At 43.1% G+C, this 1,153,433-nt stretch overlaps 1 protein-coding gene and 2 pseudogenes across 1 annotated transcript; 1 reads left to right on the forward strand and 2 right to left on the reverse strand.

Moving 5' to 3' along the window:
• Nucleotides 1-52,044: 52,044 nt before the first annotated feature.
• LOC124555979 (inactive phospholipase C-like protein 1) lies at nucleotides 52,045-703,607 on the reverse strand. Its single transcript, XM_047130024.1, has 19 exons — nucleotides 703,492-703,607; nucleotides 559,870-560,048; nucleotides 520,422-520,534; nucleotides 447,567-447,630; nucleotides 382,690-382,783; nucleotides 270,968-271,171; nucleotides 240,259-240,376; nucleotides 217,537-217,708; nucleotides 202,811-202,985; nucleotides 195,122-195,289; nucleotides 151,444-151,622; nucleotides 139,734-139,842; nucleotides 131,265-131,441; nucleotides 126,825-126,922; nucleotides 100,837-100,929; nucleotides 79,838-79,924; nucleotides 67,274-67,459; nucleotides 56,624-56,938; nucleotides 52,045-52,521 (listed from the first exon to the last, which is right to left on the reverse strand). The coding sequence occupies exons 1-19, from the start codon at nucleotides 703,592-703,594 to the stop codon at nucleotides 52,210-52,212; spliced, it is 2,946 nt and encodes a 981-aa protein (XP_046985980.1). The 5' UTR covers nucleotides 703,595-703,607; the 3' UTR covers nucleotides 52,045-52,209.
• A 147,867-nt stretch (nucleotides 703,608-851,474) lies between these two features.
• On the forward strand, nucleotides 851,475-851,591 carry LOC124556926 (annotated as a pseudogene).
• A 256,217-nt stretch (nucleotides 851,592-1,107,808) lies between these two features.
• Nucleotides 1,107,809-1,107,926, reverse strand: LOC124557316 (annotated as a pseudogene).
• Nucleotides 1,107,927-1,153,433: the final 45,507 nt, after the last annotated feature.

A 1,153,433-nucleotide genomic window follows, 5' to 3' on the forward strand; every position in this document is an offset into this window, starting at 1 on the left:
AATACTGCAGTCGAGGCTTGTTTAACAATAGTATTGTTTAATTTAGTCTGAAATACTTTTGCAAAGGAGTCATGTACCTTTACAATACAATTCAATGCCAGCACTGCATATGTGAATTAAAAAATGTAGTTATATGTTGCTAAAGCATGATACTGCTTCTTTGCAGACTCATTTTTCTTTGAAGGGATGGATGATTTTCTTTGTCAGTCCTCCAGTTGGTGCAATGGAAATGAGGATATGCTAAAAAGGAGGCACTAAATATCCTTGAATTAGGGTTGTTCACAGTTACTTCACTGCCAGAGAAAAATTGCATTATGGGATTACTGTCAGACCTCCCACTGGCATTGTGCACAAAATTGCTACCATAGTCGATAGTGACCATAGCAGCTTACTTTAAAAACTGTGACCATCTTGAAATCTTTAGTTATGTGTTATACTGCTACCAGCATTTTTCAACAAAAATAACACGAATATATTTTGTCTGGTAGCAGGACAAATAAATAACGATTCTTATTATAAGTTTCGAGACGGCATTCAGGTGTTAATTAGATTTGGTCTTCATCGAGCTAGTGCATATGGCATCCACGTGCCCTGTAACTTGTCATTCTGTTTATTAGTCACATATAAAACTCTTACAACTCTCAAATTTTCAGAAATTTTGGGAAAATTAGAAGGATTTCATCTAAGCTTTCTGTAAGCAGAAATACAGAACGAATTTGCCATGTCTACTGTGTCTCCGCCATTGTAAAAAACTTCATTCAGTAAAGCTCTGCTGAGGAATTACCAATCCTCAACACACCATTTCCACAATACGAATGCAGGAATGATGTATTATTACTTATATGTTTACAACTTATAATTTACAACACTTTTCTTAACAACTTTAGATTGTATCTGAGATATGTGATAGTAAACCAAAAATTGTAATATCGCTGTTTGTTAAGCATAACTACATATCTTACACATACAACAGTCCAACAAGCAATGCAGCCAACCTCAGTTTCGGTGTCCATGTATTGCACCATTTTCAGTGCAATAATGCAATATCTGTTACATTCATTGTTGCATTATTTACTCAATTAAAACTGCAATAGGAGCCATTTTTCCAATAAAAGTATAAACAGGAAAGAATCTACTTCAGCTAAAATGTATAAAGGGAAGTCACACAAACTGTAACTTTTTGAATCAGAGGTTTATTCATCTGGGAAAGAAAAGAGAAGACTGGGAATTAATTAGAATCCTAAGTAAGGAAAGAAACCACAGGACAGTTTGTTGCAAAAATTGGCAATGGAAGGCAAAGGAACATGTTAGAACGAATATGTATTATTATTTCCTACACCTGCATAAACATTTCTAATAAAACACAATTAAAGTGATCATCTCTGACACCAGTTCCTCCAAGATGTGTTATTATATATTAACTCTCCCTTCCATTTCACACTTGAGACGTTTCTCTCTTGTTTCCCTCTCCTTGTGGTCTTCTCTTGACATGTTGTCAAGCACCATTTCTTGTACCAGATTACAGCAGTTATTCTGCTGTCACAGAAAGGTGTCTTTGTTAGATTCTTCATGTTACCAAAGCACTGTTAAATAAAATTTTTACACTAAGCTGCAAAGACTGTAGCATCGTTCACTGTGGTCTGTTCATAGTTTGTAGCATCATTGTTTCCTGAAGTTAGTAATAAGCGGCCTTCCCCTGTACATATCTTTTTGTATAGTCAGTTTTACAAAATATTTTTCAGAAATGATAAACATATTTCAGTAGCATATGCAGCCTATAATTTTTATTTATTTTTCTGCTAAAAGGTTAGTCATCACCTACTTCAACTGTACACGTGGTATCACTTTCATTCCTTTACTTTAGTGATACCTACACCCGCTTTCACTACTCATGTAATACAACCAGTAATACTGTGAATTAAGTACGACTTCCACGTTAATTTTGTAAGAATTACTTCTGAGGTTATTCATTACACAACGTTATGAGCTGTATAACAATTTCTATATTAAATTATATGTGTCATGCACTTCCCATTTCTTATTAACACAGATGAAAACATAATTTTCATACCCATTTATATGCTTCAATTTCACTTTTTTTGCTGAAATGAATCCATGTAAATTTGTACACCAAAGATTAGTATTGATGATAGTGTATATATTATGGTAAAAAAGTATTTATTAAATACGTTCAGCATTTTGCATATTTTTTACTTTGTATTCAAATTAATTTCCTAATGTAGCATGTCAAGTTATCTAAGAATTTTAATGTGTATGAAATTGTGATAAAAATGTAAAGAAATATCAATTTTTATGTAATACCACATGAGGTTGCTGTTATTGTAACACTATCATTCATGCATAATGAACTACATAATGAATCAGTAGCTAGTATATATATTGCAATTTAGGACTTCATTGATCATATATAATAATCTCTGTTTTAATTGAGGTTACAAAATCTACATATAAAAGCATTTACATTACTCCATAAATATATACAGAATAAATAAATACACAGTTTTGCCTCTACATCATATGATCCATTTTGCGAAAACAGCCATAATTCTGATAATGCTTTTAGACAAGAAATCAATTTCTCTTGGTTTATGTGTGAGAATAACTCTTGTCATAAAAGGAAGTAGTTTTTCTATCATTTAAAAATATTTGCCTTCCATTTAAAGCAAACAGTTTTTAGTATGTTGTTCTTAAGTAAGACAATAATCCTTTTGAAGATCTATTAGATCATATGAGTTCTTTGCTATTGTGAGATTAAAACAATTTGCTGCTTTCGATGGTCTTACATGCAAACAGTGCATGGAGACACTGTTACCACCTTGAACTGAAGGAAGCACACTTATTTTCACAGTCTAGTATTTAACAGGCCATCATTGAAACTAAATTAATTAATAAATAAAGAACAGTCTTGGCAGTTCACTTAAGTCAATGACTACTTTATAAATATAATTATGATATAAATAGCTCAAGTAAAGGTATAACCATTGCTGTCCTCTTTCTTTGACACAGAACTAGTCCTGGGGCTGATATATCATCTCTCTAACTTTTTCTTCCAGCAGTTCTTCATGGATCCTCGTTTTTCCAAATACCTTGTTGTATGGCTAACAGCTCAAGACTACTCCTGTGGGTAACATTCACTATAACTTTTTTTAGTCTGCATCTTCACCTCACTGGACCTGGTAGCATTGCCTTTTGAGCTTTCACAGTATTTATTAATTCTGAATTATTCATTCTTGGTGCAACTTTCTCTGATAGAATATTTCTCTCTAACCACGAAAAAAATCTGCTTTCTTCCACTGCACTGTTGGAGCTATGTGTAACACAACACAGTGGTATGGCACATCATCAGTCACTATTGCTGATTTCTTGGGGGAATTCTTTAACAGCAAACTGGAAAATATTTGCAAGAAAATTGTAGTGCTCATCACCTCATGATAGTCCCTTTGCTTTCGAGGACTAATCAGCAATTAGCTGTTCTGTCCACCACTCTTGAAACATTTACAACACGACCCCCAATATTACAACACAGTTCAAAGTACTGATGCACAGAGCATACAAATTTGTGACCTTGTCCATTGATTGGAACTTTCCTTCCTGCCTTTAATACCTTTGAATCCAGCGAACGTGTTCTTGGGGCACATATTGTATGATAAACCTCGCCTTGATGTACATCACACTGCTACTAAATCGATTCTGATACTATAATACTAGTTCACAGTAACACCTGAATAGTGCAGAACAATACAATGCTTGTAAAAATACTACATTTCACAAAGAAAACAGAGGAACACAGCAGCAACGGATGCTCGCTAGTATGTAGTGTCATATTACATTTTACTGATGAGGTAGCGACAGGGTGAGCTACAGCTGCCGACTAGTTTGAGACCAGTTATGTGGACAACAGCGTCATGTCCTACCAGTGTGCCGAAGTGTCAAATGTCACAATTTATTTTAAATGCACAACAGGGAAGGTGCCATTTGATATGATACGATTTTTGTCTTTCTCCACCCAGAGCTCCAGACACAAGGTTGGTAGGTTACCATAACATGGCGTAAAAACGATTGTAAACTTGGTGCTTTTCATTCATTCAAAGCTTTTATGAAGTTAGTCATATGAGGCACCAAAAAATACTGGCACCAAGTGAGATCTGATCCTCATACCCATTCTGAGATTTAATCTTTATAGATTTTTCATGTTTATTCTGGGAAGTCTTTTGCATTACTTAATTTTAGACATAAGATATGCTGTACATAACAGAAAAAAATAAATTTTCTCTTTCTGTTTGGACGGTCAATAAACTGGACCTGTGAAACTGTGAGCTCCTCCAGAGTAAGGGCAGTATGCCCTACCAGTCAGAAATACGAAAAGTCAGTCAGTCACAAATGATATGAAATTAATATGTACTGTCTGTGGCAAATTCGTTATTTTTTTGGCAAAAATAAATGTACTCAGGCAATAATTTTCGGATAAAATCTTTGAAATGACAAAACAAATTACAATGAAATCAGCTACAGTAAGGGAAGAAACTGTACAGGGAACACTAGACAGTTGATATAGTTAAATCGCTGAATCTAAAGTCAACTGTAGCGTCATAAGCATTTTAATCAATAAGAAAACAAGTAGCGTGAAGGAATGCACCATCAAGGGAAACCTTAAAGTGAATTAGCTACATAATTCTGCAATGACGACATAATCTAGTTTGAAATGTTCTACACTAGATAATTAGAGTTCATTGCAACCAGTCTTGCGTAACAATATGACTATGTCTGATGTTTTTCCATTCATTTCTGAGTCTTGTCAACAGCAGTAATACGCAGTTAACTGGCTCTTCTTAGGCATCCTGAACACTCAATGTGTTCAAAATCTGAACTCAGATATCCCTTTTTTTTGTCTCAAGTTCTTCAATAGTTTTTCTGCATACCCTAGCAGGTGTATTTTATTTGGTCAGTTTTTTCTAAATCTTTCTCTTCTTTCTTTTCCTTCCTCCCTTGCATTCTTATGGGCTCTACTTCACTTGCTCACTATCTTTCTACTCATAACTCCCATATCCTTTAGTGCTATTATTCTAGCCACAAATGTGCAGGAAATTTTACATGCTCACGATTTAATTTTCTTTTCTCTACATACTGTCCATAACTTTAAATGAAGAATATCAATATTAATTCTAGTCAATATCAATCATCACTTTTTTGGTGATTCTGATAATGTTTCTGTTACAAAAGGACTGTGTATTTACCATAAGTTGAAACTGCAGCGGAGCTGACTAGTACTCAATTTATGCTTCGAAATGTAATTTTCTTTCATACTCCCTCTAGGGGTTACAGGCTACCACACACTCATCTTCTGTCATAAATATCGCCCATGTACTCATCTGTGCCCTGTCCTTTATCTTGAGAATTATTACAGATTTATTCAAGTAATGTCCTCCTGTACTACTCCTTACCTCATCCTAAAATTCTTAATCCATTTGTTTTATCAAGCGGTACTAGTGCAAGTATCCTTTTCTCCTTGTCTAGTTTGACGCAACACATGCCTGAAGGCTCCAGAAGCATGTAAAATGAAAATATCATTTCACTGTGCAATTTGTCTGTCATTAGGTTACTGCCTTAGCTATCTATGATGTTTGTTGTGTTTTTCTGTAGGGATTTTCATATTGAGTGCAGTAGTCGTAAATAACAGTATAGTGTGACTTGATTAGCAGTTACAGCTATAACAAAAGTTTTAATACATAGTCAAATAAAGTCTAGTTTCTCTCCGGCACTAGTATGTACTTTTCACAGTCAAGTGTTTCAAGTGCACTTTTATGACTAAGATGTTTTTTTATAAATATGGTTCTTTACAGAATCGGTTATAGAATATGTTATAAAACTCATAGAGACATTATAACATCATGATGAAGTAACTAGATAACGCAAAAATGAAACTTGTAACATAGAATGACCTGTACATCGGTTTCCCAGTACACAAAATGATGAGAGAGGATAATTGAAAATGTATGAAATATTCATTAAAATTTAATCTTGATTACTTACATAACCTTCAACAGTGCATTTAAAATTAACACCGCAAACATAATGGTAAGTGTTCTAGTACATTGATTTTTCACATAGTTGCAGTAATGCTATCAGCTCTTCAAACCACACATACAAAGCTGCATGGATATTCATCTTGTGAGAGTAGCCTTCAAGGTCAGACATGCAATCTATACCTGTACAAAAAATAAGTAAGCTGTACATAGATGGTTTTAAAGTGATGTCACTGACAAGCAAATTTATCAAAAAATGATTATTGTGGAGCGAAATACAACTAGTGACTGTGCATGTAATCCAGAAATTCTCAAACTAAAGCATTTGATGGAATTAATAGGATAATGTATACCTGTTGGTGTGACATCATTAACAGTATAACTAGTCTGGCCTTGCATGGAACTATGTTTTTGGCCAAGATTCTGGAATGCCTACATCACATCCTTCCTCTGATGTGATCTTACTTTTTAGATGACCTTTCATCTTTAATTTCTGTTAGCACTTAAAAACTAGAGGTGATGATAAATATCTTCTCTGTTCTTTAGCACAGATTTTAGTCATTTCTTTCTTTGTTGGACTACGCATTGTAATGATACTCTTTGTAACTCTTTTACCGGGGTACTTTAAAACATTTTAAGACCAACACTTTCACAGTGAGTTAAGTTTCCTGTCTCACGATTATACTGCAAAATCTGTTAACAATAGTAGTTTAAATAGAGATACACTTTTTAAAAATTTTTAATAAACAAATATCCACCCATTGCACAAGGTTTCCAAACAATGACATTTTATTCAAACATTTTCAGTAAATAAAGATTACAATGGTGATAGCCCCAAATTTTTCATGCTAATATCACTGCTGCAGATTTTCAAAACTCTGTTAATATGTACTATCATTGCTTCATTATGTAAATCTTCTGAATGGTGATGCTCATCTTGTCACCAGGTACATGGTGAGGAATATTGTTGAAAGGAGACTAATTTCAGAAACCTCTCACTGGAATTTTTCAAATCATGTTTCTCTCTTCTGAGCAAACATCTACAGCTATAAGATATCTAAAAAGATAAATACGTGTTTCTAATTTTATATTTTCCATCTTTAAGAAAATCTTCACAGATGTATACATAAGCCATATTTTAATCAGAATCATATACCACTCACATTTACTCATTATTTCATGTTTGCCTTTATTCCTAAAATCAATAGGTTCATATACCTGTATGCTGTGCAATGTTTGATGAAGCTATAAAATCTCCATTTTTTCTTTCCATTTCATAACATCATTTAGGAATGAATTTGATATAAATGAGTCATGGCCAAGTTAATCTTGGTGAACCTAAGTCCTGTCAGTATCAAAAATTCAATGACAGTTGCTTTCGCAGAATCACTTATACCAACCCACATGTGTTCACTAATCTCATCTATAATTCTTAGAGTTTTATGATAATATTTAGAACACTTTACATCATATTCATTACCAATAGTATCACCCCATAATTCATTGTACTTTAAATTGAACCAAGTTAGCAATATATATGTTATATTGCTATACTAATTAACAAACCTATCAAATTAAGAAACAGCTATGTCCTACAAATGATCACAATTTTGAGATGATCTTTATTACCATCTTTATAATAGAGAGAACCGTTTTGGAACAAATTAACAATGTTGCATCAACTACCATTTCACATACTGGTAGTGATTAATAAATTATAAATCTTTTAATTCTTGTATCAAATTGTTCTGCATCACAAAACTTAATGCCTCACATGGCATAATTACTGGAAAAAAGTAGATTATAAATGTTACATAGATATTACACCATTCTCAAAACTTTCTTCCACGTCATGAATTTAGCCTTATTTCTGCATCGTCTGCATAAATGAAATATTGTTGGCACACTAGTGTCAACAATAAACTCTTGTACAGAAATGTGTATTTTAAAACTCTAATATGAAATTATGTTGTCACTACATACTGGCTCATCTCTACTTTACCATTTAATTATCTGTCACAGAGACTGATGACTCTGTTGTCAACCAATATTTAGTTGTAGCTTGGTTAACCCCATATCTCTGATTTTTGAATGCCATCCATATCATTCTGCCTGACAACTCATTTCTTAATGCCAGTTTGTGAATGTAAAGAAATCTGAATCATTACTTATTTGTTTATCCATCAAATAAGCAACTGTGTTAATCAATACCTTGCTCTTACAAAATATCTAAAACCGTTTTTCTCCTCTTTACATCAGGTATTTTCTGTATCACAGTGCTTTAAGAAAATAGAAGTTTGTGCCGTGAAACAGTGTTCTGATTTCTGAAAAAACTTCAAAATATTCATACATGTGTGAAGACTCTTTTAGAAAGCCTTGTCTGGTAGATCCCTAATATATGACTACTATGTGCTTGTTCAAAGTATGTTGAACACCTTAAGTCAAATAAAATTATTTTTCTACATCTTTATGGCAAATACTAATGAAAGACTTGGGATGCTGTTTTCCACAGTACTGTTACAAACAGGCTTACCTCAAATATGAAGAGAACAGTAGGGTTACTGCACTCTGTCTGATTCATTTTAAATATTTGAGAAAGAACTTAGCCACATGGAGGCTGAAAAAGTACTGACTGTATTTATGTGCTCTAGCATCCACTTGTAATTGCTATTTTAGAGCAAGACATGATCTATTTTTCCTAAACATCCATACTATTTTTATGTACTTACGAATAACAGCCACCTCATAAGGCCAGAATCATTAAAGAAAAACCATATGTTTAAGCCATAGCATTTAAATTTAACATGTCAAATGATGTTTGGTCATTATATATTTATTTTGAATTAATCTGCAGTAAGTTATGGAACTTATTGTGACCATAATGTATGTATTCAACAAAATTATAACTAAGGCGCCAGAACATGCCACTTGTGTGTATATAATATTTTAAATTTTGAATAAACTGTAAATTAATCAGTACGTTTTAGTACCTGTAAAAAGGTTACTACATAGCTACTAAAATACCTGTTATAGTGTTATATTAACTCTGTGCATTACAGATACAGTGAACTGCTCTGAACTGAATGGCAGTGAGCTTCATTTATACTCTTTGAACTTCAAGCAGTGTACAACAGCGTCTGAAAAAAAAAAACAATTACTCCTATCTCGTGACATTACTTTTGAATACAAGAATCACTACTGAGTACGTAACTGAAAGAAGATATATTCACCATATGACACAGTTGCTTGACTGGGGTCATAACTGAGACTGTAGCCCAGACCTACCATTTTACTGATCAGTGTCAGTGAGTGTATTGTGTTTAATATTGTGAAACCATGATTATCAGACACTGCTTAGGAAAGTGCAATTTTTCTTAACAAGGACATCACTAGCTGCATAGTGTTATACTGTTGAATTTTATGTGTACATTCATGACATAGTGGAACAGTGTGACCCACAGTGTACATTATTGTAAATAAAAGTAGAAATATATTGCTCAACAGGCAGTGTGCTAAAGTGGAAATACGCATAAATATTCTAAACATATAGTAGCACTGCATGATGGGAAAACAAATATTTTTGTCAGTTTCAACTGGTAACATGTGTGAAATGAATAGTCTGTAAATAGTTCTCTCTATAGTTCTCAGTCATAGCAATATAATTGTCATAAGTGCAAATAATGTATAAATTCAAAAGCATTTTTTCTGACATCCATGTTTCTTGTATATAGCTATTTAAACGGAATGGAGAATAAATGAGGAAACACAAATTTGATATCTATATACACCAGTATTGCGTGTGAAAGAGAGAGAGAGAGAGAGAGAGAGAGAGAGAGAGAGAGAGAGAGATTCTTCCGTGAGGAACATTGTATGTCACAGATGCACATTTCCAAACATATATCCTATTTGTTATGTGACATGCTATGGTTTCATTATGTTAGCCTCTAAAACAAATTTATCTATAGTAGCAAATATTTATATGTGTAACATGTTCCTTGACATCATTCATTTGTACATTTACAAAATGTATGATGTGATACATATGAGTAATGTAACCTTATTTTACTCTTATCTTTTTAAGTACACACTCAAGCTCACATGGGGCTTAAGAAACTCTAATGTTATATGCTCATAAATAAAGATATGAAAAAGTCAGAGTAAAATTACATACACAAGTTAAACTACAATACTCATTTCTTTCTTAAGTAAACGGTCTTACTGAAAACTGTTTAAATGCAATTTCTATAAATACACTGGAGACACCAAATAAATAAATTTTTGTATATTATATCCATTTTAAAAGTTTGGAATACTTATTGTAGTCAAATTATTATGTGAAAATAGTTATTCTCATTCATTATGTCAAATAGTATTAAGGTGTTCATATTCAGTAACTTACATGCTTGAATAAGCCAAAATTTTTAAAATAAAGTTGCTTACAACTTGTTTTTCAGAATTACTTTAGTGTTTTATCAACAACAATATCAAAATAAAATCCTATTTCCATCTCCTCAAAATAAACTTCATAATTTTTTATCAGCACTAACAGGAAGACATACATGTATCTAGAGAATGCAATAACTCAGAAAGCTTTTGCAAAATTCACATTTTAAGCAGTATGTACAGTCATAGAGAAATGAAACCTGGCCACCAGTCGTCCACTGTAGAGACTAAGTCTGCATGTTCCCTTACTGGGGCCAATAAGTCTGGGTGCCCCTCAGAATTAGATGTGACCATATGCATGATGTGTCAAAAATGTGTCAAAAATGTAGGGTGCAGAAATGTGTGGAGGCAATGTTGTGTTCTTCTCTAACAATTATCGTGCTGCATATCAGCTTGTTGTCTAGTACTAACGTCGCACAGTTTAGGTACAAAACTGCAATTTCGAGTCCATTCCTTCTTCTATTTTTTGAACCGCATTTCGGCTATCTGCTATAATTATGCCTGACGAAACTTCAATGGTAATTCTCCTATCTTTCTAACCAAACAGTAATACCTAAAACTTCCAGAAACAATTCCACATGACAACTCGCAGCTGCATTAAGAACAGAAAAGAATGAAACTTGCACTCAGCAACGGAGTGTTCACTGATATGAAACTTCCCGATAGATTGAAACTTTGTGCTGGACCGAGCCTCGAACTCGGAAGCTTTGGCTACTGTGAGCAATTGCTCTACTAACTGAGCTACCCAAACACGAGTCACGACAGTTCCTCACAGCCTTACTTCCGCCAATACCTCGTCTCCCACCTCAAATTTCACACAAGCGCTATTGGGAATCTTACAAAACTAGCAATTCTGGGAGAATATCCTTTCTTCCAGACTTATTCTTAAGATCTTATGAACTTAGATATTTACCTTTCTCACTCCTTAGACAACACTCACCAAGAAAATCTCTTCCTGCACGAAAATGCACTTCAAATCTAACTTGACGACGTCCTTTATTCAGAATTGGTAGATTACAACAGGCTAGAAATCGGAAAACAACTTGAACATTGTCCGATTATTTTAGATAATTTGAGGTAACTGCTGTGTTCAGGGAACAAATGGAAAACATTATGAACATATTCTATGTACTAATAAAATGAAATAGAACTTAAAACGGTAACCTTACAACGAAAAACTATTTCAACAAGACACAAAATACCTTTAACGGCAGTGTGCCTAGTCGGCACGAATTGGTAAAATATTACTCACTTTGGACTTCGAAAGGGGCTGCATTTACTTTCCGTCCTATGTCATACTGAAACAGTACGAAAATGTGCATTTCATAAATATATTTATGTATTCACACAAAACAAACATTATACCAGCAGAAGTGGCAAGAGGCATTGTGCAGTAACATACGGTTTTCACTCTTACAATATGAGATGCTGGATGTAGCAAGACTACTTATATGGAGTTTTCTTAAGATATCCTTATTGATTTTCGATATGGCTGCTTGTTGCTCTGTGACAGAATGACTAAAAATATGGCTGTCGGTAAGACTGGACCATAAATTGATAACTTGACGCCACACCTCAAGTGACAATCAAAAAGATTATTCACTGGAAATGACACAAAATTCAAGAGAATTTAGCAGGATGATTCTGAGCCATCCAGGAAGTAGGTCGTCCGCCATAGAGTTACCATACCTACTCTGCTTTGTTGTCAAGATTGATTTATACTGCCAGCATGACGAATAACAACCGATGTGTGCCTTGAGTGGGCTGAGTAGTGACTAGTGACTACAGCTTGGGTATCAAAGATGCAGCTGCTGAGGGTTGGAATACCAAAAGCTTGTGTCATTGACTCTTATTCCAGTTTGTAGAACTAGTTTTAGGGACTGGAATATAGTTATTAATAGCATTCAAATCCACCGACTGCAAAATAAATACTATAAAACAATAACTGTAACTATTACTTTTGTTTTTCTATTTCTAGAATACTGAAAAATTAAATTCTCATTCACCATATGGTACTCACATTTTTAGGACTTTTCAGCTGTCATACTGTAAACAGTATGGGTATGCAGTTATAATTTTGATCATTACAGGATTTGAAAATACTTTTGCTAAGAAGGCTGTCATTGTCACTATCTCCAAAACAGAGAAATACAAATGAATACGTAACAACACAGCATTGATTGGAAAACGAATAACACAAAGTTCTAAATCAACAAAGTCTACTGTGCACAGAAACCATACGCCATGACCCAAAAAAACGGGTTCAAAGAGGAGTGGAGAGTACCAAACCAGTGAACAGGAAAGGAGAAGCAGTTTAATCAGAACATGGAACGAGGAACACACTCGCTGACAGTAAGATGTAGAATAAGTAATCCTCAAACAAAATTGTCTTTCAGTATATAAATTCTGAAAAAACATCAAATATTATCTACTTGTAATGTTACCTTACTACCACTTCTCATGCTCTGTCAATAACAGCGGAAAACGTCTGTATTAAAGAAATAGTCAATTTACAGAACGCTTAAGACAGAGAATCAAGCTGAACGTGTTGCTAATTTTCTATGCAGCACTTCACAACCGGCGCAGAGTTTGGTTAATTTAGTTCCTGACAGTTTCATACCAACGATGTCTCGAGGTTATCATTATATTCATTTGAGAATCATTCAGGCGTAACGTGACTGCTGTGGTAGTAGGTGGTTCTCTCTCATGATCCTGGTGGGAGCAGGATCATCTCACGAAATAAGGACCCTACCCTGTATGAACAGTTGTTCTGCCTCCTGTTCAAATCCGAGGGGTACATGCACTAAAATATTATCTGTAGAAATCTCTACTAATACCTATACAACCCTCGGCCTCTTCGGAACTCACACTGGACAAGCATGAGAAGATCTGGTCTATACTTTCGCTGCACGAAAATGTTGAACTTGAAAATTGTACTGAAATGCAGGAGGATCTGCAGCGAATTGACGCATGGTGCAGCGAATGGCAATTGAATCTCAATGTAGACAAATGTAATGTACTGCTAATTCATAGAAAGAAAGACTCCATATCAGTTAGCTACAATATAGCAGGTCAGCAGCTGGAAGCAGTTAATTCCACAAATTATTTGGGAGTACGCATTAGGAGTGATTTAAAATGGAGTGCTCATATAAGGTTGATCGTCTTTAAAGCAGATGCCAGACTGAGATTCATTGGAAGAATCCTAAGGAAATGCAATCCGAAAACAGAGGAAGTAGGTTAGTGTACGCTTGTTCGCCCACTGCTTGGATGCTGTTCGGCAGTGTGGGATCCGTACCAGATCGGGTTGGTAAAAGAGATAGAGCAGATCCAATGGAGAGCAGCGCGCTTCGTTACAGGATCATTTAGCAATCGCAAAAGCGTTACGGAGATGATAGATAAACTCCAGTGGAAGACTCTGCATGAGAGACGCTAAGTAGCTCAGTACGGGCTATTGTTGAAGTTTCGAGGACATACCTTCACCGAGGAGTCAAGCTCAAGCAGTATATTGCTCCCTCCTACGTATATCTCGCAAAGAGACCATGAGGATAAAATCAGAGAGATTAGAGCCCACACAGAGGCATACCGACAATCTTCCTTTCCACAAACAATACGAGACTGGAATAGAAGGGAGAACCGATAGAGGTACTCAAGGTACCCTCCGCCACACACCGTCAGGTGGCTTGCGGACTATGAAAAAAAATACAAGCACACCCCAGGAATATTGAGCTGGAGGCATGGAATCTCACACTCAAGTGTCAGCCTGAGCTATGAATTTTTTAGGTGGGGAAATGGGAGAATGAAAAATTCAATATCAAATTAGGCAACAAAATAAACATAAAATAAATAGGAATAAGTTAAACAAAACTCTCTGTAGCATGTAAATCGCACAATGAGACCTCAAGAACATTTCGGATGTTTAGAACATAACTTGCACAACATCACACGGGACACACTCTGAAGCAGTTAGGCGATGCTCATGTCTGGGCACCTGCTGTTCCACAATAATTCGAACGTAGAGAAGCACATTGGCGGTGTAACTCTGTTTATTCACAACAGGAGGGAACCACTTATTACCAAAACCGTGTTCACTTCAGACAGTGTGTTTTATGAGATGATTTAGCTGAATGACTAGAGTAGCATCCTCATCATTTGTGATTACGCACCTACATGAACCTCAAATGATCAAGAAATAGAAATAGTTGTGTGAAGATCCGACAAGAGCAAAAAAAATTCAGACAAAACCACATTTTCCTCAGTACTTGGCGATTTTAATACCAAGATAGGAGTAAAGTCCACAAAGACCATCCTTTCATTGGGAATATTGGATTACAACTAAAAACCAGGGAGGATAAATGATGATGAGTATTTTTAACAAAGAACGCTTATACTGCATGAACACATTTTACAAGAAAAATCCGAAAATGAAGTAGAGCTGGAGAAGCAATGATGGTACATTTAAGAACGAAATAGATTACATACTCACAATACTCATACAGAACAATCGATTGTTAGACTTAACTTGTTTCAGTACAGGTACCGACCACGGGCTAGTTAAAGCCAAGATGCATACATTGCCACCAGTACACTGACAGCAGTAACAGAAATCAGAACACTCCTAAAAGAGAAGAATCCGAGACTCAGCTTTGAAACAGGAAAACAAATAGAAGAAAGTCAAAAAACTGACAGGGACACAATGAAATATAAAAACCTCCACAAAACATAAAGCAGGCGATCAGAAGGGATCGTGGCCGCAAAACAAAAGACTGATCGAGGAGACCATTGAAATTAATGTGAATATGCGTGTCCATCATTCCCGTCAGTCAAAAGAGAATCTTGTCATCTAGAACTTTCGGAATGGCCGAGGAGAAATTGTTACTAAAAGAGGTAAAATTATTATAGCTGTCGCGGACTTTCATTAAAATTATTAAAACTGTCGAGGACTTTCATCACAAGCTCTACAGTCAGTCACTGATAACCCAAAGATTACATGAAGAACCACGAAAAGTAATTATGAACGTGATGCCAGATGAAAGTGAATCGATCGATAACAATAAAGTGGAAAAAGTTCTGAAACAACTCAAGAATTGTAAGGCGCAAAGAGAAGATTAGATCACAAGTGAGGGACAAACGACTCCTAGTTCAATTAAATAAATGTCTCGAGGAAGGATAAATTCCAGGGTCATAGAAAAAATCATATGTCCTTCTCCTCTTCAAGAAAGGTGACAATATGAATATCCAGAATTACAGGCTTATCATTCTTTTATCTATATTTTACAAGCTCCTATCAAAAATCGTTAAGAACCGCCAAAGTCAGAATTTTTAGTTTTGTCAGCCATCGTAACAGGTAGGATTTAGAAAAGGATTCAGTACTATTGCCGATATCCAAGCAATAAGGACACTGACAGAGAAATATAAAGAGTAGAATGTAGCACGTCAGGCCTTCATAGACTACCAGAAGGCCTGTGACACGTCGAAATCTGGGCATTATTGAGGATGATGAACTGAGCCAGCATTGACTAACCTGGATGGCTTCCGGTAAACGTAGTTACGTTCTCTGTAAACCGACTACACCCACAAATTTACAATGGAATGTTTATGACAAAAGCATCCTGCCAGTAACAACATATGGACTCGAAACTGCGACACAGTAAGCAGCGCAAATCGTCTCTGAGTCTGTAAAAGGGCAATGCTTGGAGTGAGTCCGAGCGACTTGATCAAGAACGAGGAGTTAATGAGAAGAACATGGATCTGTCTTGCAGACAACGCTACTGGAACGGCGTTGCACAGGAAATGTGACCAGAAACATATTCAAGTGGAACAAAACGCTGATGCAGAGACGTTCGAGGAATCCCAAGAGATGTTTGCCAAAATTCAGTAATTATTACTTTATTATTATTTATTCACAAAGTAAACTTTCGGACGCAAAGATGAACCAAAGGACTCCTACTGTATGCCAACAGTTGTGAAAAAACCTATCTACATCCATTCATGGAAGTATACATCGAAAACATTCCGTTTTCGTGATGGTAAACACAAACTAGCAGAACAGAAGTAGGAGTCTATGTACCGGGTGAAAGTGTGTGATGACAAATGGAATGAGTTCTTATCAACCCTGTTGAGACATTTTAACAACTGCAACCCAGTCACAGAACAAAGAAGGTATTTACACATTGTCGAAATGGAAGTAATCGTAGAATGGATCTCCCACCTAGTCTGATTAGTCTTAAGTTGAATACACATGATATAAACCTACTCTACAAATATTTAAGGAAACATACAATCTTGTGAAGGAAACTTTTAAAAATGAAATTGCTAACCTTCGGAACTGGTATTAACAACAAAGCAGTAGAACAGTCTGATAATATAAATAAAGCTTAGTGGGAGTTCTCCATTAAATTTCGGCCATGCAGCAACGCAAATAAATTTTATTTGCGCGGCAGCATACCCGAAATTTAATGGACTAGTCATTAGACCTCGAGAAGTTGAAAATTAACTTCCTGGGAGTTAACTGACAAATACCGTTAGGGTCGCAGTATGGTCATGGAAGCATTCAGCGTAAGACATTATGGTAACATAGCGAAAAGTCTAAACACTAAACGCAATATTTTAATAACTATTTTACTATTCCTACTGACTAACCAACACAGATTTTCGATGCACAGGGTGAGACCCCACACCACTTCAATCAATGTACCGAGTGTGAAAATACGCAGGTGAATAAGCAGGAAATATGCAGGTTAATATGCACACTGACGAAAAAATTTTCATCAGGATGGGATGCCATATCCAGCGAATCTGTTAACATGTCCTTAAAAGAAATCTCTTAAATACATGACTGACAGCAGCTTTAGAGAAAACAAGTACCCAGCTGCTCCAAAAACGAGTACTATGAAGCCAGTGTTTAAAAATGGAAGGAAGGAACCTTTCTATAACTACACATTGATATCACTAACTCCTATCTTAATAACATATACGAAAGTGTTATTCTGTCCTAGCTTAGAGCCTTGTTCACAAAACACAAACTGCTTATAGATTCGAAGCATGGCTTTAGGAAAGGTCTAAACACAATCACAGTTGTTATTGTTTCATTTATCTACCAACAGTTTATAGTATTTTCAGTGGTTTCTTGTGTTTATTTTCTTTGAGATTATTTATTTTTTCAAGACTTCGAACTCACGTTGTTTTGTCTTCCCAATCTTTGTTGACACCACCCCACATAATGTAAATATTCAGTATAAGTCTCCTTGATACATCCCTCTATAGTAATGAAACCCATATTGCTGCTGCTTTGACTCGGACTGTGTTTGGTGTGCTCCCTGTGCACTAATGCTTCCTCCAGGTTTCAAGCCAGTCCTTTCCATTCCAGTCATTGCTGACTTTTGTTTTATTCCCCTCAGAACCTTCCTGATGATCTTCCATCATATTTAACTCATGAAATATTTGTAAACCTTGTACACAGTATGAAATTTCTGAGTCATGAAATTGTTACATTTCTGAGTAGGTTAAATCTGACAGTTGTGCCTCACCTGCCCAAGCAGGTGGGCCTATTGGCAGATTTCGTCTACTACTGCCGATTTTTATGCTCCCTCCAAACCAATATACTTCATTTATATAACCATGTATAACAAAACTGAAAACATCAGATGGATTTATATATTTTAACATCCAAAACATCTCATGCATGGAAAGTTTTTCTAAAAATTAGAAAACTATAAAAGGTTGAAAAATTTTAAAATTTATTGCTAAAATAAATTATACATTAAAAAAATTAAAAACACTAAAATTAAAACAATAAATATAAAAAATTGAAATTATAAAACTGAAAGAATTTTAGAAATATAAAAGTTAAAAATTATTAAAATTTGAAAACTTGTGAAATTAAAAAGATAAAACAGTTAAAAATTTAAAAAAAATACAAATAAAAAATTAAAAGTTTTAAAGATTTACATAGGAAAAAATAAAAATGAAAAAATATGAAAATTTAAAAATTGAAAGAATAATTTTCCCCATAAATGGATACAAAAAGCTTAAAAACTTGTATTTTTTCTTATATTTCTTAGAAGTCGATTCATCATAAACGATCTCTGAGCATATTGCAAAAGGGAAAATCTGAGATGATATTATAAAATTAATAGAAAATATCTAATTCATTTTATGGTTAGACACTTAACCTTAAGAAGAAGAAAAATGGGAAACAATTACTTTTTTATGAAATTGAATATGGTGATAAAATTTTTAAAAATAATGAAGGTAAGCCATTCGAAAAATTATTTCCTTTATCTACTAACGTATTTGTGAAACAAGAGGAAAAGCCATTAAAAGAAATACTACCATTTTCTACTAATATGTTTGCAAAACTAAAAAATTATGAAGATATTCCATTTCACAAATATTTCCATTTTCTACCAATGTCACTGGGTACCAACAATTAGGAATAATGTTAATAAATATGTAGTTGGAAAAGTATTTAAAAAAGATAACAAACTATAAATTTCGAAACCATTATAAACTTGACTTATCCTATTCATTTCTTGAATGTGGTATGAGCAAAAACTGTGAAATTAGTTAAAGAAAATATTAAATTATTTAATGGATTAAAAATAAATTTTAATTTTTTTGCAAGAAAGCAATGAACACAAACAAAAGTGAAGTATTGACATCATACTCAAAATTATAGTACTCTTACAGAAAGAGACATAATAAAAAATTTTGTAAGGCAAAAAATAAAATTTGGCAAAAATCATGGATTTTCAAACATGAGGAACTGAATGAACATTAAATAGAATTATTGGATTACAATTAAAAAGTAGTAGATATATTCATTTAAGGGATTAATCTTACATGGAATTACGAGAGAAAACTTAAAAAAAACGCATGTATTTATACAAAAAATTACGATCAAAAATGTTTTCTATGGTCTGTGGATTCAGCACGAAATTCAGTAGATAGAAAAAAACGTAAAGATTCAGACAAGTAATTATAAAGAATTAGATAGCTATCATGAGGAAAATATTTCTGAATATTTTTCTGTTCTACTTGAAGATATTCCAATACTTGAGACTAAAATAAATGATATTTTTCAAAATAAGCCTAAAATTTATGACATTCTAAAAATTGAGCATAAAATTAATGTATTTACTAGCGTTTATTGCTATGAAGAAAGAAATTCGAAATGTCATAAATTAATTGCAAAATCAAATTTTAAAAATAGTTCAATATGAATGTTAACTAGCACCTACCCATAAGAATAACACTACAATTTCATTCAACAAACCAAATTATGCTCGCATAGCCATGCTTGATATTTCGAGGGAAATAATGTATAATTTTTCCTACAGTGTTATGAAACGAAAATATGGAAAAAACATCGAACTTTGTTATCAAGATACTACAACCTATAACATAAAAATTGAATATTATTGTGAAAATGGAAGAATATTGAAAATTTGATAATAGTGACTATCCATAAAATAATATTTACAATATTCCTGTAGATAATAAATAGTAGACGAAAAATAATGGAAAAATTTTTTGCTTAATAGCAAATATGTAATGTTGCAAAGTTGATGATGAGGATACTTAAAAATCAAAAGAAGTAAATAAGTTTGTTGTTAAAAATAAAAAAGGTTTAGAAGATTATAAAGATTATTTGTTTAACAGTAAAGATGAACTAAAAGCATGAATTTAATATGAAGTGAGTGCATATTGTTGTGGTGAACAAAAATGTATTATGTCCCCCATTATAATAAAAGGAATATTTTAGAAAATTAAATAGATATGTCACGATAGGGACAATTTTTAATTAAGAAAGCAGATGAGAAATGATTAAATAATTATATACAATTAAATAATTTTTATTATTGATTTTTAATTTTTCTAATAATTTTTAAATAAATTTAAGTTAAAGTTTGTAATAAGTTTGCGATTGAGAAATCGGCTGATTAATTTACTTCATAAAATTTTTCAACTTTGCAAAGAATGTCAAGAAAAATACATAATAAAAAACACAACTAAATGTTATTTTAAAGGGCATTTGAAACACATTACAAGTGAAGAAGATACAAAAATTTTACTATTGATTAAAACTCACAGAAAAATAAATAATAATGATGATGAAAATACATTTTAAGGAAATGTTCAAATTACCAAGACTTTAAAGACATAAACTCTTTTCATAAGAAATGAACTTCTAGGGACAAATATTCAAATAAATGTAAAAAATATGCAAATAAACAAAAATTAAGAAATAATTCTATATAGACAGATCTTTTGAAAGTTTTAAAAGAGATTGAAAATTATAACAGAAAATATATTTAAAAGGAAATATCACATGTGTTATTTAATGTATCTATGAATATGTTAGTTATAATATACCCAATCAACACTGACAATTATGAAAAACATGTTTTTCAAATGATGGTCATGATGGTGGGGCATACAGCTTAGGAAAACATAAATATATGTAATGTAGGTTTTATAACTTTGGTCTTAAAAACAAAAATCATACAAATAATGAAAGTAAAGATTTTGATGACTGTGATGAAAAAAGAATCCATGGTTAAAGGCAAAAAATGATTCTGGCATTTTGGAATTTAATCAACTATAAAAGGCACTGAAACATGTTGATGATGAAGATATAGAGATTTTAGAAAGTCTTGAGCCCTTGAATTAGTTTGGATGAAAAGAAATAAAAAATCATCTATATTTAGTAAAGGATTGGGATTATATTCTTTAATTTTATTGTCTTAAATAGAAGATGTAATTAATTTAAGATGTGAGTATTGTAAGCAGTTTTGCTGTTCATAAGAATATATGTACAATATAAAATTGGAAATAAAATGATTAATCAAATAGAACTCAAAAATTATTGTACAATACAACTGCAAATTAAATTTCAAAAGAGAAGAAGTAATACATTTGGAGAAGAAAAAATATAAAAATGTAAAAGCGTTTATACACGAAAAATGAATACAGTATTACCACATTCCCTACCTCAAACAAATAATGAGGATTTAAGATTAATATTTAATATTTTAAGACTATTTGATGACAGTTTAAAATATAATTGTTATGTGATTAGAACAGAAAGAAAAAGTTTACTGAAGAAAATAAATTAAATTAGAAATACACATCTAAATTGTGAAGAAATGTTAAGACTTTGTTAACATCCAAATTCAATATATTTATATCAAAGAATTTAAAAAAAATAATAACTGAATACCACTGTAATTATTTTAATATATTTGATATGTGAGAACGCTTTGTTAATGATATAATATATAGAGTTCTATAATTCATTTCTATAGGAACTCTTACATTAGCACCATCAAAATGAATTAAATTATTATTATCATCAACAATATTTTAGTCGAAATCCTGAATTCTTTTTTCATAGATAAGAAACATGAAGGATATTTCAGTTAACTAATTATTGAAGTACCAAATTCTTAATTAGTTTTAAAATAAACAATAATATTACTTTCCTGATGAAAACATTTATCTTTTTCTACAGACATTCCACAAGTTAAATTAAATTTTTTTAATTTGTTAGTTGAAAAGCAATAACTTTCGGTAAACTGGTAATAATAAATTTTTCTTTAGATGAAATAATTTGATTATTAAATCCTTACACTTTTCCAGTACTATGGTCTCTATGCTGATACACTTTAACATCACTCTTAATAATAACACTATTTAAGATTACATCTTCTGCAATGTCAATATTTTTCGTGTGAACAACTTTTCCTACATTTTTAAAATTATGTTGAAAAACAGGAATTACTACTGGTTTCCCATTGCAACATAATTTATTATTTCTTGAGGAAATAGATGGAGCTAAAGAATCTATATAAAAATCTACTACTGTGAAATTTTTATCAGCATCACTTAGAAGAACAGATAAACTATTTTTGGAAGTGATGAAATACCACTTGAAAAGATGACTAATTTCTTATTAATAAAATTTTATGTACTATAATGATAGATACAGATCAAAAACAAGAACTTCAGAGAATAAAATAAAAAATCATTGTATTCATTTATGACCCACAATATACATGTGCAACGCAGTGTGACTGCAAATAACTAACAAAAAAGAATGGGCCTGAATTAGAAGAAATCTTAACAATAACCTACACTTTTTCATGACTCACCTCACAGAAAATCTTCATGACACAAACTACAGCAAATACAGCAAGCATACAGCCAGCTAAACAAAAAGATTCTAACCACTATATACCGAGCGAGGTGGCGCAGTGGTTAGCACACTGGACTCGCATTCGGGAGGACGACGGTTCAATCCCGTCTCCGGCCATCCTGATTTAGGTTTTCCGTGATTTCCCTAAATCGCTTCAGGCAAATGCCGGGATGGTTCCTTTGAAAGGGCACGGCCGAATTCCTTCCCCATCCTTCCCTCACCCGAGCTTGCGCTCCATCTCTAATGACCTCGTTGTCGACGGGACGTTAAACACTAATCTCCTCCTCCTCTAACCACTATAGGCTCTAACTACTAATAGGCATGTGGTTAGCAAAGGAAAGATTTTGCTGCAGAGCAAACAATGTATTTAGCAGATTTTACCTTAATCGTGTGACATCCAGCTCCAAAAATTATATAATCGTCAATAATTCCATTATCCAAGCATTAGCAAATACATCAATCGTCATTTTATAGTCTATGTCCAATCACTACTAAATCTCCATGACGGACACACGTTCAGACTGCTCACTCGCCCTAACACTTCTAACCTTCAACACTGCTAATTATTAACTTCTTACTCCAAGTCCATCCTGCCACAGAGTCTCTTAAAGAGGGCACAGAGCGCTGGCAGCGATATTCATGTAGTCTATAGTGGTGCCAACATACAAAGATATAAATGGGCTACTTACAAGTATAACTTCAGATCTTAAGAGATTCCGCTATTTCCCTGAAAAACTAACTGCCATTGACCTCCCAAGAAGAGCGTGAGTAATTCTAAACCAAGTTAGAACGAAAGACGGCAATCGTGCGGACACATTGTACAAATAGGAACTAACCATGTATATGGAGTACAGCTGTGGAGCAGAAATCTGGACAATTCAGCATATCGTGCAGACATGTTCGTTGGAGTATACTTGGGACAATTTAAAAACTTCCTGAGTAAATCTGATAGTTCAGTTAGCTGTATCTGAAAACAAGATGCTTCTTTATAAATGGTATTCTCAGACTATGTTTATTAATGCGACTTATGATAATGGTATGCGATGGATGGACATAGTGATGTGCTTTTAGTGGAATATTCCAGACTTTCTAGCACATAAACATACACATGCATATGGCGAAAAACTTCTAAAATTGTTCCATTCGTTCCAGCTGGAACTGGTGCCCAAAAGTCTTAAGAGATTTCCCCACAAACAGGAAACCTGGAAAACCCCAAACAGACTTCTTGAAGAATTCCAAATAGACCATCTAGTGGTGTCCAAGAAAATGAGAAGGAAACCATGTATGTGAAGGTTAAGAGAGGGATAAACCTCGAAACAGACCACTGTCTAACATTTATCAAGATGAAGTTCATCTAACGAAGTTGGTTCAATGGTCAGCAGAAATTGACAGCTAGATTTCATTTAGAGTACGTAACAAAAATGAAGAACTAAATTTAAAACTCTGAGACACTGGTGGCAAAACACTGGAAGAGAAAATGAATAATATGAACAAGGCTGCTGAGAAAACCGCTTTGACAAAGAGAACTGTTGAGACCCATTGATCCAGACTCACATTGTGAGCAGGTGGCTCGGCACAGAGTGTGGATGACTGCTGCAAGTTATCCCCACAGGCATCGGTGACACAGTGGTGTCTGCTGTAACACTTACTTCTTGTGTTTAGTTGACAGCGTTATAAAGTATCTTCAGGGTGTTGGTCGGCGGTTGGGTGTAAGCACTTGCTGCCAAGGGAGCACTGATGCCCCATCAGAGAGTCCTAACGTCACCGATACAGGTCAGAGAGCGAGAACCCCATGCTGTGCTGGCAGCAGTGTGGGAACGAGAAAGTGTCACCTGCCCAGATGTTCTGTGGTATAGTGGGTCTCCCACCTCTTCACACCCTAACGGAGCATGTCACACTCTCCGGTGAAGACAGCCAGCTGTGGTACAGGATGTCGGTTGTCACGAAGACCAGACCCTGGCCATCCACCATGAATCGACCAAGCTGTTGTTCACGAGTCGGCGAAGGGGTTGTGTGAACGCGCCAGGCCCAGTCGGCGTGGAGATTACAGCTTGCAGATCATCCACAATTATCTATAGTGGAGGAGGACTGGCCACATACCAGTCCTCTCCTCATCCGAAATGTGTCAGTATCAAAACAGCAGACCACAGCTGTAGTATACATCAGGTTGGTTGTATTTCGGTATTGAAGTCTGCAAGCAGACAGCAGGCACACCGTCATCGAACAGCTTGTTGTGGTTTCACTGGATGTGACCGTCACTTTGTCTGGTTCTAGTGGCACAGACAGAATGGGAGCACGAGTGAGTGTGTTTTTGAAATCTGAACGCCTCACTGTTTTAAGAGACGAGGCCCACCTGTAAAGTGCCAGCTCTGGGTGTATAATTGCTTTTGCCCTCGTTTATTGGTCTTGTCGGCGCTCCTTTCCTCACTGTGGTAATTCAGTAATTATTCTGGGTCGCTGGGCTCGGATCTTTCTGGAACGTTTGAGCATTACAGTGGCCTCTGGCGCTGAAGTTACGAAGTGTTACTCCACTCTGCCTTGTCATGTAGCACTGTCACAACTGCGTTTCTGCTTTCCTCACGCGGAGACTGCGTGGCAGTGCTCGCCTGCTGCCTTGACGCCCATTACATCGGCGATACGTATTGTTGACATTCCATTTGGTACGCTGGTCCAGATCTAGCCTTCTGCGTACAGAGCTCACCTGGTAGAGCATTAGAAAGCGGTGTACCGTAGGTCTCTAGAAGAGCGTAGCGTTCCAAAGCATTGGAAAAGGGCACAAGTCATCCCCGTTTTCAAGAAGGGACGTTCGTACAGATGTGCAGAACTATAGACCTATATCTCTAACGTCGATCAGTTGTAGAATTTTGGAACACGTATCACGTTCGAGTATAATGACTTGTCTGGAGACTAGAAATCTACTCTGTAGGAATCAGCATGGGTTTCGAAAAAGACGGTCGTGTGAAACCCAGCTCGTACTATTCGTCCACGAGACTCAGAGGGCCATAGACACGGGTTCACAGGTAGATGCCGTGTTTCTTGACTTCTGCAAGGCGTTCGGTACAGTTCCGCACAGTCGTTTAATGAACAAAGTAAGAGCATATGGACTATCAGACCAATTGGGTGATTGGATTGAAGAGTTCCTAGATAACAGAACGCAGCATGTCATTCTCAATGGAGAGAAGTCTTCCGAAGTAGAGTGATTTCAGGTGTGCCGCAGGGGAGTGTCATAGGACCGTTGCTATTCACAATATACATAAATGACCTTGTGGATGACATCGGAAGTTCACTGAGGCTTTTTGCAGATGATGCTGGGGTGTATCGAGAGGTTGTAACAATGGAAAATTGTACTGAAATGCAGGAGGATCTGCAGCGAATTGAAGCATGGTTCAGGGAATGGCAATTGAATCTCAATGTAGACAAGTGTAATGTGCTGCGAATACATAGAAAGATAGATCCCTTATCATTTAGCTACAAAATAGCAGGTAGCAACTGGAAGCAGTTATTTCCATAAATTATCTGGGTGTACGCATTAGGAGTAATTTAAAATGGAATGGTCATATGAAGTTGATTGTCGGTAAAGCAGATGCCAGACTGAGATTCATTGGAAGAATCCTAAGGAAATGCAATCCGAAAACAAAGGAAGTAGGTTACAGTACGCTTGTTCGCTCACTGCTTGAATACTGCTCAGCAGTGTGGGATCCATACCAGATAGGGTTGATAGAAGAGATAGAGAAGATCCAACGGAGAGCAGCGCGCTTCGTTACAGGATCATTTAGTAATCGCGAAAGCGTTACGGAGATGATAGATAAACTCCAGTGGAAGACTCTGCAGGAGAGACGCTCAGTAGCTCGGTACGGGCTTTTGTTAAAGTTTCGAGAACATACTTTCACCGAAGAGTCAAGCAGTATATTGCTCCCTCCTACGTATATCTCGCGAAGAGACCATGAGGATAAAATCAGAGAGATTAGAGCTCATACAGAAGCATACCGACAATTCTTCTTTCCACGAACAATACAAGACTGGAATAGAAGGCAGAACCGATAGAGGTACTCAAGGTACCCTCCGCCACACACCGTCAGGTGGCTTGCGGAGTATGGATGTAGATGTAGATAAAATATTGTGCTGCACAACTCTCCTCCAGTGCTCCAAAAATTTCCTTTGATTAACTTCTGCAACAGTCTTACATATTTACTTAGATCATTGTACGTCGTGCCCATTGCACCGCCGTTTTTTCTCGTGAGAACTGACTCACAGGGATTTTCTGTTTGTTTCCTAATTGTATACCATTATTCTTAACTTTTGGTTTGCTGGACCCTTTTCACAGTTATGCTACATATTCTTATTTTCGTCCCTACAAGTTATAATAATTTTGCGGTTATCTTAGTCCAGATTTCTCATGATAGGTTAGTTTAGCTCTCGACAGATATCTGATGTGTCGGTGGGTCTGGAGAATAAATACATCTGTCTGAGACAAAAGTAAAGTACGCAAACTGCTATCAGAGACATGGCAAGACTAGTGGTCGTAATGCTTATGGCCGCCACAGTTCACCATTGGATCTCTTGAAGTTGCTAAATACGTTGCAGTACTTGCCCCAAGGAAGTTTTGCCTTGTTGAGATGCTATTAGAGTGTGTAAAAAGTATATGATATGAAGATTCAGGGTGTTGTTGAGGTAGGTTAGATTTTGCGATGGTAGTTGTAGTGAACCCGTGATACTGTTCGTAGCATCGTATAACATGAAAACTACCAAAGAGATCGCCCCACATTGGGACCAACAATTAGTTGATATCAATAATTAAATGGAACCAAACACAAAAGTTAATGGGATTAAGGGGTTAATGTATGAATGGAACAGATTGCTTAGATGATTAAAATACAAATAAAATGTGTTTATTTTAGTACCGATTGCACAAACCAAAACAAAATTACAAATCTCAGGGACGATTTCACTGGGTATGGACACGACTCAGATCTTAGGGAGACGAAGGGAGGACGAATCGTCTCACCATCGTTCGTGATTATTCATCGTAAAGTGCCATCGGCGACAGGTGCTGCGACGGTACGACACGTCACCTCGCAGAGCTGCAGAGCAAGTCGGCTGCTCTCATCGGCAATCGCGGCTTTGCGGAGAGGTCCAGGTACGATCTCTGCGTTGTCTGTCCGTTGTGGGGGCTCCGTGGCCAAAGCCACCATATCATCGTGTCAGAAGGCGGATGTTGGCCATCGATGGAAGAGCCCTAATGTCCTCTTACTTCCGCGCTGACTCGCCGACTGCCCGCTTCATTCCTCATCCACCTCTCAGCCCAACGATTTCTTGCAATTTTCTCCTCTCGATGGTGCTATTTTCATTCCAGCCCAATGACTATCCCCCTTTCATGAACACGCCTCCCAGTGCAGGGTGGAAACGCTTAGTCTTGCGGGTGTGTGACTCGGTAATTGGCCTCTTTCTCACGATTTCACATTCTTCTGATGTTTTTCGGCATTCCGAAGTTGTGGGAGCAGCCACACAACACTTCTTCGTAACAACTATCTCTGCGTGAGGTCTGGACAGATTCTTGTTTGGGCTTTGTCTCAGAATTTGTTGGTATCTGTGATTTATAAGGAATGTTCTTACTCTCCAGAAAGCATCTTTTTAAGAAGACTGACTTCTTTCAGACGCCTCCTTGAGCGAATTCTTCGCGCTTTGTCTACGCCCCCCCCCCCCCTCCCAGTGTCTGTGCAGTGCTGGAATTGTCGACGCGTTCTTGCTTTCTAGGATAGCTAAAACGACTGCTACCAGGCCATAACAGTTCACATGTTTCCGCATGATGCATTCTTGACATTCCATCGTAATGGCTGCAGGAGTCCATCAGTTTTCAGCATGCAACTCATTGTCCACTGGGCTCTTCGCCACGTGTCTATTCTTAAGCGAGGTGAGGGCGTCCGCTGACTACTCCCTCTCCCCTCTGCGGTTGAAGAATGCCTCGGGTGCCGTTTCTCGACGCTCGTCGCATAGGATCCAGCCTTCCTTCTCCTGGGCCGCTGGCAGTGTGGGTCGACAGAGACCCAGGAGGAGGTACCACATAGTACTTCCAGCGGCTTCTCTGGTCAGTGTAAAGCAATGAGTTAGCTGCCCTTGAGTCGTAGTAAAGTTAGCTTTGAAAAGCGCGCCGCAGCGCGTAGCGTGAAGCAGTCGCCCTCCGTTTTCTGCCAGTGGCGCCTTTGTCGCAATTGTAGGTTTCGATGACTCCCTCTAGCGGGAAAGGGGAAAAGTGGGCTGTTCGCGTGGGTTTAAGAAGTGGCTGTATGGGCTGAGTTGGCAGTCGGGGCATCAAGAAGCGACTTCTCTGCCGGTGCTAGAGGGACAGCACGCAGACGGCGGCATCAGCGTAAGCGATCCGAGCAGCGGCTCGGTGGTATGGTATGGAGCGTTAACTGTTCGTCGCGCGCCTTCCTGCGTCCGTTGAAACGGCTGGCAGCGGGCGGCTCGGCAGAGCATTGGGAGGTGCTGCGTTGGTTCAGTCCTGGGAGTCGTAAAGCACCAGAAGTTGAGTATTGACTGTTAACAGATTTTATGAAGTTTAATTGAATTCAATTTACTTTTTCTTGTTAATTATAACAGCCGTATTTTTTTGGTGTTTCCCGTCGTTCATTCTCGTCTGCCCACCGGCGGGGAGGTGGTAATATTAGAAAGGGTGGTCCGTTTGTCCCCTTTTGAGGACGAAAGGGGGGGAGTCAGAGTTAATCTGTGGTTCGGATTGCTTCTTTCCCCTCCCAGCTTACCTACGGGTTTATTCGACTGTTAGCCTCTGCCATGTCTGTGAAAGTCTAAGGCACCAATGACCGTACTGTTTTAAAATGCAAGGCACTAAGACCTGATCCATTCTCTCGCGTGCCATAACTAGCATTACTAGACTCACGTGTAAATGCTACTCTAAGAAAGAAGAAAAATTCCTTTTGCTTCGTGGTAAGAACTAGTCAATTGCATAACGAATTGCCCCTCATGTCGAAGCTATAACTTACGTAAATGTGTGTTTACGTATATTTGGCTATAATATGCAAGGTTGTTAATGTACGCCGTAGTGGATTTTTTATATTGTTTCTAGTCAGCAAAAACTGTTGTGTGTTTTTCCAATTCAATACCTTTTAAGGCTTTTACTCAGCGTGCTATGTGCTCTATACAGGTAGTTGGAAAATTTTGAAGTGGAAAGACACAATCCAAGCAGAAGTTATCAGGGCATACCTAGGAAATGTTTTCGAAGTGGTGCTATTACGCATTTAGTTAAGGGTTGTCCGGTTTCACGTGTCGTACGAAATACTGAATGACGTAAGGGCAGACGGCACGTTTCCGGTAGTAGCTTATTGTTTAGTGAGGGGCGTGCCGTAGTTGCCGATTCCCGGTTACGCCTACCTTATACTCGTCTTAATTTGAATCAGGAACCTCTGCGCGCCTTTTTAGATACGGGTAGCACATATTCCTTGCTTAATGAGGCTTGGTTTGTGGAATTTGGCAATCTTACCAAACTAATACCTGAAAAAATCCGGCTTCGGAGATGTCGTGTGGCCAATGGTCAGATGTTGCCTCTGGCGGGGTGGGTTAAGGGTAGTGTTTCGGTAGGACAGTTTTCGTGGCCAATGACCTTTTCTATCGTTGCTAGCTTGCCGGTAAATATGGTGCTGGGTTGTGATTTCATTTCTAAAACTCAACTCGTTTTGGATTATTCCGAGGATAAGTTTTCATTTGAGTTTGTGCCAAATCAGAAGTTCGGATTTTGTGAATGTCGAGCGGCGTTAACATCCACGCCTCCTTCCTTGTCAATCACTCCTATTAATGATATTGATCTCTGTCATCTTTCTTCGCAACAGGGCCAACTGGTCCATGAGTTGTAGAATGCGTTTCCTGGCCTATTTTGTGATAAACTTGGAGTAACGAATAAATTAGAATATTATATGCTTTTGACTGGACTGACAATATTCCGGTTAGACAGTCCCCATATCGTCTCTCACCACCTAAGATGAAAATATTGCGGGAAAAGGTACAGATGATGTAACATCAAGAGGTTATCCGTCCCTCGACTTCTCCGTATGCCTCTCCAATATTCTTGGTACTGAAGGATCGAGGTAGTGATTTAAGGGCGGTGGTAGATTACCGTCGTTTAAATGAAAAGGTGATTTTGAAATCAGTCCCATTGCCTGATCTAAACAATTCCTTTACTTGGTTTTCAGGCCCGTCTTGGTTCACAGTTCTTGACTTAAATCAGGCTTATTACCAGATCCCGTTGACAGAGGAGTGTAAACATGTCACAGCGTTTTGCACCGGTTGGAACCTATTTGAGTTCAACCGGGTGCCCTATGGCCTGGTCACCGGAGCTGCTGTTTTGACTCGTTTATTAGATAGTATACTGGGTGAATTTAAACTGCGCTTTGTCTGTAATTATCTGGATAACCTTGTGGTATACAGTAAATCGTTTGAAGGGCATTTGAGTCATTTGCACCAAGTATTTACTAAGCTTCAGCACGCTGGTTTAACCGTTCAATTCTCGAAGGTCACACTTGCCAGACCCCAAATTTCTTTCTTGGGCCATTTTGTTTCAGGCGATGCGGTTCGGATCGATCAAGATCGTACTAGAGCCTTGCGCGCGCTCCCACCCTCGACTGATAAGCGGGGAGTCGCTAAGTTCATTGGAATAGTGAATTATTTTAGGCGGTTCGTTCCGAATTTTGCGGCCTTAGCTGCCCACTAGAATCAACTCCATAAAAAGGGGGTTAAATTTACTTGGGGTCCTACTCAGCAGGCGGCTTTCGAACAGATCAAAATGGCGATTGCTAATCCACCGGTGCTTGGTGTGCCCGATTTTAATAAGCCCTTTGTGGTTTAGACGGACGTGTCAGGTGCGGGATTGTCAGCCGTTTTCTTACAAGAATGGCAAGGCCAGATGCAAACTTTGGCCTATGCCTCGCGCCATTTGCATGACTCTGAGGCGAAATACTCAGTTTACGAATGTGAGGCCTTGACGGTTCTCTTTTTATTAGATAAATTCCGATTTTACCTTGAACATGAACCTTATTTGCTGGAGACTGATAACCAAGCCTTGGGTCTTGTCTAGGCCACGCAAGACCGGTCGGATCACTCGTTGGGCCGTCAGAATCTCAGCCTTTAAATATAAGGTTAGGCATATCAAGGGTTCCGAGAATGTGGTCGCTGATGCCCTCAGCCGGATGTTTGATCCACCATTCGATTGTTCGGAGGAGCACCACCAGGGTCCACTTTAGGGCCAGCATTTGGTTTTGGGGGAAGTACCCCAACTGTTTAGTAATCTCGAAGAGAACCAGGAACAGGATGTCGAATTGGGTTCCATCAAACAACGGATTAGGTCGGATGAGGTAGTCGGAGGTTACAGCTTGAGGAAAGGTATTCTGTGTAAGGCAGTGGGTCGAGAGCGCCACATCCGAATTTGTCTGCCACAAACATTAATCCAGCCAATATTCCAGTATTATCATTGCTCTTCGGTGGGAGGTCACTTAGGCACATATAAAACGATTCAGAAAATTAAGCAGTATGTGACCTGGCCTCATCTTGAGCGTGACATTAAGAATAATGCCGGTTGTCATTTGTTTCGGGCCGCGAACCCTAGCAATGCCCTACAGCAAGGTCTATTATCTTCGGAACGTGAAAATTGTCCGATGGATCGTCTTTATATCGATTATGTGGGTCCGTTGCCACGTTCCAGTAGAGGGAATACGTATATTTTGGCGGTAATTGATGCCTTTTCTCGATTTACTTGGCTTTTTCCCAGCGGTTCGGATCGATTCAAGATCGTACTAGAGCCTTGCGTGCACTCCTAAGAGCTTGGTCAGTGATAATGCTCCTACCCTTGTGTCGAATAAGTTTAAAGCTATTTGTTTCGGGAATGCCATTAAGCTTATAAATACAACACCATATTGTTCTCAGGGGTCCCTTGCTGAACGCGTGAATCGCAATTTAAAATCAGCTCTAATAGTTTCGCATCAAGTTAAACCGAGTAGGTGGGATGCTAATTTGCCTTGGATTAATTTTGCGTTTAACACTGCAGTCCATGAGGCACTGAAGGCTACTTCGACTTCTCTCTTATTTGCCTATCCTATCAATTCGCCTTTGCCTAATTTATGACACGCCCAAGATTTGCTTGCTGAGCGGGCACGTCACAATGTAGCGACTACTCATTGTCGCCAGGCCGTGCGATACAACAGCAATAGGCGCCTCTATCAAGGAAAACCGGGTGATCAGGTTTATATTAAGAATTTTCAGGGCAGAGGAAGGATTGGAGGCCGAGTAGGGAAGTTTACACCCCGCTTTGTAGGTCCATGCACGGTGCTCCGTGTGTTGGGGCCAGTTAACCTGTTAGTGAGACACGATCAGACTGGGAGGGAATATCGAGTCCACTTGAGCCATCTTAAGTCTGGCTGAAGTGCCTTCTAGTTCAGGCGTCTGTTCTAGTTTGAGGGGAGGAGGTTGAGTCGTAGAAAATTTAGCTATGAAAAGCGCGCCGCAGTGCGTAACGTGAAGCAGACCAATTTTCTTAGTTAGATGGATATTTTCCATGGATGGATATTTTCCTTCAAGAGGTCGACATTTTTGGGAGGTCGACATTTTTGGGAGGTCGACATTTTTGGGAGGTCGACATTTTTGGGAGGTCGGCGTTTTTCGGGGGGGCCGGCGTTTTTCTGGGGGGGGTCGGCGTTTTTCTGGGGGGGGTCGGCGTTTTTCTGGGGGGGGTCGGCGTTTTTCTGGGGGGGGTCGGCGTTTTTCTGGGGGGGGGTCGGCGTTTTTCTGGGGGGGGTCGGCGTTTTTCTGGGGGGGGTCGGCGTTTTTCTGGGGGGGGTCGGCGTTTTTCTGGGGGGGGTCGGCGTTTTTCTGGGGGGGGTCGGCGTTTTTCTGGGGGGGGTCGGCGTTTTTCTGGGGGGGGTCGGCGTTTTTCTGGGGGGGGTCGGCGTTTTTCTGGGGGGGGTCGGCGTTTTTCTGGGGGGGGTCGGCGTTTTTCTGGGGGGGGTCGGCGTTTTTCTGGGGGGGGTCGGCGTTTTTCTGGGGGGGGTCGGCGTTTTTCTGGGGGGGGTCGGCGTTTTTCTGGGGGGGGTCGGCGTTTTTCTGGGGGGGGTCGGCGTTTTTCTGGGGGGGGTCGGCGTTTTTCTGGGGGGGGTCGGCGTTTTTCTGGGGGGGGTCGGCGTTTTTCTGGGGGGGGTCGGCGTTTTTCTGGGGGGGGTCGGCGTTTTTCTGGGGGGGGTCGGCGTTTTTCTGGGGGGGGTCGGCGTTTTTCTGGGGGGGGGTCGGCGTTTTTCTGGGGGGGGTCGGCGTTTTTCTGGGGGGGGTCGGCGTTTTTCTGGGGGGGGTCGGCGTTTTTCTGGGGGGGGTCGGCGTTTTTCTGGGGGGGGTCGGCGTTTTTCTGGGGGGGGTCGGCGTTTTTCTGGGGGGGGTCGGCGTTTTTCTGGGGGGGGTCGGCGTTTTTCTGGGGGGGGTCGGCGTTTTTCTGGGGGGGGTCGGCGTTTTTCTGGGGGGGGTCGGCGTTTTTCTGGGGGGGGTCGGCGTTTTTCTGGGGGGGGTCGGCGTTTTTCTGGGGGGGGTCGGCGTTTTTCTGGGGGGGGTCGGCGTTTTTCTGGGGGGGGGTCGGCGTTTTTCTGGGGGGGGTCGGCGTTTTTCTGGGGGGGGTCGGCGTTTTTCTGGGGGGGGTCGGCGTTTTTCTGGGGGGGGTCGGCGTTTTTCTGGGGGGGGTCGGCGTTTTTCTGGGGGGGGGTCGGCGTTTTTCTGGGGGGGGGTCGGCGTTTTTCTGGGGGGGGGTCGGCGTTTTTCTGGGGGGGGGTCGGCGTTTTTCTGGGGGGGGGTCGGCGTTTTTCTGGGGGGGGGTCGGCGTTTTTCTGGGGGGGGGTCGGCGTTTTTCTGGGGGGGGGTCGGCGTTTTTCTGGGGGGGGGTCGGCGTTTTTCTGGGGGGGGGTCCGGCGTTTTTCTGGGGGGGGGTCGGCGTTTTTCTGGGGGGGGGTCGGCGTTTTTCTGGGGGGGGGTCGGCGTTTTTCTGGGGGGGGGTCGGCGTTTTTCTGGGGGGGGGTCGGCGTTTTTCTGGGGGGGGTCGGCGTTTTTCTGGGGGGGGGTCGGCGTTTTTCTGGGGGGGGGTCGGCGTTTTTCTGGGGGGGGGTCGGCGTTTTTCTGGGGGGGGGTCGGCGTTTTTCTGGGGGGGGGTCGGCGTTTTTCTGGGGGGGGGTCGGCGTTTTTCTGGGGGGGGGGTCGGCGTTTTTCTGGGGGGGGGTCGGCGTTTTTCTGGGGGGGGGTCGGCGTTTTTCTGGGGGGGGGGTCGGCGTTTTTCTGGGGGGGGGTCGGCGTTTTTCTGGGGGGGGGTCGGCGTTTTTCTGGGGGGGGGTCGGCGTTTTTCTGGGGGGGGGTCGGCGTTTTTCTGGGGGGGGGGTCGGCGTTTTTCTGGGGGGGGGGTCGGCGTTTTTCTGGGGGGGGGGTCGGCGTTTTCCTGGGGGGGGGTCGGCGTTTTCCTGGGGGGGGGTCGGCGTTTTCCTGGGGGGGGGTCGGCGTTTTCCTGGGGGGGGGTCGGCGTTTTTCTGGGGGGGGGTCGGCGTTTTTCTGGGGGGGGGTCGGCGTTTTTCTGGGGGGGGGTCGGCGTTTTTCTGGGGGGGGGTCGGCGTTTTTCTGGGGGGGGGTCGGCGTTTTTCTGGGGGGGGGTCGGCGTTTTTCTGGGGGGGGGTCGGCGTTTTTCTGGGGGGGGGTCGGCGTTTTTCTGGGGGGGGGGTCGGCACTTTGCGGGGGGGTGGTCGCACTTTGCGGGGGGGTGGTCGGCACTTTGCGGGGGGGTGGTCGGCACTTTGCGGGGGGGTGGTCGGCACTTTGCGGGGGGGTGGTCGGCACTTTGCGGGGGGGTGGTCGGCACTTTGCGGGGGGGTGGTCGGCACTTTGCGGGGGGGTGGTCGGCACTTTGCGGGGGGGGTGGTCGGCACTTTGCGGGGGGGTGGTCGGCACTTTGTGGGGGGGTGGTCGGCACTTTGTGGGGGGGTGGTCGGCACTTTGTGGGGGGGTGGTCGGCACTTTGTGGGGGGGTGGTCGGCACTTTGTGGGGGGGTGGTCGGCACTTTGTGGGGGGGTGGTCGGCACTTTGTGGGGGGGGTGGTCGGCACTTTGTGGGGGGGTGGTCGGCACTTTGTGGGGGGGTGGTCGGCACTTTGTGGGGGGGTGGTCGGCACTTTGTGGGGGGGTGGTCGGCACTTTGTGGGGGGGTGGTCGGCACTTTGTGGGGGGGTGGTCGGCACTTTGTGGGGGGGGTGGTCGGCACTTTGTGGGGGGGTGGTCGGCACTTTGTGGGGGGGTGGTCGGCACTTTGTGGGGGGGTGGTCGGCACTTTGTGGGGGGGTGGTCGGCACTTTGTGGGGGGGTGGTCGGCACTTTGTGGGGGGGTGGTCGGCACTTTGTGGGGGGGTGGTCGGCACTTTGTGGGGGGGTGGTCGGCACTTTGTGGGGGGGGTGGTCGGCACTTTGTGGGGGGAGTGTCGGCACTTTGTGGGGGGGTGGTCGGCACTTTGTGGGGGGGTGGTCGGCACTTTGTGGGGGGGTGGTCGGCACTTTGTGGGGGGGTGGTCGGCACTTTGTGGGGGGGTGGTCGGCACTTTACTGGCGGGGTGGTCGGCACTTTACTGGCGGGGTGGTCGGCACTTTGTGGGGGGGTGGTCGGCACTTTACTGGCGGGGTGGTCGGCACTTTGTGGGGGGGTGGTCGGCACTTTACTGGCGGGGTGGTCGGCACTTTACTGGCGGGGTGGTCGGCACTTTACAGGGGGGGGGGGTTCGGCACTTTACAGGGGGGTCGGCACTTTACGGGGGGTCGACGTTTTACGAGAGGTCGACGCTTTCGATGTGACGCCGCTTTTAGAGTGGTCGGCATTTTTCGGGAGATCGGCGCGTTTCGGGAGATCGGCGCGTTTCGGGAGATCGGCGAATTAAGCGAGATCGGTCCATTACGCGAGATCGGTGTATTTGGAGAGATCGGTGTATTTGGAGAGATCGTTATAATTTGTGACGTCGACATTTTTCGTCAGGTCGATTTTTTCAGATATACCGAATTTTTTTCGATGGGTCGGTTGTTTTCGTGTTATTGATTGTTTTCTCGAGAACGACGTTTTCGAGACACTGACATTTTTAGAGTGGTCGACAAATTTGGGGAGGTCTACATTTATCAAGATACCTTTCCAGATACCGGTATTTCTGGAGATACCGATATTTTTCGAGTGATAGATATTTTTAGAGATATCGGTTGTCTCGAATGATCTGTATCTCGAGGGATCGGCATTTTCCAGTGATCGGTGTTTTTCGAGTGATCGGTATTTTCCAGAGTTCAATATTTATCGATTGATAGGTTTTTTGGATAGTTGTATATTTCGATAGATCTATAGTTATTATGACCGATATTTTTCGAGTTATTGGTATTTTCCTGACATCTACGGTTTTTGGAGATGTTGGCATTTTTCAAGATACAGAGATTTTCAAGATGTAGAGATGTCGATCTTTTTCTACAACTCTAGTTTTGGGGATATCGCAGTTTTACGTGAGACCGATATTTCTCGAGGATCGTTTTTTTTTTTAGGTATAGATATTTTTCGGTAGATTGACGTTTCCCGAGCGATCGATCTTTTAGGGATCGAATTTTCTGAGAAGTCGATATCATTCGAGTAGCTGATGTTTATCGAAAGATGGATATTTTTCGAGACATAGGTGTTTTGCTAGAGTTCGGTATTCTCCGAGTATTCGGTATTTTTCGAGAGATGGATATTTTTCGAGAGATGGATATTTTACGAGAGATGGATATTTTTCGAGAGATGGATATTTTTCGAGAGATGGATGTTTTTCGAGAGATGGATGTTTTTCGAGAGATGGATGTTTTTCGAGAGATGGATGTTTTTCGAGAGATGGATGTTTTTCGAGAGATGGATGTTTTTCCGGACATGGATGTGATTTCCGAGATGTGGGCGTGGTTTCCGAGATGTGGGCGTGGTTTCCGAGAGGTTTTCTTTTTTTTCCGAGAGGTGGATGTTTTTTTTTCCGTGAGGTGGATGTTTTTTTTTTTTTTTTTTTTTTTCGGGTGATGGATTTTTTTTTTCGAGAGAGGTATGTGTTTTTATCGGGTGACGGATGTTCTTTTTTTTCTGGTGACGGATGTTCTTTTTTATCTGGTGACGGATGTTCTTTTTCGGGAGATACATAATTTTTCGAGTGTCAGTATTTTGCCAGAGTTCGATTTTGGTATTTTCTGAGGCATCGACATATTTTGGGGATGTCGATCTTTTTCAAAATATCATTATTTTTCGATACATCTCTATTTTTGGAGATTTCGCTATTTTAAGTCAGCGATGTATCTCGATGGATCGACATTTCTCGATGGATCGACATTCCTCAAGCGATCGGTTCCTTCGATGTACCTATATTTTTCGAGGGATCGTCATTTTCCGAGGGATCTATATTTTTCTAGGGATACATATTCTCTGTTATATCGAAGTTTTTTGAGAGATCGATATTTTACGAGGAATCGATATTTTCAGAGACATTGCAGTGTTATGAGAGATCGTTATTTTCCGGGAGATCGTTATTTTCCGGGAGATCGATATTTTCCGGGAGATCGATATTTTCCGGGAGATCGATACTTTCCGGGAGATCGATACTTTCCGGGAGATCGATACTTTCCGGTAGGCCGATACTTTCCGGTAGGCCGATACTTTCCGGTAGGCCGATACTTTCCGGTAGGCCGATACTTTCCGGTAGGCCGATACTTTCCGGTAGGCCGATACTTTCCGGTAGGCCGATACTTTCCGGTAGGCCGATACTTTCCGGTAGGCCGATACTTTCCGGTAGGCCGATACTTTCCGGTAGGCCGATACTTTCCGGTAGGCCGATACTTTCCGGTAGGCCGATACTTTCCGGTAGGCCGATACTTTCCGGTAGGCCGATACTTTCCGGTAGGCCGATACTTTCCGGTAGGCCGATACTTTCCGGTAGGCCGATACTTTCCGGTAGGCCGATACTTTCCGGTAGGCCGATACTTTCCGGTAGGCCGATACTTTCCGGTAGGCCGATACTTTCCGGTAGGCCGATACTTTCCGGTAGGCCGATACTTTCCGGTAGGCCGATACTTTCCGGTAGGCCGATACTTTCCGGTAGGCCGATACTTTCCGGTAGGCCGATACTTTCCGGTAGGCCGATACTTTCCGGTAGGCCGATACTTTCCGGTAGGCCGATACTTTCCGGTAGGCCGATACTTTCCGGTAGGCCGATACTTTCCGGTAGGCCGATACTTTCCGGTAGGCCGATACTTTCCGGTAGGCCGATACTTTCCGGTAGGCCGATACTTTCCGGTAGGCCGATACTTTCCGGTAGGCCGATACTTTCCGGTAGGCCGATACTTTCCGGTAGGCCGATACTTTCCGGTAGGCCGATACTTTCCGGTAGGCCGATACTTTCCGGTAGGCCGATACTTTCCGGTAGGCCGATACTTTCCGGTAGGCCGATACTTTCCGGTAGGCCGATACTTTCCGGTAGGCCGATACTTTCCGGTAGGCCGATACTTTCCGGTAGGCCGATACTTTCCGGTAGGCCGATACTTTCCGGTAGGCCGATACTTTCCGGTAGGCCGATACTTTCCGGTAGGCCGATACTTTCCGGTAGGCCGATACTTTCCGGTAGGCCGATACTTTCCGGTAGGCCGATACTTTCCGGTAGGCCGATACTTTCCGGTAGGCCGATACTTTCCGGTAGGCCGATACTTTCCGGTAGGCCGATACTTTCCGGTAGGCCGATACTTTCCGGTAGGCCGATACTTTCCGGTAGGCCGATACTTTCCGGTAGGCCGATACTTTCCGGTAGGCCGATACTTTCCGGTAGGCCGATACTTTCCGGTAGGCCGATACTTTCCGGTAGGCCGATACTTTCCGGTAGGCCGATACTTTCCGGTAGGCCGATACTTTCCGGTAGGCCGATACTTTCCGGTAGGCCGATACTTTCCGGTAGGCCGATACTTTCCGGTAGGCCGATACTTTCCGGTAGGCCGATACTTTCCGGTAGGCCGATACTTTCCGGTAGGCCGATACTTTCCGGTAGGCCGATACTTTCCGGTAGGCCGATACTTTCCGGTAGGCCGATACTTTCCGGTAGGCCGATGTTTTCCGAGAGATCGACTATTCCGAGACGTCGGCGATTTCCGAGAGATCGATATTTAGAGTCATCGATATATCACGAGATAGATATTTTTCGATCGAACGTTCTTTTTTAAGAGAGATCTAAATCTTCCGAGGAATCGACATTTCTCGAGCGCTGACATTTTCCGGGGGGCCGGCATCTTCCCGGGGGGGGGGGGGGGTGGTCGGCATCTTCCCGGGGGGGGGGGGGGGTGGCCGGCATCTTCCCGGGGGGGGGCATCTTCCCGGGGGGGGGGGGGGCATCTTCCCGGGGGGGGGGGCGGCATCTTCCCGGGGCGGGGGCGGCATCTTCCCGGGGGGGAATGGAAAATTATCCAACTATTGCAAAGAAACGATATCGAGAGTAAGATGGACCTCTGGAAAAATATAGATCTATTGAACAGTATCGACCTCTCGGAGGGTACTCACTTCCGAAATGTATAAAACACTCGAAAATAAACGATCTCGCGAAAATAGCCGATACCGATTTAAAGGAACCGAAAGATATCGAACTCTCGAAAATATACATATCACGAAAAATACTGATCCTTCGAAAAATATCGATCTAACAAAAATATGTATCCTAGAAAAATATAGATCGCTCGGAAAATGTCAAATCACGGAAAAATATCGGCCCCCCGATGGACGTCGACCCCCCGCTTTTCGATATCTCCTGCTACATTCCCAACCTTGATAGTTCTTCTGATTCAAGCTCGCCTCAAAATCTTTACTAGTTCTAAGTTTCTCTGTAACATATTTCACATTATGGGTAGTGTATTTTTTCGAGTCTAAATTTGTACACCTGAGGACTTTGATATTTTTAATTTCCTTGTGTGCATGCCTTGGTTTCCTTGGAAGGCGTTTAAATGCTGTTGATTTCATTATCAGATCAAAGGCCTTACAAATATCCATTAGTCATTCGGCATTTTGATTAGTCCTGTTGTGGGCTGGATAGTTCTCAGTTATGATTCTGAACCTCCTCTCTTTCCCTAGCTGAGCATTGAAGTCACCAATTAGCATGATAACATTATAGTTGGAATCTTTGATAGTGTTTCCTCCAGGTCTTCCTAGAATTCTTTTACTTTCTCTGGTTCAGTTCTATTAGTCTCATTTGTGGAAGCATGTACATTGACCAGTGTTTTGCTCCCCTAAAGGTAATTGTGGACCTAAAGGTAAGTGTGGAAAGTCTACTGTTTCTGGAGATGAAGTCAGTGATGGCTCCCAAATTTTGTTAATTGATTATAAAGCCTGTGCCCAGTTGAGGTACATTCTTCATTACCCTCTTGCCAGGTTTTCCCTTTATAATGTGGTGGTGGTGGTGGTTAGTGTTTAACGTCCCGTCGACAACGAGGTCATTAGAGACGGAGCGCAAGCTCGGGTTATGGAAGGATTGGGAAGGAAATCGGCCGTGCCCTTTCAAAGGAACCATCTCGGTATTCGCCTGAAACGATTTAGGGAAATCACGGAAAACCTAAATCAGGATGGCCGGAGACGGGATTGAACCGTCGTCCTCCCGAATGCGAGTCCAGTGTGCTAACCACTGCGCCACCTCGCTCGGTCTTTATAATGTGATGTCCTTCAGATTCAAATGCTGATTCAGCTGTATATCTTGTTTCTTGTAATGCAATTACAATGATTTTTTGCTTGGCCAAAGTATCAGTAAGATGTTTCAGTTTTCCAGTTTTGAGGTGTGAGTTAACATTGAAGGTAGCAAAGTTACTTTCTTACTTTTTGATGTCTTGCATGTTGGTGTGAGCTCACCAGAATCTGTTGTCTCACTAATGTTGTCATTGACAACGGTGGATTGGTTACCACCTGGGGTAGTGCTTTCTATAAGCGAACTTGCCATCATGCTTAATGGAATGATTTATGTTGGGGTCAACACCTGGGTATTGACAGGGCTACAACTGGGGTAGTGAGCCTCAGAGGTGCCTTGAGATGTGACCTGGCTTCTCTTTTACGGCTTATTTGGGTGCCAGCCCTCCTCCTTTATCCAGGCTTGGGACCGACAGCAGCACTTTCAGGTTACTCAGTCCACCCATTAGTACTGCAGGTGGAGTTTGTTGGCTCCTATGTAGTAATGCCATTGATCTGGAAGTGCAAATATCTGGTCAGTCATCTGTTATTAGTTCACACACATATCTCCCTCATTTGAAATCAAAGAAACTTTGATTTGAGGAGGTAACTTTTTGCCATATCACTGACAATGCATCGTCAGACATAAGAGTAGTGTCCGTGGCTGAGGTTGCCAGAATTGGGAAGGTGTTCTGCCATTTAACTTTTTTGTATAATCTGCCTGATGAATTTGTTGCTCTGGCAATTTGGAGAACCTTTGCAGGAAGGCTATACCTTTGCAGTTTCAAACTTCGAGATGATCAGAGGCCATTGCATGACATCACTGATGATATATGCATAGTCAGCAGTATTGCACAACAAAGCAGGAAATTTTGATGTGTTATCAACAACACTGTGAGTAATCAGAACAGTCTCTGCAATGGCAAACCATGGTGTAGGAACATCACCAAAATTGTGTTCATATGGCAGGAATGTGGCATTGTGCATTACCAATGTACTGGTAATTCAGTGTGCTCGTCATGCATTACCAGTGTTAGAAATTGCATGTGGATAAGTAGTCATGAACTGTGCTGTATTGAAATGAAACCCCCACAGAAGCATAGCTGTCAGTCTCCAAAAAATACACATGAGCTTCTTATTGGCTCAGTTCTATTGCCATAACTTCAATGACAACAATGATGTCTGTATGAATAACTCCAGCTGATGCCATATTGGTAAACAGTGGCACTAAATTTTTTTCAGGAGCTTTTGGGAACAACAGCACATGGCATCAATAACATCAATACCATATCAGTGGCCATGCCACTTGTTGTGGCATTGCTGTTGTTACATGTGGAAACCCAGCTTAGCTGTAGCTAGGCTCTAATGTACCTAATTATGTAGCTACTATAATGTTATGCAAATGTGTTCACTCTGCCATTGTGCTTCCCAAAGGCCTTTTAAACAACTTTAGTACTGCTTGCCACACACAGTCAGAATGAGTGTACTCAAAACTTTTCTACGAGAGCTATTACAGGGTCATTAAGTGATCTACCATTTGCATTCCATGAATGGCAGGTGTTTGTGTATTATACCAACTCTATTTAGTCTTCACAGTACTATAATGATACCAAGTTCATTTATTGTCCTACAGATATTAGTGTACTCAATGCCAAATTCAGGTAGGTATTTGCAGACCTAGAAAGTGCCTATGAATCAGTTTTTACCTATTTGTGTTGTGGCAACAATGAATTTTCAGTGGAGATGGTGTTAGTCTTCTGGGTCTGTTTTTCTGTGTCATTATTTTGAATTTTGCCCTCTTCAGTATTAGTTGGTCATATCACAAAGGTCAGTGATATGATTCACTGCCTGACAAAGGAAATGAAGCAGCAGCAAGACACGATCATCTGTCATCGCAATTTTGTACATGCACACACCATTAGTGGGTATGAAATGATCAGAGTTGGCATCCTTCATGACAGAATGATAACTAGAGTACATTACTGTTGTTCATGTTTAGTGTTGTTACTAGACCTGATAGGGTCTATAAGGGGAGAGAACTGCATCAGATGTTGTGTGATCACTGTGAAGGGCATGAGAATGCCACATGCTTGTGCAAGACAGTGGTATCAGCAACTGACACAGTTTCAAAGCAGGCTCATTGTGGGGTCTCCATTAGGCAAATTGGTCAAATAAAGCAATATCCAAATTTGTGGGGTATTTGGATGTGACAGTGGCTCAGTGTTGGACTGCACAGAAGTGTGAGGCAGGCATAAGCATCATCAAGGTTTTGGTTGACCACGTCTGACCACCATAAGGGAGGATCTCTGTATTGTGCACTAAGCACATCATAACTCCTTCACATTTGTGCCTGTCATCAGGGAACAAGTTATGGACTCAATACAATATTCTGTGTTATTCTATGCCGTTGGTTGGAGACTGGGAGCAGCCGGACAAGGGAAACACCATTCCGTGCACAGGCTGCTGTTAACAACACAACAAATCTGGGAGTTTGGAGTGGTGCCATCACTGGTAAGCATAGTTTGCTGATGAATGTCACTGCACTGTGTTCAGTGATGAATCGTGCTTCTGCACTACCCAGGATGACCATCACCAACAGTCAGAGTGGTGACCTGAAGACAGGTCCAATTCTTCCATTGTTTTGGAGAGGCACAGTGATGTTACTCCTGGTGTCATGGCACGGGTAGCCATCACGTATGACTTCAGGTCATGGCTGGTAGTAACTGATGGAAGTCTGGTGGTGCAACAGTCAGTCACAGACATGCTGTGTCTTCATGTGCTACTTCTCATATGACAGTGTCATGGTGCCATTTTTCATCAGAACAATGCTTGACCACACATGGCAGACGTCTCTATGAACTGTCTGCATGACATGTGTGGGACCAATTTGGATGTCAAATCCCTCCTAGTGCCAGTATCCAGGATATCAGGGACCAGATACAACAGGCAGCTTGCCTCAGCTGATGATCACTGGTTTTATGAAACCCTTCCCAGTCATTGCATACATCCAGGCAAGAGTCACTGCAGTATCATACTGATGGACTGATACTGCCAAGTTCTTTGTAAATTCAACTCAACTTTGTAATCAATGAAATAACATTACCTACCTTCTCAACCTGTGAAGCTTCATTTTGTTTCCTTTCTACTCTTCTGTATGCTTCACTTTTTTTGTGAGGCTGTGTATGGAGATGTACTGGCCTGTACAGACAACCTTACATGTAGTAGTTCCACAAAAACTTTAGACCCTAATGAATGTAGAAATGAAAGTAGTGTATTGATAGTGGTCATGAAAGCAGTACTACAAATAGTAGTACTAGTAGTAGTTGGTTAATTGGTTAGTAGGTCAATAACAGTTTTTGCAGTAGTGGAAATTATTTTTTCTTTTTCTGTTCCTTTTTCGTGGTATTATTAATATTAATTATTTAATTACAGTTCTAATATACACAAATACGTGGGTTGTGAAGTCTATTTCAGCTGTCCAGTTAACAAGCAGTAATTTTCAGTAAGTAAGAAAGAAATGGTCTGGACTTCTCACAGGCTGATGATTAACCACATCAAATGTCTTTGGGAAGAACCAGAACCTGGACTGTATGCCAGATCAATCTGCTTGTCAAAATGTAATATACTTACAGAAAAATATGTCGACACCAAAAAGGAGTTGTGTGACATAAACAAAAGCTGGTAGGCATGTTTCTACATCTAGGAGATGATATATATTCAGATTTCATGCCAGTTCCACTAGTGTGTTGCTGGCGGTATCACTATGAGGATACAAATCAGGTTTGATTTAAATATACGCTGTAATGGTCATGAGTGTTACTTACCTTTGAGATTGGATGCGGTAGGTTTATGTTAGTCAAGAATGCTCTTAGGGTGACAGACACCATTATCAACACCTCACTGGGTTTGAATGAGGTCATATAATAGGGCTTCAAGAAGCTGGATGATCCCTCTCCAATACTGCAGAAAGACTTGGCAGGAATGTAGGCATTATACATGACTGCTGGAAGCAGATGTCACGATAATGGAAGCTTGCAAGAAAACCAGGCTTTGGGTGGCCATGTGGCATTAACTCGAAGGGGAAGATCGTCATGTTTGGTGTATGGCTCTGGCACATGGTACTGCATCTGCAGCAGCAATTTGAGCAGCAGCTGGTGGCACAGTGACATGATGAATGGTTACAGTTCAGTTACTTCGAGGACATCTCCAAGCTAGACACCCTGTAGCATGCATTTCACTGATCTCAAACCATTGTCGTTTGTGACTTCAGTGGTATCGAGTGAGAGCTGTTATGGGGACAGGGTGGAGGTCTGTTGTATTTTCTGATGAAAGGTGGTTCTGCCTTGGTGCCAGCGATGGTTATGCGTTTGTTAGGAGGAGTTCAGTTGAGGGCCGGCAACTGAGCTGTCTGTGTGCTAGACACACTGGACCTACGCCTGAAGTTATGGCCTAGCATATGATTTCATATGACAGCAGGAGCACTCCTGCAGTTATCCTGGGCACCCTGACTGCAAATTTGTATGTCAGTCTGGTGGTTTGACTTGTTGTGCTGCCAATCATGAACATCATTCCTGGGGGTGTTTTCCAACAGGATAAAGCTCACCCACACACTGCTTTTGTAAACTAAGATGCTCTACAGAGTGTTGACAGGTTGCCTTGGCCTGCTCAGTCACCACATCTGGCCCCATTCCATCACATACATGACATCATTTGATGACAACTTCAGCATCAGTCACATGCAGCATTAATCATCCCTGTATTGACTGACCAAGTGCAACAGCCATGGAAATCCATCCCACAAACTGACATACAGCAACTGTACAACACAAAGCATGCAAGTTTGCATTCAATATTTTGGCAGTTACACTGGTATTAATGCACCAGCATTTCACATTTGCAATGGTTTATGTCACACTTACATTAACCTGTCATTTTACAAGGTTAATCACTGAAATGTGTTACCTACATAAATGTTTTCCTGAAAATTCATTACACTACCTTAATCATTTTTGATGTTGGAATTTTTTCCTTTAGTGTATTTGATCATTTTAATGGTATTTTTGATATTTTCTTGTCTGTTTCATATTTTTATACTTTTCCATTACATTTAGTGGTTATTACATTGGAGAGTTACCTATACACTAAATTTCCAATAGTCATTATCCAGGTCTGACTTGTTTACGTACTGAACTCACTCTCATAATGAACCGTGCATGTCCACACACAGTTTTACACATACCTTTTGACGTAAATAGCACTCGAGTGTCTTTTTCTCTTCACACTAGTGATGATTTGGCACCTTGACATTATTTTCAGAAAATATGTTTGGTATGACTTGTATCTGACATTTTGTTTACATATGTATTTGTTGATGATAGCAACATCATAGTCAGTGACAAAACACCAGAATCAAATGAAAATCTCAGATATCTGCAGTTAGGAAATATGCAATAAATTAACACTGAATATTAAGAAAACATGCAATATCCACTTCAGCATAAAGGGGGAATACAACTCTGTAACATTACACATAGATGATGACCCTATCGATTGTGTGACAAATGCAGAGTTTTTTTGGGATGAATGTTAACTGTCATTTAACCTGGAATGAGCAAACAAAGGTTATAGCAAAAAGAATGCCATTAGGATGTTGTGCTCTTGGGGTTCCATGACCAGTTTGTAACAGCCAGTGTCTTATGTACTAACAGCTTAGCTATGGGATTCTTTTCCAGAAATTAAAGGCACAAATCATTGACAAAATCCTCAAGCAGAAGAAAATGGTAATGCAAATAATAACTAGAAATAGTATTCAGGCTCACTCTAAAGAACTGTTTAAAAGACTGGGTGTTCTTACTGCACCAACCGAGTGCATTTCACAATCTATTATGCAAATTAGGAAAAAACTTTACCATCACTAATAGTTCTCCTTATACCATGGAACAAGAGCCAGTGTACAATACACTGGCCAAAGATGAAAAAGACTACAAATACAGGTCTTTTTAAAAATGCAGCTAAAATATTCTTTATAACACACACTATAGAATTATACATTATGTAGAGGACGCAGAATAGTGAACAATTTACAATACTGTAACACAGTGTAATACTTTCACAAGAAAATCAAGAGCCATGTGCACAATGGAAATGTCTTGTCATTCTCTCAAGTACAACATTTCACTCATTTTGGGAGGGGGGAGGGGGGGGGGGGATATGCTGACTCAATATTTCAGGTGGACAGAGAGGAGGACATGAAGATGAGCATGGGACATATTTGCATGCTTATGCACCTGCAGACAGTTTTGTAAACAGATTGAAGTTAGTGCAAAGGACGTAGCAAGATGTTGATGGTTCAGGAGCCACCAGTGGGTGATTGAGAACAAAACTGTGCTTCATATTTTGTATAATACATTACCTGTAGCAAACTGTGTGTAAATTGAAGAAAATTAAACAATAGGGACCAAATGAATGAGGTAGTGCAGATAGTAAGACATTGACCTGATAATTGGATGGATCGGGTTTCTCTGTCTTGCGAATCTGATTTAGTATTCTGTGGTTCTCCTATTTTTTTTTTTTTACACAAAAATGCAGGGATGACTTCTTCATCAAAGCCATTGCTGACCACGTGTCCTATCCTCATAAAACCATACTTGTATATTCTATGAGGATATATATTTTTGAGCTATTTATCTTCATTGTATTATGATGACATATCCTAAAAAAGTAAAGCAGTCATAAATATTATGATAGTTTTGAACACTTCTGTGCTTTACTAGGCATGGTATTGTTGGAGGTGGTATGCTATTGCCTTCCCTCAACCTTTGAACTGATTTATCAAGCCAGTTACTGGATAACCTAAAGTTTAACATGGATTCTGAATCACGGTGCAACTCAGTATTTTTAACACCAACAAGTATTCCATGGGTGAAAGAAATAAGTAGAAAATAAAAATCTAGTACTCACTGTGGAATGAACACAAGACCTTTAGATGTGTTGTCTGACACTTTACCACATTTTTTTTAAAATCTCATTTTGTTCATTATTGTTGTTGTTGTATTTGTTTGAGGTGGACATAACATGAGCTTGTTCAGGTTCATCATTGATCCATCCACTTTTTTTTTTCCTCCCAAGTAGGGTGATATCTACCACTGAGCCACAAATCCTACATCATTACAAAATCATCCATGGATGAATAAATAAATAAATAAATAAAAATAAAACTTTGCAAAACTAATCACTGTGCCTCATGAAGCAAAGCGAAAAACGTTTCCCAGGATATGAACTAAAGAAGAGTATCAAAAGGAGGTTCAGCAAATTTTTAGTTACTTGGTTGACTTTCTTGGAATAATTGACAGTCAGAGACTATCTACATTCTACAATTTTTTTTAGAGTAGTAACCATGTGATAACAGTGACATCAATTTCTACGGCTTACTTTTGTTAGAACCATATAGTGATGGCATTAATATGCAAAAAATATAAATTACAACAACATACTGTATAAAAGCTATCCAAAAACAGATTACTTCTTCAGACTTTATTACTAAAAGATTTTCCAACAGTGTTGTGAATTGTGTATGATATTTCTGCACGTAATTATATTTTGTGACACTGAAAAGAAAGCACTAGTGCCATGTTGTGGATATAATATAAAGAGAAGTGTGACTTTTTCAGAAAAATGCACACAATGTCTCAATGTATTATGCCATTTTGACAACAACATTTTGGGGCTAGGTATAAATAAAATTTATGAAAGTTATGAAACAACTTGCTGTTATTTTAAATTTCAAATAAACAGTTACATGTTCATTACAATTTTGTAAATGGTGCACTCTTTTCTGTGCATTTCCATTCTTTGTTAAGAACATTTTTGATACTTATCTCCAGCTCACACACTTTACAACATCGTAAAGAATTTTATTACATATTTACACAGTGGAAAAATATACGTTATGTACAAGATTGAAGAGAATTCTCAAGCCATACAAGAAAAAAGTTTCACACACCGAATGCTGATTATTCACTCATTGCTGCACCCAATACTCTCAACCTTTTGATTACATGTTTTTCACAGAACACTTACTTCGTATAAACAAAACTTTTAAACACAGTTTACCTTCTGTACATGCTAGCAGTAAAACAGATAGTATGAAAAAATGCTGTATGATGTTTATTTAGAAATCAAATATCTTCACATACTGGACCCTGTACTTCTTAAATTTTTACCATGGCATATTTTTACAGTATCAAGATTTTAGGTTACTAGGGATCAATAAACAGTTTAGATTTTTGACACTATTTTCGTTATGGATTTTATGTATCTTGAAAATAGTATTTTTACATGTGGTACCATTACTGGATCCATACAGTGTAAGAAAATATTTTATCAGATTACAGGCCTAAATTATTTAGACCATTATTTGGCATCCCTGACAGTGTCTTCTGTAAGAAAATGTTAAATATAATAATACACTATTGTGAAGAAGAGACTGTCAAAGCATAAGGAAATCAGTCATTAGTAAATACCTGATGTTATATACTTAGTGAGACCCAAAAATTATCACAGCAAAGAATTCGATGGTAGTAGATTTTGTAACTTTCACAATGACTTCACTCAAATACATTAAAGAACTGTACCTGCCAATACCTTACATTGTTTAAGGGGATGGCAAATTGTACAAAAGAGTGAAATTATATGCTGCACAGGATATTTAAATAAGACACAAGAGTCTCAGAAAAATTCTCCTTTTTCTTTTTTTAAAAAAAAACACTTTTTAAAAAAAAAAAAATTATTTTAAACAAGGAACTACAGAGTTTAAAATGCTGCATAGTACATAAATGATTCAAGTGCTAATATTTTAACAAATTACACCATACTTCTTTCAACAAATTATTATAAATATAGCTTTTTACGGAAGTAACAACCAACAAATTAACAACATTGATTCCACAAATAGTGAACACAGGCATGTGTAAAATATCAGTTTATACTTATTTTCACTCAAAATTTCCACTATAACAACAGAACATTGTTAGAAGCTATGTAGATATGTATTAGTTGCTTAATAAAGTCTCACTATTCCACAGCCAATAATTTCATTTCATTTTGGTCTGTTTTGTGAACATACTAACTGTTAACTATAAGAATGAAACTAAAATGTTCTAAACTTTAATATCCAGGAAAGAACACAAATAAAACAGCTAAAATAGTCCAATGCTGCTTCTACACAAGAAAGACTTCCTTCTGCTATGCTGTCTATAGATGTGCAATCACATAACATCAGTTAAAGATCATTAAAATATGTACATATGAAAATACTGTTCTGGAAGCTCATCATTTTGTTATTATTTTAAGTAAGGTTAAGAAAGATAGGTTATAAAATTTAAAATCTTATTCTCAAATGAAAATATTTGATATTTCACTACATATTCAGGATATTTCACTGAGAATCCCTAAAAGAGCAGTAAAATGAGTAAAAATGTTAGAAACAAATATTTATTTGTTGGAGTCTGGGAATGGAGAATAATTCTTTGGAGTGGAGAAAAAAACTGAAATTTCTGACAATGCATACGTCTACAGTGACTGAACATTCCTGTAAACATCTGAAAATCTATTATTTCATTCAGGTTATTAGTCTGTTACTGGATCAAAAATCTATAAATAATTGACTTGGTCGTACCATGATTCAGATTTCCCTGAAATGTTGAAAGAAATGTTCCTTTTTATTTTCAACTCAATTTTGTACGTACTAAAAATTCACATTTTCTGTTTATCAAAAGCAGAGACTTATGCAATGTTTATTGCCTTTCCCAATAACACCTCACTGCTTTAACTTTCTAACAATAAGTAGATTGTTTTTAACCTTTTTAAATTTCTTAGTTGCAGCTCACATTGTCAGACTTTTAGTCACAGTAAAATTAAACATGTTATTGTTATTTATTCTGAACATAAATAATTTATAATCTATCTTAAGCAAATGTCAACTTTTGCACAATTCTTTTGTGTACTGGTGATTAACTGATATGAGAAGGTTGTGGTACAATAAGTGAGAAATAGCTAGCTTACTCCTAGTTTCATAAATGTCTGCAGTATGCAATTGCTGTTCTTTTAGAAGCAGTAGATAATATTCCACAAGGCAATAGCTATGCAAGGTGTAATGTATGTGCACAGAAGTGTTTTTATGCCATTACAAATAATTTTAATATGCAGCTGATGAAACAATGTACACTGTATTTATTAATGTACCTGTAACTTTCAAGTTCTTAAAATAGTTTGGCACCATATAAAAATAAAAAACAAAAATAAATTTATAATTTCAACATCAGCATGAATCGCACATGTACACAAGGCATTTCACTTATGGCCTTATATATTGCATTCATATTAAATGAGTTCTGTCTCTCATACAATAACAAAAGCATGCAAGAAGCGCAGCTCAGTTTACTGTGCCTTAATAATATTTTACATGTTTTTAATAATATAGTAATCCTTACATACACACATTATCCTAGAAATTCTTGAATGAACACCAAACACTGTGGAAAAATTAGTGTAATTCATTACACACACACACACACACACACACACACACACACACACACACACAGACACACACACAGACACACACACACACACACACACACACACACACACACACACACACAGACACAGACACAGACACAGACACAGACCTGTGACAGGAGAAAAACACACAATTGTTTATCTCCTTCCTTTGGCAACGATTTCATTACTTTGAATTAATAGACCGCCTATACAGAGGTAACACATCTCTACATCCATGTCCCTGTAGCACTGTTCGTTGTTACGTTGTTACCAAAGTATGCCTCTTCACAGTCCACACTTTCATGTTGATTGTTATTAGTTGGTCTCTTCAAAATACTCTTTAGTTTTATTTCACCAGATGAAGATCCTGATGAGCTAGGTTGTGCAGTAGATGCGATACTGGAATCTGAATGTAGCTTTGAGGACTGTTTTTCCACAGATAAATTCTTGTTTATTTTCACTTTGGAAACATTAGTTGAAGTATGCAGTTGCTTTTTCCCAATGTTTAATCTCTCCATGACAGCTGCAGCATCAGAAATCTGCAAGGAAAATATTGGATATTAATTTTGTTGCCTGTCATAAGCTACATATAATGTAGGAAACAATTAATCACTTGAATAAGATTAAGAAAAACTGTCTTGGTTTCAGGGGGAACAATACTTTTATTGAGGCATTTCTCCCTTCAGGGGCATCATTAGAAAAAGCAGTGATGGCATAGAACCACACTTACAAGTTTTGAAACCCTATAACACAATCTGTACACTAAGCAATGATCCGTTCCAATCAAAGTTACAAGTTTTTATGTGTTCGTTTTTAGTGAGACTCAACATAGCTTCAAATGACTATATTGCGAAGGTTTCACTAATTAATTCTTTGATAATAATACAAGATAAGCCTGGTACCATACTATACATTACAATCATTACCTTCACCTTCATTCAACAGATACACACAACTATCACACATATCATGAGGAAAGTCTGATTGAAATGAGTTATTGCTTAGTGTACAGACTGTGCTGCATGGTTTCAGAACCTGTAAGTGTGGTCCTCTGCCAGCACTGCTTTTTCAACTGACCCTGGTGTGTTTAAGGTACACACAATGGTCTCCAGAGATGTGGTAAACACAAATTTTGCAATATATTAAAATTTTCTAACCATACCTGAGAAGGCCAAACACATCAATAAAATTATTATTTCCCCTTCAACCAAGACTGTTCTTCTTTCAAAATACTACCCACAATTGCTATACCAGATGTCATAAACTGGGAAGAACTTTCCTACACAAGTACTGCAATCTGAGTGATATCATGGCTAACGTGGGTGAAAGAAAGAGATGTTCAGAAAGAGAATAACAGTCAGGGACAGGGTTAGGAAAGATGATGTGAAACATGCAAGTGCATGCAAAAAAACTCGAGGAACACATCTGGAAGCCACAAGGGGAAATGTATTGACAAGTACAAGGCTGAGATAAAGGATCACAATTGAGAGAAAGATGTAAAGGAAGAAAAATATGAATAAGCCAGAGTTTAATAGGAAAGTAACAGTGGAGAGAGAGACTGGCCTGGAGACAGGAGGGAGGAAACAGGTGGAAATGGGAGAAGATTAGAGGCAGATGGAGGACATTGAAGTTACAGGCCTGAGGGATCTGTTACACAGAGGATTTCTATCTGCAGAATAAAGAAAAGCTGACTTTAGGTGAAGAGGTTTGTAAAGCAGCCTTTTAAGTTAACTACATTTTATTGAGCAGAATGTTTTGTAACCAGGTGGTCCAGTTGGTGCTCATGATTTAGTGGTGCTTATTCATCAAAGTTTTTTTTGTGTTCTTACTTTGTTGCAAGGAGGCTAATACATCATGCAGATGCTTTACAGGTGGGCCTGCCTCTGAGGGGGAGTGGGTAAAAAAAATGCAACAGGAGGCCATAGGCAGATTCTTGGGACCCTCAGGTTAGGGTTAGAGGATTGAGAGCAAAAGGATCACAGGGATGGACAAGAAGAATATGTTGGTAGAGTGCCTGGTGGCACACTGTTTAGGAAGTGATGGAAGGATAAACTACGCTCATTCAAATGGTTCATTTGCCTTTACAGGAAACCCTTTCTATCAAGACAAATTGATAATGTTCAAATGACATGTGATTACAAAAATGTAGTGAACTAATAACTGTTTATTCACAAGAAGATATATCCCATTTGATAGCCCCAATTTCATACTTTCCATTAACCAGTTTATTTAATCTAAAAAGCCATTAACTCAAAAACTATTCATAACTGAAGTTTTAAACCAACCAACAGTACTTTTTTTTATTTGAAATTTTAAGATCTGATGCTATACTTTTATTGCCCTAATTATGCTGAACCAGATAATAAATTTGATTACCTGAGCAAAGTGCTCATTAAGAAATTAAGAAAATTGGGGAGTTGTGAAATTTACATGAAACTATTAAACCACTACATTGTATCATCCAAACAGTACATAAATCTTTATTATTTTTACAGCTGTCTAATATACAGTAAAACAAAACTCTTACTTGATTCAAGAGAATGACACCACTACTAAATTTGATCATTATATCATTATAAAGCAAAATGTAATTACTGGTTTTGTTACTTATCCTTATGCTTATCTATGGACATACCTCCGTCAGACAATAAATTGACAGTGTGTGCCTAAGCCATCACCTGGTTCATATCTCTGTCTCAAAGTCTCCAAGTAGCACTCAATATGAAACCATCATGTAGCAACTTGTGTTATATTTTTTGTCAGCTTATTCTGAGTTTATGCCTAAGAATCACTCTGTCAACAGATCTGTATCAAAATCTGCATATCAATGGAAAATTTTGCAGTTAAATTTCATTATCATGTAAATTTCTGAGTGTAAAAACAGCCTGGCTGCAGAAGTCAATGTAGCTTTTTGTGTTGATATACTAGTGATGACCCAGTGACTGACTCCAAGAAATGTTTGTAATTATCTGACTCCTTTCTCCTAGTTATTGGTAAAGACTTTTCAGAGGTTATGGGAAGATAAGAGAGGACTTCAATATGGGACTGTGTTTTGAACAAACTGCCACTGTCTAGAACTTATTATGCGCACTTACTAAAGTGGTTCGTTGGCGTTATTTTCTTTGAGAAAACTGAACTGATCAGATGAGAATTATTAATGATTTTCTTGTTGATCAACTGTTAGTAATCCGTAAAGAATAAGAGTTAGCTGGTCATCACCAAAGTGAGTCTTAATATAAATAACAAACCTATATGAGTAGTGTTGCATCAGTTACTGAACTTTGAGACCATAAAATAAAACGGTTCCAGAGTACAAGACTTCAATTCATCATGTGCCACTGAAGACTTGCTGTGAGACTACCAGGTTAATACCATATTATGCTGTTCTTGTAGACCTATCATACAGCAGCCTTCCTCAGTTGATGGTGGAACTACTGATTTTTCAATGATAATACAATTTTTAATGTCCTCCATATGCTGTCAAGTTGTTTATACAAGATAAACTTTATTGCATTGTGTAACACATTACATTACTAGCCTGTGGCTATTTTGAAATGTAGTTATGTCAGTGATATGTGTTTCATATTCAAAAACTGTTTAATGTTATGTAGGAACAGAGACTTGTTCTCACACACACATGTCTGAAATCTGCATATGTAGTCTTGCACATCATGTACTGCATGCAGGAACACAATTTGTAACATGTCATTGCGTAACTAAATTGCTGTTAACAAATAGCTTCTAATTCCTTGCATAATGTATTTATGTCTTTGTAAGCTAAAGGGCTTATTGTGCTGCTAAATACATTAAGTAAGGACTTAGAAGCCACTTGTTAACAGCAATTTAGTCATATGATGTGTTTCAAAATATGCCCCCATATGCAGTATTTGATGTACAAGACTATAGACATCCAGATTTTCAACATGTGTGAGTGGGAACACATCTCTGTTCCCATGTAGAACTAAGTGGTTTTTAAATATAGCACACACATCACTGACACAACTGCCCTTGAAAATGGCCACAGCATAAAACTGGCTAGTAATATAACACATTACATGATGCAATAAAGGTCATGTTGTACATAGAATTTAACAGCCTATGGTACACATTTAAAATGATTTTATCATTCAGAAATCATGTAGAGACTGTTGAGTTAGAAATGAAGAGACTAATGGAACTAGTAATTACTCTTCATATTTTAATGGTTTTATCCTTAAGAATCCGTGAACAGAATATTTTGCTAGAATTATCTGAAGCCAATTTATCAATTTCATACACACACTTCAAACAACATTTTGGTTTTTATGAGAGTCACTGACATTTGCACGAACTACACACACACACACACACACACACACACACACACACACACACACACACACACACACACAATTTTCCAGAATACTGCTGAACAGATGTGTAACAGCTCTAAGAGCAATACCTGGTATTTAATTAAGACAGTTAATGTGTTAGTAACATCACATTTATGAGGGGAAATAAGTAACAGTCACTGATAATTGAAATATATTATCATAACACCATATAAATTTCAGACAGTTAATCTAAGCTGAAACAGTTTTTCCACAGATTTCACAGTTGATTGCACAGATGTTAAGAACAATAAATTACAGCTGGAATTACCTGTGTTAAAAAGAGTTGGGAGTCTTCTTTACATGTCTTTAGTAGGTCAATTTGCCCCTTCAGTCTCCGCACATTCACAACAAAATATTCCACAAAAGTATTTAGTCTCTTTCCTGTGGCACCAACCGACACTGCTAACTGTGGGAAATCCTCATAATCTACTTGAATGACATCCAATTTCCTCTCAAGTTCAGCTACCAGGTTATCACTATGCTCTAAAATGTACTGTGAACTTTTAAGTGCTTTCTCCAAAATTACCAGACTTCGGTCAACAAATTCTGGTATGTCCGACCCTTGAACTCTCACCATTTGTAGCTGCAGAAACAAAGAACAATTTTTTAAGTTTCTGGCGTATTTAGCATACCATGTTCTATAATAGTTTCAAATAATAACAATAACAATAATTTATTCTGCATCAACCCCAAAATGATACAATTTCAAGATACAGTGCAAATCATTCTTCCAAATTGGTCAGTAATGACTGTTTATAGAGCTTACTTTCATAAATATGCAAATATAGTATAGTTGCAGGTTTCAGTGCCATTCATATCTCTTTAACATACAAGAAGTACTTAGCAATTTATGAGTTTTTAATATTTTGAATTTTCTGTAGGTTAGAAAAAAACTCGCTTTGAAACTATTTCTCCAAAAAAACAACAATGATATTACAATAGCTTTTAGGATACATGCAAGCTTCTAATTGCTTTAAGTTGAGGAACTAGGCTACTCTAGTGAATAAAGTGGGTCTGAATCACCACTTTTAAAGTTCGTCTTTTAATTTCATTGTAACAACATAGCACGAATTTTGGAGACAATGAGTAGTGCCCACCCACAGTCAAGACCATATCTTCACAAAAAAGTCAACTGAAACAGCAAATGAAAAAGTGTTGCATTAATTTTGAAATGAAAAATGAAATCAACACACACACACAAACACACAGACAGAGAGAGAGAGAGAGAGAGAGAGAGAGAGAGAGAGAGAGAGAGAGAGAGAGAGAGAGAGAGATCATTATTCCTTTAATGAAATACTCCCCTACTCTGTCAGCTGATTTGAGCCACTTTTAATGTCCAGTACTATTTCCATCTGTATCCAAATGTGTGAGATACCTTCATGGATTCTGAGGTTAATTCTCAGGAAACAGAGCACTTCCTTACAAGAACATACACACATATGTTGTTTATGTGACATTCAAATAGTGACTCAGGTTTTTGCTAGGAAATAGTCACAAACTGTGACTGTTTGATGGTAATAAGCTCATTTATTATTTTTCAAAGTCACATTTTGTGACTTTTTCACAGCAGTAAGCTTAGTTTTTATCCCAGTGTTCTCTAGCAAACGTGTGTGTGTGTTACGTTTTGTCTACAATAACTGAATACAAAAACACACAATTTACTGCTAAATTAACCTTCAACTCTTATATATACTGATAGCTCATATGTCTTCGGGCAGATGCTCTTGATGTTTGGGCATTATGTGCATATTCTTGATAGACATTGTAACAGTCAGTTACAGATGATACAAAAAATTGATGTTAAAATTGGCAAGTAATTTGTTTCCAAATAGTTCATGAAGCTTTTTCACAGTTGCTGATTTAAATTGTAGCTCATACTTACAATGCTGTTATTTAACTTCTGATTCCTTTGTTGTCAATGTTTTCTCATAACAGCTTTGCTGCAGAGAGAATAAAATGGGTCTTATCTGTGTAGGATCTCATTCCTGCACTCTAATCAAATAAAAAAAGGTGGGCACTATATTGAAAATAACTTTTCACAATGCATTGAAAAATACTGAGTACTACATCTACATTTATACTCTGCAAGCCACCCAACGGTGTGTGGCGGAGGGCACTTTATGCGCCACTGTCATTACCTCCCTTTCCTGTTCCAGTTGCGTATGGTTCGCGGGAAGAACGACTGTCTGAAAGCCTCCGTGCACGCTCTAATCTCTCTAATTTTACATTTGTGATCTCCTCGGGAGGTATAAGTAGGGGGAAGCAATATATTCGATACCTCATCCAGAAACGCACCCTCTCGAAACCTGGCGAGCAAGCTACACCGCGATGCAGAGCGCCTCTGTTGCAGAGTCTGCCACTTGAGTTTGTTAAACATCTCCGTAACCCTATCGCGGTTACCAAATAACCCTGTGACGAAACGCGCCGCTCTTCTTTGGATCTTCTCTATCGCCTCCGTCAACCCGATCTAGTGCGGATCCCACACTGACGAGCAATACTCAAGTATAGGTCGAACGAGTGTTTTGTAAGCCACCTCCTTTGTTCATGGACTACATTTTCTAAGGACTCTCCCAATGAATCTCAACCCAGTACCCGCCTTACCAACAATTAATTTTATATGATCATTTCACTTCAAATCGTTCTGCACGCATACTCCCAGATATTTTACAGAAGTAACTGCTACCAGTGTTTGTTCCGCTATCATATAATCATACAATAAAGGATCCTTCTTTCTATGTAATCGCAATACATTACATTTGTCATAGTTAGGGGTCAGTTGCCACTCCCTGCACCAAGTGCCTCTCCGCTGCAGATCTTCCTGCATTTCGCTACAATTTTCTAATGCTGCAACTTCTCTGTATACTATAGCATTATCCGCGAAAAGCCGCATGGAACTTCCAACACTATCTACTAGGTCATTTATATATATTGTGAAAAGCAATGGTCCCATAACACTCCCCTGTGGCACGCCAGAGGTTAATTTAATGTCTGTAGATGTCTCTCCATTGATAACAACATGCTGTGTTCTGTTTGCTAAAAACTCTTCAATCCAGCCACACAGCTGGTCTGATATTCCGTAGGCTCTTACTTTGTTTATCAGGCGACAGTGCGGAACTGTATCGAACGCCTTCCAGAAGTCAAGAAAAATAGCATCTACCTGGGAGCCTGTATCTAATATTTTCTGGGTCTCATGAACAAGTAATGCGAGTTGGGTCTCACACGATCGCTGTTTCTGGAATCCATGTTGATTCCTACATAGTAGATTCTGGGTTTCCAAAAACGACATTATACTCGAGCAAAAAACATGTTCTAAAATTCTACAACAGATCGACGTCAGAGATATAGGTCTATAGTTTTGCGCATCTGCTCGACGACCCTTCTTGAAGACTGGGACTACCTGTGCTCTTTTCCAATCATTTGGAACCTTCCGTTCCTCTAGAGACTTGCGGTACATGGCTGTTAGAAGGGGGGCAAGTTCTTTTGCATACTCTGTGTAGAATCGAATTGGTATCCCATCAGGTCCAGTGGACTTTCCTCTGTTGAGTGATTACAGTTGCTTTTCTATTCCTTGGCCACTTATTTCGATGTCAGCCATTTTTTCGTTTGTGCGAGGATTTAGAGAAGGAACTGCAGTGCGGTCTTTCTCTGTGAAACAGCTTTGGAAAAAGGTGTTTAGCATTTCAGCTTTACGCGTGTCATCCTCTGTTTCAATGCCATCATCATCCCGGAGTGTCTGGACATGCTGTTTCAAGCCACTTACTGATTTAACGTAAGACCAGAACTTCCTAGGATTTTCTGTCAAGTCGGTACATAGAATTTTACTTTCGAATTCACTGAACGCTTCACGCATAGCCCTCCTTACGCTAACTTTGACATCGTTTAGCTTCTGTTTGTCTGAGAGGTTTTGGCTGCGTTTAAACTTGGAGTGAAGCTCTCTTTGCTTTCGCAGTATTTTCCTAACTTTGTTGTTGTACCACGGTGGGTTTTTCCCGTCCCTCACAGTTTTACTCGACACGTACCTGTCTAAAACGCATTTTACGATTGCCTTGAACTTTTTCCATAAACACTCAACATTGTCAGTGTTGGAACAGAAATTTTCGTTTTGACCTGTTAGGTAGTCTGAAATCTGCCTTCTATTACTCTTGCTAAACAGATAAACCTTCCTCCCTTTTATTTATATTCCTATTAACTTCCATATTCAGGGATGCTGGAACGGCCTTATGATCACTGATTCCCTGTTCTGCACATACAGAGTCGAAACGTTCGGGTCTGTTTGTTATCAGTAGGTCCAAGATGTTATCTCCATGAGTCGGTTCTCTGTTTAATTGCTCGAGGTAATTTTCGGATAGTGCATTCAGTATAATGTCACTCGATGCTCTGTCCCTACCACCCATCCTAAACATCTGAGTTTCCCAGTCTATATCTGGTAAATTGAAATCTCCACCTAAGACTATAACATGCTGAGGAAATTTATGTGAAATGTATTCCAGATTTTCCCTCAGCTGTTCTGTCACTAATGCTGCTGAGTCGGGAGGTCGGTAAAAGGAGCCAATTATTAACCTAGCTCAGTTGTTGAGTATTACCTCCACCCACAATAATTCACAGGAACTATCCACCTCTACTTCACTACAGGATAAACTACTACTAACAGCGACAAACACGCCACCACCGGTTGCATGCAATCTATCCTTTCTAAACACCGTCTGTACCTTTGTAAAAATTTCGGCAGAATTTATCTCTGGCTTCAGCCAGCTTTCTGTACCTATAACGATTTCAGCTTCAGTGCTTTCTATCAGCGCTTGAAGTTCCGGTACTTTACCAACGCAGCTTCAACAGTTTACAATTACAATACCGATTGCTGCTTGGTCCCCGCATGTCCTGACTTTGCCCCACACCCGTTGAGGCTGTTGCCCTTTCTGTACTTGCTCAAGGCCATCTAACCTAAAAAACCCCCAGCCCATGCCACACAACCCCTGCTACCCGTGTAGCCGCTTGTTGCGTGTAGTGGACTCCTGACCTATCCAGCGGAACCCGAAACCCCACCACCCCATGGCGCAAGTCGAGGAATCTGCAGCCCACACGGTTGCAGAACCGTCTCAGCCTCTGATTCAGACCCTCCACTCGGCTCTGTACCAAAGGTCCACAGTCAGTCCTGTCGACGATGCTGCAGATGGTGAGCTCTGCTTTCATCCCACTAGCGAGACTGGCAGTCTTCACCAAATCAGATAGCCGCCGGAAGCCAGAGAGGATTTCCTCCAATCCATAGTGACACACATCATTGGTGCTGACATGAGCGACCACCTGCAGATGGGTGCACCCTGTACCCTTCATGGCATCCGGAAGGACCCTTTCCACATCTGGAATGACTCCCCCTGGTATGCACACGGAGTGCACATTGGTTTTCTTCCCCTCTCTTGCTGCCATATCCCTAAGGGGCCCCATTACGCGCCTGACGTTGGAGCTCCCAACTACCAGTAAGCCCACCATCTGCAACCGCCCGGATCTTGCAGACTGAGGGGGCAACCTCTGGAACAGGACAAGCAGCCATGTCAGGCCGAAGATCAGTATCAGCCTGAGACAGAGCCTGAAACCGGTTCGTCAGACAAACTGGAGAGGCCTTCCGTTCAGCCCTCCGGAATGTCTTTCGCCCCCTGCCACACCTTGAGACGACCTCCCACTCTACTACAGGTGAGGGATCAGCCTCACTGCGGGCAGTATCCCGGGCAACCAGAGTCGTAGTCCGATCGGGGGATGTGTGGGATGAGCTGGCCGTCCCCGACAAACCCCCATCCGGACCCCCACAGTGATGCCCATTGACAACTGCCTCAAGCTGTGTGACCGAAGCCAACACTGCCTGAAGCTGGGAGCGAAGGGATGCCAACTCAGCCTGCATCCGAACACAGCAGTTGCAGTCCCTATCCATGCTAAAAACTGTTGTGCAAAGAACGTCTGAACTAATCTACAGAGAGCGCAAACAAATCGACACAAAATTTAAACGGTTATTAAAATACAAGATTGCCCAGTAAATGCAGTAATGCTGCTACTTGCGCACTGCTGACACACTGCTCGGCGGCAGAAGGAGACTACGCGATTTTACACTATTCAGGTACTAAAACGCGATGCTACAACTCTCAAATACTATAATACGCCCGAAATTTATGAATTAGACAATGAAAGTACCAAAAACACGCAAAGAAATTAAGAATTAAACTATGTAACAAATGAGTGAGCTAGGAGTATATGACTTGCTGCTGCAGCTGCTTATCCAACGGCGGCAGGGAGCACTGACTGACTGACCTATGACAAAATACACTGACTTTTAACTTACAAATGCTGACAGCTTTGAATCACAAGCATTTCATTTTTGTATGACATTATTAACATGATTTAGGAAACAGACTTATCATTTAAATTTATGATTCTGTAGGAGTCCAGATATGCTGTTTTGCTTTTCAAAATGTATTGGCATGTTTCATGTAAACAAAATTGCAATAGAAGTACATTTATAGTGAAAATTTGATGATATGTCCCAAACAGACCCACGTCCCAGTAAAATTAAGAATGGAAAAGTTAACAGTAACTGGAAAACATTTGAGCTCTCTGCCGCAATTGGATAAGCAGCAACCAGCAGCAAGTCGTACTCTTAGCTCACTTATTTGTGTCATAGTTCAATTCTTAATTTCTTTGCAAGTTTTTGGGTACTTCCATAGTTTAAGGCTCAAATTTCGGGTGTATTATAGTATTTGAGAGATGTAGCATCGCATTTTAGTACCTGTATACTGTAAATTTGCATAGTCGTCAGTCATCTGTTTGTTTTGAACAACATGTGAGATAAAAGAGAGGGGGAAAAAATTGTTAGGGATGGATAGGGACTATGCCTGTTGTGTACGGCTTCAGGGGAAATTGGTCACCATCCGTAAACAGCTGGAAGCTGTGTTGGCCATCGTCGACAGGCTCCAGGCTGTTGCCCTGGGCCATGGTGACAACGGGACACCTGAGGCGAGTGCTTTGGCGCCTCTGGAACCTGTAGCATGAGCTGGGATCTCTGATGCCACTGTGCCCTCGAATTTGGACGTCCCTGCCAGTTGACATTTTCCTGACAGTGATTGGCGAACCATGGCAGGGTCACAAATCCCTCGGCAGAAGGCAAAAGTTGGTGCTGGCCACAAGGCAATACCCATATGCCTCCATAACAGGTTTGAGGTACTGCCCACTGCTGAAAGTACTTCTGAGCCAGCAAGGGTGGCCTCAACTGTTGTGCAGTGGCCGGTCTTCCTGAGAGGCCGCGACAAGCGCAGAGGGTGGGATTGATTGTTATTGGTAGCTCCAATGTTAGGCAGCTGATGGAGCCCCTTAGGGATGTGGCAGCTAAAGACGGGAAGAAAGCCAATGTGCACTCCTTGTGCATATCGGAGGGAGTCATCCAAGATGTGGAAAGGGTCCTTCCGGATGCCATGAAGCGTACAGATTGCAGCCAACTGCAGGTGGTGGCTCATGTCGGCACTAATGACATGTGTCGCTATGGATCGGAAGAGATTCCTCTGGTTTCTGGCAGCTATCTGAGTTGGTGAAGACTGCCAGTCTTGCTAGCACGACGAAGGCAGATTTCACCATCTGCAGCATCGTCGACAGGACCGATTGCGGACCTTTGGTACAGAGCTGAGTGGAGGGTCTGAATCAGAGGCTCAGGCAGTTCTGTGACTGTGTAGGCTGCAGATTCCTTGACTTACTCCATAGGGTGGTGGGGTTTTGGGTTACGCTAAATAGATCAGGTGTCCACTACACACAGGAGGCAGCTACACAGTAGCAGGAGCTGTGTGGTGTGGACTGGACGTTTTTCTTAGGTTAGACAGTCTTGGGAAAGATCAAAAAGGGCTCCAGTCTCAAAGGGTACAGGGAAAATAAACAACGCGAATTGACCAAGCCACAGTCGGTATTGTAGTTATGAATTGTCGTAGCTGTGTTGGGAAAGTACCAGAGCTTCAAGCACTGATAGAAAGCACTGAAGCTGAAATTGTTATAGGAACAGAAAGCTGGCTAAAGATGGAGATAAATTCTGCTTAAATTTTTACAGAGGCACAAACCGTTTTCAGAAAGGATAGATTAAATAAAGTAGGTGGTGGTGTGTTTGTGGCTGTTAGTAGTAGTTTATCTTGTAGTGAAATAGTTAGTTCCTACAAATTACTATGGGTAGATGTTATACTTAACAGCCGTACCAAAATAATAATTGGCTAATAGCTGAACAGTTCAAAGAAAACTTGAATCTCATTACAAATAAGTACCCCACTCATACAGTTATAATTGGTGGAGACTTCAATCTACCCTCAATTTGTTGGCGAAAATACATGTTCAAAGCCGGTGATAGACAGAAAACATCTTCCAAAATTGTACTAAATGCTTTCTCTGAGAATTACTTTGAGCAATTATTTCATGAGCCCACACAAATTGTAAATGGTTGTGAAAACACACTTGACCTCTTAGCCACAAATAATCCTGATCTAATAGAGAGTGTCATGACGGATACAGGGATTAGTGGACACAAGGTCATTGTAGCGAGGCTCAAAACCATATCAACCAAATCCACTAAAAATAAATGCAGATTAAAATTGGCTTGATGCCTTCCTAAGAGTGTGTTGCCATTCCTTCCGAGCTAATTATGTAAGTGTAGACCAAATATGGCTCAAATTCAAAGATATAGTATCGACAGCAATAGATTAATTCATACTGCAAAAGTTAATAAGAGACGGGACTGATCCACCATGGTACACAAAACACGTCAGAACACTGTTGCAGAAACAACAAAAAAAGCATGCCAAATTCAGAAGAACGCAAAATCCCCAAGACTGGCTAAGCTTCACAGAAGCTCGAAATTTGGTGTGGACATCAATGCAAGATGCTTTTAATAGTTTCCACGATGAAACATTGTCTCAAAATATGACAGAAAATCCAAAGACATTCTGGTTATATGCAAAGTAAACCAGTGGCAAAAACACTCAATACCATCACTGTGCGATAGTGATGGAAATGTTACTGATGAAGGTGCCACTAAAGTGGTGTTACTAAATACAGTTTTCCATAATTCCTTCACGAAAGAAGATGAAGTAAATATTCCAGAATTCAAAACCAGAACAGCTGTTAGCATGAGTGACATAAAAGTAGATATCTTAGGTGTTGCGAAACAACTCAAATCACTTAAGAAAGGCAAGTCTTCTGGTCCAGATGGTATACCAACCAGGTTCCTTTCAGAGTATGCAGACACAATAGCGCCTTTCTTAGCAGTCATATACAACCGCTCACTTGACAAAAGGTCTGCTCCTAAAGACTGGAAAGTAGCACAGGTCACACCAATATTCAAGAAAGGAAATAGGAGTAACCCATTGAATTACAGAACCATGTCACTGACCTCAATTTGCAGTAGGATTTTGGAGCATGTACTGTACTCAGACATTATGAATCACCTTGAGAAAATGACTTTTTGATACATAACCAACAGGGATTCAGAAAATATCATTCTTGTGCAACACAGCTAGCTCTTTATTCCCCTGAAGTAATGAGTGCTGTCGACAAGGGATTTCAGATCGATTCCATATTCCTAAATTTCCAGAAGGCTTTTGATACCATTCCTCATAAGTGACTATTAATCAAATTGTGTATATATGGAGTATTATCTCCGTTGTGTGACTGGATTTGTGATTTCCTCTCAGAGAGAGATCACAGTTCGTAGTGATAGATGGTAAATCATTGAGTAAAACAGAAGTGATATATGGTGTTCCACAAGGTAGTGTCATAAGCCCTCTGCTGTTCCTGGTTTACATAAATGATGTAGGTGATAATCTGAGCAGCCCCCTTAGATTGTTTGCAAATGATGCTGTAATTTACCGGCTAGTAAAATCATCAGATGATCAATTCCAATTACAAAATGATCTAGAAAGAATTTCTGTATGGTGCGAAAAGTGGCAACTGGCACTAAACAAAGAAAAGTGTGAGGTCATCCACATGGGTGCTAAAAGAAATCTGATAAACTTTGGGTGTAGGATAAATCACACAACTCTAAGGGCTGTCAATTCGACTAAATACCTAGAAATTACAATTATGAGCAACTTAAATTGGAAAGACCACATAGATAATATTGTGGGGAAGGCAAAACAAAGACTGTGCTTTGTTGGCAGAACACTTAGAAGGTGTAACAAACCCACTAAAGAGACAGCCTACATTACACTTGTCCATCCACTGCTGGAATATTGCTGCACAGTGTGAGATCCTTACCAGGTAGGATTGACGGAGGACATCGAAAAGGTGCAAAGAAGGGCAGCTCGTTTCATGTTATCGTACAATAGGGGTGAGAGTGTCACTGATATGTTATGTGAGTTGGGGTGGCAGTCACTGAAACAAAGGCGGTTTTCTTTGCTGTGAGATCTATTTATGAAGTTTCAATCACCAACTTTCTCTTCCAAATGCAAAAATATTTTGTTGCCACCCACCTACATAGGGAGAAATGATCATCATAATAAAATAAGAGAAATCAGAGCTTGAATGGAAAGATTTAGTTGTTCCTTTTTCCCACGCGCCATTCGAGAGTAGAATGGTAGAGAAGAAGTATGAAAATGGTTTGATGAACCCTCTGCCAGGCACTTAAGTGTGAATTGCAGAGTAACCATGTAGATGTAGATGTAAATATGGATCTGGATATACATCAGTCTCCATAGGAATCACTTCATTATATGTAGTATTTCTTTGTCTGCCGCATTACAGTATACACACACATATCACTTGAAAATTTCTGATAGTGTATGGCAAGTGGAGGTCTAAATCATTAATGCAGGTAATAAGGGGACAATGACTTCAGTTTACAACATCATAAATCTATATTTAATTAAAACTGAAATGCTTTAAAAAATGAAATTGTTTTAACACTCACCCCATTCTGAGATGTAATTGACACATTAGTTATTTGTGGGGTTGCTTCATATCGTTGTAACAGTACTTTCAAACAGTGACTCATATTTGCTGTTTCATCTACACCACATTCATAGCGTAACTCGTCCATCGCCATCTCTGCTTCAGTGCGTAGCCGCAGAGCATCTTCCATATCTGGAATTACATCCTATCACAGAAGAAAAAAAGCATGTATTTTGTTGGAAAATATCACTGAAAAGTTTTATTTATGGAAATGGCACCAATAAGAGAAATATCAGCTACCTTGTGAACAAATTTAAATGGACTGGTACTATGATTAATGATAAATGCTCTGGATGCTCATTAAAACCTATCTCATGGCACGTTTCTCACGTGAAACACTGAAAGCTTTGAATCAAGGCAGTCAGGTAGACGCAATATTTCTTGATTTCCAAAGAAATTTGACTTCTACACTTATTATCAGAAGTACCATTATATGGAGTATGAAGCAAAATATATGACTTGACTGAGGATTATTTTGTAGGGACAATGCAGCAACCTATCTTGGATGGAGAGTCATCAACACATGTAGAAGTAAATTGAGGTATGCCCCACAGAAGTGTGTTGGGACCCTTGCTATTCATATTAATGACCTCGCAGACAATATTAATAGTAACCTCAGACTTTTTGCAGATGATACAGCCAACTGTAATAAAGTACTGCCTGGAAGAAGGTGAATAAATATTTAGCCATATCCTGATAATATTTCAAAGTCGTGCAAACATTGGCAACTTCCTTTAAATGTTCAGAAATGTAAAATTGTATATTTCATAAAATAAATAAAAATGCATAGTAGCCTATGACTACAGTATCAGTGAGGCATGGCTGGAATGCGTCAGCTCATACAAACACCTGAGTGTAAAGCTTTGTTAGGAAGGAGAGGCACACAGCAATCAGTCCCAATCCCATTACTTCTTATTATTCTTGCAAATCTAGAGTTTTTCCTTCTGCCTATATACCTGTAAGAACATACAGTGACATGCACTGTCACTTGTTGAATTGTAACTGAGATACACTGACTATGGCTATTTATAGTTTAAATCTATATTTGCAAGATCTGTACCTACAGATTGGAAAATTGCGCAGGTCGCACCAGTGTTTAAGAAGGGTAGTAGGAGTAATCCATTGAACTACAGACCTATATCATTGACGTCGGTTTGCAGTAGGGTTTTGGAACATATACTGTATTCAAACATTATGAATCACCTTGAAGGGAACGATCTATTGATACGTAATCAGCATGGTTTCAGAAAACATTGTTCTTGTGCAATGCAGCTAGCTCTTTATTTGCACGAAGTAATGGCCGCTATCGACAGGTGATCTCAAGTTGATTCTGTATTTCTAGATTCCCGGAAAGCTTTTGACACAGTTCCTCACAAGCGACTTCTAATCACGCTGCGGGCCTACTGGGTATCGTCTCAGTTGTGCAACTGGATTTGTGATTTCCTGTCAGGAAGGTCACAGTTCATAGTAATACATGGCAAATCATCGAGTAAAACTGAAGTGATATCAGGTGTTCCCCAGGGAAGTGTCCTGGGACCTCTGCTGTTCCTGATCTATATAAATGATCTGGGTGGCAATCTGAGCAGTTCTCTTAGGTTGTTCGCAGATGATGCTGTAATTTACCGTCTAGTAAGGTCATCCGAAGACCAGTATCAGTTGCAAAGCAATTTAGAAAAGATTGCTGTATGGTGTGGCAGGTGGCAGTTGACGCTAAATAACGAAAAGTGTGAGGTGATCCACATGAGTTCCAAAAGAAATCCGTTGGAATTCGATTACTCTATAAATAGTACAATTCTCAAGGCTGTCAATTCAACTAACTACCTGGGTGTTAAAATTACGAACAACTTCAGTTGGAAAGACCACATAGATAATACTGTGGGGAAGGCGAGCCAAAGGTTGCGTTTCATTGGCAGGACACTTAGAAGATGCAACAAGTCCACTAAAGAGATAGCTTACACTACACTCGTTCGTTCTCTGTTAGAATATTGCTGCGCGGTGTGGGATCCTTACCAGGTGGGATTGATGGAGGACATCGAAAGGGTGCAAAAAAGGGCAGCTCGTTTTGTATTATCACGTAATAGGGGAGAGAGTGTGGCAGATATGATACGCGAGTTGGGATGGAAGTTATTAAAGCAAAGACGTTTCTCGTCGTGGCGAGATCTATTTATGAATGCGAAAATATTTTGTTGAGCCCAACCTACATAGGTAGGAATGATCATCAAAATAAAATAAGAGAAATCAGAGCTTGAACAGAAAGGTTTAGGTGTTCGTTTTTCCCGCGCGCTGTTCGGGAGTGGAATGGTAGAGAGATAGTATGATTGTGGTTCGATGAACCCTCTGCCAAGCACTTAAATGTGAATTGCCGAGTAGTCATGTAGATGTAGATGAATAAAAAATAATGTTATTGCAACTGATTGCTGTGTGCCTCTCCTTCCTTTTAGTCTATGGTCACTGTGCACAATGGTTCCTTATGGAATTGAAGTTGACTTTATAAGAATTTGAAATGGAATGATCATATAGGCTCAGTCATGGATAAAGCAGGCGGTAGACTTTAGTTTATTGATAGAATACTGGATAAATATAATAAATCTACAAAAGAAATTACTTACAAATCACTCATACAGTCCATCCTAGAATATTGCTCAAGTGTGTGGGGCCTGTGCCAAATAGGACTCACTGTCCCAAGAAAGCTTACTTATGAAGTTTCAAGAACCAGCTTTATTTGATGATTCTAGGAATGTGCTACAACCTCCTATGAGTCACTCCCATAGAAATCATGAGAACAAGATTAGGTTAATTATGACACATATGAAGGCATTTAAACAAGCATTCTTCTTGTGCTCCATACATGAATGGAATGGGAAAAAACCTATAACAGATACAGTGGGACATACCCTCTGCCACGCACTTCACAGTGCTTTTCAGAGTACAGATGTAGATGTGGACACAAATCACAACACACACACAGGATGTCCCAGGAGGAATGGTAAGTATCAGGAGCATGACGGAAATGATCATTCGAATCAAAAAAGACTAGTAAACATGGGCTTTAAAGTGCATATCTTGAGACCTATGAGCACTTGTTCATCTTCACTACTGTGAAACATATTTCTTATACTAAACAAGTACTCACAGCTCTTAAGATATGCATTTCAAAGCCAGTGTTTACTAAACAATGTTATTCTTGTTTTAATCTATATTGCATTTGCCTAAAATATGGAAAGCAAAGAGCTTGTAGTAGAAGAGATAATTTTCAAAGTATTTAAGATGAAGAAGCTCTTAAGTTACGAATTTTAGAGCCCATGTTTACTAGACAAAACACCTTTCTCTTCATTTCCATGAATATTGGTCATTCCTCCTAAGACATCCTGTATAAGAAACATTGATACGCCTGAGTTTTTTCTGTTTACTGTTTTGGTAAAGGTAAATTAATCCTATCTCTTGTTCCATGGAAGAAGATAGAAGTATTATGATCATATTTACTGATGTTTTTTCCTAATATAACTGATTGGTGCGTATACTTCCATGATGCAGCTACAATGCCCAAGTTGTTAAACATACTTTCACAAAGAACCAGATTATTAGTTTTAATTATTATTTTTCTAACACTTTTTCTGTAGTTCCATAATTATGTCTATATTTAGCATATTTTCATAGCAAAAGATTGAGTGTAATTTGAAATATTGTTTAACTATGAGGCACTTGTCCTGCCTGTTACACAGTAGTGAAGAGCATCTAATGGCATAAAACAGAGATGACATTCTCTCTGCTGATATGTTTGTGTGCTGATAACTCTTAATGTACATCAAATATTCAGCATAAAAAATATGTTTCTTACACATTCTACACAATTATGGTTTATATTTCATTTGACAGTATACTTGTCCTCCTTTAGCCTCAGGTTCTAGATGTTCCTTTCAATTTTCCTTATTTAACCTCAAATTCAAGATGCTTTTTTATTTATGTTGAGTTTTGTTCACTGATTATTACATAACTGTAAATGTCTTCCTTTTTCCATGGGTAATTATGGTATTGATATTATTGAGAGCCATGGAGAGAGAATTCTCCAACATACAAGGCTCACTGGGGTTACCTTAGTCTTAAGAGATGGACAGAATGCATAATTACCTCCTAATAGCCAGTCAGAGATAGTCTTTAAAAGGATTCTTTATAATGACTGGCAGTTTTGAAGTCATACTTCCTGGTATAATGACTCAGTATGTCTCCAATGCAGTAACTTTCATATCTATTTCAGGTGTGATGTGACCTTTAAAGGCATCCAATGCTGGCATAGGTATCTTACTAAGCATTACATCAGATTTCCAGCTCAAGACAGCAATTCATCATTAGCTCTGTTTTGCCATCTAGCTGTTATCTTGGCAACACATCACTAACCCATTTGTTAAGTATTCCTTGGCAAAAGTTTTACAGTTCAAAATAATATTCGGGAAGGGGGCAGAGGCAGCTTTCCACCTCTAAAGTACAAGGGCATGCTAAAAAGTAATGCCTCCAAAAATTTTGTGTGTAAATTCTTCAAGCTTTTTAAATAAAATAAATGTTATTAATATTTTATGTCTTTATTCTTCATGTCTACATATTTGCAGCCTTCTGTAACTAGACAGCTCCAAATTGTCGCATGTAATTTGGCAGTGTGTAACATAACTATGTTAGTGTGTGAGAAAGAGTGTGCTGTAATCAAATTTTGAATCTGAAGTGCTGTGACACCTGCAACAATCCGATGCCTTGGGTTCATTATCATTCCATATAATCCTGACTTGGCACCATCCAAGTTTCATTTGTATCCAATACTTAGAGAAAACCTTCGATGACTTCAGTTTGGTAATGATGAAACGTTGTATGCAGAGCTGAGGTTGTGGCTCCATCAGCAAAGTCAAACATTCTACAGTGACAGTATCAAAAAAATGGTCTCCCACTGTAAAAATGTGTTAGTTGCCAGGATCACTACATTGAGAAATAAATATGTAAACATGAAGAATAAAGATGCAAAATGTTAGTAACATTTGTTTTCTTTTGAAAGCTTTAAGAGTTTTCACAAAAAAAAAAAAAAAAAAAAAATTCAGGGACATTACTTTTCAGCATACCCTCATAACTGCTAATATCATGCTGATTTGTTTTTCTTTTCCAGCTGTTTTTAATGAGATACTTTTCATCCCTTTACGGCCCACTGGCATATTGTTCCAGATATCCTAAAAGGTAGATGCTTCATTGGTGACGTCAATCTGGTGTAAATGGTCAGAGTGCTGTTGCCATGATCACATTTAGATTATTTGCCTCTGGAAGTTGACTAGTATCTCAGTAAACTCTTATGGCAGTCTCTATGGTAATAATGTTCTTCACTGGGCAGAAAGATCATTTCATCTGTGGCACCAACTGATAGTCTCAAGGAATTGTGTCTGTAATATGTTTAAAGTCTTCACAACTTCCAAGGCCTTCAACTGGATTATTTGTCAATAGACAGGTATCCCATCTTCTTTTCTCTTCTACAGAAAAAGGAACCCTAGCTTCATGATATTTTGCAGATTTTGGCCCTCAGTATGGTTTCCTTGGTAACATGATGAATTGCAGCTTATTCCCCAATGCTGCACATTTTAGTGATACAAACCATACTTTTTATCACCATCTGTATAGCCCGGTCCACACGCAACGATCTGTCTGCCCAGACATCGGTGCAGATGTCTGTACATGCAAAAGATCGCTGCAAATGTGGTGTGTTCACACGACACAAACCCCAATCTACTACTCGCCCGCCATCTGTCTGTGTGGAAAAGAAATATCAGTGGCAAGCGACTACGCTCCCGGTAAACGTAAAACATTTAATACAGTTATTTTGAAATATAGAAATGGAGGAAGTTCTGTTGTGGTCTGTGTTCGCAACTTGTGTTGCAAAAAGCATTCGGACCAACCGCAGGAAACAGAGAAAGCGGGCAAAATGGTGTAGACAGTGGCTGCTAAAGCGAAAGCAGTTTTCTCACGTAAATCTACTGAGAGAGTTGCAGGACAAACCTAACGACTGGCGAAATTATTTGCGGATGGATGTTGAAACTTATAATTATCTCTTAAAGCTTGTAACCCTTCATATTATGAGAAAAAATACTTGTATAAGAAGGGCAATTTCTCCTCATGAATGGCTGGCGGTAACATTGACACTCCAATTTCATCTTCAATTGTACTCCTGCTTGGTCTTGGCGTTTCTTGATCACCAAGAAAGCCAAGCAGATCAAAATACCATAACGTTGGCTGGTATACTTGATCTACTCCTATACCAGATCTAGATTTCTGAACTTTGGATAACTCAATTAGAGCATTGTATGCTGCAGTCTTTTTGTCTCGGTCACTATATTCTTTACTTTTAATCTTCCACAAACATGGGTGGTTTCTACATATTTCAATGAATTCACTTACAAACTCTTGAGAACACTGACGAGTATCAGCCAATTTAATGCCCTGTGCACACAAACACTAGACTGAGCAAACAGCTGTTTCGCGCCAGATTTGCGGCGATCTCCTGTCCACACGCTCCAACTTGTCTGCGCAGATGTGGTTTGAACCCACAGATTTGAGAGGTTTCGCTCAAACCTCCAACTCCAACTTCCAGGTTTGCACACACCTCAGGTTGGTGCAAATCTTCTGTCCACACGCAACGATCTGTCTGCGCATATGTGATGTGTGCAGACATTTACGCAGACAGATCGTAACGTGTGGATGGGCCTTAAGAGATGTATTCTTCACATAATAAATAACTATGAGTTTAAAATTTGCATCATAACTGCCCTGAATTCCAAAGATTGCTGATAATTTTTTTCACTTTACCATGTGATAGTTAAATTTTACTCTTTACTTAGGGAAAAGTGTACCTGTCCTGTCACGAAAAGTAATGGAACTTTGAGCACAATAATAGTCACATCACTTCAAACTAAGGAATGAGCACTAAAGTTGAAGATTTTACAATCTGAAAATATACCAGTACATTTAGGGCTGTGCAGATAAGTGACATCCTAATTTTTTGTGTCCAAGTTTTAGGGAAATAGTACAGCTTATATTTAGGACAATATAGTGTTTCAGATCTGATAAATATTTTATTAAGTCTTAGTCAGCAACAGATAATGCCAAAGATGAGGGATAGAGAGAAACATAAAAATGTTATAGAATTACAAAGATTGTTTTGCTGAACTATCTAGATATGGAACACTGTATGAAAGATGAGTAAACCGACATCCTGTGAGTCAATTTGACCTATGGGGTTTCCAATGCAAAAGAACTAGCTAGAAAATACCTACTCAGCTAATCAAGAGAAATACAGTATAGCAGTGAAGTGCAGTTATCAGCAATGGAGGCACATACAGTTAACTGCTCATACGGCTCATGTTCTGTGAGAATAAATCAACAGAGGATCAAAACTAGGATGGCTAGGTACAAACAATACCCTCAGGTGCATGCACCATGATTTTTTTTAATTGCAAACAGGGGTTCCTGAATGATGCTGCAGGAGATCTGTCATTCATTTTTTTTTCCCTTGGAGTGCTCTGGATAGCACTTCTGCAGTGACATTACTGCAACTAGGCTCCACTGACTTTTGAGATATCTGCTACATAAACCGGTTCATTGCAACAGTTCTTTATAGTCAACTCAGTACCAGAAAATGTCAAGGCAATTATTAAAGTAGGAACATGTAAACAGTATACACAGGAAGTAAACATCTCTAGGACTCAAGATGCACTCAGATTGGATGAAGACAGTGGGAACAGTACAGAGAACAACTGCATATAGTGGTTGGTTCTTCATATTCTGCAACAGAATATACTATGCTACTTGACAAAATCAATAGTTTTCAACTGAATGTCTACATAGTCACTTCTCATTTCTCTGTCACTATTTGCAATCTTACAACTTACTTTTCACAAATAATGTGGTTCAGTTTTATTGTTCTGAGAGACCTGTAGGTATGAAGGTATGATTCTTGTCACTACTCGAAGATTGCTTTGACCACCACAGTGCTTCTCTAGGCGTTGTGTTACTGAAAGGGGTACACACTTGCTTTCCTCCAACCTAAGAATCTATCAATCCAGTGAGTTATAGACAGACTTCTACTTCAATGTACAATATGACATACACTCCTGGAAATGGAAAAAAGAACACATTGACACTGGTGTGTCAGACCCACCATACTTGCTCCGGACACTGCGAGAGGGCTGTACAAGCAATGATCACACGCACGGCACAGCGGACACACCAGGAACCACGGTGTTGGCCGTCGAATGGCACTAGCTGCGCAGCATTTGTGCACCGCCGCCGTCAGTGTCAGCCAGTTTGCCGTGGCATACGGAGCTCCATCGCAGTCTTTAACACTGGTAGCATGCCGCGACAGCGTGGACGTGAACCGTATGTGCAGTTGACGGACTTTGAGCGAGGGCGTATAGTGGGCATGCGGGAGGCCGGGTGGACGTACCGCCGAATTGCTCAACACGTGGGGCGTGAGGTCTCCACAGTACATCGATGTTGTCGCCAGTGGTCGGCGGAAGGTGCACGTGCCCGTCGACCTGGGACCGGACCGCAGCGACGCACGGATGCACGCCAAGACCGTAGGATCCTACGCAGTGCCGTAGGGGACCGCACCGCCACTTCCCAGCAAATTAGGGACACTGTTGCTCCTGGGGTATCGGCGAGGACCATTCGCAACCATCTCCATGAAGCTGGGCTACGGTCCCGCACACCGTTAGGCCGTCTCCCGCTCACGCCCCAACATCGTGCAGCCCGCCTCCAGTGGTGTCGCGACAGGCGTGAATGGAGGGACGAATGGAGATGTGTCGTCTTCAGCGATGAGAGTCGCTTCTGCCTTGGTGCCAATGATGGTCGTATGCGTGTTTGGCGCCGTGCAGGTGAGCGCCACAATCAGGACTGCATACGACCGAGGCACACAGGGCCAACACCCGGCATCATGGTGTGGGGAGCGATCTCCTACACTGGCCGTACACCACTGGTGATCGTCAAGGGGACACTGAATAGTGCACGGTACATCCAAACCGTCATCGAACCCATCGTTCTACCATTCCTAGACCGGCAAGGGAAGTTGCTGTTCCAACAGGACAATGCACGTCCGCATGTATCCCGTGCCACCCAACGTGCTCTAGAAGGTGTAAGTCAACTACCCTGGCCAGCAAGATCTCCGGATCTGTCCCCCATTGAGCATGTTTGGGACTGGATGAAGCGTCGTCTCACGCAGTCTGCACGTCCAGCACGAACGCTGGTCCAACTGAGGCGCCAGGTGGAAATGGCATGGCAAGCCGTTCCACAGGACTACATCCAGCATCTCTACGATCGTCTCCATGGGAGAATAGCAGCCTGCATTGCTGCGAAAGGTGGGTATACACTGTACTAGTGCCGACATTGTGCATGCTCTGTTGCCTGTGTCTATGTGCCTGTGGTTCTGTCAGTGTGATCATGTGATGTATCTGACCCCAGGAATGTGTCAATAAAGTTTCCCCTTCCTGGGACAATGAATTCACGGTGTTCTTATTTCAATTTCCAGGAGTGTATTTAACATACTTAAAGCACTGACTTAGGAGAAGATTATGTTACATGGCAATAGACAGTCCAAGATTAATTAGAAATCAAAGCCTGACTCTTCCAAGTTTGCTATATTAAACTTAGCTCTTGAACACCTAGTCATGCTAGATTAGTAATACCATTTAATAGCAATAATAACAATTACAACAATGAAATTGCAAGTTACTGTACATAAAACCAAGGAAACTAAAGTTTAATGAAAGTAAAGTATGAAAAATGAAAATCTGAAATATATTTCAGATGAATTTGATGTTTATTGTGATTAATGTATGAATGTAGAGTTCCACAGTGGTAATATTGAATAAAATGTTCTCGAGCTTCCAGCTATGCCAAGTGGTTAAAATTGAATGAAATATTGACCATGGACTCCTTGGCCATTGTCAAGTGAGATGACAGCTGACGGGCTGCTTGTAGGCCCTTATATACTCTAGCTACTGGCTATGATGTCACTGGTGCTCATCCCATTGTCACATTTAGGCACATGTTGACTTGGTGTCCAATGCACCTGCTTCAACCTCACTATTACAAGGTACCAAGCTGTGCTGAGCTGCAGGCCACCATATCTATCAAAGTTGTTGTCACTCATTTTTATTTCAATGGCTTCCTTAATTAAAAAGTCCCAGAAACCATTAGTGTGTGCCATGACAGAGGTTTCATCAAATTTGTTCCAGTGATAATTTTCAATAGCTTCCTCAACTAAAGTGGATTTTTTGGGGTAGCATATGTCATAAAACCTCTTCTGCTCCTCCTGTCATTGTTCTACAGTGTACACTCTATGTCTAACATAAGACTGGCCAAACTGACAAGGTATGGATTTTTGTTGAAGGCCTGGAGTTCAATTTGATTTTGTGCCTTTTCAGCAGGCAGTTTATCTTGCCAAACATGGAGCTACAGAATAGCAAAAAAGCAAGTCTTTTATCCTGCTTCTCATCGGTGGTCTCAGCATGATTCTTATTTGAGATCAATTTATTTATTTGGTTATTGTTGTAGCCACTGCTCCTGAAGACCTCAGACAGATGGCTCAGCTCAGAGCTGATGGTGTGTGAATACAGGTTTGTGTGCACATGAGTTCTGTTGACATTGTGACCAAGGCATTCATTTAATTTGAAATGGCAGTGCATCATCTTTTTCTGCTTCCACAGTGTACTGTATTTTGTTGTTGATGCTGCTGAGATACTCCAAGAATTCATCAAATTTTTTCAAGTCCATGGGGCCAATGATCAATGTGTTGTTAAAATATCAGAAGCAACAACTAGGCTTTAATGAGGCCATGTCTAAGAAAATGTCCTCAAAATTCTCCATAAAAATTTTTGTAACACCTGAAGCTAATGTGCCTCCCTTCGCAATGTCAACCATCTGATCACAATACAGTTGGACACAAAATAAGATGACATAAGAGTGTGTCTAAAGAGCTTGACAACATTACTATCAAACAACTGGGATACTAGATCCAAAGAGTCTTTCATAGGCACATTCGTAAACAGTGCTACCATATCAAAAGTGCCCATAATGTCACTAAGTCAAAGACAGTTAATTTGGCTGATTCTCAGGAAAACAATGCTATGAGCAGTCACAGTGACCAGGACTGAGTACAATGGCTGCATGCACTATGCAATGATGCAAGAATTGAGATTCTTCCCGCTGACATGTTGTAATTATGGAACACACAGACTATGATACAAAGAGCATGAAAAGAAACTTGATTTTTTGCCATTCTATGGTTCTGTTTCAGGCACGGTAAACTACCTGCTAAAAAGACACAAAACCAAATCAATCTACAGGCCTCTGTCAAAAATCAAGCAACTACTGAGTCTAGTTTCAGACAAGTCCCAGAATGCTTGGGGCCTACAAGATACCTTGGCAGTGTGATCAATCTTAAAACAGACAGTGTGCTCTGTAGGACAAAGCAGAAAGGAGAATGATAGGTTTTATCACTGGCAATATCCTGAAAAATCCACTATAGCTGAACACATTCTAGAAAAGTCACCAGATCAAATTTGACAAAATGTCTGTGGTGGCTCTCACTAATGGCTCCTGGGATTGTGTAATTACATAATCCATTGAAATAAGAATCAGTGGCAACATCCTTAATAGAGATGGCAGCCTGCAGCTCAGAGCAGTGTGGGATCCAAGGACAGTGAGGCTGAAGCAGGCACCTTGAACATGGAGTCAATGTATACCAATATATGTTGGTGCCATGAGCACCAATGACATCATAGCTGGCAGCTAAAGTATATAAGAGCATACAAGCAGTCCAACAACAGCCATTCCACATGAAAATGGCCTGGGAGTGCTTGGTTGAAAGCTCATGGTGTTTAAACCACTTGATGTAGCTGAAAACCAGAGAACATTTTATTCATATTAATAGCTGCTTCATCACAAGGAAAATCAAACTACAGCAGTATTTTGATCACATGTCAACTGGAGGAAATAGTGGATAAAATAAAGAACATTAGGCTCTGAGAATCAAAAGAGACAAAACAGCTATAGATGTTAGTCTACAAGTGTGTTCAGTAGTTTGGTTTACAGTTAGTAATGTGATTCTTCATAGGTATAAAGAAGGTGATCTTTAGAAAGTCAAAGGAGTTGGAATTGATACGTGATCTAGTGACATGAGATGCTTTCCACTAACGTTGCATGCTCTTGTTTCTGGGATTGCATTAAGCAAGAGTAATGATATAATCATTGTAAATCCTATATTAAGGAAAAGAGGTTGAGTTTACTAGAAGATTATTAGTGGTAATGAGAAATCCGTGTCCAAAATATGATTTTCTGAGACAGTCATACTAATAAATTCATGGTAAATATATATCTCAAGCAAAAGCATTAAAAACACTTTTATTTGATAAACTATGTGTTATGGGTTACCAGTTTGCATACTGAAAATATTCAGTGATAAAAGGCTTTTTATCTTTGAATAACATGGTAACATGCTTACCTTGAATATGTCATCCAAGTTTTTTATTCCAAACTTCAGTATGGTGGCAAGAGTTCTGGCATATCGTGCTCTTTTCTTCATTTCCTTCTAAAATTTAAAAGCAGAGTATTATTTCTCACATAACAACTGACATAGTTCTAATGTAACATTTCTTCATTTTATGATACTTTTTCTATACATACATTTCTGGCACACGTTGACAAATGTCTCAGCACACAGCACAACTATAAGTGTAAACAATAACCCAAATCAACTTTCATCTTTAAATGATACTATGCTTTACTGTGAAATGTCAAAAAATTCTTTCATCTTAAAGTCTCATTGCAGAATTTTCTCTATTTTTGGTCAAACACCTTCCCACATAATGGAGGCAGTAGCCTTATGTTATTCTTAAAGTTTCCATAATAGTCATATACTAAGCTGACACTTGTAGTGACTACAATTCTGAAATTAATCCACTAATTTTTGTCAGCACTAATACATTACACAATATATGCTCTGATATTAAGCTTGAGAAAATAAGGATACTGCTACTTATGCACAAAAATAAGAGTGTTAAAAGTGAGGAAGCCAGGCTGCACTATATAACCCTTAAGAAGTTGGACCAATATGAAATAAAATCAGCTAAATCTAAAGTAAATGATGAAGATATCATAGGATCAAAAAACAGTTGTCAAATAGTTTGGAATACTGTAAAAAGTGAGATTAATATGGGCAAAGGGCAAACCGCAGTCCTAATAGACTGCAATACCCTTAACAAATACTCTATAGACTGTGCCAGCTCCCATTCTTCATTTAATACATATAATTATATTACTCGTTCAGCAGCTGTGTCTTTGCTTAAGCAACCAAAATCAGTAACCAAAAAATAACTTAAAAACATATAAACAGAGGATTGCTATGGGGATAGTAACAGTATTATTAAATATGTAGCCTCAGCAATTATGAATCCACTAACATACCTGGCAAATCATATTCTCAATGAAGGTGTCTTCCCAAATGTCTGAAAATGACAATTACACTCCCAGTCTATAAGAAAGATGAAAGAAAAATGCCAAACAACTGTAGACCCATATCAACAGTTCCCATTATATCAAGTCATAGAAAACAGTATAAAAATGCAAATTTACAATTATTTTGAAAGTAATAAATCAGTGAGTAATAGCCAGTTTGGCTTTTGATCTCAGCTACCAACAAAAAATGCAGTCGAGTGTCTCCTCAGTAACATAGATGAAGGATTTGAGAACAAGAAACTCACTTGTGCAACAGTGTTAGACATAACTAAAGAATCTGAATCTGTCACAATTGACATAATGATATAAAATCTGGAACATTATGGTGTTGTAGATAAGCCATTAGAACTATTTCAGTCATACCTAGGCAACAGGATACAATTAGTAAAAGCAAACAACAAAATGTCAACAACAATGAAAACAAGGAGAGGAATCCCATGGATCACTGCTTGGTCCTTTCCTGTTCATTGTGTATAACAATGACTTCCCAAATTACATTCCTTGTGACAATTTATTGTATGCCGATGCCATGACACTAATTACATATGAAGAAAATCTGCCAGATGACTCAGAATACAACAAAGTAGTAACTGAAATGAGCAGTGACTAGTGCAGGGCCGGTCTTTTATCTACAAATAAAATAAAAACTGAGGAAATTTACATTGCCATGAAGACATTTAAACAAGTTACAAAAAGCATTAAATTATTCTGATTGGATTTAGATCAAAAACTCACATGGGTAAGTATATAAAGTATCTATGTGACAAACTAGCTCATACACTCTTCCTACTGCAGAAGCTGGGACACACTGTTAGTAAAAATTTACTAATTTAAGCATACTTTTCTTTATTTCAGTCACAACTGCAATATGAAGTACTACTTTGGGGTAACTCAGTGAGTTCAAGTACCATTTTCAACTAGCAGGCCGGCCGGGGTGGCCAAGTGGTTCTAGGTGCTACAGTCTGGAATCGCGCGACCGCTACGGTCGCAGGTTCGAATCCTGCCTCGGGCATGGATGTGTGTGCTGTCCTTAGGTTAGTTAGGTTTAAGTAGTTCTAAGTTCTTGGGGACTGATGACCTTAGAAGTTAAGTCTCATAGTGCTCAGAGCCATTTGAACCATTTTTTTCAACTAGCAGAAAAAGTCAGTTAGATGCATATATGAGATCTAGCACCAAGACGAAGCTGCAAAAAACACTGTAAAGAAATCAAAATAATGACACTGCCTAGTATTTATATCTACAACTGTTTAACATATGCTAAAGAAAACATGAGCAGTTTTAACTTAAGATCCTAAGTTCACATCCACAATACCTGAAACAATAGTAACCTAGATCTTCCATATTCAAGACTGACACTAACGAATAAGAACCATAAGTAACTATGTTCAAAACTCTACAAAAAACTCCTAAAGACAGTGAGAGATTTACCAATGAATATTTTTAAGCATATCTTAGAAGTGTAGTCAAGTGCATGCCATATTACATTATGAAGTATGCCTATATGTATGTGACAATAATTTACATTTTTTCAACATGGCACTAATTATTATTATTATTATTATTATTATTACTGTTGTTATTACATTAACACTGTATAGTACCACTGTGTTGATGATTATTGTATTATCACAATTATTGTAGCATATTTATCTATTTGTCCTGCACATGTACTATTCAACACAATGACTGAAAGACAAATAAAGATTCTAGAATGAGATTTTCACTCTGAAGCGGAGTGTGTGCTGATATGAAACTTCCTGGCAGATTAAAACTGTGTGCCTGACCGAGACTCGAACTCGGGACCTTTGCCTTTCACGGGCAAGTGCTCTACTTGCCCGCAAAAGGCAAAGGTCCGGAGTTCGAGTCTCGGTCGGGCACACAGTTTTAATCTGCCAGGAAGTTTCAAATAAAGATTCTATTCTAGTCTAAAACTTATGATGATAAAATGGTAGCTTGAAGAGCACATTTTTCCCGTATACAAACTGTAAGATTTATTATATTCTTTCAGTTCTACAAATGAATGAATAACAGAAATAAAATACAAAGACAGTGAAATGCAACACATTTCTAGTCTTTGCAGCAGTGAGCTAGTATGTTCTACCACAAGGCTCTGTTCTGGGACGTGCCCTATTTCTGCTTTATGTATGTGACTTGGCTGATAAAATACATGGTGAAACCACAGTACTCTTTGCAGATAACAGTAATATTCTAATTATATCACACAGTGAGGGAAAGTCTGCAGGAAACATCAGTTATGCACAGCTTAGTACAGTGGTTCAGGACCTCATCATAAATTCTTAAAAAACTGTGGCAGTTAATTTTCATGCCATGCAAAACCTCCATCCTGCAAACCCTGTTTTTACCATTGAAGGAAAAAAAGGTCTCAAAAGTCAGTAATTTTGAGGCATACCCTTTCAGAAGGATCTGAAGTGGGAGATGCATCTTACCTATCTAAATAAATAACTGAATACACAAATGTATGCACCTAGGATTCACACTCAAAATACAAGCTGCTCATCAATGTACCTTTGTAATATATAGTCACTACTGATGTATGGAATAATTTTTTGTGGGAATTCCTCATTTAAACACACACATACATTATCAGGTTGATAATGAAAGCTAAATGCAGTGATTCTTGGAGATTCATTTCTAAAAGCCTGCAAAGACTGTCTCTTCCTTGTTTATGTATTTATGAAATACTAATTTTTACAAAAGGGACCATCTTAAAAAAAAGAAAACTTATTCAAACATGACTATGATAAACATGCATATGAAACAAAGCAGAAGCTGAACTTTCGCATAAGCACAGTTAAGTACAAACTTATCCAAAAGAGGAGTGTATCATACTGGAGTTATGTTACATGAGGGCTGTTCGGAAAGTAAGGTTCGATTGGTTGCAAAATGGAAATCACTGTGAAAATCAAAAATATTTTATTTGCAACAGTTATCTACACCTTCCAGTTACTTCTCTACATAGTCACTGCTCTGCCTTAGACATCTGTTGTAGCATTGTACCAACTTTCAAATACCCTTGTCACAGAAGGCAGCCCCCAGTGCTTTCCACTAAATCTCTATAATAGTCTATAGCTTGTTGTTTGTGCCAAAATGTTGTCTTCATAGCCAGCAGTTCCTGTGAGCAGAAATGATACTCAGAGGGAGCAAACTGGGCACTTTATTGTGGGAGATCAAACATTCCCATTGAAAATGCTTCTGGAGCTTCTTCAAAATTTGGTTTGAAATAATTTTAAAAATACTATTGATGCAATTTCCACTCACAAATAAAAGATTTCAATTAGATCTGGCAGATAAATTCAGTGGCAAGATTCTCTGGTATTACAGCAGTCCAAAATACCCAAGGATGGGTCACTATTCTGAGAAAACTACCTTCACAAATAATTGTAGCAAAATCAAAATCAGGAACAATATACCACATTCCAGAAATTATCATATACCTTCTTGTGAAAATGAAAGTTGCTACTCACCATATAGTGGAGATGCTGAGTGGCAGATAGGCACAAGAAAAAGATTCTCACAATTAACGCTTTCACCCATTAAGGCCTTCACCGACAATAGACAACAGAGGGACAGAGGTAGTGTTTGAACACAACCTTTCCCAATGCTCGACATATTCCAAACCAACAACAATCTTCCTAGTCACCATGACCCACTATACCCTCACCCACAATTACTTCTCCTTTGGAGGCATTACTTACAAACAAATCTGCGGTAAGGCTACGGGCATCCAAATGGTACCATCCAATGCCAACCTATTCATGGGCGATCTAGAGGAATCCTTCCTAAAAACCCAGAATCCTAAATGCCTCACCTGGTTCAGAATCACTAATGACATCTTTGCTATCTGGATTGAACGTGAGGACACCCTATCCACATTCCTCCAAAACCTCAAATACTTCTCCCCCAGTTGCTTCACACACAGCAAGGATTTCTGTCATTCTGACCTTTTCCCCTTGTTTCATATTTTTAATTTTCAGCTGTAATATGGCTGTAACATTAGGTAGTTTCATATTTAAAATATTTTGTATTATTCTGTGGAAGTGTACACAGGAGGATTTTAATGAAACATGCAAGTATTTCAGCTTTACAGCACAATGAAAGAGCAATCACAAAAATATGTAAGTTTATAGTACACATGAGGGAGAATAAAAGAGGCTAATTTTAATAAATTGAAAGTGAATGCATGGGCATGGATCCTGCAGTGTCCTCATGAGATCTGTGTGAGGAAATATTATCAGCAAACTGTATAAAGTGATGACTATGTAATGGTGACATCAGAGGACACAATATAAAAAAATTATAATCTGAAAGGAAATGAATGGCCATCCTACATATAGAACATACCACAACACTGCTGCCATCACTGAAATTAACTGAAATGAAATGTGTGTACAAAAGCAGCATGCAGAAGAACTATATACACATCAAAGTTCTGTAGATTATCAGCAAATCATCCAGCACAAATGTAATCTGTATCATGATTGTGACAAATTTTGCACCTTTTTCTCAAATTCTAGGACAAAATAAGACATCATATGTTTTCTTGGTGAACTGAATCTCTACACCTCTCACTGAAACTAGTGCAGAAACATAAATACATGTGCACTGAGGACAGGTTGTGCTTTGTTAAGACCTATCTCGAGCTGAATACCACAAATGATCCAACATACACAATATTGTTCTTAACGCCATGCTACAGCAAAATTTTGCAGTGTTGACTAAGATGAGTAGTTAATCAGTCAGTAGTCACACTTCATGGAAAAGGCCAAAGTTATATGTTTCCTACAGTAATTTCAGTTTCAGACAACAGTTGATCATACGTTTTTGAAATTTCGTAATTCAGTACATGATGAATGACTGCAATTGTCATTTATTCAGCTTTGAATATATGTCAACATTTAGTAATAACTAATTAATTAAAGTAGGAGAGATAAGTTCTATAAAAAATTATAATCTTATCTAACTCATATTAAACTAAAGCTGATTTAATATATGTGTTTTGTTGTGATAAACAGCTGTTTACTTGACATTATTAATGATAATCTACATTCTATTCAAATCATCATTATATCTTTCATAAACTCTTCCACAAAACTCTACGTCAGAGTGTCATATAGTTATTTTTTTTCCAGTGGGCCTAGCTCATGTGCAGAATATTCTCACACTTTTGTTTGTTGTAAATTATCATTCCCATATATTGTGTAGTCTGGACCCATAATGTCAGTCAGTGATAAAATGCACAAAACTACCCAGTTTATGGTATTGTAAGCACAATTTCCTTGAATGATTTCAAATTGATACACAAAAAATTACAGTTTCAAGTATCTATAGGGATTACAATTGTTGCAGTTTTCTAAATAATGGGGGTCATTGGCTAACTCAGAAGCAGAGTACACATGTTCCTGATTACTTCTAGTGGCACCATGACACATAATATGCTACTTCGGATTCACCAGATAATAATACCATATTTATAACATATTGAAACTCACTATGGCATGTAGTTTTGCCTGTGTTTTTGCCAGCAGCATTGGATAATGAATGCAATGCAAATGAAAAACTGCATAATTTATTTTCTAGATACCCAACATGTGAATGGACAAAGGGAGAAAGGAAATGGGAAGCAAGAGGGAGTAGGCACGTGGGATATGAATTCAGGAGGGAGACTCAGCACATGCATGGGATAGGCTAGCAGATTTCTGCTAGTGCCTAGCCATTATCAAGGCATTGTTGTTTTTTTTTTTTTTTTTTTTTTTTTTTTTTTTTTTTTTTTTTTTTTTTTTTTTTTTTTTTATGCATGTTAGTTCCCTGTTGTTTGGGCCTCAGTCACAGTTACTAGAATACTACAGTAGTATTCTAGAAACTGTGACTGACACCTGAACAACAGGGAACTAACATGCATCGAAATTAAGAAATAGTGCATTGATAATGGCTAGGTACTAGCCAAAATCTGGATTTGTGTAATGAAACCAGCAAAAAGGATTTGCTGCACTCTATCATTTATAAATATAGGAGTAGTTGCTTTGCAAGAAGACAGAAAATGGTGTATGACTCCAGATTGATATTCAATCGTTTCTAGTCGCTACCAATACATTCAATACAGGATGCTAGTACACTGGCATTGTAGTAGCCACATTGTTCCTGTGTTAATGTCACCTGTGATTATAATCTTATATAGAGGATATCCACTTTCCAGTATTTGAAAGTAATACTATAGTTTTGTTTAGGTGTATGCAGGTGCAATAAGTACAGCGGCATCTGCTAGCCAAAGTTGACTAGGTTGGCTGTGTCAAGAGAGCAGTAGGTATTTACTGGTGCCATTCCACTTCTACAGAAACATTTATCCCAATTATCCACTGTGACAAGAATCTTCTTACTGTGAACTGTTAGTCCTTCAACTACAGAAAACAGAAGGTTACTTTAACAAACAAAACTATGGGATTATAACTAAATTAAGTGTAGTGGAATGAAAACTTTTGTCCTGGAAGACTTGGAATTTGGCACACTCCTTTCCTTCACCTACATAAATGATTCATCAAAAAAATTCAAGGTCTCTTCACAAATTTTGATGTTTGCTGATTATAAACATACAGAAATAAAAGGCACAAACACACCTACATGAGACGCAGCCAAGAGAAAAGTAGGACAGGGCAACAACCAGTTCTAGAGGAAACATCTTAAGTTTGAATGATAAGTTTTCAGACAAAAGACCAGATAGTCCTGGCAAACATGCACAATATTTCACCAATAGACTGAGTTGTTTATCATCATATGATGACAACTTGGTCTGTTGTTGAAGTATTATGCAGTTTGCCATGAGTTCTGTCTATTCCCCTCAGAACTTTTCATTCATTGTACATGCTAGAAAAAACTTATTAATTGCAGCTCAAATCTTAATCTAGCAAAAACTAAATATATGCAATTCAAGGAATATAAAAAAAGACCTATTGGTACCAGATGAATAGATAAATCCACACGCAGTAAATGAAATACTGTGTCTCATTCCTAGACACCCAGAAGGGTAACAAACTGAGGTTCACAAGCATGTGCACAAGTCAACCAAAAAGCTGAACTTTGTTTGCCGTACACTTATAAATCTTTCTCACTGTGTTCACTTTTAGCTGGTATTCCTAGTGCACTTTGCATACTTTCACTCAGTAGTGTGGTACAGTATAAATTTTTGGGGCTATGCAGCTAAGGTGAAAGAAATATTTAACTTACAGAAACTAGTAGTAAGAATGCCAGTCTTCACCAAAAATATTGCAGAAACCTCTTCAAGAAGCTAGAATTATTACACTTTTGTGCCAATACAATTACTCCCTAAAAGTGTTAATGCTTAACAATAAGAGTGAATTTAGGATGAAAAATGCACCTCATGGCCACATTACTATGAGTAAAAGTAATCTGTATGTAGACTTCACATCTCTGCCTAGAATCCAAAGTAGTTTTTTACAGCCTGGTGTAAAAGTCTTGAACAGTTTGCCAGTAGACATGAGAGAGGATATGGATACTCCTAAATATTAAGGCATAAAGTAAAAGAATATTTAAATTAGCCATTCCTCCAATAATTTATTAGAATGTTTAGACTTGGGTACCAGTATGTATACCACAGTTAGCATTAATGTGCATAATAAACGTACTATAATGTCTTGATAATATAGAAATCAGGGTTTAACCTCCTATGGACAATGAGGCATTAGAGATGGAATACACACTCAGATTCAGGATGGAAATTGGTCATGCCCTTTTTCAGTGAATGAAGTATTTGTCTTAACCAAATAAGAGAAACCATGAAACACTTAAATCTTGATGACTAGGCCAGGAAATGAACCCTTGTCCTCCCAGATGTATATTCAATGTCTTAAGCACTGTGCCACCTTGGTGGTCTGAGCACATAAAATAAGTAAAGTAACATAAACGCTTAGTGTGAAACAGAAGAGGAAAAGAAAAGCTGAGGGGTGTAGGAGAAAGTGCAGTGGATGTTATGAAAGTAGCTGCTTTTGTAGTAATGTACATAATATCCTTATTTTAAAATACACTAAAATAATTAATTGTAATTAACAATGTAAGTAGATTACACTAGCTATAACTGATTGTTAATATATTTCACAAATGCAGTCTACAATGGCTGCTTCTGCATCTTAACTGGATTTATTGTATGTTCCTGAAAGCTTTCCTCCTTGATGGAGTTTATGGGACATAATGTGAGGATGAATGGTTGAAATGAACTTATTGGCTGTCATTAGTGTGATCTTGACATGTGCAAGAAAAAATTCCTAGGAATTCTCTCAGATTTCCTCAAGGTTAAAACACCTATCATAAAATCTAACTGCCTACTTGTTTATCAACAATATCACCTTATTGTCAAATTACTAAAGCACTGATAAGATACAAACACACCTCTCACAAGAAACTGTTGAAACCTGACAAATGTATTCTGAGAAAAATTTCAAATGGAATATGTATTCTCCAGATGAAATAGGTATCTTCCAAGAAATGTAGAAAAAAGAAGATAAATAATTAGATTAAGTCTAAGTCCAAATTTTAAAAATGTCAGACACCCTGCAAGATTAAAATTAAATAAATAAAATCTACTGAGACATAGAAAAAAGTAAAACAAAACATCTGAGGAAGACAGGAGCTATTGTATTCACCTCAGGTACATGAACAATTATAGTTTGACCACACCCACATCTACATCTATACTCTGCAAACCAAAATGAAGTGTATGGCAGAAGCCAGTTGTTACGGCTTTTTCTCATTCCAGTCACAAATGGAATGTGGGAAGGATGATTGTTTAAATGCATCTGTGTGCCGTAATTAATCTAGCCTTGTCCTTATGATCCTCATGGGAGCAATGTGTAGGAGGTGGTTGTGAACCCCTGAGTCATTATTTAAAGCCAGTTCCTGAAACTGCCAGTCCAGTTGATTTGACATCTCTGTCACACTCTCCTGCAGGTGAAACAACCTGTGACCATTCATGCTGCCCTTCTCTAGATGTGTTCAATATCCCCTGTTAGTACTATCTGGGATGGGTCCTATGCTCTTGAGCAATATTCTAGGATGCATTACATGAGTGCTTTGTAAGCAGTTTCTTTTGTAGACTGACTGCATTTCCTCAGTATTCTACTATTAAACTAAAGTCTGCTACCTTCTTTTCCCATGACTGAGCATATGTGATTGTTCCATTTCATGTCCCTACTAAGTGCTACCCCAGGTATTTGTGAAAGTTTACCAATTCCAGTTGTGTGTCATTGATATTATACTCATGGAGTACCATTTTTTTTTCATTTTCTAAAGTGCACAATTTTACATTTTGGAGTGTTTAAAGCTAGGTGCCGGTTTTTGCACCACTTTGAAATATTATCAAGGCCTGACTGAATGTTTGTCCAGCTACATTCAAACTTTACTTCATTGTAGATTACTGCATCATCTGCAAAATATCTGAGAATACTATTAATATTGTCTGCAAGGTCATTAATATGCAACATGAACAGCAACAGACTCAAACATGCTTCTCAGGGTCACACCCAAACTTGCTTCTACATCTGTCGATGACACTTCAAGATAACATGCTGCAGCCTTCCTACCAAGAAATCCTCAATCCAGTCACAAATTTCATGTGATACCCCACATGATCATACCTTGGATAATAAGCTTACATGTAGTACTGAGTTAAATGCTTTTCAGAAATGTAGAATTAATGCATCTACCTGACCACTTTGATACATGGATTTAAGGACTTCATGAAAGGAAAGTGTGAGTTGGGTTTTACATAATCTATGTTTTCAAAATCAATGCTGCCTGGCATGAGAGAGGTTGTTCTGTTTGAGTTGCCTCATTATGTTTGATCTCAAAATGTGTTCTATGGTTCTGCAACAGATGGATGTCAAGGATACTGGACGGCAGTTTTGTGGATCACTTCTGCTACCCTTCTCGCAGGCAGGTGTGACCTTTTGATGCAATTCTTCAGACTTTCCCAGCTAGCTGTTGACATCTTGAGGTGTCATGTATTCTGCCCAATATCAGTGTCATTCTTCAACAATATTTCAACAATGTGACTCATCTTCATCAGGTGATACCTCAGACTGCTCGTTGAGTGGAACAGGACCAGTATTTATGCCTACACTCCTCACCTCTCCATGGTGGGCTTCTGGTGATCTGTCTGTGGTCTGCTCCCACTAGCAGCATCGTTAGGCATTCCCTCTTTGGTCCAAAGTGCCTATCTGTGGGTTGTCATTCCATTTTCAGTCCACTGAAGTTACAGATGTTCTTTCTGTGACCCGCACCCACTAGAAATGTTCTTAAGCATTCCATCTTTGGTCTGCTGAGCCAGCCTGAGCATTGGTGTTTTGTTTTCGCTCCCATGCACCCCTCTGGGTGCTGGTGTTCTGTTTTGAGTCTGGTGTGGTTCTAAGTGTTCCCTTACAGTCTGATCCTGCTAGAACCATCCTGTGACATTCCATCTTTGGTCCGGTGCACCTTGTGCTCTAGCTGAGCAGCTCTTGGCTGGTACACATTTATAGAGCAGAAAGTTGAATATTTATCGTTTCCTGTGTTTTCCTCAAAGTATATTTCTAAAATTTTGTGCATGTTTTTCTTTTTAAGAGGTTTAATCTCATGTCTTGTAACTGTAAATTCATTCACTCTGTAGCACAGTATGTACTTTTTTTAAAGACAAGCATTGTTTATCATAAGGTCAGATTGCAGTTGTGTACTTGTTTACATTTTAACACAGTTAACTGAGTGAATCCTACTTAATTGTTCTGTTTTCTTTCCATCAGTTTAATTGAGTGTGTCCATTCATTATTAAGTTCATATTTTCGAAAAGTAGGACAAGTCTTAAGTTGCTTGATTTAGAATCTTTCACACTAATCATATGTTTACATGCAGTTTTTGTACATTAAAGTTACATATTGTTGTGATTAAAATAATTAATGGATATTGTAACTAAGCAAGTGCTAAGTTCCTGTTGTAAGCAGAAGTAAATAACTTTTTATGTTATATCCTAGTTCTGAAGCATTAAACTACAGGTTTAATTTTTGCTGCTCATAAACAACAAAAATTCATCTAGGGTAAAGTGTGTTAAGTGATTAGTTCTATTTTTAAGTGTGTAATCTTTGTTGCAATGTGTGATAAGTTTGGATGCTGCCATAGGATACTCGAAGAGTTAGTAAGTAGTATATGTTGGCTATGGGTTGGAATTTCATTGGGCTGACTGTAGTGAGGAGCTGAATGAGGAACTCAGCGAGGCTCTCCCATGAAACTGTAAGCTTTGAAGAAGAAGAAGAAGAAGAAGAAGAAAACAAGAGCATTGCTGAGCAGGAGACAAAGATTTGTGCCCTTCAGGTTGAATTAGATAACACAAAATTTTAACTAGGTAGGTTGAAGGAGAAAATAGATCTTTGGAACTGCATAAAGGTAATAAGCAATGGGTGAAAGGGGAACAGCTCTTCAACTTCATCTACACTTGAGCTAACAGTACTGAATGAATTTGATTTGTCATCTGAAGTAGCAGGGGATGAGCCTCATCCACCTGTAGGTCACAGCAGGGTGCGGCAAACTTCTGGCAAAGAAGCCAATTTCGATCCATACCAAAAGAGAGCACGAAGAAAAGAATCCTGAGGAACAGGATACCAGGTCACAAGTACTCTGAAGGCAAGTGGCAGAGGAGAGAATGTTTTTGTGCAAAGATTTTGGCAAAGGTTATTATAGTTAATGGAGCAGTGAACAGCCTGGCTAAGAACAGTAATTACAGGATTAGGGGTGATGTGGATGAACTAGGAGTAGAAACTAGACACAGAAAAGCAATTTTTGTGGAGGTCCTCCAGTGCCATGACCAGCCCTGTGTGAACGCCACTGTGAGCCATGTGAATACTCAGTTGAGCAGACTACTGCTGACTGAAATTAAATTTTGTATGAATGCAGTTCCTGTTGCTACAATTGGGAGATGGTGATATACTAGATATGGCCTACACCTGAATAGGAGAGGGAATGATAGGTTGGGTGAACTTCTAGCAGCTGATATATGGGGAGCTACTGTCATGTATATAGCAAGATCCCTGTGGTTACTGGTGTCAGAGGTGCACTCTTTTTACATTAGAATCAGTTTTCAGTCACCCTGTTTTGAAAGAAGTGAAAATAACAGAAGAGCCCCACAAAATGCTTAAGAATTCACAGAAAAGAAAGGTTAGCTCATTTCATCAAAATATTAGAGGACAGAGTAATAAAGTAGAAGAGCTTCTAAACTTTTTGGAACATTTAGAGAGCTCTGCAATGATAGACATCTGTTGCCTGTCTGAGCACTACATAACCCTTGGGTTAGATAAGTTACATATAAAGGATTACACTATAGCAGCTTACTTGTGCAGAACTAATATGGGAAAAAGAAGAGTTTTTGCACTTATTAAGACAGAACACAAGTTCAGAAATACTGAGACAAGCAGATTTTGTAGTGGTAAGCACATAGAAGTATGTGCTTGTGAAACGATACTGAAACATAGTTCACTTTTAATTCTAACTGTATACAGATCCCCACTGGGAAATTTTGCACTGTTTATGAGGAATCTGGATTCTTTACTGTGCTATCTGTCAGGCAGCAGCAAATAAAAATCTGTGGTGACTTCAATATAGATTTTCTGGAGGGTTTCAATATGAAAAATGATCTGGAAACCTTATTTGGATCCTATAATTTGATTTCAGTAATTAACTTTGAAATACTGGTCAATAAAATCTGTAGGACCCTAACTGATAATGTTTTCTTTGGTGAAGCTCAAAGTAGCAAAATAACTGTTTACCCAGCAACAAATGCTTTCTCTGATTGTGATACACAGTTAGGATACATAACATAGTGCCTTAGACTCCTCAGTGTATCTAAGTTAGAATAATTAATGACTCCAGCACAAATGTTTTTAAGAATAGTTTGCAGGGGATGACCTGAGATGAAATTTATAGTTAACCAAATGCTAACATAAAATTTTATCTATTCCACGATAAATTAATATTTGAAAATTGCTTTCTGCATAAGCTAATCAAAAAGGACGTTAAACAGCCATGTAAAAACCATGGATCACTATTGGAATTAAAAGTATCTTGTGGAAAGAAAAAGGAAATTTGCCAAGAACAAGTACAAATCCTGCAGTAGTCATACACTACAAAAACTAATAATATGGAATGATGTTCTGGGTAGCTAACTCATATTTAAGAAAGTCTTTATTGCACAAAAACATGCCATAAGAATAATATGTGGTGCTCAACCATGACCATCTTGTTGACATCTCTTTAAGGAGTTGGACATTCTGACTACTGCTTCACAGAGTATTTATTCCCTCCTGAAGTTTTTTGTAAATAATCCACTACAGTTGAAAAGGAACCATGATCTACATAATTACAATACCAGAAGGAAAAATGATATTCATTATTAAACATTTAGGTTGCCTTTAACACAAAAAGGGGTGCACAATGCTGCAACAAAAGTTTTTGATTACTTACCAGTAATATTGAATGTCTGACAGACAGCAAAGTAAAATTTTAAAACAAACAGAGAGTTTATCCTTGACAACATCTTCTATTCTGTAGAAGAATTTCTTTTACTGTAATGTGTAAAAGTTGGTGGGTAGGACTTATTAACTCATAACAACTGTATACATTTTTTCTTTCTGGAAAGAAACTTAGAAATGTCCAGAATGTAATCATATTTACAAATTAATTTGTGATGTGAATTAAAATGACTGATTTCACATCATTACAATATATCGGGCAAAATTATCCTTGGAACATGAAATTAACTAACTAACTCTCCCATGTCTACAGCCTCAGTTCTTCTTTTTGTCGAGCTCTGATGCTGACTTCATTGAGTTTTCAGCAAATCCAGTGCAGGTCCCCAGGCTCTACTGAGTTGGTACCCACTGTCATGATTCATGAGGCTCCCTGTCACCTTTACCTCTATAGACTATCTTGTAACAATGCCCCAGTACCTGGGGGTCTGTGCCAGAAGCCTCATTTCATAACAGTTCATGGAATGACTGAGTTCCAGACAGTGCTCAGCAATGGCTGATTTCGTTGCCTACCTTAGTCAGGTGTGTCTCCGATGTTCTTTGCATATGATATCCACTGTCTTAGATGTTTGGCCAATGTATAACATGCCATGTTGGCAAGGTATATTATAAACTCCTGGTTTTCATAGTCCTAAGTGATGTGTCTTAAGTTCACTGACAAGAATTCTTTAAGTGATCATGTAAATCACCAAGACTCAAAACCTACATAATCATACAGTTCAATGGAAGGTACAAAAATGTCTTCCACCTGCAAAGTAAGAAAAGGTTCAGTGACATTTAATGTATGATATATCCATTAAAAGCCAGTTTTTTAAGGATCCATCTTAAAACAGTTAATACTATTTTCATGGACCTTTTTTGTCCATTGAACAGTGATGTGTAGAAGATGTCAGTAGCCAGTATTTGCTGCTGGTTATGTATATGTACTGCATGCTAAAATACCTCCTAATTGTGCCTCTATAAATCTCCAATTCATACTCTAATTTTAATTTGTATTTCCAGGTGGTCAAGTACGAAACTCATGACAAACTGCAGGCCATTGAGGAGTGCAGTGCGTACTGTGGGTAACAGACATTTTGTGCCTCTACCTTATCTGATCCTCCAAGTGACCTGAGAATTGACCATGCCAAAGCCTTGGGACTACAGTGGGAAGTTTTTCGCACCATTACTGCTTTGGCACTCTCTCATGGCGTATCTCAGATGTGCAGGCTATTCCCAGATACTGAACAATTACTACTGCCCATCTCTTTTTCCAGAACAGATTCTGAATGAATGCCCATGGAGTGAGTAACAAATCTGGGAAAGTGGTGTCACAGCAGATTTTGTATTTGTTTGTTTATGAAAATTTTCAAAAACCATGGTATGTAGAGAGACATTTGGCAGAAAAATGTTGTACATAGAAAATATGCTTTAGGTATTTTTATATCGTATGAAGCAAATGCACGAACATATCAAATAAATTTAATTATTTAAAAATTATAGGGTCCTACCAAATATCACCAAGGGGGAGAGTGGTTCAAATGTGGAAAAAAAAAAGAAAAAAAAAAGAAAAAAAAAATCCCTCACATATATAATGTACATCCCCCAAAGGTAATCTATAAGGTCTAGCTGCTCAAAACACAAAGAAAGAAAAAACAAGAAAGCATGAACCCACAATACCCTTCAGTATGTAGTAAAAGGATGTGGTTATCAAAGAACATAAAACTGGGAAATTAGCAGGCCAGGATGATAGTCAATCGGAATAAATTATGAACTTTGAACTTAAGGGCAAAGAATGGTATCCACAACAGTTCAAGACCTGCTTGGACAGATCTCAGATCCAAAGTGATGGTACTGATAGGTCCTAAGAAAGAAGGAAAGGGTTCAAAAGATTTCAGACCTATTGAAATTTTGTGCCACCTCCACAAAATACTGGAAAGACTGATACTGAATCAAATTCTACATGTGATTGGCTCACTGCATACATAAGAGCAAGCTCAGTTTCATCTCCTGACAAAAGCTACAGTGGACAATTGCTGAAATGAATGCAGATTGTAGAGAGTAGTTTTGAGTTTCACAAGGTGTGGGTTTTAAGAATCTGTCAAGATTTAAGTTTTGCAAGATGTGGGTTCCGTGGACCTGTGAGCAATGTATGAGACTGTTAAGCATGAACTACTACTTGAAAAGGTGCATAATTTAATAAAGGATAGTGGATTAACTACGCTCCTTTGCTACACTTCTCCAGAATTGTAAATTTTTCTCTATCTTCAAAGGACAAAATAGCTGGTGGAAGATACAGAAAAACAGTCTTCTCCAGAGAAGCATATTAGCTCAAACCCTTGCCAGTATCTACACAAACAGGCAGGAAGTATTCTCAGACACCATAAGAATCTTGTCCACTGATGACATTACTGTAGCCACATGAAGTTTGAAGTAGTGCAAAGAAGTCTGTCTACTGCCCATGAATACCATGAATCACTAAGGCCAATTCTGCAAAGACTCAAGTTTATGCCTCTCATCTGAGAAATGAGAAACCTCATAAGGAAGGAAGATTATGGTTTAACATACTGTTGACATAAAAATTGTTAGAGATGGAACACAAGTTTGGAATGAGGATGAAATCTGTCTGTGCATTTTTCAAAGGAGGCATCTCAGAATTTGCCTTTAGAGACGTCAGGGGAACCACAGAAAGCATAAATCTGGATGGTCATAGGAGGAACTGCATCACAAGTATCCCAAATACCAGGCAAATGTCCTTCCACAGTGTTAGCATGCCTACTGAGAAAGCCCATTGCAAGCTGAAAGCAACATGAATATTTATCAACTACAGATCTGTGACACTCTGAAATATTTGTGAGTAATGCTTGACAATGTCCTTAGTCTTAGAAAGCACTGGATGTGCTTAAAGGTTTCACACAAATCATCTTCCTGTGCAAACTGGCCAGTACATTAACAAACATAGTGGTCTCTTCAGTACAGGATTTAAAGATAGAGGATATCAATCAGTTAATTTCTTACTTTCAAAATGAGGCATCATACAGAACAGTTTGTGATTTTCACAATATGAGGTATCAGTTAGTTCACTTATAACTTTCATGAGGTGAGGTACTGTGTCCCTTACAGCTGAGTATAGCTCTCTCAAATCTTATTCAGTTTTGTAATAATAAAGTTTTCAATTAAAATTGTAATTTTTTCTACATTTGATTCAAAACAAAAAAAATTAAATGAACTAATTTGCTTTGCAGTATAAAATATTTTATTTCAATGAAAAATTGATTATGCTGAAGTTCAAAACGTATTTTGTGGACCAATTTTGCTGGTAAATATTTAACTGTAGGCCAGTTATGTGTTAGAACTATTCTCAAGAGGAAGTGGTATACAAGAGCTCATGGAAAGTGGGTGTAATCTGCAGGTGATGAAAATTCATGAATAAAATGAGTTCATTCAAAAAACTGTGGTTCAAAGATAGTTATTTATTGAATTTCTACTGATTAGTGATCAAATTAAAAAGGTGTTTATCATGTAGATGAGGCTGAATTAGAATGGAAATAACAATTTACGTGTTATGGTGTGTCTACAAAAGGTAGGTATTTATGCAGTACTTCATTTAATTAATTTATTTCATATAATGTGCTACATATCTATCGCACTTCTGGATACAGCAAAAAACTATGATTAATGAGCTGTTACAATGCAAACAGGGAAGTTAATCTGCTACCTGCTACTCTGTCACAGAATATACACACCCAGTTTCTAGTCATCATTGCATGCTAACCAAATGGACATATTGCTCAATGAGACCTGTTGACTAGTGGCAGGCTGTTTAAAGTTCATTCCAAGTGACAGTCCACATCAGCTTGCAGGGATAGCCCCACCTAGTACTCACAGTAAAAATAGCTGTAAATAAGGAGAGGATGAGATTAGAATATGTAAATACCTATCCGCTGTATGTTAATGTACCTCCAGTTCAGAGACCAAATTGTGGTTACAGCCTGCTGAAAACAACACAATAACTAATTGTGTCACCTGAAGTGAAAAACAGACAGCTGTGTTAAGTCAAGGTCCCTAACATTCCACGACAGATGGTAGTTATGGAAGTGTTGCTGCCTCACTGCAATGGAAATTATGTAACACGACATCCTTAGACAGACAAATGGCAGGAGTGGACATGTCCAAAGACAACCTATAAATGGCAGAGCAGAACTAATGCAAATGTGGTAAAGACTAAACCATGAAACATATCTTCCAGTGTTCAGCTTATCCATTTTTGGCATTAAAGATGAACTTTTTCAGTCAATGCAGAATGCAGATGATGTTAAAAAGTATTAGTTTAGAATGTTGCAATATGCTCAGTGTTTAACAGTGATAAAATGTCTTTCTGAAATAAGAACAATAAGAAAATATATTATTTTAACTATTTGCCAGCAGTTATAACTGAAATTTAGTATAATTGTGATTATGCGGTACTCTATTATGGAAGCCAAATAAGGATGACAAACAATGAGGTGAAATTAATTCCTGTTAAAAATTGCTGTTAGGGACAAGATACATTACAATGTGTTAGCAACAGCTTAGAGTTTTAAAATAAACGTCACATAAAATATGACCTCAGAAAATGGGATGGTTATATAAATAGAATGTGAAACACCAGAATAAATGTCCACCTCCATAGCTGAGTGGCCAGCACGGCAGAATGCAATGCAAGGGGCCTGTATTTGATTGCCAGCTGGATCAGAGAATTTCTCTGCTCGGGGACTGGGTGTTGTGTTATCTTCTTCATCCTATCATCCTTATCGACATGCAAGTCACCAAAGTGGCTTCAACTTAAAAGACTTGCACCAGGCGAATGGTCTACTTGACAGGAGGCTGTTGCCACACAACATTTCACTTTATTTCACCAGAGTAAACAACTTAGTTTCTCTAAAGATAAAACAGTAGACAAAGAAAATATTTCAGTATATGATAGTAGCTCGAATATATGAGATTGTCTAAAAACCTTTGAAAGGGAGGAGTGCAAGGAGGAAGATGGTGAGGATGATGAATGAATACAGTGCCAACCTCACACACTTTACATTCATCACTTTCTTTTTCTTTGATGGACAGTTGTATTATATTACTGTGATTGATGACATTTCTTTGACATTGTACAAATCTAACACAAAATAGGAGGGTGAAATACCAATAATATGCTTTCTTCATATGGAGATACTGGCAACACAGTGCAGGAATTGTATTATTTGTAAACAGCACTACCTGACATGTACTAACAACAAGTATTACAGCACTTAAACATTACTATGTATTGAGCATCTCCCTGGGATGGAATTAAAAAATTATACTTGAATATGCAGAATAACAATCTTTAGAAACTTTCCTACAAGGAAACATAGTTCTTATACACAGTCAGTCTATAAAACTGATTTACATTTTGCACTGTTAATATTTACATTTTTTTTTCAGTAATAGATTTAGGTTTTTAAATTTTAAGAGTCCTCAAACACATTTTGGCAACATTATACTAAAAGGAAGCAGAAACAGAAAGCCTAAATTTTGGTGATGGCATTACAGGCAAGTGTCACGAGGAATATACGATCGAAATGACAGTAGTTATTTTGATAGCATAACAGATTTTTGTCAGTATTTATGGTTGTTGGTCACATTACACAAATGACACCAGTTTGACACAGAAGAGGAGCTTTTTTTTATCGGCTGCTAAACCAAGAATAAATGGAGCCATGCTAACAGACACATACAATTATTTCAGTTTTTCTATAACCAGGAGACAAGAAAGGATTAGAGATAGCAAAAAGGAAGGACGTGCTGCATAGTTGTTGGGATGAAGGTAAAGTTGTTCATAACTACACATCAAAAAAGGCACAGGGTGCTTGTTCCGTGTACCAGAACACTCATGAGAGATGAACGCAAAGAACAAGTTTAAGATAACAATGAAAATGATATTCACTACTACTTTTACCTCCCTTGCTGTTCCTTGTTTCTGCATGGACAAATGTTTTGGAACAGTTTAACCTACTCCAGCAATTAGTTTTCCTGTTTCATCAATGTCATTTGTTCCTGACAAAATAAGTATTCAAAGGTTTACAAAGTCAGAGATTCAATCATATTCTCCAATTTGTGTGTCTGTATGTGTCTGTGGGCTGTTGCTCCTGTTTTATCATCTATTAAGCAGAAGCTTCTCTTATGACACAAATATTATTAATATTCAGCTTTCAAAATGCTTCTAATACCGTTACATTAATTCCTCGGATTTCATTTTTATGTAATGTTCAAAGTAGCAAATATATGCAAGAGTAATAGAGCGACATACGGCTTTTTCCATAAAGCAGCATATTTAGCATGGTAATACTGAGCTACCAAAGCAAAGGATACTCTGGGGTTTTAAGGGTACTGTGGCACAAAACCATTCAGTACATACCACTGCTCTCCCTGGTGGCCACTTTGTGACAGACAGTTTAAAATGCTTGTCTCTGCAGCCACAACATCCATTTTTTGTTGGTTTTTCACCCTCCTATGTAGGAAACTGAGATAAATCATCATGTATTTAACAAATTCAATTCAGAATGTACTCTTCTGCTCTGATTATAAATAGATATGGTTCTGCAGTATGAATATAGTAATGCTTAGTGAGAACTTTAATTGCAATGTCTTTTAAGTGGATTTTATTTACATTGAGAATGAATAAATCTTAATACATTTAGGAATTTGAGCAAAATATTATTTATAAATTTAATCAAACCCTTTTGGCAAAGTTCTCCACTATGAAGGTGACACAAAATAACTTAACATTTTATTGTTACATACTTTGTGTCCTATTTGCAATGTTTTTCTTATGTTGCAGTCAGTGACAGTACAATCTTAGGTATGAAAGAGCCTCACCTACTATGACTAGAGTGTTGTAGATGAACTGTTAGAGAATAGAAGATAATTTTCCTTGAAATATCTGAGAAAGTGATCCCAAAAGCAAACTGTCCCATGTCAGAAAGAATAACATGGACTAATTAGTATGAGGACATTAAGAGTCAGATGAGAATGAAGAGATTATTCCACACTTCTGCTCTTCAATTTACTTAACTTGATTCAGCATCCAGTATAGAAAGTGTATACCAATATAAGGCTTTCTGTTTTATTATTTATCCCATCTTATTAAGTGAAGTCAATAATCAAAATAAATGATAAGAAATTGTAATACTGTTGTCACTCAGTGGTAATGCCTGTACTTTAAGTGGGGCCATAATTTAAAACTAGCAGAGAAATATAATAGAAATGCATCTAATCAACTTCTTTATGTACGTGTCTGCAGATGAAGGTTAAACATATGGTTCTGCTTTATTGGAAGACTAGCCAGCTATGGCCAGTTGGCCATTATCATGTGGTTCCAAGTTGCCACTAAATACAGCTGTCACAATCATAGGAAACAGGCACAGCTCATATTTCCAACATGTACTGGAGACATGTGCTATGTCTTGTTTCCCAAAATTATAAAATCTGATGCATTTGACAAACTTAAACATTATGTTGGCACACATGCTGTGTCCAGTTTCCTAAAATTATAACAGCATACATCTTTAGTAGATCCTTGACATCACATGGAAACAGTTTGTAAAGCCAAAACTGGCCAGTCACAAAATATCAATAAATTTTAATTTTTGACAAAAGCATACAGCCTTGGCAGAACAATGGTTAACTTTGTTAATATATTGTTCATTGGAAACTACTGCAACCAAGATATGTAGAGTTTCTTACTTGTATACTGTGCTCAACGCTGTATGAATTAACTAACACTTTAAGCAGATAGTACAACTGTGTTGTTTACAAGTCATTGAATTCTGACATTTACTTTATATCACACACACTTATATGTTTCTGAAATATTATGTTGTTATAATAATTTTATGGAAACGAAAGCTCAGTGAACTATACCTACTTATTCAAATGTTCACACTGAACTATTACGGGGCAAGTGTAAGGGTGCATGTGAGCTCAGATTGGTGTGGGCAAGAGGAATGTATATTAAAATAAATTTCCAGGTGTCAAGCTTTACACCAATGGCCCCAAGAAATGATAAACAAATTATACAAATAATAAAACAGATAATTAAGTTCCTGCCATTCTGTTGCACAATTTGTTCTGAAAACAGTGTTGTTTCTTTCCAGTGACAGAACAGATCACCATAGCAATTTTGGTGCCAAAGTTTAGAAAACCATTTGTATTTTCATGGTGCCTAAGAGAAACATTATAGAGATAAATGGTTGTGATCTCACAGCCTGAAAAAACTTTTTTTGAGACTTTTTGTGGGAACTTTTATGCGCAAAGATGAATCACAAGTTCCTCCTTCCACACTACTATACATATATCTGCTTGTGAAATGTACAATTGCTTCACCCCACAAAATAAAAATACTTTGGCCTCTTCTGCTATTGTAAGTTGCACAGAGTGTGTACACCATTATAGACAATGAAATGCTGTGTCCAATTAATTTTATGAAAGGAAAATTCATTTGAGGAAACTTATAATTTATGATACACAACTGCTGCCCACTACATACCTTCAGGAGGGAAAATGTGTAGTTCTGCCAACAAACACATACGAAAGTAAATGTGATACACTTCCTGTCTTTTGGAACTAACAGTTCCTTCACTGTGGACGAGAAAGGGATAGGTTGGGGGTTTCCTACCCTCATTCTTACTACATCCTGGGTTCTAAAATTTTTATACAAGTTCCAGTATCTGAGAAAGTTTCCAAAGATATCAGTAATGCTACAAGTAGAAAAGAGGAGTATCATCTTTTTTCTTTTTTTTTTTTTTTTTTTTTTTTTTAAGATTACTTATAGTTCCATGTAGAAGTGAATGAAATCATATTATTAGTACATGTAGAATATAACCCTCAACACAACTCCATTACTTAAATCAGTTCCATTATGAAGTAAATGATTGGAAACTTATGTTTTTAATTATTTTCCAATCTATAACCTTGTATCTCAGTAACTTTAAAAAAATGTCCTTTACCCAGATCATGAAAGATGATCCTGCAAATGTGAGAATGTGTGGAAGTGTCAGTATAGTTAAAATCTGTTTGTGTCTTAAGACCAATAAAGCCAGATATTACAAGGCCCCTAGTGAATAATGGGATTGTTGTAGTCAAGTGTACTAGCCAATAACTCATTGGATGTAGTACAGAAAATAGAATAAAACAAAATATCATACTACTCTAGCCTCTCACAACCTTAAAGTTCTTTTGAAGCACATGTGTAAGCTTATGCTTTCTTTCTAGCAATTTTTCCAGTCCTACAATTTTGTCTCTGTAAATGTAAATGGTCAGACAGTTATCTGTTTAATAAAACTTAATTTTGTAGTTGTGTTCTCCTTATAAAGGCTTACCATTCTTGTAGTACTTTTTCTAATAAACTCAACACTTACAGCTGACTCAACAATAAATATCAATGCATTTTTTCCTTGCTTATTTGGTGTGGCAAGAATAGCAGAACATAATTAACTGAAATTGTCTTTGAAATGTTACATAGGTGTAACAGATGTTCACTAAAGTATTGGAATAAGAATTTTACTTAACTAGCAGATGATGCAAGTAACTTATTAAAGCATTTGACTAAGAATTTTATTTAACATTTTAGCTCAATGGGACCTACACATCCACACACAATCATCTAGTGACTTTACAAGATGGTAAATGATAGCATCATCTACAAATAATCTAAGAGGGCTACTCAGAATGTATCCTAAATTGTTTATATAGATCAGGAACAGCAGAGGGCTTATAACACTTCCTTGGGAAATGCCAGATATTACTTGATGACTTTACATCAGTTAATATGAAAAGTAACCTTTCTGAAAGGAAATTTTGAATCCAGTCACACAACTGAAATGATACCCTCCATGCAAGAAATTTGATCAGAAGTCACTTGTGAAGAATGTGGCAAAAGCCTTCTGAACATCTAAAAATATGGAAGCAATTTGACATCCCTCATCAATAGCACTCACTGCTTTGTGAGAATAAAGAGCTAGTTGAATTTCACAAGAATAACATTTTCTGAATCCATGCTTCTTATTTGCCAATAAATTGTTTTTTTTTTTTTTTTTTTTTTTTTGAGGTAATGTTTGAACACAGTGTGTGCTCCAAAATCCTACTGCAAACTGATGCTGGTGATATGGGTCTGTAATTCAGCAGATTACTGCTATTTCATCTCTTGGGCACTGATGTGATCTGTGCAACTTTCCAGTCCATAGATACAGATCTTTCAACAAGTGAGCAGTTATATATAATTGCTAAGTCAGGAGCTGGTGTATCAGCATACTTTGAAAGGAACCTAACTAGAATACAAACTAGACCAGCACTCTTGCTTTTATTAAGTGATTTAAGCTGCTTTCCTATGCTGAGGATATCTACTTCTCAATTACTCAGGTCGACAGCTGTTCTTGATTAAAATTCTAGAATATTTACTTTATTTCTGTGGAGAAGGACCTTCAGAAAACCATGTTTACTAACACTGCTTCAGTGGCACTGTCATCAGTAACATTACCATTGCTATTGTGCAGGTATTGACTCTGTCTTGGTGCTGGTGTACTTTACATACAACCAGAGTCTCTCTGGGTTTTCTGCCAGATTTTGAGACAGAGTTTCTGCAAAACTTTGTCAATCTTAGCAATTTTGCATTCTTTAAAATTTGGCATACTTTTTCTGTTGCTTGTGTAATTGTATTCTGACTTGTCTTGTGTACCATGGGTGATCAGTACTATTTCTTATTACTTTATATCATACATATCTCTCAATTACCACTGTTATTATTTCTCTATATTTAAACCATACCTGGTTTATACTTACACAGTCAGATCAGAAGAAGTGGAGACTGTCTCTTAGGATGGTGTCAATTTTTATCTGCTTTTTAAATTGATATATTTTGCATTTATTTTTGGTAAATCTGGATGTTACGGATTTCAGTTATGCTACAACAACCTTGTGGTCTCTAATCCCTGTATCCATCATGAAGCTCCATATTTTCTCAGGATTATTTGTTGCAAAAAGGTCAAATATGTTTATGCAACCATTTACACTTCGAGTGGGCTCCTGAACTAATTGTTCAAAATAATTTTCGAAGAAAGCATTCAGTGCAATTTTGGATGATGTTCTTTGTCTGCCATTGACTACTTTAAACATGTATTTTCACCTACATATTGAGGATGGATTGAAATCATCACCAACTGTAATTGTAAGAGTGGGGTACCTATTTGTAACAAGACTCAAGTTTTCTTTTAAGTGTTCAGAAACTGTATCATCAGGTTGAGGGTTAGTAAAAGAAACCAATTATTTATTTATTGTGGTTGTCCAGTATTACCTCTAACCACACTAACTTACAGGAACTATCTACTTCAGTTTCACTAGAAGGTAAAATACTTCTGACAGAAATAAACATTCTGCACAGATTACCATTTGTATTATCTGTGTTTGTGACTTTATTAAAATTAATATCTTGCTAAATACTAAAATGACAAGAAGACTGCCTACCAGAAGTTGCAATGGATCTGTAGGTTATGAGGTTAAGACAGTAACAACTATTGTCACACCAGCGGCATGAGCATTGACTACACAAGAAACTGAGGCAAAAAATTAAATTAAACACATCAGGAAATTGCCCTGCCATGAAGCAACAGTCTACTGTATGCACTAACATAGCATACAGTAGTCTATATGGTGCTGCCACCACCCAGATTTCCATTATTTGATATGCTGTCATAAAATTAGGATGTTTACCAGTATTAGCATAATAGCCATTTCCAGATGCATACAATGAGTTGACAAATACCTCCCAATATCACGTCAGACCTCCTTTTGCCTGGTGTACTGCAGTTAACTCAATGTGGTATGGACTCAACAAGTCATTGGAAGCCCTCTGCAGAAATATTGTCCCATTCTGACAATACACCGATCCATAATCATGAATGTTTTTCTGGTGCAGGATTTTGGGCACAAATTGACCTTTCAATTACATCCCATAAATGCTCAATGGGATTCATGTTGGGTGATCTGGGTGGCCAAACAATTCAATTGAATTGTTCACCATGTTCTTCAAATCAATTGCAAACAATTGTGGCCTGGTGACATGGTGCATTGTCATCCATAAAAATTCCATTGTTATTTGGGAACTTGACATCCATGAATGGTTCCAAGTGTTTTCCAAGTAGCTAAACATCCAGAGGACCCAGTCCATTCCATGTTGACACAGCTCACACCATAATGGAGCCACCACCAGCTAACACATGGGTCCATGGCTTCTAAGGGTCAGTGCCACGCTCAAACCATACCATCAGCTCTTTCCTACTGAAATCTGACAAAGCCACATTTTTCCAGTCATCTAGGGTCCAACAAATATGATTACAATCAGAGGAGTCATGCTGTAGGTGGTGTGTGGCATTAGGAAAGGCTCTCATGTCAGTCATCTGCTGCCACAGCCCATTAAGGCCAAATTTCACTGCACTGTCTGAACAGATATTTTTGTCGTATGTCCTTCATTGATTTCTGTGGTTATTTCATGCAATGTTGCCTGTATGTTAGCACTGGCAGCTCTTTCCAAATGCCACTGCTCTCAGTCACTAAGTAAAGGCCGTCAGCCACAGGGTTGTCCATGGGGGAAGTAATGCCTGAAATGTAGTATTCCCAGAACACACTTGACACTGTGGATTACCTAACGATTTCTGAAATATATCTAGCTCCATCCACCATCCTGTGTTCAATGTCTGTTAATTCCCTTCGTGCAACCATAATGACATCAGAGGTCTTTTCACATGAATCACATGAGTAGAAATGACAGCTCTGCCAATCCACTACCATTTTATATCTTGTGTACATGATACTACCCCAACCCATACATGTGCACATCACATCACTGTCCCATGACTTTTGTCACCTCAGTGCAAAGTATACTGGAATGCAGAGTTTGAAAGTCTGTTCAATGTCTTTCATCAAATGTACACCTATTCCATTTTATTGTTCGTTTGTTACCTGCTATAGTAGTACCAGAAATATTTGAATCAAGGACATTAGGGAATAACTTTTCATCAGCTTCTTTGGTTAGATGTCTACATTTCCCACATTCTTTGGCAGGCCTCAAATTTCCTGGTCAGCTTCTCTGATGGTACCAGAGGAAGTGCATTTGTTAAAAACTCTGATTTCTTCATCAATTAATCATTCCTGGACAGCTCTATAACTACCAGCAGCTGTAGAGACAGATCAGCTAAATCAAATTTGGGAAGGCTGCTACAGACCAGGCACCATCTACATTTTTCTCCCACAGTGCTCACTGAGTAGTGTAATGGTACCACCTAATCTCAATATGGAAACTGAGTAGCTGGCACAGCATTACTATTGAATGGCACTATCAAGATGACATGTGTCATCATGAGCACCCTCTGATGAGACCACACCAGACTCCTAATAGAAGCCAGCCCACCAGGGCTGGTCTAATTCATTTGTAGTTCAGTCAGTGAAATACACACCGGGTAGCATACTATCTTCGTTTATGGTGTTTGTATTTCACATTCTGGTTATTCTTGGCAAATCACTGATATTGTATGAACTAGATTTGGATTGGACTGCTTATTCTAAGACAGTTTGTACTGCTCCGAAGTCTTCTGCAATATGTCTCAAATTTTCAAACAAATTGGAGTTTGTTTCCATTAACTTCACCTGCCAAATACACTCCTGGAAATTGAAATAAGAACACCGTGAATTCATAATCCCAGGAAGGGGAAACTTTATTGACACATTCCTGGGGTCAGATACATCACATGATCACACTGACAGAACCACAGGCACATAGACACAGGCAACAGAGCATGCACAATGTCGGCACTAGTACAGTGTATATCCACCTTTCACAGCAATGCAGGCTGCTATTCTCCCATGGAGACGATCGTAGAGATGCTGGATGTAGTCCTGTGGAACGGCTTGCCATGCCATTTCCACCTGGCGCCTCAGTTGGACCAGCGTTCGTGCTGGACGTGCAGACCGCGTGAGACGACGCTTCATCCAGTCCCAAACATGCTCAATGGGGGACAGATCCGGAGATCTTGCTGGCCAGGGTAGTTGACTTACACCTTCTAGAGCACGTTGGGTGGCACGGGATACATGCGGACGTGCATTGTCCTGTTGGAACAGCAAGTTCCCTTGCCGGTCTAGGAATGGTAGAACGATGGGTTCGATGACGGTTTGGATGTACCGTGCACTATTCAGTGTCCCCTCGACGATCACCAGTGGTGTACGGCCAGTGTAGGAGATCGCTCCCCACGCCATGATGCCGGGTGTTGGCCCTGTGTGCCTCGGTCGTATGCAGTCCTGATTGTGGCGCTCACCTGCACGGCGCCAAACACGCATACGACCATCATTGGCACCAAGGCAGAAGCGACTCTCATCGCTGAAGACGACACGTCTCCATTCGTCCCTCCATTCACGCCTGTCGCGACACCACTGGAGGCGGGCTGCACGATGTTGGGGCGTGAGCGGAAGACGGCCTAACGGTGTGCGGGACCGTAGCCCAGCTTCATGGAGACTGTTGCGAATGGTCCTCGCCGATACCCCAGGAGCAACAGTGTCCCTAATTTGCTGAGAAGTGGCGGTGCGGTCCCCTACGGCACTGCGTAGGATCCTACGGTCTTGGCGTGCATCCGTGCGTCGCTGCGGTCCGGTCCCAGGTCGACGGGCACGTGCACCTTCCGCCGACCACTGGCGACACCATCGATGTACTGTGGAGACCTCACGCCCCACGTGTTGAGCAATTCGGCGGTACGTCCACCCGGCCTCCCGCATGCCCACTATACGCCCTCACTCAAAGTCCGTCAACTGCACATACGGTTCACGTCCACGCTGTCGCGGCATGCTACCAGTGTTAAAGACTGCGATGGAGCTCCGTATGCCACGGCAAACTGGCTGACACTGACGGCGGCGGTGCACAAATGCTGCGCAGCTGGCGCCATTCGACGGCCAACACCGCGGTTCCTGGTGTGTCCGCTGTGCCGTGCGTGTGATCATTGCTTGTACAGCCCTCTCGCAGTGTCCGGAGCAAGTATGGTGGGTCTGACACACCGGTGTCAATGTGTTCTTTTTTCCATTTCCAGGAGTGTACTTATAAAAAAGTAACTAAATTATAACCACGTAGTTAATACATTTTCACAGTTATAACTGCCACATTAGACTCCTGAAATTACTTTATTTATATACTCCATGACTGCCACCTCAGCCTTTGTGCCATTTTTAGGACACACAATTATGTACTCATAACAAGTAAAAGAAATTTGAAATGTACTAGAGCACAAAATTGTTCCACTTTACACAAATATTGGAATTGTGGAGTTTGCAAAGAAAAGTAATTTTGACAGTTGAAAGTAAGAGCAACGTCCTCTAAAAATTTTTCTATTACTGTAAACAACACACATGAAAAGGTTATGTAATTACCTATGTAATAATTTGAACAGAATTTGTTGTTGCCCATGTAAAAATTTATTTTTGGAGGCAGTATTAGACATGGACAACTATAATCTGTGCTCTGCAGTGTTCAGTGCATATACAGACACAGTGGATGTAGTAAATGTTTGGATGTATTGTTTCATGCAATCACACAAGTGCCTAAGGCTTTGTCACAGAAACAGACAAACACACAAGGAAGTAGATTGTATAACAAACTACTGGTAAAGATAAAAGAAATAAAAAATTGTCTTCATTTAAAGAAGCAGAATTCAAATTTTTAATGGCCAACTGCTATTATAGTGTAAATGAATACCTGGAATAGCTTCATGCAAAACTATTAGATTTATGTACTCTGTGCCAATAGTAATTTTTATCTTACTGTTGCTATGATCTAAATAAATAATATGTACAAAAGTGTTAGAATTATTATATGTTATATCTAAATATCAACTGTGTATTCCACGTAAAAAGTCTCTCTCATACATTAATGTAATTAATCAAAGTTGTACATGCTGTTTCAATGCGGTCTGATGTTGTGTAGTCTATTATGCACATTTGTATTGTGTAGAGTGTTGTTCACCCTTTATATATGTACATTGTCTCTGGATGAATAAACTACTACTACTACTACTACTAACAGGACTAAGTTTTGCAACCTTTAGAGGCCATTCAACCTGACAAAACTTAACACTATCTAACTTGGATCATTTTCCAAAGCGTGTGCATGATATCTAAGAGTATAACACTCTGTTTACAAGCCTTCACTGTTGGAAAATTGCAATATGGGTAATCATTTATGTTCCCTCATAGACGGCCAAAGTAATGTCATGTACGCACTTCCAAAACCATGAAACCACTGTCACTAGTACATTCAGCTGGTTGATGAATTCATAGCCTCAAGGGCTTGATGCTAAACATACGCATGTTCATTCACAGAGTGAATTGAAAATTTGGACACAAGGGCCCAAGAATATATTTCAAGCCACTGACCATTGGTCTGGGACATGAATTATATTGTATGAATCATTTTCACTTATGAACACACATGAGGTACATTAGAAGCAGTGGGAACATGTTACAATGGTCTGTATGAGAGTATGTGCAGAATGGATCTGTTAGCAGGTGGGCTACTGTTCTGTTGGTTGGCAAGATCCTCAAATGTGCATGATAGTACTGTAACTGTTGTAGCTTTCAAACATTCAATAACAAATAAAACTAGTTGAAACTTCATGGTAAATTAAAACTATGTGCTGGACCAGGACTCAAACATGGAACACTGCATTTCACTGGCAGTGCTCTTACTTACTGAGTATCCAGGCATCATTCACAACCCATTTTCACAGTTTCACTTGTGTCAGTACCTCTCTCCCATTTTCCAAGTTTCAATGTGAGAACACGTCACACATTGTGCCTGGACAGCTCAGTTGGTTTTGAGTTTGAGTCCCATTCTGGCACACAGCTTTAAGCCAGGAAACAGTAAACAGTCTGCTGCAGAGTGAAAGATTAATTCTGGAAGTAAGACTGGTGTCTGTCGCAGGATGCTTGCTGTGTGTTAAGTACTCTTTTTGGGACTCTTTTCAAATGAACCGTAGTGTGAGGGGCATTCGAGAAGTAATGCAAAAGTTTTTTTTTTCTGAATTGTGGTCGGCTTTATTCACGATTCCAATACACAGTATTAATCCCCACTCTTTTTGTTACAAAACCCTATTTTTGAACATAATCTCAATTCAATGTGATGGCCTTATGCCACCTTACTGAGAGGGCCTGTACGCTCACACGATACTGCTCTACTGGTCGACATCAGAGCCAACATCTTGCTGCAGCAATAGCTTCCCCATGGGCTGTAGGATGGATGAGGAAGAACAGTCCAACGAGTTTTGTGAGCTCCCCTCGGGTACGCAGACTCGTGTGAGTCCTCGTGTATTAATGGAGAAAGAGAAGTTCATTTGCATTTCCATGGTGACGAAACATTGAAATTGTTTCTTCAATTTTCTCAGCATAGCATAATACACTTGCGAGTTGATTATTGCACACTGATGGAGGATACCAAATAGAATATCCCCTTCAGAGTCCCAGAAAACCATCACACTGAGTGTGCAGCTTTGAACTTCTTTTTCAAGAGGAGAGATGCTGCGCTGCCACTCCATGGACTACCATTTGGTTTCTGGTTCAAAGTGATGAACACCTTCCATCATCTGTGATGATATCCAACAAAAAATTGTCACCATCAGCCTCATAACATGCAAGCAATTTCACACAGATAATCATACATTGTTCTTTATGGTCTTCTGTTAGGTGGCGAGGGATCCAGTGTGCACACACCTTTGAGTACCTCATCCGTTGGACGAGTGTGTCAGCTCTTCCAACACAGACATTCAGTTAAGCAGCAAGGTTTTTGATTTTGATATGTTGATCACCTTGAAGGAGAATGTCTGCAGATTCTAACATTACAAGAATCATAGCTGTGTGCAACCTGCCAGCATGGATAGGCCTGTGTGACCTTGCTACAGTGATGAAAGAATGCCTTGCCCAAAGACTCATCATGCTTTTGCCTGGGTGTTAAAATTACAAACAACTTCAGTTGGAAAGACCACACAGATAATATTGTGGGGAAGGTGAGCCAAAGGTTGCGTTTCATTGGCAGGACACTTAGAAGATGCAACAAGTCCACTAAAGAGACAGCTTACACTACACTCGTTCGTCCTCTGTTAGAATATTGCTGCGCGGTGTGGGATCCTTACCAGGTGGGATTGACGGAGGACATCGAAAGGGTGCAAAAAAGGGCAGCTCGTTTTGTATTACCACGTAGTAGGGGAGAGAGTGTGGCAGATATGATACGCGAATTGGGATGGAAGCCATTACAGCAAAGATGTTTTTCGTCGCGGCGAGATCTATTTACGAAATTTCAGTCACCAATTTTCTCTTCCGAATGCGAAAATATTTTGTTGAGCCCAATCTACATAGGTAGGAATGATCATCAAAATAAAATAAGAGAAATCAGAGCTCGAACAGAAAGGTTTAGGCGTTCGTTTTTTCCGCGCGCTGTTTGGGAGTGGAATGGTAGAGAGATAGTATGATTGTGGTTCGACGAACCCTCTGCCTAGCACTTAAATGTGAATTGCAGAGTAGTCATGTAGATGTAGATGTAGATGCTCACTGCCAGGTCTCTGTAGACATTCTTCAAGCACCTATGAATATCTGCAATGTTCTGGTCCCCCCCCCCCCCCAAAAAAAAAGAAAAAAAGCTCTCGATTCAGAACACACCTCCACTACAGACGCCATTTTGAAAGCTATGTATGACGCTGCCACTTACTGGCACTTCATGAAACAATAGGGGCAGAAGTGGGAATATTCCATGATGTCCCACAACAAATTCTGAATTTTTCAAATGAAATTGGTGGAAAAAAAGTGTTGCATTACTTATTGAATACCCCTCATAAGTCATTTCCCATTCCCAGTTCATGCAACACATGAACCTTACACCATGCACTGCTTTCAACAGACGTTACATGGCCAGTGAGTGATATCAACGAGTCATACAATTTATCTTATGTTATAGCCAAATATGTGACGTTATAGCCAAATAGCATAAGAGTTTTTTTATCTGTGTATATGTAAAGCACTAAGCAGCACAGGCAGTGTATACAACAAAATAACTTCAGAATGTGGAACAACCCCTACAGGTGTACCACAGATATTGGTGCTGGGTCTACTCTTGTTCTGATTATTTATAAAAGATTTTCCATCATACATTGCCTGACAAAAATGTGAAGCACTCAGAAAATAAGACCAGGTGTGAGGATGTCAACGTAACATTGTACATGTACACAGCACAGTGGGTACACAAATAATTAGAGTTACCACTCTCTGCGACAGACAGAATGGCCACCAACACACATTAGTGCTCTTACTAGACCTGATGTGGTATATAACGGGCATTGGCAGCATCCAGTGTTGATTGATCATTGTGAAAGACACGGAGATGCCACATACTTGTGTGTGAGAGAGTTATGAGCACCTGCCAGTGTTTGAAGGGAGTCTCATTGTGTGTCTCCATTTGACCATGTGGTTGAATTGTGCAATACCCAGATATGTAGAACATTTGGATGTTGGATGTTGGACTATATTGGCATGTGGAGATGGGTATGCTCATTGTCAAGGTTCTGGTTGACCACAACTGATCACCACACTAGAGGATCTTCATACCACACACCAAGCACACCATAACCCCTTAATATCAAAGCCTGCCTTCCAAGAACAAGTAACAGACTCCCTACAACTTTCTGTGTCATCCTGCAGCATTGGCCAGAGACTAGCAGCAGCTGGACTAGAGAATTACTGTCCCACACATAGGTTGTAGTTAGCATCACAACACAAATGGCTATGTTTTGAATGGTGCAATGACCAGGAATCATGGACTGCTGACAAATGGTGTTGCATTGTGTTCAGTGGTGAATTGTGGTGAGTATGATGGCAGCCTGGTGAGAGACTCAATTCTAACATTTTAGAGGTGCACAGTAGTGTTACTCCTGGCATCACGGTGTTGGGAGCCATTGGGGTTGACTTCAAGTCATAGCTGGTAGTGACTGAGGGAACTGACATTACAGCAATAAGTTAGAGATATCCTGCATTGTCTTGTGTTATCTCTCATGGAACAGTACTGTGGTGGCGTTTTTCAACCAGGCAGTGCTCGTCTGCACATGACATGTGTCTCTATGAACATTCTGCATAATGCTCAGGTATTTCCCACTGCCAGCAACACCCTCAGATCTGTCCTGATAAAACACATGTGGGAGCAGCTCCATCCAAGTGCCAGTTCCAGGATATCATGGACTAGATAAACAGTTATGGGCCAGCTGGCCTCAGCAAAGGATACCATGGCTCTAGGACATGCTTCCCAAGTAAATCAATACATGCATCCAAATAAGGGGGTGTGCAACATCATACTGGCAAGTCCTTTGTAAAGTGGACTCTATTTTGGAATCACTGAAATAACATTACATTCTCTCTCATAGATTCATTTTCACCCTATTCCCCCTCTGGGTGCTTCACTTTTTTTTTGTCAGACATTGTCTATTGAAGAAGCAGAATATTTCTCTTTAATAATGATGCAAGCATTATGAGCAAGCCTAATGGTGAACTTCTACACTTCTTTTTCTTGTGTCTTTGTCCCACATCCTATATGGGGTCAACATGATTACTCTTGGATTTGGCATGTTTAATTGAACAGGTAGCCGGATGCCCTCCCTGCTGCCACCTCATTACACCCCCCCCCCCCCCTGCCCCAGAGGGAATATGTGTACACCAAATGTCTGGGTGTAGTGTTATCCATGTGAAAGAGAGTAAACATTTTCTAAATGTTTGCAAATAATGTAATTGAGATGGGACTTGGGTACCAGCACAGTATTCACCTAATCAGATGTAAGAAATCACCTATAAATCATATCCAAGTTGGCAGGCACACTGGCTGTCATCATTAATCCACTAGGCGGTTTTGATCTGGGGCCAACGCACCTGTCTGAATCCCAGAAGCAGTGTTACACTCGGCTATCTGGATGATGTGTAATTTCTACACTTGAAAATGTAAAAAAAAAAAAAAAATGTTTTCATGAAAATAATTAATGATTGGATCTCTGCAGACAGATGATCACTGTGTTTACATAAAACACAATACAAGCAATCCAGTACAGCACAAGATCTGACAACTTCATTAGAAATAATGCAGGAATTTAAATAAATAAAACAAATAGAATATTCGAAGTTCTTAGGTGTTTATACTGACAAGAATCCAAACTAGAAGTCACATGTTATAGATCGCCTTAAAATATCTATACATGGATCAGGTATTGATGCCCTGTTACTTTTTCGTTACACATATCATTGTATTTTGGACATCAAAATATTGCAAATTTAACCTACCTTTTCTATTTTCATTCACTTACATCTTGAGCATCATCAGGGATACCCAGTCATCAACAAAAAAATGTGTGTTGTATAGAAGAATTTGTTGTGTGGAAGTGTGTAAGGTGTACATGGTGTCCACTCTAGAACTTCCTGAAAACTGCTCTTTAAACTTGAGGATACACTGATAACAGCCTTACGATACACTTACTTTCTTGGGCTGTTTGTTGTCAACAATCAGTCAGTCAAAATTTGAGAACAGTAGCAAATTTCATAAATATAATATTAGAAAGAGAAATGAATTACACTATCCGTCAATGAGCTTTAGTGTAGTACAGAATGAAATGAGCTATTCAGCTACAAAAATCTTTGACCAGCTATGAAATGTTGTAAAGAATTTAAAAGTGTTTTTAAATGTATTATTTTTAAATTTGTTTAAAATCATTTTGAAATATGAACTGAAAACATATCTCCTTGATAACTCCTTCTACTCCACAGAAGAGTTTCAGGATGTGCATAGTATGGTGTGTGTGTGCGTGTGTGTGTGTGTGTGTGTGTGTGTGTGTGTGTGTGTGTGTGTGTGTTTTAAGATATAAGCTGGTGCTTCAAGATATACACTGAGGTGACAGAAGTCGTGGGATATCTGCTAATATCATGTCGGACCTCCTTTTGCCTTGCATAGTACTGTAACTCAATGTGGCATACACTCAAAAAGTCACTGGAAGTCCCCTGCAGAAACATTGAGCCATGCTGTCTCTATAGTCTTCCATAATTGTGAAAATGTTGCTGGTGCAGGATGTTGTGCACAAACTGACATTTCAAGTATGTCCCATAAATATTTTCTGGGATTCATGTCAGGCAACCTGGGTGGCCAAATCATTTGCTTGAATAGTCCAAGCTGTTCTTCAAACCAGTCGTGAACAACTGTGGCCCGGTGACATGACGCAGCATCATGGCAACATGAAGTCTATGAAGCCTGAAAATTGTCTCCAGGTAGCTGAAAATAACCATTTCCAGTCAATGATTGGTTCAGTTGAAACAGAGGACACAATCCATTCTGTGCAAATACAGCCCACGCCATTATGGAGCCATCATCAGCTTGCACAGTTTCTCCTTGACAAAATGGGTCCACGGCTTCATGGGGACTGTGCCATATTTGGACACTAACATCAGCTCTTAACAACTGAAATCAGCACTCATTTGACCAGTCCATGGTTTTCCAGTCGTCTTGGGCCCTACTGATATTGTCATGAGCCCAGGAGAGGTGCTATGGGCAACATCGTGCTGTTAGGAAAGGCTTTCACATCAGTCGTCTGCTGCGTAGTCTATTAACGCCAAATTCTGCCACACAGTCCTAACCGATACATTTGCTGTACTTCCCACAATTATTTTGGGGGCTATTTCACACAGTGTTGCTTGTCTGTTAACACTGACAACTCTACACAAATGACACCGCTCTTAGTCATCGACTGAAGGCCGTCGAACACTGCATTGTCTACGGTGAGAGGTAAAGCCTGAAATTTGGTATTCTCAGCACATTCTTGAGCTGTGGATCTCAGAATACTGAATTCCCCGAAGATTTCCAAAATGGAACGTCCCATGCATCTAGTTACAATTACCATTCTACATTCAAAGTCTGTTGATTCTCGACATGGGCCGTAATTACATCAGAAACCTTTTGACATGAATCACCTGAGTACAAATGACAGCTCTGCCAATGCATAGCCATTTTATACGTTGTGTATATGACACTACCGGCTATATCCACACTGTAGTGAGAAATCACAATTTTGATCCACAGAACATGCAAATAACTAATAATTAATTACATTTTCTGATAGGTACTGTGAGCCACAATAAACGGTCAAGAATGCCCATTTTTGGGCCTTTCTGGAGTATACATTTTCCCGATCATATGTACTTACATGTGATATTTACAGAGAATGACAATAAAAACTGTCTCATTACCCTTACAGAAGGTACACTCAACAATGGGTGTGTTTCTAGTTCTATGTTATTCCAAAGAAGGAGAGAAGGAAGATTAGGGTTTAATGCCCCATTTACATCTAGGTTGTTAGTGGCAGGTAATCTATAGAAACAGGTTGTGGGTATATTAGCTTAATGGAATGTCTTAAGATGAACAATGAAAGCTAGGAAAATGCCATACCAGATTGTTCTGTGATATTCACTGGGTAATGTTTGACCATCAAATTATATAGGTTAGGAATGTTATGTCATTAATTAGTCAAGCTGCACTACAGATATATCATTGCAATGCAAATGTACAATGTTGTTAATAATGAAATCTTACAACAATGTGTTCCAAGTTTTTGCTAATATATGAATAAAAAAATAAAATTTAATAAATACATAAATAATTCTAAACTAAGACATAACTGAAAAATTTAACAGGTTCTAAATATCATTTGCTTTCTCAGGTGACAGAAGACTTGGAAGGCCACTCTATGATGTAATGCACCTAATTCGCCTAAACTCAGGCATTTTTGTAAGATGTCACCTGACTGCCTGAGGGCAACATGGTAGGTCAATACGCTGTTGAAACAACACTGTTTTGCATTGAATGTGGAGAAGAACACTCTACAGTGGTATGGGAAATTCCACTTGCAAATATTGTAAATAATGCTTTCCATTTAACCAGGGATGTGGTGCAGAATGTTCAGTCAGTTTTGCACCAATGATTCCTATCCAGACATTTACAACAAATCTTTCCTGGTGACCACACACTTATGATATGGAAAGTAATCTAGCATGGTTAGCACTTCTAAAATGATGACAGATTTTTGAAAGTACCTTATAAACCAATGATTAGGAACTGGAAAACTTCACATATTGCAATAAATGCAAAAAGGATGGGAATTATGCCTCAAAATGTTAAATTATTTGATAGATACTATTTAATAGTGAACTGTATCCAGATGAAATATTTTATTAGAGACAATATGAAATAGCTTTATTTTCTGGCTACAAATACAAAACATTTTACCAGTTTTCAGTTACTGGTATTGCACATCATCTGGTGAAGCCCAGTTTGGTAGATAATGTCTCTAAGAGTACAACCACAATGATGTGTCAATGTGCTCAATGATATGGAGCCACGCCAACTGTGGGAAGTTGAATAGTCTGCTTAATGCTAACACTTTTAATGTGGTAAATTAGGTGGCAGATGTTTTAAACTGTAGTTGCACCTTATAATGCCAGAGGTCAGGCCTGAACTACATTGTCAACAATACTCTGTGAGCTTCAACAAGCACTTGCATGGTAGCCATCCCCAGATGCTTTGTGTTGTGCATTGCTCATTGTCTTCTTTTCTTATTTTGAAACAAACAAAGTGACTAATCCTGGTCCATCACGAATTTTGATTATGACCACTGCAACACCAGAAGAGAGTCGTGATCCCTGAGACAATGCATAATTTCTGCTGTAAGCTGCTGTGCTGCAAAAGGGACAGGGGGTTTGTTTCCCAGCACCGCTTCTCTCTCCTCTGGCGCTCAAAATTGTAGTTTCTTTACGCTTGCAGCCATATACCACTATATCCTACAGTGCCCACATTCTGTGCTATAGTGATTGGAAAACAAAATCTATAACATTTCTTGACTGCACCAAAATTTTTCTCCAAAAGTCCAAAGAGAGTTACTATACATTCAGTTCTACTTCTACGCTAAGTGCCTTGTCAGTTCTGTCTGTAGCCATTGGCAAGCATGAGTTGCACAGCTATGAATGCCTTTGAAAGGTCAAAATTAAAAGTCTGCAGATTTTGTATTTATAGAAAAGGCAGCAAGACACAATGTCCAGAAACACCTTAAACTGGAGATGCATTCAGTTCACCAGTGGGAAAATGCTGCTGCTTTTCAACAGAACAATCATTTTGGAAGTTTAAATACAGCCAAACAAAGAAAATAAATGTCATTTTGGTGGAAAATGGTGTTGAAGTTTTTGTGAAAGTGAACATTCCAGTTAAAAAGTTCCCAATCAGAACTTTTCTTTAATAGTCAGTTTCAAAGAACTAAGATTTTGTTCGTCTTCACTCATGTAGTGCTATGATCTTTTAAATTTGTGTGTCTAATCACTCAAACAAATCACAAATTTCAATGGAAATAGATGCAAACTTTGAAAAAAATAAATGCAAATTTTGCTAAAAATAGATGCTACAGTTTCTGGTCCCCGCTCATAAAATATGATCATATGTATTCTAGAAAGCTCTGCTTGCAAGACTCTATTTGCAATTCTTTTTAGAAAGTGTTTGATTTACCCAGTCGTCCACATATCTTGGATGATTCAGAGCAGCAGTAACATGTGAGAAATAGCAAGCAGGAAGCATGCTGATTCTGTTGAATGTTTGTTGTAATTCATAAGAGGAAAGCCCCCATGTTCAGGAAACTAGTGGTCATAACTTACTTTCTGACAGTTTTAATGCCTATTTTTATATGTTCCAGCTTTTATCATCCAGTTACCTAATATTGAGGCTCCATAACTTTAAACTACTGCAGTAACTGTTGTCCGAGAGCTTTAATGAATTCTTAAAAAACTAATCAATCTGATGGAGGGATAGGAGGTAGTTGAAGTGAATGAGAATTATTCTGTGAAAAATGACATACTTGTGCATTCTGAATATGATAACAGATATTGTGGTTAGTTTACTTTAAAATTCATCATGTAACCATACAACTTACCAATTGAAGATCTCTAACAACATTAATACAACTAGTAATGATGCAGTGTATCTGTGCAGTCATTTTTCTATTGCACTATTTGCAAGTGTAACAGGAAAGGAAATGACTATTTGTGATACAGGTTACCCTCCGCCATGCACTGTACAGTGGCTTGCAGAGTACGTACGCAGATGTAAATGTAGATATAGATCTACTAATAATTGTGTCACCACTGGTTGTCATTATGCAACTAGCTAGCATTCATGTTTGTATATTTCAATGAGCCATCCTTTCTATGACTGCAAACACATTGTCTAAGCAATTAATTTTGAATATCCTACCAAGTCTGCCTGAAAATTTTTTCCCAGGGATGGTAAATGTAAGACATATACATATCCACCATGGCTGGATATAAATTTGTGTTTATGGTAGAAGCATTGACTTTCACACACACACAAAACCATGCACAGATACATTGTATCAGCTAATTACATAGTACCAACAGTGCATCTCATCTCTGGAGTGGGGTTGTGTTGGCTGGAATTGGTGAGTTGAGATAGGAGGCAGGGAGGGGGAGGGCGAGTTGGAGGGAATGGTAGCTGACAGCTGGGAGAAAGAGACAGGACAGGGGCAGGCTAGCAATGTGGTACCCATGAGCTTACTCTGGCACTGTTAGGGGGAGTTGTGTGTGGCACACAGTGAAGTGGAGGAGTGAGTTGGGAGAGTAGGGATAGAACAGAGGAAGAGGGAGGGGGAGAGTGTGACTAGAATGAGGGAGGTGGAGCCACAGGGGTAGTAATGAGATGCGAGTGTGACAGGAGCTGGTGGAGATAGAGACCAGGAGGATTGCAGGGTCAAAGCATGGGTTGGAAGGACATTTCCCATCTACATAATTCAGAGAAGCTAGTGTTAAGAGTGAGAAACTTGAAAGAATAGGCGATGAAGCAGCCTTTGAAGTTGAGTATCTTGTGCTCAGCAGCATGTTCTGTCATTGGGCATTCAGCTTCATCTTGGTCACAGTTCGGCAATGGTCATTTAGGTGGACGGCAATTGGTACTGCACACGAATATGTGCCATATAGCAAGGGGTTGCGAGTAGGTGCAGCAGATATGCCCTGTCTGTTCCCCAATACCTGTGCCTATGGCAGCACGTTCCAGGTTCTAGCTTTCAGGTCTCTCAAGTGTGGTAACCATAATAATTTGGAGTCCGAAATGATGCCCAGAAACCTCACAGAGTTTTTAAAATGTAGAACGGTGCCCCTAATATGCAAGGCAGGTAAATCAAAAATATGATAAGAATGATTAAAATGATCTGCAGAAAACTGAAAACCCATGACTGGAAAGGCTGTGATGTTATCTGCAGTTGGGAGGCATTTAAATAATTGAAGAGCTGCACACCTGTCCCAGATTGCTGAACAGCACTGATCAGGACACCAAGGTATGGGTCACCTCCTAAGATGACCTGAAGACTTTGGGATGGATAAGTCAGCAGTATGATGGATTACTCATTTGATGTGGTGCACCCATTCTTGGATGTTGGTGTGGTGTTTGAACACAGCCAGCTGGCTGAACAATGTCCAGTTAGCCCTGCTGACCATCTATTTGAGTGGCTTCTGTTCAAGCAATCCCCCAATCAGTATGTGAATGTGGAGTGGGGAGTGGTCACTGGAATGAAGGTTGTCAATAACTTCCCACTGAACAGAGTATGCAAGGGCTGGAGAGCAGAGAAACAGGTCGATGACTGAGAATGACCCATTAGCAGCACAGAAATGAGTGGGAGTACAAGCTTTTAGGCTGCACAGTTACTGAGGTGTCATGAGGCTCCCCTAAAACCTGACACCAAGGGCTAGTGGAAGTCAAGCCCCACAAGACATGATAAGCACTGAAGTGTCCCAGTCAGAGAAATAGGCGAGAGAGTTGTTCCGTAAGGTCTACGAGAGCCCCAGAGTCTACTCCATGAGACAGAGATAAATACAGTGAGCTAACTGTGAAACACAGCAACCCCTCCCTTGGCCCTTTCCCCAGTCGAATCCTTATTGTGACAGAGTATAGCCCCATAGGATAGAGGCATCAGGTGTTTTAAAATGTGTTTCCTGCAAACACATGTACACTGGGTGCTCCTGTGTTAGGTGCTTCAGGTCCTCCACATGTGTTGTGACTCCAATAATATTCCACTGGAGGATGGGAGCCATTTATCACAGAGGTTTCACTTTCACCCTATCTTTCCACCTGAGCGGGGGAACCTACCATATGTGGAGGCTCAACTTTGGTGTGAGTGATTGCCCCAGTCCGACATCAAGGTCCATTAGCTCAGAAGAAGAATCAAGAGATATGTCAGACAGGATGAGTTTGACATTGTTGGACAGTTGACTTCCCAGCTCTGTCAGTGGTTGATGCTTTGTCTTGGATTTTTTGCCCTGAGTGGGCTTAGGAACCACAACCAGGGCTATGGTAGTAGCAGCACTGGATAGTGGACCAGGTTGATCCTTTCAAGGGGCAGGGAGCTCCGCAACAGCAAGAACCATAGCCTTGTCCATTGTTCTGGGTGGAGGTATGGGCTTCAAAATAACTGCAGCAGAACAAGTGCACTGGCAGATGCAGGTACTAGTGTTGACACTAGCAACCTCAATTTGAGTAGCAGCATTGGGTTTATGGACTGGCTATTTAAGAACAGACGCAAAGGAGGTAGTGAATGTCAAGGGCTGCGTGGCCTTATAGATCTTTTTGGTCTCTGCATATGAGGTATTTTTAGTGGGTTTGATCTCCCGTACCTCCCTTTCATCAAGAAAGACACTGCAGTTCCTACTCCAGACGAGGTGAGGCCCAGAGCAGTTTATACACTTCACAGGAGATGAACAACCAACTCTTTCATGGGCAACCTTCCTATATATGCCACAAGTGGCTTTCCCTTACATTTGACAGTAGTGTGCCCAGAGTGCTGGCACTTAAAACAGCACATTTGGTTTGGAAAATAAGGCCACATGCTGAGGCAAAGGAAATCTGCTTTGACATGCTCTAGAAGTTATGTGCTGCTGGAACTAAGTATAAAGAGTCTGATTTCACTAGATTGTCATCCATCCTTTTCATTATGTTTTCTAAGTCTACAATGCCTTTTTGGGTCCACTCATTTTCCAGTTCTTCTCTGGAAATGTCAATGAGATCCCTTTAAGTCACAACACCGTTTCTGTAGTTCTGCAGTTCTGTCTCTATTGCATACTCCCCAAGACATCTAGCTGTTTGGAGGTTAGCTGCTTGTGGAGAATTAGAAGTTTCCACTAACAATGTTCCATTTTGCAAATGTTTGACTAACTTTACAGAGCCACAGATTCCCTCTAAGCTAGTTTTGATATAGAAGGGTGAAACCCTCTCAAAAGTTTCTTTTTCTCTTTACTATGAGAAACACATTCTGGCCAGTGGCATGTGTTCTGTTACTGTAAATACCACCACTCTAAATAAGCCCAGAATCAGGTGGACTTGGTACGCAAGCCCTATTGTTTGATTGGATGTTGGTACCTACCAGCAGTCTCTACTGGGAGGAGGAAAAGAAAATTTCAAAGGAACCATCTCAATGTGGGAAGCTGGGGAATTAGAAGTACATCTAGATAAGAGCCCCATGTGCCTAAGTAAACCTTATACAACTGAGGTGCAGCAGGTTCCCCAGAGGTTGCTCACTAATGACTATTCCTCCTAAACAGCCATGCATCTCATTGGTGCACAGGACACCTTAAGACTGAGGGTTTTTTTTATAGAGCCTTTTACCATCTTCACGATCCAGGTGGTCAAACCAAGATCCCCATGGCACATGGGGCTCTTATCTAGATGTACTTCTAATTCCCCAGCTTCCCATATTGAGATGGTTCCTTTGAAATTTTCTCTTCCTCCTCCCAGCAGGGACTGCTGGTAGATACCAACATCCAATCAAACAATAGGACTTGTGTAGCAAGTCCACCTGATTCTGGGCTTATTTAGAGTGGTGGTATTTACAGTAACAGAATACATGCCACTGGCCAGAATGTGTTTCTCATAGTCAAACAGAAAAAGAAAGTTGAGAGGGTTTCACCCTTCTATATCAAAACTAGCTTGGAAGGAATCTATGGCTCTGTAAAGTTAGTCAAACATTTGCATAATGGAACATTGTTAGTGGAAACTTCTAATTCCCCACAAGCAGTTAACCTCCAAACAGCTAGATGTCTTGGGGAGTATGCAATAGAGACAGAACTACAGAAACGGTGTTGTGACTTAAAGGGATCTCATTGACATTCCCAGAGAAGAACTGGAAAATGAGTGGACCCAAAAAGGCATTGTAGACTTACAAAACAAAATGTACTTATATATGAATGTTTAATGTGAATGTAAAATGACTCATGCCACATAATTATCATTAATTGTACATGTTATCCATGAAACATGAAACAAGCTAACTAATTAACTGTCTCACATGAGAGCGTAGGATCTCCGTGTCCTACATAGTGATCATTCAAATAGACGATGCTGTTAGTGCACCTTATATATGATACCAGGCCTGGTCACGATGCTAAACATAACCAACACTAATGCACTCTAGTGACTGTTCTGTCACAAGAATTGCAACTGTTAATCATTTACATACCCACCCATGGTATATGTTTATACGAAGTTACATTGACATCTGGCAGTTCATTATGGGTGCTTAACTTTTTTGTCAGGCAGTGAATTTATACGATATTTTTTTGTATCTCTGAAGAATATTTGTGAATATTTTTGAGTGTATGGGATTCTATTTCTTTTGTTTTCTTTTCATGTTAGCAGTCTCATTTTCATTCAGCTACACATAAAAAAAGGTTTCCATTTCCAGGGACATTCAAGATAGATGTGCTGCTCAGGTATTCCAGTTTTATGTCTGTTTATAGAATGATGTACCTGTGAGTGCAGTTTTCCTAAATTATGAATTATTGGATGTGAGAGAGCATCACTCTGTTTTTGGACTAAAAACTGGGCCTGCTTTGGCATGCACCAGCATGCAATGAGTGTCATGCATTAGTATGTGTGAGAGTTGAGTCAGTGCATGGATGCCTATTTAGCAAGCAACACAAGTCTGGAGCATTTTTTTTTTTTGAGTAGTACGATTTATGTTACGTGTAATACAGTCTGTATGATAGTGGTGCATGGTCATTAAGAAAATTAATAACTGTTATGATGGATGTCCTGGGGAACTGATAAAATAAATGTTGTCTTTGTTCAGAGTTTGTTAATGTATGTATTAACCTGCAACCATCAAGATCTTTCCTGAATCTGGCAGTACAGGATCCTATCAATTACATTTCTGAGCTCACTCACTACTCAGCCTGCTTGTCAGGAAGAAGATCAAGTGAGAGAACAATAAGTGAGTAGCTTACAGAATGTCTACTGTGCTAGTGTCAACGTTTTCATTCTGGGACTCAGTTGTGGAGGAAGCTGGGGAAATTGGATGCCAAAGGAATCAATTAATGGAGGTAGAAGTTTCAGCCTGGAGAAAGCCTGGAATATGGCACATTATTTGATCACCTCGCAAAAAAGTTGCTACAGTGCAGCTCATACTGATACATAGATAACTCAGCATCAATTAAGCATCTAACCACAGATTCAGTTCACACAAAACTCTTTGTCGCTAAACATCTCTGGCCCTTGTGTATTCTGTGGCTGGTGTAGTTTTGTGGATCTCATGTTTATAATGACAAATGTGAATGCCCTAGCTTCAGTGTGTCAGCTCACTCAGATGATGGCCAAATTGTATGTAACTGAAACATCATTTAAAGAAATGGATTTTCCACAGCTGGATGCTTGAAATCTAATGTATCAGTCAATTATTGGGCTGACTAGAGATGTGCACTTGAGATCATTATTTAAATAATTGTGTGGTGGCAACATCGATGGCAGAAATCTTGGTAGATGTTATTCAAGCATGTTTTGTTGTACTGAACACAACTAAAAAATAATTTTTCTTTGTTATTCAAACTACAGTATCATCTCAGACATCAAATTAAGCCATGGCCCTATAACTCTGGAAACAATGAATTCAACAAATATAAGCCTATCTTCAGCAGTTGTGGACTTGCGTATCTACTAATGGGGGTTGAATAAATGTCAGAAAATACATATAAGTAGGTCTCCAAGTCATATACTGGCTAAAGTGGGAACAACTAGATATGATCAAGTTTTATGTTCACACTTCTTCACTGAAGTTACTTGAACATTAAATATTCCATCATTGAGTACTACACAAATATCTTCTTACTTTAATGAAGTTAACAAGTCTGAAGAAACCAGAGAACAATAAACAAACATGTTCTATGGGAAGACTGAAATTCACTCATTGTAGTTAAAAGATGTAACACTGTACTTACCCTAAAACATCTTTTATAAGTCACTGAGATGTGGACAAACAGGAGTGCATTTGGTATCAGTTCCCCATTTGAGGCCATCAAACGAATATGACGATACCCTGTTGAAAGACCATTATAGATTGACTTTACACGATGATGATGCTACATGACATGCTGTAGGAAACATAATGGCTGCAGATTATGTAATACTACCTCGATACAAAAGTAATTAATTTATTCACACTGCTATGAACTATTTGTTGTGGCATACTAGTTCATGGTTCTTCTTCAGCCTGGATCTTTGTACTTACATTCTGAAGAATTTCATTAAAACTGAGCCAGTCTTGGTCAGTTGGTGATAAGTTTGCTACAGGTGTCTTTTTGTGCTCCTCCAGAAGTAAAAAACTGCAGAGCCCTTGAATAGCCTTACAGAAACTGATATGCAAACGTGTTTTGGCAGTAGGGGGAGTCACTGTGAATGTATGCAGAACTTAGATGGATCCTGATTTGAAAGCAACCACCAGTAACTCAGCATATTTGTTAAGTGCACAAATTTTCAGCATTAATTTAATTTCTTTTCTCACAGTAGTGAAAAAGGTAGCCGTGTTCATTCCATGAAAAATGCTGATTTCACTTCTCTCTAGGTGCTGTCTCACCCAAATAGTAACTACTTGTACTAGAAAATATAGTAGACATGGTTCTGGCATAATGATTCATAGTGATGCTGCCACAGCTGTTAAGGTTGGCATTTTGAAAGATAAGAATGATGAACAGAGTACATCTAGAATCCATGGCGACTCTCATGTAAATAATGCTGAATTGAAAATGCACAAGTTAAAATGTGGTGTAATTTAGGTAAAAGATGTTTTCTCAGTAATTTGATTGTCAGTACAGGGGTTAAACCTCAGGATGGAACAAAGTGTGAAATAGTTAATACCAATATTGGAACTCTTCCAAGGTATGGACAGTAAAATGTTCTTTGGGAGATTACTCGTCCATCTTCATATGCAAAGAGATATGTCATCAGTGATTTTCCCTTGAGTGCTTGTCATCTGTTTATGGACAAACCTCTTCTCACATTCTAAAATGCATTGGAACGAGGCATGTAGAGTGTGGGAAGCTGAAGAGTAATCATTATTGTTAGAAGAGCTAGATGCATATTATGCTATTTTGTATGTCACGAATGCCATTGAATCCAAAGGAAGAAGTGGACTTTCTTTGATCAGATAAATGTGGAATACAGTTTTATAAGTCTGTGATGTGGTGTAATTACTTCAGGAAGATCATGACACTCCTCAGATTTCATTTGAAGTCAACACAGCTGGAGGAACTAAAAAAAAAGTGACACATTTTCTCTCATGTATGACATGAGTGCAAGATTCATAGCTAATTGTCAGAGCTTGTGTATTCCTGGCCCATATATTTGTGTTGATGTGCTCTTATTCCTATCCAAGTGTATATGTTGGTTCATTCAGTTCATGGTTTCAAAACCTGAATACTATAGGCAGAAATATTGTTAATAAGGGTTGCAAATATATGCTAAATGCTTTCCCATATCATGGTAAAGATGAGTTTCATCTTGGTGGTGAATCACAGTGACTTTGTAGTGAAGAAGCTTATAGGTTCATACTTGAATAAAGGAAAGAATGTTACAGATGACAACTTCTTCACACTGCCTTCACAATCATAGCATCTGGAACAACCAAACTGAACAAGCTGACTTTGTACAACATGCAAAATTAGAAGGGAGTGCCTGAGTGCATTAAGAAAGCTTGTAAGGGCCTATACAAGACTTTAGTTTTTGAAAATGATGATGTGATCCTTACAGTGTGTCAATGAACGCCAGAATAGATAGAGGTTGTTAGCATGATGGTCTATAGGTGCTCAGTGAAAGCTGGTGAAAGAATGTGGTCTGTTGATACTTTTTTGTAATTTTCTGGATTCAGAAGGTGTCAGTAATTTGGTAACCTACAGAGAAGCAACAAACATCTAAATAACAAGATGAATTTTCTTCTATAGATCAAAGAGGAACTTGCCAAAGATTACGCAGAAGCCAGAGTCACAGCTCTAGATATTCATATTGAATCATTAGATGTAGGTGGAAGCTACCACCTCTGCCAGGTGCAAAAAATTTGCAAATTAGGGAAGAGTTCATACAAATGTGTAACAAATCAGTTTGCAAGAAATGTGTTGCTAAAATTTCTTGTGGTTCTGCAGATGCAAAGCTTGGTCTACAGACAACAATGATCTTTAGATATCTAAACAGAACACACTTACTTACACAGACTGTAAAGTTTACCTTTGGAGAATGTGTGTTAAAGTGAAGACCTATATTAGACTATGGCAACATACTGAATGTATATTATCTGTTCTTACTTACAGAAAACATCATATTGCACACAAAGCTTTTTGATTTTGCTATATTTCTATAAAAAGACAAGATTCTGTCATGACATTATGAGTAATTTTCAAGTATTTGCATATTTAAATTGATGTAGACAAAAACTGTGAAAATATTCTGTTTCCATTCTGATATTTGAATACAGTTTAAAATAAATTGTTAATATCTACCATGAATGTTCTTAATATTTGAACTAAAACAACATAACAGATCATTAGAGTTACTATTTGTTACAGGAAAACACATCCCCTAAAATAAGAACAAGTTTTAAATGCATCAAGTCAACATGGAACAGTAGTGTACCCATAATTATACTTTGGTTATTTAGGTTTATTTATTTTCATTCTGTGGGGCATTATAGCTGGAGAACATCAGTACGAGAATATTGTTAAAATAATATGTTACGTATATGTGCGTGAGGTTGACATACTACACACGCATATTACTTACTATTACTTAAGAACATTTTATAGGACTTAGTATCAATTTTAGAGTTATAATTTGCGAAACTGCTGCTGGTGTAAAATCCACTTTACCAGTTACAATGCCTTATCTGATAAAAGAAAATGTTATGTAATAATTGAAGGAATAAGACTGGTAGCCTGAAAACAAAAAGTGAAAGGAGAGTGTTCCTTTCCCATGTGAGTCTATGAACAACTCAAAACCATTGACACATTGAAAAACATACGAAAACTCTGGCTAAATTAATAGAAAATTCAGGATGGAGTAGAATTATTTGTAAGTGATAACTTACTACTTACAAAATAGAAATCGTGAGATGGAAACCTCAGCAAATCGACCTCATACTTTAAAGATACAAGCACGCTTGGAAGATATCAGCCACAGCAACGGATCCCGTGCGAAAATTTGGGCCAAACTTGTAACAGTACGCACTTATGACCAAAACGTGCAATTTTAAACTTCGCGCGCACCGGATGTTTATCGCTTGCTTCGCCCCACTGCAGCCGCCTAATGGCCGAGCGCGAAGTACCGTACAGCGGAATGAAGATCATAGCCCTCCTATTCGCAGGATGTTCATGGCGAAGGAAGAGGAGGGGAGAGGTCGATACTTCTCCGGAACGTGTTCGAAAACTTGTTGGAGAACTGTCATATTATTTTACGCGTAAAATAGTAAGTAATATGCGTGTGTAATGTGTCAACCTCACGCACATACACGTAACGTATTATTTTAACAATATTCTCGTACTGATGTTCTACAGCTATATATACGCCCCAGAATCAAAATAAATAAACCTAAATAACCAATGTATAATTATGGAATCAAGTTAATGATTTTCGATTAACAATTTAATCGTACCAATCACGCTGAAGAATAGTGCATTTCTTGCAAAGGTACTTCACTTTAATAGTGCCAGCTTTAAAGTCCGAAGAACTTAACGCACAGTAGCGATGCCAATAAGTAAATAGCGCTATGCTACTTATTTAATGACACTACAATTCATTTCGTTCATTTACACGATATTTGTGAATCGCAACATCAAAATATTCAACACAAAGAGACCTCTGGCACCTGCTAGAAACCGCACACTATGACACAATGAAGAAAACATGTTACCAATATGAAAACAGTATTTCATAAACCCCATTCTCACTTCGCGCTCGGACATTTGGAGCTTGCAGTGGGGCGGTGCGAGTGTCAAATAAACGGTGCGCGCGAAAGTTTAAAAGCTGTAACCTACTATCAAAAGGTCATAAATGCATACTATCAGAATAGTGGCCCAAATTTTCGTTTTTCACACGGGATCGATTGCTGAGGCTAGTATCTTGCAACTGTGGTTTTTTTCTCGTTAAAATATGGGGACGAGTAGGCGATGTTTCCTTGTGAATGGCAGACAGGCACACAGGAAAGGATCCTACAAATTTAGTCAGTAGATAGAGACTGGAGGTGTGTGTGTGTGTGTGTGTGTGTGTGTGTGTGTGTGTGTGTGTGTGTGTGTGTGTGTGTGTGTGTGTCATATATTGAACAATCTAGTTAACTATCAATGTTCAGTAAATACTGTTAAAACATTTACTTTAAGGCATTATTGATTAGTCCTCACCTGGTTGTAAACATGTAAAAGGAACTGTATATTGTCCAATAAAATCATCACCAATGAACTCATCATCAAGAACTATAAATCTCACTAGTGCTGCTTCTGGCAGAGCCAAGTAAAAAGTAAAACTTTCTTCAAATACTGGAGATTCACCTTCATTTGTAAGAGTTTTAGTCCTCTTTACTGCAAAGCAAATCATAAATAATATTTGTTATTTATTTCACAATATAAAAATAAAATGTTAAAATCCAAATGAGCAGTTGATGTTGAAATTAATAATAATTAGTTTTCTACAAGGAACATTTTGAGAATAGAAATTAATAATAATTAGTTTTCTACAAGGAACATTTTGAGAATAGCTTAAGTGTTTTCAGAGTGATAAAAAGATGTTAAGAAAGATCCAGGGGAAAAAAAACAGTCCAATGTCAAAAATGAGTACCTTAGTGGAGAATGATCACCTTAAAGTAATTGTTACACATGAATGAATTTTTATGCTAATAATATTACAGCTGTACAGTGCATTGTCCTGGACAACAATTTTTGTTTCTCTTATAGCCTCCTTCGGCAACAAGCAATCCTGCAGTCACACACAATGTCAACCATATAGGTTTCAGATGTCCTCCTGGAAAATAGTGATCCCCACCTCTTTTATCTGGTCAAGGAATGGTAATGCATATGACTTTAGACACAGTCCCATAATATCACAGGCTCAATACTCAAGTGTTCTGGTGATTTTGCTGACCTTGGGAGCTGATTACTAAACTCAGATGGCATATTAAGTAATGTGAGAGGGGTGTGCATGTGCTCTGCTGTGCTGAAAGAGCACATCTCCATGATATTTTATGAAATGGCAACAAAGCATATATGATATACTGGATATTTCTAGCACTGTTCAGAATTACTACAACAAATTCTGGAGTAGTACAGTCATTGTAGACAGTGGTTGCACCTACTGTGAAATTTTAAACTGTAATCTTTCTGCCTTCTAGCACCCGCTGTGACACTGCAACTGATTCTTATTGACACTACCTGATACACTCCAGTAGTTTCCACTCAAATAGTTGACAGTGGACTCAGATATTAGTCATTTGTTGCTTCCATCAAATGTCTCCCAGTGTGCAACATTAGTATGAATTTGTAATTTGTGTTGTGATTACAGAAATGTAGGGCTCAAAGTTAATCTATATGTTGCTGCCTTTTAGAAAATGAATAATAAACATGTGCATCCTCTTTACACCACCAATAACAACACTGATAGATAAATTGCAGCCCACATTCAATAACTTGGGCAATTCTTCAGAACAATAATCCAGCCTCCTATGTCCTCATAATATGCTCATAGTAAAATTCAGTTAATAGCATAAATTGAACTCACTGACATTGCCTTGACATGTAACTCAGTTCAAAACAGGAGAGCACATTTGCACCAAGTCAAGTGCTTAGCACTTTAATACTTTGAGTGTGGTTTCTACTCGACTCACAGCTTAGAAATGTAAATTTTTGCCTTTACCACCAGGTACTAGTGCCCCATGCAAGTATGAAATAACTACACCAGTCCTACAAATGTTACTTTTCCACTAGTGTATTTACTTAAAGATACAGAATAAGAACAGATCTGCATTCATGGGAACCTACACGATAGATGAGGGCCTTTTCGACATTGATACAAAGACTTACTGTTGACTTGCAATTACTATTATACTTCGGTGATCCCTTGTACATGTATGAAAGTCTTACGCTCATTATACGAGAAGTGGCTGTTACTGTGTGGCTTTAACTTGGAGGCCAGTGGAGTGAATTTATACTGTTTGTAAAAAGCAAGTGAGTGTAAGAAATGCAGTATTTCTCATCCATGAGGATGCAGAGGACAAATATATCATATATGAACTTGTGAAAAATTAAGGAATTGACCAATAATTTATGTTGTACCTAACATGGCACACAAGTGACATCTGCTGTCTCTGGGAGGTAAACACAGTGTTGTGAACACAACTTCAGCAGTGTCTGCACAATACACTTGATGTGATTATGATGAGATACTTCATATCACATGGTATATTTCAAAGTATTATTTTCCAACTTTACATCTACACTTAATGGTTATGAAACTGTACTATATTACAGGAGATAATAATGGTCAAAACTGAAAAGTCATAAAACATCAGTCCAAAAATAAAAAAGAACACTTATTGAGCTGTGAGAAATTTTACTCGCAGTGAGAACACTGAGAAATTTTACTAGTAGTGAGAACAGTCAGTTCTGAGTGGTGTACAACGTCTTCTTGCTGATGTGCATTGTCTATTTGTTATAGATTTTGTTATTCTCTATGCTTAGCCATCTGAACATGACACTGTTATCAGACAAGGCACTTACAACAGTCTCCTCTATAATTCATTGTATACGTACCATGTGGATGTTGTGTAGGTACCACAACTAGATGAATGCCTCTGACTCAATGTATTATGAACAACATTAATAGTGAAATGAACTATTATTCCATGTGAGAAATGGCAGATATGGTGTTATGTTCTGGTTTAGCTAACAGTGTTGACCCACATTAATGTGTAATGTTTGTTATGATATTTAGTCCAAAGACTGGTTTGATGCAGCTCTCCACACTATTCTACCCTGCATAAGCCACTTCATCTCTGCATAACTACTTCAACCTACACCCATTTCAATGTATTAATGGTAGTCAACCTTTAGTCACCCTCTACAATTTTTATCGCATACCCTTCCATTCATTACCAAATTACTATTTATTGATGCCTTATGATGTCTGTTATCAACTGAACCCATCTTTTAGTCAAGCTGCACCATAAAATTCTCTTATCCCCTGTTCAGTTCAATACCTATTCATGAATTATCCATTCTTCCCATCTACTTTTCGACACTCTTCTGTAGCACTGCGTTCCAAAATTTGATATTGTCTTTCTTTTCTAAGCTGTTTATTGACAATATTTCACTTTCATACAAGGTTCAATATTTTCAGAAAAGATTTCCTAACACTTAAATTTATATTAAATGTTAATAAATTCATCTTTGTCTGAAATGCTTTCCTTGTTATCGGAGTCTTCAATGTATATACTCGCTACTTCAGCCATCATTTTTTTTTTATGACAACATACTAAAACTCACTCTTAGTGTCCCATTTCCTTATTTAATTCACTCGGCAATGCCTGATTTGATTCAACTATGTTCCATTACTCTTTTTTTACCTTTGTTGACGTGCACCTTACAACTTCTTTTCAAGACGCCATCCATTCAGTTCAGCTGCTCTTCCAGATCCTTGGCAATCTCCAACAGAATTACAATATCTTCAGCAAACTTCAGAATTTTTATTTATCCTGCCAGAAATGTAATTCCTTGCATAAACATCTCCCCAGTGTCCCTTACTGCTTGGCCAATGCATAGATTAAACAACACTGAGGAGAGGTTGCAAACCTGTCTCATTCCCTTCTCAACTACTGCTTCCTTTGCATGCCCTTCAACACTTACAACTACAGTCTACTTCCATACAAATTGAAGATAATCATTTGCTCCCTGTATTTTATCTCTGCTATCTTCTGAATTTCAAGGAGTATGTTCTAGCCTACATCGTAAACAGCTTACTCTAACCCTGCAAAGGCTGTAAGTTTAGACTTGCCTTTCTTCACTTACATATAACACAAACTAATCTTCCCTGAGGTAGGTTTCTGCAAGTTTTTCTATTCTCCTGAAATAACCCATGTCATTATCCTGCAACTGGAAATTACTAAACTGATGGCTCTGTGGCATTCATACTTCCTGGCATTTGCGTTCTTTGGAACCGGAATTAAACACCATTCTTGAAGTATGGGGTTTTTTCATCTGTTTCATATACTTGCATACTGGATAGGTCACTGATGTCCTCTCTGTTTGGCACCCTAAAACATTAATCATCAGTGACGTCATCATTGTTGTTATCATCGTCAGTAGTTTTGTCATGGGTAGCATTTCCAAAGTTATCAATAATCTTGATGGAATCTCGTCCACTCCAGGTGCACTGTTTTGAATTTTGACTTAGGTGCCTCAGTGCTCTGTCAAATTTTTCTTGCAGCATCACATCTCCCAACTCATCATCTTCTTCCTCATCCCTAGTTTCAATTTTGGTTCCCTCGTGTAGCCCTTTTATATATTCCTTGCACATTCCTGCTTTCCCTTCTTTGTTTAGATTGGCTTACCATCTGAACTCTTAATAGGCCCTATTCATGTAGGTGCTTCTCTTTTCTTCAAAGGTATCATTAATTTTCCTGTATGTGGCATGTATCTTTCCCATTGTTATGCATGCTTCTACAGCTAACAATTCCTGTTTTGGTATTTTACACTTCCAGTCAATCGTATTTTTCAATGTCTGTATCCTGTTTTCCCTGTTTCATTAGCTGCATTTTATATTACCTTCTTTCATAAATTAAATTCACTATCTCCTGTGTTATTTTAGGATTTCTACTGGACATGCCCTTTTTCCTCTTTGACCATCTGCTGCCTTCAGATTTCATCTCTCGAAGCTACTCATTACAACCAGGTTTTTTTTTTTTTTTTTTTTTTTTTTTTTTTTTTTTTTTTTTTTTTTTTTTTCAACTAATTACCTACTTTACTGTATAATGCTATCTTTGCAGGAAGTCATTTGGTGTGGTACCACCCAGTTTCTGTGCCTCACACAGCTGCACCTAACGCAAATGTGTAAAGTGCAATAGATTGGTTGATGAGGTCCAATAGCATAGCTTCTCCAATCACCTGATCGTAATACTCTTTGTTTCTGGCTGTAGACACACTGAAAAGGCATTGGTGCAGGTCACACCATCAGCAGTGTGTACATGTTAGGGAAGCATGGGTCTTGCACATGTGATGAAATCTGTGGAAAGTCAGGTGTGTTTGCACAAGTTCATAATTCTTTCAGAATGAGAGCTTCAGGGTGTGTAAGAATGTACAGTAGCCACATTGCACATGGCCATCATAAAGATACATAGGAGGTTGTAGTTTACTCCCAGACTCCTCATCTAATACTGTTTCTTAACATTTTGTAAGTGGCTTTTGATAGGATTGTTTGTCTATATCTTAAAGGGTCTGCCAGTTCAGGTTTTTAAGCATCTACGTGACATTCTCCTGTGGTTCAGTTAAACCTGTGACAATCTATGCTCCCCTTCTTTTTATACATTCAATAGCCCATGTTAGTCCTGTTTTATATCGCTTACACCCACTTGAGAAATATTCTGTGATGGGATGGGTTGTGTAAGTGTTCTGTAGCAGTATCCTTTATAGGCTGCTGCACCTATGACAAGGCCTATGTGACATTTATACTTTATGTTCCCGTACGTTGTGACACCCACTTATTCATAAAAGCCGACTAATTCCAGTCATGACTCGCTGATATTGTAATCGTAGAATACTATCATTTTTGCATTTTGAGGACAGAGTTTAACATTTTTGAACATTTAGAGCAATTTGTTGACCTTTGCATCACTTTAAAACCTCATGCCATGTGAGAAAAGCATGAGGTAGGTTACACAGGCAGATTTTGGAATCCATGCTGGTTAGCATGGAGACGTCATTCTGTTTTGGGTCCCTCATTATGTTTGAGCTAAGAATATGTTTTAAGGTTCTACAGTACAACAGATGGATGTCAGTAACAATGGGCAGTAGTTTTGTGGATCACATCTCCTACCCTTATTGTACATGGGTGTGACTAGTGCATTCTCTGGATAAAGAGCAGAATGGAATGGAAATAGCAAATTGAGTACACTATATGCAATTTAAACCTTAGACAGATAGTAAGAGGAGTATGGCATAAAAGGAAACAACAAGAAATAGATGAGAAGGTGAGACTCTGGGAAAAGAAGAAATAAGTTAGAACAGAAACAAAAGACTGGTGAAGATGGAAAAGGAAGTAGTAGAGCAAAGTGTGAAATTTGTGAGAGATACTGGTACTAAAGCAGTAAGGACACAAAATGCAAAGAGAAGAGCAAAAGGATAAACCATGAAAAACTTTGTAGAATACTAAACACAACAGTAGTAGAAATCAAAAATAGGAAGGGACTGAGACAATGGAATAAGAAAGTAGTGGGGATAATAAAGGAAAAATATTGGGAAGGATGAAGCTAAACACCAAGTCCTGTTGTAGTAATAAGAGGGAAGGAGGATATATTTCACAACCAGTACAACCGGTGTTCATTTGCATATAAATATATTTGCAGTTTCCATTCAACTTTCTCTTCTGAGAGTAAAAATGAGTGGTCATACACAGAAACTGTATACCAATAACATACGATACCATATGTAGAGCAGACCTAGCAGTAATGTATCAGGAAGCTGGACGATTGTTCCATCAGGTAATATGCTTATGAGATCACATGAAGCTTACACTTATTGGTCTATAACATTAACATAATCTTTGGGACCAACTCCAGTGCAAAATGTACCACTAGCAAAACACTGTCTAAAGTTTAACTGGATAAAAGATGATACACAGAAATGGTGTGTAAGGAATGAGATATCTATTATTTGAAACTAATTTCACCTGTATGTTAACAACTCTGTAAGTGGTGTCCACATTGGCATATGATTGGCATGAATATTAATTATTTGGTACTGTTAGTTTACAGCTTGGCTAATTGCCCATCGTATCACCAATCCATTAACTTCTAAGACGGAATGTGTGTACCCCAATTGTCTGGTCATGGTGTTATTTATGTGAAAGTGAGCAAGAGTTTTCTAAATGTTTGCAAACCTTGTAGCTGAGGTGTAACTTGGGTATCAGCCCAGTATTCACTGAATGGGATGTGAAAAATGATCTATAAATCACATCTAGGCTGGCTGGCACACTGCCCCTCATCATTAATCTGCCAGGCAGATGTGATGCGGGGCTGGCAGGCACACTTCCCCATCTCAGAAGGAGTGCTCTTAACACACGTGGCTATGTGGTCTATAAGTGATGTGTAATATGTACATTGTTGTCCATTTAAGAATAATGAAATTATTGGTATTACAGAGGGGAAAAGTAAATAACAATACAGTTAATAACTGTCTGATGGTAAGTTTTGCATTGCATGTATCATGGCAAGGCAAAACAACAAATGTGAAAATGTTGGAGAGGGGGAAGTGACATTCACAAAAGATTTACGTAACACAATGAAAGCTACCCTTAGTTTAAAATGTATGCATTATGTAATAGGCAGAAAGGGAGAGGGAGAGGGGGAGGGGGGAGGAGGGAGGGAGAGAGAGAGAGAGAGAGAGAGAGAGAGAGAGATCACGGGGGGGGGGGGGGGGGGGGGAAAGGAGAGACAGAGGAAGGAGGTGGAAATGAAGAGTGATGTTCCTGAATTGGGTGGGGGGGGGGGGGAAAGAAGGAAAAAGAATGGACAGTTGTAGTTTAACATCCAATTTACTACACGGTCGCTGGTGAAGAAGCACAAGGTCAGAAAAGATGAGGATGGACAACGAAATCAGCTGTGTTATTGTACTGGTATTCTCATTAATCAACTTTCAGGCAGCACAGAACACCTAAATCTAGACAGCCACATAGGGTTTTGGACACTAATGTCCCTGGACATGGCACACTTCACTCAGTGTGAGAGGAACAGTTGTAGGGAATGATTACACAATTTTGTGCTCTTTTGTGAGTAGGTTTTTGAATACATGTATCTCAAAAATCAACAATAGTACTGCAGCAGTTTGCATTTGAAGTTCTTGTAATTCACTTTTGGATAACTGAATGGAACTTAAGCAATGTAAAGAACAGATTAGTTGCAAAGATAAACAAATAGCTGACAATAATTAAGGAGCTTACAGAGAAAGAAACAAATGAGATGTTTGCTTTGCCATGTGTATTTCTTGACAGTCAATGCATGATGAGCTGCTGTATAAACATAGTCCACAAGCAATAGGAGAAATAACTAAATAAAAGTTATTTCCCCTGTTCACTGCAACGCAGTATTCTCTCATGATTATAAGTTTCAATAAAAACATTGGCAGTAAAACGAAATTGTTCCAAGATGGGAAGTGAAAGTATTCACTAATAATCGAACATATTACCAATAACGTAAACTATAGTGAAATCAGAAAGCAAACTATTCCTCATACAAGGATGTGTGAGTGAAATGGGCAATACTCTGCATTAGTCATATGCAACAGTCAACTGTGAAGAGTAAAAGTAGTGTGTATACATCACTCTGAGAAATGGGATTTCTATCTGTAGCATCATACACACACACACACACACACACACACACACACACACACACACACACACACAAAATCTCTCTCTCTCTCTCTCTCTCTCTCTCTCTCTCTCTCTCTCTCTCTCCCCCCCCCCCCCCCCCCCCTCCCTCTCTAGCTCTCTCTGGTGACTTATAATAATCACATATCTTACAAATTCACAATGATTAGAGCAGTTAAATCATTAACATGATTAACTACATAATGGAAATATGAATGAAACATAATAAATATTCTTCTTACAAGCACAGTCTGATGGCGTTCCGTGTACTTGAACGATGACATATGGATCTATAACATCACCCTTCGCTGAAGATCTTCGAGGCCTTGGTAAATGTTGTGCACTTATAATCTAGAGGAAACATCATGAAGTGTTAATATTACTCAAAACTACAGGAATCCATGTCAATTCATGGTAATCTACATACAATCTGGTAATCTACATACAATCTGTTTATGTAATATTATAGCTGACTTAAGTATGTAGTTGGTAACAACTTATATCTCTTGATTGAATGCTTTGTTTTTTCACTGACTTTCATTTTACAGCATCCACGTAGTTGCACACATAGAGCACTACTATACAGAGATCTAATTAAATATGTAATAATTATATAGGACACACAATGAAAGAACAAAACTAGACAGATTATTCATGATTTTATGAATATGTAGGCTGAACAGTATGATGAACCATGGAATAGAGGTTATGAGTAGATTAACAGAAACACTTACTTTCATTCCTTTTTCCATTCATTCATAAAGATGTTCACATCTGCTGAACTGGTGGCCAACAAAGACAGTACTAAATACTGTATCACAACAATTGGAAATACAGTCTCCTTACTAATAGATCTTTCAAAACAAATAGCCCTTGTAATAAATGGTAAAATTTAAAAGCTTCGTACAGCATATGTTTTTGATGAGGCCAGGCATGTTGTCTTTCAGAGATACAGAAACTGTTAATGACTTAAAACTAATTATTTATTTCTGTCACAGTTCTGAAGTGATTCACGGAATCATGACTGATATAAAGTGCCCATCATAAAAGCATAAAAAGCCAGGAGGGAGGGGGGGGGGGGATTGCATCCAGGGGAGGTAAGTACCTAAGTTAATAACTAGCCAGTACTGAATATAGAGAACATTTATTACATACAGACTCACTAATTCAATGTTAAAAATACCCTTTTTTAATAGTATGATAAAACAAAAATTCCAACAATGTGTAGCAGCCTCACATAAATTAACAAATAACAGATTAATTATGATGATGCTGTAATGCGGAAGAACCATCACTCACATATTATGTCCTCCATGAGCCACAATCATTGAATGCAAAGCACATCACAATGAAACAAACAAGTAATATAGGGTGTAACATACAAGCAGATCACTCAAGGAATTTATCAGTATCCTTGAAATCGGTGTGATGGATATATTTGTTTTACTTGTTCAACACAATATCCCTGCATTCAAAGTATAAGTTTTAGGTGCCCCCATGAAATTCTTCCATGTGCTGATAAATGCTATCAGTATAGTGCATTCATGTCTGAAGGAAACATCAGAGGGAGTTTTTATAGCTTCTTGATTGAGTATATTCTTTGAAGTGTATCTGTCAATTCCTACCTGCCTGCCCCACATCTATATTTTACATCAACCACAATATGCTGCACATATCAGAGTGAGTGAATTTTGCTTTAATGTTGTTAGCTTTATGCCTAAACTTGTATCTTACTACACTGTTCATCTACAACTAAGTTTTGCTTTTGAATTCTTAAAACATAGCGTCATCTTGTGAGAAACATTACCGTCATATTTTAGTGTGTTATATCAAATTCTGTTTTGTTTTTATTTTTGCACTACCAAGGTGCTACTCACATTTTTTTCCATGACACATTCATTGTTAAGTGTTTTATATAACTCAGTTATATTGCCATTTCATGATTTGTTACTTGGTGCTTTCCATTTGCTCTTTACTTAATTTCTATCCAAAGAGATTCTCAAAGGTCTTTAAATGATACAACAGAAAAGGTTTGCTTGTGATGTGGTGAATGACATGATTTCTCATTCACAGTTTCTGAACAAAGGAGTTTCCATTATTCTGTGTTACGTGTATGTCCAAAAAATACTGTGAATTGTTGTTTTCGTGTTTCAGAGTAAATTCTATCTTAGGGTGTATGACAGTCACTTAATTAAAGATTTTATTAATTACATTCTTTCTCTCACTAAACACCATGATAGCACAACATATTTATTGTACTCATAGTTATCAGTTAAATAATGATAAGCAAATTATTTTTATTTATAAATAAGTAATAATGATTTCTGCTATGATATCAGTCAAACAGTTTCTCATAGCTAAAGAAGGCACTAACATGGCAGGAGTTGAATTATAATGATCCCATTAACATATACTGAAATGAATACTTATTTTAGTATAGGTTATGTAGAAAAATGTTTCCAAAATCATCCAAATTGTACTAAGTTAATGAAGGCCCCAAAACAATCATTTTTGTTTTTTAGTTTTCATACTATTCTGACTGGGTATTTTTATATAGAGCTAGCCACTTTTCATGCAGTAAAAGGTTCCTTACATATAATTCGTATTCGCTAATCATAAACTCTTCTCTCTTTTCAGGCACCAACAGTGGGTCAACAATGACCAACAATGGGAACTGATAGAGGTGGAACCATTTGCACCCTTTAAGGCTGTAAGCTTCTCACCTCCACCCGGTCCTCCTCTCCGTTAAATGCTTATTTAGATGTCTATATGATTACCTTCCTGGACGTTTTCCTGCCCAGTATTTTAATGTTAAGGCAGACATTAATGATAATGAATGTAGCTTGTAACACTGTAGCCAGTGAATGTAGGTTACCTTTTAATTTCTGAAAGAAGGAAAGCCTTAGCACATTGTGCAGACTTCATTTGACTGTTTCAGTGTTGTTGTCAGGTCATTTATGATTTTCTCCTTGAACACTATGATCCCAGCTATTCCTTTATTTATTCATTTATTTATATTTAGATTTAAAACTATCTCACTTCCTCCTATGCTGCAGTTTCAGTTATCAAAGATTACTTTATTATCTTATAAAGGGCAGTGAAATGAAAATGATACAGATGGAAAAAAGTAAGTAAACTGTTCACTATTTCAAAGGTAATCACCATAACTGTCAATGCATTTATCCCACTCTGAGACAAGATGGTCAACGCCGTCATGTAAAAATGTTTGCGGCTGCATATGGAACCATGATTGTACCCAGGCATGCATCTATTCATCTGAAGTAAACCAACAACCACATTGTTTTTCTTTGGGGCTCCAATAATCTTGAAATCATATGGGAAGAAATCAGGACTGTATGGAAGATGTGTAAGGTCTTGCATAAATAGCTGTACTCTCTGTTCAGAATTACTATTCTGTTCGGCTCTGGCTGTTAGTTGGTGTTTGTAATAAACATGCTTTCAGTACTAAATATGGTACTTCAGTGATGATGATGATGCTTTCATATTTTGACTTGATTCTGTCTAAGACATTACAGTATCTCTCTCTCTCTCTCTCTCTCTCTCTCTCTCTCTCTCTCTCTCTCTCTCTCTCTCTCTCTCTCTCTCTCAATAGTGAAGTTAGTGCAAAGGCTTTAGAGTAATTTGTTCCAGCCCTACATGATGTGCTAAACACTGACAAAGCTCAAGAATTAAAAGCAGCAGCACAAGCTATGTTTAATGGTACAGTCAACTGATGACAACTAGTCAATGTTATCATCTGATTTTCTAAGTACCTGACCATCTAGCAGACTTAAAAAGTGGGATTCAGTAGTTACAAATCCACCACTATCTTCATTGGTAGACACGCACAAAAAGAAGTGCTTTGTTCACTGTAGGTATGTCCCAAAGAGAGCGGAAGCTCATAAAAAAAGTATCCTCCATGAGATTGTCTAAGAGTCCCAGGATATCAAATGAAGTCCACATTACAGGCAAAGGCATTGAGGATGTCATGACTGTTCCGTGGCGTCACCTGTTTTGCATGCCACAAACTGGGGCATCTAACAAGTGTCTGTTTTGGCCAGTGAAAGATAGCGACAATAGCTGCCAGTGTACACTATATCTTGCCAATGCCAACAGCAATACAAATAGGGTGCAGAAGCTCAAGATGCTGTTTTTGCTGGCTGCTGGAAATAAATGGAGCAGACTTTGCGTAATGAAGGCAATAGTATGGTGTCGTGGGTACTGCCCTGATGTTGAGGCTGCAATGGAATATGTGGTCTGGAGCTGCCAGGCTTTCACCCACAATCCATCACCCTGGAGCAGCATTTGAACCCTTGGCTCCACCCTCACCACCTTTGGCAGAGACTACATATTTATATTGCTGGAACATTTTGAGGAGTGATGTGGTAGCTAACTGTTGACATCCTCTCTAACTCTCCATATGTAGCACAGAGTGCTACCACTACCACAGCAGTTATCACCCATGCCCTCTCCACCGTATTTTCAATTGAGGTGGCACCTTCTCGGGTATCCCAGCTCGATGAGTTGGAAAGCCTATCGGAATGCATGGACCTAGACAACAGCTTCTAATATTTGCGAGTGTTGCTGTCACTGCCTCAGCGCTTGGCCTGGTCCACAACCCATGTACCAGACTAATGTTGCCTGTGGCTGCTCTATAAAGCTAGCAATGCAGGAGCATGGACCTTGGCCGTGTTCTGACTGTGCTCTTGTACTGTTCCTAGTATTCAGTGTTGCTTGGTTCTTGATATTGATGTGTCTTGGCTCAAAATTTAGTTTACACCCGGGGCTTGTCATTCTGTCATGTTGTCTTGCTCTTTGTCCATCGCTGTTTCTTTGTTTTAGGCTTTTGTGGTTTTTGGCAACTTACCATTGATGCCCAGTAGGCCAGCATCTCCTGGCCATGTCCAGTTCTGGCTACTATATCTTCCACCATGGTTTGTGACAGTGGCCTTCATTTTGTGGCATGTTTGTTTCAGGATTTTTGTATTTGCAATGGTATTGAGCACCTGACCACTGCCCCATTCAATACAGCATCTGATTCTGAAGCTGAGCAAATGGTCAGGACCTTCAAAATGCATACATGCCAGATGATGACAACAGACAACCCTAAGAAAGCACTCACTCACCACCCTCCTTGCAACCTATGGGTCCATTCACATAAACACGGACATAGTGATCGACGGCACCTGACTCAGTGAACCATCACCCATGCACACAGTCTTATTACCACATGGGCTCCAATGTATGGACCCAAGGTGTCACCATCAGCAACAAGGTAGCAAATGTTTGAGGTTGTGCCCAGCCAGGAGTAGATAGACAGGCATGAAAATCAGCTCCAGCCACAATGAGACATAGTGTGGCCCCTCCCCCTCAGCAGCTGACAGGCCATGACTTGACACAACCATGCCTGGGACAAACATACCCAACAGCTTGCCTGCCACCACTACAATTTCTGCTCTCTTTTCGGGCACCAACAGGGAGAGGGAGATGGGGGATAATGACCAGCAATGGGAACCAATAGAGGTGAACCACTTTCACCCATTAAGGTACGTAAGGCTCCCCCTAGCACCAGAGATGGCTCACCAAACAATTGGCAGAGGTTGGGCTCCCAGATTGAGATGCCCACATAGGCCAAGTGGTTGTTCCTACCTGAACAATGGCTGACACACATTCCCCTGCAGGCAGGACAGAGCAGTACCCCAGAAACCGTCAATCTGCTGACAATTCCACAAACAGAATTGACATCCAACCTGGCTGATCACGATGACAAAATGCTGTGGGAGCCACTTTCTCCTCATCCTTCGATTACACGATAAGTCACACAAATCTGAAGGCTGTAAATTCAACTAAATAGTTAGGGATTACAATTACAGATACCCTAAACTGGAATGATTGCATAGATAATGTTGTGGGTTGAGCCAACCAAAGATTGCAATTCATTGTCATAACACTTAGAAGGTGCAACAGGTCTACTAAAGAGACTGCTCACACCACGCTTGTCTGCCATATTCTGGAGTACTGCTGTGTGGTGTGGGATGCGCATCAGATGGGACTGATAGATGACATCGTAAAGGTACAAAGAGGGGCAGCGCGTTCTGTATTATCATGAAGTAGGGTAGATAGTGCCACAGACATAATAAGTGAATTGGAGTGGCTATCATTAAAACAAAGGCATTTTTTGTTGTGACAGGATCTTGTCATGAAATTTCAAACACCAATTTTCTCCTTGAATTGCGAAAACATTCTGTTGGCGCTCACCTACATAGGGAGAAATGACCATCATGATAAAATAAGAGAAATCAGAGCTTGCACAGAAAAATTTAAGTTCTTGTTTTTCCCGCGTGCTGTTCGAGAGTGTAACAGTAGAGAGACAGCTTGAAGGTGGTTCATTGAACCCTCTGCGAGGCACTTTATTGTAAATGGCAGAGTAATCACGTAGATGTAGATGAAGTTCAAGTTAGCACAGGCCAGGCCATTTCCAGCCCAACATGCTTTTTAAAGAGCGAAGGAAGTAAGCATCTGACAACGATTTTGATTCCCCACCAAGCCTGAGTATCAACATGGAAGTAACATCAGATATACTCAGGCTTTGTAGCTTGGCTGAAACTTGCTCCCATGGATGGTGCCATCAGGGTCATGTCACATGGACCCATCCACTGACTCAAGAGTATGTGTTAATAATGTGACCCCACATTTGTCCAGCATTTCTTGCTATTCTCTGAAGCCTTTGATAAGTGCGATTTAATAGCAGAGTGATTGACCTTCCTGGGTTGATGTTTTTGATTCAGGTCCCTCTGGACTGTTTTTCACGCGCTTATGGTGACTCTCAATTTGCTCTGGACTTTGCTTCTGGCTAACTATTCACTTCATGAACTCCATGTGATTGACTAAAGGAAAGGCCTCTTTTTGCTACCAGTCTCTACATCAATGGCAGTGTGAGTGACCATAAACTGTGTTCTACATATGTGGAGTAGGACAGAAAATCAATAATTGTTACTGAAGTGAAATAATGTTGTTCTAGAATGAGATTTTCACTCTGCAGCGGAGTGTGCGCTGATATGAAACTTCCTGGCAGATTAAAACTGTGTGCCGGACCGAGACACGAACTCGGGACCTTTGCCTTGTCCTTTCTTTCAGGAGTGCTAGTTCTGCAAGGTTCGCAGGAGAGCTTCTGTAAAGTTTGGAAGGTAGGAGATGAGGTACTGGCAGAAGTAAAGCTGTGAGGATGGGGCGTGAGTCGTACTTGGGTAGCTCAGTTGGTAGAGCACTTGCAAGGGTCCCGAGTTTGAGTCTCGGTCTGGGACACAGTTTTAATCTGGCAGGAAGTTTCAATGTTGTTCTAGCTTCAGAATCATAAAATGACTGCATGTTGTATGATTGCAATCAGATGCAACATACCAAAAGTACAAGATAAGTTCAGCGACGTCACATTACAGAAACTGATGTAACTAAAAGCCTGTTTGCAATGTTCATTACCTGTAACAAAACAGAAATTCTTGTACCACAAAAAACTAACATGAATGAAACATCAAAAAGCCACATTGTTATGTATGCTAAAACCCAACTAAGTGAGAAGTTGACTGTTTTGACATTCCATTCAGTTCAGTTGGATCATTGCACAAGACTGTGAAATGGTACAGAAAGTTTATTTGTACTTTCTGAACATGTATGTTTTATTGCCTCACACTCTCTACAGGGTGCAAGCTGAATGCAGTATATCACTGGTGGGGTTTCATCAATTTCTGGTATGAGAACCTGTGGGAATTCTTGTAACAAAAACCAAGAAGTCTGGGAGAGCATTATGCTCTGACTGCAACAAACCTGTACTATTTACAGGGTGAAATTTTCAAATTCCATTGTAAGAGAGCACTCCAAGAATGGTATGCTAAAGCACAGATGACTGTTTCGCTTGAAACAGAAAGCGTGCCAAGAAACCAGATGTGAATGCAAAAAATGGACTGCACCATTTTTTTGAGATTTAATTTCACAAAGAATTATTAACGATGGGCTATTGCTCAGGAACAATTAAATGAAAGAAATGCTTCCCTAAACAATGTTTAACGGGAAACAACTTTATAAGGAACAAAAACAAAAGAAAAATATTTTTATGACTTTGTGAGTAGAGTTCTAAAGACCTGGGGAAAATAACTGGAAATGCAGTGTGATTAAGTTCTTCATTCATGGGGACACAGTCAACTTATTTGTTTTACAGTTATTAAAGGTGTTTAAAATCTATCTTTGCAATTACTGGTGTTGCAAAGATGGATTTTACATACCTATACACAGTATAATTGATCATATAACTAAAAAAAATCTGTCTTTTGTAAGAGAATGTTTTATTTTTGTATACCAAACATGTATCACCTATTCGTACTAGGCATCTTTACTGGTCTATAGTATAAAAGACAAACTTCCTGAACAGGCCTTGAAGGTCCAGTGGAACCAACTGACCACCGTATCATCCTCAGCCCTGAGACGTCACTGGATGCAGGTATGGAGATGCATAGGGTCACCACACAACTGTCGCAGCCATTGTTTTTTTTTTCGTGACTGGAGGTATTATTTCTCGGTCAAGAAGCTCTTCAATTGGCCTCATCAGGGCCTAGGGCACCCTGCTTGCCAACAGTACTCAACAGACCTGAACGGTCACCTATCCAAGTGTTAGCCAAGACCGAAAATGCTTAACTTCGGTGATCTGATGAGAACCAGTGCTACCACTGTTGCAAGTCCATTGGTGTATATAATATAAAGCAATTATTTAATTATACTTATTTTGATAGGAGATCCGTAGGGGAAGGAAAATTTCATGAAAATGATAACACAAATTGAGAAGTTTTTAGCAATATAATGCGAAATCAATGGTTTTGTGAGCAAAGGCAACACAGAATTTGTGAAAAGGACACTAAACTTGACAAAAAATAAGAGTGAATTTGAAAAAAAACAAGGAATTTGGCAACAAATAAACCAGGCTTTAGTGTAAAAGATATCACTGACTTTGGCAAAAAATAGGTACGTTAAAGGAAAGAAACAATTTGGCAAGAAATAACAGAATTGGCACAAATACAACTAATTTGGGAAAAATAACAGATCTGTCAATGAAATAATGAATATCTTGGCAAAAATACAACTAATTTGGTAAAAATAAAACTAATTTGGCAAAAAAGCATCAAATTTCACAAAAAGTAACACCAAATTTGGTCAAAATAGCACCAATTTTGGCCAAAAAACAAAAAGATTTTTTCTTGTCTGTAGGGATCTGTAGTGATTCTTTGATAAATGTGAAAAAGTATGTATAAAATTAAATTTTCTGACTCTGAACATTATCTCCAGATGAATTACTGAGCTGATAAATGGAAAAACTGGATGTGTCAGATATTGTAATATACGTTGTATATGAAGTACAAAAACTTAAAGACACAGCCTACCTTGTGTTAAATATTACCTTTCTGATACAGTATTATTTGGGCAGAAACAAGTTGTATTCTCAAATATTGTTTTCTTTTTTGGTCTTGAAGGCTGCTTAAGCACAGTTTATTAGGCTTATGAGCACAAAATGTAGTGGTACACTTCCAAAAATTTTATTCACAGTGAAGTATTGTTTCTGAAGATTGTCTAAGGAAGTGTTATTGTGCTTGCAGATAGGCAAGACAGGTTGGACATTTGAGAGTCTACAACATTCACTTTATAAATTAATAAAAGTACTGAAGTTAACCATCGTTCCATTAAAACTACACATTTGTGTATTTGAGGTCCACAAAAAATTGTTCTCAATTAAACATACATGTTGATATGATACCAACAAGATTGATGAAAGGTATGCTAGAGTTCCACTGCTCCATAGTGCAATAATGCATCATGTCTCTCTGACTCAGCAGTCAGTGTACAAAAGTCTAAGGAAACAATTGTACATGAAGTTCTCAAACAACTCTCATAAAATGGATTTGCTTAAAACAGAATGAATAGTTATTACAGTGGATCACAGTGGATGCTGAAGTTTCAGAATCAAATAATCATCCACAGTATGTGGCCCAAATGTGTGTGTTTAACTACTAACAGACTTTTTTTCATTTCTTGATTTAGTTTATTGACCAACACGTAGAGAACAGCATGTATTTTGTACATTTATTTAAGAAGAAACAGTGAACAACTGAGGTGAATCAGAAGTGATATATATCTTTTGTTGTTGAATATTAAAAACATCATTATTGAAAAAAGATGTAATTCTTGGTCAAGAAGCCATTGTAACATCTGTTTGGGTTTGCCAGTGTCATAAATCATTTCAGAGGAGCTTCAAAGTTAGGAATAAGTATCTGAATAATATACACCCACATTATTTATATATTATTTAACAGAAGGAGTCACCACTACCAGCATTCCAGAAAGCTTTCGGATGAGGATGAGACAGAAGATGCAGCTAAATGAACACCAAGTAATGGCCCAAATGTAAGACATTTGGCAAAAATAATAATGATAATGGACATCACACAGTGTGAACCAGACAGGTCTGAAGCACCATAGCACACCATTTTTAAGACAAAGCGAGTTTTGGTAGTGATTATGCTGGTCATTTCTGTCTCCATAAAGTGAATATATTCATAATAAGCAAAACTAAATCAACAGTAGGGAATTGTTTCAAATTTTACATAAATACAAGAATCTATGACACTGTGTCACAGTTTATGACAGCAACTGTTCTTCATTCAGTATAACTGCACCATTTGCTCATACTTTAATATGTATCATTTTGAATGGAAATCAATCATCAAGACTGTCTCATAAAATCTCATTGGCAACTGTTAACACAGATGTACCAGCTGAGTGGCACTGGGGTGCTAACAAACAGCATCAGCCTACAAAAAGAAAGAAAACAAAAACTGCGTAGGCTCTAATCTGATGAACACCTATACCAAATTCAAATTCTGTCTCCGACTAAGACTTGAGCCCAAAGCTTTCCCTTTTGCAAGCAGTATACTAAGATTTATGATTAAAAGGACAGGGCAGTAGGTGGCGGTAAAGACAGGAAAATATCATAATTTAATGCTTTTTGGCAGTTGAACAAAAACTGAGGGAAAGGAAAGGAAATAGTAAAAGAAATGGCAAAAGGAGGGGCTATTTGACAATCTTCAAGAGTTTCAGAACTCAAAGGCTATTTTCATGATACAAAAGTTTATGTTCTAAACAATATCATAACTCGAGCAATACTGTGCCAACATAGAACTACTAGCAGATTTAATCTACATTGTTCTACACTATTACAATTACACTTGTATAATTATTTACTGAACTATTATCAATTTACTTCCAGATACTGATTTATTTCATAACTGTAGAATTTTGCCATTGTCATCATGCAGGAAGAATCTATATGAAATGAGTACATCTCACAGTGCCTTTTAATCATTCTACCTTCACCCCACAGGTTTTGGTTAATAGAGAAGCCAGTTTTACAACAACATGATGTTTGTCGAATAAAACTCGTATACATTTCCATTCAGGGATACTTATACTTAAACCTCAAGTAATTTTGTGGTATCATAGCAATAGCAAGACAAGAAACCTATTTCAATTTACTACAGTATTTTAATCTTCAATTGTATCAATATTTCATATTCTTTTGTGATCTTCACAGCTACAAACAAGTAGTGGTACAAATCTTCGTTGCTCCTCTCTCGTGAACACTTTCCTTCCTCCATATAACAATGATGTCAAGTTGCCCAATGTGATTTGAAAGCTTCAGAAATATTTTATGATTAGACAAAACAGCAAATAAATGCTATACATTCAATAACTCCTGTACACAATTTTTAGAAAAATACTTGGATTGTTATCCTCTGTAAAGCATCCACGTCCTGTAGAAACAATCATTATACAAAACAAACTGTCCAGTATACTTCATGATGAGGTTTTTGGTAGAATCATTACGTAAAGTTTAGTTTTAACAAAGTACACCACCTTTATATGCAGTACTTGAGGTTTCACTCCAGGTATCCAGTCTTTCATATCAGATTTATATAAAGTGAAGTGATCTCGCATGATTTCTGGCTTTAAAACATATCCACATCCCCCATTTTCACGAAATCGTCCGTCATTTATGTCCATCAAATGGCCAGAGCCATGGTAGTTTAAGGCCACTACGAAATAAAAGTTAAACATTTAGAATGGTGTAGGACAGCATGCAGATGATAGACACTATGTTACTATAAAGAACATTTAATCTACATACTGGAGATCAGGTGTTCTCAAGCTGTACTAGTCATGATTTACTAATCTGTAGGACCAAGTGCAATTATTAGGAGAGAGTTTGACAGTAATTATATTCTCATTTGTAGTAAATCAACAGTAACAGTGGTGTTCTTGGTCATTTTCATTCCTTTTAGACTAGAACTGAAAATAAGTCATTTTAACTCTCAATCAATAACTAAATTTTTATTGTGTTTCTAGATATATTGGATTTATTTTGTAACTTTTAGCAAATCTTTTCATCTTATGCTTCCAGTTCCTTTACATGAGGGCGTTTTCCAATCTTTGCTGGCTCATATAGTAAGCATTATGCATACCTATCATTTCAGTTTCATTTTTTCCAGGCCAGAAAGGACTATCAACCTTGATACATCAACAGTTCACTAAAATCATTATAATTCCTAAATTATCCACACTAACTCATGTCATCTTACTCTTTTCTTCTGAATGTTAAACATATTAACATTGATTGTAATCTTACTTGTTTCTTCTCTTGCACCACTAATAACTCTCATACTTAAATTAGTTAAATTCTGTCAGATATACAGATTTTTTTAATAGCCCTAAACTATAAGCATTATAATTTAAAACCAATAGTTTAGTCTATAGGCACTGAATCTACATGAAATAACAATTTCCCTGAGTGTTTAACATATCACTGATATCTGTTGACAGTAAAATGAATTCCTATCTATATTCTGTCTCTTTTGTTTAAAAAAATCTGAAAGTTCTCTAGAATTGTAAAAAATGCTGTTTGAAAGGTCTAAAATTTTTATGCTCATTCCCAGATACATTTTTCTGATCTCTTACTAGAAATCACTGCATTTCTTCTAAATCTTCTTTGTTTAAAAATGACCTTTTATGTAATTTCTCCATAAACTAAAGGTAAAATAATAAATCTCTATTGTAGAGCTAGTACTCAATTTTTGTAACAATACAGCTGCTGTTGATTTTCTCTATGGAATACTTTATTTAAGGTGATCATGTACCACTGCTTAACCAATTTGTATACCTCTTATCATGCCATTTCTAAGAGCAGAATGTTGAGAGTTTCAAAAGTATCCCTCTATGGAGTCACTTCTTCACTATACTGAACATTATTTCTTGATACAACTATCTTTGCTTCATCTGCTTCACCTTTTATATCTTATCACTAGCTAAAATCTCACATCTTAGGAAATAAAATGTTCAGAGTCATTTTATTTATTGTTTGCACTATAAAGGTAACCATACCAAATTTGAACATATGACATGTGTGTTGATGTCTGCCTTTATATAGAGTGAGTCATGATCTCTGCAAAAAATATATCAGAATTGTAGATACTGCAAAGAGGATAACTTATTCTCAACAAAGTCACAATTCATTTAGAATGTGTGCACCCATGTATCATGGTATATTATGTTAATTTAGTTGTAATTAAGTTTGACTGAAGGAAAAAAGGCAGCAAGTACATATCAAATCTGATTGCTAAGAGGATCTTACGAGTCCACATTATGGCTTCTGTACAATGTAACAAATGGATGATACTGGAATAAGCATTCCAAACAACAAAACTATTCAATGGTACCTGGTCCTGAAGGAATGACAATTAGATTTTACATTGTAATAGCTGCAGGATTAGTTCTTTTCCAATCTCATATTTATCAATAGTATTTCACAAAGAAAACAGTCAAATGTGTCTGGCAAAAGAGCGGAGGTCCATCCTGTTTACAAGAAGTGGAAAATGTCAGATGACAGAGCTACAAAGCAAGATCAGCAACATCAGTCTGTTGCAGGGTTTTAAAGCATGTCCTAAAGCACATATATAATGAGCACAAATTCAAAAATACCATAATCTGGTCTTCCTATATTTTTCAGAGCCATTTGATACTGCGTGGCATTATTAAATGATAACCATGACATGACTGCATGGAGTATCTTCTCAGATATGAGGGTGGCATACTGAATTTTTGATTGATAGAAAACAATCTCTTATAGAAGAAGAGGAATGGTGGACAGAAATAATGTAAATCACATGGGGTGAGACCCAAATAAGTGAAATAGGAATGTTAAAGCTCTTAATATACATAAATGGCATGTCAGACAGGGTCAGCAGCACTTTCATATTGTTTGATGACAAATGTATTGTCTAAAGCAAAGCATCAGGTAGATTATTGTCAGGATATGCAAAATGATGTAATAATATTTCCACTTGGTGTATTCAATAGCAACTTCCTCAAAAGATGTATAAATGCAAAGTAATGCTACAGACAAGATAAAAAACCCAATAGTATAATATTGTTATACCATTTGTTATACCATGATATTGAATGAGATGAACATGCAAAATCGGTAGCAAGGAATACAAATGGAGGCCTTCTGAGAGAATGCATTGCATTTATTATGGTAACCACATACAAGACACTAGAATAAATTATTATAGAGTGCTGTTCCAGGGTTTGGGGTCCTCATTAAGTAGGCTGTACAGCAAATATAGTAGGTACTGAGAAAAACATATTTTGGATTTAAAAAAAAAATCAGCACAGGCCACGTGACACTGTAACAGAAATGTTCCAGGAACTTAAATTGGAATCTTCATAAGAAAGGTGGCATTGTTCTCACCAAACCCAGTATGGTGAATTTAGGTAACTGGTATTCAAGTAGAATGAATGTGTAATAATTCACTGCTTTAGTGGTATTCTTGGGAAGGGGTCATGAGAGTGAGATAAGATAGGTCAGAGCACATATGGAGACATGCAGATAGCTGTTTCTTCCTCACTTCATTTATAAATGGAATAGGATAGAGATTCATTAATGTCTGTACAAAGTACCTAGCACATTGCATTGTCAGTGGTTTGAGCAGTACATATTTAGGTACGTATAGATGTAGAGATAAGTCTGATTAATGAGAATGAAAAAATTGATATTATAACACAAAAACATTCTAGTTGATCATGTGACTATAAAAGAATGAGGCTGCCATTCTGCAACACAATAAAACTTCCAACCTTATGCTTATGCCGAAGTCCTTACAAAACACAAAATTTTGGAAGCTTTATCAAACTTGCCTTATCATCATATGAAATAAGAGGCAACTAAACTATTGTTGTCAAATACAAAATGGACTCCATTAAAATGTGACACACAAGCACCACATAGTGGAAGCTGCTCTTGCCTGAATGTGACTATTCACACACATTTTTGCAACCTTGCCACATCAGCATACCTGGTATGAGGTAAGTAAGGCTGAGGAGTTAGCTTCACAAACCACAATTGCTGTCCTTCACTATTAGCCACATTTCATCTCACAGTTATTTTAGATTCAACAGTGTGAAGACAACCTGAAGAAGAATGACACATTATTTTCCCTTCAGTTGCAGGACATGATGGTAGTCCCATATCATTTACTTCATTTTTCTCTGAAGGGTATGTTAGTGGCAGCTGTTGTAGTGTACTGACAGCAAGGGAATTGGAATAAATGCAGATGTTTCAGCCTTTGGAGCGTCATAGTGGGTCCAGTGCAACTGAATAAAACTTTAAATGTACGAAACTAGTTTCAAAGTGTTCAGGCAATCAAATGTCAGTAACCAATGAAGAGTGTCTTGTTAAAAAATAAATCTTACTCAGGAGACTCATATGATTCATGTCAAGCATATTCAGGAAAGGAAGAATGTATTTAGTGTAAATCTTTAACATCAAATTCATCCTACGAATATGTAAGGAAAGGTAACAGCCAAGAAATAAGCTACCTTTTTGAAAAACTTCTATCCAATCCTCATCCACAAAAGCACATTACAAGAAAGGAACTCCATTATTTCTCAGTGGCCAAAATGGAATTGCAAAATAGATCAACTAAATTCAATATCTAGGAAAAATAATCAAAAATTTGTATTTAAACCTTAAAACTAGTGAAAACACAGTAAGTGAATTACAAAAAGTCTGTGTCAAAATACATTCAACTAAGAAATGAGTAACTCAAAATGAAAACTAAGACATCAGGAAATAACATTATGTCTGAACCATTATTTCAATCAAAATTTTGATCAGTGGAGCCATATGACTAATTGAAGATGCAGAAGAATAAGACAAGGAGCTCCTAAGGAAAAATTCTGGCTCAGTTTGTACAAAGAGAATCAGTAGGGGAAGAAGATTTCATGAGGTGCATAACACCAGAACAACATGCCAGCAGGAAGAGGTTTCTTAACAACATATCCTCTTCATTATATTTACAATTCTTCGGAGTGTGTCAATGAGATCTTGACTCACCAAGCTTCCTTGAAAATCACTGTTTGATTTTTGTTTGTATTTCCTGGTAAGTTCGGTCGCTATTTACTTATTTTCTCACATTTTTATAAATAATGGCATCAACTCAAGAATAAATGATTCGTGTTTTTTAATTTTAATAGTATCTTGCAAGTGTTATCAGCATCAGAGTAAACTGCCATCAACCATTTCTTTGTGTACATTACTTCATATCCCTACACCTAATCCAAGGTGTACAGAAGAAATATGCAATAACACAGTATGTTGTGCAAAAGGCAAACTGATCATTTTGAAAGAGTGTGGGATTGTGGCAGGAGTCTGCAGGACTGAAAACACCATCTCACAAGCTGTACTCATGAGCAATTCTCCACTACTGGTGCCTCGACTTACTGCAGATGGAACTGATGTGGCTCTTATTCATGGACAAAACTCTAAATGTTACCACATGTTACTGTAACACTAATGCCACTTGGTGGGTACTGGAGGGCAGTTGATCTTTAATGTGTCAAAAAACTTCCTCCTCAAAGGCAACTGTTTGCATTGTGTGTGGATGCCAGCATGTACTTTTGACATCTAATACTGAACAGAAATGCAGAATATTTGATACAGTGTTCAGAAGGCTTGCCATATGCATAGCAAATTTCTCAACACCACATGGTACTGCTGTACACACGGTGAAACATAACAAGCATAATGTACACACTTATATGATACCTGAACTGGTCTGAATATCAAATGATGTGGAGTATTTCTGTTGGAACTGTACGCAATTGCACAGCAACTCTGACAGTTCCACAAACTTTGTCATTTGTAGCAGGATATTGGTCATTCTATTCTTTACTACTTGTACACGCTATACTGTTGTCACAAAAGTTGCGGTATTGTTTGTATCATTTTCTTTGCTAGTATGATGTTGACTTTTCTGCACTAACTCCAGTAATTTTTACATAGAAAAAAAAATATAAATTGTCTTCTGTTAGCCATATTATCTTTTAGTAATGACCGTACAGAAATCATTTATATCATAGGTATACGTGTGATTTTTTTAAAAATCTTATTTGTTTTTAGTACTTATACAATTCAAAAAGATGTTCAGCATTCCATACAACTAAAAATACTATCTTGTTTATTCTTTCATGATAGTCTTGTCTGTTTTGACCTAAACTGGTCTCCATAATATAGTCTATCCTTCCGTGACAATATTTGCGTTAAAATATTATACGTATTTCCAGCAAAAAAAAAAAAAAAAAAAAAGGATGCAATTCTGCCAAATTTGTTTGTCTTGTCTCTTTAAACACCAAATACTCCTGTTTCTACCCATCCCTTTCCCTTATCAGCATTCTTTTTGTCAAACCTGTCACTATTTTCTGTGTTCAAAATAAAACTTTTTGACCTCATAGCACAAGGGAACATATCATTCCTTTCTGTAATAGTTCTACTGTATTTAAGAGAATTCATACATCAACTTAAATGACACGCACTTCAGTGTTACTTTCAGTTTGTCCAGCTTTTTTACTAAGTGATTCTCTTGGACTATAAGTGGTGGTATTCAGAAAATATGAAACAATTTTTCTTAGCTAAAATGTGATTTCTAGCATGTTGTCAAATAATACTCAAAATATGCTGATTGTTTTTCAGTTTTCATTAGTTTCAGCACCAACTACTAAATTTTACCTCTTATTCATAAATTAACTTGCTTTAAATGCTTACTGCAATTCAGTAGTGGATGCCAGCATATTTTCTTATTGCAAGAAATAAGAATATTAACATTCAGCAGGGATAGTACCTGTAAACACTTAATATTTCTCAGCCATTACTGCTTATAATAAAACATAATGCATTATGTGAGACACTCGTATTCGTTAGTGGCTGAGAAGAGTTTCTAGGCTAATTACACTATCGAAAGATGTTGATAATTTTTATAATTATCTTGACTGAATACTAAAATGGTTTCTCAGTTACCACCTTGGCTTTTTCCTTCTTGAACATTAATGTAGCTAACTCAAAGATTCCCTGTAGATGGCATAATGGGCCACGTAACTTTAAAATTGCACAAAATATGACACACTTTTTCAGTATTTAAATCTCCTCCTTTTTTGTAATATTTATGAATACAGCAAAGTCACAGTGAAAATATGGCCTTTCTACCATCTTTCCAAGAATAGCTAATATCAAAGTTAACAGTAACAACATGAGTACTGATTAGGAAATATGAATGCAGAACCCTGTAAATTCTAGCAGATATAAGGTTGTCTTAAAAATGAGGCAGGTAAGTTTTAATGGTTGTGCCCATAAACAATATCACTCATGATGAATTAAGATCAATGACTGAATTCCTCATTTTAATAAAATACACCATGATTGGTGATAAAAATTAAGTTTTCTGTATCAGTGTGGAGTCAAAACAGCATTTAATGCTTTGGTGCCATTCAAATAAAAATCCAACACAATCTCCATGGAAAGCCATTGCAGTTGTGTTTCTGAACCAAAGTAGATGGTGGATTTCACAAACACTGGAACATCAATAACTTGTAAAATGCGTGGCAAAATACTTTCAAAACTGAGAGATGCTATTCAAAACTAACAATAAAGAAAATTGGCATCTGTAACTGTCTTGATTACTGACACTGTTTAATCACACACTACCATCCTCTTCATTTAGTCTGTTTAGATCTTATTGAAACCTTTTTGTATGTGAAAAATGGGGATTTGCAAAGTTAGGTGTCCACATTAAACTTTAGGTCCCCCTATAACTCACTGGCTAAAACAATACTAAGACTGAAGGAAGATGAGGACATACTATCTCAAACAGAACTGCATTCAGTAAAGCACTATGTTGTTCAAACCAATCTTCAGGTTGAGGACAGCTTGAACTTTACTTGTAGCTATAAATTAATCATTGATTCCTGAGTGTGACTTCTATTTTGACCATGAACATTGCATAAAAACATGCATGTTACAATTAAGAATACACCCATCATAGATTTGGCAGCTACATTTACAGTCACTCAATAAATAATACCCGATGTTCAACAACTACAAATGAGAGGCAAGGAAATGTACAAATAAACATTGTATTCTTCATTTGTGTTCCTCTCTCTTTGTAAGAACACCTTTCACTGCCACTGTACATGAAGTGATGAGCAATGAATAAAACACACTGAACAGAATGAATTGTTTAGTATAAACTATTTTTAAAAGCTGAAATAGTGAAATTAGTTGAAGGTATTACTGTAGGATGCAACTGAAGTCCTTTATTTACTTATCTTTGATAGATGTCAATATCCCATTCACAGCAGAGCGCTTAAAGATGTAAATTTTCCTACACCTGACAATGAATGATAAAATGACTATTCATGAACTTGTTTCAAATAATTGCTTTAGAATTTTTCGTGAGAGATTTCTTGTAATTAGGGAAAAACTGAACTAAAATTGTGTGATTATGGGTAAAATTGTATCCTCTTGATTGCAAGTTCAGGATTTCACCACTATTATCCCATTCTGCATGAAAATCTATGTGGTAAATATTTGTGAAGCTGTACCATAATTCTGAGTTTCTGCTTTTGACATGCTGATGCAGCAACATGTGCAAAGAGAGTAACAGAGAAATTGAATTAGTTTTCCTAATGGTTCAGTTACCTTGCTGGTTAAAGATGCAAGATGTTCTGAGGAGAAAGAAAGATGTACAGGCATGTTTTGAGAGATGAGGGGACAAGCTTAAAAAGGATGAGGGAATATAATATACTATAATTTAAATTGCAGGAAAACAGATGAAATGGTAAGAGTAGAAATGTATTGAGAAGTGGAAGCTAAGTAAGTTAATAATGTAAGCAGATGGGGGACAAAATTTGCGAACATAAAATTTGCAAATGATAGAAGACTGCCAGAAATTAGAGTAACACTAATTAAAATGTTGAAAAATTTTCATGAAAGGAGTTACAGTATTGCTTGAGAAAAAATTTGTTATGATATATGTACAAAAGTTGTCATTACCTGATATGCACTACAAAGAATTATCAGTAGTTTTAACTGCAAAATTTCAGTAGTTCTGAACAGGAAAGAATGCCTATTTGTTTCCATAAATGAATAAAAGGCAGTGTGCTTCACAAATAATTTATATTTAAACGAATTTGGTGAGGAGAACATTTGTAATCAGGTTGAAGCATACAACATCCACACAATAAACATGATGCATTTGCATTTAGAACACAATCAGCACAAAACTGTATGGAAACAATTTTGAAGAAGATACAAGTTCAGGCTAAGCTCAAAAAACCTTGCACAGGTCCTGAAATACTAGTTTGATGAATGTTAATATTTTTCTGTTCTCTAGCCCATATTGTGGTAATACAATAAATATATCATCTGAGACTACAGTACACATGTGGAAGAATGGAGTCTACTGTGAGATGATCTGTGTCAACTGAAATGACAAATTACTGACATGACTCCATTATTTGCAGTCATATCAGATTTTGATTTCCTCCTCACCACATTGAGACCAATTTTTTGGATGGCTATTGAGAGGAGGGCAAATGTTGCTGCTTCAGAAATAGGATAAATAAAGAAGGAAGATTCAAGAAGGTCATTGCATCTGAGACTGCACAAACCAAAAAGAATTTCTATGAGAAGAAGCAGCCACTACCATCCAAAATTATAGACCAATGGAAATTCGGAGTACAGTTCTGTATGGGTGTGAAACATGGACAATAGAGAAGAGAGAACTCGTGTGAGTAGGAGCCTTTCAAATGTGGTATTACAGGGGACTGTTGAAGATGGTTCAAATGGTTCTGAGCACTATGGGACTTAACAGCTATGGTCATCAGTCCCCTGTTGAAGATCGGTTTGACTGATTGATTAAGGAATGAAAATTTTCTGCAATGAGAAAAATGTATAACAAAGAGTGTAATGTAATGAAGAGATTCTAAAGTTGTGTAAATATCATGACACAGATAATTGCTGAAACAGGTAGTTAAAAGGATGGGAAGGGAAAGAATCATATGAGCATGCACTGATGTGAGTATCTATGGCTGTTTGTTATTGATTTGGGATGCAATGGTTACGCTGAAATGAAGACAACAGGTGACAGGAATGGAGAACTGCATCGACCTATCTTGGGGCTCATGACCAAAATAATAACCAGCACAAACAGAAATAACAACAGTTATTGTGATCAGAGATTTATATGGTAGAAAGTTTATCTATTTTGTCCAGTGTGTTCTGTTCATTGCTTGAGATATAATCCTTGAACCAATTACAGTATGGCTGCATTGTTATTATTGACTATTTGAACCAATTCTATTTTTGATATTCTTATTTTACAAAGATTTCATGTTGCATCACATATTTTCAAAAATATTTTGAACTCTTAAAAAACATCATAAAGTATTCTTCAGTGAAAGAATAACTGTTAACTGCAGAAGTCAGTGTTACAAGAAACAGTAATAAAAAATTTGACAAGTTTGCATTAAATAAAAATTTGATTAATCCTTCAGGTTGATTAAGTACACTTTCTGTCAACTTCATAATTCCATGCAACAAAGTGCAATTTGGGCTGCTCCCATCTTTATAATGAAATGTATTGCTTTTATACAAATCAGTGCTGTAATCCTACTACAATACTGTGCCTCATACACACAAAAAACTTCGTTTCAATAGTTATCCAATCTTTTTATTTCCAGTCTCTTTTCATTGATATTATTTGCTTCTCACATCTGTAGCTTGGCAGTAATGAACTCCATTATTTTATTACTTCAGTTATAAAAATTAAATAGCTACGATAATAACATATTTGTGTGGCAGATTTTTAGGGTCTTACTGTCACCAAACGGTTGCTTGCATAACTGCTACCTTTTTGTTACTGCTTTTGTGTTGACATTCCAGTAGTTCCATTGATATATCAAGATGCAAACTAAACAACACCAATGAGAGCCCATATTTTTTATTTCATTCATTTCTTTGTTGCACATGTATGTGTTAGATTTTTTTTACAGAGCTGTGGTTTCTAATTTTTATAAAGTGAATAATTTGTATAAAATGAATAATTTGTATATTATGACAGTTAAGAATTTGCAGTCATTCACTCAGGCCCAGATTTCTTGCTTTTTGTGAGTAGTTGGTTTAACAATTGGACATAGAGATGCCTTCTGGACTAATGTAAACATTCATTGGCACTGATTTTCTGCATATGATTTCCATAAGCTACTCCAGACCTCAAGTCTGTTGGTTAAGGTGAATGCTCCAGGTTCGTGTGTCAGTCTGGCACAAATTTTCTTTCTTCTCAACATATTTCTTACACTGTGAATGCATGCTGATCTGCACTGGCTTGTCATAGTAAATAGGTGCCAGTGGACTGGAATGCACAGCGCGCACCCGTGGAACCAACAATGACTCACTGCATAGTGTGCAGAGCCGTTCTTGTGCTTTTTTTCAGAAATCAGTCTTGTTATGGATGTTTTATGAAATATTTTTGTAGAAAATGCACACTTTGGAACACTACATTTAATTATTGCAACAAGATGGGACATATCAATGCTCATTGTTTTCAGGCTAAGAAGCATTCGTTATCATCTGAGGGAAAGACAGGTATAAATGTTGTGCAAATGGTTGGGAAATGGTGTCAACAAATTCAAGCGCAGAGTGAACCAGAGTGCAATGACAAGCTTGGCAAATGCTTGTGCAGAGCTCAGGCTACCCCCATGTGCCACATGAAAGATATAGCTTCCTCTCTCAGCCATTGAATAATGACATGTCACAAGGCTGTCACTCATGTTTGGTCTGTGTGGCTGAAACCATTACTGCAACACCAATCACAGAAAACAATGTTCTCGCATCAGAAGAAATTGTTCATCACACTGCAAATTAATGGTAAGGACATTGTCTTCCAGCTAGACATGAGAGCTGCAACAAACCTCTTAATGTGTAAATGTACCAGCTCATAGGTGCACCATTTTTGCAACCTTGGCAGGTTGAAGTGGTCGGATGCAACGATATGGTCAGGCCTATGAAAGGACTCTGCACTGTTCCTGCTACTTACACTGATCAGCCAGAACATTATGACCCTGTCCAGGTGACAGCAGAGTCACCTGGTGAGGAATGACTGACAGTCAGACACCCTGTCCGTGTGTAGAATGGGGAAGACGTGTGATCTATCTGTTTTTGACAGAGGGCAGACTGTGACGGCCTGGAACCTCGGCATGAGTATTTTGGAAACTGCACGACTTGTCAGCTGTTCGAAGAGTGCTGTGGTGAGTGTCTTCAACATGTGCCAAAACCAAGGTGAAACAATGTCCAGACGTCATGGGGCTCTGCTACCACCCTTCATTACAGCTGTTGGACATCACAGGCTGGGCAGACTGGTAAAAGAGAACAGGCAGCAAACTGTGGCAGAACTAACATCAAACTTTAATGCTGGGCAGAGTACAAGTGTGCCTGAACTTACAGTGCACCAAACACTCCTTACAATGGGCCTCCACAGCTGAAAATCCGTGCATGTGCCAATGTTAACATCATGAGATCAGCAACTACAACTGAAATGGGCGTGTGACCATTGACACTGAATGTTGCTGCAGCATCAGAGCATTGCTGTATTTGGTGTTACAAATAGTTCACACAATTTAAAAATGGCCAGACAGAAGTTAAAGATAACCCACATTCAGGACACCCTTCGTCTACTGACGACACTCGTGTCAAGAACGTCAACGAAATTGTGTATGACAATCAAGGACAGATTGACTGACTGAGAGATTGCAGAAGAATGTAACATTTCAGTTGGATCATGTCAGGAAATCCTGACACAACATCCTGGAATGCATAGTGTTGTCACCAAGTTCGTCCCACGGCTCGTGAGTCGAGACTAGAAAGACATTTGCCTCACAATCTGTGAAGAGCTTTAGGATTGCGCAAATGAGAATGAGATGTTCCTCAAGAGGATCATAACTGGTGATGAAATGTGGGTCTATAGTTATGATGTTAAGACCAAGGTTCAATCTCTACAGTGGGTCAGGAAAGGCTCTCCAAGACAAAGAGTCGTCAGGTAGGGTCAAATGTTAAAGCCGTGCTGATAGTTTCCTTTGAGTTTGAAGGATTAATTCATCACAAATTTATGCCACAGGAACAACTGTTAATTGATGGTACTATTGGAATATGTTGTGACACCTGCGAGAAAATGTGAGAAGTAAATGGCCTGAAATGTGGCGCGACAATTCATGGCTCTTGCATCACGATAACGCACCTGCACATTCATCCCAATTGGTGTATGACTATTGCACAAAAAACGAAATCACTGTGCTTCCTCATTCTCCATACTCTCCAGAAGTGGACGTTGTGCACTTTTTTATTTCCAAAGTTGTGGACCCCTTTGAAAGAACAAAGATTTGCAACAATAAATGAGATAAAAGAAAATTTGCAGATGGCACTTTGTGCAATCCAGCAAGAGGTGTATCAAGACTACTTCCGGAGGTGGAAGCGGTGTATCAGTTGTGAAGGAGAGTATTTCGAAAAAGACTGTGCACAATAAGTAAGAGGTAAGTGCAGAAAAATTTTGTGGACAAAGTTTTTGTGAACAAATCTTATACTGTAGGATGGAGACAAGCTGGCTGTGACTCCATTATGCTCTGGGGTATGTTCACTTGGGCATCCATGGATGCAGTGGAGCTTGTGCAAGGTACCATGATGGCCAAGGAGTATCATATACTGGCTGCTGACCACGTACACCCCTTCATGACGATAATGTTTCCCAATGACAGTGGAAATTTTTCAACAAGGTAATGTGCCATGTAACAAGACAAGGAGTGTGATGGAGGGGTTCGAGGAACACAGCGGCAAGTTCCAGTTGATGTGCTAGTGCCCCCCCCCCCCTCCCCCTCCCCCAACTCGCCAGATCTGAAGCCAAAACCCAATCAAATGCATCTGGGATATGATTGAATGTGGCGTCAGAGCTCATCGTCCCCCTCCCTGTAATTTATGGGAATTACATGACTTGTGTGTCCAGATGTGGTGCCACCTCTCTCCAGCAACCTACGAAGGCCTGATTGCATCCGTGCCATGAAGTGTCGCCACTGTTACCCATGCCAAAGGTAGACATACTGGCTATTAGGTAGATGGACATGATGTTCTGCCTAATCAGTGTATAATCAGTTTCAGCAAGATCTGGAAGTGACAGTGGTCAATCAATTTGCCACACAGAACATCTCTGGAGTTTATGTGTTCCACACATTTGGGCTTACTGTTATGGATGCTGTGCACATTATATCTGATGCCATTCTGACCTAGGACATTGATTGTTTATGAGCTCAGTACAGGAATCTGGTTTTGGAGTGTTTAGGCCCTGTCAAGGATTTTCAAGCCCTCATCATGATTAAACAAAATGCTCAGCCTAAGTTCTGCAAAGCATGAAATGTGCCCTTTGCTCTGCAATGTGGTGTCAAAACTGAATTGTATTGATTTTGGATGGATTTTTGACATTACTTGATTCACTTTGATTTGCTGAGATAGCTAATGCTAGCTACTGACTCATCCCAGTAGAACATTGGCGCTATCTTATTGCACAGGTTTTACAGTCATGATAGGCCAACTGTGTTCGCCTGCAAGACGCTGCACCTGGGCCATATCAGTCATTGAACTGGTGACATCATGAAAGCACTCCAGCAATGACATTGTGTGATTCACTTTGATTTGATGAGACAGCTAATGCTAGCAATTGACTCATCCCGGTAGAGCGTCGGCATCATCTTATTGCATCAGATTTACAGTCTCCATAGGCTGACAGCATTTGCCTCCAAAATGCTGAACCTGACCCAGATCAATCACTTAACCAGTGACAAGTGAATGGTCCACTCCACTGGTGATTGTCCACAAGAAAAAATATGAAATCCATTTGTGTGGTGACTTTAAAGTCATAATCAATGTGGAAGCTATTACGTATACTTGTTCAGTACCAAAGCTTAAATAATTAGTGGCTATGCTGAGTGGGGGAAATATTTTTTGATACTGATCTCAAAGATGGATACCTCCAAACAGAGGTGGATGATGAGATGAAGCAGAAGCTAGTGATTAACACAGCACAGGAGTTATATACATACAATAGGTTGCCTTTCAGAGTTTCCTGAACCCCGGCAATATTTCAGTGATATCTTTAACATGCCACCAAGAAGGTTCCCTACTCCTGCAACTACTTGGACAACATTATTGTCTGGCAAGGCTCATCTGATCCCCCTGCTAATTTCCAGAAACTATTTCAGTTACTGCAAGATAGGTTTTAACTGCAACCACCAGTGTCAGCTTTCCAAGCCATGAATCAAATACCTGGGCCACATCATCGACTGTTATGGCATGCAGCCTCTCAACAAGCATCTTCAATCAATTAGAGCTTTAGCAATCTCCAATAACTTACAAGATCTTAAGGTTTTCTTGGGTAAAATCACTTATTACACATGGTATATTGCTAACACAGTGAAAATTGCTGTGCCTCTTAACAAATAGTAGTGCAAACACCAAAAATTCGTCTGAACACAGCAGTGCACACACGCTTATACTAAACTGAAGGAAGCACTCCTGCAATGACTGATTGATTCTTTGTGCTAGCAACTGATGCAGTCCAGAAGATCCTCATTGTCATCTTATTGCACAAGATTTACAGCCACAATTGGCTGACAGTGTTTGCCTCCAAGACTCTGAACCTAGCCCAGATCAAATACAGTCAGGTGGAAAAAGAGGCCCTAGCCATGCTAGCCTGCTCGCTGTCTATCCTTCTCATCAATATCTTTACAGCCACAAGTTCACTCTGATTACTGACCTCAAGTCACTTGTTGCATTGTTTGGACTCAATCGAATGATATCAGAAAGAATAGTGCACAAATTGCAGTGAAGAGCCTTGATTTTAAACAAGCATAATTATGATATCACGTATTGCCCTTCGATACAGCATGCCAAAGCAGACACGTTATCATGGTCACCAGTGGGACATGATAATGAATTTGACCACACTGAGCTCGAATGTCTTCATATTAAAACCATGTTCATGGTCAGTTGGACAATTTTCTGCTAGATGCTTCATTGGTGACATATACTGACGAGATGCTTTGATATGTCCGCCGCTATGTTTTGCCAGAATTGCCAGCCAGAAGTACCATCATTCCAGATGCCATTGTCAGAAGGTACTTCACTTTTCATTGTTCTTTATTGATTCATGATGGAGCGCTTCTGCTGCACACTTCACAGGACACACCTCATGTACTCATTCCTGCCTCACTGGAATGCTGAGTGTTAGAATTTCTTCACACATACTGAGAAGAGGCACGCACTAAGCAGCTAGCAAGAACGCATTGTTCATGGGTGGGCATGGGCTGTCAGAGTGAAGCAATGATGAGGAGCTGCTGTTTCTGTCAACAAACTCAGGCCATGCAACAACAGCAGCAGCAGCAGCAGTTCCTTTCATGGCTTAAGCCAGATGGACCATGGCAGAGGGTACACATTGATTGAGTGGGACCCTTTCTATATTCATACTGGTTGGTGGTTGTTGATGCATATTCAAAATTCCCATATGTTGTGCCAACGAAGTTGACTATTTCTTCTGCCACTCTCAGAATCATGGCACGGAGTTTTGCCATCAAAAGACTGCCGACCACCTTTGTATCAGACAATGGTCTACAATTTATGGTGACCATACCTTTCCATGGCTATCACTGAGCATTTGAGAGCTTAATTTTTGCATGGCTGGCAGCACATGGCATTACTTCATCTCTTGCACCTTTCACATCAGCAAAGAGCCCTTGGTAATCAATCTGAAGTTTACAATTGGCCAGCAGGTTTATTTTCACAATTTCTCTATGAAGTGGGACGTTGGCACTATAGTGCAAACACGGGAGTGTTCGACCTATCTTATCTTAGGTGCTTCTGGTCAGATGTTGTGGCACCAGTATTAAACAGTATTAAATCCATATGTTGTCCTCGCACTCCGATGCTGCTGCTCAGTTGCCTTTGCCTACAGGGTCACCTTGCTGAGGCCCACCTATCAGGCTTTGTATCCTGGGGCTATCAAGTGGCCACTGCTGCCTAGACAGCCACCCACTTCACTGCCATCACAGCTGCAGTCACCGCCACCACTGCAGCTGCAGTACCTGGTAGCTGAGTTCCTGTCACAGCTCAGGGCCATGGCTGCACCTGAAGTCATGATGGCATCATCACTGGAGACCCTGCCAGAATTGCAGCCACAGTCACAGTGGCATTTCAGGGTTTTCACTGCACCTGATGTCCCCCATCTACATCTCTGCCAGTGATTCGGCCTCTCTCATCACTACCACTGTCACCCATGTCACAGGTGTTCTAACCACCTGATGCCATCATGAGCCCCCGCCCAAGGCCACCACACCAGACCAGATTTCAAATCAGTGCTCAATCCCTGGTTGTAGTTGCTTTGTGACACTGATGTTCTTGTCTTGCCTCTTGAGTCACTCTTCACAACCATAGCTTAAAATGCTCCAGATAAATGTCTTGATTAATTTATTTCTTGTTTCTATATTTTGGTGAATGTTTGTTAATAAAATACTCTTTATTTGTGAAGGCTTTGTTGGTCACTGCAATTCTTCTTCTAATATCCATTACACTTATGTTTTTGTCTGTTATTGTACTTCCCAGGTAGCAAAATTCATTTACATGCATTAGTATTGTACTTTGTGTCATAATGTTTGTCATTAATTGTCTGCTCAAAGTATTTATCACAGTTATTTTTGCCTCCTTTTGGTTATTTCCATTTTGTGGTTGTCTAAGGCACAAGATAAAAATTTTAACATGTTGTTCAGCAAAGACTACTGAATCACAGGAAGATGAATAGAATGTATTTGTTACCACTAATTTGATGCCTTTAGTGGCACCTTTCATTGTTTGTATTGCACTTTCTTTATAAATAAATATGGAGAGAGAGGACAGCCTTGTCGGACACCTCTTCTTAATTTAGCCTCTTTCTTAATGCTGTTGATGTATACCTCTGTACTCTGGTTATTGTATAGATTGAGAAACAATCATTTATATCTTCAGCTTATTCCAATTTTATTCAGTTCTCCTCACATATGACAGTATTTCCTGGGATATTGTTGTAGATATGGTTCTAGGTGGATCTTGTTTTATTCTGTTTTGTTCATTGGACTGTGAGCCGATTCATTGCAGGATGTTGACTGACCTTCATGTATATAGTCAGTGTTTCTCTTGAAAGTTAACATGTAGAGCTCTACAGTTTCAATGACACGTATTCATAATGATTGCACCAATTCTCACATGAGAAACTTTTACCATACAATCAGGTCAGCATTCCTCTAACACTGTCATTCCAGAGGCAATTTGTTAATAAATTATTACAGCTGTAAGCTACTAGCACTCAGTTGTTGGTAAATCTGCTGAAGTCTTGGACAAGGAAGAAATTAATGGGTATTTCAGAAAGATATTTCTGGACATTTGGTATGTTTTCAAATAAATGTACTTCTTCCGTATAGATATTTCAAACCATAAGTGGACTAAGCTGTTTCTTTTTTCATCTCCAGCTACTGCAATTAACTTTTGGTCTTTAGGTATTGCATTAATCTGTTGTCAGTCTTGTTTCTACATTTGATCAAACTCCATTTGCTACTCCTTTGTTCAAATATTATCCTCATGTTTCTCCTTTCCTGCTATACTGTGATCATAGTGATATGTGAAGGTGGTCTGCAGAAATATTTGTGCCGCTATTAGTAATTTATATTTCAAGTCAGTGATGATCATTTATCAGTTATTGTTTGATACGTTAATACATTTTTTGTTTAATGTTTTATTATGTATTTTCCCATATATGCAAGCATTTCTAAAAATCACCCATAGACAACGACTTATTTCACTTTTAACAAAATATTTGTTTCTATTTTAATATTTTGTTATTATCACTTACATCATTTCCATATCACAGTACTGAAGATTCTCTTCACTGTTGTCACTGATCTTGGTTGCAAAAGGATGGGAACCATTCCATTTCAGCTGTTTTTGTGCTTCGTGGATGATAGTGATTTCCCTTGTTAATTTACTTGTTTGAATAGCCATTTATTTTGGAAGACTGTGTGTGTGTCAGTCACTTGTTTCTATATATGTTATGGCTCTGTTGGCATTTTGTAAATTCATAAGTATATAACCAGAGGGTGCTCAGTAGATGAGTTCTCTGAAAATATTCTTCACCCTTTCAGGTTATATCCAACTATACATCTCAGAAAGATAACCTACTTCACAATGTTCAGTGAGTAGCTCATGATCAATTTTAAATGTAATGAAGTTCTCAGGTTGAGAATGTTAACTAAAGTGGTCCGTGCAAATAAACAGCAAACAAATCAATAGTCCCCATGTTGCCATTTCCTTGTATATTGATCCTGGTTGATGCATGATATGCAGGAGATTGATTTAAATTAAGACACCTGTACTTAAACCAACAACTTACTATGTATGTAACAGAATTAAATTTCTCCTCTACATACCCCTTATGACATGCACAGCAGATATTTCGAAACTCTGGAAATGCTGGAAAAACTCTTGAAGAAAACATGATTTGTTTGCATCTGCAACTGTCCGGCCACTGGATTTTGTATCAACTTTGGATTTAAAATGGTTTCCTTCCAACAGCACTTTCAGTAGTTCAAGTGGATGGTAGAAATTGTAGAGCAGGTATGACTGTGCTGCAAAAAATATGAACTTCTGGATGGTTACTTCTGACTGAAGGGATAACATGTTTCTTGAGCAGACTTTTGTATGTAATACTGGGCACTCTTTCTTCCTTGCCCAATGGTGTTCCAAAATTAAAACACTTCCAATTAAAAAGAAAGTGAATGTAAGTTTCCTTGATGATGATTCAGGCAAACTTTTTTTATGTCTTAGTGGCTATTTCATTCTTCAGTTATTCTCTTGATTCCTGGTTCATCACTGTGTTCACAGACTTTGTCACCTGTGATGTTTCTCCTTATGAATCTCTTAACTGTGTCAGTATATGCAGCATTCATTGTGAAATCATTTTATGGAAGCACAGGATACTGCCAGAAATGTGATACCACATTCTCTTAAGTGTGGTGCAACCAATTTTTCACTGCATTTGTGAGTTTGTTTAGCATTTCAGCAACACATTTCCATTGGTCAGCCATTCACCAGACTGTTACAATCACCGTTGCCAACTTTAGGAGCTTGTGCTCCACTTTTAGCATTTTTAAACTTCAAATAAGATGTATAAATATTCAGGATAGATAACAATTTTCATGTTCTTGGATGACATATGCATCCCAAAAGTATTATGTTGTCTCTTCCTGATGACAGTTTCATTGACCATTTGGTTTTGTAGCACTCACTACACATCACAGGACATTTCTTTGGAGCAAATGATAGCTATGATATAAAATATTTTTCAAAAGTATTAGTTTAGCTTTTGTTGATCTATCTTCATCTGCTTATCCTAGTGGCTTGGTTACCTTCATAGATTTACAGAAACATTGTAGATATCCTGAGACTGTTAATCCAGTTCTATAATTTCTGTCATGATATGATTTACTTTAGTTTCTTCCAATAATTATCTTGATTCATTCACAGTCTGGCTCACAACATTTAAATTTAATGTGGGGCTGCTATTTAATGACACTGATCAAGATTCTAGAATGCAATAAAATCATACATGTGTGTCTCAAATTTTGCAATATTGGTTTTTCTTCTAGTAACTTTCCATATTCCTATAGTCAAAGTACTGAATATAAATGCATAATGTTTATACTACAGAGCTGAACTCTACTGAAACTGAACCTAAACACCTAACAACTGCTTCAGATTATATCCATTAACCTGGTGATGTAGTACTACTTCACCTTAAAATATTTTCATTGATTTCAGCCCATACACCAATTTTGTTGTATACGATATCACCTAGACAGCACATAGGACTCACCAGCAACACTGCAACTTCCCTTACTTGAAATGCACTACATTTACAAAGTATGTCGTTGCATTATGTGGTTCACTTATATCGTAAAGTGATGCTTCATTTAATTTAATTTTACTTACACTATATTCAGTGCATCAAAGCTGCCACTACCTTTTCAATCAGCACTAAACAATTTATATGCACTCAGATATCACCAAACTCTGCTGTAAGCTTTCACGATTCTCTGCTTTTAAATAGTGCATACACATGTAATCAAACACCCGACTTTAAGACATTGCAATGTGCTAACATTTAAAAGTCATAATAAGTAAAATTATTGTAATGTTTATCAAAGTTTTTACATTCAAATAGTTTCAGTTTCCAGAAGTATGTTAATTATTTCTTACTTTCTGAATGACCTTCATAGTATAAATTCTTTGGTACACTTTGTTTTGTGATCTCTAATTCAAACTATTCAAACTACCTTCCCACTGTTTCATTTGCCATTTCATGCTCTATGTAAGTTATAATTTTTAGATCTATCTTATTATAAGCATGTATTAGAACATAACATATCTGTCTTCTAGTTTGATTATAATCCTCCAACTGACTGAAATTACTGTATACCGTACAAAGTCTTCTCTCCATTAGAGTCTTTCTTGTGACAATTTTGAGTCTTTATCAATTCATTTGTGCTACAACAGCGTCATAGTTTGTAATGTATTTGATCATTTGAACCCCCATTTTTAGTATATAATTTACAAAGCATTTTAATTATGTATCTAAACTGCTCACTGCAATTTACTGAGAGCCTTTCTAAAATTTTTATGGTTGTATTCTTGGCTCCATGCTTATAATGTCTGTCCAATGAATTCATTTTAGTTTGTAAATGAGAAATAAAGAGGTTTTTTTAATTTGATTTTCCCCTTTTTACATATCTTAAAGCCCTTCCTTCATTATGTCGACCATTACAATTTGCATACATCTGTATCAGTAAATGATATATTTTCAGCCCAGCACCTTCCAATATGTATCACCTGGCAATATTTTATTACTCCAGAATTTTATTTTTTGCAATTTAAATGCACTTTCCTCAATAGACCTGTTTTTGCTGTTAATAACAATCATTTAAAAATATTTGTTATCAAATTTATCTTTGTCATGCAAAATTTTTAATCATAGAATTACTTACAAGGAATATGTTGTTAGCATACATAATTTTACATTACGTAAATGCCATTATCAAGTTACATGGTTTATAAATATTTTTGTGACTTACTCTGTACTCTACTTTGACATTATTTACACACAGTCTTCCTATTTTTTTTTAATGTAAGGCACTCATTTTTGTATCTGCTACCACTCCTCAGTTCTTCCCATCTATGTACAGCATACTGTCCCCAAGAACATATCCCATGTATAAAGGTTTTTCTTCACATGTAAATATAAATGACAAATTCAAAACCACATACTACTTGTTACAGTTAGTCTTTGTTGTTCTACGAGGGGTGTTTGAAAAGTCCGTGCATAGTCCAAGAGATGACACCACCGGCACATATCGAGGTCATTTTTAGTTAGTAGCATCTTTGGAAATAACACACACCAAGTTTCAGCCATATTGGTCTATTTCTTTGTGTTTGGCACTTGTGTAAATCAAGGAAGTAGAGTGATTATCAAAAATGCACAAAAACGAATTTCGTGTGGTGATTAAACATTACTTTATAAAAGGCAAAATGCCTCAGTAGACTAAAGAGAAGCTTGATAAACATTACGGTGACTCTGCACCTTAGATTAGAACAGTTTATAATTGGTTTCAAAATTTTTGGAGTGACCATATAGGCACAAGTGATGCTGAACATTCTGGATGCCCTGTGGAGGTTTCGACTCCAGAAATTGATAAAATCCATGATATGGTGATGGATGATAGAAGAGTTAAGGCATGTGAGATTGCTAGTGCTGTGAGCATCTTGAATGAATGGGTACATAATATTTTGCATAAGCATTTTGACATGAGAGAGCTATCCACAAGATGGGTTCCGTGATTGCTCATGCTTGACCAAAAACAGAATCATGTGAAGTGTTGCAAAGATGGTTTGCAGCTGTTCAGGAAGAATCCGCAAGACCTTAAGCATCGTTTTGTTACTGTGGATGGAACATGGATACATTACTATACTCCTGAGACCAAACAAAAATCTAAACAATGGGTTACCAAGGGAGAATCTGCACCAAAAAAGGCGAAGACCATTCCTTCGGGCGGAAAGGTTATGACTTTTGGGATTCGCAAGGGATAATCGCCATTGACTATCTGGGAAAGGGTATAACTGTTACTGGTGCATATTATTCATCGTTATTGGACCACTTGAAAACCGAGCCGCAAGTAAAATGCGGGTGATTGGAGCGCAAGAAAGTCCTTTTCCGTCATGACAGTGAATCAGCACACACCTCAGCAGCTGTGGCCGCAAAATTAATGGAAATAGGATTCCAACTCGTTTCACATCCCCCCTATTCTCCAGACTTGGCTTCCTTGGACTACTATTTGTTCCCCAGTTTGAAGAAATGGCTGGCGGGACAAAGATTTTATTCAAACGAGGTGGTGATTGCAGCAACTAATAGCTATGTTGCAGACTTGGACAATTCCTATTATTCGGAAGGGATGAACAAATTAGAACAGCATTGGACGAAGTCTAAAAGGAGACTATGTCAAAAAGTAAAAAAGGTTTACCCCAAAGACATTAACATTTTTTATTTTTGCACAGGCTTTTCAAATGCCCCTCATACTAACATTCATACACAGCAATGAATTTAAACTTTTTTGAACAAACATTTACCCCAACTAGTCAACTGCATTCATAAACAAAATTTTTATTCTTGACTTAGTTCAGAGCTACATTTTACCATTTTTCCATTTTATTTTGTTCCTCGCCTTGTACAATACTGGTTAAATATCCATTAATATTCCAGTATAGATCTGTTTGTACATCCTTTGGAAGTAAAACGTAAATATCGTGTGACTAGGGCCTCCCGTCAGGTAAACCGTTCGCGGGGTACAAATCTTTCAATATGACGCCACTTTGGCAACTTGCATGTCAATTTGGATGAAATGATGATGATTAAGACAACACAACACTCAGTCCCTCAGCGGAGAAAATCTCCGACCCAGCCGGGAATCGAACCCAGGCCCTTAGGATTGATATTCTGTCGCGCTGACCACTCAGCTACTGGGGGTGGACCTTTCGAAGTTAATGTGACATTTAAAATTTTTTCATGGTGTCTGTGATGATTTAGCAGGTATAGCACTAGACTCCAGCCCTAGAGGTCCCATGTTCAGTTCTGGGCAAGGATGGGGATTTTTCCTCATTCCAGACCCTCCAGGATGGCCCCAGATTGATATAGCCTCTATCAAATGAATACCAGGGACCTTTCCTGAGGGTAAAATGTAACCGTATCGATGTGCCCATCACCCTCCCCCTCCTAGTGCTGTGGTGAAGAAAGAATGCACCCTACCTGTTGTCACAACAATGGCCCATTCATAGGCTTGTGCCACAGACTTTGCCTTTTTTTTTAGATTTTTATATGACACTACAGAATTAGCAAAGTACTCAGAAACATGTGGTAAATTTAAACAACTAGTCAGCTTTGTTATGATTAAAACACACTCTGCTACTCAGCGTTGTTTTTTCTCATTTTTAGTAGATTCCTATTTTCTGCAGTACTGACACTTTAGAATGCATAGTTCTCCCTGAGCTCAGTGCTCCTATGTTTTCCTAGATTCCACCCATTGAGTTCAAACTAATGAACCACTCACACTCCCCACAAAAGCACTGGCATTTTAATAACTGTTGCAGATAGTTTGTGTGCATTCTGGTATATTTACTGCTGTTGTTATGTTTGTTGTTCCGTTGAATCCATTAACAAACACAGTTAAAATCACATTAATCAACTTTTTTTCATTGTTTGTATTATCAACTGCAAATAAAAACAACTCACAGCTAACATATAACACACAACTCACAACATTTTGACCTCTGAGAACATCAAAATAAAAAATAATCCATAACTTTGCAAGCATCATGATGTTCACCATATCTGAAGATTTTTTTTAAAGAGATGCTACAATAATTTCTCTTCTGTGTATCATGAGAAGTCTTCCCTTTTTTTTAAAAAAATATATATATATATATATATATATATATACAGTACAATTCAAGCATTATTTCAGAACATAGGTAGATGTGTCTCTGAGATACTTTTGTTCTGTTTATAAAACTGAAAACTGCTTAATGATGAACATTGTATTGAATTGAAACCATTATGGATCTCAATGTCCATTGTTACACTCAAGAGGTAAGTTCCATTTTAAAGTTTATTTTTTGCTTACATCAGAAAGCAACAACCTGCACATGTATATTGCCATGTGCTTCATAACTAAAAAAAATATATATGTCACCATTTGTCAGAGGAAAATCTCCTTCAGCAATGAACAGAGCACATTAAACATCACATATGTCTGTGTTATATATTTTGGATAAGCTGATTTTATTTTCACAAGCAGATGGAGATTTGTAGATGAGTGACAAATGGTGAAGGAAACCTGAGTTGATGAAAGAAGAGCTAAGGATAAGCTAAAGGAATACAGGAAAAGGGAGTGGGAGTGGTTCTGCATTTGCTAGATATTCAGAAATAATTACCAGTATTGAATGTAACATGAGATGAGTAGAAAAGGTGTGATGGAAGGGAGAACTCACATAAAAATAGAAGCACTGAGAAAAATAAAAATAAGTGAGAAGTAAGGATAAACGGATGAGGATGAGCAGGAGAATAAAAGAGCCAATGTAACATGCTTATTCAAATGTGAGCACAAAGTGGAAAGTTCTTGATCTGACACAGTGATGACAATCATGTTAATGAAACTTTGTTTTTGCCACATCTTGTGCAGTAACGTAAAACATGTCTCATTAAATACCATGCCATCATTAAATTTATTGGTTTGGACTGTTCACCAAGAACATAAATTCATCCAATGTTTGTGAAGATTCGTAATAAATCTATGCCTTTCTTTTCACTGCATAATAAATAGGCAGGTGGTTAACAATGTTGCTTGACCTCTCATGAAGGTGAACCACAGAAAGGACATCCAAAAATTAAAACTGTTGATAAATACTTCAATGAAGACCATGGGACAACTGTGCTTTACAGATGCATGAAATAGCCAATGCGATAAGTACATCAGAAGAAGAATATGGTAGATTGTAGATCAACAATTCACTGTGAAAATGCTTTGTGCAACATGGATGCTGCATTTGTCGAATTCTGATCTTGAGCTTAAATGATTTTGTGCAGTGAGTTGTTACTGTGGATGATACATGAGTCCATTTTAGTTAAAGAAACAAACCACTACCAGAGCACTAGATGGCCTTTCAACAAAAATGAGGAAATCAGTTTTGTCTGATAGAAGGGTTATTAGGATAACTCTTAGGGATGCAAGAGAGATCCCTTTTATAGAGTACATTGAAAAAAGTAAAACAATAACTACCAAAATCAGTGCAAATCATATTTTAGAAAACTGAAAAATAAGAAGTATACCACAGGATAATGGCTACTCAATCAATTTATTAAAAATGATACTTTTGAATTGACATTAAATTTCTTATCAGCCACCAGGAAAAGGCTCCTGAAAACACTGAAGAATCACAAAACAAGAGAATGTCAGCAAAATGATTCTGTATGCCTTTCTCATGACACTACTACATCAGTGCAGAGCAAGCTATGCTTTAGTCAACCATCAACATGCCGAAACGACCAGATAATTGCCAAAGTGAATACTGATGATGCAGGACTGTCATGTGACTATCAGAGAAATTGCAGGTGAGGTGGGTATCAGAACTTTTTTGGCACATTCCATGCTCCAGCATGGCCATGAAGAGAGTGTCAGCAAAATTCATGTTGAAGCTGCTGACAGCTGAGCAAAAGCAACTTCGTGTTGAAGTCCCACAGGATATCTGGACCCCACAAACAGTGACCCTCACTTTGTGAACACCATAATCACTGGTGATGAGTACTGGGTGTATGGGTATGTTCTGGAAGCCAAATCCCAGTCATCACAGTGGAAGCATTCTTTGTCACCAAGACCACAGAAGGCCTGGCAAGTGCAAAGCAATGTCAAAGTGATGCCGACTGCTTTCTTTGACTCCCACAATGTAGTACACCATGAGTATGCACCACAGGGTCAAAAATCACCAAAAAGTACTCCAGGAATGTCCTCAATTGCCTATTTGATGCTGTGCAAAACAAGAGACAGGACCTATGGTCAACAGGAAATTGGTGCCGCCTTCATGGCAGTGCTCCAGCATATGATGAAAAACCAGATTCCTGTGCTTCAACAGGCTCCTTACTTACTCTCCTGATTTGGTCCCCTATGATTTCTGGCTGTCCCCCAAACTCAAGAGGCCATTGAAAGGAATGTAATTTCAGACAAGAGAAGACATTATGGCAGCAACAACAGCTGAGCTAAACTCCATTTTAAAAGTGGCCTTTTCAGCATGCTTCCAACAATGGTGGCACAGCTGGGAGAAGTGTGCAGAATCCCTAGGGAACTACTTTGAGGATGATTAGGTGTCCAATGCTGCAGGTAAGCCAGTTTTTTTTCTGGTCAATGGTCAGATACTTTTCTAACAGACCCCACAACAGCTCTTGGAGAAGCAGATTACTACTGAATTTTTTGATGTTAAGGAAATGGGTGTCTCACAGTGTCAAATCCGGAGCAGAGATAGAATTGAAAATATTGGGAATCAGGAGCCAGGTTATAAAATATAATGGAAATGCCGTGTGGCAAGGGCCTCCCGTCGGGTAGACCATTCGCCTAGTGCAAGTCTTTCGAGTTGAAGCTACGTCTGTGACTTGTATGTCAATGGGGAGGAAATGATGATGATAAGGACAACACAGCACCCAGTCCCTGAGCAGAGCAAATCTCTGACCCAGCCGTGAATTGAACCCGGGCCATTAGGTATGACAGGCCTTCGTACTGACCACTCAGCTATCTGGGGCGGACAGGTTATAAAATGAATGTGAGTCAGATATGTAATAATATGAGCATAAGACACAGTGTTTCTTATATACTATGAAAGAAATTCAACATCAGAATTAATTAAAAACTGAAAGGTTAACACAAGAAAATTATATTTTATGACTGTCTTTCAATGCAAGTAATAATCCTGTTAATAACATATTTGTTCAGTCTAAAATATTTCAACTACACAGATAAATTTTACCCTGCAGTTTTGGCTGCTTTGTAGTTGGAGAAGGGGACAATATCGTTTAATAAATATCATCTGTCAAATTTACCAATTCACATGCTAGTGAAGTGGTTTACTTGCAGAGAAACCTAGTGTAATTTGAAAAGAAGTTTTTGGTAAAAGTTTTGTGGAAATAAGTCAGCAAATTGTTTCTGAGTGAACTACTGTGCACAAGAGTGTGTCCGATGTGAAGATATGTCAAAGAATTTTTTCATCAGTGTGTATCAGTAATAAATACTTAGATGATAAGCTAAGCAATGAAAGTATGATTATAATGTTGAGAGAGAAGATTTTTTTAGGTTTTGTGTAATAATTCTACACAGTTTCGATAGCGTTAAAGCTCCAAAGAAAACTGGTATTAGGGAAAAACAGATGACTTACGAGGTTGTAGCAGAGGTCAGTTACAGAAGAGTAGCAGTAAAAGTTACCATGAGGAATTAATATACAGAGTACAAAATAAAACAAATAAGTGACTAAGAACTCTAGCGTATGGGGTATTTCACTGTATATGAGCACATGCATGGTGTGTGTGTGTGTGTGTGTGTGTATGTATACCTCTAGCTACTTGTAGTATTTTTCCTTATTCTATTCTTTGTGTTAGATTTTTCTCCTCTTACTCTTTTAATTTCCTTTTCACTTGTTTTACCACCTTTCCCAATGTACTCACAAGTGAATTTTAGGACAAATTTTTACTTTTCTTTCCGTTGCAATCTGATTTGAATGATGAGAAAGTGAAAATTTATTTGTAACTTTTTATGTTATATTCATTCATAATGAAAACAAAAAGCATTCTGGACCATTGATTTAACATTGTGAATGGTGATAAGGCAACAATAGATGAGTTTATCTTGTAGCTGTGAAGTAAGTAATTGGTTTGCTCAAGCAGTAAGTCAGTGAATGAAGTGACGTGATGAAGATCAACCCAGTTTTGTTAACACGCATAAAGTAAAGTCTGTAATTTGGACAGACAACAAGTGTTCATTTATCTGAAAATGAATGTATGTCTGTGTGTGTGTGTGTGTGTGTGTGTGTGTGTGTGTGTGTGTGTGTGTGTGTGTATTCCTTTAGTTAGATTATGATGAAATAATATTTAAGGGTGAAAAAACTATGATGAATAGTAAATTACATTACAGGAATATGATGCATGTTAGTGAACATAGGGAAATATCAATACAGCATAAATGATGTAATATGATTTCTTAAGGAATAGATAGAATGAAGTGAGACACAGGAATGCATTTTGCATAATTTTGATTCAATTAATGACTTGTGCATTGGGTAAGCTAATTTAGAAAAGTATATGTGTATATATTAATGAGATCTAACAGGAACTCAGGAAAAGTAATTACTCATGTTGTCTGTAGTGAATAATAATTACCTTTAGCAAAAAATTGTAATAAATAACCATATAACATATGATCTATAGTTAGACATGCTTAGAAACATTACTAACATGTGCTTCGTTTAGTAAAACAATTGGCTTCAGATTTCTAAATGCGACTAGTGCCAACACTTTTATTCCAGCTTTGCTGGATGCCTGATTCTGGGTAGAAGGAGAAAGGAGTAAAACTAGGAAGTTATTTATGGTTATCATGCAGTTTAATTATCGAGAACAGATTTTCTGTATCATTCCATTCCTTCTTGTTTTTAGTATTTCTCATATTCATTGAAAAAAAGAGCCTAATAAAAATGAACTAAAATTACTTCTTTTAACAAGCCAGCAACATTTGCCTGTATTTAACGTAAGTAATATAATACTACAAGAGTAATGATGAACAACAGAAAGCATAAAAGTGCAACTGTCTTAAACATATGAAAAGATTGACAGTACTCAAGTGTGTGAAGAAAGGTAGTGAAACTGAGTGACATGTGATTGTATCACAAGAAGGATGGCAGAATGCTACAATTCTATGTTAGTAGCTGAACATTGTTTTCTTATACTACTTCCAGCTAGATCTGAAAAAGACTATAGACAGTAAAAGGCAGGTATTATAGACCTTATTCTAAACACTTCAATAGTATATTGATTACTTGCATAAGGTAGTATACTTTTTCATTTGATTTTTGTCTTTGTTTTAGTATCGTCAGAAAGACTGACTCTTCCAGAATCAGTTGAAGTTTAGATGTATGTAATCATTTAATGATTTGTCTTTGAAATACAGTAATTTGGATGTTAAGTCCCTGCTTAAGTTGTTAATATTTAGTTATCTTGTTGTCACTAGGATGATGATGCTGACATTTGAGGTATTGCTGTGATGTTACAGCTGTATAAGAGAGAGAATTTGGTGCAACCTGTGTGGAGGACAATGCGATTTGATTACCAGGGCCAATTATAGAAGCAGGTGAAATTATTCACACTTCTCTGACATCTTAAATAAAAATGTATTTTGGACAAATTTATAGACGACTGATGATGATTATTTAAATTTTTTACAATATAAAATGTTTTATTGACACTTTTCTTTTTTTCATGGTATTTCATAGAGGGGCTGTGATGAGCTATTGCTCGACTGTAACAGGCACTGATCAGTGCATATGCAAATTATTACACAGAGTGGCAGTTATACGGAAGGAAAGGGGTTAGGTATAGCATAATGTACCTACTGAACAACATGAATATTTTTACTTTTATCATAAATAGAGATGAAAAAAATCCAGTGGCAGAATGTAAAATTTATCATGATTTAACATATTTTCCAAATATAAAGCCAAGTAAACTCATTTCCTCTATTTTAGTTTTATTATTTATTTATCCCTTCCTGCATCCCTGTTTTTAATTTCAAGTATTAATTTTTTGCTTAAAAGTTCTTCAAAATTACAAAATACTGTTTGTTGATGTGTATGGTTTGTAGGTTCTTTAGCCAGATTTCAGGATTGCAGCCAGATGATGATCTTGCCACAATATATTGAGTGACAACCATTCATCTTTCTGAAATTGTAACATGGCAGGAAGGGTGAAGAGGGAGAGAGGGGAGCAAATGTAAATATCATAGAAATATGTTGATGATCCACCCGAAATCCAGAAATCTCATCAAATAAGGCTAATCCTATTTAGGTGGTCTTTAATTTTTACAGGAGCTTCCATTATTTAGGGTTCTATTACTAAACGCAAGTGAGAAATGAATGAATGAAAAAAATGGGGTGTAAAATGAAAGTTTTTAAGATAAATTAGATTCAAATTAGACACATTAGAGAAACATAAGCTTGGATGGAGATGTATTTTCTACACAGCATTTAGAGAAATTACAGAAAAGGAGGAAAGACATCTGGTAAAATTTGAGGTACAGTGATGGAGCATGTTTAGCGATTAGGTTGTCAATTCCAGACATAGACACTGTATAGTGAAGAGTATTACATTCAGTAGGAAGTTTTTCCATTGCCATAAGTTCGAAAAATACATGGTGGTGTTTACAATAATGGTAACATAAAGTTATCAAATCCAAACTATTTGGTACTAGTGTTCTACAGAGCATTGTCCTCCTGACTTGCTGATTTTCAACCTTTGCCTATAGAGTCATTCAATAACTGGATATATTGTAAACATAATGCAAGCCCAGCTGTTAACATCAGCTTTTGGAAGCAGAGTTAATATTTCTATTTAAAGCCGCTCCTGAGTTGTCTTCAAGGGATTTAGTGAACAATGTACTAGTCTTCTCACCAAGAAAAAATCCCTGGCAGTAATGGAGATTGATCTTGTATCCTCCATGTGGTAGTTGCAGAAGATGAAGGTACAGATTCAGAGGTGTTTCAAGTTTATATATACTGTGGATAAGGATTTAGTTGTAAGATGTATGAGGATTTGCTGCATTTTCCATGTAAGGTGCTCCTAAGAAGCCTAAGATGTCACAGATACCCCGTGAATTTTAGAATATTTGTCTGGGTGAATATGAAATAGAATTTCAGGTGAAGTACCTATAACTCACGACATGCCCTGGTCAGAATGTGGATGTGTTGTTTAATAATTGGTACTGACAACTTTTCTTGTCTGATATTGCTGATTATAAATGTGAGACATTTGAGAAAGAAATTACTGGAAACTGACTGATTCATCAGTTAATTATTTATATTTACTGAGGGCATTTGGTTGAATCCATAACATTTCGTATCAGAAACTGCATGGTAGACGTGACTGAGAAATATAATTGCTGTGTGTGAAAGGAATAGAACTTTTTAAATGAACATATATTTTATCAGTAAACAGTCTGATGTGTATGGAGGTAACTGAGGTACAAAAGTTTAATTTTAATAAGCAGGTTGCTGCACACAAAAGAAATATCTTTGTAAGCATTTCTGATGTTGTTGAAGATTGAGGGGAATTTTACCTCTGCATTCTCCTAGATCATAAAAATGCAATTATAGAAGTAACACGACATTATTATCGTGTGATTTTTTGCCGTTATCATTTGTGCTACAAGATACAAATAACATTTTCACAAACACTTTGCACTCTTATTAATGGATCGACTATTCTATGATATGAAAACTTAATATCCTGTAATCATATATTGTATGAAATAAACAATATAACCATTATATTAATGAATATGAAAATGAAAAAAATGGCTTTTGTTCATTAGTTACTTTCTTAAGCTGATTTTTTAAAGCTGAAAATTAATATCAGCACAATCAAAAGGCTATTTTATTCATTATAATTTAACTTATTACCCTTAAAGCATAATTTATGTACCTGTATACAAATAAATTTACTTGGTGGAAAGGTAAAATTGTGGTAAAGCTACAAACAGTAACTGATTCGCATACAATTTATATTAAGGAAGGAATATGAAATATATATTAAAAGTGAACTACAAAGAGATGAATTTCAAGCTTATCTCTTGTAGGAGGGAACACTGTACCTCAGTACACTGTTCAGAATTTTGTCTCTAGCAAGCACTGTAATAAAAGTTTAATATATTTCCCTATTACATTTGTAAATGATGGCATTCACTTTTTACATGCTATGGCCTTTGTCTGTAATCACAAAAATTAGTTTGAAAAATTAAGATCTCTTTCCAAATGTGAAAACAAGCTCCGAGGTACAATATGGTGATATACCTTGAATAAATATTTGATTGAATTTTAAAAACATTGCAATCAAGAAAATATTGTTAACACTGTATTTAATAGTCAATCTGTTACATTATTACTCCACTACACACCAATAAATCAGTAAGTAAAATCAAATGAAGCAGAAGCATTAGCAAAAACCAGTTACAAGTTAAATACATTTTGAATTAGAAGCTACTGGAAACTAACATAAATTTCCATTTTCAAGACAGATAAATTTGTTAAGGCATTCATTTGCAAGTATCACACATTCCACAGTAAAAGACCTTTTGTTTCAAGGCACAAGATGGAAAATGAACAACAAAGCATGACAGCTGTCCATGTGTTATATAAATAGTTCTAAAATGTACAGCATTTTACTCACCATAAAATTCTGTACCTAAAGAATTAACAATATATTCTAAATAGCTTTAATATATTGTACAGCACTTAAATGTGTAGAATGCAAAATATTTACAAATGTTGCATGAGAAACAACCTCACATCTAACAATAACAAAAACTGTAGAAAATAGCAGGGAGTGCTTATGGCAGTCTAGTGTGCATTCCTTCATGTGATTCTAAATTCAGTCACTAGACTGAAGTACTAACCAAGAAACACTGTGTGTTCCTTGGTACACTCTTCTCTAGGTACAACTTTTTCACCTACCACATAGTGTGAACACTATTTTCCTTCTTTTAATTTGATCTCCTAATTTTGGAGTTCTCCTCTTGTAATTATTCCCTATTCCATATCGACTGAATTGTTAATCCTTGTCATTCCTGTTTCTAAGAGAAGCAACACTCATTTAGTTCAGTCGAATACTTAGTATGTACCATCATCCTGTAATCTCAGTCAATCTAACTGCAGCTCCACCTCTCAAAGTTACATTTTTCTTGCTTATTTTTAGTACTGTTAAATACTTAGCATTGTAATTTTAGTGTAAAAGAAGCATTAGATTTTTAAAGCAGCTAAAACCCAGTTCTTCTTTAAGTATGTGTTGCTCTGCAAGTATATAGGGTAAAGTGAGGTTAACTGGCCATGGAGGTTAACTGAACCAACTTTATTAAAAATGAATAACTAGGGAAATTTTTGTCTTTATAAAATCTAGTTATGTTAATTTGGCAGTCCATCATATCACCTGATGTTTTATTTTCAGTTAAAAAAGGTAACTCCTGTGTTACTAACCACTGTTGAGTTAACAACGTTGAAAGTAAACGTTTGCACTTTCTGTTTTTTTTTTTTTTTTTTTCTTTAATCATTTTTAGATTTATAGAATAAAAAATCCACTTCAGTTGCCAGTAATTTATTTATTACACAACCAGTTTCAAACCATAAAGCTTCATCTTCAGATGCCACCAAATAATTATGGGAACATAAATGTGTGGTGGTTGAGCCAGTCAGTAATTGGGGTCACACCCACGTCAAACGAACACATGGGAATGTAGGAACAGCAATCACAGCACCCATCTGGACAACACGACATGGAAGTGACTAGTGCAGATGGCCCAGAAGCCAGCTGACAGTGGTGGCATGTGTAATAATTAGGTATTTTGTGAATTACAGGGTCCGCAGAGCCACTAGTAAGACAGCAAACCACCAAGCATGATATTATCCTCTGGAACTGAGGAAAGACACTGTCAGTCAATATATCCATGAAAAAGCTTCTTTGTGGAAATTAGAAAGAAACTAAATTGTTTCTAAGAAACATTCCCATTAAAAAGTCTTGAAGAAGTTAGATTAACAGAAGAAAGGAAAATGAACAAATCTAATACTGTCAACTGTAACTACATTGACCCTTATGAGCCTACTTTGGCCCATGAAGGAAAAAACAAGTTATTGGTTTTCAGTATTTACAGGCAGTACCTATTCTCAATCATAGGTAGCAGCCCTACCAAGCCTCTGAGATACCACAGTGCAGTGCTAATGTTTTCGAACAACAAGGAAGAAGTATAATTTTTGTTACCTTCCTACTTTGTGTTGTATATTGACTAAAATAAACAGGAAAAAATTGGTAAGCTGGCTACAAACTACTTTGTCCCATGTCAAAGTAGCCTGTAGTAAATCAGCTGTAGGTTCAACTTAGCTTAATATGTCTATTTTTTTAAGTGTTTTTTCAGATAAAAAAGTCATTTGTGTATATAAAGGATGATTGGGGTAAGAAGTTACCACAACTATACAGAACAAGATCTTGAAAAGTGTTTAGAAGAAATTAGGTCAGACCAAAAAAGCCAGAGAGTTGCTTCAAATCTCTATGGAATTCCTAGAAGCACCTTAAAGAACAAACTGAAAGGGAAATTTGTGAAAAAGTATGGTCATCCAATAGTATTTAGCCCTGAAGAAGAGAAAATGTTTGTAAATCACATGATTAAAATGGCTGAATTTGACTTCCCACTTAAACAGATCTTAGTCTTTTAATTAAAGGCTATTTAGACCAAAAAGGTATTGTTATCAAGTGCTTCAAAGATAATCTGCCTGGCTACGAATTTATTAAATCATTCCATAGAAAGCAAAATAGACTACCCACATGATTTTGTAGCAATATCCTACAACACCTAACCCATAAAAGTGTAAAATGCCAGTTGAGAGGAGCAGACATAGGAAATTAAATGTCCCTACAGGGAAGAGTATAAGTCTGATAGACTTGAAGGATTCACCTGCATCTTCAAGCACCACTGCTTCTGTCTACAATGGTGATATTTCCGTTCCCAAAAAGAAGGGAAGACCCAGGAAAATACGAGATTTGTGACTCCTGAGACTAAGAAATTGATGCTGATAAGTGTTCATGATTCATCATGAGTTGGGGTTCTCTGCCTTGCTAAGGTCTTGCACGCCCTGAAAGTTGAAATCATGTCTTATAGTATACACAGCAGACTTGTGTGCCTTTCTATGAATATATTCAGTTTACTGTGTTCTTATACATAAACACAAAAACCTAAAAGTACTGCTACCTTCTGTCGCTATGTCACCATAATTCTTTATTAACAGAGGTATCTTTTGCTCAAGACAATTAAAATAGTCATTACATGGAAAAAAATTTCCCGTAACAATGTAACCCCACTCTAGTACCAAATTTGCCAACATTTTGGAAAAGTAAAATCATGTACCCAAAAATGCTGCAACAACCCCTAATGTCATGTAAGCATGGAGTAAAGTCCTGTTAACTAAAAAACAGTTTTTGTAACATAATTAGAGCAAATTCATTTGAAAAAATTAAGGACTAAAAATAACTCTGGACAAAGAATTGAGTTAAAGTAGCCAAGTTGAAGGCAGGCTTATAATAAAAACTCTAGAAATGAGAGGAATGAAAACTTAAAGAATAAGTTATTTTATTTGGAAGAATCCAAAGAGTTTGAAGACTGTTACTTATGCCAACTCGTCTTCAGCAGCAAATCTTTCTTCAGACAAAGATAACATGTTGTATTTATCAGGGAATTTTTATGAATGTGAAAATCTGTAACAAAGGCTTTACAGTTTTCATACATTATTTGCTAAGGTTTTGCACATCTTGAAAGATGGAACTCAAGTGTCATTTTACACAGGCATAACAGGAACAACAAAATTTGTGCCAACAAATGAAAAGTTTTTAACCAGAGACAGATGTTGTATTGAAATTACCTGATTCATTTTAATTAAGATTAGCCGAATATGCAAATATGTTATAGTGATTAAAATTCTTCTGGGTATTATGCCACGTCATTGCTAAAAACTAACAACAATAATAAACTAAAACCGATGTTTTGGCCGAATTGCAATGGCCTTCCTCAGGGCCTGAGGAAGGCCATTGCAATTCGGCCGAAATGTCAGTTTTAGTTTATTATTGTTGTTGTTAGTTTTTAGCAATGACACGGCATAATACCCAGAAGAATTTTAATCATTATGACACCGGCCGCGGAAGCCTACATTCTTATATGCAAATATGTTGTCTTAATTGTGATTTAAGTGACTTTAAGTTGTATTAGATATTTATTAGCTGTTGGTATGCTGTTGTGACTCTGTGATGACATACTACTATGCGTTTGTGCCCACCACCCATCTGCTCTAAGAGACAATCTCACACTGTAGCAGACAAATCATCACCAGGAAAAAAACCACATCATGAACTGGATACATCTGAGGACAAAAGTTTTCTCTATCATGCACTTCTTTGCTGCAGCAAGTGGGGTTGCCCCCTAAAGCATGCTGCAGGAAGTGTCCCCCCTGCACTGATGCTGAGCTGTGCACATGGTCAGCACAAAGAGTTAATGTTCCTTTGGTGTTAAGTTCATGTTCAAGTTGTCTCACTATCAGAACTTAATGGCTTGCCATAGTTCTACCAGATAGGTGCGTGACCCATGAATTCATCAACGGTGAGTTGGTTTTGAGTGTCTATAAAGCGAACAGCATTGCAAGCTACCACGATGCCCATGGAGAACTACCTAATAGGGGGGACTGATACCGTACTTCAGGGGAACATGTCTGCACCTGCCTCATGGTCTAATTTCATGAGGATGGAGTATCCACACCACAGAGTATGTTAAATTATAGTAAGAGTGGCAGCCGGCCGCAGTGGCCGAGCGGTTCTAGGCACTTCAGTCCGGAACCGCATGACTGCTACAGTCGCAGTTTCGAGTCCTGCCTCGGGCATGGATGTGTGTGATGTCCTTAGGTTGGTTAGATTTAAGTAGTTCTAAGTTCTAGGGGACTGATGACCTCAGATGTTAAGTCCCATAGTGCTCAGAGCCATTTGAACCATTTAGTAAGTGTGGCAAGATTTTTTTGGGAACTATATGCAAAACACTGCAGCACCATAATGTGGTCATTAAAGACTGAAATTCCCAACTGTGTTAGATTAGTTTCACCAACAGCACCTCTAGTTTGTTTATTTATATTTTGTATTTGTTTTGCTCACTGTGGTACATTAACTTCACTAATGGTACCTCACTTTAGTTTATTCGTATACTGTTTTCTTCTTTGATCACCGTGTTACATTAGCTTCACCCACACTACCTCAAATTCATTTATTTCTAATTGTATTTTGCTTTAATCACTGTGTTAGATTAGATAATCTTATGGTACCTCCAAGTTCATTTATTTCTATTTGCATATTACCTTGTCAGTGTGCTAGATTAGCCCCATTGACCGTACTTCAGGAGGATTAATTATGTTTCTCATCTTGCCTTAAAAGAACAGTGTAAACTGATTCCCCAGACATGGGCAGTGGGCACACCTCTTGTGTACTTGTCAGAGGTGTACACATTCCACTTTTAACCAGTCCATGCTTGCCTGTCAGCCAAGCAGGCTAGCTGCTGCACGTTACCAGCAAAACAGTCAGGCTGCTTCACTCCCTCCCAAGTCAAGATTTGCCCAACCCAAGCACGTTAAAGAAATCTTGCAAATTTCTACTGTGCTGTGCTACATAGCAGTTTATTCTGTATGCTTTCATTGTAATGTTATGAATAGGGTTTGTAAATTGATGAAAATCCTTTTATTACCTGAATAGCACAAGAAAAGGCTTAATGAAATATGTATTCATTTTGGGCCAGAATATGGTGGATTTTTTTTGACATATTTTTGGCTTATTTATTTTTTTGGTATTAACTGTTTTCCCTGTGGCTTTATCATCTTTCGATTAATACTTTACACTTAAGTAACTAATGACATCTATTATACTGCAACTGCAACACCAACTAAAGCAAGGTTTTAGAAGTCTAGTTTCTGTAGCTTTAGTGTGTTTCAGATAATTATGACCCTAGTTTTTTTTTGTCATTGGCCTTCTGACTGGTTTGATGTGTCCCACCACAAATTCCTCTGCTGTGACAACCTTTGCACTTCAGTTATACAAATGTAATTACTTTTTCTTTGATGTGTACTGCAGGTTCACTGAATTCATTTTAAGTGCCCAAAAAGTTTATTCTAAATTCCTCAAATGAATTTTGGCAAACACGAAGCTTGTTTTTGTATTATGTTACTCTAAAAAGTACATGTTTCTCTCACACTAAGCTTTCTTCACGCTATGTTGCATATCAACAGACTGTGGTTTTTAATATCCACTGATTCGTATTTTTTCTTGTTTCAATCAATTTTTCCCCTAATGTTAGAAAGCCTATATACTGCTAAATAGCCTTGAGTTTAGAACACATTCCCACACATTTGTCAGCCAGTAACTCTTTGTCATCTTTCAAAATATTTACCGAGTGAGAAAACTGCTGGACAAATTTACAAACATGCTGTAACATGCCCGAGGTCCCCAAATGAGGGTTTAGTAACTTTTTACACAATTTGCCTTGCGAGACACCTACTGAGTTATTTGGAGCTGTCTCATAAAACATGAAAACTTTCTCCCTGCTGGATTTCAGCTCTGTTTAAATACTTTCTTAGTTTCTCCTCAGCCTGTTTTAAGTTCAGTTTGTTCATTTTGCTGCACCAAATGTTATGATAAATGAGGTGCAGTGAAACTATCTATGCAAACATATACCTGGCTAATCACATTGGATTGATAGTGCAGCGCGTTGTCAAGTGCAGCAGGCTTAACGGTTCCATAAAGCTTGCCAGGCTTGTGAAAACCCAAGTTGACCTGCTTTAACCATTGTGCTTCAGTACAGCTGTACACAGGTGCTATTGACATTACATTCCCCACCATTCTATTCCACCTGGCTAGTGCTTGCCACACTGGTCTGAATGCATGTGTATCGGACAACTGCAAACATCACATTGCCCCACCACTTGGGTAGTGCTCACCACACCGGGCTACCCAGCCAGCAACTAAACCACCCATCACTCCTCCCGATCTACAAGTGCATATGGCTGAGTTTCACACTATCATCAGCTACTGTGTGCAGCTCACAGGGACCACCACTGTCCCGGCACATCCTCCTCCCCTTCCCCCTGTCCCATCCTCCAGCTGCCCCACACCATCTTCCACCTCCCACCTTTCAGCTCTCCTGACTCTTGGTTGTCGTTATCTTTTGCACAGCCAATATTTGCAGGCTCCTCGATCACCAGTCACTCCATACAATTTGCCCTAATGGTTGCGCAGTTTGAGTCTATGGTCAATGTGGAGGTGCACAACATCTTTGCAAGCTGGCCACAGTCTGACAGATTTGGTGTGCTGAAAGACTGGCAGATAGTGCAGTTTGCAGTGTTAGAAATGCAGTGCATGCACAGACTATTTTCACTGGAGGAATGCACAGGCATGGAGCCCCCATAACTCCTCCAGCCCCTCCATGCACTTGCAGAGTGTACGATGATTCTCAAAATGCTTCTGCTTGTGAATTGGCTCATGAATCTGCCTGCTGCAGTCTGCATGGTAGTAACTGCGCATGACTATACGAACGTTGAAATGGCAGCCATTGTTGTGGACAGGATCTTCGACTGCCTCAATTGCCCACACCATTGCCGAATGCAGCACCGCAATGGCTATTCGCACAGTCTCCTACATGTATAGCCCATATCATACTCTCCATGTCCCACAAACCCTCCACAGACATATACCACTTAATAACCCACTCGATCAGTGAGGTGGACAAGCTCACCTCTGCCCTAGAGTGCACGCACCATCCTGTGCTTGCCCATCCCTGCCCCCACGATGTCTGACTACCAGTGCACATACCCACACAGGTGCAACCCTCATCCCTCCCCCAACCAGCTAGTGGTAGCCACGGCATTCAGAGTGCTAGTGATGAGTGTTTTGGAAGCAACGCTGCAAACTGTCGGGTACCATGTGCATAGTCCTCAAACACTAGTGGCAGCTGGCAATAGGCTCGCCCACCATTTCTCGGCACCTGTTCATGCACAATCATCGGAACCCCTCCTCCTGAACAGCCTACCTGCTTGACACCAGCTCCAATCTCTCCATGTACCCTCACAAACTGTTACCCTCATCTGGCCCCCTCTTACCCCTCCTCCTCACCATGGTAAATGACTGTAATCAAAACCTACTTCTCCCACACCAGGTCCATCAACCTCAGACTCGTGTGGATTTTGCATGGACCTTTTCTGTGGCTGATGTTACAGACCCCAGCCTTGTCACAGACTTCACCCACACTATGGCCTCCTCATCAACCTAGCAAATCATCGATGACACATCCCTCTGTTCCATTGCTTGTATATCCTGCACTGCCACCAGTTTTGCCATCAAACAACTGTCATATTTCAGCCCCTTTTCTGACCTGAATTTTATCCCTTCATCCACCCTTTCAATGCCCCCAGGAGGTACACCATGATATGTTGTGCTACACTGCAACAACCCTGGCCCCATCCCATGCCCCCTGGTTTTTTGGCACCACCTTGCCTTCAGATGGGTAAGTGAAGAGACGCACATACCAAAATCGAGGCACTGATCATCCTTGTTGTGCTCAACCTCTCGAGGATCCCATATGCCTCTGCTCTACACCTCATCCCAACAAAGGTAGTATTTGGCACTGATGTGGTGACTTTTGGGTCCTCAATGCCTAGACAGTTGTCGATTACTATCCAGTGCCACTCTTGCATAGATACAATGAAGGTCTGTCCAGTGCAACCATCTTCATCAAGGTATACTGCACAAAAGCATTTATGAAAATTCTGGTCACACCAGAGGACATTGAGAAGATGGCCATAATCACCCACTCTGTTCTTTTCACAAATGTATTTACGGCCTTCGGGCTCCAGAGCACCACCAAGACCTGGCAGTATTTTCTCGACAATGTCCTATGCAGCATCTTGGGTTGTTCTGTGTACCTGGATGATATCCTATATCCACTGGTGCAATCTCATGGCACACTGCCAGCACCCCCAGGAGGTATTTTCCTACCTCAGGGAGGTGGCAGTTATCATCAACCTAGAGAAGTGTGTCTTCAGTGTTTTGGAGATTGACTTCCTCGGACACAGGGTGTCATCTGCACACTCCTGCCCACTGGACAAGAAGGACTGGGCTGTTGCCAAATTCCCATGCCCAATAACTTTCATAGAACTCTGCAGATTCCTCAGGATGGAAAATTTTTTCTGGTACTACCTGAAGAACACTACAAGTGTGCAAGCAGCAATCACTGCCACATCCCAGGGTGATAACACTAAAAGTAGCAGGCCCATTCCCTCTACAGTGCTAATGACAGAGTTTCAAACAAATGAAATGTGACCTCTCACATGCTGCCCTCCTGGTCCTGGCAGCCAAACAATGACTTCAACCTCAATCCACACACTTCCTGGTACAGACTTACATGTATGGTGTGACTTTAGCACAAGTTACAACCACTCAGGCAACTCCTCGAGGTGTATCTCTCCTACCTTACCCCCAACTTCCACAAGACAACATTCAAACACCTCCACAGCCTGTTTCACCCTAGTGACTGCACATCTGTGGTCCTCACGGAGGAGCATTTTGTCTGGCATGGTATCCAATGGGACTGCAGAAACTGGGCCTGCACCTGTCTCCCATGCCAGAGTTCCACGGTAGGCTGTCATGTGCATGCCCGTATCAATTCTTTCCCCCTAAATGATCATAGTTTTTCTCATTTCTGTATTGATACTTTAGGTCCTCTTCCATCATCAGACAACCACTGGTACATCCTCACCATCATCAAAAAGTTCACTCTGTGGCCAGAGGCTGTGCTGCTGGCTGACATCAAGGCAGATACTGTGGCCAAGGCTTTCATGGACACCTGGGTCTCAGGTTTTGGGTCTGGTTGCCTTACATGAGTAATGGGGATTACTGTACCAACTTGATTGGGATTTTTTGTTTATAAAATTTTTTGTGGGAACTTACCTTTGTAAATGCATTCTGCAATTAACTGTGCCTGTTAATGCTCCCATAAAGGAGCCATTTAATATTCAGCTGTCTTTTGTAACATTGTTCTCATGCTTTGCCCATCTGTTTTACCCTCCATGCCTAGCAAACCCACAGTATTCACCTGCCATAATCAGTGAGGAACACAATTCCCAAAATTCTATAACTTATTCTTTTTGTTTCATCATATTGTATTCCATAGGGTGCAGTAATTGGCTACAATGACGTGTATTATGTTTCTCAACGTATACCAGTTATGACAATGGTTTACTAAACCCCACTGCATGTTTCAGTTAATCTCTTACAGGGGGTTAAGTCAACCACTTGCTACTGTGTTACATTTTGGTCCCTTCTTTTACTAATATTTAGATTAGGCTCTTAATATTTTTCTAGACATTCATTATATACTGTATCAACTAAGACAATGATGTGCTGAACATTTACTTATTGTGAAAAATATAAATACAAAAAGAAATGTAAAAACTGGCCAAGTTAACATAACCTTACCCTACATATGACTGCTTACACGAAAAAGATTTCAGGGAGTTTGTGAACTGAAAAAAAAGCATTTTGTTCATGTGTGTTACATCACCTCACATCTGTTACAAATTACTTTAACTTAAGATAGCTCAATTCTTTTGTTGTGATTTGTATCTGTGACCATTTCATTTAATGTTACTTAAGCTACTGCATTGGTCTGAGATGTACAGACAGAATTTTCATTGTGTGTGTGTGTGTGTGTGTGTTTTTTCAATGATGTACACATTGGATCAATTATGTAAGCAACTCAGTTTCAATCTTAGAACCAGTGGAGGAAGAGATCTCTTAATCAAAACTGTTTCCATACTACACAACTCATTATACATGCAATAGTAATCAGAGCAACAAGCCCTCTCAAGAAACATAAGTTGTGTTAGTAATAATACAGTAACTGGTACTACATATAAATAATTTCTTAAATTTAACAGTTAGCCATGTTCCAATTGTATTTTATGTATGAAGTGCAACAGTACTGTTTGGCAATCCTTTCCATACACCAGACAGATTTCTGCAGCATAAAAAATGTAGTTGGAGTAGAATCACTGTGGATTACTTCCAGTTTGAGAATACCTGTCTCTCAGTAGTTTACCTGGAAGAACAGTTTAATACTTTACCCATTTGACAGCCAGAGCTCCAAGTATCCAATGGTTTGTTGTTTTGAGGCACATTTTTTGAATCACTGAAGATAATCTTAGTGAAGTACCTTTTATATTCATTTAAGAATGGTTCTAGGTAAGTGGATGTCATGTTCCCAGTGAATGTTTTAGAAACAACTTCCACTTCTGCAACAATAATTTCACATCACTATGGAAGATATTACTGTCAGGCAGCAGCTTACAGACTACACTTTCAAAGATCTAAACAAGTTCAAAAAATAATATTTCATTTCTACGCACAATGTAAAATGAATCTTAAGCCACTGAATAAACAGCAAATAACACATTTTCAAAAGAAAGTAATCTTAAGTTCTGCTCTCCCACCTATATAAAATTACCAGTTTACAGAATGTCACAAAAAAAGCTTTTGGCACATGTGTGTGTGTGTGTGTGTGTGTGTGTGTGTGTGTGTGTGTGAGAGAGAGAGAGAGAGAGAGAGAGAGAGAGAGAGAGAGAGAGAGAGAGAGAGAGACAGAGAGAGAGATCTATTTTTGACAAAGGTCTTGCTGGCCGAAATCTTTATTTGTGACAGTCTTCTTGTTATGCCTATTTGTGACTCAGCATCTCCGCTACATGATGAGTAGCAACTTTTCTTTTCATATACTGTTACATTCTATCCTGGATTTTCCACTGTTTGATTGACAGTTTACAGAGATACACCCCTGGCCATTGAAATATCAACACCAGTAATGATAGTAAATGTCAAAATTTTACACTGTTCACATGCAATATAACAGGAAGACTATATAATTACATTTGTTGACAGGTTTTGGGTATAAAAGGTGCAAAATTTAGTATATTGAGCTGCCACCTCTAAGAACAGTGTCATCTCAAACACAGCTGGGCATCAAGTCAAACTGAGCTCAGATGACACAGTCGGGGCTGTTATATGAAACAGCCTCAGATCTATGCCAGATTTCATCAATCATAGTGATCGGTGAGTGATGGCATGCCAATCTCTTGGCAACCTGTGACCAGATGTTTTCACTGGGTGAGGCATCTGGAGAACATGTTGGCCAAAGCTACAGTTGTACACCCTCTGTACCAAAGTAGTTCAGGACAGCAGAAGCTGTTAGAACTTCAAGTTTAACACATATATTTCGGAACGACACAACAACACATATAAGTCACAGAGTAAGTTCACAAGTAAGACATGTGTACACATTAGCATTCGAATGAGCACTGAGTCCCAGTCTAGTGGTCGCTGCTCAGCTGGCCGCTTAGGTGGCGCAGCTGCTGCATGGCTGGCAGACAGTGCCGCACGTAGAGGATGCGCGTAATTGCGCGGCGGCACTTTGAATGATAGGCGAGTCACAACAGAAGCAACATGCAGTCTTGTGTTATCTTGTTGAAATATAATGTAACATAGTCCAAGAAGACGGAGCACAGTTACTGGCCTCTATGCACTAGAAATATAATGGCTACTGTCTAAATTACTGGTTATGTGAATCGAAGGTGTCATGTTGTGCACCCAGTGGTACCCACACAATCATACCAGGTACTGGGCCCTTATGACAATCAGGAATACAATCTTTACAGTTTGTTCTCCTCAGAGCCTCCACACATGGATATATTCATCATGATACTGTGTGTAGAACTGGACTTTTCTGGAATGATGATGTGGTGCCGTTCCAGTGTCCAGTGTCATCATTGGGTGCACCACTGTTGGCACACCCCTCTCTGTTACACTGTCAAGGGAAGCTGCAACAACAGTTGCTGTACTGACAGTTCCTCGTGCTCCACATGTTAGCAACCTGTTTGTGTGGACACTTGTTTTGTAGCAAGCCCAGTTCCTGATTCAGTGTCAACATGGATGTATGATCCTATATGGTGGACTGAACAATAAGTCTGTCCCGTCAGGCACTAGTCATGCTGGTTTGCTGAGATTCTCCGTGGCATTGAAGATGGCTCTCCTGAATGCAACAATGCCACATTGACAAGGCTGTTGTGTGATTCTGACCAACATGAGCAGTAGTATCAGGTAATGACAAACCACAGTAATGATAGGTCATGATTCCACCACTATCACCATTATAACACTTGGTGGTGCTCCAGATGTCATTGCACTGTTTTTGTGGGCACTTGTGTTGCAAAATAGCAGATTTCCTGATTGAAAGAAAATGACATAGCTGCACGATCCTGTATGACACTGAATACGGCCCTCTTGAACTCAGCAATTCCAGATCAGCATGACAGTATTGAAAGACCACAATGCTGTCACTAATACTGTCTGCATGTTACATGAGGCATAAGTTGACCTTACAAAAAGTGGTGTGGTTTCAGAAGTTCCTTCATTCTCGGTTGGTTTTTCTTTGAGGAGACAACACCTCGTGACGCTGTTAGGAGTACAGTGACATCTGCACATTATAAGGACCTCCTCCTGCAACACACGATTCCAGCTTTACAGAACTACAACTGTGTCCACACCACTATTTTCATGCAAGGAGGGGTGACACCATTCCACCTATGCAAAATAGGAATAATTGGCCAAAGGAGTTTTCAGCTGCAATAAGATTGTACCAAAACACAATCTTAATTGCTGTTATGGGCTACAGGTCTAGCATTTGCCTGCATATAGCCAGGAAAGTACAACAGCACAGGCTCTACAGAGAGCACAGAGAAGTGTACTTACTTGTAACCTCTGGACCTAGTTGTAAGAAAGAGAGGTGCATAATATTGGCTCAAAAAGGGTGAATATAATAAGGTAAGAGAGATACTTGAGAATGTGGAGCAATTGGCATCTGGGACCACACGGTCTGGAAGTGGGCCATTAGACAAGATGTTACAGACCAGGAGAGGACAATCTTTGTTAATAAAAGAGTCTATAACAAAATATGGAATGAGGAACTGTGGCATAAGCTGAACTTGCTGACAGCTAAAATATTGGATTATGAACTGCAAGCTTACATAGTTGAGAGACAACAAAGAAGAAGCACACATCATAACAATGAGACACACAACCACAGAACATTCACCTACACTGGGGAAGATTTTCTGAGACCCTGACACTCATCTCTCAATCTCTGCACCAAGTTGGCACAGCAAGGCAGCCCCTGTGAGTCCTGAATTGTGCCTCAATATGCTGGGGGCTAATTATCAAGACAAATGAGGAATCTAGCTTGCTTCTGATTCCAAGTACAGTAGTGTAGTATAGTATAGTATAGTATTGTATAGTAGTGTAGTAAGAGTTATAAATTACCAAATTTGCAATCCAGCAATGCAGCTTAGTACAATAGACTAGTAGCATGTGCATTCTGGACTCCGGAAGAACACATACAGGGTGTACGTAAAGTCCGGGAACACTTTCAATTATTTATTGCACAAGAACTAAACATTGTACAGATGTCATACATAATGCATTTTCAAGAGAAACTCTGAAAGTTTTTTTTACAAATATTCGATATGTGAACCATGAATGACTCGGCAGATGTCAATACAGTAATCACATTCTTGCCATCCCCTCCCAGTGTGGCATCATTAACTGTGGAACTGCCTTCCTGTGTTCTCTGCCAGAGCTCTGCTACATCACGTGGTAGAGGCGGTACATACACCAGATCTTTAGTGTGTCCCCACAGAAAAAGTCACATGGAGTGAGATCTGGTGATCAGGGAGGCCATTTCATGAAACAGCTGTCGCCTTCTGTAGCATGGCCGATCCATTGATGCAGCGGCTCTGTGTTCAGGTACCTACAAACTTCACAACGAAAATTGGGTGGAACCTCATTCTGCTGAAAGATGAACGGAGAGTCCAATTGCATTTGAGGTTGCTGCAACATGTCCAAGTAGGAATATCCAGTGACAGCGCTCTCAGTGAGGAAGAATGGCCTGTACAGTTTTTGATGTGACAAGGCACAAAAACATTTACCTTTGGTGAATCACGCTCAAATTCAATGCATTTGTGTAAATGCCATCCCCATCCTCATTCAATTGTTGCAACAGCAAACAAAACTCAAAATGCTTCATTGAGCTTCTGCACTAGCTCCAATCTGAATGTTTTCATAGACATCTTGTGTTGCAGGATTTTCCACATGGTCACTGGAGCCATTTTGAGTTCACAGGATGCACAACGCACTGATTTCTTTGCACTGCTTATGAATGTCTCTTGTACGCACTCCAGATTCACTTCACTCACATTCTCTTAGCCGGGCACAAGCAACCCATCATAACGAATTTGTTGTGCCAGTGGTAAATGGCCTTCCTTGTTGGTGGCTTCTTACCATACTTGGTTCTCAACGTCCATTGAACAACTGTAGTGCACTTGTTTTTGTCAAATTCTAACACACAGAAAGCTCACTCTGCACCTGAACTCGCCATGGTTGCAACCAGTGCCAACTATTGTCAAATTACCAAACTTCGCTGTTGTGGTATATATGAAAAAAAACTTTCAGCGTTTCTCTTCAAAATGACATATGTATGATATCTGTACAGTGTTTGGGTCTTGTGCAATAAATAATTGAAATTGTTCCCGGACTTTATGTATACCCTGTATCTACACGCCAGGAGGCCAAAGAGTAGTATGTAATTTTTCTTTTATGTTATTATGATTTTTTTTTTTCAATTTCCTCGCATTAGTTACACTAACACATTTTAAATTATTTTAAAATATCATGCGCTGTATTCCTGCCAGTTCATGTGCAACATTTAGTTTGGTCTGTTGTTGTATCCAGATAAAGACTACAAGAAAATTGCAAATAAATAAATAAAATGTGGCTTTCTCCATTTGTTATAAAGAGAGAGTCTCTAAAATAGAAATACAGGGGACTGGCAATATATAAAGTTATTAGGAAATGGGTTTGGCAGTAGATTGTATTGGTACTCTCTTTGTTATTTTTATTATTCTTTTTTGCATGAGGAAATTTTTTCTGTTAATAACCCTCCATAAAGGTATGCATATGCTATTGTTGAATTCAGAAACTCATGATAAATGGGTTTTAGTGTGTTTATATCACATGATTGCCTGAGAATTCTGAAAGCAAGCTTGTTTAATGTTTTTGCCCTGTGGTGGTCCCACTGGAGAGAACTGTCAACCCAGACTCCCAAAAACTTTGTTTTTGTTACTAGTTCAATTTCTTTGCCATTGAACTGCATGGGTTCCATATAGGCAGGATGTTTTTGGGATGGGTAGAAGAGTATATGAGCTGTCTTGTTTGTGTGTAATAAGCCGGCACGGTAGCTCAGTGTGTTTGGTCAGAGAGCCGGTTGGCCTCTGTCATAAAAAAACTGAGTGGAAGGATCAACCATCGAACTTTAATAGGATATCTTGCGATGTCTGCAATGACCAAACAACGATCAATAACGAACAAACAAAAAACAGTAATTTATTGTGGTGGAGTCATGAGAGGAGTCTTTCAGCTGTGTCATTAAAGTTGAACTTCCATTGCAGAGCTAAGACTGACTGGAAAAGCAAGTGTGTGTCATCTGTAAAGGAGACTCACAGGAAGGTCACTGAAAAAAAGGCAGAAAGAGGAGAGGCTCCACTACCAAGCCTGGTGGGACTCCACATCTTATCAGGGCTTTGTCTGAATAAATTTGTATATATTCAGGGCTTGTGATTTCTACCACTTGCTTTTCACCAGTGAGCTAGGATTCAAACCAATTATTTGCTGTGCTTCTGATGATATATGTTTCTAGCTTCTGAAGAAACAGTAAATGATTAATGAGACCAAACCTGTACTAAGGTCAACAAGAAATCCAGTTGAAAATTCCTTTTGATTGAAGGCTTTAAGAATTTGGTCAGTGAAACCGAAGAGTGCATCATTCACAGTCCTGTCAGTAACTCACAACACATCACCCCTCAAGCCAGTCAACTTTTGCCAAAGTGGCTTTCTACTGGCCGTGTAAGGGTGGCACAAAACTCAACCCGAAACATAATCATCCAATACAGGCATGATTATTTTATTTATATTTACATACATACTCCATGAGCCATTTTACAATGCATGGCTGAGGGTACTTTTTGCCACTGCTAGTCATTCGTTTTCCTGATCAACTTGAAAATGGAGCATGGGAAGAATGATTGCCTTTATGCCTCTGTATGATCCTTAATATACCTTACTTTGTCCTTTCTGTCCTTCTGCAGCCTGTACACTGGCCAATATATTCAGTCTACAGGCTGTTGCAAATGATACTTCTCTAAACTTTCTCAGCAGTGTTTTGGAAAATCTCCTTCCTTCCAAGGATTCACATATAAACTTACAGAGTACTTAGATAACAGTTTTATACTGGCTGGACTCACTGATGATAAATCTAGTAACACATTTCTGAATTACTTTCGTGTTTTCTTTAAGGTGGCATAGTGGGGATCCAGGAAACTCAAGCAGTACTAAAGAATGGGCTGCACAAGCATTCTGCATGTGACCTCCTATATAGGTGTGCTACATTTTCACAGAATGCTCCCAGTATAGCACAAATGGTCATTCATGTTCCCTACAACTGAACTTATGTGTTTATCCTCAGTACATGTTATTTTGTAATGTTATGCCTAGATGTTTAACTGGTGTGACTGAGTGAGTAAGCAAACAGAAAGCTGCCATTTATTGCACCAAAAGAAATTGTGTCCAATTCATCCTGGACCCCCTAGAGTCTCTGACAACACTTTTCCACACGTAACAGCACTGTGTGAATAGTCTCAGACTGTAGAAAATTTATTTATGTAAAGAGTATCTGGGATGAGCGTAGAGATTTTGGTATGTGAACAACATGTTGGACTTGTACTTTGAGATGCCATTACATGGAAGAGTCAGAAAACAGAGGGAGGCCTTTTGCAGGTAATCACTACATTCGATCACATCAATATGAAGTCTTGTCTGTGGGGTGGATTACCCAGCTTGGATGTGTGTTGAGACAGAAAATGGACACTTTTTCAGCCATCATGAGATTGGCACACCTATGTGTAGGACACATTGAGGACTTTCATGTAAATATTCCCATAATAATGTACCTACTGCTTGATATATTGTCTTAGTGACTTGCAACTAAATAAAATGAAAATCCTTGTGTATATCACTCTCAAAACTTGCTAGAGTCTTATGAACAGGCACATCTCCCCATTATTTGTTCCACAAGCTTGTAATTAACAACTTTCAGCAGAAGAAGGAGCTTTAATCTACAATTTTGTTAAATTCCTTCCTCCTTTCCCTGGTAGTTCATTTTGTATGTGGTGACTAAAGATACTATACATGTTCATACCAGAAATACAGAACTGACTTTTAGATATGTGCAGGCAACAAACAAAACACTCATTTCACTTAACTATTTTATGAATGAACTTCATAACAAGTTATTCCCAGTATCAGTAATTTATTAAAAATGTGCCATGTGTACACACAATAAATAGTTCCACATTCAGAGTTAAATTCCACATTCACACAGTTAACTTCAATCATCTTAATTTATTAAGAGAAAACTGCAAAGCAGTACTTAGCATTTTGCATTTATTTCTGTTTGTAACATGTATTATGAGGATGAGATAACTATATGTACAAAATTCAATTATTTGTCAGTGTGTGTTAGTATCTGCATCTTTAAAATACAATACTGATAACTAATCATATAAGAACACACATTATTAGTTTCTATGATGTATGTCTCAGAACTAGTTTATCCTTTTGCAGAGAAATCTACAAAGAAATAATAATAGTTTACTTACCACTGGACACTGCAGAGTGAGGTTCATTCACCTGTATGCTTCCAAGTGATATTAAATCTGATAGCTCCCTACAAAGAAGATGAGTTTCTCCACCTATTACTGCACCATCATCATCGAGGAGCTCATCATGGACTTCTCCCACGTCCTCTTTGCAGTCTGGTGGCAACTTGTGTCCCTATGTAGAGAGAATTAATTCACTCTTAAAAATTAGCTTCACACATTATCAGCAACAAGATAATTTAGGTTGTGCCATATGAATAGCTGGGAATGTTTTAAGGGAGTAGATCCCCACACTTTTACATGGGTATCAGTGTAAACATAAATACAAGGAAAGTTCAGAAATGCTAAACAACTGTAACTGAGAATTAATACAAGCCATACAAAACATTGTTTTATAAATCTTAAACACATCTTCATCAAACTACACTGCCTGACAAAAAAGTGAAGCTGCCACAAGACATAGATATCAGTATAACAATGTACACAGACACACCATTGGCGAGTATGTACGATTTAGAGTTGCAATACCCCTTCACAGATAGACTGTCCATCAGAGCGCATTAATGTTGTTTGTGTATAGTTTTGTTACCAGGCCTTATAGGTTATGTAAGAGGTGTGACAGTTTCCAATGCTGAGTAATTACTAAGGGCACAGAAATTCCATCTACTAAAATGAAACAGCATTATTAGCACTTGACAGAGTTTGAAAAGTGGCTTCATTGTAGGTCTCCTTTGGTTGGCTGGCCAGACTGTGCAATATCCAGATTTGTGGGGCTTTCAGATGTGACAGTGGTCTGATGTTGGACTACATGAGAATGTGAGGACTGACAAATCCATCATCAAACTTCTGGTCAACCACATCTCGCCAACACAAAGCATGATCACAATACTGTACAAAAAGCTCATCAGAACCCCTACAAATCTGTGCCTGCTATCCAAGAACAAGTATTGGGCTCCCTGCAACATTCTGTGTCATCTCACACCATTGGTCTAAGACTAGCAGCAGCCGGACAAGAGAATTACTGCTCTGTGCATAGGCTTCTGTTAACACACAAACAGCTGCATTTAGAATGGTGCCATGACCATGAAGAATGGACAACTGATGAATGGCATCACTATGCCAGATTACCATCATTGGTGAGGAAGTCACTTGTAAAAAGGTCCTATTCTTCCAATGTTTTGGAGCTTTATTCATTGCACCACAGTGTAGGGAGTCATCATGCATCACTTCAGGTCATATCTGGTAATGATAGATGGAACTTTTCCAGCACAATGGTACGCCATGGATATTCTGCATCCTCATGTGTTACCTCTCACAGGACAGCACGGTGGAGCCATTTTTCAACATAACGTTGCTCGGCCACACATGGCACATGCCTCTATGAACAATCTGCATGATGTTGACGTACTGCTGCAGCCAGCAAGATCCCCACATCTGTCACCAGTAGAACATGTATGGGACCACCCTGGATGTCAGCTCCACCCTAGTGCCAGTATCCAGGGTATCAAGGACTAGTTAGAACAGTTATGGGGCCGGCTTGCCTCAGGAGAGAGTAAAATGGATTTATGGCAACTTTCCCAAATCAATCAGTGCTTGTATCCATGGCCAGAAGGGGTCAACATCAAACTGACAAGTGGGTGCATAATACCAAATTCTTTATAAATTTGACTGGATTTTGTAATCACTGAAATTACATTACATACCCTCTCAACCTTTGAAGTTTCATTTAATTTTATTTCCTTCTTCTCTTCTGACTGCTTGACTTTTTTGACAGGCAGTGTATTTTGATATACCATTAAAAAATAGCAAGCAATGTTTACCATGTTACTGATTCACACTGTAACTGTTTGATGATGCTAACTTTGAAATAAAGTTAGAGAAGAATTACAAAACAAGTAAATAAAGTAAGTAACTACTGTAAAAAATTTACAATTCTAAGACCAGAAGCTCATGATAAAGTTGTGGGCACCTCATAATTAACATAATACTCTCTGTTTCCTAACATGACACAAGGTTAAGAATAGAGACAAATGTAGAAAACAAAATTAGGAAAGAGTTTCAATTTAATGAGGCACAAAATTCTGCATCACACATTTTTGGTTGGTTGGTTGATTGATTTGGGGAGGGACCAAACAGCCACATCATCAGTCCCATCAGATTAGGAAAGGATGGGGAAGGAAGTTGGCTGTGCCCTTTCAAAGCAACCATCCTGGAGTTTGCCTGAAGTAATTTAGGGAAATCATGGAAAATCTAAATCAGGGTGGCTGGACATGGGTTATACATTTTTATGTTTCTAAAAAATTACAGTAAACCTCATCTCTTTTCATTTATTCACCTTTAATTGAAGGGGAATTGAATTAGTTAAATTGGAGTCATGCTATCACAGTGATTGTATTAGGTGATTTCATATCCTCTTCTTAACCTTTTGTAATCTGACATGGTACTGGGTATTTCAATTTGTTTTATGGGCAAGCTTTGGAAGTGAGAAGTGCTGTGAATAGGAGACAGGAGACGTTTAGTGAGGCCCAGCAAAACCAGCCACAGAGAACTGCGAGCACACTGACCTTCATGGAAACATAAAGAGTAAAAGTGGAGGTATAACATCCTTGCCATGTCAGGGGGCTGAAAGGGACATTGATGAACAGTGAGCAGGTGGAGAGGCCATTGTCTGGTTTATAGCATGGTTTGTAGGGTGACTGCGATAAATGCCTTTGTTCTACAAGACAGAACTCTCTCAGCAGGTGGTAGGTGCTAGGGACTCATTAAAAGAACTATGTGAGCAGATAAGCATCTCCTGGATTTCTTTAAAAAAAAAAATCTGTGACCTACTTAATGCTCAGAAGTTGCAGGAAAGTCAGAGAGTAGCCCTGGGGACAGTTTTTTTAACAGTTTCACAGGACAGGCTAGCTAGGCTAGCTGGTAGCTGAATGAGCACTGACTGGTCTGTTACAAGTGACTTAAGGAGGAGATAACACTTAGTTGAAAGTTTTTTAGAAAAGAGGGGAAGAAACTCAATTCATTGGCTTGTTGGCATTTTGCCGTTACTTTGCACAATATTTTGTCAAAGAAACAACTACCAGTATGCAATTGGTGGCCTGCAGTAGCTCTTGAAAGGATTGGTAGATACATTTTGTTGGTGCACAGAAATGAGCAAGCTGGATTTTGGAGACTTACAAAACATCTTTTAGAAAATATAAGATGCAGACAAGTCACAGACAGGAGATGGTAGCAAGATCTGTGGCTGTGCTCTCAAGTGGCAGAGTCATCTGAGGTCCGCTGTTCAAGTCCTCAGCTGCCAAATCATAATGCTGAACTTCAGACCAGCAAACGGTAGTGTCCCTACTCTACTCAAATTACATTGAAGATTAAGGTAAGCATCACTTACATCTCTGGCACATTAGAAGAAGAGAGAGTATTGTAGTTAAAATTCAATATAGGTTTCACTGTCTCATATTTGTCAGTGCTTCTTTGGGATTCTTCAGTTCTTGTTGCATACAGTCACTGTGATCACCATAATCAAGTTGCAAATCAGTTCATAGAATCAGATGCAAGATTATTAATCATCTCCCCATCATTTAGTAACTTTGCCAACCCTGAGCTTTAGTTTGCAATTCTCATCAGAAAGTTCAAATTGAGACAATTTTTTTTTTTTTTTTTTGTTTTTAAATGCTTCAAAAGGCCAACTGTCTTTTGTAATAAACTGTGAGAGTATGCTTAAATCTTGGGTTTATTATTACATTCAATCCCTTTCAATGATAAATATTATGTCAATTCCTCCATCTTCAGATTCACTGTTATGGCCTAAATAAATGATAACATTAGTAAATCTGTTGCATGCATTAAATTCTGCACAGATTCTCAAGGGTTTGGCTGATTCATGATTAATTCAGAGTCAGTTAAATATCACGTAACAGGGGGTTTGCAAAGTGAAACATTAAGAATTTTAAAAGTATGGCCAGTTACATTATGCTGTTTTTACAGAAATGTACAAAGATATGAGGTTTCATTCATCCTTTTATACTGAAATTAATTATGAAAATAGATATACTTAATCATGGTAGGCAGCACTGTAGCAGTTTTTGGAGAAGAGGAGGCAAGAAAATTGTGATTTAACATTGTGTCAGTGCTCAGGCCATTAAAAATGGAGCACAAGCGCTGATTTAGCAAGGACAGAGATGGAAATTGATTATGCCCTTTTCAATAGGAATCTCCCAGTATTTGTATTACATAACTTAAGGGAACTCTACATCTTGCTGACTAGAGAAGAATTTGAAGTCCACTTCTCCAGAATATGTGTTATGTACATTAACTAATGGAGAACCTCACTTGGTAGCGATGTTGGAAACATTCCTTGTCTCTATTCAAATAGATTTGTTGGATTTCTTTTCACATTATTCATGATTGTGAACACTGATAAGCTGGACTTTGTTTGAGGGATCTAAGAATTCTGCTACAGCAAATAATAAGTTTAAAATTTTTGCTGTTAACTTTTCACTGAATCAAGGTTTGTGCAAAAATGAGGCTTGTTATTGTCATAAGGTAAAGCTCTCTTAATGAAGCTGCATTGTCAGAAAACTGACTCTACAGAGAGCAGTTTCATGTTGCTATTATTCAGGAAGACTATTGTAACTGGAAAAAACTGGCAGGTTGCATGTCACTGAAAGCTGTGATGAAGTCTGAGGACACAGTCTGATGGAAGCACATGTGTGATAGTTAAAACATCTACTGAAGTTTTTTATGAAGTTGGATATGAGGCCAACACACAAGTGGCAGCTTCTGTACATATCATCTAGAAAGAAGATCTTCACAAACGCTAAACATACAGGAACTGAAACCATCAAGATATCTGAAATTCATAAAATAAATTTCCATAAATTTTTATTGGCTGTTAAACATTATTAGACATAAATTTTTCATTTAAATGCATACACGTCACATATAGGTAAAAAAAGAATTCACACACAGCTGTAGAAACGTTTCCCATCAGTCTATAGTGATTTCTTAGCACATGGTCATTGCATCTTTCACTACTAACAATTTTTTTTAATTTTTAGGAAGCTTGCAGCAATATGCTTCTAACTGTCAGAGACCATTATATAGCACTTTTAAAACACAACAGAATGCCCTCTTTACAAGAGAAACAGCTGTTCTCTAGTGTAACATTCAGCCAGCACAATGAGTATATTTGTCCAGCTACTGCTGGGGCTGCTCCAATTATAGTCATCTCTCCCTCCTTCCCATGTTCTCAAAATTTCTTGGGCAGGAACATACAACAGAATACTGAATCACCTTCCTGACAGTAAAATTTTACAAACATTGCCACTTAACTTCTGTAATGATTTTGCTAATATTTCTTGTCTTTAATGCATTTACTGTTTGTAAACTATCTCAAACAGTAATATTTGAACTATAATTTGTCAACCATCAGAAATAACAGAACAACATGTAAATTCGCCGGTGTTTTCACGTCTATGGCACGCTGCACTAGATGAACACCTGAAAATGTCTTTTTAACTCAAAACTAGTAGTGTAAGAAAGATAAACTCTTAATAAAAATTGCAGTCCAAGTGGAAAAATGTCAACTTCATTCAAAGGAGACACCAATGAAAAACATCATGAACTCAAATCTGTTAGAACAAACAAGAAAAATTACACTTTTGGCATTTTCAGTATCTTACAAAGACCTTTGTGTGGATCGCAAAATTCTACAAGGGCAAGTGTGATGGTATGTCATTCCCCTTGCATGGACAGAGTCTTATTTTAGCAATGGACAACTGAGGAACACAGTAACCAATGACCCAACAGGAATAAAAACAAACTTGGTATGGGGAAACATTGAATATTGTGTCCCACAATGTCCAGTGCTTGATCCGTGTCTGTTCTTGGCCTACATAAATGATTTACCTAGAACACGGAAGATTCTTCAAAACTTCTGAAGTTTTCTGATGACACTAGTTTACTGATAAAGGGCTGAAACATGTCCATACCAGATACAACCAGAGGACTGATGGAATAGGCTTGCAACTCGCTCACATCAAACAGATTAATTCTTGATCTTACAAAATCCCATATTGTTCAGTTCAAAACAAGGAAACAAGATACCAGAAGTTGAGACCAACGAGAACACACTGAATGGGGCTGCATGTGCATGTGTAAAGTTCCAGGGCAATGAGATGGATATTAAACTGAGGCAGGACTAGGTCATGGATCAGTTACCCATAATGCTCAGTTCTGCCTGCATTGCCCTTAGAAATGCCTCATTATGCTGCCATGAATGGTGGACTACTAGTATACATTGCATACTTTCACTCAATATTGACCTATGGCATAATGTTCTGGGGAAATGCAGCTAAGATAAAAAAAGTATTCTTCTATAGGACTGTTCAGTAAGAATATTATAAAAGTTGATAACTGAACATACTGCACAAGCTGTTTTAGGGACCTATCAATGTCTGCACTAGTATAACAATACATTTACTTCCTAATGACATATCTGATTAATTACAAGAGTAAATTTAAGATGAAATGTGCAACTGACCATGTTAACACTAGAAGTAAAAATAATTTTCATGTAGACTAAACATCCCTTTCAATGGTTCCAAATGGAGTTTTATATTTTGATGAATGATGTGTAACAGGTTGCAGGTATTAGCTACCTCTCCTACAATTCACCAATACATTTGGACTCAGGAATGTTAATTTCACATAACTCTAGGGTGCAGTTCTCACTGAGCTGATACAATATGACAAAACTACACTCCATCTGAACAAGTGTCTGAAGCCCAAACGGTTCCAACCAACTGCCATATCATCCTTAACCAATAGGCATCAGTGGATGCAGATACGGAGAGTCATGTGGTCTGCAGTCCACTCTCCGAAGTCATTTTCAGATTTTGTGACAGGAGCCTGTACTTCTCAGTCAAGTAGTTCCTCATTTGGTCTCACAGGGGCTGAGTGTAGCCTGCTTGCCCATAGACTAGGCAGACTCAGAAGGTCACCTGTCCAAGTGCTAGCCAAACATGACAGTGCTTAACTTCAGTGACCTAGTGGGAACCAGTGTTACCACTGCAACAAGGCTGTTGGCGGTATGCAAAATGACACATTGCAATAAATGTCACATTGTGTGACACTTATCAGTGTGACACTTACAGTCCCACAAGGATGATACAATATGTGATGCAGCTGTTGATGACAAAAAAAAGCAACATGACAGAATAAATCACTTTTTTGTTTGAGTTTCAGTTGCAACCACAAGCTCTTCTGAAGCTGACGTTATTGTCACTTATTATTTACAGTTCGAAAAACAAAAAAAGAAAAGGAAGTTCTGGGTGCACCCATACATTGATATAAATATGAAACATTGTTCAGCTGTGGTTTCTCATGAGGTCTCTCAACATGAACACAAATTCCATGAATTCTATAGAATGAGTCCAGACAATTTCCACTTTTGGGAATAACAGGTATCAGCTACTTTGACAATGCAGGACACAAATTTTTGACTAGCTATTTCTCCTGCTGAGAAGCTACTCATTCCAATTAGGCAAGTTGGTGAAAGAGTGTGAATGGCATTAAAATGCCACTATGAGAAGTTTATTTTTGTAAGAGCATCTGGTATGGTACTTTACATAATGTGGTACATATACAGGGCTATTACAAATGATTGAAGCAATTTCATAAATTCACTGTAGCTCCATTCATTGACATATGGTCACGACACACTACAGATACGTAGAAAAACTCATAAAGTTTTGTTCGGCTGAAGCCGCACTTCAGGTTTCTGACGCCAGAGTGCTCGAGAGCGCAGTGAGACAAAATGGTGACAGGAGCCGAGAAAGCATATGTCGTGCTTGAAATGCACTCACATCAGTCAGTCATAACAGTGCAACGACACTTCAGGACAAAGTTCAACAAAGATCCACCAACTGCTAACTCCATTCGGCAATGGTACGCGCAGTTTAAAGCTTCTGGATGCCTCTGTAAGGGGAAATCAACGGGACGGCCTGCAGTGAGCGTAGAAACAGTTGAACGCGTGCGGGCAAGTTTCACACGTAGCCCGCGGAAGTTGACGAATAAAGCAGGCAGGGAGCTAAACGTACCACAGCCGATGGTTTGGAAAATCTTACAGAAAAGGCTAAAGCAGAAGCCTTACCATTTACAATTGCTACAAGCCCTGACACCCGATGACAAAGTCAAACACTTTGAATTTTCGGCGCGGTTGCAACAGCTCATGGAAGAGGATGCGTTCAGTGCGAAACTTGTTTTCAGTGATGAAGCAACATTTTTTCTTAATGGTGAAGTGAACAGACACAATGTGCGAATCTGGGCGGTAGAGAATCCTCATGCATTTGTGCAGCAAATTCGCAATTCACCAAAAGCTAACGTGTTTTGTGCAATCTCACGGTTTAAAGTTTAAGGCCCCTTTTTCTTCTGCGAAAAAAACGTTACAGGACGTGTATCTGGACATGCTGGAAAATTGGCTCATGCCACAACTGGAGACCGACAGCGCCTACTTCATCTATCAACAGGATGGTGCTCCACCGCACTTCCATCATGATGTTTGGCATTTCTTAAACAGGAGGTTGGAAAACCGATGGATTGGTCGTGGTGGAGATCATTACATTTAATATTACAGAAAATACATTAAGTGTCATACAGGCATGGTAGGGTAAAAAAACTAATGACAGCTTTGGAAACATAGCAATGGGATGAGCTCATTGAAAATTAAACCATATTTGGAACATAAATGATTAAAAAAGAGATTAAAATTTACTACTAGTATTATTTTTTAAGACTGTAACAAATAAGCCCATTATGTAATTTACATTCTCAATACACCAAATGAACGTGGCTGATGCCAGCAATCGGATGAAGAGATCACTTTTCTAAGTAAATAATATATGCAAAATATTATAAAAAATTAGTTAATTTTACATAAATAATGCCATGACTGTGAAATGCTCCACAGATACACAAATGATATTATCAGCATGAGTATCACTTCAATAGTCCAACAATTTATGACATATTTATTTATATTTGTGAGCTATAAAATACGTAAAGTTAGTGTCTTGACTGTTTCCAGGTATGTCAAATTATATGTTTGGGATTAGTTTGAAATTCTTGTCACAATACCTTATATTTTATGAAGAGGTTGCAAACTAACTGCAAAGATTCACCAAATCTTTTATCGTATATATTTATGTGAAATTATTGTATAAATTCTTAATGATGGTCAGGGTGAAAGTATCTTCACTGAGTTGAGTAGTGGTCAAGTGACCAAGCCTTTAAATAAGCATGCACAGCACAGCACAGCACAACACAGCACAGCGTCTTTCATTATGTGTTTTTTGTCTGCAGTTGGTCGGAAGTGCGATAACATTCTGTGTGGTGTGTGTGCTACTTGCTTCACTCCGTGAGTGTGGAGACATGGAATTATTTCAAGGTTGCAAGTGAAAGTCTGTAAATATTTGTGGACTCTGATTTCAGGCAGGACATAGAATTTCTTGAGTCATTTCAGTGAATGACTAGCTTTCATATGTGCATTCTTTAATTATGCTTGGCAGGTGTGCTTCCATTATTTGTATTTGAGATGGACTTGGCTGAAAAGCGACACAATAGTATTGTGCACTGTTGAGTTTGGCTCCACTGAGGGTAACAGTGAGAGTTCACACTAATGAACATTAAGAAGTTGTTACAGTTATTCGTGAGTTAATGTGTAAAAATATTTAATTATCTAGAGCATGGTGTTGTTTGTAAATGCACTGCTTGCATGAAGTGATTATAAATTTCACACTGCTGATTTAGCAGCTACCAATTACATATGTTGTGCATGTCTGAAATAAATATTTGAAAACAGTCTGGCTTAGCCAACATTATTATCCTTCAGGATTTCATTTAAATACTTCATCCTTAATTCAATTACTGATTAACATTTATTTCACTAATTTGTTTCAATAATATTATAAGGTTTAGAATTAGCATTACTGTGTTGAATGATTCAGCTCTAGAGTGATTGTGTATGGCCACCCTCCCTATTGAAGACAGCCAGCCATGTTGAAAGTTATAGGTTGTATATCATCTGCACTTTTTTAGCACATTCTACAGCATCACAATTATTTATCTCAAGAAGGATATACTAGATGAGAGAGTAAACAAGTCCCATGGGTGAAATCATAGGCAGACAATGTATTTGAAGAAATGAAAGAAGCTCATGATGTTAAGCAAAATCCCAATGTCGCCTTCTCAGTTCTTTCTAGCTGCTCATTCAGAAGTAAAAGGAATTTAGCTTTAAGATCTATTTTATGCTTGTCATAAGGTTTGCTGAAATCAGGAACATAAACTGTAAAAAAGCAGTCAGCATTATCACTTGAGTCCCTGTGTCTCTTCTAATGGTACAAACAATTTCAATATGTTGGCTATATTTTGTATGCAGCAATGTATGACTTGAAACCCACCAAACATAAGCTGGCTACCAACTACACTCTTTGCTGTACACTTTCCAAACATAGCCAATTGTTTTCTTAGTAACTAAGTATCAGACAACTATGGGCAATAGCAAAAAGAAAACCAGTTCATTATCAGGCTATGATGTGAGATTACGGCATAAGAAAAAATATTTTTTAAAAAAAAATACTTAACAGTTTCCTTAGACTCAAATGAGAAAGCCTGCATAATGGAGAATACACGTGAATCTAAAAACCATGATTTTTAAATATTTACACAAAAATAAAAGCTTTCCTGAAAAACTAAGTAGAGAGACAGATGTAGCTCTGCTTCATTTACATAAAGCAATGTTTTAGGCACTTCTGATGACTTGAAATTTGTATCAAAACCGTCACCCCCGTGTGAACCAATTGTCACTTCAATTACTTTTCTATGCACTCCAGCAATGCAGGTTGCTTCTGTGTTATATTGTGAGCTGCATCGCATATGGTATTGCCTCGGTGAGAACCACAACTAGTATTTGTATTAAGTAGATATTAGCTTTGCCAGTACATGGACAGCTGATAGTGTTCTGTGTAAAGATGCATAAGATCTTTGTTTGAAGTGTTACACAAAGCACCAGCTGTGTAGTATAAGTGGAGAAGCAGTGAACTTTTTTCCCCAAAAACAGCTGTTTTCCTCCTAATATACATGAATGAAGAATCAAGGGGCAATTTCCTTAGTTATCAGTTTCAATAGATTAGTCCTAGTGATATTTTACACATGTAAAAGTGATACTTTACACAAGTAATTTGCTGTGGCAGCTTCTGGCTATTAATATATAACTTTACTTGTTCCACATACCTGGTGGGAGTCCATGATGAGACTTACATGACACAATGCAAGAATGAAAAATGACAATTGGAAATTACTGTGTTTTGAGCCACTGTCTCCACACATATGGCCTACAGTATTATCAGACAGTGTGTATTTTTACTATAGAAATACTTGACGTCTTGGGTGTACACTGTACAGGGATCATTCATTATTGATGACACATTGTTAAAAATGGTTTTTGGCCAATTTTTTCAAAATAAAAAGTAAAATTCTCATCTGTCTTAAACAGGACTGCATAATTAACACTCTCAGTACTATGCCTGTATGCCATACAGATGCACATGTATCCACTGTGAGGACAGCGCCAGCATCCCATACAGACACAGGTTTTCCATCCACTGAAATGTGTTTTACCATGTGCTACGTGACTGCTGGCTGTAGGACAGCCTTTGTAGTTTATATTTTGATCACTAGATGCAGCAGGAGTCAATTTATAACTGTGTCTTAAGTGAATGTGGTAATTGTCACAAAGAACCAAAAGGGCACACCAACAAGCTTCCAAGCTTCATGACAAGGAAGCTGAAGAAACATTTTTTATTTTTATTTTAATTAAGGTTGTTGTTGGGATGTTTAAGGGGGGACTAAACAGCTAAGGTCATCAGTCCCTTTAATTAAGGGTCCTATTCTAGTGCTCACTCTGGAAAATAGACTTTATGTGTATTGGCCCTCCACAAAACATCAGGCAACCACTGAAGGTGTTTCTGTATGTTCAGAAGGAGGTTTTATAACAACAATAAAGCCAAACAATGTTATAGATTACAATATGAACAACGCTGGTGTACACCACGTCAACAAGCTGTACAGCAGCTGCCCTTTCACATGAAAAACAATGAAGCGGTGAAACAAAATTTGCTTTCACTTTTTCCTAATGTTACTGTTTATGATTCTATTTTGTACAAAGATGTCACCAAGCAAAAGATATCTCTAGTGAAAAGCATAAAAAAGAAGTTAGAATGGACTTGGTAGTTGAAGGAAGTGACATTTCATCACTGGACGGAACACCAACCATTAACATTGATAGAACCTTTGGTCGACACTTTCCAGATAAGGTTCCATTTACTGCCAACAAAGTAAACACCATGTGCTATTGTAAAGTTTTTTCTGGCGATGGAAAGAAAGGGACTGGCAAGTGAATAAGAAAAGAAAGCAGATAGTGGTACAAACTCTGCAATGTTGGACTTTGTGTACCACAATGTTTTCAAGACTGCCATTTGGAAGTAAATTACGTACAAACTACATGTTATTTTTTGTTATAAAATATGAAATAAATACGCACTTACAGACAATTTAAAAACTGTAGCAACCAAAGCTAATATAGTTATACTTGACTTCTTGAAAATTCATACAGTGAATAGTTTTTAAAACACAGGTGTTAAAACTATTAAAATGAAACTGAATGAAATGTCCAATGGTCTTCTGTAGCTGGATTTGTTTAGGTCACTTGTAAGCCAACACAACTGGTAACACAACTTTTAAGTTGCATCTTCTGGTGCAAATATAAATGCTATGTCATAGGTTACCTGGAGGGTACCTGTTAATGTGAGCTAGGCTGAAAATTGTCTGCATAAAATTTAATGTATTCTGAAAAAAGTGATCAATCTGTGTAACTGCTAGGAAATCCAATTGAGACATTGCGAGCCACCTAGTGCAGTGTCTGAGGCAACAATTGTCACTACAGGGCCCAGTACTTCCAGAATAACATCTATGAAGGGCATTTTGCACTTGGCATGGGCCAACAAGAATATTTTTTTAATTGGAAAGTGTAAAGTTCGCATCTTAACACAGATATGACATTCATCATTGATGATGGCCTTTTTATCAATTGCCAATGAATTTTTATCAATTGAGGAGGGTTGAAAACTTTTGCTAGCCACGTCAATTGTCACTCTGTGGCATTTTGTAACCTATGACACAGCATTTATAATTGCATCAAAAGACGTTTTCTTTTTATTTTTGCTTGAAATGTTTGTGAGCCTAGGGAGGACATTTCTCATGTTTCTGGCAATGCTGATATACCAGTACTGATCCAAACACACGTATAACAAAGCATAATTCCTAATCTACAAAGTATCGAGTTTAAAATGATGTTAGATGTGTGTCTCTAAGATGCTTGACAATTGAGTAATTATTCTTTAAATTTACCAGAAAATCACCAGTTCACCTACACAATTGAAGAGAAGAGATAGCAGTGTTGAATGTGTTGATCCAAGGACTGTTCTGATGACTTATGTCTACACCAATGTCCTTTGTGGCCAGTACTACCCCACTATACAAACTGTTAATGCAAGCTAAATTGAAAACTGTCAGTATAAAATTTAATGTAATCTGAAAAAAATGTTATTAGTCTGTCTAACTGCTAGGAAATCCAATTGAGAGACTGCGAGCAACACAACGTAATGTCTGTGGCAATGTATCACATAAGCTGGCCACCTGGGCTAATGAAATGCCTGCCATAGCCTGCTGTAAGTTACTTCAGCATTTGCCTACAGTATGCCAGCATTCTGCAATGATCTCTGTGAGCCTTGTGTGATGAATGTTGTGAGTCTTATAATTTTTTGGTTTGGCATTTTGACTTTGCCTACATCTGTAGCTGTCAGACTCCTGCTTTGATGTATTGTTTTAAGAAATGCCCAAGGTTTTTCCACTTGCAGTTATAAGCAGCTAATGGAAATTATTTAAATGATTTACTTTTTCATTTTTCCTTTATTCGAATGTAATATACAGGATGTGCCAGGAGGAAACATCAGTATTCAGGGCTATGACATGAACGATCATTCACAGCAAAATAGTCTAGTAAACACGGGCTCTAAATGATTACATTAAGACAGATGAGCGCTCGTTCATCTTCACTATCATGAAAAACATCTATACTACTGAATAAGTGCTCATAGCTTCTAACGTATGCACTTTAGAGCCAATGTTTACTAGACTTTTTGCTTCGAATGACTGTTCCTGTCATATCTCTGAATATTGACCTTTCATCCTGGGGAACCTTGTATAAATGAGTTTTAACACAGAAAAGCACATAATTGGACAATATGGATGTATACACAATATTAAAATTTAGGGCAAAGATTTCCATTTGCTCAGCATTATGGAGGTAAGACATGCACAGTTAAAATCTGATGCTTTGAATAATTACTTGACTGAGTTACGAGTGGTGGCAGAAGTAGTTTTTTCCACAATTGATTTAAGATTAGAATTTGCATCTCTAATACAAACCAAACACATATTCAGGAACCAAAGCGGGATATGTATTAAACAATACACACATAAATGATATACAAGAGTACAGCAAAAGTCACAGTTTTACTTCAAAGTCAGCCTGGGACTGCAATAAATATTTTATTAAAAGGCAATATTTAAAAAGACAAAAAAAGACATTAAACAGAATATTTTCTACTCACCATAATCACTACTTTTCCTCGCAGATCTTCGAGAGTCATTTCACAAATATCTGTTTGGCTGTCTTCTGGATGCACATACAATGCATCACGTAACACATCTCTAATTGCAGATGCTAGTTTCCTCTGCTCATTTATGTCACAGTGATTTTGTAAGTGGACAAACAACGGATATCTTGAAAAGAAAATTATGTATTAAAAGGCAATAACAATAAATGCAAATTCAGAATGTTGAACTATAGAGATAGATATGGTGCACATAAAACTGGAAAAAGGTACCATTACAGAAATGAATATAGTAAAAATGGACAGAACAAGTAATTGAAGAAAAATACATAGACACATTTACAAATTGCAGAAGGATATTAGTAAATACACTCCTGGAAATTGAAATAAGAACACCGTGAATTCATTGTCCCAGGAAGGGGAAACTTTATTGACACATTCCTGGGGTCAGATACATCACATGATCACACTGACAGAACCACAGGCACATAGACACAGGCAACAGAGCATGCACAATGTCGGCACTAGTACAGTGTATATCCACCTTTCGCAGCAATGCAGGCTGCTATTCTCCCATGGACACGATCGTAGAGATGCTGGATGTAGTCCTGTGGAACGGCTTGCCATGCCATTTCCACCTGGCGCCTCAGTTGGACCAGCGTTCGTGCTGGACGTGCAGGCCGCGTGAGACGACGCTTCATCCAGTCCGAAACATGCTCAATGGGGGACAGATCCGGAGATCTTGCTGGCCAGGGTAGTTGACTTATACCTTCTAGAGCACGTTGGGTGGCACGGGGTACATGCGGATGTGCATTGTCCTGTTGGAACAGCAAGTTCCCTTGCCGGTCTAGGAATGGTAGAACGATGGGTTCGATGACGGTTTGGATGTACCGTGCACTATTCAGTGTCCCCTCGACGATCGCCAGTGGTGTACGGGCAGTGTAGGAGATCGCTCCCCACACCATGATGCCGGGTGTGGGCCCTGTGTGCCTCGGTCGTATGCAGTCCTGATTGTGGCGCTCACCTGCACGGCGCCAAACACGCATACGACCATCATTGGCACCAAGGCAGAAGCGACTCTCATCGCTGAAGACGACACGTCTCTATTCGTCCCTCCATTCACGCCTGTCGCGACACCACTGGAGGCGGGCTGCACGATGTTGGGGCGTGAGCGGAAGACGGCCTAACGGTGTGCGGGACCGTGGCCCAGCTTCACGGAGACAGTTGCGAATGGTCCTCGCCGATACCCCAGGAGCAACAGTGTCCCTAATTTGCTGGGAAGTGGCGGTGCGGTCCCCTACGGCACTGCGTAGGATCCTACGGTCTTGGCATGCATCCGTGCGTCGCTGCGGTCCGGTCCCAGGTCGACGGGCACGTGTACCTTCCGCCGACCACTGGCGACAACATCAATGTACTGTGGAGACCTCACGCCCCACATGTTGAGCAATTCGGCGGTACGTCCACCCGGCCTCCCGCATGCCCACTATACGCCCTCGCTCAAAGTCCGTCAACTGCACATACGGTTCACGTCCACGCTGTCGCGGCATGCTACCATTGTTAAAGACTGCAATGGAGCTCCGTATGCCACGGCAAACTGGCTGACACTGATGGCGGCGGTGCACAAATGCTGCGCAGCTAGCGCCATTCGACAGCCAACTCCGCGGTTCCTGGTGTGTCCGCTGTGCCGTGCGTGTGATCATTGCTTGTACAGCCCTCTCGCAGTTTCCGGAGCAAGTATGGTGGGTCTGACACACCGGTGTCAATGTGTTCTTTTTTCCATTTCCAGGAGTGTACATATGAATGGAGAATGTTGGGTCCTTAGAGTGAAAGTCAGTTGTTACCATTGGAATAGGGAATTAAACAATCATAGTTGAAAGATTTGTAACTTGCCCTATATCTTGCTCACAAAATGGTTCATGTGTTAGCATCTGCAATAGAATATGTAATATCTGTATTGTAGGATGATGGTAGTTATCATTATGTGGACTTCTTAGCTCTAAAAGGCTAGACAACTTAGGTATGATTTAGAACTCTTGCATAATGGGAGGAGGGGGAGAGAGAGAGAGTGAAACAGACCTATACCCTTGTGATGTCACTGTAGTGTTGATAATGACATTGCCGTGAGTAATGAATGTCACAATACATTTATTGTCCTGGTTATATTGTGTTACATTTTGAACTCATATTTTTCTCCTTGTGGATCTTTTTCAATATTTGACGACCTTTATTCTATGTTTCATGTTACGTTATATTCTTATCTTCTGAAAACCCATTACAATTTATTATTTCTAAAACTAAATGAATATTGAAATTTATCAAAATACAGTTATAATTTGATGTAAACTATTCTACATACATGGAATTTCTGTGAGTCAGTATCGATATGAATGTTACCGATTTTCCTGATTGTAAGACGAGGTTTTTCCCCAATTCGTCATTCGAAATATACAGGGTCGTCTTATATTCGCTGATTAAACTATAGTTCAATTCTTTTATCTTGGCGGCTCGCGCATGCCCGCCCAGACGCGGGGGGTAGCGTTCATCTCACTCTCGGTGAGGAGAGCTCTATGTCATTGTGACGTAGCACGCGTCATCATGAGTTTCACGAGTTGCCCTATCGACTGTTGTGTGTATTCTGTATATATCGACTGTTGTGTGCGTCTTGAAACTGCATTGTTATTTGTTTATGTGCTTTCATTGTCCTATTGTCCAGTGTTGCTAGCGTGTACGTCGTTCTGAACATGGGCTCTAACGGAGATGAGAGAACTTTCTAGCAGATTCATGACGATAGTCTGATAGATTTCACTATCTTTATTAGTTGATTTACAACACGAAGGCAAAATTAAATGGAACTAGATGGTTTAATGTTTCTAGCAACATTCGGAATTATCTTCAGAACCACTTCAATTTCTCAGTTTAACATTTCTGCCTACATGAATTATGTACAATCCATTGGATTTTATAAAAATACGAAACACTTTAATTTCTTCCTATTTCACATTTTTATCCACATGATTTATTCAATATTAATCGGATTGAAAACATGACTAGTTACTTTTTTAACTTTCGTTATGGTTATGATTCCTTCATTCAGATATTCGTTACGTTCATGAGACACACAATAACATCCCACATTCTCTGGATAGCAGCTTCATAATTAATTACTTCACTTTTCTGTCCACACGATTTATGCACGATTCATCGGATTTAAAAAGAATGACAAGCTTTTTTTTATTTCGTTATGGCTCCTTCGCTCAGACATTAATTATGTTAAAAAATACACAATTACATCGCAAATTGTTGGGATTACATTTAACAATTCATTCAGCTGGGATGAGCATATCACACAACTCCTACCACTTCGTTTTTACACATGTCTTTACATTTAGCTTTGACGTTATCGGTACAACTGCATAGATCGATATACGTACTCATTTAGTCGATTTAGGTTATTTACGTCACGATGACGTAGCATTACGTCATTATGACGTAGGGTTCTCGTCACCTAGCGTGAGATGAATGCTAACCAGACGCGGGAGATTGCTGTAGTGCGTTGCCAGTTGCAAACGATGCACGCGCCAGGAGGAGCAGCGCCATAGTATAGTATAGTATAGTATAGTATAGCTCGCAAACTTACGTTTAGGGGGGAGCGTGCAGTTTATGAAATAAAGCCACCACGGCTGCATTAACCCTTTCGCTGCTACAGAGACGTGCTCCCCGCATTCCACGCTGTGCGCGATTTTATCACTACACTGCTCGCCTGTGCAGACACACGGTGTTCCGACTGCTTTGACACACTCATCATTCGATTTCACAAAAACTATTTGGCCGAAAAATTTGATTTTTACACATCTTCTTGACTGACACCTTCCCCCCATAAATGACAAATTTGTTTCGATGTTCAACGCAGTTACTGTGCAGCATTAAATGTACTAAACCATTGCACGAAATTTTGAAGAGTTTGCAGAGGTAAAAGTCCATAGCGTATACTTTCCGTGTGGTCAATTTTAGTTGCCACAATGTTGAGAATGAAATGTGGGCAAGATACCTAAATTTCATATAAAATTTACTGTATAACAATATCTCATTTAATTTAAGTAGCAGATAGGTTTCGTATGTAATATTGAGAAATATTCCCTCTTTAGCGACTGTAATAAAACTTTTATTTATACCAGAGTCATTTCGCTTTTTTCTAAAACGTTTTGATTAAAAGAAAGTTGGCGAAGTACACAAAACTGAATTGTGAACGTAATAAAACATAGAAACAAATATAATGTCAGTGAGGCGCATTGCGCAAACAATTTGTGTTTATCACAACGGACAGCAAATACTTGCCAAAACATAGATCAGTCGACGAAAACATTGAATATGATGTTGCCAAAGCAGCGAAGCAAAGAAGTGTCCCAGACAATCAAGAAGCTCGGCAACGTACGAGCCGAAATTCTGCACTAAATAATACTTTTAATACTGTCACAAAAGAATATATCTCAATATGAATAGTAAAACAGCGACTGCGGAAGAGGAGATATACAAACAAAAGAGATAACATGAATATTATGTGTGCCTTTTCATTGTTTTTAATTGCTGTGAAAAGAAATATTGGAGGACAAAATTAGGAAAACCGAAAACTTCTGATTATGCTGAAGAGACAAAGCACTAGAAATTTCAAAAAATTACATTCGAACGAATAAAATTCATGAAGTAAGAAACTTCGATATTGTTTTTAAATTAAGAAAATATTACTCAACAATCAAGGTTTGCACTCACGTTTGCATTTCCCATAGCATCCATTCACCTTAACCATTACGCTAACGAAGCTGGTCATTACACAGTTCACCTGGAGGACTGTAACATATCACGCAAACTACTGACAAACACTTTTGCTATGACTATAAACTTCTCACGTTTCGTCGAAGTACAATACTGCTGTTCTTTACTGCGAAAAAGTGGTTCGTGAGAATGATACAAACACCTTTCCTTGCTGTCGCCTGAATTAGGAGGCTTATTGCTTGTTTGGTTAAATTAATTAATAGAATATGAAGCAATTGGTATAAAGAATGTTTTTTCCAAACTTTCTATAAAAGAAAGTCTGCTATCAAGACATTGCTTTTGTTCAGTTGCTTTATTTATGACTGAACGTTTCTAAAACTGAAGACATTCGTCCGTGCTCTGCACTGCAGTCGAGCTCTGGCAACGTCGTTCTCTGTTCATTGGCTGACTCTGTTTTGTGACGTCAGATGCGCAGAACGAACCTAAACTCGGCCGCTGTCGTAAATGACACACACTATAGTACTGTTGCTGAGGTTAACATTTTTACATTGTTTAATGAAGTATACAGATGTTGTCTTGCATTTGCAGATGAAGCTTTGGCTATTAAGGTCACATGTAGATTTATTTTGAAGAATTCGGGAGGGCGGGGATGAACAAATGGTATTCATCTTCAAAGGGGCACTTCCTGACTCGCCGAAACGCTCGACACAGTTTCATACTTGCTCGAAAAATCCCGTGACATCTGCCTTGCGCAGCGGTAGTGCAAGGTATAGCCTACGCGAGAAACTGTGAACTATGATAGTCTACTGCTCTGCTTAAAATTTATCAATTTTTTGAAGCACGAGAGGAAATAGCATCAAATTCTATCATCTTACAAACTCTTGTTGAACTGGAACATGTTTGAAACAGAAGTTCTCATACATGTACAGATACCGTGTACATATTTTGCTGCTTTTTAATTAAAGGTAACTTCAAAAGCAGAAAAGATGTCCTTCAAACAACACTACTTGATTCTGAACTCAGACAAATATTTTATTTGACTATGAGAGACTGTAGTGTTTTACTGAGTGGGTTGCAAATAAATTCGGTCACAGTTCACATATTAGAAGACTGGGTAAAAACGTCACCAGCTTTATATCAGCTAATGCTGACATTCAGATGAAACAAGAAGGAAAATTTATCGACAACGATATGTCTAACGAACGAAATAAATCGTATTAAACTGACTGTAATTGTTGTCGCGAGAATAAATACGGTGGCAAGAACTGTCGTGGATATGGAACCAACAGACGTCAGTAGATGGCGGGACGAGCGCAAGCTCGCGAATTGGTCTGAATCGTGATTGCGATCTGTTTATGTATTTGTTGCTGTTGTTAATATGATCCTGGAAGTTATTGCAGTCTGTGCTTCACAGTTGCTCAAGCATGGCACTACGAAAGGGCTGGAGGGGCAACAGTGATACCAGACTGACTGAGAACTAGATGAGGTGGGGTGGAGTAGTGACGGGCAGTAAATTAAGTAGTGTTGCCAACGATGAGAGTCTATACACAATATTTTGGCTTTTGAGGAACTTTTGCCACGTTTAAACTGCATTGTGACTGAATCCGTTTGTATCCGGGACTGAATTGACTTTAAAATTGGACAAATACTCAACACGAGTATTCACATCTACAGGAGACGGTGAAAGTCTCGATGTGTGAAAGTGGTAGGGGAGGGGGCAGTGGCGTACTTCAGTGTTTCGTGCTACAACATTGTCGGTGCTGAGCATGACTTGGTCGAGTACGAGATTGGGTGTATCAGCTGCTGGTTTTACGGAGCCAGTGAGAGCGACGGGAAGACGTCATGCTTGAAAGCGAGAGACACTTTAACATTCTCATGTCAGTATAGAAGCGAAATTTGACATGTACTTCGATAAAAACAGCTGTATTCTCAGGTCCCACGCTAACCTCAACCTCAGAAATCGCAACATATTCAGAAGAAACAGCCAAATATTTGTGACAATGAAGATTTAAATTTCACGGCTGTGCTTTAAGGATGATGGTGATTAAGCATAGTGATACCACAGATGACACGTTTAGTAAGCGAAAAATGTAGAAAAAAAGTTTTGCAAATTCACGTAAATAATTGTTTTGCTTATTTTATTTTATCTCAGTTATCAAAACGCAGACAATAAATTTCAGAACTTTAGAATAGGTAAAATGTTAACTTCTTAAGCAGGTACTTTACGTCAGTAAAACAGTTTGTAAATTTGATTAGTCACAATACGTTAAAAATATTTTTTTTTGCAACAAGTCTCTTAAAAAATAGGGGTCAACTTATAATGAGGGTCGTCTTATACTTGGGTAAATGCGATAATCAATTATTGAAAGAGTTTTAATATGTTTTTACTACATGCCTGCTACATGATGTATTCGTTCGTAAGAGTGTGTTTGGTCTTGTGTGGACGGACGTGAGGAGATGCGAGTTTACAAACCTCCATTGACTGACATAAAAACACATTCATGAAATTATGTTGTAGAAGAATAAGTACTGTCAGAAAAATGTGTTTTGTCTCGTGTGAGAAATATAAGGAATGTTTGATCTAAAAACTCATTCAGTACTACTATTTCAAAAAATGCGGTGGAGTTAATTATAATCTCATCATTTGAAGAATGCGCTACAACAGATTGCGAGCCTGAGAGATTAAGCAGTTCTTCCAAAACACGTAAAATCGAGGTCTCTACCAGCGAGATCATACCCTGTTTTAATTCAAGGATACAGAGCAGCAGCAGCAGCAGCAGCAGCAACTACGACGCCGACAACAAGGGACTGAAGATGAGTATCATTTAACTACTGACTTTTAAAGTGAAAAATGTTGATGCAACTGATCTGCTGCCTGTGTCCTGAATTTATCTAAACCAATTCTATGTCTAGTGTACTTTGACAGAATTGTTAATGAACCTTCAGTTTCGAAGGTTACTCAACAATAATTTTAATTAGACAGTGGGACAGGGTAGTTTAGAAGAGAGAATGAGAAACTACCTCAAAAGTTGGGATGAGTCATTCCATTCCTCTAAAACGCAAGACACAACATAACTATTTGTAGATGGCCAATCATTGAAGTTTTGAAATATCATCTTACTTTGGTTGTATGTATTGTATTACAATACTTTTCTTCTGTGTGTTGTCCATCACAGAGAAAAATCTGAAGGAATAGCGCTTACTAATAAACAACATAACAAGGAAAGTTGCAGATAAGTAAAGTGGCTCCCAAGATGACATTTTGACTTTTTCTGTATGTAATGTGTAAACATTGTATTAACACTCGAAAAATATGGAAGTATCTATGTGTAAAAGTGGTAATGGGATATGTGAGTGACTTTAAGACCTCTTAAGTCATAGAACCCAGCACGTTGTCCTGGACACCAAGTGTTCATCAGAGACGAAGATATCATCAAGAGTTCTCCAGGGAAGTGTCGTAAGACTGTTCTTGTTCTCGACACTCATAAATATTATGTCAGACATGGTGAGTCCCAATCTGCACCCGTCTGCTGCTGATGTTATGGTGTACGTACGGCTCATAGTTAAAAGCTCTGAGGTGGAGTCGCCCCAAAATATATATCACTATAAATTTCTCAATTAACCTAACCTAACCTAACCTAACCTAACCTAACCTAACCTAACCTAACCTAACCTAACCTAACCGTATTGCAGAATTTAAATTATCAGAACGCTTTTCCCATATTTCCCATACGGATTTAAATAATGCCGGTCAACGTTTTTGGAACTGATGGTAGGTGATAGCACGTGATGTTTTTCCAACAGGTAGTAGCTAGTCTTAAGGCTGCGCCTTGACATCCCGCTTAGCCCTATGTAGCGGAGGTTTGTGGGTGTGGTTTCCGCTGAGTACAGCTCTAATGGGCGTCCCGAAGGATCTGGTGTTTCAGCCTAAGGGTGTCCTACCAACTTGCACACAATTTTCACGTTCCACTGGTTACATCAAAAGGGAATGAACGGAAATGCTGAAACTTTGCCATGGAATCCCTGTCTCTGTATATCTCTATTATGTTTTGATACGTCTTTACTCGCCCTTTAGTATTGCTGTTTTTATAGTCCTTTCGACGGTTTTTTTTTTTTTTTTTTTTTTTTTTTTTTTGCCATTGACTATTCTGTCTAATGTTGGAATAAGTTCGCAAATTTCTCGCCAGAGTGCACTGGCAGCGGTAACATATAAAGCTCTATACAGAGCTTTAGTAACCACCTAGCAAGAGTTTCACGAATGATTAGAGGAAAAAGCGCGCGAAGTATGTCCTCTTACTTTAGTTTCCTTGCTCGCTGACTACAGATAACGCGAGTTATTAGCAAATTTCTCTTTGTGAGTGCATTATGCATGAGTTTCGTGGGTTTTACTTTCTTGCGAATAATAGCAGCATAACACGAGTCAGAAAACAACACAATATGAATCCAGAGTGCAATTTATCAGGTAAAATTTTGGAAAGTGCGGTAAGGACGAAAGTGAAGGAACTTGGTGCGCCCAGACTAGATGTAAACATGAATCAAGAACAAAACAGCGTAAATCCAGGCAGGAGTAAACAAGCAATTTTAACAGAGCAGTGTACAATGCAGCAGATTGGCTGTGTGTGTATTGTACCACTCAAAATGCATATTTTTGTAATACACAAGTGTAAATACACTACGTCATCTAAAGTATCTGAACACCCCCAAAATATATGTTTTTTATATTAGGTGCATTTTGCTGCCACCTTCTGCCAGGTACTTCATACTAGCGACCTCAGTAGTCATCAGACAGCGTGAGAGAACAGAACGGGGCGCTCCGCGGAACTCACGACTTCGAACGTGGTTAGGTGATTGGGTGTCATTTGTGTCATACGACTGTACGCGAGATTTCCACACTCCTAAACATCCCTAGGCCTACTGTTTCCGATGTGATAGTGAATCGGAAACGTGAAGGGACACGTATAGCACAAAAGCGTACAGGCCGAACTCGTCTGTTGACTGACAGAGACCACTGACAGTTGAAGAGGGTCGTAATGTGTAATAGGCAGACATCTATCCAGACCATCACAGAGGAATTCCAAACTACATCAGGATCCACTGCAAGTACTATGAAAGTTAGGCGGGAGGTGAGAAAACTTAGATTTAATGGTACAGCGGCTGCTCATAAGCCACACATCACGCTGGTAAATGCCGAACGACGCCTCGTTTGGTGTAAGGAGCGTAAAAATTGGACGATTGAACAATGGACAAACGTTGTGTGGAGTGACGAACCACGGTACACAATGTGGCGATCCGATGAAGGTGTGGGTATAGCGAATGCCCGGTGAGCGTCATCTGCCAGCGTGTGTAGTGTCAACAGTAAAATTCGGAGGCGGTGGTTTTATGGTGTGGTCGTGTTTTTCATGGAGGGGGCTTTCACCCCGCCGGCCGCTGTAGTCGAGCTGTTCAACAATGGGGAACAAGAAGGGGCTTAAAACATCAATGAAGGCCTATGCTGTGTCAATGGCACGAAAAACAACAAGGGGTGCAAGCTCAAATCATATAGCTCGAAGCACTATGGGACTTACCATCTGAGGTCATCAGTCCCCTAGACTTAGATCTACTTAAACCTAACTAACCTAAGGACATCACACACATCCACGCCCGAGGCGGAATTCGAACCTGCGACCGTAGCAGCCGCGTGGTTCCGGACTGAAGCGCCTAGAACCGCTCGGCCACAGAGGCCGGCGCGGAGTGGTTACACGACAATAACATCCCTGTAGTGGACTAGCCTGCACACAGTCCTGACCTGAATCCTATGGATCACCTTTGGGATGTTTTGGAACGCCGACTTTGTGTCGGGCCTCACTGACCGACATCGATACCTCTCGTCAGTGCAGCATTCCGTGAAGAATAGACTGCCATTCCTCAAGACACCTTCCAGCACTTGACTGAACGTATGCCTGTGAGAGTGCATGAAGGCTAAGGGTGGGCCAACACCCTATTGAATTCCAGCATTACCGATGGAGGGTGACACGAGCTTTTAAGTCATTTTCAGCCAGGTGTCCGGATACTTTTGATCACATAGTGTACGACAAATGCGGTCAGTACATTTCCATGGCGGTTGCTCAGGTTTCTCATGTCAATCAGTCACAGCACAAGATCCGTGGCGTCATGGAAACATCACCATTTCACGCGAACTCTTCAGCACCGCGGTTTGAGTGCACAAAACATTTAACGTCTGAGGTTTAGAAATGAAAATACCACAAACTATAAGCATGCAACTAAGCTAACAGACAGCACATTATAAATTTCCTCAAAACGCGTCTTTCAGTACGATCTGGTGTGCTAAATTGTCAGGAAATCTGACGTTGCGGGATGAAAAAGCTATCTATAGATTTTGTCTTGGAGTTAGCTGTTGATGTTATTTAGTAGTTGATTACGAAACAGGAGGAAGATACGGTATTTAAAGTTTCAAATGGCTCTGAGCACTATGGGACTTAACTACTGTGGTCATCAGTCCCCTAGAACTTAGAACTACTTAAACCTAACTAACCTAAGGACATCACACCCGAGGCAGGATTCGAACCTGCGACCGTAGCAGTCGCGCGGTTCCGGACTGCGCGCCTAGAACCGCTAGACCACCGCGGCCGGCATTTAAAGTTTGGCTGGAGTGTAATATTGCCCCCGCCCCCTTTCCTAAAATCTTGGTTATGGTGACAGACTGATCTGTAGCAAAACCTGAGGTCTAGGTTAGTTCAGATTGGTAAATGGGTCAGCGTACCCCAGTATGGAAGTCACGAGCCGCACCTGCGTAGTGTATGCGGAAGTTCTGTAATGTAGTGACTGTAGAAGGATACAGAATGACTTGGACAGAATTTCTATTTGGTGTGATGAATGGCAGCTTGCTTCAATGTGGAAAATTTAAGTTAATGCGGATGAGTAGGAAAAGAATCCTGAAATTTTCAAATTCTGCATTAGTGTTTTTCTGTTTGGCATTGACACACAGATTAAATATCCAAGCATAACGTAGCAAATCAACATGAAATGAGGCCAGCATGTAATGTCAGTTGTTAAAGAGGTAAATGTCCAGCTTTGGTTTGGTAGGAGAATTCTAGAAAAGTGTAGCTCATCTATAAGGGAACCCATTCTTGAATACTGCTCGTGTGGTTGGGATTCCTACCAGTTCAGATTAAAGGAAGACGTTGAAGCAATTCAGAGACTTGCTGCTAGATTTTTTATCGGTAGGTTCAAGCAACATGCAAGCATTACAAAAGTGCTCCGTGAATTGAAATGGGAATGCCTGGAAGGAAGAAGACGTTCTCACAAAACACAATTGAGGAAGTTTAGGCAAATGACATTAGGACAGACAGTCCGATGATTTTGCTGCCATCAATGTCCATGTTGCATAATAACTGCGAAGACAAGACGAGAGAAATTGGGGCTGACGTAAAAAGACATATATACAATCGTTTTTCCCTTGCTCCATTTGCAACTGGAACAGGAAACGGAAAGGTTAGCAGTGGTAAAAAGTTCACTCTGCCAAGTATCATGTAGATGCAGTAAGGACTGAGGATGAGACTGGTATTGGTAGAGGTGTCAGACAGGTGTATTTTTGCTGGCAACACTTTCAAGAAAATACGTGTGCTGAGAAAATACCAGGCAAGGCACTAGGAAAAGCAAGAACTTGCTACAAACAGATGTTAAAGATATTGGTCTAATTTTGCAGATCCATTCCTTTTACCTTCTTATGTACTTTTTTCCAGTCTCTTGGAATTTTTTTGCTGGTTGAGAGATTCCTCATAAGTGCAAGCTAAGTACGGGACCAATGCCGAAAAGTACCGTACTCTCTATAAAAAATAAACCGGGTTTCTATTTGAACCTGGTGTCTTATTTGCTTTCAACTCTTACATTTGCTACTCAGTGTCAGGAATGACTATTTCTGTGTCCTGAAAATGGGAATCTGGGTAACAGTCAAATGATGGTACGTCTGTGCGATCCTCCAGCGTCAATGATTCTTTGAAGGCAGAATTTAAAACTCCAAAATGGTTCAAATGGCTCTGAGCACTATGGGACTTAACAGCTGTGGTCATCAGTCCCCTAGAACTTAGAACGACTTAAACCTAACTAACCTAAGGACATCACACAACACCCAGTCATCATGAGGCAGAGAAAATCCCTGACCCAGCCGGGAATCGAACCCGGGAACCCGGGCGCGGGAAGCGAGAACGCTACCGCACGACCACGAGCTGCGGACTTTAAAACTCCATTTTTCCTTTTGCTGTCTTCTATTACCAAACTGGTTGCTGAGTGTCTGAATAGAACCTTTCTCCTCGCTCACAAGCAATCTCTTGAATGCGAGGTTGCAAGATCAATTTCAAATGAGGCTCATTTGAAGGAGACGAGTTAACAATTATGACAGGAAAAATATTAGCTGCTTAGCTGCTAATGACTCACCGTGTTCATCAGGAAAGCGACAGAAAATGAGTGTCCGGGAGGTACAGAGATCAATCTTCTTTGGGATGTATGTATTGCACTTCAGAAAATGAACGCCGTCGACATTCATTCAAGAAACGTTCAAAACAAACTAAAAACTTGCATCATGAACACCGAATGGAAAGTGGCGCGCCACAGTGATTACAAAAGTTCTCGCCATCAACATCGAAGGCGAACTCCTTGAGAGTTACGAATCGTGCAGGAATTTCAGCAAGGCATCCGCTCTTAAAGATTGCAAGTAGCAGTCTATTGGTGTAACGGGGTGATGAGAACTGATTGAATGTGACGACATGCAACTGAATGCGAAACAGTCTGTCGTGGAGCTTATCGTGAAACTGGCAATCCTTGAAGGTGTAGCTGCAGATAGTACAGGAGTATGTTTTACAGACACGGATAAAACAAAAATCCAGAGGCTGAATTTTTCCAATGGTTCCTGGTGGTATGAACTGCAATGTCACATACTTTTCAGGAGGGATAGTTTGCTCTAAAGGAGTAGGATTTTTATACACGGACCTAGAATAAAGCAAAAGCAAGTAATTTTGACCAGCTACTGGCCAAAGAACTGCTCATACCATAGCTGTCGCTCTCTTACACCCATCTCCACACGCTTGCTTGCTGTAAGGTAAATATTCCTTATTGTCCTTGCAAGATCACGCACACGAGAAAGAATCATAGAGGTAGAGCACCTCCACCATCCCGCAGCACAATAAATAAATTTCCAGCCAATTTACCATCGAGATTAACAGTCAGCATAACTGTATATGAATACGTTAAGGCATTTGTGTTAGTTTATCTTGATACAACTTTCTCAGTACCTCTAAATTCCAGGGTTCCTTTCATACGTAATTACTCTTCAAATCCCAATTGATCGGAGTTGAAAAGAAATTCCTTACTGAACGATGGTATAAGTTTGTCTATCACATCTACAAATTTTCTGGCCGACTCCTCAGTTTTCTGTGCATCATCAAGTTGACGCTTTGTTTGAAATTTTGTTACCTTACGTCTTCTAAGTGTGCAAAACTGTTTGAAGCTGTGCAGTCATATACCACTTTCCTTGAAATCACTGTAATCTACGTCGCGTGCAGTTTGGTGTGCATAACATAATAGGTTATTGTCACCCACATCCTATAAATTGAATCAAGCATCCCTGAAATGCACAAACACCAGTTTTTGTAACAAGTGCGCCTTGCCCTACCTTGGAAATTGTTAGTTTTTCTTATGCACTACACGGTCACATTGCTGCGGACTTATTCGAAATCTGTTCATAATTGCTTTTTTACTATGCTGCAGATGATCTTCCATGTATGAAATTATATTTAGTACCAGCTCATTGCCGGCCGAAGTGGCCGTGCGGTTAAAGGCGCTGCAGTCTGGAACCGCAAGACCGCTACGGTCGCAGGTTCGAATCCTGCCTCGGACATGGATGTTTGTGATGTCCTTAGGTTAGTTAGGTTTAACTAGTTCTAAGTTCTAGGGGACTAATGACCTCAGCAGTTGAGTCCCATAGTGCTCAGAGCCATTTGAACCAGCTCATTGGACAACGATTGTTCTTTACTTCTTTTCACTGGACACGGGATTTTTGGCTCCTTGTCAGACATGGATTATGAACTACATGGCTAGACACTTATCACTTTCACTTGTAGCGCGTAGTGTTATCATTGCATATCTCACGTGCATAGTCCATACAGTCGAGCGTATACGACACCACACATTCCACTGACTCATCTTGCAGAAACACTAATATTTCATCTGCCACTTCTTTCTCACTCTGTAAAATTCCTTGGGTTCCTTAAACAAAGCAAACATTGCATTATATCTACAACAACAGCTCCCAAAGTTGATTGATGAATCAACTTTGGGAGCTGTTGTTGTAGATATAATGCAATGTCTGCTTTGTTTATCGTTGCCATTGCTCAGCTTTGTATCAACACCACTAACACTGTAGCACTGCTGTGAGTTATTCGTTCACTAAGCAGTTCAACTACGCTCCATAGCCGCATGCTGTGTTCACCATTGGATGCCTCCAATCCCGGCCTCTATTGTCATTAGCAGTCAGTATTGTGGTTGCATGGTAGACAATATGTGGGGATTTGAATGCATCACTGGCCTTTTGCGACCTCGCACTCAAGGGGTTTCTTTTTAGTGGGTCACAAATTTCTCGGATTCACGGCAAGGCCTTTCTCTAACATGTAAGAGTGGAAATTGTTTCACACATCGATTATTTTATAGCTTCACGAATTTCTACCAACTTTTGTCTGTCAACATTTCTGCGCTATTTTTCGAACCAAGAATGCAACAATCCTTCTCAGAATTTCCAAATTTTCTTATTAAACTACGGTGGGTCTTTCTCGTCCTTAATCCATTGACTCAGCACATACACTGATGGGAAAAAAATCACAACATCAAAAAATAATTAATGTAGCGTAATGAAGTTCCACAAATACATTTGTCTGGGAAATATATTTACGTGACTAACATTACAAGATCACAGGTTAATGTAAATGCGAGATAAGCAACTGTGGTGCATTAATAACCTGTATAACTGCCAGAATATTGAATCCGCATTGTGTTGTACAGGTGACAGATGTCAGTTTGTGGGATGGAGTTCCATACCTGTTGCACTTGGCCGGCCAAGGAAACATGTTGACACTCCATAGAACGCATTGGGTTACAACAGTAGTATGCTGGCACCCTTATCTGTTGGAAAACACCCCCTGGAATGCTGTTCATGAATGGCAGCGCAGCAAGTCGAATCACCAGATTATGAACAAATTTGCAGTCGGGGTGCTTGGGATAACCTTGAGAGTGCTGCTGATGTCATATGAAATCGCACCCCAGATCATAACTCTAGTTATAGGCCCAGTGTGTCCATCAAGCAGACAAGTTGGCTGAGAGCCCTCAGCTAGCCTCCTCCTAACCAACTCACGGTCATCACTGGCACAGAGACTGAGCCAGCTCTCATCAGAGACCACAGCAGACTTTCACACTGTCCTCCAATGAGCTCTCGCCTGACACCAATGAAGTCATAAATGGCGGTGGTTTGGGGTCAGTGGAATGCTCGCAACAGGGCGCCTGGCTCGGAGCTGTTCTTGAAGTAATCAATTCGTACCACTTTGTTGTGTGACTGAGATGTAAACTGCTGCTCAAATTGCTGCTGCAGATGCAGTGCGATGCGCCAGAGCTATGCGCCGAACGTGATGGTCTCCCCCTCTCAGTGGTGCCACATGGCCATTTGGAGCCCTGTCTTCTTGCGGCTGTACTTTCCCAAGACCACCGCTGACAGAAATTATGTACAGTGGCTACATTCCTGCCAAGTCTTTCTGCAGCATCACAGAAGGAACATCGAGCTTCTCTTAGCTTTATTACATTGCCCCATTCAACCTTATTAAGGTGTTTATAATGGCGTCTATGTCGCCTGAAAGGCATTCTTGACTAACATTTCACAACGCCCAGTCTCAAATATAAGTAATGCTCAGGAGCGTCCCAGCATGTATTTGCAGCAAACCCGACTTGCATCATCCAGTGACGCTACTAGTATCACTTTTGTGCGACTGGTGCAAAATTTGAATGGACATCATCTTTCAGATGTAGAAACACGCCTACTAGCAGTCGTTTATGCATCGTGGCCGAGCAGTTCTGGGCACTTCAGTCCAGAACCGCGCTGCTGCTACGGTCGCAGGTTCGAATCCTGTCTCGGCCATGGATGTATGTGATGTCCTTAGTTTAATTAGGTTTAAGTAGTTATAAGTCTAGGGGACTGATGACCTCAGATGTTAAGTCCCTTAGTGCTCAGAGCCATTTGAACCATTTTGTCGTTTATGTAACACAGCTCCTTACTGGTACCTCGATTTCTTTTCCGTCAGTGTACTTCTTCAGATCCTGATTTACATTCAGTTTAAAATTTTCCCATAATTCCTCTATGTCCGTCGTATTGGAACTAAATGACGTCCATACATTGTCGAAGTAGGATGTTAGGAACAGCTTATCTGCCCTTTCTAGCATAAAAACTCTCCTAATCTTCTTGATGGACCTATTAACTTGTGTAATCATCATTACAGTGATGAATTCGTGATCAATAATCCCTGTCTCTATACTGACACTATCGATAAAGTCAGGCATGTTTCTAGCTGCAAGGTCTAAATTATCTCCATTGTGTTTAGGTTGTGCGAAGTAGCTGTTCAAAACTATTTTCTGTGAAAATGTCCAGAACTATTTCACAAGACTATCTGCCGATATCACCTGCAATGAATCTACAGGGTAGTCCATTGATCGTGACCGGGCCAAATATCTCACGAAATAAGCGTCATACGAAAAAACTACAAAGAACGAAACTTGTCTAGCTTGAAGGGGGAAACCACATGGCGTTATGGTTGGCCCGCTAGATGGTGCTGCCATAGGTCAAAAGGATATCAACTGCGTTTCTTAAAATAGGAACCCCCATTTTTATTACATATTCGTGTAATACGTAAAGAAATATGAATGTTTTAGTTGGACCGCTTTTCTCGCTTTGTGATAGATGGCCCTGTAGTAGTCACAAACATATGGCTGACAATTTTAGACGACCAGTCGGTAACAGGTAGGTTTTTTAAATTAAAATACAGAATGTAGGTACGTTTTAACATTTTATTTCGGTTGCTCTAATGTGATACATGTCCCTTTGTGAACTTATTTCTGAGAACGCATGCTGCTACAGCGTGATTACCTGTAAATACCACATTAATGCGATAAATGCTCAAAATGATGTCCGTCAACCTCAATGCATTTGGCAATACGTGTAACGACATTCCTCTCAACAGCGAGTAGTTCGCCTTCCGTAATGTTCTCACATGCATTTGGCAATACGTGTAACGACATTCCTCTCAACAGCGAGTAGTTCGCCTTCCGTAATGTTTCCACATGCATTGACAATGCGCTGACGCATGTTGTCAGGCGTTGTCGGTGGATCACGATAGCAAATATCCTTCAAATTTCCCCACAGAAAGAAACCCGAGGACGTCAGATCCGGGGAACGTGCGGGCCATGGTATGGTGCTTCGACGACCAAATCACCTGTCATGAAATATGCTATTCAGTACCGGTTCAACCGCACGTGAGCTATGGTGCCGGACATCCATCAAGTTGGAAGTACATCGCCATTCTGTCATGCAGTGACACATCTTGTAGTAACATCGGTAGAACATTACGTAGGAAATCAGCATACATTGCACCATTTAAATTGCCATCGATGAAATGGGGGCCAATTATCCTTCCTCCCATAATGCCGCACCATACATTAACCCGCCAAGGTCGCTGATGTTCCACTTGTCGCAGCCATCGTGGATTTTCCGTTGCCCAATAGTGCATATTATGCCGGTTTACGTTACCGCTGTTCGTGAATGACGCTTCGTCGCTAAATAGAATACGTGCAAAAAACCTGTCATCGTCCCGTAATTTCTCTTGTGCCCAGTGCAGAACTGTACACGACGTTCAAAGTCGTTGCCATGCAATTCCTCGTACATAGAAATATTGTACGGGTGCAATCGATGTTGATGTAGCATTCTCAACACCGACGTTTTTGAGATTCTCGATTCTCGCGCAGTTTGTCTGCTACTGATGTCCGGATTAGCCGCGACAGCAGCTAAAACACCTACTTGGGCATCATTTGTTGCAGGTCGTGGTTGACGTTTCACATGTGGCTGAACACTTTCTGCTTCCTTAAATAACGTAACTATCCAGCGAACGGTCCGGACACTTGGATGATGTCGTCCAGGATACCGAGCAGCATACATAGCATGCCCGTTGGGCATTTTGATCACAATAGCCATACATCAACACGATATCGACCTTCTCCGCAATTGATAAACGGTCGATTTTAACACGGGTAATGTATCACGCAGCGAATACAGTCCGCACTGGCGGAATTTTACGTGATACCACGTAATTATACGTTTGTGACTATTACAGCGCCATCTATCACAAAGCGAAAGAAGTGGTCCAACTAAAACATTCATATTTCTTTACGTACTACACGAATATGTAATAAAAAATGGGGGTTCCTATTCAAAGAAACGCAGTTGATATCCGTTTGACCTGTGGCAGCGCCATCTAGCGGGCCAACCACAGCGCCATCTGGTTTCTCCCTTCAAACTAGACGAGTTTCGTTCTTTGTAGGTTTTTCGTTTGATGCTTATTTCGTGAGATATTTGGCCCGGTCACTATCAATGGATCACACTGTATAGACGTTCCAGTCTATGTTAGATTAAAGTTACCTCCAACTAATATTGCACTATTGGGGTACTTCTGTGTTATTGAGCGTAGACGTTCTTTGAATGATTTTGCTACTATTATGACAGGAATGATTGGCCGGTAAAAGAATCCAATGAATAACCTGAGTTCACCTGGACCAGTTATTTATGCCGACATAACTTTGCAGTGAGGTTCAATTTTGACGTCGGTAGACATTTTTGTCAGTTACAATTAACACTCTCCATCCAGTGATCTCTAACCCGTGTCGTTGAATTATGTTCCATCACTCACTAAATATTTCAAAGCTTTCTACCTTAGGTTTCATCTAGGTCTTGGTTCCAAGGTTAACTTGAATGTGACAGCTTTCTCCTTCGGGATGGTAAAGCTAAAGCCCTGACAACTGAAGTGTCTTTACTAACAAGGGAGCCTCCCCATCGCACCCCCCCCCCCCCCCCCCCCTCAGATTTAGTTATAAGTTGGCACAGTGAATAGGCCTTGAAAAACTGAACACAGATCAATCGAGAAAACAGGAAGAAGTTATGTGGAACCGTGAAAAAAATTTGTAAAATATACAAACCGAGTAGTCCATATGCAAGATAGGCAACATCAAGGAGTGTGCGAGCTCAGTAGCGCCGTGGTCCCGTGGTTAGCGTAACTGCAGAACGTGAGGTCCTTGCTTCAAGTCTTCCCTCGACTTAAAATTTTACTTGCTTTATTTTCGCAAAGTTATGATCCGTCCGTTCGTTCATTGACGTTTCTGTTCACTGCAATAAGTTTAGTGTCTGTGTTTTGCGACCGCACCGCAAAACCGTGCGATTAGTAGACGAAAGGACGTGCCTCTCCAATGGGAACCGAAAACATTTGATCGAAAGGTCATAGGTCAACCGATTCCTCCACGGGAAAACACGTCTGATACATGCTACACGACACTGGTGACGGCATGTGCGTCACACGACAGGAATATGTTGTCGACCCACCTAACTTGTACACTTAGCGAATGGGTAAAAAGATTCTTCTACCTTGCCCGATTTAGGTTTTCTTGTAGATGTGATAATCACTCCCAAAATAGTGATGAAAACGTAAGAGTTTGTCACATAAACTGAAAATAAAAAATTAAAATTTTCACACGAAGGTAGACTTGAACCTAGGACCTCTCGTTCCGTAGCTGCTCTCGCTAACCACGGGACCACGGAGCAACTTGCATCTTAGTGCCCCTGATGTTACTCATCTTGGCATGGACTACTCAGTTTGTATATTTTAATCATTTTTTTCATAGTTACACACAACTTCTTCCTGTTTTCTCGATTGATCTGTGTTCAGTTTTTCAAGGTCTATCCACTGTGCCAACTTATAACTAAATCTGAGGGGGATGCGATGGGGAGGTTCCCTTGTAAGTACCCAATCAGATTTCACTCTCTGTGAATCGATTGATGTGCATTCATCAGAGGACCTCAGACTATCACCTAGCCTAAAAAACCTAATGCACTCTAAAAACACTCTGCTACCAGAGTACCTGCTTCCCTTATGTTCTGCACCCTTGACATATCAAAGGGAATCCTGAAGTTTTCCACACCATAACGCAGGTCCAGAAATATGCAGCCAAAACCGTCACAGAATCATCCAAAGGAACCCCATCAGTTCTGTGTATGATACTGTGAATTTTAGCCTCTGCTAGCAGCCCACAAGGAAGACCAGTAATTTCGCCACTTTCACCTGCTGCATTTATGAACTAAGGATGGTCTCAGAACCCAAGAGACAGACATCACTGGTACCAACATGAACCTGAACTTGCAGTCGATAGCACCCTCGAAGAGAAGACAAGGATGGGTTAGGGAAAGTTAAAAAGGAAGAGCACGTCATTCAGACCTGACTTAACATCTTTTTCATCCATAATCTGCGAGTTATCTGACAGGGTGTGGTGGAGGGTACTTTGTGTACCAGTTTTTGTCAAGTCAGTATAGGATTTTAATTTCTAATTCATTGAATGCATCCCTCAGGGCCTTCCTTATGCTAATTTTGGTTTCATTAACATTTGTTTATCTGTGAGGCTTTGGCTGCATTTAACTTGGCAGTGCAGCTATCTCTGCTTTGTTAGCAGCTTTTTAATATGGCTGTAAATTTTCGGTGGTTCTTTTACATAACTCACAACTTTGCTCGGCATATATCAGTCTAAAGCATATTGTACAATGCTCTTGAACTTTGTCCATTGATACTGAACATAGTCAGTGCTGGAGATGAAATTTTCGTGTAAACCTGTCTGGTACTCTGAAATACGTTTCTTGTTACACTTGCTATGCAGAGAGGTCTTCCTACCTTTCTTTTTGTTCCTATTCATGGCAATATTCTGTGATTCTGTAATGTCTCTATGATCACTGATTCCCTGTTCTACACGAAGTCAAAAAGTTTGTGTGTCTTTGCCATCACTTGGATGAGAAGAGCCCCACGAGGGGGATGAAGGTGTTTGTGTTTATTATTTTGATCCAGTTTGTGAATGGGGTAACCCTTCTCAATGGCAAACAATGAATTTTTCATCGATAAATAGCAGTACAGAGCATGTGGTAAATAATTAATAGTGAACAAATCTACGAGTGTATAGCTTTGCAGTTTCTGTGTTGCATATTTATCAGTAAAACTACAGCTTTACGGCTTCTGTGGTACATGTTCATCAGGATTAGTTCTCTCCCCATGTTGTCAAACCTTGTCAGTGGCAGAAGAAAACATTCAGTGGGTGTAAGTGTATGTAGATTACTATTTCTTAAGTACATATAGATCAATGTTGTTTTTAAGACGAATTATGAGATATGTGCTGAATTAAACATCTGCATAATATGATGTATCTACAATCTATTACACATAATGTGTCAACAGAGACACATGCTGTATTGTATGAGTTATCTGCAGTGTCCACATACAGAGTCATTATGTTTACATCCCTTTACATTTATCCCAAGCCTCACTCTATCCCCTGAAGAATCTCTCTCTCTCTCTCTCTCTCCCGTTTGTCATAAAAGTTTTATTCATATCCGCCTATTCTTACAGAATGAGTTTTATGCCTGTTTCCATTCACCTAGATTTTATGATACAGTGATTCTTATGAGATCCAGTGTTTTGTAAACAGACATTTTTCTGTGCTACGCTTGATACTTTCGAGAGTTTCTATGTAAACAAAAGTAATACTACAACTGTAAACAATTGGGAAATATAGGATATCAGAAACATAGATATTGTTCTAGAGATTATTTGGATCACTTACGGTGTTGAGAGAAAACCAAACTCTCTGAAGACTTCCAAACAATCTTGGAAGAGAACCTTTGTTTCTTCATAATTTTCTGGACTGGCAGTCTGTTCTAGTGAAGTATTCCAACAGTCAACTGTAAAGGTAATACGTTTTTAATTACATTCAAGTAAATATAAATATAATGTCTTAGAGCTATAAATGCAAGGAGAATTGACTTCTAAACATGTCTATAACTTCAGTGTATGCTGCTGTTACAGCAGATCTAGAATCTACAAAATACTTTTATAAATATAGAAACTACTTTTATACCATGAAGATTTTAGTAATTCACAACGAGATGATTTGTTATACAGTTACCTACCAAATGGAAATGAGTCATATGCATACATTACATAACAAAATGCTAATGCAAATATCTAAAATTTGTATAACAATCTTGCATATTTAAAACAAAAACCTTCCATAATAGATGAGCAGACGTTATCATTGTGCTTCATGGGGATTATACCTGGACTTAAAACAGACAGTATTTATATTGTGTGGATGGTGTGGACACGACAGTGGATTACTTTTGAATTACTGCTGGCATTAAGCTGGATTTCATGAACCTGTTAGATAGTTTGATTCACTAGATTAGATTAGTATTTATTTTTCATTCCAAAAATCCACAGTGAGGATGTTCTTAAGGCTGTAGAACACATCATGCAACAAGAAAACAATAAATAGAAAACGTTATAAATGTTTACATAGAAAAAAGATGTGCTAATATATCTTTCATAGATCCAAAGCGAAATGGTCCTCATGGAAATGGAATAAAAAGTGTCAAATGCATTTTCATTCAAAAGGCAAGAATAAATCTGTTAAAAACATGTAAAAGTACAATACACTGAGGTACACACGATAGTTCTTAGGCTATTGTAGCCACACATCATCAAAGAGAAAAAACAGATTACGCCACTTATTTACATTGATGACATTACTGCACAGAAAATGTACTGAAGTCAGATGTTTTGTAATACCCACATTGTCTGATACTATCAATAATATATACACATCAGCCAGTTCTACTAAGAAATTGATCAATGATATAGAAGGAGCTGGCTACCAATAAATAGTTTTGGCTGCTCTGAAACTGAACTGTATTAGTGGTTAATTTTATTATGGCTGTTGACAAGTTATTGGAAACGTGTGGTGTGTTCCAGAATAATGGACACCCTTCTGGACCAAAGTGAATGACTTTAAATGTTTTTGAACATTATTCTTATTTATAGTACTGATTCCATTAACTGCTCTGTTCGTTTGAGAAAGAGGTATAATGTAAATGACAAATTAAATTAACAAGTAAATACACTCTCCAAGCACATTAATGTGACCACCTGTCATTACCCTGAATAACCACCTTCTGCAGCATGAGACATGCAGGAAGAAAGTCAATGAGGTTCTGGAGGGTACCAACAGGGATGTGGAACCATGCCGATTACACTGCCATGGCCAGCTGTGTTAGGTTTCTCAGTTGAGGATCCATGCCTCGCACAGCCCAACCGAGGTGGCCCCACGGATTCTCGATTGAGTTTAAATCTGGGGAGTTTGGTGCCCAGGGGAATAGAATAAACTCATCCTAGGGCTCTTCGAACCAAAAATTACACCGTATGCTGTGTGATGTGTTCCACTGTCCTGCTAGTATATTCCATCGTGCCGAGGAAAAACAAACTGCTTGCAGGGGTGGAAATGGTCCCCAATGATAGATGCATACTTGTGTTGAATCATTATACAGTACAGAATAACTAGATCACCCAGGGAATGCCACGAAACATTATCCAGACTATAATGCTCCCTCAGCTTGCAGGGTGCTTGCAGTTAGACATACACTACTGGCCACTAAAATTGCTACACCAACAAGAAATGCAGATGATAAACGTCTATTCATTGGACAAATATATTATACTAGAAATGACATGTGATTATATTATCACGCAATTTGGGTGCATAGATCCTGAGAAATCAGTACCAAGAACAACCACCTCGTAATAACGACCTTGATACGCCTGGGCATTGAGTCAAACTAAGCTTGGATGGCGTGTACAGGTACAGTTGCCCATGCAGCTTCAACACGATACCACAGTTCATCAAGAGTAGTGACTGGCGTATTGTGACGAGCCAGTTGCTCGGCCACCATTGACCAGACGTTTTCAGTTGGTGAGAGACCTGGAGAATGTGCTGGCCAGGGCAGCAGTCGAACATTTTCTATATCCAGAAAAGCCCGTACAGGACCCGCAACATGCGGTCGTGCATTATCCTGCTGAAATGTAGGGTTTCGCAGGGATCGAATGAAGGGTAGAGCCACGGGTAGTAGCACATCTGAAATGTAACGTCCACTGTTGAAAGTGCCGTCAATGCGAACAAGAGGTGACCGAGACGTGTAACCAATGGCACCCCATACCATCACGCCGGGTGATATGCCAGTATAGCGATGACGAATACACGCTTCCAATGTGCTATCACCGCGATGTCGCCAAACACGGACGCGACCATCATGATGCTGTAAACAGAACCTGTATTCATCCGAAAAAATGACTTTTGCCACTGGTGCACCCAGGTTCGTCGTCGAGTACACCATCGCAGGCGCTCCTGTCTGTGATGCAGCGTCAAAGGTAACCGCAGCCACGTCTCCGAGCTGACAGTCCATGCTGCTGCAAACGTCGTCGAACTGTTCGTGTAGATGGTTGTTGTCTTGCAAACGTCCCCATCTGTTGGCTCGGGGATCGAGACGTGGCTGTACGATCCGTTACAGCCATGCGGATAAGATGCCTGTCATCTCGACTGGGATCCAGCACGGGGTTCCGTATTACCCTCCTAAACCCACCGATTCCATATTCTGCTAACAGTCATTGGATCTCGACCAGCGCGAGCAGCAGTGTCGCGATACGATAAACCGCAATCGCGATAGGCTACAATCCGGCCTTTATCAAAGTCGGAAGCGTGATGGTACGCACTTATCCTCCTTACACGAGGCATCACAACAACGTTTCACCAGGCAACGCCGGTCAACTGCTGTTTGTGTATGAGAAATCGGTTGGAAACTTTCCTCATGTCAGCACGTTGTAGGTGTCGCCACCGGCGCCAGACTTGTGTGAATGCTCTGAAAAGCTAATCATTTGCATATCACAGCAACTTCTTCCTGTCGTTTAAATTTCGCGTCTGTAGTAATTTTAATGGCCAGTAGTGTATCACGCTATACACGCCTATCTGTCCAGTGGAGCATAAAAGGTGATTCACCTGAAAAGGCCACTTGTTGGCACTCAGTGGACTTCCAGTTGTGGTTCTGACATGCAAATTTCTGCATTCTTTGCTGATGAACAGCAATTATCACGGATGCAGGAACCAGCAAAGTTTGCTGAGCAGTTATTAAGAAAATACTATTGGTAGCTCCTTAGCTCATCTAGGTGGTCAGTTATTCAACAGTTGCACGTATATCCACCCACACACATCTCCACAGCCGTCATTCATCCCTGTCATCTATGGCCCATGGTGCACCACAGTTGCCTCAGTACCAGTTTTGCATAGTGCCATTTTGCCATGCATGGTATAATATAACCATGGGAGCACACAAACTGTTTACAAACTTAGCCATTACTGAAATGTTCCAACCTTGGGCCGAAAGCCAATGATCATGCCAATTTAGACATCATATAAATTACTCTGTTTCTTTATTATAGCAATGCCTGCGCCGTTTTCCATGTCATCCCCATATGCTTTATACAGGGTGTTACAAAAAGACACGGCCAAACTTTCAGGAAACATTCCTCACTCACAAAGAAAGAAAATTTGTTACGTGGACATTTGTCCGGAAACGCTTACTTTCCATTTTAGAGCTCATTTTATTACTTCTCTTCAAATCACATTAATCACACAGCAACAGAACGTACCAGCGTGACTTCAAACACTTCGTTACAGGAAATGTTCAAAATGTCCTCTGTTAGCGAGGATACGTGCATCCACCCTCCGTCGCATGGAATCCCTGATGCGCTGACGCAGCCCTGGAGAATGGCGTATTGTATCACAGCCGTCCACAATACGAGCACGAAGAGTCTCTACATTTGGTACCGGGGTTGCGTAGACAAGAGCTTTCAAATGCTCCCACAAATGAAAGTCAAGAGGGTTGAGGTCAGGAGAGCGTGGAGGCCATGGAATTAGTCCGCCTCTACCAATCCATCGGTCACCGAATCTGTTGTTGAGAAGCGTACGAACACTTCGACTGAAATGTGCGGGAGCTCCATCGTGCATGAACCACATGTTGTGTCGTACTTGTAAAGGCACATGTTCTAGCAGCACAGGTAGAGTATCCCGAATGAAATCATGATAACGTGCTCCATTGAGCGTAGGTGGAAGAACGAAACTAAAATGAGCTCTAACATGGAAATTAATCGTTTCAGGACACATGTCTACATAACATCTTTTCTTTATTTGTGTGTGAGGAATGTTCCCTGAAAGTTTGGCCGTACCTTTTTGTAACACCCTGTATAACTCCACTGCTAGTGCTGCCACCTGTCATCCAAGTGGTTATTGCACATTGAGGCCGAACATAACCAATGGTCACATTAATGCGACTGGACCGTATGCATTGTGAAGTAGTAGTTTCCCCAGGCCACTGAGGAATTGCTTGTGTTCACGCCGCAAATAATTTGTGATAGTTATTTGGACTTTAAAAAGGTTCAGCTTGGTTTGATGAGGTACCACAAGTATCTAGTACGATATTATGGAACAGAAGTACGTGAACTATGTTAGCGTTATAATTTTTACATCACATATGTCTGACAGCATCCGCATTTCAAATAAAGATTTGTTTAGGTACTTTGGCATTTTTGTGGTAGCTCTTCCCAGTTGAATTTATTATCAAGCTGCAATATCAAGAATTTAACATGGTCAAACTCCTTTACTAGCATTTTATCATATTTTAGACATACACTGGGGGAGAAACCTCTTACAAGTTCAGAACTGCACATTGTGTGCTTTTTCGAAGTTTGGTGACAAAGAACTGGCTTGGAACAATTCATGGTGTTCATAAAAAAAAGCATTAACTGATTTTTACGAAAATATTCGATTTGCAATCGTTTCAATCCCTGTATCATCTTCAAACAAAACAAACTTAGCATCTGGTAATATTACTGATGATAAACAACAAAACTTAAGGGCTTTAAGATGGAATTATTTCCCAAATGAATGACCCCTGATTGCTTAACACAGCACTCCTTCCTACTGACACTCCTTGTTTCCTGTCAGAGAAGGACGATTTGAACCATACTGGAGTATTTACTGTTACCTCATAATATTCTAATTTACTTGAATGGACGTTGTGATTTACACAGTTAAATGCCATTGACAAATCACAAAATATATCAGTAGCCTGTAATTTACTATGCAGTAAATAAAATACATTCTTCTATATGTGTAAATAGCCTCCTCAATATCAGAACCCTTTAGAAATCCGAAATGTGATTTTGACTAGAAATTTTTTGTAGTCAGATGGTTAAGAAATTAACAGTACATTACATACTCTAAAATTTTCGAGAATGCCGAGACTGGACTGAAATTTGGTGGTAATTCTTTGTCTCCTTCCTTAAACAGAGGCTTAACTTCAGCGTACTTCAACCGTTCGGAAAATGTTACACTGATAAATGACTGATTAGACAAATAACTTAATATGTTGCTCAACTCAGAAGGGTACTCTTTAATTAAAGCCCACCCGGCTAGCCGCTCGGTCTAACGCGCTGCTTCCCGAGCGGGAAGGCGTGCTGGTACCCTGCACGAATTCGCCCGCGCAGATTGGTGTCGAGGTCCGGTATTTCGGCCAGCCTGTGGATGGTTTTTAAGGCGGTTTTCCATCTGCCTCGGCGAATGCGCGCTGGTAGCCCTTATTCTGCCTCAGTTACACTATGTCAGCGACTGCTGCGCAAACATTGTCTCCACGTACGCGTACACCATAATTACTCTAGCACGCAAACATTTGGGGCTTCACTCGTGTGGTATGAGACGTTCCGGGGTGGTGGGGGAGGGGGGGGGGGTCCTCTGGGGGCCGAACCGCACAATAAACCTGGGCTGGCTCGTTGTGGGACGGCGGCGGTGGGGTGGGTATACTGCTGTGGCCTGTTGTGGGGTTGTGAACCACTGAGGGCTATGGCGGGACGAAACCTCTCCGTCGTTTCTAGGTACGCGGTTGAATACACACACACTCTTTAATTACGTTAGTTGTGCGTCTTATGAATGTATCTTTTATTGTGTTCAGAGTTCGAACATTCACAATAACTCATATTGTCTTTGTTACCTGATGTGACAATACTTTTCTCACAATGCGTTTGATGTGATGCCTGTATTACTGTCTTCAGTATTTTCCAGTATGTCTTATGACATTACAGCATCAAAATCAGCGCTGTTTCTGACTGACAATTACAGTTTACTTTTTGTCTGACAGTAAACTTTAATTCCCTAAATAATCCATGGATTCCTTATAGACATTTGTCTATTCTATGTTATTTCGAGGAAGAAAACAGCTTTCAAGTAAGGTAAGGGCTTTGTTAACAAAAATGTTGCATTCTTGAGTTAAGCCATAAGCACTGTAAATATCACTGCAGTTCATTCCTTTGAGGAATTTTCTTAAATAATCACTTTTTGGCTTAGTGACTACCCTCTTGAATTCAGGTTTAGTTTATTTTATATCCTGATAAGTATTGAGATTTAATGATAGGATCTACAGTTCATGGCCACAGATGGTACTGGCTATTTTATTTGTAATATAATTTTGTCCATTAGACCTTGTGACAAAGCAGGCTGACTTCCACCATCCTACTTTGTATACACTCCTATTTCTTGTATTAAAGTCTGTATAACATTTTCACCAATTTTCATTTCAAAATTCCAATGTTAAAGTTCCTACATTAGGTTCATGTTACAGAAATTGTGAAAACTGTAGAAACAAATTCCCCCACAAAACTATGTTACTAAGATCATTCAATTTGTTGTCCTGTTTGCAATGAATAATTAATTTTGTCAGAAATGTTGGCCATCAAAGTTATTGCAATTATAAAATTTTATACACTTAACCACGAGGGAAATCCTATGAGCTAATAGGTAAATGCGAAACGATGATCACTTTCAAATTAAAGAGCCATTTTTCTCATTTTCGGTAACGTATTTATATTAGAATAAACTTAATTAATTTAAAAGATATTATTAATTGAATATTTCACCAGGCCTAAACTTTCACTACCAATTATAACAAACCAATGTAAATTCCGGTAACTGTTGATATACTTTTGATTGCCTGATTTTTCTCAGTCTGTTGAGTCCAATATCAATGAGCAAGAGTCCCTAACTAGAAATTATTAAATTTTCAATAACATAATTTTAACACACAAGATGGATCCCATCGGCATGAATCATAGGCATAAATCAGTACTGAATAATTTATTGGCTGCTGCTCATACCAAATAATATATAAACGAAATATTATAATAATCTATATAATAATGAAAGGCAAAAATTCTTACCTACAGAAGTACCTGGAGTAAGTCTTTACAAGACCAAAACAAGCCGTTTCAGTCATTCTGGTCCTTCTGCTCCTAGTCTTTGCCTACTATAGTTTCAGGCTAGCTAGTCTGCCATTTAGCCCAGCCTTGGGAATCATTTGTGTTGCCTCTCTGTTCATCTAATTCAGGCTGAGAGAACATAATTTACAGTTATGAGCAGTAGACATCAAAACGTGCAAGTTACTATTCAGTTGAATAATACTTGCAACTATAGTAACAGTTCTGTCATCTTTTCTCCTTAACTGCGTACGAAGCAACATGTGATCACCGAGCGATGTGGCACAGTGACTAGCACACTGGACTCGCATTCGGGAGGATGATGGTTCAATCCCGCGTCCGGCCATCCTGATTTAGGTTTTCCGTGATTTCCCTAAATCGCTCAAGGCAAATGCCTGGTTGGTGCCTTTGAAAGGGCACGGCCGACTTCCTTCCCCGTCCTTACCTAACCCGATGAGACCGATGACCTCACTGTTTGGTCTTCTCCCCCAAACAACCGAACCGAACATATGCTGTCTTCCTTTTTGAAGAAATGAGAACTATTAGGGAGCTCCACATATGTCTATAAACACTGTTAGAGACTGTAAGAGACCTGGGCATCACCGGTAGGATCTTAAGGATGTGATGAAATATTGGTGAACTTCCAGTTTTAAACTTAAAAAAAAAAAGCTTCTGGCTATACATTTAAAGGATAGTTCCTACATCAGCAGTTTCAGGTTCTGATCCAGCGAAACTGTGCTGGTACTGTAGGCTTATACCACAATGGGTAGATTTAGTTACGTGACAATCTTTGTATAAAGATGTCAAAGGCTGTTTTTGAGCAGTTAACTAACCTAGTAGGGAAGCTAACAGTATAAATTAAGTTGAATCATAACGGTACCGACTGCAATGAATTCTTACTGGAAGCGCCTTTTAGAAAAATCTAATATTTTGAATTTTGCTGTTAAATAGGCCAATAGAGCTTCGTGGTCATTTATGAGCAGATTACAATTACCCTCAGGGATTGGTATACATTTACTATCATCAGGGTTTATTATGAAGTTCTACTTTGGTCTTACATGCTTCCATATACTGCCCTAGCCAAAATTCGTAAATGTCTATGTTCTTAAATTTATGACAGTTCCTGATGGATGTTTCAACTCCTCTTTCTCCTCTCCTCTTTACTGCTCTACAAAAGTGAAGTGTTAACCTAAATCCTGTAACACTCAACACATCTGTTCCAGCAGTCACATATTCTGAGAGTGATTATGACAGCTAGGTTTTGTTACCAATTCATCAATGCAGAAAAGTAGTACTTTAAAATTACTTCTCACTCCTTAAATAAATACAAAATTTTTTTCCTTACATCCTTTTCTAAAAAGCCACTTGTACCACTTCATGAAATGTAGGCCCCCAACATTTTGCATAACTGAAAGTAATTTTTGGAAATGACATTTGATTCTAATTCGATACCGGGAAATAACACTGTTCGACATCGGTTCTATTTCTGATATTAAAGTATGTGCTTCTAGACCATTTTACCGTGGGAAATTCAAATATGTAAACAAAATATCGTTGTCAGGGATACTTTTTATGTAATATGCATATATATGTATATTCACAATTCATGGCAAACACAGAGATGTTATAGAGAAATACGGGTTTGGTGCCGCATCCAGTAGTGATAGAACGTGATAATTTCTTGTGCAACAACAGGTGGGAAGAATCAGACATCATTAGGTTATCCCCCGCCACACCTATGTCATTAAGACCACCTGAAACATCTCATTAACTCGAACGGCGACCGCCGGTCGCTGCCTCGGCAGTAAAGCTTCACGCCTCCTAGGGGCAGGTGCATCGAGTTTACAACAGTGGTGTTAGCCGCAATTTGTGTCAGTCTTAACGAGTGGGTGTTTTGGCTGACAAGTAACTGTCTGTCATATTTCCGAGCACGGTTGAATTTTTTAGTTCCTGTGTGTAAACTGATTGAGCCTGGTGCTGAAGGTAAAATGACTGCTTGTTTTTACACATCAGCGTTCCTCTAGTTCCCTTCTATTAATTTAATACAGGTGTATTACCAAAGTGGTATTTTTAAATTTGCAGAAATGCCATGTCGTCGTGGAGGTCGATATAAGCCGACAACTTCTGCTACATCTGTGGGAAGTTCACTTTTGCCAGAAATAGGAAGAGCATTTCTTCAGTCATAAAGAAAGCATACAAACATTACTTTGGAGTAGAGGTAGGAGACCAAGATAAAGAATGGGCACCACATTTCTGTTGTGCTACATGTTACTGTTAACTAATTCAGTGGTGGAAAGGTAAAGAGAATGTGGCGTTGTTTGCTGTTCCAATGGTGTGGAGGGAGCCTAAGGACCAAGTTACTGATTGTTATTTCTGTCTAACAAAAATTCAGGGTTTTACAAACAAAAAGTCAAAGAGGCACATTGTTTACCCAGATCTGCCTTCAGTGAGAATGCTAGTGCAGCATTCCGACAACCTTCCAGTGCCTTCAAGAGCTCGAGGTCAAATTCCAAGTGACAGTGAAATAAGTAGTACTGAAGAAATCACAGATGATGATTCTTTATATTACTGCACAAGTGAGTCATCACCACATTTGTTAACACAGGCAGATTTAAATGATTTAGTACGTGATCTAGGACTAAGTAAACAAAAGGTGCAGTTGCTTAGTTCAAGATTACAAGAGTGTAATCTGCTGCATCAACGTACTAAAATCAGTGTGTTCAGGCACAGAGAACATGCCTTTATTTCTTATTTTTCAACTGACAAAGCACTGACATTTTGCAATGACGTTGCTGGCCTGATGAAAATGCTGAACTTCACTTATATTTCACAGGAGTGGAGACTTTTCATAGATGCATCGAAAACAAGTCTGAAGGGTGTTTCGCTCCATAACGGAAATAAAATACCCTCTGTTCCAGTAGCTTTAATTACGAATTCGTACAAAGGATGCTAAATTCATTAAAAGACAATGAACACAAATGGAAAATATGTGCAGATTTCAAGGTAATTGCTATGGTACTGGGAACTCAACAAGGCTACACAAAGTATGCCTGTTTTCTTTGCGAGTGGGATAGTTGAGACCAAAATTCTCACTACGTGAAAAAGAAATGGCCTAGGTGAAGATGGAAAGTTGGCGAAAAGAATGTACAACGTGAAAGTCTGGTAGCTCCTGAATATAAACTACTTCCACCGCTTCACATCAAACTTGGCCTGATGAAACAATTCGTGAAGGCCATGGATCCAACAGGCTGTGGGTTTGCGTATCTAGCTACCAAATTCCCCCGTCTTTCAGCTGCAAAAATAAAGGAAGACGCATTTGTGGGCCCACAAATCAGGGAGCTGCAGAAAGGTGCAAATTTTGAAGCATGTTTAACTGATAAAGAAAAAACTGCATGGGACTGTTTCAAGATGGTGTCAGAAAACTTCCTCGGAAGAAGAAGAGCTACTAACTACAAAGCAATGGTGAAGGATATGATCAAAGCATATCAGGATTTGGGGTGCAATATGTCTTTGAAGGTACATATGATGGACTCTCATCTGTACTACTTCACAGAGAGTTGTAGTGACGTATTGGATGAACATGGGGAAAGATTCCATAAAGACATTTCTACGATAGAAAGGCGCTATGAAGGGAAGTGGGTACCTTCTATGTTAGCAGATTATTGCTGGAATATCATTCGGGAGAAGAAAGATTCACAATACAAGAGAAAAAAGTGATGTGCATTACAAGGCAGTGGCTCATTGTTTGTCAATTTTCTGTAATTTCTCATGTCAAATAAATGCTTCAAAGTGTATACACAAAGGTTACTGTGTTATATGTTAGATCCCACCCTCCATTAATGTGATGAACTTATAACATCATAAAGATGTGCATTTGTTAGTTTGAATTTCACCTCACGTTTGCTGCACTATATCAGAAACTGAAAAGAGAAATAAAATTGCGATTACTCATAAACTATCCCTGACAGAAAAAAACAAAAACAGTTTTCAATTCAGCACTCAAAATACAACTAGGATCACAATATTTTTTTTCAGAAATAGAAAAAAAGTTTTTTTGGTTGAACAGTGTAATCTGTACAGCCAATCTCAGATGTTTTGCTAGCCCAGTTATATAATCGTGCTGTAAAGCATAAAGAGGATTCGCTGCAATCACTAATAGGTTCTCTATTGAACCTGGTGTTATAGCCTACAGCAACGTATTTCTATGTGACTCACAGGGTTGTATGTTAAATACACTGCTTACAGACCCGAACATCCACAAAAACTCCGTTCTGACATTGTTATACCTCCTCAGTTTTGAGAACATAATATATGCGTGGAAATGAATGTCTGTACCAAATGAATACTTTCCCACAGCGAAACAATGCACCCGAATACTGAAGTTCTCTATGCAGCAGTCTATAAATCAGCATTTGCTGCCAATGGCGTAAGCATCAATTGTAATTACAAACTCACTTTCGAGTCTGTCATTGCTGCCAGCAACTTGCATTTACGCAGTATCCACATGATCGGTGGTGCCTACACCAGACAGCATTGGAACAGCACGAAGAGGTGGTTGTTATATTATGCGTTAAGTCTTAGTCACTGAATATTCTTTGTTATCATTCTTGGGCTCTGTTCCACTAACACATACACCCATATAAATGGATGGGGTTTCTTTAAACAACGTAATTTCACATTTACACTTCTTTTCAGTAGTTCTCTAATCAGCAACAGCACCAAAAGTTGTAGAGTTCTCAGATTTCAGCATTACCGTAAATATCAATTTCTAGTTTTGACCATATCGTTTCCAAAAAACTGGTATTGGCAGTAATATCAGAATATAAGAACTCTACTCCTGTTTGTGGTGTTGCTGATTACAGTACTGCCGGCCGAAGTGGCCGCGCGGTTCTGGCGCTGCAGTCTGGAACCGCGAGGCCGCTACGGTCGCAGGTTCGAATCCTGCCTCGGGCATGGATGTGTGTGACGTCCTTAGGTTAGTTAGGTTTAACTAGTTCTAAGTTCTAGGGGACTAATGACCTCAGCAGTTGAGTCCCATAGTGCTCAGAGCCATTTGAACCATTTTTGATTACAGTACTATTGAAGCGAAGTACAAATGCGAAAATACATTGTTTAAAGAAATGCCACCTATTGGCGCGTGTCAGAGCCAGCTTTAAGCATGTGAAAACGGTGCAACCGCACGGGATTCCGCGCTTCTTTGGACCTTACGCAATGACTTAGAAGGTAATTTTAATACTATCGCCTGAAATTATGGTATTACTGATAAATTGAAAAAATCAAGTAAGGTGTTTCTCAAACAAATTGTAATGTTTAATACGCATGTAATGTAATTCAAGTATATACCCATTGTGAAACGACTACAAGGCTACTGGGCCTCGCGGAGTGGCCGTGCGGTTTGAGGCGCCATGTCACGGATTGCGCGGCCACTTCCGTCGGAGGTTCGAGTCCTTCCCTGTGTGTGTGTGTGTGTGTGTGTGTGTGTGTGTTAGCGTAATTTAGTTTAAGTGGTGTGTAAGTCTAAGGACCGATGACCTCAGCAGTTAGGTCCCTTAGGAGTTCAAACACACACACACACACACACACACACACACACACACACACGCGCGCGCGCGCGCGCGCGCGCGCGCCACACGGTGTACATCACTGAAAACTACAGCTGCATCAGAGTCGATGGAATTAAGGACTATGATAGGGACGCGCAATGGTGGCATCTATTGTCGACAGATGGCTATTTCTCATCCTAAATTAAGGGATACGCGGCTCTCAGCGTCCCTTCACGCACTTGCAACTCATTGGAGTGGCTAACAACCAAGCATTACATTCATCAGCAAGCCATTGTCTCTCAAAGAATAATTTGTTTATTGTCGTGAGTTTAACTGTACGTTTCCAGTTCACACTGATTCATATGTTACGCGCGTGTTCCGAGTTAAAGTTTAAAACTTTTTCTGTGCTGTGAAGTTTAAAATACCGAAACGGAAATGTCTCGTGACAGGGACAAAGTTAGGGAATACGACTCAGGGGCTCAAAACAACAAGAAAAGCTATATGAAGAACCATTTTTGAAATCACAAAAAGGCTCTTTCGACAAGTTTCTTCAGCTAACATCTTCACGGATTAAAAATAAAACTGAAGTATGCTCCAATGGCGAAGGCATTAACAATAGCCTCTCATCATGTGGTGCTCTAGATAAAAATGAAAATATAGTATTGGAATGCGAACCTCTTGCTATCCCGGAATGAGGCAGGCCTGCTAGTAGCGATCGTGAAATAATCAAACATCCGAATCCAGGCACTTGGCCTAAGACGGTAGCATCCTCCATGATAGATGGAATTGTACAGAATGACGCTACTGAAGTTGTAAATTTTGATATTCCTTTAACCCTCGCATTACCAAGCAGGGTATTCTGACTACCCCAGGTTGATTTTTTTCCCTATAATAATGTTATCTGAAGGGCCACATGCCTGTGGTTTCATGACTTTGTATTAAAATGACTGACGTTGAATTCACACTCACGACTGTAATTTTTTTTTGGCTTTATCACTGTTATTCAAGTCATTTATTGGTATGAAATTTTCCAACCAAACTTTTTACTACTGTGCAAAACACTCATTACTCAGTAACTGCGCCAATACGAACACTGTTATATATGCATAAGATTTTAAAGTGGGTCAAGAGCAGTTTTAAATATCTAAAGCCACAAATAAATTTCCATTGTATCGTGATATTTACACTCAATGACTAAAAAAAAAATTATCGTCTCATATAGAAATTAAAATATCTTCAAAGTCTTGTCTGTTTTGCAGTAATATGAACCTCAACAATGTCACTCATTTACAATACTTTTTAATCCATTTCGTCACTTCAAACGATGATGTCTTTATTACAAGCAAGTGATTATAAAGAGTTGCTTAATACTAAGAAGTTGTTCCTGTCGCGTTGTTTAAGAACAGTTTGCCACTTTAGAACGTATTTATTTACGTAGTTGAAAACGGCCTATTATTCTGGTATTTTTGTTTTTGTTTTTGTTTTTTTGTTTTGGTTTTAGGGCGCAAAACTGCGATGGTCATTAGCGCCCGGTCCGTGACTTAGGAAACGGTAAAAAACCGAAAATGGAAACCAGCAGCAATGGGAACGAAACTCAAAAAATTGGAGAAACTAAAAGCAGAAGGAAGGCTTAAAAATCCACTATAGAAAGGGGTTGGTCGTCCCAAAAAAAAAAGCTTCAAATGACTGATGTCATTTCACTGGCACTAATAAACTCGAGAACGCGATCGGCCGAGCGCGTGTCATCTGCTAAAATTGATGATATATCAGGCGACAGCTGTAGACGGGCGCGTAACGGAGTAAAATAGGGGCACTCAATTAAAAGGTGTCTGACCGTCCACAGCTGAGAGCAGTGGGGACAGAGTGAGGGAGGATCGCCGCTTAAAAGATGTCGATGGCTAAAAAGACAGTGCCCTATCCGGAGTAGAGTTAAAATTACCTCCTCCTGACGACGCGTGCGGGAGGAAGAGGTCCAAGAGCTTTCACGTCCCTCAATTTATTATGGGGAAGTGTCGACCAATGTGCGTGCCATAAAAGAACAACACGACGACATAAAACGCTCCGTAGATCGGCGAAGGGAATCGATTGAATAGCTGGCCGAAGAAAGACTGCAGCCTTGGCCGCCATATCGGCCGCCTCATTTCCACATATACCAACGTGTCCCAGGAGCCAGAGGAACGCCACCGAGACGCCCCCCAGGTGGAGCAAGCGCAGACAGTCCTGAATCCGGTGGACCAGAGGGTGGACAGGGTAAAGAGCTTGGAGACTGAGGAGAGAGCTGAGAGAATTTGAGCAGATAATATACTGTATCCGCTGATGGCGGCGGATGTAGTGGACAGCCTGGAGAACAGCGTAAAGCTCCGCAGTATACACCGAACACAGGTCGGGAAGCCGAAATTGATTTGTGGTGTCGCCAACAATATAGGCACTCCCTACACCAAACAATGTTTTTGAGCCATCAGTGTAAATAAATGTGGCTTCCGTCATTTGTGCACATAGAGCAGAAAATGCCCGACGATAAACAAGTGAAGGGGTACCATCCTTGGGAAACTGACAAATGTCACGGACCAGGCAGATCCGGGGACGGAGCCAAGGCGGCGCTGTACCCCAAGTTGTCAAGAAGGTTTTAGGAAAGCGGAAGGAAAGAGAATGGAGCAGTTGACGGAGGTTCAGCAGTCTCAGCATAAAGGCTTTCCACAGGGCTGGTGTAAAAAGCTCCAGACACTAAACATAAGCCACGGTGGTGGATAGAGTCGAGACGCAGAAGAATAGACGGCCGAGCAGAGGAGTAAACTATGCTTCAATAGCCCAATTTCGAGCGCACTAAGGCGCGATAGAGGCGGAGAAGAACCACTCGGTCCGCTCCCCAGGAGGTACCATTCAGGACACGGAGGGTGTTGAGGGATCGCAGACAGCGAGCCGAAAGATAGGAAACGTGGGATGACCAGCACAGTTTTCTGTCAAACATAAGACCCAAGAATTTAGCGACGTCCGAAAACGGAAGGTTGACAGGTCCTAGATGTAAGGAGGGTGGAAGAAACTCCTTACGTCGACAAAAATTAACACAAACGGCCTTACTGGGAGAAAAACGGAAGCCGGTTTCGATGCTCCAAGAGTGGAGGCGATCGAGACATCCTTGAAGACGTCGTTCAAGAAGGCTGGTCCGTTGAGAGCTGTAGTAGATCACAAAATCCTCCACAAAGAGGGAGCCCGAGACATCAGGAAGAAGACAATCCATAATTGGATTTATGGCAATGGCAAACAGTACAACACTCAGCACGGAGCCCTGGGGTACCCCGTTTTCTTGGGAGAAAGTACGGGAGAGAGTAGTGTTCACCCGCACTTTAAATGTGCGCTCTGCCATAAATTCGCGAATAAATAGGGGCAGCCGACCTCGAAAGCCCCAAGAGAACAGTGTGCGGAGGATGCCTGTCCTCCAACAGGTATCGTATGCTCTCTCCAGATCAAAAAATATTGCTACTGTTTGGCGTTTCCGGAGAAAATTGTTCATGATATAAGTGGAGAGAGCAACAAGATGGTCAACTGCAGAACGATGCTTTCGAAATCCGCATTGGGCAGGTGTTAAAAGACTTCGGGACTCCAGCCACCAAGCTAAACGGCAATTCACCATACGCTCCAAAACCTTACATACACTACTCGTGAGAGAAATGGGGCGATGGCTAGAGGGGAGATGTTTGTCCTTTCCAGGTTTCGGAACAGGAACGACGATAGCTTCCCGCCATCGTCTGGGAAAAGTACTGTCAGTCCAAATTCGATTATAAAGGCGAAGGAGGTAACGCAGACTATGGGTTGGTAAATGCAGCAACATTTGGAAGTGGATACCATCCAGTCCTGGGGCGGAAGAGCGAGAAGAAGAGAGTGCATGTAGGAGTTCCCGCATGGAGAAAACAATATTGTAGCTTTCGCGAATTTGAGAGGAGAAAGCAAGAGGTCACACTTCCGCTGCACGTTTCTTCGGGAGAAACGCTGGCGGGTAATTTGAAGAGCTCGAAATCTCAGCAAAGTGCTGACCCAATGAGTTAGAAATTGCGACGGGGTCCACTAATGTATCATTTACGACAGTGAGCCCAGAGACCGGGGAGAAACTAGGCGCGCATGATAACCGTCGAAGCCGACTCCAAACTTCCGAGGAGGGAGTGAAGGTGTTAAATGAGCTAATAAAGAATTTCTAGCTTGCCCTCTTGCTATCGTGGATGACGCGACGGCATCGTGCACGGAACTGCTTATAGCGGATACAGTTGGCCAAAGTAGGATGGTGGCGGAAAACGCGAAGAGCACGTCGCCGCTGACGTATTGCGTCACGGCACGCCTCGTTCTACCAAGGAACTGGGGGGCGCCGGGGCAATGCGGAGGTGCGTGGTATTGAACGTTCCGCAGCTGTAAGAATAACGTCGGTAATACGTATGACCTCATCGTCGACGCTGGGAAAGTGACGGTCATCGAATGTCGCTAGAGACGAAAAATGTGTACAATCGGCTTGGGCAAACTTCCAGCGTCGCGGGCGCATATATGGCAGTTGAGGCTGCAGTCTAAGGACACATGGAAAGTGGTCACTCGAGTGTGTATCGTCAAGGGCGAACCATTCGAAGCGCCGAGCTAAATCCTCGCACAAACGAAAAAATGGCTGACATCGAAATAAGTGTCCAAGGAATAGAAAAGCAACTGGAATCACTCAATAGAGGAAAGTCCACTGGACCTGACGGGATACCAATTCGATTCTACACAGAGTACGCGAAAGAACTTGCCCCCCTTCTAACAGCCGTGTACCGCAAGTCTCTAGAGGAACGGAGGGTTTCAAATGATTGGAAAAGAGCACAAGTAGTCCCAGTCTTCAAGAAGGGTCGTCGAGCAGTTGCGCAAAACTATAGACCTATATCTCTGACGTCAATCTGTTGTAGAATTTTAGAACATGTTTTTTGCTAGAGTATCATGTCATTTCTGGAAACCCAGAATCTACTCTGTAGGAATCAACATGGATTCCGGAAACACAATCGTGTGAGACCCAACTCGCTTTATTTGTTCATGAGACCCAGAAAATATTTGATGCAGGCTCCCAGGTAGATGCCATTTTCCTTGACTTCCGGAAGGCGTTCGATACAGTTCCGCACTGTCGCCTCATAAACAAAGTAAGAGCCTACGGAATATCAGACCAGCTGTGTGGCTGGATTGAAGAGTTTTTAGCAAGCAGAACACAGCATGTTGTTCTCACTGGAGAGACGTCTACAGACGTTAAAGTAACCTCTGGCGTGCCATAGGGGAGTCTTATGGGACCATTGCTTTGCACAACATATATAAATGACCTAGTAGATAGTGTCGGAAGTTCCATGCGGCATTTCGCGGATGATGCTGTAGTATACAGAGAAGTTGCAGCATTAGAAAATTGCAGCCAAATGCAGGAAGATCTGCAGCGGATAGGCACTTGGTGCAGGGAGTGGCAACTGACCCTTAACATAGACAAATGTAATGTATTGCGAATACATGGGAAGAGGGATCATTTATTGTATGATTATATGACAGCGGAACAAACACTGGTAGCATTTACTGCCGTAAAATATCTGGGAATATGCGTGCGGGGCGATTTGAAGTGGAATGATCATATAAAATTAATTGTTGGTAAGGCGGGTACCAGGTTGAGATTCATTGGGAGAGTGCTTAGAAAATGTAGTCCATCAACAAAGGAGGTGGCTTACAAAACTCTCGTTCGACCTATACTTGAGTATTGCTCTTCAGTGTGGGATCCGTACCAGATCGGTTTGACGGAGGAGATAGAGAAGATCCAAAGAAGAGCGGCGCGATTCGTCACAGGGTTATTTGGTAACCGTGATAGCGTTACGGAGATGTTTAATAAACTCAAGTGGCAGACTCTGCAAGAGAGGCGCTCTGCATCGCGGTGTAGATTGCTCGCCAGGTTTCGAGAGGGTGCGTTTCTGGATCAGGTATCGAATATATTGCTTCCCCCTACTTATACCTCCCGAGGAGATCACGAATGTAAAATTAGAGAGATTAGAGCGCGCACGGAGGCTTTCAGACAGTCGTTCTTCCCGCGAACCATACGCGACTGGAACAGGAAAGGGAGGTAATGACAGTGGCACGTAAAATGCCCTCCGCCACACACCTTTGGGTGGCTTGCGGAGTATAAATGTAGATGTAGATGTAGATGTACCGACCGAAAGGTCCAAGTGAGAGAAATTTGTCGTGGAGGCAGACAAAAATGTAGGGACCCCAGTGTTGAGGCAAACTAGATCCGCCTGGTGGAAGACGTCTAGCAATAGTGAGCCACGTGGACAAGGATGTGGAGATCCCCGAAGCGGGTGGTGGGCATTGAAGTCCCCAACCAGCAAATAGGGGGGTGGAAGCTGATCAAGAAGATGAAGGAGATCAGCTCGTGCCATTAGTGTGGAAGATGGAATGTATACAGTACAAAGAGAAAAGGTATATCCAGAAAGGGAAAGACAGACAGCGACAGCTTGGAAGGAAGTGTTTAAGTGGATTGGGTGATAATGGAGAGTATCATGGAGAAGAATCATGAGTCCTCCATGGGCTGGAGTGCCTTCAACAGAAGGGAGATCAAATCAGACGGACTGAAAATGGGGGAGAACAAAGCGGTCATGGGGACGCAGCGTTGTTTCCTGAAGACAGAAGATGACCGGCGAGTAGGAACGTAAGAGGATCGACAATTCATCCCGATTGGCTCGAATGCCGCGGATATTCTAGTGGATAATGGACATAGGGTGAACAGAAAATGGAGGAAGGTGATCAAGGTTGCTGTCAACTCATCGACTGCTCAGAGCTTGCGACCGACAGCATGGAATGGCATTCAGCCGAAGGCAGAAGATCCTGATCCATAGGTTGTTCTGGAGCAGCTCCTGCCACCAGCGATCGGCCGGTTGATCGGCCACCAGCAGTGCGCCTCGGCGACACAGAAGACGGCCGAGGGCGATTTCCGCCAGGTGGTGCTGTAGATGGGACACGCCTTGGTGGAGAAGGAGATGAACAGGGTTTCTTAGTAGCCTTCTTGGAAGTATGATGTTTAGATGGAGGAGGAACCGATGGTTGTGAATTTGGGGTATGTAAAAAATCTTCACGAGTATGCTCTTTTTTCGAAACCTTGGTGTCTGACTTTTTGGCTCGAGATTTAGCAGAACCCGATGAAGGGTGAGCCATAGAGTGGGCAGGCGAAAGTGGTGAGGTTGAACGGGCGATCTTTGCGCTGGCCGATCTGACGACCGTGGCACTAAAGGTGAGGTCGCAAGTCTGCGTGGCCGCCTCCTTTGTTGGCCGAGGAGAAGCAAGGACAGTGCTGTATTTTCCTGTCTGACGCACAGTGGGCTGTCGACTGGCGAATAATTTTCGAGCAGCAAAGGTCGACACCTTTTCCTTCACTCTGATTTTCTGGATGAGCTTTTCGTCTTTAAAAACGGGGCAATCTCGAGAGGAAGCAGCGTGGTCACCCATACAGTTGATGCAGCGAGGGGATGGAGGTGGACAAGCACCCTCATGGGCATCCTTGCCACACGTAACACATTTGGCCGGATTGGAACAGGACTGGCTGGTGTGATTGAACCACTGACACCGATAGCAACGCGTAGGGTTTGGGACGTAAGGGCGAACGGAAATTATCTCATAGCCTGCTTTGATTTTCGATGGGAGTTGAACTTTGTCAAATGTCAAGAAGACAGTGCGGGTTGGAATGATGTTCGTGTCAACCCTTTTCATATCTCTATGAACAGCCGTTACGCCCTGTTCAGACAGGTAGTGCTGAATTTCTTCGTCAGACAATCCATCGAGGGAGCATGTATAAACGACTCCACGCGAGGAATTTAAACTGCGGTGCGCTTCAACCCGGACAGGGAAGGTGTGGAGCAGTGAAGTACGCAGCAATTTTTGTGCCTGGAGGGCACTGACTGTTTCTAACAACAAGGTGCCATTCCGTAATCTGGAACAAGACTTTACAGGACCTGCAATTGCGTCGACACCTTTCTGAATAATGAAAGGGTTGACCGTGGAGAAGTCGTGACCTTCGTCAGACCGAGAAACAACAAGGAACTGTGGCAACGATGGAAGAACTGTCTGTGGCTGAGACTCAGTGAACTTACGCTTGTGAGCAGACATTGTGGAAGGTGAGGAAACCATTGCGAAAGAATCCCCCATGATTACCGGCGTCTCCGATGGCGCGCTCCTCCCTTGTGGGGGCCCTCTCTGAGGGCACTCCCGCCTTAGGTGATTGTTCACACCTCAGGTCACACCTCCCGACAAACGGACGGAGGGACCAATCGGCACGTTCGGAAGGCATCAGCTCGGGTAATCACCCCTCCCTGGGCCTGGCCATTACCAGGGGTTACGTACGTGTCCTACCTGTCTACCCGGGGCGGGGTATTACGCGTTACCCCGTCACCGGCTAGGCATGGAAGTGCGTGGGTCGGCCTTCAGACACGTACAGGGAGGAAGAAAGAGAAAGGAAAAAACAAAGAAAGCGAAAGGAAAGAAGAGAGGTCTCAAATGCCGTAGCAGAGAAAAGGGTAAAGAGAAGAGGTAAGGAAAAGAGAAGGACAAAGGAAGGATGAAGACATACAAGCAGAGAAGGCGAAGAATGCGTTAAATTTACGTGCATCCGTCTCTGGACGTAGGCACAAACCATATTCCCAGAGGGGGAGAAAGGGAAGGAAAGAGCCAGAGGTGAGGGGAGGGGGGGGGGGGGGGCGAAGAAGGGGTATAGGGAAGGATGCGGAAAAGGAAGGTATGCAGCCCGGAAAGGAAGAAAAATGGTTCAAATGGCTCTGAGCACTATGGGACTTAACATCTATGGTCATCAGTCCCCTAGAACTTAGAACTACTTAAACCTAACTAACCTAAGGACAGCACACAACACCCAGCCATCACGAGGCAGAGAAAATCCCTGACCCCGCCGGGAATCGAACCCGGGAACCCGGGCGTGGGAAGCGAGAACGCTAGCGCACGACCACGAGATGCGGGCCCGGAAAGGAAGGAGGGCCACATTAGCTCGGGGTCCCGTGCTCGCTACGCACATATCCACAAAAGAGTTGTGGACCCCCTGGGGGGTTATTCTGGTATGACGTAAATAAACACACTATTCTAGATCTGTAATGTCCGACGAAACAGAGTAGAAAGGAGTAGATCCACCTATCGGCAGCTATTGAAGCTCATAGGCGATGGTAGGGGAAGCGACATGATGCAAGAAAGTAGAACGGCTTTCAACTTAGGTAACTTACGCGTACGTTGGCAGGACAGTGTGGAAGTTGGGTGTCTTATGTGTGGAAACACGAAAAAGTCGCACGGAGCCACGTAAGGCGAGTAAGGTACGTAGATCAGCGGAACCCCGCCATTTTTAGCCAAAAACTGTCTAACAGAGATGGCTGTGTGTGCAGGTGCGCTATTGTGGAAGAGTCAGTCTACTGTCTGCCACAAATCGGGTCTTTTTTCGACGAACACTGTTGCACACTCTTCTTAAAATTTGCAAACTTATCTCTCGAATTATTTCAATATCTTCGTCGATTCGGGCAGCTGATGGACGTCTAGAACGAGGTTTGCTATCACTCGACATGTTGCGTTTCTTAAATCGAGCAAACCACTCGTACACATGAGTTTTTCCCATAGCATCATCTTGGTAAGATGTTTTCAGCATCAAAACAGTTTAAGCAGCATTTTTACCAAGTAGAAAACTAAATTTCACAGCTGTCGTCGTTCACTTAAACTTGCCATCATAAAAAACGAAACAAGAACAAAACAAGAAGAAAACAGAGCTAGCAAAATCAGTCACTGCAGATGAACAGAACAAGCCAGGTCGACAACACAGGTGGCACTAAAGCTTGGGTAACCCTCGTAGACCTCTTGTACGGAAATAATGCTGAATAAAGAATGTTGATACTGAATGAGCTTTCCCAACTACGCGCTCGCTCCGGTGTAGGTAAAACGCAACCCACAGTTCCCACACATGTCATTCTGTGGCAGAAGCGGCGTTAATGGCTTCTGGTATCAATGTTGACTGCTGCTCAGCCGCGTATCGCTCAGAAGTGAGGCGCCACCACATTTTGATGCCAGGGAAGCGACTTGGGAGTTCTGATACCGTTACACGTAGTATAAACCTATCTACTGTCAGAATTCGTGATACTGCACAAGACATAAGCAGCCGTTTCAACCCCAAACCAGCTCTCCCGAGAGCAGGTTCGATATTCCTTGGTCACGGTGTCTCAGAACAGATGCGCCGGCCGAAGTGGCCGTGCGGTTAAAGGCGCTGCAGTCTGGAACCGCAAGACCGCTACGATCGCAGGTTCGAATCCTGCCTCGGGCATGGATGTTTGTGATGTCCTTAGGTTAGTTAGGTTTAACTAGTTCTGAGTTCTAGGGGACTAATGACCTCAGCAGTTGAGTCCCATAGTGCTCAGAGCCATTTGAACCATTAGAACAGATGCAATCTCAACATCTGTATGTGTTTATGCTGATTCAGTCTTTACCAGACCACACTCTAATTTGTACTGAACCCAGACCTCTGTCAGCACTACTGCCTGGCTCACCCATTGTAGCTACGATGACTTTCTTGGTGATATCTTTACAAAGTGAGCCTAAATCTTCTGCAACATGACCCAGAGAAGCATAAGCTTAAGAGTTGGTGACCTATATTCTGATCCTAGGACATCTTGCAAAAGTTGGTCCACACATCTAGCATGAGAACTATATAACAAAAATACACTGATGTGCAAAAATTCATGAGAAGGATACCTTCTACATGTTGTGTCACTGCCAACTGACATAACTCGATGAAACTTGGACCATAAATAGAAAGTTACCGCGATTTCTGATGGACTCAAGGACAATATAAAATGCGGAGAATGGTTCTTAATAGGGTATGTGATCATCAAGGATTGCAATATATGCTCTGCAACGTGCTCCGATGCCGCCCACAAGGTTGATAAGGAGTTCTTGTGGTAGGGCGTTCCATAAGCGCGGATGACAACTGCGGGATTGCTCGACGGTCGTCTCGATGGTATTTAACTCGGGGAAACGGACATGCCAGTCAATTCGTCGAATGTTCTCTAGTTACAAGACCTTCTCCGCCTGCACTGTTCGATGGGTCGCGCATTGTCATCCGTGGAAATTTAGGGCTGATTGCAAACGTGAAAAGATGCACATGAGGAAGCAGTACAGTGTGACTCTAACGTTGATCGGCAATGTACCGTGTTCAAAGATTTCGAGGTCAGTACGCGATTGCAACATTATACCACCTTAAAATTTTATTTTTGTGGGGAACTGTACCCTCTAAACGTTTAATAAAAGAAAACATGGTCCGTAGTAGGCTATAATATAGACGAGCTACATTTAAATCGCGCGATTAGCTGATTTAGATGACCTGTCATTTTCAAGAATCTTGGTATCACCTGCGTTTGCAGACACTTTTTACTGAACCATATATATTCGTTAAACTTCAGCATCTTTATCCAAGTACGTCAGTATTGAATTACAGTATCCCACGCCCTACTAGGAAAAGTCTTGTACCAAGGGACCGTAGTCCTTAATATTTGACACAAATCTCAATTTCATATCTCTACCCGTCCCTGTGAAAAAGGAGTCTGAACAGGTGGACAGACAGACGGACGACAAAGTGATTCGATAAGTTTGCATTTTTATCGGCTGAAGTATGGAACTTTAAAAAGGCCGACTAGTCCCAAATGTGTCAGTTTATATAAATCTTACCCTTGGACGCAAAGGAAGGAAGCGAGTACTAAAAAATTTACATACTTACGCAAGTACTACAAAAAGCACGGAAGAGTTCAATTACTTTGACAGAACGGCGAAATGGACAAACTAGATAATGGTCTCCACAGACGGCTAAACTAAGAAGGTAAAATTAGATTGTTATAAGGCTGTACCAACGTTCCACTGTAATGGCGGATATGGAAATGAGACTAGAGCAGTAGTCCTACAGACCAATTAAAGAAAGGCACACAACACTACTCTTCCAGACACTGAAAAACTGCTTGGAAAAATATCTGCCGATTCACTTTCAAGCGAGTATGTGGGACCAACCCAACAAATACCTGATTGATCGGATCAAAACATCTATGGAAGGAAGAAAGTTTGGAGTCTAACGTGTCATCGATAATGAGGTCATTACAGATGGAGCCCAGGTTCGGATTAGGGAAGGAAATCGGCCGTGCCCTTTTAAAAGGAGCCGGCCGGAGTGGCCGTGCGGTTCTAGGCGCTACAGTCTGGAACCGCGAGACCGCTACGGACGCAGGTTCGAATCCTGCCTCGGGCATGGATGTGTGTGATGTCCATAGGTTAGTTAGGTTTAAGTAGTTCTAAGTTCTAGGGGACTGATGACCTCAGAAGTTGAGTCCCATAGTGCTCAGATCCATTTGAACCATTTTTTTTTAAAGGAACCATACCGGCATTTGCATTAAGTGGCTTACATAAACCACGAAAAATCTAGATCTGGAGAGCCGGACGGGGATCTAAAACATCATCCAGAATGCGAGTCCAGTCTGCTAATCTTCACACCAAATCGCTCGGTAAAAACATCTATGGTTTTGGCTGCGCTGAGGATGAGTAACGACAACTCCGCAAGTAAATGCAAGTACACATCGGAATACGTGCTGCATCGGCTACTCCCCGTCGATGACCCAGCTACAGATTTACACGAACACACACAAATACAGACCACGTTAGACCAGAAGTACGACACTGACGCTGTTACTTATCAGTATGTGTAAGAAGAGGTTGTAGTGACGCCGGCCTCGTTAAAGAAAGAGAAAACACCTGAAAGCGAAGGTATTCTTGCAACTAGCGCCACAGATCGTACTCTTTAACATCTGCACTAAATGAAGCATTGCGACTAGGAAGGTTACTTGAATCACGGAAGACGATGGAAACAGCAATTTTCAAGAAATATGAAGACAAGATCCCTCGTAACGTAAGTAATACAGTCGTAGTAACCCTATAAGAACTTTGGTTGAGGTCCACGAGCGCCTCCTGTGTAATCAACTGCAGCTACGCAGGGAGCGTTATGGACGTACACAGCATCAGTCAAGTTTCAGAAAGGGCTTACACTGGGCGCTGATGACCACGCTGTTTAACGCCCGAAAACCTCAAACCACACACACAGAAAGAGCTTATCGACTGACGTCATAATAGAGGCACTCAAGATAGTAGGAATACTTGCGAGATTACCGCGCGGGAGGAGATGTGGAGTGGCCTATGGAATACCGACAGGTGATTAAACGAACAGCTGGGGGATGCCTGCAGGAATCCATTAGTGGACCTATCTTCTAGCATCTGACGATAGAACTAATACTCAGTCTGCCGCTCGGTGATATTTATGAGAAGAGTTCGTGGCGAACGCCAGCTATTTTCTAGCAGTAGTTCCTGCAATCTCGAGAGGCGCTTTGCAGAACAAATCCTACAGAGAGGTAATGAGGATGTGATGCAACAGAAAGAAACTGATTATAGCAGGGCACAAAACTATCTGCACTGCCTGGTAAAAGAAGTGAAGTACCCAGAAGGCTAGGAGGAAACGAAATGAAACTTAATGGGTTGAGAGGGTATGTTATTTCGGTGATAATACCGAATCCAGAATTACGAAGAACTTGGCAGTATGAGCCCAGTTATCAGTACGACGCTGCACTCCCTCTGGTCTATATGCATGCACTGATTCGGTTGGAAACGCAAAGCTACTGTGCGCTAAAGAAGTAAGGGATTCTGAAATTAAGCTTACTGTTATGAGCGTATAAGGGCAATTCAAGCAGCTCGTCCACTGGTTGGCATTATGATGTCCTTCGCATTCTTCCTTGTTTGATATTTCAGCATAAGGTAGTGGCTGGATTCAAGTGATATCTTAATAAGCTGAGTTTTGAAAGGGCAGTCCGCAGCGTACTGTCAGTCAGCGTTTTCTATTTCTTGATTAACAATGACCAGAGTCAGAGGAGATGGCTTACATCTGGATGCTTCTATCATTTCCTTGAAATCTTTAGGTGTTTTCACGGCCACCCACAGAGAATTTCATTTTGATCTTCTTCAGGCCACTAATTTGATTGATATTTACATAATTAAGGGAATAGTTCTTAGTATGACCACCAGCAGAATCACAAAATATACAGGGCCCAAGAGGAATACTCAGTATTCAGGGATACGAGCCGGCCGGTGGGGCCGAGCAGTTCTAGGCGCTTGAGTCTGGAGCCGCGCGATCGCTACAGTCGCAGGTTTGAATACTGCCTCGGACATGGATGTGTATGATGTCCTTAGGTTACTTAGCTTTAAGTAGTTCTAAGTTCTAGGGGGCTGATGACCTCTGATGTTAAGTCCCATAGTGCTCAGAGCCATTTGAGCCAAGGGATACGATAATAACGATATGGAAGCAAGAAAATCAGGTGATCAGAGCTATGAACACTTTTCACTTCGCTACTACGAAACACATCTTTTCTAAATCAAATGGCGCTGAGCACTATGGGACTTAACTTCTGGGGTCACCAGTCCCCTAGAACGTAGAACTATGCACTTAAACCTAACAGACCTAAGGACATCACACATACCCATTCGAACCTGCGATCGTAGCGGTCGCGCGGTTCCAGACTGTACCGCCTAGAACCGCTCGGCCACACGGCCGGCACATCTCTTCTACTGATGAAGTGCTGTTAGCACATAGTGTGCATTTTAGAGCCCATGTTTATTAGACTACTTGCTTCGAACGATCATACGTGTCATCATATAGCTGAAAAGTCACCATTCCTGGAACATCCTGTGAAGGGCTCTTCAGTGTCCTCATCCAAGGCAGTAATGAATTGAAAATAGAATGACGCCACTTCATTTGTGCTCTTTTGCACAATAAACATAAAAAATATTCGCTTCTCCCAAGAACATGCATGCTGAAAGAATACATAAAAAGTTACCACTTAAAGTAAACGTCATCGGTTGCTATATTTGGCAGGGATATATTTTTTGCAAAGTCTATGCAGATAGCCACATTCTTTTAGCTTTTACTTGCCTATAATTTACTGTTTGCTCTGCCCTCTCATGTGCGGATGTATTGCAATTGACCTTCCGGCTTCTTTCGCCTAAAAAAACCTGTTTTACATGGTTCCTAACCCTTACAGAAAAACTTTGAACGCTAATATCTGTGGAGTCGTTTGGTTATTCCCCAGTTTTAGTCTCTCAGCAAATGAGTATGGTCAGTCCGAGCCGAGCTGTAACAATAACTCAGTTTCGAATGAAAAGTGGCTCAAATGTTTCTTTTCCCCCTGACCATTTATGGTACGTGAAATTCAGAACTTAAATCAGTCTCACAAAGCGATTCTCAAAAACGCTCGAGAAAATTGAGTTGGAATTTTTCGAAAGTCTTTAATACCCTAAAGTATAGCCGATTTTATAAAATATCGATAATTAAGAATTTATATATAAAACTTTGAACATAGCTGCTAAGTTTCAGTGACCGTGTCAGAATTATATTAGAACAAATAAGCCCTCGGTCACAAACATTAAGTCAAAATTGACCAGGTTTCGACCCTACTATGAGCGTCGTCTTCAGAATTAGACTAACTGTTCTAAAACATATTAGGTATATAATACTTTAATAAAATTAAAGTTTGTACTGACTGGAAAAAGATGCAGTACTTACAAGTCACATATTAAAAAAGATCTAAACCGGAAAGGCGACGTCATGAATAGTTGTAAGTAAGGTGGCGAGCCGCTAAGGGCTGCTCGTACTTGAGTTAACAGGGGTTGCAATAAGACTCAGGTGCCCACGTTAGAAAGTGTGGGCAAGTAAACATGGTGTTGCTACGAGCGCCATCTAGTAGCCGCAGAAACAACTAGGCTACTGTACATTCAAAATTAGACACATGAAATTGTGATGCAGTTGATTCAGGCATAACGTAAGCACTAATGATAATGGGATGAAGTTACATATTTATCTGCTTTAAACAGATACATTTTGTAACGTAAAAAAACCGTTAGTTATCACAAGAAAACAGCTAAGATGTAACAGGAAAACAGCATTTCGGTAAACTGCATGAGGAAATCTGAATCAAAGATCAAGCAATGGCTTTATACAGTCGAAAAAGTTTTTATTTCGCAGCTGCAGCTGTTCGTTGAGAATGAGGCCATCATGACGAGAGAGATGTTTGAAAATCTCCAATTCCTCTAAAACATCTAACCTACGCCCCTTCTTTTCAGTATGCAGAATATTGTTATCGCCTATGGCTTTAGGCACGTGTCCAATAATTAAGAGATGAATTTAGGGGACTGGCGCCGTTCTTTCTCAAAAGATGTTCTTTATATCTGATGGTGAAAGCATCTCCAGTTTGCCCTATGTAATAGGAGGAGCAGGTATCGTAGATGATCTTATAAACGCCAGAACTTTCTGTAGGGGAGCGAATGGATTTCAAATTATGAATGAAGTTTCTCTTCAGATTATTATTAGTAGAGAAGGCAACATTGCAGTTGTATTTGTTCCGAAGCATGCGCTGAATCTGATAGGAAATGGTTCCTATGAAAGGAATAGAAAAACGTTTTTTTGGGTTAATTTCAGTGCATGAGGTGTTGAGCGTGGTAGTTCTTGCAGTTTTCTTTTTTAGGATGTCGTCCACTATGTTAGGCGTATATTCATTATTGACTGCTATGGTTTTAAGTAAATTAACCCCCTCATTAAACTTTTCTGTTGAAAGTGGTATAGAGGTGGCTCGGTGGACGGCAGAGTGAAAAAAAGGCCATTTTTTGAGACTGTGGATGAAAAGAGGAAGCAGGCACGATTTGGTCAGTATACGTTTCTTTTCGAAAAATATTGAAAGTGATGTTATTGTCTTCTATTGTAAACGTCAAGTCTAAATAATGTAATTGGCGGTTTTCGTTTTCGAGTTCAATAGTGAAAGAAATTTTTTCATGGAGGTCGTTAAAAAGTTTAAATATATGATCAATTCTGTCGGCGGGTCCGTTATAGATGACTAGAATATCATCAACGTATCTTGTGTAAGAAAGGATACCTAGTGAAGCGGCTGAGACACGGTTAAACAGCTTTTTTTCCAAGGAATTGATAAAGATGTCGGCAAGGATGCCGGCTAAAGAGTTGCCTGTAGCGAGCCCATCAGACTGCTGGTACAGTTTTCCGTTGAATTCAGAGTAGTTGTACTTGGCAACGACATTAATCAGATTCATAAAATCGGTAATTTGTTCATCTGACACATCTTTTCTAAATTGACGTAAATTTTCTTCCACAATGATGAGCGTCTCATGTACAAATTTTAATTTTGTTAATGTATTATATACCAAATATGTTTTAGGACAGTTAGTCTAATTCTGAAGACGACGCTCATACTAGCGTCGAAACCTGGTCAATTTTTACTTAATATTTGTAACCGAGGGCCTATTTGTTCTAATATAAGAATTTATATTTTCAATGAAGCAAAATTTTTGTGTGTGATACGTAATTAGAAATAAGAGGACGTAAATTTTTCATAAAACTACAATTACATGTGTGTTAATTAGTATATCTGATTAATTTTATATTTAAATGACGTAGGTACTCATACTTAACGGAAAAAATCTAAAACATAACGAGCGAAACAAAAAGCTTACTTCTGACAGATCGGCAGCCACTGCCGAGCGCCCGGATGATTCCCTCTACGCCCGTATCCCCTCTCAGCTGACCCTCTGAAAGGAATGAATTCTGGCAGCTGGAAATGTAGTAGTCAGTAATCGGTTTTGACATGTCCTGCCATAAAACGGCATGTGATGGAGCAAACACGTCGCATTCTTTCGATGTCAAATATCTTGCGAGACCTGAAACAAGAGCACAATTAGCAAAATTTGAACTTTTCTCATAAAAAACTGTACACAATAAAAATAATTCATAATAGCATTCAAGAAATGTATTCAAATTCTGAAAATAAAGACTGCAATAAGTACGCACTGAATGGGTCAAACTGCAACACTCACAAGTTTTGACGCTACAATATTGATCTTTGACACGCTAGAGTAGAGGGTGCCACATATAAAAGTCGACTTTCTTTTTTCATATGTGTGAGATCACGTATGTTAGGTAAATTCGCATCAAAAATTTAGATTCAAGCATTTTACCTATTAACTAATCATGCAGTTCTTGTCGTTTCTCTTTTATATTCTACTGATGGCATCAAAACTTATGCGTGTGATATATTGGGTATTTCGACTTTAAGCGCAGCTAAAAAGGTAATTAATACTATATAATCATTTGTACACCGCATTTGCGTCTTCTACAAACGTTGACTGTAATATCCTACCTAGGTCAGACAATCGCTTACCTTATTTCAGTGTAAATCTCCATGAATAAAGCGATATATATAAATTTAATTTTGTAAGTTGACGAGTGCCGTGCATAATGCCCTTTGTAGCAACTCGACAATTTTGAGCTATAGTTATGCATTCTACAAATTTTGCCAACTACATATGGTTTGGAAATCGTTTGCCTTTAAATGCAGTGTGATTACTTACATAATCAGTCGAATTTTTCTACCCTTTTCCCTTGTTGGCTGGTTTGGTCTAAGGATGTTTTTGAAAGTTTAACGTGAGCAATGTTCTTATGAAATCGACTACAATGGCGTAATAAAATTTTTGCGCATATTAAAACTGTCATATGTAGTAACATTTCGTTTCCCATTTCAACAACGGACAAAGTATGTTGGAGACTCGAAGTTCCGAGTAGCTATGGGTAATCAGAAAATTTTTTCACGGGTCTTTCGCTTGTTACAAAAGAAAGTCACTTGCTTGGGCATTATTCGCTGCAGTTCTTAGAGGGAACTTTTAATTCTTGTGGCATAAGAGTTTAACAGATCTATAAATTAGATGACAATCAGTAGGCTGGGTTTAAAGTTATTTATTTGCAGCTCAGAAAAATATTTCACCAATCACAATGGGCTACTGTGAATACTATTCTTTTTCAGTGGGTGAGTCAGTAATATTTAGTAAGCCGATGGAAACCGCCCTGAATGCTGTCAGACTATTGGAAGCTATTGCAAGGGGGTGTATTGCGTTAGCTACCAAGAGACACATACCAGAGATACCAATGGCACCTCAGGTACTTCCCTCTGCCGTAGATACCATCTATTCTCTAGAAAATGCAGGACCTATCATCACTCTCCGTCTTGACTGTGAGTGGTGTGTCAGTGGTACTTCTAGCTGCCAAGAGCAAGTGATGTGTCAGTGCAACGTCTAGGTACCCTGTACAATTAGCACAGGGACCAGCGAGACCCAGCCTCCTAACTAGTAAGTCTGGGGTTCTGTCGAACATTGTTTAACATTCCTTCCGTTGCTGTAGGTATGCTTGGACTGATTTCAATAGTGGTGTCATCTGAAAAAAAAACTAATCCTCTTTGTTGTTTGTAGGATGGAAGGTCGTTTACGTGTATGAGGAACAAAAGCGGACATAAAACTGAGCCTTGGGGAACGCCAGTCATGATTTCTCTCCAGCCATAATAATTCCTCAGACTACATTGGTCAAATTACGAAGTACAACTTTCTTCAATCGTGTGGTTAGACATGACGTTATCAGTTGGTTGGCTGTACCGTCAGTTCCATAAAACTTCTAATTACGAGTACACAGTAGAATACTTAGAGAAACTCTTCAGAAATCCAAACTGTGATATGCTGCGGAAATTGTTATTGCTCAGGTGAGGTACTATTTTTTTAAAATGGTGTCACTAGTTAAACAGACAGGTAGCTACTGACATCTCTCCTATCACCTTTCTTAAAGAGTAGTTTAACAACGGCAAATTTCAGTCCTTTTGGAAAAAGGCCTAGTGATGCATTACACATTTCAGATAAAACAGTATTTCATGTATGGGAACATATCTTTAGTATTTTGTGGGGACACAATCAAATGCAAAAAAAAAAAAAAATGGTTCAAATGACTCTGAGCACTATGGGACTTAACAGCTGTGGTCATCAGTCCCCTAGAACTTAGAACTACTTAAACCTAACTAACCTAAGGACATCACACACATCCATGCCCGAGGCAGGATTCGAACCTGTGACCGTAGCAGTCGCGCGGTTCCGGACTGAGCGCCTAGAACCGCTAGACCACAGCGGCCGGCAATCAAATGCAGATGAGCTTTTATTTTTGAGAGAATATACACTGAAGCGACAAAGAAACTGGTATAGGCGTGCGTATTCCAATACAGATATATGTAAACAGGCAGAATACGGCGCTGCGGTCGGCAACGCCTATGTAAGACAAGTGTCTGGCGCAGCTGATGGATCGGTTACTGCTGCTACAATGCCAGGTTATCAAGATTTGAATTTGAACGTGATGCTATACTCGGCGGACACAGCATCTCCGAGGTAGCTATGAAGGGGAATTTTCTCGTACGACCATTTCACTAGTGTACTATGAATATCAGGAATCCGCTAAAACATCAAATCTCCGATATCGCTACCGTCGGAAAAAGATGCTGCAAGAATAGAAGCTTTTGTAATGTGGTGTTGCAGATGAATTCTGAAGACCACATAACTAATGAGGAGGCACTGATGGAATTGGGGAGAGAATAAATGTATGTCACAACCTGACTAGGAGAAGAGATCGGTTGATAGGAGACATTCTGAGACATCAAGGAATCATCAGTTTAGTACTGGAGGGAAGCATTGGGGGTCAAAATCGTAGAGGGAGAGCAAGAGATGAATACAGTAAGCAGACTCAGAAGGATGTATGTTGCAGTAGTTATTCGGAGATGAGGAGACTAGAACGTGATAGAGTTACATTAAACCAGTCTTCGGACTGAAGATATAAGTCTTCCCACATTGGACAGACAGTGCGCACCATCGAAGATCGGTGCCGGGAACATCAGAGGCACACTCGACTTGGGTACCCCAACAAGTCGGCGGTCGCAGAGCACTGTTTGTCCGAAAATCACGAAATGGACTGCCAACATACCAGGGTATTGGCACAGACATCTAAATACTGGGACAGCGTCGTGAGAGAGGTTATCGAAATTTGTACCAGGGACGGAATCATCAACCGAGATTGGGGCTACAGCCTCAGCACAGAGTCTAATTAAAAAGACGCTCAGCAAAGGAAACGAACGGGCGACTAGGGCGGACGAGGCAATTACACCGACGCCACAACAGACGCCGACGGCAGCGTCTCACCGACATCTGACGTGCGGGCGCGGACCGCGGAGAGAACGCCTCGCGAGGGGAGGGGATTTAAGACGGCCGCCCGCCCTCAGGAGCTCAGTTCGTCAGCGCACCTGACGATGGCGACATGTCTGACCGCCGAAATATTGTGCCCGTTGGACACTATGGACCGGCAGTACACCCGTGGACTGTTCGAGTAGATAAATAAGTTGTAGCGTCGTATTTCAAGGAGGAACCCAAACATTAAAGTCTGGACAGGAGCATGTATGGCAATTTTGCCTCGAGTTTAGAATAATAGTTGACCTAGCACTAGATAGATATATACCTAATAGAACAGTTTGCAGGCACCCTCTATGGTATGCAGTCTCTGTAGAGCAACGTCTAAAGGAGCAGTGATTACTGTTCCATAGGTGTGAAACAAAGCAGACGGCTAAAGGTAGAAAGATTCTAAATTTAAACAGGTTAAGATGTCAAAAGAACAATTCGTAAAGCTTTCAGAAATCCTCTCGAATTATCACTCACAAAACCAAAGGAATTTTGGTCTTACGTAAAAGCTTCCAGTGCCACAAGAGTTTGTGTCCAGTGATGCATGATATAGGAACTGAAATTGAGGATAGCAAAGCAAAAGGAGAAATGTTCCTTGACAAAGGGAGATTCAGGAGTACTGCCCCGGTTTGAGTCCTGTACGACTTCAAATTTGAGTGATAGGGAAAAGTTGCATTAGTCGTACCACAGCCTAAGTCGTACTCAAGTAATATTTCATCCCACATTTATAAAATGCGATATGAAGTAGTGTAAAACTGAACTAAATAGTCGAGCGAGTAAGCAAACACAACTGAGCTGACCGCTGGCCATCGTGGACAGAAAAATAACTAACAAATCAAACTTCCTGGCAGATTAAAACTGTGTGCCCGACCGAGACTCGAACTCTCATTCTGGAAACTAACAAATCAGTTTCTATTACTGCGTTTATTATATTCTCTCACTGCTTTGCACTTAATATGATGATAAGGTAACTGTTTTGTGTCATATGTATTTCTTTGGCACTCTGTCATTCATTTAAACATAATCAAATAGCAAAAAACCTTGAGGTTCTGCGTGAGTTCGGGTTTGAAACGCTAGACGTCTCACTGACTCACTGCCTAAGTTGTACCTGTGGAGAATTCGTTAATCGTACCTGTCCGATTTAGGCGTTGATGAAAATTACGCACCGGCTAAAAACTGTTTCACCTGATACATATGATGAAGAGAGCTTACAATAAGTGGAAGCAACTTACAATAAGTGGGAGGCCGAAGTTGGATTGCCGGCCGAAGTGGCCGCGCGGTTCTAGCGCTGCAGTCTGGAACCGCGAGACCGCCACGGTCGCAGGTTCGGATCCTGCCTCGGGCATGGATGTGTGTGATGTCCTTAGGTTAGTTAGGTTTAACTAGTTCTCAGTTCTAGGGGACTAATGACCTCAGCAGTTGAGTCCCATAGTGCTCAGAGCCATTTGAACCATTTGAACCGAAGTTGGATTTAACGGAGCATGTGGAACATGTAATATACCAAGGCCTACTCCCACTCGTCAGACTTCAAATTTTGAAAGACCTAAAGGTGTGACAGCAGAGATGAAAAATGAATTAGCACAGTATATAATTAATTTGATGTCCAGTTCCTTAGGAGTAACTATTACTGAAGTAAGGAAATTGCTTAGGAACTTACTGAGAAATATCATCTACCGCATAGCTTCAATAAAGAAAAAAAGCAGGTAAAAATAGTATTACAGGTCTATGAAAGAACATTCCACTTCGTCCTTGCGAGTTCCCGAAGCAATATCGATGGCAAGAAGGAAGGGGTTTAATAAAGAGCGTGTTACTGAGTTCTTGATAAACACAAGGAAATAATGGATAAACATAAGTTTACTGCTGGCTAAATACGCCAAAGCGCCAGAGAAACTGGTATAAGCATGAGTTTTCAAATAAAGAGATTTGTAAACCGGCAGAACAAGACCACCAAACCCCCCAACCTTGCAACGTGCTGTTCAGAAGAGATCTCTACCCACTCGTGTTCTTACCGATTGATGGACAGCCCTCCAGGATTCATGGTGTCCGCTCTCAGCAACAGTACTTCTGGCATTAGTCGAGTCCGTGGCACGTCGTATTGTGGCACTTCTGCCTGCTCGCTAGGGCCCTACACGATATTAGGCAAGTGTACCAGTTTCTTTGGATCTTTAGTGTATATAGCGTAGATGAAATCGCATTATCCACATTTCACAAAACGTATAAAGTTATTGCCCGAGAAGGCAAACACAAAGTGGACGCAACCAGAAGCTGAGACAGGGGTCTTACAACGGCATGTGTATATGCATTGAATGCAACAGGCAAATTCATACCTCTGATGTTAATACTTAAGCGACAGATGGATGGATAACATCAGAATTGCTTGTCCTATGGCTAGAACATTTCATAAAATGTACAAAAGTAGAAAAAAAGGACCAGATACGAATTTTGATTTTACTGGATGGATATAGCATACACACCAAAAATTTAGAGGCAGTTCAGCTGACTCGTGATTATGGTATAATCATGCAGTCATTTCCTGCTCACACGAACACTAAAAATAGCTACAATGACGACGCACCGTCATGGCTACGTTCAAGTCGTGGCAGTGTCATAAAACAAGCTAATATTGCAGAACTCCTACGTAATGCATATCCCAGATTAGTTTGATTGGACATAGCACTAAACAGTTTTAAGGCAACAGGCTTGTGGCCATGTGACAGAAATGTCGTCAAAGAAGAGGACTTTGTAGTTACCACTGTTGATATTGTTGTTGAGTCAGACCAAGAGGCGGTCAATGAAACTGAAACAACAAAGCAGAATTCTGGGCCACCTAACGTTGCAACACCACTCAATGATCAGCGTGGACCTTCTACAGTATCTCAAGAATGTGGACCCGAAAACCATGCTGCAACAATTGTCACAATTAACAGCCGCCGGCTTATGTGGCCGAGCGGTTCTAGGCGCTTCAGTCTGGAACCGCGCTGCCGCTACGGTCGCAGGTTCGAATCCTGCCTCGGGCATGGATGTGTGTGATGTCCATAGGTTAGCTAGGTTTCAGTAGTTCTAAGTCTAGGGGACTGATGACCTCAGATGTTAAGTCCCATAGTGCTTGGAGCCATTTGAACCAATAACAGCCAATAAATTAAATCTTACTTGAACGTTTCATCTTCTATCAACAGTTATCAAGAAAAATACGAAAGGACCTAAATTAACAATAGAATTAACATCAGGTCCTTACAGATAGGAAATAGAAGCCAAAGGAAAGGCAAATAAAATGACCTAAAAAGGAAAGAGATATATGAAAACTTTAACAAGAATAAAAAGTAAAGGACAGAGTCTATCGGTTATGTTAGCTGTGTAAGGAAGATCGAGAAGTAACATGCATAAAAAATAAAAGACGGAGTCTGTTGCTCACGTCAGCTGTGTAAGGAAGGTCGAGAAGAAGAAATGATTCAGTGTACGAAATATGAAGTTTGGGTACATGACCTATGAGCTGGCGTGAAAAGTAAAAGTTATAAATATTTCTGTGATATTTTTGTTCAAACCAACTAATTTTCAATATGCCAATTTAAGTAGATTAATTTGCTAATAACAGTTTTTTGCGTCCTATGTGTCATTTCATTAAGTGTAACTATAGAACTAGCATTAACTTTGTAGTTTATAATTTATTATTGTGATGTTTTATTACAGTATTACATGCATGTACTGTGTTTTTGTTGACTTCTTATCCTAAGTACTACTAAGGCTATAGGGGATACGGATTAGGAAAACAGTCGCCTTCTCGTACCGAAGGTGCAGTTTTGGAAAAAGGCTGACCTAGCAGATATAATAACCTCACACTTTCCGCAGACGACTCAGTTACCTATACTGAAGTACTATTTAAAAATAAAAAAGTTGTACAAATGTCCTATCAGATCTTGATAAGATTTCAAAATTGCTTTAAATGTTCGGAAATGTAAAATTGTCCACTTCGCAAAACGCAAAACAGCAGCCAATGGCTACAGTATCAGTGACCCATAACTGGAATCAGCCAACTCGCACAAGTACCAGGGTGTAATAGTATGTGATGACATTAAATGGAATGATCATACAGGATCACTCGTAGGAAAGACAGGTGGAAAACTTCGGGTCGTTGGTGGATAGTGGGAAAATGCAATCAGCTTATAAGTGAGAGTACTTACAAAACAACGGTCCGAGCCATTCTAGAATATACTAAATATAACTTACAGGGTATAATGAAGATATAAAAAGAAGAGGCAGCATGAATAGTCACAGGTTTGCCGGACCCATGGGAAAGCGTTACTGAGATGCTGAAATGTCGGAACTGGCAGACACACAGAGATAGACGTCAACAGTAATATGAAAGTTTACTTACGAAGTTTCTGTAACCAGTATTAAGAGAAGAATCTAGGAGCATACCACAGACCCTTACTTATCGCTCCTACAGGAACCGCAAAAACAAGATAAGACTAAATACAACGCCCACAGAGCCATTTAAAGACTCATTTTTCCTGGGTTACACACGAGAATGGCACAGGAAATAACCCTTGCACGAGAAACACTGGTATATATTCTCTGCCATTCACTTCACAATGGTCTGCAGATTAATTAAGTAAATGTTTGCGTTTATGGCAGAATAGACCTCCTTAAGCAGGGAAAGAGACAGACAGATATATATATATATATATATATATATATATATATATATATATAGAGAGAGAGAGAGAGAGAGAGAGAGAGAGAGATAATGAGGCGAGGGGATTGTGAGGACTGCTTACTCACAAAGCAGAGACAGTCAGTCACCTTCGACGTTGCTAAGTTAGGAAGTGTTGCTGCGAGCAAAAATGGAGAAAATTGCATTCCCAAGTAAAAAATTGGCCATCAAAAGCATCGTCATTACATGTACAAACATAGGCCTCGCATACTCTATCTGCAAACATCACCTTCAACACCTCTGGGCCTCTACGTTTTGGCGTCAGATGTGAGATCCTTGTCTGAAGCTGTAACAGGATTCTACTCTCCAGGCGCAACTCGCGGCATCAACATGGAGTTGGGTGAGTGCGGTGATTTTTTGTGTGTTTTTGTTTTATTGCAAATATCGTGGCAAGTTCGTGGGTCTTTTACCAGAGGTTAAATTGCATTGTAGGTACAGTATGGAGCACGTCAACTCAGGCAAATGTGTATGTATAAATATAAGTGATAACTTTCGCTTGGATATTATGAGAAATACGTCTTATCATGAGAAGAGGGTATTTGGTTCATTGTATAGGAGTATACAAGGTGTTAACCACGTATAGCGATTCAAAAGGTGAACCTCAGAATTGTCGAGAATTAGGTATGATACCGTTACAATTAAGTGTCCTTCTATTTGATTTTATTTTTCCTGTTGTTGCTGTTTCGTTATATTGACTGAAAAGGGTTGTTACCACAACGCCAGAGTCTGACTTCTGAGTTCCACTTTTCACCATTTGGAATGGGCACTGTAGTTTGTTCTAAGAAAATGGCTTATTATATTTAAGCATATAATGTAGTTAGAGGTGTTGGGACGTTTAACTGCCCTTGTCGTGGTCTTGTTTTGTTCGAATCATTTGTTGGGTTTTATGCAGTCGGTAGAGGGTCAACCATGCCGTTTACAATATCACAGGGGCTAACCTGGACGAATTTCATCAGCTGAGGTAATTCATCTGCTAGACGACATTCATACATGTCTGAGGAAATAAAAGCTGAGGAAAGGAAAAGAGCTTTGCACCGAACAGTTACTCCAGAGTACACGGGGAGGAGAGACAAATAATTTTGCTGGTGGTTAGGTAAAATCGAGAACGATATTCCGGTCGGAAGGATTATGAGGACTTTGGAGGAGCTTGAAAGAAGGAAAAGGATAGTACTGGCGCGGATGCAGCAATTAGTGACGTTGTGGAAGATGAGGGGAATAATATAGATTGGTTGATTTGGGAGGGGGGACCAAACAGCGAGGTCATCGGTCACATCGGATTAGGGGAGGGTGGGGAAAGAAGTCGACTGTGCCCTTTTAAAGGAGCCATACCGGCATTTGCCTGAAGCGATTTAGGGAAATCACGGAAAACGTAAATGGTCTCTAGTGCTGTACCAGCTGGACGAAGTAACTGTGTACTGTACCGAAGTAAAGTACTGCGTAGATAGCAACATAAGTCATTTAAGTGTGTGGCTAGCAACATGGGTTATGTAGGTACAGTAGTACGTACCCCACTGACTGACAATGGATATTGTTTAGCGGTTGTGGAGTCTGGAATAGTTCTCAGAGAAATGCATGTGCCGAAGATTTTTGTGGCGTCTAGACAGCAACTGCAGACAGTAATTTTGTTGTAGATACTGTGGAGGATACATAGAAAGCTATCGATAATGTTTACTGAATTGCAGACGTCGTGGGTAACGAAGTGGTACAGACGCTATTATTTCAGAAGGACGCAGATTCGCCGCCAACTGTGTTGGTGCAGCCACTTCGGTAACGGGGAGGGGGTAGGAAAAGAAATAGGAAACTTGATTGCACGGTTAATGATCAGGTTTTCAAGGTTAAATCCCTACAGGACTGAACCCTTGAATATCGGGAGGTTCGCAAAAGTGATGACTCTTGCAATTTGGTATGTACTAGAGGTAAGACGTGGTGCCATGCAAAAACTGACCTTCGGCGATGCACAGTCGAACGTGGGGGAATATTGTTCCAGCTGGGGGGAGGGGGGAACTGTTGCCAGATACTGCCACAAGGTTCGTCTGTCATGAAGGGCAAACCGGTTAAACTGCGAACAAAATCGATAAGGTTTAATTCGCATGATATAGTGCCACAAGGCACAAGGAAGTTGCTTTGGTGAGCTGGGGTACATACAAGCCTAGCATTGCGAGTGCAATTCAGTCTCTGATTGGCACAACAGTGAGAAATCGTAAGCGGAACTACCTGTTAACTTACTGCGTAGTAGAAATGTTTCTGGGGTTCGTGTGAGCATAGTTTTAGAGGCGCGTTTTCTAGAGAATGTACCGGAACAGCGGGTTAAGAAACGACCGGATAGACAAAAAGAGATGCCGACCATGATAGATCAGTGGATTCGCACCAATTGCTGTTAAAGAAGATTCATGAACGATAACTTGTTAAGAAAGGCACTTTTTCAGTATTAGTTTTAGTTTGTTCCATATTTATTGGCGGTAGTATTTGGTGGGTATGGTTGGAATACGTTTTTCAATTACTAAGAATGAATGATGTGCTATAACACACTGATGAAATTTATGACGTGCCCTGAAGCAATTTTCTGTGTGGTGATAAATAAGAGATCGGAACGATTTACGGCTCCTTTGACATTTGCCAATGGTTACTCGAGTCGTTAGGACTCGGGGTTATAGGTGTATTCTGATTTGTGTAATTTTGTGGGTAATTGGTTAAGCCAATTTACTCTGTTAGTGTTACTCTTTCTTTCTTTCTTTCGCTGCTTGAGACATAGTCCCGCAGCGATCGCAGGGTCGGCGTGGTTACAACGGATTTTTTTTTTTTTTTTTTTTTTTTTTTTTTTTTAGGGATGGCCGGAGGCCGTTCCTGCTGCCACCCCGTACCCCCCAGGACGGAATCAGTGTACCCCATCTGTCTGGAAATCTGGAAATCGCGAAATAGTGCGGACGTGTTTCAAATGTCTGCGACACGTGTAACTGAGGCGGAACGTGGGGACCAGCCCGGTATTCACCTGGAGGGATGTGGAAAACCGCCTGAAAATCACATCCAGGCGGGCCCGCACACCGGCCCTCGGAGTTAATCCGTCGGGCGGATTCGATCCGGGGCCGGCGCGCCTACCCGAGTGCAGGAAGCAGCGCGTTAGCGCTCTCGGCTACCCTGGCGGGTTCTGTTAGCATTACTCTGTTAGTTCGTAAATGGACATTAGAAGATGTTATCGGCGATGGGAAAACGTACAGACTAATGGGCTAGTACTGTACGCTAAGTACGTAGTCAATAAACCTTGTGTGTTTGTGGGGAAAGGACCATAAAACTGTCTGTTGTGTGGCTGTAGTGGTAGCCCAGGGGTTGTTATTTCCAATGTTTTTTAAGTTAAGCATTTGGGACCGATATTGGCCGGTGAACTATTTTAGCAAAAGAAATTTTGCGCATGGGCTACTGGTCTTAAAAAAATTGTACTGTACACAATTATCAATTCGGGAATGTACACTGAGGTGAGAAAAGTCATGGGTTACCTCCTAATATCGTTGCGGATCTCCTTTTGCTCGGCGTAGCGCAGGAACTCGACGTCGCATCGACTCAACAAGTCCTTGGAAGCCCCTACAGAACTACTGAGCCTTGCCGCCGTTATAGCAGTGCATAATTGCGAAACTGCAAGATTTTTCGCACGAACTTTCCTCTCGATTATGTACCATAAATGTTCGATGGGATTCAGCTCAGACGATGTGGGGCCATATAATTCGCACCAACTGTCCAGAACGTTCTTCAAACCAGTCGCGAACAACTGAGGCCCAGTTACGTAGAGCATTGTCATCCATAAAGATTCCATCGCTGTTTGGGAACATGAGGTCTATGTGATGCGTGCCGCTGAGTTATTGGGCTATCGATTCTCATCAACGATAGTTTCAGCGCTAGTTGCGTGACAAGAGGGCGCGTTGAGGTCGCGAGGACGGGGTTTTGGCGGGCTTTCGGGACGCGTCAGTATACAATGCGATACACGCCGCAGCGGAGCCGGGTTGTGGGCTTGTTGAGGGCGGGAATGAACCAGCGTCGACATCAGCGGGGCCAGACAAAGTGCTGTCTAGTGAGGGAGAATCAATCCACTGCGGCTGGCGTCCCTAAGGTTTGGGGTTGCGGAGCGGGAACTACTACTACTGGTAACATCATAGTCAAGTATCGTTCCTGGAGAATTTGTCAGCTAATTTTCATAAAACTCACGTTGTCGTGTGCTGAAAGGTTGAGGTTGCGCGGGATCATGAGCGGGTTTGGTTAGAAACGTGTTAGTCATGGAGTATGCTCTTGAGTTGAGTCTTGGTGGACAAATGTAAAGCCTTATGACTAAAATTAACAGGTGTGCATCTGGGCTAATACTGTTTAGTACCGAGTAGCCATTTGCTATGTACTTAAACTCACGTGTGCTTAAAAACATCTAAAACGGAAGGCCCGTAAAACTGTCTGTTGTGTGGCTGTAGCGGTAGCCCAGTGTTTGTTATTTCCGATATTTTATAAGTTAAACGTTTGGGACCGACATAGGCCAGTGAACTATTTTAGTAACGGAAATTCTGCGTATGAGCTATTGCCGCCTAGTTGAAATATTCCCTGGTGGTGTTCTTCTTACGGCCATCATTAACACGTTCTTGCAGTACTGCCATATGCGTTGACTGACTGTAATTTGTCGCAGTAAAATAATTTGTCTAACGTCCACTCGCATCTCTGTTTAAGCTATTATCACTGACTACTTTTCAGAAATTTCACCTGTAATGCTGCAGAATTTTAGGAGTTATTCATTAAGAAGTCGTAACCTTACGTCTGATTTGCCCATATCATTTCATGTAACCGGCTGAGCTTACTTGTAACGGGGTGTGTTGTCAGCGCAAAGGCACTGGTTAATCGAAATATTTTTTTCATGTGCTATGAGGGTCGTCTTAAATATGGCCAAGGACCGGATCAAAAAAGTTTTGACGTATTCCTGAGGTTAAAACAGCTAGTGCAGATTCGAAATGGTAAATTCATTGGAGAATTTAAAGGTGGCTGAGAACGAAGTTAAACTTAAAATTTAATCTATTTCGCCGGCCGGTGTGGCCGAGCGGTTCTAGGCGCTTCAGTCTGGAACCACGCGACCGCTACGGTCGCAGGTTCGAATCCTGCCTCGGGCATGGATGTGTGTGATGTCCTTAGGTTAGTTAGATTTAAGAAGTTCTAAGTTTTAGGGGCTTATGACCTCAGATGTTAAGTCCTATAGTGCTCAGACCCATTTCAACCATTTTTTTAAATCTATTTGTGTAAGCTGTAAAAATGGTTCGCATCGTGGGCGTTTCACTATTTAACTGCTCGCGTAGTGTGAAAACAAACAGCTAGTGCCGATTACAATTTTGAATTCAAAGGCGGCTAAGGGCCAAGTTAAACTCCATGTTTTGTCTGTTTGCGCTTTCAGTAGACCACTGATAAATTTATATTATTTTATATTTATGCAGTTTGCAAAATGGCTCTAAGCACTAAGGGACTAAACATCTGAGGTCATCAGTCCCCTAGACTTAGAATTACTTAAACCTAACTAACCTAAGGACATCACAAACATCCATGCCCGAGGCAGGATTCGAACCTGCGACCGTAGCAGCCGCGTGGTTCCGGACTGAAGCGCCTAGAACCGCCCGGCCACCGCGGTCGGCTGTAGTTTGCAATTTAAATGGCTCCTGCCAGTTGAAGTAAGTAAGTCGTGTTAAGTGTTTTAATGTGGTTAAATGCCGATTAAAATTTAAATGTTCTGAGAGTCGTGTAATCATACGCAGACGGTTAGAGCCGTTGTTGATTTGAATGATTATATGGCTTATGTGGTTATTCCATTAGAGCGGCTGGTGCCAATTGGAACCGAGAATCATAAATGATCCTTTTAGGTGAGGCAGCTGAGAACCATAGGGAATATGAAAGTCTTACTGTCTTGCAATTATCAAGTAACCAATGGCCAGTTGAATCTGGATTATTTGTTAGCTTGTGCCTTTTATTTTAAAGGCGGTTTGGACTGGCTGAAATTTAAGAATTCTGATTGGTCGGGTTTTGTTGAATTAAAGTGAAAACTGGAATGTGTTATTATGTAGTGTGGCTAATGCCAGTTGTATGTTGTCTTTCTTAATAACTGTGCATTGTTCAAATGTCGAAGGATTTTGTCGAAGTAAATTTCATTTCTGTGCCTAGTACCGTCCTCTCAACGACCACTGCGTCCTAGGCACCCCCGCGCGAAAGGGTATCCCCATTCCTTATTTCCGTGTTAGAACAAAGGGCTAGGAGGGGGAGGGTTTACCATGTGTCCAGGTAGCCGAACATAAAAATTTCCAGTTAATGATAGCCTTAGTTGGAGCAGATGACCCAGTAGATTCAATGTAAACAAAGCACGCACCATTATGGAGCCACCACAAGCTCGCACAGCGCCTTGTTGACAGTTTGGGTCCATGGCTTCGTTGGGTCTGCGCCACACTTGAACCGCACCACCAGCTCTTACCAACTGAAATAGGCACTCATCTGACCAGGCCACGGTTTTCCAGACTTATATGGTCCAACCGATGCGGTACGAGTCCAGGAGAGGCGTTGTAGGCGATGTCGTGTTGTTACCAAAGGAATTCGCGTCGGATGTCTGCTGCTATGGTCCATTAACGTCTAATTTCGTCGCACTGTCCTCACGATACGTTCTTCGTACGTCCCACATTGATATATCTACATCTACATTTATACTCCGCAAACCACCCAACGGTGTGTGGTGGAGGGTACTTTAGGTGCCACTGTCATTACCTCCCTTTACTGTTCCAGTCGCGTATGGTTCACGGGAAGAACGACTGCTGGAAAGCCTCCGTGCGCGCTCGAATATCTCTAATTTTACATTCGTGATCTCCTCGGGAGGTGTAAGTAGGGGGAAGCAATATATTCGATACCTCATCCAGAAACGCGCCCTCTCGAAACCTGGACAGCAAGCTACACTGCGATGCAGAGCGCCTCTCTTGCAGAGTCTTCCACTTGAGTTTGCTAAACAGCTCCGTAACGCTATCACGCTTACCAAATAACCCTGTGACGAAACGCGCCGCTCTTCTTTGGATCTTCTCTCTCTCCTCTGTCAACCCGACCTGGTACGGATCCCACACTGATGAGCAATACTCAAATATAGGTCGAACGAGTGCTTCGTAAGCCACCTCCTTTGTTGATGGACTACATTTTCTAAGGACTCTCCCAGTGAATCTCAACCTGGCACCCGCTTTACGAACAACTAATTTTGTATGATCATTCCACTTCAAATCGTCCCGCACGCATATTCCCAGATATTTTACGGAAGTAAATGCTACAAGTGTTTGTTCCGCTATCATATAATCATACAATAAATGATCCCTCTTTCTATGTATTCGCAATACATTACATTTGTCTATGTTAAGGGTCAGTTGCCACTCCCTGCACCAAGTGCCTATCCGCTGCAGATCTTCCTGCATTTGGCTGCAATTTTCTAATGCTGCAACTTCTCTGTATACTACAGCATCATCCGCGAAAAGCCGCATGGAACTTCCGACACTATCTACTAGGTCATTTATATATGTTGTGCAAAGCAATGGTCCCATAAGACTCACCTATGTCACGCCAGAGGTTACTTTAACGTCTGTAGACGTCTCTCCAGTGAGAACAACATGCTGTGTTCTGCCTGATAAAAACTCTTCAATCCAGCCACACAGCTGGTCTGATATTCCGTAGGCTCTTACTTTGTTTATGAGGCGACAGTGCGGAACTGTATCGAACGCCTTCCGGAAGTCAAGGAAAATGGCATCTACCTGGGAGCCTGTATCTAATATTTTCTGGGTCTCATGAACAAATAAAGCGAGTTGGGTCTCACACGATTGTGTTTCCGGAATCCATGTTAATTCCTACAGAGTAGATTCTGGGTTTCCAGAAATGACATGATACTCGAGCAAAAAACATGTTCTAAAATTCTACAAAAACATGGCTCTGAGCACTATGGGACTTAACATCTGAGGTCATCAGTCGCCTAGAACTTAGAACTAATGAAACCTAACTAACCTAACGACATCACACACATCCATGCCCGAGGCAGGATTCGAACCTGCGACCGTAGCGGTCGCTCGGCTCCAGACTGTAGTGCCTAGAACCGCACGGCCACTCCGGCCGGCCGCTGCCACTATTTTTCGGATCTTCTATGTAAAACAGCGACGGTGTCACGACTTTTGCAAAAGGTCGTGGAGCTAACAAGCGTAAAGTGAACCAAAACATCGTTCCATCAGATGAAGCAACGCCACATGTCGATTTCTGCATGGTGGACTGAACCAGGAGCCAGCAACTCAATAATGTCGATACAGCAGAAAGGTAGGGCGACTGTGGTATATGCAGGCCTATTATTACACCTCCAAGGTATGGGCTTGCGTGGGCGTATGTAGTTGGAAGCGGTGGTTTGGCGAAACAAGTAGGACCCGAACCAGTATAAATACTAATCACTTTTAGCCCAAGGAATCGCAGTCTGGCAGCATCATCTACAAGGGAAAGGCTAAGCTGATCGACGGGGCGACACGGTTCTGCAAGCAGTCGCCGTGAGACTTGGTATCACCAGCTGCATGCCACTAAATCCACCACTGTGCACTTAGCTGGTGACCCACTTGCAGGTTCACTTCAGCCGCAGCCAACCTTCTGCCCTGGAGGGCAGCTGCTCAAGACCAGAGAGGTGCAACTGCTCAACTACCTACGTCTGGGTGTCATACTGACGCTGCCTTCCTCTGCAAAAGTCACAGCAAGTTTCTACGCCTATTGGTGTGCCCCTTCGTCATCCGCGAGCTATGTCCTGAGGGTTATCAACCCTCTGTAATGGAAAAAAAATACACTACTGGCCATTAAAATTGCTGCACCAAGAACAAATGCAGATGATAAACGGGTATTCATTGAACAAATATATTATACTAGAACTGACATGTGATTACATTTTCACGCAATTTCGGTGCATAGATCCTGAGAATTCAGTACCCATAACAACCACCTCTGGCCGTAATAACGGCCTTGATACGCCTGGGCATTAAGTCAAACAGAGATTGGATAGCGTGTACAGGTACAGCTGCGCATACAGATTCAACACGATACCACAGTTCACCAAGAGTAGTGACTGGCGTATTGTGACGAGCCAGTTGCTCGGCCACCATTGACCAGAGGTTTTCAATTCGTCAGAGATCTGGAGAATGTGCTGGCCAGGGCAGCAGTCGAACATTTTCTGTATCCAGAAAGGCCCGTACAGGACCTGCAAGATGCGGTCGTGCATTATCCTGCTGAAATGTAGGGTGTCGCAGGGATCGATTGAAGGGTAGAGACACGGGTCGTAACACACCTGAAATATAACATCCACTGTTCAATGTGCCGTGAATGAGAACAAGAGGTGACCGAGACATGTAACCAATGGCACCACGTACCATCATGTCGGGTGATACGCCAGTATGGCGATGACGAATACACGCTTCCAATGTGCGTTCACCGCGATGTCGCCAAACACGGATGCGACGATCATGATGCTGTAAACAGAACCTGGATTCATCCGAAAAAATAACGCTTAGCCATTCGTGCACCCAGGTTCCTTGTTGAGTACACCATCGCAGGCGCTCCTGTCTGTGACGCAGCGTCAAGGGTAACCGCAGCCATGGTCTCCGAGCTGATAGCCCATGCTGCTGCAAACGTCGTCGAACTGTTCGTGCAGACGGTTGTTGTCTTGCAAACGTCCCCATCTGTTGACTCAGGGATCGAGACGTGGCTGCACGATCCGTTACAGCCATGCGGATAAGATGCCTGTCATCCCGACTCCATACGAGTTTGGAGACAACCTCATGAATCCATGGATCCTGCATGTCAGCAGGGAACTGTTCAAGCTGTTGGGGGCTATGTAATGGTGTGGGGGAGTGTGCAGTTGGAGCGCTATGGGACCGCTGATACATGTAAATACGACTCTAACAGGTGACATGTACGTAAGCATCCTGTCTCATCAGCTGCATCCATTCATGTCCATTGTGCATTCCGCCGGGCTTAGGTAATTCCAGCAGGACAATGCAAGACCCCACACTCACAGGATTGCTACAGAGAGGCTCCAGGAACACTCTTCTGAGTTTAAACACTTCCGCTGGCTACCGAACTCCCCAGACATGAACGTTATTGAGCATATCTGGGATGCCTCGCAACGTTCTGTTCAGAAGAGAGCTCAACCCCCTCGTACTCTTGCGGATTTATGGACAGCCCTGCAGGAGTCATGGTGTCAGTTGCCTCCAGCACTACTTCAGACATTAGTCGAGTCTATGCCACGTCGTGTTGCGACACTTCTGCGTGCTCACGGGTGTCCTAGAAGATATTCGGCAGGTGTACTAGTTTCTTTGGCTCTTCAGCGTATTACCGCGAGGATTATCATTCACTACGGAAGAAGGTGTATCAGTTGAAATTTTATGACCAAAGCCCGCCAGTAGTGACCAGCCACCAACAACGTCACAACGTACAGACCACGCAAAGATAAGCTGTAATGCCAAACGCTCTCCCTGCAAAGACTTACTGCACCTCCTGTGGTTTCAATTTTAATTTCTTTCTCTTTTGTGATAAAATTTTCTCAGCATTGTTTCCTTTAAAAATAAATAAGTTTCTGTTAGGTGTGTTCGCAATCAGTGTTGATATTATTGAGTCCACCCTTAATGGCAGTTATTACATATAACTGATTCGTCTCGATGGGCCATGAATCCACAACTTTCAGCGTAGATGCACACTTACGTTCGACCTCCTGTTGGAATCTCAAAGTAGTGAGCATGGAGGACATGGACGAGGGCTGCTCTGTGTTGAGTGTGGGTCGGCCGGGAGCGTACCGCGATAGTCCGCTCAATTGCGCTAAACACTGTATCTACTCGTAGATCGCGCAGTGGGTAACGCAACTACCTAGAAAGTAGGAGATCCTTCGTTGGACTATCGGTCATGCACACATTTTCATTCGTCGCCGCTGATTCGGGGTAAAATCCTGATGCAGCTGACATCAATAATTCGTTTCCTTTCCTCCATCCCTCCCCCCTCCCCCGCCACCATCAGTTTACATAATACACTAATTTTGTTTTGTGTTTAAATTCACTAAGACGTATTACGACATACTCATAAACAAGTGTGCATTTATTTGGCTCTTACGGTTATAATTGAACAAAATTATAGCCATTTGCCTAAATTATTAACGAATATATTCACAGGAGTTTTCGTGTTCCATTTTCATGCAGTGTTTGTTGTTAAACTCTGATGTGGTTACTTTCGATAAGTTAGGAAGTAAAACAGGTTCTTTCGAGTTTAAGTAAACGAAATACTACCTCAAAATTACACAAAGGAGATCTCTGGGAACCGTTTTCCTCACATGTGACTCAGTTCATAACAGGACTACAGAAGAAAGTATGTTATTGCTTGAATTCGTTACACTGCTGAGTCATTTTCTTCTTACTATTCACAAAGGTCCAGTGCGAACTAACTATCGAATAGAAGCGAAAATTTGGTAGGTATTCTAATGAGTTAATGTGTAACCAATTTATGTTGGGAAAGAATAGTTCTAATGTTGGCCACCAGCTGCAAATCTGGAGCTGCACATCTCATCAACGTCTCTGATGAACAAATTATGCAAGTGGTGGTTCATACAACATCAACGTTATGCGTTTCTCCCTTTGCGTGAACTTTTCTGCCCACATCCCGATCCTAATCCATTACAAATGGAAACATTTCTATACGTCTTTCTTACATTCACAGCGCCAGATTTGCACCTAGTGGCCAGAATGGAAATTTGTTTTCTTACAGTGTAAATCGGTTCCGCATTAACTCATTGGAACATTTACCAAGTCTCGCCGTCATACAATAATTAACAGCCCACACAGGACCTCCGTCAGTAACTGCACGTTAATTATAACCACCCGGTACATGTGTTGCCGCGTCCTCCCCCTGCAAGCGTTCCCGAGCAACCGCTGACGTCATAACAGGCCAGTGGCCACCTGTTGCATCAGTGCCGCCACACTCGCTGCCTTCAGCACACGCCCAGGTGGTTGGGTGGTGGGAGGAGACAAGGGGGGGGGGTTGCTACTGCAAAGCACGGCTCGGAGTGATGTACTTCACTGCGCAATAAATTGTGTGACTAATTTGAGCGACCATTGGTCATCATCCTGACAACACCCCACTGCCTCAACTTAACCCGGCCACTGTAGAGGTCATTCACCTCAGGTCTCTGCAGTACATTTCCTGACGGATTGAAATGTGCAGCAGTAATACCCATTTATTAAAGTGGAGGTAAGCAAGTAACTTCTAAAGACTCATCTGCCTCCTTCATACAAAGGCGTGCTTTAAAGTAATACCTCCGAGTTTTCAGTGTGAAAACTCGTACAGATTTTTAAATAATCCAAAGTTTTTAGACATTCTACATCCTCATTCTTCAAGTCTACATATATGGAACCTTCTGCCGCTAGAGGGCTCCGAATTATAGCGTGTAACATTGCGGTGTGTAACGTCACTGGCAGGCCGGTGCGGCCGTGCGGTTCTAGGCGCTTCAGTCTGGAACCGCGTGACCGCTACGGTCGCAGGTTCGAATCCTGCCTCGGGCATGGATGTGTGTGATGTCCTTAAGGTAGTTAGGCTTAAGTAGTTCTGAGTTCTAGAGGACTGATGACCACAGATGTTAAGTCCCATAGTGCTCAGAGCCATTTGAACCATTTTTGTTAACTTCACTATGTTGTTGGGTGAGAAACACCGTGCTGTGATCGAGTTTCGAATTCGAAGAGTTCGTCCATGTATGAAACGTCCTGTTCTTCAGCATGACAATGCCGACCCATACACGAGCGTTGCGACATTTGGAAAAATCCGACGCTTTGGGTTCACTGTCATCGATCATCCTGCATACAGTCCCGACTTGGCGTCATATGATTTTCATCTGTTTCCAGAACCTATAGAACACCTTGGAGGACTTCACTCTGATAATGATTAAGCGGTGCAAGCAGAGAAGAAGTTTTGGCTCCGTCATCAAATTCTTCTATTCCTAACGTTTCGTCCAATGCTACGTTGGACATTTTCAGAGGTATGGCTGGTCCTGCTGAGTCCTTAGTCGGCAGGACTCACCAGGACCAGCCATACCTCTGAAGATGTCCAACGTAGTATTGGACGAAACGTTAGGAATAGAAGAATTCCATGGACCACGGCCATATAACCCGGAAGAATTATCAACAAGAGTACCATCCGGTCGTGAAAGCCTTCATTGTATGATCCGTCATCAAAGTTGAACATTCTACAGTTGCAGTGTCAACAAACTGGGCTCTCGCCGAGAGAAATGTGTTCATCCCCAAGGTGACTATGTTGACAAATACATATGTAGACACGTAGAATAATGGCGTAGATTGTTAATGAGGTTTGTTGTATTTAAAAATCTTTAAGGGTTTTCACACAAAAAATTTTGAGGCATTAATTTTTAGCACTCCGTCGTACATTTCCAAAAATTATGTTGATGTATCTTGTAACAGAATACTCCGTTGCCTTAATGACACTAACGTATTAACAAATTTTCAGTCTCTCTTCCAGTAAAGGTCTTCTATAGAGTTAGCAAAGTGTGACCTCGAAAACGTACTCCATAAAGCAATAAGACTAGAAAAATTGTTTTGTTGGCCTTTTATGTGAGTTTGCCAAGGCCATCTTTGCTCAGATCACACACTGTTTTAGGGAAACTAAAGTTTTGATATCAAGGCTTAACTTAACAACGGAAAACGGAGGGTTAGATTACCAAGTGATAACACAGCCATAAAATTAAATTCACCGTTGTTATCAGACACTAAAAGCAACTCCACGTTGATGTACCTATCCTACGTCTTTCGCTATCTTCAACATGTGGCTATAAATGCTGTATTCTGGGCCTGCCTGTTGAAATTTTTTCCGCTATTTTTCCTCTTAAGACATGGTTATGCAGGTGGTATGTCGACTTAATTAATTTAGTCTTCCTTCTCGTTATCATGTCAATCAACGTTCTTTACTCTTTAACTTCTTTTAGTATTTATTATATTTTCTTTCAGACCATCATACTTTTGTGACGTGTTAAATTTCTTTCTTGTTTTCATTTTAAGGCGGTTGTTTGCTAATAAATTACTCTTATTACTGAAAGTTTGTTTAGTCATTCTTTTTTTATACCCATTATACGTCTGTTGTCACATGTTGTTTTACTGCACAATTAGCAAATTTCGTTACTTGCCTTAGTAGCACACGACCACGATGTTACTGCAGCTGGCCTCCCGTGGCCGTTGTCGGAAATACTCGCTGAAGTTAGAGTAAAAAGCATAGTGCTGACTAAGGAAAATGCATCACTTTGTGAATTATTTCAAGACAGTTGTGCATCTTGAACCCTGGCAAGAACAGTGGCACAGCTTAAAAATGCAATACTTCAGAAAACTCGACTTAAAGAATTAATTCTGTAAAACTTAAACTGAAATAGTATAGGATTCCTTTAAATTTCAAGTAAGTATTGCTGGCAGTAAATTCCATTATATTTTTCTACATCCATACTCCGCAAGCCACATGACAGTGTGTGGCGGAGGGTATCTTGAGTACCTCTATCGGTTCTCTCTTCTATTCCAGTCTCGTATTGTTCGTGGAAAGAAAGACTGTCGGTATGCTCCTGTGTGGGCTTTAATGTCTGATTTTATCCTCATGGTCTCTTCGCGAGATATATGTAGGAGGGAGCAATATACTGCTTGACTTTTCGGTGAAGGTATATTCTCGAAACTTCAACAAAAGCCCTACCGAGCTACTGAGCGTCTCTCGTGCAGTGTCTTCCACTGGAGTTCATCTATCATCTCCGTAACGCTTTCGCGATTACTAAATGATCCTATAACGAAGCGCGCTGCTCTCCGTTGGATCTTCTCTATCTCTTCTATCAACCCTATCTGGTAAGGATCCCACACCGGTGAGCAGTACTGAAGCAGAGGGCGAACAAGTGTACTGTAACATACTTCCTTTGTTTTCGGACTGCGTTTCCTTAGAATTCTTCTAATGAATCTCAATCTGGCATCTGCTTTACCGACGATCAACTTTATATGATCATTCCACTTTAAATCACTCCTAATGCCTACTCACAGATGATTTATAGAATTAACTTCTTCCAGTTGTTGACCTGCTATATTGTAGCTAAATGATAAAGGATTTTTCTTTCTATGTATTCGCAATACATTACACTTGCCTACATTGAGATTCAATTGCCATTCCCTGCACCATGCGTCAATTCGTTGCATATCCTCCCGCATTTCAGTACAATTTTTCATTCTTACAACCTCTGGATATACTAAAGCATCATCCGCAAAAAGCCTCAGTGAACTTTCGATGTTGTCCACAAGGTCATTTATGTATATTGTGAATAGCAACGGACCTACGACATTCCCCTGTGGCAAACCTGAAATCACACTTACTTCGGAAGACTGCTCTCCATTGAGAATGACATGCTGCGTTCTGTTATCTAGGAACTCTTCAATCCAATCACACGATTGGTCTGATATTCCATATGCTCTTACTTTATATCTTAAACGACTGTGGGGAACTGTATCAAACGCCTTGTGTGCCGGCCGGGGTGGCCGAGCGGTTCTACGCGCTACAGTCTGGAACCGCGCGACCGCTACGGTCGTAGGTTCGAATCCTGCCTGGGGCATGTATGCGTGTGATGTCCTTAAGCTAGTTAGATTCAAGTAGTTCTAAGTTCTGGGGTGCTGATGACCTCAGAAGTTAAGTCCCATAGTGCTCAGAGCCATTTGAACCATTTGATGTTTTAAGCACCTTCTTGCTTTGCACTGTTGAACAGCAATTCGGGGATGGCGATTGCATCAACTTAACACAATCGAGCACCTGTTCTTAATGCACGGCCTGTGGCGGAGTGGTTACACATCAATAACATCACTGTAATGGACTGGCCTGTACAGAGTCCTGACGTGAAACCTATAGAACACCTTTGGGATGTTCTGGAACGCCGACTTTGTGCCAGGCCTCACCGACCGACATCGATACCTCTCCTCGGGGCAGCAATCCGTGAAGTATGGGCTGCCATTCGCCAAGAAACCTTCGAGCACCTGATTGAACGTTTGCCTCCGAGAGTGGAAACTGTCATCGAGGCTAAGAGTGGGCCAACACCATTCTGAATTCCAGTATTATCGATGGAGGGCGCCACGGACTTGTAAGTCATTTTCAGCCAGGTGTCCGTATACTTTTTATCGCATAGTGTAGATTCTCGGATTCATCTTGCAAAAGGGGTGATATTCCTGCTGCAAATTATCGATAGATTGCATACAGTCATTTTTTGGAGTTTTTCTTGCATTTCCTACGTTTCCGTGACCCGCTTGGATAGCCGCGCGCGTTAGCATGCCGCCTCCGGCTTCAAATGTGACAATTAGGCCCCGGGTCGAATCCGCCTGGTGGATCAGCGACAAGGGCCAAAATGCCAGCCAGCTTGGATGTGGTCCTTGGGTGGAAGGGGAAGGGACGCAGTTAGTCGGAAATCATGTGTACGTTGCCCACAGCTGTCATGGTACCTTCGATTACTACCACAGGTCCAATGGAAGCCCCCGAGAAAGTCCTCCATTGCATAATGTTGGTTCCACCAGCCTGCATACGTGGCCGCGATATATGGCAATATTATAACAAGTGTAAAAAAATTAATATATTTTCATGTGTCAAAACGTATATCATAATATTGGCAAATTTTTGAAAGGGAAAGTAACTAAAAAGGAGGATATTGGTAAGCTTGTGTAGGAGATCTTAGGTCATGGGTGGAAGTTTCATTTAAAATATGCCACAATGATTTAAATGTTGAATGGTCAAAAAATAGCGAACTCTTGGAGGACGAAGAGAAAAGGATCTTCTTTCTTTCCTGGCCTTATCCCTGCCGTCACGGGCTCGCTATGTTACTCTGGATTCGGCATTGTTGCTGGTAGAAGAGGATTTTCGGATGCCCTCCCTGTCGCCACCTCTTCCGCTCGGGATAGAATGTGTGTACCCCATCTGACTTTCATACCCCTTTCGTCTAGTGAATGTTTCAAAACGTTTTTGAAATGATTGCGAATCTTGTAATTGAGGAGGGGCATGAAAACTAGCCCGGTATTCACCTAATCGAATGTGGAAAACCACCTGAAAACAATATCCAGGTTGGCTGGCATACTGGCCCTCGTCGCTAATCCGCTGAATCGCCTCATCGAAACCTGGGGAACCAATTCAATGCGCGCGACTATCCAGGCTGGTGATGGAAGCAAAACATGTACAAGAAAAATTCTGAGAGGTAATTGTATGCAAATGTACCGAAAACTTGCAACAAGAAGTTCATACGTATGTGTACGTACATGACGTGCTAAATCATTATGTCCATTTGTTTAGTAACGTATTGGTCCAACTCGTGGACGCAGTAAAGCAGTGATTCTGCGTAACATGTGTTCGGAAAATACTCGGTAAATTTTTGGAGGTATATGTCACGAGATGTCTACGCACAGGTGACACAATTCCCGTAAATTACCAGCCGCTAGTTTGTGGGCATGGAGCTAGCGCATGGAAGCGTCAATTGCTTTCAGATAAGTTGAATTTGGGAACCAAGATATCAATGTCAGTTCACTGTCATGTTTCAAAAACAACTGCAACGACCTTCTTGCCTTGTGAAACTAGTAATTACTATGCTGGACAATATCACCGCCATTGGGGAAAGACACCAAGCACGAAGGGATGCAGTGAGTCCGCAATAATGTTCAAGTAGTCCATCGCTGCCATAGTGCCTTCGATTACTATCAGAAATCCCACGCAAGCTCAGGGAAAGTTCGCCAATGCATAACGTTGGCCCCACCAGCCTGCGTACGTGGCGCGATGCGGGTTTCGAGCGCCTTTCGCCTGGATGATGGCGTCTCCTGACACGACCATCCGACTGGTGTATAAAGAAACGTGATTTTTTGGACAAGGCGACATGTATTCATGGACCTACATTCAATCTCGATTATTCCCTGTCCAATGCAGTCGTAATTGACGATGTCGTTGGATCAAAAAGGGAACACGTAGGGGTCGCTTGCTGTGCAATACTATGTTCAACAACGTGTGTTAAACGACGTGGTTCGCAATTCTCGTGCCTGCACCGGCATTGCACTCTTTCGTCAGATCGTCACCTTTCCTGCATTACAGAGTGGACAAGACTATGGCCTCCATGTTGTTGTGTGGTGACTTGTGGATGTCCAACACCTTGTCTCTTACACGTGGTTTCGCCATCTTTCAACTGCTTTTCACAAATCGCCACGACAGTAGCGCGTGAACCTTCACCATTAGAAAGATTCTCATTCCCAAGCGTCAGGCCATAACACTCTGCCCCTTGTCAAAGTTGCTTATGTCGGTGGGCAACCCAGCTTGCGGCCCGGTTACATATTTTCCTACCGGCCGATGTGGCCGAGCGCTTCTAGGGGCTTCATTCTGGAACCGCGCGACCGCTACGGTCGCAGGTTTGAATCCTGCCTCTGGCATGGATGTGTCTGATGTCCTTAGGTTAGTTAGGTTTAAGTAGTTCTAAGTTCTAGGGAACTGATGACTTCAGATGTTAAGTTTCATAGTGCTCATAGCCATTTGAACCACTTTGAACATATTTTCTTTAGCGATGGCGCTCGAGAAAACGCAGGGGTACACACAATATAGCAAAGCGTGTCGGGGGAACACAGAAAACAGTGCAGTCATTGTCATAATCCAGCAACTGAGCCATTTATCTGATTTCCAAAAGGGCATAGTCGTTGACTTTCGGGCCAAGGTTGGAGGCGTTTCCGAAAGGGCTAAGTTTGTGAAACGTTCGCGTGCAACCAGAGTTAAAGTATACTTTGCATGGCCAAATGCCGCTGTCCAAAACAGGCACCTTGGCAACTGTGGTGCACCACGGACTAGAGATGACAGGGGTGAGCAACGGGCTGTGGAGATGTGTACGGGCGAACAGACGTGATGCTGTTGACCAAATGACAGCCGTGATGAAGCAAAGGGCTACCAACAGTATCACCTCAACGACCGTTCATCGAACGTTGCTGCTTATGGGCCTCAACAGCAGACTCCTGGTTCATGCACCCATGCTGACTGCTGATCATCGCCTGCGAAGGCTGCATTTTCTACGCCAGTACCGTAACTGGACGTTGGACGTCCACTGAGTAGCTACAAGTGGCCTTTTCAGAGGGATCACGTTGTATGCCCTACCGAACAGATGGCCGTTGGTGTGTATGGCGTGAAGCATCTAAAAGCGAACACTCTGCAACAGTCTTCGAAAGGGTGCAGGCTGGAGGAGGGAACGTTACGTTCTTGAAAATGGTTTCCCTGGCTGATCTCGTCATTCTGGAAGGCATAACACATCATCACTATCACAAGTATGCATCTATCCTTGGAGACCATGCCCACCCCCACATGCAGTTTTCTTCTTTCTCGGCAAAATGGCACGTACCAGCAGAACAACGCAGTGTGTCACACAGCTTGCATTGTACGTGGATGGTTCGAAGAGCACCAGGATGAGATGACCGTACTCTCCCAGATTTAAACCCAACTGTGAGTCTGTGAGACCACTCCGATCGGGCTACTGGCACCACTGGTCCTCATCTGAGAAAGCTGGTGCAGCTAGGCACAGCACTGGAGTCGGCATGATTCCACATCGCTGTCGCTACTTTCCAGAGGCTCATTTACCCTCTTCCTGCACGTCTCGCAGCGATCCATACTACAAAACGTGATTATGGTGGTTATTCAGGCCTTTGGCAGATGGTCGCAATAATGTGACTAGACATACACTGAAGAGCCAAAGAAACTGGTATAGGCATGTGTATTCAACTACAGAGATATGTAAATAGGCAGAATACGGCGCTGCGGTTAGCAATGCCTATATTAGACAACGAATGTCTGGCGCAGTTGTTAGATCGGTTACTGCTGCTGCAGTGACATGGTTATCATGATTAAAGTGAGTTTCAAGGTGGTGTTACAGACGGCGCCCAAGCGATGGAACACAGAATCTCCGAGGTAGCGATAAAGTGGGGATTTTCCCGTAGGACCATTTCACGAGTGTACCGTGAATATCAGGAATCCGGTAAAACATCAAATCTTCGACATCGTTACTGCCGGAGAAAGATCCTGCAAGAACAGGACCAACGACGAATGATGAGAATCGTTCAACTTGACACAAGTGCAACCCTTCCGCAAATTTCTGCAGATTTCAACGCTGGGCCATCAACAAGAGCCAGCGTGCGAACCGTTCACCAAAGCATCATCGATATGGGTTTTCGGAGCCGAAGGTCCACTCGTGTACCCTTGATGACTGCACGACACAAAACTTTTGCCTCGCCTGGGCCCGTCAGCACCGACACTGCACTGTAGATAACTGGAAACATGTTGTCTGGTCGGACGAGTTTCCTTTCAAATTGTATCGAGCAGATGGACGTATACGGGTTTGGAGACAACCTCATGGATCCATGGACCCTGCATGTCAGCAGGGGACTGTTCTAGCTAATGGAGGCTCTGTAATGATGTGGGGCGTGTGCAATTGGAGCGATATGGGACCCCTGATGCGTCTAGATACGACTCTGACAGGTGACACGTAAGTAAGCATGCTGTCTAATCACCTGCATCCATTAACGTCCATTGTGAATTCCGACGGAGTTGAACAATTGCAGCAGGACGATGTGACACCCCACAAGTCCAGAATTGCTACAGAGTGGCTCCAGGAACACTCTTCTCAGTTTAAACACTTCCGCTGGCCGCCAAACTCCCCAGACATTAACATTATTGAGCATATCTTGGATTCCTTGCAACGTGCTGTTCAGAAGAGATCTCGACCCTCTCGTACTCTTAGCGATTTATGGACAGCCCTGCAGGATTCATGGTGTCAATTCCGTCCAGCACTACTTCAGACATTAGTCGAGTCCGTGCCACGTCGTGTTGCGGCACTTCTGCGTGTTCGCGGGACGCTACACAATACTGTGTGTGTGTGTGTTCAAATGGCTTTGGGCACTATGGGACTTAAATCTGAGGTCATCAGTCCCCTAGAATTAGAACTACTTAAACCCAACCAAACTGAGAACAGCACACACATCCATGCCCGAAGCAGGATTCGAACCTGCGACCGTAGCAACAGCGCTGTTCCGGACTGAAGCACCTAGAACCGGTGGGCCACAACGGCCTGCCTGTGTGTGTGTGTGTGTGTGTGTGTGTGTGTGTGTGTGTGTGTGTGTGTGTGATGGTAAGTCAGGTAACAGTTCCTGAACCGTTTAAGACGTCGTAATTCTGTTTTACGTAAATCACCTTTAAAATGTTATCACGAAATGATGTATAGTCTTTTCATCATAGCTATATTAATTACAGAGGTAGCGGTATCAATTTCGCTTTTTGCAGTAGAGCAATAGTAATTTCTGCTGCTGGTATTGTAGCTACAAGAGAGATGAATTCAACGGCGTTTTACTCTTCAAAGTCCGATTATAGTTTCAGAGACATTACCGTAATTGTAACTTAAAAGATATCTGTTTTGAAGAAGAAATCGATTTCTGCGTCATGGAACTGTCGTTGTATGGAACTGTTGTGTCAGCTTGAAGCTTCTGTACTCCATGCGGCGGGAGAAGAGATCTGACGGCGGAAGTTGCCTTGGTGCACGTGCTTCGCTCGTCCACGACGGCCAATCAGATCGTAAGATTTTGTTACAGGTACTACTGTGTTGTTGCTGCAGTGCTAGACGACCCTTGTTTTCACTCACTGATGCCACGTACTTCGTTCAGGTTTGTGTATATACCTGTGTATTCCACTAAATCAGTGAGTTTCTTGTCGTGTGTGTGGAAAATGGCTTCCTGTAGCAGTTGGAAAAGGAGCTACGCTGAAATCTCAAAGAGGAGAATTTATATAGAAATTGCGAGTTTACTTTGAAAGCGAAAAGGACAATGGTAGGTCTTTGATACCAGTAAGTAAAGTGACTGACAAGGTGACAGAAGCAGTGAAGAGAGTCACAAATGATAAAGAGGCTGGTAGTTCAGCTGGAAGCCCTGTAATTGTGACGCCTGAAAAGTCAAAGGAGAGATCGTGCAACGCGTCTCAAACAGACAACGTGGACGAGAGTGCTATCAGGCAACATATATACGCGTACTACAACAGGAAGGAGTACCTCTCTTAAAAAGATGATATCACTGTCGGACAGTGGTTTGTTCACAGGCAGAACGACAAGACTTTCCATTGTTTTAAAAGTTTATTTACTGTGAATAATGTTCTCGGGAAGAAAGGATCTAATGGAACGCGAAGACATTGTGGCATGGAGATGTTTCCTGCGTGAGTTGCTACCAGTGAATCCAGAGAAAGTGATATGGACTGACGAGACATGGGTCAACGTGCGTCACGCACGCCCCTTCGCGTGGACAGATGACACATGCCACGGAATTGTGAGCGTGCTAATTGGTATGGGAGGGCGTCTAATTTTTGTCCCTGCTGGCTCTAAAAAATGGCTCTGAGCACTATGGGACTTAACATCTATGGTCATCAGTCCCCTAGAACTTAGAACTACTTAAACCTAACTAACCTAAGGACAGCACACAACACCCAGCCATCACGAGGCAGAGAAAATCCCTGACCCCGCCGGGAATCGAACCCGGGAACCCGGGCGTGGGAAGCGAGAACGCTACCGCACGACCCTGCTGGCTCTATCAACGCTCTTGTGCCCGGTGCTATGGCGATGTTTCAGTAAAAAAAACTGTCGATTACCAAGACAAAATGAATACAGATACATTTAAATACTGGTTGGTTACTCATTTGCTACCAAATGACAGATCTGGTAGTGTATTTCTAATGAACAACACACCGTCGCGTTCTGCACTATTAAACAACGCACCAACGGCTGCTGGAAAGAGGGACGACATAGTCTCAGCTAGTTGCAATGTAATGAAATGTACTTTGAACAGAATATGCGAAAAGCAGAACTTCTGGAATTAGTGAAACAATACAAGCCACAGAAGACACATTGCGTAACTGTTAAGTTAGCAGAGAATCACGGCCACGAAGTTATACGTCTTCCACCGTACCATGCCATTACAACGCCACCGAACTTGTCAGGGCTCAAATAAAAGCGGATGTCGCGGAGCGAAATAAAACCTTTACGTTGCGAGACACACAGAAGTTGCTAAATGAGGCTGTCACAGGAATAACTCCAGAAAACTGGAAGAACCTCGTGAAGCACGGGTGGGGAGGGATTACTACGTCGAACATAGAAGAAGGTGTAAGAGAAGAATCCATACAAAATACCGTAATTTCTTTATCAGACGATGAGGACAGCAGCGGCAAAGACACCGAAGCCTGTGTGGTCGCGACGAGAAACGATAGGTTAGATTACGATGACCTTCGGGTATCCGTTCTCCCGCACGAAAAATAAATGTAACGTCTTCATTTGTGCATTTTGCTGTACCTTGTTAAGGTAGAAAATGTGTGTGTGTGTGTGTGTGTGTGTGTGTGTGTGTGTGTGTGTGTGTCTGTAAGGATGCAAACACTGCTAGCACATGAGGAAAAAAAAAACATTTGATCAAGAAACACATCGCTCAGTAGAATGTTACCACGAAGAATGCTACAATGAATCGTGTGTAGAGTTGTAAAATTACCGTAGACTATCATAAGTAAGAGTAGACTACGGTAGTTTTCCTACAAGGCTAGGTCAGTTAAGATCGTATCCTTTACGTTAGGTATGTTACATACATATTGGGCGTTACCTCTTTTCAATCATTTTGTTTGCGTATGCGATCAGTGTCTTACTAAATTCCTCTTTAAGCTGGAGGCAGTGAACCATCTAGAAACTGCGTGAGGATATATGAAGGGCCGCATAACCTACGGAACATATTTGTTCAACCCTTTTTTTTTTAACTTATGAGACTTAACTGCTATGGTCATCAGTCCCTAAGCTTACACACTACTTAACCTAAATTATCCTAAGGACAAACACACACACCCATGCCCGTGGGAGGACTCGAACCTCCGCCGGGATCAGCCGCACAGTCCATGACTGCAGCGCCTTAGACCGCTCGGCTGTTCTACTTAGTTATCCTCATGTCAGTTACTTAAGAGTAAACAACATTTGTAGTAAAACAGAAATTGTCAATGTCGTATTTTCGGTTTTATTCGAAAATTGTTGATTTGCAACAATAAACAGAGGGATGACGTGGTAAAAATAAAACAAAACAAGAGAGATTTATCACATAGCACTAGAAAAAGATATTTCCTCAAAAAAGATAAACTTAAAAAAAAGACACAAAACAAAAGCATATCAAACACCGCTGCAGTAGTTAACCGAGCTTCTATAAAACATGTTTCTGGTTTTAATAAACAACTTTAAAACCAACAGGAGACTCTTGCTTTTGCATCAAAAGTATTTTTTTGCATAGAAGCACAGAAGCTACGCAATCAATTGTTATTAATAAAATAAAATGGATGTAAAATAGACAATGGACTAACACTGAACGACGTACGGTTCTGATTACGTGTAAAATAAACAAAAAACAAAGAGAAGTTGTCAGTTCCCAGTTTCATTCACACACTTTCATTTGTCTCTTTTCCTACCAATATTACCGCTAATCATACCATTTACTGCGTCGTTTATATACCGTACTAAAACTACCGAACCGTAGTTCTGGTAGAGCGCACCTGTATTCGTGCGGCATTGTTAGGATCTGTAACCCTGGCTGCCGGGGGACCGAAGTGTTGGAGTAGAAGGTTTGTCATCCAGCTCCCCGTCAGGCCAGTCGCTGACTCACTGCACTTCCGTTTCGAATAGTGACAACTGCACTGTCAGCTTCTCCTGCCATACGGACAAAAGCGGGTCGGTGGAAAATGGTTCAAATGGCTCTGAGCACTATGGGACTTAACATCTATGGTCATCAGTCCCCTAGAACTTAGAACTACTTAAACCTAACTAACCTAAGGACAGCACACAACACCCAGCCATCACGAGGCAGAGAAAATCCCTGACCCCGCCGGGAATCGAACCCGGGAACCCGGGCGTGGGAAGCGAGAACGCTACCGCACGACCACGAGATGCGGGCGCGGGTCGGTGGAGAAATGTTTAATTTAGAACTGCTACTAATAACAATTTTCTACTTACGGATGGACCGACACACCAACTGGACGGCAAAGGAAGTGTAATCCAAGAATGATTCATCAGTTAACTACGGTAACAGTTCTGCTCTTGTTTCTGCCAGAGCCGTGAGAGAACGATGCACGTAAAAAACTGAATTGATCTGTAGAACATGGCCGACCGAAGTGGCCGAGCGGTTCTAGGCGCTTCAGTCTGGAACCGCGCGAACGCTACGGTCGCAGGTTCGAATCCTGCCTCGGGCATGGATGTGTGTGATGTCCTTAGGTTAGTTAGGTTTAAGTAGTTCTTAGTTCCAGGGGACTGATGACCTCAGGTGATAAATCCCATAGTGCTCAGAGCCATTTGAACCATTTTTGTAGAACAGGGAATTGAGGTATAAAGACTGTTAAATAATAACGTCACATAATGTGATTAATGTCCAAAAAAATGTTAAAATGTGTGTGAAATCTTGTGGGACTTAACTGCTGAGGTCATCAGTCCCTAAACTTACGCACTAATTAACCTAAATTATCCTAAGGACAAACACACACACCCATGCCCGAGGGAGGACTCAAGCCTCCGCCGGGACCAGCAGCACAGTCCATGACTGCAGCGCCTGAGACCGCTCGGCTAATCCCGCGCTCTGATTAATATCGAGGCACATACTAATATTGGACAATTATATCTACAACATAAAGGGTATCACAAATAATGTGGTAATAACAGCTTTCTTAAAATGCCATGTGTCATCAAACGCCGGCCGGAGTGGCCGTGCGGTTCTAGGCGCTTCAGTCTGGAGCCGAGCGACCGCTACGGTCGCAGGGTCGAATCCTGCTTCGGGAATGGGTGTGTGTGATGTCCTTAGGTTAGTTAGGTTTAATTAGTTCTAAGTTCTAGGCGACTGCTGACCTCAGAAGTTAAGTCGCATAGTGCTCAGAGCCATTTGAACCATTTTGTCATCAAACGTTCGAAATGTCCACCGTCTACAGCAATACGCGTTTGCAGTCGCTGGTGCAAGGACTTTGGAACAGACTGAAGAGATTCATTCGATATCAATAAACATACAGGAACAATGTGATGTTTTAGAGGACAGAGATGGGATCAAACTGCTGAAGTCATCAGTTTACACACATTGCGGGGGTGATCTGCGGGCGGCTATCCCACGCGGCTGACACAGATAGAATGAAAGCTCTATTTTCTTTGTGCCTCCTACTACCAGTAGCGCGACGGTGCAATACTGTTTCTTCCTTATCGGACGTGAAGTATTTCCTTATTTGGGTATAATTCACGAATTTTTGCGTAAGACAGAAATCGACTTCGTTTTCAAAATGGATACATATTAAATACTAAATATTTTAATTTCTCCGGAACTACTTATCGGATTTTGAAGAGCGAAATGCCGTCGAATGCGTCTCCTTTAGAACTGTGATACTAGCTGCAGAAATTACTAGAGTTACGTTTGAAAGAGCGAAGTTGATACCGATATTTCGGTAATTAATACAGCTATGAAAAGAAAATGATGTCGTTTAATTAGGACTTTCTCACAATCCATCTGTGTGAAAATAGAATTACGATACCTTAAACGGTTCTCGAAATATTTGAGGCATACAGTTCAGAATTATATAGTGTTTAAGGAAATGAAAGGAAACGCTGTTTTCATGTGACATTACTTTCGCAGGAGCACCGTTTCCCCGCTAGAGGTCCACGAAGGTTTTGAAACGAAGGATGTTCAGAGATGGTGTTAAACTGCTGTGTAATGAATACTGTTTTAAAGATATTACTGAAATTGTTGTCCGTTTACGTTGCTGCACAACTGGCATCTGTGTGATAATGACTGTCTAAGAAGCTCAATATTGCTATAGGTGTTTTATGCATAACGGCTGCAGCTTCAGCCAAACGGGCAACCAGTTCTTCTGCAGTGTCTACTGGTACAGCCCACACAAAACGTCTTATCTCCCTCCACATATAGAAATCCACAAGAACAGGGCCAGAAGAACGTGGTGACTATGGTACCGACCCACACCTCCTAATCCAACAATTGGGGGAAACATTATCTAAATGTCCTCTGACATCAACAGCACAGCTGCAACCATAATCATTGTCTGATTGCTAGCGGGACAGTCTCCTGCATTGTCATTAGTACATCATGGAGGAAGATACGGTAATTTCCTTCACCGAGCGTATTAGGCTGAAGTTACGGCCCAGTCAGATCGTCGAGAACAATACCAGCTCACACGTTTGTGTTAAATCTCTGTTTATAGTGAAACAGATGCATTGCCTTAGGATTTGCCAACTCCCAGAAATGGCTACTCTGACTGTTGAATATTCCTTCCCTGTTAATATAGCCTCATCAGTAAATAAAACATAAATTTTGAAGTCAGGTATGTTTATAGTGTAGAGTAAATACCATTGGAAGAATTCCACGCACTGGGGAAAGTCATCAGCTGATAGGTCTCGTATCTTCTGATACTTGAATGGTTGCATGCTTATCCCGTGCAAGACGTTCCGCACAATGGCGTTAGCGGTATTTAGTTCCTTAGTTCCCTCAAACTGAACGGTTAAGACACTGCGAGGCCTACCAGTTTCCCGTCTGTCTGGTATAAGGGATCTTGTTTCACGAAGACGGCCAACAAGTCTTTTATATGTGATATTATTTGGCAAACCCTTCACTGGAAATCTTTGTGCATACAGGCCCCTTGCTGCACGATTGTTGTATCTTTCTCCCTGTAAAAGACATGCATGTCAGCCAATTTGGTTAGAGTGTAATCAGTCGTCAAGAACCTGTAAACATTAGTAGAACCTTTCAAGTAAACACAACGAAACACACAATAATAATGCAATTCTTTATCCAGAGACAAAGACACTGCTAGCAGAAATGGAAACTTATCCTTCCTAGTAGTAAGATGTAATTGCATTACAACTGAGATTAGACAGTTAGCGAGTTACACACAAAGCAGTTAAAATAACTGTAACTTGGCTCAAGAGAAATCCAACGTCAGAAACTTGACAGATTCTCACCGGAGTAACGTTGCGCCTGTGACATTTGTGTCTCACAACAACAAAATACATTCTTTTTAACACCTCTAAAATCTCGACAAATCGAATACGTAGCCTTTTAGACCATCTATGTGTATATATGTATTTCAACCGTAAAACCATTTCGTAGATCTTGCAAGTAATTATGCAACATACATCTAAAAGTAAGTTTTCCTGATGTTATTTTGGAGGATTTAATTACGCCCAGAATTTTACGCCGTTCTTAACAATAAAATGCTTCGTCGAAATGCGAGACACGCGACTAAATATACACTCCTGGAAATTGGAATAAGAACACCGTGAATTCATTGTCCCAGGAAGGGGAAACTTTATTGACACATTCCTGGGGTCAGATACATCACATGATCACACTGACAGAACCACAGGCACATAGACACAGGCAACAGAGCATGCACAATGTCGGCACTAGTACAGTGTATATCCACCTTTGGCAGCAATGCAGGCTGCTATTCTCCCATGGAGACGATCGTAGAGATGCTGGATGTAGTCCTGTGGAACGGCTTGCCATGCCATTTCCACCTGGCGCCTCAGTTGGACCAGCGTTCGTGCTGGACGTGCAGACCGCGTGAGACGACGCTTCATCCAGTCCCAAACATGCTCAATGGGGGACACATCCGGAGATCTTGCTGGCCAGGGTAGTTGACTTACACCTTCTAGAGCACGTTTGGTGGCACGGGATACATGCGGACGTGCATTGTCCTGTTGGAACAGCAAGTTCCCTTGCCGGTCTAGGAATGGTAGAACGATGGGTTCGATGACGGTTTGGATGTACCGTGCACTATTCAGTGTCCCCTCGACGATCACCAGTGGTGTACGGCCAGTGTAGGAGATCGCTCCCCACACCATGATGCCGGGTGTTGGCCCTGTGTGCCTCGGTCGTATGCAGTCCTGATTGTGGCGCTCACCTGCACGGCGCCAAACACGCATACGACCATCATTGGCACCAAGGCAGAAGCGACTCTCATAGCTGAAGACGACACGTCTCCATTCGTCCCTCCATTCACGCCTGTCGCGACACCACTGGAGGCGGGCTGCACGATGTTGGGGCGTGAGCGGAAGACGGCCCAACGGTGTGCGGGACCGTAGCCCAGCTTCATGGAGACGGTTGCGAAAGGTCCTCGCCGATACCCCAGGAGCAACAGTGTCCCTAATTTGCTGGGAAGCGGCGGTGCGGTCCCCTACGGCATTGCGTAGGATCCTACGGTCTTGGCGTGCATCCGTGCGTCGCTGCGGTCCGGTCCCAGGTCGACGGGCACGTGCACCTTCCGCCGACCACTGGCGACAACATCAATGTACTGTGGAGACCTCACGCCCCACGTGTTGAGCAATTCGGCGGTACGTCCACCCGGCCTCCCGCATGCCCACTATACGCCCTCGCTCAAAGTCCGTCAACTGCACATACGGTTCACGTCCACGCTGTCGCGGCATGCTACCAGTGTTAAAGACTGCGATGGAGCTCCGTATGCCACGGCAAACTGGCTGACACTGACGGCGGCGGTGCACAAATGCTGCGCAGCTAGCGCCATTCGACGGCCAACACCGCGGTTCCTGGTGTGTCCGCTGTGCCGTGCGTGTGATCATTGCTTGTACAGCCCTCTCGCAGTGTCCGGAGCAAGTATGGTGGGTCTGACACACCGGTGTTCTTTTTTCCATTTCCAGGAGTGTACATATAGCAGTTCTGAAGATTTGATTATACAGCAGTTATATCGAAGTCTGCTTGCATAAGGCGTACTGGAGCATATACTGACGTCTGTTCGTAAAATATTTAGTGTCATAAAGCGAGCTCCTCGTTCACACCGTGAAGGCAGACGGGATGTCTACCGGCAGCTGTGTCATCTTCTGCACTCCGGCGTCATGCGAATGCGGTATCGAGGAGCATACGGTCAGCGCACCGCTCTCATGGAGGTTTTACAAATTTTCCAGACCGCGGAGCCGCTACTACTCAGACAATGCTGAGTGCATCCCGTACCACATCTCCCACCAAGGATATATCCTTGTCAGTACCGGGAATCGAACCCGAGTCATTCACGTGGCACCCAACTATGCTGACTACTCAGCTACGGAAGCGGACATTTAGTGTCATAGCGTTATTAATTTGTAACTGTTTCGTCTACAATGTTTTTAGTAACGAATGGTTCAAATACCTCTCAGCACTATGGGACATAACATCTGAGGTCATCAGTCCCCTAGAACCTATAACTAAGTAAACCGAACTAACCTACGGACATCACACTCATCCACGCTCGAGGCAAGATTCGAACCTGCGACCGTAGCAGCAGCGTGGTTCAGGACTGAAGCGCCTAGAACCGCTCTGCCACAGCGGCCGGATAGTAACGAAGATTTGGCCGACAATGTGCAGTCTTATTGATCATACGAGGGTGTTGGATAAGTAATGTCACATTTTTTCCTGATACCGGCTATGTTTTTATTCAGGATTCTAGTACACCATATTATTACCCACTCATATCACTACAAAACCCTATTTTTCAACATAATCTCTGTTCACTGCCTCGGCCTTACTCCATCCTACTGGGAAACCTGTACGCCTACATGGTAACACTCTACCATTCGACGTCGGAACCAATGTCTTTCTGCATGAATAACCTCTCCACCATCCTCGTACTGCTTTTGTGATCTGTCGATCACCTCGAATGAGTGTGTCCGCACGTTCCAACATTGTAGGAGTCACAGCAGGTTTGCCCGGCCTTGTTGCCATGCTGACAGACGTCTACCCCAACGACTCACCGTGCTTTCGTTCACTAACAGGTCTTCGTAGACATTCTGCAAGAGCCTATTAATATCTGTGATGCTCTGGTTTTCCACCAAAAGAAATTCAGTGACAGCTCACTGCTTTGAACGCACCTCCGTTAAAGACGCCATTTTGAAGGCTACGTATAGCGCCACCTATTGGAAACGCATGAAACCATATGGGGTTAAGCGAGAATATCCCATGATGTCCCACAGCAAAATAAGCATTTTTTCAACCGAAATTGGTCAAGAAAAATTAATGTATTGTATTATTTAAGGAACTTCCGTTTTACATCAAGAGCAGAAGATCTGACGTAGCACTTCTATTCTGGAACCAACACACCGTAGAGGTTCATTAGAAAATACGAATTTGGTATCTTCCTTGGCTGTTAATAAGGTTAACACAACATGCTGAAGCTATTTTATGATGTCATAGTGACTGTTCGTCAAAGTTATATCAGCGTGAAACACGTTAACAAAAGGCTCTGAGCACTATGGGACTTTGTTGATGGAACGATAATTTCCAATTGAAAGCGGCTACGATTGTTGTAAATGAAACGGTAAGCTAGCTTGTAGCGTATCAGAAGGAGCATAGGAACACTATTTCAGTTGTGTGTACACTATCAAGGTTAAGTAAATAGCTTTTGTGGGATCAAGTTAGCCTGTATCTATGTTTATGACCGAGCGAGGTGGTGCAGTGATTAGCACCCTGGACTCGCATCTGTCCACCAATCCAAATTTAGATTTTCTGTTATTTCCCTAAATCGCTCCAGGCAAACGCCCGGATGGTTTCCTTCTCTATCCTTTCGTAATATAAGCTTGTGATTTGTCTCTGATGACCTCGCTGACGACGGGATGTTAAACTCAAATCTTCTTTTCTTCTATGACTATGAATCAAATGCAGTCTTTCGTCCATTAACTGATATGGCTTTTTAAGTACTGAGTTCAGGTACGCCTGTAACTTCTTCCACGAGCAACGGTCTTGGGTGGTATTAAGGAAGTTAACTCAAGTGATTTTCCACTGATCTTTGCCCCGTCTATCTGGCGGTCATCCTCGTGGTCTGTCTCTGTCTCTTTGACTATTCCCGCCCCGCCTTTGTCCATAGATCATCATTCTTCTGCAAACATGGCCGGCCAATTACTGTTTCATAGTGGATGTTCATGAATGAATAGATCTGATGTCATCTGCCCGTTCTTTGTCTTTCTTTGAAAATCCCAAAATAGACCTTTAATGCCTTGCTGTGCAGTTCTAAGTTTCCGTCTCGCATATTCATGAACTCTCCGGATCTCAAGGCCGTAAGTCAACACGAGGAAGACACACTGATAAAAAGACTTCTTTTGCCCCAGTTTTACTGCCAACTGAAGATAACTGAATATCTTCCAAACTCTTGCCAGTCTAACTACGTGCCTCGAAATATTTCGTATCTTATGTCTACAGTCTTATTTAAAAGCTGTCAAAAAAATAATATTTCCTGACATTGTTCAGTAGTGTATTTTTGAGTTGTACGTTTCCTACACCGTAACATTTATTGGAGACATATTTTTACTTAGAAAGGTTCCTGTTCAGTCCCACTGCCAGACATTCCGAGGCGAGATCAGATACCAACGTCTGTAGTTCATCAAAATCATTTGTCAATGGCACCATGTCATTTGCAGATCTCAAGTTGCTAAGTCTCTTCCGTTGACAATAATACCTTTTTTCTTACCAGTTAAATTTTGCCATTGCCAGTTCCAGGACGACAGGGAATAGCTTGGGAGAGATGGTGGCGCGTTGTGTCACTTCTCTGTGGATTGGAAACTCTTCAGTTGGTTCCGTGGCACCAACAAAAGCTGTAGATGTTTCATATATATGGAACAGGATTTTAATATAAGCCATGTCTAACGATTTCTCAACTAAGGCTTGAACGATAGCAGGAAGGTTAAATGAGCCAAAAGCCTGTTCAAAAACTACAAAAGATATACATGGAGGCATCCGGAATTCGTTTTCTCTGCTTATCACTTTGCGGATAACAATAATATGGTCTAGTGTGCTGAAGCGGCTACGGAATCCAGCCGGCTCAATGGGATGAGCTACGACCAGGATGCGACTGATATGATTTAACAATACCCTTGTGAAAACTTTGTACAAAACCTAGATTACACTTATGAGACAATTTTTATGTTATGAGTGCTTCCTTTCTTGCGGAGCAGTATTACCATTCCTTTGTTCTATAAGGCTGGGATGGACGCACAGGCAATACACAGGTTGTCCCACGTAAGAGTGATCAGGCGCATTTTCTCTGGTGTTTGGATAGATATTTGCAATTTTGTTTTTGCCATGTGTAGCCGCAGTCCACAAAAAAAAAAAAAAAAAAAAAAAAAAAAAAAAAAAAATAAAAAAAAAATTAAAAAAATACTCAGCACGGCATCCATGCGACGCTCAATATCGACGGAGGGCGTCCGTTTGTTTCCCGTTACAAACAAAATGAGTTTTAAAACGGAATGTGAAGTGCCCTTTAGATATAGCTGTGCCAAATTATTCTAATATGATACTTGTTTTATCGATATTTATTAACACGGGCACTAAAACACGAAAAATAACTACTACTCCAGAAGCGACTTAGCAATGTTTATACGAAATGGAGAATGGGGAAAGAAAGGGAAAGGATGGATCGGCATTTGTGACCTCCAGCCGCACAGGGCATTACGGTAATGCTGTGCCGAAAGATGAGAATCTGTGACGGACCGGGACTCGTATCTAGATCTAAATCTACATCCATACTCCGCAAGCCACCTGACGGTGTGTGGCGGAGGATACTTTGAGTACCTTTATCGGTTCTCCCTTCTATTCCAGTCTCGTATTGTTCGTGGAAAGAAGGATTGTCGGTATGCCCATGTGTGGGCTCTAATCTCTCTGATTTTATTCTCATCGTCTCTTCGCGAGATATACGTAGGAGGGAGCAATATACTGCTTGACTCCTCGGTGAAGGTATGTTCTCGAAACTTCGACAAAAGCCCGTACCGAGCTACTGAGCGTCTCTCCTGCAGAGTCTTCCACTGTAGTTTATCTATCATCTCCGTAACGCTTTCGCGATTACTAAATGATCCTGTAACGAAGCGCGCTGCTCTCTGTTGGATCTTCTCTATCTCTTCTATCAACACTATCTGATACGGATTCCACACTGGTGAGCAATATTCAAGCAGTGGGCGAACAAGTGTACTGTAACCTACTTCCTTTGTTTTCGGATTGCATTTCCTTAGAATTCTTCTAATGAATCTCAATCTGGAATCTGCTTTACCGACGATCAACATTATATGATCATTCCACTTTAAATCACTCCTAATCCCTACTCACAGATAATTCATAGAATTAACTTCTTCCAGTTGCTGACCTGCTATATTGTAGCTAAATGATAAAGGATCTTTCTTTCTATGTATTCGCAATACATTACACTTGCCTACATTGAGATTCAATTGCCATTCCCTGCACCATGCGTCGATTCGTTGCATATCCTCCCGCATTTCAGTACAATTTTTCATTCTTACAACCTCTGGATATACTAAAGCATCATCCGCAAAAAGCCTCAGTGAACTTCCGATGTCATCCACAAGGTCATTTATGTATATTGTGAATAGCAACGGGCCTACGACACTCCCCTGTGGCAAACCTGAAATCACTCTTACTTCGGAAGACTGCTCTCCACTGAGAATGACATGCTGCGTTCTGTTATCTAGGAACTCTTCAATCCAATCACACAATTGGTCTGATAGTCCATATGCTCTTACTTTGTTTCTCAAACGACTGTGAGGAACTGTATCGAACGCCTTGCGGAAGTCAAGAAACACGGCATCTACCTGTGAACCCGTGTCTATGGCCCTCTGAGTCTCGTGGACGAATAGCGTGAGCTGGGTTTCACACGATCGTCTTTTTCGAAACCCACGCTGATTCCTACCGAGTAAATTTCTAGTCTCCAGAAAAGTCAATATACTCTAACATAATAAGAGTTCCAAAATTCTACAACTGATCGACGTTAGAGATATAGGTCTATAGTTCTGCACATCTGTTCGACGTTCCTTCTCGAAAACGGGGATGACCTGTGCCCTTTTCCAATCCTTTGGAACGCTACGCTCTTCTAGAGACCTACAGTACACGGCCGCAAGAAGGGGGGCAAGTTCCTTCGCGTACAGTGTGTAAAATCGAACTGGTATCCCATCAGGTCCAGCGGCCTTTCCTCTTTTGAGCGATTTTAATTGTTTCTCTATCCCTCTGTCGTCTATTTCGTTCTTGCCATCGATATTGCTTCGGGAATTGTGAATAGCAACGGTCCTACGACACTCACCTGCGGCACACCTGAAATCACTCTTACTTCGGAAGACTGCTCTCCATTGAGAATGATATGCTGCGTTCTGTTATCTAGGAACTCTTCAATCCAATCACACAATTGGTCTGATATTCCATATGCTCTTACTTTGTTCGTTAAACGACTGTATCTGTGTTTACCGCTTCTCATGAGCGTCTGCCTTAACCACTTCGGCCATCCGGATACGTTCCAACTCAAATTTTCAACTTATCGCACGCTGCAATGCAGCGTCCCTTGTCCATTAGCCTCCTACGCGCAAATGATCGATTCCCGAAGTTCGGACGCTATTAGCGTATCCGCACAGAAAAACAAACCGTCAAGGGGCCGTAACGCTCTTACTGAAATATATATATTTGAGCGGTGTCCGTTCTGTCGGACATTCTCGACAGAACAGAAATCAGTCAAATATATGAATAACGTTGCTACATGGCGGTAGCGAGCAGCGTGTGCCAGGGTGGTGGTGCCGCTGTGGAGTACTGGTTATTCTTGGTGTTTTACTGTCCCTGTTATTACACATCGATAAAACGAATATCGCACAAGACTAATTTGGGACCACTCTATCGAATGGGCACGTGAAATTACGCTTTAAAAATCGTTCTGTTTGTAACAGGAAACAAGCCGACGCTTTTTGTCGATACTGGGCGTCGCATGAAAGACGAAACGGGCAGTATTTTTTTGGGCTGACTGCGGCTACGCACCGCTAAAACGAAATTACAGATATCTGCCGAAACAACAGAGAAAATACGCCTGGGGACGCTTGCGAAGGACACCCTTGTGCATGTACAGGGTACACTAAATTTCCCCTCACAGTCTTCTAGGACTCATAGGGGTGATTGAGTAGGTAATAGTTTGAATTGGAATCCACGTCCGCAAACGTACCATTTCCGTGCTACAACAATTTGAAAACATGCTGGTAAGCGACCACTTTTACGAGTAATTTGTTAGACATGACCCAGTACATCGTTTGTTTTACTGTTTGTAATTTTGGGATTTCCGTAGTATGAAAGCTGTGAGTACCCTTGGAAAGGCATTCACCTGTATGTATATTAAATGATCAACTTATGAGATGAGACCTATTCTTTGAAAGACATTTGTTTTATATAATTTACGTAACTGTAAAGATGCGCATCTAGCGCGGACGCTAATACATCGATTGCACAGGCAAAGAAACATTTTAACAGAAGCTGAACTGATCGTTCCGCTTCGATCTAAATAAAAGATGACAGTAAAAAACTTTTGTAGATCTTAAGATTTTATCGGACTTCTGCTTGTAATGTGAAAGCGTAAAGAAGGTCATCTTTAAGCCATAAAAGTGAGCGGTCTTGCCAGCGTGCAGACAACATTATTAATTAATAAAATTCGAGTAATTTATGTTCGATACTGTAAACCGGCAAGTTATTGTTATGAAGGTGTTGAACGGTGCAAGAATTGTCTTGAAGGAAGGAGAAAAGTAATGACTGTGAATTGTGACAAAAACGTGAACCAAGGAGCTAGCACAGGACAGGCTGAAATCTGATCGCTCCATAAAGTTAAAAAAGTACTTATGTAAGTTATACTGTTTATAAATAAGCCCTAATTGTTTGTGAGAATTGTTTGAATATATTTAGTGTTTACCAGATTTCATATTCTATGCTTTTCCTTTATATTTTTTTACCTCCATGTCATATTATTTTTGTAAATATCAAACAACCTTTACTACAGCAGAGAATACTGCGGCATCCTGGTAGTAGACAGAAGGCCGCTCCTTGTCTTCTAAACAACTCATAGCTGTCCCATTTATTAATGATTTCATTTGCAAATGCAATTTTTTTATTGTTCATTGTTGAAGGTCCCTTAGGTGATTATAAATTTCATACTGATTACGTAAAGAAACCCGGGTTGTTCTTTTCCAAATAATAGAAGCCTTTGCGTAATCAAAAACTAGCCTCCTTCTGACAACGATCAGGAGCCGACCAGAAGACGGACGTCTTCGACCGCTTTCGTGTTTCCTGTGACAAAGCTGTGCTAAACTGGGAACACGACATTCTAGTATGAAACAATATATATATATATATATATATATATATATATATATATATATATATATATATATATATATGTATATATAATTATCAGATTAAAATTAAAAAAAATTCAAGTATATTTAACTTATTTGTTTCTTTCTTTTATCATACTAGAAGTTCCACTCGTTAATAACCAAAGAAACAAAAGGAAAACTTAATCAATTTTCACGAACGCAGGTGATTAAAGTTAAACCGTTTTTGCCATATAGCTCCTCAGAATAATTTCTGAAGTGTTCTGGAAGGCTCACGTATCAGGGAAAAAAGTTTAACAAACGAGGGATTTCCTTGGTGGGATCCATCCGTATAAACAATGATGAAACTGTGATACGTGCTTAAAACGTAGGATAACAGAACTGTAAAAACGTAATGTGGCTTACAAGTTAAATAAAAATGGCTTTGGGCCTCTAAAGACACCGAGGCGGCAATTTGTTCCATTGCTAGTTATGTGTTCGAAGGTATGGTATATGCAGATCAGTGAGACAGTTGGTGGCTTGTACCTCGAATGGCTAGGTCCATAGAGCCGATTCCTGAACAGCCGCTCATAGTTGGGGTAGGTACCACACTAAATGCCGATGACAGAGACCACGCCCGTCGAGATAGTAGCAGGCGCCGCCGAATCTGGAGTGGTGGTTCAGCAGCCTCTGCACACAGACCCTGAACTGGGCTGATCTGAAAGGCTCCAGTCAACATCCAAATGCCCTCATAGTGGACAGGGTCTAACACTTTAAGCTAGGAAATGCAGGGATGTCCTTTGTTCGTGGATGTTTCAGCTGCGGGAGCCAGGTTAATTTTGAGTCAAATAGCAGACCCAAAAAACGCACGTGGTCCTTACAATTTAAAATAATGTCCCTCCCTCATAGTGAGCTCCATCAGTGAAAACTACGACGCGTACGGTTAAAGACGAGACGAGTAGTCTTCTCAAGTAAGAACTTAAAACTAGTGTCATTGGCCCAAGTTTCCAGCCTCCTTAGGTCAGGTGAAGTTGCCTCATCGTCGTCGTAACAACGGAGGAAAAGCAGAAGTTCTCGATGTCATCCAGAAAACAAACTACTGTTAACTGGTCTTGTAACTGCAGAGGAGATGCCACTGACAATAAGTGCGAACAGTGTGACACTGTACACAGTCTCAACAAAGAAGCCAGAAAAGGAATGACCAACGCGTTTGTGTGAACGTCTGTCGTTGAAAGACCGAGTAAGAAGCGACAGACGTCCACGTAATCCCCCTACATGAAGCTGGCGAAAGATGTGTCTCCAATTGGTGTTATAACCATTTTCAAGACAAAAAAAAAGAACACTGATTAAATGGTAGCGGCTTGAGGAAGACACCTATATCGCCGTCTCAAATAGAATTACGTCATCAGGGACGGAATGGTAGCTCCTGAATCCGGACTGGGAGCGGCACGCGTGGCTTTGTGATACGAGGAGCCAGACGAGGCGCGGGTTGACCATGCGCTCGAGAGCTCTTACCCAAACAGCTGGTAGTAAGGGTTACACTCCGCTATCTATTATTGCTGGTACGATCGTTGCCTTTTTTCGATATGGAATAAATGTTGCTCCCTTCGAAGTGACGGGGTACCATACATTAAAAGAGATAAGGTTGAAACAAGGTAGGAGATTGTCTGTGGATCCAGGGTCAGGTCGTCGTCGTCGTCGTCGTCTGAGGTAGTTTCTAGACTAGGGAATGGAATCGGCGGCAGCTCGTTGGATCACACAGCCGAAATTGCCCACCATCCCCTGGGCACATTCCTGTTGTTCGACGACGATCTGATGACTGTATACCAACTGGTTTGTCCTTTGAAGCCTTTATCTTTGCAGTCTCCTGTCGACTACCGTCCGATTCAGCAGGTGGATCCACATCGGAAAGTGATTACTGGAGTGCAAATCTATAACCACATCCCACTGAACTGAGTCTGTAATTGTTGGAGAACAAAGGGAAAAATGTCAAGCACTGAAGATGACCCTCTAGCTATAGAAAAGTGGGTCATCTGGCCAGATTTCAAACGACAGATTCACTGTAAATGGACGAAGTGGTCGATAGTTCGATCCCTGAATCAAGTGGTAGCCGAGCCACACAGCGCATTGTGTGCACTGATGTCACCCATGGGCAAGAATGAGCGGGAGAGTATCCAGAAGAGGTATGTCAGTGCATCTGGCTCCAACGGATAGTGAGGTGGAAGATATACAGAACTCACTGTGGTCTTAAACGGTGTGGGAACTCCACCGCAACTACTTGTATGGCCGTGGTAAGACGGACAGGAGGAGAGACGTCTGTCATCGACGAAAACAGCCACCTGATTGTCAGCTCCGTCTCCAGTAGGATAGTCGTTCTTGTAAGGTGGTAATCCCTTAACTCAGGTGCGTCAGTAACATTAAATTCTACTTCTTGTAAGCAGATGCAGAACGGTCTCACCTGGGCCAGAAGCCGTAATTCTTCCAAAAGCGGGCTGCTAGATTTGTTACCGGTAGCTTCGATCAACACGCGATTATTTCGGAGATGCTTCGTGAACTCAAGTGGGAATCCGTGGAGAGAAGACGACGTTCTGAGAAAATTTAGAAAAGCGGCATTTGGAGCTGACTGCCGATTTATTCTACTGCTGCCAACACACGTTTCACGCAAGGACCACGAAGATAAGAGAAATTTGGGCTCGCACGGAGGCATATAGGCATTCGTTTTTCCCTCGATCAATTTGCGGGTAGAACAGTAAAGAAAATGATTAGTATTGGTATAGTGTACCGTCCACCGCTCACTATACGGTGACTTTCGGAGTATGTATACAGATACACATGTAGAGGTACCCATCTAAGTTCTGCTACGGTACAGGAGTTCTTGTGGGAGCTTCTGATCAGTGATGGTTGTCGTTGTCCTTCTCCCTCGGCAGGATTGATTTACTCGAGAGGTCAGGGGGGGACATTAGACGCTGCCCAGTTCTCCGGTTCCTCCAAGTAAGTATCGGTGTCCTCGACCATAAAATACTTGTCAGAAAGGGAGAGTGCTCGCCGATCTAGTGTTTTTGATGCAACTTTCTTAGATTGGGAACGAATTTTGTGTGGCTTTCTCCTTTCTTATAACAGGAGTTGCTTGCATGGGTAGAAAGGACACCTTAGTGAGCCTATGATGGTGTGCAGTGGTTTGTGGCTGAGGTTCTAAGTCTGTTGTTGACGGTTGAAGAACGGTATAAATGGCTCTGAGCACTATGGGACTCAACTGCTGAGGTCATTAGTCCCCTAGAACTTAGAACTAGTTAAACCTAACTAACCTAAGGACATCACAAATATCCATGCCCGAGGCAGGATTCGAACCTGCGACCGTAGCGGTCTTGCGGTTCCAGACTGCAGCGCCTTTAACCGCACGGCCACTTCGGCCGGCTGAAGAACGGTATAGGGGTCATGTATAATGTGGTGTCACCGCCAGACACCACACTTGCTGGGTGGTAGTTTTAAATCGGCAGCGGTCCATTAGTACATGTCGGACCCGCGTGTCGTCACTGTGTGATAACAGACCGAGCGCCACCACAAGGCAGGTCTCGAGATACGGACTGGCACTCGCCCCAGTTGTACGGACGACGTAGCTAGCGATGAGCCTCGCTCATTTGCAGAGCAGATAGTTAGAATAGCCTCCAGCTAAGTCAATGGCTACGACCTAGCAAGGCGCCATTAGTAACATTGCATGTATCTAAAGAGTCTCACTTGTATCGCCACAATCTCCAGATGTACCAAAAGGATGGATTAAAGTTAAGTATTCCAGAAGCTACGTACTTTTCTTTATAGCATTCATTACGTATCCTGTTTCAGACCTCACGCCCATCTGCGTGAGCGTAGCGCGTGCTTTTCGGCTTCCTCGCATTGTGTCTAGGCTGTCTTGCCTAGACACAACATATAGCTTTTCCACCAGAGATACATTGACAAGTGCGTTTACATACACAGAGTGGTCCAAAAAAACGTTTACAAACTGACATAGCACATCGGGAATACAACAAGGATCAGTCGCAGCAACTGGGAGTCGCAAAGGCCATCCAGGGCAACTAATTGGCGTTGCCGTTATTTAGTCACACGCTGCAAATATACGCCCACTATAGAAGATGCTCGAAGTTTTGTCCAGCTGCATCGAGACAAGTCCGACATCGACGCTGCATTGAACGGCGTACCTTTTCAAAGATACCTGGTGTATCTCTAAGACGTACTGCTACCGCGACAATCCTGCTCACTAGGTCCTCCGGCGATGTAGCAGGTGTTTCATCCACAAGGCCCTTCAGATACGCCCACGGGAAAAAAGTCGGTTGGGGACAGATCAGATGATAGTGGTGGTCATAGGATTTGCCCGCCGTGACCGATCTAGCGGCCGGGAAAGTTTGCCCGTAGATGTGCCCTCACTTGTCAGCTGAAATGCATGGAGGCGCCGTTGTGCTGAAATCGAATGTCACGGCGAATCGGCATGGGAACATCATTCAGCATGTCCAGAAAAGTCTTTCGAAAGAATAGGAGATACGAGTGACCATCAAGTCTGTCCGGGAAAATGTACAGCCCAAGAAAACAGTCTCCCTCTCGTGACTGTAGCACCCCCTCGTGGCGTCTGCGACCAAGCTTTGTATATGATTACTGTTCCTTGTGTCCGCTCCCGGTAGCTGAGTGGTCAGTGCGACAGAATGTCAATCCTAAAGGCCCGGGTTCGATTCCCGGCTGGGTCGGAGATTTTCTCCGCTCCGGGACTGGGTGTTGTGTTGTCCTATCATCATCATTTCATCCCCATCGACGCGCAATTCGTCGAAGTGGCGTCAAATCAAAAGACGTGCACCCGGCGAACAGTCTACCCGACGGGAGGCCGTAGTCACACGACATTATTAGTGTTCCTTGTATGCACGATGTGCAATATCAATTCTTAAACGTTTTTTGTCCTCCTGTATATCTAGATCTATACTCCGTAAGCCATCTTAAAGTGTGTAGTGTAGGGTACTTTATGTACCAGTATCATTTCTCTCTTTTCCTGTTCAACTCACATACGGTTCGTGGGTAGAACGAACGACTGCTGGTAAGGCAGCTGCTTGTCCTGTTCCAGAGGTTGCCCCTCAGTCTGCAAGATCCGGGATGTCGCAGAGGGTGGGCTTACTGGTAGTTGGGAGCTCCAGCGTCAGACGCGTCATGGGGTCCCTTAGGGATATGGCTGCAAGGGAGGGGAAGAAAACCGATGTGCATACCGGGGGGAGTCATTCCAGATGTGGAAAGGGTCCTTCCGGATGCCACGAAGGGTACAGGGTGCACCCATCTGCAGGTGGTCGCTCATGTCGGCACTAATGATGTGTGTCGCTATGGATCGGAGGAAATCCTCTCTGGCTTCTGGCGGCTATCTGATTTGGTAAAGACTGCCAGTCTCGCTAGCGGGATGAAAGCAGAGCTCACCATCTGCAGCATCGTCGACAGGACTGACTGCGGACCTTTGGTACAGAGCCGAGTGGAGGGTCTGAATCAGAGGCTCAGACGGTTCTGTGATCGTGTGGGCTGCAGATTCCTCGACTTGCGCCATAGGGTGGTGGGGTTTCGGGTTCCGCTGGATAGGTCAGGAGTCCACTACACACAGCAGGCGGCTACACGGGTAGCAGTGGTTGTGGGGCGTGGACTGGGCGGTTTTTTAGGTTAGATGGCCTGGGGCAAGTACAGAAAGGGCAACAGCCTCAAAGGGTGCGAGGCAAAGTCAGGACATGCGGGGACCAAGCAGCAATCGGTATTGTAATTGTAAACTGTCGAAACTGCATTGGTAAAGTAACGGAACTTTAAGCGCTGATAGAAAGCACCGAAGCTGAAATCGTTACAGATACAGAAAGCTGGCTGAAGCCAGAGATAAATTCTGCTGAAATTTTTACAAAGGCACAGACGGTGTTTAGAAAGGATAGATTGCATGCCACCGGTGGTGGCGTGTTTGTCGCTGTTAGTAGTAGTTTATCCTGTAGTGAAATAGAAGTGGATAGTTCCTGTGAATTATTATGGGTGAAAGCTATACTCAATAACCGAGCTAGGTTAATAATTGGCTCCTTCTACCGACCTCCCGACTCAGCAGCATTAGTGCCACAAAAACTGAGAGAAAATCTGGAATACATTTCACATAAATTTCCTCAGCATGTTATAGTCTTAGGTGGAGATTTCAATTTACCAGATATAGACTGGGACACTCAGATGTTTAGGACGGGTGGTAGGGACAGAGCATCGAGTAACATTATACTGAGTGCACTATCCGAAAATTACCTCGAGCAATTAAACAGAGAACCGACTCATGGAGATAACATCTTGGACCTACTGATAACAAACAGACCCGAACTTTTCGACTCTGTAAGCGCAGAACAGGGAATCAGTTATCATACGGCCGTTGCAGCATCCCTGAATATGGAAGTAAATAGGAATATAAAAAAAGGGAGGAAGGTTTATCTGTTTAGCAAAAGTAATAGGAGGCAGATTTCAGACTACCTAACAGATCAAAAAGAAAATTTCTGTTCCGACACTGACAATGTTGAGTGTTTATGGAAAAAGTTCAAGGCAATCGTAAAATGAGTTTTAGACAGGTACTTGCCGAGTAAAACTGTGATGGACGGGAAAAACCCACCGTGGTTCAACAACAAAGTTAGGAAACTACTGCGAAAGCAAAGAGAGCGTTACTGCAAATTTAAACGCAGCCAGAACCTCTCAGACAGACAGAAGCTAAACGATGTCAAAGTTAGCGTAAGGAGGGCTGTGCGTGGAACGTTCAGTGAATTCGAAAGTAAAATTCTATGTACCGACTTGACAGAAAATCCTAGGAAGTTCTGGTCTTACGTTAAATCACTAAGTGGCTCGAAACAGCATATCCAGACACTCTGGGATGATAATGGCATTGAAACAGACGATGACAGGCGTAAAGCTGAAATACTAAGCACCTTTTTCCAAAGCTGTTTCACAGAGGAAGACCGCACTACAGTTCCTTCTCTAAATCCTCGCACAAACGAAAAAATGGCTGACACCGAAATAAGTGGCCAAAGCAACTGAAATCACTCAACAGAGGAAAGTCCACTGGACCTGACGGGATACCAATTCGATTCTACACAGAGTACAGCCGTGTACCGCAAGTCTCTAAAGGAACGGAAGGTTCCACATGATTGGAAAAGAGCACAGGTAGTTCCATTTTTCAAGAAGGGTCGTCGTGCAGATGCGCAACTCTAGAGGCCTATATCTCTGACATCGATCTGTTGTAGAATTTTAGAACATGTTTTTGCTCGCGTATCATGTCATTTCTGGAAACCCAGAATCTACTCTGTAGGAATCAACGTGGATTCCAGAAACACGATCGTGTGAGACCCAACTCGCTTTATTTGTTCATGAGACCCAGAAAATATAGATACAGTCTCCCAGGTAGATGCCATTTTCCTTGACTTCCGGAAGGCGTTCGATACAGTTCCGCACTGTCGCCTCATAAACAAACTAAGAGCCTACGGAATATCAGACCGACTGTGTGGCTGGATTGAAGACTTTTTAGCAAACAGAACACAGCATGTTGCTCTCAATGGAGAGACGTCTACAGACGTTAAAGTAACCTCTGGCGTGCCACAGTGGAGTGTTATGGGACCATTGGTTTTCACAATATATATAAATGACCTAGTAGATAGTGTCGGAGGTTCCATGCGGCTTTTCGCGGATGATGCTGTAGTATACAGAGAAGTTGCAGCATTAGAAAATTGCAGCGTAATGCAGGAAGATTTGCAGCGGATAGGCACTTGGTGCAGGGAGTGGCAACTGACCCTTAACATAGACAAATGTAATGTATTGCGAATACATAGAAAGAAGGATCCTTTATTGTATGATTATATGATAGCAGAACAAAGACGGGTGGCAGTTACTTCTGTAAAATATCTGGAAGTATGCGCACGGAACGATTTTAAAGTGGAATGATCATATAAAATTAATTGTTGGTAAGGCGGGTGCCAGGTTGAGATTCATTGGGAGAGTCCTTAGAAAATGCAGTCCATCAACAAAGGAGGTGGCTTACAAAACACTCGTTCGACCTATACTTGAGTATTATTCATCAGTGTGGGATCCGTACCACGTCGGGTTGACAGGGGAGATAGAGAAGATCCAAAGTAGAGCGGTGCGTTTCGTCACAGGGTTATTTGGTAACCGTGATAGCGTTACGGAGATGTTTAGCAAACTCAAGTGGCAGACTCTGCAAGAGAGGCGCTCTGCATCGCGGTGTAGCTTGCTGTCCAAGTTGCGAAAGGGTGCGTTTCTGGATGAGGTACCGAGTATATTGCTTCTCCCTACTTCTACCTCCCGAGGCGATCACGAATGTAAAATTAGAGAGATTCGAGCGCGCACGGAGGCTTTCCGGCAGTCGTTCTTCCTGCGAACCATACGCGACTGGATCAGGAAAGGGAGGTAATGACAGTGGCACGTAAAGTGCCATCCGCCACACACCGTTGGGTGGCTTGCGGAGTATAAGTGTAGATGTGGGTGTAGATGAAGCCTGCGTGTGGGCTCGAAACTTTCTAATTTCATCTTGATGATCTTTTTGCGAAATATACGTAAGAGAAACTAATTCACTGATCAGCCAGAACAATATGACCACCTACCTAATAGAAAGCATGTCCACGTTTCCCACTGATAACAGCGGCGACGCATCGTGGCATGGAATCAATGAGGCCTAGGTTGGTCGCTGCACACGCTAGTCACCTAATACCTGTAAATTTTGGGGAAGGGGCTATGAGCTCTGACGTCATGTCCAATCACATCCGTGATGTGTTTCATCGGGTTCAGATCTCGCACATCTATTGGAACTCGCGGCTGTGTTTCTAGAACCACTTCATCACACTCCTGGCGCATTATCTTGTTGAAAAATGGCACTGCAAACATGCTGGTCATGAAGGGGTGTAAGTGGTCTGCAAACCGGTATACGATACTCCTTGGCCGTCATGGCGTCTTGCAAGAGCTCCACTGGACCATGGATTCCCATGTGAAAGCTCCCAAGAGCACAATCGAGCCATCGCCACCCTGTCTCTGTCCCACGGTACAGGTGTCAAGGAACTATTCCCCTGGAAGGCGACGGTTTCGCGCCCTCCCATCGGAATGATGAAGGTATCGGTGTTCATCAGACCATGCAACTCTCTGCCAATGCACCAACGTGCAGTGCTGATGGTCAGGTGCCCATTACAGTCGTAGTTGCCAATGTCGTGATGTTAGGATTGACACGTTCATGAGTCGTCCGCTGCGGAAACCCATCGTTAGGAATGTTCGGTGCACTGTGTGTTCAAACTGTCCGCCCCCGGTAGCTGAGTGGTCAGCGCGACAGAATGTCAATCCAAAGGGCCCGGGTTCGATTCCTGGCTGGGTCGGAGATTTTCTCCGCTCAGGGACTGGGTGTTGTGTTGTCCTCATCTTTATCATTTCATCCCCATCGACACGCAAATCGAAAGACTTGCACGTGGCGAACGGTCTACCCGACGGGAGGCCCTCGTCGCACGACATTTTATTTATTTTTGTGTTCAGACACACTTGTACTCTGCCCAGCATTAAAGTCTGATCTTAGTTCCGCCAAGCTCACTACCTGTCCTGCTTTATCAGTGTACCCAGCCTACGACGTCCGACATCTGCAATGAGGAGTGGCCACCCAAGCCCTCGACGTCTGGACGTTGTTTCACCACGTGTTGAAGACACTCGCCACAGCACCCCTCGAACAGCAGGCAAGTCGTGCAGTTTCCGAAATGCTTGTGCCGAGTCTACGGGCCATCACAAGCTGCCCTTGATGAAACTCAGATAGATAGTGCCTTCCCCATTTTACACACAGGCAGCACGTTCGCTGATATTACATGCACAACACCTGTCTTCGCCAGGTGACGCTGCTATCACCTTGGTGGGTTTATATCGATAGTAGGTCGATGGCAATGTTTTTCTGGCTGATCAGTGTTCATTGTGTAGCTGAATCTGGGGTCGTGGTTTGTATGGAAGCATCAATCTTGGCGCTGGCTTCTTAGAGGCCGATGCAATAGAAATGGCAAACACTGGAGGTTGTATTGCTTGGAAAGCTTTTTTAGGTTCACCCACTGTTCCAGACATATTCTATAGGATTAATATTAGGTGATTTAGAGAGCGAGTCCAGAGGCTATAGGGAGACTGAGTGTTGATCAAACTATCAGTGTGTTCGTGCAGTACAGTAAACAAAGCTGTTATTATCTTGAGGAATGGGAATATCCACAGCGTACATATCATGATGATGTAGAAGAAACATTAACGCTTTGTTCCTTATACAGGTGCTCAACTGTCAGAAGGAATATTGAATGAATGCTGTCTATTTGTACGCCTGTCTGTTCTCTCGGTGCCTGAGACTGGGTTCAGGAACAAACGCAGATTGTGCAGCGATCACATTAATAGTACACCAGCTTGCCGCTTTTTTGCAGTCCGCCTTCTTGGAGGTCTAAATGCTTAGCTTACTACAGGTAAATTCCTACAGCGTTTACTCTTTGCTCGAAACAGCTGCATACATCGAAATGCTAAACAGAATTTTGGCCTGAAAGTGGGCTGATAAGCCTACCAGCAAGACTGTTCCGGCGTAAAAGTCAAGCGCCGGCGCGACGGTCAGGAACGGTCGAGCAGACAGGCTATGAAGACGTCAGCCAATAGTACGCTGACCAACCCCGCGCCACCTGGCCGCGGCCCAGCTGAAGACAAGCCGTTCTACGTGTTCTACAGCAGCGATTTAGGAACTGTATTGTTTCACTTGTATTAGGAGTTCTGTATACCGAAGAGATTTTCTTATTTTGTCTGTCGCCCATTGCTTGCGACACACCATTGTAAGTTCTCAAAGTTAAGAACTGTCATTTATCTTACTGTAATAAAAATTCATTAATACGATTTGCTTAAACTGTTGTCTAGCGATTCGAGAAAGCAAGTTTCCTACAACCCCCCCCCCCTCGAGTCCTTTTGCATTCCCCTCCTCTGCCTTTCCCCTCTCCCTCTCGCATCTGCCCAGCCCCCCCCCCCCCTCTTATGATTCCTCGTCCTCCGTCGGCTCGTTCCCCCCCCCCCTCCCCCCACTTAGTTTCTCCTCTCCTTCCCCCTTTTCTTTCCCATCATCTGTCGAGGTTCCCCCCCCCCCCCATCTGCCCTCGGCTGTGGTGTGTCATATCTGTGCCAACTTTTTAGTGCAGTGTTCAAGTGAGTGTTCAGTGTTGTGCGTCTTTTCCAAAGTGTTGCGAACAGAAATGATGCTGTCGCTGGGTGTGATTTTTATATTATTGCTAGCAGAAACCAGACTGTCGCAGTGTTTTTTAATTGTCTGTCTATTATTTTACCTGTCTGCTTCCTGTGTATTTTCTTAGCATCGCCAACCTTTTGTTTTATGTTTCAAGTTCAACAATTTCCCGCCATTTTACCATTTAAGTCACCGATTTCATCGCCTGCTTTTATTATTTACTACCTTAATTTTTTAACCCAAACTCTGTAGGCTGAAGAGTGGCTTACTAAGCTGCTGCCAGCCCGCCCCCTTCGGGGGGGGGGGATCAAATCTCAATAATGAAAAAAGAAAAAGAAACCACGTTTCCTAGACACCCCATGTTCGACGAGTAGGCAGAACACAACAGAAACAAATGTAGTACAAGAGACTTTATTATGAAGTTTCGGTAAAAGTTCTGCGTCTGGCCCTAGACAGGCCAGTACGTCCCGATTGACCGTCGGATGCGAGATGAAGGGGCATGTGGTCAGCACTAGAGCACTGCATGCACGTGGCAGATTTGGGTGAATAGCGCTTGTCTACATCACTAGCTATGCACACACACGCGGAAGCACGTGGCTGGCAGTGTACTCAATTGGTATCATTCGGCGCTCACTCACAGAGTGACGGTCGAGAGCCACTTCACTATTCCAAGTGGGTACGGAAACAGAATCTACCTATATAGCGTCGACACGATGTAGCGGCACTACTGGGGCAGGCAAGCTTTACAATCCAATTTGAATTAGAATTTCTATTTAGCTGTCAAATTTCCATGTTGTGTATAGAGAAGGTGTGTGCTGTATACCTGAGATTCAAGAAGCATTACCACAGTATAACAAAAATTAAAGTTATAACCGAATGAACCGAATATTGAATGTTATTGAAGGTCATTGTTTCAGTTGTCGAACTGTGTATTTCCGTGAAATAGCTGATGGATTAATTCACGCTTTCAGTTAGCTGCTAAAATCGGACTGACATTTAGAGATATTCAGAACAGAACAGATTAAAAAGATTTAGGCTGAGAGTGTGACAACAGACAGTAATTGTCAACTATGTTTCCAATTAACAAAAAGCTTCAATCTTGCAACACCGTAGGATTTCGTGCGTAAATGAACTAGTACGAGTCATTACATCTGATACTACGAACAGGAAGGGTATGGTGTAGTGGTGAAAAGAAATTCATATTATTCGAATAGATTTCTATCTGGATAATTCTTCGAGTAAGTAGATAGAGCAGACAAATTTATTCGCCAATAAATTATCTGTAAATTAAATAACATATAATTCTATTGTATTTTGTTTAGTTCTTGTACAGAATTAGTATTTGTTTCCTCGGCTCAGTGCAGTTACGGTTTCATAAATGACTTATTAATTGTTTGTCCAGAAATGTGCCTTTGTGGTTCAGTGGCGTAAGTTCCAGACTACAGAACTTAAGCTTAGGGTTCGATTCTGGGTTGGTCCTACAATTTCTCTGTTCGTATCGCTTCTTTCACTTATAACAATGACAATAACGCCAAGTCAAGTGGCACCGTATTTCGGAGTAGGTGTTGATCTGTAGCTCCTACTCTAACTGCCTGTATCTTCTCAGAGGTGGGAGGAAGTCGAGGGCACACAACCATTCCTAGTAAAGCACTGCAGTGCTGAAACCATCCTTCAAGCTAAGCAAAGCTTCACTTGATTTACAGTGTAACAAATGAAACATAATAATGCTTACAGAAATTCTTCAAATCCATATGTGGCATACAGCAAACAAGTGCTTAACAGTTTTCGTTAAAAACAGTCTTGGTTGCAATTTTAGTTTTTTATTTTTCAACGACGCGTTTCGCCTTATTTAGGTATCTTCAGGTTATCTTTTCCAGCTGGAAGCGATAGGCACCAAGACCTGCAAAACGCGTTCCCGTTCACAGGAGCGAGTAACAGAGTAAGATGGGGGCTTACTAACTGAGCCCCCATCTTACTCTGTTACTCGCTCCTGTGAACGGGAACGCGTTTTGCAGGTCTTGGTGCCTATCGCTTCCAGCTGGAAAAGATAACCTGAAGATGCCTAAATAAGGCGAAACTCGTCGTTGAAAAATAAAAAACTAAAATTACAACCAAGACTCTTTTTAACCGATATAATACTTATAGGCGGACGGCCTCAGTTTGGGCTATAAAGCACCAGGCAGCCGCAATGTCAAGCAGCCAATGTAGTCAGCCAGCTGACAGTCAGTCGTGACCGATCAGCCGAGCGACATGGATGTGAAATGTGTTAGGCTTTTTTCTCGTAGTAAACGTATAACAAACATACTTTACTATTAATATCAGTACTATTTTTCCGTCGTTTTACTTGCTTTGTGCGCTGCGGATTACAAGTTCACTTACATAGATGCCGGCCGGTGTGGCCGAGCGGTTCTAGGCGCTTCAGGTTGGAACCGCGCGACCGCTACGGTCGCAGGTTCGAATCCTGCCTCGGGCATGGATGTGTGTGATGTCTTTAGGTTAGTTGGGTTTAAGTAGTTCTAAGTTCTAGGGGACTGATGACCTCGTGTGTTAAATCCCATCGTGCTCAGAGCCATTTGAACCATTTGAGCTTGCATAGATGTTGGAGAATACTCATATACACTCCTGGAAATTGAAATAAGAACACCGTGAATTCATTGTCCCAGGAAGGGGAAACTTTATTGACACATTCCTGGGGTCAGATACATCACATGATCACACTGACAGAACCACAGGCACATAGACACAGGCAACAGAGCATGCACAATGTCGGCACTAGTACAGTGTATATCCACCTTTGGCAGCAATGCAGGCTGCTATTCTCCCATGGAGACGATCGTAGAGATGCTGGATGTAGTCCTGTGGAACGGCTTGCCATGCCATTTCCACCTGGCGCCTCAGTTGGACCAGCGTTCGTGCTGGACGTGCAGACCGCGTGAGACGACGCTTCATCCAGTCCCAAACATGCTCAATGGGGGACAGATCCGGAGATCTTGCTGGCCAGGGTAGTTGACTTACACCTTCTAGAGCACGTTGGGTGGCACGGGATACATGCGGACGTGCATTGTCCTGTTGGAACAGCAAGTTCCCTTGCCGGTTTAGGAATGGTAGAATGATGGGTTCGATGACGGTTTGGATGTACCGTGCACTATTCAGTGTCCCCTCGACGATCACCAGTGGTGTACAGCCAGTGTAGGAGATCGCTCCCCACACCATGATGCCGGGTGTTGGCCCTGTGTGCCTCGGTCGTATGCAGTCCTGATTGTGGCGCTCACCTGCACGGCGCCAAATACGCATACGACCATCATTGGCACCAAGGCAGAAGCGACTCTCATCGCTGAAGACGACACGTCTCCATTCGTCCCTCCATTCACGCCTGTCGCGACACCACTGGAGGCGGGCTGCACGATGTTGGGGCGTGAGCGGAAGACGGCCTAACGGTGTGCGGGACCGTAGCCCAGCTTCATGGAGACGGTTGCGAATGGTCCTCGCCGATACCCCAGGAGCAACAGTGTCCCTAATTTGCTGGGAAGTGGCGGTGCGGTCCCCTACGGCACTGCGTAGGATCCTACGGTCTTGGCGTGCATCCGTGCGTCGCTGCGGTCCGGTCCCAGGTCGACGGGCACGTGCACCTTCCGCCGACCACTGGCGACAACATCGATGTACTGTGGAGACCTCACGCCCCACGTGTTGAGCAATTCGGCGGTACGTCCACCCGGCCTCCCGCATGCGCACTATACGCCCTCGCTCAAAGTCCGTCAAGTGCACATACGGTTCACGTCCACGCTGTCGCGGCATGCTACCAGTGTTAAAGACTGCGATGGAGCTCCGTATGCCACGGCAAACTGGCTGACACTGACGGCGGCGGTGCACAAATGCTGCGCAGCTAGCGCCATTCGACGGCCAACACCGCGGTTCCTGGTGTGTCCGCTGTGCCGTGCGTGTGATCATTGCTTGTACAGCCCTCTCGCAGTGTCCGGAGCAAGTATGGTGGGTCTGACACACCGGTGTCAATGTGTTCTTTTTTCCATTTCCAGGAGTGTATTTTCATGCAATCAATTTTGCATGAAAATCTCGTTAGTAGAAATTTTTGAAATATCAGAGAAAAGTCCCACATCAAACAAGGAGTACCGATGCTGTGGGTCATTTTTGGAGACGAGGAATTGGGTATATTTGAAAAAGTAGCGCCTCATAATGCAGGAAGGAGTTTAAGAAACAATAAAAGAAACTAGTCTCGGACTAGGCGGTTTATAAAAAAAAAACATTCTTTCAAATAAATGGAGAACGAGAATTTGTCATCGCTCAATGGATGTTAGAGATGAATTTGTAGTAGTAATAAATGCATGTTGCGTTTTACAAAATAATGTGCCGGATGGAGACGGCTATAAATTTGAAGACATGCTGTACGTCCCTCCACAAGTGAAGATTTCCCCAAGTCCTGCAAGCTGTCGAAAGTCATCATAAAATTTGTTTGAGAATGCAGAGAAGGTCTGGCTGCTTCGACAAGTGCACGGACACTAATGGCAGGCACATAAATTCTCCAAGAGATGACTGCCAATAACTGGCAGCGTGAACCCAGCAGGCTGTCGCATCGTCCGAGTGTGCGGGCTACAATGCACGTTTTTTTTTTTATTAGTTGCTGCTGTCAGCCTGCCTACTGCGTTACAGCCCTACTTCACTACCGACTCGGCCCCCTTCATCTGTCTCTACACCTGTCAATACTTCTCCGCTCCTAACACGGTGTAAGAACTCTACGTAAGCAGCCAACGATTAGAATGAAGCCGACAAAAGCTCTCAGACTTCAAAACCTTCCTTAGATTGCTAACATTATCGGATATGCATGTTTTCGTAGCATAATAACGCAGTTCGTGGTTTTAGTGCTACAAAATGAGTGAACCAAACAAGAACTCACTGGTTCCTAACGATTAACATCACCAAACTTTTAATCTAAAATCCCCTTAAAACGTTTATGGAAAGCTGTTGGACGTCCACAGTCGTCCAAAGTGTCTTACGATTAATTATGTGTAAGCTTGCCGTTATAATATGGAATAGTTTTTCCATCCGACAGCCGTCTATGCAATTACGTAGAGCTTTGAGATTCAAAAATTTCGGGAGAGACACTGGGTATATAAAAGTGTCCGTAATATTGCAACACACCATCAACCTGTGTATCGTGTATGTGTCAAGAGACGATTGGAAGACATTTTATGTCTTTCTATACCAACTGCAAATATTGCAGCGAAGTCTAACCCACGATTTATAAACAAGTAGTTCACCTCTACTGTTGCCCATGACGAAATGAGACTGGCAACAAACTTCAGACACATATTAGCCAAAGAAACGTCAAAGAAATCGGGTCACGAGTTTCGAATGACATTATGACGTAAACAGAAGATTTTATTTGGAATGTAATTTGAGAAGTAAAGTTAAAGTGGAATCACAACGAATTATATGCCAAAAACTACAGTAGAACTGATATCTCAATTTTTGTTAAAGAAGATGAGCTGGAAGTCATACATCAAATTCATGATTAAAGACGGATTCAAGAGTGCGTTGCATATGTAGAACGTATTTCCTTTACTGTTATAACGGTAAATTTCCGTTACTCAAATAACGTTCCTGATGAGACATACAAAAAAAATAGGTTTTTCTGAAAGCTAATTTAAAAGAAACGAACTATACAGTTGTTTCTTAAACGACAAAGAACTGGAGCAATAAATGCAATTAGATTTCAAATTTATCTATTATTCTTACACTCTATATTCATAGATGACGAATAAGTGCTTTTATTCGTATAAGTGAATAATATTTATTATTCATGAATTCACATAAATTTCGCCTAAGTCTGGCGCTAAGCGAAGTGCACTGCGCATGCGCACACTGCAAATTCGTAGCCTGTATGCAACTGAGTGCAGGAGCGTGAAATACTCGTGGCTCAGGCGGCTGCCACGGACATGCGCTCAGGCGGCTGTCATTAGCATCGGTAATCTTCGGCAACTTCCGCCAACGGTCGCGAAGCGTACTAGCGCTATCGCTCGCACACCACAGGCGCGTGCGGGCCATGCGGAAAGGTTAGACGGTCGTTGTTAATACATACATCTCGGCCGAGCGCCTAGGTGTCACCTGTACAACAGCTCTGTCAGGCGGGTTCCGTATGTAATAAAATAGGGGCACGCCTGTCAGCGTTAAGCCGGAAACCGTCAGATACTTCAGTACAAGTCGCGACGTACCCTAACTAGTTTATTGCGCATAGACACGTGATTGAAAATAATGGAGAATTCTGTCGCGGGCATGCCGTTTAAGGCTGCGCACAGATAGCAGAAGGCAGTCTTCACAGAGTAAGCCGTGGTCCAGGCACCGAGCACAAAAGCTCTTCCACAATCAGGGGCTTACTGCGGTGCATCCTGGAAGACGTGTCGCAGTCCACCACCAACTGCACAGCCGAGTCATCCTCCAGGGGGAACTGCTAAATTCGGACCGTTCCTAGTCGACGTGAGGCCTGCGACACCGTATCAAGAGTTTGGACTTGTAATTAACACTGATTCTTAACATTAGCTACACCGAACTCTAAATCCTCTCACCCATTGTGGGCCTTAACCACTTCCGCCATCCGAGCACATCGGGCGAGGTGGCGCAGTGGTTGGCACACTAGACTCGCATTCGGGAGGACGACGGTTCACACCAGCGTCCAGCCATCTTGATTTAGATTTTCCGTGATTTCTCTAAATCGCTCCACGAAAATACCGGGATCGTTCCTTTGAAAGGACACGACCGACTTCCTTCTCCATCCTTCCCTGGTCCGATGGTACCGATGACCTCGCTGTTTGGTCCCCTCCCCCAAATCAACCAACCAACCATCCATCCGAGCACGCGCCACTGCCACATCGAAACTTCCATATATCGTAGTCCAGGTGTCACAACCTGGATTCAACCGTTATGTGTATTCCTGTCCGAGAAGGGCATATGTATTGAGTCAAGGACCTGGTATTGGCGAATAAATACGAAATAACAGCGCTTGTGTTACTAAGAAGTATGATGTAAAGTTCCTTCAGTCATGCATGCATGTCCGAAGGAACAGACACTGCAGAGACTACTGCAGTCATGAAATACAGAAAATGTATTTTGCTATTATGAACCATCTTCGGTTGTATATTGGAATGACGGCTACGAAAATTTGTGCTGGGCTGGAACTCGAACCTGGAGTTCCAGCTTTACGTGAGCGGTCGCCTTAACCGCTTCGGACATCCCAGCAAGAATCACGGCCAGACCCAAACCTCCATACGCATGCATGAATGTCCATAGGCACACTGCACTGTATTTCTTAATAACACAGGCACTGCTATTTCCTGTTCCTTCGCCAATACCAGGCCCTTGACTCACAATAAATATGTTCTTCATGGACGGGAATATACCGGGTGATCAAAAAGTCAGTATAAATCTGAAAACTGAATAAATCACAGAATAATGTAGATAGAGAGGTACAAATTGAAACACATGCTTGGAATGACCAAGAACCAAAAAAACACATAAGTTCAAAAAATGTCCGGCAGATGGCGCTTCATCTGATCAGAATAGCAATAATTAGCATAACAAAGTAAGACAAAGCAAATATGATGTTCTTTACAGGAAATGCCCAATATGTTCACCATCAGCCCTCAACAATAGCTGTAGTCAAGGAATAATGTTGTGAACAGCACTGTAAAGCGTGTCCGGAGTTATGGTGAGGCATTGGCGTTGGATGTTGTCTTTCAGCATCCCTAGAGATGTCGGTCGATCACGATACACTTGCGACTTCAGGTAATCCAAAAGCCAATAATCGCACGGACTGAGGTCCGGGGACCTGGGAGGCCAAGCATGACGAAAGTGGCGGCTGAGCACACGATCATCACCAAACGACGCGCGCAAGAGATCTTTCACGCGTCTAGCAATATGGGCTGGAGCGCCATCCTGCATAAACATTGTACGTTCCAGCAGGTGTTTATCAGCCAGGCTGGGGATGATGCGATTCTGTAACATATCGGCGTACCTCTCACCCGTCACGGTAGCAGTTACAATACCAGAATCACGCATTTCCTCGAAGAAAAAAGGCCAGATAACTTTTTTTTTGTTCTAATAAAACCCCATGTCATTCCAAGCATGTGCGTCAATTTTTACCTCTCTATCTACATTATTCCGTGGTTTATTAAGTTTTCAAATTTATACTGACTTTTTGATCACCCGGTACATAACGTAGGAGTCTAGGATGTGACACACGGTCAACAACGTATGGAAGTTTAGGTCTCGCCGTGATTCGGTGCTCGGATGGACGAATTGTAAAGCGGGATATCCGGGTTCAAGCAATAGTCGGGCACAAAGTTTCATTGTCATTTCAGTATACAGCCAAAGGTGGTGCATATTCGCAACTGTGAATACATTTCATGTAATTTCAGTTGGTTCAAGTACTTTCAATACCGGCCTTCCGCCAGAATTAATGTGTTGTTGTATGTACTGTGGTTCGTAATAGAATTGGGCTTCTGTCAAGAGTTATTTTGTTGCCTGAGTATTAAGCCAACAATAATTTTTTGTTGTTGTAATTCAGTCTTCAGCCCAATTACTTTTTCTTAAGTATGCCTTCAGCCCGCAGGTGATCGCCACGGGAAAGGAACATGTGTTTACGTGCAGAAAATAAACTTTATTTCTTTTCCGTTCTGAGAATCGTTCTTGTTCACTGACCACGGATATCACATTTGTCGCTGTTCTGGACCTTGAAACCACTACTAATTCGTCGAGTAGCTCCTCAGTTGACATCTCGAGGTGGAGTACACACAGTACCAGTCCTCCCACCAAGGAAAAATTCCTTGCAGTACCGGGAAGCGAACCTGGGTCCTCCACATGGCAGTCAGCAACACTGACCACTCAGATACGGAGACTGACATGAAAACTCGATGGCCTCTAAAAATTTTGCTCGACAAATGACATTACCACTTTGCAGTAGTATGTGCCTGGCACCACTTCGCAAGGCGTCTTCACAGAAAACCACAAAATCAGAACATGCCAATACTTCACACACATTCTACGTGAAGTCATGAAACCCCCGAAAATTGCATCTGTACAAGTAACGAGATCATAAGCTTATTTTTTATTAATGACACTCTGTACAGATAATTAAATTTTAGGAATTTCAACACTTTACCTACCACGAAAATGTTCACTGCACAACTTTACATAATGAGAATAATACAGTACTAAGCTTCCACAGGGCGCATTATACCGCCGCCATTAGGACACTAGCAGTGAAAATATTGACATTGAGAAACAAAAGGACGTAAGCCAACTTCAGGGCACAAACTTACATACCTTGCCTGACAAAAAAGTGAGACGCGCAGAAGACATAGTCGGGAGTTAATTTAAATTCATACAAGTACACACCATCAATGGGCATGTAAATGATTATAGTTGTAATTATCTGTGACATGTAGAAAAGACAGAGTGCATTAGTGTTGTCACCGGTCCAGGTAACGTATATAAATAGCTTGAACAGCGTCAGATGTTGAGTGATCATTGTGGAGACGGAGAACATAGAGACACCGAGTACAGTGTTAGACAGTGTTATCAGCACCTGACAGAGTTTGAAAAATGCCTCTTTGTGACTCTCGACCTGACTGGCTGGTCGAATTGTACAATATCCAGATTTGTGGGCATTTGGATGTGACCGCGGCCCGGTGTCAGATTGTATGGGAAAGAAGGAAAGGAACACTCGTAATCAAGGTTCCAGTGGATCGCGTCTGACCACTGCAAGGGAAGATCGCCGTATTGTGTATGAAGCATTCAGTTATCAACCCATGCGCATTGTCACGGTCAGTGCGGCTCCCCTCGTCGGAGGTTCGAGTCCTCCCTCTGGCATGGGTGTGTGTGTTGTCCATAGCGTACGTTAATTTAAGTTAGATTAAGTAGTGTGTAGGCTTACGGACCGATGACCTCAGCAGTTTGGTCCCATAATACCTTACCACAAACTTTTTTATCGTCCCATGCATAGGCTGCCGTTAACAAAAAAAAAACCAAAAAAACTACCGTCTGAATTTCGAGTGGTGTTGTGACCGGAAAGTCAGCGATGAACCGCCGTTTTGAACTACCCCGGATGACCATTGTCGGTGAGAATGGTGGCGACCTGGGGAGAGCTTCCACTCTTCCATTGCTTTGGAGAGGCACATGGCATCATGATGTGGGGAGTTACCGGGTGTGACTTGTGGTCATGGCTAGTAGTGATTGAGAGAACTCTGACAGCACAACAGAACGTCATGAGCTGCTGTTCAGTATTCTGTGTTGTTTGGCCCACTGAATGTGTGGTGGGCCTTTTGCCGCTGCGAGCGGTGGCCTTTTGTGTGGTACCTGATTCCAAATGCCTGTTGCGTGCAGTTCCCTCCGCGATATACGTTCTGATTCTGGCCAGATGTATCTCCATTGTCCTGCAGCAGCACCTGCTATCGCTTTTGAAACCAGTTGTCATTGAGATTCATTGGAAGAGTCCTTAGAAAATGTAGTCCATCAACAAAGGAGGTAGCTTACAAAGCACTCGTTCGACCTATACTTGAGTACTGCTCATCTGTGTGGGATCCGTACCAGGTCGGGTTGACAGAGGAGATAGAGAAGATCCAAAGAAGAACGGTGCGTTTCGTCACAGGGTTATTTGGTAAGCGTGATAGCGGTACGGAGATGTTTAGCAAACTCAAGTGACAGACTCTGCAAGAGAGGCGCTCTGCATCGCGGTGTAGCTTGCTGTCCAGATTTCGAGAGGATTGCGTTTCTGGATGAGGTATCGAATATATTGCTTCCCCCTACTTATACCTCCCGACAAGATCACGAATGTAAAATTAGAGAGATTCGAGCGCGCACGGAGGCCTTCCGGCAGTCATTCTTCCCGCGAACCATACGCAACAGAAACAGGAAAGGGAGGTAATGACAGTGGCACGTAAGGTGCCCTCCGCCACACACCGTTGGGTGGCTAGCGGAGTATAAATGTAGATGTAGATGAAATGCATGCTACTCGTCTCGGGTCTCTGTCGGCCAGAATTTCTTACGACCACTGTTCTTACGCTGTCTCATATGACTACCAGTGGTACAGGGTTAATTGCAGATATGTTCTTCAGAACATTTTGATACACCAAATCACTGAGCAACGTCGTTAACACTGAGGCCATGCATATATCCAAAGACCATTTTGTCACGTCTGCATACCCAAACTATCTGATTCCACTGAACCAAATGGCACATGCACACCAAATAACTGCCGTGGTGAAGTCAGCATTGGAGGGTCACATGACCATCAGATCCAGTTCTACATCATTTAGAGCGCCCCAAAGCAACCAGTGTGCTCTTTTAAGTCCGAGGGTCACTCCAAAAGAAATGCACACTATTTTTGTAAAAACACAATTTTCATTCTGCATGTGTGAAAGATTTAGAGTGTGTAGATACATCCTTCCTGCTTGGTTTCAAACTTAGTTCAACCTGTTCCCGTGAGTGGCGCTGTCACAGCATGTCTTCAAGATGGATGCTACACTTGACGTTCGTCAGAAGCGACGTGCTCTCATAGAATTCCTGTGCTGTGAAAACGAGACAGTGGGAAACATCCACAAGAGGTTGAAAAAGGTATATGGAGATGCTGCTGTCGATTGCAGTACAGTCAGTCGGTGGGCAAGCAGGTTACGTGATGAAAGCGGGCACGGCAATATTGAGGATTGTCTTAGCAGCGGCAGGCCTCGTACTGCACACACTCCAGACAATGTGCAGAGAGTTAATGAATTGGTGACTGCTGACAGACGCAACACAGTGAACGAATTGTCACGCTACGTTGGGATAGGGGAGGAAGTGTTTGCAGAATACTTAAAGTGTTGGCGTTGAAAAAGGTTCGTGCCAGGTGGGTTCCCAGGATGTTGACAATTGCTCACAAAGAAACAAGAAAAACGGTATGCAGCGAACTTTTGGAACAGTACGAGAATGGCAGAGATGAATTTCTTGGAAGAATTTTGACAGGTGATGAGACATGGCTCCATCATTTTTCACCAGAGACGAAGAGGCAGTCAATGGAGTGGCATCATGCAAATTCACCCAAAAAAAGAAATTCAAAACCACACCTTCTGCTGGAAAAGTTACGGCTACGGTGTTTTTCGATTACGAAGGACTCTTGCTTGTGGACATCATGCCAAGTGGAACCACCATAAATTCTGATGCATGTGTGACGACACTGAAGAAACTTCAAGCTCGACTGAGTTGTGTTCGACCACATCGGCAAAAGCAGGATGTTTCGCTGTTGCACGACAATGCACGGCAACATGTCAGTAGAAAAACCATGGAAGCGATCATAAAACTCCGATGGACAAGACTGAAACACCCGCCTTACAGTCCTGACCTAGCTCCATGTGACTATCATCTCTTTGGGAAACTGAAGGATTCTCTCCGTTGAAGAAGGTTTGAAGATGATGACTCCCTTGTGGATGCTGCCAAAGAATGGCTCCAACACGTTGGTCCCGAATTTTACCGTGCGGGTATACAGGCGCTGGTTCCAAGATGGCATAAGGCAGTTGAGAGGGATGGAAATTATGTGGAGAAATGAAAATATTATTCCTAAAGGATGTATCTACACACTGTAAAACTTTAAAACATGTAGAATAAAGATGGATTTTTTAAAAAAATAGTGTGCATTTCTTTCGGAGTGACCCTCGTAGATGTTTAATATTTGCTTCGGTGAGCTTATGAGGCGATGAATCTGCTCATTTGTATTTTGACAATTGTGACATCATTGCTGTTCTTGTATCACATGCCCCCGCTCCCATTTTGGCACATGATACACCAATAATGTGTTGAAAAAGTTTTACTGGTAACTTCATCAATTTATTGCTGACTTCTAAATGTACATCTACAACTACATAGATACTTCACAGGCCACTAAAGGCGCGTCGCGGAGGGTACCCTGTACCGCTACTAGTCGTCCCCTTTCCTGTTTCACTTGCTAACAGAGCGAGGGAAAAACAAATGTCTACATGCCTCCGTGCTAGCCCTAATTTCTCGTATCATCTTCGTGGTTCTTGTGCGCGGTGTATATTGGCAGTAGCACAATAGTTCGACGACCAGTTTCAAACACCGGTCCTCTAAGTTTTCTCAATAGTGTTCCTCGGAAAGAACGCTGCCTTCCCTCCAACAATGCCCATTTGAGTTCCTGAAGCATCTCTGTAACACGTACTTGTTGTTCGAAACTTCTGGTAACAAATCTAGCGGTCTACCTTTGAACTCTTTCGATGCCTTCCTTTAATCTGACATGGTATGGATCCCAAACACTCGAACAGTACAGAAAAATACACTATGTGATCAAAAGTATCAGGACACCACAAGAAACATACTTTTTTCTTATTAGGTGCCTAGTACTGCCACCTAATGCCAGGTACTGCGTATCAGGGACCTCAGTAGCCATTTGACATCGCGAGAGAGCAGAACGGGGCGCTCCGCGGAACTCACGACTTCGAACGCGGTCAGGTAATTGATTGGGTGTCAGTTGTGTCATACGTCTGTACGCGAGAGTTCCACTCTCCTAAACATTCCTACGTCTACTGTTTCCGATGTGATAGTGAAGTGGAAACGTTAAGGGTCACCTACAGCACAAAAATGTACAGCCTGCCTCGTATGTTGACTGAGAGACTGCCGACAGTTGAAGAGGGTCGTAATGTATAATAGGCAGACATGAATCCAGACCATCACACAGGAATTCCAAACTGCATCAGGATCCACTGCAAGTACTATGACAGTTAGGCGGGAGGTGAGAAAACTTGGATTTCATGGTCGAGCGGCTGCTCTTAAGCCACACATCACGCCGGTAAATGCCAAACAACGCCTCGCTTGGTGTAAGGAGCGTAAACATTGGACGATTGAATTGTGGAAAAACGTTGTGTAGAGTGACGAATCACGGTACACAATATGGAGATCCGATGGCACGGTGTGGGTATGGCGAATGCCCGGTGAACGTCATCTGCCAACGTGTATTGTGCCAACAGTAACATTCGAAGGCGATGGTGTTATGATGTGGTCGTGTTTTTCATTGACGGGGCTTGCACCATTCTTGTTTTCTGTGGCACTATCACAGCACAGGTCTAGATTTATGTTTTAAGCACCTTCGTGCTTGCCACTGTTGAAGAGTAATTCGGGGACGGCGACTGAATCTTTCAATACGATCGAGCGCCTGTTCATAATGCACGGCCTGTGGCGAAGTGGTTACACGACAATAACATCCCTGTAATGGACTGGCCTGCACAGAGGCCTGACCTGAATTCTATAGAACACCTTTGGGATGTTTTGGAACGCCAACTTCGTGCCAGGCCTCACCGACCGACATCGATACCTCCCCTCAGTGCAGCACTCCGTGAAGAATGGGCAGCCATTGCCCAAGAAACCTTCCAGCACCTGACTGAACGTATGCCTGCGAGAGTGCAAGCTGTTGTTAACGCTAAGAGTGGCCAACACCACAATGAATTCCAGCATTACCGATAGAGGTCGCCACGAACTTGTAAATCATTTTCAGCCAGGTGTCCCGATACTTTCGGTCACATAGTGTAGGCAACACTAGTGTCCTATATGTGATCTCCTTCATAGATGACTCGCACTTTCCTAAAATTCCCCCAATGAACCGAATCGACCATTCGCCTTCCCTACCACATCCCTCAAACGGTACATTCGAGACCCTTCAGCGACTTATGTTGATCCCTAGATTTGCAACTGTGATGCAATTGACTTTACTGTCCATGTCGCTGAATTTTATTAAACCTCAGAATGTTTCTATAATTTAATTGCAATATTCCTGAATTAATATTTGTATGAATACATAATTCTGAATGAAGTCCAACTGAATTTCGTTAACTTCCTCATCTGTGAATTTGACTATGAAATAGCCATTCATGAATTTTGTTGGCTGAAGGCCTGGCAAATGTTCTGTCAAATGTGAACTACACTATCTTCTCTCTATACTGAGGCTAATGGCCAACGCAGCAGCTTATGTAACGTTGATAATCTTGACACAGCACACCACAGAACAAGATATTTGTTAAAGTACCTTTGTAGGACGCAGCTCACTCCTATCGCTCCTTTGCGATGTATGAGCCCATGGAAACTGAACATCGCATAAACTCATCAGCATCCCACCAGAGCTGCAAGCAGACGACACTATGGAAACTGAGCGTCACATAAACATGTCGGCACCCCTCAGAGCCGCAAGCAGACCACAAGATCCTAGTAGAGGTGGCATGCCCTTGTCTTACTTCGACCTTTGAACTGGTTTACTCAGCAAGTTTAATATAGACTCCAAACCACATTGCAGTACGGAATTTTTCATATTAAGAAACCATGGCCAGTATTATAAAACAGCTCAGAAACAAACTGGGATCTAAATCAAGACCTCTGGACTTATATTCTGGTATCTAGGCAATGAGCCACCAAGCTTTTCTCCTCAATGTAGTAGGGTATATACATAATTCTATTTTTATTTATTTCATATAAGATGTTGCTCTTATGCAAGTAAGTCCTTTCAGTGCAGTTTTATATAAATAATTCTATGATGGGTGGCAAGAAAATTTTAATTAATTTTGCTGTTTGTTCAGATACATGTCTACTGCCCTATACATTGAAATCTCCTTGACGCATTACCACAGCATGTCGCTAGGGGGAAACACACATAAGTGGACTGGTAGCAGTTGTTGGCCTGGTCTTCAGTCATAAGACTGGTCTGATGGAGACCTACTGTACCCTGTGCAAACCTCTACATCCCCGAAGAACTACCGTAACCTACATTCTTTCGAATCTGCTTGATGTACACATCTCATGGTCCCCCTCTACAATTTTTACCCTCTACAATTCTCACCAGAACCAAATTGCTGATCCCCAGATTTCTCAGAAAGTGTCCCATCAGCCGACCTCTTCTTTTAGTCAAGTTGTGCCACAAATTTCTTTTCTCTCCGATTCCATTCAATACCTCTTTCATTAGTTACATGGTTTACCCATATGATTTTCAGTATTTCATAATTTCCAAAGCTTCTATTCTCTTCTATCTTAACTGTTTATAGTTCAAGTTTCACTTCCATACGTGACTACGTTCCAGACAAATACCTTCAGAAAAGTCTTCCTAAAACTCAAATGTACCGGGTGTCCCTCCCAAGAGTCGTCAGGTGCATTTTCTCTGGTGTTTCGGCAGATAGCTGCCATTTCTATATTGCAATGTGAAGCTGGGATCAGCCCAAACAAATACTGTTAATTGCGTCATTCATCCAACGGGAAGTGTTGGGTTTTTTCCCGTTACAGACAGAATCATTTTTAAAGCGGAATTTTACGTGTCCATTCGCTAGCGCAGTTCCAAATTCGTTTAGAGCCATATTCGTTTTATTAATACATCTTAACAGGGACAGTAAAACACGAAGAATAGTCAGTAGTCTAGCAGCTACGGAGAAACTCTGCTGTAGGGCGGTGGTAGCGAGGGCCAGGCCGGTGCTGTCGTTGCTTGGGTATCGGTTATTCTTCGTGTTTTACAGTCTCTTATCACATACTGATAAAACGAATATCACACTAGACTACTTTGGGGCCACTCTATCTAATGAACACGTAAAATTCCGCTTTAAAAACGATTTTGTTTGCAACGGGAAACAAACGACGCTTTCCTTCGACGATGGGCGTTGCATGAAAGAAGTTATTAGCATTATTTGTTTGGTTCAAAAAATGGCTCTGAGCACTATGGGACTCAACTGCTGTGGTCATCAGTCCCCTAGAACTTAGAACTACTTAAACCTAACTAACCTAAGGACATCACACACATCCATGCCCGAGGAAGGATTCGAACCTGCGACCATAGCAGTCGCACGGTTCCTGACTGCGCGCCTAGAACCGCGAGACCACCGCGGGCTGACTCCACTTACACACTGAGAAAACTAAGTTGCAACTATGTGCCAAAATATCAAAGAAAATGCGCTGAATAGTTCTAACGCGAGACCCCCATTATATTTATTCATTTTATTAATATTTGTGTGAATACATAATTCTGAATGAAGTCAACTGAATTTCGTTAACTTCCTCATCTGTGAATTTGACTATCAAAGAGCCATTTATGAATTTTGGTGGCTGAAGGCCTGGCAAATGTTCTGTCAAATATGAACTACGCTATCTTGTCTCCCCATACTGAGGCTCGCGGCCATCACGGCCTTCCTGTCAGGCAGGTCGCAGTTCGTAGTAATAGACGGCAAATCATCGAGTAAAACTGAAGTGATATCAGGTGTTCCCCAGGGAAGCGTCCTGGGACCTCTGCTGTTCCTGATCTATATAAATGACCTGGGTGACAATCTGAGCAGTTCTCTTAGGTTGTTCGCAGATGATGCTGTAATTTACCGTCTAGTAAGGTCATCCGAAGACCAGTATCATTGCAAAGCGATTTAGAAAAGATTGCTGCATGGTGTGGCAGGTGGCAGTTGACGCTAAATAACGAAAAGTGTGAGGTGATCCACGTGAGTTCCAAAAGAAATCCGTTGGAATTCGATTACTCGATAAATAGTAAAAATCTCAAGGCTGTCAATGCAACTAAGTACCTGGGTGTTAAAATTACGAACAACTTCAGTTGGAAAGATCACATAGATAATATTGCGGCGAAGGCGAGCCAAAGGTTGCGTTTCATTGGCAGGACACTTAGAAGATGCAACAAGTCCACTAAAGAGACAGCTTACACTACACTCGTTCGTCCTCTGTTAGAATATTGCTGCGCGGTGTGGGATCCTTACCAGGTGGGATTGACGGAGGACATCGAAAGGGTGCAAAAAAGGGCAGCTCGTTTTGTATAATCACGTAATAGGGGAGAGAGTATGGGATGGATGACATTAAAGCAAAGACGTTTATCGTCGCGGCGAGATCTATTTACGAAATTTCAGTCACCAACTTTCTCTTCCGAATGCGAAAATATTTTGTTGAGCCCAACATACATAGGTAGGAATGATCATCAAAATAAAATAAGGGAAATAAGAGCTCGAACAGAAAGGTTTAGGTGTTCGTTTTTCACGCGCGCTGTTCGGGAGTTGAATGGTAGAGAGATAGTATGATTGTGATTCGATGAACCCTCTGCCAAGCACTTAAATGTGAATTGCAGAGTAATCATGTAGATGTAGATGTAATTTATTTATTTAACCTGATCAGATTAGGGCCATCAGGCCCTCTCTTACATCGGACCAGTGTACCACACATGCAGCATTTTACACATCATAGTTACGTCATGAGAGTAGTTTGAATAAGAAAAATAGATTAATCTAGTGACAATATGAATAAAGAGTATGACAAAGCAATAATAATAACAGTAAAAGAAGAAACGAAATAGTAATGGTAAACGTGAGAAAAATTGACAATAGTAATGAAGATTTGTGCAGCTGTACATTTATATATTGGTGTATAAAGTAGATGTTCACTGGTATAGCGAGTTTTGGGGAAGGGAATTTTAACGAGGCCGCATCAGTTAAGAAAAAACTGGGAACTGAGGAACTAATGGGATGAATTCGACGTTAACAAATTTCTCTTCTTCAGGAACGCTCTTTTGCCATTGCCAGTGTACATTTTATAATCTCTCTACTTCGAACATCATCAGTTATTTTACTGCCCAAATAGCAACACTAATCTACTACTTGTAGTATGAAGTGTATCGTTACCTAAGCTAATTCCGTCAACATTGAGGGATAAAAATGGTTCAAATGGCTCTGAGCACTAAGCGACTCAACTTCTGAGGTCATCAGTCGCCCAGAACTTAGAACTAATTAAACCTAACTAACCTAAGGACATCACACACATCCATGCCCGAGGCAGGATTCGAACCTGCGACCGTTGCGGTCACGCGGTTCCAGACTGTAGCGCATAGAACCGCTCGGCCACTCCGGCCGGCAAACTGAAGGGGAACGACGCAGCAACAATCCATGCCGGCTTGCCGAAAGTGTAGTGAAAATTGAATGATCATATGAAATATTGGTTATGTAATGCAGATTTTTCGAGTGTGGATAAATAAGTCTAAATGACAAAGAACCAAATTACAATGTTTGGAAATGGAAATCTGTGGTAAGGTCTTATGGGACCAAACTTCTGAGGTCATCGATCCCTAAGCTTACGCACTACTTAATCTGACTTAAACTAACTTACACTAAGGACAACAGACACACCCATGCCTGAGGGAGGACTCGAACCTCCGATGGGAGGAGCCGCACGAACCGGGACAAGGCGTCCAAGACCACGTGGCTACCACGCGCTGGCACCAAATTGCAGACCATCTCCGTGAATAACTGGGAGTGTCTAAGAGAAGTGCAGGTCCTGCTGGTCGAAATTCTATGTATCTCAATTGGGGCTGATAGTGAAACCAGTGAAAACCTGCCTTAGATCAGTTTTCAACATCTTGCACGACAGTTTGACCATAATGGAGGTTGCCGCGCGCTGAGTTCGTCGATTGCTTACACCGATTCAAAAAGCCTACCTATCGGAGTCAGTAGTGGTAATACTGCAGCGGTCTCAGGCCAATTCAAATGACTGCTTTAACCCTTTCGTGGGCAAAATTATCAAAAAAAAAAAAATGGCTCTGAGCACTATGGGACTCAACTGCTGAGGTCATTAGTCCCCTAGAACTTAGAACTAGTTAAACCTAACTAACCTAAGGACATCACAAACATCCATGCCCGAGGCAGGATTCGAACCTGCGACCGTAGCGGGCAAAATTATCGAGCAGTTTTTTTAATGAATGGAGAAGAGGTAGCAGTTAACAGATATGTGTATTTATCATACGTAATATCAAATTAGCTCCAATTGTGAAAGTGAGGTCACACAACAAGGTGGGAAGTATTCTTCCCACTACCCTTCCTTGGAGTTAAATGACAAAAACAACTTTTTCAATATATGTCATATTTATTTGATAAATTTACTTCTCTTGTTACAATGATTGTTCACAATTACTTGCCATGAAATTTTCTGAAACATGGGTCTATGCAAAGTGGTATTTGACAATATGTACAAACACAGCGAGTGCTCTTTTCCACAGCTTTGGTACTACAATGACGGCACGTCCAGTAGGTTTCTCCTAAACTGGGTTGATGCTCCCCTACAGCCACATGACGAAAATCTGCAGGTACTTTACCCCTTTTTGCCAGAAAGACAGGTTTTTGTCCACGCCTTTTTTGGGATGAGAAGCCAGCGATCAATTGTCTGGCTAGATGGATCCTGTATGTGAGCTGATCATGCTGTCCACTTTCTCTTTTACTTATTTTCCACAGGATAAAACTGTTCACTGCAGCAACGTCCACCAGGAAATAAAATATTCTGTGCCACCATTTTACAGATCGTCTGCCAATAGCATACCTTTCTCGAAATTGATGAAACTTATCGACACCTCCCATTATTTTGTTGTATTCTGCCACAACTTCAGGACAAGAAATCTCTGTACTAATACCATCCTTGTTTTTCCTTTTCACTGTGGCTGTTTCTCATGGGTCATGAACTGAGGACAGGAAAGTGACTGGACGGTTGTCCAACCATTTTATCGCAGAAATGGCTCCTTTTGTTTCAAACTGGAATTCCCCTCGTTCGAGTTTTACGTTTTCCTTCATAAATTTGGGTGAAACAAAAGTATTTACCTTATAGTATAGCTTTGAGGAAAAAATCACAAAATGTCACGCAAGAAACACTGAAAGGCTCCTCTACAGAGCAACACTTAGCTATACAATGTCTCTGCGCGAAGGTACAGCAAAAAACGGCGGGAACTTCCGACTGGAAGTAGTACCCTATACTGTTCACTAGGTAGTAGCATCATACAGAGGTGGGAACCGTGAATCCCACGGGACTAGGAGCGAGTTCATTGTAGTGGGAAGCATGTTTCCCACGGCTCACGAAAGGGTTAACTGCCTAACCACCATGGACGAATGCTGTCTGAGTCGGAATGACCCGGTGACAAAGGACGATAGCCAGCAGTGAAAAATTTGAATTCAACAGCGCCGATAACATCCAAAATTCATATTTCTACAACCAAGTCATCCATCATTCGGAAAAATGTGTCACATTGAAGTGTTCATATGAAAAGAAGGACTAACATAATCGCCAAGTCTCATGGTCGCAGGTTTATGTTTCTCTTGTTTCCCAAATTATTGGAAACATGGTCTACATCTACATCTACATCCATACTCCGCAAGCCACCTGACAGTCTGTGGCGGAGGGTACCTTGAGTACCTCTATCGGTTGTCCCTTCTATTCCAGTCTCGTATTGTTCGTGGAAAGAAGGATTGTCGGTATGCCTCTGTGTGGGCTCTAATCTCTCTGATCCTGTAACGAGGCGCGCTGCTCTCCGTTGGATCTTCTCTATCTCTTCTATCAACACTATCTGGTACGGATCCAACACTGCTGAGCAGTATTCAAGCAGTGGGCGAAAAAGCGTACTGTAACCTACTTCCTTTGTTTTCGGATTGCATTTCCTTAGGATTCTTCCAATGAATCTCAGTCTGGCATCTGCTTTACCGACGATCAACTATATATCATAATTCCATTTTAAATCACTCCTAATGCGTACTCCCATATAATTTATAGAATTAACTGCTTCCAGTTTCTGACCTGCTATATTGTAGCTAAATGATAAGGTATCTTTCTTTCTATGTACTCGCAGAACATTACACTTGTCTACATTGAGATTCAATTGCCATTCCCTGCACCATGCTTCAATTCGCTGCAGATCCTCCTGCATTTCAGTACAATTTTCCATTGTTACAACCTCTCGATATACCATAGCATCATCCGCAAAAAGCCTCAGTGAACTTCCGATGTCATCCACAAGGTCATTTATGTATATTGTGAATAGCAACGGTCCTACGACACTCCCCTGCGGCACACCTGGAATCACTCTTACTTTGGAAGACTTCTCTCCATTGAGAACGAATGCTGCTGAATGACATGGTGCTGCCAACTGTGAGTGTCTAACGGATGACTGAGAGCGATATTATCAGACAAAATACGTTAGGATCTTCAGCAGAGTGGCTATTGGAAACCATTTTTTCCTGAGAGACACATTTTCACCTAAAGAGCTAAGTCGTGTTCGCAGTGAGAGCCGCTCGAGCTACGCGTTGAGTTCATTTAGCCAGTTAGTGCCGTCTTTTCGCCCTACTTGCACAGGCGGGCGGTCACAGCGGGGGATGGTCACGTCCCAGTTTGTCTCCCAGGACGCGCTATCAGCCAAGTTGGAGTGAGCACGTGCCGGCCGAGAATGGCTCCAGAGACCAGAAAGGCTATAACTCAGCACCACTTCCACGTGTTTCTCGGCCACCAACCTTCGATAAATTTGTGACGTCCCGCCGTTCCACGATAAGAATTGTCGTGCAGGAACAGATTTTAACTTCTGCTATCGCCGTTTTATGGAACACGTAATTACGAAAACCCCCAAACTGCCCATTAAATGCAAATATTTTAGGTGAGGCTTTACCGTGACTTTTATTATTATTACTTGGAACTAGAAGTCTATTGTTGGCAGTAATTATTTTATTTTCACTAGTTGCAGAGGCTTAAAACTTCCTCATCACATTTCTGTCTTGTTAATTCACGTAAATTCAACTGATGATTGGTGTCTAGACCTCTGAAACACGTAGTGGAAATAAAATGTATTGTGACTGGTAGCAGTAAACTTGTAGTTTCACCTGAAATATGTGAGTTATTCAGTGCCTTTGGTGACTTTAGAGAGTCTTATTTGTACCAAATGCGTTTGCTTTATTTAAAGCGTAATCAGCGGCCAACGGAACGATTAACGTATTTTTAAACAAATCTTTACTTAGGTTTTTTGGTTTCTACATTTTTCCGTGCGTTCTTCAATAGGCAGGCGTTCGATTTCTAGCACTTGCACTGCACAGACACACAATATTTTCTCATTTTCACGTTTTTATATATTTATGTTGACCTCTTTTTTGCTGTGGTTTGTTTTGATCGCGTGGAATGCAATCGAAGTTTGCAATTTTTGTGGCTATTATAGTGTTTGCTGTTCCACCGCGTGTTTATACAGGGTGTTTAACAATTGATGTTACATACTTCTAGAGGTTGTAGAGGGGACTTTTATATAGGAACCCATGTCCGGAAACGTCAACCAACGACGCTACAGAGCGTCAAAGTTATAAGCGCCGGTGGCTGTAAACTTAAGTATATACAGGATGATTCCGCGATAATGTAACAAACTTTTCAAAGATGATGGATAAAGATAAATGTATCAGTTTGAGGTAAGGGTTTCCGGTTCGGAAAGGAACGAGTCGAAAGTTGCAGACGAAAACCACTCCAATACCTCTGACAGTGGAATACGTGTGCTGGTTCTGTTGTTGCTAAGATTGTAGGTAGCTAACTTCCAGAGGTAGTAGTATTGACCAAAAGAAGAAAAATGTGTAGTAAACATGGGCTCTAAAATGCATACCTTAAGAGCCCTGAGCACTTGTTCAATACAGGAGATGTTCCACAGTCGCGAAGATGAACAAATACTCATAGCTCCTCAGGTATGCATTTTAGAGCCCCTGTTTACTAGACACTTCTTCTCTTGCTTTGGTCCATACTATCAGCTCAGAAGTTGCCTACCTTACAGTCTTAGCAACGACAGTACCAGTACATATATTCTAATGTCAGCGGTATCGGAATGATTTTCGCCCGTAACTTTCGACTCGTTCGTTTCGAACCAGGGACCCTTACCTCAAATTGATACATTTATCCGTCTCATTCATCCTTGAAAGTTTGTAACATCATCATGGAATGACCCTGCGTATACATACATTTACAGGCGCCTGCGGCTGGTGCCGGCGGAGGTTCGAGTCCTCCCTCGGGCATGGGTGTGTGTGTGTGTGTGTGTGTGTGTGTGTGTGTGTGTGTGTGTGTGTCTGGGTAATTTAGGCTAAATAGTGTGTAAGCTTAGGGACTGATGACCTTAGCAGTTAAGTCCCATAAGCAAAAAAACAGGCGCCAGCGCCTAATGCTTTGACGCTCGGTAGAGTCGTTGGATGACGTTTCTGGACATGGGTTCAAATGGCTCTGAGCACTATGGGACTCAACTGCTGAGGTCATTAGTCCCCTAGAACTTAGAACTAGTGAAACCTAACTAACCTAAGGACATCACACACATCCATGCCCGAGGCAGGATTCGATCCTGCGACCGTAGCGGTCTTGCGGTTCCAGACTGCAGCGCCTTTAACCGCACGGCCACTTCGGCCGGCTTCTGGACATGGGTTCCTGTGTAAAACTTGATCTACTAACTGCCCTCTACAACCTCGAGGAGCGACTAACACGAGTTGTGAAACACCCTGTATACAAGCTGTTCAAATGTCTTTGCATCAGTCGTCTAGCAGTGATAGATCACGTCGTGAGGAACAAGTTGCATTAGAGACAAAAAACCTCGTTGACGCTTCCCGGCGACGCTAGGTGTCTTTCAGTATTTTCCGGCCCTGGGATGACGAGGCGTCACCAAAGTAGCAGGGTCTACTGACCAGGTGAGCTGCGTCAGCGAAGTAACTACCCCAGTAAGTTGATAAGGGTGCTTTTCAACAGTAAAATCTTGAGAAAGAGTGCCTTTAAGCGGAGAAAGCTTTTTTTAAAGTGAACTGAGAACTTTAATTTTGCTCGGCCTACGACCTTTCACTCGGAGAATATGACTGGATTATAGACACCACACACTGCATACGCGCGTCGCAGTGTACATACGTCCTGCCGCCTCCACGGAAGTATCCAATAATAATAATAATAATAAAAAGACTAATGTCAGTGGGAAGCGTCAGCGAACATTTTGTCTCAAACAAAAACGTTGTTCCTCATGACATGACCTGTCACCCCTAGACGTTTAACGGAAAGTGATTTGAACACTTTGTATATAAATACATATAACGTGGAGAGATTGGGTTTGCAAAGGGGGAGGGGGGAGCAGCATGAAATGTCCTAAATTGTTTCTGCAAGTGAGTATAATTTTTTTTCCTCTTTTGCGTTTGAGGGGGGGGGGGGGGGGTCAAGGGGAATGCAAGAATGATTTGTCCTAACTTGTGTGTGGTGTGCGTGTGTGTGCGTGTTCCAATTATTACTCTGTTAAAACTGTTTACTATGGTATTAGTGTTTGATAATTGAATCGTGAAGGATTAACAGAAAAAAAATGAGCTGCAGGGTAGCACACGACATGACACCATTTGTTTCGTATATAATTTATGAGTTGCGCTAGATATTCCGTTCAGCATCTCAATAGCAATAGCTGTAGAGTTCCGAGAAACAAATGAATTACGAAATATCACGTGATTCACGATACCGTCGCTAGGAGTCCAGTGTTTACAGCATGGCCGACAATGGACAACTAACAACGCAGCAGCGATCGGCAGTTGTGTTATATTTCCACGAAACGAAAACTCCCGTTGCGACTCAGGGGCGGTTTCGATAAAAGTTTAAGACAGGGTGGGCTCTTGCAAGACAACCATTTACATACAGGCTGTGTGATCAATTTGTGCGAGAATGATCGATATGTGAAGCGAAGCGATCTCGGCCGAAGGCTGTTTGTTTGCTGGAGACTGTCGAAGCAGTACGAGTTGCTCTACAAAGAAGCCCCGGCAAGTCGTGCAGAAAGGCAACAGTGCAACTGGGCATATACAGATGTCTCGTTCAACGGATTCTTAAGTGACCTCCGGATATACCCGAACAAGATGACGCCAGCTCAGAAGCTCACTGCAGAACACAAGCGACAGGGACTGCTGTTTGACCGCTAGGTGGAGGATAAGGGACAAATTCTCAGCAACATTTCATTTACAGATGAGGTGCATTTTAATTTCGACGGTGTGTTTAACAACCAAAATGTACGCTCTTGAGCTACTGAAATTCGGAAAGTGCTTCATGAAGGACAACATCATGCTCCGAGGATTACAGTGTGGGTCGCAATTTCAAGTCACGGACATTTCTTCTTTGAAGAAACTGTGAACAGTGCACATTATTTGAGCATACCCCTCAGTAACTTCGTTCCACAGCTTCTTGATACTGCATTGCCCTTCAACACGCAGTGGTTCACGCCGGTTGGAGCAAGACTGCATACTGCCAACACCGTCTTGGATTCGTATCACGAGCGCATCGACAAGCGGGTCATTTAACTCAGATTTCCACGTCATTTCAACGACGGACAATTTTGGACCCCCAATAGTCCAGACTTCAACCCATGTGACATTTTTCTTTAGCGGGTACCTAAAGGAAACAATTTTCCCGAAACGTCCACGTGATTTGACGGAGCTCAGACACCTTATTGTTCAAGCTTGCAGTGAAATTACGGAAGAAATGTGCAGTAGAGTTGTCACTAACATCACTGTTCCTGAGAAGGAAATTAAAATTCACAATGGTGGACATAGTGAGCATATCCTGGATTGGAACAATTATCCACAGAGTGTCTTCCGTGTTACTATATGTTCCTTGGAGTTTGTCTTGACAGTAAAGTGTTTATTCAAAAACAAAATGGTGTGCCTTCGACAAGGGTCGCTGGTTTTCAAAGTATATTTGTCTACGTGTACCGACGTCTGTATGTCGTTTTCACTGTGGGGAGTACTTGAACCTAAGGGTTCTATTAGAGCAGTACAATCTGGCACTTCCATGATCCGCAGTCTGTAGTACCATACATTAATATAATTGCGTAGGCTTCCTCGGCTGTAATCAGTTAACATTTAAGTTTTCTGAGTATCGTACCGCGTCGTAATGTAGAGAACTATACTGGATAAACCAACATTTCGGCCACGGTTACCGTGGACCCAGAATAAGGCCACGGTGACCGTGGCTGAGACGTTGGTTTCTCCTGTATATTTTTTTACATTACGACGCGGCACGATACTCAGAAAACGTTTATGCTTACCATACGTTACTGTACATACCAGAACCTTAACAAAGTTATAGCTCGGGGTGGCCATTTATCTTGAATACTGATTGGAGAATCTAATAAGGCTCATCTATGTCTTACACTTACAAGGGGAGGCCGCCAATTGTGAAATTCAGATTCGATTCATACTGCGCATAATAAAAGCTCATGGCCAGAGGTGTAATGTGCCAAAGCACCAAGATGCACTTCACAGCCGTTGTCGAGAAAATCGACAGTTAAAAGAAACCGTTGCGGTGAAATACTTTCTACGATTAATAATTTTTCGACAGCGTCGTGGCGCAGCGGTAAGCCCTCGGGTTTGCAATCCGAAGGTCGCCGGATCGAATCTCGTACCATGCAATTTTTTTTAGTATTTGTTTTTTTGTAATTCAAATATATATATATATATATATATATATATATATATATATAATTCCCGGCAATCAGTTGCAACAATTATGCATATAATAAGTTGTTGAAAGTCGTTTGTCGTGGAAAACTGGCGACTTCGAACATCATTATTTTTTCCGCAAACAAAGTTGTATTTCACAAATGTTATTAATTGTCTTCATAATGTTAACCACGTATAGTTAACGGAAGACGTAGAAACGATATTCCGAAACGAATACGTATAGCGTAAGTCAAACGTTCGAATTAGAATAGAGACCCCACGAACACAAATTCGCTGTGGCAGGTATGAAATATAAACTCCATTACTCGCTCGATACACTTGAAGGACAGATGTTGAATGGGCCGAAACGAGCCGCCGCATAACAGCGTAGTTGCCTGCTAACTTCAAAAGAAGGTAGATGCGGTCCCTAGCGCAACTTATAGCATCGTCGAAAATCAGTGGGGACGGGAGAGCTTTGGTACACCCTGTTAAAAAAACGGAAAAATGGAGGCGGTACAATTGGAGAGCGATCCGCCTTCATCAGCATGCATAAGCAATTCATTAATAGTTTATATATATATATATATATATATATATATATATATATATATTCGATCCGGCGACCTTCGGATTACGAACCCGAGCGCTTACCGCTGCGCCACGACGCTGTAGGAAATTATAAATCGTATCGTAGAGAGTATTTCACCGTAACGGTTTCTTTTAACTGTCGATTTTCTCGACAACGGCTGAGAAGTGCATCTTGGTGCTTTGCTACATTACACCTCTGGCCATGAGCTTTTATTATGCGCAGTATGAATCGAATCTGAATTTCACCATTGGCGGCCTCCCCTTGTTAGTGAAGTTATGAACTAGTATTCGCTCTGTTCTGCGTTTCATTGTAAACACACGAAGAAGCAATAAAAAGCAGGCCAGTAGGCCAACCCAGAGTCTCATTCCCTTATCATTACTATACCTACTTGCTTAGCCTGACATCCAAGTCGTTCTGTACTGTCTCTTGACCCACCCGCCGTCTCACATCTGCACGTAGCCGCTTGCGTGCCAAGAGACGGATGACATCAAATCCGGCGTCATCTCTGATCTGAGCGTGAGCTTCTACGTATATTGCGACCCACATTTGGTAAGACAGGTGATACCGTTCGTGAGTGAGTATGTTGTATTGTTCAGGTGATAATGTTTCGTGGTTGTTAGAGGAGGGCCGGCCGTGGAGGCTGAGCGGTTCTAGGCGGTCAGTTCGGAACCGCGCGACTGCTACGTCGCAGGTTCGAATCCTGCCTCGGGCATGGGTGTGTGTGATGTCCTTAGGTTAGTTAGGTTTAAGTAGTTCTAAGTTCTAGGGGACTGATGACCTCAGAAGTTAAGTCCCATAGTGCTCAGAGCCATTTGAACCATTTGTTAGCGGAGGATAATTATTTATGCACTAGATGTTTTATTGGCTTAAATAACGTTTGGTACTAATGTTTGTTTGGTCGCTTAGTATATGGCTCTTTCCTGAAATAGCGTCTTCAATATGACTATTTGGGAAATTTCTCGTCAAACCAATTAGCAAGCAAAACCATAATTTCACAGTGACCACAGAAAATGCTTTAAACGAAGTGTAACACGTCTGGTCGAAGTAAGACTTTATACAGCCGCAAAATACGGAGTAATTCCCATATCACTTGGCAAAGTGCGAATGCAGGAGGGATTCTTCAAGAACAGAAAGGCAATAGGCTTTAGTTTCAATTGAGTCCAAAATGTCCCTTCTACAGCATATGGCTTATAATGACAAGGGGAAATTGTAGTGGCATGTGCGTCAGAGAGAGAGAGAGAGAGAGAGAGAGAGAGGGGGGGGGGGGGGAGACGGACGTAGGCAGTTGCTGCTGGATATAGACCACCTCGGGACTATAATTTAGGTCTGGCCAGATGGTACATGCGGTCGAGATTTGCTGATATGTTGCATGGCTCGATACGGCTGCTCGAACAGCCACGTGACCTGTGAGGCTGGTGCAAACGATACGCAGGAAACTATGAATCAAGCACAAGAAGCTACCGCCTTGCCTAAAAGTCGACAGTTTAAATCCTACCACGTACAAATTCATGTTCCATTTCTACAAATTTGCACTAAGAGTTCTCATACAATAATTAATGTACACATATACAAACATTTATTAAAAATTCACTTAGGTTGAAGGAATCCTGCAGATACGAAGAGATTTGCAAGTTATAGACTAGCATGAAGAACTGCATCAGACCAGTTTTTAGATTGAATGCCACAACAACAACAAAAATTTATGGTGACCTTAAGGTAAAGCAACTGTTCAGGTCGAAAATATTGTACTCCAAAACATATCCCGTGACTGTGAACCCTTTTTTTTTTTTTTTTTTTTTTTTTCTTTATTGTTATTTTCAAACCCGTACAAACAGGCAGGCTGTCAGCAGCATGGTATGCCGCTCTTCAGCCGTAGAGGAGATAAAGATAGAACAGAAAGAATACACAAATGTGACATAACGGTGGGTAATAAAACAGTAGACACATAAAGACAAACACGGAGCCGTTCACACTTGACGAAAATTCACTACAAACTGTTGTCACGACGCACTAACACTGAAGATGGCGATGGCACAGGTGAACGATGGAGTATGACGGGAACACTGAACACGAAACACGACGGCACTCACGAGACACTGATGGCGATGATCTCCGGCGCGCGAATGTCCACTCAGCGTGTACGAGTCCGGGGACCCGCCAAGAGAGGAGGTGGAGGAGGAGGAAGGGGAAATGGGAGAGGGGAGAGCAGAGATGCCATGGGCAAAGGAGAGAGGGGGAGGGAGGAAGGGGGAGTGAAGCCCGGAGGAGAGGGTAGGAGGGAGGGGGGAAAGGAAAGAGAAGGGAAGGGAAAAGGGGGGGGGGGAGGGAGGGTGCCTGAAGGAAAGGACACAGAAGGGGGGGGAGGATCAAAGTTGATAGGAGGGGTAGATGCAGGGGAGGAGGACATCATCAGGGAGGGGGAGCTGGCGGAAGCCACCTTGGGAGAGGGTAAGGAGGGTGGAGAGATGGAGACCGGGTGGGACATGGGAGTACAGGCGCGGCAGCGGGCGGGGGTGGGAGAGGACCGGGGAGACGAGCGGGTGAGGTGGATCGAGTTTACGGGAGGTGTATAGGATTCGTATCCTTTCGAGGAAGAGGAGGAGATGGGGGAAGGGGATAAGGTCATACAGGATCCGCGTGGGGGAAGGGAGACGGATGCGATAGGCAAGGCGGAGAGCATGGCGTTCAAGGATTTGGAGGGATTTATAAAAGGAAGGGGGGGCGGAGATCCAGGCTGGATGGGCGTAACAGAGGATAGGGCGGATAAGGGACTTATAGGTGTGGAGGATGGTGGAGGGGTCCAGACCCCACGTCCGGCCGGAAAGGAGTTTGAGGAGACGGAGTCGGGAACGTGCCTTGGCTTGGATTGTCTGGAGATGGGGAGTCCAGGAGAGGCGACGGTCGAGGGTGACGCCAAGGTACTTAAGGGTGGGGGTGAGAGCGATGGGACGGCCATAAACGGTGAGATAGAAATCAAGGAGGCGGAAGGAGGGAGTGGTTTTGCCTACAATGATCGCCTGGGTTTTGGAAGGATTGACCTTGAGCAACCACTGGTTGCACCAAGCGGTGAACCGGTCAAGATGGGATTGGAGAAGGCGTTGAGAGCGTTGCAGGGTGGGGGCAAGGGCAAGGAAGGCGGTGTCATCGGCAAACTGGAGAAGGTGGACGGGGGGTGACGGCGGCGGCATATCCGCCGTGTACAAAAGGTACAGAAGGGGGGAGAGGACGGAGCCTTGGGGCACACCGGCGGAGGGGAAAAAGGTGTAGGAATCGGTATTATGGATGGTGACATGGGAAGGACGGCGGGAGAGAAAGGAACCGATCAGACGAACGTAGTTAATGGGAAGGGCGAAGGTTTGGAGCTTGAAGAGGAGACCGGAATGCCATACGCGGTCATATGCGCGTTCGAGGTCAAGAGAGAGGAAGATTGCGGAGCGACGGGAATTGAGCTGTTCGGAAAGGAGATGAGTGAGGTGAAGGAGAAGATCGTCGGAAGAGAAGGACGGCCGAAAGCCACACTGGGTAACGGGGAGGAGGCGGTGCTGGCGGAGATGCTGGTGGATGCGGCGGGTGAGGATAGATTCCAAGACCTTGCTGAAGACCGAGGTAAGGCTGATGGGACGGTAGGAGGAGACGGCGGACGGCGGTTTGCCAGGTTTGAGGAACATGAGGATACGGGAGGTTTTCCACAGGTCGGGGTAGTAACCGGTGGACAGAACTACATTGTAGAGCCTGGCCAGGGTGGAGAGAAAAGAGACAGGAGCTTCACGAAGGTGACGGTAGGTAACACGATCGTGACCAGGAGCGGTGTTGCGTTTGGTGCGGAGTGTATTGATGAGATCCTGTGTGGTGATGGGGGCATTAAGGTCCGTGTGTGGAATGTTGTCCAAGTACTGGAAACCAGGAGCGAGGGGAGGGACAGAGGTGTCAGTTCGATCGCGGATATCTGGGAAGAGGGAGTAATCGAACTGGGGATCATCAGGGACGGAAAACACATCGGACAGGTAGGAGGCAAAGTGATTGGCCTTACTAAGGGCGTCAGGGAAGGGGTGATAATCGTGTAGAAGAGGATAGTAGGGGGAGGGTTTAGTTCCGGTAAGGCGACGGAAGGCGGTCCAGAACTTGGACGAGTTTATAGGGAGGGTAGCATTTAAACGGGTGCATGTCTGTCGCCAGTCCCGGCGTTTCTTGGCCGCGAGCAAATTTCGAATGTGTCGCTGTAGTTGCCGGTGGCGTCGTAGGGTGTCCGGGTCACGCGTGCAGAGGAAGGCACGGTAGAGACGACGGGATTCACGGAGGAGGAGGACGGCCTGTGGTGGTAAGGTAGGACGGTGGGGGTGGATGGCAACAGTAGGGACGTGGGCCTCCACGGCCTCAGACAAGGTCTGCTGGAGAAAGGAGGCGGCATGGGTGACATCATCGGGACGGCGGTAGGCGAGAGGGTGGCTATCGACCTGAGTGGAGAGGGTATCCCGGTAGGCATTCCAGTTGGCACGGGAATAGTCATGGATGTACTTAGGGGGAGGGTCATGACGAGGGTCAGGGCGGGGGCGACGGCCGTTTGAAATGGTGAGGAGGACAGGGAGATGGTCGCTACCAATAGGCTCCAGACTGTGAACCCATCACAACATGAGTAATATTTAATTTAAGTATTGGAAACTACAAAAATGTTCAAAGTTCATACGCTAGAGTAACTAGCATAAAAATTATCAACATTTAATCAGTTTGCAAGCACGATTCGAAAAAAAGGTAGAAAATTAATTAGAAATTAAATGCCTACTACATGAGACAAAATATGGAGAATCGAATTGAAATATGATCGCTACCGCTAGAATAAAAATAACAGCTGTAAGACTCGTCTTGGAACTAGTAGGCCTACCAACAGGTGTCGCTAGATTGCAAGACGATCGAAAGCTCGAGATTTCACGGGCTGCAGCTGCTCGAACGATTTGAGACCTGGTGAAATAAAGCACTACAGTCATTTATTCAGTTTAACAAGGAAATCAATATTGGGCCATGTATTCGTCGCGTTTACTGTTGTATCATCGGCTTTTCTTTCCCGCGGAACGTAAAGCACGCACTGTCACTTACAATCGTTTATGGTTATAAGGATACATTTATGCTGCACCACCACGGCTCGCACATTGTCCGGCTGGCACACTTAACTTGCAGCTGCAGCGTAAACGTATCCTAATAGCCGAATCATAAAACTTCAGATTTCGCGTATATGTGACCCACAAGAATGAACAGTGGGTGGAAATACAATTTAAAGTGCTATATGCTGCAGCGTTTTCGCGCTTGAGCTTTGCAGGTTTACGAATTTAGCATCCCCTTCCCAATGAAACTCCGTCTATGTGGTATTACGTTATTTGATTTTCTGTTTTCGAGCTCAGTCAATGTCTAACTGCTATAAGTAGGCACTTCGGTATAGTAATTTACGATCTGAATTGCCTTTAGTGTAGATTCTTCATTTCTGAAGAAAAAGGGCAGGCAACTTTTCCCACGTATTTCTTTTAACAAAATCGCCACATTTTTCTTCCACTCACGGTTGTCGTCTTCTCGTCTTGCCAAAAATAGAGAGTTCCGTTTTTCTTTCTGCGCAGCTAATACATTAGACAAAAATCTCCACTAAACTCAAATATTACTTTTTTCCGTGCCATTAGCGAAAGATCTTTTCCTGAAAACTTACCGAAAACATTAAGCGCCGCTTTCTAACACTCTTCCGCTAGCGTACGCCACTGCGGAACAACAATCAAGTTCTACACAGCTTTACAGTGTAGACGAACGCCAAACAGGACCAAATAAGCAAAACGGGAAGATTCAGTAGAAATACTTGGATAACACAGGAATACTAAATTTAATTATCGAAAGAAGAAAATATAAAAATGCAGTAAATAAATCAGCGCAAAAGAGATACAGACGTCTAAGAAATGGAACTGACATGCGGTACTAACTGGAAAAAGAGGAATGGTTAGGTGAGAAATACAAGGCTGTGGAAGTACGCATGACTATGGGAAAGGGGAAAGATACATAAAGTATGCAGAAAAATTAAACAGCCAAGAATGGAGAGCTGAAAGGTGGAAGGAATATACAGAGGGTATGTATGACGGAAATGAAGCTGGACATATTGACGCGAACTGTGCACCATGCAGTGTGGGGTAGGCGTGGGCGTCCCTGGTTGACGTGCTGCTACTCGTCATCTGAAACCCGACCATCAGCAATTATTTGTTATTTAGTATTTTTCATTTTTGGCAGTATCTAAAAATTTTGTTTGTTTGTAATGTTTGTATATTCTACAACATTCTATGTTTGTATAAAGAGCGGCACACTCCAACCAGGAGTCACTTCTATTCTCCCAGGCTCTACGATGGCGCTCGTAATAAACCTGCTTTCAGAGCTATGTGTTCTACTTCATTAACGGCCCAGCTTTCTGATTTGAACTCGATTCTGGTAACGATGTGAAAATATAGACAGAGAATAGGAAAAAAGGGATAATATGGGAAATATGATACTCAGGTGAGGATCTGACAGAGCTTTGAACGACCTAAGTGGAAACAAGGTCACTGGAGTAGACATCTCCTCAGAATTATTAAGATTTTTGGGAGAGACATCCATGACAAGATTATTTCACTTTTTATGCAAGATATATCACAGAGGGTAAATAGCCTCAGATTTCAAGAAGAATGTATTAATTCGTATTCCAAACAAATCATTTGCTGACTGGTACCATTATTACTGAACTATCTGTAAAGTAATGGTGGCAAAATACTGACACGAATTCATTACAGAAGAACAGAAAAACTTTTGGAAGCCGACCTCGAGAAAGATCGTTTTGGGTTTCGGATAAATGTATGAACCCGCGAGGCCATACTGACCCTATAGCTTCTCTTAGAAGATTCAATGGAATAAGGAAAACTTACGCTCGTAGCGTCTGGAGATTCAGAGAAAGATTTTCGCACTGTTGACTGAATCACACTAAAATTTTAGAGGTATTAGATGCACAAACATCGATCAAAAATTATTTACACTTGTGCAGATGCCAGACTGCACTCGGAATGAAACTTCCTGGCAGATTAAAACTGTGTGCCTGACCAAAGACTCGAACTCGGGACCTTTGCCTTTCGCGGGCAAGTGCTCTACCAACTGAGCTACCCAAGCACGACTCACACCCCGTCATCACAGCCTTACTTCTGCCAGTACCTCGTCTCCTGCCTTCCAAACTTTACAGAAGCTCTCCTGCGAACCTTGCAGAACTAGCACTTCTGAAAGAAAGGAAGTTTCATATCAGCGCACACTCCGCTGCATTGTGAAAATCTCATTCTGGAAACATCCTCTAGGCTGTGGCGAAACCATGTTTCAGCAATATCCTTTCTGTCAGGAGTGCTAGTATTGCAAGGTTCGCAGGAGAGCTTCTGTAAAGTTTGGAAGGCCGGAGACGAGGTCCTGGCAGAAGTAAGGCTGTGAGGATGGGGCGTGAGTCGTGCTTGGGTAGCTCAGTTGTTAGAGCACTTGCCCGCGAAACGCAAAGGTCCCGAGTTCGAGTCTCGGTCCGGCACACAGTTTTAATCTGCCAGGAAGTTTCATATAGCGAACACTCCGCTGCAGAGTGAAAATCTCATTCTGCACTCGGAGTATCTGATCAAAAGTATCCTGACAAACCTATGTAAAGTGAAATGACCATTTTATGTCACAAAAGGCGGACCTCCCCCTATAAAAGGGTGCGCGGATTTTTGTATTGTCAGAAGAGAAGCAGTATTTTTTAAACCCTCATCGCCAGCTTTGTAAAGGCCACGTCGCTACAGCTGAGGAGGCCGAGTTCAAAAAAATGGCTCTGAGCACTATGGGACTCAACTGCTGAGGTCATTAGTCCCCTAGAACTTAGAACTAGTTAAACCTAACTAACCTAAGGACATCACAAACATCCACGCCCGAGGCAGGATTCGAACCTGCGACCGTAGCGGTCTTGCGGTTCCAGACTGCAGCGCCTTTAACCGCACGGCCACTTCGGCCGGCTGGAGGCCGAGTTGCCACTGTTGTTACGGTAGGCCGAGTTTTAGAGTTCGTGAAACGGCTTCTGGTGCAGTACACCGCTAAGACAATTTCTCTCTGACACTATTACACAGCTACGCCAGAGGGTCACGTATCACGTAGGAGAAAAAGTTTCGGCTCAGTTCTCGCGGCCTACCGACCTCGTCCGCGTAGTGGGGCCTGCTGTTTCTCTTCAAAGTAATGTAGATTTATGGTTCAAATGGCTCTGAGCACTATGGGATTTAACATCGTAGGTCATCACACCTCCAGACTTAGAACTACTTAAACCTAACTAATCTAAGGACATCACACACATTCATGCCCGAGGCAGAATTCGAACCTGCGACCGTAGCAGTAGCGCCGTTCCAGACTGAAGTGCCTATAACCGCTCGGCCACAGCTGCCTGCTGTAGATTTATGACTGGGCACTACGGTGCTGTAGTTTTATACTTGACGTGGCCAGACTTTGGCATGCAATAGTTTGAGGCCAAATTATTTTGGCTGAAACCTAGGTAAGGATTGGTTTCTGTTTGCAACTGAGGCTGACGTGTCATATGTTTATTTAAGGGCGGTAGGACGTCAAACGGACCGACTTGGAGCAGATGAGGCATCACACGACATTTTAATTTCCATTGTCTATACTTTTACATATAAGTTCATAAATCTTTGTCAGCATCACCAGGAAGGATTCAGGATTCACACACGTTGCAGTGGAAGTTCCAAAACATAACCAAATAATTTTTTTGTGTGCGAAATTTAACTTTTTCACTTACTAATGGCTGCATTTGTTGCTATAGGTACACTTTTCTTCATAAGTTAGAGAGATTCTTCGATGAATTTTGCACAGCATACACACCATACTTACAGGTGTACGAAACTCTAGAATTTATTTAATTTATTAAAAAACAAATGAGCTGTTGTATTTTAAACTTCATGTTTAGAAGAAACACAAATTTTGTAGTTAATTACCTCAATTTTTACCACAGTTTTTATAGATATGGAAAATTCTAGAGTTTCATACACCTTTATGTATGGTTTGTATTCGGTGCAAAATTCATCGAAGAATCTCTCTTACTTATGAAGAAAAGTGTACCTATAGCAACAAATACTGACATTAGTAAGAGGAAAAAATGATGAAATTTCACATGTAACAAAAATCATTTCGTTATGTTTTCGAACTTCCACTGCTATGAGTGTGAATTCTGAATCCTTCCTGGTGATGCTGACAAAGTTTTATGAATTTATTCGTAAAAGTATAGACAGTGGAAATTAAAATGTCCTGTGGCGCCTCTCCTGCTCCAACTTGGCCCGTTTGACGTCCTACCCCCCTTAGCAACTCTCCATCAAATTAGTAACAAACTCTCACAAATGAGTTCAAAAGGTTAAGTAAACCTTTTGAACTTGGTGACCTGTTGAATAATGAAGTCGTGATGACTGGGTGTTGTGTGCTGTCCTTAGGTTAGTTAGGTTTAAGTAGTTCTAAGTTCTAGGGGACTGATGACCATAGATGTTAAGTCCCATAGTGCTCAGAGCCATTTTTTTTTGAATAATGAAGCCTCTAACACTGCATGTAATATAACAAAAACAGACCCTCAATGGTAAAGTGCAAATAATAGTAGGTAAACTTCAAAGTACATAGCAAATGCAATTTACAATAACTGTCTGTCCACTTCCAAGAGTTCACCAAACGACGTTCCCTGCCTAAGTCAGCCCTGAACGATGATCTATAAATAAGTGGGCGAGAGCTCCTCTTCTGTTTTACGAGTGGGCTTCTGTTCGTTGTCGTCCGGTCATTGGCTGATTGTGCTCGGCCAGCAATTGGGCGAGGCTAAGCCGATATCTTCATCCTAAGCGCTGGCCGTGGCGCTGGCGGAACTCGCGCAAGTGGTGAGTCACTGTGGCACTGGCACCAGCTTCCATCTGTGCACCTGTAGTGCTTTTTCTCTGGTAGTGTCTTGTTCGGGCGACACAGCACACTAACATCAAATGCGTCCGTCAGGAGAAATCGGCGACTTTCAACGTGAACTAGTCGTTGGGTACCGTCTGATTAACAAATCCATCGGGGAGATTTCTATCCCTAAAGCTGCCAACGTCCACTGTTGGTGATATGATTGTGAAGTGGACACACGAAGGAACAACGGCAGATAAACCACGACGAGATAGATTTCATGTACTGACGGACAGGAGCCGTCAAGCACTGCGGAGGTTGGCTGTAAAATATGGCATGAAATCGGCGGAAGCGATCACTCGTGGGTTCCATAATGCTATCAGCTGTCCAGATAGCACAACGATTGTCTACATATACATCCACATTTATACTCCGAAAGCCACCCAACGGTGCGCCGGCCGATGTGGCCGAGCGGTTCTAGGCGCTACAGTCTGGAACCGCGCGACCGCTATGGTCGCAGGTTCGAATCCTGCCTCGGGCATGGGTGTGTGTGATGTCCTTAGGTTAGTTAGGTTTAAGTAGTTCTAAGTTCTAGGGAACTGATGACCTCAGAAGTTAAGTCCCATAGTGCTCAGAGCCATTTCAGCCACCCAACGGTGTCATTACCTCCCTTCCCTGTTCCAGTCGCGTATGGTACGCGGGAAGAACGACTGCCGGAAAGCCTCCGTGTGCGCTCGAATTTCTCTAATTTTACATTCGTGTCTCCTCGGGAGGTATAAGTAGGGGGGAGCAATACATTCGATACCTCATCCAGAAACGCACCCTCTCGAAACCTGGACAGCAAGCTACAACGCGATGCAGAGCGCCTCTCTTGCAGAGTCTGCCACTTGAGTTTGCTAAACATATCCGTAACGCTATCACGCTTACCAAATAATCCTGTGACGAAACGCGCCTCTCTTCTTTGGATCTTCTCTATCTCCTCTCTCAACCCGACCTGGTACGGATCCCACACTGATGAGCAATACTTAAGTATAGGTCGAACGAGTGTTTTGTAAGCCACCTCCTTTGTTGATGGACTACATTTTCTAAGGACTCTTGCAATGAATCTCAACCTGGCACCCGCCTTACGAACAATTAATTTTATATGATCATTCCACTTCAAATCGTTCCGCACGCATACTCCCAGATATTTTAGAGAATTAACTGCTACCAATGTTTGTTCCTCTATCATATAATCATACAATAAAGGATCCTTCTTTCTATATATTCGCAATACATTACATTTGTCTGTGTTAAGGGTCAGTTGCCACTCCCTGCACCAAGTGCCTATCCGCTGCAGATCTTCTTGCATTTCGCTGCAATTTTCTAATGCTGCAACTTCTCTGTATACTACAGCATCATCCGCGGAAAGCCGCAAGAACTTCCGACACTATCTACTAGGCCATTTATATATTTTATTTTGTGCGTAGGGAATGAAAAAGAATAGGGTACAATGGGCTAGCAGCTCCTCATAAGCCACAAATTTGTGCAGTCAGTGTTAAACGACGCTTGAGGTGGCGTAAAGAGCTACGCCACAAGACAGTGGAGAACTTGAAACGAGTGGTTTGGAGTGAAGAATCACGCTATACCATGCGGAAATCCGATGGAAGGGTTTAGGTTTATCGGATACATAGAGAACGCTCGTGCTATTATGTGTAGTGCCAACAGTGAAGTACGGAGGAGCTGGTGTTATGATATGGGCGTGGTTTTCGTGGTTAGGGTGTGGACCAGTTATTGCGCTTAAGAAAACGGTAAATGTGGATGAATATGAACCCATTTTACCGCGTTGTGTACTAGGTACAGTAGAGGAACAGCTCGGAGACGATGACTGTTCGTATCAGCATGACAATGCACTCTCTCATATAGCAGTGTCTGTGAGGCATTGGGTTGTGGACAACAAAATTCCGGAAATGCACTAGCCTGCGCAGAATCTTCACATAATCGACTAAAACCTCTTTGAGATGAGTTAGAACGTCAACTTCGCTCTAGTGTCCAACAACACTATCTGTTCTGGTTTCTTGATTGAGAATGACTTGCCATGCCTTCAGACATTCAAACACGTCATGGAAATTGTTCCCCAGCAGAGTTCAAGCTGTCGTAAAGGCGAAGCGTGGACACAGCCGAAATTAATGTCTACTAACAAGTGTCTGGATATTTTTGTTCAGATAGTCTATCCATAATTGTCAGTAAACCTACTGGCGACGACATAATGGATGCTGTATATGAGCAAACGATGAGTATTTAGCAGGAATTTAATACTTCTAACTTAGCGGAATACGCAATGCTTTACATGGACACAGATGTACGCCTTCTTCAGATGTATTCGTACAATTCTGGGGTGTATACCTGGCAAAATACCATTCTGCCTATTACTACACCACATCTGGGTTATCATAGGATATAATTCTCAAAACCACACGCGTCGGACTCGATGTTTTAACCGATACCATCGTGTATTGTTCTTTGAGCTCGGCATTCGTGGGGGTCTTTTAAAACGTTTTCATAGACACCCCACGGCAAATAACTACGAATGGGTGAATTGGCTCAAATGGCTCTCTAAGCACTATGGGACTTGACATCTGAGGTTATCAGTCCCCTAGACTTAAAACTACTTAAACCTAATTAACCTAAGGACATCACACACATCCATGCCCGAGGGTTGATTCGGGCCTGCGACCGTAGCATCAGCGCGCTCCGGACTGAAGTGCCTAGAACCGCTCGGCCACAGCGGGTGATTTGTTCAACAAAACCATTGATTCAACATAAATCCTGCATTTGGATCTTAACAATTTATATGAGTTTCACATGCAACAATTTCATACTATTGGAGTGTTTCGGTGGCTAACTGGAACGGATTTTTCAACTGCAGCTGATAATTAATTCTGTTGTAGGATACGTCTTGGACGTAGACTTGGCGTTTTGTAATAGTTTGAACGACGATCACAACCATTTTCCCCTAAGTCCAGAGCACCAAATTCTGCAACATGGTTCCCTGGCCAAGCTGATAACAATGCTAGGTGAACAAAAAGAGATTACAGGAACATAGATTATAGAAACTTCCAGTAATGTATAATTTTGGGTACGGATCTGATTAGAGTCGCCAGCATTATCCAATGCAAACAGAGCCATGGGTGAAGGACTACATAGATTAAAATACCGATAAAAGATGAGCCATGTCGTGAGCATCTGAAAAAGATTTTTATAAATTGATTAACAACGCTCTCTTTTGCAAGAAGATGGAGAATATTCGATAAGATCTTTGCGATGGGTATGCGGGGTTGGAGAGCAAGGCAATTGATCGACAAGCTGTTATTTTAAACGGGCTACTATCTTCCACGAAGAATTTGTGGCTCTTGAGTTGGCGACAGTAGCAATACACTTTACAAGACATGTTAATATTAGTACGTGTGTAGTGGACCCATGAAGGATCCACATCTGTCATTTTCATTATGACTATGTGAAAATTCATTCTGAAGACAGAGTTGTATTATGTGGATAAAAACCGCTCCATTTATTTTGTGAAGGACTGTGACCCATATGAAGTTATGAAGTGCCGTCCCAACACGTTAGACACGTCTGAATATAAAACTGCTAACTTATATAGTATAAGACAGCCGACAATAAGGTTATCAGTTTGATGAAAGACAAGGCGAATGCGTCACAGATTGTGGAGTTTGTAGGCCTGTGATCTACAATGTATGCATACCGCACAGCATATGGTGCCAACTTAAGGCAGGCTAAAGGTGTACGACATTCCACTGCACCAATTCTCATGATTGATGATTACCTGGCATGCCTTTACAGTAATGGAAATCAGTATAAAGGCAAGTATATTTGCACGAAAATTCAAATTGTCGTTTGGGATAGTTGTATATAATGAACATGCAGTATTATCAAATCCAGTATACCCACAAATGCAGTCAAAAGGTATCGCATTTGATGTCGGTAGTATACTACACAACAAGACATCAACGCTTCAGGTGGTAGAGGGTGGAAGTTGGTATAAAGGCAGTCAGCTCTGTACGGTGTTAGTGTGTGTGTGTGTGTGTGTGTGTGTGTGTGTGTGTGTGTGTGTGTGCACGCGAAACAGACACCATTAGTGACAGTTCGTGTTGTGTACATAAACCACGACTCTGAAAATGCCACGCGGGAAACAGTTATCATTTGAAGAAGAAGCAAAAATCGGTACGTACAACGAAGTGGGACTCTCTAAGCAACAAACTTTCAAGAATTTGAACTACTGAAGTACAGTGTTTAATAATTTAGTTAAATTGGGCGCACGATATAGAGAGAATAGAAAATATGGGCAGAGTAGAAAATTATTTGACGCTTGGAAAGGGTTACTTTTGGGTAAAGCAAGGGCCACAAACTGTTATTCTTCTCACCTTGTTGCTGATTGATAGTTATCAGTAGCTACCATACGTGTACAGCAAACTTTATCACATGACATATATATTGCACTCAAGAAACGGCTGCAGAAACCGGCTGTAACACCCGGACATAACCGGGTTAAATTGGAGTTTGCTGAAAAACGTATGTCATGGACTTCTGAATAGGATAAAGCAATCTTCCGCAATGAGAAGGAGTGTAATTTAAATGGGCACGGTGGATTTAAATATTATTGACATGGTTTGAGAACAGAGCTGCGGGTAAGAATGAGCAGAAATTTTTGTGGTGGAAGTGTTACGACTTGGACAGCCTTCTGCGTTAGAAGGAATCACGAATTGCGTGACTGAACACTAGAATGAACTTTAACATGTACACTGAGATGCCAGAGAGACATCTGATAAGTCTGTATGAGGACCTACGGGACGAAAGTTTAATGTTTCAACAAGATAATACATAGGTGTATGTTTCTGCTACAGCCAAAAGTGGTTCAAATGGCTCTGAGCACTATGGGACTCAACTGCTGAGGTCATTAGTCCCCTAGAACTTAGAACTAGTTAAACCTAACTAACCTAAGGACATCACAAACATCCATGCCCGAGGCAGGATTCGAACCTGCGACCGTAGCGGTCTTGCGGTTCCACACTGCAGCGCCTTTAACGGCACGGCACAGATAAAAGTGTTTTGAGGATAGAGATAGACCAGCATGTAGCCCGTATTTGAAGCCCTTGGAAAACCTTTGGGAAATACTTGCAAAGCGTTTTTATCGCAATGGAACGCAATTTAAGGCCGTGTGTGATCTTAAAAGAGCGATAAGAGAAAAGTGGGTGACTATTTCACTCAAAGAACTACAAACCGTAACAAACTCAATGTGGAAGAGAATTTTTGAGGTAATTAGGATGAGCGGATGTTGGACAAAGCACTAACAATGCAATAACACAACAGCACAGTGAGTGCCTTCATACCAATTTCCATTCAGGAAATGCAAATGTCTTATTTTGTTACCCGTGTTATGAAAGAAACTAAGTAATTCCGTCACGATTGTTTATCTCATATTTGTATCTACTACATTCATAGTTAATTCGACACATTTATGTTTCAGATGTTGCACAATTACTTTCGTGGAATCTTGCCATTACACTGATTTCCACTACTGTATGGCGGTGCAGATGATGCATCGAAAATGGCGTCAGGTTAATTTTCGGTCTAAGAGACATGTGGTTTATACTTTACCCGAACTGAAAATTAGTCAGTCATATCATGTCATGTCATCTGCGATGGCGGAACTGAAATCGTACCATATTAACTGCAGTGTGTGTGTGTGTGTGTGTGTGTGTGAGAGAGAGAGAGAGAGAGAGAGAGAGAGAGAGAGAGAGAGATACACGGGCGCGGGGGGTACAGAGGATCCGGTACATTCCATATAAAAACAACCCACACCATTATGGAGCCATCACCTGAATCACCTGAGTACAAATAAGGGCTCCGCCAGTGCATTGCCCTTTTATATCTTGTGTATGCCATGCTACCGCCATCTGTTTATGTACATATCGCACCTGATGCATAAAGGGTCTTTCTAAGTCTTTGCTTCAAAATAGAGACAAAATGGCCACTGACACATACTGACGGCGGTAGGCGTCTGTTTACTGAATTAGCCGGCGCTGGAACGACGTGATTTCACTAGACTAGCGAGGTTTACTAACCACATGCTCTCAGGTATATACCATGTGGCCTACACACGCCGTCCTCCGTTGACGTTAGTTAATCGTGGATACTATATACGCTGAAAGGTTTGCCTAAGCAGAACAGTAAAGGGGACTCCACATCAACAGAGAAGAGACCGTAAGACTAGCACCTGAAAATAAATACTTTATAGGTGTAACTGGCCCCACAGCTCGTCGCTAGAAAACTTGATTGCTGTAAGACGGGTGCCGAGTTCCATTCCTGGGATCAAGAAAGGTGTCTGTGTAGAAGAATGATTGTCCATGACCAAAACAATACGTACAAGGGTAAAGCATGTTAGTTATCTGTTTCAAGGAATGTCAACATATAACAGCTAATTTATTAACAACACATAATGCATCAGTTTGTGTACGCAACTGGCAGTGTTACACAAGTACTATCATATCTTTGACTGCGGTAAAGAACAACGAATATAATGAATATCATAAATGATGTTCCTTTAAACCTATGTTATAAGCTGACAGGTCTTTATAATTGCTTTATTCATAATACGAATGTTCAAATGCATGTCCACCTTGTTGGACGCATTGATGAAAGCGGCTCTCGGTATTATCATGGACACGCCTTAACATTTCTACAGATACTGAGGAGCAAGGCGTCACAGTCGTACTTTTAACACATCTGGATTTTCCGGTTCCGTTTCGTAAACCTTGGCTTTGATATAACACCATTAGAAAAAAATCAAAGGGTGTTAAATCAGACGATCTCGCTGGTCATCTAATGCAACCACCATGACCTATCCGCCATTTGGTGTACACATTGTTGAGACGTATCCCAACCCGTCTACAATAATGAGGTGTTACACCATCGTGCTGAAACCAGTGTCTCACAGCTAACTGGAAAGGGATGTGTTCTAGGAGATGCCCAAGACTCAGCCCATTCTGTAGGAATTGCAAATGCAGCCTACCAGTTAGTCTGGGAGCCAAATAAACTGGTTCAATACGTTAATATCCCAGAGTGCTTGCATGTGACATGGTCGGAACCAGTGAGGATTTGCAGGAACCCAGTAACGTAGATTGTGTCTATTGTACTGCGGCGTCATCGGCGAAATAGCATTCATCTTCTCATAGAATTTGCCTGATGAAATCCGGATTTACGGTTACTTTGTTTACAAGTTATCTGCAGAACGTTTCCCGATTTTGGAAATCGTTTCCGTATAGCTGTTGGTGTAGGTGCAGGTTAAAAGGATTCCAGTTTCGTTCCTCCAAAATCCTTTGTACCGAAGACCTCGATATCCCCAGGTTTACTGCAGCTCTTCTTTCTCATAATTACTATGAGAAATGGGTATTACTTTGCGAGATCTAATGACTTTCGTAATATTAATAATAATGACCATAACTGTGTTATTATTGTTGTTGGAAAATAAGTGTCCCCTGTCGACTGTAGGCAGAGTTAAGTGATATGGGCGAAAGACGGCACGGCAGGTGAGCGCGCACGTGCAAGACACCGATACACCATTGGGTAGAGGTCGACCGCGATCAAGCAACTGGCGCTGTCGCAATGCCTGCACAAAGCGGAGGCCAGCAGCTCGGTATTCTCCCGGAGCTATGGAGAATAGGTGCGTTTTGGAATTGTGGTCAAAGGTGGAAGTGAGAGCTGTTAACCGCTATGAATGGGCACGTGGAGTATCAGGCACAGAAATTCATAACCACCTTATTGAGGGGTATGGGTCAGGTGTGATGTCGAGGCAAATGTTGCGGAGATGGTGCCAGCAATTCAGTGATGGATGTCAGCTGGTGCAGGCCATACTGAGACCTGGACGGACGCGCACGGCCACTACAGATGCAAATACACTCCTGGAAATTGAAATAAGAACACCGTGAATTCATTGTCCCAGGAAGGGGAAACTTTATTGACACATTCCTGGGGTCAGATACATCACATGATCACACTGACAGAACCACAGGCACATAGACACAGGCAACAGAGCATGCACAATGTCGGCACTAGTACAGTGTATATCCACCTTTCGCAGCAATACAGGCTGCTATTCTCCCATGGAGACGATCGTAGAGATGCTGGATGTAGTCCTGTGGAACGGCTTGCCATGCCATTTCCACCTGGCGCCTCAGTTGGACCAGCGTTCGTGCTGGACGTGCAGACCGCGTGAGACGACGCTTCATCCAGTCCCAAACATGCTCAATGGGGGACATATCCGGAGATCTTGCTGGCCAGGGTAGTTGACTTACACCTTCTAGAGCACGTTGGGTGGCACGGGATACATGCGGACGTGCATTGTCCTGTTGGAACAGCAAGTTCCCTTGCCGGTCTAGGAATGGTAGAACGATGGGTTCGATGACGGTTTGGATGTACCGTGCACTATTCAGTGTCCCCTCGACGATCACCAGTGGTGTACGGCCAGTGTAGGAGATCGCTCCCCACACCATGATGCCGGGTGTTGGCCCTGTGTGCCTCGGTCGTATGCAGTCCTGATTGTGGCGCTCACCTGCACGGCGCCAAACACGCATACGACCATCATTGGCACCAAGACAGAAGCGACTCTCATCGCTGAAGACGACACGTCTCCATTCGTCCCTCCATTCACGCCTGTCGCGACACCACTGGAGGCGGGCTGCACGATGTTGGGGTGTGTGCGGAAGACGGCCTAACGGGGTGCGGGACCGTAGCCCAGCTTCATGGAGACGGTTGCGAATGGTCCTCGCCGATACCCCAGGAGCAACAGTGTCCCTAATTTGCTGGGAAGTGGCGGTGCGGTCCCCTACGGCACTGCGTAGGATCCTACGGTCTTTGCGTGCATCCGTGCGTCGCTGCGGTCCGGTCCCAGGTCGACGGGCACGTGCACCTTCCGCCGACCACTGGCGACAACATCGATGTACTGTGGAGACCTCACGCCCCACGTGTTGAGCAATTCGGCGGTACGTCCACCCGGCCTCCCGCATGCCCACTATACGCCCTCGCTCAAAGTCCGTCAACTGCACATACGGTTCACGTCCACGCTGTCGCGGCATGCTACCAGTGTTAAAGACTGCGATGGAGCTCCGTATGCCACGGCAAACTGGCTGACACTGACGGCGGCGGTGCACAAATGCTGCGCAGCTAGCGCCATTCGACGGCCAACACCGCGGTTCCTGGTGTGTCCGCTGTGCCGTGCGTGTGATCATTGCTTGTACAGCCCTCTCGCAGTGTCCGGAGCAAGTATGGTGGGTCTGACACACCGGTGTCAATGTGTTCTTTTTTCCATTTCCAGGAGTGTATCAGGATGGTGGACGAAATGATTAAAGCGAACAGGCGTATCACCATCGATGGAGTAGCGGCAGAGCTTGGAATCGAACATGAGCGAGCTCACATGATCATCCACAACATTCTTCTTCACAAGAAGGAGTCAGCACGATGGGTGCCCCGCCAGCTGACCCAGACACACATGGAAGAACGCATGGCGTTCAGCGTGGAACAGATCGTGTGTTACCATGAATCTGGCAATGACCTTCTGTTTCGGACTGTGACGGGGGATGAAACGTGGGTCCACCATTACACGCCCGAATCGAAGGCCGCATCCATGGAGTGGGAACATCCGTCATCACCTGTCCGAAAGAAGTTCAAAAGCACTCCGTCTGCAGGTAAAGTGCTACTCAACGTTTTCTGGGACGCCAAAGGAGTTTTGCTGCTGGACGCTCTGGAGGATGCAACCATCAATGCTGCGCGGTACTGCGCCACTCTGTCGAAATTGCAAGAGGTGATTCGGAAAAAGCGGCCTGGCCTTCTCAGATCTGGTGTTCTGCTGTTGGATGACAATGCGAAACCACACACGGGGACGGCAACGCAAAACCTTATTGCAACTCTTGGTTGGGAGCGCCTACACCATCCGCCTTACAGTCCGGATTTCGCACCAAGTGACTTCCATCTGTTTTCTGCTTTAAAGAAGACTCTCGCCAGAAGGTGCTTTGGCAGCAATGCTGACGTCAAACAAGCCGTTCAACGCTTCTTCTGTATGCAACGCCCTGATTTTTTCCTGGAAGGCTTTTTGAAGCTTATAAAGCGGTATGACAAATGTCTCAATGTACTTGGAAATTATATGGAAAAATAAATATATGTCTTATGTTTAATGTCTCATTCTCTTTTTTTTCCTTTCACACACACACACAAAAAAAAAAAAAACGGCTCTGAGCACTATGGGACTTAACTTCTAAGGTCATCAGTCCCCTAGAACTTAGAACTACTTAAACCTAACTAACCTAAGGACATCACACACATCCATGCCCGGGGCAGGATTCGAGCCTGCGACCGTAGCAGTCGCGCGGTTCCAGACTGTAGCGAATAGAACCGCTCGGCCACCCCGGCCGGCCTTTCACACACAACTCTGACCACAGTCGACAGGGGAAACGTATTTTCCAACTCCCCAAGTGTTATAGGTACAAATAATACTGCAACCTAAATGCAATAGCACGATAACACTTTCGTTTATACTTCATTGTACATAGGCGCTATTTTCACTTAAGCTTTGCTTATGGTGCGTGCGATGTGGTCCAAAATAATAATTTTCCGGGCAACATCGAGTGCGTCGCACATTGGTCTTTCCACTACATATTGTACCTTGTAAGCTCCCTCGATTCGTAACGTATCTCTGTACGTCTAAAAACATGCGCAGAAAGTAGGCGTCGCGTTGGAAAACTTTGCGAATAGAGCCTTCGGGCCTCAGGTGCACTGATGCGCGTCTCCCCATAGATCAGTATTATATACAGGGTGTCTCACCTAACTCTGCCACCTCATATATATCTGGAACAACAATAGATATTGAAAAACGTTTTTCACCCGCATGAACGTAGGGTAGAGGCTTATGCGAAATTTTAAAACGTAAACAAATACTATTTTCAACACAAACTCGTGTATTTTTAAATGGATACCCCCTATTATTCCGTATGCAATCAATAGCATGAAAAATCGCAAAAATAATGGCGTTGCTTGCATCGCAATACGTCAATTACATACCGGGAAATTGCGAAGCGAATTTGACGCTTGAAATAGATGAAGCGCACAGCTAGCGCACGCCCTGATACTCAAGCGTGCACCTCACGCTGCCGGTAATCGTGATGTGAGTGACGTACTACGTCAGTGGGGTGTTAAGGGGCTCCGGAACGCCCTATACTTGCAATGTTAAAGTAACGCTTATAAATTACATCTTTCCTCACAAAGTATTTGAGGTAGGAAGTTGAACTTTTTGCAGATTATTTATTGGAATATGGGCTACAACTTAACACACGGATTTTACAAAATTTTAGTTCAGTTATTAAAGATGATTTTTTTTTTCAATTGTAATGAAAATTCACAACATTTTTTTGCAATTTTTTATTTATATATTCAAAAATATACAGTTTTTTGGAAAAAGGCTGTGTTAAATTATGCAGAGGGTACTGTGTAACATTTACTGAAAGTTTGAAACAAATATGTTTGGAAGATCCTTAGAAAACATGTAATTAGTATGAGAAAATAAAAGTTTTGGGAATCGAGCGACAAAGATTGGATTAACTTTTTAGTGCATTCCAGGTCCATAGGATGGATTATCTTCATCCTCTGCAAACTCCTCCTCCAGCTTCCTCTTGTTCCTCCTCCTGTTTACTCTTGGTTGTATTTCTAGACTCTTTACAGCCCTGTCTGCAGCCCGAAGGCGTTCCTTGTCTAAAGCAAGCATCGCTCGTACCATGTTAGAACCTATCTTCATTCCCATATTTCTAAGTACCTTGCACCTTACAATGTTGCCATCATTGAAAGTCGCAACAGCATCATACACACCAAAGTGAAGTGTGTCTATTCCAACAAATACAGTCTTGGGGATTCTCGACCATATAACACTATTTACACTTTCATTGGGGTTTTGAGTGTTTCCGTGAATACACTTTCTCAACAGTTCAAGTGCTGCTAAGTCTCTGAAAATAGGTTTTATCACCTCCATTATTGCATGAGGCAGACTAAAATGTACCTGATGAACACGGACGTTAATAATAACACCATTTGACAGCAGTTTAACAGCGCCACAGTGGGTCACGCCCATGTAGAACACATTTCAAAAAAAAAATTAAAAACAGTTGTAGTCTTCGGAATTTAATAAATTATATATCTATTAAAAGGTAATAGTCTGCAGATTCAGAAAACGCAAAAAAGTAAAAATTGAACTTTTCATGATTTTGAGCCTTTCCGGAGCCCCTTAATGCATGGTGTGGTATCGTATGAGAACACATCATTGGCCCATTTTTAACTGATGGCAGTCCTAAAGGGGAATAGTTTAGCCCCTTCTTGCGCTGTAACTTACTGGAACCGGTCCACCTCTTATAATTCGTCAAATAATGCGGTATCAGAATGATGGATGTCCTGCGCATAATGTTTATTGTTGCGAAATGACGACTAGAGGTACAATTAGTCGGAACACACTTGGTTTCACGTTTCTATACCTCATAAGTTTTGAAATATGTGGCTTGTAAAGGATAGCAACGGCCTCACTGTTTCTGACGTAATGCATCGCACGTAGTACTGTGCTCAGAGCAGGGGTTGCCTGCAGTTGCGCCTGTATCCTGCCGTAAATATACCAATACCACCATGGCACGCTCTATCTTCAGTGTAAAAGTGTCTCCTAATCTGGTCTGCTGAACTGTTCTCATACTGTAACGTAATTCACATACGTTGCCACATTAAAACCTGTTTTCTTGTGGCTTGTTACATTTGCCGTCATCTAGTCGATATGCCGGCCTTCAGTACTAGATATTATTTTAATTTATGGTGAATTTCACAGAAATGCAACTGCAGCTGTGACACTGTATGCTGTCCGTCACGTCGAACCATTGGCAACATCTGCAAGATACTCACGGAAACAGGAAGCTGGGCTCCCACAAAACGTCGACGTACAACACCAGCGACTGGCAATGGAAACGAAATTGCTGTTCTGGTTGCTATAGCCCACAGTCCTCAGGCGGATGTACGAGAAATGGGACGAGGTGTAGGAATAAGCCACAGCAGTGTGTGCAGAATCTTGCATCGGTATCGGTGTCATCCGTTCAATATCTCATTGGACCAAGAACTCCACGGGAATGAATTTGAATCCCGCATTGCATTCTGTCGTTTTGCACTTCAGCAGTTGCAAGGTAATCCAGTATTCCTAAGCAATCGTTGTTTACGGACGAGGCTTCATTTTCAAATCATGGTAATGTGAATATGCGGAACATGCACTACTGGTCCGTGCAAAGTCCCAACTGGATTCCCCAAGTTTCTCATCAACGACAGTGGAGAGTCAATGTTTCGTGCGGTATCATTGCTAACTGTATTGTAGGTCCCTATTTTTACCGTGAAACATTGAATGGACAGCGATATGCGTCATTTCTTCAACACACACTTGCGCTCCTCATGGAGGATCTAGGATTGGAAACTTGTCCATCAGTGTGGTTCCAAGATGATGCATGTCCCGCACAGAATGCAAAAGTTGACAGAGACGTTATAGATGCGACATTTCCAAATAAGTGGGTGGGGCAGGGAGGTACTGTTCTATGGCCAGCACGGTCCCCCGACTTGACGCCATTAGACTTCTTTCTCTGGGGCGAAATGAGAGAGAGCGTGTATCAAGAGCCCCCAACGACAGTAGAGGATATGCAACATCGCATTACTGCGGCGGGGGCACTTCGAACATATGTTGACGTGACAGTTTCATTGGTCAAGATGTGGGTGTATTTTCTATGTTGGATGTAATGCTCAACAATACATTTTCTGTGGCCGATAGGGCACTAGTAAATGTATTTAGCAAAGTGATTTCAAGTGTGTTATCTTTAATTGTAGCTGTAGCTTTCATTTCGCTAGAATAAACATACATTTACAATTTGAAAACCGTAACTTTGCGTTGGACGTGTTACTTGTTTATTTTTGTTTATTGTGCGTACCTTCCCATTGTGTGAGCCCCTGAAACAGACAGCGTGAGGTTCACGCTTGAGTCTCATGACGTGCGGCAGCTGTGGGCTTCATTTATTACAAGCGTCAACTTCGCTTCGCAATTTCTCGGGATGTAATTGACGTATTGCGATGCAAGCAACGCCATTATTTTAATGATTTTTCATGCTATTGGTTGCATACGAAATAATAGGGGGTATCCATTTAAAATTACACAAGTTTGTGTTGAAAATAATATTTGTTTACGTTTCAAAATTTCGCATAGTATTTGGTTTCCTAAGCCCCTGCCGTACGTTCATGCTGGTGAAAACCGTTTTTGAATATCTATTGTTGCTCCAGAGATATTTGAGGTGCCAGAGTTAGTTGAGACACGCTGTATGTGCAGTCTTTGGTGGAGTATGTTGCGGTTGTAACCTGTTAGAGTGTAAGACCCGAATCGAACTACAAGCAGACGGCCACGCGACGTTGTCGGAGCGGAACCAGGAGGAAAACGGACGCAGATGGCGGCACAGCTCGGTGGATGTTCGCTTGCATTGCACTTCCCCTTCGGACAGCAGTGACGAGGGGATCCTTCTTCCACTAGCGTATGCGGGAAACATAAATCTACAGACGAAAACTTGCGTAGGTCACCTGGTGTACATATATGCAATTTATTTGCCGGCCGGAGTGGCCGTGCGGTTCTAGGCGCTCCAGTCTGGAGCTGAGCGACCGCTACGATCGCAGGTTCGAATCCTGCCTCGGGCATGGATGTGTGTGATGTCCCTAGGTTAGTTAGGGTTGGTTAGTTCTAAGTTCTAGGCGACTGATGACCTCAGAAGTTAAGTCGCATAGTGCTCAGAGCCATTTTGCAATTTATTTCAGCAAATATTTGCAATTTCGTTTCTGTATTATGTAGCTGGAGTCAGCACCAACAAATAGTACTCATCACGTCTTTCATGTGGCGCCCAGTATCAACGGAATGATTTTTAAAGCGGAATATTAAGTGCCCGTTCGATAGAGCGGTCCCAGATTAGTTTAGTGCGGTATTTTTTATCGATATGTGTTAACAGGGACAGCAAAACTCGAAGAATATATTCCAGCAGCGACAGTGCTGCGCTCTGGCCCGCGCATTGTTGGATGGGTTATCCCAAATGATTTCCAAACGCTCTAAATGACAGGCTATAACCTGTTTTAATCCACATCCTAGAACACTATCTAATGAGTGGTCAATCGTAAACATTTTGACATAGTACAGAGATCTTGTCACGCCCACTAGAACAACAGACACCATTATAGTTGCAGCCTTGCTCGATTTTGCCAGAACTAATGACACTGCTGAATGTAAGCTTCCCAGACCTATAACTAGACAACCCATCGAAACAGCACAATGGTCGGTTTGGAGCGCTATAGATGGAACCAAGCATCTAATACTGGTACCAGTTTGTCATGTTGCTCTCCACCGCTTACGTAAGTAATGGTGCATCACTTGCAGCCACGCAACAGATTGTAAGAACAGTGGTCACCAAATGTCCCAAGGGGCAAAAGGAGATTAGTGGTTTACGCCCCATCAACAATGAGGTCATTAGAGACGGAGCACAAACTCGGATTGTTGGAGGATGGGGAAGAAAGTCGGTCGCGCTCTTTCAAAGGAACCGTCCCGGAATTCGTCTGAAGTGATTCAGGGAAATCACGGAAAACCTAAATCAGTGGAGCCAGACTCAAGTTTTAACCCCCGTCCACCCGAATGCGAGTGCAGTGCGTTAACCACAGCGCCACTTCGCTTGGTCCTAACGGACAGGAAGTTGAGGCGAACGTCACACCCTGTCAATGACAGTCGGTTGCAAGTCTGAGAGTAATGGCTGTTATCAATGAATGCCGTCCATCTAAATAAATTCCAACGGAATATTGTAAAGGGAACTGGATGTAATGGACGTTTGAATGCGGGAACCTCGCTGTAGACCGTTGCTCACAGTGGCACAAACAACTGGACGTCTTCAATGGGCTACAAAAGGCAGAAATTGGACAGTAGCTGAAGGGAGGCACACTGCGTGGTCTGGTGAGTTGCGATTATTGCTCCTTTTCAAATGGTTCTATACGTTGAGTGCGCTGACAGCCCAATGAGACATTTAACCAACAGTATGTGGTGGGTCTAGCTAAGACTAGTCGTGGGTCTGTGATGTTTTGGAGGTGACATTTTACCATAAGCTGAGCCCACATATTGAAATTATCGTCGACATGTACCAAGTCACTTATTTCAACACTCTCGGTGGCAGTATGTTGCTCTTTTTCATCTGCATTTTCTTGATGAAAATACTATGGACACGCTCGTCTTCCAAAATGTCAAAACCTGTGTACAGTGGGTTGCAGGAATACAGTCGTGGCTCTATTAACACTGAGGGTAGGTTTATGCTGCAGCCGCGCTGCAGGCACCTCCCTGTTCGCTACTAGCCGGTATCGTAGTAGTTGCATTTACGCTACAGCCTCACTGCTTGCTACTCGCCGGGAGTAATTATCCTGCAGGAATTCACATATCGAGCAGAGTGCTAGCAGCGTCAAACGCGGCACTGCTGGAGTGACCTTGAAGCAGCCAATAATGCCTCAAGTTTCCGAACATGCGGCGGGGACCATAGCGAGCAGCGGGGCAAGCGAGGATGTTTCAGGTTAAATGGACCCGTAAGACGCAGTAGGTTTGATTCATCATCGGCGTACCATGCCAGCGAGCTGCGAGGTGGCAGCATAAACGCAATCATAGGCACCATTATCGCACCTGGACTGGCCCACTAAACCACCCAATATCAATCCCATAGAAACGACTGGAACTATTAGGAACAGCAGGTGATTAGCAGCAATTGGAAGGTCTACCAGATATAACCATCAATGACAGGCCTCAGTTGGATATGACATACTTAAAGAAACGGTTGGGCCAAAAGGCTAGTGGAGGTGTTACATAGCATTATCGTGGTTTCTCTTTTAGGACAACTATTTTTGTCTGGTGTGCTTATTGCATTATAAGCATTTTGATCTCACTGCTATCGTAGTTCAGCGTCTTGATCAGCTGATTGCTACAAAATTACGCACAATTTCGAAGAGAAACATATCTTCACTTTTTATAAGTCCATGGCCAATAAAAAAAGTATTTTAATTTTTGTAGCACTTACCATCGACTGTCAGGTACTTATTGTTGCGACCTTCTTCTGTAGTCTCATAGTTGTTGATGAGCTCCATACATCTCTCCAGTGTTACGTCTTTCAGCTGTAAAAACGAAGGTAAGACGTTAGACAAATTTTGCTTCATGTAATCGACACACACTTGATCATTATATAGTAGCACAGAAAACTTTATCACTAATGTACCGAACAGACAAAGCATGATACAATGATTCTTTGTACCCAATAAGCCCAAAAAATTTCCAGACGGTTGATAAAAATAGAGAAACATAAATACACTCCTGGAAATGGAAAAAAGAACACATTGACACCGGCGTGTCAGACCCACCATACTTGCTCCGGACACTGCGAGAGGGCTGTACAAGCAATGATCACACGCACGGCACAGCGGACACACCAGGAACCGCGGTGTTGGCCGTCGAATGGCGCTAGCTGCGCAGCATTTGTGCACCGCCGCCGTCAGTGTCAGCCAGTTTGCCGTGGCATACGGAGCTCCATCGCAGTCTTTAACACTGGTAGCATGCCGCGACAGCGTGGACGTGAACCGTATGTGCAGTTGACGGACTTTGAGCGAGGGCGTATAGTGGGCATGCGGGAGGCCGGGTGGACGTACCGCCGAATTGCTCAACACGTGGGGCGTGAGGTCTCCACAGTACATCGATGTTGTCGCCAGTGGTCGGCGAAAGGTGCACGTGCCCGTCGACCTGGGACCGGACCGCAGCGACGCGCGGATGCACGCCAAGACCGTAGGATCCTACGCAGTGCCGTAGGGGACCGCACCGCCACTTCCCAGCAAATTAGGGACACTGTTGCTCCTGGGGTATCGGCGAGGACCATTCGCAACCGTCTCCATGAAGCTGGGTTACGGTCCCGCACACCGTTAGGCCGTCTTCCGCTCACACCCCAACATCGTGCAGCCCGCCTCCAGTGGTGTCGCGACAGGCGTGAATGGAGGGACGAATGGAGACGTGTCGTCTTCAGCGATGAGAGTCGCTTCTGCCTTGGTGCTAATGATGGTCGTATGCGTGTTTGGCGCCGTGCAGGTGAGCGCCACAATCAGGACTGCATACGACCGAGGCACACAGAGCCAACACCCGGCATCATGGTGTGGGGAGCGATCTCCTACACTGGCCGTACACCACTGGTGATCGTCGAGGGGACACTGAATAGTGCACGGTACATCCAAACCGTCATCGAACCCATCGTTCTACCATTCCTAGACCGGCAAGGGAACTTGCTGTTCCAACAGGACAATGCACGTCCGCATGTATCCCGTGCCACCCAACGTGCTCTAGAAGGTGTAAGTCAACTAACCTGGCCAGCAAGATCTCCGGATCTGTCCCCCATTGAGCATGTTTGGGACTGGATGAAGCGTCGTCTCACGCGGTCTGCACGTCCAGCACGAACGCTGGTCCAACTGAGGCGCCAGGTGGAAATGGCATGGCAAGTCGTTCCACAGGACTACATCCAGCATCTCTACGATCGTCTCCATGGGAGAATAGCAGCCTGCATTGCTGCGAAAGGTGGATATACACTGTACTAGTGCCGACATTGTGCATGCTCTGTTGCCTGTGTCTATGTGCCTGTGGTTCTGTCAGTGTGATCATGTGATGTATCTGACCCCAGGAATGTGTCAATAAAGTTTCCCCTTCCTGGGACAATGAATTCACGGTGTTCTTATTTCAATTTCCAGGAGTGTATGTTAGTTTTAAGATTTCTGGTGTTCTACATGGTCTTCTCCTCCACTTGACTGAAACGCGCAGAACGTTTATAAAACCATGAAAAACTGTCAAATTCCTTCTTTGGGATGTTGTTCAACACGCGAACCACAATGGATTGAATTTCTCTTTGTAACACTATTACCTACATTACCAATAATGATTTTATCTAACTTCTTTGTTTGTGTCTTTACTTAATGTGACTTCTATATAATCATGCTCTTTCATGTAACGCACATGTAAATGTTTTATTTATTGTTTCTGATAATTCACGTAATTGACATTAATCTATGGATGTAATTTCAAAATCATTGTTCTGTAAAAGAATGTGACGATCAAAACTTTAATTTTAATACTGCTTCACGCATAGGGGAATTAGGTTTCCAATCATGTAATACTTGGAGGGAAGTCCATTCGCAACGGTACTAACTAGGCGGGAATAGAACAGGTGGACCTGGCGGTCGAAATTCAACGTTACTATGTGTCATGAGTCAGTCGGTGGTTAGCAGGTAAAGAGTGAGCATCTTGTGAATTGAAAGAAGCAAGAAGTACAGCAAGATTATGTAATACAGCCTTGGATGCGGAAATAGTTCGGCTTATTATTCACGGCATAATTTGGTTAGTTCCGTACTACGAAAATCTGACGCTAAGAAGAGAATTTTCAGAGCTTGTTACTCAGGAAGAGCCATGGATACTTTTGCCTCCCTCTTTTGAATAGCACAGGAGATCGATGCTGCCACCACCTTCAGCTCAAATTATCAGTTGAGTACTGTATAAATGCAAGGACAAATTACATGGTTTCGTTTCCAATAATAGCTTTGTGTTGAGCCACCGTATTTTATCCCTAGTCATTTACCTAGACAGGGCCCTATCCCAAGTGCTATGATGAATCCAAGTATCCTGTTTTACAGAACTGAAAAGCAATTATCGTCTTTGAGAGAAGTTAATAAGCTTCGCGGAGCTGTTAAGTACATACTTATTTAGTGAGCATAAGTTTTGAAATACTCCACGTAGTTTTCTTAAATGGACAGTTAAAACATTCGGTTCAAAGATTTTTCTTATTGAAATAATAGTGCTCACAGTTTCGTGTGTTATGTAGTTAGTGTTTCCCATAAGTGTTGTGACTGAAGGGTTCAACCGCGATCTGAATCTACCGATAAATTTAAATATATTACAATAACAGCAATCAAGAGTAAGCAGCTAGCTACAAATATTCAAACTATGCTAGATCCGTGTGTCACATATTCAACTTGAGCTAAATATAAGGAAGTGAATGTCCCTTGAAAATGCAAATAGTAATCAGTAAAAAAGGTACTATTACTTCATAACTATTTCAACAGAAGTAATGTCCTATGATTAAACTGACCAAGGAACCTCTTGTCCATGTCAGTAGTGCTCCACCATTAGTACTCTTTTACCTATAATCATCATCTTCCTACTGTAACGTACAGATAGGAAGCCAGTTGTTGCCCAAACGCATTAATACTCCTCCTGTGTAGTTCAAGTCAGATCACTAGTAGATTCCTTCCTAAATTGTGCTACAGTTTTGTATCTTATGAGATTAAGTAAAGTCAGCCCCAACAGTTAACTTTCTATATGAACCATGCTAGTACTGGGTACAACTTTGCCTAATGAAGCTGGCGACCGTTTCTTTTCACGTAATTACAGTGTACTAGATTACTCATAGAATCTTGTTTCGATTCCCGTTTACCTTGCTACTGCTTTTCTTGCATAGAAACCTTCAAGGAAACAAAATTAGTCAGATACCTTACCATTCTATGCCGTCACGGTCACAAATTAGAAAAATACTTTCACAGGGGTAACATTATTGGCATATTACCCGGTAATGTTACAGGTTATGTCGTCAAAGCATTGATGCTTCGCAAGAATTTCTGCACTTTGTCGTTTTGTGATTCGTTCGTATCGATAATAGCAAGTCTCGTCACCCGTGATAATTTTTTTCCCAGAAAAGGATTATCAGAATTTTGCATTTCGATCAAGTGCAAACGCGTCGTCGCTTGTTATCTGGGATTCACAGTGTGGGGGGAAAAGCTTTGTAAGCACTTTTACCTTCTTCAAAAAATTCTGAAGAGTGTCTTGAACTCTTCATTTAGAGATGTTGCTCCATTACGATTTGTGACGCAACGGTGTTAACACATTAGTGTCGCACGTCCACTACTTAACACTGCCTCCACACAAGTGACTGGTCGAATGCATATTTTAGGAAAGTGCGAGTCATCTGTGAAGGAGATCGCATATAAGGTGCTGGTGCGACTTATTCTTGAACGCTGCTCGAGTGTTTGGGATCCGCACGAGGTAGAATTGAAGGAAGACATCGATGTAATTCAGAGGCGGACTGCTAGATTTGTTACCGGTAGGTTTGAACATCACGTAAGAGTTACGGAGATGCTTCGGGAACACAAATGGGACCCCTGGAGGCAAGGCGACGTTCTTTTCGAGAAACACTATTGAGATAATTTAGAGAACCGGCATTTGATGCTGACTCCTGAACGATTCTACTGCCGCCAACATACATCGCACGTAATGTCCACGAAGATAAGATACGAGAAATTAGGGCTCATACGGAGGCGTACGGAAAGTCGTTTCTCCTTCACTCTATTTGCGAGTGGGAGAGGAGGGGAAATGGCAAGTAGTGGTACAGGATACTCTTCGCCACGCACTGTAAGGTGGCTTGCGGAATTGTATGCAGATGTAGATTTTTCTTACTGCTGTTACTTCACACTGGCACCGTAGTTAATACGCTGAAGCCGCTTACATGTCAAAAATAAAATAAGTCTCGGAACTTTTTGGATTGAAGGTGTATTCCATATAGTGACACTTTGCCCTTTTCTTTATAACAGATGGCAGTAAAATTGTTGAGTGCTATATGGTTAAAGTAGCACTGCTGTGGAAAACCAGCGATTCGAGGGATATAATAAAATACAGACGTTACCCGATCTCCGTCCACAAAATTTCAGAGACTGTTCGCATCCGTCAGAACTCATGTAATAAGCAGTGACGGTAAAACAAGAGGATCTGATTCACGGAAGCCCCTGTGTACAGATACAAAAGCACTGATGTGGTTGTCGTCACTGCGGCAACGGCTAAGCATAATGTTCGTTGTGCCGCTCTTTTATTGCTTTCATGAACCCTGACACGAGGTGCATATTGGCCAATTCTTCGTTACTAGGCCTATCCATACCGCTGTGTATCACAGTTAACTAAGAAGTAACTCTGCCAGAGACACAAACCCGAAGCAGAAGCGAGCAATACTGAATTCAAGCTCGAGAGCGAAGAGTAAAGCAAGCATTACTGTCGTCAGAAGCAAGTACCATGACTAACAAGGGGACACATGGCGATCGGATTTTTGTAGTTTTTATATTTACGGTACGTGAAGCTCAGAAATTAAATATCAATCGGTAATAACAAGTCAATGCAGCTCTCAAAAATTCTCGAGAAAATCGACTTTGAAGTTTTCCGTCTGTCTTTAATACGCTAAAGCAAAGTTGATTTTTCTCGACAGGTCGTGTGGCTGTGTGGTAGAACGCTCGCCTACCGCTTGTGTGGCGTAGGTTTCGTTCCCAGGCCTGTCAAAATATTAAATAAACCTGTATGTTCCATGAATATTCTACTGAAGCTTAAAATACAGAAGAATGAGAAGGAACGTAATTCGTGATTTTTTAAATTATACAATCTTTTATAAGAGATCAGTAATTAAGAACTTCTATTGCAATGAATAATGGATTTTTGTGGGCTATATGTAATTAGTAATAAGACATGCACTTTCCATAAAAACAGCAATTGCATATCTGTTGATTAGCTAATATTTGATGAATTTATATTTAAATAATGTAGGTATTCCAACTGAACGTAAAAAACGAACAAATAATGACCGAAAGGAGACCCCACCCAGCAGTTATATGTTTTAAACTTCACAGGATTGCTAGCAGAACATGCACCTCTGTTTAAAAATCTGAGTCAGCCACAAACCTAACCTAAAAACCCTACGTGGCTGACGAACATTCTACCACACAGCCGCCGGCCGCTGTGACCGAGAGGTTCAGGGCTCTTCAGTCCGGAACAGCGCTGCTGCTACGGTCGCAGGTTCGAATCCTGCCTCGGGCATGGATTTGTGTGATGTCCTTAGGTTAGTTAGATTTAAGTAGTTCTAAGTCTAGGGGACAGATGAACTCAGATGTTAAGTCACATAGTGTTTAGAGCCATTTGAACCACACAGTCACATGTGTAAGTAGGCTGTTTGCGTTTTTATGTTGGTAACGCCACGTAGCGCTCTGTATGAAAATCACTGACTGTGCTGTGTGCAGTCTGTGGCTGGTTGGCATATTCACTTGTGTAGTGTTGGGCAGTTGGATGTGAACAGCGGGTAGCGTTGAGCAGTTGGAGGTCAGGCGCCAGCAGTGGTGGATGTGGGGAGAGAGATGCCAGAGTTTTGAGCGGACGGTCTGGACGTGTGTCCGTCAGAAAAAGGAAATTTGTTTAATTGAATGTCACTTTTGAACGTTATTAAGGTAAATACATTGTTTGTTCTTTATCAAAATCTTTCATTTGCTAACTATACCTATCAGTAGAAGTGCCTTCAGTAGTTTGAATCTTTTATTTAGCTGGCAGTATTGGCGCTCGCTGTATTGCAGTAGTTCGAGTAACGAAGATTTTTGTGAGGTGAGTGATTCATGAAAGGTATCGGTTATTGTTAGTGAGGGCCATTCTTTTGTAGGGATTATTGAAAGTCAGATTGCGTTGCGCTAAAAATATTGAGTGTCAGTTTAGTGATGATCAGAATAAGTAAAGAGAGAAATGTCTGAGTACGTTCACTTGTACTCAGCTGTCTCTGTTTCAAATAACGTAGAAGTTTACCAGCACAGTAATTCACAATTTTTCTAACGGGACGTCTCACATGGCCTATCGAGAAAAACGGACCGTGCTTTAGCATATTAAAGGTGGTCGGAAAAACTTCAAAGTCGATTTTCGAGAATTTTTGCGAGTGACATCGACATATTATGGGAGACTAATATTTGAGTTCTGAACTTCACGTATAATAAATACAAAAAATTACAAAAATCCGATAGCTGTGTGGTCAAATGGTTCAAATGGGACGTAACATCTGAGGTCATCAGTCCCCTAGACTTAGAACCACTTAAACCTAACTAACCTAACGGAATCACATAAATCCATGCCCGAGGCAGGATTCAAACCTGCGACTGTAGCAGTCGCGCGGTTCCGGACTGAAGCCCCTAGAATCGCTCGGCCACAGCGGCCGGCACTGTGTGGTCGCCATGCGATTTGAGGAAGTCCGTTTCCATATACGACACACACCACATTGTACTATTTTGCAATTATTTTCGGTGCAATATAGATAGTAAGATAAATAGGGGAAAGAAATACGTGTGTTCAGGTTCATCCTGTACAATATTCTCAGCGGAAAGCTACCTGACGTGAGAAACGTACTCTGTGAGAGTATCACAACAATACTATTTTTCAGTCTGCATTGCTACGTCTTTCCTGTTAAGTCATTCCTCCTTCCAGGCCTGGCACCTGTGTCTATATAGAATGGTCTTCTTTAATAAAATTTATTTCAATCGTCGTGAATCCCCGAAAATTTCGGGAATTGTGTTTTTCAGACTCAAGTGGCTAACCAGTTACGAATCTACTTAAGCGGGAAATCGGAGCAAGATTCGCCTAAACGTAGTTGGGAAACTTTCGATAGGACGCATTCAGGATTTCCAGCTTACTAGGTCCATGCTCATTAGCCCAGTTCAAGGATTCGGTTCAGGTTTGATTTGCCACCCTGTGTTTCATAATATGCATCCTATTTTAGTTATTGTTTTGTAATTCAATTGAAGTGTTATGCAATACCTGTCCTCTTTTTTAGCCGGCCGGTGTGGCCGTGCGGTTCTAGGTGCTTCAGTCTGGAACCGCGTGACCGCTACGGTCGCAGGTTCGAATCCTGCCTCGGGCATGGATGTGTGTGATGTCCTTAGGTTAGTTAGGTTTAAGTAGTTCTAAGTTCTAGAGGACTGATGACCTCAGATGTTACGTCCCATAGTGCTCAGAGCCATTTTTGAACCTCTTTTTTAGTCTAAAGCAGGACGTTCAACACACTCGATACACTAAATATTCTCTACCTAATAGTGTTATTTTTTATTCTTAGCTCTAATAATCCAGTATTAAAGATAATATCTTAACGACAAATATATGAAAAGCCCTAGTTAATTTGTAAGAACCTGAAATGAAAATAATTACTGAAAAACGAATCTGCTAATTTGATCTGCAAACGTTAAACAGAACTTTTTCATGCCGTTCAGTTTGCAGCTATCTCGGTATAACTCGAATTTGTCCTCCAAATGGTTTGAAAATCTTCTGTACGTGCAACAATATGTGCGATATTTACAAATATTATTCTTAAATACGTTAATTGTATTGTTCTAGTAGGAATAGTTCACAGGTTAGTGTGTTGTTCGTTAAGTCTCGAACCAGCATAACACTGTAAGGGAAATTAACATGCAAATGGTCCGCCGTTGGGCGCCAAAATTTAATAAATTGAGAAGAAATTGATATGCAAATCAGGCAAATTAATTGAAGATTTGAAATAGGAAAACTTTTGCGATTATTATAATCTCATCGATACAGATATAAAAATCGGGGCCAATTTGCCTGGGCATAACAGGACTTAGTAACTGGGCAAGTAGGAGGGATATGGACTATCTCAACGGACGTTGGAGTCAGTTTTACATGAAGAAGTTTGCTGCAGACACAAGGTCAACACCTCGTTGTTTGTGTGGTGGCAAGTTGACAGCTGGCAGCTTTCATCTTTTTTGTTCTGTGCCTTTGAGAAGACGCCCCTGGGCCACTTAAAACATTCGTTCTTTCATACTGGCTGAGCGCTAGCCTTAATCCTTCAGATAGCGTACGACTGCCAGCACAGTGTTCCTGTGATTGTGCTTCCAGCGTCTTTTTTATGGTAATTGTCTCGTGAAAGCGGTGTTATCGAAATATTTGGAGCTGAGATCAAACAGGCAGAAGCAGTCGAATACTTAAAGATCCAAGTACCAAACAGTAAGGTAAATCTGCTCAACATGGAACAGGAAATGAGCATGTCACAAAGCGACAATGAATATTGGAAAGGAGGGATCTTATTCAAGAGTCTGAAGACTGATTCGACAATGGGCTGGCATGGCTCCAAATGGTAAACTCTCTGTCTCTTCTGATTCCTCTGACTCTGCATTGCTAACTCACTGACTACTCCCTCGTCACCGACTCTTCACTACCCATTTTCTGCCTAGTTGCATCTCTCTCCTGCCTGAATGTCTGATTGTTCTCTGAATGCCTACCTAAAGGATTCTCTCGGCTGCTCCTCCTTTGAATTTTTTATACTCGTCTCCATCAGAAATGAATGCAATCGACGTTGCATAGCCATGTCTCCCAGTCTTTGTGCAGGGTGAAGTTTTCCAGTCTTGCAGTGGCTGATGTGTACCGCAGAAATTCCTGTCTGGTTCTTGTGCGTTGCTCGTTGTGCCAGTTCCCAGCACTGGCTGCAATTTCCCCACAAAATTATTTCATGTGTTGGTATGCATGCCTGAGTTCTCAAGAAAGCAGCCATACAACAACAAACCAACTTGTTTGTAACAGGAAAGCCTGTGCTTCCCCCAAGTGTCGTCAGGTGTTTGTGACTTGGTGGCGTCCCTCTTGTTGTGTGTCAGACTTCACACTGGGCAACCCCTTCCTACATGGGGCAAACAGCCCGGCTAAGTCATACCAGTCTGTTTTTTGGGAAAGCCTAAGGTATCAGTTCTTGCTTAAACGTCCCTCTCGCCCTTAGGGCCAGTGACCAAGTAATGTAGCGTCTGATTTATTTGATAGTACTTTTCCTAATTGAAATTTAATGTAGTAATCATAATTAACTGTCTTGTTGTTGTGGGACTAGGCAGAATCTCTAGTCACACTTCTGCACTGATAAGTACACCGTTGTTACTACGCTGAAGAAAATGGGAAGTGTTACACCTTGATTGAAACGGTTGATATTTGTCAAACCTGTGTGGAAATGTTCATCACATAATTAAACTGGAGGCCATCATCGATATCAGTGTGAGTTGTGACCCCAATGGATCTTAATACACTCTTGTATTCATTGTCGCATGGAAGAAGATGCCTTCCGAATCTTATCTTCAGGAGTTTCTTGCTATGTCAAACACTTACTGTGTCACTTTATGAAGATTGCTGGCGGCAAGCTAGTATGAATGTATACACGTCCCCAGCACCCCAGATATGCTTTTTGCGTGACATCTGGGCACAGAGTAGACTGGTTAAGGATCTGTACATTCATCAAGGCGTTTGTGGTGTCAACTACAGTGTGGGGTCTTACATTACCTTGTTGGAATACTTCCACGTGAAGAAAGAAGGAAGAAAGCCAGATTAGGGTTTAACGACCAACCGATATCAACTCTAGACCTCAACCCAACTTCAAGTAACCTGTTCCCGATTGTTCGTGGTGACACTGTCTGTAACTTCTTCCCGAATTTCAGCTGTTGTCATACTTCTATTCTTGAGAACCAGACGAAAAATCCTACAACGTCCTCGTGCTGTAGTACTGGAAGGATTATGTTTGCTCTTCTAGCCGCACTTTTGTCCCAAGTCTACCTTTTTAGCATTCGTTGTACAGTCATTACATTGCTGCTGACCGTCCCCACAGCTGATTGGTCAGCGCAGCAGAATGCCATGCGAGGGTCCCGGGTTCCATTCACGGCCGGGTCGGAGATTTTTTCCGATTGGAGAGTGTGCGTTGTCTTTATCACCATCTCATCCTCATCGACGGGCAAGGCGTTCAAGTGGCATCACCTAGAAAGACTTGCACCAATCAACCGGTCTACTCGACGGGGGGTCTAGCCACACGCACATTCCATTGCACTGCACTACAGCTAACCCATTGTCCTTCACACCATTGTTTGGACCCTGCTCAAACCCTGAAAGATGGCGATGAGATGCACGGTCTACTGCGATATCCGCTCGAAAGATTCCAGTTACAATATGCACCTACATCAGCCGTCATGTAGTCACAACGCCTTTCGCTTGTAGGAATGGCTGTTTTCTCTACAGAAAATAAGCTCGCATAAGGATGAAGTTTTAATCAAAATATTCCACAGGCACTGAAGCACTGTTCGGTAAATGTGGTCATGGTGTGTCACTTTCCATTTCCATCAATTTAGCTAGTAGTGTATTTACATTAAACTCAAATGTAACTCTATATGTTATACCTTGCAGATAGGTTGTGCAATAGAAGCGGTCTATGACGAGGGCGTTCTGCAAAGTAATGCCTCTGATTTTTATGTGAAAACTCTTACAGGTTTTTAAATAAAACAAACGTTTTTAACATTTTATATTTTTATTCTTCAGGTCGTATATTAGTTTCCCAGTATTGTCACCCCGCCAAGGAACACGTTTCTCCCAACGAGAGACCAGTTTGTTGTTACCGTCACTGTAGAATGTTTGACGTTGTTGGTGGAGCCACAACGTCGCCTCTGCTTGCACCATTTCATCTCTATCAAAATGAAGTCCTAGAAGGTGTTCTTTAACTTTTGGAAACAGATGAAAATCGCACGGGGCCAAACCGGTACTGTATGAAGGATGATCGGCGACAGTGAACTCAAGGTGTCGAACTGTTGCAGATATCACAGCGCTCATGTGTACTCTGGAACTGTCACGCTGAATGAGAGGGTGCTCCATGTGTGGACGAACCCTTTGAATTCGAAACTCGATTACAGCTCGTTGTTTCTTTCGCACCGTCATAGTTATGTTACAATACGGAGCCCTTCAAAATGGTTCAAATGGCTCTGAGTACTATGGGACTCAACTTCTGAGGTCCCCTAGAACTTAGAACTAGTTAAACCTAACTAACCTAAGGACATCACACACATCCATGCCCGGGGCAGGATTCGAACCTGCGACCGTAGCGGTCTCGCGGTTCCTGACTGCAGCGCATAGAACCGCACGGCCACTTCGGCTGGCAATTCGGAGCCCTCCAGTGGCAGAAGGCTGCAAGGATGTAGACATGAAGAGTACAGACGGAGAACGCTAATGACGTTTTTCTTATTTAAAAACACTAAGAGCTTTCACATAAAAAATTCGGAGGCACCACTTTTCAGCGCGCCCTCGTACATACAATGTGAAAGAAAACATCAGCACTGCTTGACTGCAGTGGTTTTGGATCCCTGAGCACGTAGTGGTTTCCAGATCCTCTCTTCTAGTGGAAACTAGGAGGCATTAACCCACTCAGTGCGAAACACGGTTTTTAACTGGAATACGGATACCAGCTACTGAAACTTATAACAAACGGCATATGCAGGAATGGATTAAACAAGTTTAGAGTAGATATTAACAACCGACACTGACGTACAGGCCTGGGGAATGTTAACAACTGAGAAGGAAGACTCATTACGGTATGATTACATGATAGCAGAACAATCACTGGAATCAGCCACAACCAGAAAATATCAAGGACTATGTGTACGGAGCTAATTAAACTGGAACGACCACATAGGACTATTCACAGCAAAGGCAGATAGCAGACTGAGAGCCACTGGCAGAATCCACAGGAAATGTAGTCCACTCACAAAGGAGATAGCTTACAATACCTTCGTTCGACCGATACTTGAATGCTGCTCGTCAGTCTGGGATCCGTGCTAGACGGAACTGACGAAGAGACAGAGAAGATCCAAAGAGCGGCAGTTCGTTTCGTTACAGGTTCGTTTAGTAACCACGAAAGCGTCACGGAAATGCTCCGTCAACTCCAGCGGCAGACACTACAAGAGATGTATTCTGCGTTATGGTGTCATTTACTGTTAAAGTAGCAAGAGCGTAGGTTCCTAGAATAGTTAATTAATATATTGCTTCCTCCTACATATATCTCGTGAAAAGATCATGAGAGCAAAAGTAGAGAGATTCGAACTCACACGGAGGCTTACCAGCAATCGCTTCTTCCACGAACCGTTTGTGACTGGAACAGGGAAAGGGGGAAGTGGCAGAAGTACACAAAGTACCCTCCATCACACACTGTAAGGTGACTAGTGGAATATAAATGTAAATGTAGATGTAGAGGGAAGATGTCATTGACGAGAGAGGTTTGAAATGACGTCAGTAGTGCCGATGGCGATGCAGTATCATGGTCTGACATGCTACAGACAGTGACCACCATTTAAGTCATTAATATAAGATAAAGAGTAACATACAAACACTCTGACGTCACTTAGGTATTGCGTCTGTTGCAAAAACCATCTCCACAATAATAGGCAATCTGCATCAACAAAGCGGAAATTGATGAGAAATTCGTTTCCTCAACTGTAATTACACTTAGTAGGTACCTAGAAGCACATTTGTTGAAACAGCTCTTTTCCCTACCCACTTCCGCAGCATCGCCTTCAGTTGTGCTGGAGCCGCAACTGCATCAGACCACAAGTTATGCGAGCAGAAATGTGTGCTGAGTGCTTCAGGGCTACTCACTGTATTACGCCCGTATCACACGGAGTAAGATACGCTGCATGTTTGCTAGGTGTTGTGCTTGGCTGTTAGTAGGGAGAGGCTGCGGCAAGCTCGTATGCCGAAGCAGTCCTCCGCGTTAAGTCTGTTGCAAGTTGTGTCGTGGAAAAATGTTCGCTTTATTATGTCAACGGCACAAGCGGGCCACGTCAGCCGGAAGAGGGGGGTGCTAGCTACGAAATTCGAGTGGCAGGCACTGTAATACTGCTACCTACCATTGCGTACTACAGGAAATGTAGTCCACGCATGAAGTAGGTACCTTACAAAACCGTTGTTCGACCGATACTTGAATACTCTCGTCAGTCTAGGATCCGTACCAGAGAAGACTGACGAAGAGAGAGAGATTATTGAAAGGAGAGCAGTTCGTTTCGTTACAGGTTCGTTTAGTAACCACGAAAGCGTCGCGGAAATTCTCCTTCAGCTCCAGCGGTAGACACTGCTAGAGCGGCATTCTGCGTTAGCTGCACTCTGTCTTACAACGGGGCGGGTTTCTCCACGCCAGCTGGAGTAGCGCTTTCCAGACATACGTGGTAGCAAGCACGGCATTCCAACACAACAGTGCCGCCCGAACAGGTATATGTAGGCTTGCAGCCTAGCTGAAGGTCACATACACTGAGGACCTGTGTCTCGCCACCCGACAACCGGACCTGGCTTGCCCTGACATCACACTGGGCTTTTCACATGTCCACTTCTGGCGACGTGCTGCACCTCAGCTCCGGCTCTCACTTCAACTTCATCTCAGGCACAGATGCCTTCTCCGTTCCAGCTGGTCACTTCCACAGTCGCACCCGCTACTAGATGCAGTCACGAGCCTGCTGGAGTCAGGTAGTGTGCTGCTTTCGGGAGTCCAACCGAGACCACCCCATCGAAAGCGTTTAGCGCGCGCCAGCACCTAACACTACTTCGGCTTCAGACATCCTGGTTTCGGCCTATACCCCACTGAGCCCGGCTACCCACCTTGCAGACTGCCCGTAACACTCGCTGCTGGCCTCCACTACGCTGTGCGGCTGCCATCACTAGAGATCAGAAGTGAACTTGCTTTTAATTAGCCAGCGAATCCTTTGGCGTCATCTCGAACTCGTCGTCTCCGAATGCTCGAAGACTCAACACGAGTCTCCACCGTTGCCCGTTTAACTGAAAACTCGTCACTTGAGTGTGTGTGTTTGAAATCTTATGGGACTTAACTGCTAAGGTCATCAGTCCCTAAGCTTACACACTACTTAACCTAAATTATCCTAAGGACAAACACACACACACCCATGCCCGAGGGAGGACTCGAACCTCCGCCGGGACCAGCCGCACAGTCCATGACTGCCGCGCCTAACACCGATCGGCTAATCCCGCGCGGCACTTGAGTGTGTTGTCAGATTACAAATGAAATGTACCAACCTAGAAAGGAAAGCGAATATACGAATTCGCAAGTACAGGCGATAATTGACGGCACTTCCGGAACATACGAAACCACTGGGCATGACGATTATTATACAGGGCGAAGAAAAATTCGCGCACTCTGACTTCCTAGCGCGATTCCTCATATACTGGCAATTCAAAATTGTCTGTCAGAAAATTTCGTCCAGCGCGTATTTCTGGCAGTAAATGGACGTTAAAGATAGGCAGTCTGACAACACTGTAACCACGTGTACGGTAACAACTTTTGTGAGGATACAGCAGAAGTGCTGTGCAGTTGGTGCAGTGGATAGTGTTTTGGGTTAGCATGCAGGAGGAGGGCTCGATTCTGGGTAGGGGCTTATTTGTTTTTGTTAAAAGTAGTCTGCGTGGTACGGTATCTGGCGTCTTAATCGTCATATAGCGATTACATTGGGTCTTCTACAAAGCATTTGCAGTTACGTACTAAGAACACAGAAATGGAAATACAATCCTTTCATTGATCAGCTCTTAAAGAAACCTTTTGCATGTCGTGGACGTGAATTGTTTCACACCACTGCATCTACTAGATTCCAACTTGTTTTGTGTGTACCTTTCTCCAGTGGTTCCATCGATTAATACCTTCTATTATTCTAGCAAAGTTCAGGTCCATTGCATTTTGTTAGGGCGTTAGATATCATTAGGGCTAGCAACGTGCTTTGCAAATAATTTCGATGGGACCATAATTTGCGTCCACGATGTCCAAAAGTCTTCTTTAAAAGCTGACAAATTAAAAGCAATTGTATTTCCATTACTGGTTGTTCATATTACGTAATATCGCCAAGAACGCCTACCCATACATTGGGTGAGAATCGATCCTGATGCCTTGTTTCTTGAACTGCGTGGGGATTTTGGTCAGCCAACACGTGCTAATTATGGGAATTTACAATGCCATCTCGTGTAAGCTCTGCCTCATCAATAAACAAAATGTGGGAGACAAATTGTGGATCTGCATCGCACTGCCGCAAGAGCCATTGGCAGAACTGCACTCTGGCCAGATCGTCTTGTTCCCTAAGGGCCTGCACGTACTGAACATGGTACAGATACAATTGTTCATGAAGTAGTGCGCAGGCCAGAGGATGACTAACACTTTCAGCTGCTGCTATTCGTCGCACACGGGTTCCAGGATTGTCGTCCACTGCCCGTAGAACACGCTCCTCTATTTCAGGCGTGCGAACTGAACGAGCAGTTCCACTGTCTCATTTGTTGTGTGCTACGGAGCCTGTTTCCCCGAGACGCTACAACAATCGGCTGAACAGTTTAGCAGATGGTACCCTGCATGTTGGAAATCGTTCAGTATACAGGTTACGGGCTCTCAGATTAGCTCCTTCTACTAAACCGTAGCCGTAAATCACGTGTTCCATTTCCCATGTGGAATAATGCTTCCATTGCTAGGTTATGTGAGAGTATCTGCAAGAGAGAAAACATGTTATACCGCACCACGAACATCACAGTAACATGTGCTTTAAACGTGACCTGTAAGTAGGCCAAACATCACGGTACGCACCCGGAGTTAGGAGAAATGTACGCGAATGTAGACAGATGTATCAGGACTACAGTACAATCACAAAGCGTAAACGGAACAACTCACTGCAGAACATTGAGTCAACTAATGCTTCGATCGATACTGCATGGCAGTTTCCCAGTACGCTGTCGACCCTGGTTTGACACGGAGCGGCAATGCAACAACGGTGCTCATAACCGCAACTGAATGTTTCTGATGCCTCCCTACCTCGCAGTATTCCATGCCAGGAGCTATAACTAATGTTAATTGTCGGGTAGTCATCTGTAATAGGAGAAGTAATGTATTCCCATGGATGACATCACAAGAGCACCTCCTATGAACACGCATTCATATTACAGGACGTGTGCTTTGTAGCACCCATGGTCATAAGATATTTTAGTCTCGTTTTCGTGTGTAATATAATTTCCTGAAATACTGGATAGATTTTTAATACCCTGTCGCACTTGAGAGTCGTCAGGCGCATTTTTTGGGTGTTTTCTCAGATATATGCAATTCCGTATTTGCAAAGTGTAGGTGGAGTCACCCAAAACAAATGCTGCTCATCACATCTTTCATGTGGTGCCAAGGGTCGACGAAAATCGTCGGATTGTTTCGCGTTACAAACAAAATGGTTTTTAAAGCGGAATTTGACGTGCCCATTAAACAGAGCGGTCCCAAATTAGTCTCGCGCGGTATTCGTTTTATCGATATATAGTAATAGAGACATTAAAGAACGAAGATTAACCAGGCCTCCAGCAGCGACGGAGCAGCTCTGCTGCATGGTGGTGCCATTCAGAGCGCGGCTCATGCTCTGCTTGAGTCCTGGTTTATTTTTCGTGTATTAATGTTGCTATATATCGATAAAATGTATATCGCTGTAGACTAAGTTGCGATCGTTCTATTTAATGGGCACATAAAATTCCGTTTTAAAAATTATTTTGTTCGTAATGGGGAAGCAACCGATCTTTCCGTCGACTCTTGGGGGCCGCATGAAATGTGTGATGAGCAGTATCTGTCTCGGGTGACTCTAATTAACTTTTCAAAAACGAAATAGTAAATATCTGCCGAAACACCAGAGAAAATTCGCCTAAAATACGTATACATGCCTGTATATGTACATACACTACTGGCCATCAAAATTGCTACACCAAGAAGAAATGCTGATGACAAACGGGTATTCATTGGACAAATACATTATACTAGAATTGACATGTGATTACATTTTCACGCAATTTGGGTGCATAGATTCTGAGAAATCAGTACCCAGAACAACCACTTCTGGCAGTAATAATGGCCTTGATACGGCTGGGCATTGAGCCAAACAGAGCTTGGATGGCGTGTACAGGTACAGCTGCCCATGCAGCTTCAACACGATACCACAGTTCATGAAGAGTACTGACTGGCGTATTGTGACGAGCCAGTTGCTCGGCCACCATTGACCAGAGGTTTTCAATTCGTCAGAGATCTGGAGAATGTGCTGGCCAGGGCAGCAGTCGAGCATTCTCTGTATCCAGAAAGGCCCGTTCAGGACCTGCAACATGCGTTCGTGCATTATCCTGCTGAAATGTAGGGTTTCGCAGGGATCGAATGAAGGGTAGAGCCACGGGTTGTAACACATCTGAAATGTAACGTCCACTGTTCAAAGTGCCGTCAATGCGAACAAAAGGTGACCGAGACGTGTAACCAGTGGCACCCCATACCATCACGCCGGATGATACGCCAGTATGGCGATGACGAATACACGCTTCCAATATGCGTTCACCGCGATGTCACCAAACACGGATGCGACCATCATGATGATGTAAACAGTACATGTATTCATCCGTAAAAATGACGTTTTGCCATTGGTGCACCCGGGTTCGTCGTTTAGTACACCATCGCAGGCTCTCCTGTCTGTGATGCAGCGTCAAGGGTAACCGCAGCCATAGTCTCCGAGCTGATAGTCCATACTGCTGCAAACGTCGTCGAACTGTTCGTGCAGATGGTTGTTGTCTTGCAGACGTCCACATCTGTTGACTCGGGGATCGAGACGTGGCTGTACGATCCGTTACAGCCATGCGGATAAGATGCCTGTCATCTCGACTGCTAGTGATACGAGGCCGTTGGGATCCAGCACGGCGTTCCGTATTACCCTCCTGAACCCACCGATTCCATATTCTGCTATCATTCATTGGATCTCGACCAACGCGAGCATCAACGTCGCGATACGATAAACCGCAATCGAGATAGGCTTCAATCCGACCTTTATCAAAGTCGGAAATGTGATGGTACGCATTTCTCCTCCTTACACGAGGCATCACAACAACGTTTCACCAGGCAAAGTTCTTAACTGCTGTTTGTGTATGAGAAATCGGTTGGAAACTTTCCTCGTGTGAGCACGTTGTAGGTGTCGCCACCGGCGCCAACCTTGTGTGAATGCTCTGAAAAGCTAATCATTTGCATATCATGGGATCTTCTTCCTGTCGGTTAAATTTCGCGTCTGTAGCACGTCATCTTCGTGGTGTAGGAATTTTAATGACCAGTAGTGTATCTGCATATGTATTTATATGTACATAACTTTTTTGACTACTTCTATAAATTTATTTTAATAGTTCATCTTTATTCAGCTTCGTTAGAGGACCTCTGATCCTGGCAATCAGAGATAACAGACGTAGAAAATACGTACGTACTAGTATGGAATATACTTCCTTAACTTACGGTGTGTTTGATTTGAATTATTTGGATACAGACTTGCGTTTCTGACAAAATTTGACATGTTGCGTTGAAGCGCAGAGCAATAGTCAGCCATCGACCTTGATACCTTCACTTCATCGTAGAGTTGTCGCCATATTTTCTGCTGTCTGAACCAACATTTTCGGGAAAGAAGTAAAGATTTGACACTGGGAAACAGGATGAGAAAGTTTGAGAGTAATACTACTTCCCAGCTGTCTGTACGCACGAGTACATTCCTGTACAACAGGCAAAAAGTCAGCAGGTTTATTATTTCAAAGGAAATTGACTAAGGAAAGCTGCTAAAAAAGTTGGCTATGACTGACGTGAATATGAACTGTGTGTGTGTCTCAGCATCTTTCAGTCAGGAAGTAGACGTCAGCGATGAGACTGCATGATGCTTATTCGAACTATGTCTTCTGGGATGTCATCTCGCCACATACTTCCGGGTCTTCCTCTCGCTCCAGCTAGTGTCCTAAAGAATATTACTAATATTACTCTAAGTAGTCTATTTTCTGACATTCTTGCCATGTGACAAGATCAGCTCAGCCTTCTCTACTTTAGCACTCCAGTGATGTTAAGGTGTATGCACAATTTCCCTAGTTAATTTTTTCTCATTCTCCATCACGTATTTTCATCGATTACAGGTCCAAAAATAGTTCTTAATATTTTTATTTCGAGTAGTAATGACTTTTTCCATCTTTCCTTCCGCATATAATATATTAAAACTTCACATCCGTATATTACCGGGAAGATACACCATGTGATCAAAAGTATCCGGACACCTCCAAAAGCATACGTTTTTTATATTAAGTGATTTGTGCTGCCACCTACTGCCAGGTTCTCCATATCAGCGACCTCAGTAATCATTAGACATTCAGAGAGAGCAGAATGGGGCGCTCCGCGGAACTCACGGACTTCGCACGTGGTCAGGTGATTGGGTGTCACTTGTGCCATACGTCTGTAGTCAAGATCTCCACAATCCTAAACATCCCTAGGCCCACTGTTTCCGATGTGTTAGTGAAGCGGAAACGTGAAGGGACACGTACAGCATAAAAACGTACAGGCCGACCTTGTCTGTTGATTGACAGAGACCGCCGACAGTTGAAGAGGGTCGTAATGTGTAATAGGCAGACATGTATCCAGACCATCACACAGGAATTCCAAACTGCATCAGGATCCACTGCAGGTACTATGACAGTTAGGCGGGAGGTGAGAAAACGTAGATTTCATGGTCGAGCGGCTGCTCAAAAGCCACACATCACGCCGGTAAATGCTAAACGACGCCTCGCTTGGTGTAAGGAGCGTAAACATTGGACGATTGAGCAGTGGAAAAACGTTGTGTAGAGTGACTTCACGCTACAAAATGTGGCGATCATATGGCAAGTTGCGGGCATGGCGAATGCCCGGAGAACATCATCTGCCAGCGTGTGTAGTGCCAACAGTAAAATTCGGAGGCGGTGGTGTTAAGATGTGGTCGTGTTCTTCATGGAGGGGGATCACACCCCTTGGTGTTTTGCATGGCTATGTCACAGCACAGCCCTACATTAATGTTTTAAGCACCTTCTTGCTTCCCACTGCTGAGGAGCAATTCGGGGATGGCGACTGCATCTTTCGACACGATCGAGCAGCTGTTCATAATGCACGGCCTGTGGCGGTCAATAACATCCCTGTAATGGAGTGACCTGAATCCTATAGAACACCTTTGGAATGTTTTGGAACGCCGACTTCGTGCAGGCCCCGACCGACATCGCTACCTCTACTCAGTGCAGCACTCCGTGAAGAATGGGCTGCCATTCCCCAAGAAACCTTCCAGCACCTGACTGAACGTGTGCCTGAGAGAGTGGAAGCTGTCATCAAAGCTAAGCGTGGGTCTACTCCATATTGAATTCACTCATTACCAATGGTGGGCGCCACGAACTTGTAAGTAATTTTCAGCTAGGTGTCCGGATATTTTTGATCATATAATGTAGTTGACCCATAAAACGAGAATTTTTAAGTTAGTGCTAAGAGAGCTTTCCCCTTAAGTAACTGACACAACTGTTAAATGTTCCGTTAGCTGATTATAGGCGGGGGTCTACTGCTGTATCCATTCTACTGTTTTTACTAAAACACAAATACTTGAAGCGGCGGTTAACTGTCTTGAAAGTGAATCAATCTACAGTCAAAACTGCAGAGATCCAGATTTTCTTACCTATGACTAGATATTCTGTCTTCTCTTCATTAAAACGTAATGCTGCTTTCTCAGCCATTTTGGAAAAGTTTTCCCTCATGATTATTTATGTTTTGCAGCTACTTATTAATGCTATATAATCCCTATAGGCAAGTCTGTTAATATTGACACACTGGAGCTCGATCCCCTGCTGGTTAGTTTCAGTAAATTCTCCATCAGTCTTCTCTAAGACGATGTCAAATAAATTAGGTGAAAAGGCTACCTCTTGTCTCAGTCCAGTGTGTACACCTTTAAATTGTCATTTTCTCCTACCAGTGTCTTGATATGGCTGACAGTTGCATCTATACCCATTTTAACTAATCTGGTTAACTCTGAGAGCTTTTCAAATTGCCTCTTTCTGTTAAGGAATGTTTGACAGTGTATGCTATAACAAAATTTTTTGAAATATAGAAACAGTATGTGATTTTACTTCGTTCACTCATATTGTAGCCCAGCAGTCAGGAGCGAACTGCGTAATTATATCAACGAAACATTAATATCCGATAGTGTTGGGTGCCTTGTTTCAATGGGTGGGGAGTACTGCACTTTGAGGGTTTCTATTGACTGCAGCACATACGCATGTTATCAGGGGGAGGGGGGGGGGCTGGAGGATGAAGTACTGTCAAGTGCAGAGTCAGTTGAACTGGGCCGGGTCAATAGTGTAACTGCTAAGGCCGTATGCCTATGAAGTCTCTGTCTATAAAACAAGTAAATCTGTGCTCAGTCCGAGGTTATTACTGCAGTACTTAACTAGACGTGGTAGTGTGCCCTTGACTTGCTCTTATATCGGAATCGACTTACACAGAGGGAACCTAAAATTGTGTGCTTCAAAATACGGTGCAAGCTGACTTGAGGGCTACTTCTAGAAATTTAGCGTAGTTGTTCTAATAATTTATAGTCTTCGATACTAGAGTGAGCTGTGTTTACTGTATATCCAAGACTACTCCGTACTTGGTTCCTTCTGACCTTAGGTAACGCCCCTTAGCCACCTGGCAGTTTCTTTTAATTTTAGGATACGGAATTGTATCCGGATGCAGGAACTCAGCAGATGTAATGTAATTCGGGAAAGTCCTAGTGATGACTGCCAGATTTTTCCTGATGATGTTCCAGACATATTTGACACTGTCGCAAGCAAACCGATGCTCTTCACTGACTTTTAAATGGTTCCAATGGCTCTGAGCACTATGGGACTTAACATCTGTGGTCATCAGTCCCCTAGAACTTAGAACTACTTAAACCCAACTAACCTAAGGACATCACACACATCCACGCCCGAGGCAGGATTCGAACCTGCGACCGTAGCAGTCGCGCGGTTCCGGACTGAGCGCCTAGAACCGCTAGACCACCGCGGCCGGCACTGACTTTTAAGATACACGTTGTGCACAAGGGCTAGTCTGCTAAGAGTATGGCGTCAATTTTACAGTTGGTGTGTATTTTCGCCCGCATCTCGTGGTCGTGCGGTAGCGTTCTCGCTTCCCACGCCCGGGTTCCCGGGTTCGATTCCCGGCGGGGTCAGGGATTTTCTCTGCCTCGTGATGGCTGGGTGTTGTGTGCTGTCCTTAGGTTAGGTAGGTTTAAGTAGTTCTAAGTTCTAGGGGACTGATGACCATAGATGTTAAGTCCCATAGTGCTCAGAGCCATTTGAACCATTTTTGGTGTGTATTTTCCGGTTGACCGCTCGGTACCACGTCGCTTTCACCGTTGGTAACGAATTGCTGCAGAGTATACTCTTCGAGATTACTGGCAACATGTAATTGCGGTATTTTTTATGATGTTCCTGTTCTTGCTTTCAATCAGCTTCTTGTAAGATGTCTTCACCGTCATGAACTTCTTTGCTGGTATGGTGAGCTGATATAACTATACTGAAGCGCCAAAGAAACTGGTACACCTGCCTAATATCGTGTAGGGACCCCGTGAGTACGCAGAAGTGACACAACACGACGTGGCATGGACTTGACTAATGTATGAAGTAGTGTTGGAGGGAACTGACACCATCAATCCTGCAGGGATGCCCATAAATCCGTACGAGTACGAAGGGATGGAGCTCTCTTCTGAACAGCACATCGCGAGGCATCACAGATATGCTCAGTAATGTTCATGTCTGGGCAGTCTGGTGGCAATTGGAAGTGTTTAAACTCAGAAGAGTATTCCTGGAGCCATTCTGTAGCAATTTTGGACTTGTGGGGTATTGCATTGTCCTGCTGGAATTGCCTACGTCTGTCGGAATGCACAATGGACATGAATGGATGCAGGTGATCAAACAGGATGCTTGCATAAATGTCACTTGTCAGAGCCTTATATAGACGTATCACGGGTCACACATCATTCCAACTGCACACGCCCCCACACCATTACAGAGCCTCCACCAGCTTGAACAGTTCCCTGCTGACAGGCAGGGTCCATGGATTCATGAGGTTGTCTCCATACCTGTACACGTCCATTCGCTCGATACAATTTGAAACGAGACTAGCGAAAGAAATTTCAGTGTGGCACGGATCCTTATATCGAACGGATTGAGGAAACCTGATTCTAAACGATTCAATTCATTGTAATTACGCCAACAGCGAATAATTTGTAGACAATTTTGTTCCTCTTAAATTGCTAATTTCTTAGGTGGTGAAGTTCAAATGTGTACATTTGAAACAGGTGGTGTTACAAAGAACAGCAATGTGGTTTTTCATTACGAGACTGATCATCATTACAAAAGGTGGTAGTTACATCGTTTTCCAGTGACGCTCCAATCTGTGTCCAAATTTTCGTTGTTGCATAAAGCAAGCTATATTCTCTTATGAATCACAATGATGCGATTAGACACTGCCACCCAGGAATGTACGTGTGCAGGGTAGCCAAATAGATCTGACAGTGAGTGCAGCTCAACCAAATGGTGGGCGTACGTCAGGAGTGACACCAGCCTGCGGACACGAGCTGATACTAAAACGGTCACAACAGCAGCGCGGCGTGCGCGCAAGATCGGGCTGGCCTCCGCCTTGTCCTCCCCGTGGCTAGTCGTTCGACTAAAGGCTTCGCGCTCCGAGCATTAGTGCTCGGGCATGCGATGACTGAGCGCGGTGGGCTCTACTTGGTATGAGCAAGCAAAACGCCCAGTTTGCAGACCTGTAATACGGACGTGGACAACGGCGGTACCGTAGTGTAACACCGACTCCCGGCAGATCACCGAAGTCAAGTGTTGTCGGGCTTGGCTAACACTTGGATGGGTGACCGTCCGGGTCTCCCGAACGTTGTTGGCAAGTGGGGTGCACTCGGTCCTTGTGAGGCCAATTCAGGAGCTGCTAGACTGAGAGGTAGCGGTTCCGATCACGACAAGTGACAACGGCCGGGAGAGCGGTGTGCTGATCACATGCCCCTACAAATCCGCATCAAGTGACGCCAATCGTCTGAGGATGACGAGGCGGTCGGTCGGTACCGTTGGGCCTTCGGAGGCCTGTTCGGAAGGAGTTTAGTTTTAGTAACAAGGAGGTAGATTCAGTTACTAACCCTCTGAGTACCAATGGTTTCTTTTATATGAAATTGAGAAAATGGCTCTGAGCACTATGCGACTCAACTTCTGAGGTCATCAGTCGCCTAGAACTTAGAACTAATTAAGCCTAACTAACCTAAGGACATCACACACATCCATTCCCGGGGCAAGATTCGAACCTCCGATCGTAGCGGCCGCTCGGCTCCAGACTGTAGCGCCTAGAACCGCACGGCCACACCGGCCGGCCTGTGAAATTGAGAATGGGGAAAGAAAGGGAAGAGATGGGTGGGATTCGTGATTCGCAGCATCAGAGGCCATTGTGGTAACGCAATGGCGAAAGCTGGAAACTGACGCCAGACCGAGACTCGAACCCGATTTACTGCTTCTCATCAGCAGTTGCCGTAACCACTTCGCCATCCGTACACACTCCCTCACCGACTCGAATTTCCAACTTTACGCACAGCGCAATGCGGAGTCCCTCGTCCTTTAACCACCTACCATCTAATATATACAATCACCATTATAGTAGTTTCTGCCTCAAAACACCATTTTATTAATTTTATTTAGAAGTTTCAGTACCTTTTGCGAGAAATTACCGATATTGCTGCAAGACAGAAACATCTGGTGGTTCACTGAGGTACTTCTACGAATGTAGTGCACTGTAGCAGTCATATATCGTGTTCAAAGCAACAACAGTCGACGCGGAGATGTGCTAAGTGATTGTAGGAGATTGTAACATATGGTTTTCCTTTTAGTGATCAAGTGGTTCAAATGGCACTGAGCACTATGGAACTTAACATCTAAGGTCATCAGTTCCCTAGAACTTAGAGCTACTTAAACCTAACCAACCTAAGGACATCGCACACATCCATGCCAGAAGCAGGATTCGAAAAATGGCTCTGAGCACTATGGGACTCAACTTCTGAGGTCATTAGTCCCCTAGAACTTAGAACTAGTTAAACCTAACTAACCTAAGGACATCACACACATTCATGCCCAAGGCAGGATTCGAACCTGGGACCGTAGCGGTCGCGTGGCTCCAGACTGAGGCGCTTAGAACCGCTCGGCCACATCGGCCGGCTTTTAGTGATCATATTGAGGAGATCACTGACAGTGAAAGTAAGTACAGTCATGCTCATAAATTACGGATAATTGTAGAATGTGGTGCCACACAACGTGGCAATATACAAAACTGGCGCTAATAGCATAGGCACAAAGGGAACACACACGACACAGATCTGTAAGTCCACGGTATTGGTGATAAGTTGAGAAAACCGTCCCGAAACACATGTGCTACAAAACGCCACTGTTTCCTGCGCATGTACCGCGACATCAATATGCGATATGATCACCATGCACGCGTACACAGGACGCTCAACGCGTTGGAGTACTCTGGATCAGGTGGTCGAGCAGCTGCTGGGATATAGCCTCTCATTCTTGCACCAGTGCCTGTCGGAGCTCCTAAAGTGTCGTAGGGGTTTGAAGACGTGCAGCGATACGTCGACCGAGAGCATCCCAGGCGTGCTCGATGGGGTTTAGGTCTGGATAACAGGCAGGCCACTCCATTCGACTGATATCTTCTGTTTCAAGGTACTCCTCCACGATGGCAGCTCGGTGGGGGCCGTGCGTTATCATCTATCAGGAAGAAGGTAGGACCCACAGCACCCCTGAAAAGGCGGACGTACTGGTGCAAAATGACGTCCCGATACACCTGACCTGTGGCAGTTCCTCTGTCAAAGACATGCAGGGGTGTACGTGCACCAATCATAATCCCACCCCACACAATCAAACCACGACCTCCATACAGGTCCCTTCCAAGGATATTAAGGGGTTGGTATCTGGTTCCTGTTGACGCCAGATGAAAACCCCCCGAGAATCACTGTTCAGACTATACCCGGACTCATCCGTGAACATAACCTGGGACCACTGTTCCAATGACCATGTGCTGTGTTCTTGACACCAGCCTTTACGGGCTCTCCTGTGACCAAGGGTCAGTGGAATTCACCATGCAGGTCTCCGGGCGAATAAACCATGTCTCTTCAGTCGTCTGTAGACTACGTATCCGGAGACAACTGTTCCAGTGGCTGCAGAAGGCTACCTGCAGTCCTCCATGGCCGTCTGCGGACACTGACGGTGAGATATCGGTCTTCTTGTGGTGTTGTACACTGTGGACTTCCCGTACTGTAGCGCCGGGACACGTTTCCTGTCTGCTGGAATCGTTGCCATAATCTTGAGATTGCACTTTGTGGCACACGGAGGGCTCTTGCTACGACCTGCTGTGGTTGTCCACCCTCCAAATGGTTCAAATGGCTCTGAGCACTATGGCACTTGACATCTGAGGTCATCAGTCCCCTAGAACTTAGAACTACTTAAACATAACTAACCTAACGACATCACACACATCCAAGCCCGAGGCAGGATTCGAACCTGCGACCGTAGCAGTCGCGTGGTTGCGGACTGAAGCGTCTAGAGCCGCTTGGGCACCGCGGCCGGCTCCAGCCTCCAGTCGCCCTAGTATCCTACCCCTCATAACGTCATCAATATGTGTTCTTTGAGCCATTTTCAATACACAATCACTATTAGCACGTCTGAAATCGTCTACACACTTACTCGCTGCACCGTACTCCGACATGCACCAACACACCTGTGCGTATGTGGACTGCTGCCAGCGCCACCGTGCGACGACCGCAGGTCAAATGCACCGCATGGACATACCCCGAGGTGATTTAAACCCGCAAACCGCTCACCAGAGCGTTGTTTCACCATGTATCAGCATTATCCTTAATTTATGAGCATGAGTGTATATATGAAGTTATGGTAACGTAAACCTGAGTTTGTACTACTGCATTTATGGGTTCTTTCGAAATGAAACAATGCGGCAGTAAGCACATTTGATACATCTACATCTACATCTACATGACTACTCTGCAATTCACATTTAAGTGCTTGGCAGAGGGTTCATCGAACCACAATCATATTATCTCTCTACCATTCCACTCCCGAACAGCGCGCGGGAAAAACGAACACCTAAACCTTTCTGTTCGAGCTCTGATTTCGCTTATTTTATTTTGATGATCATTCCTAGGTTGGGCTCAGCAAAATATTTTCGCATTCGGAAGAGAAAGTTGGTGACTGAAATTTCGTAAATAGATCTCGCCGCGACGAAAAACGTCTTTGCTTTAATGACTTCCATCCCAATTCGCGTATCATATCTGCCACACTCTCTCCCCTATTACGTGATAATACAAAACGAGCTGCCCTTTTTTGCACCCTTTCGATGTCCTCCGTCAATCCCACCTGGTAAGGATCCCACACCGCGCAGCAATATTCTAACAGAGAACGAACGAGTGTAGTGTAAGCTATCTCTTTAGTGGACTTGTTGCATCTTCTAAGTGTCCTGCCAATGAAACGCAACCTTTGGCTCGCCTTCCCCACAGTATTATCTATGTGGTCTTTCCAACTGAAGTTGTTCGTAATTTTAACACCCAGGTACTTAGTTGAATTGACAGCCTTGAGAATTGTACTATTTATAGAGTAATCGAATTCCAACGGATTTCTTTTGGAACTCATGTGGATCACCTCACACTTTTCGTTATTTAGCGTCAACTGCCACCTGCCACACCATACAGCAATCTTTTCTAAATCGCTTTGCAAAGGATAGTGGTCTTCGGATGACCTTACTAGACGGTAAATTACAGCATCATCTGCGAACAACCAGTTTATTACATTTGAGGCTCATATTGCTTGTTACTTAGGACTATAATTTTTAATAGGCGTTATGAATTTATGGGAGTTTTGGGATATGAGATTGCCTAGGAAAATGCGAAACTGCATTCCAATGTATACTGTGAAGTGATGGATGATTGAAAGCTATATATTATAGTGGTTTCAAAATGAAACCACTGCCTTAAAACAATTTATTGTTTACATTTTGCCAGTTTTTTTTCTTATATTCGTGGCTTACTGTGATAATAAAGGTTGATTTCGTGAAAAATCTTACCATCATTCTACGAAGTGAAAGCACCTCCGAAATTAATTGATTGTTTAGATTTTTCCAATTTCCTCTTGTATGTTTTGCTTAGTATGATAATAAAGTTAATTTCGTGAAAATTTTTTAAATAATATTTTGACACATTGTTCGGTCTGAACGGGTTAGGGACCTGCATCGACCGTTGCTCTTCACTTCATATCGTCTGACAACATTGGGGCATCGCATGACTAATCGAGAAGACCTGCTGCGTTACTGGACTTGGATTATACCCGGTTACTGCTTTGAAGACTTTGTTGATTGCCTATATCAACTTAGCTGTGGATTATTACGCTTTCTGGTTGAACTATTTTGTTATGTTTTGTCTCTAGTGTACGTTAACTCATATCGGATACTTTGCGATATCTTTTACGTATTGTCTTGTTTTTCATTTGTCAGTACATCAGACCATCCGTGAAGTCAGTGTCGTATACTTCAGAAATAAAATTGACATTCCCAGTGACATACTGTTAGTATCTCGCACAATCTACACTCCTGGAAATTGAAATAAGAACACCGTGAATTCATTGTCCCAGGAAGGGGAAACTTTTTTGACACATTCCTGGGGTCAGATACATCACATGATCACACTGACAGAACCACAGGCACATAGACACAGGCAACAGAGCATGCACAATGTCGGCACCAGTACAGTGTATATCCACCTTTCGCAGCAATGCAGGTTGCTATTCTCCCATGGAGACGATCGTAGAGATGCTGGATGTAGTCCTGTGGAACGGCTTGCCTTGCCATTTCCACCTGGCGCCTCAGTTGGACCAGCGTTCGTGCTGGACGTGCAGACCGCGTGAGACGACGCTTCATCCAGTCCCAAACATGCTCAATGGGGGACAGATCCGGAGATCTTGCTGGCCAGGGTAGTTGACTTACACCTTCTAGAGCACGTTGGGTGGCACAGGATACATGCGGACGTGCATTGTCCTGTTGGAACAGCAAGTTCCCTTGCCGGTCTAGGAATGGTAGAACGATGGGTTCGATGACGGTTTGGATGTACCGTGCACTATTCAGTGTCCCCTCGACGATCACCAGTGGTGTACGGCCAGTGTAGGAGATCGCTCCCCACACCATGATGCCGGGTGTTGGCCCTGTGTGCCTCGGTCGTATGCAGTCCTGATTGTGGCGCTCACCTGCACGGCGCCAAACACGCATACGACCATCATTGGCACCAAGGCAGAAGCGATTCTCATCGCTGAAGACGACACGTCTCCATTCGTCCCTCCAATCACGCCTGTCGCGACACCATTGGAGGCGGGCTGCACGATGTTGGGGCGTGAGCGGAAGACGGCCTAACGGTGTGCGGGACCGTAGCCCAGCTTCATGGAGACGGTTGCGAATGGTCCTCGCCGATACCCCAGGAGCAACAGTGTCCCTAATTTGCTGGGAAGTGGCGGTGCGGTCCCCTACGGCACTGCGTAGGATCCTACGGTCTTGGCGTGCATCCGTGCGTCGCTGCGGTCCGGTCCCAGGTCGACGGGCACGTGCACCTTCCGCCGACCACTGGCGACAACATCGATGTACTGTGGAGACCTCACGCCCCACGTGTTGAGCAATTCGGTGGTACGTCCACCCGGCCTCCCGCATACCCACTATACGCCCTCGCTCAAAGTCCGTCAACTGCACATACGGTTCACGTCCACGCTGTCGCGGCATGCTACCAGTGTTAAAGACTGCGATGGAGCTCCGTATGCCACGGCAAACTGGCTGACACTGACGGCGGCGGTGCACAAATGCTGCGCAGCTAGCGCCATTCGACGGCCAACACCGCGGTTCCTGGTGTGTCCGCTGTGCCGTGCGTGTGATCATTGCTTGTACAGCCCTCTTGCAGTGTCCGGAGCAAGTATGGTGGGTCTGACACACCGGTGTCAATGTGTTCTTTTTTCCATTTCCAGGAGTGTATTTGTACCAGGGCGTTTCTTATATTGGAATACATTCCTTTCTTAATGGTAAGCATACGGCACCCTACTACAAGTAATTGCTATCAGTATGTAATAGTACTGCATTATGACGCTCCAAAGCGTCTGTGAACACTTGATGAGGACTGAGGACATTGATGAGGACTGTGGATCATATGAGTACTTCCATCAGACCATAAATGTTTTTTGCAATATGAGAATTCACCATCAGTTTTAAAGATATGGTGCAATTCTTTAGTTATATTGAGAAATGTGAGCACTATCAGAGTCATGAGCTATTTTAAAAGCGGTCCATAGTTCTGGCTTATGTTTGGAAGTTCCATATATCGGATGAGAGCGATCAGCGCCCCTTGTGCCATTAGGTACATATGGGATGATGGGCTTGGAGACAAGTCCGCGACTCTTGAACTCGATGGCTTTTCATTTCAAACTGTGGATTCGTAAGAGTTCGTGGAAACCTTCACTAGAGAACCAGAAACAGGGAGTTCTTTATTTCATGAGATTTCGGACTTCCGGCCGGATGACGGATGAGCTGCCAAGATTTTTACACCACCTAAGTTCCACCCACGGGGATATCCACCTTACGAGGGAATAAAAATGGCTGTCTTCCGTTTACAGGTGTCTTAGCCAGTTTGGAAGTGGGTGGATGACTAGGAAATTTTGTTTATTATGAGCGCATACAAACGGACCTATATTTATAGGCTTCGGACGCCCTACATATGCCGGTGCACAGGGCACATGCTGTGTCTCATGGAGACAGCCACGCAGAATGACCTAGCACATCTACCGTATGTGTTCAAAGGCAATGGACATTCTTCACATAAGATTAAGAGAGCATTAACTGGGAATAAACGCGGCCATTTACAAGTTAAAGAACAGAAATAGGTGTTTAAGTCTAGAGCACTCCTCCCATATGTAGGTAACATTTTATCTGATTTAGACAGAATACTAAGGAAACGTCACGTTAAAGTAATCTCCTCGGCTCGGCAAAGGATGATCCGGATTTGCGGTAGATTGGAGTCTACAGAATACCACGTCAATGTGGCAAAGCGTACACTAGTCATACCACACGCAGAGTTCGTGAAAGGTGCGTGGAACCATGATCGGCACATTCGGCTTTTTCCACCCAGAAAGTCAGCCGTAGCCGAATATTGTATATTGACAGGACGTTATGTATTATTGTTCCACGATAATCTTGGCCACGGTGAGCTCCATTTGGGATTCAGTTATTAAGAGATTGTTAAAAGCTTGGGAGCCGGCGATTTCTCTGATGGCCGGCCGGTGTGGCCGTGCGGTTCTAGGCGCTTCAGTCTGGAACCGCGTGACCGCTACGGTCGCAGGCTCGAATCCTACCTGGAGCATGGATGTGTGTGATGTCCTTAGGTTAGTTACGTTTAAGTAGTTCTAAGTCCAACGGGACTGATGACCTCAGATGTTAAGTCCCATAGTGCTCAGAGCCATTTTTGATTTCTCTGATGTATTCAGAAGGACAACATTTTACGCCTAATGTCACATCCGGCGACAATTCATTTTATTGTTTTAATAACAGACTTAAAACTTCATCCGTCCGCAGTTCGACAGAGAGCATGCCTGAAATGTGGCTGTTGGTCACGCGCCCGCGCACCTCAGGTGGGGCGATATTCAAGAACGGGAGCTACAATCGACAACGGAAACCTATGCGCATGCGCCGCCACCCCAATTATAGGCATAAAGTCAGTGATGTGCACCAGAAATATCTTTTTTCCCAGTAATCCTATCGTTTCCCCTCTGCTTTTCACTCCTCGTATGCTGACGCGCCTTTACCGACACATCCCACCAACCCTCCACTTACACACTCTCCATTTGTTCTCCCAACGAAACTTCAAGCAACTCTCACTCCCAGATCATGAACTCCGCCCCAACATTTACCCATCCTACCAGCTATAGGTGCAACCAACCCAATCTACATTTTCAGGGCTTCCTCTCCCTCCCATTCCCTCATTTCCTTAACCCCTTATCCCCTCCCCCCCCCCCCCCCCCCCAGTCTGCCTTTCTTTCCTCACGCCTTTTCCCAACAACTATTAGTATCATTCAAGTGGATGTATCTCCCTTCGAACGCATGTATGGCCATATTCCACATGCCATTTTTGATGCTTATCCTCTCAGGAATGGGTTCTTGTAACTCATTCTCAGTTACCAGAATCACATTGTATATTAGGGAGTACAACTCTCGGTTTTCCTTCATGGGGACTCTGTTGTTTGTATGGAGAACAATACAGAAATAACAGTCATTTTAGTGGAACACAATAAGAAACTGATTATGGCGACAGGAAGTGCGTTCTGCCACACCGTATCACTAACATTGCCAAACACAGAATAACATGCTGACACCATGAAGACAGGGAATGTGTCCAGGAGGAAGAGAAGAAAAGAGAAACAGCCAAAAAAGAAGAACAACAACAAAGTGATTACTGCTACTTGTTTACGGGACAGCTAAGACAGCAACAACCAGTCAGTGAAAGAGGTTAATGACGCCTTCCATTCTGTTCAAAGTTGTACAGCTCTCCTACCTCGGGTGCCAATTGCCACAGTCAGTTTCGGACCACATTTTCTGGCGGTAATGTGACAGGCGATTCGTTTTTGTGAACTACATTGTTCCTGTGTGCGGCGTGTTTATTTTAATTGACATAACGTCCTGACCTATTTGGAAAAGTGCTCCGGACCATTACCACCCTGTTAAGAAAATCCAATACTGCGCGTTAACGGATAGCGCGTGAATGCATCCAGAACGGCAACAGCCAGCTCGTGCTGCCGCGGCGATACTGCGTGCGCAGATAAACGTGCACCGAGAACATCTTTCCCTCCCATGATAGACTGTCAGTCATTTTTTCTTTTGATCGAGGTTCTTGTACGACCGCTGAGTGCTCTCCAATTCAGTTAGCTAGTTAGTTACATGTTACATACACCATTTGAACGATAATGTGGAACTAGTCAGTTTACAGGCTATGTACACGTGATTAGTATTAACATTAACAGACACCTTATCATTTTATTCCTACTCATGCAACTACACTTACAAACTAGTTTTTTTTTAAATTGGCTACCTGTTTTTGAGTAGAAATTCGTCAATGGAATAGAAGTTGTCCAAGAGAGATGATTTTAAATTAGATTTGAAACTTGCTTCGCTACCTGTCAGACATTTTATGTTATTGGCCAAATGATCAAACATATTTATTGCCGCATACTGAACTCCTCTCTGAACCGCTGACAAAAATGGTTCAAATGGCTCTGAGTACTATGGGACTTAACTTCTGAGGTCATCAGTCCCCTAGAACTTTGAACTACTTAAAACTAACTAACCTAAGGACATCACACACATCCAAGCCCGAGGCAGGATTCGAACCGGCGACCGTAGCGGTAGCGCGGTTCCAGACTGTAGCGCCTAGAACCGCTCGGCCACTCCGGCTGGCTGAACGACTGACAGCTTTAACAACGTGTAGTGAAGGTCATTTTCCCTGTAGTGCTGCAGGTATGTGCATCAATGTTTTTCTCAAATTGTGATTCATTAATTATGACGAGTTTTATCAGGGAAAGTGTGTACTGTGAAGGCGGAGTTAAAATGTTTAGCTCCTTGAAGAGGTACTTACGTACACAATATCCGTGGATGAACACTAAATATTATTCTTACTGCTCGCTTCTGCTCAATCAAGTTATTCCGTACTAAAGAAAATTATTCCGTTCGAAATCGTCAGATAAAAAAAGCTTATGACGTTCTTTTCCACTCATCTACGCAATGAGGTTGGTGGAACACGTAGCACATTATACATATGCTGCCCATTTTGTATCCTGATTCCCCATATCATAGCCAAAGTACAACAAGTTTGCCTTTAAAACATGGTAGTTGGCGTCTTTCGATAGCATGAGCAATTCACATGTTATGTACGAGTACAACTTCGTTCCCCACGATAGACACCCGTCAACTACAAAGTTATTTCGACCGAAGTATAAATCTCTCCCCAGCCGCATGTACCTCTCTTGTAAAGAAAGGCAATCAGTATTGCCTCTTAACGAGTCACAGATCTCGCTAGAACATTTGGTACATGCTGTAAGGAACCAGGTTCAGTAAGTGAGACAAAAGTAAATAAATGAATAGTCAACACTGACTGCACTTGACTCGGAAAGCGGCAACATCATGTTGCTGACACCATATACGCTCGCTTTAACAAGGGAAACTCCACATCGCACCCCCCTTCAGATTTAGTGGTAAGAGGGTCCAGTGGACAGCCGTCAAAAATTGAACAGAGATCAAGCTTGAAAACAGGAAGAAGGCATACTTAACTGTGAAAAAAAAGGAAAAATAGGAACAGTTCACGGTCCAAGGACAGGAAGTGCAAGGAACCTAAGAGAGCAATAGCGTCCTGGTTAGGTGGTGACGGTGTTGGACTCTCAAGTGGGCGAGCCGTGTTCAGACCTCCCTCGTGTCGAAAACTTTTTTTTCCTTTTTTCGCTGTTCGCTATATTCAAATTTGCGTCTTTGTCGTGGTGTAACGTCCATTTGCAGCATCGAGGTGTAAGAAAGGGATCTAAAATGACAGTTTATTCTGCACAACTGCGGCCGAAATGAAGTGGCTTTCGAATGGGAACCGCAAACGTTTGATGACAAGGCGACAAGCCAATCGAATCCTTCACCAGAAAACACGTTTGGTGTGTCATACACGGCTTTAGTGACAGTACGTGTGTCATTTGACAGGAATCTCTTACGAACTCACCTAATTTGTACGCCTGGTAAGTAAGTGAGATATGCCTCCTGGCCTGATTTAGGTTTTCGTATGAATGTGATACCTTCCAAGGGAATGATGGAAACATGATAGTTTGTCACATAAGCTGCAACAAATGAAAGCAACAGTTTCATAATCGCACAGTTTCTCTGTGCTCTGTCAAAACATGTTTTTAACGGTTTTGAAGTTGCGTTCCGTTTTGGACGTCTTGACTCTTGAATTCCTTTGCTGTAACATAGTTCACATCCGTTTACGTGTTGTTTTCATTTATGTGAGACACCTATGTGGTTTCGCGCCTGCTCTCACTATTCATGACAATTACTCGTGACGGTACCGTATTCTTACCACATCACTCATATTCTATAACCAATGTGTAGTATAAAAACTGCTAAGACAACAGAAAGCGAAGAAACATTTCAATAACCGAACGGACAGTTAATAATATAGTGAAAAAATAAAAATAAATGACACGAGGGAGTTTCGAACCCGGCTCGTCCGCTTTTTAGTCCAACAACGTGACCATTTAAGCACGACGCCACGACTGTTCAATTACACTTATTAACCTTGGACCGTTCGCTGTTCTTATTTTGCTTTGTTTTCACAGTTCAGTACACCTCCTTCCTGTTTACAAGTTTGATCTGTGTTCAGTTTTTGACTGGCTGTCCACTAGATCATCTCACCACTAAATCTGAGGGGGTGTGATGGGGAGTCTCCCTTGCAAGATACAACGAAGGATGCCATATTAAGGTTTCTCGTTGCCTGTTTAGTGTTTTGGGCGAATCTCACTAATGCCAAGTAGCGGCTTGCAATTTAATCAGCAGTTTCAGGAGCTCATCTTTCCCATTATACGATGGCCTCCACCCCTAATTTTGCCGGCCGAAGTGGCCGTGCGGTTAAAGGCGCTGCAGTCTGGAACCGCAAGACCGCTACGGTCGCAGGTTCGAATCCTGCCTCGGGCATGGATGTTTGTGATGTCCTTAGGTTAGTTAGGTTTAACTAGTTCTAAGTTCTAGGGGACTAATGACCTCAGCAGTTGAGTCCCATAGTGCTCAGAGCCATTTGAACCACCCCTAATTTTGTTCCGCTTTTCTCCCTGTACACCAAATTTCTCCTCTGCAGAGTCGTTTGGAAAGAGAATATCCATCATTAATTAGCATACAACGTAATTGACCTCTTTCTCGAAGCAACTTCACTTCACTTCTTAATGCAATAATGTAATTTTTTAAGAGTCATTCTTAACTGATGACATGAGATTAGGTGTAGGTTAGCAACACGTTTATTTTCATAACGAGAATGAACTACTTATTTGTCTTGTCCTAAGCTGCTTATTTAATTATCCCCTGTTTCAGCATTTCATCGTAGCTGCAAATGCCTTAGCCTGTTAATGAATTACCACTATGTTTTGGCTGAAAATGAAAAAATTGAACACAGCACCAGAATAAACGTAGGCGTTACTCTGAACTCTCCGCCCACCTGACATCTGAGCCCGCTCCGCCCACGCCACTTTGTTTTCACAGTTCAGTACACCACCTTCCTGTTTTCAAGTTTGATCTGTGTTCAGTTTTTGACGGGCTATCTACTAGGCCATCTTACCACTGATCTGCCCCCGCCAGGCAATGTTGCCGTATTACTAACCAGTCAGTCAGTTGTCGCAATTCGCTACTTTCGTGTGGTTGGTTTCATTTGTTTCCGTGAACTTGCTCTGCTTTAGGTATAGTTATGAGTGATACTGTATAGCAACGTTCCATGCATAGCGTAGTTGCCCGCCCACTTCTCTTCCTATGCCGAAATCGACTGGACATTAGAAAACAAACTAAATATGTAGTATCTACTGTCTTAAAGTTTTTCAAAAAGTTTCTCATGACGAAGAAGCTAGACGGAACAGTTACTTTTCCCAAGCACAAAAATTGATGGCAGAAGCATGTGGAGTCTCAGAACAAACGGAGCAACGTGTTGTAGACATAGTGGGATTTATTCAAACGGACGATTTTAGTAAAGAAGTGGTCCGCTGGGCGGTGTTTGAACAGTAAAATAGTGGATAGTATTCTACGGTCAGGAAAGCCCGTGCCCAACTACAACACAAAACTGAGTACGAGGGCTCAGAAAACGTCCGTTCTTTACCTTGTAAAAACATTGGTTGTAAATTCAGAAAATGCAAAGATGGATGCAAATTTTTTATGGGCTGAAGGGATATTACCCCCTCGATAGCTACATTTTTGAGGACTACTTATTTATTGAATCTGGACGAAACTTTGGATTTCCAAACCAATACCACTAATATGAAGATAGTATCTGTTCCTTCGGACATGTCCGAACAGATACCATCTTCATATAATTAAGGCTAACCGACTTTCTTCTTCTGTGCTGGATGCACACGAATTGCCCAAACTCTTACGGGACTCAGTAAGATTGTTTGCCGCGAGTAATGAGTGTAATGGGCAGGGGCACTACGAATGTAGTGTGTGGACATTAAGTTGGGAATGTGGGTCTCACGGGGAGCGTGCAAGGGATAAATCCCTGCAGTCGCACTATCCTCTGTGTCCTCGGTGGCTCAGATGGATAGAGCATCTGCCATGTAAGCAGGAGATCCAGGGTTCGAGTCCCGATCGGGGCACACATTTTCAACTGTGCCCGTTGATATATATCAACGTCTGTCGACAGCTTAGGGTCTTGATTTAATTATCATTACATAAAAATAAATTCAATGCATGACAAAAAATTGGAGCGATGTCAGTTAAAATTCGTACACGAACACAGAATCAGTGGGTACGCAGTTGCAATTTTCTGCGACACGTAGGACGGCTACCGGAGTGCTTCAGTGTTGCTTGTGTTTACTCATGTTACCAGGCCTGGTAGGATATATAAGGGGTGGGAACAACGTCAGATGTTGAGTAATCGCTGCGAAATACACGGAGATACCGCCTACTCCTGTGAGACAGAGTTATCAGAACCTGACAGAGTTCGAAAGTGAGCTTATTCTGGATCTCCATTTGGCTGTCTGGTGGAATCGTGGAATATCTAGATTTGTGGGACATTCAGAAGTGACAGTGGCCCGATGTAGGACTGCATGGGAACATGAGAGCAGGCAGACTCGCCGTCAAGGTTCCAGTTGACCACAAGTCAGGATCGCCGTATTGTGCACTAAGGTCATCGTAGCCACATCAGTGCCTACACTCTGAGAACAAGTAATGGACTCCGTACAACGTTGTGTGTTATCCGCTACCATTAGTCAGAGACTAACAGCAGCCTGACTAGGGAATAACCGTCGGTGCGTAGGCTCCCGTTAATACCACGGAACAAACGGCTGCGTCTGGAGCGGTGCCGTGACAGGGAAGCTTGGACTGCTGGTTAACGGCGTCCCATTGTATTCATCGATGAATCTTGGTTCTGCACTATCCAGGACGCCCATTGTCGGCGAGTATGGCGGTGACCTGGGTAAATGGTGTCGGACTTGGTCACAACTGGTAGCGACTGAGGGAACTCTGACGGCAATAGGAGTAACCCATTGAATTACAGACGCATATCACTGACCTCCATCTGCAGTAGGATTTTGGAGCATATACTGTACTCGAACATCATGAATCACCTTGAAGAAAATGACATAAGCAACACGGATTCAGAAAATATCGTTCTTGTGCAACACAGCTAGCTCTTTATTCCCATGAAGTAATGAGTGTTGTCGACAAAGAATGTCAGATAGATTCCGTATTCCTAGATTTCCAGAAGGCTTTTGATACCGTTCCTCACAAGCGACTATTAATCAAATTGCGTGCATATGGAGTATTATCTCAGTAGTGTGACTGGACTCGTGATTTCCTCTCAGACAGGTCACAGTTCGTAGTGATAGACGGTATATCATCGAGTAGAACAGAAGTGATATCTGGCGTTCCGCAAGGTAGTGTCATAGTCCCTCTGCTGTTCCTGATTTATATAAATGATCAGGAGGTAATCTGAGCAGCCACCTTAGGTGGTTTACAGATGACGCTGTAATTTACCGTCTAGTAAAATCATCAGACGATCAATTCCAATTACAAAATGATTTAGAGAGAATTTCTGTATGGTGCGAAAAGTGGCAATTAGCACTAAACAAAGAAAAGTGCGAGGTCATCCACATGGGTACTAAAAGAAATCCGATAAATTTTGGGTATAGGATAAATCGTATAAATGTAAGGTCTGTCAATTCGACTAAATACCTAGGAATTACAATTACGAGCAACTTAAATTGGAAAGACCACATAGATAATATTGTGGGGAAGGCGAAACAAAAACTGCGCTTTGTTGGCAGAACACTTAGAAGATACGACAAACCCACTAAAGAGACAGCCTAAACACTTTTCCGTCCTCTGCTGGAATATTGCTGTGTGGTGTTAGATCCTTGCCAGGTAGGATTGACGGAGGACATCGAAAAAGTGCAAAGAAGGGCAGCTCGTTTCGTGTTATCACGCAATAGGGGTGAGAGTGTCACTGATATGATATGCGAGTTGGGGTGGCAGTCACTGAAACAAAGGCGGTTTTCTTTGCGGCGAAATCTATTTACGAAATTTCAATCACCTACTTTCTCTTCCGAATGCGTAAATATTTTGTTGACACCCACCTACGTAGGGAGAAATGATCATGGTAATAAGATAAGAGAAATCAGAGCTCAAACGGAAAGATGTAGGTGTTTCTTTTTCCCACGTGCCATTCGACAGTGGAATGGTAGAGAAGTAGTATGAACATGGTTCGATGAACCCTCTGCCAGGCACTTAAGTATCAATTGTAGAGTAACCATGTAGATGTAGATGACACAGTGATACGTCACAGACATCCTGCGTCCTCATGTGTTTCCTCTCGTGCGACAGTATAATGGTGCTGGTTTTCAACAGTACAGTATTCGTCCACACATGGCACGAGTGGCTCTATGAATTGTCGTAGTGACGTTGAGGCACTCCTGCCACCAGCACAAATTCTAGCTCTGTCCTCGATAGAACATGTGTAGGATCAGCTTGGATATCAAATCCATCCCAGTACCAGCACCTAGGATATCAAGGACCAGCTACAACACGTGCTTGCCAGTTTGCTTCAGGAGAGGATACACGGCTTTATGACACCCTTCTCAACCGAGTCAATGACTGCATCCAGGAAAGAGAGGATACAACGTCATAGTCATCAGTGAGCTCGTACTGCGAAGTTCTTTGTAAATTGACTCGATTTTTTAATTAACGAAATAGCATCACACACCCTCTCAACTCATGAAGTTTCATGTTTCGTTTCCTCCTCCGCTTATAGGTGCTTCACTTTTTTGTCAGGAGCTGTAGTAGGAGTACATGGACTGGTGGAGAGGAATTAAAAGAGAAAACGCGTGATATAATTTCGCCCAGGACATTTAGGTACTTGGTTTCAGAATTATGACAGAGTTTTATATATGTTCAATACACCGGAATGTTATTAGATAGATTATGTAACGGTAAGACAGAGATTTCGGAATCGGATTCGTAACTGCAAAATATTTCCAGACGTGTATGTGGATTCTCATCATAATTTATTTGTTATTAATTGTAAACGAAAACTAAGAGAATTGCACAACGTTTCGACCTTAGGAAACAGCATCTAGAAAAATTGAAGAACTAACTGGTTATGGAGAGTTTCCAAGAGAACTTTAATCAAGGATTGATTGAAACAGGGGAAAGGAACACAGAAGAAGACGAAAGGGTAGCTTTGCGAGACGAAATACTGAAGACAGCAAAGGACTAATAGTCAAAAAGAGAAGACCCAGTACAAATCCTTGGATATCAAAAGAGATACTGAATTTAGGTGAAGAAAGGAGAAAAAAACATACAGCACATAAAGCAGGAAAAATTAAATGCAGACGTCAAAAAACAAGATTGACTGGAAGAGGATAATTCCAACGCAAGAATGGCAGGATATGAAATGAAAGGCTGTAGAAGTATGCTGGAGTAGCATAGACGCCGCCTGTAGGAGATTTAAAGAAAGATTTAGAGGAAAAAGGAGTACCTTATGAATATTACACTGAAGCGCCAATGAAACTGGTCTAGCCATGAGTATTCAAATACAGAGATATGTAAACAGGCAGAATACGGCACTGCGGTCGGCAACACCTGTATAAAACAAGTGTCTGGCGCAGATGTCAGATCGGTTACGGCTGCTACAATGGCAGGTTATCAAGATTTAAGTGAGTTTGAACGTGGCGTTATAGTCGGCGCACTAGCGACGGGACACAGCATCTCCGAGGTAGCGATCAAGTGGGGATTTTTCCATAAGACCATTTCACGAGTGTGCAATTAATATCAGGAATCCGGTAAAACAATAAATCTCCGACATCGCTGCGGCCAGAAAAATATCCTGCAAGAACGAGACCAATGACGACTGGAGACAATCGTTGGGTGAAAGATGTGCAACCCATCCGCAAATTGCTGCAGATTTCAGTGCTGGGGCATCAACAAGCGTCAGCGTACGAACCGTTCAACGAAACATAATCGATATGGGCTTTCAGAGCCGAAGCCCCACTCGTGTACCCTTGGTGACTGCACGAAACAATGCCTTACGCCCCGCCTAGGTCCGTCAACACCGACATTGGGCTATTGATTGGAAACACGTTGCCTGGTCGGACGAGTCTAGTTTGAAATTGTGTCGGGCGGATGGACGCGTACGGGTATGGAGACAATCTCACGAATCCATGGATCTTGAATGTCAGCAGGGGTTGCTCAAGCTGGTGGAGGATCTGCAATGGTGTGTGGCGTGTGGAGTTGGAGTGATATGAGACCCCCGATACGTGTAGATGCGACTCTGACAGGTGACACTTACGTAAGCATCCTGCCTGATCAGCTGCATCCATTCATGTCCATTGCGCATCCCAATGTATTTGGGCAAGTCCAGCATGACAATTCGACACCCCACACATCCAGAATTGCTACAGAGTGCCGGCCGGAGTGGCCGTGCGGTTCTAGGCGCTACAGTCTGGAACCGCGAGACCGCTACGGTTGCAGGTTCGAATCCTGCCTCGGGCATGGATGTGTGTGACGTCCTTAGCTTAGGTTTAAGTAGTTCTAAGTTCTAGGGGCCTGATGACCTCAGCAGTTGAGTCCCATAGTGCTCAGAGCCATTTGAACCATTTTGCTACAGAGTGACTCCACGGACACTCGTCTGAGTTTAAACACTTCCGCAGACATGAACATTATTGAGCACATCTGGTATGCCTTGCAACGTGCTGTTCAGAAGAGATTTCCATCCCCTCGTACTCTTACGGTTTTATGGACAGCTATGGGGGATTCATTGTGTCAGTTCCCTCCAGCAGTACTTCAAACATTAGTCGAGTCCATGCCACGCTTTGTTGCGGCACTTCTGCACGCTCGCGGAGGCCTTATACTGTATTAGGCAGGTGTACCAGTTTCATTGGCTCTTCAGTGTACATCCTTACTAAAAACAAGTCTGAGAGGTGGAAGGGACATACGCTATCTGATGAAAAGTGTTCGGACACCTACTGATGGGCATTAATATGGGGTGTGTCCACGCTGACTTCATGACTTGAACATTGCTGAGGTGGTCGAATGTCTGTATAGGAACGTTAGCCCACTCTTCCTCTAGAGCTGAAACCAGAGAATGTAGTGATGTTATACGCTGGGTCTGGATCAAAGCCAACGTTTTGATTATTTCCAAAGGTGTACCGCTGGCTTTATGTCCGATCTCTGGGTAGGCCAGTCCATTTGAGGAACGTATTGTCCAGAAACCAATGGCTCACGGATGCTGCTTTATGATAGGGTGTATTGTCATGCTGAAGCAAACAATAATCATCTCTCGATTTGCTCCTCTTCTGTACGCAGTACATAATGCTGTAAAATGTGTTCATATTCTTCTGCATTTAGCGTTTTGTTAAGGGTGATAATTGGAACGTAGCATAATCACAAAAAACACCCCCATAGCATAACACCAAGTTCTCCGTAATTCACTTTGGCACTACCCATGTTGGTAGATAACGTTTTCCAGACATTCGCAAACCCTAAAACCTTCCATGGATAGCCACAGGACAGTGATACATCAATCCAAATCACTCGTTTTCAGTCATACGCTGTCCAGTACCGTAGCGCTTTACTCCACCTCATGCGTCGCTTAGCATTGGCCACAGGAATGTGTGCCTTATAAGGAGCTGCTCGACCATTGCACTTATTTTCCTTTTTTACTTCCTACGCGCAGTCATTGTGCTACCTGAACTACTGAAAGCAATATGGAACTCACGTGTGATTCCTTCTGCTTATATGATGCAATTTTTTACAACCGTCTGCCCCAATGTTCGACGGTCCCCATGCGTCAGGACATGAGTTGTGCCTGGTCATAGCATAAATGTTGTTGTTCCTTTGCGTTTCCACTTGACAATCACATCACCAACAGTCGACTTGGGCAGCTTTGTAAGTGTGGACATGTCCCTGACGGATTTTTTACTCAGGTGACATCCAATGACTAGTCCACTTTCGAAGCCACTAAGCTCTTCTGACAGAGCCTTTCTACTAACAACACTATACTCCCAGCCTCTTTTTATACGGGCGTGTCCGCTTCCGGTGGCATCTGATGGTCAACCCCGCATTACATAGCGGTGGCCGGATAATTTTGATCGGATAGTTCATAGGGGGTCAGTGTGACAGAAACGAACTAGAAGAACCGAGCGAGGTGGCGCAGTGGTTAGACACTGGACTCGCATTCGGGAGGACGACGGTTCAATCCCGCGTCCGGCCATCCTGATTTAGGTTTTCCGTGATTTCCCTAAATCGCTCCAGGCAAATGCCGGGATGGTTCCTTTCGAAGGTCACGGCCGACTTCCTTCCCCGTCCTTCCCTAATCCGATGAGACCAATGACCTCGCTGTCTGGTCTCCTTCCCCAAAACAACCAACCAACCGAACTAGAAGACAAAGTTGTAGGAAAGGAAGGGGAAACAGATAAAGATGAGATGGGCGATATGAGTCGGCGCTGATAGAGCACACAAAAACCAATGTCGAGAAAGGCCTTTGGAGTAGACGACATTGCTTTGGATTTATTGAAAACGTTGGGAGAACCAGCCATGACACAATTGTTCCATCTGGTATACGATATATACGAGAAAAGCGAAATATCCGCAGAGTTCAAAAAGAATCTAATAATTCCACTTTCGAAGAAGTCTGGTGTCGTCAGGTGTGAATATTACCCAACTATGTTTGACAAGTTTCACTTACAAAATACTGACACGAACTATTTACGCAAGAATGGAAAAACTCGCAGACGTCGACCTCAGGGAAGATCAGTGTGGGCTCCGCGGCAATACTGATCCTATGACTCACGCTGGAAGACAGGTTAAAGAAAGGCAAAGTTAAATTTAAAGCACTTGTAAATTTACAAAAAATTTTTACAATGTAGACTGTAATACACTGTTTTAAAATCTGAAAGCAGTAGGGATAAAATAGAGAGAGCGAAATGTTATATACAACTTGTGTAGAAACCAGACTGCAGTTATCTAAGTCGAAGGACATGAAAGGGAAGCAGTATTTGAGATGTGAGTGAGACAGGATTGTAGCCTACCCTTAAAGAACCCTGTTGGAAGAACATCCGCAACTGAGCATTTTAGCAGAGGTTGAAAATACCTTTCAGTTGTAAATTTCTTTATTTTCACACGACGGCTTTCGGACTGTTATAAGCCCATCTTTAGCTGTAGTAGCTGTGCTGTGGTCCCCGAGCGCCGTGTGTACCAGGGAGTCCCTGTTCTGCGCTCATAGGCAGGACACCACGCCTGGTACAGGCGGCGCTCGGGGACCACAGCACAGCTACTACAGCTGAAGATGGCCTTATAACAGTCCGAAAGCCGTCGTGTCAAAATAAAGAAATTTACAATTGACGCGGTATTTTCAACCTCTGCTAACCTCAAGGATTTTTATTTTATTTTATTAGATTTTATTTTGATTTACACATCTAGTTCAGTAGGAACAAATTGTGAAGAGAATCTCCATGGTGATGGAACGTGGCAGTAGATGAAATTAACTTAAGAATAATTAATAATAGATAAAATGTTCGCAAATCCTATGCAGACGACATGCTGCCTAGTATACATTAGTGTAAACAAGAATATAACACAGGAATCAGTTTAGTTTTTTCCAGGTACTCCCAGCTGGAAGGACGAAATTCTTCGATTTAGCCGCGCGGGACTAGCCGAGCGGTCTCAGGCGCTGCAGTCATGGACTGTACGGCTGGTCCCAGTGGAGGTTCGAGTCCTCTCTCGGGCATGGGTGTGTGTGTGTGTGTGTGTGTGTGTGTGTGTGTGTGTGTGTGTGTGTGTGTGTGTGTGTGTCTCCTTAGGATAATTTAGGTTGAGTAGTGTGTAAGCTTAGCAGTAAAGTCCCATAAGATTTCACACAGACTGGGTGTTGTGTGATGTCCTTAGGTTAGTTAGGTTTAAGTAGTTCTAAGTTCTAGGGGACTGATGACCATAGATGTTGAGTCCCATAGTGCTCAGAGCCATTTGAACCAAGCCATTTCACACACATTTGAACATTTTCTTCGATTTAGACTTGAAATATTTTTTAACCTTCATGAGGCTGCCCCAGTCGACTGTTGGTGACGTGATTGTGAAGTAGAAATGTGAATAAACAAGCTTTTTTACACGCTTCCGGTCGATTATTAAAAACGGGTGGAGGAGAACACAGTACGCCTTTCCGCATAAGAGTGATGGAGGTGCGATCCAAATTCAGACTGGATGTCTATGGATTATTAACTGAAGTAAAGCTGCTAATTCTTGCAAATAAGCTGATAGTGATTATCAACAAACAACATTTCAGTAAGTATTTATTGGGAGACCAATGTCCTAGTTCCCAGACTCCTGGACACCGGACGACAAGTAGTTTGCGAACTTACACTACATATTGCTCCATCTACCATTTATGAACCAAAAGTATAGTGCCATATGCCATAAGCGATTTAAAATAGGTAACGAAGATTAATTTCCGTGTTGGACCCTCACGTAGTGCAGATACTGTTCTGATGGGAAATAAAGCAGCATTCAGTTTTTGAACAAGATCCTCAACATGGGCTTTCTGTGACACTCAAACTAAGTCTCACCACCCCCTCCCTCCCCCCTCCAGTATCCGTGGACAAATTAGACGCCTCCTCATAGCCATTCTAATTACTGTGGATAAGGTCCATATGCTGTCTGTTGTTGAAGTACTAGAGGAACCAATTGTGAGCTATTCCTGTTATGGATTATAAGAACTTCTGCAATAATATTTTGTGAGCAACCAAATGAAATGGTTCAAATGGCTCTGAGCACGATGCGACGTAACTGCTGAGGTCATCAGTCCCCTAGAACTTAGAACTACTTAAACCTAACTAATCTAAGGACATCACACACATCCATGCCCGAGGCAGGATTCGAACCTGCGACCGTAGCGGTCGTGCGGTTCCAGACTGTAGCGCCTAGAACCGCTCGGCCACTTCGCAGGCCAACCAAATGAATTGGCTGAGTTAAATCAAAGAAGACTTCTAAGTGGTGGCAACTTTTTAATTAATGCGTCCGGTACCTCACAGAAAAAAATATCATTTTTAGTTTTAAACCACGTCTACAACCAAACAGTACGTTTGACAGCAAATTATGTGAACTGAAATGATCAATTACCCATATATACATGTTGATTCGAAGGTCATGTTCTGTAGGAAAGATAGTGAGAACTACAACTCCACCGACAAACTTTCAGAGGTGGTAGTATGGACCAAAACAAGAAAAAAGTCTAGTAAACATGGGCTCTAAAATCCGTATGTTAAGAGTTGGTTTTATACTGTAAAATAAATCTCTTCTGCTGTAAGCTCTTTGCTTTCCATTTTTTGAGAGGCGGTAGCATGGACCAAAACAAGAAAAATGTATCCAGTAAACATGGGCTCTAAAGTGTACGGGCTATGAGCAGTTGTTTAGTAGATGAAATGTGTTTCATTGTAGCGAAAATAAACAAGTGCTCACATCTCTTACGCTATGCATCTTAGAGCCCATTCTTACTAGACTTGCTTTCTTTTGTTTTGGTCTATACTACTACCTCTGAAAGTTTGTCGAAGGAGTTTTGGTTCACTCTATTTGCCCTATGGGACATGACTTCTGGCCCTCTGAACAGACTTTTCAACAACTTTTACAAACATCGATGGCATGTAAATACGTCTAAAACTGACTATTTTGTCCCTTTCTCCTTTTGTATAAATCCGTTTCACTACTGAGTGTTTTAATCGTTCAGGAAACTGACAATTCCTAAAGGGGAAATTACAAATGCGGCTGGGTGCTGGACTAACATGCAGCATAGCCCTAGAGTATCCTGCTTAATACCCTATCATCATATCCACAAGAGTCCTTTATTTTCAGCAGTTTTATTACTGACTCAATCTCCCCCTTATATCACGCAGGTGTATTTTAGATACCAGTTTTGGAAAGCCATTTTCTGAGAGAGCTGCATGATTCCCTGTAGCAACTAAGTTTTTATTTAATTCACCTGCTGTATTCAGAAAGAGATTTTTAAATACTATACCTTTATCAAACTTATCAATAACAAAAATATTTTTACTACGTACTGACATTATGTCCTCGACCTTACGCTGTTGGCCAGACACTTCCATCACACGGTTTTCATTTTATCCCTAGGATCAGCTATTTTATTTGCGTAGCACTTTTTGCCTTGCTAAAGACATTTTGAAGCTTTGTTCTTAATGATATCAAAATCTCACTAGTCAGCCACACAAGTTGCCTGTTAGTGCCATTACCCTGTTTTAAACGTTCTAATGGGAACAACTTCCAAAGAGCATGAGAAATGTGTCGTGGAGAGAATTATTGGGTTGGGTTGTTTTGGGGAAGGAGACCAGACAGCGAGGTCATCGGTCTCATCGGTTTAGGGAAGGGCGGGGAAGGAAGTCGGCCGTGCCCTTTGAAAGGAGCCATCCCGGCATTTGCCTGGAGCGATTTAGGGAAATCACGGAAACCTAAATCAAGATGGCCGGACGCGGGATTGAACCGTCGTCCTCCCGAATGCGAGTCCAGTGTCTAACCACTGCGTCACCTCGCTCGGTGGAGAGAATTATATTTTTCGTCTGTCTTGCCGCTCTGTGTATGATTGTGCTACTCCTCCCCTGCATTCTTGTTGGGAAGAATACATTCGGCGCCAGATGATATGAATGTAGGAGATCTTCAAACATATTTTACCCTGCATAATTGCTTATAAAATTAATGTCAGGTGACAACTAATTTTTGCTACTTTCTATAAAATGAACCTAGAACTCCCTCTAACTTGAACAGAAATGTCCTGAAATCAGAGTTATTCAATTTGTACATTTATAAAGCAGTAAAGGAAACCAAGGGTAAATTCGGAAAGGGAACTAATGTTCTGAGACAAGAAATAAAATCTTTGAGATTTGTGGATGATATTGTAATTCTCTCTGAGACAGCAAAAGGCCTAGAAGAGCAGATGAACGGAATGGGTGTCTTCATAAGAGATAAGATGAATATCAGCAAAAGTAAAACAAGGTTAACGGAATGCAGTGAATTAAATCAGGTGATTCTAGGGCAGTTGGGTTGGTCAATGAGGCACTAGAAATAGTAAACGAGTTTTGCTATTTGCGTACCAAAGAGAGAAAAAAAACTGACGATGTGCGATGCAGAGGGGGTACAAATGCGGATCGGCAATAGTTAGATAATTATTTAAGAAAAACAGAGTAACATAGAATGTAAATTTAAATGCTAGGAAGTCTGTTTCGAAAGTATTTGCTGGAGCGTATGCATGTACGAAAGTGAAATGCAAACGTTAATCAGTTCAAATAAGAGGGATATCTAAGGTATTTAAATGTGGTGCTACAGAAGTATATTGAAGATTAGGTGGGTACACCGAACAACTAATAATGAGACAGTAAAGAGAATTGGGGAAAAGAAATCTACGGCACAAACTGAATAAAAGAAGAGATCAGTTAACAGGGCACATCATGAGGCATGAAAGAATAGCCAATTTGATAGTGTAGGGAAGTTTGAAGGGAAAAATGCAAAGACGAAAGGTTTAGTATAGTAAGCACGTGCAAATGGATGTCGGTTGCAGTAGCTACGTACAGATGAAAAGGCTAGCACAGAATAGACTTGCGTGAAGAGTTGTATCAAAGCAGCTTCGGATTGAAGGCCACAACACGTGACAGGATACAATAATGTTGTCTCGTATGTTACCAAAATAAATTTTATAATTTTCTTAACAAGTTTTATCGTTGGAATTTTCCACGAGTTCTACCAGAACATAAATTCATCAGCGACGACGTTTTTCGTAAAACAGGCTGAACAATTTGACACCTCTCACGGTTTCACGGAATAGTTTTAAGTTTTCTAGATAAAGTATGTCTCACATACATCTATAACATTGAGGATATTCATACATTTTTTTATTCAAATGTGTTAGTGCTTATTCTTTTTATACAGGCTGAATTAAAAAAAAGTATCTTGGAAATTTTTTGTGATGTTGGTTTTTATTCTTTTTATAACTATTGGCAAAAATTATCTTTCAAAATGTACCCCACCATATTACAAACTAAAAACAGAGATGTGTAATATCTTATTCTGAATTTCTACTTCTTCTACTTCGTTTACTTACACCCAAATCTTAACATGTCAGTGGTTCAGCTCGGTGCCAAACGTTGTACATCGACCGAGTATCAACCAAAACTCCGATATGGTTTGTGCCATGTGCTGTCGTCTAGGAGAACATGTATAAACTGTAAGTAATAACATCTGACCTATGGACCACAGGAAAATCATAACTGTGAAAGTCTGTCGTGTAGAGCTCCCGTGGGGAAGTCGGTGGAGAGTTAGTTTGTCGTACCTGGGTCCCAGGGTCGAACCCTGGTCATGCCAGGTTTTGTACTGTAGTATGTGCGAAACTGTTATTTGGGACAACACGATTCTTACTTGTAAAATAACTATTCGAAGTTCACAGCAACGTTCTATTGCAGTCGTCTTCCGCTTTGTTTATTTGAAAGTATCATACCTGAATAGTACATTTGAAGTTGCACAGAATAAACGTAAACAATCGGAACAGAAGAATAGAGAGACAACTGCATCACATGCGCGGAAATAATACTAGTAGTAATTATAGTTATGCTTATTGTTATTATTACAATTGTGCTTATTATTATTATTATTACGAAACGACATTAGAATACCATGCAGGTATAATTTAAGGATTTAGTTAACAATTAAAAAATGGTTCAAATGGCTCTGAGCACTATGGGACTTAACTTCTAAGGTCATCAGTCCCCTAGAACTTAGAACTACTTAAACCTAACTAACCTAAGGACATCACACACATCCATGCCCGAGGCAGGATTCGAACCTGCGACCGTAGCGGCCACGCGGTTCCAGACTGTACGCCTTTAACCGCTTGGCCACACCGGCCGGCGTTGACAATTAAAGAGCAAATAGTTACAGCAATCGATAGATAGGATTCACTGTGCTGTGCGAGGGGCGTTTGAAAATTCCGTGCAAAGTCCGAGAGATGGCACCACCGGCGCGTATCGAGGTCATGTTTAGTTAGTAGCATCTTTGGAAAGAGCATACACCATGTTTCAGCGATATTGATCTATTTATTTGTGTTTGGCATTCGTATGAATCAAGGAAGTCGAGTGATTTCAAAAAATGGAAGAAAAAATTTCGTGTGGTGATGAAACATTACTTTATGAAAGTTAAAACGCCTCAGGAGGCTAAAGAGAAGCTTGATAAGCCTCACGGCGACTCTGCACCTTCGATTAGAACAGTTTGTAAGTGGTTTCAAAATTTTCGGAGTGGCCATATGAGCACAAGTGATGCTGAACGTTCTGGACGCCATGTGGAGGTTACGACTCCAGAAATCATTGATAAAATCCATGATATGGTGATGGTTGATAGAAGAGTTATGGTGCATGAGATTGCTAGTGCTATGGGCATCTCGAATGGACGGGTACATAATATTTTGCATAAACATTTGCACATGAGAAAGCTATCCGCAAGATGGGTTTCGCGATTGCTCACGCTTGACGAAAAACGGAATCGTGTGAAGTGTTGCAAGGATGGTTTGCAGCTGTTCAGGAAGAATCCTCATGACTTTAAGCGTCGTTTCGTCACTGTGGATGAAACATGCATACATTACTATACTCCTGAGACCAAAGAACAATCTAAACAATGGGTTACCAAGGGTGAATCTGCACCAAAAAAGGCGAAGACCATTCCTTCGGCTGGAAAGGTTATGGTGACTGTGTTTTGGGATATGCAAGGGATAATCCTCATCAACTATCTGGAAACGGGTAAAACTATTACAGGTGCATATTATTCATCGTTATTGGACCATTTGAAAACCGTGCTGCAAGAAAAACGCCGGCGATTGGACCGCAAAAAAGTCCTTTTCCATCACTACAATACACCAGCACACATCTCAGCAGTTGTGGTCGCAAAATTAACGGAAATAGGATTATAACTCGTTTCACATCCCCCCGTTCTCCAGATTTGGCTCCCTCGGACTAATATTTGTTCCCCAGTTTGAAGAAATGGCTGGCGGGACAAAGATTTTATTCAAACGAGGAGGTGAGTGCAGCAACTACGAGCTATTTTACAGACTTGGACAATTCCTATTGTTCGGAAGGGATCAACAACATATAACAGCGTTGCAAGAAGTGTATAAGTCCAAAAGGAGCCTATGTCGAAAAATAAAAAAGGTTTACCCCAAACACGTAAGTAGTTTTTATTTTTGCACGGACTTTTCAAACGGCCCTTGTACATCAAGAAGCACTGTCTTAAATTTGCAGGCATTGAGCACATGGAGAAACTGGTGGTACGAATAGCAAAATTTCTGAAATTTTACGCGTTGTTCCACTGTTAGTTGCAACGGTTTTCAATGGAACTGGGCGAAGAATAGGGAGACTTCATATTTACTCCAAAGTGCGTTAGTTAATGTTATGTACATTGAAGGGAGACGGGGGAAAAAGAAAGGAAAGGAAAGGAAAAGAAAGTAACTAAAGATATCAGCTGCATTGGAACTTTGTGCAGAGTCGGTGGCGACGAGTGAAAATGTGTGCCAGACAGGGACTCCAACGCAGGATCTCCTGCTTACTGGGCAGTTGTGTTAACTGCTACGCCACCCGCACGCGGTGTGGGAAGTCTACTTCTGCAGACCCAAGTTTCCACCTAGCGCCACCTATCTACGGTCCACGTCCATGTCCTCCATGCTCGCTAATTTTAGATTTCCGCTGGAGGTCGAACGTAAATGTGCATCCGCATGTCCGGAAGAACAGACACTAAGCGCCCACATAATAAATAATATGTTGGTTAAGTCAAGGGGTATACCTGGAACGGTTTTTCAATTTAAAACTCGCTATTGTTGAATTTATGAAGGAAAAAGGAGCGCAGAAACGAAAATTATAACATGCAGAATGGATCGCAGGTCTCGCGTTTTAATTGGACTTGACTGTAAACTGCCAAACTTAAATACCACTAGGTGAGAAACACTTCTTTCTAATTTGATCAGGATGCATTTAAGAAGATACTCGCGCTATAGAAGCGACATATTCTGACACACACAATGCAGTTCCCTGATCTCACTGGTGTTGAAGAGAACGTGAGGCTTGAAGAATTCATTGTGGCCTTGAAAAAATTTGAAGGATAGTTTTAAACGTTTTGAGGACGCTGCCAATATTACATCTGTTTTCGAGGCGTTTTCCAGACTGTTTGCCGTTTCAGTTGAAAGTACTCCTGTTCATTTATAGATGATACTGATTGATAGGCATGGTAATTCTCATTTTAAAGTAGTCCAGAATTTCTACATTGCTTCCCTTAGGTAGAGGTTCCACATTTCTGTAATAAGGTTGCAACAGTGCTACAACATTCCGACAAATGCGTGAGAGACGTTTTCTCGGGTATGAAACTAAATAAGTCATGATTACATATCAACGTGAAAGCAAAAATAAGCCGCGCGAGATCAGCCGAGCGGTCTCAGGCGCTGCAGTCATGGGCTGTGCGGCTGGTCCCAGCGGAAGTTGAGTCCTCCCTTGGGCATGGGTGTGTGTTTTTGTCCTTAGGATAATTTAGGTTAAGTAGTGTGTAAGCTTAGGGACTGATGACCTTAGCAGTTAAGTCCCATAAGATTTCACACACATTTGGACATTTTTGAAAGCAACAATCAGTGAAATTGCCTGCCTCTGTCGGTATGCCGACAGATTGTACAAGATAAAAATGTCCCACAAATAATTAAATAATACTGAAAATTCGTTTTGTTGTTGATCTATGTAGTTGAGAAATGTGAAACGTAAAACCAAGTCGTACGCAGTGCGATTCCATTGCCATTTAAATGCGACGCACTTACAGTTTCCCCCCTCTTTCCCCTCCATGCGCTCAGACAGCGTGGCGTGGCAGTGGGGGAAATGTGCCAGCCTGGCTAAATGCTAACGAACTCGTGTGAAGGCATACGGCTCGCGGGCCGAATTCTTGCTCTATCGACTTCCCCACAGGAGCTCCACATGACAGACGCTAACAGTGATGCTTTTCTTGTGCTCCGTAGGTATGGTGTTACTTATTATGTATCGTTTATGCACATTACCCTGGATGACAGCACATAACATGAACTATATTGTAGTTTTGGTGTATACTCGATACACGTTTAGTACTGATCTGTCTGTCATCTGGAGGTTTGGGTGGTTGAGTTAAGCGTGACTTAGTACGTAGTCCGCTGCACTCAAGGTTTGGCAAATTTATTTTATTTAATCTTGTGGCCAGATTCCCTTCCTGTCGCCCCATTCGTCAGTTGCCTGAGGGAGGGAAGTAGTGTGCACGCTTCTTTGGGTCGGAACAGCAAACCCACAACGAGCTTATCGTAGTTCTAACCTTAGGGATTTTCAGCTATAGTCTTGTGGTATGATACGTGGTTTGGCTTCTCATGTGTCGTCTTGTGTGCATGTCCCATCTGAGGTTAACTGAATGTCGCTGAGCGCTACCTACCACTGAACGCTTGTGGTTCCTCCTCCATAACTGGCGGATGAGGGAGTTCTGGGAAAGACAGCACTTTGTGTAGAGTCTCTCGCTGTGCGTTGGCATCTATCAACTACATAGGGCTTGCTGGCCATGTCATGCAGATAGTGTGCCAGAAAGTCATAGAGCACATGGTACACTTGGCGCAGGATTTTGTTCTGAATAGCCTGTAGTGCCTTGATGTGGCTGGCAGCTACATTTCCCTAACTTTGCTTGCATAGTTCATGATTGGCCGAATATTCATATTGTGACCACAACTGACCGACAGTGGAAACCTCTCATTGGACAGTGGATATAGTGCATCAAGCCACTACGTTATTTGCTTATGCACATGGGGAATATTCTCCTTCTCCTTCTGATCAAACAAGACCGCCAGGTACTTCGAAGGTATGGCAAATTCAATTGGATGCCCAAAGGGCACTACGCTGGTGACCTCTTGTGGACAACGTTTGGTCAGGATCATACCTTGGCTTTTGGCAGCATTGAAACCGACCCTCAAATTCACAGCCCATTCTTCAAGCTGGAGGCAAGCTACTTGCAGTCAACGGTGCACAGCAACTGGCCACCTGGTGCACGTGAGATGTGCTGTGTCACCAGCGTGTATGGTGTTGATGGCTGTGGCACCTTCGGGAGGTCTCCTGTGTAGGCTACATACAGCACTGGACCTAAAACGAAGCGCTGCGCAACCCTGGCTTTAATGCTCATTTCGGTAGGTATACCCTCTCCAGTATGAATGGTGAAGGTGCAGTGTTCAACTGCGGATGAGTTCGACAAACGCTTGCAGGAGGGGATGTACAAAGAGCTTATAAAACAGGCTATGATGCCATACGCTGTCAAAGCCTTTGACACATCTAAAACATGGTTCCACAATGTTATTTATTGCTGAAAGCGAGGGTAGCCTTATGAACAACTCATAACAGCTGCTGAGTGTTCTAGTGCTACCTTCCATCATATGCAAGTTGAGTCGTGCTAGGAAGATACACTCGAAAACCTGGCTGATCATCAGGAGGACGCTTATGGGTATGTAACTGGTAGGGTCCTTCCTATCTTCCCCAAACTTCGGCATGGCCACCACAACCACATGTTTCCAAAGACGAGGACAATGCTTCTGGGTGAGGACGATGTTGAACATCCCCGCGATGTAGGTAATCACCGTCGCTGGCAGTGCTTTGAGAGCTTGGCTCATGGTGTTATCAAGTCTGGGAGCTTTCACAGTTGGAAGACGTCACAGATGACCCTCACCTCCCTTTCAGTGGCCGGCATAGGATCTCAGATATGTGAGTGACTTGAAGACTTCTTAAGTAACAGATGCCAGATCAGAGATAGCTTTATCATCAGGAGTGCACCAGGGAAGTGCAATGGGACCGTTCTTGTTCTCTATATACACAAACGGTCGGACGGATAGGATGAGAAGCAATCTGCTACTGTTTGCTGATGATGCTGTGGTGCACGGGAAAGTGTCGTCTTTGAGTAACTTTAGGAGGATACAACATGACTTAGATTTTCTATGTGACATTGTTACCAACTTGATCTAAATGTAAGGAAACATAAGTTAATGGAGATGAGTACGAAAACCAATACTGTAATGTCCAATGGCCGACTTCTCTTATTCCGAGAATTCAAGGAAAGTGCAGTTTGTCTATTAAAGAGACTGCGTATAGAACACTTGTGCTACCAGTTCTTGAGTACCGATCAACTGTTTGGGATGCCCACCAGCTCGGATTGAAGGAATACTTAGAAGTAGTGCAGAGGTGTGCATCTTGAGTTGTTAGCGTTAGGCTCAGTGAACAAACAAGAATTACTGAAATGCTCCGTAATCTCAAATGGGAGTTCCTGGAGGGAAGGCGACGTACCTTCGGCGATACGCTATTGTGAAAATTTAAAAAATCGACATTTTCGGCTGACAACAGGACGATTCTACCACCATAAATATAAATTTCGGGTAAGTACCGCGAAGATAACATAAGAGAAATTAGGACTTGTATGCAGGTATACTTGCAGTCGTTTTCCCCTCCCTTTATTTGAGAAAGGAAAAGGGAAGAACATGACTAGTACTGGCACAAGATACTCTCTGCCCTGTACCATACGGTGCCTTGCGGTATATGTATGTGGATGTCACGATGTACCTGGTGGAGCAACACTGTATTTAAAGTTCTCTAGCAGCAGATTTTGATTTCACAGATGTACACCATGGAAGAGAATGTCTTTATTTTGGTTACTGTTTTGTTTTCATTTCACAGTAAAGTTATTTTTGATTTTGTCAGGCTTATTCTTTCATTCTAAGCTCGCTTTGAACCGAAGCCTACTCAAGTAATAGATATGCAGGTGGTGCAAAAGTTATTTAAACAGTTGATTATACTATGCTTTTACATGCACATAGTATTGTGCAATACGACACACAATTAGATACCGTGGTTTCTTGCATATCTACTTCTACATGACTAATCTGAAATTCACAGTTAAGTGCCTGGCAGAGAGTTGTCGAACCACCTTCAAACTATTTCTCCACCGTTCCACGTGCGAACGACAAGCGTGAAAAAACGAAAACTTAAATCTTACCCGTGCGAGCTCTGATTTTACTTGTTTTATAACGATGATCATTTCTCTCTATGTAGGTGGATATCAACACAATATTTCTGCAATCGCAGGAGAAAATTGGTGACTGAAAGAATCTCGCCGCAAAGGAAAACGGCTTTGGTTTTATGATTTCCTCTCCAACTCATGTATCATATCTGTGACACTCTCTAGCCTATTTCGCGGTGACACAAAACTGGCTGCCCGTCTTTGAACTTTTTCTATTTCCTCCTTCAATTCCTTCTGGTAAGGATCTCATACCGCGCAGCAATATTCCAGAAGAGCACAGACAAACGTAGTGTAGTTCGTCTCTGTGGCAGATGTATTGCATCTTCGAAGTGTTTTGACAATAAAATGCAGTCTTTGGTTCGCCTTCCACACAACATTTTCTATGTGATCGTTCCAGTTTAAGATGTTCATAACTGTGATCCATTCGTATGCAATTGAATTAACAGCTTTTAGATTTGTGTGATACATTGTGTAATCGAAGTTTAACGGATTCCTTTTCGTACTAACGTGGACGAACTAACACTTTTCAACATTTAGAGTCAATTGCACCTTACCACACTATATAGATACATTGTCTAAATCATTTTACAATTAATGACTTTACTATAGGGTAAACGACAGCATCAATCAACAAACAATCTAAGAGCGCTGCTCAGATTGTCTCCAAAATCATTTATATTGATTAAGAAAAGCTGAGAGCTCATAACATTTCCTCGGGGAACTCCAGTTATCACTTCCGCTTTACTCGATAACTTTCCGCCAATTACTATGAACTGTGACCTTTCTGACAGGAAATCATATATTCCATCCGTACGTAAGACGATAGCCCATCGACACGCAGTTTGATTAGGAGCTCTTTGTGAGGAATAGTGTCAAAAACCTTGTGGAAATATGGAATCAATCTGACATCCCCTGTCGATATCACTCATTACTAAATGTGAATAAAGAGCTAGTTGTGCCCCATAAGAACGATATTTCCTGAATCTACACGCAGTCTGATTAGGAGCTCTTTGTGAAGAATAGTGTCAAAAGCCTTGTGGAAATATGAAATCAATCTGACATCCCCTGTCGATATCACTCATTACTAAATGTGAATAAAGAGCTAGTTGTGCCCCATAAGAACGATATTACCTGAATCTACACGCAGTTTGATTAGGAGCTCCTTGTGAGGAATAGTGTCAAAAGCCTTGTGGAAATATGGAATCAATCAGACATCCCCTGCCGATATCACTCACTACTAAATGTGAATAAAGAGCTAGTTGTGCCCCCATAAGAACGATATTTTCTGAATCTACACGCAGTCTGATTAGGAGCTCTTTGTGAGGATAGGGTCAAAAGCCTTGTGGAAATATGGAATCAATCTGACATCCCCTGTCGATATCACTCATTACTAAATGTGAATAAAGAGCTAGTTGTGCCCCATAAGAACGATATTTTCTGAATCTACACGCAGTCTGATTAGGAGCTCTTTGTGAAGAATAGTGTCAAAAGCCTTGTGGAAATATGAAATCAATCTGACATCCCCTGTCGATATCACTCATTACTAAATGTGAATAAAGAGCTAGTTGTGCCCCATAAGAACGATATTTTCTGAATCTACACGCAGTCTGATTAGGAGCTCTTTGTGAGGATAGGGTCAAAAGCCTTGTGGAAATATGGAATCAATCTGACATCCCCTGTCGATATCACTCATTACTAAATGTGAATAAAGAGCTAGTTGTGCCCCACAAGAACGATATTTTCTGAATCTACACGCAGTCTGATTAGGAGCTCTTTGTGAGGATAGGGTCAAAAGCCTTGTGGAAATATGGAATCAATCTGACATCCCCTGTCGATATCACTCATTACTAAATGTGAATAAAGAGCTAGTTGTGCCCCACAAGAACGATATTTTCTGAATCTACACGCAGTCTGATTAGGAGCTCTTTGTGAGGAATCGTGTGAAAAGCCTTGTGGAAATATGGGATCAAACCGACATTCCCTGTCGATACCACTCATTACTAAATGTGAATAAAGAGCTAGCTGCCCACAAGAATGATATTTTCTGAATCTGCCTAAGTGTCATTATACAGTTTTCTTCGAAGTCATTCATAGTATTAGAACACAGTTTATTTACCAAAATCCTACTGCAAATTGAGGTCAGTGATATGGGTCTGTAATTCAACAGATTATTTCTATTTCCATTATTATGATTGGTGTCACCAGCCCAACTTTCCAGTCCTCAGATATAGATCTTTTATCGACCCTGTGGGTGTATACAATTGCTTAGTATGGAGCCGAAATGGTATACAATATGGACCGAAGACCTTGACTTTATTTAGTAGCTTAAGCTGCTTTGCTACATTGAGTGTATCTACTTCTAATTTACTCATGTCGCAAGCTGTTCTTGAATCGAATTCCGGAATATTTACTTCATCTTCTTTGATGAAAAATTTAGGAAAATCTTGTTTAACAACTCCGCTTTAGTGGCAGTGTTATTGTTAACATTATCATCAAATGGCTTAAATGGCTCTGAGCAGCATGGGACTTAACATCTGAGGTCATCAGTCCCCTAGAACTTAGAACTACTTAAACCTAACTAACCTAAGGACATCACACACATCCATGCCCGAGGCAGGATTGGAACCTGCGGCCGTAGCGGTCACGCGGTTCCAAACTGAAGCGCCTAGAACCGCTCGGCCACACCGGCCGGCTAACATTAACATCGCTATCGTGCTGTGAAGGTACTGATTGTCTCTTACCGCTGGTATGCGGTACATATGATCAGAATTTCTCTAGATTTCCTGCCAGATTTCGCGACAGAGATTCGTTGAAAAAACTATTGGAAGTATTCGAATTGAAGTCCACGATAAATTTCGAACTTCAGTGAAACATCGCCAATTTTGGTGATTTTGCGTTCTTTGAAATTCGCCATGTTTATTTTGTTACTTCTGTAACAGTCTTCTGGCCTGCTTTGTGTACCTTAAGGGATCAGTTTCCTCCGTTATTAACTTATTTTGTATGAAACTCTAAATTAGCGTCGATACTATTTATTTGAATTTAAGTCATACATGGTATACGCTTACAAAGCTTGGAAGATGTGAGTCTGTCTCTTAGAAGGCGCCAATAAAATTTTTATCTGACTTTTTAAACAGATATATTTTACATTTACTTTAGTGGATTTACATGTTACGGTATTCGGTCTTGCCATAACGGTCTTATGATCACTAATGCCTGTATACGTCGTTATGCTTCCTATTTGCACAGGATTATTTATTGCTAAGAGGTCAAGTATGGTTCCGTAACCGTTCACACTTTGGGTGGGATCCTGAACTAATTCCTCAAAATCATTTTCAGAGTAATGGCTCTATGGGACTTAACGTCTGAGGTCATCAGTCCTCTAGACTTAGAACTACTTAAACCTAACTAACCTAAGGACATCACACACAGCCATGCCCGAGGCAGGATTCGAACCTGCGACCGTAGTAGCAGCGTGGTTCCGGACTGAAGCGCCTAGAACCGCTTGGCCACAACGGCTGATATTTTTCAGAGAAAGAATTTAGTACAATTTCGGACGATTTTTTATGCCCAGCGCCGACATTAAGCATGTAAACTGCCGGAAAAAAATAGTGCACATGGAGAGACCACATCGATTTTGATCCAATGACGAAATTTGCCATTTGGAGGATAGTGGATGTATAGATTATGTTTTCAATGTCACCTGCCAACAGATAGCGTAGTAGCATAGCTACCAGAGCGCCATCTGTGTCTGTCGCTTAATAAAAAATGGTCACAGCCAGAACCCTCAGTATGGTGCAAAAACGTGTGAAGCAAGCAGGCAACCTCCAACGGAGACGCACTGTTGCTTTCTACAGTCAACTAACGAGTTTGAAAGGGTTCAAATCGCGGCCTTCAGAATGGCGGAACGGTCCTTTCGGAGAATTGCCACACAAGTTGGAAGTGCTGCGTCAGCTGTGCAACGATGCTGATATCATGTGAACATTCTCACGTCCGTAGACGAGGCTCTGGACGTCCACACATCACAGATGCCCGCCAGGGTCGTCGTATTGTAAGGCCAGCAGTGGCAGATCATAGAGCTACCGAAGCCCAGACGTGTTAACACGAACTGTTGCGAAACAGTTATTAGCAGTGGTACTACGGGTATAGGCACCTCTAGCCCCTCTCCCATTCACGCCACAACACCAATGTGCGTAGTTTGACTACAGCCGTCACAGAATCACTTAGCAAATGGAAAAGCGCGCCGTGGTCTTCAGCGATTAAAGTAGATTTGCATGCACGCAAGTGATGGTAGTTTGCACGTACGAGGTGCATTCAAGTTCTAAGGCCTCCGATTTTCTTTTCTCCGGAATGGAAAGCCATAGAAACATGCGCATTGTTTTAAAATTAGGCCACGTTCATTGTCAATACGTCCCAGAGATGGCAGCACCGTACAGCAGATGGAATTTTACCGCCAGCGGCGAGAATGAGAACTGTTTTAAATACTTAAAATGGCGCCGGCCGAAGTGGCCGCGCGGTTCTGGCGCTGCAGTCTGGAACCGCAAGGCCGCTACGGTCGCAGGTTCGAATCCTGCCTTGGGCATGGATGTGTGTGATGTCCTTAGGTTAGTTAGGTTTAACTAGTTCTAAGTTCTAGGGGACTAATGACCTCAGCAGTTGAGTCCCATAGTGCTCAGAGCCATTTGAACCATTTTGAACTTAAAATGGCGACGTTTTCCTTACTTGAACAGCGTGCAATCATTAGTTTTCTGAATTTGCGTGGTGTGAAACCAATTGAAATTCATCGACAGTTGAAGGAGACATGTGGTGATGGAGTTATAGATGTGTCGAAAGTGCGTTCGTGGGTGCGACAGTTTAATGGAGGCAGAACATCGTGTGACGACAAACCGAAACAACCTCGGGCTCGCACAAGGCGGTCTGACGACATGATCGAGAAAGTGGAGAGAATTGTTTTGGGGGATCGCCGAATGACTGTTGAACAGATCGTCTCCAGAGTTGGCATTTCTGTGGGTTCTGTGCGTACAATCCTGCATGACGAACTGAAAATGCGAAAAGTGTCATCCAGGTGGGTGCCACGAATGCTGACGGACGACCACACGGCTGCCCGTGTGGCATGTTGCCAAGTAATGTTGACGTGCAATGACAGCATGAATGGGACTTTCTTTTCGTCAGTTGTGACAATGGATGAGACATGGATGTCATTTTTCAATCCAGAAACAAAGCGCCAGTCAGCTCAATGGAAGCACACAGATTCACCGCCACCAAAAAAAATTTCGGGTAACCGCCAGTGCTGAAAAAATGATGGTGTCCATTTTCTGGGACAGCGAGGGCGTAATCCTTACCCATTGCGTTCCAAAGGGCACTACGGTAACAGGTGCATCCTACGAAAATGTTTTGAAGAACAAATTCCTTCCTGCACTGCAACAAAAACGTCCGGGAAGGACTGCGCGTGTGCTGTTTCACCAAGACAACGCACTCGCACATCGAGCTGACGTTACGCAACAGTTTCTTCGTGATAACAACTTTGAAGTGATTCCTCATGGTCCCTACTCACCTGACCTGGCTCCTAGTGACTTTTGGCTTTTTCCAAGAATGAAAGACACTTTCCGTGGCCGCACATTCACCAGCTGTGCTGCTATTGCCTCAGCGATTTTCCGGTGGTCAAAACAGACTCCTAAAGAAGCCTTCGCCGCTGCCATGGAATCATGGCGTCAGCGTTGTGAAAAATGTGTGGGTCTCCAGGGCGATCACGTCGAGAAGTAACGCCAGTTTCATCGATTTCGGGTGAGTAGTTAATTAGAAAAAAAATCGGAGGCCTTAGAACTTGAATGCACCTCGTACAACGAACAACTGGTAGGCGCTGTCTCGTAGAATGTTTTTGTCCAAGACACACTGGCCAAAACTAGGCCTTATGGTCTGGATTGTGATAAGCTATATTTCTCGTTGAACTTTGCATATGTGGAATGCTGTTAGACCGGTTCATTTTCCGTTCTTGCTACACGAAGGTGATGCGTTGTTCCAACAGGATAATACTCCCCCATACACTGCCTGCGAAATTCAACGTGCGCTGCAAGATGCGCAGCAACTTCTCTGGCCAGTATTATCTCCGCAGTTGTCTCCAATCGAGCACGTGCGGGATATGATGGTACGAGAACTGGCTCGAGCGACTCGTCAACCAACAACTCTCACAAAACTACGTTAACAAGTTGAGCAGGCATGGAATAATGTATCCCAGGATAGAATTCATCATCTTTGCGATCGACTGGATTCCAGAGTCAGGGCCTGCATTGCCACCCATGGAGGTTACATCACGTACTAATATTGGCGTTTCAGCATGGGTCGATACCTGAAACTTCAGAACAGCTTGTGCTACTGATCTTTAAATGTAATCATTTCATGTACTAATATGACTGTTGCAACAGTAAGCCTTGAGTGAATTGGAAACCTCTAAAAGGGTGTACTATCTTTTTTTCTGGAGGCGAGTTTTCGCCAACATGTGGAGGATAGACTGAAGTCACCACTAGCTGTAACGATATGAGTGGGGTATCTATTTGAGATGGTACTCAAGTTTTCTTTGAGCGTTTCAGCAACTGCATCATCTGAGTCTTGGGGGGGGGGGGGGGGGAGGGGGTGTTGCTAAGAGAAATAATTATTAGTTTATTCCGGCTATGAAGGATAACTGTAGGAAGCATTTAATTTACTTCCACTACAAGATCAGGTACTTCTAACAGCAATAAATACTCCAGCACCAACTGTATTTTATCTATCCTTCCTGAAAACCGTTAGGTCCTTTGTAAATATTTCAACTGAACATATCTCGGGCTTTAGCCAGCTTTCAGAACCCATAAAGGTTTTGAGATTCATTGTTTTGTGTTGGCGATTGGAGCCCTTGTTCCTTCACAACACCGTTGCGACAATTTACGACTATAATAACGATTGCTCTTAGGTCTATCCTCGTCATGTGTTTCACTTACACTCTTTGAGGCTAAAGCCCTTTCTGTGCTTCCCGAGACCCTCTAAACTGAAAAACCACCCAATCCATTCCACACAGCCTCCGCTACCTGTGTAGCCGCCTCCCTTCTGTAATGGATGCCCAACGTTTCGTCCAGTTATTTACACGATGTGACTGTGTCAAACAGGACACTACTCACAATGTATCTGAACATTACGGGTTTGTTTTTCCTATTCATCAGCATTAACTTACATTTCTCTACATTTAGAGGCGGCTGCCATTCATCACACCAACTAGAAATTTTGTCTAAATCATTTCGTACCTTTCTACACAGTCACTCCAATTCGACGCCTTCCCCTACACCACAGCATCATCAGCAAACAACTGCAGACTGCTGTCTACCCTGTCCGCCAGTTCATTTATGTATATGTAACGTTCGATCTGTACAATTTTAGGTTTCACTTAGGAATCTTCGTTGGAAAATAAAGCTGCAAGTTTACAGTGAGGGCAAATAAATAATAAGAAAATCAGGATGTAGCACTGAATGAGAGGGTCGAGTTTACCCGGAGTAACTGAAGCCTCTGATACCGCTACGCTACCCCACAACCTAATTGCCACCTGTCAACCTAATCAAGACTTCGGGCTACACTACACATCAGTACGTTACCACAGCCTACACCTCGAAAAGTAGAATAGACGTAAAAAATTGTTTTATTGTTCTGTTCTCTTTCATTTTAAAGATGTGTGATGCTAGACACCGCAACAACACTGAATTAACGGATGAAACCGACAACCGGTATCTGATAGTTCACTTGAGCCTTTTATATGACAGGTGGACTTCCACTTCCTTATTCACGGTACGGTCCCATAATATGACCCGAGAAAAGGTGTACGGATGTTATATGAAGCTAAACAAGACTTTCTACTTCACCGTGTGCAATCGGCTCGTATTATTTAAAGAACAAGTATGAGTTTTCGAATCAAGACAGAAAGCTAGATATTGGCCAGAAGATGTACTTACGCCCTGTTCGCCTGCCAAGAAGAAGAGCAGGTCATAAGCAGTGAAAAAGTCTCTGCGAGCGAACCTGAAACACGAGGAGAATATTGTTACAGCAAATAACATACATTTTGTCATTCTCTTATATTAATGACCAAATCAGTGTGCCGAGTAATAAGGGTGGCCGCAGCATTGCATCAAAGAGGAAGAAAAATTCTGAAATAGTCATTTCTGATGTAACTGATTAGGTGAATTTGAAGCGCGTCGCGCCCCAATAACTAAATTTTACACGATATACACAAAACTTACCCTACCTTAAAGGAACATTACTTGTACATTCAATTTTTTTTCTGTAAGGTGGATTTCTTTGATAACTAAAAGGGAAACTACATTAGGGTATTCAAAGTACTTTTTATTTTGTTTAAATGATTATGGATGTCACTGTTTTGACTTAAATTTTAAATTACTTGCAATATGATTGAATCCAGCCTATGCAACAAGTAGAAAATAAAATTAAAAAATATTCACCAAAAATTGAAACGTGTGTCGCTGACTTCAAGTTGACACTGAAAATGAGATTATAAAACTGGATTAAACAACAGCGAAAATTCTGTTAGATACAACAAAGTAAATAGTGATAAAGTATCACTAATTGATACTCAGCTATGCTTCTTTGATTAGATCGCGTAAAATACATTCCAGGCCCAACATCCGACTGTAAGAATTTGTGAAACCTCCAAAAATCACGAATCAGTAGGTCTGTGTAACTGACTATTAGCAGCAAAGTACTGAAACAAGACAATCTTCGTCTCCCCAGCGTGACACCTTATTATGCGGCTATGCCGAATTCGCAGTCCAGTGAGTTAGTTTTGCATTTAGTTGCACCTGTAGATTTGAAGAAGATTTCAATCTCTGGAAAGGGAATCTTCAAAAATGTTCAAATGTATGTGAATTTCTAAGGGACCCAACTGCTGAGGTCATCGGTCCCTAGTCTTACACACTACTTCAATTAAGTTAAATTAACTTATGCTAAAAGCAAAACATACACCCATACCCGAGGGAGGACTCGAACCTCCAGCGGGAGGGGCCGCGCAGTCCGTTACATAGCGCCTTAAACCGCGCGGCCACTCCGCGCGGCCAGGGAATCTTCTCGACCTTGAAATTTCACCGTCTTTTTCTCCTTAGTAGCGCAGAAAATTACATTTTCTTAGTGAAAGCTACATTTGGATCCACAGATGAAGCACAAACGAGCACACCTAAAGAATAATATGGCCAGCTTCTAGTGCACACTACAATTAGCTCTTCTTCGTGCAAAAGTTAAAAGTTCGGAAATAAGAATAAATCAGATAGTAGGATTTTGTTGTAGAAAATAATGACAACTTAATTTGAACAAATGGTCCGGGGGCAGAACGGCTACTATCTAACAGCGAACAATATCGGAAAAGGGACGTTTCTAAGCCCTAGCGCAAGTGGCAGCACTTGTCGCGCCACTGCAGTGTCAAATATGGAGAAAGAAAACTATGCAGGTGATTTTGAATCTAAACAAGTGTGAGGCTTTCGGTGTACAAACTTAACTCTTGAAAGAGGTATATACATGACTGGTTGCTGTTTTATGTATTTGCATTGTATTAACAGTCACGGATTCTAAAATATCGCCGGCTGGGGTGTCCGAGCGATTCTAGGCGCTACAGTCTGGAACCGCGTGACCGCTACGGTCGCAGGTTCGAATCTTGCATCGGGCATGGATGTGCGTGATGTCCTTAGGTTAGTTAGGTTTAAGTAGTTCTAAGTCTAGGGGACTGATGACCTCAGAAGTTAAGTCCCATAGTGCTCAGAGCAATTATTTTTTCGAAAATATACGTAACAGATACGCTTAATGTATTTGAAAGGTGTGTTTTGTTTCCATGTAAGTGCTATTACATTTTTATCATGTCTCCACATAAAACTGATATTATTGTCCATATTGTAGGCGGTGATATTGTTTAACCCTAGTAATAACAATGACAACGTAAAATCACCATCGCAGTACGCGCAGGTTGTAAACGACGAAGCAATATCGGGTTGAGCTTTATAAAAGAGATAATATAATTTTTTTCTTTAACAGGCAACCTGAAGAAGTGAGAACATAAATGGGATGAAGAAACCATGAAGGAAGCTGTAGAAAAAGTCAGACTTCATGAAATCTAAATCAAGGAAGCGAGTGAGAAACATTGAGCTTGAACAAATAGGTTAGCTGTTACACTTGAAGCTTTATGGTGGAACAAAGAGATTCCCATGAATCCTGTTTTAAAAATAATAAGCTTTTTGGCAGATGATGAAGAGGAAACGGTACTGCGTCCTCATGTTAAGAATTTAAATAGCCAGCTTAAACCTTTGAGTACAGACCAGTTGATAAATCCATACATATTATAAAAATGTATGTATATATGTTGTTCCACATTTCGTCCTAAACCACAGCGCTGATTTCAAGCAAACATGGTACACATACAACCTACTGCCTGGAAAGAATCGCTGTGGGGGTAAGAACCACCTACCTATCACAAGGGTAGACAGTGGAGGTGAAAAATAAGTGTAGCCCACGACGTGCGATTACCCACACTTCATTCATGCAGTATTTGAGAATGAGAGCACCCCTAGCGATTTGCAACAAACTTTGCACTACTTGCTGGAAACACCCACAAAATATTGAAAGGAAAAAATCTGTCGATTACAACGTTTACGCTGTTCATTAAGTAAAACTGCTGCATCATGCATCACGTTACATTTATTACTCCTTTGCTACTAATTCTATTCACAACACATTTCGAAGACAGTGTACACGTTTGCCGCTGAATGTACCTACAAAACTATGTCACTGTACGAGACATTCTTCACGAGATACGCCATAAGCATTGAGCTGCGTGAAAATGAAACTGCAGGGTGAAATTTGCTAGAGATACACGTGAGATAAGGGTATAACTATGTGTGAAATACATGTAAACTACATTACTTGCCATTAAAATTGCTACACCACGAAGATGACGTGCTACAGACGCGAAATTTAACCGACAGGAAGAAGATGCTGTAATATGCAAATGATTAGCTTTTCAGAGCGTTCACACAAGGTTGGCGCCGGTGGCGACACCTACAACGTGCTGACATGAGGAAAGTTTCCAACCGATTTCCCATACACAAACAGCAGTTGACCGGCGTTGCCTGGTGAAACGTTGTTGTGATGCCTCGTGAAAGGAGGAGAGATGCGTACCATCACGTTTCCGACTTTCATAAAGGTCAGATTGTAGCCTATCGCGATTCGGATTCATCGTATCGCGACACTGATGCTCGCGTTGGTCGAGATCCAATAACTGTTAGCAGAATATGGAATCGGTGGGTTCAGGAGGGTAATACGGAACGCCGTGCTGGATCCCAACGGCCTCGTATCACTAGCAGTCGAGATGACAGGCATCTTATCCGCATGGCTGTAACGGATCGTACAGCCACGTATCGATCCCCGAGTCAACAGATGGGGACGTCTGCAAGACAACAACCATCTGCACGAACAGTTCGACGACGTTTGCAGCAACATGGACTATCAGTCCGGAGACCATGGCTGCGGTTATCCTTGACGCTGCATCACAGACAGGAGCGCCTGCGATGGTGTACACAACGGCGGATCTGGGTGCACGAATGGCAAAACGTAATTTTTTGGATGAATCGAGGTTCTGTTTACAGCACCATTATGGTCGTATCCGTGTTTGGCGACATCGCGGTGAACGCAGATTGGAAGCGTGTATTCGTCATCGCCATACTGGCGTATCACCCGGCGTGATGGTATGGGGTGCCATTGGTTACACGTCTCGGTCACCTCTTGTTCGCATAGACGGCACTTTGAACAGTGGGCGTTACATTTCAGATGTGTTACGACCCGTGGCTCTACCCTTCATTCGATCCCTGCGAGCCGGCCCGGTGGTCAAGCGGTTCTAGGCGCTCAGTCCGGAACAGCGCGACCGCTACGGTCGCAGGTTCGAAACCTGCCTCGAGCATGGGTGTGTGTGATGCCCTCAGGTTAGTTAGGTTTAAGTAGTTCTAAGTTTTAGGGGACTGATGACCACAGAAGTTAAGTCCCATAGTGCTCAGAGCCATTTGAACCATTTTGATCCCTCCGAAACCCTACATTTCAGCAGGATAATGCATGACCGCTTGTTGCAGGTCCTTTACGGGCCTTTATGGATACAGAAAATGTTCGACTGCTGCCCTGGCCAGCACATTCTCCACATCTCTCACCAACTGATAACGTCTGGTCAATGGTGGCCGAGAAACTGGCTCGTCACGATACCCCAGTCACTACTCCTGATGAACTGTGGTATCGTGTTGAAGCTGCATGGGCAGCTGTACCTGTACACGCCATCCAAGTTCTGTTTGATTCAATGCCCAGGCGTATCAATGCCGTTATTACGGCCGGTGGTGGGTGTTCGGGGTACTGATTTCTCAGCATCTATGCACCCAAATTGCGTGAAAATATAATCACATGTCAGTTCTAGTATAATATATTTGCCCAATGAATACCCGTTTATTATCTGCATTTCTTCTTGGTGTAGCAATTTTAATGGCCAGTAGTGTATATGTGACATGTGCGTACGCGGGCATAGCCGCGAGTAAGGAACTCCTCCTAAACCATTGATCGATTTCGACCGAACTTGGTACATATACTGCGTACTATGTGGAAATAAATACTGTTGGGTAAGGAATGGGTATCCCTCTATTGGGGAGTCGGTGATAATGTGGAGTGAGAAGGCAGAGGAGGAAATGGATTTAGGTGGGAGGGGGGGGGGGGGGAGGAGGAGTGGACAGAGAGAGGGCGAGGTAGAAGCGTACAGAAGAGAGAGAGGAGGAAATGGATGGAGAGAAGGGGGAGGAGCAGGTGGGCAGAGAAAGGGAGGAGGAGATGTATAGGGAGAGGGGGAGGAGAATATGGAAGAGAGAGAGAGAGAGAGAGAGAGAGAGAGAGAGAGAGAGAGAGAGAGAGAGAAAGAAAGAGAGAGAGAGAAATGATTGGAGGAGATAGGTTGAGGAGGAGAGAGAGGAGGCAGGAGCAGATGGACAGAGTGAGGGGGAGGAGCAGATGGACGGAGAGAGGGCTAGGAGAAGATGGACAGAGAGTGGGCGGTGGGGATGTGAACAAAAATAGGGATGAGGAGGAGATCGAGAGACAGTGGGCGGTGGAGGAGGTGAACAGAAATATGGATGAGAAAGAGATGAGCAAAGAGAGGGGGCGAGGTATGGACAGAGAGTGGGAGAAGAGGAAGATGGACTAATAGAAGTGAAATAAATACATGTCCAGGCAATGCTGGGTACTTTGCTAGTCGAATTTGTAAATATGCAGAGTACGTGAAAATAAAGCATCGGTCCAAAAAAATGAAAATGAAAGCCGGTAAAGACTTCGACTATGAATTCATGAAAAGACGTGAGGCCTTAAGGCTGCGGCTAGCTGAATCCACGAATCTGCAGCGAGCAACAGGTCTCAGCAAAGAACAAGTCGACAAATTCTTTGGCAATGTAGGTGAGCTGATGGGCAAGTTCAAGTTTATTCCTACTTACAATTCAGTTAAACCTTTTTTGCAATAAAAACGACGTTTTTATACATTACAGTTTTAAGTCCGTGCAGACATCTAAAAATTTAAATGATCAAAATGCAAATGGTGGATGAAATATTTTGAATAGTCAACGAACAAATATTCTTATGAAATCGAATTTTATAATTCTAGTAATTCATGTATCATAGTATTGTTTAGTCTGAATAATGTTCCAATAAAACATTCAGAAAATAAATTTCGAAAAAGTTTACCTGTTCAATACTACCCGAAATTCCAGTAAGCCTATTTTGAATATTTTAACCAGAGCAATTTTTTTTTTTTTGTATTTGGGGTTAACATGCACGAATACACTGTAGCGCAAAATAAACTGGTGTAGGCATTCGTATTAAAATACCGCGCTGCGGTCAGCAACGCCTACATACGACAACAAGTGCCTGTCGCACTTGTTAGATCGATTACTGCTGCTGCAGTGGCAGGTTACAAACATTTAAGTGAGTTTGAATGTGCTGTTACAGTCGGCGTACGAGCGTTGGGACACAGCATCTCCGAGGTAGCGTGAAGTGGGGATTTTCCCGTACGACCATTTTACGAGTGTACCTCGGGCAAGTACAGAAAAGGCAACAGCCTCAAAGGGTGCGGGGCGAAGTCAGGACATGCGGGAACCAAACAGCAATCGGTTTTGTAATTGTAAACTGCCGAAGCTGCGATGGTAAAGTACCGGAACTTCAAGCGCTGATAGAAATCACCGAAGCTGAAATCGTTATAGGTACGGAAAGCTGGTTGAAGCCAGACGGTGTTTAGAAAGGATAGATTGCATGCAACCGGTGGTGGCGTGTTTGTCGCTGTTACTAGTAGTAGTAGAGGTGGATAGTTCCTGTGAATTATTATGGGTGGAGGTTATACTCAACAACCGAGCTAGGTTAATAATTGACTCCTTTTACCGACCTCCCGACTCAGCAGCATTAGTGACAGAACAGCTGAGAGAAAATCTGGAATACATTTCACATAAATTTCCTCAGTATGTTATAGTCTTAGGTGGAGATTTCAATTTACCAGATATAGACTGGGACACTCAGATGTTTAGGATGGGTGGTAGGGACAGAGCATCGAGTGACATTATACTGAGTGCACTATCCGAAAATTAGCTCGAGCAATTAAACAGAGAACCGACTCGTGGAGATAACATCTTGGACCTACTGATAACAAACAGACCCGAACGTTGTATGTGCAGAACAGGGAATCAGTGATCATAAGGCCGTTGCAGCATCCCTGAATATGGAGGTAAATAGGAATATAAAAAAAGGGAGGAAGGTTTATCTGTTTAGCAAGAGTAATAGGACGCAGATTTCAGACTACCTAACAGATCAAAACGAAAATTTGTGTTCCAACACTGACATTGTTGAGTGTTTGTGGAAAAAGTTCAAGGCAATCGTAAAATGCGTTTTAGACAGGTACGTGCCCAGTAAAACTGTGAGGGACGGGAAAACCCACCGAGGTTCAACAACAAAGTTAGGAAACTACTGCGAAAGCAAAGAGAGCTTCACTCCAAGTTTAAATGCAGCCAAAACCTCTCAGACAAACAGAAAATAAATGATGTCAAACTTAGCGTAAGGAGGGCTATGCGTTAAGCGTTCAGTGAATTTGAAAGTAAAATTCTATGTACCGACTTGACAGAAAATCCTAGGAAGTTCTGGTCTTGCGTTAAATCAGTAAGTGGCTCGAAACAGCATATGCAGACACTCCGGGATGATAATGGCATTGAAACAGAGGATGACACGCGTAAAGCTGAAATACTAAATACCTTTTTCCAAAGATGTTTCACAGAGGAAGACTGCACTGCAGTTCCTTCTCTAAACCCTCACACGAACGGAAAAATGGCTGACATCGAAATAAGTGTCCAAGGACTAGAAAAGCAACTGAAATCACTCAACAGAGAAAAGTCCACTGGACCTGACGGGATACCAATTGGATTCTAGACAGAGTACGCGAAAGAACTTGCCCCCCTTCTAACAGCCGTGTACCGCAAGTCTCTAGAGGAACGGAAGGTTCCAAATGATTCGAAAAGAGCACAGGTAGTCCCAGTTTTCAAGAAGGGTCGTCGAGCAGATGAGCAAAACTATAGGCCTATATCCCTGACGTCGATCTGTTGTAGAATTTTAGGACATGTTTTTTGCTCGCGTATCATGTCATTTCTGGAAACCCAGAATCTACTCTGTAGGAATCAACATGGATTCCGGAAACAGCGATCGTGCGAGACCCAACTTGCTTTATTTGTTCATGAGACCCAGAAAATATTAGATACAGGCTCCCAGGTAGATGCCATTTTCCTTGACTTCCGGAAGGCGTTCGATACAGTTCCGCACTGTCGCCTGATAAACAAAGTAAGAGCCTACGGAATATCAGACCAGCTGTGTGGCTGGATTGAAGAGTTTTTAGCAAACAGAACACAGCATGTTGTTCTCAATGGAGAGACGTCTACAGACGTTAAAGTAACCTCTGGCGTGCCACAGGGGAGTGTTATGGGATCATTGCTTTTCACAATATATATAAATGACCTAGTAGATAGTGTCGGAAGTTCCATGCAGCTTTTCGCGGATGATGCTATAGTACACAGAGAAGTTTCAGCATTAGAAAATTGTAGCGAAATGCAGGAAGATCTGCAGCGGATAGGCACTTGGTGCAGGGAGTGGCAACTGACCCTTAACATAGGCAAATGTAATGTATTGCGAATACATAGAAAGAAGGATCCTTTATTGTGTGATTATATGATAGTGGAACAAACACTGGTAGCAGTTACTTCAGTAATATATCTGGGAATATGCGTACGGAACGATTTGAAGTGGAATGATCATATAAAATTAACTGTTGGTAAGGCGGGTACCAGGTTGAGATTCATTGGGAGAGTGCTTAGAAAATGTAGTCCATCAACAAAGGAGGTGGCTTACAAAACACTCGTTCGACCTATACTTGAGTATTGCTCATCAGTGTGGGATCTGTACCAGGTCGGGTTGACAGAGGAGATACAGAAGATGCAAAGAAGAGCGGCGCGTTCCTTCACAGGGTTTTTTGGTAAGCGTGACAGCGTTACGGAAATGTTTAGCAAACTCAAGTGGCAGACTCTGCAATAGAGGCGCCCTGCATCGCGGTGTAGCTTGCTGTCCAGGTTTCGAGAGTGTGCGTTTCTGGATGAGGTATCGAATACATTGCTTCCCCCTACTTATACCTCCCGAGGAGATCACGAATGTAAAATTAGAGAGATTCGAGCGCGCACGAAGGCTTTCCGGCAGTCGTTCTTCCCGCGAACCTTACGCGACTGGAACAGGAAAGGGAGGTAATGACAGTGGCACGTAAAGTGCCCTCCGCCACACACCGTTGGGTGGCTTGCGGAGTATAAATGCAGATGTAGATGTAGAATATCAGGAATCCGGTATAACATCAAATCTGTGGCATCGCTACGGCCGGAAAAAGATCCTGCAAGAACGGGACCAACGACGACTGAAGACAATCGTTCAACTTGACCTCTGTTTCAGGTCAGGATTGAGCATTAAAGGCACACACAGTGCTTACAGCTTTCTGTGCCGCAGTTCTGCAATGATACCCTGTACGCGCCATAGTGACATGTCGCATTTGGCTGAGAACTGTGTCTGTGTTATCCGACAATTTTCATCAATCCGATTCCGATGGATCTCATCGGTTCCTGTATGTTGTCGCCCACTCAGAGCTCTGCCACCGTTCGCTTCATTACGACCACGAACAACCCATCGTCACGCATTACTGATGTCGATACAATCATCATTGTACACAGCTTTCATTCTTCTATGGATATCAATTGGAGGCTCGTTTTTTGCGGTTAGAAACTCGATTACAGCACGCTGTTTCTTACGCGCCGACATGGTTACGTTATACATCGCCACGTTACACGCTGCAGTTCGGTGTAGCGGCAGAGGGTTGCAACTGACATCAGCGAATAGGGACTGTACGATCATATTAATGTGACCATCTGTCGAAAGCTAAATGACCGCCTTTGGCAGCGCGGATGAGGAGTGAGAGTCAGTGTGACTGTAAATGTCGTGTGACTAGGGCCTCCCGTCGGGTAGACCGTTCGCTGGGTGCAAGTCTTTTGATTTGACCCCACTTCGGCGACTTGCTCGTCGATGGGGATGAAATGATGATGATCAGGGCAAGACGACACCAAGTCCCTGAGCGGAGGAAATCTCCGACCCAGCCGGGAATCGAACCCGGGCCCTTAGGATTGTCATTCTGTCGCGCTGACCACTAAGCTACCGGGGGCGGACAGAGAGTCAGTGAAGTTCTGGAAGGTACGACAGGGTTGTGGCGCCAGGCTGACTCCAGTGTCGTGGCCAGCTGAGCTAGGTTTCTCGACTGAGGATCCAGGGCGTCAACAGCCCGATCGAGGTGGGCCCCAGATTCTCGGTTACGTTTATATGCCGGAAGTCTGGTGGCCAGGGGAGGACGGTAAACTCATACTGGTGCCCTTCGACCCTGCACGTACACGGCGAGCTGTTTGACACGATGCATTGATCCGCTGGTAGATTACATCGCGGCGAGGAGAGACAAACTTGATGTAGGGTTGTGGTCTAGCACGTCGGAGAACTACGTCAAATTGACCTACAAAAATTACCCAAGCTACAGCGTATGCACGTCGTGCTAGATTTTCAATATTCTCCCGCTCTTCTCGCGCAAAATATTAGCGTTAGAGAGGAAAAAAAATTCATGTAGGATTGACACACAGTCAGCATGGGCTTAGAAAACATCGTTCCTGTGAACCACAACTAGGTCTTTATTCACATGAAGTGTTGAGTGCTATTGGCAAGGGATTTCAGATCGATTCCGTATTTCTGGATTTCCGGAAGGCTTTTGACACTGTACGAAGCAAGCGGCTCGTAGTGAAATTGCGTGCTTATGGAATATCGTCTCAGTTATGAGACAAGTCAGAGAAGTCACAGTTCGTAGTAACTGACGGAAAGTAATCGAGTAAAACAGAAGTGATTTCTGGCGTTCCCCAAGGTAGTGTTATAGGCCCTTTTCTGTTCCTCATTTATAGACACTCTGAGCAGCCGTCTTCAGTTGTTTCCAGATGACGCTGTCGTTTATCGAATAATAAAGTCATCAGAAGATAAAAACAAATTGCAAAACGATTTAGAAAATATATCTAAATGGTGCGAAAATTGGCAGGTGACCCTAAATAACGAAAAGTGTGAGGTCATCCACATGAGTGATAAAAGGAACTCATTAAACTTCGGTTACACGATAAATCAGTCTAATCTAAAAGCCGTAAATTCAACTAAATACCTAAATGGTTCAAATGGCTCTGAGCACTATGGGACTTAACATCTGAGGTCATCAGTCCCCTAGAACTTAGAACTACTTAAACCCAACTAACCTAAGGAAATCACACACATCCATGCCCGAGGCAGGATTCGAACCTGCGACCGTAGCGGTCGCGTGGTTCTAGACTGAAGCGCCTAGAACCGCTCGACCACACCGGTCGGCCTAAATACCTAGATATTACAATTACGAGAAACTTAAATTAGAAGGAACACATAGAAACTGTTGTGGGGAAGGCTAACCAAAGACTGCGTTTTATTGGAATGACACTTAGAAAATGTAACAGACCTACTAACGATACTGCCTACACTACGCTTGTCCATCCTCATTTAGAATACTGCTGCGCTTTGTGGGATCCTTACCAGATAGGACTGACGGAGTACATCGAAAAAGTTCAAAGAAAGGCTGCACGTTTTGTGTTATCGCAAAATATGGGAGAGAGTGTCACAGAAATGATACAGGATTTGGGCTGGACATCATTAAAAGAGAGGCGTTTTTCGTTGCGACGGAATCTTCTCACGAAATTTCAGTCACCAACTTTCTCCTCTGAATGCGAAAATATTTTGTTGACACCGACCTACATAGGGAGGAACGATCACCACGATAAAATTAGGGAAATCAGAGCTCGTACGGAAAGATATAGGCGTTCATTCTTTCCGCGCGCTATACGAGATTGGAATAACAGAGAATCGAGAAGGTGGTTCGATGAACCCTCTGCCCGGCACTTAAATGTGATTTGCAGAGCATCCATGTAGATGTAGATGTAGATGAAATTTAACGTAGTTTAATTTTGCACTGCGACACGTATGCGCCGGAGGGTACGGTTTTCGACAAAAGTGATATTAAATGTCTTCTACCTAGGAAACCATTCGGAATAGAGCATATGTCCATACGAAGTTAGTTGTTCAAAATCACAAAAACTGCCACCTCTCAGAGCATGTACCTTTCCTCCTGACTCACTCTGTGTGCCCTCCATTGCTTGTGCTGCCACCACCGTCTATGAGAGATTACTGCAAGTTTACGTCGAATGTAGTCGGTGGTCGCATTAACGTGACTGGACTGCGTATAATACCTCAACCGATATTGAGAACAGAAGAAAAAAATTGGAGGAATTACTTTTCCGAACGGCCTCGTATTAGGTCTATTTAAATATGGATAAACGTAAGATAATGCTTATAACAAAGAGAAATAATCCTATAGTATCTGATTACGAGATTAGTGGTGAATATCTAGCCACGTCACATCGTGTAAGTACTTAGAGGTAATACTTAGTAGAAATAAGAACTGAGACGATCACGTAAAACAAGTACTATGGAAGACCAATGGAAGACAGATCTGTAAGAAGAATTCTGAGAAAATGGAACGCAGATCTAAAGGAAATCGCATGCAAAACGCTAGTGGTACCAGTTCTAGAATATTTCTCCAGTGCTCAGAATATTTCTCCAGTGCTCACTAGTCCTTACCTAGTAACCATTACAACAGACATTGAAATAATTCAGGGACACTGGTATCGTAGCAGGCCGATATTAACCCTAAGTAAGTGTAATAGTAATAGTCAGGGAAGTTGCAGGAAAATAGTCGGAAGAAAGGCGACGCAGCTCTCACGAGACCCTGTTACGCAAATTCAGAGAACCTGTGTACAGACAGCAATATGCGACCACTTTGTTACAGCAAGCGTACATCTCATGAGAATAAGATACGAGAGGTTAGGGAGCTTCCAGAGGCATACAGACACACATTCCTCTTTCATTTAATACACAAATGGAATAAGACAGCCTGCAGCTCGTGGTCGTGCGGTAGCTTTCTCGCTTCCCACGCCCGGGTTCCCGGGCTCGATTCCCGGCGGGGTCAGGGTTTTTCTCAGCCTCGTGATGGCTGGGTGTTGTGTGATGTCCTTAGGTTAGTTAGGTTTAAGTAGTTCTAAGTTCTAGGGGACTGATGACCATAGATGTTAAGTCCCATAGTGCTCAGAGCCATTTTTTGGAATAAGACAGAAAATCAATTTTGGTACGATGTACCCCCCGCAATGCACTGTACAATGTTTTCTGGGATATAGATAGACATGCAGATTTCCTGACCCCAAAACTGTAGAGAACAGTTCTGTTTCGATATTGAATAATGTCATATCCGTATCACAACGCAGTTCGCATAGAATTAAAGAATGTTTTGTCGATAGAAATAGATTGTGTACGAGAACGTTGGCTATTAAAACAGAGAGTGGGTACAGCAGCTTACAAAATATCCACTGATTAGGAATATAGGATTGTTACCAATCAGTTGACTACTGTAATGCTGTAAATATACCGATGAGCCAAAACATTATGACCACTGCCACAGCGATATAGAATTGCCATGGGGTGGCGTTGCAGACACATGTCCGGATACGCCGTCATCCAGGCGGAGGCACTTTCATGTTATGGGGGACATTCATCTGTACTTACACGCGACCTCTGGTAGTAACCGAATGCACCATGACAGCTATGCGCAAAGTGAACATTATTGCGAACTTCCAAGCTAGGTGTCTTTTCGCGACACCATCGGTATCCTCCAGCAGGATAACTGTCCATGTCATAGAGCCACCATCATGCTGCATTGGATAGAGGAGCATGATAGGAAACTCACGTCGATATCGTGACCACTAAATTCGACTGATATAAACATGACGGCACACGTCTGGGACGCTACCAAGCGCCAGCTACGCGCTCACAAACCAGCTCACCATAATTTGCGGGGATTGTGTTACCTGTGCGCAATCATCTGGTGCCATATATCCCCCGAGCGCTACCTAGGAATTGTAGGATCCATATCACGCAGAATCGCTGTTTCATTGCGTTTCAGTAGTGGACCAAAACGATGTTAAGCATACAGTAATAATGTTTTGATGCATCATAATATTTCTGCATCTAAGAAAGATAAACTTTCCTATCTTTAGTTAAATCAAGGAAATAAATAAGTTTGCCAGCCGCGGTGGCCGAGCGGTTCTAGGCGCTTCAGTCTGGAACAGTGCGACCGCTACGGTCGCAGGTTCGAATCCTGCCTCGGGCATGGATGTGTGTGATATCCTTAGGTTGGTTAGGTTTAAGTAGTTCTAAGTTCTAGGGGACTGATGACCTCAGAAGTTAAGTCCCATAGTGCACAGAGCCATTTGAACAATTTGAGACAATAAATAAGTTTCTGCTAAGGGGAATACTTCTGCTTTTGCTTCACTCCTCATAAAACCGTTTCGTACGCAGTAAAAGTAAGTGATAACTTGATAAATCAAGCATCTTGCAAAGACGATTGAGCGCTTGCTTGCAAGCGAATACCTACTATAGGAGGCGAAATCCTTCAGCTAGAACCGCATTTCCAAAAGTGATATTTGGGTGATTATAAGAGCAACAAGAAGCGCTCTTGGGAAATCGGATTACGAAACCAGAGTTTTGAGTCCCATATAAACGTAGTAGCACGCTTATTGAGAGTTATTCTTCCCACACACCGTTGTCACCCCGAGTCGCACCCTGCAAGGTAGGGTTTCCTCCGGCATAGGAGGTTGAAGGGCCAACCTACACGCCCAAGCGAAGCAAGCCCTCCTGCAAGTCCTAACGGCCTGTTGCAGAGGTCTTCATGAGCACAGAACTACACTGAAGAGCCAAATAAACTTATACATCTGCGTAATATCGTGTAGTGCCCCCGCGAAGACGCAAAAGTGCCGCAACACGACGTGGCATGGACTCGACTGATGTCCGAAACAGTGCCGGAAGGAATTGACACCATGAATCCTGGAGAGCTGTCCATCAATCCGTAGGAGTAAGGGGGGATTGAGATCTGATCTGAACAGCACGTTGCAAGATATCCCAGATATGCTCAATAATGTTCGTATCTCGGGATATTGGTAGCCAGCGGAAGCCTTTAAACTAAGAAGAGTATTCCTGGAGCCAGTCTGTAGCAATTCTGGAAGCGTGGGGTGTCGCATTGTCCTGCTAGAATTGCCCAAGTTCGTCGGAATGCAGAATGGACATGAATGGCTGCAGGTCATCAGACAGGATGATTACGTACGTGTCACCTTTCAGAGTCGTATCTAGACACATCAGGGGTCCCATATCTCTCCAACTGCACAAGTCCCACACCATTACAGAGCCTTCGCCAGCTTGAACAGTCCCCTGCTGACATGCAGGGTCGATGGATTCATGAGGTTGTCTCCATACCCGGACACGTCCATTCACTAGATACAATTTGAAAGGAGACTCGTCCGACCAGGAAACATGTTTCCAGTCATCAACAGTTCAATTTCGGTGTTGACGGGCCCAGGCGAGTCATGAAGTTTTGTGTAGTGCGGACATTAACGGTACACGAGTGGGCCTTCGACTCCGAAAGCCTACATCGACGATCTTTCAAAAAAATGATTCAAATGGCTCTGAGCACTATGGGACTTAACATCTGTGGTCATCAGTCCCCTAGAACTTAGAACTACTTAAACCTAACTAACCTAAGGACATCACACACATCCATGCCCGAGGCAGGATTCGAACCTGCGTCCGTAGAAGTCGCGCGGTTCCGGACTGAGCGTCTAGAACCGCTAGACCACCGCGGCCGGCCGGCGATCTTTCGTTGAAAGGTTCGCACGCTGACACTTGCTGGTGGTCCGGCATTGAAATCTGCAGCAGTTCGCGGAAGGTTTGCACTTCTGTCACGACCGAGCGAGGTGGCGCAGTGGCTAGCACACTGGACTCGCATTCGGGAGGACGACGGTTCAATCCCGCGTCCGGCCATCCTGATTTAGGTTTTCCGTGGTTTCCCTAAATCGCTCCAGGCAAATGCCGGGATGGTTCCTTTGAAACGGCACGGCAGACTTCCTACCCCGTCCTTCCCTAATCCGATGAGACCGATGACCTCGCTGTCTGGTCTCCTCCCCCCAAACAATCCAATTCAACTTCTGTCACGTTGATCCAGTCTCTTCAGTCATCGTTGGTCCCGTTCTTGCTAGATCTATTTCCGACGCAGCGAAGTCGGACATTTGATGTTTTACCGAATTCCTGATATTCGCGATACACTCGTGAAAGTGTCGTACGGGAAAATCCCCACTTCATCGCTACCTCGGAGACGCTATGCCCCATCGGTCGTACGCAGACTATAACACCACGTTCAAACTCATTTAAATCTTGATAACCTGCCATTGTAGCAGCAGTAACCAATCTAACAACTGCGCCAGACACTTGTCTTATATAGGCATTGCCGAGCGTATCGCCGTATTCCGCCTGTTAACATATCTCTGTATTTGAATATGCATGTCGATACCAGTTTCTTTGGCGCTTCAGCATATATTTCACGTCACACATTCCGCGAAACAAATAATGTGGAGTTGAAATATCACTACGCACTAGAGAAATAAGGAGAGCCTAGTGGATTAACCGGCAATGATTTTCCAGGGGTGTTCCTGTGTGTTCTTGCGCAGCATCTTCGGAAGTGTACCTCAAAGTTCCAGTCGCAGTAATCGCTGCAGTAATCGCTGCCCACCTATCCAAAGAGTATCCGCTGCTCTTAGAAAGTGCCTACGCTGGGTTGAGGGAAATGTGTTCCAACAACTGTACTTAGCGCCAGAGCAGGACTGTCACAGGCTAGGACTATTGCACAACCATCTATTGAAATTAATTATTGATGTATCAAAGAATAAATATCTGTTTTCTCGAAATATGACTGTAGTCCTTTCAGTAGTTGTACTTGCATTCATGTCTGATTGGGACTAGCGCCCTGTTTACACGGACATCAGCCGAACCTCGGTATTTGCTTTCAACATCCTACTCTGGCGACGCAGAGTAGCTACGCCAAATCATTCACGAATGGATCAGGAAAGACAGGGAATGACAATGGTAGCGTAAGTACTCTTCACCACACACTGTAAGATAGCTTACTGTGTGTGCATGTAAGTGTACAATACATAAGCTACGGTATTGCCCTTATCGACATTGAAACGCTTATCATACAATGTAGACTTGCACGGCCGGTATTAACTTCACTTAAAACTTACAGGCTGACAGGCCATGGTTCCCTAACATTTCGTGTCCGGTTGCGGAAGACATTGTCGGAGGTGAAACGGTGAACTGCAATCAGAACGCGAGGGAGCGCCGAATATAGATGATGATAATGATGATGATGTTTGGTTTGTGGGGCGCTCAACTGCGCGGTTATCAGCGCCCATACAAACTCCCACCCTTTGCTCAGTCCAATCTCGCCACTTTCATGAATGATGATGAAATGATGAGGACAACACAAACACCCAGTCATCTCGAGGCACGTGAAAATCCCCTAATATAGAGGCAGAGTACAAGGAACCACAATCCAACACATGACGCCGGCTGCCTCTAGTAGTGCCAACATTCTAGACTGAAAGTAATCGATCGTCATTCTGTCGGTGTGAAGTCAAAATCCATATTTCATTTAATTTGACAGCATGCTCTTTTCTGTTAAAATTATTACGTGCTTATAAATCTCAACAGCCTCTCTATAAATACACGCATGATAATGCGATATTTTCGATATGACGGTCGTATCACTGAATTTTATTTCATGAGTACCCTCTAGATACACATGTTCTGCTACGCCCAATTTATTATTACAGACGGCATTTCCTCTTATGCTCCACTAAACGGGTATTAACACTTTTTTCGTCGTACAAATATATACTAGTCCACAACCACAAGGAATTTTTATATACACCCGGTGTAGCTAAACGATGTATCTTTTTTGCCGTTCTTAAATACACTCCTGGAAATTGAAATAAGAACACCGTGAATTCATTGTCCCAGGAAGGGGAAACTTTATTGACACATTCCTGGGGTCAGATACATCACATGATCACACTGACAGAACCACAGGCACATAGACACAGGCAACAGAGCATGCACAATGTCGGCACTAGTACAGTGTATATCCACCTTTCGCAGCAATGCAGGCTGCTATTCTCCCATGGAGACGATCGTAGAGATGCTGGATGTAGTCCTGTGGAACGGCTTGCCATGCCATTTCCACCTGGCGCCTCAGTTGGACCAGCGTTCGTGCTGGACGTGCAGACCGCGTGAGACGACGCTTCATCCAGTCCCAAACATGCTCAATGGGGGACAGATCCGGAGATATTGCTGGCCAGGGTAGTTGACTTACACCTTCTAGAGCACGTTGGGTGGCACGGGATACATGCGGACGTGCATTGTCCTGTTGGAACAGCAAGTTCCCTTGCCGGTCTAGGAATGGCGACAACATCGATGTACTGTGGAGACCTCACGCCCCACGTGTTGAGCAATTCGGCGGTACGTCCACCCGGCCTCCCGCATGCCCACTATACGCCGTCGCTCAAAGTCCGTCAACTGCACATACGGTTCACGTCCACGCTGTCGCGGCATGCTACCAGTGTTAAAGACTGCGATGGAGCTCCGTATGCCACGGCAAACTGGCTGACACTGATGGCGGCGGTGCACAAATGCTGCGCAGCTAGCGCCATTCGACGGCTAACACCGCGGTTCCTGGTGTGTCCGCTGTGCCGTGCGTGTGATCATTGCTTGTACAGCCCTCTCGCAGTGTCCGGAGCAAGTATGGTGGGTCTGGCACACCGGTGTCAATGTGTTCTTTTTTCCATTTCCAGGAGTGTATTTACCACGATTCCTGTGATCTAAACTATCTCATGTATAGCGGATATTTTGCCAGGTGATGTCGAGGCGTTATTCAGAAATTGACAACGACACGATTTTCGAATAGGACGTTTGCTGAACAGTGAACACGCAGGGTCAAATGGTTCAAATAGCTCTGAGCACAATGGGACTTAGCCGGCCGAAGTGGCCGTGCGGTTAAAGGCGCTGCAGTCTGGAACCGCAAGACCGCTACGGTCGCAGGTTCGAATCCTGCCTCGGGCATGGATGTTTGTGATGTCCTTAGGTTAGTTAGGTTTAACTAGTTCTAAGTTCTAGGGGACTAATGACCTCAGCAGTTGAGTCCCATAGTGCTCAGAGCCATTTGAACCAACTATGGGACTTAACATCTGTGGTCATCAGTCCCCTAGAACTTAGAACTACTTAAACCTAACTAACCTAAAGACATCACACACATCCATGCCCGAGGGAGGATTCGAACCTGCGACCGTAGCAGTCGCGCGGTTCCGGTCTGCGCGCCTAGAACCGCGAGACCAGCGCGGCCGGCAGTGAACACGCAGAATTCTAGGACCAAGTTCTCCACTAAGTCATCGAACGCTCGGAAAAATGTGATGCATTTCAGTGGTTAGTTAACATCATCGCTAAGTCTGTTGATCGCAGTTTGATGTTTTAGATAACAATTAAAATGTTATGACTTAACCTTTTAAATGTATCTATGATGTTTTTTAATAAGTTCAAGTATAATGCTTTCATGAAAGGTTTACTCATTCGTGATCAGACTAAAAATAATAAATTAAATTACAAACTTTTTAATAAATGGCGTTATAAGCACTCTAGTATAAAAGTCATTAACAGTTTTATTGCACTATAAATGAAATGAGCTGTTGTGATATTTTTCCAGTGGCAAATACTCCCTACACTACTTACTATTATATATTGGATCCCCCCCCCCCCCCCCCACACGTTTATGGTTCATCGTTTAAATTTTGCAAGTATCGTCAGAGCTATTAAAATTTCAGAACCACAAATTTTCAGGGCTATCTGTATGGGGTTAGGAATCTGTATGGGTATAGGAAAAATATTTCCATACTTCATAGTCGGTTTTAAAAAGAGTTATATTTTTTAAAAATATTTAAGTTGTTATTTTATACATTTAGCTTTTTGTGTGTGTGTGTGAAATTATTCAAACGACTTGAAACATTTTTAAGTGATTACAAGAGAGTCACAGAGTAAATTGCAGGTTTAGTTTAGTTTTTCTTCACCTGAGTCAACCAATATATTGCCTCCTCCTACGTATATATCTCGCTAAGAGTATGAAGATAAAAATTAGAGAGAATCGAGTCCACACCGATACTTACTAGCAGTCGCTGTTACCGCGAAACATTCGCGACTGGAACAGGAAAAGTGTGAAATAGTAGCGGTGCACGAAGTACCCTCCACCACACACGAGACAATAAAACGAGTTAGTACTGCGTTGTTGTGAGCTGTATTGAAATTATCAGGTCTCTAGCTCATTGGGAAGTTAGTTCGAAATCATGTGGAAAAATTTTGCCCTCAGACAAGAAATTGGGTTAATATTAAACTGTCATTCAGCTCTGACACACATTGAAAGCTCATCTGAAAGTTAGTTTACAATCAATTGCTAAATCTGCACCAAACAAACAGACAAGCAAGCGACCAAATAAAAATGTATTAAAAATGGAAAACCCACGCAGGCCACAGTTGTGGTGCAAACTTCGGAATACGTCTTACCTGGTGACAAATCAAGATGGTTCAGCCAACTGTGCATAGCTAATGGATAACGGAGAAATACTGTCCGTTAAAATACACTGCCTGACAAAACAAGTGAAGCACCAAGAAGACATGGGTCGATGTCAAGTGTAACTTCGTACACGAACACAGTATCGGAGGGTATGTAAATCACTAGATTTCTCTGTGATATGTAAAACTGTTACTAGAGTGCATTAGTGTTATTCGTATTTTGTGTTGTTACCATAACTGCTAGGGTATATGTGGATGAGTCACCATAGTCAGATGTTGAGTGACTACTGTGAATGGGATGGAGATGGCGCGTATTCCTGTACAGAACACAGCATGTTGTTATCAATGGAGAGACGTCTACAGACGTTAAAGTAACCTCTGGCGTGCCACAGGGGAGTGTTATGGGACCATTGCTTTTCACAATATATATAAATGATCTAGTAGATAGTGTCGGAAGTTCCATGCGGCTTTTCGCGGATGATGCTGTAGTATACAGAGTAGTTGCAGCATTAGAAAATTGTAGCGAAATGCAGGAAGATCTGCAACGGATAGGCACTTGGTGCAGGAAATGGCAACTGACCCTTAACATAGACAAATGTAATGTATTTCGAATACATAGAAAGAAGGATCCTTTATTGTATGATTATATGATAGCGGAACAAACACTGGTAGCAGTTACTCTGTAAAATATCTGGGAGTATGCGTGCGGAACGATTTGAAGTGGAATGATCATATAAAATTAATTGTTGGTAAGGCGGGTACCAGGTTGAGATTCATGGGGAGAGTGCTTAGAAAATGTAGTCCATCAACAAAGGAGGTGGCTTACAAAACACTCGTTCGACCTATACTTGAGTATTGTTCATCAGTGTGGGATCCGTACCAGATCGGTCTGACGGAGGAGATAGAGAAGATCCAAAGAAGAGCGGCGCGTTTCGTCACTGGGTTATTTGGTAACCGTGATAGCGTTACGGAGATGATTAATAAACTCAAGTGGCAGACTCTGCAAGAGAGGCGCTCTGCATCGCGGTGTAGCTTGCTCGCCAGGTTTCGAGAGGGTGCGTTTCTGGATGAGGTATCGAATATATTGCTTCCCCCTACTTATACCTCCCGAGGAGATCACGAATGTAAAATTAGAGAGATTAGAGCGCGGACGGGGGCTTTCAGACAGTCGTTCTTCCCGCGAACCATACGCGACTGGAACAGGAAAGGGAGGTAATGACAGTGGCACGTAAAGTGCCCTCCGCCACACACCGTTGGGTGGCTTGCGGAGTATAAATGTAGATGTAGAAGACAGCGTTATCAGTTTGAAGGAGGCTTCATTGTGAGCCTCCATTTGACCAGCTGATCGAATCGTTCAGTATCCACCTCTGTGGGACATTTTCATGTGAGAGTGGCCAGATTTTAGACTGCGTGGGAGCGTGAGGGCTGGCATACTCGTCGACCATTCGATCACGTCTGAGCGCCGCAAGGGAGGACCGCCGTATTGTGCACCAAGCACATCGTAACCCCTTCACATCTGCCCCAGTGATCCGAGAACAAATAATGGACTCCCAGCAACTTTCTGTGTTATCCCGAGCATTTGGTCGAGGACTGGCAGCAGCCGGTTTAGGGAATTACTGTTCATGAGTAGGCTCCCGTTAACACCAGACAACGAACGGTTGGGTTGGGTTTGGTTTGGTGCCGTAACCGAGAAGTATGCATTGCTGAATAAATGGCTTTGGATTGTTTTCAGCAATGAATTGCGTTCCTACAATACCAAAGATGACCATCATCGGAAGTATGGTGGCGATCTGGGGAAAGGTCCCATTCTTCCGTTGTTTTCGGGAGGCATAGAGTTTCTCCTGGCTTTATGGTGCGGCGAGCCATCGTATATGACTCCTGCCACAACGGTACGTCACAGACATACTGCGTCCTTAAGTGTTACCTCACAAGAGACAGCATTATGGTGCCATTTCTGAACGTGAAAATGCTAGTCCACATATGCAAGTGTCGCTATGAGCTGTCTGCACGATGTTGAGGTTCTCTCATTGCTAATAAGAGTCACAGATCATTCCCCGATAGAAAACGTGTGGGATCAGTTTGGAAGTCGGCTCCGTTACATTGCCAATATGCAGGATATCATGGACAACTTCCAGCAGTTGTGGGTCAGCTTGCCTCCGGAAAGGATACAACAATTTTATGACACACTTCCCAAACGAATCAGAGCATATATCTAGGCCAGAGGAGGTGCTACCTCATACTGATATGTGTGCTCATATTTCAAGTTCTTTCTAAATTTGGCTCCATTTTGTAATCACCGAAATAACATCACACGCCTTCTCCACTCATAAAGTTTCATTTCTTTTCCTCCTCCCTTCTGGGTGCTTCACTTTTACTGTCAGGAAGTTTGCAGTAACGCAGTTAGTATACTGACTATGTTCGAAGTCAGGTTCGTACTGGCAGCCGCACGTGCTAGGGCCTGAGTTCATTTAGCCAGTTAGTGTCCTCGTTTCGTCGCACTGGCAGAAGCGGGCGGCCACAGCTGGGATGGTCACGTCCCGGGTCGTCTCGCACCACGCGCCATTACACAAGTTGGAGCCAGAACGTGGCTCCAGGGAGCCGAACGGCTATAACTCAATACGACGTTCCCGTTTCCCTTGGCCACCGTTCTTCGACTGATGTGTAGAATGCTGCCACTGAGCGATGAGAACTGTCGTGCAGTGGCAAGTTGTAACCGTTGTTATCGCAGTTTAATGAAATTACGTAATCATGAAAATCTTCAAAATGGATCACTTTATAAACAGGGATACCATCGTGGTGCGTTTACTGCAAATACACAGAAATACACTTCTGATATTAACCAGCACTATCACTACATACATGTAGTAATGCGACCCCGTAGCGTCTTTCTGTTTGTTTGCGAAGGAGAATCTCATAAATTACTGTTGAAATTTTGATACGGTTTTCGCTAACTTATAGATTTATTCACGGAGAAGGTTTGCGTATATAATTTACAGATATTTCGTACAAATTGGCTGAACTATTATGGTTTTGTCGATTAATTCGTGGCTCCTGACAACTTTCCTGGCGCGCCCTGCTTGAAACGTTGAACTTAAAATAGAATTTGGAGTTAATGTTCAGTTACCTAACGTTGTTAAAAAACGGTTCAAATGGCTCTGAGCACTATGGGACTTAACATCTGAGGTCATCAGTCCCATAGAACTTGGAACTACTTAAACCTAACTAACCTAAGGACATCACACACATCCATGCCCGAGGCTAACGTTGTTATTTGAATTTCAATCTTAACTATAAGCAGTGCACGATAGTGCAAAATAAATAAAAAATAAAAAACTTTGTCATATCGTGGAAATTTCAATAAACAATACAAAATTCTTACTTATTATCTGTGTTACTTCAAAATAGGATCAAATAAGATCAAAATACAGGAATAGTACTGGAATAAACCAAGTTTAAAGGGCAATGTGCCTTCCATTTATTTTCTATTGTGAATGAGTGGTGAGTCATGTAAAAGAGCTAGTTCATTTCAGGGAGTGAACAGTTCTGATCCGATCTCTGAAAAGGACAGTTTTGCCCATCTCTAGTAGCGAGAGGCGCGTGCATGCTAGCTCTGTACTGGAAGCGGGCGCGCAAGTGCTATCTTGTCGTCTGACTGATGAATCAGCGGCGCGGATTGCGGAAAGCGTATCACATCGGAATCAGTGCCTCACACTTCTACTGAATTTGGTGAGCGCCCGCATTCAGTTTGGAATTTGAACTGAGTCTTTCGCCTTAGCTGGAACAGTAATTCGTCCGTCTATGGTCGACTCCAGTCGCGTACAGCGTCGTCCTTTAAATTAAACTGTTTTCGGTTAGCAAGTCTCCTATTTCTTTCGGGAGACATCACATTGGATGTAGCACCGAAGAGCAAGTTGGGCTTATCATTAACTGTAGTGTCCCGAAATTGTGCCCTGGCAGTCTTCTGGAAATTTACACCCGCTAGGTTAGCCGAGCGCGCTTTCACGCTGCTTCCTGGACTCGGGTAGGCGCACCGGCCCCGGATCGAATCCGCCCGGCGGATTAACGTCGACGTCCGGTGTGCCGGCCAGCCTGTGTGTGGTTTTTAGGCGGCTTTCGACATTCCCCTAGGTGAATACCGGTCTGGTCCCCATGTCCCGCCTCAGTTACGCTGCTCGCAGACATCTGAACACTTTCGCACTATTCCATGGATTACACTAGTCGCAGACAGTTGGGATACACTAATTCCGTCCTTTGGGGTATGGGGTGGCGGCAGGAAGGGCATCCGGTCACCCCTCCCACTAACTTTGCCACATCCGATTAACCATGCCGACCCTGCGTATCCACGGGAAAACAGGCTCAAGTAAAAGAAAGAAAGAAAAGAAAGTCTTCTGCAAATTTACATGTTACGAATGGCTAATCGTATACCTTTCTGTTGTAGACTTTCCGGGCTGTGCAAACCTTGTTGAACTATGTGCAAGGTGTTCTAGAAAACTGATGTCAGCTTCAGGGCAATTCGTAATAGTGGGTACATGTTCTCAGGTTCCACTGGCCTAAATTTGCATGTATGCGGGGTTAATTGATTTCTCTGATTACAAAGCTACGTTTAAATGTACTCTTCCAAATCGCCTCATGTCCAAGAGGCATGGTGAACGTTAAGTTGGTTGAGACAGATAGTGATACTTTGTCGTTTGCAGTTCTTCTTCTTAGCTTGGGACCGTAGTAAAGTGAGACATGTTTGATGTATCTGATACCGATGAAAGGTTGATTTGTGTAAGGCTCCATTACCTCATGTAAATTGTATTTAAATTTTGTTATAGGTTTTTTTTTTTGGTAAATATCCTAACGTTGGTTTTCTGAGGACCAGATTGGTTGAACTGGCGTTAAGTTATTCACGTGTCAGTATCCCTCTGGCCAGTTACGGTGCACTAATGTGAAAGTGATTTGCTTTATAAGGAGTACCTTGTATGATTTTAATTTTTTTAGGTTATTGGTTGTAATCTTTACGGGAAACGAAATTTTGGGTAATTTCGAATTACAGTAACCACTTGTAAATATTTTGAATGATTTTAAGTTTTTTAAAAAGGTTTTTTATTCTGATGTTTAAAAACTTTGCGATGTTTAGAACTTCAGTCAATATTGTAAAAACTTTACATCATTTTAATGTTTTAAGGATTATTTGTTTTACTGTTTAAGAGACAGAGTACGAATTTTCTGTATACCTGTGTACGCTAGTATAAACTAAGAAAACCAATAAATGTTTTGCTACAGTGCTCAGCCGCTTATCACACGAAATCATTGTATTCTAGCTTGACGAGCTCTAAAGGTTACTTTTCACTTTCGAAACCTTAAGAGAAGGCTCCAAAACTCACAGGTCAATGTAAGCGCCAGATAATCCACTGCAAATGTGAATTGCTGGTACATTAATAATCAGTGTAACCACCAGAATGTTGAATGCAAGCATACAAACGTGCATGGATTGTGTTGTGCACGTGCCGGATGTCAGATTGTGGGATGGAGTTCAATGCCCGTTGAACTTGGTCGGTCAATACATGTGCGGTTAATTTTGTTTGTTAATGACGTCCCATATGTGCTCCATTGCAGACAGACCTTGTGATCGAGCAGGCCAAGGGAACATGTCGACACTCTGTAGAGCATGCTGGGTTACAACATCAGTATGTGGGCGAGCGTTATCCTGTTGAAAAACACCCCCTTGAATGCTGTTCGTGAATGGCAGCATAACAGGGTCAATCAGCAGACTGATGTGAAATTTTGCAGTCAGAATGTGTGTGATAACCACGAGATTGCTCCTGTTGTTATGCGAAAACGCGCCCCAAACCATAGATCCAGGTGCAGGTCAAGTGGGTCCGGTTGTAGGCCCCCAATAGGCCTCCTAACCAACACACGGCCATCACTGGTACAGAGATAAAATCAGCTTTCATCAGGAAACAGAACAGGCCTCCACCCTGCCGTCCAATGAGCTCTCACTTGACACCACTGAAATCGTAAATGGCGATGGTTTCGGGTCAGTGGAATGACCTACCCGGTGCGCTACAAGATCTACCTCGGGGTCGCCACACAGGAATACGTCCATTGTTGACCCGTACGCAGAACCATGACTATACTGAAAAGGAGACGTGCTGTACTCTTGTGTCCAGTGTAGTCGTTGGGAACAGCAGTGCCAGCTTGTCTCTTTCTGATGCCACACGTCGAACGAAACAGTAATAATGGTGTTTTCCAGATGTGGTGTTAGAGATATTCTCGCACTGCCCATGTGGATGCTTGTATCCTTGCACGGCCCGGCGAACAATATGTCTGTCCTCTCCGGTTCTTGTCGTGTGGGCCCAGTTAGGTCCTGAACCGATCGACTTCACACTCGCATGGCAGTCGTGGGATCCCGACCAATGCGAGCAGCAATTTCGGGGAACGATAAATCTCACTGTCGACAGGTCACAATCCTGCCGCTGTAGATTTCTGACACGTGCTGGAAGGCGTTTCTACTTCTCGTATGAGGCATAACACGACCTCCCCACAAACAATGAGCGTTAAAGTGCAATTTCTGAATGAGAAATGTGCTGTGTAATATTTACGTATACGAGGAGCGTTCAGTAAGTAATGCAGCACTTTTTTCCGCGCCCAGTTTTGGTTGTAAAAATGCGAAATTTGTTGCGGATCATAGTGGTATATCCGTGCTTCAGTTTCTATAATTTCATTATGTTCCGATAGGTGGCTGCGCTATATCTAGTCTTCAAAATGGCGTCTGTAATGAAGGTGTGTTCCAAGCGAAGAGCTGTCATTGAGTTTATTTTGATGGAAAATCAGAGCATCGTGGATTTTCGTAGGCGCTTGCAGAATGTCTACGGAGACTTGGCAGTAAACAAAAGCACCGTGAGTCGTTTCGCGAGGCGTCTCCCATCATCGCAACATGGTCGCACAATCCTGTGCGATGTCCCGCGTGTCCGCCGGTGGCACACAGCTATGATTCCTGCAATGTCGGAACGTACGGACTTTCTCATTCGGGGTGATCGTTGGATCACAATCAGACATTTCGCTGCACAACTGGACGTTTTTGTTTGTAGTCCTGACACTCTCGTCCACCGGTTGGAGTACTCAAAGGTGTGTTCCCTCTGAATTCCTCATCCACACTACAGTCCGGATCTCGCACTTTCCGGCTTCCATCAGTTTGGCCCAACGAAGGATGCACTCTGCAGGCAGCAGTACACAGATGATGGAGAGGTTATTGGTGCAGCAAGACGTTGGGGGTAGAATCGATCATAGGCGGCTTAAACTCAGACGCCGCCGGAGGGAGGGTAGGTGCCCTCAGCTCCAGACATCCCCAACTGAGTGGAGGTCTAACAAAGACTTCTCGAAGACAGTTGGCAAATAATGTTCGGTAATGTGGGGTGTGCTCGAGTGCTGCGTGGACTGTTGGTAAATAGGTCAAGAAGTCGACACGGGATTTAGGTCCCTCATGGAATAAGTATCCGAGCACCATCCCTCGGCCCCCGTAATGTCATGAAATTTGGCGGCGGGAAAATGTTTGTCCTCCACGAATAGAAATATACGCAGTTTGATCGTGGCTTGTGGCATGCGAAGATAGCAGGCAATAATTTGTTGCACGAATGACTAGACATCGTGCGAAGTGGTGCAGGTCAGATGGAGGTCATCAGTGTCGACTTGCTGGCAGAGGAGGGGAATCTGACAAACCAACGTTTTGCATTCACTGTTTTGTGGCAAATTTCCTGTTGATTTTGCGACGCCGCATTGCCTGGACATCTGTAGGGAGGATGGGATGGTGAATGGTATTCCACACTATGGGCCACTGGATGGAGGGATATTTGGTCTCCATCACATTACGGGGAACACGACGCAATAGTAGGCCATAAAAATCCTTGGTCCTGGGAGGGCGCTTATCTGGGAGACTGGTATGTGTGCAACTGTAGTCGACGAAAAGGCCGAAATCTGAGACAAATGAGGCACCGGTGGTGAGGTGGACCCAACCAGGAGGACCTCAAGCAAGCTGTGTGTTAGAGATGTGCCCCGGCCGGCACTGTCTTCTCATGGTATTCATATACATGGCCGCAGCTCGCATAGGGACGTTGACGAGTCCGAGGCGATCTTCCCGTGGGGGCAGGGTAAGTGTCTCATAAAGGACTTTAAGCATGGAACCAGCCGTAAGATAATAGCCAAGGGCCGCCTGAAGGTTGCACCCAATCGCCGTCGGCAGAGGTAGAACTTGTGCGATATGGACTAATTTTGACGACACAAAGCGATTAAGAAACTCAGTGCGGTGAAGTGTGCCCTGGCGGCGCAGGAAGCTCTATCGGACGTTGTTACGGATGACGTGTAACAGGGGACGGAAATTCGTTGCCGCTGTGCGTTTGACGGTGGGGGTTAAGGTAATACCCAGGTACTGGAACATCCACACGAGCGGCAGGGGTGCCACTTCACCTTCCTGGGGGCCTCGTCCAATGTATATCGCAGAAGATTTGGTGACATTCTTGGCACTGTCAGCGGTAGCCCCGTAACATGAAATCACTTCGAGTAATAATCGAATCTCAGTGCCGAAGCGGATGAGGAGGAGGAGATCATCAGCACATGCGCGACAGTGGAATGTGTCTTGGCGAAGGGTGAGGCTGCAGAGGTCGGTCGTCAGGATCCCAATGAAGGGCTCTAGGTCCATGGCCTATAGGAGAGTAGAGAAACGGCACCCTTGCCGAACTGAACGGCGGATGGGTACCGGCCCTGCTGAATGTCCATTGACTTGGACTCGTGAACTGGTACTGCTATAAAGTCGCCGGAGGACGTCGATGAACGGAGGAGGGATGCCCCTGCGGGCCACCACCGAAAACAGGAAACGGTGGTGCTCTTTCTCGAAGGCGCTATCGAAATCTATAGCGACGACCGCTGCACGGCGTCTGCAGGCTGCCGCCATCGCAGTTAAGTCGCGGCGTTCCCCTGCGGTAGTCTGTACGTTAACCTGTCCGCCAGGCGTCGTTTGCTCTGGGGAGAGGACATGAAGGAGTACCGTCCGGAGACGGGTCGCCAGCAAGCGGGCGAAAATCTTGTAATCGGCATTGAAGAGGGTGACCAGTCTATAGCTGATGACTGTCGAACCACAGGCTGGTTTGTGGACTAGAATGATGATACATTCTACAAAGGCTGGTGGGACAGCTTGGTTATGACATCAGTTCTTCAAACATAGTCGTCCACCGCGTTGCCATGAGTTCCCGGAAGGCTCGGTAAAACTCAATCGGTAAGCCATCAATGACGGGCGATCTGTTGACTGCACCCTTATCGATTGAATTGTCGACTTCGTCTCGTGTGACCGCTACAGTCAAAGTATCCGCCTCTATGTGGGGGAGCGTTCGTGTGACGTAATGCAAAATGGAGTCATCTGCTTCATTCATCTTCCCTATAAGTACGACTGTAGTGTTCGACGAATGCGTGAACGATGTCGTTGTGATTGGTCACCTGCGTACCATTAGGAGTGACCTGAGTGTCGATGAGCTGCCGACGACGCCGCCGTTCGTCGGACATTGTATGAGGCATGGATGGAATTCCCAAACCCGCATGATCGTGGCGCTGCATCCGTATCACCACTCCCTGCAATTTATGGTGTGCCAGCGCAGCTATCCTCGCCTTAGTTCTTTGTCGTTCCAACTGGTTGTCTGGGGTTGGCGGCTGAGTATCAAAATCACGGAGAATCGCATAGTAGAAGTTGATGGTGTTATAACGCAAGTCGGCCAAGTCCTTCCCGCTCACCAGTGTCTTCCGGATCGTTAAACGGCGCAGTGCACCCACTACGTCAATGTCGAACAGTAGCTGGGAAGGCGTCGTTCACAGGCTGCCCATGTCTCGGTGACTTGCTGGCGACAAGTCGGGTCATGCAGATGAGAAATATTTAGTTTGCATGGCGCACGGCTGCGCCTTACAGATTGGGGTGGAAGGAGGATGTGTAGATGTAAGGGCAATTGTCGGAAAAGGCCAGTGGCCAGCATTTGGTTCCCTGTATCGCAGATCTAACATTCTGTGAGACATATATCCTGTCTGCGGAATGACTGTTAAGAAAGGTATGCCCAGAATGGTCGCTATGTTGGACTTGCCAGGTATCGTGGAGCAGGAGGTCCCGTACGACTACATGTAGTTTCTGGCATCTAGTGCAGTGTGGAACCTGATCTCTTGGGTGGTGAACGCAGTAAAAGCACCTCCTAGCAGGCAGTGTTCGTACTGCACTGAAACCAGGAGGGCCACGTCCTCAGAATAAAACTGGTCCCATCCATCTCGTTGGTCGGTGCCTGAAGACGTGTAGACATTAATGAAGAGTGTCCCCATGGCAGAGTGTGCCATAGCCCCGGGCTGATGGAAAAAGGCGACATCGGAGACAGAAATCGTGTTGCTGGTTGTAATGGTTCTTTATTTACGTGATCATTACGGCACGCCAACCCCAGTTCTCGATACCAGTAATATCGTACTACTTTTCTGCGAAGAAACAGACATATTTTTGTGACAATATTCAAATTTGGTTTTATTAATGTATAGGTACTCCGATGTATCGATATATTACAGTGATACGGTTCTTGTGTGTATTCATTTCTGTGAGACTGTCATAATCTTTGACTTACTTGTAACCGTTTTGGCGCGAATGAGCACAGAGCAGTCTTTGTTTCACTTTGCAGAAGTTAAGTTGTTATTTCGCTTTGTAAAAGAACAGTCAAGTCTTGTGTTTGGTTAAAGTAGAAATTAAATATATGAAGATTGATACAAAACTGTTTCCTTGATGATGTGACAATTAAGAAGAAGTATATGTGAATTTACAAGAAGTTTGTGGACCGTGAACACCAAGTCAAAAATTATTTCTACCATACCATTGTTCTGATCTGGGATTGTTTGATCATTAAGAATTTCCTGAAAAACGCATCTGTTAGGTCTTCAAATGTTGCTAAAACACAGAACTGGACCTTCTAGCAGTCAAAGTGGAATCATCCTAGAATCAACAAGATGAGCCATAACAACTTCGACGAAATCTACGCAGGAATCCATTCAAGATAAGTGCCAAAATTAATGACTTTTTTTCAGTGACTTCATTATTTCCATTCTGACGATACCATCAACAGTCAATAACTTTGTTGTTGCCCGATAAAGCGAACATATGCTGCGCGAGCAACATTATTAATCTGATTTGTAACCTACTTTGCAAGTGGTGGTATTGTTAGAAGGTGTAGCTGGCCACTCCACGGCCCATGGTATCACTCGTGGAGGCGTGTCCGGTATAGCCATTTATATCCGGGAGGCTGGCCAAGTGAACTTCCTGCAGGAGGGCGAAGTCTATATCAGAAGGCCGGAACATCACCTGCATAAAGCGGATTTTCACCCTGGAATGGATGTCGGTGTTAAAGGTTGCATCTGATAGACGTTGTGGCGGACTGCTGGAGGCTAGTCCACTCTGGCGTCGGCGGAAGGACGTGGGTGTCGCCGTGGAACGTCAACCTGCTCACCCACAGGGGGTTCTGGGGAGAGTACGATTAATGGAGCGTGGCAGATGGCGCCGGGTCCCGTAACGGGGCATCATCCTCGACCTCCTCGTCTCGTGCCACGCCGTGGAGGCGGGCACCGGTGTATCGTCATTTTTGTCATCAGAAGATGGAGTAGTGATTCTAGTGTAATTTCGGCTGTGCTATGTCCATTAAATAGTTCACTGTCCTCATGGTGCTTTGGGGGGAAGGGCGCAGGCGCACCGATGGATGTCGGCGCTCTCACATCGTCTCCTTCGGTAATGGCGGATTCAAGCTCGTCGTTCGGGTCGACGTCGGCCTCGTCCTCGAGCCTCTTGGTCGGAAACGGTGCCGCGCCTTCTCTTGCGACGTTTCGGAGAACGTTGTTTCCTTATTCGACCTTCCGCGTCCGGTGATGGAAGGGAGTCGCGTCACTCTGGTCAGAAGGCCGCAGAACGGACGATGACCGAATCCATCTCCATCGTGTTGCAGACGACTGGGTCAGCGGCCGATCGTATCGGCACCGTGGAAACGGGTTCGATGGCTGGTTGAGGCGGCGGGCCGTCCGAGGATCTCCGTCGGAGTACGGTCGGGCTCATTTGTAGCGTCCGGTTGGCGTTGCGAGGCGGTAGGAGAAGCAAGAGCAGCAGCGTGGGACATCGGTAGCACCGTAGGTTGCAACGCAGGCGATTCATTGACCACTGGAAGTTGCGTAACACGCCGTTGTAGACGTTCTGATTTATGGTGGCCTTCTTTGCCGCAGCCGGAACGGATCTGAGACTGGCCATCATATATAACTGTTGCACGGTACCCGTCGATCTGTACGTAGGATGGGACATGGCTTCGGATATCAATGGTGACCTTTCGGACGCCGTTTAGGACAGGATATGCCCGAAACTGTGTCCACTTCTCCGCAGCGTGGTCGTGGACTGTGCCGTATGGTCGGAGGGCCGCGACGACTACCTCTGCAGGAAGTTCGAATGGCAATTTGAAAATGCGTATCGTACGCACACCTAACCCCGCGTGGTCGACCGTTACCGCCCCGACATCGTCGGCAGCATGACAGAATAAGAGCCCCTGTTTGGTCTCGCCTAGGATGCGTTCGCACGCAACGTCGTTAATGATATTAACATAGATCGTGCTGCTCACGATCGACAATGTATTTCGATAATATCGGTCGCCGCGAGCTTCACTTCCCCTCGCAGAAAACGCTCCACATCGAATGCTTCGGGTCGGACATAATCGTTGCAGAAAGTAAATTAGAGTATAATTTGCCTAACAGTTCGCCACGTACCGTAGAATGCAACAGAGCACGTAACCAAAGGCCTTCGGAATGTAAACAAAGCGAGCTCGCGCTCCACACGCGAAAACACTGACGTGTCCGCTCTGTTGCCCTGCCAATGGCAGACTGTCACCACTTCGACTATCCGAGCACGCCTCCGGGATCGACCCAAACTTCAATATGTCACGGAGTTCACAACTCTTACACTCTCACATTTCGCGATTCCCCCACAGGGAGAGAGAAATATTTTATCGTAATTTCGGCCCATGAGGCGTGCTACGTCATTGATAGTTCAAATGACTGTGTTTATACTCCGTCTGTATCTTCACATTCTGCACTTGGTCTCCCGTGGCTGTTATCAGAAACGCGTATGACATTGCACTAAACAAGTAAAGTGGTGACCAAGGAAAACGCATGGCACAATGAATGACTTGAAGACAGTTGCGCATACAATATCAAGCGCTTCAGTACGTCATCGTGAAATATAATTATAAAAATTCACGATAAGCCGACCGAAGTGTCCTCGCTCCCAGGTGTGAGGGACGGAAAAAACTCACCGTGGTTCAACAACAAAGTTAGGAAACTACTGCGAAAGCAAAGAGAGCTTCACTGCAAGTTTAAACGCAGCCAAAACCTCTCAGACAAACAGAAACTAAACGATGTCAAAGTTAGCATAAGGAGAGCTATGCGTGAAGCGTTCAGTGAATTCGAAAGTAAAATTCTATGTACCGACTTGACAGAAAATCCTAGGAAGTTCTGGTCTTACGTTAAATCAGTAAGTGGATCGAAACAGCGTATCCAGACACTCTGAGATGATGATGCCGTTGAAACAGAGGATGACATGCGTAAAGCTGAAATACTAAACACCTTTTTCCAAAGCTATTTCACAGAGGAAGACCGCACTGCAGTTCCTACTCTAAATCCTCGCACAAACGAAAAAATGGCTGACATCGAAATAAGTGTCCAAGGAATAGAAAAGCAACATAAATCACTCAACAGAGGAAAGTCCACTGGACATGAAGATACCAATTGGATTCTAGACAGAGTACGCGAAAGAACTTGCCCCCCTTCTAACAGCCGTGTACCGCAAGTCTCTAGAGGAACGGAAGGTTCCAAATGATTGGAAAAGAGCACACGTAGCCCCAGTCTTCAAGAAGGGTCGTCGAGCAGATGCGCAAAACTATAGCAATATATCTCTGACATCGATCTGTTCAAGAATTTTAGAACATGTTTTTTGCTCGCGTATCATGTCATTTCTCGAAACCCAGAATCTACTCTGTAGGAATCAACATGGATTCCGGAAACACGATCGTGCGAGACCCAACTCGCTTTCTTTGTTCATGAGACCCAGAAAATATTAGATACAGGCTCCCAGGTAGATGCCATTTTCCTTGACTTCCGGGAGGCGTTCGATACAGTTCCGCACCGTCGCCTGATAAACAAAGTAAGAGCCTACGTAATATCAAACCATCTGTGTGGCTGGATTGAAGAGTTTTTAGCAAACAGAACACAGCATGTTGTTCTCAATGGAGAGACGTCTACAGACGTTAAAGTAACCTCTGGCGTGCCAGAAGGGAGTGTTATGGGACCATTGCTTTTCACATTTGGGGAGCAAAATAAGTGATGATGGTGGAAATAGAGAGGATATAAAATGTAGACTGGCAATGACAAGTAAAGCGTTTCTGAAGAAGAGAAATTTGTTAACATCGAGTATAGATTTAAGTGTCAGGAAGTCGTTTCTGAAAGTACTTGTATGGAGTGTAGCCATGTATGGAAGTGAAACATGGATAGAAGAGAATAGAAGCTTACGAAATGTGGTGCTACAGAAGAATGCTTAAGATTAGATGGGTAGATCACATAACTATTGGGGAGAAGAGAAGTTTATGGCACAACTTGACTAGAAGAAGGGATCGATTGGTAGGACATGTTCTGAGGCATCAAGGGATCACCAATTTAATATTGGAGGGCAGCGTGGAGGGTAAAAATCGTAGAGGGAGACCAAGAGCTGAATACACCAAGCAGATTCAGAAGGATGTAGGTTGCAGTAGGTACTGGGAGATGAAGAATCTTGCACAGGATAGAGTAGCATGGAGAGCTCAATCAAACCAGTCTCAGGACTGAAGGCCACAACAACACAACATAAATGACCTAGTAGATAGTGTTGGAAATTCCATGCGGCTTTTCGCGGATGATGCTGTAGTATACAGAGAAGTAGCAGCATTAGAAAATTGCAGCGAAATGCAGGAAGATCTGCAGCGGATAGGCACTTGGTGGAGGTATCGAATACATTGCTTCCCCCTACTTATACCTCCCGAGGAGATCACGAATGTAAAATTAGAGAGATTCGAGCGCGCACGGAGGCTTTCCGGCAGTCGTTCTTCCCGCGAACCATACGCTACTGGAACAGGAAAGGGAGGTAATGACAGTGGTACGTAAAGTGCCCTCCGCCACACACCGTTGGGTGGCTTGCGTAGTATAATTGTAGATGTAGAATAATTTCTTGGTCGACTAACATCATGTCGTTTCACACATGCATGCACGTGCTGCAACAAACAGCTGGCGTCAATCCCGATCGCAAAATAAGAATCAATTTCGTAAGATTTACCACAGAATCAGAACTGTATCCGTTGTTTGAGACAAACATGCATGTCTGAAGAACATTGTAATGTAAAGATGCAGACGCTGTGTAGACAGTCATCGTAGCCATCAATGATGTATCCTTACCTCGATGGTGTACAATGCCTATAAAATTAACTGGCGGAAGAAACCTCGCAACACCAAATAATAATTAATCTAGAGTAATGAAATTTCGGGTAATACATCTGTGTATGTAACGTATTTAAGTGATCATCATTGCTACATCACTGGTTAATGTAAGCGCGAAATAAACCATTGCAAATGTGAATGCTGTTACAGTAATAACCGGTGTAACCACCAGAATGTTGAATGAAAACATGCAAAAGTGCATGTATTGTGTTGTAAACGTGCCGGATGTGAGTTTGTGAATTGGATTTCAATACCTGTTACACGTGGTGGGTTAATACAGGGATGGTTAATGCAATTTGTGGATGACGCAGGAGTTGTCTTCCTATGATTTCCCATATATGTTCAATTGCAGACAGATCTGGTGATCGAGCACACCAAGGCAACATGTCGATACTCTGTAGAGCATGTTGGGTTACAACAGCGGTACGTGGACGAGCGTTATCCTGTTTGAAAACGCCCCCTGAAACGCTGTTCATGAATGGCAGCACACCAGGTCGAATCACCAGACTAACGTACAATTTTACAATCAGGGTGCGTGGGGTAACCACGAGGGTTTCCCTGCTGTCATATGAAATCGCGCCTCAGACCATAAATCCAGGTGTAGGTCCAGTGTGTCTAGCACACTGACAGGTTTTTTGCAAGCCCTCGACTGGTCTCCTTCTAACCAACACATAGCACCGAGACAAAATCAGTTTTCATCAGAAAAGACAACTGACCTCCACTCTATCCTCCACTGAGCTTTCGCCTTACACCACTGAAATCACAACGGCACTGGTTTGGGATCAGTGGAATGCACTATATGAGGTGTCTCTGGACTGTCACTTAAGTAACCGATTTGTAACAGTTCGTTGTGTCACTGTGATGCCAACTGCTTTTCAAATTGCTGCTGCAGACGCAGTAAGATGTGCCAGAGTCATACGCCGAGCGCGATGGTCTTCACTCTCGGTAGTGCAACGTGGCCGTCCGGAGCCCGGTCTTTTTGCGACCGTACATTCTCGTGACCCTGCTGCCATAAATCGTGTACAATGGTTATATTCCCGGCAAGTATTTCTGCAAAGTCGTAGTAGGAACATCCAGCTTCTCTTAGCCCTATTACACGACCTCGATCAAACACCGTGGTGTGTTGATAAATGCGTCTTTGTCGCCTTAAAGGCACTCTTCACTAACATCCAGTCTCAGAGAAAAGTAGCGCTCACTACTGTTACATCGTTTATTTAAAACAAACCTGACCTGAATCATGATAGCGCCGCATGACTGGCGCAAAATCTGAATAGATCATATTTCAGATGTAGAAACACGTCTACGAACTTCCGCTTATCTACATCTACATCTACATGATTACTCTGCAATTCACATTTAAGTGCTTGGCAGAGGGTTCATCGAACCACAATCATACTATCTCTCTACCATTTCACTCCCGAACAGCGCGCGGGAAAAACAAACACCTAAACCTTTCTGTTCGATCTCTGATTTCTCTTAGTTTATTTTGATGATCATTCCTACCTATGTATGTTGGGCTCAACAAAATATTTTCGCATTCGAAAGAGAAAGTTGGGGAATGAAATTTCGTAAATAGATCTCGACGCGACGAAAAACGTCTTTGCTTTAATGACTTCCATCCCAACTCGCGTATCGTATATGCCACACTCTCTCCCCTATTACGCGATAAAACAAAACGAGCTGCCCTTTTTTGCACCCTTTCGATGTCCTCCGTCAATCCCACCTGGTAAGGATCCCATACTGCGCAGCAATATTCTAACAGAGGACGAACGAGTGTAGTGTGAGCTGTCTCTTTAGTGGACTTGTTGTATCTTCTAAGTGTCCTGCCAATGAAACGCAACCTTTGGCTCGCCTTCCCCACAATATTATCTACGTTGTCTTTCCAACTGAAGTTATTCGTAATTTTAACATCCAGGTACTTAGTTGAATTGAAAGCCTTCAGAATTGTACTATTTATCGAGTAATCGAATTCCAACGGATTTATTTGGAACTCATGTGGATCACGTCACACTTTTCGTTATTTAGCGTCAACTGCCACCTGCCACACCATACAGCAATCTTTTAGAAATCACTTTGCAACTGATACTGGTCTTCGGATGACCTTACTAGACGGTAAATTACAGCATCATCTGCGAACAACCTAACAGAACTGCTCAGATTGTCACCCAGGTCATTTATATAGATCAGGAACAGCAGAGGTTCAAAATGGTTCAAATGGCTCTGAGCACTATGGGACTTAACATCTGTGGTCATAAGTCCCCTAGAACTTAGAACTACTTAAACCTAACTAACCTAAGGACATCACACAATACCCAGTCATCACGAGGCAGAGAAAATCCCCGACCCCGCCGGGAATCGAACCCGGGAACCCGGGCGCGGGAAGCGAGAACGCTACCGCACGACCACAGCAGAGGCGCCAAGCCACTTTCCTGGGGAACACAATTCCTTGTTGCGGCGATTTTTTCCATCATGGCGCCGAGCCAAGTCAGGCGGGTTGCATCACCCACTGGCTAGGCGCTCAGCGTGCAGTGCGGCAGTATGCTTTGAATTTTTTCAAACCGTTGCATCCTTGAGCCCCCGGTTCGCGATGTACGCTTCCCGGTTACAGTGGTCAGGGATAACGCTTTATTAATAATTATAGTACAAAGTGATATCTCACAGTTACATTGTCAGCAAGTACGTTCAAATGGCTCTGAGCACAATGGGACTCAACATCTGTGGTCATAAGTCCCCTAGAACTTAGAACTACTTAAACCTAACTAACCTAAGGACATCACACACATCCATGCCCGAGGCAGGATTCGAACCTACGACCGAAGCAGTCGCGCGGTTCCTGACTGAGCGCCTAGAACCGCTAGACCACCGCGGCCGGCAGCAAGTACGTGCTTATCGTCAATGCCACCACCGAATGCCTGTCTACAAACATATTATTAGCCTCGAGAATAAACTAGGAGGAAATGGAACAGCTCAAGCAGTTATACTAAATGGACCTATATTCTTCCGTGGCTGCAGGGTTAATTTTACTCTTGACGTCGCTACTGGAAATTCTGGTAGTCACGAAATATGTGAGCGTAAGGATTGTTGACTCCGTACCATATGGAAGTTTGGGTCGATCCTGGAGGCGTACTGTGAAAGCAGAAGTGGCTAAGCGACTGCTCACGATAAGTGGGAAATCCAGTTCAAGTCACGGCACGCCACAAATTTTCGTCTATCACAAACAGCTGACGTTAATCCGGATTCGATTTCGTGTGAATATATTTCTCTTTTGCAGAGACGTAGTTCTTGTAATTACCATTTTTTCATTTTATATCCTCTAAACTTCTATCGCCGTCAGTTATTTTGCTGCACGAAGAGTTAAACTCATCTACTACTTTGAGTATCTCATTTACTGATCTAATTCCCTCTGCGTCGTCTGATTTAAGTCGACCACGCCGTCACCCTAGATTTTATTCATCTTATAACCCTTTCCAAGATACCATCCATTCCACTCGGCTGATCTCTCAAGTTCTTTGCAGCCTACGGCAGAATTACAGACCCGTCGGAAAACTTTACAGTTTTATTTCCGCTCCCTGAACTTTAATTGCCTTCCCGGATTCTCGTTAGTTTCCTCCACTTCTGGTGCAGTGTACAGATTGAGTAACATGGGACATAAGCAGCAACTCTGTCTCACTCCTTTCTCAATTACTGCCTCCTTTCATCTTCTTCGGCTCTTATGACAGCAGTCAGGATTTCATATAAGTAGTACAGAATCTTTCGCTCGCTGTACTTAATCTCGATAACTTCGGAATTACAAAGTGTGTGTTCCGCTTACCATTATTGAAGGCTTTTTTGTAAACGTACAGATGCATATATGTATATATATGAGCTTGTCCTTCTTTAACCTAACTTCTGAGATAAGAGCCGGCAGGTGTGGCCGTGCGGTTCTAGGCGCTTCAGTCTGGAACCGCGTGACCGCTACAGTCGCAGGTTCGAATCCTGCCTCGGGCATGGATGTGTGTGATGTCCTTAGATTAGTTAGGTTTAAGTAGTTCTAAGTTCTAGGGGACTGATGACCACAGATGTTAAGTCCGATAGTGCTCAGAGCCATTTGAACCATCTGAGATAAGACGTAGGGTAAGTGTTCTTCACCTGTTCCTGTGTTCTTCCTGAACCCAAACTGATCCTTCTCCATGTCGGCACTAGCAATCTCCCCATTCTTTCATACGTAAGTAGACTGAGTATTTCGCAAGAATGACTTATTTAACTGATTGTTCGATGATATTCCCTACTTTCGACACTTGGCATCTTTGACATTGTAGTTATTTCATTATTTTGAAGTTTGAGGATACTCCACTTGTCTCATGTACTTTGCATACCACTTGAAAATTCCCGTTATGGTTGTGGTGTCACCGCCAGACACCACACTTGCTAGGTGGTAGCCTTTAAATCGGCCGCGGTCCGTTAGTATACGTCGGACCCGCGTGTCGCCACTATCAGTAATTGCAGACCGAGCGCCGCCACATGGCAGGTCTAGAGACTTCCTAGCACTCGCCCAGTTGTGCAGCCGACTTTGCTAGCGATGGTTCACTGACAAAATACGCTCTCATTTGCCGAGACGATAGTTAGCATAGCCTTCAGCTACGTCATTTGCTAAGACCTAGCAAGGCGCCATTACCAGTTACTATTGATACTGAATCATGTACCGTCAAGAGCGACGTTCACCATTAATGGATTAAAGTTAAGTATTCCATTAGCTACGTCCGTTTTTTCTAAATTCTAATTTCCCTGTACTGTTCCAGACCTCACGGCAGCCTGTGTGAGCTAAAACGCGTGCCTTCCGGCTTCCTCTAGTAACACGGTGTTGGCTCTCCTGCCAACCACAACAATGGTTCTTTCTCCGAAAGATATTAATGACTGAGGAATGTCGTCCACTTGAGCTGCCTCATTCCAACTTAAGGTCTTTCAGTGCTCTGCGAAATTCTTCTCGCAGTATCACATCTACCATCTCACCTTCACAAAAACCCTCTTTTCTATAACACTGCCTTCATGTTTTACTATTTTATATACACTCCTGGAAATTGAAATAAGAACACCGTGAATTCATTGTCCCAGGAAGGGGAAACTTTATTGACACATTCCTGGGGTCAGATACATCACATGATCACACTGACAGAACCACAGGCACATAGACACAGGCAACAGAGCATGCACAATGTCGGCACTAGTACAGTGTATATCCACCTTTCGCAGCAATGCAGGCTGCTATTCTCCCATGGAGACGATCGTAGAGATGCTGGATGTAGTCCTGTGGAACGGCTTGCCATGTCATTTCCACCTGGCGCCTCAGTTGGACCAGCGTTCGTGCTGGACGTGCAGACCGCGTGAGACGACGCTTCATCCAGTCCCAAACGTGCTCAATGGGGGACAGATCCGGAGATCTTGCTGGCCAGGTTAGTTGACTTACACCTTCTAGAGCACGTTGGGTGGCACGGGATACATGCGGACGTGCATTGTCCTGTTGGAACAGCAAGTTCCCTTACCGGTCTAGGAATGGTAGAACGATGGGTTCGATGACACTATTCAGTGTCCCCTCGACGATCACCAGTGGTGTACGGCCAGTGTAGGAGATCGCTCCCCACACCATGATGCCGGGTGTTGGCCCTGTGTGCCTCGGTCGTATGCAGTCCTGATTGTGGCGCTCACCTGCACGGCGCCAAACACGCATACGACCATCATTGGCACCAAGGCAGAAGCGACTCTCATCGCTGAAGATGACACGTCTCCATTCGTCCCTCCATTCACGCCTGTCGCGACACCACTGGAAGCGGGCTGCATGATGTTGGGGCGTGAGCGGAAGACGGCCTAACGGTGTGCGGGACCGTAGCCCAGCTTCATGGACACGGTTGCGAATGGTCCTCGCCGATACCCCAGGAGCAACAGTGTCCCTAATTTGCTGGGAAGTGGCGGTGCGGTCCCCTACGGCACTGCGTAGGATCCTACGGTCTTGGCGTGCATCCGTGCGTCGCTGCGGTCCGGTCCCAGGTCGACGGGCACGTGCACCTTCCGCCGACCACTGGCGACAACATCGATGTACTGTGGAGACCTCACGCCCCACGTGTTGAGCAATTCGGCGGTACGTCCACCCGGCCTCCCGCATGCCCACTATACGCCCTCGCTCAAAGTCAGTCAACTGCACATACGGTTCACGTCCACGCTGTCGCGGCATGCTACCAGTGTTAAAGACTGCGATGGAGCTCCGTATGCCACGGCAAACTGGCTGACACTGACGGCGGCGGTGCACAAATGCTGCGCAGCTAGCGCCATTCGACGGCCAACACCGCGGTTCCTGGTGTGTCCGCTGTGCCGTGCGTGTGATCATTGCTTGTACAGCCCTTTCGCAGTGTCCGGAGCAAGTATGGTGGGTCTGACACACCGGTGTCAATGTGTTCTTTTTTCCATTTCCAGGAGTGTACTATTTATATATCTCCTTCCACCTTTCGCCATTCCATTCTCTGGTTGGTACTGTCTTCGCATCTGAGCTCCTGATGTTCACACCACTTCCAAATTTTCCTTCCATTTTGGTTCATCTACAACTGCATCTATACTCCACAAGGCACCTTACGGTGTGTGGTGGACTGTCTCTTCACCCTTTTCCTGTACCTGTCACGAATGGTTCGTGGGAAGAACGATTGCTGGTAAACTTCCTTGTGATCGCGAACCGCTCTCATTTTATCTTCATGGTCTTTTCTCGAGATATACGTACGGGGAAGCCATATATTGGTTGACTCTTCTAGGAACATACATTCTTGGAATTTTAACAGTGGACTATACGGAGATGCAGGACTCCTCCCTCTCTGCGTCTGCCACTGGAATTGACGAAGCATCTCTGTGCCGCTTTCGCGTCTACTAAATGAACTTGTAAAGAGACGTTCGCTCTTCTTTGAGTTTTCTCTATTTCCTTTATCAACCCTATTTGATGCGGGTCCTAGAGTGACGAGCAATATTCAACTATTACTCGAACGAGTGTTTTTGTAAGCTACTTCTTTTGTTGATGGACTACATTTTCTGAGGAGCCTCACAATCAATCTATTTGGCATCTGCCTTACACGCGATTTATTTTATATGGTCTTTCCACTTCAAATCGCTCCGTATGCATACTCCTAGATATTTTATGGAAATAACTGCTTCCAGTAATCTTTATGCAACCGTGTAATCATACAATAAAGGGTCTTTCCGTCTATGTATTCACAATACGTTACATTTGGTTATGTTCAGGGCCAACTACCTCTTACAGCACAAGGCGTCGATTCACTGCATTTCGCTATAAGTTTCTAGCGTTGAAACGTCTCCCCGTGTACAACAATTTTATCCGTGGAAAAATGGTTCAAATGGCTCTGAGCACGATGGGACTTAACTTCTGAGGTCATCAGTCCCCTAGATGTTCAAACGGCTCTGACCACTATGGGACTTAACTTCTGAGGTCATCAGTCCACTAGAACTTAGAACTTCTTAAACCTAACTAACCTAAGGACATCACACACATCCATGCCCGAGGCAGGATTCGAACCTGCGACCGTAGCGGTCGCGTGGTTCCAGACTGTAGCGCCCAGAACCGCTCGACCACACCGGCCGGCAGTCCCCTAGAACTTACAACTGCTTAAACCTAACTAACCTAAGGACAGCACACACATCCATTTCCGAGGCAGGATTCGAACCTGCGACAGTAGCGGTAGCATGGTCCCAGACTGTTACGCCTAGAACCGCTCGGCCACCCCGGCTGGCCATCCGTGGAAAGCCTCATCGGACTTCCGACATTATCTACTACGTCATTTATATACACTACGAAAAGCAAAGGGCTTATAACACTCCCTTGGAGAACGCCTGAAGTTCCTCGAGCTCTCATTTTGTCCATTAATCGGCAGTTCTGAACTGTATCGAACGGCATGCGGAAGTCAAGGAACATAGCGTCTACTTGTGCGCCTGTATCTACTGCTTTCTGGGTCTCGTGTACCAAAAAGATTTAGATGGGTATCACACGGTCGTTGATTACGGAATCCGTGTTGATTCCTACGGAGGAACTTTTTGGTCTTCAGATGTGTCATAATACGCGAGCATAAAATATTTTCCGAAATTCTACAACGGGCCGACGTCAGAGAAATAGCTATGGATTTGTGCGTCTGTTCGACAACTCTTCTTGAATACGGGAACGATCTGTTCTTTCTTCTAATCATTAGGAACCCTTCGCTCTTCTAGATATCTACGGTACTCTGCAGCTAGAAGAGGAACAAGTTCTTTCGCTTACTCTGTGTTGAATTGTATTGGTATCTTTCCCTCAGCTGAGCGTTTTAAGTTACTTTTCTGTCTCTTGGTCACTTATTTCGAAATCTGTCATTTTGTCGTTCGTGCGATGATTTAAAGGTGGAACTACAGAGTGATCTTCCTCTGTGAAACAGTTTTGGAAAAAGACGATTAATTTTATACATCTGCCTTTCGTGAAGTCATCAATGATTTTACAACTTTGCGTTTCTGCAGTATCCATTCCAGTTTTGTTGTTTAGCATCTTCTGTCAATCTTATTTTTAGACGTGTGTATTCCCTTTTGTCTGTTTCGCTTGCTGTGTTTTTATACAATCTTTCTTCATTGATTAAATGTAAGCACTATGTGATCAAAAGTATCCGGAAACCTGGCTGAAAATGACGTACAAGTTCGTGGCGCCCTCCATTGGTAATGCTGGAATTCAGTATGGTGTTGGACCACCCTTAGCCTTGATGACAGCTTCCACTCTCGCAGGCATACTTTCAAACAGGTGCTGGAAGGTTTCTTGGGGAATGGCAGCCCATTCTTCACGGAGTGCTGCACTGAGGAGAGGTATCGATGTCGGTAGGTAAGACCTGGCACCAAGTCGGCGTTCCAAAACATCTCAAAGATGTTTTACAGGATTCAGGTCAGGACTCTGCGCAGGTCAGTTAATTACAGGGATGTTATTGTGGTGTAACCACTCTGCCAGAGGCCCTGAATTATGAACAGGTGCTCGATCGTGTTGAAAGATGCAATCGCCATCCCCGAATTGCTCTTCAACAGTGGGAAGCAAGAAGGTGCTTAAAACTCAATGTAGGTCTGTGCTGTGATAGTACCACGCAAAACAACAAGAGGTGCCAGACACCTCCATGAAAAACACGACCACACCATAACACCATCGCCTCCGAATGTTACTGTTGGCGTTACACACTCTCGCAGGTGACGTTCACTGAGTATTCGCCATACCCACATCCTGCCATCGGATCGCCACATTGTGTACCGTGATTAGTCACTCCACACTACGTTTTTCTACTGTTCTATCGTCCAATGTTTACGCTCCTTACACCAAGCGAGGCGTCGTTTGGCATTTACCGGCGTGATGTGTGGCTTATGAGCAGCCGCCTGACCATGAAATCCAAGTTTTCTTACCTCCCGCTTTCAGTGGATCCTGATGCAGTTTGGAACTCCTGTGTGATGGACTGGATAGATGTCTCCCTATTTAACATTATGACCCTCTTCAACTGTCAGCGGTCTCTGTCTGTCAACAGACGAGGTCGGCCTGTACGCTTTTGTGCTAAATGTGTCCCTTCACGTTTCCACTTTACTATCACATCGGAAACAGTGGACCTAGGGATGTTTAGGAGTGTGGAAATCTCGCTTACAGACGTATGACACAAGTGACACCCAATTACCTGACCGCGTTCGAAGTCCGTGAGTTCCTCGGATCGCCCATTCTGCTCTCTCACGATGTCTAATGACTACTGAGGTCGCTGATATGGAGTACCTGGCAGTAGGTGGCACCACAATGCACCTAATATTGAAAACGTATGTCTTGTGGGGTGTCCGAATACTTTTGATCACATAGTGTATGTCGTGCGTTATCCAAGGAATCCTGCTGGGTGTCCTGTCTTTGCCTGTTTGATCCACTACATGTAATAGTGTAGTCATCGACCCCAGTACAATGTATCGAATCGCAACCTTACCCATGATCACAGGAGGCACAGGGATGCCCCATCACGTATTGAACGGGGTGCGCTTTCGGCGCCTACAGGAATGGTCCGTAAGTCTTTTGTCTGATAGATTTGCTTATGAAGTGAATAAGTAGAAGATCAACCCCACGTAACTCCGGGGTTTCAGAAGACGATTGCGCGAAAACTCAAGACATACGGAAAAATAATACAAGTGCGAGTAGCACTCGCGGTCCGAGGGTTCCGTACAAAGTTAATTATACGTATAGATCATTCTTCCATCCTGAGAATCGATAACTTGAAGATTTTTGCCTGTTATCGATATCTTTACTGGCAAGAAGTCGGTCCTGGAAATTCGAAGACTTTTGAGAATGTTTCAATTTCATGTTTAAGGTTAAATTTTGTGTATAATTTCGCATTCGCTATTGTAATCCTACATTTATCATACCAGAAGCTGAAAATGCCGCTACAGCTGTAAGGTCCTTTTATTTAGAACAAGACCAGTTTCTGGCTCTTATACGCCCATCATCAGGTGTCCACACGTCCACCGCGGCGCTCGGGGTCTCAATACGAAGTTATAACACATGATGATGGGTGTATAAGAGCCCTAAACTTGTCGTGTTGTAATAAAAGAACCTTAAAACTGCAGAGGTGTTTCCAACTTCTGGTATGATGATCAGTTGCAGATGTTCCTCCGACAGCATTGTTTGTTCATTCATTTTATTAATTTTGGAGTGATATTAACAGTCTACTCTAATTGGCAATTGCAGAAGCGTTATCGTCGGTTGCTCTCACTCGTGTTGCGATTATTAGCAGTTTATACGGAAGTCTATAGAGAAGAAAACGATACATCCGGCCACAGGACTATAGCTGTTACGCAGATATCGAATTGTTCTGTGGAATGCTTCAACGGATATTTCAGGGGATATCGGAACCTCATCCTAAACATTGTAAGTGCAGTCCTGCATCAGTTACCAGTATAATGAGTGCTTTACTTCGAAATATCAGAGATTCCGTACGCGTGTTGGGCATACACTGTCGGGAAGGTTTGTATGCAGAATGAGCAATTCGGAAAGGACTTGAGATGCCAGTGCTGGCGTAGAGCTGTTGTCAGGCAGCCTTACGGCTATCGCGGTTAAATGGCAAGAGTATCGTTTTCACAGAGACAGGGGATTTCGCTTCATCTTAGCTCAGCCAGTTAACACGTAATATTATTAAATTATGTACACAAATCTTCCTCGTGAATAATAATAATAATAATATCAATAATGTCGTGTAACGAGGGCCTCCCGTCGGGTAGACCACTCGCCTGCTGCAAGTCTTTCGATTTGACGACACTTCGGCGACTTGCGCGTCGTTGGGGATGAAATGATGATGATTAGGACAACACAACACCCAGTCCCTGAGCGGAGAAAATCTCCGACCCAGCCGGGAATCGAACCCGGGCCCTTAGGATTGACAGTCTGTCACGCTGGCCCCTCCTTTTTTTTTTGTTTGCTCGTTGCGGACGTTACACGACATCCGTTGAAGTTCGGTTGTTGATCGTTACACTCAGTTTTTTTTATTACAGAGGCCAACCAGCTCTCTGACCGAACACGCTGAACCACCGTGCCGGCTATCCCCTCAGCTACCGGGGGCGGACTTCCTCGTGAATGACTCTACTTGTTACTGAAAACCAGATCAGAATCTCTACAGTAGTTCCTGAGGTCTCTGATGGATTAGGAATGCAGTGTACGTTTGTACCGACAAAAAAGTTAATGTGATATAATTAAACATTAACAGTTTTCGGATTTTTTTCATTTACTTGTACCGTGAAACCTTGATTCTTGCCAACTATCCTGATTCTAGGTCAACTGGAAGCATCCTATAGGTTTTGACGAGTGCGTTTACGAGTATCAAAGCATGTGACATAAATAGCTGTATTTTCTGACTGCGACGACTTGAAAGCTTAAATTTTTCACGCCGCCAAGGGACCCTATACCTTACTATGTGTCAAATTTCCACTTGATACTTCCACTCGTTCATGAGAAAAACGGGTTTTAACTGTCGGACAGACAGACACATGACAAAGTGATCTTGTATGGGTTCAGTTTTTACAGATTTAGGTAGGAGCCCGTAAAAATGACTCCCTGTGATCAGTGGATCGAGAATCTCTCCAAGTTTCGATTGGTGACACATGTCGTGGAGTAGTTGCAAACCATACACCACTTGGGGACAGGTGTGCCAGAACCTGTGGCCAACTCATCCGCTTCATATTATCCCATCAAATTATTGCGCGCCTACAGAGAAGCAACCCACTTAACATATTTCGAAAGCGAGCTACTGTAGTTGTGCCTTCCTGGATGGCGGCAGCACTGGCTTCAGTGAACTGCAGACACATATTGACATTTGCTGTGGCTCATATGGTACAAATATGAAGCATTTGTAATATGAGTTAAAACGTTGGGAAGAAGCTCTATCCAATGATACGTGTCTGTTTTGTCTGATTTCTGTATGTCCTGCAGTTTTCGTGTAGTCGTGTTCTGAACCCTCAGAGGTATAGTTCGGTTACACAGTTCTCGAGACCTGTCGCTTTACAGTTATGCTGAACTGTGTAGCTTTGCTGTCTGTGACGCTACATAACATGTGAGCAGACGCAGTACTACCAATTTAAATTCAACCCACACATGTGTCTAGTGTACATTACAGAAAACAAAAATTAGAAGCCAACAGGTACCCAAGTTAAGAGGTAACAAAATAAGAATTTTCAACAAAAACGGTTTCAAAGACAGGTCCGTTTCATTCAACCACAAAATGTGAGGGGATAGACATTTATGATCATCACAGACAATTAATATACGACTTAAAAATGGTTCAAATGGCTCTGAGCACTATGGGACTCAACTGCTGAGGTCATTAGTCCCCTAGAACTTAGAACTAGTTAAACCTAACTAACCTAAGGACATCACAAACATCCATGCCCGAGGCAGGATTCGAACCTGCGACCGTAGCGAATATACGACTTAGGATGCTGCAGTTCAGACACATTACTTGTCATTACTCACGTATTGGAATAAAACGGCAATACACGCATGAAATTTCCTGAATTAGTTAACAGACAGCGAAATATTGACAGCAGCTAATGTTTCAAGTTTGTCACCTTGATCACACCAGAATGAGGAGATGGACGTTCGGTGGATCCCAAAGGTGCCGATAATAAGGAATCCCAAAGGTGTCGATAATGAGAACTTTAGAGAAGGACAAGACAAAAGCATTGAGGATATTTCTTTACTGGTATCAGCGTCATATTATGTCTATACGCGAACTACGTTATATCTAAAGATAGTCCTCGTAGATATACTAAGATTTACGTAAATTGTTCCTGGTGTTCCTGATTGTGAAACGTATAACTAAAACGAAAGTCTCCAACTACATGGTCCAGTACTAACAGCTCTTATTTGTTGATGGGACAGACAAAAGAGAACCTGCTTTACATCTTCTATTACAAATCACTAGAAGCCACAAACCACAATCATGTGCGGATGGCTGCGTAACAGTTTCCTCCTACCGGTTCTATGAGGCTCCAGGACGGCGACACCTGTTCCATTCCGATACTTCTCTCCACCTGTCTCAAACACTGACGGCAGATGTAGCAAATAAAATATTAACTTAAATGTAAGACAAATACAATATAAAACTTCCTGGCAGATTAAAACTGTGTGCCCGACCGAGACTCGAACTCGGGACCTTTGCCTTTCGCGGGCAAGTGCTCTACCATCTGAGCTACCGAAGCACGACTCACGCCCGGCCCTCACAGCTTTACTTCTGCCAGTATCTCGTCTCCTACCTTCCAAACTTTACAGAAGCTCTCCTGCGAACCTTGCAGAACTAGCACTCCTGAAAGAAAGGATATTGCGGAGACATGGCTTAGCCACAGCCTGGGGGATGTTTCCAGAATGAGATTTTCACTCTGCAGCGGAGTGTGCGCTGATATGAAACTTCCTGGCAGATTAAAACTGTGTGAACCTCCGCTGCAGAGTGAAAATCTCATTCTGGAAACATCCCCCAGGCTGTGGCTAAGCCATGTCTCCGCAATATCCTTTCTTTCAGGTGTGCTAGTTCTGCAAGGTTCTCAGGAGAGCTTCTGTAAAGTTTGGAAGGTAGGAGACGAGATACTGCCAGAAGTAAAGCTGTGAGGGCCGGGCGTGAGTCGTGCTTCGGTAGCTCAGATGGTAGAGCACTTGCCCGCGAAAGGAAAAGGTCCCGAGTTTGAGTCTCGGTCGGTGCACACAGTTTTAATCTGCCAGGAAGTTTCATATCAGCCCACACTCCGCTGCAGAGTGAAAATCTCATTCTTGAAATACAATATAGCTACGATGTGATTGATAAGAACTTCCTTTACAGATGCATTATCAGGCCGGCCGGTGTGGCCGAGCGGTTCTAGGCGCTTCAGTCTGGAACCGCGCCACCGCTTCGGTAGCAGGTTCGAATGACATTTATGTGTGTGATGTCCTTAGGTTAGTTAGGTTTAAGTAGTTCTAAGTTCTAGGGGACTGATGACCTCAGATGTTAAGTCCCATAGTGCTCAGAGCCATTTGAAGCATTTTTGCATTATCAGCACAATAACCTACCGAGTATTGTGGATCGGAAACCAAAGAAAAATAAATCTGTACGTCGCAGACTGTAGAGAAACGAATTTTCTAATTTCTGGAATCAGAGTGGCAAACTACAGCCAGCTAATCGTTATTAATTCGCACAGTTGAAAATGTTGATAATCTATTGTTAATCTTTACAGCAGTACCTAACTGATCCAAAATAGGTTTTTTATTAAAGTAATTAGTAATAATAATACGACGGGATATTGGGACGTAATACTAACACACAAGACTATTTGAACCAACAATTGAAACCATCGTGTTCTGGCAGAAAGATGAGATTACTTATTAACGCTGACCAGCTGACGTAACACTAATGGAAAACATTCCTATGGTTGGTATCCTCCCATGTTTTTGCGGCGTTTCCATATGCTGCTCACAACGATTTTGCCATCACAAAGAAAAACGCATCTATAAGTTTAATAATATTGATGAATCACAAAGTCTACGAGGAAATTATTGTTGTCATTCACGGTATTGCTCCGCAATCATGAAAAAATTTGGATGCTAATGACGGGAAGGCTTCAAATATGGCCAACCGATTCAGGGTCATATTTGGCAGATCGCTTGGATACAACCTAAATTGAAATATTCTAAGATATTTAGGCACAACGACCCCCGTCTTCTTCTTCTTTGAGAAATCTACTCCTAAAGTTCATGAGGCGTAATCGTTTCAGAATCGAAGGTATCGATACATAACTGAAAAATTGAGCTTTTTTCATTGACGTATAAGGTGTCTGCAAACGTACATTTTCCTAGTAATTGAGGAAAGAACGTTTTCAACAGCCGCTTATGTATCCGTAGGACAAACGCTGTTCAACGAACGCGCCGCGAGTGTAGCGACATATGTATCTGGCTGCGGAGCAGAGAATCTGTGTTCGATTCCCAGTTGCATTCTGCATTTTTCTTTTTTGTACTCCTTTTTCCGTTCAGAAATTAGTAGCTAAAGAAGGATGAATAAGGTAGGTATATAAATAGTGAGTAATAACAAGGTAGACAAATAAATTTCTCTATCGACTTGGATTAGTAAATAATTAAAAATTTAATCCTGGTGGATTTACAGTGGCTCTTTGACTCATTTTGTTACATATCCTTACACTTATTAATATTTCTTTTTCGGGAATTAATTTTGAGGCATACCACGCATACGACCACATTGTGTGAAAAATCAGTGCTGGAAGCTGACCATGAATTATGTTATGAATCGGTATTGCATCCTTTCGGTTGTGAAATTCCCGCTGGGTTTGTAGAAGCAGAGGGTTTGTGGAAGCAGTGGGTTTCTGGAAGCAGACTGTAATTCTGAAGTCTCGAAATAAAGTTTTTAACGTGGCGATAAAAATAAAGATCACATAGCCGTCACTAAGGTGTGAAGTTTAGTGGTATTACTTCTACCGTGCAAGTCGGTTGACCCTCGCCATCTATAGTTTGTGTGCCCCAGCAGATAAAACTTCTTATCAGCAACGTACGGTTTTAAATCGTTCTCATGAAATGTTCTGTAAACTAAATTATTCTTTTAACCAGATTTGGAGCAAGTGAGGCAAACATTTTTTAATAAGTCGGTTAAACGATTGATGTCTTCTATAACCCGAGGACCAGATTAATCATTAGTTTCTTATAAACACGGGACATATTTAGCAACAACTTTCGAGACGCTGTGATGGAATATTGCGCCGGCTAAGAGTGCGTTATTTTAAGTACGCTACTGACTGCGACAATGGGTGCCTTTTCTCCCTTATGCGATAAAGTGCGTCGAATGCTCGTCTTCGCAGAAGTCGTACTCTAAATTGTGTTCATACTTACATGAGACTTAAAATTTTAATTCTTTACTAAACCAAGTAGTTTGAGAAGTTTATTTGCCCACTTTGTTATTTCCTCCATTGATTTACTCCTCTTACTAAGTCTCCCACATTCCCAGCAGTGTCGATGCGAAAAAAATATAAATTACGAAAAACCTGCGGAATGCAACTGGGAATCGCACACAGGTTCTCTGCTTCCAGTGAGTACCTGGTTCACAACACCAGCAGCGCATACTTTATGGGTTCATAAGCGACAGTTGAGAAAGTTTCCGTCCACGATTTCTAGGAAAAAAATGTTCAAATGTGTGTGAAATGTTATGGGACATAACTGCTAAGATCATCAGTCCGTAAGCTTACACACTACTTAATCTAAATCATCCTAAGGACAAACACACACACCCATGCCCGAGGGAGGACTCGAACCTCCGCCGGGTCCAGCCGCACAGTCCATGACTGCAGCGCCTGAGACGGCTGGGCTAATCCCGCGCGGCGATTTCTAGAAAGAAATGCGTTTGCGGACCCTTTATATGTTTATGAATAATTTTCAGTTTTCAGTTATCTATCAATCCTGTCATTTGTGAGTCGATTGCATGCCATGAACTTGATTTTTTTTTTTTTTCAAAAGCGGGAGGTTGTTGAGCCAAAATATGTTGATTCTTTCATTTGAGTTTGAACACAAGCAAATGCCGAAATGTGGGCCAAATTGGTTGACCATGTCTGAAGCCATCTCCTTGTAAAAAAAGAAACGTATAACTATGTCAGACCAAACGAATTTCGCGAAGCAATCTGTTCGCAAACGGAAAATGATTTATTTCATTTATTATTTTTCAATAACGACACAAAAACCCCACGCTGCCCTCCAATACTAAATTGGCGATCCCTTGATGCCTCAGGACATGTCCTACCAACCGATCCCTTCTTCTAGTCAAGTTGTGCCACAAACTTCTCTTCTCCCCAATCCTATTCAATACCTCCTCATTAGTTACGTGATCTACCCACCTAATCTTCAACATTCTTCTGTAGCACCACGTTTCGAAAGCTTCTATTCTCTTCTTGTCCAAACTATTTATTGTCCACGTTTCACTTCCATACATGGCTACACTCCATACAAATACTTTCAGAAACGACTTCCTGACACTTAAATCTATACTCGATGTTAACAAATTTCTCTTCTTCAGAAACGCTTTCCTTGCCATTTCCAGTCTACATTTTATATCCTCTCTACTTCGGCCATCATCAGTTATTTTGCTCCCCAAATAGCAAAACTCCTTTAATATTTTAAGTTCAAAAATGGTTCAAATGGCTCTGAGCACTATGGGACTCAACTGCTAAGGTCATTAGTCCCCTAGAACTTAGAACTAGTTAAACCTAACTAACCTAATGACATCACAAACATCCATGCCCGAGGCAGGATTCGAACCTGCGACCGTAGCGGTCTTGCGGTTCCAGACTGCAGCGCCTTTAACCGCACGACCACTTCGGCCGGCAATATTTTAAGTGTCTCATTTCCCTCAGCATCACCTGACTTGATTAGATTACATTCCTCGTTTTGCTTTTGTTGATATTCATCTTATATCCTGCTTTCAAGACACTGTCCATTCCGTTCAACTGCTCTTCCAATTCCTTTGCTGTCTCTGACAAAATTACAATGTCATCGGCGAACCTCAAAGTTTTTATTTCTTCTCCATGGATTTTAATACCTGTTCCGAATATACGTTAATACATGCACAATAATCACAACGTTTATATTGACCGAGATAATGAGGCAAGTACATGCTTTTTTAAATGGGTGGCTATACTTTTTTTTACCATCATTCGAACGCTCTGGAAAAGACGCGTATAGTGATGTAACGCATGTTGCTATTGTGATTCAAACTTTGCTTAAAAGAGGGCGAATGAGGATTTACCTACGTAGCGTGGGCCGTGCATGCTACATAGAGCACGGCAACTCAGCCTGCAGGTCGCGCGAGGCGTGTTTACACTCTGCAGCCGCTTCCGACCGCCTCGACCTTCAATCGTGTAATATTTCCCAGCGTCTTTTAAAAATGGTTCAAATGGCTCTGAGCACTATGTGACTCAACTTCTGAGGTCATTAGTCCCCTAGAACTGAGAACTAGTTACACCTAACTAACCTAAGGACATCACACACATTCATGCTCGAGCCAGGATTCGAACCTGAGACCGCAGCGGTCTCGCGGTTCCAGACTGCAGCGCCTAGAACCGCACCCAGCGTCTTTTAAGCGAAGTTTGAATCACAATAGCAACATGCGTTACATCACTATACGCGTCTTTTCCATAGCGTGCGAATGATGGTAAAAAAAGTATAGCGCCCTATTTAAAAAACATTTACTTGCCTTATTATCTCGGTCAGTATTTACGTTGTTCCTGTTGCTCTTCATCCGTTGCTCGCAGTATATCGTGCGAGAAAAGGGCAAGCTGAGTTCAGCACGAGAGACGCATTCTAAGTCCGCCCCCGGTAGCAGACAAGGGGAGCCTCCATACTGTAAATCACGGATTTTGATGCGCTTCAAATATGTTTTAGAGGCACTTACCCTGAGTACAGGGCCTTGTTTGTGAGAAAATCGATTCTGAAGATCATTGCCTGGTTTGTGTATCCGTAACATTATATATAATCGGAGCAAGTCAGCATAGCGCAGCGGTAGAGGTTCACGGCTCCTGCTGTGGAGGTACCGTGTTCGAATCCTGCTCGTGTACTTTTTTTTCAAAATCGACCGACTTTTTCAATTTTATTTCAAAGAATATCAACGAACAGTGTAAGATGTGCGAAGTTACAAAGATATGGCAGAATTTTTTCTGCCATACAGTATTACAAAATCTTATGGTTCATCGTCGACATTACTCGATGTGCCAGAACAATATTGTGGGTGATACTTATCATAGAAAGAACCGAAGCACAAATTTTCACAGCACCAATTGCATTTTATGAAAGCAGCCGACTTGCAGGCGTAAGGTTTTTTCATGAGCGATACCGGGAAACACAATTCTTTTGCATTCAGAAACTTTCATCCGCTAATTTCGATGCGAACCATGCGTATCTAACGATGGTATCAAAATTAGGTGCGCTGAATTGATGTAGGATTGGCGAATGAAATTTTATCGAATCTTCCCTGCAAGCGATCTCTGTATTGTCTTTCATCAAGTCGGGAGCACAATGAATAATTTTCGTGAAGATTTTCACCTGTCGGTAAAAATAAACATCGCACGGCTGGCAATAAGGAGTGCACTTTGGTGGGACCACTTTAAGGGCCCAGGGTTCAAAAATGGTTCAAATTGCTCTGAGCACTTTGGGAATTAACTTCTGAGGTCATCAGTCCCTTAGAACTTAGAACTACTCAAACCTAACTAACCTAAGGACATCACACACATCCATGCCCGAGGCAGGATTCGAACCTGCGACCGTAGCGGTTTCGCGGTTCCAGACTGCAGCGCCAGAACCGCGCGGCCACTTCGGCCGTCCCAGTTTAGTGAACTTCCCGGATTTCGTGCAGGACACGACTACATTTCTATATTTCCCAGTTAATTCGTCTATTCGTTTTTTAACGTTAAGACCAAATTTTCCGGACGGTTCTTGCATACATAAAAAAACATATGGGATCACCTTTCCTGAGGCCGTTATGGTATACTGGGCCGTATAAGAACGAGTAGTCTTGTTTAAATATTTTTTTTTCGGACGAGAACGGTTTTCTTTTCTTTTTCCGAAAGTGATCTATTATACGTTGCCTGATACTGGCAGCCAGTTCGATCAGTGACGAAGTTCTCCGTAAGTATTCTCGTGTGTATGCGGAATTGTTCGGCAGCTGGTAAAACTTCGCCTATCGTCGCAAATTCTTTAGAGCTGAAAAACTTTGTAATTTTTCTTTGCCGAATCTGATGTTTTTTCTTGAATAGCTCAACCCATGCATGGCCGGCCGTGAAATTGAAGCTTTCCGATAAGAAGTGAAGAGCAGCTCTGAAGTTCCCGTTATCACCAGATCTCGGAAAAAAATTTAATTTTTCAGAATCCATTCTCTTTTTTACGATATACTCGACATATATTTCATGTCAATATGCTTTACATTTTCCGAATTCTGCCTCGCTTTGACGAACCTTTCATACGTTCGCTTCTAGGGAAGATCCGATAAAATTACATTAGCTAATCCTACATCAATTCAGCACACCTAATTTTGAAAGCATGATTAAATATGCAAGGTTCGCATCGAAATTAGTGGATGAAAGAGAAATCTTTTTGAATGCAAGAGAATTGTGTTTCCCGGTATCGCTCATGAAGAAACCGAACGCCTGTAAGACGGTTGCTTTCATAAGATGCGCGTGGTGCTGCAAAAAATTGTGCTACGGTTGTTTCTATGATAAGTATCAACCACAACATTGTTGTGGCACATCAAGCAATGTGGACAATGAAAAATAAGATTTTGTAATACTGTATGACAGAAAAAATTAATAACTGAATATATCTTCATAACTTCGCACATCGCCGGCCGAAGTGGCCGCGCGGTTCCGGCGCTGCAGTCTGGAACCGCGAGACCGCTACGGTCGCAGGTTCGAATCCTGCCTCGGGCATGGATGTGTGTGATGTCTTTAGGTTAGTTAGGTTTAACTAGTTCTAAGTTCTAGGGGACTAATGACCTCAGCAGTTGAGTCCCATAGTGCTCAGAGCCATTTGAACCATTTGAACCACTTCGCACATCTTACACTATTTGTTGATATTCTTTAAAATAAAATTGAAAAATTCGGTAGATTCTGGGAAACAAAGTACACGACCAGGACTCGAACACGGTACCTCCATCGCGGTAGCCGTGTAGCTTTGCCGCGTCGCTACGCTGACTTGCTAGGTATATACGTAATGTTACCGATTTTCTCAAAAACCAAGGCCCGTCGCTAAAAACCAGATAGACAGGTACTCTACAACATATTTGAATCACATCAAATTCCGTGATTTACAGTATGGAGGGTCCCCTTGTGAGTGGTCAAAATCAAATGGCTCTGAGCACTATGCGACTTAACTTCTGAGGTCATCAGTCGCCTAGAACTTAGAACTAATTAAACCTAACTAACCTAAGGACATCACACACATCCATGCCCGAGGCAGGATTCGAACCTGCGACCGTAGCGGTCACGCGGTTCCAGACTGAAGCGCCTTTAACCGCACGGCCACACCGGCCGGCGTGAGTGGTCAGCGCGACAGAATGTCAATCGTAAGGGCCCGGGTTCGATTCCCGACTGGGTCGGAGATTTTCTCCGCTCAGGTAATGGGTGTTGGGTTGTCCTAATCATCATCATTTCATCCTCATCGACGCGCAAGTCGCCGAAGTGGCGTCAAATCGAAAGACTAGCACCCGGCGAACGGTCTACCCGACGGGAGGCCCTAGTCACACGACATTTACATGACGCATTCTAAAACCATACTGATTCCTGGTCATAAGCTTCTCGGTCTCAAGAAATAAATTCGAACTGAGGGTATGTTCAAGAATTCTACAGCAAACCGATATTAGTGGTATTGGTCTGTAATTTTCTGGGTACGTTCTTTTGCCCTTCTTATATACAGGAGTAACCTGCCCTTTTTTTTAGTCGCTTTGCCTTTTGGCTGGACGAGAGGTTCACGATAAATGCAAGCTAGGTAAGAGGCCAACGCCGTATGGTACCCTGTGAAAAACGAAATTGGGATTCTATTCGGACCTGGTGACTTGTTTTCAAATCTTTCAGTTGTTCCTCTACGCCAGGGATGCTTATTACTCCGTCGTCCATACGGGAGTCTGTTCGCTGGGCAGACGACGGTATGTTCCTACGACTGAGTTAATTGTGGCACTAAACAATATGTTAACTGGATTTGTTATGTATCTACCCATTCCCTGGCAGTTATGTAACGCTACTTCAGTATGGTTCTGGAAGCGTTCTCGCTTCCCACGCCCGGGTTCCCGGGTTCGATTCCCGGCGGGGTCAGGGATTTTCTCTGCCTCGTGATGACTGGGTGTTGTGTGATGTCCTTAGGTTAGTTAGGTTTAAGTAGTTCTAAGTTCTCGGGGACTGATGACCATAGATGTTAAGTCCCATAGTGCTCAGAGCCATTTGAACCATTTCTTTATGGTTCTGGACTGCACGTAGACACACACCGTATAGCGGTCCCATCACACTTCCCTGGTTCATATATATATATATATATATATATATATATATATATATATATATACATATATGATTTAGTGGACAGGGTGGGCAGCAGTCTGCCATTGTTTGCTGATGATGCCATAGTTTACGGTAAGGTTTCGAAGTTGAGCGACTGTGGCAGGGTACAAGGTTACTTAGACAAAATTTCTAGTTGTTGTGACATATGGCAGCTAGCGCTAAATGTAGAAAAATGTAAGTTAATGCGTATGAATAGGGAAAAGAAACCCGTAATGTTCGCATACAGCATTAGCAGTGTCCTGCTTGACACAGTCACGCCGTTTTAATATCTGAGCGAAACTTTGTAAAGTGATATGAAATGGAGCCAGCATGTGAGGAGTGTGGTAGAAAAGGCGAATGGTCTACTTCGTTTTATTGGGAGAATTCTAGGAAAGCGTGATTCATCTGTAAAGGAGATCACATATAAGACGCTAGTGCGACCTATTCTTGAGTACTACTCGAGTGCCTGGGATCTGTACCAGGTGAGACATCGAAGTACTTCAGAGGCGGGCTGCTAGATTTGCTACTGGTAGGTTCGAACGACAAGCAAGCGTTACGGAGATGCTTCGTGAATTGAAACGGTTATCCCTGGAGGGAAGGTGACGTTCTTTTCCAGGTACACTACTGATAAAATTTAGAGAACCGGCATTTGAAGGTCACTGCAGAAAGATTCTTCTGGCTCCAACATATATTACCCGTAAGGATCGCGAAGATAAGATACGAGAAATTAGGGCTCATACAGACGCATATAGACAATGGTTTTTCCTTCGTTCTATATGCAAGTGGAACTATGGAAATAAGTAGTAAAGGTATGGGGTACCTTCCGCCACGCGCCGTATGGTGGACTGCTGTGTATCGATTTAGATGTCGAATGCAATTGTTTATTCATAAGTAACTAAAAACCTATTTAAGCAGAGGCAGAGAAAGTAGTCATTAACAAGAATGCAATTCTGCAAGGTTCCAACCTTTAGACCTACAGAATCAAAGTAGCGGGATAACGTATGGAGGAGAATTTTGCTTAAGATTTCCTTACTAATTTATTGTCGATCTGCCTGAACACAGCTCTTTCACAAATAAAGCAAAAAACCTTGTCAAACTACAGCTAAAGCAGTCTTCAATTTCAAAGACGAACATTTCACCATTGAGCTAACAGGCAGCCGTACCAAAGCTCGCTCCCTCTTCACTCTCGTGATGGCTAAAACGGAAAATTTTCAACGTTAATGATGAGGTTAGTTGCAGTTTCTACTTGGAACGAACTTCCCGGACTCCGAAACATTAAGTGTCTAATTCTATGTTATTTTCTAAAGTGAGCATTATTCAGAAACTGTAATCGAAATTACAACAAAAATCAAGTGAATAGAGTAGGATAATTTTGAACTTCTCCAGGAAGTAAATCGACAGGTCCAGTATTGCCAAAGATATTCTGGGATATTTTATAATTTAATTTTCCCCGAGACATTTAAGTCTTATCTTTATCGTAGATGAAGATAGAAGGTGAAGAAATGAATTAAAATTTGTGTTGCGGCCGGGACTCGAACCCGGATCGCCTTGCATCTTTTTTTTTTTTTTTCGTTGTTGATCGTTGTGTTTGGTCGTTGAGGACGTCACATGATATCCATTGAAGTTCGTTGTTGATCCTTTCTCTCAGTTTTTTTATTACAGAGGCCAACCAGCCCTCTGACCGAACACGCTGAGCTACCGACTTATTAGGCAGGAATGTTGAACGTTACACCGTCGTAGCTAAACATATGAATAGGCCATGCAGCAATGTTGGCCATAGTGCTGAGGTGGTATAATGGTCGTCATTTCCGCCTAGCAATCGTTCGAGTCCCGGCCGCAGCACAAATTTTAATTCATTTCTCCAGCTTCCATCATTATCGTATGTTCTGGGATGTTGCCAAGTCTCGAACTAGAGGCAGGTAGAATAGTGTTTTCGCAGCCGAACTGCTTCTGGAGCGTCTCCTACTTGGTGTTTCAAAGTCACTGACCTGGCAGCCACCGAGTTGACTGAACGAACAGGTCAACGAATGTCATTTACATTTATGTAACTAGAGGTCGAAGGCCAGCATTACCTGTGGTTACACAGTAACCGTTATGTGGAGATAAGAGCATTTTCTTCTTTTCATCAATACGAATTTCAAACAATTTTTCTTAGGAATACTTTCATCTGCACTAACATTACATCTGTGAATAGTGTCAAGTTTCAAATGAAAAAAGTGAAGTGGGCTCAAAAACACGTAATGAGATGAATCCTGTTTTTGTACGCAATGCAAATTCGATCCCAGCCTCTGATAAGATGAAAGGAGAAGCGTGTGGTATCATATCATACGAAAAAGAAAACAAAATGCTGATGTTATTTTCTAGGATATGCCTTAGTTAACCGAAACTGCCATTCAGTTTGCATCGATGATAATAATATAGCTACTGATACTGATTTGACAGTAAAAGAGAAATTTGTCTGATGAATGGGTGTGCAAACCGAGAGTACATTTTAAATGGAGAGAAACCGAAATGTCAGTAAGAGCTCCACCGAGCTGAGCGTGAAGTGGACTGTATATGAAGTGCCTCGCATTTGGTAATTTTAGTTGTTAAATTAGTGGCTGATGGTTTTATATTAGCGAAACCTCTCGGCTATCACAAACTTCATATGAGAAGTATCCACTTGTAATTCTTAGAACAGGCCAATACGTTCCATTGTACTCTATTTGTGGCTCAATATGACTCAATTGGTGACGACAAGCAGAATGAATTTCGAACTCCTGTGAAAATTTTGTTGCCTGCCTTCTGAAAATCACAATTGGTATCTCACTGAGAGAAATGTATTCGTCGCCAGGGTGACTACCTAGAGACATACCGTAAATATGTAGATATGAAGAATACAGATGTAGAATCTTAACAAAGTTTCTTTTATTTAAAAAGCTTTATGAGTTTTCACACAAAAAAATCCAGAGAAATGCTTTTCGACAAGCCCTTGTGTGTTCGACTTAGTACATAAGATGAGGAATCCATTTCAATAATGGGCATCCTAAATCTCGTGTGACTTCGACGCAGCACATCTCACTTTAAATGATGTGTTTAGTCGATGTGGAATACTGTTTTTGTAATGTAGTTTTGAGATACCGTACAGAAAACATTTAAAACCAGTGTATTTCAGTGTGTGAGCATAGCCACGATGGCTGAATTGTACATACGATCCCTTATTAAATTACGGCATCTGTCAATAAAATTTGCTTACAAGCATTCATTAACACGTTCGCGCTTACGATGAGAATTTTCTTTCTAGCTGCGGGGTGGTGGATTGGCAGACTGAAAATTATAGTCACTATGTTCTCCACTAGTTTTTGTTTGACCACAAAGTAAGTTTTCAGGCCCTTTAAAAACGGTGAAGATGATAAATTTAACCCGCCGCTGACCGAGCGAGGTGGCGCAGTGGTAGCACACTGGACTCGCATTCGGGAGGACGACGGTTCAATCCCGTCTCCGGCCATCCTGATTTAGGTTTTCCGTGATTTCCCTAAATCGTTTCAGGCAAATGCCGGGATGGTTCCTTTGAAAGGGCACGGCCGATTTCCTTCCCAATCCTTCCCTAACCCGAGCTTGCGCTCCGTCTCTAATGACCTCGTTGTCGACGGGACGTTAAACACTAACCTAACCTAACCTAACCCGCCGCCCCACAAGTCAACTTTTCCCTCATATACAAACTTATCACGTGGCGCGGCATCCACATTAGAATTTTGAGTGAAATTGCTCAGCAAGCTCATTTAATCCATAGAGCCTGGTATGTACTGGAGGCATTGCGTTAGTATTTTCCCTTTGAACTCACCTTTCGTAAGCGATTTTCAGATAGTACAATGTTTGACAATGATGCAGTCTCCGAGATCTTCAGGTGGCGGGGAAGAACGACTTACACTTATTGATATTGGTCCAATAGCAGACGTTTTCAGGTTGTTAAGCACAAATAGGCAGTCGATATTAGGGCACATTTTCGTAGCTTATAGAATCAATTTAGCTGCTATTTGTTAAGTTTCGAAATAATGAAATTAAGAGCTCATACTTGTTTTGTAAATAGAAAACACCTGCCCGAATCTCGTGGTCGTGCGGTAGCATTCTCGCTTCCCACGCCCGGGTTCCCGAGTTCGATTCCCGGCGGGGTCAGGGATTTTCTCTGCCTCGTGATGGCTGGGTGTTGTGTGCTGTCCTTAGGTTAGTTAGGTTTAAGTAGTTCTAAGTTATAGGGGACTGATGACCATAGACGTTAAGTCCCATAGTGCTCAGAGCCATTTTTTAGAAAACACCTTCTCCTGCTGCACTGTATTTTATTTCTCCCAGACGCGTTTCGCCTTTATTCCTTTTAAGGCATCATCAGTTGGGTAGTTTAGTTCTATTTACGAAACAAAAGCATGTTTTTATGTTCCGAACTTTTTCGTTGCCATTTTCATCTTGTTTGCCCTTGTTGTTGTTCACTATGTGATTCCAAAGTCGTTAAGTCCTGAAACCACAGTTTTCGATCAAATATCTATAACTAGTGATAGAAGACTGATAGTGCATCATAACGACAAATGCAAATCAGACGAAATATAGGAAGAAAGAAGGTCGGATCATAAAAACATGATTATGTTTCGTAAACAGAGCTGTAGTGTGACCTCCAGCATGTGAGGAGATTAGAGGAAACGCAGATGCCAACTAAAAACACGAGGAACTATCTCACTGATGCAAGGTTCGCAGGAGAGCTTCTGTAAACTTTGGAAGGTGGGAGACGAGATATTGGTAGAAATAAAGCTGTGAATACCAAGCGTGAGTCGTGCTTCGGTAGCTCAGATGGTAGAGCACTTGCCCGCGAAAGGCAAAGGTCCTGAGTTCGAGTCTCGGTCGGGCACACAGTTTTAATCTGCCAGGAAGTTTCATATCAGTGCACACTCCGCTGCAGAGTGAAAATCTCATTCTGGAAACATCCCCCAGGCTGTGGCTAAGCCATGTCTCCACATATCCTTTCTTTCAGGAGTGCTAGTTCTGCAAAGTTCGCAGGAGAGCTTCTGTAAAGTTTGGAAGGTGGGAGACGAGATACTGGTAGAAAAAAAGCTGTGAGTACCGAGCGTGAGTCGTGCTTCGGTAGCTCAGATGGTAGAGCACTTGCCCGCGAAAGGCAAAGGTCCTGAGTTCGAGTCTCGGTCGGGCACACAGTTTTAATCTGCCAGGAAGTTTCAGTTCCTCGATTGTCTGAGACGGATTTGCTTCCTCTTCCGTCTTTAACATGTGCCGGCCGGAGTGGCCGAGAGGTTCTAGGCGCTACAGTCTGGAACCGCGCGACCGCTACGGTCGCAGGTTTGAATCCTGCCTCGGGCATTGCTGTGTGTGATGTCCTTAGGTTACCTAGGTTTAAGTAGTTCTAAGTTCTAGGGGACTAATGACCTCTGCTGTTAAGTCCCATAGTGCTCAGAGCCATTTGAACCTTTTTTGAACCTTTAACATGTCATTGTCTAAAGGTGCTGGTCTTCTTGATCGATACGAATCGGAATGATCAAAAATACCGACTTTGGACTTAGAAAATCACCTATGGCATTTACGCACGTCAAATTCACTGCGATAAACATTGCAAATGTTTTTGGTAGTAACAGTTGCGTTAGTACCCTTGCGAGACGTACGAGTAATCAAGAAATATTACTTTCCGGTCCCTTCTATTCATTAATCATCCTACGTCACAGGTGGGAAAACGGCGGCGTGACCTACGGATTGGTTTCAGCTGAAGGAATTCGTGGGAGAGCAAGTGAGGCGCTCGCTTAGTACTGCGCCTTAGACGCATTTTCAGATAGTTCCGCCGACACTCGGCTCTTCTCGGGCTTGAAACTCATGGCATAGACCAGTGAAAGTTTTGCTTACTCTACGCAAGGGCAATGACATTTCACTGCCGCTAGATTTGAACAATGGAGAGAAACACGTCTCCAGTCTGAACACGAAGTTATGACCCATGTGTTCATGTGCGTGCAGAGGATGGGGTAAACAGCTGTCTTGACGGGATGTAGGGATGAGTATTTTCGCCTCTCGATCAGAGCTAACAGCACACATACGTTATTTACTGCTTACTGTACGTTTTTGTTACACTTTCGTAGCAAACGTTTGTAGTAGGAGACAATGGCACGAAAATAACCGTGTGTGTTTTGGGATCTTATGGGCGCCCAACGGCGAAGTTATCAGCGCCCTGACATTGATTAAAACAAATGAGTGTGGATAAGAACGAAAACTGTCGTACACGCATGCACACGAAACGACCACACAATGACTCTACCGAACAGGCACGCTCACATGCACTAAAACCAATGAGGTGGCAAGATAGCCAATCAAGAAATTAAAACAGAGGGAAAACAAACCACAAAAGAGCTAAAAGAATAGCAACTGGAAATGTGACTGGTTGACCACTTGGTGAGCCAGCCACCCCGTTGACACATTAAAAATATCTCCCCAAAATCGTGTTAAAAATGTGGGACAATTCACAGAGCTTTAAAACGCGAACCACATTCGTTTGAGCATTGCATAAAAGAGACTGCAGATCCGCCGGCAAATCCGCTGCAGTCCGCTGGTCAGCAAATAAAATGCAGTCCAATAAAATGTGGTGCACCGTGATCTGCACGCCACAAGCACTACACATCGAAGGGTCCTCTCGCTGGAGTAAAAATCCGTGCGTCGTAGGGCTGTGGCCGATGCGAAAAACGAGTAAGGATGACCTCGTCCCGTCGACGTGGCTGGGAGGAAGTACGCCACGGCCGAGTTGTGGGATTGATGACACGGAGCTTGTTGTCGGTCACTTGTAGCCACTCATGTTCCCAGCGACACTGGACTTCATACCTCAACAGCGGGCTGAGGGCATGCAGTGGGATAGCACACTGAAAGACCTGAATGCCACGACATGCTTACTTGGCTGCTCGATCAGCCCTTTCATTCCCCAGAATTCCCGCCTGCCCTGGAACCCAGCAGAAAGACACCTGTTTCCCCAGTCGCTGTAGTTGGAGGAGGGCGTCGTGGATAGTCTGGGTTCCTTTATCTGCTAGGTACAAACGCTGGAGAGAGTAAAGGGCGCTCAAAGAATCTGAGCAGACGAGAAATCTAACACTGGGAGAAAGTCTCATCTGCTCCAGTGCCCACAAGATGGCATATAATTCTGCGTCAAAGATGGTAAATTCGGAAGGCAGTCTGGCCTTGAGGACACGATACGGGAAGACGACAGAGCAGCCAACAGAGTCACGCTGCTTAGACCCATCCGTAAAAACAGCTACATGGTCGTGGTGTTCAGATAAAACGGCATAAAAGACCCCATTAAAAACGGAAGTAGGAGTGCTATCTCTCCTGTACCACACCAAATCTACGAAAATAACCGACTACCCTCGAAATGTGTCAATTTTAACATCGGCGGCAGCGACCAAAACTTGGTGAACAAAATCATCACCTATTGTCTGTTCGCATGTAAACTTCTGTGTTGGCTGTTTGTTAACTTTGTAAAAGCGTCTCCGTGCTTCTTTACTGAGTTTATTCGCAAAATGTTTGGCATTACGAAGAGATAAGTAGATGCTGAATGTCGGCAATTCCAGGATATGTAGAAAGAGGATTATTTCTTTACCAACTACAAAGATAAACGAGGTGGCTTGTTGTGTAGAGATTCACTATGAGTTGGGTGCAACTTAATACGAATAGGCACTTTTCTACGAAACACATTGCTCAACAAAAGCTTTCTATTCTTTCTCACATTGACATTACTCTATGTGAATTAGGCCAATGCGTCATCAAAGGTTGCCCATGCTCGCTCTAAGTTCTGATTATTGACAAACAGCCTTCTATTTTTTAAGCCATATCACATGTATTTTAACTCCTTACAACATGTTAAAAACTTTTGTATATTTCGAACGCTTCGATTGGGTACATATACAGTTGCAAGACGACTGTACTGGTCGAAATGGGAAAAACGAAACAGAGAAAAAAGTGGGGCTGTAGGCACTTAGTGATTCCAGTCAAATTCAGGAACTAAAGCTAACTGCGGATTACTCAAAAATTTTTCAGACCAGCAAGCACTAGCGTTTGTCTAGTTACAGGGTGGCAAAATAAGATTCTATAGTGCTATTTTGGAAACACTTTATATATTTTGGATGAGATAGCGTGTACTTCCGTACAGTATTAACCAGGATTTGACCTTAACAAGTATAGCTGCCAGTTTCCATGTCGACAGTGTCATTCGAAGTAACTACAGCTTGTTTAGGCGAGAAGTAATTGCAATATAAATCAATGAAGTCAAAAAGATACTGCTGTAATGGATCCTTTAATAGTAGAACAACTACGAAGCATAAAACTTGTAAATTTGTTCCAGTATCTTTCTGTCTACCTCCTACACAAAACTCTTTGGAGTTGCAGCGATTTGTAAATGTGTGTGCTTGCAGTGTAATGCTATGATTCAATAGTTTTAATCAATAATTTTTTAAAAAAAAGCTTTTCCACTGCATCTGGTGCAGAAATTGTGAAAATACTGAAGCGCAAACTTTAATTCATAAATAAAATGTATTCTTCTATCAAATGATTAATTCGCACTTACAATATGAAAGCTCTCAAGGTACTTTAATTCAGTTGCTTTCGTTGAAGTCTCCTAACGATTTAATAGCTAACAAATTTCTACCATTCTCTGAGAATTTTATTTTCAGTACGACGAATGTACGTGAACTCTTTTCAAAGCACGCAACCGCGCAACGAAAGATAACAATCGCAGAATGCATAACCATTAGAATGTGAGCATAGAACGATTTCGACTCGTTGCGTTGCAATAAAATGAATTTCTATTAACATAAGAATTCCTCTACGGTCCTGGTATTCAATGTAACCCCTCTTCCGATATAGCATCCTACACTCAGCCAGCTTAAGACTTAATCAGTGTGGTCTACTTTGGCTTCCTTGGTGTTCTATTGAAAGATCACAAGTACGGCGATTGCTACGATAACACGCAATGGATTAGAAGAAAAGTGTTAGGGCTCTGAGCACTATGGGACTTAACATCTATGGTCACCAGTCCCCTAGAACTTAGAATTAGTTAAACCTAACTAACCTAAGGACATCACACAACACCCAGCCATCACGAGGCAGAGAAAATCCCTGACCCCGCCGGGAATCGAACCCGGGAACCCGGGCTTGGGAAGCGAGAACGCTACCGCACGACCACGGGATGTGGGCAAGAAAAGTGTTAGGGCGTAAAGTCAAGCGTCGGCACACCACTTGGGAAGACAGAGCGGAGACGGCTGTGGAGAAGACGTTAGCCGACTGCACGCTGACCGACCCCTTTCTAAGCCGACAACGCGACGGCAGCGGCCTCTATACAAAGAGAACTTAAGTGCTGCGCCGAGTGGTCGCGGCCTAGCTCTACAGCTGCATCAAGATTAGGCACTTCAACAACAGGGACTTAGGAATTGTAAATACTGAAGAGACATCTTATTTGCATGTCGTCCTTCGCTTGCTCAAATGTTTCAAATGGCTCTGAGCACTATGGAACTTAACATCTGAGGTCATCAGTCCCCTAGAACTTAGAACTACAACCCTTTAGTGACCAGTGGGAACTATAGTTCCCACTTATTTGTTTTCGCTGTAAGTTCAGTGGTAATCCGTGTTCACACTTCTAACTTGTTCTACCATCTCTGTTAGGGTGTGCTAACTGTGTGTAGATTGTCAACGGTTAGGCGAAAGCTGTTGTATTTCTACCTTGTGAGTCAATCAACGCAGAAGCACAGTTCCCGCGTGAAAACGAGCCACTGTTTCGACCGCTACAGCGTTTTTTGGATAGTGTGCTTTGCTTTTGCATGTGAAGTGACTCGTGTTGTATTTATCTACTTTTATATTTATGAGGGAGATAGTATTCGTGTATATTTGCTGGATTTGACTGAAAATTACATAAATATTACAAGGTAAGTTAGTGGAAGCAGAAGTGAAGTATTCTGCCCATTGGCTGTGGCAGAGTATAATAAAATAATGGGAGGAGTGGATAGATTTGATCAGCTGCGTGAACGGTATGCTGTAGACCGCCTTTCATGGAAGTGGTGGCACAAACTGTTTTTCCCTCTTGTGGATTTGGCAGTTGTCAATTCCTATGTTATGTGGAAACTACAGAAGACAGAAGCAGACCAGCTAACATTTAGATTGCACTTGGCAAGGCAGCTTACCTCTGGCTTCTCAAGTCGTAAGAGAAGAGGAAGGCCTGTTCATTTTCAAACACCAAAAAGAGGTGTGTCTGGAGTACCAGATGAAGTTTGTCTGGAGAAAGTTGGAACTCATTTCCCTACAAAAGGTACAACAAACAGAAGATGCTGCCAATGTAGCACCAAGAACAAAGAAAAGAGAACAAAAATAATGTGTAGCAACTGTCGTGAACCTTTGTGTGTAGCACCATGCTTCTCTAAGTTCCGTAGTACATCACCTTAGTGAACTCAAAGGACAGTATGAACTAATACAAATATAAATGTAATGTTAAACATGTTTTTGTACTAAAAAATAAAGGAAATACATTTTTTTTAAATTAGCAAGTGAAGTTTCTCCAGAGTTCGGTGGGAACAATAGTTCCCACTAATTTTTTTATACTCGTAGGCTAAACTCTCACTTTCAAGATTTAAACTATGATTTTATGAACGGTTTCTTAGCCCAATAAAGTGTTCATAAAAAGTCTACAACTTCCGGAAATAATTTGGTCACTAAAGGGTTAAACCTAATTAACCTAAGTACATCACACACATCCATGCCCGAGGAAGGATTCGAACCTGCGACTGTAGCAATCGCGCGGTTCCGGACTGAAGCGCCTAGAACTGCTCGGCCACCGCGGCCGGCTTTGCTTGCGACACTTCTATGTTATTCTCAAAGTTAAGTATTGTCAGTCTTCATTTCGTAATAAAACTCATTAATACGATTTGTTTGAACGTTGTCTAGCGATCCGAGAAAGTAAACTTCCTAGACCCTCACATTTGGCGAGTAGGCAGTACTACATCTACATCTATACTCCGCGAGCCACCTTACGGTGTGTGGCGGAGGGTACTTATTGTACCACTATCTGATCCCCCCTTCCCTGTTCCATTCACGAATTGTGCGTGGGAAGAACGACTGCTTGTAAGTCTCCGTATTTGCTCTAATTTCTCGGATCTTTTCGTTGTGATCATTACGCGAGATATATGTGGGCGGTAGTAATATGTTGCCCATCTCTTCCCGGAATGTCCTCTCTCGTAATTTCGATAATAAACCTCTCCGTATTGCGTAACGCCTTTCTTGAAGTGTCCGCCACTGGAGCTTGTTCAGCATCTCCGTAACGCTCTCGCGCTGACTAAATGTCCCCATGACGAATCGCGCTGCTTTTCGCTGGATCATGTCTATCTCTTCTATTAATCCAACCTGGTAAGGGTCCCATACTGATGAGCAATACTCAAGAATCGGACGAACAAGCGTTTTGTAAGCTACTTCTTTCGTCGATGAGTCACATTTTCTTAGAATTCTTCCTATGAATCTCAACCTGGCGCCTGCTTTTCCCACTATTTGTTTTATGTGATCATTCCACTTCAGATCGCTCCGGATAGTAACTCCTAAGTATTTTACGGTCGTTACCGCTTCCAATGATTTACCACCTATGGCATAATCGTACTGGAATGGATTTCTGCCCCTATGTATGCGCATTATATTACATTCATCTACGTTTAGGGAAAGCTGCCAGCTGTCGCACCATGCATTAATCCTCTGCAGGTCCTCCTGGAGTACGTACGAGTCTTCTGATGTTGCTACTTTCTTGTAGACAACCGTGTCATCTGCAAATAGCCTCACGGAGCTACCGATGTTGTCAACTAAGTCATTTATGTATATTGTAAACAATAAAGGTCCTATCACGCTTCCCTGCGTTACTCCCGAAATTACCTCTACATCTGCAGATTTTGAACCGTTAAGAATGACATGTTGTGTTCTTTCTTCTAGGAAATCCTGAATCCAATCACAAACCTGGTCCGATATTCCGTAAGCTCGTATTTTTTTCACTAAACGTAAGTGCGGAACCGTATCAAATGCCTTCCTGAAGTCCAGGAATACGGCATCAATCTGCTCGCCAGTGTCTACGGCACTGTGAATTTCTTGGGCAAATAGGGCGAGCTGAGTTTCACATGATCTCTGTTTGCGGAATCCATGTTGGTTATGATGAAGGAGATTTGTATTATCTAAGAACGTCATAATACGAGAACACAAAACATGTTCCATTATTCTACAACAGATTGACGTAAGCGAAATACTCAACAAAAAGTGAGTGAGAAACTGAAACACGCTACAGCAGCTTCCGTTTTGCGATATATAACCAATTAAAATAATTTAAAAAAATAAAATAGAGAGGGAGAGAGAGAGAGAGAGAGAGAGAGAGAGAGAAAATGCAGTCATCAGGAAATGTGCAGCATCCAGAAACCGTTGACGATTTATTTTGTAAACCTATGATGATGACAGTTGATGTAAGCGTAGTTCATAATTAACATATCTCAGGTTGTGAAACGTGGTATCCTTTTGAACGTTTGTCACTTTAAGTATATAAAATTTTAGGTACGGTACATGACGTGCAATGAGTCCGCTCCTCGTTTGCAAATATACATTATCGTGTAACGGAAGCCAACAATAAAGTGACAATATATGGAGATGGTATCTGTTCTTTCGGACATGCCCATAAATAGTTAAGGCTGACCGGCCATTGACCTCCTTCTGTGCGGATGTACACGCATTGCCTGAACTCTTACGGGCTCGGTCAGATTGTCATGCGCGAGTAATGAGTGTAGAGGGCAGGGGCACTACGAATATAGTGTGTGGAAATTCAGTTGGGAATGTGGGTCTCAAGGGAGCGTGCAAGAGATAAATCCCTGCAGTCGCACTATCCTCTGTGCCTCGGTGGCTCAGATAGAAGCCGGCACGGTAGCTCAGCGTGTTCGGTCATAGGGCTGCGTGCTATCTGTAGTAAAAGAACTGAGTCAAGGAATCGACGATCAACTTGAACGGATGTCTTGTGACGTCCGTACAGACCAAACGCAACGAACTATATCGAACAAAATGAAAGAAAAAAAGATGGATATAGCATCTGCCATGTAAGCAGGAGATCCCGGGTTCGAGTCCCGGTCGGGGCACACATTTTGAACTGTCCCCGTTGATGTATATCAACGCCTGTCGACAGTGTAGGGTCTTGATTTAATTATCATAAAGTAACATGTTTTTGATCTGTCACTGACAGCGTGGCTTATTTGTAAAGTTGGTTTTGCTCTCTGATAGGCACAGAACCGTGCCACTCGAAAGTACTGTACATAGTTTTCCTGCAACAACTAAAAATGACGATGCGCCTGAGGTGGGCGAAGTATGGGGAGCAGCTAACAAAGGGAAATATTACAGAGAGAAAGAAGGAAGGTTAGAGTTTAACGACCTTGCGACAGCGCGGTCATTAGAGACGGAGCACAGACTTTTATTACGAAAGGATGGGGAAGTAAACCAGCCGTGCCCTTTTTGGAGGAACCAACCCGACATTTCCTTGGAGCGATATAGCGAAATCACGGAAACTCTAAATCTGGATGGACAGGCGGGGATTTGAACCATCGTTCTCCCGAATGCCAGATCACTGTGTTAACCACTGCGCCCCCGCCATCAGTGGATATATTATAGAGAAATACACCCTGCGAGCTCATTGGTATACCAAGTAAACGGTATCAAGAGAATTTTATACAACCACAGCACGTAAGAAATTTATTCATGGGTGGTTTGCAAAACATCTATCTCGACTAGGAGAGATCGACGCACCTCTTTGTTCACGCAGAAACGAAGATCTGTAACACATTATCTTGGAGTGTATCGAAAAGAAAGCCATGGTAGATGGTATACTAAAATCACTGAGCTCTATGGGGTACAAAAGCCCATAAGTCCGCTACTGCATTACCACTCTATTCGTGACGATAGGCATCCGAGTTTATAAACTTCTGTACAAAGTTCTCTAAGAGCAGGAGTGTCCATTTAACCAGGCACTGTGAAGGTTTCAAGAGTGTTCCTCTGAGCTGGACAAGACCTACAGTGCGAGACCACGTGAGAATACGAGATACCGAGGTGTCAACTTCATGACGGAGAACAACCGAAACGAGAAAAACGCAGCCTGTACACGTGACTACAACAACCAAAATAAAATAGGCATACTCATTGTAGTGCGTACACGCAACTAATTTTAGTACAAGTTTATCAAATATTACTGCTTATTTTGTAAATGAATTTGATTATTTTTCCTCTGTAATTATAGTAATATTGTTATTCATGTGTGTATATTGTTGTACGAAAAGACACTCAGAAATGACTATTGTTAATACGTGTTTGTAAATTATGGGTGGTAATATGGTCATGAAACGAAAAGCCAAAATAAAGAACAAAATAAATGCACTTAATTTCAATCTAAAACATGTATATCAGCCACTTACTTGTACATGAGAGCGTAAATATCCGGTCTGGCTGTAATTTCCTTATATATCTCAACAAATCCTCTGCAGTCAAGTTGTCCCCTCTTTCCAGGGTTGTTCACGTAGTCATATTCCTGAAAATACAGAAAGAAATACAGCGATCATTAAGTGCATTGTAAATATCAAACAGAAAATATTAAGGATGTCATTAAACAACGTCAGAAAAGCAACATAGAAATGTATGAAGAAAAAAAAATCTGCCAAAATTTTTATTCATGTGGTGTAACATTGAATCATTGACTGTGACACCACCACAAGCTACTTGTACGGTGTGAACCTGAACTCCACAGATAAAACTTCGGAAGGTGTTTAGGAATATTTCCTGAGTGTTTCGGTATAAGGTACCTGTAGTCTACGACGGCTCGTTACAGAGTAATAAGTAAGCTTGATTTATTCGGTTGACTACCCTAGTTACTTTTGTTTTTGTGGAATTACCCTCATATCAGTGAAAAAAAATGGTTCAAATGGCTCTGAGCACTATGGGACTCAACTGCTGTGGTCATAAGTCCCCTAGAACTTAGAACTACTTAAACCTAACTAACCTAAGGACAGCACACAACACCCAGCCATCACGAGGCAGAGAAAATCATATCAGTGAAAAATGCCTGTAATAGCTAATAAATAATATTTTCAACACTTAACACATGAGACATGTCCCTTATGATCGGTCATCTTCCATATACTTTGTTTCTACATACCTTTGTCTCATGAGAAATCTTTGGTGTTATATCTGTGGCGCACTCATCGACTTCCACCACAGTCAAATATACAGGTTGTTACAAAAAGGTACGGCCCAACTTTCAGGAAACATTCCTCACACACAAAGAAAGAAAATATGTTATGTGGACATGTGTCCGGAAACGCTTACTTTCCATGTTAGAGCTCATTTTATTACTTCTCTTCAAATCACATTAATCACACAGCAACAGAACGTACCAGCGTGACTTCAAACACTTCGTTACAGGAAATGTTCAAAATGTCCTCCGTTAGCGCGGATACATGCATCCGCCCTCCGTCGCATGGAATCCCTGACGCGCTGATGCAGACCTGGAGAATGGCGTATTGTATCACAGCCGTCCACAATACGAGCACGAAGAGTCTCTACATTTGGTACCGGGTTTGCGTAGACAAGAGCTTTCAAATGCCCCCATAAATGAAAGTCAAGAGGGTTGAGGTCAGGAGAGCGTGGAGGCCATGGAATTGGTCCGCCTCTACGAATTCATCGGGCACCGAATCTGTTGTTGCGAAGCGTACGAACACTTCGACTGAAATGTGCAGGTGCTCCATCGTGCATGAACCACATGTTGTGTCGTACTTGTAAAGGCACATGTTCTAGCAGCACAGGTAGAATCATGGTAACGTGCTCCATTGAGCGTAGGTGGAAGAAAATGGGGCCCAATGAAGACATCACCAACAATGCCTGCCCAAACGTTCACAGCTAATCTGTGTTGATGACGTGATTGCACAATTGCGTGCCGCGACTGCTACGGTCGCAGGTTCGAATCCTGCCTCGGGCATGGATGTGTGTGATGTCCTTAGGTTAGTTAGGTTTAAGTAGTTCTAAGTTCTAGGGGACTGATGACCACAGATGTTAAGTCCCATAGTGCTCCGAGCCATTTTTAACAATTGCGTGCGGATTCTCGCCAGCCCACACATTTTGATTGTGAAAATTTACAATTTGATCACGTTGGAATGAAGCCTCATCCGTAAAGAGAGTATTTGCACTGAAATGAGGATTGACACTTTGTTGGATGAACCATTCACAGAAGTGTACCCGTGGATGCTGATAGTGCCTGCACACGCTGTACATGGTACGGAAACAACTCGTTCTCCCGTAGCACTCTCCATACAGTGACGTGGTCAACGTTACCTTGTACAGCAGCAACTTCTCTGACGCTGACATTAGGGTTATCGTCAACTGCACGAAGAATTGCCTCGTCCATTGCAGGTGTCCTCGTCGTTCTAGGTCTTCCCCAGTCGCGAGTCATAGGCTGGAATGTTCCGTGCTCCCTAAGACGCCGATCAATTGCTTCGAACGTCTTCCTGTCGGGACACCTTCGTTCTGGAAATCTCTCGATACAAACGTACCGCGCCACGGCTATTGCCCCCTGCTAATCCATACATCAAATAGGCATCTGCCAACTCCGCATTTGTAAACATTGCACTGACTGCAAAACCACGTTCGTGATGAACACTAACCTGTTGATGCTACGTACTGATGTGCTTGATGCTAGTACTGTAGAGCAATGAGTCGCATGTCAACACAAGCACCGAAGTCAACATTACCTTCCTTCAATTGGGCCAACTGGTGGTGAATCGAGGAAATACAGTACATACTGACGAAACTAAAATGAGCTCTAACTTGGAAATTAAGCGTTTCCGGACACATGTCCACTTAACATCTTTTCTTTGTTTGTGTGTGAGGAATGTTTTGTGAAAGTATACAATCACTACACACACTAGCGACGGTAGCGCTCCAAGAAGTGATGAAGCAGACGGCACGTGAGTATTAAAGATAGTGCTTGTTTTTAATTATTTTCTACTTAATTTACGAAATAGCTGTTATATTTTTGCGTTCCATGGGCTAGTAAATAACCCAGAAACACGAATGGTTGTGAAACACATATAAAAACAGGTTAATCACACTGGTTCAGTACCAAAAGCTAAACCTTACTCATGAAGAAAATATACTTTCGAATATGTATATATTTGCAGCTTTCTCCACTGAGAGCAAGAGAATATAAATACATTTTTCATTCCTGAGAAGCTTATATTTCTGATGTTTTCTGTTGTTGTTATCATAAACGCTTTACTTGACACCTAAAAAATTTTAATGGAATCTAATAATCGCCCGTTCTTACTCGACTTCCTAATGCACTAATATTTTTGTAAATGTAATTGCTTTTTCTTCAAAAGCGAGTGTGTTCAGAAGATTCTTGCCGTTTGTGGCTCATATTTAGCAAAAATTGAGGAATTGGTTTCTGCTTTGTAGGTGAACAGTTTCGTTGCTTTTGACGATTTATTATCACGTCCACATCGTTTCCCCTTAAGCTGCAGGTATGGTGGCTTATTTGGTACGATAAATGATCTTGGTATTACACTGAAGTGCCAAAGAAACTGTTATAGGCGTGCGTATTCAAATACAGAGATATCTAAACAGGCAGAATACGGCGCTGCGGTCGGCAACGTCTATATAAGACAACACGTGTCTGGCGCAATTGTTAGATCGGTTACTGCTGCTACATGGCAGGTTATCAAGATTTAAGTGAGTTTGAAAGTGGTGTTATATTCGGCGCACGAGCGATGGGATACAGCATCTCCGAGGTAGCGATGAAGTGGGGATTTTCCCGTACGAACATTTCACGAGTGTACCATTAATATCAGGAATCCGGTAAAACATGATATCTCCGATATCGCTGCGGCCGGAAAAAGATCCTGCAAGAACGGGACCAACGAGGAAATGAAGAGAATCGTTCAACTTGACAGAAGTGTAACCCTTCCTCAAATTGCTACAGATTTAAATGCTTTGCCATCAAAAACCGTTAGCGTGCGAACCATTCAACGGAACATAATCGGTATGGGCTTTCGGAGCGCAAGACACACTCGTGTCCCCTTGATGACTGCACGACACATACTTTTACGTCTAGTCTGGGCCCATCAGCACTGACAATGGGTTGTTGATGAATGGAAACATGCTGCCTGGTCGAACGAGTCTCGCTCAAATTGTATCGATCTGATGGCCGTGTACAGGTATGGAGACAACCTTATGAATCCACGGACCCTGCATGTCAGCAGGGGACTGTTCAAGATGTTGGAGGCTCTGTAACGATATGGGGCGTGTGCATTTGGAGTGATGTGGGACTACTGATACGTCTAGATACGACTCAGAGTTGACACGTACGTAAGCATCCTGTATGACCACCTGCATCCATTCATGTTCATTTTGCATTACGACGGATTCAGGCAATTCCAGCAGTAAAATGCGACACTCCACACGTTCAGAATTGCTAGAGAGTGGCTCCAGGAACACTCTCCTGAGATTAAACACTTCTGCTGGCCACCAAACTCCTCGGACATGAACATTATTGAGCATATCTGGGATGCCTTGCAACGTGCTGTTCAGAAGAGATCTGCACCCTCTCGTACTCTTACGGATTTATGGACAGCCCTGCAGGATTTGTGGTGTCATTACCCTCCAGCACTACTTCGGACATTAGTCGAGTCCATGCCACATCGTGTTGCGGCACTTCTGCGTACTCTCGTGGGCCCTACACGATATTAGACAGGGGTACCAGTTTCTTTGGTTCTTCAATGTATATTTAGTATAGGTTTGCTACGTTCCACATTAACTGAGTTGGTGTACGGTGTAGCGAACAATACTCCGCTTTCTTGGATAGCTATACGACGACTTTCTGCAAAAGGTCTGGACTTCTGGTCTTTACTAGAAATTTTTTGTTATTAAAAGAAATCATTGTTCACTAAATAACCGATCGTTACAAGAGAGTCTGCAGCTCGTGGTCGTGCGGTAGCGTTCTCGCTTCCCGCGCCCGGGTTCCCGGTTTCGATTCCCGGCGGGGTCAGGGATTTTCTCTGCCTCGTGATGACTGGGTGTTGTGTGCTGTCCTTAGATTAGTTAGGTTTAAGTAGTTCTAAGTTCTAGGGGACTGATGACCATAGATGTTAAGTCTCATAGTGCTCAGAGCCATTTGAACCATTTTTTTTTTTTTTTTTTTTGTTACAAGAGAATAATAGATCAACCGTTCTCAACGGACTGTTTTGCACCACCCAGAGTCCTTAGGAAACTAAACAATGACGAATATAGTGTTATTTTTTTTAGTTATTGTGAATTTTTATGGTACTACATACACTCCCTATTGTAAAAACTATGTCACAAATCATTATAAATGATAGTAATCGCACTCATCCGAGATCGTATTCAGAAGTGTCGATTGCTGACCTCTTGTGGCATTGCTATCGCAGTAGGTATCAAGAACGAGACGAAATGTCAAAAATGGTTCAAATGGCTCGCAACACTATGGGACTTAACATCTGAGGTCTTCAGTCCCCTAGACATAAAACTAATTAAACTTAACTAACCTAAGGACATCACACACATCCATGCCCCAGGCAGGATTCGAACCTGCGACCGTAGCAGTCGCGCGGTTCCGGACTTAAGCGCCTAGTACCGCTCGACCACAGCGGCCGGTAAACAGAACGTCACGACCGTTATGTTAGAGCCGGCCGGGGTGGTCGAGCGGTTCTAGGCGCTACAGTCTGGAACCGCGTGACCGCTACGGTCGCAGGTTCGAATCCTGCGTCGGGCATGGAGGTGTGTGATGTCCTTAGGTTAGTTAGGTTTAGTTAGGTTTAAGTAGTTCTAAGTTCTAGGGGCTGATGACCTCATAAGTTAAGTCCCATAGTGCTCAGAGCCATTTGAACCATTTCGTTACGTTAGACTGTGCTTCCGCATACTCACGGTTGCTTCGGCTGCGCGAATGTATCTGTCTGTCTATGAACCGAGAGTGGCTTCGGCCACACGTCAAGCGAGGGTTTGGTCGCCACAGGTGGCTTGCCGCTTTGGACGAAAAAAAATTTGTCTGTCCCGTTTGCGCTGCTCTGAAGTGAAGGTGGGTTGTGCTCGTGTGTGATACGGTGTGCTAACGAGCGTGGCTGCATGAATATACACTGACAAGGACACCATTATATCAATTAGTCACCGATTTTGATGAGTCTTTGACATGGTAGAGGGGCCTGTCCCGAGTATCGGACTGGCGGCTTTTAATACGACGGCACCTAGTTTCCGAGAAAATCGATGTTGAAGTTTTATGCGTACCTACTCGTAACGTCCGCCATATTTCGACCGAGGGAGCGTAGCGCAGTGGCTGAGGTTCACGGCTACCAGGCTGGCGGTGCGGATTATCCAACATGGTGAGGTTTATTTCTACAGGCAGGTTAAAATTTCCACGAAAAAAAATTTAAAATGCTCCCGACTTGCTAAAGACTAGTAGAGAAATCGCTTTGAGAGAAGATCCCGTAAAAAATACATTCTTCAATTTTTCAACAATTTAGTGCACCAGCTTTCACAGGAATGATCAAGTACGCATTGTTCGCGTCGAAGTTGATCGAAGAAAGAACAATCTTCCTCAATTTAAACGAAATGAACGAAATGTGTTTTGTGGCATCGTTTCTAAAAACGCACGTGGCTGCAAGGCTTGGTACGATACGAATATGTTACTTCTGGAACAAACACCATTCGGAATTCTGATCAAATACAACAAGCGATAACATAACTCGAAGGTGAGAAGCATAGTCGCCACGCTTGCTTCAGAACGGATTGGCGAACTGCAAAAGTAATATCCAACAAATGGGTCCCAGCTGGAGATGTGAAAGTCAAGGACAGTCTACTAGAAGACGTCAGTGAATATGTCTACCTTGGCCAGATTATAAATATGAAGGGAGACGTAAGGCCAGAAATCTATCGACGCATCAAGCTTGGCTGGCATGCATTTGGGAAGAATTCAAAAGTATTCAGATCAAAAATGCCAGTAATTCTGAAGAAAGCAGTATTTGATCAATGCATTCTTCTTGTGATGACGTATGGCTGCGAGACATGGACACTGAACTCATTTACAAAAGGGAAACTTAGGACAGCACAGAGAGCCATGGAGAGATCAATGCTGGGCTATACAAGAAAGGACAGGAAAAGGGCAGATGACATCCGGTCTGTGACGAAGGTTAACGACATCTTAGAGAGAGTAGGTTCCTTGAAATGGCAGTGGGCTGGCCACGTCGCAAGAAGAAAAGACAACAGATGGACGAAGCTAGTACTGGAGTGGAGTCCGAGAGAGCACCGGAGGCCTAGAGGAAGACCACCAGACAGATGGGACAAAGACATCAAGAAGATCGCTGGTAACACCTGGCAGAGAACTGCCCAAGACCGTCCCACTTGGAGAAGACTTCAGAAAGCCTACCTGAATCCACGACTCGAAGAGGCCACATCATCTAATGATTGAATTGGCTGATGATGATGATGATGATGATGATGATGATGACAGCAAGCGATAAGCGATAGCGAGTAAGACGGTTCTGCAATCTATTCTGTAACAAATGTAGAACACGTTTCAAGAATGTTTCGTGTAATGATTGATTCATTAATGAAATTGCTACGGCGAAAATGACACCGTATGAGAAATTTTCCATGACATATACTGTTTAATGAAGTTCCGTACGATGAAACTGATAAAGGCGCACTGAGGCAAGTTTGGAAACAATAGTGCCAACATGGTAGTGGGGAACCTTAACCACTGCGCTGCGTTCGCGTGCTTGAAACATGACGAACATTACAGGTGTAGCAAGTACTTAGGAAACTTCATAATGGATTTTCTCGGAACAGAAACTAGGAGCCGTCGGTTGAATAGCCGCTAGCCGGTTATTCGGGACAGGACTCTATACAACATACTGAAGTTTCGTGAGAATTAGTTGTTAACAATGTCTGATGGTCCCACTCTAAGAAGGAGGGAGCCAGGCGTGAAAGCAGGAATGGGCTTATATTGACTAAGTGGTGATAACAAGCATATACATCTCCACTCTGTTCGTCCGTTCTGCAACACAAGGTAATGTGTTTCTTTATTTCACTACCTGCCGAACTAAAACAGAAAAATGTGGTGCTTAGGCAATGTTTTCGAATGAGTACCTGAGTGAAAGTCGCAGTTGTGATTAGTGCGGCGCAAATCCCGTTTTGTTTACGTGCTATTTCTCATTTGTGATCGGGTTTAGCAAGGTGATCTTATTCATTAAAAGATTTTGCATTTTATTTCATTTTTTATTTTTTTTCATACCCAAGTTATGGAGTAGGTCTATGTCCCGAGAGCACAACTTGAGTCATTTAACATTAATCTGATTGTTCTATGGAGAATTCTTTTGCTTTCTAGACAAAATAATAAACCCTGAGGTTACGGGAAAATGTCTTTTCTTTACTTCTGCTTCGTTCCTTTCACTGCTTTAATTAAATGAACTACAACTTACGAAGATGGTAGTACTGAATAACCATGACTTTTGCACTGTCGCCTTATGCAGATGTAATTACAGAAATATTCTCGATCTCTGATTCGATTGATATTTCAATTTGGAACCAGTTCTGCTATGAGCAGTTAATTCAAATATCACGGTTTTTGAGAATTAATAAATTATTTTCTGATTACGGAAGGTAAGTTTACTTCGAGTGTCTCTGGGTAACAGCGGTTTTGTAGACTCGTTATGTTTCGTGATTACGTTGCATTTCGTGTGGATCATTTCCGATGGCAAAAGAATTTCCATTACGTAACGCATGTGTGTCTGTGGCGAATCATTCCTGAGGACAGACAGATCGCTTAATAATATTAAATACTTTGGACTTTAGTCACAGCAATTTCTAGTGGAATTTAAATGTCCACTGCCACTAGCGAAGACACAACCAGTGTAACAGAAATCACACACACAGAGTAATGCAACAATCTTCAAATGATGGAAAAGTACTGAGATGTGGTTGCCTTTGCTGCGAGAACAGCGTAACTGAGCCACCCTACAGCTGCACTGAGTGTATCCATACACGTGGTGTCTGTCGGCCGATTCTCCATCAGTAAACCCACCCATATTGCTGCCAGCGTGCAACTAACGCTGAAGGGAAGAAAATGCTAGCTTAAGGGTGAAGAGTGGATAGTCTACATCTTCATCTACATACATACTCCGCAATCCACTATACGGTGCGTGGCGGAGGGTACCTCGTACGACAACTAGCATCTTCTCTCCCTGTTCCACTCCCAAACAGAAAGAGGGAAAAATGACTGCCTATATGCCTCTGCACCAGCCCTAATCTCTCTTATCTTATCTTTGTGGTCTTTCCGCGAAATGTAAGTTGGCGGCAGTAAAATTGTACTGCAGTCAGCCTCAAATGCTGGTTCTCTAAATTTCCTCAGTAGTGATTCACGAAAAGAACGCCTCCTTTCCTCTGGAGACTCCCACACGAGTTCCTGAAGCATTTCCCTAACACTCGCGTGATGATCAAACCTACCAGTAACAAATCTAGCAGCCCGCCTCTGAATTGCTTTTATCTCCTCCCTCAATCCGACCTGATAGGGATCCCAAACGCTCGAGTAGTACTCAAGAATAGGTCGTATTAGTGTTTTATAAGCGGTCTCCTTTACAGATGAACCACATCTTCCCAAAATTCTACCAATGAACCGAAGACGACTATCCGCCTTCCCCACAACTGCCGTTACATGCTTGTCCCACTACATATCGCTCTGCAATGTTACGCCCAAATATTTAATCGACGTGACTGTGTCAAGCGCTACACTACTAATGGAGCAGTCAAACATTACAGGGTTCTTTTTCCTATTCATATGCATTAATTTACATTTATCTATATTTAGAGTTAGCTGCCATTCTTTACACCAATCACAAATCCTGTCCAAGTCATCTTGTATCCTGCTACAGTCACTCAACGACGACACCACAGCATCATCAGCAAACAGCCGCACATTGCTATCCACCCCATCCAAAAGATCATTTATGTAGATACAAAACAACAGCGGACCTACCACACTTCCCTGGGGCACTCCAGATGATACCCTCACCTCCGATGAACACTCACCATCGAGGACAACGTACTGGGTTCTATTACTTAAGAAGTCTCCGTAGCTCAGTGGTCAGTGCGTCTGTCAGCTGTGCAGAGGATCCAGGTTAGATTTCTGGTGCTGCCAGGGATTTTTCCTCAGTGAAAGGACAGAAACGGGATGCTCTCAGACTCGTAACGCCAACTGACGACCAGCTTGAGTGAGAAAACAGAGATCCCCCCCCTCCCCGACCATCATATCCCATCGAATGACGCCAATGGTCAGGTTGCACTCGGCGAGTGTTAGCCCGCTTGGGAGCGAGTTATGGCGACACGCGTGGATGGTGAGAGATAACGCTAGGAGCAAGTAGAGACGCGTATAGTGCGTTGGCGCGGCGCAGGACAGCGCGCAGTTTTCTAACTTCACAGATTCAAATGGGGCCACGCAGATTGGGACGCGACACGATGGGGACACGACCGGAGGCTGCGCCACGTCGCGCAGTGTTATGGTTATTGCACAGCTTCTCGCATCGCGTGCCACGCGAGCACTACGGAAGGGGTGAGGCGGGGAGGGGGAAGCAGTCCTGCTATATGCGCTCTTCGACACTGCAAATATGGGCAGTGGTAGTATTGGACATCTGAAAAATATAGCCTTACTGTATACTGAATTTTATTGTCATTGAGTTGTGTTTCGTTTTTCGCAATTCAAGCGATCCATCGTTTTTCGTTAGTACACTATATTTTTCAGTTATTACACCAGTATGGTTTTTTTTGGTTTCTTCTTTTGTCAAGAACAATGCACAGTTCAATAACTGGTGAGCCCTAAGCCACTGGGATTATATTTTCTGCCTCCACAAAGTTTTCAGATAGCAAGAAAGGACAGACGAGGGTGGTGAATAAGGAAGTAAGGAATCTTACAAAATCATGTGATCTAAAACACGGTTATCTACCGGGTGATCAAAAAGTCAGTATAAATTTGAAAACTGAATAAATCACGGAATAATGTAGATAGAGAGGTACAAATTGACGCACATGCTTGGAATGACATGGGGTTTTATTAGAACCAAAAAAATACAAAAAGTTCAGAAAATGTCCGACAGATGGCGCTTGCCGGCCGGGGTGGCCGAGCGGTTCTAGGCGCTACAGTCTGGAACCGCGCGACCGCTACGGTCGCAGGTTCGAATCCTGCCTCGGGCATGGATGTGTCTGATGTCCTTAGGTTAGTTACGTTTAAGTAGTTTTAAGTTCTAGGGGACTGCTGACCTCAGAAGTTAAGTCCCATAGTGCTCAGAGCCATTTGAACCATTTTTAGATGGCGCTTCATTTGATCAGAATAGCAATAATTAGCATAACAAAGTAAGACAAATCAAAGATGATGTTCTTTACAGGAAATGCTCAATGTGTCCACCATCATTCCTCAACAATAGCTGTAGTCGAGAAATTATGTTGTGAACAGCACTGTAAAGCATGTCCGGAGTTATGGTGAGGCATTGCCGTCGGATGTTGTCTTTCAGCATCCCTAGAGATGTCGGTCGATCACGATACACTTACGACTTCAGGTAACCCCAAAGCCAATAATCGCACGGACTGAGATCTGGGGACCTGGGAGGCCAAGCATGACGAAAGTGGCGGCTGAGCACACGATCACCACCAAACGACGCCTTCTGTCGGACATTTTGTGAACTTAGTTTTTTTTGGTTCTAATAAAACCTCATGTCATTCCAAGCATGTGTGTCAATTTTTACCTCTCTATCTACTTTATTCCGTAGTTTATTAAGTTTTCTAATTTATACTGACTTTTTGATCACCCGGTATTTCCTGCCTGTTATGCTGGCGTATTTCTACGATCTGTTACAAAAAGTCGAAAAGGGGTAGTTTCCAAAGGTACGACACATTTATGCTTCTGGAAAAAAGCATCCACTACCTGAAGTACGTAATTTTCACTGTCATTACTTGGACATGGATGTAATAAGAGACATTATACTAGGTACATATGAACATCACATTTCCACTGCAAGCTAGAAACAGTCAAGAAGCCCTCACTAATAGCAATGTTTTAATTGGGTCATCGTGACGAGACAAAGCATTTCAGTGGTTGCATACATACTACCAGCATTAATAAACTAATTATACAACAGGCTACACAAATGAAGAAGTGGTCAATATTATTTTGTAAGTAAGAGTATCCTGAAAGAGTGTTGTTACTTGTTATATTTAATTTGTGGAAATGTATTGCTTACAAAAGCCGACCCACATTCATGACAATTTTTTTCGAATGATATCTCCCCCCCCCCCCCCCACACACACACCCCAAGCCCCACATGGCTAGCTTTTGCACTCCTGTCGAGTGTATTATCATGTTGTGCAGTCGATGAATAATTTACTTTTCACAATGGAAAAAGAAAAGTTAATAGAGACAGTACGAAATGCAGAGATCTTAATGATACCTTTTGCATCGGGGGAGAGGGGGGCGGGTTCGAAAATAAAATACTTAGATACATGGGTGCAACACTTTTATAATTCCTTAAAAAAAGAAAATGGCTCAAAATTACTGACAGTTTTTGTTCAGTTGCAATCGGCTCCTGTGCATTGCAGCCATTTGAGTCAATGGTGTGTTATATGATTCCATGCACTTCAGAAAACTGCCTTCTAGTCATTTTGAAGTAATTTGTAAGATCAGCATCACTCAACTTAGTGATAGTTTGAAACTGATCTTAGTCATAGTTTGAAACTGACCTAAGTCATAGTCTGAAACTCAAAATGGTTGAAATGGCTCTGAGCACTATGGGTTCAAATGGCTCTGAGCACTATGGGACTCAACTGCTGAGGTCATTAGTCCCCTAGAACTTAGAACTAGTTAAACCTAACTAACCTAAGGACATCACAAACATCCATGCCCCAGGCAGGATTCGAACCTGCGACCGTAGCGGTCTTGCGGTTCCAGACTGCAGCGCCTTTAACCGCACGGCCACTTCGGCCGGCCAGCTGAGCACTATGGGACTCAACATCTGAGGTCATCAGTCCCCTAGAACTTAGAACTACTTAAACCTAACTAACCGAAGGACATCACACACATCCATGCCCGAGGCAGGATTCGAACCTGCGACCGTAGTAGTCACGCTGTTCCGGACTGAAGTGCCTAGAACCGCACTGCCACCGCGGCCGGCAGTCTGAAACTGTCCACATCTTTTCCATTATAACAAAATATACTTCTTTGATGATTTGAATTTTTTATTCGAGAAGAAATAAAAACTTTGAGGTTCGCCGATGACCTTGTAATTCTGTCAGAGACAGCAAAGGACTTGGAAGAGCAGTTGAACGGAATGGACAGTGTCTTGAAAGGAGGATATAAGATGAACATCAACAAAAGCAAAACGAGGATCATGGAATGTAGTCGAATAAAGTCGGGTGATGCTGAGGGGAATGAGACACTTAAAGTATTAAAGGAGTTTTGCTATTTGGGGAGCAAAATAACTGATGATGGTCGAAGTAGAGAGGATATAAAATGTAGACTGGCAATGGCAAGGAAAGCGTTTCTGAAGAAGAGGAATTTGTTAACAGCGAGTATAGATTTAAGTGTCAGGAAGTCGTTTCTGAAAGTATTTGTATGGAGTGTAGACATGTATGGAAGTGAAACGTGGACAATAAATAGTTTGGACAAGAAGAGAATAGAAGCTTTCGAAACGTGGTGCTACAGAAGAATGTTGAAGATTAGGTGGGTAGATCACATAACTAATGAGGAGGTACTGAATAGGATTGGGGAGAAGAGGAGTTTGTGGCACAACGTGACTAGAAGAAGGGATCGGTTGGTAGGACACATTCTGAGGCATCAAGGGATCGCCAACTTAGTATTGGAGGGCAGCGTGGAGGGTACAAATTGTAGAGGGAGACCACGAGATGACAACGCTAAACAGATTCAGAAGGATGTAGGTTGCAGTAGGTACTGGGAGATGAAGAAGCTTGCACAGGATAGATTAACGTGGAGAGCTGCATCAAACCAGTCTCAGGACTGAAGACCACAACAACAACAACATTTTTTAATGAATAAAGCGACACTTTGTCTTCACTATTAGTATCGGAATCCGTTTCGGAAGTCAAGTCTAACGGTAATAACTCTTATTTGCGAATTACACATTTTCAGTCCGACAAGAAATAGGTCAGCAACTGGCATCTGGTACGTGCACGTTACCCTGACTGAAGAGTACACTCTTCATACGTGTCTCAATATGTGCAGGTCTGCACGACATGTGTGTAACATGCACGTTGCGCAGTAAAATCGTGTCACGTTACAAGTGCTATACGCGTCTCAGTGTGCACTTAACCTACTGAGATGCGGAGTCATTCTTTGCCGGCGCCAGTTAGCGACACGCTGTACTGACAGAACTGGGGCACACACCTTGTAATCTTTCTCAAACAACTTTACAGACTCTACGTGCTAGAACAATTGGATTTTTGTTTTTGTAGTAGCTTTACGTACCACGTTTATGATGAAGTGATCAAGATCTCGCTAATCATCATGTTTATTATGATATTCACATTTAAATCGACAATTAACAAAATTCGAAAAGTTTGCAGTAAAAATAGGGATCACTGTGATTTTGTGTTTGGTGCATATTACACCATATGAGGTTGCGTATGAAATTTAGCTAACATATTGAATTTTTCGTTAGACTTGAGAGAAGGTAATGGATTTTATGCAGTGCTTTTACTTCCGATCACACGTCCACAAGATTGAAATATACATAACATCTCCAATTTCTCCTAAACCGTTCAAGATATCGAAATGAGGTTTTGGCAAATGACAGCACGCAAGGAGAAGACTATTTTACCAAATAGTTAACTCATGGAACGGTCTTAACTACGGCGATGTAGCACAAGCTGTACTTTTTAATTTTTCACTTCAGTAGAGTAAGAGTCATCGACAGCTAGTAAAAAGAGAGTTTATGGGTATGAAAGTAAACATGAAACTTCTTCTCTTATATCACTAAAAACCGACACAGTGAAGTTTTCTGTAAGATATTGACCTCTCTGGTCTCCAGTCACTTGTTTAATGAGACACACTGTTTCAGGATTCTGTTGCAATAGTTACTACAAGATGGGTTTGTGCAAATTATAGTGTCGTTTATCAAAAGAAGCACAATCAAACCTGTCAACAAGGGAAACGTAGCCGTTACTCTCAATGATGAGGCTTCTTCACACAAAAATAAATTATCAATTATGTTACACTTCTGGAGTTCTCAAAGCCCATCGTATTTTTAATAGTGAACGACTGGAATGGAAACTTACTGAAAGATTTTCATCTGTTTTTCATCTGAGCGATATTAAAGTAATGATTAGTGTTCGATTGAGGTGGAGTGATCCACACATGGTACATGCAAGGCGCTGGTTACTCACCTATGTCTTGCCAAAATGACGCTGTTAGATACGCACATAAAAGAGTTACTACTGAGGAAGGTAAGCAGTTGATCCACTGCACATGCCAGTGGTTAGCTCATTGTCAGCAACAGAGAAGTAATGCGTGTGACAGGATTGTCGAAGAGAGCCAGCTGTTTCTTGTGAGGGGAATCATGTCATTTAAAAATATTGTTATAAATGTAGGCCTGCCTTGGTCAGCAATACATTTCAGCAAATTAAGTATATAAAATAATACACACTTTCAGGATACTCATACTTTCGAAATAATACTAACCACAGTCTTAATTTGTGCAACCTGTTGTATAATTAGTTTATTGGTGCTGATTCCGTGTATACAACTACAAGTATGATATTTTTTGACACTACTTGCTAATTAAAACATAGTCGTTCATGGGGGTTTCTCGACTGTTTCTAGCTTACAGCGAAATGTGATGTCCGCGTGCATGTAGTATATACAATCTCTTATTACATCCATATCCAAATAATCACAGTGAATCTTACATACTTCAGATGTAGGATGCTGTTTACAAGGAGCACAATTTGGATAAACCTGTGGAAATTCCCACTTTTCGACTTCTTGTAACATCGTACAATTACACCAGTATAATAGGCAGGGCATAGACGACTTTGTTTCACTGTACCGTATTTAAAATTTCCTGCCTTGCTTCTTGATCACATAATTTTATAATATTCCTTACTATTCTATTACCTTTACGATGAAACGTCTATCTCGTCTTGCAATGTCAAGACATTCGGGAGGTAGAAGATATAATCCCAGAGGTTAATGGCTCAGCCGGCCGGTGTGGCCGTGCGATTAAAGGCGCTTCAGTCTGGAACCGCGTGACCGCTACGGTCGCAGGTTCGAATCCTGCCTCGGGCATGGCTGTGTGTGATGTCCTTAGGTTAGTTAGGTTTAATTAGTTCTAAGTTCTAGGCGACTGATGACCTCAGAAGTTGAGTCGCGTAGTGCTCAGAGCCATTTTTGTTAATGGCTCACCAGTCATTAAACTTTGCACTGTTCTTGATTAATAAAAACAACAACGAAACAAAAAAGCATAAATATGCAGATAAAAGTAGTCGAAAAATGTAACGTGCTAATGAAAAAAACCAAGAGCTTCATCTACATCTACATCTACATGGATGCTCTGCAAATCACATTTAAGTGCCTGGCAGAGGGTTCATCGAACCACCTTCACAATTCTCTATCATTCCAATCTCGTATAGCGCGCGGAGAGAACGAACATTCATATCTTTCCGTACGAGATCTGCTTTCCCTTATTTTATCGTGGTTATCGTTCCTCCCTATGTAGGTCGGTGTCAACAAAATATTTTCGCATTCGGAGGAGAAAGTTAGTGACTGGAATTTGGTGAGAAGATTCCGTCGCAACGAAAAACGCCTTTCTTTTAATTATGTCCAGCCCAAATCCTGTATAATTTCTGTGACAATCTCTCCCATATTTCGCGATAACACAAAACGTGCTGCCCTTCTTTGAACTTTTTCGATGTATACCGTCAGTCCTATTTGGTATGGATCCCACACTGCGCAGCAGTATTCTAAAAGAGGACTGACAAGCATAGTGCAGGCAGTCTCCTTAGTAGATCTGTTACATTTTCTAAGTATCCTGCCAATAAAACGCAGTCTTTGGTTAGCCTTCCCCTCGACATTTTCTACGTGTTACTTCCAATTTAAGTTGTTCGTAATTGCAATACCTAGGAATTTAGTTGACTTTGAGGCTTTTAGATTAGACTGATTTATCGTGTAACCGAAAAACGAAAATACTACTCAAGTGAGAATGAAGTTGAGCAGTAAGCCAATGTTTTTCTGTTGGCAAATACTACCACTGCCCACATGCATGGTGTCGAATGGGGCATATGGCAGGTCTGCTTTGCCACTCCCCGTCTCAGCTCTCCCATAGTGGCTCGTGGCGCGGGAAACTGTGCCATAACGACAACGTCACGAGACAAGGCGCAAGCGCGTGTCGCATCACCGTCGCATCCCGTACCAACGCGTCACGTGCCAATTTGTGCTGTCCCACTTGCTCATTTTAAGTTACATAAATGCGCGCTGCCCTGTGTATCACCGACGCGGTATGCGCATCTGAAACAGAGGTGCGCGTAGAGCGTGTGGTGCAGCGCAGGGCAGCGCAAATCTTTGTAACATTAACAGGTTCAAGTGGATCAGCGCAAAATCGGGCGCGACGCGATGGTGACGCGATGGTGACGCGACACGCGCCTGCAGCAGGTCGCGTGGCGTTGTGGTTGTGGCACAGTTTCTCGCTCTGCATGCCACTGCTGAGATGGGGAGTGGCAAAGCAGACCTGCCATATTCCCCATTCGACACCGTGCATAGCACTATGCGTAGGTAACATGGAGTGGGTCAAATCGGTCGTCCCATATTCTCCCTTCGGCACCACGCATATGAGCGATGGTAGTATCGGCCTTCCAAAAAATATTACCTTACAGCTGAACCTTATTGTCACTGAGTAACGTTTCGTTTTCGCTATTAAAGCTCTCGATCATTTTTCTTTAGTGCATTATATTTTTCAGTTACTTATATCTGTATAGTTTCGTTTTTATGCTTCGTTATTGTTCTTCTTTTGTCAGGAACAATGGATAATTCAGTTACTGGTGAGCCATTAGTCACTGGGATAATAGACTGAAGCACCAAAGAAACTGGTATAGGCATGCGTATTCATATACAGAGATATGTAAACAGGTAGAATACGGCGCTGAGGTCGGCAACGCCTATGTAAGACAACATGTGTCTGGCGCAGTTGTTACGTCGGTTACTGCTGCTACAATGGCATATTATCAAGATTTCAGTGGGTTTGAACGTGGTGTTAGTCGGCGCACGAACGATGGGACACAGCTTCTTTGAGGTAGCCATGAAATTGGGATTTTCCCATGCGACCATTTCACGAGTGAACCGTGAATATCAGGATTCCGGTAAAACACCAAATTTCCGACATCGCTGCGGTTGGAAAAAAATCCTGCAAGAACGGGACCAACGACGACTGAAGGGAATCGTTCAACTGGCAGATGTGTAACCCTTCCTCAAATTTTTGCCGATTTCAGTGCTGGGCCATCAACAAGTGTCAGCGTGCGAACCATTCAGATTAGAGATTAGATTATACTTGTTCCATAGATCATGAATACACTTCGTAATGATGTGGAACGTGTCAGGTTAATAAAAGATGTCTGTACAAGATATCACATTACACAAAATATTGCATGACACTAATGTTTAAGTTTTTTCCCTTAATTTATATCCAAAAATTCAGCCAATGAGTAGAAGGAGTTGTCATCTAGAAATTCTTTTAATTTATTTTTAAATGTCAGTTGGCTATCTGTCAGGCTTTTGATGCTGTTTAGTAGGTGACCAAAGACTTTTGTGGCAGCATAATTTACCCCTTTCTGTGCCAAAGTCAGATTTAACCCTGCATAGTGAAGATCATCCTTTCTCCTGGTGTTATAGCTATGCACACTGCTATTACTTTTGAACTGAGTTGGATTATTAACAACAAATTTCATAAGTGAATATATATACTGTGAGGATCCCTAGATCCTTAAATAGGTGTCGGCAGGATGACCGTGGGTGAGCTCCAGCAATTATTCTGATTACACGTTTTTGAGCAATGAATGCTTTTCTACTCAACGATGAATTACCCCAGAATATGATGCCATACGAAAGCAGTGAATGAAAGTAGGCATAGTAAGCTAATTTACTGAGATTCTTATCACCAAAATTTGCAATAACCCTTATAGCATACGTATCTGAACTCAGACGTTTCAGCAGACCATCAATGTGTTGCTTCCAGTTTAACCTCTCATCAATGGACACACCTAAAAATTTTGAAAATTCTACCTTAGCTACAGACTTCTGTTCAAAGTCTATATTTATTACTGGAGTTGTGCCATTTACTGGACGGAACTGTATATACTGTGTTTTATCAAAATTTAAAGAGAGTCCGTTTGCTGAGAACCACTTAATAATTTTTTGAAAAACATAGTTTACAATTACATCACTTAGTTCTTGGTTTTTGGATGTTATTACTATACTTGTATCATCAGCAAAAAGAACTAACTTTGCATCTTCATCAATGTGGAATGGTAAGTCATTAATGTATATCAAGAACAGTGAAGGACCTAAGACCGAACCCTGTGAGACCCCGTACTTGATAGCGCCCCCCCCCCCCCCCCCCCAGTTTGAGGAATCAGCTGTTGTTTTAACGAAACATCATCGATATGGGCTTGCGGAGCCGAAGACACACACGTGTACCCTTGTTGACTGCACGACACAAAGCTTCACGTCTCGCCTGAGCCCATCAACACCGACATTGGACTGTTTATGACTGGGAACATGTTGTTGGTCGGATGAGTCTCGTTTCAAATTGTATCGAGCGGATGGATGTGAATGGATATGGAGATAATTTCATGATCCTGTGGACTCAGCATGTCAGCAAGGGACTATTAAAGGTGGTGGAGGCTCTGTAATGGTGTGGGGCATGTGCAGTTGGAGTGATATGGGACCCCTGATACGTCTAGATAGGACTTTGACAGGTGACACGTACGTAAGCGCCCTGTCTGATCACCTGCATCCATTCATGTCCATTTTGCATTCCGACAGACTTAGACAATTCCAGACAAAGACATCCCCCCCCCCCCCCCCTCCTACGTCCAGAATTACTACAGAGTGGCTCCAGGAAAACTCTTATGAGCTTAAACACTTCCTTTGGCCGCCAAACTCTCCAGACATCAACATTATTGAGCATGTATGGTCTGGGATGTCTTGCAACGTGCTGTTCAGAAGAGATCTCCACTTCCTCGTACTCTTACAGATTTATGGACAGCCCTGCAGGATTCATGGTGTCAATTCCCACCAGCACTACTTCAGACATTAGTCGAGTCCATGCCACATCGTGTTGCGGCACTTCTGCGTACTCGCGGGGGCCCTACACGATACTAGGCAGGTGTGCAAATTTCTTTGGCCTTTCGATGTATTGGCCGGCCGGTGTGGCCGTGCGGTTCTAGGCGCGTCAGTCTGGAATCGCGTCACGGCTACGGTCGCAGGTTCGAATCCTGCCTCGGGCATGGATGTGTGTGATGTCCCTAGGTTAGTTAGGTTTAAGTAGTTCTAAGTTCTAGGGGACGGATGACCACAGATGTTGAGTCCCATAGTGCTCAGAACCATTTGAAACTTTTGATGTATTTTCTGTCTCCGCAATGTCTTCACATCGCAAAAAGGGAAAGACGATTTATTGTGAGGGCAGTGAAATAGTAAGTAATGTCATAAAATCATATGATCAAGAAACAAGGCAGAGAATTTTAAATATATAGTGAAACAAGGTAGAGTACGCGCTGCCTATTATGCTGGCACATCTGCATGATAAGTTTCAATAATTAGAAAGGCAGCTATTCCCACAGGTTTATCCCCTGTGTGCTCCTGCTAACAGGCGCCCAAGATCTGGAGTATATAAGATTCACTGTTGTTACCATACTTCAATATATACACATAATTAGTTACATTATATACTACATTCACGCGGACAACGCATTTCACTGTAAGCTAGAGACAGTCGGGAAACCCTCACGAATGAGAATGTTTTAATTGACACATAGTGACAAGGAAAAGCATTTTAGTGGTTGTACACTCGGAATGAGCATCAATAAACTAATTATACAACAGGCTGCACAAATTAGGAACGTGGTTAGTATTATTCCGGAAGTACGAGTATCCTGAACGACTGTCGTTATTTCATATATTTAATTTGCTGAAATGTATTGCTGACAGAGGCTGGCCTACATTTACGACAATGTTTTACGAACGACATGAACTCTTCCCCTCACAAGGCATATCTGGCTAGTTTCGACATTACTGTCGCACACATTACTTCTCAGCTGCTGACAGTTCACTAGCCAACTGGTTGTCCAGTGTATCAATTATTTACTTTTCTATTTGCGAATCACACAGCGTCAGTTTCGCAAGTCGTGGGTGAGCAACCGGCGTCTGGCACGTGTGCATCACTCCACCTGAAATGCGCACTCGTCATTATTTTAATATTCCTCAAATTAAGAACAGGAAGAAAATCCTTCGGTAAGCTTCTATTCCAGTCGTTCGCTATTAAAAATACGATGCGTTTTGGGGATTCCTCCAAAACTGTAACATTACTGATAATGTATTTTTGTATGAATTGTTGACATTTTCTCATTTGAAGAAGCATTATCATTTATGAGTAACGGCTACATAGCCCTTGTTGACAGGTTTAATTGTACTTCTTTTGCTAAAACACGGTATAATTTGCGCGAACCCAACTTGCAGTAGCTATTGCAACAGAATCCTGAAACAGTGTGTCTCATTAACCAAGCAACTGGCAACCAGAGAGGTCAGTAGCTTACAGAAAACTTCACTGTGTCGGTTTGGATTGACAAAAGAGAGATGTTTATTTTCATACTAAGAAATTCTCGTTTCACTAGCTGTCGATGACTCTTAAAAAATTTCCCCAGTGGACTGAAAAACATAAAGAACTGCAGGTTCTGCTGTGTCGCCGTAGATAAGAGAGTTCTGTATGTTAACTATTTAGTAAAATATTCTCCTCCTTATACGCTATCATTCATCAAAATCTGGTTGAGACATCTATACCGGTTTAGGAGATGGATGTTATGAATATTTCGTTCTGGTCTAACAACCCTACCACAACAAAGGTCAAAAATTAAGTATGATTGAATTGTTGCTCACGTTGCTAAATATTGCATTTTCGGGAAACAACAAAGTTATATTATGTGGCAGGTGTCATTAGAGCACAGTTAATAAAGTCACTTCTTGAAATAATGGATAAACTAGGCACTCATCTTTTCGTATTTCCCACGCTGGTCTCATTGTGAACTCATGGCTCAATCGTCGAAAATCTAGGTAGTGATGATTCCAAGCTCGGATTCAAAGAGGCCTAGGTGTTATTCTTCGATATTCTAAAGTTTTATAGATGTGTTTCATAAACCATTCTTGAAGATTAAACTTTTGCAAGTTAGGACAATGGTGATGTAAAAAAGTAATCAGCACTCCGAATTTAAGTTACACTTCTTTTTTATTACTTTTGTTGCAACATCACTTCACAAAATATAACATACTTGAAAATGTCTTCCTCACTGTTAAAGTTCACGTTTCACAAACTGACTACAATTTGCGTCTTTTCAACATGACGACCAAGACTTGACTCTCTAATAACCGCTTACGCGCCCAAAAATCAGAGTTACAAGTACGTCGATGATCATAGTGACAAAAGAAAGAATACACATAAGAATAATATCATTGCAATATAAACATATCGATGTATCAAAGTACCTCTACATTAATGAAATCAAATCTGAATGTTGTCACAGAATAAGTTAACTATTTTACAGAAACACAGTAGAATATTGCTAGTATCGAGAGGTTGAGGTGAGGTGCCGCAATGGTTACGTAATTCAAATACCATTACACTGGCGAGTGTGAGATCGGGAGTGAATGCGCTACATAGGATTCATTTCCTCGAGATCGGAGACAGAGACCTACTCTCAAGTCTAAAGAAAAATTCAACATGTTAGCTAAATTTCATTCGGAGAAACATATGGTGTAATATGCACCAAACGCAAAATCATAGCGACCCCTATTTTTCACTGCGAACTTCTGGAATTTCTCTCAGTGTCTTAATGAAATGTGAATGTCACAAGTATGACAATTAGCGACATGACAGATACTTCACGATGAAGGTGACGTAAGGCTACAAGTAACGTGAAAACTTTTTTTTTTACCCAGTAGTTTCTGTAAAATCGTTGAGAAAGATTTCCGGGTACTTGCCCCGATTTTGTCGGCGAAGCGCGTCCCCATCTGGCCCGGGCAAAGAACGTGTATGCATCTCCAAATGCGCAGGGCCTGCGGGTACGTGCGCGATGCGCGCATCACGCTGTAATATCGCGTCACTGCACACGTATTATACGCGTCCAAATTTGTCCCTAGTGTAAGGGACGACGGCCGCTCACTCGACTTCGTCACGGTGAAGCAGTGCTTATCTGAGAATCCCGCTACTGGAACCAACGTTCCGCCATAAATGGGGCCCATTTATGCCAATGCTTCGCCAGCGGAAGCGCCACCGAGAACCGCTTCTCAGTAGCTCCTGTATGAATGGAGCTCCAAAGGGTACGCTCGTGTTGTCGCATCCCTGCTCGTTCCTGGCACGTCACATGTCGTTGCTCGCTGAAAGCCTTGTTAAATTTAAGCTGCAGCGTGGCTGCTGGCACGTCGGCGGTCGCACAGGCATCTCACATCTAGCTGAGAGCCTTTAACTTGCGGCTGTGCACATCACTATTCGACTGGTTTACTTGCAGTAACATAAAGCAAAAACGATACCCTCTACGTCATCTGACGTCAGTAACAGTGATTCACTCGCGGCAAAATGAGTGGAGGAAGACGAGTTCACTCTTTGAATGTACACCGTCCACACTGCAGATAATTTCACCAATTCTACCAACAGCTCTAAAAGTAAAGGTTTTTAACATGGCTGTCAATCAGCGACTGTTGTATAATACAAAATTTTGAAAACCACGGTCCTCAGTCGCGAACACAATTAATCTGTGACCTAGGATTCGGTGTCACAAGGGATTTTTTACGTCTCCTATATGTAAATTAAAAACATTTTTGGTTTTTATAACGTATCTATTACAGCAAGCAGTAATGTCATTTAACGGATTGTTTCGTATGTCTTTTTTATGCATTTATTCTGGAATTTTTATGCTACAGCCAGTCATTCATTAGTTACGAGAAATGTTTACAAAATAGCTTGGCAGGCCGGTGTGGCCGAGCGGTTCTGGGTGCTTCAGTCTGGAACGGCGCGACCGCTACGGTCGCAGGTTCGGATCCTGCCTCGGGCATGGATGTATGTGATGTCCTTAGGTTAGTTAGGTTTAAGTAGTTCTACGTTTTAGGGGACTCATGACGTCAGATGTTAAGTCCCATAGTGCTGAGAGCCATTTGAACCAAAAATAGCTTGTTTTACCAGTTAGCTACCAGATGGCGGTATTGTCTTGAAGTTGACGTGGCGCACAAGTCACATGATGTTTCAGTGTTGTGTTGACTGTAGCAGAGGACACATGGCAGCCCCTAGTGGCTTGCACCTCTGTTGCATTTTATTTTAATTCTGACTATCTGAGGCTGTCAGGTATGACCGCAGCTTTCGTATTTTTTGGTACGTTATGCTGTAACATTTAGTTTTCATTTTGTCCGAAGAAGGTGTCCCTTGTGACACCGAAACCTAGGTCACAAATTGTGTTCGCGACTGAGGGCTGTGTTTTTCAAAATTTTTTAGCTCTAAAAGTGTAGATAGCATCTTTACAGAGAGCTAGGAATGCCGCATCAAATCTTACAGTTTATTTTAAGTACACTACTGGCCATTAAAGTTGCTACACCAACAAGATGACGTGCTACAGACGCGATATTTTACCGACAGGAAGAAGACGCTGTGATATGCAAATGTTTAGCTTTTCAGAGCATCCATAGAAGGTTGGCGCCGGTGGCGACACCTACAACGTGCTGACATGAGGAAAGTTTCCAACCGATTTCTCATACACAAACAGCAATTGACCGGCGTTGCCCGGTGAAACGTCGTTGTGATGCAACGTGTAAGGAGAAGAAATGCGTACCATCATGTTTCCTACTTTGATAAAGGTCGGATTGTAGCCTATCGCGATTGCGGTTTATCGTATGGCGACATTGCTGCTCGCTTTGGTCGAGATCCAAAGACTGTTAGCAGAATATGGAAATGGTTGGTTCAGGACGGTAATACGGAACGTCGAGCTGGATCCCAACGGCCTTGTATCACTAGCAGTCGAGATGACAGGCATCTTATCCGGATGGCTGTAACGGATCGTGCAGCTACGTCTCGATCCCTGATTCAGCAGATTGGGACGTTTGCATGACAACAACCATCTGCACGAACAGTTCGTCGACGTTTGCAGCAGTGTGGACTATCAGCTCGGAGACCATGGCTGCGGTTACCCTTGACGCTGCATCACAGACAGGAGCGGCTGCGATGGTGTACTCAACGATGAACCTGGGTGCACCAATGGCAAAACGTCATTTTTCAGATGAATCCAGGTTCTGTTTACAGCACCATGATGGTGGCATCAATGTTTGGCGACATCGCGGTGAACGCACATTGGAAGCGTGTATTCGTCATCGCCATACTGGCGTATCACCACGCGTGATTGTATGGGGTGCTATTGGTTACACGTCTCTGTCACCTCTTGTTCGCACTGACGGCACTTTGAACAGTGGTCGTTACATTTCAGATGTGTTACGACCCGTGGCTCTACCCTTCATTCGATCCCTGCGAAACCCTACATTTCAGCAGGATAATGCACGAACGCATGTTGCAGGTCCTGAACGGGCCTTTCTGGATACAGAAAATGTTCGACTGCTGCCCTGGCCAGCATATTCTCCAGTTCTCCCACCAACTGAAAACGTCTGGTCAATGGTGGCCGAGCAACTGGCTCGTCACAATACGCCAGTCACTACTGTTGATGAACTGTGGTATCGTGTTGAAGCTGCATGGGCAGCTGTACCAGTACACGCCATCCAAGCTCTGTTTGACTCAATGCCCAGGCGTATCAAGGCCGTTATTAAGGCCAGAAGTGGTTGTTCTGGGTACTGATTTCTCAGGATCTGTGCACCCAAATTGCGTGAAAATGTAATCACATGTCAGTTCTAGCATAATATATTTGTCCAATGAATACCCGTTTATTATCTGCATTTCCTCTTGGTGTAGCAATTTTAATGGCCAGTAGTCTATTACTGTGAAGGCATAGTTACATAACGCCGAGAGGCGACAACAGTGGCGTCTGCGGTCGTCGGGGTGCCCCGACCCCGGTAGCATGATCGTAGGCACTCCATCCACCCTGGCCGCCAGCTCGTTGTTTGCTAAGTGTCTTCTTAATTAGAGGCACCTCTAATTCCAAGCCTTACTTAGGCACTCGACTAATGCATCCTAACAAATCGGCTGGTGCAGAGTACTGTTTGTTCGACAACCGTGAGATGGAATACGATCGCGTCAGGATTTTAGCACAAACGCCAGAATGCAGGTAGAGCGTCGTTAGAGATGCCATCGAAATGCGCACTGGGGGAAATCACACCAATCGAGACTGCGGGTATAGGCTATATAAATACAATTTAGTAATAATAAGTGGGACTGGTATCGTGAAACCAATCACGTTTGAGTGTTTTCGAAGATGCTCGTTGCTGAATTTGAAGCTAAAACAACATCAGTGCAGTGGAGTGGACATGTTTGGAGGTATCAATTTAACAGAGTTGGAGCCTTCATAACTAGTGGAAGCGTTAAATGAATCGTTCAACTTTAGACAGTTCTGTATGTGCGAATGTCGTCTAATAAGTAACTTTCCCTACGTTATTGCTCTGCAAAATAAACTGTGCCCGTGAAATGTCAGGGCCTGCGAGTTTGAATGGGGTGTTTTGACAATGCTCACCCTGGCTTATGATGCATACCACAGTATCTTGCAAGTATGCAGCCAGTTGGCATGGTGTTACCACGACAAAATGTGTCCACTTGTGAGCTGCACTCTTTCATTCGTTTTCTTCGCAGCAAAACAACTATCCGCTGTCGGTATCCATCTTGAGTTGACCTCTGTCTGTGGGTAAGACGGTATGGACATTCACATGAGGATGAGACCTGGGTCCATAATTCGATTCGCCGGCCGGTGTGGCCGAGCGGTTCTAGGCGCTTCAGCCTGGAACCGCGCGACCGCTACAGTCGCAGGTTCGAATTATGCCTTGGGCATGGATGTGTGTGATGTCCTTAGGTTGGTTAGGTTTAAGTAGTTCTAAGTTCTAGGGGACTGATTACCTCAGATGTTAAGTCCCATAGTGCTCAGAGCCATTTGATTTGAACCATAATTCGATTCCAGAGAAAACGTCAGAGCATGATGTGGAAGATACCTTGTTGTGGATTGGCAAGAGAGCAAACCCACTATGAGAGGAAGCCGAAAGGCTCGTGTTTTAGCTCACGCACGCTTGCGTGAGGCCTGGAACAGGTCAAAGAAATGAGACTAACAAAAAACGTACGTAGCTGCTGGAATACTTAACTTTAATCCATAATTGGTGAACATCGCTCTTGACGGTACATGTTTTACAGCATCAATAGTAACTGGTAATGGCGCCTTGCTAGGTCGTAGCAAATGACGTTGCTGAAGGCTATGCTAACTATCGTCTCGGCAAATGAGAGCGTAATTTGTAAGTGAACCATCGCTAGCAAAGTCGGCTGTACAACTGGGGGCGAGTACTAGGAAGTCTCTCTAGACCTGCCGTGTGGCGGCGCTCGGTCTGCAATCACTGATAGTGGCGACACGCGGGTCCGACGTATACTAACGGACCGCGGCCGATTTAAAGGCTACCACCTAGCAAGTGTGGTGTCTGGCGTTGACACCACAAACCTGACGAAAGAGTCCCAAAAAGGCAAAGGTCACACATCGGCACGGAAAGTTATGGCAACCATCTTTTGGGACAGTGAGGGGGTGTTCCTCGTTCACTATCCACTTTACCACACCAAAATCTGTACAGGGAGGTACCGTAATGCCTTCAGGAATCCACGAGCTGCCGTCAAAAGAAAACGTACTGAACATTTGCCTCGGAAAGTTCTCTTCCTTCGTGACAATGCTCGAACTCATTCAGCTCGAATGACCCATGAGGAGCTCGGAAGATTCAATTGACAACTGTTGCGGCATCCTCCATATTCACCAGATCTTGCCCCGAAGTGATTTTCACATGTTCCCCTCCAAGGTAAGCACTTTAACACCGATGAAGTCCCATCAACAGTGAACAGCTGGTTACGAGCACAGAATGCGCTGACATGAAACTTCCTGGCAGATTAAAACTGTGTGCCGGACCGAGACTCGATCTCGGGACCTTTGCCTTTCGCGGGCAAGTGCTCTACCAACTTTTCTTTCTTTCTTTTTTTTTTTTTTTAAAATCTCATTTTGTTCGGTTTCGTTCGTTGCATCTGCTCGGGGCGGACGTCGTAAGACATCCAAACGATTTAGCGACCATGTGAGCTACCCAAGCACGACTCACGCCCCGTCCTCACAGCTTAAGTTTGGAAGGTAGGAGACGAGGTACTGGCAGAAGTAAAGCTGTGAGGACGGGGCGTGAGTCGTGCTTCGGTAGCTCAGTTGGTAGAGCACTTGCCCGCGAAAGGCAAAGGTCCCGAGTTCGACTCTCGGTCTGGCACACAGTTTTAATCTGCCAGGAAGTTTCACATACATCCATGCCCGAGGGAGGACTCGCACCTCCTATGGGGGTGAGCCGCGCAGAAAAGGAAAAGAAGCAGCATTGTATAATGTCAATAAAATTATTTTAGTATGATAAATTTTGTGTAATTTTTTTAACATATGAAATAGGGAAACTTACTTATTAGACGCCCCTCGTAGTATACGCGCACTAAAGTCAGGAGATGTATATTAGTTTGGAGACGTAATGGCGCTTTTACGTGTATCTTGTAGTTGTTGGTAGATAGTGAGCTGCCTTCAGCAGTATACGCAAGGCTAAATGAAAATGATTTGTAGAACAGGAACGTCCTGTACTACTTGTGGTAGAATACCGATTCATTCAACCAAATCATTCCCGTATACTGTTTGAAACTCGCAACAGGTCAAGGAACCAAGACACAGACCCCACACGGTGGGTGACACGAAACAGTACAAGGCTGCAGCTTCAGTAGAAAATGTCGAGAGGTACCCGAAGTAATATAGACTATCCTATTGTTTCATATGTCGGTGGATGGTTCATGAATCAGCGTCGTCAATGGGCAGTACGTCAAAGAAGACAGATTAGCATTCCGTCTTCACGGCACGAGAGGCATACCGGGACCATCCGACCGCCGTGTCATCTTCGGTGGAGGATGCTGATAGGAGGGGCGTGGGGTCAGCACATCGCTCTCCCGGTCGTAAGATGGTATTCTTGACCGAAGCCGCTACTATTCGGTCGAGTAGCTCCTCAATTGGCATCACGAGGCTGAGTGCACCCCGAAAAATGGCAACAGCGCATAGCGGCCTGTATTGTCACCCAACCAAGTGCCGACCACGCCCGACAGCGCTTAACTTCGGTGATCTCACGGGAACCCGTGTATCCACCGCGGCAAGGCCGTTGCCCAAAGAAGACAGATGCAGCTTGAAATCTTGCTAGGTGTTATGAACTTTGGATACAGTATCGAACAAATAGGGACAGAATAGTACCGGTAACAGATTAGTTAATGAGCGCGAAAGTTTCAAGATGTTGCTCATCCATCTCTCGTGGCAGACGGTGCAAGACAGGAGTCGTATATCACAATGTTATTTACTGTTAGAATTCAGTGAGTGTTCTTTACTAGAAGAGTCAACCAATCTATTGCTACCTCTTGCGTACATCTCGCGGCAGTGGTACATAGAAGTACGCGCCACTACACGCTAAGTATAGACGTGGATATTGATAAGGGCTGAAACAAGAGGATGCGTGTGGGGTCATGGTGTTCGGTAGCCTGGGAGGGGTATCTGCACTGCACAAGACAAAGGATCACTTCTTTGAAACCCCTAATTGCCTCCCATTGCAATACAGAAGTTGGCAGTTTGCCTCAAAGGTGCCTACAAAATTCCTTTGTAACGGTGCAAAAGCGTGGCTCCTTGCAACGTCATCCTTGAGCTCGGCAACACTTCAGACAGCAAGGTGTCGACACATGCAAATGAAAGGATAGAGCTCAGAAGTTCATGCGATCTGTAATGTGCGTTAATGATGTCACATTGGCACCAAATTTCACCAGAATTCTGCCCAACGTCTCTGTGGACGCATCATAGGTAGGTAGGTGGTTAGTGTTTAACGTCCCGTCGACAACGGACGCATCATACGTTTGGAAAGTCTTTACATCCCCTCTTCCTCATAACTGACCCATTCGTTTGGCGCCTCTGCAATTGAATTTAGAACTGTTACGCCTAGCGTTAAAATCACTCTGGTTTCTTATGGGTAGCAGAGGAAAATATTTGGAACACACCACCTCTCAGAACCCACACGAAAAGGCCTCAGGAGTTGGCAGAAAGGGCCTACATGAACTCCCCACCCTAGAGACTTTCATTTTGATACATTTGGCGCTCGAAAAAGACAGTTTGCAGCGCGATGAATAACAGGACGCCGTTCTTGACAAATTTGGCTATCGCTGACAACCCCTGGACGATTAAACCCCTTTTTAAGGACATCGCGGCGCTGAATCCCCATTGAACGTGATTACACCCCTTTGGAGTTTAACGTCACATAGCTCTGTTTTAGAGTACAGGGTGGCACCATTAGGGAGCGTTCAAATCCATTCGACGAAATTTGAACAGTGAAGCGTCTGCCCTCTGGGGGAGAAGAAGCATTTCCGTGCAATTAGAAACCTATTATGTCAGCAACCGCGTGGAGTGGGGTAAGTGGAGCTCTCTGTGGAGTTTGAAAAATACGGGGAGCAACGAATGGCGCCGGCCGCTGTGGCCGAGCGGTTCTAGGCCCTACAGTCCGGAACCGCGCGACTGCTTCGGTTGCAGGTTCGAATCCTGCCTCGGGCATGGATGTGTGTGATGTCCTTAGGTTAGTTAGGTTTATGGAGTTCTAAGTTCTAGGGGACTGATGACCTCAGATGTTAAGTCCCATAGTGCTCAGTGCCATTTGAACCATTTGAATTTGAACAACGAATGGCAAGTTGAATCCTCGAGTTGCATGTGCTTGGAGCTCAACGAAGGCAGCTAGGGTAAGTCCCTGTGCTGCATGCAGTGGCAATAAATGTTCATTGCAGCATATCCTGTCCTGAATCGTACAGATACGTCACCATTGTTTCATATTTACGAGAGGCATTCAGTAAGTAATGCAACATATCTTTTTTTCTGAAAAATGGTTGGTTTTACTCAGGATTGCAATACACCATATGTTCCCTACTCTTTTGGCTACAAAACCCTACTTTTCAACATAATCTCCATTTAATATGACGGCCTTATGCCCCTTTACTGGAAGAAACCTATGCTGGCATGGTGCCATTCTACTCGTCGACTTCGGAGCCTACGCCTTTCTGCATCAGTGACCTCCCCATCATCCACGTACTGCTTCCGGCGGAGTGCATCCGTCATCGGGCCAAACAGATGGAAGTCGGGAGGTGCGAGATCGGGGCTGTTGGGTGGAGGAGGAGGAACATTCCAATAACGTTTTGTGAGTTCCTCTCCGGTACGCAGACTCGTTTGAGGACTTGCATTGTCACGGAAAAGGAGACATTCGTTAGCAATTTTGTGGTGATGAACCCAGTGAAGTCGTTTCTTCAGTTTCCTGAGGATTGTACAGCACACTTCAGAGTTGATAGTTGCACCATGAGCGGGGGCTTCAAACAGGATAATCCCTTCAGAGTTCCAGAAGACCGTCGCCATGACTTTAGCGGTTGTGGGAACAGCTTTGAACTTTTCCTTCGGAGGAGAGGTGCTGTGGTGCCACTCCATTGAATGCCGTTTTGTTTCCGATTCGCAGTGATGGACCTATGTTTCGTTATCTGTGACGATGTTGGAAAAAAATTGTCTCGATTGACCTCGTAAGGCGCAAGCAATTCCGCACAGATTGTCCCTCGTTGCCCTTTATGGTCTTCTGCTAGGCAGAGTCCATCCCGATAGCTGAGTGGTCAGCGCGGGGATCTGTCACGCCAAGGGGCCCGGGTTCGATTCCCTGCTGGGTCGGGGTTTTACTCAGCTCAGGGACTAGGTGTTGTGCTGTCCTCATTATCATTTCATCATCATCAGTGGAAGGCAATGGGAAACCACCACTGTAATCACTTCCCTAGACGCTCATGCGGTGGACCTCTCTGACGAGGCTTCCCCCATGTCAAGACCTGCGGTAAGGCGCAACACAAAGTTTTTTTTAAGTTAATCGGTGAGAAGGCCAACGGGCACATACCGTACCTTTGTGAACTGCAACTGGTGGACAAGTGTGTCAGCACTTCTAACAGAGACGTACAGTTGAGTAACGAGGTGTTGGATTGTGATTGGTCGAATGAGAGTGTCCGCACGTTCCAAATATTGCAGGAGTCACAGCTGTGTGCGGCTGGCCGGCACACAGGGCATCGGGCAGGATTGTGCGACCTTGTTGCGATGATAACAGACACCTCGCCCAACGACTCACGGTGCTTTTGTTCACTACCAGGTCTCCGTAGACGTACTACAAGCTCCTATGAATATCTGCGATGCTCTGTTTTCCGCCAGAAGAAACTCAGTGACAGCTCTCTGCTTGGAACGCGCCTCTGCTACAGACGCCAGTTTGAAGGTTACTTGTAGTACCGCAGTCTATCGGAGCTTCACGAAATTATAGGAACTGAAGCGGGAATGTTCTAAGATCTGTCACAAAAAATTATGCATTTTTCAACCGAAACCGGCCAACAAAAAATAGTGTTGCATTGCTTATTGAGCACCCCCGTATTTTGAAAGGTAATGTTGGCAGTGCATTGCTACGAGCATCAAATATGGTGACGTGATAGCTTATTTGATAAAGACAATGCTCGAAGGACAGGGAATCGACGTTTTTCGCGTAACGAATTTAATCTAATCTTCACTTCAGCCTGTGCGGTTAGTTCTTTAGCTAGAAACTAGTGATCTCTTTTTCGCACCTCTCGTCGGCTACCCAAAAGTAGCCACCTCAACCAGTTATTTTAGGTCCAAACACCATACAGTGTCTTCGCATGTAAGAAATGACACAAAATGTAAACCCAATTAACAGAACCTGTGATAATTCCTCCATAAGTGATGACGTGGAAAGGAAAAAACAGTACAGCGTTAATCATGACAAAATTTCAATGCTGAACCGTAACACAGAGAAATATGGAGACCGGAGTACTAACAGCAAACAAAGGTTGCAGCCAGTGACTGAGAAATGAATGCAAACCAGATATCCAGTATATTGCTGCTTATTTAATTAACAAGTGATGAAAACTAATATTCTCATTTCGCGATCAACTGAAATAATTAGAATTTCGGGGCACTTATAATCCCACATTAAATTATTCAAAGATTTATCCATCTTGGACACTCCAGGGCGCGCCCGAAATGATTGTTGATCGGAGGAATCTCCTGGCAGTTTCCGTTAGAAATGATGTGAAGCCTCGTAACAAATACGCCTACGCTGATGCACGATCTAGCTTTTCGATGTCTATCACCTCGGAAAGCAGACACACCCCCACTGCCCCCACAGAAAGAAGCGGGTGCCATCTCTTACGACTCCGCAATTTTGTTGGGATAAGAACACGGTGGAGGGGGTGACTCCAGGAGCGAAGTTATTAATGGAAGAATCTGATCTGATTCTCTCTCGTGGTCTCTTGTATCTCAGATCACGTTCTGCGGACGTGATTTCATCACTGAAGGTGGAGATAGACAGAGGAGCTGTCGTTACATCAAAAGTTAGCACAGTGCTGGACACGAGCCCTTCGTGTTCTGAACCAGTAGCAGTAACTAGAAGTGCTGATCCCAGGCTTTAGCCACCGCCTTCGATACCCTACCGGCTGAATCTTCTTGAGGTAATAATGCAGTCAGTTGTCAGGTCTTCTTTCGCTCGCAGTCTTTAGGCAACGATGATTTTTTTTTACCATCTTGGGTAGTCGTTTGATTTTTCTGAGAAAACTTTAATTTCTCAGCGTATATAAATAGTGTTACAAAGCAAATCTCAATTTAGCAAAGTCAGCGGTAACGTGTATAGCTGTAAAATATGTTTATTAATTCCTAAAGCCTTTATGGTGTCGACATTGGAGGTAGTAGCTGAACTATAATCAACCGTCGTAACACAGGCAATATAAAAATTGAAACTTCCTGGCAGATTAAAACTGTGTGCCCGACCGAGACTCGAACTCGGGACCTTTGCCTTTCGCGGGTACTGGCAGAAGTAAAGCTGTGAGTACCGGGCGTGAGTCGTGCTTCGGTAGCTCAGATGGTAGAGCACTTGCCCGCGAAAGGCAAAGGTCCCGAGTTCGAGTCTCGGTCGGGCACACAGTTTTAATCTGCTGGGAAGTTTCATATCAGCGCACACTCCGCTGCAGAGTGAAAATCTCATTCGGGAATATAAAAATTGTAATGAAATCATCCGACAACTAGGTATTGTTCTTGATTGTTGGTGTTTGGTTTCCCCATTTCGTTTCCTTTCCATCGACGATAATTGTCAATTTTCCGGCAGAAAATAATTTACTAAGTGCCATCAGTGCGGTCCTCTGCTAAGTCTTATTACGAAGTATAGATTGCCGTTGTATTAACTTCCGCAATGACAGACAAGAACAGTCTGTTACCCCCACTTTTTTTGCATTAATTCCAATTTTAAAAAAATGAAGCTAGTTTTCCTGCTCTCGCGTCAGAGAGAAACGACCTTCCGAAACCGTACCGATATCAGCCAATACTAGTCCGATAACCACATTGTGGAATGAAAAGGGATGGGAAAAACGAGGAAATGATTGTGGTGTAGCTGAAATGCTCTGTACGATAGCGCCATTAGCGCGCCAACGTTAATTACTTCATACAGCAGCCAACGACTATGAAAAATTACTTGTCACACTCTATTATTTAAGTTTCACAACCACGCATCGTCACTGCCTTGATCCTCCGTCTCCCATACGAACAGGCGACAACTACACGCAAATACAAGAATTGGGTTTTTCTTGTTAATTAAAATCCTCTGTAGAAATGAAGTAATGAACAACTGAGAGGGGAATTAAGACTCGGTATTGGTATTTTGGTCCAGTTATAAAAACTGTAAAAAATGCTTTTTCATTTATCTTTGAGCTAAATTAAACACTTCACTCAAACCACTAAAATAGACACAAAGGACAAAAAAGATTTGCTCCCTTTCTAGAACACTCGATGTGCGGGGGCGGGCTGAAAAGTAATGCCTCCGAATTTTTTGTGTGGAAACTGCTGAATCTTTTTAAGGAAGATAAACTTTATTAACATCTTACATCTTCATTGTTCATAACTACATATTTATTTCTTAACTAATCACCCAGGCGCCTAACACAATTCTCACAACGAGACAAAAATGGTTCAAATGGCTCTGAGCACTATGGGACTTAACTTCTGAGGTCATCAGTCGCCTAGAACTTTGAACTACTTAAACCTAACTAACCTATGGACATCACACACATCCATGCCCGAGGCACGATTCGAACCTGCGACAGTAGCGCCTAGAACCGCTCGGCCACCCCGGCCGGCAAAACGAGACCCCTATTTGTTTATATCATCACTGTAGACTACTTGCACCGCTTAATCTCTGTCAATGTGAATTCCTCGAACGTGTTCTTTAAGTTTTCGATACAGATGAATATCGGATGGGGTCAAGGCGATACTGCATGGAGGATGATCGATGAAAGTGAACTCAAGGCGTCGGATTGTTGCAGATATCGCAGCGCTAGAGTGTGTTCTGGAATTGTCATGCTGAAAGAGAGGATCCTCCACGTGTGGACAATGTTTTCCTGTGTTGAAAGTTCAATTCCAGCACGCTATTTCTCACGTATCGACATGTTTACGTTGCACTCTACAATTCGGTGCCCTCTAGAGGCAGACGGTTGCAACTTGCGTCAGTGAAGCAGTAAGATCGTCCAAGTAATATGCGTCACATGTAACACCTCAACAGAACACAATAAAAAATTCGAAGACATTACTTTTCCGCACGACTTCGTAATTCAAAGCGACTACCAGGCAGGCTTTACCAAGGCAGACATGTTTGTGTGTGAAATCTTGTGTGTGTGAAATATTATGGGACTTAACTACTAAGGTCATCAGTCCCCAAGCTTACACACTACTTAACCTAAACTATCCTAAGGACAAACACACACATCCCATGCCCGAGGGAGGACTCGAACCTCCACCGGGACCAGCCGCACAGTCCATGACTGCAGCGCCTAAGACCGCTCGGCTAATCCCGCGCGACACAGGCATGTTTAAAAACTAATAACATGTAAGGAGTTCTTGGCAGGATTGCTTAATAAAGGTGTGCATGACGTTGGTTTCGTGGAAGGCGGAGAAGTATGTTGTCTTGGTAGCGTAGCTGGAAATCGTTTCTGCCCACAAAACTTAACACAAATTTATTTTTCCGTTACAGTTGTGAGATGTTTGCTGATAGACTTATTACGAGATATACGCGTTAGAAAAGTGATTTCCAAAACTAAGTGTTATAACGATATGCGGCGGAGAGCCACAGGCGGCACGAGCACTTAATGCCGGCCGCATTCCACACGCGGGCCGCAGTTTCACGACTACTGTGTTAGGCTCAGCAACATATGAGACGTGGTGACCTTTGTGATGCTGTGCTAATAATTTTCCAAAAGCGTTAGTTATGTACATGCAATAAGCTTTAATGTATGTAATCACGCGTCTGTTAGGAGGGCTCACAATCCTAGCGGCCCAATCCTAATGTGAATTTTAATTTAACTGTCATATTTTCAGCCAAATTCTCTCGACGTGTGTCGGTCATTGTACATAAGGACCTAAATACAAGCATATGTGCTAAAGAAAGGAAGCAGGCTTTTCTCACCCATGTCATATTCGTTTACACTGAGGTGACGAAAGTCATGAGATAGCAATACACACCTATACAGATGGCGTTAGTATCGCGTGTACAAGGTATAAAATTGTAGTGGATTGGCGAAGCTGCCATTTGCACTCCGATGACTCATGTGAAAAGGTTTCCGATATAATTATGCCATAATATGCAATATATGCATATGCCATATTATGCCATAATATGCAAGACTGGAGTTAACAGACTTTGAACGACGAATGATTGTTTGAGCTAGTTGCATGGAACATTAAATTCCGGAATTCAATATTTCGAGATCCACAGTGCCGAGAATGCCAAATTTGAGGTATTACCTCTGGCAACGGACAATGCAGTGGCCGACGTTATTCACTTAATGACGAAGAACAGCGGCGTTGGCGTAGAGTTGTCAGTGCTAACAGAGAAGCAACAACACGTTAAATAACCGCAGAAACCAATGTGGAACGTACGACGAACTTATCGCTTAGGACAATGCGGCGAAATGTGGCGTTAATGGTCTATGGCAGCAGACAACCCTATGGCAGCAGAGTCCCTTTGCTGACAGCATGCCATCGCCTGCAACGCCTCTCCCGGGCTCGTAACCATGACAGATTGGAGCCTAGACGACTGGAAAAGCATGGCCTGGTTTTCAGTTGGTGCAAGCTGATGATAGCGTTCGAATGTGGTGCAGACCCTACTAAGCCATGATACAAGTTGTCAACAACGCGCTCTGAAAGCAGGTGGTGACTCCATAACGGTGTGGGCTGTGCTTTCGTGGAATGGCCTTAGTCCTCTGGTGCAACTGAACCATCATTGACTGACAATGATTATGTTCGGCTACTTGGAGACCATTTGCAGCCATTCGTGTACTTCATATTCCTAACAACAATGAAACACGAACAGCTGTTAGCATGAGTTTCTTAGAAGTAGATACCTTAGGGGTTGCGAAGCAACTCAAATCGCTTGATAAGGGCAAGTCTTCAGGTCCAGATAGTCTACCGATTAGGTTCCTTTCAGATTACGCTGATACAATAGCTCTCTACTTAGCAATCATATACAACCGTTCGCTCACCGATAGATCTGTACCTACAGATTGGAAAATTGCGCAGGTCGCACCAGTGTTTAAGAAGGGTAATAGGAATAATCCATCGAACTACAGACCTATATCATTGACGTCGGTTTGCAGTAGGGTTTTGGAGCATATACTGTATTCAAACATTATGAATCACCTCGAAGGGAACGATCTATTGATACGTAATCAGCATGGTTTCAGAAAACATCGTTCTTGTGCAACGCAGCTAGCTGTTTATTCGCACGAAGTAATGGCCGCTATCGACAGGAGATCTCAAGTTGATTCCGTATTTCTAGATTTCAGAAAAGCTTTTGACACCGTTCCTCAAAAGCGACTTCTAATCAAGCTGCGGGCCTATGGGGTATCGTCTCAGTTGTGCGACTGGATTCGTGATTTCCTGTCAGGAAGGTCGCAGTTCGTAGTAATAGACGGCAAATCATCGGGTAAAACTGAAGTGATATCAGCGTCCTGGGACCTCTGCTGTTCCTGATCTATATAAATGACCTGGGTGACAATCTGAGCAGTTCTCTTAGGTTGTTCGCAGATGATGCTGTAATTTACCGTCTAGTAAGGTCATCCGAAGACCAGTATCAGTTGCAAAGCGATTTAGAAAAGATTGCTGTATAGTGTGGCAGGTGGCAGTTGACGCTAAATAACGAAAAGTGTGACGTGATCCACATGAGTTCCAAAAGAAATCCGTTGGAATTCGATTACTCGATAAATAGTACAATTCTCAAGGCTGTCAATTCAACTAAGTACCTGGGCGTTAAAATTACGAACAACTTCCGTTGGAAAGACCACATAGATAATATTGTGGGGAAGGCGAGCCAAAGGTTGCGTTTCATTGGCGGGACACTTAGAAGATGCAACAAGTCCACTAAAGAGACAGCTTACAGTACACTCGTTCGTCCTCTGTTAGAATATTGCTGCGCGGTGGGGGATCCTTACCAGGTGGGAGTGACGGAGGACATCGAAAGGGTGCAAGAAAGGGCAGCTCGTTTTGTATTATCACTTAACAGGGGAGAGAGTGTGGCAGATATGATACGCGAGTTGGGATGGAAGTCATTAAAGCAAAGACGTTTTTCTTCGCGGCAAGATCTATTTACGAAATTTCAGTCACCAACTTTCTCTTCCGAATGCGAAAATATTTTGTTGAGCCCAACATACATAGGTAGGAATGATCATCAAAATAAAATAAGGGAAATAAGAGATCGAACAGAAAGGTTTAGGTGTTCGTTTTTCCAGCGCGCTGTTCGGGAGTGGAATGGTAGAGAGATACTATGATTGTGATTCGATGAACCCTCTGCCAAGCACTTAAATGTGAATTGCAGAGTAATCATGTAGATGTAGATGTAGAACCGTCACCGGGTCACAATTTTTCGCAACTGGTTTGAAGAACGTTCTGGACAATTCGGGAGAATGATTTGGCCACATAGTCGAGAGATCAGTTAGTGCACAAAATCCTACAGAGGCAACATTTTCAAATTACGGACGGCTATGGAAGCAGCATGGCTCAATATTTCTGCAGGGGACTTCCAAAGACTCGTCGAGTCCATGTCTCGTCGAGTCGCTGCACGAAGCCGGGCGAAAGGAAGTCCGGCACGATACTATCAAGTGTCCCATGAGTTTTATTACCTCAGTGCATGACGTGCTATATGGATGAACCGCATCTGAGGACTGCCTCTCGTAGCTGTAGGTGTGAACCCGGCATTGAGTTTTAGTGCGGCTGCTGTGTTGCAGATGGCGGACTTACGGCAAGTTTCTGCAGGATATGGTCGCTGCTGAAGGCGCGGCCCGAGACTCTCTGCACCAGCGTCACCACCTGCTGCTGGTCCAATGTGCCGTCCTCAGACTCCGGGACAGTCGCTACAGCCACCTCGAAGGTCTTCTGCAGCCAGCGTTCTCGCATCTTCTCTTTCTCCTCCAACGGGTCTGCAACAAGCACAGGCTACTAAATGGAGGGGCATAAACAAATCGAAAGCCGTGGCAGGGCACATTTGCGCGTGATTCCCCCACATAACGCCATGCCACATTGTTGAACAACACAATTTGTAAGCAAATCGGACAAAATATTAATTCATTAAATGTATTAACAATTGCGAATATGGAAAACTATCAGCTGTAGAATGGAATGACGACAATGGAAATTTGTGTCGGATGTAACATCATAGATTAAGGGTCGACCTGCGACAGCAATCGCACAACTTGCGTACGGGCCGCTAGACGCCGCCGCGAGCGCTAAGAGTGCATTGCGGTCGCAGGCGCGCGTGTTACGTACGGGCCGCGAGGTGCCGCCACGAGCGCAACCGTATATAAGTGCCGACGGAGTTCGGCCAGTTCTCATTTTGTAGGCATCTCATTTTTGCGTATTCTCTTATTTGCTTAGTTGCTTAGCTCTTATTCGTTTATGGCTCATGTTATTGTGCTCTCTCTCAGCCATTCTGATTGTTTTGATTTACTCCCAATTGAGAAGTGCTCATTCTGGCATTTAACTTTTGCATATTTCTCATTTTGCTAATAATGTGCTCCTTAGCTTTTTACAGTTGATTTGATTAACATAGTCTCATGTACTGTTTGTTCATCTCAGCCTGTTCATATTTTGATGTTCTTTAAATACTGTAATAATTATCGGAAGCATTTCTTCCCTTATACTTGTGTAAAGTATTCTCGATGTAGAATTCGTTCTGTGACACAGGTGTAAGGTTTTGAATATAAATTATATACGGAACTGTGCTTTAAAGGGAATTTACTTTTTCAGTTTGTACTACATCAGACAACAATTTTGTGAAATGAGGGAGAAATTTGAGGGGCGCACCCATGGAAATAGTCTTAAGTGATCCCCTTTAAAAATAAAAATTTGTGTGACACTGAAAGACGTGACACTAAAGGCACCGATATATATATATATATATATATATATATATATATATATATATATATATATATATATATATATATATATATATATATACGTCACACGGACCGGGCCTCGAACACAGATTCCCTGCTTATCGTGAGCGATAGCCTTACCATTTGGCTATCCGTCCACGACTCATGACCAGACTCAAACTTTCATATGTCATCAACCATTTGTCTTCAACCTGTACTCGCACATTCATTACGTGTTTTCTCGTACATGTGAGGCATTTTACCTGAAAGCCGCTTGCCCGGTGTCGGCGGATAAGTACGATACTGCGGTGCCTGTGTTGTTTTGAGTTACGATGCGAAGTTCCTTTGGACATGCATACAGAATTCAGAATATCACACGCACTGCAGTATCGTAATATATTAATCGTACAATGTAGGATTTTAGCGCCGGTATTTGCGATACTGCTGACATTTGATTTATGAGAATGAGGCCGTGGTCCAATGCATAATTCTCTGCCAACCGTCTCGTGGTCTACTGCTGGAGACATTACAGAAGCTATACGACTCAGAAAGCTGTTACTGACCTAAAAATAGCGCTGCAAACCGAACAGTTTATATGTCATTACATTATTAGATGTACAGATAATTAGAAAACCTGAAGGAGCTTCAGGGGATAAAATCTACAGACATGCAAGGTCTAGAGTTTGTAATGAAAAAGGAATGACTAAAGGAAAAGTTATCCTTCCATTCGTAAGAGCGATCATAGATCGCATCAGCAAAGTACTCGGAAAACACGTTACTGATACGGTGTTTAAACCAACAAGAAAGGTGTGGGAATGTATGAACACTGCAAAGGACCTACGCCTACTGCTTGCCACAGCAGGGTATACAAGGTTGTTCACAATTCATGTTACATACTTCTTGAGGTTGTAGAGGGAACATAGTAAGACAAGTTTTATAAAGGAACCCATGTCTGGAAACGTCATACAACGATACTACAGGGTTCCTATGTAAAACCTGATCTAACTCACCTCTTCACCCCTAGGAGTGTGTAACATGAATTGTGAAACACCCTGTATAAAATTCCATACACTTCCGACCAAGTGTAGAAAGGAACTACAAAAAAACCAGCATTAACACCCGCCTCAAGGAACACAAGACAGATAATTCAGCAGTAGCAGATCGCGTGCTACGGCCGGGAAATCACCAGTTCCGTTTCTTTGACATTGTGATTTTTGTAATAACTAAGAATTACTACGCCAGATGAGGAGAGAGGCCATAGAAATTCAAAAACACAAAAGTAATTTCAACAGAAAAGGAGAAGGTTTAAAAAGTTGCGGTCCTTAGTGCCAAATAAAAAACAATGCCAACTCTTCCAGTCTACAATCTACATACACTATGTGATCAAAAGTACCCGGACACCTGGCTGAAAAAGACTTACGCTTGTAAGTCTTTTTCAGTCACGAACTTTCGTGGCCCTTTCCACCGATAACGCTGCAATTCACTACGGTGTTGACCCACCCTTAGCCTTGATGAAAGGTTCCACTATCGCAGGCAAACGTTCTATCAGGTACTGGAAGGTTTCTTGGGGAATGTCAGCCCATTCTTCACGAAGTGCTGCACTGAGGAGAGGTATCAATGTCGGCCGGTGAGGTCTGGAACCAAGTCGGCGTTCCAAAACATACCAAAGGTGTTCTATAGGATTCAGGTCAGGACTCTGTGCAGGTCAGTCCATTACAGGGATGTTGTTGTTGTGTAACCACTCCGTTACGGGCCGTGCATTATGAACAGGTATGTCACGGTCCGTGCGGCTCCCCCCGTCGGAGGTTCGAGTCCTCCCTAGAGCATGGGTGTTCGTGTTGTCCATAGCGTAAGTTAGTTTCAGTTAGATTAAATAGTGTATAGGCTTAATGACAGATGACTTCAGCAGTTTGGTCCCCTAAGGCCTTACCACAAATTAAAAAAAAAAAGAAAGAAAACAGGTGCTCGACCGTGTTGAAAGGTGCAATCGCCATTCCCGAATTGCTCTTCAACAGTGGGAAGCAAGAAGGTGCTTTAAACATCAATGTAGACCTGTGCTGTGATAGTGCCACGCAAAACAACAAGGGATGCAAGCCCCCTCCATGAAAAACACGACCACACCATAACACCACCACTTCCGAATTTTACTGTTGGCACTACACACGCTGGCAGATGACGTTCACCGGACGTTCGCCATCCCCGCACCCTGCCATCGGATCGCCACATTGTGTACCGTGATTCATCACTCCACACAACGATTTCCCACTGTTCAATCGTCCGCTGTTTACGCTCCTTACATCAAGCGAGGCGTCGTTTGGCATTTACCGGCGTGATGTGTGGCTTATGAGCAGCAGCTCGACCATGAAATCCATGTTTTCTCACCTCCCGCCTAACTATCGTAGTACTTGCAGTGGATTCTGATGCAGTTTGGAATTCCTGTGAGATGGTCTGGATAGATGTCTGCTTATTTAACATTCCGACCCTCTTCAACTATTGGTGGTCTCTGTCAGTCAACAGACAAGGTCAGCCTGTACGCTTTTGTGCTCCAAGTATGCCTTCACGTTTCCACTTCACTGTCACATCGGAAACAGTTGACCTAGGGATGTTTAGGATTATTGAAATCGCGTGTACAGACGTATGACACAAGTTACACCCAATCACCTGACCACGTTTGAAGTCCGTGAGTTCCGCAGAGCGTCCCATTCTGCTCTCTCACGATGTCTAATGACTACTGAGGTCCTGATATGGAGTACCTGGTAGTAGGCGGCAGCACAATGCACATATGAAAAACGTATGTTTTTTGTGGTGTCCGGATACTTTTGATCACATAGTGTAGCATACTTCCGAGCGATTCCGCGATCTTTGACAGAGGTCTGATGACGTCACGAACCGGCCGTTGCATCGATACATATACATGAAGTTCGACTTGTTGAGCTTGTTTTGAGTCTGTAACAGCTTTCTGAGTTGTTAAATCCCTTGATGATGTCTCCAGCGGTGGAAGACGAAACGTTGGACAGAGAATTATGACTTGGACCCCAGTCTTTTGCCCATAACTCAAATATCAACAACACCGCAAAATATTAATCACCCGCAGTAGATATTACGTTAATACCGTTTAGATGATATTCAGTGAAAACACGATAATCACTGTTGAGTGTGGTACTGTGCGGTTAGGAAATCGACTGCAGTATTCTCTGCAAGCAACAACAGCGTATCCATAACAAAACCCATACTCAAGTATATCGACATAATAATAAATAAATGTGGTATGTTCGATTCAGTAGAATTGGCCATCAAATGATAATCTGACAATCACAGTTTAAAGATTCAGTTACGTAAACTCAAGCACAAATTTGCAACTTGAACTCAAAAAAATAAAAACATGACAATCGATAAATAAATCCATAGCAAATGGAATAACAATGTGAGAAATGAAAACTTATCTCTAACTTGCAGAAATATCTCTCTGTAACCAACACTGAACAATGTTATATGGCACTATAGTCAATATTTTACGTTCCGTTAGGCCCCAGCATAGTATACGTCGGTATAAGACATAATGAAAATGAATAATCCAAAATTAGCTGCAGTTAAGTAATAAACTTTTATAAATATTTTACACTTGTGGCCAGTTTCGGCTTATTGCCGTTATGAAGTGACCTGCGTAAATAACATACGTAAATCGTAGCTGTTTAATGTTCACAATTGCACTGATACTTACGTCTAGTTTGAAGTAACCACCATATTTCATCTATATCGCATTTTTTCTGTCATATCTTTGTAAGCATATTACTTTTTTAGTTAAGAAACGTAAAAATACGTTTTTGTCAGATTTTTGACAGATTTTGACAGTTCTTTAGTACGATGCTGTATGTTTATAAAGCATAGACAGCTCACCAGAGATGATTTTGCAATTCGTTGTTCTTATTTTGCTTTAAATTTTATCTGTGGACTGTGTACGTTTTGTTTACCACATGAATATTTCTTTTCGTATTTGTTATGTCAATAAAGTTTTCTAGATGGTATTTATATTTAAAATCTGCATATTAATGTAGAATTGTGAATAGAGACACAGATTTTAAACATAATTACTCTCTTGAAATATGTCAATAGAAGACGATAAGAAATAATGTTATGGTAAACAGTTTTACACAGGCCATAGGTAAAATTTAAAGAAACATAAGAACCGCCAATTGTATCATCATGTCTGGTAAGTTGTATATACTATGTAAACATATAGCATCGTAGTAAAGAACAGTCAAAACTGAAATGTCAAAATATCTGAAAAAAACGTATTTTTACATTTCGTAGCTACTATAGGTAATATGCTTACAAAGATATGACAGAAAAATTCTACTATAGGTGCAGTGTGATCGTCATTGCCAACTAGACGTAAGTACCAAAGCTACTGTAAACATCGAAGAGCCACGATTTACATACAGATAATCGTAACTATGTTTTTTTCATAGGTCACTTGATAATGGCAACAAGCTGAAACACGCCTATCGTTTAAAATATTTACCAACTGTATTACATTACTGCAGCTAGTTTTGGAGCATTAATTTTCTTTATGTCCTACACTAATGTTATATGAAATGAAATATTTTTAGTGGGTGGTATTTAACAACTTTCATAAAGGTTAGGAACCCTATCATGCAATACATTGGTGTACCTATTTTTATTTTATTATCGATTTCTATCACACTTTCTCTAAAGGGGGTTGCTCTCATTTAGTACAGATCGTCAACTGAAGGTCAAAGAGTGATTGAAATCGAAGATCAAAATAAAAATATTTACAGCTGCGTACTGCATGATGTAGTTCCTGAGTCTTACATGGAACGTTTCCCTCGAATTAGTCTGCACAACCACCTTCTCAAACATATATTATTCCTCTTGAAAAACTGTGTGTTTATGACTTGAGAAGATCTAGGGGTATTCAGTACCTTGTAAATCATGTCAGCGCGCTTCTAGGACTGCAACCTATGTGTCATTTACGGTTTCCTCCTATTTTATTGTTCTTTCTGGGGAAAAGAACCACTAGAAGAACAGATATGACGGCCAATCGTCATCCTGAATTTAAAACAATGGTTCAACTGTGTGGGCCAGCATTTCAGGGACTATGGGTGACATTTTCATCAATAACCTAAAAGATAAAGTTTTAAAGCCTTAACATGCTACGGTCGCAGGTTCGAATCCTGCCTCGGGCATGGATGTGTGTGATATCCTTAGGTTAGTTAGGTTTAATTAGTTCTAAGTTCTAGGGGACTGATGACCACAGATGTTAAGTCCCATAGTGCTCAGAGCCAGCCACGACTTCCCGGCTCGGACTTCGGCATATAAATAAACCCATAACAACTCAGGTTAAAACAAGTAACCTGAAAACGTAGCTCTGAAACAGACTGTATATCTGCAAACAATTGAAACTGACACCTGTTTTTCGAATGCTGAATCTATACTACAACCTTCTAAAATATTTGTTATTCCTCAAATGGTTCCAATGGTTCAAATGGCTCTGAGCACTATGGGACTCAACATCTTAGGTCATCAGTCCCCTAGAACTTAGAACTACTTAAACCTAATCAACCTAAGGACATCACACACACCCATGCCCGAGGCAGGATTCGAACCTGCGACCGTAGCAGTCCCGCGGTTCCGGACCGCAGCGCCAGAACCGCACGGCCACCGCGGCCGGCTGTTATTCCTCCTGGGAGACCCTGTTGTATACAGGTCCAAGATTTATGTTTGTACAATGCATTCACAACCGGGACGACCAGAATGTTTAGTTTTTATTACCTGGTCAAATATAATCAAGCGCGCATTTGTTGCCGTCGGTGTACAGTGACAAACACGTTTATGAAGAGCTCGGTGTAGCATCGTTGCACTCGCAACTAGTGGAATGCTGGCACTTGGTTTTGTGTTTCCTCGCTCCTTCCATAAAAATATGGACAGCAGAATTTTGCTGCCGCAGTATTTATTTTCAACGAACGAGATTCATGCTCTGAACTGGAAGGTATTTTGTGCCACGTAGTTTTACCTGCTTCCAGATCTATTCACCTCCTCAACCGCAAACCACAACAAGGGGCAAAACGCATTGGCGCGAATAGTATGGCCTGCCAGTTCCAACCTCGCCGACAAAAGGAATTTTTATCTCCGCAGCATTTCCCAGGAAGACAGTTGCGGACTATTCTGTGCTTCACATTTCGCATCACTTCTCTGCGTTAAATTCCGTAGCCCTGCCAAGCGTGTTTTTTTCGGTAAGAGCAAAACACTATACACTTCACTAGACCGAATTTTCTCATATTTTCTCATACTTCTACTATGGTGGTTCGACAATGTATGTAACATGTCAGGCAAACGTAAACAGATGTACGAATGTGCATTTTACTGTATATCGTGCGTTTTAAGAATTAACAAGCCTCTGTCAATGCTACGTATGCAAACATGCCCGTGTGCACAACCGTAAATGGTTTTATTTTTGACAGACCTGTATATAATGTGCTGCATTTTATCCACCATAATGACAACATGGCATGAAATATTAACTTACACTTCAGTCTGGAACAGCGTGACCGCTACGGTCGCAGGTTCGAATCCTGCCTCGGGCGTGGATGTGTGTAATGTCCTTAGGTTAGTTAGGTTCAAGTAGTTCTAAGTTCTATGGGACTGATGACCTCAGATGTTAAGTCCCATAGTGCTCAGAGCCAACATTACTTACACTGGAACAATATTTATTACAAAAATTTTCTGAAGGTATATAAATGGAAAGTTTCTTTTTCCGTAGTTCTAATGTCAAACAAAACATTTTATCTCAGATACTTTTTCATAAACCACGATAAGGCGTATAGTCATATAGTCCATAGATATGCTTTATGATACAGACCAGAAGCTGACAGCTACTACTTTTGAAACCGACTGTTAACAATAAAGACTGATGCTATCTAGGCTATTGAAAATTAGACTACCATCTACACTCTTTTTTTAAAACAGAATCTATCTTAGCACAGGTGTTTCAAACTGTCTCTGATTCTCCTACTTTCGCTTCGTCGTCATAATTGTCATTCGCTGTATGAAGGCTTCTCCAGACTGCACCAAGGGCTACGATCTTCTGCTTTACGCATCCACGTTGCTATTGCATGTTTTCTAGTGTCATCCGCCCACTAGAGATCAGAAATGAGCTCCACATACGTGCTTTAACCTCACCAGTGAGTCATGTGACGTCATGTCCGAAGTCGCCGTCTCCGTGTGCGGTGTGCTTGTAGGCTCGAATCGTCTCTGCTGCTGCTGCCCACTTACCACCTGAATCTGTTACCGTATAGAAGTGGGCTCGACTCGCTCAAGAAAGAACAGCGAGTACACGAGTTCGCAAATACAAACGCAGACTCGCGATATTGCCGTTACATACGCAACCGTTTCGAAAGAAATTTCCGCCATTAAATTACAAATTACTATTCATTTATTTTAAGATGTGGTGCTACAGGCGAATGTTGGAAATTAGATGGATTGATAAGGTAAGGAATGAGGAGGTTCTGCGCAGAATCGGGGTGGAAAGGAATATATGCGCCGGCCGAGGTGGTCGAGCGGTTCTAGGCGCTTCAGTCCGGAACTGCGCTACTGCTACGGTCGCAGGTTCGAAACCTGCCTCGGGCATGGATGTGTGTGATGTCCTTAGGTTGGTCAGGGTTCAGTAGTTCTAAGTTCTAGCGGACATGACCTCAATTGTTAAGTCCCACAGTGCTCAGAGCCATATGAACCATTTGGAATATATGGAAAACACTAACAAGGAGAAGACACAGGATGATACACTGATGCGCCAAAGAAACTAGCTTAGGCATGCGTATTCAAATACACAGATATTTAAACAGCCAGAATACGGCGCTTTGATCGGCAACGCCTATATAAGACAACCAGCGTCTGGCGCAGTTGTTAGCTTGGTTACTGCTGCTATAATGGCAAGTTATCAATATTTAAGTGAATTTCAAACTAGTGTTATAGTCGGTGCACGGGTGATGGGACACATCTCCGAGGTAGCGATGAAGTGGGGATTTTCGTACGAACATTTTACGAGTGTACTGTATCAGGAATCCGGTGCAACATAAAATATCCGACATCGGTGCGGCCGGGAAAGGATCCTGCGAGAACGGGACCAATGACGACTGAAGAGAATCGTTCAACGTGACAGAAGTGTAGCCCCATCCGTAAATTGCTGCAGATTCCAATGCTGGGCCATCAACAAGTGTCAGCGTGCTTCCAAATGGTTTTCGTTTGAAACGTGGACTACAGAGTGAAACTTATTCCAGGTATCACTCCTCCCATAATAGAACACATTTTTAGTGGTGTACTTCTTTGGGTGCTGGGCTTTCGGAGCGGAAGGCCCACTCGTGTATCCTTGATGACTGCACGACACAAAGCTTCATTCCTCGTCTGGACCCGTCAACACCGACATTGGACTGTTGATGACTGGAAACATCTGGTCGGACGAATCTCGTTATAAATTGTATTGAGCGGAAGGACGTATACGGATATGGAGACAACCTCACGAATCCATGGACCCTACATGTAAGCAACGGACTGTTAAAGCTGGTGGAGGCTCTGTAATGGTGTGGGGCGTGTGAAGTTGGAGTGACATGGGACCCCTGACACGTCCAGATACGACTTTGACGTATGACACGTACGCAAACATCCTGTCTGATTACCTGCATCCATCCATGTCCATTGTGCATTCCGACGGGCTTGGGCAATTCCAGCAGGACAATGCGACACCCCACACGTCAAGAATTACTAGAGAGTGGCGCCAGGAACACTCTTGTGAGTTTAAACTCTTCCCCTGGCCACCAAACTTTCCAGACATGAACATTATTGAGCATATCTGAGAAGCCTTGCAACGTGTTGTTCAGACGAGGTCTCCACCCCGAAGTACTCTTACGGATTTATGGATAGCCCTGCAGAATTCATGGTGTCAGTTCCACCTAGAACTGCTTCAGACATTAGTGGAGTCCATGCCACGTCGTTTTGCGGCACTTCTGCGTGCTGGCGGGGGCCCTACACGATATTAGGCAGGTGTACCTGTTTCTTTGGGTTTCAGTGTAGGGCTTCATTTAAGGCATCAGGGAATGACTTACATGGAGGTAGACGGAGCTGCAGAGGGCAAAAACTGTAGAGGAAGACAGAGATTGGAATACATGAAGCACATAATTGAGGACGTAGGTTGCAGGCGCTACTCTGAGATGAAGAGGTTGGCGCATGAGATGAATTCGTGGCATGCCACATCAAACCAGCCAGAAGACTGATGAGGCTCCAAAAAAATTCATTTATTTCAAACAACCATGGTTTAGGCTTTATAGCCTTTTCCATGTACAGGCTGAAATGTTACAAAATGTATGACCTGCCTAAATAACAGAAGCAGTTTATATACCAACATAACAACTGATCGGTTAGTAGCGAATATTTTTTGTTTATACACACACTTATAAAAATAAAACTTTCTCGTAGACTGCTGTAAATATATTTCAATACTTAATATCTATTCAGAGAATGTCTACTAATTACGATGACATATACAAACACTTTCGAGGCATTACGGAGTGTGTAAAAACAGTATCAGAAAACATAACATGACGATGAAGTGCAGTCTCTAAATGGTGATTAATTATTAAAATAAATTACAGAAATGCATGAAGAGCTACACAACTCCCTATTGGCCCATAAATGCAAGCTTCCATGGCTATATAAATACAGAAACAGCTCGCTTTTTGTCGCAGAGATATAACAGTGACGTTGCTCTGTGTCCAGTTTTCGTTTGACATAGCACATATGCTCTCTTATGGTAGAGGTGGACTAAACAAGAATGCAACTTTTTGTTTGTGCTGGACGAAATGTGTATGGCTTTCGTTAGAAGCGTATCACTTATTCCAGGTATCACTCCTCCTCTAATAGAGCACATTTTCAATTGGGTACTTCGCATCAATTAATTGTTCTTCTTACACCCTCCACAGTCTCGCAAAACACAGCTTCGTTACTGGCCATCTGATCCCGATAATCGGTCATTTCGTCTCGTGAGTGCTACTTTCAGCAGGTGTGTCCACCTTCCGTACTAACAATACGTCACGACTAGCCTTACACTACTGCACGCTTCAGTAAGAGAGAACGAGTCGACGAGTCGGAAGCGACCGCAGCGCCAAGGCTTTCAATCTCGTCATACTCGCGTAACTACAGCGAGAACGAAGTAAGTCCGTTAGCACTGATGTAACAGCTGCGGCTTGATTTGTGAAAAATGCAGCCCGAAGATTAGACTCTCGCTCCGTTTCTGATCTCTACTACCCCCTTACTTTAGGTAGTCGTTTCAGCATTATCTTAATTTTTTCGAATCGAACGAAGAACGTCCATGGCCTTCTAATCAGATTGAGTGCCTGTGGAATATCTTCTTAGCTTTACGACGACTCGCGACTCGCCGTCAGAAAAATAACAGTTCATAGTATGCGACGAATTTATCTAATTATATCTAGGGTTCTACAAGATAATATGCCCTGTACTGTTCTTAATCTATAGAAACGATTTAGGCGACAATCTGAGCAGTCCTCTTAGATTGTTTGCTGGTGACAGCATCGTTCGTCGTTTACCGTCCTCTTCCCTCTGCTTATTGCTTTTAGGAAGAAGCTGTAACACAACTTCCTGTCCTCCTTACGACGGTTCCCCGGAAATTAGCGCGCATGGCCAATTTTCTCCGCTGGCAAACAGGGAAACAAATACTTCCATCATCCCCCGTTTATGCTTCCTGCTCTTTTCATTTTTCAGGCAGTCACATCACCTTCTTTTCCCTCTCTCTCTCTCTCTCTCGCTCTCTCTCTCTTTCTCTCTCTCTATTCCTCTCTCTCTCTCAACCCCCTCTCCCCCTTCCCCACTCTCCCCACGGCTTGTCTCATGTCCATTTCTGCTAGCGCTAATGGTTCATAGCTGCCTAACTACCTCCCTTACAATTATCTCTATTGTTGTGTTCATGAACGACTTTACTCTGTACTTAATTTTTTCTCTTTCTACAGTACAGTAATTACTAAATGATTTATAATGCTGTACACTAGGTATAAGTGTCCCCGCCGCAGCCGCAGTGGCCCACAACCCCACGACGACTACCGCAGTCTACTTCACCCCTCCGCCGCCCCACACTGAACCCAGGGTTATTGTGCGGTTCGGCCCCCGGTGGACCCCCCAGGGAACGTCTCACACCAGACGAGTGTAACCGCTATGTTTGCGTGGTAGAGTAATGGTGGTGTACGGGTACGTGGAGAACTTGTTTGCGCAGCAATCGCCGACATAGTGTAACTGAGGCGGGATGAGGGGAACCAGCCCGCATTCGCCGAGGCAGATGGAAAACCGCCTAAAAACCATCCACAGACTGGCCGGTTCACCGGACCTCGACACAAATCGGCCGGCGGCTCCTTCCCTCCGGTAGGCCGTGCGTTAGACCGCACGGCCAACCGGGCGGGCCGAGCTGATGCTAGTCAAGAATGTCTTGAAAGCGACAAAGGCGCCACTGCCAATATCTCACTGAGTTTGAAAGACGTCATGTAATCGGGCTACTTTTGCGGTACTGCAAAACGGCTTGCCAGGAATGCAGCCACTGTACATGACTTCTGGCATGACCAAGAGCGGCACGGCCACCAAAACAAAAAGTGAATAGATTTTTTTAATAAAAAAGGGAAGGAGATAAGGAAAAGAGATAAGGAAAGGACAGAGCACACTTTATTGTCTATAATAAATCATACAATCACCGTTGATCTTTATTTTACAATTGCCATTGCCGACATTCGCCCATAAAAAGAGGTACTCATCAGCATTTAACTTCTTCTTCCTTCTCGTAGTCAAAACAAATGGCATGCTTGGAACAAGAGTACCATAAGGCTGTTTAGCCAAGAGTCCTGTAGTCTCAGCTATACTCCATGTCTTCCAAGCCAAAATGTTAGCATCTGGAAATGCTTCAAGGCCACCATAATCTGCTTGATTCCCCCATACAACAGCAAGTGTCAGCCAGGTACTACCTCCAAACACTGCTTGTACATCACACGTAAAGCTCAGATGGAGTCCACGAAAAACATTTGGACCTCCAATCAATTGCTGTTTATTAAACTGTCCAGCCAAGTCAATATCAATCGCCTTCAAACTGCGATACACAGGTACACTGCGCCGCCAGCGACGACGGTAACCACGTCGCAGAGGCATTGCTGTGGCACGTTAACACAAGTGAACATAGAGAGAATTTACGGTCTCAAGATTCCCAGGCTGGGACAGCCACGTGGCATTACCGAGAGGGGAGACCACTGTGTTCGTCGTATGACTCTGGCGCATTGTACTGCATGTGCAGCAACAATATGAGCAGCAGTTGCCACCATACTGACACAACGAACTTTACAAATCGTACACTTCAAGTACAGCTCCAAGCCAGGTGCCCTGTAGTGTGCATTCCACTGACTGCAAACCACCGCCGTTTGCGAGTTACATGGTGTCAAGCGACAGCTTAAAGTAGCGGAGGTGGAGGTCTGTTGTATTTTCTGATGAAAGCAGGTTCTGCTCCCAGTACCATTAATAGGCGGATGTTGGTTAGAGGGAGGCCATTTCAAGGTCTGCAAGCAACCTTTCTGCATGCTACGAGGTGCGACAATAAAGTAATGAGACTTGATTTTCTTTGCAAGATGCGGCAACCCTGCAGGCTTGCGTAGGCACAATTCCTTGACCTTGGTCTGTAAGCTGCTTCTAGTCCAAGTGACACATCGATGCAACTACTCAGTCGTGAGTTGTGCTGTAATAAGGTAACATGTGTTGTGTCTCTCGTCACGGAAATGGAACCGCATAATACTGCGCAACGGTATACCATTTCTTTTTGCGTTAAATTGGGTGCAAACGAGACGACAACTTACGGTAAGCTTCAGAAGGCTTTTGGAGAGGGAGTTATGTCAAGACCTCAGGTTTTTCGTTGGCATAAAATGTTTAGTGAAGGCAGAACGAATGTTGAAGATGAAGATCCCAGTGGACGACCATCAACCTCAAGGACGGATGTCAACTTGGCCATTGTGCGTGAACTGGTACAATCTGATCGAAGATTATCCATGAAAATGATTGCAGAAGAACTGAACATCAATCGAGAAATGGTTCGTCTAATAACAACGGAAGATCTTGGTATGAGAAAGATTTGTGCAAAAGTGGTCCCCAAAAGTCTCCCACCACAACAGCGAGAAACACCGAAAAATGTGGCAGCCGATTTGTTAGAGCAGACGGATATCAATCCACAATTGTCGAGCCGTAATCACATGTGATGAAAGCTGGTTTTCTCAGTACGATGCAGAGACAAACCACAAACGCCAAAGTTCGCAATGGTGCTCAAAGGGATCACCCAGACCAAAAAAATCTCGCATGTCAAAGTCAAAAGTGAAATGCAGGCTTGTGTGCTTCTTTGATTCCAAGGGAATTGTTCATCAACAGTGGATGCCCCTGGACAAACAGTTAGCCAATATTACTTCAAAGAAATTTTAGAAAGACTTCGTAAAAGAGTTCTTCGTGTCCGTGCTAAAATTGCTGATAATTAGATCATGGTAATGCGCCATCCCATACTGCTCTGTCAGTATAGCAATTTTTAACCTCAAAACAAATTTCAGTACTACCACAGCCACCTTATTCACCAGATATCGCTCCGTGCGACTTTTTTCTATTTCCAAGAGTTAAAACGGCGGCCAAGGGACACCATTTTCAAACAACAAAAGATGTCCAAAAAGCTGTGACGAGGGTCTTGGAGGATATTACAGAAGATAAGATCCAGAAATGTTACCATCAATGGCAGAAGCGCTGGAAAAAATGTGTGCAATTAGAAGGGAACTATTAAAACTGTGTGCCCGACCGAGACTCGAACTCGGGACCTTTGCCTTTCGCGGGCAGGTGCTGTACCATCTGAGCTACCGAAGCACGACTCACAGCTTTACTTCTGCCAGTATCTCGTCTCCTACCTTCCAAACTTTACAGAAGCTCTTCTGCGAACCTTGCAGAACTAGCACTCCTGAAAGAAAGGATAACTGCGGAGACATGGCTTAGCCACAGCCTAGGGGATGTTTCCAGAATGAGATTTTCACTCTGCAGCGGAGTGTGCGCTGATATGAAACTTCCTGGCAGATTAAAACTGTGTGCCCGACCGAGACTCGAACTCGGGACCTTTGCCTTTCGCGGGCAAGTGCTCTACCATCTGAGCTGTGAGGACCGGGCGTGAGTCGTGCTTCGGTAGCTCAGATGGTAGAGCACTTGCCCGCGAAAGGAAAAGGTCCCGAGTTCGAGTCTCGGTCGGGCACACAGTTTTAATCTGCCAGGAAGTTTCATATCAGCGCACACTCCGTTGCAGAGTGAAAATCTCATTCTGGAGAAGGGAACTACTTTGAAGGAGACAACACTAAACGTAACTAAAACGGTAAGCAACATTTTTTCACATCAGTCTCATTACTTTATTGTCGTACCTCGTATACCTGGAACTACAGTCTCCGGTGCAATTTCGTATGACAGCTGGGGCACACTCATGGTTATCCCACGCATCCTGACTGCAAATTTGTTCGTTGTGCTGTTGTGCTGCCCTTCATGAACAGCATTTCCAGGGGGTATTTTCCAACAGGATAACGCTCGCCTACATACCGCTGTTGTGACCCAATATGCTCTACAGAGTGTCGAAACGTTGCCTTGGCTTGCTCGATCACCAAATCTGTCTGCAATCGAGCACATGTGGAACATCATCGGACGACAATTCCAACGTCATCCATAAACAGCACTAACCGTCCCGGTATTGACCGACCAAGTGCAAAAGGCATGGAACTACATCCCACAAACTGACGTCCAGCACCCGTACTACACAATTTATGCACGTTTGCCTGCTTGCATTCAACATTCTGGCGGTTACACTGGTTATTAATGTACCAGCATTTCATATTTTCAATGGATTATCTCGCACTTACATTAACCTGTGATTTTGCAACATTAATTTCTTAAATGTATTACTTAGGCAAATGTATTCCTGAAATTTTATTATTGTACATTAATTATTTTTGGTGTTACAACTTTTTCCGTGGTGTATGTAGGATTCCTGAATAAATGTAAGATAGGGGCTGATGACACTAACATTGACAGTTTAAATAAATAAATAAATAAACAGCGTCTATTGAAGTCATCAGGTGATCGAAACGAATTGACAAATCGTTAAGGCAGGTTACTCCATAATGCGAAAAGTGGCGATCGACTATAGCAATAAAAAGCGTGAGGCCCTCACCTACTTCATCTACAGACGTAATCCCCAAGCTACCGTGCGGTGCATGGCACGGGTTACCTTCTTTCATTGCTAATCATTCCTTTCGTGCTCTACTCGCAAATACAACATGGAAAAAACGACTATGTATTTGCTTCCGTACGATCCGTAATGTATCCTGCCTTTTCTCTTCTATCCTTACGAGAAATGTATATGGTGGCTGTAGGACCGTTCCACAGTCTGTCGCAAATACCAGTTCTCTAAGCTTACTCAATAATTTTTCGCGAAGAGAACGTCTTTTTCCTTTCAGGGATTCCCACTTGAGTATTACCGAGCTTCTCCGTAACACTAACGTGTTGATCGAATCTGACGGTAACAAATCTAGCAGCACGTCTCTGAATTGCTTCAATATCTGCTCTTAAGATGGTAAATCTCTTATGAAAATTTCATAAAACAGATTTATCTTGCGTAAGATGTTTCCTGGGATTCCTGCTTTATTGTCGTGTTCATTCCAAATTCGCCAGAACTTCCGTTATAGAGTTACGAGGCGATTTGTGAAAAAGTGTCTCCGAAAACCATTCACAGCGAGGAAAGAATAGTCGATATCGCGACCAGAGTGGCAATATGTAATTTAAACGATGGCCTAACAGCCATTATGGAAATCATGAACGTGCTCGAACTTGAGATCGGACCAGCCTGTTGCCACTTGTGCAGAAAAATGGACGGAAAGCATATCCGAACGAGCAGAGCAGAGGATGACAGACACTGCCAAAGAGGCCTGCAGGATCACCGTGGCCACGAACAAGATGGAAGGGGAACTCCTTTCGGATAAGGGAGGATTGCTGTATGGTCAAAGGAACATTGATTAGAGGTATGTTTAACTTAACTACAAGAAATGTAACCCAAAACTTCAAACCCGTTTATCTTGAAATCGAATTTTTCCAAATTGGTGGGTAACAAAGCTTTAGAACTGTAGATACGCTTTTGATCGGAATTTGATGCCGGCGATCTAAACTGAATTCTCTATCAATGCACTTAGCCGTTTTGCGGTAACTTCAAATTCCTATTTTCGGTGCATGTTTTGTCTCGATTTTGTAGGCAATGACAATGATACGTGTTTCAACACGTCGCATTTTGGTAGAATTTAATATCATCAATTATCTTGAGCATGCTGATAGAAAGTATATTTTAAATGACTTGTACAAAATTAGTTTGTTGGAGGTCGCATAGAAGGGCTTGGGGTATTCTCACTGATAAACATTTTTCCGGCTGCAAGGGGTCCTTCCACTTGATGCAGCGGCTACACAGGGCGTCCAACGTGCACACAAAAATGCTCTCTTAATGACAGAAATATAAGGAATAAAACTGTATAAGCAGATTTAGCATCTTTTTTAATTCATCAGAAAAAGTACGAAAATTATCTATCTTTTATGCGTTCAAAGAAGGCTACCGTCTTAATCCACCCTGTTGGCATTCAACTAATGAAGTAGAAATACTATCTAGGTCATCCTGCATCCTCGTATAGTCACTCAGACATTTTCCCTTACACTAAAGTTTTATCAGAGAAAAAAGACCCGTATTACTGCTCATTCTATTAGTCATATCGTTTACGTATACAGAGAACAAAAGCGAAAAAGAAGGAAGATTTGGGTTTAATGTCCTGTCTACACTAGGTGATTAGCGACGGAACACAAACTCTGATTGTTTCAAGGATGAGTTAGGAAATCAGCAGTGTCCTTTCGAAGTAACCAGCCTGGAAAACCTAAATCTGGATGGCCGGAGAAGGATTTGAACCTCCACCTCGAAGAACAAGAGCGCTTATGCCACTCCTCCCTGAGGCTCTCCTGACGACACCCATGTCGGTGATACCCTCTTTGCATTGCAATACATAGAATTGTTTCTTCAATGACTTATGCTTGTGCAGTCCTCAAAATGGTTCAAATGGTCATCAGTCCCCTAGAACTTAGAACTACTTAAACCTAACTAACCTAAGGACAGCACACGACACCCAGCCATCACGAGGCAGAGAAAATCCCTGACCCCGCCGGCAATCGAACCCGGGAACCCGGGCGTGGGAAGCGAGAACGCTACCGCACGACCACGAGATGCGGGCTGTGCAGTCCTCAGATTCGATAAGATTAAAATATATATTGTACACCAATGTAGCGTTCTTCAGGTAAATGACCTTGGTGAGCGATAGAACAGACATATTTCCGTTTTTTAAAGTCGTTTTTATTTACTTTCAGCGCTTTGAGCAACATTATCTCCCTTGTAGGCGTACACCAACTAGGACGCAAGCCGCCTGCGTAGTCTTGATACAATCAGGTAACTGTCAACATATATAGTTTGCAAGGTTGGTTGGTTGGTTGGTTGTTTGGGGGAAGAGACCAAACAGCGAGGTCATCGGTCTCATCGGATTAGGGAAGGATGGGGAAGGAAGTCGGCCGTGCCCTTTCAAAGCAACCATCCCGGCATTTGCCTGGAGAGATTTAGGGAAATCACGGAAACCTAAATCAGGATGGCCGGGCGCGGGATTGAACCGTCGTCCTCCCGAATGCGAGTCCAGTGAGTTTAGTAAGACGCGTTTCAACAATATGTTGCGATCGTCAACTATACATTGATATCTGCCACAATCGCTAAGCTTTGGTTTTGTTGTGTGTGTCACTGAAGTCAGGCGATAAGAAATTCCTTACTTCTGCCCAAATCATTTACTGTCAGTTTCTGTCCAGAGGTTACTACCCATTCTAATATCCTCTCAAGATATTACGTTCGATAAGACATGGAGAACGAAAAGGGTACCCTGTTTATATCCCTCCTCGCACTGTGCTGTCACTGCTAGAGTACTGGTTACTCTTCGAATTTATACACATCGATAAAACGAATATCGCTCTAGACTAGCCGGCCGCGGTGGTCTAGCGGTTCTAGGCGCGCAGTCCGGAACCGCGCGACTGCTACGGTCGCAGGTTCGAATACTGCCTCGGGCATGGATGTGTGTGATGTCCTTAGGTTAGTTAGGTTTAAGTAGTTCTAAGTTCTAGGGGACTGATGACCACAGTAGTTAAGTCCCATAGTGCTCAGAGCCATTTGAACCAGCTCTAGAATATATCGGGACAGGTCTGTCGAATATGTACGTAATATTCAGATTTAAAAATAATTTTGTTTGTAACAGGAAACAAACCGACATTTCTGTCGACACCGGGCGTCGCACGAAACCGTGATGAACATTATTTGTTTGGGCTGACTCAGCAACACGTCGCAAAAAATAGCAAATACCTGTAGATACACCAGAAAATGAGCCTGACAACTCTTAGGAAAGATAGCCGGCCGGTGTGGCCGAGCGGTTCTAGGCGCTTCAGTCTGGAACCGCGCGACCGCTACAGTCGCAGGTTCGAATCCTGCCTCGGACATGGATATGTGTGATGTCCTTAGGTTAGTTAGGTTCAAGTAGTTCTACGTTCTAGGGGACTGATGACCTCAGATGTTAAGTCCCATAGTGTTCAGAGCAATTTTAAAAATTTTCTTAGGAAAGATACCCTATATATACTTTATTACTTTGGGAGTACGTATCAGAAACAGTTCGTACAATGGAGCTATTACGAGCGGAAGAACCATATGTGAACACATTAACTGGTAATAGACGAGGCCCGCTCATTTGTTCGCTGAAAATCTAAGCTCACCGGACAAAACGTTAATCACAATCATAAAAATGCCGTGCCCGGTGGTCTGATGGTAAAGCGGTTGCCTGGAAACCGAAAGATGAAAGATTGTATCGAATCCCGGTCGGACCACGGAATGTTTCAAACTGCTTTTAAACCTAGCCTTCACGTCCCCCCCCCCCCCCCCCCCCACCACCCACCAACCAACTGATTATAAGATACGCAAGGAACAAGTGGTACGGGTTTCACGTAAAACTGGTGGTGTCATTTCCCCGGTAGGGTTACCAGGGTAGGTTATGAACACGAAAGTGGCCGAACTGGTGTGCAACAGGGAGACTTGCACCAGGCCGTTGAGTCTCCTTAAAAGAGCACACTGGTCGCATTGGAGATGGTGTAGAACTAGTACGAGGCAGACGGTGTAGAACTAGTACGAGGCAGACATGTGACCCTAAACTGATGAACTATGTCATGACACTGAAGTGATGTGTGTTTACCAGTCGAATGTATAAAACCAGCAGATTAAGATGGGTCGACGTGGAGACATGACAGAATGGCTGAAACACGTTTTTATGTCTGAAGCTTTACGTTAAGAACATCGCGAATGAAGAAACCAGATTTGTTGGTGTATCAGCTCTCACTGTTCAGCGTGACTACGAGACGTGGTGTACATATAACGCTGCGTAAAAATAGTAGTCATCAAAGTACACAGAGTACGCGAAAGAACTTGCCCCCCTTCTAACAGCCGTGTACCGCAAGTCTTTAGAGGAACGGAAGGTTCCAAATGATTGGAAAAGAGCACAGGTAGTTCCAGTTTTCAAGAAGGGTCGTCGAGCAGATGCGCAAAACTATAGGCCTATGTCTCTGAAATCGATCTGTTGTAAAATTTTATAACATGTTTTTTGTTCGCGTATCATGTCATTTCTGGAAACACAGAAGCTACTCTGTAGGAATCAACATGGATTCCGGAAACAGCGACCGTGTGAGACCCAACTTGCTTTATTTGTTCATGAGACCCAGAAAATATTAGACACAGGCTCCCAGGTAGATGCCATTTTCCTTGACTTCTGGAAGGCGTTCCATACAGTTCCGCTCTGTCGCCTGATAAACAAAGTAAGAGCCTACGGAATATCAGACCAGCTGCGTGGCTGGATTGAAGAGTTTTTAACAAACAGAACACAGCATGTTATTCTCAATGGAGAGACGTCTACAGACGTTATAGTAACCTCTGGCGTGTCACAGGGGAGTGTTATGGGACCATTGTTTTTCACAGTATATATATATATGACCTAGTAGATAGTGTCGGAAGTTCCACGCGGTTTTCGCAGATGATGCTGTAGTATAAAGAGAGTTGCAGCACTAGAAAATTGCAGCGAAATGCAGGAAGATCTGCAGCGAATAGGCACTTGGTGCAGGGAGTGGCAACTGACCCTTAACATAGACAAATGTAGTGTATTGCGAATACATAGAAAGAAGGATCCTTTATTGTATGATTACGTGATAGCGGAACAAACACTGGTAGCAGTCACTACTGTAAAATATGTGAAATGACTCTGAGCACTATGGGACTCAACTGCTGTGGTCATCAGTCCCCTAGAACTTAGAACTACTTAAACCTAACTAACCTAAGGACAGCACACACATCCATGCCCGAAGCAGGATTCGAACCTGCGACCGCAGCAGTCGAACGGTTCCGGACTGCGCGCCTAGAACCGCGAGACCACCGCGGCCGGCTGTAAAATATGTGGAAGTATGCGTACGGAACGATTTGAAGTGTAATGATCATATAAAATTAATTGTTGGTAAGGCGGGTGCCAAGTTGAGATTAATTGGGAGAGTCCTTAGAAAGTGTAGTCCATCAACAAAGGAGGTGGCTTACAAAACACTCGTTCGACCTATACTTGAGTATTGCTCATCAGTGTGGGATCTGTACCAGGTCGGGTTGACAGAGGAGGTAGAGAAGATCCAAAAAGGAGCGGCGGAGAGGGTTATTTGGTAACCGTGATAGCGTTACGGTGATGTTTAGCAAACTCAAGTGGCAGACTCTGCAAGAGAGGCGCTCTGCATCGCTGTGTAGCTTGCTGTCCAGGTTTCGAGAGGGTGCGTTTCTGGATGAGGTATCGAATACATTGCTTCCCCCTACTTACACCTCCCGAGGAGATCACGAATGTAAAATTAGAGAGATTCGAGCGCGCACGTAGGCTTTCCGGCAGTCGTTCTTCCCGAGAACCATACGCGACTGGAACAGGAAAGTGAGGTAATGACAGTGGCACGTAAAGTGCCCTCCGCCACACACCGTTGGGTGGCTTGTGGAGTATAAATGTAAATGTAGATGTAGAGGATGCTAACTGAATGGGACCGGAAAGGAGCGTACGCCTTTTCAACGGCAGTCGTTTCGAAAGTCAACAGGAATTGCTGCTGTTAGTAACTGCAGATCCATCTCATCCAGTTTCCGTGCGAAAATTGCGAACGGAACTGCATGCAGTGGACGTTTGGAGTCGGATAACTTGCAAAAAGGCATTTCTCACAACTGCTCTTAAAGCTACACGTCTTCAATGTGCCAAAAAAGACAGTAACTGATGGGAAATGGGTGGTGTGGTATTATCATTCGTTATATCCCCTCTTTTCAAATGATCCAAGGCATCGAGCGCACCAGAAAGAGATATTTAACCTACATGTTAGTTCGGGCCATAGGTGGGTTTGTAGTGTACTGGAAGTGTTTCATGCACCGCAACTTGGACCCACTCATTCAAGTTGCCGTGAACGTGAATTAGGATATTTGCTGAAACATTCTTGGGGAGCAACTTACGTCTCATCGTACCTCGCCTGACACGCTTAATCACCAGATCTTAATCCAATAGAAAATGGAGTGGACGATCTGTAAAGGTAGGCGAAACATAACAATCAGCATTCCCGCCATCTGGTGGCTCTGCTGGTTCTAACTGATATGTTCCTCTTACAACAGGCACAACCAATTGCTAGCCAAACCACGATCCGCGCTCGTCCCGCATGTTGGTACTAGCCAACCACGATATTACTGCACTTCACCTCCCGTAGCCGTTTTCGGAAACACGCAGTGACGTTACAGCAAACAAATGCAGTGGTGGATAAGGAAAACGCATCGCACTGTCAATGCTTTGGGGTCAGTTGTGCTTACATTAGGGAACAGTTCAGCGTGTCTTCGTGAAATATCGTCAATAGTGCAGTGCGGTGTTATCTATAATCATACACACCCATGAGAGTGGAAAACAGAGGAAAATGTCGCAAAAGTGGACACATTCGGGTGAAAATGAGCTTATATTGAAAGTCGTACAACTTTGCCAGGAAGGAAGAAAGTAGAATCTGATAATAATACTTTTATGGAAATCAATTTTGGGGGCCGCAAGAATGGTAGGGGAGAAAACAGAACAGTGAACTACATTCTGGAAGACTTTAAGAAAGCGGGAGAAATCGGGCGAAAAGCTAAAACTACTCTAAAATAAAGGCGTTCTAAAAAATTATTTCTCTATATGATTTCGATAAAGCACTTAAACGAAGAAAATTTTTGGAATAGTTGAATAGAAGGAGGAAATCCAAACGTTGAAAAAGCTACCTATATCTTGAAAAACTGAGATAAATTTTCAGAGTAGTAGATAAATACTTCTGAAAATATTCGAAGATATGGGTTTAGTTTCAAAAAATGTACACCCACATGTACATGATTACTCTGCAATTCACATTTAAGTGCTTGGCAGAGGATTCATCGAACCACAATCATATTATCTCTCTACCATTCCACTCCCGAACAGGGCGCGGGAAAAACGAACACCAAAACCTTTCTGTTCGATTTGTTATTTCTCTTATTTTATTTAGATGATCATTCCTACCTATGCAGGTTGGGCTCAACAAAATATTTTCGTATTCGGAAGAGAAAGTTGGTGACTGAAATTTCGTAAATAGATCTCGCCGCGAAGAAAAACGTCTTTGCTTTAATGACTTCCATCCCAATTCGCGTATCATATCTGCCACACTCTCTCCCCTATTACGTGATAATACAAAACGAGCTGCTCTTTTTTGCACCCTTTCGATGTCCTCCGGCAATCCCACCTGGTAAGGATCCCACACCGCGCAGCAATATTCTAACAGAGGACGAACGAGTGTAGTGTAAGCTGTCTGTTTAGTGGACTTGTTGCATCTTCTAAGTGTCCTGCCAATGAAACGCAACCTTTGGCTCGCTTCCCCACAATATTATCTATGTGGTCTTTCCAACTGAAGTTGTTCGTAATTTTAACACCCAGGTACTTAGTTGAATTGACAGCCTTGAGAATTGTACTATTTATCGAGTAATCGAATTCCAACGGATTTCTTTTGGAACTCATGTAGGTCACGTCACACTTTTCGTTATTTAGCGTCAATTGCCACCTGCCACACCATACAGCAATCTTTCTAAATCGCTTTGCAACTGATAATGGTCTTCGGATGACCTTACTAGACGGTAAATTACAGCATCAAAATAAGAACCATCCAAACAGAACGTTCCGACGTTATTACTAAGAATGCGGAATACGAGTACTTGGAATCATTTAGAGTAACGAGAAGGGACCGAATAAACTAGTGGTATTCACTGGGTTCGTACGCATTATACCATGAAAAAGTTCTGGCAGCATGAGGATGTTCCAGGTTTAATGACCAATAGCAGTGCAGGCCAAAGAGCTACTATTGTTGACGCTGGACAAGCAATGGGTTCCATAAGATAGCACAGTTAATTTGTGATACGAAATCTAAATCCCACAATTATCATAATGATATGAATGTGGATAACTATTAGAAATGGCTAGAAGAGAAACTGATTCCTAAGATCCCAATTGGTAGTAACGTTGTTCTTGATAACGCACCGTAACAGACAAAGCCCTCACTACTGCGACTTACTAAATGGGTAGAATTGAATGCTCATTCAGAACAAAACCAGTTTTGAACTGATTTTAATGATAAATTAGCTTTTACAAATTTCTAATAAGACAAAGCATGGTTTTTAAAGCAGATACAGTTTCAAAACGTGAGAGATATACTGTTCTAAGGTTCCCACCATACCACTGCAATTTGACCCTTTGGAGGTAACTTGGAATACATAGAAACAAAGGTGAATGCACCAGTACAACCAGATTTGTCATCGATTGCTTATTTTATTTAATTGCAAGAAAATTGGCTAATAGATGTGTGAAACTGTTTTCTGGTGCGAATGAATTTTTCCTGGATTTTAGAAATTGCGTTATACTGATGGGAGACATGTGGAAGCATAAAAGTAGGCCATCTGAATAATCGTTGTGTTATTTAGTTTCTGTTTTAACTCAAACATTTTTGGAATGATGAATAAATCACATCTTTTCTTCTACATCAACATGGATACTCTGCAAATCACATTTAAGTGCCTGGCAGAGGGTTAATCGAACCACCTTCACAATTCTCTATTATTTCAATCTCGAATAGCGTGCGGAAAGAATGAACACCTATATCTTTCCGTACGAGCTATGATTTCCCTTATTTTATCATGGTCATCGTTCCGCCTATGTAGGTCAGTGTCAACAAAATATTTTCGGATTCGGAGGAGAAAGCTGGTGATTGGAATTTTGTGAGAAGATTCCGTCGCAACGAAAAAAGCTTTTCTTTTAATGATTTCCAGCCCAATCCTGTATCATTTCTGTGACACTCTCTCCCATATTTCGCGATAATGCAAAACATGCTGCCCTTCTTTGATTTTTTCGATGTACTCCGTCAGTCCTATTTGGTAAGAATCCCACATCGGCAGGCCGAAGTGGCCGTGCGGTTCTAGGCGCTACAGTCTGGAATCGAGCGACCGCTACGGTCGCAGGTTCGAATCCTGCCTCGGGCATGGGTGTGTGTGATGTCCTTAGGTTAGTTAGGTTTAATTAGTTCTAAGTTCTAGGCGACTGATGACCTCAGAAGTTAAGTCGCATAGTGCTCAGAGCCATTTGAACCATTTGAATCCCACATCACGCAGCAGTATTTTAAAAGAAGACGGACAAGCGTAGTGTATGCCTCCTTAGTAGCTCTGTTACATTTTCTAAGTGTCCTGCCAATAAAATGCAGCCTTTGGTTAGCCTTCCCCACAACATTTTCTAAGTGTTCTTTCCAATCTAAGTTTTTCGTAATTGTAATACCTAGGTATTTAGTTGAATTTACGGCTTTTAGATTAGACTGAGTTATCGTGTAATTCAACTATCCTAAATACAAAGAGTCTTTAAGTTTACCGAACATGATGGGTTAAAAGATTGCGAACGTGTAAAAGGAAATGAAAATGAACAATGAAGCAAACATGGGTTAAAGGAAGAAGCAATAGACAATATAATCAATGTTGTTATAGGGAGTGAAGATGAATATGCAGCACAAGACAGTGACAGTGTTACGGAAACTTACACAGCGAATGAAACTGGAACACATTCCATTCAAACAGCTGCAGCAGATGATGACTGTAATCACCACGGTCAGAGCAGTTTACATTGCATAACTGTAATTCTACCGTCGTTCCTTCGCCACGCAACCCCGATTACGCGCAGACTCACGATCAGGCTACCGAAGCGCCCTCACGCTGAAGTGCAATAAAATTAATAAATGTCGATTAATAAATGTCTCGAACAACCACGACGACGATGACGACAACAACAACAACAAAACGCTAGTTTGCTCATCACAAAGCCTCCGGCAGCCGCCACGAGACGCGCGAAGTCCGCTGTCAGCAGAGCGCGCTTCCGCGACCATGGCGCTGCGAATACGGCCACTATATTCCTACATGGCACGTGTCCGCCAGCAGCTCGCGCTGAATCCATGAACTGCGACAGCATTTAGGCCTGCGCTCGAGCACTGTTCGGCAATTTGTTCTCAGCAAACTAGTAAAACTACTAACTGGCCGAACTTGGGTATTGCACCCCTTCACTGTCCTCCACACCTGCAAAACCTCGATCCGACACATCTTTTGCTATACGAATGCTGCATGGATATCCTCCCCATCTAGCACCTAAGTACTGTAAGTCTCTTCACATCCTTCAACGCTATGCACTTTGTCTCGCTTTCCGCATCCATTTACCTTTTTCCAAAAGGAACCTTTACCAACTCATTAAATTCCCCCTTGTCCTCACCAAGGCTTGGGTTTTGCCGCCCTAGGCGAGAGCTGAAAAATGACGTCTCGTCTTTTCCACTACCATCGGTCTCTCAAAAAATGGTTCGAATGGCTCTGAGAACTATTGGACTTAACTTTTGAGGTCATCAGTCCCCTAGAACTTAGAACTACTTAAACCTAACTAACCTAAGGACATCACACACATCCATGCCCGAGGCAGGATTCGAACCTGCGACCGTAGCGGTCGCGCGGTTCCAGACTGTAGCGCCTAGAACCGCTCGGTCACCCCGGCCGGCCCATCGGTCTCTCCATTACCCCGATCCCTCCCCCCCCCCCCCCTCCGCTACCACCAACATCCAACGGCACTACGTTGCATATCTCTTATTATACGTTCAGTCATTAAACTAATGTAACCAGATGTCCTAATTTTTTGGGGACACCCCTCAGTTTTCATGCTTTGTCCCGAAGTCCCTTAAAACTGATTGATGACAACGAATATCCTTAATTTCTTATTTTTTAGTCAATTTTTTTAAATTTTCCAAAATAATTGAAATAAGGAGAATGTTTTGAACATTTAAAGCTAGAACCAAAATGATTATACCAGTGCAACTAAATTTGGCATCGATTACTTACTTTATTTAATTGCAAGAAAATGGACTAATATAGGGGGAACTACTTTTTGGTGCGAACGAATATTTCCTTTAATTTAGAAATAATGAACTGATGGGAGATATTTGGAAGAATCAAACTAGGCTATTTGGATAATCGTTGTATTATTTCGTTTCTGTTTTAACCGAGATATTTTTAGAATAAGGAATAAATCTAATCCTTTTCGGCATTCCCATTCGTCAACGGAAGTAAAGACTTATTAAGTTACTCTTCCGAATGCTTTTGAAAACAATTCAGTATTTTAATTTTTCCTCTTTTTCATTTTTTCTCCACATTTGCTCGATTTTTTCGCTGTCTGAATTTAGATTAAATTTTTTCCGTCCTTTGCCCTCTTGCCCAATGACGGAAACACCCTCAGTCCTCACTGACACTGATGGCCTCCAAACAACCTACACCACCCACAAACTTGACTGCAATAACCCTCTACTTTCCCTCCTACTTTCTGTGCGCGCCGCTGTCTGTCAGTGTGACGCACCCCGGCGGCTGTTTTCGTCAGCTGGCGCATGCAGCGGCCAAGGAGGAAACGTCTTCTTTCGGGACGTGCTGTAGCGCGAAGTAAGTGCCGCGTGTTGCAGTTGCGGTTAAGTTTTCCTCGTGGTATTGCCGAAGCATGCAGTTATGTATTTTGGTGTTGCTCCTTATGAGCAATATAATTGAGTTATGTCCTGTTTAGTATTCTTCTAAATAGCTAAAGTGTTTTAACTGTTTTGTTCAAGTCTCTCTTTGCCGAATGTTGGAAGCATCGAGTTGGATTCGCAGTGTCTGCTAACTATTGTAAGAGTTGGTTATGTAGCGACCGGCAAGCTGATGTCTCTATGGGTTCGCGATCTGTGTATTGTCTTTGTGTCCCTAGTCAACCATGACGCGTGCGATATCAAATGCATTGTCTCTGTTGTGAGGGGTTTAGCAAATGGCGCGTGATTAGCGATTAGGAATAAGTGTTGTGTTTGTCTTTAGTGCTAACAGCAAGCAGGGATGGTCGTTGACATTTGTCGGTCTCATGATTTGCACAAGTGAGCGTGTGTGTTGGTGGCAGCTCAGGCATCACTACAACTGAAATTGGTTTTGATCACTTTGTGAGGTTTCCAGCGTGATGTGCCGTTCCTAGTGGAATATTTACGTTTGCCATTTGTTCGATATGTCTGAGTTTCCATCCTTGAAGGTTTATTCCCTATGCTTGATATTGTCAGCTGTACATTGAGATCCGATTTGAACAATCCGATTGATGTCCTGTGTTCGGTTTCTGTAATAGTCGTTGCAAGTTTCGTCTAGTGAGTTCAGTCATCCGCAACAAAAACAGCGCTGAGTTCAAATCAAATGGCTCTGAGCACTATGGGACAACTGCTGAGGTCATCAGTCCCCTAGAACTTAGAACTACTTAAACCTAACTAACCTAAGGACATCAGACACATCCATGCCCGAGGCAGGATTCGAACCTGCCACCATAGCAGCAGCGCGGTTCCGGACTGAAGCGCCTAGAACCGCTGGGCCACTCCGGCCGGCCAGCGCAGAGTTAGATGATATGTAGTTCATACCTGGAATCTGAAATGGCTTTTGAATTTTTCCCTCCGCTGTCAGCCGGCCGCTGTGGCCGAGCGGTTCTAGGCGCTTCAGTCCGGAACCAGGCTGCTGCTACTGTCGCAGGTTCGAATCCTGCCACGGGCATGGATGTGTGTGATTTCCTTAGGTTAGTTAGGTTTCAGTAGTTCTAAGTCTAGGGGACTGATGACCTCAGATGTTAAGTGCCATAGTGCTTAGAGCCCTTTTAACCATCTCCTCTGTAATGTTACATGGTAAATTAATTGAAATGCGAAAGTAATGGCTAGCCATGGTTATGTTCGATCAGAATCAGTCGAATGTTTGTTTCCTGCTGCAGGGACCGACAAGCAGTGGTCAGTCTGTATTTGTTGTGTTTAAATGGTGTATATATCCCTGGTGTATCATGTATGGCTACGTTCGTTAGCTCTCAGTTGTAAGTGGTTCTGCTGGGAATCGGTTATGCTCCTAACTCCACTATCGGTGGTTCAACTGTGGCATGTGATCCGTGATTAGCCAGCGATGTGTGTTTAGCTAATCCGACTACCTGAAATATCTGTCTCTCAAGTGTCTTGTATTAGCTGTTGAGTTGAGATATCGTGACTTCTGGATAAAATCTGATTGATTCCGTATCTCAGTGGTTTAATATGAATAATGTTTACTGACGAGAAAATAAGTGTAGCACGTCATACGAGCAGACCATTCACTTGCCTCATGTGCTTTTCTGTATCGAATCTGGAGAGCCTGAATTAAGACTGGAGGCACCACTGTGCATTGGATGGTTACACTGTTGTGTTGTTCGACGACGTGTGGTTTGTAAGAATTGTATTTCACTAGCTATTAAGTCTGACGGAAGACGTTTTATTAATTTATTATTATTATATTGTTCGTCGTTGGGCGAGCGTGGGCGTGCTTAATTGTGTCGCAGCCTTGTGTCGTCTATGATTGTCTTGTGTTCCTATATTTCCTAAACCCCTTTTTCCCATTCTCTTCTTCTTTCCCTACCACACTTTTCCCCTTCTAATTTTAGTCTCATCGATACCCTCATCTACTCCCCTCTTCTTACTTTCCAACATTCAGTCCTATCCCATCGATGCTACTCTCCAGTGCCCCATCCTTACGCAACCACCCTCCTTCATCTTTTTATTATTAATGTTTTAAATTAAACATGAAAAAAGCCATATTCCCTTTACATATAAATACACACATCAATAAAATTTTTGCATCACCCCGGTTGCCAGAACTCCGGAAGACTGTGGATATTGTATCACGGGCACAGTCCCTTTGACTGTTCAGAGATGTCACTAAACTCGCCCAAAGATGTAAACAACCATGCATGAGCAGCGCCTATTAGACGAAGGGGGTCCCACAGACGATCAGTTCCAGTCATTCCACCAGGAAAGAGGTACACGGCTCGTGTTGACTGTAGTTCACTGCTACGGTCGCAGGTTCGAATCCTGCCTCGGGCATGGGTGTGTGTGATGTCCTTAGGTTAGTTAGGTTTAAGTAGTTCTAAGTTCTAGGGGACTTATGACCTAAGATGTTGAGTCCCATAGTGCTCAGAGCCATTTTTTTTGTCTGTAGTTCAACCATGCCTAGACGGTCAATACGGCGGTTCGATCGCATCCGCATTGTTACTTTGTACCAGGAAGGGAAGTGTCCAGGCGTCTCGGAGCGAACCAAAGCGACGTTGCTCGGACACGGAGGAGATACAGAGAGTCAAGAATTGTCGATGATATGCCTCGTTCAGGCCGCCCAAGGGCTACTATTGCAGTGGATGACCGCTATCTACGAATTATGGTTCGGAGGAACCCTGACAGCAACGCCACCATGTTGAATAATGCTTATCATGCAGCCACAGGACATCGTGTTACGACTCAAACTATGCGAAATAGGCTGCATGATGCGCAACTTCACTCCCGACGTATGGCGAGGTCCAACTTTGCAGCCAAGACACCGTGCAGCGCGGCACAGATGGGCCCAACAACATGCCGAATGGACCGCTCAGAATTGGCAACACGTTCTCTTCACCGAAGAGTGTCGATATGCCTTCAATCAGACAATCGTCGGAGACGTGTTTCCAGGCAACCCGGTCAGGCTGAACGCCTTAGACACACTGTACAGCTAGTGCAGCAAGGTGGAGGTTCCCTGCTGTTTTGGGATGGCATTATTTGCGGCCGACGTACGCCGCTGGTGGTCATGGAAGGCGCCGTAACGGCTGTACGATACTTGAATGCCATCCTCCGGCCGATAGTGCAACCATATCGGCAGTATATAGGCGAGGCATTCGTCTTCGTGGACGACAGTTAGCCCCCCCCCCCACCCAAACATGCACATCTTGTGAATGACTTACTTCAGGATAACAGCATCGCTCGACTAGAGTGGCCAGTGTGTTCTCCAGACATGAACCCTATCGACATGCATGGGACAGGCTGAAAATGGCTGTTTATGGTCGACGTGACCTCCTAACCACTCTGAGGAAACGGCCGAATAGCCGTTGAGGAGTGGTACAATCTCGACCAACAGTGCCTTGATGAACTTGTGGATAGAATGCCACAACTACAGGCATGCATCAATGCAAGAGGAGGTGCTAGTTGGTATTAGAGGTACCGGTGTGTACAGCAATCTGGACCACCACCTCTGAAGGTCTCACTGTGTGGTGGTACAATATGCAATGTGTAGTTTTCATGAGCAATAGAAAGGGCGGGAATGGTGTGTATGTTGATCTCTATTCCAATTTTCTGTACAGGTCCTGGAGCTCTCGGAAACGAGGTGATGGAAAACTTTTTTTGATGTGTGTACATCTACATTTACATGAATACTCCGCAAATCACATTTAAGTGCCTGGCAGAGGGTTTATCGAACCACCTTCACAATAACTAATAAGTTTCCTTTAATTTACGTCTATGGTCACAAACTATTTGTTGACAGATTACCGCTTTCGGTCTTTAATGACCAGCATCAGATCTGTTTCATAAAAACAAAGTCCTAATGTACTGCAGCCATAGTGGCATCGTCAAATGTTAAATGCGGAAGCAGCACCAGCATTGTCAAATATGTATAACTCTCTAATATTCCAGTCTCGTACAGAGCGCGGAAGAAACGAACACCTACATCTTTTCGTGGGAGTTGTGATTTCCTTTATTTTATTATGTTGATCGTTCTCCCTATGTAGGTCGGCGCCAACAAAATATTTTCGTATCCAGAGGAGAAAGTTGGTGATTGAAATTTCGTGAGAAGTTTCCGCCGCAGCGAAGAACGCCTCTGTTTCAATGGTGACCACCCCAAATCCTGTATCATTTCTGTGACACTCTCCCCCCTATTTCGCAATAATACTAATCGGACTGCCCTTGTTTGAACTTTTTCGATGTACTCCGTCAGTCCTATCTCTTAAGGATCCCATAACGCGCAGTATGGGCAGTCTCATTAGTAGATCTGTTAAATTTTCTAAGTGTCCTGCGAATAAAACGCAGTCTTTGGTTAGCCTTCCCCACAACATTTTCTGAGTTCCTTCCAATTTAAGTTGTTCGTAACTGTAATACCTAGGTATTGAATTGAATTTACGGCCTTTAGATTTGACTGATTTATCGTGTAGTCGAAGTTTAACGGATTCCTTTTAGCACTCCTGTAGATGACCTCACACTTTTCGTTGTTTAGAATCAATTGCGAATTTTTGCATTTATTCTCCATACGTCACACCAGATGACCACAACGAGGAAATTCGAGAGGTAATATAGAGAGTTTCCCACAATAATCCTTCCCATGTGCCATTTGTCAAGGGGGGATTAATTGGTGGTACCAGAAGTACCACTCACCGTACACCGCCAGGTGGCTTGCGGAATATTGATGTAGTTTGTCAACTTTAACAGGGACACTGCAAACGCAGCCTTGGCACTCTAACCCGTATACTATTCTGAGATGCGAAAATCACGTGAAGGAGCCTCAGCAGCTGTTCAGTCTAGTCCCTTGCAAAGAAAGAAAGTTTAATTAAATAATAACCATGTTCCCAATCTCGAATTCATACTGTATATGTAATTTTTATGTGAACGATAGTAATGATGGCCATATTGATTTGCTAATTAAAGGTTTAGAAAATGAATTGTCCAATTTATGCATTAAAATCAATTTTCCCTGGCCATTGGAAACCGCTGATGGCTTGCCTAAGTAGGAGACCATCGAATGCTAGGGTACATTAATTTTCACGGGACGGTGAGAATCTGAAGTTAGGAGCCGTTACCATCAAATTCTGCGTGCCGCTACGCCGTTGCAGAGGAGCACTACTTTCGTCGGCGTTCTTTGACACTGTGTCACAACAGGTTACCCAAAAGCCAGGACGGCGAGCCGCCCCGCCGGCAGAAAGCAGATGGAACTGTCTTCACTACCAACATGAACCTTTTACACTCGGAGGAGGCACACTTCTCTGCTGCTTCCGAGATTACAAAACCACATGTAGATGTTCTCCAACTTCTGTTCCGTTGTTGTACTTCGTCGGTATCACTTCGTTAATGATAGTAATGCGGGCGTTGCCGCCATCTTTCTCTACATGTCATGGCTTCCACCCGTTTTGTAGGAGCCCTGTGTCAAACGCTAAGTTTTTTCGTGCTGCCAATTTCTTTGCGTTCGTATGCGTAACTCCGCATTGATAACCATTTTCTTTCGTAATATTCACCTACAAGAATTTATTTGAGTTCTCTATATACCTGTGTCTAGGAACTGGACGATGTTTCCTTTGGTTTTTAATGGTCTTAAACGTATTTTTCTTGTCCTGCAGCAAGACGGCTGTGTGCCTAGTACTGCAGAATTGTGGGTTGATCTGGTTCCAGTAATGTATCACGGCTACCTTGCAGTTATTATACAGAGTGAGCACAAAGTCTTGCCCTGATTATAAAAATGTTCAAAAATGGTTCAAATGGCTCTGAGCACTATGGGACTTAACATATTAGATCATCAGTCCCCTAGAACTCAGAACTACTTAAACCTAACTAACCTAAGGACATCACACACATCCATGCCCGAGGCAGGATTCGAACCTGCGACCTAGCAGTCCCGCGGTTCCGGACTGCAGCGCCTAGAACCGCACGCCCACCGTGGCCGGCTATAAAAATTTACTACAGAATAATCGTTTGATATAGTAATTTACATTTGATGCCATTACGTAGGTTAGTGTTACTAGTTCTTTTTTTTTTTTTTTTTTTTTTTTTTTTTTAAGACCACTTACGTTAGTAAACCTCAACGTGTGCTTCCTTGGTAGCCCGGAGAATGTCGAGGCGGTATTCCAGTTCCTGCTAGGCGTTTCGTAACATGTGTTCTGTCACAGCACCCACAGCAGCTTGTACCCTAGCCTTCAGTTCGTCGACGTCTGTCCTTGATATAGCCCCAGAAAAAAAGTCAAGGGGCGTAATGTCTGGAGAGGGGAGTAATGTCCGGATCGGTGGATTTGAAGGAACGGTCCAACACCCTGGCCTCTCCGCTCTCCACACATTACACTCCTTGACTTTTTTTCTGGGGCTATATCAGGGACAGAGTCTTCGTCACACCAGCTGCTGACGTCGACGATCTGAAGGCTAGGATACAAGCTGCTGTGGGCACTGTGACAGAACACATGTTACGAAACACCTGGCGGGAACTGGAATACCGCCTCGACATTCTCCGAGCTACCAAGTGAGCACACGTTGAGGTTTACTAACGTAAGTGGTCTTAAAAAAACTAGTAACACTAAGCTATGTAACGGCATCAAATGTAACTTATTATGTCAACCGGTTATTCTATTATAAATTTTATAATCAGGGCAAGACTTTGCGCTCACCGTGTATTTTAACAGACTACATACACGGGGAGATTAAAAATTTTCAGGTTGAATGCGTTGCTGCATCGTATATGCAAGGTAGCGCGTCTCCGATGCATTTATATAAGCACCGACATGTAGGCAAGGGTTAGCGTGGCATTCATGTCTTTCCGACGTGCGTGTAGTAAATGTGGAAACGTGAACTATGGCGACGTTGTTACCAAAAGCTTCCAAACGGGAACAATGAGCTGTTATTCTTGTCTTGGTTGCCGAAGGGCAAACACCGGCAGACATTCATCAGAGAATAAAGAATGTGTATGGGGCAGTATGTCAGTCGAAAACCACTGTTTTCGAATGGTGCGACAAAGGGTTCTGCAGCTTCATAACATTGTGCGTTAACATGCCGCAAATGTCGTGACGCACAAGTAACACGAAGTAAAGTGGTAGACACTCGAGCATATGCACTATACTCTTTATGTCTCCCCCTGTGATTATCGCACCTTTGGTCCCCTAAAATAGGCTTTGAAACGTCGAAGATTCTTGTCCGTCGAGGATGTGCAGCAAGCAGTTACGGACTACTTCACGCAATACGACATAGTATTTTACAAAACGGGTATCTTGAAGCTGGTGCGTCGGTGGGATAGTTGTCTTAATGGTCACTGTGATTTTGCCTGATTGGCATATCCCCTCAACCTCGCCCTATTTCCCCTTCATTCTTTGTTATTTTCCTAGCAATTGAAACATTCGCGAAACACTTTCAGTAAGAGTACAGGTTTGATGTCTCCCTTGTCCGCTACGGTCGCAGGTTCGAATCCTGCCTCAGGCATGGATGTGTGTGATGTCCTTGGGTTAATTAGGTTTAAGTAGTTCTAAGTTCTAGGGGACTGATGACCTTAGAAGTTTAGTCCTATAGTGCTCAGAGCCATTTGAACCATTTCTCCCTTGTCAGCGGGCAGAAGATTGCCAAGCAAGAATAATTCTGTCTACTGACGGGGAAACAGTGCCAAGTAATACCGCTGATTTATTTCACTGATTCAATATCTACAGTCTTAAAGATATCTACAACGTGAGTTCATTATGTGTTGAGCAAGGAGAGGTCACTTATCAAAGGCAATAAAATCTCTTTGCCTCGAAGATCGCCAGATTTGTTTTTTTTTGTGATTTTCACCTGTATAGAAAGTCACCTGTCACTGGAGATACCGTAAGCTGTACTGGAAACAAAATTGGAAAGGGTTGCTTTGGTGCTACCCAAGTAATATATTTCCCTTATTAAATATATCTTGTACTATAATTGTTTTTCTCTACCTGCAGTGCTCTCCTTTTATAAAGCTTTGGCATCCACTCTGCACGCAATGGCGTGAATCGAAACTTATTTTGAGAAAACTGAGATTTATTTACTAGGGCTATAATATTGCGTGCACCTTAGTCGTTCCCAAGGCGTGTGAAGCAAGGGTTCTGCAACTGGTGGCGTTTATTTCAAACTCGACACGCAAGCGCTACCTGAATTCAGCGATATAGACTGTTATGACGACTTCTAACCACGAGGCACCTGTAGGTAGATAATAAGTACAGCGAAGTAAATGGAAGTCAAGATGTATGGAACGTGCCTTACCACAAACTTGAAGATCTTACGCACCTGCATTTTATACTTTTGTAGCCTAAGCGTAACTGGTATTTTAGAGCTGTGCGGAAATCTGCACCCGGTTTCGTGGGTTTCCTTGACCAACATAGGTAATGAATGACATAATGAACCTACGCTTAATGATTCTTGGTACGTTAAAAATTTGAGTCGTACCATCACTCACGTCTGTGAACAGGTTAGTTCTGTCATTCTAGGTTTCCGTGAGGCGTTAGACCCCTTCCGTAATCGTCGAATGGCACAAGATGTGATCGAACAGAGGAGCTTCACAAATATGTGACTGACTCGATAAGTTTCTTACTAAGAGAATGCAGAGTGTTTACTGGACGGGGAAGGTTCAACAGGAACGAGCGTAAAATCTAGTGTGTACCAAGAGACGTAATAGAGCCCCTGATGTCCTTCTACACATCAACGATTCGTCGGATGGGATTATAAAAACTATAAGGTTCTTCACTAACAATGCTATACTCCATCATCGTATCTTCCTTGGACGCACGTAAGGAAAATTTCCATTTGGTGTAATAAACAACAATATAAGACATCCCCTCAGAAATAATGAGATCCTTTGGAGAGGCAGGAATTAAAAGAAAGCTGTTCCAGCTCGTGTGCAAGATATGAGACGGGCGAAATCCCTCAGACTGCAAGAATAAAGTAATAATTCAGTTTCAAAGAAGGCAGGTGTTGACTCGTGTCAATACGACCGAACTATCAGTTCAGTAAGTAATGGTTGCAATACACTGGCACGAATTATTAAAAAAAAGAATGGAAGGTCTGATGGAAGGCGCCCTATGAGAAGATCAGTTTGGGCTCCATAGAAATGACAGTCCGCAGCTCGTGGTCGTGCGGTAGCGTTTTCGCTTCCCACGCCCGGGTTCCCGTGTTCGATTCCCGGCGGGGTCAGGGATTTTCTCTGCCTCGTGATGACTGGGTGTTGTGTGATGTCCTTAGGTTAGTTAGGTTTAAGTAGTTGTAAGTTCTAGGGGACTGATGACCATAGATGTTAAGTCCCATAGTGCTCAGAGCCATTCCATAGAAATGTAAGAGCAGGCAAGGCAATATTTATCTTATGACTTATGTTAAAAAATAAGTTGAAGAAAGTTAGAGCAACGTTTATAGCATTTGTACGAGGGCCTGCTGAAAAGTAATGCTTTCGAATTTTTTTGTGGAAACTCTTCAAGTTTATTAAATAAAACAAGCGTTATTAATATTCCATTTCTATTCCTCATGTCCGAATATTTCCAGACCTCTCGCTAGAGAGCTCCGAAATGCAGCATGTAACATGACGGTGTGTAATGTAACGATGTAGGTGCGTGAGGAACAGCGTGCTGCTATTGAGTTTCGAATTTTAAGAGTTCGTCTACATACAATGTATCCTCTCGTTCAGCCTGACAATGCCAGCCACCCAAGAGCGCTGGGACATCTACAACAATTCGACGCCTTAGCTTCACTGTCATCGAACATTCTCCACATAGTGCCAACTTGGAGCACGAATGGGAAAAAATCTGAATCATCGTTGAGTATGCCATGGACAAGTCTGTTCCGAGCAAGGTCTTAAGGAATAGGAAAGACGTACCGTGGTGTAATAACCGTGTTGGAAAACTGCTACGTAAACAATTTAAGAGGAGTCAAAACCTAGATGACAAACAAACGCTAAACGGAAATAAGCATAAGGAGAGTAATGAGAGAACAGCTAATTGACTTTCGAAGTACGGGGCATCCTGAAAAGTACACTACTGGCCATTAAAATTGCTACACCACGAAGATGACGTGCTACAGACGTGAAATTTAACCGACAGAAAGAAGATGCTGTGATATGCAAATGATTAGCTTTTCAGAGCATCCACACAAGTTTGGCGCCTGTGGCGACACCTACAACGCGCTGACATGAGGAAAGTTTCCAAATGATTTCTCATTCACAAACAGCAGTTCACCGGCGTTGCCTGGTGAAACCTTGTTGTGATGCCTCGTGTAAGGAGGAGAAATGCGTACCATCACGTTTCCGACTTTGATAAAGGTCGGATTGTAACCTATCTCGATTGCGGTTTATCGTATCGCGACATTGCTGCTCGCGTTGGTAGAGATTCAACGACTGTTAGCAGAATATGGAATCGGTGAGTTCAGGAGGGTAATACGGAACGCCGTGCTGGATCCCAACAGCCTCGTATCACTAGCAGCCGAGATGACAGGCACCTTATCCGCATGGCTGCAACGGATCGTGCAGCCACGTCTCGATCCCTGAGTCAACAGATGGGGACATTTGCAAGACAACAACCATCTGCACGAACAGTTCGACGACGTTTGCAGCAGCATGGACTATCAGCTCGGAGGCCATGGCTGCGGTTACTCTTGACGCTGCATCACAGACAGGAGCGCCTGCGAGGGTGTACTCAACGACGAACCTGGGTGCACGAATGGCAAAACGTCATTTTTTCGGATGAATCCAGGTTCTGTTTTCAGCATCATGATGGTCGCATCCGTGTTTGGCTACATCGCGGTGAACGCACATTGGAAGCGTGTATTCGTCATCGTCATACTGGCGTATCACCCGGCGTGTTGGTATGGGATGCCATTGGTTACAAGTCTCGGTAACCTCTTGTTCGCATTGACGGCACTTTGAACAGTGGATGTTACACTTCAGATGCGTTACGACCCGTGGCTCTACCCTTTCATTCGATCCCTGCGAAACCCTATATTTCAGCAGGATAATGCAAGACCGCATGTTGCAGGTCTTGTACGGGTCTCTCTGGATACAGAAAATGTTTGACTGCTGCCCTGGTCCGCACATTCTACAGATCTCTCACCAATTGAAAACGTCTGGTCAATGGTGGCCAAGTAATTGGCTCGTCACAATACGCCAATCACTAATCTTGATGAACTGTGGTATCGTGTTGAGGCTGCACGGGCAGCTGTACCTGTACACGCCATCGAAGCTCTGTTTGACTCAATGCCCAGGCGTATCGAGGTCGTTATTAGGGCCAGAGGTGGTTGTTTGGGTACTGATTTCTCAGGATCTATGCACCCAAATTGCGTGAAAATGTAATCACATGTCAGTTCTAGTATAATATATTTGTCCATTGAATACCCGTTTATTATCTGCATTTCTTCTTGGTGTAGCACTTTTAATGGTCAGTAGTGTAATACCTCTGAATGTTTTTATTCTGTTGTCAACATCGGTTACGGTATTACATATCATACATATTACTCGGTCGACTTTCCGGCTTCGCTGATGCAAGTTAAGTTGCAACCCTCTGCCGCTGGCGGGCTCCGAACTGTAACATGTAACGTGACGATGTGTAACGTAATAATTTAGGAGGGTGATAGACCCTCCGAAAGCTGAAAGCACGAATTCGAAGTGATCGTCCACATATGGAGCACGCTCTCTTTCAGCATGATCATGCCTGACCACATACGAGCGCTGAGACATCTGCTACAGTCGGCCGGAGTTGTCGAGCGGTTCTAGGCGCTACAGTCTGGAATCGCGCGACCGCTACGGTCGCAGGTTCGAATCCTGCATCGGGCATGGATGTGTATGATGTCCTTAGGTTAGTTAAGATTAAGTAGTTCTAAGTTCTAGAGGACTGATGACCTCAGCAGTTAAGTCCCATAGTACTCATAGCCATTTGAACCATTTTTGAACATCTGCAACAACGCAACGCCTTGGTTTCACTATCATCGATATCCTCCTGATAGGCCAATCCGAATTTAATCTTTTTCCAAACTTAAAGAAACAGCTTAGGGGACCTCATTTTGATAGTGATCAGGCAGTGCAACCAGAGATTAATTTGTGGCTCCGTCAACCAAGTCAAGCATTGTTCAGTAACGGTATCAACGAACTAGTCTCTCGTTGGGAGAAATCTGTTCGCCGCCAGGGTGACTATGTTCAAATGTTCAAATGTGTGTGAAATCCTATGGGACTTAACTGCAAAGGTTATCAGTCCCTAAGCTTAGACACTACTTTACCTAAATTATCCTAAGGACAAACACACACACTCATGCCCGAGGGAGGACTCGAACCTCCGCCGGGACCAGCCACACAGTCCATGACTGCAGCACCTCAGACCGCTCGGCTAATCCCGCACGGCGGGTGACTATGTTGAGAAAGAAAAATGTAGTCATGAAGAGTAAATATTTAGAATGTTAATAACTTTTGCTTTATTTAAAAGTCTGTAAGAGTTTTCACGTAAAATATTTGGAGGCATTACTTTTCAGCACGTCCTCGTAGACTTACAGAAACCTTTGTTAATGCTGACCGGACTTCACTCTTCGAAATTTTAAAGGTATCAGGGATAAAATGCAGGGAGCTAAAGGTTATTTACAAATTATACAGAAACCAGAATGTAGTTATAAGAGTTGTATGACATGAATGGGAAGCAGTTGTTGAGAAGGAAGTAAGAGAGATGTAGCTTATTCGATATGTTATTCAGTCTGAGCACTGAGCGAGAACTAAATGAAATCGAAGACAAATTTGATCAGGGAATTAATGTCCATGAAGAATAAATACAAACTTTGAGGTTTTCCGATGACGCTGTGATACTGCGAGAGACGTCAAAGAACTTACAAGAGCAACTGAATGGAATCGACAGTACCTTCAAAAGGATTGTAAAATGAACACCAACAAAAGTAAAACAAGAATAACGGAATGCAGTCGAATTAAATCAGGCAATGCTGAGAGAATTAGATTAGAAAATGAGAAAACAGAAGCAGTAGATGTGTTTTGCTGTTTGGGCAGCAAAAGAACTGATGATGGCCAAAGTAGAGTGCGTATAAAATGCAGATAATCAACAGCAAGAATAGGTCTGAAAAATAGTAACTTGTTAACACCTGACGGCCACTGTGGCCGAGCGGTTTTAGGCGCTTCAGCCTGGAATCGCGCGACCGCTACGGTCGCAGGTTCGAATCCTGCCTCGGGCATGAATGTGTGTGATGTCCTTAGGTTAGTGAGGTTTAAGTATTTCTAAGTTCTACGGGATTGATGACCTCAGATGTTAAGTCCCATAGTTCTCAGAGCCATTTGAACCATTTTTGCTAACACCCAATATAAATTTAAGTGTTAGGAATATTTCTTAAAGGTCTTTGTCTTGCACGGAACTGTAACGTGGGCGAGATGGAATTCAGTGAATAAGAAGGAAGGAAGACTTGGTTTAACGTCCTGTCGATATCGAGGTCATTAGACACAGAGCTAAGCTTGGGTTATGTCAAGGGTAGGGAAGAATGTCCGCCGGCCCTTTCAAATAAACCATACTAGCATTTGCCTGAAGCGATTTAGGGAAATCACGGAGAACCTAAATCAGGGTGGCCGGACGCGGGTTTGAACCGTCGTCCTCCCGAATGCGAGTCCAGTGTCCTAACCACTGCGCTACCCCGTTCGGTATGGTTTTCCTCTTACACACTTGGAGATTTTGTAGAGGTAGCACATTACTTGTAAATAATGTTTTACATAACAACATTCATCCAAAAACAGTCACTTTGTATTTCATTATTAGATATATAGCATGTGAGGGAACAGTGACCGCTTTTACTATAATGGAGAAAGCCAGTCGCAGTTTGTGTCACTTCTTACGTTTATTCGGATTACTGATTTCGACCTTCGTCATACGCCTTCTTCTTCTAGATTTCCGGAAAGCGTTTGACACGATGCTCCATTGAAAGCTGTTAAAGAAAGTATGGGCGTATGGAATAGGTTCACAGATACGAGAGTGGCTCGATACCCGTACAAGTCCATCAGATCGATACAATCTGAAACGAGACTCGTCCGACCAGGCAACATGTTTCCAGTCATCGAGAGTCCAATATGTTTTTGACGGGCCCAGGCGAGGCGCAACGCTTTGTGTCGCGCAGTCAAGAGGGGTACACAAGTGGGCCTTCTTCTCCTCAAGCCCATATCGGTGATTTTTCGTTGAACGGTTCGCACGATGCCACTTGTTAATGCCCAGCATTGAAATCTGCAGCAATTTGCAGATGGCCTGTATTTGTTTCTCGTTGAAAGGTTCTCTTCAGTCGTCGTTTGTCCTGTTCTTTCAAGATCTTTTTCCGGCTGCAGCGGTGTCGGAGATTTGACGTTTTACGGGCTTCCTGATATTCACCGTACACTCGTGAAATGGTCGTAACGGAAAATCCCCATTTCATCGCTACGTCGGAAATGCTGTATCGCCATCGCTCGTGCGTCGACTTTAACACCACGTTCAAACTCACTAAAATCTTGTTAAGCTGCTATTGTAGCAGCAGTAGCCGATCTAACAACTGCTCCAGATATATGGCGTTGCCGAATATATAGCCTACTTACATCCGAATGTTCAATAGAGTGTCGTGTCAAAAAATGAAGTAAATGTTAAACGACGTCTTGTGTTTATAAAGTAGTGCAGATTTATCAAATGGTTCAAATGGCTCTGAGCACTATGAGACTTAACATCTGAGGTCATCAGTCCCCTAGAACTCAGAACTACTTAAACCCAACTAACCTAAGGACATCACACACATCCATGCCCGAGGCAGGATTCGAACCTGCGACCGTAGCGGTCGCGCAGTTCCAGACTGAAGCGCCTAGTACTGCTCGGCTACAGCGGGCGGCTACATATTTATCCATACTTTAAGAAGCACGAAATGGAAATTTTATGCAGGTTTATCTAAAGTGCCTTATGATCCAACGACTCTACTTTCCGGCTCATAACAGCACAATCAGGATAAAGTCTTTTAGTGTGGTTCATGCTAGCTTATAACTAGTTTATACTGAAAACATTATACAGGGATCAGCCAGAACATTATAACAACTGTTCACCGCCAGAATGAATGCCGCCTGTCGGCGTTTCAGGTAAGTGATGAGATGGAGAAAGTGTTTACGCAGACCCGAGACGAAATCCAAATCATCCTATGACGATGCGGGCCCGAATGCGGAAAGTCATTGACAGAAACGACCTTGACAAAAGGCAGACAGTTACGAGCAGGCACCTGGGAACGAGCACGTGGGAAACGGCGAAGCTGGTCGACAGTTTGTGTTCTACTATCGTGAGTATATTTGAAAATCCATGAGTAGGCGACAACGTGTTGGACATCTACGCTTCGTCGCAAAACTTGGAGGTCAGATGACTGTCCACCCTGTAGGGCTGGATAGGCGACAGTCTGTGGTAGATCTGATGACAAGAGTACATTGCTGGTGCAGGCACAAGCATTTCGGAGCACACTGTCCAGCGCATGCTGTTGAATGTTGCGCACCGCAGTAGACAACCCCTATGTGTTCCCATGTTGTTCTAACGACGACGTCAATTACGATTGATGTGGCTCGTAATCATCCAAATTGGACCGCTTACCAGTAAAAACGTGTCCCCCTGGTCGGATGCGCCGCCATCAAGTCGAAAGGCCACTCGAAACATGTACAGCTGGTGACCGATTTCGCTTGACCCCTCGCTTCATTGCTACGCTGAACTGTACAGCTTTACTGTCTGTTAACATGCAAGGAGACGAAATGCTACCAAGATCCTGTCCGTAGACAGTAAGTCGTATAACTATACGAACACTGTCTGCCTGTTTTTGATAATGTCTGAGAATATACTGCTGCTGATTTATTTGCCGCCGGCCGCGGTGGTCTAGCGGTTCTAGGCGCTCAGTCCGGAACCGCGGGACTGCTACGGCCACAGGTTCGAATCCTGCCTCGGGCATGGATGTGTGTGATGTCCTTAGGTTAGTTAGGTTTAAGTAGTTCTAAGTTCTAGGGGACTGATGACCACAGGTGTTAAGTCCCATAGGGCTCAGAGCCATTTGAACCATTTGATTTATTTGCCTCTTATGTTTATTTTCTGTGTTCAATAAACTAACGGATCAACACTACTTAGTATACACTGTGCTAATACAAACGAGTTACAGCTTATCATGACAACGTTGTGAAAAGAGTTTTTTTTAATAAAGTAAAGTACACCAAATTGTCTAATCCTGGGTTCAGCGCGGGGCGGCGGTGGGATGGGTGGACTGCTGTCGCCTGTTGTGGGTTTGTGAACCACTGAGGGCTACTTCGGGATGAAGCCTCTCCATCGTTTCTAGGTCCCCAGTTCAAATACACAATACATTAATACCTAATACAACAAATTCAGCATTTTTTCTATCGAAATTGGCGACAATATGAGTAAACGTCCCTCGTAGTTTCAGGAAGAGTGTCAAGAAAGAGAATAAAAAAAGTCCACAAATGGTTCAAATGGGTCTGAGCACTGTGGGACTTAACATCTGAGGTCATCAGTCCCCTAGAACTTAGAACTACTTACACCTAACTAACCTCCGTCCGGTGTTGCCGAGTGGTTCTAGGCGCTACAGTCTGGAACCGCGCGACCACTACGGTCGCAGGTTCGAATCCTGCCTCGGGCATGGATGTGTATGATGTCCTTAGGTTAGTTATGTTTAAGTAGTTCTAAGTTCTAGGGGACTGACGACCTCATCAGTTAAGTCCCATAGTGCTCAGAGCCATTTGAACCATTTGAACCTAACTAACCTCATAACATCACACAAATCCATGCCCGAGGTAGGATTCGAACCTGCGACCGTAGCGGTCGCGCTGTTCCAGACTGAAGCGCCTAGAACCACTCGGCCACTGCGGCCGGCAAAAAAGTCCTCAAATTGCAGGAACTGAAGCATGTCAGTTTCCACGAAGTCATTACCGTTTAATCTTACTTTAATAAGCCTAATGACATCGCAATAGCCTGAGGGATGCAGGGAGGAGGAGTAGATTATTGTTTAACGTCCCGTTGACAACGAGGTCATCAGAGACGGAGTGCAAGCTTGGATTAAGGAAGGATGTTGAAGGAAGGTGGCCGTGCCCTTTCGAAGGAACCATCACGACATTTTCCTCCATCAATTTAGAGAAATCACGGAAAACCTAAATCTGGATGTCCGGACGCGAGGGATGCTGGGGGTGGTGATTAATTGGTTCAAAATGGTTCAAATGGCTCTGAGCACTATGGGACTTAACAGATGTGGTCATCAGTCCCCTAGAACTTAGAACTACTTAAACCTAACTAACCTAAAGACATCACATACATCCATGCCCGAGGCAGGATTCGAACCTGCGACCGTAGCAGTCGCACGGTTCCGGACTGCGCGCCTAGAACCGCGAGACCACCGCGACCGGCGGTGATTAATTCCGCCAGTATAATAGTCTCTGAAGGCCGACGTTTGGGGGACCTGTAGGGATTGCCCGAGCTATCTTTCTGTTGAGGATATATCCATGTGCGAGCATGGAGTAACATCAGCTATTTTCTGAAAGTATATCTTGCAAGAAGGAGCTGCAATAGGTCGCTCTCCGACACAGTCGACACTTTGTTTGGTGAAAGAAGGGCGAAAATAAATTCACTCTTATTTTGTTTTAGAGGCAAACACGAAATGGTTTCCAAGAAAGTGACCAAGGTTTGGCGCTATTGCATCAGTGCTCACACATGGTGTTATACGAAACGCGTTGGTGGCGTAATTGCTAACAGCACAGGTTCGAATTTTGGCGCTCTGTGTTCAAATCGAGTCTTATGATACTTCCTAGACAACGAAAAGAAAAAAAAGTATGTGAGCGGAATGACATCAATTTCTTTGTTATATCGAGATATACAATGAAAATATTAACAAAATAAATAGGCATTTGAAATGTTATTGAAATTAATTTTCGTCACCACAAATCCTATATAACTTGATGTAACTAACGGTAGATGAAAATGAAAAACTTATAAATTCTGTAAATCAATTTTTGCTTTTATGCTACAAGAGAACCAATGTATTCGGCGGGGTGATAGCTATCATAAGACGTTAAAAGCATAAAAAACTGAAGCACTACCAGCAACGTACGAAGGCATATATGCCACTGTCATATTCTGTGATGGGAATATCATAAGAAAGAGCAACATCGTTCACGTTAATTTCGCAGCAAACCAAGCTTATCAAAGCATTTTATCGAAAGCTGGAGCCTGCAATTAATTACGGACACAGACGTATATTTTATTAATGTCATCACTTCTACTTGTGATTTCCGTCTGCTGTTCTATGAACATATAGTACTTTTGTAACAGGCGAATGTAGTTCCCCATCAATCGCCGTATACGTCTCAGGGCTGACGGCATACACTTTGGCGGAATCACTTTTACTGAAAACGTCGATATTCCGATTTTATCCCAAACAATGTTCAAATGTGTGAAATCTTACGGGACTTAACTGCTAAGGTCATCAGTTCCTAAGCTTACACACTACTTAACCTAAATTATCCTAAGGACAAATACATACACCCATGCCCGAGGGAGGACTCGAACCTCCACCGATTTTATCGACAACCAGACAGTTGTATAAGAAAAGATACCTCTGCACACACTACTAAGTCAGTATGTGCAGAAAATGTTCCAATTTTTAGGTTCTGAACCACAGTCGGTAAAAACGGAACCCTTACAAGATCACATTGTTAGATCCTTTCTCTCTTTCTCTGTTCGATTATTATGACACCTATTTTCAAGAACTGGTAGAGATAGCAAGTTGAAATCTATTTCAGGTACTAAGGCCTACGGTCCCTTGACGATGAATATAATTTAAGCTTCTACACCAGTTGAATAAAAAGGTACGGCGATATACGCCAAATATTTTGATACTAGTCGTGGTGGTGCAGTGGCAGTTCCGCTTGGTACACCGTACGGATAGGACGTTGTTTACTTCCGCTCCGTCACAGCGCTACGAGTATTGGAAGTTCGATATTTATTTGACTTTTGTGCTCTGTGAGTGTATTTCCTATGTCGAATTCGTTTTTGTATGCTCTCGATAGCCGCGTTGTCCGCTTCCTTTGTTTATATGGCCTCCAGGTCTATTGCACGTACAGCTACACTAAGGTTTTTCTTGTGATATGTCGATACGTCATGTGCAGCCCAGTTATCTGGAAATCCACAATTGGGTGGTAGATACTTTTGATTTAACTTCGGATCAGGTTAACACGGCGTATTTTGACATCGACCTTTATTTCCTTTGTTAAATTTGTGAATCCCTTAAATGTAAAATAATTACTGCATGAACATAGTTTCCAGATTCCTTTCCGTCACAGAGATGATTCAGTTACTAGAGTCCTTACGAACGCTGACTTTGAATACAGGAATGTTCGTGTGTTCAACCTGCCGTCCGAGGTAGATAATTTTTGCCTCAAAGACGATTTGCTTCGTTATGGCGAGATTAAAAATGTTGTCAAAATATCGTGGACAGATGAATTAATTGAAATTAATTTAATTTTTTTGTAGAATGAAGATATAAAACCTAACACCATTATGTAAAGTGGTTTTCTGTAAAACATGCCTGCAAATTTCCTTACTGAATTGCTGGATCTAATATAATAGCAGATAATTTCGTTATTTAGTTACATACGTACTCTGTTTTGTAAAGACAACTCTCCGATTGAACTATGGAAGAAACTACCTTGCCGAGTTTTCTACTTCATAGCATTCTTTGTAGGTCGCTGTTAGTTTTCTAGTTTTTGATGTGAATCGTTAATAGGGAGGTCTGCATTGTGCTGCACAGATGAGTTAGAATGTACAACATCATGAATCCATATAAAGTGATGAAACAGACTAATAGCTTGAACTGTCACATCGATTTTCATGTCACAATTTATTGAAATATCCAGCAACCAGATATCATGGATGCTAACAAACTAAAAGAACATCTTACAGTCTTTATTCGGCAGTACAGTCCATGATTAAACCTGTGCCTTTCATAAGTTGATTGTCTATAAAGTTATTTTCTCATTATGTGTTTCCTGATACGACAGGCTTCATCTAAATCAAAACAATAAGGAAATTTCCTGTCTTCTTTTGGAAGATGTATAGATTCCTGAAGTGGGAGCGCGCCTCCATACAGAGCATTACAGAAAGAACGTTCTTTCAGTTCCCTCCCATCACTGTTGCGGGCATACTTCCCAACATGAAAGGCTAAAAATATGCCATATGCATTCTGCTTGCACAAGAAACAGCTAACAAGTCTACAGATTGTTATTAAAAATGTTGATCGAAATTTATCGAAAGCTTTAAAAAATGGTTCAAATGGCTCTGAGCACTATGGGACTTAACATCTTAGGTCATCAGTCCCCTAGAACTTAGAACTACTTAAACCTAACTAACCTAAGGACATCACAAACATCCATGCCCGAGGCAAGATTCGAACCTGCGACCGTAGCAGTCCCGCGGTTCCGGACTGTAGCGCCTAGAACCGCACGGCCACCGCGGCCGGCTCGAAAGCTTTAACTCCGGTGTGCTTTCCACGAAGTTACCAGTACTGTACGGTAGAGTCTATGTTTCAGCCATAGCTCTTCGTCTGGCAGTGTGTTCTCGGAAAAAATTAAAGGATAGCAGGATGCATATAAAATTCTTTAAACTACTTAAAAACTCATCGTTGATTCACATTAGTATGCCAGTAAGGGTCTACGCAACATTGAAGACACAGTACTACGTTACTAACGCCAAATCACTACCTCAGTGCTATGTATCTGCTACGTCTCGCGTCACGTATCTTGTCACGCCATGTCGGTGGGCATCCTGCGCAGGAATTAATATTGATCATCACTCATTTTAAACAAACAGGAATATAGTTCGTATTGGCTTGGAGACCAGCGAGATTAGGATTGATGACAGGCTTTTAGACACCAGCTGGAAGCTCTACTAAAGAGACAGCAGACACTACAGCTGTCTGTATTGCGGCGCATTATGGGATCATTACCAGTAAGTATTGGCGGATTGCATCGAAAAAGTTCAAATAAGGACAGCTCGTTTCGTATTATCGCAAAATAGTGGAGAAGGTGTCATAGGTATGATACATGAAATGGGGTGGCAATCATTAAAACAAAGACGTTTTCCTTTCCTGTGAGGTCTCTTAAAGAAATTTCAATTTCCAGCTTTCTCCTTCGAATGCAAAAATATATCGTTGATTCTCACCTACAAAGAGAGTAACGGACAGCGTGATAAAATAAGAGAAATCAGAGCTCGCAACAAAAGATTTTGGTGATCCTTTTTCCTACCTGGTATTCGAAAGTTCGGTCGAGAAGTAGTGTAAAAGTGGATCAACAAAGCCTCCACCAAACACTTAAGATTGAATTCCAGAGTAGTGATGTAGATGTAGATGTGGATATAGGTGCACTCGCCAGTTAACTGAATCAGTTTGCTGCGGCCCGGCTTTAACCGGATGCGCTGGCTGGCTTTATAATCGAGCGGTTCTCCTCGGCGCTGCCAGGGCGGCAACCAACAGCTGCGGAATATGCCACAACAGCTCACACAGCTGCTGTCTGTGTTGACTCGACGCATGAACAACGGAGCTGTAGTGGATCAGTGGATCTGTTTCTCTCGACAATATGGCGGCTTTGCGTATTTTTTTGCCGCGTCACATTTGGGTACAACGTCAAGTTTTCTACAATCACCACCATCGTCTTTTTCAGGAGGTACTGACTGTTCTAGCTGCTGTTGCTGACGATGCTCTGGTAGCCTTTCATAGCTTCTGTCTAGTCGGCGTACGTCGTCATTATGTCATGCTACCAGAGAGTGCATCAAAGAATGCGCCAATGCGCCACCGCTTTCGTAGGAGCATTAACGTATGATGAAAGAGAGAAAGACTAAATACTAAATTACTTTTTCGAAAACTGTTTCACTGAGGAAGCTCGTATTGTGATTCCTCCTTTTAAACTATCTCATAAACGTCAGAATCACAATTATCGAAATAAGTGACAGAAAATCAACTGAAATTGCTCGGCACAGGAATGGCGACTGGACCTGATGGGATACCTATACGATCCTAGGAAGTGTATGACCAAGAAGCTGCTACTCTTCTAGCAGGCATGTACCGTAGGTACAACGACGTGTGGCCGGTCGCTGTGGCCGAGCGGTTCTAGGTGCTTCAGCCCTGAACCGCGCTGCTGCTACGGTCGCAGGTTCTAATCCTGCCTCGGGCATGGATGTGTGTGATGTCCTTAGGTTAGTTAAGTTTAAGTAGTTCTAGGTCTAGGGGACTGATGACCTCAGATGTTAAGTCCCATAGTGCTCAGGGCCATTTGGACCATTTTTTGAACAACGACGTGTGAATCCTAGCTGGCTGTGTTCTTCCCGGAGACCTAGAAGGTGGCAAAGACCGGTGCCCAGGTTGATTCTGTCGTTCCCTGACTTCCGGAAGGCGTTCGATACAGTTCCGCTCTGTCGCCTAATGAATAATATATGAGCGTAAGGAATATCAGACCAGCTTTGTGATTGGACTGAACAGCTCCCAGCAAACAGAAAACAGCATAATATTCATAAGAGAGAGAAAAATTCAGATGTGGTGTACGCCAAGACTATGTTACAGCACCATTAATTTTCACAATTTATACACCGATGAACAAGTGAATAACGAAGAAGTTCCATGAGGCTTTTCGTGGACGAAGTTGTTATAAATAGAGAAGTAACATCGATAGAAAATTACACTGAAATGCAGAGTACCAACGCTTGGTGCAGTAGACCGTTATCATAAACGAATGTAGCGTATTGTGGATAGGCTGAAAAAGTCAAAGAGACCCATGACTATATGATCGCATGATTGCAAAACAATCACTGAAAGCAGTCACGTACATTACTGATGTGGGAGAGTGCGTACAGAGTGATTTAAAGTTCGACAACGACATACGCTGGGGTGACAAAAGCCATGGGATACCTCGTAATATCGTGTCGGACCTCCTTTTGCCCGGCATAGTGCAGCAACTCGACGTGGCATGGACTCAACAAGTCGTTGGAAGTCCCCTGCAGAAATATTTGGCCATACTGCCCCTATAGCCGTCCATAATTGCGAAAGTCTTGCCTGTGCAGGATTTCATGCAAGAAATGACCTTTCGATTATGTCCCATAAATGTTCGGTGGGATTCATGTCGGGCAATCTGGGTAGCCGAACCACAGACTCGAACTGTCCAAAATGTTCTTCGAGCCAATCATGAACAATTGTGGGCCAGTGATATAGTACATTGTAAATCATAAACATTACATAGTTGTTTGAGAACATGAAGTCCATGAACGGATGAAAATGGTCTCATTTCGTTCAGCTGGACCAAAGGACCCAGACCATTGAACGTAAACACAGCCCACACCATTATGGAGCCTCCCCCATCCTGCACAGTGCCATGTTGACAAACTAGGTCCTTAGCTCCGTGGGATCTGGGCCGGACTCGAACCATACCATTAGCTCTTACCAACTGAAATCGGTACTCATCTGACCAGGCCACAGTTTTCCAGTAGTCTAGGGCCCCAAAAAATGGCTCTGAGCACTATGGTACTCAACTTCTGAGGTCATCAGTCCCCTAGAACTTAGAACTACTTAAACCTAACTAACCTAAGGACATCACACACATCCATGCCAGAGGCAGGATTCGAACCTGCGTATGTAGCGGTCTCGCGGTTCCAGACTGTAGCGCCTAGAACCGCACGGCCACTCTGGCCGGCGTCTAGGACCCAGCCGATATGGTTTCGGCCCCCATGAGATGTTCTGCAGGCGATGTCGTGCTGTTAACAAAGGCATTCGCTTCGGTCGTCTGCTACCATAGCCCATTAACGCCAAATTTCGCCGCACTGTCCTAATGGATACTTCCGTCGAACGTCTACACTGATTTCCCCGGTTATTTCACGCAGTGTTGCTTGTTTGTTAGCACTGACAAATCTACACAAACACCGCTGCTCCCTGTTGTTAAGTGAAGGCCGACAGCCACTGCGTTGTCCCTAGTGAGATGTAGTGCCTGAAATGTGTTGTTCTCAACATACATTTAACACAGTGGATCTCGGAATATTGAATTCCCTAACGATTTCCAAAGTGGAAAATCCTATGCGTCTAACTCCAACTATCATTCCGCGCTCAGAGTCTGTTATTTCCCGTCGTGTGGTAATAATCACATCGGAAACCATTTATACCTTGTGTACACGATACTACCACCATTTGTATATATGCGTATCGCTATGCCATGACTTTAGTCACTTCAGTGTTTAACAGATCCCTGGTAAGATAGATGGCAAACAGATATTCATTGGTAGAATCCTCAGAAGATGTAGACCAAGAATGAGACTGATATGTCCTACGTAGTAGCTCACATTAATTACTGATTGTCCCAGATCGTATGAAATTAACAATTATTTGTCAGTTCAACACACATGTGCGAAACACAAATTGTCCTTCTTGACTACTGGTGTAAATTCAGTACAGATGAAATTTATCAAGAATTAATTATTGATAAGCAAATTAATTGTTTAATCTCTGCCTATATGTAAGCAGATGAAAGCTGATACGTTCCACAGAAGGAATCACGTCACTTGTTGCATCCCGGCCATATACGGGCGTAGTAGTGTTAGCCTGAGCGGTGTGTTGCAGCAGCGTTGGCGGCAGGCGAGCGCGGGATTCTGTCACTCTAATAATTCAGCAGGAGCAGACCAGTGGTGGGAGGCATGTTAGTTTGCTGGAACAGCGAACTCAATGGTACTGCTCAGACTCGTGCAGCAAGGGGCAAGGCAGATTTCCACACTGACAGTGGCAGTGGTGTTTCAGGAGACGTCACTTTTAATGGCTTATATACACAACAAGCGAGCCGCTGCCGACTATAAGGCTGCGCATTACAGTAATAAAATTGTTCTTAGTATCGCAGCCCTATAAGGACGATGCCTCTGGGCAAGACAAGGTACATGGACCTCCTAGTAGAGGTGCTAGTGGTAAATTCCTATAGGACCAAACTGCTGAGGTCATCGGTCCCTAGGCTTATACACTACTTAATCTAACTTAGTAACTCACGTTAAGGACATCACACACCCATGCCCGAGGGAGGACCACCTCCGACTTGGGGGAGCAGTGCGAATCGTGGCAAGGCGCCTAAGACCGCGCGGCTACCCGGCGCACTCAGTGGAAGTTACTGGTTCGAGGCCATGGCAGAGCAACAATCCCAGACTACCTCTGCCCAGGAGTCAGCAGGTCACAACCCGTGCACACCAGCCGTCATCTGCCCTCGCCGGACGGACATCTAACCGTGCTTGGCACCCACCGCCGTGATGCAGCCAAACGTCGCCCGTGGCCGTACAACGGCGTCCACTGTGGCGCAGGGACCGCACACCTGACATATAATGGAAGGGTCTGACATATCGTTATCGATTGTATTCACGTTTTGATACGACGTTCTATACTGAAATTAAAGAGACATGTGTTTCGGCTTTTTGCTAGACACTCCCTCGTTTTTGAAAAAAAAAAAAAAAAAAAAAAAAAAAAAAAATTCGAGGTCAACGTTAATAACGGAAAATCATTTTTTCAATGCTATACGTCGTCTAAAACCATTTTTGTTAGTATAGTAAGGGTTTTGGTGTTTCATGCTGTAGCATGAGTACCCGTCATGCAGAAAGATTCCGGTGGCCGAACGACATGCTGTACAGTTGGTGCAGTGGATAGAGTCTGTCAATCCTAAGGGCCCGGGTTCGATTCCCGGCTGGGTCGGAGATTTCCTCCGCTCAGGGACTGGGTGTTGTTTTGTCCTTCTCATCATCATTTCATCCCCATCGACGCGCAAGTCGCCGTAGTGGCGTCAAATCGAAAGACTTGCACTCGGTGAACGGCCTACCCGACGGGAAGCCCTAGTCACACGACATTACACGACATTTACATTTTTGCCGACACGGTAGCTCAGCGTGTTCGGTCAGAGGGCTGCTCGCCCTCTGTAATAAAAAAAACTGAGTAAAGGAATCAACGATCTGTGCGGCTGGTCCCGGCGGAGGCTCGAGTCCTCCCTCGGGCATGGGTGTGTGTGTTTGTCCTTAGGATAATTTAGGTTAAGTAGTGTGTAAGCTTTGGGACTGATGACCTTAGCAGTTAAGTCCCATAAGATTTCACACACATTTGAACATTTTTTGAATCAACGATCAACTTGAACGGATGTCTTGTGACGTCCGCCGAGACCAAACGCAACGAACAATACCGAACAAAATGAAAAGAAAATCGGTAAAAATTGTTTAACTACCAATATGCTGGCCCGTGTTCGATTCTTGGTCGAGACTTTTTTTTCGATATTTTTTGCGGTGTACCTGATGATAATATTCTGATAATCGGAACATTTTTTAATTTTTTAAAAGTAAAACATCAGGTGTGATTAACGATCAAATAATTATATATTATAACGTATTGGCACTTATTTTCGTCGTGATACACGAAGCGCTGGATTGGACTTTCATGATACTCGAACGACCTGCACTGTGAAAGTGACACCACCGAAATGTACCTCTCTTTGTCAACTGGGTGACTTTTACTTTTTCGTGACAGGTAAAGAATTTCATTGTACGACTTCAGAATCATGCGAAATCACAGCAGAGCAGAGAATTACAAGACAGGATGAATGTTATCAACATTCTTGCTTGGGTCCATAACCCGTTGTCCACGACTATCTTTCAAGATACGGTTTTAAACGCCTGGTACGCATCCGAACTGATATCTGACAGATCTGTGTTTAGTGACGTTAATCAGAATTTTTTTCCACGAACAATGTACCGGAAACATGTTAATGCGGCTAGATTTTGTTCGGGTGTTGTACTTAGTTGAGAAATATTCATGTTTTGCTATTTCTATGCTATTGCTGATTGCTGATTGCATGAACGCCCACGAATAGACTATCAGTTACGATTACGTAACAATACATTTTAGGTGCATCACGATGAAAATAACTGTCAGTACATTATAATATATACTTATCTGATTATTAACTACACCTCCCAGTGGTTTACTTCAAAGAATGCAAAAAGTAGTCCGAATATCAGAATATTATCAGATGCGCCGATAAAACATAAAATGAAAAAAATCACACGATCAAGAATCTAACACACATCAGCAGATTAGTAGTCTAAAGCCGCTGACCTCGCTTTGCTAGACACGTCGAATGACGGGTACCCAAGATGCAGTATCAATACACAAAAAACCTTAATAACGCGAACGTAATTAAATTTGGACCCCATATCACATAAATAAAAGATGTCTGTTTACAGACGATCTTTCGATGCAAGGCACTGAAAATAAGATTTTCTGCCATCAACTTCGACCCAGATTTTTTCAAAAATTAGGGAGTGTCTAGCAATATGCCGAAACACGTGTCCCTTTATTTTCGATACAGAACGTCGTTGGAAAATTTGATCAAACCGGTGCCCCGCATGTCAGACCATCCCTGTGTTATTAACCAGGCCGCAGGCGCTCGGTGGCATAGCCGCGTCAGCATCGCGGTGCGTGCAGGCAGCAACCCAGCACAATGCGGCGGCCAGCCGGTCATAGGCCCGGTGTATCATTCAGCGCAGATGCGGCAATGAAGAACTCGCTACATTAGCAGCGGCCTATCTCTGGAGCCTCCTGAGCTCCTACCTCACGTCCACCACCCTCGCTCATAGCTGCCCCTTTCTGCACTGGGGTCGGTCATTTTTATTCAGATGATTCATGCGGAAAGATGTCCGAAATGATTATGGCCGCACGACGGAAATCAACAGACTTTGTACGCGGAATCGTAGTTGGAGCTATACGCATGGGACAACCCATTTCGGAAATCGTTAGGGAATTCAATATTCCGAGATCCAGAGTATCTATAGTGTCATAGTATGAAAGCTTTCACGACCGGATGACATATCTTCTGGTAAACCTTCCGGGATGTAAGGTCGTGGTCCATGAAACTCTTCAGCTCCTAACGTTCTACATCTACATCTACATCTACATCTACATCCATACTCCGCAAGCCACCTGACGGTGTGTGGCGGAGGGTACCTTGAGTACCTCTATCGGTTCTCCCTTTTATTCCAGTCTCCTATTGTTCGTGGAAAGAAGGATTGTCGGTATGCCTCTGTGTGGGCTCTAATCTCTCTGATTTTATCCTCATGGTCTCTTCGCGAGATATACGTAGGAGGGAGCAATATACTGCTTGACACTTCGGTGAAGGTATATTCTCGAAACTTTGACAAAAGCCCGTACCGAGCTACTGAGCGTCTCTCCTGCAGAGTCTTCCACTGGAGTTTATCTATCATCTCCGTAACGCTTTCGCGATTACTAAATGATCCTGTAACGAAGCGCGCTGCTCTCCGTTGGATCTTCTCTCTCTCTTCTATCAACCCTATCTGGTACGGATCCCACACTGCTGAGCAGTATTCAAGCAGTGGGCGAACAAGCGTACTGTAACCTACTTCCTTTGTTTTCGGATTGCATTTCCTTAGGATTCTCCCAATGAATCTCAGTCTGGCATCTGCTTTACCGACGATCAACATTATATGATCATTCCATTTAAAATCACTCCTAATGCGTACTCCCAGATAATTTATGGTATTAACTGCTTCCAGTTGCTGACCTGCTATTTTGTAGCTAAATGATAAAGGATCTATCTTTCTGTGTATTCGCAGCACATTACACTTGTCTACATTGAGATTCAATTGCCATTCCCTGCACCATGCGCCAATTCGCTGCAGATCCTCCTGCATTTCAGTACAATTTTCCGTTGTTACAACCTCTCGATACACCACAGCATCATCCGCAAAAAGGCTCAGTGAACTTCCGATGTCATCCACAAGGTCATTTATGTATACTGTGAATAGCAACGGTCCTATGACACTCCCCTGCGGCACACCTGAAATCACTCTTACTTCGGAAGACTACTCTCCATTGAGAATGACATGCTGCGTCCTGTTATCTAGGAACTCCTCAATCCAATCACACAATTGGTCTGATAGTCCATATGCTCTCACTTTGTTCATTAAACGACTGTGGGGAACTGTATCGAACGCCTTGCGGAAGTCAAGAAACACGGCATCTACCTGTGAACCCGTGTCTATGGCCCTCTGAGTGTCGTGGACGAATAGCGCGAGCTGGGTTTCACATGACCGTCTTTTTCGAAACCCATGCTGATTCCTACAGAGTAGATTTCTTGTCTCCAGAAAAGTCATTATACTCGAACACAATACGTGTTCCAAAATTCTACAACTGATCGACGTTAGAGATATAGGTCTATAGCTCTGCACATCTGCTCGACGTCCCTTCTTGAAAACGGGGATGACCTGTGCCCTTTTCCAATCCTTTGGAACGCTACGCTCTTCTAGAGACCTACGGTACACCGCTGCAAGAAGGGGGGCAAGTTCCTTCGCGTACTCTGTGTAAAATCGAACTGGTATCCCATAAGGTCCTGCGGCCTTTCCTCTTTTGAGCGATTTTAATTGTTTCTCTATCCCTCTGTCGTCTATTTCGATATCTACCATTTTGTCATCTGTGCGACAATCTAGAGAAGGAACTACAGTGCAATCTTTCTCTGTGAAACAACTTTGGAAAAAGACATTTAGTATTTCGCCTTTTAGTCTGTAATCCTCTGTTTCAGTACCATTTTGGTCACAGAGTGTCTGGACATTTTGTTTTGACCCACCTACCGCTTTGACATAAGACCAAAATTTCTTAGGATTTTCTGCCAAGTCAGTACATAGAACTTTACTTTCGAATTCATTGAACGCCTCTCGCATAGCCCTCCTCACACTACATTTCGCTTCGCGTAATTCTTGTTTGTCTGCAAGGCTTTGGCTATGTTTATGTTTGCTGTGAAGTTCCCTTTGCTTCCGCAGCAGTTTTCTAACTCGGTTGTTGTACCACGGTGGCTCTTTTCCATCTCTTACGATCTTGCTTGGCACATACTCATCTAACGCATTATGTACGTCGGTTTTGAACTTTGTCCACTGATCCTCAACACTATCTGTACTTGAGACAAAACTTTTGTGTTGAGCCAACAGGTACTCTGAAATCTGCTTTTTGTCACTTTTTCTAAACAGAAAAATCTTCCTACCCTTTTTAATATTCCTATTTACGGCTGAAATTATCGATGCCGTAACCGCTTTATGATCGCTGATTCCCTGTTCTGCGTTAACTTTTTCAAATAGTTCGGGTCTGTTTGCCACCAGAAGGTCTAATATGTTATCGCCACGAGTCGGTTCTCTGTTTAACTGCTCAAGGTAGTTTTCAGATAAAGCACTTAAAAAAATTTCGCTGGATTCTTTGTCCCTGCCACCCGTTATGAACGTCTAAGTCTCCCAGTCTATATCCGGCAAATTAAAATCTCCACCCAGAACTATAACATGGTGGGGAAATCTACTCGAAATATTTTCCAAATTATCCTTCAGGTGCTCAGCCACAACAGCTGCTGAGCCAGGGGGCCTATAGAGACATCCAATTACCATGTCTGAGCCTGCTTTAGCCGTGACCTTGACCCAAATCATTTCATATTTCGGATCTCCGTCAATTTCCTTCGATACTATTGCACTTCTTATCGCTATAAACACGCCTCCCCCTTCACTGTCCAGCCTGTCTCTGCGGTATACATTCCAATCTGAGTTTAGGATTTCATTACTGTTTACGTCTGGTTTCAGCCAACTTTCTGTCCCTAGTACTATATGGGCGTTGTGACCGTTTATTAATGAGAGCAGTTCTGGGACCTTTCTGTAGACGCTCCTGCAGTTTACTATTAGCACATTAATATTGTTATTCCCTGTTGCATTTTGCCTACTCCTACCTTGCCGCGTCTCAGGAGGCGTCTTGTCGTCGTAACTGCCGTCTGCTTCACGTCTGCTGTGCAGCGAGCTACCTTAATTTAAATATTAACTGTATTTTTCTTACTTGTCACTTCTTCTTCCGTGTGTATTTGCTTTTAGGAAGCTTTAATTGTCGGGTGCTATTAATAGTGTTCCATAGATTTCGTGTTTGTTTTGAATACAGTCAGAGAGAGTCCCTTTAGTCAGCCATAGTGCCAGTAGTGCTAGTGTTTGTTTTCAATACAGTCCAGAGACAGGTAGTGCTATTTTCATTGTTTTCTACAAGAAGTGCCTAGCAACCACAGTTTAGTGAATAAATAGCCGCCTTTAGTGAATTAGCAGTCTAGTTAAAGGTTGATTAACTCTCTTCAGTAAATTGATTCCTTAGGATGGATAGGAAGTGTGACTGCTGTGTGCGGACGCAGGAGGAGCTGGCCACTGTTCGCGAACAGCTGAGCGTGTTGATGGCCGCGGTCAGCCGTCTTCAGGCTGCTGTCCAAATATCACTAAGTTTCTAGCACTACAGAATTGCTAGACAGTTTTATCCGTGACGAGATTACGATCGATAGTTAAGTTTTATCTCTGACAAAGATTATCTCTGCATATACGTGTAACTCTGGTCACGCCCACTTTCTACGATACGTAAGTCGCTCTCAGACGTCCGACCCGTCAGTCGGCAAGACTCACCGAAGGAGAAACACCCCTCTGAAGATGACCAGCGCAGCTCTGGACGAAACGTTAGTAGCTGAAGAGTTTCATGGACCACGACCTTACATCCCGGAAGGTTTACCAGAAGATGTGTCGATAGTGTGACAAGAATACCAAATTTCGGGCGTTACCTCTCACCACGGAAACACAGTGACCGACAACCTTCACTTAACGACCGAGTGCAATAGCGTTTGAGTAGAGTTGTCAGTGCTAACAGACAAGTAACACAGCGTAAAATAAAAGTAGAAATCAATGTGGGGATGAAATGCGCAGGATGAAAGTATCCGTTAGGACAGTGTGGCGAAATCTGGCGTTAATGGGCTATGTCAGAGGACGTCGGAAGCGAGGGCTTTTGCTGAACAGCACATCGCCTTGTTGACTCTCACATGCAGCGCCTTTCGCCTGCAGCGCCTCGTGTCCATATCGGTTGTACTGTAGATTACTGGGAAACCGTGCCTGGTCAGATTAGTCCCGATTTCTGTTGGTAAGAGGTGATCGTAGGTTTCAAGTGTGACACTCATACCAAGAAGCCATGGACCCAGATTGTCAAAAGGGCACTGTGCAAGTTGGTGGTGTCTCCATAATGGTATGGGCTGTGTTTACATAGAATGGACTGGGTCCTTTGGTCCAACTGAAACGATCATTGACTGGAAATGGTTATGGTCAGTTACCTGGAGACCATTTGAAGCCACTCAAGGATTTCATGTTGCCAAACAATGACGCAATTTTTATGGACGACAATGAGCCATGTCACCGGACCACAGTTGTTAGTGACAGGATTGAAGAACATGCTGGACAATTAGGGAGAATGATTTCGCCACCCAGATCGCCCGACAAGAATCCCATCGAACATTTATGGGACTGAATCGAGAGGTCATCCGTGCACAAAATCCTGCCCCGGCAACACTTTCGCAGTTATGGACACGGCAGCATGGCTCAGTACTTCTGCATTGGGCTTCCAACGACTTGTGAAATCACTGTCATCTCGTTTTGCTGCTCTACGCCGGGAAAAAGGAGGTCCGACATGACATTAGGAAGTACCCGATGGCTTTTGTCACCTCAGTGTAGTTATATCCACGTATTAGGTTGGCGCCGGCCGCGGTGGCCATGCGGTTATGGTCAGTTACCTGGAGACCATTTGAAGCCGCTCAAGGATTTCATGTTGCCAAACAATGACGCAATTTTTATGGACGACAATGAGCCATGTCACCGGACCACAGTTGTTAGTGACAGGATTGAAGAACATGCTGGACAATTAGGGAGAATGATTTCGCCACCCAGATCGCCCGACAAGAATCCCATCGAACATTTATGGGACTGAATCGAGAGGTCATCCGTGCACAAAATCCTGCCCCGGCAACACTTTCGCAGTTATGGACACGGCAGCATGGCTCAGTACTTCTGCATTGGGCTTCCAACGACTTGTGAAATCACTGTCATCTCGTTTTGCTGCTCTACGCCGGGAAAAAGGAGGTCCGACATGACATTAGGAAGTACCCGATGGCTTTTGTCACCTCAGTGTAGTTATATCCACGTATTAGGTTGGCGCCGGCCGCGGTGGCCGTGCGGTTCTGGGCTCTTCAGCCGGAACCGCGGGACTGCTACGGTCGCAGGTTCGAATCCTGCCTCGGGCATGGATGTGTATGATGTCCTTAGGTTAGTTAGGTTTAAGTAGTTCTAAGTTCTAGGGGACTGATGACCTAAGATGTTAAGTCCCATAGTGCTCAGAGACATTTGAATTTTTTAATTAGGTTGCTGCGTAAGTTCGTACCGCTTTTGTTTCGTATGTTTCAATTCCGGTTGCTATGGGTTTGTTTAACGATTGTCATTTTTTGTAGTCACAGTTGCTGTTTGAGGTCCCATATCGTCATTTTTTCATTTGGAGATTTGGAGAATGTGGGTGGAACTGTGGACGCTAGGGAATGGAGCGCCAAGTAGAGAAACCGGAACATTTCCGATATATTCTTCTGTCTGAATTCAATAGAGGAGTGACAGCAGGAAAGGTAGCCAGAATAATTTGCGCCTTGTATGTCGGTAATGCCACAGGACACAGCACGGTAACAAAATGGTTTTCTCGTATTAAGGAGGACCATTTTGTCATTAGTGACTCTCCACGTTCAAGAAGACCTTTGGAGTTTGATGAAGATCGTTTAAATGTATTAATACATAATGATCCATGTCAGCATACTCGATTGGCAGATGTGACCGCTGCGTTCCACCATCGTGCGACATTTACATCCAATGTGGAAAGTTCAAAAATCTGTCGTATGGGACCACATGCTCTAAGCCAAAATCACTAAAATCAGCTGGTGGCTATACGTGAATCTCTGCGTGCTCGTCATCAATTGCCTCGTGAACAACACTGATAATTCCAATCCTGTATTGTTACTGGTGACGAGCAATGGTGGGTTTATGCTAACATAAGGAACAGAAAGGAATAGTTGAGCCCAAACAAAGCAGCAACTCCGCACAGAAAGACCAGTGCGCATCCACAAAAGATAATGATACGCACCCGGTGGAACAGCGACTGTGTGGTGTACTACAAATTGCTTCTCCGATGTGTAACCATCACTGATGACATTTATTATCAACAACTGAGATGTCTTGCGGACGCAAAGAACAACGATCAGAAAGACTGCGTGAAGTGATGCTACTTCACGATAAAGTCCTCCCGCATTCTGCTAGGCTGACAAAAATCACTATACAGGCGTCGAGTTGGGAAGTCAATGCCCACCCACCTTATTCACGAGATCTTGTGCCCTCAGATATTTACCTTTTGCGCCATTTGAACAACGTTCAATGAACTTAGTTTCAGGATGAAAATGCGCTCCGATCATGGCTCGACATGTTGTTCTCCCCAAGTCCACGTGATTTCTAAAGTTGTGGAATTCCTTCTGGACAGGCAAATGGAAACTCTGCGCGCTGACATACAAACAGCGTTCGTCGGCTTGTGGTCTAGTGTGGTCAACCCCTCAATTCGACATTCGTTGTACCAAAACGTCTAAAATGGTAATTGCTCCTTCTCTCTGTATCGACAGTGAAGTAGATGTTAGAATACCTGCCGTTACTGTGATCAAGAAACCGATCTAGCGCTTTGGTGACATGTGGCTAGACCTTAAACGTGTCGAAAAACATATAAACAAAAACGAAAACTGATGAAATTGAGCTAAATGTAATGCACGTTCCTCAAAACGTCTGGACATATCATTGGCTCAAATTCAATCCTTCAGAAGCCATACACTTCAGAGTTACGTGGATGATGTCGCCAGTGCGCTCAGTGCCAAACCATACTCTAGTTTGACTTAACTCACTCTGGAAACCACATATGTATTAGATTCTACCGGGAAGACTACAGTTCTGCACCGCCCCATGGTGCTGAAGATAAAGGCCATCGTGCTGATCGCTCCACACGCCTTATTTCAGCACAACAATACTCCGCTGCATGTCACGAGGAATTCAGAGCGTTATTCAAAGTATTATTGCATCCTTTTTTAAGGGTGTGACTAATTTTTATCCGATAGTCTCATTATGGTCCACAGATCGTGGTCTCGCGGTAGCGTTCTCGCTTCCGAGCACGGGGTCCCGGGTTCGATTGCTGGCGGGTCAGGGATTTTCACCTGCCTCGAGATGACTGGGTGTTACTGTGTCGTCTTCATCATCCTCATTCATCCCCATTAGGGTCGGAGAAAGGCAATGGCAAACCACCTCCACTAGGACCTTGCCTAGTACCGCGGTGCGGGTTTCCCGCATCGTTCCCTACGCTCTGTTACGGAGTATGGGACTTCATCATCCATCATCATCAGTCTCATTATGACTAATGTATTGGACATCCTGACGGAATTAAAGAACTATTTGTTACCCAGTTCTATGTACTTCATTGCAAGGTAATTAGAAGTAGCACAATAACAAAATAATATTTCAAAGTGTTAACGTCATTTCACTTTGTTATTCATGTTGTGGTCTTCAGCATAAATACCCTGCGGTGGTCTATCCTGTGCAGTCCTCTTTGTCTTTGCACATAACTAATGCAACATATATCAGCCTGAACACGCCTCCTGTGGGCAAGCCTCGGTCTCAAACTACATTTTTTATTTCTCTAACTTCCCTCCATAAACTTATTCACGATTCTTTGATGCCTTAGTATGTATCCTATGAACAGATAAGTTTGTTCCGTCACACTATGCCATATATTACTTTCCTCCCCAATTCGAATCAGTACCTCGTCTTTAGTAATCCGAATCCGATCTACCTATCAAATCTTCAGCACTGTCATATAGCACCATTCTTCAAAAACTTCTGTTCTCTTCTTGTCCGAAATGTTTATCGTCTACTTTTCACTTCCGTGCAAGGCTACACACCAGGCAAATACCTACAGAAAATACTTCCTAACATTGAAATTTCTGTTCCACGTTAACAAATTTCTGTTTTTCAGAGATTACTTGCTTGCTAATGACACATTGCATTTTTTTCAGTCATCGTCACTTACTGTTCTGCCTAAATAACTTAACACATCTATTTCTTTTAGTGGCTCATTTTCTGATCTAATTAACACAGAATAACGTAAATTAATTTGACTTATCCTGATAACATCCTCCTGAGTTGTCCTCGCCCACAGATTCTAATGAAGGATTACTTTGCTTATGGGATATTTTATCCAAGAGGATACCATAATTAGTAAATTATAAAGCAGAGCTGAATATTCTCGGGATTTGTAACCAGAGTAGTCTCCTCTTGCTTTGAGCCGTTCGCAGCACTTATAGCGAGGCCATAATGGCTGTTGTTATGAGAACACAGCAGGATGTTGCACATGACACTACTAAACAGGCTGCTGCCCGTCTTCCTGAATAATGTGTTAGCCTCGCCTCTTTACTGATACTCCTCCACTGTGCTTACATATACAAGATGTGTGACAAAAATAATGAGACTGAAAACTCTGCGAGATATCTGGCAACGCTGTGTTGTTCTGCATTACTGACAATTAAAATTGCTACACCACGAAGATGATGTGCTACAGACGCGAAATTTAACCGACAGGAAGAAGATGCTGTGATATGCAAATGATTAGCTTTTCAGAGCATTCACACAAAGTTGGCGCCGGTGGCGACACCTACAACGTGCTGACGTGAGGAAAGTTTCCAACCGATTTCTCATACACAAACAGCAGTTGACTGGCGTTGCCTGGTGAAACGTTGTTGTGATGCCTCGTGTAAGGAGGAGAAATGCGTACCATCACGTTTCTGAGTTTGATAACGGTCGGATTGTAGCCTATCGCGATTGCGGTTTATCGTATCGCGACGTTGCTGCTCGCGTTGGTCGAGATCCAATAACTGCTAGCAGAAAATGGAATCGGTGGGTTCAGGAGGGTAACATGCAACGCCGTGCTGGATCCCAACGGCCTCGTATCACTAGCATTCGAGATGACAGGCATCTTATCCTCATGGCTGTAACGGATCGTGCAGCCACGTCTCGATCCCTGAGTCAACAGATGGGGACGTTTGCAAGGCAAGAACTATGGTATCGATAGCAACGCATAGTTTGAAAGGGGGGCACTGCTGTACCACGAGACACAGACGACAGCGCCCTCTAGTCGGTGCTGTCGAGTTCTACGAGCTCCGCGACTGCTTCGACCCATTTCATCAGGTGCAGCCAGCCAGGAAACTTAGCTTCAGTTTGCTCTCCATACGACGGGTCGAAGACTTCACATCTGTACAAAGTAATGTATTCTTTCTTGCACCAATAAACCATTTTTAAACTCACTGCAGTACCGACGTAATTTTCCTGCTCCCGTTCCTACCCACGCGCCGCCTCCCAGGCGGGATACAAAAACAACCATCTGCACGAACAGTTCGACGACGGTTGCAGTAGCATGTACTATCAGCTCAGACACCATAGCTGCGGTTACCCTCACCAATTGAAAACGTCTGGTGAATGGTGGCCGAGCAACTGGCTCGTCACAATACGCCAGTCACTACTCTTGATGAACTGTGGTATCGTGTTGAAGCTGCATGGGCAGCTGTACCTGTACACGCCATCCAAGCTCTGTTTGACTCAATGCCCAGGCGTATCAAGGCCGTTATTACGGCCAGACGTGGTTGTTCTGGGTACTGATTTCTCAGGACCTATGCACCCAAATTGCGTGAAAATGTAATCACACGTCAGTTCTAGAATAATATATTTGTCCAATGAATACTCGTTTATCATCTTCATTTCTTCTTGGTGTAGCAATTTTAATGGCCAGTAGTGTACTTGTGTAGACCGGTGTGTTCTCCCCTTCCAGGTGCGCAGACCGAGTTTGACTATCGTATAGCCATCACGTGATTTTTGAGAGTGCCATCTGTCAAGTTGTGTTTTTGTTGTGTGTTACGAGAAGGGAACAGCGGAAATTAGAGCAACGTTATGCCATCAAGTTTTGTGCTAAATTTAGGGGTTCCGCGTGTGTGACCTTTGAAAAGTTGAAACAGGCCTATGGGGAGCATTCTTGAGAGCACAAGTTTTTCACGAGCATAAATCTTTTTGGAAGGCCGAGAACACGTTGGATATGAACCTGGCTCAGTGAGACTTTCAGCTTCATAAACCGACTAAAACGTCGAACGTGTGAGTGCTCATATGACAACAGACCAACGTTTAACAATAAGGATGATGGGTGATCTGTTAAACACTTTCACCGTACATCATATTTTGACCGACGTTATGCACACGTGAAGTATTTGTGCCAAAATGGTGCCGGAAAGCTCACGACTGAGCAGAAGGACAACCGAAAAACGCGTGAGTTGATGATCTTGAGAGGATTGCTAAAGACCACAAATGGTTTAGTCGCGTGATCACAGGTGATAAATTCTGGATTTTTGAGTACTATACTGAGAGAAAACGGCAATTTGAGGTGTGGCACATTGAGACATTTCCTCGACCGAAAAATGCTCGACTGAGAAACTCAAAGAAAAAAACAATGTGGAATTTTTTTTGACAGTACGGGTATCGTGCAAAAAGAATTTGTTCCTCCAGAACAAGCTATCAGCCAAGTGATATACAAAAATGGCCTTGAAAGGTGCAAGTAAAGGGTGAATCGAATGAGCCAGGACATCGCAGACAAAAGGATGCTGCATCCTGACGACGCCCCACGTCAGACGGCCACGCCCATCACAAAATTTTTATCCTCAAAAGGGCATTCCTGTTGTCTGTTCTTTCATTACTTTTCTCGCTTACTTCGCACGGTATACCTATCTGTATGGATGAGGCACGCAAGCCACCTCACCGCGGCAAAGTGTACGGAGCGTGAGGGGTTATTTCACTGAACTGATCTTGAATAAAACACACATCCTGACTTCTTTCCAAATCCCAAAGACTCTTCTATGTATGACACATGTAAAACAGTTAATGTAATATTTTAGATGTTGGCAGGACGTTAATGCGAAACTTTCGTTTCTCTAATCGCTGTTTCAGGTAGGTGCACGTACAATTTGGTCGGTAAATCTAATTCTCTTACTGTAATGCACTCCACTCATTAGTCATCTGTCTCAGTTGACAAGTGTCATATTTTGAGGACACGAAAATCCCGAGTTACGCAGCAGCCAGTGCGACACACACGCGCATACGAAAGAGAAGTTCATTACAGAGGAAAACTGATATACTTTTACAGTGGACAGAAAACTTTGTTTGTGGCTTTTGAAATGCCGAAACCGAAAGTATCAAATCAAACAGCAGTGGGTCGCTCTTCTGTTACTCGTGACTGACGTTCCCCGTAAGCCCACCCATCCCCTAACCGCCCCCACCTGCTCACCAGTAGATTAAAACTGCATTCTCTGAATGCCAATGTTCATCAGGGAAATTGCTGTACAAGGGCACTTCTGACTTTCTGACGGACGACTGTTTCGTCACACGAACAGTAGAATTTATTACGCTTTCGAAATATCTCACAAATATCCACCATGTACCCAGCAGTGAACAGAACGTTGCTTCCCATGAAGTTGTATGTCTGCTCCATTGCGCACGTCTTTTAACACGCACTACACAATATTAAGCACACGTTGGACATAAGGATTGTCTTTAAAATTAGATGTGGAAAAATTTTACTCTTTATTTTAAATGTAGCTTATTGCTCAAGTTTCTTCTTAGAATAAAGATGCAACATAAAGATAAACATCAAGAAAAGTAAGAGGGTAATGTAATGTATTTGAGCTAAATCATTTAATGCTGAGGGAGTGATATTAGGAAATGAGACACTAAAATTAGTAGAGAAGTTCTGGTATATGGGCAGAAAAATAAATTATGGCAGAAGTAGAGAGGATATAAAATGTATTGTGGTTCTGTAGAAGAATGCTGAAGATTTTATGGGTAGATCGAATAACTAATTAAGACGTATTGAATCGAATCGGGTAGGAAAGAAATGTACAGCTAAACACGACTACAAGAAATCAGCGGTTGACTGGACACGTTCCGAGGCACCAGGAGGTTTGAAAGCAGCCGGTGTAAAAATTATAGAGGGCGATGAACGTTTGATTACAGAAGGTAGGTTCAAGTGGACGTAAGCTGCAACCGTCGTACAGAGATGGAGAAAGTTGCACAGAATAGATTGGCATGGATAGATGAATCAATCAGCCTGTGGACAGAAGATCACAACAACATGTAAAGTTTGAAAATAAAAATTAAAAAATTTTAGTGAAAGGCAGGAACACTTGCAGGAGATCGATGCGTGTAGCGAGAGTGGTAATTCACCCTCAACATAATCAAATGTAACTCTTTTCGAATACATAGACAGATATGACATTTATTGCAAAATTACAAGATTGCAAGAATAATCACTGGAAGAAGTTACTTCAATAAAATATCAAGGAGTATGCGTACGGAGTGACTTGAAGCGACACGATTAAATAGCATTAATCACGAGTAAGACAGATTCCAGACAGAGTCGCTGGAAGAATCCTTGGGGAACGTAGTCCACAAAAATGGAACTAACTTACAAAATAGTTCTTTGACCAATACTTGGATACTGTCGTCAGTCTGGGATCCGCACCGCATAGGAATGATAGAAGAAATATAGAAAAGTCAAAGAAGAGTAGCGCATTTCGTTACAGTTTCATTTAGTAATCGCGAAACCGTCACAGAGATGCTGAGCGGCAGACACTGCAAGAGAAGCGTTCTGTATCACGGCATGGTCTGCTGTTAAAATTCCGTGAGCGTACGTTCCTTGAATAGAAAACAAATATTTCGCTTACATTAAATGTATTCGCAATTGCAAATATGAACAATCATCTGCTGTAGACTGGAATGAAGACAACGAAAATTTTTGTCGGACCGGGACCCGAACCCTGATATCCCACTTATCGCGAGCGCTAGCCTTACCACTTGCCTGTTTGTGTGGGAACCACGACCAGACCGAAAGTTCCACACGTCGTCAACCGTGTGTCACGCATGCATGTCCAAAGGAATTTTTCATCGTAATTCAGAATAACACAGTGACTGCAATATCGTATTGAATATATCGCTTCTCTTCTTCGACATGTGAGAAGAGGGCAGTTGTGGTTGCTCGCTGTTTTAGACTACGTTAGTGTTATCTTCTCAAATACAGTTCTCTAGGGAACCGGGTTCGAGTCCCTGCCGGGTTGAGGATATTCTCCGCCCGGGGACTAGGTGTTTGTGGTGTCCTAATCATTTCATCATCATTCACAAAAGTGGAGAGATTGGAATGAGTAAAGATTGGGAATTTGTACGGGTGCTGATAACCGCGAAATTGAGCACCCCACAAACCAAACAAACCTAACATCATTATCTAGGGAACATGTAACTGCAGAATGCTTCATACGTGTCTGTTCCGCTAAGCTGTCTTTTAAGATCTTGTGAGACAGTAATGCTGAGTTCCCTTTTCTTAATATTTCGTTAATGAAACAAATGTATGTGACACATACATCTACTTGAAACAGCTAAAAAATAAAGTTCTTCGATCTTTCTCACTGAGCCAATTATGCACACGAAAATAAGAAAGAATGATTTCTTAAAATAGAGTGGTTTTATCATTTTCATGCGTTCCATCTATGAATGAGAAGCTTCAGAGGATGTAATAATTGTTATTGTCTTCTCTTGTTCGAATGGCTCAAATGGCTCTGAGCACTATGGGACTTAACATCCGAGGTCATTAGTCCGCTAGAACTTAGAACTACTTAAACCTAACTAACCTAAGGACATCGCACACATCCATGTCCGAGGCAGGATTCGAACCTGCGGCCGTAGCAGTCGCGCGGTTCCGGACTGAAGTGCCTAGAACCGCTCGGGCACCGCGGCCTTCTCTTGTTCGCTTTTGACGATAAAGAAATAGTGAAATGGAATTAATCAACAAAAGCAGACACATGCGAGGCCCAGAGTCGACGGGAAACTTCGGTTTGTTTCCCGTTACATACAGCATTATTTTTAAAAGCGGAATTTTTGCGTGTCCATTCGATAGAGCGGTCCTAAATTAGTCTTGTTCCATATTCCAGCAGTTGCTGCTGGAATTCTGGTTATTCTTCGCGTTTTATTGTTCATATTATTAGATATCGGTAAAAGGAATATCGCAGAAGACCGCTGTATCGAATGGGCACGTAAAATTCCCTTTAAAAACAATTTGGTTTGTAACGGAAGATACATCGACGTTTTCGGGCCCCGCATGAAAGACGTGGCGAGCAGTATTCGTTTGGGCTGACTCCCGCTACACATTGAAAAACAAAATGGCAAATATTTGCCGGAACACAACTCCGTTTTAGCGGCACTGTCATCAGTGAATTCACCTTTGTTATCGCGCAGTGAAGGTATTGATTGCGTCTTGCCACTGGTGTGCTTCATGTATGAACAGAATCTCTTTGGGCTTTCTGCCAGTTTCCGAAACAGAGTTTCGTTGTGAGAATTATTAAAAGCATCTCCCATTGAAGTACGCGCTATATTTCGAAATTCTGCAAAACTTTGCCAATCTTGCGGATTTTGCGTTATTTTAAATTTGGCATGGTTTTTCGTTGCTTCTGCAATAGCGCTCTGACTGCTTTTGTGTACCATGGGGGATCAGCGTCATCACTTATTAATTTATGTGGTATGTATCTCTCAATTGCCGTCGATACTATCTCTTTGAATTGACTCCGCATCTTTCCTACGCTTACATGAACAGATCGGTAGGAGTGGAGACTGTCTTTTAAAAAGGTGTTAAGAGCATTTTCATCAGCTTTTTTAAATAGATATACCTTGAGTTTCTTTTTGATGGTTGTAAGTGTTACGGTATACAGCCTAGCAGCAAGTTCCTCGTGGTCGCTAATCCATGTATTCGTCACGATACACACTATTTGTCCAGGATTATTTGTTGCGAAGAGGTCACGTATTCTTTCGCAACCATTTACGCTTCGAGTGGGCTCGTGAGCTAACTGTTCAAAATAATTTTCTGAGAAAGCATTCAGCACAATTTCGGATGACGTTTTATGCCTGCCGCCGGCTTTAAACGTATAATTTTTCCAGAATATCAAGGGAACGTTCGAGTCACTACCGACTATAATCGTACGAGTGGTGTACCTACCTGAAATGAGACCCAAGTTTACTTTGAACTGCTCAGCAACTATATCTTCTGAGTCTGGGGTCGGTAAAACGATCCAATTAAAAGTTTAGTCCGATTGTCAAGTATAACCTCTGCTCATACCATTTCGCAGGAACTCACTACTTCAGTTTCACTACAAGGTAAACTACTTCTGACAGCAATAAATACCCCACCAACATCTGTATTTAATCTAGCCTTACTGAAAACTGTTAGATCGTTTGAAAAAAATTTCGGCTTAACTAATTTCCGGCTTTAGCCAGCTATCCGTACCTATAAATATTTGAGGTTCAGTGCTTTCTATTAGGGACTGGACCTCCGGTTCTTTCCCATCACAGCTACGACAATTTACGATACCGATCGTTTCTACATCTACCTTCTGTGTTTTACCTGCCCCCTTTTAGACATACTCCCTTTCTGTGGTTTGCTGGGACCCTCCAACCTAAAAAACCGCCCAGTCCCGTCCACAAATACCCCGCTACCCGTGTAGCCGCTTCCTGGGTGTAATGGACTCCTGACCTATTAAGCGGAACCCGGAAACCTACCATTTCCGCTAGCCGCCCGAAACCAGAGACAATCTCCTCCGACCTAAAGCGACACACATCACTGGTACCGACATGAGCCACCACCTGCGTTTGGCTGAACCCTGTACTCTTCATGGTATCCAGAAGCACCCTTTCCACATCCGGAATGACTCCCCCCGGTATGCACACGGAGTGCACACTGGCTTCCTTCCTCTACTTGGCAGCCATCTTTCAAAAGGCCTCATTGCACGGCTAACGTTGGAGCTCCCAACTACCAGCAAACCTACCCTCTGTGTATGCCCAGACCTTTCGAGCCGAGAAGCTTCTTCTGGAACAGGGTGGACGACTGCATCTGGCTTAGAGACTTCATTAGCCACAGATAACGCCCGAAACCTGTTCGTCAAACAAACCAGGGAGGCCCTACGATAAGCCCCTCGGAAAGTCTTCCTCTGCCTGCCAGACTTTAGAATGATCTCCCACTTGACCACAGGTGAGGGGTCAACCTCAGTGCAGGCAGTACTCGCGGCGGCCACAGCAGTGGACTGACCGGCGGCCATGTGGGACATGCTTGACGTCTCTCGCATTCCTCTGTCCGACCCCGCATCCCTTGGCAGCAGGCTCAAGCTGTGTAAAAGTAGCCAACACCACCTGGAGCTGCGAGCGAAGGGTCACCAACTCAGCTCGCATCTGCACACAGCAATCACAGTTCGTATCCATTGCTGAAGTCGCTCTTGTTTGAAGTTCGCCGTGCGGGATTAGCCGAGTGGTCTAGGCTCTGAGCGCTATGGGACTTAACATCTATGGTCATCAGTCCCCTAGAACTTAGAACTACTTAAACCTAACTAACCTAAGGACATCACACACATCCATGCCCGAGGCAGGATTAGAACCTGCGACCGTAGCAGCCGCGCGGCTCCGAACCGAGCGGTCTAGGGCGCTGCAGTCATGGACTGTGCAGCTGGTTCCGGCGGAGGTTCGAGTCCTCCGTCGGGCATGGTTGAGTGTATGTTTGTCCTTGGAGTAATTTAGTTTACGTAGTATGTAAGCTTAGGGATTGATGACCTTAGCAGTTAAGTCCCATAAGATTTCACACAAATTTGAAATTTGAATTTTTGGAGTTCGTAAAAATGCGTAACAAACTTGGGTTCTTAGCAGCAGGAACCCGAGGCGCTCTCTCACTGACAGTCGAACCGACACTGAGCTACAAGAGCTACAATAACCAAAACAAGCAAAGCTTGTACGATACGAGGGTCGATACAAGCGTCGATAACAACGGCCGAATTGTACGCTACACTATTATTAAAATAAACTGTGGTGCCTAGTAAGCAAGAAATTAGAAAAATAAATTAGTAACTACACAGATAACTGAAAATAAATCACTCGTGTTTGAAGTTCGTAAAAATATATAACATACGAACGGTGTAGTCCCCTTATTGGCAGCAGCGTTACTCATTCGCTGCTGGGGTACTAGATACTCTTCCTGTTTTACTGCTCCTGTTAATACGTTCTGATAAAACGAATATCAGATTAGCCTAATTTGGGACCACTCTATGGAAGGGGTAAGGAAAATTCCGCTTTAAAAATTATTTTGTCTGAAACCGGGAAAAAACTGACGCTTACCGTTGATGTTGGGCATCGATTGAAACTTCCGACGACCAGTAATTGTTGAGGTCGCCTCCATATTCTCATCGCAAAAATGAAATTCCAAAAATATTCCAAAACACCAGACGAAATGCGCTGACGACTCTTGGGAGGGGGTTGTGGGTTGTTTGGGGGAAGAGACTAAACACCGAGGTCATTGCTCTCATTGGATTAGGGAAGGACGGGGAAGGAAATCGGCAGTGCCCTGTCAAAGGAACCATCCCAGCATTTGCCTGGAGCGATTTAAGGAAATCACGGAAAACCTAAATCAGGATGGTCAGAGGCGGTATTCAACGGTCGTCTTTCCGAATGCGAGTCCAGTGTGCTAACCACTGCGCCACCTCGCTCGGTTCTTAAGAGGGAGCCGCTTTATATACAGAGTGAATCGCCTAAAACTTGCACTGCAAATATTGCGAAAATGGAAAGTGCTATTTATGTATGGTTTTCACAGAATGGATTGGTGTTCAGGGACCTGTGTTGTTAACCAATAAACAGACAGAAATAGTACTTAGAAAGTTTATTTTTTGTGCAAACATACAGGTATTTAATGAAACAATTGCCTATTGACACTGACAAACTAAAAGTAGGGTAAATTAAGATGTCAGTGGTGTTTGTTGTAGTAGTCTAGTGGTAGTCGTTTTCGAAATATCGTATTCTGAAAAGTTCCCAGACCGACACTTGTACAGTACCTGTGGTAACACACACTAAAGAACAACACAAGCGCATAAACTAGTCATGTGGATTCTGCCCAGCAATGAGACAACTGACCGTCACAGGTTGTGTTCAAAAGGACCACAGGTAGTGGCTATTCACGCTTCCAGTCTAGTACATAACGACTGCTGCGCACCTGATAGCATTTGAGTGGAGAAGCCCGAGCAAGCTGCAGTAATACGTCGTTTTATATCATCGGATGTAGTTGATATGTTCTTGTAGACACCGTCTTACAGTTTTCGCCTCATAAAAAAGTCTACAGGCGTCAAATCCGGGGAACGGACAGGCCAAGGTACAGGTCATCTGCGTCCAATCCAACGATTTGGAAACAATTCGTGAAGACATGCTGCAATACTTTGTGCATTATGGGCTGGACAGCCGTCATGTTGGTTCAAATGGTTCAAATGGCTCTGAGCACTATGGGACTCAACTGCTGAGGTCATCAGTCCCCTAGAACTTAGAACTAGTTAAACCTAACTAACCTAAGGACATCACAAACATCCATGCCCGAGGCAGGATTCGAACCTGCGACCGTAGCGGTCTTGCGGTTCCAGACTGCACCGCCTTTAACCGCACGGCCACTTCGGCCGGCAGCCGTCATGTTGGTACCACAGGTTCCTCCTAGTTTGCAGAACCTCTCCTAGCATCAGTGGAAGATGCTCTGCTAGGAGGTCACGATACTTGTGCGTGTCCTGTGTCATGTCGGTTCACTATCCTACAGCATACGTTTACACTCCGTGGAATCTGATGTTCCACCTGACGTAGCTAACGGGCATTGTCAACAGATCGATAATGCATGTTTCGGCGGTTTACCTGGCGATGATTGGTAGATGTGGCTTCATCACTGAACAAGATACGTGATACATCTGGAGTATCTTGTCTTAATGCTCATGTACAGAAGTTAACACGATTTTCATAATCGCTCCCATGCAGCTCTTGATGGAGAGATGTGTGACAGGGTTTGAACCTACGTCGATGGAGAATGCGTAGGACTCTTTCTGACTCGTGCCACTTCCTCGTGCGACTGCGCGGGAGCTAACGTGCCGATCAACTGCAACAGCACCAATAACGTTAATTTCCCCCTCTTCTGTCGTCACTTGTGTCCTCCTGTTACAATGCCACTTTCACGTGACTGGTTGAAAAGGCTAATAATAACTACCTAGATGATTGTCGTCTATTGGGATATCTTGCTGCATATACCGAACAAAAACAGAATGCATTCTTGGTACGACCTCCATACACCATGAGCATGTCTGCTTTTTATGCATTGGTATATCCCAACGTCCAGTCACGACCTACTCCTTGGGTTGCTACACTCTGACTGACTAGCAAGTCGGAGTGCACTCAAGGAACACACAAGCACACTGTAAGCAAACATAACAACATCGTACCTAGCAACTATGCAGGCTGAATGGCACAAACAATTGTCGGTGTGGAAATGTTTGAAAATACGATATCTTGTAAACGATTAGCAGTAATTGCCTGCAACGAACACCACTGATGTTCTAATTTACACTTTTAGTTTTATGATGACAATAAGCGTTCTTCCATTAAAAATGTCTATGTCTGCAAAAACATACACTTTCTAAGTATTATTACAATATGTTGACTGGCTAATATTACGAGCTCCTAACAACCGATCCGTCTGTGAAAATCGCAAATTAGTAGCAATTTCCATTTCCGCAATATTTGCGGTGCAAGTTTTAGGTAATTCATCATACACATTTATGGTGTCGAAGTGGGAAAGATCAATACTCAAGGATACGATCCGAATGGTTTTCGAGACAGGACACATTTCATATACACTGTTATTTATTTTCTATAATACTCAGTACATCGTCATTGTTTATAACATACAATAGTAGTGTGGATTAAGTCTGCACGAACAGTTTGATATACGACACTTGTGGTCTATCAGGTGGGAAAACTACCTCATATTGGCCCGCAATAACTATCTAAGCTACAGCGCATGCGTATCTCGCGAGATTTTCAATATTCCCTCGCTCTATTCGCACAAGCCATCAGCCCTAGTGAAAAAATGAGTAGGATTTTTTTTTGTGTAGGAAATTTAATGTCGTTTAATTTTGTACTGCGATACATTTTCCTGGAGGCTGCGATTTTCGAATTATTCAAGGGAAACGTACAAAAGTGACATTAAATGCGTTCTGTATTGGAAATCATTCGGAATAGGTCAAATGTCACATGAAATTTTTTGCTTCAAATGAGCGTTCTTGTCATATCCCTGAATACCTACCATTCCACGTGGGACGCCCTGATGTACGGTATGAGTCAGGTAACACCTCACACTCCTTTTATTTGTGAACAGTTCCAGATACCGAAACGAGCTTTTCGGAAAATGGTAGTATGCTAAGGGGTGCGTACATCTGTTATGTGATAAATTTTCTTAAGTCTTGTTTCGATCGAGATAGTGAAGCAAGTATGACTTTCTAATGGAATGATACGCTTTTTTTAACGGCATCAGAAAGCACCAGAAAAATGAGTACAAAGATATAATAACTGTTAATTTTTAGGTCGAAACTCTTCACAAAAGAATCCGAGAAATACTCTAAAACTGAAAGGCAAGTTGGCTGGAATCGGCTATTTCGTTGTAAACACGCTCATGCCAGGCTACATCGTTGTATCAAGTCTTCCTACTGTTTACTTGCCTGCACTCCAGAACTAGCTGGTTCAAATGGTTCAAATAGCTCTGAGCACTATGCGACTTAACTTCTGAGGCCATCAGTCGCCTAGAACTTTGAACTAATTAAACCTAACTAACCTAAGGACATCACACACATCCATGCCCGAGGCAGGATTCGAACCTGCGACCGTAGCGGAACTAGCAGGAACTGTGTTGTCTATCGGCAGGTCATCTCTGCTTCAACATAATTTGCATGCTGACATGCACATAAATGAGGAATAATTAGACAATCTCCTTTTATACGGCGAATTTCAAAGAAATGCTGTCGAAGTGGTGAGGCGGTATGAAGATGTCTATCCCGACCGTCGCTGACCGTCGTCCCAGGAAGTTGCATGAATTACTAGGTCACAAGTGCAAACAAATATCTTCAGTTTCAAAAGACGGCGAGGGTGAAGACTTCAACTGACAGAGGATATGAAAAAGCCGTTATAAATACAATACATATGAGTCCGCATGGAGACACAAGACGTACTGCCCAGCAATCTCGCATCAGCCAGATAAGTATCATTCTCTTACTGCATCGGCATAAATTCCACCCACATCATCTTTCACTGCATGGGGTACTTGGATGACGTGATTTCGAACGTCGTATATTTACGTAATACGCACTATTGCGCATCTGAAAATACATGCTGGCTTGGTCAGGCAGAACAACAACGACCGTGAAGCGTAAACGTGTGGTGTGCCATCATAGAAAATTCCATTGTTGAACCTTACTTTATCCCAGGTGTACTAAATGAAAATACGAATGCACACTTGCTTACGAACAATTGACCTGTTCCTCTAGGACATGTACCACTGGATAATTGTTCATCACGACGGCTGCCCAACTCACTCTTCCCTTATTACAGCGCATTTACCGAATGAAAAGTTTCCTGACAGCCGGATAGGACGGAACGCTGCAGTACGATGGCCGGTCAGGTCCCCTGATTTGACTCCTCTTGATTTCTTTCTGTGAGGAGCACTGAAAGATTCAGTGTGTCATGAAGCGCAAAACTACGCCAAATGATATTCTCCATCGCATTGCCATAGCATGCGACGGTATGTCATCCGATTTACTGTAATCTGTTCATGCGTCTCTCGAAAGGGACTACATTGTGCCTGGCAATCGATCGTTAACAATCTGAGCACATGCTCAAGTAAAGTGTAAAACTACATTTCGTTAAGAAAAGTATTTGTTTCGTAGGTTGCATTTCGTCAGTCATTCCTAATGAAACGTTCAGTTTATTGAAAGTGTACTCCGTCCAATCACGATTTCCAGTAGTGTCTATCTACACATTTGCCCGACAGCAGGTATTTTACCATTAAGAAGCGTTCAGGTGTTTCACGATAACGACAGGCCAGATTTCTTTTTCAGATCCAAAGAAGGTAATACAGAAGATATTTTTTTCAGATCCAAGGAAGGTAATACAGAAGGTTCTTTTTCTCGTGAATAGGGATATTTGTTAAGTCCCATAGTGCTTAGAACCATTTTTTGAATATGGCTATTTACCATTATGAAATATGAAAGACCGACGTTTCTGTTTCAGCTTTGCCGGCCGGTGTGGCCAAGCGGTTCTAGGCGCGTCAGTCTGGAACCGCAAGACCGCTACGGTCGCAGGTTCGAATCCTGCCTCGGGCATGGATGTGTGTGATGTCTTTAGGTTAGTTAGGTTTAAGTAGTTCTAAGTTCTAGGGGACTGATGACCTCAGATGTTAGGTCCGATAGTGCTTAGAGCCATTTGAACCATTTTTTTGGAAAAGTACACTGATTTGAAATAGTTTTCCAAAGTCCCATGTGATGCGTCAGGAGCCAGCTTACACCGTAGTTCCGCGTATAAAATTCATAGCTGACACTGTATCTATGTTGAATAGGAAATGAGATTTTATCGCAGTAGCGTAGGCCTGTCTTGCCGCATATAATGACGGAGTCTCGTACGAGAGTTCTGCTTGGCGGTGTTTACACCGTAACAGCCGGCTCTGCGCATTGATTTCCAACTTAAGTAGATGTCTTGCATTCTTTTATGTACTCTGTGTGTTGGGACTTGACTCATTTTGCTGATGTAATGTTATCTTATGTGTTTGTCGGAGAAGAAGAAGTTGAAACATTTGACAGCCTCACATCCCAAAGGGGACAGGAGGGGTAGATGTATGGCGAAGAAGAATGTAGGTGTTTTGCGAAACAAGGAAAAGTGTATATGGAAAGGTAGGGAGGGAAGGGTGGTAAAGGGATCAATGTTCAGGAAAAGTGGATGTCTTATGTGTGATTTTCAGCCTCTCTTTCACACAAGCAAACTTCACAAAAATATTTATGTAAACAAATTCACTTTAAAATGAAACACGTTGTGCTAAGCATGTAAAACTACGTACCAGGTGAAGTTTTTCGTTATTTGAATCAAGAATGACGCAGTTGTAGGCTTTCCAGAAACAACAAGTATCAAGAACGAAATGATCCTATATTCTCCTCTTCGTAAAAGATAAGCTTCACACAAAAGAAACCTTTGTGTTAAAGAATAAAATAAACTCTTCTTAGAAACAAAATATAAATAAATCACGTACTGGAAAACTAATGAACGTCATCATGTGGGAAAAATTTATAACAAATTATTTTTCTGGAAGTCGATAATAAAGAAAGAAATTTCTTCTTCAGAGAAAAAAAAACCCATAGAAACTCTTCTTCAAAAACAAGCATCTTGAAAAAGTCAGAAAGCGCAGAGACTCCTCGTGAATATCGCTAAATCTTTTCTTGAGGAAAAAAGTGTGACTCTTCTCGAATAATAAAAATTACTTGTATGGGAAAGTCAATTTACTTTATTGAGAGAGGTTTCTAGAAAATTTCAGAAAAATCCCTTGTGTTTCTATTGAAACTTGTTTTTAATTAGCAGTATTGCAAAATAGTCTCTAACGTCCGTTTTATGTAGTACTGAAGTCCTGTAATCGTAAAAAACAGTGAGCCACGCACTACACATAGCTGTTCCGCTTTGCAGCCGGATAGATGCGTCAGTCCGATCGCAATTTACTTTCCAAAGTTTCCAGTAATATTATTGATGGTGCCATGCTGGTGGTATGGGCCAGTCCATTACGGACCCATGATATCGTTTTGTTTTGATCAGCGTATATGAAACGGTATTAAAGGATGTCTTGTAAAGCACACTTTATACAATATGGGTCCTGTGGTATTCTGACTCAAAATAGTTCTTTCGCTTAACCATTTTGACAGTGACAGTGTCATACCATTGTGACCTGACGTTGGTGGGCATAAAAGTTTGATGTATGTGAAACCGGATATTCGTTCTAGGATGGACGATTTGTCTTTGATGCATGGGAGTATCTTGAAGAACGTGCTGAAAAAGTTACCGCATTTAGGCGGTAAGTTGCCCTAACTATCGGTGTATCGTCTCAGTTCTGCGAATGGATTCGTGATTTCCTGTTAGAAAAGTTACAGTTCGTAGTAATTGATGGAAATTCATCAAGTTAAACGGAAATAATATCTGATGTTTCCTAAGGAAGTCTAACAGGGCTTCTGCTGCTCCTGATCTATATAAACAATTTAGCAGACAATCAGAGCGGGCCTGTTTGATTGTTTGCAGATGATGCTGTCATTTATCGTCTTGCAAGGTCACCATATGATCAAAACCAATTGCAAAATAATTTAGACAAGGTATCTGTACGGTGCGAAAAGTGGCCATTGACTAACAATGGAAAGTGTGTAGGCAGTCAGTACGGAAACGAATCCGCTGAATTTCGGTTACACTATACATAACGCAGATCTACAGGCTGTAAATTCAAATGAATACTCAGGGATTACAATTACGAATAACTAAAATTTGAACGTCACATAGATAATGTTATGTGTGTATGTGGCTTGGGGGGAGGGGGGGGGGGGACAAAGACTGCAGTTTACTGGCAGAAAATTTAGAAAGTGCAACAAGTTTACTGAGTAGACTGCCTGCACTACGTTTGTCCGTCCTCTTCTGGACTTTTACTGCACAGTGTGTAAACCGCGTGAGATAAGACTGAGGGAGGACACCGGTAAAGCTCCAAGAAGGGCAGCTCGTTTTGTATTATCGTGAAAAAGGGATCACATTGCCAAGGATATCAAAATATTTTGTTGGTGCCCACCTACATAGGGAGAAATGATCATCATAATGAAATGAGAGTAATCACAGCTCGCACGGAGAGATTTAAGCGATCATCTTTCCTGCCCGCTGTTCGAGAATGGACCTACAGAAAAATAGCTTGGAGGTGGTTCGATGAACCCTCTGTCAGGCACTTAATTGTGAGTCGCAATGTAATAGTGTAGATGTGGATGTATTTTTTCAGACATATGGAAAGCGGGCTTTGAGTCTGGCATGTCTATTGGTGCACCATGTCTGCAGCTATTTAGTGGTGCATCTACTTTTTCGTGACAGAATCTGCTGTTGCAGTAATTATGCAATAGATGGTCTTTACGAAACTGACACACAGATGAGTCGGGCCCCGTGATATCTTGAGTTTTATTCAGTTATTTTATAAGAGGAAATCAAGTGAAAACGATACAGGTGGAAAATATGCAAGTAAACTATTTGTTACACTTCCGTCCGGATCACCTTGAACGACTAGAGATAGGACGTTCATATTAACAAGACATGCATGTTAGTATGTTCTGCAGAAGAGATCGGCATTTCAGTCACCTCAGTGCAGCATGTCTCCTGTTACCTAGTAGGCACAGGGTCCGCATGGGCCCCGATAACTTGATCTATGCGTCATGGCATCGACGCGTGTAAGGGGAGAATGGTGTCCTGTGGTATGGCCATCCATGCTGCATTCACCTGGTACCAAAGTTCATCTGTGGTGTTTGACATTGGGTCACATTACTGAATCCGTCGTTTCATCCCATCTCACACATTTCCTATTGGCAAAAAGTCTGGTGCCTGGTGGGGCAGGGCAAAAGTCTGAAACTTTGTGTCACCAAGAGGGCACGTGTTCGTGCAGCAACATGTGGTCATGCACTGGCTTGCAGAAAAATAGCATCTGGGGTGTGGCATGTCATTGACGTAGGTCGCACTGGTCGCAGTGCCCTGGACAAGCGCAAACCCTGATCTGTGGTCGTACCCAATAGCACTCCACACGACAGATTCTTGAGTTCGCGTTGTACGTCTTGTACGAATGCAGTTACTGTGATGCCGCTCCCCATGCCAAAATGAGGCCATCATGTTCAAACAAACAGAACCTGGATTCATCCGAAAACGTTAACTGATGCCATTCCTGTTCTCAGTGACGTCGTTCCATATACCATTGCCGTCTAGAATGTTTCTGCACGTTCGTCAAAGGCAGGCAGAGAAGTGGAGGATGTGCGCGTTACCCATACCGTAATCAACGGCGACGGACTGTCACCCCTGATGGTGTACGGTGGGTTACATTGTTCCACTGTTGTGCCAGAGCCGAGAAGGACGCAGGTGTGTTCTGCAATGCCTTTCTCAGCGTTGGTCTGGGTGGTGTGACCTGACCCATCTTGTCGTCTTTTGCGGCCTTCCGTGACCCATTCTGCATTCACCCCTTGCACTGCCGAAACACTTCGTCCTACAAGAGCAACAATTTCGCGGGTGGATGTATCACATTCTCTCACGCCAATAATGCGTCCTCTTTCAAATCCACTGATTTGACGGTTCGCGCATACGTCTGTAAGGCATCCCGCACGTCTGCTGAAGTCACACTGATCCATTACCTCCGGTTTATAGCGACAACAAGAGCGGCAGACATATTTTACCGGTAAGTGGTGTTGCGCCGCGATGTCGATGTTAACCTTGACCCCGGGGGCTGCCATGGTTCAAATGCTAATCATTTCTGCAGCACATACTAGTGTACATGTGCTGTCAATGTGAACGTCCTATATCTAGTCGTTCAAGGTGTTCTGTTTCTCCGGAACATTAGTGTATTTCAAGACTATTCGCCATAACTGTTAATCCATGTATCGTACTGTGAAGCCGGCCAGGGTGGCCGAGCGGTTCTAGGCGCTACAGTCTGGAACTGCGCGATCGCTACGGTCGCAGGTTCGAATCCTGCCTCGGGCATGGATGTGATGATGTCCTTAGGTTAGTTAGGTTTAAGCAGTTCTAAGTTCTAGGGGACTGATGACCTTAGAAGTTAAGTCCCATAGTGCTCAGAGCCATTTGAACCATTTGCACACATCACACAACATTAAAGATCCTCCACCAGCTTGGACATGTCCCTGCTCACATGCAGGGTCCATGGATTCATGAGGTTGTCACCATACCTGTACACGACCATCCACTAGATACAATTTGAAACGACACTCGTCCGATCAGGCAACATGTTTCCAGTCATCAACAGTTCAATGTCAGTTTTGAGGGTCCCAGGTGAGGCGTAAAGCTTTTTTTCGTGCAGTCGTCAATGGTACACGAGTGGGCCATTGGCTCCGAAAGCCCATATCGATAATGTTTCGTTGAATGGTTCGCATGCTGACATTTCTGGAAGGTGCAACACTGAAATCTACAGCAATTTGAGGAAGGGTTGCACTTCCGTCATGTTGAACGTTTCTCTTCAGACGTCGATAGTCCCTTTCTTGCAGGATACTATTCCGGCCGCAGCGATGTCGGAGATTTAATGTTTTACCGAATTCCTGAAATTCACGGTAGACTCGTGAAATAGTCGTACAGGAAAATCCCACTTCATCCCTACCTCAGAGATGCTGTGTCCTATCGCTCATGCGCCGACTATAACACCACGTTCAAACACACTAAAATCTTGATAACCTGCCACTGTAGCAGCAGTAACCGATCTAACAACTGCGCCAGGCACCTGTTGTCTTATATAGGCGTTGCCGACCGCAGCACCGTATTCTCCCTGTTTACATATCTCTGTATTTGAATACTCATGCCTAAACCAGTTTCTTTGGCGCTTCACTGTATATGCACCGTGACTATAGTTGCCAACATTTTTAGAGACAGATAACAAGGAGCAGTTAATGCAAACTATATTAATTAGTCTGTTACGGGAAACGTCATTTTACGTGCTTCACATTGAGGGACTCCAGCAGACTTCTACTGGACACTGCTCAAGCTATAAATGCCAACAGCTTCATTGAGAGGTGCGTGATATACGAGGAAGGCTGCTTACTACTACACTTTGACTACACCCACCACTCTTCCCACTCACTCGCTCCCTCCGGCAATATGCGTGCTTGTCGTGCACAACGGAGCGCAGCCAGTCTTAATACAGACGGCTGCAGCAAGCGACTGACACGCGCCACTTCTGTTGCTTCTGCTACCCGGGGCAGCAGCGTAGGAGACGTAACTTGTAAGCCTGGGCGTCTGCCGGAAAACCGTTCGTCCGACAAGCTGGACGGCCATATACGGCCACACAAGCTATAACAAAACATGTAGCAGGACTGGCCCTCGTCCATTGTACACGACCAAGTAGAACGCATACGGCAGGCTGACGGATGGATCCCAGAGAAATCTGATTTCTCGGACGTAGTCGGACGTCGTCGGTGCATGCGACCGCCTGTTGCTGGTTGTGTGAGTCTCTGTGAGTTCGTTACTCAATTACGAATTATAGACTTCGAGAAGTTTGTTATGTTTTGTGAATGAGAACAGGCCAATGTACGATATGTACGACCCGAGACTTCACCACTACAACGTACCGAAGAAAGTATGGTTAAAAGCTTCAGAACACGAGAGGTGGAAGGTAATTGGAAAAGCTAATCATAACTTAGCACAACATATAATGCCGTGCCACCAGATTTACTGATTGCATTACAAATTTTTGCCAGAAACTAGTCCAGACATACGTGACGTACAGCATCATTCAATAAGACTCGTTTAAAAAAATCTGTTAACTTTATTTAAAAACAAAATTCAGACCACACCTTCAACTTTACGTCTACCCTACATAACTAGTATTCCGCAAAGTACTCAAACCGATTTCATTAGTGCACTTCCCTACTCAAGAAAATGTCATTCTTTTGTGTTGGATGGAATACGCTACTCTGACACCACAGTTTTCGCCGACAGAAGTGTATCTTTTTGTCGACTGTATTAGCTAGCAAGTGAATGCAGCCGCTTCCTTGTCAACTACTATGCTATATAATAAGCATACAGGATGAGTCTTATTGACGTTAAAAAAATCTCCGAAGCGACTTAGATGACGCAGACACAACTAAGGCAGATGGGGCCACAGATGTCGGGAAATACACCAAAAGTGAATGAAAAATGCTGACATGTGGCGTCACCACATGATGTACCTCGCCACAAGGGCAGCGGTTGAGCCTATTGGTCTGTCAAACCTGATCAACTCAACCCCAGTCACGTATTCACGTGGGCGTGGCTCCGAGTCCACGTGCGCGACTTCAGCGCGTGGGGCTCATGGTTCGAGTTTTGCATCTGGTTGACAGTATTTTTTTTTTTTTTTCATTCGGTTAAGAATTGTGTGTTTACGTTGAGGTAAGATTTATTATTTTATGTACTGGTCTCCCGGTCTCAGCTGGTTTATTGCAAAGTACAGCCCAACAAAAACTTACCGCCGCGCGGGATTAGCCGAGCGGTCTTGGGCGCTGCAGTCATGGACTGTGCAGCAGATCCCGGCGGAGGTTCGAGTCCTCCCTCGGGCATGTGTGTGTGTGTGTGTGTGTGTGTGTGTGTGTGTGTGTGTGTGTGTGTGTGTGTGTTTGTTTGTCCTTAGGCTAATTTAGGTTAAGTAGTGTGTAAGCTTAGGGACTGATGACCTTAGCAGTTAAGTCCCATAAGATTTCACACACATTTGAACATTTTTTTGAAAAACTTACCGTATTGTGTCAAAAGCATTTACGTTTTCCACAAAATAAGAACAGTTTGTTTTGGTTACAGAGAGGAAAATAATTTTGTAACTTTTACGTTTACAGCAGATCACATTTACAAAAGGTGTTCGAAATTTGCACCGTTTGTTCGTAGGCAAATATGGCATCGCTCAATCATCCCTTCATACCATGCACAACGGCAGCACGTGCTTCGAGATTCGTCACCTGGTGACATAACATGTTCAACATTCCTCATCCACTTTTGCCGAATATCCCGACGTCTTCGGCCCCACATTAAATTACTTGTCTCAGCGCATCTAAGTCGCTTCGGGGTTTTTAAACGTTAATAAGAATCACATTTTATACATTTGAATAAATGTCAGTATTATAAGGCTTTCCAATTTCAGTATTCCTTTGCAGCCATTTCTATTTAGTAGCCATTATTCCAAGCACACATTCTATCAGTTGGCAAACCTTAAAAAGACGCTTGTTGAAAACTGTTCTCTCTGGTCCACGTTAAGACACTAGTATTGGTCTCATCTGGTTAAATACTTAGCGGATAGCCTTCATCAGGCAAGAGAACGTAAGGTGTCATGATGTTTGTTACACGAAAAACGCAGCGACGTTCAACAACAAGCGCTTCCTCTTAAAGTTTCTTAGAATGCGAGAAAATAACCCCGTTGCTCTTTTGCCCATATGGCCCTAGCCGTATAGCAGAAAACTGTAGCTTGGATCAGCTACAGCATGCAAGTCAATAAACTGAAAAAAAGAAACAGCTCATAATTTCTAAATATGCTCTGACTGATGTGGAGTCTTTATTCGCACATGCTTGCCATATATGCACTCCACACGATTCATAAACAGCCACTTCTCCAAAACCTACAACTGACTTTACACTGTCTCCTTTGGATTAAGGTATGTAGAAAGCGTGCAAATCATCCCAAATTGCTTGGCAAGTGAAAGAATCGGTTGCCAAACACCTGCAACAAATAATAGCATATGCTTCACTTAAAACTTCCTGGCTGATAGGCCGTGGTCGATGTATAAAACTCTACCCTGACGTTTCGTCTCCGACTGCGGGAGACATCTTCCGATGTAATGTGGCGATCTGCGAAGAGAACTCGAGGAAGCGCTGATTATGTAGGCAGTACAGAGGGCGCCACTCTCCATCATGTGGAGTCGGCTATGAGATTGTCTCTGGTAATGCCAACATTATCGATTGAAAGTAATCGATCGTCACGCTTGCGGTGCAACGTTGACATGCAAATTTTATCCAGTTTAACACCTTCGTCTTTCCTGTTAAAATTATTACGGTGTTTATCAATCTCGATAGCCTCTCTATATGGGCAGACATCTATCCAGACTTTCACACAGGAATTCTAAACTACATCAGGATCCACTGCAAGCACTATGACAGTTAGGCGAGAGGTGAGAAAACGTAGATTTCATGGTCGAGCGGCTGCTCATAAGCCACACATCACGCCGGTAAATACCAAACGACGCCTCGCTTGGTGTAAGGAGAGTAAAAATTGGACGAGTGAACAGTGGAAAAACGTTGTGTACAGTGACGAAGCACGGTACACAATGTGGCGATCCGATGGCATAATGTGGGTATGGCGAATGCCCGGTGAACGTCATCTATCAGCGTGTGTAGTGCCAACAGTAAAAGTCGGAGGTGGTGGTGTTATGGTGTGGTCGTGTTTTGCACGGCAGGGGCTTGCACCCCTTGTTGTTTTGCGTGGCACAATCACAGCACAGGCCTATGTTGATGTTTTCAGCACCATCTTGCTTCCCACTGTTGAAGAGCAATTCGGGGATGGCGACTGCATCTTTCAACACGATCGAGCTCCTGTTCATAATAGACAGACTGTGGCTGAGTGGTTACACGACAATAACATCCCTGTAATAGACTGGCCTGCACAGAGTCGTGACCCGAATCCTGTAGAACACCTTTGGGATGTCTTGGAAAGCCGACTTCGTCCGCAGCTCGTGGTCGTGCGGTAGCGTTCTCGCTTCCCACGCCCGGGTTCCCGGGTTCGATTCCCGGCGGGGTAAGGGATTTTCTCTGCCTCGTGATGACTGGGTGTTGTGTGATGTCCTTAGGTTAGTTAGGTTGAAGTAGTTCTAAGTTCTAGGGGACTGATGACCATAGATGTTAAGTCCCATAGTGCTCAGAGCCATTTGAACCAAAGCCGACTTCGTGCCAGGCCTCACCGATCGACATCGATACCTCTCCTCAGTGCAGCACTCCGTGAAGAATGGGCTGCCATTCCGCAAGAAACCTTCCAACACCTCATTGAACTTATGCCTGCGAGAGTGGAATCTGTTGTCAAGGCTAAGAGTGGGCCAAAACCACAATGAGTGTCTTCGTAACTGCCGTCTGCTTCACGTCTGCAGTGCACTGAGCTACCTTAATTTAAGTATTAACTGTATTTTTCTTACTTGTCACTTCTTCTTCCGTGTGTTTTTGCTTTTAGGAAGCTTTAATTGTCGAGTGCTAGTAATAGTGTTCCATAGATTTCGTGTTTGTTTTGAATACAGTCAGAGAGAGTCCCTTTCGTCAGCCATAGTGTCAGTAGTGCTAGCGTTTGTTTTCAATACAGTCCAGAGACAGGTAGTGCTATTTTCATTGATTTCTACAAGAAGTGGCTAGCAACCACAGTTTAGTCAACAATCAGCCGCCTTTAGTGAATTAGCAGTCTAGTTAAAACTTGATTAACACTCTACAGTAAATTGATTTCTTAGGATGGATAGCCTCCCCCCATGAACCACGGACCTTGCCGTTGGTGGGGAGGTTTGCGTGCCTCAACGATACAGATAGCCGTACCGTAGGTGCAACCACAACAGAGGGGTATCTGTTGAGAGGCCAGACAAACGTGTGGTTCCTGAAGAGGAGCAGCAGCCTTTTAAGTAGTTGCAGAGGCAACAGTCTGGATGATTCACTGATCTGGCCTTTTAACACTAACCAAAACGGCCTTGCTGTTGTGGTACTGCGAACGGCTGAAAGCAAGGGAAAACTACAGCCGTAATTTTTCCCGAGGGCATGTAGCTTTACTGTATGGTTAAATGATGATGGCGTCCTCTTGGGTAAAATATTCGGGAGGTAAAATAGTCCCCCATTCGGATCTCCGGGCGGGGACTACTCCAGAGGACGTCGTTATCAGGAGAAAGGAAACTGGCATGCTACGGATCGGAGCGTGGAATGTCAGATCCCTTAATCGGGCAGGTAGGTTAGAAAATTTAAAAAGGGAAATGGATAGGTTAAAGTTAGATATAGTGGGAATTAGTGAAGTTCGGTGGCAGGAGGAACAAGACTTCTGGTCAGGAGAATACAGGGTTATAAATACAAAATCAAATAGGGGTAATGCAGGAGTAGATTTAATAATGGATAAAAAAAATAGGAGTGTGAGTAAGCTACTACAAACAGCATAGTGAACGTATTATTGTGGCCAAGATAGACACGAAGGCCATGCCTACTACAGTAGTACAAGTTTATATGCCAACTAGCTCTGCAGATGACGAAGAAATGTATGATGAGATAAAAGAAATTATTCAGGTAGTGAAGGGAGACGAAAATTTAATAGTCATGGGTGACTCGAATTCGACAGTACGAAAAAGGAAGAGAAGGAAACGTAGGAGGTGAATATGGATTGGGGCTAAGAAATGAAAGAGTAAGCCGCCTGGTAGAATTTTGCACAGAGCATAACTTAATCATAGCTAACACTTGGTTCAAGAATCATAAAAGAAGGTTGTATACATGGAAGAAGCCTGGAGATACCAAAAGGTAACAGATAGATTACATAATGGTAAGACAGAGATTTAGGAACCAGGTTTTAAATTTTAGGACATTTCCAGGGGCAGATGTGGACTCTGACCACAATCTATTGGATATGAACTGTAGATTAAAACTGAAGAAATTGCAAAAAGGTGGGAATTTAAGGAGATGGGACCTGGATAAATTGACTAAACCAGAGGTTGTACAGAGTTTCAGGGACAGCATAAGGGAACAATTGACAGGAATGGGGGAAAGAAATACAGTAGAAGACGAATGGGTAGCTCTGAGGGATGAAGTAGTGAAGGCAGCAGAGGATCAAGTAGGTAAAAAGACGAGGGCTGGTAGAAATCGGGTAACAGAAGAAATATTGAATTTAATTGATGAAAGGAGAAAATTTAAAAATTCAGTAAATGAAGCGGGCAAAAAGGAATACAAACGTCTCAAAAATGAGATCGACAGGAAGTGCAAAATGGATAAGCAGGGATGGCTAGAGGACAAATGTAAGGATGTAGAGGCTTATCTCACTAGGGGTAAGATAGATACAGCCTACAGGAAAATTAAAGAGACCGTTGGAGAAAAGAGAAGCACTTGTATGAATATTAAGAGCTCAGATGGAAACTCAGTTCTAAGCAAAGGGGGGAAAGCAGAAAGGTGGAAGGAGTACATAGAGGGTCTATACAAGGGCGATGTACTTGAGGACAATATTATGGAAATGGAAGAGGATGTAGATGAAGATGAAACGGGAGATACGATACTGCGTGAAGACTTTGACAGAGTACTGAAAGACTTTAGTCGAAACATGGCCCCGGGATTAGATAACATTCCATTAGAACTACTGACGGCCTTGGAAGAGCTAGTCCTGACAAAACTCTACCATCTGGTGAGCAAGATGTACGAGACAGGCGAAATACCCTCAGACTTCAAGAAGAATATAATAATTCCAATCCCAAAGAAAGCAGGTGTTGACAGATGTGAAAATTACCGAACTAACAGTTTAATAAGTCACAGCTGAAAAATACTAACGCGAATTCTTTATACACGAATGGAAAAACTGGTAGATGCTGACCTCAGGGAAGATCCGTTTGGATTCCGTAGAATTGTTGGAACATGTGAGGCAATACTGACCCTACAACTTATCTTAGAAGAAAGATTAAGGAAAGGCAAACCTATGTTTCTAGCATTTGTAGACTTAGAGAAAGCTTTTGACAATGTTGACTGGAATACTCTCTTTCAAATTCTAAAGGTGGCAGGGGTAAAATACAGGGAACGAAAGGCTATTTACAATTTGTACAGGGCAGTTATAAGAGTCGAGGGACATGAAAGGGAAGCAGTGGTTAGGAAGGGAGTGGGACAGGGTTGTAACCTCTACCCGATGTTATTCAATCTGTACATTGGGCAAGCAGTGAAGGAAACAAAAGAAAAATTCGGAGTAGGAATTAAAATCCATGGAGAAGAAAAAAAACTTTGAGGATCGCCGATGACATTGTAATTCTGTCAGAGACAGCAAAGGACTTGGAAGAGCAGTTGAACGGAATGGATAGTGTCTTGAAAGGAGGAAATAAGATGAACATCAACAAAAGCAAAACGAGGATCATGGAATGTAGTCGAATTAAGTAGGTGATGCTGAGGGAATTAGATTAGGAAATGAGACACTTAAAGTAGTACAGGAGTTTTGCTATTTGGGGAGCAAAATAACTGTGATGGTCGAAGTAGAGAGGATATAAAACGTAGACTGGCAATGGCAAGGAAAGCGTTTCTGAAGAAGAGAAATTTGTTAACATCGAGCATAGATTTAAGTGTCAGGAAGTCGTTTCTGAAAGTATTTGTATGGAGTGTAGCCGTGTATGGATGTGAAACGTGGACAATAAATAGTCTGAACAAGAAGTGAATAGAAGCTTTCGAAATGTGGTGCTACAGAAGAATGTTGAAGATCAGGTGGGTAGATCACGTAACTAATGAGGAGGTATTTAATAGGATTGGGGAGAAGAGAAGTTTGTGGCACAACTTGACTAGAAGAAGGGATCGGTTGGTAGGACATGTTCTGAGACATCGAGGGATCACCAATTTAGTATTGGAGGGCAGCGTGGATGGTAAAAATCGTAGAGGGAAACCAAGAGATGAATACACTAAACTGATTCAGAAGGATGTATGTTGCAGTAGGTACTGGGAGACGAAGGAGCTTGCACAGGATAGATTAGCATGGAGAGCTGCATCAAACCAGTCTCAGGACTGAAGACCACAACAACAACAACAGGATGGATAGGATGTGTGACTCCTGTGTACGGACGCAGGAGGAGCTGGCCACTGTTCGCGAACAGCTGAACGTGTTGATGGCCGCGGTCAGCCGTCTTCAGGCTGCTGCCTCCGAGTGTAGCGGCAGTGGGGAGTCTGGTGCGTCGCATGGTACACCCCAGGTGTTACATGCTTCACCCACTGTCCCTGCTGTCGAGACATCTTCGCAGGTACCGGGCGTGGTTGGGCCGCCCTCTCCCCAAGGGGAGTGGCGGGTTCAGCGACGTTCACGGCGCACGAGGCGGAGGGTAAATGTGGAGGCTGGCCGTGTGGCATCGCCCGCTCTGCCTGTGAGTGGACATGTGGCCGCTGCTTCAGCAAGGTCCGAGCAGGCACACGGTGGGAGGGGTTTTTTAGTTATTGGGAGCTCCAACGACAGGCGAGTGATGGAGCCCCTTAGGGAAATAGCGGAAAGGTCGGGGAAGAAGGCCAGTGTGCACTCTGTCTGCTTGCCGGGGGTCTCATCCGAGATGTGGAGGAGGCCCTGCCGGCGGCGATAGAGAGCACTGGGTGGACCCGACTGCAAATTGTTGCTCATGTCGGCACCAATGACTCCTGCCGTCTGGGTCCAGAGGTCATCCTCAGTTCGTACAGGCGGTTGGCGGAATTGGTGAAGGCGGATAGCCTCGCTCGCGGGGTGGAATCAGAGCTAACTATTTGTAGTATCGTTCCCAGAACCGATCGCGGTCCTCTGGTTTGGGGCCGAGTGGAAGGCTTAAACCAGAGGCTCAGACGATTCTGCGGAGATCTGGGGTGCAAATTTCTCGACCCCCGCTATTGGGTGGAGAAATGTAGGGTCCCCTTGAATAGGTCAGGCGTGCACTACACGCCGGAAGCGGCTACAAGGGTAGCAGAGTACGTGTGGAGTGCACATTGGGGTTTTTTAGGTTAGAGAATTCCCTTCCTAGGCCCGACAAGACGCCTCCTGAGACGCGGCAATGTAGGAGTAAGCAAAATGCAACAGGGAATAACAATATTAATGTGCTAATAGTAAACCGCAGGAGCGTCTATAGAAAGGTCCCAGAACTGCTCTCATTAATAAACGGTCACAATGCCCACATATTACTAGGGACAGAAAGCTGGCTGAAACCATATGCAAACAATAATGAAATTCTAAACTCAGACTGGAATGTATACCGCAGAGACAGGCTGGACAGTGAAGCGGGAGGCGTGTTTATAGCGATAAGAAGTGCAATAGTATCGAAGGAAATTGACGGAGATCCGAAATGTGAAATAATTTGGGTCAAGGTCACGGTTAAAGCAGGCTCAGACATGGTAATTGGATGTCTCTATAGGCGCCCTGGCTCAGCAGCTGTTGTGGCTGAGCACCTGAAGGATAATTTGGAAAATATTTCGAGTAGATTTCTCCACCATGTTATAGTTCTGGGTGGAGATTTTAATTTGACGGATATAGACTGGGGGAATCAAACGGTCCTAACGGGTGGCAGGGACAAAGAATCCAGCGAAATTTTTTAAAGTTTATCTGAAAACTATCTTGAGCAGTTAAACAGAGAACCGACTCGTGGCGATAACATATTAGACCTCCTGGTGAGAAACAGACCCGAACTATTTGAAACAGTTAACGCAGAACAGGGAATCAGCGATCATAAAGCGGTTACTGGATCGATGATTTCAGTCGTAATTAGAGATATTAAGAAAGGTAGGAAGATTTTTGTGTTTAGCGGAAGTGACAAAATGCAGATTACAGAGTACCTGACGGCTCAACACAAAAGCTTTGTCTCAAGTACAGATAGTGTTGAGGATCAGTGGACAAAGTTCAAAACCATCGTACAATATGCGTTAGATGAGTATGTGCCAAGCAAGATCGTAAGAGATGGAAAAGAGCCACCGTGGTACAACAACCGAGTTAGAAAACTGCTGCGGAAGCAAAGGGAACTTCACAGCAAACAAACATAGCCAAAGCCTTGCAGACAAACAAAAATTACGCGAAGCGAAACGTAGAGTGAGGAGGGCTATGCGAGAGGCGTTCAATGAATTCGAAAGTAAAGTTCTGTGTACTGACTTGGCAGAAAATCCTAAGAAATTTCGGTCTTATGTCAAAGCGGTAGGTGGATAAAAACAAAATGTCCAGACACTCTGTGACCAAAATGGTACTGAAACAGAGGATGACAGACTAAAGGCCGAAATACTAAATGTCTTTCTCCAAAGCTGTTTCACACAGGAAGACTGCACTGTAGTTCCTTCTCTAGATTGTCGCACAGATGAAAAAATGGTAGATATCGAAATAGACGACAGAGGGATAGAGAAACAATTAAAATCGCTCAAAAGAGGAAAGGCCGCAGGACCTTATGGGATACCAGTTCGATTTTACACAGAGTACGCGAAGGAACTTGCCCCCTTCTTGCAGCGGTGTACCGTAGGTCTCTAGAAGAGCGTAGCGTTCCAAAGGATTGGAAAAGGGCACAGGTCATCCCCCTTTTCAAGAAGGGACGTCGAACAGACGTGCAGAACTATAGACCTATATCTCTAACGTCGATCAGTTGTAGAATTTTGGAACACGTATTATGTTCGAGTATAATAACTTTTCTGGAGATTAGAAATCTACTCAGTAGGAATCAGCATGGGTTTCGGAAAGACGGTCGTGTGAAACCCACCTCGCGCTATTCGTCCACGACACTCAGAGGGCCATAGACACGGGTTCACAGGTAGATGCCGTGTTTCTTGACTTCCGCAAGGCGTTCGATACAGTTCCCCACAGTCGTCTAACGAAGAAAGTAAGAGCATATGGACTATCAGACCAATTGTGTGATTGGATTGAAGAGTTCCTAGATAACAGAACGCAGCATGTCATTCTCAATGGAGAGAAGTCTTCCGAAGTAAGAGTGATTTCAGGTGTGCCGCAGGGGAGTGTCATAGTACCGTCGCTATTCACAGTATACATAAATGAGTTTGTGGATGACATCGAAAGTTCACTGAGTCTTTTTTTAGATGATGCTGTGGTGTATCGAGAGGTTGTAACAATGGAAAATTGTACTGAAATGCGGCGAATTGACGCATGGTGCAGGGTTAAAATGGTTTAAACGGCTCTGAGCACTATGGGACTTAACATCTCAGGTCATCAGTCCCCTAGAACTTAGAACTACTTAAACCTAACTAACCTAAGGACATCACACACATCCATGCCCGAGGAAGGATTCGAACCTGCGACCGTAGCGGTCGCGCGGTTCCAGACTGAAGCGCCTAGAACCGCTCGGCCACCACGGCCGCATGGTGCAGGGAATGGAAATTGAATCTCAATGTAGACAAGTGTAATGTGCTGCGAATACATAGAAAGATAGATCCCTTATCATTTAGCTACAAAATAACAGGTCAGCAACTGGAAGCAATTAATTCCATAAATTATCTGGGAGTACGCATTAGGAGTGATTTAAAATGGAATGATAATATAAAGTTGATCGTCGGTAAAGCAGATGCCAGACTGAGATTCATTGGAAGAATCCTAAGGAAATGCAATCCGAAAATAAAAGGAAGTAGGTTACAGTACGCTTGTTCGCCCACTGCTTGAATACTGCTCCACAGTGTGGGATCCGTACCTGATAGGGTTGATAGAAGAGATAGAGAAGATCCTGCGGAGGGCGGCGCGCTTCATTACAGGATCATTTAGTAATCGCGAGAGCGTTACAGAGATGATAGATAAACTCCAGTGGAGGACTCTGCAGGAGAGATGCTCAGTAGCTCGGTACGGGCTTTTGTTAAAGTTTCGAGAACGTACCTTCACCGAAGAGTCAAGCAGAATATTGCTCCCTCCTACGTATATCTCACGAAGAGACCATGAGAATAAAATCAGAGAGATTAGAGCCCACACAGAGGCATACTGACAATCCTTTCCACGAACAACACGAGACTGAAATAGAAGGGAGAACCGATAGAGGTACTCAGGGTACCCTCCGCCACACACCGTCAGGTGGCTTGCGGAGTATGGATGTAGATGTAAATGAATTCCAGCATTACCGATGGTGGGCGCCACGAACTTGTAAGTCATTTTCAGCCAGGTGTCCGGATACTTTTGATCACATAATGTACCACTGCTTTAGTTCAGCTAATGAAAATACTACAGATAGGTTTCACTCAGAAGAATTATTGAATAGCTCAGTTAACTAAAACACAGTGAAAAAGGTTTCAATTGAAAGAACGAATGCATATTGTTCGACTGACAGAAAAACTGCAGACTGGTTTCACCTGCGAAGAAGGAATGAATAATAAAATTAAGTCAATACTCAAAACTACAATGGGCTGGGTCCATTGTTGACGTTCGGTTGATAGCACAGAATGGTTTGACTCAAAAGAAATGAGTGAACAACCAATACGTAAAACTACAAGCGACTGACTCAGTTGTTTCCATCAGTGCCTCCCACAGACTGCTTTCACTCGAAAGAATGTATGGTAATCCAACGGAATGATCGACTGTTTTCATTCGTTTGCTCCTGTAGACTGGTTTCAGTCAAAAGAATAAAAGAATAATTCAACCGATACCTAAAAGTACAAGCAAATCAGTCGATTTTTTTCCAACAACCAACAGAAACGAATGTTTTTATTTAGCTGCCCCCATCACTAATTAACTCTGGCCCTCTGTTGATTAAGAGCAGGATTCCACTTAGAATTTATCAAACGGTTCCATCTGTTTGTTGGATCACTTGCCTATTTAATTTCGACAGCTTCCCGAATAACGCTATCAGAAAAGACAGGAGTGTATGCCAAAATCTCCATGTTGTTATATTCCATAGGATGACCAGTTGATCTGGAATAGCAGATTTGCTCGGCTGTTCTAAGCGTGTGTGACGCTTATGCTCAATACAGCGGTCCTCCAAGGTACTAATGATCTGATCAATATAGTGCCACAACTGCAAGGAATAAGACAGAAACCCGCCATTCGCAGACTAACATCATCTTAAACTGATCCTGAAAGGGCCTCAATCTCAGCCTGTAGGTACAAATAAGTGTGAGTTGGCCTCCTATAAAAGGCATATACCATCAATCTTACACACGATCAACGCATCAAGGAAGGGAAGGCAGCCATCCGTTTCCACTTCCATTGTGAAGCGAATGTTTGGGTGGACTGAATTCAGATGTTCTAAAAAAGCCGTTTAAATTCTCACTTCCTCGAGGCCGAACAACAAAAGTATTGTCTAGATATCAGAAAAACACTTGGAGGTTTTCAGTACCGCTGAGTCCAAGGAACGTTCCTCGAAATATTTCGTAAACAAATTGGCAATAAGAGATGACAATGGGCTCCCCATGACAGCTCAGTCTGTTCACAGTACTGGTTATGGAATAAAAATTAAGTGGATGTCAACACATGTCGTGATAGTTTGCTAATCCAACCTTAAATCAATCAACTTTAACGAAGAAGTAAGAGGAACGAGAGTGAAAAGTGAGATGACATAAAAATTCACTAAAATATTAGTGTCATTCAAATGCTGTCCCGCCAATCGACGTAAGAAATCTCCTGAGTTCATAATGTGATGCACACACTGACCTACTAGTGAGCTCAACAGAACAGCAAGGAGTTTTGCTACATAGTATGACGGAGTACAATTTTATTTACAATAGGCTTAAGAGGAACTCCTTACTTGTGGATCTTGGGAAGGCCTTGCAGTCCACGGGGGACAGCATAGTAATAATTGAGACTCTTGGTAGTCTCCCGCAATAAAGAATTTTTCTTCAGGAACTCTTCTCTTGCCACTAATCGCATCAAGCAACACTCTTGTTCGTGAAAGATTCCATTATATTCGACGAAAGCTGGCTTTTGTTTCCAATAAGTTATTTCCTCTTCATTTAATGCTTGCTTCAATAACTACGGCATTTTCTTGTGATGTCTGGACGGTACTTCTTAGTCGCAGTCGGACAGGGAATTTCAATCTGTAACTCACCGCCATTCGGTGAAGTGTGAATGTTTTCATGGTTCAGAGTCCGCCACTTCATCTAGATGTTCAGTGGTCAGTCTCACGGAGAACGATTTTGACGACGCAGCTTTATTCGTGCTAGAGAAATGTTTACCTTACACACAGACGATCAAGGGTCGAAGATCCACAAGGAATGGGTTCTTCTTAGATCTACTGCCAATAATATTATTGCACCGATGTATAATGTAACAAAACACTTTGCTACTCCGTTGAACCCACTAGTAGGTCAGTGTGTGCATCACATTAGGATTTCAGAGAATTTCTTACGTCGATTGGAGGGGCAGCAGTTCAATGACTCTTCTATTTTAGTAAGTTTTGATGTGGCCCCCCTGTTCAGTCAGTTTCATCTGCCTGATTTGTAACTGCTAATTGACGTTAGGTTCGGTGTTGACTTAATGAAACTATTTCCACAAGTGTTGACTGCCACTTACTTTTTATTCAATGTCCAAAACTATGAACGTACAAATGGAGTTGCGATGGAGAGCCCGTTGTAACTTATTAGTGCCAATTTGTTTAAGGAAGATTTTGAGGAACGTGCCTTGGAGTGGAAGGAGTTAAAACATACGTAATTTTCCAGATCTTTGGAAGATACATTTGTTGTTTGGTCTGATGGGAGTGAGAATTTAAACGGCCTAGGGCATTTTAATTCAATTCACCCGAATATTCGCTTCACGGTGGAGATGGAAAAGTATGGCCGCCTTTCGTTCACTGTTGTGTTGATCAGGAGGAAGGCTGATGGTACGTTGGGACATGCCTTTTATGGGACACCAGCTCAAACTTAAATGTTCCTACAGGCTGATAGTTGTCACAATTCGACTCAGCTTGCAGCGGTTCAAATGGTTAAAATGGCTCTGAGCACTATCTGAGGTCATCAGTCCCCCAAAACGTAGAGCTAAAACCTAACTACCCTAAGGACATCACAAACATCCATGCCCGAGGTAGAATTCGAACCTGCGACCGTTGCAGCAGCGCGGTTCGGGACTGAAGCGCCTAGAACCGCTCGGCCACCGCGGCAGTGGTACTTTGTAACTTGGTTCACAGGCTCAACGTCTTCTCAGACTCTGAAAGTTTGTCATCTGAGCTAGTCCACATAAAAGTCACCTTCCGTCAGAATGGAGTGAAAGATTGATCACACGCGAGTAACCGTATTGACCAACCGTGAATCGGGTGAGAGATGATAATACAGAGGTTCCACCAAGGTCTACGGCATTATTACCTCACGCAGAAAGCATTTCCAACAGGATTGACCGTATTAGGCGGAAATAATCTGAAATGCGTTTTCGACCTCGACGCAAGACTAGGAACATTTTAAGATCTGTAAAGGATGATCTTGCCAGCGGCGTTGCCGCTGTGGTAACACCGGTTCCCGTCAGATCGCTGAAGTTATGCGCCAGCACTTGGATGGGTGACCGTCTGCGTCAGTTGTATGCTGTTGGCAGGCGGGGTACACTCAGTCCTTGTGAGGCAAGTTGAGGAGTTACTTGACTGAGAAGCAGCGAATCCGCCACGAAAACTGACGGGAGAGGGGTGGGCTGAACACATGCCCCCCCATATCTGCATCCAGTGACGCCTATTAGCTGACGGCGACACGGCGGTCGGTCGGTGCCGCTGGACCTTCAGAGACTTGTTCGGACGGAGTTTAGTATTAGTTTAGTCTAAAGGATGATACTGGTTTGAGCAAGGCGGGTGACTACTGTATTCCTTGCAGTTGTGTCATGTCGAATATTGGTCGAACCATCAGGACCGGGGAGGACATTTATATTGAGCGTAAGTGTCATACGCGGTTAGCACAGCCGAGCAAATCTCTTGCAGAACACTGCAGTCAGTCATCCAATGGAATATAACGACACGGATACTCTGATATGCTCCTTCAGGCACTGGGATAATGTATTATTAAGGTAGTTGACATTGTAATTCTGTCAGAGACAGCAAAGGACTTGGAAGAGCAGTTGAACGGAATGGACAGTGTCTTAAAGAGGATATAAGATGAACATCAACAAAAACAAAACGAGGACAATGGAATGTAATCAAATTAAATCGGGCGATGCTGAGGGAATTAGATTAGGAAATGAGACACTTAAAGTAGTAAAGGAGTTTTGCTATTTGGGGAGCAAAATAACTGATGATGGTCGAAGTAGAGAGGATATAAGATGTAGACTGGCAATAGCAAGGAAAGCGTTTCTGAAGAAGAGAAATTTGTTAACATCGAGTATAGATTTAACTGTCAGGAAGTCATTTTTTGAAGTATTTGTATGGAGTGTAGCCATGTATGGAAGTGAAACATGGACGATACATAGTTTGGACAAGAAGAGAATAGAAGCTTTTGAAATGTGGTGCTACAGAAGAATGCTGAAGATTAGATGGGTAGATCACATAACTAATGTGGAAGTACTGAATAGGATTGGGGAGAAGAGAAGTTTGTGGCACAACTTGACTAGAAGAAAGGATCGGTTGGTAGGACATGTTCTGAGACATCAAGGGATCACCAATTTAGTATTGGAGGGCAGCGTGGAGGGTAAAAATCGTAGAGGGAGACCAAGAGATGAATACACTAAGGAGATTCAGAAGGATGTATGTTGCAGTAGGTACTGGGTGATGAAGAAGCTTGCACAGGATAGAGTAGCATGGAGAGCTGCATCAAACCAGTCTCAGGACTGAAGACCACAACAACAACAAGGTAGGAGTTGAAATTAATATGTGAACCTGTAATTAGAGGTGGAGGGTTTTGCTTAAATTCTCCGCGGAATCCAGCTGTCTTTCTGGTCAAACAAAAGAGGTACATAGCTAATGGCAGCTCACGCATTGGTTATTAATGTATGCTGTCGATAACTTCTGACGTTGGTCGTCTTTGGTTGTATGGTGGCGCAAGTATTTGCAAATTTCCTTACACAGCGCTCTCTCGCTGCATTTGTGCCTTGAAAATGACGGGGGGTACATTTATCGAAGTATCGGTCGCTGTCGAAGACGTCACCCGGCAGCATTCCCGCAAGTTAATCGAAACTCCAGTATTTCAATGCCTGTGGCATATGTTTATTAAAACAGCCTCCTTATCTAACCTTACTTCCATATCTTTCAGAACAGAGAAAATGCCATTAGTATATACGAAAAATGCTATTAATTTATAATGGCTATTGTGTGTGTCTAAAATCACAGACTTTTCAGGTGTATATCGCTACGAGAAAGGCTGAATCATTGACATGACGGACGTGGCAAGCATGGAAAAGCAACTGGAATCACTCAACAGAGGGAAGTCCACTGGACCTGACGGGATACCAATTCGATTCTACACAGAGTACGCGAAAGAACTTGCCCCCCTTCTAACAGCCGTGTACCGCAAGTCTCTAGAGGAAAGGAAGGTTCCAAATGATTGGAAAAGAGCACAGGTGGTCCTGGTCTTCAAGAGGGGTCGTCGAGCAGATGCGCAAAACTATAGACCTATATCTCTGACGTCGATCTGTTGTAGAATTTTGGAACATGTTTTTTGCTCGAGTATCATATCGTTTTTGGAAACCCAGAATCTACTATGTAGGAATCAACATGGATTCCGGAAACAGCGATCGTGTGAGACCCAACTCGCTTTATTTGTTCATGAGACCCAGAAAATATTAGATACAGGCTCCCAGGTAGATGCTATTTTTCTTGACTTCCGGAAGGCGTTCGATACAGTTCCGCACTGTCGCCTGATAAACAAAGTAAGAGCCTACGGAATATTAGACCAGCCGTGTGGCTGGATTGAAGAGTTTTTAGCAAACAGAACACAGCATGTTATCAATGGACAGACGTCTACAGACGTTAAAGTAACCTCTGGCGTGCCACAGGGGAGTGTTATGGGACCATTGCTTTTCACAATATATATAAATAACCTAGTAGATAGTGTCGGAAGTCCCATGCGGCATTTCGCAGATGATGCTGTAGTATACAGAGAAGTTGCAGCATTAGAAAATTGTAGCGAAATGCAGGAAGATCTGCAGCGGATAGGCACTTGGTGCAGGGAGTGGCAACTGACCCTTAACATAGACAAATGTAATGTATTGCGAATACATAGAAAGAAGGATCCTTTATTGTATGATTATATGATAGCAGAACAAAGACGGGTGGCAGTTACTTCCGTAAAATATCTGGAAGGATGTGCACGGAACGATTTTAAAGTGGAATGATCATATAAAATTAATTGTTGGTAAGGCGGGTACCAGGTTGAGATTCATTGGGAGAGGCCTTAGAAAATGTAGTCCATCAACAAAGGAGGTGGCTTACAAAACACTCGTTCGACCTATACTTGAGTATTGCTCATCAGTGTGGGATCCGTACCAGATCGGGTTGACGGGGGAGATAGAGAAGATCCAAAGAAGAGCGGCGCGTTTCGTCACAGGGTTATTTGGTAAGCGTGATAGCGTTACGGAGATGTTTAACGAACTCAAGTGGCAGACTCTGCAAGAGAGGCGCTCTGCATCGCGGTGTAGCTTGCTCGCCAGGTTTCGAGAGGGTGCGTTTCTGGATGAGGTATCGAATATATTGCTTCCCCCTACTTATACCTCCCGAGGAGATCACGAATGTAAAATTAGAGAGATTAGAGCGCGCACGGAGGCTTTCAGACAGTCGTTCTTACCGCGAACCATACGCGACTGGAACAGGAAAGGGAGGTAATGACAGTGGCACGTAAAGTGCCCCCCGCCACACACCGTTGGGTGGCTTGCGGAGTATAAATGTAGATGTAGATGTAGATGGGTTCAAAATAGTTCAAATGGCTCCGAGCACTATAGTACTTAACATCTGAGGTCATCAGTCCCCCAGAACTTAGAACTACTTAATCCTAACTAAACTAAGGACATCACACACATCCATGCCCGACGTAGGATTCGAGCCTGCGACCGTAGCAGTTGCGCGGTTCTGGACTGAAGCGCCTAGGACCGCTCGGCCACAGCGGCCGGCACGGACATGGGAACACCAAATAACAGACAACACACAGTTGGCCGTTGTGCATTGAGTGCAGAACGAGTGGAAACGAGATTAGTTAGAGACAACAGTGTGGCAAGGAGAGGGGGAACGGCTCCTCCCAGTAGGTGTGCACCACGAGTCGATTGATTCAGACTAATCGATGGACAACACCTGAAATCCAGGCAGATGTTACAGGCAGTGTGTCACCACGAACACAAGGAACAAATTACTGGAATTTGGGTTCGAATGTCGAGTTGCCAATCGTTATTTAGTACAAATGGCTCTAAGCACTATGGGACTTAACATCTGAGGTCATCAGTCCCCTAGACTTAGAACTACTTAAACGTAACTAACCTAAGGACATCACACACATCCATGCCCGAGGCAGGATTCGAACCTGCGACCGTAGCAACCGCGTGGTTCCGGACTGAAGCGCCTAGAACCGCTCGACCACAGTGGCCGGCTTATTTACCACAGAAACCGCACCACTGACAATAAAGACATACACGACGTAGTTTCAGAATCAACTGGGATATCGTGTGCTACTCAGTGGTGATTCTAGCTTCTGTTTGTAATCTGCAGATCGTTGCCAATTTTTCCTGGTGTAAGGTCACAGGAAGCAGCTATTTTCGAGAGTTGTACCTCTCGGTTGCTTAGAATCGAGGTGTGGGGAGCTATTAGATAAGGTAACAGGACAGATTTGGCAATTGTTGCAGGAAGGTTGAGTGGTCGCCAGTATGTGGGAAGACTGTTAAACCTTGTTGTTATACTCTTCAGCACCAGAGAATCAAATGGAATATTGCAGCAGGATAATGCAGGGTCTCACACTGTACTTCACACCACAAGCGCCTTGAGTAATGTACGGATCCTTGACTGCCCTATCCGGTCCCCTGATTTGTCACCAATGAAGCCTGTCTGGGATGTGATGGGAAGAAATATAAAGTGTGACCCAAAGGCTGTAAATATTTGAAAATGCACTCATTCACGGAATAATGTAACTAGAGAGGTAAAACGTGACAGACATGCCTCTAGTGACGTGAGGTTTTCTTGAAACCAAAAACGAGTGCTAAGAGTGGCCAACTGGTGACGCTGGACAGCGGAGCGCTGCTTTTCAAACATTTAGCTTCACGGGTGCCCCGAATGGTCACCAATCCAAGTGCTAGCCCAGCCCGACAGCGCTTAACTGCGGTGATCTGACGGGAACCGGTGTTACCACTGCGCAACAGCCGTTGGCTCAGTCTATGATATATGTGTACCCAAACTCAATCGTGAGATACAGTATGTTATTGGTAACGTAATGACACCAGTTCCGTGTATGTTGCGAATATACACTACTGGCCATTAAAATTGCTACACGAGGAAGAAATGCATATGATAAACGGGTATTCATTGGAAAAATATATTATACTAGAACTGACATGTGATTACATTTTCACGCAATTTCGGTGCATAGATCCTGAGAAAGCAGTACCCAGAACAACCACCTCTGGCCGTAATAACGGCCTTGATACGCCTGGGCATTGATTCAAACAGAGCTTGGATGGCGTGTACAGGTACAGCTGCCCATGCAGCTTCAACACGATACCACAGTTCCTCGAGAGTAGTGACTGGTGTATTGTGACGAGCCAGTTGCTCGGCCACCATTGACCAGACGTTTCCAATTGGTGACACATCTGGAGAATGTGCTGGCCAGGGCAGCAGTCGAACATTTTCTCTATTCAGAAAGGCCCGTACAGGACCTGCAACATGCGGTCGTGCATTATCCTTCTGAAAAGTAGGTCTTCGCAGGGATCGAATGAAGGGTAGAGCCACGGGTCGTAATACATCTGAAATGTAACGTCCACTGTTCAAAGGGCCGTCAATGCGAACAAAAGGTGAGCGAGACGTGTAACCAATGGCACCCCATACCATCATGCCGGGTGATACGCCAGTATGGCGATGACGAATACACGATTCCAATGTGCGTTCACCGCGATGTCGCCAAACACGGATGCGACCATCATGATGATCTAAACACAACCTGGATTCATCCGAAAAAATGACGTTTTGCCATTCGTGCACCCAGGTTCGTCGTTGAGTACACCATCGCAGGCGCTCCTGTCTGTGAAGCAGCGTCAAGGGTAACCGCAGCCACGGTCTCAGAGGTGATAGTCCATGCTGCTGCAAACTACGTCGAACTGTTCGTGGAGATGGTTGTTGTATTGCAAACGTCCCCATCTGTTGACACAGGGATCGAGACGTGGCTGCACGATCCGTTACAGCCATACTGATAAGATAACTGTCATCTCGACTGCTAGTGATACGAGGCCGTCCGGATCCAGCACGGCGTTCCGTATTACCCTCCTGAACCCACCGATTCCATATTGTGCTAACAGTCATTGGATCTCGCCCAACGCGAGCAGCAATGTCGCGATACGATAAACCGCAATCGCGATAGGCTACAACCCGACCTTTATCAAAGTCGGAAACGTGATGGTACGCATTTCTCCTCCTTACACGAGGCATCACAACAACGTTTCACCAGGCAACGCCGGTCAACTGAAGTTTGTGTATGAGAAATCGGTTGGAAACTTTCCTCATGTCATCACGTTGTAGGTGTCGCCACCGGCGCCAACCTTGTGTGAATGCTCTGAAAAGCTAATCATTTGCATATCATAGCATCTTCTTTCTGTCGGTTAAATTTCGCGTCTGTAGCACGTCATCTTCGTGGTGTAGCAAATTTAATGGCCAGTAGTGTAGATATTGAACTGCATTCAGCACTAGACGCAACACTAAAAGTATGATACATGAAGTGCTCTGTAGTAGGTATGGTAGGATACTCGCTTGTTCAACCAAAGTCTCTCTCGTACATAGTTTCAAATTCGCAACAAGTCACGGAACCACGAGGCAGAAGCCGCACAGTGAGGAAGGGCAATACTGCAACTTCAGTGAAAAGTGCCGACCGTTACATGAAATGACACAGTGCCCTACTACTTCATACGTCGGTCGATGGAAAATAAATTAATCAGTGTCATCAAGTGACAGTGCGTTAAGGAATGACCGAAGCAGCGTGTAACCTTGCTAGGTACTAGCAGCAATATACAACGATACAATAGTACACGTAATATTTCAACCTCCTGCTTTAAATTTCTCATTATTTAATCTCTTTCTTTCAGTACCACCTGTTTTAATTTTATTACACTCCATTACTCTTTATTTCCTTTTGCTGATATTAACCTCGTAACTCCTTTTCAAGGCATTATCCATTCTGATCAACTGATCTTCCAACGCTTTGCTGTCTCTGTCAGAATTTCAATGTCATCAGCAAACCTTAAAATTTTTGTTTCTGTTCCCTGAACTACAGTTCTCTTTCTATATTTTTCTTTGGATTCCTTCACTGCTTGAATAACATGGCAGATAGTCAACAACACTGTCTCACTCCTCTCTTAGTAACTCTTTAATTTTCTTATCAGTTGACTCTTATAAATAGCGTTCCCCGTTTCTATCCTTACCAATCTAAAAATTTCAAAGACTGTATGCAGTCAGCATCGCCGAAAGCTATCTTTAAATCTAAAAATGATATAAATGAAGGTTCACTTTCTTCACTCTATCATCTAAGATAAGCTGTATGATCAGTATTACCTCTATTCTTCTTACAGTTCTCAGAAATCCAAACCCACGTTATACATCTACATCTACATGGATACTCTGCAAATCACATTCAGGTGCCTGACAGAGGGTTCATCGAACCACCTTCACAATTCTCTATTATTCTAATCTCGTATAGCGCGTGGAAAGAATGAAAACCTACATCTTTCCGTACGAGCTCTGATTTCCCTTATTTTCCCTATGTAGGTCGGTGTCAACAAAATATTTTCGCATTTGGAGGAGTAAGCTCGTGGCTGGAACTTCGTGAGAAGATTCCGTCGCAACCGAATACGCCTTTCTTTTAATGATTTCCAGCCAAAATCCTGTATCATGTCTGTGACACACTCCCCCATGTTTTGTGATAATACAAAACGTGGTGCCTTTCTTTGAAATTTTTCGATGTACTCCATCAGTCTTATCTGGTAAGGATCCCACACCGCGCAGCAGTATTCTAAATGAGGACGGACAAGCGTAGTGTAGGCAGACTCCTTAGTATGTCTGTTACATTTTCTAAGTGTCCTGCCAATAAAACGCAGTCTTTGGTTAGCCTTCCCAACAACGTTTTCTGTGTGTTCCTTCCAATTTCAGTTGTTCGTAATTGTAATACCTAGGTATTTAGTTGAATTTACGGTTTTTAGATTGTGCTAATTTATCGTATAACCGAAGTTTAACGAGTTCCTTTTAGCACTCATGTGGATGACCACACACTTTTCGTTATTTAGGGACAACTGACACTTTTCGCACCATTCAGATACCTTTTCTAAATCGTTTTGCAGTTTGTTTTGATCTTCTGATGACTTTATTAGTCGATAAACGACAGCGTCACCTGCAAACAACCGAAGACGGCTGCTCAGATTGTCTCTAAAATCGTTTACATAGATAAGGAACACCAAAGAGATTATAACATTCATAATGTTCGAACACAATATATGTTCTAAAAACCTGGTGCATATCGACGTTAACGATATGGGCCTGTAATTTAGTGGATTACTCCTACTACCTTTCTTGAATATTGGTGTGACCTATGCAACTATCCAGTCTTTGGGTACGGATCTTTCGTCGAGTGAACGGTTGTATATGATTGTTAAGTATGGAGCTAATGCATCAGCATACTCCGAAAGGAACCTAATTGGTATACAGTCTGGACCAGAAGACTTGCTTTTATTAAGTCATTTAAGTTGCTTCCGGTCGCAGGTTCGAATCCTGCCTCGGGCATGGATGTGTGTGATGTCCTTAGGTTAGTTAGGTTTAAGTAGTTCTAAGTTCTAGGGGACTAATGACCTCAGTTGTTAAGTCCCACTGTACTCAGAGAAATTTGAAGCATTTTAAGTTGCTTCACTACTCCGAGGATATTTACTTCAACGTTACTCATGTTGGCAGCTATTCTCGATTCGAATTCTGGAATGTTTATTCGTCTTCTTTTGTGAAGGCATTTCGGAAGGCTGTGTTTAGTAACTCTGCTTTGGCAGCACTGTCTTCGATAGTACCTCCATTGCTATCGCGCAGAGAAGGCATTGATTGTTTCTTGCCGCTAACATACATCACATACGACCAGAATCTCTATGGATTTTCTACCAGGTGTCGAGACAAAGTTTCGTTGTGGAAACTGTTGTAGGCATCTCGCATTGAAGTTCGCGGTAAATTTAGAGCTTTTGTAAAAGATCGCCAATCTTGGGTCTGGTACCGCGCGCCGCGGAATTTGAATCCCCGCCAGACGTCATGGACGACGAAGACCCCTAGAGGTCTCTGCACCATCGCGCTGTAAGCTGTGGTGGCGCGCGCCTCCTGGCCCGCAGTTAGTGTGAGGGCGCCCCAGTGGAACACGTGGTTCCAGCGGTCAATAGCTTACCTTACCCAAATCGCCCTCGTTGCCTGTTCCATCTTCCATCTTACCACCTATGCCAGCTACTCCCACAACCAGGCCCACATCAGCTTCATCCCCCTCACCACCCTGGTCTAACTCTCCCCTCCCATGGTAAAACAACAATACAGTATCCTGTACCACAATATTCGCTCCCTGCCCACCCACAAACTCCTCTTCCTCCACGCCCTCCATCAGCACTACGTGGATGCCGTCATCCTAAATGAAACCTTCCTTCAACCCCGTATCTCCATATCCACAGCTCCTTACACCCTTCACAGCACCGATAATCCGTAACCTCTGGCGCGTGTCGGAGTTGCTATAGGCCACCTCAAGCACCTCCCTGTCCGGCCCCAACCTCTCCTTAACAATCCTGCCGAGCATCTCACCCTCAGCCTCTTCTTCCCCACGCTTACCGTCACCTGTGCCACCATTTATGTCCGCCCTCACACCCCCATCCCATACGATTTCCTGGGCCACATTGACCGCACCTTCTACATCTACATCTACATCTACATTGATACTCCGCAAGCCACCCAACGGTGGTTCGCGGGAAGAACGACTGTCTGAAAGCCTCCGTGCGCGCTCTAATCTCTCTAATTTTACATTCGTGATCTCCTCGGGAGGTATAAGTAGGGGGAAGCAATATATTCGATACCTCATCCAGAAACGCACCCTCTCGAAACCTGGCGAGCAAGCTACACCGCGATGCAGAGCGCCTCTCTTGCAGAGTCTGCCACTTGAGTTTATTAAACATCTCCGTAACGCTATCACGGTTACCAAATAACCCTGTGACGAAACGCGCCGCTCTTCTTTGGATCTTCTCTATCTCCTCTGTCAACCCGATCTGGTACAGATCCCACACTGATGAGCAATACTCAAGTATAGGTCGAACGAGTGTTTTGTAAGCCACCTCCTTTGTTGATGGACTACATTTTCTAAGCACTCTCCCAATGAATCTCAATCTGGTACCTGCCTTACCAACAATTAATTTTATATGATCATTCCACTTCAAATCGTTCCGCACGCATACTCCCAGATATTTTACAGAAGTAACTGCTACCAGTGTTTGTTCCGCTATCATATAATCATACAATAAAGGATCCTTCTTTCTATGTATTCGCAATACATACCTTCTCCGCCTACATGATTGCCGCCGACCTCAATATCCACAGCCATGATCCTGCCGACCTCCAGCGGTGGCATCAGTTTTTCACCACCGTCCAGGGAGATCTGGTTCCCCTCCCCCAGAACACCTGACCCGAATCCAACACCACTCCCGATGTGGTCTTTGCCTCTCCCAACCTCCTTGGGCGCATCACCACAGATGTCCTTGACCTCATTGGCAGTGACCATGCTCCCATTCTCCTGACTATCTCTAGTGGTCGCCATCCCCGCCCCACTCCTCGCCCTGGCGTCCCTCCTAACCTCATCTATGATCACTCCCATGCCAACTGGGATGCCTATCGGGACTCCATTCACACCAAGGTTGAAGGCCACGACCTTACCCTCCAATCTCCTGATGACATCTCTCGCACTGCTGCCTTCCTGCACCAGACCTTGACTGACGCCGTCGCCACCCATATCCCCACCAAAGCCATCCACCCTCACCACCCTGCCCTGCCTCCACAGGCCGTCTTTCTCCTTCGAGAGTCCCACTGTCTCTACTGCTCTTTTCTCCGCACTCGTGACTGGGACACACTTACCCGCCACTGGCAATCACAACGACACATCCGCAACCTACTTACTGTGAAGAAACGCCGTGCCTGGCGCCAGACATGTACACAACTCAACACCACGCTCCCAATAAACTCTTCCCAGTATTGGTCTACTTTCCACCGCCTTACTGGAAGCCACCTCACCCCCCAGGACCCTCTCCTCCTTGATGAACTACCCTTTCCTGACAACCTCAGTAAGGCCAACCACTCTGCCTCTCACCTCTTTGATATTTTTTCCATACCAGATGATCCCCAATTTGATTATTCCCTCTTCCCTGACATCATCAACCGTACGAATACCTCTGTTCCTCCCCTTGCTCCTAGCTTCCAGTACTTGGGCCACACACCACCATCTGAACTTAACACTCCCATCACTACACAGGACATCAGCCCCAGACTCTGCACTAAAAGCAACACTACTCCCGGCCACGACCACGTTACCTACCACCATCTCAAACACTGCCCTCCCTCCTTCCTTCCTTTCAGTCCTTGCCACCCTCTACAACGTCGTCCTTGCCACGGCTTCTACCCCGACCTGTGGAAAACCTCCCGTATCCTGATGTTCTCCAAACCCAACAAGCCTCCATCTGATGCCTCTTCCTATCGTCCTGTATGTCTTACATCAGTGTTCAGCAAGCTCTTGGAATCCATTCTTATCCAATGCATCCATCACCACCTCCACCGAAACCACCTCCTCCCTCGACCCAATGTGGCTTTCGACCTTCCTTCTCTGCTGATGACCAACTCATACACCTCACTCATCTCCTCTCCCTCCAGCTTAACTCCTGTCACTCCACCATTTTTGTCTCCCTCGACCTCTAAAAGGCCTACGAACGTGTCTGGCATCCCGGTCTCCTGTTTAAACTCCAGATCTACGCCCTTCCTGTCAGCTACATCCGTCTGATGGCCTCCTTCCTCTCCTGCTGCCCCTCCTATGTTACCATCCATAATGCCAATACCCACACCTTCTACCCCTCTGCAGGTGTGACCCAGGGCTCTGTCCTGTCCCCTGTCCTCTACCTCCAGTACACGCAGATATGCCCCAACCCCCCCCCCCCCCTCCAGTACACCTCTTGCAGTATGCCAATAACACCACACTCCTTACCCTCACTCCCACCCTCCAACGATCCCAATGCTTTCTCTAGAATCACCTTGACCTTTTTGCTGCATGGTGTAACCAGTGGCTCCTGAAAATCAATCCTTCCAAGACCCAGGCACTCATCGTAGGTCGTACCACTCGCTCCGTCCGGCTCCTGGATTTCTCCCTTACCATCTGTGCCCGTCCTGTCCACCTCTCCCCCACCCTCACCTACCTTGGCCTCACCATTGACTGTCACCTCACCTGGATCCCTCATATCCGTTCCATCCAATCCAAAGCCCACAACCGCCTCCGACTCCTCAAACTCCTCTCTGGCCAGACATGGGGGTTGCACCCCTCTACCATCCTCCACACCTAAAAATCCGTAATCCATCCCATCCTCTGTCCATCCTCTGTTATGCCAGTCCCGCCTGGATATCTGCCACCCCCCAAATTCTACAAGTCCCTCCAGATCCTTGAGCCTCAAACTCTGCCTCGCCTTCCGTATACGCCTCCTGTCCCCCACGTGGATCCTCTATCACCTCATTCCTTTCCCCCATCTGCTCCTATTCCTCAAACATCTCGGCATACTCTACACCTCCCACCGTCTTGATCCCCCTCACCCCCTTGTTGCTCCTCTCCTCTCCCGTTCCCACCCCCTGCCACGCCTTCACTGTTGTGTCCCCCTACCCTCCATCTCTACACCCTCCATTTCCTTTCCCAAGGTGGCTTCCATGAACTCCCCATCCTGGATGATGCCCTCTTTCCCTCCATTTATTACTCCTATCTACTCTGATCCTCACCCCCCCTCCTTTCCTCTGTCCTTTCCCTGGGCCCCCTCCTCCCCCCTTCCACCCTGTTTTCTCCCCGAATACCCTCTCCCTACCTCCCTTCCCCTCCCCCCGAGTCCTTTTGTATTCCCCTCTTCTGCCTTTCCCCACTCCCTGTCATGTCTGCCCAGCACCCGCCCCCCCCCCTCCCGTCTTATGGGTCTTTGTCCTCCATCTGCTCCTTTCCCCTCTTCCCCCCCTTCATTTTTCCTCTCCTTCCCCCCTTTTTATTTTCCCATCATCTGTCCAAGTTCCCCCCACCTGCCCTCAGCTGTGGTATGTCATATTTGCCAACTTTTTAGTGCAGTGTTCAAGAGAATGTTCAGTGTTGTTCGTCTTTCCAAAGTGTTGCGAACAGAAACTATGCTGTCGCTGGGTGAAAATTTTATGTCTCTTGCGAACAGAAACCAGATTGTCGCCATGTTTTTTAAATGTCTGTCTATTATTTTACCTGTCTGCTTCAAATGTATTTTCTTAGCATCATCACCCCTTTGTTTCTCTGTTTTAAGTTCCACGATTTTTTCCGCCATGTTGCCACTTAAGTCTCCGATTTTATCGCCTGTTTTTATTGTTTATTATCTTCGTCTTTTTACAAAAAATTCTGTAGGCTGAAGAGCGGCATATTAAGTTGCTAAGCTGCTGCCAGCCCGCCCCCTTCGGGGGGAATCGAAACTCACAACATTTTGGCGACGAGGTAAATGGTGGTCGTTGTTGGTATGGAGGCGAAGTTGATCTGATAGCTGTAGCAACAGCAGAAGCTCAAGCAGCAGCAGCAGCAGCTCCAATTAGACATCTTACAAAAGTCGCTGCAGTTGCTATGGACAAAGTCGATGCCCAGGACGCGTTGCCACAACAGCTTCAGAGTCCTCGGGTGTCCGATGCTTTCCCACCTCCGACGTCGTTTCTACCATTTAATGACGCTAAAGAGGACTGGTAAACCTACTTACATCGGCTGGAACAACATTTCACGGCTTTTCAAGTCACGGACGACGTCTTTCAGCGGTCGTTGTTTTTGTCATGGGCCTCCTCAGACATGTTCTTTCTTCTCCTCAAGTTGGCACCGTTGTCCTATCCTGTGGCTCTCTCTTTGGAGAAGATATGCCTTTTGCTGACAAACTATTATTCCCAACGCTATAATGTGGTCGCCTCTCGGCCGGAGTTCCACCAATACCATAAACAGCCTAGTCAATCGTATCGTTCCTGGGTCATGGACTTGCAGGGCCTCAGCCATCGATGCGATTTTACGTGCACCAATCAGCAGTGTAAGGCTTTGTATGCGGACTCCCTGATCCGGGATGTGGTGGTTCAGCTGGCTCCCGTCCTGAAGTCGGTACTGTGGCGTTGAAACTCGACAACCCCACCTTGGATGAGATTCTCTGCATCGCTCACTCCTTTGAAATTGCTCAAGCAGCTAACGAGTATCTTACGGCGCGACCGCAGGTGGCTGCGATCGCGGCGTCACGGCGGGTTTCGCCCTCACGACGTCACCGTGGCCTGTCCGACAGAGGCCAGCGCCGCCGGGACTCCTCGTTGTACGACGTCTCTATGACATCGGCATCTTCGGTCGATCCTCATCGCCGATCGCGCGGCCTACTTCCATCTTGCCCACAGTGCTTTACTGCCCATTCGCGGGCTGATTGTCCTCACCACTGGAAAACGTGCACACTGTGTAACAAGGAGGGCCACGTCCGATCGGTTTGTCGTAGTCGGTCGACTCGCTCCAGTCCTGCCCCTCATGGGCCTCAAGATACAGTCCATGCTCTGCAGGATGACCCGTCACCGCAGAAGCTTTTCCTCACGCTCCGCATTTTCAGTGACGATGTCAGTTTTCAGGTCGACACTAGGGCCACCGTCTCCCTGATTAATATGGCGACATATACCCGGGTGGGCTCTCCTGCGTTGTCACCTCCCTCTCACCGTCTGATCGCCTACAGAGACGGTTCCATTCCTCTTCGTGGGCAGTTCGTCGTCCAGGTGACGTACAAGTGTGTTCCCCAGCTCCTTATCCTCTTTGTCGTCGACCATCCGTTGGCTTCGAATACTTTTGGCCTCGATAAGTTTCAACTGTTTGGCTTTTCAAGTTCCGATGAAGTTAAGGTCGTTTCAGGACTTGGACGATCTGGGCTCCGCTTTTGCGTCGTTGTTTGCAACGGATCTCAGATGTGCTTCCGGCTTTCGGGCGCACATCGCCCTACGGCCGGATGCACGGCCTCGCTTTTTCCGGGCCTGGCCCCTTCCAGTGGTCTTACGGCCAGCGGTCCAGCAGGAACTTGATCGGCTCCAGCACGCTCCCAGATTGAAAAAGAGGCTCCAGGCCGCTGGCGTGCTGGAGCCTGTAACTGACAGTGCATGGGCGACACCACTGGTGGTCATACGGAAACCCAATGGGTCCCTTTGGCTTTGTGGGACTTCAGCGCTACAGTCAATGCTGAGTCCCTCGTTGACACTTACCCCATTCCCCGACAGGAAGACCTTCTTGCCAAACTTGTCGGGGGAGAGTATTTTTCAAAGATCGACCTGGCTGAGGCATACCACCACTTGCCCTTGGATGCTGAATCTCAGAACATCATGGTTATCAGCACGGACTGTATAAGTACAAGCGCCTTCCCTTTGGTGTCTCTTCGGCGCCGGCCATTTTCCAGCGATTCCTGGAGCAGTTTGCACAGCCTATCCCTGCCTGTGTGAAATATCTGGATGACATCTTGGTCACTGGGCGTTCCCCCCAGGAATATTTGCAAAATCTTGGCGCCTTATTTCACGCTCTGCAGTCTGCTGGTTTACACTGTCGGCTGGACAAGTGGTGTTTTTTCAACCATAAGTGGAATACTTAGTCCACTGGCTTAGCAAAGATGGCATTCGCCATTCAGGTTGTAATGTTGCGGCCACTAAGGCCCTTCCACTTCCCACAGACTTATCGTAACTCCAGAGGTTTTTGTGCAAGGTTACTTATTACTTAAAGTTCTTGCCCCAGGCTGCCTCCATTGCTCAACCCCTCAATCCCTTGCATCGCAAAGGGGTACATTTGATTGGACTTGTGCCTGTGACCAGGCTTTTCTCTGTTTAAAGGCGATGCTGAAGTCCACCCCTTGCCTTACTCCCTTTTCTCCGGACCCCCCCTTGGTTGTCGCGTCTGATGCATCGGCATACGGCATTGGGGCCATCCTTGTGCACCAGGATGCCGATGGCGCCGAACAGCACATCGCTTATGCCTCTAAGACGTTGACCCCAGCACAACTGAACTACTCCCAGATTGAAAAGAAGGCTCTGGCGATTGTGTTCGCTGTCCAAAAATTTCACATCTATCTCTTTGGGGCAAAGTTCACACTCCTGATGGACCATAAACCCTTGGTTACACTTTTCGGACCCCACTCTCACCTTCCAGAGCAGACAGCTCAACGTCTCCAGCGCTGGGCATTGTTTTTACGTAACTATGCTTACACCATCCAGTATAAGCCCACAGCCCACCATGCTAACGTGGACGCTTTGTCCCATCTCCCAGCAGGCTCTGATCCTGCCTTTGACCAACAGGAGGTCCTCTGCTTTCACACTGATTCCGCCTGCCAGGATGCGCTGAACGGTCTGCCTCTTATGGCTGCTCATATTGCTGCGGCTACCAGCTGTGACCCTCTCTTGCGGCAGGTTGTCAACTACATGGTCCACAGGTGGCAGTCCTATTACTTGTTGGACGCAGTCCGATTTGAGCCCCTGGCGCCACCTGTCCTACAGGCTCTCCGTGGTCGATGATGTCCTTTTGTTGGCCATGGAGTCAGATGACCATCGGGTGTTCACCCCTCTGGAATTGTGGCTTTGGGTGCTCAGTTTGTTACACCATGCACTGGAGTATTTCCTGTATGAAAGTTTTGGCTTGCTGGCACATGTATTGGCCAGGCATCGATGGCGATATTGAGCGCCTGGTCCATGGGTGCACTGTATGTGTGCGTCACCAGGCAACCTCCTCAGTCGTTTGCACCCTGGCCTGTGCCTCACCGGCCCTGGGATCGTATCCATATCAATTTTGTGGGCCAGTTTTTGGGGTCCATGCGGTTACTCATCGTTGATGCCTACTCCAAATACCCATATGTTGTCCACATTGTATCCACCACCACAGAGGCTACACTCATGGCCCTGGCCCAGGTTCTCGCCATTGAGGGCCTGCCACACACATTGGTCTCTGATAATTGTCCCCAATTCACGGCATCCTCCTTCCATGACTTCTGTCAGGCCAACGGTATCAAACATATCTGTAGCCCCCCTTTCCACCCTTCATCCAATCGCATGGTGGAGAGGCTTGTCTGCACTCTTAAACACCAGTTGACTAAGGCGGTCGACACATCTCCAACCGCGTTGGCCCTCACCCTGTTTTTGAGTGCCTATTGCACTACGCCAATTGACAGATGCAGTCCAGCAGAGCTCCTTCATGGGCGACAGCTGCAGACCCTGTTCCATTTGCTGATGCCGTCCTCCTGCCCCCCTCCCCACTTCTGGCCCTCACAGTGGTATGCCAATGGCACAGCCATGTCGGCCCATGAGTTGGACACCCGCCACGGTCGTCACGGCCCATGGGCGGCGTGTGACGTCGGTACAAATGTCGAAAGGGTTGGATCGCCGCCACCATAATCAGCTCCACCCACATGCCACCATGGGACTCATGTCGGGGCCTCTTTCCCTACCTCCTTCAGGTGCGGACGTGGTCCTTGAGTCACTGTCTCTGCTCCCAGTTGCTGTTCCCCCTCGGGCCTGCCGCCGGCTCTCTCCACCTCTGGGTGGATCAGCGGCTCCCTCCCCTGCCCTGGACTCTGGATTGCCTGTCATGGGTACCTCGGGCGTCCCTTCCTCCCCATCAATAGCGGTTGATGAGCCCAGCTCCTCTTCCCACTGCCGCCCACCTCGGCACTGTCCGGGGCGTTTCTGCCCCTATGCGCAAGTTTCATGGGGGAGGGATCTGATATTGCACGCCGTGGAATTTGAATCCCCACCAGAAGGTACGAACGTCAAAGACACTTAGAGGTCTCTGCACCATCGCGGCGTAAGCTGTGGCAGCGTGCGCCTCTGGCCTGCATTTAGTGTGAGGGTGCCACAGTGGAACATGTGGTTCCAGCGGCCAACAGCAGCGCCCTTGATAGAGTATTTAAGCGCCAGCCTCTCGCTCAGCCAGCCAGCCAGCAAACCACCCCTTCCTTCCGTCTCCTCGACTTCTATATCACCATTTATGGCCATCCTATTACCCTCACCCCCACCCTTAAATACCTTGGCGTCACCCTTGACAGTCTCCTCTCCTGGACCCCCCCATCTCTGGACAATCCAAGCCAAGGCATGCTCCCAACTCCATCTCCTCAAGCTCCTTTCTGTCCACACGTGGGATCTGGACCCCTCCACCATCCTCCGCAACTATAAATCCCTCATCCACCCTATCCTCTGCTACGCCCATCCCACCTGGATCTCCACCCCTCCTACCTTTTACAAATCCCTTCAAATCCTAGAACGCCATGCACTCCACCTCGCCAATCGCATCTGCCTCCCCTCCCCCACACGGATCCTGTTTGACCTCATTCCATTCCTGCACCTCCTCCATTTCCTCGAACAGATATGGATCCTCTACACCTCCCATGAACTTGATCCCCCTCACCCACTCGTCTCTCCCATCCTCTCCCACCTGCGTCAGCTGCAGCGCCGGTATTCCCACGTCACACCTGCTCTCCATCTCTCCACTCTGCATATCCTCGCCCAAGGTGGCTTCCGCCAACTCCCAGTCCCTGATGATGCCCTCGTCCCCTCCATCTACCCTTCCTACCAACTTTAATCCTCCCCTTCTGCCCCCTGTGTCTTTTCCCAAAGGCACCCTCTCTCCCTTCTCTCCCTCCTCTCCCTCCTCTCCCTCCTCCTTTCCCCCCTCCCTCCTCTCCCCTGGCCTTCGCCTACTCCCCTACCTTCTTTCCTCCCCCTTCCATCTCCTCTGCCACTGGCATCTACACCCTCCCCTCTCACTCTTACACCACCTTTTCCCCTTTGGCAGGTCCCCAGAATCGCACACGTATAGTGAACATTCGCGCGCTGTAGATCATCGCCTAGTGTTTGCGTGTGCCGTCGTGCTCGTGTTCCAGTGTTTCATCGTTTGTGCTCCATCGTTCGCATGTATCATCTCTGTCATCTCTGTGCGTGTCCACGTTTCTGACCGTTTTTCATTTTGGACACTGCGCCCATGAACGGCTCCGTTTGTTTTACTTTTGTATGTCTACGTTTGTTTAACCACCACGTCTGTTTTTTGTTTGTCTCCTTTTGCATCGTTTGTCATATCTGTGGCCGAAGAGCAGCGTAGTATGCCGCTGCCGGCATCCTGTATCAGGTGTGAAAATAACAATAAAGGGGAAAAAAGCTCAGCCGGCCAGTCTAATCTTGCGTGCGTCTCTGGACATATCCCCACGCCTTAGGCAGCTTATTTATTTTCACGTTCTGTGTACGAGTGGACGTGGTTATTAGGTTTTCTTGTGACTCCGTTGTTTCGAACTTGTTGTTCGTTCTGTCGTTCGTAGGTCGCGTCCATACTCTCCCGTCGTGTTGCTGTTCACGGGCCGCTCCGCGGGTCCCGCCGCGCTTTCAGTCACTTCAATCCCGCGACCGTTCCCGTCGCCGTTACAACATGGGGATTTTGCGTCTGTTTAAGTTTGGCATATCTGTTTCGTTGTTTCTGCAACAGTGTTCTATCCCGTTTTGTGTACCAAGGAGGATCAGCGCCGTCGTTTGTTAATTTATTTGGTATAAATCTCTCAATTACTGCCGATACTACTTCTTTGAATTTAAGCCACATCTGGTCTACACTTATATTATTAATTTGGAACGAGTGGAGATTGTCTCTGTCTCTTAGGAAGACGTCAAGTGAACTTTTATCTGCTTTTTTGAATAGGTATATTTTCGCTTATATTTCGAGGATTTGGGGATTACAATATTCAATCTCGCTACGACAACCCTGTGTTAACTAATCCGTGAATTGGTTTTGATGCTCGTTATTAACTCGAGATCATTTGTTGCTAAGAGGTCAAGTGTGTTTTCACAACCGTTTAGTATTCGCGTGGGCTCATGAACTAACTGCTCGAAATAATTTTCAGAGCATTCGTTTAGCACAATTTCGGATGATATTTTATGCGTACCTCCGGAATTAAACATGTATTTTCGCCAACATATCGGGGGTAAATTAAAGTCACCACCAACTATTTTCGTATGAGTCGGGTACGGGTTTGAAATTGAACTCAAGTTTTCTTTGAACCTCTCAGCAACCATATCATCTGAATTGGGAGGTTGGTAAAAGGCTCCAATTGTTATTTTATTCCGGTTGCCAACAATGATCTCTTCCCATACTAGCTCACAGAAAGTATCTACTTCAATTTCGCGATTTGATGAACTATTTCTGACAGCAACAAACACGCCACCGCCAACCGTGTTTAGCCTCTCCGTTCGGAACACGGTTAGGTTCTTCGCAAAAATTTCGGCTGAGCTTATATCCGGCTTTAGCCAGCTTTCAGTGCCTATAACGATTTGAGCATAAGTGCTTTCTATTAGCTCTTGGAGCTCTGGCACTTTCCCAACACATACGACAATTTACAACTGTTATATCAGTGGTTCCTGTATCTACATTATTCCTGTGTTCATCCTGTACCCTTTGTGACTGAAGCCCTTCTTGTGTTTTCCCGAGACCCTCTAACCTAAAACAAAACCGCCCAGTCCACGCCACACAGCCCCTGCTACCCGTGTAGCCGCCTCCTGCGTACAGTGGACACCTGATCTATACAGCGTAACCGGAAACCCAACCACCACTAGTTGCCTTCTATCAGTCTTTCCATTCCATTGTAAATAATTCACGTTAATGTTTTGCAACCGGGCCGTCTTAAACTTATGGTTCGATAATATTCACCCCTGTCAGTATATGCGATCTTCGCACCTTGGATTATGGTATTTATTGTAGTCAGAGAGTAATTTCGTGAATTTCGTATTTCTTCCATACCAAGTGGAATAGTTTTTTCGTGGTCGGTTTCCCTATGACTAAAACATCAATGAGCTACCACTGGAATCAGTCAGCACACACAAATATCTGGACATAAAGGTTTGTGGGAATATGAAAGGGAATGATCACATAGGCTCAGTTGTAGGGAAATAAAGTTTATGAATTCGATTCATTGGTATGATACTGTGAAATTGGGATCAATTTAGATAGAAGATAGCTTAGAAAAGACTCGCACTACTCGTCCTAGAACACCGCTCTATTGCGTGCATCCCATACCAATTAAGATTAAACAGAGATATTGAACATATACAATGAATCGCGGCATTAATGGTCACAGGTCTGTTTCATTCACATGATAGATTGACGGAAATAATGAAAATCGGAACTGGCAGACACTTGAATAAAGATGGCAACAATCCTCCGAAGGCTTAATTGCGAGTAAATAACTTCTTTATGAGCTCGAAATTTGCATCCATACGTCGACCTCTCCACATTTCTTTCTCAATGAACAAGTAGCCTTGCAAACAAGTAATTCTTACACGCTTTTTCACAACTAGTAAAGAAGTATATGCACTACTGCCCATTAAAATTGCAACACCACGAAGATGACGTGCTACAGACGCGAAATTTAATCCCACTGGAAGAAGATGCTTGTGATATGCAAATTATTAGCTTTCAGAGGATTCACACAAGGTTGGCACCGGTGGCGACACCTACAATGTGCTGACATGAGGAAAGTTTCCAACCGATTTCTCATACACAAACAGCAGTTGACCGGCGTTGCCTGGTGAAACGTTGTTGTGATGCCACGTGTAAGGAGGAGAAATACGTACCATCACATTTCTGACTTTGATAAAGGTCGTGTAGCCTATCGCGATTGCGGTTTATCGTATCGCGACATTGCTGCTCGCGTTGATCGAGATCCAATGACTGTCAGCAGAATATGGAATCGGTGGGTTCAGGAGGGTAATACGGAACGCCGTGCTGGATCCCTACGGCCTCATATCACTAGCAGTCAAGGTGACAGGCATCTTATTCGCATGGCTGTAACGGACCGTGCAGCCACGTCTCGATCCCTGAGTCAACAGATGGGGACGTTTGCAGGACAACAACCATCTGCACGAACAGTTCGACGACGTTCGCAGCAGCATGGACTATCAGCTCAGAGACCATGGCTGCGGTTACCCTTGACGCTGCATCACAGATAGGAGCGCCTGCGATGGTGTACTCAACGACGAACCTGGGTGCACGAATGGCAAAATGTCATTTGTTCGGATGAATCCAGGTTCTGTTTAGATTATCATGATGTTCGCATCCGTGTTTGGCGACCTTGCGGTGAACGCACATTGGAAGCGTGTATTCATCATCGCCTGGTTTGATGGTATGGGGTGCCATTGGTTACATGTCTCGGTCACCTCTTGTTAGCATTGACGGCACTTTGAACAGTGGACGTTACATTTCAGATGTGTTACGACCCGTGGCTCTACCTTTCGTTCGATCCCTGCGAAACCCTACATTTCAGCAGGATAATGCACGACCGCATGTTGCAGGTCCTGTACGGGCCTTTCTGGATACAGAAAATGTTCGACTGCGGCCCTGGTCAGCACATTCTCCACATCTCTCACCAACTGAAAAGTCTTGTGAATGGTGGCCGAGCAACTGGCTCGTCACAATACGCCAGTCACTACTCTTGATGAACTGTGGTATCGTGTTGAAGCTGCATGGGCAGCTGTACCTGTACACTCCATCCAAGCTCCGTTTGACTCAATGCCCAGGTGTATCAAGAGGTTGTTGTTCTGGGTACTGATTTCTCAGGATATATGCACCCAAATTGTGTGAAAATGTAATCACATATCAGTTCTAGTATAATATATTTTTCCAATGAATACCCGTTTATCATCTGCATTTCTTCTTGGTGTAGCAATTTTAATGGCCAGTAGTGTATGTTATTTCGCATGAAATTTAGCTAACATATTCAATTTTTCTTTATCTTGGGTAGAGTTATCTGCCACAAATCTTGAGAAAATTGATCTGACGTAGCAATCTCATTTCCGATCGCGCTACGCAAGCGATAGAGCCAGAGTGAAATATGCACAATATTCCCCACATTTCATGAACGGTCTGAGATATCGAAATGTGATTTAGGCAGATGATAACACGCTATTGGACAGATTATGACAGGAAACAAATGATTTGGTGTGATGAATCAAAAAATGGTTCAAATGGCTCTGAGCTCTATGGGACTTAACATCTAAGGTCATCAGTCCCCCTAGATCTTAGAACTACTTAAACGTAACTAACCTAAGGACATCACACATCCATGCCCGAGGCAGGATTCGAACCTGCGACCGTAGCAGTCGCGCGGTTCCGGACTGGAGCGCCTAGAACCGCTCGGCCACCGCGGCCGGCTGTGATGAATCACTCTGTACCCTGCGGCAGTCCAATGGAAATGTTTGAGTTTGGCGAATGCATGCAGAGCGTTATAAGTCCGCACAGGACACGGTGGCCGATGCCCAGTGACCAGTTTTCGTCTAATGCGCTGAGTGAGGACTTGCTTTTTCATAAGCTTCTGACCTTACTTTTCCTTATTTCCTCACTTAACAAACTATTGTTGCAGAATTCTCTCGCAGTTGTGTCTGCACAACACGTTAGCACGCTCCGCATTTCCCCTACAACGCCTGCCTGTAACCACCACTACTACGGCTCTCCCCACGCTTGCCATGCCGTCTGCGCAGCTACCCACCGTGGCATTCTGCACCGACTTATACCTGTCATGATGGTTCAAATGGCTCTGAGCACTGTGGGACTTAACATCTGAGGTGATCAGTTCCCTATAACTTAGAACTACTTAAACCTAACTAACCTAAGGACATCACACATCCATGCCCGAGGCAGGATTCGAACCTGCGGCCATAGCGGTCGCGCGGTTCCAGACTGAAGCGCGTAGAACTGCTCGGCCACACCGGCCGGCCCTGTCATCACGTGTAGTGCTAACAGCAAAGTACGTAGGTGGAGTTACGCTAAATGCCATATCGTTATTATGTAAAACTTCATTACCTACAGTGTTATTCCACCATCTACAGACTTTTCTGATGAAAGAATGCAATTTTTAAGGGCCATCAATATCTGGTGAGACGAGAAATGCTTTGAAATTTGGAACAACGTAAGTGATGACATTAAACTTTTTTTGTACCGAGGATGTACTTTTTCGTAAGGTACTGACCTCACTTTTCTTCAGTTCCTTACTTAGTAAACCACTGTCTCAGAATTCTCTCGCAACTGTGTCTGCACAACATTTTAGTGAAGTGAGACTATGTAAACTCCGCTGTGTTTTGGCAAAAGCAAATTTTAGCACGGCATCCAGAGAAATGTGTAGATTTTCTTGAAAATTTGGCACTCCGAAGCGAAAACAAATCGCTGCGTTTCCGGTGGAACCCTGTGTAGATACTAACCAAAGCACAGGTGACAGTAGATCTTCTTGAATGATCACCATACAAGTTTGGGCGTGGAGGGGCCCCACTTAATATTTACAAAAAATGTGAGTATAGGTTTCAGTTTAGAACGGCACTTCCCCTCCAGCCATTGGCATTTCCCCTACAACGCCTGCACATAAACCCCACCATTACCGCTCTCCCAACACATGCCCTACCGTCGGCGCATTTACCGGCCACAGCATTCTGTGTGGACATATACCTGTCATCATGGGTAGTGTCAAAAATAAAGTACGGAGAAGGTGGTGTTACACAACACGGAGAAGGATATCAACACATTTTACTGTACTGTGTACTTCATGCAGTAGAGAAACAGTTCAGGGACGACGATTAATTGTTTCAGCGTCGCAATGCAAACAGTCACAAAGCAGTACCTGCGAGGCAATGGTTTGTGGACATTAACATTCCTGAAATGGACTGACCTGCCCACAGATCCCACCTCAACCTAAGGGAACTCCTTGCGGTTGAGTCAGAACTTCGACTTCGCTCTTGACCACAGCATCCAACATCACTACCTTCTCTGGTTGCCATTCTTGAGGAAAAATGGGCTGCCAATCCTGCACAGACATTTAGACAACTCACTGAAAGTGTCCCCAGCATAGTTCAAGCTGTCATACAGACGAAGGTTGGATACACTCCATATTAATGTTACTGATAGGTGTCGGAATACTTTTGATCAGATAGTGTATGACTGAAGGTGAAGTTGTTTAAACTGAACAAGAAGTGAAGTACTAAATACCTAGCGTTGTTGAAGATTTGATTTCGGGTCCGTGTTGAGTACATGTACAATATTCTGAAAAGAGTACCGTGCTTGTCTGGAAAATTCGTCAGAACTAACGGGTTATGAATTTAATTGTAGTAGCAGCATAAATTGCGAGTGGGGTTTCGTAAATGCTTTGTTCTGTTAGAAATGGAACTAAACAAACATCTATTATTTTAATGACATCAGGGTATGTTTATAGATATTTCTAACTGTAATGTCATTTGGTGAAATTACTCTGTATTAAAACTATAGTTCGATGATTTTGAATGTAAAAATTTCGGCAGGCGGTCTGAGAAAAATCGTTAACAAACTTTGGTCTTACGTAAAGTTAGTAAACAGATCAAACGTACTGAAACGAAAAGTGACAGAAGGTCGAAATACTGAATTCTATATTCGAGAATTGTATCACGGTTCATGGTCGGTTGTCCGTTTTACTTCGTACTCGTACACATCATCGGTGGATATGTAGATGATCAGAGTTGCAAATCTCTGTCACAGATAGAGTGGCCAACAGTGCATTAGTTTTGTTCGAGTTTAGTGTTGTTCAGAGGCGTCATAGGTTATATAAGGGTCATAAACAGCGTTACATATTGAGCGACAACTGAAAGACACGGGGATGCTGCGTACTAATGTAGGACAGAGTTCTCAGAACTTGACACAGTTTGAAAGGGGCCTCATTGTGGCTTTCCATTTGGCCGCCTGGTCGAATATTGAAACATCCAGATCTGTGGGGCATTCGGATGTGACAGCAGCCCAGTATTGGACTACATGTGAGTGTGACGGCAGGCATACTCGTCATCAAGACTCCTGTCGACCGCGTGGAGAGAATCGCAATACTGTGTGCAAAACAAATCATAACCATTCACATCTGTGCCCGCCATCCAGGAACAACTGAAAGACTCCCCGCAACATTCTGTGTCCCTCTGCACCATCCAGGAGCAACTAAAAGACTCCCCGCAACATTCTGTGTCCCTCTGCACCATTGGTTGAAGACTGAGAGCAGTCAGACTAGGGAATTAACGTCCCATACTTAGGCTGCTGTTAACACAAAACAAACGGCTGCGTTTGGAGGGAGCTGCTACTAGGAAACATGGATTGTTAGTGAATGGCGTCTCATTGTGTTCAAACATGAATCGTTATTCTGCACTATCCCAGATGACCACCGTCGGCAAGTATGGCGACAACGAGCGGAGAAGTCACATTCATCCAGCGTGTTTAAGAGACACAGCGGTGTTACTCCTATTAACATGGTGTGGAGATCAATCGGCTGTGAGTTCACGTCCCGGCTGGTACTGATTGAAGGAACTCTAGCGGACATCCTGCGTCCTCAAATGTTTCCTGTCATGCCATTGCTCAACAGGATAATGCTGGTCTACTCTTGGCATGTGTCTCTGTTAACTGTCTGTGTGATGCCGAAGTACTTCCATGGCCAGCAAAACCGCCAGATCTGTCACAAGGCAATAGGAAGGGCAGGGAGATGTAACATCATACTGATAAGATGGCTTATACTGCCAAGTTCTTCGTAAATTTGGCTCGACTTTGCAATCACTTAAATCACATCACATACCTTCAGAACTACTGAAATATCATTTTGTTTCCTCTTCCCGTTCTGGAAACGCGTTTTTCTTTTATCTGGCGGTGTGTGTATTAATGGAATATAAAAGTGACAAAAATCTCTCGACAGAGGAGAATCAGCTGTGCATGATACGATACGTGTATAGGTTTTGCGAATGAGCTTTCTCACCTTTCAGCAGCAGTTTATCCTAGATCACTAGAGCAAACTAGCATTACAAATATTAGCAAAAATGTGCAGGTAACTCCAGAGTTCAAAAACGGTCATCGGTCAGATGTACTGTAGGTAAGTATTGGCCTATGTCGCTGTTGTCTATCTGTCTTCCATGAGATCTAAAAGTTAAAAGGACTCAGGCAGATGTCGGTTTCCACGAGTTCCAGAACGCTTTTAATACAGATCCACCAGTTACATAGAGTCTAGAATACAAGCTTATCGAACATCGGGCCAGCTTTAGGACTGGATTCAGAAATACTTAACGAGGCGATACAGTTGAATTTGAAAGTAATTACGGGAATCCCCAGCGGGAAAGAGTTACGGCGCTTTCCGTCCGCTTTACACGTAGGGTGACTTAAAATCAAACAACTTACAGCTAATTAAGAAAGAAATCTAAAACCTTGTTGACCTCTTTTCGCACAAACCAATATTCACGCAGATATCGCTACTTTTCAGTATATTCCAATCAAGAAAATAGCTAATTCATACGTAAAATTATAACATTATAATGATTTTGTTGTGACCGGTATTCACGTGATAGCTGCCCCTCTGTAGGCTACTAAGGCACGTTGTCCGGGGAAGCACATTAGCCAGACAGATTGCTGTCTGCTACAGAAGATGCCAGCATAGCGGGATTTATTTTACACGTCATCAGTCATGTGGAACAAGTAGTGCACTGTTTCATATCACAGCACAAACCGCAATATGAGCCTCGATTCGTGGTTTAACACGTCTATCGTTCTATCGAGCTCATGTGAAGAGGAACATCGACCTGTTCGCTTAAGGAATCGCCACGCGCGCCTACGACGAGACCGACGGGGAATCAGCAGCCAGTGACAATACAAGACGCCGCCAAGGAGCAGCTCCGACGCCAGGGAGAAGGCAGTCGTATTCACTGATTTGGACTTAGACTCCGTACCATAAACTTGGACTATTTGTACAGCGCTTGTATGTAAACAGAGGCTTAGTGTTACTGAAAAAAATCAGTGTTCGGACATAGACATTTGTAATTACTATATTATGCCGCTGTGGGTGACACATTCACGAGCAGAGAAAGGTGTCCTGGTACCCAAGAACAATAGAACAACTTACTACAGAGAGAGTACACAATAACGTAAGTAACAGAAAGGTTCGGAGTAAAGCAAAGTAAAGACCGTCTTGAACTAATGGTTTATCACAAATACGGTAACAAATGTACTAACAGAGTACACTGTCAGTCACTATAGAGGAACAGTGCCGTAGGCAAAGTCTGTCTACGCAGCACTGGCAATTTCTCTGGTTGCACGGGTGAGCGCTGCGCTCTGACGAGTCGAGACGCCGAGGTCGGGACCGGAATTCGCATTGGCTGGCGAGCTGCTGGGCGGTGTCCTATAACGGCCGCCTGGAGGAAGAATACCGGGAATTAGTCTGGCGTCGCGTGGCTTGCGAACACGAGCCTGCTGTGTCCGGTGGATGTGGCGCCCCCAATATTAAGCGGCTGCCGCAGGCAGGATGGGCTGCAGTTGCGTTGCAAGCGCCTGGACAGGGCGGCAACCCGCAACATCATGTAGTGTGGCGTGTGGCTGGATCGCAAGGCACCAGCCCTACGCCACAGTAATCCTTCAGGACACGGAACGCACTGTTCGATCCACTGCGACAGTTTTTCTCTAAGAATCATTAATATTCAGAATTACAAGTGTTTATACACACTGATTCTAGAAGTCTTGTTGTGTTCAGTGACTTAATTAACTGGTGCCCACGTTATGTAACGGGAAGAGTTTTTTAATATCGTTAATAAAGTGTTCGTGGTTATTTGTCTATCTGGGAGCTCGTTCTTCAGTAGTTATCCCTAGATAGGTCACATCAGGAATGTTGCTGATGCATTTGTTACTCAGGTGACGTTGAATGACTAGTTAATGTCCGAAGTCACTGAGCTCTACTGACTGACCAATTCTGCTGTTACATCTGCTGGCAACACCGTACTCTCCGCCTCCTTTTATACTGGCAGATCCGCCTCTAGTGACAGCTAGTGGTCAATCCCGCATTACATAGGGATAAATACACTTGCACAGCTCTTATCAGTGCAGGAAGATAAGTGTGTGTGTGTGTGTGTGTGTGTGTGTGTGTGTGTGTGTGTGTGTGTGTGTGTGGCATAGGTTGTTTCGGTAAATACGATGAGTAGTCATAAGGATTTAATTTCCTCCTCTTTATCAGGAAGTACAGTTGGTCGTGAGGAATGTCATGGAGAGTACTATCGCCTTTGGGCGCCTGTCTACAACAGTCCATTACACCAACTTGGAGGCTGTTTGCACTTAAAAATAACCCAAACCCGGAAATAGGGAATCAAATACCAAACTCCGTTAATAAACAACAGAAAATACAATGGGAAATACTTACTTCCGTAACTGCTTCACTCATTCAAGGGGAAAGCAACAACAGCTGTGATGGAACAATTGAAAATTACATCTACTCGAACAGCACAACTTATTAAACAACTATCGCAAAATGTTCCACAAGAGCAAACTCTCCAGAAAGAAGTAAAAGAAACTGCAGAAAATTGAACAAGAATATGGAAACGACTCTTCACCCTACATCCCCCTTCGGGAAAACGAAGTCAAGGCGTCTATAAAATTAATAACAACCAGGAAGAGATTTTCACTCTGCAGTGGAGTGTGCGCTGATATGAAACTTCCTGGCAGATTAAAACTGTGTGCCGGACCGAGACTCGAACTCGGGACCTTTGCCTTTCGCGGGCAAGTGCTTTACCAACTGAGCTATCCAAGCACGACTCACGCCCCGTCCTCACAGTAGAAGTAAAGCTGTGAGGACGGGGCGTGAGTCGTGGTTGGGTAGCTCAGTTGGTAGAGCACTTGCCCGCGAAAGGCAAAGGTCCCGAGTTCGAGTCTCGGTCCGGCACACAGTTTTAATCTGCCAGGAAGTTTCAACAACCAGGAAATCAGCCGGGACTGATGAAGTTTTTCCTGGCTTTATAAGACACCTGGAGAAAAAAAATCAATAACATGGTTGACAAGCTTTTACTCGGATATACTAAATTCAGGAGATGTTCCAATTGCTTCAAAATTGGCAACACTTTAGCAGTCTTAAAAATCGGAAAAGTTCCTGATGATGTAGCCGACTATCGTCCAGTAGCACTGTAAAGCAAGTGCTATAAATTATTACAGCGCAGTACCTACAACAGGGGGTTGGGTTGTTTGGGGGAGGAGTCCAGACAGCGAGGTCATCGGTCCCGAAATTTGCCTGGAGCGACTTAGGGAAATCACGGAAAACCTAAATCAGGATGGCGCCACGAGGGATTGAACCTACAGCAGGACTGAAGCTGTTGAAACTACTGTTCCACCCTTTCACGCCGGTTTCCGACGAAACAAAAGCTGCGGTCAGCATGTGCTAGCATCAACCTCGCTCGACAGAGGGAGGATTTCAAGAAAGGGCTTTAAAACCTGTGTCGCACTTGTGGACCTTACTGCAACGTGTGACACATTTTGACTTGAAGACCTTACCGTAAGCCTCAAACCATACATATCTAGCAGAAAATCTACAGATCTGATTAAAACATGTTAATAAATCGATAAATAAAAGCCACATTTCGGTTCACCACTAGCAAGTCAAAATAAATAAAAAACAGACTTGCGCCATTCCTATGTAATATTTACAATGAGGTGCCAAAAGTTATCGGATACCTCCTACTATCGTGTCGGACCCCCTTTTGAACGGCCTAGCGCAGCAGCTCGACGTGGCATGAACTCAACGAGTCGTTGAAAGTCACCTGCACAAATATTGAGCCATACTGCCTCTATAGCCGTCCACAATTGGGAAAGTATTGCCGGTGCAGGATGTTGTGCCCGAACAGACATCTCGATTATTTCCCATAAATATTCGATGGGGTTCATGTCGGGCGATCTGAGTGGCTAAATCATTCTCTCGAACAGTCGAGAATATTCTCCAAACCAATCGCGAACAATTGTGGCCTGCTGACATGGTGCATTGTCTTTTTCCAAAGCTGTTTCACAGAGAAAGACTGCACTGTAGTTCCTTCTCTAGATTGTCGCACAGATGACAAAATGGTAGATATCGAAATAGACTACAGAGGTATAGAGAAACAATTAAAATTGCTCAAAAGAGGAAAGGTCGCAGGACCTGATGGGATACCAGTTCGATTTTACACAGAGTACGCGGAGGAACTTGCCCCCTTCTTACAGCGGGGTACTGTAGGTCTCTAGAAAATCGTAGCGTTCCAAAGGAGCGGCAAGGGCACTGGTCATCCTTGTTTTCAAGAAGGGACGTCGAGCAGATGTGCAGAACTATAGACCTATATCTCTAACGTCGTCAGTTGTAGAGTTTTGGAACACGTATTATGTTCGAGTGTAATGACTTTTCTGGAGACTAGAAATCTACTCTGTAGTAATCAGCATGGGTTTCGAAAAAGACGATCGTGTGAAAACCAGCTCGCGCTCTTCGTCCACGACACTCAGAGGGCCATTGACACGGGTTCACAGGTAGATGCCGTGTTTCTTGACTTCCGCAAGGCGTTCGATACAGTTCCCCACAGTCGTTTAATGAACAAAGTAAGAGCATATGGACTATCAGACCAATTGTGTGATTGGACTGAAGAGTTCCTAGATTGCAGAACGCAGCATGTCTTTCTCAATGGAGAGAAGTCTTCCGAAGTAAGAGTGATTTCAGGTCTGCCGCAGGGGAGTGACGTAGGACCGTTGCTATTCACAATATACATAAATGACCTTGTGGATAAAATCGGAAGTTCACTGACGCTTTTTGCGGATGATGCTGTGGTATATCGAGAGGTTGTAACAATGGAAAATTGTACTGAAATGCAGGAGGATCTGCAGCGAATTGACGCATGGTGCAGGGAATGGAAATTGAATCTCAATGTAGACAAGTGGAATGTGCTGCGAATACATAGAAAGAAAGATCGTTTATCATTTAGCTGCAATATAGCAGGTCAGCAACTGGAAGCAGTTAATTCCATAAATTATCTGGGAGTACGCATTAGGAGTGATTTAAAATGGAATTATCATATAAAGTTGATTGTCGGTAAAGCAGATGCCAGACTGCGATTCATTGCAAGAATCCTATGGAAATGCAATCCGAAAACAAAGGAAGTAGGTTACAGTACACTTGTTCGACCACTACTTGAATATTGCTCACCAGTGTGGGATCCGTACCAGATAGGGTTGATAGAAGAGAGAGAGAAGATACAACGGAGAGCAGCGCGCTTCGTAACAGTATCATTTAGTAATCGCGAAAGCGTTACGGAGATGATAGATAAACTCCAGTGGAAGACTCTGCAGCAGAAACGCTCAGTAGCTCGGTACGGGCTTTTGTTGAAGTTTCGAGAACATACCTTCACCGAGGAGTCAAGCAGTATATTGCTCCCTCCTACGTATATCTCGCGAAGAGACCATGAGGAGAAAATCAGAGAGATTAGAGCCCACACAGAGGCATACCGACAATCTTTCTTTCCACGAACAATACGAGACTGGAACAGAAGGGAGAACCGATAGAAGTACTCAAAGTACCCTCCCCCACACACCGTCTTGTGGCTTGCAGAGTATGGATGTATATGTAGGTGTAGATCTGTAAAAATTCCATCGTTGTCTGACTGCAAATGGTTTCTAAGTAGCCGAACATAATTTCCAGTCAGTGATCGGTTCAGCTGGATCAGAGGAACAGTTCATTCCGTGTAAACACAACCCACACTATTATGGAGCCACTACTAGCTTGCACAGTACCTTATGGCTTCGTGTGGTCCACGCCTCACTCGAAACCTACCATCAGATCTTACCAACTGATATCGGGACTGATCTCATCAGGTCGCTGTTTTCCAGTCGTTTACTCTTCAACCGATATGATGACTAGCCCCGAAGCGGCGCTGCAGGCGATGTCGTGTTGTTAGGAAATGCACTTGCGGCTGTCGTCTGCTGCCATATCCCATTCGTGCCAAATTTCGTCGCACTGTTGGGTTGGGTTGTTTGAGGGGAGGAGACCAGACAGTGAGGTCATCGGTCTCGTCGGATTAGGAAAGGATGGGGAAGGAAGTCGTCCGTGCCCTTTCAAAGGAACTACCCCGGCATTTGCCTCGAGTGATTTACGGAAATCACGGAAAACCTGAATCAGGATGGCCGGACGCGGAATTGAACCGTCGTCGCACTGTCCTAACAGATACTTTTGTCGTTTGTTCCACATTGATTTCTGCTGTTATTTGAGGCAGTGTTGCCTGTCTGTTAGCACTGACAAATCTACACAAACGCCGCTGCCTTCGGCCGTTAACTGAATGCCAACGGCCACTGCGTTGTCCGTGGTGAGAGGCAAAGACCGAAATTTCGTATTCTTGACACAGTCTTGAATCTGTGGATTTCGGAATACTGACTTGTCTAACGATTTTCGAAATGTAGTGTACCATGCGTCTATATTCCAACTACGATTCCGCGTTCAAAGACTGTCCGTTTCCGTTGTGCGGCCATAATCACAACGGAAACCTTTTCTCGTGAATCACCTGAGTACAAATGACAACAGCTCCATTAATGCACTGCCCTTTTGAAACTTGTTTACGCGATACCACCACCACCTGGTGGTTTGATCATCGCGCATATGGGATTGGTTCCCAAGTATGTGAGTGGCTCGAAGACTTCTTAAGTAATAGAACCCAGTACGTTGTCCTCGATGGTGAGTGTTCATCGGAGGTGAGGGTATCATCTGGAGTGCCCCAGGGAAGTTTGGTAGGTCCGCTGTTGTTTTCTATCTGCATAAATGATCTTTTGGATTGGGTGGATAGCAATGTGCGGCTGTTTGCTGATGATGCTGTGGTGTACAGGAAGGTGTCGTCGTTGAGTGACTGTAGGAGAATACAAGATGACTTGGACAGGATTTGTGATTGGTGTAAAGAATGGTAGCTAACTCTAAATATAGATCAATGTAAATTAATGTAGATGAATAGGAAAAAGAATCCTGTAATGTTTGAATACTCCATTAGTAGTGTAGCGCTTGACACAGTCACGTCGATTAAATATTTGGGCGTAACATTGCAGAGCGGTATGAAGTGGGACAATCATGTAATGGCAGTTGTGGGGAAGGCGGATAGTCGTCTTCGGTTCATTGGTAGAATTTTGGGAAGATGTGGTTCATCTGTAAAGAGACCGCTTATAAAACACTAATACGACCTATTTTTGAGTACTGCTCGAGCGTTTGGGATCCCTATCAGGTCGAATTGAGGGAGGACATAGAAGCAATTCAGAGGCAGGCTGCTAGATTTGTTACTGGTAGGTTTGATCATCACGCGAGTGTTACGGAAATGCTTCAGGAACTCGGGTGGGTGTCTGGAGGAAAGGAGGTGTTATTTTCGTGAATCGCTACTGAGGAAATTTAGAGAACCAGCATTTGAGGCTGACTGCAGTACAATTTTACTGCCGCCAACTTATATTTCGCGAAAAGCCCACAAAGATAATAGAGATTAGGGCTCGCACAGAGGCATATAGGCAGTCATTTTTCCATTGTTCTGTTTGGGAGTGGAACAGGGAGAGAAGATGCTAGTTGTGGTAAGAGGTAACCTCCGCCACGCACTGTATGGTGGAGTGCGGAGTATGTATGTAGATGCAGATTTAGATGTAGACCTGCATATGTGCATATCGTTATCCCATGTCTTTTGTCACCTCAGTGTATACAGCAACATGCAGCCATTATAACTCAAAGTAAATCACTCGGGGAAGGAATGCAAATGTGAACAGACCACTTGTGTATACTCTACATATATTACAAAAAGTTGAGAATACTCCCTAACACCTCTAAGACTGAGATGTGTCTCTTTCATCTAAACAACTGTATAAACATGTAAACGTGGCATTCGATGAGAAGCGAGTACAACGCGACTTCTGCCCTAAATCTCTCTATGTTGTATTAGACAACTGATTTACACACTACTCGGCGACGCAAATTGATAACTCGGCCGAAGTAGCAACTAAATAGGTCACGTGACGAGATAAACTCAAGTTCCTGCCATTGTTACCTCGTAGTGGGTACATGGAAAGGAACTGCGGAAATTTACTTCGCGGAAAGTTTATACAATTCTGTACAGTAAATGGTATAACACCATTGATAAATGTAGAGTATGAACAGAAGTCGGTTGCTAAGGCAGAATATTCAAAATTTCGGGGTATGTGCATTGATGAGAAATTGAATTGGAAGAAACACATAGATGATCTGAAATGGTTAGGTTCAGCTACTTATGCCATTAAGGTTATTGCAAATTTTGGTGATAAACATATCACAAAATTAGCCTACTATGCCTATTTTCATTCACTGCTATTATATTGCATCATATTTTGGGGCAATGCGTCACTAAGAGAGAAAGTATTCATTGCACAAAAGCGTGTAATCAGAATAATAGCTGGAGCCCACCCAAGATCATCTTGCAGACATTTATTTAAGGAACTCGGGATATTCACAGTACCTTCGCAATACATATATTCACTTATGAAATCTGTTATTAGTAACCCACCCCAGTTCAAAAATAACAGTGAAGTGCATAGCTACAATACTAGAAGAAAGGATGATCTTCACTACTCTGGATTAAGTCTCCCTTTGGCACAGAAAGGGGTGAATTGCTGCCACAAAAATCTTTAGTCATTTGCCAAATAGGATTAAAAGTCTGACAGATAGCCAACGAACATTTAAAAGCAAATTAAAAGAATTTCTGAATGACAACTCCTTCTACTCAACAGATGAATTTTTAGATATCAAGTAAAAACTGTAAAGAAAAAAATTATTATTTTGTGTAAAGAAAATTTATGTTAAAGTGACACGTTCCACATCATTACGAAATGTCGTATTCATGATTTAAGGAACAAGTATTACTGTATGTATGTACGTACTTACATGCATGTAGCGAAAACGTGCTGTCAACGTCGTTAGTTTTCTGGCAATGAAAGCGAGAAAGTTGTGATAGTACCGACAGAGAAGTCGACGAATGAACAAGCCAGGCAAACGTTATGGAGGAAAATGGTGTTCAAATTATAGAAGAAGGGACACGAGGGCGATTGGAGCAAGTACCTGCCCCAACGGTGAATTAGATTCACACAAAAAATATTTCATTGATGACATAGGTACAAGGTATTTTATGAACACACTAAGGCAATGTCATCTTTGCGAAAACATCATAGATTTTATCGTTCAGAACTGGTTTTCCGGGGTAGCAAAGAAGCGCTCAGCAAAAATGTTCCATCTATTATATTTGTTTTTGAAAGGTTCCAGAATGAACAAGTCATTTTGTGCTGATTTGCAAAAAGAAGCACCCGAGTTAAAGCAGCCAGTGGTTTACTTACGTGAAACTTGGAGTCGTACACACTACAGTACATTATGTGGAGAGTATCGTACCACAACAGGGCCAACCACCTTTTCATTGCTGTGAATGCAGAGTTTCATATCATGTTAACTTCTTCTCTATCACCAAAACAGGAAAACTTGGGACTGTTGTGTAGGAATGGAGAAAAAAATTTAAAAATATGTAGTGGCATTCATTAAGAAGCAACAACCTTTTCCTCTTCATTTCATTGAGAAAAGTGTGCAAGAAAATAATTCCAATCATACACTTAGATCCAGATGCTATTAAACTGGTCGGTAATTTTGAAACGAACAGGATCCGTAGTCGTAATATGTCTAGCATCTCGCTCTCTAACCCGAAAAAATAACGGTGTTTGCATGTGTTATTAGTAAATGAGTGGCGTGTCTTACCTAGCCTGATGCTAGCCTTCTCGAGGTAACGCTCTTCGGCGTGTTCATCGTCAATTTCGTTGCTCTTTTATTAAAGCAATTTTTCCGTTGGCGTCAGACAACTGAGTGGGCTTTCCAATAAAGGAAAAAATTGAGATGAACATTAGGAATGAAAACAAGGATCTCGGCACTACTAGCCTAAAACGGTAATAACTAAACTGGGCGGTCGGTTTTCTGCTAGGCCTGCGACATTAGCCTTTACTATTAGGAAATTAGGTGACTAGAAAGGCCGTTTATAACACCAAAAAGTCTTTAACGACTACTGGAGGAGAGATACTTTCACAGAAGAGGAAAATGAAGCATAATAAAATCAGTCGGCATAGATTCGAACCAAGATTCGGCATTATTGTCCGCAACTGAAATAGTAGACGACGAAGCAACAGACACAGTTGTGGAAAACAGCAACATCACCGGGGGAACTAGTTTTACGGATATTGCCAGCAGAGTATCGTGAGCAGCCAAGATGCGATATACTGTAATTATTTCTCACTTCAAACACCGGAGGATACAAACTAGTAGCACGTTACAGGGCTGCGCCTGGCGTGTACGCTGTTATTGCGCTCTTCCTGGCTTCTTGAGCGTAAACACGACGGTGCCGCCACTCCAGCCAGGTAAGCCAGGCAATTTGTTGGGACAACATGACAGGATCGAGGAAAAACCCTTCACGTTCCAGCAACTGCTATGGTCTATTCGACTATGGATATTGTGCTGTCGTGTGGTTTAAAAAGTGCATACATAAAAAACTAAGACGAGCAAATGAATTAAACCGTGAGGATAATAAGTGGTGCCTTAAAACCTACCTCAACGCAACAGTGCTCCAGCTGAGCAGAGACCAGAAAAGATACCCTGGTGGGTGTGGGAAAAACTCTGTGGCTCTGGCCGACCGCAAAGCCTCCCCATCCAAGTGAGCATTAAGGAGCAACCACAATGCTGATTGTAATCCCAGAAACCAGTCTGGTAAAATATCACAGAACCATATTTCAGTGACCAAATAGTGCAGATTGGAAGAAGAGATAGACAAGTATCAAGCAATTACATATCAAGCAATTACAAGGAATCACTTGAGTGCGAGGTCGTAAGAGCCCAATGATGTTTACGGCATTGAACGCCCCACATATTGTCTGCCATGCAACAATATTGGCTGCTAATGGCCAAAAAGGGCGGGGCTGGAAATATCCAGTAGTGAGCACAATATGAGGCTACGGAGCGTAGTTGAACTACTTAGTCGAAGAGAAACTCACAACAGTGGTACAGCGCTAGTGCTGTTGGTACAAAGCGGAGCAATGGCAACGATAAGCAAAGCAAATAATGCATTGTATATACATCAGTTGCCCAAGTGCACATTTCGTCACAAAGGGACCCAAGGAATTCCGCAGAGTGAGAAAGAAGTCGCAGATGCAAGAAGAGTCAGTGGAAAGTGTGGTGTCGTATACGCTCGACTGTGCCGACAATGACCACGATACGTGCTTAAGAGGTGGAAGTGATGCTGAAAGAGTTGTCGAGCCATGTAGTTTACCTTCCTTCTCGGACAGGGAGCCACAAATCCCGTCTCCAGTGAAACGTAATGAAGGACAATAGTTTTCCAAGGAGAGAATACTAAACATAATTACGTACATGGAAAATCATCCGCACCGTAGTAAGAAAAGACAGTTATGAACAGGTTTCGAATAAGTCCGCAGCAGTATAACCGTGTATCGCTTAAGAAAAGCTACGGGTATTGAAGGAAGGACAAGGCGCAGCTGTTACAGAAAATGCTGTTTGCACGTTTTAATCTACAGGGTGTGCACGACAGTCACCTATTACGTTATTGAATCAAATTGGGCTCGACAAGTATTACAGTGATTTCAAGGAAAAATGTGTACGGCTGCATAACTTCAAACAGTGCTACAGAGTTGGCGGACCTGAGATAATGAAATTTCAAGTAAAGTGTCAACTTGACGATGCATAGCAAACTGCAGAATCCGCCCGGAGACCTGTAGATGAGATAAACATACTTATGCCATCGTTCAATAAGGAATTTGTTTCCAACTCCGACCAATACGGATTTGAAGAGGAAATGCATTTAAAGGCAACCCTGGAAAACAGAGGTACCAAGAGAGTTGTATTAAGATCGACTAACATCAATGCCTTAACTCATTTGTATACAATTATGTGGCATCTTAATCTGGATGATAAATTTGCTGGAAAGTTATTTATTGTGCTGTGAGAAGTTGGAAGTGCTCTGCCCCTACGATTCTTTCTTCGTGTGCGTGATCTTGCAAGGTCAGTGGGGAACATTTCGTCATAACAAGCAAGAGTGGCGAAATGGGCGTAGGAGAACTAGATCTATAGTATAAAGCACTGTTTTTGGCCAGCGGCTAATCAAAATAACTTGCTTTTCCATGATTCCGGGTCTGCATACAAAAATCATACTCATTTACAGCAAACTATCCATGAACACCAGCCGGCCGGAGTGGCCGAGCGGTGTAGGCGTTACAGTCTGGCACTGCGCGACCGCTACGGTCGCAGGTTCGAATCCTGCCTTGGGCATGGATGTGTGTGATGTACTTACGTCAGTTAGGTTTAAGTAGTTTAAGTTCTAGGGGACTGATGACCTCAGAAGTTAAGTCCCATAGTGCTCAGAGCCATTTTTGAGCCATGAACACCCAGAATTTTTCAACAAGATCACTAAAATAATTTAATCATGCAGATGACCGGTTTCGACAATTCTCTGTTGCCATACTCGGATCTATGTTTACATCATTACATAATCACCTCCTTCAGCACAGAAGTGGTGCTGTACAGTGTATGTCCATGTTGGTATCGGGAGCTATACTAGAAGTCGGCTTGTAATGACGTAATCATAGCTGAAGATGGCAACAGAGAATTGTCGAGTCCGGTCATCTATATGAATAAATGATTTTAGCGTTCAAAATTTTTTCAGTGTTCACAATGCTACAGGTTGCCCCCACGCTGACGATGTCAGAAGTGTGCAAACTTTTCCTCAAGAAATGTATGTGACATTGCAATTCTAATGGTTCGAATGGCTTTAAGCACTATGGGACTTAACATCTGAGGTCATCAGGCCCCTACAGTTAGAACTACTTAAACATAACTAACCTAAGCCCGAGGCAGGATTCGAACCTGCGACCGTAGCAGCAGCGCGGTTCCGGACTGAAGCGCCTAGAAACGCTCGGCCACAATGCAATTCACACCACCTGCAACCATTGGAAAAATTCAGCCTCTGGATGTTTGCTCTTTACGTGCCTTAAAGGATAGCCAGTTACATGATCAGCTCCACGACAGACTGTTCCGCCTTCAGTTGCATGCCATCACATTCCATCAGTTCTTATTTCCCCGTTACAACAAAATAATTCTACATGCATTCTTTAAGAGTGGATACCTAGCTGATCGTCCTGCGCCGTTTGTAGCTCCAAAGGATTTCGCCTTCGATCCTGATGGTGAGAACTTTTATGATAACTTTAGTTGGTTCAAATGGCTCTGAGCACTATGCGACCTAACTTCTGAGGTCATCAGTCCCCTAGAACTTAGAACTGGTTAAACCTAACCAACCTAAGGACATCACACACATCCATGCCCAAGGCAGGATTCGAACCTGCGACCGTAGCGGTCGCGCGTTTCCAGACTGCAGCACCTAGAACCGCTCGGCCACTCCGGCCGGCGATCACTTTGGTGCGCCACTTTTAATTCGGTGTTCATGTTACAAGCTAATAGTTTGTTTTGAACATTTTTTAATATCGACGATGTCCATTTTGTGAGGCGTAATACATAAATCCCATAGAAGGTTGAGCTCTGCACCTCCTGGACACTCACTTTCTGTCGCCCTCCTGATACACATAGTGAGTCATCAGCAGCTAATACTTTTCCTGCTATAATTTTTAACACAACACTTTCAAATCAGCCTTACTAAAGCTTGAAATTGCGACCTCGCTATCATGGGTTTCCTTGTTAGATGTCACAGATACGACGTAAGAACCTACGGGAATGAACCTTCTGGAAGGCTGAACAGAATAAGAGGAATCTGTGTGCGATGCAATTCGGTGATGTATAGGTGAGGTGTATCAGTTTCTGATTACCACAGTTATTTTTTCTCTCTATTTGCAATCACGCAATAGACTGATCAAACCAACAACATGTTTGTAGGCACTTTAAATTATATGGAAATCATACAGTGACGGGCACCATTCCTCTGTGACATGTGTGGGTCTGTTCTTTCCGATATGTATGACCAAAAAAAGGAGTAAATGCATGTACCAGCATCGAAAGCAGCTCCTCTCGTATTTGTATTATATTTAACGTCCGTTAAATAATGATAATGTAATAAATGTAATGGAATAAATAATGGCGTCGGACAAATAGCACGAATCAGCTTGTAGCATCAAGGTAAATAGGCATAGGTCTCAAAGCTTTTTTCGATTACTTCTGGAAGAAAATTTTAAACGTCACCAACATAGAGCTGACTGGTCAGTGATGGAATGTAATTGGGTTACTCAGACAATTATTAGCAATCCTCTGCTAAGTTGCAGTCCAGTAAGACTGTGTGGATAGTACACATTCTTCAGTGTGTTTTGTCTGTATATAAGTAGATGGAGTGACATCTCTATAGGCAGAGTAAATTTATGTTGTGGACTCAGATAAAATCCAGTGAATACGGTTATGGAATTACTATACAACACCAAAAACTTTCTGACCGGCAGACAGAGATTCTCTCACCGAGCGAGGTGGCGCAGTGGTTAGACGCTGGACTCGCATTCGGGAGGACGACGGTTCAATCCCACGTCCGGTCATCCTCATTTAGGTTTTAACGAATCGCCTTAAACTGTAAACAACGTTGGTGGGGACAGTTATTACATCCATTTAAAGCCACGTATATTACGCGTGTTTATTAAAAATCGATAAGTAATATGTGTTGTCTTGAAAATTCGAGATAGTCACGAAACCCTTATAACATGTATATTGTGAAAAAGTGCAACAGAATTATAAAATAGCAATAAAATGTGCATCTTCTTTTAAAAATCGCCTCGAGATGTGTTCCGTCAGCCGATCCCTTCTTTTAGTCAGCTTGTGCCGTAATTTTCTTTTCAGAATTCGATTTAATGCCTTTTCATTAGTTATTCGATCTACCCACCTCTTCAGAAATCTTGTTTGGCATTACAGTTCAATAGCTTCTATTCTCTTGTTCTCTCACCAGTTTATCACCCATGTTGCAACTCCATAAACTCCATACAAGGCTACACTACGCGCAAATACCTTCAGAGAGGACTTCCTATGAAATTACCTAATGAAAGAAGCCAACTATGTTATCTTTCTCATATATATATATATATATATATATATATATATATATACAGGGTGAGTCACCTAACGTTACCGCTGGATATATTTCGTAAACCACATCAAATACTGACGAACCGATTCCACAGACCGAACGTGAGGAGAGGGGCTAGTGTAATTGTTTAATACAAACCACGAAAGTATGTTTTTTAACACAAACGTACGTTTTTTTAAATGGAATCCCGTTAGTTTTGTTAGCACATCTGAACATATAAACAAATACGTCATCAGTGTCGTTTGTTGCATTGTAAAATGTTAGTTACATTCGGAGATATTGTAACCTAAAGTTGACGCTTGAAACGTCCGACGTTCAGTTGCGTGTTGTAACAAACACGGGCCACGGTCGGCGAGCAGCATCTGCAAGGACATGTTTACGATGACGACCGTGTTTGCGAGTGTGGCTGTAGTGCACTGTTGTGGTTTGGTCTAGCTGTCGCAGTGTCCGCATGTAGCGCTTGCTGCTATTGTTATTCTGCATTCGTCTCCGCACGCAGACCAACTGTAGTACACCGTGTTACCAGACGTCTGTGATAGTGTAGTGTTGTAGGAACTGTGACCATGGTGTATTCGACCTCTGAAAAGGCGGAGATAATACTCATCTATGGCGAGTGTCGACGAAATGCAGCTGAAGCCTGCAGGGTGTATGCAGAACGGTACCCGGACAGAGAGCATCCAACGTGCCGCACATTGCTAAACACCTACCGCCAACTGTATGCAACAGGTATGGTCGTAGCACGCAAACGGGTCCGTAACAGGCGCGTCACAGGAGAAGCGGGTGCAGTTGGTGTGTTAGCTGCTGTTGCCATGAACCCACACATGAGTACACGGGACATTGCGAGAGCCCGTGGACTGAGTTGAAGTAGTGTCATGTGCATACTGCATCGTCACCGCTTTCACCCGTTTCATGGTCCCTACATCAGCAATTACATGGTGATGACTTTAATCATCGAGTGCAATTCTGTCAATGAGCATTAACAGAGAATGCGTTGCAGTTCTACCTGTTTACCGATGAAGCGGGTTTCACAAACCACGGGGCAGTGAATCTACGGAACATGCGTTACTGGTCAGTGGACAATCCTCGCTGGCTCAGACAGGTAGAGCGACAGCGACCGTGGACTGTAAATGTATGGTGCGGAATCATTGGCGACCATCTCATTGGTCCTCACTTCATTGCAGGGGCCCAAACAGCTGAAACATACATCGCGTTTCTACAGAATGATCTGCCAACGTTGCTCGAAAATGTCCCACTGCAAAGTCGTCGACATATCTGGTATCAGCATGATGGTGCACCTGCACATTCCGCAATTAACACTAGGCTGACCATTGACAGGATGTTCGACGGGCGTTTCATAGGACGTGGTGGACGCATAAATTGGCCAGCCCGTTCTCCTGATCTTAAACCTCTGGAATTCTTTCTGTGGGGTACGTTAAAGGAGAATGTGTACCGTGATGTGCCTACAACCCCAGAGGATTTGAAACAACGTATTGTGGCAGCCTGCGGCGACATTACACCAGATGTACTGCGGCGTGTACGACATTCATTACGCCAGAGATTGCAAGTGTGTGCAGCAAATGATGGGCACCACATTGAACATCTATTGGCCTGACATGTCGGGACACACACTATTCCACACCGTAATTGAAAACGGAAACCACGTGTGTACGTGTACCTCACCCCTCATAGTAATGTACATGTGCGTCAGTGAAAAAGACCAATATAAAGGTGTTAGCATGTGGACGTAATGTGCTGTTCCAGTCTCTTCTGTACCTAAGGTCCATCACCGTTCCCTTTGGATCCCTACGTAATCTGGTGCTCTCCGATACACACGATCGAACAGCGGAGGAGTTGTACCCAAGCGTCAACTTTAGGTTACAATATATCCTTACGTAATTAACATTTTACAATGCAACAAACGGCTCTGATTACGTATTTGCTTATATGTTCAGATGTGCTAACAAAACTAACGGGGTTCCATTTAAAAAACGTACGTTTGTGTTAAAAAAGATACTTCCGTGCATTTTTTTTAATGTGTTGTATTAACCAATTACACCAGCCCCTCTCCTCACGTTCAGTCTGTGGAATCGATTCGTCAGTATTTGATGTGGTTTACGAAATATATCCAGCGGTAATGTTAGGTGACTCACCCTATATATATATAAGGCATGCGAAAACATGCAGTGGGAGTGTAGCTGAACTGAGTTGTTTGATAAGCTCCGAAATGTGTGTGTGTGTGTGTGGTTTTTTTTTTTTTTCAATTTAAATTCTCATCAGTATGTACACCAAATAAGTTGCAAGATTCTGCCTTCTTTACAAACTCCCGCTCATACTTCAACTTTATCATTGGTGTTGTGCCATTTGGGGCCCAGAATGGAATGTGCTGCGTTTTTATTAATTAAGAGAGAGAATATTTGCAAGAATCAAGCGATAAGTCCTGTTAAACATATGCTTCACCATTCATTCTGTTACTCTATTAATATTTATATAGGAGACTGAATGAGAAGGAAATTGAGTACTGACCTTTTTGTAGTCCCATCAAGGCGGTGAGTCCCACCACCCAGATGTTTGCTTCCACTGCCGAGGAAGCTAGGAAGTCTATAGACTCGAAGTTGTCACCGTACATAATGGAAAAGGCGCAGTCTTCAGTGAATGGGTCGTGTAAGGTCCTGTCAAGCTGAACATCAGTGGAGCGGCCGTGACGTATTTCTCGGATACTGTCTACGTCCACTGCAAATAAGAAACATAATGTCAACATCGGGAACTGCTCCAGGATGCTTGTATAACCATTTGAACAATTCAAACACGGAATCTGTACAAATAATAGTCTAGAGTCGAGCATCAGAGGATATTTTTAAGTTTAATCGGCAACAACGTCGCGTTAGAAATATTATTGGTGGTAAATGCTTGTAAAATTGGTCTACGCAGAAATGTGGTAAAAAATTGAGGAAATCTTCTCTCATTTCTTCAGGTATTTTCAATACACTAACATTTACGTGTGTATGTAGTACGAAGTAATGAATCGAACTGCTGAATTATTTGTCAGTTGCCACAGTCGTTTATCTTTTTCCGGATTTTGGAAATAGCTTGTCCTAAACGAAACTGAGCTACGGAAGAGTATTTTAAATATAAAGAGGAGATTGTATTACGCAGGGGATTAATCAGTGGTGTTAGACCTCTGTCTTCCGCAAGTGGCGTACAGACGCCTTTTGCGAATTTTTGGAAAGAGGTTTAACTGAGAATGAAAGGAATTTATACATGTGTTTTATAGATATAGAACTGCACCTTTGGGTAATTACAATGAGGATAAAGAGTGGACTGAAAAACAGGCAACTTATAAACCCATTTAAATCAAAAACCGTAAGTTAGAGTGAGACAGTCTGAATTAGGAAAACGAGTATGGCAAAGCCAGAGTCCTTCTCTTACTCTTAGTTATCTGAACTTAGTGAGCATGACTGAGCAATGCTCATCAGATGAAAAAGGAGTAAAAACTGTAGAAATAAGTGTATTATGTTCGAGGTTAGTAGACGAAATGTTCCTACCAACAATGGATAAAAGTGTTGTGAGATACAGCGAATGTCACTGAAACTAATGGAAAGATATAGGACCTAAAATCAATACATAGATAACAAATTCAATGCAATTAGGCAGAGGAGAAAGATAATGCTGAATTGATAATTACTGAAACGTGTACAGCAGCTTAAATACCTAGGAAGCAGAATAAAATGCGACAGGTAGTAGAGTAGCAGTGGTGAAAGAGGCATGTTGTAAGAGTGTGTTTCTTGAGCAATACTGACACATGTTTGTGGAAGAGACTGATAAAGTGTCTGTGAGGACTGTCTTCTTCTAGGTGCCTGTTTACACATTGCTTTTAGTGCACAACATCGGCCCATGAGAATTCGCAGACTGCCTAAACACGCTAGTAAAGGAACAAGGCCGTTTCTGGGACAAATAATTGATTCAAAATGGCTGCCAGGTTTCCCCCCCCCCCCCCCCCCCCTACGATGTTACATCCACTTTCACCTCTGAAAATGGTGGGAAATTTAGGCGGGAAAGGGTCGATTGGGCTACCTCCACCAAGCTAGCCTCCCCTTCCCCCCTTCCTCCTGTCCCCAGCTCCCACACATCCTATGATGTCACCCTCAAAATGACAGAAAAAGGTCAATTGGGTTAACCTAACTCTTGTAAATGGTAGGAAACGGTAATTCTGTGCTGGAGAGGAAGGCAGGATATTTTATTTACTTATTTATAGCTCAAATGGGCTACCTTCAGTAACCCAGTAACCTAACTCAGAGTTGTGTACGTTAGCCTCGACATGCAGGGACCAGCTGAGCTAGTTCACACTACATCCACCAAATGGCGCTGTTAGCCTCTCCCCTCCTCCTCCACACCCTCCCACACTACTCGCCCCACTTCCCCCACTCCTCCACTTGCTCAGCAGCTTCAGTCTGTGCTGAGCTCTTTGCTAGGATGACATAAGTCTTTGTGACGTGTTCAATGGAAGCGATACTTTTGATGTCAGTCAAGGAGGAGTTTACTGGCTGTATCACCTGTAATCATGCAGCTAAAGACTGTGTCCATAGCTCCCTGCATGTGTGTTGCAAGGTGAAGATAATAGTGCAGCATAAGAAGAAGATGAATAGAGTGGACACGCAGACAGGATAAATTAGAACAATTACATATCTAAAACTTCATGTCATATTTCAAAACCCAAAACTGGTCGTGAAAAAAAAAAACCAGTAGATTGGAAGTCTAAATGGCTCTCTTAGAATTTGAAGCACTGTCCTGCAGACGTGAAAAATGGCTAGAATTTTCGGTGAACTTTCGATATCCTATAACTGTTTGTCTGGAGAAGATCGAAGACCACAATTGTGGGTGGAGGACAGCATCTCACCTGTCTGAACCAGAGGAGGCTGGTCCACCTGGACTTGTCTCTGAGCTATTGAACAAAGAAGACATCACGTGACTCTCTGACGTCACAGAATTTCCATAAGTGCCCCTATCTTGTTCGAACCAGTCTTTCGAGACTCCTGTGACGCCCCACAAATGATATCTTGAGACACTCTGTCGTCATGGATCTTCCTGTTAATGGATGGAACGTGATTGGTTGTTACTGAATATATCTGCCAAAAAGCTGCTGCTGGGGTTGGAGCACTGTGCACCACTTTATACACATGGACAAATTACTAGCATTCCAGTGGAGAAATATTTTTGTTTAGATAGAGGAAAAATATATAGGGATCATAGTGCACTAACAGTTAAATCCTGAAAAAGTGGTCTACAGATCATGACATACAGAAAGTATTGCCAAACACACTTAGTCAGTTACACTATTCTGCTACTGTGGAGGAAAGCTTGAATTTTTCGGTGTGAAACCGATCTCTAACCAGGCTATACTACCACAAACGGTTGTACCACCATGCTACATCGCTACATCGCTGTAGCACCACAATTAATATTCTGAAGCTTAAAAAGTGATCACTTCTGCATCCTGCATGTAGCTATCGACCGTAGGCACTCCTACATACGCCGCCAAGATGTAAAGAACGCCAAAACAAAAGCACACGCGCCGTATATAGTCGTAGTGCTAGACGAGGTCAGTCAATAATCCACTGCGGCCAACGGTCAGTAGGCAACTGCCCCCTACACCCGCTGGATTGATGCGTGTTCGAGGCGCCCTCTGTGGTCAGTGGCCGCTCTCTGTACTGGTTACAAAGGCTGGGCTGGTTGCTCTAGGACGAAAGCGTCCACTGAAAGTACTGATTCCGGCCAGTTCTACTTGCGGCTGTGGTTTCTGCAAGAGTTGCGACCATCTCCAGATTCTGGAATTACAAGAATATTTACTTTCTGAGCTCTGCCGATCTTAAATGGTTTGTCAATCGCGAATTAATTTACCAATCTCGAACCCGTTATCAGGTGAAATATTCGATTTTACACACCAAAAATGATGATATTTGCGACACTCTTATGCTGAGATCATCGGGTAGCTTATGAAAATTTCCAGGATTTTATGTATTTTTACATAGTTTGATGGAATCTCATACCATTTACACAACTGTTCTCGATATCAACCGCATAGCCGTATGCTACCGATCGTTTGTGCAGTATAATTCTGAAGATGAAGTGTGGAAATTATATCTTTGGAGAGCCAAAATGTTTTGGTGGGATGTACTGTAAACCTTTGAGTAACTACGAGTAGTAACATATTTCATTTGCGAGGATTTTTACGTCAGAACTCGAAAATAGAGGAAACTGGTAGTTCTACTTGTACTTTTTTTAACGAATATGATATAACAGATTCCATATCATCCTTGTACTTTACAAAATAAACTAAGGTTTAATACTCAAAATCACATGTGTTCTCATGCATAGAGAACCAGCAAATGTGTCTTCCACCGGTGTTTCACCATCTCGATGCAAACAACACATCAAAATCGATGTTCCCTCAACCAAATAAAGACGGGAAACATGTACTGTACCTCACAGACGTACAAGCGGCTTCTAGAACTCTCGGACCTATTGAATGACGAGTGAGAGACTTGTAATGGCTCACCTCACCGACAAAGAAGTGTGGCGTCACCCATCACACCACCTCACAGTCGAATGAGAGGCTTCTGTTTCCTGTTTCCAGTCTGCAGATATTAGTAACACATGGACACAAGACTAACCAACAAGACGCTTCCTGCAGACGTTAAATGTATTTTTTTGGAAAGACTGCCCCCCTTCCCCCCCCCCCCCCCCCCCCCCCCCCGTCAGCAACAATAGCCAACTCCATGACTAGAACGGTGAACAACGGTGTGCTTTCAAACGTTCTGGATGTGCCAGCACTGTCTGGGAGTGGTCCTCGGCTAAATAAAATCAGGCTCATGTCGGTAAAACATTAGGCTGCTGAAAGACATTCTTTGATGCTTCTCACTGCGATACCTCTATTCCTCCGTCATACCTTTACCTGCTCGAAACTTTTAGCACTGAAATGTGGTCTCAGATGCATATTTCCATTTGTCAGGTTTAGTTTTACATGTCACACGAGTGTTATTTCATGTTAAGGTTTTCCAGAACAGTTTCTGTGCATCCCTTCATCTAGTGTGTTAGACGGGTCAAAGGTACTCTTTGACGCTTATCACTACTTACACCTTCATACTTATACCCACTAGGAACTTTCATGGTCTGTCACTCAATGGATTTAGTGTTGCACGAGAGGTGTTCACAATACCGTTCTCGAAAAACGCTGTATAATCTAGTCCACATGAATATGACAACGGAGTTCGCTCAAATATCCTCCCTACTCCCTAAACACCCGTACAGATCATGCGAAAAGACTGCACAGTGAAGACATGCGGCGCTGCCCGGAGCGAGACCTTGGCGGCAGCTGACGTGGGTAGCCTAAACTGCCGGGTGAGAACAGCAGAGCACTATTATGATTCCACAAGAGAGACGTCTCCATTCTGCAAGATCTAAACACAAATATGCACTCAGCCTCACGCGTACAAATGGACGAGAGTTAACAGAAGTTGTCACCGGTCTTGAACAGTAGTAGTTCCAATCTTATTTTTTAAACGAATACCGATGTCAATAATATAACAGATTCCAGACCATCCTTGTACTTCCCAAAGTCAGCTAAGGTTCTTAATATCCATAATATGGTGTATTTCTCATACCTAGAAAATCAGAAAATATGTCTTCCACCGGTTTTTCACCATCTAGATGCAAACAACACATCATAATCATGTTCTCTCAATCAAATAAAGATGGTAAATGTGTAGAATGGCAGTATACCTCACAGTCTAACAAGAGGTTTCTGGAACTCTCGGACCTACCAGATGAAGAGAGAGAGAGTGTCTTGTAACAACTTGCATCACTACAGCACCAACAAAGATGTATGACGTCATTGATCACACCATCCCACAGTCAAACAAGAGGCTTCCCTTTCCAGTCTGCAGATATCAGTCATAGATGGACAAAATATTTAAGAACAGGACACGTTTACTGTATCTGGGAAAGAATGGCTACCCTGGAACAATAACGAATTCCGTGCCTTTTTGCTATTAATGAAGAACTGAACGATCAACAGCAGTGTGCTTTCAAGCATTCTGGACGTGCCAGCACATTCTGGAAGTGGTCCTCGACTACGTAAAATCAGGCTCATGTAGGAAACACATCAGAGAGGTCAAAGCTATAGAAATAATATACAATCCATGACATGGTGTTATACATGGTTTCCACGATGCTTTAGTCATGAGAAAACATGTGTTTTGCTAGTCGCTACGAATACGAGGTGCAATATATATGTGGGAATGGTTGGTGAGATTTACAGGTATTAGCTATTATTCACAAGCAGGCAAGTTTAGGTTTGTCAGAAAGCATTTCCCCTCAGTCCTCGGGAATGTGTTTGAATCCAGAATGCTTTTGGTTTGTGAGATATTCTAGAAGAAATTATTACGTCTCCCTCTCTGCTGCAGGTGCTGAGAAAGGTTTGAGCATTAAAAGGAGAATTCTGTGGAAATAGCTGTATTATTGGAGGCTTGACTTGATAGTTTTGACGATGCTGCTACGGTCGCAGGTTCGAATCCTGCCATGGGCATGGATGTGTGTGATGTCCTTAGGTTAGTTAGGTTTAAGTAGTTCTAAGTCTAGGGGACTGATGACGTCAGATGTTAAGTCCCATAGTGCTTAGAGCCATTTGAACCATCTGATAGTTTTGACAAAGGGGAGGTTAGAGTACTAAATCCTATGAACGACAGACCATAAAAGTTTCCAGCAGGTATAGGTACCAAGGTACCAGCACTGGTAAGTGTCAAAGAATGGCTTTAACCTACCGGATGTGTTTCCTACATGTGCCTGATTTTACTTAGGCGAAGACCACTTCCGCGTTGTTGATCGTTCAGTTCTTCGTTAATGGCAAATAGTCGCGGATCTTGTTATTGTTCCAGTGTAGCCAGTTTTTCCGAGATACACTAAACGTGTCCTGTTCTTAAATCTTTTGACCATCTGTGGGTGATATCTGCAGACTGGAAAGCGAAGGTTTTAATTTGACTGTGGGATGGTGTGATCAATGACGTCATACATCTTTGTTGGTGCTGTAGTGAGGCAAGTTGTTACAAGACACTCTCTGTCTTCGTCTGGTAGGTCTGAGAGTTCCAGAAACCTCTTGTTAGACTGTGAGGTATACTGCCATTCTACACATTTTCCATCTTTATTTGGTTGAGAGAACATCGATTATGATGTATTGCTTTCATCTAGATGCTGAAACACCGGTGGAAGATACATTTGTTGATTCTCTAGGTATGAGAAAGGCACCAGATTATGGGTATTAAAAACTTTAGCTGACTTTGGAAAGTACAAAGATGATCTGGAATCTGTTATATCATTGACATCTGTATTCGTTAAAAAAATACGAGTGGAACTACCAGTTTCTTCTATTTTCGAATTCTTAAACAAAAAACTTTTCAGATGCGATAAGTTTCTAGTTACTGCGATTACATATGGCAAATATGCTTCTGTTTTTGCGATTTGTTTGACTTCGTGGTATTCATAGACGTGCCTCTCGGTTGATAGGTACAAGCAGGATGCAGAGTTGATGATTTTGTACGGTGCAGGATACGAATTGTGTTTACTATAGCGACATAGCGATATGGCATGGTGGTACAATCGCTTGTGGTGATAAAGCCGCGTTGGAGATAGGTTTTACGCCGAAAGATTTAAGCATTCGTAGCAAAATAATGTAACTTACTAAGTGTCTTTGGTAATAATTTGCATATTTCATGATTTCTAGACCACTTTTGCAGGGTTTAACTGTCAGTGCAATGTCACTGCTGGATTTTTTTTGTCTGTACAAAAATAGTTTTCCGCTGAAATTCTCGTTATTTTTCCGTCTTTAGAAAGTGGCGGACTGTGCTCCCACACTAACAGCAGCATTTTGGTGGGTAAATTCAGTAAGAGCCAATCATGATTCACAGGAATTTCCATGACGTCTAAGGGTCACGTGATGTTTTCATTGTTTGAAGCTTCAGAGAAAAGTGCAGGCAGACCACCCTCCTCTCTTTCAGACAGGTAGAATTCTGTCCTCCACCCGCCATTGTGGATTTAGAGCATTTCCAGACCATCATTTGTAGGACATCAAAAATTCTCCGAAAATTCTAGACATTTTTCTCATCTGTAGGACAATGCTTCGAATTCTAGTAGAAGTTTTAAGCATCCGTTGTGTGTCTGTGTTTTTTCATGATCTATTGTGGGTTTTGTGATATGTCATGAAGTTTGAAATCTCTAATTGTTCCGATTTTCTGTCTGTGATTACACTCTATTGTTCTCCTTTTTACAGTCCACCACTATCTTCGCCTTCCAACCCATATGCAGGGGGCTATGGATACAGGTCTCAGCTGCATGATTACAAAAAAAAAAATGGCGCTGAGCACTATGGGACTCAACTGCTGAGGTCATTAGTCCCCTAGAACTTAGAACTAGTTAAACCTAACTAACCTAAGGACATCACAAACATCCATGCCCGAGGCAGGATTCGAACCTGCGACCATAGCGGTCTTGCGGTTCCAGACTGCATCGCCTTTAACTGCACAGCCTGCATGATTACAGGTGACATAGCTGTTAAACTTCTACTTGTCTGACACCAGCAATATCTTTTACATTGAAAATATCCCAGAGACTTTTGTCCAAGAGCTCAGCACAAACTGAAGCATTTGCACAAGAGCAGGAGTGGAGGACGTTGGGCGAGTAGTAGGGGAGAGGGGTGGAGGAGGAGGATGGGGAGGTCAACAGCGCCATCTGGTGAATGTAGTACAACCTAACTAAATCGGTTCCTGCACGTCAAGGCGAATATACACATCTCCGAGTTACCTTACTGGAGGTAGTCCAATTGAGCTATAAAAAAGTAAATAAAAAATTCTGCCTTCCTCTCCAGCACAGAATTACCATTTCCTCCCATTTCCACGAGTTATGTTAACCCAATTTACCTTTTCCTGCCATTCACAGGGCTGATGTCATAGGAGGTGTGTGTGTGTGGGAGGGGGGGGGGGAGGGGGGTTGGGTGGAGGGGATGGGGAGGTTAGGTTGGTGGAGGTAGCCCAGTTGAACTTCTACCCTCAAAATTTCCCGCCAGTGTCCGGGGGTCGAGGGGGTGTGACGTTATAGGTGGGTGGGGAAAACCCAGTCGCCGTTTTGTATTAATCATTTGTTCCAGAAACGGCTTTGTAACATTACTCACGCTAGCCCCACCTTCCTGCTGAATGTTGTACTGTACCGCAGCAAAGTCTACCGTATACCTTGCTATGGCTATCTATATCTGTGCATGCTTGCATATACAGTTTACACGAATACTTCCGACGGAATTCGAAGTGTACGTTAACGTGTGTGTTTTCAAGCGGCGAAGACGGCTGCAGCTTTGCGTTGTACAACTCTCGCATCGTGCTGATTAAGTTCGATAAAAACGACGGTTTATGGCAACCTGATTCAAAGAAAATGTGAGTGTTTTATGGGAACGATATTGTTTGTTTTACATCGGAAATAAAGAACAGAAGTGTCACAGCATTAGTAGAACGTGCTGGTTAAAAGAGACAAAGAGTGAAAGAAATTAAAAAGAAAATAAAAACTCTACATCGAAAAAAACTGCCGAGAAAGACATGTGATTGAGACCTCGAAGAGAAGTGATGCTGGCAGTAAGAATGTTTACATAACAAAAGCACAGCTTTTTTGAAAGGCAGTTCGCTAGTGGTACGGAACCTCAGACTAGCCGATTCCTTCTCGGATGGAGTAATTGCTCTTCTCGTCACAGTGTTCTGCTTCCTTAATTTCTGTTGCACATAGTCCAGTACCAATCGGTAATTATCCTCTCTTAGCATGAAGTAATTTCGGAACGAGTTTCGTCATCTAAAAGAAGTAATTTTCGAATAAGTCTCAAGCGTCTCCTGTTCTACCCTCGTCTCATAATTCCTTTACATCCATAACGATTGTTTTATTATCGTGTCGTTCACTCCCATGCCATCATCTAGCGGCCGCAGAGAAAGAAAGAATTGCTGATATCCAGTTAACACTCGACGCTGTGACGTAGATTCCTGTCTGTACTTCCAGTATTGATGTGCACTTTATGGCTTCCCTCCCTTTGTCGTCATCCCGTGTTTTGGTGTTCACTTTAAGGAACGTGTAAGTGGGCACCAAGACGGTGAAAAGCGGACGATGACGAAGAAAGATTAAGAAACCTGGACCCCTTTGAGATGTGAATGTGGTGGAGAAAGCACAACATGCGTTGGATAGATGTATATTATGAAATAGAGGAGGCGCTGAAAGATGTGAGGGAGCAGTTATAAAAAGAAGGAGAAAACTGGTTAGAACGTATATGAAGAAAAAACTGTGGGGTTTATGAAAACTGTCGTAGAAGAGTATGTGGAGGGGAAGAGGAGATGAGGTAAGAAGAGACTTCAGGTCTTGGACGATTTGCTGGATGGCACCACAAACAGCAGAATTAAGAAGGACTCAATGGAGATGTAAATGACCTGCTAACATAGTAGAAAGCTCATGTTGATGATGATGATGACGGCCGAGTTCTTGGTAATAACTGGGGCTGAAACCTACGTGCGCTAAATAAGCGACCGACAGCGCCAAGTCCTTCAGGCGGCGAAACGCGACTGCTGCGGTAGTGACCTATCTGTAAGTGAGCGATGCTGAGAGATGTGAACAAAAACAGTACAGCTGATTTATAAGTCGGCCCAACAGGTAAACATTGTCCTTTTTTTTACTTCCATTCTTTTTACGTAATATTATTGCGATACGAGTTATTTATACATGTCAGGTTTTATTCTTACAGCGAGCTTGTCTTTCAGTTACATGGCACCTGTTCTCCAACGTACGCGCTAATTTTGTCGTCATATTCTAGACTTAGAAAATTTGCCAATTTCTCGGCGGCATTATAGCTCAGTTGATCTGTACAAGTTACCGCCTGCACACGAGACAGCAAACGAGATATCCCAAAGCAGCCGCATAGCCCCGCATAGGTGATGCGATGAGTGTATCCATATCTTACAAGGGAACCTCCCCATCGCACCCCCCTCAGATTTAGTCATAAGTTGGCACACTGGATAGGCCTTGAAAAACTGAACACAGATCAATCGAGAAAACAGGAAGAAGTTGTGTGGAACTATGAAAAAAATAAGCAAAATATACAAACTGAATAGTCCATGCGCAACATAGGCAATATCAAGGATAATGTGAGCGCAGGAGCGCCGTGGTCCCGTGGTTAGCGTGAGCAGCTGCGAAACGAGAAGTCCTTGGTTCAAGTCTTCCCTCGGGTGAAAAGTTTACATTGTTTATTTTCGCAAAGTTATAATCTGTCCGTTCGTTCAATCACGTCTTTGTTCACTGTATTAAGTTTAGTGTCTGTGTTTTGCGACCGCACCGCAAAACCGTGCGATTAGTAGACGAAAGGACGTGCCTCTCCAATGGGAACCGAAAACATTTGATCGGAAGGTCATAGGTCAACCGATTCCCCCAAAGGAAACACATCTGATATATTCTATACGACACTGGTGGCGGCATGTGCGTCACATGACAGGAATTTGTTGTCGACCCACCTAACTTGTACACTTGGCGAATGGGTAAAAAGATTCTTCTACCTTGCCTGATTTAGGTTTTCTTATGGATGTGATAATCACTCCCAAAAAAGTGATGAAAACATAAGAGTTTTTCACATAAACTGAAAATAAAAAAATAAACTTTTCACTCGAAGGAAGTCTTGAACCTTGGACCTCTCGTTCCGCAGTTGCTCACGCTAACCACGGAACCACGGCGCTCCTGAGTTCAGACTCCCCTTATTTTTTCATAGTTCCACGTATCTTCTTCCTGTTTTCTAGATTGATCTGTGTTCAGTTTTTCAAGGCCTATCCAGTGTGCCAACTTATAACTAAATCTGAAGGGGGTGCGATGGGGAGGTTCCCTTGTTAGACGACAGATACATATAAAACGTGCGCAGCTCCATTTCACATGTGTTGAGGTTTGAAACCAAACCCTAACAGTAAGTCGCGTGATTGGTGGAATAAAGGTGATTTACTGCCATTACACAGCAACAGTTACATTCTTCTCGTTTATATCTGAAAGAAGCATCGATATCAACACATGAGCAACTTTTATTTTAGTATTTCACATGTAATAATGCAATTATTGTAATTTTTGCAAAATTACCAATAATTGTCTTTTTGGCAGTCAGCAAAGTGAAATTATAGGTAATAGTTTGAAACATTATATTTAGAGCTCTTACTGCCTATTGTAATACTATGCCACCGGGCGCTCAGAGCTAAAGAGTTCCACATAAGCACATAGGTTGACTTTCCCGAAAGCAAGACAAGTACAGTTTAACTAAAGCTCTAGCTTTGCTCTGATTAGGTTGTCTGATTTAAAGACTGCCTGGGGACACTTGAGCGGTTGGTTAAAGACATTTCTGTTAGAAATACATGGGTTGGTTTCTGGGTTGCAGCCTTCGTGACTGATCAGGCATGCAGATAAATACTTGAAGTAATATCTAGCGGTGTTCTCGAGGAAAATTCAGCATGGAAGCCGCTTGGAAGGACGCAGCCCACTACAGCTATGCTGCAACATCGAAGAGCGTGAGATGAACATGACAGTTCTCATATCACAAGCCAACCTCCGCTGAAGGCTTTCAGAATCACACGGTCGGAAATTACACCACCTCGTAAAGAGACTAGAAGGGATGGCAGCGCAGTGACGATCATTGACTGGGCGAGACTGAAAACTCAGCTTACCAATGAGAAACGCGACACGATAGAAAATCTAGCGCCCTGGGAGGGGAGGGGGGGGGGGGGGGGAGGGGGGTACGACGAACAAAACTGCTGAAGAGAGGCAGCCTCTGGGAGAGAGATGCGACACAGGAAATCGTCGATCATCTAGAGTAAGACCCAGAGATGCCTTAGAAGAAGCTTTGCACAAACCGTTCTAATTTTGCGTCATGGAGGCATGTCAGCCTATTGTTGACTACATCGAGTCGGATCCCTGCATTCATTTCAAAGGGTATATTGACTTTGTGGCATATCCATTTTCCATTCCATGAGTGATGGACTTCCTTATGGTCTGATGCTTCAGTCTTTCAGCTTCCGACTGTATATACCTTATTTCATTTCAGCCTCCAAATACAAAAGTGACACCGCCTCTGAGAGCTAATCACTGCAGAGAATAGACGCCAGGAGCGATGATAGTAACGCCGCCTCTCCCAGCGGGAGGCCTCTACATGGAGCGGTTAGACCGGTTTTCAACCAGCGGAAGAAGGTAGGAGTTGATCTGGCCTGAATCTCCGTTGGCGAGCTGCGGAACACGGGAGATGAAGACTGCTGAATTCCAACGAGCCGCCAGACATCAAGAGAGGAAATCGACACATTGCACCAAAACCTATCAGACGCCCACTATGTCCTATAAAACTCATTCCGTTAAGTGGTGAGACGAAGTGCTTTATGTCCCCTCCCTCTTCCTACTTGCTCAATTACTAAGTCGTATCTCTGTCTGACAAAAAAGTGAAGCACCCAGTAGACAGGGTTACCACACGTCCGGAAATTCCCGGAAATGCCCTACATTTTAACCGTTTGTCCGGCTTACGAGGGGAATTTTTGAAAAGTATCTAATGTCCTACATTTCAGAAACAAACAGTGATCGTTATAAATGAACTGGAAGCTGTGAAAATAGAAACGGATAATTGGTTATTAGCCGCAATTGCAAGTCGCTATGGCGACACAGCTACAGTGATACAGCATATAAATTCCATAGTAACAAAGAACAATGAGCGTGGCTACACAGCATTTGAACTCTGGGTTAAAATGGACTTCGCTGTTGGCGGTGTCTGCGTGCTGTGCAGATGTTGGTAACGGTGCGATGAATGACGGGAAATCGAGACAACGAATCATAATACAGATGTGAAGAGCGAATGACTTGATTTTCTCTCTCTTCTATTTGCAGTTTGGTTATCGAAGATTAAGATTGTGGAAAGTCAACAGTTAATTCACAGTGCTTTTTTTACAAGCCGAAATGCTGAAACCAAAATGCAAATTCAGAGACCCATTGTAGTTGATGTATAAGTGTTTCAAGGCAGGAAGAAGCGAATACGAAGCACAATGCCTTATTTGTCCTCCAGGAACATATGTTTCTGGTGCACACAAAGGTAAGGTTATCAAATAGTTTATTTTTTATGTTTCGTCTGGCTTTGATCGGCATATTGCTATGGCGATTATTTAAGGAGTTTTAATTTATAATTGCCAATATTGGTATATTATCACTATATTAAGACGGAAAAGTTTCTCTTGTTGGTGTACAAGATTTGGAAGTACACCTGTCTTCCAAGAAACATAAAACATCTCAAAATTCTGCCGGTACTTCGGATATTAAAGGTTTCTTTACTCAGCCCACAACACTCAGCATATCGTGTTAGCGCTGCAAAGGCAACGCTTAGGTTTCACGTTGTTAATCACCACGCACCATACAAATCCATGGACTGCACGCCGAAACTAAACGCAAAACTAAGCAGCGATTCTCAAACTGAGAAGAAAGTTTCGTGCGCAAGAACAAAGACCGAAATGATTATTAACAAAGTTCTTGCACCACATTCTGTTGACTTGGCGATACAACGTCTAGAAGAAATTTCTTTTTTTGGGGTTAGTACCGACAACAATAACCATGGTTCCCAGAAAGTTTTCCCTATTTTAATATTTTGACCTTAAAGCTGGCGTTATGCCGGCAATGGTAATCGCAATTAAAACTACATCAAATGAAAATGTAGAAACACTATCATCACACTTAAATAGGGGTAAGAATAGAAAAGAAATGTGTCGCATTTGGTGCTGACAACACGAACACAAATTTTGGTGGTATAAGTCGACCAGAGGGCAGAAATGTATTCACCAAACTAAAGTCCTATATTAGTGAAGATTTAGCTGGAGTGGGTTGCCCAGCTCACATTCTTAACTATGCCATTCAGTATGGGTCGGATATTTTAAGTGTAGATTTAGAGAGTATTGTTTTCAAGCTGTACACTTACTTCTCTACATATACAGTAAGAACTGAGGAACTCAAGCATTATTTTGAGTTTGTAGAAATTAGTTACAAACAGCGTCTTAGTCACAGTAAAACCAGATGGTTATCTCTGTTCCCTGCACTTGACAGAATAACTGAAATGTATGAGCCTTTAAAATCTTACTTTTTGTCTATATCCAATGCTCCTAAAGTTCTCAAGATTTTCTTTGAAAACAGTTTGAGTAAGGCTTATTTATGTCACTTACATTCATTAATGTATGTGTTCCACCGTGGGATACAACAACTTGAAAGTGAACAAACATCCATTGTAGAGATGATCGCAATTTTAGATAATGTGTGTTGTCTTCTTAAGAATAGATTAGAGAGTAATTTCATGTCACTATAGACGAAAAAGGTCTTCATAAGTGCTAGGGTGGAGGGCCTTGATAAAGGACCTGACAATTTTGAGCAAGAGGCTGTTTCGTTGTATGGCGAATGTGTGAGCTATTTAGATAAATTGTATGTGTCCTTCTCAGAAGTCAGCTGTGTTAGGTGGTTAAATTTAAATGATAAAGTATGCATGGATGATTTACAAAAGTGTGTACAGTTCTTGAGTGATAAAGGCACTGTAATAGATAATGTCAAGTGTTGTAATGAGATATGCAATGTGAACCAGTTTTTGCAGCATAATAGCTCTGGACTTGAAAAATTGTCCTGTAATGATAAGTAGGTTAGATATTTTAGTGGTAGCAAGCATGAGAACTGCCATTCTGAAGTCTTGAAATAATTCAGTATTTTTTTGCTATTCCTGCACATAATGCTAATGTTGAAAGAGTATTTTCACTAATAAGAGCACAGTGGACAGATGAAAGGAACAGATTATCTGCTGATTCGATCAAAGGTATTGTTTTTGTGAAGTATAATTTTAAAAACATCAGTTGTTTGAAATTTTTTGATTATATTTCAAACAAGCTAAATGTTTTGCACAGGGTCAGTTCTTCAGAGAAATATAACTGACTGCTGTTGATTATTATATTTAACATTGTATGTGTCAGAACTAAAAAAATATATATATTAATGTATATGCCTGTGGGTATTATAAATAGCATTTAAATTTGAAATATACATAATTTTTTTCATTGAACGATAATGTCCTACATTTTTGACAAATGTCTTACATTTTTACCAATGTGTCCTACATTTCCATTAGATAACCTGGTAACCCTACCAGGTATTAAAATCCATGGAGAAGAAATTAAAACTGAGGTTCGCCGACGACATTGTAATTCTGTCAGAGACAGCAAAGGACTTGGAAGAGCGGTTGAACGCAATGGACAGTGTCTTGAAAGGAGGATATAAGATGAACATCAACAAAAGCAAGACGAGGATAATAGAATGTACTCGAAGTAAGTAGGGTGATGCTGAGGGAATTGGATTAGGAAATGAGACACTTAAAGTAGTAAAGGAGTCTTGCTATTTCGGGAGCAAAAAACTGATGATGGTCGAAGTAGAGAGGATATAAAATGTAGACTGGCAATGGCAAGGAAGGTGTTTCTGAAGAAGAGAAATTTGTTAACATCGAGTATAGATTTAAGTGTCAGGAAGTCGTTTCTGAAAGTATTTGTATGGAGTGTAGTCATGTATGGAAGTGAAACATGGACGATAAATAGTTTGGACAAGAAGAGAATAGAAGCTTTCGAAATGTGGTGCTACCGAAGAATGCTGAAGATTAGATGGGTAGATCACATAACTAATGAGGAGGTATTGAATAGAATTGGGGAGAAGAGGAGTTCGTGGCACAACTTGACAAGAAGAAGGGACCAGTTGGAAGGACATGTTCTGAGGCATCGAGGGATCACAAATTTAGCACTGGAGGGCAGCGTGGAGGGTAAAAATCGTAGAGGGAGCCAAGGAGATGAATACACTAAGCAGATTCAGAAGGATGTAGTTTGCAGTAAATACTGGGGTACAGGATAGGATAGCATGGAGAGCTGCATGAAACCAGTCTCAGGACTGAAGACCACAACGACAACAACAACAACAACCAGCAGACACAGACGGATGTCAGTTTAACTTAATAACTGTAGACCCCATCGGCAGGTGATTACAGTTGCGATTCTCAGTGACTGATAGAACGGCCACCAGAGTTCATTGGTGCTGTTCGTGTTTAGCGTGCAAAGAGACGGCTTCAGATGTTCAGAGATCTCTGTTAATGACATTAAGATGCCACATACTCATATGATACAGTGTTATCAGCAACTAACACAGTCTGGAAGGGGCTTCATTGTGGGTCTCCGTTTGGCCGACTGGTCGAATCGTGCAGTATCCAGATTTGTTGAACATTAGAATGTGACAGTAGCCCGATGTGGGACTGCATGGTAACGAGAGGCCAGATTCCCAAAGTTCCGGTCGACCACGTCAGAACTGCACAAGGGAATATCGTCAATTAGTACACCAAGCAATCGTAAGTAATGGAAATCTTGCAATGTTCTGTGTCATCTCGCACCTGTGGTTGGAAACTAGCAACAGACAGACAACGGGATTACCATCCAGAGCCTAACATACCGTTAACACCACCGAACAAGCAATAGTATATTTGGAGTGTGGCCGTGACTGGAAAGCCATCAAGTATGACTGAAGGTCGCGGCCCGTAATGATTGAGGGAAACCTGATGGCACAGCGGTACGTTACGGACTTCCTGCGTCTTCTCGTGTTACCATGCGCTAGTTCAAATGGTTCAAATGGCTCTGAGCACTATGGGACTTAACATCTGAGGTCATCAGTCCCCTAGAACATAGAACTACTTAAACCTAACTAACCTAAGGACATCACACACATCCATGCCCGAGGCAGGATTCGAACCGGCGACCGTAGCAGTCACGCGGTTCTGGCATGAAGCGCCTAGAACAGCTCGGCCACCGCGGCCGGTCATACGCTAGCATTGTGTTGCCATTTTCCAACGGGACAACGCTCTTCCACACATGGTACACGTCTCTTTCAACTGTCTACGTGATGCTGAGGTCCTAACGCGGCCATAAAGTTCCACAGATCCGTTACCGAGAGAACATGTGTGAGTCCAGCTTGGACATCAACTCAATCCTAGGTTCCGTATCAAGGTGGTTTAAAAGAAGTTATAACAGGTGTGGGCCAGATTGCGTCAGGAGAAGACACAACGGCCTTATGAAGGCTTTCATAACCGAATCAGTGCAAAAATCGAGCCAAGAGGAAATGAAATGTCATACTATTAATTAGAGTCATACTGTCAAGTCCTTTGTAATTTGACTCGACTTTTTAATCACTCAATTAAAGTGGCATGCGCTCTCCACCCACGGAGTTTCATTTGTTTTCCTCCTCCCCTACTGATGCTTCACTTTTTTGTCAGGCAATGAATCTGTATTGTTTTTCTGTGAATAATAATATTCATAAATGCTAATGTTGCCACGTATTTATCATTTTTTAATTAATTTATAAAATTTTGGCTCCCAGCGTGGGGCCATTTGCATATCACTCCCTCAATGAATTCTATTTCACCACATTTTGGTGTCCAATGTGAGTTAGTGTATTTCGTGTCTCTCGCCACTGCAGCTCCCGTAAATTATGATATAGCTCTGTTACGATTGCAATGTGTAGTTTGTTGCTGTATTAGTTTGATTCGAACGTGTGGTTTGTTGCTGTGTTGGTTTTCTGTTTTATGTCTGCTTTTTTCTGTGTGCTGCTACCAGCATTGAAATCAGTGTTGTGTTGTTTCTGTCACTTCATTATGTGGAGCATATTTGTTTGGTGTTCGTGCGTTCCACACAAATGACTTCTGGGAATTGGGTAGACATGGACGACGACAAGCCAGTTGAACGAAGTTCGAGGTTGAGTGGAGAAGTATTAGGCACTCTCATGGACGGTGTAAAGAGTCAGAACACAGACTTTCGATAATAAGAAACACCAAGAAAAAATGAACGAACATAAAACCAGCCAATCCTGCTATCACAGAAAAGTTTGCTACCATGGTGTCATATACACCCGACATAAAATAAAAGAATGCAAAACCGTGTAAGTAGACGCTCAGATGAGGCAGGAGAGCCAGATGCGACTTGGGGGCTAGAAACCGAGCTAAAACTCTGCAAACATTAAAGGGACCTCAGAGACCCCCTCCATTGGGGTGATAAAGAAGTGTGTGGTAAAACTGATCTAACGATTTTCAGGTCAATACCAGTGTTGTCAACGGATTGGTTCTAGATTATATAATCGGCAACGATTTACTCTCGGGCAGAGCCTTAGCCCTCGAGTGGACCACGAAAAACTGTGCCTAATTTGTTTAAAGATCAGACAGATCCCATGGATTGCAAAGGGCACTTAAGGTGCGTTTAATTTTGTACCATGAAAGGAATAAATTTTTATAGATGGACGACGGGAGCTAAAAAGTAATTTATTAGATGTAACAGGGGTCCCAGACGAAGTCAGTTTACTTTTTGAGGGTAGTGATGATTGTTCCACGCACCTTGCAGATGGAGAGGAATCTAACAGATACGGTGCGACTGTTTGGCATTAGGGAGCATTGGTATAGGATTTAGAGGGCCAGCTGCCGTTAATGAGTATGCTTCCGTGACATCTCATGCCGCCCACGCCAATATAGCAGTCACGCGCCAAGATGAACACACTAGTACAGGCTGTTCCAGCCTGAGTACCCGCCATGGAGCAGCAAGTCAGACACGGCACAGGTGGGCAGTGATGGGCAAACAGCTGACGTACGGGCAGTCTTGCAGCCAGGCCAAAGGGGCGCCATCGTACTCCACTGGCCGAGCTCATGAGGCCACTGGTGGCCATGCAGGTCTTGCATATGCAGAAGGCATACAACTGGGCCCGCTGGTGGATTGCCTACACTACTTGCACCTTCCTGCGGACGAGCTGAAAGGCGATACGGGTGGAACATCGATGAAACAGCTGCACTAGTACTTGACATGAGGACACAATCATTCCACCAGCTGAAGAAACCGAAGATAAGCGCGTGTAAACGACTCAGAAGGTTGAAGATGAAACACCCAAAGTAATACAGATTGTCATATGGAGTGCAGAATGTGACGGAAATTGCAATATAGGAAAGAGACAGTTTGAGGTGCACCACTGAACTATAGAATACAGCCACACACCAGTAGTAGGAGACAATGCTTCTGCTACCTCAAAGACCGAATTCCTAAACGTAGATGACTATCAAAGAAACACAAGCTTTGTCGTGCGCGGATCCTTATTTGAATGCTGGTGGTTAATTGTGAAGATTATAAAAATGGTTCAAATGATTCTGAGCACTATGGGACCTAATATCTGAGGTCATCAGTTCCCTAGAACTTAGAACTACTTAAACCCAACTAACCTAAGGACATCACACACATCCATGCCCGAGGCAGGATTCTAGACTGAAGCACCTAGAACCGCTCGGCCACTTCGGCCGGCGAAGATTATAAGCACTGAGTATTTTGAATGTAGCATGTCATAGTAATTAGTATGTATTTATCGTGGTTAATAGTAATTTCTATGTCTGAGGACTGTAATATATTGGTATAGATGTGAAGGGGTGAGATGTCTAGCGAATGTTTACGTATTAATGGTTTGGGCGCTGACTCGCCATGTAGCGTGAGGCTGAGAGGGTCCACCCACATTAGTCAGCCTACGGCTTCCCGTTGGGAAGGATTACAGCGTAGCTCATCCTAATTCATATTATTTCTTTTGCTTATGCGAAATTTTAATATGATGTGCCGATGTTTTGTTGTGTGTTTTTGTGTGAAGAGTACAGCTGGGTGATGCTCACACGGTTGTGAATGTCACTCACGCATAAAAATCTTGGAAACTCCATGCTGCAATTTACGAGGACGGGCCAGCAGCACCATGTGGTTTTCAGAGAAGTAGTTTTCTTGTAAAATGGAAAATGAGACATAGATTTAGGCACATTAAGGTTAGTTTGCATGTTGGAAGTAAAGCGGAGGTTACAATAGCTTAAGCACACGGAGTTATGTACAAACAATTTTTTTTCTTATTTTCATTTCAGTCTATTCGTGCGGGTAGCACGTGTGATATAATAATACTCAATGAAGGTTTGGGAGGCTTCCATATATGAGAAATTTTCACCTTGCATCTGATGTTCATAGGTGGTGAGGTACGACAGAAAGCACTGACTTTTCTTGCATATATTGCTATTGTGGGAATCAAACCCATTGAGGAGGAACTTTGAACACTATTGTTTATGATACTGAGTTATCGATCCCATTCTATCTATCTGGCCTGTTTTAATGTAATGAGGTATGTCATGAATATTCGCCGATTTGAGTGACCAATTTTTGGGTTGGCACTCACTTTATGTCTTTATATTTCTTTGATAAATATTGTTGCTGTTTGATGTCTATTCTTTCCACAAAAAATTCCACATGTGTTAATTCTATGTCTTGGGTTTATTTGTCCTGTTTGGCTTGTGACTTGATGATCCAGTGCAATGTGATTTATGTACTTGATTTGTCATTTACATGTTGCTGATCCATGAGTTTTTTTGTGTGTGCCAAATCAGGGTTAGTAAGGACGCAAGGCATTATTTGCGTTAATTGTTGAGTGGGCTCGAACCCCTCTGAGTGCAACTGAAAATAAGCTAGCGAGAGAATATTATTTTACGAACAGGAATTGTCTGTAATGGACCTAGTTATCATAGATGAGCCACATTATGATGACTGTCAATCTTCTATACCAACAGCTTAAAATTCTTGTGAAGGAGCAATGTAATACTTCGTCATCATGAACTCAGAGCAAAAGGGACGCACTTAAGTCACACATGGACATAGGGAGACATAGCCAGACAAGTACAGTTTAAGTGAAGTCCTTGCTTTGCTATGAAAGCATTGTCTCATATAGAAACTGACTGACAGCAGAGAGCCACAGCTGCGACCCGAATGGTTGGTAACACGGGAGCGAATGCTTACAGGCATTCGCGCTACAGAAATATGGGTTACATGTTTGACAACTGTCTTCCTGATAAATCAGGAATGCTGATAAACACATGAAGTAATTCATAGTGGTATTCACGCGAAAATTTAACATGGTAGCCACTAAGGAACTCAGAGACCACTGTGCGAATTACTGCAACATTAAACAGTATGAGAACAAGACAGGCATTCCCACGTCAAAAGCCAGCTGCTGCGAGATGACTTTTCTGCTCACAAGGTTGGAAATTTTGTCACTCTGTGCAAAGGCTGGGACGGATGGTTGTGCAGTGCTCATTTACTGAGTGAAATAGTAAAATGAGCACACCAATGACAACGACGATATGCCAGAAAATTCAGTGCCCTGAAAGACTCAGTCGGAGCCAATGACAAATTGCCCTGCAGGAAGAGAGAAGACAGATCAGAGAGGCAGGGAGTGAGAGGTCAGAGGGCAACTGCTACAACATTCAAAAATGAAGTCTCAGTAAAGAACCTGTAGGTAGAAAAGTAATCATGTAGACGATATTTTTTAATATTTAGCTACAACCAAATATTGCACAATATTTTTATTTTGATGAACTAATTTCAAAATGGTTCAAATTGCTGTGAACACTATGCGACTTAACTTCTGAGGTCATCAGTCGCCTAGAACTTAGAACTAATTAAACCTAACTAACTTAAGGACATCACACACATCCATGCCCGAGGCAGGATTCGAACCTGCGACCGTAGCGGTCGCCCGGCTCCAGACTGTAGCGCCTAGAACCGCACGGCCATTCCGGCCGGCAACTAATTTACTTCGAATATATGTATATACATAATCTCGAAAATTCAAATACAGTGATGCTAAAATCTGGAATGATATACTTCCGAGAAAGAGGCTATAAATGTATTACAGGTACTTACAAACATCATGCAACATATTCAAGCGACTTTCACCTTCATTTCTGTACATAAAAGTCTCGCAACATGATAATATCTCTAGTACGGAACATTACTTACCTCAGAAGTGAACAAGTGAAAAATTTAAGTAGACGCCCAGGAACACTGGCCACAAAAAGTTACGATACTACAGCTAAAACAGAAGTTTTCTCTATCACAGATGTGTTTATTGGAAAATAATCATACTGGAGAAAGTAGCTTATTCCAAACTTTTGCCAAAGGTACAAGAAGTACATTATTCTCTAAAATATGTTGACATTTGCCAGCGCATATTCTTCCTTTAGCTCAAAACTGATGACTCGAGTTCGGGCCTGCTAAATGGCTACCTGCTGCACTCCTGTCTAGTAAGATACAGAAGAATTCGCTCTGACTTGTGCTTGTCTACCTCCAATGTTTTCCAAAAGTCAAATGGTGACTTCATGCTATCTGCATAATTCAAAAGAATCTCAACAGCAAACATATGCCAGATGTGATCAGACTCCCCGACAACTGATCAACCACCAAAACAGAATGTCATTTCCGCAGGGTAGCTCCAAAGCTGCCCCATAGGGCACGGACGCTACTGGGTGCCCCTCAGCTCTCTCGCGAGCAGGCGCAGCTAGTATAGGCTACCTGCTAGGCGCTCTTACTCGTGCGTACCCGTGAGCTCTCTCGCGAGGAGGCGCAGCTGGTATAGACTACCCGCCAGGCGCTCTATTTCACGCGTTGTGCATATAAGGGAACTATCTGTCCAACCATACCTACGTGTGCCCGGCCAGAGCAGAACTCTCGCACAGGCTGTTTGCCCAACCACACCTTCCCACCTGAGCCAGCGGGCGCCCTGCTGCCTGCAGTCGGGCACGCGAGTGGAACAGCCTGCCAGTGGATCATCTTCGTGACACGAGTGACGTAAACGTTTTGGAGGCAGCGCAGCAGACAAGGAGGGGCAGGTGAAGAGGCAGCTTTCTGCCATGCCTGCTCTCTAATGGTGCAGTGTCAACTGCTGTGCTGTGTATCCAACTCTACGGGACTAGTGACAGTGGCAGGTTCTGTCTCCTGCTTGGCGAAACGGATTCGTCCTCAATTAGTTGACACGATGTAGGAAGAATTGACAGAACTAGCGCGAAAAGAACCTCTACCATACGACAAGAGCCATCCTGACTGAATGAAATAAACACTCAGAGACTAAATATGACCATGGATAGTTAAACAAATTAATTGACTGGTAGGAAAACCGAAGCTGTTTCACTTTTAGCACCTTTTTATTCCTTTCGAATACTGGCCATAGCAAATTATATTAAGAGAAATGCTAATTAATAGCGAAAAGTGTGCTTAACTGGACTCATTCCCCTCCCCCCTCCTCCCCCAAATCGGACATTCTGGTCTCATGGTTCCGCATTCTCTTGAAAAATTGTAAATAGTAGCTTAGGCTTCTACCACTCTGTACCAGAGTGCACACGTCACTCGCTTCACTTGTGACTTCTCAGTTCACAGTTACACGTTTTCCGTTATTTGTCCCAGGTATTGGGAGGTAAACCTTTCAAACTATATGTGTTCTTCAGTAGTAAGGTTTACGGGAGGAGGAGGAGATTAGTGTTTAACGTCCCGTCGACAACGAGGTCATTAGAGACGGAGCGCAAGCTCGGGTGAGGGAAGGATGGGGAAGGAAATCTGCCGTGCCCTTTCAAAGGAACCATCCCGGCATTTGCCTAAAGCGATTTAGGGAAATCACGGAAAACCTAAATCAGGATGGCCGGAGACGGGATTGAACCGTCGTCCTCCCGAATGCGAGTCCAGTGTTAAGGTTTACGGTTAATGTTTATGATGAAACCGTTCCTTTTAGATGTCTGGGTAAAAACTTACTGGGTTGATAAAATGTAGACTATACTCGCGGAAACTGGGCCTCTTCCAGTAGCTTAAACCGGACACCTTACTTTTTGTTGTTTATAGTCTGTCTGTATTAGTACACGCCTTTATTCCCTTTGAATTTTCTTGCAGGTTCCAAGAGGATAAGGGGAACATTGATCAAAGAAAGTGGAGTCTGTCTAAAAGGACTAAAGCTATTTATGCAATTCAGAATTAGAAAATGAGTTGGAAAAAGACCACTAAACAGATTAATATCCAAGAAACAACACCTATGAGGTTTTGCAGTGAACACATAGTGCGTAGTGGGGCAATGTTTGTGACAATGATTTTATGTCAGCTGGTCTGCATCATGTATCGTTATATCCAGATGGTTTATAAATGTTAATCTACATTCAGATCCGATGATGGCACCTTTAGTGTGTTGAAACCGGTTATCCAGTAAACAATATTTAAGCGATCTTGGCTTATGAATTATTTCTACCTATGAGGTTGATAACATGAAGTACGATACACCCGAGGAAGCAGCAGAAACAGAGAGAGGCAGGCTAAAATTTTGGGTAAAGATTTTGAAGGAAAGCTGCTTTAGTATTGTCTTGTTCTGCGAGCTTCTTTATTTGGGCACAATCGCAGAGACTTCTGAAGAATGACTGCACAGTTGGCAGAGAGAAATAACACTGAACATCCTTTAAAGGAAGTCTTTTCTTGAAAATGTGGGTTCGGTTTTGGAAAATTTCCTGTATTGCCTCAAAATTTTAGCTTAATATTGGACTTCCCTGTCATTTGCAGTCTTCCACAACAAAAGATCCAGGCGTATCAGGTTTAATTGTGGTCACATACTCGCCATTTCTTCTACTAAACAGCTGATAAAACCGTCACCATCAAGAGCGGAAGAGGTTATGCCTACCGTAGGCAGATTAGATGACTGCCTGGGAGACCTAAGGTGGGGAACAAGAAAAATTTCTTCCCCTCGCTCATCTCCGCCCATCAGCTGCCTATGGTACGACAACTGTACCGTACTAGGTGACTAAATTATTGTGTTGTGTTCGATAGTTATCGTTTAAGCTGTCCGATTTTCCTTCATTAGTGCATTATCTTTTCTAGTTATGTCTGTCTTCTGTTTCTTGCTTACGAAGGGATGTGTTGGCTGCTTCCGTATTTCACAGAAATTTTACCTTCTTTCTAGGTCTCTTCGTATTTAAAACGTCAGTGACAAAGGTTAAATTTCTTGTGAAATAGCATGCAAACATCAAATCGGTATCGTAGGCAAGAAACAGGCGAGAAAATCGTACTGCACTGACGGGAAAAGAATCGCAACAACAAAAAGTAATTAAGTTAGGTTAATTAAATTTCGGAAACACAGTCATCTAGGTAACATACAGGATGATAAGAAAGTCAGTATAAATTTGCAAACTGAATAAATCACGGAATAATGTGAATAGAAAGGTACAAATTGCCGCACGTGCTTGGAATGACATGGGGTTTTATTAGAACCAAAAAAATACAAAAGTTCAAAAAATGTACGACAGTTGGCCCTTCATCTGATCAGAATAGCAATAATTAGCATAAGAAAGTAAGACAAAGCAAAAATGATGTTCTTTACAGTAAATGCTCATATGTCCACCATCATTCCTCAGCAATAGCTGTAGTCGAGGAATAATGTTGTGAACACCACTGTAAATCATGTACGGAGTTATGATGAGGTATTGGCGTCGGATGTTGTCTTTCAGCATCCCTAGAGATGTCGGTCGATCACGATACACTTGCGACTTCAGGTAACCCCAAGCCAATAATCGCACGGACTGAGGTCTGGGGACCTGGGAGGCCAAGCATGACGAAAGTGGCAGCTGAGCACACGGTCATCACCAAACGACGCGCGCAAGAGATCTTTCACGCGCCATCTGTCGGACTTTTTTTTTTTTTGTTGCTTGTAATAAAACCCCATGTCATTCCAAGGATGTGTGTCAATTTTTACCTCTGTATCTACATTATTCCGTGGTTTATTAGGTTTTCGAATTTATACTGACTTTTTGATCACCCGACATTTAAGTGATTAGCCTTGTAAGATCACAAATTAGTGCACGTTTGAGATAAGCCATTGCAGATGCGAAATGATGGTACATTAGTAACCGGTGTAGCTGCCAAAGTATTGAATGGAAACATGCATACGCGCATGCATTGTGCTGTAGAGGTGTGGATATCAGTTTGTGGGATGGAGTTCGATGCCTGTTGCACTTGGTGGGTCAATACAGGGACGGTTAATGCTGTTTGTGGATGATGCTGTAGTTGTGGTCCGATGACATCCCACATGTGCTCGACTGGAGACAGATCTGGTGATCCAGCAGAACAAGGTAACATGTCGAAACTCAGTAGAGAATGTTGGGTTACAACAGCAGTATGTGGGCGAGCGTTATCCTGTTGGAAAACACCCTCTGGAATGCTGTTCATGAATGGCAGCACAACAGGTCGAATCGCCAGACTGACGTACACATTTGCAGTCAGGGGGATAACCACGAGAGTGTTCCTGGTGTCACACGAAGTCGCACCGCAGACCATAACTCCAGTGTGTCTAGCACGCAGATAGGTTGATTGCAGGCCCTAAACTGGCCTCCTCCTAACCAACACACGGCCATCACTGGCACCGACGCAGAACCTGATTTCATAAAAAAACACGACAAACCCCACCCTGCCCTTCAACGAGCTCTCTCTTGACAGCACTGAAGTCGCAAATAGCGCAGTTTAGGGTCGGTGGAAGGCACGCTACAGGGCGTCTGGATCGGATCTGTCCTTGAAGTAACAGTTTGTCGTGCCACTATGGTGCCAACTGCTGCCCGAATTGCTGCTACGTATGCTAGAGTCACGAGCTGAACACGATGGCCTTCCCTGTCGGTAGTGTCACGTGACCGTCCGGAACTCGGTCTTCATGTGACTGCTCATTCCCGTGACCACCCGTACCAGCAGTCATGAACAGTGGCTACATTCCTGTCAAGTCTTTCTGCAATATTGCAGAAGGAGCATCCAACGTCTGGTAGCCCGATTACACGATCCCGTTCAAACTCAGTGTGGTGTTGACAAAGGCGTCTTTGTCGCCTTAAAGGCATTCCTGACTAACATCAAATCACCACGTCCAGTCTCAAAGGCTGCTACCGTCACGACCGTTATACATCTACATCCATACTCCGCAAGCCACCTGACGGTGTGTGGCGGAGGGTACTTTGAGTCCCTCTATCGGTTCTACCTTCTATTCCAGTCTCGTATTGTTCGTGGAAAGAAGGATTGTCGGTATGCCTCTGTGTGGGCTCTAATCTTTCTGATTTTATCCTCATGGTCTCTTCGCGAGATATACGTAGGAGGGAGCAATATACTGCTTGACTGCTCGGTGTAGGTATGTTCTCGAAACTTCAACAAAACCCCGTACCGAGCTACTGAGCGTCTCTCCTGCAGAGTCTTCCACTGGAGTTCATCTATCATCTCCGTAACGCTTTCGCGATTACTAAATGATCCTGTTAGGAAGCGCGCTGCTCTCCGTTGTATCTTCTCTATCTCTTCTATCAACCCTATCTGGTACGGATCCCACACTGCTGAGCAGTATTCAAGCAGTGGGCGAACAAGCGAACAGTAACCTACTTCCTCTGTTTTCGGATTGCATTTCCCTAGGATTCTTCTAATGAATCTCAGTCTGGCATCTGCTTTACCGACGATCAACTTTATATGATCATTCCATTTTAAATCATTCCTAATGCGTACTCCCAGATAATTTATGGAATTAACTGCTTCCAGTTGCTGACCTGCTTTATTGTAGCTAAATGATAAGGGATCTTTCTTTCTATGTATTCGCAGCACATTACACTTGTCTACATTGAGATTCAATTGCCATTCCCTGCGTCAATTCGCTGCAGATCCTCCTGCATTTCAGTACAATTTTCCATTGTTACAACCTCTCGATATACCACAGCATCATCCGCAAAAAGCCTCAGTGAACTTCCGATGTCATCCACAAGGTCATTTATGTATATTGTGAATAGCAACGGTCATACGACACTCCCCTGCGGCACACCTGAAATCACTCTTACTTCGGAAGACTTCTCTCCATTGAGAATGACATGCTGCGTTCTGCTATCTAGGAACTCTTCAATCCAATCACACAAGTGGTCTGATAGTCTCCAGAAAAGTCATTATACTCGAACATAATACGTGTTCCAAAATTCTACATCTGATCGACGTTAGAGATATAGGTCTATAGTTGTACACATCTGTTCGACGTCCCTTCTTGAAAACGGGGATGACCTGTGTCATTTTCCAATTCTTTGGAACGCTACGCTCTTCTAGAGACCTACGGTACACCGCTGCAAGAAGGGGGGCAAGTTTCTTCCCGTACTCTGTGTAAAATCGAACTGGTATTCCATCAAGTCCAGCGGCCTTTCCTCTTCTGAGCGATTTTAATTGCTTCTCTATCCCCCTGTCGTCTGTTTCGATATCTACCATTTTGTCATCTGTGCGACAATCTAGAGAAGGAACTACAGTGCAGTCTTCCTGTGTGAAACATCTTTGGAAAAAGACATTTAGTATTTCGGCCTTTAGTCTGTCATCCTCTGTTTCAGTACCATTTTGGTCACAGAGTGTCTGGACATTTTGTTTTGATCCACTTACCGCTTTGACATAAGACCAAAATTTCTTAGGATTTTCTGCGAAGTCAGTACATAGAACTTTACTTTCGAATTCATTGAACGCCTCTCGCATAGCCCTCCTCACACTACATTTCGCTTCGCGTAATTTTTGTTTGTCTGCAAGGCTTTGGCTATGTTTATGTGTGCTGTGAAGTTCCCTTTGCTTCCGCAGCAGTTTTCTAACGCGTTTGTTGTACCACGGTGACTCTTTTCCATCTCTTACGATCTTGCTTGGCACATACTCATCTAACGCATATTGTACGATGGTTTTGAACTTTGTCCGCTGATCCTCAACACTATCTGTACTTGAGACAAAACTTTTGTGTTGAGCCGTCAGGTACTCTGAAATCCGCATTTTGTCACTTTTGCTAAACAAAAGCGTATATTTAAAGCGAACCTAATTTGCATCCTCATAGTGGCAATAACAGCGACTGGTGCGAAACTGGATTAGACATCTTTCAGATGTGGAAACATGCGTAGCAACTTTCGTTTATGTCACTCATTTTATGCTGTTGTTGCAATTTTTTCTGTCAGTGTATTGACTACGTTTTAACTAAATAATACGAAACGTGTTCCTCGACAAAACCTTGTATTTTAGCAGTTGCATGCCAAGAGACACAATACTTACGCAGTAATTATTGATAACATAAAATGAATAATTTGGCCGCTATTCTTCCTGAAGTAACAGTTTGCTGAAAAGGTATGGCAACTTAAGACTTGTTTGTTAACAAGTGAATCACACTATGTTGATTCAATAGGATTAAGAATAATGTTGCTACAGCGACACGTACTATTGTGCGCTAGATTGCGTCATTTTTCAGATACACATTTCTTTCGCACGCAGTCTTCTCAGCAACTGCCGTCGATACATAGGGCTACAGATTTTTTTTCCACTGAGCTTACGTCCCGTCTTTATTACGTACAACTCGCGCAGTTATAGAATACTTAATTACTAGAAAAAGGGAACCATACTCGCCATACTGCATTCTTCACATCAAAGATAGGATAATTAGCACCGTTTTATTTTAGCATTACTCTTGCAGACATAGGATAACAGTCATACAGACAAACATGCATACCATGCAAGTGAAGAGGTAATGTGGTAGAAGGATAACGCATTACAAATGGTTACATTTTGCGGAAACAACTGCAAGGTGCAATATATAGATCAATTTCACAGTCCCGTAAAATACATGTTCGACTTGCTATACATTATAACATTCCAAGCAATCGTCAGGTTACTTCTTTCTCCTTCGTATTTTTCTGTTCATGCAGCACATACGATAACAGCTGATGGTTGAGGTGTTGATGTTAGTTGGATTTAATACAGACACTGAAAAGGTGTTATTTCGTACGTAGTTAGAAAGCGATACAGAGTGTGTATATCACTGCAAAATCATAATGTGCGATGCATTGGCTTGAATAATAATGTTTTACAATGAAATGAACGCCCTTAGCTGCTTACAGGCGTTGACATACGTCAACGGGGACAGATGAAAATGTGTGCCCGACCGGGACTCGAACCCAGGATCTGCTGCTTACAAGGCAGACGCTCTATCCATCTGAGCCACCGAGGACACAGAGGAGAGCGCGACTGCAGGGATTTATCTCCGGCACGCCTCCCGCGAAACCCACATTCTCAACGTATTGTCCCGCACTACATTCGTAATGCCCCGCCCATTATACTCATTACTCGCGGAGCGTTGCCGATTCCCGTAAGAGTTCGGGCACTGTTTGTGCATTCGCACAGAAGAAGAAGATGGTCAAGTGGCCGGTGAGCCTCAACTATATATATACTAAGATGGTATCTGTTACCATTTTAGTACATTAAAAATTGGTTCAAATGGCTCTGAGCACTATGGGACTTAACATCTGAGGTCATCAGTCCCCTAGAACTTAGAACTAGTTAAGCCTAACTAACCTTAGGACATCACATACATCCATGCCCGTGGCAGGATTCAAACCTGCGACCGTAGCAGTCGCGCGGTTCCCGACTGAAGCGCCTAGAACCGCTTGGCCACCGCGGCGGGCTTAGTACATATATAATAATGTTTACTCGATATTGCTTTTTCAAGGTCTGGAGTATCCATTTCAAAAACAAGTTGTAAATTGCTCCCAGTAATGTTCTGATTTTTTTCCAAAGAAAATCGGAGGCTGTGCCGTTAACAGTCTTATAAGCGTTTTATGATAGACGTGTCGACTTATGTCAAAATTTAAAGATGTGTTGATGGTTAGGGGCGATGAGGCCCAAAGACAAGGAAAGGTAGTAATGCAACCAAAGATAATGGTAGCAATTAGGGGTATACAGCTTAGTTAACAGATATAGAATGAAATGAATGGAACTAAAGTTCCTATATTTAGATATTAAATAGCGGTCTTCGTTTTCACAATTAGGGGACAACAGATGGAATGAGTTTCATCACAGTCAAAATGTAAATAAACGAGGTGTTTATTTCTCTTTCGAAGGCCGTCATTCGAATATGCATCAAACGGTCCCGTAGAGTGTCATAGGGCACATCATCTTTATCAATTTCAAAGTTATTGCAACGCTTATCCTAACCAAAGAAAACGTTTGTCGAAGAGTTATTTACGACGTCAACGACACAGAAGACAATTATGAAGAAATCATTAGAATGAAGAATGGAAAATTAAAAAAAAATGTCGTGTGACTTGGGCGTCCCGTCGGGTAGACCGTTCTCCGGGTGCAAGTCTTTCGAGTTCACGCCACTTCGGCGACTGCCGGCCAGAGTGGCCGTGCGGTTCTAGGCGCTACAGTCTGGAACCGAGCGACCGCTACGGTCGCAGGTTCGAATCCTGCCTCGGGCATGGATGTGTGTGATGTCCTTAGGTTAGTTAGATTTAATTAGTTCTTAGTTATAGGCGACTGATGACCTCAGAAGTTAAGTCGCATAGTGCTCAGAGCCATTTGAACCATTTTGAACTTCGGCCACTTGATCGTAGATGGGGATGAAATGATGATGATGATGACAACACAACACCCAGTCCCTGAGCGGAGAAAATCTCCGACCCAGCCAGGATTCGAACCAGGGCCCTTAGGATTGACATTCTGTCGCGCTGACCACTCAGCTACCGGGGACGGACAGAATGGAAAATGAAAGAACGGAAAGTGAAAGAAGCAGTTCAAGAGAGAAGTAATCAAAGATAAGTGGTTAACAAAATGGTGAGGAAAGTTTGTTGTGGAATTAGAAATGCACGTGTGTATCGTTTAGTGGTGTGTAGCGCGTGAGTTAATGAGAAACATGTGACATGTGGCCATATTAAAACAAATTTCATGCTTTGTGTGAAAATAATAAGAGATCGTGTTAGCAAAATTTACGTGCTGTACAACGTCCGTTGTCATGCAGAAGGGAAGACACAAGTAATGGTGAAGTTGGTGGAAATCGTACTCCAGTGGAACTCGCGCATCAAAGTCGCACTGAATATATCCTAAAAGGCAGAGAATGGACGCGCGGTACGGTAAGGCATACCAAAAGCGGCATCGCGGTCGGCTGCACGTGAACATGCCAAACAAGCAGGATCATAGCAGACACTGAGACACTGAGCAGGCTGCAACTTAACCTGATCCCGCTTTGTCCTTGTATCCCCAAAATTCCTCTGCGACGCAGTTCACCATGCCCATGACGTCACAGAATGCAAGGACTCCGCAGGCTGTTCGGAAGAACATACAAACCTTCAGTCAGATACTCTGGGCTGGACACACACAAGCAAAAATAAATGGCTAACCTTAAAAATCCTCAAGTCATTCCTCTCAAGGAACCATCTTCAAATATTCCGAAGTAGAATTGGCTGTCTTGTCAACTCGTCCAGCCGTTGGTTACAGTTAGCCAAATAATACAACAGGGTGATTTTGCTAAATGATGGAATGGCAGGGGGGGGGGAGGGGGGGGACTACAAGAAACCATCCCTGGGAGGATAGGGGGCAAAATGGGTCATATGGATATACGATCTTAAATGCATTACAAGGGATGAACACCTTCTTGAAGGTGAAGGTAAAAGATCTTTTGACAGTGACCCAGGTATCATCACCATGTATGTGGTCCGCCAGCGTTGGGTAAGCCAGACGAACGTGTGGGACTTTCTCCACGACAACTGCCACTATCCGTATCACTTACAAAGCGTGCATATCCTATTACCAACAGGCTCGACACTGCAGCCACGGTTTTGTTGCTGGTTCGTCGCACATGCCAACACGGTGCTGGGATTTCTGTCATCCAGCCTATTCACGAATGAAGCTACATTTACGTGGGGTGGTTTCATCAACCTTCACAATATCCACTTCTGGGCTACGGAGATTCCTCAAGGTATGGTGGCAGCGAGCTGGCAGTATCGGTTCAGCCACAGTGCGTGCGCAGGGATTATTAGCGATCGCTTCGTGCGACCAGTCATCCATCCACAACGCCTCACAATAGAGGCATATCTACACTACCCGCGGGTGAGCTGTGCCGTTCGTGGTACGAAGGATAATGCGGCCGCTGCATGATGGTGCTTCAGTTCATTTGCCTCTTGTGTATGGAGCTGAAACGCTGGTACAGACAGAACATTCCCACAGGCTTGGTGTGTTCTCATGTGTGCTTTCAATAACTAAAACCTACACTGTCAAAGATCTTGTATTTCCACCTTAAAGTGAGTGTACCTCCGTTGGAACGCATTTCCCGCCATTTGTACGCATAATTGTTTTGCTTCTTATCCTCTCAGGATTGGCTTCCTGCCGTTAGACCCCATGTAGACAAAATAATATTGTTTAGAGGTACGTAAATATAAGAAAAGGAATGAAAAGTTTGCACCAATTTTGAAATGTAATTCAGTTTCAGAGATACAACTGGAGATGATTATGTTTGAAGTAACAGTAAAAATTCCGTTAACAAGACGAAGACTTATATCCAGAAACTTAGAACCCCGGGACAGAATTTTAAAAAGAGAACAGAGATTCATGTACAGAAAACAAAGAGCAGGCGGTCGTTAAAGTAGTACAAAACTCTTGTCGTGGAGTGAACTTGAGTCACACGGTAATGTGTCACAAGAAGTCTACAGCACTTCACCGAATGCGCTGTGCTGTGTATGACGTCGCGCTGTATCTTCGAGGGTCACACTGCGTGCTCAGAGCACTACAATGAGACTTGTACTGGGTGGTTATAATTAAAATACAACTACTCACGCAGGTCGAGTGTGGCCTTTAATTATCGTACGGCAGCGAAACTTGGTATATATGCTAATATGTTAATGCAGAACCGATGTACGCTGGTAAAAAATTAGTTCCAATTTTCGTCACCAACTCTTGCACTGTACAGCATCTCATCAACGTCTCAGGTGCACATATTGAGCTCACTGTGTAAGCGGCGGTTAATAATAAAATCAATATTATACCTTTCTCACTAGTTTGACCTTTTCTGCCCACGTCTCGTTCACTACATAGGGAAATATTTCTGTAATTCTTTCTTGCAGTCACAGGGCCACATTTGCACCTAGTGGCCAAAATTGGAACTAATTTTTTTTCAGCATAATTTTATTCATCATTAACGCATTTGAAAGTCTACCAAATTTCGCTACTATACGGTAATACCGACCATACTGGGCCTCTGTGAGTAACTGCGCATTAATTATAACCACCTGGTACGTTATTTTCTGTTAGAACGATTGCCATAAAGAACTGAGTAAATTCGAACAGAGCAAAATTATAGCCGCTTACAAGTTCGTGCAGCCCTGCCTGCTTACAAGGGAACTTCCCCATCGCAGCCCCCCCCCCCCCCCCCTCAGATTTTGTTATAAGTGGAGTGCCTATGGATAGGCATTGAAAAACGGAACACAGATCAATCGAGAAAACAGGAAGAAGTTGTGTGGAACTATGAAAAAATTAACAAAATATACAAACTGTGTAGTCCATGTGTAAGATAGGCAATATCAAGGATAAAGTAAACTGAGGAGCGCCATGGTCCCGTGGTTAGCGTGAGCGGCTGCGGAACGATAGGTCCTTGGTTCAAGTCTTCCCTCGAGTGAAAAGTTTAATTTTTTATTTTCAGACAATTAGTATCTGTCCGTCAGTTATGTTTTCATCACTTTTTTTGGGAGTGATTACTATATCCACAAGAAAACCTAAATTGGGTAAGGTAGAAGAATATTTTTACCCATTCGCTAAGTGTACAAGTTAGGTGGGTCAACAACATATTCCTGTCATGTGACGCACATACCGTCACCAGTGTCGTATAGAATATATCAGACGTGTTTCCTGTGGAGGAATCGGTTGACCTATGACCTTGCGATCAAATGTTTTCAGTTCCCATTGGAGAGGTACGTCCTTTCGTCTACTAATCGCACGGTTTTGCGGTGCGGTCGCAAAACACAGACACTAAACTTATTACAGTGAATAGAGACGTCAATGAACGAACGGACAGATCATAAGTTTGCGAAGATAAAAAAAGTAAACTTTTCACTCAAGGGAGGACTTGAACCAAGAACCTCTCGTTCCGCAGCTGCTCACGCTAACCACGGGACCACGGCGCTCTTTAGCCTACACTATCCTTGATGTTGCCTATCTTGCGCATGGACTACTCAGTTTGTATATTTTGCTTATTTTTTTTCATAGTTCCACACAACTTCTTCCTGTTTTCTCGATTGATCTGTGTTCCGTTTTTCAAGGCCTATCCACTATGCCAACTTATAACTAAATCTGAAGGGGGTGCGCTGGGGAGGTTCCATTGGTAGAAGTCTCTTTTAGCCGTAGAATTGCGAATAATGTCTACGCTTGATACATCACTCTGCTACTGCGTGTTACATGGGACAAAGGGCAAAACTATTTTCATATATTCATTCATGAGCTCTAATCCACTGATACACGAATGTTCTCAAAAGAAACCGCAACCTACACTAACATGAGTGATTTCAAACAGAACTGGAAGGGAAGACAGTCTGTACCAGTGCACTACACAGTCCTGAACCGCCCCGAGGAAGTAGTTTCGAAGAAAAAGAGGGTAAAATATAGCAACTTGTTGCAAAGACCACGTCACTATTTCAGTTTTACCGTGTTTACAACAGATGCCATGTCTTTTTGACATTAGAAAAACAGATTATCAAAACACGAATTAACTTGATACTGTTTGAAACTAAATATGCAGTGATTTAAAACTGTATGAGTCACAAATGACACTGGTGTAAATTAAAAAAACAAAATAAGAACTCTGCATACTCAGACGGGCCACTGAACCCCCAGTGACATGGTGCTGGAAATTGTGATGTTTGCTTACAGCGGAATAGTCACATTTGTCATGTCGAAATCTGGACTGCTTTTTTGCCACTAGCAGTTGACGTCCATTAAAATGTACATGCTAAATTCAAACTGCCGAAATTATCTGGAAGTTACTGAAAAACAGTTGCGCAATATGATATTTTCCGCATGGTTTCCGCGCTTGAAATTGTGAGGTGCACATATCTGAATTCTCGCGCTACACGATGCGACGTTCTCTTGTCACCCCAGCTGTTGACTAGCGAGACAAGCACTGAATCGCTTATCGTAATATAATTAAACATCCGCAGAAAAATGCAAGTCATATTTTATTCATAAAAGTACCTTTCAAATAGGTATGAAAAATACACAAATAAATACAATTTTTCCAGCACATCAACATTAACATTATTTTTTGTAACTATTACAAAAAAGTTAAATACTGCTGCAATTTTCCAAATTCATATTTTTATGCCGCACGAACATACAACTAAGGATGAAATTTCACATCTTTGAGAGACACAGACAAACGTTGTTGTTAGACAGAGCCTGGCCAGAGTTATAAATGAATCCGACCAGATTTCGGTATATTCTGAGGATTGCCACGAATATTTAATCAAATTATGAGGCCGAGGAAGGGAAAACTGATAGTGTGCTAATGAAATAGTTATTTTGGTGGACTTGAAACTGCAATGCTTTCTCCATAACAATTTCCTCTTCTAATTTCCTTTAAATGCTCTTCCTCTGGCGGAAAAAAGTCTTTAAAGATCAGTACGTTCGCCGTACCAAGTTTAATTTGAAGCACCTTTACTCCCTTGCCAGTGTGGCTTAGGGATGTGGGAATCAACGATTCAGAACTTTTATGATCTGACCAAGAATCGAGAGTTGTTCCCACAAAACGGAAGAGAAGCGTGAAAGATATAATCTTTTCATTTCACATTTTCCAGACTTCGATAAGTCTGCTACAATATCGTCTGTACATAACATTAAATTTTGTCGCATGATTCAAAATTTCCGATCGATTCTTGAAGACAAACATATTGCGCAGATAATAATGAACCGTCTAGATTGGTTACAAGCATTATTGTTTATGAATGTGTGAGTGCAGACGTAGAGCATGGTCGCCTGTGTATATTTTTCCCCTGAGATTGAAGGCGTCCCTTTAGTTCGCATTTCCTTTTCAAAACTGGACTGAAATGTATTGTTTATTCATTTATTAATCTATTGTATGACACATTGTAGCAGTACATACACAAATATAGATACAATAATAAACAAGAATACAAATGTAAAAACAAATAAGAGAACATAAAGGACATAAGCATCACATAACAAATACACAGAATTAAGATATTCAGAATGCAGAACTAGTTGTTAAGTATACATCGTTGTCCAGATGTTGTATTCACTTCGTAGTACGAGGTTTTGCAAAGTCCTCGGCTAATCTATCATATTTTCTAATAGGCCACAATCTTGTGGTGTGGTCTAGAATCTTCTTAGGAGCTCCAACTTGCGTTGTATACACAGCTGGTGTTACTGATTCCGATGCATGATAGAAACTACTATTGTTCCATTTAAAATTGTATCTTTTTGTTGTAGCTCTTTGGATAATAACACATTAAACTATGTTCATAGCTCCGCAGACAGTGTAACGTTTCTTATGGTGACCTACCGCAATAAATATTTCCGCCGCCTATTATTTCGTAACTTACAGAGGCAAACACAGTTAGTGAAACACCCTGTATATAAAGAACGCTTGCATGAGCTTGGAGGCAATAACTCAGAAGGAGCGAGGAGAACAATCATCAATAAAATTCTTGAATTTCTATCTATTTTCCCTTCGTATGTATTGACTAGATGATTTACGATGCACACCTGCAGTTAGGAAAGATATTCAGTTCAATCAGCTTGTATAAAGCTACGCATTATTCATAAAACTTACAAATATATCAGAATGTGCGGTGTTCACACGACCACAGTTCTTTGCAAAGATTCCTATATGATACAACCACTCGCTTTGAGTAAGGAGTTTGTCATCATCGAAACTCCATAGCAGCTAACTGACTCGCAACTCACGCCTTTGCGCAACCGGATCGTTGTGTTCTGTCTGTACTCTGACCACGGCCTAATGCGATGGGCAACAGCGCGTTCTGATCGCACAGGCAGCCTGTTTTCTGACAGCTATTAGGCTGCGCAACAAGGCGAGCCCTAAGCGAATGGGGAAACTACTAGGTGGTTAGATGCCCAAGAGGCGCTTATCAGGACTGCACACATAGCTTCAAGTGCTAAAACCAAATTAGCAACGTCTGCAACGAATACAGCATACCTCGTGGCAGCAAACTGAGAAAATACTCTCACCGTGGTAGAAGTTAACCGATACTCTAACTCAGGGTGTTGCACGGTTGCCCCACTGTGCATGGATTACCGCGAGTGCCCTTCAGTTCGGCCTCAGAGAGATGCAAATAATATATTGCGCCCGTCAGGTGACGCTATTTCACGCGTTCTCTGCGTGTCAGCTGTTTGACTACCACTGTCCACTGCTGCTAACATATGGTTAGAATCGACTGAAACATTTAATATTGCAGGCTGTGAACGAGGAAAGATCTGAAGAACGCTATAACGATGATGAATTTTCAGTTAGTAGCGGCACGTTTAATTATCAGTTACCTACGAAAGAAGGGCCAGGAATTAAAATTAGCTTAAGAGACAAACTGGCAGCGATGGTGTTTTGGGTAAACGAAAGTGCTAAGAAACGTCAACACGTGAGTGTTGTTCAAAATTTGGATATAATGATGACGTTAAACGCACGTCTTTTTGAACTTTTTTCTAAAGGCTGACAAGAGACATTTAATTTCAGCGATACCCTCTTGCGCGATAAGACGTTAAGTAGTGCTAACAGTACAGATGCAAAAGAATTTATAGCTTCTCATAACTGGATTAATAGCTTGCGAGAACTCACAAAAAATGCGTCATGAAAAGTAGTAAACTTTCTACCGCAAATCAGGTCGGGAAATGAAGTGGTTCAAACTGAACAGACCGATGATTTTATTACCAACTCAGAGTCTAATATCGCTAATTTTAGTGAACCTCGTACTTACAATACATATTTTATTTCTTGCTGCTGCTGATATAGAATGGCAGAAATCGTTGAATCAGCACGGTCGTCGTTTGTGTAGACATGTTGTCGTTCTTTCCTTGGAGAACATTTCCGGGGATGCACCAGCTTGGAGGTGGTCTAGGTGTCGCAAAAATATCGATGCACTGTTGACCTGGCCATAGCGGTGCAAAGTAAATATCTTGAAGGGCCAAGGACCCTGACTGAAGTTTGAACTTTTTGTATCAACGATAAGGTCACCAATAAACAGCTGAAGGTGTTATTTAATCAACACAGAGTGCAACACAACTTCCGCACTAAATATGGGATAGTCACACAATCAGAACTGGAGCCAGGGACAGAGACTCTTGTGACATTATCCTGACTGCCTTGTCCGAGAATTACTTCGAGCAGATAGTTAGAGAACCAACTCGTGAAGCTAACGTTTTAGACCTCATAGCAACAAATAGACCGGAACTTTTCGACTCCGTGAATGTAGAAGAGGGTATCAGTGATCATAAGTCAGTGGTTGCATCAATGACTACAAGTGTAATAAGAAATGCCAAGAAAGGAAGGAAAATATATTTGCTTAACAAGAGTGATAGGGCACAAATCGCAGAATATCTGAGTGACCACCATCAAACGTTCATTTCTGAGGAAGAGGATGTGGAACAAAAATGGAAAAAATTCAGAAACATCGTCCAGTACGCCTTAGATAAGTTCGTACCGACTAAGGTCCAAAGCGAGGTGAAAGATCCACCGTGGTATAACAATCATGTACGAAAGGTACTACGGAAACAAAGAAAGCTTCATCATAGGTTTAAGAGTAGTCGAATCATAGCTGATAAGGAAAAGCTGAACGAAGCGAAAAAGAGCGTAAAGAGAGCAATGAGAGAAGCATTCAACGAATTCGAACATAAAACATTAGCAAACAATCTAAACAAGAACCCTAAAAAGTTTTGGTCATATGTAAAATCGGTAAGCGGATCTAAATCCCCTATTCAGTCACTCGTTGACCACGATGGCACCGAAACAGAGGACGACCGAAGAAAGGCAGAAATACTGAATTCAGTGTTCCGAAACTGTTTCACTGCGGAAAATCGTAACACGGTCCCTGACTTCAGCCGTCGCACAGACGCCAAAATGGAAAATATTGAAATAAACGATATCGGAATTGAAAAACAATTGCTATCACTTATCACTTAGTAGCGGAAAAGCATCCGGACCAGACGAGATACCCTTAAGATTCTACAGTGATTATGCTAAAGAACTTGCCCCCTTTCTATCAGCAATTTATCGTAGATCGCTGGAAGAACGTAAAGTACCTAGCGACTGGAAGAAAGCGCAGGTCGTTCCCATTTTCAAGAAGGGTCATAAATCAGATGCGAATAATTATAGGCCTATTTCGCTTACGTCAATCTGTTGTAGAATAATGGAACATGTTTTGTGTTCTCGTATTATGACGTTCTTAGATAATACAAATCTCCTTCATCATAACCAACATGGATTCCGCAAACAGAGATCATGTGAAACTCAGCTCGCCCTATTTGCCCAAGAAATTCACAGTGCCGTAGACACTGGCGAGCAGATTGATGCCGTATTCCTGGACTTCAGGAAGGCATTTGATACGGTTCCGCACTTACGTTTAGTGAAAAAAATACGAGCTTACGGAATATCGGACCAGGTTTGTGATTGGATTCAGGATTTCCTAGAAGAAAGAACACAACATGTCATTCTTAACGGTTCAAAATCTGCAGATGTAGAGGTAATTTCGGGAGTACCGCAGGGAAGCGTGATAGGACCTTTATTGTTTACAATATACATAAATGACTTAGTTGACAACATCGGTAGCTCCGTGAGACTATTTGCAGATGACACGGTTGTCTACAAGAAAGTAGCAACATCAGAAGACTCGTACGTACTCCAGGAGGACCTGCAGAGGATTAATGCATGGTGCGACAGCTGGCAGCTTTCCCTAAACGTAGATAAATGTAATATAATGCGCATACATAGGGGCAGAAATCCATTCCAGTACGATTATGCCATAGGTGGTAAATCATTGGAAGCGGTAACGACCGTAAAATACTTAGGAGTTACTATCCGGAGCGATCTGAAGTGGAATGATCACATAAAACAAATAGTGGGAAAAGCAGGCGCCAGGTTGAGATTCATAGGAAGAATTCTAAGAAAATGTGACTCATCGACGAAAGAAGTAGCTTACAAAACGCTTGTTCGTCCGATTCTTGAGTATTGCTCATCAGTATGGGACCCTTACCAGGTTGGATTAATAGAAGAGATAGACATGATCCAGCGAAAAGCAGCGCGATTCGTCATGGGGACATTTAGTCAGCGCGAGAGCGTTACGGAGATGCTGAACAAGCTCCAGTGGCGGACACTTCAAGAAATGCGTTACGCAATACGGAGAGGTTTATTATCGAAATTACGAGAGAGCACATTCCGGGAAGAGATGGGCAACATATTACTACCGCCCACATATATCTCGCGTAATGATCACAACGAAAAGATCCGAGAAATTAGAGCAAATACGGAGACTTGCAAGCAGTCGTTCTTCCCACGCACAATTCGTGAATGGAACAGGGAAGGGGGGATCAGATAGTGGTACAATAAGTACCCTCCGCCACACACCGTAAGGTGGCTCGCGGAGTATAGATGTAGATGTAGATGTAGATTCGGACATTACGCTGGATAGGACCTTAAACTATAAGAAAAATCTTGAAAATATTGGTCAGGAGCGAAGAACACTCAAAGAAAATCTTTAAAATGTAGGTTAGAAGCCAAGAACACGGAATAATGTTGTTAGAAAATAGGCTGGTAGTTTTTGGGATGCAGATACTTCTACACTGCGAACGGCAGCATCCTCAGTAGTCTTCGCCACTGATAATACTGTACTACGGTCTGAAAAGGAAGTCACTAATACCAAGGCATTCGTGCAGCTCCAGAAAACCGTGCGTATAATCATCGGCACAAACAGGTCCGCTGCGATGCTCAGGCTCTCCACAATCAGTAACATAGCTACAACGAAACGAAGACGACAGGAGCAGGTATTAAAGAATGGAAAAAGGATAGTGGTGATAGACCACGCAAAAAGTTTACCTATTCAAGATATACTAATGAATTTACCAGATACACGCTTGAAATCTCTGAAGCCAAGTGGAACAGCAGCTATCTGTGAGAATAGAACACCCTTAATCTCATAGATACGTGGAAAAAGGAACGTGAGAACTCAGTTAGTAAGCCTTATCACATAACCGATCCCTCAAAAGCACTGCATGGGTTCAACTTCCCAAGAAAAGATTGTATTAGACTCAAAATCATATCCGAAGCGGCGACACAAGATCCTTAAGATATTTCCACAAAAAGAAATCTAATGGTGTTAAATCGGGCGACCTTGCGGGCCATGAGTGAGGACCATGGCACCCCAACCACCTTCCTGCAAACCTGTTTTTTAGTTAATCCACAACAGCACGCGCATAATGGGCTCGGTGACCATCGTGCTGCATCCACATATGGACTCTCGTGTGTAGAGTCAAGGAGACCACCCAAACTGTAGACTATAAACGCGCTATAGAAATCAGCTGTCAGTGTACCTGAGTAGTAGTGTGGACCGATGATTTCATCCCCAAGGATTCTACACCATACATTAATAGACCACCTACGTTGACGGTCGACAGGTCGTACCCGCCGAGGATTGTCTGCCGCGCAGTAGTGCACGTTATGGAGATTCACTGTATCATAATTTGTGAACGTGGACTCATCAGAGAAAGTAACACCTTGTAAAGACTCCGGCGTGAAATTACGCATGGCTCATTCACAGAATGTAACTCTCGCACGGAAATCGTTCCCATGCAGCTCCTGGGTCAGTGACAGGCGGTACGGGTGAAACCTGTGGCCGTGTACTATACGCCGCACAGATGTGACACTGACACCAGCGACTGCAGCAACGGCTCGTAAGCTGACATGAGGATCGTGGTGTACTGTAGCTAAAACAAACACCTCCGTCTCCTCACTTCTTGCAGTTCTTTGTCTGTTACTGCGGTGCATTACCAAGCTGCCTGTTTCCCGAAGTCGTTGTTCGGCACGTAAGAACGTAATGGCTGCCGGAGCTCTTCGCCTAGGATATCTCACGGCGTACGCCATGGCTGATTCAATGGTATCGTGTCGGCACTCGCCGAGCATCAGCAACATGTCAACGTACTCGTTGTTAATGTATGCCATCTTCATCCGATGTCAGTAACTGTGGTATTTTGAGCCCCGTTTGTTCGTGTGGCTCGAACTGTCGGGTATACGGCCGTGTGCGGCGACAGTCGGCAGTCTAACAGTGCATCGAGGAAGCTTCTCGCTCCGTGACACCGGCGACGTTACAACTCGGCCGCACCACATTTAGAAGGCGCATTGTGTTATGCGCAGCGTGTGTGGTATCTGCCCCTGAAACTTTGAAGGGTTGTAGCTCCCAAACTAAAAGTGATAGGAATGGAATTTAAACTGATGTATACACAGCCGGTGTTACTGATTCCAGTGCATGATAGAAACTGCTATTGTTCCATTTGAAAAATTGTATCTTTTTGCTGAAACTCTTTGGATAATAACACAATAAGCTATGTTCATTGAACTGCAGACAGTGTAAGTTTTCTTATGGTGACCTACTGCAATAAATATTCCCGTCGCCTATTACTTAGTAACTAATAGAGGCAAACACATTTAGTGAAACGCCCTGTATAGAGGGTGTTACAAAAAGGTACGGCCAAACTTTCAGGAAACATTCCTCGCACACAAATAAAGAAAAGATGTTATGTGGACATGTGTCCGGAAACGCTTAATTTCCATGTTAGAGCTCATTTTAGTTTCGTCAGTATGTACTGTACTTCCTCGATTCACCGCCAGTTGGCCCAATTGAAGGAAGGTAATGTTGACGTCGGTGCTTGTGTTGACATTCGACTCATTGCTCTACAGTACTAGCATCAAGCATATCAGTAGGTAGCATCAACAGGTTAGTGTTCATCACGAACGCGATTTTGCAGTCAGTGCAATGTTTACAAATGCGGAGTTGGCAGATGCCCATTTGATGTACAGTGTGGATTAGCAGGGGGCAATAGCCGTGGCGCGGTACGTTTGTATCGAGACAGATTTCCAGAACGAAGGTGTCCCGACAGGAAGACGTTCGAGGCAATTGATCGGCGTCTTAGGGAGCACGGAACATTCCAGCCTATGACTCGCGACTGGGGAAGACCTAGAACGACGAGGACACCTGCAATGGACGAGGCAATCCTTCGTGCAGTTGACGATAACCCTAATGTCAGCGACAGAGAAGTTGCTGCTGTACAAGGTAACATTGACCACGTCACTGTATGGAGAGTGTTACGGGAGAACCAGTTGTTTCCGTACCATGTACAGCGTGTGCAGGCACTATCAGCAGCTGATGGGCCTCCACGGGTACACTTCTGCGAATGGTTCATCCGACAATGTGTCAATCCTCATTTCAGTGCAAATGTTCTCTTTACGGATGACGCTTCATTCCAACGTTATCAGATTGTAAATTTTCACAATCAACATGTGTGGGCTGACGAGAATCCGCACGCAATTGTGCAATCACGTCAACAACACAGATTTTCTGTGAACGTTTGGGCAGGCATTGTTGGTGATGTCTTGATTGGGCCCCATGTTCTTCCACCTTCGTTCAATGGAGCACGTAATCATGATTTCATACGGGATATTCTACCTGTGCTGCTAGAACATGTGCCTTTACAAGTACGACACAACATGTGGTTCATGCACGGTGGCGCTCCTGCACATTTCAGTCGAAGCGTTCGTGCGCTTCTCAACAACAGATTCGGTGACCGATGGATTGGTAGAGGCGGACCAATTCCATGGCCTCCACGCTCTGCTGACCTCAACCCTCTTGACTTTCACTTATGGGGGCATTTGAAAGCTCTTGTCTACGCAACCCTGGTACCAAATGCATAGACTCTTCGTGCTCGTATTGTGGACGGCTGTGATACAATACCCCATTCTCCAGGGCTGCATCAGCGCATCAGGGATTCCATGCGACAGAGGGTGGCTGCATGTATCCTCGCTAACGGAGGACATTTTGAACATTTCCTCTAACAAAGTGTTTGAAGTCACGCTGGTACGTTCTGTTGCTGTGTGTTTCCATTCCATGTTTAATGTGATTTGAAGAGAAGTAATAAAATGAGCTCTAACATGGAAAGTAAGCGTTTCCGGACACATGTCCACATAACATCTTTTCTTTCTTTGTGTGTGAGGAATGTTTCCTGAAAGTTTGGCCGTACCTTCTTGTAACACCCTGTATATTACGCCTTACACCACAATATTCATGTGGGGTATAGATCGTACAAGTATGTATTCATTGATACGGATGATTCAAAAGTCATGTCCCATAGGACAAATGAGGTGAACTAGAACTCCACCGACAAACTTTCAGAGATTCATTCCCTTGTTCAGTAGATGAGATGTATTTCACAGTAGCGAAGATGAAGAAATGGTCATAGCTCGTAAGGTATCGATGTCTACCGGATGTTTTTTTCTTGTTTTGGGCCATACTACCATCTCTCAGTTTATGGAAAGCAAAGAGCCTCCAGTAGAAGAAATTTGCTTTACTCAATAGAGCAAATTTTTACGACTCTTTTGCTTCGAATGATCGTTCCTATCATATCACTGAATACTGACCATTCCTCCTGGGACTTCCTGTGTACATAAAACTAATACCTACTTGATTCAGACTTGCGCCTATTTCCTTCCACATAGCCATCTTCACTAGATTTTTTGACTCCATATTGGGTGCGGTTCCACGCACCAAATCAACGAATGTTTTGGTTTATTTCGAAATTTCTCACACTTGCTGGCCGCGTTCTTTGTAGAAAATCAGAACTTGGCAACTAATCGCGGCGAGCAACAGGGTTTTCGTGGGACGCTCAGGCGCTGTCACACTGGGGCCCTGCCACAGCGTGCAGCACAAGCTGCAGTTGCTGCCCATGCGACTGGCCGCATTTGACCGGGCGTTAACGAAACGTAATCTTGGCCCTTACGTCAGACAGCTTTTACATGTCCACTTGTGTCGATGTCAATGCGAAGTGGAAACGTCAGGGCATCACTACACCCAATTATCGTTCAGGCAGACTTTTTCGAGAGTGGAACAGTTGAGAAGAAGCATAAAGATGGTTCGATGAACCCTGTGCGAGGCAATCCACTGTGAACTGCACAGCAATCATGCAGATGTAGATGTAGCAACCGCTGAACCCACTCGTCAGATTCCTTTGTGAAACATAAGGATGGAGGTATAGACTGGACGTCCCACCCACATGCAATAGGGGTGGGAATTGAAAAATTCCAGGTCTGTCAGCAGAAGACTGCAGTCAGCTCAGTACCTAATAAATATTTCCGTGCAGTGTTCGTTCAGGTCAATGTACTTGATCGATCTTTTCTCCTTTGAATACATTTAACGACTGAAGTCCCATTTTTAAGATATGCGCGTATGGCTATCACAACCTTTGTAATGGGTTCAAAACGTTTTCTTCGGCAAATAAATATCTTTCATGAACGACATCATCTTAAAATCACATCTAAATCAATACTTAATTTATTAAACCCTAGACATGTTCGTGATAAATCCATTAACAACCGTCAAACCAGAATGAAGATAAGCCCAAGAAAACAGCTATTTATACATTAGAGCTGAGGCTGAAGACACAGCTCAAGTCCAAATCAACTGCCATAACCGTGTAGAATTAACACCTGTGAGTTTAGAGTCTGACTCAGAAGTAGCTGGTTCGAATACTGGAGTGTAAGAAATTTTCCCCACCAGTATTTGGCCGGTACGGGGAGGAGAGATGCCTGCCGCTGCCCGCCAAGGTGTCGCCTCACCCTCTCTGTGAACCACGTCCGTCGGTGCAGTTCCGTCAGAAATGTGTTGTTATTGATCTTCCATGTTCCTCAAGACATTACTGTTCTCAAGCTGCGTAGATGTTCATTCAGAGAAGTTGTCTTTATTTTCAATCTCGTAATAAATAGCTGTTATTCAAAGTGTGTGTGTCACTTCAGTTAAGTCTCACTCCTCAGTAAGATTTGTCACCCACAAAACATATCTGGGAAGCGATGGAGATTTGTATATTTTCCTAACTCCAGCTAACAATCTTTATGAAATGGCACAGCATATGTTTAGGTATTTCAACAAACTGCTCAGCATGACATTATGAGGATGTTTTCTTCAGTGCCACAACGAATACAACAATGTATTCGTGCCTGTGATAGTCACACTTCATACTGATGGTGATTATAAGCACTACTTATTTAACGCATGAGATACGCCAGATGCTGCATTGTCTTCTGACGAAGGCTTCGCGTAGGTAAAATTTTTCATACTTTTAATCACCGCAGCACGTCTGTTCATTAAACGCACTTCAGCTTCTTCACTTTTTAAATTACAATTTGTGCTCTGTAGTAACTAGAAATTACTGCTGAGAATCCAGATTTATTTGAACTATGCTATCCTAGAACTATGATTAAATGAGCGCGAGAGCGACTGAAGAGATACTGTAAATGTGGAGTTAGTAAATGGTGTACATCTATACGGACTTCCAGTATAAAAAAAGCTCTCCAGAGGTATAGCTACTACAGCCTTTAGAGGCAATGGAAACAAAGACTTTGGCACAGGGAAGAATTTGATTTGTTAAGGATAGGTTTCAACCCTTATCATCACCCTCTCACATCCGATGCTATGTTACATTGGATGACCATAGCTAATATGAAGTTCCTCTTTATCGCTTCACACTGATGGAACTGTCCTTACCACAGCAACATGTTAATACAGTCTCACACTCTCTTCAATTGCCAATGATAGGGATAGTGTCATTGATTACATTGACGAGAATATCATTACGTTTCCTTCATAAATGTAAGTCACAGATGGTAACTGTAACTAATGATTTTACCCTTCGTCACACTAATTAACAGCTGGCCGCAGTGGTCTAGCGGTTCTAGGCGCTCAGTCCGGAACCGCGCGACTACTACGGTCGCAGGTTCGAATCCTGCCTCGGGCATGGATGTGTGTGATGTCCTTAGGTTAGTTAGGTTTAAGTAGTTCTAAGTTCTGGGGGACTGATGACCACAGATGTTAAGTCCCATAGTGCTCAGAGCCATTTGAACCATTTGAACTAATTAACACACAACTGTAAGCAAATGATGTGGATTCAAATGATTCAAATGGCTCTGAGCACTATGGGCTTAACTTCTGTGGCCATCAGTCCCCTAGAACTTAGAACTACTTAAACCTAACTAACCTAAGGACATCACACACATCCATGCCCGAGGCAGGATTTGAACCTGCGACCGTAGTAGTCGCGCGGTTCCGGACTGAGCGCCTTAACCGCGAGACCACCGCGGCCGGCATTGTGGATTCGACAAGTCAGTAGTGAGCAGGTAGTTTAAGGTAATCGAAGTCTTTGTGTCACGAACTGCAAAGGATCGATGTCCCTAAATCAAGTGTTCAATACATTCTCTGCAAAGTTTTAAAGAATAGAAAAGTGTGTGCAAAGTTAGTCCCGTACCCCTTGACTACCAAAAAGAACATTGATGCGTGGACACATGCCGATACTTGACTGAAACGCAAACCGCGAACAATTTTTTCCTGAAAAAGATCATCACCGGTGACGATACTTGGTATTACCAGTACGAACCTACCACAAAACGACAAAGTGAAGAAATTCACGTAAAGGGTCAACGCTTTGACGGCATACTCAACATGCAAGGCAATTGACTGGCGAGTTGAACAACATCCCACACATTGACTTTCCTGATAGCATGGTCGTTCTGTGGGCTGTACTGAAGTGGAGTGGAGACCTTGTAGAACACGTGAATCGTTAAAACCACCGTCTTAACTTTTCTCAATTTTTTATTTATAGTGTCTCGAAACTTTCTTGACATACGTGTGTGTTGAGTCGTACTGCCGTCGACAAGTTACAGAATAAAGTTTCAGTTTGAATTTAGATGAACGTTGATTACATAAATGCAACTCATTTATGCACGAAGCAGTACCTTGCTGCCTGATATCTCCTTACAGAACCTTCCTGTAACTGCCTATAGTGATTAATCTCTAAAAGGATTATATTTCGTAAAACAAAAATAAATTTACGCGAAAGTTGAGTGCAATATCGTCATAGTGGTCTGCACAAAACTGTCGCACGAAAAAAGCAGGTCTGCAATTCGCTTACACAAATTATACATACCAGAAACCTACCTGTTTGAGATTGAGACGATATTTAATGGTGCTTGTGGATACCGGACTGCTTGTGGGAGTTTCCATTATAGCACGTCAGGTATTTCATTTGTATTGCTGACGTTGTTTCAACCAAAATTAGATTATGATGTGTTTTCTAACGATTTCTTATCGCCGTCCGCAAGCTCGGCTGCAGCGAAAAAGCTAAGAGCGGCCGTTTCCCACAAAAAAAAAAAAAAAAAAACCACTCCACAACTAAAAAAGGACGCAAGTGGCTTATGGCTCAGTAGAGAAAGAAAAGAAAAAATAATAATGCTGAAGTAAAAGATTATTTATCCTAAGGCCGTGGGTTCGATCCCTGGTTATTATTAAAAATCTTATTTGTAAATTATCACTACTTTCATCTTTGTGAATGTTTGTTAATGTGTAAAATACCATGTTGCACGGTGGTTAGGAGTTAACGTTATGCTGCAGGTCCCCCTAAAGCTGACTGGGAGAGTTAATTCAAAGGTCGGAGGAAGCAACTGCACGCCACTTCCAATCGAAACATGGCTAGTAAAGCACTGTGGTGCGGAGTGATGACAGATTTCCTTCAGGCGTCACGGAGAGGTGGCCGAGCTTGGGGAGAAAGTCTCTGGTACGAGTTGTTATGCGATGGAGACTGCTTGCCGTTTGTGTACCAAACTGTGCCGCGCAGGATTAGCCGAGCGGTCTGAGGCGCTGCAGTCATGGACTGTGCGGCTGGTCCCGGCGGAGGTTCGAGTCCTCACTCGGGCATGGGTGTGTGTCTTTCTCCTTAGGATAATTTAGGTTAAGTAGTGAGTAAGCTTAGGGACTGATGACCTTAGCAGTTAAGTCCCATAAAATTTCACAGACTTTTTTTTGTACCAAATTGTACTATTTTACCAACAAATAATTACAGTTCCAGGCAACGGCCGCATACGAGAGCCGAGGAATAAAGCACTTAATATTTACGTATTTTACGACGAGTTCTAATTACAGTGACTCTGATATATTGCAAAACAATCGCTAGCGTTGTGCTAATCCGGTAACCTGGAAAACGGCGAAAATGTCACAGAAGCTTAAGAAAATGTTGGAATTAAAATTGGCACGCCAGAGTTATTCAGCGGTAGCACCTGGTTTGTACCGTATTACTGGATTTTGATTTTCGCTTTCATTTACAGGGTGCTCAAAAGGTCAGTACAAATTTGAAAACTTAATAAACCACGGAATAATGTAGATAGAGAGGTAAAAATTGACACACATCCTTGGAATGACATGGGGTTTTATTAGCAGCAAAAAAAAAAAAAAAAAAAAAGTACACAAAATGTCCGACAGATGGCGCGTGAAAGATCTCTTGCGCGCGTCTTTGGTGATGACCGTGTGCTCAGCTGCCACTTTCGTCATGCTTGGCGTCCCAGGTCCCCAGACCTCAGTCCGTGCGATTATTGGCTTTGGGGTTACCTGAAGTCGCAAGTGTATCGTGATAGACCGACACCTCTAGGGATGCTGAAAGACAACATCCGACGCCAATGCCTCACCATAACTCCGGACGTGCTTTACAGTGCTGTTCGCGACATTATTCCTCGACTACAGCAATTGTTGAGGAATGATGGTGGACATATTGAGCATTTCCTGTAAAGAATATCATTTTTGCCTTGTCTTACTTTGTTAAGCTAATTATTGCTATTCTGATCAGATGAAGCACCATCTGTCGGACATTTTTTGAACTTTTGTATTTTTTTTTTTTTTTTGGTTCTAATAAAACCCCATGTCATTCCAAACATGTGTGTCACTTTGTACCTCTCTATCTACATTATTTCGTGATTTATTCAGTTTTCAAATTTATATTGACTTTTTGATCGCCCGGTATTTAGTGAGCGTTGAGCGCATAGGTCTGAAAGATATCACACCACCTCTGATTTGACATGCAAATATATATCGATGATAGTAGCGGAAGATCAGTGTTAGGAATAGTTTATATGTGAGAATGAGTTATCTATACACCGCGAATCGGGAGCCTGCCTCTAATAAATTTTACTAAACAGATTACCTTTCTTATTATGAGATGATCATACCAGAAGACAGGTGCCAACGAGTTACCCACTGCACATATACTGATAAGCTAAATACTGTGATCATCTGAATAACTGCATGTTTTTCTACTTTTGGAACGCGGTACGGCAGCGATGGTTCTTGGCACGGTGGTTTCTGCAGATACATTTCACCAGATGTCCACATACAGCTCACACAAATTCCATAAGTTACGAGCCTGTTGTTAGCATGGAGCTAACGTCGGTGTGTCCCATCGATTTGATCTGGCATCTTTGGTGGCCAAGACATCAATGTAACTTCATATCCTGCTCCCCAAACCACTGTAGCACAATTATAGTCTAGTGGCATTAACAGTTATCCAGCTGGATTATGCCATCACCCTCGGGGAAGACGGCAATTGTGAGGGTGATCAATAATAATGTTCACGAAGTCCATAGCTGCCATGGTGCCTACCATAAAACGATCTGTGCCCTTGGCATGGTGCAGGTTTTGAGCAGTCCTGCATCTGGATGATAAACGCGTATTCCGACACGACATACCTGGCGTTCACAGAAACGTGACTGATCCGACAAGGCGACGTTTCCGTCGATCAGTGGTTCAATCTCAATAATCCCGTGCCCATTCCAATGGTAACTGACGATTTCATTTGGTCAACATGGGAATATGTAGGAGACGTTTGCTGCAGAGCTGCATATTCAACAACGTGAGCTGAATGGTATGCTCCGGAACACATTGTAACGTATAACGTGGCAGTGTGTAACGTACACTACTGGCCATTAAGATTGCTACACCAAGAAGAAATGCAGATGATAAACGGGTATTCATTGGACAAATATATTATACTAGAACTGACATGTGATTACATTTTCACGCAGTTTGGGTGCATGGATCCTGAGAAATCAGCACCCAGAACAGCCACCTCTGGCCGTAATAACGGCCTTGATACGCCGTGGTATTGAGTCAAACAGAGCTTGGATGGCGTGTACAGATACAGCTGCCCATGCAGCTAAAACACGATACCACAGTTCATCAAGAGTAGTGACTGGCGTATTGTGAAGAGCCAGTTGCTCGGCCACCATTGACCACACGTTTTCAATTGGTGAGAGAGCTGGAGAATGTGCTGCCCAGGACAGCAGTCGAACATTTTCTGTATCCAGAAAGGCCCGTACAGGACCTGCAACATGCGGTCGTGCATTATCCTGCTGAAATGTAAGGTTTCGCAGGGATCGAATGAAGGGTAGAGCCACGGGTCGTAACACATCTGTAATGTAACGTCAACTGTTCAAAGTGCCGTCAATGCGAACAATAGGTGACCGAGACGTGTAACCAATGGCACCCCATACCATCACGCCGGGTGATACGCCAGTATGGCGATGACGAGTATACGCTTCCAATGTGCGTTCACCGCGATGTTGCCAAACACGGATGCGACCATCATGATGCTGTAAACAAAACTTGGATTCATCCGAAAAAATGACGTTTTGCCATTCGTGCACCCAGGTTCGTCGTTGAGTACACCATCGCAGGCCCTCCTGTCTGTGATGCAGTGTCAAGCGTAACCGCAGCCACGGTCTCCGAGCTGATAGTCCATGCTGATGCAAACGTCGTCGAACTGTTCGTGCAGATGGCAGATGGTTGTTGTCTTGCAAACGTCCCCATCTGTTGACTCAGGGATCGAGACGTGGCTGTACGATCCGTTACAGCCATGAGGATAAGATGCCTGTCATCTTGAATGCTAGTGATACGAGGCCGTTGGGATCCAGCACGGCGTTCCATATTACCCTCCTGAACCCACCATTCCATATTCTGCTAACAGTCATTGGATCTCGACCAACGCGAGCGGCAATGTCGCGATATGATAAACTGCATTCGCGATAGGCTACAATTCGACCTTTATCAAAGTCGGAAACGTGATGGTACGTATTTCTCCTCCTTACACGAGGCATCACAACAACGTTTCACCAGGAAACGGCGGTCAAGTGCTGTTTGTGTATGAGATATCGGTTGTAAACTTTCCTCATGTCAGCACGTTGTAGGTGTCGCCACCGGCGCCAACCTTGTGTGAATGCTGTGAAAAGCTAATCATTTGCATATCACAGCAACTTCTTCCTGTTGGTTAGATTTCGCGTCTGTAGCACGTCATCTTCGTGGTGTAGCAATTTTAGTGGCCAGTAGTGTAATTTGGGACCACTCTGTCCAATGGGCAAGTAAGATTCACTTCAAAAATATTGTTATTTATAAAGGGCTAACGAAACGATGTTTACCGTTTACACAGAGCATTCCATGAAGTACGTGATGAGAGAATTTGGTTCCCACTGACTCAAACTAAACGTTTCGAAAGGGAAACTGCAAATATCTGCCGCAACACCAGAGAAATTGCGTCTGACGACTCTTAGGAGAGAACCGTGTATATAAAAACATAAACGCTTTTATTAAAATGTTGTTTTGAGGGATTGAGGGGAGGGGGTCGTTAAAACCCCACACCTCACACACACACTCCCATATCCACCACTGAACGGAACACAAAACTTCAAAACGAAAGGAATGCACAATGACGTACCGTGTGTTACAGTGTTTCTACCAACTGGAAAATCTGTATATTTGGGTGACAGCGTGCAGATAGCCGAGCGAGGCTCGTTTCGCCATCAATTAATTCAGCACAGAAAATCCAATAACGCTGTGAAAAAAAATTAAAGCTACCTGCTGTGCACTGTACGCATCATTTCCGGACATTTTATTTATGGGCACACTGTTGCACAGACAATAATTGCGTGACATTGCGAATTCCATCGAAGTATAATAAACGGATTAACTTACGAAAATGAAGCTCACATATAAAGCATTAAAAAAAGGAAAACGTTTCCCAGCAATCGTTTTTGTTTCATGAATGAGAACGATTTGTTGTCTAGAACGAGAGAGATCCCTTCACTCACCTCCACAGCCGAAGCCACAAACGCCCCGCAGGGAGCTGGCGGTATACTTGGAGGCTTGACTAGATTTATTTCGTCCATGTACCATTGGTCTTTTTTTTCCAAACCTGAAGCTGTTTATGAAAGAAATGGCTCTGAGCACTATGGGACTTAACTTCCGTGGTCATCAGTCCCCTAGAAATTAGAACTACTTAAACCTAACTAACCTAAGGACATCACACACAGCCATGTCCGAGGCGGGATTCGAACCTGCGACCGTAGCAGTCGCGCGGTTCCAGACTGTAGCGCTTAGAACCGCTCGACCAGTTTATGAAAGAAAGCAAATTAAACAGCTAATTTTATTAACATCCACTATGCTAATTGAAGTCCTACAGCGTTTTTTTTTCGTGTGATACAGCAGTTCACATTTATAAACGGTGAAAACGAACTCCACCGACAAAATTCAGAGACTGTTCAGGGATATTTTCTGAGAAGTTCGGTGTCAGGTAGCCGTGATCTCCGGTGGCTCGTTAGAGTAACAACGTATTTATAGTTTACTGCGCTTATGACTCCAATTACCTTTGCTTGTGAGAAAATGCCTTCGTAACAGTGAAAAAGCCTGTAATATGAAGTCACCAAAACGTACAACACAAAATAGAGAGTAAAGCAACGAACTTCAGATGCAGAAGAATGTTTAATGCAACACCTCAGTCGTTGTGCCGTCCTCCAATTTCATTCAGTGAAACCTTACACGAGGTGTGTATCGGACAACTCTTCCTCAGAAAAGCTATCCCTACTGCTGTGTAAAACCGTTAACGTACAAATAACGCTGCCAGAACAACTAACACAGCCGGAGACAAAACAAAACAATAATAAATGCAAGCTTCAGGGTGAAGAGTGTTTCGCCATTAGTATTTTCAGCAGCATGTACTGTAATTCGAAACAACGGAAGCATGATCTTGCAAATATAATTTACAATTTTACAGTGAGGCGCTACAACAACAGATATTGGACCCATAAATCAACACCACCACCTATGGAGCCATTTTCAACGCTAAGCACGAAACAGAAACTCATTACAAGAACGCGACTGGTACCAAACATATCTAAGTATCCCCACTATTGATTTCACGTGGTCTGGTTGCTGCTTATCGTCACTACCAGATATTTCTGAAACCTTTCCACAAATGTTGTAATTCGAACTCTGAAACTTCCTGGCAAACTGAAATCGTGTGTCATACCAGTTCTCTTACGGGACTAGCACTCCTGGAAGACAAAATATTGCGGAGATATGTCTTAGCCACAGTTTGGGGCATTGTATCCATAACGAATTTTAACCCCTCAGCGCTGTGTGCACTGATCTGAAATTTCCCGCCAGATTAGAATTGTGTACCGGACCGAGAATCGAACTTGGTTCCTTTACCTTTCACCAAATTTTTTGCTCCCATAGGCCCCTTAGAGCCCATACACCTCTCAGCAAAATCGCGTTCATCGGTGTTGGCTTCTTCCACAATTCTATATTTTTCATTGTTATTCCATATAGGTTGCTGGAAAGTACATACGTCATCCGAACCGATGGGTTTGCATCAGTCTCAGCGGAAGTCCTCGTACATGTGGTTTGAAGTTGTGAATCTCCTCTTAAAGTGAAATATAATAGCACTTAAATATTTTAACAACTTGAATTCTTGAATATGCGTAGCGCTCCAATTGCTGCTTGAATCTCTGGTTTCTCTCACAGACCAAAAGGATACTGCAACGGAACGCATTGTAACACAGAACGTGAAAGTCCATAACTCTCTTCTGTGGATTACATAAAAGAGGGGTACGGGTCGAGGGATTGTGATGGGAGTAGTTTAGTCTTGGGTTAATGTATCGACGTTACAATGCCGATGAAGCAGGTCTGTATATCGTTCGCAGACGTTTCTTTCAATACCTATGTTGCCGGCCGCGGTGGTCTAGCGGTTCTAGGCGCTCAGTCCGGAACCGCGCGACTGCTACGGTCGCAGGTTCGAATCCTGCCTCGGGCATGGATGTGTGTGATGTCCTTAGGTTAGTTAGGTTTAAGTAGTTCTAAGTTCTAGGGGACTGATGACCTCAGATGTTAAGTCCCATAGTGCTCAGAGCCATTTGAACCATTTGAACCAATACCTATGTTGAATTTCAAGATGGACCCTGAGGTCTTCAAGATCGGAATTTTCTGTCTGTAGGGCATAGTACACGAAGTGCCCAGCCAGCCATGCTTGCAGTAAAATTTGACTGGCGGGAAAAATCTCCAGTCCGATTCTAACAAACGTAATGCGATTGTGCGAGGCGCCTACCTGGTGATGAGAGCCAGTTTTTTCTCATCCAACTCTAAATGACGTTTTGGTACCGACGCAAGAAGAGATGTCCGATAGTATGGGGAATTTGACAATGGCTACAGAGCGGGCTGTGTGCAAGATCGACTCAGTTTAACTTCTCACGCGTAAACACGGTGTTAGCGACCGCTTCATACCACGTTGCTTGTATGAAGGCAGATATCAGTAGATGGAATATGTTGTTCCACAGCCTGGTAAAACTGAGCTGTAGGAACTTGGTTGCTTGGAAGTGTGTAGTAAGAGTGATAAACAAAGCATTGCAAACGAATGGCGAGGAGCTTCGAAGTACTCCCTCGCCCAGTGGGTTCAGGACTTTGAGTAGATGACAAAGTATTCTGGTACAACATTAGCAGCGACGTCTGGAGGCAGCAGTGGATCGATTTCCTGGTGGAAGGATGCACAGAAGTGTTTAGTTATGCTGTCGTTCGCATTAATGTTGATTTTGCGCGATCTTCTGAGAACAATCGCCGTAGAGTGGACTCCTAATTTATTAAGTCCAAGTCTTCCTAACTTTCTGGATGTGGCAAGACTTTGAAAGATACTGTGAACATTGTATTGCCAGACGTACCAAGATGTTGAGGTCAGGGCTTGCTGTGAGTTCGCGTTAGGCATGGGCAGCGCTGTTGCTATACGCTGCAGTCGCGTAAGACTGTACTGCTTCACGAAGAACACTTTTTGGAGGCGACAGTGGTACCTCATGGTCTGCCTACGTGAGATGGCTTTTATGTTTTGCACTTTAATGCGCCAGTTGAACCTTTTTTTTAGCACTCTGCGACTTAACTTCTGAGGTCATCAGTCGCCTAGAACTTAGAACTAATTAAACCTAACTAACCTAAGGACATCACACACATCCATGCACGAGGCAGGATTCGAACCTGCGACCGTAGCGGTCGCTCGGTTCCAGACTGTAGCGCCTAGAACCGCACGGACACTCCGGCCGGCAGTTGAACCTTATCATAACGTTTGGGCTGGCAGTAATGAACATCCCCAGATGGTTCAGACGTCAACTCTTGGCAACAATCGGTGTTGTAGTTAGTGTGGATGCTGACCTATTAGTAAGACTGCACATTTTGTATATTCACGAATGTAAGCCTGTACTGCTGTTAATTATCTAGAATCTGTTGGGCGAGCTGTGTGTGTTTGTCATCGTGGTATATCAAGGTGACATCACGTCCTTAGGCTCGGACAACGTTTTTGAGGCCCTATGGGTAACCTCCAAGTTCCCTACAGAAATATACAACCATGCTGTCTCTATAGCCGTTCATAATTGCTAAAGTATTGCCGGTGCAGGATTTTGCTCAAGAACTGACCTCTCGATTATGTCCCATGAACGTTCGATCGGATTAATGTCGAGCGATATGTGTGGCCAAACCATTCCAGAATGTTGTACAAACCAGTCGCGAACAACTGTCGTCCGTGTCATGGCACATTGTCATCCATTAAAATTCCATCATTGTTTAATAACATGACATCTACGAATGGCTGCAAGTGGTCTCCAAGTAGCCGAACATCCAGAGGGCCCATTCCATTCCTATAGGCAGCCTACACCATTATGGCGCCACCACCAGCTTGCAAATGGTTCAAATGGCTCTGAGCACTATGGGCCTTAACATCTGAGGTCATCAGTCGCCTAGTACTTAGAACTACTTAAACCTAACTAACCTAAGGATATCACACACATTCATGCCCCAGGCAGGACTCGAACCTGCGACCGTGGCAGTCGCCCGGTACCAGCTTGCACTCTGCCTTGTTGACAACTTGGGTTCATGGCTACGGCGGGTCTGCGCCACACACGAACGCTGCCATCAGCTCTTGCCAAATGAAATCGGTAGTCATCTGACCAGGCCACTGGGTTCCACTCGATATATGGTCACGAGGCCAGGACAGGCGCTGCAGGCGATGTCGTTCTGTTAGCACTGGCGCCGATCGTCTGCTGCCATAGCCCAATAACACCAAATTTCGCCAGAATGTTCAAACTGATACGTATGATGTCCCATATTAGTTCCTGCGGTTATTTCACGCAGTGTTGCGTGTCTGTTAGCACTGACGAATCTGTATAAAAGCCGATGAAATTTGGAGCTCTCGGCACACTATTGACGCTGTGGACTCGGAATATTGAGTTCCCTAACGATTTCCGAAATGGAATATTCCATGCTTCTATCTCTAACAAACATTCTGCATTTAAACTCTGTTAATTCCCGTCGTCCGGCCATAATCACGTATGAAACCTTTTCACATGAATCGCCTGAGCACAAATGAGAGGTCCACCAATATACTGCCCTTTTATATGTTGTGTACGCGGAACTGTTGCCATCAGTGTATGTGCATATCACTGTCCCATGACTTCTGTCAACTCGTTGTAGATTGGTTCCCAATAGAGTGTGGTGGAGATGTCGTATCAAGGGTTCTATGACGGCTGCGAAGCCGGCCATGGTGGCCGAGCGGTTCTAGGCGCTCAGTCCGGAACCGCGCGACTGCTGCGGTCGCAGGTTCGAATCCTGCCTCGTGCATGGATGTGTGTGATGTCCTTAGGTTAGTTAGGTTTAAGTAGTTCTAAGTTCTAGGGGACTGATGACCATAGATGTTAAGTCCCATAGTGCTCCGAGCCATTTGAACCATTTGAACGGCTGCGAACAAAATGACGGATAAACAGCAACCTTGTCGAAGTTTTCTTTGAAAAGAGATTGGATTCGCGAGAGTTTCAGCTATTTTTAATCTCGAGAAATCGCGGCTGATACATGAGACGATGAGTTCAGTCAAGGAGGAGTTGAAACCGAGAATAGCCATTATGTGCAATAGGTAAACATAATCTATTCCGCCATATGCTCTTTCTACGTCTAGAAATGCGATGGCAGCTGTGTTCGATTGCCAGGACATTTATATGAAATATCTACAGGGTGTTACAAAAAGGTACGGCCAAACTCTCAGGAAACATTCCTCACGCACAAATAAAGAAAAGATGTTATGCGGACATGGGTCCGGAAACGCTTAATTTCCATGTTACAGCTCATTTTAGTTTCGTTCTTCCACCTACGCTCAATGGAGAACGTTATCATGATTTCATACGAGATACTCTACCCGTGCTGCTAGAACATGTGCCTTTACAAGTACGACACAACATGTGGTTCATGCACGATGGAGCTCCTGCACATTTCAGTCGAAGTGTTCGTACGCGTCTCAACAACAGATTCGGTGACCGATGGATTGGTAGAGGCGGACCAATTCCATGGCCTCCACGCTCTCCTGACCTCAACCCTCTTGACTTTCATTTATGGGGGCATTTGAAAGCTCTTGTCTACGCAACCCTGGTACCAAATGTAGAGACTCTTCGTGCTCGTATTGTGGACGGCTGTGATACAATACGCCATTCTCGAGGGCTGCATCAGCGCATCAGGGATTCCATGCGACGGAGGGTGGATGCATGTATCCTCGCTAACGGAGGACATTTTGAACATTTCCTGTAAACAAGTGTTTGAAGTCACGCTGGTACGTTCTGTTGCTGTGTGTTTCCATTCCATGGTTAATGTGATTTGAAGATAAGTAATAAAATGAGCTCTAACATGGAAAGTAAGCGTTTCCGGACACATGTCCACATAACATATTTTCTTTCTTTGTGTGAGGAATGTTTCCTGAAAGTTTGGCCGTACCTTTTTGTAACACCCTGTATAATGAGCTAGACTGGTCATCTCTGATCGCTCGTCAATGCCGCTGTGTTGGTGCGATTCCGGACACGATAAAGTACTTCTCACTCTGTTATTAAGAGCGCGCTTCAACAATTTGAAGTCAGAATTTAACTAAGTAATCGGCCGCAGAACATTCACGGTCTCAGCTTTCGTCATTTCCGGAGTCAGTACTATGATATCCTGAAGTAGTTCGTTAATGATTTCTGCGAAGAAGTCGCTGATGCGGAGCCAGTAGCGTACATAAAGCTCTACCGGTAGTCCCTCCCCGCCTAGAGATTCGCGCCATTGTGCCAGTTTTCAAGTTGAGAGCAATTCCTCTGTGTATGGTTCTATTTTGTTCGTCGGTGATTTTTGTGAATTGATGAGATGCTCCTAGCCATGCTTCGATGTGTGTAAGGTCTATGATTCCTTTAGAATACAGAGCGATGTTGTGCTCCGTAATGAAAGCTTTCATAACAGCCTGTATATTGTGTTGCGTGCCCATGTCATCGTGTACAGTGGTGATTAAATGAAAGCTGTCCCGCTGTCACTCTTAATCACGTGGTGAATGGATGAGGGGGAGTACACGTACGGTCAGCATAGTTCCAGGCACGAACTTCTAAACCTGCGGAAATTTGACGTACTATACCCGTGATCCTTGTTTTAATCCGTCTGATTGCAGTTATATTTTGGATAGAACGCATGAGTTCGGAATATTCTATCCGCTGCGCCAGTCGTCTCATACAGTCTGTCTTGATTAGCTGCACCGGTTTCTAAGCAGTTTCTCAGTTTCGCGTTAGCGTGTCTGGTGCACCAAAGGACGCCTGACTGAAATTTTGGTCGCGCATCCAAGACCGATGACCCAGTTTGCTCGACTAGCTCTTCGAAGTCTGCGTATGCTAGGAGGCTTCAGTCGAGGTGTCAGAGCCCTCAGGCAAGTGTCGTACCAGTAGGTGGAAAGCAGTATGATGTGAATAACTGGCAGGCAACATCTCACAGTCCACGATACTTGCAGGAGCTCTCTTTGTGCATAGAAGCTGTCAAGAGAGTTGGCTGAAGTCGCTAAGAGGTACTCGTGTGTATAGGCAAAGGTAATCGGTATCAATCAGTGTCAAACACCTTCGAGGGCCATTTCCGCTGCTAATGTACGAAGTTAAATCGAATAATTATAGAATGAGGTTTGATCGTCTTTAGATATCACACAGTTGAAATCTCCAACCAGAATTACCGGTGCACGCACAGATGTTGAAAGCTGAGTCATATGGCCGTTGTAGAAGTCACGCCGCTCCACTCTGCAATTCGTTTCCGAGGAAGAATAAATATTTATCAATGGCAGGTAGTGCAACCGAGTGGCTATGCCACTCCCGGAGGAGAGAAGGATCTGCAGGGTACATGTGAATCCTTGCTTGAACATCTTGATAGTGCCTACGTCGGGTCCAATATTGGTAACTGCGTAGTAGACTGTCGCGGCTGCCAGACTGTATTGGTGGCTTCTTGAAGAAAGGTGAAATCTACGTCAGCAAAATACTGGTATCAGACGTTATCCGGTTGGGATTTAAGGTGGAAAAATTGTTTGTTTGCTTGTGGAGATTCAGTTAGCCCTCAGTATCTTCAGCACAAAACCTTTTTTGGCCAAGATTCGAGACTGACTGACTTACGTCGGTTCGGCGCTCTGCTGTTAAGGTACGTTACCATGTGTTAGTTCCATCGGAGTCGGGGACACTGTAAACCATTCTCATCATGTGTGCCTTGTCCAACAGCGGCCAAGTTCTGCGCGAATGGTACCGACGGGACCAAATACGATAGCTCTGTCAATTGTACCTATACAAGTATTAAAAAGAAAGAGTCTGTTTCGCCTATCGAAGAAGCGTTAATTTTCACGGCTGAAGTAAACGGCCCACTCCACCTATCAAAAGCCTGAAAACCACCTGTTGCAGCGCTGACGTGCAGGAGAGAAACACTGAAACTCTGGAAGGTGCAGACGGGGATGTGGAGCCGTGCCAACTCCAGCGCCGTGCTCATCTGCGCTAGATATCTAGGTTGAGCATCCATGGTGCGAACAGCCTGATCGAGGTGGTCCCACACATTCCTACTGGGTCGAAATCCGTGGAGTTGGTGGCCAGCAGAGTACGGTAAACGCATTCTGGCTCTATTCGAGCCACGCACGTAGACTGCGAGCTGTGTGACACATTGGATTGACCAGCTATTAGATGCCATCGTGCTGAGGAGAACTACATTTAGGGGCGGACACGATTGACAAGGATAGATGCATACTTGTGTTGATCCATTGTAATTTCAAAATGGCAAGATCACCCAGGGAAAGCCACAAAATCATTCCCCAGACAGTAACGCTCCCTCCTCCGGCCTGGATCCATTCGACGATTGCTTCAGTGTCGTGCGCAGTCCATCTGTCATTGGCCATGAGCCGTGCTCGAATAGCCTAATGGTAAAAAAAAAAAAAGGTAAGGTGTCAGCTCGCAATGAGCTGGGAATCCGGGTTCGAGTACCAGTCCGGCACAAATTTTCACTGTCGTCATTCCATTATACAGCTGACGGTTGTCAATACTCGCAAATGCGAAAACGATCCATGTGTATAGATACAGTTGGACACTAAAGTCTACATACACCCCCATTTTGTAGTATGTTGCATACAGCCTGGATGCACAGAGACGTGTAACTCTGTGCCTGCGTCCACATCCACAATAACATAACCCAAGGTCTTCAGACCGGTATCGTGTACGGCAAGCGTGATATATGCAACAGTGTTTGTTTACAGCGGTACAGAAGTTAACATACACTTCGCGTCTGTCGTTAGTTGCAAGAGAGACGTTGCAGTGGACACAGTGCAAGCGGTGTAGTTTGTTGATATAACACGTGTATTGCAATACATTATTCGATAGCGTAACATGGATTCATAAAGAACCGAAATACCAGTGGAGGGTGAGGAAAAATATTATTGACCTCAGTAAAAAGGGCTTTCCACTGCGGAAAATTGGAGAAATTGTCAGAAGCAGCCATGCAAGTGTCCAAACCATAATTCGAAATTACAGGTATAGAGTAAGTGTAGAAAACAAAGCTAGATGAGGACGACCACTAAAATTATCTAACAGGGAGCGCCGACACATCATTAGGAAAGTGAATGCGGGTCCCAGAATTACAGCTACGGAGTTGGCATTAGATGTCGCAAATACTAGTGGAAATAATCATCCCATAACAGTACGAAGACTGCTGCACAATCATGGATTTGAAAGTGGAACAGCGAGGAAGAAATCGTTCATAAGCAGGGTAAATGAACAGAAGCACCTAGAATTAGCAACTCTGCACCGAAATAAAGATTCCACATTTTGTAGTACAGTACTTTTCACGGATGAGAGTAAGTTTAACATCTTCCAGTGCGATGGACAGCAAGAGGTGTGGCTAAAAAGGAATGAAAGTTGGAAGAAGAGAAATATTGTCCCATCAGTGAAGTATGGTTGTGGAAATATTCTTGTGTGGGGCAAGTCTGGAGCTGCAGTTGGGAATTTAGTATTTACTGAATGTATTATGGATAAATGGAACACAGCAAAAGCAAAGATGATTTAAAGGCTGCCCTAGTGAAAGAGTGGAATAACTTTACACCTGCGTACACAAAAAATAGTGTGGAATCTATGCCTTGACATTTGATCGAAGCAGAAGGTGGCAATACAAAATACTAAATTGGGCCTGAAAGTGAAGAACCTCACAGTTTATGTTTATTTTCGTACCTGACCGCTGTTTCATTTGTATGCTCAAGATGTCAGTATGTGGAATTATTATTAATTATACTGTATATATGTTGTTTTTCAGTTCCTAACATGTCTGTTTATGTCACAGAAAGTGAATACATAACATTTTCTTGATTGATTTTGACTTCAAGTGTTATTTTTAGGGTGTGTGTAGACTTTAGTGTCCGACTGTAGTTCATCTATAGGTTACGATGAGTGAATATGTGAGTGTCAAAATATGACTTACATGGCCATATTTTTTATTCCATTGGTTTAAAAGCTTAAATTACACCGCCACGAGACTGTCGACCTTAGTATTTGAAATAAATTTCAATTTGATAACTCTGCCAGTTCCTGAGGGAAATGGGTCTTAACAGACGAACAGTCGGACAACAAATGGGAGAAAATTCATGTGATATAATTACAGTTTAAAAATTTCGAATTTTTCCTTTGTTTTTATTGCAAAACTTTGCTTCTTGTCAAATTTCATGATTCTATGACAGCTGGAAGTATCCTATAGGCTCAATTTTTTTTTACACCGCCAAAGAACAGTAGACCTTAGTACTGGACTTAAATTCCAACATTATACCTTTATCCGTTCCTAACTAAAATGAGTCTGAACAGTCGGATAGACAGACAGACGGACAAAAAAATTATTATTCTGTAAGCGTTCTGTTTTTACCGATCTAAATAACCTAAAAATAAACTATCCCTCCGGTTCCATTGTAGCAACAAATCTCTCAAATTTTAGACCAGTTATGCAAGTAATCTGGCAAGATTTGAGTACTGTTACCTGAATGAAAAGCTCTGCATCAGCTATGGTCGGGCTTTCAGCTTTCTCCGTGTGTATATATAGCTTCTGTGTTTTGTGCTATGTTATACAGCAGTTCATCAGACCGTGCGAAACATTACAGAAAGTCATAGATACATATCCCTAGTATTTCGGCAAATGTACAATGTTTAGCTGCAGTTAAGCCCAATCAAATATACTCATCACTTGTTTCATGCTGTAAGGGAACCATTGCCGACAAAGATCGATATTAGTTGCTAATTTCCGGTTGCTGCAATATACCTCATCTGCTAGAATGTCCTGGACGCTACATTTTCAAGCCAACAGTCGGGGACTCCCAGACAGACTGCACATGCCGTCTAGACGTTGGAGTGAGTCAGTCGGTGGCTAGGTGTCAAGGGTGGATAAATTTTTAGAAATAGTCTGTAAGTGCTGAAAAGAATTATTTTAGTAGTGATAGAAACTGTATATTTAAATAAAATAATTTTGTGAAGCTAACTGTAAAGTATCGTGAGTTATGAGCAGCTTGAAGATGACGGCTTGATATGTGTATGTCAACCATTAGTAGCACATGGTAAACTAATTTCTTTACAGGAGACCACGTATAACATTTATTTATCTGAAGAGTTCATAAACAATTTCGAATGAAATGAAATGATCGTATGGCATTGTTCGTCGGGAGATCCCATTCGGGTTCGGCCGCCAAGTGCAAGTCTTACTGCAGTCGACGCGAAGTAACCAAACAACTGAAATATCCTTAATGCGAACTACACGAAAGAAACTGACTTACGTGGCGATGCAGAATGAATTATTTTGAACTGAGAGAGAGACAGGTTAGGGTCCATAAACTTTCTCTGTCTGAAATAAACCTGTGTTTAAATTGAGAGGATTTTCTCATTTCAGAACAATCGTTAAATTTAATTCAATATAGTCTAGGATATAGTGCACTGGACGATTTATCCGCATGCTTCAGTTCAAAAGCAACCCGCGTTTCTACTGTAATTAACTCTTTTTTAATCGTCCGATGGCCGCAAATTTAAGTGACCATTATAATTCTTGAAATAAATAAAATTTGGCGGAAGTGTACCAATGCGACGCCCGCTGTTACCGGCAAACGTCAGAGTATTTCTTGTTACAGACAATTTTTTCTTGTTTAAAGTAGAATTATTTTTCGTCATTTCGGTAGAGAGGTCCAGAACTAGTCTAGTGCTATATTCGGTTTAACAATGTCATAACAGTGACAGAAAAACAAGAAGAACGACCAGCTTTATAGGAGCGACTGAGTAGTGCTACTGCATGGCGGCACCAAACAGTCCGCACGGTAAGATGAGATGGGACAAATCGGGTAAGAATGAAGTGGAGAAAAACGTTTATCGATCTTTCGGTGTCGAAATCCTGGACAGCAGTAGTGACTGATCGAGAAAAGAACGCATCGCCACATAACCCTGGAGAGTATCACTTTCAAGATATTTTCGCAGAGCGGCTTAGTTTTTCATTATACTTTGGGTTAAAAAGCAGCTAGTTCCAGTACCATCTAAGTAACACCAAATAAAAATGTGGAGTCGACTGAATGACAAGAACCTGGGGGGAACTGGTCAAGGTGCCAATGGATGGAAGCTGTTTAACTCTTCTGCCAATGGAATATCAGGAGCACTGTAGTATTAATTTTGTAAAATGGAACAAAGGGTTATCGAAGCAGCAACACTGGGCAGTATACCTGGTACCCAAATGGATCAAAAGGGATCTGAGCGTATGGTTAAAACAACGGCTGAGGAGGATACAACGAGGAGGAAAGCTCATCGGAGATTCTAAGTTGGGACAGAAATGATGATGAGTCGCAATGGTATATTGATTACAAGTAGATTAAGTACTGCTATAATCTGTTCAGTTAGACTACACAGTTGCATAGCTCTATTACCTTGGTCTGTAGTGAATCAGTAACTGTAATGACTGTAGCGATTCAAATTACAATTATTTTAAGGAAAATATTATAAGGTGCGTTTTGAGGATACGGCTCTTAAATTCGAGAACTATATGGTATATTTGAATGCAAGTGTTAAATGAGTAGCACACCGACATCATCTTCTACGTAGGAACCTAAATGGGCCTGCAAAGACTCGTAAGCTGCCAATCCACGCAGGATCATTTGGCAGTGGTTCAGTGTAGCTATAAACATAAACGTAGATAACTGCGTGATCATCAGTCTTGTGAACTTAAGAGTTTGCTGACTACCATTTCAATGTGATAAAGACAGAGGGATTTCTTTCAATTTGTTTAATATTGTTGTTTAATATGAAACACTTGTTGTCTTATACATTGAATGTAGCATTGAAGCAAAATTTGGAATGTAGAGAATATAATTACTTGCCTCTTAATCGTAAGACGAGGGGTCAGTGATAACAACGTGTACAAAAAAAAAAAAAATAAAAAAAAAAAATAAAAAAAAAATAAAAAAATAAAAAATAAAAATGAAATAAAAAAAAATCACCTAGCCCTCACCACATCGGTGAACATTACTGAATATGGAGAAAGAGATGAGAGAAATAATCAGTCATCTAGATATATTTTCAATCTTTCGTACATTACGAAAACACGTTATCGGTTGACTGAATTCTTTTAGGCAAGAAGCAGTTAAAATGTATTTTTATAACTAAATATTGGGTTTTTTCTACCATCAAATAACTTGATAGTTACTTAATTTTAGAAGAGGCTTACTAGAGAGGAATATATTCGTATTCGGTTATTAGCATGTTAAAATTCTACGCTAATTTTCAGCAGATAAACAGATAAATCCTGGATATTAAAACATTTATTTCAATAAGGATGCATCTAGTACGCTATCACAGTAATTGTGGAATATTTACTCACGGAAGTAGTGTACTTACATCGTGCTTTGACGATTTTCTTGTTTGTTGGTTCCCAGGTAATGTATGTAAGGTCTTCAGAGAGAGTGAAGTATCGGTGGTACTGCCTTCCGTTTGGCCGCAGTTTGATCAGCGTAGTGCCGTTCATCATGTACCGCAGGCAGTCGGAAGCTGCAACACAATACGACAAGCGTCTTACTTTCACATGCTTGCTACACACACTCAAGTTTAAACTTAGTGACGATGCTTTGTCTGTGACTGCAGGAACCTATGTAAATAATGCCGAGATCTTTGATAGCCGTTCTAGTATTGAGATGAGTATGGATGAAATAGATAAAAGTTGTAGAATAAAAACGTAACACAATCCGAAAAGAAACAGTAAAACCCGTTTGTAAAACATGTGACAACACTTAAAAAAATCAGCAGATCAAGATAAAAAAATAATACACCAAGAAAACTGATTCGTTATTTATGCAGTTAGTTACATGTTTCATAGATCATTTTAAAGATTCTTTTATCGAAATGAAGTGGGACGAGCCAGTATACAGGATATGTAACGTTAACATTAATGAACACATTTTTATTTCTACTCCTGCAACTGCACTTGAAAACCAGTTCTTTCGGGATTTTCACTGGACGAAGAAACGCCGATGATCGAGTCGATCTTTAACACAGTTCCTCCCGTTTGTTTCCTACGCGAAGGAAATAGAACACAAAGACGCCAATACGGATACGAAGTACCGTTCATCATGCACAATGCAGTACATTCTTGATAGCGTATGTACATGTAGAATTGCATCCCATTGAGCCCACGGAGAGTCGCATCTGGAATGAGGTAACCCGTCTTTCTCGTAATATGAATGTGTAAATCATTAGCGTATGGAAATAAGTACAGATTGTTGACATCTTTATTTCTTCATCACATACAGATGAAATCGTGCATACTGCACTTGTAGCGCAACTACGACACTTTATGAAGTGTATGAGTTTTCCACTTTCGATTGTCATCAGGTTAAAAACTGAATTCCGTCTACTTATAACTTCATGGCCTTTATGTATTATGGCGTTCTATTACTTATTTATTAATTTACTTAACCTGGGAAGATTAAAAATGAAAAGACTATCCACCTGCCTTAAAACCATTGATGGTGTAGAAGAAACTTTCTGGGGAGGGCAACCACAGCTCAGAGACATTATGAATATCAATAACAACACTCAGCATTCGATAACCATTTAAATCATCATAACAATTATACAATTAAAAAGTAAAGAATGATGAGGTGTTTCTAAAAACCGCATAGCTGTATGAATATGCTGTATTCGCAGCTAATATTTTCATAATATAGATAGACGATTATGGAGTTCCAGCTTTCGGGACGGTATCCACCTTAAGATTCAAACCACAATGTGACAGCCGTCACAATAAAACTGAGTACATCCAAAAGATGCTTGTCAGAATGTACAAAGCGTGGCTGTTGAATGAACCAGGCTGGATAACACCCCGTAGGATATATTATAAGAATCGGTAGACACCAGCTGTATAAAACCAATGAAGTAAAACTTAAAATCCCGTGTAATGAGCGTACTTCCGCCGTATTGGTAACAGGTCAATGTAGTATCAAAGCAGCCGGTAGAGACTAGCAGGTATTGCTACTGTTGCTAGCCTCCCCGGGTTGTCTTTAAGACACTTTGGACATTCCGCATTGATATACTAATAAACTGGGCAACTTTACTCACGAGTTGGCTATAGGTACGTTCAAATACAATAGCTCCATAGGAATCAGTGGACTCTCAAGGGCCGGCCGGGGTGGCCGAGCGGTTCTAGGCGCTACAGTCTGGAACCGCGCGACCGCTACGGTCTCAAGTTCGAATCCTGCCTCAGGCATTGATGTGTGTGATGTCCTTAGGTTAGTTAGGTTTAAGTAGTTCTAAGTTCTAGGGGACTGATGACCTCAGAAGTTAAGTCCCATAGTGCTCAGAGCCATTTGAACCATTTGAACTCTTAAGAATGTGACCAGTATTTCGCCCAGAGACTTCATTAGCAAGCTGATTTACCAAGGATAGTTTATCACTAAAATTTTCCGAGACAGCTAGCCCTCGCGTATGCTTTCGTTTGTTCTCTTCCTTCTTTGCTTTTCTATTGGCATTTGGTCATCGCCATACAGCTATGCATTACATTTTCATAATACCATTCTTCAAGCGTTTTACTATGCACGTCATTTATTTTTATTCTAATAAAAAAATAAGGTTTGAATAAATAAGTGAAACATGACACCGGTAGAAACTATGCATAAAGCAATTACATAATAAATTTAAAGAAAAGAAAGAAAATAATATAGCATCATGAAAGGTATCTACACTTCATGTGCAAAATATCTCCATTTAGTTGCGTCATACATACAAGGCCCGCATCTCGTGGTCGTGCGATAGCGTTCTCGCTTCCCACGCCCGGGTTCCCGGGTTCGATTCCCGGCGGGGTCAGGGATTTTCTCTACCTCGTGATGGCTGGGTGTTGTGTGCTGTCCTTAGGTTAGTTAGGTTTAGGTAGTTCTAAGTTCTAGGGGACTTATGACCACAGCAGTTGAGTCCCATAGTGCTCAGAGCCATTTGAACCATTTGATACATACAAGGGGTGGCCAAAAATATGGAAACACTACAAATGGTTCAAATGGCTCTGAGCACTATGGGACTCAACTGCTGTGGTCATCAGTCCCCTAGAACTTAGAACTACTTAAACCTAACTAACCTAAGGACATCACACACATCCATGCCCGAGGCAGGATTCGAACCTGCGACCGTAGCGGTCGCGCAGTTCCAGACTGAAGCGCCTAGAAGCGCGTGGCCACACTGGCCGGCCACACAATTTCCTCTGCGTTGTGATTTAGCGGATGACGTACTTCCGTTTTCTCTATATGCGGTGTAAATTTTCCAAACGGTTACTATTGAAACACCGAATTTTTCAGTTACCTCAGTGACGGAAGCACCCACCATACGAGCACCAACACGTTGCCCACGCTCGAATTCTCTTTGCTCGCACGTACTGCGCTCACAACTACACAAAACACTATTTAACCACAATTGGCACTATCAACGTATTGAGGACATCGCACAGGTGCCGTTCGTGGTAAACAGCGCAATGCCTAGGCTCGGCCACCATCTGCATTTACACTACTGGCCATTACAATTGCTACACCAACAAGAAATGCAGATGATAAACGGGTATTCATTGGACAAATATACTAAAACGGACAGGTGATTACATTTTCACGCAATTTGGGTGCATAGATCCTGAGAAATCAGTGCCCAGAACAACCACCTCTGGCAATAATAACGTTCTCGATACGCCTGGGCATTGAGTCAAACAGAGCTTGGATGGCGTGTACAGGTACAGCTGCCCATGCAGCTTCAACACTATACCACAGTTCATCTATAGTAGTGACTGGCGTATTGTGACGAGCCAGTTGCTCGGCCAGCATTGACCAGACGTATTCAGTTGGTGAGAATCTGGAGAATGTGCTGGCCAGGGCAGCAGTCTAACATTTTCTGTATCCAGAAAGGCCCGCAACACGGCCGTGCATTATCCTGCTGAAATGTACGGTTTCGCAGGGATCGAATGAAGGGTAGAGCCACGGGTCGTAACAAAGAATGGTTCAAATGGCTCTGAGCACTATGGGACTTAACATCTATGGTCATCAGTCCCCTAGAACTTAGAATTACTTAAACCTAACTAACTTAAGGACATCACACAACATCCAGTCATCACGAGGCAGAGAGGTTTGTAACACATCTGAATGTAACGTCCACTGTTCAAAGTGCCGTCAATGCGAACAAGAGGTGACCGAGAAGTGTAACCAACGGCACCCCATACCATCACGCCGGGTGATGCGCCAGTATGGCGTTGACGAATACACGCTTCCAATGTGCGTTCACCGCGATGACGCCAAACACGGATGCGACCACCATGATGCTGTAAACAGAACCTGGTTCATCCGAAACATGACGTTTTGCCATTCATGCACCCAGGAACGTCGTTGAGTACACTATCGCACGCGCTCCTGTCTGTGATGCAGCGTCAAGGGTAACTGCAGCCGTGGTCTCCCAGGTGATATTCCATGGTGCTGCAAACGTCGTCGAACTGTTCGTGCAGATGGTTGTTGTCTTGCAAACGTCCCTATCTGTTGACTCATGGGTCGAGACGTGGGTGAACGATCCGTTACAGCCATGCGGATAAGATGCCTGTCATCTCGACTGCTAGTGATACGAGGCCGTTGGGATCCAGCACGGCATTCCTTATTACCCTCCTTTATCCACCGATTCCATGTTCTGCTAATAGTCATTGGATCTCGACCAACGCGAGCAGCAATGTCGCGATTCGATATACCGCAATCGCAATAGGCTACAATCCGACCTTTATGAAAGTCGGGAACGTGATGGTACGCATTTCTCCTCCTTACATGAGGCATCACAACAACGTTTCACCAGGCAACGCCGGTCAAGTGCTGTTTGTGTATGAGAAAGCGGTTGGAAACTTTCCTCATGTCAGCACGTTGTAGGCGTCGCCACTGGCGCCAACCTTGTGTGAATGCTCTGAAAAGCTAATCATTTGCATATCACAGCATCTTCTTCCTGTCGGTTAAATTTCGCATCTGTAGCACGTCATCTTCGTGGTATAGGAATTTTAATGGCCAGTAGTGTATGTTCAAGCATGCATTTCTCGCCATGTTTCCATGTTTTTGTCCAGCCTTTGGATTCAAGTGGCTCATCGTATTTAATACTGCTCCATTCTTCTGAGTCCGTCTCCGTAATTGATTAGTCAGCGAGAGTTACTGCCATGCGGAGGATCCGGGTTCAATTCCTGGCAGCCCAGGCATTTTTCCTTGGCGGGAGTTCTGGAAAGAGGTCCTCTCATATAATTAAGAAACTATTTGAATGAGAAGTAGCGGCTCCGTGGTTTGGAAAGCCGACAGTTGCCGGGAGAGTTGCGTGCTGATCCCATGCGATCTCATACCCCACCCGTATGACCCCATGTAGCAGAGGATGGCAGGGAGATGGGTCGGCGCCGTACGGTCCTCTGGGCCTGATCACGGAATTGCCTTATACCATTATTCTGGGTTGACAGTAAGACTGCATCCGATGTTGGAAGAGAAACCACTGTCTTTACCAATATCACATAAAAGACTTTTGTTGTATCTTGTACGTGGTGTAATGAAATTGTAGATTTTTCAAGTCCTCTTCATTGAATAAATCGCATAATTAGGATTGTTCAAACAAATTTCGGGTTTGCAGCCGGTCGGCGTTCAATACTTCCCACGATATTTCAACTGGACACCTGCCAGTCATCTTCAGGTGAGCCGTCGCAGACTGGCGAAAACGTCCTCCGTTCCGCAAAATATAGCGTACTGTAACTATTTTGCGCATGCGTCGAAAACTTGATAGATGAACCACACTGCCCACCGGCAGCGCCCCCGCTGGTATAATAGCGGAACTCAGTCGCCCTCTGCGTTGCTATTTGTCACAGCCGTCGAGGCACTCTGTTGTCTTCGATTTGAGCAAATCGTGGAGATGATGGGATTCCATGCACTGTCCAGCTGGTAGCCGCTGTCCGGTTTAACAGATTTTCCGCTAGTCGTATTTCGGCTACCAGCTGGACAGTGCATGGAATCCCATCATCTCCACGATTTGCTCAAATCGAAGACGACAGAGTGGCTCCACGGCCGTGACAAACAGCAACGCAGAGGGCGACTGAGTTCCGCTATTCCACCAGCGAGGGCGCTGCCGACTGGCAGTGTGGTTCATCTATCAAGTTTTCGACCCATGCGCAGAATAGTTACAGTACGCTATTTATTGCGGAACGGAGGACGTTTCCGCCAGTCTGCGACGGCTCACCTGAAGATGACTGGCAGGTGTCCAGTTGAAATATCGTGCGAAGTATTGAACGACGACCGGCTGCAAAGCCGAAATTTGTTTCAACAGTCAATTCGCCGGGAAAATTTTAAAATTCACATAACGAGGATTATTTAAATTCGAATTGGAACAGGTGGACTGGGAATCGACACTATTTAAGAACATGCATGTTATCATTAAAAATCGTCTGCTTCTATTTCAGTTACTAAAACACGCAGCTGGCCATTATGCACTTGTTCTGAGATCTTGATCCAGACCTATTGTGTCGGACAGTCGTTTCTTTATTTCTTACTGATTATGCGCATCATTTCTTGGTTAGGAATCCTGTCATTCAGATCTTCGCGACTGATGACCTTCGCTGTTTAGTCCCCCTTAAACATCCCAACAACCACCACCATTCAGATCTTCAAAGAAGTTCAGGTTTTCTACAACGGCTGTTAATTAATTTCTTTTTTCGCGTATTACGTCGTCTTGGCTAATAGCCATCCTCTAGTAAAATGTTTGATCAGTTAACTGCACATGTTTTGGGCTAGTCTAGAAGCTATGATACTCCATACAGAACAACCAGTACAAAAAAAAAGTTCAGATATGGGTGAATCACCAAGGTACCAAACTAACTTAAACTAACTTATGCTACGAACAACACACATGCCCATGCCCGGGGGAGTACTCGAACATCCGGCAGGACGGGCCGCGCAATCCGTGACATGGCGCCCTAAACAGCGCGGCCACTCCCCGCGGCTCCACAACCAGTAAAAACACTAGCACACAGCTACGTCATTTTTGTAGTCAGGTTCCACAGAACTGTCAGTCATTGAGACCTAGATGAGAAGTGGTGCTGACAGTGAGGATGTCAACGTACCAAAGGTATAGTTTCTTGTCAGACCACCACCAGCAGCACCAGTAGCATCGAATTTTAGATTAGCCGATAACTTCTGGGAAGAAGTAATCGCTTCTCGCACCAGACTGTCTAGGTTAATTAATTTATGTTGCGTAAAGTCCCGTAGGAATCGATAGTTATTATTCCTCATTGTCATTTACTTTTGTATTGTGTATGCGTGCGTTACAAGATGTTATTTTAGAAGAAATGTCAAGCTTCCCGTCTACTACAACTGCTTGTCCATTTGTTCACGGATACCGACCGTTTCCTTCTTTTCGTGATGCTCGCAATCACTTTATAGAATGCAGCGACCGCTATGGTCGCAAGAATTGTGATTTCCTTTTATAACTCGACGCCAAGGCAGTTTTGTCTTCGTGTTTACAGTTGAGTCTACTGACAAGTGCTCTGTGACGCGTCTAGCCTTACGTAAATTCTTCCGTTCACTTCAGCATGCACATTGTTTTGTGCTTTAAAGCACTAATGGGCAGCACGCAGAGGACAGCAGCCGCCCGCCTGGAAGGAATGAACGAAATACTCTTTGTGCACTTCAGCGCTACAGGTGGTTACGCTGGGAGAACAGAAGGGCACGCCAGGTGCTCTGAAGTCTTTCTCAGGCCATTTTTCATAAACTATTCAGTACAAAAATGTGATTCTTTCGTTACTTACAGCACCATATGGTGACTGCCTATCTTTTTACCGAGCGAGGTGGCGCAGTGGTTAGCACGCTAGACTGGAGGACGACAGCTCAGATCTGCGTCCGGCCATCCAGAGTTGTTTACCGTGATTTGCATAAATCGGTCCAGGAAAATTCCAGGATGTTTCCTTTGAAAGGGCACGGTCGACTTCATTCCCCATCCCTGATACAATCCGAGCTTGTGCCCCGTCTCTAACGACCTCGATGTTGAGAGGATGTTAAAGCTTAATCTTCCTTAATTCGCCTCGATAATGTTATTGTGATTTTTTGAAATTATGTAACCCACAGCACAAGATTGGAGTAGTTTGCAGTGAAAGAATAGGGGTCGCTGTGAGTTTACGTTTGCGTGATACGTCATACATCGATGGATATGAAATGTAGCTAACATATCGCATTTTTCTTTAGATTTGGTAGGAACTCTATACCCGTCTTCAATCTCGAGAATATGGATTTTATGTGCCGCATTGACTTCTGCACTTGCGAGTAACAATAGCGAGAGACTGAATTGCATCATACTTCATAAATGATTCAAGATATCGGAACAGGTTTTGGAAGACAGCTGAGTACTTTTCAATACAATTAATATTAGAAAATTTCACATGTAGAGATAAAACTAGCTACAGATTTTTTAATGGAATAATGTAATTTTAAGTGTCATTGGTAGTTGACGAATGAAGAAATTACATCGGCTTGCAATAACATACGTGGTGACTATAGATTGGCCATGATCGCAGTTACTGGTTTAGTAATGGCTGTTCTCAGGAAGTGAAAGCTCCTTTAGTATGTTAGTGAAGTGAATTTGTGCAAACTCCTCTGTGGTTTGGCAGAAGAACAAAAATTTTAGATAGCGATAAGATAAATGTAGTTGTTACTCAGAACTCGTCACTGGCGACACTTCTATGTAGGAAGAAATGATTGCAAAGTCAAGAGGAAATAAATCTCCACTATGTTGTTATTTCGGAGGAATTCCATAACTCAGTGTGTCAAATAATAAACGGCTGGAATGGAAACTTAGGAAACTATTCTCTCCCTACACATACTCAGTGGTTTCGAAGATTTTGCATCTCTTAATCTGAATATTCTGTTTATGATTCTCCTGTAAAATTAATGTTTCATTATTAAAACTAAATGACCCTTTTAACAAGAATCATCAAAGTTGTGGATCAAAAAGTGCAAGACATACTGAGTGCGATACAGGTTAACAAAATTAAGGCCAGAGAAAATATGTGGGCATTAGTCTCAATCTCCAGATTTAGTCTTTACACTTATCCCAAATGTTCATCTCACTTCGCATATACTACATGCAAGGAAAAAAGTATTCGGGAACTAGGAAAATGTCATGCTTGAAATAAACTCGCGATGACTACTTTCACTTATATATTCGGAAAAGGGGCAAGTAACAGAAGAAATTGCACAAATATAAGGTACAGATAATTTTAGAAATGACAAAGGTCCTGAGTTCGAGTCTCGGTCTGGCACACAGTTTTAATCTGCCAGGAAGTTTCATATCGGCGCACACTCCGCTGCAGAGTGAAAATCTCATTCTGGAATGAGCCTCTTGTTCTACACACGGGTACGTCACGAAGGTTTAAGTTTCCGAAATTAATTAAATAACAACATATCGGGATTGACTCATATAACAACAAATTACCACGCAGTATGAGAAATCCTCCCTCTTTCGTAAAAACCACATGGATACAGGCATCATTAGCCACAATCTGCTAAGGAAAGAACTTAGTAGTAGTAGTAGAAGTAGTAGTACCAGTAGTAAAGCAGCTTCATTATCCGTAGATCACTTTTTCAAGGATACTGGAGATGTCTTGGTATTACTATTTAAGAACAAGAAAAAGAAAGTATTTAATATCCACAGGAATTCACAAACACACACACACACACACACACACACACACACTCTGACTCCGAATGGTACGCCAAATTCCAGATTTACAAAGGCAAATAAATTACAATCTAAATGATTCCAATGGCTCTGAGCACTATGGGACTTAACATCTGAGGTCATCAGTCCCCTAGAACTTAGAACTACTTAAACCTAACTAACCTAAGGACATCACACTCATCCATGCCCGAGGCACGATTCGAAACTGCGACCGTAGCGGTCGCGCGGTTCCAGACTGAAGCGCCTAGAACCGCTCGGTCACAGCGGCCGGCGCTAAACAAAGGAAAGAAATTCACCCTCGTCCTATTACCTTAGCAGATGGGAGACGATGATTTTCGTAATTATCTAAGAACGGACGAATCAAGCATTCCGGAGCTGGTGAACATCATCACACCATTCTTAACGAAAAATAATACAGTTATGAAAGAGACTGTAAGCTGCGATAAGAGGCTGTTAGTTACACCGAAGATCCAAAGAAATTGCTACACCTGCCTAATATCGTGTGGGGCCCCCGCGAGCATGCTGAAGTGCCGCAACACGACGTGGCATGGACTCGACTAATGTCTGAAGTAGTGCTACAGGGTACCTACACCATCAATACTGTAGAGCTGTCCATAAATCCATTAGTACGAGGGGGGTGGAGATCTCTTCTGAACAGCACGTTGCAATACATCCCAGATATACTCAATAATGTTCATGTCTGGGGAGTTTGGTGGCCAGCCGAATCATTTAAACTCAGAAGAGTGTTCCTGGAGCCTCTCTGTGGTAATTCTGGGCGTGTACGGTGTCGCATTGTCCTGCTGTAATTGCCCGTCGGAATGCACAATGGACATGAGTGGATGCAGGTGATCAGACAGGATGCTAACATACGTGTCACCTGTCAGAGTTGTATCTAGACGTATCAGGGGTCCCATATCACTCCAATTGCTCACTCCCCACACCATTACAGAGCCTCAACCCGCTGACACACAGGATGAATGGATTCATGAGGTTGTCTCCGCACCCGTACACGTCAATCAGCTCGATGCAATTAGAAACGAGATTCGTCGGACCAGGCAACATGTTTCCAGTCATCAACAGTCCATTGTCGGCATCGACGGGCCCAGGCGAGCCGTAAAGCTTTGTGACGTGCAGTCATCAAGTGTACACGAGTGGGCCTTCGGCTTCGAAAGCCCATGTCGATGAAGTTTCGTTGAATGGTTCGCACGCTAACACTCGCTGATGGCCCAGCATTGAAATCTGCAGCAATTTGCGGAAGGAGTGCACTTCTGTCACGTTGAACGATTCTCTTCAGACGTCATTGGTCCAGTTCTTGCTGGAACTTTTTTCCAGCCGCATCGATGTCAGATATTTGATTTTTTACCGGACTCCTGATATCCACGGTACACTCGTGAAATGATCGTACGGGAAAATGCCCACTTGATCGCTACCTCGGAGATGTTGTGTCCCATAGCTCGTGGGCCGACTATAACACCACGTTCAAACTCACTTAAATCTTGATAACTTGACATTGTAGCAGCAGTAACCGATCTAACAATTGCGCCAGGCACTTGCTGTTTTAAATAGGCGTTGATGAACGCAGCGCTCTATTCTGCCTGTTTACATATCTCTGTATTTGAATACGCATGCTTATACCAGTTTCTTTGGCGCTTCAGTGTGCATTAAGATTTGTAGCCACTGTCAGTAGTTAAGAGGACCTCAAATTCAATGCTGTTGTATCCCCACAATTATTAACTAAAATGACTGTGAAACTTGCAACGTGATGGTTTGTTGACTGAGGGGGGACAGCCCGGCAAAACAAAATAAGTAAAACAAAAGACGTTCATGTACACGTTATTCATTTATTTATGTATGTCGCATTAAAATAATTTGCAGGCTTAAAAACTCATTTGAGATTCGAAGAATAAAGGCTACACTTGGTGGTGGCGAACATCATCAATACATACAAGAACAATTACGTACGAAATGAAGCATTTAGCAATTGTTAGAACTAAGAAAAAAGGAAGTCCCACACTTTACCCTTCATAGTAGAGGGACTGGATATAGACTGGACTTTTTGAACACTCATAACAAAGGGGAAAGTATATTTTACGAATTAACGTCCACTGAATATCGATATTCGGATTATAGCTTTCATGTCCTATTAGTATCGGAAACAAAACGTAGAACAGAAATACAGAAGGTCGACGGATTTTTATTCTTTCTCTGGGCTAGATAAAACCATTATGGATTCGTTAAGAAACGAAAAAACGTACTTCATTCCTCCCACCTGTATTGCTACACTCCTCGCATGACATGTGCCACATAGATCTGAAGTCTTCAAATTTCTTTGGAAAATCTGTCTATACAGTTTCGTCCGCCTCGCACCCTGTCATGTATATTAGAACAGCATTAACTCCCCCACGCAGTGACAAAAGACGGACTTTTGTCGTGGGGTTGACACGACAGCGCTATACACGACACAATTTGTTCGGTGGAAGGGGGTGGGGGGGGGGGGGGGGTGGTGAGGCTAGCTTCGGCTATGGGGTGGACCTACCGGCCTGATATTTCTACAAGGAATGTTCGTCGGTCAGTCGTCAGGTCGAAACGCCTACATAAGTGCAATTTGTCGGTTGGTCGGTTTGTGCGTGTGTGTGTAGGGTCCGTAAAGGTGTGGGTCAAAATAAACCGCTTCCCCTGTAGTCATAGATTATCCTCGGCGCAACCGTTGTTTGTCTTACAGACCCATAATTCATGTGACATCTTTGACCAACACGATAGCCAGAACATGTGCTAGAAACTAAACACTTTTACGAGAAATTTCAAGTTCTAACTCTGCTCACGCGTGTCAGATACAGTTACCTCATGGTACGCGAATAGGTACGAATGTTAATGTCCATCGCAAAATCTGATTATACACCGATATTGAGTCAGTCCCTTATTGCAGAAACCTTTCAATATCAAAAGGAAACTAGTCTCCCTCCGAAACACAACATCATCGCTACTTCCGCATTACGACAGCTCAAACTTCATTTGATTGTACTTCTTCTTTGTTTTCCCAAAAAACATGCAAGAAATAGATACAATTTGCGCTTTTTGCCATTTTTATGGTTCCATGCATCAATCGGTAAAAACGGAAACCTAATAGGATAAACTTGATGTCCGACTGTCTGTCTGTTACAAGCTTTTCTCCTCAGAAACTGACAAGGCTATGTAGTTGAAATTTATGTAAAAACACAGGTCTACACTTCCTTGGTGATGTAAAAAAAGTAAGCTTCGAAGTCAACGCAGTCAAAAGATACGGCTATTTATGTCACACATTTTGATACTCGCAAACTCACTCATCAAAACCTTGTAGGTTACTTCCCGTTGACCTACAATCATGGAATTTGGCAAGAAGCAAGGTTTCACAGTGAAAGTAAAGAAAAAAATCCGAAAACTGTTAATTTCTAATTATGCTACAAAAGAAAATATTTTTAGGTGTTTGTTGTCCATCTGTCTATGTGTCCGTCAGTTAAAATCCCTTTTTCTCAGGAACGGGTAGAGGTATCAAGCTGCAATTTATGTCAAACGCCAGTGCCTACGGTCCTTTATCGGTTTTAAAAATTCAAGCTTCTAAGCCAGCGCAGTTAAAAGATTTGCAAAGAATCACCCGACATTTCTGGTGTCTTTTTTTTTTTTTGTCAGCAGTCCAGATTTACAGCGAAATATTTCCCGGAACGAGAGCGAGGGTGTAATTGGACTACGGGAAAATACTTTTCCCGGGACGCTGCTACTCGGAATTTTCAATGGCAATTTAGAATGAAACAGTTTTTAAAGGGGAAAATTGGAAATCTCTATCTCTGCTCCTGTATGCCAAATATTGTTGCTTCACGGTGCACAAATATGTACGAATATCAATATCCATCATAAAATCAGATTATACGCCGTTACTGAATCAGTGTCTCATTGCAGGGATCTTTCAATATGAAAAGGAAACTGGTCTCCCTGCGAAACACATCATCATCGCTACTCCCTCATTACAGCGGCTCAAACTTGGTTTCATTGCACTTCACGCTTCGTTTTCGCAAAATACATGTAAGGAATAGATCCAATGTGCTTTCTTGCCATTTTTAGGGTACATATTTTGATACTCGCAAACCCGCTCATTGAAACGTATACTATCTGTATTATAATTAAGTTGGTACGGAACGCCCAGAGCGTGTGTGCTACTCGGAATTTTACGGTTTTTTTTCTTTCGGCCTGAAAGCGCCGCGTTTTTTGGCTATCAGTGCCCATTAGCGACGAAATATTTCCCGAAACGAGAGCCAGGATATAATTGGACTCCGTGAAAGTACTTTTCCCGCCGACACTGCCACTCGGCGCTTTCAACACCAATTTACAATCAAATTGTTAGGGACAGCGACTGAGCTGATATACGACACAGTTCGCGCCTGAGCGCCAACGGGCTGTCACAGTGGCGGAAGGAGTTTGGTAGCGCGTCACATTTCAACGTTGTGACCGCGCTAAATACTGAAAAAGCGAAAACGCCTTTGCAAAGCTGTCAGCAATAAACGAAAATTTATTACTCTTTATTTGCATTTCTGTAGTTGTTATATCCTTCAGTCTCCATGACAGATTTCATTCAACCCTCTACGCTAGCGCAAGTCTCGTTTCTACATAGATAGCAGACCCTGCAGCCACTTGAACCTGCTTACTGTTTAAAGAGTTGTCATAAGCACAATACTCCTGGGCCTTCCATGGACACGTGTTGATATTCTGTCTGCTGGCTTTTAACTTGTGCTCCTCGGCAGGCGTTTGTTCCGTAATTTTTCTGATGTTTCGTCAGCACGAGTGGCTGGCTCTGCCAAGGAATCACCATCCATTTCTGGTGTCTGTCTTCGGTCAGTAGTGCCCATTTACAGCGAAATACTTCCTGGAACGAGAGCGGGGATATAATTTGACTCAGTGGAAGTACTTTTTCCGAGGCGCCGCCACTCCGACCTTTCAATAGCAACCTACAATGAAACAGATTTTACAATGAATGGAAAGCTCTATCTCTGCTCATGTATGCCAAATATTGTTGCTTCATGGCACACAAATAGGTACTAATGTCAATATCCATAATAAAATCTGATTAAAATGGTTGAAATGGCTCTGAGCACTATGGGACTTAACTTCTGAGGTCCTCAGTCCCCTAGAACTTAGAACTACATAAACCTAACTAACCTAAGGACATCATACCCATCCATGCCCGAGGCAGGATTCGAACCTGCGACCGTGGCGGTCGCGCGGTTCCAGACTGTAGCGCCTAGATCCGCTCGCCCACTCCGGCCGGCAAAATCTGATTATACGCTGTTATTAAATCAGTGTCTCATTGCAGGGATCTTTGAATGTGAAAAGGAAACTTGTCTCCTTACGAAACACAACATCATCGCTACTCCCTCATTACAGCGGCTCAAACTTCGTTTCATTGTACTTCACGCAGGAGAGCTTCTGTAAAGTTTGGAAGGTAGGAGACGAGGTACTGGCAGAAGTAAAGCTGTGAGGGCGGGGCGTGAGTCGTGCTTGGATGGCTCATTTGGTAGAGCAATTGCCCGCGAAAGGCAAAGGTCCCGATTTCGAATCTCGGCCCAGCACACAGTTTTAATCTGCCAGGAAGTTTCATATCAGCGCACACTCCGCTGCAGAGTGAAAATCTCATTCAGGATTGCTCAAGTTTGCTTCATCTGTCAGGTTTTCTCTTCCCATTCTTCTGCTGCGCATTTTATTCCTCGTGTTATATGTTGGAAACCTTAAATAAAACATTCTTTGGTTTCAAGCTGCGTCAAGTGGTTTACTGCCCACGAGCTTTCGGCAGAGTTCTCCTCTGTCATTGTCAAGTGGATGACTGTCATGTGGTTATCATTGCCATGCTTATATAGCCGCGCCGTCGCTCGTGACGTAACTGGTGCTCGGTCCCGCACCATATATTGTAATGTTTTGGCCACTCGACCACCGGGCCCGCTTCAACTCCCTCAACACCGGATCCCTCTGACGAAGCAGATTAACTGTTGCATGCTTGGCAGGCCAACTCACCACAGCAACTAGTTTCTGTAGTAATTGCTTCCTGCCTCCTTTATGTTGGACGCCAATTTTATTTGGTGAGTACAACACATGGAGTTCCGCTTGCATTACGATTACCGAACGAACCCACACTTTAATCAAAGAGGTGGCCAAATGGCAAGGGTGTCCCCCTTTAACTTCTACTCTTCGTAACGGCCTTGGATGAAGTTCCTGAGCATGCGATCATATCATTAATTTGTTCATCAAGACGCTATGTATGAAGTTTGTCAGTAGATTTTCGTCACACCCTGTGTATTTTTCTTTATGTGGAATGCGAACTCCGCATTCTGTAATAGGTCTCAGGTGCGTGCTTTTGCTTATATTCCATGAATTCAACTATTTAGCTGATTTTGTTTATAGACCTCGTGTTTAATTTTGATGTACTGTCTCAATGTCAGTCATAAGTTATCTTTTTTAAAAGTCCTGTTTCTACTGCTATTTTCTATTTTTATTTTTTTTCAGTTATTTTGGTGTGGTATTCCTACACTGTGTGTCAGAGTTTCTCAATATTTTCTTAAAGTCCAACAATCCCTTTTAAGGCCATCCGTATTTCAGTTATGATTTTAGATCCAATTAAGTGCTCAATAAGATATTGTGACAATGTGATAGATGCCTACTTTATCAGAAAGGCATTTACAGAATGTTTCCAAGTCTCATGGGAAGGAGCCATCAATCAGTAGATGAAGCAATATCGTAAGCTTCATGTTATAAAAGACATGTTTTTGCTGCATACATTGATTGCGAAGTTGACATACGATTATGATATTGTACTGTTTGAAGTCGTAAGTGTATCACTTACAGAACAAGCACTTGTAGGCCAGCTCGTAATATTTTATTTGTAAAGCCCCTATCAAGACAAAAGATGAAGCCCAACAGTTTGAAAAAGACTTTTTTAAGCAAAGTATAGTTACTGCACTATTAAGGAACTAGAGTCTGCAGCCACAAATGAAGCTCTAGAAGAGAAAAATCTTAATGTCAAGAGTTACTTGGCCCGAGAACATCCAAGGAGATCAGACGTAATGTCCACAGATTTGTTCGCCGAATGGTAGCAAGAAGGCACGAATATCCAGTTACCTGCCTCGAAGAAAGTTCTGGAGACTGTGCAGTAACGAGAAAGTGATGAATGAAGGAACTTTTCTCATCTCCGGAATGTGCTCCTTGTTACCCCGACGGGAGACTGTAAACTGTCTTCCATTAGCAGTTCTTTCTTACCACCGCAATGTTCCTGTTTTCAAATTACGACTGAGGTTATTTACTCACCTTGTTTACACCGTATACTAAAGCAAGAAACTGAAGGGAGGATTACATACAATTCCGTCGTTCTTCCTGAGGAGAAGTTTCTGAGAAGTTTAAATCGAATTAGATGACAAGGTTATAGCTTATACACAACAGCGGTAATACCGTACACCATTGCCCATTGTAACTCCAAAACGGCATGCAATAGGCGTAAAATGGACGTGATGCAAATTATAAACTTTTCAACGAAACCACACGAAGTGGGAAGGAGTCACGCCATCTAGGTTCCGTATACAAGAAAAGATTACGCAACGGTTTTCTCATTCAGAAATCGGATATGAATGTTCGTTCTTTGTGAGAAGATCGTATCATGCCTCATGTGAAAAAGGAAAAACATCTCCCCGCACGAGTCGAAATTCATGGCCTATGGAAAAAGCAGTTTATTGTTCCTTGATACTGCTTTTCGCGTTGGACTTTAATACGACAACTGTCATGCAAATATGGAATCGATGGGCTTAGGAGGGCAATTCTCAGCGACATGCAAGTCCCACGCAACTAGCGAGCGAGAGAACGAACTTATTGCTCTCTCGGCCAGAATCGTACAGCCGCGTCCCGTACTTGGAATAAGACATGCGCTTATTTACAAGAAGTCAAGTATCCACAAAGACAGCGTGATGTCGTCTGGAGCACCACGAACTGTCAGCATGGCGATCGTTGCTGTGGCTTCCTTTGACGCGGCAGCAGAGAGAGAGAGACGCCGACAGTGGTACACGCAACACTGGACACTTAAGTGGAACCAAGTCTTCGCCGAAAGCAGGATACCTAAACGGGTTTTTCGAGAACTACAATCCCCTTCTTCGGAGGATTCCAATTTAAGTTCCCCAAGCATCTTTGTTAAACTTCCTTCAGGGCTGCACCTTCCTGTTACGAACCCTATCAGCGCGTCTCTGTATTCGTCTGTTGACATGCTTTCTTGACAAGAACACCAAATGCTGGAACAAAACTCTAAATGCAGTACTTTGACGTCTATTTTTTCTAAAATTTTGTTCTTGGGGACCCAGCACGTCCTTGAGTTCACTGATTTATTTACATAAAAGTCAGCAGTTTAATGTTTTTCCCCCTGTTGGATAACTTTATGTCGACGTCCCTGGTATCTCTACATCCACATCTACACAAATACTCCGCAAGGCTCTGTACGCTGCGTGGTGGAATGTACATCGTACCAATATTGGACATTATCATTTCTATTCCATTCACGTCCTGAGAGAGGGAAAAATTACTTCTGTATGCCTCTGCAGGCACCCTATTCTCTCCTTTCTTCTTCCTGTGATCCCTGCGCGAGCTGAACTTTGGTGGCAGAATGATGGTCATACATTCATCTTTGAATACAGGTTCTTTAACGTCATCTTTCTTCCCATTTAAGTTCCCCGTGCATAGCTATTACGCGTGCGTATAGTTTCCACTCATCTGTTAAAATCATAGCAGCGCGTCTCTGGTATGTTTCTATATGTGTTTTCATGCATACCTGATAATGCCTACAAACACTGGAACAATATTGTAGAATTGGACTCACTAGCGTCTTGTATGCGAATCCCTTTAGAGGACCCTTCCAACAAATCTAAACCTTCCACTAGCCTTCTCTAACACTGATTTTAGAGTGTCGTCCCATTTCGTATCGCTTTATAGTATTAGCCTTAAATTCTTAAGCGGTGTGCAATGGTCAAGATGTTCACTACTAATTTTGTAACTGCATACCTTCTCTTGAATACATGCATTGCCGGCCGCGGTGGTCTAGCGGTTCTGGCGCTGCAGTCCGGAACCGCGGGACTGCTACGGTCGCAGGTTCGAATCCTGCCTCGGGCATGGGTGTGTGTGATGTCCTTAGGTTAGTTAGGTTTAAGTAGTTCTAAGTTCTAGGGGACTTATGACCTAAGATGTTGAGTCCCATAGTGCTCAGAGCCATTTGAGCCAATACATGCATTATCCTGCATTTGTCTATGTTTACAGACAGATGCTACTCATTACACCAAGTGGATATTTCGACCAAGACTTTCCGCACCTCTCTGCTGTTATCCAACAACTATACTTTCCTGTCATAACGTTGCTGATCATCTCTCATAAATGTGTTATGTATACTGAGAACGTTAGGGGTCCTATGAGGCCTCCTTTTTGTACACTAAACGGTACTTTCGTTTCTGGTAGTCAAATATTCATCTAACGAATCACACACTTGCGGCGATTTTCATACGATCATATCTCTGGCGCTCGCTGAAATACTATATCCAGATTGCGTCAAATTTCTTTTTAAATGTTATTTTTACATATCAAGCATCGTGATTGAACAGCTTTGTAACAGAGGTGACTGTCACAGCGGTCCGACATGCATTTTCGAACTGCGTGCGACTATATTGCACATCTTGCCCACACCTTGTAGGTATGTAAAGTCCACTCTAGATCTGGATAGCTGTCTGCCCACTGAGGATAATTGTTTTTACTCACGTAACTTGAGACACGAAAATGGCCTCATCTGACACCGAGCGGATCGTCCTTAAATTCATAGTTATCTTCGTTTCTTGACAAAAATCTGATTTCATTGCTGATTCCGCTCTAGATCACTGTACGGTGTTACTCCTAGGTACTCTACGTGTAACGAACCCTTTTACTTAGACTTCATTGCTTATTGGTAACTGTTACCAGCCGAGTATCAAGTCGCGTCTGATAACTTTCATGACCTTGCTGCAACACTGAGTTACTATATACACTCCTGGAAATGGAAAAAAGAACACATTGACACCGGTGTGTCAGACCCACCATACTTGCTCCGGACACTGCGAGAGGGCTGTACAAGCAATGATCACACGCACGGCACAGCGGACACACCAGGAACCGCGGTGTTGGCCGTCGAATGGCGCCAGCTGCGCAGCATTTGTGCACCGCCGCCGTCAGTTTCAGCCAGTTTGCCGTGGCATACGGAGCTCCATCGCAGTCTTTAACACTGGTAGCATGCCGCGACAGCGTGGACGTGAACCGTATGTGCAGTTGACGGACTTTGAGCGAGGGCGTATAGTGGGCATGCGGGAGGCCGGGTGGACGTACCGCCGAATTGCTCAACACGTGGGGCGTGAGGTCTCCACAGTACATCGATGTTGTCGCCAGTGGTCGGCGGAAGGTGCACGTGCCCGTCGACCTGGGACCGGACCGCAGCGACGCACGGATGCACGCCAAGACCGTAGGATCCTACGCAGTGCCTTAGGGGACCGCACCGCCACTTCCCAGCAAATTAGGGACACTGTTGCTCCTGGGGTATCGGCGAGGACCATTCGCAACCGTCTCCATGAAGCTGGGCTACGGTCCGGCACACCGTTAGGCCGTCTTCCGCTCACGCCCCAACATCGTGCAGCCCGCCTCCAGTGGTGTCGCGACAGGCGTGAATGGAGGGGCGAATGGAGACGTGTCGTCTTCAGCGATGAGAGTCGCTTCTGCCTTGGTGCCAATGATGGTCGTGTGCGTGTTTGGCGCCGTGCAGGTGAGCGCCACAATCAGGACTGCATACGACCGAGGCACACAGGGCCAACACCCGGCATCATGGTGTGGGGAGCGATCTCCTACACTGGCCGTACACCACTGGTGATCGTCGAGGGGACACTGAATAGTGCACGGTACATCCAAACCGTCATCGAACCCATCGTTCTACCATTCCTAGACCGGCAAGGGAACTTGCTGTTCCAACAGGACAATGCACGTCCGCATGTATCCCGTGCCACCCAACGTGCTCTAGAAGGTGTAAGTCAACTACCCTGGCCAGCAAGATCTCCGGATCTGTCCCCCATTGAGCATGTTTGGGACTGGATGAAGCGTCGTCTCACGCGGTCTGCACGTCCAGCACGAACGCTGGTCCAACTGAGGCGCCAGGTGGAAATGGCACGGCAAGCCGTTCCACAGGACTACATCCAGCATCTCTACGATCGTCTCCATGGGAGAATAGCAGCCTGCATTGCTGCGAAAGGTGGATATACACTGTACTAGTGGCGACATTGTGCATGCTCTGTTGCCTGTGTCTATGTGCCTGTGGTTCTGTCAGTGTGATCATGTGATGTATCTGACCCCAGGAATGTGTCAATAAAGTTTCCCCTTCCTGGGGCAATGAATTCACGGTGTTCTTATTTCAATTTCCAGGAGTGTACATATATCAATAGTCTAGCAAAGCAACACTTTAACACTACTTATTATTACCTTAATGAAACTGCTTCTGATTCAAGAATTAATACTATGACTTTAATTCTGCAAAGGTTTACCACGTTCTAAATTCTGCCCAGACTATGGCAAATGCTATCATGATTTCCCGACGCGTCTAGTGCGTGTTTTCAAGACACTTTTCACTAACGCTTCTCTACTAACTTTGGTTATCTTTTAGATAACTTTGTATTATCCTCTTAACAACAGTACCAGCATTCACAACTGAGGCGGGAACGAATACAACAATAACTTAGGAAAATTCTGCTGTAAAAAGCTATTTAATTTAAAAAGACGGCAGACCTGAAGGAACAAATACAAAATGTTCTCGACTACAAGTCAATGGCTGGTCCTGCCATGAGTTTACATGTTTACGTTAGTGAAAACGGAGATGATTCAAGCAAGCGAAATTTCAACAATTTTTACCATAATAATTACCGAATCTTTTCATAATGAAACGTAAGCAAGAGTAAAAAATGGTTCAAATGGCTCTGAGCACTATGGGACTTAACATCTGTGGTCATCAGTCCCCCAGAACTAAGAACTACTTAAACCTAACTATCCTAAGGACATCACACACATCCATGCCCGAAGCAGGATTCGAACCTGCGACCGTAGCCAAGAGTAAATTTATAACCCTTTCGAGTTACTGTTCTAAGACACTAAAAACTAATTAATTACGAAAACATTAACATTGGGACCAACTTTTTTAAGGGGGGAAGCCTAATAACTGTTCTACCAGTGGTGGCTTTTTCACATACATTACTGAGTTAATGGAACAGCACTTTGCAAAAGAAAGTCAACACATGTCACGTTTACTTTGAGCCGTGGCAGCGGCTATCGATTGCAGACAAATCTGCGCGCTGCGCCAGCGGCAACTAGGAGCCTCTCTGACCCAGTGAAACTTCTGCAACGTTAGCTAGAGGTAGACACACAGGGAATGGAAGTGTCAGTAGAGGAGAAAGGAAGTAGCCGCCAAAGTGAGAGGAAGTTAGCAACACGGTGCAGCGCGGAACCAAATTAGCAGAGAGTATGCCTGGCGTGCGGCAAACTGTCCAAGTTACCCCTCGCTGACGCCGCGCCTGTGGGCCGAGGAGAGCACGGGGCTGTGGTTGCGACGTGCTGCCTTCCGTCTTATCCGTTAGAAGAGTGTGGACAAAAACGAGGAGTGAAGGTTACCACACTGCGGTGTGGTAGCTAGTGGACAGTGGTAAATTTCACTATCGAGAATCCGATGTCCGAGTCAGCGGCTGTCTGGAGTCTCGTATTGGTTAGGGTATTTCGTTGGAGCAATGTAATGAGCAACGACGAGTAGTAATGGAAGAATCGAATGAAAATAGTTGATTCAGTTGGTTGTAAAACAGTCGACGTCGGAGCTTTATGTATAGATTGAATTATTCAATCATTCTTTGGTGTGAAACCACTGTTTCGGAGCAACAGAATGAAAGCAGTCGACAAAATCAGGTGGTGTTTTGTGTAGTGACTGAGCTACTCATTCTTCCTTTTCAAGTGAAACTAGTCTTCAGTTTTTCTGTCAGCTGAAGCCATTGAACTGTTTAGTAGTTCAGTTATTCTTCTGAGAAAAACCTGTCTGTAGTATTTTCATATATGAAGTAAAGCAGATACACGTACACCCACCCCTAAGGTGCACTTGAAGACGTATAGATGTGTGCACCAAAGTTAAAATAAGCAATACAGATATTCATTTAATTACGTACTGAAAGACCAGTTCTTCTTCTCACCAATTAAAAATGACAAACAGACTGCTGCACATTAAATTGTTTCAGGTGCAATCAACGCGTAACTAATAGAACAGACTCGTTGGGAGTACAAAACTAATAAGCAAGCGTAGACGATCTCTTAGGGGTACGTAAAGAAGAAAGGGACATGGCCAAATTTTTACTGCTGTCTGTATTCGATTCTTAAAATAATTAAAAAACAATTTTTAATATAGCGCCTGTGTTCGTCGTGCTGCTGCCGGTGCCAGGGCCAGGGAGGCAGACAGCGGGAGGAGGTAGCTGGTCTCCGCTAGTGCAGTTCCCAACAGAACTGCGCTCCCTACGGCCGCTGCGCCACCTCCTCGCGCCGGCTGGATGCCTCGCCCTGGCAGCAGCAGGACGACGACCAACGGCGGCGACGCCACGCACGCACCCCGACGGTAAAACCGTCCAACGTTGAGCGTGCCGAGTTTCTGACGTCATAGCATGGAATAGCACGTTCGGAAGTCTTTCCGAACGTGCAGAGCAGCATCTAGCAAGTCAGATATTCTTAGTATGATCGGTCGTAATGAAATGACATGAAACGTCATATTCGTGCTAAGAGAATTACTGTAACTATTATGATTCAATTTCAATAAGTAATATAGCTACAATTAAAGGTTTCAGGACATGGGAACAAACTAGATATCATCTTTCTGTGCTCGATGTCACGGTAGCGCAATGAATAGCCTCACACTTTCATCACATAGATGTAGGGATGGTAGTAGTTTGCGTCCCCCTACACCCAAAAACTTTTTTCTCCAAACATTCGCTTTTTTATGGTTTCTGATGCTCTCTTATTAGTTTGAGTAAGGACACCTTGCGCTACTTGTAGGAAGACAGTTTGCCCTTTCTTTAAGTTTTGTAATTCACATGTAGAGATTCTGCTACTGAGAAAGAACAGTGATCAAGTAAGAATGACCTTAGGGTTTTACTAAAGAGTGAGAATGATGAAATAACGTTTATCTTACTGAAGAAGTATTGTGAACTTGTATCGCACTTTTTCTTCTTTATTGAATTTCGATTGCCCCAGAAGGGGGCAGGCTGGCAACAGCTTAGTATGCCGCTCTTCAGCCTACACACTTTGTTTTAAAACGATGAAGAAAATAAATAATAAAAACAGGCGATAAAATCGGAGACTTAAATAGTAACATGGCGAAAAAGTCGTGGAACTTAAAACATAGAACAAAGGGATGATGATGCTAATAACATACATACGAAGCAGACAGGTAAAATAATAGACAGAAAATTAAAAAACATGGCGAAAGTCTGGTTTCTGTTCGCAAAGGACATGAAGTTCACCCCAAGCGACAACATGGTTTCTGTTCGCAACACTAGAAAGACAAATAACACTGAACATTCACTGGAACACTGCACTAAAAAGTTGGCAAATGTGACATACCACAGCCGAGAACAGGTGGGGGGAAACTGGGCAGATGATGGGAAAATAAAAAAAGGAGGTGGCAGGATAGGAAAAGCGAAGGGGTGAGGGGGGAAAGGAGCCAATGGAGGATGAGGACCCATAAGAGGGGTGGGGGTGCTGGGCAGATGCAACAGGGAGTGGGGAAGGCAGAGGAGGGGAATACAAAAGGACTTGGGGGGGAAGGGAGGTAGGGAGAGGTTTGGCGGGGAGAAAACAGGATGGAAGGGAGGGGGGGAAGAGGGAGCCCAGGGAAGGGATGGAGGGAAGGAGGGGGGAGTGGGGATTAGAGTTGATAGGAGGGATGGATCGAGGGAGAGAGGGCATCATCCGGGAGGGGGAGTTGATGGAAGTCACCTTAGGAAAGGAGATGAAGGGTGTAGAAATGGTGGGTATGGGGGACGCAACAGTGAAGGCGTGGCAGGGGGTGGGGATGGGAGAGGAGAGGAGTGTACCGCACTATTTGTAACGGAACTTATATAAGCTAATGTCCTCATTGAGCTGAATGGTACTTTCCTTTTTGTCTTATAACATTTTCACAGATGTTGAAGCTTTTATTTAGGTATACTACAGACAAAACAACCTGACTAGCCTATGGACAAGGGATGAAAGTACGTTTTAATGGAGCTGGTGTAGGAATTTTACGCCCGTCCATTTCGTAAACAGCGTGATTTGCGAGTCAGATACAGCCGATAACTGCCACTGGAGCGCGTTACAATCGCTTACACAACGTTGGGGCCACGTACCGTAAGCAAGAGCCGCATCGTTTCTGAGCGTTCAGCAGCACGTAGAACTCGGCACGCTCAACGTTGACGTTCGACAGCATGGTCCGTGTACCGACGGCTTAAGGGTGGAAAAGTATGTAAGTGAAATTACTCAAACCCATAAACTGAGTGAAAACATTCTCATAACTGACATAACCACGTGATACCTATAATATCAGTTTGTTTTCTCCCATAAACACCTCCCGCAAACTCGATCCTCCTCATCCGCTTGTCTCACCAATCCTCTCCCACCCCCGCCCCCTGCCGCGCCTGTATTCCCACGTCCCACCCGGTCTTCATCTCTCCACCCTCCTTACCCTCTCCCAAGGTGGCTTCTGCCAGCTCCCCCTCCCTGATGATGTCCTCCTCCCCTCCATCTACCCCTCCTATCAACTTTGATCCTCCCCCCCCCCCACTTCCTGTGTCCTTTCCCTTAAGCACCCTCCCTCCCTTCTCTTCCCTTCCCTTCTCTTTCCTTTTCCCCCATCCCCTCCCTCCTCCCCTCCTCCCCTCCTCCCCGAGCTTCCCCTCCCCCTTCCTCCCTTCTCCCTGTCTCCCCTGCCCTTGGCATCTGCTCTCCCCTCTCCCTCTCCCACCCCCCTCCTCCTCTCTTGGCAGGTCCCTGGACTCGTACACGGTTAGTGAACATTCGCGCGCCGGAGATCAACGCCTCGTGTTCTGTGTGTGTGTCGTCGTTTTGTGCTTCAGTGGTTCAGTGTTCTTCGTTTTTGTGCACCTACGTTCACGTGTGACAATATTCGTCTCTGTCCAAGTGTCTGAACAAATTTTATCTTGGACTCTACGCCCATGAACGGCTCCATGTATTTTTAAAAGTGTTTGTTTCCGTTTCTATGTCCACCATGTTTTTTCTCTCGCTGTCTTCATTTGTATCTTGTGTGTTCTCTGAGGCCAAAGAGCGGCGTAGCATGCTGCTGCTGGCCTGCCTGTCAACAGGTTTGAAAATAACAATAAAGAAAAAAAAAACAGAAAACTCACATTAAGTTAAGTGCCACTGGCATGTACACCCTCCCCTCTCCCTCCTCCTCCACCTTTTCCGCTTTTGGCAGGTCCCCGGACTCGTATACGTGCAGTGAATTTTCGCGCGCCTTAGATAGTCGCCAGTGTTTGTGTGTGCCATCGTGTCAGTGATTCAGTGTTTCGTCGTTTGTGGTCCTTCGTTCACGAGTGTCATTTCTGTCGTCTCTGTTAGTGTCCGAGTGCTGAACGTTTTTATTTTTGACGCTGCACCTGTGAACGACTTCATGTATTTTGTGTGTCTAATGTTGTCTATCCACCGTATTGTTTCGTTTTTCGATGTCTCCACTTGTACTGAATGTATTATCTGTGGCCGAAGAGCGGCGTAGTATTGCCGCTGCCGGCCTGCCTTGTATAAGGAGTTAAAATTACAATAAAGGAAAAAAAACCACATTAAGTGGAATCTCTCTGCCTCCCTTCTCTTCCCTGACTCCTTTCTGCTCTCTCCTCCCCTCACTTTCCCACTCCTTCCGCGTCCGCCCAGACTTTTCTACGTCCCCTCCCACCATCGGCTCCCCCTTTTTTTCTTTTCCTCTCCTCCCCCCCTTTCCCCCTCACAGGTCCATGTCCTCCCCCCCCCCCCCCCAATCTTCCGCCGTGTCACCTGTATAGTACTGTTATAAGTGAGTGTTCAGTGTTGTACGTCCCCTGTCAGTGTTGCAAACAGCCGCCATACTGTCGCTAGTTGTGTTTTTTATCTAGTGCGAACAGAAACCAGACCGTTGCCGTGTTTTTTAATTGTGCCTGTCTACTTCATGTGTGTCTTCATCCGCATCGTCACCGCAGTGTTTTTATATTTTAAATTCCACAACTTTCCGCCATTTTACAGTTTTTACACCGTTTTATCGCCTGTTTTCCTTGTTTGTTTCTATTCTCATTATGTTTTTTTAAGTCAGACATTTTAGTAGACAAAACAAACAAAGGACTCAGAGTTATGCACAAAACGAAGTTTTCAAAACAAAACATCATATTCAGTAATATTTCTTCGAATTCCTTCCAGTGTTGCATGACAGTGTTTAGGTTGAGAAATAGTGTTCCGGACGACCATCTGTCCAAAATGAGAACCGATAACCACAAGCTCCTGATATCAAGTGTTAGTCTTCACCACACACTAATCTGGCATAAATCCTACGCACTTTGGAGCTGTTAAGTTTCACTTACCTTACAGTGTTCAATGAAAGCACCAGAAAGAAATGCTGGCGGGAGGGGGCAACAATAGATATGTACATTACATGAATTTCAGAATTTGTAAAAGAGTTATGTGTGGCAAAGTCCTTGCCGCAGTGGATACACCGGTTCCCGTGAGATCACCGAAGTTAAGCGCTGTCGGGCGTGGTCGGCACTTGGATGAGTGACCATCCAGGCCGCCATGCGCTGTTACCATTTTTCGGGGTGCACTCAGCCTCGTGATGCCAATTGAGGAGCTACTCGACCGAATAATAGCGGCTTCGGTCAAGAATACCATCAAAACGACGGGAAGAGCGGTGTGCTGACCCCACGCCCCTCCTATCCGCATCCTCCACTGAGGATGACACGGCGGTCGGATGGTCCCGTTAGGCCACTCGTGGCCTGAAGACTGAGTGAGTAAAAGAGTTGTGTAGAAGATAAAGTCTGTAAAGTTATTTCCTATAGCCACGAATAGAAGAGTTCTGTGGTGGTTGCCTGCAGATAGTACTTGTCTCGACAAATTTGGACCTTAAATGTCAGTTGCCAAGTAATTTATATCATTCATTAGTGCAGTGTCTGTATACTTCGATGCAATGTTTCTTCGGACACGCAGACATATCAGAAGGAACATTGCATCGAACTATACCAGACACTGTTAAATACAGACACTGCACTAACGTATTTCACGTCAAAGCTAAAGCAACCTGACAAGGAAAATTAATAAGCCTTTCCCTGTGCAGGAATCATATAATTATGCGAGCACTATATGAAGCAGACATTGGTACGTATGGAGATTTGAGTCGGTACTGGAACCGTGGCCGGAAAGCCGAAATTGCTAAGGCGACCGTTAGCGACAAGGGAGCAAAACGGGTTCGATTCCCGGTTCAGCACAAACTTTTATATGTTTCCAGTAAATTGTATGGCTGTTGTAGTACCGTATTCGCAATTTGCGAACACATTTTATAATTTAAAGTCGGCTAATACTGAAACTCCTTGCCAAAAACTAATGCAGACACAGACCTTCACTCTCAAGACATATTATTTTGGATCTATCTTCGCTTACACACTTTATTTGGACTCAAAATCACCCGCCATGGCAAACGAGCGGCGATCGTGTAACTAGGCACCTGGCCAACGAACAAGGGTGAGTGAAGTGGCAAGCATGTGCTCCACGCATCCAAATCGGCTGCACTGAAATCTGTCGGATTTTCGCAGAACTAATTGCGCAGAGCAATATGAGCGAGCATAAATGTCAGATGCAGACCTCTATTTCCGACACGCTGCATGGTGTCGAGTACTGTTCGGTAAACTACCTGACAGCTGATTCGTGCTGCAGGAGTATAACGGCCAGATTACAACCTACTAATCAGCCAGTGCAGCAAACAGCCGGCAGTGGCTGTTCCAGCCTGTTAATAATTAATTTCGTGCTTTATACATCGTCTACGGCTCTCCTTCGTGATGGAACTTACAGATGATATAAGTGTTAATGAATCAATGTTCATACACGAGAGTAAAATGCAGAAAACTTACTAGCTTTTAATATTTGAAACCAGATGGAAGCATTTTGATGAAACAAGGACAGTAATTATTTAAATACCTAATGAACGAAATTAATTACCCAGTGAGTTTCAAAAATTTCACAAGACTATCTATATATTAATAATAAACATTTAAACTGTCGTGTCTGTCTGTCTGTTTGAGCAAGCTAGTCTTCAAAATTACAAGACGAATTTTCATGGGGTTTTCAAAGGTAACTTCAGCGTAGCTTGGGGCAACATTTACGCTTCATTTCATCAGAAACGGAAAATGGAAATTATTTCTTTATTGTTGTTTCAGTTCTCTACAAATAGGGTGGGCTGGTAGCGAATAAAAACCGCATTTCGGCCATAGATTACACGAACTGTAAATGTGGTTTAAAATATATAAAATCGGATGACAATAAGTAATGATTTTTTAAAAACAAAATGATGGACAATATTTACGTCTTATACAGAAAATAAGATGACAGAATTAAGGTTAAAAAACCACTGAGAGACAAAAATGAAGATTTTAAAAATTTTGTAGCTGATTTCATATTACATTTAAAATAAAATCGCTGGTGATAATGTGAATGATGATGTGTATTGGTGGTGCTGGCGGTGTATTAAATTTGGCATGATTACGGAGGATGTGGAATGACAAGTATGACAATGGGGTCTTGTGGAACTGTACTAAGCAACCGATAATCAGCAAGGTCGGTAAATGTGAGGGAGGAAAACGGAAGGAAGGTGTGATGTGGATCGTAGTGACTAGGGTTGGGATTTCGGGACAGATTTCATAGCTGGGGAGTGGGAGTTGGTTGAAATTCCGGTGGCAGAGGTATGAAGGTGCGCTGAAGGTGGAATGCGGATGTAGTGGCCCAACAGGATAACTGGATTGAAGATTACAAATGGAAAAAAAGATATAATTTAAAGTTTTATCTCAAACAGATGTACAGTTGTGTCAGTCTGTTTGAACATGCTAATCTCCAGAACTACTATACGAATTTTCATAGGGTTTTCACAGATAAGTTTCGAGTGGTTTGGGGCAACATACATGCTTTATTTCATTAAAATCTGAACAGTTCAGTTAGAGCTGTGCGGCGTGATTTTGACAGTGAGCTGCCACAGCGATGGATCGGCCGTAAGAGGGCGTAACGATCTCGCATCGCACCACGTATTGACCTCCAAGGTAGCATGATCTCATGGTATGTGATTTTCTTGTGTGGGCGTTCGTCAAAGCTTTCGTCTACATGCCTCCCCGTCCAATAACTTTGGCCCACCCACCAGACACTTCCTTAACTTATGTCTCCCCACTATCCGTCCGAACGCCTACCTTCATCTGCACCGTTTCCCTACCTTAACGAAGCCCAAACTTTTCTACGCACAACCCTCAGCACTGTAAAACACATTCTTTCCTCCCAAATCCTTTCCTCCCAGTGCAGATCCATCAGCTGTTAAGTGAAAATGCAACGCTGTTCCGTAAAAGAATGTCACCTTTCTGCGATGTGTTTTTGGATGTATGTTTTTTTGTGATTTTTAACTGTAACTTAAAGTTTTTTCTACAATAGCCTAATCAGCTTAGTAGTTCAAATGTATAATCATCACAGCATAGAGTAGCAAAGAACCAATAGCGAAATTGCTATTTTCGTAATACACCAAAGAACAAACAAATGGCGCTGTTATTATTTGTAACTCGGTGACAGATGTATTTTCGGAAGTTTGCCTCAGTGACAGAATTAAGCGCCGCGAGCTTATCTTTATGAATACAAACCTACAGCGAATTTATTTGGATAGGATACATGAATTTATTAATTTCGCTTTTTGTATTGAAAACTTAATGACTCTGTTTCGCTTCTTTCGGAAGGTTTTTATTTATATAATTTGCTAGAGAAAACGAATTTATTGAGTATCCTTCATGATTTGGGTGTTCACTCTTTACATTTTGGTTTCGTTTGGTTTAAGAATAAAACTAGATAGAGAACGGTCGACTCTTTCTGGTACACCAGAATGATTAAAAAGACTGAATATTATTCGATCTCAAGAATCCAATGAAGATCGTAAGGCTAGGCTTGCTTGCAGCTGGTGAACATCAGGCTTTAACTCGCTCTTTGAAAACTACTCCTGAAAGCGAGGCGCGATGTAACTCGGACCGAGAGAAAAAATGGCCGAGGTTCTCAATGTGTTCTACAGCTGCTTCACGGTCTCTCCCTTGTCAGTGAAGCAAACAAGCTCTTCGTTCATGTCCTCAATCATACTGCTTCAGAAATTGTATACAAAAACGATTTATGAGTCAAAAATAAATTCCACTCGTACGAAGTCTCAGGCATAGCTGTAAATACGAGAGGAGTTCAATAAGTACTGTAACACATTCGTTTCTCGGCCAGTTTCGGTTGAAATAATGCTAAATTTTTGTGGGACCTCGTGGAATATTCCAGCTTCAGCCCCTGTAGTTTCATGAAGTTAAGATAGGTAGCGGCGCCATAAGTAGCCTTCAAAGCCACGTCTGTAACGGATGTTTGTTCCAACCAGAGAGCTGTCATTCAATTTACACTCCTGGAAATGGAAAAAAGAACACATTGACACCGGTGTGTCAGACCCACCATACTTGCTCCGGACACTGCGAGAGGGCTGTACAAGCAATGATCACACGCACGGCACAGCGGACACACCAGGAACCACGGTGTTGGCCGTCGAATGGCGCTAGCTGCGCAGCATTTGTGCACCGCCGCCGTCAGTGTCAGCCAGTTTGCCGTGGCATACGGAGCTCCATCGCAGTCTTTAACACTGGTAGCATGCCGCGACAGCGTGGACGTGAACCGTATGTGCAGTTGACGGACTTTGAGCGAGGGCGTATAGTGGGCATGCGGGAGGCCGGGTGGACGTACCGCCGAATTGCTCAACACGTGGGGCGTGAGGTCTCCACAGTACATCGATGTTGTCGCCAGTGGTCGGCGGAAGGTGCACGTGCCCGTCGACCTGGGACCGGACCGCAGCGACGCACGGATGCACGCCAAGACCGTAGGATCCTACGCAGTGCCGTAGGGGACCGCACCGCCACTTCCCAGCAAATTAGGGACACTGTTGCTCCTGGGGTATCGGCGAGGACCATTCGCAACCGTCTCCATGAAGCTGGGCTACAGTCCCGCACACCGTTAGGCCGTCTTCCGCTCACGCCCCAACATCGTGCAGCCCGCCTCCAGTGGTGTCGCGACAGGCGTGAGTGGAGGGACGAATGGAGACGTGTCGTCTTCAGCGATGAGAGTCGCTTCTGCCTTGGTGCCAATGATGGTCGTATGCGTGTTTGGCGCCGTGCAGGTGAGCGCCACAATCAGGACTGCATACGACCGAGGCACACAGGGCCAACACCCGGCATCATGGTGTGGGGAGCGATCTCCTACACTGGCCGTACACCACTGGTGATCGTCGAGGGGACACTGAATAGTGCACGGTACATCCAAACCGTCATCGAACCCATCGTTCTACCATTCCTAGACCGGCAAGGGAACTTGCTGTTCCAACAGGACAATGCACGTCCGCATGTATCCCGTGCCACCCAACGTGCTCTAGAAGGTGTAAGTCAACTACCCTGGCCAGCAAGATCTCCGGATCTGTCCCCCATTGAGCGTATTTGGGACTGGATGAAGCGTCGTCTCACGCGGTCTGCACGTCCAGCACGAACGCTGGTCCAACTGAGGCGCCAGGTGGAAATGGCATGGCAAGCCGTTCCACAGGACTACTTCCAGCATCTCTACGATCGTCTCCATGGGAGAACAGCAGCCTGCATTGCTGCGAAAGGTGGATATACACTGTACTAGTACCGACATTGTGCATGCTCTGTTGCCTGTGTCTATGTGCCTGTGGTTCTGTCAGTGTGATCATGGGATGTATCTGACCCCAGGAATGTGTCAATAAAGTTTCCCCTTCCTGGGACAATGAATTCACGGTGTTCTTATTTCAATTTCCAGGAGTGTATTTTGTGGGAAAACCATAGCATCACCGATATTCATAGGCGCATGAAGAATGCCTACAGAGACTTGGCGACGGTCTCCTGAGACAGTGAAAGGGTTATTCTATCTGATGTCGTCCCTTATGGTGCAACAATCAACTCGGAAGTGTATTGTGCTACCCTCAGGAAATTGAAGACACGACCTCAGCGTGTTAATCACCACGACAATGCAAACGAACTTCTTCTTCTTCATGACAGCAAAAAGCCTCACACAAGTCTGTGAACCCAACAGGAGCTCATAAATCTTCATTGGAGTGCTATTCTTCATCCACTCTGCAGCCCAGGCCTCGAGCCTTCCGAATTCCATCTGTTTGCCACAATGAAGAATGCACTCCGCGCAAAGCAGTACCTGGATGATGGGGAGTCTATTCATACAACAATACGTCGACTTCGAACTGGACCAGTAGAGTGGTATCACGTGCGCATACAGGGCCCACTAGTAAGATTGCGTAAGGCAGTCGCACTGAACGGAGATAATTTTCAAAAGAAGGCTTCGTTGCCAAAAGAGTGATAAAAACATGGTGTATTAGAATCCTGAATAAAACCAAACTGCTTTCAAATGGTTCAAATGGCTCTGAGCACTATAGGACTCAACATCTTAGGTCATAAGTCCCCTAGAACTTAGAACTACTTAAACCTAACTAACCTAAGGACATCACACACACCCATGCCCGAGGCAGGATTCGAACCTGCGACCGTAGCAGTCCCGCGGTTCCGGACTGCAGTGCCAGAACCGCACGGCCACCGCGGCCGGCAACCTGCTTTCAGAAAGAAAATGTATCGCGTTACTTATTGAACGGCCCTCGTAAATACCGAGGCAACAACGGGTTTCTCAGCCAGTCTGCTGTATAAATGAAGCTGTAAACTTGGAGTGAATTTTGAATTAAGCACAGGGCTACCAAGATTTTATTTTTAAATTAACGATTCCGCTTTACAAAAGTATATCTTTTTCAATCATTCACATTCAATGTTTGGGTGGTTTTACGATCACTTTTAGTATAAAATTTTACATTTACCTTTCACAAAATTTTTAACGAGCGTTCAACCGAACGCACAACAAACATCTAAACCGCGGACGGGCAACCGGTGTCCCACGGGTCGTTGGGCCCGCGATTGTTTTCCGTCCGACACGCGGAAGAAATTTTTGAGACAAAAAGCGTGGTGCTCGCTTTGTACTTCGCACGGGACATATTAGAACACTCCAATTGTTGAAATCAATGGTAATTTATAATGAATTAACTGCAATTAGTTGTTTTTATAGGCTTTTTATCCTAATGAAATTTCAAGATGCCTGACACCCTATCATCAGATGTTTACATTTATTTTTGTCAAGAAAATTGATTATTTATTAACGGCTGTAACGGGACATTCTCCTCTAGCATTACTTTTCCTCAACAGTAGTTTTCGATACCAATATTATTTTTCCAATTTTGGCTAGGTTAATATTATCTCAGTTGCTTTTCTGAACACTTCCATATAATTTTATACACAGTATATTATAACCAAGCTAAAATTTATCAAAAGGAATTACTTTATAAAATATTTTAGTTTTGATGTTATAATCGATAAATACTAGTTCTGAAAGTATAGTTAAAATTATTTTTAGAGACATTTGAAATTACGAAATTATTTCTGCACTTAAAATTTCTATTATTAATTACGCAATCCTGTACTGTCTACTATGTTTATTTCTGGATTCATTGGTGAAATAATAATCAAAATTAATAATGTAATGAAAACTAGTAGGAATTCATTTGTTAAGAAAAATTGTAAGCAATTTGGAATATGGTTATTTCCGCAGTCGTAAGCTTACCTCTGATGTGATCGGACGTATTTTTGTATAATAGGTGAGAACAACGTAATTTCAGCTTTGTTAATGTGAAAAATCAAAATACTCTATGATATACTAAAATGTAAGAAAATCGGTGGAAAATATATTTACGTACAAAATTCTGCAACAACAATTTTCCAATTTATTTAGTTCAAACCAACCGTGGAGGACCTAATGTTATATTTTCAGCGTCAAGAATCAGACCACTATACAAGAAGAAGTGGAGCCATCTCAACATGACAAGCTAAGTAAACTTGAAAGTTTATTGTAATCTTCGCTCCTCTCAAATCTTAGTAAAAGACTTTGCTTGTTAATTATTTGAACTGGGCATTGTTTAATGTGGACAATAGATGGAAGAAGGAAGGAGGAGGGAGATTACAGGATGTATTTAATTTTGCAACGGAAGTTCTTAAGGAGGCCATTGTAAAACATTGAAAGTAAAGAAACAGTGTTCACGATGCGTAAATAAATCTAACCATTTGGATATGGGCTCAAAAAATGGCTCTGTGCACTATGCGACTTAACTTCTGAGGTCATCAGTCGCCTAGAACTTAGAACTAGTTAAACCTAACTAACCTAAGGACATCACACACATCCATGCCCGAGGCAGGATTCGAACCTGCGTCCGTAGCGGTCGCTCGGTTCCAGACTGTAGCGCCTAGAAACGCACGGCCACTCCGGCCGGCTTGGATATGGGGTCAACATAAAATGAATGTACTCTCAGAAACGCGTGCTCTGAGCCATAATTTGTTGGCGTTGCTTGTTGGGAGACGGGTGCCATTCATATCGATGAGTTATCGCGTAGGTATTGCCACGGACGCTATTGTTTGGAATATGCGGAAGGAACGCTGCTGTCGAGGCACTTGACAAGGCGGCCTGCAGCCTAAGTAGGTATGTGAATCAAGCCCGCGGGTCAACAAAGGTTGTCCATGCTGTTGTGGGTTGGCAGGAGAGCCAATACCGTGGTTATTAGAGGAAGCTGAAAGGCACGCGTTTTAGCTCACACAGGCTGGCGTGAGGTCTGGAACAGGACAAGGAAATTCGAATTTAGAAAAACGGACGTAGCTGGTGGAATACTTAACTTTAATCCATAACTGGTGAACGTCGCTCTTGACTGTACATTATTCACAATATCAATAGTAACTGAACATGGCGCCTTGCTAGGTCGTAGCAAATGACGTAGCTGAAGGCTGTGCTAACTATCGTCTCGGCAAATGAGAGCGTATTTTCTCAGTGAACTATCGCTAGCAAAGTCGGTTGTACAACTGGGGCGAGTGCTAGGAAGTCTCTCTAGACCTGCCGTGTGGCGGCGCTCGGTCAGCAATCAATGATAGTGGCGACACGCGGGTCCGACGTATACTAACGGACCGCGGCCGATTTAAAGGCTACCACCTAGCAAGTGTGGTGTCTGGTGGTGACACCACACATGCCTGGTGTTGACGATAGTCTATTTCGTCCCATAGTTTTGCTTGTGTGTATGGAGATAGTATGTTCACTGCTGTTGCTACGCTACGTAGTAGTTTCCCCAAAGTTAATTGCAATTTCATCGTTCTCGATCCATATGGGGGTGGGGGGTTATCAGCAGTACAACATTCCGCTTTTCGGCCCAGAGCTTTAAAAATTATATAAAAAAGAGGGAAACAAATATTACTGAAAGACTAAAAAGGTACAACTCTTTGTAACTATAAAAAGACTTAATTTCGTTGGGGTTGTTATGTGAGACTGATGTCTTTTTTATTACATTAAAAGCAAAGGACTAACAGTTAAAAATTACATGCATCCAAAAACACATCGCAGAAAGGTGACATTCTTTTACGAAACAGCGCCGCATTTTCACTTAACAGCTGACGGATCTGCAGTGGGATGAAAGGATTTGGGAGGATAGAATGTGTTTTACAGTGCTGAGGGTTGTGTGTAGAAAAGTATGGGCTTCTTTAATGTAGGAAAACGGTGCAGATGAAGATAGGCGTTCGGATGGATAGTGAGAGGACATATGTTAAGGTGGAGTCTGGTGGGTGGGCCGAAGTTATTGGACGGGGAGGCTTGTAGTCGGCGGCTTTGACGAACGCCCACACAAGAAAATCACATACCATGAGATCATGCTAACCTGGAGGTCAATACGTGGTGCAATTCGAGATCATTGCCCCCTCTTACGGCCGATCCATAGGTGGGGGCAGCTCACTGTCAAAATCACGCCGCACAGGTGTAACTGAACTGTTCCTGTTGAAACGGAGAACCCAAAACACCAGCTGTTATGATCTTATCGCCGCCACGCCTCGGCGCACACTGGTAATGAAATAGTGACCGATAGCGCTACACGCATCAGGGAGACCGCTGTCGGCAAAAACGTCAAACGGCAGTTAGCAGTGGTAGCAATGTAGATGTTTAGTTTCCATGCGTATCTTAAAATATTTCCCAAATATTTTCCACGTTTCCATCTTTATTCATGTAGAATGTTCCTGGCCAAGATTTGCACTCCCAATCACAGCTGGCCTGCTGCCGCTCCGTCTTCCCCACTCACACCACTATTACGAGCGGGTGTGGGAGTGAGGCAATTATATGCTGAACGCTACATGTGTAAGAAACTGAAGAATACACACTTTTGCAATACAGCACAATAAACAGGGTTCTCTCAATACTCTTTATTTTCAGCATCTTATTTCTCTCCAAAGCAGTACCATAAATACTTAATTAAGTAAGTACATTAGGTAGTGTTAATATGGTGAGTAGAACTAAAGAAAGCTTTACAAACAGGCGTTTAACATTAAGTTCTGTTGTTCATTAACTTATACATACACTCCTGGAAATGGAAAAAAGAACACAGCGACACCGGTGTGTCAGACCCACCATACTTGCTCCGGACACTGCGAGAGGGCTGTACAAGCAATGATCACACGCACGGCACAGCAGACACACCAGCAACCGCGGTGTTGGCCGTCGAATGGTGCTAGCTGTGCAGCATTTGTGCACCGCCGCCGTCAGTGTCAGCCAGTTTGCCGTGGCATACGGAGCTCCATCGCAGTCTTTAACACTGGTAGCATGCCGCGACAGCGTGGACGTGAACCGTATGTGCAGTTGACGGACTTTGAGCGAGGGCGTACAATGGGCATGCGGGAGGCCGGGTGGACGTACCGCCGAATTGCTCAACACGTGAGGTGTGAGGTCTCCACAGTACATCGATGTTGTCGCGAGTGGTCGGCGGAAGGTGCACGTGCCCGTCGACCTGGGACCGGACCGCAGCGACGCACGGATGCACGCCAAGACCGTAGGATCCTATGCAGTGCCGTAGGGGACCGCACCGCCACTTCCCAGCAAATTAGGGACACTGTTGCCCCTGGGGTATCGGCGAGGACCATTCGCAACCGTCTCCATGAAGCTGGGCTACGGTCCCGCACACCGTTAGGCCGTCTTCCGCTCACGCCCAACATCGTGCAGCCCGCCTCCAGTGGTGTCGCGACAGGCGTGAATGGAGGGACGAATGGAGACGTGTCGTCTTCAGCGATGAGAGTCGCTTCTGCCTTGGTGCCAATGATGGTCGTATGCGTGTTTGGCGCCGTGCAGGTGAGCGCCACAATCAGGACTGCATACGACCGAGGCACACAGGGCCAACACCCGGCATCATGGTGTGGGGAGCGATCTCCTACACTGGCCGTACACCACTGGTGATCGTCGAGGGGACAGTGAATAGTGCACGGTACATCCAAACCGTCATAGAACCCATCGTTCTACCATTCCTAGACCGGCAAGTGAACTTGCTGTTCCAACAGGACAATGCACGTCCGCATGTATCCCGTGCCACCCAACGTGCTCTAGAAGGTGTAAGTCAACTACCCTGGCCAGCAAGATCTCCGGATCTGTTCCCCATTGAGCATGTTTGGGACTGGATGAAGCGTCGTCTCACGCGGTCTCCACGTCCAGCACGAACGCTGGTCCAACTGAGGCGCCAGGTGGAAATGGCATGGCAAGCCGTTCCACAGGACTACATCCAGCATGTCTACGATCGTCTCCATGGGAGAACAGCAGCCTGCATTGCTGCGAAAGGTGGATATACACTGTACTAGTGCCGACATTGTGCATGCTCTGTTGCCTGTGTCTATGTGCCTGTGGTTCTGTCAGTGTGATCATGTGATGTATCTGACCCCAGGAATGTGTCAATAAAGTTTCCCCTTCCTGGGACAATGAATTCACGGTGTTCTTATTTCAATTTCCAGGAGTGTATTTAGATTTTAGAATGTTAGTGATACAGGCAAACATGAAGTTACGAAAATAAGTCATCGATTGTTATACAAATAAAAACCAACAGCTGACCGAGATCTGTCAGATTAGTACACTCCACTGACAGTTTACAATTAAATTGTTTAGTTTCATTTTTATGCACTGGTCCTTTTCAAGAACTCGACTTCCTACAGTGTTCCGCTACAAATTAGCTGTTTTTAAATGTTCAGCGGCATTGTCATAACCAAACGCTTTTGTCATATCTATTTGCACATCCTTTCAACAGCACGCCATCACTGATCGTTCGCTAATTTTAAGCACACCGCATTAGTGCAGTTAAACACTTTTCTGTAAGAGTTGTTGTTCAGCCTTCTTTGCATTTTTTTCAGCGTTGTTTCTTTTCGACATTCTTAAGAACAATGACAGAGAGATAGCCACAGTACTAACCAGAATGAAATCAGAATTATAGCCACAGTAACAACTAAAATGACAGCCTGAGTGATGGCGCAATATTAAGGAGAGTAAACCTGACTAAACTGCCGATAGCAAACTGTTATGGCGTAAAGTCAGCGTCAGCACGCCAGTCGGGAACAACAGGGAAGAGACGGCTGTGAGGTCAGTCAATCGCCGGCCGGGTGGCCGTGCGGTTCTAGGCGCTACAGTCTGGAACCGCGTGACCGCTACGATCGCAGCTTCGAATCCTGCCTCGGGCATGGCTGTGTGTGATGTCCTTAGGTTAGTTAGGTTTAATTAGTTCTAAGTTCTAGGGGACTCATGACCTTATAAGTTAAGTTCCATAGTGCTCAGAGCCATTTGAACCATTTTTTTTTTTCTTCAGTCAATCGCACGCTGACCGGACCTCCCTCCAGGACCACAAAGCGACAGCAGCGGACCCTAGGTGAAGACGACATCAGCGCCTCGCCTGGCTGGTGGCAGCCCTCTTCGATAACAGCTTCAACGTTAGCCACTTCGTAAGCCGACGCATCGAAACCCCTATCATTAGCAATCTCAATGTAGCACAGACTTGCGTTTGTCTGTTCTGAAGAAGACTGATTATATTGTACGTCACCCTTTACTGGCGGCCCATCTATCAAAGTTAAGTATTTGTCTTGTTATAATAATACTCATTAATACGAGTTGTTTGTTTGTTTAGCGAACGGAGTATGCAGCATTCATAGGCACAACACAAATGTGCCTGTTGGACAGCGAGAGCCTATGCTTTGAGGGGCAGTCAAAGGGACTCTGCCCCTTTCGACCTTTCGACTGCTGATAAACAAGCCGATCGTATGCTGCGGTCTGGCAGTGACGGCACCGTGCGGGTAGGTGTGAAGAGGGGAGCGCTTTGCAGGACAGGAATAGCTCGCGAGCCACGCTTTGCAACGCCTGGACTACGCAGTAGCTAACCACAAATGTGTATACTACAACAAACGTACAAAATTGTTAAAAAAATGCCTTCGTGTTTCCTTTAATCCTCATTTAATGTATTTTCCTTTTTCCCAAAATGTATCGTAATCGCTAACTGTTCCAGTAAATCCAATTTCCTACCATCATCCTTTATGTGCTAAATTGTGATGTCTTCTCCAGTTACCAATAAAGGCTAACTAGTTTCTGCGATATGTATGGCCTGGGTGATTTTTCGAAGTTGTTAATCCGAAAATCGTCCCTGGAAATGCCTACCAGCTTGAACGATGTAGTTCACATTACAGCTATTGCACTGAAGTCTGTAGGTACCAGATTTATCATATTTGTCAGTCTCCTATTTTAAATTATTCTTGAATTTACATTGTCACCTGTTGTTGGTGTGAAATGCCGTTGAAGCTACATTTAAAACCAGCACCCCCTTTCTTTTTCCGTTTTACCCACTGGGCGAAGCATGTTGAAACACATTTTAGGAAGACATGTTCACTAAGGAAATGACAAAAAAAATTGTAATATTTTATACATATTTTTATTTTTATCACTTTCAGAAAATTCTTGTAGTGTAATTCTGACGATGAAGGCTTCCTCCTTCGAAACGCACCATTTCTAGAGCTTTTGAAATGTGAAAAATCGTTGAACCCACATTTTAACACGGATTCAAATAATAAAACCAAAGTTTATCTGGTGTTACACAAGGACGTGTCACAGGTACTTCGCAGGTCTGTTTAAATTACTTAGGAGACAATCAAAGATGCCTTCTTACGGTCTCTGTAGACGATGTCACTGTTTACCGTTTAGAGAACTTAAACAAAAATCAGAATGGGTTACAAAATTATTTAGACACGATTCTCGATTGGCGTAACAAGTGACAATTGACCCTGATCATTAAAATGTCCTCTACATGTGTACAAAGAGAGTTCTACAGAAATTCCATTACATGGTAAATTATACAAACTGAGAGGTTATCGATACATCTAAATATCTGCAGATGACTAATGGAAACAGGTTAAACTGGAACGATAGTATAAAAAAGATTGTAGGGAACGCGAAACAAAGGTTGCATTTTATTGGCAGGGCGCTTAGAAAGTGTAACAAATCAGCCACAGAAACTGCATACCCTATGATTGTCTGTCCTCTTCGACACTCTTACTCCACGGTATGGGACCCTAATCAGACAGGAGTCCCGGAAGACAGGGGAAACATTCAAAGGCGACTGAGTTTGTGTTACGATGAAATGGGGAAGAATGGGGCTCGGACATTATAAGCGCGTCGTGATAGCAATCACTGAAATAGAAGCGTTTCTTATCGCAGCGAAATTTTTTTCAGAAAACCTCAATCGATAATTTTCTCCTTCGAATGTCAAAATACTTTTTGTCTCTAGCTTACATATGGAAGAACAACATTCATGATACAACAAGAGAAAACAGAGTTCGCGCAGAAACGTTTAGGTGTTAATTTTTCCCGCGTGTTGTTCGAGACTGGCACTGTTGAGACATACAGAAGGTGTCCTCAGAGTTCGGTCAGGCACTGTTTTCAATATCAACTGAGTGATTACGTGCAAAGTGTACAAAATATGCTCCGGATCAGTAGAGAGATGGCTATTCAGTAACGCAGCGTTTTTGAGTCACTGTAAAATGCGTATAATCGTATTGTGAAAATAATTAATCATTTTCACATGACACAGAGAGAAGGTGGAATGATTTTACATTCGTTGCTGAGAGCCAGTTCAACGTCTTTTCGACAGACGGAGCTACTGTTGGCCGGCTCTGAGCACTATGGGACTTAACATCTATGGTCATCAGTCCCCTGGAACTTAGAACTACTTAAACCTAACTAACCTAAGGACAGCACACAACACCCAGCCATCACGAGGCAGAGAAAATCCCTGACCCCGCCGGGAATCGAACCCGGGACCCGGGCGTGGGAAGCGAGAACGCTACCGCACGACCACGAGATGCGGGCAGCAACTGTTGTGTGGAAAGCCAACTGACAGGTTTCAGGCTAAATATTTGCAATCTGTTCCAAAACACGGGCATGGAACTGTTTCATGATCTGTTGTGGGTGAGATATCTTTCAATGGCAGCACGTTAAACAAAGAGTGATATGAAACGTCCTGGCAGATCAAATCTGTGTGCTGGACGAGGACTCTAACCTAGGACTTATGCCTTGCACAGGAAAGTGCTCAACCTACTGAGCAATCCAAGCACGACTCATGAAATAATAACACAGGCTGTGGCTATCCCATTTCTCGGCAGATCCTTATTTCCAGGAGTTATAATCCTACAAGATGTGCAGGAGAATTTCTATGACGTTTGGAAGGAAGGCGAAGAGGTACTGGCGGAAGTATAGGTCAGTGAGATGGTCGTGAGTCGTTCGTGAATAGCTTAGTCGAAAGAGCACTTGCCTGCGAAATGCATAGGTCCCAGGTTCGAAACCTACGCAGTGTCTTGTTCCACCAGGCAGTTTCAAATAAGCGCTCACTCCGCTGCAGAGTGAAAATTCATTCTGAAGGTGGGATATCTGAGGAAACATTTAGATAGGAACGCAGGACAGTTGGGAGCTTGGGCCTTCATTCATGTGTTTCCAAGATGAATATCTGGAGTACACATCATATTGCCTACAAAAGTGGCCTCATCGTAACCGTCCTAAAATTATTCAAACACCACCTCAGTCGCTTACAGAGATTTTACGGGACGAACTTGAAATAACGGTCAGGCGTAACACAATAACGTTGACAGAAGATCTGATAAACAGGATAAAACAAGAATCCGAAATAGTTAGACTTGAGTAAATAGTAAAAATAGTTAGTAGTATCGCGACAGGTTGAAAGCCGCTGCAAAGAGGTAAAGATATCCTTCGAAGTATTGATTTCGAGATCGTAATTGCCCGGAAGTTCTGTAAAAAATATATCTGGAAAGGCCGCGGGCAGAATCGAGGTTTGGGGGATCTTAGTGCCCGGTTTCCACTTGAGCTAGGGATATGGGGTAAAATGATTTTAGTTTAACCCGAACCAGCGGCCATCTGTATAGCCATTCGAACATCGGTCTTACTGTAGCTACGTCATAGTATTTTGAGCGAAGTTTGAACGACGAACCGGAGCTGGCGCCCAGGCAGTTTGTGCGAATAGATTAATTCATTTTGCAAAAAAATTTAATTTGGCTGAAATTAATGTTCAACTAATGGCACGAATTGTATGTGCACCCATCGGATTTTACGTGCAAGAACAAACATCCGCCATAGAATTTTACTTGCAAAAACGGACACCTTTAAATAACTCCGTGACCGAACGGGTGTAGTGGTTCAAATTTGGTCCACCAGCGTATTGGACCTTAGCCTAAGATAAATTGTAACCGGTTAGAAAAAATCTTGCCAGTTTGGATTTTAAGTGCCAAAAATTCGTTTTTGTGGGAGGTTTTTCAAGCACGTCACTTCTATACTTCAAACGTATACCAATCGGTGCAAACTTTGCACGAAGCTAGATAAATGTTTAAAGTCAAAACAATCTTTTTTTATCCAATAATCTATAGCTGTTGTCGAGATAAGATGGTTTAAAGTCGAGTTAAATGTAGCGTGTAAAATTATTTCTTCGTGAAATGAATACGCGGAAACGATTTAAAGTGAATAAAATAAATAGAAAAATGCATTATTGCGATAAAATTGAAAACTCGCTTTCAAAAATCAAGCTTCATTCGGATTTTGCGTGCAAAAACACTTTTTTGTAAGTTCTTTTTTTGCGCATTACTCCTGCGTTCGAGACTTGTGCCAATCGGTTCAAATTTTGTAAGAATGTAGACCCGCATCAGTCGTCGGGAGTCAACTAAATTCGACGTCGTTTTCCAAGTTATGGTGATGTAGTTCAAAATTACGGTAGAGGAACCCGAACGCATAATACGAATATGTCCTGTGCAGAGTTAGGGATGTAAAAGAAGCAATCTAGCTTTTTGACTTACCTTGTACTTTCAGATACATTTAAATCAAAACATCTTGACATATTCGTGCTTTTTTTACAAGTTAACACTACTTTCTCAACTATCTTTGACCACCACCTGTTACACGTATGGTGAGAGGTGTGAGAACAAAAACCCACAAATTTATGTGGTTCTAGAGCATGGGATGCATCAACAATAGCAAATATCCGAGAGTGGGGTCGGTGGTGGTGCATCTATAATAGGAAGTGTCCCAGACTGGGGATGCATGCCTCCTCACGTTGTGTCATGCCGCACGACATGACAAATAACATGTTGGATGACACTATGATATATGTCATTCCATACCGTATGACATCATGTATCAGGTTACTTGACGTCACACGACTCATTATGCTACATGACGTGGGTACTAATATTAACATGTAAAAAAGCGCGAATATGTCAAAATGTTTTGACTTAAACGTCTTTGAAGCTGTCAAACAAGTGGAAAAGCTAGTTCCCTTCTTTTACATCCCTAACTCTGCCCAGGACGTATTCGCCTTTTTTGTGCTACGATAGGAGCATTATTCACGCTTGTTATTCATATATTCAAGAAGTTACGGTGTGACCGAATATTGGAGACATTATAATGTCAAACTGTTACTGAAATTTAAGATACGTACTCCAAGAGAGCAGTGACCGGATGTTAACGATAACCTCTGTAGCTCGAAAGTGGTGTCTTGGTCAGACTACGAAGCACTTATGTGATAATTTTTGAATAACCGTGTAAATCTGGATGTAGACAGTCGTTCCTCTCAACAGAAAAGGTGGGTGCAAATACTTATCGTACACCGTGTGTCCCTAACCACTCTACAGGTGTAGGCGCCGGTGTTACAGTTATGAACGGTCAATGGCACGTGGAGTTCGGTGAGGCTGGCGCGGCGATTACGACGTTCAGAAGGCGGCGCGGGGAAGCCGTCGCGCGCGCATTCCACCACAAGTCTCACGAAGCCCCACTGAGCCACGACACGAATATTGATCTGTGCACCGGGATTGCAAAGCCGACGCAGAAAAAACTGGGTCAGCTCGCACTTACGTCTCGCGATACGCGCACGCGGCCGCTATCCCCTCTGTGTCCACGGCACTTCCTCTCTGGGAAACCAGTATCTGAAGGGTTTTGGGCTATACCTAGAGCTGCTCTTCATCAAGTCTCGAATGACTCGAGCAACTGTCGTCACAGGTCAAGAAATCTAGGGTTCGTTCGTCTGAAACTTTCGAGCGTCCCGCTATCTATCGATAGCTGTTGGTACAAGATCCACGAAGAGCCTTACTGTAATTTAGTCTCGCGATCGTTAACACGATCTGGTAAAATTCTTGGGTGTTCTGTCGCCCCGCGATCTGGCGACGTATGTTTGTACTCTGTCCGCGACGGATTTCGCAGTAATAATAGATTCTTGCGAGGGCGGTTACAGTTAAGTCTAATGTTATTTATTTCAAAGGAGAAACAGACTCCAGCCGCAATCATGCATCGAAATAATTCGAATGTGAAAGTTGAAAATTTGTGTCGGACTGTGACTCGAACCCGGATCTCTCGCTGAACGCCAGTGGTTGCCTTAACCGCGTCGGCCATCCGGACACATATCCCGTCCAACCCAAATTCTCAACTTTTCACACGAGCGTCCACAGTCCATTCACCTAATTGCTCGCAGGGAGTCCTGTATTCCCGCAATAGGCACGGAGCCTACTGTGCATACACACTGATGTTATAAAGGCAGTCATGCCTATATCCTGTCAGGCATGTCCGACATAACAGACACCACACACAACACAACACAACACAACACAACACACACACACACAGTATACATACAGGGTGAATCATCTAAAACTTGCACCGAAAATATTGCGGAAATCTAAAGCGCTACTGATATGCGGTTTTCACCGAATGTATTTGCAGTCAGGGGCTCGTATTGTTACCCACTCGAATGATTGTAGGAAAACTTAGAGCGTGCATTTTTTGTGCGAACATACCCTTTTTTAATTCGAACGATACGTATTGATATTAACACACTAAAAGTAGGGCAAATCGGAATGTCAGTGGATCCTAGTGTGAGTCGTCTACAAGATATTGTATTTTGAAAAGTTCCCGCACCGACACTTGTACAATACCTGAGGTAGCACACACTAAAGAACAACACAAGTGCATACACTATTTATGTGGCTACTGATCAGTAACGAGACAATTGACCATCACAGCTTGTGTCTAAAACGTTCACCAGCAGCGGTAATACACGCTTCTAGTCTGGTGTAGAACAACTGCTCCACACGTGCTAGGATTGAAGCGGACATGCATAAGCAGGTTGCAGCCATACGTCGTTGCATATCATCAGGTGTAGTTGGTATGTCCTTTCACACAGCGTCGTTCAGCTTTCCCCACAGAAAAATGTCTACAGGCGCAAATCCAGGAAATGGGTCAGCCAAGGTACAGGTTCTCTGCGTCCAGTCCAACGATTTGAAAACAATTCGCGAAGACACGTGCACTGTGGGCTGGACAGTCATCATGTTGGAACCTCAGGTTCCTCCTAGTCTGCAGAGGAACGTCTTCTAGCATCCGTGGTTCAAAAAATGTTCAAATGTGTGTGAAATGTTATGGGACTTAACTGCTAAGGTCATCAGTCCCTAAGCTTACACACTACTTAACCTAAATTATCCTAAAGATAAACACACACACCCATGCCCGAGGGAGGACTCGAACCTCTTCCGGGATCAGCCGCACAGTCCATGACTGCAGCCCCCTTGACCGCTCGGCTAACCCCGCGCGGCAGCAGCATCCGTGGTAAATTGTCCGTTAGGAGGTTCTGAAACGTGCGCGCGTTCAGTATTCCGTCTATGAGAATGAGCCTGTGAGCTCATGGTTCACTATTCCACAACACACGTTTACACTTCATCCAAGGTTTCTATGCAGCTCTTGATGGAAGTAGGTGTGACAGGGATGGAACCTTTGTCGATGGAGAATGCGTAGGTCACTTGCCTGACTCATGCTACTTCCTCGTCCTATTGCGTGTCAGTTAACGTGCGGATCAACTGCAACAGCGGCAAGGACATTAATTTCTCCCTCTCCTGTCGTCACTTGTTTCCTTCTATTAAGCTGTCCAGGTGTTACACTACCACTTTCAGGTAAATGGTTGATGACGTTGATAAGTAACTGCCGAGATGATTAACGCCTATTGGGATATCTTGTCGCGTACACCGTGCAGGAACGAACTGCATTCTTCCTACACTCTCCAAACACCATTAGCATGCCGACTTTTTCTGCATTGGTAAATTCCGTCGTCCACTCACCATCTACTGCTTGGACTGTCACACAGTAACTGACTTGCAAATCGTATTGCATCCAAGGAACACATAATCATACTGTAAGCAAACATAACAACATCGTACGTAGAAACTACTCAGGTTGATTGGGACAACCAATTTTCGGTGTGGAAATTTTCAAAATACCGTATCTTGCAAAGGACTCGCATTCGAATCCTGCAACAAACAGCACTGATTTTCTAATTTACCCTACTTTAGGTTTGTTAATGTAAACAGGCACTGATTCATTCAAAAAGTAAATGTTTACACAAAAAATACACTTTCTAAGCATTATTACAGTCTGTTTATTGGCTAACAATAGTAGCTCCTGACTACCAATGGTTAATGACCTACAACTTGCACGGCAAATATTACGGATATGAAAGTGCTACTGACGTGCGGTTATCACAGAATGGATTGGTATTCAGGGGCTCGTTTTGTTAGCCAATAAACAGGCTGTAATAATACTTAGAAAGTATATACATGCTCATTCGTAAGCTAGAACAAGATACTGGTGTCCCATGAGGAATGGTCTGTATATGACAGAAGCCATTATTCGACGCAAAAGAGTAAATGCATACCTACAAAGCTATCAGCACTTCTATAGTGTGAAACACATCTCTTCTGCTGAACTAGCGCTCATAGCTCTTAAGGTATGCGTTTTAGAGTCAATATTTACTAGACAATATTTTCTTGTTTTCGACCATATTTACTTCCCGCGTCTTTCTCCAACTAAGAATGTTTGGAGCGTTATGGGCAGGGCTCCCCAACCATCTCGGGATTTTGACGATCTTACACGCCAATTGGACATAATTTGGCACGATATCTGTCAGAAGGATGTCTAGCAGTTCTACCAATTAATGCCAAGCCGAATAACTGTTCACATGGTGAAAGAGGCGGACCAACGCGTTACTGACTTGCTCAAGTTGTGAATCTCATCCAGTTTTTCTTTAATTGTAATATTTTCCGTGCGGTACGGATGATTCCTTCGCAATGCTTCATTTTTTTGTCTTACAGTGACTAATCGCTACTGTCCTAATTATTGACTATGCGAGCCAGGGGTGAACATGCTGTGTACCCAGTGGTAAGCCAATTCTGATTACTCTCCGTGCCTCCACACACGGATACATCCATCATGACTCTGTAAACAAACTCAGGTGCCGATCTTGTGTCTGGTAGTTGTTGCACCTCTCTTTGCTGCTGCCTCAAGGAAAGCCGCAACAACGGTCTTCGTGAGACTTAAAGTAATGTATCTTCCGAATCGTCAAAACAAACTATACTACACTCCTGGAAATTGAAATAAGAACACCGTGAATTCATTGTCCCAGGAAGGGGAAACTTTATTGACACATTCCTGGGGTCAGATACATCACATGATCACACTGACAGAACCACAGTCACATAGACACAGGCAACAGAGCATGCGCAATGTCGGCACTAGTACAGTGTATATCCACCTTTCGCAGCAATCCAGGCTGCTATTCTCCCATGGAGACGATCGTAGAGATGCTGGATGTAGTCCTGTGGAACGGCTTGCCATGCCATTTCCACCTGGCGCCTCAGTTGGACCAGCGTTCGTGCTGGACGTGCAGACTGCGTGAGACGACGCTTCATCCAGTCCCAAACATGCTCAATGGGGGACAGATCCGGAGATCTTGCTGGCCAGGGTAGTTGACTTACACCTTGTAGAGCACGTTGGGTGGCACGGGATACATGCGGACGTGCATTGTCCTGTTGGAACAGCAAGTTCCCTTGCCGGTCTAGGAATGGTAGAACGAAGGGTTCGATGACTGTTTGGATGTACCGTGCACTATTCAGTGTCCCCTCGACGATCACCAGTGGTGTACGGCCAGTGTAGGAGATCGCTCCCCACACCATGATGCCGGGTGTTGGCCCTGTGTGCCTCGGTCGTATGCAGTCCTGATTGTGGCGCTCACCTGCACGGCGCCAAACACGCATACGACCATCATTGGCACCAAGGCAGAAGCGACTCTCATCGCTGAAGACGACACGTCTCCATTCGTCCCTCCATTCACGCCTGTCGCGACACCACTGGAGGCGGGCTGCACGATGTTGGGGCGTGAGCGGAAGACGGCCTAACGGTGTGCGGGACTGTAGCCCAGCTTCATGGAGACGGTTGCGAATGGTCCTCGCCGATACCCCAGGAGCAACAGTATCCCCAATTTGCTGGGAAGTGGCGGTGCGGTCCCCTACGGCACTGCGTAGGATCCTACGGTCTTGGCGTGCATCCGTGCGTCGCTGCGGTCCGGTCCCAGGTCGACGGGCACGTGCACCTTCCGCCGACCACCGGCGACAACATCGATGTACTGTGGAGACCTCACGCCCCACGTGTTGAGCAATTCGGCGGTACGTCCACCCGGCCTCCCGCATGCCCATTATACGCCCTCGCTCAAAGTCCGTCAACTGCACATACGGTTCACGCCCACGCTGTCGCGGCAATCTACCAGTGTTAAAGACTGCGATGGAGCTCCGTATGCCACGGCAAACTGGCTGACACTGACGGCGGCGGTGCACAAATGCTGCGCAGCTAGCGCCATTCGACGGCCAACACCGCGGTTCCTGGTGTGACCGCTGTGCCGTGCGTGTGATCATTGCTTGTACAGCCCTCTCGCAGTGTCCGGAGCAAGTATGGTGGGTCTGACACACCGGTGTCAATGTGTTCTTTTTTCCATTTCCAGGAGTGTATAACGTTTCCAGTGTTGACGGAAAAAATACGGTCTCCGTGCTGACAGTGAATCGTGCTCCAGTTGTCACACTTTGTGCAGGTTCTTGTCTTGCGGCAAACAAGTCCAGTTCCTAACTCAAGGTACGTGACGTGACTGTGCGATCCTGAATGGACGAGCGAACAATGAACCTGCCTTCTCCGGCGCTAGTCACATAAGGTTGCTTAGATCCTGCGTAGCGTTGAGTGTGACGCTTCTGCATCCATCGACCGCATATTCGCATGGCAGGAACTATAAACCGCAGACTTGTTACGACACAACCCTGCCGCTCTCAATTTTTTAAATTTTTTTAAATGTCTGATAAGTTCCTATGGGACCAAACTGCTGAGATCATCAGTCCCTAGGCTTACACGCTACTTAATCTAAATTAAACTAACTTACTCTAAGGACAACACGCACACCCATGCCTGTGGGAGGATGGGGGGAGCCGCGCGAACCGTGGCAATGCGCCCAAGACCACGCTGCCGCACTCAGTTTCCGATAAGCGCTAGTAGACGCTTCAACTTACAGGATGCGTAATGCTATCTTGTGATAAACAAACAACATCCAAATAGGATTTGCGAATGAGAACCCAGCTGCGTAATGTTTCCTTGTATATACAATGCAGATCGCATTACTTCTAGCTATTGTGTGTGGTTGCTCTGAAATATTTATCATGTGCACAGCCAAACGTGTAGTACACACCATGTCATTCTGACATTTGTCGGATACAGCCAATAGCGTACTTCCTAAAACATTGAAATAAATTTACTTACTGCCGCGCGGGGTTAGCCGAGCGGTCTCAGGCGCTGCAGTCATGGACTGTGCGGCTGGTCCCGGCGGAGGTTCGAGTCCTCCCTCGGGCATTGGTGTGTGTGTTTGTCCTTAGGATAATTTAAGTTAAGTAGTGTGTAAGCTTAGGGACTGATGACCTTAGCAGTTAAGTCCCATAAGATTTCACACACATTTGAACATTTTTCGAAATTTACTTACTGTTTACACTGGTTATATATCTACCGCTATATATATATATATATATATATATATATATATATATATATATATATATATATATATACTCCACAAGCCGCCGCCATGCGGTGCTCAAAAATGGCTCTGAGCACTATGCGACTCAACTTCTGAGGTCATCAGTCGCGTAGAACTTAGAACTAATTAAACCTAACTAACCTAAGAACAGCACACACATCCATCCCCGAGGCAGGATTCGAACCTGCGACCGTAGCGGTGCCATGCGGTGCACGGCGCAGAATACCACGTACGGCTACCAGTCATTTTCTTTCCTGTTCGACTCTCAAACAGAGCGCAGGAAAAACGACCGTCGATAAGCCTCCATTCAAGCCCTATATTCTATCATCTTATCATCGTGGTCCTTACGCGAAGCGTACGTTGGAGGCAGTAGAATCGATCTGCACTGTGCCTCAAACGCTGGTTCTCTATATTTCCGCAATAATACCTCACTATAAGAACGTCGTCTTCCTATCAGGGATTCCCATTTCAGCTCACGAAGCATCTCCGTAATATTTGCTTGCTGATCGAATCTACCGGTAACAAATCTAGCAGCTAACTTCTCAACTGCTTCGATGTCTCCCTTTAATCCGACTTGGTGGGGATCCCAAACACTCAAGCAGTACTGACACTCCGTGCGGCCTCTACGGTCGCAGGTTCGAATCCTGACTCGGGCATGGGTGTGTGTGATGTCCTTAGGTTAGTTAGGTTTAAGTAGTTCTAAGTTGTAGGGGACTGACCTCAGATGTTAAGTCCCATAGTACTCTGAACCATTTGAACCTCAGATGTTAAGACCCATAGTGTTCAGAGCCATTTGAACCAGTACTCACACTCAACGCCACGCAGGATCTAAACGACCTCAGTACTTCATACATGAGCTACACTTTTCCAACATTCTTCCAATAAAACGAAGTCGAGCATTCCCTTAGCAATTTGACGTACTCATTCCATTTCGTATCGCTTTGCAACATTATGCCTAGATATTTAATCAATATGAGCGTGTCAATCAGCACACTGCTAATGGCGTATTAGAACGTTACAGGATTGCTTTTCCTACTCATCAGCATTAGTTTATATTGTTCAACATTTAGAGCAAGCTGTCATTTATCACACCAACTAGAAACTCCATCTAAGTCTCCTTCTATCCTCCTACATTCACTCAACGACACCTTCCCGTACTCCACAGCGTTATCAGCAAACACCTGTAAATTGAGATTCAACTTGTCCGTCAGATCGTTTATGTTTACAGGGTGGTCATAAACAGTCTGAAAGGCTTGTAAGGGTGTTGCAGGGTAGGCTGTGCTGGGAAATAATGGTAAAGAGAAAAATATGATATGATCCACCGTTTCGCATTTAATTAGCATTGAAGAATCCCAATCAGGCCGTGACACTAATTGTATCTGGCGGGCTGCTTGAATTTCCGCACGCACTGGCCCGGTTGGCTAAATTCAATGGTAATTAACTCGGAAACGGCGCAAAGTATCGAATTATTTCAAAAAATTATTTCTGAGCACAACTTTCACTGTAAGGTTCTTACAAGCTCTTCAGACCGTTTCTGACGACCCTGTCTAGAGAATAGGAGCGGTCCGATCACACTTACCTGGGGCACTCCTGGCGATAAACTTGTCTCTTATGATCACTCGCCGTCGAGGACAACGTGCTGGGTTCTATTACTTAGGAAGTCTTCGACCACTCACATATCTGATTCCTTTTACTACCTACTTGAAGACCGTATAAATAAGTTCCCAGGCAACATTAATTTAACAGCTAGTGCGGAAATAAAAATCTAAAGGCACTCGAGGTATCCTCCCTGTGCTTCACAATGATGGTTGGCTTGAGGAGCAAAACTGTGTATGCCATTGGTGTTACATTAGTTTCATTCACAGAAATACCGCGCTACAATGCGCACAGCGCCAGTTCCATATGTTGCAGTGTTTTACTGTATACTTAAGACAGGCTGGGTAGTTTAAGGACTCACTGTATAAAGCATCTTAGATTATTTCAAAACGTTAACCTGGAAATATATATTCCATATACCTTAACCGTAAATTATATCGTCACGAAATGAAATCAAGTCAGTGTCTATTGCAGTCGTCGGTTCTCACCTAAGTTACTGCAGTTACGCTTCAGACGCACGGATTTCATTTTGAGCAAACAGACGAAAAGAAGTATACGATAAAGAAGTTGTGGTTGTTGAAACACACACACACACACACACACACACACACACACACACACAAATGAAGCGAATATGAGACTAAGCTACTCCCACACTGCTGAAGTACGAAATAGTTTTTTGTCTGTGGGGCTATATTAACAAAAGTAATGGCAATGTAAGTAATAAATGTAGGCTATTATTTCTCCTACAAAAATTCTTGGAGACAACTATCAGTTAATATGAACAAGATTTGAGGCATGTAGTAGACATTTGCAGGGTAAGAAAGAGAAAATAGAATTTGTAAGAATGCAATACTCGACGGCGATATGAATTAATAAAATCTTCTCGGGCTCCCAGCTGCGGTAGGTAGTTACACTGAAGCGCCAAGGAAACTGGTATAGGCATTCGTATTCAAATACAGAGATATGTAAACAGGCAGAATACGGCACTGCGGTTTGCAACGTCTATATCAGAAACGAGTGTCAGGCGCAATTGTTAGACGGGTTAAAAAATGGATCAAATGTCTCTAAGCACTATGGGACTTAACATATGAGGTCATCAGTCCCCTAGACTTTGAACTACTTAAACCTAACTAACCTAAGGACATCACACACGTCCATGCCCTAGGCAGGATTCGAACCTACGACCGTAGCAGCCGGGTGGTTCCAGACTGAAGCGGCTAGAACCGCTCTTTTTTTTTCGTAGTTGATCGTTGGGTTTGGTCGTTGCGGACGTCACATCGCATCACATCTTTTTTTTAAGTTCGTTTGTTGATCCTTTTACTCAGTTTTTTATTACAGAGGCCAACCATCTCTCTGACCGAACACGTTGTTAGATCGGTTACTGCTGTTACAATAGCAAGTTGTCAAGATTTAAGTGAGTTTGAACGGTTGTTATTGTCAGGGCAAGAGCGATGGGACACACCATCTCCGATGTAGCGATGAAGTGGGGATTTTCCCGTACGACCATTGAACGAGTGAACAGTGAAAATCAGGAATCCTGTAAAACATCAAATCTCCGATACCGCTGCGACCGAAAAAAAAAAAAAAAAAAGGAAACCCTACAAAAACGAGACGAACGACGACTGAAGAGAATCGTTCAACTTGACAGAAGTGCAACCCTTCCACAAATTGCTGCAGATTTCAACGCTGGGCCATCAACAAGTGTCAGCTTGCAAACCATTCAACGAAACATTATCGATATGGGCTTTCGGAGCCAAAGGCCCACTCGTGCACCAGTGATGTCTGCACGTCACAAAGCTTTACGCTTCTCCTGGGCCCGTCAACACCGGCATTGGGCTGTTGATGACTGGAAACATGCTGCCTGGTTGGACGAGTCTCATTTCAAATTGTATAGAGCGGATGGACGTGTACGGGTATGGAGACAACCTCATGAATCCATGGATCCTGCCTGTCAGCACAGGACTGTTAAAGCTGGAGGAGGCTCTGTAATGGTGTGGGGTGTGTGCAGTTGGAGTGATATGGGTCCCCTGATACGTCTAGATACGACTCTGCCAAGTGACACGTACGTATGCACCCTGTCTGATCAACTGCATCTATTTATGTCCACTGCGCATTCCGGCGGATTTGTGTAATTCCAACAGGAAAATGTGACATCCCACACGTCCAGAACTGTTACAGAGTGGCTCTAGAAACACTCTTCTGAGTTTAAACAAATCGGCTGGCCACCACACACTGCAGACATGAACATTATTGAGCATGGATAGCTCTGAGCACTATGGGACTTAACATCTGAGGTTATCAGTCCCCTAGAACTTAGACTACTTAAACCTAACTAACCTAAGGACATCACACACATCCATGACCGTGGCAGGATTCGAACCTGCGACCGTAGTGGTCACGCGGTTCCAGACTGAAGCGCCTAGAACCGCTGGGCCACAGCGGCCGGCGTTTTTGAGCATATCTGAGATGCCTTCCAAATGCTGTTCAGAAGAGATCTCCACTCCCTCGTACTCTTACTGATTCATGGTGTCAGTTCCCTCCAGCACTACTTAAGACATTAATCGAGTGCATGCCACGTCGTGTTGCGACACTTCTGCGTGCTGGGGAGGGGGGGGGGAGGGAGGCTACACGATATTAGCCAGGTGTACCAATTTATTTGTTTCTTCAGTGTAAATTCCCACGAGCATGTGACCGAGCTTTCCTCGGCCGTTGTGAAATGATAAATGACTGGTGTGTCGCCGTTATACAGCCGCGCTGTGGCCTGTGAAGTCACTGCCTCTCTTCCTCGCCAGCTACGGATACGCCTTCCTCCCGCGTCCATCGCGCCCGCTTTAGCCTGGCAACGGCTGGGTCCCAGGCTGCGCTGATCTACCGAGCGAGTTGGAGCAGTGGTTGGCACAATGGACTCGCATTCGGCAGGATGACGGTTCAGACCCGCGTCCGGCCATTCGGACATAGGTTTTCCGTGATATTCCTAAATCACTATAGGCAAATGATGGGATGGTTCCTTTGAAATGGCGGTTGGCCGTCAGCGACGCAGCGGCGAAGACGTGTGCTTAGCGTCCCGCCTGTGTAGTGGCGTACGCGAGTTTGTATATGTACTGCGAGCGCGAGTCGCTTGCTACAAGTTCACTGAAGTAACATGGCGAACTCCTGTAGGAAGAACACTATGAAGATTACGTTTCAAGCCGAATATCCACGAAGTAGTGCAGCAGGGAAATGACATCATCAGTCCTATAGGGCTGTCCACAAATCCATGAGTACGAGGGCGTGGAGATCTCTTCTGAACAGTACATTGCGAAGTATCCCAGATATGCTCAATAATGTTTATGTCTGGGGTGTTTGGTGGCCAGCTGATGTGTTTAAACTCAGAAGAGTGTTCCTGGAGCCACTCCTTAGCAATTCTGGATATGTGGCGTGTCACTTTGTCCTGCTGGAATTGCCCAAGTCCAGCGGAATGCACAATGGACATGAATGGACGCAGGTGATCAGACAGATGCTTACTCACGTGTTACCTCTCAGAATCTTATCTAGATCTATACGTATCATGGGTCCCATATAACTCCATCTTCACAGGCATGCAGTGTCCAAGAATTCATGAGGTTATCTCCACACCCGTGCGCGTCCATCAGCTCGATACAATTTGAAACGAGACTCGTCCGACCAGGCAACATGTTTCCAGTCATCAACAGTCCAATGTCGGTGTTAACGGGCCCAGGCGTGGCGTAAATCTTTGTGTCGTGCAGTCATCAGGGTTACACGCCTTCACCTTCGGCTGCGAAGCCCATATCGATGATGGTTCTTTGAATGGTTCGCACGCTAACACTTGTTGATGGCCCAGCATTGAAATTTGCAGCAATTTGCGGAACGGTTGCACTTCTGTCACGCTGAACGATTCTCTTCAGTCGTCATTAGTGCCGTTATTTCAGTTTTTTCCGGTCGCAGCAATGTCGGGGATTTGATGTTTTACCGGATTCCTGATATTCACGGTACACTCGTGCTATGATCGTATGGAAAAACCCCACTTCCTCGTTACCTCGGAATGCTGTGTCCCATCACTCGTGCGCCGACTATAACACCACACTCAAACTCAATTGAATCTTGATAAGCTGCCATTGTAGCAGCAGTAACCGATCTAACAACTGCGCCAGTCACTTGTTGTCTTATATAGGCGTTGTCGACCGCAGCGCCGTATTCCGCCTTCTATTTAAATACGCATGCCTTTCTTTGGCGCTTCAGTGTATGTGGCACGTTACACGCTACAGTACGGAGCCCTTTAGCGGCAATGGGCAGTAAACATGTAGACATTAAGAATGGAGATGTAGGATGTTAATAACGTTAGTTTTATTTAAAAAAGACTGAAGTGTTTTCACATTAAAAAATTCGAGGGTATTGCTTCTCAGTCCCAGTGGAGGTTCGAGTCCTCCCTCTGGCAGGGGTGTGTGTGTTTGTCCTTAGGATAATTTAGGTTAAGTAGTGTGTAAGCTTGGGGACTGATGACCTTAGCAGTTAAGTCCCATATGATTTCACACACATTTGAACATATTACTTCTCAGCACGGCGTCGTATGTACACATCTGTCATTATTACTAAGAAATTTTTCACTGGCGTAGAAAGAGCTGGGAACAAATAAATCCTTTAGGTTACTCTTAAACAGAAATTTATTAATAGTTAAACTTTTTTTGGCTACTGGCATGTTATTGGAAATGTGTGTTCGTGAATAAAACACTAATTTCTGGACCAAATTAAATGATTTTAAATGATTATTCTTAGTTCTAATACTGGTTCCAGGAACTAAGCTGTTGGTTTGAAAATGCTTTATATTATTTTTGACAAATTTTATTCAAGAATAAATATAGTGCAAGGCAGTACTTAGTGCCCCTAGTTTCTTGAACAAACGTCTGCAGGAGTTCTTGATTTGGGTGGCTCTGAGCACTATGCGACTTAACTTCTGAGGTCATCAGTCGCCTAGAACTTAGAACTAATAAAACCTAACTAACCTAAGGACATCACACACATCCATGCCCGAGGCAGGATTCGAACCTGCGACCGTAGCGGTCGTTGGTTCCAGACTGTAGCGCCTAGAACCGCACGGCCACTCCGGCCGGCAGTTCTTGATTTCACACCATACATAATTCGTATTACATTATTTTTGACTCGAATAACTTTACTTTGGCTCGAAGAACTGTCCCAAAAAATGACCCGTGTGACAACGTAGAATGAAAGTAAATGAAATATGCTAGCTTTTTTATTGCTACACCGCCTATGTCTGACAACAACCGCATTGCAAATAAAGATTTGTTTAGGCATTTCAGCAGTTCTGTGATATGCTCCTCCCAGTTGGATTTATCGTCAAGCTGTAGCCCCAAGAATGTAACGCAATCAACCTCTTCTATCCGCTAGTTAGAATATTTTAGGCTTATACTGGGGTATACCTCTCACAGGTTCGAAACTGCGTAGCTTAATGCAAAGAAATGGCTGGGAATAATTTTTTAATGTTCAAGAAACTTTCATTAATCTTATTTCCTAGTTATTTTAATATTTGTATTATCTGCAAAACAAACGAGCTTGACTTATAACAATATTATTGATGAAAGACCATTGATGTACACAACAAAAAGTAATACTCTAAAATGCAACCTCACGTTCCTATATAGATGATACCTGGTAGCTTAATAAGGGCATTTCCCTATTGACGTCCTTTGTTTCCTAACAGACAATTACGATCTGAAACAGCTTGTAGAATTTCCTGTTACATTGTACGAGTAACATTCTAATTTACCTAAGAGGTAAATCAATTAATATAACAGTATCCTGTAATTTATTATCTAATGAAATAAGTTCTTTCTTGTTGTGTTTTTAAACAGCTTTCTCAGTATCCGAACCCTCTAGAAATACGAATTGTGACTTAGAGAAATTATTATTTGTAGTCAGGTAGCTACGAAGTCGACTGTATATCCAGTTTTCTAATAATTACGAGAATGTTCTCAAAAGTGAAATTTGAAACAAATTTGGCAGTGTTACATTGATAAACGACTGGTTACACAAATAACTTAATACGTTACTAAGCTGAGAAGAACACTCTTTAATTAACTGTAGTAAGGGTCACATCCATATTAATGAACTTATTTGTAATGGTTGCTCTAAGGTGTCCCGTGGCAGCATCTGCTGGAACTGACTACTTCACCTTTTCAGCAACTGTTATGAAATGCTTATTAAAATTTTGCACAAACCTACTACCAATGTATAATTTACTCTTAATGCTATCTGCTCCTCTTCATCTATGGTTCTTCCAGACTAGTCCTTCACTATATCCCATAGAGTTTTTATTTTGTTACCTGATGTAACTATCTTTTTGTCGTAATGTATTTGCTTCAATGTACATATTATTATCTTAACCATTTTGCAGTATGTCTTGTAATGAACTGCGGAACCAACATCAGAGCGGTTGCTGAAGGACGGATAGAGTTTCCCTTTTTGTCTTACAAGATACCATCTTTTTTTTTTTTTGAGTAATCCATGCCTTCTTTGTAGATTTTTGTCTAATCTGCATTAGTTTTCGGGAAACAGATTTCAAATAAGGTAAGAACTTTATTATCGAAAGTGTTGTGTTGTTAATTCATGCATGAGCATTGTATACATCATTCTAGGCCTTATAATTGTTTACTAAAAAACAGCAATTCTTCGCCTACCGACTACGCTCTTGAACTCAGATTTGGTACATTTTGTATCCTGATAATTATTAACAGATTGAAAAAGGACTGAATGACATGGTCTGAGACGTCCCTGATTTCACGTTGGTTTCTGCTCAGCTTTTACATCACGTACTTTCTCTGTGCCTCACATGCCCACAACGCCATCAGCGGCAATCAGTCCCGCGATAGGCAGTGATCATTGTGTGTTTCCTGAGGCTTTCCCGACCGAGTGGTTCAAATGGCTATGAGCACTATGGGACTTAATTTCTGAGGTCATCAGTCCCCTAGAACTTAGAACTACTTAAACCTAACTAACCTAAGGACATCACACACATCCATGCCTGAGGCAGGATTCGAACCTGCGATCGTAGCGGTCGCGCGGTTCCAGACTGTAGCGGCTAGAACCGCTCGGCCACTACGGCCGACCGACCGAGTAGTTGTGGATATGGTGTTCGGGAGAGACGTCCCATGTCGTGGTGAAATTTCAAAAATGTTTCTTCGGTGCAACTGACAGACATCTTCAGGAGCGATGAATAAACTGCTGCCGGCCGGGATGGCCGAGCGGTTCTAGGCGCTACAGTCTGGAACCACGCGACCGCTACGGTCGCAGGTTCGAATCCTACCTCGGGTATGGATGTGTGTGATGTCCTTAGGTTAGTTAGGTTTAAGCAGTTCTAAGTTCTAGGGGACTGATGACCTCAGCAGTTAAGCCCCATAGTGCTCAGAGCCATTTGAACCGATAAACTGCTGAGGCTGTTACCGAAGCCTCCGTTTATGCTAGCCTAAGAAGAAACCGCGCAGGTGCGAACGCGCCTACTTCGGTGACCAGTAGTGCAGATATACTGATAAGTAGCTAGAGAGCCAGCTACGCCACCTATCGGTCAATGAACTAACAACTTCGACGCACACGCGAAGGCTGTCAGTCATACTACGCGCCGCTGTCGGCCGCCTCAGCGACATTTGTGGAGAGCACCTGTCCGTTATACGTGTCCGATAAGGCGTATGCCCACCCTCGCCGTTGTCATCCGAATATCAGTGTCGCCCTCGCGGCGTCATCCCTTGTACGACCTATAGTTCCCGTTCGTGGCCGCTGTGATTTTAACATATTAAACATGGGCACACGCCAGCGCGGACACGTATATCGACAGGCGGCTCGCGACAGAGGACGCTGGCACGGCTGACGACAGCACACATGACCGATAGCCTCTGTGCGTGCGTCGAATCTGTTGGTTCATCTCCGACAGGTGGCGTAGCTCTCTCTCTCGCTGCCGATCACTATATCTGGCTATTGGTCAGAGCCTCAGCCGTGACACCGACACTGAATTCTTCTCTGTTTAGCTTTTAATGTACAGGGTGATCAAAAAGTCAGTATACATTTGAAAACTGAATAAATCACGGAATAATGTAGATAGATAAGTACAAATTGACACATATGATTGGAATGACATGGAGTTTTATTAGAACAAAAAAAAAAAAAAATACAAAAGTTAAAAAATGTCCGGCAGATCAGAATAGCAATAATTAGCATAACAAAGTAAGACAAAGCAAAGATGATGTTCTTTACAGGAAATACTCTATATGTCCACCATCATTCCTCAACAATAGCTGTAGTCGAGGAATAATGTTGTGAACAGCACTGTAAAGCATGTCCGGAGTTATGGTGAGGCATTGGCGTCGGATGTTGTCTTTCAGCATCCCTAGAGATGTCGGTTGATCACGATACACTTGCGACTTCAGGTAACCCCAAAACCAATAATCGCACGGACTGAGGTCTGGGGACCTGGGAGGCCAAGCATGACGAAAGTGGCGGCTGAGCACACGATCATCACCAAAGACGCGCGCAAGAGATTTTTCACGCGTCTAGCAATATGGGGTGGTTCTAATAAAACCCCATGTCATTTCAAGCATGTGTGTCAATTTTTACCTCTCTATCTACATTATTCCGTGGTTTATTACGTTTTCAAATTTATACTGACTTTTTGATCACCCGGTAGTTTTCACCCGAAGGCGTTTACTACTATACGAGGTGTGGCTAGAAAAAAACCGGACTAGTACTGGTGAAACAATAAAACGAATGCAATAAGGCTGAAAGTCGCGTGGCCTGTCACGTGACTCTCGCTCCGCCTACTGCTCGAGTTTCATCTGCCTCCTGCACTCAGTCTGCCCGTGGCGTCTGTTTTAAGTAGTTGAAGTTTTGTCTGTGCGTCGGAAAATGTTGAGTGTACAGAAAGAACAGCGTGTTAACATCAAATTTTGTTTCAAACTAGGAAAATCTGCAAGTGAAACGTTTGTAATGTTACAACAAGTGTACGGCGATGATTGTTTATCGCGAACACAAGTGTTTGAGTGGTTTAAACGATTTAAAGATGGCCGCGAAGACACCAGTGATGACACTCGCACTGGCAGACCATTGTCAGCAAAAACTGATGCAAACATTGAAAAAATCGGTAAACTTGTTCGACAAGATCGCCGTTTAACAATCAGAGCAGTGTCTGAGTTAACAGGAGTTGACAAGGAAAGTGTTAGGCAGATTCTTCATGAAAGTTTCAGCATGAACAAAGTGTGTTCAAAAATGGTTCCAAAGTGTCTCACAATTGAACAGAAGGAACGCCGAAGAATGATTTGTTCTGACATCCTGGAAAACATTGAAAGTGATCCCACCTTCTTACAAAATGTTATTACTTGCGATGAATCGTGGTTTTGGTTCTCCACGACAAAAAAAAACACGAATGTCAAAATCGAAATTCAAGGCAATGATGATTGTTTTTTTTTGACATCAAAAGGATTGTACACATTGATTGGGTACCAGAGGGACAAACAGTGAATCAGCATTACTACATTAGCGTCCTGGCTACCCTACGTGAGCGAGTACGGAGAAAACGGAACGATTTGTGGAGAAAAAAGTCATGGATCCTTCACCAAGACAATGCCCCAGCTCACAGTGCGTTGTTAGTGAAGACGTTTTTGGCAAAACACAACATTCCCATTTTAGATCATCCACCCTACTCACCTGATTTGGTCCCCTGTGACTTTTTTCTTTTCCCTAAAGTCAAGTCAGCTTTGAAAGCAACTAGATTTGAGACTGTTGAAGCAGTAAAAGAAAAAGCGACGGAAGTAATGTATGGACTTACCGAAAATGATCTGCAGCATTGCTATGAACAGTGGAAAATTCGTATGGAGCGGTGTAGAGACCGAGGAGGAGAGTACATTGAAGGAGATAACATGAAATTGTAAATAATTGTAAATAAATGTTTTTTCCAGCATCAGTCCGGTTTTTTTCTAGCCGCACCTCGTATTCAGCTAGTTTTCACCCGAAGGCGTTTACTAATATATTCAGGATTAGGGACGGTGAGTAAAAATTCTCTTTATTATTGTGTCATCACTGGGAGAAAATGAGTTGAGGTTCTTACTTCTTTTGGCTAGTAGGTCTAATTGGCTTCTGTAGCGACATTGGGGTGCATGTACGTTTTCAAGGCCCCTGATTGAAGGATTCGCTCAATCCCACGCTTTCCTGTATACAGAGGCAGCAGTCTTCTTCAAGCGACCCGAGACTTTCTCCTCGTGTGCCGCTTCATGCAGGTATTTAGCTGGGAAATTGTAGGACCCGTGAAATATCCTTCGCAACGCCTTGTTCTAACGTGTCTGCAGTCTGTGAAGATGTGTCGTCGGCACCGTAATCCATGCTGCACAGCCATATTCCTTCACTGGGCGTATAAATGTACTGTAAATTGTGAATCCTGTCTCCGGTTGTAAGTTTGAGCGTTCGTTAAGTAATGGGTAGATTGTACCCAATCTCTGCACAACCTTCAGCTGGGCACCTCTCTTGCCTTTTCCGTCCAAAAACTGGCAGTGATTCGAACCAACCTACCACAGGGTCGCGCGCCACCACACAGGCGTGCGGTAGCGATCTCGGCTACAGAGGCGGGTAAGATGCCTATGAAACAGAGCGCTCATGGACAAACTTTACGTCTCACCATAGTCACGTAGCGTTTGGAGTCAGTGTACGTTGGGGACATAACTTCTGTTCTGCACATATTAGTGTTGACTCCATAGATATTTCTACTCTAAGGTCTAATTCCGATGATTGTGTTGACAGCGTCTTTCGAGTTAAATTTATATCAACATTGAACCTCGTTTATTTTATCCAGGTTTATAATTAGACAACGTAGCGAATTCTTGAATTGGGTTCATTTTCTGAACTAAGATAAAATCGATCTCCAGTTAGCGAAGTTCATACATTGCAATACACGTTTATATAATACTGTAGCACGTTAGTGTCTAAGTAAACTGGCAAATATTTCGGCTGTTGCACAAATATCGTGATCAGTGACCTCCAGTTTCATATGTTGGTTAGTTCATTCGGGGGAGGGGACCAAACAGCGAAGTCATCGGTCGCACCGGCTTAGGGAAGGAAAGGGAAGGAATTCGGCCGTGATCTTTCAAAGGAACCATCCCTGCATTAGCCTGAAGAGATTTAGGGAAATCAGGAAAAACCTAAATCAGAAAGGGGACACGGATTTGAACCGTCGTCCTCCCGAATGTGTGTTCAGGGTGCTAAACAGTGTGCCATTCTACAACGTCTGATAAGAAAACTTCATAGTGTTACCACAAGAGCATATCTATCAGCAGCTACGGCGACATCTCCGCACGTGCATTTCTAGCTGGTGAAAGTTGGTCGTATCCACAAATAAACTTCTCAGTTCGCGTTTCTCGTGCGGACAATGCCCTAGTTTCGAACTGTATCGTCATACAGATCGCGGAAAGTTTTATGAGCTGAGCGATGCATACTGGATCCCGATGCCACGTTTCCTCGCGTAAGAAAGCGAACAGACATCTACCTGCCAATGCATACACGTTTTACTGTTTGTGCGTCATTCAGTGTTGCTTAGCTTTCATAATTTCAAAAAGGAATCACGTCAGTTAACACTTTTAGGAAATTTCCATAAACTTCCATTGTAATGGAATCCATTTTTAAAACCTCAAACATCTAGAAAAAAGAAATGGTACTTTTACACCGTATTCAAAGTGCTTCACACCCACTGTACAGGAATTCTTTTTTATTACAGACTGTAAGTCCGATCTCATGCGAATAAAATTCTTTCAGGTAAACCTGAGAGGGCGAATAGAATGGTGAATCTTATATTGTCTGAAAACTGGTGTAGAAATCTAGAAAATGATATCAGCTTGGGAATTTCAAACGAGAACTCGGAAATAGTAAAACCTCAATGAACTCTCAAAAAGGAACATTTTTTTCTTTATACTCTGTTCATAGTACATTTTTACACTACTGGCCATTAAGATTGCTACACCAAGAAGAAATGCAGATGATAAACGGGTATTCATTGGACAAATGAATTATACTAGAACTGACATGTGATTACATTTTCACGCAATTTCAGTGCATAGATCCTGAGAAATCAGTACCCAGGACAACCACCTCTGGCCGTAATAACGGCCTTGATATGCCTGGGCATTGAGTCAAACAGAGCTTGGATGGCGTGTACAGGTACAGCTGCCGATGCAGCTTCAACACGGTACCACAGTTCATCAAGAGTAGTGACTGGCGTATTGTGAAGAGACAGTTGCTCGGGAACCATTGACCAGACGTTTTCAGTTGGTAAGAGATCGGGAGAATGTGCTGGCCAAGGCATCAGTCGAACATCCAGAAAGGCCCGTACAGGACCTGCAACATGCGGTCGTGCATTATCCTGCTGAAATGTAGGGTTTCGCAGGGATCGAATGAAGGGTAGAGCCACGGGTCGTAACACATCTGAAATGTAACGTCCACTGTTCAAAGTGCCGTCAATGCGAACAAGAGGTGACCGAGACGTGTAACCAATGGCACCCCATACCATCACGCCGGGTGATACGCCAGTATGGTGATGAGGAATACACGCTTCCAATGTGCGTTCACCGTGATGTCGCCAAACACGGATGCGACCATCATGATGCTGTAAACAGAACCTGGATTCATCCGAAAAAAATGACGTTTTGCCATTCATGCACCTAGGTCCGTCGATGAGTACACCATCGCAGGCGCTCCTGTCTGTGATGCAGCGTCAAGGGTAACCGCAGCCATGATGCCCGAACTGATAGTCCATGCTGCTGCAAACGTCGTCGAACTGTTCGTGTAGATGATTGCCGGCCTGTGTGACCGAGCGGTTCTAGGCACTTCGGCCTGGAACCACGCGACCGCTACGGTCGCAGGCTCGAATCCTGTCTCAGGAATGGATGTTTGTGATGTCCTTAGGTTTTATTTTTGGTCATCAGTCTACTGACTGGTTTGATGCGGCCCGCCACGAATTCCTTTCCTGTGCTAACCTCTTCATCTCAGAGTAGCACTTGCAACCTACGTCCTCAATTATTTGCTTGACCTATTCCAATCTCTGTCTTCCTCTACAGTTTTTGCCCTCTACAGCTCCCTCTAGTACCATGGAAGCCATTCCCTCATGTTTTAGCAGATGTCCTATCATCCTGTCCCTTCTCCTTATCAGTGTTTTCCACATATTCCTTTCCTCTCCGATTCTGCGTAGAACCTCCTCATTCCTTACCTTATCAGTCCACCTAATTTTCAACATTCGTCTATAGCACCACATCTCAAATGCGTCGATTCTCTTCTGTTCCGGTTTTCCCACAGTCCATGTTTCACTACCATACAATGCTGTACTCCAGACGTACATCCTCAGAACTTTCTTCCTCAAATTAAGGCCGGTATTTGATATTAGTAGACTTCTCTGGGCCAGATGTGCCTTTTTTGCCATAGCGAGTCCGCTTTTGATGTCCTCCTTGCTCCGTCCGTCATTGGTTATTTTACTGCCTAGGTAGCAGAATTCTTTAACTTCATTGACTTCGTGACCATCAATCCTGATGTTAAGTTTCTTGTTTTCTCATTTCTACTACTTCTCATTACCTTCGTCTTTCTCCGATTTACTCTCAAACCATACTGTGTATTCATTAGACTGTTCATTCCGTTCAGCAGATCACTTAATTCTTCTTCACTTTCACTCAGGATAGCAATGTCATCAGCGAATCGTATCATTAATATCCTTTCACCCTGTATTTTAATTCCACTCCTGAACCTTTCTTTTATTTCCATCATTGCTTCCTCTATATACAGATTGAAGAGTAGGGGCGAAAGGCTACAGCCTTGTCTTACACCCTTCTTAATACGAGCACTTCGTTCTTGATCGTCCACTCTTATTATTCTCTCTTGGTTGTTGTACATATTGTATATGACCCGTCTCTCCCTGTAGCTTACCCCTACTTTTTTCAGAATCTCGAACAGCTTGCACCATTTTATATTGTCGAACGCTTTTTCCAGGTCGACAAATCCTAGGAAAGTGTCTTGATTTTTCTTTAGCCTTACTTCCATTATTAGCCGTAACGTCAGAATTGCCTCTCTCGTCCCTTTACTTTTCCTAAAGCCAAACTGATCGTCACCTAGCGCATTCCAATTTTCTTTTCCATTCTTCTGTATATTATTCTTGTAAGCAGCTTCGATGCATGAGCTGCTAAGCTGATTGTGCGATAATTCTCGCACTTGTCAGCTCTTGCCGTCTTCGGAATTGTGTGGATGATGCTTTTCCGAAAGTCAGATGGTATATCGCCAGACTCATATATTCTACACACCAACGCGAATAGTCGTTTTGTTGCCACTTCCCCCAATGATTTTAGAAATTCTGATGGAATGTTATCAATCCCTTCTGCCTTAGTTGACCGTAAATCTTCCAAAGCTCTTTTAAATTCCGATTCTAATACTGGATCCCCTATCTCTTCTAAATCGACTCCTGTTTCTTCTTCTATCACATCAGACAAATCTTCACCCTCATAGAGGCTTTCAATGTATTCTTTCCACCTATCTGCTCTCTCCTCTGCATTTAACAGTGGAATTCCCGTTGCACTCTTAATGTTACCACCGTTGCTTTTAATGTCACCAAAGGTTCTTTTGACTTTGCTGTATGCTGAGTCTGTCCTTCCGACAATCATATCTTTTTCGATATCTTCACATTTTTCCTGCAGCCATTTCGTCTTAGCTTCCCTGAACTTCCTATTTATTACATTCCTCAGCGACTTGTGTTTCTGTATTCCTGATTTTCCCGGAACATGTTTGTACTTCCTCCTTTCATCAATCAACTGAAGTATTTCTTCTGTTACCCATGGTTTCTTCGCGGCTACCTTCTTTGTACCTATGTTTTCCTTCCCAACTTCTGTGACGGCCCTTTTTAGAGATGTCCATTCCTCTTCAACTGTACTGCCTACTGCGCTATTCCTTATTGCTGTATCTATAGCGTTAGAGAACTTCAAACGTATCTCGTCATTCCTTAGTACTTCCGTATCCCACTTCTTTGCGTATTGATTCTTCCTGACTAATGTCTTGAACTTCAGCCTACTCTTCATCACTACTATATTGTGATCTGAGTCTATATCTGCTCCTGGGTACGCCTTACAATCCAGTATCTGATTTCGGAATCTCTCTCTGACCATGATGTAATCTAATTGAAATCTTCCCGTATCTCCCGGCGTTTTCCAAGTATACCTCCTCCTCTTGTGACTCTTGAACAGGGTATTCGCTATTACTAGCTGAAACTTGTTACAGAACTCAATTAGTCTTTCTCCTCTTTCATTCCTTGTTCCAAGCCCATATTCTCCTGTAACCTTTTCTTCTACTCCTTCCCCTACAACTGCATTCTAGTCGCCCATGACTATTAGATTTTCGTCCCCCTTTACATACTGCATTACCCCTTCAATATCCTCATACACTTTCTCTATCTGTTCATCTTCAGCTTGCGACGTCGGCATGTATACCTGAACTATCGTTGTCGGTGTTGGTGTGCTGTCGATTCTGATTAGATCAACCCGGTCACTGAACTGTTCCCAGTAACACACCCTCTGCCCTACTTTCCTATTCATAACGAATCCTACACCTGTTATACCATTTTCTGCTGCTGTTGATATTACCCGATACTCATCTGACCAGAAATCCTTGTCTTCCTTCCACTTCACTTCACTGACCCCTACTATATCTAGATTGAGCCTTTGCATTTCCCTTTTCAGATTTTCTAGTTTCCCTACCACGTTCAAGCTTCTGACATTCCACGCCCCGACTCGTAGAACGTTATCCTTTCGTTGATTATTCAATCTTTTTCTCCCCCTTGGCAGTCCCCTCCCGGAGATCCGCATGGGGAACTATTCCGGAATCTTTTGCCAATGGAGAGATCATCATGACACTTCTTCAAATACAGGCCACATGCCCTGTGGATACACGTTACGTGTCTTTAATGCAGTGGTTTCCATTGCCTTCTGCATCCTCATGTCGTTGATCATTGCTGATTCTTCCGACTCTAGGGGCAATTTCCCACCCCTAGGACAAGAGAGTGCCCTGAACCTCTATCCGCTCCTCCACCCTCTTTGACATGACCTTTGGCAGAATGAGACTGACTTCTTATGCCGGAAGTCCTCGGCCGCCAATGCTGATTATTTGTCAAAATTCAGGCAGTGGCGGGGATCGAACCCGGGACCGAGGACGTTTTGATTATGAATCAAAGACGCTACCCCTAGACCACGGGTTTAGGTTAGTTAGGTTTAAATAGTTATAAGTTCTAGGAGACTGATAACCTCAGATGTTAAGTCCCATAGTGCTCAGAGCCATTTGAACCATTTTGTAGATGGTTGTTGTAGTGCAAACGTCCCCATCTGTTGACTCAGGGATCGAGACGTGACTGCACAATCCGTTACACCCATGCGGATAAGATGCCTGTCATCTCGAATGCTAGTGATGCGAGGCCGTTGGGATCCAGCACGGCGTTACATGTTACCCTCCTAAACCCACCGAGTCCATATTCTGCTAGCAGTTATTGGATCTCGACCAACGCGAGCAGCAACGTCGCGATACGATAAACCGCAATCGCGATAGGCTACAATCCGACCGTTATCAAAGTCGGAAACGTGATGGTACGATTTCTCTCCTTACACGAGGCATCACAACAACGTTTCACCAGGCAACGCCAGTCAACTGCTGTTTGTGTATGAGTAATCGGTTCGAAACTTTCCTCATGTCAGCACGTTGTAGGTGTCGCCACCGGCGCCAACCTTGTATGAATGCTCTGAAAAGATAATCATTTGCATATCACAGCATATTTTTCCTGTCGGTTAAATTTCGCGTCTGTAGCACGTCATCTTCGTGGTGTAGTAATTTTAATGGCCGGTAGTGTACAATGTAATAAACATTGCAGTAAGTATTCCTCCGCGTTTGTTGTTTCCTCATTGGAGTCTCCTTCCCGTGGAACGTACAGTATATCGAGACGTGCAGACCGCCGTCGCGCACAGTATGTTTGTGCTGCAGCGGCGGCGCTGCCATATCGCTTTAGGTCCATTTCACATTTGTCTGTCAGCCGTCTAAAAGGCTCCGTTTACACGGCACGCTGCCATGGTTGCTTCACATTTATCCAGCGGCTGCTGTGTACGACACGGAAAGGTAGCTCCCTTCGTTTAATTTTTTCCCTGTCTCTCAGTAGAATCCCAATGAAGTGGTAATTGTAGCATCAGTTTTAATTTATTGTCGTTTAAAACTAAGAAGTAAAGTGGACTTAAAGCGGAACTGATGCGGGATATTCCTAGTTACAGGGCTCCAAAGAGATCGTGAGAATTTCGTCTACTATTTCTGAATGAGAATGTTAACATTTTCAAAAAATAATGTAAGGGATATACACTATGTGATCAAAAGAATCCAGACACGTTACTGAAAATGAATTACAAGTTCGTGGCGCCCTCCATCGACAATGCTGGAATTCAATATGGTGTTGGCCTACCCTTAGCCTTGACAACAGCTTCCACTCTCGCAGGCATACGTTCAATCAGGTGCTGAAAGGTTTCTTGGGGAATGGTAGCCCATTCTTCGCGGAGTGCTGCACTGAGGAGAGGTATCGATGTCGGTCGGTGAGGCCTGGCACGAAGTCGACGTTCCAAAATATCCCAAAGGCGCTCTGTAGGATTCAGGTTAGGACTTTGTGCAGGCCAGTCCATTACAGGGATGTTTTTGTCGTGTAACCACTCCGCCATAGGCCGTGCATTATGAACAGGTGCTCGATCGTGTTGAAAGACGCAATCGCCATTCCCGAATTGTTCTTCAACAGTTGGAAGCAATATGGTGCTTAAAACATCAACGTAGGCCTGTGCTGTGATAGTGCCACGCAAAACAATAAGGGCTGTAAGCCCCCTCCATGACAAACACGACCACACCATAACACCACCGCCTCTTAATTTTACTGTTGCTACTACACACGCTGGCGATGACGTTCACTGGGAATTCGCCATATCCACACCCTGCCATCCGATCGCCACATTGTGTACCGTGATTCGTCACTCCACACAACGTTTCTCCACTCTCCAATTGCCCAATCTTTACTCTCCTTACACCAACCTAATCGTCGTTTGGTATTTACCGGCCTGATGTGTGGCTTGTGAGCAGCCGCTCGACCATGAAATCCAAGTTTTCTCACCTCCCGTCTAACTGTCGTAGTTCTTACAAGCGGATTCTAATGCAGATTGGAATTCCTGTGTGATGGTCTGGATAGATGGCTGCCTATCACACATTACGAACCTCTTCAACTGTCGGCGGTATCGTCAGTCAACAGACGAGGTCGGCCTGTATACTTTTGTGCTGTACGTGTCCCTTCAAGTCTCCGCTTCACTATCACATCGAAACAGTGGACCTAGCGATGTTTAGGAGCGTGAAAATCTTGCGTACAGACGTATGACACAAGTGACACCCAACCACCTGACCACGTTCGAAGCCCGTGAATTCTGCGGAGCGCCCCATTCTGCTCTCTCACAATGTTTAATGACAACGGATTTCGCTGATATGGCGTACCTGGCGGTAGGTGGCAGCACAATACATCTAATATTAGAAACGTATGGTTTTGGGGGTGTCAGGATTCTTCTGATCACATAGTGTAACGATGGATTACATTTTGACTTCAATTGGGTCTGTATGCCGACATTTTCGTAAAATGTAATTTTTCCAATGTTTGCTATTACTTCATTCAGTGTACACACATTTTTGAAAATGGTTCAATAAAACATAATTATTTAAGTCACTGGACGACATGCTTACCGCATTCAGCTTTTTATCTGTCTCTCCTTTTTCGAAATGATCAGCTAATTTCTTGAATACATCACTCCATGCATTTTTTGTTTTAATCCTCCGTAATATTCTACAGTTTGGTCTCACAAAACTGATGGTTCTTCCGTTACAGAAATTGATAGCTCAATGTATATTTCCCAAGCCATATTCATACCTACGAGAGGAAGTTACGAAATCAGATAGGAAGGCTGATATCATTAGAGCGAATGAACACGTTACTGCCTCGAAGACTTCCATCCTGTGACATGCTTCAAAGATGTGAAGGCGGCAATCTATATTACTAGGTGACTGTTCCAGAACTCGCGACATGGTTGCTAATCTAACGTCTTCAACATAGTTTCAGTATTTCACGTAATTATTGACCGAATTTAAAAATTTAAAATGTTGGCGTAGTGTGCTCATTAAGAAGTATAATCTTCTGTTCAAAGCTTAACACAGTAAGACAAATATTGGCCCACCCGGTTAGCTGTGCGGTCTAACGCAATGCTTTACGGGCGGGAAGGCGTGCCAGCCCCGGCACGAATCCGCCCAGCGTATTAGTGTCGAGGTCTGGTGTGCCGACCAGTCTGTGGATGGTTTTTAAGGCGGTTTTCCATCTGCCTCTGCAAATGCGGGCTGCTTCCCCTTATTCCGCCTGAGTTCCGCTATGTCGGTGATTGCTGCGCAAACACTGTCTCCTCGTACGCGCACACCGTAATTATTCTAACAGGCAAACACTGGGGTTACACTCGTCTGGTGTGAGACGTTCCCGGGGGAATCCACTGGGATCCGAACCGCACAATAACCCTGGGTTCGGTGTGGGGCGGCGGTAGGGTGAGTGGACTGTTGCAGCCTGTTGTGGGGTTGTGTACCACTGCGGGCTACGGCGGGGACGAAGCCTCTCCGTTGTTTGTAGGTCCCCAGTTCCATACAATACAATACAATACAATACAAATATTACTGTTAGAAAACCGAGCGAGGTGAAGCACTGGTTAGCGCACTGGACTCGCATTCGGGAGGACGACGGTTCAAACCCGCGTCTGGCCATCCTCATGTAGGTTTTTCGTGATTTCCCCAAATCGCTTCAGGCATATGCTAGGATGGTTCATTTGAAAGGGCACGGCCGTCTATCTTCTCCATCCTACCCTAATCCGAAGGGACCGATGACCTCGCTGTTTGGTCCTCTGCCCCGGTCAACTAACCAACCATCAACCAACCAAATTAGTGGTGGCTCCACAATGATGTGGGCTGTAGTTACATGGAATGGCCTGAATCCTGTGGTGCAACGGAACCGTTCGACTGGATGTGGTTATGTTCGACTACTTGGAGACCATTTGTAGCCATTCCTGGACTTCATTTTCCCAAACAGGGCATCGGGTCACAAGTGTTTGCGACTGGTTTGAAGAACATTCTGCACAGTTCGAGCGAATCATTTGACCACCCAGATTGCCCAACATGAATCCCATCGAACATTTATAAGACATAATCGAGAGGTCAGTACGTGCACAAAATCCTGCACCAGCAGCACTTTCGCAATAATGGATGGCTATAGAGACAGCATGGCTCAATACTTCTGCAGGGGCTTGCAACGAGTTGTCGAATCCATGCCACGTCTATTTGCTGCACTTTTACTTATGAAAGGATGTCTGACACCATATTCGGAAGTATCCCACGACTTTTGTCACCTCAGTGTACAACACAGCGCAGTCCTTCCACCTCGCTGATAAAACTGACAACTGCAGATTTCCGAGTACAGCTCTGTCGCGCCGAAACTTTACATCCACTGCACGTTGACAGGAGCAGAGATATAACGATTTTAGTACAAAGGTAAGTGTATACATTCGATATAAACGATATAACCAGAAAGTTACTTCTTGTTAATATTTCATGGAGAAATACAGATAGATATTAATTTATCTTCCAGAATAATTATAGAAAAAATATGTATGACTATAATTAGAGTTTTAAATATTCACGACTTCAAATGCGAATATGACAGAAGTACGTCGAATATATAAAAGTCGTTGTTTCTCACCAATTAATTAATCTTATGTTTGATTGTGGCTTTATGTCTCTTTACAAAACGTTTAATCAGTTTGGGTGTAACATCAAAATTTTGGTGAATGCAGTATAGCAATTTCGATCCCCTTGGATCTTGTTGTGAACCAATTTGTATCGGATTCTCCAATATAAGACGAAAAAGGGGTGCACTGTCTAGTTCCATTACAATTCGGAGAACCATAATGGCGGCTTTCACATCTACGCGTCACGGCCTGTACCGTACAAACGCCACACGTCAGCCGTGGAACTGCTGGGCCCTTCCACAGCAGTGGACAGTTGCCGAGCCATTAGCATAGCAACGTGTGGGATAGTGACTTAGCGCCCTAGGAAACGCCATTAAACGCCCGATTCGGTAAAGAATCGAACTCAAATGTATAAAGCAGCTTCAAACGTCTGATTATTTTACAACTGAGTTGAAGTGTTAAATATTTAACGTTAAGCGTATAAGCCAGAAGAAGTTTAGAAACGTTTTGAAATTATTCTTAGAGTTAATATATAAGAAACTATCAGCCTCAATTGCGGTAATGAAACCTAGGATTCAGCCCACCTGTCGGAGTCGTATCTAGACGTGTCATAGCTCCAATATCACTTCAACTGCACACGCCTCACACCATTAAAGACCCTCCTCCAGCTTGAAGAGTCCCCTGCTGACATGAAGTCCCCATGGATTCATGAGGTTGTCTCCATATCCGTAAACGTTCATCCGCTCGATACAATTTGAAACGAGACTCCTCCGACCAGCCAACATGTTTGCAGTCATCAACAGTTCAATGTCGGTGTTGATGGGCCCAGCCGAGGCGTCGTGTCGTGCTGTCATCAAGGATACACGAAAGGGACTTCGGCTCCAAAAGCCCATATCGATTATGTCTGGTTGAAATGGTACGCATGCCGGCACTTGTTGATGGCCCAGCATTGAAATCTGCAGCAATTTGCGGAAGGGCTGCACTTCTGTCATGTTGAACGATTCTCTTCAGTCGTCGTTGGTCCCGTTCTTGCAGGATCTTTTTCCAGCCGCTGTGATGTCAGAGATTTGATGTTTCACCGGATACCTGATATTCACGATACATTCGTGAAATGGTAGTACGGGAAAATCCCCATTTCATCGCTACCTCGGAGATGCTATGTCCCATCGCTCGTGCCCCGACTGTTACATCACGTTCAAACTCGCTTAAATGTCGATAACCTGCCATTATAGCAGCAGTAACCGCTCTAAAAACTGCGCCAGACACTTGTCTTATATAGGCATTGCCGATTGCAGCGCCGTATTCTGCCTGTTTTCATATCTCTTCAAAAAATGTTCAAATGTGTGTGAAATCTGATGGGACTTAACTGTTAAGGTCATCAGTCCCTAAGCTTACACACTACTTAACCTAAATTATCCTAAGGACAAACACACACACACACTCATGCCCGAGGGAGGACTCGAACCTCCGCCGGGACCAGCCGCACAGTCCATGACTGCAGCGCCCAAGACCGCTCGGCTAATCCCTCGTGGCCTACATATCTCTGAATTTGGGTGTGCATGCCGATACCAGGGTCCTCGGCGCTTCGTTGTAGAAAACTTGGAGACTTCTCTTGTAGCTGTTTAAGAAAGCAATCATCCACTAAGACTATGTTCCACGAAGGTGAATGAGAAGACTCTATAGTTATTGTCGAGAACAAGCTAAGTTAACAACACATTTACTGTAGTTCAATAACATATTTAACTGTGCTACTCACTCTCAGATTCATGCTTAGCATAGATGAAGAAATTCTGGTTCCAATATAGACGCTGTTGTTGCGTTGTTTTGAACAATTGACATTAATAATATTTTTGAACCTTTTTTGAAATAGTTGGATGAGTGTGGGGGTTCAGATCACCACTGCCGTGTACACAGTGCTTTATAGTCGGCCGGGGGACAACTGTGAAATGGGCCTTACTGGCGCGTTTAGCTTGCAGCTAGGGTGCCCTTCCCGATGCTGGGATCAGTGCCAAGCGAGTTACGGATGCGCCGGGAGCGGCCTGAATGGGATAAGCCGCCAGGCCGGGCCGGCAAAAAGACCGGAAATCTACTTTTCCGATTTTCACGTGGTAAAAATTCTTGACGGTATATAAGACTACGTCACAACGTTTTATGAACTCATTTTTCCCTTAAAAGTTTTGATTTGCTCGGGAAAAAAGAAAACGCCTATTTCTTGTTTCACCTGATTTTTTTTTTAGTTCCGTAACTTTTCTCAATCTGTTTTGAAGGACGTATGCGGTTAAGAAAATCTGTTTTTTGCACACATGGTTGTATAGGTTAGTAGCTTCTTAGTAAATGATTTAACCTTTCATACACCGTAACAGTCACCGTAAACTGACAATATTTGTCAAACACGTGCGCTTGATTTGCAAATCTTTTAGTGAAAAAGTTAGATAGCTGGTAGCCTAGCGTTAAATATCTTTTAGATCATACCTTATTGCGAATGAAGTATAACTAAAACCACAAACAAGTCTTTGAAATGATAAGGAAACTGATACCTGTTCCCGTTCACAGGTAAATGTAAGTTACTGAGTGGCATTAATGCAGCGATCGCAAGCCTACAGAGTTCTTGCGCTTTTAGCCTAGTGTTGAACACTGTAGGATAGGAAAAAAAAAGAATTATGAGCGATCAGTGCAGGCCTAGCGTCGGTCTCTCGTGTTCTTTTAATTATCCATGTCCAGAAAAACCCAATTATATACGAATTTTTATCTCGGCGACGACTGATTACTCTGGCTATGATTTTACAATAAGCCACAATTGAAATTATAGAAGGCGATCAATTATTTGTTGTCAACATCCTCCAACTAGTTGAGGAACTAGAAGAGAAGAATTTGGAACTAGAAGAGAAGAATAAATTAACCTGAGACTTTGCTGTGGATGGATTATATTAAAGGCTTGCGACATTCTACTTTTCTTCTTAATTGCTTTCTTGTTGGAGATGAAAAACGATAGAGGCCAAGAAATAGACTAAAATTAATGCATGTTTCTATATCTAAGTTGACTACTGCACAAGGTGTTCCGTTATTAAATTTTCACTTTCTTATCTCTGTGAGAATTGTAAATAATTACATCGCATCTCGGTCCCTAAGGAGCTCATCTCCGTCCTTAAGGAGTTCCGACTTCGATTTTACTATTTTAAAAGAAAGAAGGAGGCATGTTTAGGATTTAACGTCTTGTTGATATCTAGGTAATTAGAGGCCGTTAACAAAAGGAATGATGGGCAGGATCAGCGTACCCTCGAACACTGCAGGGCAGGTAAACCAATTACAGTCGATCGATGCAGATGTGCGCGTCATTGCTGTTTTGTTTCTTTTCTCCCCCTGGCTGGACGAGCTGCACAGAGAAGGGAATCTCCACTCTTCGACAGCTGACAAATGAGGTCATAGATAACTAACGTGCAGCAGTCAGTTTTTCACCGTCAGCCAGTCTGTTCTAACGTATAGAACAATGACTTCATTACTTTATTCGTATTGATTCGGCAGTGCAGTGACTCGTCAAGCACGGAAGAAACAGGAGGTTATGGACTCATCCCATGTGTAGCGACAGATATTTAGGAGAGTTTTTTGCTTTACATCAAGAAGTAAAAACTTCCCTGAAAAATTTGATCCCTATTACATAATGAATCATAATATATTTCAGTACGTGGTGCAGAACATTCGAGAGCTGACACACACATCAGGAAGTACTCGTAATTAGAGTCGTGATCTTCGGTAATATCTTGCTGTGTCTTCATCAATCGTACTTTGTCCATTTCGAATTGCAAAATATTAACATTTTTCCCATTAGTTTTTTTCTTTTTTATTAATAACGCGGTAGTTGGCAGTGGCGATCGTTCATCGATTGAATCCAATGACGACCTCCCAGACTGATCTTTGTCTTGTAAGACAGAGTAATAGGCGAACATTCTTTAGATAATATCATTCGGCTCCTGGTTCTGTTTTCACTGACGAGCTCTTGAACTTAAGATACCCATTAATGAACTGTGATTAAACCAACGCCAAGTGTAACAACTTTTTGACGGGCTTTCTCATTTGAATTTCACAAATTTCATTTGAACAATAGTAAAAAATGTAAAAAGTGTGGTGTTTTAGTTCCCTATTGTATGAAGATGTAAAGTAACTTTGCATACATCATTATAACACTTGTAATTTTCCCTCACTGGTTTTGAAATGTGAAGGAACTTTTCTTTTTTTTTAAAAAAAAAAAGAAAAGAAAAAGATTGTGCAGTGGCACTTCTGATAAAGGCAGAGCGAGACGTCTGATATGTTTACTAAAAAAGCAGAATCGTACATCAGCAGCTTGCGCCTGCGGCCGATTCACGCCGGGAATATAAACCCTTAATGCCTGAATAAATTTCTAGGTGAAAGATAAAATTAAAAAAATCGTGGTGCTTTAAGGTACCGAAAACATTCAAGAGAATGTAGTACTTGTCAGATGTGTTGGTAATTTTATGAAGAATCAGCATCTTCCGGCACAGGCATTCAAAAACAGTTAACCTTCCAGTTATTAGTTACTATGACACGAATTCGCGATACTCGGCTTTAACATCCATTTTGGATGTCGCCATTGTGAACACACCCTTAGGCTGCAGCTGTAAGGGTAACGTCTGGTAACAATCGAACAACAAAATGTCGATTTTTCTGTATATATGGTTCGTAAAAACGGCGATCAGCAGGCAAACAGCATAACTTCAAATTTCTTTAAGTACAGGTTTTCAGAAACAGTGAAATAATATACTTTAAAACTTCGTAGTAACATTCATCACAAGGAAGCAGACGGAAAGTGAAAGTTACGAAAAAGAACGAGCAGCAGAAAAGTCTACCACAGACATGGCATAGCTTTTGCTTCTTCTGCTTCTTCTTTTTCTTCTTCTTCTTCTGCCTATCCTTTTCCCTTTTTTTTTATTTTTACTTTATTGTGATTTTAATACCTGAACAATCAGGTAGGCTCTCCTTTTCCCATTTCTCTAAGGTTTATATACCGGCAGCAGAGTCGCGCTACGTTGCATACACGCTGCAGCAACGCCCTCAAACGGAAACTTTTTGATGGCTCCCTATATTTCCTAAACTGTTTAATATATCGTAATGCAATTTTCACCTAAGTAATAAATAAACTACACAGCTCTTTTCATAGATGTTTTAATTACAGAGATGTTGGTATCAACTTAGCTTTCTCAAATGGAACTATAGAAATTATTGCTTGTAGCATAGTTCTAAAAGAGACGAAATCTATGACGTTTCACTCCTCAGAATCCAATTACTAGTTTATGAGTAATAAGAATATTCATGACTTACGATTTACCTGTTTAGAACATGAGACCGACTGTTACCATGCTAAAATTTGTGATTTCATACCCAAATAAGAGAATATGTCGCGCCAGATGAGAAGGAAACAGTGTTGTATCACTGTGATACTTGCATAAAGTGGCACAGACGAAATGCAGCTTTCATTCCAGCTTGCTGATTAATTTTCTGGTTAGTTTGGGGGAAAACCACGAAGAAAACAGTCGTGTTGTACGCACAAAGCTATTGCAACAGCCTTTGTCCAAAAAGAATAATTCAGCGAATGTACAAAAAATTGTTATTGTTAAGGCGCTAGACTACCACGCAGAGGTAGTGATGGGAGCAGTAGAATGAAAACAGTTGATTCAATCGGTTATAGGAAAACGGAGCTTTACGTATCGGTTAAATTATTCATTTATTCTCTCATTCTTTTACTTGAAACCAGTCTCCAAAATAACGTACCCGTTTCGCACATGCTCCACGTCAGCGCCCTGTTGCTGCCGGGGCCAGGGCGGCAGAAGGCGGGAGGAGGTGGCCGGTCTCCGCGAGCGCAGTTCCCAGCAGAACTGCGCTCTGACCGATCACAGGGCGACCTCCTCGCACCGGCTGTCAATCTGGCCCTGGCAGCGGCCACACGCTCCCCTAACAGCGACAGTCGCCCACGGACTATGATGATGCTTTTGGTTTGTGGGGCGCTCAACTGTGCGGTCATCAGCCCCCGTACAAAGTCCCAATGTTGACACAGTCCAATTTTTTCATACAGTCCAATTAACAGCTGTCACAAATGATGATGATGGTGATGAAATGAACACAAACATCCAGTCCCAGGCAGAGAAAATCCCCAACACAGCTGACTTCCCACGGAAAAGGGTGAAAAAGTATGTAAGTGAAATTACTCAAACCCCTAAAGTGAGTGAAAACAATCATATAACTGACATAGCCGAAATATACTTGTATCAGTAGTGAAACCGTAGTCTGCTGGCCTGCACGTTCGTGATTTGGTACCACTGGACTTTCTTTCCTTGAGGATGAAGTCAAAGAGGAAGTCGGTACACATGTTCAGATGACCTGAGAGGATTTAAAACTTCGCATTGCTACAGCATATATAGTGGTACCGAAGGACTGTCTTCCGTGGGTCTAGAAGTCCTCGCATCACCGTCCAGATGTCTTAAACTGCAGATGGTGATCATTTTGAGCACGTGATGATATACACATAATTGTAAGGAAGTGTTTATCACCACAAAGTGGTTATTTTTTTGTTGCCGATGTAAATTTCCAATGAAACTGTGTATCTTGAAGACAACGGCCTTTCCACAGTGGATACACCGGTTCCCGTGAGATCACCGAAGTTAAGCGCTGTTGGGCGTGGCCGGCACTTGGATGGGTGACCATCCAGCCGCCATGCGCTGTTGCCATTTTTCGGGGTGCTGACCCCACGCCCCTCCTATCCGCATCCTCCTCGGAGGATGACACGGCGGTCGGATGATCCCGCTAGGCCACTCGTGGCCTGAAGACGGAGTGCTTTTTAACTGTGTATCTTGACGTGAAACTCCTGACGCGACGATTTTATTTAATGGTCTTTATACTTCACTTCCTTGTTTTAAAAATCCTTCCAATGTTTAACTTGCACCTTTCGGTCACGGCTCTGACGGAAATACAAATAGTTCTGTTGGTATAGTTAATTGATGGATCATCCTTACCGAGCGAGGTGGCGCAGTGGTTAACACACTAGGCTTGCATTCTGGAGGACAACACTCAAACCCCTGTCCGGCCATCCATCAGTTTTAAGGTAAACATTTTCCTAATATTCCGCGTTTTCAACCAAACTCTTAGCTGTGTCATGTTTCAGCGTCGCATCATAACGACGCGACAGTTCCGTGCAACAACACGAACTTCTGCTTAAGACAGCAATCGTTTTAATGTTCAAAACTGATAAATCCTTAGTTCTAAATATTATAATTCCGTTGAAACTTCTAATATTGAAGAGTGAAACACCGCTAAATTCTGCTCTTTCGTAGTGTTGATGCTAGCAGCGGAAATAACTGTAACTACATTTGAAAATGTGAATTTGGTACCCACGTCTCTGTAATTACGAGGGTTGCCCAAAAAGCAATGCACAACATTTTTTTCTTCAACAATTCTTTATTGAACATAATGAGAATTACACACACGAAAGAATGGTGTTTTATCTACACACCCTGTTTTTCCACATAATCTCCATCCCATTCGATGGCCTTCCTCCAGCGCGCAACAGGGTTCTGTATGCCCTGTCGGTACCAGTCTTTGTCCTGGTAGCGGAGCCAGTGCTTCACTGTGTGAATCACCCTCTCATCGTCCTCAAAATGTCTTCCACGAATACCGAGCGAGGTGGTGCAGTGGCTAGCGCACTGGACTCGTATGCGGGAGGACGACGGTTCAATCCTGCGTCCGGCCATCCTGATTTAAGTTTTCCGTGATTTCCCTAAACCACTCCAGGCAAATGCCGGGATGGTTCCTTTGAAAGGGCACGGCCGGCTTCCTTCCCCGTCCTTCCCTAATCTGATGAGACCGATGACCTTGCTCTCTGGTCTCCTCCCCCAAACAATCCAATCCAATCTTCCACGAATGGCATCCTTTAATGGCCCAAACAAGTGTAAGCTCTCTGCAACATGTCACGTGTGACAGGAGTGTATGGTCAACACCGACTCAAAGGAAGGCCTCGGCGCTTGTTGGTGACATCACGTCAGCTAGGCACGGCGAACGCCAGGTCTGTTGCAGGCATACTCATAATCGTGGTGTCTCCCTCTCTGTCAAAGGAAAATGTGAAATTATTGGTGGTAGTTGACCAACACACATCGTTCTGAGAGATTTCTGCAGTCAATTAATTGTGCAATTCATTACACTTCTTAACAAATAGTGTACACCTGAGCTTAAATTTCCACCTGTTTTAAGGATTGACATACAAAAACAACTTCATAGTCCAGCAGCAACAGAATTCGTACTTCTTTACCTTATTTGTAAATCTGAGGAAGTTACGTTTGTACTGAGCTGCTTTTACAAGAAGCTGTGAACATATTGGTGCTCTTCTTTAGTTATCTTGGTTGACTATGGCGTGAGGAGCACTGAATGTTAATGAAATTTCTTGCGATTGTACTCGTTGGGGGAGGGGGTGGGGGACAGAAGAAGAGGCAAAAGAGAGATACTTGTTTTATCAAATAATTTTTTTATATAAAGTTTCTCCTTTCAGTTGCAAGAGGGGAATATTTATCTTTTCTAATGTGCATGTTAAAAAAAGTTTAAGCTCAGCAGTATTTTAGATGTATGAAGCTATTTTGTTTCCTGTTTAGATTTGCTTTCGTTGAAAACGACTGTAATCTAATAACTGGCAACAGTTGGTCATTTACACATCTAAATTAGTTCACATTTCCAGTGACGATGTCAAACGAAAATAAATAAATAAATAAAAGAAACGAGTTAATTGTAAGGGGGTTGGGGTAAGTTTCGATAGCAAAATGGATCAAGTAAATATAGTTACTTGAATGTGAAATTTCCGAAGCTTGCAATGGGGCAAAGCATCTTCTCATATTGATCTACGTTTGTTTCGACAGGATTCAGTAATACAGAACTATGATCTTCATTTGTAGCTTTACGATAGTAAGAAAATCTTTCATGTAAATAAAACTGCAGGATCCAAAACAATACCAAACATTTTGTCCAAAAATAAGAGATTTATAGTGCTAAGCACACCCAGGCGGTTCTGCCTGCAACAGACCTGGCGTTCGCCGTGCCTAGCTGACGTGACGTCACGAACAAGCGCCGAGGCCTTCCTTTGAGTCGGTGTTGGTATGGTCTCCCCAACCTTTACAAATCGTGGAATCCCACCAAACTGCCCTCTGATGACCTCACCATCTGTGCCCAGCGACTGACTGTACTCTGTCAACAGCAAATGCTCCATGGACATCGCACAAGCGTTTGTGAATATTCCCCACAGTTTCTTTCTCTGCAGTGAGAAACTCAACGACGGTACGTTGCTTGTAAGTACATCACCTACAGACGCCATTTTGAAACTGTCATGCAGCTACGCTATCTGTCGGAAGTGACGGAAACTTGGCGCACTCACTCAGGAGACTTCAAATAATACATACGTAACGTTTCGCATTGGCTAAATGGCTCTGAGCACTATGCGACTTAACTTCTGAGGTCATTAGTCGCCTAGAACTTAGAACTAATTAAACCTAACTAACCTAAGGACATCACACACATCCAAGCCCGAGGCAGGATTCGAACCTGCGACCGTAGCAGTCCCGCGGTTCCGGACTGCGCGCCTAGAACCACTAGACCACCGCGGCCGGCTAACGTTTCGCATTCGTAGCATTTGTTTCGGCTGAGAAAAAGAAAATGCGGTGCATTACTTTCTGGGCAACCCTCCTAATATAGCTGTGAAAAGAAACTATACATAATTGAATTCGGCCTTTCCACAATTCATTTCAGTGAAAACAAAATTAAGAATCCTAAATGGTTTAGGACATATCAGAGATGAACTCCTTAGCTGAATGACCCTGTATATTCACAGCACATACGAACGACATAAACACATGAGCATGACTAACAGGACAGACAAAACAGCTGTCCAGTGAGATTTGAAATAAGGTCTATACGAGCCAAACGCTAGCACAACCATTGGTCAAAAGTGTGAAGTCTTTCAGTGCCTCATCGTATCGTCCACGCTAGAATAAAAACAAAATTACTGATATATAAGAAGGGCCCATTCCGAGGCCCACGAGAAACACAGGCCGTGGCATGTACGTCACAACACGTGACACTGCAGGTATTGGGAGTTCCAGCAGCCGTCTCTGGCGGGGCGAGAGTAACTACTTCGAACGAGTTTAATAATTCTTGACTGTACATTTAAATGCATGCAAGTTCTCGATGTCACACGATAAAGTTAAGACCTGTAGTGAGTACCATTTCAATTAAATATTCATTTCCTGTGGGCCCTGCACGAAACCGAGTGTTCCCGAAGTGTGACGGATAAGCTACTGGTGTGACGTCACAAGTTCGTTGCAGGGCCTGTATATCTCTTTGGCCCCAGCCCATTTACAGCCTCGTCGCAACATCTGGTGTATTGAACTGCACCGATGAAAAATCGCTGACCATGCTGAGCGTTTGTTGTTCATACGAGGGTTGTATTGTTAGGACATCGAGCCGGCCGCCGTGGCCGAGCGGTTTTAGGCGCTTCATTCCGGAACCGCGCTGCTGCTACTGTCGCAGGTTCGAATCCTGCCTCGGGCATGGATGTGTGTGATGTCCTTAGGTTAGTTAGGTTTAAGTAGTCTACGGGACTGATAACCTAAGATGTTAAGTGCCATAGTGCTTAGAGCCATTTATTTTGTTAGGACATCGGTTCCTGTGGTCGCAACTCCACTGCAAAATAGCTTACCGTCCAGAAATGCAGGTTGCAACGGGCAGCCTACTCACCAGGCGGAGCAAGGCCGCTAATTATTCAAGCGGCCTCCAGCATAGAACTATATGTAGAACGATCACACGAAAATTGAATATTTGTAACGGAATGAATCAGTGTTTTGGACATAGACATTTGTAACTATTTCAGTAGTTGTAATATTTATGTACAGGGTGTTTCAAAAATGACCGGTATATTTGAAACGGCAATAAAAAGTAAACGAGCAGCGATAGAAATACACCGTTTGTTGCAATATGCTTGGGACAACAGTACATTTTCAGGCAGACAAACTTTCGAAATTACAGTAGTTACAATTTTCAACAACAGATGGCGCTGCGGTCTGGGAAACTCTATAGTACGATATTTTCCACATATCCACCACGCATAGCAATAATATGGCATAGTCTCTGAATGAAATTACCCGAAACCTATGACAACGTGGCGGAATGGCTTCACATGCAGATGAGATGTACTGCTTCAGCTGTTCAATTGTTTCTGGATTCTGGCGGTACACTTGGTCTTTCAAGTGTCCCCACAGAAAGAAGTCACAGGGGTTCATGTCTGGCGAATAGGGAGGCCAATCCACGCCGCCTCCTGTATGTTTCGGATAGCCCAAAGCAATCACACGATCATCGAAATATTCATTCAGGAAATTAAAGACGTCGGCCGTGCGATGTGGCCGGGCACCATCTTGCATAAACCACGATGTGTTCGCAGTGTCGTCTAAGGCAGTTTGTACCGCCACAAATTCACGAAGAATGTCCAGATAGCGTGATGCAGTAATCGTTTCGGATCTGAAAAATGGGCCAATGATTCCTTTGGAAGAAATGGCGGCCCAGACCAGTACTTTTTGAGGATGCAGGGACGATGGGACTGCAACATGGGGCTTTTCGGTTCCTCATATGCACCAGTTCTGTTTATTGACGAAGCCGTCCAGGTAAAAATAAGCTTCGTCAGTAAACCAAATGCTGCCCACATGCATATCGCCGTCATCAATCCTGTGCACTATATCGCTAGCGAATGTCTCTCGTGCAGCAATGGTAGCGGCGCTGAGGGGTTGCCGCGTTTGAATTTTGTATGGATAGAGGTGTAAACTCTGGAGCATGAGACGATACGTGGACGTTGGCGTCATTTGGACCGCAGCTGCAACACGGCGAACGGAAACCCGAGGCCGCTGTTGGATCACCTGCTGCACTAGCTGCGCGTTGCCCTCTGTGGTTGCCGTACGCGGTCGCCCTACCTTTCCAGCACGTTCATCCGTCACGTTCCCAGTCCGTTGAAATTTTTCAAACAGATCCTTTATTGTATCGCTTTTCGGTCCTTTGGTTACATTAAACCTCAGTTGAAAACTTCGTCTTGTTGCAACAACACTGTGTTCTAGGCGGTGGAATTCCAACACCAGAAAAATCCTCTGTTCTAAGGAATAAACCATGTTGTCTACAGCACACTTGCACATTGTGAACAGCACACGCTTACAGCAGAAAGACGACGTACAGAATGGCGCACCCACAGACTGCGTTGTCTTCTATATCTTTCACATCACTTGCAGTGCCATCTGTCGTTGAAAATTGTAACTACTGTAATTTCGAAAGTTTGTCCGCCTGAAAATGTACTGTTGTCCCAAGCATATTGCAACAAACGGTGTATTTCTATCGCTGCTCGTTTAGTTTTTATTGCCGTATCAAATATACCGGTCATTTTTGAAACACCCTGTATATGTGTGCCTGATGCTGTTTGTTACGAATAGCGCCCCTGTTTACGCAGACACATCGGCGACAGTACTCTACTAATTACTATAAACATAAAAAATTACCAAATTTGAGATGTCAAGAACGAGACCACTAGTTGACCTCACCGAACCATCTTGTATTTCAACAGTACTTGATTTGTAGGTACGAATGTTAAGCAGATGTTCAGTTTATAGCCGGCCGCAGTGGTCTAGCGGTTCTAGGCGCTCAGTCTGGAACCGCGGGACTGCTACGGTCGCAGGTTCGAATCCTGCCTCGGGCATGGATGTGTGATGTCCTTAGGTTAGTTAGGCTTAAGTAGTTCTAAGTTCTAGGGGACTGATGACCACAGATGTTAAGTCCCATAGTGCTCAGAGCCATTTGAACCATTTTTTTCACTTTATAGTTTTTCCGTGTAAGAGAAGTACTGGCGGAATCGGTCCTATGAGCGCAGATCCTAGAATCGTGCCTGGCTTGTGTTGAATTTTAAAGGCACATTTCCGGTTCGTGTCCCAGTCTGGCTGAAACTATTTACCTGTCATGAAGTTTCAAATGACCATCTAATTTCACAAGAACATAAAAGTATAGGTGTTTGCTTCAGTATGCACAAGACTGCTGTCTGTCAAGGGGAAAGGAAAGTACATACTAGACTGCCACGAAGGAAGTGAGGGCTAGATTATTAGATGTTTCGACAGATTCCCGCTCCGTTATCACTTATAGTAATGAAACAAGGTCGCCAGCCACGCAAGTACCTGTGAGACAGAGTCACATATTTTTCAGACACTTCTCTCATCCGCTGCTTCGCAAAAAATTGCACATATGGTCAGTGGAACGGTTTACATCCAAAATCTAACACCAGAATATTGTAAATCTTTTCTGAGAAACCAAAACTGCAGAATTAGTATCTCTGGAAAAACTATTCTCTTTAAATTTCTTTTGTACAAAGATAAAAGTTGGATCTCGTTTCGCCTGTGATGAAAATTTTACGTTATTGCCTTACGATAGCTTTCTAAGTTTGACACTAGTTCACATGAAAAGTAAATACTGTAGAACCGTCACAGTTTGTGTTTCTGTTGAGTTTTGTGAGACTGTTCTTTATAAACAGAGACGGAAGAAGCTATTAATATCTCGAACGTATTTCTTGAGCACGGGTTGACTATAGCTCCCCGTGTCCGCTGCCGATTAACACCGCTCTTCCGAGCCCACAAGGGACTCTTTAACTTTCACCGGCTTCCACAGTAAATCTCGACGTCCCGTAGGGCCCCTTCATCCGACTCTCGCTTCAAAGCCGATGGTTCCCACTGGAGCTCGCTACTCCAGCCACGCTCCTCTGAGTCGGTTGGAAAATTTTCTTCTCGACAGAGTGGTCAAGCACATCTCCCATATCGGCTCATTACGGAAATTGTAAGACGATGAGTAAAATACGGAGGGTAACTGTGCAATGAGAAAAATTCTCTGAAAGTATCGTTGAAAATGAAGCAAAATTCGATGCAGACTGTACTGGCGAATTTATATTAAAAGAAGAATAAGATATAGCCCCACAAAAAATGGAAGTAACAAAGCCCTGCGTATGTATATTCCTGCAGAGTTTCTCAAAGTGGGGCGAAAGGAAATGAATGAGCGATTATGTACTGGTGTGTGAAAATATACAGAGTGGGAAAATAAAAGTAACCCGGAAAATATTCATAAGGCTGAAACGGAAATGAGAGGAGAACTAACCACGACAGTAAATGCTGGAAACTGTCACTTAGATGAACCAATTATTTGCTGTCACATGTCTGTACATGAGCCTTTGCCGCAAGCACTTTACTGAGTACTTCGCTGCGTCATTACGTACGAATGAGAGAGAGGGGCATACATGTTTAGTGGCCAATTAAGTGAAGGAGAAAATTGTGCTGGCTATTAAAAACCGCGTGTTCATTGTCGAATGTTACGCGACATTCAATTCGTGGAAAACCTATGCGGTACTGTTTCCACATGAGTTGATCACTGAACTTGTAGTGGCGAAATGGCGCGAAATGGGTGGTGTAGCGAATTAAAACCCTAACTATCTGAAAATAGTCTGAACACCAGAAAACATTGCTTTAATGAAGTAAAGCCTGGATCAAAGTACGAAGATATTTCAACGCCGTTTTTCTGTGCAAGTGGAGATTAACATTACCAAAAAGGATCTGCATCACTATCCTTTCAAATTCACTACTGTGCATGACTTAAAGAGCGCAAACGAACTTTAGTGTGTTCAGTTTTGCCAGTAATTTTCTGAGTACAGCGGAATGACGACTTTCGGACCCTCAGTTATTCGTTTGATCATATGAGGCTTGGTTCGTCCTGTCAGAGTATGTGAACTCATAGAACATACGCGATTATCCACCAAAAAATCCTCTTTAATACTTTGAGGATCCGCCACATAATCTCAAGATCGACGTTTGCTGCAATGTGTCAGTTGTCCACACTGTAATACGATTCTTTGACCAAACTGTTAATCCTAACCGGTATCTCTGTAAAATGTGTCATCCATACATGAGTCAACTCATAGAAAATGATCAGCTGTATGGATATTTTAAGCAAGATGCGGCAACACCACACATCGCCTTGACAATCTTATCACGAATGCGCGAGGTGTTTGGTGAAAAGAAGTGCAAAAAGCAGAGGCAGTGAAGTCCGCTGGCTACCTCGATCACTTTATCTCTCTCCCTGTAATTTTTACTGCTGGTGCTAATTAGAGAGCCAGGTGTACTCTAGTAATGCTCACACAGTGTACGGGCTTCCACAGAACACTGTAAACGCTATTGCTGCTATCAAATGGTTCAGGCCGGCCGAAGTGGCCGTGCGGTTAAAGGCGCTGCAGTCTGGAACCGCAAGACCGCTACGGTCGCAGGTTCGAATCCTGCATCGGGTATGGATGTTTGTGATGTCCTTAGGTTAGTTAGGTTTAACTAGTTCTAAGTTCTAGGGGACTAATGACCTCAGCAGTTGAGTCCCATAGTGCTCAGAGCCATTTGAAATGGTTCAAATGGCTCTGAGCACTATGGGACTTAACATCTGAGGTCATCAGCATCCTAGAATGTAGAACTACTTAAACCTAACTAACCTAAGAACATCACACACATCCATGCCCGAGGCAGGATTCGAACCTGCGACCGTAGCGATCGCGCGGTTCCAGGCTGAAGCGCCTAGAACCGCTTGGCCACACCGGCCGGCTGCTGCTATCGATCAGGTAGAATTCTCCGCGTGTCTCGCAGTTACATAAATTGATCACATTGCTGCAACGATATCAACGGTGGTCATTTCAAGCATCTTCTGTGATGTTCATTAGCAACGATCAATCCTTCGGCAGTCTTATTGTAAATATTGTCCGAGCTACTTTTATTTTGCCTACCGTATACGAAAAGGGAAAACTGCATAGGAATTTTCAAACAAATCTGTCCTTAAAAACACAAGTGCCTTAAAATGTGAAAATTAACATTTAGTTCGCACACACTGAAATACTAATCGCCTTCGTCCTCAACCAAATGCAAAAGAACCTGAAGCCACACTCTCAGAAAACAAATATGACTTCCCAAAAAACCGAGGAACCAGAAAAAGAACATAAGCTTTGAAATTATTTATAGAAAAGGAAATTAACAACATACATGGCTTCTGCAAATATACATAAAGTGTTTGAAAAAAACGTAAGATGTGAATAAATGTTTGATGTGCTGAAGAAAGTGGGAATAGGCCACAAACACCGACAAGTAATATGGCACCTTCACAAAAACGAGACAATTGTTATTGGTGGTCCACTTACAGAAGAAGAGGCACAGATTCGGCAAGGGGCACTGAAACCAACTATTGTTAGGTATACACAGAGAAGACACACAATCCGTGGGATACACTTAGAAGTAGGTGCATCAATACATGCAAAAGTATATATATATGCTGAGGTACGCTGATGAAGGAGCAGCTTTAGCTGAAAGTAAAAGTTGGGCAGAATGGAAAAAGTTATAGGAACATAATATAACGAGTCTAAAACATGCGCCCGGATAGCCGAGCGTGTTAAAGTGTCGCTTGCGGGATAAAAAGGAGGAGAGCCTGTTCCGGATTGAATCCTTGTGGAGTAACATAGACGTCTGGGCAGTGGGCCAGCTTCGATGTGGTTTTTAGGTAGTTTCCCACATCCAACTAGTTAAATACAGGGCTGGTATCCATGTTCCCCTTCAAATACAGGCTACGCAATCATTTATAAAAGCTCTCACCTTTGTACATGGAATTTGTCTAAACTCAGGGAGATAGGGTTCACAGACTCCTTCCCTGAGGGAGTGATAGTGATGCATCTGCCAGCACCTACAATTAACACTGCCACGACCAATGTGATAGTGCTGAACCCATAGAAGAAACGGGAAAGGGCAAAAGAAGAAGAAGATAAACGAGTCCTAGGCACAGTGATTTTTTTAACAAAGGATGTGAGTCATTTACTTATTTACGAAGCGAGAAAACTAGAGATGGAAGAAGCAAAGGTGAAGTTCCGGCTATTGACAGAGGATGGAATATTATTATTGTTAGCTGGGAGTTACAATGTTAGGTGCATGACAGAGTCCCTTAGGGCACGTGTACCAAAGAAGGGACGAATTCCTGTGTGCACTCTGTGTACATACTGGGAAGAGTCGTAAGTGATGTGGGACAGGTTCTTTCTGATGCCATCAAGAGCTTAGGGTAAATCCAACTGCAGGTGGTGGCCATGTCGGTACCAACGAAGTGTGTCGCTTCTGACCAGAAGAGCTTCTTTTTGGTTCCCGGTGGCTATCTTAAGTGGTAAAGAGAGTGAGTCTCCCTTGCAAGACCAAGGTGGAGCTCGCTATCAGTAGCGTCGGAGACAGGATAGACTGCGGACATTTTGTACAGAGTGTCTGTATCATAGGTTCACGCAGTTCTGCGACTGTGTAGGCTACACATTTGTTAAAAAAAATGGCTCTGAGCACTATTGGACTTAACATCTGAGGTCATCAGTCCCCTAGAACTTAGAACTACTTAAACCTAACTAACCTAAGGACACCACACACATCCATGCCCGAGGCAGGATTCGAACCTGCGACCGTAGCAGTCGCGGGGTTCCGGACTGAAGCGCCTAGAACCGCACGGCCACCGCGGCCGGCCTACACATTTGTTGACTTACAGCATAGAGTGGAGGCGTGTCGGGATCTGCTTACAAGATCGGGGATCGATTACGGAGAGAGGGCGGCTACAAGGGTAGTGCGGGCTGTGTGGATTGCACTGGACGATTTTCTTAAGGTTAAAGTGTAAAGACAGGGGTACAGTGTCAGACGGGGTACGTCAAACACAGGACGCTGTGACAGCAAGAAAAGATTGGTTGTAAACTGTCGTATCATTGTTGGGTAATAACCAGAGTTCCAAACACTCGTACAAAGCGCTGAAGCAGATATCGTTACATTAGTGAAAGCAGGCTAAAGTCAAAGAAAAGTTCAGTGATAGTTCTTGCTGCGAATCTGACGGTGTTCGGAAATGATAGACTAAATTCATTCGGTTGTGGCGTGTTTGTGGCTGTTGGAGCTAGGGCCGGCCACGGAGTACCAGACTTCACGCATGCAGGGTGTGTGCGGCCGCGGGCGTGCCAAGAACTGGCTTGTCTCGCCTTTGCTCAGTCCTTCTCAGAAGTGCCCAGTACAGCACAATCATTTAGTATTGCTCTGTGGCTTTTCTCTGTCGGCGCAACTCTCTTTAATTCGGCAGAATTGTCGTTTCAGCGCTGTTTACTCTTCGCAACCCGGGCGCGGTGGCCGAGCGGTTCTAGGCGCTTTAGTCCGGAACCGCGCGACTGCTACGGTCGTAGGTTCGAATCCTACCTTGGGCATGGATGTGTGTAATGTCCTTAGGTTAGTTAGGTTTAAGTACTTTCTAAGTCTAGGGGACTGATGACGTGAGATGTTAAGTCCCATAGTGCTTAGAGCCATTTGAACCGTTTGAACTCTTCGCTATTTTCACGTTCGCATGCCCAGTGGTCGTTTTCAGAACAAGATTCAGTCTAGGAATCTATTGTTACAAGCCTTCACAAATTAATGAGAAAGACAGACAAAAGGGATGAAAGTTCTCGATATCTATTATGCAGTCGCATAAGCAACGGGTACTGCAAACTTACTACGAAAAGACATTGCAATAACATAGAAAAAGAATTTAAAGATTTAGTTGCTAATGAAAGCGCAAAAATTACAACGATCGACAGACGGGATTCGTTCTTCTGTACATGAAGAAGCACTTTGTGGTAAATTTGTTGACATGGAGTACGTATAGAAATTGGTGGTACGAATAGTAAAATTTCTGACGTCGCACCCATTATTTCGCTATCATTTGCAACAGTTTTGGATGGAACTGGACTAAGAGTATGTAGAGTTAATATACTGCTGCAAAATACGTTAGTTAAGTCAAGGGGCTCGCCAGGGACGATTTTTCGATTTAAAACTCGCTATTATTGAATTTATGACGGAACATAAAGCGCAGGAACGAAAATTAGAATATGCGGAATGAACTACAGATTTCGTATTTTGTTGGACTTGACTGCACATTGCCCACAGTAAGACACTGAAAGGCGAGAAACAACATATTTCTGATTTTATGAGGATTCATTTAAAAAGAAAAATCGTATGCAGAAGGGACACTTTGTGACACACAGTCCAGTTCCCCAGGCTCAGTTCCATTAAAGAAGACGTGAGGATTGAAGAATTCATTGCGGTCTTGAAAGAAGTAGAAGGATTGGTCCTCTTCCCCTCCTCGCGCTCAGACAGCGTGGCTTGGTGTTACGTCAAACGTGTCAGCCAGGCTGAGCGCTATGGCATTCGGGCCAGGGCATGACCTGTGAGCAGGATTCTTGGCCATACCTGCTGTAGTGACACCGAAGTATACAGTTCCTGCCGCAACGCATAGTCAATACACTAATGGCCATTAATATTGCTACACCAAGGCAGTAACGTGCTACAGACGCGAAATTTAAGCGACAGGAAGAAGATGCTGTGATATGCAAATGATTAGCTTTTCAAGGATTTCACACAAGGCTGGCGCCGGTGGCGACACCTACAACGTGCTGACATGAGGGACGTTTCCAACCGATTTCTCATACACAAACAGCAGTTGACCGGCGTTGCCTGGTGAAACGTTGTTGTGATGCCTCGTGTAAGGAGGAGAAATGCGTACCATCACGTTTCCGACTTTGATAAAGGTCGGACTGTAGCCTATCGCGATTGCGGTTTATCGTATCGCGACATTGCTGCTCGCGTTCGTCAAGATCCAATGACAGCTAGCAGAATATGGAATCGGTGGGTTCAGGACGGTAATACGGAACGCCGTGCTGGATCCCAACGGCCTCGTATCACTAGCAGTCGAGATGACAGGCATCTTGTCCGCATGGCTCTAATGGATCGTGCAGCCACGTCTCGATCCCTGAGTCAACAGATGGTGACGTTTGCAAGACAACAACCACCTGCACGAACAGTTCGACGACGTTTGCAGCAGCATGGACTATCAGCTCGTAGACCATGGCTGCGGTTACCCTTGATGCTGCATCACAGACAGGAGCGCCTGCGATGGTGTACTCAACGACGAACCTGGGTGCAAGAATGGCAAAACGTCATTTATTCGGATGAATCCAAGTTCTGTTTACAGCATAATGATGGTCGCATCAGTGTTTGGCGACATCGCGGTGAACGCACATTGGAAGCGTGTATTCGTCATCGCCATACTGGAGTGCCACCCGACGTGATGGTATGGGGTGCCATTGGTTACACGTCTCGGTCACCTCTTATTCGCATTGACGGCACTTTGAACAGTGGACGTTACATTTCACATGTGTTACGACCCGTGGCTCTACCCTTCATTCGATCCCTGCGAAACCCTGCATTTCAGTAGGATAATGCACGAACGCATGTTGCAGGTCGTGTACGGGCCTTTATGGATACAGAAAATGTTCGACTGCTGCCCTGGCCAACACATTCTCCACATCTCTCACCAATTGAAAACGTCTGGTCAATGGTGGACGAGCAACTGGCTCGTCACAATACGCTCGTCACTACTCTTGATGAACTGTGGTATCGTGTTGAAGCTGCATGGGCAGCTGTACCTGTTCACGCCATCCAAGCTCTGTTTGACTCAATGCCCAGGCGTACCAAAGCCGTTATTACGGCGAGAGGTGGTTTTTCTGGGTACTGATTTCTCAGGATCTATGCACCCAAATAGCGTGAAAATGTAATCAGATGTCAGCTCTAGTATAATATATCTGTCCAATGAATACCTGTTTATCATCTGCATTTCTTCTTGGTGTAGGAATTTTAATGACCAGTAGTGTACATTCACTGTGTCATGGCAGTGGTAATATTCCCGATGGTTGCTCTATAATCGGAGTTATTAACACGGTATTCCGAAATTCCATCACCGAAGAAATGCAATAAATGTTTCAGGTTTACAATCAAGAACAGCTGCCAATGAAAATAACGGGATGTAGGTGTAATCGGTGTGGTTCAGATGGTTCAAATGGCTCTGAGCACTATGGGACTCAACTGCTGAGGTCATTAGTCCCCTAGAACGTAGAACTAGTTAAACCTAACTAACCTAAAGACATCACAAACATCCATGCCCGAGGCAGGATTCGAACCTGCGACCGTAGCAGTCTTGCGGTTCCAGACTGCAGCGCCTTTAACCGCACGGCCACTTCGGCCGGCTGTAATCGGTGTAACGAAGCAGCTTCAGTCACTTAACAAGACGAAATCTTCAGACCAGTCTTCTAGACTGTATACCAGTTACTTTCCTTTAGGATAAGCTAATGAAATAGTGTTGTGATTGCTAGTCGCTCGTTGGTAGCTCCACTGCAGACTAGACTTCCCTGAAGCAACGAAGGTTGCATAGGGAGCGTTAGCGCCAGGTGAAGTGAGACTGCTAGCATCTCGAGCGACCTAGAAAACAATCCACCAGCATTACAGGTACTCCATTGCACGGTAGCAACCACTACGCAGTTTCTACTACTGTAGAAACTCGCATAAAAGCCACAATCCTGAGGTTAACGGGGTGTTCCAGTCCCCTCGAGCTCAGCGGTTCCATCGCAGCTCACCTGCCAAGGAGCAGGGACCTGTTCGCCGATGGAATCGCCACGTTTGCCGACGATAAGTCCAATGTGAAATCAGTAACCCAGTGACAGAACTAAATGCCGCCAAGGACCAGTGTCTACGCTGGGAGAAAGATATTTGTATTCACCGATATGTACTTAGTCTCTGAACGGGACACTGGCACAGGCTACAGATGCTGTATTTATACAACGCTCACATGAAAGTTGAGTGTTTGTGTTACTGAATAACTCAGGGTTTTGGAAGTATACATGTGAAGTTAAATTTATGAGAGTGCGTGCCTCATACTATTCGTTGGCAGTAGTTTCACTGTTCAGATAGACATTTCGTAGGCTGTTGTCAATCTATAGACGTCCCAGTAACCACATCGATTAGTGAGGAAGTCAAGTTACAACAGTCACCTTTCTCTGGCGAAGTAGTTATACGAACAAAAACAGTGGATTTAGAGCAATTAGAAAAATCTGTGAAAAGACCTGAAAGACTCGGTGGTTCAGAACGCCGCAGTATCGAGAAAATGTAATATAGTACAAAATTTTAAATAAGCTGTATATAATGAAACAAAATTTGTCCAGCCTGTTTTTCAGAAACAAAAAGTAAAAGAACAGTAATCTGTGCTGCTGAAAATGCTTGGCGAAAAAGAACATGGGCAAGAGGAAGTAATGAGAACTGCGCCGGCATTCCATCCGTTTGATCAGAAGGAGCAAAAATGGCGAATTACACCGGCCGGATGGAGCAGCATTTTAGAACGCACAGAACAACTGATGAGGTAGCGCAAAGGGCCTTTTCGCTGTCTAATGATGGAGCTGAAATTTATAATATGGCACAACAATATTTTTCGTACGAGGATTCAAGCGCATTAGGCCAGACACAGATTGAAGAAAAGCTGTCAAAGTAATTCGAAACTAAAGTCTTCATAGCTGCAGAACGTCACAAATTTCACGGAGAATGGAAGAAACATTATCAGACTCTTAAGAAATGGATTGCTATGCTCCTGTGTCTAGCCAGAGACTACATTTAAATGCGAGATGCGAAAATAGTGAGTGTAATCTGACATTTGGGAATACGTTAGTAAGGGACGTGCTAACAGAAACGTCCCAATTAGGTTAAATAACCCAATACCAGAGGAGACTTCAAGCGTAATTCAGGCAAAGGTAAAGAAAGAAATATGACTCTAAATTATGCAGAATACGGAGTTGTAAAAACATGATTTCAACGTTTCAGAAATTTTAAATAGAATAAATGTAAGCATGAGTACAAAAGTACACCTAAAACGGTGGAAATACAAGATCAGCTAGAAATACAAGTAATTATAATCAAAATAAAGTAAAATGATGTGCCAAATGTTTCATCACGCATGATAAGTAAGTATGTTATCATAAAGAAGTGGGATATTTTAATTGTAGTTAAAAAGCGCATGTGACAGAAATATGTCTATAAAAACAACGTATGAAAATTATGTATCATACACACTAAAAAGAAAGTAAAAGAGCAAAATAAGATTTCGAGAATACACAGTAGTATCCGAGTAATGCTAAAGCATTGTTGATAGATGTAGAAATAAATGTCAGTGGAGTAAATTTCCAGTACGTGTGGGTTCATCAAAAACAATAGTAAATAGTGCAGCTTATAATTTTTTGGATCTCCTGAGTTAAGAAGGTTTGAGGATACGCTAACATGTTGGTGAAGAACCGCTTAACGTAACAGACAACGCGCAGTAAATGCTAAATAAAAGAATGCAGCAATACAGACAACACTGATAATGACGGAGTCCCAAACGCCTACAAACATCATGAGACTCTAAATCTTTGGAAAACTCAAGTTTACAGTCCATGATTCAGCAAAACAGATAAAAGTACCGGATGAGAAGGAAGAATACGTAAAACTGTGTACAAAGTACAGAGGACTTCTTAGTAAAACTTAAGGATGAGTAAAAGATTACAAGGTAAACATGTATTTGAAATACGACGCAATACCTTAAGTTTGAAAGCATGATCAATACCCTACGCAGTGCGTGAGAAGGTCAAACAAAAATAAATAGGTTAGAAAAGAATGGCATAATTGAACACGTTATGAACAGTCCGTGGGCCACACACTTACCAACAGTAGTAAAATCGAAAGGGAAGATAAACCTTTGTCTCGACTTCAAATCCACCCTGAACGCACAGTCCATAACTGGCAAGTACCCAGTCCTCAAATCAGAAGACATGATACAAAAATTAGACAGGCGAATGTGCTATTCACGGAATGATCTGAAAGACTCTTGTCTTCAGCTACTATCGACCAAAAAAGTCAGACAGTGAATGTCATTAACAGATCATACGGCCTCTATAAATTTCACTCATTACCTGTCGCAATAATTTATGTTCCTACCAAACATATCTAGAGCAATTTCTAACATTCTGGGAGCAGCAAATTGTATAGAAGATATTGTTGTATAAGGAATCACGAAGATGAACAACAACAAAAGCAAAACGAGGATGATGAAATGTAGTCAAATTAAATAGGTGATGCTGAGGGAATTAGATTAGGTAATGAGACACTTAAAGTATTAAATAAGTTTTGCTATTTGGGAAGCAAAACGACTGATGGTGGTCGAAGTACAGAGGATATAAAATGTAGACTGGCAATGCTAAGGAAAGCGTTTCTGAAGAAGAGAGATTTGTTAATATCGAGTATAGATTTAAGTGTAAGAAAGTCTTTTGTGAAAGTATTTGTATGGAGTGTAGCCATGTACGGAAGTGAAACATGGACGATAAATAGCGTAGACAAGAAGAGAATAGAAACTTTCGGAATCTGATGCTACAGAAGAATGCTGAAGGTTAGATGGGTAGGTCACGTAACTATTGAGGAGGTACTGAACAGAACTGGGGAGAAGAGGAGCTTGTGGTACAGCTTGACTAGAAGAAGGGATCAGTTGATATGACATGTTCTGAGGCATCAAGGGATCACCAATTTAGTATTGGAGGGAAGCGTGAAGGGTAAAAATCGTAGGAGACCAAGAGATGAATACACTAAGCAGATTCAGAAGGATGTAGGTTGCAGTAGTTACTTGGAGATGAAGAAGCCTGCACAGGATAGAGTAACATGGAGAGGTGCATCAAACCAGTCTCTGGACTCAACACCACCACAACAACAACAACAAGGAATCATGGCAGAAGAACTGTTAGAAAACTTGAAGAAATTGTAAACAGTTGCGCTCGAACTTGAATGTTACAGAAAATTCGTTCTCCAACAGCCACAATAACTGAACCGCCACCCACTCTGCAAAGATAAGGAGAAAAACGGAATTGGTCGAAGTATTTTCTAACGGCTTTTGATACACAGAAGGGTGCTCTATTACATTCAAAATGTTTAATGACTTACAACCTAAAGAAGCAGTTAGTAGTTGTAGCCGATGCTTCATATATAGTCAACGGGACAAGTGGGAAACGCAGATAAACTCCTTGCTTTCGTCCCCAGGAGTTTGCACTGATCGCAGCTGGACCGGCCGGACCGGCCGCTGTGGCCGAGCGGTTCTAGGCGCTTCAGTCCGGAACCGCACTGCTGCTACGGCCACAGGTTCGAATCCTACCTCGGGCATGGATGTGTGTGATGTCCTTAGGTTAGTTTGTTTTAAGTAGTTCTAAGTCTAGGGGTGCTACAGAAGAATTCTGAAGATTAGATGGGTAGATCACATAACTAATGAGGAAGTATTGAATAGGATTGGGGAGAAGAGATGTTTGTGGCACAACTTGACCAGAATAAGGGATCGGTTGGTAGGACATGTCCTGAGGCATCAAGGGATCACCAATTTAGTATTGGAGGGCAGCGTGGAGGGTAAAAATCATAGGGGGAGACCAAGAGATGAATACACTAAGCAGATTCAGAAGGATGTAGGTTGCAGTATGTACTGGGAGATGAAGAAGCTTGCACAGGATAGAGTAGCATGGAGAGCTGCATCAAACCAGTCTCAGGACTGAAGACCAGAACAACAACAACAACAAGTCTAGGGGACTGATGACCTGAGATGTTAAGCCCCATAGTGCTTAGAGCCATTTTTGATTGCAGCTGTGTTACTCTCAGATAGAAAAAGAAGCTCCAGTTCTCACATTTGTTGGAAAGGAGTTCCTTAATAATTTTTATGGGCGCATAATTTTGTTATAAACTAACTGAAATTCTTTACTGACGTTAATCCATTCTGTAGCATAGAGTCCGGTGAAAATTCAATAATCGTTTCAGAGATGGTCATTGATACTATCGGCTTACAATTATGACATAGAATTGCATGTTTCTTCAAAACACAGCAACGCATACATGCCATGACGTTTAGCATCTGGCACCAATGAGAATTTTGACGCTTCACCAGAGGTATGTTTTCAGATAGATTCGATGTCACTCAAGACGGAATAGGGCTAAGACTACACTCAAAATTAGTAGCAGAAATAGGAGGAAAAGAATAAATGCTATTAAAAACGGAATATTTTATGAAGGCGGAGTGGTCATTGTCTACGAAACTGTTAATGCACCCTGAACTGATGCACTTCTGGGATCTGCAACATTTATTATCACAGTTTAAAGGAGTCATCTTCCTACACACAGCAGAAGGGGAAGAGTGAGTGGTCGTCCCCACGGAAATAAAACAGAAGTATGTAAACTCTTGCGCAGATTTCTTTGGGGAATCTCCACCATCAATAAAATGGCAGAAAACTTCAGGTGGGAAGGTTTAGAGAAGGCAATATAACACATGCTGCTAAATGTATGCGATGCAGGAAGTATCAATGTGCTTCACTCAGATTATGTTTTCCATGACATAACATATCTCAACTTAGGATCAGAGTCCACTTGGTCTACTCTGGATCATTCTTACAAAAAAATTAACTCGTAGTCGTAGATTTCTGTATTAGCTTCCCGTACACGGCAAGAATAAGCAGCAGAGAGGGACAAAAACTGCTAATGTCCTGAAAAAGATATTTCCAGCAGACATTTTGCCAACAGCAATTGTAACTGACAATGGCACACGGGTTTATCCCACAGAATTTGAGTTTTGTGCGGCTAGCGAGTACAACATCGCAACGTACCATTCTACCCTGAATGAAGTGCTGTAGCTGATCGTTGTGTCAGGAATTTTGAGGCGCATATGAGAAAACTAAGCTACTAATACAATAAAGAAGACGCACTAACAAAGCTTTTAATATCCTACAGAAGCATATCCCACACGGAAATATCATTAGCCGAAATGTTCAGGAGAGAGACGAGAGAACTTTGCTTTCCCTAACAACATCTCATAAGTACAAAATAACCTCCGCAAGGGAGAAGGAAATTAGGAAAGGGAAATTCAACATTAAAGATAATAAATTCTAAAATGCATCGAGGGAAAAAATTATGGTATATTTTGGCAGGCAGTGTTACCCGTCGTAAACATGTGAACCAGCTACAGCTGCGAAATTATAACTCTTTCCATTTCAGAAGCTACAGTCTGTTTTAATTTCAGATAAGGACAGTGGAACGAGAAGGAGGTTCAAAAATGGTTCAAATGGCTCTGATCACCATGGGAATTAACATCTGAGGTCATCAGTCCCCTAGAACTTAGAACTACTTAAACCTAGCCCACCTAAGGACATCACACATATCCATGCCCGAGGCAGGAAGGCGAACCTGCGACCGTAGCGGTAGCATGGTTCCAGACTAAAGCGCCTAGAACCGCTCGGCCACGCGGCCGGCGAAAAAGAAGATGTTCCGCATCACTCCCATGGGGGGGTGACCGTTAATCAGGTGGTCGAAACTGCACTGCCATATTGCCTTCCCTCTAACAGCGCAGGTTACACGGGCAGCCTACGCTCCAGGTGGAGCTTTGGAAGGTACAGCGAGGCCTAAGAAAACGGAAATCACGAATTCGAAGAGTTCGTCCACACACAGAGTACCCTCTTCTTCAGCATGGCAATGACCGACCACACACGAGCGCTGCGGCATTTCCAACAATCCGACGCCTTGGGTTCGCTGTCATCAATCATCCTCCCCACAGTCACGACTTGGTCCAATCTAATTTTCATCTGGTGCCAAAACTCAAAAAACACCTTATAAGACCTCACCTTCGTAGTGTGGAAGTGGTGCAAACAGAGTTGAGGTTGTGGCTTTTCAACAAAATCATTCTACATTCTACAAAGACGGTATCAACAAACTGGTCTCTTTCTGTGAGAAATTTTTCAGTCACCATGATGAGTATGTCGAGAAATTAATATGAGGATTTGAACAGTAATGATGTAGAATGTTAATAACATTTGTTTTATTGAACAGTGTTTCAAGCGTGTTCACATAAAAAACATCTGGTTTACGATAGAAGCGAACAATCAATTTGCGTTCTTGTATGTTCTTGTAAAGCGAAGACCGAATGGCACACAGTGACGCAGCCTTTATAGTAAAAACAACTCATTAAGACTCGTATATCCATGCCTCCAGCGTTTATGTTCATCACAACTACAATACTGGCCATTAAAACTGCTACACCAAGAAGAAATGCAGATGATATACGGGTATTCATTGGACAGATATATTATACTGGTACTGACATGTGATAACATTTTCGCGCAATTTGGGTGTACAGATCCTGATAAATCAGAACCCAGAACAACCACTTCCGGCCGTAATAACGGCCTTGATACGCCTGGGCATTGAGTTAAACAGAGCTTGGATCGCGTGTACAGGTAGAGCTGCACATGCATTTTCAACACGATACCACAGTTCATCAAGAGTAGTGACTGGTGTATTGTGACGAGTCAGTTGCTCGGCCACCATTGACCAGACGTTTTCAATTGGTGAGAGATCTGGAGAATGTGCTGGCCAGGGCAGCAGTTGAACATTTTCTGTATCCAGAAAGGCCCGTACATTACCTGCAACATGCGGTCGTGCATTACCCTGCTGAAATGTAGGGTTTCACAGGGATCGAGTGAAGGGTAGAGCCACGGGTCGTAACACATCTGAAATGTTACGTCCACTGTTCAAAGTGCCGTCAATGCGAACCAGAGGTGACTGAGGCGTGTAACCAATGGCACCCCATAACATCACGCAGGGTGATACGCCAGTATGGCGATGACGAATACACTCTTCCAATGTGCGTTCACCGCAGATGCGACCGTCATGATGCTGTAAACAGAACTTGGATTCATCCGAAAAATGACGTTTTGCCATTCGTGCACCCAGGTTCGTCGTTGAGTACACCATCGCAGGTGCTACTGTCTGTGATGCGGCGTCAAGGGTAACCGCAGACAAGGTCTCCGAGCTGATAGTCTATGCTGCTGCAAACGTCGACGAACTGTTCGTGCAGGTCGTTGTTGTCTTGCAAACGTCACCATCTGTTGACTCAGGGATCGAGACGTGGCTGCACGATTCATTAGAGCCATGCGGACAAGATGCCTGTCATCTCGACTGCTAGTGATACGAGGCCGTTGGGATCCAGCACGGCGTTCCGTATTACCGTCCTGAACCCACCGATTCCATATTCTGCTAACAGTCATTGGATCTCGACCAACGCGAGCAGCAGTGCCGCGATACGATAAACCGCAATCGAGATAGGCGTTCCCGCCAAACATTCCATCAGCCGCAGACTGCGCACGGGCACGTGCCTTTTCCCGGTGCGGATGGTCACACTGTGATATCACCATCCACCAGTCAGGGATCGCCAACGGCCGCCAATCATCACTCCGGAATCAGCGGAGGAAGACTGGAGCCGTCGTGTTAAATAGCCGGAAGGAAGGGCAGGCGTCTTTCGACCCGCCGAGGACTGCCGCCCGGAAGATACTTCGACGCAGCCGGAACGTCCAGGTGCCACGTCTTCGCTACGCCGGCCATCGACCCCGGAATCTGTGCCCGTCTGCTTCCTCGGCATCCGCCGGAGAGCGTCGAGAGAAAACCCGACAAAGGAACGTAAATTCAGTTCAGTTGCTAATGTTTCAATTCAATAAGGTGGCATATTCTTTGGCTTGTTATAAAATTTTGGTAGGAGAAGAAGCTTTTTGTTTTCGAAGAAAGTTATCTTGTTGTAAAATTAAACGGATGGACCTTGCTCCACCAAATAAAAATTTTTGTTCGCACATGGACGTTAATCTGTGGATATAACACTCTCCACGAAAAACACGACCACACTATGACATCACCGTCTCTGAATTTTACTGTTGGCACTACACACACAGGCAAATGCCGTTCACCGAGCATCCGCCATACCCACACCCTGCCATCGGATCGCTATATCGTGTACCGTGATTCGTCACTCCACAAAACATTTTTACACTGTTCAACCGTCCAATGTTTACCCTCTTTACACCAAGCGAGGCGCCGTTTGGCATTTACCGTCGTGATATGTGGCTTATGAGCAGGCGTCCGGCCATGGGATGGCGGGAGGAAGGGCATCCGGCCACCCCATCATATTAACATGCCAAATCCGATTTAACCACGCCAACCCCGCGCACAATGCGGGACCAAGGTGCAAGCGATAGAATAGGTCTGGATAGATGTCTGCCTATTACACACTACGACCCTCTTCAACTGTCGGTGGTCTCTGTCAGTCAAAAGACGAGGCCGGCCTGTACGCTTTTGTGCTGATCGTGTCCCTTCACGTTTCCACTTCACTATCACATCGGAAAGAGTGGACCTAGGGATGTTTAGGAGTGCAGAAATCTCGCGTACAGACGTATGACACAAGTGACACCCAATCACCTGACCACGTTCGAAGTCCGTGGATTCCGCGGAGCGCCCCATTCTGCTCTCTCACGATGTCGAATGATAACTGACGTCGCTGGTATGGAGTACCTGGCAGTAGGTGGCAGCACAATGCGCCTAATATCAGAAACGTATGTTTTTGAGTGTGTCCGGATACTTTTGATCACATTGTGTATGTGGCACCTAATGTCTATACAAAGGTCATGAAGTTTGCATAAATTACGAGCCATTGGTTTGTAGGTGCGGAGCCTGCGCCCGATAATATCCCAAATGTCTTTCGTTTGGTTGACATCTGGCGAATTTGGTGACCAGAACATGAACTTTAGTTCACTATAATGCTTCCCAGACCACTATAACACGGCCGGCCGCGGTGGCCAAGCGGTTCTAGGCGCTTCAGTCCGAAACCGCGCGACTGCTACGGTCGCAGGTTCGAATCCTGCCTCAGGCATGGATGTGTGTGATGTCCTTAGGTTAGTTAGGTTTAAGTAGTTCTAAGTTCTAGGGGACTGATGACCTCAGATGTTAAGTCCCATAGTGCTCAGAGCCAGAGCGTTACATGTTACCCTCCTGAACCCACCGGTTCCATATTCTGCTAACAGTCATTGGATCTCGACTAACGCGAGCAGCAATGTCGCGATACGATAAACCGCAATCGAGATAGGCTACAATCCGACCTTTATCAAAGTCGGAAATGTGATGGTACGCCTTTCTCCTCCTTACACGAGGTATCACAACAACGTTTCACCAGGCAACGCCGGTCAACTGCTGTTTGTGTATGAGAAATCGGTTGAAAACTTTCCTCATGTCAGCACGCTGTAGGTGTCGCCACCAGCGCCAACCCTGTGTGAATGCTCTGAAAAGCTAATCATTTGCATATCACAGTTTCTTCTTCCTGTCGGTTAAATTTCGCGTCTGTAGCACGTTATCTTCGTGGTGTAGCAATTTTAATGGCCAGTAGTGTAGTTATAGTACTGTTGCAGACGGTTTTAGCTATATGAATACCGACTTCATGGTACATAGATTGTATATGGAATTATGGTATGTCTTGCCTTACTGTTGTATGTATTTTGTCATTTTGTTTTTAATTTAACATCGCTGGACATTCATGCTGCGAATCGGATCTGCGCTTTGGTGTCACTTAACAAATTCTTCCAACTATGCGCAATTATTCATTACTGACCGTTAAATTTGCAACACCATGAAGGACACCAATGCATGAAAGCACTGGATCTTTTTAGCGTGTAAATCATTATTAATAAACCCTCAAATACGACACTTTAGCCTCGGAACGATGGAATCCATCATGGGTTTAAAAAAAGTTTTGCGTTTACAATTACCGCTACGGGTAAACAAAAATCGAAGCAAAAAGCATATGCCTGCGAAAAGCACAAGCGATTTGAAGCTTTCTATCGGCCGCGTGTGCGCGGTAGAGCCGATTTGCAAACAATCTCTGACTGATGCTCGACCAAACCTTTCGGCAGTTAGATAAGACAGGAAGGCGAGGGGCTGAGTAATTGTCTTTCCTCTCCCAGCTGTCAGTTTCGCTGCTCCTCTGCCTGAACCCCCCCCCCCTCCAGCCCCCCTCCAATGTGACCTCTTGACAGCACGGAACAATAACAAGTGAGCGGACGTGGAACAACAGGCCGAATGTTACCACACAATCCGCATTTACACAAGGTAGCTCCAATCAAGCTCTTACCTGGCCGAAATTAAAGATTCATTCTTTTACGACGATTCCAATTAATTATTTTCATAACAGTGTTTACTGACGTCCACAATGATTTAATGATGTTTATTATTTGACAAGTATCTCTCCACCCATTCTGGGCATTTTTGTGTCCGTTTGATAGGTGACCACTAAACTCAGATAGGAAATTATATTAAAAAGTGATTCACCAAATATTAATGACAGCTTCTATAGTTCTGCAAGTCTTTAGTGCGACCGTTCTTATAGGCCAGAACATTTTCCAGATACGTGGCAACCGCTTATTAATCCAGTGACCTCTGGTGAACCGATGGCAGATGAGGGACACGATACTTACAAGGTTGGTTCAAATGGTTCAAATGGCTCTGAGCACTATGGGACTTAACATCGATGGTCATCAGTCCCCTAGAACTTAGAACTACTTAAACCTAACTAACCTAAGGACAGCACACAACACCCAGCCATCACGAGGCAGAGAAAATCCCTGACCCCGCCGGGAATGGAACCCGGGAACCCGGGCGTGGAAAGCGAGAACGCTTCCGCACGACCACGAGATGCGGGCACTTACAAGGAAATGCTTGTATAACGAGGTCATTTTGCTGATCATTTTGTCATTATTCAGAAAATTTTGTGATAACATTTGGGAAACTACAGCTCCTGAAAAATGTGGAACAAGAAGCTGCACTTCAAATACTTATGGAAAAAAATTTAGAAAAATCATGAGCAATTACATGGATCCTCATCTAAATCGCTTCGGAGAGTATATCGAAAAATTGATGAAATTAACAATTTTAAGTCGTTTTTAAATTTATGCAAATTAATTGATTAAACACAGAAATCAATAAAACATATTTAGTGAGGCTAGAATCTAAAGACATCTGAGCCAAATCTCTCAGAGAATATCAGAATCAGACACTACAAAATAGTAGCCAATAAGGAGGTATCCATGCTGCAGAATCTGTTTTTAACATCGGTGTCAAGAGAAACAGTTAAGATAGAAAACAAGGAAAGATATTTTTAAAAAAGTCCTGTCAGAAAGCAAAGTAAACGTCGTGCTTCGACACGGGATAGATGAAAACCTCCAGATAGAATTAATGGAAATACGTGTGGTCGTATAAGATAAGCTCCAAATAATGAGGATGGGTAACGGTAGATGAACTTTCAATCTTGTCTGAAACTGTAAGAAAGGCAACCAGTGCACTGAAGTGTTAAGGAATGGGATGACAGAAGTGAGTATTACGGTAAAGGCGATAAAAACAAAATTGCGCTGATATACCAGAAACAAAATGTATTCCGTAGAAGAGCAAAGATATATAGAGGCAAGTGTGACGTGAATGTAAAGGCGATAAAAACTTGCGCTGATATATCCGATACAAAATGTATTCCGTAGAAGAGCAAAGAAAAATAGAGGCAAGTGTGAAGTGATTGCTATGGGACAGTGAGAAAGTCAGTGACAACAGACAAAGACATTTCGCTTTGCCATTTTCTGTGGTGGCTAAAAGTGACAGACGGAGACGAGGAGCACAGCCGATTAGCCACAGACCCTCGTTGCATCGAATGGACTCTGTCAGCTGCCCCTTTTCTCCTGCGTTATTGACAACTCGTCCCGTTCAGTAGCACATTCCCGCTGACGGGACGCCGTCATTTGATACCTGATCGACGTTTCACAATGCTCGCTGCCAATTAAGCCTGCTGCTACCAATTTGACAAAATTGTTCTGTTCTTTCGCAGTTTCACGAGTATTGTATTGCGTCGCTTAAATGTGATATTTTTAGTGATCCGCGATTTGTCTGTGTGCATGAAATGTAAGCTGTTGTGATAAACTGCCGGCCGCTACGACCCCACAAAAAAAAAAAAAAAAAAAAAGAAAATGCCGGCGCGGTGGCCGAGTGGTTCTAGGCGCTTCAGTCCGGAACCGCGCTGCTGCTACGGTCGCGGGTTCGAATCCTGCCTCGTGCATGGATGTGTGTGATGTCCTTAGGTTAGTTAGGTTTAAGTAGTTCTAAGTTCTAGGGGACTGATGACCTCAGATGTTAAGTCCCATAGTGCTCAGAGCCATTTTTTTGTTGTGATAAACTCATTTTTCCTTCCTGTAGTGTTCACAAAATCTTTTCAAAAACTTCGTCATTTATGTATAGTAAAAGATTGAGTTATATTCTTGATAAAGACCAGTATGGAATAAAGAATATGAATAACTCCAGGCAATGGCTGAAAGCAAGGGAAAACTGTAGAAGTTATATTTCCCGAGGACATGCAGCTCTATTGTGTAGTTTAAAGCTGACATCAGGGTCTTGGGTATAATATTCCGGAGAGCAAATAATCCTCCGCTCATATCATCGGATGCGGATAACTCACCTGGATGTTGTCATCAGAAATACTAAATCTGTTGTTCTTTGGGTTTGAGCGTCGAATGTTAAGATCCCTTAATCGGGTCGGTGGCTTAGAAAACTTGACAGGAGGAATGAGTATGTTATATATGATATAGTTGGAAATAATGATGTACAGTGGCCGAAAGATCAGAATTTCCTGTAAGGTGAATACAGGGTTATCAACACAAAATCTAAGATCTAATAATTGGAAAGAAATAGGAATGTGGATAAACAGCCATGAACAGCATAGTGAAACGATAATCACAACCAATAAAGGGTCAAAGCCAAGACCACCACAGTAGCACAGGTACACTACCTGACAAAAAGAAGTGAAGCACCCAGAACACATGATCAAACGTCAATGTCACTTCGCACACGTACACACGATCGGCGGGTGTGTGAATGATATGAGTTGCAGTTCTCTGTGACATATGGAATGGGCACCATAGTGTATTAGTGTTGTTCGTGTTTAGTGTTGTTGTCAGACCTGGTAGGGTGTATAAGCTACACGGAGGGAGTCAGATGTCGAGTGAATACTGTGAATGATACGGAGATGCCACGAATTGTGCGTGACACGGCGTTATCAGCACCTGACAGAGTTTGAAAGGGGCTTCGTTGTGGGTCTCCATTAGGCTGGCTGGTCGAATCTTGTAGCATCGACATTTGAAGGGCGCTAGTGTCTTTACGATCTGTCTGCGTGACGCTGAGGTACTACCGCGGCCACAAGATCCTCAGATCTCCCCCCGACTGAAAATGTGTGGGACCAGCTCGGCCGTTAACTCCATCTCCCTTCCAGTATTTAGGATGTAAAGGACCAGTTAGAACAGGTGTAGGCCAGGATGGCTCAGGAGAGGATACAACGGCTTTGTGATACCCTTCTCAAACGAATCAATGCTTACAACCAATCCAAAGTGGTCCAGCGTCGCTCTGATTAGTGGGCTCATACTTCCAAACACGTTGTAAATTTGACTCGATTTTGTAATCACTCGGACAGTACCACATACGCTCTCTTCCCCATAAGAGTTCCTCCTTCTTGGTGCTTCACTTTCTTTGTCAGGCAGCATATATGCCTACCAGCTACGCAGACGCTGAAAACTGTGAAAAAACCTATGAACGATAAAACAATTTATTCAGTACGATAATGGAGACGAAAATTTTAATTGTATTTGCTGGCTGGCATTCTATAATAGGCGATCAAAAAGACGCCGTTCAAGCGTGTTACTGCAGCGTATATGCAACGTAGTGCAATTCCGATGCGGGTATATAAGCACTAACTTGTAGCCAAAGCCGGCCGCGGTGGTCTCGCGGTTCTAGGCGCTCAGTCCGGAGCCGCGCGACTGCTGCGGTCGCAGGTTCGAATCCTGCCTCGGGCATGGATGTGTGTGATGTTCTTAGGTTAGTTAGGTTTAAGTAGTTCTAAGTTCTAGGGGACTGATGACCACAGATGTTAAGTCCCATAGTGCTCAGAGCCATTTGAACCATTTTTGTAGCCAAGGGGTCAGTGTGGTATTCGTCTCTCCGACGGGGATGCGATAAATGAGGCAACGTGAACTATGACGAAGTTATTACCAAATGCGCCCAAACAGGTCCAACGAGTTTTTCTTCCCGTTGCTGTCGAAGTAAATACACTGGTAGGCATCAATGACGAATGTCTTAGCCGGCCGCAGTGGTCGTAAGGTTCTAGGCGCTGCAGTCCGGAACCGCGGGACTGCTACGGTCGCAGGTTCGAATCCTGCCTCGGGCATGGATGTGTGTGATGTCCTTAGGTTAGTTAGGTTTAAGTAGTTCTAAGTTCTAGGGGACTGATGACCTAAGATGTTAAGTCCCGTAGTGCTCAGAGCCATTTTTGAAGAATGTCTTTTTGGTAACATGTTTGTCGAAAACTGGCGTTTGGAATGGATGCTGCTGCTTCTTCATAACGCACATCGCCATATCGCAGCCTGCCGCGGTGGCCGAGCGGTTCTAGGCGCTTCAGTCCTGAACCGCGCGACTGCTACGGTCGCAGGTTCGAATCCTGCCTTGGGCATGGATGTGTGTGATGTTCTTAGGTTAGTTAGGTTTAAGTAGTTCTAAGTTCTAGGGGACTGATGACCTCACATGTTAAGTCCCATAGTGCTCAGAGCCATTTGAACCATTTTTTGGACCCATATCACAAATGTCTTAAGGTGGAAGTTACGCCAACTGAAGTGGAAGAGCAGTTGAGCATCCCACAACCCAAATATCATCATCATCCTCATCAAGTGGGAGACACTCGAGCACCTGTCCTTTAGCCCTGATCTCTCCCCGCCGGCGGTTCTAGGCGCTTCAGTCTGGAACCGCGCGACCGCAATGGTTGCAGGTTCGAATCTTGCTTCGGGCATGGATGTGTGTGATGTCCTTAGGTTAGTTGGGTTTAACTAGTTCTAAATTCTAGGGGACTGATGACCTCAGATGTTAAGTCCCATAGTGCCCAGAACCACCTGACCCATTTTTTTGATCTCTCCCCAAGCGATTACCATGCCTTCGGTCCCTTAAAAAATGCCTTGAAGCGTCGACGATTCCTGTCGGACGATGAAATGCAGCAGGCAGGTACAGACTACTTCACGCAGCAGGACATGCTGCTCCACAAAGTGGGTGGGTCGGTGGGATGACTGCCCAAATCCTCACTGTGAATTTGCCTGTCAGGCGTACCGACTCTGGACTGTACGGTCTTCGAACGGAAACTTGTTGATTGTCCCTTAGATATCTATATCTAAATCCACACTCCACTCCGTAAGGCACTTTGCGGTACATGGCTGAGGGTAATTCTTGTCCCGTTCTCATTTCTTCCCTTTCCCGTTCAATTCTTGAATAGTGCATGGGAAGAGCAACTGTCAATAAAACACCATATGAGCTGAGATGGAATTTCTCTGAATGTCTCGTCATGGTCATCTCACGAGACGTGTGTGCGAAATGCTGCCCGACTCTTCTTGGAACGCACGCTCTCGGCACGTCAACAATACAACTCTCCGTGATAAACAACGCTTCTGTTGTAGCGTCTGCCACTGGACTTTCTTGAGACTCTGCGTAAAGGGCCCGCGCTTATTACACCATCCTGTGACTATCTCTACTGGATATTCCCGTACTCTTCTATTGATCCAGGGCTTAACAACTGGCCGGTTTTGAGCGCGAATACTCGCGTCTGCTCAGGCACGTGCTCGCGAGCAGGTGCAAGGTCGTGGAGTAGGGAGGTAGGAGAGGGAGGGGAAATGCGCGCGCACGTTTGGATAGGGCCGCAGCGTGCCTATTGAGTTCGCGGCGACTGTGTAACGTTAAAAGTACTACGATCAGCTCTAACAGTCACTTCGCTGGTTAAGAATCATGTCAAGTCGCCGTTGTGTAACCCCAACCATGCTTTCGCAGTTCAACCCCCATTGGGAGAAATTGTATCTGTTCAGAGAAAAAGATGGTGTTGCAAAATGTTTAGTATGTCACAAAACGCTGAATTCTTTTAGGAAATTTAATTTGCAGCGACATTATATGTCGTACCACGCGAAAGACTACGGAAGTGGAAAATGTGATGGACTAGATCGTGCACAGGAAGTTATTAAACTTAAAAGGAAGCTATCCGAAGAAGATCTGGATGACGAAGAAAAATCAACTGAGGCAGCTCTCAGAATGAGTTACAAAATTTCTTTGCTTTTAGAAAAATCCCTGCTCCCCATCACTGATGGCGATTTAATAAAAGAATGTTTGGTAGTTGCCGCGGAACATTTGTGTCCATCTTAAGTTGAACAGTTTCGGATTGTGCCATTATCTAACACGACCATTATGCGTCGCATACAGGACATGGCAGACGACGTCCAGAGCCAGCTTGCAAATATCCTTACAGATTTTATGGCGTATTCTCTATCTCTGGACGAAAGTGTTGATATCACAGGAACAGCGCAGCTTACCATATTTATTAGAGGTGTTAACAGAGATCTTCAGGTGAGGGAGGAGCTCCTCGATGTAGTAGCCATGAAGAACACTACAACCGGAGGTGATATTTTAAGTAGTGTTGAAGAAAGTGTTGAAAATATAGGACTGTCGTGGAATTCTTTAGTTTCAGTGTCTACAGACGGTGCACCAGCGATGGCAGGGAAAAAATCAGGTTTCGTCGCGCTGTTGAAGGAGGAAATGCTAAACCTGACCGTGCCGAATGAAACAAGGGGCGTTCACTGGCTGATCCACCAGGAAAACTTATGTGCAAAGAGTAACACTCTAAAAAATGTGATGAGTGTTGTTTTTCGTACAACCAGTTATATAAGGAAGTATGGGCTACAACACATTCAATTTAAAAGCTTTCTTGAGTATGTAGAAAGCCAGTATGGTAGCCTGCCTTATTACAGCGAGGTCCGCTGGCTTAGTCGTGGCGAATTATTAAATCGATTTTTTTGCCTATTAGATGAGATAAATATGTTCATGGAAATAAATAATATGCGTGTTCCTGAATTGAAAGAGCCTTCATGGAAATGTGATCTCCCGTTCTTAGCAGATTTAATTAGCCATCTGAATGCTTTGAACATTTCACTACAAGGTAAAGATTTGCTAATTACTCATTTCATAGATCGAATACAAGCTTTTAAAATGAAATTGACACTTTGGGTGAGTCAGCTGGAAACAGGAAATCTAGCTCATTTTCCTACATTATCATCCATGCAAGATGTTCACAAAGACTGTGAAAGTTATTCACATGCCCTTAAGGAAGAATTTGATCCACACTTTCAAGATCTGACAGCATTAGACAGTGATTTTGATCTGTTCTCCTCTCCATATTCAACGAATGTTGAAGAGATTCGTCCTGAGCTGTAACTAGAAATTATTGACCTGCAGTGTGACAGAGAATACAGAGACACATTTCACAACAAGAAAAACATTTTGGAATCCTATAGAGGCTTCCCTCAGGATAGATTTCCTCTTTTGCACAAACTGGCGGCTACAATAATATCAATGTTCGGTTCCACGTATGTTTGTGAACAACTGTTCTCTGCAATGAAATGTAACAAGACGCGCCTGAGAAACGCATTGTCTGATCGAAATTTAAACTCACGCTGCGCCTACAATGCACAAGATCAATTACTCCGAACATAGACGCAACTGCAAAGGGCAAAAAGTACAAGATAACCGAGAACCCCACACTTCAGTGACACCTTTTGTTGTGTAACAGTTCACAAATTAATACGAATGTAGAGGCATACATTAAGATAATAAAATTATGTGGCACGTGTACATTCTCCTTTATTTGTTTCATTTGTCGCAGTAATAATTCGTGATTGATATCCCTGCAGGTGGCCGCGGATTTACATTGACTGGCGGCAGCCGTTGTGTGCCCCACGTGACTCTCCCCACTCGCCGCTCTGGTCCGGTAGTGGGGGTAACGTGCTCGCGCTGCTCCGTGCTCGCGCCTTGCTGCTCACAGCTTGCTCCGCGAGCACGTATGTTGTGAGGCCCTGTATTAATCCAACCAAGTAAGCATCCGACACTAATGAGCAATACCCAGGTGTCGGTCTTGTAAGTATCGTTCAAGCTACAATTTTTGTAGCTGAATTACATTTACTCTAGTTTCTTCCAGTAAATCTCAGCCTGGTACCTGTATTTCCTACAACAAATTCTATGCGATCGTTGCCGCTCCTCACGGTTACTCCTGACTATCTTACGATTGTTATTGTTTCCAATGGATTATCACCAAGAGTGTAATCGAACCCTAATAGATCCATTCGCCATTCTGTGTGAATTACGTCATATTTATTTGCGTCCAGGGTCAAAATCCGGTCGATGTACCAATCATCACTCGACAGGAGAAAAATAAATAAAATGAAAAACATTACAACTTCAAGGGAACGAGGTTAGGGAATTTCGTACAGATCACAGTGCAATCATTGTTAGAGCTTGGTTTATGCATCATAAAATAAGGCTAAGTACGTGAAAGAGATCGAAAGCCACCAGACAGTTTCAAATGGATTACGTAAAGGTAAGGAGGACTTTTGGGAATGTGATCTAAGCTGCAAAATATTTTCCGTGCGCCTATATGAACATTAAATCTGAAGAAATCGCAGAGATACAGGAAATAAAGGACGTAAGACCCAGGTAATTTGAAACAACCACAGATGATTGAGAGTGCCAAAGAGAACACTAGGCAACGACTGACTGAAATAAAAGGAAGATAGAGTACACGATGAATCCGTAGCTTTGAAAGACGAAGCATTGAAGATATCAGAAATTAAAATAGGCAAAATGACAAGCCCCAGTAGAAATCTTTGGTTACCATACGAGATAGGAAATTTAATTTTCAAAAGGAGAAAATATATGAATGCAGCCAATGAAGTAGAAGGGAGCGTAAACGTCTAAAAATTATATTGACACGAAGTGTAAAACTGAAAAGCAGGAGCGGATACACGAGAAATATAGAGCTGTAAAAGCATGCATGAATGTAGGAAAACGGATTCCGTTTATAGAAATTCTGAGGAGAAGCTATAGGAACACCAAGAGGCCGAATGACACGTCAGTACTTAGCAAAAAGGGAAAGCTGCAAGGTGAAAGGCATATCAAGAAGGGTTATGTATTTAATAAACATAAGTGAAGATAATATTATGGACATTATGGACAGAGAGGAGAAAGCATATGAACATGAGATAGAGAATATTATATTGCAACAAGACTTTTACAAAGCAATGAAAGATGTAAGTCAAAACATGACGCTTGGAGCAAACGATTTCCCTCAGATTTATTCAGGTCATTGTGAGAATCAGTAGACTGATAAGTTTCAATTAGTATGTAGATTATGCAGGACAGGCGAAATACTCTCAGACTTCAGCAATACTGCAACTATCTTAATACCAACAAGGTAGGTGGTGACAGGTTTTACAATAATAATACGAATTATCCATAACGATTGTTAGAAGCCGATCTCGGAGAAGATCTGTTTGAGTTCCGGGGAAGTGTAGAAACACGGGAAACAATACCGACCCTATGACGTATGTTATAATATGGGAATACCCACATTTATAACATTTTTAGATATAGAAAGCTGCAAAAATGTCTTTGAAATTGTATACTAAAGTTGTTATGGACGTAACACAGCGAATGGCATGTTATCTACAACTTTTCTAGAAAAGAGACTGCAATCATCTGTCAAAAAACATGAAAAGGAGGCGTTAATTGGGAAGGCAGTCAGAAAGAGTCCGCAGGATATTCCGCATGTTATTCCATCTGGAGCGAGAATTTCAAAACATTGCTTGTTAACTGCCGGAGTATTAGCAGTAATAACTGCCGGAGTATTAGCAGCAAAGTGCCACAGCTCCTGTCTCTCGTAGAAAGCAGTCGTTTCCACGTCATACTAGGAGCGTCTAATGTATAATGGAAGGATTGATTCGATTCTCCATGGGAAGGAAAAATAGCCTACCAGAACTCCACCGGTAAAAGAAGGAAACGTCCAGAAAACCTGGGATCTTATGTACATGCCTTAAGAGCTATGGGCACTTGTTCAGTATAGGAGGCGGGTTTTACAGCAGTGAAGATAAACAAGTGCTAACAGCTATTAAGACCCAATGCTTACTGGACATTTTCCTTCTCTTTTGATCCCTACTACCATCACTCAAAATGTGGAAAGCATAGAGCTTTAAGTAGAAAGAGGTGTTTCTCACAGTAACGAAGATGAACAAAAGCTTGATGTACGCATTTTAGAACCCATGCAAAAACTACTATATTCTTCCTACAAAGAGACTGTTGAAATATTAACAGAGAAAAGTTAATAGCAACACGTGCATTCATAAGAAGAGCAATGTGAGAGGAATATAATAGTTTTAACACCCTCATCTTGCAGACAGATTTATAGAAAATCATAGAGAGCTCTGGTCATACATAAAGTCAATGAACTTGTAAGCCTACCACTCAGTATCTCGTGGATCCGTCTGGTGTTGAAACTAATGACAGCAGACAGAAAGCAGAAATATTAAATTTCACATATAAAAATGAATTCCCACAACACAATACTGCCGTACCATACTATGACCTCTGCACCGTCACAGAAATGAGGGATATCGATATTAGTACCTTCCAGTGTTGAAATGCAACTGAAATTCATGTTATTATCGTGAATCACATGGTAGCAATTTCACTGCATGATAGCCTTCCCTCTAGCAATGCAGGTTGCACGCAGCAGCCTACTTGCTAGGCGAAGAGAGACGGCTACCAAATCGAGCGGCCTACAACACTGGTCGCCAGTATAACAGGAAGTATGTTGCAAGTGAGCAGACACGTGGAACATGTAGTGCGCAGTTATATGTACCAGCGCAAACGAGGATATCAGCCGCTTTCCACGGCTTAACAGGAAGTTACACTTCCGTCGAGCTCAGCACTTCCAACCGGGCACGCCTACCGACTAGAGATGGGTCGTTCGCGAACTAACGGGTTCAGAGGAACTGTTCATCAAGATGAACGGAACGAGCGATGAACAAATTCTAAGGAACGGTCTTTCATAGTTCACTTCGGTAGTAGGTTTCGGCGTATATTTCCCGGGAACGGGAAACGGTCGGTCTCGTTCCTGCAACGGCACGTCGGCCGCTCTCGTTCCAGCCTCGTTCCCGTTCCCGTCGGTCTCGGTCGCGGCTTTCTACTTATAGTTTCCGGGAACGAGAAACGGTCGGTCTCGTTCCCGCAACGGCACGTCAGCCGGTCTCGTTCCAGCCTCGGTCCCGTTCCCATCTGTCTCGGTCTCGCTTGGCCGGACTCGTCCTTCTTCGCTTGGTCACTTGTCGCAGTTCCAATGCCGACTGCTCATAGTTAGTTCAGGATAGAGTCGTTCGTTTCGTTCGCTGCGAACGCCCATTATCGATCTGTTTCAGACCTTTTTTGAACTTTGAACTTCTGGTTCTTTTCGTATTCTATTCAGCAGCCATGACCGGTAATTAAAATGTATTTTATACTTACGTAAATTACATAAAATTACATGGTATGTAATACAACTGTTCACGTAACAAAACGGAATATCAGCTTACTTCACCATTTCGATAAACAGCAGAAGAAATACTTGTAAAAAGGCAAGACTTTTTTGTTATTACACATGCAAAGGAAGTCGGCATGGCACACACGAGTGGACATTTTTCGTCTTTTTTTGAGCCAAGGTAAAAGAACATGTTCATTGTTATGGAAGGCAGACCGACTTACAACCGAATGAAGTCCGCGTTCCATAATCGAGTGTCTGGTGTCACATTTTGTAAAGAGAATATTATAACTTCCACAATATCATTTCAGTGGTACAGGGTGGCGCACGAAAAATCGTACCCGAGTACTAGACTGCTCGTTGTCGCCTACCAATCATCATCTGTTTTTTCGAATTGTTGTTTGCATTAGCTTATTTGTTATTTCTTCACTGCCTAATTGTTACATGCTTATCTACTATGCTCGTAGCGGCCAACAAATCCTGCGTAATTGGCGAGCAACTGTACTCGGGGCCGGATTTACAAGTGCCACCTTAACATTATTTCACTGCGATCAGCCACATAAAGCTATAGTTGGCTAAACGAGAGGTTTTGCAGAATCACGAAAATTACAAGTGTGTGAGAATTCTATTATGAATAAAAACTCTGTACTCCAGGGCGGAGACAAGTGCCCCTTTTGGCACCTTCCATCATCAGTCACCTATGCTAATAATTTTCAGTTTATCATAAGAACCGTATAACAAGCACAAATGAACGGTGAACGAGTAAAAATGAACGGTTCCGAAAAAAGAGCGGTCACCAGTGAACTAGTTCCCAAGGATGAACGAGTTTTCCCATGTCAACTACCGACGAGAATCGAACTGTACGCTGATGGAATCGCGACGCAAGCCAGTGAGGAGTCTGATGAGATATCACCAGCCCAATGACAACACTAGACATCACCACGGAAGTAATGTATACGTCGGGAAGAAGATGGTCATATTCAACGACTTGGATTGTATCTCTGAACGGAACAGTGAAAAACGCTAGGGCTGTTTGTACATCGATCGCAAGAGTTAAGTATCCGTGTCACTGAATAAATCAGTGTTTGGGACATAGACATTTCTAGTTGTTTCATTAGCTGTAATATTTATGTGTAGCAGAGCATGATACTCTTTGTTGGGTGTAGCGCCGCTGTCCGCACTATCATTTCAGCTGCCTCTTGTGGGTTGTTGCCGTGGTACAAAAGTGACAGCAGCTGCATCTGCTGGCAACGAAGTGAAATTACAACAGTCTCGTTTCTCTGGCGACGAAGTTATACGGAGTAATACAAAGGACTTCGAGCAAATCAGAAAAGTCTGTGAGAAGAACTCAAGGACTCAGTGGATCACAACGCAGCACTATCGAGAATATGCAACAGAGCATAATATTTTAAATGAGTTAGTTGTACAAAGTTTAAAACTAGTACGCCACGCCTGTACGAAAAGTGAACTGTCTAATCAATTTTTTCCAAGAATCAAAAATAAAATACAGTCATCTGCTTCGAGTATATTTTCAGATGTCGCAACAACTCGACATTATAATGCAAGTACTACACCTACTGCAGTCTGTCGGTAACTTGTAGCAAACGCCACTGAAAAAGCTGGGCGAAAAGGATGCGGACAAGACGAAATAAGGAGAATACCGCTGGTATGCTATCTGTTTGGTCAGAAGAAGGAAAAATAGAGAAATTACATGGCACGGATGAAGCAGCATTTTACCGCACATACAACGACAGGTGAAGTAACGCAACGTACCTTTTCGCTATGTCAAGGTGGCGCAGAAATTTATAGTATAGCACAACTGTGTATCATGACACAAATTTAAAAGAACTTACAAGAAACCACATCAAACTTGAAGGGATGATTCGTTGCGCTCTAGGGTCTAACCAAAAGCTGGAAATTTAAATGTGAGAATCCTGCATGTGACTTACCATACGCAGCTAAGGCAGTGACGGAGACGCTGGTAGTGCACGCCCTGACGCCACTTTCAAAAACGACCTAATTAGGTAAAATAATCCAATACTAGAAGAGTGTTCAAGTGTAATTCAGGTATCTGAGCAGGGGAAAAAACCACGGAAAATGTAGAAAAGCAAGTTTTCAAAATAGGGTTTCAGGGCTTCAGAAATTTTAAAGACAAGAAAAGTTAGTAGGATACAAATACACCCCTAAAATGGCGGAAATACAAGATCAATTTAAAATACGGATAATAACCATCAAAGGAAAGTAAAACCATGCGCCAATATTTATTACATTGCATAGCGAAAGATGCTATTACAAAGTAGCGAAAAGTTTTAACATTACTAAGAAAGGGCATAATAAACAAGTGCATCTACATGTACGAAATAGGAAACTAACGTGTAATACCTACAAGAAAGAAAATGGAAGAGCGGATGAAGAATTCTGGAGTAAGATATTCATATTAATGTGGAACAATGCTAAAGCAGTAATTGTAAATGTAGCAGCATATGGGAATAGGATACAATTCCACGTATTCCAAATAGGTATGGGTTCTTTCAAAGCTATAATAAATACTATAACTCATAAATTTATTTGATCACCTAAGTTAAGCAAATTTAAAGGTGCACTATCAAGTTATAGCACAACCAATTAAAATAAAAATACAATGTGCAGTAAATGCGAAGTATAAGAATACAGTATTATAAACAACACTACTAGTGACACAGTCTGAAATCGCTACAAACGTGAAGGGACTCAACCTCTTTGGAAAACTCAGGTTTACAGTCCATGATTTAGTAAAACAGATGAAAGTAACGGATGAGATATAACACTCTGAAAAACTATGTACAAAATACACAGGAATTTTTAGTGCCACGCTAGAAAGATTAAAAAATTACCAGGTGAAAAACGAAATATCGAAGTTTTGGAATGGTAGACCAATACCCTATCAATCCATAAGATGGTCAAACAGGAATTAAATATATTAGTAAGGAATGGGTTAATTCGAGCAGTTACGAAGAATCGAAGGGGCCAAACTCTTCATAACTAGCAGAAAAATCGAATGGGCAGATAGGAGTGTGGAATGAAGTCAGATCAAACGTGAATGCACAGCTCGTAATCGATATATACCTAATCACGAGAGCAGAAGACATAATAATGCCAAAGTTAGATAGAGGGAGATACTATTCACACATGGTTTAAAAGCGCTTATCTTCAAATACCACTCGACGAAGAAAGCCAGAAGATCAAGGCCATTAACACATCACTTGGCCTCTATAAATATGTAAGACTACCTTTCGGAATTAATACTGCTCCGGCGTTATACCATTGATACCTCGTGTAATTAAGCAGAAAGATTCCGCTTGCAGCAAATTATTTAAATGTTATAATAGCATCAGAAAGTACGAGAGAGGAACATGTAGGGAACTTGTTTGAAGCACTCTTAAAGTCGGTCTCTGAATTAAATAAGGAAAAATTCTCCTGCTTTCAACAAAACCTAAAGCAGACACATACTATCTGGAGAAGGTAATAACTTATCAGAAGAAACTCGAAAGTAATCGAAAAACTTCCATTACTGAAGAACGTGAAACAGTTCCAGTCGAACGTAGGTTGTGAGTTAACGAGCATTTCGCTCTCATTTAAGTATATGGCTGAAAGAGTCGGCCTTCAGGAATTGTAAAACGAACCTCGTCGTCCAGGGGCGGATGCGACAAAGGGCACGGAGTCACCACGAGATGGGGCAAGTCACAGGCGTCTATTGTCTATTGAGACCTAAGCGCTGTAGTGTGCGAGTGGGACAGACGAGAACCTACGTCATAGGTAAACCCAGTAGAAAGCGTTTGTGGCCGAGGAGACGCAACAGTGTTAAATATGGCGGTCCTAAGATAGGCTATAAAGGGAAACATTTATGGAAACTATTTAATTCCGTAGTAATGAAGGGAATGAAGGCACAGTAATTTTAATCTGCCATCCTCCATAAATTTTCATGGTGATCCCTATAAAAATTGAATAGTGATCATATCTATAATATTTTAGGATTTACTGTTAAAGTGAAATTAACAAGCTTTGTAGCAAAGACGTGAATGCTAAAGTCTGAACGCGTTGGTCGATCTTAACGATCGATATTTCATATAGAAGAGCATCATTAAAATGACAAACGTAGTAAATATGAACTACGTGACTTTGTCTAAAAATATAGTAAATTTAAATTTTCAGTATTTTCAGTTAAGCACAGATCATCATTTCCTCCACACAAAACACACTGAACGATGACAGCATGACACCTTATTGAATCATTAGGTAATAGAATATTTGTTGTAAGGTTTAGTGCATAATAGTTACTTTGGTTCCTTATTTACTTATCAAAAAGCACACTGGTGCAAGGCTACCGGCCGGGATATTGAAAGTAAAGAAGGAAATTGTATTGGTTTTACGCAAAAGAATTTAACAATGGTTATTATTGTTACTTTATTTAAAACGTGAAAGTGGTCAAGCTTTGATTATTTAAATGTGTTAAAATGTAAAATAATGTAGAATAAGCTGTAATCAATCAGATGGATGTCTTCAGGAAAGGGAACTGCCCTAGTCAGTTGAGCGAGGATATTCGGCGCGCGGGAAACGAGGCCGGGGACGGGCAGAAGGACAGTGCTGGTGGAGACGCGAAAGTGGACGGTCAGTCTTTAGGTAGCTAGGAAATGAAACGACTTAGAAAATTTTGTGTTGTGTGGTATCGCGGAACTTTGTCTCTGAGCAGTGAGCAGCCGCGCGCCTGGTGTGAACTCCAATATTTCGCGTAGTTAACGAGGTGGAGTATTGGACTTGTGACGCGATGACATTGTAAATGATCGAACTGTATCAAATGGATATGCGCTCGAGTGTAACAGTAACTCCAAATACGACCACTTTCGCTATTAGTTTGCTGTCTGAATAAAGCTTATTCTAACCAAATCGCAACTGTGTGGCCTACATCATTAATGGGTCGATAATTTAGTTCCCAATATTATTATTACTGTTATTATATGTTATGTTAACTTTGTATTTCGCAAACTTGCCATTAGCCAGACAATTTAAGCAAAGGGTCACAAGTGTCTAATTTAGGGCGTGTAATGCGACACGTACGGTTCAACACCCAGACGAGCTTGAGCCGAGACATTTCGACAAAGAGGAACCTCATGTGAGCCCGAACATCTCTGGGATGTTATCTCGCAACTGGGGGCTCGTCCGGGATAGGAGCTTCGCAAGTGTTAGTTGAGGAATAAGAAACTTGCAAAGTGCTGGAGTAGGATTGGATTTTCGAAAGTGTTAGTTGCGGTATATGAACTATGGAAAGTTTTAGAATTGGATTTGAGTTCTGCAAAGTGTTTCCAAAACCATCATCTGAACTTCGATAGGCAGGACCTCTTGCAAAAATTAAATGTGAGATCGGTTCAGAACTGAATATTAGGTTTCTTTAATAGTTGGGAAATTATAACTGTAATTCTCACAGTTAACGACATTCTGTGACACAGGTTCCAAGTCTGTGGCAGTATAGGCAGTTTGCGTGGGGGCTCTGAGCTACGAATTTTGCAACGGTTGTGTCCACCGAGTTTTAGCTGTGGTTATGAGTGATAAAAAAGTAACGCCGAACAAGAGGCGGCATCGGAAGTACGTGGTTCCAGCCAGCAGCGGCATCTTCAACGGTGATTCATCGTGCAGCGGTGGTTGCAATACCACAGCAGAGGCTCGAGATTTTCAGCGTCGGTTTCAACTGCAACATCGGCAGCAACATCATGGCAGAAGAATCCAGCACGACAAAGCTAAGTACCTGCGCTGATAGCGAGATTATGTATGGTTCTGTAGCTCAATTGCCAATAATACACGTCGCTAATCTTAAGCAGTCGGCCAGTTTGTGTGGGTCCGAAACTAGCGAGCCGCTTAGCCCGAAGTCGGAGCGGGAGAGCGTGATCGGTGATGAATTTAGTAGGACAAATAGTCCGAAATCAGGCTAGGGACGTGAATTTGGGGGAGACATGAAGTCGCAATTAATGCAAATGATAAGAGGATTGGGATCCAAAACTGATTCTGTTAAAACCGACATGGGTGACGTAAATTTAAAAATTGAGTCTGTTAAAACCGATATGGTTTACGTAAATTTAGAAACTGATTCCGCTCAATCCGAAATAGCTTCGGTTGTGAAAGAGGAAGTAGGTAAAATGGCAGATGGAATCGAAGAAATGCTAGACGGAAAATTAAAAGCCATTCAGGATGAAATGGGCAAAATTTCTAATGAAGTTGGGTTACTTGACTCTAAGGTAGATTAAGAGGAGAAAAATTTCAGTGATAAGGTGGAGAAGTTGCAGGCAGATCTGGGAGGCAACATAAGAAATTGTATGAGTAGGCAAGATGCTCTAATGGCTGAGACGACAGAGGTTATTAACAACTTATCCGTTCGAATAGGTAAAGGGGAGAAAGAAGTAGATAAAATAAAGGAACAAGTAGAATCTGGCATTAAAATTGAAAATAGTGAAGTTAAAAAGCAAATCAATGAAATAAAAAGTGAAGTGAATTTTTTAGCTGCACATCAAACCTGTACAGTGTTCCGTGGATGAACTCGGGATCGGTCAAATGTTTTGCAGACGACGGGAAATATGACCCAGTAAATTTTCTAGGATCATGCAGGGATGGTTTTATAAGGGGAATGTCCGACGAGGCGTAGATAAAATTCGTGGAAAGACCTGGGCACAATCATGGGCAAATATACAAAGTGATACGTTCACTACCTACGAAATATTTGAAAACAGTTTCCTGAACAAGTTCTGGAGTGAAGCGAAGCAAACGCGACTCCAAAATGAGTTTCTGAATGGGCCAACATTTAAATACGGGAACAGGTCGATGCGAGGATTTTGTAAACGTGAACTTGAGAGATTAATGCATGTGAAACGTCCATTGGGGGTGCTTACTGAAATTACGCTGAAAAGGTGGTTACCGGAAATTTTGCAGTGGGATCTAGTGCACAGCCCTAACAACTCAATAGACGAATTTTTGGACTTTGTAGAAAAATTAGAACGGGCGGTGAAATTTAAAACGCCAAGTAAGCAGACAAATAGTTTTCAGAGTGGAAATCATAACTACAGTCCGAGTAACTACTATGAAAGACATCCGGGAAGTTATCAACGGAACGCAAACAACAGTTCTGATAAGGGAAATGGTAACAGTAGCACATCCAATGATAAATTTCAAAGGGGTAATGGGAATGGATACTTTCGTGACAGGGACCGACACCAAGAACTTCGATTTGAGGGACCGGCACCTGGAGAAATGAACCAGCGTAATGGGAATTCGGGAAACTAGGTCTCGCCGCATCTCAGGTCCGGAGATTACAAAATAAACCAGCGGTGAATAGGACACGAGTAAACGGAAATGTGATAGGTGTTAATAAATTGGCAGAAAGGCGTCAGAATTATGACATGAAATTAGTAAGAGATGAGAATCAAATAGGTAAATTTTCAAATCAGATCGTACATAAACATAACATAATGAAAGATAACGATAAAGGCGATGATGACGATTTAGGGCTAAATGATTTGTTTTATGAATGTGAAAGAGTGTGTGAATGTTAACACAATGAAAGAGTCTATGTGCCAAAAGGAGGCTGGATGGTACAGAAAATTCTAAATAGGTACTAACCAGCGGTAACGATTATAGTGATGAAGTTGATGATGTTTCAGGTGATACTGTTATGGCGAAAGTTGTTAAGGAGGTTAATAAGCGCTGCGTAGCATTAGTCTCGTACGTTGTTGATGGATTTGTGTGTGTATCGGCGGATATTGGTGATTTATTTTTGAAGGAAGGTAGTAATGATGTTTTATGTGCAGAAGTTACAAAAGTTGAAGCTGTCTGGATGGATCTGTGGGTCTTGAATATTTGTTTGAGAATGAATGTGGATCTGAATACGATGTGCGATCTGAAATTAATGTGGCGCAGGAGCGTGTAGGAGAGGAAAATGTATTATGCTCGGGTTCAAATCAAAACGCAGCGGAATTTAATGGTACTGTTGGTTCTGAAATTGCACGACGCTGTAGCTATAATTTACGTGATGTAACGGCAGAGGATGGTGAAACTATGAACGGTTCTTATATTGGTGATTTGTCGATGAAGGTAAATGAGGCTTTATGTAGCGAGTTGTATGATGTATCAGCGGCTGTTGAAAGTGCTGTTTGTGAAGGTGTTTGTAATGACGTGGAAGTAAAAAGTAACGCTTTATTTCATGACAATGATGCTGTAGCTACTAATGTCGATAATTTTAAGGGAGAATACAGTGAGTTTGATTCTAATATAGAATGTGACATTTGGACAGAATGGTATCTTAAGGAGGAATGTGGTTTTACTGTATCTGATTGGCAATGGTACGGTAGAACACTACAATCGTTATTGCCTCATTTGTGGACTCGAGAGAAGTTTAAGACTGCTAGAAATCTAGAAGGGAGAAAACATGAAACTGGAGCGAAAGAAGCATTTAATGAATTATTTTGGGACGAGTACGAAATTGAGGGGTGGATCGAACAGGATATGTGTGCTCTAGAGATGGAAGAGAAGGGGAAAGTAGATTAAGAAATAAGTGTATCTGTGTTTAGATTATAAGATTATTTGGAGAGGTAATTTGCAGTGTTTTATTTCAGGATTTATTGTAGTTTGTTTGCTGTTCCATCGCATAAAGATTTTTTTGGCACAAGGTCTGTGCAATTATAAAGAGATAGTTTAGACGCACGTTTGAGCGCGAGGAGGTTGGAGAACTCGATTATTTGGTGAACGGTATCAAGTCAGAATTTCAGTGCACAGTATGTATATAAATTACACACTTCACCAGACGTATGTTTTCGGATCGGTACCCTATCAAACAAGGTAGTAGCAAGTCTACCTTCGGATGCAAAAGTTATAGTGGAAGCAATAAGATAAGATGAAGTTCCATCTAAAGTGAAGCATTTACTCGAAACTAATTCTCCCTGAATTGGTGCACTTCTGGAAACTGCACCATCATTCCCCACTCACTAAAAGGGAAAGTCATTCTGGAAGCACTATAACCGTATCTAGAAGCGGCAGTCATATGAAAAAGAGACATATGGAAAATGAATTAGTAAAATGTTTATTATTTCGAAAGTAATACGACCACTGGAAAGGTTTGGGTAAGGTCACATGTTGCAAACATGAAGGCTATGCAGGAAAAATCAAGCTGCCCCCAACCAAATCATATTTCCCATGGTACAAGGCGTCAGAATCTTGGACTACGTCAGACAATTCTTAGGAGTAGATAGCTGAACCAGATTTCGATACGTTGTAATAATGACAAGCGCAGACGTGGGAAAAGCAGTTTAAATACAGTACTGAAGAAGATACACTCAATAAAAGGTTTAACTACAGCCATTGTAACAATGGCACACTATTTGTCCCTGGAGAACATGAACAGATTTATATTAAAAACGCTTAGTAGCGCATTATTCCACTCTGAATAAAATGGTGATGCTCAGCGTTTCGTCAGGACTTTTGAAATACAAATGAGGAAACTCTGCTACGAATAAAATAGAGAAGACACACTGACGATGTTTCTAATTTTTTAAAGCAGCAGTGCTCACAAGGAGAGGTCCCCAGTCGCTATGCTCCATGTGAAGGAAGATGAAAATCCATTTCCATAACAATACCTCATAAGTACGAAGTAGCCGCCGAAGAGAAATAAGGAAACAAAAATTCAACATTGAGGATAAAATAATGTATTCGGAGTCGCACATAGGGAAAACTATGCACCTGGAGACAGCATTATGTAAAGTGACGGTGTTATCTGCCGTAAGTATGCATATCAGCTACAGCGCAATATGCTCAACCTATCTATTCCATAAGTTACAAGCCTACTTTAGTTTCAGATAGGGTCAACGTGTCAACCATGTACGGGGACGAAGGAATCAAAGAATTACAGACTTCAACCAGTGCTGAAGTCCCACAGCAACCAGAACCCATGAAGGTTGAGGCCACCAGCTGCAGCACGGATGTCAAAAATATGTTCAAATGTGTGTGAAATCTTATGGGACTTAAGGTCATCAGTCCCTAAGCTTACACACTACTTAACCTAAATTATCCTAAGGACAAACACACACACCCATGCCCGAGGGAGGACTCGAACCTCGGCCGTGACCAGCCGCACAGTCCATGACTGCAGACTCTGAGACAGCTCGGCTAATCCCGCGCGGCACACGGATGTCACCGTGGGGATGGATTTCATCAGCCCACAGCACTAGTAGCAGAAGAAGAAGATGCTCTGCATCACTCCCTTCTGAAAAGTGTGAGGGGGATTGGGGGCGGGGGGCGCTAAGGGGGTGTATTTTGTGACCAGTGTCGCATTGTCGGAACACCGCTGCCAACAAGAACTTCGTCTAGCACTGCAGGTTGCACGGGGCAGTTTAATCGCCAGGTGGAACGAAGGCGCATATTCATATCACTGCGCAATTCGGGAAATAAGTCGCTTCAGGGGAACGACAGGGTGACAGACGAGAATAATGCTCAGATTCGGGATATTTCTCCGTACTGGAATGTAGTAGCCAAATGGGGTTTGCTGCAATGAATAAAGCATACATTGAAGTTTTTATTTTTATTTTTTTACTGAAAAAAATTAAAATTTTCACTGTGTAATTGGGATTTTCCCGAGGCAGCTCTGACAGGTGGTAGATCGCAGATTGTCGCTGTTACTCCAGTTGTGGTTATCTGAAACGTGAAATTAATCTATCACCGTGCTCCTTAGAGATGTAATCTTAGGTCATCGTAGGGACTGGCAAAACCTTGATCGAATCCGCCCGGCGGATTAACGACGAGGGCCGGTGTGCCGGCCAGCCTGGATATGGTTTTGAGGCGGTTTTTCACATCCCATTAGGTGAATACTGGGCTGGTCCCCACGTTCCGCCTCAGTTACACGCGTTGCAGACATTTGAAACGCGTCTGCACTATTTCACGATTTACACCAGACGCAGACGGTTGGGGTACACTGATTCCGCCCTGGGGGGTACGGGGTGGCGGCAGGAAGGGCATCCGGCCATCCCCAACACTAACATTGCCAAATACGTTGTAACCACGCCGACCCTGCGATCTCTGCGGGACTATGGCGCAAGCGAAAAAAAGAAAACGTAGGGACTGGCAAAAAAATTTTTTTGGCAAAATTACATTTCTTTGAAAAAATGGCCGTTTCTGTACCCCTCTATTTTGTACGAAAAAATGCTAAATATCAACATAAAAAAATCGTCTACGATAAACTGAAGAGAATTTAATTTGATTCAAGGGAGACCAAAAATCACAAAAATCGGATGAAAAGCGTAGCGTGGGCGACTACAACCATACCGAAAAACATGGTTTTCAGAAAAACGCGTTTAAATTTTGACTGGTATTTATCATACAAAGATTGAGCAAAGTTTGAAACTTACGGCATGTCATTGATACCTGATCCATAATTACTATCGCCCTGGCTAGTGGATGGCCGCTTTCTGCTACTTTGACCTGATAAGCTCTCATCTTCGTCCTCAAAGCCCTTTTCGTCGCTGAGCCCATCGCCGTTGGCGCCTTCATCTTTACACAATCGGCGCATTTCATCGCCGATATTGATTTCAATGGCATTTGCCACGTGCATTAATGCAGTATGGCCTACGCTGAGTGGACATACGACCAAATTTGAAACAATGTTGACAATTTCGCTTCGACTGGATGTTACTTTTGGAGCGTGTCTCCAAATGACACTATTGAAACTTTCGTTCACGTTTTGGGCAAAACCGCCCGAACAACGCCCCAGCAAATCACGTTTAATGAAATCGGTATAAACAGGGAGCGTGGGTGCGGAACCGGTTCTCTAACGCCGAGGTGTGTCGTGCACGCTCGCCTTCAAACGCTCAGAGACTCGTTACTTTTTGGAGTTCACGCATAATATTTTGGGGAATAATTCTTCAATATACGTACATTAAAATTCCTCAATAAAAAATTCGAGTTTTCTCGACAGTCACCCTGTCGTTCCCCCTTAATAGACAGTTCAAGTTCCAACGAGCTCAGCAGTTCCACCGCAGGTCATCTCCCGTGGAGCATCGATCTGTTCGCCGAAGGAATCGGCACGCACGCCGACGAGTCCAACGGTACAGCAGACCAACGAACGCATCACATTGTCATAGGGCAGTGACTCTTCCGGGATGGAGACGGTAGTACTCACTGATCTGGACTAAGCCTCTGAATGGGACACTAGCAAAGGGTACAACTTTCTGTACAATGATCGCTTGACAGGTGAGTATTTGTGTTACTGAATAAATCAGTGTTTGGGACATAACGTTTGTAGCTTTTCCAATAGTTGTAATATTTCCGCGTATCTGTGTCTCATACTGTTTCTTGGAGCAGCGCCCGTGTTCGACCGGCATTTCAGCGGCACCTCGTACGCTGTTGTTAATGTACAGAAGTCACAGTAGCCAAGCCGATTGGCGGTAAAGTTCAGTTACAAGAACGTAAAGCGAACATGGCACCAGATCCTGACGGTATTTCAGTTGGCTTACATTAGTTCCTTACCTAGCACATTTTGTCGAGACACTCTTGCAAGGCGTATAACCCCGCAAAACTGTTTACAAAAGGGGTGAAGTATCTCGTGCAATTACAGGCTAATGTCGCTGTTCCACATCTTCATCCACTAAGCAAGATACGATAATGCGAATTATTTTCCCAAATATGTGATTTGGTTGAGGAAAATTTCATTAACAGAACCCAGTACGTTACACTGGAGGGCAAATGTCCCACGGAAAGGAAAGTAACATCGGGTATGCACCAAAGAAGCGTAATAGTATCTCTGATATACCGAGCGAGGTGGCGCAGTGGTTAGCACACTTGACTCGCATTCGGGAGGACGACGGTTCAATCCCGCGTCCGGCCATCCTGATTTAGGTTTTCCGTGATTTCCCAAAATCGCTCCAGACAAATGCCGGGATGGTTCCTTTGAAAGGGCACGGCCGACTTCCTTCCCTAATCCGATGAGACCGATGACCTCGCTGTATGGTCTCTTCCCCCAAACAATCCAATCCAATCCAGTATCTCTGATATTTTCAATATAGATTAACGATTTACCAGATAGGATCGGTAGTAGTATAAGATGTTTAGCTGACGATGCCGTCGTGTACAATAAAATCCGTCGTTAGGCGATCGTAAGGAATTTCATAAATAATTGAAAAAAATTATCACTTGTAACAAATGGCAACTCTGTTTGAATGAGGAATAAATGTGACATAGTACGTATAAGCAAGGGAAAGAATGCAGTAGCCAGTAAGCGGTGAACAACTTGGGCGCGTCATATTATAAAAATATTTAGGATTCATACTGAAAAGTGATATGATATGAACTGGCAAGATAAGGTAAAATCAGTATTACAGACTGTCAGTGGAAAAAGATGGATTGATTGAAAAGGAGTGCTGAAGAAGCGCACTGCATCTGTAAAGGAAGTTACATACAAGAGGGTAGTGTAACAATTTCTAAAGTTAGTATTTTACTCATGGCTGTAGTTTCCAGTAACTGTTGTGTATATTTCAGGACAAAATTCAGTCTTCTGTTGCAAATACATTTTCATTTCGCTTTACTCTGAAATTTATAGAGTAACATTCCAGCGAGTTGTGTTACTATCAAGTAGGTATTAAAGCAACCATGGAACGAATTAAGACATGCACTGCAAGAATCGTAATAACCCTGCAGCAGAAATGCTCAGCGACTTTAGATCAGAATCCGTGTAAGAAAGACGACCTGACCCTCCGGGAAAACCAATCAGGTAAATTTATGAAACCTGTATTCGAAGAAGATTTTGCGACCTACATACTGCCACCGAAATCTTTCTCGCGTAGGGATCATGAGAATAAGAGAGAGTAGAGCGCGTACGGAGACCTTTGGACTGTCATTATCTCTCGCTCAATACGCAAGTGAAATTGTGGAAAGAAAATAACAACGGTACGTTGTGCCTTCCATCATTCACTGTCACTGGCGTTCGAAATGTAGAGTGTGACTTAGGTAAGCTGCTCACCTCAGAAATTTCCCGAACCGTTACGGATACCGTAATTCTTGAAATCAGTCCTCACGAAATAACGTATAATCTCTTTCCGTATCTATATTAATTATAGAGTTATTAGAGTCAATGTCGCTGTTAAAAATGGATCTACAGTATTTTTTGGTATTAGTTTGGCAGTGCGAGCCTACCACAGGAAGCCACTTGTTGCAGTATGTTGCCGCGGCACTGCGTCACAGTACTCACCTACTCGCCGTCGGCCGCCTGTCAGCCGGTGACCGACGTGCTGCTGAAATTTCAGACCCTTTGACGTGTGCCATCCTCGCAGCCGCACCACAACAGTCCCGCTTTGGCACGAACAAATGCTATCGCAGCACTGCACCGCTGCACCCACGTACGCGCCGCCATCCTCATGTCAGTCTGCTGAAGTTGTCACCAGATTTTCGCGATATATACATTTTTCAGCTCTCCATAGACATGCTATAGCTCTACTGTTCATGATATAAAATCTGATAATTCTGCAGAATTTTTCGAAGATAACAATAGTTCTCGACAACATTTTAATCTTGTTAAAAAATTATTTTCCAAATTCGCGAAATAGATTACGACCAGAAGTCTGAATAGCTCCCCAAGTGTTAAACAGGAAACCCGACTGATATTTTCATCAAAATGGTTCAAATGGCTCTGAGCACTTTGGGACTTAACATCTGGGGTCATCAGTCCCTTAGAACTTAGAACTACTTAAACCTAACTAACCTACGGACATCACACACATCCATGCCCGAGGCAGGATTCGAACCTACGACCGTAGCAGTCCCGCGGTTCCAGAGTGAGCGCCTAGAACCGCTAGACCACCGCGGCCGGCTATATTTTCATCTCCAGATAATAATTTATGATATAACTAGAATACTGAGGTACCCATTTTCACTACACTACGGACCATTAAAATTGCTACACCACGAAGATGACGTGCTACAGACGTGAAATTTAACCGACAGGAAGAAGATGCTGTGATATGCAAATGATTAGCTTTTCAGAGCATTCACACAAGGTTGGCGCCGGTGGCGACACCTACAACGTGCTGACATGAGGAAAGTTTCCAACCAATTTCTCATACACTAACAGCAGTTGACCGGCGTTGCCTGGTGAAACGTTGTTGTGATGCTTCGAGTAAGGAGGATAAATGCCTACCATCACGTTTCCGACTTTGATAAAGGTCGGACTGTAGCCTATCGCGATTGCGGTTTATCGTATCGCGACATTGCTGCTCGCGTTGGGCGAGATCCAATGACTGTTAGCAGAATATGGAATCGGTGGGTTCAGGAGGGTAATACGGAACGCCGTGGTGGATCCCAACGGCCTCGTATCACTAGCAGTCGAGATAACAGGCATCTTATCCGCATGGGTGTAACGGATTGTGCAGCCACGTCTCGATCTCTGAGTCAACAGATGGGGACGTTTGCAAGACAACAACCATCTGCACGAACAGTTCGACGACGTTTGCAGCAGCATTGACTATCAGCTCGGAGACCATGGCTGCGATTACCCTTGACGCTACATCACAAACAGGAGCGCCTGCGATGGTGTACCCATCGACGAACCTGGGTGCACGAATGGCAAAACGTCAATTTTTCGGATGTATCCAGGTTCTGTTCACAGCATCATGATGGTCGCATCCGTGTTTGGCGTCATTGCGGTGAACGCACATTGGAAGCGTGTATTCGTCATCGCCATACTGGCGTATCACCCGGCGTGATGGTGTGGGGTGCCATTGTTTACACGTCTTAGTCACCTCTTGTTCGCATTGACGGCACTTTGAACAGTGGACGTTACATTTCAGATGTGTTACGACCAGTGGGTCTACCCGTCATTCGATCCCTGCGAAACCGTACATTTCAGCAGGATAATACACAAACGCATGTTGCACTTCCTGTACGGGCCTTTCTAAATATAGAAAATGTTCGACTGCTGCCCTGGCCAGCACATTCTCCAGATCTCTCACCAATTGAAAACGTCTGTTCAATGGTGGCCGAGCAACTGGCTCGTCACAATACGCCAGTCACTACTCTTGATGAACTGTGGTATCGTGTTGAAGCTGCATGGGCAGCTGTACCTGTACACGCCATCCAAGCTGTGTTTGACTCAATGCCCAGCCGTACCAAGGCCGTTATTACGGCCAGACGTGGTTGTTCTGGGTACTGATTTCTCAGGATCTATGCACCCTAATTGCGTGAAAATGTAATCACACGTTAGATCTAGTATAATATATTTGTCCAATCAATACCCGTTTATCATCTGCATTTCTTCTTGGTGTAGCAATTTTAATGGCCAGTAGTGTACTTGTGAAGTTGGCACCTGACTTTCGAGAAATATACATTTTCTTGTAGATTTCTTCGCAGATATTCTATAGTTCCAGAGTTCTCTGTACAAAATTTGAATAGGTCTGCAGCATTTCACGAAAAACATACAGAGAATCCTAACAACACGTTTTATGCTGATGATATCTTATGAGGTAATTGCAATAATAAGGGACATGGGGAAACTCCACGACAGTAAACAACATCGCTTGCTGTCGACACAGATCATGCGCAAGCGATGTCTGACAGACAGTGCGGCTAGTGACTTTAAGCAGTGCAGACGCAAGTCTTTTTTTATAATAAAGTGAGCGCTTATTCAGATCTTGGTTGTGTAACTGTACAGACTACATACTATATATAGCAGAGCCCTACGTTCGTGACCTGGGACGAGTGTGGCTGCGTTCATTTCGGGACATCTACGGTTACTGCTCAGCTAGAATGCTGTCATCGTGCCCCCATTGTGCAGCGCATTTCACACATCCGGATAACGGTTCTCGTGGCACGATACCCAGTGTTATGGATAGCAGCCTCCACGCACCACAAATTGTCGAAAGTGATCGTGACAGTCTTCAAGATATTGCTCCGACAGTGAACAGTGGTGCTGAATAATGGAATGCGTCGCACAACATACTCGGTGATTTCACAATGGGCTCTGCTCTGTATGCAAACCAGGCTACTTTACAGCCACACCGATCCGACTAGTCGGATTCCTGTTCACTCACTTTGACCAAGGTGACATCTGAACAGCATACGAATTCATTCGCCTTGGGCTTCATGCAGCCGGCTCTATTGCCTTCCGACTCACGTACTACGCATCAAATCGCACCATGTATGAAGCTAAACTGTACAGCTGTTCAACTACGGATGTCACAGTGGCAATCTACTGGACTGGGGACTCATTGTAAGCTGCCACTTCTCAGATCAACCAAGCCTGTTGTTCGCCGCTGTGGAAAGTATTTTCGCTTCGAGTGACGTTATCAATGGCAGCACAAAATTCATCACACTACTTAGTGACTTGGCGAAAACGTGGATGAGATCAGAGATATCATCCTCTCCCCACCCTCAGGCAAAAGTACGAGGCTGCTAAAACAACTCTCCTTCACTGCCTCTCACGCCCTCCTGCAGAACAGTTACACCGAGTCATCTATGCTGGAGATTTAAAGGACAGGATTGCTTCGCAATTATGGCATCGATTACGCACACAAATAGATTTGCATCTCATGCCCTGCCACATGTTATGAACTTCGTGGGTCGTCCAGCTTTCCCTGAAAGTTCAATTGGACATGTTTGCTCATGAGCAAAATCCACTAGACGCACTACTCAAACATCTGGACGAGATATTTTCAATCATTCAACATATGCAATGTATTAATAACACAGACAACAATGGCGTCGGACGTGTCTTGCAACCATAGCAGGAGCGCAACCAACCTCGCACCTGCCACCAGCCGAGTCGACCATGCCCGAACTCAGCTCTGACGTCATCGCCATCGGCGGAGCGATGACCTATGTTCCATCACAATAAACCTCCATCTACCCACCAACCACGCTACGCCTGCGCCTGTAGTGAACCACTTCTGCTGACACCACATACGATTCGATGTTTCTCATCGCAACAGTCGTCCGCCATGTCACTCCTAGACTCTTGGAACGATGACACTGGCTCGCTCCAACCTTGCCCTCACAGGCTCTTCATTCCCGACCGCATCAGCCGCTAACACATAGTTGTCGATTCTGGCTTCTGAGTCAATACTTCGGTGCCCTCTTCTGCATTACCGACGCCTACAGGCGCAGCCATCCAGCTTCGCGCAGCAAACGACTCGGTAATCAGAGTGTATGGATCTCAGATTTGCCCGCTGGACCTTGGTTGTGACGACGTTTTCGTCTGGACATTTTAGAGGAAATTTGTGGATGTTAGTGAGCCAGTATCCGGTGCAGACTTCCTTCCAACATTCCGCTTGGTTCTTGTATGGGGCGTTTTAACTCCCACTGCTAATGTAAGTTAAATGGAGCCGTCCACTTTACGTAACAATTTCCACCCCTTATCCGAACGCCTGACAGCCACCGGTACCTTCAAGACTACCTTCACGCCATCGATCGCATTCAGAAACTGCAGGAACTCTATTTCGACTTGCACGCGATGAACATACATCTGCAACACGAAAATAATGCCATCTTTATAGAATTCATGAAGCTGAGGAAGAACTCCACGTGGCATAGCACTGTCTCGATGAGCTTCATCGACCGCCTCCACCCGATTCCGACATACTCTCTGCATCGATCCGACCTTAAAGCTTTCTCGTCATCTGTGGATACACCTGCAGCTTCATCATCAACTGCTGACACAAAGGTCAGTACCGCAATTTTCGCTCGTCTCCTCTTGACATGCCATCTTGCTCTTCCCCACAAGACTGGTTTGTGCAGTGCAGCATTAATAATGGAATGGTTCATGAGAGCAAAGCTCGCTACGCTATCCCCCCCCCCCTCACCCTCCAGTACGTCACAGACAGACAAACAGCTCACACTACCGCTAGATCCACTCAGGGTCGCTAAGGCAGCGACTGGGGAACTCCTACAGGCTGGCATCATGTAGAACTCTAACAGTTCCTTAGTTTCACGCCTCAAATTATGTTTTATAAAAGACACGTCTGTCAGGGTTTATGGTCATTACAGAGTTCTCAATGCTTGTTCTTTGCTGGACAGATACCCAGTCCTGAACACCTAGGACTCATTATGTGGCGGACGCCTCTGTGTTTAGTGTAATTGGCTGCAAGAAAGCATAGCTGCAAATCCCTATATCGGTAGGAGGATATCCACAGAACTGTTATTATCATACTTTTTGGCTTGTTTGAATTTATTTTTATGCCATACGGACTATAGAACGCCATTCAAACCTGGCCCTATTGAAGTTCTCCATTATATGCATCTCAAAGGAGTTTACGATATGCTGTCTGACAGCAGAGTGGTGATCAACGAAGAAAAATGTCAACTGTGTCAAAACGAAGTCCTTCTGCTTGGTAACGTAGTAAAAGCCTCCGGCATTAACCCTAGACCACAGAGCACAGAGATCAGCTGCCGCCGCAGGACTACCATGAACTGCGCTGGTTTTTAGGCACGTTAATTTTTACTGCCAGCACTTGCCGCAGGCTGTTTCCCTTTAGGCACCATTCACTCAGACCCTCATTGACTAGAACATTACTGGCAGACGTATACCACTATGGACTTCGGAGATGCAATGCGCTTTCAGATGTATCAAAGACTGTCTCATCTGAGCCATTGCTCTGGTGTTCCCCCTCCAGGATGTTCGACTTGTCATAGAGGAAACGTGAGTGACTTTGCTATTGGAACTGTCCTGCAATATGAGGTTGGGGTTGGGGGTGGGGGGTTCAACACCCCCTCTTATCTCTTGCGTAAGCTCTCGCCTTCGCAATGGCAATGTAAGTGGTCAGCGTATGATCGAGAGCAACTAGCAATTTATGAAGCGATATGTTACTCATGGCACGACATCAAGGGGTGCCCTCTTGTAGTTATTTACATGGAACACCGATTGCTCACAGGCTCTATCCGAAACTGGTCCAAGGACACCTGCCCCAACTGTTTTGGCACTTAGATTACGTCGCACAGTTCACCACCGACGTCCGTCATATAAAAGGCGCGGAAAACGTCGTGGCATATTACCTACTGTGCATCAAAGCCGTATCATCCCACTTCGACTGTGACTAGTTCACGGAAGAGCAATAGCAAGACAATAAGATAAAGGCTCTTCTTCGCAGTTCCTCTACGAACCTCCGGGTCGCACTTCTGCCTATTCCGGGTGCGGCTCGTCTCATCCTCTGCGGCGTCTCGCAAAAACAGACACGCCTCCTTGTCCCTCAACTATTTTGCCACATGTTCTTCGGCCAGTTACTTAACTTCGCAAACTTCGCACACTCTGACTTACGAGGGTAATCCCAAAAGTAAGGTCTCCTATTTTTTCATAAGTACATAAACCTGTTTATTTCTACAATAGTTTACATCAGTTTACAGCTTGAACATTTAGCTATTTTTCGATATAATCACCATTTCTGTCGATGCATTTTTGTAGACGCGGTGGCAGTTTTTGTATGCCAATGTCATACCAGTTCGCCGCCATGCTGTTCAGAAAGTTATGAACCTCTTCTTTCAGCTCGTCGTCGGAGCTGAATCGCTTTCCGGCCAAATGTTCTTTTAACTTATAGAACAGGTGATAGTCACTGGGCACCAACTCAGGACAGTAGGGTGGGTGAGTGATTATGTTCCACTGAAACTGTTGCAAGAGAGCAACGGTTTGCCGAGCCATGTGTGGGTGAGCGTTGTCATGGAGAATGTGCACGCTCAACATTCCTCTTCTCCGATTCAGAATTGCCCGTTTGAGTTTTTTCAGAGTCTCACAGTACTTGTCAGCGTTAACTGTGGTCCCAGTGGGCATAAAGTCGACCAACAATACCCCTTTCCGATCACAAAAAACGGTTGTCTTGACTTTATCGGCAGACTGTGTTTGTGTGAAATTCCGCAGCTTTGGCGAAGAAGGATGCTGCCACTGGCGTGATTGTTGCTTGGTCTCAGGTGTAAAATGGTATGCCCAGGTTTCGTCATCCGTGACAATTGAGTTCAGAAAGTTGTCCCGTTCGGCTGCAAGGCGGTGAAGAAATGCGTGGGAAGCATGAACTCGTTGCCGCATGTGGTCCTCAGTCAGCATGCGTGGCACCTATCTTGCGAACACCTTCCGGTAGTTCAAAGTTTTCGTTAAAATTCGGTGAGCGGTGCTTCGGGAAACCTCAGGAACCAACGGTAAGAGATCATCGAGAGTGTCCACCGATCTTCACGAATGCTTTGCTCAACCCTCAACGCTGTCTCCTCAGAAATTGATGGTTTCTCGCTCCTTTGTTCGTCGTGAATTTCGGTCCGATCAGCTGCAAACTCTCTACACCACTTACGAACATTTTTGACATGCATGCACGACTAACCATACACTTCCGTCAATTGGCGATGGATTTCCATCGGCGCAGTGCCCTTTGCGTTCAAAAACCGAATAACTGCACGCAATTCGCACTTGGGGGTAACATCCAACGGGAGCTCCATTCTCAACGGCAGCCAAGCAAGACTGAGCGCCTCAGCGCGGCGTGAGCATGTTTACACACAGCGCGTGAAGCACTCTTCATAAGTGTGACCAACTGCCCCCCAAACAGAGTTCCGTACTTATTAAAAAATAGGAGACCTTACTTTTGGGATTACCCTCGCACATCCGACTATGCTCCTGGTGACGGACAGTTTTGCGTGTCCTAATGTGAAGAAAAACTGTAAGCACTGGACTTATGTATGCTTTCTGTGCAAAGGCGGAAGGTTTCACGCAACGCTCAACCACCCCTAGGTCGCTTTGAAGTCCCAGAAGGACATTTTCTGCACTTTTATGTCGATGTCGTGGGCCCACCACCCGTTTATGACGGCTATCGGTACATCTTGTCGGTGATAAACTGCGTCATTAGAATGGGTACACGCTGCACTGCTTATCGACTTTAGGGTCGAATCCCCCGCGAAAGCCTTTATCGACATATGGATTTCACGCTTTGGTTGTCCCATGTACACAATGACTGACCAAGGTCGGCAGTTTGAATCGGCCGTTTTGCTAGAGTTGTGCAACATGAGAGGCACGTGTCAATTTAGAAAGGCAGCGTACCGTCCAGAACAGGCTCGTTGAGCGGTGGCATCGCACCTTAAAGGCAGCTCCCATGTGCCACGGCGGAATGTGGACCTGTGGCAGTACCGTAGGTACTTCTCGTTGTGCATACGACCGATAAACTAGACCATGGAGATCCGGTTGCTGAAATTCTGTACGACGAAGTGCTTTTCTTGCCTACTGACTGTGTGTTCCAACAACTGCAGACTACAGCTCCCGACTTGACCGAGTTGGGATCGCGAGTAAAATACCACATCACCCGCCTCCACATACCTTCACCTCCTCCTCACTGTGCACGTGAGGTATTACTCCAAAAGGGTCTAAAAGATTGTGAGTTTGTGGTGTAACGCTATGAAACAATCTGACCAGCCTTCCAACCCCCATACTTGGATTCCCAATGGTAATTCGATGGGACGACCATACCTTTGACATATTGTTACAAGGTGCCTGCCAGTCACCCTAAGCTTGCGTAGACTCTGCAAGAAGCATTACCAATCGAAGACCCCTTCCGACCGTCCTCCACTACTCCGTTGGACAACTCACCGGTCCTGGTGGCTTATCCCTGGTTATCGGGTTGCTCCTTGACGTTAACGATTTTCTTCGTAAAGACCTTAACACGAAGTTGATCGACAATGACTTCCTAGTCGTGGGTGGCCGTGCGGTTAAAGGCGCTGCAGTCTGGAACCGCAAGACCGCTACGGTCGCAGGTTCGAATCCTGCCTCGGGCATGGATGTTTGTGATGTCCTTAGGTTAGTTAGGTTTAACTAGTTCTAAGTTCTAGGGGACTAATGACCTCAGCAGTTGAGTCCCATAGTGCTCAGAGCCATTTGAACCTAGTCGTGGGGCAGCATTCAGACCACCACACCGGGATGACTCTATCACCCATCACCTAAAGAATACCTTTAACACACCACACGACTCCGATACTGCTGCTCTCACCGCCAACTTCCCTACCGATGGTCTCCCCAATATCGTAGCTGCCCTCTTTGGATTACGCACCATCACTGGTGCCGTCCGCCCCCAATGACCTCTCCGCAACCCGTCCAACCTCCACCGCCAACGTGCAGATACGCTTCAGCTGCGGCCGTCATGCGCCGGTGTCTCTTCATGGACCTGCACGCCGTGCGGTGAACACCACTACCCCGTGTCGATTCTGCCAGAGATGACAACACGCCTGGCACTTCCACGTGGTGCCCTGAAGACATCTCGACTTCCACGTTGTCTCATAGTCTTCCACACTCCACACACCTACTCACACAGTAGCCTACACTGCCGCGGGGGATTGGTGGGCGGGGAGCGGCCGTTGTGGCCGAACGGTTCTAGGTGCTTCAGTCTGGAACCACGCTACCGCTACAGTCGCAGGTTCGAATCCTGCCTCGGACATGGATGTGTGTGATGTCCTTAGGGTAGTTAGGTTTGAGTAGTTCTAAGTTCTAGGGGACTGATGACCTTAGATGTTAAGTCCCATAGTGCTCAAAGCCATTTGAATCATTTGGTGTTGGGGGGGGGGGGGGCGGAGGAGGAGCAGGAGGTTGGCGGCTCTGCAACAGTAAACAATATCTATGGTAGTCGCCTAATACTATGCGCTAGCAATCACTGACAGGTAATGCGGCTAATGGCTTTAACCAGTGCAGATATAGCTCTATTGTACAATCTTTGTTATAATAAAGTGTGCACTTATTCACATACAGATTTTGTTATCGCAAATTCCATATCGCATCTATGGTATAGCACGCCAGAAATATTTTAACTTCATAAAAAAAATTCGTATAACACTTCTGGATAGCACCTACAGATCTACTGACAATGCTCAGTTATAGCCTTGTATTGTATTGTATTGAACTGGGGACCTAGAAACAACGGAGAGGTTTCGTTCCCGCCGTAGTCCTCACTGGTTCACAACCGCACAACAAGCTACAGCGGTATACTCACCCCACCGTCACCTCACACCGAACCCAGGGTTATTGTGCGGTTCGGCCCCCAACATATTGGCGAGGCATTCGTCTTCATGGACGGCAATTCGCGCCCCCCTCGTGCACATCTTGTGGATGACTTCCTTCAGGATAACGACGTCGCTCGACTAGAGTGGCCAGCATGTTCTCAACACATGAACCCTATCGAACATGCCTGGGATAGATTGAAAAGGGCTGTTTATGGACGACGTAATCCACTAACCACTTTGGGGGATCAACATCGAATCACCGTTGAGGAGAGGGACAATCTGGACCAACAGTGCCTCGATGAACTTGTGGATAGTATGCCACGACGAATACAGTTATGCATCAACGCAAGAGGACGTCCTACTGGGCATTAAAGCAATCTGGACCACCACCTCTGAAGGTTTCGCTGCATGGTGGTACAACATGCAATGTGTGGTTTTCATGAGCAATAGAAAGGGTGGGAATGATGTTTATGTTGATCTCTATTCCAATTTTCTGTACAGGTTCCGGAACTCTCGGAACCGAGGTGATGCAAAACTTTTTTTGATGTGCGTATATATACGATATGTAACTGGCTAAACTTCCCAAACTCTGTATTCACTGACAGTGGAAGGATCCATATACGTCTACACCATCTAGTTCTGAACATATGCACCTAAATTTTCATAGTTAGCTTTAGGCAATGTTTTTTAATTTATGTTATTAAAAGGTTTACGCATGAAAATTTGTCATTCTCTGTTGTGTGACGATGCAAAGCAAATATCATTTTTATTTCCAAAATATTACATATCACAGCTGCCATGCATGGAGTACCACCTGACGGTCATCTTTTCTTAAAGTTTTCGTGAGTACGTTCTAATCCGTTTGCTCTTACGTATCATGAGCAATCACTAGATACTGCGTATACCTAAGTGTTAGACGGATACATTCTGCTGTTTGTTATTCATAAAACATTGTATTATATCTTTGAGTAAGCGTTAAGTTTCATTCGCCTATGTACTTACGATTGTGGTTGTTATCACATATTTCTCATGGATACCTATTTCACCCGCCGGCCGAAGTGGCCGTGCGGTTAAAGGCGCTGCAGTCTGGAACCGCAAGACCGCTACGGTCGCAGGTTCGAATCCTGCCTCGGGCATGGATGTTTGTGATGTCCTTAGGTTAGTTAGGTTTAACTAGTTCTAAGTTCTAGGGGACTAATGACCTCAGCAGTTGAGTCCCATAGTGCTCAGAGCCATTTGAACCTATTTCACTATAGATCCTCTGAAAATGGGGAAATGCGTAAGGTGTAATCCATACATGTTATAAAAGGATATGTACGTATGCATGTGTTTATGCTTTACATCTCCTCCTAAACCACTGTATCGATTTCATCCAAACTTTATACATGTATTATTTACACTACCGTCCATTAAAATTGCTACACCACGAAGATGACGTGCTACAGATGCAAAATTTAACCGAGAGGAAGAAGATGCTGTGATACACAAATGATTAGCTTTTCAGAGCATTCACACGAGGTTGGCGCCGGTGGCGACACCTACAACGTGCTGACATGAGGAAAGTTTCCAACCGATTTTTCATACACAAACAGCAGTTGACCGGCGTTCCCTGGTGAAACGTTGTTGTGATGCCTCGTGTAAGGAGGATAAATGCGTACCATCACGTTTCCGACTTTGATAAAGGTCGGATTGTAGCCTATCGCGATTGCGGTTTATCATATCGCGACACTGCTGCTCGCGTTGGTCGACTGTTAGCAGAATATGGAATCAGTGAGTTCAGAAGGATAACACGGAACGCCGTGCAGGATCCCAACGGCCTCGTATCACTAGCAGTCGAGATGACAGGCATCTTATCCGCATGACTTTAACGGATCGTGCAGCCACGTCTCGATCCCTGAGTCAACAGATGGGGACGTTTGCAAGACAACAACCATCTGCACGAACAGTTCGTCGACGTTTGTAGCAGCATGGACTATCAGCTCAGAGACCATGGCTGGGTTACCCTGTACGCTGCATCACAGACAGGAGCGCCTGCAATCAACGACGAACCTGGGTGAACGAATGGCAAAATGCCATTTTTTCGGATGAATCCAGGTTCTGTTTACAGCATCATGATGGTAGCATCCGTGTTTGGCTACATCGCGGTGAACGCACATTGGAAGCGTGTATTCGTCATCGCCATACTGGCGTATCACCCAGCGTGATGGTATGGGGTGTCATTGGTTATACGTCTCGGTCACCTCTTGTTCGCATTGACGGCACTTTGAACAGTGGACGTTACATTTCAGATGTGTTACGACCCGTGGCTCTGCCCTTCATTCGATCCCTGCGAATCCTTAAATTTCAGCAGGATAATGCACGACCGCATGTTGCAGGTCCTGTACGGGCCTTTATGGATACAGAAAATGTTCGACTGGTTGCTCTGGCCAGCATATCCTCCAGCTCTCTCACCAATCGAAAACGTCGGGTCAATGGTGGCCGAGCAACTGGCTCGTCACAATACGCCAGTCACTACTCTTGATGAACTGTGGTATCGTGTTGAAGCTGCATGGCAGCTGTACCTGTACACGCCATCCAAACTCTGTTTGACTCAATGCCCAGGCGTATCAAGGCCGTTATTACGGCCAGACGTGGTCGTTCTGGGTACTGATTTCTCAGGATGCATGAACCCAAATTGCGTGGAAATGTAATTATATGTCAGCTCTAGTATAATATATTTGTCCAATGAATACCTGTTTATCATCTGCATTTCTTCTTGGCGTAGCAATTTTAATGGCCAGTAGTGTACTATCTCGAAAGAAATACTGTGGGGGTAAGAACCAGGAACCTCCTATTGGGGTGTCGGTTACACAGTGAAAAGAGAACAGTGGAAGGTAGATATGGATAGGGAAGAAGGGGATTCATACAAATAGGGGGAGGAGGAGATGGGCAGAGAGAGAGCGGGAGGGAGAAATGGACAGAGAGGTGAGGATGATATGAACAGAGAGAGGCAGAAGGAGGAGACGGACAAAATGAGGGGGCAATTTATTGGCCAGTAGTGTAGGTATTAGCAGCTTTCGACGGTGAAACCACGAGTGCTGACAATATCCTCCTGAATTTATTTCCGGAAGAACAAATTGTCTCACATTGAAATAATCTACATGCACTGAAATAAATGACAAGATCAATGGGGATAAAATCAGTGAAGATGCAATGATGTTAGTGCAAGGCGTTGACCTGTGCTGACCTTTCAAGGCAATGATTATGTAGTGATAATTAAAAATTTGTGCCAGACTGCAAATCAAAGTCTTATCTGATTTTTATTTCTTACTGATGTTTCGCAGCTCCTGGTTTTCTCAGATTTGTGATTTGTACAAGTGCGCTTCAATATTTCAAGAATCATGTATCTTACATGTATATTTGCCACATTGTGGTCTTGGTGAGGCCAAGTGGATTTTTCTTTTCAACTTGGAAATTGGGTAATATGCGTACAGGCTGAATATTCATCATTCGATTTTGAAATCATTTAATATGCTACTAGCGCCCTCCAACTGTTCACTACGAACATACTGCTATGTTCGTAGTAAACGCAGCATCCCACCTTGTCGACATGGTTAACACAAGGACAGCACAGACGTGTATGTGGTTAAGCTTAATAAGGCACAAAGATTCTGAAAAACATCACTTGAAATGTCTAAAGTAACTGCAAGTGTATGTCTACCGCTATTTTTAGCACGTGTAGGGCTTCCACATAGTTCTTAAGGAAGTCAACACTTTCCAAAATCTTGCAAAAAATGTGTTGGTGGAGTAAGAAAAATCATGATATGATCTCATTTCCAATAATATAACACTAGCTTATTTGGACTAATAAGGAGGTCATTAAGATTATTGAGTATGAAACTTCGATATCAAAACAAATATCTACGTTTTGAACTGAAGTTGGTGAAATAGGCTCACGACAAGAATTACACGGTGTGGCCGAGCGGTTCTAGGCGCTTCAGTCTGGAACTGCGCGACCGCTACGATCGCAGGTTCGAATCCTGCCTCGGGCATGGATGTGTGTGATGTCCTTAGGTTAGTTATGTTTAAGTAGTTCTAAGTTCTAGGGGACTGATGACCTCAGATGTTAAGTCCCATAGTGCTCAGAGCCATTTGAACAACAATTACAGTGCATTTATTAGGATAAACAATGAGTTAAGTATCATTTATTAGCGAAGCAGACGAATGGAAAATCGTTCTGGCGACCTCAAGAGCTGCAACTGCAGGAATCCACTGACGTAAGCAACTTAGCCAGAGAGCATGGGTACGAACATCTTGGGGAGGGCGAAGCTGGTCGGCTACTTGCGTGCTACTATCGTGAGCATCCGTGGAAAGTGGTTGAAGAACGGTGAAACCACGAGTAGGCGACAAATGACCGTGGCACACGGAATTCCGAAGTTTCAGAAGAACGATGGTGAAACCTATTTAACATCTTGGGCACCAAATTCGTCGGATCTGAACCCAATGGATCACATCCGGAACGCTTTCGCGCATGAGCATAGCGCCTACAAACAACCGGCCGGTAATTAATGCAAATTGCAAGACCTTTGAACAGACATCTGGTACCACATACGTCTGGAATGCTGCAAAGGTTTTTTCGAATTCATGCCAAGCAGAATTGCTGCTGTATTGCGCTCCACAGGTGGACCAACATGCTATTTAGTAGGTACTCATAAAGTTTTGGTTTATCAGATTAAAATCAGTCAATTACTTTCAAAATTTTAAGAAAGGAGGGCACACTATATATGACGAATCTGTTGGACATTATGCTGTGTCTAACTTTTCTTGAGACAAGAGCAAATTGTTTTCTATAAAAACAAGTGTTGTCCAGGAAAAGGAGGGACAGATGGAAATCCACATGAACTTTCCTTGAAGTACCCACTGTACAGTGCTGTGAGAAGTATCACATGTTACAATGACGTGTCTTGTGGTTGCATAATGGGTTCTTCAAGTGAGGGAAAAATTAACTGAATAGCTTCGCCATCGGCACTACTATAGGGGTCCTATCCCAGATTCCGTACAGGCGTCAGGAGAGAGTCAGACATGATGCGGTAGTGAAGTCATAATTACACTCCAAAGCTCCAAGAAAACTACGTTGTCAATAACTCATCTATTGGGCAGTAATACAGGATTGTCTTCCAGAGCACCTCACCATAGCTGGACCAGCAGAGTAGCGCCTCATCAGCAGCGAAATGCCAACGTGAGATCGACTTGCAGTACTGCCAGCACAGTGAAGCATCAGGTGACAGCTGTTTCATCACAGGGTGGCCGTCAACCTGAGAACTCCGGCAGCCTTCAGTTCTGTGCATCGATCTCCAAAGCGCTCTCGTGGACGTTGAAGATTTGCACTCCGTAGTCTAAAACCCAGGTCCACCTGAAATATTCACTGGCTTGTTGGGATCGGCTCTCAGCCCCTGTTTAGGAAACAGGGGGCAGCAGCAACGGTGTCCACACAGGAAGGGGATGAGCATCAGCGGTGCCCACCCACTCGAAAGACGGACAGCGTCCAGGTCATCCGGGTCGAGCCTCCAGCAGGGTGATGGCAGCCTCCGCGTCTCATCAGTGTCGCCTCGGAAGTTGGCAGTGCAGCTGGACTCGCGGCTCCATAGATAACTGCAGACAGCTAGACGTGCCGATGTTCATTCTCCATAGCCTCCCCTCTCACTGCATAGTTGCAACTGACACAAGGGCACGGCGGTTGCCAATCAGCACTCATCATCAATCAGCCATTTGTTAAGAAGGGTGAGATATTTATGTTGGCGCTTCCCCTGCGCTCTGTTGCGGTGGGAGTGGCTATGGCATCATGTGTCTTTGTTTCTCCTTCGCTTTCAGCTCTCCTAGTGACTTTAGACTTTCGCAACTTCACCCTTCAGAGGCTCTTTTCTGCTGGCTCGTCACCTGAATACTTAAAGTTGCGTTGCACCTAGCCTTTCTTATGAAACTGTTTTGTCAGTAATATAACAGTGTCTCTCGGCTTCCATGATGTCATTATGCTTCGTTTGCAGACATAGGCGCTCGGTCGTTCCCCCATTTTGCGACATCTTCCTCTTTTGCCGCATCTCTCTCAGCATTTCCCGCTAGCTAACATTCTACTGGTCACTGATACAGGCGGTTCGGCATCCGCGAGCCGCCAAGGTAGAACTGGGATGATCTTTTAGTGTCCACCGGGGATACTATCCTGGGGCGTAATATTACACAGCTGGCCATTAAATTTATAACATTATCAGATGGCATGCAACAAAACTGAAGTTTTCGTGAAGTGTACTCGATGGAAGAAGATGTTGTGATATGCAAATGATCAGCTTTTCAGAGCATTCACACAAGGTTGGCGCCGGTGGCGACACCTACAACGTGCTGACATGAGGAAAGTTTCCAACCGATTTCACATACACAAACAGCAGCTGACCGGCGTTGCCTGCTGAAACGTTCTCGTGATGCCTCGTGTAAGGAGGAGAAATGCGTACCATCACGTTTCCGACTTTGATGCAGGTCGGATTGTAGCCTATCGCGATTGCTGTTTATCGTATCGCGGCACTGCTGCTCGCGTTGGCCGAGATCCAATGACTGTTAGCAGAATATGGAATCGGTGGGTTCAGGAGGGTAATACGGAACCCCGTGCTGGATCCCAACGGCCTCGTATCACTAACACTCGAGATGACAGGCATCTTATCCGCATGGCTGTAATGTATCGTGCAGCCACGTCTCGATCCCTGAGTCAACAGATGGGGACGTTTGCAAGACAACAACCATCTGCACGAACAGTTCGACGACGTTTGCAGCAGCATGGACTATCAGCTCGAAGACCATGGCTGCGGTTACCCTTGACGCTGTATCACAGACAGGAACGCCTGCAATGGTGTACTCAACGACGAACCTGGGTGCACGAATGGCGAAACGTCATTTTTTTGGATGAATGCAGGTTATGTTTACAGCTTCATGATGGTCGAATCCGTGTTTGGCGACATCGCGGTGAACGCACATTGGAAGCGTGTATTCGCCATGGTCGTACTGGCCTATCACCCGGTGTGATGGTATGGGGTGCCATTAGTTACACGTCTCGGTCACCTCTTGTTCGCATTGACGGCACTTTGAACAGTGGACGTTACATTTCAGATGTGTTACGACCCGTGGCTCTACCCTTCATTCGATCCCTCCGAAGCCCTACATTTCAGCAGGATAATGCACGACCGCATGTTGCAGGTCGTGTACGGGCCTTTCTGGACACAGAAAATGTTCGACTGCTACCCTGGCCAGCATATTCTCCAGATCTCTCACCAACTGAAAACGTCTGGCCAATGGTGGCTGAGCAACTGGCTCGTCACAATACGCCAGTCACTACTCTTGATGAACTGTGGTATCGTGTTGAAGCTGCATGGGCAGCTGTACCTGTACACGCCATCCAAGCTGTGTTTGACTCAATGCCCAGGCGTATCAATGCCGTTATTACGGCCAGAGTTGGTTTTTCTGGGTACTGATTTCTCAGGATGTATGCACCCAAATTGCGTGGAAATGTAATCATATGTCAGCTCTAGTATTATATATTTGTCCAATGAATACCCGTTTATCATCAGCATTTCTTCTTGGTGTAGCAATTTTAATGACCAGGTAGAGGTAACGCAGCCTGTATTCCACACACAGGGCTTAAAAACTCCCGAAGCGACGAAGATGACGCTGAGACACGGAATTTAATGTAAGATACATGGGGCGACAAATATTGGGAAAAACCCAAAACAGTGGATGACAAGTGTTGCACATGTGACGTCACCAGATCACGTACCTCGTCACACGTGCAGGGGTGGAGTCTAGAGAGCCTATATGCAGGGATGTGTCGCATCTGATCACCCCAACCCATGTCAAGGATTGACATCGGTGTTGCTCCTGCTCTACATGAGCGATTTCAGCATGTGGCGCTCAGGGTGCGAGTCTTGCGTCTGGCAGGTAGCGTTTTTCTTTGCATTGTGTTAGACAGTTGTGCGTTCACAGTGAGGTAAGATTTATTATTTTGTTTGCGGGTGTCGCTGCCTCCGATGTTAAATTGCGAAGTACAGTGCAACAAAAACCTACCGTATTGCATCACAAGTAAATAAGTATAAGCTTACGAATGACACCGCTTTCTGCAAATGACCTACTTTTTTTCGAAATAAAGTCTGAAAACTAAAAAAAGAAGAGACAAAAGGAAAGAAACACAAGATAATAACCGCTTTTCATTGGTTACAGCGAGGATAATAACCCTGTAACTTCTACGTTTACAACAAAAGGTGTTGGAAAACAGAATAAACTAGTGGAGCGAAGTGTAGCACTGTCCCCTATCAGGTAGGGTACAATCGACAAGCCCAATCGCCACTCTTGCAGCGGGGTACGTAATCTGGTGACGTAACATGTTCATCACTTGTCATCCAGTTTTTCGATGTTTCCCGATGTCTGGTGCCTATATGTCTTATAATAATTTTTTTATTTCAGCGTCATGTACGTCGCTTCGGGAATTTTTAAATGTTAATAAGAATCACACTGCGTCTGGAAAATGTACGCAACGGGTTTCTTAAAATGTTCAAAAGCTGTGTGAATTCCTAATAGACCAAACTGCTTATGTCACCGGTCCCTCGACTTACACACTACTTTAACTGATACTAAGAACAACACACACACTCATGCCCGAGGGAGGACTAGAACCTCCGGCGGGAGGGCGGTTTTCTTATTTAGAAGTCATATGTCGCTGGTGGTTGTTTGTGAGAACATCGTACAAGAAGGTGAAATGTCTGCCAGCGCGCAGGATCGTGGACTATTGAGACTGCGGGTTATTGTGCCGCGATGCTACTGCGTGAGCTGGTTGGTATTTCATGACTTTTATGCGAATATGAATCCCATGGGAACGTCATGTAGAGTCTCAGTGTATAGATGGAGAGAAGATATACTTATTGTCCGTCTGTAGAGTCTCAGTGTATAGATGGAGAGAAGATATACTTATTGTCCGCCGCGCGGTCTAAGGCACCTTGACACGGTCCATGCGGCTCCCCCGTCGGAGGTTCCAATCCTCTCTCGGGTATGAGTGTGTATGATGTCCGTAGAGTAAGTTAGTTTAAGTTATATTAAGTAGTGTGTAGGCTTAGGGACCGATGACTTGAGCACTTTGGTCCCGTAAGACCTTACCACAAATTTCCACATTATTGTCCGCTCAGCCATTCAGGATCGAACAGCCACAAAACATACCCAGTGTTTGGAAATGCATTCAGTTGTAGCAAGACAGCTACTCACAAGGACAGTGTGAACACAGATGGAACACTGTAGACTGTCAACAGGGTGCCCATTGTTGCTACTTTCTTTGACGCAGGAAAACTTACATTGGTGGTGCCAATGGCAACGCTGGACACAGGAGTGGCATCACGTCATCTTTTTTGGTACATCTCATCTCTGCTTACTGCGTCGCGATGGATGTATGTGTGTATGGAGGCTCCCAGGAGAATGAGTATAATCAGGACAGCCGGCGCTATGTTTCTAACGTGTTAGCGCCGGTGGCTGCTCCCTGTCTTATAAGTCTCTGTGGCGTTATCTTGCAACAAGATAATCTTGTAACAAGATAACGCTAGACGTTGCCTGTGCTGTGCAGACCTAACTCTATACGTAAGGAGTTTGACTGTTGCCATGGCCAGCAGCCACTGGAGCATCTGGTGTTGTCGAGAGACTGGCAGCCACTGCGATTGACGAACTGTGGCACAAAGCTGAGGCAGCGTCGAACGACGTACTCGCATCTGTCATCCAAGATCTATTCGACCAGATTCCTCCGGGTTGGAGCCATTTTAGCTGCCACAGGCAGCAGCTTTGTATTGTTCAAATGGTTCAAAATGGTTCAAATGGCTCTAAGCACTATGCGACTCAACTTCTGAGGTCATCAGTGGCCTAGAACTTAGAAATAATTAAACCTAACTAACCTAAGGACACCACATACCTCCATGCCCGAGGCAGGATTCTAACCTGCGACCGTAGCGGTCGCTCGGCTCCAGACTGTAGCATCCAGAACCGCTCGGCCATCCCGGCCGACTTTATATTGTAAATGGATGAAATTATACGAGGGCCTTTCTGAAAGCATGTAGGTTTCATTCAGGATTCCAGTACAGCATATTATTCCCCACCCATCTGGCTATAAAACCCTATTTTTCAATATAATCTCCGTTCAATTCTACGGCCTTACGCTACCTATATACCCGCATGGTACCACTCTAATGGTCGACGTCGAAGTCAACGTCATGCTGCATCAATAACCTTCCCAACATCCAAGTACTGTTTCCCACGGAGTGTATCCTTCATCGGGCCAAACAGTTAGCAGTCGGATGACAGTGTCCGCACGTCCCAAAACTGAAGAAGTCACAGCTGTGTGCGACCAGCAGGAACGCGGGAGATCGGATGGGGTTTGCACGACCTTGTTGCGATATGACAAACATCTCGCCCAACGACTTACCATGCTTTTGTTTACTGACAGGTCTCCGTGGATATTCTGCAAGTGCCTATGAATATCTGTGGTGTTCTAGTTTTCTGCCAAAAGGAATTCAATGACGGCTCTTTGTTTAGAACGCAACTCAGTTGCAGGCGCCATTGTGAAGGCTGCATTTAGTGCCGCCCCCTATCGGAACTTCACGAAACTATACGAGCTGATGCGGGAATATTCCACGATGTCCCACAACAAATTCGTAATTTTTTCAACCGAATTGGCCGAGGAAAAAAATATCTGCGTTATATATTGAATGCTCCTCGTAAAAAGAGCCTTGGAACCAGCAGAAGAAAGTCATGACGAAACCAGGGAACCGCCATATCGATCACAGCTGGCGAGGGCACTTGCCGCCGACACGTGCCCGCAGGAATATCGCATTTCAATTACGAGAGCCGGAACTACCGACACGTCCTAGACGATTCGGCGCGATACACCAATCGCAGTAAACAGCAGAAGTCAGCACGGAAAAGCAGTTTTGAAGGACGCTCGAACCAGCCCGTCATCGTCGAACAGCAGGCTAGTAATGAGACGTCTAGTCTGTGCTACTCGGCGCCGCTCCGATAAAGCACCTGCCTCAGCAGGGACACTAACCGCTGTTTGTCGCGTAAGCCTCTGGGAGTAAGGGGCAGCCGACCCTGGAGTACGACGTGACGTTCCAACCATCTCTGCCCTTGCCGGCGTATCAACAGAAGATCACTACGCCCTGAGCCCAGGAGACCGATGCAGCCACACCCACTACGGCCAGGAAACATTGGAACCTGACGACGCAGCGCCAACAACCTAGCAGCGTAACACGCCGTTGCAGTCCGAGGCCGTCACCTCTGGGGAGACGCCGTCATATTTCCCGCGTCGCCCGCTAATGACTGTAATCAAGCCTCAATAGAGAAGTCATTGTAACCATCATCGGGCCTTCTTCAGCTGCCCAACATCCTCCACCAGCACAGAATGCTAACCCACACCAAGCTATCAGAGCCGTCCTGTCAGTATATTAAAAGTCACACCCTACAGTAGTGCAAATCAATATGAAGGCATCGATGTTTGTAGAAAAATTAACGTTGTCGATTGGAATAGTTATGTACAGCGCACAGCAATATTATGAGAGCCAGCATATTGACAAATGCAGTCAAATGGTGTCGCATTTGATGTCAGTAGTACAGTATACAACAAAAAGATTCAGATGGAAGAGGGTGAAAATCGGTATAAAGGAAGTCGTCTCTGTGATGTGTTAGTGTGTACGTACGTGCCTTTCCTGCAGACAGGAAACAGACACTATTAGTAACAATACGTATTGTGTACATACAGGGTGTTACAAAAAGGTACGGCCAAACTTTCAGGAAACATTCCTCACACACAAAGAAAGAAAATATGTTACGTGTACATGTGTCCGGAAACGCTTACTTTCCATGTTAGAGCTCATTTTATTACTTCTCTTCAAATCACATTAATCATGGAATGGAAACACACAGCAACAGAATGTACCAGCGAGACATCAAACACTTTGTTAGAGGAAATGTTCAAAATGTGCTCCGTTAGCGAGGATACATGCATCCACACTTCGTCGCATAGAATCCCTGATGCGCTGATGCAGCCCTGGAGAATGGCGTATTGTATCACAGCCGTCCACAATACGAGCACGAAGAGTCTCTACATTTGGTACCGGGGTTGCGTAGACAAGAGCTTTCAAATGCCCCCATAAATGAAAGTCAAGAGGGTTGAGGTCAGGAGAGCGTGGAGGCCATGGAATTGGTCCGCCTCGACCAATCCATCGGTCACCGAATCTGTTGTGCCCGCATCTCGTGGTCGTGCGGTAGCGTTCTCGCTTCCCACGCCCGGGTCCCCGGGTTCGATTCCCGTTGGGGTCAGGGATTTTCTCTGCCTCGTGATGGCTGGGTGTTGTGTGCTGTCCTTAGGTTAGTTAGGTTTAAGTAGTTCTAAGTTCTAGGGGACTGATGACCATAGATGTTAAGTCCCATAGTGCTCAGAGCCATTTGAACCATTTTTTGAATCTGTTGTCGAGAAGCGTACGAACACTTCGACTGAAATGTGCAGGAGCTCCATCGTGCATGAACCACATGTTGTGTCGTACTTGGAAAGGCACATGTTCTAGCAGCACAGGTAGAGTATCCCGTATGAAATCATGATAACGTGGTCCAATGAGCGTAGGTGGAAGAACATGGGGCCCAATCAAGACATCACCAACAATGTCTGCCCAAACGTTCACAGAAAATCTATGTTGATGACGTGATTGCACAACTGCGTGCGGATTCTCGTCAGCCCACACATGTTGATTGTGAAAATTTACAATTTGATCACGTTGGAATGAAGCCTCATCCGCAAAGAGAACATTTGCACTGAAATGAGGGTTGACATATTGTTGGATGAACCATTCGCAGAAGTGTACCCGTGGAGGCCAATCAGCTGCTGATAGTGCCTGCACACGCTGTACATGGTACGGAAACAACTGGTTCTCCCGTAGCACTCTCCATACAGTGACGTGGTCAACGCTACCTTGGACAGCAGCAACTTCTCTGACGCTGACATTAGGGTTATCGTCAACTGCACGAAGAATTGCCTCGTCCATTGCAGGTGTCCTCGTCGTTCTAGGTCTTCCCCAGTCGCGAGCCATAGCCTGGAATGTTCCGTGCTCCCTAAGACGCCGATCAATTGCTTCGAACGTCTTCCTGTCGGGACACCTTCGTTCTGGAAATCTGTCTCGATACAAACGTACCGCGCCACGGTTATTGCCCCGTGCTAATCCATACATCAAATGGGCATCTGCCAACCCCGCATTTGTAAACATTGAACTGACTGCAAAACCACGTTCGTGATGAACACTAACCTGTTGATGCTACGTACTGATGTGCTTGATGCTAGTACTGTAGAGCAATGAGTCGCATGTCAACACAAGCACCGAAGTCAACAATACCTTCCTTCAATTGGGCCAACTGGCGGTGAATCGAGGAAGTACAGTACATACTGACGAAAATAAAATTAACTCTAACATGTAAATTAAGCGTTCAGGACACATGTCCACATAACATCTTTTCTTTATTTGTGTGTGAGGAATGTTTCCTGAAAGTTTGGCCGTACCTTTTTGTAACACCCTGTATAAAGGCATGGATGTTTGTAGAAAAATTAACGTTGTAGATTGGAGTAGTTGCGTACAGTGTACATGCAATATTGTGAGAACCAGTAAATTGACAAATGCAGTGAAATGGTGTCGCATTTTATTTCAGTAGTGCAGTATACAACAATACATCAACTATTCAGGTGGAAGAGGGTCAAATTCGGCTATTGGAGTTGGGTTAGCATCTCAGTGGCGTTTACGGTATTACTAAGAGAACCTGTGACAAAACGTGCCGCTTTTCTTTGCTGACGCGAATCCGACGGGAGGATCAAAGGAGTCATACGCCTCTCCGACGAACAATGCACTAAAACCATTCCTGTTTTTGTATGCATCAGTTTTCGAACATTTTAGTTATCTGTTGCAACGCGGGATTAACCGAGCGGTCTGAGGCGCTGCAGTCATGGACTGTGCCGCTGGTACCGGCGGAGGTTCGAGTCCTCCCTCGGGCATGGGTGTGTGTGTTTGTCCTTAGGATAATTTAGGTTATGTAGTGTGTAAGCTTAGGGACTGATGACCTTAGCAGTTAAGTCCCATAAGATTTCACACGCATTTGAACATTCTTTGCGTTTGAGGATGCATCCTGTGTAGCCTCTGATGCACAGATTGACGCGCATAGTGTCTTCATAGTTGTGTCTTGAGACTACTACCAAGGAATCTTTCCACCTTTCGCACGTAACGAGCCGGAAAGGTGATGTCGTGCTGTTAGCAAAGGTGTTCGCGACGGTCATCGGCTGCTAGAGCCCGTTAACGCCAAATTTCGTCGCACTGTCGTAACGGATACGTTCCTCGTACGTCCCACATTGTTTTATGCCACTATTTCACGTAGTGTTGCTTGTCTCTTAGCACTGACAACTCTTCGCAATTGCCGCTGCTCTCAGTCGTTAAGTGAAGGCCGTCGGCCACTGCGTTTTCCGTGGTGAGAGGTAATGCCTGAAATTTGGAATTCTCAAAACAGTCTTGGGACTGTGGATCTCGGAATATCGAATTCCCTAACGATTTCCGAAATGGAATGTCCCTTTCGTCTAGCTGCAATTACCATTCCGCGTTCAAAGTCTGTTAATTCGCGTCGTGCGGCCATAATCACGACAGAAATATTTTCACATGAACCACCTGAGTACAAATGACAGCTCCCCTAATATACTGCCCTTTTATACCTTGTGTACGCGATATTACCTCCATCTGTATATTTGCATATCGCTATACCATGACTCTGCCCCTCATTCTATGTCTCGTGAAATGAGCACGGTCGTGCGGTAGCGTTCTCGCTTCCCACGCCCGGGTTCCCGGGTTCGATTCCCGGCGGGGTCAGGGATTTTCTCTGCCTCGTGATGACTGGGTGTTGTGTGATGTCCTTAGGTTAGTTAGGTTTAAGTAGTTCTAAGTTCTAGGGGACTGATGACCATAGATGTTAAGTCCCATAGTGCTCAGAGCCATTTTTGAAATGAGCACGACGAGAAAATTAGACAAATTAGATGTCATACGCGGTTTTATCGACAGTCACTTTTCCCACGTACTGTTCGTGAATGGAAGAGGAAAGGCCGGCCGAAGTGGCCGCGCGGTTCTGGCGCTGCAGTCTGGAACCGCGAGACCGCTGCGGTCGCAGGTTCGAATCCTGCCTCGGGCATAGATGTGTGTGATGTCCTTAGGTTAGTTAGGTTTAACTAGTTCTAAGTTCTAGGGGACTAATGACCTCAGCAGTTGAGTCCCATAGTGCTCAGAGCCATTTGAACCATTTTTTGAAGAGGAAAGAGAAGAAATGATAGTGTCACCAGAAATACCCATCGCCAAACACCGTAAGGTGGTTTGCGGAGAGTAGATGCAGTTGTAGGAAAGTAGTAGAGTGATGCCAAGACTAAAGCTAAAGAGGATTGCACAGGATAGACTATCGTAGAGAACGGCATCAGACCAGACAAGACCACAGCGTATGGATCACGAGATTTTGGAGAGGAGATAAGCTGGAAATGTCAAGCTCGCGAATTTACATATAGATTGCGTGTTTATTTTTAAAGGGAAATGAGGAGACAGCCAATTCAGCCGAAACCCAGACCGTGTGACGCCAGGAAAGACAGGGAATAGATTCTGTGGAGCGACAGATTTTGACACCCTCGAAGTAACTACGAGGCACATATACTCGTTTTGGAGCAGTATAGATTTCTTGACAGTTAAAAAGTTGCTTGCGTTACAATCCTAAAGACGCGTTTTGCAGCAGTATGGATTTCTTCAGAGTTAAAAAGGTGATTGCGTTACAATCCTAAAGCAGTTTCTTGGCAGTTATTGGTTCGGCAAGAAATTAACGAGGGGAATGGGACTCACGACCCGGGTGCTGTTGCTGTGTTGTGGAGATTGGATTCCTTCATGGGATGTGAATCCGAAGAGTACAAAATGTGCTGACGGAACATGAGAGAGCGTGCGTTACATAATGTTCGTCCATACTTGAATGTGGCAACATGGAAGGACGGCCGATTCGTTATAGATTGTGCTAGCTTTGTGGAAGGTTTTATACCTTAGTTACTGCCTGGAGTAGTTTGCTCTCCATGATTAGGAGCTGGCAATGTTGTCGTCAGCAGTCAGGAATCGTCCCGTCGTGGATATCGCCTCGGCTCCAATAAGTCAAATACTCGAGCTCTGAAGGCTAGAGGGAGCGGGAATAAGGTTGTATCCCGCCCCTCTCTGATATGTGAACCACGAGCGCACCATATACATAATCATGATCGGGGGCGTCCATAGAAATTCTTCCAGGAGGGGGCAACATCTTGGAAGTATCACTTTTTTTCATATAATTCGTTGAGTCTGAAAGCGTTTCGTGTCCTAAGAACAAAATTTGACAGAAATAAAACTTACTGCACCCCGAACGTTTGATATTTATCCGTTCAATATATTTTTGAACGTAGATTGCAGTGATACGTAAAACTAGAACATACTTCATTATTATATACAAAGTAGGCATTTCAACATTTTTGCTCTGAATACGGACACTAGCTTTCTGTTTCGACGACATCCTAATCTCATTCAAATCACAATATTCACCACCTCCTCCTCCGTTTACATGTGTTTTTATCCCACCTCTACACGAGGTCTGCATGTTAATTAACGAATTTTGCATCCCTTCCTGTCGCCACACCTTTACCCTCCGGGACGGCGGGTCGGAATTTGTGTACCCCAACTGTGTCTACTGTCGTACTTGTGAAAGTGTTCGAACGTTTTCTATAAGTTTGCGAATTGTGTAACTGGGGCGGTACATGGGTACCTGCCCGGTATTCACTCAGTGGGATGTGGAAAACCGCCTATAAACCACATCCAGACTAGCCGCACACCGGCCCTCGTCGTTAATCCTCGGGCGGATTCGATACGGTGACGGCGCGCCTTCCCGAATCCCGGAAGCGGTTTGCTAACATCCGCAGCTACCCAGGCGGGTAATCCGGCTATCCAACGAATTAAGAAATAAAGCTATAAAATATTCATAATACATATTTTTATTCAGTCCCCAATTATTTTCGTAAAATAAAGAACAATCACCTGCAGTCACAATCGTGATATTATATCAATACACGACGCATTTCGAGGACTGGGAGCTCATCTTCAGATGCTTTTACAGTCTACATCAAGTATTTTTCCAATCCAGCACTGGAAACAGACCAGAATTAAACTAACTCTGGAAAAATAATCGATGTAGACTGTCAAAGCACTTGAAGACGAGCGCCCAAGCATCGTCAATTGAAATAAAATCACGACTGTGACTGAATTACTCCTGCAGATGGGTAAAGAGATTACGCAGTCTGGTTAATAGCATGTTTATACACCTTCCGATCGCTATACTAAAGCGATTATGCGAGGTATGGATACTACAAGTCCTCAGCAAGTTCCAATAGGTACGTGGCGCCAGATGTCTGCGGAAAAGTCACAAAATTCTTGCAGATTACGGCCGGGAGCTTTGTGTGCGCTCAGTAGGTGCTCGATTGCGTTCCAGATAGGCTCCATTGGATTCAGAGCAAGCGATTTTTGTGGCGAAGACATCGACACGAGATCACTGTTATGCTCCTCAAACCACAGTATCACGATTCTGATCTCGTAAAACGGACAGTTATTCCTCTGGACGATGCCGTTGCGTCGGAGAAGACATCAAGCACGAAGAGATGTAAGGGGTCCACAATAATGTTCATGTATTCCACAGCCGTCATGGTGCCTTCGATTACTATCACAGGTGTTATGAAAGTCCAACAGCCGTTCGCCTAGATGGTAGCGCAATCGGGCACGCCATCGACCTGGTGCAACAAAAAATGTGATTCATCCGGCACGGTGGCAAATCTCCACTGATCCCCGTCGTAATCTCGTGATTGACGATGGCGTTGGGTCAACATGAGAACGCGTGAGGATCTTCTGCTGCGGAGCCCCATTTTCAACAATGTTCACTGAACAGTGTGCTCGCAGACACTTATTCCTGCATCAGCCTTGTACTGTGCCTTCAGATATGCCACAGATCTCCCTGTATTCTGATTTGCAGTACAGTCAAAACTCCGACTCACATGTTCTGTGAGCATCTTGTCACCTGTTCGTGGTTTCGCCGTCCTTTAGCCACTTTCCATAGATGCTCACAAACCTAGCACGCGAACAGATGACCAGATTCACCGTTCCCGAGATTGCTCCCTTCCAGGCACCGGGCCATAACAACCTGCCCTTTGTCAAGGACACACATGTCGGTGGATTTCCCCATTTGCGGTCCGTATCGTCGCTAGAATGATTCCACATTCGTCGCTGCTCCGCTTATGTACTTTCCTTACCATGCCACGTAACCGCAATGTCACCAGGAAGTATTCAGCCTCACAACGGGCATTGTTCCGTAATTGTTTGGCTAATCTTTAAAGGAAAAAACCCTAAGAACATGCCTATTCATCTTGTAGCAGCGGAAGATGGTATCCTTCTGGGAATTGTGGACGGCCCATGAGCATGTATACTGCAGCCATGTTCATTTTGTGCTCGTTGATGGAAAGGTCCCTAAGTACAGCCTGATACACGCTGTACGACAGAGAGAGGACTGTGGACTCTTTACCAAAATTGCTCAGTAACGGTCCCATGTTTCTATTCTAGGAAGCGCTACATTTCCCTAAAGTCCAGCCAAATAATTTCAGAAATGAAATTAGGCATTTCCAGCAACTTGTGTTAACCAGTTTGGTGTATAAAACAGCCAAAGTTTAAAGATTCAGTCTTTTTATTTAACCCAATTTAAAAATGGATTAAGTAAGCCGAAACTAGTCATCAGTTAAATAAAAACAACGAATCTTGTAATTTTGGCTGTTTTCTACACCAAACGTAACATTTGACTTTTTAGTCTATGTTAACAAATCTATCATTTTCAGAAACTCTTTTTTCCATTCTTTCCACATTGCATTTTATATCTACTGTTCATCTGCCAGAATCAGTTATTTCGTCTCTCATATAGTATAACTTGTTTATTAATTTCAGTCTGTCATTTCCCAGTCTAATTTAGCTGATTTAGCTCGATTACGCTCCATTACCTTTGTTTTGCTCTGGCTGATTTGTATCTCATATCCTATTTTAAAGAGATTATCTGTTTTGTATATCTTAACTTCCAAACACTATATCGCTTCTGACAGAATTACAATGTCATCAGGAAACTCTGTAGTTTTTGTTTATTGTTCCTGCACTTATAATTCCTTTTCTAAATTCCTTCTTGTTTTCCTTTACTGCTTTCTTTATGTACTGACTGCAAACAAGAGTGTAGGCTGCAAACTTGTCTCACTCGCTTCTCAATACTGCCCCCCCCCCCCCTATCATGTCCTTCGACTGTTATAACTGCAAAAAGTTTATTGCGAAAGCGGTTGGCAACAGTTTGCCCAATGCGTTTTATCCTTGATAATTTAAGAATTTCGAATATGGTGTTCCACTTAACATCATCGAAAGTTTCCTTTGAACCAATTAATATTGTTGTCGTGGTCTTCAGTCCAGAGACTGGTTTGATGTAGATCTCCATGCTACTCTACCCGGTGCAAGCTTCTTCATCTCCCAGTATCTACATCCTTCTGTATCTGTTTAGTGTATTCATCTCTTGGTCTCCCTCTACGACTTTTACCTTCCAGGCTCCCCTCCAATGCTAAATTTGTGATCCCTTGATGCCTCAGAACATGTCCTACCAACCGGCAATTAATATTACAAATGTGAATCTCTTTATTTCTAAATCGTAAGACCAGTATTGTTTGCCGTGCTCCTGCATTTCTCAGAAATCCAAACTGATCTTCCCAGGGCGGCTTTACCAGTCATTCCATTCTTCTGTAAGTAATAATTGTTAATATTTTGCAACCATGACTTATTAAAGTGGTGGTTCGATAACACTCATACCTGTCAGTACCTGTATTCTTTGATACTGAGATTATTACGTTCTTCTTGTATTCTGAGGGCTTTTTTCCCTGCCTCACATGTCATATCTACGAAGGGGAAGAGTTTCTTAGTATTCGGTTCTCTCAAACATCTAATTTTGAAAGAATGTCATCTACACTGTGAGCCTTATTTTTCCTGCCCTACAAGAGCCGTTTTCAATATATACTTCAATAAGCTCGCCCACAGAATTGGTGTAATACGTACAAACAAGTTTTCCGAATAAAACACGCCGAAAACCATTCTGTTCACATAGGCACCTAAAAGTGTGGCAACAATGAACCATTGGCATAGAAACTTGAAAAATTTGGTGTTACGTGATGGGTTGTAGATCTTGTGTGGCCGAAGGGCTTGTAGTATACGATCGTGAGGGCTGTATTTCTCTGTGGGAGCCGCTTTTTTTATTATCTTTAACGGGTGGGAACAATTCTTTTCGTTACTTAGAGCATCTTTTGTAGTAGCTGCTATGTCTGTTGACACTTTTTATCGTAGTAACTACGCCTAATTTTGTAAAGATCAGACTATTTTCTGTTTAGTTGCTTCCACAATGCTGCAGTGTTTTAGTAGTAACAACGGTTGCCACGTGGCCTGTGGTTAAATGTATTTGCTATTGCAATTTCGACTATTAACATATTCTCAAGTAACCACCTCATTATGAATTGGTTCAGTGCATATTGATTCATGTTAAGGGCAAACTGTCCTGTCAGCCATATCTACGTATTTCATGTCATATGCATAATTAGAACTGATTCCTCGACAACTTTATAAAAGTACGTTCACAGAGGTTTAGCTGTGAAATATCACACTTGGTGTATGCACAGTGACAAATAACAGTGAAATTTTGACATGAATTCAATGGAAATTTTAATTATTTTTTATAGTTGGCAAGGCATAGTTTCTTATTATGCATATGACACGAAATACGTAAATGTAGTTGATACGAGGATGATTTTCTGTTAAAAGTAATTAGCATGCGTTGATGCTCTTCTTGCTGATCTATTTCTTGAGAATGGCAGTATAACAGAAATGACAATCGTAAATAAATACCTTTAATAAAAGTTATCATTTCTGTTATATAGATGACTCTCCCTCCTCCCCTCCCACCTTAAATGCGATTTGTAATCTGTAGCCAGATAATGAAAAATCGGAAAATGTGTTACGACATGAAAACCAATTAATTGCTTTATTCTATGGAAAAGGCGACAAGCGAATTGTTTAAAACCCGTAAATACGGTATATTACAAAGAAGTACCTTCAACATGGAGAGCTTTGCTAATTCTTTTTCCATCTTTCAACAATTGTGGTAAACTAAACGTATGAAGATGCTTTAAAATTACTACAACTCTTGAATGAGATTTTCACTCTGCAGCGGCGAGCACTTGCCCGCGAAAGGCAAAGGTCCCGAGTTCGAGTCTCGGTCTGGCACACACTTTTAATCTGCCAGGAAGTTTCGTTACTACAACTCTTGATCTCTAGTTTCACAGTTTGTGGTAACCTGACAAAAGAAAAAATATTTACGAGTTAAAATAAAGCGATCGCAGAGTTACCTTGAAAAATGGACAGCTTTGTAAAATGTATACATACAAACATTAAAATAGACAGCTTTAACTCATGCACTTCGCAATTCAAAGAAAATTGTGGACTTTTTATGAAGAAAGGTTTCTTATTCCTGATTTAATTGTAAGGAAGGTGGAGTACGTACATAGTGTCTTGCACATTGTATAAAATTCCAACAGGCACTTGTGGGGAGTAAAAACTGGTCCCTCTCCCAGTTATTGAAGATATGAAACCTCCAACTCTCTATCTTAATAGACTCAACAAAGATATGTTTGAAGCTCTCTTCTTGCTCATCATTGCTCAACGTAGCCAGGCGCCCTGGTATCTTTGAATGGGATCACTTTACTTTATTTTCAGGGGTTCTAAGTGGAATGTTATATCTTTGAGCTGTTTTCTTGTTTTCCCTGTTCCTTTCTTTACTAACCAATGCAGACACAGTTAGCTGCACAGTTATTTCATAATTTTAATACTGCGGCCTTCCATCTTGGTCCTAACGTAAATAGATATTTTAACATGTAAAACAAAAATAAAACCGCAGGATCTGAGAAGAAGTGCTGAAAAAGTTTCAAAAATCACAATATTCTAGTATGGCAAAGTTGAACAGTTTCCACAAACTTTCTTGTTGCAATATTATCAAGTACTATTATTAAACCAAAATGCAACCCAACTTTTACATCTAAAAGTGATTCTGAAAGACAATTACAAAGCCTACTGGCTCCTGAAGACAAGAACGATCTTGTCCGAGCACAGAAGAAACACCTTTAACAGTTTGGACTACGCCACAATATAAAGAAGACAGAATATCTGTCAACAGATGCAAATAATACGAGCACCATCAAAATCGACAGTATACAACTGCGAAATATCTTAAAGTATCTTGGCTCAAAAATCACTGCCAACAGATCACTCGTTCCCGAAATCACAAACCGAGCTAGCAAAGCATGGCTTACATGGAGGTTAATGATTGATGTCCTTCGTGATAAGAAGATCCTGGACCGACCTTAGTCAAAAATATATCACTCTACACTCCGCTCAGTTTCCTTGTACGGTGCAGAATGTTGGACCATAACAAAAGAAAGAAGGGGAACTATTTTCTGTGATGGACGTCTGGTCTGAAACGACATGGTCATGTGACCATTGACGAAATCCGCAAGCGGTACGAAGTGGCACCTATCATTGGTAAGATAATATGGACACATACTTCGAACAGATCGAGAATAAATAGTAAAATGTGGTTAATCCCTGCAAGCCGATGGTAAATGACCTATGAGAGACTGAGGCAATGCTATCAAACGCCATTCATATAGATCTAAAGATACCGTGTCTCCACAGTGACCAAGCGCAAGATAGTGTCAAATGGAGAGAGTCCAAGAGCGTACCCCGCTACATTGCTTGACAAACGCTGAGGAAGAAAAAGATCAGGAGAATGAGAAAGAAGGTGAAGAACTCAACAAAACAAGTAGTTTTTACTCAAATGTGAATGAATGAGCAGGTCGAGACATTTTGCAGACTACAAAAAATTTACGACAGAAGCAAAACTATCCATAAAGACCTCGAAACGTGTACAATGATGAATACATTGAAAGTGCCATTGAAAAATGTCCTCGGTACGCAATACAAAGAGTGGTGTCTGTAGGGTAGTTAAGAAATTTGGAAGAGCACCAAACATACTCATTTCAAAAAATCGGCGAAGTTGTCCGAAGTGGCCAAGTTGTCCCAGTTGACGGTATATGTGTTCAGTGTTTGTAAGTAAGTGCGGGGTTCCTGTGAAGTAAGTGTATTCACTGGGTTGGCAGAATGTGAATCTCGCAGGCGGCAAGACGCAGGAACGCGCCACGGCCGCAACAGTAAATACGATCCACTCTACCTAACTGGCTAATCGTCTACTTTAGCACTTAGCGCTCGCTGTGCCCGTCTCTATTCTTCTGCCGCCCAGTCAAATCCCTCTCTGCTGTTTCGCCGCCAGAAGCGACGATCGTGTACAGCTACAAATCTCTGTGTAGCTAAGCAACCTAATTCGTCCGGTGCAGACTGCATACCAATTAGGTTCCATTCGGAGTATGCTGACGAAATAGCTCCACCTTTAGCAATACCGTGCCAACAACTCGCTAGACGGAAGATCCCTGTCCAAAGACTAGAAAATTGCACGGGTCGACACCGATACACAAGAAAGGAAATAGAACTCAGTGTGAACTGTAGATCTATATCACTGACGTCGATTTGTAGCAGGATTTTAGAACATATATTGTGTACAGACATGAATTATCTCGAAAAAATCACCGTACTGACACAACCAGCACGGATTCGGAACACGTCGTTCTTGTGGAACACAACTAGATGTTTATTCACACGCGGTAAACAGTGCTATCGACCGGGGATCTAACGCGATTTCAGTGTTTCTAGATTTCCCGAAGACTTCTGACACCGCTCCTCCCAAGCGGCTGCTAATCATACTGCATGAGTGTGGACTAACATCGCAATTGTGCGACGTGATTTGTGATTTTTTGTCAGAAAGCTCACAGTTCGCAATAACTGCTTAGTATATTGCTTTATCATGACATGTTTCTCGTGATGGCCGTTTTCGCAGCAACTGTGTGTAGATTGCAATAGTTTAAAAAAATGGTTCAAATGGCTCTAAACACTATGGGACTTAACATCTGAGGTCATCAGTCCCCTAGAACTTAGAACTACTTAAACCTAACTAACCTAAGGACATCACACACATCCATGCCCGAGGCAGGATTCTAAACTGCGTCCGTAGCAGCAACGCGGTTTCGGACTGAAGTGCCTAGAACCGCTCGGCCACAACGGCCGGCGCAATAGATTGAAAGAAAAACGCTTTTGCGTGCTGCACAGAAAGACCTTTTTTTTTTTTTTTTTTTTTTTTTTAGTTAAATTGTGCATCCAGACGTGTTTCGCCTTAGTTATAAGGCATCTTCAGTGGGTGTCCTGAAATATTACGCGATTTTTTACGTTTGCACGTATAGGTTATCGATCGAACACATAGGTTATAGATTTAAAACAGTTCACTGAAGTTCCTATAGTAAAATGTAAAAATATGGAAAGCTGTCTGGCTCACAAATAACGAATCAAACGCTGATCTGTAAGATCGTTTCCATTTTATTACAAAAACTTCAGTCGAATGTTTAAAATCAATAACCTATGTGGGCAGAAGATAACGCATATGGGCAAATGAAAAAACCGGCCAATATTTCAGAACAACTACTGAAGAAGTCTTGTAACTAAGGCGGGAAGCGTGTACGTGCACAAGTTAAATAATAAAAAAAAAGAAAAATCTTTATGTGCAGCATGCAAAAGGCTTTTTCGTTTTCAAATATTTCAATTTGCTTCAACATGGTTAACAAAAACTTGCAATTTAGAGAAATACATAATGTGAAACGCATGCACCCGAAAATTTAATGTGTAATGATATTGATTTGAGAGCTATATTAGCCACAAATGGTCACAACTTTGGCATTGCAATAATTTACATCATATAAAATCGAAATGTGCACGTTTAGTAAATAGAATCCGAAGAGTTCACACACAAATGGAGCACCCACTCTTTGAGCATGGCAGTGCCTGAACACACAGCAACGCTGCAACGTTTATAACAATCCAGCATTGGGTTCACTGTCATCGATCATCCTTCATGCAGTCCCGACGTGACTCCATTTGGTTTTCATCTGTTCCCGAAACTTCAACAGCTCCTTCGAGCTCCTTAATTTGATAGTGACGAAGTGGTGCTCGCAGACGTTATGGCTCCGTTAACGAAGTCAAACAATCTACAGTGACGGCGCTTCAGTCTGGAATCGCGCGACCGCTGCGGGCGCAGGTTCGAATCCTGCCTCGGGCATGGATGTGTGTGATGTCCTTAGGTTAGTTAGGTTTAAGTAGTTCTAAGTTCTAGGGACTGATGACCTCAGAAGCTAAGTCCCATAGTGCTCAGAGCCATTTGAACCATTTTTTACAATGACGGTCTCAACAAATTGGTCTCGTTGGGAGAAATGTTTTGATCGCCAGGGTGACTATGTTGAGAAATCAGTCTACAGACAAAGAATAAACATGTATAATCTTAATAAAGTTTGTTTTATTTACAAACCTTTCTCACACAAAAAAATTGGATGCATTACTTTTCAGCACGCCCTCATAATGTCCTAGGGAAAGTGATCTTCCTTCGGTCTGTTTTTCAAGGTAGTCACGAAGTCTCTGTGAACAACATTCTGAACATTCTACCAATTCCTCAGTTTCTCGACAGCAGAAATCGGCTCCTTCGTCACGGAGCCATTCGAAAACAGCTTTGTGATCGTCCTCATCGTTGGTAAAACTCTATGCCTCAGACGTTGTTTCTCCTCGGCAAAAAGATGGGAATTGCATGGTACAAGATGTGGACTTCCCGCTCGGCATCACCTACATCTGCGTGTCTTTGGTTAGATTGTTGGTACTATTTTACTGCGGTCGGACACGATGTTGCTTTTATACACCAGATCAGATATTACTTCAGCGTCTGCATATAGCTTTCCATTCAGGTTAGCGTGTTGCCTCCTACGTGCCAGGAAACGTTCGACCCAATCGCAAGCCGGCCGAAGTGGCCGAGCGGTTCTAGGCGCTACAGTCTGGAACCGCGCGACCGCTACGGTCGCAGGTTCCAATCCTGCCTCGGGCATGAATGTGTGTGATGTCCTTAGGTTAGTTAGGTTTAAGTAGTTCTAAGTTCTAGGGGACTGATGACCTCAGAAGTTAAGTCCCATAGTGCTCAGAGTCATTTGAACCCAGTCGCAAACCTGGTTGGATATCCCGTGGAAATTTAAATTTCTTTTCGTATCGAATCAAAAGCTTTTCGAATGAAACAACGAATCAGCTCTGTTGGAACGATACAGTCGTTCCTTTTATTTGAACAAAGGCACTAGTCACAAGTTCCGTAGAGGTTGAGAATTCAATGCACAACGCAAACTTCTGGAGGGCTACAGTTACGCAAGGCATGAACACTGTAAAACATCTGAAGTCCGTGAATGAAGTCCGAGTCCGTCATTCTGCTATGAGAAATCCAGCCAGCGTTAACGCCATACGTAGTTCTAGCTCGCAACCGGCGCGCATGTTGCAAGCATGTAGACTAAATACGACACTGGCTTGCTGTCGTGGTGCGGGCAGCTTAATCCCACTGCAGAGATCACGGGATTACGCCACGAGACATGACGTGGCGAAGGAGGGCAGGGCGCACTGTCGTGGTGCGGGCAGCTTAATCCCACTCCGGAGACCACGGGATCACGCCATGTGACATGACGTCGCGCGAGGGCGCGGTACTGCCCGTGCTCGCCGCGCATTACGCGTGTGTGGCACCACCTGTTGCGGGCACGAGTGAACAGTCACGCTCTCTGAGCCGCTGGCTACGGCCGCCTTGGTTTCCCCAACTCGTGGCAGTTAGTACATCATGTGTGATGAGTGCAAGTTAAATTTTGCGCTGTCAGTATTTTCAGAACACAAGCTGATTTCGACGGAGAAAATCATTTTGTTCTAGGTGGTGCATGATATTCTTGAAGTCAGATAAGAGCTATACAGGACGGCAGCTGTTCGAATGAATTCTACTTTCCTTTTTTCTTAATAAATGGGACTAGCCTGTACTGTACCATTGCAGTGAAGGGAACTCACTTCTTCTCAAAGAATCTGCGGTAAATCGTGATCAACAAAAGGAGCTGATTCAGTTATAAATTCTGTAAAGAATTTGACTAGCAACAGCCTTGCCGCAGTGGATACACCGGTTCCCGTGAGATCACCGAAGTTAAGCGCTGTTGGCTGTGGCCGGCACTTGGATGGGTGACCATCCAGGCCGCCATGCGCTGTTGCCATTTTTCGGGGTGCACTCAGCCTCGTGATGCCAACTGAGGAGCTGCTCGACCGATTAGTAGCGGCTTCGGTCAAGAATGCCATCATAACGACCGCGAGAGCGGTGGCTGACCCCACGCCCCTCTTATCCGCATCCTCCACGGAGGATGACCCGGCGGTCGGATGGTCGCGGTAGGCCACTCGTGGCCTGAAGACGGAGTGTAAAGAATTTGATTGGGGCTCTGGCGATCCTTGTGGCCTTATTAAGTTTAAGCGATATACGCTGCTTTCAATAACAGTAGTACAGATTACTGTCCTATTCGGGAGGGGAAGAGTTCAAATCCCGATCCCATCGGCCCGATTTAAATTTATCTACATCAACATCCAAATCCGCAACAAACCACCATACAGTGCATGTATCGCAGCTAGTAACTCCCTTTTGTGTACCACTCGCAAATGCAGGGAGGTAACAACAACTGTCTATGTGTCTCCTTATGGGCCCTCATTTACTTTACCTGTCCTTTTAGTTCTTACGTGAGATGACCGTTGGTGACAGTAGAATAGTACTATAGTCTGTCGCAAATGTAGAATCACTTAACTTCCTCAATAGCGTTTCGCGAAAACAACGTCGTCTTCTTTCTAGGGATTCTCATTTGAGTTTTGGAGCATTTACGCAATACTCGTGGGTTGAACGAGCCCAACGGTAGCAAATCTAGCGATACGTCTCTGAATTGCTTGGACGTCTTTCTTTAATCCAGTTTGGTGGGGATCCCAAATACCAGAGTTGTATTTAAGAATTGGTCTAACAAGTGTTCTTTTCGCGGTCCCCTTTATAATAGGGTCATTCAAAAAGAAACAAGGCGGAGGCTACAAGATGAACACTGCTTAAGGGATCGTAATGCCTTTGCCTACGGAAGAAGGTCTGGTCCCTATAAGAGCGCCGAGGCCCCAAATTTGATACTGGAAGGGCGTGGGTGAACAACCGCTTGTCGACAGAACAATCACGTGCACGCTTCAAGCGTCCACTTCACTCCGTTCGTACTGAAAGCAGAGAACTGGAGGCTTCAAAAGAAGAGGAAAAGGTTTTAGCGCGTCTTCTTCCAGAGGAAGGACTGCGAGTGAAGTCCTCGAAGGTGTCCTTTAAGTTTTTTTTAAAACAGATGACAATCGGATGGGGCCAAGTCGAACGATGACAGAGAACCCAAGGAGTCTGATTGTTGCAGATGTCGCAGCGCTCGCATGAGGTCTGGTACTGTCGTGTTGAAGAAGAGGTGGCACCATGTGTGGACGAACTCTTCCAATCCGTGCTTTCAGTTTTCTGAGGGTCTTCAAAAATGGTTCAAATGGCTCTGAGCACTATGGGACTTAACATCTGAGGTCATCAGTCCCCTAGAACTTAGAACTACTTAAACCTAACTAACCTAAGGACATCACACACATCCATGCCCGAGGCAGAATTCGAACCTGCGACCGTAGCGGTCGCGCGATTCCAGACTGTAGCGCCTAGAACCGCTCGGCCACATCGCCTGGCATCTCAGGGTCTTGCAGTACCTTTCAGACTTTATGGTGGTGCCTTTAGACATGAATTCCAAATGCACCGCACCTTCAACACTGTGAGCATGACTTTGACTGCTGATGGCATGGTCTTGAACTTCTTTGGTTCCGGTGAGCCTTTTTTACGGAGTTCCATTTTTGCTTTCTTGTTTTCAGGATCAAAATGGTGAACCCAGCTTCCATTACCTGTCTTATTACTGAAGTCGATATGATCATCAGCGGACACAGATTTTATCTTTTATGGTTTTCAGCTGGAGGCACGCTTTCTGCGATTGGGAACTCTATTATAGCACACTGTTTCTTACACATCGACATAGTTACGTTACACACAATCATGTCACACGCTACAATTCGGAGCCCTCTAGCGCAGAGGATTTCAACTTGCGTCAGCGAAGTGGAAAAAGCCGGCCGAGTAATAGTCATGACATGTACAACCTCAGCTGATATTGATAACACAATAAAAAAATTTGGACGCATTACTTTTCATCACGCCCTGACGCAGCGGTCTAGCGCTGGAGAGTGCTTGGTTACAGCTGCCTTGTAGTAATAACTGTCAATGCAGAAGACGCTCTTATAAAGGTAGTGCGCGAGACAAAGTGATGTACTGTTACCACACCACGGACGACTACCATTACCTCCTTTCCCTTTCAAATCTTGAATTATGAGTTGGAAGAACGACTGTCGGTAGGTTTCCGTATGAGTTCGAATTTCTTTCTCTCGGTATGAATATAGGCTGATGTAATATTTTACGTGACTCTTCTTGGAACCCACGCTGGCAGAATTTTAACTGTTAACCTCTCTGGGATGCGTAACATTTCTGCAGGAGTTAGATGAGCACCTCCCTCAAGCTCTCGCGCTTAATGAAACGAATCCGTGTCTAGACTGATAGCGCATCTTCTCTATCTGTTCTTAAAGCCATTTTTTTCGTGAACGAATTTTACTGCCTGGAATTTTTGCAGTGGATACCAACGCGTTAAACCCATAATTTTACACATACCTGTCAATGAAAAGATAAATATTCAGAAGCAAATTTGACCTTACATGTATGAAACTTGGGACAGAATGGTCATTATCGGAATCGTGATGGATGATGCTCAGATAAAGTGAATACGATCTCCACCTCAAAATTACAGAGATGGTTGAAGGAAATTTTATAATTATTGTGCTGTAAAGGACCCCGTCGCCAGCTAATAGTCGAAGAACAATCATGAAATTATTATTTATTCGGCTTGTTACCCCAACTTACTTTGTTACTGCGAAAATACCTCACAACAGTAAAAAGCAACCAACAAACCGTGCAATACAAAACAAAACCTAGACGAAACACTTACACTTCTATCAAAATGTGTTCAATCTGTCTTCTCAGCGTAAAATACAGTAAGTAACAAATGAAAATCTGTTTCCTTACAGGTATTGTTCAAATGTCGGCAATCATGTTCACGGCAGTGTGTAGACGACACATACATCTGCGACAGTCCTGGAATCAGGTAAAAATGAGTATCGATGTGAGTCGTTCATTGCAGTCACGTTGGGTTACCGAACTGGCCATGGAAAATGACCACCGCGAACAATTCATTGCTGTCCAAGCTGTACATAAATGTGGTTCCTAAGATGAAAGTGTAAGGGGTGGATCTCGGGCCACACATGGCCAAATACCTGTTGTCATGGGTAGGAAAAGTAAGTCTTTTTTAGGATACATCCAGACAACAGGTTCCCCTGCCTAAAGAAAATATAGGCAAACAAATGCAGAATAACATACTGCAAAGGGAGGGGCATAAGGTAATAAATGATCCACAACACTTAGAAAACTATGTAAATGAGCATTTTTCAAGTATTACAGAGAAGCTACAGCAAAAATTCCCGAAAAAAAATGTAACACCTGTCAATAATGTTGCACTAAATATAATGATGTTACTTCCAACCACAGAGAATGAAGTCAATAAAACTGTTCAAAAAATTAAAAAATAAAACGTCAGTTGGCTTAGATAAAGTACCAATGTGTGTACTGAAACAATGCATAGAGATTTTACAAAGCCGCTTAAAGAATACTTCACATCAGGGACATTTCCAGAGCAGTTAAAACAGGCAAGAGTTGTACCTTTGCTTAAGAAAGGTAATGCAGAAGACTTAGAAAATTACCGGCCCATTTCCCTGCTGTTATCATCTTCAAAAATAATAGAAGCAATTATGAAATACAGATTAATGAATTACCTGAATAAATACAATCCTATAAGCGAATCACAGTTTGGTTTCCGAAGTGGCAAAAATATGGAGTCAGCCATAGTAGAATTCACAAAGGTTGTACTTGATGCTCTTGACAAAGATGACTATGTCACAGGCATATTTTTGGCTCTTTCTACGGCCTTTGATACAGATGACCACAAGATTCTATTAAATAAATTAGAAGCATTAGGAATAAGAGGGGTAGCTAATGACTGTTTTCAATCATACCTAGCAGATAGGGTACAATGAGTAGTGATAACACACGCTTCAAATAGATCCAAACATTTAGTAAAACACTTACCAGAGCCTAAACAAATTAATTTATGGGTTCTGCAAGGTAGCACATTAGGACCAATACTATTCCTGATATACATCAACGCCTTTCCCAGTACTGTTACTCATGATGAAAAAATTTACTTCGTTGATGACAGCAATATTATAATCACTGAAAAAACAAGACAACTCCTTGCAGAAAAAGCAAATGAAGCTCTCAAGGAAGTTTACGATTGGTCAGTAAGCTATAAAGTGACATTGTACATAAAGAAAATTAATGTCATGAATTTCAGTTTGAAGAGGGAAAATGACAATGTTAAAATAAATGTAGATGGCGCGTCTATAGACTGTGTGATGTGATGTAACCGCCAGACACCACACCTGCTAGGTGGTAGCCTTTAAATCGGCCGCGGTCCGTTAGTATACGTCGGACCCGCGTGTCGCCACTATCAGTTATTGCAGACCGAGCGCCGCCACACGGCAGGTCTAGAGACTTCCTAGCACTCGCCCAGTTGTACAGCCGACTTTGCTAGCGATGGTTCACTGACAAAATACGCTCTCATTTGCCGAGACGATAGTTAGCATAGCCTTCAGCTACGTCATTTGCTACGACCTAGCAAGGCGCCATTACCAGTTACTATTGATGCTGTAAAACATGTACCGTCAAGAGCGATGTTCACCAATTGTGGATTAAAGTTAAGTATTCCAGCAGCTACGTACGTTTTTTGTTAGTCTCATCTCCTTGACCTGTTCCAGACCTCACGCCAGCCTGCGTGAGCTAAAACGCGTGCCTTTCGGCTTCCTCTCATAGTGGGTTGGCTGTCTTGCCAATCCACAACATGTGACATATGCAAAATTTCTAGGAGTAAATATTGATTCTCAGTTGAAGTGGTGTGAACACACAAAGGTACTTGCAAACAGAATGTCATCAGCATGTTATGCCCTTAGAACCCTATCATCAGTGGGTAACATGCAGTGTCTTTTAGTTACATACTATTCATATGTACACTCAGTTCTTAGCTATGGAATTCTTTTTTGGGGGACAAATGAACAAAATATGAACACAATTTTCAGACTCCAGAAAAGAGCCATGATAATCTTAACCAAAAATGGTAGTCGAGCTCATTATAAAGATCTGTTCAAAACACGGGATTTTAACTGCTCCGTGTGAATATATTTGCCAGTTAGTTGTACACATCAAAAATAACATTGGTAATTACTACACCAACAGTTCTGTCCATGACCATGGAACAAGACCTAGACTCACATTGGTCACGAAAATATAAACATAAAAGTCAAAACAGCATTTTACCAAGGAATAATACTGTACAATAAATTACCAAAAGAGATAAAAGAAATGGCAAAAATACACTTATTTAAAAAGGCAGCTAAAAAGTACCTGTTATGCAATACATTTTAAACATTGAAGGATTACTTAGATAATACAGAGTAGAGTTGGGGTTGTTTGGGGGAGGAGCAAATGGCTCTGAGCACTATGGGACTTAACTGCTGTGGTCATCAGTCCACTAGAACTTAGAACTACTTAAACCTAACTAACCTAAGGATATCACACACATCCAAGCCCGAGGCAGGATTCGAACCTGCGACCGTAGCGGTCGCGCGGTTCCAGACTGTAGCGCCTAGAACCGCTCGGCCACCCGGCCGGCGCGGGAGGAGTCCAGACAGCGAGGTCATCGGTCTCATCGGATTAGGAAAGGACGGGGAAGGAAGTCGGCCGTGGCCTTTCAAAGGAACCATCCCGGCATTTGCCTGGAGCGATATAGGGAAAGCACGGAAAACCTAAATCAGGATGGCCGGACGCGGGATTGAACCGTCGTTCTCCAGAATGCGAGTCCAGTGTGCTGCGCCACCTCACTCTGTAAAACAGAGTGGGGGTTTGGTAAAAAATGTTATACAAATAAATAATAATAATGATTATAAAACATCCAACATTCCACATAACTCCTTCACACTGCGTTTTTTTTTTTTCTTTTTCTAGAAAAACTTACCCCCAAGCTATGCATTCTGCAATAGTAACACCTCTTCCTCTTTCTGACCTGAACATCTCACTCATTATAGAGGGATGCTGACTCAGTTTTTCAGGATAGCAAATGGGAAGTTGTGGTACAGAAAATCGTCCAGAGATTACCAGCGTGTATGTGTTTGCGCGTGTAGTAAGTGAAGTGTTATGAACAATGTGTGTATAGTGTGTGCAGTGACTGATAGTAAGATATGAGTGAACAGTGTGGCATTACTATTTGTAAAAAATGTATTGTATACCAGGAGTAGATCTAATGATTGTCTCTAACTAGAAATCTGTAAATGTATGCGTATACGAATTAGCTTATTATAAATGGGTCTAAACTTGTAAATAATTTGACATGTCCAATGTCCTTGTAAAAAAAGATCCACGGATAAATAAAGCTGCTACTACAACTAATAATAAACGGAACGTTTTATACCCGACTCCGTTCAGTTAACCGAAGTACTTAACGTTCAGTCACATAGTCGTTGACAGCGCCATCCCCTTACATTCACAGCGACTTCAGCTACTGCGTATGGATTTTCTTCATCCCGTACATGGCTACTCATAGTGTTTGACATCCCCTCTCTCGCAAGCATGGCGGCCTATGTAAACAACACGAAAGGTTGGAAACTGAGGTTTTTTGCACGTTACTGTAAGAGCCAACATGTATACACCACTGGACATGGCGTGTCTGCTATCTGCAATACCTGCATCTTCTATGGACGAAATGGTTGCCGTTGTTGCTCATGTAAGATTCTGAAAACAGCTGTTTGGCTTGAGTTCAGAGATCGTGCAACGCGCCCACTATTGGTAGCAGGATTGTCACAAATCGCGTGCAACACATTCTCTTCCAGATCGGGTGTTCCGGCGTACCACACACCGCCGGCATCTTACATTTCAACATGCCAGTCACCTTTTTCTTGTAGGAGCCTTTCCACAGACGCAAAAGTTCTGCGATACACCTTCAGAGAGGAGCGAATATTTATAAGAATACTTACGTAGCGAGATAATCTGAAGGAGATCATATTGGGTTAATATCTAGTGAATTTGGAGAACGGATTTCATGTGCCACTAGGTACATAAAAGTACATATCGTTGCTAAGTTAATGTTGGATGCAACGAAATTGCGGTCTGGTGGAGATACCGGGCCCGAACGTCACCAGATAGAAAGTGCGGGCAACTTCTTTGTCCAAGTTGAGAGGGTAATCATATCCGAATTCACGAGACGAAGTTGTCATGGGCTGCTTATATTACTGTTCTTGTTGTTGTTGTTGCGGTCATCACATAGAATAGTGGTTTGATGTGGCTCTCTACTCAAGTCTATCCTCGACAAACCCGTTCATTTCTGTATGACTATTGTAAACTGAATCCATTTGAATCTCCATACTATGGTTTAGCTTTACGTCCTCCTACAATTTTTACCCTTCACACTTCCCTCCACTGGCGAGTCGTCGATGCCGCAGAATGCATTCTGTCAACCAATATCCTCTTTTAGTCAAGTTGTGTATAAATTTCTTTCTTCACCAACTCAGCACGTAACTGTGCTATCAGACGTATAGAACCACACAATGCCGACTGCCATATAGCGTCATGCGGATGCGGTATGGAGGAGCATGGAGCCAGCATATCACTCTCTCGGCCGTTGTCGTCTCTCCAAACCTTGTAGCCGCTAATTCTCAAACATGTAGCTCCTCAGTTGGCATCACGAGACTGAATGGACCCTGTTCCAATTCTCGCGGCAAGTAAAAATCCTGCAGTACTAGAAACTGAACCCGGATCCTCTGCAAGGTAATCAGATTTGCTGGCCACTCAGCTACAGAGGCAGATAGCAGTTCGATGGTACCTCTTCATTACTTATCTGATACACTCAAGTGATCTTCAGCATATTTCTGTGACATCACATTCAAATGCCTCTATTCTCTTCTTCTCTGAACTGTTTATAGTCCACGTTTCACATTTGTACAAGGTTACACTCCAAAATGTGCCTTCAAAAATCTTCAGCATATGTTTGTAACACCACATTCAAATGCTTCTATTCTCTTCTTTTCTTAAATGTTTATAGCTAAGTTTCACACTTGTATAAGATTACACTCCATAATAGACCTTCGCAAATCACTTTTAACATTTAAATTTATAGTTCTTGTTACGAAATGTTTTCTTGTCATTGAAAGTCTACATATTATATACTCTTTACAGGAGCCATGGTCAGTTGTCTTTCTGTTCAAATTGTAAAATTCATCGACGACTTTTGGTGTCTGATTTTCCTAATCTAGTTCCCACTGCAACAAGTGATTATACTCTACTTTTCAATTAACTGTTATTTACTATTGTTGATATTCACGTGATCAAGTCTTTTCATGACACTGTCCATTCTGTTTAACTGATGTTCCAAGTCAGGTATAGCCAGTCCAAAACGTAACCGAAGCTAGTCCAGCGAACAGAGCAGGCTCGCGAGCGGCAGACTAGTACGGCGCGCGACAAAGAGGACGCGAACTGGCTGGCGCTCGTGTTTAATCAGCCGACGAGCCTCTGGCCTCGCTCATCGAACGTATTTGCCACGACCCCCTGAGCAGCTGGCATGTTAATGCTGTGCGTCTGCCCCTTAACTCAGTGCTTCACGGCGTTTTTCAACTTGGCGCCCCATTGCTGTAGTGGAATGTTGGCCAACGCGCACAGCCTACAAGTTACAAATCTTCAGAGTTTAAACAGACACCAAATTCCCGTCTTCCTGAATAATGTGTTAGCCTCGCCTCTTTACTGATACTCCTCCACTGTGCTTACACATACAAGATGTGTGACAAAAATAATGAGACTGAAAACTCTGCGAGATATCTGGCAACGCTGTGTTGTTCTACATTACTGCCCATTAAAATTGCTACACCACGAAGATGACGTGCTACAGACGCGAAATTTAACCGACAGGAAGAAAATGCTGTAATATGCAAATGATTAGCTTTTCACAGCATTCACACGAGGTTGGCGCCGGTGGCGACACCTACAACGTGCTGACATGAGGATTGTTTCCAACCGATTTCTCATACACAAACAGCAGTTGACCGGCGTTGCCTGGTGAAACGTTGTTGTGATGCCTCGTGTAAGGAGGATAAATGCGTACCATCACGTTTCCGACTTTAATAAAGGTCGGATTGTAGCCTATCGCGATTGCGGTTTAACGTATCATAACATTGCTGCTCGCGTTTGTCGAGATCCAATGATTGTTAGCAGAATATGGAATCGGTGGGTTCAGGAGAGTAATACGAAACGCCGCGCTGGATCCCAACGGCCTCGTATCACTAGCAATCGAGATGACAGGCATCTTATCCGCATGGCTGTAACGGATCGTGCAGCCACGACTCGATCCCTGAGTCAACAGTTGGGGACGTTTGCAAGACAACAACCATCTGCACGAACAGTTCGACGACGTTTGCAGCAGCATGTACTATCAGCTCGGAGACCATGGCTGCGGTTACCCTTGACGCTGCATCACAGACAAGAGCGCCTGCGATGGTGTACTCAACGACGAACCTGGGTGCACGAATCGCAAAACGTCATTTTTTCGGATGAATCCAGGTTCTGTTTACAGCATCATGATGGTCGCATTCGTGTTTGGCGACATAGTGGTGAACGCACATTGGAAGCGTGTATTCGTCATCGCCATACTGTCATATCACCCGGCGTGATGGTATGGGGTGCCATTGGTTACACGTCTCGGTCACCTCTTGTTCGCATTGACGGCACTTTGAACAGTGGACGTTACATTTAGATGTGTTACGACCCGTGGCTCTATCCATGATTCGATCCCTGCGAAACCCTACATCTCAGCAGGATAATGCACGACCGCATGTTGCAGGTCCTGTACGGGCCTTTCTGGATACAGAAAATGTTCGACTGCTGCCCTGACCAGCACATTCTCCAGATCTCTCACCAATTGAAAACATATGGTCAATGGTGGCCCAGCAACTGGCTCGTCACAATACGCCAGTCACTACTCTCGAGGAACTGTGGTATCGTGTTGAAGCTGCATGGGCAGCTGTACCTTACACGCCATCCAAGCTCTGTTTGACTCAATGCCCAGGCGTATCAAGGCCGTTATTACGGACAGAGGTAGTTGTTCTGGGTACTGATTTCTCAGGATCTATGCACCCAAACTGCGTCAAAATGTAAACACATGTCATTTCTAGTACAATATATTTGTCCAATGAGCACCCGTTTATCACCAGCATTTCTTCTTGGTGTAGCAATTTTAATGGCCAGTAGTGTAGTACAAGCCATGAGATTTTTATTACCATATAGAAAAATCTGCGCTGAAATGCGCTGGACACAGTACCGTACCAAGCCGTAATAGATATCAAAATAAAGTGTCGCAGTTCATTTATGAATTGGAGTATAGCGCACTAACTTTCTGCATTTAAAGCGAATAATGTTGCAACAATTCATCTCGAGTTGGTGAAAGCATGCAGCAACAACGCTGCACCAAATCGCGCATATACAAATTTTAATGGCGAAGAACAATGAGTAGACCTTCTGTCTGAGAAGAAACGGAAATCGCAAAAGAAATAGCGGCCATGGTGCTCCACACAGGGGTATAACAGTCGAGGCGATAATGGTAAAAGTGAAACTCAGTGAAGAATTAGTTTTCAATATCTTGTACGGCATTTTGAACATGACAAACGTCACTACCCGCTAGAGTTCACGACTGCTCTCTTCCATTCAAAAATCCCGCCGACCCGAGACAGCAGCGGAAGTGTTGCAGCTGTGTCAGATTAACTCAGATTTATTGGTTAGCCGCCTAATCGCAGTAGGGAGAGCTGACCGTATCACTGTGACCGCGAAGGAGCAAAGGAGTAAAGCAAGCACGAGAGTGTCCACCACCGCTGGAAGGGGCGTAGGCTCAGTCATTGTCGAGCAAGGTAATGGTGAGTGTCTTTTCGGGTCTGCCGTGCTGTGGTGCTAACGCATTATGCTCGTAAGGAGCAAACCATCACAGGAGCATACTACTGAAACCTCCTGGCCAAGTTACTATCATTAGCGTTGCTATATTTTGCATCATTCCCGCATGTTCTCCTGATATGTTGCTCAGGAGCTTCTTCCTCTTTCCTAGAATGAAGAAACCACTGCGTTGCAGACAATATCAAAATGAAGACGTACTAATTTTCGCGGTAGAACATTTCCTAAAGAGTCAAAATGTAGGACTTCTACACTCCTGGAAATCGAAATAAGAACACCGTGAATTCATTGTCCCAGGAAGGGGAAACTTTATTGACACATTCCTGGGGTCAAATACATCACATGATCACACTGACAGAACCACAGGCACATAGACACAGGCAACAGAGCATGCACAATGTCGGCACTAGTACAGTGGATATCCACCTTTCGCAGCAATGCAGGCTGCTATTCTCCCATGGAGACGATCGTAGAGATGCTGGATGTAGCCCTGTGGAACGGCTTGCCATGCCATTTCCACCTGGCGCCTCAGTTGGACCAGCGTTCGTGCTGGACGTGCAGACCGCGTGAGACGACGCTTCATCCAGTCCCAAACATGCTCAATGGGGGACAGATCCGGAGATCTTGCTGGCCAAGGTAGTTGACTTACACCTTCTAGAGCACGTTGGGTGGCACGGGATACATGCGGACGTGCATTGTCCTGTTGGAACAGCAAGTTCCCTTGCCGGTCTAGGAATGGTAGAACGATGGGTTCGATGACGGTTTGGATGTACCGTGCACTATTCAGTGTCCCCTCGACGATCACCAGTGGTGTACGGCCAGTGTAGGAGATCGCTCCCCACACCATGATGCCGGGTGTTGGCCCTGTGTGCCTCGGTCGTATGCAGTCCTGATTGTGGTGCTCACCTGCACGGCGCCAAACACGCATACGACCATCATTGGCACCAAGGCAGAAGCGACTCTCATCGCTGAAGACGACACGTCTCCATTCGTCCCTCCATTCACGCCTGTCGCGACACCACTGGAGGCGGGCTGCACGATGTTGGGGCGTGAGCGGAAGACGGCCTAACGGTGTGCGGGACCGTAGCCCAGCTTCATGGAGACGGTTGCGAATGGTCCTCGCCGATACCCCAGGAGCAACAGTGTCCCTAATTTGCTGGGAAGTGGCGGTGCGGTCCCCTACGGCACTGTGTAGGATCCTACGGTCTTGGCGTGCATCCGTGCGTCGCTGCGGTCCGGTCCCAGGTCGACGGGCACGTGCACCTTCCGCCGACCACTGGCGACAACATCGATGTACTGTGGAGACCTCACGCCCCACGTGTTGAGCAATTCGGCGGTACGTCCACCCGGCCTCCCGCATGCCCACTATACGCCCTCGCTCAAAGTCCGTCAACTGCACATACGGTTCACCTCCACGCTGTCGCGGCATGCTACCAGTGTTAAAGACTGCGATGGAGCTCCGTATGCCACGGCAAACTGGCTGACACTGACGGCGGCAGTGCACAAATGCTGCGCAGCTAGCGCCATTCGACGGCCAACACCGCGGTTCCTGGTGTGTCCGCTGTGCCGTGCGTGTGATCATTGCTTGTACAGCCCTCTCGCAGTGTCCGGAGCAAGTATGGTGGGTCTGACACACCGGTGTCAATGTGTTCTTTTTTCCATTTCCAGGAGTGTATATGTAAAGTTCTCGGCCAAACCATCCATCGTTGGGAAAAACGTGTCACATAGGAGGGTGAATATGAAGAAGCAGTAACACCATCACTAGATTTCATGGTCGCAGCTTGACTTTTCCGAGGTGATAATTAAAGCAATCTCCTCGAACACGAGTTTCTTTTATATGCTGATGGCCTTCGTACATTATCTATTCAGCCAGGCCCAGATATAATGAAGGGTGTCCACGTTGGCATCCTTGGTGTTTCTGCCATTTTCAACATTTTCCCATCAAATATCATCACCTGGTCAGAGAAGCAAGACTCAGCAGCAAGACGGTGAAATTTCGATATGAAGGCTGGTGCCAGACATCCGGGCATGTATATCTGCATCGAGGTGAGAAAATTTTTCGGGCAGCCTAGGTTTGAACGCGGAAATCCATTTCGGCTGATACACTCTCTGGAGGAAATGAGATTGGTTTCCGCCGGATGGTTCAAATGGCTCTGTACACTATGGGACTTAATATCTGTGGTCATCAGTCCCCTAGAACGTAGAACAACTTAAACCTAACTAACCTAAGGACATCACACACATCCATGCCAAAGGCAGGATGCGAAGCTGCTACCGTAGCAGTCGCACGGTTCCAGGCTGACCGCCTAGAACCACTCGGCCAACGCGGCCGGTCCGGACAAGTTCATGTAACAGCTGTTTTTAATGTTTACAGCTCATGTTTCAATCTTATACGGATTGGAGGTAGGCTACGGTGCAGATGCTTGAATAAATGCACTGCACATACGAGGGGACTTCAAAAGGTAAGTTACACATTACTATGGCAGCCCAACTTCTGTTGAATGCTGCACTACACTTTAAAGTCACACAGATACAAGACACTATATTTCAGCACATTCATTAAGCCTGTGTAAACAAAGGTCGAAACATTCTATCAATCGTTCAGTTCCCCGACGATGTAAATGCGCTCCTTGGTCACACAGCCATTCGAAACGAAAAATGCTGTGTGAACCTCCTCACGGTCTGAAAGTCTGCGTTTGCAGCGAATCAGTTCCCCGATTTCCTGGACATTTACGTCTGTGGTCGATGTCGATGGCCTTCCTCTGCTGTCAGCATCAGCCACTTCTCTGTGGCCTTGGTCAAATTATTGGCACCATTTCACTACAGCTGGATGCGATATTACATTTGGTCACTATACCACTAGAATTGAAACTTCAGCATCACAATGACGGAAAAGACGAGGTTCTTTTTGAAAAAAGGCTTTTTAATTCTTCTGCTTAGTGTATGTGTAGTGCATGTAAATGCATAATTTGTTACATGTAGCTTGTTCATCCTGTTAGTTGTCGTCCACAAAAAGTCGCCTAGCCAGTCTAGCGGATATTGCCAATATTTATAGTTATTTCTACATTTTTTATCTTAAACTTTCGTCTGCAATGTTCAAGTATGATTCATGGTGGACGACATGACGAGTAGGACTGTCGCCTCAGCAGAGGTTGCTTTTCCCCGTTAAACACGCAGGCTGACCCCTACGTGACGCTTCTGAACAGACTACGAGGAGTGTGGGAGGGAAATCTTGTTCTGGCTGCCTGGGGCTGCTGCAGCATCGATCCAAGTCAGAACGCTCTTCCTAGTTCCGACCGCCAGCAAGACACGACGTGCACTATGTCCTCTCCTTCCTGATTATATTGGACTTTGTTCCGAGTTTAAATCTAAAACCTTACGTGAATATCTTGATTGACCTTCGGACTCGGGTGCGCCCAGTTGTATTCCATACACCACAATACATGAAATTTATTTTAAGTGGCTCCGTCATTTAACAAACAAAACCAGGCAGATGCTACCATACTCGTTCATCCTGGCTAGGACCTATCGATACTGTAGCATATCGGTTGCAGCACGCTATCGCGTTGGTCAACTGAATACGATGTGGTCAGTGTTCACCTCCAGACAGAAGTGTGCCACTCCGTACTAGACGATACCTAGCTAAGTGTAACACAATTCGCATCCGCAACCCCCCGGTGTTCATATGAATCCGCCAATCTGTTATCTGCACCAGTGAATATTAAAATTTTGTGAACCATTTTAATTCGTTCTGTAGCCCAAATGCTGACCGTTATATTGCTCCTGGCCTAAATTTTCGTCTGCCGAAGTCGGACCTCGAAACTTACATTTCATTCACTAAGAAGGCAGAGGACACCATTGTCATTTATTAAAGCAGCATTGTCTGAAATATTCTTGATCACTTCCGTAAGTTACAAATAAGTGTCGAAATTATTGAAAGTAGCAGGCAATGCATTGTGTACCTGGGATACGTTGATGAGATTACAGATTATGACCATTGCCAAACGCAAGATTCAGTGCCACCTGGCGGAGCTGCGGGCACGTGAAGGAGCGAAGAAAATACATAAGCGGAGCAGAGATGATAGTGGAACCGTTCTAGCGATGAAACGGGCCACAAATGGGCAGATCCACTGGCATAAGCGACTAGAACAGACGGTAGATAGTTACGACTTGGTGGCTTGGAACTAACATCTTGGAAACGTCGAAGCTAGTCGGCTGTTCGCGGACTACTGCCGGGAGCGTCTATGGTAGGTGACTGAAGGACTGTGAAAACACGAGTACGTGACAAGGAGTCGAACGTCCACGCCTCATCACAAAACTTGGAAGTGGGAGGCCTTCGCGATCTGTAAAGTAGGACAGGCGGTGATCTGTGGCAGATCTGATGACAGAGTACAGTGCTGGTGCAAGTACGGATATTTCGAAACACACTGCTCACAAAGGAACCTCCCCACCGCACCCCCCTCATATTTACTTGTAAGTTGGCACAGTGGATAGGCCTTGAAAAACTGAACACAGATAAATCGAGAAAACAGGAAGAAGTTATGTGCAACTATGAAAAAAAGGCAAAATATACAAACTGAGTAGTCCATGCGCAAGATAGGCAACATTAAGGAACGGTGAGCTCCGGGGCGCCGTGGTCCTGTGGGTAGCGTGAGCAGCTGCGGAATGAGAGGTCCTTGGTTCGAGTCTCCCCTCGCATGAGAATTTTACTTTCTTTATTTTCGCAAAGTTATGATCTGTCCGTTCGTTCATTGACGTCTCTGTTCACTGTAAGAAGTTTAGTGCATGTGTTTTGCGACCGCACCGCAAAACCGTGCGATTAGTAGACGAAAGGACGTGCCTCTCCAATGGCAACCGAAAACATTTGATCGCAAGGTCATAGGTCAACCGTTTCCTCCAAAGGAAAACACGTCTGATATATTATATACGACACTGGTGACGGCATGCGCGTCACATGACAGGAATATGTTGTCGGCCCACCTAACTTGGCGAATGGGTAAAAAGATTCTTCTACCTTACCCGATTCAGGTTTTCTTGTTTAGGTGTAGCGTCCCCATACTACGTCGCAGTTACTTCGCATCGGAGGGACGGATAATAATTGTCTGAAAACAAAAAATTAAAATTTTCAGACGAGGAAAGACTTGAACCAAGGACCTTTCATTCCGTAGCTGTTCACGCTAACCACGGGACCACTGCGCTCCAGAGCTTACAGTCGCCTTAATGTTGCTTATCTTGCACATGGACTACTCAGTTTCTATATTTTGCTTTTTTTTTCATTGTTGCACATAGCTTCTTCCTGTTTTCTCGATTGATCTGTGTTCAGTTTTTCAAGGCCTATCCACTGTACCAACTTATAACTAAATCTGAGGGGGGTGCAATGGGGAGGTTCCCTTGTCAGAGCAAATTGTTGAACATGGGATTCGGAGTATTCCCATACCGAACCAACGAATTCGTGATTTACTACACTCTTGGAAATTGAAATAAGAACACCGTGAATTCATTGTCCCAGGAAGGGGAAACTTTATTGACACATTCCTGGGGTCAGATACATCACATGATCACACTGACAGAACCACAGGCACATAGACACAGGCAACAGAGCATGCACAATGTCGGCACTAGTACAGTGGATATCCACCTTTCGCAGCAATGCAGGCTGCTATTCTCCCATGGAGACGATCGTAGAGATGCTGGATGTAGTCCTGTGGAACGGCTTGCCATGCCATTTCCACCTGGCGCCTCAGTTGGACCAGCGTTCGTGCTGGACGTGCAGACCTCGTGAGACGACGCTTCATCCAGTCCCAAACATGCTCAATGGGGGACAGATCCGGAGATCTTGCTGGCCAGGGTAGTTGACTTACACCTTCTAGAGCACGTTGGGTGGCACGGGATACATGCGGACGTGCATTGTCCTGTTGGAACAGCAAGTTCCCTTGCCGGTCTAGGAATGGTAGAACGATGGGTTCGATGACGGTTTGGATGTACCGTGCACTATTCAGTGTCCCCTCGACGATCACCAGTGGTGTACGGCCAGTGTAGGAGATCGCTCCCCACACCATGATGCCGGGTGTTGGCCCTGTGTGCCTCGGTCGTATGCAATCCTGATTGTGGCGCTCACCTGCACGGCGCCAAACACGCATACGACCATCATTGGCACCAAGGCAGAAGCGACTCTCATCGCTGAAGACGACACGTCTCCATTCGTCCCTCCATTCACGCCTGTCGCGACACCACTGGAGGCGGGCTGCACGATGTTGGGGCGTGAGCGGAAGACGGCCTAACGGTGTGCGGGACCGTAGCCCAGCTTCATGGAGACGGTTGCGAATGGTCCTCGCCGATACCCCAGGAGCAACAGTGTCCCTAATTTGCTGGGAAGTGGCGGTGCGGTCCCCTACGGCACTGCGTAGGATCCTACGGTCTTGGCGTGCATCCGTGCGTCGCTGCGGTCCGGTCCCAGGTCGACGGGCACGTGCACCTTCCGCCGACCACTGGCGACAACATCGATGTACTGTGGAGACCTCACGCCCCACGTGTTGAGCAATTCGGCGGTACGTCCACCCGGCCTCCCGCATGCCCACTATACGCCCTCGCTCAGAGTCCGTCAACTGCACATACGGTTCACGTCCACGCTGTCGCGGCATGCTACCAGTGTTAAAGACTGCGATGGAGCTCCGTATGCCACGGCAAACTGGCTGACACTGACAGCGGCGGTGCACAAATGCTGCGCAGCTAGCGCCATTCGACGGCCAACACCGCGGTTCCTGGTGTGTCCGCTGTGCCGTGCGTGTGATCATTGCTTGTACAGCCCTCTCGCAGAGACCGGAGCAAGTATGGTGGGTCTGACACACCGGTGTCAATGTGTTCTTTTTTCCATTTCCAGGAGTGTATTAGAGTGGACACGGGATCATTGACACTGGCTCATGGATCAACGGAATCATGTCATCTATTCCGATGAATCGCATGTCTTATTGCGCCAGGTCGATGATCGTATCACTACATGCAGGCATCCAGGCGAGCAGATGCTCGAAAGAACGCACCACGCCACGGACGAAGGGCGATGGGGGCAGTAGGGGACATTCTCCTGAGGGCCTTGTGGTAGTAATATGATACACCATGATAGCTGTGAGCTACACCTGCATCCCACCACGGGTATGTCTTTCCCGGGGACGAGGGCATCTTGCAGCATAATAGCTATTCCTATCACAACACCGTAATCGTGCTACAGCGGTTCGAGGAGCATGATAGCGATCTTGATGTCTTAGGTACCGAATTCCCCTGATCTGAACCCGATGTAACATAGCCGGTATGCTATCGATCGCTGGCTCCGCGTCCACGTGTCAGTAGCCCGGAGGTAACAGCAATTGCGTGAGCTGTCCGTAGACGTCTGGTGCCACATACTTCTACTTCCAGAAACCTACCACAGACTTGTCGATTCCATGCTACGCAGAATCGCTGATGTAGGTGGATCACCACGCTATTATGCAGACAAGGCTCGTACGACGGTAACAGAAAGTGTGCCAAATTGTGTGAAAAACTAAGAAGACTCCACGTTTAGCTCTTGCAGCATCGACTTCCTCCAGGACACTGCAGTCATGCCAATATAGTTGCATTCCAGGATCAGGAACTGAATATATTTTTAATTTTTTAATTAAGATTTCCGTCAGAATTGCATAAAATATTTGTGTTACTTACTAGTTTCGAACATATTCATTCAGTCTCAAACCATCACCTACATTAGGAGGTACAATGTTGTTAACAAAACATGAAATACAAAATGTTAAGTCATACAAATAGTTTTCAAACATTTTGTGCGCACAGATTACAGTAGTTCAACAAATATTTTATGACATAACTGCATTTGTAATGTTTGACTGTGCATAATAGATTTGATGTCACGTCATATTAATCTAACAAATGTTATCTGACTGTATTATGATTGTTCTGGTATATTCATAATTCGGTATGCGTCTTTAGTTGTTTATACATCAAAATTTGAGAGACGCCTTCCGTTGTTTATTGTGTGTTAACATGCTCTGGTCGGAATTTTATAACTGGCTCAAGGAAAATATCAGCCCAAGAGACAAGACTACTTTTCGCTATCATTTGCGAAGCACAAAACATACAGAAGACACTACTAAAAATAGTATGAAAATTTTACGCGTAGCATCTAAGGGAATGAAGTGAAGAATGTGAAATATATAAACAGAAGATTATGGAGCCTGATAAATTGATGAACGAACAGTCCGAATTTAAGCACACTAATTTTTTAACTCTTTTTAAAAATGATTTATGAGTGTCAAGCAGTTAGCCGATGACCATACCTATCAGTAATTTATAAAATAATGCGACAATGTCTGAAAGCTTTATCAATACAGTATCTATGTTCTTAGTCTTAACCTGATGAAACCTTTATAAATACAGTATCTTTGTATTTAGTATTAACATCATGATTTCTGGAGAGACAGGGCATATGAACACCTAATAAGCAACTGAAGCCGCCTGTCAAAATTTAACTAAAGACGTCTATCGAACTTCTAGTGCACCAAAACAACAAAAATATAGTTAAATAATATTTCGTATAGTTATCTGACTTAAAAACAGATCTCTTATGCACAGTCAAATATTAAAAATGCATTGCATCACAAAATATTTGTTGTACAAATGTAATATGTGCATACAAACATTTTGTATTTAATGTTTTGTTAATAAAACTGTACCTCCTAATGTAGGTAATGGTTTAGTATGAACGAAAGTGTTCGAAACTAGTAATTAATAAAAACTTTCTATGTAGCTCTGAAGGAAACCTAAATTAATAAATGACAAACAATAATAATTATTATTATCGATTGCATATAATGCAAAGAGATGAAATTCGCAGTAATGACACTTTCCTTTACGCTCTGACTACAAACCAATTATAAGTCTGGATAACCGTAGAAATAGCATCGGATATCAGCGTGGGACAGGAATTTATCGGCAAACTATTTACTTCTGCAGATATTTCAGGATATAACCGCAGCCATGCAGTCCTGTAACTGAATCTTTCATAATTAAAGCGGAGACGAAACAATTTGACGACCAACTTCCTGTGATAAATCGCAAACGAGCCTCACGGTCGTACTGCTCAATATGTAAGTAGGCTGTTTAGGTTTTTATATTGATAACGCCACGTAGCGCTCTGTATGAAAATCACTGGCTGTGCTATGTGCAGTCTGTGGCTGGTTAGCATTGTTGTAATATTCGCCATTGTAGTATTGAGCAGTTGGCTGTTAACAGGGCGTAGCGTTGCGCAGTTGGAGGTGAGCCGCCAGCAGTGGTGGATGTGGAGAAGTGAGATGGCGGATTTTTGAGACCGGGTGATCTGGAGGTGCGTCCATCAGAAACAGTACATTTTTAAGAATGGATGTCATGAACTGCTATATATATTATGACTTTTGAACACTATTAAGGTAAATACATTGTTTGTTCTCGATCGAAATCTTTCATTTGCTAATTATGCCTATCAGTAGTTAGTGCCTTCAGTAGTTTGAACCTTTTATTTAGCTGGCAGTAGTAGCGCTCGCTGTATTACAGTAGTTCGAGTAACGAAGATTTTTGTGAGGTAAGTGATTTGTGAAGGGTATAGGTTAATGTCAGTCAGGGCCATTCTTTTGTAGGGATTATTGAAAGCCAGATTACGTTGTGCTAAAAATATTGTGTGTCAGTTTAGTGTTGATCAGAATAGGTAAAGAGCGAAATGTCTGAGTACGTTCAGTTCTGCTCAGCTGTTTGAAAATCAAATAACGTAAGAGATTTATCAGCACAGTAATTCAATAATTTTTCTAAGGGGACGTTTCAAATATCTGCACAATGTTTTCCCCTGTGTCGGTATGACAGGTGCCACTTGTTATTCCATAAGCTCTGACATACTGCTGCACATCTTGCAGAAGGTCTGTGTAAGGAACACGGTCATACATCTTTGGGCCATAGTGTGTAGTACAGCGACAGCGTCGACAAAATCATTTCCAGTGACACAAAGAGCCCCTCCACGCATAACATGGTAACCCATTTATTGTGGCGGTGTAGTTGTGTAATACGTTCTATTATCTGGTACACCAATCAATTGTTGATGTAACTGATTGTACCACGACTCTGTCCGATCAATACCTGTGTCTTCATCTGAGTTAAGAGCATATTTTATTCTCTCCAGTATTGAAGCGAGCTCCATTGTAGTCACAGAGGCTTAGGGAAGAAGTTGGACTGTGTTCCTGTGGTGTATCTTTTCGTCATAATATAATGCTGCCGACGCCGTTAAAATAAGTGGCCCCTCGATAAATCGACAACGCCCCTGTTCCATTCCACTTAAAGTCTTCTGACAGTTGAAGTAAGGCGGGAGGAGCCGTGGGGATAACAGTCTTTCCGGGAGATGTTTCCGTGCTTGTAAAATGAACTCACACGCAACGAGGATGCTTATATAATTCATCCGTTGCACAAGCGATTCGGACTTATCTGTCTACTTTCAGGAGAAGTTCGTGTACTGTATTTTCGCTAATAGTGGATTTCGTATTTGCTGACGTGCACTGAAATTAAGTGAAGCAATAAAGTCGAGTGCGCACGCACACACCTACATTATTCAAATTACTTAGAAACACCACATTGCTCTACTGCAGCTAGTCACCCGAAGGAGCACTTTATCGAGGGTGTAACGAGAATGCAAATCAAGGAGCACGCAGCAAAGGAAAGTAATGACGAGACTTGCTCAGGTAATGAAATACTGCCCACACGTTGGCGGAGCGGCATCGATGGAGATGGACTGAGAACTACCGCGTAACTGTTCTTTTAACAACGAGATACACGGTGGTTATAATAAAACTGTCTGTACTTACGAGGCACCCTATGAAAAAAACGAGTGGTTGTAGTGCAATAAAACTTCGTGGAAATCTTTGTAATGACTTGCGGAAGAGAAATAACGAATAAACCATTGAAACAAACGCTTTTTCATTTCCAACAGAGGGGGTCATGTTTGTTAATAACATGCTATATGTGCGTTCCAGGTTACAAATGTTGTTCACTGAGGCAAACGTCTGCATGCACGACAACCACGGATACCATTTCACAGTTATTAGCAACACTTTTCGAAATGTTGACCATGGAATGTTCACAGATAGTGACACAGCTCGTACACTGCTTGATGATCGCACAATACATCCAGCATTCTCAGCCGCAGCAACATAACTTCTTCAACAATTTGCGGCGCAGTTCACCGCCGTCCTCTTTCAGGACTAATTCTCGAATCATCAGTTAATTCGAACTTCCGAATCATGCTCTTCGACCTCGGTGCGGAAAGAGGATATCTCCGTATTTCTTTAACGCGCCTATACTCGCGAAGAGCTTTACAAGTGAAGCCCTGATCGCCGGTGTGGCCGAGCGGTTCTAGGCGCTTCAGTCTGGAACCGCGCGACGGTTGCGGTCGCAGGTTCGAATCCTGCCTCGGGCATGGATGTGTGTGATGCCCTTAGGTTAGTTAGGTTTAAGTAGTTCTAAGTTCTAGGGGACTGATGACCTCAGATGTTAAGTCCCATAGTACTCAGAGCCATTTGAACCATTTGAACCCCGATCGCCTTGTCCAGATCGTTGTTGACTGTCTGCAAGTACAATGCATACCGATGTTCCTGTTTCAGCCCTACGTGGCCGTACCAGTACAGTAGCCTAACGGCAAGTCATGACACTAACACTAGTAACAACACAAATGCTGCAGCGCACAGTCTGAAAGTCATTCCTATAAAGCTGGGTTCCCATATGGTAAATAGTTCCCCGTCTTCAATGGCTCAAGTAACGGAAGTTTAATTATAACCACCCTGTACTGGCGGCTTCATATCCGTGTTCAATTTTTTCCGCTGAGTAGGTCTCCCACGATCACGTTGCGGACACGTAACCAAGAGGAGATCACCTGGCGGAAGCACACCCGATTCCTGTCTTCCTCAAGGAAAGACTGAGCACCTGACACAGTTGAAAAGACCGCAGTGTAGTGCCAACTGGCGAACTTTTTGCCCCACCAAGGCATTCGAAGCAGCTGTCCTGCTCTAATTTGCAACATTACTGTTAATAAATAAATGTACTATCGGAGTTGCACTTCAGGGGACAAATCTAGAAGTGAGCACCGTTTAGTGAGTTGACTAGCAACTCAGACAAGTTGCAGCCACTACGTTTAATTGGTCGATCGATGATTGGTTCTACCAGGATAAGTCATTTTTAATTAACTATTGGAAGTTATCTGTTCAAAGTTATTGTAGTATAAGTGGATCTATAATGCTAATTATGTTTTTCATGTGAAATTGACTGTTAGATGATAATATTTGGACTGTATGTTTTAAATGGTGCTCATACCACACCTTGACAGATTGCGTAACGCACTGTTGTTGACACAATTCAACTGCGAGAATGAATAGAGAAATCTAATGCGAGAATTCTATGAAAATATTATCTGGGTATGAACTTTGATGAAAAACTGATTACTTTGAATCTAAAGTTGGTCCTTGTGGAATTTAATTAAAGAGAGAGTCTGTTTTGCACACTATTTAGCTTGCCTGAGTACCACTGGATAACGCCGTGTAAACTTCTCTCGTAGTTACAGCGAATCTCGATAACAGAGCTGCAAAATCTGACTACTAAGATACGCAAAGGAGCAATACGTTCTCTATAAAACATTGCATCATTATTGGTTCATTACTTTTGATAATGGTTTTAGATAAACTGAAAATCAATAGACTCTTTGGATGTGGATATTTAGTGGGTTAAATCAACTCAATAGCAATCTCATATCATTTGACTTAATAGTATACAACGTTACATCACTAATAGTAAAGCTTTCTCTGAAATCATATAACTATATTCCAAGAACTACAAAAACTAAGCTTCTCATGTATAATCGTTCCTGGGAAAAATTTCCAAAATCTGATTCCCAAATCTATTTCTATCTCATTGATCGATAAATCTTAACAAAAAAAAAAAAAAAAAAAAAAAAAAGCAAAGCAGAAAGCAAAAAGATTCTTCATCTGGATGTCTGACAAGCCAAGTTGATTTAACCCAGTAAATATCCACATCCAAAGAGTCTATTGATTTTCAGTTTATTTAAAACCATTATCAAAAATTATGGACCAAGAATGATGCAATGTTTTTAGAGAACGTATTGTTCCTTCGTGCATCTCAATAGTCAGATTTTGCAGCTCTGTTATCGAGATTCGCTGTAACTACGAGAGACGTTTACACGGCCTTATCCAGTGCTACTCAGGCAAGCTAAATAGTGTGCAAAGCAGACCCTTTCTTTAATTAAATTTCACAAGGACCAACTTTAGCTTCAAAGTAATGAGTTTTCCATCAAAGTTCATACCCAGATAATATTGCCGCAAATAAAGCAAACTTAATAATTATCTGAAATCCATTCTTCACAAAGAGTATAATCGTACCAATGCAAAAATCAATTCTTTTTCTCTCCACATTAAATCTTCCATTAATCCGTAGTATAATTCCCAAAAATCTTGCTGCTTACTGCTACTTAACCAAAATCTAACACCACAATCAAGACCAGAGCTAAACTGTCTACTCTCCTCGCCTAGCGATCAACAGATAAATCTGGCGCCCATCTGCCGAGTCTGTGCGCGCATGTCTAAGCGATTCAAACCTTACGAGCGGGATTCCAGACATCCAAAACATGAAAAATTCCTACGGAAATTTACACACATTCATTTCACTATTTCCCATGAATGAATTCGTTATGTGCCACCAATTCAGTCCTCCAATTGGCAGCACCCTCATAATTTGCATATTTTCGGTATATATTCTCAAACACACGACAGCAGTTGCAGTCTCCCACATCGCTTTTGGAAACTAACACAACTTGATATTAGCACTACGTTTCGTATATAGTATATCAACGCAATGTCTAAATCAGTTGTATTCTTGTCATCTAGTGTAGGAGTTTCTGCCTACGGATTACACATTAGACTGAAATATGAACGGCGTATTCCTACATGACCATCGACCTGTCATAACGAGAAATGTGATTCATCTGACTAGGCAACGCGTTCCATTTATCCACTATCGAAGATCTCCTGCTCACTGCAATTGTAACTGACGCTGTCGTTTGGTCAGCATGAGAGTATATACAGGGTGTTACAAAAAGGTGCGGCCAAACTTTCAGGAAACATTCCTCACACACAAAGAAAGAAAAAATGTTATGTGGACATGTGTCCGGAAACGCTTACTTTCCATGTCAGAGCTCATTTTATTACTTCTCTTCAAATCACATTAATCATGGAATGGAAATACAGCAACAGAACATACCAGCGTGACATCAAACACTTTGTTACAGGAAATGTTCAAAATGTCCTCCGTTAGCGAGGATACATGCATCCACCCTCCGTCGCATGGAATCCCTTGATGCGCTGATGCAGCCCTGGAGAATGGCGTATTGTATCACAGCCGTCCACAATACGATCACGAAGAGTCCCTACATTTGGTACCGGGGTTGCGTAGACAAGAGCTTTCAAATGCTCCCATAAATGAAAGTCAAGAGGGTTGAGGTCAGGAGAGCGTGGAGGCCATGGAATTGGTCCGCCTCTACCAATCCATCGCTCACCGAATCTGTTGTCGAGAAGCGTACGAACACTTCGACTGATTTGTGCAGGAGCTCCATCGTGCATGAACCACATGTAAAGGCAAATGTTCTAGCAGCACAGGTAGAGCATCCCGTATGAAATCATGATAACGTGCTCCAGTGAGCGTAGGTGGAAGAACATGGGGCCCAATCAAGACATCACCTACAATGCCTGCCCAAACGTTCACAGAAAATCTGTGTTGATGACGTGATTGAACAATTGCGTGCGGATTCGCGTCATCCCACACTTGTTGATTGTGAAAATTTACAATTTGATCGCGTTGGAATGAAGCCTCATCCGTAAAGAGAACATTTGCACTGAAATGAGGATTGACACATTGTTGGATGAACCATTCGCAGAAGTGTACCCGTGGAGGCCAATCAGCTGCTGATAGTGCCTGCACACGCTGTACATGGTACGGAAACAACTGGATCTCCCGTAGCACTCTCCATACAGTGACGTGGTCAACGTTACCTTGTACAGCAGCAACTTCTCTGACGCTGACATTAGGGTTATCGTCAACTGCACGAAGAACTGCCTCGCCAATTGCAGGTGTCCTCGTCGTTCTAGGTCTTCCTCAGTCGCGAGTCATAGGCTGGAATGTTCCTTGCTCCCTAAGACGCCGATCAATTGCTTCGAACATCTTCCTGTCGGGACACCTTCGTTCTGGAAATCTGTCTCGATACAATCGTACCGCGCCATGGCTATTGCCCCGTGCTAATCCATACATCGAATGGGCATCTGCCAACTCCGCATTTGTAAACATTGCACTGACTGCAAAACCACGTTCGTGATGAACACTAACCTGTTGATGCTACGTACTGTTGTGTTTGATGCTAGTACTGTAGAGCAATGAGCCGCATGTCAACACAAGCACCGAAGTCGACATTACCTTCCTTCAATTCGGCCAACTGGCGGTGAATCGAGGAAGTACAGTACATACTGACGAAACTAAAATGAGCTCTAACATGGAAATTAAGCGTTTCCGGACACATGTCCACATAACATATTTTCTTTACTTGTGTGTGAAGAACGTTTCCTGAAAGTTTGGCCGTACCTTTTTGTAACACCCTGTATAGGGGCCGTCTGCTGCGGAACCCCATGTTCAACAGCATGCGCTGAGCAATGTGCGCCAAAAAACTTCTGCCCTCACAACCTTTTCACTCCGTCATATGATCTGCCCCAACCCTCTGACTTTCACGTTCCGTAGTGCGACACTCAACACCACTTCGCCTAATCGTGGTTTTCCCGTCCTTAAACCATAGATGCTCACGATAGTATCACGCTAAGAGCCGACCAGCTATCCCGTTTTCGAGATTCTCGTTCCCAGGCTCCGCAGTATAACAGTATGCACTTTGTCAAAGTCGCTTATGCTAGGGGCTTTGACCATTTGTAACCCGTATAATCGTTAGGATAATTCCGCATTTTTCTCTGCTCCGATTGTATTCTTTCCTTATGGCGTCACATACTGCGACGCCACCAGGCGTCATTCAGGCGTCGATGTGAGTGGTGATAATGATTTGGCTCCTCAGAGTGTGTTTATAACTCACAGCTGGGGAAAGTGCCTCGTAATGTTTTACTTTGTCTGCGCACAGTTTTCACAATATGGAACAGTTTCATATTCAAGTTTAATTGGAAATTTGGAAATTTATGGTAAGGTCTTATGGGACCAAACTGCTGAGGTAATCGGTACCTAAGGTTACACACTACTTAATCTAACTTAAACTAACTTACGCTAAGGACAACACACACACACACACACACACCCATACCCGACAGAGGACTCGAACCTCCGATGTGGGGAGCCGCTTTAATTATAAACATAAAGTGTTACACTTATCAGGATATTAACGTTAATTCTGAGATTGACGTAACTACTATTTGTACCTATAGCTAGCACTTACTCCGTCTTCAGGCCACAAGTGACCCATCGGGACCATTCAACCGCCGTGTCATCCTTATTTGAGGATGCGGATAGGAGGGGCGTGTGGTCAGCACACCGCTCTCCCGGCCGTTACAATGGTTTTCTGTGACCGGAGCCGCTACTATTCGGTCGAGTAGCTCCTGAATTGACATCACGAGGCTGAGTGCACCCCGAGAAAAGGCAACAGCATATGGCGCCCCGGATGGTCACCCATCCAAGTACCGGCCATGCCCGACAACGATTAACTTCGGTGATATGACGGGAACCGGTGTATCCACTGGCGCAAGGCCGTTGCCCGCACCTATAGCTAGGAAGTCCCACATTTCCGGCCAAAGGCGTCATAACGAACTAGAATAGTGCAGGGAGAATTCGGGAACATTCCATGTACAGGTTGTTTCACAATTCAAGTTATGCATTTCTAGAGGTTGCAGAGAGACTTGTTAGATCACGGTTTACAGAGGAGCCCATGTTCGGAAGTGTCATCTAACGACGCTACAGAGCTTCAGTGTTATAGGCATAGTCGCCTGTAAATGTATGTATATAAGGGGTGATTCCGCGATGATGTTACAAATCTTCGAGAATTATGGGGAAGGATAAAAGTATCAGTTTGACGTAAGGGTCCCCGTACCGGAACCGAACGAGTCCCAAGGCTATAAACGAAAATCCTCCTGACACATCTGCCAGTGGAATACATGTACCGGTTCTGTTGTTGCTAAGACTGTAGGGTAGGTAACTTTCAGAAGAGGTATTATGGACCAAAATAAGAAGAAATGTCCAGTAAACATGGGCTCTAAAATGCACACATTAGGAGCTATGAGCACTTCGGCAATAGAGTAGATGTGTTTCACACTAGCGAAGATGAACAAGTGCTAATAGCTCCTAAGGCATGCATTTCAGAGCCTACGTTTAAAAGACATTTTTTTTCTTGTCTTGGTTCATGCTACCACATGTAAAATTTGTATACACTACATTCTTAGCATCAACAATACCGGCACATGTATTCCACTGTCAGAGAAAACAGAATGAGCTTCACTTGCAACTTTCGATTCATTCGTTTCCGAACCAGGAATTCTTACCTCAAACTCAAAAACATTTTTCGTTCTCCATTATCCTTGAAGGTTTGTGACATCATCACGGAATCACCCTGTATAAACATACATTTACCGGCTCCGGTGTGTCTATATTTCGCGCTTTGTACCGTCGTTGGATGACGTTTCCGACATGGATTCCTATGTAAAACATGCTCCACTAAGTCCCCTCTATAGCCTCTAGAACTGTGTAACATGAATTGTGAAACACTCTGTATATGACCGTAACTAACTTTACAGCTCCCTATCGATTCTACAAAGAAAACCCACCACGTTAGCCGAGAGCGCTAATGCGCTGCTTCGTGGACTCGGTTAGGTGCGCCGGTCCCAGATCGAATCCGCCCAGCGGATTAACGACGGCGGTCGGTGTGCTGGCCAGCCTGGATGTGGTTTTTAGGTGGTTTTCCACATCCCCTACGTGAATACCGGGCTGGTCCCCACGTCCTGCCTCAGTTACATGGCTTGCAGACATCTGAACACTTTCGTATTATTCCATGGATTCCACCAGTTGCAGACAGTTGGGGTACACTAATTCCGTCCTGAGGGGTACGGGGTGGCGGCAGGAAGGGCATGCGACCACCCCTAAATCTAACATTGCCAAATCCGATTGACCCTGCGTACCTGCGGGACAAAGGCGCAAGCGAAAGAAAGAAAGAAACGATTCTACAAAGAAATGTGACAATTTTAATAACATTTTTTATTGTGTCTGCAATTTATCATGGCGTAATCTTCGTAGGTACCGAGTTTTCGTTATGACATCGTTCTGGAAAGTCTGACCTACCTTCCAGAGTGGTATTTGCACATTTGTTTATTCAGTGGTCTATGTTATTGTGATCAAATTAAAACGAAACAAAAGTGCCGTTCTGAGAGAGCGGAAATGCAGCACTTTACCGCTGACGCTGTGACTCGAAGGATAGGTGCGCGCCGTATAGAAATGTGACTTTCGACGCTAGAAGGACCATAGCGGGCAATCTGACCAGCAAGCATTATTTAACATTTAAAAAAATGGCGTATGTTTTAACTTATGAGTCTTATTTTTCATAACTTATAATGCACCTTGGTGGTTTATAATTTTTGAAAAAGACAAACGTCTATTACAAAAACTGAACGAATTACAAACATTTTTACCTTAAAGGACCGCAGCCGCTCATTCTGACTTATGAGACGCAACAATGGATTTTTTCATCCGATTAGCTTATTTTATTTCATTATTGTATTCTCGTTCCCTCTCTCTCTTTTCGTTTTACTTTACTTTGTGCAAGAGCGACATACTTTAGCTGCTATTCTCTGTAAATACGCTGTTGTGCTCTGCAGAAGTTTAGCGCTCCTCCTCATTGTTATGGCGCGCCAGTGTTTTCGTTCGGATGAAGAATTGCTGAATTATCTGAACAGTTTACCAGAAGAATATTCTGAAGGTGAAAATGAAGATATTGCTGAATGTGATGAGTTGGATGATAAAGATGACAAAGATTATAAAGATGACACGGAATATCATCCCCACGAAACAGAACAAGGCGATTCATCAAAGTCGGAAGAGGAATATTCAGAACACGTACATCATACAAGTAACCCAGTGCTTACACGTTCGATTCCAGTGACACCACGAATTCCTACTCGCACCCGAGGGGGAGGGGGTGGGCGGAAAAAGTCACATCCATCTCAGCATCCGAAGATGGAAGTGCAGCCGACGGAACAGTGTGGACTCGAATTGCACCAGGGCATGCACCTGGAATATTAAGACGTCACAACGTGTTGGTAAAAATTCCTGGGCCAACGTGTAACGATAGGAAACTTACAGCCCCAGGCAGTTTCTTGTGTGTACTGCGAGCGTTGGCAGAGGGTAATATTCTACACAACATGAAACACTTTACAGAAATTAGAGCCCTAGAACTTTTCCAGCATGACGCATGGGTACTTCATATTGCCCAATTAGAAGCTGCCATAGCTATAATGTATGCACGTAGAGTGTATTGAGGAAAGAATTTCTCCTGAAACTTCTGTGGGCTCAAGTGAGGGGGCCGGTATTTTTTTCTCGCACTATGGGAAGAAATAAGTCTATAGAAGTCCAGCGATTTTTAGGATTTGATGACAAGCACACTCGTGCCGGAAGACTCGAGACCGATGGCTTCGCAGCAGCTACCCCGGTCTGGAATTCATTTGTAGCTAACTGTATCCAGAACTGTAAACCAAGTGCATTTATAACCGTAAGTGAGCAGTTACATCCACACAAAGCTCGGTGCCGTTATGTACAATACATGAGTAATAAACCCGACAAATTTGGTTTGAATTTCTGGCTTGCAGCAGATGCCAGTAGTTCATATACGACGAAAGCTTGCAGCAGATTCCAGTAGTTAATATACAATTAAACGATTTCTCTACTTGTACAGACATCTTTTACTAACCTGACACGTTACACATCATTACGAAGTGTCGTATTCATGATCTATGGAACAAGTATTAATCTAATCTAATCTAATCTAAAGTGAAAGACACACTAACATACCTGTTGCAGGGCATGTTGTTACACGTCTCATGCAACCTTATACTTCGAAAGGAAGAAATGTAATATGTTACAATTTCTTCACACTCACATATCTTGCATAGCAGCTGAAGTGGGAAAACACAACCATGGTGGGTACACTGAAGAAAACCCGAAGAGAAGTACCCCCATCAACGAAGTCTATTGCCGGATCTCTGTACGATACGATTTTATACAAATCTGGAGACACAACAATTACTTCCTATAAGGGAAAGACCACGAAAAATCTTCTTCTATTGAGCATAAAGTGCCACTCAGGTGCAGTGGACGAAAAACAAAAAACAGAAGAAACTCCCTGAAACTGTGAGCTTCTACAATTCCACTAAATTTGTAACTGATATTCTCGACCAGATGTCTCGTCTGTACACTGTGGAATTTGGCTGCCTTAGATGACCTATGCACATGTTTTTCAACGTCCTAAACCTTGCCGGAATCAACGCCTGGATCCTTTACAAAGAGACAACAGGGGAAAAGTTTAGTCAGAGAATACTTTCTTTTTCTCAAATTATCAGAAGATCTGTCCTCTGTGTCTATATAATCAAGGGAAGGACTTAGTCTTACATTCACTGCAAACACCGATATACATAAGGTACCAGTGCGGAAGATCTTCCAGATAGGAGGATGCTAAAGCTCGAACAAAACTAAAAATCAGTGTGTGTAATGCAAGAAATTCGTATGTGATCCATGTGCTGGAAGTGTTCAGTACGTGTATGCGAAGTCTTGACAATGATGGTGGTTTTGATTAAAAGTACGTTGCAGAGATAAAAAATGTTATTTTCTCGTAATTGCTACAGAAATTTGTGTTAATTTTTCTTTATTTTTCGTACTAAATATATGTGGACTCTGACCACCATCTATTGGTTATGAACTGTAGATTAAAACTGAAGAAACTGCAAAAACGTGGGAATTTGAGGAGATGGGACCTGGACAATCTAACAGAACCAAAGGTTGTAGAGCGTTTCAGGGATAGCATTAGGGAACGATTTACAGGAATGAGGAAAGGAAATACAGTAGAAGAAGAATGGGTAGCTTTGAGAGAGAAAATAAGTGAAGGCAGCAGAGGATCAAGTAGGTAAAAAGACAAGGGCTATTAGAAATCCTTGGGTAACAGAAGATATATTGCATTTAATTGATGAACGGAGAAAATATAAAAATGCATTAAATGAAGCAGACAAAAAGGAATACAAACGTCTCAAAAATGACATCGACAGGAAGTGCAAAATGGCTAAGCAGGGATGGCTAGAGGACAAATGTAACGATGTGGAGGCTTATCTCACTAGGGGTAAGATAGATACTGCCTACAGGAAAATTAAAGAGACCTTTGGGGAAAAGAGAACCACTTGTATGAATATCAAGAGCTCAGATGGAAACCCAGTTCTAAGCAAAGAAGGGAAAGCAGAAAGGTGGAAGGAGTATATACAGGGTCTATACAGGGGCGATGTACTTGAAGACAATATTATGGAAATGGAAGAGGATGTAGATGAAGATGAAATGGGAGATACGATACTGCGTGAAGATTTTGTCAGAACACTGAAAGACCTGAGTCGAAACAAGGCCCCGGGAGTAGACAACATTCCATTAGAACTACTGACAGCCTTGGGAGAGCCAGTCCTGATAAATCTCTACCATCTGGTGAGCAAAATGTATGAGACAGGCGTAATACCCTCAGACATCAAGAAGAATATAATAATTCCAATCACAAAGAAAGCAGGTATTGACAAATGTGAAAATTACCATACTATCAGTTTAATAAGTCATGGCTGCAAAATACTAACGCGAATTCTTTACAGATGAATGGAAAAACTGGTAGAAGCCGACCTCTGGGAAGATCAGATTGGATTCCGTAGAAATGTTTGAACACGTGAAGATAGGAAAGGAAAACCTACGTTTCTAGCATTTGTAGACTTAGAGAAATGCTTTTGACAATGTTGACTGGAATACTCTCTTTCAAATTCTGAAGGTGGCAGGGGTAAAATACAGGGAGCGAAAATCTATTTACAATTTGTACAGAAACCAGATGGCAGTTATAAGAGACGAGGGCATGAAAGGGAAGCAGTGGTTGGGAAGGGAGTGAGACATGGTTGTAGCCTATCCACGATTTTGGTCAAATTGTACACTGAGCAAGCAGCACAGGAAACAAAAGAAAAATTCGGGGTAGGAATCAAAATCCATGGAGAAGAAATAAAAACTTTAAGGTTTGCCGATGACTTTTTAATTTTGTCAGAGACAGCAAAGGACCTGGAAGAGCAGTTGAACGGAATGGACAGTGTCTTGAAAGAAGAATTTAAAAGCAAAACGAGGATGACGGAATGTTGTAGAATTCAGGTGATGCTGAGGGAATTAGATTAGGAAATGAGACATTTAATGTAGTAGATGAGTTTTGCTATGTGAGGAGCAAAATAACTGATGATGGTCGAAGTAGAGAGGATATAAAATGTAGACTGGCAAAGCCAAGGAAAGCGTTTCTGAAGAAAAGAAATTTGTTAACATCCAGTATAGATTTAAGTGTCAGGAAGTCGTTTCTGAAAGTATTTGTATGAAGTGTACAGATGTATGGAAGTGAAAAATGGACAACAAATAGTTTGGACCACAACAGAATAGAAGCTTTCGAAATGTGGAGCTACAGAAGAATGCTGAAGATTAGATGGGTAGATCATGTAACTAATGAGGAGGTACTAAAGAAAATTGGGGAAAAGAAGAGCTTGTGGCACAACTTGACTAGAAGAAGGGATCGGTTGGTAGGATATGTTCTGAGGCATCAAGGGATCACCAGTTTAGTATTGGAGGGCAGCGTGGAGGGTGAAAATCGTAGAGGGAGACCAAGATATGAATACACTAAGCAAATTCAGAAGGATGTAGGTTGCAGTAGTTACTGGGAGAGGAAGAAGCTTGGGTAGGATAGAGTAGCATGGAGAGCTGCATCAAACCAGTCTCTGGACTGAGGACCACAACAACAACATATGTTTAAGACCTGTTTGGGGCTTTGACTCGATAGAAGTCAGAGATAAAAGTATTATTGTGAAGTTATATATTTATTTGCATTTGTAAGTTAAGTTTAAATTGATATTGTATTTGCAATGTATTCTTTACCTCGAACTTTTTTATTTAATTAAATATAATTAGTATAGAAATTTTTGTGCGTACCACGTTTGTATGATAAGCATAATGCACTACTGACCTACAAAGACACCGTACGGAAACATCTTAAGAATTAAAATTAAAAACAAAGAAAAAAAACTTCTCCGGTCTAAATGATCGGTAGCGGTCCTTCTAGGTAGTTCGCTAATGGTGGTCCTCATAGTGTTAAACTAAACTTGAGCAGTAATATAAAAATAGTTCAAATGGCTCTGAGCACTATGGGACTTAACTGCTGAGGTCATCAGTCCCCTGGAACTTAGAACTACTTAAACTTAACTAACCTAAGGACATCACACACATCGATGCCCGAGGCAGGATTCGAACCTGCAACCGTAGCGGTCGCGCAGCTCCAGACTGTAGCGCCTAGAACCGCTTGGCCACTCCGGCCGGCAGCAGAAATACAGAATAATTTTCTCTTCCACGTACACACAAAGATGACGTTCTTGTTTTAATAACCATACTAAACTTCAAATTGATACCTTCACTTACCCACACAGTGGACGTAGTCACGTGGACTTACCTGAAATAAAATGAAAAAAAGCACAATTAATGTCGTAGCTACTGAGCATTAGGACCAGTTCATAACAATACGAAATTTTGTCACTAGCCGCAAAGCGGGAAGCTATTCACACAGTGATCAATTCGTTAGCGCCACTCTTTGAAAGTTAATTTGGCAGAGAGACATGTGTCATACTAAATATCTAGATGTCAATCGTCTGAATATAGCATTTGCAATAAGTAGAAAATAAAATGAATGTGTGTGCCATCTACAGTTATGTCGACACAATTGCGGTACCGTGGCCTGTCAGAATATTTATGGAGCGCCCACGCTGTTAAAACGTTCTTTGACTGTTTCACTATCATGTTTGTTTTATGTATAGTGTATCCGCTCATCTGTCTAAATCTGTTGTATTCTTGTCATCTTGTATACTAATTGCTACCTACGGATTACACAATGGATTGAAATATCACGAGTTATAATGGATTTTAAATGGGTTAAAGATTCGATATATATACTAACCATGAGTTCAGTTGCAGATGGAAAGTTTTTTTGTTTTATTTTGAAGATACTGAATTTTCCTTTACACAGAAGAGCCTTTCGCGTCGTTGGTCAAATATTTGCCAAACATATCTTACTTTACCTTGTAACTTCAATTTATGAACCAAATGTAAGTTAGCAGCAATGTTTCACTGTATGTAGATACTGACTGGTCAGTTTACATTATAGATTTCGTGTTCATTACAACTAAAATCTTTTATTCCACATCATAGGCAATCGCGTCGATTCTTCTCGAAACTGCCATTATTCAAGGGATCTGATTCCACACATATATGAAAGTACATTAACTGGAAGTTTTGTCTTTTAGTAGCTAAAAGAACAATGGATAAAGGAAACACATATCGGAAATTCATGCCTCCTGTTTTCCTGCCTCCTGTTTTTCTGGAACGTTTTAATTCAACTGCCCCTCGAGAAGTTAAATCGCCCCCTAGGGGCCATTAACGGCTGGCACGAGAACCACACAGTCTACGTCACTCCCATCGATATCGTCTTCCGGCGATTTTCGTTAAAGTCTTTATCACGATCTTCAAGTCGTTATCTTACATTTCTGGCAATGCCCCGATGAGGATCCAAGGGAGGGTCAACGAGTTTATGACCTCCTACAAAGAACAATTTGCTATAGCTGTTTATATTTCTACATGCACCAATCTACAGAATGTTTGACCATCTCTTGGAAAATGACGTAGCAGAAACACTAAAGGTCTTAGAAATGTCAAGGAATTCGGCTTTTTAGTTACTTACCAAGGGCCTGCCGCCTGACTGGTTGCAGAAAACATTCCAGCCGGTTAAGGACGCCCATTCACATGCTGACTGTGTCTGTTACCGACAACAAAGCTGACATCGTTCGCGAGCCTATGAAGTTACCGCCTATATTTCGAAGTAAATTTGAATTTAACTATCAAATCCAATAACAGACAAACTTGAAGTTATGTGAAACCTATATTCGGCGGCGACATTATAAAAAGGACTGGGAACAAACAATAAATTTGCGTCCTTTTGATTAATAGTAATTAATTTGTATGACAGGCAAGAATAATTACCACCATTATCACTTTCTTGGCGAGATTTCTGAAATTATCTACGAACCACAGTTTGCTTGGGGAACGATTCGTTTGGCAGTTTATTTATTTGACCGCGACAGGGATAACACTTTCCCTTTGGAAATTATTATCCAGAAATATTATCGGCCTTCGGAAAACAGATATGACTGCAGGTTCTAATAAGTGTAACAATTAAATGGTAAGTACGCATAAAATGGCACATAAAATGAACGCGAACCAAACGAAAGATCTCCGTAATCAAATGTTTCACTTTCTTTCATTGGTATGCTTTTACTATGCTTTTTACTGAGAGGATGACTAAATAATCTAGTCTACACCCAAAAATAATTTTTTTATATTTTTCTTAATGTGGAACAGCTTTACGACACTTACAAAAAACGAACAGCATAGCGATAATCTGGTATCGGCAATGATAACTGAGACAATAGTGTACAACAGCAAGTGAGCAAAAGAGACCAGAACCCAAAAGCAAAAGAGACAATAACAAGAGATCTTTCCACATTATGACACATCCTTTTATAGTATTTCATCAGTGTTATCTTTGGGTATATTTTGTCCTCGTAATGGTTACAAAGTTCATACATGTCTCATTACATACGAGTAGGTGTTTGTCAGAATAAAATTGGCTTGGCTCTGAGCACTATGGGACTTAACATCTGTGGTCATCAATCCCCTAGAACTTAGAACTACTTAAACCTAACTAACCTAAGGACATCACACACATCCATGTCCGAGGCAGAAATTCGAACCTGCGACCGTAGCGGTCACGCGGTTCCAGACTGAAGCGCCTAGAGCCGCACGGCCGCACCGGCCGGCAGAATAAAATTAAACATTATTTCACTTAAGAGTGCTAGACGCTGTGATTTAGTAATTATTTCTCTCGAAAAGGGGGAAATTCTTTAAGAGTCATTGTGATGCCACAAAGACATTAGCAGTAACGCCAAACAACAATGGTGAAGCTGTGTTCCAAGACGACTGGCTCCTCTTCACACAGCTCACGTTGTCCAGGTCTGATTCTGTGAGCACGAGCATGAATTATTGCGTCTCCCTCACCACCACAGTTACCAGATCTCACTTTGATTTACATTGATTTTATTTTCATTAAAGATTAAAATTTTAAAACGTTGTGTGTTTGAATAGAGATTTCACAACAGACGAGAAGAAAAACAGCCGATCAGTCTCGAAACATAAATAAATTAAATCTTACCTAAACTTCCCATTCTTACTCCGTCGGGCACGGTGTTGGTCGCTACAGTCTGGAGCCGAGCGACCGCTACGGTCGCAGGTTCGAATCCTGCCTCGGGCATGGATGTGTGTGATGTCCTTAGGTTGGTTAGGTTTAATTAGTTCTAAGTTCTAGGCGACTGATGACCTTAGAAGTTAAGTCGCATAGTGCTCAGAGCCATTTGAACCATTTGAACGGTGTTGGTCCATGGGGATAGTGTACATATGAGAACGTAACCAATTTTAGATTCGCATGAGGGAATACACAAAAGAGGACGCCATAAGCTGTTTCCGACATATCCTACTACTTTTTTTGTTGTTGTTGTGAGACACAACTTTGTGTTTGTGCATCACTCGTAGACACACTGACTTTTGTACATTTAAGTACTGCGTAATTTATTGAAGTTATGTGGAAGATAATTTTAATTTTTCATTTACAGAACTTTATGCTGAGTGGAATTCCACGCATTTTTAAATTTTGTTATATAACATGTAGACGGTTAGCCATACTTCGTCGATCGTACGCTGTTTGGTGCCTAGAAATGAAAGAAGGTCTCCTAGAATGGAAAATATTTTAGCAAATAAACTGAGTTTTTTAATGTCTTAGCAATTTTAACTGTCGTGAAAAAGAAATTTTATGTGTATTATGCCTGTCTTGAAAAAGAAATTTTGTGTGTATTATGCCTATGCTCTTCGTCAAATATGTGGAGTTTATGAATCCTACGTAGTCGGTTCGTTAGACAAACAATTCAAACAAGGCGTATTAATGAGTTTTATTACGAAAAAGTAAATAACAATACTTAACTATGACAATTACTCAGATGTGTCGGTTCGTTAGACAAACAATTCAAACAAGGCGTATTAATGAGTTTTATTACAAAAAAGTAAATGACAATACTTAATTAACTATGACAATTACTCAGATGTGTCGCAGGCAAAGGGCGACATACAAAATAAACAATCTCTACAGTATAACAATTTCCAAGTATGTGTTACATAGAGTGTACAAGTGAAGTAACGAGCGTAGACGCTTCTATCCTAGTCTTGAAGCGGCTGCTCAACTGGGGTGTCGCCAGTCGGTTGCGTCGGTTATGTCCTTTTCACATAGGGGCCGCTGTTGGCGCGTTGTCGTCCTGGAGAGGGGTCGGGAAGCGAGCAATTGGCTGACGTCTTCTCTCAGCCATCTCTTCTCTATCGTTCCCAACTGGCGTGCCGGTGCTTGACTTTACGCCGTGAGAGTGTTAGTCTCCAGTCATTTCTGTTTCTAAAAGTAGTTCACTTGTAATCGTTTTTCTATGATATTTCAACTTAATTTGATATCACTTGGTGGTTACTGGTGGGTAGCAGAGTAATAATGTAGCGGATAGACTACTGAATACAGTATTGACAAGATTTTCACGATGCCAACACTTTAAAATTTTGATAGCATATTTATTCCATGGCACTAGCCATGCTGTAACTAGGATCTTTTTTTCCACATTTGGAGACACCTGATTTTCCCGGATTACTTTTTGTGATCGGAGAAAAAGACTGCAGCACATAAACAGTGAAAGGTATCATTTAAAAATGTAACAAGAAAATACTCTAAAACCGCTGGGATTAGCCGAGCGGTCAGGCACTGCAGTCCTGGGCTGTGCGGCTGGTCCCGGACGAGGTTCGAGTCCTCCCACGGGCATGGGTGTGTGTGTTTGTCCTTAGGATAATTTAGGTTAAGTAGTGCGTAATCTTAGGGACTGATGACCTTAGCAGTTAAGTCCCAAAAGGTTTACAAAAAACAACAACAAAAAAAGAACTTTATAAATCTCTATTACAGGCGAAATTCTGAAAATGTTCCAAGGTGCAGCACACTAGACAGCAGTCACTAGAAAACTCTTTATCCATTCGTTTCGCTGATAATCTGTTACATGACTTAACCAAAATGCTGCCTGCCTTACAAAATAAATGCTCAGAGGGCACTGATATTGCTAGAATAATGTCAGGTACTTATCGGCTAGCTAATACAAGGGGGGGGGGGGGGGGGCGGGGGGGGGGAATGTTTCATGTCTTTTTATTGCCACGGATTCAGGAAGACTCAGGAATTATTGAGCTTAAACTGTTTCAAACGGAAATACTGAACCCAACCACTATGTCGAATCGTGAAATCAACGGGATTTAAAGTGAACGAACTGCGAACGAAACGTTCCCAAGTTTGACGAGGCGTCGCAAATGTTTTTGTACTGTAACTCTGTCGCTCGTCCAACGGTTGACCTGTAGGTGTTCCTACGTTTAATTTTTGGAAGTGTTGGAACTGAGTCATACGTGCAAAAGTTTGGATGAATAATAAAGGTGTAATAAATCATTCTAGGATTTTTTTTTTTCTTTCTGCGCGTGGCTAGGGCCTCTCGTCGCCTGGTGCAAATCTTGTTAGTTGACGCCACTTCGGCGACTTACGGGTAGGGATACGGAAAGCTGACCAGTTAAAACCGATGCCTGTATTTTAGTTCTAAATAACCGGTATTTTTCGGTATTTGTTTGGTCTCAGTTATAACAGGTGTTTCTATTTTTTACTGATAACGGAAATATCAATTAACAATAGCAGCAGAGCTAAAGTAATTCTTATTTGTAAAATTTGCATTAGCTTGAAATTTACGTTATTATAGAAAGTGGAAAAAGGGATCAGTGGTATTTTAATAACAGTGTCGACAGAAACGAGTAAGGAACATGTGGCATGGCATGGAAATCGAAGCTGGCGGCCCTCGAATTGCATTCTACCGCGTCGACCACTTTTCGATAGGACCCCCACCCTCTCCTACAGCCCCTTCTTACGCCCAGGAATTTCGCCTACTTCGATGTCGGCTGCTTCTGCCACGACAATGAATTCCTTCTTCTTACTTTTGCCCCATAACTAAGTTCTTCTTTGACCTTATCATCGTCGTTTTCGGTTCTTCACGTAATGTTAGAGTTTAAAATTGCAGTTACATATAAATACTCAGCATATAAAGAATGTAAATTGCTTCTTCTTGTCTTAAGAAAAAACATAAATAAATGGAAAAAAAGTAATACGTGGGAAGGAAAAAGTATAATATCTTCAATCTGGAAATAACTATCATTCAATAAGGAAGTCCACAGTATAGCATTTTCTTTTGTTGGGGAATAGAGGCTCTTCTCTGGTTTAGAAACATCACTTATCTGTCTTTGGTCTATTCTACTCACTAAAGTAAGTTTAAATTTTATCCATTGGCGTATCTGCTGGTATTTGATGCACAGAAATCTGTGCTCCAGATTTTTTTCCTTGACAATAGTAACATTTGATAGTTTGTCAATGCTTGAGTTAAGCCTTTCATTTGTTCCTATTGTTTCATTTAATACCCGACACGGCATTGACTGCATTTGGATATTTAAATGTTTGTTGGATACGTTTTCCCACATTGTTGTCCAGTTTCTGTTGGTATATTTTCTATCCATCCAATTCACGTTGGATTTATGGAGCATCCCTTTATATACATCCGCTGATTTTATGGAAGTCTTGTGTCTTATACAGTCTAGTGTGCAATTGTATGATATGTAGTACACCCTAACCCAATCCAAGACGTGACTGATGTGAGATATATTCACCGGTGGACTAAGGCTTTGTGGTCGAATCTGTTACAGAATTCCAGCTGTTAAACCAATCGGTAGCGCTTTTGTTCCCGTTTGCGATTTATACAAATGTAAGGCATCCCACAGTTGCAATCCTCCTTCACTGTGCGGTAGAGCTAAAGCCGACATTTTTACCTTGAAGATATTATGCCACTAAAAAAAACCGGGCTATTGCAGGTTTGATCCAGTATGTGATTAGTTTCGCTGATTGTATTATCTGTGTTATGTACTAAAATTTAGCCACTATGTGTTTATTATTTACTGTCTGGAACATAGAACGGCCTCTGTAGGTATTTTCTTTCAGTTTCCTTCAAACAACGCTCAACATCTTTTTCCAGTTACTTGCAGCCATTTTTGATGGTTAGTGTACATGTCTATACATAGTATTTTAGGAATTTTTGTCTCCTGAAATCCATGATTGTTGGCTAATCGTACACACTTTCCTAACATAAAAATGTTGGTCTTGTGGATGTTAACTTCAGCACATGATGTTGCGCTGTAAGTGTCTACTGTTATTCCGACATCGTCATCATAAGCTTTACATCCAGAATTCACAACAAAGACATGTAATGGTAAAAGTTGATATTCTACCGGCAACAAAAGAGGATCCAACGCTACTGCAAACACCATCAAGGATAAAAGACATCCTTGCTTCACGCACCGATTTGTGTGTATTAAATCCCTCAGTTGCCCATTTACCACAATTCTTGAGCTTGCTGAACTGAACTTCTACGAATCCTTGACTACATGCTTTTGAGGTCATTACGCTGTAAAGGTACTTGTGACTTATTCTGTCAGACTCTTTCAAGACGTCAACTGATGATATGGCTGCACTCGGTTTTGCTGTTGACGTTGCCCCTATCAAGTTTCTATAATCAGTAACGGCCCCTCTTATAGATTTACATCGAACAGCGCTTGCCTCGTTGTCTGATATGATTTTCTTCATCACCTGTGTAAATCTATTTTTCAATATTCTGTTTGAGATTTTAGTCAGAGTTCAACATAGAGATTGGCCTGAACTTAGGTAAACGTTTCACCTGCATCTCTTTTGGAAGGAGCATGATTAGAGCTTCTTTAAAATCTCGCGAAATGTAGACGTGTGTCCAAATACAGATCATGACAGTAGTGATATGCTGCTTGATCATCTCCCAAAATTTCATATAACACTCAGCTGGTATTCCATTTGAGCCTGATGACGTCCATTTTGCTATTTGTCTTATCGATTCAAGAATTTCTTCCTCTATGAAAGGGCTGCGTAATGATCGATTACCTTGTACATCGAGCTTGTCTGTTGTATGTCTCTAAAGATCATGACTTTCTGTATCATCGGTAATACCTTCTCCATAGAGGTTTTGAAAATATTTATGAACTTCTTGTAGAATGCCTTCCTGATCTTTCACAACATTGCTTTTCTCCGCTTGGATTTCCTTTACTATTTGCTGATTCCTACTTTTGTCATGTCTAGAAGATGGTACAAGACCGCTTGTCTTCATTGATGACTTTGACCCTCACTTTCAAGTCCTGAAGCAGTTGCGATCTGGTACGTAAAATTTTTGCCTTAACTTTATTAATACCATGTCTATTCCACTCTATGTCCGTACGTCTACCACGTAAGTAACGGAGACATGAGTAGTAGCAGGTTAAGTTGTCTCCTTGCTCTCTCCTTTTTCAGTTTGCAAAGCGTATTAAAATTTTTATAATCCTTGGCTTTGGCAGTTTTAGTCACCAGTCCAGTGGGTAAGGACACATCTGCGCTTGCTTTGTACAGGTCCACCATACGCCATGAAATTCGTGTTCTAATACTCTGTCCAAGAGGATACTGACATTAAGCCTCCATATTCCTCTCGCAGGTTTGATTTGCTGTGGTTGCATCTTGATATATGCCATTTGACAATGGTCAAAGAAGGCAAAAGGTGCTATTTCAGAATTAACTAAATTTGTGTTAATGGCCCTGTTATATATACTTTACCCAGCCTGCTCACTGATGTATTCGTTACGTATTTGTATGTTGGTACTTCCGCATTTGTTGGTTTCATCATGTTCTGAAAGCTAAGGCTTTCAACGAGCGTCTGTAGTCCTGCCGAAGTACTGAAATTTAGATATTGATCAATAACATTTAATATGCAGTTGAAATCACCACCTACGGTAATTTTCTGTGGATTCTACTTCCGTTTAAACAGAATGCTTTGTCTGTTTTGCTACCTGATACAATATATTTACTACTAATGTGTCAAAAAGAAATCCAGATATTCCACGGTCTGAATCCAATTGTTATATTTCCGAAAATGAAATGCCGGCCGAAGTGGCCGTGCGGTTAAAGGCGCTGCAGTCTGGAGCCGCAAGACCGCTACGGTCGCAGGTTCGAATCCTGCCTCGGGCATGGATGTTTGTGATGTCCTTAGGTTAGTTAGGTTTAACTAGTTCTAAGTTCTAGGGGACTAATGACCTCAGCAGTTGAGTCCCATAGTGCTCAGAGCCATTTGAACCATTTGAACCGAAAATGAAATATCTTCTCTTACTGGTACACGTGTGCCACGAAAATCAGTTCTGGCGATATTCAAGAAAGGCTAATAGCCTGTCACATGGATTTCCTCTGTACAAACTTCTTGTATGAGTCCAACGTTCACAGCATAGCAATAAAGAAAATCAGCAAGTAATGATATTTTTAATTTTCTCGTTGGTTTATTCACATGTATTGTGGTAGTGGCATACGTCTGCTCCGTAAAATCCTAGAGTGATTGGGATGGATAGACAAGAAGAATTAAAAATCTCCCTCTGAGTCTGGAGGTTCATCTGCCCAGGATACGTACTTCAGAATGCCACTTACTTGTCTCACGCCATCATGCTCTTAGGCGTACACAACTTCGTCTGATACATCTACTCGATTTTTGTTTTCAACCTTACGTTTCTTTTTACTAAAATATGGAGTATCAGTATTCTATCTCATGGGCTTTCCTCGTTTCTGAGGTGACTGTAGCTGTTGTCTGCTTCCGACCCTTCCTCTGCTAGCGAGCGGTGAGGCCGACCTTTCCGGTTGTTTTCTGCAACACTATCCGCAGGGAGCTTCTTCATTTCGCAGTCCGTAGACTGACAGCCACTGCACTTCCTTCGTAACTTACTCGTCTGTTAATCATTTGTTCCCCACTCGTAGGCCGACCGGGGTGGCCGAGCGGTTCTAGGCACTACAGTCCCATAGTGCTCAGAGCCATTTGAACCATTTTGAACCCACTCGTAGTTTCCATAACTTCCTTGCCCTTTTCCATAGTTATTGAGGAATAACATATTTCTTGTTCAGAGTTACCTCTCATGTCCACGTCGATGCATAGCTGAGTTTCTTCAGTTTGTTCCGTCTTACTCGCATTCAGTTCTGTTTACGTCTACTCATTCGAATTTTATGGACTCTGTTGGACCATATCAAATTCGTCAGTTGGTGGTACACATGACTCTGAGGTGCTCACTATTTCCACTTCATTTGTTTTCAGTGCAATATTTGTTCTTCCACCCGATCTACATGACTGTCTTGACGGTACTGCAAACAGTGACTTCATTTCGCCTAGACAAAGTGGCTACATTCGTGCTTATCTGCTAGAAGCCAGTGTCACCAGGGAGTTGTACAGGCCTTCTGCGATCATAAGAATCTCTCAAACGCTCCGAAGTTGCAGACCGAACAAGTACAGTGCTGATTTTCGTATGTTACATACGCTCTGTGCCCACAAATAAAAGGATAGGACGGGACATCCACTCTAGCCACCGTGATTCCGTTTAGTTTACCAACGAAGCATTCCTCTGACCAGTTATCCTACGTGGTGCAATGAGATGCAACTGTTTGTATGAACATTAACTCTATATTTAAATTTAAAATTTTGTTACTCTTTTAAATTTAAATGTAAAGTTCATGGTCATACAAACAGCCGTATCTCCTTGCAAATAATATAACTCTGTATTATTTCATTCCTTGGAATTCATGATAATTCCAATCTTGATTAAAGTATTTGCTCATAAATTGACTAGATTATACGTTAATATACGAATAGAAATAAGACATCACATAACTTGAACTTTGTTCTTCTAGTAATTCATTCATTTATTTATTTTATTTTGATCTATCATGTTAACGCCAGTCTGATTAAAGTATTTGCCCATATATCGAATTGAATATATGAAAACAAAAAAACAAATAACGTCTCTGAGCAAATTAGGCCTTTGCCATATCTTTTTGTCAAGATCTTTGTAACAAGCAACGGGTGTATAGCACATGCTGGATGCTGGCGAAGTTTCGCTATCACAGTGTAAATGCGTAAAGATTGTGTGAAACTGCGTGAAGCGATGTACCAACTGGCCATCTAAATGGAAGCAGACAGATGGACACCAACAGAAAAAAGCCACCCATACTGTCGCATTAAGAACAAAAATAAGATTTTGCATCCATATCGACAGATAAACAATACACATGGCGATAAAGTATGTTCCATCTTCTTGTCGCAGAGCCAGCACCACCTAGCATTGTGCTAGAAATAGTGACGTAACTTCCAGAAAACCATCTGAAGATGAACCTGAAAAGGTTAGAAAACCGGTTCATGGAATAATAAATATCTACTCAAACAATGAGTGGTTGCAGTTTTATGTATTTAAGTTCTGATGGATCTTAAACCTAAGCCAGCATAAGTAATAGAAGCCGAGGTTAACGAACCATCCGTCTGAAACTAAACTCTGTCGGAACAGGCCTCGGAAGGCCCAACGGTACCGACCGACCATCGTATCATCCTGGGCCGATAGGTATCACCATATGCAGATATGGAGGTGCATGTGATCAGCACGCCGCTCTCCCGGCCGTTATCAGTTTTCGTGTCCGGAGCCGCGACTTCTCAGTCGAGTAACTCTTCAATTAGCGGCGCTTGCCAACAGTGCTCAGTAGACACGGGTTGCCACCCATCCAAATGCTGGCCAAGCCCGACAGCGCTTAACTTCGGTGGTCTGACGACAAACGGTGTTACCACTGCGGTCACTGGTCTTCAATGAACCACAATCTTGCTTAAATTTACCAGTACCGTTCGTAATTTGTAGGATTCTTTCACAGACTTCAATATTGATACACATAACGAATGCACTTTTTATAACGTTATTTGAACAGCGAAAAATTCATCATTCATTTTAATTCAAGTACCAGCCAGTTCCAACAGGAAAGTGGAGATGGACGTGAACTATTCCTCTCAAAGCTAAATCTCAACGTTGAATTCTGTGAACAAGACATTTTCCACTGTACTTACAATTACAAAGCTATGCCATGAAAGCAAGCGACGTGCACACTCACTATGAACATGGCCTATCCGTCTGCTAGGCCGCAGAGCACGAGTGCACACCACGACGGCTGGGAACGGACTGACCAATCAGCTATGAAGGTGGACAGTACTAAGATACTACGGAATGATACACGCTATAAAGTACTGATATGAGTAAAAGTATGAATTGAAATGTATAGAGTAAGATGATGTCGCTACCGACATGGACGTACTCGAAACCAAAAGGAGTCGATACTTCTCTCGTGTCCCTAGCCACAATATGGTTCAAATGGCTCTGACCACTATGGGACTTAACTTCTGAGGTCATCAGTCCCCTAGAACTTAGAACTACTTAAACCTAACTAACCTAAGGACATCACACACATCCATGCCCGAGACAGGATTCGCACCTGCGACCGTAGCGGTCGCGCGGTTCCAGACTGTAGCGCCTAGAGCCGCTCGGCCACCCCGGGCAGCGGGGAGAGATGAAATTAAAAATACACTACTGGCCATTAAAATTGCTACACCACGAAGATGACGTCCTACGGACGCGAAATTTAATCGACAGGAAGTAGATACTGTGATATGCAAATGATTAGCTTTTCAGAGCATTCACACAAGGTTGGCGCCCGTGGCGACACTTACAACGTGCTGACATTAGGGAAAGTTTCCAACCGATTTCTCATACACAAACAGCAGTTTACCGGCGTTGCCTGGTGAAACGTTGTTGTGATGCCTCGTGTAAGGAGAAGAAATGCGTACCATCACGTTTCCGACTTTAATAAAGGTCGGATTGTAGCCTATCGCGATTGCGGTTTATCGTATCGCGATATTGCTGCTCGCGTTGGGCGAGATCCAATGACTGTTAGCAGAATATGGAATCGGTGGGTTCAGGAGGGTAATACGGAACGCCGTGCTGGATCCCAACGGCCTCGTATCACTAGCAGTCGAGATGACAGGCATCTTATCCGCATCGCTGTAACGGAACGTGCAGCCACGTCTCGTTCCCTGAGTCAACAGATGGGGACGTTTACAAGACAACAACTATCTGCACCAACAGTTCGACGACGTTTTCAGCAGGATGGACTATTAGCTCGGAGACCATGGCTGCGGTTACCCTTGACGCTGCATCACAGACAGGAGCGCCTGTGATGGCGTACTCAACGACGAACCTGGGTGCACGAATGGCAAAACGTCATTTTTTTCGAATAAATCCAGGTTCTGTTTACAGCATCGTGATGGTCGTATCCGTGTTTGACGACATCACGGTGAACGCACATTGGAAGCGTTTATTCGTCATCGCCATACTGGCGTATCACCCGGCGTGATGGTATGGGGTGCCATTGGTTACACGTTTCGGTCACCTCTTGTTCGCATTGACGCTACATTTCAGATGTGTTTTCCAGTCGTCTAGGACCCAACTGATATGGTCACGAGCTCAGGAGAGATGCTGCGGACAATGTCCTAGTGTTAGCAAAGGCACTCGCATCATCGTCTGCTGCCGTAGCCCATTGACGATAAATTTCGCTGCACTATCCTAACGTACACGTTCGTCACACGCCTCACGCAGATTTCTGCTGTTCTTTCCCGCAGTGTTGCTTGTCTGTTAGCACTCTCTACCCAAACGCCGCTGTTCTTGGTCGTTAAGGAAACCACTCGTCTACGGCGTTGTCCGTGATAGGCAATGCCTGAAATTTGGCATTCTCAGCACGCTCTCGACACTGTGGATCTCGGAATATTGAATCTCTAACGATTTCCGAAGTCGAATGTCCCATGGGTCTAGCTCCAACTACCATTCCGCGTTCAAAGTCTGATAATTTCCGTCGTGTGACCATAATCACGTCGGAAACCTTTTCAAATGAATCACCTCCACTGCCCTTTCATGCCTTGTGTACACGATACTACCGCCATCTGCGTGTGTGTCTATTGCTATCCCATGAATTTTGTCACCTCAGTGTATTGTACTGACGTGTAGCTGTATGTTAAGAAATAAGAAGAAACCGAAAAGAGGAAGATAGTGGATGGTGACTCTTAACTGAAGCAGATAAAGGTAAGTATTAATTTGTTTATAGTAAATCTATGTTCATAACCTCTGATTAAAACTTACCTCTGTTATTTAATTTACATTATGTATATTTATGAATTCTGCTGATATTTTTTTTCGTGATGTAGGTACACTGGCACAATCTCCGTGAGAGACTTGCTGATAGAACCATCTCGACAATCCCAAAATTTTATCTTAAGAATAACCATTCTTCAAGCCAATGGACTGACCAAAGAAGCCAACAATGCCAGATCCCAGTAGATGGAGATGGCTTAACAACTCACCAAGGAACTTAGACTAAAGAAATTAATCTCCATTAACGCGAAAGTTATGCACTACAAATCACCTATAAAACCAGTGAAAGAAAGGAGTAGAAACCATTCGAAAAATTCTGGGACCCCACATAGACGATAATGGAAAATACACTTTAAGAATCAACAAACAATTCAGTAAAAAATTCCCCATACTATTAGACACCCCCCCGCCCCCATCCCATGAACCATGGACCTTGCCGTTGGTGGGGAGGCTTGCGTGCCTCAACGATACAGTTAGCCACAACGGTGGGGTATCTGTTGAGAGGCCAGACAAACATGTGGTTCCTGAAGAGGGGCAGCAGCCTTTTCAGTAGTTGCAGGGGCAACAGTCTGGATGATTGACTGATCTGGCCCTGCACCACTAACCAAAACGGCCTTGCTGTTGTGGTACTGCGAACGGCTGAAAACAAGGGGAAACTACAGCCGTAATTTTTCCCGAGGGCATGCAGCTTTACTGTATGATTAAATGATGATGGCGTCCTCTTGGGTAAAATATTTCGGAGGTAAAATAGTCCCCCATTCGGATCTCCGGGCGGGGCTACTCAGGAGGACGTCGTTATCAAGAGAAAGAAAACTGGCGTTCTACGGATCGGAGCGTGGAATGTCAAAAATGGCTCTGAGCACCATGGGACTTAACATCTATGGTCATCAGTCCCCTAGAACTTAGAACTACTTAAACCTAACGAACCTAAGGACATCACACACATCCATGCCCGAGGCAGGATTCGAACCTGCGACCGTAGCAGTCGCGCGGCTCCGGACTGAGCGCCTAGAACCGCGACACCACCGCGGCCGGCTGGAATGTCAGATCACTTAATCGGGCGGGTAGGTTAGAAAATTTAAAAAGGGAAATGGATAGGTTAAAGTTAGATATAGTGGGAATTAGTGAAGTTCGGTAGCAGGAGGAACAAGACTATTGGTCAGGTGAATACAGGGTTATAAATACAAAATCAAATAAGGGTAATGCAGGAGTCGGTTTAATAATGAATAAAAAAATAGGAGTGCAGGTAAGCTACTACAAACAGCATAGTGAACGCATTATGGTGGCCAAGATAGACACGAAGCCCCAGTAGTACAAGTTTATATGCCAACTAGCTCTGCAGATGATGAAGAAATTGATGAAATGTATGATGAGATAAAAGAAATTATTCAGGTAGTGAAGGGAGACGAAAATTTAATAGTCATGGGTGACTGGAATTCGACAGTAGGAAAAGGAAGAGAAGGAAACGTAGTAGGTGAATATGGATTGGGGCTAAGAAATGAAAGAGGAAGCCGCCTGGTAGAATTTTGCACAGAGCATAACTTAATCATAGCTAACACTTGGTTCAAGAATCATGAAAGAAGGTTGTACACATGGAAGAACCCTGGAGATACTAAAAGTTTTCAGATAGATTATATAATGGTAAGACAGAGATATAGGAACCAGATTTTAAATTGTAAGACATTTCCAGGGGCAGATGTGGACTCTGACCACAATCTATTGGTTATGAACTGTAGATTAAAACTGAAGAAACTGCAAAAAGGTGGGAATTTAAGGAGATGGAACGTGGATAAACTGAAAGAACCAGAGGTTGTACAGAGTTTCAGGGAGAGCAGAAGGGAACAATTGACAGGAATGGGGGAAAGAAATACAGTAGAAGAAGAATGGGTAGCTTTGAGGAATGAAATAGTGAAGGCAGCAGAGGATCAAGTAGGTCAAAAGACGAGGGCTAGTAGAAATCCTTGGATAACAGAAGAGATACTGAATTTAATTGGTGAAAGGAGAAAATACAAAAATGCAGTAAGTGAAGCAGGCCAGAAGGAATACAAACGTCTCAAAAATGAAATCGACAGGAAGCGCAAAATCGCTAAGCAGGGATGGGTAGAGGACAAATGTAAGGATGTAGAGGCTTATCTGACTAGGGGTAAGAAAGATACTGCCTACAGGAAAATTAAAGAGACCTTTGGAGAAAAGAGAACCACTTGTATGACTATCAAGAGCTCAGATGGAAACCCAGTTCTAAGCAAAGAAGGGAAAGCAGAAAGGTAGAAGGAGTATATAGAGGGTCTATACAGGGTCGATGTACTTGAGGACAATATTATGGAAATGGAAGAGGAGGTACATGATGATGAAATGGAAGATATGATTCTGCGTTTGACAGAGCACTGAAAGACCTAAGTCAAAAAAAAGCCCCGGGAGTAGACAACATTCCACTAGAACTACTGACAGCCTTGGGAGAGCCAGGCCTAACAAAACTCTATCATCTGGTGAGCAAGATGTATGAGACAGGCGAAATTCCCTCGGAATTCAAGAAGAATATAGTAATTCCAGTCCCAAAGAAAGCAGGTGTTGACAGACGTGAAAATTACCGAACTATCAGTTTAATAAGTCACAGCTGCAAAATACTACCGCGAATTCTTTACAGAAGAATGGAAAAGCAGGTAGAAGCTGACCTCGGGGAAGATCAGTTTGGATTCCGCAAAAATGTTGTAACACGTGAGGCAATACTGACCCTACGACTTATCTTAGACGAAAGATTAAGGAAAGTCAAACCTACGTTTCTAGCATTTGTAGACTTAGAGAAGGCTTTTGACAATGTTGACTGGAATACTCTCTTTCAAATTCTGGAGGTGGTAGGGTAAAATACAGGGAGCGAAAGGCTATTTACAATTTGTACAGAAACCAGATGGCAGTTATAAGAGTCGAGGGACATGAAAGGGAAGCAGTGGTTGGGAAGGGAGAAAGACAGCGTTGTAGCCTCTCCCCGATGCTATTCAATCTGTATATTGAGCAAGCAGTAAAGGAAACAAATGAAAAGTTCGGAGTAGGTATTAAAATCCGTGGAGAAGAAGTAAAAACTTTGAGGTTTGCCGATGACATTGTAATTCTGTCAGAGACAGCAAAGGACTTGGAAGAGCAGTTGAACGGAATGGACAGTGTCTTGAAAGGAGGGTATAAGATGAACATCAACAAAAGCAAAACGAGGATAATGGAATGTAGTCGAATTAAATCAGGTGATGCTGAGGGAATTAGATTAGGAAATGAGACACTTAAAGTAGTAAAGGAGTTTTGCTATTTGGGGAGCAAAATAACTGATGATGGTCGAAGTAGAGAGGATATAAAACGTAGACTGGCAATGGCAAGAAAAGCGTTTCTGAAGAAGAAAAGTTTGTTAACCTCGAGTATAGATTTAAATGTCAGGAAGTCGTTTCTGAAAGTATTTGTATGGAGTATAGCCATGTATGGAAGTGAAACATGGACGATAAATAGTTTAGACAAGAAGAGAATAGAAGCTTTCGAAATGTGGTGCTACAGAAGAATGCTGAAGATTAGATGGGTAGATCACATAACTAATGAGGAGGTATTGAATAGAATTGGGGAGAAGAGGAGCTTGTGGCACAACTTGACTAGAAGAAGGGATCTGCTGGTAGGACATGTTCTGAGGCATCAAGGGATCACCAATTTGGTACTGGAGGGCAGTGTGGAGGGTAAAAATCGTAGAGGGAGACCAAGAGATGAATACACTAAGCAGATTTAGAAGGATGTAGGCTGCAGTAGGTACTGGGAGATGAAGAAACTTGCACAGGATAGAGTAGCATGGAGAGCTGCATCAAACCAGTCTCAGGACTGAAGACCACAACAACAACAACAACTACTATTATACACAATCCGGAGCGGACGAGTCTATTTCATTGGACACGTGAAAAGACTGGATGACAATAGATGAACTAAAAGAACCTTCCGATTATTCAGAAACAAAACGAATAAAAATCCATGGATCAAAGATATCCAAAAAGACTTAGGAGAGATGAACATAACTCAAGGAGACATTCAAAGAAGATGAAAACTCAGAAGCAAAATACAATACACCAAGGATTTTCGAGAAAAAGAGAAGACACGTGGAAGAGTCTTCACCCTGGAAGAACGCAACTATAGAGCGAGAGAATAAGAAAGTACTAGGAAGACAAGAAGGAGATCCTTAATAGAAAGCACAATTTCTCAAAAATAGCTGTCTTATGTGGTCCACAGTTGGTCGGAGTCGACGCAAGAAAAAGAAGGATAACCATTAGTACGAGGATCTTGGGGTTGCTGTCTTTTTTTTAATTCAGTCCAACAGTTTGGTGAAATTGAATTTCTTTTTTAGTTTTTTGTAAATTCTTTAGATTAAGAAAACGAATGAGGGGTTGTCGATTTACGACTGAGTGGAATATTATAAAAGTGGGGATACCCTCAGCCACGCACTCGGCCTGGGCAGTATATACACCCCATCAGTCAAAAATGTTGCGAGACTTGATTAATAAAAAAATACAGAAAACTTTAGATGGTAGTTTTTGTGCTGCAGGTGTTCTACATAGGTTCCCCGACTTAATTACAACGCACAGAACGTTCATAGAACTATTAACGAATTGTCAGAGAAGACCTTCTTTCGGGTGTTGTTCAACTAGCGTTACATTGGCTTCAGTTTCGGTTACGTCGTCAAAGTGTCGGCTCCCCATGTGAATTTTTTGTGGTAGGTTCGCATTAACAACGCAAACTCGCGTCACGAGTGATGATTTTTGCAAGAAATAACTATCCCTGTATTGCACTTCAATCAAGTCGTTGCTTCTTCAAAACATTTTGGAGAATCTCGCGAATAATTCATTTAGAGATGTTGATCCACTGCGATTTGTGACACAACACTGAACATTGATCACAACTGACTGGTCGATTGCACATCTGTTATTTAGAGTCGTTTGCTCAATCTGCAATCTCAGTTACTGTGCTGACGTCGCTTATACGCCAGGAGTAAAACCACGATTGGAAATTTTTAGACAGACGGCGTAAGGAGGCGTAGAAACAGGTGTTTGATCAAAATAAATCATTCATATCACAAGATGATGAACGATAATTTGAATTGCAGTGAAAGAAGATAACCAACGATGACAAATGAAGATAAATTACGTGACACACTTTGGTGCGTAAATGCAATGAAGTGCCAAAGAAACTGGTATAGGCATGGGTGTTCAAATACAGATGATGATGATGATGATGATGATGATGTCTGGTTTGTGGGGCGCTCAACTGCGCGGTTATAAAAAAACGGTTCAAATGGCTCTGAGCACTATGGGACTTAACATCTATGGTCATCAGTCCCCTAGAACTTAGAACTACTTAAACCTAACTAACCTAAGGACATCACACAACACCCAGTCATCACGAGGCAGAGAAAATCCCTGACCCCGCCGGGAATCGAACCCGGGCGTGGGAAGCGAGAACGCACGACCAGCGCCCGTACAAAGTCACAATCTTTATACAGTCCAATCTAGCTACTTTCACGAATGGTGATGAAATGATGAGGACAACACAAATATCCAGCCCCCGGGCAGAAAAAATTCCCAGCCCGGCCGGGAATCGAACCCGGTTCAAATGGTTCTGAGCACTATGGGACTTAACTTCTGAGGTCATCAGTCCCCTAGAACTCAGAACTACTTAAACCTAACTAACCTAAGGACATCACACACATCCACGCCCGAGGCAGGATTCGAACCTGCGACCGTAGCTGTCACGCGGTTCCAGACTGTAGCGCCTAGAACTGCTCAGCCACAACGGCCGGCTCCTTAGGGAATCGATCCCGGGACCCCGTGATCTCAATACAAAGATATGTAAACAGGCAGAACACCGTGCTGGGTTAGCAACGCCTATTTGGGGCAACAAGTGTCTGGTGCAGTTGTTAGATGGGTTACTGCCGCTACCATGGCAAGTTACTAGGATTTTAGTGAGTTTGAACGTGATGTAATAGTCGGCGCACGAACGAGGTGACACAGCATCTCCGAGGTTGTGATGATGTGGGGATTTTTCGGTTCGACCATTTCACGAGTGTACCGTGAATTAAGGAATCCGGTAAAACAACAAATCTCTGATATCGCAGCGGCCGGTAGAAGATCCTGCAAGAACGGGACCAAGAACGACTGAAGAGAATCTATCAACGTGACAGAAATGCAATCCTGCAATCCTTCCGCAAATTGCTGCAGATTTCAATGCTGGACCATCAACAAGTGACAGCGTGTGAACCATTCAACGAAACATAATCGAGATTGGCTTTCAGAGCCAAAAGCCCACTCGTGTGCCCTTTATGACTGCAAGACACAAAGCTTTACGCCTCCCCTGGGCCCGTCAACACCGACATTAGATTTTTGATGACTGGAAACATGTTGTCTGGTCGGACGAGTCTCGTTTCAAATTGTATCCCGCCTGGCTGCCTCTTACCCCCATGAAAGGCTCCCGGGACTCGTTTAGTAGCAGACTGAGTGGACCTGAGCAGTACAGGAGGGACAGGAACGGGAACATATTCCCGCCCTTATCTGGGCTCGAACACGGGGCTTCCAGGGCAGGAGTCTATGGCTCTACCTGCAACAGCAGGACGGCCACGATAGCAAGAAGAATACATGATTACATCTGTAACTGATCTGAGGCTAAACAGGTAGTGAAATTTAGCACACAGAGCTGTCACGTCTGGCACAAATAATGGCTCTGACCTGGCTGGGAATTGAGTCGAACTGAGCTCTGATGACAGATATGGGTACGTTATTCCATACTACTTCAGATAATTACCTCAATTCATCAATCGTAGTGGCTGCCGAGTGGTGACGTATCAGTCTCTCGGCGACACACCACCAGAATTTTTCCATTGGGTGACGTATACCGTGAAACTGCTGCCAGGCCAACAGTAATTAAGCATTCATCATACTTCCCACCCCACCGAGTCAAGAAATCGCAACAGTATCTTTGGAGAATGTGACTGGACAGGGAAGCAGGATATGAAAGCTTGTGTGGACGTTTGGAACAAGGAGTGTATGGGGGTTACGTTTCATTTTGTTTTCTATTCAAGTGAACAGTGCAGCATGACAAATCCAACAACGACGATGACAAGTATTAGAATTATAACAAAAGCCTGCAGGTAAGTGCTTTAGTCACCGACTGGACGGTTTACGTATGAACTGCGACAAAATTTCTTGTCAGTAATGGTGACGAAATTTACCTCTTTCGTCGCCACTGAAAAAGGCATTGCATAAACCAATAAGTTGCCCCACGTCCTATTACAAGTACAATACCCTCCGTAACGAGGAATGTCGGAGTAACACGGTCAACACATGGTCTTGTGTTATCTTGTTGAAAAACAACGTCATGGGACCCTCTAAGATAGGACACTGTCACCAACATTAACAAGTCAGAAACGTAGCGGATGTTGTCCAAATTGCTCCCTTTTCGAACTAGGTGGTTGCGTTGTGTACCCAAAGGCACTTAATATCTTCGCTTTTGATGCTGGTCCCATATAACGATACCAATGCCACACACTAATGTTCGTTCTCCTCGGCGCCTCCATACACGTATTATCTCAGAAACTACTGCAGGAATTTCGATTCGATGTCCAATGATAAAGAGGAACATTTGTAATTTATTACTGCTACGCCAGACATATCGTCCAGCCGTAGATACTTACACTATGTGATCAAAAGTATCCGGACACCTGGCTGAAAATGACTTACAGGTTCGTGGTGCCCTACATCGGCAATGCTGGAGTTCAATACGGTGTTGGCCTACCCATAGCCTTGATGACAGCTTCCATTCACGCAGGCAGACGTTCAGTCAGGTGCTGGAAGGTTTCTTGGGGAATGGCAGCGCATTCTTCACGGAGTGCTGCACTGAGGAGAGGTATCGATGTCGGTCGGTGAGGCCTGGCACCAAGTCGCCGTTCCAAAACATCCCTCCCAAAGGTGTTCTGTAGGATTCAGATCAGGACTCTGCACGGCAGTCCATTACAGGGATGTTATTGTCGTGTAACCACCTCACCACGGGCCGTGTATTATAAACAGGTGCTCGATCGTATTGAAAGATACAATCGCCATCCCCGAAATTGGTCTTCAACTGTGGGAAGCAAGAAGGTGCTTAAACCATCAATGTAGGCCTGTGCTGTGATAGTGTCACGCAAAACAAAAATGGTTCAAATGGCTCTGAGCACTATGCGACTTAACAGCTGTGGTCATCAGTCCCCTAGAACTTAGAACTACTTAAACCTAACTAACCTAAGGACATCACACACATCCATGCCCGAGGCAGGATTCGAACCTGCGACCGTAGCAGTCGCGCGATTCCGGACTGCGCGCCTAGAACCGCGAGACCACCGCGGCCGGCTCACGCAAAACAACACGGGGTGCAAGCCCCCTCCTTGAAAAACACGACCACACCATAACACCATCGCATTCGAATTCTACTATTGGCACTACACTCGCTGGCAGATGACGTTCAGCGAGCATTCGCCATTCCCACACCCTGCCATCGGATCGCCACAATGTGTACCGTGATTCATCACTCCACACAACGGTTTCCTACTGTTCAATCGTCCAATGTTTACGCTCCTTACACTAAGCGAAGCGTCGTTTGGCATTTACCGGCGTGATGTTTGGCTTATAAGCAGCGTTTCGACCATGAAATCCAAGTTTTCTACCTCCAGCCTAACTGTCATACTACCTGCAGCGCATGCTGATGCAGTTTGGAATCCCTGTGTGATGGTCTTGATAGACGTTTGCTTCAACTGTCGGCGGTCTCTGTCAGTCAACAGACGAGGTCGGCCGGTTCGCTTTTGTGTTACACGTCACCCTTCACGTTTCCACTTCACCATCACATCGGAAGCAGTGGACCTAGCGATGTTTAGGAGTGTGTAAATCTCGCGTACAGACGTATGACACATGTGACCACCAACCACCTGACCACGTTCGAAGTCCATGAGTTCCACGGAGCGCCCCATTCTGCTCTCTCACGAAGTCTGATGACTACTGAAGTCGCGCTGGTATGGAGTATCTGGCAGTAGGTGTAAGGACAATGCACTTAAAATGAGAAACGTATGTTTTTAGGGGTGTCCGGATACTTTTTATCACATAGTGTAATGCTACACGTGCAATGTGGAGGTGGGTCACTAGCTAGAATACAAAAAGTGCACTCTCTTAATATGCATCACGTCGCATCACCGACGCCTTTGGTACAACAAATAGGATGGGAGGGGTTCATCGATGGGGTACGAAGTCAAGAGTTAGAGGATAATGCCCTAAACAGAGACGGACCTGCTGTGACCAGAACGAGAAATGCCTTATTAAACAGTCACTTTCATTGCCCACAGTGTGTTAATCTTCGCCTGCAATGATTATTCCTATCGTTGATGCATGAACTTCTGAATGAAAAACGAGAAGGGGAATGGCAGCCTTTGCTGTTGTGTAATTACGCATAATATCCTCATCTTTTACGCATTGCGATGCATCTTCTGAGGTGGAGTACAAGACCTTGGTGCTCTTCACCTGTCACACACTTTTTTCCTCATGACGATGTGTAAAGGCAAACACAAGCCTGTCTGTAGTTAGTCACATCTAGTACATTTCCACAGTGTGCCACCTCTGTGCTGGACAATGCGTCTAAATACAGTTGGCAATGGAATTCCTCCAATCAGAGCTGCCATCGAAACCAGCGACATGCCCTGCGTTGCTAATGTGCCACAGTATTGCGTAGCTTCGGACTGCACTTGGGCGGAAGCACTCGGAACAAGCGCCGTTTAACTATTGGAACGCAGTGCTGCATGCAATGAGGTCTGTTTGACTTCCGCAGTCCGCGAGGGCAGCCCACTCCCTATTTAACCGGGCATTAACAGAGAGCAGCTGGTGCCCTTTGTAACAAAGCTGTAGTGGCACGCGGCAAACGTCATCCAGCAGGTATTACCCGGCAAAGTGAACTGAAGACCCGGCCACTGGACGCATCATCGTCGTGTTTACGCCCGAGCAATAGGGAGAGGAGGCAATAATAGAACACACAAGTACTCCTGCAAGTGAAGCGCTTATAACGCGATAAGCGTCGTGGCTACGCCGCTGAATTACATGTCACGCAGAAGAACAGAAACATCACGTGCAATATACTAATCTTATTTGAGTCATTCACTGACAATAATTCGTAGAAGTACTTCTCGCTGTTGTTTTCGTCAACAGCGTCTGGTGATTCGTCGTCTGCCGGTTTTATCGTGAGCGATAGTGACGACTCTTCGCTCTAATCGATGCCGAGTGATAATTTTATATTTTCTGTTTCATTGTTTGTCAAAGAATCACTTTTTAACGTGAAATAGCGCGTTTTCTCCAGTATTTTAATGTTACAGCAACAAAAGTATGGCTGGCAATGTTTTCAGCGAGATATTTTATATCTTACGACTGCAGTGACATGTTAGGTGTATACTTCCACCGGAAAAATAAAGAAAATCCAAAGATGATGAGCAAATGTGTGGCTAGTAGATGCCATTAGAAAAATGCAGTAGTAACACACGAATTTAGACGAACACACAATGCATGATGAAGTGGTCTTTAACTTACAGTGATTGCCAAATGAGGGAGGGTAAGCGATTTCATTTTTTTTTCTTCATGGTTGCCTTGTTGATTTCCAATTTCTTGTTTGTTCTTCTTGATATTTGCGTGAACTACACTCCTGGAAATGGAAAAAAGAACACATTGACACCGGTGTGTCAGACCCACCATACTTGCTCCGGACACTGCGAGAGGGCTGTACAAGCAATGATCACACGCACGGCACAGCGTACACACCAGGAACCGCGGTGTTGGCCGTCGAATGGCGCTAGCTGCGCAGCATTTGTGCACCGCCGCCGTCAGTGTCAGCCAGTTTGCCGTGGCATACGGAGCTCCATCGCAGTCTTTAACACTGGTAGCATGCCGCGACAGCGTGGACGTGAACCGTATGTGCAGTTGACGGACTTTGAGCGAGGGCGTATAGTGGGCATGCGGGAGGCCGGGTGGACGTACCGCCGAATTGCTCAACACGTGGAGCGTGAGGTCTCCACAGTACATCGATGTTGTCGCCAGTGGTCGGCGGAAGGTGCACGTGCCCGTCGACCTGGGACCGGACCGCAGCGACGCACGGATGCACGCCAAGACTGTAGGATCCTACGCAGTGCCGTAGGGGACCGCACCGCCACTTCCCAGCAAATTAGGGACACTGTTGCTCCTGGGGTATCGGCGAGGACCATTCGCAACCGTCTCCATGAAGCTGGGCTACGGTCCCGCACACCGTTAGGCCGTCTTCCGCTCACGCCCCAACATCGTGCAGCCCGCCTCCAGTGGTGTCGCGACAGGCGTGAATGGAGGGACGAATGGAGACGTGTCGTCTTCAGCGATGAGAGTCGCTTCTGCCTTGGTGCCAATGATGGTCGTATGCGTGTTTGGCGCCGTGCAGGTGAGCGCCACAATCAGGACTGCATACGACCGAGGCACACAGGGCCAACACCCGGCATCATGGTGTGGGGAGCGATCTCCTACACTGTCCGTACACCACTGGTGATCGTCGAGGGGACACTGAATAGTGCACGGTACATCCAAACCGTCATCGAACCCATCGTTCTACCATTCCTAGACCGGCAAGGGAACTTGCTGTTCCAACAGGACAATGCACGTCCGCATGTATCCCGTGCCACCCAACGTGCTCTAGAAGGTGTAAGTCAACTACCCTGGCCAGCAAGATCTCCGGATCTGTCCCCCATCGAGCATGTTTGGGACTGGATGAAGCGTCGTCTCACGCGGTCTGCACGTCCAGCACGAACGCTGGTCCAACTGAGGCGCCAGGTGGAAATGGCATGGCAAGCCGTTCCGCAGGACTACATCCAGCATCTCTACGATCGTCTCCATGGGAGAATATCAGCCTGCATTGCTGCGAAAGGTGGATATACACTGTACTAGTGCCGACATTGTGCATGCTCTGTTGCCTGTGTCTGTGTGCCTGTGGTTCTGTCAGTGTGATCATGTGATGTATCTGACCCCAGGAATGTGTCAATAAAGTTTCCCCTTCCTGGGACAATGAATTCACGGTGTTCTTATTTCAATTTCCAGGAGTGTATTTTATTCCCGGCAGATAAAGTCAAAGTAAACTAACATGTCTGTGTATTTTTCACGCGAACGCCAGCATTTTAGCCTTGGTGGAGCCTTATGGAATTGCAGCGCTATTGAGTCGACAGCTATGGGACCAACGTCGCTTGCGGCAGATGGGCCGAGGGGAAATCATACAGTATGTGGTGACAAATGGCCCCAGCCTCTGGGGGGCACAGGCCAGTACGTGATCTTCAGAAATTTCTTTCTTATGGCGGCATGTGAAGCAGGACAATATAAATATACGTAATTAATGTTTTGTCTGTTTTCAGGTACACTTGACACCAAAAAATGAGTCACTGCCGAATACAACCAACGTAATGTAACTGTGTTGCAGGTCCTCTAAACACCGTGGGGTACAGTCGTTTGACTACATACAGTAGGTACCGCAAGAGACTACTAGAGACCAAAGGTCTTTATGGCAGTCAGTCTAAGCGTCAACTAATATCGTCATACAAAATATATTACAAAACACGTTCTTAGCCATACTCATAAACACTCATAAACTAACCTTAACTACAAGTGACATTCCAAAAGTTCTGAGAAAACGGATTATTTTACACATATCGTACAGTAATCCTTAGTCAAAATTAAATACTTGAGACAATATATGGACTTACAAAGCTGTACGGCAATTGGAAAAAAGTTTTTCGCTCTTGAAAAGGTTTTCCATCCACGTGCTGAAGATCTCTCAACGGCGAGTGGCTCTGGAAACTGCATATTGGACGAGCCAGTAAAAAAACGCAATTAACGGCAACAAGCACTCTACGGAAATCTCAACATTAACAGCGAATCACCAGTAATATCACTGTTCTCGTAACACATCAGCAGCTACGTGTACACAAATTTGAACTTTAAATGACATGACCAACGTCGTCGTTCTGGATAAACCCAGCACCTATAGCCATTGCTAACTAAGCTAAGCTTTGTTTGTGGCTTATTGAGACCCGATCGCTAGGCGTAAAGAGACGTGAAGTATAGACGTTTGCACCAGTATCAGTTATCAATTCAGATCCTGAAAATAAATGACGAAAATGTCTGTACTGAACTGGGAATCCTGTCATAACAGTTACCTTCCTGGGAACTACCTCCAACGACGTTTAATATTCATAAGGAACAAGGTATGCTCATGTTTAAAATTGAAATGCTATCACGTAAAGCTTGTGACAGGGATGCGAACCCAGCACCTAATCGGATTGTTAGCGAAGTACGTAAAATCAGAAGGTAAATTGTCAAATGTTTCCACCAATAGCGAGATGCTGGAACCTTGAATGACGATAGAACTGATTTTGCCGACTGGGATTCGAACCCAGCATGTAGCGCCGTCGTTTTCTAGCCAGGAACAGACGATAAATAGCTATTGTTGGTGCACCAGTAGCGAGATGTGCGCATGTTTAGCTAGACATCAGGCGACGAAAAGTTCTGTGTTGAATGGAATTCAAAGCCCCACACACTTGGTCACGAAGGAAAAAAAAGCCTCCGAACACTATGGGACTTAACTTCTCAGATCATCAGTCCCCTAGAACTTAGAACTACTTAAACCTAACTAACCTAAGGACATCACACACATCCATGCCCGAGGCAGGATTTGAACCTGCGACCGGAGCGGTCGCGCGGTTCCAGACTGTAGCGCCTAGAACCGCTCGGCCACTCCTGCCGGCCGGTCATGAAGACACTTTAACCATCAAATTCTTTTTCAATAATAGCTAGGAGTGGCATATTTGTACTTCCAATGATGTGATGGAAAATACTCTGCTGGCTACAAGTTGAATCCACAACATATCGTCGTTGGTGATCACAACGAATACAACGTCAAACCCAAATCCGTTTTCGCCAGTAGGGTGGAGAGGAATGTTTGAACTTGAAAAGATGTAAAGAAACGTTTGATCTTGTAATGTTGTGATAAAAAGCTCATCATGTGGCTGTGAGCTGAAACGAACACGTTACAGCTAACAACGCACGAAGAGACGTTGAAAATGCAACTATTTTTCACTAGTAGTTCGGAGTGCACATGCTAGGGCTTGAAATGAAATAATAAATATTTTGTGCTAATCAGGATTCGAAACCAGATATGTGCCTTTCGAGGAGGCCTAGAAGAGTTTGCAATCTTGGGGAAGACAGTGAAATCGAATTCGAATCCCAGTCCAGCACCAAAATTTTCAACGTCTCAGTTTCAAATAAAGTAAGAGCCTTGTGAACTTACATGGCCATTGGTTCATTAAATGAAATACATTTTCTAGTTTACGACGGCTTGCTGGTGACAGAGTCTCTGCCTTCCGGGGTTTCTCCATCTGTCACAGCTCAAACGAATGCCGCTCTGCCCCTGTCAGCAGCGAAGGGATGCTATCTTTACTGCGGATATTGAACTACGGAGCTTACTGGCGTTCTGCACTTGGTGTTACTAGGGGTGAAGGGGGTGAAGAAGAGTTACTTGTGTATGTTAAAAATCTACGCCTGACGTGAGATGTGAACCTACACGTTTTACACATCAATACGAGATTAATCCACCAGACCACAGAACCCCCTGCCAAGCACATAATTATGAATTGCAGAGCATTTATTTACAAAATAAATGGCTCTGAGCACTATGGGACTTAACTACTGTGGTCATCAGTCCCCTAGAACTTAGAACTACTTAAACCTAACTAACCTAAGGACATCACACACATCCATGCCCGAGGCAGGATTCGAACCTGCGACCGCAGCTGTCGCGCGGTTCCGGACAGCGCGCCTAGAACCGCTAGACCACCGCTGCCTGCCATTCATTTACATGTAGATGCAGATGTCAAGGGACAGGTAACAGGAAGGAGGGCGGGATCTGGGAATGGATGGAAGTGCAGAAGTGCAAAATATAAGCGTGAAACGCTTGCGAAATATTGCTTACTTAGATGTGTGCCACAGTTCGTTTTATCTTAGGACCGAGAGATAAGGAAGGACTGTTTTCAGAACGAAGAATGAGTTATAGGGAAGGGGAGATCAAAGAATACGGTTTCATAGGTGTTGAGAGGAATGACAGAGAGTAAAGACAGCAGCAATTAAAAGAGAAAATGTAGCGTCAATGGAAACCGCTAGATTTGTTTATAACGTTTTGGGGAAATGGAATAGAAGGGCGCTTGCGGCGATAGTGTCAGAGAGAGAGAGAGAGAGAGTGAGAGAGAGTGAGAGAGAGAGAGAGAGAGTGTGAGAGAGAATAGAGGAGATATTAACAACTGGTAAACACAATATGAAATCGTTTGCGTATTGTGTGGAGGACGGAGGGTGTATTCATGGATGGAGGGGAAAATAGAGATGTATTTTAAATAACAAAAACTACTGCGACAGAGTGCATCTACGCTGATTAGTTTGTAAGTATCTAGACGGGGTATAAATGAAATCAAAATAGAATATTTAACAAACTATATTCAAAAGAAACCCACTTGAATTAAAAAGGCAACTCAAAGGAAAACTAACCCTTATTGTATCTTTTCTGTTGCCGCGCGACCTTCCACTAGCTCCCAATGAGGAAAAATGACGAAAAAGAAGACATAACTAAACATTTTAAGGACTCTAATATTTTATCCAGAATCCTTCATTATTTTGTACTTCTGTCATGCGTCTTGGCATAGAATGTATAAGCCGTCGGACGTAACAGCCTGAAGAAGCAACTTCCTCCCAGGCTTCCAGGACGCAGTCCCAAAGAGCTTCCGCAGTAGTTGCTTGGTTTCGTGGCCAGTTCTCTGTTAACATTCTGGCGACCTCAGGCCACGTGTTTTCCATGGGGTTCATATCAGCCGCCAGTGGCGGACAGTCCATGACGTTGACGCCAAATGTGGAGAGCCGCTGCTGAACAAATGCAGACTTGTGAATGGAAGAATGGTCCTCTTGCATTGTGACGTCCCCTTCTGCGTACAGCATTCGCACTGACGGAAGCATCATATTTTCCAGTATGTGGGCATACTGCGCGCAGTCCGGATTTCCTTCTATCCTGTGAAGAATTCCCGCCCCTCTCGCAGAAATCCAACCCCAGCAGGTAACAGATAGCCGGCCACTTTTTCTCGTCGTGGGTACATATTGGCGTCGATGGCGAGTCCCTTGCGGCCTGTACACGATTCGTGGACCGTCGTTACTGGTGGAAAACACCTTCTCATCATTGAGAATGACGGTGTCCCACGACGCCCTCAGATGGAGCTCCGCAAATGTTAGATGGTATAAAACGTTGTCTTCGCTGAGCTCTTGTTTCACGGCGGATCGTCGTGCATGCAGTCCAGCGTCCCTCAGCCTTCGGCGAATCGTGTCACTGGAGCCGGGGAAGTTGGTCTCCCGCCGCAACTGCTTCGCCTTCAGAAAGGGATTTCTCTGCTCCTAGACACTAGGTCCCTGTCTTCCTGCTGTGAGCTCACTCTCTTCCTGCCTGAGCCATGAGCCCTGTTGGTGGTGCCTCTTTCAAGGCAGATCCTCCACCATCTCGTTGCAGTGGTATGTGGTACGCCATACCGTCTGCCAGCTTCTCTGATGGAACATCCTCCTTCTTCAGTGAGAGCGACGACTCTATCTCGAATAGACCTCTCCCACTGAGCCATTACGGCAGACATCCTGATGTGTATTTCTGCTTGCCGCTCTTATACTGATGCCAGGAGAGGAGGTAAACATACACTCCTGGAAATTGAAATAAGAACACCGTGAATTCATTGTCCCAGGAAGGGGAAACTTTATTGACACATTCCTGGGGTCAGATACATCACATGATCACACTGACAGAACCACAGGCACATAGACACAGGCAACAGAGCATGCACAATGTCGGCACTAGTACAGTGTATATCCACCTTTCGCAGCAATGCAGGCTGCTATTCTCCCATGGAGACGATCGTAGAGATGCTGGATGTAGTCCTGTGGAACGGCTTGCCATGCCATTTCCACCTGGCGCCTCAGTTGGACCAGCGTTCGTGCTGGACGTGCAGACCGCGTGAGACGACGCTTCATCCAGTCCCAAACATGCTCGATGGGGGACAGATCCGGAGATCTTGCTGGCCAGGGTAGTTGACTTACACCTTCTAGAGCACGTTGGGTGGCACGGGATACATGCGGACGTGCATTGTCCTGTTGGAACAGCAAGTTCCCTTGCCGGTCTAGGAATGGTAGAACGATGGGTTCGATGACGGTTTGGATGTACCGTGCACTATTCAGTGTCCCCTCGACGATCACCAGTGGTGTACGGACAGTGTAGGAGATCGCTCCCCACACCATGATGCCGGGTGTTGGCCCTGTGTGCCTCGGTCGTATGCAGTCCTGATTGTGGCGCTCACCTGCACGGCGCCAAACACGCATACGACCATCATTGGCACCAAGGCAGAAGCGACTCTCATCGCTGAAGACGACACGTCTCCATTCGTCCCTCCATTCACGCCTGTCACGACACCACTGGAGGCGGGCTGCACGATGTTGGGGCGTGAGCGGAAGACGGCCTAACGGTGTGCGGGACCGTAGCCCAGCTTCATGGAGACGGTTGCGAATGGTCCTCGCCGATACCCCAGGAGCAACAGTGTCCCTAATTTGCTGGGAAGTGGCGGTGCGGTCCCCTACGGCACTGCGTAGGATCCTACGGTCTTGGCGTGCATCCGTGCGTCGGTGCGGTCCGGTCCCAGGTCGACGGGCACGTGCACCTTCCGCCGACCACTGGCAACAACATCGACGTACTGTGGAGACCTCACGCCCCACGTGTTGAGCAATTCGGCGGTACGTCCACCCGGCCTCCCGCATGCCCACTATACGCCCTCGCTCAAAGTCCGTCAACTGCACATACGGTTCACGTCCACGCAGTCGCGGCATGCTACCAGTGTTAAAGACTGCGATGGAGCTCCGTATGCCACGGCAAACTGGCTGACACTGACGGCGGCGGTGCACAAATGCTGCGCAGCTAGCGCCATTCGACGGCCAACACCGCGGTTCCTGGTGTGTCCGCTGTGCCGTGCATGTGATCATTGCTTGTACAGCCTTCTCGCAGTGTCCGGAGCAAGTATGGTGGGTCTGACACACCGGTGTCAATGTGTTCTTTTTTCCATTTCCAGGAGTGTATTTACGTCAAACGGAGAGGCAGAGGCAGAGGCATGCGGCGCAGCCGTGCTGGCTCGTCCCGGGCTGTTGGCCCACCAACGCCACCGCCAGCTCGCTCACTTCCGTCTCGCCTCGGCCAGCCTGGCTGGTCCGCAGCTCGCGAGCCGCGGCTAGTACAGATCCGGTCCGCAAGGCCACGATCACCGCTTGAAGGATCAAAACTTACACCTAACCTACCCAGGTCTGTAGTATAAACTAACGCAGCTACAGCTATTATGTTACAACATGTGCAGGCACACCTATAGTTGACGATTTATTCAAATATTTGACGAACAATACGTTCAAAAATACATTCATTTTAAACATAGCTACCACAAAATATTTCACCTAGCTGGCAATAGCATGACGCACGAAACTATTCTTGCTTGTAAGCGCTCTGCATTAGATGTAGCCTTAAGAAAACGTGTATTCAACCACGACAACTAAGCGGAATGTAAAAGTAAACAGGTTTGGCGGCAGCTTCTCCAAGTAATAGTATATCCGTAGTATGTAATACACGTTTTGTGCACTTATAACATGTACTCAGTGTCTCTGAAACAATACGTGCTGCAAGACGGAAATTACTTTCTGCTGAGGCACTTCACTTACATCTCAATGATACCTGACTACTAGAGAACATTGCTCTTCACGGCAGTCAATCCACTTGTAAATTAACACCATAATATCGCAGATATTAGGCAACACGTTACTAGAAATGAGGAAGGCCTTAAGGTTTGCAACTAAACATGCTACTCCTAGCTACTATTGAATTAGAATTTGATTATTAACGTGTCTTCATAACCATGTGTGCGGCGTTCGACTCTCAGTCAGCATAGACGTTTTCGTCGTCTTATTTCTAGTTAAACGTGCGCACATCTCGCTAATGGTGGACCAACATTGGACATTTCTCGTCTGTTCCTGGTTAGACAACGACGGTGGTAGGCGCCGAGTTCGAATCCTGGTCAGGCAATACAGTTTCAGTCGTCATTTAAGGTTCCAACCTCACTACTGGTGGCAAATTGTGATACCTACATTCTGATTTTACGTACTTATTCTACAATCCGATTAGGTGCTGGGTTCGCATACTTGTCACCAGCATTGCATGATGGCATTTCAATTTTAAACATTTGCATCCTTTGTTCCTTGACAATGCAGCAATAAACGTCTTTCGAGGTTAATTACCAAGAAGGTAATTGTCATGTTAGGGTTCCTGGTTTCCTACAAACATTATCGTCATTTACCTTCAAGTTGAGAATTGATAACTGATACTGGTGCAAACGTCAATATTTGATGTCTCTTTACGCCTAGTGATCGAGTCTCGATAAGGCACAAAGCTTTGCTTGGTTAACAATGGCTTTACGTTCTGGGTTTGCATCCGGATCCAGAACGAAGACGTTGGTCATGTCATTTAAAGTACAACTTCGTGTACGAGTAACTGTTGATGAGTAATGTGAACAGTGATATTACTTGTGATTCGCTGTTAATGTTGGAATTTCCGTAGAGTGGTTGCTGCCATTAATCACGTTTTCTTTTAACTGCTTAGTATTACATAAAGTTGATGCGAAACCACTCCCCGTTGAACGTTGAACGACCTTCAGCATGTGTTGGGTAAACCTTTTAGACAGCAAAGAACTTGTTTCCAATTGCCATACAAATTTATAAATCCATATACTGTCTCAGATATTTAAGTGTACCTAAGTATTACTGAACGATTTATGTGACAAAATTAGTTGTCCCATAACGTTTGAAATGTCACTTATTGTAATTAAGTTTAGTTTAGAAACGTTAAGGACTGTCTGATCTTTTCTGTACTATTGTGGTGTTACTTTACGCCACGCAGGATTATCCGAGCGGTCTGAGGCGCTGCAGTCATGGACTGTGTGACTGGTCCCGGCAGAAATTCGAGTCCTCCCTCAGGCATGGGTGTGTGTATTTGTCCTTAGGATAATTTAGGTTAAGTAGTGTGTAAGCTTAGGGACTGATTACCTTAGCAGTTAAGTCCCATAAGATTTCACACACATTTGAACATTTTTTTTTTTTTTTGTTACTTTACATCTGGACAGACTGACATAAATACCAGTGCTCACTGGTAGGCTCTAGCAGTACCCATTGTGTATCTTACAATGACTGTACTGTGGAAGGTTGCGACGATGTGAAACACAGATATGCTATGTTGGTTGCATACATTCAGGTGCAGCCTACTCGTTGGAATTCAGGCGTGACCCATTTTTTTTGCTGTCGAGTGTATATGTCTGCTACCATGGAAAATATTTCAATCTCAGCAACAAGCTATCGTAGCACACCGCTAGATGAGCGAAATAAATGGCGCACACAGTAGACAAAGTTGAGTACTTCCTCTTCATGGGTAGACCACCTACTTACGGGAAGAGCAATGTCTCTTCTTCGAGTGTGTATTTTGGGAACTGGTCCTTCCAGTTTACTCTGTTCAGAGTGTCATGCGGTAATTCTCTTTCGGCATTTGAGGAGGAACGATGCTGTGACAACCAATCCTGAGTTGGTAGGAGTATATACAAACAGCGCGCCATTATACAGGGTCGTAAGAAACTGTCTGAAAAGTTTGTAAGGGTGGTGTAGCGTAAGCTGAGGTGAGGAATATTTTTTATAAGAAAACAGTTCGATGCATTGCCTCGTTCTCGAGTTAATTAGCATTGAAGTTAGCCAATTAGGCCGTTATGGGCGCAAATTAAAGTGGTCCACTAGATACAATTAGTGTGAGTTGTACAAAAATTGTTCTCATAGCGTAGATGATAGGCACGAGACTGCCCAGACTTTGGCTCGGGTTCGATTTTTACAACCATCCCAGTTTTTGCATCGCTGTCTTGTTCGTTTTTAGGAAACCAAATGAAGTAAACAATTGGCGACACCATCTCTGACGGGCTGCTTAAATTTGAGCGCGCCACGTCCTGACTAGCTAACATAAAGGCTAATTAATTCGAAAACGCTGCACTGTATCGAATTTTTTTCTTAAGACTTATTTCTCAGCACAACCCGCCCAGCAATACCTTTACAAGCTTTCCGGACTATTTCTAACTACACTGTATAATGCATTGGCTACGTTGCGAAAACGTTTCCATTGTCGTCAAACAAGACTGAATGACGTGATCTTCAGAAATTTCTTTCTTATGGCGGCATGTGAAGCAAGAGAATATAAATATATGTAGTTAATGTTTTTCCTTCAAGTGCAAAGGCTCCAGGTTCGATCGCCGCTTGAGGAGGAGTAAGAGACGGAGGAGATTAGTGTTTAACGTCTCGTCGACAACTAGGTGATTAGAGTCCGAGCACAAGCTCGGATTAGGGAAGACAGAGAGGGAAATCGGCTGTGCCCTTTCAAAGGAGCCATGTAGGCATTTGCCTTAAGTGATTTAGAGAAATCACCGAAAACCCAAATCTGGATGGCCAGACGCGGGTTTTAACCGTCGTACGCCCGAATGCGAGTCCATTGTGCTAATTCCACTTCGACGTACATTTTCAATCAACCAGAATGTTTCAGATCTTTGCACACTTCGCTACAAAGTGAAAATTCAGTCAGGAGATATCATGTTTGGGCCTTCCAATGGCCACACTGTAAATGAAATTGGTCTACTTACTGGTGTATCAACAAGGATTGTCCATTATAAGTACAAGAAATGGCTTACGACTCCAGGCATATAACGCGCCAGGTTCGTGCTGTAGTAGTGTATTTGATCAGTAATCAAAACGTCCTCATTCCCGAACGAAGTATCAGATCATCTCTCTGTAAACAACCGGAATTGGCGAGATGAATGGACGTCTCCTTGCTAAGAGGGTAGCTATCACAATCGAGGCGATAGTGGAAAAAGTGAAGTTCGTCACGCATTAGTTTTAAACGTCCTGGACGACATTTTTAACATGACAAGGGTCGCAATCTGCTGAGTTCTGAGACTCCTCGGACTCATTCAAAAAACCGCATGAACCGAAGCAGCAGAGGAAATATTGCAGCTGTGTGACGCTAATCCATGTAACTTCTTATACGAATGCTTGATTCGCCTCAATGGGCAATGAATCCATAACGTTCAGCGCGGATGCACAATATCATTCGATCTCCTGCGGGAATCTAAAAGTAGCGAGCACTAGGGAACATGGTAAGGGACAGCGGATAGGTGCCGCAAGATGCGAATGCGCGTCGGCTGGCGGGCATGCCGAGACGGTTCGTGCATCTGCAATAAACACTATTTCCGGATAGCGCAGCGGTTAACGCAACTGCGTAGTTAGCAGGAGATCCCGGGTGCGGATCCCGGTCTGGCATTCATTTTTACTCGTCGCCGCTTATTCCGCATTAAGTCCCAATGCAGCTGATATCATCAGTTCCTTCCCTTTTCTTTCCTTACCTTTTTCCCCCCTCCACCCTCACTTTACACCATATGACTTCTTTAGCCACCTACTCACCACGGACGAGGCCTGGGAGTATCGGCGTGGCCACGAGACGAATGAACAAACGGGCAGTGGAAATACGTGGATTAGCCACCGCCGAAAAATGAGAAGACCCAACAATCATCGCAAAAGGTGGTGCTGTGTGTAATTTGGGACTACCATGGCGTAGTGTTAACAGATTTTGCAATTAAAAGACAAACCGTCACAGGATTATACGTTCGAAATATCTTGACGAGGTTAGGGGACGCTGCACAGTCGAAGCGTCGCGCGAAGTTGTTCAACGGGGTCGTTTGCTCCACGACGACGCCGCAACTCATTGTGCACAGCTTGCGCACTCACGCTGTTTCCTTGTGCTGTCAAATATTGTCTTAACCTTCCGTCTTCTGCTGACACGACATCTAGCAACTTCATCCTCTCTCCTCGGAAGAAGAAACCATTGCACAAGAGTTTCCTAAATGACAACGAGGTGATTTTTAAAGAGGAGGGTTTCCTGATCAAACAAAATGCAGACTTCTACAGCAAAGACGCCCGCAAAGTCAGCCACTGTTGGGAAAAGTATGTCGCATTGAAGGGTGAGTATGTAGATAATTACTGACACCATTACGAAGCTTTATCGTCACACATTCATTTGACCCGCCAGGATAAATGGCTCTGAGCACTATGCGACTTAACTTCTGAGGTCATCAGTCGCCTAGAACTTAGAACTAATTAAACCTAACTAACCTAAGGACATCACACACATCCATGCCCTAGGCAGGATTCGAACCTGCGACCGTAGCGGTCGCTCGGTTCCAGACTGTAGCGCCTAGAACCGCACGCCCGCCAGGATAGCCGAGAGCGCTAACGCGCCGCTTCCTGGATTCGAGTAGGCGCGCCGGGCCCAGATCGAATCCGCCCGGCGGATTAACGACGACGACAGGTGTGCCGGCCAGCCTGGATGTGGTTTTTAGGCGGTTTTCCACATCCTACTAGGTGAATACCGGGCTGGTCCCCACGTCCCGCTTCAGTTACACGACTGGCAGACATTTGAAACACATTCACACTATCTCACGATTTCCACTGGCCGCAGACAGCTGGAGTACACTAATTCCGTCCCGGGGGGTACGGGGTGGTGGCAGGAAGGGCATCCGGCCACCCCTGAAAATTAACCTAGCCAAATCCGTCCTTAACCTTACCGACCCTGCGCCTATGTGGGATAAAGACAGTAACAAAAGAAAGAAATCGTCGCACCTTCATTTATTCGACGTGATAATTAAAACGTTCTGCTGAAGCACATATCCGAGTCATCCACACACCTCAGACACATGGAGCACCGGTTAGAGATCGGAGAAAGAGACCGGTAGAACATCTACATTGATCAGCCAAAACATCATGGCCAACCAACCTAATAGGCGGTATGTCCACCATTGGCAAAGATAACAGCGGGGACGTGTCGGGGGGTGTAACAATGATGCTGTGGTAGGTCGCTGGAGGGAGCTCACACCACATCTGCACACACAAGTCACCTAATTCCCGTAAATTAAGGGAGGGAGGCGATGAGCTCTGACGCCACGTTCAATCACATCGAGGATGTGTTCGATCGCGCTCAAATCTGGTGAGTTATGGGGTCATAGCACATCAATTGGAACTCGTCGCTGTGTGCCTCGAACCACTCCATGAGCCGGCCGGAGTGGCCGAGCGGTTCTGGGCGCTACAGTCTGGGACCGTGCGACCGCTACGGTCGCAGGTTCGAATCCTGCCTCGGACATGGATGTGTGTGATGTCCTTAGGTTAGTTAGGTTTAAGTAGTTCTAAGTTCTAGGGGACTGATGACCTCAGAAGTTAAGTCCCATAGCGCTCAGAGCCATTTGAACCATTTTTTTTTTTTGAACCACTCCATGACACCTCTGGCCTAGTGACATAGCGCATTATCTTGTTGAAAAATGACACTGCAGTCGGCAAATATGATCGTCGTGAAGGGGTGTACGTGGTCTGAAACCAGTGTACGATACTCCTTGGTCGTCACAGTACCTTGCACGAGCTCCACTGGTCCAATGGATGGCCACGCGAATGTTCCCTAGAGCATAATGGAGCCGCCAACAGCTTGTTCCCATCCCTCCGTATAATTGCCAAGGAGGTGTTCACCTGGAAGAGGACGGATTCGCGCTCTCCCATCGGCATTGTGACGAAGATATCGGGATTAATCACACCAAGCAACGCTCTGCCACTTCGCCAACGTCTGGTGCCGACGGTCACTTGCCAACTTCAGTCGTTGTTGCCGATGTCGTGGTGTTAACATTGGCACATGCATGGGTCGTCGGCTGCGGAGGCTCATCGTTAGGAGTGTTCGATGCATTCTGTGTTCAGACACACTTGTACTCTGACGAACATTGAAGTCTGATGTTAGTTTCGCCGCAGCTCGCCGTCTGTCTTGTTTTACCCGTCTGCCCAGCTAACGACGCCTGGACGTGGCTTCATAGTGGTTTCGCCACGTGCTGAAGAAAATCACCACAGCACTCCTGAACACCTGACAAGTCATGCAGTGTCCGAAATGCTCGTGCCGAACCTCCGAGCTATCACAATCTGCGCTCGGTGAAACTCAGATTGGTTGCGCGCCTTTCTCGTTCTACACACCGACAGCACACTCACTGATATTACATGCGCGCGCCGTGAGTGTGCCTGACAAGCAGTCATTCCAGGCCTGGTGACGCTGCTGTTGCCTGGCTGCGTTTATGTCGATAGTAGGTCCGTGGTCATGTTCTGGCTGATCTACATACATATTCCGCGAGCCACGAACGGTGCATGGCGGAGGGTACCACGTTCCACTACTAGTCATTTCCTTTTCTGTTCCACTCAGGAGGGAAAAAGGGCTATCTGTATGCCTCCGTATGAGCTCTAATTCCTCTCATCTTATATTCGTGGTTCCTACACGAAATGTTGTACGTTGACGGCAATAGAAGAAATCTGCAATCGGCCTCAAATGCCAGTTCTCCAAATTTCCGCAATAGTGCCTCCCGGAAAGAACATCGCCTTCCTACATGGTTTCCCATTTGAATTAACGAAGCATCTACGTAATACTTGCGTGTTCATCGAACATACCCGTAACAAATCCAGCTGCTCCCGTCTGAATTGATTCGATGTCTTCATTTAATCCGAGCTGGTGGGGATCCCAAACACTCAGACAGTACTCAAGAACATGTTGCACTAGTGTTCTACACGCGTCTTCCTTATTGACGAACTACACTTTCTCAACATCCTTCCCACGAAACGAAGTCGAGAATTCGCCTTCTCGACTATCAACCTGACGTTATCATTTCGTTTCATATCGCTTTGCAACGTTACGCCTGGATATTTAATCGATTTGCCAAGCAGTACATTAGTATTGCTGTATTACAAAGTGACAGGATTGTTTTTCCTACTCATCAGCATTAACTTAATTTTTCTACATTTAGAGCAAGCTGCTGTTTACCACACCAATCAGAAATTCTGTCGAAGTCATCTTGTATCCCCTTACAACTACTCAAGGATGACACTTTCCCGTGCTCCACCAGCCAATAGCTGTAAATCGCTATTCACCCTACATGCCAGATCATTTATCCATATAGAGAACATTTCAAATAAAACTTTGCTCCAAACACGAATGGCCAGATCGTTCCCAACGATCACTGGATGTGTTTTATCAGTGATTCAGCGGTCTATAGCTGAGAGGGGCGTAGAAGTCAGCGATCGTGAGGTTGAAGAGGGTGCGTCGAACGCGGAGTCAACGTATACCCATATATGGCAATACCGCGATCGTCAGTGATGCCAATACTACAGGGTGGGGCGAATAAAGAGTGGCCCGGACGAGTGTATACGATAGGACGTGAATGTGTGCATATAAACAAGCCCCGTGACAGGCACACCACGTGTACGCCCGCCACGTAATCCACACCGGTTCAGAACGTAGTGCGGACTGTGTCAGTGTGAGTGTGAGTGGATCATTGCGAAGGAGACGATGGTACTCACAGTGGAGCAGCGGGTGTCCACTGAGGAAAGCTATATGACAACAAAGCTATAGAAATGATGTGGACAGTAGTTTGCTGAGAAGCTTAATGGTGTCAAAATGCCAGCAAAGACTGCCATGCAAAGCATAGTACGAAAACGGCGTCGAACAGAATCTGTCTTGAAGAAGTCAAAAAACATTCCGAAACGTATCCGCGTACCAGAAAATGTGGCTGCAGTTTACCAGAAAATGATTCAGAGTCCATTAAAATCAACCCGATGCCTGTTATTGAGTGGCTGTTCACTAAGATAACAATAAATGGCTGGGACACGGATTGTTCTTTATGTCTGATGAAGTCTGGTTTCGTCTCAGTGGTTATGTCAACTCACAGAATCACATGTTCTGGGCAAAGGAGAATCCGCATAACTTACACGAAACATCATTGCACGATCAGAACGTTGGTGTTCGGTGTGCAGTGTGTGAACGCCGCCATCTACACTACTGGCCATTAAAATTTGCTACACCAAGAAGAAATGCAGATGATAAACGGGTAGTCATTGGACAAATATATTATACTAGAACTGACATTTTCACGCAATTTGGGTGCATAGATGCTGAGAAATCAGTACCAAGAACAACCACCTCTGGCCGTAATAACGGCCTTGATATGCCAGGGCATTGAGTCAAACAGAGCTTGGATGGCGTGTACAGGTACAACTGCTCATGCAGCTTCAACACGATACCACAGTTCATCAGGAGTAGTTACTGGCGTATTGTGATGAGCCAGTTGCTCAGCCACCATTGACCAGACGTTTAATTGGTCAGAGGTCTGGAGAATGTGCTGGCCAGGGCAGTAGTCGAACATTTTCTGTATCCAGAAAGGCCCGTACAGGACCTGAAACATACGCTCGTGCATTATCCAGCTGAAATGTAGGGTTTCGGAGGGATCGAATTAAGGGTAGAGCCACGGGTCGTAACACATCAGAAATATAACGTCCACTGTTCAAAATGCCGTCAGCGCGAACAAGAGGTGACCAAGAAGTGTAACCGATGGCACCCCATGCCATCACACCGGGTGATACGCCAGTATGGCGATGACGAATACACGCTTCCAATGTGCGTTCACCGCGATGTCGCCAAACACGTATGCGACCATCATGAAGCTGTAAACAGTACCTGCATTCATCCGAAAAAATGACGTTTTCTCATTCTTGCAACCTAGTTCCTCGTCGAGTACACCATCGCAGGCGCTCCTCTCTGTGATGCAGCGTCAAGGGTAACCGCAGCCATGGTCTCCGAGCTGTTAGTCCATGCTGCTGCAAACGTCGTCGAACTGTTCGTGCAGATGGTTGTTGTCTTGCAAAAGACCCCATCTGTTGACTCAGGGATCGAGACGTGGCTGCACGATCCGTTACAGCCATGCGGATAAGATGCCTGTCATCCCGACTGCTAGTGATACGAGGCCGTTGGGATCCAGCACAGTGTTCCGTATTACCCTCCTGAACGCATCGATTCCATATTCTGCAAACAGTCACTGGATCTCGACCAACGCGAGCAGCAATGTCGCGATTTTATTGGCCACCATTTTGAAACCATTTGTTGCAGCAACGGAAGAAAAACAGACCTACAGTTACTTCCAACAGGATGAAGCAACTGTCCTTACAGCCGGCCGAGCCTTGTAGCACAGTTACACAACATTCACACCTGACCCATCTGATAGCAGAGGTCAGTCTATTAGCTGCCCTAGCTGGCCACCCAGTTCAGCCGATCTGTCAGTCTGCGATTATTTTGTGCGCGGAACCCTCAAGGCTAAAGGGTATCGCAACAACCCTCACAGGCTGCAAGAACTACAGCAGAAGATTTCAGATGATATTGCAGTAATTCCAGCAGTCCAGTTTCGATCTGCCTTCAGCAACTTGCTGACAAAGGCCCAAAAGTGCCAAGAGATATGAACATTGTCTACAATCAGATTAGTACTGTATTACCTTCCCTCTGCTGTGTTTCCTTGCACCCTAAAACTCTGTGCTCCGGGCCACTTCTATTTGTGCCACCCTGTGTATAAGGGCGTACCAGCAGCCCATTGACAGTCATTCCATTTGACAATGGCCAAGAAGTCGTTAATAGAAAGCTGGTGGCATTATAACCACCTGTTACAGTTGGACGTAAGAGCGTACTTCATTCCAATTGTTCGAACTACCACCGTCATACTTTAATGAAAGATATTGACGAGAACCCGAGAAAATTCTGGTAATACGTAAAATCATTAAGTGGGCCGAAGGCTTCCATCGAGTTACTCGTCTACGAGTCTGCCGTGGCAGTAGAAGACAGAAAAAGTAAAGCCTAAGTTTAAAAAATCAGTTTTGGTTTAAAAAATCATTCACGCAAAAGATCACACAAATATACCTTCCTTTCACCATAATACAGACTCCCGTATGGAGGATATAGTAAGAGACATTTCTAGCATAGGGAAGCAACTGAAAGAGTTGAAAATAATTAACTTGCAAGGTCAGGTTGAAATCCCAGTTCGGTTTTACAGACAGTACTCTATGGCATTGGCCCCCTAGTTAGCTTGCGTTTATCGCGAAGCTCCCGACCAGGGGAAAGTTCCAAGCGACTGGAAAAAAGTGCAGGTGACACCTACATATAAGAAGTGTGAACGAACGGACAAGTGAAATTACAGCCCAGTATCCTTCATATCAGTTTCCTGTATAATTGTTGGACATATTATCATTTTGAATATAATAAATTTCCTACAGACTGAGAAGCTTTTGTCCACAAATCTGCACGGATTTACAAAGCATTGCTAGTGCGAAACTCAGGTTGTCCTTTTCTCACATGATATCCTACAAACCATGAATGAAGGGCATTAAACAGATTCCATATTCCTAGATTTCTGGAAAACGTTTGACGAAGTGCTGAATTGCAGACTGATAACGAGGGTACTAGCGCACAGAATGGGTTTCCAGATATGTGAGTGTCTCGAAGACTTCTTAGGTAATAGAATCCAGTACGTCGTTCTCGGCGGCGGATGTTCGTCAGAGACAAGGGTATCGTCAGAACTGGCCCAGGGAAGTGCAATAGGAGCGCTCTTATTCTGTATATACGAGGGTTGTCCAGAAAGTAAGTTCCGATCGGTCGCTAAATGGAAACCACAGTGAAAATGAGAAACATTTTATTTGCAAGAGTTAGCTGCACTTTCCAGATACTCCTCTACATAGTCGCCGCTCTACCTTAGACATTTGTCGGAGCGTTATACCAAATTTCCAACACCATCGTCATAGAAGGCAGCCGCCTGTGCTTCCCGGTAATTCTCTACGCTAGTCTATAGCGCGAAGCCTGCGCCCAAGTGTTGTCTTCGTATCCAGCGTTTCATGTGAACAGAGATGATACTCAGGACGAGCCAATTAGGGCTGTGTTGTGGGTGGTCGAACACTTGCTATCAAAAAGGCTGTAGGAGCGTCTTCACTGCCCCTGCAGAGTGCGGCTGAGAATTGCCATGTAGAAGGAAGTGTGTGGCAATTGTGTTAGGTGGGCTGCATTCATTAAGGCGAAGTCTCTCAGCGGGCCCTCCTACTTGGCGGGAGACATCGTTGCTCTAGGCACCTTCACTCGCTCACAGTGCGCTCACAACTGAAAAGAGCGTCTTGATGAGACGGTCATACTAGAGACACTACCCAACACTACCCAGCTTCATCGGGTTTTCACTATGGTGTCCATTTCGCGACCGATCGGAACTTATTTTCTGGACACCCCTCGTACATAGATATTCTGACAGACAGGTTGAGCAGCAAGCTTTGGCTGTTTCCTGATGACGCCTTGGTGTACGGAATGGTGTCGTCGTTGAGTGACAGGAGGAGGATGCAAGATGACTTAGAAAAAATTTGTAGTTGGTGTGACGAATGACAGCTTGTCTAAATGGAGGAAAATGTAAGATAATACAGTTGAGTAAGGAAAACAATCCTGTTATGTTCGAATACAGCATTACTAGTGTGCTGCTTGACATTGTCACGTCGATTAAATTTCTAGGCGTAACATCGTAGAACGACATGAAATGGGACGAGCATGTAAGGACGGTAGTAGGCATGACGAATTGTCGATTTCGATTTATTGGGAGAATTTTAGGAAAGTGTGGTTCATCTGTAAAGGAGACCGCATACTGGACGCTAGTGACAGCCATTTTTGAGTACTGCTCGATTGTTTGGGATCTACATCTACATCTACTTACATACTCCGCAATCCACCATACTGTGCGTGGCGGAGGGTACCTCGTTCCACAACTAGCATCTTCTCTCCCTGTTCCACTCCCAAACAGAACGAGGGAAAAATGACTGCCTATATGCCTCTGTACGAGCCCTAATCTCTCTTATCTTATCTTTGTCGTCTTTCCGCGAAATGTAAGTTGGCAGCAGTAAAATTGTACTGCAGTCAGCCTCAAATGCTGGTTCTCTAGATTTCCTCAGTAGCGATTCACGTAAAGAACGCCTCCTTTCCTCTAGAGACTCCCACCCGAGTTCCTAAAGCATTTCCGTAACACTCGCGTGATGATCAAACCTACCAGTAAGAAATCTATATCCAGTAACAAATCTACATCCAGCAACAAATCTATATCCAGCAGGTGGGATTAAAAGACACCATCGAAGAATTTCAGAGGCAGGCTGCTAGATTTATTATCGGTGGGTTTGACCGATTAGGGAGTATTACGAAAATGCTTCATGAATGCAATTAAGAGTCCCGGGGGGGGGGGGGGGGGAAGGGGGGGGGAAGGGGGGGGGGGGGAGAAGACACGACGTTCTTTTCGAGGAACGCTATTAAGAAAATAAGAAAATTTAGGGAATCGGCGCTTGACTCCAACTGCACAGAGCGATTCTGCTCCCTCCAACGCACATTTCGGCTAAGGACCACAAAGAGAAAAGAAATTAGGGTTGGTATGGAGGCACATAGTCAGTCATTTTCGCCTCCCCCATGCGAGTGGAACAGGGAAGGAAACGAATGGTAGTGGTAGAAGGCATCCTTTGATAAGCACCATATGGTGGGTTGCGAAATATGTATATAAATGCAGATGTGGAAGAATATGGTAACGTTTTAAAATCACAGTTTAATTTAAAGTAACTTGAATATTGTTAGTTTTGACACGGGAAGGAGGAGTGAGGGAGAATGAACTACATGTAAAAAGAACAGCAACCATTTCCTATGGGCAACTGTTTTACAGAAACCATTTTCGTGACGTTCAACAAGAAGAGACTCACGAATAATTATTTCAGCATAGTTAAAAAACTGCTTCTCTGTTTTTTGAAATCAGTTGCTACATACCTGATCGTTTTAACAAACACAAGGTGGGTCTGAATACTACACTGCTTTACTAGGCAGGATCCTATTGCCTCCAGTACGCCTTTGCCGTCTACAGGTTTTATAACGGTTAGCTCAGCGTAAAGTAGGCTCCGTAATAGAGTGCGACTTCGTATTTTTCTCTGTAAAAATCGTTACCAGAGTAGAAAGACGCAATAAGAGACAGACCGAGGATCAAACCCATCATCTCTGTATTTCAAGTCTGGCACTTACCTACTGAGCTACCCTACCTCTGTTAAACATGATTTATCCAATAATTATAAACAAAATCATATCCTCAGAGAAAATGTTGCTCTATGTGTCTCGTCAAGCGTAAAAGATATAGTGTGAAAGCCTGCTCACTCTTTTTCGTCGTACGAGTGCTGCCATTTTTAGTTTTGTTTATTGACACCCGTCGGTAGTCGCCATCTACTCGCCGGCTCTAGACGGAAGTGTTCCCAGGGTAGTACAAGCCCTTACGTGCTAGTATTAGTACCAGTTCCAAACATTCCCAAAAGTTGCGGTTATCTATGAATACATACACTGTTCTGTCACATTAATGTGACCACCTGTCAAAAGCCTGAACAAACACCTTTTTTCGGAGACGTGTAGGAAGAGAGTCGATGAAGTTCTGGAAGGTACCGACAGGAATTCGAAGCCAATCCGCCTCCAGTGCTGTGGCCACCTGCACTAGATTTCTCGGTTGAAGATCCATGGTGCGTACAGCCCGATCGGGGTGGTACCACAGATTCTCGATTGAGTTTTAATCTGGGGAGTATGGTGAACAGGGGAGTACGGTAAACTCATTCTAGTGCTCTTCGAACCACGCGCTTCACTGGGAGCTGTGTGACCATAACGTCCACTCCTCCATCGTGATCCCTTCCGAAGATTGTGACAGATTGTTTGCTTTCAGACGTTTGACGCCGTACACGACAACGGCCATCTGTCGGATGGAGCATAAAATGTGATTCACCTGAAAAGATCACATGTCGCTACTCACTACACGTCCATATTTGCATGCAAATTCAGCCTGTATCGCCCATTGCAGCTGCCTATATGCAGCAACCTTAGCTGAACGGTCGTTGAGAAGACATTGTTGGTAGCTCCTTGGTTCTTCCGGGTGGTCACTTGTTCAGCCGTTGCACGTCTATTCGTTCAAATGGTTCAAATGGCTCTGAGCACTATTGGGCTCAACATCTGAGGTCATCAGTCCCCTATAACTTAGAACTACTTAAACCTAACCAACCTAAGGACATCACACACATCCATGCCCGAGGCAGGATTCGAACCTGCAACCGTAGCGGTCGCTCGACTCCAGACTGCAGCTCCTAGAACCGCTCGGCCACTCCGGCCGGCTGCTCAGGACAGGAGTGTGACAGGGAGAATAGGAATGGGACTTTTCATTACCTCATGAGAAAATCGTAACATGGCTTTACTGCCTCTGACGAATAGTTGTATAACAACAGCTGAAATCCTGGCTGAGGTTGTACGCAGAGTGTCCCCAGAAACGTCATTCGTTATAATAATACGCGGCCGGCGCACTTCTATTCGTCCGTCCATTAACATATAACACTGAAACAGCATGTCCATGAACAAGTGTTATTGGAAAAAAATGAAAATTTACGGGAGCATACGAGGTGCCACAATAAAGTAATGAGACTGATGTGAAAAAAAACTTGCTTACCGTTCTAGTCAAGTTTTGTGTTGCCTCCTTCTAAGTAGTTCCCTTCTGATTGTACACACTTTCTCCAGCGCTTCTGCCATTGATAGTAACATTTCTGCATCTCATCTTCTGTAACATCCTCCAAGACCCTCGTCACAGCTTTTGGGACATCTTGTGTTGTTTGAAAATGGTGTCCCTTGACCGCAGTTTTGACTCTTGGAACTAGGAAAAAGTCGCACGGAGCGATATCTGGTGATAACGTGGCTGTGGTAGTACTGAAATTTATTTTGAGGTTAAAAATTGTTGTACTGGCAGAGCAGTATGGGATGGCGCATTATCGTGATGCAGAATCCAATTATCAGCAATGTTGGCACAGACACGAAGAACTCTCTTACGAAGTCTTTCTAAAATTTCTTTGTCGTAATATTGGTTAACTGTTTGTCCAGGAGGCACCCACTCTTTGTCAACAATGCCCTTGGGATCAAAGAAGCACACAAGCATGCATTTCACTTCTGACTTTGACATGCGAGCTTTCTTTGGTCTGGGTGATCCCTTTGAGCACCATAGCGAACTTTGGCGTCTTGTCTCTGGATCGTACTGAAAAAAACAACTTTCATCACCAGTGATAACACGGCTCAACAATTCTGGATTGATTTCCGTTTGCTCTAACGGATCGACTGCCACATTTTTCCGTGTTTCTCGCTGTTGTCGTGTGAGACTTTGGGGACCATCTTTGCACAAATCTTTCTCATACTAAGATCTTTAGTTATTATAAGACGAACCGTTTCTCGATTGATGTTCAGTTTTTCTGCAATCCTTTTCACGGATAATCTTCGATCAGATCGTACTAGTTCACGCACCCTGGCCAAGTTGACAACCGTCCGTAAGGTTGATGGTCGTCCACTGCGGTCTTCATCTTCAACATTCGTTCTGCCTTCACTAAACATTTTATGCCAACGAAAAACTTGGCTCTTGACATAATCTCCTCTCCAAAAGCCTTCTGAAGCTTACCGTAAGCTGTCGTCGCGTTTCACCCTATTTAACGCAAAAAGAAATGGCATACCGTTGCGCAATATTATGCGGTTCCATTTCCGTGACGAGAGACACAAACACGTGTTAACTTGTGTTAACGTGTTTACAGCACAACTCTCGACTGAGTAGTCGCATCGATGTGCGACTTGGCCTAGGAGCAGCTTATAGACCAAGGTCTAAGATATTGTGCTTATGCAAGCCTGCAGGGTTGCCACATCTTGCAAAGAAAATTAGTCTCATTACTTTATTGTCGCACCTCGCACATTTAATCAGTCAGAGGTAAAAAACTGACAACTGATTCAAAATGTGACGGAATGTAAATGTAATCCTTCATGTAACCTACTACACTATCCAGTCACATTATTGAGACCACCTGTCAAAAGCGCTTTTGCAGTGCGAGACGTGCAGGAAGAAAGTCAGCGATGTTCTGGAAGGTGCCGACAGGTATGTGGAACCGTTCCGACTTCACTGCCCTGGCCGCTGCGCTAGGTTTCTCTGTTGAGGATCCATGGTGCCAACAGCCCAATTGAGGTGAGACCATAGATTCTCGATTGGGTTTAAATCCTGGGAGTTTGGTGAGCAGGGGAGTGCGGTAATATCATCCCGGTACTCTTCAAACCACAAACACACTACACGTACATCTACATTCTGCAATTCACACTTAAGTGCCTGACAGAGGGTTCATCGAACCATTTTGTACTACTTATGTACCATTCCACTCTCGAATGGCGCGTGGGAAAAAGGAACACCTAAATCTTTACGTTCGAGCTCTGATTTCTCTTATTTTATTATGATGATCATTTCTCCCTACGTAGGTGGGTGTCAATAAAAGATTTTCGCATTCGGCAAAGAAAGTTGGTGACTGAAATTTCGTAAATAGATCTCGCCGCAAAGAAAACCGCTTTTTTTTTTCAGTGACTGCCCAACTCTCGTATCATATCAGTGCCCCTCTCAGCCCTATTGCGCGATAACACGAAACGAACTGACCTTCTTTGCACTTTTTCGATGGCCTCCCTCAAGGATTCCACACACAGCAGCAATATTCCATATTCCAGCAGAGGACGGACAAGTATAATGTAGGCTGTCTCTTTAGTGGGTTTGTCGCATCTTCTAAGTGCTCTGCCAACAAAGCGCAGTCTTTGTTTCGCCTTCCCCACAATATTATCTATGTGGTCTTTCCAATTTAATTTGCTCGCAATTGTAATTCCTAGGTATTTAGTCGAGTTGACAGCCTTTAGATTTGTGCGATTTATCGTATACCCAAAATTTATCGGATTTCTTTTAGTACCCATGTGGATGACCTCGCACTTCTCTCTGTTGTTCTTTGATTAATAGTCACTTGTGAGGAACGGTATCAAAAGCCTTCAGGATATCTAGGAATATGGAATTGATCTGAGATCCCTTGTCGACAGCGCTCATTACTTCATGGGAATAAAGAGCTAGCTGTGTTGCACAAGAATGATATTTTCTGAATCCGTGTTGGTTATGTATTAATAAGTCATTTTCTTCAAGGTGATTCATAATGTTCGAGTACAGTATATGATCCAAAATCCTACTGCAAATTGAGGTCAGTGATATGGGTCTGTAATTCAATTCTTTTCTTGAATATTAGTGTGACCTGTGCTGCTTTCCAGTCTTTAGGAACAGACCTTACGTCAAGTGAGCGGTTGTATATGATTGCTAAGAAAGGCACTATTGTGTCTGCATACTCTGAAAGGAACCTGATTGGTATACCATCTGGACCGGAAGACTTGCCTTTCTTAAGTCAATTGAGGCAAGTGTGAAACGTCGCATTGTCCTGCTGGTAGATGGCATCGTTCCGAGGAAGAACGGACTGCATATAGGGGTGGTCGTGATCCCCAAGGAAAGATACATACTTGCGATGATTCATTGTGCCCTTCAGAATCGCGAGATCACCAAGGAATGCGACGAAAACTCTCCCCAGACCATAATGCCCACTACTCCGGCCTGAACCCTTCCGAGGATTGTTGCAGAGCGTTTACCTTCTGTCCGATGGAGCATAAAACAACATTCATCTGAAAAGGCCACCAGCGGCCACTCAATGGACTTCCAGTTGCCGTATTGGCGTGCAAACACCAGACTTCGCCGATGAACAGCAGTCAGCATGGGTGCATGAACCAGGCGCCTGGTGCAGAGGCCCACACGCAGCAATAGTGTCGCTGGATGGTCGTTGAGCAGACTCATGTGGGCGGTCAGTTGTTCACCAGTTGCGCATCTACTCGCCCGTACCCATCTCTACAGCCGTCGTTCACACCTGACATCTATGGCCCATGGTGCTCCAAAATTGTCTCTGCGCCATTTTTGGGTAGCGTCATACTGCCATGTATGGTGTGCTGTAACCACGACGGCGCTATAACAAGTTACAAACTTGTTCGTTGCGGAAGTCCTTCCATCCTTGGACCAAAAGCCAATGATCATGCCCTTTTGGAGTCAGACAAATAGCTCCATTTCCAAATTACGACTGCACTGTTACCCGCTTCTCCAACACGCTTTATATACCCTCCAGTGTTAGTGCTGACACCTGCTGTCTACGAGTGGCTATTGCACATTGACTTCCAACGCACGCGGAAGTTACATTAATGTGACTAGACCGTGAATTATGAAAAAAGAACAATAAAGCGATATTCATTCAAAACCAGAAATCGAAACCAATACAGTGCAAGCTTATTCTTAAGGTGCAGAAAGATGAAGTGTAATCAAATACAGGTAACATTATAGTTGGATTTCTTCACACATCACGCAGATGCCTAGGAATAACCAGACATAAGGATTTGAGTAGAACCATTACGCAGCTTCAATTATTTGTAAATTACGCTACTGGCTATTAAAATTACAGGGCGAAAGGTGACATATGACAAACTTTAAACCGACATGAAGTGTGAAACTTGAGTTCCCCCGGCATATAAAAAGAGCAAACCACTATCACTTTTCGGAATGCAGCCGCGTGACATCTTTAACAACCGCCGTCATTTCGACAGGGGAACATACTACTACATTTCTAAACATATGATCATACAATTTATCCGTGTGCCCCCACAAAATTTCTGTAATTTTCTTTTTTTAATTTAACTTAATTTTAACAGTTTTTATCACGTCTTCATTGTATTACAGAAGGTTCTCGCTGTGGTTTTAATACTGTGTTTTTGTTCGTTACCGTAAGATATCACCGTACATTATTATTTTAAATTAACTTGCTGGCTAGACATTGCCATGATTGAAACACACTAAAATTACCCACACCACGCTGTTAGATAAGCCTGTGATACTTATGTGTGTACCATCTTTGTAAATATTTAGTGCATCGCTGGCATAATTTATTTGAAATTTCTATCATGGAATTCGCAACATTTGACTTCGCAGATATTTTGATCGTCAAACAGCAAATATATCTAGTGAGTAAGTAATAATGTGACATTTATATTCTTTTAAGTCACTAGTTTTACCTTTAATTAAAAATTGTAGCTGTGTAGAAGACTGTGCTCCGATGTCTGTTGGCATCTGTCTCACCGAGTAAGTACATAGTGTTTTGTGTTTCAGCTGTTCCTAAAATCTAAGCAAATGTAATTCTCACACTTACTTCAAACTTTATAATTGATTAAATGGTTCAGTATCTGACATATGTGTCGCCCTTAATCACAGATCCTGGTGTGCTGCCGCGCATATTTTAACACATCCAGTCCACGCTACATTTAGTGTCCATAACCTCTTCTAGAGCAATTTTAAAAGGCTCCCGCCCTCGCATTTATCTCTCCTATTAGTTTTAACTCGCTCCTTCTTATTCTTTTCCGATTTCAGAGTTCCCCCTCCTCATCAATCTTCCTTTTTCTTCTCTCCTTTTTATCTTGTCTCGTCCCCCATCCTCCAAACTACCTGTATCCAAAATCCCACGTTTTCCTATCAACCACTCTCCAAAATTATACCTATCCCCACAAAACAATTTACTTGGACCAAGTAGTTCTGCAAACACTTTATCTACCTCAACGGATCAGTCCACCTTTCCTCGCCCTACTACTCCTAAATACAGGCCCCATCGAGTGGTAGCGAAATGTAATACGTAGCAGTCAGTGTTTGTTGTACTTTATTCGCAACTCGTTGTTTTTAAATACCATACAACGTTTTACTACGCGTTATTTTAAATGTCTTCAATGGAAGGCGACGCTTTACAAATATTAAAACATTTGTAAGTAGTTCATTATTTTAAAAATTTTCTTTTAATATCTTTTGGCTGAAGAGCACAGTACTGTTCCACTGCCAACCCATCCTCGCCGCCTCTGGGACGAGGGAATGAAATAACAATAAAGAAAAAAGGAATATATGGCATTCGTGTTAGAAGGCGACGCGACGCATTGCCGAGTATCAATATGTTAGACACGTTCTTACAGACAGGTTGTGATATTACATTTCTGTGACGACTGAGAGTATTTCCTCTTCTTTCTTTCCCACTTTTATATACTTTTGTTCTTTAAATTTCACCACAGTAACGTTTTCTTTTGCATCTGGTTGCAGCTGTCACTTCATAATCACATTTCTACCGAAATTGCTCAATTGTTATAAATAAAAACTTTTTAATAGTCATGGTGACAAAAAATCGACAAGGACTTTTGATAGCGTACTTGAAAAATGTCTAAATTGTACAGGTGTCCGTAAATAAATTAAATATTAACAGTTGCAGCCAGCATTTAATCTTTAAAAGAATGAAATAGTGGTGTCCATGGTAGTGTTATTTCCGTCTGTTGTATGTTAACTTGGCACTGTACTATTCATGTTCGTGCCTGAACAGTGTGTCTGTTGATAGCTGTCGCTTTCTGTCTCTTGAGTGCCTGGTGTCCCTCTGTAGTGATGATGCCTCAGCATTATTTAACACTTGGAGTCATAACAATATGAAAAATTAAAATTCTTAAGTTTTTCTAAGAAGTAAACCTTATCACTACAGTAATCAAAGAATGCAAGAAGAAACAGGGAAAAATTAAAAACTCAGAGTTGTTTTAAGGAAGCGGCTTCACTTTGGAATATAATTTTGAAACTTTTACAGAATTAACCGTTATTATCACAGTGAGCAATGAATGCGAGATGAAACTGGCAAAAGGTACACACTCAGTCGTTTCAAGGTGGTGGTTTCACTTTGGAACCACAAGGACATCCAGCTTTCTTTTCAATCACCCGTCACTTCATGTGATACACACTTTAAGAAAAAGCAACGCACCTCGAAGGAATTATCCGAATGAGTAGATGTGATGTAAATGTACAGTCAAACAAATGATTAAAATTTCAGGAAAACTGGATGATTTATTCAAAGGAAAGAGCTTCATAAATTGAGCAAGTCAATAAATCGTTGGTCCACCCTAATGCAAGCAGTTATTAGGCTTGGCATTAATTGATAGAGTTGTTGGATGTCCTCCTGAGAGATAGCGTGACAAATACTGTCAAACTGGTGTGTTAGATCGTCAAAATCCCGAGTTCGTTGGAGGGGACATTCTCAAAATGCTCCAAACGACAGTCCCCGCTGTCTGGGACGTCTCCAGACATGTTTCTCTTCGACCGGGAATCTCACTGATTGTTCAAAATAGTTCTAAGCACTATGGGACTTAACATCTGAGGTCATCAGCCCCTAGAACTTAGAACTACTTAAACCTAATTAACCTAAGGACATCACACACATCCATGACCGAGCCAGGATTCGAACCTGTGACCGTAGCAGCAGCGCGGTTCCGGACTGAAGCGCCTAGAACCTGTCGGTCACAACGGCCAGCTTACTGATTGTAGTAGAACTGTTTTTCAGTGATGAGTCCCACTTCGAACTGAGCTTCACTTACCAGCAAACATGTATCTGGAGACGCCCAAAACACCAGTGGGATACCATCCCCATTGTCGTCCGCCATACGGCACTACAACCAGGAGAGATGAAATGGGGCGCCATCTCTTTTCATAGTACGACCCATTTGGTTGTCATGCGCGGCGCCCTTACAGCACAGTGGTACGTCGACGATATTCTACGCCCACTTTTGTTGCCCTTCTTGGGAAGCCACTCTGAGTTCACATTAGAGCTTGCTAATGCCCGCCCGCTCAATCCATGAATTTCTACTTCTTCTCTTTGTGCTTGTCAAACCTTATCTTACCCAGCAAGTTCGCCGGATCTGTTCCTAATTGAGAACGTTTGGAACATTATGGGAAGGGCCTTCCAACCAGTTCGGGATTTTGACGATTTAACGCGCCAATTGGATAAAATTTGATACGAATAGCCAACAACTATACCAATCAGTGTCAAGCCGAATAACTACTTGGATAATGGACAGAGATAGACTAACGTGTTATTGACTTGCTCAATTTGTGAAGCTCTTTCTCTTGAACAAATCGTCGTTTTTCTCTGATATCGTAAGTATCTGTTTGCCTGTACATGTACATGGCACCTACCGGTTACCGTCTCGTTGGGATAACCCCTTCGTGGTGCGTCGTCTTTCTTAGTCTTAGTATGTATTTGAAAGGAAATTCACATTTTGACTGTACACAATACCACATCTCGTAACTTGTATGAACCCGTAATGCTTAAAATAAATGACAGTCTTAAATAATAAGCAAAAATTGTACTAACATTTTACAAAGTTTGTATGAAACCTACATACTGTCCAAGTGATTTCATTTCGTAAGCACTCATAAAAGCAGTAGTAAAGACTCAAATTTACGTTTCAGTAACTTTAAGTATACCTACATTCACCGTCAACGACTTTCTCAGTATGGGCACTATAAAAAGAAGCATGTCACTATCAGCTACAATGGCGTAGCATAATCTACACTCCGCCAATTCGTTAGAACGCTAAGTAAATGCTGCAATACATTACATTCGTAGAAGTACCTCAGTGTACAAGTAGGTGTCTCTCTTTTGCAACAGCATTAGTACTTTCATGCTAAAGTCACTGGTACTTGAAAACAAAATTAATAAAATGTCGGTTTCCAGAAGAAAACACTGGTGATCACAGAGTTAAATACATGCGCCATCCTGGGTTTAAACGCTCAATTAAAGCGCAGGCTGCTTTACTCGCGATTATATCCCTAGTATTCGACTCGGTCGATGTGTTTGCGTCAAGCTTCGGCCTCTTGACCCAGCGAACGACGTAATCCGCTTTCCTGGTCTATTGGAAATCGAAGATGAATTGGCCGTAACTTTGTGCGAATGTTGGCGCGTGTTCGCTGCGCTTTCGCTTCCAGTGAAGAGGCAGCAGATTTCTGGAACCGGCATATCGAAGAAAGATAGTATTAGCAGCATGTAGGCAAAGGTCACCTTTCCTGCAGATCTGGCGTATGGTAACCAGCTTCAAACTGATGTTGTTCCCTTTATATTTCATAATGCTCAGAAGTAGAGGGGCAGTGTGGGATGGCGTGTGATATGTATAAACGAATACATGTGAATTAGAGTACAAAACAAAAGTTGGGATAAGCATTTGTTTACCACTGGGGATCTCGCTACATATTTTAAATTGAGCCTTAAAACATGTTTGAAAGAGGGTACCTTCAAAAACATTAGATCCACAGTCGGCATACGACTGAATACTCTTTTCTGGTCTATGTACGGTGATGGGAAGTGTTACACCATGAATACCTAAGCCGAATGCTCCAAAGTGATACCCAATAAATGCTGTGCAAGTGAGATATATGGCTTAAAGTATAATTTTCAGTACAGAAAAGAATTGCATTATTACAAATGAAGAATGGTACGACTGTATGACGCCTATTGGGAATGTGTAACGGTAGTGGGACTTCTCAGGTGTAGATCGAAACACAATATACCTAAACCACGTGCATATGCAGCTTATCTTAATCTTTCGGACTCTGAGAAAGGTCGAATCGTTGGTATGAGCATCATAGAGACACATCACACACACAGCTGGCTGTAGTGCATTGACTGCAGACCAAGTGGCGACGAGATGGGCTCAGGACGAGAGTGTGACAGGGAGAATAGGAATGGGGCTTTTCATTACCTCATGAGAAGATCGTAACATGGCTTTACTGCCTCTGACGAATAGTTGTATAACAACAGCTGAAATTCGGGCTGAGGTTGTACACAGAGTGTCCCCAGTAATGTCATTTGTTGTAATAATACTGATTTAACAACTAGCAATAATACTAGCGATACTACTACAATACAACAACTATACTAGTACTACTACTACTAATAGTGACGATACAAAATACATTTATGAGTATCCAAAGTTGACAACGACTTCTTAGAAAGAGAAATTCAGACGGACTGCACCAGCTAGGGGCTCTGGGAAATGAGGAACATCTGGTGGAAAATAATGGTACCTAGTTGGTGGAAAGGCCGGCAGCGGTAGCCGAACAGTTCTAGGCACTTCAATCCGGAACCGCGTGACTGCTACGGTCGCAGGTTCGAATCCTGCCTCGGGCATGGATGTGTGTGATGTCCTTAGGTTAGTTAGGTTTAAGTAGTTCTACGTTCTAGCGGACTGATGGCCTCAGATGTTAAGTCCAATAGTGCTCAGAGCCATTTTTTTTAGTTGGTGAAAAATAATGGTACTTAGTGGAAACTGGGTAAGGGATGCATACACTACAAAGACAGACACTATTATTGTTTTAGTAGCTATGACATTATCTGTGTTTTGAAGCTGGAAAAGTTATATAGTTCACCGATATAGTGATAGAGATCATTACAGATTCTACAGTCTCGGATTTTCGCTTCTGAAACGGATTTACAGTAGGCGGCTGAGTGCTGGCTTGACGCGGAGTGGCCGCGCGGTTTGAGGCGTCACGTCGCGGACTGCGCGGCCCCTCCCGCCGCAGGTTCGAATCCTACTCGGGCATGGGTGTCTGTGTTGTTCTTAGCATAGGTTAGTTTCTGTAGTGTGTAAGACTAGGGACCGATGACCTAGGCAGTTTGGTCCCTTATGAATTCACACACATTTGAACATTTTGAGAGAGAGAGGATTTTTCGCTGATGGGAACGAATATTTATGGTGCTTTGTTCAGGCGACAGTCTTTTAATACAGACAAACAGCAATACTGACGCGGCAACTGAACATTGAAATCTGAACATGTCTCATTGCTTGGTAGGTCTACGACACTTACGTGTTTCCGATAAACCCGACATTATGAACTGAATTTGAGGCTTAACAGAGGTTTACTTTTTCATTACAACTAAGTGTAAAGCCAACGCTTCTAATATTCACCCAGTAATAGAAATAACACAAGGGAATTTTGCCTCGAGTTCCAAAATTTTGGAAATTTGTTGCAAGGTCTTATGGGACCAAACTGCTGAGGCCATCGGTACCTAAGCTTACACACTACCTAATCGAAGTTAAAATAACTTACGTTATGGACGACACACACACCGATGCCCGAGGGAGGAATCGAATCTCCGGGACGCACGGCTACCCCGCGCTGCTCGAGTTCAGAAAGAAACACTGAGCACTATGGGACTTAACTTCTGAAGTCATCAGTCCCCTAGAACTTAGAACTACTTAAACCTAACTAACCTAAGGACAGCACACACAGCCATGCCCGAGGCAGGATTCGAGCCTGCGACCGTAGCGGTCGCGCGGTTCCAGACTGAAGCGCCTAGAACCGCTCGGCCACCAGCGGCCGGCTCAGAAAGAAACATCATTATATCATAATGTAAGGTGATGAGTCTCAAAATAAAAATTAGAACTAAAGGTACATAACCAGAAGTCAGGACAATTTGCTAAAAACAAGGACTGTCCGGGAAAAACAGGGACGAATGAGAACGCTACCTACACAGTACTGCTTTTCCGAAAAGACTTTGCGAGTAGTACCGTTATTCTGCTACATGTTTGTAGTTCCCCAGTAGGCCATATAGGAACGCGCCCTGGTGTGGCAGTATCGATCCTTTTACACGAGTCGAAGGGACTCAGCTTTCCAGCTGAATTATACATAAGTTCGGGAATGTTGCAAGAGATAGTGGCGACGAAATAATCCTCCCGTGGTTAAGTGACACTTCCGTTGGTGCAGCATTATTAACGCATGGCCATTGTGAAAGTTCCAACACGCACTGCGAAAGCGTTACGTGTTTGTGTGTCCACTCCCTCCGGTTGCAACACTTCTAATTAATGACTCTACACACCCAGTAGTGATTAACTTGGTTGGCAAGCCACGATGTCGAATGCCGTATACCCACGTAATGTAACTACGTCTCTGCAGAGTGAGATGGGATACTTGCAAAGAGACAGACTCCATAAATTTCTATGCTTACTAAATATTCACAAAGCCAAAAACGCAATTTCGTAATTATCGTCCAATAAAATCCAAAAACGAGGTAACTACAGTATAAACTTGCTAAGTACCATACAATTAACTGTGCACCCTCCTATAACACGGACGCCAAAGATAGAGTGATACGTATCTGGTGAATAACAACAAGGACCACTCGTTCCGCAGCTGCGCACGCTAACCACGGGACCACGGCGCTCCTGAGCTCACATAATCCTTGACGTTGCTTATGTTGCGCATGGACTACTCAGTTTGTATATTTTGCTTATTTTTTTCATAGTTCCACACAACTTCTTCATGTTTTCTCGATTGATCTGTGTTCAGTTTTTCAAGGCCTATCCACTGTGCCAACTTATAACTAAATCTGAGGGGGGTGCGATGGGGAGGTTCCCTTGTACGGATTTTTCCAATTCTTGTCATGCAGAAATGCTGCTATATTTCGTTCCATAGGTGGACTATAACGCTATTAAGAAAGCAGTTATAATGTTTTGGCTCATCAGATTATATTATTCGTGAACTATACAAATTGTAATGTTCACTAATTGATTATGCATGGTTAGATAGAAGAAAAGGCTTGAAGCCGTTAACATTTCCAGGTAAAATAAGTGCGTAAGTAAATAAAGAAATAAATACATTTTGTTTCGAATTTTTGAGTGTCCTAACAAAAAATGGTTCAAATGGCTCTGAGCACTATGGGACTTAACATCTGTGGTCATCAGTCCCCTATAACTTAGAACTACTTAAACCTAACTAACCTAAGGACATCACACACATCCATGCCCGAGGCAGGATTCGAACCTGCGACCGTAGCAGCCGCGCGGCTCCGGACTGAGCGCCTAGAACCGCTAGACCACCGCGGCCGGCGGTGTCCTAACAAAATACAGGAAGCACGTGTGATTCAAAACACGGGGGTCAGACGTCTAGAACTTCCTACGACCTACAGAGTGAACTCCCAACCATTGATTGTTACGTTGCAGGTTACGTTACGTTGCAGTTTACAAACGCATCATGACTTTATAGGCTACTGTCGCTGTGCGCGATGGATAACCTAACTTGTCGACTTGGACTCTGTTACTACACAAGTAGTCGCTCGTGCATCATTGCTTTAATAACCATAAATATAATACAGAATGAATGGTCAAAACCTTCTTAGTAAGTGGACAAGTTACTGAAAAACATTTAAACGTGTGAAATGATTAAATTAAACCCACACGGGTTTGATGTTTACGAAGCCAGACGTGTGAAATGACTGAATTAAATCCCACAGGGGTTTGATGTTTACGAAACCAGATGGTTTAGTTTAAACCAAATAAATTTTTATTAAATAATGTTCACGCATGTGTGAAATGTGTCCTTACATCAATTGCAGATGCAATTAAAAACTATTAAACGATAATTAATGAACCGGTATGCAGTGTGAGCAGAGTATGGAACGCATTAACAGGCGCAAGCCAAGTTCATTTTAGTGCACATTAATTCATGAAAATTAACAGCAATCATTCGAAGTCCAAAAGTGCAGTTTCCCGTTATCAATCGTGACATTAGATAAAGTTAGTTACCCTGAATACACACGAATATAAATAACAACAGCAGCAAGCAATTAAAGCTGACAGCTGCCTCAAAATCCCGTAAACAAGGTTAAAGCTCATAAAGTCACTCAAAATCAATTACCGAAAATACAGTCAAATAATTCGAGTCCAGTGAAAAATTAAATTCTACGACTCGCGCTCACAAAAGTTATTTCGAGTTCAACGACATTTTAGCGTATTTAACTCTCACGGCAGTACATTAACACGGGAAACACACAGAGAAAGAACTTACCTGCATTCCACAAGAACTGCTTATTGCCTGAAATATTCGAGAATGTTGTCTAGATAACTTCTGGCTAAGTTGTATTCCTACATTCACCGTTAAAGCTTTGTAATACGTATTTTATAAAGTGGAGTGCTCCGAAAAACTGTATCATCAGTTGTAATTTATATTTTTGCTTTACACAATTTTTGCGGAAGTATCCTCGTCCAGGCGATCTTTCCCTCTAATTCTGTGAAAACCTACAAAAGTAACTTCATATTTTTGAAAATTTTGGAACTTAATGTGCGTGTGCATATTGTATCCTGTAGTGAACCGACTTTTACGAGTTAGTCATGCTTTCTTCAAATAGCAGCAACAGGAATATCGTTTTCCTCTTAATTGCAGTGTAGGCATTTACGTAATCAGTTCAGTATTTCCACGTGTTTGAGAATGTAGGATCACAATGTAAACATCGTTCTTAAGAAGTCAACTGTTGCAGCATAAAAGTGTGTTCTGCAAATGTAGTAACTGTGGTAATGTGTTTCATTAAGTTTCCCCTCTCTATACCATTTCCTGTAAATTATCGCTAGTTTCGAGGTTTAAAGCGAGCTTCTAAGTGGAAATAATTTCGACAGTACTGAGGTCCAAGTAGCTTCAGGCACTCACTAAATTTTATGCAAAGTTTTTGACTTGTTACAACAGAAATTACTTTTGTGTTATTTGCTTATTATTTGCTTTATTTGCAGCGTATCACTCTCAGAGCTCAAAGAAGAATCAGAAATTAACTTCCAGATCACTTGTTTACAGTTCTGCACCTGACACAAAACAACCCTACTGTGAATACTGTTCTGGGGAACAGGATGAGGTGGCTGATGTTAATAAGCAGCTCGAAACCATTCAGACTGCTGCAGATGGATGCGTTGGGAAGGCTACCGAGGCACCGGAGATAACAAAAGTACCTCAAATACTGTCCCCTCAAACGGGTACTGTCCCCTCTCCAGGAAGTATAGGATTTATGTCCGCTCATCCACTTGACCGAGTGGTTTGTCAGTGGTAGTTGTCCTGCACAGGGGGGCAATGGCAGGTGTTTAACACCAATTCCTCTAATCAACAAGTCTGAGGTGCTGACTTCCACTGGAGTAAACTGGGCCAGCGAGACACGTTTCACCTTCTGAGATGCATGCTGTGTCTTGTGTCATGGACAAGCAAACACAGAATCGTATGGGTCTGTTAATTGTAGATAATTTGAACAGCCCGGGTTCCCTGGTTCGATTCCCGGCGGGGTCAGGGATTTTCTCTGCCTCGTGATGACTGGGTGTTGTGTGATGTCCCTAGGCTAGTTAGGTTTAAGTAGTTCTAAGTTCTAGGGGACTGATGACCATAGATGTTAAGTCCCATAGTGCTCAGAGCCATTTGAGTTTGAACGGACGACAAATCATGCCACCCCTTAGCAAAATAGCTGATAAGGAAGAGGATCACCTCATGCACTCTGTGAATATGCCTACTGACATAATTCACCGTGTTGAGGACTGTATAGCCTGCAACTGCCTGTATTATATCCGCGACCGGCAGCTTGCCGTATCACAGGTCGCTCTGCGGCCTCACAACACAGCCTGGATGTATACCAGCACAGTGGCTGGTAAACACATGCCGGTCTGTTTATGAGTTAGCGTCCGGCGGTCTCCACGGCAACAAGCGGCGCCTGTACTGAGACCAGCGGCTCCTGTGTCGTCTCAGGCGGTGCTACTACAGCGGCACTACTTGGCATCAGCTGGTCCCCTACTTGGCATCTGCTGGTCATCTGTTCGCAGCAGGCCGAGCAGGTGTTAGTCCGTCGAGTCAGTACATAAGTGGCCACCCAGACATAGAGCAAGCAGTTTCAACCGCAGCACCAACCATAGAGGATCCACAGAAGCACTGCAATTAGCAGCCAGCAGTCAGTGCAGGTGCTGTCGCCTCAACCGATTACTGCATTAACGGATGCAGTGCTTCTGGGACAGTATATGCAGTATATGAACTTGATCTTGTGCTTGTGTCCAGCGATAGCCTTCAGTATTATAAGCATTATCAGAGTTTGAAAGATGCACTTTTTGTTCATCACAAACTAGTAACCTTAGTGACTTACAATTTACTTGTGACTCCTTATTCTGGAATATTGTATTGTGTGTGCCCATCAAGCTTATATCGACTAGTGTCTCTGTGGACATATATATGTCAATCAGTTCCACTCATTTTGTGTTGGAAGCAGAGTGTCTGTTGTTGTACTGCCTGGGAATCGTTATTAACATGTGTGGCCAATCTGACCAATACAGTTAATGGTGATGACGTTGTTAGGAACGTAATGTTTACATATACTGAAGCGGCAAAGAAACTGGCATAGGCAAGTGTATTCAAACACAGAGATATGAGTGATGTCCTTAGGTTAGTTAGGTTTAAGTAGTTCTAAGTTCCAGGGGACTTATGACCTAAGATGTTGAGTCCCATAGTGCTCAGAGCCATTTTTGAACAGGCGCTGCGGTCGGTAATGCCTACAGGGTGTTACAAAAAGGTACGGCCAAACATTCAGGAAACATTCCTCACACAATAATAAAGAAAAGATGTTATGTGGACATGTGTCCGGAAACGCTTAATTTCCATGTTAGAGCTCATTTTAGTTTACCAATTCCATGGACTCGACGCTCTCCTGACCTCAACCCTCTTGACTTTCATTTATGGGGGCATTTGAAAGCTCTTGTCTACGCAACCCCGGTACCAAATGTAGAGACTCTTCGTGCTCGTATAGTGGACGGTTGTGATACAATACGCCATTCTCAAGGTCTGCATCTGCGCATCAGGGATTCCATGCGACGGAGGATGAATGCATGTATCCTCGCTAACGGAGGACATTTTGAACATTTCCTGTAACAAAGTGTTTGAAGTCACGCTGGTACGTTCTGTTGCTGTGTGTTTCCATTCCATGATTAATGTGATTTGAAGAGAAGTAATAAAATGAGCTCTGACATGGAAAGTAAGCGTTTCGGGACACATGTCCACATAGCATATTTTCTTTCTTTGTGTTTGAGGAATGTTTCCTGAAAGTTTGGCCGTACCTTTTTGTAACACCCTGTGTTATAAGACAAGCGTCTGGCGCAGTTGTTTGATCGGTTATTGCTGCTACAATGGCAGATTATCAAGATTTAAGTGAATTTGAACGTGATGTTATAGTCGGCGCACGAGCGATGGGACTCAGCATCTCCGAGATCGCGATGAAGTGGGGATTTTCCCGTACAACCAATTCACGAGTGTACCGTGAATATCAGGAATCCGGTAAAACATCAAATCTCCGACATCGCTGTGGCCGGAGAAAGATCCTGCAAGAACGGGACCAAAGACGACTGAAGAGAATCGTTCAACGGGACAGAAGTGCACTCTTGGCAGAAGTGTCATTGTGAAAACCATTCAATGAAACATCATAAATATCGGCTTTGATGACTGCACGACACAAAGCGTTACACCTCACCTGGGCCCGTCAACACCGATATTGGACTGTTGAAGACTGGAAACATGTAGATGGTCTAACAACCCTACCACAAAATATGGTTCAAATGGCTCTGAACACTATGGGACTTAACAGCTATGGTCATCAGTCCCCTAGAACTTAGAGCTACTTAAACCTAACTAACCTAAGGACATCACACAACACCCAGTCATCACGAGGCAGAGAAAATCCCGGGAATCGAACCCGGGAACCCGGGCGCGGGAAGCGAGAACGCTACCGCACGATCACGAGCTGCGGACAACCCTTACACAGCAAAGGTCAAAATTTAATAATGAATGTGGTGTTGCTCACGCTGCTAAAAAGAGGCCTAGGTTTTATGCTGCTATATTCAAAAGTTTTGTAGATGCGTTTCACAAACCATTCTTGAAGATTAAACCTTTCAAAGTTAGCACAATGGTGATGTAAAAAAATAACCAGCATTCCGAATTTAAGTTACACTTCCTTTTTATTGCTTTTGTTGCAGTATCACGTAACACACAAAACATCACTTCACAATACAAAACATACTTGAAAACATCTTCCTCACTGTTAAAGTTCAAATTTTATAAGCTGACTACAATATGCGTCTTTCCAACATGGCGTCCAAGACTTGACTTTTTCAAGGTCCGACTCTCTAACTAACAAATAATCGCTTACGCGTCCAAAAATCAGAGTTACAAGTACGACAAAGATCATAGTGACAAAAGAAAGAATACAAATAAGAATAGTATCATTGCAATACAAACATATCGATGTATCAAAGTACCTCTACATTAATGAAATCAAATCTGAATGTTGTCTCAAAATATGTCAACTACTTTACAGAAACACAGTAGTACTGCTGGTATCGAGAGGTTCAGGTGAGGAGCCGTAATGGTTGCCTAATTCAAGTACCATTACAATGGTCGGACGAGTCTCATTTCAAATGGTACGAGCGGTTGGACGTGTACGGGTATGGAGGCAACCTCATGAATCCATGGACCCTGCATGTCAACAATGTCAACACGGGACTCTTCAAGCTGGTGGAGGCTCTGTAATGGTGTGGAGCGTGTGCAGTTGGAGTGATATGGAACCCCTCATACGTCTAGATACGAATCTGGTAGGTGACACTTACGTAATGTAATATTAGTAATTTTCGCCTCACAAACATTAATATACGCTCAATAGTAAACGCCTGATGGCCTAAAGTTATCGAACAATTGTAAAGTAAAAGAAATGAACCATCGCATAGCATCGACAGAAACTATTATTCTTTATCTTTGCCGTTCTTGCGCGGTGCCAGTAAATCTCTATGTACATGTATCGATTAATGGTATAAAAAAGAATTCTGTTGTTTCAAGACAAATGAGGCTTTTGGCGCCTCACCTTTTACTGATTGTATTCCATGAGAGGCGGACGCGGACTTGCTGCGTTCCGCAACTGTATTTTATATTTTATGTGAAAATATTTAGTGAATATGCTAATTGTTATTTTTTCCAATCAGAAAACATGTAGTTTCTTGTAACTGATATCGAACAGACAGCGTCAAGAGGACATTTTGACTGTTATGTATAAAGTATTTAACCACAATGGTCATCTATTGTAATTTAATATGAAAAGGTACGTAGCATTAAAAAAAACGTGTGTTAAAGATAAGTGTGCTTATTTTCGTAAATTAACCTTGATGATTCCATCTCCTTATTTAACTTAATGATAATTATTTTTGTGTTACTTCATCAGAAATTACGATCACGCTGATGGGCCGAACGCAGCATGAGGAAGAAGGAACATTATTGTTTTCCTATTATTTCTGAACCAATTTTTTTCTTAATCGTGTAGTGTTGCATTTCTTTTAAAGTCTATAAATCTTCTGGTCCCTTAGTGTTGATCCGGGTATGACTACATCGCGACTATAAAAATGCACAGAAATGATAATGTTTCTTCCGAGCGATCTCAAATATATATATATATCAATATGCTGCTCTTATTCAGGTATTTAATGGTCAACGTATGTTATTATAATAGCGTAATAAATCCCTGATTCTGTTGCCAAGTGGCCCACCAAAATATTCACTTTTTCGACATTAAAAAAAAAGTAACAATTCTTTTTATTTTTGTCCCCCCAAGAGCAACGCTACACTTGGCGCCCGAACAGGGACTTGATCAAAAAATCATTTCATGTATGTGTTTAAAAAATTTTCTTTGCTTGTTCTAATAACTGTTTCATTTTTTCATGTGGATGCAATTCAACCGAGAAAGAGAAGTGGGAAAACCTTTTAATTAATTCAGAAGAACGATTGATGAAATTACCAAAAAACGCGAGTATCCAGCTGTATCATTATCAAGACAGCCATAGTAAGTCAAATTTTTATACGCAGTAGCCAAGCTTTCGTAGTGACGTAGCATCTTTCGAGTTGATCAGAACGTAAACCTGTCTTTCCTTGCCTTGAAACAGCTTTATTTCAATTTGTCCATAGTCCATTCTTACGTAGTTAAATTCAGTGAAAGTGTAACATTGTTGTCAGTGCATAAAAAAATTACGATATGGCGGATAACTACGCTCAAAACCGGTAAAACGTGTGATATTTCATTTGTTTGTAATTAGTAGGAACCATCTTGTCTTCTTGGCGTAAATGAACGTCAGTTGTTACCCAGAGTTAAAAATTTTATCTTAGGTCCCAGTAAGCCATAGCACTACGTCACAGACAAACGACTGACGGCAGTGACAAACAATATCTGTAGCATTTTGACGTTTGACAAATAATTCATGAACATGGCTGACGGTAAACAGCGGACACAAACAAAACCAGACGACAGCGGTGATGCGAATGGACCTCACTATCCATTACGATCACGCGCGATAGGTACACGAGCGGAGGCAGAAGCAGCCTCGACCGAAGTTTTAGAAGCTGGTCCTAGTGTGCAAACTATTCCCGCTTTTGAAAAAAATGACTTGGCTGCAATGATCGAAGCAATAATGGAACGCAAATTCGAAAGTCAAAGACAGAGAGAGGCGCAAAGACAGGAACGTGAAAAGCAGGAAAAATTAGATGAAAAGGCCCGCGAAGAAAAAGAGAAGGCCGAAAGACGGCATAATAAAAATCAGGTCCTTACAAATCTGTGCAACTCAGTAAAAGAAGACATAAATTCAGTAAAAACAGAAATAAATTCGGTAAAAACAGACATAAATTCAGTAAAAACAGATCTGCAAACGGAGATAAATGACCTAAATACACGGTTAAATTCGGTAAAGGCCGAACTAAAGGCAGACATAACAGCTGATTTAAATACCCTGTTGGGTAATGTCCAAAGCCAAATCAGCAGTCAGATCACGATCATGAGGCTAGAAATTGACACACAAGTAGAGTCAAAAATAGAGGATATTTCAAAACGGTTAGATGAAAAAATCGAAGCAGCCAAGGGAGAGATAAATTCAAAAGTGATAGAATATCAAAAACAAGCTGCGACCTTAAAAGAAGATTATACTGCAATCTCTGATGAGGTCAAAGGAGTTAAAACCGCAGTAGACACGATCGAGAATGTTGTTGATGATCTTTCGAAACAGATTGAGACTCTTAATGTAGAGGACCAAATAAAGAATACTGTTAAGGCACATGCTGAAGCATTGTCTGATCACTACCAAGAGTGGATTAAAAACAAAGACGGATTCATAGAAAACAAGGTCAAGAACGAACTCAGGGAAACTGTCAAAAACATGACCTTTGAAATATTGGCAGCCCCTGGAAAAACAGGAGACACGGTGATGTCAGAATTAGGCCAGATAAGACGAACGTTAGCTCAAGATTTACCTGAATGGCGTCAACAGATAGTTGATGAAGTTCGTACACTAAAATGTCAAGTTGAAAATTCCCCACCTCCCGTGTCAGGAAACTGGAATAATTCACCACGAAGTAATGAACAACAGCAGGTACATTACCGTTCACCATTTGATAACGCTCAAACTCATAGTTCTATAGAAGCACAAGTTAACCAGACTACCAGCCCATCCACTTTTGTCAGTTTGATGCAGGAGGAAAGCGTGATCAAACATCGTATTTTTCCGACCTTTCACCCACAGAAAAGAGAAATTCATCCTATAGTGTTCCTCCGAAATTTTTCAGGAATTTTCCCGAGTAGCTGGAGTGACCGCCAGCGAATTCAATTTGTTAGTGGATTTATCGTAGGCGATGCTGCCTTATGGGGAACCGAAATGGTCGACTCTTGTAAAAGTTACAAAGAGTTTGAACAGATGTTTTTAGCTAAATTCTGGAGTTCTGGTGTGCAGCAGCGCCTGAGAAAAGAGGTTTACAACGCCGAAGTGTTTAACAGTAAGCGCGGTAGTTTGAGAAGATATTTTGAAAAGTATTTAGCGAAAATCAAGTTCTGGGATTCGCCGATCACCGCCCAAGACGTTATTATGATTCTAAAAACTAAGCTACCGATTGCGATCAGAGAAAAGTTAGTAAACGTGTCTGAGGACGATACGGACACTTTCCTATCTGTGTTAGACTCGTTAGATCTGATTTACGAGGACGCTAGAGTTGATGTTGGCAACGCCCACTTCAGTGCAGGCGGCCAGCACAATACAGAATACGTAGGCAACACTGGTGGCCGAGCGAAAGCGCGTCACAGCCACAGCCAGTACCAACCCCACAACGGTTTCAAAAATAAACACACTACGTACTCCAACAGCAAATACAAAAATAAGTACAATAACGGCCAGAGATACAATCCAATATATAATTCGTCACCACCTCAGTACGAAAATACACATTATAGCACACAGCCCCAGCAATATGGAAACACGCAACCGATCAACGGTAATTATCAAAACGATCAGTCTTACGATTCAAATCGTCAGTGGAAAAGAAATAAATGGCATAATCAAGGTAGAGACCAATGTACACCTTTCACTAACGGTTACAATCAACACAAGCCACAAAATATACACTTCACGCAACAAGCGAACGGACCTTCAGGAACTCTGAAGCCTAAACGCCCGCATAATACGCAAATTTATTATGCGCAAGCGAATACGCCAGGACAACAAGATCCGTTTCCAACCGAGTTCGTACCACAAAACCAACACCAGTTCCAGACGGAAGAAACATTAAGAAATATAAATCAGCAGGAAAGTAAGCGTCGAGCGGAAAATTAAAAGCAGCACCTTTGAGCCTCCTAGAGGATGCTGCAGGTTTGAATGGGGGCACCCTGTCCCTTAGTCCACACGAAATTAAAGCAATTAGGTATGACAAAGAGACAAACATACGGGATGATCTAGTAGCAGACAGAGACGAAAGACAATGATGACGTATGGGACGAACAAGTTCAAGCTTCCATAAGGGTATCAATTGCCAACATACCAGTAACAGCTATTGTAGATACAGGAGCTAATATAAATGTCTTATCTTTATGTTTATTTAAGCAAATATCCTCTGTATGCAAAGTTTTATCACTTCCAATTCAAGGTTGCACCATATCGGGAGCAATTGGTCCACTAACACAACGTGTAAATCTTCAGACTCAGCTTCAAATCCAGATAGAGTCTATTTCAGTAACGTGCATTTTTCTTATTGTTAAAAACCTATCAGTGCCATGTATCCTGAGTATGGAACTCTTGAGGCAGACGAAAGCTAAAATTGACATCGAGTGTGGAATCTGTACTCTAGTAGCGAGCCAGCAACAAGTAACTGTAAATTTGTTAAGAAGTAAGGTGAAGACAAACTTTGGGGTGCTTCAAACAGCAGTACGGCCATGGACTAAAAGACAACAGTACAGTCAGACAGAAGACATGACAGATCTTGAAAGTGTTAATGACGATGAGTATAAAGACCTAATTCCCGGTCAGAATGAATTATACGGTAAAGCTAGTGAGTCCATTGAATTATCCAAACAACAGAAGAATGAGCTTTACAATTTGTTAACAGATTACGTTCAAGTATTTTCTAAGAAACCTGGACTAATAAAAGGCTTTGAATATCGAATGGATGTCCTGCCCCATTCAACCTACTGTAGAACAAGCTATTCCATTCCATATGCGAGACGCGAAGCTGTCAAGTGCGAGATCAAGAAAATGTTACGCTGGAATGTGATAGAAGTATCTCATTCACCTTATTCGAGTCCTTTATTGTCTGTGCTAAAATCAGATGGTAGCGTAAGGCTAGTCCTAGATGCAAGATTAATCAATAAAATTATAGTACCCATAAGAACGAGACCAGAGGCTCTTGAAGAGCATCTGCAGAAGTTTCATGGAGTTAAGTATTTGAGTACCCTTGATTTGAAAAGCAGTTACTGGCAAGTAAAACTTGCGCAGGAGTCTAGGAAGTACACTGCGTTTATATTTGCAGGTAGATCTTACCATTTCAAAGTTGTACCGTTTGGACTAAATGTGAGTTCCGGAATTTTTATTTCTGCCCTTGACTATGTACTAGGTCCTGAACTTTTAGATGAGGTAACAGTCTATGTGGATGACGTTCTTGTAGCATCGAAAAATTGGGAAGATCATGTGGCCCTTCTGCAAAAGATATTTCAACGATTCAGAGAGTATGGTGTTACAGCAAATCTTAAGAAATCCAAGTTTGGAAAAAGTGAAATTAAATTTTTAGGGCACATCATCACCCCTGAAGGAATTAAACCCGACCCGGAAAAATTATCTGCTATAAAAAACTTTCCAACCCCTGTTACAAAAAGGCAACTGAGAGGATTTATCGGTCTTACGTCATTTTTCAGACGTTTTGTTCCCAATCAGGTATTGAACAATCCCGCTCTTCACAACCTTTTAAAAAAGAATTCACATTGGAATTGGACGCCGGAATGCCAAGACGGATTTAAGAAAATTAAAGACAGTCTGGTTAACAGTAACATTCTCCATCATCCTCAGATGGATAAGGAATTTTGTATTACTGCAGACGCTTCCTTTGTGGGTATCGGCGCTTGTCTTTTCCAGATTCAATTAGTAAATGGACACGAGCAAATCCAAGTGATTAGCTTTGCGAGTCGAGTGTTATCAGAGTGTGAGAAGTCTTATTCGGTTACGGAGTTGGAGGCACTTGCCGTAATATGGGCTTTTAGGCGATTTAACTATTATATCTATGGAAGAAAAATTAAAGTCTATTCAGACCATCAAGCCTTATCATTCCTCCTTACATGCAAGTTGCAACACCCTCGTCTTACTCGATGGTGCTTATTCCTGCAGGAATATGACTTTGACATTGTATACATAAAAGGTAAAGATAATGTTATAGCAGACGCACTTTCTCGCTCACCTGAGGGCTTACTAGAAACCTGCGAACTGGTGGAACAAATGTCTAATTATAAAGTCTTGTTAATGAAAGATCCAATTCACAGAAAGTATTTTCTTCAGTTATGTAGGCAGATTCAGATTCTTCAAAATACAGATCCAAAATGGAAAAAGGTTATACAAATTCTTCACGAAAATCCAGCCCACAAGTTGTCCGAGTTTTATAAAGTTCATAACCAAGTGCTATTTCATAAGACGTCTGAGTCATCTGAGAGGTGGTGTGTTTGCATCCCTCGAAATTTCATTGAACATCTTCTGTGGTACACTCACATTTCATGGGGTCACTACGGACCAGAAAAATGTAAAAGGAAAATCTCGACTTACTGTTATGTTCCGAATCTACACCAGAGAATTCATAAATTATTGAGAAACTGTGTCATCTGTCAAAAGGCAAAATCCTTAAACATTTCCACTTCAATTCCACTAAATCCAATAGTTGCTGAAAGGCCAAACCAGCTTCTTAGTATTGATTTAGCAGGTCCACTACCCACCGGTAGGGGAGGCGCTAAATACTTAGTAGCAATCCTGGACAATTTTTCTAAGCACATAAGACTGTACGCAGTAAAATCTTCTTGTGCAAATCCAATAATTCGTCGCATTGAAAATGATTATTTCCCACGATTCGCGGTTCCAGAATCAATTTTGTCTGATAATGCTTCAAATTTCACATCACGCCCGTGGCGTGCATTTCTTGCTCGCCATGGAATCAAACAAATTTTGATATCCCTGTTTCGACCGCAATCGAATCCGACAGAAAGAATCTTCAAAGAATTTAACAGATTTATAAGGACGTACATTCCGAATAAGCAATCTAAGTGGGTAGACTTCGTAACACCATTCGAACAGATTGTAAACCACCTTCCTCATCTGTCGACCGGATTCACGCCACATGAGTTAATGTCAAGATCAAAAGAGAGGAATGAATGGATAGACCCCCTTCCAAAGTTACAAGACAACGAATTGGACCTAGACGCAAAAATCAGGCAAGCTCTCATATCATTGACAACGTATGCTAACCTCCGAAAAAAGGCATTTGATAAGAAGGTAAACAGAGTTATAGATTTCAAAGAAGGAGAAAAGGTATTAGTCAGGACTCACTTTAAACCATCCCTGTTGTTAAAGAAGAATCGTAAGTGGCAACACATTTATGAAGGTCCCTTTGTGATAATGAGGAAACCACACATTGGTAGCTATTTGTTATCTGACCCTGCCACGAATAAAATCAAAGGATTGTTCCACCATCAAGATTTAAGAAAATTTTATAACGCCAGGAATTAAGTTAATTTAAGCTGTAAGAAAATTCTAAGGTATTGGAGATCAGGATTAACCAATGAGTAACAAGAACGGAACTGAACTGACTACGGACGTTAACCGGTGCTGAAAGGAAACCTTGTGTATTAAAACAACGCGTCTGGAAAATAAAATACAGAATAAGTTGCAGCAAGTATTTACATGAATAATCTTTATGTAAACAGGAGGACATGTCCTAGAGGCGATTTTCAATTTTAGTTATAAGTTAGTATGTAAGGAAAATGATGTACTCGAGAGGTATTAATTAGCCCCGAGGTACTAAAATGAGGAAAGAGGAAGGAGCGAATAATGCACTTCTCTCGCTAAATAGTAATTTGAGAATGAGCAGGAAGGAGCGAATAATGCACTTCTCTCACTAAATAGTAATATGAAAATGATGATTATATGTGCTTAGTATTAGTAAGTGAAATTTAATCGAGGACAAATTAATGACCTGTTTTAAAAGGAAATACTTAAACGTCCAGACAAAATAGGAAAGTTGTAAGAAAAGATTCGATTCCATGAGGTTATTCCCTATTTTCAAATGTGACGTAAATAAGGCACCACCTGTTAGCGTAAAACAGTCGGTAGATTTAACTTGTAAATTCCAGCACAGTGCTGTGCCAGCGATAAAATAACATCTCTTTGAAGTGAACAGATACCTAGGATTAAGCAGGAACAGATTGATAACGCAGTGCAATTGTTCTAAAAAGGCCTGACGTTAACCTTAAGTAAAAGCGTGATGGAATAAAAAGGAAGTTTATTATATAACGCAAAGTAAGATGAGTCCAGACTATAAACAAGCTGAGTAAAAGAACATATGAGTAACATGGTTTATTATGCCAACTTCACGGTACTATTGAGCATTAGCGATACTGCAAATTCACAAGCTAGCAGCACATATAATAAGGATCTCGCCCAAGCTTCACAGGTAGCGACAGCAGAAAAAAACAACACTCTAGTGAGAGGCTTATATATACAAATGATAATTAATACCTAAATGCGTAATGCATAAACTTGACTTAGTCTAAGAAATGTGCAAAGAGTAGTAAGCAAGCTGCAGCAAGATACATATGAGATATACATGCTTGAAGTGATAGATTTTAGTTTAAGTGTGCACTGCAATATTTATTGTTTTCTCTGTGATTATGTGATTATGTGATTATTGAATCCCTTTCCTAAGTGCAAATCCTTTAAGATCCTTGATCCTATCCACTCCTCAGGATCAACTTGTAAAGATGCACGTGTGCTTAGGAAGTGAGGCACTACATATAAAAATGAGTAGGTTCGCGACGCGCATATTGCTTTTGTAATGCGCAAGGTAAATTAAATTTTCGACCTGGTTGAGGAGTAATTTAGATTCTGTCGACGATCCGCGAGTAGACCCGCTTTTCCCACCTTTCTTTTTTCGACTGTTTGTATTTCTACACGAAACTCAGAGGCGGAATTGCTATTTTCAAATCTGTCCTCGAACTTTCTTTAAGTACAAGCACATACGAGAAAAACTTTTGACATAAATGAAGCTCCCCTCACAAGTCACTAAATAAGACGAGCACTAAAAAAAAATGTATTGGTCCTACAAAATGAATAAGCAAGCGTGATAAAGATTACTATGAATGAAATTAATTTGTAAAGGAGATTGGAATGGATTTGGTCAAAGAAAAAGTACTTATAATAGCCTACCTGTGACCGTAGGCATAAATAAAAAAAAAAGACTAATTAAGAAACAATTGTTTTGATTCAAAGTGGTCAATTAGATTATTTATCGATTTAAATGAACTCTTGTAAATATTAGTATGTAAATCAACTTGTAAACACCGTGTGATGTTATGACGCGAGAATTTCTTTTAATACACCGTTCACGCAGACGCTCACCACAGTGCAAGTGAAGTTTTAAAGTTTGACGATTGTCAGTGGCAGTATTCTACTGCACCATATGTGTGAAAATTTCGTTGATGTGTGCAGTGTGTAATAATCAGTGTCATTCCACACATGCAGTTGCAGCGGTAACTACCACTTACCTGCGAATCCGTAACTGGATAGTGGACAGGAAGTGATGTGAGGCAGTTTCGGTGGCAGAAGCTCCCTCCAGCAATCTAAAAAGCACAAAGCCACGATCCGCCGAACAAAAGCGACGCACGGCACCTCAAGCGCGAAATCAACGCTCTGCAAGAAAGCTCCGGTCACGTGCGCGCGCACAGACTGAATTTCAAGATTGCTCGCAACAGTGGAGGCGGACAGCCACACGTGACGAAATAATGTAAACGTTCAACCGACAACACAGTTGCTGTGCGCTACATTCTGTAGCAAAAACATTCACACCCAGTACTGAAAACATTTTGTATGTATCATAAACCTTCCGAGAGACTCTAAAATAGAGAAGTTAACGTAATTATTATAATGACTGATTGTACACAGAGACAAGTCACAAGGTCACCTCTGAACACTGTTGAAATGTAAACTTTGACGAGAGGTCACGATACGAATGAAAATAAGCACACGAAAATACGTCAAAGGATCCGATCCTTCCTATATCCCATCCCACAAGTATATAAAATTAGTTTTGTAAGCTATTCTAATATAAGATATTTTATCTGTTTCATATGGGAAATAATTCGGAGAGCCACACTCGAGCCCTGAAAGTGAAAGATATGGACTTCCTTTTCGAAGCCATCACCAGTGGCCGCTCTACAATCCAAGTCTATCATAAATAGTGTATGTGCGACGAAAATAAATGTATAATTAAATGCGACGACGGACAAGGCAATCAATCGACAAGACGATGACAATATAATGAATACTGTCAAAACAGAAAGTTGTGTACCAGTTGTGATAGTCAAATTACTTTTGCAACGATGAAAAATGAAGTGTGACTCTATTTCCTTATAAATTTTGTAAATATGTGTACTTATAGCCTTAATTTTAAGAATCACCAGGAAAGACTGAATCCATGCAAACACTGATAGAAAACAGAACAAATTCACAATGATCCACCGTCAGTAATTACAAATTGAAACGTTAATTCTTTTATTATGGAATGAATATGAAATGAGACTTTTAATAACCTGTATGTTACATCCGAAAATTACAAATATTCCAATGGGCATGAGGATGAAAGTAATACCTTCGGTATTGCTTCCCTCCTCATGGGAGGCAGTGTAATATTAGTAATTTTCGCCTCACAAACATTAATATACGCTCAATAGTAAACGCCTGATGGCCTAAAGTTATCGAACAATTGTAAAGTAAAAGAAATGAACCATCGCATAGCATCGACAGAAACTATTATTCTTTATCTTTGCCGTTCTTGCGCGGTGCCAGTAAATCTCTATGTACATGTATCGATTAATGGTATAAAAAAGAATTCTGTTGTTTCAAGACAAATGAGGCTTTTGGCGCCTCACCTTTTACTGATTGTATTCCATGAGAGGCGGACGCGGACTTGCTGCGTTCCGCAACTGTATTTTATATTTTATGTGAAAATATTTAGTGAATATGCTAATTGTTATTTTTTCCAATCAGAAAACATGTAGTTTCTTGTAACTGATATCGAACAGACAGCGTCAAGAGGACATTTTGACTGTTATGTATAAAGTATTTAACCACAATGGTCATCTATTGTAATTTAATATGAAAAGGTACGTAGCATTAAAAAAAACGTGTGTTAAAGATAAGTGTGCTTATTTTCGTAAATTAACCTTGATGATTCCATCTCCTTATTTAACTTAATGATAATTATTTTTGTGTTACTTCATCAGAAATTACGATCACGCTGATGGGCCGAACGCAGCATGAGGAAGAAGGAACATTATTGTTTTCCTATTATTTCTGAACCAATTTTTTTCTTAATCGTGTAGTGTTGCATTTCTTTTAAAGTCTATAAATCTTCTGGTCCCTTAGTGTTGATCCGGGTATGACTACATCGCGACTATAAAAATGCACAGAAATGATAATGTTTCTTCCGAGCGATCTCAAATATATATATATATCAATATGCTGCTCTTATTCAGGTATTTAATGGTCAACGTATGTTATTATAATAGCGTAATAAATCCCTGATTCTGTTGCCAAGTGGCCCACCAAAATATTCACTTTTTCGACATTAAAAAAAAAGTAACAATTCTTTTTATTTTTGTCCCCCCAAGAGCAACGCTACAGTAAGCACCCTGTCTGATCACCTGCATCCACTCATATAAATTGTGCGTTCCGACGGACTTGGGTAATTCCAGCAGGACATTGCGATATCCCACACGTCCAGAATTGGTACAGAGTGGCTCTAGGAACACTATTCTGAGTTTAAACACTTCCGCTGGCCACCACACTTCCCACACATGAACATTATTGAGCATATCTAGGATGCGTTGCAACGTGCTGCTCAGGAGAGATCTCCACCCCCTCGCACTCTTACGGATTTATGGACAGCCCTGCATGATTCAGGGTGTCACTACCCTCCAGCACTATATCTGACATTAGTAGAGTCCATTCCACATCGTGTTGGGCACTTCTGCGTGCTCGCGGAGGCCCTACACGGTTTTAGGCAAGTGTACCAGTTTCTTTGGCTCTTCAGTGTGTATTCCGGGCGTAGTTCGTTAATACAAAGACAGCGTCGGAACTTCAGCACAGTTTGGCAATACCAGTTTTAAGTATACTAATACCAGCGAAAAAATGCTCCAGTCGGAGCACAATAATGTTCCCGTTTACTTAAAAGACTCTGATTGAAATGTGGAGTACTAGTTACCTCATTCTACCTTCCACAGCACTTTTAAAACTTTTCGTAAGGATTTTGGGGTACGAACATAGTCGCATTCTTTTAGTTCTTCTTTCTTCAGGCAAGTCACCTCAGACTCCCACAAACCCCCCTAATTGTAACTCACTCACACCCACTGGTGCTGGCCGGTGTGGCCGAGCGGTTCTAGTCGCTTCAGTCTGGAACCGAGAAACCGCTATGGTCGCAGCTTCGAATCCTGTCTCGAGAATGGATGTGTGTTATGTCCTTAGGTTAGTTACGTTTAAGTAGTTCTAAGTTCTATGGGACTGATTATCTCAGATGTTAATTCCCATAGTGCTCAGAGCCATTTGAACCATTTGTACACCCACTGGTCCTACGCTGTAAGTGGCTCACAACCATCCACTCCCAGTTGCTCTTTTTCGCTCACTTATTCAGTTCACGTCATTATCTCTTTGTCTCTCTCTGTCGTTGTCTGCAGTGTAACAGCCAGTCCCCTTAGTTCTGTCCTACAACAACATTCTCCTCTTGCTGTCACTATCTCCCTCCCTCTTGCTCTCTGTTACTGCTAATATCTCATTCCTCCCTTCCCCTGTTGCCGTCTCTTCTCACTATCTTTATCTCTCTCTTTCTCGTTGTCATTGGCAAATACTCTGTCTCGTATTATCACTGGCTCTCACTCACTTACACTTTCTCTTTATTTCCCACTCCCCCCGCCCGCCGTTGGCACTGTCTCGTTCACTCCTTTTGTATCACTGTTATGTCACTGTCAACTATGTTCAACTGCCACTGCGTTCCACTCTTTGACTCAAATTGCACTGTCTCCTTCGCTCAGTCTACGCTATAATACAGCCACTGTCTACCCTTCGCTCATTCTATAACACAGCCAGTCTACCCTTCGCTCTTTCTACAATACAACCATTGTCTACTATCTTCCAGTATTTATTATTTTTCCATCTCTTTGCCACTGCCACGTCTACTTCTCTCTCAGCATAGAAACGGGCGAATACGTTCGCATGCTAAAATTTTTGGGCAAATTTTTAAATGAACTGAGGAAGACAGAATGAGGCAGCTGGTGCAGCACTTTTCAGTCAGTCTTTTAAATAAACAAGAATATATTGGCATTTTTGTGCTCCGGTAGGAGCATTTTTCAGCTTGTTCCCTTCTTTTTCCCGATGCAGCAGGGCATGTAACTCATGTGAAATGTACTGGTCAGTATAATTTAAATAGTTTACTTCCGTGAAATTGAAATAATGCAAAAACAGTTTTACACCCCAGAGCATTTTTTTTTTTTTTTTTTTTTTTTGTCATCAGTCTACTGACTGGTTTGATGCGGCCCGCCACGAATTCCTTTCCTGTGCTAACCTCTTCATCTCAGAGTAGCACTTGCAAACTACGTCCTCAATTATTTGCTTGACGTATTCCAATCTCTGTCTTCCTCTACAGTTTTTGCCCTCTACAGCTCCCTCTAGTACCATGGAAGTCATTCCCTCATGTCTTAGCAGATGTCCTATCATCCTGTCCCTTCTCCTTATCAGTGTTTTCCACATATTCCTTTCCTCTCCGATTCTGCGTAGAACCTCCTCATTCCTTACCTTATCAGTACACCTAATTTTCAACATTCGTCTATAGCACCACATTTCAAATGCTTCGATTCTCTTCTGTTCCGGTTTTCCCACAGTCCATGTTTCACTACCATACAATGCTGTATTCCAGACGTACATACTCAGAAATTTCTTCCTCAAATTAAGGCCGGTATTTGATATTAGTAGACTTCTCTTGGCCAGAAATGCCTTTTTTGCCATAGCGAGTCTGCTTTTGATGTACTCGTTGCTCCGTCCGTCATTGGTTATTTTACTGCCTAGGTAGCAGAATTCCTTAACTTCATTGACTTCGTGACCATCAATCCTGATGTTAAGTTTTTCGCTGTTCTCATTTCTACTACTTCTCATTATCTTCGTCTTTCTCCCATTTACTTTCAAACCATACTGTGTACTCATTAGACTATTCATTCCGTTCAGCAGATCATTTAATTCTTCTTCACTTTCCATCAGGATAGCAATGTCATCAGCGAATCGTATAATTGATATCCTTTCACCTTGTATTTTAATTCCACTCCTGAACCTTTCTTTTATTTCCATCATTGCTTCCTCTATGTACAGATTGAAGAGTAGGGGCGAAAGGCTACAGCCTTGTCTTACACCCTTCTTAATACGAGCACTTCGTTCTTGATCGTCCACTCTTATTATTCCCTCTTGGTTGTTGTACATATTGTATATGACCCGTCTCTCCCTATAGCTTACCCCTACTTTTTTCAGGAATCTCGAACAGCTTGCACCATTTTATATTGTCGAACGCTTTTCCCAGGTCGACAAATCCTATGAAAGTGTCTTGATTTTTCTTTAGCCTTGCTTCCATTATTAGCCGTAACGTCAGAATTGCCTCTCTCGTCCCTTTACTTTTCCTAAAGCCAAACTGATCGTCACCTAGCGCATTCCCAATTTTCTTTTCCATTCTTCTGTATATTATTCTCGTAAGCAGCTTCGATGCATGAGCTGTTAAACTGATTGTGCGATTATTCTGGCACTTGTCAGCTCTTGCCGTCTTCGGAATTGTGTGAATGATGCTTTTCCGAAAGTCAGATGGTACATCGCCAGACTCATATATTCTACACACCAACGTGAATAGTCGTTTTGTTGCCACTTCCCCCAGTCATTTTAGAAATTCTGATGGAATGTTATCTACCCCTTCTGCCTCATTTGACCGTAAGTCCTCCAAAGCTCTTTTAAATTCCGATTCTAATACTGGATCCCCTATCTCTTCTAAATCGACTCCTGTTTCTTCTTCTATCACATCAGACAAATCTTCACCCTCATAGAGGCTTTCAATGTATTCTTTCCACCTATCTGCTCTCTCCTCTGCATTTAACAGTGGAATTCCCGTTGCACTCTTAATGTTACCACCGTTGCTTTTAATGTCACCAAAGGTTGTTTTGACTTTCCTGTATGCTGAGCCTGTCCTTCCGACAATCATATCTTTTTCGATGTCATCACATTTTTCCTGCAGCCATTTCGTCTTAGCTTCCCTGCACTTCCTATTTATTTCATTCCTCAGCGACTTGTATTTCTGTATTCCTGACTTTCCCGGAACATGTTTGTACTTCCTCCTTTCATCAATCAACTGAAGTATTTCTTCTGTTACCCATTGTTTCTTCGCAGCTACCTTCTTTGTACCTATGTTTTCCTTCCCAACTTCTGTGATGGCCCTTTTTAGAGATGTCCATTCCTCTTCAACTGTACTGCCTACTGCGCTATTCCTTGTTGCTGTATCTATAGCGTTAGAGAACTTCAAATGTATCTCGTCATTCCCTAGTACTTCCGTATCCCACTTCTTTGCGTATTGATTCTTCCTGACTAATGTCTTGAACTTCAGCCTACTCTTCATCACTACTATATTGTGATCTGAGTCTATATCTGCTCCTGGGTACGCCTTACAATCCAGTATCTGATTTCGGAATCTCTGTCTGACCATGATGTAATCTAATTGAAATATTCCCGTATCTCCCGGCCTTTTCCAAGTATACCTCCTCCTCTTGTGATTCTTGAACAGGGTATTCGCTATTACTAGCTGAAACTTGTTACAGAACTCAATTAGTCTTTCTCCTCTTTCATTCCTTGTCCCCAAGCCCATATTCTCCTGTAACCTTTTCTTCTACTCCTTCCCCTACAACTGCATTCCAGTCGCCCATGACTATTAGATTTTCGTCCCCCTTTACATACTGCATTACCCTTTCAATATCCTCATACACTTTCTCTATCTGTTCATCTTCAGCTTGCGTCGTCGGCATGTATACCTGAACTATCGTTGTCGGTGTTGGTCTGCTGTCGATTCTGATTAGAACAACCCGGTCACTGAACTTGTAACGACAATTATACGTATAATAAATTTTTTTCTTTATGAATTTAGATAAATTAATAATAGCAATGTGTTGAATTTCTTTTTCGATTCTTTTCGTGTCATGTTAAAGAAACTGTGTGTAACTTTTGAAACGAATATTATTATTTCTGTTAGATTTCAAATAATGTGGTAATCAAAGGGAAGTGTATTTAGTGTTAAAACTATTGTAAGATGTGAAAATTGTAATTTATACACTTGGTCCATACGTAGGTAATGCGTTAGGATATGTGTAGTAGAAAACCTGTGGTGAATACCCTACCTGTAGGGGAGCGGGAAAAGGTGGAGGCAGGCGAGGCGGGAAAACGCACACTAGCGCGGTTCTGCACAACGGGCTCAGTAACACAGTCGGAGGCGAGCAACAGTCGGAAGTACACGTACTGTACCGAGGAGGCTACCCAGGAAAAGTGGATTCCATTGAGCCTCGGATGAACCGATTCCGACGACTACTTGGCATGGCTATATTCTGAGGCACAAAATTGGAAAAATTACGACGCTAAGAAGATGGAAAGTGCCGATGTTGTGTGAGCCTTAGCCGTGCTTGTATGTGTGCCGTGCTGCCCGCTATCTCGCTGCCCGCCATCCGCCGCACCGACTTGCACAGGTCAAACATTTATTTCATCTTTAGAAGTGTATCTGTGTGGACCAGTGTCGAAACTGTTTCTAATGGTTCAATAATAACGTGACTTTTACCAGAATTGCTTTAGCCATGACTTATCCTGATCACTGACCTAGACAGGATCCTTACCTCGTATTGTGCAATCCGAGTATCCTAAATAGAAAGTTTAATGTTTGTGTTGATGAAAATTATCAGCAGAGTAATCTATGCCATAAAGGAATCTATAGTTCTGTGTGCTGTTGCAAATATTGGTAAAGAACAAAAGAGTTTTTGTTGGATTGAGTTAGCGATGTTATTTAATTAATTTGAAACAGAAATAATGACAGTTAAATTATTCATAAGTAAGACAAAAGAGTAGTTATCCAGAGATTGATAAATTTTGTGTGTTAATTTGCCTTCAGTACTTAACAGTTTCAGTATAACCACTATAACAGTTTCAGGGCCCCCCCCCCTTTTTTTCTCTTATCAATTCGTTAAAACCTTGATGTGTACTGCTCAGATTTGACCAGTAAAGCTAAATTCTATATTATACCTAAGTGTATTAGTGTTTTTCCATCTTTAATAGTAACATTGTATATGTGCTTTCAAAACTGCTAATTATAGGGTAATCTATGCCCGATGTCAGTCTGCTCAACATACAAAAATGTAGTTAGTAGTAATCATTACTGTGTGGTATTGTGTAAATGTAGTTCGTCCAAATTAGTACAAAAAGAGCAAACTTTAGTTCAGTGGAATTTTCGGATTCCAAACTTTGCCATATACCGTATCGTTACTACGTGTTACTATGCTTGTACATGCACCCACTTGTACAAGGAAAAAACTCACTAATTGCCTAAGTAGGCTGGTGACCGAATTGTTATTTATAGGTAGCATCTACTGTGTGTACTTCTTGTCCACGCGAAAGAATAATTATACTGTACATTTGCTTGATGCGTCACTGTAGTTATTGACTGAAGATAAGTCCGATTTTGCTTCGATTAGGTACACGCGGTCAACTAATGTACTAAAAATCCTTGTTTATAAGGTGAAGCCCGTGAACTTATTACAGTACAGGCTTTATAGAGCTAACCTACGTCCGAGCAGGGCGGTAGTGTTACAAGTGGCTTCCCGGTGACAGGACATCCATCTGTTGTCGGTTACAAATTAATGTAAATACTGAACAGTGGATGTTCAGTGGCACGAATAGCAATAAAGTTTAGCAAAATAAACTGCAGTGTGAGTCAAGTATAATAGTGTGGTATAGTTGGCATTCAATATGGACAGGAACGTAGGCAGGGTAGATGCGCCAAGTGAAATGGAGAATGCAGCTGGCAGTAGCCGGAGTTTACGCGGCCAGATAACAGATGGCGTTAGCGAAAGACAGTCGGAGGCGAGCAACAGTCGGAAGTACACGTACTGTACCGAGGAGGCTACCCAGGAAAAGTGGATTCCATTGAGCCTCGGATGAACCGATTCCGACGACTACTTGGCATGGCTATATTCTGAGGCACAAAGTTGGAAAGATAACGACGCTAAGAAGAAGGAAAGTGCCGCTGCAGTGAGAACCTTAGCCGTGCTTGCATGTGTGCTGTGCTTCTCGCTATCTCGCTGCCCGCCATCCGCCGCACCGACTTGCACAGGTCAAACATTTATTTCATCTTTAGAAGTGTATCTGTGTGGACCAGTGTCGAAACTGTTTCTAATGGTTCAATAATAACGTGACTTTTACCAGAATTGCTTTAGCCATGACTTATCCTGATCACTGACCTAGACAGGATCCTTACCTCGTATTGTGCAATCCGAGTATCCTAAATAGAAAGTTTAATGTTTGTGTTGATGAAAATTATCAGCAGAGTAATCTATGCCATAAAGGAATCTATAGTTCTGTATGTTGTTGCAAATATTGGTAAAGACCAAAAGAGTTTTTTTTGAATTGAGTTAGCGATGTTATTTAATTAATTTGAAACAGAAATAATGACAGTTAAATTATTCATAAGTAAGACAAAAGAGTAGTTATCCAGAGATTGATAAATTTTGTGTGTTAATTTGCCTTCAGTACTTAACAGTTTCAGTATAACCACTATAACAGTTTCAGGCCCCCCCCCCTTTTTTTCTCTTATCAATTCGTTAAAACCTTGATGTGTACTGCTCAGATTTGACCAGTAAAGCTAAATTCTATATTATACCTAAGTGTATTAGTGTTTTTCCATCTTTAATAGTAACATTGTATATGTGCTTTCAAAACTGCTAATTATAGGGTAATCTATGCCCGATGTCAGTCTGCTCAACATACAAAAATGTAGTTAGTAGTAATCATTACTGTGTGGTGTTGTGTAAATGTAGTTCGTCCAAATTAGTACAAAAAGAGCAAACTTTAGTTCAGTGGAATTTTCGGATTCCAAACTTTGCCATATACCGTATCGTTACTACGTGTTACTATGCTTGTACATGCACCCACTTGTACAAGGAAAAAACTCACTAATTGCCTAAGTAGGCTGGCGACCGAATTGTTATTTATAGGTAGCATCTACTGTGTGTACTTCTTGTCCACGCGAAAGAATAATTATACTGTACATTTGCTTGATGCGTCACTGTAGTTATTGACTGAATATAAGTCCGATCTTGCTTCTATTAGGTACACGCGGTCAACTTTTGTACTAAAATCCTTGTTCATAAGGTGAAGCCCGTGAACTTATTACAGTACAGGCTTTATATAGCTAACCTACGTCCGAGTAGGGCGGTAGTGTTACAAACTGTTCACAGTAACACACCCTCTGCCCTACCTTCCTATTCATAACGAATCCTACACCTGTTATACCATTTTCTGCTGCTGTTGATATTACCCGATACTCATCTGACCAGAAATCCTTGTCTTCCTTCCACTTCACTTCACTGACCCCTACTATATCTAAATTGAGCCTTTGCATTTCCCTTTTCAGATTTTCTAGTTTCCCTACCACGTTCAAGCTTCTGACATTCCACGCCCCGACTCGTAGAACGTTATCCTTTCGTAGATTGTTCAATCTTTTTCTCATGGTAACCTCCCCCTTGGCAGTCCCCTCCCGGAGATCCGAATGGGGGACTAATCCGGAATCTTTTGCCAATGACACTTCTTCAATTACAGGCCACGTGTCCTGTGGATACACGTTACGTGTCTTTAATGCAGTGGTTTCCATTGCCTTCTGCATCCTCGTGTCGTTGATCATTGCTGATTCTTCCGCCTTTAGGGGCAATTTCTCACCCCTAGGACAAGAGAGTTCCCTGAACCTCTATCCGCTCCTCCGCCCTCTTTGACAAGGCCGTTGGCAGAATGAGGCTGACTTCTTATGCCGGAAGTCTTCGGCCGCCAATGCTGATTATTTATCAAAATTTAGGCAGTGGCGGGGATCGAACCCGGGACCGAAGACGTTTTGATTATGAATCAAAGACGCATATTTTACGTGCAAAAAAATGTTACATGTGCTTCAGTACTACAACATGGGGTTCCCAGAAGATAATCTAGACATTTCACAGCATACACTCCTGGAAATTGAAATAAGAACACCGTGAATTCATTGTCCCAGGAAGTGGAAACTTTATTGACACATTCCTGGGGTCAGATACATCACATGATCACACTGACAGAACCACAGGCACATAGACACAGGCAACAGAGCATGCACAATGTCGGCACTAGTACAGTGTATATCCACCTTTCGCAGCAATGCAGGCTGCTATTCTCCCATGGAGACGATCGTAGAGATGCTGGATGTAGTCCTGTGGAACGGCTTGCCATGCCTTTTCCACCTGGCGCCTCAGTTGGACCAGCGTTCGTGCTGGACGTGCAGACCGCGTGAGACGACGCTTCATCCAGTCCCAAACATGCTCAATGGGGGACAGATCCGGAGATCTTGCTGGCCAGGGTAGTTGACGTACACCTTCTAGAGCACGTTGGGTGGCACGGGATACATGCGGACGTGCATTGTCCTGTTGGAACAGCAAGTTCCCTTGCCGGTCTAGGAATGGCAGAACGATGGGTTCGATGACGGTTTGGATGTACCGTGCACTATTCAGTGTCCCCTCGACGATCACCAGTGGTGTACGGCCAGTGTAGGAGATCGCTCCCCACACCATGATGCCGGGTGTTGGCCCTGTGTGCCTCGGCCGTATGCAGTCCTGATTGTGGCGCTCACCTGCACGGCGCCAAACACGCATACGACCATCATTGGCACCAAGGCAGAAGCGACTCTCATCGCTGAAGACGACACGTCTCCATTCGTCCCTCCATTCACGCCTGTCGCGACACCACTGGAGGCGGGCTGCACGATGTTGGGGCGTGAGCGGAAGACGGCCTAACGGTGTGCGGGACCGTAGCCCAGCTTCATGGAGACGGTTGCGAATGGTCCTCGCCGATACCCCAGGAGCAACAGTGTCCCTAATTTGCTGGGAAGTGGCGGTGCGGTCCCCTACGGCACTGCGTAGGATCCTACGGTCTTGGCGTGCATCCGTGCGTCGCTGCGGTCCGGTCCCAGGTCGACGGGCACGTGCACCTTCCACCGACCACTGGCGACGACATCAATGTACTGTGGAGACCTCACGCCCCACGTGTTGAGTAATTCGGCGGTACGTCCACCCGGCCTCCCGCATGCCCGCTATACGCCCTCGCTCAAAGTCCGTCAACTGCAAATACGGTTCACGTCCACGCTGTCGCGGCATGCTACCAGTGTTAAAGACTGCGATGGAGCTCCGTATGCCACGGCAAACTGGCTGACACTGACGGCGGCGGTGCACAAATGCTGCGCAGCTAGCGCCATTCGACGGCCAACACCGCGGTTCCTGGTGTGTCCGCTGTGCCGTGCGTGTGATCATTGCTTGTACAGCCCTCTCGCAGTGTCCGGAGCAAGTATGGTGGGTCTGACACACCGGTGTCAATGTGTTCTTTTTTTCCATTTCCAGGAGTGTATTTCTTCACGCTACGTCAATTTATAAACTACGTTTTTCTCATTATTCAGGATTTTACATGTAGAAGTACGGTATCTTGAGAAAGGATAAAATTATGAAGAACATTTTCGTTATAGTTCGAGATTGTGATCGGAGGAATATATCGTAAAAAATTTCTGCCATTTGGAGTGCTTAGCCGTCTTGGAATCCTCGAATGGATTTTGGAGCGCTGATGATGGCGAAAATATAGTAAAAACCGTTTTTGTGGGTCGTTCCGAAGAACGTGCCATGAACTAATGGTGCCTCCATAACTCCCATCAGGATCACCTAGACCACAACAAATGTATAAAGAACCAACCGATTTGCTCGATTTGCCTAAGCCGGACGAAAGGTGTAATATTTGTACCTGAGGTATCGGCATTGGAAAAACCACTTTTTTATTCACGGCGCTTTGGCAGACAACCCGAGATAATTGTGGTCCTATGTAAAACCGCTAACTCGGTCTAGGGCTTCCATCCATTCACTTGCTGAGCAGTCTGGTGTGGCAGCTGGAGGCAGCAAAATGACAGCTGAAGATTTAAATTTCACTTCCAAGAAATTGTTCACGCAGGAGAATCGTACAAACATACCGTCATTTGACCATCGAACAGACTCCCGAATGGACGACATAGTAATAAGCATCCCTGGCGTAGAGAAACAACGGAAGGAACTGGATGGTCCAGATGGAATCCTATTTCGATATTTTAAAGAGTAATCTACGGCATTGGGCCCTTACTTAGTTTGCATTAATCGCGAACGTCTCGCACAGAGCAAAGTTCCAAGCGACTGGAAAAAGGCGCAGGTGACTCCTGCGTATAAGGGCAAAAGAACAGCACCGCCAAATTACAGAGCAATACCCCTAACATCAGTCTGCAGCAGAATCCTTGAACATATTCTCAGTTCCAATACAGTTTTCTTGAGACCGAGAGCCGGCCGACGTGGCCGTGCGGTTAAAGGCGCTGCAGTCTGGAACCGCAAGACCGCTACGGTCGCAGGTTCGAATCCTGCCTCGGGCATGGATGTTTGTGTTGTCCTTAGGTTAGTTAGGTTTAACAAGTCTAAGTTCTAGGGGACTAATGACCTCTGCAGTTGAGTCCCACAGTGCTCAGAGCCATTTGAACCATTTGAGACCGAGAAGCTCATTCCCACGAATCAGCACGGTTTTAGAAAGCATCGCTCGTGAGAAACTCAGCTTGTCCTTTTCTCACATGGCAAACTGCAAACTGTGGTTGAAGGGCAACAGGCTGATAACATATTTCTTGATTTCCGGAAAGCGTTTGACAGGATGCCCCACTGGAGGCTGTTAAGGAAGGGACGAACATACGGAAGAGGTTCAAAGATAAGTGAGTGGCTCGAAGACTTCTTAAGTTATAGGATCCAGTATGTTGTCCTCGACGGCGAGTGTTCATCACAGACAAGAGTGTCGTCAGGAATGCCCCACGGAATTGTGACAGGACGGCTATTAGCCTCATACTCGTGTGATTTGCCAGACAAGGTGGGCAGCAATATGGGGTTGTTTGCTGGTGATGGTGTGGTGTACGGTAAGGTGTCGGAGTTCAGCGACTTTAGGAGGATATAAGCTGACTTTGACAAAATTTGTAATTGGTGTGACGAAGGGCAGCTAGCTCTAAATGTAGAAAAATTTTAGTGAACGCTGATGAGTAGGAAAATCAAACGCATAACGTTCCGGTACAGAATTAATAGTGTCCTGCCTGGCACAGTCACGTCAGTTAAACATCTGGGCTTAACGCTGCAAGGCGAGATGAAATGGAACGAGCATCTGAGGATAGTGGTAGAAAAAACAAATGGTCCACTTCAGTTTATTGGGAGAACTTTAAAAAAGTGTGGCTTCTCTGTGAAGGAGACCGCGGCCAAATCTTTAGTACTGCTCGAGGCTTTGTGATCCGTACCAGGTCGGATTAAAGGAAAACGTCGAAGGAATTCTGAGGTTAGAACAACACGCAAGTGTTACGGACATACTTCAGGAACTCAAATGGGAATCTCTGGAGGGAATGCGACATTCTTTTCGAGGAACACTGTTGAGAATATGTAGACAACCGGCTTTGAAGCTGACTCCAGAACGATTCTACTGCCTTCAACATACATTACGCGTGGGGACCATGGAGGTAAGATACGAGAAATCATACATGCAGTCGTTTTTCCCTCGTTTTGTTTGCGGGTGGTACAGGGCATCTTCCGCCACGCTCCGTGAGAGTGTGTGAATTGCTAAGGGACCAAACTGCTGAGGTCATCGGTCCCTAGACTTACACACTACTCAAACTAACTTATGCTAACAAGGGAACCTCCCCATCGCACCCCCCTCAGATTTAGTTATAAGTTGGCACAATGGATAGGCCTTGAAAAACTGAACACAGATCAATCGAGAAAATAGGAAGAAGTTGTGTGGAGCTATGAAAAAATAAGCAAAATACACAAACTGAGTAGTCCATGCGCAACATAGGCAACATCAAGAATAGTGTAAGCGTAGCAGCGCCGTGGTCCCGTGGTTAGCATGAGCAGCTGCGGAACGAGAGGTCCTCGGTTCAAGTCTTCCCTCGAGTGAAAAGTTTAATCTTTTTTTTATTTATGACCTGTCCGTTTGCTCATTGATGTCTCTGTTCACTGAAATAAGTTTAGTAAGTTTAGTGTCTGTGTTTTGCGACCGCACCGCAAAACCGTGCGATTAGAAGACGAAAGGACGTGCCTCTCCAATGGGAACCGAAACCATTTGATCGCAAGGTCATAGGTCAACCGATTCCTCCACAGGGAAACACGACTGATATATTCTATACGACACTGGTGACGGCATATGCGTCACATGACAGGAATATGTTGTCGACTCACCTAACTTGTAAACTTGGCGAATGGATAAAAAGATTCTTCTACCTTGCCCGATACTATGGCGCAGTTACCTCGCATCAGACGGACGGACGGACAGATAATAATTGTCTGAAAATAAAAAATTAAACTTTTCACTTGAAGAAAGACTTGAACCAAGGACCTCTCGTTCTGCAGCTGCTCACGCTAACCAAGGGACCACGGCTCTCCTGAGTTCATATTATCCTTGATGTTGCCTATGTTGTGCATGGACTACTCAGTTTGTATATTTTGCTTATTTTTTTCATACTTCCACACAACTTCTTCCTATTTTGTCGATTGATCTGTGTTCAGTTTTTCAAGGGCTATCCACTGTGCCAACTTATAACTAAATCTGAGGGTGTGTGTGATGGGGAGGTTCCCTTGTAAGAACAACACACACATGCATGTCCGAGGGAGGACTCGAACCTGCGGCGGGAGAGGATGCGCAATCCGTGACATGGCGCCTCAAACGAAGCTGCCACTCCGAGCGGCGCTCCGTAAGGCGGATTGCTGAGTATCGATGTAGATGTAGATTGTGTTTCTCGTCCAGTATGGGTTCAAACAGTGGTGATATGCTTGCTGAAGTAATTGTTACAAAACATGGAGCAGTACCAGCAAACGGCACAACGAACCCTGGAACTGCTGTTGGAGGAGATGTCCAGCATCAGTATGACGCCAACCACCACTGTCTTCATCAGCTGCTGACTTCGCGTCGGAGAGTATTGTTGTGTCAGATGAAGTATCCTTCCACTTATCAAGGATTATGGCTCCATTAGGGGCAGACATTAGGAACAAATAATGATCGGTTGGACACGACATATTTCTCTATGAGCTGTCTGCGTGTTGTTGAGGTATTCCCATGGCCGGCAAGATCCCCAGATCTGTTCTCCATGAAACATGTATAGGGTCATCTCAAACGTCAACTCCATCCCAGAACCATTATCCAGGCTATCAAGGAGCATTTACAACAGTTATGGGCCAGCCTGCCTCAGGAGAGGTCCTATTTCATTTTTAAGGAGTAAAACACAGCCAGAAAGGTAATTTGGCATTTTAGGTTTAGAGTGAATGTCTTCGGAATGACGATGCATACAAAATGTTTTTCACTTGAAAGTTGACATGTAATTAACGTCCTTGAAAGCTGTATAATCACCCTTTGTAACAATTTGAAATTCTGCAAAGTACGCCAATACTATTAACTAATTTTGAAATATGAAAACTTTTGTAACAACATAAATTAAAGAAGATTCAAGCCACATATATCCCCATATAATAAAGCTGGTTTCTGAATTACCATAGCTCTCGGAGTATTTTCAACGTAACTAAAATACCTAAACATTCATTACTATTCTAATTATTTAAATGAATTGTATTTGTTTTTATCTTAAATTGTTGTTTTATGTTTTATATTCATGGTTTTCTTGTTTTTTGTTTCTCGGGTGTACATTTCATATCTGCGCATTTCATTAAGTGTAAATTATATGTAACTCATTATTACGATAAAAAATAATTACAATAACGATAATCTATAAGGAAATGCTTAAAACATGGCAGTTTTTTACGCCGTGTACATAAAATGAACGAAATTTCTTCACGTAGTATACATGAAAGAGAACACAATACAAAACAATATTCATCAGTAATACTTGTTTAGTAAATAAAACCGCCTTCTCCTGTTGCCACTAAATTTATTTATCCCAGAGCGTTTCGCCTTTTTCTTGTTCTAAGGTATCATCAGTGGGATCTATAACAATACAGTTTTGCTATTTTTAGATTATTAAACCGTTCACTTCACGATTTTTTATGTAAAAAGTAATTACTTATGTTGTGCTGATCTGTGCTTCCTCTCATCTGGTTTGGAGGTCACAGTACTACTTTATTACTGACATATAAGCACAACTTTTGCGTTCTGACCTTCTTCATACTGTTCACCACGTTTCTACTTCTTTTCTGTGGTGTACTATTGTTCTTTTGCCACTCGACATAACTATTTCGTCGGACACTGCTTTTAACAACGTAAGTATCGTAACTCCATTACGTGTTTCCTCCACTTCGGCGTGTTTACCTACTTGTTGCCAACCTAAGGAAGTATATGTTCAAGACTAACTTCTATTCATGATGTTTCTACTGTGTGTGTGTACGAAAGAGAGAAAAGAGAGAGAGAGAGAGAGAGAGAGAGAGAGAGAGAGAGAGAGAGAGAGAGAGAGCTGAAGAGGGTTTTTCTTTGGGGGGGGGGGGGGGGGTTGAATTGTACGGTGTTACGGTGTTGAATATGACTGTATGAATGCACTAGCTGCTAGCGAGTGTTTGAAAGCTTTGGTGAGAGCTGATTTGACTTTTCGTTTCAATATTCTGTGGAGGGGTTCATGGAAAAGTGAGTGTAAAGATGTTGGGTGGTATTATTACTGTATTGGATGGTCTTATTATATTAATCCTCTTTGGGAGTGTTATTCTATTATTTTATATATATGAGTGTAAATAATGAACTGCTTGGCATGTGTACTTGATCATTCAACAGGGTTTTCCTTTCTGCTTTGGGTTTCTGTGGTAATTTTCTTGCAGGGTTAGGAGGTTTTTTTTATTGTTGATTCTAATTATTTTCATGACATTTTCTCTAGTGGTTGGTTTGTGGTCATGTTCTCTTAGATGATCCGCAAATGTGGAGTGGTTTGTCCCATATTTCCCGGCCCTCATTTGTTCTTTGTATTTGACATCAAATGCTCTACCTTTTTGTCCTTCACAAGTGTTACACTGTAGTTGATATATACCAGCTTACTGATATATGTCTGTTTTTTATCAGTTTTGGGACGTATTTTTGTATATAATTGTCTGCTGTGTATGCCGTCTTTATTCCCTGACTTTTGAAAAAGTTGGTGATTTTATGGGTGAGTTTGTGTTTGTATGTCATTGTGTTTCATCTGGTGTTTTCTTTCACCTGTTTCTGAAAATCCTGTGTAGTTGTTATGGGATGATGTGTTTGTGTTTCGTTATGTTGTGTTGTTGTCTGAGGTTTGGTGCTTTCTGCTTTTATTTTACTTTTAATTTTGTTGTTATTATTGTAACCATTATTTTGTGCTATTCGCGTCCAGTTCTTTTTGGTAGCTTTCTTTGGTGACTGGTCTTGTGTTGAGTCTACGGAGCATGTATCGGAGTGCTCCTTGCTTTTGTGAGTGTGGGTGGTTTGACGATCGGGGAATGATAATGTCCGTTGCTGTGGGTTTACGTTAAATTACGAACATATGCTTATTGTTTTATTTTTTGATTGTTATATCCAGAAAGTCAATTTGGTTGTTCTGTTCTCTTTCAATTCTGAATTTTATACTTTTATGTATCTTGATGTCAGTATTTAGTTTTTCAACTTTTGTTTGTCGTTCATCTATTAAGAAAAGGATGTCATCCATGTACCTGAACCAACATAATATGTTGTATTCGTCTGCTACTATTTTTGTGAAAATGATCTGTTCAATGTGGTTTACAATAATATTTGCTAAGACTTCTGGAACTGGGGACCCCATTGGTAAGCCATCTTCTTGTAAATAAAATTCGTTATTGAATTGGAAGTAGTTTTGTTCTGTAATGAGCGTTATTAATGTGCGTATTTCCTTAATCTGTTCATCGAGGAGTTGACTATAAGTTTTTAGGTTCTCATCTATGTTTTCTATTGTTTCTGGTACTGGTATGTTGGAAAAAATGCTTTCTGTATCAAATGAGAGGAGTGTTGCTGTGTCTGGGATTTTTATATCTTTTATTTGTTGTATTAGCTGTGTAGTGTTTTTAATGGTTTTGTCTTCCTGTACTTTGAAATTTTCAGACAGTAATTTTAACATGTATCCTGCAAGCTTCTAAGTGGGGGATTTTCTGAAATCCAGTGTTGGTCTCACAGGAAGTTTAGGTTTGTGGATTTTTGTTGGCTTCGGAGGACAGGTGCAGTGGGATTTATCTGTGTCAACTTTCTTTTCTCTGGGTTATCCAGTACGATGTCAATATTTTTCAGAGTGTTTTTTACAATATTCATCAGGGTTTCAAATTTTTACGGGCGATCCTCTAAAGATCCTGATTTGTATCAGGCATATTTCGGTAGATGGGTAAGCCTTGGTGAAGGGAACTGATTATGTGCTAGTGAGTGTAGCTTGATTGTTTTGTTTCTCAAGTGGAGATTGACATCATAATCATTCAACAGAACTAGATCTGAAAGGCTCCTCACAAAGTCCTTCCAGCATCGAAAGCTATATACGTCACACGGCTAGGATGTCAAATTAAACACCTTTAACCCGTCGAATTTCCAAACTTATTTTATTTGGCTACCAGTTTCGGCCATGATATTGCTATAGCAAGCAGAAATCTACTAATACCAGTACTGCTGGCCCCCGTTTTGATCAAAACGGTGGTGAAATCTTCCTACACGTCGGTCAGGGGCCTGCAGATGGCGTAGTAAATCGCCGAAACTGTGTTAAACGTTATTCGCGCACGCGGCCTAATATATATTACAGCATCTGTATATTAACTCTGAACAACAACCACAACAGCCGCCCTGCGCGCCCAAAACGAGGAACATCGTATCTGATTGTTGTAACCATAACAGTTCAGCCACACGTGGTCGCAGCTGACAGAGGATGTATTTGTTCTCCTAAGGAAAGAGGCACAGTAATGGTAACCTCACATAGCCGGAACTCTAAATCTTCGGCCTTGGATTCCTCACTTATATGTGAAATCCAAGGGAAGAAATTAAGCACAAAACCCCGAACGAAACACTGAAGACGTCCAAGAAAGGTTACAAATAGCAACAAAGATCAGTCAGTCATTAACACGGTGGCATGTCTATAACTAAAAACATAGACATACGAAGGCAACATCTAAGTAGATAACATACACATACATATAAAAACTTGTCTGTGGAACACAGATATAGAAGAAAAAATGAGGAATCCAATCTGACATTGAAGCTGTGGACACAATTAAATAATCAATAAGATACGCACTTTTAAACGTAGTAGTTAGTATACAAAGGCCATTTCCACGAAAATACAATCACTTACTTCTATGTAATCACTCGATCTTTCATGCAAATAAGGAAGAAGGAAGCATCATCAGATATCTGAAGATTTAACAAGTTCTATTAGGCTGACTGACTTACATCACTTGGGGCAGTGGTTTAACATAACAGTTGAGTTGCGAATATTTGCCAAGAGAAACGTTTCTCCATGAAAGTTATTCATGTAAAAAAGAAATCAAAATACATAGAAAGCACTATGAGATACTATACAAATCGTAGTAGAACAAGATGATGATTATTAAATCATTACATTATACAATATCAAGACAAAATCGTCACATCAGAAAAAAGGAGACTAAAGTTGGTGTCATTAAGTTTATAAAAAGGATAGAATAATATAATTTTTAAATAAAAATGTCGAAAAAATCATAACCGTTTGCTGCACTCGGCAGCCAATAATGGAATGGAACCAGTATTAGGTTAAAATTTGATTTAAAAATACCGTCAGCAATGGTAAATTCCCGTTTTGTATATATGCCGTTTCGTGACGCACTGTAGATGGTGGTCAGAAGAGCTTGAAAGTGTGTTGCAGGGAAGTTTGCGCTGAGAAATAATTGTTAAGAAAAAAATTCTATACGTTCTGCCGTTTCCGAGTTACTTAGCAATGAAGCCATTCAGTCAGATAGTCACGAGCGAAAATTCAAGCAGCTGCATGCGCTAACATGCGGTAATACGCAGACATCTGTGGGTGCGGACAAGTTACTACTTGTTGAAACGTTCATTACCAGATAAAAAGTGCGTTTTCGGAAGTGATAAATTTAAAGTGGATGAACATAAGCTATGTGTTTTCAGTCTAAGGAAACTAAACGAAGAACACGTTTGGCGACACAACCACTGGCAGGCTACTTGAATTCCCGCGCGACGATCTGATTGGCTAACTTGAACGCGAAAGAACTCTGAAACGGCGCAAGGAACTGAATTTTTTTTTCGGAAAAATTATTTCTCAGCGCAAACTCTCTTGTAACAACCTTACAAACTTTTCAGACCGTTTCTGACCACCCTGCATAATTCACTATTTCATTATGCAACCGAGCGAGGTGGCGCAGTGGTTAGACACTGAACTCGCATTCGGGAGGACGACGGTTCAATCCCGCGTCCGGCCATCCTGATTTAGGTTTTCCGTGATTTCCCTAAATCGCTCCAGGCAAATGCCGGGATGGATCCTTTCAAAGGGCACGGTCGACTTCCTTCCCCGTCCTTCCCTAATCCGATGAGACCGATGACCTCGCCGTCTGGTCTCCTTCCCCGAAAACAACCAACCAACCTTCATTATGCTCTGCTTTAAACAATTCACACACTACATTTTCCGCAGTGGTTAGACACTGGACTTGCATTCGGGAAGACGACGGTTCAATCCCGCGTCCGGCCATCCTGATTTAGGTTTTCCGTGATTTCCCTTAATCACTCCAGGCAAATGTCGGGATGGTTCCTCTGAAAGGGCACGGCCGACTTCCTTCCCAATCCTTCCCTAATCCGATGAGACCGATGACCACGCTGTCTGGTCTCCTTCCCCAAACCAACCAACCAACCAACCACTACATTTTCGATTGTCGTAGCTCGAGGGTATCACAGAAAAGACGGCAGTATGTAGTAGTGGTCAGGGATTGGGTCGGTAAGTGCAGGACCCATCATAGATTGCATTCGGCCTCCGTCCAAGCGGTGGGCGTAATACGTTGTTTGGACGGCAGCAGATGTCAAGTCGGAAGACCTCACAACAGGCGGCACCTTTGTCAAAGCGCATGCGCATTCTCCTGTGCATGCGCACCGGTGACGAACGGGTAGCGCGCGGTAATCTTAGCCTCAGCGCCAACATGCAGACAATAAGGCAACAAAACATTCTTTTATTTTTTTTATTTGGCCTTCCGTGTAGCAATTCGATTTAGCTATCAATAACACATAGCTAAAATGTAGCAACTCGATTTAGTCATTAACAACACATAGTTACAATGTATGTAGAATTGGATAAGAAAATTCAGAAATGCATATGTACAAATAGAGAAATCCCAAACCGTCACAAACGTGACCACTATATTTTTGCAACAATTAAATTAAAAGGTAGTTACAATTGTGTTGCATTACAGTTCACACCATACCTGAAATATCTTCAGAAGCAAGACAGAAAAATAGAATATGTACACCATTAACACCTACAGACTGTGACCAGTATTCTTATGGAACTTAACAGTCAATAACGACGAAATTCTTTGGTAAATAAAAGAGAAGTAGCTGATTGAGGAAGGCGGTAATGGAAATGGAAATGGAAATGAGCGTTTGGCGTCATTGGCCGGGAGGCCCCTCGCGGGGCAGGTCCGGCCGCCATATCGCAGGTCTTATTACATTCGGCGCCACATTGGGCGACCTGCACGCCGGATGGGGATGAAATGATGATGAACACAACACAACACCCAGTCCCTGAGCGGAGAAAATCTCCGACCCAGCCGGGAATCGAACCCGGGCCCAGAGGACGGCAATCCGTCACGCTGACCACTCAGCTACTGGGGCGGACAGGAAGGCGGTATCCTATACTAAAAAACAAAAATCATGCACTGCGTCTGGGCAGAGGTTATTGAAGCCGTGTCACAAGGCGGTCATTATTTTTAATACTCAACGTGCACTTCACGCGTAAAAACAGTATATGGCACAACACTTGCTACAGTGAACTCACTGGAGCTACCCGAACTAACCTGTACACTCACAAGAAGCACATCATCCAGTCTATTTACATGGATAGAAGGACACAGTGCAACGCAGTTATGTAGGAAGTTCTTGTTGTGGTTGTGGTCTTCAGTCTGAAGCCACTGCTATCCTCAGAATTTCAAAGAGAGTACTCCAGTCAACATTGTCAGCAGCTTTCTCTAAGTCTACAAATGCAATAAACATAGGTTTTCTTTTCCTTAGCCGACCTTCCAAGTTAAGTAGTAGCGTCAGTATTGTCTTATGCATTCCTACATTTCTCCAGAATTCAAACTGATTTTCCCCGAGGTCGGCTTATACCAGTTTTTCCATTCTTCTGTAAAGAATTCGTGTTACTATCTAGCAACCACGACTTATTGAACTGATAGTTCGATAATTTTAACAACTGTTAGCAACTGCTTTCCTTGGAATTGGATATATTACATTCTACTTGAACTATCGTGGTATTCCGACTGTCTCATATATCTTGCACAACAGATGTAAGAGCTTTGTTATGGCTGGTTCTCCCAGGGCTGTCAGTAACTCTGACGGAATATTGTCTATTGCCGTGGCCTTGTTTCGACTTAGATCTTTCAGAGTTCTGTCAAATTCTTCTGGCAGTATCGTATCTCCCATCTCATTTTCATCTACGCCCACTTCCCTTTCTATAATATTATCTTCCTTGTATAGAACTTTTATACACTCGTTCCACCTTTCTGCTTTCCCTTCTTTGATTAGGACTCGTTTTCCATGTGAGCTCTTGATATTCATATAGCTGCTTCTCTTTTCACCAAAGGCCTCTTTAATTTTAGTATAGGTGGTCTTTATCTTTCCCTTAGTGAAATATGCTTCTAAATCGTTACATGTGTCCTCTAGCCGATCCTACATTTTGCGCTCTCTGTCAGTCTCATTTTGTAACGTTTGTATCCCTTTTCTCCTGCTTCATTTACTGCATTTTTATATTTTCTCATTTTATCAGTTAAATTCAGTATCTCTTGTGTTAACGAAATATTTCTGTTAGGCTTTGTCCTTTTACGTATTTGACCCTCTGCAGTCTTCACTATTTCATATAAAGCTACCCATTTGTCTTCTACTGTATTCCGTTCCCCTTTTCTAGTCAACCGTTTCCTAATGCTCCTTCTGAAACTCTCAGCAACCTCAGGTTCTTTCAACTTATCCACGTCCTATCTCTTTAATTTCTTATCTCCTTGCACTTTCTCCAGTTTTAATCAACAGTTCATAACCAATAAACTGTGTTCAGAGTCCACGTTTTCCCCTGGTAACGTCTTACAATGTCTGGATCCCAAGTCTCTTTCTTACCATTATACAGGGCGTACATAAAGTCCGGGAACACTTTCAATTATTTATCGCACAAGAACTAAACATTGTACAGATGTCAATCATATTGCATTTTGAAGAGAAACTCTGAAGGTTTTTTTTTACAAGCTTTCGATATGCGAACCATGAGTGACCCGGCAGACGTCAATACGGTAATCGAATTCTTGCCATACCCGTCCCAGCATGCCACCGTCGACGGTGGCAGTCGCTTCCCGTATTCTGTCCCGGAGCTCTGCTACGTGGTAGAGGCGGTACATACACCAGATCTTTAATATGGTCCCACAGAAAAAAGTCACACCGAGTGAGATCTGGTGTTTTTGTCGAACTCCAACACACAGAAAGCTCGCTCCGCACCCGAACTCGCCATGTTTGCGACTAGCGCTGACTATCGGCAAATTACCAAACTACGCTGTGGCGGTATACGTGAGTAGTTCCCTCGCGGAGATACCAGTGGGGACTATTTTAACCTCCGGAATATTTTACCCAAAAGGACGCCATAACCACTTAACCATACAGTAGAGCTGCATGCCCTCGGGAAAAATTACAACTGTAGCTTCCCCTTGCTCTCAGCCGTTCGCAGTACCAGCTCAACAAGCCCATTTTGGTTGATGTTACGAGGCTAGATAATTCATTCATCCACAATGTTGCCCCTCCAACTACCGAAAAGGCTGCTGCCCCTCTTCAGGAACCACACTTTTGTCTGGTCTCTCAACAGATACCACTGCGTTGTGGTTGTACGAACGGTACGGCTTTCTGTATCGCTCTGTCTCGCAAGCCGCCCCACCGACAGAAAGGTCCATGTTTCATGAGGTGGTTCTTGAACATACAAAACACAATTTCCATCAAATACTTGACGCCATCAAATCGGTGTGATAGGTATTCTAAATTTTCGGAATGATATATTTGCTGAAGAATTTTTCTGTTGATTACTCTCCATACAGTCCTGACAGTACCATTTTACTCGTTACTGTATGCATGAGACTACAGAACTGGCTGACTATGCGATCACTGGGTGATTCCCATATCTAGCATTCTTTGAATTTCTTTGTGTACTGCAGGTTTCCTCTTTGATGGAACAAGTTATATTTCATGCGAAGTTGTTCGTTAGGTTTCACTTGTAAATTACAAAGGCATGCTCTCACTATTCCGAGCTGTGACGAAAATACACCTTAGTGGACCTGCAGTACCTCTCTCAACTCTTACCTTTGATACCGAGTAATTTCTGTTAATTTTCTAGGTTTCGCTTGAATATTTTCAGCATCGTCATTTACGTCATACCGCGACTTCACGTTGATATCTTCCCCTCGAAAAAGTGGAGTCGCAGCTCCCTCTCATTCTTTCACGCTAACAAAACAAAATTTCGCGTCCTCAAAGTATTCGCGATCTTCCCCTACAATTCCTTTAAAGCAAATCTTCATCTCTTCCTCCTTATGCTTTACGTATGCACATACTTCGACAAAATCTAATCGGCACTATCTTTCTGTCATCCAGTCAGCATCATAGATAATTCCAACGTTGAAAAACTGAACAGAAACTGAGTGCTACAAATCTTCTCCCAGTACTCGATATTTAAACATAAATTGCTATCTGATTGGCTTGCGTCGATTCCCAACTGCGGTTACAATTCTGAGTCCATTTACCGGACAAATAGGCATAACTTCACTATCATTGAGTTCTTGAAATAATTTCTTTGCAACTGCACTCCCCTCAGGGCCAGAATCCAATAAGATGTTGTAACGTTACGAGTCTAGGGAGAAACAATCGGCTGGAACTGAATGTTAAAAGCAGTTAATGTTTGTTGAGCACTCGAGGTATTATTTCTGCCTAGCAAGTGTGATCAGGACGCGTATCTTTGGAGAATTCCGAGGCTGGAACGGAACATAATAAAGAGTTAAAGTGGGTTTTGAGTCTGAGCAAATATCAACAGAAATCTAGAAAGTTGTAAATGGGTTCCGCTGAGCAGACACGGAGATGGCCTGCGGACAATGAGAAGATCAGCGCGAGCTTGTGACCCGGTTTCACCAGCATGGCGTTTTCAGGCAGCCACAGGTCAACCGCATTGGACTGCAGAGTGCTGGACCCAAAGCAACGTATACAGTGGCTAACGACAAACATAATACACGCTTTAATAAGCTGGAATAAGGCGAGGAAGACTGGTAGAATAAATACAAGAGCACTAAGTCAATTAACAGAATGTAATACATCGTATAAAAACTGCATTCATAAACATAGTTACAACCAAACCATTCATTCCATCACAAATGTTTACTCTTACTGAGTGATAAACGTTTCTACGATATACAATAAACCATACTTCTCGTAATGGCATTGCGCAGCAGTCATCAGCATAACAAACAACGAACATTACATAGTTGTTAAATATTCTATAATATTACGTTTATGTATATAAGGGTGTCGAACCAGACCGTCCTCCACACTTACAATGAAAAAATGAAGTAGTATGCAGTAATTAGTGAATCGATTTATTAATCTGTGATCAAAGTGCCCGAACTCTTAAGGGAATCGGCAAAATGCCACGACTAATGAGTATAATGGGCAGGGGCAATATGAATATAGTGCGGGACAATAAGTTGGGAATGTGGGTCTCACGGGAGGCGTGACAGAGATAAATCCCTGCAGTCGTACTATCCTCTGTGTCCTCAGTGGCTCAGTACCGGCACGGTAGCTCAGCGTGTTCGCTCAGAGTGTCCGTTGGCCTCTGTAATAAAAAACTGAGTGGAAGGATCAACCACCGAACTTGAACAGGATGTCTTGCGACGTCAGCAGTGACCAAACACAACGATCAATAACGAACAAAATGAAAAAAAAGATGGATAGAGCGTCTGCCATGTAAGCACGAGATCTCGGGTTCGAGTCCCGGTCGGGGCAAGAATTTTTAACTGTCCCCATTGACTTATATCAACGCCTGTATGCAGCTAGGGGTATTCATTTCAATGTCATTTCATTCTAAGGAGCTGCATGGTCACCGATGGTGTTCCGAAAGAACAGATACCATCTTCACAAATACATATAATATGATTGGTGGTGTGCTAGAAGCACAAATATGTCGGTATTAACGGCATACGTAGTTAAAAATGATAAGAACTGGTGTCAGCACCGAGCGAGGTGGCGCAGTGGTTAGCACACTGGACTCGCATTCGGGAGGACGACGGTTCAATCCCGTCTCCGGCCATCCTGATGTAGGTTTTCCGTGATTTCCCTAAATCGTTTCAGGCAAATGCCGGGATGGTTCCTTTGAAAGGGCACGGCCGATTTCCTTCCCAATCCTTCCCTAACCCGAGCTTGCGCTCCGTCTCTAATGACCTCGTTGTCGACGGGACGTTAAACACTAACCACCACCACCTGGTGTCAGCAGAGACGTCATGACATGACCTGTCAATCAAATATGTACGAGGCCTGTTCAGAAAGTAAGCTCCGATTGATTGCCAAATTGAAACCACAGTGAACATCAGAAATGTTTTACTTGTAACAATTAGCTACACCTTTCAGCTACTTCTCTACGTAGTCGCCGTTCTGACTTAGACTTTTGTCATAGCGTTGTACCAACTTTTCAATAGCCTCATCATAGAAGGCAGCCGCCAGTGCTTTCCGCCAATTCTCCACGCTGGCCTACACCTCGTTGTCTGTGTCAAAATGTTGTCTTCAAAGACAGCGGTTCATGTGACCAGAGATGAAACTCAGGGGGAGACAATTGCGGACTGTATTGTGGGTAATCTAACATTTCCATTTAAAAACGATGCAGGAGCATCTTCATTGCCCCTGCAGAATGCGGCTGAGAATTGTCGTGAAGACGAAACAGCACGACAGTTATGTAATGTTAGCTGCATAGCTTCAGGCGAAATTTCTCACCAGGCCCTCGTACTTGGCGACAGACACTATTTTCTAGACATCTTTACGCACTCACTGCGAGCTCAGAAATGAGAAGAGCGACGTGATGCTAACTGGGGTTATACTAGAGACACTACCCAACACATCTGTGCAAAGCTTTATCGGATTTTCGTAGTCGTTTCCATTTCGCGACCGATCGGAGCTTACTTTCTGAACGCCCCTCGTATTTTAAATACAGAATCATTAGTGTAGAAATAGTGGTCCGTTTGCATATATGTGAAAGTGTTGTACGAAGTGTGTAACTTTGTAGGGAGCTGGATCTTCTCTCTCTCTCTTCTATCAACCCTATCTGGTACGGATCCCACACTGCTGAGCAGATTTCAAGCAGTGGGCAAACAAGCGTACTGTAACCTACTTCCTTTGTTTTCGGATTGCATTTCCTTAGGATTCTTCGTGCTCTCACTGGCCGAAATGTCATTAAATTGGTGGACGTTGGCTGTGGAAGAGGTGCTCTTGGGAGCAGGTGGGACGGAGAAAGGGAAGAACAGTTCAGGACGTTGATCAAGAAGGAGAGATTATAGTTGTCTGCGGTCGAATAGTATGACAGAGTGGTGTGAATTTATTTATGTAGAGAGACAACGGATCGCTTATCGGATCTTGGTTACGGGCATCTAAGAATGTGGGTGATTGAACTTATGTATTGTGCACATGTTGCGACTTGATTTTAGTGAGGATTCCGTTATCTTTTGCTTCATACTAGGTAATTAATAGGCTGGTGATATATTTCAATAATTAAGTTCATTTACGCATAAAACTGCTTGTAGGACAACCATTTACTGCATAAACCATCTGTTCTTAAAATTTGCAGTGTTGTGTATGTTTACTACAGATGTTCCCCGTTTTTAATGTTTATTAATTTATAATTCACATAACTTCTCAATATTATTCCAAGGAAGGATCACCTTTCAGTAAATCAGTTTGCTAATACAGCAACAAGGCGTAAGGCAGACGGTGTACGGTTCGTTCCTAGGACTTTTATGTGCCACGATTTATTCAGAGCAATACATTTGCCTCTCTGTCACATTAAATGCAGCGCAGTACAGTCGCAATGTCAACATCAGCTGCGCACTCATCAGCTGTAACGATCGGTTTCACGATGTCCTTAGTACGTTGCTCATCTCCCCTCAGTAAATGTTCCATGACGCCGCGTCCATTGTATGCATTGTTTGCAGTGTAATAGGTGACCCCACGTCCGTACATTCTCAGTTTCAGAGTGGTTAGCCTCCGAAACTGCGAATCCAGATGTGTATCTGTGTTGCGCCGATCGGTCTTAAGTATCACGGTACTCGTTCCTCTGAAATTCACGGTATCCCTTCTGTCTATTATACGGTCGTCTGCAGTCTTTGTATCTCCGTGATCCGTTACGATCATTCCACCGATTCGCAGCTCCGAAATTAAGGTAATTACGCTACTCCTCATTGTCTCGGTTTGTCACACCTCAATGAATGTCAAAAAAAAAAAAAATGGTTCAAATGGTTCTGAGCACTATGAGACTTAATATCTGAGGTCATCTGTCCCCTAGAACTTAGAACTACTTAAACATAATTAACGTAAGGACGTCACACACATCCATACCCGAGGCAGGATTCGAACCTGCGTCCGTAGCGGTGCCGCCTTTCCCGACTAAAGCGCCTAGAACCGGTCGACCACTGCAGCCGGCTCCAATGATTGTCCTCACGTCGCCTTTTCTCAGTGTCAAGAGCTTCAGTTCGGTCTACTAGCAAATATACGTCGTCGATATCTTTGTATATTGTGAGAGGTAATTGCATGTACATGCAGTGGTAATCGTTAAGTAAGAAACTATGTTGGTTCTGTGTCTCGTAACAGGCTCATCTAGATATACGTTTCGATCCCAAGACTTATGCAAAAACACTTGAATGGTACCATTACTGCGGCCCTATAATGACGGCGTCAACAAATTTAACTTGACTGCCAACTGTTGTTCGACAGACCAAAATTTATTGAAGAAGACAGTCGGAAATCCACTGAAACTACTGTAGCTATCATCGACTCTCATGCCCCATGTGTGTGCACAGTCTTCCAGATTACTCACACAAATATCTTGTTTTTGCTTCTCGGAGTGCAATGTTGAGAAAGCATCCTTAAACTGGCGTATTGAAGCAATGGTGTGTGATCCCTGACTCGGTTTGAAATCGTGAAATTCGTGTGTACCAGTACTTGTACTAACAATCATGCTTGGAGCTACACTCTGCATAACACGACATTTCTCTTGTACTGTACTATTGACTTTTCTTCTAGCACACTTTCCTCTAAAGCGGGCTGCAACATGTCTTCAACTCCTCCCGCCGGAGGTTCGAGTCCTCCCTCGGGCATGGGTGTGTGTGTTGTTCTTAGCGTAAGTTAGTTTAAGTAGTGTGTAAGGCTAGGGACCGATCACCTCAGCCGTTTGGTCCCTTAGGAATTCACACATTTGAACACATGTCTTCAACTTGATCGGCCACGTTCGTGCATTATTCCTGTTCGCCAACTGCCATCTTAGAGAGTGCCATCTTGGGCAATGAACAATTTTTTACTGTCGTGATCTCGTCATTAATTTTATTTTCCACCAGACCGAATGCAGTTTTAGTAGAGTCACGATCTGTGTCAAGTCTCAAGTATGTGCTACTGCATAATGACAGCATGTTACCATCGATGCTACGGTCGCAGGTTCGAATCCTGCCTCGGGCATGGCTGTGTGTGATGTCCTTAGGTTAGTTAGGTTTAAGTAGTTCTAAGTTCTAGGGGACTGATGACCACAGTAGTTAAGTCCCATAGTGCTCAGAGCCATTTGTTACCATCGATTCCGACTGGGTATGAATCTTACATGAAAGAACAATATGAGAATACCAAACAACCTTTTCTGCGAGTGAACTATGAAAAGTTCAAATGGCAGGTTTCCTGTGATCTGAAAGTCATAAGCATATTACTTGGGCTACAACACGGCTACACCAAATTATGTTGCTTGTTGTGCCTATGGGTTAGCCGCGCCAAAGCATGTCATTATAAAAAGAAAGGTTGGTCTACGCGTCAATCAGTTGAACCAGGCTCTCACAATCTTATGCACGAAGCACTTGTCGAACCCAAGAACATAATTCTCCCTGCTCTTCACAGAAAACTGGGCCAAGTGAAATACTACGTTAAGTCTGTGAAAAAAACTGCGGAACCAAATCTCTGTTAGCGTGGTAAATCTCCACGCCTCTTAGCGAGGCGAAAATAAAAGATAGGATTTTCGAGGGACCCCAGAAACGCAAACTGTACAAAGATGAGCATTTCAACACCATCCTCACAGGTGATGAAAAGTTGGTTTGGGATGCCTTTGTTCAAGTGTCAACAAACACTCTAGGAAATAAGAGGGCAGAACACTAAAAGGATTTGTGGCAAATCTTCTGCACTACTATAACACACTGGGTACAACATGTTCCTAAAGTCACATTTTTAGATTACCACTTGTACTTCGTTCTTGACAACTGTGATGCTGCAGCCGACGAGCACGGAGAACGCTTCCGCCAGTAAACTTCGAACATGGCAGCAAGATTCCAGGGAAACTGGAATGCATCAGTGTTATTCGACTAAAGATGAACAGTAATCAGGGAATCACGAGCAGAAAGCTACAAGGTAATTGTATGCATAAACGTATACAGGCAATAACTTAAGACTGTCGTAACTTCAAAACAAGAGCTCATCTTGCATTTTCATTGACATTTTTCGTTATCAGCACACCATAAAAAAATTAAGATTGGGTGTCTCATGCTACACTGCTGGCTATTAAAATTTCTACACCACGAAGATGACGTGCTCCATACGCGAAATTTAACCGACAGGAAGAAGATGCTATGATATGCAAATGATCAGCTTTTCACAGCATTCACGCAAGGTTGGCGCCGGTGGCGGCACCTACAACGTGCTGACATGAGGAAAGTTTACAACCGATTTCTCGTACACAAAACAGCAGTTGACCGGCGTTGCCTGGTGAAACGTTGTTGTGATGCCTCGTGTAAGATGGAGAAATGCGTACCATCACGTTTCCGACTTTGATAAAGGTCGGATTGTAGCCTATCGCGATTGCGGTTTAGCGTATCGCGACACTGCTGCTCGCGTTGGTCGAGATCCAATGACGATTAACAGAATATGGAATCAGTGGGTTCAGGAGGGTAATACGGAACGCCGTGCTGGATCCCAACTGCCTCGTATCACTAGCAGTCGAGATGACAGGCATCTTATCCGCATGGCTGTAACGGATCGTGCAGCCAAGTCTCGATCCCTGAGTCAACAGATGGCGACGTTTGCAAGACAACAACCAGCTTGGGGAGGTGGTGGAGTGCGAATAACGGTGATGGGGAAGCGTGAATGAATGGTGGGATGAAGAAAAAGGGCTATCAGAATAACCAATGAGCATTTGCTTCACTGTTACGCAGTAAGCAATAACCACTCCTATAATTTTTGTGAGAATTGTTACTAGGATCTTTTCTTAAAATACAAAGCATTATTGTGTTTTGCGTAGATTATAGAGTAGCTTGCTCCAGAGACAGATAGCAGCAGTGGAGAAAGAGTTTATCAAAGAAGACCTTCGTCATTCAGTAACTCAAACACTATAAAAACGAGTGTTCACTTGAGACCGGTCGTTCAGCAATGTTGTCGTAACGTTACTTGCGATATGTGAAAATATCACTGTATTTGTTAGGCAATTCAAGCTAGTGTAGTGTATCTGGCTTCGCTCTCCGCGTCCCAAGAGCCTCCCAATGTGTCGTCAAAAGTAGATGGGTTTGGCGTAGGAAAAAAAAGTGGGGATACAAAGTTAGTCGGTCGTTTTTGAAGCTTTAGTGGCGACGTGTGGTAACTTTTCGCCGTTAAACTTATCTGGAAGACGGCGGTTCTCGGCGAGCTAATGGGCTGTCAGGCGCTGCCTTCCCTCTCCCACAGCTCGTTTGCTGTTCCCTTTGTTGGGACCTTTTACATAACTCCCTTATCACCCTGACAATGGCATTTACTTGGTGCTAAACGACAAGTTCTCTCGCCTTACCAAACAGTGTTAGTAGAGTGATTATACGTTATTGGACGACCCGCGTTTCCACCGAATATTTCAGTGAACGTAATTTCGCCGCTAGCCATTAAAATATCAGTACAAAGAAGGATTAAAAATAAAGTGACTTTACTTATTGTGCGTCTCCATTCTAGTAGGAGAAATATACTGCTAAATTTGTAGGAGATTTTGGACTTCCCGGGGTCTGATATTTATTATACAGAGCTGCCAACTCTCGTAGCAAACAGTGGTTTTAACTTGGCTATGCAACGATTCGAACTGAGTTAGGACAACAGATGATGGTACATAATTTCATGCTAATTCTACATGTACATCTACATCTACATGATTACTCTGCAATTCATAATTAAGCGCCTGGCAGAGGGTTCATCGAACCATCTTTAAACTATTTCTCTGCCGTTCCATTCTCGAAGAGCGCGAGGGAAAAACTATTCCGTACGAGCTCTGATTTCTTTTATTTTATTATGATGGTCACTTCCAAAATGGTTCAAATGGCTCTGAGCACTATGGGACTTAACATCAGTTCCCTAGACTGAGAACAACTTAAACCTAACTAACCTAAGAACATCACACACATCCATGCCCGAGGCAGGATTCGAACCTGCGATCGTAGCAGCATCGCGGTTCCAGACTGAAGCGCCTAGAACCACTCGGCCACAGCGGCCGGCGGTCGCTTCCCCTATGTACGTGGACGACAGCAAAATATCTTCACATCCTATGAACAGACGAAGCTCATTTTTTCTGGCGTGTGAGGTGAACACACAGAATTGCCGAGTGTGGGTATCTTCACCTCCAGTCACTGTACATGAAGCGAACGTGTCACCGTATAGTGTGGCTTCAGGGCTACGTTCATCATTGGCCCATTCTTTTTTGAACAGGTGTGCCTCAAGACGTGCAATGCAACTGGCCAGCGTTACTACGATATGCTCGCCAGCATGTAATACCCGCCTTACAGGAGAGAGGCGCATTTAACTCAACAGTTTTCATGCAAGATGGGGCCCCACCGCACATCGATCGTGAAGTTCACCTGCTTCTCCGAAACACATTTGGACACGATTGAATTATCAGTCGATCGTTTACAAATGCTTGGCCAGTACGATCACCGTATCTCACTCCCTGTGATTTCTGGTTGTGGGGCTACCTGATGGTCAGGGTTTACTAGGGAAACGTTCAGACATGTGCTGATCTGAAGCGCAGCATATCAAGAGAGGTAGCCAGCATACCTACGTATGTGCTTCGTTCTGCTGCGCAGAATGCAATCTTGCGCCTTCAGACTCTTCTGGACACTGATGGGCGCCGTATTGAGCCGCTTTTGTAGCAGTAATAGTATCGGTATGTAATGGTATGATGTACACATTAAAAGTGTTTCAATTGAAGTGATTCTGCATTATTTCTCTACCCCATGTCCTCGAAATTAATGCCACCAAGTTTAGTCCTCGTACGATGATTAGTTTCTGTGTTATAACGTGTTAAATACTGTAAATATAATTATATCCAACCGGTATGTCATTACGTGGGAAACAGAGTGCTTTAATCGAGATTCTACCCACAGAAAGTGTGCCTCCAACTGAAGTTACGTACGGTGATGATTGTACCGACATCAGTAATGTGACACGTGACGAATGCTCGGTCACCATTTTGACTCCGAAAATATGAGAGCATCAATGGAGTTTCGGCACATTCACCGACGCTTCAAAAGTTCAAGACCATGCCATCTGTAGGCAAAGTCATCCTCACAGTGTTCTGGGATATTCAACGCCTAAAGGCACCAACCAGCATAAACTCAGCAAGGAACTGCAAGACCCTCAGAAAACTGAAAGCACGAATTCGAAGAGTTCGGCCACACATGGAGCACCCACTCATTCAGCATGACAATGCCAGAGCACATATGAGCGCTGCTACATCTGCAACAATCTGACGCCTTGGGTTCACTGTTATCGATCATCCTTCAGACAGTCCCGACTTGGCCCATTCTATTTTCATGTGTTTCTTAAAGTTAAAGGACACCTTCGAGAGCCTCTCTTTCATAGTGATGAAACGGTTCAAGCAAAGGTAAGGTTGTGGCTCAACAAAGTCAAACATTCTACAGTGACGGTATCAACAAAATGGTCTCCCGTTGTAAAAATGTGTTAGTTCAAAAAATGATTCAAATGGCTCTGAGTACTATAGGACTTAACGTCTGAGGTCATTAGTCGGCTAGACTTAGAACTACCTAAACCTAACTAACCTAAGGACATCACATACATCCATGCCCGAGGTAAGATTCGAACCTGAGACCGTAGCAGCAGCGTGGTTCCGGACTGAAGCGCCTAGAACCGCGCGGCCACAATGGCCGGCAATGTGTTCGTTGCCACGGTGACTAAGCTGAGAAATAAATACGTAGAAATGAAGAATGAAGATGTCGGATGTTAATAAAGTTTGCTTTATTTCAAAGGCTTTTAAGAGTTTTCATACAAAAAATTCGGAGGCGCTATTTTTCAGCACGGTAACGTAATATGGTTGCTGTAATGCTACGTAGGACAGTTCAACTATTCTTAAGCTGCCTGATCTAGGAAGATACACAAAGTTCCTCAGACAAGAAAGGCTGTGAAATACCATGACTGTGTTGTACGTGTCCCTAGATTGGGTCATACGTTCTTTGAAATAGCTGAAAGTCAATTCTACGTCTCGGAATTACTACTTGAAATATGAGCTTTAGAGGATAAATGAGCTACACTCTCACAAATAACCAAGTCACAAAACTGCCTCCAAGGAAGTACTTTAATTGAGCTGCCAGTTCAACATGCATTATTTAAAGTTCAGATGTAATTACAAATGCAACATTCGCACTAAAAGTTAGTAGTTATATTGAACTATCGACCTTCTGTTACTAAATCTCGATAAAGTCATTTTATACAGTCATAATTTCGCTCGATAATCGTTTCTCTATTAGACTCACCAAAAAGCTTACTACCAAGTTCGTTATATCGTTTCCTACGACTTCTACGTAATAAGAACCGCGTAAATACGACTTCTACTAAGTAAGGCCCATGTGACTTCATCCAACTAACTTATCAGAAACCTGGTGAGGTGGCGCAGTGGCTAGCACACTGGACTCGCATTCGGGAAGACGACGATTCAAACGCGCTTCCGGCCATCCCGATTTAGATTTTCCGTAATTTCCCTAAACCGCTTCAGACAAATGCCGTGATGCTTCCTTTGAATGGGCACGGCCGATTTACTTCCTCATCCTTCCCTAACCCGATGGAACCGATGACTTCGATGTTTGGTCCCCTCCTCCAAATTAACGAACCAACCAACTTATCAGAACAGTCGTCCAAATGGGATATCACAAAACACGTCCACATTTATGGTGTCTCTTTTCTCATCAAAATGTCAAAATCTACGCTGCTTTCCCAAACTTGAGGAGGAATGTCACTTTCGCACGATGTCCATTGTCAAGTAACATAGGTCAGTGTAACTTTCGCCATATGCAGAAGGAACTGCTACAGTACAGTACAACATCTACATCTACATGGTTACTCTGCAATTCACACTTAAGTGCCTGGCAGAGGGTTCATCGAACCATTTTCATACTACTTCTCAGCCATTCCACTCTCTAAGGGCGCGTGGGAAAAAGGAACACCTAAATCTTTCAGTTAGAGCTCTGATTTCTCTTATTTTATTATGATGATCATTTCTCCCTACGTAGGTGGGCGTCAACAAAATATTTTTGCATTCGGAAGAGAAAGTGGGTGATTGAAATTTCGTAAATAGATCTCACCGCCTTTGTTTCAGTGACTGTCACCCCAACTCGCGTATCATGTCAATGACTCTCTCTCTCCTATTGCACGATAACACGAAACGAGCTGCCCTTCTTTGCACTTTTTCGATGTCCTCCGTCAGGCCTACCTGGTAAGGATCCCACACCGCGCAGCAATACTCCAGCAGATGACGGACAGGAATAATGTAGGCACTCTCTTCGGTGGGTTTGTCGCATCTTCTAAGTGTTCTGTCAACAAAGCGCAGTCTTTGTTTCGCCTTCCCCACAATATTATCTATGTGGTCTTTCCAATTTAAGTTGCTCGTAATTGTAATTCCTAGGTATTTAGTCAAATTGACAGCCCTTAGATTTGTGCGATTTATGGTATACCCAAAATTTATCAGATTTATGTTAGTACCCATGCGGATGACCTCGCATTTTTCTTTGTTTAGTGCAAATTGCCACTTTTCGCAACATACAGAAATTCTCTCTACATCTTTTTGTAATTGGAACTGATCGTCTGATGATTTTACTAGACGGTAATTTACAGCGTCATCTGCAAACAATTTAAGGGGGCTGCTCAGATTATCACCTAGATCATTTATGTAAATCAGGAGCAGCAGAGGGCCTATGACACTACCTTGCGAAACGCGAGATATCACTGCTGTTCTACGCGATGATTTACCATCTATCACTACGAACTGTGACCTCTCTGAGAGGAAATCACGAATCCAATCACACAACTGAGACGATACTCCATATGCAAGCAATTTGATTAACAGTCGCTTGCGAGGAACGGTATCAAAAGCCTTCTCGAAATCTAGGAATATGGAATCGATCTGAGATCCCTTGTGGACAGCACTCATTACTTCATGGGAATAAAGAGCTAGCCGTGTTGCACAAGAACGATATTTTCTGAATCCGTGTTGGTTATGTATCAATAAGTCATTTTCTTCAAGGTGATTCATAATGTTCGAGTACAGTATATGCTCCAAAATCCTACTGCAAACTGAGGTCAGTTATATCGTTCTGCCGCGCGGGGTTAGCCGAGCGGTCTCAGGCGCTGCAGTCCTGGACTGTGTGGCTGGTCCCGGCGGAGGTTCGATTCCTCCCTCGGGCATGGGTGTGTGTGTTTCTCCTTAGGATATTTTAGGTTAAGTAGTGTGTAAGCTTAGGGACTGATGACCTTAAGTCCCATAAGATTTCACACACATTTGAACAGTTTTTTTTATGGATCTTAATTCAATGCGTTACTCCTATTTCCTTTCTTGAATATTGGTGTGACCTGTGCTACTTTCCAGTGTTTAGGAACAGACCTTCCGTCAAGTGAGCGGTTGTATATGATTGCTAAATGGTTCAAATGGCTCTGAGCACTATGGGACTTAACATATTAGGTCATCAGTCCCCTAGAACTTAGAACTACTTAAACCTAACTAACCTAAGGACATCACACACATCCATGCCCGAGGCAGGATTCGAACCTGAGACCGTAGCAGTCCCGCGGTTCCGGACTGCGGCGCCTAGAACCGCATTGCCACCGCGGCCGGCTATGATTGCTAAGAAAGGCGCTATTGTGTCAGCATACTCTGAAAGGAACCTGATTGGTATACCATCTGGACCGGAAGACTTGCCTTTCTTAAGTGATTTGAGTTGTCTCGCAACACCTAAGATATCTACTTTTATGTCACTCATGCTAACAGCTGTTCTAGTTTCGAATTCTGGAATATTTACTTCGTTTTCTTTCGTGACGGAGTTACGCAAAACTGTATTTAGTAACTCCGCTTTAGTGGCACCATCATCGGTAACATTTCCATCGCTATCGCGCAGTGACGGATTGAATGCTTTTTGCCACTGGTGTACTTCACATGCGACCAGAGTTTCTTTGGGTTTTCTACCATATTTTGAGACAATTTTTCATCGTGGAAACTATTAAAAGCATCTCGCATTGCCGTAGTCACTAAATTTCGAGCTTCTGTGAAACTTAGCCCGTCTCGGTAATTCAATGAGATACGCAGTGAGATGAACACAAATTATACTTTTATTCAAAGACGATATTTACAGTAAAGTCATTGCAGTCCATGACGGTCCCGTAGGCGTTACAAATGGCGGAAAATGGTTCATAATAGGGTGTGTGATCATCACGCACGGCAGTGTATGCTCTGCAACGAGCTCCCATCCAGGCTACGTTGTTGTATGGAGCCTGATGGTAGAGCGGCCCATTCTTCCACCAGCACGGTTGGAAACTGCTGTATTGTCGTAGGTGCATGTACACACGCTGCAATACCTCCCCAACGCATCCCACACATACTCGATGGGATTTAACTTTGGGGAACGGGTAGGTCAGTCCATTCGCAGAATATCCTCTCGCTTCAAAAGCTCCTCCACTGGTGCACTTCGATGTGGTCGCACATTGTCATCTATAAAAACGAAGTCGAGGCCGAATGCAACACTGAAAATACGCGCACAATATCACAATAACTTTGACCCCTGAGTGTGGTGCTTTCAGAGGTTTAGAAGTCAGCACGGCCATGCAATATTATGCCTCCCAGCACCATAACACCTGGACCACCAAAACAACCATGTTGAACTACCGGGAAAGTTCTTCTTTCTGACGTTGTTCAATTCGCGCGTGACATTGGCTTGAGTATCAGTCACATCGTCAAAGTGTTTACCCTTCCTGTGATTATCTGCACTTTCCCGATTTACGGTAGTGTCGTATTGACAACCCCAAGTCTCGTCACAAGTTATAATTTTTTAGAAAACGACTTGTCCAATTGTCCGCTTTTACATTTCAGTCAAAAATCCACGCATCGTTTTTGTTGGGGAGTCAAGATGTGTGGGAAAAGTTATGCACACACTTATCTCTTCTGCAAAATATTCTGTAGGATTTCTTGAACACTTCATTTAGAGATGCTGCTCTATTAAGTTGGTTGGTTGTTTTGGGGAAAGAGACCAGACAGCGAGGTCATCGGTCTCATCGGATTAGGGTAGGACGGGGAAGGAAGTCGGTCGTGACCTTTGAAAGGAACCATCCCTGCATTTGTCTGGAGCGATTTAGGGAAATCACGGAAAACCTAAACCAGGATGGCCGGACGCGGGATTGAACCGTCGTCCTCCCGAATGCGAGTCCAGTGTGCTAGCCACTGCGCCACCTCACTAGGTTTCTGATAAGTTAGTTGGATGAAGTCACATGGGCCTTACTTAGTACAAGTCGTATTTACGCGGTTCTTATTACGTAGAAGTCATAAGAAACGATATAACGAACTTGGTAGTAAGCTTTTTGGCGAGCCTGATAGAGAAAGGATTATCTACCGAAATTATGGCTGTATAAAATGACTTTATCGAGATTTAGTAACAGAAGGTTGTTAGTTCGATATAACTACAGGTCTAACCACTGCGCCACCTCATTCGGTTGCTCTATTAAGATTTGCTGCACACCAGCATTGACTCGCCATTATCGCACGCACGCTACTTGACACCGCCTGCTAGCAATTGACTGATCGAATGCATATGTGCTGTTTACAGTTATTAGTTGAATTTGCCACCCTAGTTACTGCACTGACGTCATTAATACGGCCGGCCGCGGTGGTCTCGCGGTTAAGGCGCTCAGTCCGGAACCGCGCGACTGCTACGGTCGCAGGTTCGACTCCTGCCTCGGGCATGAATGTGTGTGATGTCCTTAGGTTAGTTAGGTTTAAGTAGTTCTAAGTTCTAGGGGACTGATGACCACAGAAGTTAAGTCCCATAGTGCTCAGAGCCATTTGAACCATCATTAATACGCTAATACGCCAGGGATAAAACTAGTGTTGGAACTTTTTAGACAGTTGGTGTACTTCTACATTTTTTGTGGTATGCGGGAGGGTACCTTGTGCTGCTAGTCATTTCCCTTCCTGCTCTACTTGTGAAGTGAGCAAGGGAATATCAACAGTCTATATGCTTTCTTACGGCGCCTGATTTCTCTTCGATTGTCTTAGCGGTCTTTACGTGAGTTGTGAGATGGTGAGAGTAGGATCGTTCTGCAATCTATCGAAAATGGTTGTTCTCGAAATCCCCCCATTGGTGTTTGGAGATAAGAACGTCTTCTTCCCTCCAGGGATTCCCATTTCAGTTCACAGCGCATTTAAGTAATACTCACATGTTGATAGAACATATCGTTAACAAATCTAGCGATACACTTCTCAATTTCTTGTCTTCTTTTAATCCGACCTGCTGTGGATCCCAAAACACTAGAACAATTCTCAGGAATGGGCCACTCTTTCCTAGAGTTCTCTTAATAAATCCCAGTCGAACAGTCGCCTTCCCTACAACCGATATTACGTGCCTCCCACATTCCATGTCACTTTGCAACGTTTCAAATAGATATTTAATTTACATGACTGTGTCAAGCAGCTCATCACTAATGGTGTATTCGAACATTACAGGATTGTTTTTCCTACTGATCTGCGTTATCTTAGGTATTTCCTCATTTAGAGCAAGCTGCCGTGCATCAAATCAAATACGCTACTGGCCTTCAAAATTGCTACACCAAGAAGAAATGCAGATGATAAACGGGTATTCATTGGACAAATATATTATACTAGAACTGACAGGTGATTACATTTTCACGCAATTTGGGTGCATAGACCCTGAGAAATCAGTATCTAAAACAACCACCTCAGGCCGTAATAACGGCCTTGATACGCCTGGGCATTGAGTCAGAGCTTGGATGGCGTGTACAGGTACAGCTGCCCATGCATCTTCAACACGATACCACAGTTCATCAAGAGTAGTGCCTGGCGTATTGTGATGAGCCAGTTGCTCGGCCACCATTGACCAGACGTTTTCAATTGGTGAGAGATCAGGAGTATGTGCTGGCCAGGGCAGCAGTCGAACATTTTCTGTATCCAGAAAGGCCCGTACAGGACCTGCAACATGCGGTCGTGCATTAACCTGCTGAAATGTAGGGTTTCGCAGGGATCGAATGAGTGGTAGAGCCAAGGGTCGTAACACATCTGAAATGTAACGTCCACTGCCGTCAATGCGAACCAGAGGTGACCAAGGCACCCCATACAATCACGCTAGGTGATATGCCAGTATGGCGATGACGAATACACGCTTCCAACGTGCGTTCACCGCGATGACGCCAAACACGGATGCGACCATCATGATGCTGTTAACAGAACCTGGATTCATTCAAAAAAATGACGTTTTGCCATTCGTGCACCCAGGTTCGTCGTTGAGTACACCGTCGCAGGCGTTCCTGTCTGTGATGCAGCGTCAAGGGTAACCGCAGCCATGGTCTCCGAGCTCATAGTCCATGCTGCTGCAAACGTCGTCGAGCTGTTCGTGAAGATGGTTGTTGTCTTGCAAACGTCGCCATCTGTTGACTCAGGGATCGAGACGTGGCTGCACGATCCGTTACAGCCAAGAGGATAAGATGCCTGTCATCTCGACTGCTAGTGATACGAGGCCGTTGGGATCCAGCACGGCGTTCCGTATTACCCTCTTGAACCCACCGATTCCATATTCTGCTAACAGTCATTGGATCTCGGCCAATGCGAGCAGCAATGTCGCGATACGATAAACCGCAATCGCGATAGGCTACAATCCGACCTTTATCAAAGTCGGAAACGTGATGGTACGCATTTCTCCTTCTTACACGAGGCTTCACAACAACGTTCCACCAGGCAACGCCGGTGAACTGCTGTTTTGTGTACGAGAAATAGGTTGTAAACTTTCCTCATGTCAGCACGTTGTAGGTGTCGCCACCGGCGCCAACATTGTGTGAATGCTCTGAAAAGCTAATCATTTTTATATCACAGTATCGTGTTCCGGTCGGTTAAATTTTACGTCTGTAGCGCGTCATCTTCGTGGTGCAGCAATTTTAATGGCCAGTAGTGTACAATTTTTATTAAGTCATCCATATCCTCCTACATTCATTCAGCGACATACACTACAATGTGAACGGTAAAAAGTCGCCAACTGCACGTTACCCTATGCGTCAAATCGTCTATGTACACCGCCTGCAAATAGAGTCAAATGTGCAGTAGGGGAGTAGGCAAAGAAATGAAACTTCATGGACTCGAGGGTACAAAATGTTATTTCAGTGATTACAACAGCGAGTCAAATTGACTAAGAACTTGACTGCAGTACCCCACTTATCAGTATAACGTTGCATACCCTCTGGCCTGGATCCAAGCACTGATTCGGTTGGAAAGTGCGCCATTAAGCCATTGTATCCTACCCTGAGGAGAGAGGGCTCACAACTGATAGAAGTGGTCCTTGACATTTAGGATATTGCCACTGGAATGTAGGTGACATCCGAGTTGGTCCCTCACATGTTCTATCGAGAAAACATCTGAGGATCTTGCAGGCAAACAGTACCACGTGTGGGTTCGAGGTGGTCCCACACATGTTCTAGAGGGAAAACATCTGATGATCTTTCTAGCTACGGAAGTACTTCAAAAAACCGCAGACGTTTCATAGCGACACATGCCATGTGGGGAGAAGCATAGACTTGTTCAAAAATGGCACCACGATACTGTCACATGAGACGTGACGTATGAGAACGCAGGATGTGTGTGAAGTACCGTTGTGCTATTAGAATTCCCTCAATCACTACCAGACTGACCTGAAGTCATACCGTTGACACGCTACACCACGACACTAAGAATAACATCGCTGTGCCTCTCCGAAACGGGACTTCTCCCTCGGCCGCCGCTATTCATCAGCAATCCATGCTTCCAGCCACGGCACCACTACAGTTGCAGCCGCTTGTGTTGTGATGGTAACGGAAATCTGGCCATGGGACGGTAGATATCTGGTCTAGCTGCTGCTAGTGGTGCAGGATAACATAGAATTGCAGCGAGTCCATTACTTGGTCCGGAATATCAGGCACAGATGTGACGGGGTTACGGTATACTTGGTGCACAATACCGCAATTCTCTTGTGATGGTCAGGTATGGTCGACTAGAACCTTGATGACGAGTATGTGTGTCCCCACGATCCCGTGCAGTCTAACCCCGGGCCACTGTCAAATCTGAACGCTCCACAAACGTAAACAAAGTGCACTTCATCTCAGATTCAAGAGAAGTAAAAACCTAGCTGACGAACAATAACGGAACGAAGTGAAAATCAGCGTAAGGGAGCAATGAGAGAAGCGTTCAATGATTTTGAAATTAATACGTTGTCAACCGACCTGAGTAAAAACCCTAAGAGACTTAGGTCGTATGTAAAATCAGTACGTGGGTCAAAATCATGTATCCATTCTCTCAGCGACTACATCGGCACCGAAACGGAATATAACAGAGAGAAGGCCGAAATACTGAATTCGATCGTCCGAACTTGTTTCCTTCCTTGGTAGAGCACTTGCCCGCGAAAGGCAAAGGTCCCGAGTTCGAGTCTCGGTCCGGCACACAGTTTTAATCTGCCAGGAAGTTTCATATCAGCGCACACTCCGCTGCAGAGTGAAACTCTTCTTCTTGTTTGCCTCCTTTCAATAGTCGTAAGAATATCGAAATGGCAGATACTGAGATAACCGATTGCGGAACTGAAAAGCAGCTACAATCGCTTAGTAGCGGAAAGGCGTCAGGACCAGATGAGAGACCTAGAAGATTATATAAACACTATGCGAGAGAACTTGCTCCTCTTCCAGCAGTAATTTATCGTAGATCGCTTGAGCAACGAAAGGTACCTAACGACTGGAAAAAAGCACAGGTCATTCCCATTTTCAAGAAAGGCCGTAAGACAGATTCACACAATTATAGAGCTATATCGTTGACGTCAATCTGTTGTACAATTATGGAGCATGTTTTATACTCAAGTATTATAACGTTTTTGGAAAGTAACCATCTATTCTATAAAAATCGACACGAATGCCGCAAACAGAGATCCTGCGAAACTCAGTTCGCTCTGTTCCTCCATGAGATCCACAGCGCAGTGGACAACGGCGTTCAGGTTGAAGCGTGATCCTTGATTTCAGTAAAGCCGTCTGCACACGGACCGTGCTGTCGAACGTTGACGTTGAGCGTGCCAACTTCAACTTGCTGCTGAACGCTCAGGAACGATACGACTTGTGCATACGGTACGTGGGCACCAACGTGGTATACTAGATCGCAACGCACTCCAGCGGCAGTTTAAGGGATGTTTCTAGTCCGTACATCACACTGTTTAATCAACGGGCGCGGGTAAAATTCCCACGTTAGCTCTATTAAAAGCACATTTCCTCCATCGTCCGCGAAAAGGAAAGTACCATGTCCAATCAATAAAGACACAGGCTTAGAAAAGTTCCATTACAAACAGTGCGGTACAAATTCGGAATACTTCTCCACATAAGATAAACATTATTTCATAATTCCCGCATTTTAGTAAAACCCCAAGGTCAGTCTTACTTGATCACAGTTCCTACCCAGTAGCAGAATCTTCGCAACATGTGAATTACGAAGCGCAAAAGAAAAAGGAGCAAAATATCTTTATACAAGTAGCGCAAGCTGTCCTGTAGATTAAGCCAACCGAACAGTGTCACCCCTCAAAAAAAGGTGAACTTATATTTACATAAAATCAAATATTATAGCATATACTTTTATTAAACTAATAATGAAGTATCTGAAACTAATAAAAACACGAATGTTAGGGAAAAAAATTGGAAGTGTTAAGACGCGAACCACCGTCTCAACAAAACCTCATTACTGGATAGAGACGCAACTCATTACGCTCAACCAACAACTTGATCGGTGTACTTAATCATATTGTGTTACCCCATGCTAAAAACGTTAATCCTAGATAATTATGTAACTAACTGAAATTTCCAGAATGAGATTTTCACTCTGCAACGGAGTGTGCGCTGATATGAAACTTCCTGGCAGATTAAAACTGTGTGCCCGACCAAGACTCGAACTCGGGACCTTTGCCTTTCGCGGGCAAGTGCTCTACCAACTGAGCTACCGAAGCACGACTCACGCTCGGTACTCACAGCTTTACTTCTGCCTTTCTTTCAGGAGTGCTAGTTCTGCAAGGTTCGCAGGAGAGCTCCTGTAAAATTTGGAAGGTAGGAGACGAGGTACTGGCAGAAGTAAAGCTGTGAGTACCGGGCGTGAGTCGTGCTTCGGTAGCTCAGTTGACGCAGTCCGCCTTTCGCCGCGGAGCAGCTCGGACTTGTTTACGTCTCGGCTGCGAACGGTCGCGGAATAAGCGGTGTTTACACCGTCGTCACTCGCGTGTGTTACTGTTTGAATCGAACGCAATGGCACACAATTTCCGAAAAACCACGATACAGTTCACGTTCTGTAACGAGTATGCAAGACCGAAGGCTTTCTAAATCGAACGTTTCTTGAGGGACGAAGTGCATCTTAATTACACGGAGATTATTGGAATTCATTTATCAATCGTGAGCAGTACTCTTTACGTAAAGATGATTGACGACGCAGCATGTGATAGGATCATTGAAGCCGCCAAACGAGGATTCCAGTTCCGACACTCCGATGGTCATATTGGCGAAGTTTTAGTCGCTCATTCGGGCCTGGGCGTGCGTACGATTCGTATCTTCGAGCTGCCTTTCGAGGTACCCGAATCATTGGTCACTGAAACACTCCAGCCATCTGGCAGAGTTATTAGTCATACGGCCGAACGTTGGGCAAGTTTTAGCACGTATCCTGCGCTCAATGGTGTCCGACAGGTGCGAATTGCCCTTACGAAACATGTGCCATCGTACATAAACATCGGCGGCTGTAGAGCTATTGTCATCTATGATGGACAGCCCCGGACATGCTCCGGGTGTGGTGGTGAAGGACATCTTCGATCAGCGTGTATGCAGAGGAGACTCGTGCAACTCCCCAGCGGAGACTTCCAGAATCCGACTACACCAACGTCACTGCCGATGACTTACGTGACGGCACTTCGCGGGGAGGTGACGCCGAGGTCGGGGCGCACCATCGAACCGACGCCGCAGTTGTTTGAGGCGCCTTCGGACGCCACTGAAGAAGGAATGGCTCCGACCAACCTCCAATCTCAGACACTACAGGTGGCGCAGAAAGAGGATGAGAGCATCACAATAGGCATGGAAGCTGAAGTGGAACGGCCGCAGGGCATTGTGGCGGCGGCGGGAACGCAGGAGACTCAAGATTCGCCAACACCAGAGGCCGAGGTTAGGGCCCGCAAACAACGCTCGCCAAAGCGCCGCAAGAAGCGCCGACTAAACTCTGCGGAGACGCTCCCTTCTCTTCTAGGGAGCCCAGACGAGTCTAACACTGTGGACCTGTCTGACATGGAACCACAAGCTTCGGATGTCGCAGATCATATGAATTCGGACAGTGAAATGATGTCATATCGTTCAGACGACGCATGCGCTCAGGGGCCTGCTACCCCTTCGGCGGTGGAGTCTACAGCTGCGAAAGAACAACAGATGTCACACATCAATGCCGCACAGGAAAATTTGGAGCACACCAATAGTATCAGCTGGTATGAGCAGGACGACGAAATCACCGATGCGGACCATTCTATTGGTGGGGCCTTGCATCCGTCCGCATCTCAAGAAACCTAATGCCGCAGGGACACGTTCCTCGGGCGACCCTCGGCGGATGTGCAAAGGGACTATCGACACGGTGAAACTTTGTCATTTTAACATCATGTGGAGATGACAGCTACTCGACCCCAGGCATACAGAATAGGGACAGTGAATGTAAATACCATTAGATCGCCCGTGAAACAGCAGTTGTTTAGGGACATGATATACGCGTCGGATGTGGATATACTGATGGTGCAGGAAATTTACATTCCTGAGTTCCAGGAAGTACATGGATACATCTCCTACACCTCGCCGCACTCGAACAACGACAGTGGAACGGCGATATTGGTCCGGGACGGGATTCCGGTCCGAGACCTGGCTTATCTACCTTCGGCACGAGGACTGGCGATAACTGTTAATGGAATTCGCATTCTCAATGTTTATGCCCCTTCCGGCACAGACAACAGACGGCCGCGTGCGAGATATTATTCGGAAGAGATTGTGCCCTTATTTACCGGCAGATTCGATCATTTCATTATAGGTGGTGACTTCAATTGTGTTTTAGCCCAAAAAGACCAGACACCACATTACAATACCTGTCGTGAATTGCATGTGCTATGCCGGGATCTGGAGTTAAGCGACACCTGGGACATGATTCATAGGAACCGTGAGGGAGATACTTTTTTTACCAGTCACTCGGCGAGCAGACTCGATCGAATATATGTTTCGGTTGGCCTACAGGATAAGGTGGTCGACGCGGAACGATGGCCTGCGGCATTTACTGATCATCTGGCTTACATTTGTACCATGTCACTCCCTAGGCAAAGTGTGTGGAGAAGCCGCGGGACATGGAAGCTCAATTCGTCCCTTTTGGCGGACCCCGAATGTCATCAGAGAGTCGAGGAGGTATGGGCCACATGTCAACGCCGTCTACCAACGTATACCTCCGTGCTTCAATGGTGGCTCGAGTGCACTAAGCCGGCAATAAGAAGAGCTCTAATACAGTATGGTCGGGATAAGGCGAGATGGCAGAGAGACACTCTAGATTATTATTACACCATGCTTCGTGAGCTGTCCTTCCAGGTGCCGTCTGCTGAACATCATGCGGAAGTTCATCGTGTCAAGGCACAAATCCTATCGATCACGCGACAACGACTGGGTGGCATCCCAATACGGGCAAGATGTCTTGACACCATCACTGGGGAACGTACCTCGATGCACCATGTGTCGCGGGAACATAAACGTTACCGCCGGGCATTGGTAACAGTGCTCCACGGTTTAGATGGCCGTCAACTGACAACACAACAGGACATTGCAAATGAATTTTTAGAGCATTTCCGCCATCTCTATGCCGGTGCACCGTCGGACTGTCAGGTAGGGGAAGAGATACTGCAACATCTGCAAACGACACTGACAGAGACGGATAAGGCAGCGCTTATGGAGCCACTCACAGAAGACGATATAAAGGTGGCACTCACACAAGGAGAGGCCCATAAATCACCGGGGCCAGATGGGATTACGCTAGAGTTTTATCGAGAATTCGTGGACATGATGATGCCACAGTTGGTGTCGATCTACAATGAGGCGATGAGTCCGAACATGCGCCTACCGACGGATTTTGTGACGGGCTTTCTTCTTCCCATCCCGAAGATGGCGGGGAGTCGCAGTGTTAATCAGTATCGGCCTCTCACTATGCTAAACACCGATTATAAAATTTTTGCACGGCTACTAGCGTCTCGTCTCAAGCTGGCGATATCCAGGACAATATCCCCTGATCAGGCTTGCCTAGGAGTGCGAAGCAACATCTCCTCGGCGTTAAGTGAATACCGTGACGTTATCGCCCTTGCGGAAACGTGTAAAACGCGAGCAGCGATGATATCTGTGGACTTCGATCGTGCATTCGACAGGATAAACCATGACTTCTTGGCGTCAGTCATGAGCCGAATGGAGATTCCACCTGTTTTCATCTCCATCATTATGAGGCTAATACGAGGGGCTACATCGAAGGTGATTGTAAACGGTCGGGAAGCGGGCTCGGTTCCTATTAACAGCTCCGTCCGAAAAGGGTGCCCCCTCTCCATGATGCTGTTTGCGATAGCGCTTGAGCCGCTGATGTGTGTTATGAGGCGCTCACTTACTGGGATAGCGCTTAATGAGAACTCTTTCGTTTGTCGCGCATATGCGGACGACCTGATCCTTCTTGTCAGATCAGGTCATGAAGTGCGTCAGGCTGTTGAATATCTAGACTCTTACGGGACGGCAGCAGGCAGTGTCATTAACATGACGAAATCCAAAATTATGCACATTGGACGGGGTCTGGAACACATACCGGGACCGTTTCAGACGGTGGAATCGCTGAGATGTCTGGGGATCACATTTACCCTTTCACTACGGCGGTCAGCGGCGGCGAGTTCTCGGCGGCTTCTGCAAAATGTTCGTCTGGCGATACGAAACAACTCACTGAGAGCCTTTGACATGATCCAGCGTGTGGCATACACTAACGTTCACATGGCGTCACGACTGCCCCATTTAGCGCAGATCCTACCAATACCGAAGGGTATTGCAGACCGCCTCATGGCTGCCTTTGGTTACTATGTTAGTACTGGGATGTTATTTAAGATCACATATGACACGTTAACGCTACAATTTCGGAACGGTGGCCTCAACCTCACAAACGTGCGAAACAAAGCTCTGGCGCTTTACATGCGAGCGATGATACGAAATTGGCAACAACGAAAGCACACCGTAACGTCTGCTCTGATAGAAGTACTTGTTCCGCCTTCGTACAAACCCCCTATTGCGGTGGGCAATATTTCGCCTTCTCTTGCACACATTGCCTCATTTCTTGTTGATTACAGTTATGTTCGTCTGAAAGTACCTTCGACGATAATACCCATGATTCGGGAGATCTATAGGTGCTTGATGGATCACCATGCCCGCAACGTAATGGAATTCAAATACCCGTCGAGAACGTGGAACCACATTTGGTGTGCAGTGCATACTCCATTACTGTCAACAGCAGCGAGATCGATGTGGTACATTCTTATAAACCGTAAACTTGTGACCAGGAGTCGATTACATACAATTCATATGGTCGATTCTCCTCTTTGCACAAACTGTTGCCTGTTAGCAACGAAAGAACATGGTTTAGTGTGTGGCGCAGCGAGGGACGTCTGGATGCTGACGCGTCGAATATTGGCCTTCCTTCGGCGCACTAACTACACAGAAATCACATCGGATGTACTTTTTCTACCGGACAAGACCTTTTTTCCCAAACAAAAGACGTATGCGGTCAATTGGATCGCTGGACATGCGACGAAATATTTGTATTCGTGCGATATTAAGTCCGTGATGGATTATTGGATGTATTTACAAGAACAACACGAGCTCATACGGAGTCATACGAGATACAGGACTTACTTTTCTAATTCTTTAGGAAGTGTTTTTCACAATCCGCCCGACAGCTAGGGTGTCCCACAACTGAGGAGACTCCTGCAGCAGAACGACTAGAGACGCGGTTCAGTTATATTGGCATACAGCACACTGAGAAGAAAACTGGCCCCTACCTGGTCGACGCAGGAGAAATACATAAATACATGCCGCCCACAAAGGCAGAAATGGTCAAGATTATATGGCTGTCTGCCAGATTTATGATGCGACACCGTGTGCTGCAGGGATTGTGATGCAGATGATAACTTCATTTTCACTCCCGCCCGTGACTAGGATTGTCATTTACTTTATTCATGTTACACAAAAAAAGGGCGGCCTTTACGTTGATTTTCTGGTTTCCAAATTGTTTTTGCTTTGTTTTTGCTGTCTCGATCCTTTTCTTATCCCTAAGATAGTACAATTGTACGAATAAAGATTGTTTGTTTACCCTGCCTTCCTGATCCCAAAAAAAAGATAAAAAAATCCGCTTGGAATACGAATTTTTATTTTCTTAAAAAAAAACAAAAAAAAAAGTTGGTAGAGCACTTGCCCGCGAAAGGCAAAGGTCCCGAGTTCGAGTCTCGGTCGGGCACACAGTTCTAACTGAAATTTAATTATAACAAATTGTACCAAGAACAATGCGTTTTGGGTGGATCTTCAGTGTGTCGCTGCCTTCAAATAGCCTACTCCCGCAAGTTACAATAACTCTTTTGCCACGAATATGATGTTTCTTATTATCTTATTGGAACGAATCACACAACTAACAACGGGTTTTCTGGTGATGCTCAATTTGCTGGTGCTCAGAAACGGCATATATACATATAGGCTTGAAATGAATGCCAATATGGCGCCTCATAACTCTGTACTGAACGGAGACGGCGTGCGTGTGACGTAGGTCGCGTTGTGCCATCTCATTCTTCAACGCTCAGACGCACGCTGGGAATATCTGACGTGCCAGATATTGCTCTACACGTTCGGAAAGACTCCCGAACGTGCTATTCCACGCTATGACGTCAGAAACTCGGCACGCTCAACGCTCAACGTTCGGATGCACGGTTCGTGTGCCGACGGCTTAAGGCATTTTACACCGTCCCGCATTGCCGTGTAATGAAAAAATACGAGCTTACGGAGTATCGGAGCAGTCTTGCGACTGGATTCAAGACTTTCTTGGAGAAAGAACTCAACACGTCACTCTTAACGGAACTAAATCGACAGGTGTAAAGGTAATATCCGGAGTACCACAGGGAAGTGTGATAGGACCGTTGCTGTTTACGATATATATAAATGATCTAGTAGAAAGCGTCGGACGCTCTTTAAGGCTATTCGCAGATGATACAGTTATCTACACCAAAGTAGCAACGCGAGAAGATAATAAGAATTTGCAGAACGACCTGCAGAGGATGGGTGAATGGTGCAGGCTCTGGCAGTTGACTCTGAACGTAAATAAATGTAACATATTGCGCATACATGGGAAAAGAAATCCGCTACTCTACAGCTACGCTACTGATGACAATCAACTGGAGACAGCGTCTGCCGTGAAATATCTGGGCGTAGCTATCCAGAGCATGGAATGACCACATCAAACAGATAGTGGGAAAAGCAGATGCCAGACTCAGATTCATCGGAAGGACCTTAAGGAAATGTAACTCATCCACAAAAGAAGTGGCTTATAAGCCGCTTGTTCACCCGATTCTTGAGTGTTGTTCATCTATCTGGGATCCCTATCAGGTAAGACTGATAATGAAGATAGAGAAGATCCAACGAAGAGCGGCGCGGTTCGTCACGGGATCGTTTAGCTGACGAGAGAGCGTTACGGGGCCGGCCGAAGTGGTCGTGCGGTTAAAGGCGCTGCAGTCTGGAACCGCAAGACCGCTACGGTCGCAGGTTCAAATCCTGCCTGGGGCATGGATGTTTGTGATGTCATTAGGTTAGTTAGGTTTAACTAGTTCTAAGTTCTAGGGGACTAATGACCTCAGCAGTTGAGTCTCATAGTGCTCAGAGCCATTTTAACCATTTTAGAGCGTTACGGAGATGCTAAACTAACTTCACTGGCAGACGTTACAAGAGACGCGTTGTGCATCACGCAGAGAGTTACCACTGAAATTTCGGGACAGCACTTTTCAGGAGGAGTCGGACAACATATTACTTCCCCCCCACATCCATTTCGCGTATTGACCACGAGGAGAAAATTCGAGAAATTAGAGCCAATACACATTCCTACTGACAATCATTCTTCCCACGCACTATTCGCGAGTGGAACAGGGTTGGAGGGATCAGATAGTGGTACCGAAAGTACCCTCCGCCACACACCATTAGGTGGCTTGCGGAGTGTGATGTAGATGTAATCTGGATATTGCAGGGTTCCAGCAGCAGGCCAAGTGGACACCAACAATGAGGCTCCCTACAAACTCTTGTCAGGTTCTGATAAAGCTGCCTCGTACGGGTACGCAGCACCCCCATGCTTTCTACAGTGATCACTCTACATCTGACGCTCTTCATGTCACTTACATACCTTACCAGACATTGTAAAAACACTAAACACAAATAGTACCAATGCCATTTAGTGTTCACTATCACTGCCACAGAGAACTGTAGCTCTTATCACTTACATACCCGCCGATGGTGTGTATGTGTACGAGGTTATACTGACATCCAACCATGTCTCCTCTGTGCTTCACTTTTTTTCAGGCAGTACATATTTATTTATGCTATTATTATTTTGTGTTGCAATTAATAAATCATTACGTTTTATTACATTTATGTCGAATCCAGGCACTAATTTGGAACTGACGAAAAGGAGGCGAGAAAATCAACTTTTTTCCAAATATCCTTACTGAAACAGCGACCGCGTCCTATCGACACTGTACTCAGTATAGGCTTTGTGTGTTTCCCATAATGAGTCGCTCATCATTTTCCAAAAATGAAGAACTAAAAGATGTAAGAAATTTGAAGTATTGTCAGAGTGGATTACTTTTCATATTTCTCTGCCGATTAAAAACAACTGATTCAGTACTACACCTACGATTATTATCGGAAGACAGCCATATGATGTGTCAAGCGAAAACAGTGACGGTATTGAGTATTTATTGGTAGGGACAACACAACATGTTATTTTGAATGGAAAGTCATCGAGAAATGCAAAAGTAGCTTCAGATGTGCCACAGGGTTAATCCGTTTGGCATCTTGTTGTACATGGTGTATACTGATACCTGCCTGAATATATTATTGATAACTCTCGACTTTTTGAAGATGTTTGTTAACAATATTTCAGACGATTGCAAAAATAGGCAATTAGCTTTACATGTTCAGAGTGTAAATCTGTGCACTTCACAAGACGAAGTATAACTAGTAATAACTAGTATTCGATGGCTAGAGTATCAGTTAGTCTCATTTACTATCAGTCTTGTGTAATACCCAGTAGTGATACGAAATCGAACTATCGCATAGGCTCTGTCGTAGTTAAAGCACGGGGCAGATTTCGATTCATTGGTAGGATGCTAGGAAAATTCTGTCAGCCTAAAAAGAAGACAGCTTATAAAACTCTGGGTGACCCATCCTAAAATACCTATCAAGTGTGTGTAACTCGTACCAAACAGGACCAACAGAGTATATTGAACGTGTACGAAGAAGGGCAGCAGGAATGGTCGTAACCATGTTCGACCCTTGGAAGAGCGTCACAGAGATATTGACATAACGGAACTGGCAGATACTTGAAGATAGACACAACTATCCCAAGAGAGACGCGTATTACCACACGGAAGACCACTTACCAAGTTTCAACCAGTTTAAATACTTGAGAAATCCGGAAATATACTGCAACTCCCTATGTATTGGTCTCGCCGGTATCGCGGAGGGAAGATTTACCTAATAACAACCAGCACGGACGCATTTAAGAGAGAATTCTTTCCGCTCCCCATTTGTGAACTAAAGAGGAAGAAGCAATTAACAGTCATTTAAAAGGTATAGATCTACATGCAGCATTTCAAACAGGTTTAAATGTAAGCATGGAAGAGGAAGAAAACTTAACACATGATCGAATAAAACTTTTCTTCCGCTACGCACTTCACAGTATTTCGCAGAGTAAAGATGTTGACGTTGATGAAGGGTGTAGAGGTGAAGTATAATAAAGAGCTACAGCAAAGCTCGTCTTTAACATTAGTCGTAGGAAAACTACTGCTTGCAGCTCACCTCACGTGATGAAGACAGGAAAACGGATGAGGTAGAAAATAACTCTAATTTTGAGGGAGAGAAAATAGCAAACGAAGTAACAGCAAGTTTGTAAACGGGGATAAATTCTCGAGGAACTGAAGCACGAGGAGGCGGAGTGTCGCGAATGGAGACATCCGATGGAAGGCGGTAATCAGAAAGCCGATATCGGAGAGAATGATATTACGAGCTGTCACCTTATTACTGCGGCATCCCGGAAGTTGGGCGGAGCGGCGGCGGCTGCTGCTGCCGCCATCCCCTCCAGCCACAGCGATAACATCGATTCAAAATGTTCATCCTCAATCGCCTGTTAATGCCGTTTACGTTGTCTGTATCTTCATTCCAACTCTATATCGCCTGATTAGGATATCTCAAAAGCTACCCTAAGTTTACTCTGCTCCATATTCAGATGCATACAGGGCGTTCTTCCAAGGTGGTCCTCTCTCTCTCTCTCTCTCTCTCTCTCTTATATATTAGTTCAAATGGCTCTGAGCACTATGGGTCTTAACATCTACGGTTATCAGTCCCCTAGAACTTAGAACTACTTAAACCTAACTAACCTAAGGGCAACAAACAACACCCAGTGATCACGAGGCAGAGAAAATCCCTGACCCCGCCGGGAATCGAACCCGGGAACCCGGGCGCGGGAAGCGAGAACGCTACCGCACGACCACGAGCTGCGGGTTCGATTCCAGGGTGGGTCAGGGATTTTCTCTGCCTCGTGATGACTGGGTGTTGTGTGTTGCCCTTAGGTTAGTTAGGTTTAAGTAGTTCTAAGTTCTAGGGGACTGATAACCGTAGATGTTAAGACCCATAGTGCTCAGAGCCATTTGAACTATATATATATATATATATATATATATATATATATATATGAGAGAGAGAGAGAGAGAGGACCACCTTGAAAGAACGTCTGTATGCATCTGAATATGGAGCAGAAGAAACTTAGGGTAGCTTTCGAGATATATATATATCATCCGAGCGTTTAGTGCTCGTTTTATAGTTCTTGTTTTGTATGTCTGTCTTACGACACGACATTAATCGGATCTCCATTTTCCTCTCTCCTGTGCCTCTTCTTAATCCGCAGTAACTTCGCACATTTTTTAAATAAAACAAACGTAGTTAACTTTCTACATCTTCATTCTTCAAGTTTGCTTATTTATTTCTCAACATAGTCATCCTGGCGACGAATACATTTCTCCCAACGAGAGACCACTTTGTTGATACCGGTAGTGTGCAATGTTTGACTTTGTTGACGGAGGCACAACCTAACCTATGTTTGAATCACTTCATCACTATCGAAGTGAAATCATCGAGGGTATTCTTTAAGTTTTGAAAACAGATGAAAATTGGATGGGTCCAAGTTGGGAGTGTATGGAGGATCATCGATGACAGTGAACCCAAAGCGTCGGATTGCTGCAGGTGTTTCAGTGCTCGTGTGTAGTCTGCCACTGTCATACTGAAAGAGAGGACGCTCCGTGTGTGGACCAACTCTGCAAGCTGTTTCTGACGCTCCAACACAGTTACATTGTACACCACTATGGTACACGCAACAATTCGGAGCCCTGTGTGGGGAAAAGTTTGCAAATACAGTATGTAGGCATTAAGAGGAAAGCTATAGAATATTAATAATGTTTGTTTCATTTAAAAAGTTTTCACATAAAAAATTCGGGGCAGTACTTTTCAGCATGCCGTCGTAATTAAGAGGAGAAAATTAGTGTTTAACGTCCCATCGACAACGATGTCATTAGAGACGAAGTATAGGAGGATGGGGAAGGAAAGCGGTCGTGCCCGTTCGAAGGAACCATGCCAGCATTTGTCTTAAGCGATTTAGGGAAATCACGGAAAGTCTCAATCAGGATGACCGGAAGCGTGTTTGAACCGTCGTCCTCCCGAATGTGACTACAGTGCGATAAACACTGCACTACCTCGCTGGGTGACCTCGCAATGATTCAAATACTAAAACGTGCATTCATACAATCATCATTCGGTGTCGAATAAATTTACTACATTTAGAATAATCTATCCTAATAATAAAACACATGACGACTTAAAACTGAATATCAGGGTTATCTCATCTACATCTACATCTACATGACTACTCTGCAATTCACATTTAAGTGCTTGGCAGAGGGTTCATCGAACCACAATCATATCTCTCTACCATTCCACTCCCGAACAGCGCGCGGGAAAAACGAACACCTAAACCTTTCTGTACGAGCTCTGATTCCTCTTATTTTATTTTGATGATCATTCCTACCTATGTAGGTTGGGCTCAACAAAATATTTTCGCATTCAGAAGAGAAGTTGGTGACTGAAATTTCGTAAGTAGATCTCGCCGCAACGAAAAACGTCTTTGTTTTAATGACTTCCATCCCAACTCGCGTGTCATATCTGCCACACTCTCTCCCCAATTACGTGATAACACACAACGAGCTGCCCTTTTTTTTCACCCTTTCGATGTCCTCCGTCAATCCCACCTGGTAAGGATCCCACACCGCGCAGCAATATTCTAACAGAGGTCGAACGAGTGTAGTGTAAGCTGTCTCTTTAGTGGACTTGTTGCATCTTCTAAGTGTCCTGCCAATGAAACGTAACCTTTGGTTCGCCTTCCCCACAATATTATCTATGTGGTCTTTCCAACTGAAGTTGTTCGTAATTTTTACACCCAGGTACTTAGTTGAATTGACAGCCTTGAGAATCGTACTATTTATCGACTAATCGAATTCCAACGGATTTCTTATGGAACTCATGTGGATCACCTGACACTTTTCGTTATTCAGCGTCAACTGCCCCCTGCCACACCATACAGCAATCTTTTCTAAATCGCTTTGCAACTGATACTGGTCTTCGGATCACCTTACTAGACGGTAAATTACAGCATCATCTGCGAACAACCTAAGAGAACTGCTCAGATTGTCACCCAGGTCATTTATATAGATCAGGAACAGCAGAGGTCCCAGGACGCTTCCCTGGGGAACACCTGATATCACTTCCGTTTTACTTGATGATTTGCCGTCTATTACTACGAACTGCGACCTTCCTGACAGGAAATCACGAATCCAGTCGCACAACTGAGACGATACCCCATAGGCCTGCAGCTTGATTAGATTCGCTTGTGAGGAACGGTGTCAAAAGTTTTCCGGATATCTAGAAATACGGAATCAAGTCTCAGTTTGAGTAGGTGTTCCACTTCACCGGACGCATCAGGAGTCATTTCTCCTGGGCTGTCCCAAGGGAACACAGCACCGGACGCCCTATTCTGTCCAGTTAACGAGCTCATCACTGTAAAGAGTTGGTTCAAATGGCTCTGAGCACTATGGGACTTAACTGCTGAGGTCATCAGTCCCCTAGAACTTAGAACTACTTAAACGTAATTAACCTAAGGACATCACACACATCCATGCCCGAGTCAGGATTCGAGCCTGCGACCGTAGCGGTCGCGCGGTTCCAGACTGTAGCGCCTAGAACCGCTCGGCCACAAAGGCCGGCGGAAGTAGGTTACAGTACGCTTCTTTGCCCACTGCTTGAATACTGCTCAGCAGTGTGAGATCGGTACCAGATAGGGTACAAAGAAGAGATAGAGAAGAGTCAACGGAGAGCAGCGCGCTTCGTTACAGGATCATTATAAGCACTCCGTCATCAGGCCACAATTGGCCTATCGGGACCATCCGACCGACGTGTCATCCTCCGATGAGGATGCAGATAGGAGGGGCGTGTGGTCTGCACACCGCTCTCCCGGTCGTTACGATGGTTTTCTTTGACCGGAGCCGCTACTATTCGGTCGGGTGCTCCTCAGTTGGCATCACGAGGCTGAGTGCACCCCGAAAAATGGCAATAGCACATGGCGGCCCGGATGGTCACCCATCCACGTGCGGGCCACGCCCGACAGCGCTTAACTTCGGTGATCTGACGGGAACCGGTGTATCCACTGCGGCAAGGCCGTTGCACAGGATCATTTAGTAATCGCGTAAGCGTTACGGAGATGATACATAAACTCCAGTGTAAGACTCTGCAGGAGAGACGCTCACTAACTCGGTACGGGCTGTTGTTGAAGTTTCGAGAATATACCTTCACCGAGGAGTCAAGCAGTATATTGCTCCCTCCTACGTATATCTCGCGAAGAGACCACGAGGATAAAATCAGAGATATTAGAGCCCACACAGAGGCATACCGACAATCCCTCTTTCCACGAACAATACGAGACTGGAACAGAAGGGAGAACCGATAGAGGTACTCAAGGTACCCTCCGCCACACGCCGTCAGGTGGCTTGCGGAGTATGGATGTAGATGTAGATGTAGATGTAGAGGGTGTTGACCCTTAACACGAGAAAGGTGCAAGTGCTTTTGCGCTAGGTTCTTACGCTTCGCGGACGGAAAACTCTGCTGCAATGTTGGCGAAGAAGTGAGTGGACACGATTGCGAGGTGTGGTGCGGGTATCGCCTGTCCCGGCGGCCCGCGCTTTGACAAGAGCCGCGGCTGCCTCAGGTTACTGCCCGGCTTCCGCGCCGTCGGCCCAGCTCAGACCCACTTGCCGGCTGCCAATTCTTCTCAGCTCAACGCACGTCCTAACCTTCCCATTCTCTTCATCCCAGTTATCCCGATTTTTAAATTCCAGGAGCTTTCGGAACACGTGCTTCACAAAGCCCCGCCCTTAGCGCGTGCGCACTGCGTACCCTAAACATATATACTATGTGATCAAAAGTATCCGGACATCTGGCTGAAAATGACTTTACAAGTTCGTGGCGCCCTCCTTCAGTATTGCTGGAATTCAGTTTGATGTTGACCCACCTTTAGCCTTAATGACAGCTTCCACTCTCGTAGGCATACGTTCAATCAGATGCTGGAAGTTTCTTGGGAAATGGCAGCACATCTCACGGAGTGCTGCACGATGTCGGTCGGAAAGGCCTGGCACGAATTCGGAGTTCCAAAACATCCCAAAGATGTTCTGTAGGATTCAGGTCAGGATGCTGTGCAGGTCAGTCCATTACAGGGATGTTATTGTCGTGTATCCACTCCGCCACAGTCCGTGCATTATTAACAGGCGCTCGATAGTGTTGAAGGATGCATTAGCTCCATACTTAACAATCATATACAACCGTTCGCTCGACGAAAGGTCCGTACCCGAAGAGTGGAAAGTTGCACAGGTCACACCAATATTCAAGAAAGGTAAATTACAGGCCCATATCGTTAACGTCGATATGCAGCAGGATTTTAGAACGTATATTGTGTTGGAACATTATGAATTTCCTCGAAGAAAGCGGTCTATTGACACACAGTCAACATGGGTTGAGAAAACATCGTTCTTGTGAAACACAACTAGCTCCTTGTTCACATGAACTGCTGAGTGCTATTGACAAGGGATTTCAGATCGGTTCCGTATTTCTGGATTTCCAGAATGCTTTTGACACTGTACCACACAAGCGGCTTGTAGTGAAATTGCGTGCTTATGGAATACTGTCTCATTTTTCGAACTGGATCTGTGATTTCCTGTCAGAGAGGTTACAGTTAGTAGTAATTGATGGACAGTCATCGAGTAAAACAGAAGTGATTTCTGGCGTTTACCAAGGTAGTGTTATAGGCCCTTTGCTCTTCCTTATCTATATAAACGATTTGGGAGACAATCTGAGCAGCCGTCTTCGGTTGTTTGCACACGACGCTGTCGTTTATCGACTAATAAAGTCATCAGAAGATCAAAACAAACTGAAAAACGATTTAGAAGAAGTATCGGAGTGGTGCGAAAAGTGCCAGTTGACCTTAAATAACGAAAAGTGTGAAGTAATCCACATGAGTGCTAGATGGAACTAGTTAAACTTCGGTTACACGATAAATCAGTCTAATCTAAAAGCCGTAAATTCAACTAAATACCTAGGTATTACAATTACGAACAACATAAATTGGAAGGAACACATAGAAAATGTTGTGGGGAAGGCTAACCAAAGACTGCGTTTTATTGGCAGGACACTTAGAAAATGTAACAGACCTACTAAGGAGACTGCCTACGCTACGCTTGTCCGTCCTCTTTTAGAATACTGCTGCGCGGTGTGGGATCCTTACCAGATAGGACTGACAGAGTACATCGAAAAAGTTCAAAGAAAGGCAGCACGTTTTGTATTATCGCGAAATATGGGAGAGAGTGTCACAGAAATGATACAGGATTTGGGGTGGTCATCATTAAAACAGAGGCGTTCTTCGTTGAGGCGGAATCTTCTCACGAAATTTCAATCACCAACATTCTCCTCCGAATGCGAAAATATTTTGTTGACACTGACTTACATAGGGAGGGACGATCACCAAGATAAAATAAGGGAAATCAGAGCTCGTACGGGAAGATATAGGTGTTCATTCTTTCCGCGCGCTATACGAGATTGTAATAATAGAGAATTGTGAAGGTTGTTCGATGAACCCTCTACCAGGCACTCAAATGTGATTTGCAGATATCCATGTAGATGTAGATGTAGATGAATCGCCATTCCCGAATTGCTCTTCAACAGTGGGAACCAATAAAGTGCTTGAAACATCAGTGTAGGCCTGTGCTGTGATAGTACCACGCAAAACAACAAGGGGTGCAAGCCCCTTCCACGAAAAACATGACCACACCATAACACCACCGGAAACGGGGAAATTCGGAGCGGTGTGGCTGCCAGCAGTCCCCCGATCGTCATTGGCGGTTGCGAGCATGGGTTTTCGATTCGCGAAAGGCAGCAACACGGGAATATGAAACCAGTAAGAAGCACAAATGGCCGTCAGCTAAACGTAGAATACAAATAAGATTAAGTTCAAAGGGAGACAGAAAGACGGAGCCGGGTCGGTTCCAGCATACACATTCAGTCTAACAATTTTCGAGACTGGATAAATGGAAAACATAGAGACGCTAAGAGGGTGAGTTTAATCGTTCAGGTGTTCTACACAGTGTCTCGCAACTCGAGTATAACACACAGAACGTTCATAGAACCATGTGCAACTGTCAGAAAAGTTCTTCTTTGGGATGTTGTTCAACTTGCGCTCAGAAGCTCACCATGACGAACCATCGGAGACTCATATTGCACTTTGCCATTTTGTTGTAGACTCATATTTGTAACACCAAGTCCTATCAAAACAGCCGCACATCTACTACTTAACAATGCCAGCTCCCTACTGACTGATCGAATGCACGTCTCTTGTTTAAAGTTGTTAGTTCAGGCTGCCACCGTCGTTACTGTGCTTACGTCGGTTGTATAAGAGGAATAAAATTAGCCTCGGAACTCTTTGGACGGACCGTGTAAAGTTCGTAACGTATAACTTTGCACTATGCTTAGGAGCGACTGTCAGGTTTTTTTCTTTATTGTTATTTCATTCCCCGTCGCCTAATATTGGCGTAGGGTGAGCTTCCAGCGGTACAAAATCCCATTAGTCACTCAAAGGCTTAAAAATATATGTAAAGAAGCAACAAATATGATTAGAAGGTGAACAATTTTACAAATTCTTATAAAATTCATAAAAGATGAATGTTTTGATGGTATGCCCATTACATTAAACAGTCGATTTTCTTTGCTTGTTAAACGAGAATCAAAGGATTAACAGTTAAAGGTAAAAACAAAAATAAGTATTTGAAACAATTTGCGCAAACAATGAAGTTCTTTAAAAGGGTACACAACACTTTCACTAGAAAGTTAGGGTCATGCAATAGTTTTGGGCAGGCGAAACTTCAGGAATTCTACCGGCTTGGAGGGTGTGGGTATAAATGTAAGGGTCCGATGTCCTGAAAGATCACCTGAATTGAATCCATGTGATTATTGACTCTGGGGATGCCTAAAATAAAATGTTTACTAGGAACAAGTTCGGCGTCTACATGAACTGAAGGGCAGTACATAGTGACATGTTGCTCAGATACCACCGGATCTACTTCGAGCAATTGTTGATCACGTCGTTTTACGGATGTAGCATTTCGTCGACGTTTACGGTGCTCATACTGCAAAAATTGAGTAAGCGGAGGTTAATAATAAAATATACATTATGTCCGTCTCAGTTGTTTGACCTTTTCTGCCCACGTTCTGTTCCTAATCCATTACACATGGAAACATTTCTACGTCTTTCTTGCATCAACAGCGCCAGATTTCCACCTGGAGGCCGAAATCTTTTTCAGCATAAATGGGTTCCGCATTAACGCATTAGAATATCTACCAAGTATCGCTGTCGTACAATAATTACAGCCCACAGTGGACGTCTGAGAGTAGCTGCACTTTAATTATGACCCATCGGTACATCTATAGCGTTTTTTCGTGCCTCCTTGTGACTGACTGCTTGCTTCGTTTGCCGCCATCTTCCAATTAGGATAGAAATTTTTTCTTGATACTGACATAATGTATGTTGTGAGTGTAAAATAATTATTTCCTTCTCTGCGTACAACCGTACGAATCGGTGGAGCAAGGAAAGTTACTTAACTTTCCAGTGGTAATGAGTGCATGTCAAGAAATGACGAGAATCGCGTGTATGTATCTTGACCGTAGCCTAGTATTTTACATTGTTTTTTCTGGTTCTAACAGGTTTCCTATGCAAAAACGCGAGATGTTAAAGCAATGGATCACCGCCACTAAACGCAAAGGCTTTACGGCCACAAGGGGCAGTTGTTTAGATGGACATAAGTTTTTGAAGAGTACCTGGTACCTCGAAAAGACATCTCAAATCAGAGGCAATCGCATTACAGTTTGGGTTTCCAAAGTATTTAATGCCAAAGAAACAGTAACCAATGCGACAGGTTAGAATAAGAATTGAATACTTTACTGTGTAAGCTCACGATCTAATGAACATGTTAGTAACTTGAAATTTTCGGTACACAAATAAGGTACTTGTTTTCAACAAGCGCATCTTCTCTTTAGTACTCGCAAAGCTTAGTTTGATGTCTGTAGTAGGATCTTATTCTTGTGTCAGTTCACTCTTAGCTGCGAGACATCTAAGGAGTTTGGAACTCAGACACAAACATAAATGGTTAATAAGGTCACTCAAACGTGCAGTTTTTTACGGGATATTGTGCAGTCACTTACAAGGAAAGTGAAGAGGTTGCAGGAGAAAAGTAGGAGAAGAGAGAAGAAACACCATACGATGAAAGAAATGATAAGTTTTCTGAACGAGAAAAGTCCTCTAACAGAGAAGCTACATAAATTCCTGAATCAAGAAATAGGTATTCATGTGGAATTAGTGAGTAATTTGCAGATATGGTTCTCGGGCGAGAAGTCGGATGTCGTGAAATTTTGATAATATTTTATCTGCGCAACTGACCCACATTTTCTTTTGCTGCGAACAGACTGCTGAGGCTGTGACAGAAGCATCCTAGTTATGTCAGCCTCAGAAATAAACGCGTAGGCGTGAATGCAAGAAATTCGGGGACCAGTGACGCAGATATCCTGATCGGTAGCGAGAGAGTCAACTACAGCACCTGTCGGACGATGATATTACAGTTTCAACCCACGCGCAAAAGCTGTCAGGCGTACTGTGCGCTGCCGGCGGCCGTCTCTAACCCCCTCTTTCGGAAGCCGCCTGCAGCTAAACGCGTCCGCCCCGGCTTGTGCCAGTCCTTGCCCTTGTCATTCGAATATCTATTTTTGTCCACCCGGTAGCTGGGCAGTCAGCTCGGCTGATTACTAATAGAACGGGCCTGGGTTTGATAGCCGGCCCTGTCAAAGATTTTCTCCCCTCGGGGACAGGGTGACGTTGCCCTTACGTTCGTGTCGTCATAATTGACATTCCACTGTTGAGATACCTGTACGGGTACGTACCGAAAGCCAATTAAAAAAAATTGTGGCCACTACAGCCTCATCTCATGTACGACCAACATTTCCTGTCTGTGCATTAAATGAATTCGCAGTTGCGAATGACAACCACCAGCTGTAGAATGGAATGACGACAATTAAAATTGGTGCCGGATGGGCACTCGAACCCGGATTTCTCGCTTATTGCGAGCGGTTCCTTACCATTTGGCTATCCGTGTACGGCCTACGGTCAGACAAAAACTCCCAAATTTCATCAACCATGCGTCTACAACCTGTACTCGTACATCCATTACGTATATTCCCGTACAGATCAGACGTTGTACTTGAAAGTCGCTTACCCGTTATCGGCAGATAAATACAGGGCTATTACAAATGATTGAAGCGATTTCATAAATTCACTGTAGCTCCATTCATTGACATATGGTCACGACACACGACAGATACGTAGAAAAACTCATAAAGTTTTGTTCGGCTGAAGCCGCACTTCAGGTTTCTGCCGTCAGAGCGATCGAGAGCGCAGTGAGATAAAATGGCGACAGGAGCCGAGAAAGCGTATGTCGTGCTTGAAATGCACTCACATCAGTCAGTCATAACAGTGCAACGACACTTCAGGACGAAGTTCAACAAAGATTCACCAACTGCTAACTCCATTCAGAGATGGTATGCGCAGTTTAAAGCTTCTGGATGCCTCTGTAAGGGGAAATCAACGGGTCGGCCTGCAGTGAGCGAAGAAACGGTTGAACGCGTGCGGGCAAGTTTCACGCGTAGCCCGCGGAAAATTGGCTCATGACACAACTGGAGACCGACAGCGCCGACTTCATCTTTCAACAGGATGGTGCTCCACCGCACTTCCATCATGATGTTCGGCATTTCTTAAACAGGAGATTGGAAAACCGATGGATAGGTCGTGGTGTAGATCATGATCAGCAATTCATGTCATGGCCTTCACGCTCTCCCGACTTAACCCCATGCGATTTCTTTCTGTGGGTTTATGTGAAAGATTCAGTGTTTAAACCTCCTCTACCAAGAAACGTGCCAGAACTGCGAGCTCGCATCAACGATGCTTTCGAACTCATTGATGGGGACATGCTGCGCCGAGTGTGGGAGGAACTTGATTATCGGCTTGATGTCTGCCGAATCACTAAGGGGGCACATATCGAACATTTGTGAATGCCTAAAAAAACTTTTTGAGTTTTTGTATGTGTGTGCAAAGCATTATGAAAATATCTCAAATAATAAAGTTATTGTAGAGCTGTGAAATCGCTTCAATCATTTGTAATAACCCTGTACGATATTGCAGTGCCTGTGTTATTCTGGTTACGATGCGAAGTTCCTTTGGAGATGCATCGTATTTATCTGCCTATACCGGGCACGCGAATTTCAAGTACAACATGTGACCTTTACAGGAATATACATAATGGATCTACAAGAACAGGTCGTAGACGCACGGTTGACGACATATTAAAGTTTGGGTATGGCCGTAGGTCGCGCACGGATAGCCACATGGTAAGGCAGCGCTCGCGATAAGCGGAATCTACTTTCATTGTCGTGATTCCATTCTACAGCTGATGGCTGTCCTCATTCACAATTGCAAATTAATTTAGTGCCGCAGTGCCTGTTCCTTTGGCCATGCATGCATGTCTAAAGGAACTTTGAATCATAATCAGAATAACACAGGCACTACGATATCATATTTATTTGCCAATACCGGGAAAGCGATTTTCAAGTACGACGTCTAACCTGTACGGGAATATAAATAATGGATGTACGAGTTCAGGTCGTAAAGCATTGTCGAGGACATATGGAAGTTTGAGTCTGGACATGCAGGCATGTCCAAAGGAACTTTGAATCGTTATCAGAATAACACAAGCAAAGCAATATCGTATTTCCTGTCTGTGGTCGCTGAGACTTTAACATGGCCAGCACTGGAACCCGTGCTTTGCTAAGTTGGTATACTGTGTCCCTGTTCAGCAGGTTTATCGAGCTGCGAATTTCCACTGCTTATTTAATAATGCTATCCCAATACGAAGACGCCGACGAGAGAATTTTGGTGTTTTTGTTGTCCATACTGTGACCTGTACTGAAACAATGATCGGCCCCTGCAGGTCTCTCTGGCTGGTCTAGATGTGTGCGTCGCCGATGTTCGATGGATCTCTCCTCCACGGTGCGAGGAGTATGACATCCCGCAGCTGCAGAGAATCTCAGGCACAAAGCCTTCTTAAACCAAGATCACCTTCCACTAGCCCAAAAGAGCTCTGAGTTTCGTTGGCGAAATGATGAAGACGCATTTAACTTTATGTTTCTTCAGCAATCTTCCTGTTTTCGAAGAAACACAGCCGACGTATGGCAAGACGACCATTCCTCTCCGTACTTCGCTTTCTTCCAGTTCCTCACTTTATCTAACACGCACCGGGTGTATATCCATTCTGTAAAAATACAATGCGGAGACAGCGTAGCTTATCGGATAAGCTGCCTGAATCTGACATGGTACGTGTTGTATGGACCAACGTCCTAAGCACGCCACTTCATTGTGTAGGTCGGTAACAGTTGGTGGCCCGTAAAAATAAGTGAGAGTGTGTAGGTTTATGGTACACAGCGTAACTCAAGGTCCCCGCACTGACACGTCCACAAACGGTAGTTCACCGTTCTTCTCCATCTCCGTCGTAAACTTGATGTTGGAATAGAGAGAGTTTACGTGTTGCAAAAATGAATCCAGCGATGCAGTGCCGTGGGGCCAGAATATACATATCGCCACAAGCACGTAGGTTTCAACTCGGCTGGGTGGAGTTCTCTCTACTCTATATCTTCTACAAAGAGATTGGCCACGATTCGTGACAAGGGACTACCCATTGTGACACCATCAGTGTGTTCAAAGTCTTGGTCACTGAATGAAAAGTAAGTCGAGGTGAGCTCTCTCGTTACCAATCAGGGCATCTCCGCTATTGGTCATAGGATTAGGTGCGTTATGCCTGTCTTTGAGTGGCATAAACAGGAGGCTTCGATCACATCCTCAGCAGTGTGTTGGCGCACCTAAAGACGTTGGTGAGCTGCGCCGATAAAATGTTGCGGAAATTTCACAACGACATTCGACGTCTCGTCCGTGAACCATATCTCAACTAATGAGTCGGGAAAGCTTCGAGCAATACAGTGTACAATTTCTTAAACATGGCGTGCAATACAAGGAAAATAAATACACAACAGACATTAAAATGTTTGCTATGACTGCGTACTTTTACTCCCCGAAGACATATGAATATTTACACACACTAATGCTTCTGCCTCATAAATCACTGAGTTCTCGTTGGGCATCGAATGTGAAAAAATAATCTGGTTTCAATATTCTTCGTCATGCCTAATGTTTACGTTATTCATCGTTTTATGAATGTGAGAAAGGCAGATAGATATATGAAGCAACATTACTGTGGATGTCTGTTTATATTCATAAAAAAACACTTTGAACTTTCTGATTTTTTAAAAAATACTTTATTAGTACAACACAAGATATTAATACAATTGAAAACAAGTATTATGATACAAGTAATTCATGAACAACAACATTATGTTATACACACTAACCCACCGCCTCATTTAATTAGTGGGTCCTTTTATTATACATAGCCGGCCGCGGTGGTCTCGCGGTTAAGGCGCTCAGTCCGGAACCGCGCGACTGCTACGGTCGCAGGTTCGAATCCTGCCTCGGGCATGGATGTGTGTGATGTCCTTAGGTTAGTTAGGTTTAAGTAGTTCTAAGTTCTAGGGGACTGATGACCACAGCTGTTAAGTCCCATAGTGCTCAGAGCCATTTGAACCATTTTATTATACATAACAAAGCAGCTTATACTAGCTGGTTAATGGCACTTGCTATGGACAGGGTTAATCTAACTATTTGACTACACTGGGTTATTCTAACACTATCTCTACCCTGCAGCGTTCTGATTCTATTGGAACTCCACTTTGGTACATGTGCAATGGTTACAGTGAAAGAAGAGAACACAATTTTCATGACCATATGGGAAGTGATTCTGGCTACTTAACACGTCCGACAGTAAAAGCCTTAAATTTAGTAAAACAATCTGTATTCAACTGTTTATAAAAAAGTTTAAGTTTAAATAAACCCTAATACGTTTTTTCTGATTTAAAAGACAAGTTCACCAACAAAAAGTGCGTTAGATAGGCAAATAAGATCACTCCTTACCTATGAGGAAAATATCGTTTCGTTTGTGGGCGCTTTATATTTACGACATTAAGTTAGACTTCAGTGTCCATGTGCGTAAAACGAAATTGTTAGTTCCTTGCTTTAATGTTAATATGGTTATTTTTATTATCGTCGAGAAAGTAGATACTTCCGAAAGAAAACGCGTGTTGCCTTTCGAACTGAAATGTCACTTCCAGTTTCATCCGTAGCTGCGACGTGGTGGCACTGATAGTCGACGGCACGCTCTGTCGGCCGCAGGCCGACGTCCATCGTATAAAGATCACTGGACTCCGGACGGCAGCTGGCAAAGAGTGCCGCCCCAACATCTTCAAACCTGGTATCTATTTATCTACAACATGGCGACCACGAAGTGGTACTAGAACGCCAAAGACAATACTTTCTGATTCTGCGACCCATGAGTGGATTACAATTGATGTTCTAGATTTCTCGAAAAGAACAAAATGGACATTACAAAAACAGGTGAAAAAAATGGTGACACATACTTTATATGATTTCAAAGTTCTGGTGTGAATCAGACACTGACCGACTATCTCCTGTTACTTTTTTTTTTTTTTAATCTTACGGGACTTAACTGCTAAGTTCATCAGTCCCTGAGCTTACACACTACTTAACCCAAATTATCCTAAGGACAAACACACACACCCATGCCCGAGGGAGGACTCGAACCTCCGCCGAGACCAACCACACAGTCCGTGAGTGCAGCGCCCTAGACCGCTCGGCTAATCCCGCACGGCCCACTTATGCTTTGCTCACACATTCTCAAAATGGTTCAAATGGCTCTAAGCACTATGGGCTTAGCATCTGAGGTCATTAGTCCCATTGGCTTAGAACTACTTAAACCTAACTAATGTAAGGACATCAGACACATCCATGCCCGAAGCAGGATTCGAACCTGCGACCGTAGCAGCAGCGCGGTTCCGGACTGAAGCGCCTAGGCACAGCGGCCAGCCATACAGTCTCCTGTTGCGCCATAAGATACAGCAGAAATCGTTAAAGTGTGTCAGTACATTAGCCAAACCTTTAATTAATTATGTGTGACTAGTAAAAACCATACAAACAATGCAGATGCCTTGGAATAAAGGTTGTATCGTCTGTTCAGACATGCCACTGCAAATGAATTTTAGAGATGCCTAGAGAAGACACCTGTACATTGTCAGGATGGTGTTGTGTAACCTGTACAGCGGCCGACAGGAGTAGCCTTTCGGTTCTAGGCGCTACAGTCTGGGGCCGAGCGACCGCTAGGTCGTAGGTTCGAATTCTGCCTCGGGCATGTATGTGTGTGATGTCCTTAGGTTAGTTAAGTTTAAGTAGTTCTAAGTTCAAGGTGACTGATGACCTCAGAAGTTAAGTCGCATAGTGCTCAGAGCCAATTGAACCATTTGAACCAACCTGTACAGCATCTTTTGGCGCGAATGCAACGTGGTTAGTGACTTAACATTTATTGTTTCAGATTTACAGTCCTTTGTCCTCTCGTCGGCTTCGGCTGACGCCTCGTGCCAGTGACACAGAGGAAGTCTGGTGACCCCTGTTATCAGTTTGGCTGGCAGGTCTGCCCTTCCAGCACTACAGTTGAAATCTTGCGGGTTGACTTCTCGCAGGCGAGGCAGTAGCGTGAGACTACGCCCGCACACTTTGTTACAGTGTCCTCGATCCTCGACCCCCCCCCTCTGTTAGCTATTACCAAATGTAGCCTGTTTCCTTAATAGTGGTCAGCAGTCTGCTGGGTGTGCTTAACAATTTGTTACAGTTTATTAAGTGCTCTCTCAAAACTCAGGGAAGTGTTATTGCATCTGAGGTAGAGCTTGTTGCTGTACATAAGAAGAGCTAATGAATATTTCTCCCTCCCTCTCTCTCTCTCTCTCTCTCTTAGTGGATGTTATGCTAAATGCATAACTTCTGCCTGGCGACTGGTGCCGTTGCAGCAACGTGTGCTTATATCAGTGAGCAGCTTAAAATACTCATTGTTTCTTTCTGGTGCATAGTTACGTCACCACCTCTGCCTCATGTCGCCTATGACAGTGCTAGAGAAAATTTAAGGAAAATTTCAACCTCTTCCGTTTATCTACTCTGTAGCACAAAACAATTAACCAAATGCACATGAAGTAAGAACTAATAAAATTTACGAGTGTACCTGCTTCCCAGTCATAGATGAAGTACAATTTTATTTACACTACTGGCCATTAAAATTGCTACACCAAGAAGAAATGCAGATGATAAATGAGTATTCATTGGACAAATATATTATACTAGAACTGACATGTAATTACATTTTCACGCAATTTGGTTGTATAGATCCTGACAAATCAGTAGCCAGAACAACCTTCTCTGGCCGTAACAAAGGCCTTGATACGCCTGGGCATTGAGTCACACAGAGCTTGGATGGCGTGTACAGGTACAGCTGCCCATGCCGCTTCAACACGATACCACAGTTCATCAAGAGTAGTGACTGGCGTATTGTGTCGAGCCAGTTGCTCGGCCACCATTGACCAGACGTTTTCAATTGTTGAGACATCTGGAGAATGTGCTGGCCAGGGCAGCAGTCGAACATTTTCCGTATCCAGAAAGGCCCGTACAGGAACTGCAGCATGCGGTCGTGCATTATCCTGCTGAAATGTAGGGTTTCGCAGGCATCCAATGAAGGATAGAGCCACGGCTCGTAACACATCTGAAATGTAACGTCCACTGTTCAAAGTGCCGTCAGTGCGAATAAGAGGTGACCGAGACGTGTAACCAATGGCACCCCATACCATCACGCCGGGTGATACGCCAGTATGGCGATGACGAATACACGCTTCCAATGTGCGTTCACCGCGATGTCGCCAAACACGGATGCGACCATCATAATGTTGTTAGCATAACCTGGATTCATCCGAAAAAATGACGTACTGCCGATAGTGCACCCAGGTTCGTCGTTGAGTACACCATCGCAAGCGCTCCTGTGTATGATGCAGCGTCAAAGGTAACCGCAGCCATGCTCTCCGAGCTGATAGTCCATGCTGCTGCAAACGTCGTCGAACTGTTCGTGCAGATGGTTGTTGTGTTGCAAACGTTCCCATCTGATGCCTCAGAGATCGAGACGTGGCTGCACGATCCGTTACAGTGATACGGATAAGATGCCTGTCATCTCGACTGCTAGTGATACGAGGCCGTTGGGATACAGCACGGCGTTCCGTATTACCCTCCAGAACCCATCGATTCCATATTCTGCTAACAGTCACTGGATCTCGACCAACGAGAGCAGCAATGTCGCCATACGATAAACCGCAATCGCCATAGGCTACAGTCCGACCATTATCAAAGTCGGAAACGCGATGGTCCGCATTTCTCCTCCTTACACGAGGCATCACAATAACGTTTCACCAGGCAACGCCGATCAGCAGCTGTTTGTGTATGAGAAATTGGTTGGAAACTTTCCTCATGTCAGCACGTTGTAGGTGTCGCCAACGGCGCCAACCTTGAGTGAATGCTCTGAAAACCTAATTATCTGCATATCACTGCATCTTCTTTCTGTCGCTTAAATTTCGCTTCTGTAGCACGTCATCTTCGTGGTGTAGCAATTTTGATGGCCGGTAGTGTATACGAGGTGTGGCTAGAAAAAAACCGGACTAGTACTGGTGAAACAATAAAACGAATGCAATAAGGCTGAAAGTCGCGTGGCCTGTCACGTGACTCTCGCTCCGCCTACTGCTCGAGTTTCATCTGCCTCCTGCACTCAGTCTGCCCGTGGCGTCTGTTTTAAGTGGTTGACGTTTTGTCTGTGCGTCGGAAAATGTTGAGTGTACAGAAAGAACTTTCCTTGTCAACTCCTGTTAACTCAGACACTGCTCTGATTGTTAAACGGCAATCTTGTCGAACAAGTTTACCGATTTTTTCAATGTTTGCATCAGTTTTTGCTGACAATGGTCTCCCAGTGCGAGTGTCATCACTGGTGTCTTCGCGGCCATCTTTAAATCGTTTAAACCACTCAAACACTTGTGTTCGCGATAAACAATCATCGCCGTACACTTGTTGTAACATTACAAACGTTTCACTTGCAGATTTTCCTAGTTTGAAACAAAATTTGATGTTAACACGCTGTTCTTTCTGCACACTCAACATTTTCCGACGCACAGACAAAACGTCAACTACTTAAAACAGACGCCACGAGCAGACTGAGTGCAGGAGGCAGATGAAACTCGAGCAGTAGGTGGAGCGAGAGTCACGTGACAGGCCACGCGACTTTCAGCCTTATTGCATTCGTTTTATTGTTTCACCAGTAATAGTCCGGTTTTTTTCTAGCCACACCTCGTATTATACCCGAGGTGATGCATTGCATCCAATAGTTTGCGTTTCTACTCAGTGTCGTATAGTCAGTAGAGCAAATGTGACAGCGTATTTCTCTCAATAACATATTAATTATCGAAAAAATGGTGCAAATCGCCCTGAGCAATATGGGACTTAACATCTGAGGTCATCAGTCCCCAAGAATTAGAACCACGTAAACCTAACTAACCTAAGGACATCACACACATCCATGCCCGAGGCAGGATTCGAACCTGCGACCGTAGCGGTAGCGCGGTTCCAGACTGAAGCGCCTAGAACCTCCCGGCCACAGCGGACGGCTTAATTATCGACTTTTAAGAAAGATTACATGTGTGTCTCGGCACAACATGTGGTCTATGTTGACAAAAGATACACAAGGACAAGGTGACCGCCATAGCCAGCGACTCAGATAAGGGGCTCCCATAAGCGACGGCGCCACGTACGCGAAGTAAGCAGCGAGCGCACCGCAAAGTCCTGAAGCACGCCATCCTCCGCTGCGTCACGCCACGTGGCGTGATCCCGTGGTCGCCGGAGCGAGAGAAAGCTTTCTGCACAGTGACAACAATCCTGTGTACTAAACGTACATGCTTGAAACACACACGCCGACTTCCTCCGGTTTATCTACATCTCCATCTACATCTACATCTGCTTGGCTACTCTGAAAAACATACTTAACTGCCTGACAGGGGGTTCACCGAGCCACATTTGCAGTAATTCTACAGGGTGAAAAGTTTTTAAACCGACAAACTCTGGGAGGTTGTAGGGGACATTAAAACAAATATTTTTCCCTAATGTCATTTTTTTCCTATGATGATTATTTAAACCGGTGGAGGCCGTATTACGCTCTTTAGTTGTTAGAGGGCGTATTGCGCTCTTCAGTTGTAGGCAACTGCTGTCCACTAGTGTAGTAGTGCATTATCTCTGTTTACTAATGGAGCGATACACCTGGGCTGAGTACGCTGATATGGTTGGTGCGTACTATGTAGCGCAGCACAACGGACGAGCTGCACAGCGGGTTTATCAACAACAATATCCTAATCGGCGTATCCCGCACCATACGACCTTTGCTGCTGTGTACCAACGTCTGCGTGGGGCCGGGTCATTTAGCAGATTACCTGGACAGGGACGCCGTCGCACGGTAGAACGCTGCAATTTGAGGAAGCTGTCTTGCAGCATGTGGAGCGGGATCCTTCAATCAGCACTCGTGCAATTGCACGTAAAATGGGGACCAATCAGACGAATGTAAGAACAGTCCCTCGAGAGCAATTGTTACGTCCATTTCACTTACAGCGTGTCCACATCCTGGAACCAGTTGATTATCCACCCAGAGCACAGTTTTCGCAGTGGTACCTGAAACAGTGTGAAATGCATCCTACGTTTCCACCCTCTGTGTTGTTTACCGATGAAGCAATATTCGGGCGTGATGGAGTCTTCAACATGCACAATTCGCAACTAGCGCTCATCCAGTGCGGTTCTTCATTAATGTGTGGGTCGGTATTGTTGGGGACTGTTTAATTGGGCCGTATCTGCTATCTACGCCATTAAATGGCAGGTACTGTTACAATTTTCTCACCAGAGCATTGACAGAATTGCTGGAAGACGTCCCGCTCCCTACAAGACAACGCATGTCGTTTCAAGATGACAGGGCGCCGACACATTTCAGTCGTCGTGTGCGTCGTTTCCTGGACCGAAGGTTCCCAGAAACGTGGATTAGCAGAGGTGGTCCTGTACCATGGCCTGATCGATCCCCAGATATGTCCCCTCTGGACTTTTTGTGTGGGGAGAGATGCATAGCATTGTTTACGCAACTCCTGTTGCATCAGAAGAGGATCTGGACGCCCGGATAGTAGCAGCAGCAGCAGGAACAATTCAGGATACTCCTGGGGGTTTTGCCCGTGTCAGACAGAACATGATCCGACGGTGTAACCTTTGTTTACGTGTCAGTGGAGGCATTTTTGAAAATCTACTGTAATTGAAATTGGGTTGTCTTAATGTGGTGTCTCTTGGTCATAAAAAAATGGAAAAGTGTTTTTGGTTTAATTAATTTGCTGCCAGAGAAATCTTCCTCTACCGGTTTAAATACTCCTCATAGGAAAAAATGACATTAGGGAAAAATATTTGTTTTGATATCCCCTACAAACTCCCAGAGTTTGTTGGTTTAAATACTCTTCACCCTGTATATTATTCCAATATCGTACAGCGCGCGGAAAAAATGAACACCTGTATCTTTCCGTGCGAGCTCTGATTTCCCTTATTTTATTATGATGATCGTTTCTCCCTATGTCGGTCGATGTCAGCAATAAATTTTCACATTCGGAGGAGAAAGTTAGTGATTCCAGTTTCGCTAGAAGCTCCCGCTGCAACGACAAACACATTTGTTTTAACGATGTCCGTGACACTCCCATTTCTCGTTAATACAAAGTGTGCTGTTCTCCTCTGAACTTGCTCGATGTACTCAGTTAATACCATGTGGTATGTATCCCACACCACGCAGCAAAAGAAGCCGAACAAGCGTAGTGTAGGCAGTTTCTTTGGCAGATCTGTTGCATCTTCTAAGTGTTCTGCCATTAACATGCAGTCTTTGGTCCACTTTCCCCACAAAATTGTCTATGTGTTCTTTACAATTTAAGTTGTTCGTAATTGTCATTACTTTTCTAAATCGTTTTGGAATTTGTTTTGATCTTCTGATGACTTTACTAGACGATAAACGATAGTATCATTTGCAAACAATCTCGGATGGCTGCTCGGACTGTCTCCTAAATCGTTTACAGTAGATAAGGAACAGCATATGGGCTATAACATTACCCTGCGGCACGCCAGACACCACTTCCGCTTTACTCGATGACCCTCCGACAGTACTAAGAACTATGACCTCTCTGACAGGAAATCATGAATCTAGTTGCACGCAATTTGATTACAAGCCGCTTGTGAGGTTACGGTGTGAAGAGCCTTATTGAAAACGGAAACCACGTGTATACGTTTACCTCACCCTTCATGGTAATGTACGTGTGCGTCAGTGAAAAAGACCAATAAAAATGTGTTAGCATGTGGACGTAATGTGCTGTTCCATTCTCTTCTGTACCTAAGGTCCATCACCGTTCCCTTTGGATCCCTACGTAATTCGGTGCTCTCCGATACACACGATCGAACAGCGGAGGAGTGTTACTCAAGCGTCAACTTTAGGTTACAATATCTCCGGGTGTAATTAACATTTTACAATGCAACAAACGGCATTGATTACGTATTTGTCTATATGTTCAGATGTGCTAACAAAACTAACGGGGTTACATTTAAAAAAAAACGTAGGTTTGTGTTAAAAAACATACTTCCGTGCATTTTTTTATGGTCTGTATTAACCAGTTACACTAGCCCCTCTCCTCACGTTCGGTCTGTGGGATCGATTCGTCAGTATTTGATGTGGTTTACGAAATATATCCAGCGGTATCGTTAAGTGACTCACCCTATATATATATATATATATGACCAGAGTCTGTTTGGATTTTCTGCCAGGTTTCGAGATAGTGCTTCTATTTCAAGAGTCTCGCTTTGAAGTCAGAGCCAAATTTCGAGATTCTGTAAAAGATCACCAATATGGGGATTTTGAGTTCGTTTAAATTCAGCATGCTTTTTTCGTTGGGTCTGCAACAGTTTGCTGACCTGTTTTGTGTACCATGGTGGATCAGCTCAGCTGTTTGTTAATTTATTTGGTATTAATCTCTTAACTGCTGTCGATACCAGGCCGCTGAATTCAAGCCGCATCTGGTCCACACTTACGTTGTTAATTTGGAAAGAGTGGAGATTGTCTCTCCGGAAGACGTCAAGTGAATTTGTCTGATTTTTTTATAAGATATATTTTTCGTTTATTTTGCGTGGATTTGGGAGTTGCGACACTTAGTATCGCTACAACAACCCGTATTCACTAATCCCTTTGATCCTCGTCATTAGCTCAGGATTACTTGTTGCTTAGAGTTCAAATACGTTTTCACAATCGTTTACTATTCTAGTGGGCTCATGAACTAATTCCTCGAAGTAAATTTCAGAAAATGCGTTTAGCACAATTTCGGATAACGTTTATGCGTACCTCCGGATTTAAACATATACTTCCGCCAACTAACGAGGGTAAATTGAAGTCACCACCAACTATAACTCTTTGACTCTGGTAAGTGTTTGAAATTACACTCAAGTTTTCTTTGGGACTTTCAGCAATTGTATCATCTGAATTGGGAGGTCGGGAAAAGGATCCAACTATTATTTTATTCCGGTTGCCCAGAACGACCTCTACTCATATTAACTCACAGGAACTATCCTCGTTAGTGTCGATTCGAGATGAACTACCTCTAACAGCTACAAACACGCTACCGCCAACTGTATTTACCCTATGCTTTCTGAACACTGTTAAGTCTTTCGCAAAAATTTCGGCTGAAGTTATCTCCGGCTCTACCTACCTTTGACTGCCTGTAACGATCTGAACATCAATGCCTTCTATTAGCGCTTGGAACTCTGATACTTTCTCAACGTATCTACGACAATTTGCACCTGTTACACCGATGGTTCCTAGATCTACGTTCTTCCTGTGGTAGACCTGCACCCCTTGAGACTGAAGGTCTTTTTGTGTTTCTCCGAGATTCTCTGACCTAAATAACATCCCGTTCCACGCCACACAGCCCCTGGTGTCCATGTAGCCGTCTCCTACGTGTAACGGGCTCCTGACCTATTCTGTGAGCTTGGACTAAAGTGAGGTGACAAAAGTCATGGGGTAGAGATATGCATATACAGAGTGGTCCATTGATAGTGACCGGGCCAAATATCTTACGAAATAAGCGTCAAACGAAAAAACTACAAAAAACGAAACTCGCCTAGCTTGGAGGGGGAAACCAGATGGCGCTATGGTTGGCCTCCTAGATGGCACTGCCATAGGTCAAACGGATATTAACTGCGTTTTTTTAAAATAGGAACCCCCATTTTTTATTACATATTCGTGTGGCACGAAAAGAAATATGAATGTTTCAGTTGGACCAGTTTTTTCGCTTTGTGATAGATGGCGCTGTAACAGTCACAAACGTGTAAGTACGTGGTATCTCGTAACATTCCGCCAGTGCGGACGGTATTTGCTTCGTGATACATTACCCGTATTAAAATGGACCGTTTACCAATTGAGGAAAAGGTCTATATCGTGTTGATGTATGGCTGTTGTGCTCAAAATTCCCAACGGGCGTGTGCTCTGTATGCTGCTCGGTATCCTGGACGCCATCATCCAAGTGTCCGGACCGTTCGCCGGATAGTTACGTTATTTAAGGAAACAGGAAGTGTTCAGCCACATGTGGAACGTCAACCACGACCTGCAACAAATGATGATGCCCAAGTAGGTGTTTTAGCTGCTGTCGCGGCTAATCCGCACATCGATATCAGACAAATTGCGCGAGAATCGGGAATCTCAAAAACGTCGGTGTTGAGAATGCCACATCAACATCGATTGTACCCGTACCATATTTCTATCCACCAGGAATTGCATGGCGACGACTTTGAACTTCGTGTACAGTTTTGCCACTGGGCACAAGAGAAATTACGGGACGATGACTGATTTTTTGCACGCTCTCTGTTTAGCGAAGAAGCGTCATTGACCAACAGCGGTAACATAAACCGGCATAATGTGCTCTATTGGACAACGGAAAATCCATGATGGCAGCGTCATGTTGAACATCAACGACCTTGCCGGGTTAATGTATGGTGCGGCACTATGGGAGGAAGGATAATTTGCTCCCATTTTGTCGATGACAATCTAAATGGTGCAATGTATGTTGATTTCCTACGTAATGTTCTACCGATGCTACTACAAGATGTTTCACTGCATGACATAATGGCGATGTACTTTCAACATGATGGATGTCCGAAACATAGCTCGGGTGCGGTTGAAGCGGTACTGAATAGCATATTTCATGACAGGTGGATTGGTCGTAGAAGCACCATACCATGGCCCGCACGTTCACCGGATCTGACGTCCCCGGATTTCTTTCTGTGGGGAAAGTTGAAGGATATTTGCTATCGTGATCCAACGACAACGCCTGACAACATGCGTCAGCGCATTGTCATTGCATGTGCGGACATTATGGAAGGCGAACTACTCGCTGTTGCGAGGAATGTCGTTACACATATTGCCAAATGCATTGAGGTTGACGGACATCATTTTGAGCATTTATTACATTAATGTGGTATTTACAGGTAATCACGTTGTAACAGCATGCGTTCTCAGAAATGATGAGTTCACAAAGGTACATGTATCACATTGGAACAGCCGAAATAAAATGTTCAAACGTACCTATGGTCTGTATTTTAATTTAAAAAACCTACCTGTTACCAACTGTTCGTCTAAAATTTTGAGCCATATGTTTGTGACTATTACAGCGCCATCTATCACAAAGCGAAAAAAGTGGTCCAACTAAAACATTCATATTTCTTCACGTACTACGCAAATATGTAATAAAAATGGGGTTTCTTATTTTAAAAAACGCAGTTGATATCCATTTGACCTATGGCAGTGCCATCTAGCGGGCCAACCATAGTGCCATCTAGCGGGCCAACCATAGTGCCATCTGGTTTCCCCCTTCAAGCTAGACAAGTTTCGTTCTTTGTAGTTTTTTCGTTTGACGCTTATTTTGTGAGATATTTGGCCCGGTCACGATCGATGGACCACCCTGTATACAGATGGTGGCCGTACCGTATACGCAAGGTATAAAAGGGCAGAGCATTGATGGAACTGTCATTTGTACTCAGGTGACTCATTTTGACAACTTTCCGACGGGATTATAGCCGCAGACTTTGAAACCGGAATTGTAGTTGGAGCATGAAGCATGGGACACTGTTTCAGAAATCGTTGGGGAATTCAGTATTCCGAGATCCACAGTGTTAAGAGTGTGCCGAGAATACCATATTTCATAGAGTAGATCTCACCATGGATAACGCAGTGGCCGATGGCCTTCACTTAATGACTGAGATTCTCGCTTCCCACGCCCGGGTCCCGGGTTCGATTCCCGGCGGGGTCAGGGATTTTCTCTGCCTCGTGATGAGTGGGTGTTGTGTGATGTTCTTAGGTTAGTTAGGTTTAAGTAGTTCTAAGTTCTAGGGGACTAATGACCATAGATGTTAAGTCCCATAGTGCTCGGAGCCATTTGAACCATTTAATGACTGAGAGCAGCAGCGTTTGAGTAGAGTTGGCAGTGCTAAAGACAAGCAACACTGCGTGATACGAAGGTATCCGTTAGGGCAGTGCGGCGAAACCTGGCGTTACTGGTCTATAGGAGCAGAAGACCTTCGCGAATGCCTGTGCTAACAGCAAGACATCGCCTGTAGCGCCTCTCCTGGACTCTTGTCCATATTGGTTGGACCTTAGACGACTGGAAAACCGTGGTCTGGTCGGATGAACCCAACTTCAGTTGGTAGGAGCTAATGGTAGGATTCGAGTGCGATGCAGACGCCACGATGCCACGGATCCAAGCTGTCAACAAGCACTATGCAAGCTAGTGGTAACTCCATAATGGTGTGGCTGTGTTTACATGGATTAGACTTCGTAATTTGGTCCGAATGAACCAATCACTGACTGAGAATAGTTGTGTTCGCCTCCTTGGAGATCATTTGCAGCTGTTCAACGACGGAATTTTTATGGATGACAATGTTCTATGTCCCTGGGCCACAGTTGTTCGCAGTTGCTTTGGAGAACATTATGGACAATTAGAGCAAATTATTTAGGCACCCAGATCGCCCGACATGAACGTCATCGAACATTTATGGGTCACAATCGAGAGATCAGTTCATGCACAAAATCCTGCCCGACCACACTTTCGCAGTTATGGACGACTATAGAGGCAACATGGCTCAGTATTTCTGCAGAGGACTTCCAACGTCTTGTTGAGTCCATGCCACTTCGAGCTGACGCACTACAGTGGTCAAAAGGATGTCCAACATGATATTAGGAGGTATTCAATAACTTTTGTCACGTCAGCGCATGTCTGGTGTATATCTGGTTTTTTGGATTTCCCAAAACAATACGCCTGCGATTTGCTTTAGAGCAGGGCTTCCCAACGTGTGGTCCGCGGACCCCTTAGGGGTCCGCCAGCTCTTTCTAGGGGGTCCGTGGCCACCTTGCACCAAATCGTGTAAAATAATGAGTATAATTATTGAATAAAAATTTGAAAATCTAATTCATCACTATTTTTTTTTTCGTGTGAAAAACATGTGTACTTTTACTTCAAGTCGTATTCCCAAACAACCTTTGCGGTTCCTAAGTGAGAACACATACACAGTTTAGTGCTGGAGAATGCGGCTTCTCTGATCGACTGTTTCGCAAAAATACAGGGGTCGTTTGCGCGCCGGCTCACGGCGATAGATGCGATGAAACATTTTTCGCATGCGCGGACCGAGCTTTGTCGACCAGTCACAGCGCTCGCTGGTACGTATGCGGCCCCAGGCATCATTAAATGTTAAACTTGCTTTTCCAGTGCACTACCTATTTCATAAGTCAATTTTTGACCAGTTTATTGCTTCTAACATGGATCGGTGGTTGAAATCAGGATCATTGAAGAAGGGTGCAGTTTCTCCATCGCCTTCACAACAGGGGAAGTTTCCAGTTGAAATGAATGAGGAGGGAGGACGACCAAAGGAAGAACAATCACAAGAAGCTCCAAAGACTATTGATACTTCGGTGAGGTGGGGGGGGGGGGATCATTGGGAACATGCCACATGCATTAAGAAGCTTTCAGTTCCATGGGTTTCGCTCTGAAATTTAAAGTTACTGTGCTCTTCACTGACTAGGGGTCCGCCATGGATTTTCGACTGAAGAAGAGGTCCGCCAGCTGAAAAGGTTGGGAAGCCCTGGTTTAGAGTATTTAGAGGTTGGTTGGTTGGGTTGTTTGGGGGAGGAGATCAGACAGTGAGCTCATCGGTCTCATCGAATTTGGGGGTGGATAGGGAAAGATGTTGGCCGTGCCCTTTCAAAGGAACCATCCCGTCATTTGCCTGGAGCGATTTAGGGAAATAACGGAAACCCTAAATCAGGATGGCGGGCGCGGGATTGAACCGTCGTTCTCCCGAATGCGAGTCCAGTGAGTACTTGGGCTTGCAGTATTTGCCAGTGTTCATTCTATATGTAACTACTGTCATCGAAACATTTGTGTTGTGCGCTGAACTCTCAACCTATGCAGAACATGAAACTAATGTTTCTGTTCAAAAAGAGGAAACTGAAGCAGCATTGCAACACTGATAGACAATGCACTTCGGGAATAGTGTTGTAAATTGTAAACTGCCGATTCTTCCTGAAATATCCCCTCAAACAGAGAATATCAAGTACTGATAACGCGACCTGACATTTGAACAGAGCTAGCCGGGGTGGCCGAGTGGTTCTAGGCGTTACAGTCTGGAACCGCGCGACTCCTACAGTCGCAGATTCGAATCCTGCATCGGGCTAGGATGTGTGTGACGTCCTTAGGTTAGTTAGGTTTAACTAGTTCTAAGTTCTAGGGGACTGATGACCTCAGAAGTTAAGTCCCATAGTGCTCAGAGCCATTTGAACCATTTTTGAACAGATATGGGAAATGCAGGAGTTTATATAAAGCTCAATGCAGAAGGGGACAGTTACTCCTAAATGAAACAATTGAATACTGCACTTGTGCATGAACTACGAACGACATATTACACAATCTCGGAGTATAAGAAATCACACCATATACATTCAATTTGTGTAAGACAAATATTTTTTATCGTTTGTTACCTACACTGCCTAATAATCTGTAAACATTGAGTTTGTTTGAAAAATGCGGTGATTTGCAATTCCGTCGTCTCAGCCGCAGAATATCTCAGAGAACTGGATCGGCGTCAACTGCCCTGAGTTGTTAAAAACTTCTGACAAAAAATAAACACCGGTGCGTCGCGCATGCGGAATACAACCCCTGATCAAATGCTACGTATGAGTAGGATGCATGTACACTGATGAGCCACAACGTGATGACCACTGCTCATTGCAACCTTGGATGGCGGCTGGTGGCGTTGAGGACACGTGACGCGGTAACAAAGATATGTAAGCGGAGCAGACACGGACTGGTGAATCACCCTAGCGAAGAAGTGAGCCGCAAATGGGGAATTCCATAGAGATAAGCGACGTTGACAAAGGGCACATTATTATTATGCAGAGCCTGTGAACGAGTATCTCGAAAACGGCGAAGCTGGTAGTGCAGAACGTGGGATACGGAGGCTTGTCTGTTCTGCAAAGTTTATTACTGGCCATTAAAATTGCTACACCACGAAGATGACGTGCTACAGACGTGAAATTAAACCGACAGGAAGAAGATGCTGTGATATGCAAATGATTAGCTTTTCAGAGCATTCACACAAGTTTGGCGCCGGTGGCGACACCTACAACGTGCTGACATGAGGAAAGTTTCCAGCCGATTTCTCATACACAAACAGCAGTTGACTGGCATTGCCTGGTGAAACGTTGTTGTGATGCCTCGTGTAAGGAGGAGAAATGCGTACCATCACGTTTCCGACTTTGATAAAGGTAGGATTGTAGCCTATCGCGATTGCGGTTTATCGTATGGCGACATTGCTGCTCGCGTTGATAGAGATCCAATGGCTGTTACCCGAATATGGAATCGTTCATTTCAGGAGGGTAATACGGAACGCCGTGCTGGATCCCAATGGCCTCATGTCACTAGTAGTCGAGGTGACAGACATCTTATCCGCATGGCTGTAACGGACCGTGCAGCCCCGTCTCGATCCCTGAGTGAACAGATGACGTTTGCAAGACTATACCTATCTTCAGGAACAGTTCGACGACGTTTGCAGCAGCATGGACTATCAACTCGGAGACCATAGTTGCGGTTACCCTCGTCGCTGCTTCACAGACAGGAGCGCCTCCGATAGTGTACTCAATGACGAACCTGGGTGCACGAATGGCATAACGCCATTTTTTCGGATGAATTCAGGTTCTGTTTACAGCATCATGATGGTCGCATCCCTGTTTGGCGACATCGCGGTGAATAGACATTGGAGGCGTGTATTCGTCATCGCCATACTGGCGTATCACCGGGCGTGATGGTATGGGGTACCATTGGTTACACCTCCGTGACCTCTTGTTCGCATTGATGGCACTTTGAACAGTGGACGTTACATTGTGTACGACCCGTGGTTCTATCCTTCATTGGATCCCTGCGAAACCCTACATTTCAGCAGGATAATGCACGATCGCATGTTGCAGGTCCTGTACGGGCCTTTCTGGATACAGAAATTGTTTGATTGCTGCCCTGGTCAGCACATTCTCCAGATCTCTCACAAACTGAAAACGTCTGGTCAATGGTCGCCGAGCAACTGGCTCGTCACAATACGCCAGTCACTACTCTTGATGAACTGTGGTATCGTGTTGAAGCTGCATGGGCAGCTGTACCTGTACACGCCATTCAAGCTCTGTTTGACTCAATGCCCAGGCGTATCAAGGCCATTATTACGGCTGGGGGTGGTTGTTCTGGGTACTGATTGCTCAGGATCTATGCACCCAAATTGCGTGAAAATGTAATCACATGTCAGTTCTAGTATAATGTATTTGTCCAATGAATACCCGTTTATCATCTGCATTTCTTCTTGTTGTAGCAATTTGAATGGCCAGTAGTGTAGAATGGATGGTGATCTGTGGCATCTCTGCCGAAAGAGCACAATTCTGGTTCACCCATAACTCTTTCGGAGCACACCGTTCATAGTACACTGTCGAACACAGATTCTGGCAGCAGACCTCCCCTACGCGTTCGCGTTTTGACCCAACGACGCCGTCAATTACGACTGCAGTGGACACGGGTCTATTGGGATTGGACGGTCCATCTATGGGAACGTGTCGGCTCTTCTGGTGAATCACAGTTTTGCTACACTAGGACGATGGCCGTCTCCACAAACGCTGTCGTCGAGGTGAACGGTGGCTAGAAACGTGCAGCCCGCCACGGACGATGGCTGGGATGGGGGGGGGGGGGGGGGGGGAGGAAGGTAGGGGGGGAGCAGTATTTTGCTATGGGAGACGTTCTCCTACGCTTGAGTGGGACCTTTGGTAGTAATCGAAGACACGCTGACAGCTTCCAGTCACCACATGCGTCCCTTCGTGCTTGAATGTACAGATGCCTACCACAGAAACGGATTCCGATCACCATGTGCTCAGAAGCAACTGCACGTGAAGTCCTCATGTAAAAGACAATACGATAAAGACACTATCATACGCACCTCGAATGTTATTATGGATCCCAATCATACGAATACAAGTGAAGTGATGGCTGCTTGCTGCAATGTCTCTATTACACCAAGGTTTCTATCGAGTGCGTCCGTATCAAACACAAGGCAAATATCTGAAATACTGCTTGTTACTGCGTGCTCGCAATGCCAAAGGAATAGACAAGAGTGGCTGTGTTTCAAAGTATGATGGAACTAAAAATCTGCACACCTAGCGCTCTCATTTGTTGGCTCCGTTCAAAGTTTTTGCTGCGCGATAAGATTAACCAGCACTTCCTTGTCTTGGCAAAGATGACTCGCTCTACAATAAAGAGGCGACTCTTAACTGACTGTGAATCAACAAGTGGCTTAAAACGAGCGCGGTCCGATTCCAAGATGTATAAAAGGTGCTCGCTAGGAAACAGTCGCCTTTCAGAAAGCTTGTCGGTTTCCTACAGGGCACACGAAATACAAATACAAAGGGCACGAAAGTTTTCTATAGCACTAAATTTTCTATTACCACTTGCAGAAACTCCCCTAAGACAAATAATAAAATTCGTAGCCTACATGAAGACAGGAATTGTTATGGTTATGTAGGGGTCTTACAATGCAGTATTGCAGCCTTGTACTTACCAGTTCCCCGTTTCAGATACTGTTACAGTAAATGACCTTCCACTTGACATTCATCACGCAAGATTGGTATTTCTTGCAGGCCAAGGATAGAATAAATCCTATTAGAGGGAAAGCAACAGACGAGACTGTTAATGATATTTTTCAAAGAATTATCTCTGAAACTGGACACGCCATTAATTTTGAGGAAACGCAGTTCTGTACGACAAATAGTGCCAGACCGACAATTGATGTAGCACATAAGTAAGAGGCAGTAAACAATGTAGATTGCTCCAAAGTTGTGGATGTACATACTGTTGACAATTTGAACTCGAAGCTTGTTACGGAGTTCCTCAAGTAATTAAGTTCAGCTAATTTTGGTCTACGTTTAGTTGCTACTCTTGGAAATAAACGAACCAGCCTTCTGACATATTTCCACTGAGTAATGTCTTACGGAATAATTTTCTGAGATAAACCATCACATAGAAAGAAATTCTTGATTGCACTGAAGCAAACAGTAATATGTGCTGTTCGCACCAGGTCGTCACGTAAGCGACTCTTCAAAGAGTTAGGCATGTTAACTGCACCATCACAACACATATTTGCTAACGAAATTCGTCATAAATAATCCATCCCACTCTTAGCCAATAATGGCATATGATATTTTCTTTTTTAGCCCGACTCTAAGTTCAAATAACCTGCTAGGGATGAGTGTAGAGTGCCCAACATCTAGAACACCACCTATTCGCTTTCTAAACAACGGTGAGGATTCATGCTTTCTACAAAGATGATCTTCGCGAGTTCTTCCTGCATGTTGCTTCTTAACATATAGGACCAACCTGCCTGAAGTGTAGCACTACAGAGTTATAAGTTACTTGCAAGCGCAACCTTTTGTTTCATGTATGAATGGCTTCCGTAATGCCAGGTTTCTTATGCCCGGTCACGTTACACTACTGTCAACACCTGTCAAAAGCGTGAATAGCCCCTTTTTGCAGGGCGGACGTGGAGAAAGAAAGTCAATGAAGTTCTGGATGTGAAGCCATGCAGACTCCAGTGCTGTGGCCAGCTGCCCTAGGTTTGTCAGTTGAGGATCCATTGCGGAAACAGCCCGATCGAGAAGGTCCCACAGATTCTCCATCAGATTTAAATCCGAGGTGAAGGGAGATCTGGTGGCCAGGGGAGTATGGTAAACTGATACTGGTGCTCTTAGAACCACGCACTCACACTGCAAGCTGTATAACACGTTTAATTTTCTGGTGGTTGATGTCATCGTGCCGAGGAAAGACAAACTGCATGTAGCGGTGGACATGGAGTCCAAAGATAGCTGCATACTTACACTGATCTACTGTGCCTTCCACAATGACCAGATCACCAAGAGAGTTCCATGAAAACATTTTTCAGAACATAACACTCTCTCACCCAGCCTTCGGAGTGGCCAAGCGGTTATAGGCGCGCAGTCCGAAACCGTGCGACTACTGCGGTCGGAGGTTCGAAACCTGCCTCGGGCATGGATGTGTGTGCTGTCCTTAGGTTAGTTAGGTTTAGGTAGTTCTAAGTTCTAGGGGAATGATGACCACAGCAGTTGAGTCCCATAGTCCTCAGAGCCATTTGAACCATTTTTGAGTTAAGTCTCATAGTGCTCAGAGCCGTTTGAACCATAATCACATACAATTAAAGGTTTGGCTAATGTACTGACACACTTTAAAACGATTTCTTCTGTATCTTATGGCGCAACAGGAGAATGTGTGGCCGGCCGCTGTGGCCGAGTGGTTCTAGGAGCTTCAGTCCGGAACCGCGCTGCTGCTACGGTTGCAGGTTCGAATCCTGCCTCAGGCATGGATGTGCGTGATGTCCTTAGGTTAGTTAGGTTTAAGTAGTTCTCAGTCTAGGGGACTGATGACCTCAGATGTTAAGTCTCATAGTGCTTAGAGCCATTTGAACCATTTTAAGAGCTGGCCGGGGTGGCCGAGCGGTTCTAGGCACTACAGTCTGGAAACGCGCGACCGCTACGGTCGCAGGTTCGAATCCTGCCTCGGGCATGGATGTGTGTGATGTCCTTAGGTTAGTTAGGTTTAAGTAGTTCAAAGTATAGGGGACTTATGACCTCAGCAGTTAAGTCACATAGTGCTCACAGCCATTTGAACCATTTTTGCCCGGCCTCGAGCTATTCACCGATTGTTGATGGGTGTTTGTTTTCAGAATTTTCACTCTAGTGCAGCATAAAACGTGGTTCATCTCAAAATGCCACCTGTCCCGACTCAGTGGACGTCCAGTTGCGGTACTGTCGTGCAAATTCCAGTCTTCGTCACCGATGGAAAACAGTCATCATGGATGCATGAACTAGGACTGTGTCGCAGCTGCCCATACACAGCAACGTTCGCTGGCCGTTGAGGAGGCACTGTTGGTATCATCTTGATTCGTCTGGCCGGTCAGTTGCTCAGCAGTTGTGCGTCTATTCACCAGTACACAGCTCCGGAGGCGTCGTTCACCCGTGTCACCTCTGGCCCGGTTTTTTTTTTTTTTGTGGTTTTAGGGCGCACAACTACAATGGTCATTAGCGCCCAGACTTAGTTAGGAACGTACCGCGAGGCACAAGGTTAAAACAGCAACTAAAAGTGACAACACCATAAGAGACATATTAACAGGCATAGGATAAAAAAACAGCGTAATCAAATGTCCTTAGGTATGTTTGTCAAGTGGATAAAACGAAGAATGCGAGCAGCTGCACCTGGATCATCCGCTAAAATGGCATCCAGAGTACATGGCAGGCCAAGATCAACGCGCAGTGTATTAAAATTCGTACAGGACGTCAAAATGTGGCGTACCGTCAGCAACTGCCAACATGGGCAGAATGGCGCCGGCGCAGCCGTCAGTAGATGGCGATGGTTGAACCGGCAGTGTCCTATTCGTAACCGGGCCAAAACGACCTCCTCCCGCCGAGAAGGGCGTGAAGAGGTCGTCCAAGCCGTGGAAGAGGTTTCAAGGCCCGAAGCTTGTTGTCCGTAAGTGTAGCCCAATCGGCATGCCACAGTGACTAAATGCGCTGACAAATGACCCTGCTACAATCTGATGAAGGGGCACAACTAGAAGCTGTTTGAGGCTGGAGGACCGCATCCTTCTCCGCGGCATCTGCAGCTTTGTTCCAAGGGATACCGACATGCCCAGGAACCCACATAAAGGTAACCGGAGAACCGTCATCCGCCAGCTGCTGAAGAGAGTGTTTGATCCGGTGCACAAAAGGGTGAACCGCATACGGATCACTGAGGCTCCGGATGGCGCTCATGGAATCTGAGCAGATGACATAAGCAGAATGTCGGTGGCGGCAGATGTAAAGAACAGCCAGATAGAGGGCAAATAGCTCAGCTGTGAAGACCGAACAATGGCCATGGAGCCGGTATTTGAAACTGTGTGCCCCGACAATAAAAGAACACCCGACACCATCATTGGTCTTAGAGCCATCTGTATAAATGAAGATCATATTAATGAACTTCGAACGAAGTTCGACAAAACGGGAGCGGTATACCGAAGCTGGGGTAACATTGTTTGGGAGCGAGCTGAGGTCAAGGTGAACGCTGGCCCATGGTGGACCACAGTTGCCTCGGCGCCGGTTTGGGATTGCCCCATTTTTCCATGAAGGGTGTACATCAACAATATTGGCCCGTCAACAGTTTACAAAGTTAGTCGTTTTGGAAATGCTTCCATCCTCACCAAGAAAGTCAGTAATCATGAGCTTTTGGACGTCAGATAAATCGCACCATATCCACCAATACTGCTATGTTATGACGCGTTCCCCTGACAGTCTCTATTTACCCTCCACTGCTAGTGCTGCCATCTTCCATCCGTGTGCTGTTGCTGCACGTTGACGTCGAACATAGGTGGCGTTTACATTCATGTGGCTAGACCGTGTACTTCTAAACCAGTTTTCGTTGCTTTATTGCTGGTGATTTCCCATTTATAGCACATTTTCAGCCAGCAACATAGGGGCACCTAGTTCCTCGAAATTCTCCTTAGACACTATCTTTGCACAGAGCACAACTTAATTATAGCTAACACTTGGTTCAGGAATCATAGAAGAAGGTTGTATACATGGAAGAAGCCTGGAGATACTGACAGATTTCAGATAGATTATATAATGGTAAGACAGAGATTTAGGAACCAGGTTTTAAATTGTAAGACATTTCCAGAGGCAGATGTGGACTCTGACCACAATCTATTGCTTATGAACAGTAGATTAAAACTGAAGAAACTGCAAAAAGGTGGGAATTTAAGGAGATGGGACCTGGATAAACTGACTAAACCAGAGGTTGTACAGAGTTTCAGGGAGAGCGTAAGGGAACAAATGGCAGGAATGGGGAAAAGAAATACACTAGAAGAAGAATGGGTAGCTTTGAGGGATGAAGTAGTGAAGGCAGCAGAGGATCAATTAGGTAAAAAGACGAGGGCTAGTACAAATTCTTGGGTAACAGAAGAAGTATTGAATTTAATTGATGAAAGGAGAAAATATGAAAATGCAGTAAATGAAGCAGCCAAAAGGAATACAAACGCCTCAAAAATGAGATCGACAGGAAGTGCAAATTGGCTAAGCAGAGATGGCTAGAGGATATATGTAAGGATGTAGAGGCTTACCTCACTAGGGGTAAGATAGAAACTGCCTACAGGAAACTTAAAGAGACCTTTGGAGAAAAGAGAACCACTTGTATGAATATTAAGAGCTCAGATGGAAACCCAGCTCTAAGCAAAGAAGGGAAAGCAGAAAGGTGGAAGGAGTATATACAGGGTCTATACAAGGGCGATGTACTTAAGGACAATATTATGGAAATGGAAGAGGATGTAGACGAAGATGAAATGGGAGATATGATACTGCGTGAAGACTTTGACAGAGAGAGACCTGAGTCGAAACAAGGCCCCGGGAGTAGATAACATTCCATTAGAACTACTGACAGTCTTGGGAGAGCCAGTCCTGACAAAACTCTACCATCTGGTGAGCAAGATGTATGAGACAGGCGAAATACCCTAAGACTTCAAGAAGAATATAATAATTCCAATTCCAAAGAAAGCAGGTGTTGACAGATGTGAAAAATACCGAACTATCAGTTTAATAAGTCACGGCTGCAAAATACTAACGCGAATTCTTTACAGACGAATGGAAAAACTAGTAGAAGCCGACCTAGGGGAAGATCACTTTGGATTCCGCAGAAATATTGGAACACGTGAGGCAATACTGACGTTACGACTTATCTTAGAAGCTAGATTAAGGAAAGGCAAACCTACGTTTATTGCATTTGTAGACTTATAGAAAGCTTTTGACAATGTTGACTGGAATACTGTCTTTCAAATTCTGAAGGTGGCAGGGGTAAAATATAGGGAGCGAACGGCTATTTACAATTTGTATAGAAACCAAATGGCAGTTATAAGAGTTGAGGGGCATGAAAGGGAAGCAGTGGTTGGGAAGGGAGTGAGACAGGGTTGTAGCCTGTCCCCGAAGTTATTTAATCTGTATATTGAGGAAGCAGTGAAGGAAACATAAGAAAAATTCGGAGTAGGCATTAAAATCCATGGAGAAGCAATAAAAACTTTGAGGTTCGCCGATGACAATGAAATTCTGTTAGTGGTGGTGGTGGTGGTTAGTGTTTAACGTCCCGTCGACAACGAGGTCATTAGAGACGGAGCGCAAGCTCGGGTTAGGGAAGGATTGGGAAGGAAATCGGCCGTGCCCTTTCAAAGGAACCATCCCGGCATTTGCCTGAAACGATTTAGGGAAATCACGGAAAACCTAAATCAGGATGGCTGGAGACGGGATTGAACCGTCGTCCTCCCGAATGCGAGTCCAGTGTGCTAACTACTGCGCCACCTCGCTCGGTAAATTCTGTCAGAGACAGCAAAGGACTTAGAAGAGCAGTTGAACGGAATGGATAGTGTCTTTAAAGGAGGATATAACATGAACATCAACAAAAGCAAAACGAGGAGAAGGGAATGTAGTCGAATTAAGTCGGGTGATGCTGAGGGTATTAGATTAGGATATGAGACACTTAAAGTAGTAAAGGAGTCTTGCTATTTGGGTAGCAAAATAACTGATGATGGTCGAAGCAGAGACGATATAAAATGTAGATTGGCAATGGCAAGGAAAGCGTATCTGAAGAAGAGAAATTTGTTAACATCGAGTATTGATTTAAGTGACAGGAAGTCGTTTCTGAAAGTATTTGTATGGAGTGTAGCCATGTATATAAGTGAAACATAGACGATAAATGGTTTAGACAAGAAGAGAATAGAAGCTTTCGAAATATGGTGCTGCAGAAGAATGCTGAACATTAGATGGGTAGATCACATAACTAATGAGGAGGTGTTGAATAGAATTGGAGAGAAGAGAAGTTTGTGGCACAACTTGACTAGAAGAAGGGATCGGTTGGTAGGACATGTCCTGAGGCATCAAGGGATCACCAATTTAGTATTGGAGGGCAGCGTCGAGGGTAAAAATCGTAGATGGAGACCAAGAGATGAATACACCAAGCAGATTGAGAAGGATGTAGGTTGTAGTAGGTACTGGGAGATGAAGAAGCTTGCACAGGATAGAGTAGCATGGGGAGCTGCATCAAACCAGTCTCAAGACTGAAGACCACAACAACAACTACACTACCTTGAATAAATTGTTCCCTATTTATTTGCCCCAAGAAATCTCGTCACGGTAGATTAACATATGACACTGAAACAGCATGCACATGAACAAGCGATTTTGGAAAAAAAATTACGTGACCACACATCTGAACAGTTTCATGTAAAATGTAACAACTGATTCAGAATACAAAGGAATATAAATACACGGAGTTAGATGTAAAATTTTATAGCCACTACACAAACAAAACACAAAAAGTCGATCGTGTGATAGAAATACACGATATAATGACGTATATGTTTTGGAAAACGGCCGACCACATCAGATTTCAGATCCTTGGTAGGATTTTCGAACACTGTCATTTTACTACGAAAAAATTGGAAATTGACTGTTATTTCAAATTCAGATGTATGGCATCCATCCAGTGTACACAAAGAAGGGATACATCAGAGTAATGCCAGAAGATTTTAATATCCATACAACAGAGGAAGGTAACTTAGATACTTGGAAAATCTGCTTAGAAAATTTCGAGCAAAGGTTTTCAGTATACAGTCCCAGAATATTTTTGCACCTCTGGTGTTGGGTGCGTTAATAAGATTAGACCAGCAAAAGGGAGGAGGGATGCACGTAAGAACTAAACCACCCTGCACCGGCGGACAGAATGGACAGAAGTACAGGTTGTCGTCTTGTACTCGTAGTTGGGCTTCTGGAAGGCGTTCGTTGTAGTTTCACGCTGTCGTTCTCGAACAAAATATGGGCGCACAGTATTAGCTGACCAACTACGTGACTGTATTTACGACTTCCTAGCAAACAGAACACTGCATGTAATTTTTATAGGAGAGAAGTCTTCGGACGTAATAGTAACCTAAGGCGTTCGCCAAGATCATGTTATCGGACCATTCACAATCTATCTATAAATGGTCTCGTGGATGAAGTCGGATGATACAGGAGACTACTCGAGGATGATGCTGCTGTTTGTAGAAAAGTTTCACCGCTAGGAAATTTTAGTGAGCTGCAGCAAGACCTGCAAAAGAAAGACGCTTGTTGCAGGAACTGACGGTGGATCCTCTATTTAAATAAATGTAATGTATTAAACATACTTCGATGAACCAAAACATTACGACCGACTGCTTGATAAGATGTTGGTCCACTTTTGCAACGGAAACAGCGATTCTATGTGGCATGCATTCGACATGTCTTTGGTCGGTTTATGGAGGTATGTGTTACCAGATGCCTGTGCACAGGTCATGCGATTTCCGTAAATTAAGGTTCAAATGGTTGAAATGGCTCTGAGTACTATGGGACTTAACTTCTAAGGTCATCAGTCCCCTGGAACTTAGAACTACTTAACCTAACTAACCTAAGAACATCACACACATCCATGTCCGAGGCAGGATTCGAACCTGCGATCGTAGAGGCCGCGCGGTTCCAGACTTTAGCGCCTAGAACCGATGGGCCACCCCGGCCGGCCGTAAATTAAGTGCCGGGCGTATGTAGGTGCGGAGCTGGCATCCGATAATGTTCCAGATATTTTCCATCGGGATAAGAAGAAAGCAAATTTTTGGCCATGGTATCATCGCGAATACCTCACCATGCTCCTCAGACCACTGAAGCATAATTGTAGCCTTGCCACATGGAGAGTTATCCAGCTGGAAGATGTCATAGCTATAGGGGAAGATATAAAGCGTAAAGGGACGTAGATTGTCCGAAAGAATATTCATGCGGGTACAGCTGACGTGGTGTGTTCGATTACCACCTTATGACCCACGGAAGCCCGGGTGAATATCACCCGTAGCGTAATATTCCTCCCGTGGGAATGCGTGCATGGTGTCTGCGTGGATGATGGCATATCTGGACACGACCATGGACTTGGTGTAATAAGAAACGATATTAAACCGATCAAGCTACGCGTTTCCATTCATCCACGGTCCTATCTCGATTATGCCCCAGCAATCGTAATTGACGATGTCGTTAGGTTAACATGGGAACACTAGCACCTGTATCTGACGACAGATTTGCAAATGATCGCCGCCTATCCTGCATTACAGAGTGGGCAGCCCGTCAGAATAAGTCTCTATTTGCCTATGCGCAAACTTAATTAAAGGGACAAAAAGTACAGCATTGATATTGAATAAGACAGTGTAATACGGGTACGGAAGATGGATTTTCTTTCCGCGATGCTACAGAAAGATTTAGCCGAGATGTATCCGCAGTACTTCATTTCTGACAGTAGTGGTCGCAGGACATTTCTAGTTCAATAATACTGGTGTGTGCCCGCACATGAGCTACTACTCTGAAGGAAGATCACCGTATTCACCACATAGCTATGGTGCATGGTGTAAAGTTACACTATTAGGAGAGCGATTCGGCTGTCTAGAATTAGTACGAGGTGAGGTGAATTTGTAGTGCAGCTGAACGCTAGCCAATTGCCCCAGGGCGCGGCGTAGCCGGTCCGAGCGTCTGTTTCTGGTCAGCCCAGACACGAAGACGTGCATCGCTTGGCCGGAGAGAGGACGAGGATTTGGGCTTAACATCTAGTCGACTTCGTGGTCATTAGAGACGTAGCACACGATCGGAATGTTCCAAGGATGGGGAAGGAAATCGGCTGGGGCCTTTTAAAGGAACGATCCCGGCATATGCCTGAAGAGATTTAGGGAAATCACAGAAAACCTAAAGCTGGATAGCTGGTCACTGATCTGAAATGTTGTCCGCCAGAATGAGAGTCCGGTGTATTTGCCACTGCGCCACCATGGTTAAATGCTTCGCCGGAAACGGGTAGTACCCAGAAAACGGAAAATTTGGATGTCAGGATTCGCTTGGCTTGAGGACAGACAATGCATCAGAAACGGCGGAGCGTAAGACATTCTGAAATACGACTACTTACACGTATCAGAAAATACTTTATTAGTACAACACAAGATTTTAATACAATTGAAAACAAGTATTATGATGCAAGTAATTCATGAACAACATCATTATGCTATACACACTAACCCACCACCTTATTTAATTATTGAGTCCTTTTATTATGCATAACAGCTTATACTAGTTGGTTAATGGCACTTGCTATGGACAGGGTTAATACAATTTGACTACACTGGGTTATTCTAACACTATCTCTACCCTGCAGCGTTCTGATTTTATTGCAACTCCACTTTGGTACATGTGCAATTGTTACAGTGAAAGAAGAGAACACAATTTTCATGGCCATATGGGAAGTGATTCTGGCTACTTAACACGTCCGACAATAAAAGACTTAAATTTAGTAAAACAATATGTATTCAACTTTTTATAAAAATGTTTAAGTTTAAATAAACCCTAATACTTTTTTTCTGATATAAAAGACAAGTTCACCAACAAAAAATGCGTTAGATAGGCAAATAAGATCACTCCTTACCTATGAGGAAAATATCGTTTCGTTTGTGGGCGCTTTATATTTACGACATTAAGTTAGACTTCAGTGTCCATGTGCGTAAAACGAAATTGTTAGTTCCTTGCTTTAATGTTGATACGGTTATTTTTGCTATCGTCGAGAAAGTAGATACTTCCGAATGAAAACGTGTGATGCCTTTCGAACTGAAATGTCACTTCCAGTTTCATGCGTAGCTGCGACGTGGTGGCGCTGATAGTCGACGGCACGCTCTGTCGGCCGCAGGCCGACGTCCATCGTATAAAGATCACTGGACTCCGGACGGCAGCTGGCAAAGAGTTCCGCCCCAACATCTTCAAACCTGGTATCTATTTATCTACAACATGGCGACCACGTAGTGGTACTAGAACGCCAAAGACAATACTTTCTGATTCTGCAACCCATGAGTGGATTACAATTGATGTTCTAGATTTCTCGAAAAGAACAACATGAACATTACAAAAACAGGTGAAAAAAATGGTGACACATACATTATATGATTTCAAAGTTCTGGTGTGAAACACATACTGACCGACTATCTCCTGACACTTTTTTTTTTTTTAAATCTTACGGGACTTAACTGCTAAGTTCATCAGTCCCTAAGCTTACACACTACTTAACCTAAATTATCCTAAGGACAAACACACACACCATAGCCCGAGGGAGGACTCGAACCTCCGCCGGGACCAGCCACACAGTCCGTGAGTGCAGCGCCCTAGACCGCTCGGCTAATCCCGCGCGGCCCACTAATGCTTTGCTCACACATTCTCAAAATGTTTCAAATGGCTCTAAGCACTATGGGCTTAGCATCTGAGGTCATTAGTCCCATAGGCTTAGAACTACTTAAACCTAACTAATGTAAGGACATCAGACACATCCATGCCCGAAGCAGGATTCGAACCTGCGACCGTAGCAGCAGCGCGGTTCCGGACTGAAGCGCCTAGGCACAGCGGCCAGCCATACAGTCTCCTGTTGCGCCATAAGATACAGCAGAAATCGTTAAAGTGTGTCAGTACATTAGCCAAACCTTTAATTAATTATGTGTGACTAGTAAAAACCATACAAACAATGCAGATGCCTTCGAATAAAGGTTGTATCGTCTGTTCAGACATGCCACTACAAATGAATTTTAGAGATGCCTAGAGAAGACACCTGTACATTGTCAGGATGGTGTTGCGTAACCTGTACAGCGGCCTACCGGAGTGGCCTTGCGGTTCTAGGCGCTACAGTCTGGGGCCGAGCGACCGCTAGGTCGCAGGTTGGAATCTGCCTCGGGCATGTATGTGTGTGATGTCCTTAGGTTAGTTAGGTTTAAGTAGTTCTAAGTTCAAGGTGACTGATGACCTCAGAAGTTAAGTCGCATAGTGCTCAGAGCCATTTGAACCATTTGAACCAACCTGTACAGCATCTTTTGGCGCGAATACAACGTGATTAGTGACTTAACATTTATTGTTTCAGATTTACAGTCCTTTGTCCTCTCGTCGGCTTCGGCTGACGCCTCGTGCCAGTGACACAGAGGAAGTTTGGCGACCCCTGTTATCAGTTTGGCTGGCAGGTCTGCCCTTCCAGCACTACAGTTGAAATCTTGCGGGTTGACTTCTCGCAGGCGAGGCAGTAGCGTGAGACTACGCCCCCACACTTTGTTACAGTGTCCTCGATCCTCTACCCCCACTCGAAAGGTGGTGGTGACCCATCGGGATGTACTGTGCTGTCAGAGGTCCTATGGTTGGTTGATCCTCGCCCAACTGGACAGATAGGCTCTGACACCCGGAAGTGCCTACAGCGATGAACGGGACAGAGGCACCAGACTGCCCTCACACCCAACTGACGTTGATGATACTGTGATAAGGACCGTGATATATACAGGTGTTGCAAGACCCTCAGCATTGCAATCAGCGGTGTGGTAGGTAGCTAATGCGAAGTCCCACGAAAGATAGATCATGGTTACTTGGATGTTGCCATCTCGGAAATGGGAAGCAGCATGTTTACAAGACGTACTGGAACATCTAATACATGGGTGTCATTACACTGTAGCAATAATTTAATCGATTCCTTCAGTATGAACGCCATCGATCCTAATAACCAATTGAATACAGAGCAGGAGAACTGCAGTATTTATGGAGTCATGTGGGAGGCAATGACACAAAGCTCTGTTAGCTATTACCAAATGTAGCCTGTTTCCTTAATAGTGGTCAGCAGTCTGCTGGGTGTGCTTACCAATTTGTTACAGTTTATTAAGCGCTCTCTCAACGCTCAGAGAAGTGTTATTGCATCTGAGGTAGAGCTTGTTGCTGTACATAAGAAGAGCTAATGAATATTTCTCCCTCTCTCTCTCTCTCTCTCTCTCTCTCTCTCTCTTAGTGGATGTTATGCTAAATGCGTAACTTCTGCCTGGCGACTGGTGCCGTTGCAGCAACGTGTGCTTATATCAGTGAGCAGATTACAATACTCATTGTTTCTTTCTGGTGCATAGTTACGTCACCACCTCTGCCTCAAGTCGCCTATGACAGTGCTAGAGAAAATTTAAGGAAAATTTCAACCTCTTCCGTTTATCTACTCTGTAGCACAAAACAATTAACCAAATGCACATGAAGTATGAACTAATAAAATTTACGAGTGTACCTGCTTCCCAGTCATAGATGAAGTACATTTTTATTTACACTACTGGCCATTAAAATTGCTGCACTAAGAAGAAATGCAGATGATAAATGAGTATTCATTGGACAAATATATTATATTAAAACTGACATGTGATTACATTTTCACGCAATTTGGTTGTATAGATCCTGACAAATCAGTAGCCAGAACAACCTTCTCTGGCCGTAACAAAGGCCTTGATACACATGGGCATTGAGTCAAACAGAGCTTCGATGGCGTGTACAGGTACAGCTGCCCATGCCGCTTCAACACGATACCACAGTTCATCAAGAGTAGTGACTGGCGTATTGTGACGAGCCAGTTGCTCGGCCACCATTGACCAGACGTTTTCAATTGTTGAGACATCTGGAGAATGTGCTGGCCAGGGCAGCAGTCGATCATTTTCCGTATCCAGAAAGGCCCGTACAGGAACTGCAGCATGCGGTCGTGTATTATCCAGCTGAAATGTAGGGTTTCGCAGGGATCGAATTAAGGGTAGAGCCACGGGTCGTAACACATCTGAAATGTAACGTCCACTGTTCAAAGTGCGTCAATGCGAACAAGACGTGACCGAGACGTGTAACCAATGGCACCCCATACCATCACGCCGGGTGATACGCCAGTATGGCGATGACGAATACACGCTTCCAATGTGCGTTCACCGCGATGTCGCCAAACACGGATGCGACCATCATAATGCTGTTAACATAACCTGGATTCATCCGAAAAAATGACGTTCTGCCGTTCGTGCACCCAGGTTCGTAGTTGAGTACACCATCGCAAGCGCTCCTGTGTATGATGCAGCGTCAAGGGTAACCGCAGCCATGCTCTCCGAGCTGATAGTCCATGCTGCTGCAAACGTCGTCGAACTGTTCGTGCAGATGGTTGTTGTCTTGCAAACGTTCCCATCTGATGCCTCAGAGATCGAGACGTGGCTGCACGATCCGTTACAGTGATACGGATAAGATGCCTGTCATTTCGACTGCTAGTGATACGAGACCGTTGAGATCCAGCACGGCGTTCCGTATTACCCTCCGGAACCCATCGATTCCATATTCTGCTAACAGTCACTGGATCTCGACCAACGAGAGCAGCAATGTCGCGATACGATAAACCGCAATCGCGATAGGCTACAGTCCGACCTTTATCAAAGTCGGAAACGCGATGGTACGCATTTCTCCTCCTTACACGATGCATCACAATAACGTTTCACCAGGCAATGCCGGTCAGCTGCTGTTTGTGTATGAGAAATTGGTTGGAAACTTTCAAAATGGTTCAAATGGCTCTGAGCACTACGGGACTCAACTGCTGTGGTCATAAGTCCCCTAGAACTTAGAACTACTTAAACCTAACTAACCTAAGGACAGCACACAACACCCAGCCATCACGAGGCAGAGAAAATCCCTGACCCCGCCGGGAATCGAAGGTTGGAAACTTTCCTCATTTCAGCACTTTGTAGGTGTCGCCACCGACGCCAACCTTCTGTGAATGCTCTGAAAACCTAATCATTTGCATATCACTGCATCTTCTTCCTGTCGGTTACATTTCACTTCTGTAGCACGTCATCATCGTGGCGTAGCAATTTTAATGGCTGGTAATGTATATCATATCTGATGTGATGCATAGCATACAATAGTTTGCGTTTCTCCTCAGTGTCGTATAGACAGTAGAGCAAATGTGACAGCGTATTTCTCTCAATAACATATTAATTATTGAAAAAATGGTGCAAATGGCTCTGAGCAATATGGGACTTAACATCTGAGGTCATCAGTCCGCAAGAATTAGAACCACTTAAACCTAACTAACCTAAGGACATCACACACATCCATGCCCGAGGCAGGATTCGAACCTGCGACCGTAGCGGTAGCGCGGTTCCAGACTGAAGCGCCTAGAACACCCCGGCCACAGCGGACGGCTTAATTATCGACTTTTAAGAAAGATTACATGTGTGCCTCGGCACAACATGTGGTCCATGTTGACAAAAGATACACAAGGACAAGGTGACCGCCATAGCCAGCGACTCAGATAAGGGGCTCCCATAAGCGACGGCGCCACGTACGCGAAGTAAGCAGCGAGCGCACCGCAAAGTCCTGAAGCACGCCATCCTCCGCTGCGTCACGCCACGTGGCGTGATCCCGTGGTCGCCGGAGCGAGAGAAAGCTTTCCGCACAGTGACAAGAATCCTGTGTACTAAACCTACATGCTTGAAACACACACGCCGACTTCCTCCGGTTTATCTACATCTCCATCTACATCTACATCTGCTTGGCTACTCTGAAAATCACACTTAACTGCCTGACAGAGGGTTCACTGAGCCATATTCGCAGTAATTCTACAGGGTGAAAAGTTTTTAAACCGACAAACTCTGGGAGGTTGTAGGGGACATTAAAACAAATATTCTTCCCTAATGTCATTTTTTTCCTATGATGATTATTTAAACCGGTGGAGGCCGTATTACGCTCTTTAGTTGTTAGAGGGCGTATTGCGCTCTTCAGTTGTAGGCAACTGCTCTCCACCAGTGTAGCAGTGCATTGTCTCTGTTTACTAATGGAGCGATACACCTGGAGTGATTTCACTGATATGGTTGGTGCGTACTATGAAGCGCAGCACAACGGGCGAGCTACACAGCGGGTTTATCAACAACAATATCCTAATCGGCGTATCCCGCACCATACGACCTTTGCTGCTGTGTACCAACGTCTGCGTGGGGCCGGGTCATTTAGCAGATTACCTGGACAGGGACGCCGTCTCACGGTAAGAACGCTGCAATTTGAGGAAGCTGTCTTGCAGCATGTGGAGCGGGATCCTTCAATCAGCACTCGTGCAATTGCACGTAAAATGGGGACCAATCAGACGAAAGTAAGAACAGTCCCTCGAGAGCAATTGTTACGTCCATTTCACTTACAGCGCGTCCGCATCCTGGAATTACTTGATTATCCACCCAGAGCACAGTTTTCGCAGTGGTACCAGAAACAGTGTGAAATGCATCCTACATTTCCAGTCTCTGTGTTGTTTACCGATGAAGCAATATTCGGGCGTGATGGAGTCTTCAACATGCACAATTCGCGTGTTTGGAGTGAGGATAACGCACATCCCACAGTTACTAGCGCTCATCCAGTGCGGTTCTTCATTAATGTGTGGGTCGGTATAGTTGGGGACTGTTTAATTGGGCCGTATCTGCTATCTACGCCATTAAATGGCAGGTACCGTTACAATTTCCTCACCAGAGCATTGCCAGAATTGCTGGAAGACGTCCCGCTCCCTACAAGACAACGCATGTCGTTCCAAGACGACAGGGCGCCGACACATTTCAGTCGTCGTGTGCGTCGTTTCCTGGACCTAAGGTTCCCAGAAACGTGGATTTGCAGGGGTGGTCCTGTACCACGGCCTGCTCGATCCCCAGATATGTCCCCTCTGGACTTTTTGTGTGGGGAGAGATGCATAGCATTGTTTACGCAACTCCTGTTGCATCAGAAGAGGATCTGGACGCCCGGATAGTAGCAGCAGCAGCAGGAACAATTCAGGATACTCCTGGGGGTTTTGCCCGTGTCAGACAGAACATGATCCGACGGTGTAACCTTTGTTTACGTGTAAGTGGAGGCATTTTTGAAAATCTACTGTAATTGAAATTGGGTTGTCTTAATGTAGTGTCTCTTGGTCATAAAAAAATGGAAAAGTGTTTGTTGGTTTAATTAATTTGCCGCCAGACAAATCTTCCGCTACCGGTTTAAATACTCCTCATAGGAAAAAATGACATTAGGGAAAAATATTTGTTTTGATGTCCCCTACAAACTCACAGAGTTTGTCGGTTTAAATACTCTTCACCCTGTATATTATTCAATTATCGAACAGCGCGAGGAAAAAATGAACACCTGTAGCTTTCCGTGCGAGCTCTGGTTTCCCTTATTTTATTATGATGATCGTTTCTCCCTATGTAGGTCGATGTCAGCAATAAATTTTCACATTCGTAGGAGAAAGTTAGTGATTCCAGTTTCGCTAGAAGCTCCCGCTGCAACGACAAACGCATTTGTTTTAACGATGTCCGTGACACTCCCATTTCTCGTTAATACAAAGTGTGCTGCTCTTCTCTGAACTTGCTCGATGCACTCAGTTAATACCATGTGGTAAGGATCCCACACCACGCAGCAAAAGAAGGCGAACAAGCGTAGTATAGGCAGTTTCTTTGGCAGATCTGTTGCGTCTTCTAAGTTTTCTGCCATTAACATGTAGTCTTTGGTTCACCTTCCCCACAAAATTGTCTATATGTTCTTTACAATTTAAGTTGTCCGTAATTGTAATTAATATTCCAAATCGTTTTGGAATTTGTTTTGATTTTCTGATGACTTTACTAGACGATAAACGACAGCATCATTTGCAAACAATCTCAGATGGCTTCTCGGACTGTCTCCTAAATCGTTTACAGTAGATAAGGAACAGCATATGGGCTATAACATTACCCTGCGGCACGCTAGACACCACTTCCGACATTAGGGAAAAATATTTGTTTTGATGTCCCCTACAAACTCACAGAGTTTGTCGGTTTAAATACTCTTCACCCTGTATATTATTCAATTATCGAACAGCGCGAGGAAAAAATGAACACCTGTAGCTTTCCGTGCGAGCTCTGGTTTCCCTTATTTTATTATGATGATCGTTTCTCCCTATGTAGGTCGATGTCAGCAATAAATTTTCACATTCGCAGGAGAAAGTTAGTGATTCCAGTTTCGCTAGAAGCTCCCGCTGCAACGACAAACGCATTTGTTTTAACGATGTCCGTGACACTCCCATTTCTCGTTAATACAAAGTGTGCTGCTCTTCTCTGAACTTGCTCGATGCACTCAGTTAATACCATGTGGTAAGGATCCCACACCACGCAGCAAAAGAAGGCGAACAAGCGTAGTATAGGCAGTTTCTTTGGCAGATCTGTTGCGTCTTCTAAGTTTTCTGCCATTAACATGTAGTCTTTGGTTCACCTTCCCCACAAAATTGTCTATATGTTCTTTACAATTTAAGTTGTCCGTAATTGTAATTAATATTCCAAATCGTTTTGGAATTTGTTTTGATTTTCTGATGACTTTACTAGACGATAAACGACAGCATCATTTGCAAACAATCTCAGATGGCTTCTCGGACTGTCTCCTAAATCGTTTACAGTAGATAAGGAACAGCATATGGGCTATAACATTACCCTGCGGCACGCTAGACACCACTTCCGACATTAGGGAAAAATATTTGTTTTGATGTCCCCTACAAACTCACAGAGTTTGTCGGTTTAAATACTCTTCACCCTGTATATTATTCAATTATCGAACAGCGCGAGGAAAAAATGAACACCTGTAGCTTTCCGTGCGAGCTCTGGTTTCCCTTATTTTATTATGATGATCGTTTCTCCCTATGTAGGTCGATGTCAGCAATAAATTTTCACATTCGCAGGAGAAAGTTAGTGATTCCAGTTTCGCTAGAAGCTCCCGCTGCAACGACAAACGCATTTGTTTTAACGATGTCCGTGACACTCCCATTTCTCGTTAATACAAAGTGTGCTGCTCTTCTCTGAACTTGCTCGATGCACTCAGTTAATACCATGTGGTAAGGATCCCACACCACGCAGCAAAAGAAGGCGAACAAGCGTAGTATAGGCAGTTTCTTTGGCAGATCTGTTGCGTCTTCTAAGTTTTCTGCCATTAACATGT

This window comes from Schistocerca americana, chromosome X, assembly GCF_021461395.2.
Source record: "Schistocerca americana isolate TAMUIC-IGC-003095 chromosome X, iqSchAmer2.1, whole genome shotgun sequence".
In the NCBI taxonomy this organism is placed as follows: Eukaryota; Metazoa; Arthropoda; class Insecta; order Orthoptera; family Acrididae; genus Schistocerca; species Schistocerca americana.

Bases quoted from the DNA above. Each gene is read 5' to 3' on its own strand.
- LOC124555979 (XM_047130024.1), bottom strand. From the start codon at position 703,594: ATGTACGGTGACAACTTCGAGTCTATAGACTTCCTAGCTTCCTCGGCA. The intron at 217,709-240,258 runs GTAAGTGATCCA...TTTCTTTTCAAG, and splicing joins TTTGGTTTTCTCTCAACACC to ATATCCGTTGTTTGTCCACT. The intron at 79,925-100,836 runs GTATGTACTGAA...TTTAAATTTTAG, and splicing joins GGCCACCAGGGAGAGCAGTG to AAGGAAATGAAGAAAAGAGC.